The sequence below is a fragment of the Plecotus auritus genome, assembly GCF_963455305.1.
Source record: "Plecotus auritus genome assembly, chromosome: 9".
Taxonomy (NCBI): domain Eukaryota; kingdom Metazoa; phylum Chordata; class Mammalia; order Chiroptera; family Vespertilionidae; genus Plecotus; species Plecotus auritus.
Genome location: NC_137783.1, coordinates 50,078,051 through 51,208,222, shown reverse-complemented (window position 1 = coordinate 51,208,222; position 1,130,172 = coordinate 50,078,051). Strand labels below are relative to the sequence as shown.

The window sequence follows — 1,130,172 nt, the reverse complement described above, 5'->3', positions numbered from 1 at the left end:
GTCTCACGGCCTTCTTAGGAAGCTTTGTGGTGGAATCCACACTACACTGTGTGCCTTGGACCTGTGCTTCCAACCTTCCCCATTTCCTGGAGTTGGTATTGCCTCCTGGGAAGCCAGGGGTTAGAAAAATGCCCTTCTGTCTGCTTACCACCAGAGAATGAGCATGACCATTCATCCCATACAAGTCAGGGGAGCATATCATAACCACCTGAGGTTGACATTAGAAATAAAATAAGCCAGATCCCCCAGGTACACTACACCAGTCTCCCAGGGGTACAACGCAAGCGATTTGTTCATCCTCTGAACACAGTGCCCGGCGTAGGTATGAATTGCCGGCTTGGTGATAAGTCTACTGTCTGGCAGAAATGGTCCTGGTCTAAGATAGCCCAGACTCAAGTTCTGGTCATTACCCTCAAGTTCGGCCCCGAGCCGCATTGCCACCGGCATGCTGCCCCCCTCTGCTGTCAGCTTCTCCGTCTGTAAAACAGAGTAAACAGCCAGGCCTGTCTGCTTCATTGTGTCGTGTGAGGCCTCCAGGAAGCTGGGAGCCTGAAAATCACTAAGCTGTGTTACCAGAACCCAGAGAGGAGCCAGCACCGCTGATGGAGTCTACCTCGCCCTCCTCCCTTTCAGGAATTGTCCCAAAGGCTGACCCCAGTGACTGCCCAGGGACCGAGCCCCTATGACTGTGTGCTACAGCCTATCCTGCAGTCCTAGCTCCTTCCCGAACACTTAAACCACCATCTGGCCTCTGTTCTTTACTACTTACTGTGCTGACTGTGTCTTCCCCAGTAGGATATAAGCTTCATGAGGACAGTTATTTTTGTTTTTTAAACGTTGTTTTGTTTTTTTCTTTTAGAGCAAAAAGAAGTGAGAGGGAGTGATAGAAACAACGATGAAAGAGAAGCAACAATCAGCTGCTTCCTACACACCCCATACTGGGGATCGAGCCTGCAACCCGCAATTGAACTTGCAACCTGTTGGTGCATGGAGCAATGCTCAACTAACTGAACCACACCAGCCAGCCTATTTTTGTTTTATTCACTGCAGCATCCTCAATGCTTAGCACAGTGGCCAAGAGGCAGTAGGTGCTTTAAAAATATTGGCTGAGTAAATGGAGTGAATTCCATCTTAAACTCCCTCTCAGCAGTTAGGGTCAGGCAGTGAGGGCTTGCAGCCCAGTGATCCTGGTTTGAATCCCTGCTCAGTCACTTTCCAGCTTCCTTGCAGCTGCCCTCATCCTGAGCCCATAGTCCTATGAAGGGTGCCCTCCTTGCTGCAGGATCTCTCTTCAAGGACTGCACAACCCCTACTGGTTGTCCTGGCCCCACTTCCCAAAAGGCTCAATTCCACCTTTGCCCAGAGAAGGTCCCTCTCCCCACCAGAACCAAGGGCAACGGGCCCTGACAACCTCCTCCCGCCTCCTCCCCTTTCTGCCTATGGGCCTGGGCCCCAACCCTGGCCCCAAACAGAAGAGTCGGAGCCAAATGCTTCTAGCATATACCACCATGAGTGATTTATTTAAGGGCCTCCAAATAATCACTTAAGTGTCACCATGGCAACCTGAAGAGTTTCCATGGAGATCGGAGCAGGAAACGTCCCCATGGAGACCCCTGGGAGACTCTCTAGGAAATCATTACCAGGTGGAGGAGGCTGGGGAAGGGGGAGCTAGACAAATAAGGGAACCCCACTGTTCTCTGTAGCGGGGGGAGGGAGAAGGGGTGAAGGGGCAGAGTGGGAAAGACCAGCTTAGAAAGGCAGGCAAGTTAATGATCTCCACCCACTCTAGGGTCCCGTGTGATAATAGCTTCAGTTGTGTGCTCGGAATATATCTGAGGGGAGAGACAGGAAACTAGTAACACTGGGGCCGGAGAAGGGGGTGGAGAAGAGAAACATACTTTTCATTGTATGGTTCTCTGTATATTGTTTGAATTTCTTTACCATAGGTATGACATATTAATTATTCCAAAATTAAAATTAAATAAGTTATTTACAGAGTAGTTATATCCTGAAACAACTCTAGAAGATAGATATTATTCCCATCATACAAATGGCAAAACTGTGGTCCAGAAAGTGGCCCACCGTCATAGGCTGAACACCTTTAGTAACTGTCTCCCCTCTGGACCTCAGTTTCCTCACCTGTAAAGGAGTTTGGCAGTTTGGACTGGATGAAGGCAAAATTCCCACTAACTGACAGGCATCCTGTGACTATGGCTCTTTAGAAGGATTTCTGAGAGCTGGTTCAAAATCCTTCTCTTCCTTTTCCTCTCCTCACCCTCTTCCTATTCCCCATCCACAGCAGTGGATCCTCAGGGTTTTAAAGGAAACACTTAAAGAATCCAGAATGGCCCTAGCCAGTATGGCTCAGTGGATAGAGTGTTGGCCTGAGGACCAAAGGGTCCTGGGTTCGATTCCGGTCAAGGGCACGTACCTTGGTTGCAGGATCCTCCTCAGCTCGGGCCCTGGTCGGGGCTGGTGCGGGAGGCAACCAATCAATGTGTTTCTCTCACATCGATGTTTCTCCTGGTCTTTCCCTCTCCCACTCTCTCTAAAAGTCAATGGAAAATATCCTCAGGTGAGGATTAACAAACAAACAAAAACGAACTCAGAATGTCAGGCTAGAACATGAAGAACCTCTAGATTCTATCTATAGAGGAGGAGGCTGTGGCCCAAAGGAGGGAAGGGGAGCCACCGGGGAAAGGCAAACCCAAGCCATGAGGCTCTTCGCACACCCTTTAGGGTGGCTGTAACAAAAAGGAACAAGTGTTTGAGAAGATGCTGAGGAACTGGAACCTTCCTACACTGCTGATGGGAATCAAAATGGTGCAGTCAAGTCATAGTTCAGACAAAATTCCATAGACCGAGTGGTTAAATAATAGACATTTTTTCTCACAGTTCTGGACACCAGGAAGTCCAAGATCAAGGTGCTGGCTGATTTAATTCTTCATGGAGGTCCCTTTTCCTGGCTTGCAGATGGCTGGCTGCCTTCTTGCTGGATCTTCACATGGTGGAGAAAGGAAGCTCTGGTGTCTCTCTTCTTATAAGGGAACTAATCCCTTCATGGGGGTTCCATCCTCCAGTTTGCAGATAAATCTAATTACCTACCTCAGGCCCCACCTCCCAATATCATCACATTGGGATTAAGGCTTCAAAGTATGAGTTGGGTTGGGGATAGGGGAGACACAAACATTCAATTCATAACAAGCCACTTTGGAAAATAGTCTGGCAGTTGCTCAAAAGATTAAAGATAGATTTACTGCATGACCCCAGTCCATGCCTAGGCATATCCCCAAGAGAATTCAAAGCATCTGTTAACACAAAAACTTGTCCATGAATGTTCATAGCAGCATTATCCATAATAGCAAGCCATAAACTACCAAAATGTCCAATAATGGATGGATGGATAAAGGAGGTATATTCATACAATGGGATATTATTCAGCCATGAATAGGAAGGAGGTATTAGGCACATGCTACAATGGGGATGATCCTCAAAAACATTACGCTGAGAGAAGCCATTCACCAAGGCCCACATATACTAGTAAAGTGATTCCATCTACATGGAATGTCCAAAATAGATAAATCTACAAAGACAGGAAGTAGATTCATGGCTCCCTAGGGCTGAGATATGGGAAATTGGACATGAGGTTTCTTTTCTGGCGTGATGAAAATGTTTTAAAATTGATTTTGATGATAGATGCATTACTCTGAATATTCTAAATATTCTAATTACACTGAATTGTATGCTTTAAATGGGTGATCTGTATGGTATGTGAATGATCTTATATAATAAAAGGCTAATATGCAAATCGACCGAATGGCAGAATGACCGGTTGCTATGATGTGCACTGACCACCAGGGGTCAGATGCTCAACACAGGAGCTGTTCACTGGTGGTCAGTGTGCTCCCACAGGGGGAGCTCCATTCAGCCAGAAGCCGGGCTCATGGCTGGCGAGCACAACTGCGGTGGCTGGAGCCTCTCCCACCTCCAGAAGCACTAAGGAGCAGTGAGCCGAGTGATAAGGAGCAGCGAGCAGGCGGGCAGTAAGGAGCGAAAAGTCCCGAACTGCGAGAGGTCATAGGCCGGGCTGAGGGGACCCCTTCCCCAAGTGCATGAATTTTGTGCACTGAACCTCTAGTATCCCAATAAAGCTGTTTTAAAAAGAGAGTGAGAGGGAAAGTACTAATCCAATGTCATACCACCACTGAGTGGCTGCTCTAGGTTCAGCCTCCTGGCTGGCCTCCTTTCACACCCTCTGCTCTCTTGGAGGGATTCCAGCAGGGCCTCTAGGGCCACATCTGTAATGAGTGGGTACCCAGTAGCTGGTCTCTACATCACACCCTCCTCCCATACCCCTGGCCAGAGCAGCATGCCTTAACCAACTGGGCTGCCTTGAGATTCCATTTGGAGAAAAGGGGCCACTTCCCAAAGAAGAGAAAAGTAAAAAGTGGAAAGCCATTGAGAAAGTATGAAGGAGGGGTGGCAAAGAGATTCAGAGCCTGGAGGAAGCATTGGCCCTGGAGGAAGCATGCTTTTGCTGGGATGCTCTGACCTCAGGCTTGCTGACTCTGGAGAGACTGCCCCTCCCAGGGCCAGTCAATTCCTAGAGATAGTGAAGGCCTCTTCTTGAGTGCATTTTCCATATGTAAACGAACCAAATGGGAGCCCATACCCCAACCACCTTTTTTATCTGGCTCTTGTACTTTGGGTCACTAGTCCACTGCTCTAACCACCCCAGGTCAGGTTCTGAGAACCAGGGACAGCTCCTGCACCCCAGAGTTCATTGAAATTATTCAGACCAGCCCATCCTAAACCTGCTCACCCTGACTTGCCTGTCCTTCATGAGAAAATAAAAAAATAAAAAAGATTCTTGCCCACGCCCTCCACCCTCCCACCCCCACCTCCTCACTGATGCTGGTGCTTCCCAGTGTGGCCCTGCAGTATGAGTAACATACAATGTCACTACAACTAAAGAAATATCAGATCCACATTTTAATATATTTTTACTGATTTCAGAGAGGAAGAGAGAGATAGAAAACATCTATGATGAGAGGGAATCATTGATCGGCTGCCTCCTGCACACCCCACACTAGGGATAGAGCCCGAAACCCGGTTATGTGCCCTGACTGGGAATTGAACCGTGACCTCCATGTTCATAGGTTGATGCTCAACCACTGAGCCACACCAGCTGGGCTCAGGTCTACATTTTATTTTAAAGATTTTTTAAAAATGATTTTTTACAGAGAAGAAGGGAAAGGGATAGAGAGTTAGAAACATTGATGAGAGAGAAACATCAATCAGCTGCCTCCTGCACACCCCCTACTGGGGTGTGCCAGCAACCAAGGTACATGCCCTTGACCAGAATTGAACTTGGGACCCTTCAGTCCACAGGCTGATGCTCTATCCACTGAGCCAAACCAGTCAGGGCTAAAGATTTTTTTTAAATATATTTTTTATTGATTTCAGAGAGGGAGATAGAAACATCAATGATAAGAGAGAATCATTGACTGACTACCTCCTGCACACCCCCCACTGGGGACTGAGCTCGCAACCCAGCCACGTGCCCTTGACCAGAATCGAACCTGGGACCCTTCAGTCCACAGGCCGACAATCTATCCACTGAGCCAAACTGGCCAGGCAGGCCTCCTTCTGTTGGGCTCTAAGCTTGCCTTGGCCCTCTATGACCTCAGGCAAACTCCTTCACCAACACGCCTCACTGTCCTGATCCATGAACCCAGGCTCCTAGCTGTGCTGCCTCAGGGCCTCAAACAATTGTGCTGTATATACTGTTACTTGTGTTTGCACAGGGACCTGTGCCAAGGGCCTGAGCAGGGACTCTGGTTCAAGCTGCTATGGACCAGAAAGGAAGAACAAGCATCTTTTCCTAATTTATACATATATATACATACAATGGCCCAGCTCCACCTCACTCTAAGTCACCAGCCTCCCCAAGAGGTTGATTTGACAATCACAATGTCTCCCTCTCCAGGAATGACCAGAGGCCACCCAGTGAATAAGTGGCAGCTTATAACCTTGATCTTCTGACTGTAAGTCCCTTCTATCCTGATCTTTGAATGTTCTTCAAGTCCTAGGAGGGCTCCAAACAGGAGGGTTCCCCACCTGGTTGATGTGTGAGACTTTGGAAAGAAAATCGTTTAAAAATTTAGGAAGAAATTAGACATCCCAAATGCCCTCTCCTATTCTACCATCCAGATAATTAGTGGAAAACTAAACATTTATTCTCAGGAGAAATTAAACCAGATGGTCTCTAGAGGAGGGGCTACCGGCTGAGCTAGTCATAGGGCTCTGCACTGAGAGCATGGGATTAAGCAAACATTGACAGCGGTAATGTGGAGCTCCAGCCTACTCATGCATTCAGCACCCAGGACACTGCTGCTCCAGGTGCTGAATGAAAGCGTGCCTGAGGAATCTGACTAGCTCCCCACCCAGCAAAGACCTAAGGATGCTGATAACAGCTTCACCAATGAAATGGCTCAGCCAATCGAAAAGCTCCAGCCATATGCTCAGAGTTTCCAATCAGCTTTTTAGTGCTTCCATTCAGAAAACAAACATCATCAGACATTTGACAAAAATATCTAACATGAAAGGCAGGCATTAAAAAAAAAAAAAAAAAGACAACAACCACAAAAATACTTGAAGGATATGGCTTAGGGAGAAGAAAAAAATTTCAAACAAAACTTATCATTAATATCCTTAGCGTGTTTTATACATGTCATATAAACTGAAACAAGAGCATAATATCGTTGTTTTTTAAAAGCAGAACATTCAAAAGGCAAAAGGGGACCTAGCTAGTCTGGCTCAGTGGATAGAGCGTCGGCCTGTGGACTGAAGGGTCCCAGGTTCAATTCTGGTCAAGGGCACATGCCCGAGTTGCAGGTTCGATGCCCGTAAGGGGTGTGCAGGAGGCAGCCAATCAATGATTCTCTCTCATCATTGATGTTTCTGTATCTCTCTCTCCCTCTCCCTTCCTCTCTGAAATCAATAAAAATACATTTTTAAAAAAAAGAAAAGAAGGGTGGGGGGAGGTCAATGGGGGAAAAAAAGAGACATATGTACTACTATTTTTAATACTTCAAACAATTAAAAAAATGTAAAAAATAAAAATAAAAATAAACATACAATAAAAAAAAAAAAAAAAGAAAAGAAAAGGCAAAAGGGCCCTGGCCAGTGTGGCTCAGTTGGTTAAGTGTTGTCCCACAAAAGGTCACCAGTGTGGCTCAGTTGGTTAAGTGTTGTCCCACAAAAGGTCACCAGTTTGACTCGCGGTCAGGGCACATGCCCAAGTTGTGGTTTTGGTCCCTGGTCAGGGTGCATGTGAGAGGCAACTGATCGATATTTCTCTCTCACATCAATGTTTCTCTCTCTCTCTCTCCCTCTCCATTCCTCTCTTAAAAAAATCAATAAAAACATATTGGGGAAAAAAGGCAAAAGGAGCTCTTAAAAGTAAAAAATATCCCCGCCCCCAAAAAAAAAACAAAAAAAAAACACAAACCACTCAATAGAAGTATTAGAAGAGAAAAATGAGGAAATCGCCTATAAAGTAGTGAAAAGACATGGAAAGTTGGAGAGGATAGATAGGAAAATCAGAGGGCTTCTCCAGGAGGCTCACCTTCTAAATAATAGGAGTTCCAGAAAAACAAAGAAAAACAAAACAAAACAAAACAAAAAACAGAGAAAATGGAGTGGAGGAAATGATCAAAGAAGTACATGAAGAAATTTTTTCAAAACCAAAGGACAGATTAAAAGAGTCCATTGAGTGACTGACAGAATGGATGAAAATAGACATATATGAAGACAAATCATTATAACTCAGAACACTGAAAACAAACAGGAAGTCCTACAAGTTTCCCAATGGATTGGGGAACAGGTCAGAAATTAGAATGTCTTGACTGTCTATTAGAAGCACTGGAAGTTAGAAGATACTTAAGCAATGCTTTCAAAATTCTGAAAGAAAATTACCCCCAATTTCAAATTTTATACCCAACCAAACTATCAATCAAGTTTGAAAGTAGAAAAAGACATTTTCAGTCGTTTGAGAAAAAAATATTTTTTTCGTGGACTCATGAGGATGCTGGAGGATGTGTTTCACCAAAATAAGGTATTAAACCAAGAAAACACAGACAGCGGGAATCTGACACAGGAGAGAATCCCCCAGGATATTAGTGGCTATAGTGCAGGTTGAACACAATGCAACAAGCCTAGAGGGTAGCTAGCCTAAATCAAACTAGGTCAGAAAGCTCCAGGAGAGATGTCTTCAAGAAAATAAAACTGGAGGAATATCATCTGACTGTACTGAGAGGAGATTTCAATAACTGGAAGAATTTGGCATTGAGTACAAAGAAAACTAAGTGAATAGAGTAGGGGCTATAATTATTAACTCCAGGGGAAATAAAAACATGTGCATGAAAAGAGAAGTAATCATAGTCCATCCCAGGGCTTATTGTGTAAACACATGGAAATAGTGTTTACCTGGTGGTAATAATGTAAACACTGACTGTTGCTCTAACCAAATTATTACATGGCTATGTTGGGAGGATGGGGGCCAGGAAGTGTGAGTGGGTTGTTGGAATGAGAAAGACCATAAGTAGCGCCTAAAACTGAAAAATCATGAAGTAGTAATACAACTACATTATTTAGGAAATTGTGATAAATGCCAAAAGAATGAGTCATAAAAATTTAAGGTGTATAGATGAGGGCTCTTTTTTTCCTGTCTTACACCACTATTTGACTCTGAGCTATATGAATGAATAACTTTAAAAAAAATTAAAACTTTGCTGTAATTTCTATCTTACCATGTACAAGCTGAGGCAGGTAGATTCAGGAAGCAATGCTAAAGAGACAGAGATGAAGAATCCAGGATCCTAAAAGAATGGTTTAGTAGTAGACAGGGAAGGAAAGAGCATAGGTGAAGGAATAGTGGTACTTCCTCAAATAGGCAGACCCAGGCTAGTAGCGAGACCTCCTTAGACTCGTCCAGGAAACCTGCACACATAACATAACCTTTAAATTTGACCTTCAGGATGCAGCCCTGTTCCCCCAGGGATAGCAAGTAGGAGCTTCCCCAAGGAAGACTGCATGGGATGGAAGTGTCTAGAACCCAAAGCAGCCATGGTTCCCCACCCTTTCCTCTGCTCCTCCCCATCTTTTGCTCCATCCTCCATCTGCTCCCGGCCTTTAGGACTCCTGCCTGGAGGACTTGTGCTCAGGCTTGCAGAATCAAACTGGCTGAGGGGTTAGGTTGCACTTCAGAGCTATCAGACAATCCTGGCTTACTTTGCCTCCCTGCTCTCGCCCCCCACATCCTCTATCCCAGTCATGGTCAGGCCTGTAATATCTGGGCAGACAGCGCAGCTGACCCACCTGCTCAGCTCCACCAGACATTCCACACTCAGACAGTGGTGTCTGGAGTAAAGCTGCAGAGAAAGGGAAGGTATTAGGGGAGAATTAAGGTGAGGAAGTGAGTCAGCCCAGCATAAGCCTGCAGGCATCCGAAGGAGTTCTCACTCTGCTGGGCAGTGGCAGTCACTTGTTTCAGCTTTCAAGTGGGCCTGGGAGTGTTGCTGAACTGCGGCTCGCTCTGCCTCACTGAGCACTGGGTGGGAGGGGAGAGCTGGCTGGGCTTCTGCGGCCTCCTCAGCCACAGAGCATCCCTGGTGGGCCCCCCACCCAGGGGGGAGCAGCTTGGGGAAATTGGATTTTGCAAGCCAGCAGGTTTCTTTTTCTTGGATTTGTGTGCCTGGTGCAAGATGGAACCAGACTGGAGAGGAGACTCTAAGAAGGAGCTGCCTCGTCCTCACCTGCAGGAGCTGCTCACCATAAGGATGGAAGATGGGCATTTGGGGCCTGGCAGGCAGGAACAAACCCCTGGAGCTCAGAGGAAAACTGTTCTGTACAGAGTGTGTGGTCTTGCAGTTCAAATTCAGGCTCTTGACCTTGGACAAGACACCGACCTATTGGAAACTATTTCTTCATAGGACATATCCTGGAAACCAAACTACCTCATCCAGTTGTGGTCAAATTCATCATTCATTCATCCATTCATTCACTCCATAAACACTCTGATATGTCAGGGTCTAAGCTCATTTAGCAAGAATTTTTAAAAAATATATTTTTATTTCAGAGAGGAAGGGAGAGAGAAAAATATCAATGTTGAGAGTGAATCATTGATTGGTTGCCTCCTGCATGCCCCCCACTGGGGATTGAGCCCACAGTCCAGGCATGTGCCCTGACCTGGGACACATGGGCCCCAACCACTGAGCAACATTGGCCAGGCTTTTTTTTTTTTTTTTAGCAAGAATTTTCAAAAAGTAAGACACCACACACTCAGGATGACGACTATAAAAACAAAATTAAAAAATAAACAAAACAGAAAATAGCAAGTGTTGGTAAGGCTATGGAGACATGGGAACCATCATGCACTATAGGTGGATACGTAAAATGGTGCAGTCACTGTGGAAGCAGTATGAGCTTCCTCAAAATATTACACATAGAATTACCACAGATCCAGCATATACCCCTATGCTTCTGGTCATGAACCCAAAAGAATTGAGAGTATGGTCTTGAAGAGTTATTTGTGCACCCATGTTCATAGCACAAAGCCAAGAGGCAGAAGCAACTCAATGTGTCCACTGAAGGATGAATGGATAAATGAAATGTGGCCTCTACATATAATGGAATATTATTCAGCCTTAGAAAGGAAGGGAACCCTATCACATGCTACAATATGGATGGACCTTGAGGAGTTTGTGAAATAACTCAGTCAGAAAAAGAAACAGTATATGATTCCACTTATATGAGGTACTGAGAGCAGTCAAATTCATAGACACAGAAAGTAGAAGGGTAGTTGCCAAGGGCTGGGGGAAGCAGGGAAAGGAGTTGTCCTTAATGGGTTTAGTTTCAGGTTTGCAAGATGAAAGACTGGGAAAAACTCACTGTAACTCGGTCCTGTGGGCTCCACAGTTTCCTAGGTGAACAGCGTTTCAGAATTTTCTGAAAGTGAATTCAAAAAAAGTGATGAAACCTTCTTTTTCTTTTCTCCTTCTTGTTAGCTGAAATGTGGATGCGATGGCTACATTTGGAGTTCTGGAGACTAGTTGAACGACAATGTGAATATACTTATCAATGTTTAAGGCTGTGGCCTGTTAAATATGTCTATGACTCACCAGCATTTTGTGTTGTGGGATACGTAATGCGTGTACGTTTGTGTAGTGAGAGTATTAGGCAGAACTGCTTGGAAATTCTCTTGTGAGCAAGGACAGCTATGGCAGAGAGTAGTCATTGTCCTGCAAATCCATTATCTCGTCTTTAAATGACAGATCTCCCAGGTCTTAGGGGGAATTAAGGGCCCCAAGAATAAAGACTACATCTTCTAGGATCAGGTGCAGGTAGATGTGTCCATGAGATTAAATCTGGCCACTGGGATATAAGAGGAAGTGTCCTGTATAATTTTCTGAAAGTGTATTTAAAAAAAAAAGTGATAAACTTTCTTTTTCTTTCCTTCTTCTATTTAGCTGGAATGTAGATGTGACGGCTGGCGCTCAAGTAGCCAAGGGGAGTTTAAGCAGCCAAGCCTCATGCAGAGGAGAGGGGAGCGAGATGGAAGGAACCACACCATGAAGCAGTGTAACAGCCCGGTAGCAGACCTGTGCCATGGCCTAGGAGTCACACGCAGCAGCATTGTTAGTGATCACCAGGGCCTGGACACAATTCCAATAACCACCTACAGGAGGACCGCTAAGTAAACCGAGGGGTGTTTACATAATAGAGTCGAATGAGCAGCAATGAGCAGGCATGAACTACCACCAAGGCATCTACACGGGCAACCCTCCAAAAAAATCATGTTGCGCAGAAGAAGCAAGCCACAGAAGAAACTGTGCAGTCATAGAAAATCCAAACGGGGCAACTCTAGACAATGTGTTACCCAGTGAGACATACATTCATGGCCAATCTACAAAAAGAGGCAAGAAAATGGGCCACAGCAGACTCAGGACAGAGCTTGGAGGAGCAGAGAGGGGGTGACTGGCTGTCCCGGAGAAAAACAAAACGCAGGAGGCTTCTGGGGTTCTGGCCAGGTTCTACTTCTTACTCTGGGAGTGGGAGAGCGGGGGGTGGGGGGGTGGTGACATGTGGATGTTTGTTTTGGAGTTAGTCTAACCTCTAGGCATGCTATTCTGCTTTCTCCCGAATGTGGGGGAGACAGGAAGGGAGGCAGAGTTGAGAGTCTGTTTTGACAGTGCAGGGGAGAGAGGATGAATGCCTCTTCCCTCTTCCTTCCCTGTCAGCAATAATGACTCATTCCACCACCATTTAGCACTTACTCCATTCTGCTCGAATTACTGTTAGCTGTTAACACGTCTGTCTCCCTCTGTCATTAATTTATTCATTCAGCTGACAATTACTGAAAGTCCCAGTGTCAGAAGGAGGGAGAGGGTGACAGGAGGGAGTTAACCAATAAAAATGAACAAACCTGGCCTCTTTCCTCCTGCAGCTCAGAGTGTAGTGGGGGACAGACAGGTCTCCACCAACTGGCCTCATCTGGCCCCGTGCCTTCAGGGCCTGGACCCTAGCACAGGTGAGGTTAAAGGAGCATCTACCTGGAGGCCCAGAGGAGCCTTCCCACGGCTCTGTCCCCTCTCCACCTAGTACTGGAGATTGTTGCTTAGGGCCCGTATGCAGGTCACAGGTCGGTGCGCAGCTCTTCCAGCTTAAAATACAGGCTGCATTGACTGTCCCTAGAAAGAAACTTCAGAGAGTCCCAGGTCTGGGGTCACTGTCTCCCAGACTATTGGTTAGATTCATCTGGGGTGCAGGTTCTCAGACCTCTGCCCTGGAGGGCCTGGCTTCACAGGTCTAGTATGGAACTCAAGAATCCGGATGTCAAATTCACCCCTCTGGTGTCACATGTATTGTCCAGTGACACATATATTCTGCCCGCTTCTCTTCTGAATGTGAGACTCATCTCTTCATCTGGGAGGCCCTGACATGACTGATGGGAGGACTAGCAGGGTGGCCTCTTCATTCCCAGGAAAGTGCTGGACCCGCCGAGGTAGAGAAGGCCTTATTCATTTCTGTTGTCTCCAACTTCATGCTGGTTAGCAAATGTTTGTGGATCCAAAGTGAGCTAAGAACGAATAAGATAGAACCCAGCATTTTTATGAAACGTCAATAAATCTTGCTCCCAACTTTGAAACACCTCAAAGATTCTTCTATGAGCATCTGTGTTAACCTGAAAACATTCAGAGGCGGTGCAGTGAGGCGGGAAGAGTTCAGCTCTGGGCGTGATTTTTTCATCGCTGTTCTTGCTAGTCATGTGACCTTGGGCAATCATGTGACTTCTCTGTGACATCCCGTTTGTGAAGCGGACCTGCTAATAATGGTACATACTTTGAGGGTTGTTCTGAGGATTAATAGTTGACATGTGAAGCTATTAAAATAGTGCACCGCGTGGTGCTAAAAAGAATGGTAACTGTTACCATTGTGTTCTCGCTTTTGTCTGAGAGTGAGAAGGTGGGGCAGCCTTGGGTGAAGCTGACCTCAGAAAAGGAGAAGGGATCCCTCTGGAGCCAGCCAGCCTCCTTGAATAAAAGATGGTTGTGAGGGGCGCCCTGAAACCAAGGAGGGAGAGCGCATGCGAGGGCAGAGTTCCGTACAGGCCACGACTGGCCTGCGCTGGTTGGGATGCTTCTGTGGCTCCTGGAAACTCACTCCTGGGTGCATTTGGCTCTCTGGAGCCTGCTTCGTTTCACCATGTGTATACGCTGACACCTGTGGAGTTCCTGAAAAGGCTCATGTACTTGCTTTTGGAGTCTGGGAGCAAGTGGGGAGAAACTGGAGACAGACTGGTTGCTCAGAGGCCTCCACAGGCACTTTCCCTGCCTGCGCTTTAGGTTCCTCTCTTGAGAACAATGAAGGAGCCGGACATATGGATACACTCAGGTGTGCTAAGAACAAGAGGGACGTCAGTTATGTGGCAGCTGAACTGAGATCAGAGGTGACCCAGGGAGGGGATAATATTAGGAAGCTCCCCCACAATCCAAGGCAGTTTCCTTCCCAAAGATTTATGCCCAGAGTTATTATCCTATTTTACAGGTAAGAAAACTGAGTCACAAAGCAATTAGACAATTAGGAGGTGTGGAAATAAATGAAGATCACCCACAGGGAAATAAGCAAAGGCTCTTTATTCTGAGTTTGCTAGAGCAAAGGAGCCAGCCACCATGGCTTGCTTTTGGTAGCTAGTGGGGTGGTCAAGTTTCATGGTAAAAAAGGGGAGGACTTGGGGTGCACTCTGATTGGAGGCTGTTGGCATGGGGAACAGCCTTGGCAGGGCTTTCCCACCAAGGAGCATCACAGGAAAGCTGGTGGCTCCCAGCTGGAAACTGGAGGCCAGTGTTTCACCTGCAGCTGTTTCTCCAGCTGCTACATCTGCACAAAGGAGGTTTGGCTCTGCCCACACCTGGGGGGAGTTGCTCCTAAGGCTGTTGATGCTAACCCTGATTCCATCATTTCCCATCTTCGTGGGCCTGAGCGGGCTGCTTCTCTGAGTTCCATGTGGACTTGAGGCATCGTTACCGCCACTCACCACTCTGTGGAGGGGAGAGACAATTCAGAGAGTGGGTTCAAGGACTTTGAATGCCCTGGCAGGGTTGGGGCACAGATGGGTTTCTGATTTACCCAAACCAGAGTCCCCAAGCACTGTCCATTCTAACATGCTGTTTCTGGCTTGACCAGGCCCAGGCGCCATTTGCATCTACTTTACTTGTGTCTGCACAGACAGGACCCCTGTTGATTTCTAGCTTGTTCTACAGCAGCTGGATTTCATTCCTTTGAGGGCAGGGGTAGTTTTGGTGCATTTTCAAAAACATTTCTGAGACTTCTGGGCCACTCCCTGCGCTTCAGATCCTCTCCCCTGCAAGATGGGAGACACCACAGCCAGGGGGGCTTGGAGGGGTACCAGTGTTGAGCCTCAGGCCCCTCATCTGTAAAACGGAGCTGATGGTCGTACCTCTGGGCGTGGTGCGGAGGCACTGAGGGATACGGGGGAAGCATTCAGTGCAGCGCCTGGCATGCACTTAACACTCAGGAAAAGGGAACTGCCAGTTTGCTCTATGGCTGGCATTGTAGCAACCCCACAGATACGGGTCCTTCCAGACTGGAGTCTGGTCTAGACTAGAGAGATGAAGTGCTTAGTTAGGGAGTTCCTGAGCGTAATCATAGGCACCAGAGGCAGGTATCTCCTCTCTTTCTCTAATCTGTTCTTTCAACAGGTAGTTTTGAGACTATCATCCATCAGACTAGTACCCGTGTTTCCCCGAAAATAAGACATCCTCCGAAAATAAGACCTACTCACAGGTTTCCTTCTGAGCGAAATATAAGGCATCCCCCGAAAATAAGGCCCCCAGGCTCTGTCTCAGAATGAAAATTAATTTACCGTAAACTGGTCGCTAGGGCCGCCCCGACTGGCGTCTAGCAACCAGTGACGTTACGCGGAGTCCTGACGTCACTGCTGTGTGGAGGCGGAGCGGAGGTCGGAGTGAGCGGTGAGCGCGGGGCGGGAGAGAGGAGGAGACTTTTGCAGATGCGTGTAGAAGAACAGGAGGATTAGAGCGGACGGGACGCGGCGAAGGTGGTGAGTGCTGGTCTGTCTCTGGTGACACTACCTGATGCTCGCGGCCGCCTTCATGATGACTGAAGGTTCTCAGTCAGTGGCAGACCCTGCTCCAGCCCAGATCCAGGACCCAGCAAGCCCAGTGACAGTCCCCAGGCAGGCCTCAGGGGGTAAATGTCTGATAAAGGGGTAGGGGGGATGTCTGGTGAAGGTGTGCAGTGGCACAGGGGTGGGGGGAGGGGGATTACTTAAAATGACACAGGAGGTTCAGAGGGGGCAATCAAAATGACACAGGAGGATCAGAGGGGACAATCAAAATGACACAGGAGGATCAAAAGGGGTTACTAAAATGGTAATCCCCCCTCTGATTCTCCTGTGTCATTTTCAGTGATCCCCCTCCCCCCACCTTGATACCCCAATTCCTTTTTTTTTTACCCCTAGAAATGAGCGCAAAAAGAAAAAGCTACTCCGTGGAGTACAAGAAAGGAATCGTGGAAGACTCTTGGGGCCAAAATCTTACTGCTTTCTGCAAAGAGAAGATGTTGAGTATCCGATTGGTCCGAAAATGGCGAGCAGGGTATGGTAACCTCATTGAACAAGTGGACAAGGGAAATGCTAAAAAGCGCAAGTGTGGATCAGGTCAGCAACCATTATTTTCTGAGCTGGAAGACCTGATCTGTGAATGGGTTGTTGACAGGAGAGCAAAGGCTTTGGTTGTGAATAGGGCTCAGATTCAAGAATTTGCCCTTGCAATGGCACCACAGTTTGACATAGCCCCGGAAGACTTCAAAGCATCACAACACTGGCTGGATAATTTCCTTCAGCAAAGTGAACTGTCTTTAGGAAGATCTACAACATTGTTTAGGTTGGAAGATACTCAAGTTATTAAGCGAGCACTTGCATTCAAGTCCTTTATTGATGATGCTGACTTCTCTAAATACAATCTTTCCAACATGATTGCTGTGGATGAAACTGCAGTGTTTATGGGCCAATCATCTCAAACAACAATTGAACAGCGGGGTGCCTCCTTGGTGTACATTCCCTCCACTGCTTACGAAAGTGCACGTGTTTCCTGTATTTTGGCAATTCGTCTGGATGGCACTAAAATCCCACCTTTAATCATTTCTAAGGGCAAGAAGGAAAAGATTGAACGTGTTTTGGGCGTTTTTATTCTTGAAACTGAAAAAGCCTGGGCCACACAAGCAGTTATAAGGAAGTGGGTTGATTTAATGCTGCCGCTTGTTATGCGAGGGAGCCAAAGAGGTCTGCTAGTCTGGGATGCAGCCAGCACTCACCGCGCTAAAGACATGAAGACATTTCTTCACGAAAGAAAAATAGATCAGATAATGATTCCCGCAGGAATGACGGCCTATCTCCAGACTCTTGATATTGCAATAAACAAGCCATTCAAAGACAATTTGCGCATGGAAATTAATGACTACATTGAAAATAGAATGGAGAGAAATCAGCGTGGAAATTTTGTGAAACCTAAACTGCAAGAAGTTGTGACTTGGGTGAAGAATTCATGGGAGAAAATCACTGACAGTTGCATTGCAAATGCACTGCGAGCAGGCTACCTTGACAAGAAGTACTCATTTAAAGACAGTGCTATTGCTAAACATGAGAGATTTGGTCCACTGATTCTGAAAGAAATGGAGTCACAAGAAATTCACCAGGAAATTCAGGAATTGGATTGTTATGATGATGTTCCAGAAGATGATGACATGATTGTCATTGAATAAATGAGTAAATTCTTGATACTGTAGGATTCACAGTTTGTCTGGTTTGTGTTGACAACTACTGTACTACCATACCGTATACAGGTAATAAATTTCCTTTATTTTCATTTAACAATAAATGTGTACCTATTCTTCTTCATGGAAAAATAAGACATCCCCTGAAAATAAGACCTAGCATGTCTTTGGGGCAAAAATTAATATAAGACACTGTCTTATTTTCGGGGAAACACGGTAGATGCTGGGATGCAGAGGTGAACTGGATAGGTGCTCAGTGGAGCTTCTTGTCAGTGGGAGACTCAACACTGTCACATAAGAAATAAGGTAAAGCCGAAACCGGTTTGGCTCAGTGGAAAGAGCGTCGGCCTACGGACTGAAGGGTCCCGGGTTCGATTCTGGTCAAGGGCATGTACCTTGGCTGCGGGCACATCTCCAGTGGGAGGTGTGCAGGAGGCAGCTGATCGATGTTTCTCTCTCATCGATGTTTCTAGCTCTCTATCCCTCTCCCTTCCTCTCTGTAAAATATCAATAAAATATATTTTAAAAAAAGAAAAAAGAAATAAGGTAAAGTGTGATGAGTGCCAGGAGGAAAAATGGCTGCTCAAAGGGAATAGAACCCAATTTTGATCATTTGGGGAGATGCCAGGACAGGCAGGCTTCTGAAGAAGAGACCTTTAAACAGAGGCCTCGAGGAGACAAGCTCTGCTTTGCCCATTTTCTTTTGCCTGGGTTCTTTCCATCGCAAGTATTTCTGAAGTGCATCCTCTAGGTCTTCACTATCCTAGCCATACTGCGAGGGATCTGAGAGAAATAGCAGTGTTAGGCCACTGTCCCCAGTGTGTTTGGGTGGTGAAACACATCCCAGGGAGACTGGTGAACAATGCAAAGAAATAGATAATGGCAGTGGGGGAGAGAGGTTCAAGGTGTACGCACATCTCTAGTTCTGGGGAGGGACAGGTAAAGTCAGCAAGAGTGGTTCCTGGCCCCGAAGGATTCGAGGGGGTTGTACAGGTGCAGAGGAGCCAGAAGGAGTGGGCTCCCAAGGGGAGGGCAGAATGGGTAGGTCACTGGAGCACTGAGGAAGTGAGGAGATAAAGTTAGCAGACAGCAAGCCTTGGATATCTACCTAAGGAGCTGCAGGTAGACCCACCCGCAGGCAATGGGGAACTAGCGAAGACTCTTGAGGAAGTAGCATTGTGGTCTGAAGAATGGATGGAGGGAGCATGGATTGAGACTATGTGGCCAGTCCTGACCCAGTAGGGTTCACCCAGATGGCTGCTCAGACCTGAGGTTCAGCCGAATTGTTGTCAAACTACCAACTCTTTGGGAGAAGTAACCAGGAAGTTATCAGTTAGTATCAGATCCTTTCCAAATATGGCTTCCAACTGGTTTCTGTAGAAGAGCTACACCTTAGGAGTGTTTTAATGGGGGGGGGGGGGGGGGGGGCGGGGCGGGAGGAGGGAGGAGCTGGGTGTAAGCCTTGCAGGGTTGCTGCAGGCAGTTTGGGTGGTATCCAGAAGGAAAGAAGACTGAAATAAAGGAGGGCCTGGCTCCAGGACAAAGAGCAATGAATTTAGGTGATGAGTGTAAATCCTCACAGGGCTTCTGTGTGGTTTTGGACAATTCCTTGGCTCTTCATTGATAAAAGGAGGTGGTAGCCTTACGGCCTAGCCTGGTGCCTGGTTTACAGTAGGCATTCAATAATTAGTTAATTATTTATTTATTAATCATTAATTAATCCATTTTAAGGTTCCCAAATGCTTTGAATTTCTGAACTCAGAATTTTGCCCTGACTGGGTACTCTGAGCAAGATTCATCACTAGATATGAGCCCTCTCAGATGTCCTGTTTTAAAATCTTAGGTCATTTGCCTCTGGGCTATTCCTGAACTGAGAACAAAAGGAGCCCGGAGGAAAAATGTCTTCATGATTTGAGAAGCTACCAATAGCCACGTATAAACTAATTTTTTTCTAAACATGTATGGTTCATTTCATTGGCATAGCAGCCCGAAACAGTTGTGGGAAATATGGCATTTTCATAAGTAGTACTTCATTTTCAGTATTCTGGAGGAGTTCATTGTTTTAAAGAACTCTTCTTTTATTTTTATTTTTTAAATTGAATTTATTGGGGTGACAATGGTTCACAAAACCATACAGGTTTCAAGCGTACAATCAACAAAACATCATGGGCACACTGCACCATGCACCCAAAGTCAAGTCTCTTCCCATCCCCATTTAACGCCCCCCTTTGCCCTCTTTCAGCTCCCCCCATTATCTACTTCTTTGTGTCTATGTGTTTTATATATATATGATTTTTTCTTAACCCCTTCACCTTTATTCACCCTGCCCCCAACCCCACCTCCCCTCTGACAACTGTCACTCTGTTCTAGGTACCTATACTTCTGTTTCTATTTTGTTTGTTAAATTATTTTGTTCATTAGATTCCACATATAAGTGATATCATATAGTATTTGTCTTTTTCTGACTGGCTTATTTCACTTAGCATAATACTCTCCAGGTCCATTCATGCTGTTGCAAAAGGTAAGATATCCTTTAAAAAAATTATCTTATTTTTTAAATAAATTTTAATTGATTTCAGAGTGGAAAGAAGAGGGAGAGAGAGATAGAAATGTAAATGATGAGAGAGAATCATTGATCAGCTACCTCCTGCACGGACCCCACTGGGGATTGAGCCCACAACCCAGGCATGTGCGGAATCAAACCAGGGACCCTTAAGTCCGCAGGCCAATGCTCTATCCACTGAACCAAACTGGCTAGGGCTTTTTTTTTTTTTTTTTTTTTTTTTTTACATCCCAGTAGTATTTCATTGTGTACCCCAGCTTTTAAATCAACAAACAATAAGTGCTGGTGAGGATGTGGAGAAAAGGCCACCCTGGTGGGAATGTAGACTGATGCAGCCACTGTGGAAAACAGTATGGAGTTTCCTCAAAAAAATAAAAATGGAACTGCCTTTTGACCCAGTGATGCCATTTCTGGGAATATATCCGAAGAAACCCAAAACATTAATTTGAAAGAATATATGCACCCCTATGTTCATAGCAGCGTAAGATCTGGAAACAGCCCAAGTGCCTGTCAGCAGATGAATGGATAAAAAAAATCCTTTTATTTTATTTTATTTCTTTATTTATTTTTATTGTTTAAAGTATTACAAATAGTAGTACATGTTTCCTTTCTCCCCCCATTGACCTTCTCCCAGCCTCCCCTACTCCCTGGCACATGCCCTCCCCCTTAACCCCCTCCAGTGTCTTGTGTCCATTGGTTATGCTTATATGCATGCATACAAGTTCTTCGGTTGATCTCTTACCCCCCCCACACAACCCTCCCCAGCCTTCCTGCCTTCCCGCCTTCCCGCTGTAGTTTGACAGTCTGTTGGATGCTTCTCTGCCTCTGTATCTATTTTTGTTCATCAGTTTATAATGTTTTTTATGATCCATAAATGAGTGAGATCATGTGGTATTTTTCTTTCACTGACTGGCTTATTTCACTTAGCATAATGCTCTCCAGTTCCATCCATGCTGTTGCAAAACAACGAGGCACCACCTCATACATGTCAGAATGGATATCATCAACAAATCAACAAACGACAAATCAACAAACGGCAAATGCTGGAGAGGATGGGGAGAAAAAAGAACCCTCCTTCACTGCTGGTGGGAATGCAGACTGGTGCAGCCACTGCGGAAAACAGTATGGCATTTCCTCAAAAAATTAAAAATGGAACTGCCATTTGACCCAGTAATATCACTTCTAGGAATATATCCTAAGAAAACAGAAACACCAATCAGAAAGGATATATGCACCCCTATGTTTATAGCAGCACAATTCACAAGAAAATCCTTTTAAATGTCACATCTTGAATGTTGGGCCACCAGCAATTTCCAGGGTCGGTTGGGGAACCATCCTAGGAAGAATTGCTTCCTCACTCACAAACATCCAAGTATTCTTTTTTTGTTTGTTTGTTTCATCCATTTCTTTTTTTTAAATTATTATTATTTTTTAATCCTCACCTGAGGATATTTTTCCATTGATTTTTAGAGTGGAAGGGAAAGGGAGCGAAGGGAGAGACAAAGAGAGAGAAACATCGATGTACATCTACTGGTTGCCTCCTGCATGCACCCCAACCAGGGCCGGGAGCCACAATTGAAGAACGTGCCCTTGTCTGCAATCGAATCTGAGACCTTTCAGTCCACAGGCAGGTGCTCTATCCACTGAGCCAAACCAGCCAGGGCCCAAGTATTCTTAAGTAACACAGTTTGTGTTCACAGACACCCACACACATTGACACAGTCCCACTCCTGTCCACGATGGTCTCACACTTTGTTGTGGCGCAAATGCATGCTCACACATGCGCACATGCATGCTTACACATGCACACATGCATGCTCACACGTGCACACACGCTTGCAGACTGCTTTGCTTACTGTCAGAGGAACTGCACATGTAGAGCAGAGCAGCAGGACCCATTTCTCCAGAGAACAACTGTTGCTTTTCCATTAGAAACATTAACTCCAGGAACAGAGGCCCCTGGGGCCCCAGGTCACTCAGCCTGCAGAGGAGACACAGTTTCTTAGGCATCCTCAGTTGAAAATGCCCCCTCCCCCCCCCCGCCGCCACTTTGATTGCTGGTGGAGAACTGGATTCTGTTTTTCAAAGATGTCTTAAGTAATTAGCCCAAAAGCCAGTCCTGGTGGAAGAGGAGGTTTCTCTTCCTCCATCTAATGGGTTTTGGAGTGCCCACCAAATGACAGGCGCTATGGTAGGCACTCGGGGTTTGACAGTGGACCAGTTACTATCGCTCCTGTCCCCACAGAGCTTAGTCTTTGGGGATTGCTAGTCTTCTATTGCTGCCATAACAAAATTTCCACCAACTTAGAGCTTTAAAACGACCTACATTTAGTATCTCATAGCCCTGTAGGTCAGAGGTACAGGTTGGCTGGACTGCTCAGGGTCTCACAAGGCTGAAATCAAGGTGCTGACCAGCGGGGCTCTCGTTGGAGGCCTGTGGGAAGAATCCACTTCCAGGCCCGTTAAGCCGCTGGCAGAACCCAGTTCCTTGCTGCTATAGGACTGAAGTCCCTGTTTCCTGGCTGGCTGTTAGCTGCAGACGGCCTTCGTTCCTAGCGCCTCTCTCTGCCTGTGGGCTCCTACCTCTCTGAGCAAGTCAAACCCTTCTCTGCTTGGACTCTCCCTGACTTCTGCTTCTACTGCCTCCAGCTTGAGAAATTCTCTGCTTTTAAGGGCTCATGTGATTATACTGGATCCACCTGGATAACCCAGGACAGTCTCCCTACTTCAGTCTGTAACTTTAATCACATCTGCACAGTCCCTTTAGCCATGTAACATATTTCATAGTCACAGGTTATGGGGACCAGGGCAAGGACATCTTTGGGGGGCCATTCTGTCTACTAGAGGGCTATAGAGAAGTAAACTATTTTAACGATATACACTGATAGATGTTAATAAAGGGGAGGTAAAAAGTTGCAATGGGAGCAAGGAGCAGAGACATCTAGATCTTGCGAGAGGAGACTGGTAAGGCATGGCTGGCTTCCTAAAGTAGGTAACATGTAAGTTGAAATGTGAAGAAAGGGCTCTGAATCAAAGGGTTAACTCTTCCAGGCAGGACTGTGCTTGGAGAAACCTGGAAGTGCTGTGCCCTAGAGCAGTGGTCGGCAAACTCATTAGTCAACAGAGCCGCAGTTTGCCGACCACTGCCCTAGAGCGACATTCACTTTGGTGCCTTTAGCTCAGCATGGATTTCTGACTGTGGGATCTTTAGCAGGGTCTGATGGAACAAGCCTGCACACAGGGGAAGGCAGGAGAGAATGGGGGTCCTGTTACTTAGCCCCCATGAGGTGGGGGTTTTGCAATGGGTGGAGTTTGGGCACCAGCATTGAGCTCCCCACCTGCCCCAAACGTCCTGGGGCACGAGAGTATGTGAACCTCTCCCCCTTTGCGTCTGATGCCCTCCTTTGTCAGGTGCCCTCCTTCCCCACCTCTCCACTTAGAGCAGATATTATTTTTTAAAAGGAGCCTCAATGCAAAATTCATTAGTTCACGTATTCATATGGTCACTTATTAATTACAAAGTATCTGTTGAGCACCTCACACAGGCCAGGCGCCTGCTAGGGGAACACAGCAGAGAACAAAGTAGAAGGGGCACCTACTACAAGCGAAATGGAAATGTTTCATTCAGGAACCTGGAACCCTCCACTCACAACCTGTTGCTAGAGGCCGTGGAGAATCTTTCTGCTCAGGTGGGTGAGAGTGGAAGCCACAGAGTGACAGCACCATTGATTGAGCATTAACTACGTTGGTACTGTCATTGATACCCCTAAGTTACAAACGGGGAAACTGAGGCACGGGGAAGTTTACCCAACAGTGCCCAGACAATAGGTTGCATAGCCAGTATTTAAATCTGGCATTCTGACTGCAGAAGTTGAGGCTCAAACACTACATTAGGAGTGTCTGTATGCCTGCCAGATACCAGGCATTGTGCTTGGGCTCTGTGTAAGTCCTGATTGGATTCTCCTAATAACCTCACCTTCCCAATTTAGGCATGCAGAGGCATAGGCCCAGGACAGGTCAGTAACCAGTGTGTGTCAGCACTGGGAGCTGAGCTCCTCTCTGCCCAGTTCCAAAGTGATTTCCTTGCCCTAGCCAGTTTGGCTCAGTGGATAGAGCGTCGGCCTGACGACTCAAGGGGCCCAGGTTCGAGTCCGGTCAAGGGCATGCACCTTGGTGGCAGGCACATCCCCAGTAAGAGGTGTGCAGGAGGCAGCTGCTCGATGTTTCTCTCTCATCAATGTTTCTAACTCTCTATCCCTCTCCCTTCCTCTCTGTGAAGAATCAATAAAATATATTTAAAAAAAAAAGTGATTTCCTTGGAGGATGTGGGGAGAGTCAGCTGTGGGGAGAAAGGAGCCAATGGGGAAGGAGGGTTAGAGGGAGAAAAGATGTTCTCAGGGTGGCATGACACCGTCAGAGCGGAGGCTAGAAGCAGGTGCAGGAGAGACCTGTGGAGGCAGCGAGGGGTTAATGCGGAGAGAGCAGTTTCTGGGCACAGCTGGTCTATAAAGCTTCAACGAGGAGTGAATGGGCTATGACCATGTCAGGCCATGGAGAGGGAAGGGGTCTTTTGAGCATGGAAGACCCTGCCTGTTTGCTGACAAAGGGGAGGGAGGCATGAGCCAGAGCAGAGGGAGTCCTTGTGTGAATGTGTCTGTGAGTGAAAGTGAGAGTGTGTGTGAATGTGTGAAAGTGAGTGTGTGTGTGAGTGAATGAATGAATGTGTGTTTGTGTGTGTGTGTGAGAGAGTGTGTGTGTAGGGTGCAGGGGTTGTATCCAGACTGTGGGAAGGCTATTCTCAAGGAAGAGAGACCCTCTTTCCTAAGAGCAGAAGAAAGCAGAAAAGAAGGGTAAGTCTACAGAGAAATTCTTAGTGAAAGAGTGATGTGACAGGGGGATTTGTAAAATGAGACACCCATCTCTATCCTTCATACCTACCCCCATGTGATGAGACTGTGTTCATTTCCTGGGGCTGCCATAACCAATCACTACGAACTGCGGGACTGAAGTCAGCAGAAATGAACTCTTCTCAGTTCTGGAGGCCAAAAGTCCAAAACGCCGATTTCGCAGGGTGGTTCCTTCTGGGGTGGGTTCCTTCCGGGGGCTCTGAGGGAGAAGCTGGTCCAGGCCTCTCTCCATGGGTGGTGGTTGCCAGCATTCCTCAGTGGTCCAATCTCTGCCTCCATCCTCACGTAGTTCTCCTGTGTGTGCCTGAATCCAAATTCCCCTCTTCTTACAAGAACACCAGTCACTGGATTAAGGCCTACCATAATCTATGACCTCATTTTAGCATGAGTACATCTGCAAAGGTTTTATTTCCAAATAAGGTCAAATTCACAGGTACTGGGACTTAGGATTTGAACATATCTTTTTTTAGGGGGGGAGGGGAAGCACAATTCAACCCAGAACAGGGCACAAAGGATATAGTGTGTGGAAAGGTGCCCTGAAGGGTATAAAATGCTACAGGAATTCAAGGTCATACCAAAATCACTGGGTCAAGGGACCTTAAAGTTGAATGTATTCCTAAAGTAAACTATTTCTTCCAGAATTTATGTTTTGCATAAAACCCCAGAGTGTCCAATAAAGGGTTTGTTGAAAGTAGTGTCCATCACTGCACAGCCCTTGGGAGAAAGCACTCTTAGCAAATGGACTTCCTCAGCGTTTGCTTCCTGGGAAGGCTTCCAGGGTCAACACACATGCTCCCCACCTTCCCTTTAGGGGTTATGGGGAGACGGTGCCTCCCTACCGCCCCCTCCTGTCTCAGGTACCCTTTGCCTAGGATGGGGACTTACTGTTGGTTCTAACCATAAACCAAATGAGTCTCAACTCCCCCCATCTTTTCACCTTCCTCCCACCCCCTAGATTTCTAGTTAATCCATCTAAGAGCAGAGGTCCAGGTGTGTCTTGAAGGATGGGCGCCTCCGTTGATGATTTAGGCTCTGCAGTTGCTGTAAGGGAAGTGGTGGCCAGAAGGGGGAACCGTCTCTCAGGGGCAGGAGGGGGAGGCAGGAGCCAGGGAGCCTGTCTGGACCCCAGGCACTGTGCACTACTAGCCTCTCCTCTCCTGGAACCTTGCTCAGCCACAGCAGCCCAGTCTCTGAGAAGGGAGGCAGCTTAAAATTGTTTCCTTCTGCCATTTTGGAGTCCATTTGGGGTCAGGGGACCCTTAAAGAGTTTGATCAGAGTTACAGACCACTCTCCTAGAAATATACGTAACTACCCACAGGAAAGTTCAGATAACTTTAAAAGTTTCCCTGACACCCTGAAGCTTATTCATGAACCCAAGGCTCATGACCCCAGGTTGAATACACTCTCCACCCCGTTTTCTGAGAACACAGAATTCAGCCAGGAGTAATCGGTTTGCTCCCACGTTGTCCATCTCCTTAAAGGGAAACCCAAAACTGAAGTGCAAAGTCTGGGACTCCTGTTCTAACCACAATATAGAGTTTGTTTCCATTAAATAAAAGCTACTCCTCCCCTTTAAAGATGAGAATGTGAAGGAGAACTTTGCTTTAGGGGGGAGGAGAGGAAGTGATGGGAGTGGGAGGGACATATTAGCTGGAAAAGCACTTGTGGCCCCCTGTGTTTGTAAATGAGATTTACCCATCACAATACATTTGCAGTGGCCCTGGGATCCCACAGTAAACCAGTGTGGTGGGGTGACTGAGAGCAAGCAAGTGGGGTTCCAGCTTCTAAGGACCTTGTCCTCTTAAGTTAGTGGTATGTATGTGCTTACAAAGGACTGTGCTGGGAGGCAGGAGACACTTGGAGCAGGACCTTAGACCCTCATTGAGGGCATCACAGAAGCAAGGTTTCCATAGCCCACTGATTTGCCTCTTCCCCAGACTAGCTAGAATCTGGGGGTGACATCTAGCAGGGAGAGCACCTCTGTTGCCCAAAAGATGAATGGCTCTACAGCAGACCCCCACCACCTTCTTTCTCATCCAGGAACACATGCCCTCCTCTTCCCCACATCCAAACCCCTTTAGACTCTGGGGACCAACCCATCTCAAATGAGGGTGAGGAGAAAGATCCTGATGAACCAAATTTGGGGATTAGATTGGGAAAGTCTCTATATAAGTGCTCTTTGGAGGTGGGGAACTCTCACAGACTCAAGGGAGGTCTTAATTTGGAGATGTCCAAGTTTAGGGGAGCCCATTCACCCTCAGTTGTCTCGAGGCTTTATTTTGGAGTTCTCATATTAGGAGACCCTGGATTGGGGTCAGGGTTTTTTGTTTGAGGGGGTCTCCAGTTGTCTGAGGTATGGCCATGTGCCTGGCCCAAGGGGCTGGGGTTCCTGCGTGGCCTCTAAATCCGTGTCTCTCACCCCCTGCGACATCTGGGCCTGGGGGACTATGGGGGTCGATTGAGCGGTCTGGGGGCGAGGATCCCTTCCCTTGCCCACCCCTCGGGACCGGCCAGAGACACCCGGGGAGGGGACAGGGTGGGGGACCGGTGGGGGCGCACGCGCCGGGGCGAGCCTGAGCCGTCGGGGGCCTGGGAGCTGGGATCTGGTTTGGGGAGGGCCGACCCGGGGTGTCGGGCGAGTTCTCTCGCGGGTCAGAGGGAGCGGCGGCAGCGCGCGGGTGAGGGAGCATGCCCGTTGGAGCCCGGCCTCGGGCGCGCCCCGGCTGCCGTCTCCACCTCCGCCTCCTTCTCCTCCTCCGTCTCCTCCTCCTCCTCCTCCACCTCCTCCTCCTCCTACTCCTCCTCCAGTCCCGCCGCTGCCGCCGCCGCAGCCAACATGGCTGCGCTCCTGAGCCCGGGAGGCGGCTGCCGCTGAGCGCCGCCCGTCACCGGGCCCGCCGCCCGCGCCCCCGCTCATGGCCCCCGCCGCCCCCCGGGCCCCGGCGCGCTAGGCTGCAGCGGGCGCTCGGGAGCCGGAGCCGCCCGGCGGGCGCGCGCGCCGCCATGGAGCCACAGCGCCGGGAGCTGCTCGCCCAGTGTCAGCAGAGCCTGGCCCAGGCCATGACGGAGGTGGAGGCCGTGCTCGGGCTGCTCGAGGCCGCGGGCGCGCTGAGCCCGGGCGAGCGGCGGCGGCTGGACGCAGAGGCGGGCGGTTCCAAGGCGGAGCTGCTGCTCCAGCTGCTGCTGACCAAAGAGCGAGACCACTTCCCGGACCTGCGGGCGGCGCTGGAGAAGACACAGCCCCACCTGCTGCCCATTCTCTACCTGAACGGCGTCGTCGGGCCGCCGCAGCCCGCCGAGGGCGCCGGTGAGTGTCCCACCCGCCCGGCCTCGCGGCCCGCCTCCCACCACTTCTCTCTCCCGCCCTCGGAGGGGCGCGCGGGAGGGCCACTGCTCTACCTGGCGCGGGCCGCGGGGACAGCCTCCCTCCTTTAGCTGCCGGGGACTCCGCTTCACACCTCCTCCCCGGGCCGGGAACAATGCCCGCACTGCAGGCCTGGACTCTGGGGCCAGGGCTGCAGGGTCCTCCCGAGACCACCAGGTCCAACAGGGCCAGCCTCCTGGGGACCGCTGAGGGATGTCTGTCAGCCCCATTTCTGAGGCTCTTCACCACCCACCGGTCCTTTGAGAGCCTCTGGTAGCCTTTAGTTAATGAAACAGTCAAGAAGACTGGAACCTGGGCCAGGACCCGGAGTCCTGAATTTTGGTCCCTGCCACCTGGTTTCTGGACTACTGGTGCCTTTTCTCTTTCTGGCTCTCTCCGCTCCCTCTGCCCAGAGCTCAAGCCCTTTGCTAGCCCAAACTTGTGGTTGATTGTGCACAATGCCTGCTAGGTTTCTTTGGAAACTGTGGGCCCGGAAAAGTTGGGGAAGTTGCATTGCACCATGGGAAAATCCTAGTAGTGGCTGCTGTGGCTCAGATCCCTCCCTGAGTGCTGAGCTGTTCCACAGCGAAGACTGGTGCTGGTTCCCTTGGGTGGTGGGTGACGGATTTGTGAGTTTTCATGTGTGTGGGGTTATGTTGGGAATTTGTGACAAGTGGTAGGCCTGGACTGGCCTGGTTGGGGAGTGTGGACAGCCAGTATTTTAGACAAGGAAGCTTCAAGAAGGTGTAGCACCGAGGAAGGAAGAGAACAAGCATTTCTTAGGCACCTACTGTTGTGGTAGGGACACTGGTTTATCGCGTTTAATTGTTACTACTCTGTGAGCTATTATTCTTACCTTGTCAGAGAGAAAACTCTGGCTTGGAGTGGTTAAAATGCTCAAAGTAGTTTTCACTTGTGACTACTGTTTTATTTAACTTGTTCGGAGCCAGGAAGCGGTAAGTGCTACCGTTTCTATGTCTTGTCCTTATTTTAAGAGTGAACCAAAAGGACCAAAAGACTGCCTTTAGCAACTTGTAGGCCCAAGGCCGAGGAGACCCGTTTATAAGGCTGTTAAATGCCTCACTTATTAAGGGGATGATTTTATAAGCTGTTCTTGGTAACAGCTCTGATGTACACTCGCCCTCTGGACCTCAACTTTTTATAGTGAAGGGGACTGACATACAGAGGGACTAAATGGCTGGCCACACAGCATATCTTTTTATTGGTGGCCCTTTTGTCTCCAGTTTGGGTTGCTGACTCTCTAGCATTTACACCCCTCAAACCTGTGTTCTGTCCCCCCAATTATGATCATATCTGAGTTTCTGGGCAAACCCAGCCCTCTCTTGGAATGGTGTTTTTGAAGATGCAAAGAAGGATAAGGACAGAGGGAAATCTCATTGCGGTAACTTTTTTTCTTTTAAGTTGCTTTTATCTTTCTGCCTGCCTTCCATTTATCTGTCTTTGAAGGAGCAGGCTTATTGCGGAATCCCAGAAGTTGGAGTGCAGAGTCAAGTCCTGCTGGGGTGTGTTTGAATCAGTGCTAGCCTTAGTATCTGACGTACAGGGGTGAATTGCCATTATGTAGGTCCCCCCTTTGCCTTGCCTGGTGGAGAAGATGGGGCCTCACGGGACCAAAGTTCTAGGAGCTGCTCCCAACATGTGAGGAAGGAATAGAATGGAGCAGTGGTCGGCAAACTCATTATTCAACAGAGCAGCAAACCGTGGCTTGCGAGCCACAGTTTGCCAACCACTGGACTAGAGCTTGGATTTTATGCCCAAGGGTAGTGATTTCAGACCCGCATTTTACTACAATGCAGAGTTCTATAGCCTTGCAGAGGGTCATGAAATCCTCAGAAAAATAATTTTCAAGGGGAAGTTAAGTTATTTTAGTTAATACTTTAGAAAAAAACATATAGGGTACCATTTGGTGTCACAAGATGCCACCTAGAGCTTCTGGGGGAGAAGTGACACGATATACAAGCAAACAGTAGAGTCTTGGGATCTGTGTAAAGGATGACATACTGTGCAGTGGTTTTCCAACTCTTTTTTCTTTTAGCCAGGGAGCCCTTATGGGGCAAAGCTCAGTGCATAAAAGCGCTGCTGTGGTTGAAGGGGTGGATGTACCTGTCTCATCCCCAGGGAGCCAAAGTCAGGGGAATCCAGTACTGTGTCCTGCATTCTTGCTCTCCCAGCAGTTTCCACGGCTCTGCTATGGGTCGGCCTTAGAGCCAGGCCCTTGTGGGATCCTGAGAGGAAGCAGTTGGCTTTGTAAGGATCCAAAGCATCAAGGGAAGGTCCCTTTGTCAACATCTCCATATTGGAGGTGCTGCTACCACCCAGTTAGCTTCCTTGGCCCAGAATGCCCATCCCCTGCCTGGCACTTGTATGCTGTGGGAGTTTGCTGTGCTGCAGGCAAACACTGTCTGGCAGCCCCCCACCTGGGCCCTGGAACCGGGAGGAAGCTGGGCAGGTGAGCACAGCAAACCCATCTGTTCTGCTCATGCTCAGTTAGAGCCCCGGACATTTATAACCCACCATGTTTAGGCTTGGAGTATGAAAGTGGCTAAGAAAATGCAGTGCTGTTTTATTTCGGGTGGCAGGGGGACTCCTATATTAAGATTGACAGTACATTGCTGTTCAGCATGTGGCATCTTACTGCATGCTTTAGTATCTCACTTAATCCTGTGGCGACCCCAGTGAGATGAGTGATGCCTTCCTGCGTTATGCTGGGTTCTGTGTCCCCCATCCCTGAGTGTGAAGACAGGACAGAAGTTGCAGGGCAAAGAGGAGCTGGAGTCAAGGTGAAGCAGTTCCTGATTCTGTGATGGGGACACCTTTTCCTATTACCTGATTCGGCCCTCCCCCTATAATTGCAGGCATTTCCTGCATTGGGGACCCCTGGGCTCATGCAGACTTTCCTTGTCCCTGTGTGGGTCTGTAAGGAGGAAGTGATCGTCTCTGCCCCCGCTGATGGTAGAGCTAGGGGAGAACCGTTGTCTCCCTCTGAGTGGCTCAGCCTGGAGGGTTTTTCCACAGTTGTACCAGGATCTTGTTTGTTCACTTGGAACCCATGTGGTCTTTTCCCCCCTCTTTGATTCAGTTACTAACATCTGGGTTTTCTCACTTGAGGAACATTGTTGACTGTCTGTTCCTGGAGTGAGGGCCTTCCTGGCTCTGAGCCTCAGTGTCTTCATCTGTGAGATGGGGCTAAGTGTACTACACTGCCTGCCTCAGCCACTGGGAGGGCAGAATGTGATCGGAGAGGACTGAAGTGCCTGGCTCTGTGCTTGCTCCAGGTGAGGCCAGAGGGTGTAGATAGAGACAGGGGTGCATAGGATGTAATTCCAGCCTGCAGCTCACTGCCTCTTGGGGGAATGGGACACTCAGAAGAGTGACATTATGAGACAGATCAATTGAGTGATACAATACAAGCAGGCCTTTTCCTCCTTTTAAAGCTCTGGATGCTACATGCTTTCCCAAATACTCTCCTCCACCCCTAGGGGCTCTAATTCCCATCTCAATGTGGAGGGCTCCCCACGGCAGGCCTCCCTTGTGGGGCAGAAGTGGCCGAGTTTGGTGATTGCTCCTGGTCCCTGTAGTGCAAGCATGTCAAACTCAAAGGCTAACACGGGCCAAATAAATGAGGCATGCGGCGCATGGGCCGCAAGTTTGACATGCTTGCTGTAGTGTGTGCTTTGAGCTGGATGTTTCTTCTCTTCCCCTCAATGCATCATCTTTAGTTTCCTCGTGAGCTGGCTGATTTGGCTTCACCAGAGTGAAGAGAATGGAGACAACAGCGGCTGCTGGGGATGCTGGGGGAGGCTTCGTGGAGGGACCGGAGCCTGAGCTGGGTATTGAAGGGGTGCTTTGAACACGCAGAAGGAAAGGAGGACGTTCTGGGCAGTAGGCATAGCCTGAGAGGAGCAGTGTGTTTTCAGAATTAGGCCAGCCTGAGTAGTGCAGGAGATGCAGAGCTAATCTGGAGGACCACGATGGCTAGCCGAGCGAGGGGTTTGGCGTCTCTTGGAATTCAGGCATTGTGCACTTGTCAGAAGTTAAAGCTGGAGGAATTTTTCTTAAAGGAATAACCCTGCCAGGTTTTTCCAGTAGGACAGGTGCAGTTGGCTGCTGATAGTCAGGTGTGGATTATTTATTATTCATTAGAGGTTACCTGGGCCTTTTGTTCTCTGCCTACTCACTTAGGTACCAGCCACCTTTTCTTCATCTACTTTGCCCTGGAGGGTCAGCAGGGACAGTAACATAAATAAAAGTTCCAACCAATGTAGTTTTTCTCTTAATTGTGTTATTTGAGAGAAAGAGGTGGAGGAACTCGGAAGTAATGATTAAGAAGAGTTTTCTAAGAGAAAGGCAGAATTTATTTATCTCTCTCTGGTTTAGTTCAGGGTGCCTCTTGCAAGTGACAGAAACTTAGCCCAAACTGTATTAGGCAGAAAAGAGAAATTTATTATATGATATTTCAAAACCTTGGGATGGGTTGGGGAAACTGGCGCTTGGGTGCTTGATCCTGAATGCTGCACTCTTTTCCTGGAACGTGGTCCCCAGCTTCCGGGCTTCCATCTTCACAGCCCCTGACCAGAGAAGAAAGGGCGCTCTATCCAGTTAGTCCAGGCAGAAAAAACTCCTGGAAGGATTTCATTTGGCCTGACAAGGGTCATGTGTCCATACGAGGCCCAGTCCTTGTGGCCAGGACTAGAGGACTAAGCTTGGCCTAGCAGTGGACCCAATCAATAGGGTTGGGTGATGGGATGCTGTGATTGATTCTTTAGAGTGGGGAGAAGCAGTTCTCCAAAGGCAGAAGAGGGGGAAGGAGATTGTACAGGTAAAACACCTGGTGAATGTCCATGATATGTGGTCACACCTTCGTGTGATGATGCAGTTAGAAGGTGAGGCCATTGCTAGAGTGGGATAGTGGGGAGGTGGGCAGACTTCACCAGGTTTTAGACTTTGAGCAAGGCATTTAACCTTTCTGAGCTTACTCTACAAAATAAAACAATAACTATTTCACTATGCTATTTGACAATCCGTGGTAAGAAGAAAGGAGGAACATTTGTTAGTGTGGTGAGCAATACAGCCCAGAACCAGCCTTAGAACCAGAAACCTGGGATTCTCCTGATATTTCTGAGGGTTATGGGAGAGCTCCTTGTAAACTATGCTGAACAGATGGCAGGGATGCTTTAACTGTGGCTGTGGGTCACTGAGAGTAGAATGTCATCTCCATGAGCTGAATTTGCTGTTCTGTTCCTAATGCCTAGAATAGAGCCTGGCCCAAGATAGGTGTTCATTATAGTTCTATTGAGTGGATGACTAATCAGATGTGTACAATGTGTGGTGTGATCCTGCGTAAGACCTGATCCTCTTCAGAAATACGTGCAGATTTCTTTTTTATTTTATTTTATTTTTCCCATCACCATTTATTTCCTCTATGCCCTCTTTCACCTCCACCCTCCCTCTCCCCCTGGCAATCATTTAAGTGGTGACTTCACAGTGGCAGAAGGCTGTGGGTGTGCAGGAAGGCTAGAGTGAGTCCCAGATGCACACACAGATGTCACCACCCACAGTATGTCTGTGATGGAAGCAGGTGGTGTGACTTTGGTGTCTGAAGTTCCCAAGGTCACCCATCAGGTACTGGCATTGTGGGGCTGGCGGCCAGGAGTTATATGGAGCCTTTGTAGGATTAGAGAGCCCTTCCCTTTCTGCACTTAGAATTTGAATGTCAGCTCGGTGTCCTTGAAAGAGTCTTGGATGGTATCTGTTCCTAACTTTGCAGTATCTTGACATTGGATGAGCTTTATAACTACCTGGCACGTGTGTTCTGTGTGTGTATATGTGTGTGTTTTCAGTACAACAGTAAAACCAGAAGTTTAGCATGACTGAGGCCGTGCTCAGTCCTGTGAGATCCTCAGCACTTCCAAGGAGGCGTCAGGTCCAAGGAGGCTTGGTAAGAGGGTTGGGCTAGATTGCTGAGGCTTCTTCCAGCTCTGTACCATGATTACTGTTTCCTTAGAGTTAGTGTTGAGTGATTTTTGATACTCTGGCTTTCTCTTTCCTGAAAAAGTAAGCAGCAGAGAAATATTTTGTCTTAGTTTTTGTTGTTGTTGTTCTACCTCATTTCCAACCACCTATACATTCTGCAGGCCAGTGTGAGGGTTCTTCAGTAATTTCCTGTAACTTTGAGAAGACGGGAGCCATATAGAGCAAGAGGGCTGAGCTGCTGTCTGTTTGTGCAGTTGGGATGCCGGTTGTGTTCAGCAGGAATTTTAAGGTGAATTGAGTTGGGATATTGCATCTTTTTCCATCTTTTACCTGAAGCAGGTTGCTTATCTCTAAATTGTGTGTCTTTGTTGATTTTTTTGTGACAGAGTTTCATGAAAGTGCTACAGAAAGCTTTTAAACTAAACAGAGATGTTTGGAATGTTTCATGTCAGTCATCCAGATCTAAACCCTTGGTGACTGTTGACCTTGATGTTTATTTCACATTAAGGGTAATGACCTATTTGCTTTTTGTGTGTATGTGGTAAAATATACATAACATAACATTTACTATTTGAACGATTTTTTCTATTATTTAAAACTAGAAGCTCGGTACATGAAATTTGTGCACTGGTGTGGGGGGGTCGGGTCCCTCAGCCTGGCCTGCGCCCTCTCACAGTCCGGGGCCCCTCAGCGGATATCCGCCTAAGCCAGCGGTCGGACATCCCTCTTGCAGTCTGGGACACCTTGCTCCTTACTGCCTGCCTGCTCGCTGCTTCTTACCACTTGGCTTGCTGCTCCTTAGTGCTGTGCTGATGCGGAGTCAGGAGAGGCTCCCGCTACCACCGCTGCGCTTACCAGCCATGAGCCTGGCTTCTGGCTGAGTGGCGCTCCCCCTGTGGGAGCATACTCACCCCGGGGGGGTGGGGGGGGCAGCTCCTGCATTGAGTGTCTGCCCCCTGGTGGTCAGTGCACGCTATAGCAACTGGTTGTTCCACTGTTCAGTCGATTTGTGTATTAGGTTTTTATTATATAGGATTGTGGCATACTATACATAATATAAAATTTTCTATTTTAATCGTTGTTAAGCATTCAGTTCCGTGGTAATTCACATTCTTGTAATTATCACTACCATCTATCAGTAGAACTTTTTCGCCTTACAAAACTGAAACTCTCTGCTAATTAAACAGTAACTCTCTATCCTCCTCTCCTCCCAGTCTCTGGCCACAACCCTTCTACTTTCCTGTTTCTAGGAATTTGACTGCTCTAGGTATCTCATATAAGTGGAATCATACATTATTTGTCTTTTTGTGACTGGCATCTTTCACTTACCAGTGTCCTTAAGTTCATCCATGTTATAGCATGTGACAGTATTTCTTTCCTTTTTAAGGCTGAGTAATATTCCATTGTATGTATAGACCACATTTTGTTTATCCATTCATCCATCAACTTGGGTCGCTGTTGCCTATTGGCTATTGTGAATAATGCTGTATACAAATATCTCTTTGATAATTTGCTTTCAGTTCTTTTGGATATATGTCCTGGGGGGAGAGGGGATTATGGCTCATGAGGCAATTCAGTGCTTAATTTTTGGAGGAACTGCCATACTGTTTGTTTTGAGTTTTAAAGGAAATCCATACTGTCCACAGCTCCTTGACATGGGGGTGATTGCCCTGGCTGGAGTCTTAGTACCAATATTTTCTTGTCTTTTTCTTCTAAAATTGTGTATCCCCGCCCCAGACCTATTTTGGGAGTCTTGGGACAGTTCCTTTGGACTTTAAGTAAAGATTTAGTTTCAGTAGTCTTCTATGACTCTTTTGAGGCCAGAAGTTACCAACCATAGAATCCCAGCAGTATTCATATCTGGCAGCCAAGGGATGTTCACACATTTCCTTTGGGTTTCAGTACTAATAGCTCCATCCCCAAAGGCCTTGAAGTATGTTAGTTATTTCTGCTTTGTAGACAACTCCTCCTTATCCCATTCAGGGTGGATTTGGTGTTTTAGTCTTGATCCAGGGGAACTAGCTCTCATGATTTTCCTTCAAAAGGCTTAGATCAGCATTTCCCCAGGAAACATCTCAAGACTGGTTTGGTGGGATGTCAGTGGTGTGCTCGTTTAAAGGGTTCTGTGGTCAAAGGCATTTGACCAGAGCTGGTTTGAGCAGGTCACAAGGGCTCCTCTCCTGGGAGCCTCCTGAGAACACAACCAGCCAGTGGCTTTGGGCTTCACTGGAGTGGGTTCACTATGCAGCGTTTCCCAAACTGCTTTGACCACAGAATCCTTCATTGAGCATTTTGCGACATTGGTGTTCTGAGGAATGCACTTTTGGGAAACTTCAGCATTAGTGCATGGAACTGGAACATTAAATATACCATTGTTTTTCGAATTTTCCCTCAGCTCTCTCACGCGGGGGACCAAAACCTTAAACTTTCCCATTCTTTTAAATTCATCTGAAATGGGCACATGTGATTCTGGGGCCAGTAGATTTTTTGGTTGTGTGATCTGAAGGTGTGTGACTTCTCTGGGCCTAAGTTTCCCCAGTGTGGCTTGATAAGAATGAAGTCTGGTTTCGTGATGGTTATTCTTTGAGTTGGTTAAGCCTCTTGTCTTCTCAAGGAGTGGACTTGGTCCCAGAAAGCGGAACATGGGCTGACTGGAAGGTAGAATTGAGCTGAACTTAAGCAAAGGCCTTTCTTCCTTCTTTCCTTTTAAACTTTATAGTCTAAAATTTTCAAGCATAGGTAGAGATGGAGAGGATAATATAACAAACACCCATCTTTCCAACCACTTTTGTTTTCTGTAGTATTTTAAAACAAATCCCAGAGAGCATATCACAACCCCCCAAAATACTTAAGGAAGTGTCTTTAAGAGATAAGGCATTTAACAAAAACATCACCAGGAGACCATTTTTACAACCAGCAGTACTAACAATACTTTTTTTTTTTCATGTCTATAGCTTTTTTTTTTTTTTTTAATAAATCTTTATTGGTCAGATTATTACAATTGTTCCTCTTTTTTCTCCCCATAGCTCCCCTCCACCCGGTTCCCACCCTACCCTCTGCCCTTACTCCCCCCCACTGTCCTCAGCCATAGGTGTACGATTTTTGTCCAGTCTCTTCCTGCACCCCACACCCCTTTCCCCCCGAGAATTGTCAGTCCACTCCCTTTCTATGCCCCTAATTCTATTATATTCACCAGTTTATTCTGTTCATCAGCTTTTTTATTCACTTGATTTTTAGATTCACTTGTTGATATGTATTTGTTGTTCATAATTTTTATCTTTACCTTTTTCTTCTTCTTCCTCTTCTTAAAGAATACCTTTCAGCATTTCATATAATACTGGTTTGGCGGTGATGAACTCCTTTAGCTTTTTCTTATCTGTGAAGCTCTTTATCTGACCTTCAATTCTGAATGATAGCTTTGCTGGGTAGAGTAATCTTGGTTGTAGGTTCTTGCTATTCATCACTTTGAATATTTCTTGCCACTTGCGTCTGTCCTGCATAGTTTCTGTTGAGAAATCAGCTGACAATCGTAGGTAACTGTTTTTCTCTTGCTGCTTTTAATATTCTCTCGTTGTCTTTTGCTCTTGGCATTTTATTTTTATTTTTTTTAAAAAAATATATTTTATTGATATTTTACAGAGAGGGAGAGGGATAGAGAGCTAGAAACATCGATCAGCTGCCTCCTGCACACCCCCTACTGGGGATGTGCCCGCAACCAAGGTACATGCCCTTGACCGGAATCGAACCCGGGACCCTTCAGTCCGCAGGCCGACGCTCTATCCACTGAGCCAAACCGGTTTCAGCTGCTCTTGGCATTTTAATTAATTATGATGTGTCTTGGTGTGGTCCTCTTTAGATTCCTCTTGTTTGGGGTTCTCTGTGCTTCCTGGACTTGTAAGTCTATTTTTTTCACCAGGTGGGGGAAGTTTTCAGTCATTATTTCTTCAAATAGGTTTTCAGTATCTTGCTCTCTCTCTTCTTCTGGTACCCCCATAATTCGGATGTTGGTATGCTTGAGGTTGTCCCAGAGGCTCCTTACGCTACCTTCAACTTTTTGGATTCTTTTTTTTTTTTTGCTTTTCTGGTTGGGTGTTTTTTGCTTCTTTGTATTTCAAATCTTTGACTTGATTCTTATGATCCTCTAGTCTGCTGTTGGATCTCTGTATATTATTTTTTATTTCAGTCAGTGTATGCTTAATTTCTAGTTGGTCCTTTATCATATCTTCGAGGGTCTCACTAAATTTATCGGCCTTTTCTAGAAAATTCTTGAAAAACCTTATAATCGTGGTTTTGAACTATATATCCAGTAGTTTGCTTTCCTCCATTTCTTTCATTTGTGTCCTGTTTCTTTGTCTCCACATTTTGGCTGGTTCCCTGTGTTGATAGAGTGGCTTTGTGTCCTAGGTGTCCTATAGGGCCCAGTGGCTCAGCCTCCCCAGTTACCTGAGGTGGACACTCTTGGTGCACCCCTTTGTGGGCTGTGTGCACAGTCTTGTTGTAGTTAAGCCTTGGTTGTTGTTGGTATCACTGGGAGCAGTGGTCGGCAAACTCATTAGTCAACAGAGCCAAATATCAACAGTACAACGATTGAAATTTCTTTTGAGAGCCAAATTTTTTAAACTTAAACTTCTTCTAACGCCACTTCTTCAAAATAGACTTGCCCAGGCCGTGGTATTTTGTGGAAGAGCCACACTCAAGGGGCCAAAGGGTCGCATGTGGCTCGCGAGCTGCAGTTTGCCGACCACGGACTGGGAGGAATTGACCTCCAGGCCAATTGGCAGTGAGGATCAGCTGTGTCTACAATGGGAGAACTTCTGTGCTGGAGACACCCTTATGAGGCAAGACTTGCTTCAGTGGGGCTTTGGTACTCACTGAGTCTGCCCCCTCAGTGTGTCCCTTATTGATCTGAGGAGTTGTAATCTGGATGGTCCTACTCTGACCCCTGGGTACACTGGCTCTTGGATCTCCAACGAGGTGCTAATTTAGCCTCTGCCTGAGGCCACCCAGCAGGAGCTACAGAGAGATCTGCAGGTTCCTCTTCTTTGTTTGGGTTTTGGAGGTGCCCAGATGAGGCTCACCTGTGAAGCAATGCAAGCTGCTGTGGGGCCTTGGACCTTCTTTTGGATGTTCTGGGTTTCACTGACTCAGCTGCAGTTTGTTAGGTAAGCTTAGATTTCAAAGGACCAGGCCATTCATATGCAAAAGCCTCTGCTCTCAGCTTGGGTGGGGCGGAGTCTTAGGGTGGAGCCAACAGCAATGGCTTCCTATCAGCCCTGCCCTAAGAGGCCCCCAGGTCTCAGTGTTCCTTGGTAATCTCTGCAAGCACCTCTGAGAGAAAGCCGCCCTCGAGTTCCGCCCGCTGCCAGACAGTCCAGTTTCTCCCCGTATGAGTCTGGGTTCACAGAGTCTCGCCCGGAACTGGAGTTCAGAGCCGTTGGGAGCTTTTTTCTCCCTCCGGCTTGAAAAAGCCAGCTGCGTACTCAGTTGCCAGCCCTCTCTGCGCGTGTGCCTCCGTACCTCTGCCCTTTACTTCTGCACCTCCTCTGAGTCTCAGTGTGCTTTTCTCTTTCCTTCTAGTTGTAGAATTTGCACTCAGCCAGCCTTCCTGTGGTTCTGGATGATGTCCGTTTTGTCTTTTAGTTGTAGTTTTGAAGTTGTTGTGTGAGGCAGCAATTCAGGTGTTTACCTATGCTGCCATCTTGGTTTCTCCTAACAGTACTTTCTTTTCTTTTCTTTTTTTAAAATATATTTTATTGATTTTTTTACAGAGAGGAAGGAAGAGGGATGGAGAGTTAGAAACATCGATGAGAGAGAAAAATTGATCAGCTGCCTCCTGCACACCTCCTACTGGGGATGTGCCTGCAACCAAGGTACATGCCCTTGACCGGAATCGAACCTGGGACCTTTCAGTCTGCAGGCTGACGCTCTATCCACTGAGCCAAACCGGTTAGGGCCTAACAATACTTTCTTAATGTCACCTCATAGCCAGTTGATGCTGTTTTCCTTGTCTCAGAAATGTCTTTTTATAGATGGTTTGTTCAAATTAGGATTTTAATAGGGTACATATGTTGCATTTAGTTGATGTTGCCCTCTGAGCCTCTTTTATAATCCCTAACACCCTTTCCTGGACCTTTTTTTTTTAAAATAATAACATCGTTTGAGCACTTACTATGTGTCAGGCACTTTTTTTTTTTTTTTAAAGTATATTTTTATTGATTTTAGAGAGGAAGGGAGAGGGAGAGAGAGATAGAAACATCAATGATGAGAGAGAACCATTGATTGGCTGTCTCCTGCATGCCCCCTACTGGGGATCGAGCCCACAACCTGGGCATGTGCCCTTGGCCAGAATCTAACCTGGAACCTGTCAGTCCGCAGGCCGACGCTCTGTCCACTGAGCCAAACAGGCTAGGGCTTTCCTGGGCCTTTTGATTAAGGAAGAGCTTGTTTTAATGGCCATTGCCATCCCTCTCTGGAGTGGACTGTTCTAGGTGGTGACCCTTCTTCCCCAAGAGTCCAAGTGGACACTGGGCGAGCACAGCGTGGTTACTCGAAAGAATGGGCTGTGAAGTCTGACCGGACGCCTCTTCAGCTTCATTTTCCTAACAGGGCTGTTGTGAACAGTTAAGTGAAGGAGCATGTGAAGTGTAAATGTTCTTTATGATTGGGCCCTTTTTTATTAACTGGACTCTGACAGAAAAGCCAGCTGCGTAAAACAGACCAAGAGGTGCTGTGGCAGTCAGGTGTGGAGGCCTGGAGCTTGCCCCTCCTGTGGCCTCCGTGAGGCACTTCCCCAGGGCCCCTCTACCCTCCCACCCCAAAGCCTTACCTTCCTTGGCCTGAGCGCAGGTGGTGAGTCACAGGTGGACATGGCAGCTACAATTGGTGGCCGCTGTGCTTCCATGAGATACTCTTGTCTTCCTCTGCTTCCTCTGTTTACCTTTGTAGGTTTCCTTTCAGGATGACCCAGGCTCTCAAAAATGACCACAGCGTGGCTAATAAAAAACCCATTCTTTTGTCCCAAGACCTTGATATGGGAGGGAGCAGAGTGAAACCCCATCAGGTGGTCCTTTTGCAGTGGGAAGTGGTTACCTTTTTTGAAAAATTAGTCTGTTTTTAAAAACATATATGGTCCCTAGCTGGCCCTACATCTACATTGCATAAGAGAACTGTTAGCCATGGATGCATAAATAAGCCCCAGCCAACAGGCACTCTTCAGGTGGGCTGGGCGGAGCTGCTGTGTGGGAAGCTGTGCCATCAGAGATAATCACCTTCGACTCCTGCTGCTGCCTTGTGGGCTGTCTCAAGCCAGGGTGTGTTTTCTGTGCCCACAGCATTTTTCCAGGTGTGGCCTGTCTCTCAGGCGGCTCTCAGGCCTCTTTCTTAGTCAACTTTAGGTTACTTATCTGAATGGTTTATCTGTCTGACTCCTTAAGGTGGCCTGGGACCCCCCAGACAAATCTCGTACATCATTTGACCATTGTGAGTCTGCTGACCAAAAGTGATGAAAACCCATCCCGCCAGGGGAGTGATGTGATAAGAAAACAAATGGGAAGAGACTGTATTTTTATATTTTGATGTAAGAAGTCATAAAAAAGTTTAATGGCCTTTTCGATACTATGAGAAGCTCTGTTCTTCTTACTCAGGGTAACCTCGTTTTCATCTCAGCTGGCCAGAACTTTCATTTCCTGTTTATGTTTCTTAAGCAGCTTAAGACTGTTTAGTATCAGGGCTGGAAGGGGTCTTAGAGACCATTTTGCCCAAACTGCCTATTTTACAAATGAGAAACAGCAGTCCAGACACACAGAGGGACTCTGCCGGGATCTCAGCATGCCCCTGGCAGAGCTGGACCCAGGACCCAGGTTTCTGCCTTTGCTGGGGTTCTTTCCAAGGCATCTTTGCCAGCCCCAGGCTGGGCGGGGAGTCTGGTTTTTCCTGATCCAGGCCTTGGCTCTGCAGGCACCAGCCTTTCCCGTGAGGGTGAGCAAGTAACAGGGCATTGCAGTTCGTGGAGTTGTGCTGCAGCTTCTCATTCCTGACCATTGAAATAAATCTTTTGTCAGTCTGTGTAAGAGGTATTTACATCCTACTGATGGGCAAACCAGGCCAAGAGATGTTCGTCAGCTTGCTCAGGGCCGCCAGCTGCTCAGAGACTGGGCAGATTTTGGAGTTCTTGTCAGTTTCTTTATAAAGACTGCGTTTGTTCTGTGCTTTGGGCCAGCCTGTGAAGGTCCCCGTGCAGATGTCCATGTCCTTAGCCTTGGACACCCCTCCCTGTCTCGTCACAGCATTCATTCATTCAGCAGATGTGTTCATGTAGGGGGGACTGTTTGATGCAGACATAGGTCATAACATCTGAATTTAAGTGCTGAGTCAGATAATGGGTCTGATGTTGGCAGGAGGTACCTCCTCGTCCCATTCTTGTTGTGACATAGCAAAACACTTCCAGGGCTGACTGCTGTGGCTTCTTATTGCTTAGTCACAGGACAGAGTTCAGGCAGGAAAATGACGCCACTGAGTCTCTTGCCTCAGAGGAAAAAGCCTGAAATAAAGATAAGAGGGTAAAGGCCCTAGGACACTGAGTTGAGGCCCACCCCCACACGCCAACCTCAGTGGGAACTGGATCCAGGAAACAGCAAGAAAGTAAACAAAACCAAAATGTGCTGGTTCTTGGTCTTTTTCCCAGAAAAAAACAGAAAATATATAGCTGAACCTGAAGCAGCTTAGACTTAGGTGCTGTGTGTGAGGGAATACATACGCCTATCTATTCTCCTACCTAATTTTTGATAGAAAATGGCAGATGACCATTATAAATCCTGTCATATTTTCTACCTATTTTATGAGCCCAGGGAGAGGGAACAAAACAGTGACCTTGCTTTCTAGGGAATTTTGCTTTGTGGGATTTTATGTAAGCTTGTTCTGCCCTCAGCCTCCTTCATATTAGGGTTGTCCTGAAAACTCAGAGGAGCTGGTCACAGTGTCTTCTTGCACAAGATCACACAGCCTCTCGGGTGGCCATCCACTTGTCTGTCCACCCCATTATCCATCCAGCATATACCTGGTCTGTGACTCTGCTGAGTGCTGCGTGTGTAGAGATGAGAAAGGCATTAGCATCACCCATGATCAACACCATAGGCCCAGACCAGAAGCCCTGACTTTGATTTGTTCTTTTAGCTGCAGTGCGTATCCTATTGTTCACTGAAGCTTTTCATTTTGGGTTGCTCTATTCTCTCTCTGTTCTGCCTGTACTGCCAGAAGTAAGCAGCCTAGCCTACTGACTTCCTATTCCTCACCTTCCATTTTTTTGGTTTCTAGCAAATGGCAAGTGTTTTTGGTTGCAAAAACCTGTAAGATTCTCAGAAGGGTGAAAAGAGGATGATTCTTGCATCCCAGGAGTTTATTGTCTCATTGGAAAACCCAAACATGCTGGAGCAGGTAGCCCGCAGTACAGATCACGCAGAGCATGTGAGGCTGCCTCATGACAGCGTGCAGTGAGCTGGGCGCAGGCAGATGCCTGGAAGGCTGGATGGGTGCACGGGGGAAGGCAGGCCTGGCCAAGGCAATGCGCAGAAAAAGGGAGGAGACTTGGGAGAGAAACCATTCTCTGAAGAGTGGATCTTTTTGTTGTTTGTTTTTTGTTAATCCTTTCCATTGATTTTTAAAGAGAATAGAATGGAGGAAGGGAGGAGAAAGAGAAAGAAAGAGAGAGAAAAAAAAACAAACATTGATGTGCGAGAGACACATTGACTGGTTGCCTCCCGCACGTGTCCTGACTGGGGCAGGGGGTCGAGCCTACAACCCAGGTACGTGCCCTTGACTGGGACTTGAACCTGCCGACCCTTTGGTGCATGGGCCGACACTCTAATCACTGAGAAACACTGGCCAGGGCTGGAGAGTGGGTCTTTATGGGAAGTACAGGCTTCTGCTGGAGGCAAGCCTTCAGCAGGCACTGGGAAGACAAGGCTAGGCTAACCAACCCCCGGCAGACACAGGGCAGCCAGGCTGCTGCTCCCAGTCATTCTCCTGCGATTGGGTCTCTGAGGCTGCCTGAGCTGGGCGGGAGAGGAGTGGCAGAGTTGGCATGAAGGAGGAGGGTCATCCATGGGTTGTGGCCAGAGGATAGCCTGACTGGCGTTTGCAGAGTCCCGGAGGGGAGTGTGTGTGTCTGATCGACTTTCTGTGAGATGTTAGATGGATTGGAGAGCCATCTTTTTCCTAACTTTCAAGTCTGAGAATTACAGCTGGGCTGTTTGGAAACCAGTGTCCAGGAGTCCTCTGGGGAGCTTGAGACCAGTTCCCATCTGCTGGCCTTCTCTTTGCGGAGGAGAAGGGAGGGATTGAGGAGTAAAGTGGCTGACCGGGAATGAGTAAGTCTAGCTGTGTCCCCATGCCGCTCACATAGTCTCCCTAAGCCTCATCCTTATCTCTCTGTTGGGGTCCATGACACCACCTCCTTCTCAGAGCTGGTGTGGAAGTGGGTGGTGGATGGAGCCGGTTGTGTGTCATGTAGACAGTGTTTCTATTGCACAGGATGCCTTGTCTTTATTTTTGTATTTACTTTCTCATTTGATTTCATCAGCAACCCTTTGGAGGTCCTTACTCCACCTAACAAGTGAGGGAACAGGTAGGGAGGCCAGGTCACTTGGGAGTCAGTTTAGTAGGGTGGTTAAGATCTGTATCTAAGTCAAGTAATTGGGTTCAAAACCTGGATCTGCTACTTACTGTGACCCTGGGCAAGTTACTTTCCCTCTCTGTGCCTCAGTTTCCTCATCTATGAAATGAGGATAATAGTAGGGCCTTGTCCGGTAAGGTTTAAAGGAGTTACTATCTGTAAAGTGTTTGGAGCAGTGCCTGGCAAACAGTAAGCGCTATGTAAACATAAGCTGTCATTGATACTGTTCTGAGTGCCCCAGTCCCATGGCTATTGAAGTGCCACATTAAATTGTGATTTTAGGGAGAGGTTGACTGGTTTGTTCCTGCGCTGTATCCCACACTCAGGGTTGAGGTCTGCAGATCAGTGCTGGGCTCAGGCTCTTGGTTTCTGGACCGTGCTGACGTTAGAACAGAAATTTAAGAGGAAGCGGTTAGCAGCCTCTAGAGCAGTGGTTCTCAACCTTTTTAATGCCGCGACCCTTTAAATACAGAACCGCTGCTGTAGAGCCTAAGACCATTGGAAAACACAGATATTTACATTACGATTCATAACAGTAGCAAAATTACAGTTATGAAGTAGCAACGAAAATAATTTTATGGTTGGGGGTCACCACAACATGAGGAACTGTATTAAAGGGTCGCGGCATTAAAAAGGTTGAGAACCACTGCGTAGAGCAATTTGACCTTGCTGGGACTAATGGAACAGGTAGAGACTGCTTCAGGTGCTGTCAGGTCACATGGCAGTCACCTGTGGTAGGAGCTGTGCGTAACAGTCATCAGGTAGCAGGACCGTGTGATTGCAAATGAAAGTGGCATGAGAGCGCCACTGGATTGCCGCCTACCCCCAGCAGTCGGCTTCCTTGGCAGGAGCCTCTGCCTACCGGAGCAGGCAGGCGGGACCCATGGCATTGTGCAAGCCAGTGTGTGATGTTTGTGCTCCAGCAGCCTGTGACAACTCAAGGCAGTGAGGGCTCCCTACGAGGATTCTTATTAATGAGCAATTGTTTCCATTCAGCTCAACTTATTGTGGCAAATGCCGTTCTTGCCGTTCTAGCAGGCGTGGTTCCAGTAGGTTTGGTAAGAATCCACAATGAGCTCTATTTCTTTCCATCTCCTAGGCTGGCAGAAACTAGAAAGCTGGGTGTTGTCAATGGACAGTGGTGTGTGGGGTTTCGGACACTCCCCTCTACTGATGCAGCTGAGCTGGAGCCTTTGGCAGAGCTCCTGCAAAGCCCTACCCTACTTGAGAGCCTGGAAATCCTGAGGACCGGTCCCTGGAGATGCCTATGGGGAGATGTCCATCCCTGAGAGAGCTGATGGGTGGACATGGGCTGGCAGTCCTCTGAAGCAGCTCCAAGTGACTGATGAGACACATATAGCAGTGGCATGGGTCATAAAACAGAGCTCAGTGAAAAAGTAAGACATAGAGTAACGCAGTGCTGGTATGTAGATGAATACAAAACAATACCCGGTTTGCAAGAATACAAAGAAAAAGATTAACACCAAAGAATGGTCACTTATGGGCTTGTGGGAGGAGAATGGGAAGGGAAATGGGAATAAAAGGAAATAAAACAAGAGAAGGAGGAAAGAAGCATCACTTTTCCACCCTGCTGCTGTCTTTGAGGGAAGGCCTTTGGTGTCTGGGCTGCACTTGATCCCTCAGCTTCTAGTAGTGAGGCATCTGCTTGTCTTGGCCTAGCCGGCAACTTTAAGCAGGTTGTTCACCCCAAAATGGCCTCAGTAAAGAGTTACTGCCCAATGAAGTGGGGGTGGGGCAACTGTTCAGGGAACAATGAATGCAGTCGGGACACAGGTGTTTTTTTTTTAAAATATATTTTATTGATTTTTATTTTTATTTTTGTTTTTATTTTTTTTACAGAGAGGAAGGGAGAAGGAGAGGGATAGAGAGTTAGAAACATCAATGAGAGAGAAACATCGATTCAGCTGCCTCCTGCACACTCCCTACTGGGGATGTGCCCGCAACCAAGGTACATGCCCTTGACCGGAATCGAACCTGGGACCCTTGAGTCCGCAGGCCGACGCTCTATCCACTGAGCCAAACTGGCTAGGGCCGGGACATATTTAAAAAATATGGGGTTTTTAATAATCATCTAGGTGATTGTGGGGAGCAAGAATTGATTTAAACATGGCATTGTGAATATGCATCAGCCATGCTTGCAAAACCCCACATTCTGGTCTTGGCCATAGTGGGAAAGTATGGGTGCTCATCCTGTAAGTCAATTAAAAAAAATGGCCCTGTTCCTTGTGTTTATTGGGCATATGATGTCATGTACTGCAAACTGCATTAGGGAAACAGGAGACTTTAACTTCAGGAAGGTAGAATCCTGTTCAGGATGGGGGTAACTTTTGCTAGATACTGCTCTAGGGAAGGGAATGAGCTGCTGCTGACAGCTGAAGGTATTCAGGTAGAACTTTCATTTTTTAAATATGTTTTTTATAAAATTATTATTGATTTCAGAGAGAGAGGAAGGGAGAGGGAGTGAGAGAAACATCGATCGGTTGCCTCCCACACATACCCCGACCTGGGAATGAGCCTGCAACCTGGGCATGTGCCCTGACCGGGAATTGAACCAGTGACTTTTTGGTGCTGAGCCAGGCAGGGCTTCAGGGCTTCAGGTAGAACATCAGGCAAGTCAGGGAAGGAGTTCTGTCATCTCCATGGTTGAAATAGTTGCTGTCTACAATCCCTCCTGTTCTAACTGAATTGGGCTTCAAATTTTAGGTCTGATGCCGGTAATTAAAACAAAAAAAGTTATGTGGTTTCAAAAATATTATGTAACTAGAGGCCTGGTGCACGAAATTCGTGCACAGGGCGGGTGTGTCCCTCAGCCCAGCCTGCACCCTCTCCAATCTGAGACCCCTAGAGGGATGTCCGACTGCCCGTTTAGGCCCGAACCCGGTGGGATCGGGCCTAAACGGGCAGTCGGACATCCCTCTCACAATCCAGGACTGCTGGCTCCCAACTGCTCGCCTGCGTGCCTTCCTGATTGCCCCTAACCGCTTCTGCCTGCCAGCCTGATCACCCCCTAACCACTCCCCTGCCAGCCTGATTGATGCCTAACTGCTCCCCTGCCAGCCTGTTTTCCCCTAACTGCCCTCCCCTGCAGGCCTGGTCCCTCCCAACTGCCTTTCCCTGCAGGCCTGGTCGCCCCTAACTGCCCTCCCCTGCAGGCCTGGTCACCCCCAACTGCCCTCCCCTGCAGGCCTGGTCACCCCTAACTGCCCTCCCCTGCAGGCCTGGTCACCTCTAACTGCCCTCCCCTGCAGGCCTGGGTCTCTCCCAACTGCCTTTCCCTGCAGGCATGGTTGCCCCCAACTTCCCTCCTCTGCTGGCTTGGTCACCCCTAACTGCCCTCCCCTGCAGGCTTGATCGCCCCCAACTGCCCTCCCTTGCTGGCCATCTTGTGGCGGCCATCTTGTGTCCACATGGGGGCAGGATCTTTGATCACATGGGGGCAGCCATCTTGTGTGTTGGAGTGATGGTCAATCTGCATATTACTCTTTTATTAGATAGGATAGAGGCCTGGTGCACGGGTGGGGGCCAGCTGGTTTGCCCTGAAGGTTGTCCCGGATCAGGGTGGGGGTTCCCTTGGGGTGTGGGCGGCCTGGGTGAGGGACCTGTGGTGGTTTGCAGGCCGGCCACGCCCCCTGGTGACCCAAGCGGAGGCCCTGGGATCTGGGGTTTATTTATCTTCTACAATTGAAACTTTGTAGCTGGGAGTGGAGCCAAGCCTTCTGCTTGCTCTGTGGAGGCAGCCATTTCTGTTGGATTTATGTATCTTCTATAATTGTAACTTTGTAGCCTTAAGTGAGGCCTGGGCCGGCCAGGGTGTGCGGAAAGCTTGGCTTCCTCCATCGCCGGGGGCAACCCTAGCCTCCTGCTCTTTCCAGCTCCGTGGCTGCCGCCATTTCTGTTTGGATTTATGTATCTTCTGTCATTGAAACTTTGTAGCCTTGAGTGGAAGCCTAGGCCGGCAAGGGCAGGCGGAAAGCTTGGCTTCCTCCAAGCCTCCCTCCTGCTCTCTGTGGCCGTAGCCATCTTGGTTGGGCTTATTTGCATATTCGCTCCTGATTGGCTTGTGGGCGTGGCTTGTGGGCATGGCTTGTGGGTGTAGCGGAGTGATGGTTAATTTGCATATTACTATTTTATTAGATAGGATAGGATTAGCCAGGTTGACAGTAGAGAATTTAGATAAGGTAGATAATCAAAAGGGAAGTAACTTGAAGGTAATATTACTAACTGGAGATAACCACTATAGATTTTTTTTTTTTAAGTGAAAAAGGAGTCATTTTTCGTGGGTGCACAGTATTGCCCTAGCAAGATGTAGGTTACAAGTTCCCTTCTATGGAAATTTAGAGAGTTACCATTTCTGAGTATAAACCATGCCGCAGTGAACATCCTATGGATAGATCTTTGTTCACGTCTTTATTTCCTCAGGATAAATTCCTGGAAGTGGTGCTCTTGGTTCAGAGGGTGTGGATGTTTTGAAGGCTGTTGATACAAATTGCCAGGCTGATGGCATTGATCCTGAGTCACTCCCCTGTTTCTCCAGGTGTGGTTTTGGGACTGGCTTCTTCAGTCACCTAGGACGTTTCTTAAAAAACGATGACTCCTGGGCCCCACCCGGGGTCTCCTGAAGCAGAGCCTGGGGGTGGGCTGGTCTCAGCAGCTGCATTTCCCACCAGCGCTTGGGAGGCTCTTACCTTCAGGGTGGGGATTTCCTTGGGGTCCGAGCCTCCCCGGGGAAAGAAGCAGGGAAGCAGGTCTGTTCTGTCTCCTCAGAGAGAGAACTGGGATGCTCATGGGGGTCAGGGAGGCAATAGGGGGAGGAGAGCACCGTTCAGAAATCCACCTCTGGGCACCACTTTCCTTATCTGTAAAGTGAGAGTCTCAGAGTGGTTGTGATGAGCCAAAGTACGCTCTATACGAATACCTGTGTGATTGTTTCCCTACTGATGTCCCAGGTGAGAGGGAGCGCATGGGGCCAGGCCAGGGAACTCTGGGAAAAGTGGGTCAGGACTCAGAGCTCATCTTTCCGCCTCTCCCCCAAGGGCTCCCCGGGCTGATAAACTGTTGGAGCATGGTGCGTTGGCCGAGGCCCCTCCAGGCCCTGGCGTCTTTCTGTCCAGGACAGCAGAGAGGAGCCCAGGATTGCCTCTTCCTGTGTCAGGAGTGAGAGTACCAGGAGGCCCGGGACTGAGCCTGATGTGGGCTCCCCTGCCAGTGCCAGGAGTGGGTGCAGAAGGCCCAGAGACCCCTCCGCAGCAGTGTGGCTCCCAGAAGCCTTGATGCTGCCCTCACCACCGCTTTACCATGTGGAGGTGCTGCTTCCTGCCACTGGAGTCGATAGTCCTGATGGGAGTCGATAGTCCTGATGGGGTCGCTCACGTGCACCCAGCCGAGAATGAACTGTTTGCCAGAAGGCTATTCTAGACCTGCTGTTTACCAACTGTCCCTGCAAAGGTCAAGTCCGCCTCTCACTGTGTTTGTTTCCTGGTCTGTAAGTCTAGAAGGGAGATCATTCATTCACTTACTCAGGCCAACACACTGAGCTGTGGTGGTGACAAGATGAATGATCTACATTAGGGAGCTGCTGTCTCAGGGACTGGTAAGCTGTGCTCTGATATGCATCTGTGGAAGGAATTGGTTCTGTCTGTGGAAGGGAGTCGTTGGGCTGAGGGTCGGTCTCATGGAGAAGACACGGGAGAGCTGGGCTTTGAGGAGTGAGTAGAAGTTGTCAGATGATGGGGAGCTGCATTCCAGCCATGGGGAGAGAAGCCTGAGGAAGAGCAGGGAGCCAGGAAAGAGCCAGGCATGCTTGGCGACCACTGCGAAGACTGGACAGTGGCCTAGTCCGGGAGGCGCTGGAGGAGACAAGCTGGAGAAGGAGGCAGGGCCTGGCCTCGGAGCCCACTTCTAATGCTCCTGAGCTGTGTGGCTTGGGCAAAGTGCTTACTATTTCAGAGCCTGACTTCCTCCCCCTGTGAGATGCAGTAATAAGACCTACCTTGGAGGGAGTTATTACATGGTGTCATATATGTAGAGTATGTAGCTGAGAACTTTCCACAACATGAGATGCTCAGTAAATGTTGGTTTCCTTCCTTTCAGGGCTGGGGTGAGACTTTCCGACTGGCCTCGTAGGTCACAGGGAGCCCTGGAAAATTGTGGAGCATGGGATTCATACGATTGTATCTCTTTGCCTAGTGTGTGTGTGTTTTTGGTGGTCTGGTGGAGGATCCTTTGGGAGTCTAGGATGGTGGGGCTAGAGACATGGGTCAGGAGAGATGAGAAGAATCCTCCCCGTCATGTCCCCAGCTGCCTTTTTTGTCCGTCCTCTCCCATATGGCCTGCCTGAGCTCTGGTCAGAGGTTTTGCGGGGAGGGGTTAGGGTTGAAATGTGTTGTCAGTAAGCCAGCCATCCCTAACGGACGCTACAGTGCTAGTCTGGTTGTGAGAAAGTGGGGTGAGTGTCAGGTGAGGGCCAGCAGACCATGACAGCAATGTGGTGTGATGGTAGACATTGATGACCATTTATGGCGGGATGCCTGGGACTTACATGGATGACTCCTGGGTCTTTCCAGAAACCCAAAGATGAGGGGCTGCTGTCCCATTGTACAGACGAGGAAACAGGCACAGAGAAGGGAAGTTACTTGCCCAGAATCTCAAGCTAGTGAGTCCGGATTTTGCCCCTGGTGCTTGGGATCCAGAGGGCATACCCACGGAGATGTGCTGGGAGATTGAGCAGCCTATGGGGCCACTAGATTTGAGCGTGGCTACCCGTTTTTGCTGGCAGATTTCAGCTGCTGGCACGGAAGAGCACTGTGCACGGAGAACGGGTCAGCGATGTGACAGCTGCCTCTGGAGGTGTGAGCTCCCGAGCCGGGAGGGTCTGGGTGGCTCTGTCAGGGGCGCTGTGGGAGTAGGAGGAAGGCGAGTCTGCACCTCCTGCTAAGGAGACGGGTTTCCTGCCGCTCGCTCCTGCAGCCTCGAGACTTCCTGATAGATGCCCCTTCCTTCCCAACCTTCTTCCCTCACATGCTCCAGCAGTGGATTTTTTTTTTTTAAACTATTCTTTTTTTTAAAAATATATTTTATTGATATTTTATAGAGAGGAAGGGAGAGGGATAGAGAGCTAGAAACATCGATCAGCTGCCTCCTGCACACCTCCCGCTGGGGATGTGCCCGCAACCAATGTATGTGCCCTTGACCGGAATCGAACCCGGGACCCTTCAGTCCGCAGGCCGACGCTCTATCCACTGAGCCAAACCGGTTTCGGCTCCAGCAGTGGATTTTGAGCTGGAGGTGGGGGTGGTAGATGGACGTTTGCAGAGGCAGTCAGAGACCACCTTGCATGGGGGCAGGAATAAGCCTGTGGTGTCTTGGAGAATGCTGCTGTGGTGTCCTGAGTGACTGCAGGGATCAGAAGTCAGGCTGGCTTGACTCCAGGCTGGCCCCTGAGTTGTCAGAGTTCACGGAGGAGTGGCAGGTCTGGGGCCATTCAGCCGAGATGCTCTTGCCTGCTGATCCTGCCCGGGGTCCCAGTATGCTTCTCGCTCAGAATCCTAGGCAGTTCACCACGGCCAGTTGATCACAGCTGTTTTTGAGCTGCAACCCTCTTTGCCACATCTGGGTAGAATGGGAATCCTGGCCTGATGCCAGCCTGCTCAGTGACCTTGGGCCAGTGCCTTCCCTTCTCAGGTCTTTGCATCTGGTATTGGGGACCCTGCAGAGCACGGCAGCTTCCTCCGCTCCCTCCCCCACGGCCTCACTGTCCCAGGCATGCACAGGCCTGTCGAGAAGTAGGCCTTGGAGGAGCTGGGGCCTCACTGCCTCGGGAGCACGGAACACGGAGCACGGGCAAGCCCTGGCCTGAAGGAGAGACCAGGGCCCCTCGTGCCTCCCGTGCCTCAGGAGCTGCACCTGTGCTGCTGCCAGACGGTGTCGTCTGGGGTTGGATTAAAAGATAACTCGACTGGCAGGAGAAGCAGCCCTCTCCCAGCTTTAATAAGCAGCCACCGGGCTCTGCAGCCTCTCAGCGCCTGCCCTGGTTTCTCTGCCTCTCTTCTCAGTCCCCTCCAGCTGCCAGGACAGCCCTGCTCAGGTGATCCTCCACTTTTGTCTCCTTCACCTTGTGACCAGCCCCCGCTCTGTGGACAGTTTAATAATCCCAGTGAGCAAGTTAACAGCATTCTCTCTCCCTTTTCTCCTCGTCTCTCTGAGAAAATCAAAGTCTGCAGGAATGCTGTCTAAGTGTAGGGGAGCAAGGTAGAGATGAGGAAACAGGGCGAAGCGTAGGGCCGCCTCAGCCTAAGTGTGGGGGTTTGCTCTGAGCCATGTCCTCCAGTCACTGGTGCAGGGGGCTGTTCTGGCACCTTGCAGAAGGTGCTGCTTCGGAGCTGGGTGTTCATGAGTAGTCTTGGGTGGGTGGTTCCGTGTTCCTGGACCCTGGGTAGGCAGTCACAGGACTCCTGAGGGCCTTGAGAGCCCCAGGAGGCTGCACTGTCTGTGGGCAGTGGAGATGGAGGGGTGAGCTCCGCCTGGAAATTCCACCACCATCATCAGGTGACCCACAGGCAAGGGGACCAGAATAATCTGGCATAATATTTTCTGACTTCTTTCCTATGTCTCCTATCTTTGCACAGGCCCTCATTTTGGGAATCACATACTTAAAAAAAAAATACCATTCTACACTAAGAAATGATACAGTACACTTTTAAAAATGAATTATTCCTTATTTGCCTATACATTGGTTTATGAAGAGAAAAAAATTCTCTTAGGACATTTGCCTTCTTGGGCAGATAAAACATGGCTGGACACAAAGTATTACCTATTTTTATTTATTTTTTAAAATTTTATTTTTCAATTACAATTTACATTGAATATTTTGATTAGTTTCAGGTGCATAGTGGTTAGACAATCATACACTTTACAATTTGAACCCCCCAATATTTCAAGTACTCACCTGGCCCCATGCATGGTAATTATAATATTATTGACTCTATTCCTTATGCTGTACTTTACATCCTTGTGACTGTTTTATAACTACAAGTTTGTACTTCTGAATCTCTTCATCGTTTTCACTAAGTCCCCAAACCCCCATACTCACCTATTTTCAAATTCACAGTTATATTGCAACTATTTAAAAGAATTATCTAGGCAATGGGATTATGAACCATTTTCTTTTTTTTTTTTAAAGTATGTTTTTATTGATTTCAGAGAGAGGAAAGAAGAGGAATAGAGAGAAACATCAATGATGAGAATCATCAATCGGCTGCTTCCTACACGCCCCCTACTGGGGATTGAGCCTGCAACCCAGGCATGTGCCCTGACTGGGAATTGAACCATGACCTCCAGGTTCATGGGTTGACGTTCAACCACTGAGCCACACTGGCTGGGCTAAATTTTTGTTTTAAGCAAATTTCTAATGGTACTATTTTTCTCTCTGATACTTTGTTTTGTAAATTTTCAGATCCACAGAAGAGTTGAAAGAATAGCACAATAAACATTTGCATAGTCTTCACCTAGATTCACCAGTGGTAACAGCCTGCATATTTGGTTTTTCATTCTGTGACTCTCTCCATGTATATTCACATACATTCCCCCCCCGATTCATTTAGAAAAAAGTAGACATCAGGACACTTCACCCTGAAACACTGACGCGGGCATCACTTGTGAACCAGGGTGTGCTCCTACCTAACATACCACCCTTAGCACACCCAAGGAATTCAGTGGGGATACAACAACATGATCTACTGTGCAGTCCATTTAAGTCTCCCTGATTGTCCTAAACAGGCCTTTTATAGAGTTTTTATTTTATTTATTTTTAAATTTTTTATTGTTGAAAGTATTACATATGTCTCCTGTTTCCCCCATTGACCTCTCCCTGGCCGTTCCCACCCCCTAGCACATGCCCTCACCCCCCTACTGTCTGTGTCCATGGGTTATGCTTATATGCATGCATACAGTTTCTTTGGTTGCTCTCTAAACTTCCCCCTGCTCCCCCTCCCCTGCCTTCCCTCCCCTGCCTTCCCTCTGAGGTTGGACGGTCTGTTTGATGCTTCTATGTCTCTAGATCTATTTTTGTTCATCAGTTTATGTTGTTCGTTATATTCCACAAATGAGCGAGATCATGTGATATTTATCTTTCTCCAACTGGCTTATTTCATTTAGCATAATGCTCTCCAGGTCCATCCATGCTGTTGTGAATGATAAGAGTTCCTTCTTTTTAATAGCAGCATAGTATTCCATTGTGTAGATGTACCACAGTTTTTAAATCCGCTCATCTGCTGATGGGCACTTAGGCTGTTTCCAAATCTTAGCTAGTGTAAATTGTGCTGCTTGTGAACATAAGGGTGCATATAACCTTTCTGATTGGTGTTTCTGATTTCTTGGGATATATTCCTAGAAGTGGGATTACTGGGTCAAAAGCCAGTTTTAGCTTTTTGAGGAAACTCCATACTGTTCTCCACAGTGGCTGCACCAGTCTGCATTCCCACCAGCAGTGCACGAGGGTTCCTTTTTCTCCACATCCTCCCCAGCATTTGTCGTTTGTTGATTTGTTGATGATAGCCATTCTGACAGGTGTGAGATGGTACCTCATTGTTGTTTTGATTTGCATCTCTCGGATGATTAGTGACTTTGAGCATGTTTTCATATGTCTCTTGGCCTTCTGTATGTCCTCTTTCGAAAAGTGTCTATTTAGGTCCTTTGCCCATTTTTTGATTGGATTGTTTACCTTCCTTTTGTGAAGTTGTATGAGTTCCCTATAAATTTTGGAGATTAAACCCTTGTCAGATATAACATTGGCAAATATGTTCTCCCATACAGTGGGGTTTCTTGTTGTTTTGTTGATGGTTTCTTTTGCTGAGCAAAAGCTTTTTATTTTGATGTAGTCCCGTTTGTTTATTTTCTCCTTAGTTTACATTGTCCTAGGAGCTGTATTGGTAAAGATATTGCTACGACATGTCTGATATTTTATTGCCTATCTATTCTCCTAAGACTTTTATGGTTTCCCGTCTTATATTTAAGTCCTTTATCCATTTTGAGTTTATTCTTGTGTATGGTGTAAGTTGGTGGTCTAGTTTCATTTTTTTGCATGTATCTGTCCAATTTCCCCAACACCATTTATTGAAGAGACTGTCTTGACTCCATTGTATGCTCTTGCCTCCTTTGTCAAATATTAATTGAGCATAATGGCTTGGGTCGATTTCTGGGGTCTCTGTTCTGTTCTTTTATACAGTTTTTAAAATGTAGGCTCTGATAAACATTTATTTGGTTGTTATGCTAATGTTATTAAAACCATGGATTATAAACTCGGTTACCAGTGATTGACACAGCTTTGTTAGAACCCATTGTTATGAAATAGACATGTATGTACATGCTACTGATAGTGTCCCCTAGACCAGCAGTCGCCAACTGTGGTCCGTGAGGTCTGAAAGGTTGGCGACCACTGGTTTAAGGAAACCGCTGCCCTGGACAGTCTTAAATTCCTGAAACTTGGGCAGGGCCTGGAGATCTTGCTTCCCAGAGTCTGGGAGCCGAGCAGTGAGAGGCCTCTCCAGAGTCCCAGCTTGCGGTTTGCATATGTGCTCTGAATTGCTTTGATTTATGAAATCTGACACCTCCAAGTCTGGACATTTTAAACTGTCCTGCTAAATTCTTGTAAGTACCCAGGGCTCAACCCTATTAAGTACCGTTGCCTGGAGTGTTGGAGGTCATTTGACATAAAACAGAAAAACCAGCAGTATCTTCTACGAAACCCCAAACCTCCTCCTCCTGCCACTGGCCTCCTTAGCTATGGACACCCTCAGAAGGGCTGATGGCTGCTGTGGGGCCATGGAGGACCAAAGCCCAGCGAGGGAGGAGGGAAGTGAGCAGTGAGCGGGAGGTGGGAAGGAGGGAGCAGACAGAGAGGTGCCACCGTGGCCAGTGGAGCCAGCGCTTAGGTGGCCCTAGGGTCTGTTAGCTGGGGGCCTGCACTGTGCCTCCCTCGGGGAAGCAGTGTCGAGTATGAGCCCTTGATTAGAATCGATCAGACTGGCTTTAGTCCAGCTGATCACTTCCCTTCCCTGAATCGTCCACTCATAGGATTGTAGTGAGGATCCAAGAAGAGAATTCGGGCGAGTGCCTTGAAATTGCAGAGGAAGGAGGTGGCCTTGCCCTCAGGACTGTCCATTGTGGGGTTGGCCAGCTTTTCACCCCTGGAACTGGTTCACGACAGACTTGCTCAGGAGTGGGCAAGCACCAGATAGGGGAGGGCAGGGGTCAGGGAAGCTGGTGTCCCAAGGAGGAAGGCTGCAGTGTGGGCCCTCAAGGAGGTCCTCTCCCAGGAGGCCAGGCTGAATTTAATGGGATGGGCAGGGGTGGAGAAGAGGTGTGGGGTCAGGGGGCTGAGAAGCCTGGGGCTGCCTGGGCAGTAGAGCGCCTGCCCTAAAGGGGGTTCCTGAAAATAGAGCGGCAATGAGAGGGCAGCTTCAGCGCTAAGTTTTGGAAGAAAGGTTGCCTTGGAATTCTGAGTAGTTTTTCTTATTCCATCTCAAAAATATAAACATGAAGCTTTATTCTTTGCTGACAATAAGGCATCGACATTTATGTAGAAAATTTAATTAATGAAGAAGGAAAAAGAAAAGCACACAAAATCCCAGAGGTGACACTATTAACATTGTGCTGGGGGAAAACGGAGCTTTTATTTTATGCCAAGCATTGCCCCAAACGTTATCTCACTTCATCCTCACAAAAACCCTGGGAGGCGGGTACTTATATTGTTCCTGTGTTACCAGTGAGGAGAGTGAGGCACAGAGAGGTTAAGGAAGGTGTCCTGGCCACACAGAAGGGGCATGAGCTGGGATTCCCATAGGCAGGCGGGCTCCAGAGCCCACGCTGGCCACTCCACCAGGATGTGCCCGTCCCTGCAGATACCTGGTATGTGCCCGCATGTTCTTATGCACATAGGCTAGGATTCAGATGCTCAGTGGGCGATGGAGACCCCTAACCACATGCAGTGGGTACCAACAGACAGCAGTCTGTGCCATCTTCCGCCCCACAGCTCCCTGTGTGAAAGCCGGTCAGTGGCCTGGGGTTTAGAAACTGAGGATTATCTGCTTGCTCAGGATGGAGGTCACCCGTCTGTGGCCACATCAGGAAGAGGAGACTGGAGAATTGGTCCAGGGAGCAGGTGGAGTCTGAAACTGCTTCCTCCTCCCCACATCAGCTGTCAATAATGTTTACTCCGGGCCAGTGACTTTTAGGCCACGGGGCGTAGTTGTTTTTTACTTGGCTACCTGAACTTTCTTGGACTTCTGCCCTTCTGCCCCAGTGCTTCCTCAGCCAGTGCTTCCTTGTGGCATTGGGGACTGGCTGTGAGCTTGGCAGGTCACAGCCAGGAATGGCTGCCCAGAGGGATTTGGGATTGGCAGGTGTTGCTACCTGGGGGACTGGCACCCCGGGAACCCTTCCCCCACTCCTTGGCCTTGGTCAGTTAGAGCAGGAGTGGCACCAGGGTTTCCAGGGCACGCAGGATGGGCGAGGCCTCAGGACCTTGTTTCCCCATTTGGACTGTGGGGTTGCTGGTGCCTGTCCTCCCTGCTCACCAGGGAGCTGGTGGAGGAGGAGGCGGTGGCGGCGTTATTGGGGATTTCATCCCACTCATGCACTGTCTTGGGGGCCCTGCATACTCCCTTTATGCCTCCTTGCTCCGATACTGGCAGGTAGGCAAGGTGAGGTTTATTAACCCTCCAGTTGAGCCTGGAAGAAACCGAGGTTGAGAGGGAGCTGCTCCCGTGTTGACATGGCCCACATGCCAGTGTCAGAGGCAGGCTGGCAGCGGGTCTGTCTCCAGGCCAGGACCCTCACCCTGCAGCACGCAGCTTGCTGGTCTTGCCATTCTTAGGGTCGTGTTCTCCCCCCAGTTACCCAGCACCTGCCGCATTCAGTCTGAGAAGAGAGCAGGAAGCAGGTGACACAGGAAGCTTTGTTTGCTCCTGACCCTGTGGCTTTGGGATGCCTCTGTGGGTCATTTGTTTGTTCAGCAGTTGTTTATTGAGCACCTGCAGTTGCCTGACCCTGTGAGAGATGCTAGAGCTGCAGAAATTGAAGAGGTGACACCCTGGTGTCAGGGACCTCACAGTTTGGTGGGGGTGGCAGCTTGTAAACAGTTAGTGCTCATACGGTGCACTGGTGGAGTGTCCAAGCAGAGCATGGTGGGGTCTAGGAGCCCAAAGGTAGGCAGTCTTGACCTGCTGGAGCCAGTTTCCCCACCTGTCAATGGGTGCATTGCACTATTTTGATTTTTGGGGCCTCCCTGTCTTTTACGTTCTGTGGTTCTTCATGAAAGCAGTGTTATCTTGGGGGTTAAAACACACCTGGCGCCAACCAAAATTTTATGTTGAAAGTGCTTGCAAGTCAGTTGGAGAGGGAGGAGCCTATCGTGCTCTATCTATCTTTCCACAATTACTCCTCTAATGGGACAAATGCGTTTGTTTTGTATGGCTAGGGAGTGTTTTTCTCGCAAGTTGCTTTGGCTTATTGCTGTGTTCCGGTGCCAGGAGGTTGCTTATGGGTCATGGGGTAGGGAGGGATTGAGGGCATGTGTCAGATGTGCTGCTGTGGGTCTGAGCCAGGGTTGGGTGTGAACCCATTAGTGGGGTGTCCCAGGGAAGTGACTGCCATCCCTGGTTCCTAAGGCTGTGTCAGGCCTGTGGGTGTCTCTGTCCTCCTGAGTCTGGGCCTGTGGGCACCACAGATGTGGACTGTGAGAGCAAAGGTGGTCACTGTGGGCCTGAGTCGCTTGAGCCAGGCTGCGGGGGCGGGCGGGGGGCAGGGCTGGGACTAGGTCTGAAGGAGGGGCAGGGGCAGGAAAGGTGGAGAGGGCTGTCCCTGAGGGCTCTCCCTTTCCAGGCCTCATGCTAGGGACATGATTAGGGTTACACAGCCAGCAGCAGCGGCAAAGCCAATGACTCGCAGTCGGTGTCCCTGCATTCCACAGCCCTCGGAGGTGCAGCATTTTCAGTAGTGTCCACGGCCTTTTTCTTGATATGAGTGCAGACCAGAGGGGAATGTGGGTATAGGGAACAACCCGAGGTGCATCGCTGCTCTCTGTTGTGTGTGTGTGTGTGTGTAGGAGGGAGGGAGAAAGGTGAGTGGCTGAGGTGGTGGGACCTCTATTAACTGCTCACATAGAGCAGATGCCTGAACCTTCACCTCCTTCCTCTGCATAGAATCCCTGCTGTAACAGGCGCTGCTGCTCCTTGGGGCATGCACACCTGGGCGTCACCTCCTTACTCCTGCATGGAATCCCTGCTGTAACAGGTACTGCTGCTCCTTGGGGCATGCACACCTGGGCTTCACCTCCTTCCTCTACATGGAATCCCTGCTGTAACAGGCGCTGCTGCCCCTTGGGGCATGCACAACTGGGCTTCACCTCCTTCCTCCTGCATGAAATCCCAGTTGTAACAGGCGCTGCTGCTCCTTGGGGCATGCACACCTGGGCTTCACCTCCTTCCTCTACATGGAATCCCTGCTGTAACAGGCGCTGCTGCCCCTTGGGGCATGCACAACTGGGCTTCACCTCCTTCCTCCTGCATGAAATCCCAGTTGTAACAGGCGCTGCTGCTCCTTGGGGCATGCACACCTGGGCATCACCTCCTTTCTCCTGCATGGAATCCCTCTGTAACAGGCACTGCTGCTCCATGGGTAATGCACACCTGGGCTTCACCTCCTTCCTCTACATGGAATCCCTGCTGTAACAGGCGCTGCTGCTGTGGGCCATGCAGAGAGATAAACTAAGCCTTGCCCTTGAGAAGTCCTCAGCAGGACTGAAGACGTTGTGTGGCCCATTGCAAAGTGAAAATGTGGGGCCCCATGCTCATAAGTCATTGAGAATTTTAAGGTGGCGATCGCAGAGTGTGAAGCCAGGCATGGGGCCTTGGGAGGCTGTAACTTGAGTGCAGGACGCCGGCCCTGGTCCCATCTCATAGGTGAAGCCAGGCCTGTAGACATCAGTTAGAACCATAGGGAGGAACAGGCAGGGTGATGGTAACAGGTCATTTCCTGATGGAGGGATCTGGAATGCTCCTTGGAGAGGTTCCATTTAAAGCTGGGCCTGGAGAGATGGCTAGGATCTTGGTAGAGGTGGTGGTGATGGTGGAGATGGGAACATGTGGGTGTGGACAGGGAGTGAGGAGTACTCGTCCTTGTAGCCTGCTGAGAGGCCTGGGTGGAGGTAGGGGGCAGTGGGAGAGTGCAGACCTGCTGGGCCCAGCCCTCTAAGACCCTCAAATGTCAGCCTCAGGCAGGCTTGACCGTGTTGCCAGGGACTCCTGGGTGCTTGGAGATGGTGCAGAGCTGGGCTCTGGGGGGTGCTCTTGGAGGTGGGGCTCAGTGATATTCCAGCAGCTGGAACAACTGAATCTGAGATACCTGACATTTGTTGCTCACTTAGTCATTCTGAGCCATTGCACATGAGGAGCGGAGGTGAGAGAGGTTCTGTACTTTGTCCATGGTGGTAGGTGGCTGAGCTGGGGCCCTAGAAACCCGAGCGGAATTAGGAAGTGGATGAAACAGTTGAGCTATGAGAGGTGTCACTGGGATGGTGGCAGTAGAGAGAAGTGACGAGTATGAGAAGGTGTGGAGTCGGTCAGGTGGATGTTGGCACCTGAGTGGTGGTTGGCTGCTGCATTGGTGGGGCACCCGCTTTGAGAAGCTGCTCGCCTGTTTCATCAGTGAATCCTGCCAGTTGTTTTGACCCTAATCTGTCTATAAGTTCCCCTTTTCTCATCATCATCCTTTCGGCATGTAAAGGCAGCAGTCTGTTCTCCAGACCTTTGGTTTTTTTCTTTTGGCAGCTCTTGGTTCTTTCCTGCTCTCACACTAGTTGCGGTTCTATGCTGAACATGGTGGTTCAGGCACCGTTAGAACAGCTGGGAGAGATGGGACTGGCTTTCAGCAGGTCTCAGTGATGCTCTTGGGTTTTGGATATTCTTGCGCTTTGAAGGTGTTCCTTATCTTTGGTGCCCCACCCACTGGGTGCTCCTCGCCATCATGTGTCCACTGAACCATGTCCCCACACATTCCCCCCTCAGAGGGCTAACTCCATACCCCATATACCCCAAGACCTGGCCAGGTTACTCATGTGACCAGTTCTAGACTCATTCATGAGACTACCTTTCTTCTCCTGCCCCCAAGCGTCAGAGGATACAATGCTTAGTGTAGAGCAGTGGTCGGCAAACTCATTAGTCAACAGAGCGGCAACCGCGGCTCACGAGCCGCATGTGGCTCGTGAGCCGCAGTTTGCCAACCACTGGTGTAGAGGGATGAAGTAGTCTGCAACTGACCCTGCCTGACCCCTTCCTGGGTCTGGAAGGTGAATCCTACATAGTCTCCCAGCCTGGCAGGTGACCTTCGAAGCTTGGTAACTCGATACTGCTTTGCTAATTGTCTGCTGAGGTCACAGCTAGCCCTTGTCACTGCCCATCCACCTGGACCACAGTCCCCCAACTGGGCTAACTGGTTGAGCCAGTGTTCTGGGCACTCATGGGAAACAAGTGGCCTTTGTGGTGAGCCGGCGGACAGGGTGGCTGTCGGCACGGGCAAGGTGGCTGCACAGGCAGGCCTTCCAGGCTGGGCAGGGCCCAGGGAGCTCGGAGGCCCGCAGCAGACACCGTATTTCTTGATGATATGGGGCATAGACTTGCAGGGACTGCTCCTCTGCCCTTTGGTTGCCAATGAAGGCAGTGTTTTCTGTGTTTTTGTTGTGCCTATGTCAAGAAGCTTCGTCAGTTCTCTGCTTGGCCTAGGCCTGGGAGGGTACCGGTGGGGTGCAGCACTTCTGCATGGCTGTTTTGTTTTTATAATAGATTTTTATTGATTTCAGAGAAGGAGAGAGATAGAAACATCAATGATGAGAGAGAATCATTGATTGGCTGCTGCTTCCTGCATGCCCCACACTGGGGATCCAGCCTGCAATTGGGTATATGCCCTGCAGGAACCGAACCGTGACCTCCTGGTTCATAGGTTGATGCTCAACCACGGAGCCACACGGGCTGGGCTGCATAGCTGGTTTTTCACCAGGTCTCCTTGAGATGCAAACAGAAGGGAAGTGAAACTTTGGGAGATTCGAATGTTTCCATTGTGACAAGTCTTCCTTAGTTATCTTGAGGGAATCCAAACACAAATCCCAAATGTACCACACATTATAAGAGACCATAACACCTCAGAGGAACTGGGTAAATATTAGGTGACTTGGTTTAGTTAGGTTTAACTCATGGAACTTGAGAGCAAGACACATTCAATAACAGGGGCTGGGATGGTCCTAGATGTCTTTGCCTCAGAATTTCATTTGCTTGACACACTGGTGGTGTAAAGATGGATTTGGGCACAAACGTATGTCTTTTGAGACTGTTTTAAGAGGCTCCAGTGAATGATCTTAGAGTGAAAAAGTGGCTGGCCCTTTAAAATGGTTCCAGAAGAATCAGTGTCATTAACTAAAACTATGTCCAACAGTTTTGCCCAGTGAATATTAGTAATTCTTTTAACCCCCTCATCTAATCCTTTCATATGGAAACTCTTTCCTCTTTCATCATGGTTTTGTGTCCCTGCCCCCCACCTTGGATCTGAATTTTGCAACTCTTGGTTCTTTCCTGCCTCCCACATTTGTTGCGGTTTTATGCTGGATGTGGTGGTTCAGGCAGGGCTAGAACAACAGGGAGATACCATTTCCCTCTGCAGGACCTGCAGGTCATCTGGAGGGAAGGTGTGCTAATTTAGCCTGGGCCATCCGAGCAGGAGCTGCAGAAGAAGGGGGAGCTGTCGCTTCCCACGTGGACCCTTCTGAGGTCATTTCTCTGAGATTGACCCCCTAGGGCTGGGCAATGAGGCTCCTGCTGCATTTGCCTCCTAGGCATTCAGTTTGCTCTGTTCTCTGGTGCTCTCAACAGCCCTCCCTCCCCACCCTTGTCTCTCATCTTTGATGTAGTTGCCATGGACAAAAAGCTTAGGAAATGAAAGAACAAGTTGTAGACTCAGAATGTTTGCCCCCAAGGAAATCCGCATGTTTGCACAAAATCCTGTCTGACAGTTTCCATTTAAACAAGGAAGTTGGGGGCCAGCAGGCCCAGGAAATATGAAGATTGGTGCTTTGTTGGGCTGCAGGCCTGGGGTAGCTCCGTGTAGGAGTCCCATCCATCAATAGAAATCCAGATTTTCAGATGAAAATCACTGACTAGTCCTGCCCCTTGCCTATGCAAGTGTACATGCTGCATGTCGCCTCGGAGCCTGCTCATCTGTCCCCCAAGGTCTCCTCTTTGTTTTTCTGAAATGGGATGAAATGGAACGAGCTTTTAAAATACATATTTTCTGGAGAGGGCCTGGCTGGGATGGTACTTCTGTCCCCGCAAGTCCCTTCTCTCATATCAGGTGATGAAACACTGGCAAAGCTTATATTAAAAAAAAAAATCTTAATAGTCTGTCCAAATAGATTCCCTTGATCACTTACTTATTTGCACACAGGCTGAAGATTTGATAGAATTCCTTAACCATGTTAACTTTTTTTCCTTAAGAATAATTTTTTTTCTGATTATCAAAGTAGTGCTCATTTCAAAGGAAAAAAAAAAAATAAAGGAAAAGATTCCAGGATTATACATGATAGAAACCCTGAGTTCTCTTATGTATCTGCCAGGGGCCCGAGGCTGGGGAGAAGGCATAGTGGCCTGAGACAGTGGGCATCTGGTGAGCAGGGCCATCCTGGGATCATACCGTGGCTGCTGGGTGGGTGAAGAATGGGCAGAGGGAGCAGTTTGGCTTAGAGGCAGCTCAGAAGTAGTTAAAGGTGCAGGGTGCATCTGACTTCAAGTGTAGCTGATTGATCCAGGGCTAGTTCTTAACCTCTTTGAACTTCAGGGCCATTGTAAATTGGGGCTAATAGCAGTACCTCTTTGCTGAAGTGCGGGGAGTTTTAAGTAAGAACACATGCTCAGTTGATGCTTTTTCAAGGCTCTCACTGGGGATGATGTCTATATGGGAAAGGGTTGCACGGAGCATGGCACAGTAGCAACTGTATTAGTGTGATAGGGCTGCTGCAACAAGTACCAAAGCCTGGGGGTGGAGGAGAGGGCTCTCAAACAGCAGCCATTTACTGTCTCCCAGTCCTGGAGGCTAGAAATCAGAGATCAAGGTGTCAGCAGGTAGGGATCTTCTGAGGCCTCTCTCCTTCACTTACAGATGGTTGTCTTTTCTCTGTGTCCTCACATGGTCTTCCACAGTGTGCACACGTACGTCTGCGTCCAAATTTCCTCTTCTTAGGAGGATTAGGGCCAACCCTACTGACCTCATATTAACTTAATCACCTCTCTTCAGACCCTATCTCCAAAATAGTCACATGCTGTGGTACTGGGGGTTAAGACTTCAACTCATGAATTTTGGAGGGGCGTGCAATGCAACCCTTCACAGCAGTTATTTCTGTTTTGCACGGTTCTGAAATGGTGTGGTGTGCCAAAGTTGCCCAAGTCCCACACCTCCTGGTGTGACTTGGCTCAGTTGTAGAACATTGGGGCTGGGCGGTGTAGGGGTCCCCTTACTCTCTGAGGAGGCTGAAGTGTAGCTGGAAAGCATGGAGCCAACACTTACTCTTCACACTTTAACTAAGCTGGGCCTGGGGAGAGCAAGCACATTGCAGGCGTGGGGTCTCCCATCTGCTGGGAGGAGACTGGGCATGTTTGCTGTCATGGCTACCTGCCGATGGCCAGAGGACCAGGAGTTAGGAGGAAACTGGGAGCTTTGGGGGCTGGTGCTGTACTCTGTGGTTATGAGCTTTGTGTTTTTCTCCTTGCACAAAATAGTAAAATATGTTCTTTTGTTGCTTAAGATCAGCTTTCTCTCCTGAGGACTGCCTCTGCGTGAAAGATGCACTCCCCTTTGTATATTTGAAATACTTCTCTCATCTCCTCCTCTATTCCTTTGAGATGCTGCTTTCAGTGTTGTTTGTGTTTTGTTTTGTTTTTTTGTAAATGCTAGGAAGTAGATTTATTAGATCATATGGTAATACTATTTTTTTTTTTTTGAGAAACCACCATGTTAGTTTTCAAAGTGGCTATACCATTTTACATTCTCAGCAATAGTGCACAAGAGTTCCAGTTTCTCCTCATTCTCATCAACATTTGTTGTTTTCTGTTTTTTTCCTAAAAGGTGTGAGGTAGTATCTCATTGTGGTTTTGATTTGCATTTCTCTAATGACTAGTGATTGTTGAGCATCTTTTCATGTGCTTATTGACTGTTTACTTTCTCTGGAGAAATATAACTTATTCAAGTTATTTGCTTATTTTTGAATCAGGTTGTTTTTTTGTTGCTGAGTTTTAGGAGTTGTCTACACCCTTTATCAATTTGTGATTTAAATATGTTCTCCTATTCTGTGTGTTGCCTCTTTACTGTTGATAGTGTCTTTTGATGCCCAAATTAAAAAATTTTAATGAAGCCCAATATGTTTTGGTGTCAAAACCAAGAAATCATTGCCATTTCAATGTCATGAAGCTTTTGCCTTTATTTTTCCTAAGAGTTTGATAGTATTACTCTTATCTTTAAGACTTTGAGTTAATTTTTATAAGTGGTATTAGATAAGGTTCCAAATTAGTTCTTTTGCATGTAGATATACAGTTTTCCCAGCAACATTTCTTGAAAAAACTGTCCTTTACTCATTGAATGTTCTTGGCACCTGTCAAAAATTATTTCACCATCTATGCCAGGGGTGGGGAATGTCCGACAATAGGGGTGAGTTAATTAAATGTTTGACCAAATATAGCAGGCTATTTTTTAAGTTGGTAATTTTGTATGGCCCTCGAATGGTGTTATAAATATCCAATAGCCCTTGGCAGAAAAAAGGTTCCCCACCCCTGATATGCAAAGGTTTATTTCTGGTCTCTTTATTCTTTTTCAGTGGTCTGTCTTTATGTCAGTATCACACTGTTTTTTTTTAAAATATATTTTATTGATATTTCACAGAGAGGAAGGGAGAGGGATAGAGAGCTAGAAACATCGATGAGAGAGAAACATCGATCAGCTGCCTCCTGCACACCCCCCACTGGGGATGTGCCCGCAACCAAGGTACATGCCCTTGACCGGAATCGAACCTGGGACCCCTCAGTCCCCAGGCCGACGCTCTATCCACTGAGCCAAACCGGTTTCGGCAGTATCACACTGTTTTGATTACTATACCTTTGTAGTAAGTTTTGAAATCAGGAAGTGTGAGTTATCTGGCTTTACTTCTTCATTTCTAAGATTGTTTCATCTATTTGGGATTCCATATTAAAATTAGGATGGGCTTTTCTATTATTGCAAATCATGTCATTGGGATTTTGATAGGGATTGCATTGAGTCTGTAGATCACTTTGTGTAATATGGGAATCTTAACAAAGGCCTTCCTTTTTTACTCATTGCCTTGTGTTTGTTGTTTCTGTTTGTGTTTTGAGTAAGAGCAGAAAAAAAAAAGTAGATGGAATTTTGGGAAGAGAAGAGCTGAGCAGTAAAGAGTAGAAGAATGAAGGAAACTGGGAAAGGTGTTGTGCCGTCAGGGAACAGTGAGACTCAGGTCTCCTGAGCAGCTTAGGACATAACGTTTGTGAGCAATTCCTTCCTTCACAGTTAAAATGCAGGTTCAACATCTGTTAATATTTGTTTGACACAACAATCTGTGAACTACAGACAAATACTTTTTATAGCCCCAGTGTACAGATATGGAAACTGAGGCTCAGGAAAATGATTTGCACCCCCCCCCCCCTTCACCCATTAATAGCCAAACCAGGAAGAGCCAGGTCCATCCAGCTCCTGATCCTGGGCCTTTCCCCTGGGCAAAGTCACTTTGTACCTCCCACCCCTATGGCAGGGGTCTTCTTGGTGGGTTCAGACTCAGCAGGAATATTGGGGCAGTGTGGGGGGAAGTGAGCGCTTGTTCATGATCTCAGAGTCCTAGAGACCCTGGCTGAGTTGCTGTGGTGATCAGTAATCTTCAAGGCACCACACAAAGCAGATAAGGAGGGTGGTGTTGATGCTGGTGGAGGAAGATGGAGCATCGAACAGTTGCTGATGAAGACAAGACCTTTCCTTTGTAGTTCTCCTCTTTGGCCTTTGTGGACTCAATGTCCCTGGCCTGTCCAGCCCGGGTGGTCATGTCCTTGTGGCCTTTCCAGCTCTTGCCCTGAGACTTGGGCTGTTCCCGGAGCTGTCATTTCCTCTGGCTGACTCCTCCGCTTACCCTGATCTGAGGTTAATGAAAAATGGCCACTTGGAGGATGACATGGCATTAAGAGGACAGTGGGAGAGAGACATTTTTGCAGTTCTTTGCATGCAGTCTGATCATCGGAATCATGATCAGGTTCCCCAAACCCCATTGGTTCACTCTATTTTCTGCTGCCTTCTGAGCCGGGATGGAAATATTTATCTAGTTTGTTCCAGAGATTGTAGTGGTCTCCCCTGGGTGGACCAGGGTTACCTGATGGCCGGAGGAGTGACATGGTTGGAGGGGTTGAAGCCAGGAGCAGAGGACAGGCCTGCAGCAGAGGTGCAGCAGAGATGACTGGAAACCAGCTTTCTCCCCTTTCTTCCTTTCCTCTGTTGGGAAAGATAACCTTGGCCACAGTGCTGACGCTGGCTCATAAGCCACTTCCTGGCAGCTGCCTCTCAGAGTTATCGACCCATCGGTCATGATTCCTAGATGCTTCTCACCTGAACGTTGTCATTGAGCAAGGGGATGGCTTGCTCGCCTCCTCTGCTGACCATCAGGGCAAGGGATTGGTGAGTTTCAGTTTTCCTGATCTTGCTGGAAAGGAGGTAGTATAGAGTTAGTGGATAAGAGTGGTGTTTGAATCTGGACCTGCCGCTTACCAGCTTTGTGGTTCTGGGCAAGTTACTTGGCCTGTATTTTGCCATCTAGAAAATGAGGTGTCAATAGTCTGCTGCTCATAGGGTTCTTAGGAGGATTAAATGGAATAATCCTCATAAATAGTGACAAGTACTCAATAAAAGTTAGCTGCTGTGAGTAGTCAGGGTGTGGTAACACATTCAAGAAAAACTGGAGCCAAAACATGGGAGGTACGTACTACATGTTGGTGGGTCTCCCTAGCACTTCCTGAATCATGTCCATCTGTCTCTTTGATACCCAGGAAAGTGCAGGGGGTAGGTGGAGTGCAGGTACAGTTTGATCAGAAGTCAGGAGGGTTGTGTGTCCATCATCCCTTCACCATAGAGCATCCTGGGCATCTCAGCCCACCTCCAAGCCCTCTACCACATGCCTTTGTGTTCCGTCCCTTTACTTGGCCAGGTGGCTCCCCTTCAGCCTCACTGCCTGCCCCTCCTTTCCCATCTGTGTTGATTCCTCTTTTCATCCTTAGCCCTGAGTGCTCAGAGCTTATTCCTTGGACGCCTCCACTGCCCTTCCTGTCCATACTCCCCCCTTGGGCTGTGATACCATCAAGACTCATTGCTTTAAATACTGAGCATATGCTGACAGTTCCCAAATGATAGATGTAGCCCCAGCCTCACCCTTGAACTTCAGACCATATCTCCACCTGCCTATCTGTCATCTGTTCTTGGGTGTCTGTCCTTACCTCAAATTAATTTGGTGAAACATGAACTCATGACCTTTTACCCCCACCCCAACTCTTCCTCCTGCAAGGTTCCCCATCTCGGTGACAAGCAGCTCATCCTTCCATTTCCAGGCCGAGACCTTGGAGTCATCCTTAACATCTCTTTCTTTCCTGTTCCACAGTGAGTCTGTCAGCAGACGCTCCCTGCTTTACCTCCACAGCATCCTCCAGCCCCAGCCCCCTCACCAGCTCCACTCTTACCACCCGCCTGGCCGCCAGCACAGCTCCCTTGGACGATTGCCTTTGCTGTCTGGCTGGTTTCCCTGCTTCCCCCACCCTCTTACCCCGTGGACAGTATGTAATGCAGCAACAGCCAGTGATCCTGTTAAAGTGTAAGTCAGACCATGTCTCTCCTCTACGCAAAGACTTCTAGAGGTTTTCCTCTCCTCACTCAGTGCCCGCTTTATGGCCCGCAAGGCCCTCCTGCCCTGAGTCCTTCATGCTGCCCCACCCATATTTTACTTGCACACCTTGCAGTTACCTGGGACATGGGACACCCCATTCATCATCCCCATTCACGTTAAAAGATGGACTACTGGTCAATAAATGGCCACAGAAAGTGGGAAATAAGCATCATTACTGTGGTATTTTAGCAAGTTCATTATTCTTCCAAAATTGTGCACAGCTGCAGCTATATCTCAGTGAGGGAGAACTAATTTTAAGTTACAGACCTGATACTTAGGGGTGTGTGCTCTGCATACTAGGGGGTGAATCTTTACCTGACCCAAAGATAACAGCAGGCTCTGCTGTGTCGCCAGCCTCCCTGTGTCCGTCAGGGAGAAGGTGATTGGTTTACCCGGAGCTGGGTGTGGAGGGTGCATGAAGGCAGCACTTCCTTGGTTGAAGCCCCAGCCTCTGTGGCTGCTCCATTCTAGGGCCAGTCATTCATACCACCCTGAAAGGCTGGGCTTGTCAGACTCCAAGTTTGGGTCTCAGCATCCACAGCCTTGGGCCGTGTTTTTAAAGGAAAGGGGGCTGTGGCCCTAGGTGGAGTATGGCTGCCCTGAGCCCTGGTTCTTCATGAGGGCTTCTTAGCAGCCAAAGGAACCCACCCTCCCAGCATCTCCTGAGGTCCTCTCGAGTGAGGGTGCCCCGCTCTGGGGCCAGCCTCTGCACCCAATATGGGCAAGTGCCATGAAGCCATGGCTCCTCGCCCTCTCTTTTGCCCACATTTAATTCCTATGCTCAGCTCAGCTTACGGTGCCTGCTGAGTGTCCTCTCGGTGGGAAAGGAGGGTGGGGAGGGGACAGGCGCACTCTGAGTCTTTGTACTTGCAAAGGGTGACAGGTTCTGCCTGTGTCTCCTCCAGGCTGATCTGGCTTCTCAGGTGGTTACCCAAGTCTACTATCCTCCAGGGCCAACTCCAGACCCCTTCCTCCATGAAGTCCCCCCTGACTGCTCTTCCACCTTCAGAGCTGGGCAACAGCATTGTGTAGAGGGGTCAGGAGTGCAGGCTTTGGGCTAGACTGCCTGTGTTTCTATCCTGTTTGCCCCCTCAGTAACTCTACCACGACCTTAAGCAAGTGACTTAATTTTTCTAACTCTTAGTTGCCTCCTTTCTGAAGTGGGGCTAATGACAGCCTCAGGGCTGGCGTGGGGACGAACTGAGACAAGCTTGCACAGTGCTTACACATCCAGGCACTAATGGTTAGTGAGGCTCAGACAGCCCAGCAGTTGTCATGGGGAACTGTGTGACCTCGTCACGCTAGTACAGCTTTCACCTTAGGTCATCAAGGGATTGAGGACAGGTTGGAAGGTCTGGTTTGACCATAATAGCAGCAGCTAACAGAGTGCTGGCTGTGCAGGAGCTGTTTCAAGCCCTGCCTTGCCCATTAATGCAGTTGATCCGAGGTTAAGTACTCCTATTATCCCATTTTACAGATAAGCACATGGAGGGAGGGTGGGAGAGCCTGAGTGACTTACCTGAGGGCATAGAGCTGCTAAGTAGCAGAGTTGGGAGTTGAACCTAGGCCGGCTGGCGCCCCATCGGTATTCTTCTCATTACTGCCTTGATGTACAGACAAGGGCCCAGCTCAGAGTGGGGAAGGGACTTCTGCAGTGTCCTGGCAGGTGAGCACCCTCCGCAGCCCCAGCTTCTCTTCTTCCCACCAGACCCAGCCTAGTGCTGTGCCGTTCCGTGCCGGTGGACTGTGAGCCCTCTGTCGGTTGTGTGCCTGCTGCAGATCCTCAGGTGTGAGCTAGGAGAGGGTCCAGGGTGAGGTAGGTGGCCTGGTGGTGACTCCCCGCTGAGACCAGGCAGCACCTCCCCACTCTCAAGAGCCCCGAGGGGATGGTAGCTTGCCCTCTCCCTCTCGCTTCTCAGGTGCTTTGGGGAGGGGTGGTGCACATCCTCCTGGGACCTGAGCTGTCTCAGGGCAGCTGGCAGGCCAGCCTCTGTGCACCCTCCTGGGCTGGCTCCCGGCTGGAACACGTCCCTCAGCATTGCAGCTTTCACGTGAGAAAGCGTGAGTCACCGCGGCCTCTTGGGCTCCAGGTGAATGGAGCGCTGTGTGAGGGACGAGTTTCTGTCTGTCTCGGGCCCCACAGGCTGGTTACCGCTCATGTGATTTTACTGGAAGTTCTTTTTAAGAGGTCTCTGTGACCCCGTGGGGCTGAGTCACAGAGTAAACACAATTTGCAGGGGCCCCAGTGCTCTTGGGAAGGGCGCAGACAGTGCGTGGCCCAGGCCCGGCCCAGAGTGTGCCGCTCTCTCCAGGCCTTCCGCCTTGACGTCGTTTGCGTTCTACCTGCTGGCCCTGGCCAGCCATAGACCCTGCATTCTTTCCGGCTGTGGACCAGACCTGGGGCTTGGCAGAAATGCGGAATCTCAGGCCCCACCCTGATTTGCCCAGGTAGAGCCTGCACTTGGACCAGGCTCCAAGGTAACTCCTACAGTCAAGAACCCCTCTCTGGTTCCCAGGCCATGAACCCCTGGGGCGCATGCTCTGCTCTCCTTTGCTGGAAACATTTCTAGATCATCAGCTTTCTCTGGGCCCGGCAGGACCTCTGCGCAGGCGTGCATGAGGCTGCGGGGCACATCCTGAGGGCAGTGCTTGCTGTCTGTGGGCATGGGGGCAATGCAGGGGGAGCGCGTTTGCTGGGCCTCTCCTGGAAGTGGAGGATGTGTAGGTGTCAGAACAGGTGGGGTGCAGGTGTCTTGGACATGGCCAAGAGTGAGGGGCTGTGAGGGGCAGAGGCTGCCTATGAGACAGGACTCCTGGTGGCCTCTAGATCTGATTGTGAAATCCCAGAGGTAGATGACGCTTGACACCCGCCCCTCAGAAGCACCGGCTTGAAAGGAGACCACGTGACTTTGGAGGAGCGTGACTCCTGTGCCAATTCCCGAAAGTCCTGACCACACAGGCCTTTTAAGACCACAAGTAGCCGCAGAGACAAAGCATGACCAAGACAATGTCGTCTTCAGGCCCTTTCCACCCCCCGAATGACGTCTAAGGCCCTGGGAACATTGTAAAAGCTGGGCCCTGTCCAATTTTAATCGCTCCTTGCTGGCTCCCCACCCGTAGCTCCCAGGAACCTTGCCAGCTGACTTGGGGGTGGTGATGCCCAGAGATGCAGGCAGAGATGTCACACCGTCCCTGGGTCAGGCCCCAGAGCTCCGGCAGGACTTCGGGGACAGGGGAGAGGAACAGAATGTGTTGGTTGGCCAGTTGACTCCCCCAGCTGGGGTGGGAGATGGGCGGTGAGAGAGAAGGCTGTCTGCCAAGTTTAATTAACAGTGGAAACTCGCCACAGGGAAGAAGAGAGACCATCTGCAGAGGAGGGGCTGTTTACTGGAAGATGGGGCACTGCTGATGCCCGTATGAGGAAGGAGCGAGGCGTTCCTACAGGGAGCATCCAGCAGAGCACGGGCGCTCTGTCTGCCAAGTTGCAGGCAGGATTGGCTTGAACTCGGAGAACCTGGAGGTGTGAGTGGGAGAGTTTATTTATGCCTGCTTTTCTGAGTTGGCGTCTTTTGAAAACAGTCCACCAGCCTACCAGCTGGCTAGCCTTCCTTGCTCCCATAAATGAAAGAAATAATTGAGAAAATGGCGATTGGGTTTAAAAATAGGCATTGTGTTGCCCTCTTGTTCTTTGAAGATGCCATGGTCTGCCTGAACTGCATCTGACTTTATTTCATGAATCCCTACACAACACTCGACATTTATGATCTAGGAAGAGAGATCATTTGAGAAGTTTGTGATGCTCATTGTTTAAACCAAAAATGCAGAGGTGTTGAATAGACAGTAAAATAAATTCAGTGTGGGTTGAACTTGAAATACAGGAGGTATTTTTTTGAACATTGCTATTCATGTTTTAGTAGCACCAGGGAATTTCAGGGCTGAATAGGGTTTTCTGGTTCTAGCCTCCTTTTGATGATGTGCAAGACCCCTCTGGTTCCCAGCCAGGTGTGCTTGGGGCAGCACGGACTGTTCAGCCACCCTGACCTGGAGCTTTCTCCACATTTCCCTGCTGTTCCCAGCTCTGCTGCAGGAGACCATGTGGAACAAATTGAATCCCTTCTGACAGTCCTACTCGAAGACAAAACACCGGCCCATTCCCCAATTCAATCTCTTCAATCCACTCGAAACACCTGTAGGTTCTTCAGAGATTCTCACAAAATGTGACAATGAGGTCACTGGTCTTTCCTGGCCACTGTTCTCGTTTCTGCCATTACCAAAGTCCCCCTTTTCTTCTCTTCGTTTTCTCTCCTTTCATCTATTTTTCGTGTGGGCTCACCTGCTAGCTCAGATGCACTACTTGGCCATCTCTCTGCCCTCCATGTGTGGTCTCCCCCCCCCCCACCCCACCAAATTTTCCCTTTCCTCTGGGGCCTCTCCTGCTCCCTCCCCTCCTTCTCTCCCTCTCCTCAGTCTACTCCCATCTCTCTTTTCTTTCCCTTCTGAGTATGTGTTGCATGTATGGGGTGGCTAGTTAAGAATTGAGATGGGAGCGAACCCCTTAAATTTGCCCCCACATTTCTGGTCCTGGAGCCCTAGATATTAGTTCTTGGCCGCTTTCTGACACTAAGTCCTAAGGCTTGTTCAAAGGCTTTATTGCTAAAATACCATCCTGGGCTAACCCACCATGCCCAGTATACACCCCTCTTCATTATAGTTCTTTTGGTTCCAAGAACAAAACATTGCATTCCTCCATTATCTTGTTTTGATTGACTCTCCATGTCTGAGTGTTGTGCTTTTTTAAACTCCCAGTTTAGTCTCCGAGTCTGTTCACCCTCTTAACTTTGTGTCACCCATAGTCTTGATAAGCAAGGCACAGCTTTTGTTTCCATTAATCAGTGGAGAGTGGAATCGCTGAGGTGGGGCAGGTGTAGGACCCCGTAAGACTAAGCCGCTTGACTGAATGCTTCATCTTACAGACCAGGACAGAGTTTCAGAAAACGGAAGTGATTTGCTCAGCATCATCCAGCTCCTCACGCCTGGACACGAGCTGAGTTCAGAAACTGAGATTCCTGACCCGGAGGCTTTTCCTGATGCTAGGCGGGAATATCCTGTCTGAAAATATCGGAATTCAAACCAAACCATAGTGGTTGTGTGTCTGTAGCCAGGAGTTGTGTGTCTATAACATTGTGTTGACAAACAACAACAACAACGAAAGGTGCTACTCCCTGGCTTCGAGGACAGCGTAATTGCTCCGAACTTGATGAATAATTTTTAATAAGGGGGTAGACACTGGCTAAATTATTAAGGACTGAGCTTGAATACAGTTAGAACCTAAGAACAGAGTAGTCTGGCAAAAACCACAGGTAGTTCATCAACGGTCAATTTATGCTGCTACCCTCTGCATGGAAGCCAGAATTATACTGATACTAATCTGTGGGGACTCCTCACTGCATTTAACCTGGGCATGCTGCTCCCTCGCTGAGCCTATCCCCAGATGTCCCAGAAGGAAGCCAGCTGGCATTCCAAGTTCCACTCTGCCCGCACATAGATCAGCCTCCAGAGCTGAGGGTGCGAAAGGTGAGGCAGAGGCGAGGCAGAGATACCAAAGACTCGTCCCTGCCGACGGCCCTGCCCTGCCTGGCCCTTGGGATTCGGTTTCTGGCCCCTGGTGCAGTGCCAGTTCTCAGCCTGGCGATGACTGAAGGTCAGTTGGTCCGGCAGTGGTCTGGGGTATAGATAGGAGGCCCCTTGGGGTTAGTAACAAATGCTCTTCCTTTCTGCCCCCAGGCTCCACCTACAGCGTCTTGTCCATCATGCCCTCCGACTCCGAGAGCAGCAGCTCCCTCAGCAGTGTGGGTGAGTACCGCCTCCCGGCCCCTCCTTCCTGCAGAGCCGGCAGGCCAGGGTCTGGGTGCAAGCCAGGGCAGCCCTGGATCCATGGGATGGGAAGCTGGCCCTCACCTTTGATATTACACATGGGCTCATCTTGCGTTGATTCCATTTACATTTTCTCGTCAGCAATATGTCGTCTTCGTGCAGAGGGCAGGAATCTGGCTCTGGCCGTAGAAGGGTGGTGGGTGCCGAGGGAGGCATGTGTTTTGCTGTTTCTTCACTTGTCAGGGCACAGGACTTCTCAGTGAGCTCTCCCATCCCCCACCAAGGCCACCCTTCCTACAGGGAGATTTCCACTCAGGGAGGAGAGTCTCTCGCCAGAGATTCCAGAGCTATGGGGAGTGTGGGGGGGAAGGCCTTGCTGGCTGTGTGCTCTCTGGGTGACAGCTGAGATCCCTCCAGGTGCCAGAAGTGGGCTTGGGATGTGGTGGTGACCACAGGCGTGGTCCCTGTGCTTGTGCATCTTAGGGTCTATTGGGGGGGGGGGCAGGGGGGACAGTTACACAAGTGAGGTCAGAGTCATCAGAAGGGAAGACAGGTACAGTAGGGGTACTACTAGTATATTCATTTGCTATGGCTGCCATAGGAAGTACCACAGACAGGGTGGCTTGTACGACAGAAAGGGATTCTCTCGCAGTTCCGGAGGCTAGAGGTCTGAGACCAAGGTTTGGTGTTGGCAGGGCTGTGCCCCTCTGAAGGGTCCAGGGGAGGGTCTGTTCCAGGCCTCTCCTGGCTGCTGGCGGCTGCTAGCAGTCTTCGATGCTCCTTGGCTGGTAGATGCATCACCCAGTCTGTCCAAGCCTTCATCCTCACATGATGCTCTCTCTGTGTCTCTCCAAATTTCTCCTCTTAATAGGACACCAGTCATATTGGTTTAGGGGCCCTCCTTACTCCTCCAGTGTAACCTCATTGTAATTTGATCATATGTAAAAACCGTATTTCCAAATGAGGTCACATTCACATTTACAAGGGATTAGGACTTGAGCATCTTTTTGGAAGACAAAATTCAGCCCCTCACAGGTTCCCTCATCTTGTGTAGGGTTCAGGGAGGACTCTTCTGGGACCATAATTCAGAGCTACTGAGTCTCTATCACTTTATCCTTCCTGCTTTGGGTCCAGGAGACACATTGATTGCATGATGGGATTGTCGGAATTTCGAACTTGGGACTGGCTTTCGGGAAGCACATGGGGTGTGCAGTTGGGATGAGGAGAGCAGTGAGGTGCGGCTTTTGTAGAGCTGTGAACTGGATGAGTCCTGAGTTTGTACCCCTTGCCTCTCTCATGCTTCACCCTTTTCCGGCTTCCTGTTGCTTGGGAACAAGGTACAATGATCTAACTTATTCAACTTCACATCCACACTTCAAGGCTTAACCCAGCACCTTTCCTGGGAGCATTTGCATTTTAAAAGGGGGCCCCAGAGAGAGGTCTTGCTTAAACCACAGCAAGCTAGAGCAGGAGGTGTTTTTCCAGACCTCGCATGCCTGGAAGGAGCCTTGTCAGTTGCCCACCATTTAGTTCTGGACACACTGGTGGTCCTTGGGATGGAGGGGTCGGCAGTGTCCCCAGATCTTGTTAGCAGGCAGACAGGGAGCACGCTGTGTCTTGAATGCTGCAAGACCGGGTTGCATCCCTCAGGTCCAATCCTCTTCAGTTCACAGGAACAGGGTTTGCTTCTCTCGCTCTTCTGTATGCAGGTGACGTGTCCTTGGGGTGGCTAGCTCCACTTTTTCACCGGCTGATGTGAATGTCCTCATGGCTGCAGCAACAGGGATTACCGACTCACACTGCCTTAAACAATAAAGAAATGCATGACCTTGAACAGTAAGAAGTGAGCACCCAGCCCTAATCAGTTTGGCTCAGTGGATAGAGCGTCGGCCTGTGGACTGAAGGGTCCCAGGTTTGATTCCGGTCAAGGGCATGTACCTTGGTTGCAGGCACATCCCCAGTAGGGGGTGTGCAGGAGGCAGCTGATCAATGTTTCTCTCTCATTGATGTTTCTAACTCTCTATCCCTCTCTCTTCCACTCTGTAAAAAACACAATAAATTAAAAAAAAAAAAAAAAAAGAAGTGAGCATCCAGAGTGTGGTGTCCTCCCCCTCAAGCTGATGGGGACAGTGCCCTGGGCCCTGATGTCTGTTATGGGAGCCACAGGCCATATGTGGCTTTTAAATTCAAAATAATGAAAATGAAATAAAATTTCTAGTTTCAACAGTCACACTAACCACATTTCAAGTGCTGTCTGACCACCTGTGGCTAGTGGCTACTGTACTGGACAGAGCAGGTAAAAGAACATCTCTGTCGCATAAGCAGTCCAGAGGACTTGTCTCCTTATGAGCAGAGAAGCCTTCTCCAGAACTCCCGCAGCACAGCCTCCTCTTACTGAATCGCTTGTCTGTGTCCGAACTGGTGCTCACCTAGTGTGGCCCCTGGACCAGCAGCCCTCAGGCACATGTTAGAAATGCAGGTTCCAGGCTCCACCTCCTGCCTGCTATATCAGAAGCTCTGTGTGTGGGCCTCGCATGTAGGTGCCCTCCTGGTCTGGGTTGGGTGGGCCTAACCTCAGCCCTGGCAAGAGAACTGGAATGTGGGGGCTGGCATGGACCGGCCCTGGGTGTGGAATGAATGGTGGGGTCAGCCGCGGGACCACGGCGGCGCCTCCTGGAGAATCCCTCCTGGCTCAGCCTTCACCCAGTGCCGGCAGCCCTCCCTTTCCCGGGGGCTCTGGCAAGTCAGATGGAGACTGGCTGTTTCTGTTTGAACCTAAGGAAAGGCAAGAGGAAGGTCTTAGAATGAAAATATCGCCTCTGCTCTTCCATGTTTATCTCCCTAAACAGAACATTTGGGGAGAGAATGGCAAGTTGTATTCAGCATAAAAGAAACTGGTAGATGAAACCTTGAGTATATAACATTTTCTTAACATCGGGTCCCCTGGTGGGCGTTAGATCCTTAGGCAGTATGCCTCGTTTCGGCTCTCCAGCTTGATCCCACTGATACCTCACCATGCCTTTGCCAACTAATGGTCTTAGTGGCTGCAGTATCTTTCTGTTGAGGTCTCTCCAGGCAGTTTCCTCCCTCCCTCCCTCCCTCCCTCCCTCCCTCCCTCCCTCCCTCCCTCCCTCCCTCCCTTTCTTCCTTTTGTTTTATAGTGTAAAATTTTTATATTTAGAATTAGGCAGCGGGACTCATTTTAGATGATCCCAGTTTTGTTGGCAACATCCAAAGCATCATTGTCAGGAGCCAGTCGAACATATGCCTTTTTCTCTCCGTCAGGCCTCATCAGGGTGCTGACCTTGGCCACCTCAATGTCATAGAGTTTCTTCACGGCCTGTCTGATCTGGTGCTTGTTGGCCTTGACATTCACAATGAACACAAGTGTATTGCTGTCTTCTTTCTTCTCCAAGGCTGACTCGGTAGTCAGGGAGATGGATGATGGCATAGTGGGCAGGCTTGTTTCTCCTGGTGCGCTTTTCCGAGGATATTTGGGTGGCCTGCGGAGCCTCAGTGTCTTTGGCCGTCGGAAGGTGGGTGACGTGCGCATCTTCTTTTTTGTGTGGCTGTGGACACCTTTCAACACTGCTTTCTTTGTCTTCAAAGCCTTTGGTTTGGCTTTGGCTTTGGGAGAGATAGGGACTTCCTCCTTAGCTTTTGGCATCTTCTTCGCCATCTTTGTAAAAAGCTCCAGGCATTTTTCACCAGCTGAGTGTGGTGGCTTCTTCGAGGCCCTCCTCCATCCAGTGCAGCACTTTGCTAAGGAACCTGCCCCATGGGGAGGCCCCAGGGATCTGCCGGGATTGCACACTCGTTCCATATGTTTTCCTCCCCATACATCTGCACCTGACTTCTCTGGTGCCTTTTAGTTCTCATTGTGAATAACTGGGGAAGTTTTAAGTAGAGACATTCTTGGGTGGCATTTATAAAATGAGGCTTAAATGTCATACAAATTGAAGTAACAAGAGGGATTTCACATTGAACAGAGAGTTCTCTGGCCTGTTGGCATGGCAGGGAGCCTGGGAGCGTCCTTCATGTCCCAGCGGTGATTTCTTGACAGCGCAGCTTCTGGTTGACAGGGAAGGTGGAGGCAGGGCTGCACCCCGACTCCGTGCGCCCTCTGGCCCTTCCTTCTCTGGTCCTTTGGGACCAGGGGCCTGTTTTCTCTCAGTTCAACAGAGGAATAGAAGCATCTCTCCGCTTGGAGCGTGCGTTCAGTCTCGTAGGGATCCCACTAGGGCCTGGCCCCTGACCTTAGAGTCCAGCCAGTGTCTCAGTCCATCCAGGCTGCTCTAACAGAACGGATGGTTCAAAGACAAGCATTTATTTCTCTCTGTTCTGGAGCAAGGGAGGTCCAAGATCAAGGTGCTAAAGCAGCTGCAGTGTCTGGTGGGGCTCATTTCCTGGCTCAGTGATGGCAGCTTCCCGCTGGGACCTACCTGGCAGAGTTGGGAGAGAGCTCTCTCTGGGGGTGGGGTTCCTTTATGACACATTAATCCCATTCATAAGCGCTCCAAACTCATAACCTAATCACCCCCAAAAGGCCCCACCTCCTAATATCACACCTTCGGGGTTAGGATTTCAACATAGGAATTTGGGGGGACGAACACAAACATTCAGACCTTGGCAGCAGAGATAAGCTACTGGCCATTCTGCTGTGTGAAACAGAAAGGAACAGCCCGGGAAGGAGCAGCTGTTTCTGATGAGTGCTTCAGAGTGAGTTTCGGGGAGGGGGCCCTTCAGGTGGGCCTCCAAGGCATGGCTCAGGAAGCAGGAGGCCGGCTCTGTGTGTCTAGGCTTGGGTTTCTGCCAAGCAGATCCTGAGTTTAGGACTCAGAGCAAGTAGCTTATCTGGGAGAAGTGGGAGCTGGGCAAGGCTACAGCTGGTGCTTGGAGTCTCACCTCCACTCCCTGAGTCCTGGGAGGAGCTGAGCTGTGGGCTGCAGGACCAAGGAGGCCGTGCCCTTGGGTTCCATAGTCAGGGAAGGGGCCCTCCCTGCGTTTCATCAAAGGATGATGCCTTTAAGTGCAGTGGCTGGTGGACAGCCAGTAAAACAAGGAAGGAAAAGCCCTAGCTGGTTTGGCTCAATGGATAGAGTGTCGGCCTGCGGACTGAAGGGTTCCAGGTTCGATACCAGTCAAGGGCACATGCCCGGGTTGCAGGCTCGATCCCCAGTAGGGGCTGTGCAGGAGGCAGCCGATCAATGACTTCTCTCATCATTGATGTTTCTATCTCTCTCTTCTCCCTTCCTCTCTCTGAAATTAATAAAACAAAACAAAAAACAAACAAACAAAAGAAACAAGGAAGGAAAAGCTATGCTGGGCCACAAATGCAGCTTTGGTCCAGACCAGAGGTTCTCTAGCTTTATCAGGCATCAGGATCACACTTGGAGGGGATCACCCCAGGGTTTTTGATTCAGTAGGTCTGAGTGGGGCCTGAAATGTGCATTTCTAACAAGTTCTCTCCTGATGCTCAGATGCTTCCAGAAGCACTGGCTCTGGGTGTGGGGCTCTTTCCCCCCTGGCCCTGGCTCTCCTGGCTGGAGCGGAGGTTGGCTTGGGTTTGCTGTCCGCTGCCGGTGATGACCTCGTCCTGCTGCTCCTTTGCTTCTCCCCTGACAGCCAGGGCCTGGAGGTGGCCAGAAAGTTTACCTGGGCATCCTCACTCCACCTGACCACATTTGGCCAGTACCAACTTCCTCCTTGGCTCTGGCACCGTGCCATAGGGCTCTGAAGCAGAGCTGCCACCTGTCCAGCTGTAAATAAGACAGTGGGGCAGCCTTTGGGGGCAGCTGGAGTGTGGTGATGAGGGAGCCAAGGACAAAGGGGCTATGGCCAAGAAGCCCACCCAGCTGCCAGGCTGCTCACTGAGCCTTGTGGTCTATGGGGATGGCCACATCAGCTGGGGCGACGAGGAGGAGCCAGGACTCCTGTGATGGAGACAGGGCTCTGTCCGCTCTGCCCCCTCTGGTTCTGCTGTTCCCCTCATGCCAGGGCCCAGGTCAGTGATGGCTCTTTGTCCAGAGTCCAGGGCCTGTGCCAGCTCTCCTGTATCTCCCTCCACTCCTTTGAGGCCGTTTCAGTGCGATCACATCCCTTACCCCCTGAATCCTGTGTGGGACACCAAAAAGGAAAAGAAAATCTGCCTTCTCAAGTGGTTCCAGACTTGGGAAGAAGAAGGGGTGAAGCTGGGGAGAATAGACAGTTTAGCATTTGAGTCCAAAAGAACAACTGTACTGGATAGGAGAGAGAAGTGGCATTTAGATTTATTTTGACAACTCGCTTTTTAAAAACATTTACCTTTATTGTAGAAAATATTACAGGTGTTCCCCTCCGCCCCCATTAACCCTCTCTTCCCAATCCAGCCCCCTGCCCAGGCCTTCCCCACACTATTGTCTGTCCATGGGCTATGCATGTGTGCATATACGTTCATTGTTTAATCTCTTCCCGCTGCCCCCTTCTCTCTGGAATACGTTGGACAATTCCCTCTTATTTTGTTTGTTATTTAAGATGTTTATCAGGACTGCAGTGACTGGAGAAGGGCTCACAGTTCCCATCTCTGCACCAGCCACTCCACTCCTCGGGTGTGGCTTCAGTTTAGGGCCTTGCAGGTGTAGTTCTTTTTTAACTTAATTTTTTTTTGTTAAGGTATAAATTACATACAGTAACATTTATCCTTTTTAGCATATAGTTCAATGAGTTGTGACAAACTCATGACCATTTAACCACTGTCACAATGAAGATACAGAACAGTTCCTTCACCCGAAACATTTCCTTCTGTGGCTTTGTAGTTTGCCTTCCACCTTCCATCCCCCACACCTGGCAGCCACTGACCTCTTCCTGCCGCTAGAGTTTTACCTTTTCCCGAGTATCATGAATGAGAACCTGTGGTACAAGCATGTCAAACGCGCCGGCCGCGAGTTTGACATGCTTGCTGTAGTATGTAGCCTCTTGAGTCTGGCTTCTCTCACATGGCACACACAGCATTTGTGGTTCCCCCACGCTGTTGTGTATATTGGTAGTTTGATCAGTTGTCCATTCATTTTTACTGCTGAGTAGTATTCCATTGCAGAAATGCTGTTGTTTATCCATTCACCAGCTTCTTTCTACAAACAGTTGTGTGCTGGTTTTGCATAAACATACATTTTCATTTCTCCTGTGTAAATAGTTGGGGGAGGGTGGATCATGAGTAGTATGATAAACGTGTGTTTAACTTTATGAAAGGCTATCAAAGTGTTTTTTAAAGTGGCTGTATCATTGTGTATTCCTATCAGCAATGTTTGGAGAATTCCAGTTTCTCTGCATCCTTGTCAGCATTTGGTGTTGCTACTTTTTTAAAAAATAATTTTTAAAAAATATTTTTATTTCATGGAGGGAGAGGGAGAGAGATAGAAATATCAATGATGAGAGAGAATCATTGATTGGCTGCCTCCTGCACGTCCCTCTGGGGATTAAGCCCGCAACCCTGGCATGTGCCCTTGGCCGGAATCGAACCCAGGACCCTTCAGTCCCCAGGTTGAGGCTCTATCCACTGAGCCAAAGCAGGTAGGGCTGGTGTTGCTACTTTTTACTGTCAGCTGTTCTGATAGTGACACAGGGACTTGATAGCTGTCTTCAATACTTGCAGGTCTGTTGTGTAGAAAAGGAATAATTGCAGTTGTATCTTGTGGCCCTTTGGGGCAGAGCAAGGGTCAGTGGGGGAAATAGAGGGACAGCTTTTAACTCACACAGAGAATCACTCTGTGGGGAAAGATTGGATGGGCTTTGTGTGAGGGAAGGAGTGTGCTCCCTCACTGTGGAGGGTTCAAACAGTCTTGATGGCCATTTGGGGGAATTCTGCTAACGATTTGGATGGGAGGACAGCATCATCTTCCAAATTCCTTTCAACCCTGAGATGCAAGTAAAAGGGGAAATCTTTATTTTTAGTTGACTGGGATGGAGTGGGTTTTCTGCAGTACTTGCTGTTATTTTGGAACTTCCTGGCTTAGCACATCTGGGGACTCTTCCTGAGGGTCCTGTGGCCTCCTCTGTCCTCCGCCTTCCTTACTGCGAAGCACAGGGGTGCCCAAGCCTCATTCCCCCACATCAGGGAGCAGCTGTCTGATGGCTTCTCAGGCCTGGGTAGCCTCACTTTTGTGTGTTTCTTGTGTGCTCCAGCCTTGGGGCAGGAAAAGGGGCACAGGAGGCGCCCCTGCCAGGAGGCCGTGCAGCGCAGGGGGAGGCCCTGGCTCTGGAGTTAGAGCTGAGTTTTGCGTGGGGTCCGCTGCTTTCCTGGCTGCACAGTCTTTCTGGACGTCATTTTCTCATGGGGTGGTAATAGCACACACCTGGGAGGATGCCGTGGGGATGAAGGAGGTCAGGATGGAGCGTTTAGCACAGAACCTAGTGCCAGGCTGTGGTGGGCAAATGTTGGCACTCACTTCATCGTCTGCATGATCTGCTGCCCAGACCCTCACCCTGCTGGAGACGGACCGGAGGCCGTGGCTGTGCATGGTGACAGAGCTGATGGTCCCCGCTTTCTCTTGCTGCTTCTCTCCAGCTTCTGCGGAAGCCAAGAGATGCACACACCTTCTGTCGCTTCATGTGTGACATGGGGTGAGAATCCTTGATCTCCCTGGAGGCAGGTCTCTGCCCCTGGTGGTTTTCCGTTCCCGAACTCGAGATGTGATGCTTCTTGGATACTTCGTGTGCTTGGGCGTAGCACCGAGCGGCTGTTCTCAAAGCATGGCCAGTGTCCCCGAGGTCTCCTCAGGCCAGTGAGGTCCAAACCGTTTCTCAATGACACGTAGATGTCACTTGATCCTCCACGCTCACACTCGCTGTGGGTGGGGTTTTCTGAAGGTCCGTCATGGCGTGCCAACCTGCACGGACACGAGGTAAGCCAGGCCCCAGGCGGCATAAGGATGCCCCGCAGTGCTGCTCTTCTTACTGCATTTTTTGTTTTGTAATTGAAAGGGTAGTTCATTTTTAATTTAAAAAATCTTATGTAAATAGGCAGTAGGTGTTTGCTTATTTTAAAACTAGATTTTCAGAATTCGTACTTTTAATTTCTAATCTGGTAGACAGTGTTAGGTAGATATAGCCCATATAAACAAAAGCTCTTTGCAGTCCTTAGTCATGTGTAAGAGTATAGAGAGGTCCGAACATCAAAACGTTTGGGAAATTTCAGGTTAAGGCCTTGGCTCTGGGGTCAGGTCCGTAGAGGGAGGCTCAGTGCTGTCATCTACTGGCTCAGCGACCTGGGCACGTGGCTTAGCCTTGACAAGGTTGGGTGTCCTGATCTGTAAGATGGAAATGTCAGCAGTATTTTCCTTAAGGGGATTGGATGGGATGACGTATGGAAAGCATTTCAGAAACTGCCAGGCATGAAGTAAGTGCTACTCATGGTCGTCATTTGGGAGTCAGGGAGGTGTGATGGCAGTGTGCACACCGAATCTATTTGAATTGATGAACTAACCTTGCTGGTCCTCGATTTTCTCACCTGTAAAATGGGTTGACAATATTAGTACCCACCTGGGGTTGTTGGGAAGCTGGAGTTAATGTCTGGGACATTTGTGTTGTCTGCACTGTGAACGTTAACTGCCCCCTTTCCAGGTGCTCTCTGAGCCTCTGCATCCCACTCGCTTAGGTTTGTCAGTCTTCCACAGGTAGTTTCCCCTGGAGTTCAGAGGGTGACTGATGGGCATCTCCCGGAGGGGCACTGGACGCATGTCCAGAGGAAGCCCCACTCGTGAGAACCTCGTAAGTTATGCAAATCAGATGACAATGAAGACCTGGCCCTGCCTGGGCTCACCTCATAAAAGTGACTTCATTTGCCAGAGAGCAAGAAATTATGCAGCACACACACAGCTGCAACAAGCCTTTTCCCAAAACTCCGGGGGCAGGGGTGAGATTGCAGGGTGTTTGGGGGAAGGTGAGGGAAAGCATCAGGCTGTGGAGCAGAACCACATGGGGAGGAAGATGGGAAGGGCTGATCTGGGCCCCACTTTAGAGAACATTCTGACCCCAGAGTTCTGGCCCAGAGTACAGGAGTCCTGGGGGGCAGGGTGTGGTGGTTTTAAAATAACATGCACTTTGCGGGGGCGGGGGGGGGGGGTACTAGATTTAGGTGGTTGGGGTACCAGTGTTGGGTAACCTGAGCTGAGCGTGAGGCTCCTACCTCAGACCAGGGTATGGCTTGTCACCACAGCGTGGCGCTCCCCATCCTCCCTGGCACTCCTGGGAAATGCGAGGCCACACCCTGGTGCCCCTCTTTTGTCTTGGTGGGGACACTTGGTTTTTGTGAACAGCCAGCCAACAAGGGTCCGCTAAGGGTGTGCGGGGTCAGGATGGCAGAGTCAGAAGACATGCATTTGCCCTTTGCACATTCGAGGGCTACTGGGGTGAGTCAGCCTCCTGGGTCCCATCCATGAAATGGGAAGGCTGCTCTGAGTTCCTGACCCTACCTTGGCTCCCTGAGGGTCGAGGCCATCTCAGGTGAACACATGGACAGAGTTAAATATAAAAGCAGCATGGACTCATCTCTTTCCCGGACATTTGAGTGAGGGGCTGTCCTGTTAGAAAAGGATTTGGGTCTTGTCAGAGGTGCTGGCAGTGGCCACTGTTCCTAGTCATAGCAGGAGGCACGGGGTTCCCTTCAGGACACTTTCGTCCTGGCCCAGGTGCTGAGGGCCTGATGTGGGCTGGACCCCCAGAGCCCCCACGACTTACCTGCATCACGTCACAGTTAACTGTGGGCTGCTCTCCCTGACAGCCCTCCAAGCCCGCACACCTGGGCTGTTCGGCATGTCCTTCAGGCAGTTGGATGGCTCAGAGAAGGGAGCTGTATAAAGTGTCCAGCCCTGGTCAGGGGAGGATGGGGACCAGCCCTTGGGCCCAGCTTTGGAGCCAGTCACCTTGGTCCTTGGAGCTTCACTGGGTTCCAACTGGACCTTCCTCCTCAGGCCATAGCTTCTGCTCTGCTCAGGGCTCAGATGGGCCTCTCCATGCCCAGGGGTGGGTGATAGTTATTGTTTCCAGACTAGGCGAGGATGCGAGGATTAGGGCTGAAACAGTTGATCCTGGAGGTGTCCTGGTGGGGTTGGGAAGAGTGGAGGTGCTCGGGGTTCTCAGCCAGGGCCAGGAGAGCGGGCGGTGAGTGCTGGGAGGCTCGGGGACTGCCTGAGCTTTGTTTTTGTTTCGTCTCTTACTCTCTGACATGGTGTTGTCATCTCTGAAGGGCGATGCTAACAGGATACACCTGGTAGGGCCGTTGGGCGTAAGTAATGCAAGCCAAGAGTCAGAACGGTGCCTGGCAGCTGGTGACTTTCTCCAAGTGCCAGTTCACTTTATTATTTCCCTCCTGCCAGGAACCACCGGGAAGGCACCGTCCCCACCGCCCCTCCTCACTGACCGCCAAGTGAATGAGAAGGTGGAGAACCTCTCCATTCAGCTGCGGCTGATGACCCGAGAGAGGAATGAACTGCGGAAGCGCCTGGCCTTCGCCACTCACGGGACGACCTTTGACAAGAGGTAGAGATCAGCCAGCTCCCCTGCCCAACACTCATCAACCTGCCAAAGGGCAAGGGTTCTTATCCTGGTACCATCACCATCCCCTCCCCACCAGGGGGTCCTTAGCTCCAAGGGGGAGAGGCACAGGCTTGTTGTGCTTCTTCCAAATGGAAATTGAAGCCCATGGCCTGAGTCACACAACTCGAGGACTGAAAGATGTGGGTGTGTCTATTATACATTTGGCCCCTGACCGTGATGTCTCGTGTATATGTGTGTGTGTGTGTGTGTGTGTGTGTGTGTGTCTGTGTGTGTGTCTCTGTGTGTGTCTGTGTGTGTGCATGTGCCACTGTCTCCCAGAAGGCCCCAGCCTGTCTCCTATTGGGTGGATCTTTATGTGGCATGCAAACACATTCATTATATCCTGTTATGTATGTATATTAGGAAGAATATATCCCACCTAGCTTCTTTGTTTTGAAGACAATCTTTATTGCTTCTGTTGCCAGGAAAGAGCAGTCCAAGGGTTGGGGCAGAGGGAGAGGCCTTACCCACCTGCATGATCCAGGGGGGCTTCATGGAGGAGGAGGAGGGATGCAGAGTGGTTTATCCTCTCAGGAGATACTGGAGGGGTCCTCAGTGTTTTAGCTTCTTCCCTTTAGGAGCATCAGAGTGTGTGCCTTGTTCCAAGGAAGATTCCTCTTGGGGGAATGTCGGGCTGCAAGCCTGCTCCTTGAGGTTGCTCTGATGAGGAAATGCCCCAATCAGATGGCACAAAGGCAGGGCCGTGAAGACACGGTGCGCCAGTGTGCATGTTGTCCATGGCTACTTTCATGCTACCGAGGCAGAGTGTGTGGTTCCACAGCAACCGTGTGGCCAGCCAAATCTAAAGTGTGGCCCTTTACAGAAAAGGGTTGCTGATGTCTGCTCTAGGGCAGGGGTTCTCAAACTCGAGTAAGCAGGGCAGTCCCAGAGGCCTTACTGTTGAAGCACAGATTGCTAGTTAGCCTGCCCTCCCTAGTGTCTGATCTAGGAAGTCTGGGGCTAGCCCGACAATTTGCATTTCTAACAAGTTCCCAGGTGATTTCAATGCTGCAGGTCCTGGAAAAACTGCACCCTACCAGTTTTCTCAGCTATGGCTGCACATTGGAATCCCTTGGGAAGTTTAAACAAAAAAATTCTGATGTCTGATTCCCATCCCAGGGTGCTGACATAGTTGGCCTGGGGGTTTTAATGTATACCCAAGATTGAGAATCACTGGTCTGAAGAGAGAAGAAAACTCATCATAGGTTTCTGGGGGACCCACTGTGTGCATAGGCCTGTCACAAGGTCTCCCAGAAGCTCCTATATGGTACATTCTCAGCTCTTCAGGCCCATGCAGGGAGCTCAGGCAGCTGAGGGTCCCTCCATCCTGGGGATTCTCATTTTGTTGGCCTTTGTGCAGCCAGGGCATCTGAACTTAACACGCATCTTGGTGGTTGTGGTGCGTAGGAGACTGGTATTTGGGAACCACTGGGCTGGGGTGACCTAGGACACGGCTTCGGGGGAAGAGACATTCCTTGTCAGTGTGGTCACGGTGCCATTTGCTGTCTGGGCTAGGCCCTACCACAGGCTGAACCCTGACTACGAAAGGCTAAAGATCCAGTGTGTGCGGGCCATGTCGGACCTGCAGAGTCTGCAGAACCAGCACACCAATGCCTTGAAGAGATGTGAGGAAGTGGCCAAGGAGACCGACTTCTACCAGTGAGTGAGGCCTGCCTGGCAAGGACTCCGGCATTCTTGAATGGCTGCCTCTTACCCTTCCTCATTTCTGGACTTGGAACCAGGCCTCCTGGTTCTAGTCCTGCCTCTTCCATGTGGCCAGAGTGTGCCTTCAGCAAGTGGGTTTTGCCTCAGTTTTCCCAAGCACGAAGTGAGGCTTTTAACCTTTCATACCATCTTTGCAGCCTCAGAAGCAGGGTGGTCAGCAGTGATGGAGAAGGGGATTCAGGGGGCTGGGCAGATAGATCCCTGGATTCTGGGTCGCTGTCCAGGGCTTTGCTGTGGCTCCTGCCACAGGAGAGGCAGATGCGGCATGCTCCCTCCTGGTCTCCTGGTGCCCCTCTGAGGGTACTTGCCTGCCCACCTGCTGATATTTGCTCAGACCTAAGTACCTCAGGACGTGGTGGTGCCAGGTATTCCCAGGTAGCCCCCCTTGTCTATGCACCCTTGTTGGTGTCAGGTTTTTAACAAGTGGTCTGGGTCCTTCTGGCGTCTGGCTGACAGCAGGCTTTTGTCTGTCCCTGAGCGCTGGGCACCCAGCTTCTGTGGTTCCCGGCTGGTCTATTGGTATAAGGGGCCCGGGAGGGGCTGGTGATGCCTGGAGTGGGGGTGGGGGTGGAGGCTGTCTGGGGCTCATTGTGGGGGGGTTTTCAGCACACTCCACAGCCGGCTTCTGAGCGACCAGACCCAGCTGAAGGACGACGTGGACACGCTGCGGCGGGAGAACGGGCAGCTGCTGCGGGAGCGGAACCTGCTGCAGCAGTCCTGGGAGGACATGAAGCGGCTCCACGAAGAGGACCAGAAGGAGATTGGCGACCTCCGGGCCCAGCAGCAGCAGGTAGAGTGGGCCGGGTGCTGGGTGCTGGGTGCAGGCCCAGGTCGCTCACCCCCCCTGCCCCAGCCATCCATCCGCCCCCCTGATAATTTAGCAAGTATTTCTGGAGGGTTTGCCTCATGTGAAGCCCTGGGATATGTGAGCAAACACTCAGGCCTTGCTCTCTGGACTCTTCAGTCCCCTGGAGGAGACACATGTTAATAAAATAATCCCAGGTACCCGTGTATCATTACGAATGTTGCAAGGGCTACCAAGAAGGAGGCGCTATGCAGTGTGTACCGGGAATTAGACTTACTCTGGGGCTGGGGGGCTGGGGGCTGTAGCTTCTTTCCTTTGTACGGATCCCATGAGATTGCAGTTGGAGAAGCTTGGAAACTTTAAAGCCCTGTGCAAATACGAGATGGAGTGGTTATCATCGTTATTTTGGTGGGCATGTGGCCTATTGCTCTTGCTGCTCTCTGCGTTACAAATTAGTTTCTTTGCTTTGCTCAGCTCTTGTTTCGCGTGGACAAAGGCATGAGGGGCAGGCCAGTTAGAGCCTGGCTTGCTGTGAGTGATGGTGGCCCCTTCTCCTCTCAGAACTGCCCAGCTGCCCAGGGACATGGCAGGGCTGGTGGCATGTTCTGTGTCCACAGATGGTTGGCTTTGTGAGGTCGGAAGGCAAGCCCAGGAGGAGGGGAGCACTGCTTTAGGGACGAAGTGAGGCACAAGGAGAAAGTGCTGTGCCAGCCCATGGCTAGTGCCATGCTGAATGCATTGAATTTCCCTGCATGTCCACGAGCTTCCTAGAGCAAAGGGTTAAGACTGTGCGTTTTCAGTTGTTTAGAGGCAAACCATTTTACCCCAACAGAAATCCTCTGCAGAAACCCAGTGCGTGAGGCAGGTAAGGATGACTGCGGTGGGGAGTCAGGCACAGGGTCAGTCACAAGATCAAGTCCATGTATTACATGATTCCATCCACAGAAAATGTCTGGAACAGGGAAATCTATGGAGACAGAGAGTGGCTGAGGGATGGGAGGATGGAGAGTGTCTGCTAATGGGGATCGGTTTCTCTCTGGGGTGATGAAAATGTTCTTTGCTGCACAACTTTGTGACTGTACCCCAGACCACTGAATTGGGCACTTTAAAGGGCGAATTGTATGGTCTGTGAATTATATCTCAAAATAAAAAGACTCCATCGCCTTGTCATAAAAAAAAAAAAAAAAAAATCAGCCCTCATGAGGCAAAAATTTCCTGCCTCCCAATCCCTGTCTTCCTTTAGGCCAGTGGTCGGCAAACTGCGGCTCGCAAGCCAGATGTGGCTCGCGAGCCATAGTTTGCCGCTCTGTTGATGAATGAGTTTGCCGACCACTGCCTTAGGCCTTTCATGGCTGTGCAGACAGCCAGCCTGAGATGACCCCCTCCCCCCTTTCCTGCTCTTCCCACAAATGGCAGGGAACGTTTCCCCCCACCCCTCCTCCGTTCTTGTTCTTTCTTTTCCCACAGCTGTGACCCTTGGAGGGGGTCGTTTATTATAGTGGTCAGTGAGTTTCCCCAGTTCTGTTCAGCGGGACCGGTGCCCCTTACCATGTGCCACCTTGGGACCCCCACCAGGAGAGGAGGCACAGCTGGGGTGGACCTCCGAGCTGCCAGGCCACCTGTTGCCCCGGCCTGGGCCTCCTCACCTTAACCAGGTCCGGGGTAGGTGCCTGGCTGAGTAAAGCTCCGGCCTTGGTAGGTCAGCAGCTGAGGAAGCCGGGAACACGGGGAGGCCCAGGTTTCCTCCCCACGGGCCTGGGGGCAAAGGTTGCCCTTGCTGGACAAGGCCGGTTTTGTTGCCTGGTTCCTCCCACGCCTTGTTCACTTGAAGAGGCCCTTGCGGGGTAAATGGTGCTGTTTGACTTGCTTGTTTGCTTGAGGGATTTGTGGGGCTCCCAGCCCTCTGCATGATTTATCTCCGAGGAAATGAGGCAGCCCTGGGTGGGGGTGGGGGTGGGGGTGCGGCGCCACAGGCAGGGGCCTGGGCCCTCTCCCACTTGCGAGCAGCAGACAGGTGGTCTGTGCATGCGTGTGTGTGTGTGTGTGTGTGTGTGTGTGTGTTTGCAGCGTGGCAATGCCATTTCCAGGGTTTTTCAGTCAGAATGCACCACTTGAATTCTCATTTGGGTCAAAAATGTCCATAGCTCCTGGGCAGAGATTGCTAAGCTTCGGTGGGGGCGCAGCGTAGAGGGTATTTTTACGTCATCGTACTTTACACAGCAACGTGTATGCTTCGGTAAGAAAAGAAGAGAACCGCAGACTACAGTGCAGTGTCCTCCACCCCAGGCTCCCCCCTGGAGTGGACTGACCTCTCTGAACCGTAGGGATACACCCCTGGGGACACTTTCTGTCCTGCTAAACATGCAAAACTTTGTTTTTATTATCTGCTTTTAAAAAATCTAATAATATGTCATAGGTCTGCTTATATTTTCTGTAAGTTTGGAACATCCAACAAGATATTACACAGTTTAGTTGTCAATAACTTATTAGCCCCCTCTGCATGTGCTGAGAATGGTTGTCTACTTTCCCTATTACAAATGCTTTTTTTGGTGACACACTTACATATGTCCTTGCATTCCCTTTTGCATGTGTGATGAAATTTGATTCTTAGAGGTAAAATTGCAGGGTCCAAAGCATTGCTGTTCTCTATCAGTAGATTCTGCCAATTTATTTGGGAAATGTATAAGGCCTCAGGAGACTTCTCTCTGCACTTCCTGGCTCTGACCCCTTCCTTTAAATATACTTGCTTCTTTGGTGATTCATAAAAGTTAACTTTTTCCAGATATCCCAGGAAAGGAGTTTCATAGCCTCACAGAGGGGCCCAGAGAAAATGCGTTTCTGACCAGGGTAGGGCAGTTGTGTGGGCTCCTTGTGGGGAGCTGCTCAGGCTGCGGCTGCAGCCGTGTGGATGAACCCAGACTCCGGCTCTGTGCCTCCCTAGTGACACTGCTACCCCGCCTCCCAGGCCCCTTCCGCACCATCTTGAGGGCAGGCATCTCTAGACTGCTGCTTGCCCGAGACGAGAAGTTCACTGCATTCTCATTTGAGAATTCTGGGCCCAGTTTCAATTCTCTCTCATTTGGACTTCCAGTATAGCCTTGGCTGGGAAGCTGAGCATTGGATTGGTGTGTGTGTGTGTGTGTGTGTGTGTGTGTGTGTGTGTGTGTATGCACATGTGCAACTTCTTACTACGAACATAATCTACAATAATAAAAGCATAATATGCTAATTAGACTGGACAGCCAAATGACCTACCGGACGAAGCCGGGCCTGCGAGGGCTGAGCCCCTTGCATGAATTTCATGCATCGGGCCTCTAGTCTAATGATAAAACGGAAAAAATCCTAGACTAATGGGATGGTTTTTTTGAATTCTCTGGAGTTAACTTTGGCTGTGCTTTCCCCAGATTTCTTCAGATGCGTTCGATTACCTTGGCACAGGCATGTCCTAAGGCCTCTTCTAGAGAAAAGTTGAGACGTATTTGGGGCCCAGGAACCTGTTCTGTGGGAAAGGGTTATTCTGCAGGACTCCGGGCTGGCTGGGAGCTAGAGGTTAGACGTTGGGGAAGGTCGGTTTCAACTCACAATAGGCAAGACCTTCAGGCAGGCCTTCTCGTGCAGTTTCCACTGGTGGAATGGCTGGAGTCCTGGCCCAAACAGCACAGGTTATCGGCCTGATTCCCCTGGCCCCCCAGGTCCTGGATCCCACCATGTTATCACAGGTGGGGTAAGCCTCAGAGGGGATCCCTGGGTCTGTTCTGGGATTTTCCCTGATCAACCCTGTCTCATTGGGACCTGGTGACCCACCTGCCCTGTTGGTTTTTGGGTTGCCATGCAGCGAGGTCCAAGCTCCTCGCGGTTAGGGCATTTGGGGGACTATTTCCCCGTGAAGGAAGGTCAAGCCAAGGTGTAGGTCGCGAATTCTACCGTGGAGGTGGGGTGGGCTCTGCTGGCTAACGCCCGAACAATGTCTTTGTGTCATTTCGAGGCCGCCTTTAAAATTTATTTTTAATGAAACTTGAAAGGTGGGACTGCAGGAGAGCATTTGCCTGGTCTGCGCAGGGCTGCCACCTTGTGGGAACTCTGGGAATGGCAGCAGTGCCTTTGTTCTGCAGAAACCACTTGACTCCTTTGGAGACATTGGGGTTCTTACCTGGCTTAGGGGATATTTAGAGAGTAAAAAATTTAAAATGACATATATATATATATATTGCTTTCAGAGGGGAAGGGAGAGGGAGAGAGAGATAGAAACATCATTGATGAGGGAGTCATCAATCGGCTGCCTCCTGTGCGCCCCTTACTAGGGGTTGAGCCTGCAGCCTGGGCATGTGCCCTGACTGGGAATCGAACTGGTGACCTCTGGGTTCTTGGGTCAGTGCTCAACCACTGACCCACTCAGGCCTGGCGAAATGATTTTTAATCGAAACATTCAAGGTACTGCTCACAAGTCAGGGCAATCCGTCCGAGAAGCTGGACTTGTCCAGATGTGAGTAGAAGGCACTGGTTAACCCGGAAGCCAGGAGAGCTCTCCACTGGCTCTGTGTGGGCACACGTCTCCTGGGCACCCTCCTCATCGCTCAGTGATGGGCACTGTGTCAGGCGATGTCCTCAGTGTCCTCTAGCCATCATTGCCTGTGCTCAGACAGGTTCAGGTATCTCACTTTGTCTTGCACTCAGGGACCCGGTTCTCATTTGTCTGGGGACTCATGGAAAAGAATAATGTTGTATTTCCATCTCTTACCATACACAAAAACATATTCCACGTAGTTCAAAGATTTAAATGCAAAAAGTAAACTAATACTTCAATAAAAATAATAGAATACCTTCCTGGTCTCAAGGTAGGAAGGAAAGAACTTTTGAAATAAAACTGCCAGCCTGGCCGATGTGGCTCAGTTGTTGAGCGTTCATCTATGAACCAGGAGGTCATGGTTCGATTCCCAGTCAGGGCACATTCCCGGTTTGTGGGCTCAGTCTCCAGTGTGGGCATGCAGGAGGCAGCCAATCAATGATTCTCTCTCATCATTGATGTTTCTCCAGCTCTCTCTCCCTCTCCCTTCTTCTCTGAAATCAATATAATATATTTTTTAAAAAAAATAAAAAAAACACTGCCAAAGCACAAACCATAATGGAAATGATTGATAGTTTTTACAGTATTAAAATGTGGAAGTTTAGTATAGTGAAGGTACTACAAGAAAATTTAAGAGCCACATATTGGAAGAAGATATTGGTAATAAATATAACTAGGAAAGAATTAGTACCTGGAATCTAAAAATAAATGCTACAAAAAAAAAAAAAAAAAGAAAGGAAGAGAGAGAGGTAGAGAAAATGTGTATAGTCACTAAAAGGAGGGCTGCTCTGTCCTTTTAGTAATCAGAATGCAAGTTAAAAAAATAAGAAATCTTTTTTTTTTTTGTCCATGAGATTGGCAATACTTCAAAGCAGCTGACTGTTTCACAATAGCCAAGAGGTAGAAGCAGCCCAGGAGTCCTTGTCAATGAATGAAAAACAAAACGCACTACACACATGGAGTGGAATATCACTTGTCTTTCCAGAGGAAGGAAATTCTGTCACAAACTTCAACACGGATGAGCCTTGAGGACATTATGCTGAATGAAATCAGTCAGTCCCAGAAAGATTGATAGTGTATGACTCTGCTTCTGTGAGGTGTACCTATTGTAGGGTCATAGAAACAGAGAGGAGAGTGGTGGTTTCCTGGGCTGTGGGAAGGGGAGGTGAGGAGTTGTTGTTTAACGGGCCCAGAGTTTCAGTTTTGCAAGATGAAAAGTTCTGGAAACTGGTTGCACAACAATGTGACTATACATAACACTACTGACATGTGCACTTAAAAATGTGCAAAATGGTTAAGACAGTTTTATCACAATTAAAAACTAAAAGAAAAATCTGACAGTATGAAGTCTTGGTGAGGATGTGTTGAGGACGGTGACTCTCAGAACTTTGCCCACAGCTGGTAGATCCTATGTTGGTGGACAATGTGATGTTGTCCAGAAGGTGTGAAAAAGTCCACGTCCTGATACCCAATACAGGGCTGCTCTGCTGCTAGAGAGAAATCCCTCAGGTGTGGGAGAGCAGATGTGTGCAACAGTGTTCATGGCAGTATCGTTTATAACAGCCAAAAACCCCACAGAACTCACCTCCCCCAAAATAAATGGAGACAACGTAAATGTTCATCAGACAGAAAAGAAAGAATGTGGTTTCATACAGTGAGATGCTGCCTGCACCACTCCACTCAATCTCAGAGGTGCGTCAAGTAAAGGAAGCACACACGATGCCCTTAGAGAAGCACAGATAACACTGCGCCCACGTGGAGAGGGTCGGCAGCAAGTTTAGGGGAGCAATTCCTTGGGAGGGGAGAGGAGGAGAGGGCGATGGGATGAGCAGGGTGCGTTGGGGGCTTTAGCAACACCAGTAATACTGTATTTCTTTGAAAATCAGTTTGACACGACGAGATGTTGAGATTAGAGCTAAGTGGCGGGTACTTAGAATTTTGTTCTTTTATTTGCTGTGCTTTTCTGTATGTTTGGAAGAGATTCATTGATAGTTTTAAGAAAGGGCTTTAGCGGGTGGAGTAGTTTTCCGGCTGTTTCTCCGTGTGGGTCCTTCTGCACAGCGAGCCATTTGTGCAGAGCGGTGGAGATTTTAACTGGCAGGGAACCTCTTACTGGAGGAGTTTTGTATTTTGGTGTCCTTGTAAGATTTCCTTTGAAGGAAGGAGCCTTCCTTCCTTCCTTCCTTCCTTCCTTCCTTCCTTCCTCCCTCCCTCCCTCCCTCCCTCCCTCCCTCCCTCCCTCCCTCCCTCCCTCCCTCCCCCCGTTCCTTCCTTCCTTCCTTCCTTCCTTTTCAAAAAAGGAAAAAGACTAAAAGCCCCAAGTGAGCTGATTCCTGAGGTTCCCTTCCTCTGCGTTAGTCTGCAGTCCCAGAGCTAATGCTTAGGTGTCTCAGGGACACGCTCCTGTTCCTGGCCTCTGTGGTTCTGGTCGCTCATGAACCCTTCCTGGGTATTTCATGCGAATCATATTCATGGAGGGCTAACCCTGCCCAGGGTAGCTCGGAGATATCGCAGGTTCTGTTCCAGATCAACGCAATGCCGCGAGCCGTGTCTCTTTGCCGGCAGGGGTGTTGCCTTCAGTTTGTAAGAGAACACACCACCGCGACGTGCAGTAAGAGGAGGCGTGCCTGTGTGCACTAGCTCCAGGTTCTGGTTCTCTGGCCGCCGCAATCTGATAACCCGGGGTCCACGCTGAAGGACCAGGCGATGCCTGGACTGTTGGAGCTTGCACGGTTAAGCAGGCTTTTCTGGTTCAGACCTATCATTTGAGGAGTAAGGAAACTGAAAGCCGGGAGGTGGAGTGACGTGCGCTAGCGGCTCCCCTGACGACCTCAGCGGTCTGCAGGCCCCTGACAACCTCCTGAGTCATCTTCTTGTTTTCGTTCTCTAGAACAGCGCCCTGAGCGAACCTGTAATTGCTCTCTTGCTTAAAACTCTCCCAGGGTTCCCCTTTCCCTCAGGACACAGTTTTGGCTGTGAGCCTTGAAGCCGTGCGGCCTGTCAGGCTCCTTTTGAACCCACTGCTCCTGTGCATGGCTCCCCTCGCTCTGTCCTGCCCTTCTCTTTGTGCCTAGAACACGCTGGGTGTTCCTGCCGCAGGGCCCTTGTGCTGCTCACCCGTCTCCCAGGCCTGCTCTGGGCCGCTGCGGTTCATTTGCATCACGTTCTTGATTGACCTACTCAGGCCTTAGCCTCTCTCACACTTGCTCCAAAGGTCTCTCTTGCTCATTAGCCTACTTCTGTGGTTGGCAAACTGAGGCTCGCGAGCCGCAGTTTGCCAACCACTGGCCTACTTCATTCGTTATTTTTTTGATGGTTCTTATTATGCCAGGAAGTTACTTTATTTGGTCTCTCTCTCTCTTCCTTTCTATCTACCTACTTATCTCTGTCTGTCCATCTGTGCATTCATACCCTCCTCCAGGGTTAGAGGGACACAAGCCGCAGTTGTCTGTGTCCTGTCTGGCATCACCAGCATCTAGAACGTGTCAGGTGCTGGTGCTGGGGGATCTCAGACCCGCTGGTCCCCAGGTTTGTTTGTAGGAGGACTCAGCATATAATCCCACTCACGGCTAACGTTCATTTCAGTGGAAGGACACAAAGCAAAATAAGCAAAGGAAGAGGTGTGTGGGGCGAAGTCCAGAGGAAACCAGTGCAGGTCCCAGGACACGCTCAGGGCCCTGGCGCCGAGTCGGGACAGCACGGGTGGAGTGGTGTTAGGGAAGCCCCTGAGACGCTCCCAGCCCAGGGTTTTTCCTGGGGGCTGGCCCCGGAGGCACTGCTGCCTGGCATGTGCTGAGACTTCAGACTCCCAGGAGAAAGCGGGTGCTCAGCCTGAGCCATGCTGTTCACCTGCTCCAGGCCCTGGGAGTCCCTCTTCTCACCCGGGGAAAGTTCTGTATCAGTGTAGAGAACTCTTTGCCACTCAGGTTCCCAGGCACCAGCCAAGGGTGGACCTGCAAGCAGCCCTTCTAAGGAGAGAAGTTGGGCCTGCTGGGTAGCTCCCTTCAGCACACTATTTACCAAATGCTTACGAATGAATGAGTCACCCAGTGTGACTGCAGGGCTGTGGAGTCACCTGAGACTCCCGGGGCCTCCCCTCCCTGGTCAGCAGTTCTACCCCCAGCACCAGGAGGTGAGAGTGCTCAGTACCAGAGTGAAGGCTCTGAGAGGTCCCGCATTGCAGACACCTGTCTGTGTGCAACCTGGCAATTCTGGAATCTTCCTCCTGTCAGTCTGTCCTTCCTCCCGCCCCCCACACCCCTGGTGAGTGTGACTCTCTGGTCCCAGGTGTTGAAGCACAACGGGTCTTCAGAAATCCTCAGCAAGCTGTACGACACGGCCATGGACAAGCTGGAGGTGGTCAAGAAGGACTACGATGCCCTGCGGAAGAGGTACAGTGAGAAGGTTGCCATCCACAACTCGGACCTGAGCCGCCTGGAGCAGCTGGAGGAGGAGAACCAGCGCCTGCTGAAGCAGACGGACATGCTGACCCAGCAGAGGGACACAGCCATCCAGCTGCAGCACCAGTGTGCCCTCTCCCTGCGGAGGTAGGAGCCAGGCCCCGAGGGTGGAGAGCGGCCCGAGGGCCAGTTGCATCTTCTTTGCTCTGGGGCATTGGCCTCTGTGGGCGGGTAGTTATATGTAAGGCTCCCAGAGGCGTCCAGAGAGTAAAAGCAGCACAGCCATTGTGCTTTTCCAATCAAAAGTGCTTCTTTCCAGGAAGCATTTTCTTGACTCTTTTTTTTTTTTTTTTTTTTTTTTACTTTTTTAAAATATATTTTATTGATATTTTACAGAGAGGAAGGGAGAGGGATAGAGAGCTAGAAACATCGATGAGAGAGAAACATCAATCAGCTGCCTCCTGCACAACTCCCACTGGGGATGTGCCCGCAACCCAGGTACATGCCCTTAACCGGAATCGAACCCGGGACCCTTCAGTCCGCAGGCCGACGCTCTATCCATTGAGCCAAACCAGTTTTGGCGATTTTCTTGACTCTTGACACCCAAGTGAGTCTTGGGAGAAGATCTTCTTCTCTTGAACAACTTTGGGGTGTTCTGACCATCTCATTTCTTAGGGTTCCCACAAGCCTCTCCCCTCTGTCAGTCACTCACCTACCAAATTGCAAAGTTAATTGTCCTAGGCATCATTTCTTCCAGAATTTTTTTTTTTTTTTAATTAAGGTATCTTATAGGGAAGTGAGCCCTTGTCTCAAACAGTATTCTGTAAAGTACATTTCTGCAGAATCCCAGTTCCCTGGAGCGCTCATTGCTTTCTTATGAAAACAGTTCTCTGGATAGAAAAAGGTTTTGGAATTGCCACGTTGCACACAGACACAGGTGTCTGCAATGTGGGACTTCTCAGAGCGTTCATGCTGGTACTGAGCACTAGACAGAATGCGGTGTTTCCCAAACATAAGTCATCCAAGAACATACTTTTTTCCTTCTTTTTAATGGAGCGCCATGCAGGATGGGTGTTCTAGGAACACACTTTCAGAAATGCCACTGTAGATCCGCAGGCTCTTAACTTGCAGGGTTGCCTGGCTTGGAAGGGCTGAGCTCTGCTCTCACACTAACCTGGTGCCTCTGGGCCAGCCCCCTACATCTCCTTACTTTCTGTATTTGTAAAGTGAGGTGGTGGGATGAAATGACTGATAGGCCACTTTTATCTCTCATATGCTGTGTTTCCAGCACTAAAATAATCATGTAGCTGACTGTGGGAGACATTTGCTGCTATTCCTAGTAGAGCAGGGGCATGAAGTCCTCAGTTCAACTTTCGGTATTTGTAAAGGAGGAGAAAAATTCCTGGTCCTGGGCACTGGTGCTCCGTGACTTCCCTCCTGGGGGTGCGGAGAATGACCTCACTTGAAACTTCATGCTTGACTGTCCAGCACTGCAGAGCTGACCGGGCAGGTCTCCACCCCCCACCCCCCATGTTCTGGCTGCCTTTCTCCTCAGGTTCGAGGCGATCCACCATGAGCTGAACAAGGCCACGGCCCAGAACAAGGACCTGCAGTGGGAGATGGAGCTGCTGCAGTCGGAACTGACGGAGCTGAGGACCACACAGGTGAAGACCGCCAAGGAATCGGAGAAGTACAAGGAGGAGCGGGACGCAGTGTACAGCGAGTACAAGCTCATCATGAGCGAGCGCGACCAGGTCATCTCCGAGCTGGACAAGCTGCAGACCGAAGTGGAGCTGGCCGAGTCCAAGCTCAAGAGCAGCACGTCGGAGAAGAAGGCGGCCAGCGAGGAGATGGAGGCCCTGCGGCAGGTAGGTGGCTGGACGCTGGCCTCCCAGACTCTGGGACAGCGGCGAGGCAGGAAGGGCTGCGGCGCACACGGTGTCCAGCTAGCAGCCTGCTCCCGAGTTGGAGTGAAGAGCTTTTCCTCTTAGGCCTGCGTGCTGGCTGGGTCACGGGCGCTGCCCAGGAAATGGCTGCGCTCGCTGCACTCAGTGCCCGGCTCAGATCAGTGCCACAGGGATGCAAGGGGAGGTCCAGCCGTGGTCTCAGCCTCCACACCTCACAGTGTAGGAAGAAAGCACAGACACTCTCACACTCAAACGCTTGGTTAAGTCATTGTTGGTCAGTCTTGTGCTGAGAGCCAGCAGGTACCTCAAAGACTTGCTCATTAAGAAGAAAGTTCCCAAGGCCAACTTCCCAAAGCCATAGGTACCTTTGGCCTCATGAGTCAGAAGAGTACCCTCAGGGCTCCTTTCTCCCGGCATCTGAGGGGTCTGTTCTTTAAGGGGTAGCCGGCGCCTGCTGGGAAAATGGTATACTAGGCTGTGCCAGAGGCTCTTCTACAGTCTTGCTTCCTGGGGGACAGGCCTCCGGGGTTGGGGTCTGGGGCTCACTAGCATTAGAGTTAGACCACTTAGCCTGACTCCTGAGGGATGGATCCGTGTGGACCCTTTTCATCCTGCCTCCTGGCCCCGTGGCTTCATCACTGACACCCCTCATCCCAAGTGCGGATATGTCCTGCCGGCTTCCTGACTTGAGGTTCCCTTCCCATCCTGTCGGTCAGTGTGTGGCTCTGTTTAGACCTGCTGAACTTGACCAAAGCAGACTTTCTCCCGTTGAAATGCCTCTCCATTCTACTTTCCTGTGTAGGTTGTTAAAGGTTGGGCGCATTGGCAGGGGATGGTGGGCATTGTGTTGTGGGAGCCAGAGCCCCTGGACCCAGCACGAGGCAGGGCTGATGCCTGAGGAGTGGCCAGGGCTCTGTGAGGCTTTCTGTGAACAGTGACATTTCCTGATGCCCAGGTAGTGCAGGGCCATGGATGCAAGGGGCACAGGCCCTGTGCTTGGAGTGGGCCTTCTCAGTCATGTGACCTCTTATATTTCGGGGCCTCAGTTTTCTCCTCTGCAAAATGGAAATGATAATGGATAGCATCTACCTCATGGGGCTGTGGCAAGCACATGATTTAATATTGAAAACGTACTTAGATTAGTGCCTGCACAAAGTAGGAATGATTTGAATCTTTATTATTAAGATGATTATTAGCTACTCTGTCAGGAACCCTGTGAAAGTGCTCTGTAGGCAAAAATGGGCCAACTAATGGCAATTTCATATCAAGGGAGTGAGACGTTTCTAAACCGTCAAGGTGAAAGCCATTGTGAAAAGGAGAGTTTACTTCGATGAATTTTTAAAAAGACCGTGATGAAGGAATTTCTAGTAAGCAAATAGAATGTATTAGAACGTGGTAATTGTCCTAGAAAAACTATCAACTCCTGGTTTTCACACTCGGGCATCTGAGAACTTAATGGTTGGGAAAATGTTGTTATCAAATAAGGAAAACAAAACGATGAAGAGGAAATCCTTGAAAATGACTGAGCCAGTCAGTCACTATACTAGAAAGTCAAGGCTGACGTATCAGACACATAAGAGGTGCACCTGGGAGAGGACCCGGCCCATGCGAAGGGGTTTTTGAAACTAGGAGGTTAACCATGCCCTTTGTAGGAATGTGGAAAGCACCGAGAAGTATGAAGAACCGCCGACTTCCGAGTGCTAGCATCTGGTGGCAGCCCGTCCCCCCACTGCCCGCACTCATGCGTGCCCTCCAGCCTGGAGCCCGGCTCTGGCTTTGCAGGGGGCATTGGCTGGCTGTCAAGTCTGCCTGTCAGCTGAGGCAGGAATCTTTTCTAGGCACCGATCCAGCCAGCAGGCAGGAGAGCCCCTACCCCCATTCCCACCGGGCAGGTTCCAGAGCTGAAACCCTCAGCTCCTCCTCTGCTTTGTATGGCTTCTCCAAGACCACATCCCCACTCCCCCAAGTGGGCCAGGCCAGGTCTGTGGCTGGGCCATTCTGGCTCTAAGGTATGGGTAGGAGGCTCTTAATCTCCCCGGGGCCTGATGAGACCCGAGACCCGCTGGTGTGGGCTCTGCCCCTAGGCCTTTCTCCTTGGCCTTAGGTCTAGGTGGCGTGAGTGTCCTGTGAAAGCCAGCCCATCCCTTACTTAGCCTGTTGTCCCAAGGTCACCCAGGGTGGCCAGAGGACATCATGCGTGGTGCTTTTGCAGAGTGAGATCTGCATGGTGTGGAGGAAGAAGCACAGGGGCAAGAATCTTGGGGACCTGAGGTGTGGGCTCATCTCCCCTAGGTGGACCTCGGGGAGCAGTCACTTCCTGGACCCTGAGGTTCCTCATTGGTGTAATTGGGCTCAGACAAGGGACCTCAGCTCCCAGTTCTGTTGCCCTTTTAAAGATATCTTATTCCTCCTCTCCCCTCTCAATAAAACCAAATATTGTGCTTCCAGTGTTTCTCAGAAGGGAACAGTGTTTTGGAGGTGTTTTCATTTTGGAGACTAATAAGGATGGCCCCAGTGGAAGGAAGGGGAGACAGGGGGAGGGGGGGTGGTGGGAGAGTAGGTGCTGCCTGATCCCCTGGCTTTGGTCTCTCTGTCTCCACCTCCAGCCTTCAGCTCGAGATGCTTATCCAGGGCCAAAAGGAAAGACCTTTCATTGAAACCACATGTTAACACATTTCAAATAGAAAACTATGTTAATATAAAACATTGAGTAAAATATAAATTTAGGAAAACGTTATTAAACTGAATACTCATTACAATAAATTCATGCTAGAGTTAATAAAAATAATTGTTTTTTTAAATATATCAAACTAAACAAATACTCAGCACTGCATAAAAGTGGGGAAAATAAAAACTGAAATCATTTGGTAAGACTTGATCCTGGGTAGTATGTCTCAGCAGTGTGTGACATTGTCACTCTCTCTCGAGTTAAGGTGTTATTCTTGTGCAGAACCCGCCCTCAGCTCCTCCTGACTGGACGTGAGAGATGAGGGGGGGTTAGAAGCCAACTGCACACATTTCCCTCTGTCTCCGTCATCCTTGTCTCTTGGCTGAACTTGCGAGGTCTCTGGGGCGTGTTTCAGCGGAGGCGTGTTGCTGTCTGCTGTGGGGCCAGGGAAGCCTTCTTGGTGTGCTTGTCTTCCTCATGCTTGTCACTCAGAGGCAGAGAGTCCAGGGCGGAGATGCAGGGTCTGTTCCTCTCCTGTCTTGTCTGCGTTTTGCCTGTGAGCAGGAAGCCTGTGAGCAAGAGTAGGAGTAGACACTTGCTTTATCGTTTTCCCCGTGTTTTCTGAGGATCAGAGGGCACAGGGGAGCTTTCTATGTGAGCGCTTCTAAGGGTTGGATTTGAATTTTAACGGAGCATGTAATGCTCTGGGGAGGTGTCAAGATGCAAATGCTTCCGATTTCAGCTTTTAAATCGAACTGAGATACATAGGCCTTCACCAGCAAAACACTGCTGCCTGTTCAGATTGGAAAGGAACCCAGGATGCCAGGGTACAAAAACCAGAATACAGAAACAGCGCTGCTGCCAGAGTCGGACATGACCCTGACCAGGACCTCCACCCTTCACTGCAGTTGGGCCGTGCTTCTTTATGCTTTGTCACAGGAGCACTTCATTTTTTATTTTTGTTTAAAATTTTTTATCTATCTATCATCTATCATCTATCTATCTATCTATCTATCTATCTATTTATTTCAGAGAGGAAGGGAGAGAGAGAGAAACATCAATGATGAGAGTGAATCATTGATCGGCTGCCTCCTGCACACCCCCACTGGGGATGGAGCCTTCAACCCAGGCATGTGCCCTGATCAGGAATCGAACTGTGACCTCCTGGTTCATAGGTTGATGCTCAACCACTGAGCCACGCAGGCGGGGCTCACAGGGGCACTTTAGAGCGACATGGTGGCTCCCTGTGAGATACAAGCCACATAAGTGGCAGGATGGAGCCTGGAGCGAGCCCTCCTGGGGAGACGGTCCACCTGGGCCACTGAGACCTTGGCTGAGCGAGACTGAGGTTTAGTCCAGACACTGTGTGGAGTGGTGAGAGTTTGGACTTAGACTAACGTCACTAGGGGTCTGAGTGTGGCTATGGGGTGCAAGGTCACTGGGAGGTAGGGGTGCAGCAGGGGGGTGTAGGGGTAGGCTCTGGCAGGGACCCCAGTGTTCCCCTCCATCCGGCTCCCGAGAGTTCAGCCCAGCCCTGGCACCCGTCAGTCGGATGGTACTTCTGAGCCAGAAAGCCCAGCAACCTCCTCCTCTGCTGGCCTCTCGTCCCCACCAGATCAAAGACACAGTGGCAATCGACGCTGGGAGAGCCAACAAGGAGGCTGAGACCCTTCGAAAGCAGTGCAAGGCTCTGTGCCAGGAGCTGAAGGAAGCCCTCCAAGAGGCAGACGTGGCCAAGTGCCGGCGGGACTGGGCCTTCCAGGAGCGGGACAAGATTGTGGCCGAGCGGGACAGTATCCGGTACGGTGCCCTGGGCGGTGTGGGCTCGGGTCTCCCGTGGCACACTGGGTCTGTGGGGAGGGCCGCAGTCATTCGCCACGGTCCAGGTAAGGTGAGAGTGGTTGGGTTCTTCTCTTCTCACCCTGGGCGACGCCCCACTCACCTCAGAGCATTAGAATTTCCACACGTCTCTGCATCGATTGCACTTCACCCCAGATCCCATGTGCACTGAGACCCTGCGGAGTGGCCCGAGACCAGGCTGGTTTCTCAGGGGGCTGCTGATGACACTGATAATCAGAACTGCATTCTCCCAGGAAGTATTAATGGACACCTACTATGTGCCAGGATCTTAGGTCCCTTGAGCAAGGAGATCCTGGGAGACAGCTCCAAAGCTCCCAGGTAGGGTGATGCCTGTGGGGGCCACGGGCAGCTCTGCCAGCCAGGGCAGAGGGGAAGGAGGATGCATGAATGGAATTCCAGGGCCGTGAGGAGGCAGGCAGGGCACTGGGCAGGGGGAGCAGATGGAGAGGTTTCTGCAGAAAGCATGGAATCCGAGCGAGAATGTAAGCATGAGTGGGATTTTCCCACAGGGGATGGGCTTTGCGGCCTGAGCGACCATCATCAGCAAAGGTGTGATGTGGAGGCAGAAGGGACGTGGGTGTGACTGGAGCAGGTCTCGCCCTTGGCGTCGGAGCAGGCAGCTGACAGTGTCCTGAGGCAGTTGTAAGGGCTTGAAAGGAACCGGGGGTGGGTTCCAGTTGAGGGAGAGCCAGGAGAGGCTGGGGTGGGATGTTGGTAGTGAGCAAGGACTTGGTCATTGAGAATTTCTGAAAGATCCCTTGTGGCCTTTTGAAGGAGAGACTGATGTCCATGCAGGCTGGCCAGGAGGTGAGGGTTCAGGGTGGGGGGACTTGGGGCCATGGAGGGGAGTACCAGCTCTCAGGGTCCTTCCAGTCGCAGTGTGGTGCCGGAGGTGGCGCGGAGCGCAGACTCCCTGCAGCCACGCCGCCTGTCCCCGCTTCCTCTCTGAGGAGCTGAGCTGGTCCTGAGGTCCTGGCGGCCACGTGTCCTTTAGCAGAGCTGTCCCACCTGCACCTGCGCAGAGCTCAGGCCACAGAGAGGCTCAAGGCATGATTCCTGTCTGGTCGTGGGGTGGGGGCAGCTCTGAGAGGCCTCATATGGGTTGTTAGGCATCTGGTAAGTGCTGGGCACAGGGCCAGCTGGGTGGGCTGGGGGAGGGTGGTCATTAACCCAGGCACATTGAGGGTGAGGTGCTGGGTGAGCACTGGATGTTGGAACCCAGTGCCCAATAACTGGGGTGGGGGTCTCTTCTCCTGGGTCCTCAGTGTCGCCTCTGCCTCTCAGTGGGTTTGGCCTTGACAGCCTTACTCCAAACCCTCAAACATTCCTGTGCCTCTGGGGCAAGGCAGGCGCCTGGGTGTTCACTGCAGGCCGTGAGTCCTGCGTCCCTTATCCCTTATGGTGACCTTGCCCTGTGCCCTCTGCCAGGACACTTTGCGACAACCTGAGGCGGGAGCGGGACAGGGCAGTGACTGAACTGGCGGAGGCCCTGCGCAGCCTGGACGACACTCGCAAACAGAAGAATGACGTCAGCCGGGAGCTCAAGGAGCTCAAGTACGCTGGGGTGGGCGCCTGCTTGGGCTGCGCGTGTACCCTGGAGTGAATTGCCCACCCTCCGCTCAGGGCAGGGCCTGGCCATCTGTTCCTTCTCTCTGCCTTATTCTGTCAATCTGTAGAATGGGTTCAAATGTTGCCTCCACGTGCAGAGTTAATTAGAAATTCTTAGACCAGCCGAGAAGATGACAGTGGACCTTTGGTGAGCACTTGGAGGTGTGCACTGTGTGCAAAGGCATATAGGAAGGAAGGGCCTGCTCCAAGGCAGCCCATCTGGACACAGGCGAGCATGTATTGTCCATTCCCTTCCTCCCTCCCTCACTCTTTCATCAACTGAACCTGCTCTGGGTCAGGCCTGTGGGAGGCACACGGGAGACGGCTGAGTAGGCCGGCCAGGTCCTGCCTTGTGGGGCTCACAGCACAAAGGAGGCAGACCACAGGCAGGCCCATCAGAGAGAAAAGTACAAAGGAACAGAGTGATGACGGTTGTGGTGGTTTGCAGGTGATTGTGACCACCACTCATAGTCTGTCCTGCTGTGTTACTCGGATGCCCATCTGGAAGAGACTGTGTGGAATGTAAGATAACCCCCCTCTGTGACAGCAGAGCTCCCAGGGTGTCATTTAAGGCTTGGTGATGCTAAGCAGTAGATTGAAAATACAAATATCAAAGTTTAAAAAGAGAAATTGCAGAGCCCAGGAGCCATCACTGCAGCGTAGGACCAGATTCTGGTTGAGGAGCAGCGGCTCTGTCTGTGCCAGGAGCTTCCCAGTGATGGAGGCGAGAGGCAGGGGAGTGGGGAGTGTGCCAGCCCTGCTCACTGAGCTGCGCCCTTCTGAAGGGCGTGCAGCTTCCCTTTCCCATCAGTGACATCTAACAGAAGACGAGCACTTCATTTATTAGATAGAAACCTGGAACCTCTGGGCCTTGAGTGCTCTAAGGAAAACCTCAGAGGTTGCAAAGCGACAGTCTCTCCAGGGACCCACATTGGATCTAGCAACTGATGGAATCAAATTAAGGTGTAGCCTAGACCTCTTGGGGCTTTAGACAGGAGGAGTTTCCATTTTCCTGGCACCAGGTTGCCTGGACCATCTGAAGAAGTCAGCTTCCTTTGCTTGTTCAGCACATTTGTATTTGCACCTCCTTTTCACTGAGTTCTCTCACCGGGGTGCTGGTGATGGAGTCCGTGCCGCTGCACAGGAAGCCCCCAGCCTGCAGGAGCAGCAGAGGTGCCCAGTGGGAGGGAGGAGAGGAGGGCAGTCAGATTCAATGCCCAGTTTCAGGCTGCACAGGGGTGGGATGGGCGGGGGCGGGGCCCAGGGGAGGCTGAGTGGCATTCTAGAGCTGGCCAATGAGAGCACAGCCCAGCCAAGGTGTGGACCTGGAGCTGTTCACTGGGGCAGGAAACAAAAGTCAGTTTAGAGTCAGCCAGGAGGGCCCCCCCCCACCGTGCTCCCCCCGCTACCCCGGACAGGGCCAGTGAACTGGGAAGGTGGTCTGGGCCTAGGTTTTAGGAAGAAGGGCATTATATGCAAGTGATAGGACAAGGTTTCTGACTCCTTTTTTTCGTCTTAACTGGGTCTTTCTGAGAGCTTAAGTTTTTATTTTGATCAAGTCCAATTTATTGATTTAAAATATTTTTAATTTTCAATGGATTATGTTATGTCTAAGAACCCTTAACCCAGCCCTTGATCTTGAAGATTTCTCTTGTATTTTCCTTCTAAAAGTTTTATAGTTTATTTAAAAAAATATATTATTGATTTCAGAGAGGAAGGGAGAGGGAGAGGGAGATAGAAACATCAGTGATTAGAGAGAATCATTGATCGGCTGCCTCCTGCACGCCCCCTAGTGGGGATCGAGCCCACAACATGGACATGTGCCCTGACTAGGAATCAAACTGTGGCCTCCTGGTTCATAGGTCGATGCTCAACCACTGAGCAACACCAGCCGGGCTATAATTTATTTTTTACATATAAATCTGTGATGCATTTTGAGTTAATTTCTAAGTAAAGTATGGTGTTCAGGTTGAGATTCTTTTTTTTTTTTCCATGATGTTCAGCGGCTCCATCATTAGTTGAAGACTATCCTTCCTCTGTTCCCTTACGTCTGCACCTTTGGTACTTGGTGGGGCTGTTTCTGGATCCTTCCTTCTGTTTCATTGATCTGTGTGTCTCTCTTCCTGGCAGTTCCCCTCAGCCTTGAGTCTGTAGCTGTAGAAAAACTCTTAAATTGGATTAGAGTAGTTTCTCCCACCTAATTCTTCATTTTCTAAATTAGTGTAGCTGTTCCACTTTTTTGTCTTTTCCTATAAACTTTAGAGTAGTCTTGTCTGTACCTATGAAAATATCTTGCTGGCATTTTTATAGAACTGCATGAAACTTCTAGATAAATGTGAGAAGAATTTCTGAGTCTTTTTAAAAAAAAGCATAAAAACCCATTGAAATCCAAGAAGCCTGGGCCTGGCGTTGCAGATTTGTTGGGCAGCTGGCGTGAAGGACGAGATGAAAGCCCATTGGTGGTCCCTGGTTTCCAGGCTGTGACTTGAGTGGGATGTTTCGCCTCTCACAAGGCCATGGCCATGGCTCCCTCTCTACACAGGGAGCAGATGGAATCCCAGCTGGAAAAGGAGGCCCGATTCCGGCAGCTGATGGCCCACAGCTCCCACGACTCAGCCATCGACACAGATTCCATGGAGTGGGAAACGGAAGTTGTAGAGTTTGAAAGGGAGACGGTGAGCTTCCTTTGTGTCTTTTCTGCCCGTTCTCCTGACATGAAGACTTTGGATGCCCTCTCGCAGTGTCCCCCAGTGTCCCAGTGGCTAGTTTGGAGGTTCAGCTTTTTCTCCCAGGGCGCAAATGCAACCTTTCCCTGCACTTGCTCCAGTCGAGTTACAGCAGATGGTTTCCTGAGTTGCGTGGCGGATGCTGACACGGCACATGGAACAGAGAGGGAGGAGCAGGGCCCCCAGGGGTGATGCTGGTGGCGACGTGTGTCTAAGTGGCTGAGAGGGGCAGGTTGTAGCCGCTCAGAGGCTGCTGCTTGGGGCCTAAGTGCCCTGTCAATCATGGTGAAGGTGCAGTCCCACAGTAGAGGGAGTGGCTTGGGCCACGTGTTTCTCATCACTGCTTCGTAAAGTATGCGCTGCTGCTGCTGTTTTGACAGGAGGACATTGACTTGAAGGCACTGGGGTTCGATATGGCAGAAGGTGTGAATGAGCCTTGTTTGCCCGGGGACTGCGGCATATTTGTGACTAAGGTGGACAAAGGAAGCATTGCAGACGGCCGCTTACGGTAAGAGTTGAGGAAGCCCAAGTTCTGAGGGAGGGTGGGGAGGGTGGGGAGGGTGGGGCCCCCCCCCCCCCCCCCCCCCGGCTTAGTGGAAGGCCCTGGAGAGCCAGGTGGCAGTTAAATGAATACATCCCGTTTGCGTTTCTGGGTAGAAAAGGGCTCATGCATGTGTGAGAGCGTATGATGTGCATTGCATGCTCATTCCATGAAATACTAATGATGAGAAAATAGTGCTAACTGTGTGCTCATTGCTGGTTTAAGTACTTTAAATAATTCATTAATCTTTACAATCCTATGAGGTAGGTGCTACCCCATTGTACAGATGGAGAGACTGACCCCCCGAGGGGTTAGGTCACTCAGCTGGTAGGTGGTGGAGCCAGGACTTGAACCCAGGCAGTCTAGCTCCAGTACCTGTGAGTTTAATGTTCGGCCATCCTGGAAGGGGGACTCTTTCTGAGTGTGTATGTGGGGCACCTGCTTTCTGGCATTCAGCTCCCTGGATGGGAACAGTTGAGCGGCCCACTGGTTCCAAGGCCTGCATGGGCACTGACCGGGCTGTCCTCCGCAGGGTCAATGACTGGCTACTGAGGATCAACGACGTGGACCTCATCAACAAGGACAAGAAGCAGGCCATCAAGGCGCTCCTCAACGGGGAGGGGGCCATCAACATGGTCGTGCGGCGGAGGAAGTCCCTGGGCGGGAAGGTGGTCACGCCCCTGCACATCAGCCTGAGTGGACAGAAAGGTAGCGGCCTATGACGCGGGCAGAGGCTTCAGACGGCAGGGGTCCCCTCCTTGTGTTTTCAGGTGCACTTCATTCTCAGGGCTGAGGTGCTGATGCTGCTTGAATGCAGCCTGTGTGCTCTCCCGACGTGGGGCCTCTGGGTCCTGGGTCCTGGGTCCTGCTTGTCTGAGTCACTCCCCAGAGCACACGTCACTGAGCTCCTGGGTGGTCTGGCCTGGGGAGGTGTTGGGATGGACAGGCGCTTTGTAAGAGCGTCTCCCGAAGATGAGGTGGGACAACCAGGGGCCATGCGACCTGGGCAGGGTTAACTGGGGACACCTGTGGTTGACAGACAGCGGCATCAGTCTGGAGAATGGAGTGTATGCTGCCGCCGTGGTGCCCGGAAGCCCCGCCGCCAAAGAGGGGTCTCTTGCCGTGGGGGACAGGATTGTGGCGGTAAGTCTCCAGGATGGGCTGTCCGCTGCACGTATAGACAGATTCAAATTTGGGAGGTGTGAACAAGACGTAATGAACACAGTTTTTTTATTTGCCTTTTTTAAAAAATGTGAACATTTAAATATGATTTTCCCCCCTTCTAATAGTATGTTTCTATTTACTGTAGAAAATTCAGAAGTTCAGAAAAGGTTTAGGAAGGAGTAGATAACCTTTGTTAACATTTTCACTGTATTTCTCTACAACCTTTATTCTATATATGAATGCATAGTGAGGCCAATTAAAAAATAAGTTTTTAGAAATCTTTTTTATTTAATATTTTACCCATTTCTTTTAAAACTTATTTTTTTATTACCAAAGTAAGACTCTTTTGCAGTAAAATATTCAAGCAATACCAAAATGTGTAAAGTGGTGGTCCCCTCTTCCCTGTGATCTTGCTCCTGAGGCATCTCTACCCCCTTTTGGAGATGTGCTCCCAGCCAGACCACAAGTGCTTGTGCAGATCTGTGTGCACAGTTAGGGGTTTTTAGGTTTTATTCGCTTTTTACGATACGATAATGGAATCATCTAATGCTAGCTACAGTTTGCCATTGTGGATATCTTTCCAAGTCAATCCTTACTATTTTTGTCCACCTCGTGGTAGTTTAAATTATTCCACAATTGATGGACCTAGGAGTTGTTCTCAGTTTCTGCCATTGCAAACAGCCCTGCATGGACATCACCTGTGTGCAGCAGCCACTGTGGGGAGACTTAGCAGATCCCTGGTGACCACACCCACAGTGCCGTGAGGGGGCTGAGTCATAGAGCATGCATGTTTAGTCTTTGTAAGTAACCCTTTAAAAGTGAAGGCATATGCGTGTGCATGACACCCCCCTCCCACCTCCCCACCCCAAATCCAGTCCCTGCAACCAGCACAGTGGCAGGAACTCCTTTAGTTCTGGACGCCCCACCGATCAGTTCCCATGGCAACCACGGTTAACAACTCACTGTTTTCTTCCAGAAATGTTCAAAACATGGGTATCTCCCACTTAAATACACACAACCAGATGGGATCATCGTAGACTAAGCCGCTAGCCTTGTTTTGTTGGTGACGCATGCCCTGTGCTTCTTCCTCGCTGTGTCTGGGTCCTTGCAGGAGCTGCAGGCTCCTTAGCGGCAGCAGCACCACAGGCTGTTAGCTGCACCCCAGCGGAAACTCGGGGCATCTTTGCCTTTACAAGTTGTGCTGCATGGCACCTGCTGCATCCTTCCTTCCACGGGCCCCAGGGGGCCCCCCCGAGAGTGTGCCATGGGGGGTTATCCCTGGGGCAGGGGAACTGCTGGGTCAGATAAGCATTTAACGTTTGATATGATCCTTCCCTGCACCCCCTCAGGCCCTGGCCTTTTCAACCCCACCTACAGTGTGTGTGGGAGCTCCTCACCTCACATCTTTGCCAGTGTTTTTCAGATTTGGGGGGCTCCGGATGTTAAAAGCAACATGGCCATTGTGAAAAATTTCAAGATATGGGAAATTTATAAAGAAAAAACAACCAAAGTAATCCACCACTCTAAAATAATCCCTCTGCATATGTTTTTAAACTTTTGACGTTGAAATAATTATAATTCAGTTAAACTATTTCATAATTAATATTTAAAAAGTAGTATAGGGAGGTTCCTAGATACCCTTTACCCAGTTTCCCTAATGGTTATATCTTACATAGCTGTAATATTAAAACCAGGTAGTTGACAGTACAGTGTGTGTATTTAATTCTATGTCATTTTATCATGTTTAGGAAACCAAAAAAAAAAAAAAATCAAGACAGAACTGTTCTACCACCACACTCTCCCTCATGTTACCTGTTACCCCTCTATAGTGACACCCACACCTGCTCCCCCATTCAGAAGCCCTGGCAACTAGTTTTTCTCCATCTCTATACTTCTGTCACCTCGAGAATGGTAGATGAGTAGAATGGTACAGTGTGTGGTTGGCTGTTCTGCCCCGCACGGGGCTGTGTTCCTTCCGTAACTCATGCATCTAGTCACTCAGAACCCACCATGGTCAAATCAGCACAGGGCAGGGATGTGCCTGAAGGTGCCAGGACAGAGTCAGGCTGGGTCCATCTTCGGGAAGGTTCACCTCTCCGAAGATTGGTCATTTTATTACACATCAAATGGGTGTCATGTTCCCGGTGTGGGTGCAGCCTGGTCTGACTGTTCGCCTGTTGCTCATACACTTTTTCTAAGATTGGAGCACATCCGAGAGGGATGTGGACAGAAGTTCAAGCAGAAGCTGTGGTGGTGTGTCTTTGTGAACAATGACGATACTTCATCTCACGTGGTACTTTCTAGTTTACAGAGGCCTTCCACACCATAGCTGCGTTTTTCAGTCTCCTCCCACCCCTGGGGGACTCATGTGACTATCTTCCAATTTGTACACGAAGGCGTCCCGAATCGAGGTCCAACCTTACAAAGCAGGAAGCAGAACCGGCTGTCCCCGCGACCTTGGTGTCCTGGTCCTAGTCAGACACACATCTTCTTGTAGAGTGCTCTCGAGGCTGTGTGGTCCATGTGCCACGGAAGCCCCTTACCTGGATTCCTCAGGCCTTATGGGCAGGGCTGTCTCCTCCTCCAGCTGCAGACTTGGGAACCTTACAGAACCAGGCCCACTGTCCTGCGGTGGGACTGACAGGTTCTCTGTTTGGCCCTAGATCAATGGCATCGCACTGGACAACAAGTCTCTGAATGAGTGTGAGTCTCTGCTGCGTAGCTGCCAGGACTCCCTGACCCTCTCCCTCCTGAAGGTAAGGGTCCTGCCCTCCCGTCCCTGCTCTCGCAAAGCCCCAGCTCCACTGCTCTGTGTCACTTGGTAAAGGGGTATTGATTTACGAAGTGCAGGGAGTGCATGAACCCCAACCAGAATCTGGTTTAAAAACAAAAATTAAAAACTGTGAAGGGCATTTTGGGGGTAGTGGGGTGCATTTGAATCTGGATTGAATAATTAGTTTATCCTAAGGAATTGTAGATTTTCATGGGAGCAATGACAATATTGGGGTCACAGAGGAGAATGACCTTAGTTTTGGGAAGTACGTGATAAAGTTGTTAGGGATGAAATGTCATATTGTAACTTACTTTCAGATGTTCTGCAATATTGACAGATATAGACAGTTTTTAAAAATATTGCTGAATCTAAATGGTGGGTTTATGGGTATTCATTGTACTTTTCTATCAACTCTTCTACATAATTGAAAAGATTGATTAATAGAAAGTTGGAAAAATAGGCCCATCTACTTCATTAAGCGAAATTTTAAAAATTTATAATAATAGACTTTTTGGGGAGTAGTTTACATTTACAGGAAAGGTAAACTAGTTTAGAGAATTCTCATATTTCTCCCTCTGCTTCCCCTGTTAGTAACATCTTGCATTAGTGGGGTTCATTTGCCACGATGCTAACACATTAGTATTAACTAAAGTCCACAGTTTACATGAGGACTTACTCTCGGTGTTGTACATTCCGTGGGTTTGGACAAATGTGCAAGGACGTGTCTCCCACTGCAGTATCTCACAGCATGGCTTCACTGTGACGAAGCTCCTCCGGGCTGTACCCGTCCATCCCTTCCTCTCTCGTCCTGTCCCCGGAGACCATTGATCTTTTCACCGTCTCCATCGTTCTGTCTTTTCTAGAATGTCTTCTCATTGGAATGTAGCCTTCCCAGATTGGCTTCATTTACTTAATGATATGCATTTAAGTTTCCTACATTTCTTTCTACAGCTTGATAGCTCATTTCTTTTGTTGCTGAGTGATATTCCTTTACGTGAATACTAAAAGATATGTATTGTTAATAATGAATCTTTCTTTTACTTAATAATATTAAAAAGTATGTAGGGCATTATACAGGTGATTTCAGAAAGTGCTCAAAGTTAATAGCACGTACAGCTCTCCTGTGGGTCCCAGTGAGCAGGGCTGTGAGAAAGCCTCCGGTCAGGGAGAGGATGCGTGCGTGTGTGTGTGTGTGTGTGTGTGTGTGTGTGTGTGTGATATGCATGTGTGTGTGATGCGATGCATGTGTGTGATGCGATGCATGTGTGTGATGCGATGCATGTATGTGATGCGATGTATGTGTGTGTGATGCATGCGTGTATGTGTGTGCGCGTATATGTGCCTGCTTTCTGGGGTGTGGGCCCATTTCTGGCCGTTGCTCTACCTGCAGGGGCAGTTTCAGTGGCAATGCCAGGTTCTGTCGCCTTTTTCTCTCTTTCTCACTCCTCCGTGGTTCCTACATAGGTGTTCCCTCAGAGCGCCTCATGGAGTGGCCAGAACATCTTTGAAAACATCAAGGACTCTGATAAGATGCTGAGTTTCCGAGCCCACGGCCCGGAGGTCCAGGCTCAGAATAAGCGGAACCTGATGCAGCACAACAACTCCACACAGACGGACATCTTCTGCACAGACAGGCCGGAGGACAGGAAGGAACCGGGCCCCCCAGGCGGTGGCAGCTCCTTCCTGCACAAGCCGTTCCCTGGGGGGCCCTTCCCAGCCGCCCCCCACACGTGTCCCAGCGCCTCCGAGCGTAGCCTGAGCTCTTTTCGCTCAGATGCCTCTGGGGAGCGCGGCTATGGGCTGGGGGACATGTGTGCCCGGCGGCCACTGCTGCCCTTCGAGACTGAAGCTGGTTCCTGCGGGGCGACGGAGGCTCCCCTGGACAAGGCCGAGCCCGAGGGCTCCCACAGCGGCGGGACCTGGCCCAAGGCCGTGCTCAGCTCCGCGGCAGCGCCCGAGAAGCTCTCTGTTTATAAGAAGCCAAAGCAAAGAAAGTCCATCTTCGACCCTAACACTTTCAAACGCCCCCAGACACCCCCCAAAATAGACTACCTGCTCCCCGGCCCTGGGCCTGCTCATTCCCCCCAGCCCTCCAAGAGGGTGGGGCCTCTGACGCCCCCAAAGCCTCCTAGGAGGAGTGACTCCATTAAGTTCCAGCACAGGCTAGAAACCAGCTCTGAATCCGAGGCCACTCTGGTGGGCAGCTCCCCGTCCACCAGCCCCCCAAGCGCCCTGCCCCGCGACGTGGACCCTGGGGAACCCATGCACGCCTCGCCCCCTCGCAAGGCCAGGGTCCGCATTGCTTCCAGCTACTACCCTGAAGCGGACGGGGACTCCTCCTACCTGCCCGCCAAGAAGTCCTGTGATGAGGACCTCACCTCCCAGAAGGTGGATGAGCAGGGACAGAAGCGTCGCCGGCCGAAGTCTGCACCCAGCTTCCGGCCGAAGCTCGCGCCAGTGGTGATCCCTGCTCAGTTCCTAGAGGTGGGGTCAGCGCTGGGCTGAGGGTGGGGGTAGAAGGGGTAGCTGGCCGTCGCCAGCCTTGTGCTTGGCCCTGACTCCTTGGCTCTGATCATCTACCTGAAGGAGCGGAGGGAGGCAGGTGGATGCCAGTGGGAGCAGCCTTCCTTTGCAGAGTCACGTAGATGTGCCCATTCCTGGGGATGTGACACCAAGAGAGAAACACATTCTTGGGTGTAGCATTAAATTTGCTTATTCAACAAGAAGCTTTTGAAACTGTACAACAAAACCAGGTGACATGGACCTGCCTTGAGGGGTTCAGGGAGGGGTTGCACAGAGACTCTTAGCTGGCAGCAGGACAGGCTGGCTGGTCATGGCGGGGGTGCAGTCATTTCCAGAAGGGAAAGCTGCTGTGAGCGGAACAGATTCGTGCTGCTCTGCAGACAGAGCCTCACCAGCTCTGATGCATGGTCCACCTCTGCACACACACAACCTGTTTATTTGAAAGAACAGAAACTTCCTCTGTGGTTTTCTTCCAGAGCATTTTTGAAGGCAGTTCTTCCCCTCCAGGTGTATAAGGCAACTTGAATGAGCAAGGACATCTCCTGACCGTCACTTTGTGTCCAAGTGGGAGGAGCTAGTGTGTAAGGGACAGAGTTGCTTGTAAACACCTATGCGTTTCCCTGTTTTCAGCCACTCCCTCTTGCTTCTGGTTCTGCAGGAGCAGAAGTGGGTCTCAGCCAGTGGGGAAGTCTCCCCAGAGCTCCCGGAGTGGTCCCCTTACTCACCAGGGCATTCCAGCCGGCACAGCAACCCCCCACTCTACCCCGGCAAGGCATCTGTGGGTGAGTCAGCCGGGCAGGGCCAGGCGGAGGAGGGTCTTGGTGGCCCCAGGGCCGCCCAGTGCCTGGGGCAGTGGAGGCAGTCATTTCAAGGGTCAGCTGTGTGTCCTCAGCCCAGAGGTCCACAGAGCGAGCAGGTGCTGCCCTGTCTGGGTGATGTTAGTCAGTGTCAGTGACATTTCCTAGCTTTGCAGAGTGCTTTCTCCCATAGCGGCCTGGGAAACAGGAAGCAGCAAAGAGAGAAAGGCTTGCACAGCTGTGGGCTGGCTGGGTGCTTTGGGGAGCTGGTTCTCACCCTGCCCATTTCTAGGCACTGTTCCCCGGAGCATGACCCCGAGCACCACTGTGAGCTCCATCCTGAGGAACCCCATCTACACTGTGCGTAGCCACAGGGTTGGCCCTTGCAGCTCTCCACCCGTCCCCAGAGAGATCGGCCCCCAGGTTTTGCACCCCAGGTATGTGAAGTCTCCCACACCTCCTTGCACCCCCGCCATCCAAGCCTACCTGGACATAAAGCCACCGGTGCATGGAGAGGCTCATGGGCAGAGATTTCCTTGCCCAGCTGGGAAAGGGCTGGTTTCAGCAGCGCTGGGACCCCATGGAAAGTGGTTCACCAATGTGGAGCTTGAAAAGGTATTTAAGGAAAGGTGATAGTGATGGTAGCCAGTGCTTTGTTGCTCACTGTCAGGCACTATGCTCACACCTTTGTAAATACCATCTCAATTGCCACAGCAACCCTAGGTGCTAAGGACTATTGTGTCTCTGCTTTATATAGAAGAGGAAACTGAGCCTGAAAAAATGGTCACTTCATTTGTTCATTCATTCATTCAATTATTTGACAAGTTTTTATTGAGCACCTACTGCATGCCATGGACTGTTCTAGTTCCAGGGGTTGCAGTGGAGAACTAAATAGACAAGCTTTTACTTGTGGCATTTGTGTTCACGTGTAGGAGGCAGATAGGAAAACGTGAGCAGAGCGACACCACATGGTGCTGAGTAGCTCTGAAAACCGTAAAACAAGGCGACGAGCTGGCCTGAGTTGGAAGCCGGTGGAGAGTTAGGTTGGATGGTGGGGAGGCTGCCCGGTGGGAGGATGCAGCTGTAGGCCAGCTGCACAGGACGTGGGCTGAGTGCCCAGTAAGGAGGGCTGTTGGTGCTGTGCCTGGGCACCTGACAGCAGTGTGATGGGCTCTTGGGACAGAGTGGGGGAGCCAGACAAAGGTAGAGTGGGTCGGAGGTGAGCCCAGGCCGCAGGGCACCAACCCTCCGGGTCTGCAGCCATAATACAGAGTTGGAGTTTTACTCGGAGTGCAGTGGAAACCACTGGAGGGATTTAAGGCAGGAAGAGATGTAGTTTCATGATGCTGTTAGAAAGGCCATCGTTGGGCCTGACGCGGAAGATGCCTGGGCTCTCTGCCCTCTGGCTTCCCAGGCACGTTCTCCTGAGGGAGGCTCCCGGGTCCCTCCCCAGGGCCCTCTGCCCACTCCCGCCCCCCAGGATTCAGAGCGGGTTTTCCCCGTAGAAGCCCTTCCTCCAGAGAACCTGACCCCGGCTGAGGCTGAGGTGGGTAGGCCGCTCCTGCTCCATTTGTGTGGCCCTCTCTCCCTCATGCAGGGCCCTCGTGGATGTGCCGTTGGCATGGCTGCGGGCAGGCTGCTGTCCTCAGCTGACAGCCAGTGGCTTCCAGGCCTCCCTTCTGCCAGCCCAGGGAGGGAGGCCTTGCTGCCTGTCCCTTGTGTTTCTCCCAGGGGCTGCGTCCAGTCTTGGCCCCTCACCTGTCTGGTTCTCCCACAGTGTCCAGCACCAGGGACGCCTGAGCCTGGACCTGAGCCACAGGGCCTGCAGCGACTACTCGGAGATGCGAGCCTCCCACGGGTCCAACTCACTGCCCTCCAGCGCCCGCCTTGGTAACTGCGCCACTCGAGCCTTGTCACAGTGGCAGTCCCAGCTTGTTCATCTCCACCTGCGGCATCATGCCCGCCTCGTGGTGGCCTCTCCGTGGCGCCTCCCCTCCGGGCGCAGGGCGGCTCTGCACCGCACAGTTCCTTGGGCCGTCCGTTGTGCTCCTCGCTTTCCTGGTGGCCATGCAGTTGTTCCTGGCAGCCCCTTGGCCCAGGAGCCCTGCTCCCGCCCCTGAGCTTGTCGGTCATCCTTGGGGGGGTGGTTCTGTAGTGCTCTTCACTTACGGGAATGCAGCCCAGAGTGGAGGCTGGCCCTTGCCCTGTGTGGCGGTGCCCAGGCTGTGAGAGCAGGTGAGCAGCTGCCTCTCTCACTTGGGTTGCTGCCCCTGTCCCGAGGCGGAAGTGAGATTTGTGTGAGTCTGTTTGGGAGCAGGTTGGGCCTGCACAGATACTGGGCGTTCGGTAGCTGCTTTTCTCGCCTGAGCCACATTTAGGCCCCTTGGGGATCAATGGCAGGACCCTGCTTTGCATTTTGTCATGGTCACAGAGGGTGAGGGTGGTGTTTACTCTCAGGCCTAAAGTTCTGTCCCCTGTGGAACACAGGGTCTTCAAGCAACTTGCAGTTCAAGGCCGAGCGCATTAAAATCCCATCAACGCCAAGATACCCCCGGTCTGTTGTGGGCTCCGACAGAGGTGAGGCCTTCCCAGAGGTGAGGCTGTTCACGCTGTGCCCTCAGTGGAGTGTCTGGGCAGGGCTGTGACTGCCTTCTCAGTCCAGCCAGTCCGTAAACACGGAGTCCAGCTCAGCCTGGCGATGTGGGGGTGGAAAGGCCCTAGGGAGCCCGCGTCTGAAGTCCAGGCCACGAGCTGTGGCTGCGGTGTGGGGCCACGTGTCTGGATCATGTCTCTCTCTGGGTCTTGGCTGCTGGAGAGCTGAGCTGCAAGATCGAGCCCCGTGTTACCCCACACCTTTTTTGGCAGGTTCATTGTCGCATTCTGAATGCAGCACACCCCCGCAGTCACCCCTCAACATCGACACCCTGTCCTCTTGTAGCCAGTCCCAGACCTCAGCCTCCACGTTGCCTAGAATTGCAGTCAACCCCGTGGCCCTTGGGGAACGGAGAAAGGACAGGTGAGCATGACCTGGGCGTCCGTGCTGGGCACAGTGATGGGTAACACATCCCCAAATGGGCCAGAGCTGTCGAAGGAAGGCGCCTGGCAGGAGCAGGGGGAGGTGGAGTTCTGACTGCGTTGATCCTAGGCCAAGGCCACCTTGAGTGGGTCACCCAGCACTCCCTGACGTGTTGTCCCAGCAGCCTGTCCTCTCAGCCACGCATGTCCTTGGTATTGTTCCATGTCAGTAAGTCCTGGCATCATTTGTTAGGCTTCATGGCGTCTATTGTATGGCTATGACGATTCAGTTACCTGCTCTTTATTGAGATAGATGTGTTGATTGGAGGTGGGACAGAGGAAAGGGTATTCAGGGGAACTGAGGATGCCTGGGCCAGAAACTCACTCTGCCACACCTGCAGGCCAGCCTGGGCCTTGATGCCATCCCCCTCGGCTGGGGTGTGAGGAGGGTGTTGGAGTGGTTGCTCACTAAGGGTTTTTTGTTAATCCTCACCCGAGGATATTTTTCTACTGATTTTTTAGGGAGAATGGAGGAGAGAGGGTAAGACAGAGAGAAATATCGATGTGAGAGAAACACATTGATTAGTTGCCTCTTGCATGAGCCCCAACCAGGGCCTGGGCCGGAAAGGAGCCTACCACCGAGGTACGTGCCCTTGAACTGAATTGAACCCGGGACCCTTCGGTCCATAGGCTGATGCTCTGTCCACTGAGTCAGACCAGCTAGGGCATCACTAAGGTTCTTAAAACTAAACTGCTTGGGACTCTAATACATGTTGAGTCTCAAAGTGATGGAGGGTGCAGGCCCGGGACTCACGTGTCTGAGCCGGAGGGTAGAGGAAGGCATTGCAGAGCAGGTGAGTCGGAGGAGACAACACTTTGGGCAGGAGAGAAGAGACCAGTCAGGAAGGGTTTTTATGTCAGCATCTGAGAAAGATTGCTGCACCTCAGGTGGCAGGGGTGGGTGGTTCAGGGCCTGCCCTCCGCCCGCCTTTCTGCACCACATGGATCCACATGGACCACCCCCACCCATATGCTAGAGGGCAGCACAGGAGAATGGCTCTCCTACTGGTCCTACTTAGGCCTCTGGCCATGATTTTGTCCTGAGAGGGAGAGCTCAAGGCAGCGTGAAGCGCAGTCACGTGGCTGTCTTTCTATCTTGTGTTCCAGGATTCTGTGGTTGTCCTCCTGCTCCGAGTATCCCTCTCCTTTTTAACCTTTCGCACCTTCCAGATGTCACCAGCACAGATCCCTCCTGAGACTGCCCGTGGCTGCCAGGCCCAGGTCCTCCTCCCTGAGGAGTCTGAGGTTGGCCGACTTGAGGCCCCGCCGAGCCCCTTGGGCCCTTGGCACGTCGTCAGCACCCCCCTGGCCTGCAAGTGCATGGCCGCTGCCTTGCTCTGAGCCTCCCGCTTCCTTTTTAATGGCTTAGGTTTGCAATAGCTTAATTTCCATGGTCATCTTACTTCACCCCGTGTTCCGGTAAATACAGACACCGATACTTTATGTGTCTCTTCTTGGGTGAATGTCATCCCAGAAGGCTTTCTTGTCCTCCGAAGGCATCTTTAGATCCCACAGTGGGGGAGGTTGTAAATTGCACATTGTAAGGGAACTCATCTCACATGAAAATCGTTGTGCTTTTCTCCTGTGTATACTAGTATTTACTAGTATAGTTCAGATGGACCATTCTTTGTGTCTTTGTGTCTGGGTGCTTCCGTACCATTTGGGGTGTTGTGTTTGTGTAGCATGAGGTTGCAGGGATGTGTATCGCTGTCATACAAAGGTGGGTCATCGTGTTCTCATCCAGCTGTGTCCACGTAGGAGCATCTGGCGCTCCCTGGCCCTGTCTGCATAGCTGATTGCATGCCTTGCCTCAGGTCTTCCCCAAACCCTTCCTTTAGGTCCCAGTCCCCAGAATTCTTGTCTCTCTTCCAAGGCCCTACATGGAGGAGCCGCGCCATGTCAAGCTGCAGAAGGGCTCGGAGCCCCTGGGCATCTCTATCGTGAGTGGAGAGAAGGGCGGTGTCTATGTCTCCAAGGTGACTGGGGGCAGCATCGCTCACCAGGCTGGCCTTGAGTATGGGGACCAGTTACTTGAGGTGAGCGGGAGCCTCCCTGCCATGGAGAAGTGGTGCTCCCGCGTCCCCATCTCGCCACATCACCGCTCGCTCTGGGTGTTTCCTAGTTCAATGGCATAAACCTGCGGAGTGCCACGGAGCAGCAGGCCCGGCTCATCATCGGGCAGCAGTGTGACACCATCACCATCCTGGCCCAGTACAACCCACACATGCACCAGCTCAGCAGCCACTCCCGGTCCAGGTGAGGGCCTGGCCTCTGAGGGGCCGTCTGGGTGCGCAGGTGCACGGCTCCCCACTGGAGACCAGGGCATTCTGCTGCCCTACAGGGAGAGTTGCCTAGCCCGGGATTTTGGAAAAAGGACATATTAGAGGGAAGATGTCTCCTCCTGAAATAGGGTGTGGAAAGGGATGGCTGGATCCCCTGGTGCCGAAGGAGGCCCACACCTGGGGGTGTGGTGGCTGGGGGAGGTTCACACCCAGAGCCCCTGTCCACGAGCATGCACTGCCTGTGTTTGCCCTCCTGCTGTGGGTTACAGGGCAGATGAAGGGAGGAAAAGCCCCTGACACCCAGCACTGCACAGTTGTGCAAGGGGGATGAGATATGCAGTCGAGTAGCCTGGTCCCTGTTTCCAGCCCAGCCTGGTCGCCACCAGAGAGGGAGTGGCTCCGACTGCTGAAGGCTGTGTGCTGCTCCTTATTCTTCCTGTCCTGTGTCCTCAGCTCCCACCTGGACCCTGCCAGCACCCACTCCACTCTCCAGGGCAGCAGTGCTACGGTCCCGGAGCATCCCTCGGGCATTGACCCGCTGATGGAGCAGGACGAGGGCCCTGGCACCCCCCCGACCAAACAGAGCGCCTCCAGTTCCAGGTCAGCAAATGTGCGCTATGAGCCTTCCTCCCGTGCGCCTCAGTGGGGTGTTGTCATGGCCTGAGCACATACATCCTCTAGAGGCATGGGCACTGGACAGGGTGTCACCCGTGCTGCAGACCGCACAGCAAGCCAGCAGGATCTGGGGTGGGGAGCACACCACTCCTCTTTCCCCTCCTTCCTGCCCTTTCTTGCTTTCCTCGTTTCTCTTGTATGTATTAGGGGGGCAGTGCAGGCCGTGAGGGAGCCGTCAGGAGTGTGGCAGGGAATGGTGGCAGCTGGGTCAGACGTTCAGGATGAGCAGGGGTTAGGTGTGCAAAGGGTGGGCGTGGAGAGCAATCAGGAGGAGCGGTCAGCCTTGCTGTGGGCAGGAGGAGGCAGGCCACATGGGAGCTGGAGGGGCAATAGAGAGAGGCAGGGCAGGTAGCCCTGCATGGAACCGTTTCCCTGTCAATGATGAGGCCTCAGCCAAAGCCGGCCTAACTCAGCGTGAGGCCAGCTCTGTGGCCTCAGCACCAGGTCTGTCATGTTGGAACTTACCTTCAGCACATTGTCATCACCTAGCTTCTCCCCTGAGGTCCCTGTCCTCGGGCTCCACCCTGTCCCCTGTCCTGCACTCCGTCTGTTGCCAGCACCTTAGTCTCCCTCACTGCACCGTGGGTTCCTCAGTAGCATGGGACCCCTTTCTGTGGTTCAGCGCTGTCCCTGGGCTGAGAAGCTGCTCAGTAAATTTGTGCCGCCTGAGTTGTGTGCTGGTCTGGTTCTCAAGTTCCTCTGGCAGAACAAGGTGAGGAAAGCAAGTACCACCAGGTGGAAGCGATGCCCAGCCCAAGGCACGCGGCTGGCAGCTGGCCAGAAAGCAGGGGCTTTGAGGCCCACTCTGTTGCCAACTGGCTTTGCGACCAGGGCCCCATTTTCACCTCTGCCAAAACTCAGCAGATCACTAGAACTGGGCCTGCAGTGGGACCTCCCGGCTCCCTGGGTTCTGAGACCTCAGGGGCCGGGAGCAAGCAGACAGGTTAGGGCCTTGGCCGCTGTTTTGCCTTTTTCCTGCCCTCCTCCTGGGCCTGATGAAGGAACTCCATTTCTCTCCTGAAAGGATGGTGGGAGATGCCAACAAGAAGCCCCCAGAGCCACGAGTTGTCTTTGTCAGAAAGTCCCAGCTGGAGCTTGGAGTGCATCTGTGTGGTGGGAACCTGCACGGGGTGTTTGTGGCCGAGGTGGAGGACGACAGTCCTGCCAAGGGCCCCGACGGCCTCGTGCCGGGCGACCTCATCCTGGAGGTGAGTTCTGAGCGCTCTGTCTGCACATCAGGCTTCCTCCTTCTCAGGAGGTGGTGGAGGGGCGGAGCTGCCAAGACCCTCTGGGCCATTGCAGGGAGGCGGGTGCCCGCTTGGGCACTGGCGTCTGTCTGGAGGGGAGTGCTCGGCTCCTGTCAGCAGCAGGACTCTGATCTGCCGAGCGTGGTGTCTGCCCCTCCAGGTCTCCTGCTTGATGGGAGCCGGGTTATAGGCCTTGAGAAATACAAGTCGTGTAGGCAAGATGAAGAGTGGCGTTACTTGCTGAGGGACTGAGCAGGGTTTCTCCCGGGCCACAAGAAGAATAAAAACACCGCTCAGCTATGTGCCGTGAGGGATGGGTCCCTGTCTCTAGCACCCCCTCCTTGGTGGGGGTACCGTGTTTCCATCCTGCTGTGAGGGCAGACCGGACACAGGCAGATGCACCAGCCCTGCCTGCAAAGGGGAGGCAGGCAGGTTTTCCTTTAAGGGATGTTGAACCTATACCTTATCCCACAATCTGCCCCTCATGGGTGCCCAAGCTGCTCTGGCCTCTGCCTTTTGACCCCGGTTCCCTGTCTCTGGGCAGTATGGCAGTCTGGACATGCGCAGCAAGACGGTGGAGGAAGTCTACGTGGAGATGCTGAAGCCCAAGGATGGCGTCCGCCTGAAGGTGCAGTACCGCCCGGAGGAGTTCTCCAAGGTCAAGGGCCTGCCTGGCGACAGCTTTTACATCAGGTGCCGGTGCCTGGGCTTCCAGGGATTCGGGGCCAGGGGAGGGGCTTTTGATGGAGACTGTTCCTGGTAAATGTCTCTGTTTTCACCCCAAAGGGTGGGACCATGATCATGACTTGGGCCCCAAACTGCATCCCATGGTGGCATGCTTGTGACTTAGAAAAACCCTTGAGGGCTCGCAGGGCCAGATGGGCTCCCTCTTTAGGGTTTGGGGCCTGGGGGCCTTTGAGACCAAAGACCCCCATTTTCCTGTGGGCTGCCCTCCTCTCCCATCTTCCCCCGACCCAGGTCTGTCGATCCTCTGCAGTGTGTTCAAAGTGTCCTCACTGTGTGGGGGACGGGCATCTGGCAGCTTCTAGGGGGTGCTCTTAGCTGCCTTCCTATTCCCTAAGATCTGAGGTCACAGAAAAAAGAAGAGCACTGGTCAGCTGTGTACCATGAGGTGTGGGTCCCTGTCTTTAGGGCCCTGTCCGAGGTGGGGTGACATGTTTCCATCCTGGGGAGTTTCCAGTCTGTAGGAACCATCAGCCTTGACTCAGGGAGGAAGGCAGAAGGAAAGGTGCTCATGGAAGGGTGGACATGGCCTTGGTCCTTGGCAAGTTCTTTGCCTGATGGGCGTTAGGTGCCCTCCCCCTCCAGGGCGCCCTGGGTCTCAGGGTGGAAAGGTAGCTGCTTTGTCCCGTTAGCAAAGCCCGCTCCCTTCTTAGGATGAGGAGAGACAGCAGATCCTGACTCTGGTCTGGGAAAGCTCAGAGCAGAGAGCATACCCAGGGGCCTGGCTGTTGAGGCTGTGGCTCCTGATCCTCTCCCTCATCTCCTGGCGCAGGGCCCTGTACGACCGGCTGGCAGAGGTGGAGCATGAGTTGAGCTTTAAGAAAGACGACATCCTCTATGTCGATGACACCTTGCCCCAGGGCACGTTTGGGTCCTGGATGGCCTGGCAGCTGGATGAGAATGCCCAGAAGATCCAGCGCGGGCAGATCCCCAGCAAATACGTGTGAGTGTTTTGTGTGGGAGGACTTGGGGGCGGGGCGGGGTGGTGCCTGTGGCACTCTTCCCCAGGACAGAGGACTCATTCTGCTACTCACCTCGGCTTCTGGTCTACTCGTCTTCCAAAATTGCTGTCTGAAAGCTGCTCCTAGTGTAAGTCACTGCCGTGCATGAGTCAGCGCTGTACAGAAGCACAGTGGCAACTGAGGAGACATAGCTTTTAAAAATGTTTTAACAGATTTATTGAGGTATAATTCACATATCATACAATTTACTCGAAGTGTACGATTTGTGGCTTTTGGTATATTCACAGATATGTGCAACCATCACCACAAATTTTAGAACAGTCTCATCGCCTAAGAAGCCCCAGCCCCTTTAGCTGTCCTTCTCTGCCATCCCTGCCCCTCCTCTAACCCTAGGCAACCATGAACCCACTCTCCGTGTCTGTAGGTTTCCCTGTTCTGGGGTTTGGTAGGGAAGGGATCATAGAGTTGTGGTCTCCATGACTGGCTTCTTGACTTAGCGTGACGTGCATGCTGCAGTGTGCATCAGAGCCCCGTTCCTCTGTGGCAGGGCGCATAGCTTGCAGTGCCTCCCTCTGAAGGCTGTCCTGGTCCTTTGACGCCATCTGAATAGACGTTGCCTGCTCTGAGAGCTTGCCCCACAGCAGTGGTTCCAGGGCTCCTCGGTGGCATGGGTGGGTGAAGTGCCCAGGAGACCTGCAAAGGAGTATTGGCGGAGCTTGGACTTCCAGCCCTCGCCCTCCTCAGGGGCAGGGGGGGCGGGAGATGGGCTCTTCCCAGCTCTGCCATTTCCTGTGGCTGCAGGATGGACCAAGAATTCTCCAGGAGGCTCAGCATGTCCGAAGTCAAAGATGACAGCAACGCCTCAAAGACGCTGTCCGCGGCTGCGCGCAGATCCTTCTTTCGAAGAAAACATAAGCACAAACGTAGCGGGTCCAAAGATGGGAAAGACCTCCTCGCCTTGGACACCTTTTCCAATGACTCCATTCCACTCTTTGAAGGCAAGTGGCTGAGCTCACTTTGCTGATGGGCTTTCAGGATTGGGTTTGCTATTGACCGCAGAATCCTCACAACAAGTACTTAAATAAGATAGAGGAGGTTTACTTTGCTTTTGCACAGAAGCAGTCCAGAGTTAGGTGTCTGGGTTAGAATGGTGGTGCCACTGTCTTCAGTCTAGTCTGTAGGATGTGGGTTCCTTCTTCAAGGCCTCCCCATGGTCACCACATGTCATTGCAGCTCCAGCCATCACGCCCATGTCCCGGCAGCAGGAAGGAGGAAGGGGCTAGGCAAAGTGTGTCTCAGCTGAGTGTGCCTATTGAAACAGCTCACCCAGAAGCCCCACCCTGCAGCTTATGTGCAAGAGCGTGAAACAGGCAGGGTTTTAGTTGGCACACCCTGGCCTCCCCTGATGCAGGTTCTGTCAGCCAGGAAGGACAGGCACTACTTGGTGGTGACCAAGGACCACTGGTCTCTGCAGATCTTTGCCCCTTTCTGGCCTCACTTTTGCATCCATTAATGATTTTTACAAGATCCTCCCAGGGCTGGGTGCTGACCGGCCTGGAGCTGCATATTAGGGAGTCATACATCCCCTGTCAGGTTGCCCTTGAGGAGAGGGTGTGCTCGTCCCATAAAGCAGGAGGTGCTTGTGCATGTTGCTCCTGGGACCCTGGAATGTGTCCGCTATCCTAGAACAGGAGCTCTTCTGGGTGTGGAGGTGGCAGTGAGCAGCAGAAGGCAGGCAGCCATTCCTCCTTCCCTCCTTCTCTCCCCTCTTTCCTCCCCTTAATGTCTTAAATTAAGGCCTTAGGCTCCCTGTCACTCTGAGTCAGGATAGGGGTTAGCATCCCACAGCCCCTGGACCGAGTGCAGCCCACTGCCTGCTTGCTGTGACCGGGATCTTACATGGTAAAAAGAAAGACAGCCTTTATAGGTACTTGATTTTGCCTTTTGGCCTCTAAAACCTAAAATATTTACCATCTTGCCCTTAATAGAAAAAAATCTGCCAACCTCCTGGATTTCTCACTTTAGTTTTTTGTTTCTTTTCTTCTTTTATTTCTTTGTTCTCCACTTTCAATATTACCATTCCCTTTCTCCCATAGACACCATCTTTGGTATATTTGTTGTGTGCTCAGTGGATATATTAATATCTCTGAAAAATAGCTTTTTGTCTATTTTTCCTTTTAGTTCATCAGTTATTTTTTGAAGTTGTCTTTAGGTGCATACAGCTTTTGAATTGTTATATCTTCCTGGTAAGCTGTTCCTTTTATTATCATGAGATGTACAACTTTATCTCTAGTAATGTTTCTTGCCTTAAAATCTGTTTTGTCTGATGTTATTGTTATACCAGCTTTCTTTTGGTTAGTGTTCACAGAGTTCATCTTTTTCTATCTTTTTACTTTAAACATTTGTAGCTTTATATTTAAACGTCTCTTATAAGTAGTGTGTGTGTTTTTGTTTGTTTGTTTTTTTTTTTCCCTTGATTGCCATTTTATTTTTTTATTTTTATTATTCTTTAATTTAATAAATCTTTATTGTTCAGATTATTACAATTGTTTCTCCTTTTCCCCCCATAGCTCCCCTCCACCCGGTTCCCACTCCACCCTCTGCCCTTACCTCCCCCGCCACTGTCCTCATACATAGGTGTACAATTTTTATCCAGTCTCTTCCTGCACCCCCAATACCCCTTTCCCCCTGAGAATTATCAGTCCACTCCCTTTCTATGCCCCTGATTCTATTATATTCACCAGTTTATTCTGTTCCTCAGATTTTTAATTCACTTGATTTTTAGGTTCACTTGTTGATAGATATGTATTTGTTGTTCATAATTTTTCTCTTTACTTTTTTATTCTTCCTCTTCTTAAAGAATACCTTTCAGTATTTCATATAATACTGGTTTGGTGGTGATGAACTCCTTTAGCTTTTTCTTGTCTGTGAAGCTCTTTATCTGACCTTCCATTCTGAATGATAACTTTGCTGGGTAGAGTAATCTTGGTTGTAGGTTCTTGCTATTCATCACTTTGAATATTTCTTGCCACTCCTGTCTGGCCTGCATAGTTTCTGTTGAGAAATCAGCTGACAATCGTATGGGTGCTCCCTTGTAGGTAATTAACTGTTTTTCTCTTGCTGCTTTTAATATTCTCTCTTTGTCTTTTGCTCTTGGCATTTTAATTATGATGTGTCTTGGTGTGGTCCTCTTTGGATTCCTTTTATTTGGGGTTCTCTGCGCTTCCTGGACTTGTAAGTCTATTTCTTTCACCAGGTGGGGGAAGTTTTCAGTCATTATTTCTTCCAATAGGTTTTCAGTATCTTGCTCTCTCTCTTCTTCTGGCAACCCCATAATTCTGATGTTGGTACGCTTGAAGTTGTCCCAGAGGCTCCTTACACTATCTTCAACTTTTTGGATTCCTTTTTCTTTTTGCTTTTCCAGTTGAGTGTTTTTTGCTTCTTTGTATTTCAAATCTTTGACTTGATTCTTGCGTTCCTCTAGTCTGCTGTTGGGTCTCTGTATAATATTTTTTATTTTTTTTTCAAAATTTTTTAAATAAATCTTTATTGTTCAGATTATTACAGGTGTTCCACTTTTTTTCCCCCATAGCTCCCCTCCACCTGATTCCCCACCCCACCCCATGCCCTTACCCCCCGCCACTGTCTTCATCACAGGTGTAAGATTTTTGTCCAATCTCTTCCCGCACCCCTCACACCCCCTTTCCCCTGAGAATTATCAGTCCATTCCCTTTCTATGTCCCTGATTGTATTATATTCACCATTCCATTCTGTTCTTCAGATTTTTTATTCACTTGATTTTTAGATTGACTTGTTGGTAGGTGTGTATTTGATGTCATTTTGTTGTTCACAATTTTTATCTTTACCTTTTTCTTCTTCTTCCTCTTCTTAAAGAATACCCTTCAGCATTTCATGTAATCCTGGTTTGGTGGTGATGAACTCCTTTAGCTTTTTCTTATCTGTGAAGCTCTTTATCTGACCTTCAGCTCTGAATGATAGCTTTGCTGGGTAGAGTAATCTTGGTTGTAGGTTCTTGCTGTTCATTGCTTTGAGTATTTCTTGCCACTCCCTTCTGGCATGCATAGTTTCTGCCGAGAAATCAGCTGACAGTCGTATGCGTACTCCCTTGTAGGTAACTAACTGTTTTTCTCTTGCTGCTTTCAAGATTCTTTGTCTTTTGCCCTTGGCATTTTAATTATTATGTGTCTTGGTGTGGTCCTCTTTGGATTCCTCTTGTATGGGGTTCTGTGCGCTTCCTGAACTTGTAAGTCTATTTCTTTCACCAGGTAGGGAAAGTTTTCTGTCATTATTTCTTCTAATAGGTTTTCAATATTTTGCTCTCTCTCTTCTTCTGAAACCCCCAAAATTCGGATGTTGGTACGCTTGAAGTTGTCCCAGAGGCTCCTTACACTATCTTCATATTTTTGGTTCTTTTTTCTTTTTGTTTTTCTGGTTGGGTGTTTTTTGTTTCCTCATATTTCAGGTCTTTGGTTTGGTTCTTGGGGTACGTTGATCTACAGTTGAGCTTCTGTATATTCTTTATTTCAGACAGTGTATGCTTAATTTCTGTCTGGTCCTTTTCCATTTTTTTGGCATTCTCGTTAAGATCCTTAAAGGTCTCACTAAGTTCCTCAGTGGTTTTTAGAAGATTCTTGAGTAACCTTATAAATGTGGTTCTGAACTCTATGTCGTCCAGTAGTTTGCTTTCCTCCATTTCTTTCATTCATGACATGTTTCTTTGTCTTCACATTTTGCTGCTTCCCTGCGTTGATGGAGTGGCTTTGTGTGGTAGGTGACCTATAGGGGCCAGTAGCTCAGCCTCCCCAATCACCTGAGGTGGACGCTCTTGGTACACCCCTTTGTGGGCTGAGTGCAAAGTCTTGGTGTAGTTAAGTCTTGATTGCTGTTGGTACACTGGGAGGAATTGACCTCCAGGCCAATTGGCTGTGAGGACCCGCTGTGTCTATAATGGAAGAACTGCTGCGCTGGAGACACGCTTATGGTGTAGGACTTGTTTCAGTGGGGCTTTGGTGCTCACTGAGTCTGCCTCTTGAATGTGTCACTTATGGATGTGAGGAGTTGAAATCTGGTGTCTCACACTGACCACTAGGTACACTGGCTTCTGGATCTCCAATGGGGTGCAGGTCAGCTACTGTCTGAGGCCACCCAGCAGGAGCTACAGCGAGAACTACAGTTTTCTCCTCTTTACTTGGGGTTTGGAGGTTTTGGAGCTGTCTGACCCGGGCTGCAAGTTTGCTAGGTTAAGCTGCAATAGGGCAGGCCATTCATATGGTAAAGCCGCTCCTTGGAGCTTGGGTGGGTTTGTAGGTTGTGCGGGGCGGGGTCTCAGGGCGTCACTAGGCTAGGGCGTGGCAAACAGCGATGGCTGCCAGTAAGCCGGCTCTGCGGCTCCGACCGCGTCCCTGCGTCCCGCGCCCCAGTGCAGTAAACAGTTATTCCTGCGCTCAGCCCTGTAAGCAAGCCACCCTCACTTTCCGACCCGATGGCAGACAGTCCAGCTTCTCTCCGTAGGAGTTTGGGTCCCCCGCGTCTCCCCAGAAACTGGAGTTCAGAGTAATCGGGAGCTTGTCTCCCTTTGGGTTGAAAACAGCAGTGCTCCCAGTCGCCCACCGCCAGCCCAATTCGCACGCCTCCGTACCTCAGCTTTTCAGCGCTTGTGCACCTCTCAATGCTCTTTTCTCTTTCCTTCTAGTTGTAGAACTTCCACTCAGCCAGCTTTCCCGTGGTTCTGGGTGATAGACGTTTTGTCTTTTAGTTGTAGTTTTGAAATTGTTGTGCGAGGCAGCAGTTTAGGTGTTTATCTACGCCGCCATCTTGGATTCTGTCTGTATAATATTTTTTTTTCAGTCAGTGTATGTTTAATTTCTAGTTGGTCCTTTTTCATATCTTTGAGGATCTCGCTAAATTTATTGGCCTTTTCTAGGATAATCTTGAAAAGCCTTATAACTGTGGTTTTGAATTCTATATCCAGTCGTTTGTTTTCCTCCATTTCTTTCATTTGTGATCTGTATCTTTGTCTCCACATTTTTGCTGCTTCCCTGAGTTGGTAGGGTAGCTTTGTGTGCTAGGTTTCCTATATGGCGCAGTGGGTCGGCCTCCCCAGTTAACCTGAGGTGGACACTCTTGGTGCACCCCTTTGTGGACTGTGTGTACAGCCTTGTTGTAGTTAAGTCTTGATTGTTGTTGGTATCACTGGGAGGAATTGACCTCCAGGCCAGTTGGCTGTGAGGATCAGCTGTGTCTATGCTGGGAGAAGTTTGGTGCTGGAGACAGCCTTATAGGATTAGACTTGCAAAATTGCAAAAGCCTCTGTGCTCAGCCTGGATAGGGCAGAGTCTCAGGGTGGAGCAGACAGTCTTGGCTTCCCGTCAGCCCTTCCCTTGGGCGCGTGCCCCCAGACCTCTGCCTTCTGCGGATCCCCTGAGTTTCTGCCTGACAGTCCAGATTCCCCCGTAAGAGGGTGGGTCCCCAGGAGCTCGCCCGGAACTGGGGTTCAGTGCAGTCAGGAGCTTTCGACTCTCTTCCGCTAGGGAATGCCTGCGGCAACCTCCGCATTCAGCCTTCTCTGCGAGCACTCGCGCGCGTGTGCCCCTCCAGACCCCTGCCCGCCGCAGCTCCCCCGGGTCTCCGAGTCTCTGTGTGCCTTTCTCTCTACCTGACAGTTCAGACTCCCCCTGTATGAGCCTGGATCCACAAGGTTTTGCCCAGAACTGGAGTTCAGTGCAGTCGGAACTGGGGTTCAGTGCAGTCGGGGGCTTCCTTCCCCCTCCTGCCAGAGAAAGTCAGCCAGGCACTCAGCCGCCCTTCCTCTCTGCACGTGTGTCTCTGTACCTTAGCCCTTTGCTGCTCCTCTGATTCTCCGTGAGCTTTTCTCTTTCCTTTTAGTTGTAGAATTTCCACTCAGCCAGCCTTCCTGTGGTTCTGGATGATGTCTTTTCTGTCTTTTAGTTGTAGTTTTGAAATTGTTGTGTGAGGCAGCAGTTTAGGTGCTTACCTATGCCGCCATCTTGGTTTCTCCCGTGTGTGTTTTTTTAACCCACGGTGACTAATTCTTTTTTCATTTTATTGAAGTACTAGAGGCCTGGTGCATGAAATTTGTGCACGGGGGCAAGGAGGGGGGTCCCCCAGTCTGGCCTGCACCCTCTCCAATCCGGGACTCCTCGGGAAATGTCGGGCAGTTGGACATTCCTCTCGCAATCAGGGACCACTGGCTCTTAACCACTCACCTACCTGCTGGCCTGATCGCCCTAACTGCTCTCCCCTGCCGGCCTGATCCCCCTAACTGCTCTCCCCTGCTGGCATGATCCCCTTAACTGCTCTCCCCTGCCGGCCTTATCCCCCTAACTGCTCTCCCCTGCTGGCTTGATTGCCCCTAACCACCTCTGCCTTGGCCCTGCCACCATGGCTTTGTCAGGAAGGATGTCCGGAAGGTTGTCCAGAAGACGTCGATCTAATTAGCATATTACCCTTTTTTTAGTATAGATGATATATGTATGGAAAAGTGCACATATATTTAGAGTTTGGAAAATTGTGTCATTTAGAAAATGCCTGACCACTGTTCCTTTAAAACTGCTTCTGTGCTCTTCTTTCCTCTCCTTCTGTATCTTATTATTATTATTTTTTGATTCATCATCACCCAAGAATATTTTTTCCATTGATTTTTAGAGAGAGTGGAAGAGAAGAAGGGAGTGAGGGGGGGAGGTAGAGAGAGAGAAACATTGATGTGAAAGAGACACATCAATTGGTTGCCTCCTGTACCCGACCAGCAGCAGGGCCAGGGATTGAACCTGCAACCCAGGTACATGCCCTTGATTGGGAATCGAATCCATGACTCTCTGGTTTGTATGCCAATGCTCTAACTACCTAGAAACAGCAGCCAGGGCTCTATCTTACTTCTTTGACCATTTCCCCTATGTGTTTTACACACCCCCTACATTTTCCATATTGTTTCTCTCCTGCTTCAGCCTGGGTGCTTTCTCCTGACCTTTTTCCTGTTCACAATACACTCTTCTGTTGTATCCAACTCGTCCTTATTTCAGAAATTGCACATTTTAGTTTTAGTTGCCATTTGATATTTTTGTGGTAAAAACACATATCATTAAATCTGCCATCATAGCCATTTTTAAGTATCCAGCTCAGTGGTGTTAAGTATGTTTGCATTGTTGGGCAACAGATCCTTAGAGCAGAGAATGAGTAGGGAGGTGGGTGAGCAGGCCTAAGACACAGAAGGAAAGGTTTCAGCAGACGAAGTGCTGAAATGCTTGGGTGTTCACAGACTGGGAGTTGTGCTGGACTCCAGAATGACTGTGCCCTGCTGTGCCTGGGATGTGGGGCTCCAGTGCTAAGACTGGGCAAGTCCCAGGCAGACTCGGTGAGCTGGCCACACTGCCTGGCGCTGGGTTTGTGGAGTGTAGGGGTGAACCTGCCTGGAGTTAGCAAGAACAGGACCACACTGTCCCCATCCACTCTCCCTCCCTTACCCCAGGCGGTTACCATGACACTGCCCCTCTCCCTCCCTCAGATTCGGTGAGCCTTGCCTATCAGCGGGTCCAGAAAGTAGACTGTACTTCCCTGAGGCCCGTCCTGATTCTGGGGCCGTTACTGGATGTGGTGAAGGAAATGCTGGTGAACAAGGAGCCCAGCAAGTTCTGCAGATGCCCCTTGGGTAAGGCCTCCTCCCCACCCCTGTGCTCGTCCCCGTGCCCCTTCCCTCAGTCTCCTGGGCCAATCCCACAGTGTTTCCATCCCACACTGACTTGAGTTAGAAGTGAGTAGCCTGCGGCTCTTTCTCTGGAGAGAAGACGGCAGGACTGGGTCCTAGTGGCCCCTCCAGAGTTCCCCGCAGGGCGCTCCGTGGTGCCACCTCCTGAAGCCTGTGTCTGCTTTGCAGAGGTGATGAAGGCCTCCCAGCAGGCCATCGAGCGAGGCGTCAAAGACTGCCTGTTTGTCGACTACAAGCGCAGGAGTGGCCATTTTGACGTGACCACAGTGGCTTCCATAAAGGAGATCACAGAAAAGGTACCCGTTGCTTTAGACTGAGGGTTTGCACCTGTTGGAGCCTTTGGGTGCTGCCCTGTGCAGTCCCAGACCCTTGGTGAGCTCACCCATGCTCTTGAGTCCGGATGAGCCTTCTTTGTGCTTCTACTTTCATGAAGAGGAAGCCAGTCAGGGGTCACCCTGTGCATGGGGTGTAGGAGAGGGTGCAGGAGTCACCCACCCTGTGCATGGGGTGTAGGGGAGGGTGCAGGAGTCACCCTGTGCACGGGGTGTAGGGGAGGGTGCAGGAGTCACCTTGTGCATGGGGTGTAGGGGAGGGTGCAGGAGTCACCCTGTGGACGGGGTGTAGGGGAGGGTGCAGGAGTCACCCTGTGCACGGGGTGTAGGGGAGGGTGCAGGAGTCACCTTGTGCATGGGGTGTAGGGGAAGGTGCAGGAATCACCCTATGCACGGGGTGTGAGGGAGAAGTGCAGGAGTCATCACGTGTTTGGGGTGTAGGAGAGGATGCAGGAGTCACCCTGTGCACGGGGTGTAGGAGAGGGTGCAGAAGTTACTCTGTGTAGGGGGTGTAGGGGATGGTGCAGGAGTCACCGTATGCACAGGGTGTAGGGGAGAGTGCAGGAGTCATCATGTGTACGGGGTGTAGGAGAGGGTGCAGGAGTCACCATGTGTAGGGGGTGTGAGGGAGGGGTGCAGGAGTCATCATGAGTAGGGGGTGTGAGGGAAGGGTGCAGGAGTCACCCTGTGCACAGGTGCCTCTTTGAGGGAGGTCTGCAGCTGGGTCCCACACACGTCTGTTGAGCTGGGTGAGAGCTTTCCTGTGCCTTTGCTGGGACAGGGCCCAGGGCTTCCGTCAGGACTCTGCCCCTGGGTGGGCCAGCAGCCCTTGCTGTGGGTCTTTAGGCTCTGGAAGGTTCTGGGGTCCACTTGCATAAGGGAAAGTGGACATCACAGATCACAGGGTGTGTGGGAAAGGCACCTTCAAGGCTGTGGATGCTCCTCAGGCCCCGCCTTCCCGGACCTCTTAGAGCTGTAAGTGTAGATGCCCAGGTGGAGTGATGAGCCCCAGGCACTTAGCCCACAGTGGGGAGCCATAAGCATGGTGCAGTGGGCTTCTTCTGGCTCACACTCTGCCTGGAGGCTCAGGGGAGCCTGGGACACATTTCAATCACAGTCCCCCAAAGACAGACACTCCCGTCCGCCACTACAGGCCCTGCTCATCAGAGGGCAAGGTGGGGTAGCGCTTAAAAAGTTCCCTATATCTGGGCAAAGGCAGGAAAGGAAGTTTGCAGTGGTCCATCCAGCCCCCACTGGGCACTGTCTCCCAGCCTTGACCCCATCAGCGCTGACAGCTGTGAGTAGAGAGTTTGGGGTTAGCTTCCCTACCGTTTGTCATGCCTTGTCTTCATGAGAGATGGCCTCGCTTCCTTGTTCACGGGTAGAACTTGGTGTTCATTTGTGGAGACAGGCAGAGCCTGTGAGGGGAGAGGTGGGCCCCATTGGTGGCATAGAAAGCGGAAGGTGTTCCCAGAAGGCCTGCGATGTTTCCGAGGCCCGGCCCTCAGGCCTGGCCCTGGCGCTCACTCTCCGCCCACCCCCCACAGAACTGGCACTGTCTGCTGGACGTCGCCCCCCACGCCATCGAGCGGCTGCACCACATGCACATCTACCCCATCGTCATCTTCATCCACTACAAGAGCGCCAAGCACATCAAGTAGGTGGGGGCTCCTGGGCCGGGCCTGGGGCTGGGCTGGTGGAGCTGCTGCTCCCACGGCCAGGGTGGTGGTGCTGGGGCATAGGGTGGGGGTGGAAGAATGAGACCAGCCTGTCGGCCTTGAAATAGGCAGCACATGTGGGAACAACTTTTCCACCTCAAGCTGCTGTCTCACGTTCAGAGCCGGGCAATGTTAGCCTGGCTCAGCCCCTCCCTGCCCGCCCCCTCTGCCCTGTTTGGGTGCTGCCCTGGCTCTGAGTATGTCCCGCTTTGTCTGCAGAGCTCCTCTCCCACCCTGGCCCCATTCCTTTCTCCTGCCTCTCAGCTGGGTGCTCACAGCACAAGGAGCTAGGGGCCCTCAGCTGGGTGCTCACAGGACACGGGAGCTAGGGGCCCTCAGCTGGGTGCCCACAGGACAAGGAGCTAGGGGCCTCAGCTGGGTGCTCACAGGACAAGGAGCTAGGGGCCCTCAGCTGGGTGCTCACAGGACACGGGAGCTAGGGGCCTCAGCTGGGTGCTCACAGGACAAGGAGCTAGGGGCCCTCAGCTGGGTGCTCACAGGACAAGGAGCTAGGGGCCCTCAGCTGGGTGCTCACAGGACACAGGAGCTAGGGGCCCTCAGCTGGGTGCTCACAGGACACAGGAGCTAGGGGCCCTCAGCTGGGTGCTCACAGGACACGGGAGCTAGGGGCCCTCAGCTGGGTGCCCACAGGACAAGGAGCTAGGGGGCCTCAGCTGGGTGCTCACAGGACATGGGAGCTAGGGGCCTCAGCTGGGTGCTCACAGGACAAGGAGCTAGGGGGCCTCAGCTGGGTGCTCACAGGACACGGGAGCTAGGGGCCCTCAGCTGGGTGCCCACAGGACAAGGAGCTAGGGGCCCTCAGCTGGGTGCCCACAAGACACGGGAGCTAGGGGCCCTCAGCTGGGTGCCCACAGGACACAGGAGCTAGGGGCCCTCAGCTGGGTGCTCACAGGACACGGGAGCTAGGGGCCCTCAGCTGGGTGCTCACAGGACAAGGAGCTAGGGGCCCTCAGCTGGGTGCTCACAGGACACAGGAGCTAGGGGCCCTCAGCTGGGTGCTCACAGGACACAGGAGCTAGGGGCCTCAGCTGGGTGCCCACAGGACAAGGAGCTAGGGGCCCTCAGCTGGGTGCTCACAGGACACGGGAGCTAGGGGGCCTCAGCTGGGTGCCCACAGGACACGGGAGCTAGGGGGCCTCAGCTGGGTGCCCACAGGACACGGGAGCTAGGGGGCCTCAGCTGGGTGCCCACAGGACACGGGAGCTAGGGGGCCTCAGCTGGGTGCCCACAGGACAAGGAGCTAGGGGCCCTCAGCTGGGTGCCCACAGGACAAGGAGCTAGGGGCCCTCAGCTGGGTGCTCACAGGACACGGGAGCTAGGGGGCCTCAGCTGGGTGCCCACAGGACACGGGAGCTAGGGGGCCTCAGCTGGGTGCCCACAGGACACGGGAGCTAGGGGGCCTCAGCTGGGTGCCCACAGGACAAGGAGCTAGGGGGCCTCAGCTGGGTGCCCACAGGACAAGGAGCTAGGGGGCCTCAGCTGGGTGCCCACAGGACACGGGAGCTAGGGCCCCTCAGCTGGGTGCTCACAGGACAAGGAGCTAGGGGCCCTCAGCTGGGTGCCCACAGGACACAGGAGCTAGGGGGCATGTGCGCCCAGCTCCGCCAGAAGCAGGCTGTCATGGGTGAGCCTCTGCTCCCCGACCTCTAGTTGGGCCAACAGCTCATCAAAGCCCCTCCCTTTTGTCCGTTTGTGCTTCCAAGCTTCTGGTACCTGCTCTTGGGGGCCACTGGGGTGTCTGCTCGTTATGTGCGTGCACGGGGGTGCCCCCTTCCACCTCTGCCCAGAGCTCTCCATGGAGCCTGCAGGCTACGGCTGTGCTTACAAAGGGAGCACGCGGGGATCCTGTTACTCTGGACAAAGGAACGAAAGAGGGGTTCCGGGGAAGCGCAAGGCTCACTCGGTTCCCTGCATGTCCCCACAGGGAGCAGAGAGACCCCGTGTACCTGAAGGACAAGGTGACACAGAGGCATTCCAAAGAGCAGTTCGAGACGGCTCAGAAGATTGAGCAGGAGTACAGTAGGTACTTCACAGGTAGGTGTCCCGAAGAGAATTAGATGTGGCACAGCCCATGCTTGCTGGGGGCCAGTGATGCCCTTGCCAACACTCATTTCAGATGCTCTGATGGCAGGCACAGGGCAGTGCAGGAATTCAATAGGTTGAGAGGTAAAGCTCCCTGATTTGGCCCCAGGCCAGGGTCTGGCCTATCCACCCAGATTTGTCCCGTGTGCAGTGGCAGGTCTGTCTCAGAGCCTGTACCACAACTTCCGGGTTCCCGGGCGGCAGCACGGGGTGGCCGTGACCCTGTGCTCCCAGCACCCCCCGGGCAGGTCAGTTTTGCCTTGAGATTTGGTGAAGAAAAGCTGTGACCTTACCATCCCTGGTCTTTGAAACAAAGCAAACCACAACAGGCCTGGCTCCAGCTGCTGGCTGTCACTAACCCTATAGCTTTCAGCCTCCTCCACAACATTAGTCATTTGTGGGGGTTAATAGGTAGTGGTCGCGGAGAGGTGTGGCAGTGATTGTCGGTAACATGGAGGCTGCTGGGATCTGTGCTTCGCATGCAGCGGTTCTCAGAACCAGCCTTGGTGCTTCCCTGTGTATGTGTGTGTGTTAATTTCCAGTCCACCACGGACCAGTATTTTAGTCAAATACATTAATAGTTACTAGAGAAATGAAGATTTAAAACTCCAAACATATAAAATACAGGCCTTGCTTCTTTATTAGATTCAACAGACACACAGATTCTGTCATGTGTCTATAGCAGTTTCTAGCACTCCCCAGCAAGTCCTGTGCATGCCTGTGATGGGCACCTGGGACACACTCTGTCCACTGCGTGTTCTGTGGAGCACACTGAACGCCCTGGCTGGTGTCTCAGGGCCCGTGGTGTCGAAAGCCTGTGAGCAGGGCTGGGACATACATGGAAACCTCACGTCTTTGCTGGGAATCCTCTCTGGTCCATGGGATGTCCAGCTCCTACCCGTTTCCTGCACAATTCTGCTGCGGATCAGACCTTTATAACACGACCCCAAATGGCTTTCCAATATGCTGGGTTCCCCAAGGGCAAGACTGGGCACCAGGCCTACTCGCGTGTGATGCCTGGGGTTACATCCGGTTACCCTGTGACGGGCCGGGGAAGCCTGGCAAAGTTTGACACCCACCTTCATTTAAGCTCATGCTTTCAGCATCCTATTGAACAGTGGACCAGAGAGACAGATAAAAAGCCAAAGGGATTTGTGTTCAGCTCTTCTTTTTCTTCCCCAATTTTTTGCTGATGGAAGAAAGTGGATGGGAGAGGCAGGAGCTCAAAATAGGCGGAGAAACAGAAAGAGTAAAAGGTGTATTTATTTGCCTCAGACCTGGGGTCTTCCTCTTTTGCAGGGGTCGTCCAGGGAGGAGCCCTGTCAAGCATTTGCGATCAGATCATGGCTTTGGTCAGCCAAGAGCAGAGCAAAGTCCTGTGGATTCCAGCCTGCCCGCCATAGGCCGCTGTGCTGGGAACGGAGGCGGCTTGTCACCAGCGTCGGGCCTGGCTCAGCTTCTCTAACTGAAAGTCCATTGGAATATGAGCACTGGGGGAGGGTCCACGAGCAGGGCCCCAGCTGCTCCCCTTAGAGACAGTGGGCCGCAGACGCGTGGCCCCGAGCCCAGCCCAGCAGACCGTCTTCCTCACACGTGTGCTTTAAGACAAAACAGTAACCACCCAGGACTCTGCTAGAGGTTCCACACCAGCCTTCCGAGGCCAGCAATCTGAGATGCTGCAGAGAACCTTTCATACCACAAGTTTACAAGCCTTTCTAAGTATTTGGTTGTTTCTGTTTACTTGAACGGCCCATGTTGTTGGTGCCCAGCCCCTGCCCCTGTCCATCTCGTGTTGCTTTCGTGTTTTGGTTTTGTTCCTGTTTTCAGCGAAATAACTCTGGAACCTCGATGGGCTGCTCTGCTCTAGAAGGTTCGTGGTGGGACCAGAGCTGTGAAAAACCTATTCCTCGGTGGCATCTCTCCTGGAAGGACATCGCCATGGCAGATGCTTGGACATTGGTGGTGGCAGAACCAGTGCCTTTGTGGGGCCGACTCGCCAGCGGCAGTGGTTTCCCTGCCTGCACCAGGGCAGGCGACACTGGCATCTCCACAGACTCGTCTCAGACTTTCCCTCCTGCCTGCATGCCCTCTCATCTCTCCTCCACCTGCCTTTATCATTTCCGTCTCTCTGTCCTTCGGAGCCTCTCGGGCTCACGCTGACGACTGGTTCTGGCAGGAGGCCAAGCCGATGCATGCCGTTGGTCCTTTGTAGGTTCTGTAAATAGAGACAGCCTTTCTCAGTGCAATGTTTGCAGGGTACTTCTCAAACTGTAGAGGGAGCAGACACGTCAGCTCTTTTGGACATGAAAAGTGTCTCAGACTTTGAGTTGAGAGTCTTCGGGGAAGCCTAGTGATTAGTGTTGTCACCGTCAAAATCTAAAAAGCGGGCGGGACCTGTTAGTCTTGGCTACAGTGCTCCGGCATGCCCAGTGCTCCTTGAGGATGTCTTCATTGGGACTTTCGTTTTTCCTTTTTTTGCACTTATGACGCTGGGTACCTCTGGCTGCAGATTTGATGTGGTTCCTCCCTAAACTGTGCGTCCTGTTGTTAATAGGTACTGTACCGGGCTCCGTGTGTCACTGGGGTAGGACCTATATTTTAATACTGTTCCTAACATTTCATTTTACTAGCAAGAAATCTTTGATTTCATTTTATCCTTTGTAATTCTAGACACTAGATGGTAGTTTAGCCATACTGACATTTTTTAAAAAGGGATATATTTTCTTGCACAGTTGTTCAAAAAGAGACACATTTGGGTCCTCAATGCTGCCCTTTGTTTTACAGGTACAAGTTTCTAGCTCAGACAGCTGAGACACGAGGCTGTCTCGAGTCTTATGCGCACTCGGGGCGTTGCTCTGAGCTGCAGACAGTGGGACTGTGATGGTACAGTGTGCACAGGTACTGTTCCGACAGACTGGGATTTTCTGTAAAGAAACCTTACTTTGTATTAAAAGCAAAACAGACTTTAGTACAATAAATAAAGGTCAATTTCTGTAATTTGTGATGAAGGCACCTGTACTTCACTGTTTCCCGTCTTTTCCTGCTCCCTCCACTTCCCTTTCTTCCTAAATTCCTTCGTTCCCGGCAGCAGGAACCAGCTGATGTATGGGCTCTTTCCAGCTCCAGTGTAATCAGGAGCCCCTTTTCCTGCCGCATCAGCCTCTCTCTGGCTCCCTTCTCCCCTCCTATGCGACCCACCATCCATGCATCCTTCTATCCGCCCATCTGTCCTGCACAGCGTGGGTGAGGTTGCAACCAGGTGGCTGATTGCAAGACTCAGGTCCTGCCCTTAGGTGCTCACCTTCAGGTCTATAGGTTTGGCTGGGCCCTGGAAAGCAAAGGGAAAGGGACCCCATAATGTTCCCAGTCAAGGTCTTATCTGCAGGGGTAAGGGCCAGCCTGGAGCGAGGGGGGCAGCCTGGCGGGGCTGTGAGGATGCCCCAGCACTGCAAGGCTCTCTGGAGCAGCCTGTGTTCCAGGGGCGGGGAGGTTGGGAAAAGTAGCCAGATGCCAGGGCTGCTGCAGTAAAGGCTCCGAGGCCTGGGGCACCGAGGAGCCCTCTTCTCTTGCGGAGGAGCTTGAGGGCCTGGAAAAGCCTCTTGCTATTGTGGGGACAGGCCAACTCCTGTCCTTTCCTGCAGGATCTATCGTAGACCCGCACTCAGCCTCCCCGGTGGCCACCGGAGGCCTAGAGCTGTGTGGGGCCGGTGCTGCTGGCTGGGACCAGGGCACAGCCTACCCACATGCATTCAGCCACAGAGCTGCCCGTACCTCCTGGGCAGCCCAGACGCAGCGCCATTCTCAGGGGACAGTGCTGAGTCAATTTTGTCACCTACAGGGTAAATGTATGCAGGGGACGCTGCTTGTTTTAGGAACCGTTTCTTTTATTTATTTATTTATTTATTTGCTTTTATTTTTTTTTTTAATTTCTTTATTGATTAAGGTATTACATATGTGTCCTTATTCCCCCATTACCCCCACCTCCCATTCATGCTCCCACCCCCCTGTTGTGTGTGTCCATTGATTAGGCTTATATGCGTGCATATAAGTCCTTTGGTTGATCTCTCCCCCTTACCCCCACTGTCCCCTACCTTCCCTGGGGTTTGACTTTCTGATTGATGTTTCTCTGTCTCTGGATCTATTTTTGTTCATCAGTTTATGTTGTTCATTATATTCCACAAATGAGTGAGATCATGTGATATTTATCTTTCTCTGCCTGGCTTATTTCACTTAGCATAATGCTCTCCATCTCGATCCATGTTGTTGCAAATGGTAAGAACTCCTTTTTTAGCACAGCGTAGTATTCCATTGTGTAGATGTACCACAGTTTTTTAATCCACTCATCTGCTGATGGGCACTTAGGCTGTTTCCAAATCTTAGCTATGGTGAATTGTGCTGCTTTTGAACATAGGGGTGCATATATCCTTTCTGATTTGTGAGGAACGGTTTCTTTTAAAGAGCTCAGTCATGTTGCCCGAACCTTAACAGTTTGCATTTGGGGCATTATGAGTAATTTTATTTTCTTTAGATGTTTCTGTATTTTCCAAATTTTCTATGGGAAACGGTTTTCTTTTATAATTACAAGGCAAATTCACTCCACCTTATAAAAATGGGAGGGAGGGCCAGTCAAGTTGCTGAGACCACATGCTTTTGGGATGCACTGAGGCCATGCAGGCAGCCTGGGCACACTGCCAGCAGGCCAGAGAGGGGATTCCCGCTCAGCTCTGAGCGACTGAGACCAGGTGGGGGTGGGGTGGGGGGCACTGTTCCCTGAGTCTCCACCCAGATCGGTGTCTGTTGCAGGCAGGCTCAGGTCTTTCTAGAAAGGCAGAGCTGACAGCTCCAACCGTGAGGCCTTGGACGGATTGCTCCCGGCCTCGGTGTTCGGGCCTCCAAAGACAGCACAGACTAGGTGATCTCCAAGGCTCTGCCTGTGCTGACCTCCCCCAGCCCTGCAGAGGCTGAGCAAACCCCAGTTCCAGGAGCCCTGACGCACATGGCTTTGCGGGAGGCTGGGAGCAAGCTTGACGCCTGATGGTTAGGGACAGAAACGGAAGGAGTCTGGGTTAGGAGCCAAGCACTGGCCCAAAGCCTCGGGCCTCTTCTTGGCTGAAACAAAGCTCTGAGGCTGAGCAGAGTGGCCAACTGCAGTGTGGTGCTAGGAAGCTGAGCTGCTGCCTGCATTGAATTGACAGAGTGGAAGGCCACCTGGGTCATGGATGCCAACCAAGGAAGCACAGGGTAGGGCTCAGAGGCAGCGGAACTCCCCCTGGGGAAGCTGGGCTGGCCTGGGAGTGACAGTCCTGTTACAGGGGAAAGGCTCCGAGTCTGGGCCTGGGGCAGCTGGGCTTTCTACGAGGCTCCCTTCTCCTGGGAGTCTAGCCAGTGAGTGTCCTTGCCCTCCCTTCCTCAGTCCATGCTCTCCTCTGCTCACACCTTCTGGAACCTGGTCTCCAGCCTCTCGGTGTTGCCCCGGCAGTTCTCCTGGCTATTACGAGTTTATATGTGTTTTTTAAACTGTGAAATGTGTCATACATATAGAAGGACATACATAATATACACGTATGCTCCAAAGAATAAGATGGATGTTGTCTTTAAGGAGCACAATGCTACCTTAGAAGCCACCTTATGCCCAGCCCGGTAGGATCGGGCCTAAACAGGCAGTCGGATATACCTCGCGGGGTCCCAGATTGGAGAGGGTGCAGGCTGGGCTGAGGGACACACCCCCCCGTGCATGAATTTTGTGCACCGGGCCTCTAGTCAATAATAAAAAGAAGTACATTATAGAAAGAGGATTTCTTTTAAAAATTCATAAATCTAGAAATAAGGGGAGAGCAGAGAGGCAACAACTGCAAAGTTGTTTTAGAAGCTGAAAGCAGGTGGACCAATGGCAGCACAGTGGAGAGCAGTGATGCCATCAATGTTCAGTGCATTCCGATCCCCACGGTCCAGCAGAACAGAGGCCCATTCCTCTTCCTGGCACTGTCAGGCCGAATCCGAGCCGCCCTGCTTTCATTGTCAGAGGTAAACTGGCATGTTCTTTTCTGGCTGCTAGGACAGGTACACACAGGAGTTACTTTCGCAGGTCAAGTGCAGAGCAGCACTGTTCAACTCATCTTCATCAATGTGAACCCTGAGAAAGAAGGCGCCTACAAGGGCTCCTGGTGGACAACTGGGCTCAAATGTGAAAAACAGCCAACAGTCATTTCTACAAGAGCCTCTCATGCCACCTGCCCCTCAGGGAGGAGGCTGCACTGAACTACCACTCTCTGCACTGTGTTTCTGTCATATGAGCCAGCCTTACAAAGGAGTGCCTGGAATCCTATTTCCACCAATAATACTAATGTTTCCCCCATCCAATCAGAGCTGCACAGCTATATCCTCAACAGCTTCTTCACTGACCAATTGGAGCAGCTTCAATCAGGACAGTCAGTGCCTTTTGGACCAAACTACAAGGAATTTGGTGCATTCCAGGCCTACCGGGATCAGGCCTAAATGGGCAGTCAGACATCTCTCTCACAATCCAGGACTGCTGGCTCCCAACTGCTCGCCTGCCTGCCTTCCTGATCGCCCCTAACCGCTTCTGCCTGCCAGCCTGATCACCCCCTAACCACTCCCCTGCCAGCCTAATTGATGCCTAACTGCTCCCCTGACAGCCTGTTTGCCCCTAACTGCCCTCCACTGTAGGCCTGGGTCCCCCTGAACTGACCTTCCCTGCAGGCCCGGTTGCCCCCAACTTCCCTCCTCTGCCAGGCTGGTCACCCCTAACTACCCTCCACCGCAGGGTTGATCGCCCCCAACTGCCCTCCCTTGCAAGCCTGGTCCCTCCCAAATGCCCTCCGCTGCTGGCCTGATCACCCTCAACTGCCCTCCCTTGCAGACCTGGTCCCTCCCAACTGCCTTCCACTGCTGGCCATCTTGTGGCGGCCATTTTGTGTCCACATGGGGGCAGCCATCTTGTGTGTTGGAGTGATGGTCAATTTGCATATTACTCTTTTATTAGATAGAATAGAGGCCTGGTGTACGGGTGGGGGCCAGCTGGTTTGCCCTGAAGGGTGTCCCGGATCCAGGTGGGGGTTCCCTTGAGGCGTGGGGCGGCCTGGGTGAGGGGCCTGTGGTGGTTTGCAGGCCGGCCATGCCCCCCGGCGACCCAAGCGGATGCCCTGGTATCTGGGATTTATTTATCTTCTATAATTGAAACTTTGTAGCCTTGAGCGGAGCCAAGCCTCCTGCTTGCTCCACGTCCGCAGCCATTTTTGTTGGGATTTATTTATCTTCTATAATTGAAACTTTGTAGCCTTGAGTGGAGGCCTGGGTTGGCCAGGGTGTGCGGAAAGCTTAGCTTCCTCTATTGCCAAGGAAACCCAAGCCTCCTGCTCACTCTGTGGCCGCAGCCATCTTGGGTGGGTTAATTTGCATACTCTCTCCTGATTGGCTGATGGGCGTGGCTTGCGGGTGTAGCGGAGTGATGGTTAATTTGCATATTACTCTTCTATTAGGATTTCAGAGAGGGGAAGAGGGAGGGAGAGAGAGAGAAACATCAATGAGAGAGAAACATTGACCTGCTGCTTCCTGCATGCCCCCTACTGGGGATCGAGCCCACAACCCGGGCCTGTGCCCTGACTGGGAATCGAACAGCGACCTCTAGGTGCATGAGTCAATGCTCCGCCACTGAGCTATTTACTTTGCCTGGGCTATTTACTTTGTTTTAATAGAGGAGCAAAATTAAGTTTATTTATCAACATACCTTTTTATTTTCTTTACTATTGTATTACTCTCAGTGGGGCCTGGAAGGGCCTAGAATGCATACCTCATTCCTTTCAGGTGCGTCCCCTTCCAGTTTGTGGGTGTCAGTCAGGCTTCAACAAGAGAGGCAGAACCAGTACAGTATATATGTAAATGTACACATGTATTACAAGCAATTTGCTTATGGATTGTGGGTGCTGGCTAAGCAAGCCTGAAACCCACAGAGCCAGAGGTCAAAACAGGAAGACCACGGCAGGTGGAACTTACAGGTGTAGACCGAAGTTGTCTGAGGCAGACCAGAGGGGAAGAGTGTGAGCAGGATGGATTTCACAGGAATGGGTGAGACTGCTGTTCACAGGCGGAATTTCTTTTTTTCACGGAAGCTTTTAAGGCTTCTGCTTCTGAGGCCTTTCAACTGATTGAACCAGGCCTATCTATGTTATCCGGGATGCTCCATGAGATTATCCGTAATGTCTCATTAGGGGCTCTTATTGCATCTGCCAAATCCCTTCACAGCAACACCTAGCGTAGTGTCTAATCCAGTAACTGGGGACTGCAGCCTAGCCGAGTTGACACATAAGAAAACAAAAAACAGCCAATAAATTAATTAGCCAGTTCTCAGCAAATGGCCATTTGGGTTAAGTTTGTTGTGTTTATAGACTTACTTAACTTTACAGAAACTTCTATGTGGAGATTGTAGTTTACAGATAAAGACATTGAGGCTTCAGGCCTTTAGAATAAATTGCCTGAGTCCCCCGCCCCCACCCCTTTTTTTGCCATGTTACCTTTAGGATTGTCAATATAAGAAACATTCAAACCTATAAAGAATTTTTGTGAGTTTATTTGACCCAAATTGTTGACAATTGCCGGGAAGCAAAATCTCAACAGATTGAGATATTACTCCAAAGAAGGGCAAGTTTGCACCTTATTTTATACATCACAATCAAAAGAGGAGATGCAAGAGGTTGCATGAAATCCACTGGTGACAGATGAGGGAAATGGAAGAAAGCAAAATGAGGAAGCCTCTGGGATTGGATGAAAAGTAAAATGACAGACACATACATCTTTTACATACTAGTAGGTGGGTATGGGATAGTTAACAGTCAACAATTAACTCAAAAACCATGAGGGGATGTGTGGTCTCCACAGAGTGGTGTCTGGCTTTGAGGGGTCTGGAAAAAGGAAAATTACTTTGACAATCCCAAGATATGTTATCTTAGATGCCAAAAGACAATAGACAGGTTCACTTAAGGTAAAGATTGACCTTTGTCAGGGAAGATGCCAGCCTAGGACATGACTACCTGCTATAAACTGCTTTTATTTAAAAAGTTTTAATTTCAGACCATCCTTTGTGGCCACTTTAGGTCTCTGAGATTGCAAGGCCACCCCACAGGTCTTCCCTGAGCTGGTCAGGTTAGCATGTGTCCCCTTTTTGTCCATACATACCCCTTTTGGCCATAAAGCAATCCAAAGGATGCAATGATGATCAACCTTTTGGTTGGATAACAAGGTCCCACAGTGCTCGGAAGGCTCATTCCTAGGAAATCTCAGTGTTAGCGCTTATCTTACTGAGCAATGGATCATTGGGGATGGGGCAAGACCATAACCTTGGATAGAAGTCAAGGCCAAATTTTTTTCCCTCCAAAGTGAAAGACAGGTAAATGGGAGGCAGTTAGGTCTTATGGGTCTTTATTAAGAAAAACACTCTAGATTATTTCTAATCTACAAGCTATTATGAGATCCAGGTTTTGTTACCTGTCTCACTTTTATATATTTTGCATCTAATATAACATTTCACTTATAGTTTTGAGGGCATAACACACACCTTTTTAGTTTTTATAATCTGACCATGAGATGGGTTTGAGAAAAGGCTAAAGAACAAGTATAATAATAATAATAATAGTAATTATTAGCAACATTAATTTGTAGGTATACAGGCCTTGTCAGTGTCTCCGGATGGCTGTCTGATGTTTGGGCTTTTCATCCTTGAAGAGTCTTTGATCTCCACTGTACCAGTAGATAGAGGGTAGTATTAGAGACAGGGGCAGATGTCCATTTGTGGGTAGGCACCTGTTAAGGTGAGGTCCCCTCCAGCACTGTTGGAGAGAGTCTTTAATTAAGTAGACGAACATCTCCTGGTTGTAAGTTGTGGTCTTTGAAACCTTTGTCTGCTGGGAGCACACTGTGAAATGAATGTTACTAATTTATCAGTCCCTATAACCTTGTTAATGAGCCATTGATGATAATGCAGAATGTCTCCTTTTAGTTTTCCTTATAGTTGGAAAACAAAAAGATTTAAAAATCAGCAATACTTAAAACAGAGTCATAAGAATAAATGTTCTCAGTTCATTTAGTCCCATAACCATTTTTTTGTTTATTCTGATTATTTGCCAGTATTTTCATGAATTCAGTTATTCCTTAGAGTTCTATAAATCTTCATCTAGGTCAAAGATATGACCTGCTTAGAAACGTCTAATTTAGAGCAAGTCAGAGTCCTTTTCATGTATTTTTCTAAAGATGTAACATATCTGCAAATGCATCAGAGTAAAACAATGACTGTCTATAAATGACAAAACTTAAAGTGGCATAGTTATAGGTTTGATTATAATGCAATTGATAAAAAACTTTGCTTTTTTGTAAGACATAACATTTTAAGACAGTTTCTTGGTAAATAATAATTACTGTAGAATGACAGAGAATAATATAAAGTCCATATATATATATTTAGATTCAATACACAATTTCAATACATAAAGAACAGATAGCCGAAACCGGTTTGGCTCAGTGGACAGAGCGTCGGCCTGCGGACTGAAGGGTCCCAGGTTCGATTCCGGTCAGGGGCATGTGCCTTGGTTGTGGGCACATCCCCAGTGGGGGGTGTGCAGGAGGCAGCCGATCGATGTTTCTCTCTCGTCGATGTTTCTGGCTCTCTATCCCTCTCCCTTCCTCTCTGTAAAATATCAATAAAAAAAAAAAAAAAAAAACAGATATATGCAAGATTTTAACATGTTGCACATGGCTTATAGGAAATGTACATTGAGCATTGGCAATAATTCATAAACTCCCGACGTCCAAAGTACCACTGCCGGACGCCCCCACAGGGAACCATCACGTTTGGCCTGCTTGGTGTCACTGACAGGACACTTGCTACCCCTGTGAGCTCCCTGTTTGAACTTGGCTTTGAATCTTTGCAAGTTCCTTCCTAGGGCAAGATAAAATTTTTATAACACCCATTTTAATAAAAATATATGTAGACAAATAGAACAATTTTATTATTATTATCATTATTTTGGCAAAGCTTCCCATGTAATTTCAAGCATATTAAATGGGCCTAATTAGTTTAAAAGCTTTTCTTTTATAAGGAGAGAAAATAAATCCTTGAGGTATTTCAAGGCCCATTGGAATAACTCAAAAGTCATCTTTTGGTTAAAAAAGTCTCTTAAAACTTAAACTTTGAGAAAGTTGTCAAATATACTTAACCAAGAGATCTACACTAATAAAAAAGAAAGATGCAGATTGACTCTACCTTCACGACACCCACCAGCCAATCAGGAGTGAGTAGGCAAATTAACACAACAAAGATGGCAGGTTAATTTGCATACACAGGCGCCCAGTGGCCAGGGGCGGGACGCTTGCATCATTGCCATGGCGATGATGCAGGCATTTTGCACCACCCCAGCTGCTCTGGGCCTCTGGGCAGCGTGGGAAGGTGGAAAGGCGGCTCCAGGCGGAGCAAAGGCAGAAAGGCGGCTCCGAGCCGGAGCAAAGGCTATGCCGGCAGCCAGGGTAAGGAAGGCCCATTCTGCACGAATCTTCATGCATCAGGTGTCTAGTTATATCATAAATTCCTTGTCAATCTAGGTAAAGCAAACATATTTTATGGTAAGTCTAAAAGACATGAATCGAACTTAAACTGGTTTTAATATTAAATATTTTGTCCAGACCATAGGATCCTGCTTAACCTAGATAAGTATTTAATCTCTTTAGGCCAATAAAATATCACACCCTAGTAATGCCACCCAGAGGCAGAAAACACATCTATATCCTATATAATAAAAGGCTAATATGCAAATCGATGGAACGGTGGAACAACTGGTCACTATAATGTGCACTGAGCACCAGGGGGCAGATGCAGCACTGCTCAGGCAGAACCCCTGAGCCAGGCTCATAGCTGGCAGGCACCGCCGCGGTGGCGGGAACCTCTTTCGTCTCCGTGGCAGCACTAAGTATGTCCATCTGCCATCAGTTCGACATGCTCAATGTACATTCCCAATGGCTCCTGGACTGCGAGAGGGCACAGGCTGGGCTGAGGGACCCCCTGCACCCCGAGTGCATGAATTTCATGCACCGGGCCTCTAGTATATATATAAAAGGCTATGTGATTATCTGACCATCTGACCGGTAGCTATGATGCGCACTGACCACCATGGGGAAGACACTCAATGCAGAAGCTGCCGAGCTGTAGTGATTTGGTAATGGCGGTTCTCAGGTGACGCACCCTGGAACCAGAGAGGAGCAAGCCTGATTCCGGGGTGCATCACTCTGAGAACCGCCCTCTTGCAATCTGGGACCTCTTGGTGGATGTTAGAGAGGTGGTTTTGGCCCAATCCCTGCAGGCCAGGCCGAGGGACCCCACCTGCCGGAGGGACCCCCCTCACTCCACAGATGCCCTTTGAGCCCCAGTGCTGCCCCAGGTCCAGCCAGACAGGGAGGGACTGCAGGAGGTTGACTCCAGGGTGTGTCCAGTCCTTCTCACCCAGTCCCGCCCCACTGGCCACCTTCTAATTAATTTCCTTTTAATGTGCACGAATCCATGCACCGGGGCACTAGTTACATATAATACATAGACAAACACATAAAGACCATACACATAATTTGAGTTCCTAATTTTTGTAGAGAAGGCACAAGATTTTTCTTATTTGCTTTTTACATCTTTTAAGAAGACTAGAAAAGGGGAGGGAAGTTCCTAAATGCCAAGCAGATAGATCTGTTGAGACTTTCAATGAAAGTGTCAAGGGCTATGAATGAGCAGTGGCAACAAAGAAAGTCTTGGCTACTATGTAAGGAATTAAGCAACAGGAGAGAGCCAGGCTGGGTTTCTTTCTTTATAAACTTAAAACTTTCACAAACTTTTATAGTCTTCACAACCTTTTACAAACCTTTCTGCAATTTTCACAAACCTTCTTACCCATTCAGAAATAACCTTAACACAACTCGCTTTCTTCCTTTTCCCTCAAAAATGAATTTCTATACCTCATGCCTTCTATTACCAAAACCATATAACTTCTTTCCAATTTTATTAGAATTTCTAATTTTTAGACACTTCAATTTTCAATGATAACCAAAAAACTAAGCAACCAGTGTTCCCTAGATTGGCTTTTATGAACATATTTCATAATCTTTATAAACACAGATTTCTCAATTGGCACTTTCAAGAAACACACCTCTAACAAAGCACTAGGCATTTATATCAATAGCTCCAAGTTTCTCCCACAGCCCCTCTGCAGCAAAAACCAAGAGCAGGCGAACCCAAGACTTGTCTAAGCAATCAATGTTTTAGTATTTCATGTTATTTCAAAATATCTAGAAATGTAATAAATGTATCAAATTTACTAATTTAGAAAGGAATAGCTGAAATGAGTTACATTGATTTGCTTAGATGGCTAAGTTTTTTTCTTTTGAAAAGAATCACCTTCCAACATTTGCATTTTAAAAGATGGCCCACACAATAGTTCTTGATGAAGTCCAGCTATTTGCATTTCAAAAGTCCTAGGATTTTGATTTCATAAAGTCAATTATTTATAACCTCTTGAGATGAGTAGGGGAGCTTATCAAGGAAAGTAAAGGCCTTATTGGGGTTGGGATGTTCTCAAGCCACACCTTTGGCGCTGTTAATACTGCCTTTGTAAAACAAGGACAGCACATATTTATTTAACCTCAATAATTGGGTTGCCACCCAAATGTTGGCAACAGACTGACAAATCCATTCACCCATTTTTGTAGTGTTTATCTATCTGGGAATATTTTTCTAGTTTATAGACAGCACATAGCTTAGGGTCATCTCTGAGAGCCATAAAGCCTTGGGTATATGGAACCTCTGTCCATTTCCCTTGGGAATGGTAAAACAGGTCTAGCTGCAAAATAAGCTAAATAGTTTCATTTTGCTTCCATGGTGCCCTCTTTAGAATGCCCTAGAATTTTGATACTTGCCAATTGTTTTAATTTCTGTATGACATGTAATCATTCTGCAACCTATTTTCCATTCTTCATGGGCTGCCTTCAAAAATTAAGAAGGTCTGTTGTTTCCACAACATTCTAAAGTTGTGAGCTACACCAAAGGCATAGCTACCATTATACCATTGTAATAATCTGGTTATTATTGAACAGAAAAGGAGCAAAGGGGAAGACTAAAATAATATATGCATGCCATTTATACAGCTTTGCTAGTTTAACATTCTCCAAGTCTATTTTCCTCTGACCAATGGGGGAAGGGATTGGACAAAGGCAGTTTAGATGTACACCCAGTAAGGTCTGAGTGATGTGGGAAGGTGCCTACCTGTCTGTCAATCACACCTGGAAGCGAGTCAGTGGCCAGGAGGACGTGGCCACTGCAAGCATGCAAAACGTGAATATTTAAACTTCTCGACAAAGCACCACGCTCTTTTACGCTCCTGTGACTCCTGTTGCAGGGGCCTGCGCTCCCAAGTCCATGTGGTCCACGGCCATGTGGGGCTCCACACAATGAACTAATGGTCTTTAATTAGCTTGGATGCTACACTGGACCCAACTCCAATATGGAAAGACACTCTGGACACTGGCCCTCCCTTGGCTCTACTGGAAGCCCAGCTACACCCTTTTCAGGACTGGTTTAAGGGGCGTGGGACTTTGGAACCCCAGGAATGTAACTCCATACAAATAAAGCCTTTTACCACATCTCATTCTCTTGTGCAAATCTTAGAAGACTCATTTTCTAAAGATATCATAAGAACCTTGCTCCCATGAGTGATAGGGAAGTTTGTATCTCCAGGAACACTAATGATAGGGGCATAAATAGAATATTGGGGACCAGCTATAATTTAATATTAATCGTGCTCTGTTGACCGTGATTGTTTTGCTCTGATTCAAGAAGGCACTTTCTAACCTGGCTGGGTGTTGCATGCGGGGACCTGGGAGCTCACCTGGAAATGCGGCCCATTCTCCACATCCGGATCTGCCTATTATCATGGAAAGATTAACAGAATGCAAAAACCAGACCCCCCAGCCCTTTGCATATCGCTGGCCCTTTGAAGACCCCCAGCCTTTGCATACTGGCAGACCTTTGCAAATGCCCAGCCTGCATTACCTGTAAACTGCCCATTTGGCATACCCTTTTGCCTGCTCCCCCTTCCCCATGTAATTGTCCTTCTACCCAATATAAGCAACTGGCCTATAGTGGGGTGCAGAGCAGATTTTTGTGGATGACCTGCTGCTCTCTCATACTGTTGGCATTATTGGAATAAACACTCATATGTGATTCAACCCTGTCTCTGCTGAATTGGCTCCAATAGTGACAGGCAGCCTGGACCCATTGATGATCCGGTTACAAGTCTATTACTGAAAAATATTGGCAGTCACAGGAATGGCTGATAATAAGGTGTGGATTTGGAACTGCAGGATGTCTGGGTATAACTCCCATATTCAGCTCTGAGATTTTGTACAAATCTCCATGTTTTTCTATTTGGTTTATTTATTGGAAAGATAGGAGAATTACAGGGGCTCGTACATGGAATTATTGATAGATCCTCCCTTCCCCCAACTGGTGGGTGGAGTATGACGTAACCTGCACCTGCGGCCTGGACATACCTGAGTTCTTAACCAGGCACCTTATATGGACTATACATTGAACTGCTGTATTGTACCCCGAGTCTCACAAAGGACAACTCAAAAAGTCGAATTATGGAGTCATTTATTAAAGACCGGCGGCTACGAGGGGCAACATGCTCCAGATCTCGCAGCGCCAAAAAGCTTGCTGCATCTGGCTTATATTGGCAGAATATCACAAAGGTATCAATTACATCTTTGAGTTTAGAATGAGGAACCTGGTTTGCACAAAGCGCTTACAGAAGCGAAATTGAGCAAGTTAGTTATCTATAAAGATTAAGTATAGTTTTGGGTCTACGGATCACTGAATCAACAGAAACACATTATCTGGGGCCACTGAGGCAATTTAGAAAAATTGTGCTGTCCAGATTCTGGGACCACTGAGTCAACCGGAATGCATTATCTGTAGCTACTGAGGCAATTTAGGGTAATTGAGCTGTCCTGGTTCCCAGAAGCATGTGCTTCAATAACCAGTGAGATCACAATCAATGGGATATTCAAACCACCATCAATGGAGTATTCAATCGATTGGGATAGCATATATAAGTTCAGGAAATCAAAATAACTTCTCTATTATTTTAGAAAGCAAATAAGTACAGAAGCCAAACAGCAGGGTTAAAATATCAAACAGCAATTTTTACCCAAGCATGGTTGCTACCAATTTTTACCCAAGCATGGTTGCTACCATGCTTCATTCCCCACTGGTTTTATGTACATGAGTCAAATCATGGACTCATCTTCATTTGTTAGGGGATTGTACTGCCCCCTAACTTCAAGTAGTTTGACTGCATTAATTTTTCTAAACTGCCTGTTTGGCACAATTAGTTTTCTATTTACTCACCCCACTTCTTTTAAGGGCATTCTCTGTTCTATTCCTGCTCTCCTGTCTCCTAGCACAGTGGTCGGCAAACCGCGGCTCGAGAGCCACATGCGGCTCTTTGGCCCCTTGAATGTGGCTCTTCCACAAAATACCACGTGCGATCGAAACTTCATGGCCCATGCGCAGAAGTTGGTTTTCGGCCTGGGTGAGTCTATTTTGAAGAAGTGGCATTAGAACACTCAAGGGGCCAAAGAGCCACAGTTTGCCAACTGTGCCCTACTTGGCCCTGGACTTTCTCACTGGCTAGCAAAAATGTTCTTACAGTTACCAAGGCCCCTAGTTCCATGGTCCCTGTCAGTACTGTCCTCACTGAAGCCCAGTGCCCCTCCTGCAGGCGTCGAGCCTCCTCCTGGCCTGCGTGGACCCCAAGCTAGGGATCTCACAGGTGAGGCCGCTGGTTGCCAGGATCCAGGCCGTTTCCTGGTGCAGGAGCTGTGAGTAGTGTAGCCAGGTTTGGACGCAGTCTACTTTAACAGCCGTGGGCGTGCTCAGGATAACAGTGTAGCGTCCCTTTCAAGTTGGGGTGAGTCCTTGGGCAGTGAACTTCTTTACCCACACCGAGTCCCTGGGCTGGAAGGGATGTACAGGGTCCACGGTGGGCACTGGCAGTGCGTTTTGAACAAGCTTACGGGTGGCTCTCTGGGTATACTGCAGAGCCTGTAAGGACTTGAACAAGGAATGGTTATGAATTTCAGCTTTCAGTTTCTCCCTGACCCTGGGAAGGATCGGGGGACGTCTACTATACATGATCTCAAAAGGGGAGAACCCCTCCCGGTAGGGGGTACACCTGGCCCATAAGAGGGCGAAGGGCAGGAGGTTGGTCCAGTTTTCACCGGTTTCTAGGACAAATTTAGTTAAAGTCCTTTTTTAGAGTCCTGCTCATGCCTGTCCTGAACTTTGTGGCCAGTATGCACAATGGAGTTTCTAATTTATGCCTAAGGCTTGAGCTATACTTTGAGATACCTTGGCTACAAAGGCGGAGCTGTTATCTGATCCTATGACTACTGGCAGCCCGAATCTAGGTATAATCTCCTGGAATAATTCCTTGACTACTATAGAGGCAGTTTCTGTCCTAGTGGGGTATGCTTCAACCCAACCCAAGAAGGTGTCTATAAGAACTAGCAGATACTTGTACCCTGACGCTGGTGGCTTAATCTCTGTGAAATCCACCTCCCAATGCTCTCCTGGGGAATTTCCCCTGGGCCCGAATTCCCAGGGGGGCCCTCTTACCTTGCTTAGCATTTACCTGTGCACAGATAGTACATCTAGTGACTATGCTTTTAATTATCTTATCTAAGCTTGGTATGTAGTACCTGCCTTGCAAAAGTTTTAGAAGTCTTGGTGACGCCTAGGTGAGTAGCCTGGTGTAACTGGGCAACTAACGTCCGACATAGAGCCTCTGTGACCAACAGTCTGTCATCTGGTAGGGTCAACTAACCATTTGGTCCTCTGATAGCTTGCTTCTGTTCTGCCAATTCCTCCTCTTGTTTGGTGTAGGATGGGGTCAGCCGAGGTCCGGTTCCGGCAGGGTTACTAAGACTTGTAAAGGCCCCACTGGTTTTTGGGCGGCTTCCTTGGCAGCTTGGTCAACTGCTCTGGGAAGCCAGATGGCCTCTAATAAGGCTAAGTAAGCCTCATTTTTAATGTCCTTTCCAGCTGAAGTTGGTAACCCTCTTTCCGGTGGATGGCACTGTGTCCCCATTGGAGGGCCTGGATCAAGGCCAAAAGTTTAGCTTTTTGTACTGATGTCCCCCTGGTTCAGGGACTGTGCCCAAATGGTGTGGTCCAGGGTGACTACCACTGCCCCTGCATATTGGATCCCATCTTGTACATAACTGCTCCCATCTGTGAACAGTACCTCGTCTGGTGATGATAGCGGGACATCTGTCAGGTCTGGGTGAGCTGTTTGTACTGCGTCTGTTACCTCTATGCAGTTATGAATGGGTTCCTCCGGATCATCATCTGGGAGCAGGCTGGCAGGGTTGATGGCCAGTGTCTTATGGAACCGGATGTGGGGCTAGTCCAGGAGAAGGGCTTGGTACTGGGTGACCCTGGTGTTTGACATCCCTCTCTCCGGAGCACCTCGAAGGAGGGCCTCCACAGCATGGGGTGTTTTCAGGTCTAGTTCCTGGCCTAGAGTCAGCTTATCTGCCTCCTTTACCAGCTATGTTGTGGCAAACACTGCCCGGAGACACGCTGGCCATCCTGCTGCCACGGGGTCTAGTCTCTTAGACAGATAGGCTACAGGTCTCTTCCAGGGACCTAGAGTCTGAGTGAGAACCCCTTTGGCAATGCCCCTTACCTCACTCACATAGAAGTGCAAGGGCTTCATGACGTCTGGCAAGGCTAGGGCAGGTGCTGAGATGAAAGCCTTCTTTAGCTCCGTTGTTCCACTTTGGTCTGGTTCAGCGGCCGAGCTGGAGTGGCGGTGGTTTTCAATTGGACTACCACAGGAGCTTGATGACTTGCCAACCCCGGGGGGTTGTTTTCTGCCCAGACCATGGGATAGAGACGCTGTAATTCCTCCAAGTAGGTGGAGGGCTTATGCTCTTCCCCTGGCACCACTTTTTCCGTTTCCTGCAAGAGATATTCCTCTGAGAGGACAGGTTAAAAGAATACAGGCAGGGGAGGATGTAACTGGACCTGGGCTCCTTGGATCCACGGTGAGGTGTGCTCCATCCCCCTCAAAGGATATGGTGGCTTGTAGCTTCCGTAAGAGGTCATGTCCAAGCAGGGGTATGGGCATTCTGGCATGACCAGAAATGAATGCGTTACCGTGTTCCTTCCGAGGTCCACAGTCCTTTTTGATGTCCAAGGAAAACAGGCAGTTTGTCCGGTGGCTCCCTGGACTGATGTCTTCTTAGAGATAACGGGTCCCATCAGCTCTGTCAAGACTGAATAGGCTGCCCCAGTGTCCACCAGGAAACTAGCAGGTTTGCCCCCCGCTTGTACCGTTACCCTGGGCTCCTGGGGGCTTAATGGAAAGGAGCCCTGGCCCCGTCAGTCCTCTTCCTCTAAGTTAAAGACCCTTGGAGTCTGAGTCTCCCCTTTTGCTTCCCTAGCTAACCTGCCAGGGCATTCCCTCTTCCAATGCCCCTGCTTCCTGCAATAGGCATACTAATTCCTTCCTATTTGCTGCTGGCCTTTTTTTTTTTTTTCCGTTCCCCCTTGACCATGGGACCTATCTCTCCTCCGGGGTGTCCCTATTGTTAAAGACTTTCTGGGCTGCCTCTACCTGCTGTGACTGATTCATTCCTTGAAATCCTTCTAATTTTTGAAGTTTCTTTTTCTAGCTGCTGCCTTTAAGCCCCCCAACAGAACACGGTGAAAAGTGTCCAAGAGTCGCCAGGGGTTCTTGGGTCTCATTGGGGCACAGGGAGTCACAAGGGAATTTCCCTCCTCGCTGCCACCTCCAGCTACTCAAAACAACCCCTGGCGGGGCGGGGGGGGGGGGGGGGCAGTGAGAGGCAATTATAACCCTGCCAGTTGAGGGCTCTGGGGAATGGGTGCCAGGTGGGCTGAGGCGGGGAGTGTGGCGCGGATCCCAGGTGGCGAATGGAGGTGCTCCCACCGAGGGAGAAGGCGTTTTCATCTGGCAGTCCTCTCTCTGTTCCCACAGGGAAAAGTGCTTGCCTCCTGCCAGCAAAGGTGGCATGGGGGGGACCGGTGACCCTTACACTGCAATCAGACTCCCTGACCTCTCTGAAAAGCCCCTCTGCTTGAGTGTGTTTCCATTAAAAAGTACTGATTTTAAAAACTAATAACTTAAGAGCTGCCACACACACAAAAGGACCAAATGGCCCACAAAACATTTTCCTTTCCTTCTGAAGGTTTTATCATTAACCATATTAAACTTAAATGGCCAATTGAGACAAACAGTTCTGAGACCGTTCCTCCACCACTGATTAAGATTGGGTGGCGGCAGGTGTTGAAATAAGATTCATTTAGTTTTCTGAGCTTTCTGGGCAGACTTGGTGACTTTGCCAGCTCCGGCTTCCTTCTTGTAAATAGTTAACTTTAGAATTTGGTCCCTGCTTTAAACCTCTCCGGACTACAATGGTTACAACTTTATACCTTCAAATTAATAAACATAGACAGAAATTTTATTAGTTAGACGGGCCGATTCCCCCTCTGACAGAGAGCAAGCACCCCTGGGAAAAAGAAATCCTAGCGGCCACTCGGGGCGGTTTGCTATCCGTCAGAGCACTCAGCCTTAAATAAATTAAATATTTTTTTTTTCTTCGAATTATACCCGGGCAGACAAACAAATATCAAACAAACATCTGTACTTACATCCTTTCAGTTTACAGGTACTCTTACAGTCTTGGGATCTGAGCAGATAACAGGAACACTGCCCAAGTCCCCTGGTGGGGGCCTAACAAGAACAGACATGGGGGCCTCCCTTTCCCATGTCCCACATCCCAGGACAGGATTCTCAACCCATGTTTTGGCAAAACAGAAATGGCGCTCATGTTGGACAAAGGAAACAAGACTAATAGACGCGACAAACAGATAAATGCCCCATCATACAACCTAGGGAGTTTCTTGGGAGCTTGGTCCGCCTCCCATAATGATGGCAGGACCAGGAGGGGTGGCGCAGGGAGACTGAGGGCTCAGGAAGCAAACACCCTGTGTGTGGGGGAGGGGCGTGCAAATGCCGCCTTGCCTTGCTGGCTCCACTGCCACTGCAGCAGGCCAGTGGGTGGGACTGGTGTGTGTGAAGGAAAAAAGTTAAAACCACTCCCGGAGTCCGCCAGGGACTGTGAGGGGAAAGTCATCTTGGAGTCTGGCGTTGACCTGGAAAAAGAGTGCTTAGTCAGGGAGGGACAGGATACACATAGAGGGTTATTTTAGGAGAGGTAAAATCCTGCAAGGAACCTTGATAAAAAAGATCAGTAATCCAGTCACACAGTCAAAGGTTAAACAGGAAGGGAAGAACCACTCAATGTCCTGATAAAACCAACAAATAAGACACATAGGGCCCACAAACAAGAACCAAAAACCAAAAACCAGGAGTGACCTCTGATGTCTCAGGGCACTTCAAGGATGGGGAAGTCCCGGCTGCGTCCAGCCCTTCCCGCCATCCCCAGATGACCGGTCCCCAGTAAACCAGGACTCACTTCCAGGAGGGTTTCCAGACAAATTTTTAGGGATGTGCCAATGTTCCCTGTCTGCTTGCTGGATCCGAAGGGAAGTTCTCCGGGGCCCTGGAAGTTCTCAGGGTGTGCACCCCCTAGAGACCCCTCAGTCTCCATGACCGGCCCAGAGAAGATTGGCCTCCCTTGGCGTCCGGACCAGCACCCCCTAGTGGCGGATCTCGCTGGGGCCTCCAAATGTTGTATTGTACCCCGAGTCTCACAAAGGACACCTCAAAAAGTCGAATTATGGAGTCATTTATTAAAGACCGGCGGCTACGAGGGGCAACATGCTCCAGATCTTGCAGCGCCAAAAAGCTTGCTGCATCTGGCTTATATTGGCAGAATATCACAAAGGTATCAATTACATCTTTGAGTTTAGAATGAGGAACCTGGTTTGCACAAAGCGCTTACAGAAGCGAAATTGAGCAAGTTAGTTATCTATAAAGATTAAGTATAGTTTTGGGTCTACGGATCACTGAATCAACAGAAACACATTATCTGGGGCCACTGAGGCAATTTAGAAAAATTGTGCTGTCCAGATTCTGGGACCACTGAGTCAACCGGAATGCATTATCTGTAGCTACTGAGGCAATTTAGGGTAATTGAGCTGTCCTGGTTCCCAGAAGCATGTGCTTCAATAACCAGTGAGATCACAATCAATGGGATATTCAAACCACCATCAATGGAGTATTCAATCGATTGGGATAGCATATATAAGTTCAGGAAATCAAAATAACTTTTCTATTATTTTAGCAAGCAAATAAGTACAGAAGCCAAACAGCAGGGTTAAAATACTAAAGAGCAATTTTTACCCAAGCAAGGTTGCTACCATGCTTCATTACTACCAATCAACACCTGCCAAATACCCTAAGCCAGTGGTTGGCAAACTCATTAGTCAACAGAGCCAAATATCAACAGTGCAATGATTGAAATTTCTTTTGAGAGCCAAAATTTTTAAACTTAAACTTCTTCTAACGCCACTTCTTCAAAATAGACTCGCCCAGGCCGTGGTATTTTGTGGAAGAGCCACACTCAAGGGGCCAAAGAGCCACATGTGGCTCGTGAGCCAAAGTTTGCGGACCACAGCCCTAAGCCCTTGTTCCTAAGTACCTGAGTGACTAACTATGTACCTTATATGGACCATACATTAAGCCACCAATCAGCGCGTGCCGAGTACACTAAGCCCCCATTCCTTTCCATTCCTCCCCTCAAAAGGCATGTTCACCTCTGCACGTGTTGCTGTTCTCCCCTTGCGAGACAGCCTGGCAGGTCTCTCTTCCCTAATAAAGCCTGTAACCCTAGTTTTTGGCTCCCGATTGATTTTATCAATTATAAGCTCTCCCTTTTTTATGGTAATTTTAATTTCTCCCAAACTATTAATAAGGAGAAGGGGAAATACCTTCTCGTGGTCCTCAGAGCAGCCCTATGCTGGTTTCTGTTTCTGTTTGTGTCTTTTCTAAATCCGATTTCAGTTTCCTGTCACCCTCACAGTGGACAGACTTCTTCACAGGCGTTTCTTGTGAACCTTATTTGGAATCCTGCTGCTTTGGCTCCCAGAAACCGGTAGGTATATTGACTGCAACAGGTTAGTGCAATGGTCAGCAAACTTATTAGTCAACAGAGCCAAGTATCAACAGTGCAACGATTGAAATTTCTTTTGAGAGCCAAATTTTTTAAACTTAAACTTCTAACGTCACTTCTTCAAAATAGACTCGCCCAGGCCGTGGTATTTTGTGGAAGAGCCACACTCAAGGGGCCAAAGAGCCGCATGTGGCTCGTGAGCCGCAGTTTGCCGACCACGGGGTTAGTGCAAGGACAGAAAACAGGCCTCTCCTTTTCTTTGTGGTGGGTTTATAAGCAGCACCTGGTAATGAAACCCCGAGGCTGCTGGCTCCTCCGTTCAAACAGTGGCCTAGTCAGGCTGCACTCTCCCTCCCCTCCTCCCTGCTGCTGAGCAGCCTCAGGATGAGTCCCACTAAGAAGTCTCTGGTTAGTGAGGAGTTGGATTAGGATTCATCCTCCACCTCCTCTCACCCTCTTAGTTCCCCCTCCCCTTCAAAAAGACCTCCCCTTTGAACACTTCATAACTTTTGTTCTAAGCCAGTGTTACAGGCATGGGAAAATGCTGATACAGCAAGTCCTCGGTATACCGGTTAATAAAGCAGATTTTTTCAATAGATGGAGTTACACATATGTTGATATATATGCGATTTAATATGTATGCTATTTTCTTGTATTGACAACAAGCTTCAAAACTTCATATGTCAAATTTGCTGCAAGTATTAACATCATACTTCAATTTGACGCTTAAAAATGTCAAATTTCATGCCCAAGAAAGAACAGGAAGTTTTAATCCATTACTTTATTTTGAAGAAAAGTGCTGCTGAAAGGTATTGTATACTTCGGGAAACTTATGAACATGCTCCATCTCAAGATACTTGTGAACGCTGGTTTAAACGCGTTAAAAGTGATGACTTTGATGTGAAAGACAAAGAACGTCTAGGTCAACTGAAAAAGTTTGAAGACCAGCAATTACAAGCATTATTAGATTAAGATGCGTGTCAAACTCAAAATCAACTTGCAGAAAGATTAAAGGTTGCTCAGCAATTTCCGATCATTTACAAGCAATAGGAAAGATTTTAAAGGAAGGAAAATGGGTGCCACCTCAACTGAACGAAAGACAAATGGAAAACTGAAAAGCCATTAGTAAAATGTTGCTTCAACAGCACAAAAGAAAGTCTTTTTTTGCATCGAATTGTGACTGGTGATGAAAAGTGGATTTATTTTGAGAATCCCAAACGCACAATATCATGGGTTGATCCAGGTCAACCATCAACATCAACTGCAAGGCCAAATCGCTTTGGAAAGAAGACAATGCTCTGCGTTTGGTGGGATCAGGAAGGTGTGGTGTATTATGAGCTTCTAAAACCAGGTGAAACTGTTAATACTGATAGCTACCGACAACAAAATCAATTTGAACCACGCTTTGATCCTGAAACGACCAGAATGTGCCAGAAGACACAGCAAAGTAATTTTGCTTCATGATGACGCACCATCACACACTTCAAAACCAGTTAAAGACACGTTAAAAGATCTTGCTCGGGAAGTATTAACCCACCCACTTTATTCACCAGACCTTGCTCCTTTAGATTACCACTTGTTCCGATGGATGGCACAAGTTCTTTCTGAGCAGCACTTCAAAACATTCAAAGAAGTGGAAAATTGGGTCTCTGAATGGTTTGCCTCAGAACAAGAAAAGGGACGGTATTCACAAAGTACCTGAAAGATGGGGGAATGTGTAGCTAGTGATGGACATTACTTTGAATAAAGTACTTTTGATGCTTCTCTTGAAATTATCGTGTTTTCTTTGATTACAAAATCCACATTATTAACCAGTACACCTGCTTGACCACCTCCTGGAAACTAAACAACTGTAACTTTTCAAGATAACCCTTGGCATCTGCTCACAGTTGAATCACTAATTTAACACAACCCTCTCCCTTCCTTATTGTTCTGCAACAGCAACTGCTTACTCTTTCAAAGCCCAAGCCACTGTTTCTTCAAGCTGGTATTGCTCTATCAGTGCCTGGCCCTTTCCTCCCTTGGAAAGTAAAACAAATTTCTTCTTCTTTGTGGATTCTTTCACCATCCGCATCACTGGCCATCCTAACAGAATAGCCAGAATTACATGTTCCAACAGTTAAATTTCTTTGAGAGCCCATCAGGGTCCTGGATAAAATTGAGAACAATTGCTGATTCCTCTGTAGCTGAGACCAGCTTTTCTTCAAAGGGAGCCAGTAGAATTCCTATTCTGATCTTCCCTTCAGTCAGCAGGGAGTGGTAGCTGAGGAGATAGAAGGGAAGGAAGAGGGAGGGGAAGGGCAAGTCCAAACAAGGAAGCGCAGAGAGCACAGATACAGTAGAGGAGCCAGAGAAGGGGGAAGAATAGGGTGTAGGCATTTAATCGCTTCAGAAGAGTTCAGAGACCATCTTTAAAGTTTATTATTAATGTTTTTTGAGTCAAATTATCTACAATTGCAGGAAGCAAAATTGTTTTTATTGATTTTTTACAGAGAGAAGGGAGAGGAATACCTGAGATTCGGGTTTGGAGGGAGGAGAGAAGGGAGAGGAATACCTGAGATTCGGGTTGGAGGGAGGACATCTCCTTTATCTTTGGAGCTGAACAAGTTCAGCTCTCATTTATATAGTGAAGATTTTTGCTCAGACTCTCAGAAAGCAATTCCAATGGAAAAGCCAAAGTTAAAAACCAGTCACCTGTTTTTCCTCCTATCTACCTTAGCTCTGTCAACCCTTAACCTAGTTCTACATAGAGGTTTAAAAGTACAGCTCAAATAAAGTCAGACCCTCTACCACAAGCAAGGGAAGGTCCCAGATCCTGGAGACAACTCACCCAAGTTCACGCAAAGTGGCGGGGAGCCAGCAGGCTCAATGAGCCCTTTGCTGGATGCTAGCACCCACTGGGCCCGGGTCCACAGGGTGGTCCTGGGTAAGTTTCTTTGGAATCCTGACAACTATGCTAAGTGAAAGTCAACGTAAGAAACATTCAAATCTACAGAGAATTTTTGTGAGTTTGAGTCAAATTATCTACAATTGCAGGAAGCAAAATCTTAACAGATTGAGATAATGGTAGTTTTGCACCTTATTTTATACATTACTAGAGGCCTAGTGCACGAAATTTCATGCACTGGGGGGGCGGGGGTGGGTATCTCACCCCAGCCTGCGCCCTCTTGTAGTCCGGGACCCCTTGGGGGATGGGACATCCCTCTCACAGTCCAGGGCCCCTTGCTCCTTACCACCCACCTGCAGTGGAGGAGGAAGAGGCTCCTGCCACTGCTGCTGCACTTGCCAGCCGTGAGCCTGGCCTCTGGCTAAGCAGCGCTCCCCCTGTGGAAGTGCACTGACCACCAGGGGGCAGCTCCACGTTGAGCGTCTGCCTCCTGGTGGTCAGTGCGCATCATAGCGACCGGTCGTTCTGCCATCTGGTCAATTTGCATCTTACTCTTTTATTAGTGTAGATAATCAAAAGAGCAGATGCAAGTGAGTTACATGAAATTCACTGGTGATAGATTAGGGAAGCGGGAGAATGCAAAGCAGAAAAATCTTTGGGATTGGATGAAAAGTAAAATGATAGACACATACTTCTTTTACTGAGGTGGGTGCAGGGTAGTTAACAGTCAACAATTAACTCAATAACAACGAGGGGATGTATGGTCTCCACAGAGTGTTGTCTGGCTTTGAGGGGTCTGGAAAAAGGAAAATTACTTTGACAATCCAAAGACATGTTATCATAGATGCAAAAAGACAACAGATCTGCTCAGTTAAGGTAAAGATTGACCTTTGTCGGGGAAGATGCTGGCCCAGGACATCTACCTGCCATAAACTGCTTTTAGTTAAAAAGTTTTAATTTCAGACCATCCTTCATGGTTACGTTAGGCCTTTGAGTTTGCAAGGCCACCACGCAGGCCTTCCCTGAGCTTGTCAGGTTAGCATGTGGCCCCTTTTGTTTACAGGATAAAAGCACACTTGTATTTATTTTGGAGTTGCTCTCTTTAGCTTCTCACAAATGCTACCTGCTCTGAGGAAGTTAGCTATCTAAGCTACTTTACTCCTACTTGAGTCAAAGATGGACAGAGAGGTTTAGAATAAGTGATTGTGAGGACAAAAAGGACTGGCAGGGTCCCGGGTGCCCACCTGCTGACTGAATGCTTCGGCAGCACATTGTGGGATGTGACTGGCATCTGGTATGCAGCTCAGAACACATCGCAGTAAAAAAGAACAGAATCCAAAGCTCCTTCAAGGTCAGCAGCAGTGCATGCTAGTGTCAGTTCTCCATGGAAACAACAAAAATGATAAACCTGAAATTAGAAGGTATTTTGCTGGAAATGACAGTGGCTCTTTTTTTCACTAACAGTTTATTGTTATTAAAGTTATCTGCTAATAATTAGAATAAAGATATTTTATGTTTAACTTTTGAGTTTTAGAAGTTTAAATTATTCTTGAAGTACAATAACTTGTACTTACTAGTACATTTTTGTGTTTGAAATAAAGTGCTTTGGTAACATTTTATAATTTCTAAGCAATTCCATTTTTTCTTAAAAACGAATGTAATTTTTAGAATTACATTTGTTTATATCCTAAATAATCTATTATTTCTGCAGGTGTTGCTCTAGGAGGCTGCTACTTGAGGTCATCCTCATTTGTGGGGAATACAATTGTTTGTTTAAAACCAAAAATGTCAGAGTTGAATATGAAAGGAGTGTATCTGTGTACTTATCCAAGAGGGCGCAGATCAGAAGGTAAGCTTTATTTCAGGTCAAAGCACAGGTAACTAGCCCTTATAAATGGAGGGACGGGACCAATAAAATGTCTACAAATGCAGAAGAATGTGGGATGGAAGCCCATTAGAAGAACTTCTCTGGGTCCCTTACAGTCTGTGTACTTGTCTCCCCAACATCCGAGGCAGACGGCCCAGGTGTTGGGGAAGGGGAGGGGACAGGCCTGCATGCTAAAGCAGTACTTCAGACTGGAGTCCATCCTTTAGTCCCTTAACAGGTGTGATTTCCTATGCTGTGTCATAGTGGCTTATGTGATGCTGTCGAGATTGCAGGTATTCACATAGAGGTCAAGGTTACTGCTTACATCCAACTACCGAGTCACCAAAGGTCGGTGTGCCCAGCCACCGCACAGGAAGGAGCTCAGGATGCCAGGCTACTGCGATTGGAGTTGCGTCATCACATGCATGTGTTCATTGTTCTCGGATCTGCAAAGAAGGTGGTTGTCGGTGCTGATGTTTGAAGAGGTTGAAGGCCTTTATGGTGTCTCTCACAAGCAGGAACTGAGTCGGCAATCTATCAATTATACCCAGACATGGGTTGGGTTTGTGTGCAGCCCTGGATTGGAGGCTCATATTGGCTATCATCATGAGATCATCCAAGTCCCCAGGGAAAGAACTAGCTGAGCAAGTCAAAATATTGCTGGACATGCCAGACGACAGCAGCTAATGCAGTAAGGGGGCACCAAGACCAATGCAGGCACAGGACAACTGCAGTCCCCCAAGGGCAGTGAGACCCAGCCATCCTGGCCGCAGCAGAAGAGGTTCAGAAGGCCTGTAAGAAGGCACCACCAGGTACCCTGGAGGGATCGCACTCTCCCAGAACGTTTCCTGATCTCTCTGCAGTAGCCAGTTGGTGGAGCAAGCACACACCCTCTTGTGTTGGGTTCAGAGCCCAGGAAAGCACACCAGGAGCTGCAGTCAGGATGCCTATGTCACAGCGTCAGATGGCAGGTCAAGCCCATGGGCTCTGACGGTAAAGACAGTCCACAGGACACACTCAGTGCTCTTCAGGTAGTGGAGATATTGGCTAGGACAACTGAGCCAATCTATGGAAAACAATGTAGGGATGAAAAGAAGCCAGGAGCCACAGTGTGTGTGTGTGTGTGTGTGTGTGTGTGTGTGTGTGTGTGTGTCCCATCCAGTTGTGGGAAGCGCTGGGGTTTTAAAAGGCCTCTTGGATTCTTGGTTGTGGTTTCAGCACTGCAGGCCTCAGATGGCTCCCAGCCTGCCTTCGCTGTTCCGTGAAAGGAGGCGTGAAAGATCACGGAAGGAGTGGGGGTGGATGGCTAAAGCATTTCCTGAGTTCAGTGGGTGGGACTAAAGTGCCTCCTTGCCTGAGAAGACGTCTCTCTGGAAGGTTCTGGTGATCAGGAGTTTTTTAAAATTTTATTTTATTTTTCTGCTTCAAGAGTAGAACAGGTATACAAACGTACATACTAATTCCACCTCTCATCCCAGAAAGAGAACACATTTTTGTCAGTTTATTCCTACTGCTGCTTGATGCAGATAGCAGCTGAGTGGAATATGAATGCCCCATTTCTCCCCCGAAGGAGTACGCACAGTGTTCTGTGACTTACTTTTTTCACATAACCCCAAATGCTGGGGTCGCTTTTTGCTTCATATTGCACTTGCCACTGTGGTGGCAAATGAAGCGGTTACAGTTGAGACCAAAGTGCAGCGTGCACCAGGTGAACAGCCCAGCGGCCGGAGCCTGCCTGCGCAAGGTGGGCTGCTGTTCAAATCCCATCCCATGGAGCCTGCTTCCCCACCAGGGAAGCAGGAGATGATGTTAAAATGCTCCCCAGCCCTCAGAGGAGGCCAGAGGCGGGACAGGGGTTTGGGGTGGGTTGGGAGTTTGTATCGGGGGTGATCCTGGGGCTGTGTGAATTACTGTCATTCCCTGTTTTTCACAGACAGTTGACAATGGGGAGCGTGTTTTTTTTAAAAAGGGAAGAACTGTTTTAAAGATCCTTTACATCGAGCCAGACTGGAAGCCCTGCTTTGTGCCCGTCTGTGGGGTGGGGACTAAGAGAAGACGCAGCCCTGCTTTGGGCTGTGGGTAGTGTTTCTGTGTGTGGTGTGGTCCTGTACACCCCCAGGTTACAGGAGGTGCCATTTCCTGATGGAAGGCAACAAGTAAGCGTCCACTCGATTCTTATATAAGCTTCTGAGCCTGCTGTGTTGGCTGAGACCTTAAGGCATGAGGAAAGGAGCTTGGAGAAAGGGACACCAGATGTTGTCCCTCAAGGGTCCTGGGAGAGAGGGAGAGAGTGTGCGCTGCTGCCCACGGAGGGAAAAGGCAGTGCTGCCTCCTCGGGGCCCTGCGGCCGCGGTCCTCAGGCAATGCCAGTGCTTCCCGTGCAGGTGACTTCCGTATGCTCTGCACTCACACTTCCCAGGAGGAAAGTTCTGTATTTTTTAATGGTCAGTATTTGACTGTAGCCTTCTTTTATTCAAATTAAAATGAAACTCATTTGTATGAGACAATATCACTAACTACATATTCTGATGAAAAGAGGGCCGAACCTTATCATATAAAAACAACACCACCACCATCTTGATTTATTAGGCCAGATATGCAAAATTTGGCTTCAAATTGCACAGTTGGTTGGAAGCACTTATTTAAGGTCAAAATAAATTCTAGATGAAAAAGTAAACCACCATTTTCTTGCAAAATTAATAGGCTCATGGCAAAGCACGCAAATGGTACAGCAGAGCACTGACAATGTGAGAGTGAGCAGTCTGGCTATTTGCACCTTCACTGTGATCACACTGGGCAAAGGCAGTAATTGTAGGGATAAGGCCACTCAAGAACAAGCAAAGGCTATTTATTCCTGGGTTGCTGTGGCAGAGGGGGTCAGCCCCCCCACACTTCCTTTGGCAGAGACTTGAGGCAGGCGGGGAGTGGGAAAGCTGTAGTGTGGAAAAGGAAAGCTTCTGCCGGCTCTAGTCAGAGTCTCTTGGCCTGGGGAAGCTGGAGGCAGACGAGTTAGCAGGGGGCATCCCATGTGACTGGTTAGGGGGCAGATTTGTCTTTTTTTTCTGTTTGTCCTGCTAAGCTGGAAGCCGGGGCAAAAATTAAGGAGGCTGGGAGGTATGTTCAACTCCTGGCCATTTAGGGTCATTGTTTCAGGGATTGAGTGGCTGCAGATTGTGGGTCCAAGTCCTAGTTCTGCGTATGGCCTGGCTGATATCTATTAGCATATTCAATCTCTCATAATGAAACCACCAGGTATTATGATGAAGATGCAACATGAGATAAGGACACAGCATCACTATGGGGTATCCTTGCCCAAAATGCTTCACCTGGATCTCGTCAAGCCATCAAATCCAGTTGCTGGTTAATAGCAAGTTCAGGGAATGCAGAAACAATCAGGCAAATCTACAATGGATATTCTACAAGACAATCACCTGGTCTCTTAAATGCTATTTCTTTATATAAAAGGCTAAGTGACCAACCGACCAGCCGTCCGACCATCCGACCGACCAACCGGCTGGTACATGATGCACACTGGCAATTTAAAAATAAACGTTGACTCGCACATGCGCGATACATATGAAGCTCTTGCTGGTGCCAATTGCACGAGTGTGTTTCGATCTGTCATTGTCGATCATGAATTTGGTTGTTTTTCTTGACATTCTGTGGGAGATTCCACAACATTATGTGTTTAATAATTCTTTGTGGAGAAAATGCCAAAAGGGTGGGAATAAAGTATTAGGTAAAATGTTCACTGTGAGCTTTAGAGAACCAGAACAATATTACCTTAGACTTTTGCTACTGCATGTTAAAGGTGTAATAAGTTTGCTGATCTGCGAACTATAGGAGGTATAATTTATGATACTTTTTGTGAAGCTTCTAAACATCGAGGATTATTAATCGACAATACTATCTGGAAAGATAACGATTGACGATGCCATCATCCTTAATATGCCCAAACAACTATGGCAACTTTTTGCATATATATGCATGTTTGGATGTTCTTCTGATGCAGACAAATTATGGGATGAGAATAAATCTCATTTTATTGAAGATTTTTGTTGGAAATTACACTGAAGAGAAGGTAAGGTGCCTGTGTGAACTGTGAAATGCATGCCCTTAACTAAATTCAAGAAGTATTCACATCATATGGAATGAAATGTTTGAATTTCAAACTTCCAGACTATCCTTTATTAATGAATACAGATATATGTGATGAATCGTATGAGTGACAATAGGCAAAGGTTTTGATCAACTGAACGATGAACAGTTGGCAGCCTTTCAGACCATAACTTCAGCCATCAAAGATCAAACTGTACACCCCAAATGCTTTTTCTTGGATGGTCCAGGCAGTAGTGGAAAAACATATCTTTATAAAGTTTTAATACATTATATTAGAGGTCATAGTGGCACTGTTTTACCCACAGTGTCTACAGGAATTGCTGCAAATTTACTTCAGTGGAAGAACCTTTCATTCCCAATATAAATGACCAATTCCATTAAATGAAACTTCAAATTATAGACTCAATATAAACAGTGAAGTTGCTAAAACCATTAAAAAGGCCCAACTTCTCATTATTGATGAATGCACCATGGCATCCAGTCATGCTATAAACACCATAGATAGATACTAAGAGAAATTATGAATTTGAATGTTGCATTTGGTGGGAAAGTTCTCCTTCTCAGAGGGGATTTTTGACAATGTCTCAGTATTGTGCCACATGCTATGCAATCAGCCATAGTACAAATGAGTTTAAAGTACTGTAGTGTTTGGGGATGTTTCAGACAGTTGTCTCTTAAAACAAATATGAGATCAGAGGATTCTGCTTATAGTGAATGGTTAGTAAAACTTGGAGATAGCAAACTTGATAGCAGTTTTCATTTAGGAATGGATATTATTGAAATCCCCTTCGAAATGATTTGTAATGGATCTATTATTGAAGCTACCTTTGGAAATAATATGTCTATAGATAACATTAAAAATATATCTAAATGTGCAATTTTTGTTCAAAAAATGAGCATGTTCATAAATTAAATGAAGAAATTTTGGATATACTCAATGGAGATTAACAGATAATGCTGAAAAGGAAAATTTTCCCATCAAATTTCTTAATAGTATTACTCCATCATGCTACTGAGAAATCTTAATAGTAAATGGGGTCTTTGTAATGGTACTAGTTTTATTATAAAAAGATTGCGACCTAACAATCGAATCTGAAGTATTAACAGGTTCTGCGGAAGGAGAGGTTGTTCTGATTCCAAGAATTGATTTATCCTGGTCTGACACTGGCCTCCCATTTAAATTAATTCAAAGACAGTATCCCGTGATGCCAGCATTTGCAATAACTATTAATAAATCACAAGAACAAACTCTAGACAGAGTAGGAATATTCCTACTTGAACCCGTTTTCAGACATGGTCAGTTATATGTTGCTTTCTCTTGAGCTCGAAGAGCTTGTGACATTAGGGTTGTAAATACTTCATCACAAGGGAAATTAGTCAAGCACTCTGAAAGTGTTTTTACTCTTAATGTGGTATACAGGGAGATATTAGAATAAGTGTAATCAATTTATTAGTCATTGTTTTTATCAATGTTGTTTTTATATCATGTTTTTGTTGTTTTTATATCATGTCTTTGTTGTTATATCATGTTATTGTTTATTTATTATTCAATTTATATATTATTTTCATATACATTTTACTAATTTTCTTTCATCTCTGACACTTCTATTATAGAGAAAGGGCAAATAGTGATATTAAAATATTTCTTCTAATTAATTTCCTTTCCCGAATCTGTGCATCAGGCCACTAGTATATAATAAAATATTTACTTAAAAAAGCATCTTAAGAGATTTAAATATATTTTTTATTAATTTTTACAGAGAGGAAGGGAGAGGGATAGAGAGTTAGAAACATCAATGAGAAAGAAACATTGATCAGCTGCCTTTTGAACGCCCCCTACTGGGGATGGAGCTTGCAACCAAGGTACATGCCCTTGACCGGAATTCAAACCCAGGACCCTAGTTCACGGGCCGATGAGCCAAAACAGTTAGGGCAAGAGATTTATATAACCAAATACATGAAAGACATTGTAAGAGACATTTGGGAAACAATTGAGACTTGAATATGGAGTTAGACTGGAACGATACTAGAGAATTGGTTCGGAAATTAGGGTGCTAATGGCATTGTGTAGGGGAATGTGCGGCAATGCAAGCTCAATTCTTCAGAGGTGCAGTGCTAAAGTCCTTTGAAATGCTTCAGCAAGATACAGCTGATGCGCAAGGCAGAATGTTGTAGCTTTAGGTCTGGACAGTGAGCCTGGCTTTTCATCCCCCAACAGCAGGCTGGTGCGTTTGAACTTCTCACACGAATGCTTAGAAAGAAGCGACTTTTATCTGCCTCATTTGCCCTTCCTTCATGGAACCGCCAGGACAGTTTGTGTCTACACAAGCAGAAAAGAGATTTGAACCCCTTCCTATTTTTACCTAAACAAAGCCACAGCCCACCGACCTGATCTTTCCCCACCCAATGCCACAGAGGTTTTTCTTATCGTAGCATGCGGGTCTGCCTTGTTCCTTTCATAATGACAAGCAGAGTATTTATTTGCATGAAGGAACCATCACTTATTTAATTTAATATTGGTGACTTAGTTTTCCATAGCTTTTCTGCTCTTAAAAACATTTATCTAATTCTACTCTAACAGGAACAGTGAAGCCTCGCAGTGTTAAAGGAAACAGGCTGGTTGCTTGCCCCATAAGAGAGAGGACCAGGCTTCGGGGCCAAGTTCACAGAGCTTATAAAACCAGTGCTCCTGGTAGCCCATCTTTGGGGACCGTTTCACCTTTGGCCTCTCAGAGATGGACCTGTCACCTGTACATAACTTTGGGGCACTTCCTCAAGAATCAAATGGCCTCAGCCAGTGTTTTGGATCCAATAATAGATGGGTCACTTTAAACACTCACTTCTGGTTTTTATGTGGGAAATTTCCCACATGAAAGGATATAAGTGGGGCTGCTACGTCCTTACAATCATAGCGAATGTCTCTGAAAGATGAGGAACAGGCAGTGTTAGGATATACTACCCCTGGCCTCTCCCGCTTAGACGGGTTTTCTGAAATATTGTTATAATTTTTTTCCCCCATAGCTCAAAGCACATGGCCTGCACCTGCAGAAGGTCAGATACTCTCTCCGGCTGACTTGGGCACCCCCTCTGCCTGAATTGTGCGTCCCCAGACATCCTGCTATCTTCCAAGGACGTCCTGTTGTTCAGGAGCTCCCCCTGCAGGCTGGGGGTGACTCTTGAGCTCTGACTCTGCACACAGACACTTCTGCGGGGCTGACACCCACACACTGGGCTCAGCCGGCTGTGAGAGAATGCAATAAAATGTCTTAAACTCTCACAACGCCGCTTGGCCTGGCTCCTGTCGGCGCGGACCTAATGGGAAGGACCACTGCCTGGGAAAGCCCAGCATCTCTGTCACTGCCAACAGTAGAAAACGTGCCCCACACAACGCACTGCTCTTTCTAAGTTAGGTTTTCTGCTCCCATCTGCGAGGGACCCTAAGAGAATGTGGGTTTGTAGCTTGGGAGGCAGGGCCCACAAGTGTGGGGGGTTCCCAAATGGAAGGAAGGATATTCAAAGCATGCTGGGCAGCTCAGGCATAACAAATGTACACCATGAATCTAAAGGTCTTCGGATAAGATAATGGTGCATTCATTACATGTGATAGGCAGCCGTTTTATAGGCCCGTTTTGAAGAACATGTAGTAGCATGGAAGAATGCTCAAAATATGTAATATGAAAAGATATAGGAAACCACACATTGAGAGTGGCCTCAGTTTTTCAAAGGATGCACAGGGGAAAGCCTTGGAACACAGCTGGTCCCCCTGTGAAGCAGATGCCAACATGGGATTAGACATACAAGAGGTTTATTGGGGAAATGCCAGTGAAGGGCAATGGGGGCCTGTGGGCATGAGAGAAGCCTTGGAGCTGGAGTTAGATCCGACTCCTGCAGGGGAAAGCGGGAAGGCAGGACTGAGGAGGAAGATCCTCAAAGCTGCAGTACAATTCGGAGAAAATCTCAGCCAGGCCAAAGGCTCTGAGCAAAAGCTGCTCTTCAGAAGAGTCCCATACTGGCCCGAGTGAGCCTGCGCTCCCTCTGCCTCGCTCAGTCACTGCCCGGAGCAGCCCAGCCGCAGCAGCCCCAAGGGGAGTGGCCTCCGGAGCCCAAAGCTGTCAGTCTGCGGGAACTCTGTACCCACAGCAGGTCCTCTTGAAGGAGATCGAATGGCACGTCTGCCTGGCCACCACAACCTGTTCATAGAATCAGGGGTGACTTTTGAGCTCTGACTCTGCACACAAGAAATATTGTATAGCAATCAATGGTTATTAAAACTGCCCAAGTAACCCGTTAGCTGCTCTTTTGGAATCTGTATTGCTGAGAAATGTCACGCACGCACACAAGGTACATAAATTACAAAAATATAGACGACGCCCATACATCGAGCAGCATGTAAGCAGCATGGGTGGGTGACCCAGTACCGCCAGCCCCTCTCCCTGGTGCCCCAGGCTCAGATGGCAGAAACACAGTGCAGAAGCAGGCGTGAGAGGCCCGTGAGCAATGGCAGCTAGGCTGATTTTTACATTTGAGCCCAGTTAGCCAGCAGGAGCCCTTCTTGTAGGCACCTTCTCTCTCAGGGTCCACAATGATAAAGACGAGATGAACAGTGCTGCTCTGCACTTGGCCTGCTAGAGTAACTGTCCTAGCAGACAGAAAAGAAAATACCAGTTTACCTCTGACAACGAAAGCAGGGCGGCTCGGATTCGGCCTTACAATACCAGCAAGAGGAATAGGCCTCTGTTCTGCTGGACAAAGTGGGATCCTTGGTAGGGGGTGAGCGCGTCTCTGGTTTCTGTGTATCAGATCAGAGATCCTCAAACTAGTTTTCTGTCACCGCCGTGAATGAGCAACTAGAAAGGGTGGGTGAAATATGGTGTCCTGAGGAAGCAGTAATAAAGGCAATGACCACAGTTACATGGTCCCTACCATGTGCCAGGTACTTTCCTAAGTATTTCATCGAAATTAACTTGCAATCCTATTTGGTAAGCTTTATTCCTCATTTACAGATGGAAAAACTGAGGCACAGAGAAGTTGAGAAACTTGCTTAAGGTCATACAGCTAGAATCTGTGCTCTTGACTCCCTTCCTAGCATGCCTGCTGGGAGGTTGAGAAGTGGCCATCCTCAAACCAGACCTGGAGACTGGGCCAGGCCTGGGGGGAGGACGGTGTCTGGAAGAGCAGGCGGGTGTGCTGATCCAGCAAAGGACATAGCTTTGCTGAGGAAAGTGGGAGCCAGAGGAAAGAGAACCAAGCAGGACCGGGAGCCAGTCCTGGTGAGCGCCAGGGGGTCTGAGGTCCCGCTTCACTGTGGGACATCCTGGAGCAGGACAGCTGCCTTTCTAGTCTCCATATGCCCTGCCCCGAGGGTGGGCCCTCAGGGCGGTTTCTGTGCTGGCGAATGACATGGTTGGAGGTCTGATATAGCCAGCCTTGCCTAAGTCCACTCCCAACATGGAGGCAGTGTTATTGGTGGAGGTGGGGTTCTTGGGGTTCTGCTGGAATAAGCATTTCTGGAGGCCCCCAAGGGAGGATGGAGATATGGTAGAAAGCTTTATTTTCATGGAATTACATTATCGGGTTTCTAAAGTCCCATTTCCCTTAATCCAGTCATGGAAGACGTGCACCTGGGGCTTCAGTCAAGCTTGAAGCAGAGCCAGTGCCCAGAGTTCCCTTTCCACGTTGGAGGCAGGACCAGTCCAGGCTCAGGCCATTACGTTCGTTAGTCCTCTGTGTGTGGGGTCACGCAAGCAGTGGCCACATGGGCGAATGCAGGAGAGCAGGCCCCAAGCAACTAAAGTCCTGAGAGTCCCCAAAGCACAAGAGAGCAAATTCCTTTGTTCATGGATTAACCCCAAATCTTCCAGCTCTTGCAGTGGCCACGCCCATTCTGGCCAACCATCTCTGTCCCCAGGTGTAACTGACAGACAAGTATCTTCCCTATGTCACCCCAACTTCACTGGGTATGCGTCCATCTTCCCTCTGTCCAGCCCTCTCCCCCCTCAGTGTTTTGCCTGTGTCTGGCCTTCCCCTTGCTCCCCTCCTGTTATCAATAACTAGGTTAATTACATTGGTATCGGCAGGATTGACAGGAGGGAAGGGAAGGGCCAGAGAGGGCTGTGGGACCTTTACTAGGCCACGGCCCCGTGTACTCCTAAATGAGGCCCAATCTGCAGACAGAGAGAGGCATCTTTCAGTTAGGACAGTGACACCAGTCCTCAAAATGTCACCTCACAAGAGGCCCTCTGGTTTTAGAACTTGCAAAGCATGATACCCCCTTCCCTTTGACCCCTCCAGCCCCAGCCCCAGCCCCAGACACAGGAAGTGGAGGCGGTCCCTTTCCCCAGGGGACATCATTGACTGTGAGAGTGAAAAGCTCCTTTAAAAAATCCTTTTAAAGGTTTATTTTCAAGAACAGTTTTTTAGAATTTAACTAGAAGGGACTGCTAGAAATAGACATATAGTTGGCTGTCTGGTGGAACTGATGTATTTTTCAAATATTTAGTCAATAAAGCTATAGTTTTTATGTGTCCTGCTACTTCTGTGTGTAGGTGGGAGCTCAAATCAGGGTGTTTGGTTGGGGAGAAACCTTCGGGGAGATCCCCCTTAGCTGTGTCCGTGTGAGATGAATGGGCAGCCTTGACCATATGGCGGTAAAAGGTCGCAGACAAAAGCCCAGGCCAGAGAACAGGGTGCGCGCCTGCGGGGAGGCAAGTTCTGTGGACTTGTTCGCAGCTGTAGGCCTTTGCAGCTGAGGGCTGTCGCGAAGAAAGGGTATCCAGGGAGGCGTTGTCATGGCCCGCACGGCTAAGCCCCAGGACAAGGCGGAGCAGCTGGGCACACGGGGTTCTGCTGCCGCTTGCGTCTTCGTGGGGATCTGAACCATCAAGAACACCATCCTATCTGTGGGCACAAGTGTCTCACTCTTTGGGGTCAGTGGTCAGCAGCAACACGGTACACGCTAGAAGCAGCAGCAGCGGATAAACTGCAAAACTGCGGCTAGTTCCTGACTCTCACCCCCAGAGTCCAGGGACCCCAGCGGAGCAATCTCGGGGATGGATTCTCAGGCAAGTTAAATGGCACGAGGAGTCCCCAGGGGGAGATCCTGGGCCAGTCTACCTATCTGGAAAGCATAAGGTCAGGAGTAGGTCGAAACAAAAATGCTACAAAACGTGCTGTGAGCCAGAACTCACCGAGCAGGCCACGTGCTCGCCCTGCGCAGGAGCTGAGCAGCGATCCCCCTCCCCCACCCAACTCCAGCCCCTGCCGCTGTCTTGGGAAGGCCTTGTACAGACCCAAGACGTCTTAGGGGGATGTGATGCTTGGCTTCAAATGGTAGAACCAGGCGCCAGGAGAGAATCCTGGAGGAAGATGCCAGCTTCCCAGCCACTGCACCTGTTCCACGGCCAAGTGAGGCGGGGAGACCCGAGGTGGCGATGGCAATTGGCTGGGCTGCGTGGCCCCAATACCATGTCCCTCACTCCAGTCCCATTCCTGGCTGGGATTCCAGTTGCAGCTCCCCACCTACACGGAACTAGTCTGAGGGAATCACAAAGGAGCCCTGGACCCACTCCTTCCCCAGATGGTCCTCCGGGGCCCTTTGCAGGTGGGCAGCCCTTCAGCCTGGACTGGGGCCTTCCACCCGCTCTCAGGGTGGGACTGCTTCCGTCAAAGGTACAAGCTCGACCTCTTACAAAGATGGTTGGGCCCCTCTTTCCTGTCTCAGAAGGAGAATCCGCTGTTCTATGGAGTGACTTTCTTGCTTATCCTCTTTGCTCAACAAAACCAGGATGGGGCAGAGTTCAAGTTCTCCTCTGCAGTGACGCTTGGGAATGTATGTTTGGGTTGCTGAAGGTGAGCCCTGCTGGGAGGAGACTGGCAACAGCCTGCAATGGCCAATTAATGCCGATTTCTTTAAAATGGCAGCTGAAATGACTTCTTAATGACACTACTGGGAAGCTGAAGCACAATAAACAATTCTCTTCCTGACACACAGGAGAGTTCTTTTTTTCATATTAAAATGTATAAGTTCATTTTTTATTTTGGGGGCTGCAGAAAGCTTTATTGTCTCCATCTGGGCCAAGGCATGGGAGAGGGCTTCAGGGTGGTTAGAAGGATGCCTAATAGGCTCAGGCAAAGGCTTGGGCAAAAGCCAGACTCCAGGGGGATGCAGAGGGGCCCCTCAAAGGCCTCTGGGATCCAAAGGCTCCTACTTGTGCTTGAGGATGAGCCTTTCGAAGAGATACTCGCCCAGCCCAGCCTGGGGGCCGGCAGCCTGCGGAGGTGAGCCAGGTGCCGCCCGTCTTCTTGAGTTTCACCTGCTCACCCAGGCAGTAGTTCTCCAGGAAGTCACGGAGCTGAGGTCTGTGTGGGTAAAACCCGGGCCTGCAGTTCAGGTTCTTCTCCAAGGCCATGGCGGCTTCCTGAGTGTTACCCACTCATGTGGGGAAGGCCCCTGCACGTCCTGGAGGAGAACGCGGCCACCGCGCAGGTTTTGCATCTTTAAGAGACACTCAGCGCCCTCGAGCTTCTGTGCCAACCTGGGGAAGAGGCGCCCACCCCCTCCAGAGCCACATCGTCGTGGTCAAAGTAGAAGCCCAGAGAGAGGTAGGTGGCGGGGAGGGGGGCGCAGGTGAAGGCTGGCCAGCGGTTGACCGCAGCCTGCACCTCGGTGGAATAACCAATGAATCTGGGAGTTCATGGTTGTTCGGCAATGGGAGTTAAGGTAGAAAAAGGATGTTGGCTGGTCTCGGAGGCTGAGGTGATTCTAAAGGTGGTGACTGGAGAAGAGGTTGGAGGGCAGTCAGAGGCTGGAAGAAGGGATGTCCCTGGTCTGTTCCATGCAAACACTGTTGAAGCAAGAGACAGATCCGGGACCACCGAGGGCCCTGCCTATCAATTCATTTTATTAAAAAAAAAGTCTTTTACAAGCAATGCTGAGAAGCCCACATTACAAAATAAAACTTGCAGGTAGCCTGAGGCAGGATGAGAGTTCTTGGAGTTACTTCCTAACAAACCAATTGGGAATCTTTGCTCAGCTGGTGAAGTTACATCCTTATCAAGTCCTATTGATAAGGAGTGCTGTGCTCGCTGCTAGGCCGAAAAGAGCACCTGCCTTCTACAAACTGGTCTTCTAAAACAGACTCTTCTGAAAATGAAAAAATTTCAAATATTTTTAAATTTAGAAGTGTACTAGAAAGCTGCTTTGGGACTTAGGCTTCCAAAAGATTGCGCAGGCCCTCACAGCTGCGGGGGGAGGCCCGGCACCTCCCACCCTGTCCTCTCCCACGCCCGTCTCGGACTTGCAGAGCTGGGATTGGCAGGCTGTGCTGGGCCAGGGGAGCGGGCGTCACTCGTTGCCTCTGGACTGAGCCTGCTGCGTGGCCAAGGTAACATCATCTTTATCAATATGTTTGAGGGTACAAACAAATGTATATGTTATTTATGGATTGCACAGTATAGTTTAAGTATAAAATGATGCATGGGAATTATCAAGAATTTCCTGCTTACTCTTGGGAAGTTAACAGGATAGAGGAGGGGCACAGGTTCTCAGGGCCTACCGCTGTTGCTTGACACGGCCAGAAGGTAGTGGATAGCAGAGAATCATAGTAGGAGGGGGGAAATCTGGGCCAAGGGGTGGGGTTGTTTTTTTAAGTGCATGACGTCCTGGACTATGCGTTTATCTTGAGCAGGGTTGTTTTTTGTTTTTGTTTTTATTTGTGAAGCCTGGCTTATGGGTTGGTCCTGAAGTAGGAGAGGGGCATGAGAATTATATAAATTAAAGTCAAAGTCAGGGGCCTGTGTTGACCTGTGACCCGAGACCCAAGCAGCCCATGAGCTGCCGCCTTCAGAAAAAAGAAAATTCCTGCAAAGATCAATTAATAGTTCCTCCCCCCCATTTTTTTGTTAATCCATGACATAAAAGGAAAACAGGCCACAAAATATATCACGTGAAGATTAAAGTTAACCCCAACATCTTTCCACTATTTCCCCATACCAGCACTTTCCCACAGAATCTACAGGTACAAGCTCAACCTCTTACAAAGATGGTTGGGGCCCCTCTTTCCTGTCTCAGGAGAATCCGCTGTTCTATGGAGTGCCTTTCTTGTTATCCTCTTTGCTCAACAAAACCTACTCTTCCAGGTTAACCTCCAGTCTGACTCACGTCTTGAATTCTTTCCTACACGAAGGCAAGAAGAACCCCCTTGGCTCAGGGCTCGAGGGCCCCCTTGGGACTTGCCCCTCTGACATCAGTCCTACACAGAGATACTTCGCCTGCTTATGCCGGGCAATCTAGGGCGATCGTCAGCACAGTGGCAATTTTCTGAGTTCCCCAAATATTAGGGTAGTATGTATTTACAGTACAGAGCCCATGAGTCCTAGACCACAGTTCAGAATTCTCCAGGGAGACTTTCCTCCCCAGCATCTAGGCTAAGATAGACAGACCCTTTTCTTCCTGTGTAAACTTGTCTCATTTCCCCTTTAGCTGAGAGCATTGCTTTTAGAGCAATTTTATGTCTCTTAGTTCAAACACCCACTAGCAAGGTCAAGGGCTCCTGTCTCCTTCCCTGTGTGGGCATTGAAGATCAAGCTTCCTAACACAAGCCCCATCCTTCCACACATCCAACCTTGGGCAGCTAGAGCAGCTGCTGTGCTGAATGCTCTGGGGCTCGTCCCCTTGGTGTTTTGGCCCCTACAGGTTTCCCTGACCCTCTTGCAAGCTCAGCTATGCATTAAAAATATGTTTGATCAATTGTCCTCAACATTTTCTAGGTGCATTGTTATGGGAAGCTCTTCTGGTTATCCTATCTGTCCTCATGCCAGAATAGAAGCCTCATGGGCATCAGCAGGATTTGACTTTTTAAATAAAAAGATCTGAACAGGAAGAGTAAAATAGTAGAGTTTGCTAGAGCTGGGTAGGGAATGTATGAATATTCATCCTCAGGATTTTTGTTTGTTGAAATATTTTATAATCAACAAATAAAGGGGGGCTACTTCATACCTAAAGTCCCTTTCTGTTTCCCATTAGGAGCTGAGCTTTACATGGTTGAGCAAGTTTCCCTCAGCAGCAAGGAGGGCAGGATTCTTTGGTGTGCGAATCTTTCGAGGGCTTGGGACTGGGTAGTAGAAGCGAAAGGCACTGCCCCTGTGGCCTCAGAGCCTCACCTCAGGCTGGACGAGTGTGAGCCTCATTCGGCACTTGACATAGTGTCATTTCATTGACCAAGAAGTGATCAGCTCTCCTTGCCAGATGGGCTACCTGTCCAGTATTATGAGATGTGACTATTTATGGAAATGACTAAGAACCCTTGTGCTAATCACAGCACCAGCATCATATTGTATGCCAGTGGCCAAGTGGGAATTAGTGGCAAAATTAATTTGATTGCTACTTCTCCCTTCTTTTCTTAAAAATCTTAAATGCTAGTTGACATACAATAATGCTTTTCTTTCTTCTTCTGGCTCTTCCTGGCTTCACTTTATGTGTGGAAGGCAGAGAAAATCCTGAAGAGACTAAAGGCAGCCATGGAGACACAGAGGCCAAGACCGCTTCGTGGGGAACACTGGGTTTGCAGGTGGGCTGTGAAGGTGTGTAGTGGCCAGCTTCTTCTTAAAAGTGTGCGGACACACTGCCTGGCCGGCAGGTAAGAGGAAAATCAAGCCCTATGGGTTTCAGATGGCCCTTGACAGTTGCTGCTTGGGTCCAAAATGCCTAAAATTAATGCGTTACATTTGAAAACATTTATGTATGTACACATTCATATATAAAGTTCAAGGAGGGATATTATGAAGCGAGGACATTGAAACCCCCTTCAGTGATAGAAGTTAAACACGATGTCGTACATGAGGCCGCCCCTGTTTAGTTTAAGGTGCAAAAATAGCTCTAGTCAGTTCACTGCTAAGACCAGGCCTTCCACTTAGAACTTGGCCGGTTAGATGCACTTGAACACCTTGGAAGTGTGGCCCACGCCTCCCTGGACCCCAGTAATCTACAGGTATAAGTTCGACCTCTTACAAAGATGGTTGGGGCCCCTCTTTCCTGTCTGCCCACCCTGCGGCCCTCCTTGCTTCCCCTTCCCTTTCCAATGCTTGCCTCTTGGTGAAGCCATTCTAGGCGGAGGGAACCACACAAGGGAAGTCAGGGAGCTTCCCCATGGGGTCACCCCATCCTCCCAGGACTGCGCTCCCAGTTTTAATGCAGCTGCTACTGGGAAAGCTGCCTCCTCCGCGTAGCTGAGGTTGTATGGATTGAAGAGGATTAGCCCAGTATCAGGTACTTTCTAGTGGATGGGGTTTGGCTGTTATCTCCTGGGACCAGGCCAGCCTTCCCCTTCCATCATTTAGGATTCAGCCCCCGTCCCACCTCCTCCAGGAGTCAGGAGCCTTGCTCCAGGGTTTCTCATTCTGTGACCTGGCATCACCTTGTCTATACCACTCATTTGACTCGAGGACCCTTGACTGCTGTACAGTCGTGGTCTCTGGGAGCACTGTTCTCTTCAGACGAGTCTGCTGTTCGGGGAGGAACACGAGTGGAGTGGACGAGAGTTAGCGGGATAGCCACATGGTGGCAAGTCAAAACAACAATTCTGGAAAACAACAGGATGCCAGATGTCACAGACCACTTCTCAGTCTTGGTGGCTTTCTGTATACCCAACCGACCCTGCACCTAACTCAACCAGTTTCATCTCTATCTCTTCTCTCCTGATACACTCAGTTGAATTCTTCAAAGGGAAGGGAAACTTCATCTTTTACATGCCTTTGACATCTAACACAGACCTGGGTGTGCCACAGGTCACCAATAAGTGCATGCTGAATGAATGAATAAGTGAATACTCTGATTACCAAATGGCAAATCTCCATTCCTGAAATGCCAGGCATCAGGTGAGCACCTCAGAATCCGTGGTTCTCCCACCATCTCAAGCCCAAAAGTCTAAAATCCTTGTACTTTCTCCTTCAAATCTGCTCTCCTTCTTGACCTTCCCATTTTTCTTAATGGTACAGACCTCTTAATACTCGAAGACACCACAATCATCTTGGAAATCTTCCCCTCTTGGTCCCTAACTCACCAAAACCCAACGAATTGGTTATTTCCTTTTATTCCCACACAGCCACAACCTAGGTTCAGGCCCGTATCACCCAAGCAGGGATTCCTGTAAAAGTCTACTGCTTCCTTGTACAATACAGCCGGGCTAATCTCTGTAAACCATTTATCTATTCAAGTCACTCAATGACATTTAAAAAATAAAAACATCCATGGGTCCCCTGAGCAGTGAAATACCATTCAGATGCCTTAGCCTGCACTCAAGGACTCCCCAGTCTGCCGAGCTGGCTCCTAGCCTTCCTTTCCCTGCCTGCGCTTTGCAAAGTTCCTGTGCAGGTGGACTGGGTTGCTCATTGGCTGCCCTGCAGGTCTCTGGTGTTCTTAAATCGGTTCCTCCTGCCACACAGCCCTTTTCATTTGCTCTTTCCAAATTCTGCCCATTTTTCAAGGCTTACCAAGCTCAAGTGCCATCTGTTTGACACCTCCCTCAGTTATGTGCAAAGACCACAGGCTTTTTACCCTTGAAGTTCTTGAAACTCAGCCTTCAGTACCCCCATGTTCCCCAGCTCTGGGCCTTAATTTATATTTGTAATCTTGCATTATTTTTCTCAATGTTCTTCCAATTTTATAGATTTCTAGCCCACATAAAACCTGCGCCCATCTCTGCTTCTGACCATTGTAATTCATGTGCTGCTTAACTGATCAGGGAGTAGGGTTGCGTTTGCCTGCAAGTGTCTTATTACAATAGAACTGGAAACATGCTCAGAGTTCACACTGTCTCCTACTTCCTGTACTTCTGTTAGAATCAAACCCCCAAGAATATGCCAACGTGTATATTGTGCACAACAGAAGAGGGCCTGGGTGGAGCCAATGCAGGGAAGATCAGTGGGCCTGTTGTTGAGAGGATTAAGTACAACAGCTGTGAAAGGAGGTGGGCAAAGTAAGTACAGTAGGAGAAGTACAAAGTGCTCCGGGCCTGGCATCTTACCCCCAGTGTCCCCACATCCCAGCAGGGTATCCTGGGTAGGCTGGGAGGGAGAGAACAGCCAGGTCTGTGTGTGTGTGTGTGTGTGTGTCTGTGTGTGTGTGTGTGTGTGTGTGTGGTGGGGCGGGGGATGGGGGAGCGCGCGGGGAGGCTGAGCCTCTTGTTGCCTGGCCTGCTGCCTTCCACCCCTGCAGCCCTCCACCCCTGCAGCCCTCCACCCCTACTGCCCCCACCCCTGCTGCCCTCCACTCCTGCAGTGTTCCACCCCTGCTCCCCTCAACCCCTGCAGCCCTCCAACCCTGCTCCCCTCCACTCCTGCTTCCCTTCACCCCTGCTGCCCTCCAACCCTGCTCCCCTCCACAGCAGCTCATGAAGCATTCATTCCCTGTGCTCCCAGTGCCCCCAGCCAGCTCCTTCCCAGCAGCTGTGGCCTGTAGAGAGTTGCAAGTGCTTCCCAGGCTAACTTCCCAACGTATGCTTTTAGGAGAGCACTCGCCACTTTTGCTTTTGTTTCAAAATCCCTAACTGTATCCACAAGTTGATTTGAATTTGTAAAAATCAATAAAAGCAAACAACCCACAAATCTGTACGGTCTTCTCTGGATGGACAGAAAAAGGGGCAGGAACTCAAGGAGCGGCCCTGTGAGTGTGGGGTCCTGAAGTTAAGCTTCATTAGCTTCAAGGCAATAGTCTCTGGTCAATTTCTTCCTTTTGAACCAACGATTCCTCCGATTCCTCCTTTCCTCGATTCCGAACCCCTCACTACCATCTCTCTGAGGTCAGAGTTCCTTTTTCTACAGATGCTGAAAAGTAAGCAGCTGTGGCTTGCTGCCTTGCTCAGAAGTCGGGAAATCACTTTCCTTTCCTGAAAAACTGGTACTGATGCTTCCTTCTACTTGTCCCTTCGCTGCCAAGGAGCTCAGAGCCACATTCTGTGCAGTTAGCTACTCCAGCCTCCTTAGGCTAATACTTGGGATTTTCTTCCTCTACTCGCTCTCCACTACCTTCCCATTTCTTTAACTAGTGTTGGTTCTATTATATTTTAATATCTTCATATAGGTCAGTTTGAAGCTTTTGCCGATCCTCCCTTCCCCATGCCCATGCCACTTCATCTACTCCTTTCATGTAAAACCTGGGCTTGCCCCCAGCTGGGAGCTCATAGGGCGTACGTAGCTTTCCTCCCCTCAGGACTGAGCAGAACCTTCTCCCCATCCGTGGCCTCTGATGGCTGCTCCTCCCAGGCCTGGCAACAGCTCTGAGCCTCCTTCTGATCCAGTTTCTGAAATATAGCTTCAGGAAGCTCCTGCCTTTAGGGGACCCTGGCTGCCTAAACCCTTAACAGGACCTCCTGTTTCCCTCCCCATTTTCAAGCCTCTTTCCTGTCTCAGGGAGGGGAGCAGTACCCTTGCCCTCCTCTCTTGACTGGACCCAGTGGCAACTGGGGTTCTGGGAGGTTGGGCCAGGCTCAGTAAGCCTGGTTGCCCTGGCAACATGGGTGGGGCTTAGCCTACCGGCTGCTGATGGCAGTTATTTAAGAACTTTCAGTTGGTCCTCACCAATGAGAAAGGTTGACCCTGCAACGACTTTTTAACTGAATTTCCCCGGGGGGGGGGGGGGTGGCGGTGAGGGGGGGAGTGGGTGGGGGATGGGCAGCGTGGCTTGATCAGAGACATTTAACCTGGCATTCAAACCTAGGTATCCTTTCTCTGAAAGCACATTACACTATCTGCCTCTGATAGATAGGCCAGTGCCACTTCCAGCCATCTCAGACCTCTTACCAGATGGCCAAACATGGCCTGATCCTGATCCAGGAGAAAAAAGTGGAAGAGGGGAGGGGGGTAATGGGGAGATAAGTTCACATATGTAATACCTTAATCAATAAAGAAATTTAAAAAAATGGAAGAGGGCATGTTTTCCAAATTGTGGTCTGGGGCGTCTAGGATGCTTATTTTAAATACCAGGTACCAGGAAACCACCTACAAGTGGGGATGGACCTGGGAAGATGAGTTTTTAAACAAGCCTCCCAAGTCCCAAGTGACTGACGTTTTGAGGACCACAGATATAGGGGATAGTATATCTGCACAGAGATATGCAGAGATGAGCAGAAATTAGAATCTCTTTTTCTTAAATGGTTCCAATGGTTATTAGATCACAACAGTGGTGAGATCCTATCTGGAGCCAAAGTAGCAGGTGGAACAACCCAGCCCGTGTCCAGGACATCAGATTGAACTCATATACAAAGCTCTTTCCCAAACAAACGTGAACACCCTCAGAAGCCATGGGCAAGCAAACGTAAGTCTGAGGATTCCTTCACCTCATTTTCACTGCCCTGCGAAGCATCTCCAAATAGCAATGGAGTTGCTGGATCAATGGGGTTAGCCTTGGAGCAACAAGAACTTCCCATGAGAAATCAGACCATCCAAACCGAGAGAGCATGCTTGGCAACAATTGGGTAACACTCTACAGCATCGAGTACTGACAATGTGGCATCAACAATGGCACAGAAAATACCGTCAGTTTTTGGACACACTGAGGAACACAAATCACCAGGCTCCAAATGCATATAAGAAGCTCTTGACAGCTCCATGGGCTTATTATCCCTGAGTAACCCTGTTACAAGCTAAGTCTGGAGGGCCCCACCAGTGCAGGCTTTTCAAAGGCACAGTATGCGATAGCTCCTTGAATTGCGGAATTGGCATGATCATAGTAGTGCTGAGCGCTAAGAAAGGTGGCACATGAAAAGTCAGACAACAAATTTTCTTGTGTAGCACCACACAAATCTTCCTCAATAACTCTCTCCGGATACCTAGCATAATTATCTTATAAACATGGCATGGGTCTAGAATGACCTCAGAAGGAGTATCACAAGAGAGAACAAGTACTTCAGGCACATACACTGCTGCATATGCCTTCAGGCACGGACAAGTGCCAGTTGGGGCTCGTGAGTAAGGACCTTACATTGTGGTGAGCTTGACAAGGAGAGGTTTGGCAAAATTCTATGGTTTTCTTTACCTCAGTGATTGTTGGTCTGATTACGCTGAGGGGCTTCAGCATCCCTAGTAAGGAGTCTAAGTCAGGTGCTTGCACACATTGATTATCAACCCTGGTCATGTTTAGCCTCCTCATTAGCTGGGTGACATTAGGACTTATTGTCGCAATCCCTACAAGAAGTAACTTAGAAATGAGCACTTCCCTGAGTGATATGTCTGGCTAAGCTATAACAGGAGTCAACTTGAATTTAAATGCTAGATCAAAGGTCTCATTGACATCAAGTAGACTATAAACAGCCTGAGGAACCCACCTGAGGGTTGGAGAAGAGTTTGGTATATAAGAGGCAATTCTGATGTACTTGGCTATGGAAGAGACTTGACCTCTATGTTTTTGCCCCAGGTACCAAAATGACACAAATATAAGTAGTCCTGGGAGAGGGGCAATATGGCTTAGGACAACCTCTCCAAGTGTTTGGGCGATTGACCTGAGTCAAGAAGAGTACCCAATTCTTTACCTTCTTGAGCAAATGATAAGAATATCTCTTCCGCCAGCCCATGAGATGCTGCAATCACTGGATCGCCTTTTCACGGTGGGATGTGAGTAGTAGTCTTAGTTGGCAGTTTTGAAAAAGGCATCCCTGGATAAATAGGGCTCCAAGTTAAGCTAAACTCATTTTCTAAGATCTCAAGAGTGCAGGAGTTGCATGACAGTATGAGGAGGAATGTTTCTTCTGGAAGCTTACGACAGCACAGTATTGAGGCAAGGAGGTTAAAACCATGTATGAATGCTGCTTGAAAATGTAGTGTCTAGTCACGTTGCAACTTGGCAAAGTCTGCCATGTAGTCAGTAGTAAACATGACATGGGTCAATATGATGTTCAAGGATCCTGTGAGTCCAGATCGATCATCTGAGGCTGTTGGCAGCCAGTGGGTCAGTGTTCACCCAACATTGCTGGGACATCAGGTGGAATCACACCCTTTTCCTCAAGCAGGCGAGATAATTGCTTCAAATTTGGGCCAACAGATCTGTGGAGCTTAATCCAGTCACATGTGGCTACCAGGTCTTCAGCCATCTTGCCTATCTTTCCCTGTGGTGGGCCTGTAATTGCTTCTCAGTTTATCTTCACAAATGTTGGTGAGCCTATTCCCCCTTTTAACCCAGCACTGTGGCTTCAGCAAAGACTCAGACCTGAAAATTATTGATCTTCTCACAGATTGGGAAGTGGCTGAGTTACAGAGTTGAAATTGTTCTGCTATGAAAGGCATGGTTACGCCATGTAATTTCCTTCCCCATGTTAGCTCTCTCCGCTTATCCCCAGCATCAACAATACAGCCATGAAGAAAATCTAGAATGTTAAGGCCAATATGATTTAAGGGCCAAAATGCTAGTAATAATTTGGTCAAGAAAGGCTTTACTAGCCTCTGTGATAGACCTTAGGCTAACAGCCTGACTGTTGGGTGCGAGCTCCTCAGCCAGGGACTTGACCCTCCTTAGTGAGGGAAATTGGAAGAACACGTGTGTACAAGCAGGCAAATGGGACATGCTTTACTCCACCTGAAAGCAGCTATAGTAGGCTGGTCATTGACAGCTTATATACATGCTTAAACAAACTCAAACAAAAGAGACACTTTGACATCAGTATTTTGCTATAGAAAGGTGCATCTGTGCAGTGTAAAGTTTGCGGCAACCTTGCACCTGCATAAAGTATTTTGGCCTTGAACACCGTGATTAGGCTCATGCTTAGAGTGGCCTTGAATCATCTGGTGTATTCGAGACAGGGCCTCACACTGACTTAAGGCAATGATTGTGCTTGATTTCTGAAACTTGTCTAACATAGACAGTACATAAGCAACATTGCTTTTATTGAACAAATAACTCAGTAACCGAGTGTATAAAGGTTCCATTGTATAGAAATCATTTGCTAAGATCTCCCCTTTCATAGTAATGTCTGTCTGCATAAGCCTCAAAACTCTCCATGATCCCATCATCTCTCCAAGTGAACACACAATCTACTCCTTCATACAACCTCAGGTCTCCACAGCAGTCTAATATTAAGGCATGTTGGATCAGAACACAGGGCAATCAAACTCAGTGCCTGAGGGATGTATAGGTTAGCAATTTGGTGAATTTTTCCAGCCATGACCCCACATGAGATAGCAGACTGAAAAGTTAAAGGGTCAGCAATACCTCTGAACTTGACAGAAGGCTGAGTAGTGGGAGAAGAAAAACCTCCCAGCACAGGACCCACTAGTGCAAGAGTGGCAACTAATTGGCTATCTTCATAATCTGTTTCAGGAGGAGCACCTTGATTTCAATGACACAGACAAGGACACTGGCTACTAGCAAAGGCCAAGGAGTGTAATCAATTTGAGATGAAGCTAGGCAGCTTGAGCTTAAACAGGACAGTCTCAAAAATATGTTAGGGACACCTCTCCAGTGCTGTCTGAGTCTTGAGAATATTTTTAAGAAGTTTGGGACAGGAGCCCCGAAGAGGTACATCTTCTTACCATCCTATATAATAACAGGCTAATATGCAAATAGACCGAATGGCGAAACAATCAGAACCACCGAACAACTGGTCGCTATGATGTGTGCTGACCACCAGGGGGCATATGTGGAACATGGTGGGCATCGGCTGCGGTGGGATAGTGGAGAGGTTAGCAGGAGTGCCAGACCAAGGCAGGGCGCCGGTTGCTGTCATTGGGGTGAGCCTCGGGTGGTTACTGAAAATTCTTTGCTCCCGTGCACCATGGTCCTGCCAGGTGCTCACAACTGTTGCCAGCTCTGGAGCCACCACTCACACCCACTGCCGGTGCCCGGTGCTGGCACTATCAGTGGGTACAAGCAGTGGCTGCCAGCCCTGATTACCCCTGAGGGCTTCTCCATCTCCCCCTGCTCCTGAGGGGCGATCAGGGCAGCAGATGCCACTCACACCCCCTGATGGCACTGGCCCTGCTCGCACCCACAGCTGGTGCTGGCCCTAATAGCTTCATGCTATCAGTGGGTGTGAATGGGGCCAGGAGTGGGGCAGACAGGGGACTGGGAGCCACAGAGGGAGAGGCCGGGCGGGGGCGTGGAGGATGGGCTAAGATCCGCCCCTGTGCCTAGTGCAGCCTCGCGGCCCACAGTTCCTTTCAAGGTGCACAAATTTGTGCACTGGGCTCCTAGTACTTATATAAGATGTCACTTGCCCGACACTCCTCGGGCGTAAGGATTAAGTCTGCTTCAAGGGCTCTGCTCTCTAAAGTTTCCAGTAGCTTCTTTTTGCATTCTTCTTTGGTCATTGTTAAAGGTGTCTTAACTATGAGAGTCTGATTGTCCCCTTGGCCCAAAACAGTCACTGCTTTGTCTGTAAGGATACCGCTGAGATCAGGCTCACATACAATGGAACCTTTATACACTCGGTTACTGAGTTATTTGTTCAATAAAAGCAATGTTGCTTATGTACTGTCTATGTTAGACAAGTTTCAGAAATCAAGCACAATCATTGCCTTAAGTCAGTGTGAGGCCCTGTCTCGAATACACCAGATGATTCAAGGTCACTCTAAGGCCCATGATGTCTCCATTGAACCCTAGTTCTTCCAGAACCAGAGCCTCCAAGCAGCCTGTCATAATTGTCCATGATTTTTGTCTCATCCCTTCTCTCATAGTAAGAGCACCTTGTAGAGCAGTGACCCCGTCTTCCCCAGGAAGCCCAGCATCTCCTTGTTCTGGGGGATTGAATCTGCCTTGAGTAATGAATGTTGTGACAGCTGACATCCATGAACCCACCTGGAAGAAGCACTCGGATGGGAAGAGTTTGTCCAATTCAGCGCAAATAGGATCCTGAAGCTCAGGCCTGGAGGCATCGCACCAAGACTCATAATCCAGGTTGAGGACAACGCATTTTTAGAAGTAATCTGCTGAGCTATTTTGTTGAGAACATGACTCAGCTGAGTAGCAGAGGTGATCATGGAGTGCATTCAAATATAAGGCATCACGAACTTCTTAAGGTTCAGTTCTGCCAGCACTTGGTAAAGTCTGATGTTGCAAGACTGTTTAGAGAAATATCTGCCGGCGACTTGAAGTCTTTCTGCCTTGGCACTAGCTCTATAATGAGGTCATCTGCATTAAGCCTTCCCGACAAAAAGGGCCCCATTTTCTCTTGGAAGTTGTCCAAGCTTCCTGCTGAGAGGGCAAGGATTAATCACTGATGCCCTCTCGTTTCAGACAGCCGAGTCATCTTTTTGCTATGCTTCACTCTATAAGCTTTTGCGTTGTCCTCATAAGTCCACTGGTCCTGTCTTCAGTCACTGCTTTGTCTGTAAGGATACCGCTGAGATCAGGCTCACACTCAAGCCTATGACCCGAGAACTCTAACTGCACGTATTTAAAGTCCTTGTATCGCCAAGTCCCTCTCTTGGGCCATTCTCCAGAAGCTCTAGCCACTCTTACAGAGCAAGTAACTCCCTTGAGGAGTATGACCAGCGGCCAAACTGCATATTTCCTCAGATAGCCACGTATGTACTCTGCCTGAATGCAGAAAGTATATCTTCTCTGATTTCCCTGAACCAGGCTGTGTCTGCTACTTCTCTTCTCAGCCTGTAAAACTGCTGCTGAGCGCCAGCAGCCAAGTTAATTTCAGGAAAGAAGAAGCATTTTGATTCAGAGAACAATTCTAGGCACATTCGATGATGATTCTTAGCAAGATCATGGAGAACAGTTGGTAAGGCAAAAGGAATAATAGCAAGTGACAGGGCTGTAAGCAAGAGTGCTCCCTGTCTACTGCTAGGACTAATGACCGAGAAAACTTCAGTATGAAATTCCCAAGCCTTTCACATTGGTACTCAGTCTCTGAGAAGGAAACTGCGAGAATTGCTTCTTGTAAATGTAGATGTTTTTTCTAATGTCCTCAGAAACTCTGTGTTGAGGATGACTGGGATATTACGTTGAACTTGAGTTGTTAGGTCGGATGCGGAGTCCCCAGCAGTGGATACAGCTGACCATATGAGCGAGGCAGCAGCAGCGGAATCATTTCTGCAAGTCTGAGGAGGCTGGAGTCTAGGAGAGGAGACTGCAAGAGCTGGTCCATCCTGTGAGCAGTCAGTTGGGTCGGATTTTACTGGCAAGTGGGCCCGGGCCCATTGCTTCAAGTGAGTAAGTTTCAACTTCAAACTTAGCGGAGAGTGATGCTGGCTGGCTTCTGGTGTAAGTGAGATACTTCCTTGCTGAGGATGCTATTTCGGAACTACCCGTTCGGCGTAGAGATCACAGTATGTTTGCTCACTTCATTTGTAAGATAGGATTACTTCTTGAGCTAAGGAAGGCTCTATGTCTATGGTTAAAGTGGCTGGAAGGAAGGACACATGAAATGTTGCGCTGGCAAGCGCTGTCTTTACGCACTGGCATGAATTTCTGAATTGACCATTGAGAACTAAGGAGAAGTATCCTGGCACCAATGACTTGGTCGGATCTGCAAGAAGGTAGGCCTTGGGTGACATGGCGTCCAGAAATTATCATCTTTACAGTTGACTTAAAAATTGTTTTTGTTGAGGTGTAACTTACACACAATAAAATACACTCATTTAAAAGGAACAGTCTGAAGAGCTTTGACAAATGTTTAAACTTTTGTAAACCTCGTCACAATGCAGTAAAGGACATTTCCCTCATGTGCCTTTGCAGTCAACCCCCACACCCACCTCCAGCCCCACCGATCTGCTCTCTGAACAGTAAATTAGCTTTATCTTTCTCAGGGCTTCGTATCATAGATTACACAGTATGTCCTCTTTTGTGGCTCAGCATCATGTTTTTGAGATTTATTCATGTTGTTGCATTTGTCAATAGTTCTTTCCTTTTAATTGCCAAGTGATATTCCATCATTTGGATATAGATTTTCTTTTTCCATTCACTTGCTTTGGATTGGGATATTTCCAGACTTTACTGTTATGAATAAAGTTGTTATAAGCATTACACAATGTATCAAAAGTTGATTTTTGTGTATAGTGTGAGGTAAAGATTGAGATTGATTTTTTTTAACCTAACTAGATATGAGTATCTAGTTAATCCAGCACCATTTATTGAAAATACTCTCCTTTCCCCACTGAATTATCTTGGCACCTTTGTTGGAAGTCAATGATTATATATGTATGGAGTTCATTTCTGGACTTGATATTCCATCAGTCTGCATGGTTACCCTTAAGCCAGTTCCCTACTCTGCTAATAACTATGGCTTTATAGTAAAACTTAAATTCAGGTAGTTAGTGTAAGTCCTTCAGACTCTATTATAGGTTCTTTGCATCTCCATATCAATTGGTATCGGGGTCAATGGGGAGAGGGAGGCTACAGGACCTGCCATCAGAAAGCCTGGAGATGATGCAGCCCTCAGCCCACCTCTGGGCACTGGACTATGCCCACACATTTCAGGGAGCTAGTTGGAGTCCACAGGGCACCCTGGATTCCAGCGCCCACATCCTCTGCACAGCCCATGCATGGCCTGCCCCTCTGTCTATGGTATCACAGCGATTTTCAACCTTTTCCATCCCATATTACACATAAACTAATTACTAAAATTCTGCAGCACACTAAAAAATATATATTTTTTGCTGATCTGGCAAAAATATGCATAATTTTGATTCATTCTTACAAGATGGCTATTGTTGTGTTGTCTGTTGTCATTTTTTTATTTGACAAGAAAAGAGGTCAGAGCCCCTGTCTAAATAGTCGAGTATTGCATGTTTTAAAAATTCTGTGGCACACTGGTTGAAAATCACTGTTTTAGTCCTTAAATATGGCATATCTACTTACTGAAATCTTTTTACATTTCAGGAATGTTCAGAGACATAATTATAGTTTTTTTAAAGGATATCCTTTTAGCCTAGTTGGTTTGGCTCAGTGGTTGGAGCATTGGCCCGCGGACTGAAGGGTCCTGATTTTGATTCTGGTCAAGGGCATGTATCTCAGTTGCAGGCTCAATCCCCGGCCCTGGTCCAGGCGAGTGCGGGAGGCAACCAAATGATGTGTCGCTATCACATGGATCTTTCTCTCTCTGTGTCTCTTCCCCTTCCCTTCCACTCTTCCTAAAAATCAATGGAAAAAATATCCTCGGGTGAAGATTAAGAAACAACAACAAAAAGATATCCTTTTTAGGTTGAGAAAGTTCCCTTCTATTTCAATATTTTATTGAGAGTTTAAAAAATTATAAATATTTAATTTTGTTCAATTTGTTCTGTGTCTCTTGTGATGACCATGATTTACCTCTTTTATTTCTGTTAAGGTTGTGAATTAAATTGAATTTTCAAATGGTAAGCCAATGCATTCCTGGGTTAAACCCTGCTAAGTCACATATATTATCCTTTTATATATTGCTGGATTCAGTTTGCTAATGTTTTGTTAAGGATTTATGTTCATGAGAGATATTAGTCTGTAGTTTTCTTGTGTTAATTTGTTTTTCTTATCAAGATAATGCTGGCAGCATAAAATGATGTGGAAAGGGTTCTGTTCACTTCTTTTTTGAAAATGTTAGTGTAAGGCAGGTATTATTTCCTCTTTAAATGTTTCATAAACGTCACCAGTGTTTCTTTGTAAAAAGAATATTTCTTTATTTATTTTCATGAATTTGATTTAGATAATCTCTTATCATTTAGATAATCTCTCATCTTATGTTAGTTTTTGTAATTTGCCTCTTTTAAGAAACAGGTAACTTCATTATGCTGATGAACTTATTGGTATAAACTTGCTTATATTATTCCTTTCTATCATTTCAGTGTTTGTAGGACCTGTCTCCTCTTTAACTCCTGACACTGGGAATTTGTGTTTTTCCTTCGTAAGTCTAAAGGGTTATCAAACTTACTATATTTTTAAAAGACACAGCTTTTGATTTAATTGATCTCTTCTATTTCATTATTCATATTCTTACCCTAATTTCCCCCTTCTTCTATTTATTTTGGGTTTAAGGTGCTCTTTTCTTTCTACTTTCTTAATGGGGAACTTAAGCTAACTGCCTTAAGACCTTCTTTATTCCTCCTAAGCACTGCTTCACCTATTCTACAAATGTCCTTTTGGTGGTGGTGGTGTTTTTTGTTTTTGTTTTTTTTTTGCCTAATTGTTCCGTCTGTTCCTGGGAGGGACTGGGGCATTTCAAAGTTCATGCAGCCGTGGCCACCACCACAGCCTCCTCATCGGATTTTAAAGAGTTTTGTGGCCATAATATTCGGGACCATTTAAAACCAAATAAATATGAAGTTTTAGGTAATTCCTTATTGAGCCTACCAATTCCATCTCTGTACCTGATACGGCCTAGAGCAGGTGACGGACGGTTCTGGGGAGGAAGATTTGTGTTTCAGGTGGTGTATTCTCTCTCTGGCTTCAGAAGAATTGTCATTGCAAAGGGCCTCTCTCTCATGCAGTCTCCTTTCTCTTCTTGTTTTCTTCATGTGAAATCATCTAAACTCTAGTTAAGGTTGCTTAGTGAATGGAAAGTTAAATGATCTCAGGCTCCAAAGCTTCGTTAGGGAAATGGGTTTCTGGACTTGGTTCTAGTTTAGCGTGGACTAAGAAGTGGAAGTATCCTATCTAATAAAGAGGGAATATGCTAATTGACCATCACGTTGTCACAAAGATGGCTGAAGCCAAGTTCCCATAAGGAGCCTTAACGAGCAATCAGCAGGGACCTGAGACTATGCCCTCCCCCACCCAGCAGGGGTTAACAGGGGACCTCAGGCCGCATCCCCTGCCCTGGCGTCAGGCTGGGGGACCTCAGACCACACCCCCCGCCCAGCGGGGCTTGATGGGGGACCTCAGGCCGGGCCCCCCGTCCCAGCACCGGGCCAGGGGACCTGAGGCTGCACCCCCCTGCCTGGCGGGGCTTGACAGGGGACCTCAGGTTGTGCTCCCCACCCAGCGGGGCTTGACGGGGGACCTCAAGGTGCACCCTCAGTGCTGGGTCGAGGGAACTCAGGCCGCGCCCCCCGCCCAGCAGGGCTTGACAGGGGACCTGAGGCTGCACCCCCCTGCTGGTGCTGGGCCGGGGGACCTGAGACTGCATACCCCCCGCCTGGCGGGGCTTGATGGGGGACCTCAGGCCATGCCCCCCACCCAGCGGGGCTTGACAGGGGATCTCAGGCCATGTCCCCCACCTGGCGGGGCTTGACAAGGGACCTCAAGGCATGCCCCCCGCCCCGGTCTGGGCTGGGGGACCTCAGGCCATGCCCCCTATCCTGGTGCCAGGCCAGGGGACCTGAGACTACATCCCCTGCCTGGCGGGGCTTGACAAGGGTGGGACTGGCCAGGTCTGGATCTAGCTCAATGGGGGCGGGGGCCAGCTGGGTCTGGGTCTCATGCGATTTTGAGGTGCATGTGGGTGGGTGGGGATTTGACTCTGGGTCCCATGGTGCACCCCAGACTCTGACAGAAGGAAGGTTTTAATATACATTTTACTAATTTTCTTTCATCTCTGACACTTCTATTATAGAGAAAGGGCAAATAGCAATATTAAATTATTTCCTCTAATCCTCTTTTAATGTGCATGAATTTCGTGCACTGGGCCACTAGTATTGCAATAAGGATAAATGGCATTTAAAATGACACCAAAAATCCTGTTTGAAGAAATTGGAATAAATTCTTTTTTTGTTTTTCATCCCCCCGCCCCAAATTCCATTTTAAAAGAGCTGGCCTTTCAAGGACATGTTTTTGTTGCAGTAGGTACTTTAGCACCCTGGGCTTCCTCAGCAGGATACACACCTACCAGTGACCTGCATGTTCTCCCTGAGTCAAGGACCCAGATGTGGAGAGCAGATGGATAATTTCATAGTCTACAGACGCCAGAAACTTTCTTCTAACCCCATCTCTCCATATTTTCTTTTAATCTTTTTGAAAACCAATTGGACTTGCACTTGTAGTTAGTATATCAAAGTTGCAGGAGACCATTCCTCCTACTGTAACAATGTGAGAAGCTGATAAGCTATAAAACCATAGTTGCTAAAACACATCAGAGGGCTGGGGATGCAAAAAATTAAAAATGAACTATATTTCAGAGTATAGAGCCCTCTCTAGGAGAGAGAGACATGGATGCTTTCATCATAGGTGTGCAGTCGGTGGAAGAGCAAGCCCATCATAGAGAGGGGGTTTTTGAAGATGTGATGAAACACTAGCTGAATTGGCTGAAATTTGCATAAGTCAGCATTATGTATTAAAATACCCAAAGACCTTAATGTAAAGTGGCAGACACCTGCCAGTTCTTATCCATCGGGCCTAACCAACCACATGGCTCTGGCCTGGTGGTAGGGAAGGTTAGGGAACGAGGGTAGAGAGACAGATTTCCCCTAGAAATACTCACCTACTATTTCTTTCTAACTAGGTCTTCACTGAGTACATAGCAAGGACAGGAAAGGAGTATAGAGAAAGATCACTTCAAGGCACACCCTTGTTCAATAGGTATTTATATTTGGACCAATTTTTTCCCAAATGATCACAAAGTCAAATGTAGAGGACATTTTAAAAAGCAGGAAAATGTGACCCATAATCAAGAGGAAAAAAACAGCCAATGGAAATAGGAATGATCCAGATGTTGGAATCAGTGGATGTAAACTTTAAAATAAACGTGTTAAAATGTTCAGTGGAAAAGATGGGCAAAATGCATAAAAAATGGGAAATTTTAGCAGAGAATCTGAAACTCTATGAAAGAATAAAATGGAAATTCTAGAAGTAAAAGAAAAATTTCATTTGAAGAACTTAACAGATACAACAGCATAAAAGATCAGTGAATTTGAAGACCGACTGATAAAATTTATCCAAACTGATGCATAAGGAAAGGAAAATAAAAATTAAACCCAAATAAAAAGTTAACACCAGATTTTCAGAGAACTGTAGGACAACATTAAATATTATATTTATATTTAGAATTCCTGAAAGATCAGGAGAGAAAAAATGGGGCGGATGAGATATTTGAAGGGACTATGCTTGAGAATTTTCAAAAAGTAATGAGAAATATAAATTCACAGAATTTGAAACTTAGAAAAACCCAAGTAATATCAATTCAAAGAAACCCATACCAACACACAGAATCATTTTGCTGAAAACTAAAATTAAAAAGACTATCTTAAGCACTGTCAGAAAAAATGGACACATGTATTTAACAGTACAATAATATGAATGATGGCTGGTTTCTTGTCAAAAACAGTAGAATCCAGAAGAAAAAGGAATGGTTTCTTTAAAATGCTGAAATAAAAAATATTATTAGAATAAATACTTCAAAAATGAAAAACATTAAAGACATTTGCACACAGAAAAAAGCTGAGAGAACTTGGATCTAGCAGACTTTCATGACAAGAAATCATAAAAGAAGTTCTTCAGGCTAAAGGGAAATAATGCCCGGTGAAGCCTGGATTAGGAAAGAAGAACACTAGGAAGGGTAACTAAGTGAGAAGGGTGTGTGTGTAATTACTATTGTTTTATTTATTCAACTAGAGGTCTGGTGCATGAAATTCGTGCACGGGGATGTGTGTCCCTCAGCACAGCCTGCACCCTCTCCAATCTAGGACCCCTTGAGGGATGTCCGACTGCCCGTTTAGGCCCGATCCTACTGGTAGGATCGGGCCTAAATGGGCAGTCGGACATCCCTCTCACAATCCAGGACTGCTGGCTCCCAACTGCTCGCCTGCCTGCCTTCCTAATTGCCCTTAACCGCTTCTGCTTGCCAGCCTGATCACCTCCTAACCACTCCCCTGCCAGCCTGATTGATGCCTAACTGCTCCCTGCCAGCCTGATTGCCCCTAACTGCCCTCCCCTGCAGGCCTGGTCACCCCTAACTGCCCTCCCCTGCAGGCTTGATCACCTCCAACTGCCCTTCCTTGCAGGCCTGGTCCCTCCCAACTACCCTCCCCTGCTGGCCATCTGTGGCGGCCATCTTGTGTCCACATGGGGGCAGCCATCTTGTGTGTTGGAGTGATGATCAATTTGCATATTACTTTTTTATTAGATAGAATAGAGGCCTGGTGCAAGGGTGGGGGCCAGCTGGTTTGCCCTGAAGGGTGTCCCGGATCAGGGTGGGGGTTCCCTTAAGGTGTGGAGTGGCCGGGGCGAGGGGCTTGTGGTGGTTTGCAGGCCGGCCATGCCCCCTGGTGACCCAAGCAGAGGCCCTGGTATCTGGGATTTATTTATCTTCTGTAATTGAAACTTTGTAGCCTTGAGCAGAGGCCAAGGCAGGCCAGGGCGGGCGGAAAGCTTGGCTTCCTCCATCGCCAGGGAAACCTAAGCCTCCTGCTCTCTCCAGCTCTGTGGCTGCAGCCATTTTTGTTGGGATTTATTTATCTTCTATAATTGAAACTTTGTAGCCTTGAGTGGAGTCCAGGGCCGGCCAGGGTGTACAGGAAGCTTGGCTTCCTCCATTGCTGGAGAAACCCAAGCCTCCTGCTTGCTCCATGGCTGCAGCCATCTTGGCTGGGTTAATTTGCATACTCACTCCTGATTGGCTGGTGGGCGTGGCTTGTGGGTGTAGTGGAGGTATGGTCAATTTGCATATTGCTCTTTTATTAGATAGGTTAGGTATTTATATTTACCCATACATGTACTTCTTTGTTCCACATTAAAGAATAATGGTATATAGTGGTGAACTCTCAGGTTTTGTTCATTGAATATATTTATTGTTGTGTTTTTTTTTCTGGGCAAAGAATTCTCTGTTGTTATCTTCTTTCAGTACATTGAGATGGTCATTCCACTGTCTCCTAGCCCCATTCTTTTTTTTTTTTTAAATTTTATTTATTTATTTATTTATTTATTTATTTATTTATTAAGGTATTATATGTGTACATATCTTACCATTGCCCCCCCCAACCCCACTCCCATACATGCCCTCACCCCCCAATGTTTTGCACCCATTGGTTACTCTTATATGCATGCATATAAGTCCTTTGGTTGATCTCTTATTTCCCCCACCTCTCCCTAACCTTCCCGCTGTAATTTGACAGTCTGTTTGATGCTTTACTGCCTCTGTATCTATCTTTTTGTTCATCAGTTTATAATGTTTTTTATTATCTACAAATGAGGAGATCATGTGGTATTTTTCTTTCATTGACTGACTTATTTCACTTAGCATAATGTTCTCCAATTCCATTCAGGTTGCTACAAATGGTAAGAATTCCTTCTTTTTTATGGCAGCATAGTATTCCATTCCTAGCCCCATTCTTTAGGGAATTCAGCTGTCAGGCTCTATGGCACACTCTGGGACTTGTTTGAAGGTTTCTTCTTTGTCTTTGATTTTCTACAGTTTCTTCATCACATGTATAGATGTGGATTTCTTTTTAAAACTTTCTGCCTCGGATGTCTTTGGCTTCTTAAACATGTGGTTTGGCATCTCTCTTAGGCTGCTATAGCAAAAAAATACACAGCCTGGGTAGCTTATAAACAACAGAAATTGATTTTTTGCTGTCTTGGAGGCTGGAAGTCCAGGACCATGGCCAGACACGGCTGGGTGAGGGCCCTCCTCCTGGTTCCTAGCTGCACCTTCTCCTTACATGGTAAAAGAGGCCAAGGGAACCCATTGGAGCCTCTTTTATATGGCACTAATTCCATTTATGAGGGACCCACCCTCATGGCTTAAGCACGCGCCCCCCCCCCCCCCCCCAGATACCTCACCTCCTAATACCATCATTTTTGAGGGTTAGAATGAAGACTTATGGAAATGGTTGGGGGTGGGGGACACATTCAGAACATGGCAGCATCTTTTATTGTTCTGAACAATTCTCAGTCACTATTTTTCCACATTTGCCTCTCTTCCCATTCTCTCTTTTTTTTGGGGGTGGGGGTGGGGGGAGGGACACACCAGTAAAACATATGTGCTAGACCTTCTCACTGTATCCTTTAAGTCTGTATCTGTCAGGAGGTGAATATTTTCATGTCTTTGCACCATAGGTGCTTTCTGAGTAAAATCATTAATACCTGAATTAAAGGAAGTTAAAGGGTGTTAGGACTGAAGCCATCTACTCCCAATTAAAGGGCAATACGACTTCTCCAAACTCCTCACCTCCCCAAGCCAAACTATTGCATTCTGGAGTAGGGACTTCTCTATCTTACTTTCTGAGAAAATTCACTTACATTTCAATGGGAAATGAAACCTGGAAAAATAGAGAATACATTCCGAAGGATAGTGAATGACTGGAGAGCAAATGTTTCCCCCTCTGCCCCGCTCTCTCTCTTCAGAGAAAGGATGGCAGCTGGACATTGTGTAGCCTGTATCACCTGCTAGATTCACTGTTTCAGGCTTCTCTCCTGGAGTGCAAACACTGCACATGCAGGTCTCACTGTATAGCTCCCATCCTGCCCTGGGCATCCTCCTTTTTTTCGTCCACACCATCCACCCCATCTACTCAGCAGCTGAGTCAGGGGCCTCTTGATGCTCTGGGTAACAGCCATCCAGGTGGGTCATAGCCACCCAGGTGGGTCCTAGCCATCCAGGTGGGTCACAGCCACCCAGGTAGGGTGGGGCAGGAACTAGAAGACACTCAGAGTTAAATAGACCCAGTCTTCTCAGACACCCCAGCTTTCTCAAAGCTCCTAAGGTGCTGATATATTTCCGCTTACTTCCACTGAAGTGGAGAGGTGTGAGATTTGAAAGGTTGTTTTTTTCCAACATGTCTAGACCTCCATAGATTCTATTGTCACTGAGCTGAAGCTTTTCAATTTAGATAATTCGAAGAGATTTGAAACTGAAATCAAGCCTACACGTATTAAACTGAATAACTCTTAGGTTCATGAACCCAGCTGTCAAGCCCTCAGTTTTTATTTGATTTGCTATTATCCAGGAGCCTAGGAGGGGTCTGGCAGAGGCTCGGCCACCTGCATGGGGACGGGGAACCGTGGCCCCACCCATCGCAGGAAGTCACTCTAGTTCGCCCACATATCTATATATTTAACTCCTCAGTGATTCTAATGTGTAGTCAACTTATAACCACCGTTTTAGATTAAAGAAAGCTTGGTCAGTATTTTGTAGCAAAGTGAATTTTAACTGAAGTTTAGCACCTTTGACTTTGCTATCTTAGGACTTCAATTTGCTTCTGATTATGGCTATACTTCAGAATTAAGGTTGATGGCTAAAATACAGAATGCTCGGTTAAATTTGACTTTCAGGTAAATAACCAATAATTTTTTAGAGGAAGTTTGTCCCAAATATTGCAGGTGGCATGCTTATCCTAAAAAATTATTGGTTGTTTATCTGAAATTTAAATTTAGCCGAGCATCTGGTCTTTTTCTTTGCTAACCATGTGACTGCTTATGGTTACACCATAGGATGCATCTGATTTTCTGTGGCATTCCCCTGCTTTTGCCGAGGATCAGTCTTGGGTCCCTCTGTTGGATGAACAGGTTTATGTTTATAGTAGATTTCAGTCTCCAATAGTCTCTACCCAGGAGAGAAAACTACACTCGTCAACCTGAAATAAGTCCACAAAGAAACCTCACTGCACTCCATAAGGCCTTGGCCTGTCCTAACCTCTGATGTGGCAGCTTTTACTTGGTATAGAACAGGGTTCCTAATGGCCACAAAGAGTGTGATGGCCTCCTTAGACATAAAGAAGCTTCTAGCAGTTTGCTTGTCAGTGAACTGAACTGTACACTCTGCAGCAGTCATCTGAGCCTCTGATCGCTATGCACAGGCAGGGGGAACTAACATCTATTATCCTGCAAAAAACATACAGCAGGGTATCTTGTTTTGTTTGTTTGGTTTTTAGTGTGTGTATGTGTTTTAATCCTCACCTGAGGATATTTTCTCCATTTTTTTTTTTAGAGGGAGTAGAGGGAGTAGGAGGGGGGAGAGAGAGAGAAGCATCAATGTGAGAGAGACGCATTGATTGGTTGCCTTCTGCATGCACCCTCGGTTGCAGTGGGGGATCCAGCCTGCAACCCAGGTACGTGTCCTTGATCAGAATCAAACCCATGGCCCTTCGGTCTTCGGGCCAAAGCTCTAACCATTGAACAAAACCAGCCAGGGCAATGTGTGTGTGTGTTTAGAAAATGCTATTTCTCCCTGGAGTAGTCAGATGCAGTGGGGGTGAGCCAATTTGTACAAGTTGCCTCATGAGGGTCTCCTGTGTATAAACACATTTTGACCCCAAGTCCAATTGTTCCCTGAAACTTGAAGTTAGGTGGACTTAGTGAGGTCCATTGGCATGCCCTGCCCATGGCATTATGGTAGGAAAGCACCCCAAAGATTCCAAAAGGGACCTACCAGAAAGGAAACAGGTTGGGGGTTCAGAACCAACAAGGGGCTGGAAGCCCCACTGATTCAAAGCTCCCCAGTGCCTCTCTTTCCCCTGCCCCCCTCACCCACTCCCAGTGTGATCTGAAGAACAGTATCAAAGCACATGGGTGAGAACATAGAAGAAATTAAGCCTTGGGACCCCACTGTAGTTTGTACAGAAACCTGAACCATTAAGAGCTCCTCACCAACAGACCACCTGAACCAACCTTGTAGGATTGGCTTTCAATACTGACACCTTGTGGCAGCACCTGGCAATGACAGCAGAGAGCTGAGCTTGTTCTTTGTTCACGTGGTGCCAGGAGGCAGGACTGTGGTTATCTTGGAGCCCACGGGAGGGAGAGCCAGGACCTCCTGCACACAAGGGTAGGAAGGTGCGGAGGCAATGATGAGAGGTGGTTCTACTGAATACACATCCTTGCTTTGCTCCTCTGTGAGAAGTTGGCAAATTACTGCATCTCTCTTTGCCTCAGTTTCTTTATCTGCAGAATGAGAATAGTGCCTATTCCCTAAAGTGGCGTGAGGGTTAAATGAGCCAATGCTTGTTAGAATAGTGCCTGGCACATAGTCAGTGCTCAGCAAATGCTGGAGGCTGATGCTGTAGTTATTACTGTTAGGAAAGATGGAGAGAGATGCAGCTCTACCGGCATTCAAGTGGGCGGAGAACATACAGGCTCAGAGGGAGATAGCATGGTTCTCATGGAGCAGGGGATGTGGCTGAGTTTCAGAGAATGTAAGCCACTTGCCCACAGCAGACAGACATGATTTGAAGTCTGGTCTTCTCATCTAACTTGCGTGGCCTGGAAGCTTGACCTGAAAACCAGGTCTCCATGATTCTTCAGCCACCATCAGATACAGATGCAAAATTAGTTTTGTGGCAAATAAATCTGAAGCTGAAGTGAACCCCACAGGAGAAAATGAGCCCCATTAACATCACCCCTATCTCTCCCCTTAAATCCATCGTATCTTTTCCATCTTCAGTGCCTCCGCCTTGGTTTAATCCTCATCTCTTGCTTGGACTCTAACGGATCCTTTCCCCCTCCAACCTCCCCTCCATGTACCTGGAAGGGTGACCTTTTCAGCTTCCCCCCCATCTCGAGCCTTCAGTCTCCCATGTCCTGGGAGACCTCAGGCTGTTTAGCTGTTGCAGTCGGACCCCAGTCTCCTGCTGAGCTTTTCTTCCTGCTGCTTGCCCAAGAGCTAGGTTCTCTTTCTTTCTGTTCTGAAGCATTTGGACACTTCCACGGAGCCACTCTGTGCTGTAGTGTAACCATCGTTAGTGCTCTAGCCCGGGAGACAGAGATCACCCCTAATCCACTGGTGTCCCCCTTGTGCCCAGCACAGCGCCAAGCTAGGGAGTGTTAATGAAAGAGACTGGTCACCCTTGGGGCTCATTTACGGCACAGAGGTGGGCACTCCTTGAGCTCAGGGTCAAGTGCAAGTCCACATTGTGCTATATTGATGTGCCAATTCTAAATCTTTTAAGAAATGGAAAGCATTGCAGTTTGGCTGTACACAAGAGCTCTTTAATCAGCAAGCAAAACAAAAAAAATACTGTCAGCATTTGTTGAGGTTCTTTGTGGTGATATTGGTGAGTAACAGCTCATGTTGGAAAGCTTAGACGGGGTCCAAATGGCAGGTCTGAAGCCAGAGTACTGGGGTACTGGGGTGCTCTGAAGATTTACGCGAGAACACTGGGGCATCAGCAGTACTCAGCCCTTCTGGTCCGTGGTGGTGCAGTGGAGAGGTCGCTGCTAACCAGACTCCCTGGTTCAGTCCTAGCTCAGTTGCACGCGCTGTTTTACAAGTTTACTCATATGTAAATTGGGGTAGTGATGGTACCACCCATAGCGTCTTTGTACAGAGTTAACACCTAGGACGTCTGGAAGCTGTAAGCGCTGCCACGTGTCAGCTCTTATTATTACCACGCAGGAAGCGCAGTCCTGTTCTGAAAACAGCACCATGCAGTCAGGTGCTTGGGGCAGAGGGCTTCCTTCCCCCCACCCTCCCAGACGCACACCGCGCCTGCAGCTCTTATGTACGCATAGGGGTAGCTCTGGTTTGAAGAGGCAGTCCTCTCCTCTTCCCGTAGAGCTGGCCGAAGAGCCATATTTTCTGTTGGAGTAATTGAATCTGGACCGCCTGACTCATAGATCACCTTAATGCATCTGGCCCCTGCGCCCTGTCTCTCCTGTCGCACCCCCTGGCATTGCAAGTTTAACAACAAAAGCTCTCTGAGCTTTGAGTTATGTCTGCCTGCTTTTCCTGTTGCTCGGCCGCGCTGAAGAATGTTCTGTCTTAGGCCCTTTCATTACAGGCTCCGAGGTTCCCCCTAATATATTGCTTAGATTGCATCAATTGCTTAATGATATATAGAGTGCATTTCTTAGCACTTTTCCATTAGTGTCTCCTGAGCGGACTAGTTCAGGAGCAAAATGTGTCCCATTTTCTCTTTCTATGGCCAGCCGCTCCTCCGGTGGGATGGTGGGGAGAGCACTGGGCTTCATGGCAGGGGGGGACCTGGGTTCTGGATCCCGATTGTCAGCCATCAACTGCGTGACCTTGAGCAATGCGTTTACGTTTTGGGGCCCAGTTTCTTCTGTTAAAGACGATGTCTGGACGAAGGCTCCTTCCAACTCAGGATTATTTGATGCTTCAGCTCTTCTCCCCACTGCTGACTCCGAGCTGACCACTCATACGCTTAAAGGGGGTGGAGAGAGAGCCCCCATCTGCTGCAGGAGGGGGAGGCTCGAGAATGCCAGGCAGAGCTATGAAGCCAGATTGCTCGGCCTGTGGTCCTCCCTCCCAAGATGGGTTTTGCTGATGGCTAAGGGCGGATCTTGCACCCTGGGATGCACAGCACGGGGATGGGTGCTCTGTAGATGTTCATGAAATATTTTTGAATAACGTAGTCAGTGGTAGGATGTGCCTGCTGAGAAACTCAGCACCACTTAGGCTGCTTTGATAGAGGCATGTTAACAGGATGAGGGAGGTGATGGCCTCCTGTTGCATGCTGTAGAGACTTCATCCAGAACCACATGTCATTTTGATTGCCCACTGAAGCTCCATGGGAGTTGGACAGTGTTTCCCTCTTTGGCTGCTGTACTGCCAGTAAAAGCATTGTCAGACACTAGGCTTGCAAAGAGGGAGATCGTGTTCTCCCTTAAGATTACAAGGCAGGAAGGGGTCATCAGTGCACCTTGGGAAGCAGCAGAAGTAACTGGGGGATATTTAACACACCAACCCAGCGACGCCTAGAGTCTTCGCCAAATATTTAAGTAATGTACACTGTTAAAGAGAACCACAATTCAACCGAGTAAGTTTTAAAGATGTCATCGGCTGTTTGCAATGATTCATGTATCAAGCAGTACCCCATCTAATAAAAGAAAGCAGCTCCCCAGAGCTGTACACGATGAAGAGACTTTTATAGGCAGAAGGGGGCAGGGCAGGGAAGGTTCTAGCGAAGAGTGGATGGTTTCAGGCACGATTACCTTCCTTGGGGGACAGCAGGGTCTACCAAGCAGATTACCTCGCTGATGGTGACCAGGCAATTCCAGATTGACTGGTTAAAATCCCACTCCCCCGAGAGGTTGAAGCTGTAATTAAGTATTTAGTCTTGGTTTGGTGATGTGGGCGTAGCACAAGTGACTCCCACATTTGGGGCCTGTTGTCACTTTTTCAATAATGTCTGTGTTTTCTCTTGCCCAACTAGCATCGATTCCCCTTTGAGTCACAGTATCCTGATTTGTGTGGAGATCCCACTGAGTGCAGCCCTGTGGGGCTTGCTGATCCCATGGAACGCAGCCTGGGTGGGACTATTTCTCAAGGGGCTTAGGCTGCCCGCTAAGAGTGGCCCACGACCCACGCTCGGATTCCCAGGAGTGGTGGCTCTCAAAGCAGGGGCCTGGACAGGCAGCACCAGCATCGCTTGGGCTTGTTAGAAGTGCACCATTCTGGGGTCCGACTTTAGAATCCAGAGCTTGGTGTGGGCCCCAGCAAGCTGTGTTTTACGAAGCCGCCTAGGCACTCTTCCCCTCTTTGTATGGAATCTATTGGCGAGACACTGGTTAGCAAAATTATGCAGGTTTCAGGTGTACAATTCTACATTACATCATCTGCACACTGTATTGTGTGATCACCACACCAAGTCAAGTCTCCGTCCATCCCATTTATCCCCCACCCAGAACCCTCCTCCACCTTCCCCTGCAATCACCACACTGTTGTCCCTGTCCATGAGTTTTTCTTTTTTCTTTTATGCTCAGTTCCTCTTACTCCCGCCGCTCCCTCTCTACCCCCCACCCCCCAACAGCTGTCAGCCTGCTCTCTGTCTATGAGTCTGTCTCTGTTTTGCTTGTTAGCTCAATCTGTTCATTAGATTTCACGTATGAGTGAAATCATATGGCACTTGTCTTTCCCAGGGCATTCTGGTGTTAAAGGAGCCTCAGGATCATCTGAGAGTTTAACTGTTGATTTCACCAGAGCATTGAGAATCGTTGGCACCTGTCTGCTGGTGGAGGTGGGGATATGAAGGGTGCAGGGATGGGTGTCAAGGGACCGTCCACCCAGGGATTCTTGGTCCTAAGATCCCCGGAGTCAAGTTGTCAGCTTTTCTTCAATGCAATGAGTTTCTTCATTTTCTCCAAATAAATTTTAAAACAACTTTTTCTTTTTCTTTTTTTTTTTTGCTTCACTTAGGTGGAGTCAATTTTTGTTCCTTGGAGTCAAAGAGCCTAATAACACTGGATGGGAAGGATTTGGTGAGTGAATGAGTCAATAAATGCCTGAGTGACAGAATCCATCTCTTCTAGTTTGAGCTCCGAGAGAATGAAACTCAGACAGGGAGAAGGTGGGGAAGGTGAATGATGCCGATCCCAGGATGACGAGGGTGGGCCTGGACCAGGATTGGAACAGCACCAGGAGACCTGTTCCCAGTGAGACCACCCTTGTTGACTGGCGGGGTGACCTTAGGAAGTCATGAGGCCTCCCTGGGTCCCAGTTTCTCTCTGGAGGAGGATCATTCCGTGCTCTTTGCTCATGCCTCCCCTGTTGCTAACTTGAAATGCACTCCTGACTAGCAGCAGCCTTGGGGTGGCTGCACTGGGTGCTGCCTGTTGGGGTTGGGAGCAATTTGATGAGGTCTTCGTCTTAGTAATTTGGACCAGATGCTTTGGCGCAGACCCTGCTGACTCACCAACAGCCCTACCTTCCTGAGGGCTGGGCCAGGGTCCACACGGAGCTAATGCCATCTGCCTTCCAGAGGCACCTGACGGGGGTGGGGTGGTGGGGTGGTGGGGCGGGGGCCGGGAACAGGCATTTATGAGAAGACTCAGGGTTCTGATGGATGGGCATTGTTTAGCTGGTGTGAGGACTTTCTGGAAGTGAACCTTTTCTGAGGAGGACGTGGTATCAATGAGTGTCTGCAGATGAAATTCAAAAGGCTGTAAAACTCACATGCATTTGGAATAGGAAATGTTCGAAAGCGCCAGTTCGCCATGCTTCATGGCTGTTGGGGGCAGTCTGGGGCAGGAGCTCCAAGCCCAGGCAGCAGAAGGTGCTGGGGGCCGGGGAGGTCTGCGCCTGGTGCCCTGCCCGCCTCCCTCACCTCCTCTGTGCCTCGCTGTGGTCCTTCCTGGCCCTCCAGTCGCCTGGGCTTCAGCTTGTGGTTTCTGCATGCTGCCTGCTTTGCAGGAACCCTTTTTGATGGCAAGTGACTAACACCAACTCCTAAAACCTTGGGGACTTAGGGGGAGTTTATTGGCTCGTGGAATCAAATCCTAAATGTAAACAACCAAAATTTGAAAGGGCAGAGTGCAGTTTGACTTCAGGCACAGCCTGAACCAGGGCTTGACTCTGCTGGCAGAATCCCATCTTCACTTCTCTCTGTGTGATGGGTTCGCTGTCTCTCGCCGTGACCACACTCTGCCACATGTGGGAATCTGGCTGCCAACAGGGTCCTTCGTTCACCTTTTGCAATTCCCACTGCTGGAGAGGTGCTGGATTTTACTTTCTGGGTCCCAAGTTGGATGAAAGAGAGAACTCAAGTGTCTAAAAAAATCAAAGCTCCAAGTTATGACTATCCTGGCTCTGCCAGGACTTGCTTCTGCTCTCGGGACAGCCATTTTCTCCCCGAGGAGTGGGGTGAGCACTGTGCCCAGACCGGAGGCAGGTGCTGCCTAGTGTTTGGAGCAGAGGCTCTGGGGAAGACGGCCCAGCTCCCACCTCAGTTTCGCTATTTGGAAGCAGTGTGACTGTGGGCTGGTTCCCCACCTCTGGTGGCCCAGCTTCCTCATCTCTAAACTAGGGACACTAAAGGCACTACTCAGGGGTGTTGTGAGGATGACACGAGTTGTGCCTGGCAAACACAGGACAGTGAACGAGTCTCCCAGGCAATCAGTAGAGGCGCTGACTCCTTGCCACCTCCCAGTCCTACAGGGTCTCTCACGGCTGCAGCTTACGTGAAATAAACGGTGAGCTGTGGGCCATCCCGCAGCTGGTGGCCACTCCACTTCTTTCTCTGAGTAAGAGCTAAGAGGGATGTTCATACAGGAATGAACTTGAATTGGTTTTAATTTATATTTTTAAAAAGTTGTTATTCCAGAGCCTTGGATCCCTATTCTAATTATTTTATTGATTTTAGAGAGAGAGAGGAGGGAGAGAGAGAGAAATATCCATTTGTTGTTCTACTTATTTATGCATTCATTGGTTGATTCTTTTTTTTAAATAAATCTTTATTGTTCAGATTATTACAGTTGTTCCTCCCCCCCACCAATAGCTCCCCTCCACCCGGTTCCCACCCTACCCTCTGCCCTTACCCCCCCCCCCCACTGTCCTCATCCATAGGTGTACGATTTTTGTCTAGTCTCTTCCTGCACCCCCACACCCCTTCCCCCCCGAGAATTGTCAGTCCACTCCCTTTCTATGGCCCTGATTCTATTATATTCACCAGTTTATTCTGTTCATCAGATTTTTTATTCACTTGATTTTTAGATTCACTTGTTGATAGATATGTATATGTTGTTCATAATTTTTATATTTACCTTTTTCTTCTTCTTCCTCTTCTTAAAGAATACCCTTCAGCATTTCATATAATACTGGTTTGGCGGTGATGAACTCCTTTAGCTTTTTCTTATCTGTGAAGCTCTTTATCTGACCTTCAATTCTGAATGATAGTTTTGCTGGGTAGAGTAATCTTGGTTGTAGGTTCTTACTATTCATCACTTTGAATATTTCTTGCCACTCCCTTCTGGCCTGCATAGTTTCTGTTGAGAAATCAGCTGATAATCGTATGGGTGCTCCCTTGTAGGTAAGTAACTGTTTTTCTCTTGCTGCTTTTAATATTCTCTCTTTGTCTTTTGCTCTTGGCATTTTAATTATGATGTGTCTTGGTGTGGTCCTCTTTGGATTCCTTTTGTTCGGGGTTCTCTGCACTTCCTGGACTTGTAAGTAAGTCTATTTCTTTCACCAGGTGGGGGAAGTTTTCTGTCATTATTTCTTTAAATAGGTTTTCAATATCTTGCTCTCTCTCTTCTTCTGGCACCCCCATAATTCGGATGTTGGTATGTTTGAAGTTGTCCCAGAGGCTCCTTACACTATCTTCATAATTTTGGATTCTTTTTTCTTTTTGCTTTTTCGGTTGGGTGTTTTTTGCTTCTTCGTATTTCAAATCTTTGACTTGATTCTTATGATCCTCTAGTCTGCTGTTGGATCTCTGTATATTATTCTTTATTTCAGTCAGTGTATGCTTAATTTCTAGTTGGTCCTTTTTCATATCCTCAAGGGTCTCACTAAATTTATCGACGGTTTCTAGAAGATTCTTGAAAAACCTTATAACCGTGGTTTTGAATTCTATATCCAGTAGTTTGCTTTCCTCCATTTTTGTCATTTGTGACCTGTTTCTTTGTCTCCACATTTTGGCTGCTTCCCTGAGTTGATAGAGTGGCTTTGTGTCCTAGGTGTCCTATAGGGCCCAGTGGCTCAGCCTCCCCAGTTACTTGAGGTAGACTCTCTTGGTGCACCCCTTTGTGGGCTGTGTGCATAGTCTTGTTGTAGTTAAGTCTTGATTGTTGTTGGTATCACTGGGAGGAATTGACCTCCAGGCCAATTGGCTGTGAGGATCAGCTGTGTCTACGCTGGGAGAACTTCTGTGCTGGAGACACCCTTATGAGGCAAGACTTGCTTCAGTGGGGCTTTGGTACTCACTGAGTCTGCCCCCTCAGTGTGTCCCTTATGGATCTGAGGAGTTGTAATCTGGATGGTCCCACTCTGACCCCTGGGTACACTGGCTCTTGGATCTCCAAGGAGGTGCTAATTTAGCCTCTGCCTGAGGCCACCCAGCAGAAGCTACAGAGAGATCTGCAGAGCCTCCTCTTTGTTTGGATTTTGGAGGTGCCCAGATGAGGCCCAGCTGTGAAGCAATGCAAGGTGCTGTGGGGCTTTGGGCCTTCTTTTGGATGTTCTGGGTCTCTCTGACTCAGCTGCAGTTTGTTAGGTAATTTTAGATTGCAAAGGACCAAACCATTCATATGCAAAAGCCTCTGCGCACAGCTTGGGTGGGGCGGGGTCTCAGGGAATCCACAGGGCAGAGCAAACAGCAATGGCTGATCCTCAGCCCTGCTCTAAGAGGCCCCTGGATCTCAGTGTCCCTCGGTAATCGCTGCAAGCACCTCTGAGAGAAAGACACCCTTGAGTTCCGCCCGATGCCAGACAGTCCAGTTTCTCCCCGTATGAGTCTGGGTCCCCAGAGTCTCTCCCGGAACTGGAGTTCAGAGCAGTCGGGGGCTTGTGTCTCCCTCCCAATTGAGAAAGACAACAGCATACTCAGTTGCCAGCCCTTTCCGTGTGCGCCTCCGTACCTCTGCACTTTACATCTGCAGCTCCTCTGAGTCTCAGTGTGCTTTTCTCTTTCCTTCTAGTTGTAGAATTTCCACTCAGCCAGCCTTTCTGTGGTTCTGGATGATGTCTGTTTTATCTTTTAGTTGTAGTTTTGAAGTGGTTGTGTGAGGCAGCAATTTCAGGCGTTTACCTATGCCGCCATCTTGGTTTCTCCTGTTGATTCTTGTTTGTGCCCTGAGTGGGGATTGGACCCACAACCTTGCGAATTGGGACGACTCTTTAACCAACCAGCCAGGACAGATCCCTGTTATCGAGGAATTGCTTTTGAGAATAGGTTCTATTCTGAGCACTGTGTCAAGTGCTCCCCATCTATCATTTAATTTAATCACAACAGCACAGCAGGGCAAGTGTTCTTAATCCTCTTTCATGGAATCAGGAAATGCTCCTCACTCGGGGCGGAGCAGGAGCTTGCTGGACGTCACACACCTGGCTTAGGGAGGAGCCCAGCTTCAAACCCCTCTTGGCCAGCTCTAAAGGGCATGCACTCAACCCTGTCCTCAAGGCACTTTCTGCCTGGGAGCCTCAGCCAGGCCTTCCCGCCTGCCTCTCCCTCCCCTGCTCCCTGAGTCAGGTGGTCTTTGCATGTTTAGCTGCTCCTGGCTGATGTTTTGGCTTGGTCACCTCTGTGCTCCTTTGCCCTGGTGGGTTTCCACAGCCAGATGATGAACTCTGTGTGGTGACCTTGTGTGTAAGTGTCTGACCCCTTCCATCCCTCCCAGAGGCCAGGGATCACAGCTCTGGAAAAGCCCCATGACTGGAGACAGAAGACCAGGAGAGCGTCAGTCCCACTCACCACCAGGCGATGGCGCCCGTCTGCAGGTCAGGCGAGGCTCCTGCAGTGGCTGTTCCTGGTTTGGAGCTGGCAGGCAGCCTCAGATCTCTTTAGTGCCCGTGCACCTCCCCCCCCCCCCCCCCACCCCCGCCGCAAGCATCAGTTGTTGGCACTATCTGTGGTGCTCGTGGCAAGGAGAGAGGCCCAGGAGAGCTTAAGACTGTAGCAGAGAGTGTTGTCATTCCCACGCCCTGCTTTCCCGGGGGCAGCCAGGGTGTCCCTACAGTTCTTATGGAGCTGGGCTGTCCTGGGCTGGGCATCAGGGCTCTTCTGAGCCCGAGATGCTCTGAGCGAGGGCTGCACCCTGACGTGGACAGTAAGAAATAACAGCTGAGGCCTGTCACGGCCCAGGGCTGGGATCAAGATCGCACTCTCCAAGGGATGGAAATCCCACTGAGCCTCCTCAGCGAGGTTCTCAGCCCCAGGGACAGTGTGGAGCTTAGTGGTGGTGCCTCAGAACTGAAGGAGCAGGCTGTCCCTTCGGGGTGGGATGATCTCCCTGGGGCGGCATCAGGGCAATCAAGGTGGTCTCGGCCCCAAGCTCGGTCAAAGCCCTGGAAGGACCCTCAGATCCCATGGAAAAGCCTGTTACACAGCTCGCCAGCCGGCACCTGGCCGTTTACTCAATGTTTGCAATGCTGTTATTAATGTTCGAAATGTGCCTGTGCAGTGCCCCCCCCCCCCCCCCCCCCGCCAACACACACAATTCACTTTCCTTCTCTTTGTGGTATTTCCCATCTCCTGCCCTTCTCCCTGACCCAAGACAAGTGAGAATAAGCCAGCAGTTAAAGAGCACCCATCGTGCTCCAGGCTGTGCTCCAGGCTGTGCTGAGTGCTGAATGTGGATGGTTGCATTGAAGAGAGCGCTGTGTGAAGGAGTCTGAATCGCTGGGATTCTACGTTTTGTCTGAGGTCACACGTAGGGAGTGGTAGAGCCCGGATGCAAAGCAGGGCTGTCAGTTAGACTCCAGTGGAGAGATATTTTGGGTTTTTATTGTCCAATGTGACCAGTGCTGTCCACCGACTTCGGGGTGCTGGCGATGTCCGCCCCAGGAGCCTGGACAGTTCACTTTTGTTTCTCCTACTCTTGCCCTCCTCCTAATAAAACCTGGGGAACCCAAGTGTCCCCAAGAGAGTCATAGGCAAGTCAACTCCTTGTGGCCTCCACCTTTGGCTGAAGGTCAGCCCCTCCAGATCACAATAATACTCAGCCACTCAGCCCAGACCCTGCCATCAAAGTGGACCCTGGGACGAAAGAGACTCTGAGAACGATGAGTGGACATGGAAATGTTTCTTGCTGTTGGCTTTTTTTTCCCTGGGTGGTGGAGAGGAACAAGGAAGAATGGCAGGGGGCGGGGGGGGGGGGGGGTGGGCCGGGAGGGGAGGGGGGGAGGAGTAATTCCTTCAAGCATCGGACTAGGTGAGTGAGCTTGTTTGCCTCTTCTCCAGCCCAGTGCTAGTTGCCCTGTGCCTGGCCAGGCAAGAAGGAGGCCAAGGACCCACAGAAAGCGGGTGATTCCAATGCCATGGAGACGTGACCCTTCCATTTGGGGACCCTTCCTATCTGGCACAAGACTGTCCCTCTCCAAGTCTGTCAGGAAAGGAGTGGTAACCCAACCATCACAATGAAGAGTAAATGTCTATCAATGCGTAACATAGTTCACTGCTCCCCAGGGGTGGTGAGGGACGAGTGGCAGTTGCATTTTGACAGCAAAGTTAAGGGAATGGCGCCAATGGTAGAATTTCAAATGCCAGTGAATGTCTTGGGGGAAGGGTATCCTGAGGCTGCATGCTGCTGCTTCTGGTGTTCTCAAAATAAATTCTTTTAGCTTTTAAGCTTAATTTATAAATGCCTGCTTCAGGCCCAGACTCAATGGATTCAAATTAGACTCACTGCCAATTTCCTTGGCACTGTCCTCTGGGATCTCTGTTCTCTGAAAACACCTCGGCTTCTCCAGGGGTCCTCTCCATTTGAGGCAAGGTCCCCATTCACATCTCCATTGCTGGGGGCTCTGTTCTGAGGGCCACCCAGCCTTAGATCATGGGCTTGATGGGAACAGAGGGTGGTGACCTGGGAGACCACCGTCACCACCCGCTTTGGTGTGAGCCTCACAGCCTTGGTGCATCCCTGGTAGGACATTTATAGTGGACACTGCTCTAAGCTGTCAGCACACCTTCTGCCTGGAGATCAACACGGGTAGTGTGGTCCAGGGGGAAGAGCACTGGTCTCAGAGTAAGGAAACCTGGGTGTGAGTCCCATTGCTGCCTGCCATTTTTCTATCATGTGATCTTGATACAGTTCTAGCTCTCAATTTCCTGATCTATGACAGCAGGTCCTTGGAGAATGTTCTGTGACAACATTGGTAAGATGCTGTAGGAACCTAACTATTTTCATATCAGTTAGCTTATTGCAAAATAAGTTTCATCATACATCGTTTTGCTTAAAGTTGTTAAACCTATGATAATATTAAGCCAGGACTTACTGTTTAACTCCTGACTACTTTGAGGAGATTAAATGAGATAATATAAGTAAAAGTACTCTTAAACTGAATAGGGATCGTGTCTGCTAGGATGTTTTTAGTGAACAAGTAAAAGAAAGCCAAACCCAACTGGTTTAAATAATAAAGAAGATGTATGTGTTCCTACAACTGGAAAGTCTCAAGATTGGGGAGGCATTGGCAAGTGTTTCTCTGTGCCGTCAGCTCTGGCCCCCTCCTCCTCCGGGCCGTCCTCACCCTGAGGCTGGTGCTCAGTGGGTTGCAGGATACACATGATCATTACAACCCCAGTACAAGAGAGTCTTGAGGAGGAAAAAATTTCCCCAAACCACCCGCCAAACTTGCCCTGGCATCTCACAGGTCTGAATTGGGTCACATGTCTGTTATGGTCTCTGAGAGGCCCCAATAGGTCACACTCCTTGTCTCTATCTGAGCTGTAAGAGTAAAATATTACCTGTAGTCCTGATAGTGTTGAAGGCTATGACCTAGGGTAAGAACACAGAACCCCCAAACCAGGACCACCTATTCTCCCACTGGAGGTCTCCCACTGTGGGAAACCTGCCCGGTCAGCAAGTCCCCAGGGCCGAGGCACAGAGGGGGCTGTGCATCCTCTATGGGCAGCCGACCCCTAGGAGGAAGCAGCAGCTGGGCTGAGCATGCCCAGTTTATCCTCCCCACCCCCATTTAGGTGGATTACTTTGCCTCTCCCGGGGCAAGGTGAGTAAAGGGGTTGAGAGAGGTCAGAAACCACATTAATGGATTTTCCTTCAAAGGAGGGAAACATTAAGAGAGGGGAAGATACAGTCTTCTCCTCTTAACTCCTAAAATCCCTATTCCAGACCATCCACATGGTCAGGAGGATATGCACAAATCAGCTTAGGCCTGGCTTCACTGAACTAATCAGCATGGCAAGGGAGATGGAATCACACCAATTGGATTAGGACAACATAGGGCCAGCGTGAAGCTGTAATTAAGCTAATGTCTTCCCTCTCTTCAATTCTGTGGCTGCTAAATAACGGGAGAATGGAAGAAGAGACATGGAGAAGATAACTACAATGTCCACTTCAGTAATATGCAAATCATTATGTCAATAACAACAGTGATTTGTTTAGTATTTGTCATAGCCAAGCACCATGACAAGCTAAGCTTGTTTAATCGCAAAAATCAAACGGAGACTTTATTTCTGGCTCTGAGGGAGTAATTATACCAGCTTAACCCTCCTTCCATAAGTAACTACAAAACCAGGAAAATGTTTGAAAAGTGGACAGCACACAGTGGAGGACTGTGGTCTCTGAGAGAGGAGCCCTATGACCACGTTGGCTCTGCCTAGAGGCACTTCCAGGCCCAGCAGGAGGGGAGGGTGTGTGTCCTAGAACAGCAGCCTCACTGAGCTGGGGAAACAGCCTTGAGTTCACGGAGGCTGAGGCATCTGGAATCTGTGGGGCAGAGTATCAGAGAGGAGAGAACTCTACAGACACGGAGCTCCAGAGCTCTGCGGAAGGGTCCCCTGAGGTGATGAAATAACCTGGAGTTGGCTGTGCTGATGGTTGTACAACCTTGGGAGTATGCTAGAATGCACTGAATTATAGGCTTTGAAAGGGTGGATTTTGTGGTGTGTGAATAAATCTCAATAAAAACCAAGTGTGTGGGGGAGGCAAAAAAAAAGACCCCCTTTATTCTCTGGCTGAACACTAAGCTGCACATGTGCAGAGGGAGGCCCCAGAAGGCCAGAGAACAGACCCTGGGAAACGAACAACAACCAGGGGCTGAATAATACTGACCTGAGCCCTCCCAAGATTGGGAGACTTGCGTTCTGACCAAGCAAATAGGGAGAACAATGAACACTGGGAGCATTCAGTACCAACTTCAGAAAGTTCAGAAAGACCACAGCTTAGAGGAGGGCTTCAATAAGGAGCCCCAAAGTATTGGCTAGTCCAGAGGTACTTTATCAAAGCTTTAAAAAGTTGCTTTGAAAGTAGCAGGCAGACACACAAGTAACTTAACTGTTGGAACAAAATAACATTTTAAAGAGGAAGACAACAAATTCCAATACTCAAAACATATTTTTCATAATGGGCATTATCTAATAATTTTTTTAAATAAAAAGAGAAAAATTTAGTGAATAAAAACAGATCTAGAAATGGCAGAGATGATAGAACTAGCAGACATTGACTTCAAATAGCTTTTTATTTTATTTATTTATTTATTTTACAAAACATCAATTTATACCAATTTTTATTTTTTTCCATTTTTTATTCATTAAGGTATTGATTAAGATATGTGTACATATCTTCCCAGTGCCCCCCCCCCCCCCACTCACATACATGCCCTCACCCCCCAGTGTCTTGCGTCCATTGGTTATGCTTATATGCATCATACAAGTCCTTCGGTTGATCTCTTATCGCCCCCGCAACCTTCTCACTGTAATTTGACAGTCTGTTTGATGTATTACTGCCTCTGTATCTATCTTTTTGTTCATCAGGTTATAATGTTCTTTATTATCCAAAAATGAGTGAGATCATGTGGTATTTTTCTTTCATTGACTGGCTTATTTCACTTAGCATAATGCTCTCCAGTCCCATCCATGCTGCTGCAAATGGTAAGAATTCCTTCTTTTTTATAGCAGCATAGTATTCCATTGTGTAGATGTATCATAGTTTTCTGATCCAGTCATCTGCTGATGGGCACTTAGGCTGTTTCCAAATCTTAGCTATTGTAAATTGTGCTGCTATGAACATAGGGGTGCATATATCCTTTCTGATTGGTGTTTCTAGTTTCTTGGGATATATTCCTAGAAGTGGGATTACTGGGTCAAATGGGAGTTCCATTTTTAGTTTTTTGAGGAAACTCCATACTGTTCTCCACAGTGGCTGCACCAGTCTGCATTCCCACCAGCGGTGTCAAATAGCTTTTTAAAAATATGTTCAAGAACTTAAAGGAAAACATGAACTTAATAAGAAGACAGAAATGATAAAAATAACAAAATAAGAACTTGTACATTGAAAAATAGAATATCTGAGATCAAAACTTTCATGGATAAACATAACAGCAGATTAGACACTGCAGAAAGATGACTGAATTTCAAAACAGGGAATACAAGCTATATAAATGGGAGTCTAGAGGGAAATAAAAACATTGAAAAAAATTGGCAGCGCCTCAGTGACCTGTGGGACAATATCAGCTGATCTATCAGACATGCAATTGGTTCACCAGGAAGATGATGGGGGCAGAAAAATATTTGAAGAAATAGCAACTGAAATTTTTATAAATAGGAGGAAAAATATAAATATACAAATATGAGAATTTCAACAAAGTATATGCAGAATAAACATGAAGAAAACCACACCAAGGACATCAGAGAACTGCTGAAAACTAGCGATAAAGAGAAAAAAATCTTAAAAGTGGCTAGAGGAAAAGAAATTGCATATGGTAGAATGAAAATAAGAATGACTACAGACTTCTCATCAGAAACAACACAAGCCAGAAGTTAATGGAAAAATCTCACCAGGCTTCCTTTTGTGGTTCATAGAGATTAAGATACATGCCTCAGTCACACTGCAGAGTGGAATTTAAACCCAGGTCTGTTGACTCTAGTCTTGGATTTTTTTTCTTTTTCCCAATTTGCCTCTTTTTAATTTATGAGGATATCTGTAATTTTTTTGTTAGAATTACATGTTTATTGGTAAAAAAAACCCCTCAATATATGAAAGTGCTAAGAAGTAAGTAAAAATAACCTGAAATTTCTCTGCACAGTGAGCAGTCATTAATATGCTGATAAATATTTTTTCAGGCATAACAAGGCATTAGTGCACATATATGTATAAAATTTAGTGGGCATGTAACTAAGAGTACTGATTGCCTACCAAATATATATTCTCACCTTTTCCCATGGTAACAGGACCCTGGGCAGTATGCCCAGTTGAAAAATCCCCCTTTCCAGGCTCTCTGGAAGATAGGCAGGGCCAGTGGATGTGGCCTGGGAAAACTGTTATGGCCCTTCCCTGAGATTCCTAGATCATAGGCATGACTACTCCCCCAGTAGCCACCTTCCAAGGATGGCAGGACAGGACATCCTGAGCCTCTGATGATTTCAAGAACTGCCACGACAACTGGGACTGTCTATCTCAAACTTCTTTATGTCAGAACATAAACCATTCGTCTGTTTAAGCCATTTGGCTTAAAAAACCATGTATTCCTATGTGCATTTTTAAACTGACATCTGACATTTTTTATAATCTTAAATAGTTGCAAAGAGTGTAATTCAGACGCATTGTAACTGTTAACATTCTAAAACTGTCACATCACTTTAAAATGTATTTAAAGAAACAAAGTTCATAGTAATTTGTTACCATCATCTATTTAAAAATACATGAGCAAAATCTTTAACAGTCAAATTTTAGATCATTCATTTTTATTCTTGAACTCTTATTTCCATTCTAAGTACATAACTTAGAGAATTTTATTTTTACATATTTTTTATGCTTGAAAGTATTTTACAGATTACCTTCTGTCTCTGGAATAAAATTACATCTGTATATATACACACACTGAAAACATTCTTTTCATTTCTTATGGCCATCTATATCTCCAAAGCTTGAAAATTTGTCTGGGATTGAGCTATATTATAATCTCAATGAATATACACCTGAGCAAAAACAATGTTGGTAAGTTAAGTTTTTATAAATAACTAGAGGCCGGGTGCATGAAATTCGTGCACGGGCGGGGCAGGGGGGGTGGTTTCCCTCAGCCCAGCCTGCACCCTATCCAATCTGGGACCCCTCGAGGGATGTCCGACTGCCCATTTAGGCCTGATCCCAGTAGGATAGGGCCTAAACAGGCCGTCGGACATCCCTCTCACAGTCCAGGACTGCTGGCTCCCAACTGTTCGCCTGCCTGCCTTCCTGATTGCCCCTAACTGCTTCTGCCTGCCAGCCTGATCACCCCCTAACCACTCCCCTGCCAGCCTGATTGATGCCTAACTACTCCCCTGCCAGCCTGATTGCCCCTAACTGCCCTCCCCTGCAGGCCTGGTCCCTCCCAACTGCCCTCCCTTGCTGGCCATCTTGTGGTGGCCATCTTGTGTCCACATGGGGGCAGCCATCTTTGACCACATGGGGACAGTCATCTTGTGTTAGAGTGACGGTCAATTTGCATATTACTCTTTTATTACATAGGATAGAGGCCTGGTGCATGGATGGGGGCCAGATGGTTTGCCTTGAAGGGTGTCCCAGATCAGGGTGGGGGTTCCCTTGGGGCATGGGACGGCCTGGGTGAGGGGCCTGTGGTGGTTTGCAGGCTGGCCACGCCCCCTGGTGACCCAAGCGGAGGCCCTGGTATCTGGGATTTATTTATCTCCTATAATTGAAACTTTATACCCTTGAGCAGAAGCCTGGGCCGGCCAGGAAGCTTGGCTTCCTCCATTGTTGGGGAAACCCAAGCCTCCTGCTTGCTCCGTGGCCACAGCCATCTTGGTTGGGTTAATTTGCATACCCGCTCCTGATTGGCTGGTGGGCGTGGCTTGTGGTTGTAGTGGGGGTATGGTCAATTTGCATATTACTATTTTATTAGATAGGATAAACATAAAAGTAAAAAATTTCAAATCTATTTCTTATTAACATGAATTGAGCACTTTAAGAAATTAACTATTTATCCATGGTGGACTATTACTTATTGTTAGCATGAGACAGGGTTCAGCTCATTTCTCTTCCTAGTGACTGTTTTCATTGAGGTAAGCAATAGGAAACCTGCTCACATAAACAATAGGAATGGAACATGTTGTATTATAGCACTGCCATGTAAGTCTTTGCACATTTTATGAGTTACATTCTGAAAACTCACATAGTGACATATCTCAAAAACCATTTTTAACATCCTATCAGCTAATAGTTTGGCTAATAGTCATCCTTTAGTCTTGTTGAAAGTAAAGAATGAGAAACCATTGATTTGCAAAAGATCTGCAACCCAGTCATTTGAGTAATTCACATTCTCAATTTCTGGGAACTTCATCAGAAAGGCTATGTATCAAGACCTGTCCAATGACTATTAATTACCCTCTCATTCCTATACAGAGGAGTACTTGTTTAAACTGACAGTCACAAAAAGAGTTGGGAAAACCCAACATAAATTTCAATCTACCCTTACCAACACAATATTTTTGATGAAATTCCTTTGTCTCAGTGCAAGCTCTAAACATATTTTCATGCAAACCTTTGAAAATGCCTACCAAATATCCCAGATGGCAAAGGTAGTTCTCATTGCCAAACTAGTTAGCCAAATCACGTTTACTTAGTTTGAGCTATGACACACATTCAGAAAAATTTACTATGCAACCTTTAGGGGTCAATAAAAAAGCGATCACACGTGTAATTGTCACTTTGTGCTGGCATCCCACAAACCCCACCTCGTTCCCCCCTTTCTCCCTCCCCCGCTTTCTCCTAGAGAGTATCACCATCCTGACCTTTATGGTGATCATGCTTTTCTTTTTTGTAATTTTGCCATGTATGTACCCAGCCCTAAACAATTCAGTTTTGCTTGATTTTGAATTTTTATAAATAGAATCTTACTGTGTATGCCATTTTGAAATATGTATCTTAACACTGAAATTCATGCATATACTTATAAATGACAGTAGTGTGCCATTTTGGTATAGTTGTCCATTTTATGAAATTACCACAATATATTTCTCCATTCTGTCATTAATGGCCTTTGGAGTAATCTCCAGTTTGGGACTATAACACTCACGTTGCTATGAATATGCATTTTGTTCTACCTCGAAATAGAACTGCTAAATTCTAGGGTATGCCTGTCTTCAATATTAGGAGAGTGCCATCCTATTTTCCAACGCGGTCAAACCCAGCTGCACTCCTTCTCGAATAGAGTCCCTGTGCTCTCATCCTCACCCACTCTTGTGTTCATCAGTTCCAACAGTGTTCATTTGTACGTTTTTGTCACTCCTGTACATTTGTCAGTCAGTCTTTGTCCTTTTGTATTTGTACATTCTGTGGGCATATAGTGAAACCTCACTGTGATTTTAATTTGCATTTCTCTGATATTGAATGGGGCTGAGTTCCTCTGTGATTGTTCGTCAAGATTCCTGCTTTTCTCTATGGGAATGTTTGTTTCTTGCAGTTTTGTAGGAGGTTTTGTAGAAGTTCCCCTTCCCCCTTTCCTGCTCTTTTGGATTTATTTGGATAGGATCCCACCATCAGTTACATGTGTTGCAAAATCTCCCACTCTGTGGTCCGTCTTTTCAACCTTTAATGTTGTTTTTAATGAACAGGAAGTCTTAATTTAATGGGGTCCTTATTGCCTATTGCTTTTTGTGTCCTGATTAGAAAGTGCTTTTCTACTATAAATTGGGGCCATCAAGATAGTTTGCCATATTATCTGCTAGAGGCTTCTTGCTTGCTTTTACATTCCGGGTTATAATGCACTGGGAATTGATTTTGGTGTGAAGTCTGAAGTAGATGTTGTTATATTTTGTTCCTCTTAGACAGATATCCAATATTCCAGCTTTATTTATTGAGATATTATCTCTTTCCTACTCTCTCTTTTTAAAAATTCTTTATTGTTGTAAGTATCACATGTGTCCCCTTTTTCACCCATTGACCTCTCCCAGGCTACCTGCCTCCCACCCCAGGCCTTCGCCACCCTATTGTCCTTGTCCATTGGTTATGCTTATGCATACAAGTTCATTGGTTGATCTCTTCCCACCCATCCACCCTCCCCTGCCTTCCCTCTTCTTGTACTAACAGTTTATAAATATATTAATGATAAATTAGTAACATTAATTATTTAATGTAATTATTGATATATTGAGTTTAAGTTTACCATTTTTTTAATTTTTAAAATATGTTTTTATTGATTTCAGAGAAAGGGAGAGAGAGATATAAACATCTATAATAATAAAAGCATAATATGCAAATCGACTGAACGACCGAACAGCAGAATGACTGTCCGGACAACCTTCCAGAAGACCACGCTATGACACGCACTGGCGCCAGGCCAGCCAAGGCAGGTGCAATGCAATTGGTCAGGGGTCCCTCCATCACCCCATGATCACCTCTGCAGAGGGAGGCCCAGGCCACCCGGCCGGCGGCTCTGCAGCAGGTGGGCAGGGCCTCCCTCTGCACAGTGACCCATCGTGGAGCCCCAGCCGGGTGGTGGGCCTCCCTCTGCTGGGTGATCGATCACAGAGCCCCGGACTGCGAGATGGTGCAGGCCGGACTAAGGGACCGCCCCCCGCAGAGTGCATGAATTTCCTGCACTGGGCCTTTAGTCAATAATAAGAGAGAATCATTATCGATCACCTGCCTCCTGCATGCCCCACACTGGGCACTGAGCCGGTAACCTGAGCACATGCCCTGACTGGGAATTGAACTGCAATCTCCTGGTTCATGGGTCAACACTCAACCACTGAGCCACGCCAGTTGGGCTAAATTTACCATTTTTACTAGGCTTTTTCTGTTTTTCCTGCCCATTCTAGTTCCCCTTCCTCCTTTCCTGCTCTTTTGGATTTATTGAGTATGTTGTTATTCCTTTCAAGCTCTATTATCTATCAACTTAGAAGTTAAACAAATTGTAATATTCTTCTGCTGTTCACCCTAGAAATTACCACCTTCATCCTTGATTTATAAAAAAATCTAATATTTATTAGGAATATTACCATCTTTCTGGACAATGGAAGGTTGTCAGAACATTTCAATTCCATTTATCCCCTTCTTGACTTACATGTTGGCATATATTTAATTTTTTAATACTTTAAATTTAGTGACACATTATTCTTCTTGTTGAAACAGTTTTTGGTCATTTTGATGATTTTTATTGCTTTTTATTCCTTCCTGCATCTCCAACTTTCAATCAGAATCATTGTTCTGTTGGAGAAGTCCCCGTTAGGACTCCCTTTTGCTGGTGAAAAATGTCCTCAGATGGCCTGTAAATGTCCTTATTTTGTCTTCATTTTGGGGGATATTCTATGCTGAGTACAGGAGTCTGGCTGCAGGTACTTCCAATTCTTCAGCGCTGTCAGTCCATTCACTCCCACCATCCCTGTTGCTTCTGAGAAGTCGGTTGTTTGTCCGATGGCTGTTTCTTCTAAGGTAACCGGGTTTTTTCCACTCATAAGATTTTTCTCTTTGTCTTCCATTCTCGACACTTTTACTATGAGGTGCAGCGTGTTTTATTCCCTGTCCCTTAACACAGCCTGCTCGTTGTGGGTTACAGTGGTTCTTAAGCCTGTGCCTCGGTGTCTTTCATCAACATGGCAGCGTCTCAGCCATTGCACGCTTAGATTCTCCTGTCGTCTCATCCTCGCCCTCCATGCTTTCAGAGACTCCAGTCACAAATATGTTCCACCTTCTCCGTGTTTAATCTGTCTCTAACCCCTTTGTTGGTATTCTTCCATGTATTTTTTTTCTCTCTGTGTTTCACTCGATAATTATTTTCTAACTAGTTTTCTGATTCACTAATTCTCTGTTTAGTTATTTGGATTCATTCATTGAATTATTCCTTTTAGCTGCTGTATTTTTCAGCTCTAGAATTCCTATTTGTTTCCTTATCAAATATAATATGTCTTTTTTGGTAGAGTTTCTAGTTCTTTGCTAGCATTGTTATTGTTTGTTTGTTTGTTTGTTTTTAATATATTTTATTGATTTTTTACAGAGAGGAAGGAAGAGGGATAGAGAGTTAGAAACATCGATGAGAGAGAAACATCGATCAGCTGCCTCTTGCACACCTCCCACTGGGGATGTGCCCGCAACCAAGTTACGTGCCCTTGACCGGAATCGAACCTGGGACCTTTCAGTCCGCAGGCTGACGCTCTATCCACTGAGCCAAACCGGTTTTGGCTGTTTGTTTGTTTTTTTTAAAAAATCTCCTGAACAGAGTAAGCATAGATTTTTAAGGGCAAGGCCTTGTATAGGATGAACACGCATGTGTCCTTTATTAGCTCTCTCACCCTCACAAGTCATTTGTCCCTCTGACCCTCAGTGTCCTCACCTGTAAATGCGGGTTGCAATGCTACCTCTCTCCCAGGGTTGCCATGTGGATCATTCGGCTAAGGCAGAACAGTGCCTGGTGCTTAGCGAGTGATTAGTCAGCGATTGAGCCATTTCTTCTGGTGTTATCCTGGCTGTGCTGGGCAGGCCAGGATTCTAGGCCAGTGGTCGGCAAACTTATTAGTCAACAGAGTGGCAAACCGCTGTTCTAGGCCTATTTGACAGGTGAAACTAGACTTCAGGGAGCTGAAGTGACACTCTAGGTCACACGACTGCTAAAGGACAGAGCCTCGTTCAAGGCCCAGTGCCTTCTACCCGAGGTGATATGTCCTGGGCACAGCCTGGGAGCTCTCTGAACTGCCACCAAATGGAACGTGAAGTGCAGGGCCCAGAGGGCAGCCCGGACTCCTACGCACACAGATATTATTTGATTGATAGCACTGCTGTGGATGGAAATGTGGCCACAACCTGCAGCTGGGCGTGGCAGGGGATTGGTAAACAAAATGAAGAGGGATTTCAGTTACACTGTTGTGAGAAGCCCCACTGTGTATTGCCTCTGAAAATGCCTTGAAATCTTCATGTCTGTGCCAGGCACACTCAGGCGCAGGAAAAGGTCTTTTATCATGTGAGACCCACACTGACAGGTCAGCACCGTCTCTGGAATCGCACAGCCTGGGTTCAAATCCTGGCCCCATGACTTAGGAGCTGAGCCGGGCGATGATGGAGATGCGGGTCTATTTCATCAGGCTTCTGTCAGTTAGGATGGGACCTAGCGAAGGCTGTGTTCTGTCAGATACCTGGCACAAGGCCTGGCAAACAAGAGTTGCTTCACAATGAAAGCTATTGCTATCACGATTCAGATGCCGACTTTCACACTTACAAAGCATTGTCTTTGCCACCAAAATATCAACAAATTGTTCTCCCAGGGGTGGACACGAAGGACCGCTCAGCCTGGAGCCCTGGTGTCTAAGTTCAGGTGCCCATTACCTTGGCACAGCTGGCCTCTGCCCCTCATACATCTCCATTCCCTGCCCCCTCTGCCCCAGGCGCTGTGCTCAGCACAATGAGGCTTTCCCCAAGGGTCTGCCCACTGGAACTGAATGTGCCATCCATCAGCTGGGGAAGCTGCCCAGAGAGGTGCACCGTGGCAGTGTCTGGCCACGGGGCCAAGGAGAATAAAGCCAGGAGACCCTGTTGGAAAGACAGCAGCTGTGGCTTCAGCAACACCCTTTCTGACTGAGGGTGGAGCTTTCAGGAAACTTCCAAGACGTGTAATGACCGATGGGAGGTGGATAACACACACCAAGATTTAATACAGCTGGTCCAGCGTAAGTCATGTGACCCTCTCTAACTCAGCCCTCACCTCAAAATGTACCCACCCTCCCAGGGTTTCATAAGTATGATGCTCTGAAATATAATCTCTCTCTCTCTCCCTCTCTCTCTCTCTCTCTCTCTCTCTCTCTCTCTCTCTCTCTCACACACACACACACACACACACGGTACTAGGGATTGGTTCTTCCATCTTCCCACACCCTACAGGCTGGTGGGACGGCAGGAGGCCCAGAAGTCCCTTTCCAGGACGGGAATGCCATCCTGTGGGAGCAGCTCCCCTCTTGGCTGCAGGCCCCAGGGAGGAGGTGCGTCTGCCTGCCAGCAGCGGGAGATGAGTCATTGGATATGGGGGTGAGGACCCTAAGGGCTCATCACCCACTCGGCTCAGGAAGGAGATATCTTCCAGGAGGAAGACTCGGGAGCAAACGCTAATCCCTCTCTCAGGTGACACCTGAGGGCAGTGCAGCAGGCTCGGGCGGCAGAGCTCACCGATCATGCCCTCCTTTCTTCTTGCTCGGTCCAGACTCCACCCAGCTCTGACCTCGGGCTCTGGCCTCCTCCAGCTTCCGAACTGGCCCCTGACCCCAACTCCAGTGCTCCTGTTGTCATTTATAAGCTCAGTAAATAACAACAACAACAATAATAAGCTTTGCATGGAGTATTTCATTTCTTTCTCATGACATTCCAGCAAGGCAAGTACTGTATTACTCCTGATTTACAAGCTGGGAAACTGAGGCACAGAGAGGTTAAACTGTACCACGTTCCTAAGTCAGATGCCTGGTGAATGAGAATTCAAACCCGGGCCCTTCACTACAGTCTGCATTTGTGCCACCACTTGGATGGAAGGATGGAAGGAAAGAACAAAGGAGGGAGGGAGGGCTGTGGGAGGAAGGAAGGGAGGGAAGAAGGGAGGAAGGATGGACATTTTTTAAGTTGTGAGGATGAAATGGGATGTTGTGTGTGTGAAAGCGCTTGATAAAATTTAGTGTAAACATGGACCGGTGTTGCCATTGTTAAGCCGAAGGCTGTCCCTTCAGGACGAAGTCTGTCCTCCCTGAGCTGGGCCCACTTTTCCATCCAGTGCTCTCCTCACCCCCAGCCCCAGGCTTGTCTCTCTCTGGGACTGGAGGGAACAGGGCCCACTCAGAACCCGGAGATTCAGGAGATTCGGAGCTTCCTGCCCTTGGCGAGCTCTGACCTGGGTGAGTCCCTTAGCCACTGTTGTACCCACGGTCCGCCTTTGTCTCGAATGAGACACGCCCTGCCCCTGTGAATCTGTGAGCACTGTGTGTCACCAAGCCCGACTCAGTCACCAGGTTTCAATGGCTCCACGGCCACCTTGATGGGTGGGGACCGCACTGGACAACACGGATGCAGGAAATTCCCCTCCCCACAGTGTTCAGTGTGACAGCACTGTTCACTACTTATTTACAGTTCTTTTTCTTTTGAGGGAACATACAACGAACCTTATCACCCCAGAAAGCCCTCTCATGCCCCATGCCAGAAGCAACTGGTCTTTTGACCATTTAAAAAAATTGATTTTAGAGACAGGAAGAGAAGGGGGGGGGTGTGGAAGAGAGAGAGAGAGAGCGAGAGAAACATCAATTGGCTGCTTCCCATACCCGCCCTGATAGGGAGCAAACCTGAAACCTAGGTGTGTGCCCTGGCCGGGAATGGAACCCACACCTTTTGTGATGTTCCAATCAGCTGAGCCACCCGGCCAGGGCTTTATCATTTTTCAAATCGTAAGTCCATCCTGCCTGTTTATGAAAGACTCTCACTGGCTTTGCCAAGGGTCCCCTGGAAGCTCACACCCTTTCCCACTCCTCAGGAGGAGGAGAGAGCCTTGGGACCAGCGATTTCCATCTTCTTTCCTCCTCACATCACCGGCTTCTCCCACGGCCCGCGAGCAGCAGGGACTAGAGCCGGCCTTTGGGAAGGCAACGATGGCTGCTTCAGGGCCTGCTCCATTCCCCCTGCCTCTGCTCGGATCTGACCCCTGGGCCTGGATGGACTATTTCCCATGGTGTCCCTTTCTGGGCGTGCGTGATGGGTGCTCCCAGTGCAGGCTTTCTGCTCGGTGGATGGGAGGGCAGCAAGGGTAGCAGAGGCTGGTACCGTCTAAGGACTGTCAGTGGAGGTTGTCCCGAGGACTGACCCAGGCACATGGCCTGGGCCGGGTGGTCTGGTGGCTCTGACCAGTAGTGAAGATTACAGGACACTTGGATCAAGTCTGAGCTAGAAAGTAGGAGCTACATCACTTTTAGCTTAAAGATCTGGGTAAGGGGTACAGAGCCACATTTTCCCTTCCTGCTTCAGATCAGTTCAAAAAAGGCTCAAGAAGGAACAACCACATTGAACACTTTGCAGAGAGGGCGTCACCAAGGCTTGGGAAGTCCCCACGAGCTCCCAGCCTGCCCTCCTCGAGGCGTGGCCAGGGAAGGCTTCTGCGGGCTGAGAGCCCCTAGAGCAAGCATGTCCAACTCAAAGGCTAACCCGGGCCAAATAAACAAGGCTTAAGGGTATGTGGGCTGCAAAAAAACAAAAGCTTCATAGGAACGTAGGTTTATTTCAATAGAGACACGCTGAATACAAAGGGCTGAAATAAATGAGTCATCGTTAACATAACATAGTAGGACATTTTAATAAAAATTCATATTTTTCTTGAACATAGACACTGCATAACTGCACAAATTAATAAGCGTAACACAAATAAACCTATTTTTCTTGTTCTCCAAAAGCGAAATATTCCCTGTTGCGCACACCAAACAAGTCAGTCCAAGACTAATGACGCGACCATCGGCTGCTAAAATATTCGCTGCTAGTATTAGTGGAGAGAAATGGTGCGCCTGCGCGTAAGGGAAATGAATGTAGCACGATTACAGTGATCAGTCATTAGCAAACGTTGTAGTTCGTTATAAATAATTATGTATAACAGGATATTGTAAAAATTAAGTTACAAAATTTTTAGTCAAATGTTTCTTACTACCGTTATATTGGCTGAGCCGCCAAAATATTCATTGTGGGCCACATGCAGCCGTGGGCCACAAGTTCGACATGCTTGTCCTAGACCAGTGGTCGGCAAACTGCGGCTTGCGAGCCACATGCGGCTCTTTGGCCCCTTGAGTGTGGCTCTTCCACAGAATACCACTTGCGGGCACGCACATACAGTGTGATTGAAACTTTGTGGCCCATGCGCAGAAGTCGGTTTTCGGCTCTCAAAAGAAATTTCAATCGTTGTACTGTTGATATTTGGCTCTGTTGACTAATGAGTTTGCTGACCACTGCCCTAGACTCTAGGGCCTAGGGACAGGCTACAGGGCTTCCCCAGTTGGCAGAAAATGGCCTTTGCTGACTCTTCTTGGGGGAGGGGAGGGGCCCTGCTGTGTGGAGGTAGAAGGAGGGTGCAGGGTAAATGTCACAGCAGGGCTGGGACTCTCTGGGCCATCAGAGGGGGTGGGGCTGGCTCCAGTGCCCGGCCAGAAGGACCTACATACACAGCCTGGAATGGTGTCTGTGGGCTGCTATCTCTTCCATGTATATTGATTGGCAACTAGGCCAGGGGCATAGAAAGGGGCCTGGTGGCCCGAGCCACACAGGAGGAAGAGTGGGCAGCTGAGGACTTGGGCTGGGAGGAGGGAAGTCAGGGAGGGTGAGCGGGAGCTGCCCTCAGGGGTTGCTGCAGGTGGTGGACCCCTGCAGTGAAGGGAAGGAAGCACGCCTGGAATGGTGAGGTGCCCAGGGACTCGCCCAGTAGCATGAGGGCCATGGTGTCCCTCAACCATGACGGCCAGGCCAGAAAACGATGGGCCCAGAGCCAGATGTGGGAAGGGAGACTTTGCTGCTCCATGGGCAGGGCCCATTGAGTCAGTGAGTATGTCTGAGTGTGGTTGGTTGGAGGGGTGGCAATGAGAACCTCAGGGCTGACCCAGGGCCTCAAGGTGCCTTGGTATCAGAGGCAAACACCCAGACTTGTAGGAAGTTCTAGCGGCTTATGTTCAGGAGCATCCAGTCTCTCATCCCTGCCCCCTCTGTGCCCCAGAACTCACAGCATACAGGCAGGCTGCTCCCTGCAAGGCCTGTCTGGGCAGGAGGCCACCTGGCCTGCCTGGCCCTTTCCTGACCCTCCATCCACACGCAGATTCAGAGAGAGAGAGAGAAAAAAAAACCTCTTTGCCTCCAGCTGGGACCTCAGTGTTATCCAGGACCTGTCACCAAAGTCAGGTTGAAACCTGTATTGGGCACCAATGACCCACAGGGTTTGGCCCTAGATATGCCTGGCAAGGATGCCCAGATCCTGCCCATTCAACAAGGGGCAGGAACAGGGCCAGGGGTGGGTTGTTGTTGCTAGGAATATTAAATAAACACTTCCTTATTTTGAGTAGTTGGAGCTGTCCAACCATAGCTTGGTAGAAACTCACTTGAAAGGTAGTAAGCTCTCCATCACTGGTGGTACCCAAGAAGAGACTGGATAAGTACTTGGCAGGGACTGTGTGTGTGTGTGTGTGTGTGTGTGTGTGTGTGCGCGCGCGCATGTGCGCACATGCATGTGTATTTTAGACTTTGGACATATCTGTGATCATTATGTTAATAATTCATATACTTTTCTCTTTAATTCACTTTTGGACACAAATCAATATATTTTTTAAAAAATTGAAATTGATACCATAAAGGAAAGAGAGATAATTGCATGTTATAAATAGGGGGAAAGCCTTAAAACGCCAGCACCACCAGCATCACCACACACTAGCCAGGGGATCAGATCCTAGCTGGACACTGTTGCCTGCCCTGTTGTGTAGGTCAAAATGGAGATGGCAGGTGTCAGTGGGTTGCTGAAGAGATTTTCCCATGAGGCTTTCTCCTTCTGATCATCAGAGGGCCAGGAATGGATGAAAAGGGCGCATCCTCCTCCCCAGTCGATTCCTCTAACGCCGCTCAGCCACCACTCCCAGGTGCCCCTTGTCCGTTGCCTTCTCCCTGAGCCTCACACCCTTGTTCTGCCCTCTGTGAAATGAGGTGTTTGATTGGAGAATAATTTTGAAGCTCTAACATTTCTTCCACTTCATTCTGATAGGATTCTTCCAGTCCTGTGTGATTTCTGGGGGTGGGCTTTCATGGGGCAGGGCTCCCCCATAAGCAGGTGCCAGCCAGGTAGGAAAAGCACGCTTCGCTGCTGGGCTTCCGTCTCCAAGGTCTCCTCGGACCCCTCTGTGACCCTGCCCCCAGCCTCCTGCCTCCAGTCTGCTGCGTTGAGAGCTTTGCATAGGTCGAACATTGGTTCGAAAACTAAGATTTCATTGAAAGACATACTGGTAAAAAACAAGACAAAATCCATAATAGTACCCAATAGACAATAGACATTCCAATTGCCGCTAGAGTAACTGAACGCAGTTCCTGCCTCCATTCCTCCCTCGAGCCCTCCTGGGAGGCTCCCTGGGCATCTCTGCTTGGGCTGGGCTGGTCCCTCGGGGGCACTGTGGCAAAGTCAGTACTAGAACCGCTGCGCCCGTGGCTGGTATTTCACAGGGCAATGCCTGTCATTTACAAGTGAGTACCAGTCAATTTAAGTCTTTTTCAAAGGTCAGTTACCATAGTTTTTAACCTTTGAGTCCTCAGTGCCTGGTATATAATAGGTTTTTTATAAATGTTTGTTGAATTCATCCATTTATCCATTCAACAAATATTTATTCAGCATCTATTTTGTGCCAGGCACTGTTCTAGGCTTCGAGGATACAGCAATGAATAAAACGATTAAAAAGTCCCTGCTCTCATGAAACATACTGGCTAGTGGATGAATGAATAAAGTTTACAAATATATGTTTGAGATAATGAATATGAAGGGAATTTGTAAGTTTACATGCTATATAAAATAAAAACTATATTTACAAAGTAATACTAGCATCACCACAGCTATGAGGAGCATTGATTGTGTGCCAGTCACTGTTTATATATATGAGGATTAAATGAAATTTTATATATATTCTATAAATACACACACACACACACACACACACACACACACACTAAAAGTGCAAAACTCTTTTAATCTTCACAACAACCCCATGAAGCAGATGCTGTTATCATGATCTCACTTTATAGGTGAGAAGACTGAGGCATAGAGTGGTGAAGGAACCACCCAGGATCACATGGTGATTAGGTGGGAAAGCCAGAATTTGAACCCAGCCATGTGGCCCAGCGCTTGCGTGCTTCAGCACTAAGCGATGGCCTCTCTCAAAGGACAGGAAGCAGATAGGATCTGGCAGGAGCTGGCTTACTGTGCTCTGAGGCCTGGCTGCCACAGTTTTTATTCACTGGGTCCACTTTGCTTGGTGTGGGCCTGGGATATTTGGGTTGGCTGACAGAGAGCTAGGCCATTAGAGCAGAGGCAGAATGTCCTTCCGGACCCACTGGGTCAATCTGTCTGTCCCCCCAGGGCTGTTTTCATAGCCCATGCCCCCATGCCCATGAACCTGACCCTCCCAGACAGAGTACACTCCCTGGCAGCCCTCTTGCTGCCCTTCTCCTAAGCAGCTTGGTGGGAGCTGGCACCCGTTCCTGGCAGCTACTGAATGACCTCATGGCTGCAGCAGGGGCTTAAGAGGCAGGACCCTCACTCCCTGTGCCTGCCAGTCAGCATCCCCAGGCAGGACCAAGAGCCTGCTGGGAGCTGCAGGAGGGAGGGGGCAAGGGGCAGGGGACTCACTGGCTTTGGTCACATTTTCTCCCTAATCTGGGTGTGGATGCAAAGGGTCCACATAATAAATCTGACAAACTCAGGGAGGCCTGCAAGGCGGGCCTTACAAAATCAGAATCCTAAAGTAACGACACAGGATTGTCTGAACATGGAAGTTCAATCTTTACCTTAAGGGAGCCTGTCTATTGTCTTTGTGCATCTATCTTAGATGCACGTACTTTTGAAATGTCAGGGTAATCTTTCCCAGACCCCTCAGGGCACAACCGGCCCAGCAGAGCAGAGACCACCGAACCATTTTTTGTTATCTTGTTCCCTGAAGACCATCTCTCTGTGCTGCACATGTCAACCATCCTGTACCTTCCCGTGTAAAAGGAGTATGGGCCTCTCCACTTTCTCTTTCATCCAATCTCAGAGATTTCCCCCACTTTGCTTTTCCCACCTTCCGAATCTACCACCAGTGAATTTCATGTAACCTCCCTTAGTCTCATCCTTTGATTCTAATGTATAAAATAAGCTGTAAAACAGCCATTCTCAGGAGTATCTTCTCAATCCCCTGAGGTTTTGCTTCCCAGCAATTGTCAGTTTAGCTCAAATGTACTCTTACAAGACGTTTTCTTAGGCTGGATGTTCTTTTGTCGACGCGGGTGAGCTGTGAATGTCCTCTGGGTTTCTCCCTGTTGTGGGTGGGGGGGTCCATCAAAGGCTGATCTCTTCGCCTTTGGTTCTGTCTATTTCTAACAGACCCTGGAAGAGCCTCTGAGCAGGGGTCAGGCCATGGAGAAACATGCCATGGACTCCAAGAAGCCAGGCCGCAGAGCTTTCTGCGAAGGCCTGCCTAGTCTCACTCACAGCTGTACTCCTCTGCCCAGGCCAGGTGGGCACATGGGAGACACCCATGGAGTATCTGTTGAATGAAAAGGCTATAAAGGAAAGTAAATCCTATCTAGTTCAACCCACTCATTGAACTAGTAGGAAACAGGCCCAGCAAGAGGAAGTGGCTCAGCTAAGCCAGTATTTATAGCCAACAAATGGGAGAACCAGAGGACCAGGCCAGGCCTCCAGCTGTGCACCTTAGAAGGGATGCTCTTTCCATAGCACCAGGTGGCCAGGCCTGCAGAATGCCTCTCCTCGAGGAAGTCCAAGCAGAGTCCCTGCCTCCCCTCTCCCTCTGATCCCCAGGAACCTCTGCTCATTATCGGCCTGGCTTGGACAGCTGGGAGGCAGGGAAGAGCCAGCTAACCTTTGTAGTTTAAAGTGCTTTCACCAGAGGAGGGGAAGGAAGAGAAGGGACAGGAAAAAGGGAATAATGACGATAATAGTGATGGCTATGACTTATGGAAGACCTACCGGGGGCCAGGCATTGTGAACAGCTCTCTTTACATGTGTTATTTTTAATTCTTTAACATTCCTAAAACATATTGTTGCCCATGGTCAGATGATCCCGGTCACTGCTTAAAACAAAGCAAGTAGCAGAAACTTTCTAAACAGAATGGAAAAAAAATATGGGTGGGCCCAGGTACTCCAGACAAGCTCTCAGGGGACTGTGCTCAGCCCACCTTGATGATGTGGAGAGGAGGATAGCAATGATAATTGCTTTCCCTGTAGGGCCACTGGATGGGATGAGAAAAAATCCCATGCCTGAGATGAACATTTTTATCACCTTCGCAGGACAGGGACTGAGAACAGATTGAGTTTGGTTTCAGAAATATACTAAAAAAGGTAATGTTTCTTGTGCCTGAGTGTTGGGATAAAATTTAAATATGCCACGGATGCCTTTACCAGCATATTTAAGTGTCATATAACAACACTGTACCCATACCCTTTCACATTTCCTTCAGTGATGTAGCCGAAGCCCTCTCATCTGATGCTGTCAGTGGGGTTGAAGAGCAGGGTAAGAGGTAATTAAAAAATTTATGTAAACATGCTTTAAACATTTGATTCTAACTTGTAATACACGAGCATATATTCATCTGGCAATTTTTAAAACTTTTTTATTACAGAAAATTTTAAACATATGCAAAATAGGCAGACTAGTATAATGAACCCCCTTCTACCTATCATCCAGCTTCAGAAATTACTGAATAACGGCAAGTTTGTTTCATCTGTATCTGTCCCCCCAAAACTCAATTACTTTGAAGCAAATTCCAGATGGAATTTTACTTGATCCCTAACATTTCAGTTTGCGTCTGCTATGGACTAAACTATGTCGCTCCCAAATTCATATGTGGAAGCCTTGCCTCTACTGTATTGCGGCCTTTGGAAGGTAATTAGGGTTAAAGGAGGGTGGAACCCTCATGATGGGATTAGCGCCCTTGTAAGAAGAGATACCAGAAAGCTTGCTTCCTCTGTCTCCCCACTCACATGCACGGAGAGAGGAAAGGCCATGTGAGGGCACATTAAGAAGGTGCCATCTGGAGGAGGATCCAAGATAGCGGCATAGGTAAAGACCTAAACTGCTGCCTCGCACAACAATTTTAAAACTACAACTAAAAGACAAAACGTCTATCACCCAGAACCACGGGAAAGCTGGCTGAGTGGAAGTTCTACAACTAGAAGGAAAAAGAAAAGAGCAGTGAGACGTGCACAAGCGCTGAAAAGCTGAGGTACTGAGGCGTGCGTATTGGGCTGGCAGCGGGCAACTGGGAGCGCTGCTTTTTTCAACCCGAAGGGAGATAAGCTCCCAATTACTCTGAACTCCAGTTTCTGGGGAGACGCGGGGGACCCAAACTCCTACAGGGAGAAGCTGGACTGTCTGCCATTGGGTGGGAAAGTGTGAGTGGCTTGCTTGCAGGGCTGCGCGCAGGAATATTTGTTTACTGCACTGGGGCATGAGATGCGGGGACGCGGTCGGAGACACAGAGCAGGCTAACTGGTAGCCATCGCTATTTGCCACGCCCTAGCCTAGTGACGCCCTGAGACCCTGCCCCGCACAATCTACAAACCCACCCAAGCTCCAAGGAGCGGCTTTAGCATATGAATGGCCTGCCCTATTGCAGCTTAACATAGCAAACTTACTGCCCAGGTCAGACAGCTCCAAAACCTCCAAACCCCAAGCAAAGATGAGAAAACTGTAGTTCTTGCTGTAGATCCTGCTGGGTGGCCTCAGACAGTAGCTGACCTGCACCCCATTGGAGATCCAGAAGCCAGTGTACCTAGTGGTCAGTGTGAGACACCAGATTTCAACTCCTCACATCCATAAGTGACACATTCAAGAGGCAGACTCAGTGAGCACCAAAGCCCCACTGAAACAAGTCCTGCACCATAAGCATGTCTCCAGCGCAGCAGTTCTTCCATTATAGACACAGTGGGTCCTCACAGCCAATTGTCCTGGAGGTCAATTCCTCCCAGTGTACTAACAGCAATCAAGGCTTAACTACACCAAGACTTTGCACTCAGCCCACAAGGGGGTGTACCAAGAGTGTCCACCTCAGGTGATTGGGGAGGCTGAGCTACTGGCCCCTATAGGTCACCTACCACACAAAGCCACTCCATCAACACAGGGAAGCAGCCAAAATGCGGAGACAAAGAAACATGTCACGAATGAAAGAAATGGAGGAAAGCAAACTACTGGACGACATAGAGTTCAGAACCACATTTATAAGGTTACTCAAGAATCTTCTAAAAACCACTGAGGAACTTAGTGAGACCTTTAAGGATCTTAATGAGAATGCCAAAAAAAAAAAATGGAAAAGGACCAGTCAGAAATTAAGCATACACTGTCTGAAATAAAGAATATACAGAAATTCAACTGTAGATCAAAGGACCCCAAGAATCAAACCAAAGATCTGAAATATGAGGAAACAAAAAACACCCAACCAGAAAAACAAAAAGAAAAAAGAATCCAAAAATATGAAGATAGTGTAAGGAGCCTCTGGGACAACTTTAAGCGTACCAACATCCAAATTTTTGGGGTGCCAGAAGAAAAGAGAGAGCAAAATATTGAAAACCTATTAGAAGAAATAATGACAGAAAACTTTCCCTACCTGGTGAAAGAAATAGACTTACAAGTCCAAGAAGTGCACAGAACCCTATACAAGAGGAATCCAAAGAGGACCACACCAAGACACATCATAATTAAAATGCCAAGGGCAAAAGACAAAGAGAGAAACTTAAAAGCAGCAAGAGAAAAACAGTTAGTTACCTACAAGAGAGTACCCATACGACTGTCAGCTGATTTCTCAGCAGAAACTATGCAGGCCAGAAGGGAGTGGCAAGAAATATTCAAAGTGATGAACAGCAAGAACCTACAACCAAGATTACTCTACCAGCAAAGCTATCATTCAGAGCTGAAGGTCAGATAAAGAGCTTCACAGACAAGAAAAAGCTAAAAGAGTTCATCACCGCCAAACCAGGATTACATGAAATGCTGAAGGATATTCTTTAAGAAGAGGAAGAAGAAGAAAAAGGTAAAGATAAAAATTATGAACAACAAAATGACATCAAATGCACACCTACCAACAAGTGAATCTAAAAATCAAGTGAATAAAAAATCTGAAGGAACAGAATGGACTGGTGAATATAATAGAATCAGGGACATAGAAAGGGAGTGGACTGACAATTCTCAGGGGGAAAGGGGTGTGAGGGGTGCGGGAAGAGATTGGACAAAAATCTTACACCTATGGATGAAGACAGTGGTGGGGGGTAAGGGCATGGGGTGGGGTGGGGAATCAGGTGGAGGGGAGCTATGGGGGAAAAAAAAAGAGGAACACCTGTAATAATCTGAACAATAAAGATTTATTAAAAAAAAAAAAAAAAGAAGGTGCCATCTGTAACCCAAGGAGAGAGCTCTCACCAGGCACCAACATTTTGGGCACCTTGATCTTGGACTTCCAGTTTCCCAAACTGTGAGAAATAATTTAATTCCTGTTATTTAAGGCATCCAATCTATGGTATTTTCGTTATGGCAACCCATGCTTACTGGTACAGCATTTCTAAAAGATAAGGATCCTTCAAAACAAACACATAACAATAATAACAGTATCATACCTACAAAATGTATCACCCAGTGAACTTGTGATGTGGGGCTAAGGCCCGGCTCTGGAGCGTGTCCCAGCCAATTGGGTCCTATATTGCCTTGAAGCAAAAACCACATCCGTCGTGCATTTGCAGTTTCAGTTCTTTAATGTGGAATGAGAATTTAAAGATATTTAGGAAGATATGAGAACAGAACTCTCACCCCCCATCTTTTATAATAGTAATTGTCTCACACCTATTTAGACATAATTTTTGCTGCTTCTTTTTTAGAAACTCACTTTTATTGACCATTTTCAAAGCATTCACCTTAGCTTTTACAGAACTGACTCTCATTTTTGTAGTATGAGAGTCAGTTCTGTAGTCTTTGTAGTATTTGTTATGAATTAACAATAATAAGTACAACAGGCATAAATAGATTTGGAAACAAACACAATTGATTCCTTCTGAGCGCCCTATGCAACTTGTTGGAGAAGGGCCTCGGTATGCTGGAGGGTGGGCCGTGGTCATCACATGGTGTTTTATGGAGAAATTCAGAGTATCACATGGTTTGGTAAGTCCATTAGGTGAAGACTGAACAAGTGAGTTGCTTCTTTGAATTTTGGAGATCTTTCTATATTAGCACAAATAGCTCCACAATATTCTTCTTATTTATTATTTTTTTAAATATATTTTTATTGATTTTAGAGAGGAAGAGAGAAGGAGAGAGAGATAGAAATATCAATGTTGAGAGAGAATCACTGATCGGCTTCCTTCTGCACGCTCATACTGGGGATGGAGTCTGCAACCCAGGCCTTCGCTCTGACCAGGAATCAGATGGTGACCTCCTGGTTCATAGGTTGATTCTCAACCATTGAGCCATGCCAGCCGGGCCATATCATTCTTTTTATATGCTGCATAGTAGCCATTGTACCATATGTCTTAACCCATGTGTTTCTTATTGGTAAACACAGAAATTATTTCTATTTTTGTCTCTTCATTTTGCTTTTTTGCTAATATATAAAATGCTTCAATAAGCCTCCTTATTCACATACCTTGACGTAGATGTAGTTTAATCCATATATCTACAAGATACATTTCTTAGTGAGAAATTGCTGTTGAATAAAAATATGTGTTTAAATTTTTATTGATATTGCCAAATTGTTCTCCAAAAATGTTACACTAATTTATACCCCCACCAACAGTATTTAAAAGTGTGTTGCACACCCACTCACCAATTATAACCAACCTTTTTCATTTTTACCAGTTAGATAAATAAAAAGTGATGTCTTACTGTTTTCATTTTAATTTAATTTTGAGTGAACTTGAGCATTTTTCATGTGTTTAATGGGTATTTATACTTATTTTTCTATGAACGATGAGTTCATAGTCATTCTCTGCTTGTCTTTGTTAGTTTTGTGAAACTATTTAATTTGGCAATATTTGCCCGTTGATTTTCTGTGACATAAACTTACAATGAGGCCAAGATAGATGAGTGCTCATCAGAAATGTGCACTCTTTCTTCTGTTGTGTGGCATTGCCCTGGCAGAGATGGCCAGATAGGGGCTCCATTTCCAGCCACTTTTAGGGTAGTGAGGCCATGTGACTGAGTTCCAGCCAATGGGCTGCGAGCATGATTGATGTCCATCACTGCCAGGCCTAGCACATTAGGATTCCCACCACCTCCCCTCCTGATGCCAAGAGTTGAGGCTGAAAAGGCCTATTGCCAGGTTGGTCTCTGGATGAGAGAGTGCGGAAGCTGCCCTGTTCTGTAGGGTTAATTGAAACCACGGGGCTTGAACTATTATGCATTTTAGGGTCTTTTTTTTCCCTTCTTCTTAGGTTCTATTTTTTAAAAAAACATAGCAATTAGCCTCCCCTAACTAGTACACAAAATACCTAGGAAATAGCTTTTTCTAACTTATATACTAAGTATGTTTTTTTTTATTATTTCTATGCTATTTACTTTTTAATCATACAGATTAAAAATGTTTTTACCATTTTCTTCTTTTAAAAACATGACTTTCGAGTTTTGTGTTATACTTGGAGAGAATCTCCCTACCCCAACATTATTTTTAAAAGCCATAGGTGTATATTTCCAGAACTTACAAAGTTTATATTTTTTTATTAAATTTTTTGTTTCATCTGTGATTTATTTCAGTATGAGATAAAAATGGTCGCCAGCTTAATTGGATTCCCCACTCCCCTAACTGGTTAGTTAGTCACTCCCATTCCATTTATTGAACAATCTTTTTATTTATTTTTTATCACTGATTTGAATTACATCTTTATCATATACCAAATTCCAATATGCATTTGGGTTTATATATGGATCCTCCTGTTTTGTGAGTTTGTTTATCTATTAATGCATTGTGACAAAGTGTTTTAGTTATTGTAGGTTTATAATAAATACTTAAAAATATCTGGTGAGGAAGCCCATCTTTAGTTTCCCCCATCATTTCCCTGGGTAGTCTCACACATCTATTTTTTCAGATGAACTTTAGAATACATTTGTCTAGTTAAAAGAAATTATGTCGATACTTTGACCAGTATTGCTTTGCATAAGGAAAACAAATTTTTACAACACTGAAATTTTTTATTCAAAAAAATATGTATTTTAATTTATTCAAATATTATTAAAATTCCTCACTGGAGGTTTAACACTTTTTTCATATAGCTCCTGCACAGTTATTGTGAAATACATTCTTAGGTGTCTTATCTTTTTTCTTCTTATAAAGGGGATAATTTCTTCCAGTGTATTTTCTAACCGGCTATTGTTGTATAAGAAGAAACCACACAACTTAATTCTCTTTTTTTCCTTAAGTTTTCCAATGGATTTGTATGCACTGTATAATCATATTATCCGAAGATCATTTTAAATCTGCTTCCATCCGAGCCGGTTTGGCTCAGTGGATTGAGCTCCATGGACTGAAGGGTCTTGGGTTTGATTTCGATCAAGGGCACATATTGGTTGCAGTTTGATCCCCGGCCCTGGGAGGCAACCAATCGATGTGTCTCTCTCACATTGATGTTTCTCTCTGTCTGTCCCCCTCCTTTCCATTCTCTACAAATATCAATGGAAAAATATCCTCCGGAGAAGATTAATAAAAGCAAACAACCACACACAAAAAATCTGCTTTCTCCTTTGTGATTTACTTACCTCTTATTTTTCTCTGTATCTAATTGTATTGGCTTACACTCCCAGAACAATGTTCAACAATGATGATGGGGGCAGATTCCTGATCCTGACCCCTCCCAGGGTCTCCCTCGCCATCCGTTGGCTATTACCAAGCCCTCTCAGAGGAAGGAGCAGGGCTTGCTGTGGGATGTCTCTGGGGAATGCAGTCCTGCTGGAAAGCCCACACTCTCCACACCAGTCACCCCAGCTGCCTCAGCACCTCAACCCCTCCTGCTTCACCCCTAGTGGCACTGATCTCTCGGCCTAGGGTGCCTTCCCTGCCTCCCCCATGAAAACAGCTCTTCCAGGGCAGAGGCAGGCCCTCTGGTTCACTGCTGTTTCCCTCCAGCCTAGTGCCCTGCCTGTCACATAGGAAATGTACAACCAATATGTGGTCAGTGAAGTGACACAATCAGATAGCTCTTTGCTGTCTCCTGTGAAAAATGCCCAATAACTGCTGCTCACAGTTTGCAGACTTTCTGGTAGCAAAGCCCTTCCTTTTTTTCTTTTAAGATATTTTTATTGATTTTAGAGAGGAAGGGAGAGGGAGAAAGAGATAGAAACATCAGTGATGAGAGTGAATCATTGATTGGCTGCCTCCTGTATGCCCCACACTGGGGATCCAGCCCATAATCTAGGCATGTGCCCTGACCAGAAATCAAACAGTGACCTCCTGGTTCATAGGTCGATTCTTAACCACTGAGCCACATCAGTGGGGCAGCAAAGCCCTTTCATATGCATAATCTTGCTTTATTCTCTCACTGAAAACTGCAAATCTTTCCTCAATTCTTCTTTCCCAAACACGGAAAAGGAGGTTCAGAGGAGTTAAGTGACCGACTCTAGGTTGTCCAGTTAATGCACAGCAGAGTGAGATTCCGCCGCAACTGTCGGGTTCTGTCCTGGTGAGCTACTGCTCCCTGACCATCCCTGGGGAAGCAGCTCTGAAGGTTTTCCATCTTGATAATGAAAGGTGTCTTTTTCAAAAGCTGTTGGCTGAGGGGAAGAGGAGCGTGAGTGAGGGAAGTTGTGCCACTCAGAAGTTGCCACTGATTTTGCCTCTGCCAGCAAAGGGTTGGTGTGAGTGGGAGTCTGGGAAGGTGGGGTGGTGCTGGGGATGGTGGGGTGGGGATGGGAGAGGGAAGGCCACCTGGACATTCCTCAGCTGAGCAGGCCTAACTGTGGTTTCCAGGAGCCTCAGGAACAGTGAGGCAATGTTGGCCCCTGGAGCTGAGTCTGGTTCTCCTGGTTGGTGGTCCTATGGAGGGGAACTCAGGCCTTTGTGCACTGGGCCCTGGGCACTGGGCAGCCCTTCCTGCACACGCAGTCCTGTTCTAGCCACTTTGGGATGTCCCAGAGGAGAGAATGAGAGTACCTACTATGTGCTAGGCTAGATGCTGGCCACTTCACATACATCATATTTCACTTAGTTCTCACCACAACTCAAGGATAAGCTGTAATGATGCCCATAAACAGTCTCAGAGAGTGAGAGGCACAAGGTCACCTCTCTCATCAGTGTCTGAGCTGGAATTTCAATCTGGGGGCCTGCAGCGCCCATGCTTTTCGCCACCCTCCCCCAGGAATGGGTGGTCTAATGCCTACGAAATCTAGGGTGGCTGTGCTGGGTGCTGGGTCCCATCTGGTGATAGAATTGGGGAGGCTGCCGGAAGGTGAATTGGAGGAGGCGGTCTGAATGGCGCCAGGGGAAGCAGGCCGGAGGACACAGCAGCTCCGAGAAGGATGGGTAAACAGTTTGGTCTGGCTGTAAGAAGAGATGAGAGGGATTAAACCCAGGCTCTGTGTTGAAGGGTAGCTTCTGAGTCAGCAATACTGAAGGCCATGTGCCCTGAACAGCCGGCCTTGGTGAAATAGTAATAGAGTTTGGCTACTTTTTTCACCCCCCTCCCTGAGCCCAGACTGGCTTCTGATCCCAAGAGCCCTTTCCATCAGCCACAGGTTCACTCTCTGCAGCCCACTTCCATCTCCCAACCCCCACAGCGCGACAGCGCCCCTCCTGTGCCTCTCTGGATATTTTTACCAGAGAGGGTTCTCAGGGCCCTGAAAGTCTTCCAGGCTCTCTGTGGAGAAGGAATTGCATTTGGGTGGTGTACAGGCTGGTTAGAGGGTCTCCCGGTACCCCTGACAGTCTAGGAGATCACCTTCTAAATGCTCCCCATTCCACACAGTGATCTGTGGGTTCAGGGAGTTGGGGTGCTCAGTGGACATCCTTTCCCGCCTTGATGTAGACTTGGAGAGAGCACTGCTGGTGGCTTTTCCCATCCTTGGCCCTGGGACAAGTCCTCCAGTGTCATTGACTCCCCTCTAAACAAGCAAAGTGGAGCAGTAATCCCAAGTGGCTGCCTGCCATTGGGCGACTCAATTTCACTATCAGGATGGAAAATCTTCAGGAGTTATTTTGTTCCGAAGGGCTGGCCACTTCCCACCTCATCTCCATTAGTGGCTCCTTAAAAGGCAATCCAATATCCTGGTGAATATCACTTTGAAACAAAATCTGGTGTCCCCTGCATTGCTTAATCCCTGTAAACCTCCTGTCCATTGCTCAGAGCTGACCCAGCACTGGCCCCCTGCGGCTGGTCCTAAAATGACTTGGCTTGGGAGGTGGGATAGAGTGACAGTGGTGGCTCATACTTATGGATGGACAGCAAGGAACTAAATCTGAGGTCACAGCCCCTAGGCACTTGGGCCCCTTAAATTGTAGACAAGCATCCGCAAATGTACATTCTCAGCAAGCATGAAAAATCCTTCGTCAAGGTTATGTAAGGGCCTTGCCAAACTGGAAGATGAGGTATCCTATCTAATAAAAGAGTAATATGCAAATTGACCAAACCTCCACTACACCCACAAGCCATGCCCACCAGCCAATCAGGGGTGAGTATGCAAATTAACCCAACCAAGATGGCTGTGGCCACAGAGCTGGAGAGAGCAGGAGGCTTGGGTTGCCCCCAGCGATGGAGGAAGCTAAGCTTCCTGGCCTGCCTTGGCCTCCGCTCAAGGCTACAAAGTTTCAATTATAGAAGATAAATAAATCCCAGATACCAGGCCCCTTGCCCAGGCCACCCCATGGCCCAAGGGAACCCCCAACCTGATCCGGGACACCCTTCAGGGCAAACCAGCCAACCTCCACCTGTGCACCAGGCCTCTAACCTATATAATAAAAGAGTAATATGCAAATTGACCATCACTCCAACACACAAGATGGCTGCCACAAGATGGCCAGCAGGGGAGGGCAGTTGGGAGGGACCAGGCCTGCAAGGGAGGGCAGTTGGGGGCAATCAAGTTGCAGGGCACGGCAGTTAGGGGTGACCAGGCCGGCAGAGGAGGGAAGTTGGGGGCGACTGGGCCTGCAGGGAAGGGCAGTCAAGGGGGACCCAGGCCTGCAGGGGAGAGCAGTTAGGGGCAATCAGGCTGGCAGGGGAGTGGTTAGGGGGTGATCAGGCTGGCAGGCAGAAGCGGTTAAGGGCAATCAGGAAGGCAGGCAGGCGAGCAGTTGGGAGCCAGCAGTCCTGGATTGTGAGAGGGATGTCTGACTGCCCGTTTAGGCCCGATCCCAGTGGCATTGGGCCTAAACGGGCAGTCGGATATCCCTCGAGGGGTCCCAGATTGGAGAGGGTGCAGGCTGGGCTGAGGGACACCCCCCCCCGCTCCGTGCACAAATTTCATGCACCCGGCCTCTAGTAAGTTATAAAACAAGATGTTGGAGCCAGTTCCCTTTCATCTTTCCTGATGCCAAGGGCATCACTAGCTTTCTAACCTCTACCTGCTTGACCCCAGCCCTTAATATCCCAAAGAATAAGAGCATCAGATGAGTACTATGAAGACTGATCCCATTCCTCATCAGGATTTACACACACACACACACACACACACACACACACACACACATGTGTGCACCCTCACCTATCACTCTCTTGGCTAACTCCTTTTGACTTCTAAAAAAAAGTAAGACCCTGGAAGGCTAAACCAGTTCAGTGAAGTTTCTCAGAAAGAACAGGCTTCCAAAGAGTCTGGATTGACCTTCAAAAACATTTAAACTAACTCCTCTTATCACCCTCTACTCTTTGCTTAATAACATAAAACAGTGTCCCCTATCACCTCCCCAGAATGCTGGGAGCATTTAAAATGTGATTATACCCTCCTTTCTTCCTGCTGGCACTTGTTTAGCTGCTTCTTTTGCGGACCCTGAGCCTTTCTCCCTAACTGGTTTACAAACTCCATGAGGACATACATAATTGAGAATTTGGTTTCTCATCTCAAGGAATAACTCGTAGTTGCTTAAAAAATTCCAGAGAAGGGAAACTAGAAGAAATATAATCAGGAAATTGGATATTTTTCACAAGATGGTCTGAGTGCCTGCTTGTGTGTGTGTGTGTGTGTGTGTGTGTGTGTGTGTGTGTGTGTGTGTGTGTGTGCCTTCAAAGGTATACACATGGTACATTGGATCCAAGGCAGAATTAGGCTCATTAAGAAGATGCTTGCTGACCATGTGCATATGGGTACATCCCCACAGTCCTAAAATTGTCCTCATTTGAGATGCCTTTTACTTCTCACATTGTAACAAGCCCACAGTAATGACAGAGAGCCAAGACTGGAATGCCTAATGAGCTGTGGATTAAGAAATGATGCGATAGCATCTTGCAGATTGTAATTAACACATGGCCTCTATTATGTCCTATCAGAGTTGTATCTTCTTGCTGACAAGTAATTCCCCAGAACAATCACTTGTCTTTCAACATTTCCTTGTGAGGACTAATTGTGAAGAGCTCTGCCTAGAAAGGCCACCTGGAGCAATTCAGGGGCCAATTACATGGGAACCAGTAGCTGCTGGACACAATTACCTGGACTTGAATATGGGGTGAGTGAGACCAAGCAAGGGGAATGAGGCTGTGGCCAGGCATTCAGATAGCACCTGCTCATGGCTGCTGGCTTCATAATGGGTTTTATACAGAACTAACATGTTGCTCTAGAGCAGAAGAATAAAGTGCTCAACAGGAGTATTTGAAAGGACTTGAAAATCACTTTTTTCTTAAATGATACTAGTCGTGATTGATTATCTGTAGAAAAATTAGAAAATATAGATAAACAACAAAACCACTACCAACATCTTGTCATAATGATAGTCCATCATCATCACCACCACCACCACCATCACTATCACCACCATCATCACCATCAATATCACCATCATTATTATCACCAACACCATTATCACCATCATCATCATTACCATTAACATCACCATTGTCATCACCAATACCACACTATCATCATCACCATCATTATTATCACAAACACCACCATCACCATCATCATCATCATCATCATCATCAACAACAACAATACCATCACCACCATCATCATCATCATCATCAACATTGCTACATTTAGGAGCTTATACTCATTCCACATACTTTGCTGGGCACCTTACATTTGTTATCTCTAGATCTAACAAAACTCTTGCCATGTGGGTAACTATAGTTCCATTTTATAGATGAGAAAACTGACACACCTGTCTCAGTTCACACAAAACAAGAGCTATTAAAGGTGGAATTTCAATTGGAGTCTGTGTCTAAAATCTGTGCACATGCTGCCAAGCCTATTTCTTTCCTTATCTTTCAGATGGGATGATGACCCTTTCTCTCCTGGATGCCATAAAAAGTTGCTATGAGAGTAAATAAGATACTGAAGGTGAAAGCTTTTCAAGCTGTGAAGTCCAGTATAGAGTCAGGCCATGCTAAGCAGTGCATGGCATCCACCCAGATACCATGCCTAGCTGCCAAGTAAGTGAACAATATTCACTGAATGGTGTTTAATTGGGTCTCATTGAGAAGCCAAGCCCATGAGGGTCTATAAGTTCCCCCCAGGTAAGGGGAAGGAAGGGAGAGGAACAAAGCTAGGACTGTGGGCATGAACATCAGGAGTTAAGGGGAAAGAGAGTAACTCGACTGACTGGAACAAAGCTTGCTCTGGGGTGTGGGAATACCCTGATCCTTCCCATCAATTACTCTAATTAAGTCTTTATTCAAAATCAAAACAATGTGCTTAATATGAAACTGCAGCTTCAAAACAAGTTCCCTTGCTCCTCTTTCAACCAGATTGTCAGCTTCTTATATAAAAACTCTAGATTAAAAAAAAATAGAATGTGGGAGAAGAGGAGAGGTGTAAGTTTGAAGATGAGGGGCGAGCTCAGTTAAGGGTCCGAATGTGGGAGGTGGACTAGAGCCTGACCTGGAACAGTGTTCTCTCAGAATCTGCAGTTGGCTTCTCAGCTTTCACTCTGCGTCTGTCTCTGCCTGCCTCTTGCCTTTCTCACCTTCCTTTCATTCTGACTCTTAACTTTAGGAAACATGTAGAATTCAAAAGCTTTGTCCCTCATGTGTGTGTGTGTGTGTGTGTGTGTGTGTGTGTGTGTGTTGGAATCATATTGAAAGGCAAATGTAAAAGAGGCCCCGACATCCTAAATGTCTACCCAGGACACCAGCTAAGCGTCCTGCCAGGCTTGGACACTGAGCTCCTCTCCATGTTGGAGGTCCTGATGGCAATCTGAGAAATTAATTGAAGTTTTGTTGGGCAACTGTCCTCTCAGGCACCTCTCCAGCCTCCTGTGGCTTCTGCATTTGTCTTGGAAGATCATCAAGCCAGGAGCGGAGTTTGACTAAAAGTAGGTGGAATTGACTCATAAAAGCAGTTGCTATCATCCAAAAAAGAGAAGGTAGAGAGGTAGGGAAATTGGGCAGAATGAGTGAAGACAGTATTTGCTGGGAGAGGGAAAGGCTGGTTATGTGCAGGTACTCATGCCCTCCAGCTGGGGCCAAGGCAAAAAATAGACCTTGAACTTCACCTCCACATCCACACATTGTGATGGCGAATCCTCCCAGGGCCCCAGCTATCCTGGCATGCAGAAATAACCAGGCTGATGATATAACAGGAGACTGTTCACACTGATCAGGGATCTTGCCGCTGGCTGTGGTCAGTGAACTGGGAAAAGTAGAGATCCCATGACTACTATTCTTCTTATAGTTGTGTGGTGACACCCTTAGAGTAGACACGAGTGGCCATAAATGTTCTTGGTGCTTTGTTCTGTGTATCAAAGGCTGCCTCTGCCTTTCTTCTTGAAATAGCTGCTGGGCTCAGTGGAGAAGGCATGTTGATGTGATATTTGCTCTGAGGAGGTATTTTGAAGTAAAGAGTGATGTATGAAGCATGGATAATGGATGGAGGAGATTTTTTCAATAGAAAAGAATGAATGTTTAGGAAATTAAGCTGTTGAGTTGAAACAGAGAGTAAGTATTTGGATAATTTGAGCTGAAAAATCACATAGGACAAAATATGTGCATATTATCTAACTGAAGTTCAACACCAGGAATCTTCCAGCCTATTAGCCACTATCAATTAGTGGGTCCTGACGCTGATGTTTTTGCTCCCCCACATGCTCTGGAATTGGCAGGGATTTCCATGGGAAGCAAGTAACGCTACTCTCAGAATCTCCTCCCCATTCTCCAGTACGTCGCCTCTCCACTCTGTCCTGCACTGTGTCCATCTTTTTTTTTTTTTTAATATATTGTATTGATTTTTTACAGAGAGGAAGGGAGAGGGATAGAGAGTTAGAAACATCAATCGGAGAGAAACATCGGTCAGCTGTCTCTTGCAGCTGATGTGCCCGCAACCAAGGTACATGCCCTTGACCGGAATTGAACCTGGGACCCTTCAGTCCACAGGCCAACGCTCTATCCACTGAGCCAAACCGGTCAGGGTTGCACTGTGTCCATCTTATCACAGGGAAGTGAGAGACAGCTCTAGTGGGACATGGCCCCTGTAATGCGATGCTCAGAGTCTTTATATCACAGCTAAACTCTCCACCTATAGATAGCAAAGGCGACTTTGAGAGGGCATTGTGAGCCTCCTTACTTAGATCCCCCAGGGATTCAGCTGTGGAGCCCTATCAAGTCCTGGCATCCTTTGGCGCAGGGCTAACCCAACAGATAGTTCAGTATTGGTGCCCTCACGCATCTCCACTCTGGAGTGAGACCTGGGAAGCCATTGCTTTGAGCCTCGGACCCAAGGAATCCCTCATTTTTCATCCCATTCTCAGTCTCTGGGCCCATCAAATTCTACCTGCTCCTCAGCTATATTTCCTCTCCCTTCATTGTATAGGAACTGCTCTCTCTTGCCTCCCTTGTTTCAATCTATCAAAGCACTTGGTGAGGATCTAGAAACAAGTTTTATGAAGAATGACTGGAGAATGGTGGTATATTCCAACTGGGAAGAGGAGACGCCAGAAAGAGCCATCACTGCTCTCTTCAATGTACTGATGTATGTATATATCTGGAAGAGTAACGAGGTTTGGGTGACTCAGGAGGTAGAATTAAGATCTATGGGTGGGAGGGAGCTGGAAGGGGACAGATACCAACCAGGTCACTAAAGGAAATTAGCAGCTCTATAGTTAGGAGTTGAGCGACCATTCAAGCAACTGATCCTGGAGGAAGTTAATCCATTATCATCATTTTCAGCATCAGCATCAGCATCAGCATCAGCATCAGCATCAACATCTCCTGAGCATTGACTGGGTGCCAGGTCCTCTGCCAAGCACTTTACCTGTGTGATCAGTCACTGTCCCTTCTACTTAGTGCCACCTTCTTTTCTCTTGCAGCCTCATTATCCCTATCCCCTTGCCCCTGCTTTTGGTCCTCATTAGGTTTGGAACATGGAACCAGGAATCTCCAATAGGGCTGGAGATTCTGGGGAGAGGACAGTCCTGGTAGGGAGGTGCCTACAGAATGTCAGGGCTTAGAAAACAAAGTACTTGCCTGATGCCAAAATAAATTCAGCCATTGTGTATCTGACAACTAGGCTTCATCTGTAGTCAAGTAACCAGATAAATGTATCATTTGGCCCACCCTTCCCTTTCTGAGCCCCTCAACCCCACACACGATGAGATATATTAGCACCCCCACCTCCCACCCCACATGGAAAGCTGCATAGAGAAATGAGTTAGTCACAAGTGTATGTAAAATTTAAAGATTTTGGTTTCCTTGTCCAGGGCATTTTTTGTGTGTGTGTGTGATACCAGGCTGATCTCTCATAATACAATGAAAGTCTTTGTTCCCTTATTATTAAAAGAATGTTACGGTTCTGAGAGCAAGTGGGAGTATTTCAGGCGGCTTGGCAGGAGTCTTGGTTCCTTCAAACCACATGGACAGAGAAGGATGGCTAGCAGGGGCAGGGAGTTATTGTTTAATGGGTACAGAGCTTTCGGTTTGCAACGATGAAAATATTCTGGAGGTGGATAGTGGTGGTGGTTGCACAATGTTGTGAATGTAATCAATGACATTTAATTGCACACGAAAATGGTTTAAATTGTCAAAGAAAAGAAACAGTGGCTAGGCATAACGTTTGGAGATGTGCCGAATAATTAGCAGAGGGACAGTGTAGGTTGCTGGAAGGTGTGCACAATGGTACCGCCTGATGCCAACAGCAGTTGGCAATATCCATCAGGATCTCAGGTGCTCATGCCCTTAGCGCCAGTGACCTCAGTCCCAGAGGTCATTCCAGGACTGTGCCTGCTCTTGCACAGAATCATGATGGCTGAGGGTCTTCCTTGCAGCAGTGTCAGGACCCACGGGAGACTGGCATCGGAAACAGCCCACACGTGTGCCCAGAGGGGGCTGGTTAGAAACTAGGATACAGCTACTCCATGGAATGCAATGTAGATGTGTGTGTGTGTGTGTGTGTGTGTGTGTGTGTGTGTGTGAGAGAGAGAGAGAGAGAGAGAGAGAGAGAGAGAGAGAGAGAGAGAGAAAACTCCAGTGGGATCTGTCCATAGTGAAGGCTTATTGTAAGGTAAAAACATCAAAGAGCAGAATCGTGTAAATAGAATGCTACCTTTGTGTAAGAAAAGGGGGAAATCTGAATATATGCATTGTTGTATGTGCATAAAAGAACATTGGAGGATACATAGAAACTTAAGTGGTTGCCTGCAGGGGCGGTAGTGAGGCAGGGAGGCAGTGGACGACAGGGTGGGAGCTAGACTGCCATTGCATATTTGTATATTGTTTTGCTTTGATATTTTTAGCCGCATGAATGATTTGCCAAGTCAGATTTTCTAAAAAAAAACAAAAAACAAACAAACAAAAGGCTAGGAATGCCCTTTGCAAATTCTAACACACTACAGAGCTATGAGGAATTAACAATGAGAAAACAATAATAATTACAATAATACTCTAATAGCTACCATTTCTCAGGTGTCTCCTAGGTGCTGGATGCTTGCCAAATACTTTATATCTTTGGTCTTTGATCACCACACAACCTTGTGGACATAACGATCTTAGTTTTTTGTGGCTGGGGAAACTAGCAATCAGAGGAGTTTTGCAAATTGTCCAAGCCACACTTTTGGAAAGGCACAGGGCTGAGATTTGAACCCAGGTCTGTCTGCTGCCACACTTCCCTTCATGCCACGGCTCCGTGGTAGGGGTGGTAGGTGGGGAGCTCTCTGTATTTTCCACACTGTCTAGTGTCCCCTGGCACTGACAGGGCCATTTTCCGAGGAGAGAGCAACACTTTCGTAGTCTTCTTCCTGTGCCATTCTTGGAGAAAACCAAACATGGTTACCACCAGGCTGCCTCAGCCATGTGGTCAATCTGTTTTTAGAACATATTTTTGGTTGCACTTTTCCAACACGATCCAGACAAGTGCCGTGATTAGGCATAATGCTTCATTGTGGTTGCTCCTAACCTTCCTGAAATACCCACCCAGGACCTCCCCCACCGTGGAGGGAGCCCAGAAGAAGCTATTTATGGAACACATCTTTAAACTGGTTAACAAGTTAAGAATAATTTGGCAACAAAGGCAATACACACACGTATGCACAACAAACCCTTGTCCTGTGCTCATGCAACCTCAGAGCTGTGTGCTTAGACCTGCACATAGGGCTGATAATTACATGGTCCCAGAAGATACCCAACAGTCAGATGAAAAGTTGTTTGTAAAAACAATTAGGTCGCAGTAAAAATAGGGTCCAGAGGCTCCATCCTCATTTTACTTCAAAGAAGGGACCGCAAGTGGAGAATATGCTGTGAAGGAAAAGTGCTGGCCCTTGGCAGATTGAAGTCTCAGGCTACAATTCCCAGGACACGGGTCTGTCGCTGGGTACCCAGGTGGAAGGAGAAGCTTTTCAAAAATTCCATTGAGGAATTCACAGCTTGCAGTGCCCAGTGTGTTTCTGTAAATGGAGCCCAAACCACCCTTTCCCAGCACCATTGCTTAGTGACGGGTCTCTCCCACACAGTTTTTAAGTGAATGGTGCTCTGTGCCCAGAGAAGGAGACAATTGACCTGCAAGTGCTTCCCAGGAGGGGTGCGTTAGAAAATGTCTTGTGGAAACTGAAGGACCTGTTTGTTTCAGGATAAATGGCCTCATTGTGTTCTGTGTTTCTTATCTCAGCTGATTTCCCACCGCCAGCCTAGCATGTTTGGATGTAGAATTGTAGTGAGAAGAAGAAAAAGTGGTGTTTTGTTGTTGTTGTAACCAACAGCTAAAGTGTCCCAGAATATCCTCTCCCCTGAAGCCATCTCTTCGCCCAGAGATGGTCACAGTTCAAGTCTCCCTGGCTAAACCAAGTCCCTTCTCAGAGTTCCTTAACCTCTTCCTGGTAAAGTTTGTTGGTGGGGACCTGGCTTTCCCTCTCAGTGATGGATATGTTGAAAACCAATGCTGCTTCCTGCAACGTTGTCAAGGAGCACACGTGCCATGATGGTGGAGAGAACTCTGATAATCCAGTCCCTGAAACCGGATACTCTGTCTGCCCACCTTCATGGGGTTTCCATCAGCAGCCTCAGAAGCACTGCAGGTCTCAGATACCACAGAGCTGTGGGTTGTCAGGGAGGCCCAGAAGTCTCCCCAGCCAGTGACACATTGGTAGTGGTTCTCCCATTGGCCTATGCTGTGGGAAGACTCTCTATAGCCACCTTCAGTAAACCCGTCAGTCAGGTGATGCTCCTGTGATTTTGTGGAGTTTGTGGATCTTGCATATAGAGTTTCCAGCCTGCTTCCTGGCAGCTCTTTGAAGGAATTTGTTCCCATATTTCTAGTGTTGAGACATCACTGTAGAGACACAGTTACATCTGAATCTTCTTACTCCCCCCCCAAATGTTCCCAGGATTGTAGAGAGAATTCACCTGTCTTAGTGGTCATGTTTGATTTCAGGTGGCCCTTGGCAACAGCTTCAAATTCTCTTTCCTGTGTCCCACTGTGGGCTGACCAGGCAAACCAAAACTCATGGATCTCCTGGGTTAAAGGCTGCTGCCTGGGATGGGCAGCACATCACCTTCAACATGACCCCAGGTCAATTTCAGTTGGGGTCGGATAGAGAAGCGTCCTGTTCAACAAACACAACTGAGGTATAAGTGGAGAGACCAAGCTGGCTCCAAAAATTTATCGATATTTTCACTATACAGAGGGGAGAACTCTCGCACTCTTTCCTACTGCTGAAGCAGTGCAGGTTTTGATCTCTACTTTAAGGAGGGCAAGGTCTGATGGCAGCAGCTCCACAGATACAGGAATATTGGTTTCCTATATAGGTGACCACTCCCCCATACACACTTGACCTTCTAATGCAGGCTTTCTCAACTCTTGGAACAGATAATTCTTTGTTCTCAGAGGCTGTTCTGTGCATTGAAGTATGACTAGCAGCAGTCCTGGGTTCCACCTATTAGATGCTGGTAGCAACCTCCCCCCACCCCACCTCCGATATGACAATGTCCCCAGATATTGCCAAATGTCCCTGGTGAAGGGTCAGGTGGGGTGGCAAAATCACCCTGGTTGAGAACCACTGCTCTAGTGATACCAATCTGTTTAGAGTTCCCTGCACTTGTCACTCCACATGTAAGTAGATCTTTGCTCTTGATCCTACCATCAGGGATGCTTCCCTCATCTCCAGTTCTTTGCCAGAAAACACTTGATTTTCTTTCCACTGAGACTTTCTCTCTTGGGAAACCTTCCCTTACTTCCCCTCCTACCAGTGTTCCCACAGGGCCCCTGCATGGCTCTACCATGGCTTTGACCATGTTGGAGTGATCATTGCTTATGCATCTCTATTGAGCTCCTAGAAATCCAGGACAGAGTCTTAGTCTAGTTTGAAGATGTAGAAATAATCCTATCTAATAAAAGAGTAATATGCAAATTAACCATCACTCCACTACACCCACAAGCCACGCCCATCAGCCAATCAGGAGAGAGTTTGCAAATTAACCCAACCAAGATGGCTGCAGCCACAGAGCGAGCAGGAGGGTTGGGTTTCCCCCGGCAATGGAGGAAGTCAAGCTTTCCACACACCCTGGCCAGCCCAGGCCTCCACTCAAGCTACAAAATTTCAATTATCCTATCTAATAAAAGAGTAATATGCAAATTAACCATCACTCTGCTACACCCACAAGCCATGCCCACCAGCCAATCAGGAGCTAATATGCAAATAAACCCAACCAAGATGGCTAAGGCCACAGAGAGCAGGAGGGAGGCTTGGGTTTCCCCGGCAATGGAGGAAGCCAAGCTTTCCACCTGCCCTTGCCGGCCTAGGCCTCCACTCAAGGCTACAAAGTTTCAATGAAGATACATATCCAAACAGAAATGGCAGCAGCCACGGAGCTGGAAAGAGCAGGAGGCTAGGGCTGACCCTGGTGATGGAGGAAGCCAAGCTTTCTGCACACCCTGGCAGGCCCAGGCCTCCGCTTAAGGCTACAAAGTTTCAATTATAGAAGATACATAAATCCCCCCAAAAATGGCTGCCGCCATGGAGCAAGCAGAAGGCTTGGCTCCTCTCCAGGCTACAAAGTTTCAATTGTAGAAGATAAATAACCCCCAGATCCCAGGGCCTCCGCTTGAGTCGCCAGGGGGCATGGCTGGCCTGCAAACCACCACAGGCCCCTCGCCCAGGCTGCCCCACACCCCAAGGGAACCCCCACCCTGATCTGGGACACCCTTCAGAGCAAACCAGCTGCCCCCCCCCCATGCACCAGGCCTCTATCCTATCTAATAAAAGAGTAATATGCAGATTGACCATCACTCCAACACACAAGATGGCTGCCTCCATGTGGACGCAAGATGGCCACCACAAGATGGACAGCAAGGGAGGGCAGTTGGGAGGGATCAGGCCTGCAAGGGAGGGCAGTTGGGGGCAATCAAGCCTGCAGGGGAGGGCAGTTAGGGGTGACCAAGCCGGCAGAGGAAGGAAGTTGGGGGCGACCAGGCCTGCAGGGAAAGGCAGTTGGGAGGGACCTAGGCCTGCAGGGGAGAGCAGTTGGGGGAGACCAGGCTGGCAGGGGAGGGCAGTTAGGGGTGACCAGGCTGGCAGGGGAGTGGTTAGGGGGTGATCAGGCTGGCAGGCAGAAGCGGTTAGGGGCAATCAGGAAGGCAGGCAGGTGAGCAGTTGGGAGCCAGCAGTCCTGGATTGTGAGAGGGATGTCCGACTGCCCATTTAGGCCCGATCCCAGTGGCATTGGGCCTAAAAGGGCAGTCGGATATCCCTCGAGGGGTCCCAGATTGGAGAGGGTGCAGGCTGGGCTGAGGGACACCCCCCCTCTGTGCATGAATTTCGTGCACCGGGCCTCTAGTCCTATATAATAAAGAGGTAATATGCAAATTGACCATCACTCTAACACACAAGATGGCCACCCACATGTGGTCAAAGATGGCCACCCCCATGTGGACACAAAATGGCTGCCACAAGATGGACGGCAGGGGAGGGCAGTTAGGAGGGACCAGGCCTGAAAGGGAGGGCAGTTAGAGGTGACCAGGCCGGCAGAGTAGGGCAGTTAGGGGTGACCAGTCCAGCAGGGGAGGGCAGTTGGGGGCGACCAGGCCTGCAGGAGAGGGCAGTTGGGGGCGACCAGGCCTGCAGGGGAGGGAAGTTGGGGGCGACCAGGCCTGCAGGGGAGGGCAGTTGGGGGAGACCAGGCTGGCAAGGGAGGGCAGTTAGGGGTGACTGGGCCAGCAGGGGAGGACAGTTAGGGATGACCAGGCCTTCAGGGGAGGGCAGTTGGGGGAGACCAGACCTGTAGGGGAGGGCAGTTAGAGGTGACCAGGCCAGCAGGGGAGGGCAGTTAGGGGCAATCGGGCCAGCAGGGGAGCAGTTAGTCATCGATCATGCTGGAAGGGGATTGGTTAAGGGGTGATCAGGCTGGCAGGCAGAAGCTGTTAGGGGTAATCAGACAGATAGGCAGGCGAGCAGTTGGGAGCCAGCAGTCCTAAATTATGAGAGGGATGTCCGACAGCCCATTTAGGCCCAATCCCACCACGCAGTTGGACATCCCTCGAGGGGTCCCATATTGAATAGGGTGCAGGCTGCGCTGAGGGACACACACCCTCCCATGCACAAATTTTGTGCACCGGGCCTCTAGTAGAAGATAAATAAATCCCAACAAAAATGGCTGTGGCCACAGAGCAAGCAGGAGGCTTGGCTCCGCTCAAGGCTACAAAGTTTCAATTATAGAACATAAATAAATCCCAGATACCAGGGCCTCCGCTTGGGTTGCTGGGGGGCGTAGCCAGCCTGCAAACCACCACAGGCCCCTCGCCCAGGCCGCCCCATGCCCCAAGGGAACCCCCACCCTGATCTGGGACACCCTTCAAGGCAAACCATCTGGCCCCCATCCATGCACCAGGCCTCTATCCTATCTAATAAAAGAGTAATATGCAAATTGACCATCACTCCAACACACAAGATGGCTGCCCCCATGTGGTCAAAGATGGCTGCCCCCATGTGGACATAAGATGGCTGCCACAAGGTGGCCAGCAGGGGAGGGCAGTTGGGAGGGACCAGGCCTGCAAGGGAGGGCAGTTGTAGGCGATCAGCCAGCAAGGGAGGGCAGTTGGGAGGGATAGGCCTGCAAGGGAGGGAAGTTGGGGGCGATCAAGCCTACAGGGGAGGGCAGTTAGGGGTGACCAGGCCTACAGGGGAGGGCAGTTAGGGGTGACCAGGCCTGCAGGGGAGGGCAGTTAGCGGCAAACAGGCTGGCAGGGGAGCAGTGAGGCATCAATCAAGCTGGCAGGGGAGTGGTTAGGGCAGGCGTCCTCAAACTACGGCCCGCGGGCCACATGAGGCCCGCCAAGGACATTTATCCGGCCCGCCTGTCCTGCTTAGCAGCCAACTTGTCCCGGGCCTGCAATGCGCATAGGAATTTGTTCATAGTTTTTTTTTTAAAAACTATAGTCCGGCCCTCCAACGGTCTGAGGGACAATGAACTGGCCCCTGTTTAAAAAGTTTGAGGACCCCTGGGTTAGGGTGTGATCAGGCTGGCAGGCAGAAGCAGTTAGGGGCAATCAGGAAGGCAGGCAGGTGAGCAGTTGGGAGCCAGCAGTCCTGGATTGTGAGAGGGATGTCCAACTGCCCGTTTAGGCCCGATCCCAGATTGGAGAGGGTGCAGGCTGGGCTGAGGGACACGCCCCCCCCCCCCCCGCCCCGTGCATGAATTTCGTGCACCAGGCCTCTAGTGTATATAGAATAGTTACCTGTGGCCAGCAGAGTCCCTGGCACATGGCAGGAATTCAACTGAGCAGGATCTGGGTGGCCAATAGCAGACTGTGGGATGTATTCTCTTCCAAGGTTTGGCACATCATGGCCACTTCAGATGGTCACACATGCACCAGCCCCAAAGTTTTCAAGGTGATTAACTAGCATGCCAGCACTATCTCTTGGGGGTAAGAAGTCCCCTTCTACTCTTGCAGAGGCTTTTCTTAAACCCTAGGGAGTCGTGGATGCACATCAGGAGGTCTGCAGAGTCACTGTAAGTTTTGTGTATATGTGCAAACAGGCATTGATTCTCTTTCCTCTGGTGGTGAAATCCCACAGTTTCATCAATTTTCCAAATGGCTCCATGAGTCAAAAACTGTTAAGAATAATTGCTTTAGCCAAATAACCTCAAGCCAACAATCTAAACACCTAACTACTGGCTTACCTGAGTGCTGTGGGGAGGACAGGGCGACACTGGACCACATTAGCTGTGAAACAAAGATGATTTCAGGGCTGACATGCACAGTACAAATGGTTAGTGCAAAGGGATGCTAAACAGGAGGAAGAATTAAGGTACCCAGTTCATTGGTATCTGTGGAGGGCCCCTGGGAGGTCCCACATGCTATAGGGTTGTTGGCTCTCAGATTCATTGTTCCAAAACATTTAGTGACTATGAAGAAAAGTGGTCAATTGTCACTACATGCAATAGTTTCTTTAAAAACATTTATCGTAAATCCTGAGAACCTGCTCTGTAAGAAGTTCTATGTCCATTGTTTGGAGAAAAGGTGCAGCCTCTTTTGGGGGAAAAAAGCTTGGTTTCCATCAGTTGTACCATGAAGGAGCTTTGGGCTTTGGACAAGTCACTTGGTCTCTGGGTCTCAGGATTTCATTTGTGAAATGATGATAGTGAAATCGACTCTTGTGGAATCAATCATTTTGTCGGTCTCCTTCTGCTCCTTCCCTACATTAGTCATGAGGTTTTGGTGGAGAGTTTTGATGATAATGCTCCATGTTCTGGGCTGGGTAGACACTTTACCAATGCTGGTCCATCCACAGTGGCCACCCTCCTGTGCTCACATGGGCTGTGGAGTGGGGCTGCAATCAAACTTGACCACTCAGAATCCTTCCATGGGGTTTTTCTTTTCTTTCTTTCTTTCTTTTTTTCTTCTGTGGGGTCTTTCTAATGGGAGATCCATCTCTGTCCTTACTTTTCACTTAAATTGAGGTTGTTTTCTGCCACAAAATTGTACTGATTAACAAAGCATCTACATTGTGAGATTTATTGAAGATGTAGAAATAATGTATATAGAATAGTTAGCATGGAACCTGATGCTTAGATGCTTAAAATATACATTAAAAAATAACAGAGCATAATGTTAAGAAGAATCTCTATTACCCCACTTTGAATTTGGGCTGTTGAGCTTTGTTAGGCACACTCTCCCTTTGTGTCTTTGCTCATGCCCTTTTCTCAGCTTGCAGTGGCTCCACTTCTTCACCCACCATTACACTTACGTCAGTTCTACTTACTCTTATCCTAAAGTCTATTTTGTCTGATAATAAAACAGCTAAATGGATTTCTCTTGATTAGAATTTTTCTGGTGCATCTTTCCCCAGTCCTTTACTTTCAACTTCCCTGGATTTTCAAATTATAGATGTGGTTTTGTGAAATAGCACATTCCTAAATAGTTTAACCTTAATCAGATAATTCTTTTTGTTCAATTGGTGAGTTGAATCTGTTTACTTTTACTGTAATTTGAAATATGTTTGAGTACAGTCTATCATTTTCTTTTATTATTTCTGTTTATCCTATTTTATTCTGCCCCCTTTTTCTGCCTTCTTTTTTTTTTCTCTTCATTCCTCTTAGGTTTGGGAGCTATCGATTCCATTTTTTATTCTTTCACTGGTTACTCCTAATATTTTACCTAGTTTACTGGACTTAATCTCAGGTTAATTCATACCTCTTATGAACAGTCTAAGACTCTTGATATGCTTAGCCCTGAGGGAATGTCTTTGTCTAACATGTTATTGTGTCTAGGATTTTGGTTCCATCTGGTTTGGCAGTGCCCACATTTATAACATTATTGTTGGTTTAGAAACAGTGCTTGTTCAGTATTTCCCATTCAGTGGTCAGTATTATTGCTCATTGATGCTGCTTTTTCGTTCCTCCCTTCTGGCTTCAGTTTCTTACCTCCTAAAGTTTATCCTTTAGACATTCTTTCAGGGAGTGTCTGGTGGTGGCAGGTTCCTTCCGTTTCATTTGTCTAGAAACATTTATCTCACCCTCACAGCTGAGCCACAATGTAGTTCAGTATAGAATTCTAGGTTGGTAGTTATTTTCCTTCAGTCCTTTGAAGATCTGGTTCTGCTGCTCCTGGTTTCAGTTTTGCTGTTGAGAAGTCTGTTGGTTGTCATTCCTCTCTCGGCACTTCCACTTTCTCTCTTGCTGTTTTTAATATTTTACTCTTTGACTTGGGTGAATTATAGTTTGTCTACAAGGCATCTGTAGGTGGGTTTTTATTTACCCCGCTTAGAACTTATGCTTCCTGAATTCTTGTTTTACATCAGTTCTCAGCCATTATCCCTTTGAATATTATCTCTCCCATTTCTCTGTGACCCTTTTCTGGAACTCTCATTAGATATACTATATGATTGACATTCTCATTCTATCTGTTGTGCCTACTGTGTCAGTGCTCTTATTTCTACCCTTTTGTATGGTACAATCTGGATATATTTCTCAGATCTATTTTTATTTGCCTAATTCTTATAGTACAGCCAAATCTACTCTGCTATTTATCCTACCCACTGATTTTTATTTTATTTTTTAAAATTTCTTTATTGATTAAGATATTACATATGTGTCCTTATTCCCCCATTACCCCCCACCTCCCATTCAAGCCCCCACCCCCTTGTTGTCTGTGTCCATTGATTAGGCTTAAATGCATGCATATAAGTCCTTTGGTTGATCTCTCCCCCTTACCCCCACCCTCCTCTACCTTCCCTGAGGTTTGACATTCTGATTGCTGTTTCTCTGTCTCTGGATCTATTTTTGTTCATCAGTTTATGCTGTTCATTATATTCCACAAATGAGTGAGATCATGTGATATTTATCTTTCTCTGCTGGCTTATTTCACTTAGCATAATGCTCTCCATCTCCATCCATGTTGTTGCAAATGTTAAGAACTCTTTCTTTTTTTACTACAGTGTAGTATTACATTGTGTAGATGTACCACAGTTTTTTAATCCACTCATCTGCTGATGGGCACTTAGGCTGTTTCCAAATCTTAGCTATGGTGAATTGTGCTGCTATGAACATAGGGGTGCATATATCCTTTCTGATTGGTGTTTCTAGTTTCTTGGGATATATTCCTAGAAGTGGGATCACTGGGTCAAATGGGAATTCCATTTTTAGTTTTTTGAGGAAACTCCATACTGTTCTCCACAGTGGCTGCATCAGTCTGCATTCCCACCAGCAGTGCATGAGGGTTCCTTTTTCTTCGCATCCTCGCCAGCACTTTGATTTGTTGATAATAGCCATTCTGACAGGTGTGAGATGGTATCGCATTGTTGTTTTGATTTGCATCTCTATGATGATTAGTGACTTTGAGCAGGTTTTCATATGTCTCTTGGCCTTCCTTCTGTCTTCTTTCGAAAAGTGTCTATTTAGATCAGTTGCCCATTTTGATTGGGTTGTTCATCTTCTTTTTGTTAAGTTGTGTGAGTTCTCTGTAAATGTTGGAGATTAAACCCTTATCATTGATATCATTGGCAAATATGTTCTCCTATGCAGTGGGCTTTCTTGTTTTATTGATGGTCTCCTTTGCTGTGCAAAAGCTTTTTATTTTGATGTAGTCCCATTTGTTTATTTTCTCTTTAGTTTCCCTTGCCCTAGGAGCAGCATCATTGAAGAAATTGCTTCAGCATATGTCAGAGATTTTTCTGCCTGTGGATTCCTCTAGTATTTTTATGGTTTCTCATCATATGTTTAAGTCCTTGATCCATTTTGAGTTTATTTTTGTGTATGGTATAAGTTGGTCGTCTAGTTTCATTTTTTTGCATGTATCTGTCCAATTTTCCCAACACCATTTATTGAAGAGACTGTCTTGACTCCATTGTATGTTTGTGCCTTCTTTGTCAAATATTAATTGAGCATAGTGATTTGGGTCGATTTCTGGGTTCTCTATTCTATTCCATTGATCTATATGTCTGTTCTTGTGCCAGTACCAGGCAGTTTTGAGAACAGTGGCTTTGTAATACAGCTTGAAATCTGGTATTGAGATCCCACCTACTTTGTTCTTCTTTCTCAGGATTGCTGTGGCTATTCGGGATCTTTTTTTATTCCAGATGAATTTTTGGAGAGTTCTTTCTAGGTCTGTGAAATATGCCGTTGGTATTTTAATGGGGAGTGCATTGAATCTATAGATTGCTTTGGGGTAGTATGGATATTTTAATGATGTTGATTTTCCCAATCCATGAACATGGTATGTTCTTCCATCTGTTTATGTCTTCCTCTATCTCTTTTTTCAGTGTCCTGTAGTTTTCCGCGTATAGGTCTTTTACCTACTTAGTTAAGTTTATTCCTAAGGTATCTTAATTTTTTTGGTGCGATGGTAAATGGGATTGCTTTTTTAGTCTTTCTTTCTGTAAGTTCACTATTGGTGTATAGAAATGCCATAGATTTTTTGGTGTTAATTTTGTATCCTGCTACATTGCCGAATTCATTTATTAAGTCTATTAGTTTTTTGATGTAGTCTTTCGGGTTTTTTATGTACAATATCATGTCATCTGCAAATAAGGGCAGGTTTTTTTCCAATTTGGATGCCTTTTATTTCTTCTTCTTGTCTAATTGCAATGGCTAATACTTCCAGTACTATGTCGAACAGGAGTGGTGAGAGTGGGCATCCCTGTCTTGTTCCTGTTCTTAGGGGAAATGGTTTTAGTTTTTGCCCATTGAGTATGATGTTAGCTGTGGGTTTATCATATATAGCTTTTATGATGTTGAGGTATGATCCTTCTATTCCCACCTTGTTGAGAGTTTTTATCGAGAAAGGGTGTTGGATTTTGTCAAACGCTTTTTCTGCATCAATTGATATGACTATGTGATTTTTATCTCTCAATTTGTTTAAGTGATGTATCACATTTATTGATTTGCGGATATTGTACCATCCTTGCATTCCTGGGATAAATCCTACTTGGTCATGGTGTATGATCTCTCTGATGTATTGCTGGATTCGATTTCCTAGAATTTTGTTGAGGATTTTGGCATCTATGTTCATGATGGATATTGGCCTGTAATTCTCTTTCATTGTGTTGTCTTTATCTGGTTTTGTTATTAGGGTGATGCTAGCTTCATAGAAGGAGCTTGGAAGTGTTCCTTCCTCTTGAATTTTTTGGAATAGTCTGAGGAGGATAGGTTTTAGTTCTTCCTTGAATGTTTGGTAAAACTCCCCTGTGAAGCCATCTGGGCCTGGGCTTTTGTTTGCTGGAAGCTTTTTGATGACTGCTTCAATTTCTTCCATAGTTATTGGCCTATTGAGATGTTTAGATTCTTCCTGATTGAGTTTTGGAAGGTTATATTTTTCTAGGAATGTGTTCATTTCCTCCAGGTTGTCCAGTTTGTTGGAATAGAGTTGATCATAGTATTTTTTAACAATCCTTTGTATTTTGGTGGGGTCTGTTGTTATTTCACCTCTTTCATTTCTGATTTTGTTTATTTGGGTCCTCTCTCTTTGCTTCTTGGTGAGCCTGGCTAGAGGTTCATCAATCTTGTTTATCCTTTCAAAGAACCAGCTCTTGGTTTTGATCTTTTGTATTGTTTTTTTTGGTCTCAATGTCGTTTATCTCTGCTCTGATCTTTGTTATTTCCTTCCTTCTGCTTACACTGGGCTTTTCTTGTTGCTCTCTTTCTAACTCTTTGAGTTGTAGGGTTATGTAATTTATTACCATTGTTTCTTGTTTTTTGCAGTAGGCTTGTAGAGCTATGAACTTCCCTCTCAAGACTGCTTTCGCTGTGTCCCATAGATTTTGGATTGTTGTGTTTTCATTGTCATTTGTTGCCATGATGTTTTTTATTTCTTCCTTGATCTCTCTGGTAACCCAGTCTTTGTTTAATAGCATGCTGTTTAGTCTCCATGTGTTTGATTTCTTTGGATTGTTTTTATTGTAGTTGATTTCCAGTTTTATGCCACTGTGATCTGAGAAGATGCTTGATATGATTTCTATCTACCTGAATTTGAAGAGACTTTGCCTATGACCCAACATATGGCCTATCTTTGAAAATGACCCATGTGCACTTGAGAAGAATGTATATTCTGTGGCTTTGGGGTGAAATGTTCTGAAGATGTCAATTAATTCCATCTGGTCTAGTGAGTCATTTAGGATTGATGTTTCTTTGCTGATTTTTTGTTTAGAGGATTTGTCCAATGGTGATAGTGGGGTATTAAAGTCTCCTACTATGATTGTATTGCTGTCAATCTCTCCTTTGATATCCTCCAGGAGGTTTTTTATGTATTGGGGTGCTCCTGTATTGGGTGTGTATATGTTCACCAGTTATTTCTTCTTGTTGGATTGCTCCCTTTAGTACCCTTTAGTATTATGAAGTGGCCTTCCTTATCTCTTGTTATGTCCTTCACTTTGAGATCTAATTTGTCAGATATAAGTATTGCTACCCCAGTTTTTTTTCATTTCCACTCGCCTGAAAAACCTTTTTCCATCCCTTCACCCTCAGTCTGTGTGCGTCTTTTTTTCTGAGGTGGGTTTCTTGTAGACAGCAGATATATGGGTCGTGTTTTCTTATCCAATCTGTTACCCTATGTCTTTTGATTGGGGCATTTAATCCATTTACATTTAAGGTTATTATTGATAGGTACTTACTTGTCGCCATTTTTATTCTTTACCCCTGTGTTCCTTCTTCGCTTCCTATTTCTTTTCTTTTTTTTTTTTTTTTTTACAGCAAACCCTTTAGCATTTCTTGCATTGCTGGTTTGGTGGTAATAAATTCCCTTAGTCCTTTTTTGTCTGTAAAGCTCCTTATTTCACCTTCAGTTTTGATTGATAGCCTTGCTGGGTACAGTATTCTTGGATTCAGACCCTTCCTTTGCATGACTTTGTATATTTCATTCCATTCCCTTCTGGCCTGATGAGTTTCTGTGTAGAAATCAGTTGCTAGTTTGATGGGGGTTTCTTTGTAGGTAACTTTCTGTCTCTCTCTGGCCGCTTTTAAGATTCTTACTTTGTCGTTGGTGTTTGGCAATTTAATTATAATATGCCTTGGTGTCGGTCTTTTGTGGTTCATTTTGCTTGGGACTCTGTGAGCTTCTTGGATTTGTGTGGGGTTTTTTTCTTCCCTATATCAGGGAAGTTTTCTGTTATTTCTTCAAACAAGTTTTCTATTCCTTGCTCAGTTTCCTCTCCTTCTGGAACCCCTATTATGCAGATGTTGTTTTGTTTTGTGTTGTCCTAAAGTTCCCTTAGGCTCTCCTCCTGCTTTTTAATTTTTTTTTCTAGAAGTTGCTCTACTTGGGTATTTTTTCCTACCTTGTCTTCTAGCTCACTGATGCGGTCCTCTGCTTCTTCTGGTCTACTCTTGATGCTTTCTATTGAGTTCTTTACAGCAGCAATGTGATTTTTCATTTCTTCTTGGTTCTTCTTCATTTCTTCTTGGTTCTTACTCATATTGTCGAATTTGTCTTTAATTCTTTTCAGCCACCTTATGACCATTTCTCTGAATTCTTTCTCTGGCAGGTTTCTTGCCTCCATTTTGTTTACTTCCTTTTCTGGTGATGCCTGCTTTTCTTTCATATGTGGGCTTTCTTTGTCTCCCCATGGTCTCTCTTCTCCAGGTGTCTGGTTATGTAGTTCTCTCTCTCCTGCATTGATTTAAAGGCACAAAATAGAACACAACCAGGTACAACACACAAGGCACTGAACAGAAATGTATTCACGATATTAATAACCCCAAATAAAGGTGACCACCAGAGAAAGGCAAATTAGGGGATAGGAGGGAAAGAAGAAGAGGAAAAAAAAAGAAAGAAAGGAGTGCCAAAATGAAACTGGGAAAAGGGAAAAAAAAGGAAGAGAGAAAAGAAAGAGAATAAGAAAGAAAAAGGCAACAAACTATATATATGGGGGTGGGGGTGGGGGGGGAACTCCAATAGAACAACCACTAATCCCAGAAATGCCAGCAACAAGAACCTGGAGATGAATGCAAACTACAAACAACAATTAATATCAAGAGAGACAAGAAAAAACAGGTGCAAAAAACAAACAAAAACAAAGCAAACAAACAAACAAAACAAACAAACAAAAAAGAATAAGCAAAACAATCCCACAAACAAGCATAAAAAATCGATATAATCAACATTCAAGCAAACAAGAACAAAAGGACAGAGAGAACAACAATTTTTGGATAGTGAAGACAGAGAAAAGAGAGGTGTGTATGAACTAGGAGCAGGGCGTTGGAAAGTAGGTATATAAGTAGGGTGAAATTTTAACAGGGGGTAAAAAGAAAGAATAGGGAAAATCTAAAGCAGGAAAAGCGTAGGAGAAACAGCACAACAAAAGGGCAAAAGTTAGGAAGAGAGTGATTGCATAAAGGTAGAGTTGAGATAGAGTAGAATGATGCTAAAGGAAAAATGAAAATAGAATGTAGAACACTAATCTCAAAGTCAAATAAAGAGAAAATAAAATGACACTTTTTTTAAAAAAAAAGGTGAAGTAGTAGTAGTAATAATACTGATTGAAAATAAAAATGTAATAATTAAAAAGGTAAAATCAAGTGAGGAAAAAAGAAAAAAAATTAGTTTCTTAAGTAAAAGATGAAAAAGCAAAAAAATAATAAAAATAAAATGTGCAGTAGTGAAGGTCATTCACTTCCTCTATTGTTCTGTTTGGCAAGCCTGTTTCCCAGTCAGAACAGTATTGCAGTTCCCTGCATTCCACTGCTCCTCAGTGTTGTAATCCAGTCCTGATTTTTAAGCAGGCGGTGTGTCTTACTTTCTTGTATTCCTTAATTTGTGATTACACAAGAGTCAATTTGTGATTCAGCCACTGGGTGGCAGTGTTTCTGGGTTGACCTCCAGGTCTATAGGTCCTCTCTAGCCTGTGCTTAGATCCTGCTTTCCCTGTGGCACTCCATACCAGTTTGTGGGAGTGGGTTGCCCCAGAGCTGGTTCTCTGACGGTCACTTCCTGCTCTGATCCCCAGGTTCCAGAAAAACAACTTTCCCCTGCAGTCTCCTAGGGTGTCCCCAACTGGGTGATCCTATGTATTGGGCTCAGTAATCAGAAGCAAGGATTCAAAGAGGAGAAAGCACAAGTGTGTGAACTCCGGGTCTGTGTGCAAGCCTGCGCAATCCCCTTTTCCACCTTGTGTCCAAGCAGCTGGCACACTCCCAAAATTTTTAGGCTGTCCTTCTGCATCAGCTAAAAATGGGTTGCTTTTTAGAGATCCCCTCTGTTAGCAGCTCTGAGGACCCCCTTCCACATTCACGGATCACGCCAGCCCCAAAAGCCACGGATTTTTCTAGGTGTAGACTTCCCCCGGTCCTCAAGCTCCCACAGTGAATGCGTTTCTCTGTCCTGCGGGGACCAGAGACCTCACCTTATCCCAGGCAAAATCTGACGTTTCCATGGTGGAGTGTAGAGCTCCTCTGAATCCACGTGTTTGCACCAATTGGGGACTGGTGCTCTGGGGTTCACAGCTGTTCGGTGGGTGCTGCAGTTGTAGATTTTCAGGCTTCAGATAACATCCACTTTCCCCTTCAAGATGGCACGTTCTCTGCGTCTGAGCCAGTGGCTCTGGGAGGGAACCCGGCAGCAGTGGGGGCTGCCTGGTCAGGGGACCCCTGTCCAGCAGTCCCCCACCTTCTCCTGGAGTATAGCTGTCCCTTAACTCTCCAACAGACACTCCCCATGCGACCCTCAGCTCTTCTTTCTGTCTGCTCTAGGACAAGGCTCGGGACACGTCTGTCTATTCAGCCGCCATTTTTCCACCTCCAGCCATTGACCTTCCCTACCCACTGATTTTTAAAATATCAGTGGCCATTAAAACATTTTTTACCAGGAGAAACCAAGATAGCGGCATAGGTAAACACCTAAATTGCTGTCTCACACAACAATTTCAAAACTACAACTAAAAGACAAAACGGACATCATCCAGAACCACAGGAAGGCTGGCTGAGTGGAAATTCTACAACTAGAAGGAAAGAGAAAAGCACACTGAGACTCAGAGGAGCTGCAGAAGGCAGAGGTACTGAGATGCGCGTGCGGAGAGGGCTGGCAACTGAGTACGCAGTGGGCTTTCTCAATTGGGAGGGAGACAAAAACTCCCAACTGCTCTGAACTCTAGTTCCAGGTGAAACTCTGGGGACCCAGACTCATTCGGGGAGAAACTGGACTGTCTGGCAGCGGGCGAAACTCAAGGGTGGCTTTCTCTCAGAGGTGACTGCAGCGATTACCGAGAGACACTGAGACCCAGCGGCCTCTTAGGGCAGGGCTGACGGGAAGCCATTGCTGTCTGCTCCACCCTGAGACTCCGCCCCATCCAAGCTGAGCACAGAGGCTTTTGCAATTTTGCAAGTCTTGTCTCATAAGGGTGTCTCCAGCACAGAAGTTCTCGCGGCGTAGACACAGCTGAATCTCACAGCCAACTGGCCTGGAGGTCAATTCCTCCCAGTGAGACCAACAACAATTAAGGCTTAACTACAACAAGACTGTGCACACAGCCCACAAAGGGGTGCACCAAGAGTGTCCACCTCAGGTAACTGGGGAGGCTGAGCCACTGGGCCATATAGGACACCTAGCACACAAAGCCACTCTATCAACTCAGGGAAGCAGCCAAAATGCGGAGACAAAGAAACAGGTCACAAATGAAAGAAATGGAGGAAAGCAAATGACTGGATATAGAGTTCAAAACCACGCTTATAAGGTTTTTTAAGAATTTTCTAGAAAAGGCCGATAATTTTAGCGAGACCCTCGAGGATATGAAAAAGGACCAACTAGAAATTAAGCATACACTGACTGAAATAAAAAATAATATACAGAGATCCAACAGCAGACTAGAGAATCGCAAGAATCAAGTCAAAGATTTGAAATACAAAGAAGCAAAAACAAAACAAAACAAAACAAAAAAACCCAACCAGAAAAGCAAAAAGAAAAAAGAATACAAAAATATGAAGATAGTGTAAAGAGCCTCTGGGACAACTTCAAGTGTACCAACATCCAAATTATGGGGGTGCCAGAAGAAGAGAGAGAGCAAGATACTGAAAACCTATTTGAAGAAATAATGACAGAAAACTTCCCCCACCTGGTGAAAGAAATAGACTTACAAGTTTAGGAAGCACAGAGAACCCCGAACAAAAGGAATCCAAAGAGGACCACACCAAGACACATCATAATTAAAATGCCAAGAGCAAAAGACAAAGAGAGAATATTAAAAGCAGCAAGAGAAAAACAGTTAATTACCTACAAGGGAGCACCCATATGATTGTCAGCTGATTTCTCAACAGAAACTATGCAGGCCAGATGGGAGTGGCAAGAAATATTCAAAGTGATGAATAGCAAGAACCTACAACCAAGATTACTCTACCCAGCAAAGCTATCATTCAGAATTGAAGGTCAGATAAAGAGCTTCACAGATAAGAAAAAGCTAAAGGAGTTCATCAGTGCCAAACCAGGATTACATGAAATGCTGAAGGGTATTCTTTAAGAAGAGGAAGAAGAAGAAAAAGGTAAAGATAAAAATTATGAACAACATATACATATCTATCAACAAGTGAATCTAAAAATCAAGTGAGTAAAAAATCTGATGAACAGAATAAACTGGTGAATATAATAGAATCAGAGGCATAGAAAGGGAGTGGACTGACAATTCTCGGGGGGGAAAGGGGTGTGGGGGTGCGGGAAGAGATTGGACAAAAATCGTACACCTATGGATGGGGAGAGTGGGGGGGGGTAAGGGCAGAGGGTGGGGTGGGAACCGGGTGGAGGGGAGCTATGGGGGGAAAAAAGAGGAACAATTGTAATAATCTGAACAATAAAGATTTATTTAAAAGAAAACAAAAAGCAAAAAAACAAAACAAAACAAAACATTTTTTACCGTAAGTTTTTTGGGTTCTTTTCCAAATCTGCTTGTTGTTTTTTTTTTGTCTTATTATGTCCTCCTGCCACTTTCTACTTCTTTCATTTATACCTTTAATAATTTAAAGTTACTAATTTTATGTTCTCCTTCATGTTCTTTTATCTCAAGTTCTTGGCAGTCTTACCTGATCTTGCTTTCCTTCTGTCTAGCGACATATGTTCATGATGTGATTTTTTTTTCATGGGTTTTGAAATTTTGGATTGTGACTTCATATTCAATGAGGTTTTATCTTTGGGAATCCTTCCCATCTTGAGTTGAGGATGTATATCTTCTTTTAAGAAAATTGTATTCTCAGCAATTAATATACTTTTATTGCATGTTAGATGCCAACCAGACTCTTGTTAATGATATTGACAACCTACCAAAAAGATAGCTAAATCTCCCTACTCTCCTTTTGGGAAGGGGACCTATTTCTCTATCTCATTTCCTCTAAGCAGTTTTTGCTCATGAGTCTATAAGATTTTGTTGTTGAGACATACAAGAGAATGTATGGCCTTGGAAGAAGAAATGAGTAAGGGTTCTGGAAAGGGAGGAGAAGGGATGGAACAACCCTTCAGTCACAGGAGGAGAGAGAACATTGAGCAAGCAAAGATGAGTAAACAAGAATGCCATCATTCCTGGGTTAAGATAGGGGAGCAGAGACACGACTAACATTGCAGTGGGCCACAGGGTGGAGGGAGGTTTCTTATTCTTATTCTTATTCTTATTCTTATTCTTATTCTTATTCTTATTCTTATTCTTTTTCTTTTTCTTTTTCTTTTTCTTTTTCTTATTCTTGATTTTTAGAGAGAGGGGAAAGAAGAGAGAGAGATATATTGATGTGAGTGAAACATTAATCAGCTGCCTCCCGCTCGTGCCTCGACCGGGGATCAAACCCCACAGTGTCTCGACCGGGGATCAAACCCCACAACCTGGGTATGTGCCCTGACTGGGAATCGAACCGCCATCTTTTCATGTATTGGAGGATGCTCCAACCAATTGAACCACACTGGCCAGGGCAGGAGGTATCTTATTGCATGCCTCAGGGGATGAAGACTCTGATACAGTGGGAATAGATTTATAGAACCACTTTTCTTCTCTTATTAATGATAACAAAGGACAGTAGCAGGCCAAGACTTATCGTGTGCCAGGCACTGTGCTGAGGACTTTATCTGGGTTCTTTTATTTGGTCCTCATCAAACCTCATTGAGGAGGCACTTTTATTCTCCCTAATATTCAGATCAGGAAATTGAAATTCAAGAAGCTAAGAAACTTAACCCACACCAACAGGCAGAGAGCAGAGCGGAGCTGACACCTGAACCCAGCTCTGTTGAACTCCGGGGCCTGAACATGTAGTCACTTCAGGCTGGGCCAGCACTTCTCCTGGGTTATGATGAAAATTCTTTTCATATACATGGCCGCACCTCCAGGGAGCCCTCTGCAGTGTGGGGAGAGCCACTGGGATGGGAACACCCTGTGTATTGAACCTGTCAATAGCACAGAGCACCCAGCAGATGGTAGGTGCTTAATCAATATTGGCCTAATAAATAAATGATGTTTTTTCCCTTGTAGGGCTGAGGAGCTGGGCCCTGGTGAAGTGGAATAGGACATGTTAGGTTGCCATGTCTCCTCGTTTGCTCCGCCCTTGGCTTTCAGGTTCTGTGTAGTCACCTGGAGAGCCCAGTGTCTGGTCCCTTTCCCGGGCAAGGAGGCCGGGCTGGGTGGCATTCTCGACACCAGGTCACACTGCAGGCTGGAGATCATGATGAGGAGTCACTACTTGGCTGTTTGGACCTTCTCCCGGCTGGGTGGCAACTTCCAGATATTGTTTCTCCCGAGTCCTACTAATGTCAGTCCTCACCTTGGTGATAAGAATAGAATACATCCTGAAGGGATTTTTGTCCCACCTCCTGCACTCACAGCCCGGGCTTACTCCCAACCAATGCAAACCCCAAGACGTTTTAGGGCGGGACGTCTGTGCTGCAGGCAGACCCAGCATCTCCAGTGGCTAGTCTCCCTGGGAAAGAGGACAACCCAGAGCGATGGGAGCTTGGGGAATAGGGATGCGGGGGGGGGGGGGGTGAGGTTCACCTGCCAGGAATTTGCCGCCAGGACTGTGTCCTTCCTTTATGAGGGAAATGATTTATTTTTGGCTGCTTAAGCTTTAGGACTCCTACCACAGCTGCCACCTGTCTGTGCTCTGCCAGGGAAGGGCAGCACCCAGAAGAGGCCCCGAATTGGGGCCCCTGTGTGTCCTTCATCTTCCTGTCTCTCTGGCCTCCTCTCCTCTCTCTCTCTCTCTCTCTCTCTCTCTCTCTCTCTCTCTCTCTCTCTCTCTCTCTCTCTCTCTCTCTCCCTCTCTCTCTCCCTCCCTCCCCTCCCCCCTCTCTCTGCTTTAACTTTCCATTTAGCTTATTCCCTGTCCATCTCTGCTTGCCTAGCTCCTCTCCCAGGCCACACACTGGCTTCTGTGAACTTATCTATAGCTCCGACCACCTCCCAATGCCTCCCTGCTCCAAAGGCCCAGCATGACACCCACCCCGGCCATTCTCCCTCACCCCCCAGGCCTTGCAAAGGCCCTGCTTGCCTGCAGCCCAGGGGCTCACTCCACAGAGGTTCTGCAAAGCTCCCTGCTGGGCCTCAGGCTGCCCGGGTTCCAGACAGAGGCTGGGGAGCTGGGCGGACAGGTGCCCGCTGGGTTTAAAGGCCACCGCTGGGGAGCATTTCCTGGGCTAACTTGGATGCCCACCCACTGCAGGATGCACAGAGGCCCAGATGTCATGAAGGTGAGATCCTTGGTGCCTGTCACAAGCCAGGGTGACTTCTGAGATCACCTGGGAGTGGGTCTCAATGGGCACGAGGCCCCATGGGGCTGAGAAACCCATATTAACACTTTAAAGAAAGGTCAGCAAGAAAGGGTTTCTGAGACCTGCTGGGAGCAGAAGGCACGATGGAGGAAAGTTCTCCGCCCCCCTGGGTCCCTAACAGGCCCATCTGCTGACCAGGTGGCACCAGAGGGGCAGAAAGGCCCCAGAGGAGGAAGGGGAGAGTGGATTCTAACTTCAGCTCGGTCACCGGTGGGCAGAGCTTGTGTTACTTACTGTCTCTCAAGCCTCACTTTCCTGCCCTCTCAACAGAATTAGACACAATGATCTCTCAAGTCCTCTCAGAGGGGCAGAGGGGCAGAGGGGCAGAGGGGCAGAGGGGCAGAGGGGCAGAGGTCGGGTGCTGCTGCCCACTGCCCTGTAGAAAGGCCTAGAAACACCAGCTCTTTTTGTAACATTTGCCCATTTCCTGTTAGCAAAGCAAAGGGAGTTCAGGCCTCGGGGCAAAGGCTTTGAGTGGATGCCACGAAGTTCTGATTTCACATTGTTTTTACTCATTATGTCTAATTGTGCACGTGCCTTCTACTTATTTATTTATATTTTGATCTTATTTACTCGTTTCAATTTTGTTTATTATTACTTATTTACCTTCTATTCATGGCATATTCATGCTGGTTGTCCACGAAAGTAGCATCCCGGAATTTCCCTTAAAATTAGTTTGGGTAAATAAAAGGAGTTAACTGGAGATAAATATTAGGTGATACTAAATACCATACGATGATGTGGTAAAAACTGTGAAGGCAATCTAAGACTAGGGGGAATGTTTGCACTAAGTTTGGGTGCTGATGACCCTGGAGGACCCATGGGCGAGAGCAGAGTGAGCCCTCTGGCTGGTGTGATGTGGGGGCACGTCCTGTTCAGTCTTTAGATTTGTTCTCACTCAGTGGTCTTCCCCATTGAACTTAATGAAGAGCCATTTCAATGGGCCACCAGATGATGAACCATGGACTTTCTACGCTAATGCTAAAGGGGCTGGAATTCCCATCTGGGCCACTGTGCTTTAAACAGAATGCATGCTTCCTGCTGAAATAAAAGCCACTGATGCATACCAACTAATCTGTCTCGGTACAGCGTCACCGAGACAATCCTGATTGAAGAGCCAAGCACAAGTCACATAAAAAGCTATAACTCTCCATCACCCAGGGAGTTTTCAGGGATGTCAGGGCAGCTTATGGGTGTTCAACTTACACCTTTCAATGTTGTTATAAGGAGGAAGGAACAAAATGCGATGTATAGATAACCAAAAGGATGTGCTTTGCACGCCTCCAATCCAGCATAGCGCTGTGCAGAAAATGCATTGAGCACGGTGTCCTCGTGCTCCTGGAGGCTTTCTGAAAGCAAAGACTCAGCCATTGCCCGCTCTGTCAGTCCCTAACAGCCTGCACAGTGCCAGGTGTCTTTGTCAAAGGATCTGCAGTATCTAAGGTTTATGCTCACGCAAGCTTGTGGCAGAGGTTCTGGGGTGGAAGAGCTGATGAGGCACCTTGGGGATGCTCCCAAACATTGGTGGCCTCAGCACCTGGAGGAACCACAGGCCGTTTGTCTCTGTGTTGGACTTGCCAGGAGAGCCAGGCAAGTGGCACAGCTCTCCTTCTGGGTTAGGACAGCCATGCAGAGTCCCCTGGGAAAATCCTTTGGGTGGCTCATTCAGGACGCAGGTCCTGGCCTTGGTGGGGATCTACCGCTCCTCCCCGTCCCCAGGCAGCAGTGCTAGAATGTGCTTCAGACCTCCCGGAAATCTAACAGTGCTCTTCTGATGAAGCATGGCAAGCCCTTTCCACAAAGACTTTTAATAAATTTCCTTCTTAAACTCAGCAGCCAGTTTATTGGATTGTGTCTCCTTATGGCTTATTCTCCTAGACTGGGTTTTTATCTTGTTCTGAAAAAATATTGCAATGACAGGATTTCTTGGTTTCACACTGACTGCTTTACCTCTCCTAAAGGGACCATAGTTTATAATTTTTTACAGCATTATATTCTCTCTTGTTTGGGAAGCCTGGGACCTATGGATAGGCACTAAGGCTGAAGAAGGCATGTAACTTCAAGGGAGGCCAGTTGTCAGTGTGGAAGGAAGGCACCAGCTTTGGATAACATTATGCTCAAAGCAGACACCAGGGATGAGTCAGAATTAGGACCCAGTGAAACCCCCAGAGATGTCTGAATTTGGACTTGTCTCTTATTCTCAAGAGGGCTTATAAGTAGGAAAGATGGTCTCAGCGTTGTCCTTACTTGCAAATGTGCCCAGAGCTACTAGGCAGGATCAGCCCTGGGCGCATCTGCACAGACACCTTTAAGTAGGCATTGAGTCCTAGACGGCCCAGATCGTGAACCAGAGCTTTTGCAAAATCAAGTCAGGGACCATCCACAAAAAGGATTAGAAAGTCTGTTGGTCTAAAAATCAGAACAGCAAGTGGGGTAGTACCAAGGAGAAGCTGTCCCCCTTGGCCACTTCCAGCAGGAACGGGTGCACTGTTTTGCCCTGCCCACCTCCCAGAAGCGAGGTCTGTAGTCTTCCCCATTGCCCCTGGCGCTCTGGAGGGGCAATCTTGATAAAAGGGAGATGGGAATTTGCAGATTGTTATTCTGGAAGTCATGCGGAGTGCAAGGGGATGGAATTCTAACCAGGGCACAGTGCATGAGTTAGGTCCACTTCTACCCAGGGGAATGAAGACTATGTTCTTGCACATTTGTGTCTTGGCTAGCACTGGGGACAACGACTAAGGGAGATATGGTGGGACCACAGATACCATTTTCCCCAAAGGCACTAGCTTTGATGGGTTAGAAAAGGGGAGAATTCTTCTGTCGGTGCCATGTCCTGGCCCACACATTCTTCCCTCAGAAGTGGTTGATAGGAGGCCAGAGTTTTGGGCCCAGGCTGGGAGGCACTCCTCAGCCAGGTTGGCTTACAAGTGCACCCTCTCTGGAAGGCAGGTACTGGGTCTAGTATGTAAGAATATCAGTGAAAATCTCCTCCAGACATCCTCTCAACTGTGACTTACACATAGTTTTAGGACTTATTTTAAAAGATGTTAAATTTTGGAAACCAAAATGTCAGCAGTATGCCATCTAATGGAATACTCAATTCTTTTTTAAAAAGTGTTTTCCGTGATATTTAATGATATGGAGAAAAATGTTTACAATTTAATGTTAAGGAAAAATAGGATAAAAATTAGATGTTCAATCCAACCCTGATTTTGCAAAAATATGCACCCAAGAAAAAAGTATAAAAGAAATATATAAAAATATTAGTAATTGTTATCTGTGGGTAGTGGGATTGTAGGGGATTTTTATACTTTTAATGAAACTTATTATCCAAATTCTCTATGAGTCGGAGTTATTCTTATTGGCAGAAATAAATTTAAAATGAATCGTATATAATAAAAGCCTAATATGTTAAGTGTCTGACCCTTTGTTTGACCAGTCGCTATGACACGCACTGACCACCAGGGGGCAGACGCTCCAACCAGTAGATTAGCTTGCTGCTGGGGTCCGACTGATCTGGACCGGGTGAAATGGGCCGGACTCACCCTGGAGCCTTCCCACGGTCCCTCCCCAGCCCTGATGTGATCGTGCACCAGTGGGGTCCCTCGGTCTGGCCTGAGCCCTCTCGCAATCCGGGACCCCTCGGGATGTTGGAGAGCAGGTTTCGGCCCGATCCCTGCAGGCCAGGCCGAGGGACCCCACCAATGCACGAATCCGTTCACAGAGCCTCTAGCATTTATAATAAACAACTCCTCAAAGTTTGCTCTCTGAGTCCTCTCTCTCTTCTGGAAACCAATGCTCCTTTCTGGCAACCAGGCTAGTGCATGATTTTAAGGAGTGGGGCACTGCAGTACTCCTCTGTCATTACAAATCATAAAGAAATAAATTACTCCAAAGTTACAGGCACTCTTGTCACACCAAGTAAGCTGACAGATCTAAACCTCCATTTCCTTACCCATAAAATGGAAGAAGAGCTACTGCCCTTTCTTACATCACAAAGAGACTATAATGACTAAAGGAAGGGAAGAGATTTATTAGCCATTTAGAAGATAACACAATGGTAATTTAAGGAGCATTAGGTTATCAATGGTAGTTACAGCTTAGAAGATAGGACATTAAATCCTGGTGACAATATGAGCCTTGTTACCGCCTTGATCACAACAGTTTTTATGTTGGTGCGAATGGCAAGTAGATATTATTATTGTGGTTTCATGTTTTTACAGCAGGACTTTCCTCTTTGGAATTTTCATACCAAATTTCTGACTTTTAATGAACCCCTTTTTCAAGCATTCACAAAATAATGTCGTGCCAGAAAGCGTCACCAGAGGGCGCTGCATCACTTACAGAGTCCACCTGGCTTTTCCACAGCAAAATCCTAAGATTGATGTCAGGAGGATTGGAACTGGGTCCAGGCCCCAGGAAAAGGAGACCTGGTGAACAGTAATTATGATGGTGGGCCAACATTTAATTAAATAAGGTTCTTTGTTCCTCTTGCCCAGTGGTCGGCAAACTCATTAGTCAACAGAGCCAAATATCAACAGTACAACGATAGAAATTTCTTTTGAGAGCCAAATTTTTTAAACTTAAACTTCTTCTAACGCCACTTCTTCAAAATAGACTCGCCCAGGCTGTGGTATTTTGTGGAAGAGCCACACTCAAGGGGCCAAAGAGACGCATGTGGCTTGCGAGCCACAGTTTGCTGACCACGGCTCTTGCCTATTACTTCAACCACTCTGCTTTTTCAGTTTGTATGCTTATGCACTTTTATTTCTTTCTTTTCAATCAGTTGGGTTTATTCATATTAGAATTCTTTAGAAACTTAAAACTCTGGGTTGCTTTGAAAGCTGCCACAGGCCCGTGTTCACATGATGAAGATGCTGACTTCCTCTCTGAGACATTTGTAAATGTAGTTAGAAGTAAATAAGTGGCCTGCGTTGTTTTCAGAACAGAGGAGGTAGAAATTTCTACTTTAGTTGAGGCCTTCAGTTGCTTGTGCAATGGTCCTTAACTCGCAGTCTGCAGACACACCTACAAGAGGTGAAGTGCACTGGGCTATTCCTAGTGTTTCTCTATACTCTTCACCTGTCTGAGGCTGTGCCAGGCAGCGGGAGGGCAGTGAGTGGGCATGTGTCAGGATTCAGAGGGCCATTCAGGCTGGAGTGGGTCTGCATGCCCTGGAGACCATCCTGGCTTGGCTGTGGGGAACCCTCCAGGCTGTCATGTAATAGCTGCAGCAGAGGGCAGGGTGACTGGCCTCAGTTCTCATTTCAACGGAGAAAAGGGCTCTCGGGATGTAGAACAGCAAAGTGGGGACAGGGAGCAACAATTTTCTGCCGGAACGCACCTCCCTCAGGGCGTGGTGCTTGCACGCACAAGTGCTGGCTTGGGAGTGAGAAGAAACGGTCTGAGTGTGGCTGTCTGTTTTTGGGTCACAGTAATTACACAAAAAATCTGTATGTTTTCCTTTTTATCCTTACAAATAACCCTTGAGGTGTGTGTGGATGGGTGGGTGGGGGGCAGTTCCTGTTTTTATTCCAATTTACAAAAGAGAAAACACAATGAATGAAAGGTCCCTAGGTCCCTTTTAAGTCTGAAGTCCCATCTTGCCTGTGCCGAAACTCTTCCTCAATTGGTGAGGCCAGGTGCAAGGTTTCCTGAACCTGGCACATAAGTTTGTGGATGAGAAGAAAGCAGGAGGGAGCTGAGAAAGGCCTGAGGAGGTCTATTTCTGGTGGATGGTGCTGAGTGGCAGCACTGTCTTATTCAGTGCCCACCAGTCAGGCCACTTGGGAAGAAGTGAAGGACTGAGATTGTAGGGATGGCAGGACACCGACTTGCACAGCAAGGGTCTCTGATGAATACCAACTGAGCCCAGGTTTTGATAACACAGAAGTTGCTGAAAGCTGCAATCAGCACAGGCAGGGGTGATGAAGAGAGCAGGAGGTGGTGTCTAGTGGCCTCCCGCACTCTCTGGAAGGATGCTGAGATGAAGATGATGGTAGAGGAGAAACACAGCTGGGGATTCAGCATTTGGGGTAACAGAAGTCACAGCAACCAGTGGCCTGTTGCTAAGAGCCCCAGATGGTGTTTCAGCGAAACCCGGGTTGGGGGGAAGTCCAGAGAAGCCTGGAGGGGATTTGTTGGTTTCTAAAGCTCAGTTTTGGGCGGGAGGGAATCCATGATGGAGGTTTTCTATCCCCTGGGGAAAATGCCATAGCCTTTGCTGCTGTTTTTATGTTATGCATGTTTTGTTTTCAGATTTCAAATCTTGGGCTTGATTTAAGGAAAACCCTTAAATTTCCTGACATATATGGAGGCCCAAAGGCCGTAAACTACAGCCATTTAGAAGGCTAATAAACCAAGGAACCTCAAGGCCACAGTCATCTGCTTGCACATCCCCACAGCACCCCCACCTTCACCCCTCCCCAGTGCTGGAGAGACCCAGGGCTTTTGCTGAAGCTGGGTGGGACTGATTGGGCAGGGAGGCCTTCAGAGTGGCTGCTGGACATGGAAGACAAGGTTGGAGGTACCAAACGAATGACAATTCCATTTTCTGGACAAAACTGTAGCTTCTTTTTACATACTGCTTTCGAGTACCAAATACCAAGAACTCTATCTCATTCCATTTCCCCCTTTGACCCTGGCTTTCTCTAATGGGTGTATGTCCTGAACGCAATGAATATGTTGTGAATGAAGCAGGAGGAGCTGCAAACATCCCGTTCAGCCTCTCTGCCCAGCGTGGCCTCCTTTGCCAGGTCCTCTCCAGCATCCAGGGCCTTCAAGGGCGAGGGGAGGGGCTGAGCTCCGGCTCATGCAGAGTATTGGCCTATACAATGAAGGATGCTAACTTCCTTCCCCTCATCACAGGAAGGCCTGAAAGGAACCCGAGAATTCCAATTAGACTTAAACTAATGAGCTGGAAGTGTTGGGAAAACCACTGTGGGCAGTGAGGGGACAGTGTGATCATAATCAGCACTGGAAAAACCTGTAGCCCAGCTGGTAGCACACGGGGGCGGGGTGGGGGGGGAAGTTTCTGAGAACATCAGAAGGGGGACTCCCTCCAGGTAAAGGGGTAAAGGCTGCGGAACAAACCCAGTCTCTCACCTTTAAGCGGGGAGGAGGGAAGACCCTGGTGGGGAAAGGTGGGCTTGAATGGAGCCTAGAGCCCCCCTTCTTCTATGGTAGCTGCCCTCCTCACACGATGGAGTCCAGCTAGATAAAAGAAAGCGACTTTAGGGAACTCAACTGCAGGTTGGAGCCTGCGCTGCCCCGAGGCCAAGGCCCCCCTGTCCATCCTTGTCTACTTTCTTAGGCAGCCTCTGTCGCTTCAGGAGAAAAACCACCTGCTGCTGTCAGGGCCACAGACCACTCGCCAGCCTCCCAGCCTCCCGATGGCCCTGCCTCCACGCACAGGGCCCAGGAGAATCTAGGAAGGGGGGACTGAGGAGCGAATTCAGGGTTGGCGGAGGACGAACTAGCGTGTGTGCCTTGAAGAAGGGCCCTCCTCACTCCCGAGGCCCAAGGATTTAGGATCTTAAGGCGTGAGGCCTGTGGAATCCAGTCCACAGCTGGTCACCCCTCCCCTCCCCAATGGGGTCTCCTTTGGGAAAAATGGCCTGCTATGGGGGCCCACCCATCCTTTTCGGGACCTCCAGGGAGCTATGCTGGGGGCGCAGAGCACTGGAAAGAGTTGCGAGGTCCAGTGCCTGGGCTTAGGGCGCTCTTCCTCGGACACTGGGGGGTGGCAGGGGTGCGTGCCAGGCCGCTGCCGAAGGGTCAACCTGCCCCTTGCCCAGCCCTGAGTCTTAGCGCCCCGCACAGCGAGCTTCCTTCCCTCCCGCCTGGGTGGCTGAGCCGCGCCGCTCCAGTTGCTGCAGCTGCTGGCGACCGCGGGGAGCGCGGGGCGCGCGCCGAAGAGGCTCGGGCGGCGAGGACGGGGACGAGGAGGAGCCGGAGGAGGCAGGAGGAAGAACGGGCTGGGGCCGAGGAGGCTCCGCGGTGGCGACGGGCTCAGGGAGCGTGGGCTAGCGGCGGCGGCGCCCGGCGACCGGCCGCGATGAACCTGCCGCGGCCCAGTGCGCACAGGGGCGGGGAGCGCAAGCCGAGCGCAGCCGCGAGAGGAGGGCCGGCGTCTGGGCGGAGGGGGCCGATTATACATTATTAACGAGTTGCCGCCTAATAAGCTCAAAGCGGCTCGTCAGCAGCGCGAATAGCGCGCGGGGAGGGGGTCCCGGGCCAGAGCGCAGCGCACACGCGTGTCGCACGGCGGGCGGCGCCGCGCCGAGGGCACCCGGGCCCGCGCATAGAGCCGGGGCGGGCCCGGGGGCGGTGCAGACCCCGGACGCGGCAGCCCGCGGCGCCCCCTCAACAGCCGCGCTCCGGGCCAGCGCGACTCCGGGAGAGCGGGGCGCGTGCGGAGGAGGGGGAGCTGCCCCCGCTCCCCATCCCCCACCCCCCGGGCGGGCGGGCCGGCGGCCGGGGGGAGGGCGGGCGGCGCGGCTGGCTGTATATATCTCCGCGCACCCCGCCAGGTCGCGCACAGCGCCCCGAGCCCAGGCGCCTCCCCGCCCCCCTCCCCGCGCTCCGCGGCGGCGGCGGCGGCAGCAGGAGCAGCAATATGGCTGTTGATGGGTGTTCGGGGTGGCGCTGGTGGCGGGTGGAGCTCCCCCGAGCCCCTGCACCCGCTGCCCGTTGCTAGCTATGGCAAATGGTGGCGGCGGCGGCGGCGGCAGCAGCAGCGGCGGCGACGGCGGCGGCGGCGGCGGAGGCAGCAGTCTTAGAATGAGTAGCAATATCCACGCGAACCATCTCAGCCTAGACGCGTCCTCCTCCTCCTCCTCTTCCTCCTCTTCTTCATCCTCCTCTTCTTCTTCGTCCTCGGTCCACGAGCCCAAGATGGATGCGCTCATCATCCCGGTGACCATGGAGGTGCCGTGCGACAGCCGGGGCCAACGCATGTGGTGGGCTTTCCTGGCCTCCTCCATGGTGACTTTCTTCGGGGGCCTCTTCATCATCCTGCTCTGGCGGACGCTCAAGTACCTGTGGACCGTTTGCTGCCACTGCGGGGGCAAGACGAAGGTAAGGCGCACCCTGGGCGCCTGTCCACTGCGCCAGCCCCACCGCTTCTCGGCGTCTCCAGCATCCCACCTCCTCGTTCCTCACCGCGCCGTGCGTCCCTCCATCCTAGCCTGCCTTCCCCTCGCCGCCTTCCCTGCACTCCGCTCTCCCCGCGCCCTCGGATTTGGGCAGCGGGCGGTGAGGCGGAGGCGAGGAGTTGCCCCCAACGGGTGCGCTCCAGGACGCGGACTCCCAGTCCCGTTTCCTTGTGTATTGTAGGGGTTGTTTGCGGCTGCGGCCGGGGTGGGGGACGCGTGCCGCTCGGGCGCTGTGCTGCGGGGTAGGGAGAGCTAATGTGGAAGCTGGGGGCGCTGGGTGCGTGTGCCCCAGGGCTCACCGCCGCCGCTCGGCTCCTAGCGGTGGGCGAGGGGAGCACGACGGCCGCACTTTAGAAACCTGTTGGGAGATGAGTTCGTGGAGTCAGAAGAAAGGGAAAGTCTTTTCGGCAAAGGAGGAACCTTTTGCACTAGGAATCCCTGGGGAGGAACATGGCTAAAGGAAGTGGGGGAACCTGGGTGTGGGCGAGAAAAGTTGGGGAGATGTACCCCAGTTTTGGAGGTAACTCAGGGAGGTTGGCACTTTAGGAGTGGCGAGGTCACACATCTGATGTCACCGCCCTTTTCATCCCTTAGATATTCTCGTGGAACATATCCCCCACCCCCACCCCAGCTTCTGGGGCATCTGTATTCTCGCCCCCATGCCACCTCCTTTAGGTCCCTGGCAATGCCACCAGCAACGTGGAGCTGGGGGTGAGGTCCGCCTGGGAGCCGCGGAGGCCGCGGTTTCACGCGGAGCCTCCTCCCCGACGCTTCTGAGGTGGCTGGACGTGGCGTTAGGCTATTCCTGGCGCAGAGACGCCCACCAGCACCGAGTCTCACTGGCTTTAGTACGGTTGCTAGGCTCACTGCCTCGTCTGTCGCTACAGACTGACCTCTGCCCTCCTGCCCCCATTGGCTGAAGGTTAGGGGGGCATAGAAAACTGCAGAATATAAAAGAAAGAACTAGAAAAAAGTGACCCTAGCTGCCTTCTGTTTGAGTAGTTCCCATCCTGGGGGACCTCCCAGGGCCAGCATTTTCAGAGGGAGGGGAGATAGAGGGGGTTAGGGGAGCAGTGCAAGGTAGAAGGGAGATCCCCCTCGGAATGTTCACACCTTTTCTGGGAAAGTTCATCCGGGGGCCCTCAAACTTCCACAGGGCACAGCAACTTGTCGCAGGCTTCTTAGTCGCTCCAGGAAGAGGTAGGGAAACAGGGGCTCTGGGTGACACAGGGTGAACTGAACCCTGCTCTCATTAATTATACATCCTGTTGGGTGCTGAAGCTCAGCTGTGTTTTGTGGCAGCACGTTGGTGTTTTGGAAAATGCTGGTGTGTTGGAAATAAGGGAGAACAATTAAAACCCTCACTCTCTTGCTCTCCCACTTCTCCCGAAGTCTTCAGGTACTGGGCTGGCCTGTTTCCTTTGGAGTTATTGCCTCAGCCACAGAGGTTTCTCCTTACTTTTCCCGGTGGAAAACCTCCCAGTTCCCAGAGAAGCCACCAGATTAAACAGAATCCTAACCATGAGACCCTGAGACCATGTCCTTAGCATTGCTCTCCCCTTTACCACTGCTCACTCTTATCCATGCATTTACTATCTAAAATGTTTTCTAGACTGAGTGATTTAGTGATTTTGGTGAACTTTTTAACTGTCTTCTTATCCATAAGCAACTGGGCAATCTTGATGATAATGAAAACTTTGTTTTTCAAGGAATCAAAGTAAGTTTGGGTGTTTCTGTAAGTACTGGGGTTTTAAGCACTCTCCAACGTCTTTCTACTCTAGGGTATATATATACATCAGTGCCACTGCAGTGCCCGGGATGAAATGCTAATCATATCGTTCCCATAAAGAATCTCTTTCCTGAATGATGACCAAGCACAACTTCTGTCAGTTTTCTCAAGAAAATAGATTTTTGGCAATGATCATTAGAAAAATAAAAAAATCCCTACAATGAGGCTATATTTTGGAGCTCTAAGACCTGCTGAGCTGACATAACTAGAAATTTCTACAAAAAATCACAGATGCTTGCAGTTAGTTGGGAAGATGTGAGGCAATGTGGAATAAGGTCCTGGCGCTTTCGATACCATCAGAGTTCATTTTAAACCACGCCCAGAATCTCTTACTACGTGATTTGCTCAATTAAACCGAGTGTAGCCAGCTCTTTATCCCCAGTGGTAAGAACTTAGGCCTTTTGTAAACTATTCTTTCTACCCTTGATGTCCATTGCAGTCATGAATCTTTTTGCCCTTCATTCATTTTGCTTTCTAAGTATTTGGCTTGAACTTGGAATAATTACTTTACTGCTGGGTTTCTCAAGCAAACCTGGGCTGCTTTTCCCCAGAATTCTATGGTCCTCACAGGTGTTCCCCCTCACCTTCATTCAGTCCCAAGATGGTTTGACCAGGAGCTGGGGTCCATTGGGAGACTGGTCTTTTTAGCATCAGAAATTGCCCTGGAGGTTAGTCTCAGCAGAGAGCTGTGGAACCACAGGCTTTGGGCCTCTGGGACCACACCATCCTTTCTGATCAAAGGAACCTGGGACTGTGGATGCATCGGTGGTACTTTTGGCCTCTGAATCCCAAATGGTGAATGACTCCATTATTTTGAAAAGAATTGTGTGTGGGTTTTTCGTTTTAGGAAATAAATAGGAACATGAATCACAGTCCCCTCCTGATTGGACACAGTCATTTCAGTGCTATGCCCTTTTCTGTTCTTTGTCACATAGTTTTTTTCTATTGGGTCTCATCAGAGCTCTCTCTTGACGGGGCCGTGACATTTTGAGGTCCAATCCAGCAGCAAACTGGTGTGAACAGGGAGCTGCTCTGGCAGCTTGAAGAAGGCCGTGACCTTGAAGAAGTCACTTAACCTCTCTGGTCTCTTTTCTTGTGTTTAAAATGTGGTCTTTGAATTCTGCGTTCTCATGTCCCTTTCTGCTCTCTGACTCAGTGTCAGGAAGTGGAAGGAGTTGAGAGACTGGGTAAAGTTCTAGCTTAGAGTGTGGTGCAGCCATTCCTTTAGGAATTCAGCCCGTTCCCCCCACTCCCCTGTGTCTTTCTCTCCATCTCCTGCCCCTCGTCCAGCACACAGTCTCCTTTTCTTTTAATTGGTCTCGAAACTGAGGCCGACTTCCTGGGGAGCTTTGGTTTGCTGAGGGGCCTCATGTGGCGGCCTCCCTACTGCCCTGAGCTAGAGCTGTTCCCCCTGTAGAAGTTTGGGCTTGATTGAGGCTGGTCTGCATGTAATGAATTATTGAGGTATTGTCTCCATGGTTGTGTCTGAAAAAACAACACGTGTTCTCTGTCAAGCTCGTGACTAATATAAATATCAGATCCCATTATGGCTTGGTAATTACCCAGGGTCTGGCCTGATGCATCCAATCAGGGCTGGAGCTTCAGGGCCTCTGAATTCTCGATGCACATTGGCCCTCGTGTCTCATCTCGCGCGTCCTGGGGATCAGCTGCATCGGACGACCTTCACAGGCTCCTTGGATGAGATCACTTAGGCCTTGGAGAAGTTCTCAGTCCCACTCCAGCTGACCTTCTCTTATCCAGGCAGCTCTTGCTTCTCGTGCCTGGCTCTCTTTATGGAAATACACACTTGAATAGAGACTACAGTCAGACCCACGTGCAAATCCTGGATCTCACATCTATTAGGTAGGGCGTCTTTGTCTGGCAACCATGTCAAGCCTTGAATTCTTCATCTGTGAAAAGAGCATAATGATGCTTACTTTGTAAGGTTCTTATAAGGAATGGCAATGATGGGCATGCAGCATCCAGCAAATGCCTGGCAGTTAGCAGGACTCCTGTAAAGGGACCTGCTGTAGCTCCACCGAGTGGTGAGTTTATTTTCTCTTGGTTCCTTAACTTTTGGCCCCTGTAGGGCACAGACTACAACAAATAGAACCTTTGAGCCAGAAGGAATCTCAAAACCCTGAATTCAGCCTGAGGTTGGGCATTTGGCTGTTGCAGGGCTGGCAGATTGGGGAGGGGCAGTCAAGGCAGGCTCTGTGGATGAGGCCTGGCAGGATGGCTGGTGCATTATGGTGTGGAGGTCCCTGGATGAGCATTAACAGGATGGGGCTCCAGGAGCTGTAGACCCATCAGAAGTGAAAGGTTTTTTTGGGCAGGTGTGGCTGTCCCCCATCCCTTGAATTCTGGCTCCTCATGTCCCTTCCTGCTCTCTGATTCAGTGTCAGAAAGTGGAAGGAGTTGAGAGACTGGGTAAAGTTTCTAGCTCAGTGTGTGTTTTGCAATGGTGCAGCTATTTCTTTAAGAATTCATCTTGGCGCCCTGTTAAATCCTGTTAACCCCATTCTGGAGCTCACAGACCTGCTCCCCCAATAAGGTAACAGTGTCTTAACCAGGATGCTCTCTACCTGGACCAGTTTTAGCATTTCCTGAAGTGTGTTCTGTGGAGTACTTGCCCTTGAAGTTACCTTGTGAGAAAATGGAGAGTCATGGCATACCTGCGTGCCCCTGGGAGAGCCCAGGCTGGGGGAATCCTGCAGGAGAGACATTGGTTAAGCTGCCCCTGACTGCTCACTTAGAGCAGCCTTGCCTAGATGTCGAACCTGCTGTGCATACCTGAGAGTCAGCCTGTGACCTTGGGCAAGGACTTTACTACTGTGTGCCTCAGTTTCCTCATCTGCAAATTGGGAATTGGAATAGAGCACAGCCCTATGGGATTGGTACTCCCCTTAACCCCATATTATAGCATTTCTTAGGAGGACATGGCAACTGTAAGCCATGGGCTGGCCCTGCTTCCAGTGCCCTTGCCCACACATGCATCAGGAGGAAAGGAAGAACTGCCCTATCATTTGGCCTGGGGGAGGAAGGATTCCTAGGTCAAGGCCAAGTGGTTTCACCACTGTCCTCTTCCCTGAATGGGGACATTCATTGGGTGCCTGGCAGCAGGGGTAATGCCAGCTTTGTCGGTTTCTCCTGATTTCTCCCTGTCTCCTCACCCCCTCACTAGGGCAGAGAAGCCTAGTGCTGAAGCAATCAGGTTCGCATTGGATTGCAATGCCAGGACCTCCTTCCCAAAGTGGCCAGCAGGGATGTCCCAGCTCACAGAGGCAGTGGCCATGCTAACCTGCCAATCACAGCAGCCGCCACCACCTTCCTGGGACTCCAGAACTGTATTTGTGTTGGGATGCCACAGCTCCTGGGGCCCAGCTGAGAACACTGGTCTTCATGGAGTCATGCGTGGGGGTCATGCAAGATCGGGCCTGGAGCAGGACCTCTGCAATCGCACAGCCATTCTGTGTGCAGTGGCGGGGAGAACGTGTCTCCTTTGTTGAAATGCTTCCCGAGTAGGTGGAATCCGACCCTGGCCATGTGGAGAAGGAAACTCAAAAGGCCCCACCTTCCAGCGGCAGGGGTGACCTAGCATTCTGGATAGAAGGCTCAAGGAATATTCAGCTGGGGTGTCAGATCTTCCCCTCCAAGGGCTGGATAGAACATCTAGCTGTCTAATCCTGGGGCTTCTCACACCTTAATATGCACATGAATCACCCGAGGAGCTATGAAAGTACAGGTTCTGATTAAGAAAGTCCACAGTGGGCCCCGAGATTCTGCATTTCTGACAGGACACTGGCAGGGCTGTGCTGCGCAGACCACAGTGTGAGTAGCGAGGGTCTGGTCCAGGCCTCAGCCTCTAGGCAGCTCCTCCTGAAGACAGGCCTATTTTTAAGTATGGACATTACCCATTCCTCAGCAGTGGGAAGGGATGAGAAGTGGAAGGGTCACTGCGCTGGATGGCCAGGTCGAGAAAACTGCTCAGCCTCTCTGAGGTGCTGCGGTTCAACCTGGGCACCTCCCGCTAAGGCTGAGTGTTCAGGCGCCTGCTCCCCAGGAACCCACTGGCGCTACTGGTTTGGGGTAGGTTGTGGTGGCCAGAGCAGGGTTCTGCAGATGTACAGGGTGTGGTCTTTGTGCGGTCAACATGTGGGCTCTCCCTTCTTCCAGCGGGCACACTGCAAGGGGAGAGGCTTTCTGAAGTCCAGGATGGCTGCCCAGTCAAACCACCTTCTTGCAAAATTAAAGGCTCGTGGTGTAGCCAAGGCTACACTGTGGTGATGCTTCAGGAATCCAGCTGCTGGCCGCTCCCTCTGGAGTGTTTGAAGTCAGAGCAAAGCAGTACTGCCAGCCTGGTTTTCATCAGGACCTGGGTGGGCCTTCCTAAGCAGAGGTTCAACTGGAAAGGACTGAGCTGGAGGCCTGGTCGCTGAGTGCGGAGAGATGGGTGGCCCTGTGCTGTGCAGCCCTCCCGTGGCATCTCTCAGAAACCCTGCTGATGAAATGGAGACTAGCTCCTCTCACCGCAGCAAGGTCTTTCGCAGCTCACTCTGTCAGGGACTTTTCCTTGAGATGTGCTCTTTCTGTTGTTCCATTGTCCAAGGGGAGGGCCTGGAGTACACTGGACCCACGAGCATCTCCAGCAGCCCAGATGAAGAAGGGCTTAGTATAATGCCCAACACACAGTTCTCAGATCGTATGGTTATCATGGTGGTTGTTTCTGCTTTCATTGCATGGTAAGTGTATACTGCATACTGAGTTAGGTGCTAGGGGAAATATAAGACCCATCTCTGACTTTTAGTTGACAGGGTCAGAGGGAAAAGAGCCCAGTTATCTTCTCATGGGGTATGCACATGTCTGATCTCTGAGTTGCCTGCAAACCCCTTGAGGGCGGGAAGTGAGTCCTATAAATGCAAGCACGTATGTTTGTTGGGAGCTGGGTGGGAATGTAGTAGGTGCAAACACATTTTGCTGTATTTTTTTGGGGGGTGAGGGGTGTAATTTGTTAGAAGCTATGAAGAAACTCTGGGTGAATGAGATGAGCTGATTTGGTGACCAAGTGATGTTTGAGTCACTCCTGGATTTTAATTGTCCACACCGCCTGGTCTCTCTTGACCAATGGGTGACAAGGATTTAGTTCAGGACGAGCATGAGGTGCATGAGTCAGGCAGGGGATGGAAGGGCAGCTTCCAAAGAATGGCAGCTTGAAGATAAACAATCCATCACACAACCCCCCCCAACATTATGTCTGAATGCCAATTTGGAAATGTAATCGGCACACTCCAGGTCCAACAAACTGGTCTACCTTAACAACGCGAAGCCGGCCTCCAAGCCATCTCCCTGGAAGATCTCATGACCTGTGTAACTAATGCTTTCCATGGCCCAATGCATACTTATTCAAAACATCTCAGGGACGGGTATTCTTTATGCTGTTTCCTTGCCCCCTACTGGGTTTTCTCAGGGGCCACACCCCCCCCCCCCCCCCCCCCCCCCCCCCCCGCACACACAGACATTAAAACACACACTATATTCTTTCCTTCTCTCCTTCCTTTTGCTCATCATCCTTTTCCCTTCTTCCTTAGTGGTTTCTGCCAAGTCCAGGATCAGAGGGGCTGAAGTTTGGAGGTTAGTGGACAACAAGTAGGGGCTTGATCTTGCAAGTTTGGAAGCACATGGAATTACAAAGTCAGAGTGGTGGAAGGGGGCTTTGGGGCCCGGTCCTGCTTCCTCCCCAGTACCGCAGGAAGCCTCAGAACCCTGGTGTCTGGGCCCTCTGCCCCATCGCCAGCACAGATGAGGGTATCCATCAGCTCCTGAGGCCACCATTCCATTGGGGATCCCCCACCCCTTTGAAGATCTTTCTCCTTGCATTCGTCCCTCTTTGTTTTGGTTCATTTCCAGGACCCTTGGAACAAGTCTTGGTGGATGATAGACTTCAAATTCTAAATCCAGCCCAGGAAGACACAGAGGTGGCCGGTATTGAGGTGTCAGCAACGTTGTTGAGACATACGATGCCCTTAACCTGTATTGCTCCTGTGCAGGACACTTTCTCTCTCTTGGGGTGTCCTTTTGCTCCATTCTTTAAAGTTTGGGGAAATGGCCCATTCCAGCTATTGGTTCTTATAGTTTGTCCTCTGAAATCTGTCTGGTCTTGTCCAGAAACTGTGGCTGGAGGTTTTGGCTGCCCCTGGGCCATTAGGTCGCCTCTTTATTATGGTGTGTGCCTGTGTCTTCTCCAGAGTTTATCTTCCTTCACAGTTTAGTGCTGGGCATGGCCGAGAGAAGATGTAGCTTTGGGGCCATGCCAAGAATCCATATGTGGAGTGTGGATCCTTTGTTAAGAAGCCCAAGTTGGGCTCTGCTTTTTGTGTGTCAGTTCTACCTAAAGGAAAGAGAACAGACAAGTCTTGAGCCTCTTTTGCATCATTTAAATGTAGGTGCCACCTAGAATTGAAGATCATTTCTGCCCAACTGCTCATCTCTTCTCTTCTCTTGGGCTTCCAGATACTGGTGCCAGATTTCCCCTGTTGTGCAGAGCAGGAAGAAGCCAGAGTGGAAAAGAGAACGTACAGGAGGAGAAGGCGAGGGAGGGCAGGGATGCAGGGAGGTGTTTACACAAAGGAAATGAGGACTTCTCTTATGGAAGCTAGAGGTTGGATAAATACATAATCAGATGGATTTTGCTTTAGTCTCTTTGTCTTACTACATAAATGGTGACAAGGGACCTTACCCCCAAGGAGTGAAGCGATATATAAAGACCAGTGGAAAGAGTAATTGCAGTTTTGGAAGGTTTTAGCTTTTCTGGTGAGAAGTCCCATCTGATTAATTGCTTGTGTGGGTCTGTGGCCCTGTGACCCAGGCACCAGGGTCGAGGCTTCCCGGGATCTTCCCTGTGAGCTTGTTATATAAGAGTGGAATCTCGCTCCTCTTTGTGAGAAGTTGCTGACTGAACTTGTGACTTTGGGGAGTGGACCCTTTGTGGCTCTGGAAGGTGAGAAAGTGGGTGTGGGGCAGTAATCAAATGGAGAACCAGAGATAAGGGCTCTGAGGCATGGCGGAAAGATCTGGAAGAGGAGGGGGTTTATCCAGGTGCTGGGAATTTTCATGACCAACTTCAGCTGGCAACAGCTTCAGATATTGTTTTTCTTCTTTGTGCACTGGGAGCACTTTCCTTCCCGGGCTTATAGGGGTTGTCCGAGTTGCCCAGGAGTCATGACCATTCCGCTGGTGGATTGACTGTGGCAGCACAGCTGATCAGTGGGAAGATTCTTGAAAATTATGGGATGGCATCTCCAGCTGAACCCAACAGAGAAGTCATGGGCTTGCCTCAGTCTTAAAAAAGAAACCCTTTTCTTAAGTTCATATGCAACCCTATTTTCCCCATAAAATTTATTTTGCAACTTCTGCATTTTACACTTTTGTCCTTAACCCTAAATGCACAGTATATTCCTTATAGAAAATGTGGGCAGTGCAGAGGCATTGAAAGAAAAGGACACCTCACACCTCACTCCCACTAGTGTGCCTGCTCTGTCAAACCCAGAAAACAGCAAGTGGTGGCAGGGCTGCGGAGCCTCGGACACCTGTGCACTGCTGGTGGGAATGTAAAGTGATGCAGCCACTGTGGAAAACAGTATGGTGGTTCCTCGAAAAATTTAAAAAATAGAATTATGACCCAGCAGATCCACTTTGGGCACAGATCCAAAAGAAGATATTTGTACACCTACATGCACAGCAGCATCATTCCTAACAGCCCAAAGGTGGAAGCAACCCAAGTGCCCATTGATGGATGTGGTATATACATGCAGTGGAAGATAGGGTGAAAAGGAAGGACATATTGACACATGCTACAACACGGATGAACCTTGGAAACGTCAAGCTTAGTGAAATAAGCCAGACACAAAGGGACAACTACTGTATGGTTCTACTTACATAAAGTGCCGAGAGTAGTCACCATTGGTAGAGACAGCAAGTAGATTGCAGATTACCAGGGGCTGGGGAATGGCGAGTTGTTTAATGGGTTTAGAATATCCGTTTTGCAAAATGAAAAAGTTATGCATAACAATGCGAATATGCTTGAAAAAAAGGACACTTCACACCCATTCATATGACTGCTATATAAAAACTCAGAAAATAAATGGTTAAGATAGTAAATTTTGTCTATTTTACCACAATTTATTTTTAAAAGGGAAACATTTCTTCCATTCCCACCTCCTAGAGATGACCCACGTTATCTTTGGGCACATTTGCTTCCCAGACACATTTTCCACCACGGCGTTCACCTTTGTTGGTGGGGCGGCTACCATCCTTCCTCTGAGCATTGGTAACTGGCAGTCCCAGGAGAAATGCCAGGTGGGCCTGGTTCGATTTCGATGGCATCATACTGGGAGTAGAAGAGCAGACAGAACAACCCTCTTTCTGCCCATAGACTCTGGTTTAATGGTGTTTATTCTTACAGGGAAGTGAAGGGACTACTGGGTTTTTTATGTTGATGTGTGCGTGGCTATGGTGTCTTTGGCTGGTCACCGTCTCTGGGCCCCAGTTTTCTCATATGTTAACATGCTCTCCGACTCAATGATGCTCTCATTGTACTTGATAAAGAACCCAAGAGTAACTTACTCAGGGCAGTGGGATCATGGAGCAGTTCTAGAAATCACAAGAGTGACATTTGATGGACACGTACCCAAAACTTCAGTATTGGCTTTGATGAGATGGCATATTTAAGAATTACAATCTGGGGACATAGACCCCATCAGAAATACAATCAAACTTGTCATTAAAAAAAGTCTCAGAAACAGGTTTTTGTGACTGTTGTTACTTCTAAGGATATAGCCACTACTACTGAGGTTTAAATTTTAAGTTTTGATGTGGAGGACAAGTTAAAAAGGCCTTCAATTATAGGACAGACTGTGATAGGCCTGGCTGTGTTGAGGTTGGGTATAAAAAGAAACATCTGATTAAAGAGAATGTCATGCAAATCAACTTAACTTTGATGCTTTTTCTTAACCTGCCTCAGAAGCAACCCCAGAACAAGAATGTTCATCTCAGCCCTGTTCCTCGGAGCAGTTCAGCTGCCAGGAGGGGGGCCCAGATTACCTTAGCTTCTGTGGCCAAAGGGAGTGTCTGAAGGGGTGATCTTCACATACGCAATCACTTCTGAACCCTCCCCCTTCCCCCTCACTCTGCAACTCATCAGTTGCAGAACTTTCTGAATAGTCTCTTAGGTTACATACCACAATTAGATTATGCTCCCGGGCCATGTATTAAATTTTAACCTGTCACAGATACCTTACACGAACACTTCCCAGAGCCACAGAGTACCAGGTAGCTTTGGGTATTATTGAGTGAATTGGTGATTGTGTAGGACTTGAGGAACCACAGACAAAATTACTTCCTTAGCTTTTCCTGTCTTATACTTTAACTCTTCCGGGGCGGGGCAGGGGGGGGGGTGAGGGCGGCGGGGGGCAGACATATCCTACAAGTGCTGAATACTTGATTTATGGTCACGAACCAGATATGTATGACAGCATTTGAAAACTTGGGCAACCTTTTCATTTCCCAGTGACAGGCAGTGCAAGCACGCTGCTTTTAATTGGCCCCTTCTTTAAATCAGGAGCTGAAATGTTATCATGCAAATCTCTCCTGAGTTGCATGGAAACTAATAAAATCATGAAGGCTTCTATTTGTATGCTATGAACACAGTCTGTAATGAAACTGAAACAGCTATCTCTAGGGATGATGCTATTTAAGTGCTAGGCAGGGCTTTGAAACGGTTTTAATGGTGGAAAGAAAAACTGGCAAGTGAGGTGTGCCTGTTCTTTCCTCCCCAGCTCACCAGTGCCTGCTCACTCTGCTCCTCTGTACTTTCTAACCTCAGAGAGAATGAATTGAAAACAGAGAGCTCTCATGGCTAATATATCCTCTCTGTCACCTGCTTTAGGAAACAGCACTTGATTCTCAAACATTTCTTCTTAGCCTTTTCCTCTTCCTCCTTAGGCATCACATTGCTCTCCACGCTTAGCGGTGTTTTGTTTTGGTAAGTCTTTCTATGTGGACTGGAGTTTTTTCTTTGGGAAAAATGTTTTTTGAATAGTTGCTATGCATCAAGTATTGTGTTAAAACTCCTTATGTTTTTATTATGTTACTAGGGGCCCAGTGCACGAATTCATGCACCTTGAAAGGAACTGTGGGCTGTGAGGCTGCGGTGGGCACAGGGGCGGGTCTTGGCGCATCCCACCGCGGCCCCTGGTCCTCTCTCTGCTGGCAGCCCAGCTCCTACCGCTGCCGTTCTCACACACTGAAGGTGCTGGCCCCTGCTTGCACCTGCTGACGGAGTGGAGTGATTGGGCCGGCAGAGGATGTGAGTGCTGGGTGGGACCATGGCATGAGGGAGCAAAGAATTTTCAGTAACCACCAGAGGCTCACCCTGATGACAAGGACTGGCGCCACCCCCCCCTTGATCTGGCATCCCTGCTTACCTGCTCCACCATTCCACCATGGCTGATGCCCGCCATGTTCTGCATGTGCCCCCTGGTGGTCAGTGCATGTCATAGCTACTGGTTGTTCGGTTGTTCCGCCGTTTGGTCTATTTGCATATTAGGGTTTTATATATATAGATTTAAACCTCAAGAACAATCCTGTGGAGCAAACACTTTTATTTTTATTTTTATTTTTTTTTTTCAAATTTTTATTAAGGTATTATATGTGTACATATCTTACCATTGCCCCCCACCCCCACCCCACTCCCATACATGCCCTCACCCCCCAATGTTTTGCATCCGTTGGTTACTCTTATATACATGCATATAAGTCCTTCAGTTGATCTCTTATTTCCCCCACCTCTCCCTAACCTTACCACTGTAATTTGACAGTCTGTTTGATGCTTTACTGCCTCTGTAACTATCTTTTTGTTCATCAGTTTATAATGTTTTTCATTATCCCCAAATGAGTGGGATCATGTGGTATTTTTCTTTCATTGACTGGCTTATTTCACTTAGCATAATGTTCTCTAATTCCATCCAAGTGCCTACAAATGGTAGTAATTCCTTCTTTTTTACGGCAGCATAGTATTCCATTGTGTAGATGTACCATAGTTTTCTGATCCAGTCATCTGCTGATGGGCACCTAGGCTGTTTCCAAATCTTAGCTATTGTAAATTGTGCTGCTATGAACATAGGGGTGCATATATCCTTTCTGATTGGTGTTTCTGGTTTCTTAGGATATATTCCTAGGAGTGGGATTACTGGGTCAAATGGGAGTTCCATTTTCAGTTTTTTGAGGAAACTCCATACTGTTCTCCACAGTGGTTGCACCAGTCTGCATTCCCACCAGCAGTGCACGAGGGTTCCTTTTTCTCCGCATCCTCGCCAACACTTGTCGTTTGTTGATTTGTTGATGATAGCCATTCTGACAGGTGTGAGATGGTATCGCATTGTTGTTTTGATTTGCATCTCTCGGATAATTAGTGACTTTGAGCATGTTTTCATGTGTCTCTTGGCCTTCCTTCTGTCTTCTTTCGAAAAGCTTCTATTTAGGTCCGTTGCCCATTTTTTTATTGGATCATTTATCTTCCTTTTATTAAGTTGTATAAGCTGCCTGTAGATGTTGGAAATTAAACCTTTATCAGTGATACCATTTGCAAATATGTTCTCCCATACAGTGGGGTTTCTTGTTGTTTTGTTGATGGTTTCTTTTGCTGTGCAAAAGCTTTTTATTTTGATGTAGTCCCATTTGTTTATTTTCTGTTTGGCTTCCATTGCCCTAGGGGCAGTATCACTGAAAAAGTTCTTTTGGCAAATGTCTGAGATTTTGCTGCCTGTGGATTCCTCTAGTATTTTTATGGTTTCCCGTCTTATATTTAAGTCCTGTACCCATTTTGAGTTTATTTTTGTGTATGGTGTAAGTTGGTGATCTAGTTTCATTTTTTTGCATGTATCTGTCCAATTTTCCCAACACCATTTATTAAAGAGACTGTCTTGACTCCATTGTATGCTCATGCCTCCTTTGTCAAATATTAAGTGCGCATATTGGTTTGGGTCGATATCTGGATTCTCTATTCTGTTCCATTGATCTATATGTCTGTTCTTGTGCCAGTACCAGGCTGTTTTGATGACAGTGGCTTTGTAATACAGCTTGAAATCTGGTATTGAGATCCCTCCTACTTTATTCTTCTTTCTCAGGATTGCTGTGGCTATTCGGGGTCTTTTTTTATTCCAGATGAATTTTTGGAGAGTTCTTTCTAGGTCTGTGAAATACGCCGTTGGTATTTTAATGGGGAGTGCATTGAATCTATAGATTGCTTTGGGTAGTATGGACATTTTAATGATGTTGATTCTACCAATCCATGAACATGGTATGTTCTTCCATCTGTTTACATCTTCCTCTATCTCTTTTTTCAGTGTCCTGTAGTTTTCCGCATATAGGTCTTTTACCTCCTTGGTTAGGTTTATTCCTAAGTATCTTAATTTTTTTGGTGCGATGGAAAATGGGATTGCTTTTTTAGTCTCTCTTTCTGTAAGTTCATTGTTGGTGTATAGAAATGCCATAGATTTCTTGGTGTTAATTTTGTATCCTGCTACATTGCCGAATTCATTTATTAAGTCTGTTAGTTTTTTGATGGAGTCTTTCGGGTTTTTTATGTACAATATCATGTCATCTGCAAATAAGGACAGCTTTACTTCTTCTTTTCCAATTTGGATGCCTTTTATTTCTTCTTCTTGTCTAATTGCAGTGGCTAATACTTCCAGTACTATGTCAAACAGGAGTGGTGAGAGTGGGCATCCCTGTCTTGTTCCTGTTCTTAGGGGAAATGGTTTTAGTTTTTGCCCATTGAGTATGATGTTAGCTGTGGGTTTATCATATATAGCTTTTATGATGTTGAGGTATGATCCTTCTATTCCCACCTTGTTGAGAGTTTTTATCAAGAAAGGGTGTTGGATTTTGTCAAATGCTTTTTCTGCATCAATTGATATGACTATGTGATTTTTATCTCTCAATTTGTTTATGTGATGTATCACATTTATTGATTTGCGGATATTGAACCATCCTTGCATTCCTGGGATAAACCCTACTTGGTCATGGTGTATGATCTTTCTGATGTACTGCTGGATCCTATTTGCTAGAATTTTGTTGAGGATTTTGGCATCTACATTCATGAGGGATATTGGCCTGTAATTCTCTTTCATTGTGTTGTCTTTATCTGGTTTTGGTATTAGGGTGATGCTGGCTTCATAGAAGGAGCTTGGAAGTGTTCCTTCCTCTTGAATTTTTTGGAATAGTCTGAGGAGGATAGGTTTTAGTTCTTCCTTGAATGTTTGGTAGAACTCTCCTGTGAAGCCATCTGGCCCCGGGCTTTTGTTTGCCGGAAGCTCTTTGATGACTGCTTCAATTTCTTCCATAGTTACTGGCATGTTGAGCTGTTTAGATTCTTCCTGATTGAGTTTTGGAAGGTTATATTTTTCTAGGAATATGTCCATTTCCTCCAGGTTGTCCAGTTTGTTGGAATAGAGTTGTTCGTAGTATTTTTTAACAATCCTTTGTATTTCGGCGGGATCTGTTGTTATTTCACCTCTTTCATTTCTGATCTTGTTTATTTGGGTCCTCTCCCTTTGCTTCTTGGTGAGCCTGGCTAGAGGTTCATCAATCTTGTTTATCCTTTCAAAGAACCAGCTCTTGGTTTTGTTGATCTTTTGTATTGTTTCTTTGGTCTCTATGTCGTTTATCTGTGCTCTGATCTTTATTATTTCCTTCCTTCTGCTTACACTGGGCTTTTCTTGTTGCTCTTTTTCTAACTCTTTGAGTTGTTGGGTTAGGTAATTTATTAGCCCTGTTTCTTGTTTTTTGCAGTAGGCTTGTAGAGCTATGAACTTCCCTCTCAAGACTGCTTTTGCTGTGTCCCATAGATTTTGGATTGTAGTGTTTTCATTGTCATTTGTTGTCATGATGTTTTTTATTTCTTCTTTGATCTCTCTGGTAACCCAGTCATGGTTTAATAGCATGCTGTTTAGTCTCCATGTGTTTGATTTCTTTGGGTTGTTTTTATTGTAGTTGATTTCCAGTTTTATGCCACTGTGGTCTGAGAAGATGCTTGATATGATTTCTATCTTCTTGAATTTGAAGAGACTTTGCCTATGTCCCAACATATGGTCTATCTTTGAAAATGACCCATGTGCGCTTGAGAAGAATGTATATTCTGTGGCTTTGGGGTGAAATGTTCTGAAGATGTCAATTAATTCCATCTGGTCTAGTGAGTCATTTAGGATTGATGTTTCTTTGCTGATGTTTTGTTTAGAGGATTTGTCCAATGGTGATAGTGGGGTATTAAAGTCTCCTACTATGATTGTATTGCTGTCAATGTCTCCCTTGATATCCTCCAGGAGTTTTTTTATGTATTTGGGTGCTCCTGTATTGGGTGCATATATGTTTACCAGAGTTATTTCTTCTTGTTGGATTGCTCCCTTTAGTATTATGAAATGGCCTTCCTTATCTCTTGTTATGTCCTTCAGTTTGAGATCTAATTTGTCAGAAATAAGTATTGCTACCCCAGCTTTTTTTTCAGTTCCATTTGCCTGGAAAACCTTTTTCCATCCCTTCACCCTCAGTCTGTGTGCGTCTTTTTTTCTGAGGTGGGTTTCTTGTAGACAGCAGATATATGGGTCGTGTTTTCTTATCCAATCTGTTACCCTATGTCTTTTGATTGGGGCATTTAATCCATTTACATTTAAAGTTATTATTGATAGGTACTTATTTGTCGCCATTCCTATTCTTTACCCCTGTGTTACTTCTTTGCTTCCTGTTTCTTTCTTTCTTTCTTTCTTTTTTTTTTTTTTTTTTTTTTTACAGTAGACCCTTTAGCATTTCTTGCATTGCTGGTTTGGTGGTAATAAATTCCCTTAGTCCTTTTTTGTCTGTGAAGCTCCTGATTTCACCTTCAATTTTGATTGACAGCCTTGCTGGGTACAGTATTCTTGGATTCAGCCCCTTCCTTTGCATGACTTTGTATATTTCATTCCATTCCCTTCTGGCCTGATGAGTTTCTGTTGAGAAATCAGTTGCTAGTCTGATGGGGGTTCCTTTGTATGTAACTTTCTGTCTCTCTCTTGCTGCTTTTAAGATTCTTACTTTGTCGTTGGTGTTTGCCAATTTAATTATAATGTGCCTTGGCGTCGGTCTTTTGGGGTTCATTTTGCTTGGGACTCTGTGAGCTTCTTGGATTTGTGTGGGTTTTTTCTTCCCTATATCTGGGAAATTTTCTGTCATTATTTCTTCAAAGAGGTTTTCTATTCCTTGCTCAGCTTCCTTTCCTTCTGGAACCCCTATTATGCGGATGTTGTTTTGTTTCGTGTTGTCCCAAAGTTCCCTTAGACTCTCCTCCTGCCTTTTAATTTTTTTTTCTAGAAGTTGCTTTTCTTGGGTATTTTTTTCCATCTTGTCTTCTAGCTCACTGATGCGGTCCTCTGCTTCTTCTAGTCTACTCTTGATGCTTTCTATTGAGTTCTTTACAGCAGCGATGTCATTTTTCATTTCTTCTTGGTTCTTCTTCATTTCCTCTTGGTTCTTGCTCATATTGTCGAATTTGTCTTCCATTCTTTTCAGCCACCTTATGACCATTTCTCTGAATTCTTTTTCTGGAAGGTTGCTTGCCTCCATTTCGTTTACTTCCTTTTCTGGTGATGCCTGCTTTTCTTTCATATGCGGGCTGCTTCTTTGTCTCCCCATGGTCTCTCTTCTCTGGGTGTCTGGTTATGTAGTTCTCTCTCTCCTGGGTTGATTTAAAGGCACAAAATACAGCACTACCAGGTACAACTCACAAGGCACTGAACAGGAATGTATTCACGATATTAATAACCTCCAATAAAGGTGACCACCAGAGAAAGGCAAATTAGGTGATAGGAGAGAAAGAAGAAGAGGAAAAAAGAAAGAAAGAAAGAAAAAAAGAAAAAAGGAGTGTGAAAATGAAATTGGGAAAAGGGAAAGTAAAGAGAAAAAAAAAAGTAAGAGACAAGAAATTGACTAAGAGAGAAATGGGAACAGACTATATATATATTGGGGATAAAACTCCAATAGAACAATCACTAATCCCAGCAAATGCCAGCAACAAGTGCCTGGGGATTAGTACAAACTACAACACCAACTAATATGGAGTGAGGCAAGGGAAAGCTGAAGCACAAAACAAACAAAAGAATAAACAAAAGAAGAATAAGCAAAACAATCTCACAAAAAAAGCATAAAAATTGGATATAATCTACATTCAAGCAAACAACAACAAAAGGACAGAGATAAGGACAAGTTTATGGATAACTCAGACAGCGAAGGGAGAGGTGTATGTGGACTTGGAGCAGGGGATTGGAGATTAGATATGTAAGTAGGGTGAAATTTTAACAAGGGGTAAACAGAAAGAATAGGGAAAATCTAAAGCAGTAAAAGGGTAAGACAAACAGGACACTGAAAAGGGGGAGGTTAGGAAGAGAGTGATGGCCTAAAGGTAGAGTTGAGATAGAGTAAAACGATGCTAAAGGAAAGATAAAAAATAGAATGTAGAACCCTAATCCCAAAATAAAATGAAGAGAAAATAAAATGACACTTTAAAAAAAAAAAAAAAAGATAAAATAGCAGTAGTAATAATACGGATTGAAAATAAAAATGTAATCATTAAAAAGGCAAAATCAAGTAATGAAAAAAGAAAAAAAAGTTTCTTGATTAAAAGATGCAAAAAATGAAAATTAAAAAAAAATAAAAAAATAAAAAAAATAAAAGGTAAAAATAAAATGTGGAGTAGTGAAGGTCATTCACTTCCTCTGTTTTTCTGTTTGGCACGCCTGTTTCTCAGTCCAGACAGTATTGCAGTTCCCTGCGATCCACTGCTCTTCGGTGTTGTAAGCCAGTCCTGATTTTAAGCAGGCGGTGTGTCTTAATTTCTCGTATTCCTTTATTTTTGATTACACAAGAGTCAATTTGTGATTCAGCCCCTGGGTGGCAGTGTTTCTGGATTGACTTCCGGGTCTATCTATGGCCTCTCTAGGGAGTGTTAGAGCCTTCTTTCCCTGTGGCACTCGGGCCTGTGGGAGTGGTCTGCCTCAGAGCTGACTCTCTGATGGTCACTCCCCGCTCCGATCCCCAGGTTCCAGAAAAACAACCTTCCCCTGCAGTCTCCCAGGGTGTCCCCAACTGGGTGATCCTATGTATTGGGCTTAGTAATCAGAAGCAAGGATTTGAAGAGGAAAAAGCCCAAGTGTGCGAACTCCGGGACTGCGAGTGAGCCCAGGCACCCAGGGAGCGCACGGGCTGCGCGTAAGTCTGGACTGCCTGAAATTCTTAGGGTGTCCCTGCACTTCAGATCAAAATGGGTTGCTTTTTAGAGTGCCCTTCTCTTAGCAGCTCTGAGGACCCCTTTCCACAGTCACAGATCACGCCAGCCCCTACAGCCACGGATTTTTCTAGGCACAGACTTCCCTGGTCCTCCAGCTCCCGCAAAACGCGCGTTCCTCTCTCCCGCCGGGACCAGAGACCTCACCTTATCCCAGGCGAAATCTGACCTTTCCGTGGTGGAGTGTAGAGCTTCTCTGAACCCGTGTGCTTGCGCCAGTTGGGGAGCGTTGTTCTGGGGCTCGCAGCTGTTCCTGGGGTGCCGCAGTTGTGGATTCTCAGGCTTCAGATAAGCTCCACTTTCCGGATCAAGATGGCGCAGACTCCGCGTCCAAGTCCGCAGCTCCGGGAGGGGACCCAGCCGCAGTTCTTGCTGCCAGGTCAGGGGAACCCCGTTCAGCAGTCCCCCACCTCCTTCTGGAATTCAGCTGTCTCCCAACCAGCCAACAAACACTCCTTGCGCGACCCTCAGCTGTTCTTTCTTTCTGCTCCGGGACAAGGCTCGGAACACGTCTGTCTATTCCGCCGCCATTATTCTCCTGCTTACTTCCAAACACTTTTATAATCCCCATTTTACAGATTAGAAAACTGAGGCATAGAGAATAAAATTATTAAAAAAGTTTTATATAGCAAACATTGAATGCTTACTGTGTATCTGGTAGTTTCTAAGTTCTTTATATGTGTTATCTTATTTAATCCTCACAATAGCCCCATGATAAATATTATCATCCTCACTTTACAGATTAGGAAACTGAGGCATGGAGAGGCTGAATAACTTGCCCAGGGTCACACACTAGTGAGGGGCAGAGGCGGGATTCAATCCTGGCAGGCGACAGTGGAGCCCACACATCTAAACCCTCACTGTGTGCCTAGAATTATACCTCTTGCAGCGGCAGGTCGGCTCTGCTCAGGCCCCAGTTAAGACTGAAAAGAGGAGTCACTGTGTTGAGACTCAGGCACCATCCCCAGATGAGATGTGAGATCCCTCTGACAGTTCAGAGAATTCTGTTCTATCAGGATGGAAACAAACCTTAAAGGTTACCTAGTCCTTTTAATCTCTGAAAGTCTTGGTTTCCTTTGCTGGAAAATGGGAATTACCTTTCCTACCTGATAGGCAGTGTGCTGTGTGCAGCCATGCAGGTTGCTCACCGTACATCTCCAGGGCTGCAGTGGCATTCACATCAGATAATCCAGTTGTGCTTTACGAACTATGTACCCATGTCCCTGCACTGAGGAATATGTGAGAGATGGAGTACATATTGGGGCATTTTTCTGGCTATTGGTCTTCCTTGATAAAAACACGATTTTTTATATTAACACATACATGGAAGGTATGAGGAGCAGTCTGCAGAATTCAAACATATTTTTAGAAATTTGAGAGGAGTGTGTGTGTGTGTGTGTGTGTGTGTGTATGTGTGTGTATGCGCACGCGCACATGCAGGAGACAGGAGATCTGGAGGATGGGAGATGTTTGACACCCACCAGCAGTCTTGTCATTAGGCTGTGACCCTAACCATCCTGATGCAGAATTATGTCCACATGCCATTTGCTTATATCTCAAATTCTGAAACTGTGTTATTGAAAGCATGGGCATTCTATGAAAAGCAAATAAATATATTTGAATTCCCTGATCTGTTATAAATAAAGTGCATTTCGATGTCAGTGGGGCAAACAATTTAATCTGCACACTCCGAAGAAGGCGGAGGTAACTCATTCCGTGACCATGAATCTTCCCTTGCCTCAGGAAGATCGATCCTTGCCCTTCTCCACCTCCACGGCCTGGAAATGCATTATTGTATCACAATATGGATTTCTTTCTAGACCTTTGGGCACTGTGGCCTTGTGCCTGCCAAACCCCGTGCGTGGAATGTTTGGAGACAAGAAATGAGCTGGTCAGTCCACGTGTCCTCGTTTGCATGATTGTCCTCTTCTGAGGGCTCGGGGTTGTGCAAAACATGGTTTCCTCTCTGGCAACGCCCGTCGCCACATTGCATGATTGCAGGGGTACCGTTCACATCATTGTCACCAGTCATGCCCCGGAGTTGTGCAGGGCACGGCCCACACGTCCATGTGTGTGGCTCTTCTAGGCGTCTGGCTGGGCTGGTATAATACACTCGCTGAGAAATTAAACAGTGCGAGGCCCAACAGTAAGAGAAACATCAGTCATTTGAGATTCAGAAAAGTTGGAAAACCCCGAGAATTGGTCAGACAGGGGTGGCTAGAGAGCCTGCAGTGGACGTGGGGGTGTGAAGGTGGACCCAGCCCCCAGGACAGGCTGTTTCTGTGACGTCTGACCATTGTGCAGCTGCCGACCTGGAGGGGGAGGCCTCCCAGGCCCCCGCACTTGTTCTTTGAGAGGAGAGAATGCTCAGGTGCCAACCCGTGTGTGTCTTAAGGCCCATGGATGAGCAAAACAGGTCCCCGAGGATTTAGAAAAGGCCTCTCCATTGCCAGTTGTGCTATTTTTAGCTCGCTCCCATGGCGCCCGCTGTCCCCAGGTGTTTGTCAGCAGAGCATCCTGTGCCTGTATGGAAAATGGCAGTCCGAGCCCAGGCCACAGCAGTCGCACCACCAGGCCTGGCAGCCAGGCCGGGTCTCTGAGGCTGGCAGCCTGCTGCGAGGGCGGTTGCATAACTGGCCTTTCTGCTGGTCATGGTGCCTGCTGGTTCAGGGTGAGGAGTTCGAGCCAGAGTAAACAGGTCCACAATCCACTGCCCCTTCCCAGGCCCTGGTGCGCTGGACTGCTGCGCAGTCCCAGTGCTGACCTGGCACTGTCAGGAGCTGGTTTTACTGTGGAGCTGCCTGGTCATCACCGCAGGGTGCCCGGGCCTGAGCCACAGGTGTTTTCCAACCACCTGAGTCAGGTCTGCTCTCTCCTGACCCTCCCGCTCTCTTTGTCCTCTCTGCCCATGTGAGCACCATCCATCGGATGCTCCTTGTGGGCAGGGCCAGTCATTTTCCTCCTTTGATCTCATTTGCCTCCTCCAGGGGGTCCTGGAGTCTGGGTAGTAAGGGGATCAATAATAATGTGGCCATTAGTGTTCAAAGAATCAGTGAGCACAATGCCTGGTGTTCATGCTCATGGGTAGTCCCCTCTTTGAGTCAGGGCTAGCACTGTGACTTGCTCAGAACCAATGGAATGTGGTGGGAAGGATGCTGTGATTTCTGAGAGCATGTAGAAGGACCCTTGCAGCTTCCCTCTTGGTCTCTTGGAACAGTGGCTTTTGAGAAGCCAGCCACCATATGTAAGAAGTCTGACCACCCTGAGACATACAGGCCACATGGAGGGGCCCTGGAGGATGAGATGCCACGTGGAGAGACTGCTCCATGCAGTCATTCAGGGACCTTGGCTGCTTACACCTCTGGATCTGCCATCTTCTAGGGGGCCCTGCAGGTCTCTGCTGAATCCTCTGCATCCAGCTGACACAACGGGAATGAGAAGGAAGGACCATGAGGTGTGGTTTCATGGGAGTAGTCCTGGAAGTCATTCACATCACTTCTGCCCACACAGTCCAGTGATCTGAACTCAGTCACATGGTACCTTAGCTGCAAGGGATCCTGGGGAATGTAGTAGTGCACCCAGGAAGAGTAGGAAATGGATTTGGAGAACACCCAGACTGCAGAAAGGGCTCTGGATTGCCATGCTGGGGGAATACTAGGGTAAGGGCTTCTGCCATCCACAGCGGGCTCTGCTGTAGCTAATGATGACCATGACCCCGCAGCAACACTGGATGCTTACTGGGTACTGCTAGCTGTCCCATGCAGTGTGACACACTCTCCATGGTGTCTCACTTAATTATCTCAAAAAGCCGATGTTGTAGGGATTACTACTGTTATCTCTGTTTTATAAATGAGCTGAAACTGAGGACTGAGGTTTACAGTGGTTATGGCGCTTGCCCAAGGGGCATTGGTTAATAAGTGGCAGCGTTCCTTCAAATCCAGGATTTTCTGGCTCCAGATGCTGACTCTGAGCCACTTCCTGTGCTGCTCTGGGCTTCCTTCAATCTTCCCTTTCTTGTCCCTGCCTTCGGCTTGACTCTGCTTCTTAAACGCCTTTAGGAACAAGGGAACCAAGGAGCTTCATTGCCTCCCCTCTGCACATTCCAAAGAGAAAAGGGCATCTCGGCTGTGGCCACATGACAGTCCTTTCTTCTCCACCATGGTAATAAGGGTGGTGGATTCACAGGGCTCCTCAGGATGGAAGCACGGCTGCCCCTCAGCTCTCTCCTGCTCTGAATATTACCTTGAGTGGCTCTTTGCCTAGGACAGTGGTCGGCAAACTGCAGCTCACGAGCCACATGCGGCTCTTTGGCCCCTTGAGTGTGGCTTTTCCACGAAATACCACGGCCTGGGTGAGTCTATTTTGAAGAAGTGGCGTTAGAAGAAGTTTAAGTTTAAAAAATTTGGCTCTCAAAAGAAATTTCAATCGTTGTACTGTTGATATTTGGCTCTGTTGACTAATGAGTTTGCCGACCATTGCCCTAGAACATTAAGAGCGTAAGGGGGAGGGATGGCAGAGGCTAGTCTTCCTCCCTGTGGTGAAGTGCTTCAGCCTTGGAGATGTCATTTTAGCCCGTCCTACCCAGTTCAGATATCATGTTTTAGCAGAGCGAGTTCAAGAGTTCACTGCTGAGATAACAGGGGAGCGAATGTGAGTAATAACATGAGTAACGTGGCTGCTTTTCTAAGACCCAGTGGACCAGAACCTACTACATGTCCAAATAAGCATCATCTCTCCTTGGTTCAGTGTAGTTATCAAGAGCATGCCCTCTGGAGCCAGACTACTTGAGCTCAAACCATAGTTCTGCGACTTGCAGACTTTTTGACTTTTGCCAAGTTGCCTAACCTCCACGTGCCTCAGTTTACTCACCTGGAAAGTGGGACTAATAATAGTAACCGCTTCCTGGAGTTGTTGGGAGGATAATAGGTGTCATTGCTTAGAGTAGCACCTGATACGTAATGAGTACTATGTCAGTGTTTGTTCTTGTTATTTCAGTTTGGTCACCTTTGGGTGACTGACTCTTTTTCTAACATGGACCATAGACCATGACTCTTCCTAACATGGACAGCCACCTTCAAGGTAGCCACTCCACCTTCCCTAACTCTTCCCTCTAGTCCAGCGGTCGCCAACCTTTCAGACCTCACGGACCACCAGTTGGCGACTGCTGCTCTAGTCCACCCAACTTCCAGAGGGGTGACTGGGATGCCTGCCCCCCGCTGGCAGGCAGCATTCCTGCAGTGTGAGACTGTATGCTGGTGATTTTTGCATCTGTGGTGCTTGGGGCAGTCGAGGTCCTCTGCAAAATTGCCTGAAGTATAGTCCCTATGTGGAGGGCCCCAGAGACCTTTTTATGTTTATTTCTGCCAATGCACTTCAGTGCCCAGCATCACAGAATGCTGGGAACAAGTGCAAGACTGACAGGCAGGCTGAGTGTTGCATCATTGCTTGGAAAGGGAGGGTCTCCTGGGAACAAGCCTGTGATGGCATCGGTGTGTTCTCCTAAATTTTCCTGGAGTGACATCTCAGCATTTGAAGGCTAGCTGGCTTTTAGGAAACTTCCCGAGGAAGTTTCCAGGCCAGTGTAATGAATAAGAGAGAAAGCCAACGAGGGGAAGGTATTTCTGGTCTCCCATATATATGATTATGATGCATTGAATCTGAATTCTGGGTGGGGCGTAAATTTGTCGATGATTTCCAAATCCAGAAATGCTTTGAGTTTTTGCAGCGCTGGAGCAGACGTGTGATTCCCCACCCCCTCCCCACCGCAGCGGGGCAGCACTCATTTGAATGCTGGCTTTGGTCTCTTAAATCCAGGCTTGTGAACTTTATAGCTGAGCTTAGAGTTGGACAAAGGCAGGCTTGAATCCAAGCTCCATCTGGCACTAGCTCGGTGGCTCTGGACAATCCTCTTCACTTCGCCAAGCTCACTTTCTTCATGGATGAAATGTGAACACTAAAAATAGCTGCCTTGTATGGTTCTTGTGAGGATCTCTATGAGCACTCAGAACCTCTTAGGTGCTCAATAGATTGCGCCTGCTATGACAGGCGAGGCTGACTTGTTTTAGACCCCTCTCCTCCATCGGTAGCCATGGCGAGAATGCCACTGGGACGAGGAGGAGGCAGCCTGGAGCTGGGGGCACCAAGAAGTGTCCACCCTGAGGTGGTGATTTTTCCGTGGGACACTACATATGGAGGCAGAGCTTAGGGTAAGAGAAAAGTGGGGTCAGAAATGCTCCCTCTCCTTCCCCTGTAGAAGGAGGAGGATGGGAAGAAACAGAGGGGAGGGAAGGGAAAGGACGACTTTTGGAGTACCAGCGACCTCACTTTCAAACGGTTAATTCTGAAGGGCCTCTGTCTGCCCACTAGAAAGACGAGGTTGGATGTGGCGATCCTGAGGGTCTCTTATGGCTCCAAGGATCCCCAAAGTTCTTTTTGTAAGAACTTTGATTTTGCTCCTGAATGTTCTGCCCTGCCCCACCCACCCTCCACAGACTCAGGCAGATGGAGATAATGGCAGAGGGAACAAAAGAGGTAGAAAGGGATGGAGGGCCTGGAGAGTGCTTCTCCCAGAAGGCCGAGGGCCTGTGAAGAGGCGTTGGAGTCTGGTGGGCCCGTCTGTCTCTGTCCTGGCCAGCCTTCTGTCCTGAGAATGCCTGCAGGGGCTGCTGAGCTGTGAAAGGGCCAGAGGACCTCTTGGGCTGTAAGGGCCAGAAGAAGGGCTTTCGCAAACCTCAGGCTCCCCACCTGGGGCGGGGAGGGGCGGGGTGTGTGCTGATTTCGTACTTGACGTTTCCCTGTTTAGGAGCCCGTGTGACACACCGAGGCAGGCCCGGTGCCTACTCCCAGGTGGACATAACATCTGCTGTTTGTGCTCAGACTTGCTCCTCTCCTGGGGATTACGTGTTCTGAAGCAACAAAAACATCTTCTGTATTCACTGACCCTTCCAGGAAGACTCTGGGCCGCCTTTCTTTCCCACCTCCCACCTCCTCTTACCTCGAGTTTATTTTGCCACATTCCTTCAGTTAAGCAAATATTTTGCTCATTGGCAACTTGTCATACACCGTGCCAGGCTGTGAAGAGGATCCCTGGGTCATTGGTCACATGATGCTTCCTTGGGGGAGCCCACCGGTGACTTGGGGCTGGGTGAGGGGGGACATGGGTGCTCCTTCCTCTGCTTGGGTGGTGAGGGGGGAGGGGCATGGCACTTGGGGCACAAAGACCTTGCCTCTTCCACTGATGGGATGTGTGGTCTTGGGCCAGTTGTCTGTCCTCCCCAAGCCTCAGCCTCCCTTGCCTGTAGGACATAGATCAGAGCAAAAGCTCTACCTTGCATGTGAGAGGCACTCAGTAGGCAGCGGCCATCATTGTCACTGTGAGTCCAGTGGAATGATGCCCCTTAATGGAAGCAGATGTATCCAAGTCCACTGTGGGCTCACCTTACCCTAAGCGCTATGCTAAGTTGGGTGGGGACAAGCTCCGGAGGATCCCACCTTGCTCTACGCTGCCCAGCTCTTGTGCTAGATTGTAAGCTCCTAACTGTGGATCCTTCAGGAGTTGGCACGCTCTGAGCTGTGGGCTTCATTTACCTATGTATCCCCGCAGCCAAGCCTGTGAAATGGCCCAAGGTGGGCACTTGGTAGACACTGGGCACATGAATGGACAAATGGGCATTCAACAACGCTTGCTGATGAGCTGACCAATAGGCCACACTGGTTACGTTTATGTCTTGGGCACTGAATCTCTGTCTTGTCTGCGGGTGAGGTTGGCCTGACAGGCTGCCTTCAGGGGGGCCAAGGCTTGAGCAGTGGCAGGGTGAGGGTGCCAGGGGTGGGCCTGCGAAGGTAGCCTCACCCCATTCATTTCCCAGAGGCTTGGCCTGGGGTCCGGAAGCCTCTCACGCCCAGCTTCTCCAGGAGAAAGAGTATTTTGTCTGCTCTGTGTGTCGGATGGCCGCTTCCCACCTGCAGACAGTCTTTCCCTCTGGCTGATAAAATGACAGTCTTTCTTTTCTTCCCCACTCACCCTATGTCCTTCCTTCAGTCCCCAAGCGAAGGGGCCTTTGTCAGGCCAGCCCTCAGCCGTCCTGAGAGGAGCCAAGTTCCTGGTCGCACTGTGCTGAGCTGAATTGCTGCAAATTGGACAGAGGAGGCAATTTTAGCCCGAATGCAAACATCCCGTCAGAGAGCAGAGCGCATGTAGTTGTTGCTGCACGTGGGAATGAATCCGGCATCTGTTTGCTGCCAATTAACCTGCGGTGCACACTTGTGTTGCCTTGTGGGCCACCTGCAGCCTGAACCGCCTCCTCTAAGGATGGCCCTCTGGTAGCCAAACTCAGTTGGCCCAAAGGCATCCATAACCGTCTTACTTGACTTGTTACCCACACTGGGTCTGATTTTAGACTGAAGTGTTATTTTGGGGCCAGATGGCTTTGAGTTCTTAAATGGGGTGCAGAGTGTATCGGAGAGGCACAGAGCACCCACGGGTGGGGCCGGTTAGCTCCAGTCAACCAGGGTTTAGGGGGCTTTTGCGGAGTTTTAAACCCTGTGCTGTGACTGGGGGAAGGTTGGGGCAGGGGAGCTGTTGCTTCCTGAGCGTATAGTGAGTCACAGTTTGAGCTGGCCACTTGGCATCTAAAATTCTCACAGCAACCCTGAAGGGCAGGTGCCCTGCAGGAGCTAAGACTCCGAGAGGTTTGAGTAATCACCCCTGGTCACAGAGGCATCCGAAGAGGTGGAAGGCGCAGCCCTATTGTGTGGTCAAGAGTTCCAGACCATTTGTAATTTACTCTCTCAATTAACACTATACAAGCACCTATTGTATGCCTCTCTGCAGGGTGGGGCCTCGGTGGCGGGGAGGTTAGGTGGTAGTGGTGGGGTGGGAGACCAGCTTTGTGTTCCTGGGAGCAAATGGCTTCAATGGGTCTCTTTACCTTCATTGTTTTGTTTTGGGGCCAGGAGTGTGTCAGGGATGCGTGGGAGGCAAGGAGAGGGGGTAGTGCTGAAGAGTGCAAGGTCAGGAATGTCCAATTTGAAACAGGCCTTGAAGGACTGAGGAGAAGGAACCTGCAAATGTTTTCACTTTCATTTTTTAAATGGAGGTCTGCATACATCCAGGGCATGCACAGATCTTCAGTGTACGGGCTGGTGAATTGCTACCTATGTATGCACCTGTGAAACGGCCAGTTCTTGGAAGCAAGAGTCCACGCTGTGATGTGCATCTGGCCCAAGGATGGGATATACCGACCATGAACACTGGGAGGAATTTAGAGGAAATGGAGCTCAGTGAACTCTCCACAAATCTGGTTCCCATCACAAGGGGAAAAGATGAATATTCACACATCTTGATCTCTCTTTGCATCATTTACAATTTGCTTTTTCTGGATTGGAGACGCCTCCCCCTGCCCCTGGATCCCATAGAATAATTGTTTATGAATCACATTCCTGCTGCACTGTGAGGAAAAGAAGGGAGAAGAAAAGAAGTTGGGGGAGGAGAAATGGACCGGCCTCGAGTACTTTAGCCAGCAGGTCCCAGAATGTGACTGGGTCTCTGGCCACATGCACAGAACGTGTGTTATCTTTGGGGTTTGTTGGACGAAGGCCTGGTGCTGGGTTCTGGTCTGCTTTTCCTCCACACGGTCTTGGAGGAAGGGTATTTGGGTCTGGACAGGCCCTGGAGGAACACAGGGAGCCAAGGAAAACCAGAAAGTGACTCAAACTCCATTTTTTTCTTCCTTGAACCTTTTCAGCTTTTGCTGTTGAATTGCTTAAATCATGTAACGAGGCAAATATATGCTTTCCTGTTTTGTGAACCTTGAGCGTGGCTTGCAGATTAGATTACACACTCCTCTGTTGGATTATAAATCACAGAGCCTTTTTCTTCTCTTATACTCTTTACCCGGCCTCCCTTGTCTTGTCTGAGCACACAGTAAATCACCCAGCAGTGCTGCTGTGTGCACTGATTTCAGGGCCCTCGATGAAGTTGGGACTTCCCCTTGCAGGCACATGGAATTGGGTTATAAGGTTATAAGGTAATAGTGCTCATCTCTGGACATCTGGGTGAACATTGATCTCGGTGAAGAGCCTCAGAGAAGTTTGGAAAAAATCTCAGTGGCCCCCACTTTGAGAACTCGGGATGTGTCAGGAGAGACTACGTAGCTGAATCAGTTGTGATGCTTTTGATGGTAAGTAGTGGGAATGCTGGTGATGTTGATGGGCTTGAACATTAAAGGGACTTCATTGGCTCATGTAATTGAAATGTGACGTCAGGTGAGACTTAACCCAGTGGCTCAGGGATGTCTCTCAGATGCAGTTTCTTTCTGTCTCACAGGTAGCATCCTTCCGAGGCTGCTTCGCCTGAGTTCCCAGTTGCTGCCACGTTCCGAGGGCAGGAAGTAAAGCAACTTTGTTGGAGCATTCCGTACACAGGCCCTGAGAATCTGATTGGACAGACCAAGGCCGGAGGGTCTGGTCAGGGTCCTCAGAACCTTTAAGACCCTATATGAAAAACAGCGTCTGCAAGGAAGGGGGACGGTGGGAGTTTCTGAAGCAGTCAACCAAAGTCCTCTACATGTGATCAAACTTAATAGTGCCCTGATGAGGTTGGCACAGTTATTACCCCAACTTACAGATAGGAAAACTGAGGTGCAGAGAGGCTAAGTAAATTGCCTGAGCTCATACAGCGCATGGCGTGAGCCAGGAGCTGAGCCCGGACAGTTTGGCCCCAGAGCTTGAGAACCTGATCACTCCATGGTGTTTTCCAGTGAGTCTTTTTCTCTTGTTAATTGACATAAAATTCATCCTTTTAAAGTGTACAATTTAGTAGTTTTAAGTATATTCACAAAGCTGTGCAACCATAGCTACTGTCTAATTCCAGGACATTTTCATCATTCCAGAAGGAAGCCTTGTACCCGTTAAGTGTTCACTCCCCACTTCGCCTGCTCCCAGCTTCTGGACAGTCTGTTTTCTGTCTCTGTGGACACTTGCTGTCCATGGAATCACAATATGGCCTTTGTGTCTGGTGGCTCTCCCTCATGCAGGGGATTGTATGTGACTGGGACGTGCTGTGCTTGACCCCCAGGATTCTGTATTATCTCTCCCATCATGAAACTGACAGGGCTACTGGTGGCTGGGGAAGAAAAAGATTCTGTGTTTGTGGGTGTGAGTGTGTGTCACACATATCACAGATGGGCTCTGTGAGGGCAGGTGGACCTTTGTTTCCATACCCCAGTGTCTTCTGGACAGGTGCAGTGAGGGTTCCTTCTGCATTCTTGAGCACCCCATGTGCCAGGCACTGCTTGCAGCTCTGGGAGAACCCCAAGGAAAAGGGCTGGATTGGGAGCAGGGATGGGGGTGGAGCAGATACTCAGCAATCGATCACTAAATGAATGAGATAATAATGGAGAAAACTGAAAAGGGTGAGGGGATTGAGAGACTGCTGCGGTGTGTAGTCAGGACAAGTCTTTCTGATTGGGGGCAGCGTGCGGGGCCGAGGGTGGGACTGGGTGGCCTTCAGGCTGGTTGGAGCTGATGGTGGCTGCCACCTGGTTTCTGCTTTTCCCCAATGTGTCTTCGCTCATCCAGACATTCTTTTACCTGCAGCCTCTCCCCTGGGGTGGTTTGACCCTGGCCTGAAGGTCATGGGGAGCTTCATCCTTGGAGGCTTTGGAGTCTGGGACTTTATCTCCTGTCTTTTTGAAATTTGAGCTCAGACTTCCCATTGTTTCAGGCCTGAGGTTGCTGATCAGTGGTCTTTTTTTTTTTTAAGAGAAATTGATTATTCAGAGACTTTTATGCCTTTTCTCTTTAAACGTGGTCAGCCGAATTCAGAGACTATAGGCCTAGCCCAGATGAACACATGGTGTCGCGCTGGGTGGTAGAGTGCGGGTGGGTAGGAAGGGAGGGTCTTCTTTCAGGGAGTTTGTGAGGTTGAGAGGAAAGACCTGGCGCGCACCATGCAGCCTGCACCCCAGCAGCGATGGAATGGCTTGTTTAGGAAGAGACACTAAATAAGGCAGTTCCAGGTAGAGGGGACCAAAGAGATGTCTGCCTTGGGGTGGGGATGAGTTCAGGGGTGAGCAAGACAATCACATCCCTGCCTTCAGGGCCCACTAATCCTGTTGTCAGGGCCTGGATCGAATAGATGGTCTCATTCTTACACACACACACACACACACACACACACACACACGTACACATACATGCACACACACGGGTAAGTACACATATGCACACGTGCACACACATACACACCCCCACAACCATGCCCGTGCCCACACACATGCCCACACACACACACACACACACACACACACACACAGGGGAGTCTAGAGTATGACGAAAGTCAGGAATACAGTAGGGGCCTGTCCTCACCTGCTGGCTGGCTTGGGAAGGGCTTCTCTGCAGAACTGAGACCTAAAGGACAGGAGGTATTAGCCAGCCTGGCTGGGAGGTGGATGTACAGAGGCATCCGTGCGTTTGAAGTCTCGGAGGCCCCAGCGAAGCTTCCTGGGGGGAATGGACTTGAATCTGAAGGATGGGGAGTACTTAGGGAGGCAGAACCAGCAGGGTGCTGAGTGTGGAGAAAGCATCTTGACTGCTCCGTGGACTGAGTGTGTGTATTAGTTTCCTACTGCTGCTGTGATAAATTACCACAAACCTAGTAGCTTCAACACTGCAGTTATTCTACCGCCAGCCTAGAGGTGGGAAGCCTGCAGTTAGTTCCCCTGGGCTAAAGTCAAGGCGTCTGCAGGGCTGGTTTCCTTGGGAGGCTGAGCGGAGAAGCCTAACTGTGCCTTCTGTAGCTTCAGAGGCCACCTGTGTTCCCATCTGTGGCCCCTTCCATCATCTCCAGAGCACATCACTGCAGTCTCTGCTTCCACCATCATATCCCTTACGTTCTCTGCTGTGGTCACATCTACTCTGCCTCCTCTTACTAGAGGAGACTCTCCCCATCGCTCAGATTCTTCATTTAATCACATGTACAGAGCTCCTTTGCCGTGTAAGGAACTCTCAAAGGTTCTGGGGATTAGGATGTAGGCATCGTGTGGGGGGCATCTTAGCTGACCAACGTGTGTCAATGAATGACATTTTTAAGGGAGAAGAGGATAGGGGAGTCAAGGAGCATGCTCAGCAGGGGAGCAGCACCTTGCAGACAGAGGTGAGGAGGCCCAGTCCTTCATATGGCGCTGGCTCGACTCCCAGCACTGCCCTCCTCCGCCTTAGCTGCCCCGCATCTCCTCTTCTCACTGCTGGGCATTTCTTCGGAGTCTCAGAAGCATCCTCTTACTCTTTCCTGACATTCAGCTTCTTCCCTACCCTGCTCTCTTTTCCTTTTATCCGATAAATCCCTTATTTGCCAAAAGATTGCTAAAGATCACGCCTAGAGGCATCTTAAGTCCAGCATCACACACACCTCATTCCTGCCTGGTTTGGTTATGTGACTCCGAATTCCTAGGATGGAGAGGTGATCCTGGCCACTGCCAAGCGCAGCTTCAGGTGGGGCCAGGGTCTCTGGGAAGGTCGGCTTCCCCAGAGGCATTGTAGGGTCTTCCCCATGGTCATGGTGCCCAAGGAGGCACGGAACGACCAAGACGGCAAGAGTTGGCTGAACACCCCTGATGGCTCCGCCTGCTTCAAGGAAGAGAGGGCTCCACGTCACTTGCTGGTTCCCTCAGTGGGAGTAGGATGGGGTGTGGGATGGGGTGGGGGACAGAAAGGGCTTAGGAAGAAGGGGACTGCCAGTTGCAGACAGGCCTTTCTTGGCCCTAAGGAGTGCTGTGTCAGTGACTGCTGGGTCTAGCTTTTCTCTGGAGGAGGTGCCTGTACCTGGCCTCTGCCTCCTTCGAGACAAAGTGGGAGTGGGACTCAGGGCAGGGCTGGGTGACCATCAGCTTACAGCCAGCCTGGTCTTTCAGCAGCTTTACCTGCAAAGGGCCTGAGCAGAGGGCCGGGGCGGCCAGAAGTTCTGGAGCGAGGGTGGAAGGGGTGCCTGAGCATACCTAGGCCACAGCCTCTGCGGCATGGCTGGGAGGGTGGGCACTGAGTGGGTGTGTCTCTGAGGCCAGGCGGTGGCCGGCCCTGCTCTGCCAAGGTCAGGCAGTTTATATCCTCTATAAATCTGTGTTCTGTAAAATGGGCACCTTCCTCATAGACTGTGTGCCAATGCAGTGAGCTAATGTGGGTAGACACCTGGCACTTAGGGAGCCACTTCCACTCTCATTACCATGTGTCGGACCCGAGGGCCTGCGGGGCCTGGCCTAGGACAGGGGAAGCTGGGGCCCAACCCATCCCCGGCCACGGTGGGAGTGTGGGGAGGATGCTTGGGGCCCACCCCTGTGACAGCACTGGGACTGTCCTGGCGGGTGTGGGAGGCTGCCCTCTAGGCTGATGGGCCCTGTGTCGGAAAGCCACTCAGCAGAGGGCTGAGAGGCTGCCAAGTTCCGTCCTGGCATCCCCGACGGCCTGGCCCTGGGCCTCTCCAGGAACAATTGAGAGCGTGGGGTGGGCAAAGCCCATGTTTGGGGACAGACAGATCTGGCTGGAAGCCCCGTGCAGTCACTTCCTAGTGGTGCGTCTTCTCAGAGCCTCAGTTTCCCCATCTGAAAGATAGGAGTCACGCCCAGCTTGCTGGGGCACTTTGAGGCTTAGGAGGGTTGAAGGGCACCATTCACGAGCCCTTCCTGGCAGCAGGCAGGGCTCCAGGGCTCTCCTGTGCTGCCTGTGCGACCTCCTTCGGGAAAGGCCCGGGTGCAGCCCTGGCTGCTCGTGAGCGCCTCTTCCTGCAGGTGCCTCTGAGGGCCTGCTGTGTGTGGCTCTGGTGCAGCGGGTGGGGACCTGGGTGGAAACACCCGCTGTGGTTCCCGGGTCTGGAGCAGCTGGTGGCTTTGCTGCCCGCTGGCTGTCTGCTGTTAGAGCTGCGGGTTTTTATGGCTGTTCCTTGTGCTCAACCTCCAGGCTGTTTTATGGCCACTGTGTTCCTGCAGCCATGCCTCAGACGGCCAGACCTTTGAGAGCCTCCAGGGGTCACAGTGGCATGTGGTGGGCACCCGAGCTACCCATGAAAGGAAGGGGCTGGGTCGTGAGGTCGGGACCTGGAGTTCCCAGGGACCAGGAGGCCCTCAGAGGAAAGTGTTGGTTTCCAGTTGCCACTTCCCCTGGGAGCTGTCTCTCATCCTTATGAAGGGAATGACAGCTCTGACATAAATTCATCTTAAAGGATCTGAAGAGGAGAATTTGGTTAACTTTTCAAAGATGGTAAATGCCATGCCTGCTGATTGCTTTTTGAAGAGGCTTATTTTATTGTATTTTTAAATTTCTATTTCCCTGTTCTTGATGGAAAGGCTCTTTTGTGCCCACGATGGGTCTTATAGAGGCGGTTTGGTGCAGGTGGTTAAAAGCATGTGCTTAGGGCCGCACAAATCTTCCAGTCCTGTCCTCACCACTCAGTATGACCATCACGTGGACTGGTTGGGCGGGGGGTGGGGAGGGCACTGAGAGCATTTACCTCCCCGAGGTCGGAAAGGGTCACATCCTGCCATGTAGGGGGTCCCAGACAATCAGGAGCTACCCGGCCGCCAATGCCAGTAGCTTCTCTGGAGACGCACTGTTATGGGTCCCCAATAATCACTGGCACCCATTGTACACCTTTATGTGTCAGGCACGGTTGCAAGAGCTTCGGACGAACCTGGTGAGGTGTGAGAGGTTATTGCCCTTATTTTAGAGGCGGAGAACTGAGGTGAAGTAATTTACCCAAGTTCATACTGTTGCTAAGTGGTAGAGCTGGGATTGAAACCCAGGGATCTGGACGCATGGTTCTAGGTGAGTGGGCAGCCCTGGGGTGGGCGCCTGTGGAAAGAGGGAGAGGTGGCACTTGCTGCTGTGTAGTGGGAGGGGTGGGTGTGAGCTCAGGCTGGCATATTGCCTCAGCAGGTCCTCTTCTGCCCCCACATTTTTATTGTTGTTGTTAATCTTCACCCGAGGATATTTCCTCCATTGAACTTTAGAGAGAGTGGGAAGGGAGGGGGAGAGGCACAGAGAGAAACATTGTTGTGAGAGAGCCACATCGATTGGTTGCCTCATGCACCCCAACCTGGGTGGGGATCCAGCCTGCAACTGAGGTACGTGCCCTTGATTGGAATCAAACCCACAACCCTTCAGCCTGTGGGCTGACATTCTAACCACTGAGCCAAAGGCGCCAGGGCTGCCCCCATACTTTTGACTCCTTTCCTTAAATACGGGCCCGGACCCTAGAGGGTTGGGGTGGGGTCTCCCATCATTGAATGGATCTGTATCCCGGCCCCGACACTAACAGAGATGCTCAGACCCTGTTCCCCTGAAGCGTCACAGCATTTGGTTCCGAAGCCCTGGATCACATCTTGAAGTGGGACATCAGAAGAAATCTGTCCCAGCCTCATGACCCGTGGGAACATTTCTCTCGGTCTTGGACTCCTTGCTGTCCTCTTGTGCTGTGGAAATCCACGCTAAAGTTGGGGAGAAAAGGGAGCAAGGAAACTCGGAGGAAGCCCAGAGAGAGGCTGGCCCTGCAGGACTCCTGAGAACGCTGGCATCACAAATACCAGGCCTGGCTTATTTTTAGCGGTATGAGGGGCCCTGAGGGCACCAGGGGGATGTGAGTCCTATTTTTTGCTCTGTCTTGCTAATGGAACCTCCAGCAGTTTTTATGCCAGATTTGTCTCTTTTGAAGTCTGTCATCCTGCAGCCCAAACAGTACTTGAAGGGGAAGTGAGGTATCCCCCTGGTTTCATGTCCTTCCCCATCCTGGGCTTGGGGAAAAGCGTCGAGCTTCTGTACCAGATGAATAAATATTCCCAGAGGTGTTTCCTGGGAATGTTCCGAGAATGTTCCCATGCCTGCCTTGGTGGCTTCATGGGAGGGAGGAGAGCAGTGGCTTGGCGGGAGGGGCCTGCACAGGTCTGGACAACGGAAGGACAGTGTGTGAGGTGCTGGTCCCACCCCTTTAGGACTGCCAGGAGCGAGGAGCGTATGAGGGCCCAGTGCAGACATTACAGGTGTTAACATGTGGGGCAGGGAAGCTCCTCCTAACTTGGTACATTCATATTCTCTCTCTCTCCCATCAAAATTGAAAAAAAACAAACAACTTTACTGAATTTTATTGCTCACAAACCATAAAGTTTACCCTTGTAAAATGGTTTACGGTATAGTCATACACGCATCATCTGATTACAGAACATTTGTAGCACCCCCAAAAGAAACTCTTTATCCCCATTCCCTCCTCACTCAGCCCTGGCAGTCACAAGACTGCTTCTGGTCCCTGTGATTTGCCTGTCCTGCCATTTCATATAAATGGCATCATGCATTCTGTGGCCGCTCTGATCTCCATGTCAGGCTACAAAAGTGAGTCTCCATATTTTTTCTGTCTAAAGTAGACACAAGAGTCATCAGAACCTGAAAAGTTACCACTAGGGCATCTCTCTCATCTAACTGAGGCTTCGGTGCCCAGGTGGAGATGGGAGACCCGGATGTCAGCATTGGGTTAGGGCAGTGGTTGGCAAACTCATTAGTCAACAGAGCGGCAAACCACGGCTCGCGAGCCGCAGTTTGCCAACCACTGGGTTAGGGGAGTCCAGTGCTGTGCATTTGTCTATGAAACCAGACTCAGGGGAACAATGGTGTGGTGATCTCTCTAGTTTCAGAAAAAGCATTCCACATAATCCACTTGGCACTTGATGAAAAAACATTGCAAACTTGGCATGGAAGGGGACTTCCTTAATTTGATGCTAGATAGCTACTAAAATCTATAGCAAATGCTATTTTCAATACTAGGTTAATGTGATACACATTCCTTTCAAGTTGTTAGTAAGACAGGAATGCCCACCACCACCTCTCTCATTCTACATTGAACTGTGGGCCTGAGCCAGTGCAATAAGAACAGCGAAAGGTAAGAGAAACATAGCAATGGACAGGAAGAGATAAAGGTGTCATTTTTTTTTTTTTTTGGCTGATGATATGATCATCTGGCTAGAGGAAATTCTAGGTTCTCAATCTATAAATATTAGAAGCAATACAGTTCAGTCAGTGGCCAAAGGTCAAGTACAGAGAAATCTATGGTTTCAATAAGAAAACACTAATTTGGAAAGATACATGCACACCTATGGTCACTGCAGCGTTATTTACAAAAGCCAAGCCAGGGAAACAACCTAAGTGTCCAGTCATTGGCGATTGGCCGAAGATGATGTGGTATATGTATGCAATGGGGTACTACTCAGCAATAACAAAGAAGGAAATCTTGCGATTTGTGACAACATGGATGGACCTAGAGGATATTATGCTAAATGAAGTAAGTCAGATGAAGAAAGACAAATATTTCTGCATATGTAGAATCTAAGAGACACACAAAGTAAATGGACAAATACGAACTCATGGATACAGAGACAGCTTGGAGGTTACCAGAGGGGAAGGTAGGGGGATGGGTGGTGGGCGCAATGGGTGAATGGGGTCAATTGTATGGGGTGAAGGATGGTAGTGTATACAGATGTCGAGTTATAATGTTATACACCTGAAACTTATTTAATGTTATATAATAATTTTACCTCACTTAAAAAAACGTCATGGCTTCCTAATAGGCCAACAGCAATGAACTAGAGAGCAGAGTTGAGGAAATCAAGGCTCTATGTAGTATGGGTTGTTGTTGTTTGTTGTTGTTGTTATGTTTTGTTAATCCTCACCTGAGGATATCTTCTCCATTGTCTAGTATGGGGTTTTGACATTATCCCATGTGGCATCCTAACTTATATTTGTGTAGTAAAAAAAGCCCTCTCACAAAAATCCAGCCCACTGGGGCAAGAACTTTAAATTTTTTTAAAGAACTTTAAATTTTGTTTTTCAATTCCAGTTTACATTCAGTATTATTATGTCTTAGTTGCAAAGGTACCACATAGTGGTTAGACCGTTACATAACTTATGAAGTGATCCTCCTGATCTCTCCAGTACCCACCTGGCACCATACATAGTTATTAGAATATTATTGACTGTATTTCCTATGCTGTACTTTATATCCTGTAACTGTTTTGTAACTACCAATCTGTACTTCTCAATCCCTTCACCTTTTTCACCCAGTCTCCCAACTCCCTCCCCTCTGGCAACCACCAGTCCACTCTCTGTGTCTATGAGTAAGATATATATATTTTTTAACGTTGAATTTTACAGAGGAGGAACCCGTGGCTCAGAGAGGTTAGAGTGACCTTGCCCAAGATCACTCCATGAATATGGGAGGCAAGAGCTGGGTCAGGCCTCCCAGGTCAATGCTCTTTCCTGTCTGCTGCTCTCCACGGTTCTTCTTCAGACATCACCATCCCTAGCAACTCATCCTGTCAGTTCTTCGTTACCCATCTGCAGTTGTGGCAGAGCTCGGAGGGAGGGGAGGCCCAGAAGCACTTACATTTAGGCTATAATGTATTTTAGGTTACAGTAAGTCAACAACATCATTTACTCTTTTAGGAGCAACAGCTTGTTCTTTATAGTAAGCTGGTGTGTGTGTGATGTGGGAGGGATTGGTTTTCTTCCGAGGGGTCCATCCTGAGACTCGGGGCGGGGGGTGTGGGGGCAGAAAAGGTCCCGTGGTTGGGGGGTATGTCTGGGTTCCCTCGCTCTACATTTTGCATTTTTCACTCTGCCTCCACTTAGTCCTGTTTACATCTTCGTTTTTTAATTTTATTAAATGCTTCTTCTACAGTTACAACAGTAACATATGCTCCCAGCAACTGGTGGAATAATAACACATTTGACCCTTGAACAACATAGGTTTGAATTGGGTGGGTCCAGTTATCGTGAGTTTAAAAAATATGTAGAGGAAGGGCATGCACAGGAGAAAAGGTAGCCTTTGACAGCTCTCTGCAGCCACACTTTTCTCTCCTGCGGCGTCACCCACCTGTGCTAAGCATCTGGTGTAAATTCTTTCACTCATTTCTCCAGGCCCATGGCAAGATGTGCAAACAGGCTTTCTGTTCACTCAGTGGGCATTTACAGGCACTGTACTAGATGCTGGGGATACTGCAGTGAACAAGAGACAGAAATCCCTCATGGAGCTTGCAGTTTAGAGGGCTGGAGCATTTAATCATAGAGTGTTAGGCAACGATAAGTTCTATGGAGAAAAATAAAGCAGAAAAAGTCCTTCTTTCTTTGTAATTTTGAATGAGGAGATTAGGATAGAATTTATTGAGAAGGAGGCTTGTGTAGGGAGACCTAAGGGACAGATGAGAGATAGCCATGAAGATCTCTGGAGAGGAGTCCTGAGGCTGTGGATAAGTGCAAAGGCCCTGGGGCCAGGTGGGGTCTGGTAATGAGCTCTGTTACCTGGAGCAGAGAGAGTGATAGGAAAAGAGGTAGGAAATGGAATCACAGAGGAGAAGGGAGAACTGGAGGAGGAAAGGTTGTATAGGGCTGTTTGGTCGGTTCATGAAAGCGGGATCTTACACGCTTTTTTTATTTAATAACACACCATGAGCACCTCTCCAGGCCCATGGGTGGGGACCTCACGTTTCATATATTCACGTACCATAGTGGATGCAGCCATTCTGTTTGACGGGCGTTTGGGCGGTTGTCAGGTTGTTCCTTCCTCCACTACCACAGTGCCTTCCACTCTGGGCTTTCATTCTCTATGTTGGAGTGTGGGATTTCTAGGTCAAGGGCATATGCATAGTTAGTTTTAATAGATCTTGTTGGATTTCCCCCCAGAAAGGTTGTAGAACTGTTCTTAAATCTCCGATGGCTGGCTTTGACCACAAGTGGCTAAATAGCTAGTCTGCAAAACGGGCAGATCACACCTACGCAAAAGGACAGCTCCGGAATCCGTCATTGGGTGGGAAGGTGTGTGGCCTCTGGAGCCTGCTGCTGGCAGCAGCATCATTTGCTCTTTTTGGGAGCTCAGTTGATGGTTGTGATGTCAAGAGAGACAGAAGATGAAAACACAGCTGCTGCTGTGCTGTTTGCATTACGGCTAATTTTCCGTTGTGCCTAAAATAAGCACAACAGCGAGGAGCTGCGGGGACAGATTCACACCTCGTCAGATCCGACTCGTGTTCCCGTGGCATCTTAAGGCTTCGCTTCCTCTGGGTGTCCCGTCCTGTGAGCACGGCCTGCTGGGAGAAAGGCGCGGGGTGTGCACTTGCTCGGCTCTCCTCCCCCCATGACGTTCTGGAGTGGGATCTTGTAAACTTAGGTGCAGCCTCCTCATCTGTTGAACAGCCGCATGTGCTTGAGTGAGTTGTAGGTACTGTTGGACATTAGGCTGCTTCCCACCTGTCACAGTTCAAACAGTGAATGAGATTGTGCCTGAGTTTTTTTGCACAGGTGTCTGAGGCTATCTGTTGGGTAGATTTCTGGAAGTAGAACCCCTGAATCAAAAGGGATTTGCTGTTTCCATTTCGAGAGATATTACCGAATCGACCTCCTTTGGTAGAGGGACCAGTGTCCCCGTCCATGGGCCATGAAAGCAAGCGCCTTCTCCCCAAGCCCTCCACTACACAGGGTCTTGGCGCACTCTTTGACTTTGCCCATCTGATGGGTGTGATGGTGTATCTCATTTCTATTTTATTTTGTGTTTATTTCTCATGAGAAAGGGCAAACACCTCTTCAGACGTTCAAGAGCTCTTTCTGTTTTGCGTTGGTGAGTTGGCTTTCTAATCCTGTGCCCATTTTTATTTCCCTGGTGGATTGTTGGTCCCTTCTCTGGCCCCTCAGGCTTGGCCTGTCCACAGTGAAGCTATTGGACACAGTGACCCGATCTCCTCACTGTCTGATGAGTTAGAGGTCAGTCCACAGAATCTTCACTGTCAGGAGTGAAGATCTAGATGTTGTAGAAAAGGAAGGACGTATTAACACCAAACAGTAGATTGCGTTTGCATGTTGACAAATGTGTTGTACTGACTATTACTTAGACAGGTTAAATGCAGACATAACGGAGAGATGTCGGGCCCTGGCGTCCATTAGCTTGGGATCATCTTGTATATGGTCTCACTTTTACCCCATCACTGGTTTGCAGCAATGTGAGGAAACTTGGCTGTTTGCTACTTTAACTTCTGTTTCCATTTGCTTGAATTTACAACCCCATTGTGAGAGTTTTCGAAGCAACGGCTCTGCCAGTTTTTATGCTAGTCCAGGTGGCCTAAGACAGTGGTCGGCAAACTCATTAGTCAACAGAGCCAAATATCAACAGTACAACGATTGAAATTTCTTTTGAGAGCCTAATTTTTTAAACTTAAACTTCTTCTAACGCCACTTCTTCAAAATAGACTTGCCCAGGCCATGGTATTTTGTGGAAGAGCCACACTCAAGGGGCCAAAGAGCCGCATGTGGCTCGTGAGCCGCAGTTTGCCGACCACTGGCCTAAGACATCCCGCTGTCTCAGACATCCCCCAACTTCAGTAACTTAACGCAATAAAAGGGCTTCTCCCACCTCTGTAACATTTATGACTAACACCAACGTGGGTATAACCAATGGGGCAGCTCCCCAAATGTCTGCTCAAGGGTTCAGGCTCCTTCTGTCCGTGGCTCTGCCTTTTCTAGGTCCCTGGAGGCCTCCTCTGGGTCCTCTGCTGGTTGATGGGACAGGAGAGGAGAGGATGGCCTGTGGGAAGGTTTCATGGGCCAGACGCTCTGCCCACACTCCACTGGCCAGCACTGTCTTGTGTCCCATCTAAGTGGAGGGAGGCTGGGCAGTGGAGGCCCACATGTGCCCCAGGTGGTCAGTTTTGATCCCATGTGCTTGGTGTGCCTTGGTACGTGGGTGCCATGTGGGACTTGTAGCTTTTCAGAGTGTCTTCTCCAGTGTGACTCACCCTGTGAAGGAGAGGTCAGAGGAAGGTTTTTCACCCCCATTTGGAGCCAAGCCTGCTGAGGCCCAGGATGGTAGGCATCCTACACAAGGGGAGACACGTTGATATGAACACAAGGTGCGTGTAGAGTAGGCTGGAGACAAAGTGCTCACCTGGCTGGCCCTTTCTGACAGGACATGAGCACAGTCACCCTCTCTGGGTATGCCTGGGTCCCCCTTTGCACCTGGGAGAACGGGGCTGTTTGGAAAGGGGACCATGGTGGCTGGCTGGAGCCATCCTCTACCCTGGTGAGTGGTAAGAGGCGAAGGTGTCTCTTGCCTGTTGTAAATTCCAGTCAATTGGCTGGGGATGATGGTACTGCTATGGTAGGAAGGCTCGGCCAAAGTTGCCATATGGGGTAGACCCACTATAAACCTGGAGCTTCCAGGAGCTGTCCCTCACCTGGACTTTGGCCATTGTCCCCCCTTTTTTTTTTTATCACTTGCATGGGACACTAGCATAGACGTTGGGGTTTATTCCTCACACACCCATTCCCTTTACTGAATTATTTTGAAATATCTGATGCTGAAGTGAGATCCACATGTGGGCTGTGATAACTCACCTGTTCTGTTTCGAGCATCAGGGAACCAAAGGTGGGATGCCACCGCCACCCCTCTGGTCAAGGACTGTGTCTCCAATAGCCCATTGGATGGATGGAGCCAAGGAAGGGCTGGGCCCACTTTGGATGCTTACCCCCTTCCTTATAGTGTGAATGCCTTGAACTGGTCACAGCTTATAGAGACAGAAGACTTGGTGGTGGCATGGATTGCCGTGGGAACAATGACAGCATCAAACAACAGAAAGAAGAGGAGGCATCAGAAGGGTGATAGGGCTTGTTGGCATTGTCATTCCTCATTGAATGGCTGCTGAACTTGGTTTTCTCCTCCACACAAAAGAAATCCCTTTTCTTCCACTCTCACTGGGTTGTTATGAGGATCACAAAGATAATGTACACAGAAGCACTTCATACATGGAAAAGCACTCTGCAATATTACTTTATTAATAGTAACAACTGTTGTCTGCAATCCTTGTGATTCATTTGGGGTGGAAAACCGCAGTTCTGATCACTACTGCCGTTACTACTCACACTGCCCTTCAGAGCTGCAATTGCCATGTGCGGTTTCATTGCTGCTTCATGATCATGGAATGCTAACCCCGGAGAGAATCTTGGGGATTGGGGATTAACGCATTCAACCATATCACTTAATAGATGGTGAAACTGATACTTGGAGGGGAGAGACTTGTCTGAGGTTCCTAGAACCCGGGGCTTCAGACTCCCAGAGTGGGCTGTTAATATTTTTTGGGTTGTGATGCCCTATACTTTCTGAAGAGACTAGAAACAGGAACTCTGATGCTTAGTCATGAGGTGGAGTTGCAGCGCTGACTCATGTCTGCTTGCTCACACTGGTCCCACTCACAGCTCCCCTGCTCCAGGTTCTGGTCAAATTTGGACTGTGCTCAGAGGAGAAGATTCGATGCTTGGGCACAGGATCCAAGAGAGAAAGGAGTAGGAACTGAAGTATTTGCTGGCAAGAAAAGGAGACCAGGGCAATTCCAGAACATGGAAGGCAGGGGTGGCCTTGTTCCTGACCTTGGTCCCTGTCGGTCCTGCTCCCACTGTGCACTCTCTGACTCCTTCTCCGGGGGTGCCAGCCACCAGGGCACACTCAGGAGGTGCGGCCGCAGGACAGCGAGGCTTCCTCTTGAGAGAAGGCTAAGGGGATCCAGTGATGCTGTAAGTTTTCAGAGAACGGTCAGGCTTAGTCTGCTAGAAGAATAAGGATCAGTGGGCAGAAATCCTGGAAAGACCGGTTTTTGCCTCCTTTTCACTCACAAGCCTCACTGGTTGGCTCCTGTATTGCCTCCAGGTTCTGCTCCCATGTCACCTTCGAGATGAGGCCTAAGGAACCCCTCAATTTCAACATGCAATTGGCACCCCCTGACATGTTGATCCCTCTTTCTGGACTGGATTTTCTATCCAAAATAGAAAAGTTGCAAATTAGTACAGAGATTCCTGTTTACTCGTCACCCAGCCTCGCTAATGCTCACATCTTCGACCAGCGGTCGCCAACCAGTGGTCCGTGGACCACTGGTGGTTCGTGAGGTCCGAAAGGTCGGCGACTGCTGTCTTGGAACAGGGCACTGCTGGACCCCAAGGGCTTAGTGCTGGTTTAAACCACGCAGTAAGCTGAGACCTTCGAAGGTCACCAGTTTTCTCACGAATGCCCTTTTCCCTTTGCAGGATCCAATCCAGGGCCCCACTGGATCTGTCTGTCATGTCTCTTTAGTTTCTTCTAATAATCTGTGACATGACTTTATCTTTCATGACTTTGACATTTGTGAAGATCATGGTTTAGTTATTTTTGTAGATTGTCCTCCAGTTTGGGTTTGTCTGACGTCTCCTTATGGTTGGCACGTATTGATTGTATTTGCTGTCCACTGGGTCTCTCCCTGAACTGGGCTGTCGGCTCCCTCAGAGCAAGCATTGTAGCCTGTCCGGTTCGCTGATGTACCCTGGCCCCCACCAGAGTGCTTGGCACACATGCTCAGTTATTATTTGTCCAGTGAGTGGACAAGGCTGTGACCTTCCCAGTGTTAGCAGAAAGTGTGACCCGGAGGGAGACCCGGAGCAGAGCAGCTGGGCCGGGGTAGAGCCTCGGTGGTGGTGAGGCTGGATGGGCCCTGAAGCACCTTGAGCATCAGATTCTGTGATTTCATAACACGGTGGTGACACGAGCATAAGTTCAGGAACTGCCACAGATATTAGCTGAATATATTAGCCTGCTATGGAGCCCTGTGCTGAGCAAGTGGGGCCCTGATGGACACCTGAGGTCCAGGCTCTGAAATAAATGCACATTCCCTATGGACCAGGAGCCTGGGAAAATGCCCAGGAAAGGCTGGTGTCCATGCTGCAGACAGTGGTCTAGGATCTGGACTCCCTGCCATTGGTTCCCAGGCTCCGTTCTGCTCCCGAATCACCCAGCAGACTTGGTTAAAACACAGATGGCTGGGTCTTACCCGGAGGATTTCTAATTCACTTCATCTACGGGTGGGGCCTGAGAATTTGCATTTTCAACAAGTTCCCAGGTGATGCTGATGCTGCTGGTCCAGTGACCCCACTTTGAGAACCACTGCTCTACATGTGGAGAGGAGAAACAGGCCCCTGCCAGTTAGCAAAAGCCAGGAAGGCTTCATGGAGGAGGAGGTCAGGCTTAAGTGGGGTAGGATTTACCCAGGGGGGTGGGGCTTGAATCACACACAGCCATTTTGCTGCCCCCGAATGCAGTCTGTGGGCGCTTTTTGTTTGCCCTTGCCCTGTTGGCTTCTGGTCTCACTGTGGCCTTGTCCAGCCTTCTCAGTACCATGAGCAGTCTTGGCCAGGGGAGTCTGAGACCCCAGAAGAGGAGGCTGACTAAGCTTTGACAGTTGACCTTGGCCAGCTGGGACGAAGCCACTCTGAGGCCTGCATGTGTCCTGTATTGCACAGGCTGTCTAACGGTGTTTATTTGCCTGGGCCTCGCCCGCTGCCTGTTGGCACCGTTGGAGGTGTTGCTGTTGGGCTACGTGGCTCTATTTCTGTTTTCCCGTCTGGCACCAGCTCTGCGGGGGCAGATGAGGTGTGTGGCCACCTTTGCTTTCTTCCTGGCTCCACATTCTTCTTGGTCAAGTTGAACAGGTGAGTCTCACTGGAGTCTGTGCTGAGAAGCAGATGGGTTCTCTACCAGAGAGAGAAAGTTTCTGAAGAGTGAGAAAGCCTTTAGGGAGATAAATGATTAAATTATGTTTGGACTTAACACACAGTGGTGATAAGAGTGGTTACACATGCGCCTGTGTGTTTAAACTTCCAGAATCATTTAGGAATTGTTATTCCTTCAAGAGGATTCACACATTGATGTTAGAGGTGGGGGCAGGCATGAGGAAGCTTGGAAAGACCATGTTGTTTGTGCAGTTGGAAGACTGGGCAGGAAGGCCTGGGTTGTCCACATCACACAATGTTGGAGCAAGAGGGATAGCAGTGTGCTTCTGGTTCACGCCCGTCATTTTAACTGAGACTTAGAATGGCTGTGACCTGCCCTCCTTAACTGGCATCTCCTCAACTCTCCCTGGCCAAGAACAAATTGATCTCTCTTTCCTCTGTGCTCCAAAGTTGTTTTACTAATAACACACCTGTCTTGTTTCATAAGTTGTCATGGACAGGTTTATTTTATCCACTTAGTCAGGGGTCAGCAAATCAGAGCCCGCAGGTCCAATCCGGCCCACTGCCTATTTTGTAAATAAAGTTTTATTGGAACACAACTGCGCCTGCTTATTTATGGCTTATCCATGCTGCTTTTGCATTAAAATGGTAGAAGTGAATAGTTGCCACAGAGGCCCAGTGGCCTGTACAGCCTAAAATATCGACTATCTGTCTGGGCCTTTACAGAAAAGGTTTGCCAGCCCCTGCATAAAAAGGAGAGTTCCTTGAAGATAAGAATGGAGTTTTCATTTTACTTTGCATCTTGCATTCCTTGCTCATAACAGGTGCTCCATAAATGTATTTTGTTACCGATTCCCCAGGTCATGCAGAAAGCAGACAATTTTCATAGTGGAAGATCTTCTATAACAAAAGGCAGGGTATTTTAATAGGAATAAAGAAAAAATCCTCACCAGAGGAGATGTTTTTATTGATTTTTAGGGGGAGAGAGAGAAACATTGATGTGAGCGAGAAACATGGATCGGTTGCCTCTTGTACGTACCTGACTAAGGATCGAGCCTGCAAGCTGGGTATGTGCCCTAACAGGGAATCATACCTGCAAACTTTTGGTGTACGGGGCGATGCTCCAAATTAGTCACATGGGCCAGGGCTTGTATTTAAAAAAAGAAAAAAAAATATTTTTATTGATTTCAGAGAGGAAGGGAGAGGGAGATATATATATATATAGAACATCAATGATGAGAGAGAATCATTCATCGGCTGCCTCCTGCAAGCCCCACACTGGGGATCGAGCCTGAAAACCAGGCATGTGCCCTGACCAGGAATTGAATTGTGACCTCCTGGTTCATCGGTCAATAGCCAACCACTGAGCCATGTTGGCTGGGCAGTAATTTTTTTTTAATTAAAAGTTTTTCTTATTAAAAATAAGTGTTGACTGGGCTCTAAATGCAGTGGGTGGATTTGTCAAAGATTGAGGCGCAGCGCTGGAGCTGCCACCTGGCCGCCTGGCGTCGCCAGCTTTCTGCCCACTGTTGGACAGCTCTGTGCCAGTTTTCTGTCTGTAGAAAGAAGATAGTATTATCCGCCTTGCTGAGTTCATTGCTCTGGGGTGAGGATAGAACAGGATATTAAAGTATCTTACTAGGACCGTAGGCCTAGCTTCTGGTTTTCCTGACGATTCTACCCCAGCTTAGCACTGGACTTCTCTTTCTGAAACTCTCGCTCCTCTGCCACCTACAGGCTAAAGTACACATCGGTCCTGTCATTCATGAACCTTCTTACTTTGATCCCACCCTACCTGTGTGCCCTGACCTTTTACTCTTCCAGTGCAGCTTCCTGTTGCAGCCAGAATCATCTGCATGCTGTCTCCTACATATTTGTTGTACCTTTACTTGGGACCCTCGCCCCAACCGACCGGCCCTCTTCCTGCTTCTCTGTTGTCTGCTCTTGCAGGTCCCCCTTACGCTGACCCTGCTGGAGTCCTCTGACCGTGGCCTGCATGAATGACTGTCTTATTTGCCACCAGTGTAGTGTTTTTGTTGTTATTTTTTAATCCTTGTGAATGCTGGTTAAAAAGAACAGAAGCCCAGACCCCAGACACAAGGAGGTCAAACCTCTGAGGGTGGGACCCAGGCCTCTTAGTTTTTAACCATCTCCTCATGTGGTTATGATTCTGACCAAAGTTTGAGGAACATGAAGTTGATCTAGAATTGCTTTGCAGGAGCATTTATCTTCTTATGGGACTCTTTCTGGTCTCTTCAAATAAACTGGAAACATCTTCAGGGCATATCTGAGCTTCACTTTTTTCTTTGCAGAGTAGCACACATCTGTGTGAAGGTTAGGGCTGTGAGGTGATGTGCTGGTGAGATTATCTCCGGCAGCAGGCCCTGCATCTGGTAGCCTCTCAGTAAATGTTTGCTTGTTGATCGATACAGATATGAAGGTGCTCAGGGAGGCAGAACCTGCTCTGAAAGCAGGGATCGCTATCGGGAACAGGCCGGCTGTGTGCCTTCCGATTCTGCTGTGACATCCTCAGGTTTGTGGATCTCGCAGCCCAGACACTTAGCGTCAGCCCCCTGGGAAGAGCCCACCCAGCCTCTCTCTAGTTGTCTTCTTTTTACTTTCAACTCCCTAGGCTTATGCCAAAAGCCTCTTTTCTCCTTTCCCTTTGGCTTATCCCAGTAATGCAGAGCCATCGAAGTGCATGCCGCTGGGAAGAGTGTGTTTGGACACTTAAGAATGTAGGAGAGGGTTTAGCTTGTAGAATGAGTTCCGCTTTCCCATTTACAATGATGGAGAGATGTGCAGCTGTTTCACCTGTGCCCAGCGCGTTCTACGGCCTGTCTTCAGGAGCCTGAGCCTCAGAGAGGGCTGCTTGCTCCTCGGAGAGGGACGGCACGACCTTGGTGTGGAGTCTCCGTACACACACAGTGCTCAGGCCTCCTGTCTGCTTCCTGGTTGTGAGGCCGGAAGGTTATATTTAAAAAAAAAAAAATACTTTCAAACAGCGCTTTGTTTCGAACCATTGGGCAAGGCTGTTTGGACCCCGAGGATGCCATCTCTTTATTAAGGCACAGAGAGTGGGGTATAGACTGCCCATCAGAGTTGTAAACCCGTGCTGGTGGTCAGGACTCTCTCACTAGAGCAGAAAATTCTTAGTCTGTGTGGAGAGGGATGAAACAATAAAACCACAGTGGGGGGTCTGCAGTGAGGGCTGATGTAGCAGAACTCTGCATTTCCTTAGGGATTTACAGCCACCGAAACAGATAGGTGAACCTTGGCTTTGGTGAGGAGGAGCTCCAGTGGGATGTGGATAACAGCCCCCTTTCCTATTATTTCATTATTATTAGCACGTTATGTGGAGGAAAGAAACGTAGGTTCTCAAACTTCCCACCTCCCTCATGATTTCCCTCCATTAGTATTCAGCTTAATTATTCAATTTATTATTTTAGAGGCTTATTGCTTAATTTAAAAATTGAATGGATTATTAGCTTTTTAATAAACAATAACACTGACTATTTACTGATGAGGGTGCAAATCATTTAATTTATTACGGCATCTCTGTTTGGTTCATGAAATGGAACAAAAGCTATTACTTATCAGAAAGTGGACTTGTTCGCTGTGCCCTAGGAATGTGGACAGGGGAGCAGCCCACACAGCACCGGGGCATGTTTCACCTAGAGCAGAAGAGAGGCCGTCAGATGTGAGAGAATGCCTTTGTGTCTCAATGCTCGCAGCGATGTTCTCCATCGTCCCCAGGACCAAGAGCATGGGTGGGAATAGCTCAGTGACATGACCCTGTGGCCCTGTGTTATGAATGGAGACAAAAACCCGGCATAGGGTCTCTCCTGGCATCGGTGACTGACACCGACTGGCTTCAGGTTCAGAAGGGGTGAGTGTTACATAGCGATTTCAGGAAAACATTGGCCAAAAATGGGGGCCCTTTATTACATAGAAGAGAGAGAAAGTGTGTGCTGATAAGCACTGTTGGTTTGGATATTCCATTTCATGGTGCTATAAAGTGTGCTTTGGCAGATTGGCTTCTGTTTTTGATAAAAGTGAGGTTCTGGATGGCCGTTCTGGCTCATGTGCTCACGAGAAAGCAGCTTCAGGAAGGAGTTTGGTGTGTTCCCCCCACGGAAATAGCACAGCTGTACGCATTCTGCCATCAGAGACGTGGCACGGATGAGTAAAAGCATGAATGAACTCAGTGTTTTCCTCAAGGAGTTCATAATGTGTTGGGCACACACTGTACCTACACAGAAGGGTGTGGCTGAAGGTGGTGGACCAGTATTCTCACTCATCTGGGGACTCACGAAGCATGGAAGCCTACTTCAGAGGTGGCATCTGAGCTCATTCTTGAAGGACATATATTTTATAAACAATCAGAGATGCAAGAGCTAAAGGGGACAGAAAAAAGGTGGTAATGTACAGAGCATGCTCAAGCCAGGTTAATGAATATTTGTCGAGAGCCTGCCATCTGCACACTCCATTCTAGAGAAAGGAATCAGAGAAGAGCTTGGTACTAAATCAACAATATTCCTTCACTTGTCTTCTTCACTTTGTACAGAAATGATTGAGTATAATAAACATCATCTTCAGTTGCATAAATTGACTTAATCATGACAGCAACCTGATGAATGAGAACCATACTTGTTCTCAAATTCTAGAAGAGGAAACCAAGATGCTAGCAGTTGAGTGACTTGCTTACGTTCATGCAGCTGGTTTGTTGTGAAGCGGAGACTCATGCCTGCTAGATTGACCCTGACCTTGTGCTCTTGATTGACTGTGGTCCCAGGCACCGCCACTTCTCACCCTGAGTGGCAGTGATTCACTTCTCTGCTCACCTCCCTGGGCAGGGCGTGAGCAGCTTCAGAGCAGGAATGCGTTTCTCTCCTCTGGGTCCCCTGTCATCCAGCACACTGTCTGGTGTGTGGTCTGAGCTCACTAAAATGATGTTGAGTACAAAAGATTGGCTATGGAGATTTTAAGGAGGGAGCAAGCATATCTTTTGGGGGACAGCTTAGGAAGGATAGGGAGGACATTTCAGGATAAGAAGACCATAGGCAAAGGGCCAGAGTGGGGAAGTGAGGACTGTTCAGGGAATGAAAGATCCTGGTGTCCCTTGGGCAGGAGTGTGGGGTCTGTCCATATCCAGCTTCCTGGGGAGCTGGAGATGATACTGGGAGGGGGGGTGGAGGCCAGGCTGTGGTGGTGGTGGGGGGGTGGGTGGGCTTCTCTGTGGAACATCTCAGGGTCTGAAGGATTGAGTTTGACCTCTGACCTCTGAGGTGGTATCAGATGACCACGCCCTCTCCCAATTTCACCTTTGGTGTCTCCATCAGAGATAGAGTCTGGGACTGACTGACCCTAGTTTCTGGTTTCCTTGATTAAAAACATTTATTGAACAACTTAACTGTACCACCTTCTATGTCTTGAAGGCGAATGCTCTTATTTGCATTTTGGAGTGTTCGTGTTCGTTGCTGGGGAAGAGTAAGTGGTGATGAGGACCCAGGCCTGGCCCAAGGCAGTCAGGGGTTCTAGAAGAACAGCAGTGTGGACGGACAGTGTTTCTCTGACCATGTATTGCTGACTGGCATGGTACCCAACTCCTGCTCTCTGAGGGGTTTTGTAATTGAGCTAAGCAACCAAAGAAATCAACAAATTGTCACCAAATCAGGTCCTCGTTAAAGTATGATAAAATATTAATGTGAAAGAGGAAACAGAGGTTCATTGTCATACCCCTTAAATCAACCCCCCCCCATGGGTATTATTTATGAATGAGGCTACTTTTCAGAAATGGAAAAAATTTAAAAACTCTACATAGGGTTCCACCTCCTCAGTGTGTGTCTACTGTCTGGGCATGGTCAGGACTTAGGGTTGGAGACCAGGATTTTAGGCAGTGGGGATGGATGTGTTGGCCTCTCCTGTGGAGCTAGTACTGAGGCTGAACTTGGAAGGTGAACTTGAATAAAGAATAAAGCACCAACACATCATCTCCTCCCCTTTTCTTCGGCCACAAAACCAAGGAGGTTATTCCAAACCCCAGGACTAACCTTGATCCTGCTCTGCCTGTGTGGAACGTTAAGTCGTTCATCAAAGAAGGGTGGACCAGTCTCCCTCAAGGATGGGCTTTTTTATTATGAAGCTGAAGCTGATGACTTAGATTTCAGATCTTAGAAATACCTATCAGCATAGGCTCTAAGGTCAAACTTTTATAATCATTCCTTCTTGGGATTAGACTCTTCGGGTGTTAGACCAGTTCCAGAGATGCTGCTTTCTGACCTGGAGTCCCCGTGTGAGAAATGGTACCCACCCAGGCTCCGTCAGCCTGTGTTTGCCAGCACCTGAATCCCAGTGGCCAGTTGTGTCCCCATTCATCTCGCTGTGAAACTGGGCCAGTGATACGTTGACCTGATTTCCGATGATCTTCAACTGCTCAGAGTGGAATCAGTTCTGGTTGGGCCGGGATGGGGCTGACCAGGAGGAAGCCCAGCCTGGGAACCCAGTGAGCAAGAGTGAAGGGCAGACCCAGGAGGAGGGGCCACAACCAGGAGGGCTGGTCTCTGAGTGGTTAGAAGTCAGCAAGAGAAGCCCTGCTTGTGTGTTTGGTGTAGAGTTGCTGATTAGTCCTGATCATCCTAGACCAGGGGTGGGCAAACTTTTTGACTCGAGGGCCACAATGGGTTCTTAAACTGGACCGGAGGGCTGGAACAAAAGCATGGATGGAGTGTTTGTGTGAACTAATATAAATTCAAAGTAAAGGAGCGGAGGGGAGAGCAAGAGAACCCTCCGTTCTTTCGGCTCCACGGGCCGGATAGAACAGCCAAACGGGCCGGATCTGGCCCGCGGGCCGTAGTTTGCCCACGGCTGTGACCCATGAGCGATATTTGTAGCCGAAAGATGGTTGGAGGCCCATAGCGCTGCTGACTGAAGCAGGAGGGGATGGAGATTCTGGAATTATCTCATCTCACCAGAGTCGACTTTGCTGTGCAAGTCAGCAGATGGGGCCGGAAGCCCTTCATGGGGGCCGACAAATCACACAGAAAGTGTGGCTTTCCTATCTGGCTGCCTGCCTGCCCCATGCTTTGGGGCCATGCCCATAGCTAAGCAGTCACATGTCTATTAAATAAAGTTGGCAGAAAGTTTCATCTGAAAGCTAATAGGGAGCCAAACACCTGGGTGTCTGCCAAGGCCTCAACCGCTCAGGTCAAGAAGGCCCCCAAAGGGCAGGCGCTTCCTCGCAGTTTAGTTATGAGAGGGCAATGCCACTTGCTTGTGTCAGGGTGACCAGAGGGCAGCAGTTCGGGGCATGGCAAAGCAGAGGCCGCTTCTGGTGAGTGAGCATTTCTTCAGGTTCTTAATTCCCAGCTTGAAGATGATGATATTAATGCTAATTGTCAGCCATTGTTAAGCTCTTATTCCACTTATAGTAACATGGTGAGGCCTCCTAACAACCCTGTATGGCAGGCATTGTTATGTTGTTTTACAAAAAAGGAAGCTGAGGGACAAGGACAGTAAGTAACTTGCCAAGGCCCATCAGCCAGTGAGTGTCAGGGATCCACCCGCCAACCCCCACACCCCCCTTCTCCGGGCTAAGCAGCTCCGAGCTGGAGCTGCGAGCTGTGGGCAGGGCTTGGAGATGGATCTGCTGTTGCCCTGCTGGGGCTGGGTGGAGATGCGTTTGATCTTGCTGGGGAAATTGCCAGTCTTCTCAACCCTTGGAAAAGTTGAAAGTGCAACCTCAGAGCTGTATCCTGAGGGCAGGTCTCCTGGTTTGCTGGATTAAAGGAAAGTTTTACTTTAAAAAAAATTTTTTTTTTATTTTTATTGATTTCAGAGAGGGAGAGAGAGCCAGAAACATCAATGATGAGAGAGAATAATTAACTGGCTGCCTTCCGCACACCCTCTACTGGGACCGGAGCCCGCAACCCGGGCATGTGCCCTGACCGGGAGTCGAACCGTTACCTCCTGGTTCATGGATCGAAGCTCCGTCACTGAGCCACATCGGCCGGGCGCCTTTCTTTTTTTATGGCAGGTCTTTTTGCCTGGATAAGGGAGACTTGTCACAGCTTGCAGAACCGGCCTTTGTCCTAGATTTCTCTGACCTTGCTACAGCTCAGGTGCTCTTTGAAATCCTCCCTTCAGCTGTCAAGGTGTGTGTGAATCTGGAGTCAGAGCCAGAGAGCCAGGCCAGGGTGGCAGGGCAGCCCTCATGTAGCCCCTGGGCACATCCCAGTCACCAGCCCAAGGTTGCGACGGAGTAAATGGGGATGTGAGGATGAACATCTGTTCCCCAAGGAGGTAGAGAGTGGTGGCAAATTGGGCTCAGGGGCTGATGGGCCCAGGCCACGGAGTCTTTGTCCTGCCTGGGATAGAAGTCCAGACTTGGGTGTGAGATAAGTCCTAGGGTCTGTCCTGGCTTTGCCTTTTGGGAGCCTAGAATCAAGGGGCACATCACAACTGTAACTTCTAACTGTGTCATAGTTGGGCTGGCAGGTGCTGGGGTCTGGTGGCCTGGGTGCTCAGTGAACCATGTGACTTGAGCCACTTTACTCTGAGCAGGACTCTACCTAACATGCAGGGGCCAGTGCCAAGTGAAACAGGGGCTCCTTGTTAAAAAGGGTTTTACAGTGGTGACATCAGAGCAGTGCGTGGGGCCTTCCTAAGTGTGGGGACCATGTGAACTGCAGGCCTCAGTTTCCTCACCTGCAAAATGGCTTGCTGGGAGGTTTACAAAAGATGAGCCCTCGCCGGGGAGCTCAGTTGGTTGGAGTGTTGTCCAAACAGGCCAAGGTTGTGGGTTTGATCCCTGGTCAGGGCATATAAGAAGCAACCAATGAATGCATCAGTAAGTGGAACAGCAAATTGATGTCTGTCTGTCTTTCTCCCTTCCTCTCTCTCTCTCAAATCAATCAGTAAAAATTTAATAAAAAGATGGTAACAAAATGTTAGATACCCGGCCGATGCGGCTCAGTGATGGGCTTCATAACTGTTAGCTTTGATAGGACAATGTCAGCCTTTTTTGGGGCCATTGGCAAAGAACTGTGGAAGATGAAGGAACCTCAGTAATGGCTCAGCTTGAGGAGCAGCTCTGGGCTTTGTTCTCTGCCCTTCCCTGCTTGGGGTTTGGGACTTTCGCCTCCTTTGCAAAACACAGATGCCTCCTCTGAGGGGCCGGAGGAGACGGTGAGTGCAGCACGGGCAGCCTGAGGGTCACACAGGCCTCGGGTCAGACACTCCCTCATGGTGGCCGCACCATCCGGATCTTTGGCCCATCTCCAGAGCGTCCTGGCATTTCTCCCACCACAGGACTTCCCCAGCAGGTCCTGTGAGATGCCAGGGAGGCACTTCAGCAGTGGACCTGGCTGGCCTCTTCATTTTAAGAGGCAAGACTGAATTCCAGGGAAGTGGAATCCCTTTGTCACTGGGCTAATCAGAAGCAGAGCCAGGACCAGAATCCAGATCTCCTGATCCTCATAGGAAAGGATCACTCATCATCTTCTGCTTTTATGGGAGATGCCTGGAGAAATCAGTCCCCAGAATGGAGAGAGGGCCAGTGGAGGCCATTGGGAAATGCTTTGGACCAGCATCCCACCCAAGAGACAGGCCCCTGGCTGAGAGTTGTCCTGCGTGTCACCAGTGCTCTTTGCTGGGTGTCCAGATGCTCTGGCCCACGCTGCTGGCCTCTGCTCCTGTGGGTGTAGTCCAGCTCCGGACCCGAGGGAGGCTGTGCTAATTATAGCCAGCCAGCCATGCTGGGAGCTATAAATAGGGTCAGAGGCACCTGTTTGCTCATTAGTAGGCATTTATCAAGGTACCTACAAAGGACTCAGCCACTGGGCTGGGCATGGTGTGGGCACAGAGAGCTTCTAGAAGCCTTGAACTGTGCCCTTACGTTGTAGTTTAGTTAGAGGAAGCCAGTGGGAACAGGAGGGGGATCAATAGAAGGACTTGGGAAACAGGCTGGCTTTTCCACCTGTGAGACCTGGCTCAGTTTAAGGAACAGCTCAGACACTCCGTCCTTCAGTTTCCTCACCTATAAATTGGAGGTTTTAATGACATCTACCTAATAAGGATGCTAGATTAAGTGAGCGTCTAGATAATATACTTTATGTGTAGATTATGTATTATAATTAAACAATTATATAGTTATTCCTTTATATAATTACTAGAGGCCCGGTGCACGAAATTCCTGCATGGGGGGTGGGGGTGTGTCCTTCAGCCCAGCCTGTACCATATCCAATCTGGGACATCACTCTCACAATCCAGACTGCTGGCTCCCAACTGCTCGCCTGCCTGCCTTCCTGATTGCCCCTAACCGCTTCTGCCTGACAGCCTGATCACCCCTAACCACTCCCCTGCCAGCCTGATTGATGCCTAACTGCTCCCCTGCCAGCCCGATTGCCTCCAACTGCCCTTCCCTGCTGGCCCGGTTGCCCCCAACTTCTCTCCTCTGCTGGCCTGGTCACCCCTAACTGCCCTCCCCTACAGGCTTGATCGCCCCCAGCTACCCTCCCTTGCAGGCCTGTCCCTCCCAACTGCCCTCCCCTGCTGGCCTGATTGCCCATAACTGCCCTCCCTTGCAGACCTGGTCCCTCCCCTGCTGGCCATCTTGTGGTGGCCATCTTGTGTCCACATGGGGGCAGGATCTTTGACCACATAGGGGCAGCCATCTTGTGTGTTGGAGTGATGGTCAATTTGCATATCACTCTTTTATTAGATAGGATAGAGGCCTGGTGCATGGGTGGGGGCTGACTGGTTTGCCCTGAAGGGTGTCCCAGATCTGGGTGGGGGTTCCCTTGGGGCATGGGGTGGCCTGGGCGAGGGGCCTGTGGTGGTTTGCAGGCTGGCCACGCGCCCCTCCCTCCCCCCTCCCCTCAGCGACCCAAGCAGAGGCCCTGGTATCTGGGATTTATTTATTTCCTATAATTGAAACTTTGTAGCTTTGAGCAGAGGCTAGGGCAGGCCGGGGTGGGCGGAAAGCTTGGTTTCCTCCATCACCGGGGAAACCCAAGCCTCCTGCTCGTTCCGTGGCCGCAGCCATTTTTGTTGGGGTTTATTTATCTTCTGTAATTGAAACTTTGTAGCCTTGAGCAGAGGCCAGGCAGGCCAGGAAGTTTGGCTTCCTCCATCGCCAGGGAAACCCAAGCCTCCTGCTAGCTCCGTGGCCGCAGCCATTTTTGTTGGGATTTATTTATCTTCTATAATTGAAACTTTGTAGCCTTGACACGGCCGGCCAAGGTGTGCAGGAAGCTTGGCTTCCTCCATTGCCGGGGAAACCCAAGCCTCCTGCTTGCTCCGTGGCCGCAGCCATCTTGGTTGGGTTAATTTGCATACTCGCTCCTGATTGGCTGGTGGGCATGGCTGGTGGGTGTAGCGGAGGTATGGTCAATTTGCATATTACTCTTTTATTAGATAGGATATGTTTATATATAACTAGAGGCCTGGTGCATGACATTCATGCACTGGGGAGGGATTTAGGGGGGTCCCTCAGTCCAGCCTGCGCCCTTAGCAATCTGGGAGCCCTCGGGGGGTGTCTGACTGACGCCTTAGGCCTGCTCCCTATGGACACCCTTAGCGTTGCCACAGAGGCAGGAAAGGCTGGGCTCACAGCCGTTGGCCTCGCTTGTGGCTGAGCGGCGCTCCCCCTGTTGGAGCACACTGACCACCAGGGGGCAGCTCCTGCATTGAGTGTCTGCCTCCTGCTGGTCAGTGCATATCATAGCAACCGGTTGTTCTGCTGTTCGATTGATTTGCATATTGCCCTTTTATTATATAGGATAAACACTAGAGGCCCAGTGCATGAAATTTGTGCACTCGTGGTGGTGGTGGTGGGGTCCCTCAGCCCGGCCTGCACCCTCTCACAATCCAGGAGCTTTCAGGGGATGTCCGACTGATGGCTTAGGCCTGCCGCTACGCTTGCCAGCCATGAGCCCGGCTTCTGGTTGATTGGCACTCCCCCTGTGGGAGCGCACTGAACACCCGGGGGCAGGTCCTACATTGAGCATCTGCCCCCTGGTGGTCAGTGCGCATCATAGCAACTGGTCAGTCCATCATTTGGTCGATTTGCGTATTAGCCTTTTATTATATAGGATAATATATGGCACATATGTATATATCATTTAGAATAGCCTGGTATCTTAAGTGTAATGAAATAGTTTGTTTTTTGTTATTATATGAAATGGCATGAGGACAACTGTGGACACAGCCAGCCCAGGAATGACCATCTGGCATGGAAATCTTGAACTTGGAAGAGTGTTGAGTCTTGGTTCCTTCCAGCCTTTGATGAGACAGAAATGTGTGCTAGTTAGGAGTGTAGGTTTTTCTACCTGGGGTTAAATCTCAGTTCTGTTCCATCCTGTTACTTCATGTTATTTCCCATCTGTAGGCCTCTGTTCAAGTTAGTAAGATGTGGTACATAGTTATCAACATTTCTTGGGGTTTTGGTAGAATTAAATGAGGTGGTACCCGTAGAGCACTTCCCACAACGCCTAGCACCTGGTAATTGCTGGACAACGGAAGTTGTCATTGTTAATATCTTCTTGTTTGACTTTGGCAGGTCCCGCAGCATCTCTAGGCTGACACGTTTCATCCAGAGAACGGGGTGCAGAGGACTGCTGCCCTGCAACACTGTGGCCTAAAGATGGGAAGCTGGGTCTTCCTCTATCGCAGTTCCTCTCGTCCAGCTGTTAGTGCCCCTCCTGAGGGCTCCATGGCACCCTCTCCTTCAATGCTGTTTGCTTCCTGCCCCTCTGTCTTGTGCCCCAGTGGGTTCTGAGTGTTAGCCGGTGGGGAGCTGTGATTGCTGTGACACAGGAAGAAGAGTTAAAGGGATGGGAATTGCTTGCCTTGTATGGAGAGAGTTCAAGGGGTGGAGATAGGGACAAGTTACTTGGGAGCTGCTGGGAGAGGGACCTATTTGCCTTGTCCTGTGCCTCAGAGCAAGGACATGGGAGTGGATGTGTCAAGGAGGCAGGTCTGTTAGGGGAAGGGCGAGTTACCTGCCCCAGGCCTGCTTGAAGTGAGAGGACAGGGAAGGACGTGGGCCCAGGAGTGAGGCATGCTGGTCTAGGCCCTGCTACTCACAGCGTGGTTAGAGGACCAGCAGCGTGGGTCCCACTGCAGACCTGCTGAGCGCTACACTGAGAATGGTGAAGGCTCTAGGTGTGCACATGGAAGCAGAGATGAGGAGACTGCTCTGGACCGGTGCTTCCGAGCCAGGAGCCTTCTCCCCAGCTCCCCGCTGAGCTCACTGAGGCTGTTCCCCGGGCCTGGAGCACTGGCTCTGAGAGCTCCGCTTCTTGCCTGGAGCCCCAGGGAGCGCTTGGTCCTTTCCCTGGACTGGCAGTGCCAGCCTCACGGCGGAGTGTGCTAGAAACAGGAATTCTCAGGCCCCAGCCCAGGGCCAGTGAATCAGAACGTCTGGGGGTGGGCAGGGCTGTTTTATCAGCTTCCCGATGGCTCCCAGCGCTGGTGAGACTGACAGCCAGGAACGAGAGCCCTGGTCCTCAGCCCCAGCGGCACCCTGGAATCACTTGGGAAGATCAACAAGGGAAGTGCCTGGGTCCCTGAAGAGCCTCTGGGTGTGGCAGGGACACTGAATGTCAGAAGCTCCCCAGGTGACTGATGTGCAGCCAGGATTGAGAGCCAGTCCTTAGGCTTGTGAAATAAATGCCAGCATTCTTAGCTGTGAATTGGGTGGAATTGGGGAGCATAACCTGTTTGCCTGCCAGAAATGTGAAAGTGCCTTGGGGCGCCCTGCGACCTCCAGGTGTCCAGGTAGACAGGAAAGGTGTGCCCTAGATTCTGAGCTGGGGGAGGCGGGATCGGATGCCCACTGTGGTTTCAGGGGTGGAATTGTCATGTGGTTGCTGGCTGATCCATGTACTAAGTGCCGTCAAGGCGATACCCTGCTTGATTCAATAGCTCCACTCCAGTGAAGGCTACCACTAGTTCCTTGAGAGCCCAGTACAGGCATTCTCTTCTTCCCTGCTGCCTGCCTTTGCCACCAGTGCCTAATTCTGGGGTTTGCCTTTAGTGGGGTCCTTTACTCGTTGCTGGGGAGATGATGAAGTCTGCACTGCCCCAGGGTCCCTTGGATTAGGATGGTAGGGCTGTTGGGGAGCTGGGCCCCCTCGTTCTGAGGTTTAGAGAAATATTTACTCAAAGTAATCCCTCTGCTATGCCACTGCCCGTCTCCCAGGTAGCAGGGTAACAAACACAGAGTTCTGGTTGTAATTTATTGGAGACCAGCTGAGCCTTCCAAGGTCCAGGATGGGGCGGGAGAGAGGTGGTGGCTATGGTCTCCAGTCCCAGGTCCTGCAGTGACCAGGGCCGAGGGGCTCCTGAAAGTAGCCATGAATTCCAAATATAAGGGGTCAAACTGCAAGTGCATCATAAATGCAGATTCAGTGTCATCATGAAACACTAAATATGGAAATTAATCATAATTTAACCTTCAACATGAAATTACAGGCTATTTACCATATGTTCTTAGTATTACCTTGCGTGGTCCTCAGGACCACCCAGGAGCTGCATGTCATTATTTCTCCCACTTGCCATAAGCAGCTGCTCCAGGGTCTGTAGTGTCAACCTCTGCATTTCACAGATGGGGAAGCTGAGGCTCTGAGGTGAGATACCTGCCCATAGTCAGAGTGAGTGAGCAGCAGAGACAGAATTAGGAGTCAGGTCCCCATCATTAAAGCACATCTTGAAAAACAAAGAGTTTAGCGAAGACTTCTGGATTTCCAGTCTGGGATGAGTTTAATAGAATGCCTGGATTATGTGACACCAGAAAAAGAATGCACAGGACATTTGTTCTGAAAAGATTCACAGAAAATCAATGTAACACAGTAAATGTGAAATTTTTTCAACCATGTTCCACAATAAGAAACATATATCATACATTGTGTATATGTGTATATGGTATATCTGTATATTATATATGCATATATACAGGGTGTCCCCCCAAAATGTATGCACAATTTAAACAGCTGATAGCTGTAGATGCTATAATATTTTGAAAATGAAATATATTCTGCCTTTAAATTATTCAAAGTGTGTATACATTTTTTTGGGACTATATATATTTATATATATACTAGAGGCCTGGTGCATGAAATTCGTGCATGGGGGGGGGTGTCCCTCAGCCCAGCCTGCACCCTCTCCAATCTGGGACCCCTTGAGGGATGTCCGACTGCCCATTTAGGCCTGGTGGGATTGGGCCTAAACGGGCAGTCGGACATCCCTATCACAATCCAGGACTGCTGGCTCCCAACTGCTCGCCTGCCTGCCTTCCTGATTGCCCCTAACCACTTCTGCCTGCCAGCCTGATCACCCCCTAACCACTCCCCTGCCAGACTGATTGATGCCTAACTGCTCCCCTGCCAGTCTGTTTTCCCCTAACTGCCCTCCCCTGCAGGCCTGGTCACCCCTAACTGCCCTCTCCTACAGGCCTGGTCACCCCTAACTGCCCTCCCCTGCAGGCCTGGTCCCCCCCAACTGCTCTCCCCTGTAGGCCTGGGTCCCCCCCAACTGCCCTCCCCTGCAGGCCTGGTCACCCCTAACTGCCCTCCCTGCAGGCCTGGTCACCCCCAACTTCCCTCCTCTGCCGGCTTGGTCACCCCTAACTGCCCTCCCCTGGAGGCTTGATCGCCCCCAACTGCCCTCCCTTGCTGGCCATCTTGTGGTGGCCATCTGGTTTCCACATGGGGGCAGGATCTTTGACCACATGGGGCAGCCATCTTGTGTGTTGTAGTGATGGTCAATTTGCATATTACTCTTTTATTAGATAGAGACCTGGTGCATGGGTGGGGGCCAGCTGGTTTGCCCTGAAGGGTGTCCCGGATCAGGGTGGGGGTTCCCTTGGGGCATGGGGTGGCCTGGGTGAGGGCCTGTGGTGGTTTGCAGGCCGGCCACGCCCCTGGCGACCCAAGGGGAGGCCCTGGTATCTGGGGTTTATTTATCTTCTACAATTGAAACTTTGTAGCCTGGAGCGAGCCAAGCCTTCTGCTTGCTCCGTGGAGGCAGCCATTTCTGTTGGGATTTATGTATCTTCTATAATTGAAACTTTGTAGCCTTAAGCGGAGGCCTGGGCCGGCCAGGGTGTGTGGAAAGCTTGGCTTCCTCCATCACCAGGGGCAACCCTAGCCTCTTGCTCTTTCCAGCTCTGTGGCTGCCGCCATTTCTGTTTGGATTTATGTATCTTCTATCATTGAAACTTTGTAGCCTTGAGTGGAGGCCTAGGCCGGCAAGGGCAGGGGGAAAGCTTGGCTTCCTCCATTGCCGGGGAAACCCAAGCCTCCCTCCTGCTCTCTGTGGCCGTAGCCATCTTGGTTGGGTTTATTTGCATATTCACTCCTGATTGGCTGGTGGGCGTGGCTTGTGGGTGTAGTGAAGTGATGGTTAATTTGCATATTACTCTTTTATTACATAGGATACACACATAGGTACATATATATGCTGTATTAGGTGTATACATGTGTGTGCATGCATGTATCTGTATATCTACTATCTACCTATCTGTGTGTATTTATATATGTGTAATATACACAATCTCAGAGTAACACAAGTTAATGAAATAATGGCTGTTCTTAACACATGAACCAAGTTGATGTATTCTATTCTATTCTATTCTATTCTATTCTATTCTATTCTATTCTGTCCTATTCTAAAATATTGTTCATAATCCATTAAGTAGACTTCGTGATCAAACAGTGGCTAAATCCTGCCACTGGCAAGTGGCTGGTGCGCCTAGCTCTCTCCCTTTGCAATAGAGGGAGCTGAAGCTTTGCCTCAGGTTATACATCTCTCAGCCACAAATCTGAGGCCAGAATCCAGCCTTACAGATTGCCACACCCTGCACCGACCCTGCCATTGCACCTGGGTCTTTGCTAAGAACCTTTGGGGCCATCTGCTGACATGTTCTGTGGTTTTGTGCCTATGTTTTCTGGCTCTCTTGAATGCACTGCAAACCCGAGGCTTCCAGGCTGGGCTAGGCTCCCTGGGCCCCGCCCACCCCGGCACGTCACTCCTCTCCCGGTCACTGTTCTCTTTTGAAAACCAGAGCGTGGATTTTGAGACTGAGTCCCAAAGATTTGGGGCTGCAGCATTTCAGTGTGGGGGTATTCTGAGAGAGGATTCATTTACCTGGGTCCACAATGCCTTGTTCACAATTCTGAAATCCCCAAAGCTCTGAAAATTGAGGGTTTTTATATAATTTATGTGGGGACAAACCAACCCTGGACTGCTGTGAGGCTATAGATGGTCTTGATTCATCCAGCCGAGTCCAAATGGTCATGGTGCCACTGCAGAATTAATTGGCAGCGTATGTGACAGTGACTGCCCAAACCCCATGGGTTCACCTGATTAATTCTCCAAAATGTGAACACTCGGAATTCTGAAACACACCTGGCCCCGGGTTTGGGGTGAGGGATTGTGGACCTGTGGATTTACTGGAATGTGTGAGTGTTATTGATCAATCAGTGGATGCTGTTTGAGAGGAAAGAGTGGTAGATGGTGGAAGGCGCAGAGGACCCGTTCTCAGAAAGTTGACCATTAACAGCTGTGCTATGGACCTTGGAGGGTTCTGGCGAGGATGAAGTGAGCGATGGCTGTGAAAGCACTTTGGAAACTATAGCGATCTGTACCCATACAAGGTGTTCCATGTGGTCTGGCTCCATCGAAATGGAATTGTAGTTTAACGATGCACTCACTTCCAGCTTTAACAAAGGCCCATGCCACAGTGTATGCACGTGTGCGCGCGCTTGTGTGTTTGTGTGTGTGTGTGTGTGTGTGTGTGTGTGTGTGTAAAGGTGAAAAGGTGTCACTTTTATTTTTTTTTTGCCACAGATGAGGAAAAACCAAGCAACGTAAAAAGACAGGGATGCCTCTGCATTCTTTGTGTATTCTTTGCATACCTGCTTTGTCCCCTTTCTTCTTCTGTCTCCCTTCTTGATGATGTTTCAGATGCCCCTCAATAGAAACTGCTGCCTGCTCCCCATAACACACTCTTCTTCATTATCACCCACCTTGTAGGTCATTAAAACCTCGAGCCGGCTGCCGCTTGTTTCTTTGCCAGTGAAGACCTCAACATTTCAACCTTCGAGGGACCTGGGGACTCTGGGCTCCTGAGATGAGAGAAGGGATATCCAATCTCCAGTGCGGGACAGGAGAGAACACAGATCCAGGCCCTGAGAGGTCCTTTGATTATGTCCCAAAGAGATCGGTCGAGGCAGCGTCAGACTCAAAACCAGAATTGAAAGTGCAGCCTTTCCAAAGGCCCAGGCGACTAGACCATGGGACCTTGTGAGGTGGGAAGTTGGAAATGAGATTCCTGCATGAGGCCAGCCTCCAGGGGGTCTGCTGCCTCAGGAGCAGGTCCATAGGCGTCGCCGGAGGGCAATGGAGCAGACAAGGGAAATACCCCATTTGGACTTGGGCTTGGTGTTGGAGGATGCAACACTGTCTTCTGAGAATTTGTAGTCATAGCACCCTTCATGAGGTTCAGGTGTGAACTTATGCTACCTGCATGACCCAGGAAACCCCAAGCTGAGAAATTGATCCGATGGAATTGTTATTGTTAATCCTCACTCGATTTTTAGAGATAGTCGAAGAGAGGAAGGGAGGGAGGGGGGATATATATATATATATATACACATATACATCGATGTGTCTCACAATGACGGGTTGCCTCCCGCACATACCCAGACTGGGGTGAGGATGGAACCGGCAGTCCACGTGTGTACCCTTGACCAGGAATGGAATGTGAGACCCTTCCGTGCGCACGCAGGCCAACACTCTTAATCACTTAGCAGCACCGGCCAGGGCTAATGTGATGTAATTTTGAGTTGGAGCACCGCAGAGTGTGTGTGAGAATCAAATGAAAATTCTCTGGAGGGACGTACTCATGGCTCAGGCATTGAAAAATTCCTGTAGGCAAAGCCCAGCTACTCAGATACGAGTTTTACCCTCACATTACAGAACAGATGAGGAAACAAGTCACCATGAGCGAATGTCAGCAGAAACAATACCTACAAGGGTCAGACCCAAGGGTTTCAGATATAAGACCTATTGGATATACAATGTATTTAAGATGTTAATAAAATTAAAAAAGCAGTTGAAAAATGAGCAAGAAATACTATATATTAACTTTAAAAGTCTATAGGTATTTGAAGAAAAATAAAATATTTAGGAAATGAGAAACATAACTGAAATTGAAAATCTGATCTTTAGCATTAGGCATGTCCATTTACAATTTCTGTTTATTAGAAACATCGAGATGGAAACTCTAGCCCTGGCCGGTGTGGCTTAGTTGGTTGTGCGTCATCCCACCAAAAGGTCGCCAGTTGGGTTCCTGGTCAGGGCATGTACCCAGGTTGCGGGTTTGATCTCTGGTCAGGGTGTGTGTGGGAGGCAGCTGATTGATGTTTCTCTCTCACATTGCTGTCCCTCCCTCCCTCCCTTCCTCTCTCTCTAAATAGCAATAAAAACATATAAAAATAAAAATAAACTTTTTTTTTTTAAAAAAGATAGGAATCCTGAATGAGGATACATCAAAGACAACATTAAAAAAAACTAATTTGCACAGTTTTTCGGGATTGAATGCATTATAACAGAAAGAAAACAGCGCTGGGAGCCAGACAGGCTGTCATAGAATGGCTGTGTAACCTTGGTTTACTTCTTAACCTCTCAGATTCTGTTTCCTCTTGTGTAATCTGACCCCACAGGTTCCCTCTGTTAAGTAGTGTTCCAAAGAGTCTTGGTTTTCCTTTTCCCTTCACTTCGCTTTTTCTGGAGACCACATAGTCTCCCCCACCTCCTTCTCTCTTGGGAAGGGTCCTGCAATTTCTCCTTTAATTAAATTGGGTCCTCAGTTGAGAAAGGGGACTGTGTACATAATTGCTGATAGGGGCTCCAGGGACTTGTATATTACTCAAGAGTTACACAGATTCATATGAAAGCTGATGGGGGAGCCTGGCGGCTCCGTGAGGAGATGGCAGGATGGTTGAGGCAGGCAGCCAGCGAGGTGTCAGTTCCGGGCAGCGAGGCTCTGGCCAGGCCTCCATCCCAGGTGGTGATGGGTGGCAGAGTTCTGGATTTGAGAGGGGCCTGAATGTGGTTAATATGGTGACAGATATGGATCTTGGTCAAGCACAGCCTGCAAATCCTATTCCCAGTTAATCTAATACCAACCCTAGGGAAATCTGAACTTTGCATTGAGCTTGAACTCCACGGTAGGACTCAGCCCCAATCTGTTACTTTGTCCTGCAAGCATCCTGTGTCATGTACTCTTTATCAGCTCTTCCAGAGGAGAGACATTCCAGGACTGCCCCAGGGCCAAGGTCCTGAAGGTGGGGAAGAGGGAGGACCAGCAGCTCCTGGGTAGGGATGCTCAGCCGGCAAACCTGCCTTCCAGCCGTGGGCAAACTACGGCCCGAGGGCCGGATCCAGCCCGTTCGTCTGTTCTATCAGGCCCGCGGAACTGAAAGAGCAGAGGGTTCTCTTGCTCTCCCCTCCGCTCCTTTACTTTGAATTTATATTAGTTCACACAAACACTCCATCCATGCTTTTGTTCCAGCCCTCCGGTCCAGTTTAAGAACCCATTGTGGCCCTCGAGTCAAAAAGTTTGCCCACCCCTGGCTCTAGACCCTCTTCCCTTCATCCTCCCTCCTTCTGTCCCCTTCCTTTCTTTTCCTCTTTTCACTTTCTTCCCACCATTCTTCTTTTTCTTTTTGCTTTTTCTCTTCTTTTCTCTTTCTTCTTTTCTCTCCCTCTTTAGCAGAGGAGTGCCAGAACATTCTTTCATCCCAGCAAATGAGTACAATGAGAGTATGGGGGTAGGTCTCGTCTGGGCTTGCCTGGGCCCAGGACAATGCTTGGCACATAGTAAGGTTTTAGAAGCTGTCTGCTGGGGTTGTCCTGGACCTTGGAATAGCTTCTGGATCTTTCCTGGTGTGAGCCCAAGTCAGGACAACAGAATCCTACCCAGGAGGGGAGCAGGGAACCTGAGCAGCGCTGGCCTCCCGGAGGAAATGGCCAGTTCCCCCCTCCCCAGTGACATGGCCCAGCCCAGCCTTGGAACTCAGCACGGTCAGGCTTGCAGATGACGTCACTGGCCTTGCGTGGGACAGCTGCAGCCAGCAGCAGGACACTCCAGAAATGCCAGCAGTAACTGGACACTTTATTTTCAAATGTTTCCCACAGCATTCATGCATGGCGAGAAGTGCTTCTGCTGCGGGACTTTCCAGGTGGCTGCCCAGAGCAGGACCCTGGGGACCAGGGACACCTGAAGTCAACCTCCACCTTCCCTGAGCTGGGCTTCTGGGGCCACAATGTGGAAACAGTCCCCTGGGAGCTACAGCTTCAAGTCAACGGGACCCTACTTGAATAGGCCTCTTGAGCACACGATATTCCTAAGCAATAATTTCAAGGCCCTTTCTTGCTATTTCATTTACAAGATATTTTCTTCTTATGTACCTAGCTCTAATGCCTAATCTCCTCTGTGCAGCAGGGGAACACAGGGAAGTGAAGGGAGAGAGAAGCACAAAGAAGGATTTTAGAGAGGAGACAATTTTTTGGAGACGCAGCAGCTGCCTTCCCATCCGAAGGTCTGTAATGGGGAAGAGGCATCCGCTCATGCTGTGTGCCCTGATAAGAGAATTAGGGCCGAGGGAGGCAGGTTTCATCCAGGAATTCCAGTGGGGTGGAGGTCCACATCTCTGCACCTGTGAGGGGCAGCCACGGGGCAGGTCCCTGGCTCACAAGCCTCAGGTGTCAGAGGCAGTTTGTGCTCTGGAAACAGCCTCTAGCCTAGGACCCTTAACAGCTCCACTGGCCACGTACCCATCACAGACTGGGCACTAGGTGCTGTGCCGATGAACTCTTAGGGTCCCCAGGGCTGCCCTGCTCGGTGGGACTACCATTAGCATCATTCACAGATGGGGAAATTGAATTGCAAAGAGTCCAGTTGCCCCAGATCACAGGCTAGTAAGTGGCAGGGGCTGAATTGGACCCCGGAGCTTCCCTCCCCCACCTCATAACCACCAGGTTTACTTCCTGACATTGTTTTAATGTGGGTTGAACCCACCAGGCCTCCTTCACACTTTTCCTCTACCTTTTTTCTGTCAGAGTCTTAGCTGTCATATGAACATATTTGCTTATAAAATTGTTGAGAAGGTTGAGAATATCCCACTTTGGGAAAATGTACTCAGCAGTGAAAGCTCTCTCTGTCCCCCCTTCCTCCCCACCCGGCCCGCCTCATCACTGTTTATCTCCTTTAAGGGAGAGCGGGCTAAGGAGCTGTCATCTAAAAATGGACTGGCTGTGCTCAGAGGGGCTCAGGAGGGGGAAGGTGACCACGGCAGGAAGTGGTGCTGGTGCAGGGCAGGAGGACTAGAGGACACTTGAGGTCCAGTGTGATGAGGACAGTCGCCTGTCCTGGTGGAGCTCCTGCTTGGTAGAGACGGTGCTGCCAGAAGCGTGATCGGCTGGGGAAGCAGTGATCCCGGCCCGCTCGCCACCTGCCTGAGTCAGTGCTGTTGCCTCTGGACGGCGCTGCCAGGTTCACTTCACCCCGTCCTCCAGGCTGTCCTACATGTAGCTGCTAGACCCCTCTCCCCAAATGTTGATTTCATGAAGTCACTCTGAAGTCCCTCCTCTACCCTCTGTGCTCAGAGGCCTAAGATCCTGGACCCCAAAGTCAGGGCCTGACCCTGCTTTCTTTCCCCACCCCCATTCCTTGTCTGCCCTCCTGGACTAGACTGGTCTACAGTGTGCCCTGAACCAGCCTTCATGACACACTTGCTTTTATCTGGGGTTCCCTCCTCCTCCCCTAAGTGTTCAGATTTCTGTTCATTCAGGGCTCACTTCATTCATTTAACACATGTATTCTGAGGCAACTTGGTGCCAGGAAGAGGTTGGGAAAACTGAAACATACAAAACTGGCCCCTGCGCTGAAGAGCTCTCAGTCTAGGGTAAGGGCGTGTATGAAATCACCTTTGGTCAACACAGTGAGAGCCACTCCAGGCTGTGTACAAAGCCTCCTCTTCCAGGAAGCCTTCTCTGATTGCTCTGTCACTGTGAATCACCCTTGGCTGGATCCCTACTGATCTCAGTCACTCTCTTCTCTTTTAGTGCCTTGTTTTCTGCCTGGTGTTACTCACTTTCGTTCACTGCCAGTATCTCTTGGACTTTATCCTAAAGGAACATATCACTCTGTGCTGCACCATGTGCCTATTAATAGTAATATGTGTTTATATTGAGGTTTGAATACAAAGCAGGTTCACATCCATGATTCTCCCTGATTCTCATGACAACACGATGGGTCAGGCAGGACAAATGTGATGGCCCTGATTTGCAGAGTGGTAAGAAACTTGCTCACAGGCACCCATCAATAAGTGGCAGAGCCAGGGCTGGGCTCTGGGATCTTGCCGTGTGTCTGCCACACAGCTCTATGGAAGGATGGACGGATGCGGCCCCCTCACCGTGCCCTCTACCCTGTGCCTACAGTGTGTGTCAGTGTGTGTGTTCAGGTAGGATGAGAGAGTGAAGAGGAGACTCCTGGGGCTGAAATCCAGGGGGTTCTTTAAGGATCAGGGAGGTACGGGGGTGACCAGGGCTGGTTAGATAAAGGGTGATTTGTACTCTTAATGCTTCTCATTCAGGCACTCACTCCTCCTCATCCTCCATGGGGACTGGGAATAGCTGGGTGGAGTGAGAGGTGAGGGAATAGAGTGTGGGAGGCGGGGCTGGAGTTGGATAGGATGGATGAGCAGAGAGCAGGTGAGCAGTCAGGTGACCCATCACTGCTCCCTGTAGGATGAGCCCTTGGGTTTCCTTACCACCTTATCACCTAGAGACGAGGAAACACATCAGGCCCGACCACCCAGCTTACACATGTCAGAATTCTGTGGGTTTCTTTAAAGTATGTAATGGAACTTGGGACGAGTGTACAGGGAGTGCAACCCAGCTCCCTCTTTCCTGGCTGTTGAATTTTGGTTTTGCACTCATAGCAAAGGCGCTGCCACTGTGAACACTAGCTAGTCGGAATGCTTGGGTGATTGAGGCTCAGGGGCTTGAGCTACCTGCATGTCTTTAAAAAAAACTCACCTTGCTTTAACCAAGAACAAAGTGTATCTTTAGCCCAGGGGCATGAATCAAAAATAGTTGAATTTGTTCTTTTTTTTCTTTTGCTTAAGTTTAAAAATAAAAACGTTACCTTTGGGCTGAGATCAAGAATGGAAACTTTCAGGGCACAAGAGTAATGTTTTCCCATCTGCTCTGGCAGGGGACGCAGGCATGTTGACGGAAGGTTGTGTATACGTGTCAGTTTGGGTCCCACTGCATTGCTGCTTTGCAAGGTCTACTTGGCTCGGATGTCTTCAGCGAAAGGCCCCTCTCTCTCCTGGCACTGCTGAATATGCAGAGTACAGGAGAGGCCTGCGGAACTGACTGTGAGCTCCTGGAATAGGCAAAGGAGGGGGATTAAAACTAACAGCAACTTTAGCTTCTACAAGGTGTGTTATCACATAGAGTACAGGTTAGAACCCAAATGATCAGTTCCCAAATGATCAGATAACTGCCAGGCCCAGGGAATTGCTTTGGCAAGTGAGAATAAGACTGGGGACACTTGAATTTTCATTAAAAAAACATCTGGGCAGGAAGCATCTGGACAGTCCTTGACCGCTGTAGCTGATTTTGACGGGTGTTGTGGTTAAGGCTTACTTTGAGATACTCTACTCTTACAGTTCAATATTAGTATGAAGATGCTGTTTTATGTATGTCAATTTTACTGTTTCTGACAACATTTTCCGAGGAAGTATACATTTGTGCAACAGACAGCCTCGGATGTCAGTGGTAAATTTAGAAGCCGCCTCCAGTGGATGCTAAAATCAGTCACACTAAATTCAGGTGCTTACTCAAAAAAATCTGAATACCCATGAGTCTGGCACAGTCACTGGTGGACACCTGGGCAGTTGAAGATCCGCTTCTAGGATCCTGGGATTGTTGGGGTGTGGCCTACCATCTGTGGGCTGGGCCCAGACATGTGTATCATCAACACTTATTTACTGAGCAGAATCAGTATGGATGGAGGAAGGACACACCACCATGGATGAACCCTCAGAGCACCATCTGGGCCCCCTCAGAGCACCATCCAGGCCTCCGTGTTTTCATTTTGACTCTGACATTTACCAGCTGCGAGACCATGGGCCTGATGCTTCACGCAGCAGCCTTGGTTTCCTCATCTGTAAATTGAGGGTATTGAATCAAATGTGCTTGAGGATCCTTTCCAGACTCTCCACCCTGTAATTAACAAACCAGATTCACAGATTCAAGTAGGAGCTATAGCTCTTTTATATGGGCTGTTTGTAGTGCTCACGATGGATGACCTATTGAAAAACTTCCCTTCTGGTTACAGTAGGCACTGCCCTGAGCTCTGAGTGTCTCCATCACTCGGGCTCCTTCCCTGAAAGCCTCTGCACCTCCTACTGAAGGCTCAAGGTCTTTGGCCTCGACTCACGTTCATCCTGATGGTTGTTCAACATATTGACCTTTCCCTTGGCGTACGAGTATAGTCTGTGGGTGGAGTCGACATATGATGCAGCTTTTCTGGGTCTCTGATTCTGCACCTGAAAATGGAGCTAATCGTAGGGCGGGTTCTGAAGCTGGACCACCTGGGTTCAAGCCTTGGCTCTGCTACCAATGAGCTGTGCCATGTTGGGCAAGTCGTGTAGCCTTTCTTAATTCATTTCTTGCAAAGTGGGGATAAGCACCTACTTTAGTGAGCTGATGGTGAGAGTGAATAATACATATGAAATGCTTAGAATAGAATGAACATGGTAGAAGCTGTTAACGTAAAAACATTCAAACCTGTAAAGAATTTTTGTGAGTTTATTTGAGCCAAACTGTCTACAGTTGCCGGGAAGCAGTATCTCAACGGATTGGGATAATGCTCCAGAGAATGGTGGTTTTTCGCCTTGTTTTATACATTACAATCAAAAGAGGAGACGTTAGTGGGTTACTTGAACTCCATTGGTGATAGATTAGGAAGGTGGGAGAAAGCAAACCGGGAAAACCTCTGGGATTGGATAAAGTAAAATGATCATACTTCTTTTACTTAAGGTGGGTGCAGATAGTTAACAGTCAACAATTAACATGATAACAATAACAGTGAAGGAATTTATGGCCCAGGTGCATTTGGTTGTGCCCCAGGAGTTGGGGAAAAAGGGAAGTTACAAGTTACTTTGACATTTCATAGGTATGTTATCTTAGTTGCAAAAAGACAATAGGCTCAGTTAAGGTAAAAATTGACCTTGTCAGGGAAAATACCGGCCTAGGACATGACTACCCACTATAAACTGCTTTTATTTAAAGTTTTAATTTCAGGCCATCCTTTGGGGTGCTTTAGGTCTTTAAGTTTGCAAGATGGCCATGCAGGCCTTCCCTGAGCTTGTCAGGTTAGCTAGCATGTGGCCTCCCCCCAGCCCCCCCGCCCCCACTCCACAGAACGATAGCTCCGAGTGTGGGTGATATAAATATATGTCCCTGCATCACGGGGCTTTATTGTATATCAGGAGCCTCTCACCCCTGCCAGGCTCTCACAAAGCACACAGTCCCCTCATTTTTCCAGCAGCCCCAGGTGGAAGGACCCTTGAATCACATGTGCTGGAGGATCCTTGCTGGAAGGCCCCCTGGGGCCCAGCGTCCCCACATTTTGCTGGTGGGACTTTGGAGGTGGCAGAAGAGGATACTCCAGGTGGAGGCTGGGCCCAAACTGCACCTCATGCAGCCTGGCTGAGGGGATGGGGGCCCCGACAAGTGGGTCTCTCTCGGGGGTTCCTAGTCAGGGTCAGGACGTCAGGGGCTAAGGTCAGTCTTCCGGTGGAAATCACGACTGCAGAGAGACCACTTGAGCGCAGCTTTTGGGGACTGAAGAGCCAGCTACTTAGCACCCAGGACACTCAGTAATGGTGTCCAGAGCCAGAGCTTCTAGAGGAGGAGGGAAGGCCGGGACCCCGTGGACTGTAAACCACCCCATGCTGCACCTCTCTGGTGGCCTTGCCCAGGTCACCTGCCCTTCTGGGCTCAGTGTCCTCCTTAGGAATAGGCTGACTTAGCTAGATCGGGGGCTTCCAGACTTGATTGTTTTCCTGGAGACCCACAGTAAAAGGTCCATTTTCTTTTTCAGCTCAATTCACACATCCGTGTATAGACTGAACTTTTATGCAGCGATACTTTCCATATGCAGTGCTTTCCACTTTCTGTGCTACGTTGTTCCGTTTTGGCAGAAATGTTTGTGAGCTGTTAAATCGTTCATGACCTTCACCTGGGCCACAACCTGCTAGCACACCAGGCCATGTGATAGTCTGGAGCCCTGAGTACTGTTGCTGATTCTGCTGGGACAGCAGTGGATGGAGCAGTGGCTTCTCTGTGTTTGGCTGGAAAAATATATAGTTGGAAATTTGAAAATATGTAGTTGTTGATACCAAGCAGATTTTTTAATTTTAGAGGTGTAGCCAGGAGCTGCTGCTTCTGTTATTTTTCTTCGTAGAAAACAAGTGGGTATTTACATAGATTCAAAGGTGTGGAGACAGTATGCGTAGGGCAGTGGCTCCTCCCCCAGCATTCCCTAGTCCCGGTGGGAATGAAGGAGGATCCCTAGAGGAAGAGGAGAGCAGTCCACAGTGTGGTTCCCAGCTGGTTCTCAGCAGAGCTGGGTCTGTCCGCCTTCCGGCCAATGTGGCACAGTGGTCCACGCTGCAGCACCAGGACTGGGCACACGCAGGGAGGGCACGGCCCCGACACCAATGCGGTCCTGGAGGAGCGTCCACCTGCTGCACCAGGTGCTAACTCCTCAGCTGCTGGGTCATGGGAGGTCTGGGGTCCCGGGAGGGGTCAGGGTGATGGTAGAGTTCATGGGAGGAGGCTACTTACTAACATGTAAAGAGCATTTCAGCCTCTTAGCACTGGTAGAGCTGTACCAGTGCACCCATCCCGTCTCCACCCTGGGCATATGCCCTGCTGCCTTAGTTTGTCTCAGAGAGACCACCATAGACCCCACTTCTGTGGACCAGCTGCAGGTGGTCTGCGCACCTGCTGAGTGTAGACAGTGGCTGGGTTCTCCAAGGGCCTGGAGAGTGACTAGCCTTCTGGGGCTGAAGCCCAGGCAGCAACAACCCATCAGGCTTCTGAAGCCTGTGTCTGAAGTCAGTCCCTCCCATCCCCAGGGCAGCACTGGTGCCTACATGCACGCCGCCGTCTTAGAGTGAAGTTGTGGCAGTGACTCGCCACCTAAGGCTCAAAGGTGGCTTATGGCCTCACTAAAGAGAGACTGACTCATCAGAAAATGGGTTTCCTGGGGAGGTCCTGAAGCCCAGCAAGTGGAAATGGAGCGAGGGGTTTTATCGAGACGCCTGTTTGACGCTTACTTCTGAGTCTCTCCTTCGGTTTATTTTGTGCCCTTTCCATCTTCCATCTGGATGGGCAGAGGTCGTATTTGGAACTGCAGGACTGCCATTGAGGCCCCCTTTGAGATGCAGCAGGTTCCTGACTGCCAGGGGCTGGCTGTGGGCAACCTTTCTCCCATAGGACACGGGTCATCAAAGGTGCTTCCTGACATTCGTTTATGCTGGTGAACCATGGGTCAGAGTTCAGGGTACTCCCTTCCCCGGCCTTGATCATCCCCCAGCCCCATCATCCCCCCACCCCGCCTCGTCATCACCATGATCAAATGGATCTGATGGAGTAGCTATCTACACAGTGTGAGAGGCGTGGTGCTTGGCACCCCCCCCCGACCCCGCCCCCCGCCTCTGCAGGTTTGTGCTCCGAGGGAGGTGCCGTCCCAGCAGCACCTGACCCAGGAGGTCTGTCTTACCACTTGTGTGCTTATTTTTATAAGGCCAGCATCACAAACATTCCAGGAGTCCCCTGAAATCTGGAGAAGCAAGAACCCACTTTCTGAGCTGTTTCCTTCTCCTTACATGGTGGGTAAGGATACCCACTTCAGAGTTTTTTTGTGAAGGTCAAATGAGATAGAGAACTCGAGAAAGCCTTGCAGATTATTCAGGTCAAGGTAAAAGAAACTAAGTAATTGCTATTAAGTAGTATTGCTGTTATTTAGCATTTCTTATAATTTGCACACTCAAATGCCTTATTTGACTGGTGCATTCTTTATATAATTTCAGACTACGACGTTAGCTTATCGTACATTCTTAGAGAATGGTGTAAAGACAAAAAAGTCATTTCCAGGCAGTCTGAAATTCTTAACGTGAGCGGGTGACTTCCTTTTTTTTAAACATGGGGGAGGGGGATCTCGAGACACCCAGCCCCTCTCCTAATGGCACATTATTACTGTGTTTTCTACATCTCCTGTTCATCTCAGGAAACCCTAAAGAGGAGGAGAATTATATTCTTTGTCACTGCCCAAGAGTCTCCCATGAACCATATAAACAGTATTGAACTGCACACTTGTTTCTCATAAACTCAATTGGGCTAATATTATAGATGTGTTTCTGTCACCTCTGGCTGACTGAGTATTTGTGTTTGTCCACACATCCATTATGCCCCGGACACATGCTATGTAGGAGGAGCTCGTGCGCTCCCAGCAGGAGAAAGCCCGTAAAGCAGGGACTCAGCATTAAAAGGCTGATTGTGGACCTTGATTCATAGTGCTCCTGAAAGCTTTGGGGCAGGATTAAACTGCCTTTTGGCAGTGATTGACAGCTGCCAAGATTGAAATAATGAGCCCAGGGCCCCAGATTCCCTGAGAACCTCTCTGGAGTTAATTTCCTTGCATAGCTCTCCCTACCTTTCAGAAACCTGCCTCTTGTGCTGCTCTACGCTCAGAGTATGCCACATCCATCTTCTCTCTTTGGCCAGACTTAATTGCCAGAATTATCTGAGTGAGTTATTTATATTAGTCTCCAACCAACCTGCTATTGCAGCTAGAGGGCCATCAAATAGCACACTAGCTCCATCCCCTTGGCGGCTCTCAGACTCCGCCTCAGCGGGCCCACAGGAGGTGAGTTGGAGGCATTGCGGTGTGAGTCTGCCTGTGATGGATGGGCCAGGGGCTGGAGCTGGGGAGTTCCCCGGTGATGGTGTTTTTGGCTCAGAGGCATGCATCACTGCAGCATGACTGTTGGGTGTTGATGGAAGATGGTGCCTGGTGTTGGGCTTGAGGCACTTGGCTGAGTGTGTTCACGACCCAGAGACTCATCGTGCTCAGATTGATCCTTTGGATGGATCTGTCCATACCTTTAGGATCCTGGCTTCTACGAGGTGCAGCATGGTCATGGCTTTGCGATGAGTGAAGAGTGACCTTATTATATCACTGTCTTCATCATCATCATCATCAGTAGCAGCAACATGGACACTTTCAAGGAACACTTGAGAGGTGACAGAGGTCTGTCATCTGAGTACGACTTTCATTTCCTCCCAATCACTTTGAAAACCACAATTCCATTTTTAAAGGTGAAGAAACAGGCTCGGCTCAGTGAGATTGGTTGGCTTGCCCAACATGCCCCAGGTGTTATGTGGTAGAAAGTGGTTTAGAACCTCAAACAGAAGCCCAAGCTCCTTCTCTCTGGTCATGCTGTGTATCCACTCTGGATTTTTTGTCCAGTCTTTTTTTAAGAGGAGCCCAGAATGCTTTCAAAATCCTGCGTTTTGCTATTGCTCCTGCATAGAATGTCAGTGTTTGCTTAAATTAGTTCTTTGATAGTAACAGTTCATTGGGTTTTACTTGGTTGATTCTAGCATGGAACCAGAGGCCCCCAAATGCAACCAAGATTCTTGGCTTCTCTAGCACTAACTTCATCTCTAGATGCCACCCTCCTGAGGCATGTGTGTGTGTGTGTGTGTGTGTGTGTGTGTGTGTGTGTGTGTGAGGGGCATGGGGAAGCTAGGTTTGTAGCTCTGTACTGTTGTTTCCTTTTCATCTATTTAGTTTAACCACCACAGGCTTATACCACATTCTCTGTGCTAAATGGAAAATGATGTTTTTATATTGCTTCATACATCATTCTTAACGCCAGCGTGAAGGCTGGGATATTGGAACACTCCAAGATACTCAAGGCCTCTGCTTGAAGCTAGGAGAATCCCTTGGACTCTGCTGCTGTTGTTATGAAGTTGGCTGAACTAGCAGAACTTAGAGTTTTACAGTTGTTTTTTACATTTGGTTCGGAAAGATATGCTTGAAAACAGGTGACATTGGATTGACATTTTAGTAAGTAAATTTATTTTCTTCATTAGAAGGGACATTAGCCATTCCTTGATTCTAATTTTCAGGTTATTTCTTCCAGATCTCCATTTCTGGGATTGTTTTCCTGACCCATGGGGTCTTCAATCCTGGATACTCACTCCTTATAATAGTCAGAAGTGACTATTGATCCATAGAGTTTTTGTCTGGGCTCAAATCAAGTCCCAAGAAGCACGGAAGGCCCTGTGACTTTGTCATATAGTCACCCTGGCCTGTGGAGAAGATTCCTGGCTTTGCTGATCTGTCCCGAAAGTACATCTTCCCATCTGTCTGTTCCCTAGTCACCCAGCTCACTTCCCTAGAATGAATGCCCCCTCTTCTCAGTCCCGGGAAATTTTTGCCTGATACATCTTCCTGTGGTATACACCTGTGTGCATGTTTGTATGTGTGTGTCAGACTGAAGAGATGGTGAGGGAAGAGGTACTGTGGGTAGAGTTTTCATGAGGGAATGGCTTTCTTCCGAAGAGATCACTTTCCCATGGTGGGAGGAGCTAGTACGATGTCAATGCCAGTCAGCACACCCTCTTCATGATGGGCTGTTCCTGCCTCTTCCTGTCTCCCACCTTCTCCAAGTTCCTCAGGAACTGCCTGTTCCAAGAGTGAGCTCAGGACGGTGGACTCCGTGGGCTTGGCGTCCCGACCACAAAGTCAGTGCCTTTCAAGTGTAAGGAGTCTCTGCAGATGGCTCCAATGCCAGGAACAGGAAGGTCTTGGAAAGTATGTGGGCTCATAAGTGGAGGCAAAGCTTCTTTTGGATGCTTTCTTGGTTGTCTTAATTTCCAAATTGCAAAAGCAATTTCTGTGGATTCTTCACCTCATCAGAGAGGACTTTGTTCTCTAGGACTGGCGTTCAGGGAGCCTTGGGCAGTTTCTCTGCTGGGCCCTGCCACCTAACCTGGGCTTTTGGAGGTTTAGAGAGCCAGCAGACTCCCTGTGACTTAGGCACTAGGGAAATTGTTCGTCCTGCTTTGAAGACCTTATATCAGTGGTCGGCAGACTCATTAGTCAACAGAGCCAAATATCAACAGTACAACGATTGAAATTTCTTTTGAGAGCCAAATTTTTCAAACTTAAACTTCTTCTAACACCACTTCTTCAAAATAGACTCGCCCAGGCCGTGGTATTTTATAGAAGAGCCACACTCAAGGGGCCAAAGAGCCGCATGTGGCTAGTGAGCCGCAGTTTGCCGACCACGGCCTTATATGAACCTTTTAGTCCTCCCTCCACTCCCACCAGGTGTGTGCACAGTGATTGTCCCTGCTTTCAGAAGAGAAAACAGACCCATAGAATTAGATAAGCTCATTAAGGTCACACCGCTGGTAAATGGAGGGGTTAGGATGCTCACCTGGGCTGATGTTTCATGGGGGTCTCGCGTGCTGCCTTTCCCCAAAGCAGAGGCTTGCTGGTTCAGAGCCGCCCCTTTCCACACGATCACGTGTGCTCTCCTGCCCTGTCCGCACTGGCAGGACTCTCCCTTGGAGGACTCTCCCATCTCTTTGTGTATAGTCTTCCTGGCCTGCACCCAGACCCCTTTATTGTCTCTCCACGTTTCAGATACATGTGGAAATGACCCATTTGTCCAAGGAGTGTTTTCCCACTGTGGCTCAGAGAGGCCTGTGCCTCTGTCGCTGACATTCGACCTCCTCCTTGCTGCTTCCAGCCTTTCAGTGGGGCTGGAAGTTGTAGGCATCTCTCAGCTTAAAACTGTAGTCCCCTCTGTGTAATCAACTCCCCACAGCCATCCCCGGAAGGAGAGGGTGACTTGTGCATCCATGTCTGCTGTCTTAGTGATGGCTGGAGTCGATTTGCTGGCCACTGGTGCCTGAGCCCCACCTCCCTCCCTCCAGAACGTAATCCATATAGTCACCCACTGTGTGCACATTGACATAATTAACTTGTACAGATTCCCCTTGTCATTTCATGGTGTGTGTGTGTTCCATTTAATGTAAAAATGGTGTTTTCCCTCCTGACATCTTGGAATCAATTTTATACCCCATGAGGGTGTCCCCTGAGTAACTTGGTGTACCTTGACACCAAAATCTTGGTTGGGGCCTTACTTTTGGGAGCAGAGCTTGTGCTGTGCTTGGGTTGAAGGCAGCATATAAAACTGGTACCCCACATGGACTGCCCTTTCTGCTTGTCTCAGGATCTTAGGTCTTATTCTCACAGTGCTTTAGCATCTTTCCTCACAGACTTAACAATAATGTCAAGATCTTACCATAAAATTGGTCCATTTTTGAAAATGTGCTCAAAGAGAGGAGAGCATGGAATGGTGAGCCTATTCAAAAAATAGTGTATGAGAACTTCCTACACCTATGAAAAGAACTAGATCCTCAAATCCAAGAAGCAAACAGAACACCTCATTACCTCAATCCAAAGAAGCACTTGGGTCCTAGCCGGTTTGGCTCAGTGGATAGAGCATTGGCCTGTGGACTGAAGGGTCCCTGGTTCAATTATGGTCAAGGGCACATGCTTGGGTTGGGGGCTCGATCCCCAGTAGGAGGCAGCCTATCAATGATCCGCTCTCATCAATGATGTTTCCATCTCTCTCTCCTTCTCCCTTCCTCTCTGAAATCAATACAAATATATTTAAAGCAAAAAACAAAAACAAAAAACCAAAGAAGCACTTGGTATTAAAACTGTCAAAAATTAATGACAAAGAAAATATTCTCAAAGCAGCCGGGGAAAAGAAGGAAGTGACCTACAAAGGAAAACTCATCAGAATTTCATCCGACTTCTCAGCAGAAACTCTACAAGCCAGAAGAGAGTGGAACCAAATATTCAAATATCTGAAAGAGGGAAATAACCAGCCATGAGTAACATATCCAGCAAAATACCCTTTAAATATGAAGTTGGAATAAAGACATTCCTAGACATATAGAGGCTGAGGGATATTATCACCAGAAAACCTCCATTGCAGGAAACACTCAAGGGAGTTATTCCACCCGAAACAAAGAACATAAGGTCACAGCATTATGAGTAAGATCACAAAAAAAACTTACCACATTAACAGGGATAATTTGTGACCACAAGATATAAAAGGTGAGGATGAAGATGAACTGGTAAAGGAGTATGAAGATCAGATGCACTAAAAAGAAAAAAAACTAACGTATATGTATATGCGAGTTTACTTTTTATAAACCTAATGGTAACCATACACAAAAATCCCCAAGCCAGGACACATAGCTTGAAAAAAGCAGAAACAGATAGAAATGTGCTCTGAGCATGTGCAGCCCTTGCTTCTCCCCAGCCTTGCTGGCTTCTACATAGATTCGGCTAAGTTCCCCGGGGAGAGGCATGCCCGAATCTGAGATGCTTGCTGGGGAATGTTTTCCAAGGCTTCTTCCAGCTCCTCTGTTCCGTGGGTCTACATGAGGTCACAAAGCTAAGACAGGCATGCTGACAACTGTGTAGATGGCACAACGATATGTTAATCCCAGATAAAAAGGAAAGTGAGGCAGGAGAGAACAGTGGGAAATCCCAGAGGGAGCTTGAGGTCCCGGGGACTTTCCATTACTTCCAGCAGTAGAATGAAGGGCGAGCTGGATGCAGTGGCACTTCTCAGGGCCAAACATGCTCATGTCTGTGCTGCAGGCACCGAGAGAGGCAGCCCCAGCCAGAACCAGTATCAGATGGGAGCCTCTGGGGAGAGATGAGCCTGTCTGGCCTGGGAGCAGGGCCAGCCAGTCCTGTCTTCCCCGACACACCACCCTCCCAACCGGATGCACCAGGGCTTCCCTAAATGGCGGATTATGTCTCTGTCTTCCTTTCCTTTCTCCTTTGCTCATCCCGGGCCCTGGTGTTGAGCAGCCCAGACAGGAGCATCAGCGCCCGGCTCGGGAGAGTCTCTTGCATGGCTTGGATGGGGGTCCCCGCACAGCCATTGAATCTGAATCCTTTGCTCCACACTCCAATCTCTCGCCCCGCTTAGCATCCCCCTCTTCTGTTTTACCTTTGAATACAGTAGCACTTTATCCTTCAACGTTAGCAAGAGAGAAAAATGCTCCATGTGGACCAGAAATGGCTGTGCCCCTGACTCTCCCCAGTGTTACCTTCCTGTGGGGGGATTTCTCACTTACGAGGACTGCCACCAAGATACTAGCTTTCAGGGGGCACTATTTTCCTTGAACCGTATGGATCCAGCATGTATGCATGGTTTTCCAGCCTTTCCTTATTTCTTATATTGTGTTGGGAACCTGGGCTGCCACTTAAATATTCTTTAGTGAAAAAGGGAATAGCGAAAGGGAAATCAACGGAAGGTCGCATTGCCAGATAACTGCCTTACAGGGCATCCCTTCTCCCACTTAGCTCATAAGTCCCCTGCCTCCCTGGACTGGGGTCACTGCTCACTGCCCACAACTAGATACATGCCCTCCTGGGAATCCCCAGCCAGGACAGTGTGATCCAGGGAGAGGGCTGAGGGACCATCTCCTGGTCAGCTCAGGCCTAGGATACAGCTCCCCTGTTGGAAGCCGTCTTGTTCTGTGACTGAAACAGTGAATGAGAACGTCCCTTCCCCATTCGGGGACACTTTCTCCTAGCTTCCTCTTCTTTGTCACAATAGTAAGTTCAACACCATTACCTGGCAGAGGAGATACCAGAAGGGGCAGGACGCTCACATTTCCTTCTCAGTAGAGGCAGGATGGGGAGTGGTTAAACATGTGCACCCAGGCCAGGATGCCCGAGTTTTAGTCCTGTCTCTGCCTTTACTAGCTGTCTCCCTGGGGGAGCGGCTTCCCTGCTCTGGCCCCAGCTTGCTGTTTGTAGCGTGTGTGTATTTACGGTGCCTTCCTCAGCATTGAGGACTGCTTGTGATTGCTGGCTTGATACTTACAAAGCATCCAGAACAGTTTCCTGTCCATGACTGTAGTCAGCGATTTCTTCCCAGCAGGTCTGTGTGTGAATCCAGCCTGTACGCAGCCTGGCGTGGGAAGATAGGCCACCATCATGATGCAGTGAAGTGCATCACGGTTTTCAAGAGCATTCCTGTGCGCATCCCTTACTAGGTTCCATTCCAACCCGAGTGTAAGCTCCATGAGGCAGGACTTCTGCCAATCTTTTTTTTGCTATACTATACTCAAGTTCTAGTACAATGTCTGCTCAGTAATTGTTAAATGACTAGCTCCGTGCATTAGGTGTAGCGGGTAGTATTAACCCATTTGACAGAAGAAAAAGCTGAGGCCCAGAGACATGAAAGGAGTCTCCTAAGGTTGCACGAGGAGGCAGCAGCAGAGCTGGGATGAGACCCCAGGTCTCCCAAGTCCCGGTCCAGTGGTCCTGCCCCAATACCCTGTTGCCACGCTCAAGAGTCATGCCGTAGGTAGGCTGGAGCAGAGGCTAAATAAAAGGTGGCAGCTCTCTGGTCAGCTTCCAGATCCCACGCACCCGCTGCGCTGGGCTGATCTGTGTGCGTGCTGTGAATTGGAGGCTCCAGAGCTGTGGTATCTGTTGCATGAAAACCTGCCAGGGCACAGCTTCAGGGCACGCTTCTCCTGCCCCTGAGCCAAGTGGGGTGGAGTAGCTGCCTGCTCGCCCTCCTGCAGCAGGCACTGTCCACCTTAGGCCACCGGTGCTAGATGTGGGGCAGGATCAGGTTGCGTGGTCGCACGAGGTGTGATGGTTTGGCCTCCCCAAGATGGTGCACAGATCGCCCTTCTGTAAATATATTGTCATCTGAAGCACTGGGTACCGGGCACCCTGCCCCTTTTTTGGCTTCCTGAGGGGCTAGAAGAGACCTCAGGGCCATTTTTTTTCTGTCCTTTTCCTTCCAAGCAAGATTGTAGTAGATATACTCCAGATATATTATTTGCTCTTTAAAAAGCTCAAGCAATCCACCCAACCACTTCTGAAAGTTTTTCCAAATAGAGGCTTGCAACTTTTTTTCTATAAAGGGCCAGAGAATACATATTTTGTGCTTTGTGGGCCATGCTGTTGCAGCAACTCAACCATGCCTTTGTAGCATGGACTCAGCCATAGATAATACATCACAGATGAGCATGGCTCTGTCCCAATATATCTTTATCTGCAAACACAAACGGGCCAAGTTTGACCTGTGGACCATTAGTTTGCCGACTATTGTTTTCAATGATCATTGTTGGGGTCCGCCCATTTCCTTTGGTCTTTTTGGTCCTGGTACTACCTGAGTCAGAGAACCTAAGAGGAAGGTGATCCATGTTGACTCCTCAGCCTCTGCTTTAAAACCCTCCTGCTCATGAATGGGCCTTGGAGAAAAGAAGTCTACTGTGTGTGGAAGGGCTGACTCTCACCCCCAATCCAATGGATCTGGCAGAGCCACACAGAGTGGTGCTGGGTGGGGGCCCTGTCTTGACCGAGGCTGGATTACTATAAATGCTCAGATACTTGGGTTCTTGGCTCCATTTCCCCTCTCTGCCTTCCTAAAGCCAAGAAAAATGAAAGGCAAGGGCTGTCTGACTTGGGCATACTATTTAAGGTTTAGTGGGTAAAATAAAATATAATTGACCAATTCTGTTCTTTCAGCCAAGCCCGCAGGATTTCTTAGTAACTCCTGGTGGGATTGCAGGTCAATGGGGAAGCAGGTTTGGGAGAGGTGTCTGGATTCTGGCCTCTAAGGCAGAGCCAGCCTGATTTTTCAGCTCTTCTTTGCACAAGGAGATTTTTATGGAACTTTGAACACTCCCAGCTCAACATCCTTGCTGGGAGCATCCTTCATTTTGACAGAGGAGTGTTCTTCCTCTGCTCTGATGGATGATCCAGGCTAGGCTGCATTCCATGGACACTCCTCAGGGAAACCATTTGGTGTGGCAGGAAGATCATGGTTTTTGGGACTATATTTATGTCTGCTGTGCATCGTCACTTGTAATGGCCTCTGGCAAGTTCTTTAGCCTGAGCTCCAGGCCTCACCTGGACAAGGGGGAGAAGATACCATCTCCACCAATGTTGGAGGACTGCATGGAAGCTGGTGTGCAAAGCAGTGAGCAGAGTGCCTGGCACATAGTAGGTGCCCAAGAAAGGAAAACAAAAATCCTGGTGTAACATCCAGATCTGGTTTAACATCTCTGAGGTTGTCTGTGTGCTTCCCTGGCAAGTACACACCCAGCAGTAATGTTTTGAAATGTGAAGGAGGCCTGAAAAGACAGGCTGTGCATAGTGCACAGGCCTTGCTGAGAGCCAGCCTGTCCCTCCTTTCCCCACTGGAAACACTCAGCCAGCACAGGGGCCAGGCAGCGCCATGTCTGGAAATAACCTTCTTGAGTGAGCTTTTCCAGAAGGAAGGGACAGGAGAGGCCTGGGACTCGGGGTGTTTGCAGTTGCCTGCTTTGAAGGGCTTGTCTTGCCCCTCTCCTTGCACTGGTGGTGTTGTCGATTCTTGGAGGCTGAAATGTTCCTTTGCTGTTCTGTCCAAACATGGTCTCCTTCTGCTTCTCGAGTCCTGTGTATCCGTGAAGGGCTGAGTCCTGTGTATCCATGCAGGCTCACCCTCTTCCTGGCGGGTGGACCAGAGCTCTCTGCCGGTTCTCCAGGAAGCTGGGTGCCTCTCCAATGCTGTGAGCCCGTGGGAGGCAGCAAGCTGGAGTTTCAGTGGAGGTGGGGGGCTTTGAAGGCTTGGAGAGGGGGCAGGACTGGAGAAGGAAGAGGAGGAGGAGGAGGAGGAGGCACTTGAGAGCTCTCTCGCTTACGGCAGAGAGTGTGTGATCACAGCCAGCCCCACACAGACTTCCCTCGTAATGAGAAGGGAGTGAGAAATGTAATTTTAGTGTCTGGCTTTTGACTGATTCCCTGCGGAGGTTCCTTCTGGGCTGTGGTGTTGGGTGCCTCCCCTCCCTGCAAGCGACAGGCCTGCTGGGATAAATGAGGTCCCAGACTGTCTGAGGAGCGCCCTGGGGAGGAACTGGAGAGCAATGCATGTGCCTGAGGGGTTGGGGGTTGGATTTCGGGACATGGAGGTGACTCCAAGAACACTGCAGAGGATTTAGGGACAGGGCAGTGGGGTCATCAGCCCAACTGGGCTGAGCTATATTGGATCTCTGTTCCTATGCCGAGAAATGAAGCCACGTTTTCCAGGCCCTGTTCCATGGCCTGGCTGCCAACACTGGTTTGCATTTAAAAAAAAAAAATCAGAGAGGAAGGGAGAGGGAGAGAGACATAGAAACATCAGTGATGAGAAAGAATCATTGATTGGCTGCTTCCTGCACGCCCCCCACTGGGGATAGAGCCAAAACCTGGGCATGTGCTCTGACCTGGAATCGAACTTCCTGGTTCATAGGTTGATGCTCAACCACTGAGCCATGCCGGCCAGGCCAGGTATGCATTTTGATGGAGGCCTGCCTAGCTCTGTTCAAAACCAAGGCAGCAGAAGTTTTCCTTGAAATAAGTCCCTGCTAAGAAGTGCGCAGTCCTGGGAGAATGTGTTCCAGGCAAGGCCTGGGGGCTCCTGTGCCCAGCTGCCTGGGGGGCTCCTGTAGAGCATCTTAGAAATATCTCGATTTCTTTTAAATTCATCATGCAGTGACTTTGTCACAGGGCAGAGAAAATGCAGTCTCTTCTTTTTCTTTTGCACCTGGTGTGGGATCGCTGGGGAGGAAGAAGGTTGGTCAGATGAGACTCACGTGATTTTTGTCTTCCTATATTGCAAGGCAAGGACATACGTAGAGCAGTCAGACTATTCTGGTGTTTTCCCAAGAGAGCAGAGCAATTCAATAAAAAGTAGGTATTAGTGCCAGAAGATACAATAGCAAGGAAAGCAGTGGCAAGAAAATTAGCTGCCCTGTAAACTTGAAGTTGCCCTGCAGTGGGAGGGGACAGTTGGGTGACAGCGAATGCCTCACCCCAGAGATTTTGGCCACAGCTGGGAAATGGCTTCTCAGGAGTGTGCAGGGAGATTTCTGGGAGAGAGGAAGTGGTCCTCCAACTTGGCTGTGAGCATCTCAGCCACGGGGGAGTTTTTCTTCTTAAAAATAATAATTGTTTTTGAAATATTTGCTACAAATAATCCAGGCAACAACAATATTCAAATAGAAATTTTAAGAACAATTCAAAACCTCACTAACTAGAAATAACCACCTTGAATAGAAGGAGAAGACCATGGAGGAACCTTTCTATGGACATCTATGGCTGGAAGGATACAGGGACCATCGATTGGTAGGGGTGATCTTAGAATAATAGGATCACCCTCTACATCTGATTTTAAAAAATATTATGAACCTACTTTGCTTAAGTTTTTAAGAGCATACATCCAAAAGCAGTGCTGAGTTGTGGATAACTATCTCTTCATTGAAACAGACATTTTCTGAAAGATCTCACTAAGGTTATAAACAATATGAGGTTGAAGTCATTCCTTTCTGTTAACAACTACTTTTAATTTTAGACCTTGAGTCCTTGCTGTAAAAGACGAAGAAATGAGCATTCACGCACTTCCTCCTCCCTGCCTTATTTTAGTAATGGCATTGCTTTTACCTTGTTAAGGTGGATAATATTTAATGAGTTCCAGTGTACTTTAGTCCCAAGCCTTCCCCCTATGCAGCAATTCATTTTTCACTTGCATTCTTTCTGTCTCCAGTTTATTCAGCAATTTGAAATGATTGTTATTTTGGTCTTCAATTTGTTAGCTTTGATCTAACTTCTTGGTAATCCAACTTTCTTGTTTTATTGAACATATATTCTGATTAATTCTTTCTATTGCTTTAAGCACTTGTAGGAAATTTCCTTTGTTATTTTTGTTCTGTTTTCTTCCAGACAGGGCTCTTCATCTTTTGTGTTCCTTATCTCTCCCCACTTATTCACCGCCCCCCCACCCCCCTGCCGCCCTGAAGTCTGTGTCAAGTGCCATGATCTTGCTCATGCTGAACCTGGGCAGCTTTGTTTGGTCCTTCTAATTGCTCTGATACTGTGGGCAAGTGCTTTGTGACTCCTTTTGTAACCTATCACAAACCTCTGCGGTGGTATCTGAGCTGCACTTTGAGATGATTTGTGGTGCCTGGAGCATTATAGGGAACCCAGGGGATGGAGGAGGGTAAGAGCGTGTTCCTTTGGATAGGAACACAGAAGATTTTGTTAAAGTCCTGTTCCAAGGTTCATTTTACTCTTAGGGGACGTGCTGTCCTCCATGAGGGGATGTCCTTGACATTTAGATGATCCCCTCAATTAAGCACTGAGCCCTGGAAGGAGCCTGTGCTGCTAGGACAGAGATGTGTTCGTTTCGCTGCTTTACAGCCACTTCCTAGTAGTTTCTCATTTGTCCCTATAAAGTCAGAAAAGGTAAAAAAATAACAGTAAGAGCATAGTTTGTGCTTCTCTCCAAATGTGCAGTAATTAGTGGAAAGCCTCAGGATTTGGGCCTAACAAATAATGAATGCTTCCAGGGGGTGGGGTAGGGACAAGAACCTCAGAAATCATGCTAAACCCTGTCCTCCACCCCCACCCTGGGTCTCCATCTTTAAATGTTGATGGCATTCCTTGTTTGATCGCTGGCTTTTTTTTTTCTTCTTAATTATGCCTAGGGACATGGAGTTATTGTGATCTGACTCCATTTAGCTATCTCCCTCCAAAAGCCTCTCTGAGTATGTTTTAAAAAATAATGTCTTCCAGGCTTGAGTCAGACCTATGGAATCAGATTCCCCAGGGGTAGAACACAGAATATATTTTTACAAAGTTTCCAAGACAGCTCTAACGGTCAGCCAAGTCTAGGAACCATTTTAAGTTTCCTATAAGATTCTTGCCCTAACTGGTTTGGCTCAGTGGATAGAGCGTTGGCCTGCGGACTGAAAGGTCCCAGGTTCGATTCCGGTCAAGGGCATGTACCTTGGTTGCGGGCACATCCCCAGTGGGAGGTGTGCAGGAGGCAGCTGATCGATGTTTCTCTCTCATTGATGTTTCTAACTTTCTATCCCTCTCTCTTCCTCTCTATAAAAAAATCAATAAAATATATTTAAAAATAAAAAGATTCTTTCCACCCCTAAGATTCTGTGATTCTCTTCTCTTCAAGAACCAGGGGAGTGTGTGTGTGTGTGTGTGTGTGTGTGTGTGTGTGTGTGAGTGTATGTGTGTGTGGGGGATGGGTGTCAGCTCATGGTTTCTATCAGCTCTTTTCTCAGATATTCCCAGATGTGGTTTCCCCTCATTGTGCAGAGGAAGGGGTCACATACCTCTCCTTATTCTAATTATTTCTTTTTTGAATTGCAGGCAGAAGGGATGAAGTTGGAAGGTCATCTAGTTTATGCTTTTCACAACGACCTAAAAGTACCCTTTATTTTAGTAGACTTGCCCTTGAGTGTGTGTACAGGTTAGTTGTTCTCAACGCTCCCTGTATGTGAGAGTCACTTTGGAAGCGTTTAAAATGCTGATGCCTGGGCCTCACCCCTAAAGACGATAATCAGTCTGGGTGGGGACCAAATCACTGGCCTTTTCTTAGTGCTCCCCTGGGTGTTTTCACTAATTTCCCTTCAGGATTGAGAACCAGTAGATTTTTTTTTTTCTTCTTTAGTGACTCATGACCCTTTCTCCCTTTCCCTCATTCATACTCCAAGCCTTGATTATGGAATATGTGTTTTCCACCCACTAAGTATTTCCCAAGGTAATGCTACTTAGAATAGTAAAGCGTTTTGGTTGAAAGCATGGGGTCTGGAGTAATGGAAACCTGCGTGTGCATCCTCTTTCTGTCCCAGCTGCCTGTGGGACCTTTGGCATGTAACCTAACTTCTTTGAAACTCAGTCTCCTTCTGCAAAATAGGGAATTCAAATCTACCTTTCACTGTTTTGAGGGCCCAAGCTAGTTTTGAATGACATCAATGACATGTCATACCAGTTTTATTTTGGTGGTGTTAGCCTGACAGGCTATCTCTTTATTTTCAGCCTTTTAGAAAGGTGTTTTTTAGATACGTCTCTTGTGGCCATCACATAGTTGAATTTTGTTCAAATGTTTCGTCTGATGATCTCAGTCTTTTAATAGGCAAACTTAATTCATTCATATTTATTGTAATCACTGATACAGTTTTTGAGCTTTTCTCCTACTATTTTATTTTGGGTTTCTGTTTACAGTCCTTCTCTTTGCTCCTCTTTTCTTTTTCCTGTCTCACGTTGATGGACAGTTTTGCATCCCCTTCATGTTTCCTTTGCTGGTTCACAAGCTGTAGATCATATTTTATTCTCTTTGTGATTGCACTTAAATTTTTAACATACATACATAACCAACATTTTTTCTAGGGACATTGAAAGTGATACAGGATTATTAAGGAAATACTGTATGTGAAGTATCCAGCATAGTGCCCAATAGTCATTAAAATGCATAATAATTTTCAGTTACTAGTGCTACTCTTAGTACTACCAACAATGCAATTAATATTAATATCATTATCTTACCCAAAGGACCACTAAGCATTATTTTTATGCATGAGTACATTATCAGGAAAGTAAACACCATGGAAGTTACCTACAAGAAATTCTGGCCGGAACAGTGACAGTTTTTCCCAAAGGAGGGCCTGTAGGGAAGTAGCACTGTGTCCTGGTGCTTTTCTTTCCTGAGCTTATGACAACATCTTTTCACGAGTTTCCTCATTTGTAAAATGCCACCCTGAGTATTCAGTGGGATAAATCTTGCAAAGCCCTAAGCATATCCTAGATAGTTGTTATACCAAATGAACTTCCCTTTCAAACATTCCAGCCTTGACTCATTATCTTGCCTCATTCCCCTGACAGCCATTTCTTAGTGTGCATCCCTCTGGCTCTGACCCCCTACCCCAAAGCTCTTGGGCTGAGCATGGATGTGACTGCTTCGCTCCACCTGGATGGGGCTCGGCGGGCAGGAGGCAGCATCGTGCTGTGAAATCAATCACGATTCTGGAAGGAATTCTTGGTGAATTAGTGGAATGCTGGGAGGGACAGTCCAGATGGAGGTAGGTGTAAAGTAGAGCTTTGCTGGATGGAGTTGTTTTTACACAACATACTGATCTCCTTGGGGTGGGAGAAAAAAGAAACGGCTCCTCGCCCCTCTCCAGAGGGGTGGCTGGGAGAGGACAGGTGGGAGTCTGTGGGCCCCCTCAGATGGCTGTTTTTAGATGTACCATCAGGTACCGCAGCTGTATTCCCACTGCTCCCCCGGCAATGAATGCAAAGGGCACATTACTAAGCAGGGCTGGGCTGGCAGTGAGCATTGCTCTGTTTTCCTTCCGTGGCCACAGCATTCCCAGAGGTAGATGGTGCAGAGACTAAGATGGGCAACACCCATGCCTGATGCTCTCAGACTGAGGACAGAACAGAGAAGTATGGCTCCCCAGTGCCCGAGTGGCCCACTTTGATGGACCCTGGAGGCAGCAGTAGGGTGAACGGGGACATCTGGGGATGAGAGACCCTGCCAGAGTTGGGCCCCATATCCCCTATCCACCCTTGAGAAGACAGAGTTCTGGTCCCCCAGCCTCAGTTTTGCCTGACCTCCACACAATACCTTATTTGGAAAGCCCTAGGCTACTCCCTTACCTGGGTGTCTGTTCCCTAACCTGTGAAATTAGAATTGCAGGTATTTTAATGGATTAGGGGTCAGAACATGAAACCTAGGTTTTAATTCCAGATCCTTCACTGTGTGATCTTGGACAAGCCTTCTGACTTGGGTGCCTCAACATCTGTAAATGTAAAAAGCCACATCTGCCCTTGCTATCTCCCAGGGAGCTTGGGAAGGGTGAATGAGAGAATCAGCTTGCAGGCTCTGGTGGGGGGGTGGGGAGGGGAGGAAGAATGAAAGAGAAGAGGATTCCTCGGGGACATCTGCTGCTTACCTAGGGTGGGGGCAGCAGGTATATGAATGGTATAATCTCAAAGTCCCTAGTCTCTTCCCAGGAGTCCTCCTGGACCAATCAGCCTGAATTGGAATCTGTTTAGGCCCCTGGGTAAATGCAGGGCCACAGCTGGTGATATGATGGAGATAGATCACTGTTCAGTAGGAGGAGGGACCTTCTCTTAGAGCAGCTCAGCCTTGAAGATAAGTCATGCATCAAGCAGGGACTCCGAGCCAGGCCTGTGCTAACCACTTCCCATGTAGTATCCCACTTAATCAGGATCTTAACAACCAGCCCCTCTCACGCGCATGGATCAATTAGATGCGGTGTTTTTGTGGAGCTGGAGCAGGATCTTGGAGGCCCCTGTTTGGTCAGGTTTTAACCGTTTAGTCGTTAGGTTGTGGGAAGATCCGGGAGGGGGGTTGTCCATGGAGGAGGGAGAGGGTAGTGACATTTGTGGGTTTATAGACATGGGACTCATGATCTGGCTGGGCTTTGAAGACTGGCTTCATGTTGACCCTGGAGGTTGGTGTTGGCTCTGTCCAAGACACACATGAGGAAATTAAGGTTCAGAGAGGTTAAGTGACGTTGCAAGGCTACATAGCTAGTAAGCTGGGATTTGGACTCAGATCTGGCTAAGTAAGAGGTCCAGGTGGGGATAATGATCCAATGATGGCTCTACAGTTGAAAGGGGCCAGAGGAAAGGGTGCACAGGGCTGCTTCAGTGGCCAAAGAGCTTAAAGGGGCGGGGGATGGCGGGGGGGCTGAATCCTGGCCCTTTTGACCAACGTGGGGATTCCTGGGGCTGGTGGCCAAGGGTGAGAGTAGGGTATAGCATATGTATAGAGTAGGTGTGAGTAGGCTGTAGAATAGCTTGTATATAGCATTTGTGTGTAGGGTGGGGATTGTGTGTGTATAGAGTTCTGTGTAGAGTATATGAGTGTCTATGCACATGTGTAGAGTATGTGAGTGTCTGTGTAGGATGAGGATTGTGTGTGTACTAGTATAGTATGTGAGTGTATCTCTGTGAGAGTGTGTGAATGTGGAAGTGAGTGTATGAGAGTATATGAGTGTGAGTGAGTGTGTGTAAAGTGCCTCCCCACAGGCCCCGCTCTGCCAGCAGCCTGCTCATCTATCATCTATCATTGTAACAGAAGACAATTCTGTTCCCACTGGGCCCCACCAAAAAGTTAGAGTGATGGGGAGGCATAAAGACGTGTGCGTCCAGGAGGAGCAGCGGGTGGGTTCCAATCTGAATGGCTCGTTGTGATGATGAGTGACAGTGGGGTCAGATTTGCCACTGAGACTCTTACTGGTTCCTTAGGACCTGCTATATTCTTCATAACAGATCGCTCCCAGTTTCTCAGTGTTGGTAGGGCTTACACAGTATTTATTCTTTTTAAAGTAGAATAGGAGGAAGAAGGGGAGATGGAGAACAAGAGAAACAGATTTCGGGTCAATTCTGAAGTTCTAATAGAAAGAAAGAGAGTTCTGGATGATTTTTTATTCTTTTGCAGTCATGGGAGGATCTCAATGTGGAAGACACTTGCTGAGCAAGCTCACGTGTCTCAGACAATGGAAGGGCCTCCTCAGGCCCAGCTGTGGTGCTTGTCTGTGCGGGGAAGGTGGGCATCCTCCATCCGTGGTGTGGGCACTGCAGACTCAACCTGTTTCTGCCCAATGAGTGGCTCTGTGGCATCTGGTGAGGCCTGGCTTAGGACTGACTGAAAGGAGGGCACTTCTTACCACTGAAATGAAAAGAGGAGGAGGAAGATAGTGGAGAAGAGAAGCTTGGTTTTTGAGAGAATTCAAAGATCTTGTGAGTATTGGAGTTAGGGGACATGGTTCCTTTCAGTACTGGGGTTCTGTGTGTTCCCTTGCAGATTGTGGAATTGGTGATCCCCAGTGTTTAGGGCTGTCTCTGAAAAACAGCCATGAACACAAAATAATAAGGGGCACCTTTGAAGGAAATGAACGAGAGTCAATGAGGTTTTTTTGATTTGCTGCTCTCTGCCAAGGCATTACACCAGGTTGTGAAAATTACTCAGAAATGACTAAGACACAGCCTTTGCCCCTGGACCTCACACTGTGCAGTAACTTTGAGTTTGTTATGTGTTTCCTAGTCATTGGCTCTGTTGAATCACGCCTCCTCCCTGTATCCAGCAGGAAGCAGTGCCAAGACGGCTGTTGAGAGAAAGGTGCAGAGTTTGGCTATGTTGGCAGGAAGCTGGTCATACGCTTTCTATTGAGGTTTTACCGTAGTGTTTTAGATAGTTGACTTTTAAAGTCCAGATGATCACCCTCCAGTTGACATTTCCCCCCTCCAATTGACATGGTTTCTAGTGTAATGGTAAGAGCATGGGAGACAGAGTGCCTGTTTCAATCCCACCCAACCTCCAGCGGGCTGTGGGACCCTGAGCACGTTATCACCTCTCCATGCCTCCACCTTGTTATGTCTAAAATGGGGGTGATAGTAATAGTACCCCCTGCTGTCCTCGAAATAGAGTGCTGTTGCAAGGAATAGAGGTGTTCGCAGATAAAAGGCCCTTAGCTTTAGTATCTAGTACATTCTAAGGGCTAAAAATATTGGTATTACTATTACCAATGAGGAGATTGAAGCTTGGTGAAATAAGGTAACTTGCTTATGGTCACTTCCCAGTACCTGGTGGAGCTGGAATTTAAACTCTGCTTCAGAGGGAAGCAGAGAGTGGGGATCGCACCCCAACCTTGGCCTCAACCTCTTCTGCACTTACCAGCTAGACAGGGGAGAAGAGTTCTTGACTTTTGAGGTGACCTCTGCCAGAGAGAGGAGAGGCCCTCTGTCTCAGAGGGTTCTGAGTCGCGGTGACAGCATCTTCAATGCATTCTGAGCAGCACTGGGGAGAAAAGCAGGATGTAGCTTTGGGAAAGCCCCTGCCCTCTGACTTTAGGAAGAAAGGCTCCTGTCTTCCTTCTGCTCCCAGGTGCCAGCTATTATGCCCTCACCTGAGGGACAGTTCTTTTTAAAAAATGTATTTTTCACTTAGAGTTGGCATACAACGTTACGTGAGTTCCAGGTGTACAACACAGTGATTAGACATTTATATACCTTATGAAGTCATCACTCCAAGAAGTCTAGTATCCATCTGTCAACATACATAGTTATTACAGTATTATTGACTGTATTCTCTGTGCTGCACTTTATACAAGGGACAATTCTAAATCATTGTCTCTAGACCAGCCTTGGGCAAACTACGGCCCGCGGGCCGGATCCGGCTGTTCTATCCGGTTCTCTTGCTCTCCCCTCCGCTCCTTTACTTTGAATTTATATTAGTTCACACAAACACTCCATCCATGCTTTTGTTCTGGCCCTCCGGTCCAGTTTAAGAACCCATTGTGGCCCTCGAGTCAAAAAGTTTGCCCACCCCTGCTCTAGACAAACGGTAGTTGCCAAACTGAATAATTACACAAATGTACCTGCCAGTATGTTTTCCTTTGTCTTTTTTTTTTTTCACAAAAATATTTTTTACTGACTTTTAGAGAGAGAGGAAGGGAGAGGAAGAGTGGGACATGGATTGACTGCCTCTGGAACTCTACCCGGGACCCAGCCCGCAACCAGGCATGTGTCCTGGAATCGAATCGGCAACCCTTTAGTGCATGGGAAGATGCCTAACCGATTGAGCCACACCAGTCAGGGCTCCTTTGTCTTTTTTTTTTTAAAAAAACTGAATTAAAGCTTCTTCTATCTATATTTTTAAAAGGAAGGTGGTAAGCTTCTTGAACCAAACCTGATAGGCCCTGAGAAATGTTGGGTAGATAAACAGGAGTCACATGGTGACTTTTGATCCCTGAAAGGAATTTTCTGGCAAGTTAGCGTTGCCTTCTGGAATCAGGATCCAACTTAGTGAACTGATATGCTGTTGATATTGCAGTATGTATGTGTGTAGATCTCAAGAAATTATAAGAACTTCATGCCTCACCTTCATATACCATCTTCATGCAAAGACTGGCACTTGGGTGATCCCCACAACCCTTATAGCTGTAGGCTGTAGCTGTGGGTGTAGTTTGTAAGTATAATAATTTGTAGTTACAGGTTGTCACTGTAGGTTATAAATGTAGGTTGTGGATATAGGTTGTAGGTGTAGGTTGTAGTTGTAAATGTGGGTTTAGTTTGCAGGTGTAGGTATTGGTTATCAGTTGCTTATGTAGGTTGTAGGTGTAAGTTGTAGTTTGTAGGTATAGGTTATAGGTGAGAAATAGAAAGCAAGGGCTTTTCTTCTTTTAAAATATATTTTTATTGATTTCAGAGAGTAAGGGAGAAGGAGAGAGATAGAGACTCAATGATGAGAGAGAAACATTGATGGCCTGCCTCCTGCAACCCTCCCCCGGCCCCCACTAGGGATGTGCCCTGACCATGAATCGAACTATGACCTCCTGGTGCATAGGTTGACGCAGCCATGCCAGCTGGGCAAAATGAAGGGCTTTTTACTTCTCAGGGTCACATGCCTTTTGGAACAGACACATCTGAACCTAGAACCCAGATCTTTTGATGCCAGGTTTCATGATCTTTCTGAGCTTATGTTACTCCATTAGAAATGAGATGTGTTTCAAAGGAAATACTTATAGCTTGCTGTTATAAATATACATAAATGTAGATAGAGGAGGGTCCTTGTCTCTGGTCTCTCTACCTAGAGACATCTGTTGATTACCTTTTGATCCATTTCCTTCAAGCCTTTTTGTACAGCTTTTCATATTATTGCAATTTCCTTAGCTATGATTGGACTCTATCCAATTTTGTATGTTGCCTCTCCCACCCTCCATTACTAAACACACGTTTTGTGCGACTGCATGCTATTCATGATGGCTGTCCACCATTTCTCAGCCTTCACTGGTGTGGGATGTTTAGGTTCTTGGTACTATTTGGCTTTATAACTTATTATAAAGGCCCAGTGCACGGGTGGGGTCCCTCGGCCTGGCCGGCGATTGGGGCCAATCGGGGCATCCCGATTGGGGCTGATGGGGGCTGGCCAGCTGGGGTGAGGGACCACAGGAGGTTGCCTATGGGAGTGCACTGACCACCAGGGGACAGCTCCTGCATTGAGCATCTGCCCCCTGGTTGTCAGTGTGCATCATAGTACCGACTGGTTGTCCGGTCATCTGGTCGCCTGTCGCCTGTCGTAAACAGTCACTTAGGATTTTATATATAGACAACAGCAATAATCTTTGAACGAAGTTTTCCTGAATATGGCATATTTAGGTTTCCAGGGGGAGTGTGAGGCTGGGGATTGGTCATACCCAGGAGAGGTCGGGAAGGCCTGGTAACTCCCTGACAGGAAGCCTGGTGTGGCTCAAGTGTGCCCTTGGCAAGGGCTGCTGGTCCAGAGGCCAGCATGGGGCAGTGTAGTGGACCAACCCTGGGAAAGATGGAACAACAGGGAAGGGTTCTCCCTCTCTTAGACAGGAGTAGGATATTCAGGGGCCCCTTCATAGTTTTGGGTGAATCTTGGGGGTAGAGGAGAGGAGAGTGAGGGGCAGAGCCTGGCACAAAGAGGGGTGGGGTGAGATATGGAAGAAAGACTGGTTCTTGCACTGGAGGAGGTTGGGATCCTCAGGAGCCCTTCTTCAAGACCTGCATGTTCCTAGCCCTGGGATGCTCCTCCTCCTTTTGTTTGGCTTGTTTTTGCAAACATAACAGTCAAGGCTTGGAGAAGTTATTTGTCCAACGTCATTAACCATTGAATGGCGCCGGGAAACTAGACCAGAGAGCTCCAGCTTCCCCAGCGCCCCTTCTACCGTGCCATGTAGCCTCTGTGTTGGCTTGTCTTCCCTTAGGCTCTCTGCTCCTTGGGGTCAGGATTGTGTCTTACCTTGTTGCATCCTCCACATGCACGACATGACCTTCCTAGGACATGATGGGCACAGTCCTAGGTGGTTTCCCAGGATGAGGAAGGCAGGGGCCTGTTGTGGTGTGGATGGTCAGTTCATGTTCATCAGAAACACACGCACATTCATTCTACAAACATTTTTAAGCACTTGCTATGTCTGTCCTGCGTATAACAGCTGAGTTCTATTTCTGCAGAGGAGAAAGCCATCGGCAAGAGTTATAGAACTAGTAATTAGAGGTGGTGGAAGAGCCAAGGAACAGAGGTGTTTCACGTTGCCAAGAGAACATATTTGGAGTGGCACACTAGAATTTGGGGAACACCTTTCAGGATCACCCAGATGTCCTGGGCTCAGAAGTCAGGGTCTTGGGCTCATACTGTCTGGGGCAGGTTTTCAGGAAAACAACTAGATTTTTTTCTACAGGGACTCTGGTTTTGGCTCTACTGTTGATCATCTGGGATCCTTTTAAGATGTGGTTTGCTTCTTTATGTCTTGTTTGCTTTATTTATAGGCAAGAAATTATATAAATGAAAAAATTGTAGAATCCTGCTGTAAATAATTTAACTGCCCCATCACCTCACCTCCACCACCACCTGGTGTTGGAAACACACCAGGGAAATTCTAATTTTGCCTTAAAAACAATCAGAATAGCTCTGGCTGGGTGGCTCAGTTGGTTGGAATGTTTTCATGTACAGCAAAAGTTTTCAGGTTCAATTCCCATTCAGGGCACATACCTATGTTGTGGGCTCCATCCCTGTGCACAGAGACAACTGATGGATGTTTCTCTCTCACATCAGTGTTTCTCTCTCTCTCTCTCTCCCCCTCCCTCCCTCCCTTCCTCTCTTTTTCTAAAAAACAACAATAAAAACATATCCCAGTGAGGATTAATAAAAAAAATCTGTACATGCAATATTTTAGTGTTTGTGTTTTCTCTCTGAGTGGGATTTGGTCACTGGCTGGTTCTTGGTGGGTAAGACTTGGACGGAGCTGTTTTCCAGGCTCCAATGAGAAAGAAAAGAACTGGGAAGAAATGGACTGACCACCCAGCAAACATGCTCTGTATTGGGCACATCTGTCTTCTCATTTGCTGGTCAGTCTCTCATCTGCTGCCGGCCTTTTGCCCTACTCATTGGTCAGATGGTCCAGAGCCCTGCGCCCTGTGGGGGAGAAGCTGCCCCTTTTGCACATGTCATGAGAAGGCTCAAAGGCATCTTGTTGGAGTCAAATGACTTGTTAGCACATGCCTGCTTGGGGATCCGTCTGCAGCTGACATATTGTGTGACACACGGGGCTTTGCATGGTGCTGAAATGCATGGCGAGCCTCTTCTCTCTGAGCACCACTTCAATGCACCCACATCACTCCTTTTTGTAGGAGATTATTTCTACTGCATATTGACTTGTCACTGGGAAACGCTTCAGAGGGATAATGAGCTGGGTCGTTTTCCTCTTCATTTTTCCTTGTTACTGTTGTTGAATTCGTACGGGTAACTGGGCTCTCCACTTACACTTATCGATTCCTGAATTTAGGGGATGGCCCTGTCATTGACAGTTTCCTCCACCCAGAGTGGCAGAGAAAAGGGCACTAGAATTTGGGGAACACCTTTCAGGATCACCCAGATGTCCCTTCTCTCTGCCACTGCGGATGCTGACTTTGTAGGAGACTGTGCAATTCCAGGGGCAGGGTACTTGCCTGAGATGGGCACTTCTGTTCAGCCGGTTCCGACAAGCTGAGTGCCCTTCAGGAGTCCCTCGCTGCTTTTTTCCTGGCTCTGTTTCCCCTTGCTGCCCTAGCAGATGACATTGGGTGCCGGACCTCCCAGTTCTCACATTTTCCAGGCTGGGATGGAAGCCCTATTCTTTGCTGGTTTGGTGTGAAGGCCCCGGGCATTCCTGCATTCATGGGTGACACCACCGATCCACGTGCTCTTGCCATTGTTTGCCCCGGAGGCCTGCGATGTGTGCTGAGTCACACATGGGCACAGCCAGAGTCCCTTGTGACTAAGCTGTGTGTCTTCGGGAGGGCTGGCAGGGCAGTGGTGCAGCCTGCGGGACAGCCCAAACCCAGCGTCGCCCAGGTGGGGAATACACGGTGACCATGCCCGTGTGGGTGAGTGGCCCCGTTCATGGAGCTGACCCGTCTGGGCTCACGGAGTGCTCTCCTCTCCATTCCGGTATTCTGGCTGTCAGCTTTGCTTATGCATAGATGAATGACTCCTGTTTCAGATAATCATGGAAAATCTTACTGTCAAGCTCTTAGGACAGGATTAAGTAGAATAGGTGATAAAGGTCGTCAGCATTATTTTTAATCTCTTGACTTTTATTCGCCCTGTAGCCTGTGAACAGGCTGGATGCTTGCAGGAGAGGCAGAGACTGGGGATTCGGAATCAGGCACGTTGGGTTTAAAGTCCGGCCGTGGTGCTTTCGGCCGTGTCACCTCCAACACTGGCTTCGCGAGCCTCAGCTCGCCTTCTCTAGCATGGTGGGGACAGCACTGAGCTGAGAGGGCTGCTGCGGAGACAGTGTGAGCAACACTGTTCTGTGCAGCTTCCCGGCACTGGTGGGTGCTTTCAGGTGGGACACGGACGCATTTCTTATTATAGCTGTGCATTTGAATGCGCTTGTGAGAAGATAGGACGAGCACATCTGAGCTTGTGATTTCACATATATTATTGCTCAGGACAACACTAATTTACAGTAAAGTGAGACAAAGTAGATTTAAAGAATAGGATGCAGTGAATTTTAGTGCAGGGTATACTGACATGGCAGAAATCAGGAAGGTGGGTGAGTAGGATAGAATGGCCTAATACAGGATACATGGTAGGAGGAGAATTCGGGTGTCTTGCCTTTTTGTGTGTTCCCGGTTCAGAGAAGGTGTAGGGTGCTGGTTTAAGAAGCTCAAAGAGAAAAGTTGACAGTAGCTCTACTTTGCCCTTTGTATCAGCCTGACAGGATGCTGTGCCCTCCCAGCCGAAAGTTCTGCTAAGTGATCCGAACAAATGGCCACTTTTCCCGACCCTTCCAGGGCAAGTGTTAGTCGTTATAGAATTAGCCATGGAGCTAGAAGAGATCTTGGAGACCTTCTACTCCATTTTATATTACTTATATGATTAAAAAATTATTTTATATAAAGAATGGACCCAGAGAGGTAGAGACTTACTCCAGGACACACATTCAGTGGAGTGGCTGAGATATATCTTCACGTCTTTCCCCAAAGATCTTTTTTCCCTCCGTCGTGCTTAACCGTCACAGGCAATCGCTCCACTGATTGAAGTGTGTCCTTAGAACAGGACCCCGGACTGGGATGTGAAGTCCCGTGTTGCTGGGCTGTTCTGCACGGTGGCCCCTGTTTCTTTGTCTTACCTGCTGGTGAGAGGGTTGGAGAGCCAACTTTTTAGACTGGGAAGAAGAGGAAGTGAATTTTACAATCACAAGGTCACACAGCTCCTGAGTAGTGGGCCTGGAATTTGAACCCAGATAGACTGTCTCCAGAGCCTTTCCTGACACAGCAGATGATGCCTCAGAGAGGGGCGTGTCCACAGCCGAGGTCACAGGCTGAGCCTGGGAGGTCTCTTGACTTGTGGTGGGAGGCTGTGTGTGCAGCATGGAACCCACATGAGCCCTTGGGTTTGAGGGTTGCCTTGGAGCGCACTCAGCTGTACCCTCACCCTTCCACCCTTCCATCCTTTTCCACCTTGAATTTTCCTCCTTCCCCTCCCTCTTCCAGCTGCTGCCAGCCTCATCTCTCTTCCTTTTAATTAATGAAAATGGGTTATGGGCTCTCCTAGAAATAGTACTAAAGAAAGACCTTCCCCTCTGGTTGACGGGGTGAGAGGGAGAGAGAGCAAGTGCTTTCAGCAGATCTGAGGAGCACCATGGGGCCACCAGCTTGGGGTGTTTGTGGTGCTTTGGGCCTCCTGCAGAGGTGACCCTGCGTTGGCCTCGGGCTCTGGAGTCCGAGGGCTCCCCGCCTTGGGGCTGTTCACAGGACAGTCCGCTGCATCTGTGGTTGTGTAAGCAGCACCCACAGAGGATACTCCACGTTGGAGCTGTTAAGTGTGTGTTGATCCCTGTGGTCTCCCCTGGCTGAGGCTGAAGGTGGGGAACCCAGGGGCAGGGAAGGCCCTTCTGGAACATGAAGAGGGAGCCCCAAACCAGTTTGTCCTGTGGAAGCTGGCCCAGATTATTATGGTTTACAATGCAAATTTGGGAGCTTGCCAGGGCCATATTAATACTGCATGAAGCAGTAAGGGGACCGCAGGCTTGAAACTGGAGCTCTGGCCTAGAATGGAACTGAGCAGGGGGCCTTGTCTTAAAGGGACATGACGAACACTCCGAAGCACGTGTGGCATTATTTCCCTCTAGTGCTGTTTACTAGATTTGCCCATAATGCCCTCAAGGGTTTAAAAAGGAAATGGTAGTGTAAGATGGGATGTGTTTTTACTGCACATGGTAGCACCATTTAATACACATTGACTTAATTATTTTTCTTTTGTTACCTTGGTGAGAGGAGAGTGGGGAGTGGGTGAGAAGGGTGAAGGGGGTGGGGGGAGAGAGGGAGAGAGAGAGACAAGAGGAGGACAGCCATGTCTCTCTCTGATACTTTGCTGAGACCTGTCTCAGCTAGTAAGCAGACTGAGAAATCTGGGACTCATTCACAGCTAGAACAAAATGAATGACACTCCGAGAGCTCAGAGCCACCAACACAACACAGAATCCTACCTTCTGACTCTGCTGCTCTTGTGACGGAGTCCATGGCTGTGCCCATTGTTGCCATGGAGAAGGGCAAGTCAGTGCTGTTTCTTGTTGGAATTTTCAGGCCACTCATTTGTCTAGAAACTAAGCAACCACACAAAACTTAAATGAATAAAATAACTACAAATAAGTGCTATTGGCTTATGAGGAAGGAAGGGAAGGGATATCAGGGATTTATCTGAGGGGGCAACCTCCATCCAGAGGGTATCCCAGAACATTTTCCAACATTACAGGGAGATCCAGCCACGTGTCTGTAGCATAGCCTTGGTGTTAAGTGTGTTTCAGAATACTTTCATTCTTTTCACATTGGTGATTCACTACAGTAGTTGGGATGCTTTTGGCAAGTAATGGGAAGCACAGACTCAAATTGGTTTAAAGAGTAAGGATGGTATCTCCCATAAGAAGATCAGAGGTTGCTGGGGTCGGGGGAGGGGTGCTATCGGGTGTGGATGGCTCAGTGACTGAGTGATGGCTGAAGCTCTGGCTCCTTCTTAGGGACAGTTTCATCCTAAATCTGGTTCATCTCGTGGCTGCGAAGTGGCTGCAGCAGTTCCAGGCATCACATCCGGACATCTCTTCTGGTGAGGTCTTTATAGAGAGAGGAACTCTTTCCTGGAAGCCTCCCCCGCCCCCCCACCACCCCCAGCCAAGGTCTTCATCTGTCTCATTGACCAGAACTAGGCCAATTGCTCTCCCCAAGTCAGTCAGTGGGAATTCCCAATGCATAGACTAGACAGGGCCAGCAGCTGGGAGGGAATGGGCTCAGCTTACCTGAGGCTCAGTGCAGTGTAGGAAAGGGGGAACCTGAACAAAATGGGGCCATGCTAGGAAGAAGGAGGGAGTTGATGACTAGCTGTCTTTTGTGTTCATGAATAGCGAAAGGCAGCTCCCATTTACTGGATGCACAAGGTAACATTAAATGCTAGAACTTGGAAGGGAAATTAGAGACGATCTATTCCAATCCCTTCATTTTACAGTTGAAGAGACTGAGCCCCAAGAGTGGGGGTGACTTTCCCAAAGTCACTGGATCCACCCTGGAGCCTGGGTTCCAACCGTGCAGGTATCGTGGGATATTCTGGCTGATGTCAGACAGCTTGTAGAAGAGTGCCAGAATGCAGGGTGGGGGAAGGTTGGGAGGGCTTCTGGAGACTATATGTAGGGCCTGTCACTTTCATTAGTAAATTTATTGATTAGCCACTGGGTCTGTAACCCTGCATGCTCTGGGTGTCCTGAGAAGTGCAGTATAGAAGCCTCAAGGCATCCACAAGAGACCTAATTGCAACCCACGAGGGCATGGTCAGAGCTGGGTATGTCTTCTCTTTTTGGGAGAGTTCTCATCCTTCATATGTCCTGTAAGGCCCAGGTCCAAGGACTTACAACGGTGCCTGGAACACAACTGGTACTCCATAAATGCATGTCAAATTGCGTCAACTAAAACTGCATGATGCCCAGAACACATTGTTTTCATCTTATTTTAATCTGCACAAGGTGCCTATAAAAAAATGGTAACGATTCCTAGACAAGATTGTCAAACAACAACAAAATTAAACCACCCACCTTCCTGAGAGCCAATCTCTCTGGCCTCATTGGGGGACTGTGGTATTGGTGGCTGGGCATTGATTTGGTTAGGGAGTCAGGTGGTGTTGGTGGCACAGCCCCTTGGTGCTGAGGGAGGCTGGAGCTCATGTCTATGAAGGTTGTCCATGACTGTCCTCGGCCCCAGTGTACAGAGCAAGGGTGGACCTTTTTTCTGTCAAGGGCCATTTGGATATTTATAACATTATTTGCAGCCATACAAAACTATTAACTTAAAAAATTAGCCTGCTATATTTGGTCAAACATTTAATTCACTCACCCCTAATGCCAGACCAAATGATTTCCCAGGCCTTATCCGGCCCCTTGGGCCAGATGTTCTTCACCCTTGGTCTAGGGAGTGTGTCCTACCCTTGCCTCCTGCTTAACCCTCAGAGCACTTGTCAGAGCCTCCTCTCACTGTCAAGGTGGCTCTGTGACATCTCATGTCTGATGCCAATTGCAGAAAATGTGGGTGGGGAGCAGTTCCTGAATAACGAGACCCAGATCCCTCAGTCCCCGGGTGCCACCCTAAACAAAGCCAAGAAGCAACTCACAGCTGCTTCGGTGTGTCTGACATTTTTGTTTTCTCCTCTAGAACCAAGTCACCAGGGCTATAAATCACTCAGCGCTCAGAACAGCACACCCCATCGTGCCGAGGTGTCTAATTCCAGACTCTGGTCGCTCTGTGATCTTGAGAGTAAAAAACTCCAACACATTTGAAGCAGTCTTCTTATTATTCTGAGAGAGTGTAGTTTGCACACATTCCCGGCTTCCTTGGCATTCAGATGCTTGAGGTGGGTCTGTCTGGGGATGAAGAACAAGGTTCATCAAAACGGCTCCTCTGTGGAGCCGATGGAAATCTCTGTGTCTGTTTGATTACTCAGGCCTTCCGCGCTCCCTCTCTCTATCTCACATCCCCCTGCTTGCCTTCGCACAGTGGAGACTTATCTCACTTTGTAGGTGGTAGCTGCCGAGTTCCCTGTAGAGCGAACTTTTGTAAAACAAACCCTACTCTCGCATTGACTTCACTTGGACAGTGAAGGTACCTGTCCATGGGGGAAAGATTGTTTAATCATTTCTTTTCCTTTAAATTGAACTATACGATGAGACTGAAAAGTGAATATACTGCCAAGTCTGTGCATCCATGAAACTGAACATACCAGTGTAACCAACACCCAAATCAAGAAACTGAAGACAATCATAATTTCTTGCAATAAACACGTAACTTGAGATTCGAGGCCCAGGTATGTTCTTACAGTAGCATTTCTGGACTCCAGCATCTTCCTCTGACACCATCTCCCCTACACGTCATCAAACAGTGGGCGTTTCTCTCTGGCTTGCAGTTCCTGTCTTAGCCTTCCACATTAAGCAAATCCAACATGTGAAAAGCCGTATTTCCCAATGAGACCAACCGGGGCAGTCTCATTTAACATCAGTGTTGCTTTCATTTTTACGGTTCCTTCAAGTGGGTGAGCTCCTCTCTTGCATTTATATAGTAATTCACCTAACAATCCATAACTATTTATTAAGCACCTACTATGCCAAGCATTCTGGCAGATTCTGTGTGTGAGTGCAGTGGAGGCAAGATTCAGAGTTGAGTAAGACATGGCTTCTCTTCTCAAGGTGTCTAGGTGGAGACAAGATGTGTGCTAGCTTGACCGTGATCTTGCTATATAAGTGAAATATCAGAAAAGAGCTGGGAGACAGTTTGGGGGAGGAACCCCCACTTCCGGTCTGAAGGGGTGTTTCAGGAAGACCATGTGGAGGAGGGGGCATTTTACATTGCTGCTTGGAGATGCAACTCTGCCCCTTATGTTTATGATATGAACAGGAAAAGGAGTCTCACATGTTGAGAGTACCTGCTGCTATTTAATGCACGAAGCTTACTCAGAGGGAAGATTTGGGGTTTATTAAAGGAAATGAGAGCTCTCTGCATTAGCAGTTCCGTAAGTTCAAAATGTGATCCAGCAGGTTTCCTTAAACAGTTGGTTGCCCTGGGACCCGTTTCTTGTGCAATTGGATGCTTGGCAGAGTTTGAATTTTTGGAGATCACCCTCTGAGGGCAGAGGCTGTAAGCAAGGCCCCTCAGATTCTGCTCCCTAGGTATCCCACTCCCTGTCAGCTTGCTCAAGCCCTGCTCCTGGGCAGCGACAGCTGGGAGGTGTGGGTGAGGGGCTGTTGCTAAGAAAACGATTCCAGCTTGCCTTGTCTGATGTGCATGTTTAAATTAGCATCTTTAAATGCAGTTCCCAACATTTATTTCAATTTTGAAACTACTGAGGATTTGGCGGCTGGTGGGGGGTATTGAGGGGGAGGAAAGACGATCTGAAAAGGCAAAACATTTGGGGGTGCTTTTAAAAAAGTTAAATAAAAGAATGTCAGATGGGGAAATGCACGTCTCAGGCAAGGTCGCAGAGCCCCTAAAGTAGGATCAAAGAATCCCCCTACTTTGCAACAGCGTGCTGTGGGCAGCCCAGAGGAGTCTGTTGAAAACAGCTCCTGGGAATGCATGGGAAGCCCTGAGTCCTCCTAGGTTCCCCCCAAAATCACTGTATTGAGTGACGACTTGGGATGGCCACATCTGACTGATAACCACCCCAAGACAAGAGGGGTCAGGTGTTTGGGAATCTGGATGAGGTGCCCGAGTGGCTGTCAATCATCCACCCAGTCATCACTCCCAGGGACTGAGTGGAGAAGGGGAGTCTAATAATACAACAGTGATGCTTAAATAGGGGTAACGATAATGCTCACGTTTATTGGGCACCTCCGATGTGTCAGGGCCTGAGCTAAGAGCTTCATGTCTTTAACTTGACTAATCCTTGCTGTAGCTCACAGAATTGCTTCTCTGTTATCCATGGTTTACAGATGAGTGAACTGAAGCACAGAGAGGTGAAGTAACCTTCCTGAAGCAGTCAGTGGCAGAGCTGGAGTTGAAATCCCGGCTTCCGGCACTGGTGTGCACACCTTTAACCTTGCACTTTGCTGCCAGCAGGAATTAGGACAGAAACGGAGGAAAGCAGATGAGAGCGAGAAACCAGATGTGGAAGTGGAGGACAGGAGTTGGGGCACCGAGAGACTTGCATCTACACCCTTTTTGCAGGCTGCTTTTGGGTGAGGGTGACACGAAGGTGTCCGTCTGTCTTGGATATTATCTGCCCCTAGAATCGTGTCTACAAAGAACATGCCAAGCTATGGCATATACCACAGGGCCTTTACATGCTGTTCTCTGTGGCCAGGATCATTGTTCTGCTTGCTTTTGTAGGCTGGCTCCTTCTCATCTGTCATGTCTTAGTTTAAAGCTTAGACATGTGGGACAGAGAAGCCTTCCTGACCACTTAACAACACATCCAACAAATATTTACTGTGCTTCCATACACATTGTTCTAGGCACAGGAATATGTAGTGAACAGACACAAACCAGTGCCCTTGAGGAGCTAACTTTTATGGCGGGAGACAGAAAATACACAAAAAACAACATACAAGTACAACCGTATTTATTTCAGCACCCTATTTGCTTCTCTCAAAGCCCTTATCGTGATTTGTAATTATTTCTTGTTGACTTGCTCATTGTCTGCTAACCTTTCATGGTAAGTCCCATCGTGAGGAGAGGGACCTTGGCTGTTTTGGTCACCCCGTTATTCCAAATGCTGAGCCCAGAGCCTGGCATATAGTAGATGCTCAGTAAATGTTTGTTGAATAAACAAATGAGAGGTAAAGCTCTTAGGCTTTTGGTGGAATCAGTGCACTGAGAAGTTTGGAAGAATTTTCTGCAACTGAGTCTTTTGGGATTTTGATATTTTCCAAAGCCAGGTTTTTGGGGAAATGTTGCCCACGCCAGCATGGGACCTCACCTGAGTTCTAGTCTATGCCTTGCCCTCAGGGCAGTCTGTGAAAAAGTTACTTGGATACAGCACATCATTATATTGGGGCCAATGGTGCCCTTTCTTCTCAGTGAAGGACAGGAGGGAGGGCAGGAAGGAGGGTGAGGGAGTGGGCTTGAGGTGCACTAGCTCCTGGAGCAGAGAGCTAAATGGTGCCTGGTGATCAGTGGCCCCCTCTGAGGTGAGTGCGTGTGCACCCCAGGCTGAGGGATGGCGGAGGACATGCCACTCTTGTTTCCATTCCTGTATCTTCATAATTGAGATGTTACTGCCATTAATAATAAGTATTACAATAGGAGCATGTTTAGGGGTACTGGATACCGTGCTAAGCCCTTTACCTGCATCCTATCCTTGAGTCTTTCTTTCCCTGTGTGATGGGAAAGCCAGCCTGCCAGGTGAAGCAACTTGCCCAAGGTCACACAGCTGTGGAGCTGGGGAACCCAGCCCAAGCCAGCCAAGGTCCCACACTGCACCTCACACAGATCCCTTCTCTCACTTGTAGTGTGACGAGCAGAAGGCCTTTCCACTGTCAGGAGATCACTAGCTTGGAACTTTGAAAAACACTGTTCATTTTGTGCTTCACCAAGGAAGTCCTTAACTCTTGACGCAATAGCAGAATTCCTTTGCTTTATAAACCTGCATGGTATTTATTGTTCTTGCTATTATTAATAAAAGCCACAATAACTCAGTCTCTGGGTGAGGGGGCCAGCAGGAGGGAGCTGAGTGACCTTAGTTGGATGTTAATACCCTTTTGCAGTCTCCTCTTAGTTATCCAGGCTAATGGAATGGGAACCAGTGCCCACAAATAATCCTAAAACCCAAAAACCAATTATCTGCTCACTGGGGTGTTGGCTGACAAGTAGGAGCTAAGTCTTTTACGAGAATGGCCTTCCCGCATACCTCCCTTCTCTCTGAGCTTTGGAGAGGGCGAGGGGAACCTGGGCTGCAGGCAGCACAGGGAGCAGCTGCTGCTCCAGCCTCGCTTCTCGGAGAGACGGCTGTGGGCAGCGTCAGCCGCCAACGTGGGGCAGGTGCTGTTTTTCCCTTCCCTGAACAACTTGGGTGATGGAGCAAGTTGTCTTAATCCCCCTGAGCATTTTGCTGGCTGGCGTGGTCCATGGAAAATGTCAGCGTGCTGGCCCGGGCCAGGCGTGGCTTCGTCTGTGGGCTGACGTGGCGTGCGGCTTGAGCAATGGAAAGGTCAGAAAGCCTGGGACAAGGGAGGAGACGGAGCCAGCGGCCCTGTCCGGTAACGTTATATGGAAGATGAAATTGTAGCGTGGAGCCGAGAGATGCCGGGCTGGGGAAAGAGACCTCAGCATTTTCCATGATTAACTTTCTAATAGTAACTGTGTGTGTATAGCCGGTGCCTAGCAACCGGAGATGATCTTTACTGAGTGTGCAGGAATATAAGAACTCGCGGCTTCCCACTGTTGGGTTTTCCCCATTTGTTTCTATCACCATCCGGCTCGAGTCATTGGGGGATTCGAACACAAGCCTGTTGTCCTTGATGCTGAAGTGGGAGACAGCTAAATTTGTCTCCCCTCCTCATTGACCCCCACCCCCAACCAAGCCTTCTGTGACCACAGAAGCCCTCTCAGCATGTCACCAAGGGACGGGTGCCTAGCGAGGTTACCCAGATTTTGAGGACAGAGTTGGGACCACCACCAGGTCTCGTCCCCTCCGGTCCTGTGCTCTGGGCAGCAGGCATGCTTTCTTCCCTCTCCATGTAGCGGGAGGAGGTGGAGAGGCAGAGAACACTCTTAGGTATTTGTGTCCTTGTCCCGTGGCTTGATGGGAGGGGCTGGCAGGGAACAGGCCTCCTTGCCCCGTGAGCCCCAGCTCAGCAGAAAGGCCAGCAGGTGGTCAGCACCTGGAGCCTGGCTGTCCCCGGCTGCGATGTTCACTGGACGTGCAGCTAATGGTACAGTGCCCAGTGCTGCCCTGATGCCTCCGTGCCGAGCCGGTGTTGGCCTTGTTTTCCAGGGGCTGTGTAATTGCCTTCCGGTCCTGTAACAGCGGAGGCCTGGGTTCCCGTTACATTGTGTCTTCCTTGCTGCAGGTCAGGGAGCAGGGAAGAGGGAGGAGATTTACTGAGGACCCTAGGCAATGCCCTCTCCGCCCGTCTCTGCCTCTCCAGCCGGAGTTTGCATCAGCACCTTCTCCTACCACCGCACCTTCCCTGCATTCCCACGTGTGTGTACACCTCGCGTGCTTGCCTTCTTTTCCTCTCTCTCGCCTTTTTAACACAGACCCCTGTCCACACTCACTCGTGCCCACACACGTCCTTCCCTGGCCAGGCTGGCACCCCTGCAGCTCCGCAGACATGCCTCCGAGGGTGGGCCTCTCCACCCCTTGGTCCATCTTGCACTCAGATGCTCAGCCCATACCTGTGCCCTTCATATGGACACCCCATTATATCCTCTTACACTGACATGGAGGGGCGTCTGACCCGCTTTATGGCACTGGGGCCACAGACATGTGTGGAGGTTCACAGGGAAAGTTCTGCAGTGGTCCTACTCCCTGATAGCAAAGGAGGAGTCAGAGGCGGAGTTAGGGTGTTAGGGGGTCCAGCTGCGTCTTGGGCCTGTATGGGGCTCAGAGGCCTTGGCTTCCTGCAGTGCTTCTGTAAGGCTCTTATTTTCTCCTTAGATTCATCCATTCGGCCAGCATTTATTAGCCCCACCATGTGTCAGGCACTGCAGGAAGCGAAGCAGACGCAGGCCCTGCGTGCATGGGTTTCTGGTCCAGTGGTGGAGCAGAGTGGACACAGGCTAGCTAATTAGGAAACAGGGTGAGCCAGACGGTGACAGTGCAGGACAAGTAAGGAGGGGAGGGGAAGATGGTGATGAGGAGGGTGCTTTTTCATACAGGACGTGAGGAAAGCTCTGGGAGGTGAGCTTGGAGCAGCTGGGCTTATAGCAGAGCGGGGAGAAGGAGCAGCAGGTGTGGGGGTGTGGAGGAACCCAGAGGGGGAGCACAGAGGACGGGGGGCGTGGCCATGGGTGGGGGCCGCAGTGGGGTCTCTTTGGTGGGGGATTCTTAAACATCTGTCACCCCAAAGATTGTGGTTCCCCGAAGCCCCTGGATGCATGGGACTCATCTCAGTGGCCTCTGTGCGCCTCACATGGCACCTGGCACAAATCGGTGCCCAGAACCTTGGCTCCTGGACACTTTGCCTAGTTCAGTTCGGCACAGGGCTGCTTCTGTGTTCTGAGATACCTGTGCTGGGTGCTGGGATGCGGGATGGAAAGACCAGCCCTTCTCTGGCTGAGCTCCCAGCAAGTGAGGCGGCCAGCCGGAAGTGTGAATATCCTGAGTGCCCTGAGAGGCATGGCGGGCCGCTGGACCCAGGGGCTGGCGGGAAGGCGCTTCATAGGGGGTTGCTCTCTGGAGGAGCTGATACTTGAGCAGAATCTTCAGGAAGGAGCGGAATCAGCCTCGAGGGAGAGGAAGGGAGAGAAAAGAGCCAGAGGGATGGCCCACAAGCATTTGGGAAATGACACCCAAAAGCATGGAGTATGGTGGGGGGTTCCCAGGGTTGGGGGCTCTGGTGCTGTCTACTTTTGCATTCCTGCTCTGTGCTGGGCCATGAAGGGAGCAAGGCAGCTCCCAAATACTTTGTCTGTCATGGGGACGAGCCCTGTGGCTCCCCCCTCCCCAATCCCTGGGTCTGGGACCACCTGGAACAGAGACCCCTGTCATCCCCTGTCTCCATCCTGGTTCCCTCCTCAAAGTGTGACAGCCGAATTTCTTGGCTCCTGGGTTGGGCCTCGCCCTCTGGCCTGTGCTGCTGTGTGACCCGCAGGCCAGGAAAGCCTTGCCGGGGAGAAGCAGGGAAGGATGGAGGCCCCTGGACATGCTCCCCAGAATCCGTCACCCACCCTTGCTTTCCGAGGAACAGGCTGCTGGTCTGCAGGTGTGTTTGGTTTGGCTCGCACAGTTTTATAATATTTTGTTTTATTTTTATTTTTGCATTATTTTTTTTTTTACATTTACAAAGTGAGGGGTTTTTTGAAATAAAAACTTGGTTTCTAGCTTTTCTAGGAAAAAAAAGATTGAAGATGGACATTTGTGGTCTGGGCGGAGCCGTTGAGGCCCCTCCTGTGCAGAGTTCCTCACTTCCCATTGTGGCCTGGCTCCCGGGCGGGCCGTGAACTTGCAGCCTGGTTTTGCATTAGGGAAACAAACAGGTAGGCTCATACTCCTGCAGGTCCTCAGGGATGGCTTTTGAATCCTTTAGCATTTCTAGGTCATTTTAATCTCTCAGCTGGAAGCCAGTGGGAGCCCCTCTCGGTTTCCATTTGGGCAGTGAGTGGGTGTGGGCTCTGCTGACTGGTGTAAGAATGGCATCTAGACATGGTGCAGAGGTAGAAGGTCAGGGGTCTCCAAAACCTCAAAGGCTGAGCACAGAGCTCCCCGGTACAGAGGGCAGGCAGAGCCAGGGCCTCCTCTCTCCTCATACTCCTCACCGTGCCAGGGACTCAGTGAGTTTTTGTAGAAAGAGAGAAGACATGACTGGTACCCTAAGGGTCTGATGAGATGGTAACCCCTTCCTCACACCCCACAGCAGGGGCTTCCCTTTAGCTTCTAGAATTTGCAGGTGGTCATTTCTAGGAAGTGGGAAGCCCGGGGCCTGCTGGGAGGAGGCAGGCCCTGGGACTTGCCTCTGGGGTCTGTAGTGAAGTGGGAGCTGTGTTCACACTCAGAGGAGGAGCCTGAAGTCACACCTCCAGGGCAAGCTGCTTTGATGTGGCCACTCGTGGATTAGGTGTCAGATGACCACCTGGGGAATGTGCCAGCTGGGCAGCCAGGATACAGAGCAATTTGCTTCCGCCTTGCCAGTACTTTTCAAGGTCCGGTGTTTGCCTGCAGCTTCTGGTGAGGCCTAGCCAACCTCTGAGTGAGGGCAGACCAGGACATCTATGGGTGCAGTGGCCTGTAAGGTGGCTCTGCCAGGCCCTCCGGACCTTGAGCAAGGCCCGATGCACCAGGGCAGGCGGGGGAAAGCCACATGCTGCCCACCGTGATGTTAGTGGGGCGGCTCCAGGCTTGGGTGCCAGGGCAGATTGACTTTTCAGCCCGCAGAACTTCTAAAGATAGGCGCGGGTGGTGCTCTGCTGGCACGGGCTTGGTGGGCCATCTGTGACTCACAGCCCCGCCCGCTTCGGGAGTGCGGGCCCCAGGCGGGCAGAGCTACAGTGAGAAGGGTCCAGATGAAGGAGGGGAGGGATGAGTCAGTCCTGCTTGTGAGGCTAGGATCCCCTCCCAGGCCACCCCAAGGAGGGGCCTCTGCGCACCTGTAATTTATGTGGTTGCTCAGCTGGGTGGAGCAGGTGAAGCCTGAATAGAATAAAGGCATCATCAGTACGGTTTGCAAGCCTCACATATTTAAGAAAATTTGTTGTTTGGTTGATTTCTTAAATCACCATTTGAAGACCCTCACGTTCACCCTTATTTGCCCATCCTCCTCTTCCCTCCCCCCGCCCCTCTTTTCTCTGAATTCCTTGCTTGGCTCTTTAACTGTGACACTCACATTTATGCAGCACTTTGTAAAGCATTTTCCAGGCAACACATATTCACTAAGCTCCTTCTGGGCCCTGGACACATTCTGGGAAGCAGCTCTCAGTGCAGCGAAGATAAGCATTGCTAACATCTAAGAATGCAACATCGTGAAGTGATAGTGTTTTTCTTTATCGTGGGTGGGAAAGGCCTCTCTGAGGAGGAGACAGCCAGCCAGGTGGATATTTGGGGGAAAAGCATTAGAGCTAGTGGGAAAAGCTCGTGCAAAGACCCTGAGGTAGAAATAAGCTGGATTATTTCAGAAACAGAAAAAAAAAAAATAGCCACTGTGAACAGAGTTTAGGGGAAGGGTGGGGAAAGTGCTACAGAAGGAGGTTGGCAGGGCCTTTTCTTATAGGGCTTTGCAGACAGTGGTGTGGAGTCTGAATTCCTTTCCCAGTGTGATGGGGAATTGCTGGAGGGATTTAGGTAGCTTGCATGTGATCTGATTAACATTTCTAAAAGCTTGTTCCTGCAGCTGTGAGACCAGGGAGTGAGGGCGGGAGTAGAAGCAGAAGACCCTCTTTGGAGGCTACTGCACCTATCCTGGTGAGAGTAAGTGGTGCAACCATGGCTTGGACTCTGGGGCTCAATTTCGATATATTGTCTCAGTCCTTACAGCAGTCCCATTGGTGAGGAGGAAGAAGCAGAGGTTCAAAGAGTACCAGTGACTCGTCCCATTGCCAGTGAGCAGCAAGGCTGAAAATTGCACCCAGAGCCCGGCTGTGGTGTTTAGGAGGCTTCCTGCCCCTCTTGCTCGACGTGAAGCTGGGTCATGAGCTGAAGGCATCCTTGTGAGCCCCTGTATTGGTCTGTTAGGGCTGCCATAATAAATACCACGGACTGGGTGGTAGTTAGTTTGCAAATTGGCACCTGGACAAGGACAGACCGAAGAAAGAGGCAGGCCACTCCAGCCTGGTAGGTGGCAGGTTTAATTAGCAAGGGAAATTACTTACTAAGCTTGTTTTGGCAAGCTCAGTAGACCTCAGCACTTGCTCACCAGAATCTTAAAGTTTATAGAGGCCGTGACTGGATTCAGTCATGTACACTGTCCAGATGGTCTCCACAACACCTTACTCCATCCAGGCTCCTCCCACTGTGCGAACGGTGGGCAGAACATACATTCCAAAAACAGGGGACGGGTAGGGAGCCCCTGTTTGCTCGGGTCCAGCTCACAGGTCAACCAGCGGTCCTGTCCTCTTAATTACCGCCTGCAGCAGTGGCTTAAACAACAGAATTTCATTTTCTCGAAGCTCTGGAGGCCGGAAGTCTCAGATCAAGGTGTCAGCAGGGCGGGTTCCTTCCGAAGCCTCCCTCCTTGGCTTGCAGATGGCTGCCTTCTCCCTGTGTCTTTGTCTTCATGTGCTCTCCCGACTGTATCTGTCTGTGTTCTCCTCTCTTCTTCTGAGGACACTGGTCATATTGGATCAGGGCTCACTTAATGACCTTGTATGAATCTAATTACGTCTTTAATGACCTTGTCTCCACATACAGTCATGTTCTAGGTACTGGGGGTTAGGACTTCAATATATGAATTTGGGGACACAGTTCAGCCCTTACCAGCCCCTTTCCTCATAGAGCCAGCTTGGGAGACAGCACGGAGCTTCCCTGTGGTTCCGCTGTCTTTTGAGCACTTGTGCCCGCCTTGGATTTCTCCAGGTCGCGGACCAGCCAGCACTAACAGATACTTGTGGGGGTCTGTGTGTAGGAGGCCAGCCCAATGCCACAAGCATAGGAGGGCAGGTGGGCTCCGCAAAGAGAGCAGGTGCACTTTGTGTGAGGCTGTGGGTGGGAGGAGTGAACTACAACATCTCTCATAGCCACCGACTTCAAAAAGTGTCACCTGACAGCATACAGAATTTTCCTGCAGATCAGGTGGTCACATAACAAAAATACCGAAAAGAATAACCACCGAAAAGAATGAGCACTTAGTAAGTGCCAGGCACTCTCCCCAGCATCCTGCATGCTTTATTTGGACATCACAGACATTCTGTGAGACGGATGTTACTACGCTCACCCCCATGTCAGAGATAAGGAAACTGTGGCTTGGAAAGCTTTAGCAGCTTGCCCGGGCTCCTCCGGCCGGTGGTGGTGGAGCTGGGATTCACAAGTGCTCTTTTCTGGTCCAGAGCCTATTTCTCAAGCTGCTCTGAAATGCGTCCTTTAAGAACCTGTCCCAGAAGAGAATGGATGTGTCAAGGTCTGAGTGAGACTCTATTTCTTTGGTGTTGCAGAAATTAGGCGTCCTCTATGTCTGGTGTTAAGCTTTTATGTGAGGACTTTTTACTGTCTGTCTCAGTGGTTCTCAAAGTGGAGTCACCTGAGAATTTGTTAGAGATGCAGATTATCAGGTCCTGATCAGGATCTGCTGAATCAGAAACCGAGGCCAGGATCGACCCAGCACACTGCGGTTCAACAAACCCTCCAGGTGATGCTCACACTTGCTAAATGTTGGGGTCCACACCACCCCCCGTATGCTGCAGGAGTTTGCATTTGGAAAGCCAGGCTTTAGTGCATGAGGACTAGCGCAGTGTCAGCTAAGCGGTATTTACTGGTATGTGTGGTGGAAGCTGTGGCCAATTCCAGAAATGAATAGGGATCAGGCCTTATCTGACATCTACTCTATGGCAGGCACAGTGCAAGGCCCTATAGTCATAAGGGGTTGTATCATCAGTTTCAAGTAGCAGATGAGGAAACTGAGGCACAGGTAGGTGACACTGCTCTTCTTACAGCTGGCAGGTGGTGGAGCTTGGATTTCATTCCAGGACTGTGTAAGCCCCACATCTCTTTTCTTTCTCTTTCTGTATCACCTCATGGAGCTTGGGCAGGAAGACGGGAGCCACTCATGGGACAGAGGACCGGACCCCCCAAGGGGCAGCTGTGAGCTGATGTGTCCTGTGCTAAGGTCAGGGGAGGGAGGCTTGAGTTATCCGGCAGCATTGATGGATGAGGTGGGCACCATCTGATGAGCCATTCCCCAGCACATTTTTTAATTTTTCAGTTGCAGTTGACATACAATATTCTATTTGTTTCAGGTCTACAACATAGTGAAGTGATCATCCCATAAGTCTAGTACCCATCTGACACCATAAGTAGTTATTATAGTACTAGTAGCCCTGCGCACGAATCCGTATGCCAGTAGCTCGCCAGTAGCTCACTGCCACCCTCGAGTAGCTCTTTGCCCGCCACCCCCCCTCATAGCTTACTGCCCTGCCCCCTCCTGTAGCTCTCCACCGCCCACTTATAGCTCGCTGCCCCACCCTCCTGCTGATCTGTGATTCAGTGGTTACTCGGTTGGTCGTTAAGCTTCACGGCGTAACGACCATTTGCATATTACATCTTTATTATATAGGATTACTAACTATATTGGCTATGCTCAGCACAGGTTTAAAAACAACATGAATTATTTTTCTGATTGTAAACATAACACATGCTCCTGGTAGGGAACTCTGAAAATACATAAAAGTAAAACACAAAACAAAAAGATAGCCATTAAGATGGCTATTATAAGCCCCCCACTCCCGCCCCACAGCAAATAACAAGTGTTGGCAAGGATGTAGAGAAATTGGAACTTTTGAGCATTGCTGGTGAGCATATAAAATGGTGCAGCTGCTGTTGTAAACAGATTGGCAGGTGGTCAAAATATTAAACAGAATTTTCAGCCCAGCTGGTGTGGCTCAGTGATTGAGCATCGACCTATGAACCAGGAAGCCACGGTCCGATTCTCGGTCAGGGCACATGCCTGGGTTATGGGCTCCATCCCCAGTGTGGGATGTGTAGGAGGCAGCTGATCAATGATTCTCTCTCATCATTGATGTTTCTATCTCTCTCACCCTCTCCCTTCCTCTCTGAAATCAATAAAAATATGTTAAAAAAACAATTTTTATGTGCTTCCACAATTACACTATTAGGTAAACACCCCAAAGAAATGAAAGCAAGGACCTCAACAGATATTTGTGTGCTCTCGTTTATAACAGCATTCTTCACAGTAGCCAAAAAGTGGGAGCAACCCAAGGGTCAATTGGCAGGAGAATGGGTAAACAAAATGTGATATATACACACACTGGAATGTCATACAACTTTAAAAAGGAAGGAAGTTCTGACACAGGCTGCAATGTGGAAGGGCCTTGAAGGTATTATTCTAAGTGAAATAAGCCAGTTGCAAAAGCACAAATAGATCGGTTCCACTTATGTGGGATACCTAGGGTAGTCACATTCATAGAGAGAGGAAGTAGGAAGGTGGTTGCTTGGGGTGGGGGTTGGGGGAGGTGGAGTTATTGTTTAATGTGTACAGTGTGTCAGTTTGGGAAGCTGAAAAAGTTCTTGAAATGGGTAGTGGTGATGGCTGCACTTCAATATGAATATGCTCAATGTCACAGAACTGTACACTTGAAAATAGTTAAAATGGTAAATTTTATGTTACGTATATTTTACCATGATTTTTAAAAAGTATAAAAATGAAAGTGACACCCCAGAGATGATTGCTGTTAATATTTGGATATATTTCGCAGCAATTTTATTTTACTGCATTTAGATACATATATAGTTCTTTTACCATTTCATCAACAATTCTTTGAAAGAAACTTTTTAATGATGCATATTAGTTTCTTAAGTAGCTGCACTGTAATTAAATGCTAGGCGGTTAATCTCTGTAACATCTCCCCGTTGTTGGTCCTGTAAGCGAGTTTCAGGTTTTCACTGTATTAGGCTGGGCTGTAGTTAAGGTCTCTCAAGAGTCCCTATCCACATTGCCAAGTTGCTTTCCAGAAAGGTCATGTGGCTTCCACGCAGCCTCACCAGGAGTGTGTGAGAACGTGTCCTTTCCCATTAGCTTCCCCGTTACCGAAAGGATGCCTGAGGATGCACAGGGAGAAAGAAAGGCAGCGGGTCCCTTCAGATCTCAGAGCTGGTCTTGGGCAGTGAGTGGGCGCCTGCCTGGCGAGCCAGGACAAGGGCTGGTTAGCTGCCTGAACGGCCAGGGGTTTGGGGCCCGCCTGTGGGAAAGAACAGCCAGTTCAGGCGTATCCCTTGATATTGGCGCTGTGGTTTCACTAGAGATATTTATCAGGTCCGCTTGCCAGTCCAGCTCTGGGCTGCTGCAGGGCCAGCAGTCTGTGCAGCTGGTTGGATGGGCTTCACGGAGCTGCCTGCTTGGCCCTTACATCTCCTTTCGGGGGACAGGGAACATGCGAACGCTGTCTTTTGTTGCTCTTCTCTGATATACCCCTGTATAACATTTTCAGGAGTGAGGAAACAGTGCCTGCTTCCTTTCTCATGGACGTCTTCTATTCAACAGGGAACTACACTAAGTTGTAAGAATATATATACACTGAGTGGCCAGATTATTATGATCTCTGAACGCATAATAATCTGGCCACTCAGTGTATATATATATTAGAGGCCCAGTGCATGAATTCGTGCATGGGTGGGGTCCAGCCAGCCTGGCCAGGGAGAGGGGACATGGGCGGTTGGCCAGTCTGCCTGCTGGTCGAACTCCTGGTCGAGGGGACAATTTGCATATTAGCCTTTTATTATACAGGCTTATATAGGATATACACTGAGTGGCCAGATTATTATGCATTCAGAGATCATAATAATCTGGCCACTCAGTGTATACCTTCCTGTGTTGTTTCATATAGCCATTTTACCTTTTGAATGAAAAGAATTAATTTAGAGGCTGCAAAGCATTTTCTGTTTTTTAACTTTTCAAATTTTTTTGTGGTTTGGAGAAACAAATGTTTGCTTGCTCCAGCCCATTTGGGAAATATTGCACTGCTCCTTATTCGGGGCCGACTGCATAAGCATGCGTCTGGAACGAATGGCCTATACCTCTGGAAGTAAGCTCTGTGATGGGTGACAGGAGGGGCCTAGGAGCTGGCTGGAGCTAAAGGCTTCAGAGGGAAAACTTTCTCTCTCTCCACATTTAACCGCCCCTCCCCCATTATACACACGCACACGCACACACATGCACACGCACACACACATTTGGTACTTGGGAACATCAGCTGTATGTCCTTGGTTTCTCTCTGGGTACAGTAAGCCCTAAGAAAGCTTCCTGAAAATTCCTTTTGATTTTGGATTGTTCTGGAAGGACATGTTTCCCTGTTCTAACCATGCCCAGGGGAGTGGGGCTCCCTTGAGCTGCACCTCTTGGGTATGGAGATGCCCTGAGGAAGCTGGATGAGTCATGGGCTGGATGACCAGGGTCTGTTCCAGGAGGCTCACAGTTGGTGGTTTCAGAACTTTTAGAACAAAGTCTAATTAGTTTCCTATCTCCACCGGAGCCAGTGGGATCACATTCACCAAAGAGGGATGGGGAGTCACACCATGCTTCCCTGGGAGGAAATGGGAACAAGCCTTTCTCTCTCCTAAGCAGCATGGTTTTCAGGGACCAACTTTCCCTTGAACCTTTTCTAGTCTTTGCCAGATCCTAACAGCCCTGCCTCAGCTATTCCTTGAGTGCGTTTCCTCTCTCCATTGCTGCTGCCTCTGGTCTAGCTCAGGCTTCCATAGCTGCCTGCTGGGACCATTGCAGTAGTCTTCCAGCTGGCCTCATGACTCTTCGTTTCTGATTTGTCATACATCTGACTATCCAATTAAACTTTCAAAATCTTAGCTGATTGTTTCACTCGCCTCATCAAATACTCTTTCATGGCTCCTCATTAGCCATAGAAAAACAAAAAGCACACACATCTTTTCTTGGTGTTCAAAGATCTCCATAATTCCTCCTTTTTCCCTCCTCTTTATGTTCCTGGCCGCCAGCCCACATCACTACTCCCTGTCATTGTATCTCTATTTTCTGCCTCATGTTTTAGTTTATTCTGTCCTTTCTACTTCCTTGTCTGTGCATCTCTAAGTCCCATGAATTCTTAGCTTTGGGCCAAAGCCAGCTCTTTCTGGATGCTTCTGTTTTTGGTGCTCAAGTTAGAAGTGATCTCTCCCTCCTCTAACCAGCACTCTCCTCCCCCATTGCCTTTTTTAAAGCACTAAACTTTAGTACCTTCTGTTAGAGTTCTCTAGTCTTACTCCTGGAACTTTGTGAAGCTCTGATTCATCATTGCCGTGGTGCATTGCCTTGCACATGGCAAATACACAATACTATTTGGTGAATAAATGAACAGAGGGCTGAGGGTGTTCCGTGGTGATCGACCTTTATTTGCACTGTTTTCTCAACTTCACTATTTGACCTGCCCTGACCTGGACTGGTTCCTGCTGGGGACCACTTGCTGCCAAGGTACTACTTCCCTTCAGAGCACATGTGTATTTCCAGGCACTAGCAAGGGGCAGTGGGTTAGTGATTCATGGGTAGGTGGGGGGTGATGGCCTCAAGAGCTGCTGACTCAGCCGCCAGCTGCTAACCTGAGGCTCCTCTGGGCCATGAATCAATGAGTGGATGGTATGAATGAACAGATGGTCATGGGATCTCAGGGGACCCGTGCCCTGGGTCTGTACTTCCTAGCTTTAGAAGTATACAGCCCAGGGCCTCACAGGGAATAAACATGGCACATTTTCCTGGAGAACCAGTTCTTGAAGGTTTGGGAATATATATCCTTTAATATTCAGTCACATTTATCATGGGGAGGAATATAAATATGCACACATTTTAACAGATAAAATACAACACTTTAAAGACACTTCCTGCCTGGGAAGGCTTCCCCCAGCTTCCAACCCAGGCTCCCAGGTAGGGGGTCAGTATTCTCGCCTTCGCCTTCGGGGCTGTGATGAAAAAGTTTGCAAGGATCTGGGCTAGTTCAGGCTTGCCCCCATCCCCCTACCCCTGGTCGCTAGTGTCCACATGTCTGCCTCCTCAGCCCACAGCCAGGATTCTGTGGGTGTGGATTGTAAAGAAGTTACAGTCTGCAGTGATGACTGTAGAGGAGAGGGTAGACTTGGCAAGTGCGGAAAGTGGGGTCTGAATCCCTCCCGATGTACAGACACTGTATCCGGAAGATGATGGGGAAGGGACACTCGTGCTGTCTTTCCAAGGGAGAGACATGACTGCTGGAAATCTGATAAATTGTGAAAAGTCCACGTGGAATAGATGACATAGTGAAATGTAAGCCCGAGGGGGTCAGTGTGAGAAACACACTCTTTTCAAGCAGGAACAGAACCAACAAGGGACAACTGGGAGTACTTCAGCCAGTGATGCTACTCAGCCATACCCCCTTGTGGAGAGAACTTTCAGTGCCACCCCCAGTGACCCGCGCTCCTGCCCCTCCCTGCACCCCCTCCCTCCTTTCAGTCCTGTTGACCATTGCCTGCCTATGTGACCTTGGCAAGTCACATGCTCCCTCCCTCAAGGCCTGACTCCTTAAATGAAGTAATAGCTGATGCAGAAGGGCATTGTGATGAAACTCCTGTAAGAAGCTGCTTGACACCTCGTGACTATTTTTCAGGGACCCCTCCCTGCACTGGGGAGTCCCACAGCACCTTCAGCAATTCAGACATGGGAGTGGACCTGCCATTTGCTCCTTTGGGGTTCTGGAGAAACGGTTTAAAGAATGCCAGCTCCATGTGGGTGGAGACTTGCTGGGTTCACTGCTGTATCCCTACCTGCTGGAACAGTGCCTGGGGCATTGGAGGTGCTGGACCAGTATTGGATGGCCGGATCCCGGAAGTGATCTACTGACTCAGAAGGGTAGTTGGGCACCAGAGGATGTGCAGATCCTCTGAGAAAGTTACTTGCAAAAATGCTGTGAATTTAGTGACCTCCTCAATTTGAAATGAAGCTACCGGGTTTTTCTGGATCTTTTTTAGGAGCCTAGAACTAAACTCTGTGTCTCATGGAATGCCCAGCTGGGTGGATGGGTGGGGGTTCCAATATATGGTTGTGTCTAGAATATAAGTGACCTGACCCCTCTCTCCAAGCCACTGATATTGGGGGGAGAGGTGAGAGTGTGGTCTCTCTTTAAGGGATTGAACTACCTCTCTGAGCCTTAGAAGAAAGAAAACAACCATAATGTGTATTAAAACAGTGTTTGAAGGGATCAAGAAATCAGCCTTTGGCCAAAATATATAAGGAACTCATACAACTTAACAAAAGGAAGACAAATAATCCAAGTAAAAAATGGGCAAAGGACCTAAACAGACACTTCGCCACAGGGACATACAGAAAGCCAAGAGACATATGAAAAAATGCTCAAATTCACTGATCGTCAGAGAGATGCATATTAAAACGACAATGAGGTATCACCTCACACCTGTCAGAATGGCTACTATCGACAAATCAACAAATGACAAGTGCCAGCGAGGATGTGGAGAAAAAGGAACCCTCGTGCACTGCTGGTGGGAATGCAGACTGGTGCAGCCACTGTGGAGAACAGTATGGAGTTTCCTCAAAAAATTAAATATGGAACTGCCATTTGAACCAGTGATCCCACTTCTAGGAATATATCCCAAGAAACCAGAAATAACTATCAGAAAAAATGTATGCACCCCTATATTCATAGCACAGTTTATAATACCTAAGATCTCGAAACAGCCCAAGTACCCATCAGTAGATGAGTGGATAAAAAAGCTGTGGTACATTTACTATGGAATACTAAGCAGCAGTAAAAAAGATCTCTTAACCTTTGAGACAGCATGGAGGGACCTGGAGATTATTATGCTAAATTAAATAAGCCAGTCAGAGAAAGACAAGTATCACATGATCTCACTCAGATGTAGAATCTAATGAACAAAATCAACTGCTGAACAAAATAGATCCAGAGACATATAAGCATGAACAGACTTCGGAATTTCAGAGGGAAGGCAGGGGAGGGAGAGTGGGTGGAAATAGATCAACACAGACAATAGGGTGCTGAAGACCTGGGGTGGGAAGTGGGACAGGCTAGAAGAGGTCAATGGGGGGAAAAAAGGGAACATATGTAATACTTTCAACAATAAAGATTAAAAAGAAAAGAAATCAGCTTTTGGGAAGGCTGCCAGGATTCTGCTCCAGGTAGTTGCTTCAGCTGGGCCAGTATTGACTCTGAGATATGAGGTCAGCTATTTACAATAGTCCCTCCTTCCCCGTGGTTTCACTTTGTGGTTTCAGTTACATGTGGTCAACCGTGGTCTGAAAAAATTAAATGGAAAATTCCAGAAATAAACAACTCATAAGTTTTAAGTTGTGCCTTGTCCTGAGTAGGGTGATGAAGTCTTGCTGTCCCGCTCGGCTGCCTGGACGGTGAATCATCCCTTTGCCCAGCGTCTCCATGCTGTATAGATTCCCCACCCGTTACTCACAGTAGCGGTCACTGTTGCAGCATTACGGTGCTTGTGTTCAAGTCACCGTTATTTTACTTAATGATGGTCCCAAAGCGCAAGACTAATGATGCTGGCAATTCGGATTTGCCGAAGAGAAGCTGTAAATTGCTTTAAGTGAAAGGTTATGTTTGTCTTGGAGCACATTCTGCAGATAAGGGGGGTTGCTGTACTAGTAAAGTGCTGCCACTCTCAGGTGTTTATTGATGTATTTTTCTCCTATGAATTGAACCTCTTTCTCCAACAAACTTGACAGCCCAGATAGGATGAGTCTGGTGCCTTTGTATATTCATTACTAAATATATTCTGTATATTCATTACTAAAAAAAAGGACATTGATCTCTAAGATGAAAAGATGATAATTTCCCCTATGAACTATTCCTTGTATACTTCCCTGATATTCTTTTTTGTTGTTGTTGTTGTTAACCATCACCTGAGGACACTTATTTCCATTGATTTTGAGAGAGAGAGAGACACATTAATTGATTGCCTCCCCCACATGCCTGGACCTGGACTAGGGATCGAACCTGCAACCCAGGTACGTGCTCTTGACCAGGAATCCAACCTGCCACCCTTCAGTATGTGGCATGATGTCCTAACCACTTAGCAACACCTGCCAGGCTCCCTGAGTTTCTTGAGGTGGCTAAGTTAATTTTTGCTTGGAAGATGGATTTCATGATTACATTTTTCAACCAAGAAGTCTGTTACCATCTGGTCTCCTTCCCTGACCTAGAGAGTTTGGAGTTGATGTATCCGCAACATTTTAGCCAAAAAAGGTCTTTCCTGTTTACACTTCTTTAATAGAGTTGGCAAGTGGTCTTTAACAAATTAAACCAAACTTAAAAGTATGTATTCTGTACTAATGATACTTACTTTTATCAGCATCATTGTCATTTTTATTATAGTGACTTCAGCTCAGTATCTATTAGGGTGCTTGGAGCTCTATGGCAGCCTAGGAGGAGGTGGTATTGCCATTTTCCAGGTGGGAAATCTGAGGCTCAGAGAGTTTCAGTGGCTTTCCCAGTTACACAGCGTGGGGAGTTGAGAGTTCAGGCTTCGCCATCAGACAGACCTAGTCCTTTGCTTGGTGTCCGTGGGGTGTCAGAGCGGTAGGGGCCATGCTCGCTCCTTCCGGAGTCGACACAGCCGAAGTCTCATGATAAGCAATGGTAGGTACATGGTTAAACCCAAGCTCTGGTTCCCCCAGGGCATCGTGGTGGAAGAGGGCAGAGCAAGATGAAGTGTGCAGAGAGGGCTGCCTGGAGGAGAGGGAGCTAAGGCTCTGAAATGTGGGAGATTTGGGGCAGATAGGAGGAGGGGCAGGCTTTCGAAGGGAGGAAGTAGCCTGAGGAAGGACTCAGAGGTGGCTGCTCAGTGTTCTGGCCTCAGTCTCCCAGCTCCTAGGCACACTGAACTGCGAGAGAAGCAGCACAGGAGGCATTTTTCCCTGTAAGAAAAGTGCTCTCAAGAAAAGCATTTCCTGTGACAGGAGCACGATGATCAGTGGGAGTGCCAGGTAGAAAGTTCTCTTCTCGTGACTTTTTCTCTCTCCCCAGGCGCCGCAGCTGTTGTGTTCCATGGCAACCTGATGTAGTGGAGTCCTCAGATGTCTGTTAGTCCTCGAAGCTAGATTGTTCTGCTGTGTGGCCTGGGGGTTGCCTCAGAGCTTCGCTGTGCCTCCTATGTCTTACCTGCCATACGAGGGGGGATTTCCTTGGGCACCTGTAGCTCTAAAAGGCTTGAGCACCTGATCTAATCAGGCTGCCACAGTTAGCAGCAGTGACATCCCTGCCACATGGCGGTTTGGAATTACATTTGCACGAGGAGAAAAATCGTCTCCTGTCTCTGGGACATTTCCATTTAGGACACACCTGACTCTGGTCTGCTTACAGACACAGAGACTTTGCCATGTGCCATGTGCATGGGGTCCCCTGTGTGCTGTCTTTGTCTCCTCTGTAGGGACCAGGGCTCGGGGTCTGGGTTTGCCGCTGCCCAGCTCCGCAGACTCGCCAGGGAGGAGGAATGGGGCTGGGAGGCAGGGATGGAGGGCAGTGTGTGGGCAGGGGAAGGAGTCCTGAAATGACAAGCTCAGTGAGTCACTCAGCGTCGGCTCCAGCTGGAGAGAGTCTGGGAGGGGTATTGGTGCTGCCTCATGCAGCAGGCGAGGAACCAACCATGAGATGGCATCGATTCATTGTCAGGGGGCGGCACATCCTCCCTGGGCACAGGCAGGAGGAGTGGGCACAGAAGAAGGTTCACTGAACTGGGAGGCAGGAGAGCAGGGGGTTCGAGGCAGGCTCTGCTGCTCATCCTGACTGGAGTTAGAGTGTTAGTGCGTCCTCCCACTGCAGGGACCACAAGTGCTTTACAGGCGTGACCTTGTGCCATCCTCACAGCCAGGCCAAAGGCGGGAGTTGGGGTGGGGGGAGCACTGTTACTTTTCTCAGTTTATGAATGATGAACCTGAGGCACAGAGAGGTTGAGCATCTTGTCTGAAGTAACCCAGCAATGACTAAATGGGGTCGGATTGCTCTTGGCATTGGGAGCCTATGGGCGTAATCACTGCATTAGTGATTCTCAGCCTTGAACCTGCATCAGAACCACCCAGAGGGCTGGGCCCCACCCCATACTTTCTGATTCTGATTGGGCCTGGGATGGGCCCGAGAACATGAATTTTTGATAAGTTTGCAGGTGATGCTGATGCTGTGGGTCGGGACCACACTTTGAGAACCACTGTTCTCTAGTCTACTCCTCTTCCCCATCGCAGTCTCCTCACCTGTGAAATGAGCACGTTGGAGTCTCCTACCACAAATGCCATCCTTCTGATCACTCATACTGTGTTTCATCTTGGCCAGATTAATTTATGAAAGAGCAGTAGCAGTTTGATAAACTCTTCCTACTATGGCTATGTTCCTCTCACTTGTCTCCTTTTATTTTTGACAATTCGCTGTTATATGTTTGAATGCGTTCTTAATCAGTACATAAAGTCCTTGATGTTTAGACACTCTGGATCATAGTCTTTATCAACATAAAGCCTCTTGAATTGTCTAATTTAATGTTTTATGTCTTGGGGAAATTTTTTGGTTGTTGTTAATCCTCACCCAGGAATGTTTTCCCATTTATTTATTTATTTATTTATTATTTTAAAAATCTTTATTGTTGCAAGTATTACATATGTTCCCTTTTTTCTCCTCTTGACCCCTTATAACCTGCCCTGCCTCCCACCTCAGGCCTCCAGGAAGAAAGGAGGGGGAGAGAGAGAGAGAGAAACATTGATGTGAGAGAGACATACTGATTGGTTGCCTCCTCCATGTGCCCTGACCTTAACCAGGGACTGAACCTGCAACCCAGGTGTGTGCCCTTGACAGGGAATCTAATCCGTGACCTTTTCAGTCTGTGGGCCAATACTCTAACCACTGAACATACTGGCCATGGGTAACTTGAAATTTTTTTTTTATTTTTTTATTAAGGTATTATATGTGTACATATCTTACCATTGCCCCCTCCCCCCACCCCACTCCCATGTGAATTTTTTTTAAATCTGGATTTCAGTGCCTTTATCCTGGCATCATTGCTTTTACTTGATTTCTGCTGACATGTTTTTGTCTATTACTTCACTATTAGCCTTAATTTATCACTTTATTTAGTTCTTTTTAAATAAAATGTATATAATTGTATATATTTATTCACCATATAATATATATATATATGTATATATATATATATATCCACACACACACACACACACACACACACACACACACTATATACTAGAGGCCGGGTGCACAAAATTTGTGCATTGGGGGGGGGGAGGGCGGTGTCCCTCAGCCCAGCCTGCACCCTCTCCATTCTGGGACCCCTTGGGGGATGTCCGACTGCCGGTTTAGGCCCGATCCCCAGTCGGACATCCCTCTCATAATCTGGGACTGCTGGCTTCTAACCACTTGCCTGCCTGCCTGATTGCCCCTAACCACTCTGTCTGCCAGCCTGATCACCCCCTAACCACTCTTCTGCTGGCCTGATTGATGCCTAATTGCTCCCCTGCCGGCATGATTGTCCCCAACTGCCCTCCCCTGCTGGCCTGATCACCCCCAACTGCCTTCCCCTGTGGGGCTGAGGGGGCTGGGGGATTGAGGCTGGATGAGGCGGGGCTGAGGGGACTGGGGGACTGAGGCTGGATGAGGTGGGTCTGAGGGGACTGGGAAACTCCGGCTGGATGAGGCGGGTCTGAGGGGACTGGGGGACTTCGGCCGGATGAGGTGTGTGGTGCCTGCCACCCCCCAGTGGGGCTGAGGGGACTGGGGGACTGAGGCTGGATGAGGTGGGGCTGAGGGGACTGGGCACCACCATCTTGTGGCTGTGGGAGCCGTGATCTTGTGAGGGTGTGATGGTCAATCAGCATATTCCCTCTTTATTAGATAGGATATACACATATTTAAAATCTTCATTCTAAAAGTGAATATAATTTGGCTTTCTGATTCTGTTTTTAATGTCTTTTTCTGTTCCCTTTGTCTTGCTATAATGAACCATTTAAAATTGAATTTTTCACTTTTCTCTAGTAAATTGGACTGTTGGTTTTACCTTTGTTACTTCTCAGATATTTAAAATTTTCTTCAACCATATTTTGCTCATGGTTAATGTGCAGAATGAAACAGCATCTTTTGACTCCCGACCCTGTAGGGCAGTGGTCGGCAAACTCATTAGTCAACAGAGCGGCAAACCGCGGCTCGCGAGCTCCAGTTTGCCGACCACTGCTGTAGGGTAATAAGTTTTCCCTTCTTTTCATTCCCTACCCCTATAATATTAACATTCATGCCTTTATTGTATAGTTGGATATTTTAAATCTCTATTGTATTATTCTTACATTTTACTTTTTCACATTTTTATCTTCTCTTTAAAAAGTTTTATTTTAGTTTTCATTTTGATTTGTAATATATCACAGTTACCATAATTATCCCAGTGGTAGGCAAACTGCGGCTCGCAAGCCACATGCGGCTCACGAGCCGCGGTTTGCCGCTCTGTTGACTAATGAGTTTGCTGACCACTGGGATAGGGGTCTAATCACAAGGAACAACAACAGCCTGTAATTATTGGAATCGAGAGTCTAGGTCAGTGGTCGGCAAACACATTAGTCAACAGAGCGGCAAACCGCGGCTCGCGAGCCGCAGTTTGCCGACCACTGATCTAGACTAAATGGATCGTAGTGTTCATTGCCAGACCTTTGTCACCATGGCCGTCCCTATCAGTGACTTCCTTGTTTTGACTAGTCTTTGTCGGCAAGGGTTATAGAGCTCCACACCTAGATAACCTTCCTGGAAAATTCATTCTGATTTACTGTGCTTTGTCTCTTCCAGCAGGAACCACAGCTTGGCCCTGTTGTTGAGGTTTGCAGGTTTCCTTTCATAGGTAACCTGCCATCTTCGGTGTGGATGCTTATATTTCATCATGACATAAATACGTAAACCATATAGTAATCAGCGGGCCTTTGGACCTTCGGACCTACGTCTGTCTTTAGTGTTGGAAAGTTTTTTTGTATTTTCATGATTTTTTCAGTTCAGTTCATTCTGAACTGACTGCCTGTCCTTGATCTCTGTCATCTTTAACCTGCCACCTTAAACCTCACTGTGTTTCTGCTTATATCTTTCTTCCTCTTCATTTTGGGAGCGCTTTTAAAATTTGTCCTTCATGGCATGTCCTTTTTCAGGGAGAAGTTCTCTTGACTTTTATTGCAGACACGGAGTAGATGGCTTCTCGATGTTTCAATTATCATAAGAGTAGTTGTTCACTGAACACTTGCTATGCTGTGGGCTCTGTGCTAAGCTGTTTGCTTGCATTACCCCTTATAATCCGTAGAACACGTCTGAGAGGCAGTGCTGTGAGTGTCCCCACTCTGTAGACTGGGAAACAGATGTGCAGAGGTGGAGCCGTGCTCGCCTCTCCCAGGTAGAGCGTGCTGGGGCCAGGATTCAGGGCTGGCTAGTTTCACCGCAGAGCCTGTGCCGTTAGCCATGATGACAAAATGTCTTTCTAACCAGTAACACTTTTTTAAATCTCTATTTTTGAGTACTATGTTGTCTGCTTTTTTGTGTTTAAGAATGATTTGACAGGACTTTGACTGGTGGGAGAATTTTGTTTTTTTCATCCATACACTTGGACAGTGTTGGCCTGTGAATAGGGAGTTTTGATTCCCCTGGGTCTTTTTGCTGGGCACCTCCCACTGATAGAATGCTTCTCTGGGCTGTTACGCCAGAGCACTGGCTGATGGAGTGAAGACTTACAGGACCCAGAGAACTGTAAGGCGGGGCCAGTGACCTCGAGCCACGAGTCGTTCCAGAAGGGAAACTTAATCCCCGTGTTATTTCTTCTCTGCATTTGGTGAACCCATTACACCATGAGCCAACTGTTTGCATCTGGTTTGCTGTTTGACCTGGGCCACCATGCCAGGTACAAACTGTGCTTGAACTTGTCCTTCTACTGGAGCTGCCACCTGCCACGTCAGGGACAAGTCCCTGCTCCCAGCTAGTTTACTCCTTGGTGCTCCTGCCATGTGATTCCTGGCCCTCCTAGGGCTGCTGATGACAAATGCTGCTATGGATGCTCAGTGACAAGAGGAGCCCGGTGGGTGCAGCTTCACACCCCATGCCCGGCTCTCTGTCCCGTTCAGTCCTCCCCATCTAGGCAGCTCTGATGTGTGCTTCTTCAGCGGCCTGTGCTCCTCGTTTCGTAACCATTGTGCATAAAGTAAGGCCGCCCAAGGGGCCTCACTGCCTTCTCCCTTCAGCACTTAAGAAGAAAAGAGCTTCTTTTAGGATTCCGACACAAGGATGGCACTCATTCTGAGGTTTTGGAGCTGTTGCACGTTTCCCAGGCTTGCGGGGCTCATTTGGTCATGTCAATAGGAATCTGAGCAGAAAGGCATTGCAATCCTCTGCTCATGTTGCCATGGCGACACATAAAGGGACAGTTCCCTCCAAAGCCTTTCTCCCCCTACTGCCCATGCTCGTGAGTGCGGGGATGGGAGACAAGTGCCCACTTCCTCCTGACTTCTCCTCCACTCACCTACTAGGTGCATCTCCCTCTTTCTTCCTTTCTCCCCGACTCAGATCTCAGGTCTTACTTAGCAGGAGGAGACTGGGGCCTCTGGATTTGACACTGAGTTGGATTAGGTCATTGCAGCCTCAGATTCTGTGACTTGGTGGCATTGGTCCTGGGAGTGTAGGTCAGGGTAGACTATGCTCTCTTTTAAGAGATCAAGATACTTTAGAATGAAGAGTGGGTCTTCAAGAGATCTCCCACATGGTCTCATGCTGGGAACTTTGGTTTTAGAAGCCTGTTGGGGTTTTCTGGAACTCAGGTGGGGGTATGCAGTGTCATTGATTCATTGTGGTGTTGAGTCATCGTCAGGAGGTGAGAGGAGCAGTGTCAGGAATACACTGAGTGTGCCTCACTTACCCTCGGGGTCACAAGCTTGGTGTATCACTTCTATCCACCTGTGTCTGGCATTAGGCACAGTTGCATCCTTTAGTTTTACTTGATGGACAGTCATTTTTACCAAGGTACCTGACACTCCAGGGCCATCAAATGTGATATGCAAATGGCCTTCACTCCCAGGCTAAGAAAGGATGCTCTTTCCTCATTGGACTTGATTATTCATAGATGACAGTTGATCCTAAAGCACTGGCTGCTTGAGAAAATTCATTAAAGGAGGTTGCAGGGTTTTTCCAGTTGAGAGGACAGAAACCAGCAGGAGGATGTGTACAGATCAGTACTTAACTCCCCAGACCAGTGTGAGGTTTGCTCTCTGAGGCTGCTCGCCACCATGCTTGGGCCTCTGCACAGACCTTTTGTTTGCCTGGCCAGCAGAGTAGATGGCAATGACCTAGTGAGGAGAAAGAATACAGGAAGAGCAAGCTCAGGGGGCAGGGCTGGTGAGGAGAGTGGGAAACTTGAGGAGGGGAAGACAGTGAAGTGAACTTTGGCGAGGTTGACTTTGAGGTACCCACGGGCACCAGGTACGACAGCCAGTAGACAGCAGGAGGGGGGAAATGTGCCCCTGGTGGGGCAGAGGGTGGCACCACGCTCCTATTCACCTTTGTGCTTTGTGACACCCCCTTGATGGTTTTGAACTTTGGTCACCTTCCTGTAAAATAGGAGTGTTCCTTGCACCTCACAACGCTGTTATGAAATCAAGTCCTCAGTACACGTGGTGTTGCTCTGTGCCACTGGCCTGACAAAGAGCTCAGATCTCTTCTTTGAAGGGTGCTTTTTCTGGAATATTCTATAGAACAGCCATGAGGTGCTCTCTTACCTGGAAGTCCTGTCCCCTGGTGAGGAGGATCGATAGGGTTTTGTTGGCACTGAGGTGGCAGGGAAGAGTCTGGGGTCCAGGATGGTACCAGGGCTGGCCAGGCCGTGTGGTCAGGCGGGCACAGCTACATGGGAGGTGATTCATGTGCCTCCTTCTGTGGCTGGGCTTCTAGGCCTGCTAGGAGGGCTCTGCTTCTGCATCAGTCTGATGCTCGCTGAGAATCTCAGCAGATGGCCTCGCCAGCCTTGGTGCCTGCGAGCTTCCCTGGCAGGGAGATTTCTCAAGACCGGCAGCTTTGGGGGAGAAACAACAGGGAACAAGGCAGAGGAGTCTCAGCAGGCCAGTGTGAAGCCTGGGACCTGGTTGCTGGGGAGCTCCCGGTCTGGTTGGTGAGATATTGAGACTGAACAGAGGTTGCCTTTGAAAGTCAGATGCCATGCGGTGAGTTTCTTTGGAATTCACAGCCCTCCATCCCATTCTGCTGAGTGGTACTGCCAGCCGTGTATTTCACCCGCCAGCCCTTGGCTGTGTTTATTGCCTTCTCAAGTTAGATTTCATCTCCTTTATATACTGACAAGCTCCCAGAAGGCAAAGACCTCTCTGTGTCTTGGTCACCCTTGCTCGGGGTCAGCCAACATTTGCACCGGGCTTACCTCCTGCCTCATTCAGCCGGCCTGTGGGATGTTTTATCAGTGTCCTCACTATGCAAGGAAGGAAACCCAGACTCTGGGTAGAGTGATCGGCTCAGTGTTTCACAAGCAGAGCTAGACACGGGGGTCCCTGGCACATAGTAGGTTCACAACAAATGTGGTACCTCAATTGGCACCATATCAGAGTTCTGTGTTTGATGGTGCCCTCAGCGTTTCATAGGTGTCAGTCTTGTGCCCTCGGCTAGGACCACGAGCCACCAGGGACAGGGATAACTTCTTCGCTGCCACCCCGGGCTCCTAGCCCCGCCTCGGGCACACCTCCCCTTCTGTGCTGATTGACCGGCATGGTGTTAAACATGTGGCCTCTTGCCGGCAACTCGAGGAGGGCGATGAGCTTTATAAATCTGCCTGGTGCCTGAAATGGAGCCACCACACACTCCATTCACTTACAAGTACTTGCGCGATGGGGCTTACACTCTCTCTGTCATCCTGTCTCGCTCACACTGATGCCTTACAATTTGGACTTCTCCAGCACACGGTGGCATGTCCGGCCTGTCCCAAATTCCTGACCTTCAGGTTTTGGGTCCCCATGGGCAGCTTGTTGCCATTGGAACACCAGGCCCAGCCCTCCGGGAGGCTTCCTGAGAGCTCTGTCCCCTTTTCTCTGCCTTCGGAGCACTGTGCCAGCCCGGACACAGGCTCAGAAGGGGGCAATAAGCCAGGGGTGCCCTGGGAGGGCCTGCAGCCAGGGTCCCTCATTTAGAAAGCCTTGCCAGAAACCTAGACTTGATATTGAGTTCCTTTACAGGGCCTGCCCCCATGCCAGGAACTGAGGGGCATGTCACATCACTGTTTCCAGAGAGACAAGACAGGCAGCAGAAGATTCTAGTTAAAACTCACTCAGACTTGTGTTCAACCATCAGTTCAAAGCTCTATCGATTGGCTTTGACCTTAGGGGAGTGATTTCACGTCTCTTAACTCAATTTCTTTGTAAACTTTTGCAAGTTTTTTGTGAGCATCAGCATAGCACACAGTGCATTGCAGGCACTGGTGAATGTTAGGCTAAAACACTGTGGCCCCTTCCCTCCACTGCAATGCAGAGAGCTGACCCATAGACTGTGCCTGCTGTGCACCGGGCACCTTTAAAGCGTTCGTTCACCACTTTCATCCTCATGGGAACCCCGGGAAAGACTGGGCACAGCGTGTTAAAAGGAACTGTCTGAGATTCCAAGGTGCGGGTGGAGCTGGGGTTTGATGCCTCTATACCTTAGTTTCCTCATCTTTACAATTGGAATGAGGGTGCCAACTAGGACTGTTAGGAGAACTCCTCGAGCTTTGCAAAGGGCTGGCAGATGCCTGGCTCTTCGTAAGCACTCAGTAACCGGCACAGCTCTCTCCACGTGGAATGAGTGTGCAGGTGACCACAGGAGGCTTGGATGTGGAGTGCCCTGAAGGTGAGGCAGCTTCCATTGTAGGTGTTCACAGAGTGAGCTCAGTGTGGGCTGGATTAGGGGGGGTGGGAGGAGGCGTTCAGGTGAGGGGTCATCGTGGGCACCAGGAGGAGGGGGAAGCAGAAAGCGGGGGGCGGGGGGGCAGTAGCAGGTCTCTGTGAGAATGCTGAGTTGAGGAAGTTAGGTTGGACTTCGGGTATGGATTGTGGCCTGTGGGCTGTGAGGAGATCCTGAGGGAGTCTTGCTCATGGGGATCATTTCAGAGTCGTGGCCCGTTAGCCGCTTGGCTGTTACAGATGTCTCATTCATTCAAGTCCTGGCACCCGTCCCTGGGAGCCAAGCGCTGTCACAAAGCAGGGCACGGGGTGCTCACCCATCCCTTCCATCTGCTGTCCCAGGAGGGTGGCCCTACACCCTGCATATATCCAAGGCTCTGAGTTTACTGCCTTTCAGCTGCTGTTTGTGTCAAAATGCCTGTCCCACAAGGGGCATTAAAAATAACCCAGTGGCTAATAGCATTTCTCAAAATAACTGCTTGTAAAGTGCTCTGCTGGGGTGATTGGCTACTAAAATTAGATGCCCTGATGTGTGTGTGCGTGTGCGTGTATGTGTGTGAGAGAGAGTTTACATCCATTTCCCCCCACAGTTTGTGCCTTCTTGTTCTGTGGTTCCTTCTGTCATTGCTGGATGTCCCAGAGATGTGATTACCCACTCACCCCCCGATGCCCTCTTCCATCTCCATCCCTCCGCAAAACTGGAGCGGTGGCTGCCCTACATTGCCTGGTGTCCTGCTCCGAGGAGCAGACTTTTTAAGAATCTTGGGGGGCAGGGTGGCCTCATTGTAGCAGTGGCCTGATTCCTTGGTGTGCCAGGTAATAATATCACACCATGGGGGCATCTCGCTCAGCACGCTGTCCAAGGGGGAAAGTGGGCCGTAGAACAGCAAGGCAGCCCCGCTCAAGGTTACCAGACCCAGGGCATGGGCACGATGTGCCAGGCCCTTGCTCCAGGCCGGGCTACCAGGCAACTCAAACCAATCATTTCTCCATTCGCTGATAATACAAAAGGGAATGTGGGTACCCTTAGAGCAAGTTACAGAACAAAGGGAATTAGCAGTCCTTGCTAAACACACACACACACATACACACACACACACACACACACACACACACACACACACACACGTGCGTGCACGCGCCCCCGCATGCACTGGAGTTACAAAGAGTGTTTCAAGGTTAAAACAAGGTCAGGAAACAGGTACAAGGTAGTGTGCAGTGTGTATGTGGCCCCCTAAGGCCCGGGGTTCTGTGTGGCCCAAGGAGGGAATGCATCCCTGACACCCTGGCTGCAACGCTGGGCCTGCTGGCCTTGGACGGTCCCCAGAGATCTGGGTCCTGGACAGGAAAGCCTCTGAGTGTTTTACCCTAAATGGAGGCCCAGGGAGAAGGGACTTCCTCTTCCTGGCGGAGCTGTGTGTGATGGGGCGTTTCCATAGTGGAAAGAACACAGGCTATGGAGGCAGGTGGGCTCTGTAACCTTGGGCATATGGTTTCACCTCTCTGAACCTACTTTTTCAACTACTGAACGTGACTAAGCATAGCCTCCAGGGCTAGTGTGAGGATTAAATCACAATGCTTGCACAGTGCTTAACCAGCTCCTGGTGTGTGGTAGGCACTCCACACATTACAGTTATTTGTAGTCGTAGTTATATTAGTGTTAAGCTAATAAAAACTGTGTTTGCTTGAGAAGTTCTAATAATCATTACTTTCAAGCGGGTGAGGGTGATTTCATTTTGGGGCGCTATCAAATCATTGCTGTCTGTAAGCCCATCGCAAGCTAGAGTCACTTACTGGAATATGGTTACGCCAGTTTCTGAATGCTGGGGTGGGAAAGGTGGGGGCACGTTTACAAAAGTTTACACATGATCAAACATTGGTAGCTCACATCCTATGTTGGATTCTTGATAGAGCTGGATATTTAAGAGGAATCTTTTCTATTTTTAAAAAATATATTTTTATTGATTTCAGAGAGGAAAGGAGAGGGAGAGTGGGATAGAAACATCAATGATGAGAGAGAATCATTGATCAACTGCCTCTGCACGCCCTCCACTGGGGATCGAGCCCACATCCCAGGCACGTGCCCTTCGCTGGAATCGAACCCAGGGCCCTTCAGTCCAAAGGCTGATGCTCTGTCCATTGAGCCAAACCAGCTAGGGCCAAGAGGAATCTTTTCTACAAATCCACATGTAAAGCCAAAATTGTTGACTTTTAAAGTTGGTAGGAACCTTAGACATCAGGACCTACAGTCCTCTAACCTACCAATTCTTGATCAGGCATTATTTTACCTCTCCCCCTCCACCCACTATGGGACATTTGGCATCACTGGGTGGCATGTTACTGGTATCTGGTGGGTAGAGGCTAAGCATCCTGCAATGTATAGTCAACTGGCCACACCTCAGTGCAGTGGCCTTTCTTCATGTTGACTGAAAACGAACTTTGAAGGTCTTCAAGGATAACTACTTAGGGGAGTTACCACGCTGCCTGCCATCTGTGCACACCTGTGGGCACCTGAGGACCCATGGAGACACCTGGCCTGTGCTGTGCAGGTGCTCAATAAGTGCATGTTGAGCACGTACACAGAAGAGAACACAGTCACTGCATATGGCACAAGGTTCTCATGAAGTTGCTGGTTCGCAAAGTTGAGCATTATCTGCAGCATCTGGAGCCTTGTTCAAACAAGGACCAGCTCCATCCTCAGGAGTCCTGGCTCCGTAGGACTGGGGTAGGAACCAAGACTCTGCGTTGCTAACAAGTTCCCTGGTGATGGTGAGGGCTTAGATTATCGCCCTTCTCAAATAATTTGCATCTCAGTGTTACTTTTATTAAGTGTGTTTTAAGGACACGGTAGGCAACAACAACAACAACTATACAATTTATTACCCAAGAAAAAATGTCAGTATCAAAGAAGCAAATCCCTAATTGGTGGTATTTCAGACCCAGGTGTATGTGGACTCACTGACTTGGATTCTATTATACTAGTGGCCCGATGTACGAATGAAGATTTGTGCAAGAATGGGCCTTGGTTCCCCTGGCTGCCGGCACTACCTTAGCTCTCGCCAGAGCAGCCTTTCTGCTCAGGCCCGGAGCCGCCTTTCTGCCTTCCCACGCTGCCCAGAGGCCCGGAGTGGCTGGGGTGGTGCGGAATGCCTGTGTTGTTGCCATGGCGATGAGGCTAGCATCTCACCCGGGTGCTCAGTGCCTGCGTATGCAAATTAACCCACATCTTTGTTGGGTTAATTTGCATACTCACTCCTGATTGGCTGGTGGGCATTGTGAAGGTACGGTCAATTAGCATGTTACTCTTTTATTAGGTAGATATGCCTCCTTCTGGGGCTGACCAGAATGGAGACCAGCTCAAGCAGGAGTGCACCCTCTCTAATGCAGCTGACATTTCACCTGCTGAGCTCTTAGAAAGCTCATTTCCAAGAGCCTTAAGAGGCCCTGAGCTGATGCTTGCTTAGCCTGGGAACTGGGCCTGTCATGGCCCCAGGGAACATGCCCTCACAGCAGGGGCCAGAGGCCTGGGTACCTTTCTTCAGAACCAGAGGCGGGAGGGAAGCTGCTCCATGGGGACTGCTCAGGGCTATCTGTGAGTTCCAACTTGCAATAAAAGGAAAAGTGCTCCTTTTCCTGAACAGGGTCAGGAGGAACCCTCGGGCTCTGCCCGGGGCCTGGGCTGGCTTCCCTGTGACTTTCTCTCCACACACCCTGTGCTCCTCTTCTCCAGCTTCCGGAGTGGCAGACAGGAGCAGAACTGGGCCTGCCATCCCATCGTTAATAACACAGATATTCACAGTAGCTCATACACACAGAGCACTTACTGTGTGCCGAGCACTGTTTGTAGAAAATACCTTCCATTCATTGCAGACCGGGAAGGCTCAAGAGAGATTAGGCTCAGTCAATATTGATGGAGCACATGCTCGCAGATGGTTCTCTGCATATTTCCCTGCATTCAGTCTTTAAAACAACCCTCAGAAGTGGGGTGTAATTGACCCCATTTTAAAGAAAAGAATATTGAGGCTGTGAGAATTTGAGTAACTATTTCAAAATCTCTCCAAAAACAGAAGAGTAGCATCAGGCTTGGATTCAGTGAGACTCGAAGCCTGCATTTTCTTTCTGTTCTGCTCCTGAGAGTAGTGGTCTGGGGCGGGAGTTGGGGGGAGGGAAGGGGGGAGAGAAAGGTGAAGGTGAGGGAGATGGAAGGGCCTATTTTGATTTGTGCTCAATCTGCCAACTCCTAGACCTTTGTTTCCCCATAGAGTCTATCCTGGCTACTGCAGCCTACGTTAGCTCCTCTTCTCACTCTCTATTCTGATCTGATATGGATGTTTAATTTGGTTTGAATTATTATTATTATTATTATTATTATTATTATTATTATTATATCTCTACCTTGGTAGAATTGCAAAGCCCTTGACAGCAGGGATTGGCCTCAGGCTCTCTCCTGCTCTCCTGGGACACCTTCTATCAGAAGTCAGGGTGGGGATGACAAGCACCCAGGGCTGGTACCTGGTTCACATCTGGGGTGACAAACCATTGCAGTTTAGCACTGCCAGCCTGGCATTCTGGGAAACCCTAGTCACACCAGAAACCAGGATGCGGTTGGTCACCTTATACCTCATTTGATAGGCAAGGATATGGTGTCTGGGGAGACACAGCATGCCCAAGCCCATCCATAGTTATTGGTTGAGGCCGATCCCTGGGCCTGCTCCCTGGTGCCTGGTGCCAGTCCACTGCTCTCTCTTCCCAGTGCCTGTACAAGCGAGGCGGTGGTCTCCTGCTCTCTGCCTTTAAGACACAACTTGTGTAGGCAGTTGCTGTCTTTTCATTGGGCTCCTCGTCCTCTTTCAGAAAAGTGGCCCCCCAAATCGAGAAGCTTTGGCTAAAAGGTCTTTACAGGGCACTTGTGATGGGCTGGGGGCAGTATGTGCACTCTCAGGGCTTATAGTCAGCAAAACAGAGCTCACTTTTCCCAAACCACAGAGCACAGCGATTCTTCAGCAGGGGCGAGGGGCCGATGAATGAGTCCTAACGGGTGACCTGGAGGTGGGGACCAGTTCATTGTGCAGCGGGAACACTGAATTCTAGACCAGCAGTCTCCAAAGTGGGGTGCCCAAAGCTGCTCTTGGGAAGATGGGAAGAAAACGTTAAAACATCTTTTCTACTTTTGTTATCCTTTAAAGTGACTATTTCTGTGTATATTTCTATGTATGTAATGCTAGGGCAGAACACACCTGATGCTCACGCAGACACATGTTGGGGAGTGCACCGATGGGAAATGCTCGTCTGCAATGCTCTCTGTGCTAATGAAGAGGTGTCTTTGATGGCTGGGGGATAGATGTCAGAATCTCCTTCAGTAGGGGTGGTCCAGATGAGGAGCAGAGTGAGTGTTAGTGTAAAGGCATAGAACATCCCTCAGTTGATGTGTAAGTGATACAGATGCTTACGTGTCTCAGTGGGTGATGTGTGCTCCATTTATGGCGACGAGTCTCAAGAGAGCTGTTGTGTGAACAGGCAGGTCGCTTCCTACAGTCACACCTTGTTTGCACACCTTGTTTCATCACATCTCTGCCAGGATGACCCTGTTAGCTGATGGGTGACAGGAGGCAGTGTTAGAGAAAGCAGTGGTTCTCAAAGTGCGGTCCCCAGACCTGCAGCATGAGAATCACCTGGGAACTTTGGGAAACGCAAATTCTTAGGCCTTGCCTCAGACCCCAAAATCAGCCTGGGGTTGGGGCCCAGCATGCCGTCACCAGCCCTTCAGGTGATCTTGATGCACAGGCAGAATTGGGAACCCCCTGAGATACACTGGCAGGAGCTTGAGTTTGAGTCCTGGTTCTGCTCCTGTTGGTTCTGTGGCCTTGGGTAAGTTACTAATGGCCCAGGGTCTTGGTTTTCTCATCTGACTAGTGAGGGTTGTAGCACCTCTCTCCCAGCTTTAGTATGAGGATTGAAATAGGAGATGACTAATTCAAAGTGCTTAGCACCACATGGAGCTCATAGAAGGGTCCATATCCAGCATCAGTTATTATTTTGGTCTTTAATTAAATTGACCTGGGGTGGTAGCAACTTCCATAAGAAGGAGACCCAGAGATGCCAGGCTCCTCGTTCCTTCACTCCTAGGTCTGTTACCTGGTCTCTTTGTCTATAAAATGTGGATAACAACCCCTGTCTAACAGGATCAGATGAGATAAGGTGCCTAATGTCCTTTGTAATCCTATATAATAAAAGTCTAATATGCTAAGTGTCCTGTTGTCCATTCAACCAATCAAAGTATAATATGCTAATGATATGCTAAGGCCACTCAACTGCTTGCTATGATGTGCATTGACCACCAGGGGGCAGACAGTCAACCGGTCGACCAGTCACTATGACATGCACTAACCACCAGGGGGCAGATGCTCTGACTGGTTGGTTAGCTTGCTGCTGTGGTCTGGCCAATTGGGACTAAGTGAGACAGGCCAGACACACCCTGGAGCCCTCCTGCGGTCCCTCCCCGGCTGGCCAACCACCCGTGGCTCCTCCCCACTACTGGCTCACCCTAATGAGCCCCCATCTGGGTGGGCTGACCGGACTCCACCCGTGCATGAATTCATGCACCGGGCCTCTAGTTTGTAAAATAATCAAATATGAGAAATTTCTAGATAATTGTTACTGAGGTGGCTCATATTTTGTCCCTTTTGGGAAATATTTCCCCTCCTCCCAAATGATGAAAGAAAGTCAGAAGTCCCACCACGCCTGTCCCAGAGGGCTTTTCTGCCCCAAGGACCATTTTGTTTGCTCTCTATGCCATTTCTCTTTCCTCCCACCTGGATCCTACCCCCCAGATCCTGTCCTCAACTCCTTCCCCCTGTGTCCTGAGGTTGATCTTTGACTCAAATGTCACCTGCAAGTCATGAAAACTCTGTGTGGTTTCCTGGAGGAAGGCAGGGTGGGGGACTGTCCAGCGTGTCCTCTTGTCATGGTGCTAATGGCTCCCGTGACTGTCCTAAGACATCAGAGAATCTGCCTACTCCCCTTCACGGTCTTCAGTGCTGTTTTGCAATGTGTCACCACTTGTGGAGATAAATTTTGTTTATAATCTCACCAGGTTCTTAAGTGAGGAAAATGGGCAAACAGCTTTCCCTTCCCACGCATTCCCACTTTTTCCCTGACCGTGTCCAGTGACCACATCCATCACCAGAGCCGCTGGAGCTGGCCGCACGGGTTGCTGGAAGTTTCCTGTCTCCCCTTGAGAGTGTGGCAGGCTTGTGAGAGTGTCTGCAGAGCGGAGATAGAGCCAGAGATCCCAGGGGAGGGGGGAGAGAGCCCTCCACCCTAGTATTTCCCAGCAGGCCATCGCTCTTCTCTCTGGGAGGAGAGGCGCGTCACTTTCCTCTCTGGCCTCAATGAGCCGCACGTTGATAAAGTGAGAATGGTGTCACAGCCACGCTCCTCATTAGGCCCATGATGAATAGGGACAGCAGGAAAAATGAGTTGAGCTCTGCTGTGGCATTTCTCTACTTTTCCAGCAAATGCCAGGATGTCCTTACCCCTGGAAGGGTGGAAGGGAGCGGATGGGAGAAGAGTTGGAGCAGAGAGATTTCTGATACCCTGTTAGTGGCGCAGCCAATGAACAAGAAATTAAAACAGAAATCTCTGCTGGCTGTGGAGCACCACAGTTTCTTCTCCTGGCCCCTCCGCACCCTTGAGGAAATTCACTGGATGGTGTTGACCAGGTGTCAGCTGAATGCTTAGTTTCCGGCTTTTACTATGATGGACAGAGAGGAAGAGAGGGGATGCTGGGGGAGGGGGGAAGGAAGGGCGTGAGAGGCACTGGGGGACATGAGAGTGAGTTGGGGACAATTCAGGGTTGAAGGCATGCTGCATGAGATTTGAGCATTTTGGGGTGGATGAGATAAAATCTATTGGAATTTCGTCTCGAAGATCATCAAAGGTCTGGGAGAGACCTAGGCCGGGAGGAAAGAGTTTGAGGCTGGGAAGCGCTCTTGCCTCCAGGTTCTTCCTTCTTTGCAGACTCTAATGAGCCCTAAGGAGGACCTCTATGCCTGTGAGTGTGGCTGGAAGGGCCGAGTGAACCGTCAAGGACGGTCCGTGGTGCTATTAGTTGGCAGAAAGATGAACAGGGTGATTTGCCCTTGTTTCAGGTCATACGTTTGTCTGGAAGCTTTGTCCCATGTATGGGAAAGAGACAGAAGGAGGAGGCTGTCTCCCCTCTCTGAGACCGGGCATTTTGGGTCACCCGGGCTCCCCCCTGACCTTGTGAGGGTCCTCAGCCTGCCCTTCCCACAACCTCTCTTTTTGATAGCATCTCTTTAAGAATTTGGAGAACAGCAGCTGTGGCTCTTTGGCCCCGGGGTTCAGGAGGAGTGTCTCATTGCGGTCAGGGCAGGCGTGCAGCTGGGCAGTGCCCATGGTGCCTCTGCTCCTGCTGCCTCCGCCAGCTGCTGTTCGACCCCGGGACAGTGTGGCCCCCCTGGGAGCGGTCCCTGGAACACACCGAGCCATAAAAAATTAAACTGCAGGGTTATCAAATATTTAATCTGCCTGATGAATGAATGCTTGCAAGTTCTTATGAATTCTTTGCTTTGATTAAATAAAATTGAAGGATGGGAACTGTCTTCTGAGCACTTGAGCAAAAGGCGAGTGAGGGCGGTTACCTTCTGCCTGGGACCTGGTCCCCGGGAACAGCCCGAGTCCCGCAGGACCCACCTGCTCTGGGTGCCATCACTGACTCTCTGCCCTGGAGGGTTGGACTTTAGCCAGGCTGTGGTCCAGCAGCCCTTGACAGTGTATGAAGCATTATCCCAACAGATCCCATCTCCAGTATTCTCAACCTTGGATGGTCTCTGATCTTCATTTTCCTTACCAATAAAATGGGAATAATATCTTGCTTCTACAACTGTTGTGTGAGATATACACTGAGTGGCCAGATTATTATGATCTTTGAATGCATAATAACCTGGCCACTCAGTGTACTTCTCTTGAGTACCTCATTTATTTGATATCAAAGATACTATAAATCGTGCACCTGATCAGTTTTCCCCTTTGCACTGGCTGATAGAAAGCTCAGGGCAAATAGGTGGTTGATCTCCAGCAAAAGCCTAGAATACTTTTGGTACTTATTTGAGATATAAATACACTGAGCGGCCAGATTATTATGCGTTCAGAGATCATAATAATGTGGCCACTCAGTGTATATCCAGTGCTTCGTACCTAGCACCTAGTAGGTTCAAAGAAAGTATTACTTTCTGTATTACTTTATTTTTGTAACATTGTGCCTGAGGTGAGTATCTTCTTGGATTTGGAAAGGCGTGGTTTGGAGGAAGATGATTCTCTGTAGGTTGCTGCCCCCAGTTCCTTAGATTTATCAACTGACCAGCCCATTAACAAGCACACTTTTCATTTACTCATTAATTCAAGGCTGTGGGGTTCATTCTTCTGCTAGATGCAGAAAGTGTAAGTCCTTGGACCTCAGCCCCTAAGGAAAATATGCATTCACTATGTATGTATGTGTGTGGTGTGTGTGCCTTAATATGTTCATCATACAGGGAGAGAAGAGGTTCATAAAACTTGGGTTACTGTACGTGGGGTTATCAGGGAGTGAAACCTGTGCAGGGCAGGGAGCGGGGCCAGCCTTGGGTGAAGCCTGCAGCAGTCCCGGTGGTTTCCAAAGAATTCGGAGCGGGAGCTGCAGCCCACTGTCTGCACATGCGGAGCATCTTGGGGGCAGGCTTAGGCTTAAAGGATAAGTTAAAGGCTTCCTCCCCGGCCTGCATTGGCTGAGTGTCCTGGCCGGAGAGGGGCACTGCTTCCCTGTTTGCCTGGCGCTTTAATGGTGCAGCAGAGTCAACATGCCCGTCTGAGTGCCTCTGGCTCGGCGGGAGGAAGATCCGCTCTGCTGCAGTTTAGGAGGTGCCTTGTGGGTCGCAGCGGATCAGACCCGAGTTTTATGACTGGGATTTGCCGGCTGGAACCCTGGGTCACTGTGCCAGACCAACCGCAGGTCAGAAACTGGAATTGGATCCTCGTGGCCAGATGGGAGGCGGGCAGGGCCAGCCCTTCCCTGTCACTGGCCTGCAGCCAGCCCAGGTCTTGTGAGAAGTGAGGCACACATCCTGGTGTCTGAGTGCCCTGTGGTTATTGGCTGGTGCTCAGTCCTGTCGGGGACTAACGCCAACATCACAGTTGCCATACATCGGCATCCTGGTTGGCAAGGTCAGTGGGTCCTGAAGGAGTACATCCGGCTTCTGTCTTCATTAAAGGCCAAGGTGCCCCATAGGACCATTTCCCCGCTTTACCCTATTCAATCAGTCATTCTATGGGCAAGTATTTCCCGAGACCTGAGGTGTTAATTACGGAAACAGTCTCTAGGCTTAGCTCTGGAGGAGGTACCTCCTCTGCCCAAAGAGCTCTCAGTTCAGCCGAGGGCAGCAAGAGAGAGATAACACATGAAAGTTAAACAACTGTACAGCCTCAAAGACTAGACCCGGAGCCACAGTTTAGATGTCCTAAAGCAGGGTGCTCAGCGCTGAAAACAGTCAGAGCAGGCCTGGCCAGCTGGACCCCGGGGAGCGTCTGCCTCCTCGGTCAGCACCTGTGTCTCTTTGTTTCATCAACTTCTCTACATGAAAAGAGACACACTCTGTCTCTTTCCAAATCCCAACAAGGACCAATCCTAGCTGTGGACATTTGTTTCCATTTCTTAGTCCCCTCCAACAGCCTGTGAAAAGTCCTACAGGCACATTGTAAAGTATCTACAAAGAACAGAAGTGTGCAAAGCAGCAGAAATAAAATCACCAGTGATCACATGCGACTGACGTTTTTCTCTATCTTCTCCCAACAACATTACCGCGTTTTTTTCTTTATTATGCCAAGATCATAGAGCATGTGCAGTTTAGTGTTCTGCTTTTTTCATTAATATCATCTTTTTACCAGCATTTTCATGTGATATTGAGACTCTGTAAACATACTTTAAAATGACTAATATCCCATGATATGGATACTCACCGCTTTTCCTTATATTCTTCATTTAGGTATTCCTTTTTTTCCTATTATAAATAGAACTGCACTGAACATCTTTCTGCAGAATTATATACATCACTTCATTTGTTCGTTTATTTTAAAAACTTTGAATATCTGCAGATTTCGAGACAATGTGCTTTTAGCCCTGAGAGGGAGAGGAGTTTTAGATGCAGGGTGGGCACTGAGGACACTATGGGAAGACGTAGGCAGGAACCACCTGCAGCAGCAAACAGACACGTGTATGAAATACTTAAGAACATGCACTCTGTGATGCTGTTACCTCTAGTTGCTATCCCTGGCTTGTACCAGGACCGTGGACAGGTTAAGTTTGGAGGCCCGAGTTTCCACATCTGTAACCACAGTGGGTTCTAAGCTGCCTCCTACCTCAGCAATCTGTGGTCCTACCTGCAAATGTAAGATCACCCCTGGGCCCCTCCTCCCCCAGGACTCACTGAGGCCTTTTGTGTTAGGAGTGTTCCTGGTGGGGCTGCTGGGCCTGGGCCAGCCAGTTCGCTTCCCCTTGCGGCCCGATCCCAGCACCCGTTTGCTCAGCTCTCCTTTTCATAAGTAACTCAGGTCTTGACTGCAGCCCAGCTCTGTTTGAAATCAGCACAGACTCATAGAGTTTTATAAAATGTGAGCAGAGCAACCAAGGAAGTAAGGCTTCACCAAATGCTGGCATGCCAAGAGAGAGGTCCCCTTTAAAACTTGAGCAGATGAATCTTGGACAAATGGGAGGAATTCCCACTGTACTGAGCCCATGATAAACTCAGAGAACTTATTTTCCTGAGAAGTGGTGAAGGCAGAAAGTTGCAAAGACTTTTAAAAATGCCATAGGATGAAAGGCCAGAGGTGTCTGGTCCCTGCAGGGTGTTTTACCTGGGTGATTTTGTGTGGCAGTGCCCACATTCCACAGACCTCAGATGATGGCACCCAGATATGTGAGACATGTTCTCAGTTTATGAAAACGTGATTGAGACATGCTAGAACATTTAAACAGGGACCGAGAGACTAGCTAATTTCCTAAGGGTAACCATTTCCTGCTGAGGTCATGCCTTTAGCTTTACTGGCTGAGAGAACTTAATTTTAACAGTTCATGTAGAAGAATTAGATTCAGGGGATTGATCAAAATTCAGCTAACTCTTGAATGCCTGGAGGATACAACTATAAATGCATACAATGAGTGTGGTTGAGTGGGAGTATCATCTGCCTAAGTCATAAATGACAGAGTGCTACCTCCTGTCCCTTATTCATAACACATATCATTAATCTATCAGGACACTTTTTTCCAGCTAAGCCTAGAAGCAGGCTCAGAATCCTTAACACAGTGCTCTAAGCAGCCACTACCAAACAAATGGAGTTCATTTGCTCCTGGAGCAAAACCTTCTAATCATTCCTACACATAAATGCATTCTTTCTCCTATGGGCAACATTATCTGGGAAAATAAATCAATGTCTACAAGGTGCCTTGGTAAGCACAGTCACATGAGGCCTGATAAATTGTCTTTCTCTAAGGATGTTTGTCCAAGGAACTGGGTGCCATCTTGAGTAAGACCAGGGAATGTGGGAAAACAGGATATTCTTTTTATTATCAGTCATCAGAATGAAGATTGGTTCATGTTATGAAAGATTGGTTCATGTCTGTGTTATAGACATTTCCTAAAGGGCTTGTTGCTGTGTTTTATCATGTGTCTCCATAGCAACACCTGTGGGATGAGCAAGGTAGGGATTATCTCCATGGAATAGGTGATGGAGGCTCAAGGAAGATTAATGACCCACATGAGACAAGTTATGCAGCTCAGGGCTTTTCCCGGAAACCAGGTGTCGCTGGCTCGAGATGCCAGTTCTCTTGGTGTTCCTTTAAAAAAAATTTTTTAACCTGTCCAGTGAGTTTGTGCTAATGTGAATTCCTCTAAGGCAGGGTCATGCATTATTTATTTCTGTATCTTTGACTACTTTCCCCTTGCGGTCTCAAATGCTATGACTAAAACACAGGAAGTGCTCAAAAATATTTATGGCATATAAGTCAGCATACAGTTCATCATTCATTCATTCATTCATTCACTCATTCAAGTAAGAACAGGGGGATGCCCCTTCCCTTCCACACTGGCCTTTCCTAGTCCCTTTTGTGGGGTGGGGAGTGCCCGGAGCTTTCATTGCAAAAGCAGCTCTGACAGAGAGGCCACCCTGGCCCAGGCACCTGTGCAGCAGATAATGACATTATCAGTCCTTGGGAGGCTTTCTTCTCAAAGAGGTACCAGTCCTTCAATCCTTATTTGCAGCTCCCGATGGCAGAAGTGACAAGCCTCTAACCAGCTCAAGACGTGGCCTTAAAGCTGCTTGAGTCCCCAATAGAGGGGTCCCTGTGCAGAAGGACTTCCGGGGGAGTGGCAGCACCTCTGGTACAAAGGGCGGAGGGCTGGGGATCAGGAGCCCCCAGAAGGTAGGCACTCAGGCGAGGCAGCAGGGGAGAGGCCAGGGTGCATGGAGAGGCAGGAGGCGTGGGGCGTGGAGGGATGGGAAGCAGATTGGATTAGGAGCTGTAGGGAGACTGGGAGGCTGAGGAACCCAGCTCCCCAGTCCCTCTCTCAAAGTCTTTGTTTTCTAATTTATAATCCATCTCCTTTGGGGATGGCCTTTTGACATGTGCTAATTATAAATTGTCCTTCCGCGTGTTCAGAGAGTTCTAATAATTAGAATTTCTAATTCCAGTCCTCCGAGCTTCTCCCAGCAGCTTTATTCTGCAAGAGGAACACTCCACAAATTTGCTATTTGCTCAAAGTCACTGTAGGAGGCCTGCATGGTGCAGCGGGGGGGGGGGGGGGGGGGGGGGAGGGCGGTGTTCAGGGAAAGGACTCATATTTGGGGAGTAGGGATGGAAACTTCTTGCCACCTCAATACATGTCCTGGAAGACCTGCTCTTGGTGGTTCGCTCATTTTTATGGAGGAATGTTTTCAAGGCAAATGGGCAGGGCAGGGTGGTCTAAGGAATACATCACGGGCTCTGGTTCTAGCCTGGCCAGAGCCTCACTGTCAGACTCTGGTCAAGGGATGTTCCCTATCTCAGTTTCTTGCCTATAGACCAGGGGAATCAGATCTGTGGTTGCCCAGGGCCCTTCCTGGTCTGAGAGTATTTGAATCTGTGAAATGTGGTGATAGTGTGTTCTGAATTGAAGCCTTCAGAACACACAGTGACTCTGAAAGGCAGCTACACAACTTCCTTTGCACGTAATTTGGTAAGATATTAAACTTGTTCAAGGTCAAGCCCTGTGTCTTGCTTCACTTCCCCAGCCTTAGTTTCTTCATCACTAAGATGGGAATGATAATGCTTGGGGGATAGATAGTCTCAGTGAGGCATCCACAAGCCATCTTCATACTGTCAGTCTCGCCTTGTAGGGTCCGTCAGAAGAGGCACATTGCACTCCCTTCCCTGCCTCATCTCACTTAGGGTCACACTCGTGAAGTGTCATTATGGCCTCAGCAGTTTGGTGTGCAGGACTGTGGTTGAGAGAGCTGGGCACTCCAGCCCCACCTCTGACTGAGGACTCACATGGCCTTGCTGGGCAGTCACCTTGTGGGGACTCTGAGAGATGTGGCCATCAGTCCTGAGAAGCTACGAGGGGCCCACCCTTCCTTCTTGTCCGTGAATAATGGTGAGCTGGCTTGATGTGGTCGATACTGTACTGGTACATACCACAAAGTACTGGTACATACCACTTTGTGGGTGCTACGTGTGTGTGGGGGTGCCCAAGGCCATGCCGCCCGGAAACCGAGGCATGAGACAGGGCAGATCATGAACCGAAGCTTCTAGCTCCAATAAACAGTCCAACAGCCCCACCACTCACCCCTCCACCGCTGTGTGCTGCTCCGGAGGTCATCCCACTCTGTCCCCCAGGACCTCACCCATCTGGGTTGTGCCCCATGGCTGCTCTTGCTAGCTCCAGTCCTCAAGCCTTAGAACCTGAATGAGTGTCAGTGTTGGATGTCATTTGTCATGTGGTCCAACTGTTTCAGTTAACTGATGATGGAATGGGACTAATATGATTGAATAGCTCATGGCCACATAGTTAAAATAGCCTGGGATGAGCAGCCCTCCTGCCCAGTGGCCTGGGGCCCTTTCTCCTACACACCCTCCTGCCCATATTTCCTTAAATCCCATTCGGGGCTCACACACTGGTGCAAGCGAGGTCCAGGTCCCTGCTTTATTTGGCTGGGCTAGTCTTTAAGAAAGAGGGAACGATAAAAATGCCAAGCCTCTAGATAGGACATGCACCAAACTTCCTAGTTGGGCTGCTTTCACAAAACCCAAGACTGGATGGCTAGACAAGCATTCGTGTTGCAGTTCTGGAGGCTGGAAGTCAGCTCAAGGTGCCGGCAGGGCTTTTTTCTTCTGAGCCCGGCTTATAGATGGCCGTCTTCTCTCTGTATCTTCACATGTCTTCCCTCTGTGCACGAATCTCTTCTTATACCAGTCAGGTTGGCTTAAGGTTCACCCACCCTAATCACCTCATTTTCACTTAATCACCTCTTTAAAGACCCTATCTCCAAAAACAATCGAATTCTGAGTTACTGCAGGTTAAGAGTTCCAAAACATGGACTTTGGGTGCATTATTCAGCCTCTAACACTCCCTCTCCCATGACCTTGTATGTGACTTACACCCTTCTGCTGTTTGGCTGCTGTGGGCACTCGTGTTTTCAACCCTGTCTTCTATTGGGAGTCTTGGTCAATGATCAAGAGAGATCCCCAGAATGCACCAAATGTCCCAGGGATGCCAGCGAAGGGGCAGCAGAAGGGGCTGCCTCTGGCCACCCCCACCTTCACCTCGCTGCTCCTTGGACTTGCTTGGAGTGAGGACAGAGATGCCAGCCTGCTCAGAAGGCAGTTAGGACTGAGGGGGGAGTTGGCAGCCCGTCTAGGGAGTGTAGCTGATTAAAATAATCATATTAACTGGCCCTCAAAGAGACATATTTATAGCCATGGTGACATGTTATTAAGGATCTAATTTGGAACAGGACTCTGGGAATTCTACTTTTAGGCCCAGAGGAGAGCCCTGCAGGTAGGTGACCAGGAGTTCTCCAGCGGCTTTGTGTTCAGTCTGCTGAATTAGAGACTCTCAAGGTTGGAGAAAGGTCCTGTCAACCCATTTTCCCACCTGGTGCTTGTGTCACTGCTCCAGTGTCCCCAGCGAGGGACCGTTCCACCTCCTCTCAATGCCTCCAGTGCCAGGGAGCACGTTTCCGTTCAAGGAGGTACATCCTGTCCTAGGAAAGTCAGGGGAGCATTCTGCTTTCTGAATCTTTCATCTGCTGGTCTGGTTCCACCCTTGGGATAGACAGACAGTCTAAACACTTGGCAGGTCTTCAGAGACCATGAAGACAGAGCTAAAGGGCTTCTTGGCCTTTGTTGCCTCAGGCTAAGAGCCTGTTTACGCTGCAGCAGCTCCTCTCAGGATAGAGCTCCACCCCGTTTTTTGAGGGATGCGAATGTTCTGTCCTGGGGTTCAGGACCTCCTTCAATGCCTGACTCATGGGGACAGCTGCAATTCCGGGTCCAAATGAGATTTGGCCAGTAGTAGTCAACTGACCTTCATTGAGGAACTTTGGAGGAAACGGGCTACTTCTAAAAAGAAATCACTCCTTAGGCACCTGTGCTATAGGCTTGGCAAGGAGAAAGGTGTAGGTAGAGTATTGATAGAGGGGTTTTGCCCCATGTGAGGGGCAGTGGCATGCCCCGTGGGGACCCAGGTCAAGCTACAGCAGAGGGAATAACCTAGAGCATCAAGATGGGTGCTTTCTCTGGGAAATGAGCTTCTGGGGAGCTTTGGTTTGTACTGCCCACCCCCATCTCCTGCCCAGCCTGAGAACGTGGGATTCCTTCAGCCCCATTTGTAGGGGCCCCTGACAGGGAGAGTGTGGGGTGCACCCTATATAAGACAGTGTCCCTGGGCTCACAGTGAACACCATCAGTGTCACCGAAGGGTCATGTGCCCTCAAGACCCAGCTCTGCACCTGAACTAGTCTTTGTGAGACCTTGAGTGCTGCCCTCACTCTTCTGATCCTTGAGTTCTTCCTGCCCCCTTAGTTGTTCTAAGATGAAATGGGCAATGCCTGTGGATACACTTAAAAGCCAATGTTCTCCAAAATGTCACAGATGAAAGAGTTGGAAGCTGCCTTTGTGTGCACAGATATTAATATTTTAGTCTTTGTGTGCACAGATATTAATATTTTAGTGCCTAACAATAATAACAGAACAAAAAGAAATCAATTCATTTTCAGATGTAGGAAAATCAGACTTTAGAAGATATTTCATGGGAGCCCTTGGTAGGATTGGCTAATTGTCTAAACACCATTTTTTGTTTCTTCTTAAAATACTTTATTTTCTATTAAAAGCAAGAAAGCAAACTATGTAGTGTATGGATATGGATTGTGTGTGATGTGTCTATATGTATGAAGTGTGTGTACAAAGTGTGTGCATGTATGTGTGTGTTTTGTCTATATGTATGGAGTGTGTGTATGTAGTGTGCATGTATGTGTGTGTGTTTCTGTGGGCAGTATGGCCTTCAGACCCACTCCCACTCCCACCCAGTTTCAGCCTTCTTACCTCTTCAGCTGGGACAGTTGTGCTCACAGTACCTAAAGGAACACCACAGGATAATCCAAGTGTCAGGACCAACAAATGCCTGGAAATTTCACTTCTTGGGGAAAAAGCTTTTGGTGGCTCTTCTAGAGAAGCCCTTGTCGCTTGAAATGAAACGTGAGTTTCCCAGGTTAGACCCCGGCAAGATGGCAGGTCTTGTGGGCAGGCTTTAAAGTGATTAAATTACTCCTTCAGTCTGATCAGGATTATAGTCCAAGTGGCTTATTTCTAATCTTCTGCTCGCTTGAAGCTAAAAATAAGATCCAGGCATTAGATTTTTCTTTTTTGTCCTCAGCAAAGAGCAACCTTCGTGAGCACAGGCACTTTTTAAAGGGGAGTACCTGCCCAGAGGCCTTGTATGGCCACCGAGTTCTCAGCAGCTGTGGGTGCTCAGGATAAGGTGTGGGTTCTTCTGACATGCCCTTTCTCCAAGTGGGAACTTCATCGGGGGCACCATCCTGCAATTCTGACACTAATTCCAATTTTGGTTGTGGGCACCAATTACAATGTGTGGGGTTTCCCCCCGACCAAGCAATACTCAGAGACACCAGCTAGGTGTCCTACAGTTCAACTCAATTCTTACACTATTTACCGGGAGACAGTGTCAGATCCCACAGGTTAAGGGCCCAGCCCACAGATTCCCCCGCCTCCCATCATAGACACTAGTTGCAAGTCCACGTGATACCTGTGGATATCCTTGGGTTTGGTTAATTTGTAGAATGGTTCATAGAACTAACAGACATTTTACTTATTAGATTACTGGTTTATTACACAAGGATGTAACGCAGGAATAGCCAGATGCTCTGGCTATTCTATTGCTATGCTCCCCCTCTGAGTGTATCCTGCGAGTGACTTGATTGGCTTATTGGGGAGGTCTTTCCTAATAAACCTGGCATTGTGGAAAGACACAAACCTGTGTGAGTGACTGCTTTTAGGGATGCTCCCTTGCTCAGGACATATGCTCTCTTCCAGTGCACCCCTCTTCCCCCAGTCTCCACATGTTCACCAACCTGGATGTCCTTGAACCAACCGGTCCTTTGGGTTTTATGGAGACTTCATTACACAGTCACAGTTATTAAGTCATTGGCTGTTGGTACTTAAACTCAATAAGCCTCTTTTTCCACTCCTGAGGTGGGGGCTGGGGTGGGACTGAAATTTCCAATCCTCTAATTAGAATGGTTGGTTCCCCTAGCAACCAGCCCCATCCTTAGGTGACAGGGGGCATCCCAGAGGTCATCTCATTAGCATGATAACAAAAAGCTTGATTAGGTGCTCAGCATTTAGGAAATTGCTAGGAGCCCCGTGCCAGGAATGGGGTTAGAGGCCAAATTATCCCCCCAAAATGTATATACACTTTAACAGCTGATAGCTCAATTTTGAAAATTAAATATATTTTAATAAACATTGCCTTCATAATGATTCAAAGTGTGTGTATACATTTTTGGACACCCCTATATATTTCTTGTTATAAATCACAATATCACACATCCCCAATCTTCCCTTTGCAACAACCAGTGTGACAGAATTCTGTGCCATCACCTCTTCGGTTTGCTCAACCAGAATTATTCCTGGACCATAAACTTAATGAGGGCAGAAACTGAGTCCTGGTTAGTTTTCACTGTAGCCATGGCATCCTGTAGGCAGTCCTTATCATGTGTGGGCTAAGTGAATATATTTCCATTGCTAAGGCCTCCAGAATTGGCCCAGGAACAGAGAATTCCACCCGCTTCTTTCTCTTAGCCCCCTCCACACAGTTGGCACAGACCCACAGAGAAGATGGCCCTGGGGTTTCTGCCCCAGGCCCCAAATCCCATATCTCTCCTAAAGAGGCCCAGAGAGCCAGAGGCACAAGTAGGCATTTGACCTTTGCCACCTTGCTCATGGTGACTGATGGGATTAATATGATCTTGGCAGCATCCTTAGTTTTCTTTAGCTATTAGCTGATTAATTTCTTTTAACTGCATTCCCAGACAGCCCACTCTTGATGCTGTTGAAGAAAGACAGAGGGGATATCAGCCACTTCCTGGCTTACGTGGCCCTATATTTGGCCTCGAACCCATGGTGAATTGCTATCCTTCCGCTAAGCATCAGCAGGAAAATCCATTAACAAATGAAAATTCCCTCCAGAGTCAGAAGGGCTTTCGTTTTTGGGTTTCTAAATGACCTTAGTTTTAATCACCAATGCCATCCAGGTTTGGAAGCAGCCCCAGTCACTGAAGCTCTTGTTTGCTGAGGCAGCAAAGGGCTGGGGTTTTCACATTTTGGCCAAGCTTCTGGGTTCATGGTGATCCCGCTGGAAGCCTTGCTGATTTCTGAAGGTCTTTGTGCTCCTCTCTTCATTGGCCTGTCTTAAGCGTTTTCTCAGGCAGCGTTTGATAAGCTCACATGCCCATGGGAAGTTTTCCATCACCTCCGATTATTTTGTTCTAGGCTCTGTGGATGAGAAAGGGGCCACATAATCAACCTGATAAGCTCAGGGGAGGTGGGCCTTACAAACCCAGAGACGAAAGTAACCAACCACAAAGGGAGGTCTGAACTTAAAAATTCCTAACTAGATGTGGGTCACGGTGCCTAGTCATGTCTTAGGCCTGTAGCTTCCTTGACAAAGGTCCATTGTTAACTGTGAAGTTGTTTGTTGTCTTTGAGCATCTAAGATAGTGGTCAGCAAACCGTGGCTCGCGAGCCACATGCAGCTTTTTGGCTCCTTGAGTGTTCTAACGCCACTTCTTCAAAATAGACTCGCCCAGGCCGAAAACCGATTTCTGCGCATGGGCCACGAAGTTTCAATCGCACTGTACGTGCATGCCCGCACATGGTATTTTGTGGAAGAGCCACACTCAAGGGGCCAAAGAGCCGCATGTGGCTCGCGAGCCACGGTTTGCCAACCACTGATCTAAGATAACAACCCTTTGGAATGTCAGAGTAAGCTCCTTTTCCAGACCCTCCAGGCCAGAGCGTGAGACAGAGCCCCTCACTGTTACCGTGTTTAACCACCTGCCATCTCTGTGCTGGAAATGTTAACTGTCCTATACCCACCAATGTAAAAAGTATGTGTCTCTTCATTTTACTTTTTATCCAATCCCAGAGGTTTCTCCACTTTGCTTTCTCCCACCTCCCTAATCTATCACCAGTGGATTCCATGTAACCCTCCTTACATCTCTTCCGTTGATTCTAACGTATAAAATAAGTGACAAAATTGCCGTTCTCTGGAGCAATATCTCAATCTATTGAGATTTTGCTTCCCAGCAGTTATTGCAGTTTGGCTCAAGTACCCTCTTATAAGACTTTTTCTTAAGGTGGACGTTCTTTTGCAATCAGCTCCCAGGAGTCCCCTCTGGTAACTGTTTCCATCAGGGGCCCTTTGTTAGACAAATTGAAAATGAGACACAACTCTCACGCATCCACCAACAGGCTGCATTATCGTTGGGTGGCCAGGAGCGCTGTCCAGAGCCATGTCACTCTCCAGCTCACTTCCAAGTAAACCGTATTGACCAGAAATCCTCCCCCGCCAATAAACTGGAAGAGGAGGCTTTTGATTCCCATAGTTTGGGGATTTGGATGGCCTGTAGCTGCATCCTGTGCTCTCTGACGCTGAGGAACTGGAGGAGTCAGTGTTCCTATCTGCGCCTTGGAAAGTGCTGGGTGGGAGAAGTGGGAGGCAGGGGGTGTTGTGGGCGGGCCCTAGAGCAGTGGTCTGTGGGAGTGACGGATGAGTGTGAGGGGCAGAAGGACAGTCCCCTGAGGGCAGGTCTGGGAATCAAACTGTTTTGCTCTGAGGTACTGGGGTGAAGGAGAATGTGAGGCGTTTGGGCTTGCCTGAAGCATGTAATGTTCTCTGCTTTATCTGTAAGTCTCTGCTCCCACTGAAGAGTGAGATCAAACAGTTTGCCAAGACCAGGCTGGGTTGAGGCTGCTTGCTAGTAAGAAGTGTAAGAAACACGTAGTAGTTTAATTCCTGGTCAGGGCATATGCCTGGGTTGGGGGCTCAGTCTCCAGTGGGGCAGCTGATCAATGATTCTCTCTCATCATCGATGTTTCTCTCTCTCCCTCACATTTCCTCTCTGAATCAATAAAAAAGAAAACAACAAAAACAAAAAGAAACATTAAATTCCAGGAACTGGGCGCTCAGCAGGACTGTGAGGAAGGGACTATTACTCTGCATTTTCCCAATGAGGAGGGGCAGCATCTGTGTTCATTTGCTCTGGCTGCCATAACAAATCTACGGACTGGGTGGCTTCCTCCACAGAAATTGATCTTTTACAGCTCCGGAGGCCAGACCTCTGAGACCAAGATGTCGGCAGGTACGGTCCTTTCTTAGGGTTGCGACGAAGGAGCTGTTCTGGGCCTCTCTCCTTGGCTTGTAGATGCCATCTTCTCCCTGTGTCTTCATAGCATCTCCCCTCTGCCCTGTCTGTGTCCAGATTTCCTCTTCTGAGAAGGATCTCAGTCCTGCTGGATTAGAGCCTGCTAATGGCCTCGTTTTAACAGAATCATCTCTTTGAAGACCTTATCTTCAGATGCAGTCATATTCTGAGGTACTGGATGCAGGTTAGGACTTCGACAGGGATTTTTTGAGGGGGACACAGTTCATCCCACATCAGGCACAGAGAGGAGGCTAGGTAAGTTGCCCGAGGTCACACAGTTATAGGACCATGAGTCAGGCATTCTGACTCCAGAATCCCCAAGTTCTGTGCTTATTGAAAATAAAAATGAAGAAATTTCAAAACAGGGTTATGCACAGGGTGGTCTATTTTAAATATTTAAGTGCATTAAATATAGAAGGTCTTTTAAAAAGAAAATAAACTGAATGCAATATGATTATGCTATTCAGACGACTATTACTTAATATGTAAACTTAATATCAATTCTGATTTTACCGCCAGGGATGAGATCTGATAACAGGATAAAAGTCTAAACTTGATGGGCAAAGGTATCTTTCTCCCATTCCAGGAGCTCATCTCCCTGGATGTATGTATCACCTCATCAGGGTGGCTTGGAGGTCTAAAGTTGAGGCCCCCTGTGAATGTAGAACTTGGCTAGTGGTCTTTGCACCTTCCTGCCCCTGTGGGCAGCCTTCCTGAGTCTTCAGGACTTTCCAGTCTCTGAGGGTCTTGGACCACTGTGCTGTGCTTCCTCCCAAGTCTGGAAATGTGGTTACTGGTCTCAACTCTTCCAGGAAGCAACGGTGACCTTGGGAAGGTCAAATGCCTCAAGCTTACCTTCCCTATGTGCCAATGGAGGTGTTGGAGTAGAAGGTGACTTTTATGGTCTCCACCATCTCCAAACAGCCCCACAACTTTGCTGCTGTGACCTAGAGTGCTATCATCTGATTCCATGACTGAATATTAAGCCAAACTACATTGTAATGTCTGAAACCTTATTGGATTGTCCCAAGGGCACCCAGAACCCCTTGGGGTCTTCTAATCGCCCAGCATTACATCGGGCACTCAGCCAACATCATCACAGATGACTGCACGGTGGATGAGCTTCCCATCATAAAACATGCAGTCAGGAGAGAGGGGCTGATTAAAGGGTAGTTATTTGATGTGAGCCTGTCCTGGCCTACCAGCAGCGTAGCAGTAGCCTGTGCAGTGTAAGATTTGTTTTAGCAGATGAATATGTAGGGCCAGGAGCCACGGCAGGTGCTGATGCATGTCAAATAGAAGTGGCAATGGCTTTTAAAGTGGTGTCCTTCCCAGGCAGGCCCAGGGGTCACCCTGAGATCTTGGGAGAGCCTCTGTGTTCTTCCAGCTGGGTTTTCCCTGGCACAAGCTTCTATCTTTTCTCTTTTCTCTTTTTTCTTTCATCTTCCCATCCTTTTCTTCCTGTCTCCTCCACCCCCTCTCCTTTCTTCCTCCCTTTTTTCTTTTAAGGACTGTTGATGTGATTTAGGCTTCATTTTCTCCAGGGTTTCCAAATCAAAGGTGATAATTTGCCTCCCTGTGGGCGCCACCATCCATAATTTGCATGGCCTCAGTTCTGTGCATGGACGTCAAACTGTACAGAAGTCTCTTGCATAGAAGGGTTGTTTGCTCACGTCCTTTGGTCTCTCTCACCTTTCTGGCCCTTTACTATTTTGCTAGAGCTATCTTTAGCTTCTCTTCGTGCAGTATTCTTCCTATGATTATTGCAGCCTTCTTGAAGGTTGTCACAATTTAAGACATGATATATACGTTTGTGTGTTGACCGGTCTTTGTCTCTCACTAGACTATATGCTCTTTGAGGACAGGGATCATCCTCTCTGCCATTTCCACTACTGCTCGCCCAGAGTTTTGCACAGCCGGTGGCTTACAGTAGGCTTTCAATGCACGTTTGCCATCTTCCTGGTTTCAGTGTGGCCTTCAAGGATCGTTTGTGAGTAGAAGTGGGCTTGGGGCTTTCTAAGCACCCTGTGAGGTAGGTGAGTAGGTAAGGGTAAGCCAGCCTTCCTTGGAGTTGCAGAAACAGGTGCAGGTAGCTAGATGGCTTGCCCAAAGCAGAGGACCCAGACCCTGGCTCTCTCATTGCACTCAATTTAAAGGGGCCACAGTGACACTGGTCACTCCTCTACCCATGAGGACCTTACTGCCTAGTTGGGGAGACAGGGGATGGGGTAGCCTGTGCTAGGCAGTGTGAGGGGTGAGGTCTGGGCAGCCAGGCTTCAGAGGGGCAAGGAGATCTGGGCTGGGGATGGGCAGATCAGCCCTGAGCCACATGCCCGTCTTTGCCTCTGCTTTTAGCAGCTGGTCGGCCCCTGATGCTCTTGCCAAGGGTGTGCCTTTCCTGGGCTTACACTTACTGCCAGCCGGGCCCCTGCCAGGAGTAATTCCTGGGGTGGTCGTGTTCCTGCCAGGACCGATCTGGGTCTGTCCTTTCCTTCTAGCATCTCCATAGGCGGAGGCAGGGTGTGGACTGCTCAGCCTTGGCGAGGTGGAATGTGCATTAAGGCCACAATGTGGGCAGTGCTCCCTGCAGTTGTGCAATGGAGCAGCCTTGGGCTGAGGGATGGAACAGGGAATGTGGCAGGGACTGGCCCACTTTCTAACCTAATCTAACCTAATCTAATCTGTGAAGGAAGAGATCATTCCCAGGAAGGAGGAGGGAGCCAACACTCCTTGGATGCCTGCTGTTTGCCAGGCTTCAACGAGGTGCTTTGTATATGGTATCTATTTAATCCTCCATACAGCCCTTTGAGGCTGATACTATCCCCTGGTTATTCCCATTTGACAGATAAGAAAACTGAGGTTCGATGTGTTTACATGGCTCATCCAAGGTGGGCACAGCTAGTAAATAGCAGAGTACGGGTTGAAACTCAGGCTCCTCCAACCCCAAATTCCCAAGCATTTCCATGGACACCACAATGCTTTCTCTGGTCTGGGGGAAGCCAGGTGGCTCTGCGACAGAGGTGCCGTCCTGGGACAGAAGGGCAGCCCATCACAGATGCCTTTCCATTTGTAGTCAGATGGCCTGGTATCCCTGGCTCAGGGCTACTGCAGACTGCCTGGTGCCCCTGGGTCAGGGCTACTGCAGACTGCCTGGTGCCCCTGGGTCAGGGCGACTGTCTCTGCACTTATCCCAGAGCCTGGGAAGGCCAAGCAGTTTGCTCACAGCACTCTCGGAACCAGCCGTGGGCGAGGAGCCGGCTTCTGCTGAGGTCTCACCACTACTCCTAGCATCCTCAGAGACTATGCTGGGCACCCAAGTGGGGACCAGAAGACTCAGGTCTGGCCTTTTCAGAACTTAGCATCTGAATTACTAATGTGTTCCATTTTGGGTGTACTTAAGCCTCTCTCCTGTTTTTGGTTTAAAATTTGGACCATATTCCTTTTTTTTTTTCTACCTAGGTACACACAATTACAGTCCTGTGTGGAGGACAGGTGCTTGATCCACTCAGCACCTGGAGCTAATGGAAGGAAGCAATGAATTTGATGAAACAAGATAAGCAATAATTTAGAAGCTTTTTATCTAAGCTCTGTGATGTCATTTCCTCCCATGGTAGATTTATCTTCTCAATTCTGTTCAACTCAGACCAAAATTAGCATGGCTTTTCCTTACTGTCCACACACCAGTCTGGGTTGTCTGTCAAGAACACGGGTGCCCTGAAGTCTGTAGGAGTGTTTGCTTTAGAAGGCAGGGAGCTGGATTCTTGAGCTGACCCTGCCTCTCACTGGCTGAGTGACTTTGACCCACTGACTGAACCTCTCTGAGCCCTGAAAGCCTATTTGTTAAATGGGAATTCAGTATTGAGACCTGACTTTCTTGAAAGCAAAGGACAGTGTGAGACCTGGAATTTTTAGATGGGATGCTCTGCCTTACTTAGCATGTCTTGTCTCGGATTTGCATTAGCAAAGCTGTCTCTCATTTTTTTTTTTCTTCTAAATTGAGAGCCGTTAAGGTTTAAAATGAAATTAGAAGGCCATCTTTCTGGTCTCAGTGTGGCCTCCAAGGATCATCTCCCTGCCTTCCTCCTTGGGCACTGATGATGTAGGAAGGGGGAAGGGAGCAGCCTGATAGGATGTGGGATCATTTCTCTGCAAAGGCCCTCCTACTTCTCCAAGGATTGCAGATGGAGGGTCTGACCTGAGCTTCCCAGAACCAGGGGAGAGAAACAAGGCTCCCTCGCATCATTGCCCCAATGAGGAGATGAGGAAACTCCAGCACCCAGAGAGGTCAAGGGGTTCCCACACAATCACAGAGCAGTTTGAAGGCAGCAGCTGGGGAGAATTCAGGGGTTTTGACTCCCTATCCAGTGTCTCTCAAACTTTAGTGTGCACAGGAATGTCCTGGGGATCTTGTGGGGATTCGGATGCCGAGGTCCACCCAAGGTCACCTGAGAGTCAGCATTCCAGACGAGGGCCCAGGTGGTGCTGACGCCGCTGGCCTGGGACCTCGCTTGGAGTAGCAAGGGGCTTGGGAAAGCTCCAAGGCTGGGTCTTGCAGCCCAATCGGTGGGAGCAAGAACGCCATCTTGTGTGGGACCACCTGCACCTCCTTACTGATTGCTGTGCCCCCAACTCTTTCTGGAGTTTTCTTTCCTTGGGCTGCGAAGGCCTGGGCTGCCATCCGTGCTCCCCAGCCCATTTTCTTTGGTTTCATCTTGCTCAGGGTTGAAGTAAACGCCACGTCTTACCCAGTTTCTACGAGCCTCCTTCACGAGGCTCCTGCTTTAGGCACGCAGTCCCCGTCCCACGGAGATCCGAGTGCCTGAATTAACTCCCTCTTGGAGCAATAAACCACCCTGAGTGCCAACCTAGTTTGTATTTTTAGACCAAGCTCCATCAATTACTTAACTTGCAGAGCGCTCCTCTGCTCATCGGGGAGGTGCGGGTAAGGCATGTTCCTCCTCAGGCTTTGTGAGGTGCCCCCACCTTGCTCCTATCGTTCATGAGCGGAGTCCTTTCTCCTTGGCACTGCATCCTTAACGTTTAGGATGAAGTGTTTATTCACCCCATTTTGTAGATGCGGCAGGAACGCTGGGGCCCAGAGCAGGTGACAGGTCAGGCTCTGGCAGTGCAGTGTGACGGGGCCAAGAACAGGAGCCCTTCACCTCCCTCCTGGGAGGGGCCATGAAAAAGGGACACCTTCCAGGTCGAGCAGGGCCGGGACTCTCCCTCTGAGCCACTGTTTTGCATGACAGTGGTCTGGAGGGAAGCCACATGGGGGCCATGTCCCTGTCTCCCTCAGGCAGAGTGAGCTCCAGGCTCTGGGTTTTATTTATGAAGTTAAGCTGGAAAACCCGCATGCTGGGACCAGGCTGTCAGGGCCACGTTAGCCATGGTTTCTACCATGCCCTTCCCACCCCAGGGGGGGGGGGACCTTTGACTACACCCTAGACAAGTCTTGCCACCGACTTGGCTTGGGTTTTATCAGGGTTCTCCCACTTCTGGCAGTGGTGTGATGGAGCAGCACGCCACCAAGAGGCTGGCAAGGGGCAGACTGGTTTCCACGCTGGGCGGGCTGGTGAAGGCATGGTAGGGGGGCAGCACTTCTTAACCAAGCTCTGTCTATGGACTTAAGGCCCATGGATGTGACAGCTTCGTTCGTTCTTCCACCAATTAAGCATGAGCATCAGCAGTGCTCAGGGCACCAGGCAGGATGCTGTGGGTGTTAAAGCGCCTTCAGTGGGGAGGGAGTGAGCAGGACACAGTCCCTTTCTCAGCGACCTTAGACACCTTCCTGGGAAAGCACGCTGTGCATATCTGTACGAGGAAAGCTAAAGTGACAGGCAGTGTGTGCATATGTGTGTGCCTATGTGTACCTGCTCATGTGGATCTGTGTGAGTACGTGGCCATGTTTAGGTATATGTGTGAGCATGTGTATGATTGTGTTACTGTGCATGTATATGTGTGTATGTTTGTCTCTGTGTGCATCTTTGTATATGCTTATGTGTCAGCATGTGCATGTACCTGTATGTTTGTGTACCTGTGTGCTCATGTGTACATGTGTTATGTGTCAATGTCAGCATGTGTGTGTGAATATGCATGCCTGTGTGTGCATGTGTCTGTGTCTCTGTGTGTATACACATGTGTAGTGTGCATGCCTATGAGAGTATGTGTACAAGTGTGTGCGTGCACATTACTGTGTGTATGTGTCTGACTTTGTGTGTCTGCGACCCTGCTTTGGGCTGTGACTCTTGGTCCCCTTCAGTGCGGGGCACCCAAACAGCCCCAGGTCCAGGCTGCTCTGGGGTCTGCTCCCGATGCCCAGGACAGCGAAGGGAGAGGGACATGTGTCCTGTGGACGGTCTCTATCCTGTACATCTCCTCTGCACGGAGGATACTGGGTAGTACTCTCAGGTGAAGGAAGAGGAAGAAACAGCAAACAGGACCAACTCTACTTCATTCAGCATGTGCCTGTCCCACACTGGGTGCACCAGAAACTCAAAAGCACGCCAGACTTGCCTCGTGTGGGGACAAATCTCCAACATACTGTGCCCAGAGAGAAGGTGAGACAGCAAGTAAAGAGCCTCTGGGGAGGGGGCCTGGCCCAGCCCTGGATCCAGGCTGGAATGGCCCCTGGAAATGGATAGTTCGTGGTCAGCAGTGAAGCTTCCACTGCCGGGCACTCTGTGCCTCCCCCCCCCCACACACACACAATATCATAGCCCCCTAAGACCAAACTGATTTGAGACTCATGACACCCAGTGTCTGGTGGTGACCCTTGCTGTATGACCTTGAGGAAGTCACTTAGCCTCTCTGGACCCTGCTTCCTATCTATAAAATGAAGACACTGGGTCATCTTCTCATCTACTGGAACCATTACATTCTACAGCTGAACAAGTCACTCCACGAATGGCAGTCTGGGACAAGTGTCAGGATAGAAGAGCAAGCACAGTGTTCTGGGGATGAGGCTGAGAAAAGAGGGAGGCTTTTTGTGCTTAGCCCCGAAAAATAGGTGAAGGGGGTGTGGGCAGAGGAAACAATGCAGGAAGAATCTGAGAGGCAGGAGGGCACAGCATACTTTAATTATCTATTTAACAAACATTAATATATCACTTATTATAGGGCAGGTATTGTTCTAAGCTAGGGGTTGGCATTATTTTAAGATATGGCCTGCAGGGAAACCTGGCCCACCCCCTAACTTTATAAATAAAGTTTTATTGGAACATCCATGCCCATTCATTTATGTATTGTCTTTGGCTACTTTGGGCTCCTGGGCACAGTTGAGAAATTGCTACAGAGACCATCTGGCCCACAAAGCCTAAAATACTATCTGGCCCTTTACATAACAAATTTGACCCTTTGTTCTAAGTCCTTTGCAAATATTGACTCATTTAATCCTAATAGCCCTATTGCAAAGGTATTATTATTGTTGTTATTGTTATTATTATTCTTGTGTGTGCCTTACAGATGAGGAAACTCTAACTCGGAGATATCAGAAATGTACTTAAGGCCCTACAGGAGTAGGAAGGAGATGGGATGTGAGCCCAGGCGGTCAGGTTCCAGGAGGCCCGAGCTCCGGCCCCTATGCTGTGCGGAGAGCAGGCCCCTGGGGGGAGGATCGGCAGAGAGGGAGATTGTGAGTGCTTGTCTTCAGAGTCTACCAGGCATTTGATCAGGCCGGTGATGTCTCAGAGCTGTGCTTAGAAATTGCCATAATATGGTTATTCAGGGACCAGCCTGCCTAATGGAGGTACTTGGTCTCCAGACTGTATTGATTAAGCTCTAGGTCATCATTGGAGGCGACACGAGCCACTCCCGGCACTGCCCGGAGGGCTGCTTCATGCAGGCTGCCTGAGTTTCTCCGTCAGTGTTTGCACAGTTGCCATGTGCTGTGGTCGTTGTCCTAGCCGCCTGCTGTAGATCATACACCCTTGCCAGGCCTGGGTTGTGTCTTTCTGAGTATGTTGTCTAGGGCAGAGCGGTTTCTCATCCAGGCAGAGGATTTCAGGGCCCCAGTCCTATCGGGAAGGAGCTGTGAAAACGCCTCTACCCACAGGGGCTTCGGCGGGAGTGGAGAGGTATGTGCAGGGGGCACTGTTGAATATGGCAGACACTGTAAGCGCCCTGCCCGTGTCCCCAGCACTCTCCATTCCCATCCCACCCAGCTGCTCCCACCACCGGCACCCTCCCCAGCCCTGACTGCCTGGAGCCAGAGTGAGCCAGGACAGCCAGAAGTGCCAGACTCAACACCCTCCGAGCAGCCCCATTCCAGACCCCAATGGGAGTATAAACAGCCCAGGTTCTGACCTCTTGGACAGCACAGCTTGGATTCATGTTCTACACCAGCACCACCCACAGAACTTTCTTGGGCAGGTGGAAACGGCCTACATCTGTGCTGGGCAACGTGGCAGCCACCAGCCACCAGCCACCTGTGGCCACTGAGCTCTTAAACTGTGGCTAGTAAGACTGAGGAACTGAGTGTTCAGTTTTAGTGTAAGCAGCTGACATGGCTGGTATCTGCCATGCAGAGCAGGGCGCTTTGGCCCTCTGCCTGAGGTCCCCAGCAGGACTGGGCCTCGGTGGTCTGCAGTGGTGTCCTGACGGTTCACACACACCCCGCAACTGCTTCTTCCCTGGAGTCATCCCTCAAACTACTCACTGGGGCCACACGAAATGGCCATATTTTTTTAAAGCAAAAAAGTGGTTGAATATCAGTACTTTCATATGATTCACTTTGCACTGAAATTTCCACCTTGGGTCTGCAGCTGGGCAGGGCCCAAACTCATAGGATGTTGAGGTTTGTGTGTGCAAGTCGTGGGAGGTGGCGGGGGGTGGTGGTGGTGGTGTTGAAGCCCTTCCCTGCCCTGGCTGGTTCTAATCCTGGCTTTGCCTCTGCGTGGCTGTGTGGCCTGTGCCTGAGCCTCAGTCTTCAGTGAGGATGGTCCAGCCACCACTCCCGGCTCCGTGCCCACCCTACTCGCCTTGCAGAATGGTTCAGAGAACTAAGGGAGCATAGACAGGGCTGTTTGAAAAAAACGCGAGCACAGTGAGAAGATGCCATTCTAGGTTTCCGTGCCCCACTGCACGCCCTCCCTGGGTGGAAGGATCCTGTTCGTGGCTGACGGAATCCACACTGTGTATGTCTTTGATGCTACAGGACTGGCGCTCCTGGCTGGGCAGGCTCCCAATGCGTGTCCCCTGGAGCTGTCCTGAATTCTTGGGCCTTTTTGGCAGGGCACACTCCGCAGCCAGCTTGAGCTCCCGGGCCGGGACGCTGGGAAAACTCACCCCGGCTGCCCTTGATTGGAGCGTGATTTAGCGGATGGCTGCTCAGGGCTGCACATCCAAGGAAAGGCAGTAAACAGCTTAACGAGGTGGTGATTTCGAGGCTTTCCATTTTTAGCTCTTTCTTGGAAGGGAACTGGACAGGCTGGGGGCATTGCCCTTGTAGGCAAATAGTTCTAGTCTCCTCCAACTGCCGGAACTTCCTAGGGGTTTGTTTCTCACGTCAGACCTGCGTTTCTCAGAAGCTCAGAGCCTCCTGGAATGGCCACTCAGGAAACCAGAAAGCAGTAGGAGTTGACGTGGGGAGATAGGTTTAAAGTGTGGGAGGAGATCAAAAGCAAGCAGGAAAGGGAGAAGCAGCCCTGAAAATAGCAACTGCAGGAAGCTGCTGGCATCTCTAGGGCAGAGGCACAGGGGCCTGGTGTCGAGAGGCCGGGATCCAGCAGAACCCGGGGATACTGGACTTTGGAAGCCTGCTGGGTGGGCAGGGCCACAGAAGAAGGGACTCTTTGGGAGAGCCGGAGACCCAGAGGTGGTGGAGCTACAGTGGACACCACCCACTTGATGGGAGAAGTATCCTGGCTTCTTCCCCTCCTGCCACCCAGGCTCTGCCTGTGTTCCCATTGGCCAGACCCACCAGCAGGCAGAGGAAGGGAGCTGGGGCACGTAATCTGCAGAGGAGGGGTCAGGACGGGGTTTGAGGCAAATGGCCCACATGGGGCCTGAGCGAGCCCTTAGGTGAGACGTTCTCCTCCCGGGGCCTGTGGATGAGCTGCCGGGGTCCACGCACCTCCAGAAAATGTAGGCACCCTTTTGTCTGTTTGCATGTGCATGCATTTCACTAGAAAAAAGAGTCGCTATCTTTCTTCAGATTCTGAAGTTGCTATGTACCCACTGAAAGGTTTGACATGATAAATATTGTAGCCACCTTGTGTCACTCATGGGAAATCCAAGGGCTCAGAGAAACACCCATAGGCGCCTGTACTCTTGCTCTAGGGTCCTTTCTGCAAACCGGCCATGGTCCTTCAGTTGTCCGGGCTGTGCAAGCCTGTTGGGAAAGTTCCTTTGATGCTCTCTGCCTCCCCAGAGCCAGCCGTGTGCCTCATACTCTTGGGCAGCCTTCCTGATCTCAGGCACACAGATTGCCCCCTCCAGCGGATCCTGCACCCTGTGGCGGCCATGCCGCTAAGCTGGTCCTTGCACAGCGCGAGGCAGGCAGAGCTGGCACTGGAAATAGGACTCTTTCTCCTTCATTCAGTCTCCCTGCTGTACTAAACATTTACATGGCACCTCCCAGGTGCCAGGCATTTTGCTAACTGCTGGGGAGACAGTGGTGATCAGGATGGATGACACCCGCTGTCGTGGTAGTAGAGGTAGAGTCAGAAAATAAACAAGAGAACAAAACACAAACAAGATCATTTCTGATTGTGATACATGCCAAGGAGATAACGAACAGGGTGATGGGATAGACTAGTGAGGATGGTGTATGCGAGCTGCTTTTGATGAAGAATGTTTCTCCTGAGAGGTCATATTTAAGCTGCGACGTGTGGGCTGAGTTAGCTTTCCAAGATGCGGAGAGAAAGCATCTTAGATGGGGATCAGAGCCCGTGCAAAGGTCCTGGGGTGGGAATGAGGACAAAAACTCCACAAAAGGGGTCTACGTGGCCAAATGAGAGCTCGTGCCTCACAGTTTTTGACTCTCTGGCTGGCCTTGTAGTGCCTCGTGCAGACTTCCTTGCTTTAGTGGGTGAATGGGTGGCAGCTCTCCTTCCTAGCCATGCTCCATTCTCAATAGGATGTCTGCCAGGTGGCTAGAAGCTGGCTTTCTGCTTCTTGAAGCAGTGGCTGCACTGTGTGTGTGTGTGTGTGTGTGTGTGTGTGTGTGTGTATGTGTATGTATGTGTGTGTGTGTGTGTGTGTGTGTGTCTGAGATGCCAGCAGGACAGCAGATTGTTTCTGTCCTGTCCATCAGTTGCACAAAAGCCCTGAGATCAAAGAGCAAGGGCTTAATTTATTTTGTAGAGAAAATAGTGCATCCTTGGACTGAAAGCTCCGAAGACTAAAAGCTGAATGGACAGGGGGAGTTTGGATTAAATGAATGGGCTGGCCAGCTCTGACCCAGTTTCCACTCCGCACGGCAGTGATGGGGGAGGGAATTGCTTTCCGGCTCTGTGCACTGACCCAGGGGCTGGCCGCTTCTCCAGCCTGTCCTTTCGTGGGGGACGGGCCTTCTGTGCAAGTCAGGTTTGACGGACGTGTCCTTGAAGGTGGCTCATGAGGAAGGGGGAGGGTCACAGCATGCAGTGAGTGGCCTTGTGCCCTGCCTGAGTTTATGTTGGATCCTTCAGGCCTGCCTGATGCTACCCCATCACCCTAGCAGAGAGGGCAGGTGTAGATTAAGTGAAGGTCACTTTAGTTTTTTGTGACCTCATCAAATGTGAATGAATTGGGAGGAAAAAGTTACTGCTTCTCTGGATTGCAAAGGAGCACTCAAAACAGTGGGTTCTGAGGAGGTCTGGAGGAGGCTGGGCAGGGAGGGCAGGGGGCATTCCGACATGGCTGTAACCAGGTCAGTGCTGCGACAAGTCGTGTCCATGTGAAGCGTGGCTCTAGGAGTCCTGGGTTCACGTTCCTGGCTCCACATTTCGTTCCCTGCGTAACCTTGAACAGGTTACTTGTTCTCTTCTAGAGGCCTCAGCTTTCTCACCTCTAAAATGGGGGCAATGGCTCCTGTCTATCTTACATCTCAGGGTTGCTGTGAGGGTCAAAAGGATACAGGGTTGAAGCGTGTTGCCAGGGACATGGTAGGTGCCCAATAAATATTTCCTTACTTAAATGAAAGAATGCATGAATAACTGAGAGAGACCAATGCTGATATGTTAATCTAGAACTTTATAACTTGAAGGAACAAGGATTAATGTGGAGCAAGAGGGGGGAAGTTAGGGTGGACGGCTGCAAGGTACCTGAGGAGATCCACCTCCCAGGGGCGTGGCCAGCTCTCTCCCTTGCCCTCCTTGCAGGAAGATCAGTCTCTGGACAAATTGCAGATTGTCCTGCGCACACAGGGTGGGGAACTGTGAAGCACAAGCCTGGGGTGCGTGGGCCTGTTTCTGTATTTCTTGTCCCTCTAGATTGCTTTAGACAGCTGTTCATGGGAGGGCCTTGAAAGAGAATAGAGCCCACGAGGGGTGGAAGGCTCTACACACGGCATTTGATGTATGTGCCACTCGTTAATAGTCACATCATTAACCCCCAAGTGAAGAATGAGTGGGCGAAGGCATGAAAAGAAGCAGACACATTCAGATGCAGTGAATACGGACAAACTCTGATTTTAACAGCCCCGATGAATGAGGAATGCAGCATCACCTAACCGAGGGCCGTTCAGGAAGGCTGACACACAGGACGAATGAAAACTGGTAAAAACAGAGAAAGATAGTCACAGACTCTGTAAGGTGATAGGCCCAGAGTTAGAAGATGAACGAGCTGGGCTAGTAACACCACCGGGAGGGTGACATTGTTAGCAGACAGAGAAACAGGGTAGAATAGCGTTTTCTCTCTGTCCTTTCCACGTAGAATGACCCTCTTTAGAATTAAAAAGATAGCACAGGTCTCTACCAGGGACCTAGAGAATCACTTCACAAGGCATTGTGGGCCCAGGTGGGTTCTGTGACAGGGTCTTTATGGGCATGGTGGATGTGATTGCAGAATTGCTTGGGGCATCTTTTGATTTTTCTCTTCATGATAGGCTGTGTTTTTCTATTCCTTTGCCTCGCATGCCTGATAATTTGCGACCGGATGTCAGACACAGTACATCTTACCTTGTTGGGTGCTGGATATGTTAGCGCTTGGTACATATTCTCGTGTCATTCTGGGACATGGTTACATTACATGGAAACCATGACCCTTTTGGGCCTCGCTTCTTAAGCTTGTGAGGTGGGACCAGAGCCGCCTTTATCCAGGACTAAGTTTTCCCCGTGCAGAGGCAAGGCCCTCCTGAGTTCCTGTGTTAGTGTGCGAGGGCTACCATACAGAATACCACAGGCTGGGAGCTTAAGCAGTGTGACTCGATTTTCTCCCAGTGCTGGAGGCTGGATGTGGGAGGTGGAGGTGCAGTCAGGGATGCTCCTTCTGGGGCTTGTCCGCTCCGCTTGCAGATGGCCGTTGCCTGGTTTGTGTCCTCACATGGTCATCCCTCCACCTGTGCTGTCTGATCCTATCTCCTCCTCCCAGGACACTGGTCATATTGGATTAAGACCCATGCTAATGACCACATTTGGTTTAATTTTCTCATTAAAGACCATCTCCAAATATAGTCACTTTCAGAAGCACTGGGGTTAGGCCCTCAACATAGGACTTTCAAGGAGACACAGCTCAACCCATAACTGTACTAACCGGTGCCCATGAATTCTGAGGTTTTCTGCTCTGGGGGTGACCTGACCTATTTCTGCCCCATGTGAGGCTGGGGTGCTCTCTGTGCTCCTCAGGGGGCTTCTCTCCCGCTCGGGCAGTTTCCTCCATGCTTGTGCTGATTAGTCCTTGGCTGGAGACGCTCAGGCCGCCCTGCCGGTCTCTGCAGTGCTGTCTGTGCGGTTCTCCCCGCTGGTGCCCTGCCCTGTGAATTCCAGCTGCCTGCGCTCCTCTGGCATCCAGCTCTGTCTCCCAGCTCGGCGAGACCCCTGTTGCTTAGGGGGCCCCCTTCTCTGTGCTGGGGTCTGGACACGCTCTAGGCTGGAGGCTGGGCGGTTGTGAAGCACCTCTGTTTCTCAGGGGTCCCTGCCCTGCCCTGCCTGAGCTCCAGTGGGTGCAAACCTGGGTTTTTAGTGTTTTCAGGAGGGGAGTCAATCCAGCTCCTGCTCTTCCTCTAGACAGTGGGGAACAGCCTAGAGTTCTGGAACTTCTCGTTCTTGCTAGCATTTCTCAGTGGGCGTTAGAACCACCATTCTAATGGGGCTGGACTTATACCTGGGGGAATATTTGATTGGCTTGTGAAGGCGGGTACTTGTGAGCCCTTAGGGAATCAGGTGGTGGTCACAGGAGCCAACCTGGACCCCAGATTAACAGGTCGAGCTGGCACTGCCAGGTATTAAGGAACTGATGACAACTGTGGGGCTTCCTTTACCATGGCTCAGCCTAAGTCATGGCAGTAAGTTTTCACTACGTACCAGGATTTCCTTTGTCTGCACAGCAACCCTGCTAGGCAGGTGCCCTCATCCCAGATTTCCCCATGAGCAAACTACAGAGAGATGAAGGGAATTCCCCAAATCTAAGTTTGAGCTCAGGTCTGCTGGCCCTTAAATGAGACAGCACATTCTCCAGCACCTTTTTGAGCATCTTGATCTGGAGGGTCCCAGAGCTGGAACTTCAGCTCAAACCAGCAAAACAAAAACAGAGCGTACGCGAGACAGCGATCCTTCTATGTCCCTGCATTGAAAAAAGACGCCATCCAACCCTCAAAGCAGATGGAGGGTGAATATTTATTCTTGGAAAAGACTTCATTTCTCAAAGGGAACTTAGAGATTATGCAGTCCCCGATTTGCAGGTGAGGTTAGTGGCAGTCGAGGGCCAATAGCTCTGTGGCAGTGCCATACATGTGCGCAGACAGGAATTGGCCCTGGCAGGATTTTCCCTTCACTGTGTGAAGGTGCTTAACCTTGTGCATGTCTACAGTGTATATAATGTCCCACCAGGTGGGTGGGTACAGCCTTGTCGATTACAAATAAATCATCACCTCGCCTCCTCATCACCATCAAAATGTCTTTCTCGCTCCAATTACATTAACCCACTTCATTCTCCAATAACTTTTACAGAACTTACCTCTCCCCCCCGCACCCCCACCCCCCGCCGCCCCACGCCCCAGACTGACTTCCTCTAGAGAAAAACCCTGGTTAGATGTCAACATGCTTTGCTCTCCTGCGCACTCACCTCACTCTCCCCTTCAGTGTGATCACCACCCTTGATCTACTGTCCCCGTGTGTCTGGGTGGCCACATGAGGCATGGCTAGTCTTACTTGGCTGTGTGGGTGACTCTACTGAATGGGGGCAGGGGCAGGCAGGGAGAGGATCAGTCTGGTACCTTCCTCCTAGTAGCCAGGTAGGGGGCCAAAGGGAAGAAGGGAGAGTCTTGCCATCTTTTACTGAAAGAGCCCTTTGCTGTCTGGCAAGGCCCGCTCTTGTCCAAGCAGTGAGCAGATACAGGATCTGTGCTTTCATTTTCATTGCTGTTAGCAGAGTTTGGTGGGAGGGAGACATCGAGTGGGGAATTAGCCAGAGCCAGGAGTGCTTAACAGAAAATAGTTGTTAGGTCTAGTTTCCTACGGTGAAAAGACATGTGAATTTCAAAAACATCTAATAAATGTCCATAGATTTGTTTACTGCCAATTTGTGACTGAGCTGTGTGCCCTGGGGAGATAAAAACAGGCACGTAGGTCTTTGGAAATATAGGTGACTGGACGTGGTGATGCCTGGCAGCTGAGGGGCAGTCCCCAGAACATGTGGTCCACACACTGCAGAGGCTGCCCTCACCTGGCAGGTGAACACCTAGCCTCTGTTGAGTACACCTAGACTTCTAACCAGTTCCCGTTCCACCTCTTCTGGAAGCCACCCTGTCCCCAAGGTTGGATGTGAGTGTCCCTCCTCCGAGCCCCATTCCCTTCATCCGTCCCTCTGCCTCTAGGGCTCTGGTCACTTCCTGTCTAGGATTTGAGTGGGTGACACACCTCCCCTCCTCTCCTGGACTGCACCCTCCTCTGAGGGCCAGGTCCACGTCTGGGTCATCTCTGTGACCCCCTCAGTGCTTTGCACAGCGCACATGTGACCTCCCATGGGTGGACAGGTCACCTTTAGGGTGGAGAGGTTCCTTTTAAAAACCTGTTTCATGTCCTTCAGCCAATCTGTTGCTCAGGGTAGAAATCAGAGAAAGATTCTTCCCTGTTTAATTCTGGGGGCCTCTGTACCAGGTGCCCAGGGCTGGTGGGGAGTGGCCTCAGCTGGCATGTGAGGCTAAGCCGGTGCGAGTTGGGGTCCACTGTGTTAGCTGGCTTCTTGTAAGGGTCTCAGGTGGCCCTTTTCTTCCGCTGGACTCAGGACAGTGTGACCCTTCAGGTGGGTCTGAGGCAAGACATGAAGGGTGAAACCAGAGATTTCTAAGGTCCTCATTAGAAGTAGCACATCCTCTTACTAGGAGGATGTTTTAAAGTTTAAAACAGGCATTTTATGGTAAAATTCATGTCTATGGTAGAAAAGTTGGAAAATATAAAGAGAAAGCAATCTTATCTATAATTCTGCAATTCAGAGGTCATGTTTTGGTGTCTTTTATTATTATAACAAAATGTTATTCTGAAAACATGATTGGATCATAATATATGTAAAGCTTTACATATGTTAATTTTTAAAATAAAAGCAACACATGGAAAACATTCAAGTAATTCATAAAGATACAAAATAAAAAGTAAGAGTTGTTTGCCCACCCACCTATCTTCATCCTTGAAACTTCTCTCCACGGTTACCTACTCTTCTAAGAGCCTTTGTCACCCTCCATGTGGGAGGGGGTGCATATTTTAGGTTTTTATCTGCATTGGTAGTTAGACTTACTTGTTACTTCTTAAACCTAAAAAAATGTAATAAGCATTCCTTTCTGTTGCTACTGCTATTTCAAGAATATTTTTAATGGCACCTGCCAGTCCGTCACAAGGAATTCCATCCAGTCTTCTCTGTTGTTGGACGTTTCGTTTCTTTCTGGTTATTAAAAGTAACAGTTGATAATAAAAACATTTTTTTTGCATATAAATGTGTCTGTCTTTGCTCAGTTTTTCAGGATAGATTCCTGGAAATGGCATTATTTTAGCAAACGATGGAAACGTGTATGGCTGTTGGTAGACACTGTCAAATTATGATTTTTTTTTCTATAGAAGTAGGACCATTTCTCTTGTCCATAAGTTCTTTCTGATGTTTTGAAGATTTAAAAAGTAAGACAAGAAGACTGTTTATAACAAATTTAAATAAAACAGAAGCATATGGAATGAAAAGTAAAAGGTGCCCCTTCTCAACCTGCCTCCTCTGCTCAGAAATAAGCCCCGTTAGAGCCAAACCATTTGGCTGTTGCTGCCGATTAGCTTGGTGATGTGGATCAGTTATGCAGTCCCTGGGCCTTGGTTGCTTTACCTATAAAATGGGTGTGCCAATCAACGCCCTGTTGGATTGTGAGAGGATGAAATGGGGGTGCGCAGAGCACCTGGCCAATGGGGGGCACTACCACAATGATCATCTTTGTTGAATGCAATTGCTGTTCAGGCTGAAATCTGGCTAGAAAGCAGTCCCCTCATTCTCATGAATGCTGGCCCTTCTCTGCAAGGTTGCTTTCAACCTGAGCTGAGAGATTCACAATACTATGCACTCCCCAAGCAGGAAACAGTGTTTCCAGCAGCTTGGGAGCAGCAGATGTTCCCCCGCCCACCCTCGGCTTATGTTCTGGTGTGGTTGTCCAGGCCCTTTGAGTAGCAGGATACCATCGTCCCTTTATTAGGATGGACACACCCTGGATTACTCTTCCTGAGAACGTTAACATTAAGGAGAGAAAAACCAGGCCAGAAAAGCCCCAGCTTTGGTGGGCATTCACTGAGTGTCTCCTTGGCATGTCAGCCTACTCAAAATTATAGGCATGGCACCATAAATCCTGCTATTTATATCGCACTAAACTCAGCAAATACCTTTAGTAACACCAAAAGGGCTGTTTCAACAGCGTCTCTAATTGTAACCTTTTTAACATGATTGTGCCGCCAGGCCATCCTGACTCAAGTGCCTGGTGAGCGAGGCTGCACTTGTTGGCCGCTTTGCCGATGAGACAGCGCCACCTTCCAGGAAAAAGGGCGGAGCCATCGCTTAGAACGCTGAGGACCCAGTGACCACTGTTCTGGGTCCCAGGATCCAAACATCCCAGATGAATCATCTCCACGTGGTCCTCAGGCTCCTCGTCCGAAATGAAAGAGAAGTGTGCTGGGTGGTTGCCAGGGAGCCAGGGGAAGGCGTGCTCTTCATGGCGGTCCATTCCAGGGCCTCGTTGTCTTGGGGTCTACCAGGTGGGCAGCTGCTCTGAGTGTCTGGGAGAGAGGCAGCTCTGCCCGAGCTCGAGCCACAAGTAGAAACATTAAATTATTCCAACTGATTATCAAATATTTATTGAGCATCTTCTGCAGGAGAAACCCAGATTATAATAATAATGGCCAACTATTGACCTTTGAGAGGAACGGACACTGGTGCAGACTGGGTTCTCTAGAAATAGACACAGGATGCTTAATGGGGATCTGTGCCTGTGAGAGGGCAGGAGGGGGCCAGAGAGACAAGTGGAGGTGATGCAGGCCCCACCAGGTCTCAGCCAGCCTGGCAGGGAGCTCCAAGTGCACATGCCAAGATTTTGGGTTTGATCCTCTGTCAGTGCCCAACAGTGTCCATCCTTTCTGGCCAGAAGGGCTGCTTGCCTCAGGTAGTCCCCAAGACTGTCCCTGTGGCCGTGGGTGAAGCCCTTTCCTGTCGCCAAGGCTGACCGGATGGAGCCCTAGGTGGAGGCCGTCCGCAGGGGGTCAGGCCAGGGTATTGCCACGGGCAGGAGCAGCTTGATGAAGGGGCTGGAGGAGACCTCAGGCTTGGGTGTCCCAGAGCAGCATGCGGAGCTCCTGGGCGAGCAGAGTGTCCAGGTGAGCAGAGCAGCGTGAGCCCAGGTGTGGAGGTAGGACCAGCACAGCACAGCCAGGGCTGGTTGGAAACCTTTGCAGCTTGGATGTGCAGGCAGAGGCCCTGTCACCACAAGAAAGCCCACGGGGCCTGCATGTGACTTCCCGGTTGTTTGCTTTCTTAGCGATCACCTTAGTGAAAGCCAAGCCAGTCTTGGCTGGTGTCTCCCCAAGTGACCCGGGGTGACCTTGCTCGGTGTCCTCCAGCCAGTTTGCCTGGCGCCTGGGGAGATGACCTGCTTCTTTCCGCAGACCCTGGACTAGGTGGGGGGTCTCCTGTGGCATTGAGAACCTCCTTGAGCCTGGTCGCCCATTTCATTCACAGACTCCTCTGAGTTGGTGGCAGAGATCCGGCTAGAGCGCCCACCTCCCAGTGTGGAAGGGCTGTCCTCATTGGCATCTGGGGGAAGCTGGCAACCAGGCAACCATATGGCCTGGGCATCTTGTAGCCCTCAGATGAAGACAGGCCGGTTTTGGGCCTGACAGCTTGCAGTTTTGACTCCTCAGGCAGCCCTGGTGGGGGAGGGATTTCCGCAGGCAGTTGCCGTGTTCACGTCACTGGTTTCCTTAGCAGGTGTTTGAGAAGAACAGGGAAACCGTATCATCTGGCAGGTGCTTCCAGCTCAGCATCTTCCTCTCACATGTGCCCGCTCCTCTCTGCCTCCTGCCATCCGTCCTCTGGCTCTCCTGCTCATGCTGTTGCTTGGCTTCTAGGGCCATGCCTTGAGTCCCTGTCCCATGAAGTTAGAGTTCCCCTCGAGTGTCCTCAGAAGCTCTGGCTTGGGTGTCATCATGGTATTTTGGGATTTGACGAATGAGCAGAGACAGAGCGGCCCCATGGCCTGTTTGTGGCTCATCACCCCTTGGCCTTGACTGATGACTGTGGTGACATCCGTGGACAGTGAGCAGGCCCCTGGTGCAGTGCCGTGTGATTAAGTTTCCTGAGTTATTCCATATCAGATTGCTGGCTGCTAATTGTGCAGCTTCTACCTGGTGCGGAGTTTGGGTTTCAGGTCCCTTCCTCTCTCCCTGCCTCCCTCCCTCACATTCAGTGCTGAATTCTGTCAGAAAATAATTGCTCAGTTCAAGTAACAACTATAGGCCCTGACTGGGTAGCTCAGTTGGTTAGAGTGTTGTTGGAATACACCAAGGTTTCAGGTTTGATCCCCAGTCAGGCTACACACAAGAATCAACCAGTGAATTCATAAATAAGTGGAACAACAAATTGATGTTTCTCTCTTCCCTCTTCTCCCCTCCCCTCCCCTCCCCTCCCCCCCCTCTCTCCCTTTCTCTATCTCTCTAAAAATCAATACTAGCATAGTAATAGAAGTGTCCAAAGGTAATGTTAAATACACATTTTTTATTAAAGGATCTTGTTGAAATTGGTCATTCATTGCTATTTTTCTGATGTACAAATCTACAAATCTACCATAGGAACCTGTGTATGTTTTTATTTTCCTGCGTGTGCTTGCATTATGTATATGTGTGTGTGTGGGGGGGGGGTGGTGGGGAGAGCATCGCTATTTTCCTTTAAACTCCCTGCGGCGCTCAGCTCACCGGGCCTACATCAGCTCAGCACACAGGGTGTTCTTGGAGCTTGCCTTCATAGAAAGCTGAGATAGCCTTTTTTTTTTTTTCTGTATGGCTTCCCTGGGCATTCCTGAAATGGACAGAAACAGATGTTTTCCATCTCCCAGCACTGCTGGGGGTCTTTGCCCTTGGGATCCCAGCACTCTGGTTCTGTCGGGGACAAGCCTTGGACATCTTATAGTTCCCTGTGCAGCTGTCATTGGGTTGCTATGGAAACCAAATTTCCCGGTGTGGCATGGGCCTGTTTATAGTGCCTCATGTCCTGCTCCTCACCTGGGAAAAAGCGGCGCTGGTGACACTCTTGCTGATGACCTGTGTTGGGAATCCCCTGTGCCGTCCAGTGAGGCTTTTCAAGGCTCTGACCCTGGCGACCACAGCAGGGGCTGGTAGCTCCTGCTCAGAGGGAGGCTTCACCTTTGGACAGGCTGCCCAGCTGTCCCTCCAGGCTCAGCAGTGCCCACTGGGCAGGGAGTCCTCGGGCCTCTAGGACTGCCTGGGGAGCCCCAGGGTCACCTCTGGAGAGGCTGGAGCACAGGGCTGACAGCCACTCTGGGACAGCCTCCCCCTCTGAGCACGGAGACAACCAAGGCGTTCGCATGGCGTTTTATATCTCACAAACCAGCGGACAGGAGAGTGAATATAATTGCCATGTGGCAGAGCAAAGTGTCTCCAAGTCAGCTCACAGGTGCCATTTCATTATTAATTCCAATCAAAGACCTCCGTTGCTGTTTAAGGATCTAGCTGCTTGGCCACCTACACCACCCTTCATCCAGCTACCTGCAGCTTTCAAAGAAAAGAGAGGAAAGGTCTCCTCCTCTTTCCTGTTGCCCATCCTTGGAGAACTTACTTTGGTGGAAACAGTGATGATTCTCAGGACTCCAGTCTCCCCAGAGCAGGAGTCTGGATAGGTCACACAATACTCCTGCATCCTGGCAAATCTCAGCCCTGTTAAGCAAGCTCCTACTATGTGCTTGTCATCTTTCTAAATTACATCCTCGTATTCTCAAAACAGCCCCTTGCAGAAGGCAGTTTTTCATTCCGTTTCTCAGATGAGGAGATGGAGACTCAGAGAGATTCAATGGGTCAGCAGCATTCACGGAGCCAGGAAGTGGCCAGCTCAGATGTGACTCTGGCCTCTGATTGCAAAGCCTGATTCTTTCCTGTTCCACCTGGGAGCCGGTGCTGGGCCAGGCAGACCTGGTTCCTCATTTGCTCAGGCCTCTGCACTTCACATGGCTGTCAGTCTCTCTGATGGCAGACATCTCTCCCAGTTCCCTGGCCCCATGAAGACCAGCTTGAATGAACTCCCCTAAGAATTGTCCAAGCCACAACTACAACCCAGACATGGCTCTAAACATGCCCACAGGGGGCTTGGTGATGTCTCTGAGGTAGGCAGGTGTCTGTGGCGGACTCCATGAAGGCAAGGGCTTCCAGACGAAGAGAAACCACGCCTCTGCAGGCAAGAGTGGCCGGAGCCTGCTGCGACCACAGAAGACCTTTCTTTTTGGAAAACGTGTGTGGAGGCAGGGAACTTAGCTGGACACAAGTGCCCGTAGGGGCTTTTTCTCTCACCTGGTGCCCATCTCTGCATGTGTACCCAACCCCTCCTGGATCCCAGCGATCCCGGCTGGTCCCTGGTATCCTATCGCTGGGTAAACACATTAGCTGAAAAGCAAACATGAGCTAGGAAGGAGAGCTCTCCTGCCCACTGGCCACCTGTGGCAAGGGTGGCCCCTGAGCCAGGGCAGGAGGAGGAAGGCCTAGGAAGGGTAAACAGCAGGTGTCAGACACTTAGGGAAGTGTGTTCAGATTCCCACTTGACACGATCGAGAGTCTCAAGGACAGATGCCCAATGTGCCACCTGGCTTCTACTGGGGCGGGAAGGGGAAGGGGTGGGGAGAACCAGCCCGTCATAGAACAGTGCTGAGCCCTGTGTATTCTGGGGTGGGGGCGGATGTAGCTGAAAACTGCCAGCGACACGCCTTAGGGGCGGTGCCACATGCCAGGCTCCAGGAGAAACCCTTGTGTTTTCTCTCTCTCTCTCTCTCTCTCTCTCTCTCTCTCTCTCTCTCTCTCTCCTCACTCTCCTGTCCTCATAACATCCCAGAGGTCAGTACCAGTATTGTGTCCATCACACTGTTGAAGGGACTGAGGCACTGAACCATTCAGCCGTGTGCCCAATAAAGCAGCAGAACCAGAAGGCAAAGCCAGGTTTATGTCACCGCAAACCTGGTTCCCCCTGGGGTTGTGGGGTCTGCAAGGAGAACCTGGGAGCTGGGGCAAGGGAGGGCTAAGGTGCACAATGCAAAAAGCCCATCTCGGAGGGTGAGGAGACCAGAGGGGCAGGAGTGATGGCTGCGGCTGGAGGTGTGGGGTGGCACAGGTCCAGGAGGAGAGGGGAAGGGGGTCCCTGGGTCAAGCTTCTCTTTGTGACACCAGGAATCTAGGACAGCTGTTCATGCCCTTGAATGTTACTGAGCTCACCTCCTGGTCTGGGTCAACTTAGGGCAGCTGATAACCTGGGAGTGAGATGGGGCTAGAGCAATGGCTGAACATGGCACATGGGTGGTAAGGTGGGAAAGGCCTGGGGTGACCAGAGCTAGATCTTGACCTCAAAGCAAATGGACCTTTCCAGTCTCCTGACCTCCCCCTTCCCCAGCCCCCGTTCCCCTCTAAGAACTAAGAGTGGCCGAATAGGCTCCACTGCCCACTCCGTGGGGAGAGGAGAGGCCCCAGGTGACCCAGCGCTTCTGACGCTGCCTCAGGCTCTGGCTCATCCCTAGGGAATGACCTGGCTGGATTGAGGGAAACCCCGTGCTCCTCATTCTGCCAACTGGGGACCCTGTCTTTGTTTGCAAGACAGAGGAATCTCAGCCTATTGTCCAGCCTTTCTATTTATAGTCACCAAATAATTAAGTGGATGAACCTGTCCAGGTTCCGAAGGGGCCACTGGCTGCTGGGCCATATGGTGAGTCTGCAGGGTCGCTGCATGGCTAATAGGAGAAGGAAGTTTAGAGCCTCTTGTGGATGTTCACGCTTCATTTCTTCCCAGTGTGTTTCTGGTCAGAAGGATAAAAATAGCATTAAAGTCCTGCTCACTGGATATGACCCTGGGGGACTCTTGGGGTCCTATTTTCTTACCTCCCCGATGACACAGAATGCCAAGTTCTAAAGAGTCCTGGGAAGAAGATGCCCAACGGAAGATTTCAGGCGTCTCCTCCCTAGTTGGTTTCTGAGGTGTATCATGACCTTAATCTCTTACTTTCCTTTGTCAAGACCCCAAAGCTCTTTGGCGAACACCTATAATAATGCGTCAGGTTTCCTCCTTGGCACCCCTGTGAGGCCAGTCAATCACCTGCAGAGCTGGCCATGGTATTTCTCCCCCCACACTCCAGCTCCTCCGTGGCTCCCTATTCCCTACAGGAGAAGGCTCAGACTCCTTGGCCTGGCTTAGTCCATGTCACCCCAAGGCCCGGCCTCAGCCTACCTTCTCAGCTCTGTGCCCTCCTCTTCTAAGCACCTTTAGTCATTTGGGGCCCTCCCCCACCTCTTCAGATATGGGGCTCCCTTTTTGAATTTTACTTCTTGTTAGAATGCTCTCTCACTTCTTTGCCTGTTCAGATACTGCTCACCCTGCAAAAGCCAGTTCCTATTCAGTCTCCTGGGCTTCCTACAATCTCAGAATGACCTCACTGTTTTGTTCCAGGACCTTTAGAGCCATTCTGTCTGGTTGGCTGCATTTGGCAGTTAATAATGCTCTGCCAGGCCATATCTTTCCACTATTATCTCAAAGCGTTATTTAAATATTTCATCAACATTTAAATCTTCATATTTGTCCTGCCACCTCAGTTGGGCTGAGTCTTATTGGCGGGCAGAGAGGGCCTTAGGCCTCTGTACCAGGCAGCGTTGCATGGCAATGGCCTGGGCAGACTCCAGAGCCTGCTGCTGAGTGGCATCTTGCTCTGCCTTTTACTAACCATGTGACCGTAGGAAACGGAACTTCTCGGTGCCTCAGTTTCCTTACCTATAAAATGTGGATAAAAATTGCACAGGCCTCATGGAGTTACTGGAAGGATTCAGTGAATGAATCTGTGCAAAGGGCAGGCTTAGAACAGGGCTGCGTGGTGTCTGCTGCGATCCTTAGTGGGCCTGCTTCCCCTTTACCCGGCCATGGACACAGCACACAGGTCACTTGTTCTTTGGTTTTGGTGCAGCATCATTGGTACAGATGAGAAAGCTCTGACCCAGAGAGGGTAGGGGGGTTTCCTAGAGTCACACAGCAGGAAGTACTGGAGCCCAGGGTGGCAGGACTGAGACTCCAGTGCTGAGCAGCCTGGCCCATGGCCTTTCTTTTCACACGCAGTCCACCGAGGGTCTTTACTTTGCAAGGGGCACCAAGCAAAAGCTGGGTTCTTCATGGTTGAACACCTTTTCCCCGGAGCTGATGGACTGGGGTTGGCCAAGCCGCCACCACTCTGCAGGCCCCCGGGGGGGCCATTCGCATAGTTGTCTATGGAAATGACATTCCAGGAGGTGTGTAATGAGGCCCCAGATGAGAAAGTCCCCTGACAGTCCTCCCATCTCATTCCTGGGCCCGGTGATGGAGCGCAAGGCCCCTGCATGTGGAAAGCACACCAGCATCAGAGCCGAGTGATGCATTAAAATCCCACCTGACCAGGTCGGTCCTGGCGCCCAGTGCAGTTCTCCTCTCTGTACCCCTTTCTCTTTCTGGGGGTATCTAGGCCCTGCCATCAGAGGGCCCATTCAAGCTCTATGAAATCCTTCAGGCCTGGTCCAGTGGGCCTTGATTCTGGCTCCCAGGGATCCCAGGAGGATGCTAGGCACTTCATGTAATACTGTTTTATAAAATCATCACAGAGCACGTTCCCCTTGGCAGTCCCTCTGAATTTTCTATCCATGAATGTTTTACACCTTTCCACTATAGAATTTTAAAGTCGTAAAAATGATGTAATAATAACTTTAAGTCATTTAAAAACCGGTCACAATCCCACCAGCATGTCTTTTATTTTAAAAAATGCTTTAAATTACTGAAAAACCTATTTTTATTTTTATCTTGTGCTACTGACAGTATATTTTAACTGAGCTTCCTGCGTTCTACCCTCTCCTCCTCCCTCCCCTCCCTGTCTTTTCCTTTCTCTTTCTTCCCATCCTGCCCCACCTGATAACTGCTGGGTAATCAATGCTTCCATCCTACGTCCAGAGTTTGCCTCCTGAAGGAGGATAAGTCACGCTCCCACTCAGGCTCATCCTTGGTAACAAGCGCTCTGCTCTGCCCTCTGGTCGGCCAGACAAGTTCCAGATCCTGGAGGCAGTGGGAGGTGGGTGGGGGGAGCATCGGGGAAAGCTAGGAACACTTCTCTAGTCCTTGCATTTCAGTCTACTCAAATGGGACATTTTGGCTGAAGGATCGTGTGTGTGTGTGTGTGTGTGTGTGTGTGTGGAGAATTAGGACTGGAATGGTAGGGTTTTAGGCATGAGGAATCTCTTCTCTTTCTAGCCTAGTATAGTCAGATAATTTGTATTTGACGCCTCTGATCCATATATGTTTTTAATAAGTTTTAAGCTCCATTGAGTCATCTTTACTATGTATGGCATTCCTAGCATTTATTTATGTTCATTTCAAACAGTTACTGAATTGTGTGCCAGTAGGGTGTATTCCGTACACTGTGATAATAATGCAAATGGCACTTCCCTGGGAAGGCTGTGCTGTGTGCTGCTGGAAACAGCCTGTGCTTTTGGTGCCATAGTAGCTGGGTGACCTTGGGTAAGTTACTGTACTTCTCTGTGCTGTTTCCTTTTCTGCAAAGGACAGATGATCACTCCTCACCTTCTGGGCGGGTTAATTTACTGAGATACTGTATGGAAAGCTCTTTACTGGAAGCTTGGCAGACAGACAGAGCAGGGATTCAGTTCTCTCCCCCTCCTTGCCCTACAAGTTTTCTTTGGAGCCGGAGAACCTGCCAAAGAGTTAATAACCTGTTAACAAACACGTACGTGTTTTCGGGAAGCCGGACTACAAAGGATGGCTTTTGGACAGTGGAGAATTTTCTTGTAATGTAAATAGTCAACTCCGATTTACGTAAGTCTTAGCTTTGGTACGCCTCTAGTTTCACCTGGTAAGTTACCTTTGCCCAGTTCTGCCTGGGATTCTGGGAACTCTATCCCAGTTGTGTCTTGATTGAGAAGCAGGCCCAGGTACTGGCCTGTGAAGGCCCGCGTGGCTGTGGCCTTCCTTAGGAATGGGCGTTGGAGTGGCCAGTTGTGCATGCTGCCTCCAGCAGCTTCTTAAGGACGCCCGGCCCTAGTTCGGTCTTCCCTTCCCAGTTCAGACACTCTCTGCACCTGCCAACACTGATTCACAGCCTCCATGTCTTGGGGGTAATTTGGTGAATTCTACTCGTGGCTAAGATTGGGAATGCAAGCATTTTAAAAGCCCTCTCCTACCTCAGGATTTGGGTTCCATGGTATCACTGAAGACTGAGAAGTCTTCCCTCTGTCACTGCCAGCTGGTGAACTGGGCACCCTCTCGCCCTCTCTGGTCTTTTGTGTCCTCATTGTAACCTAAAGATTGTAGGGTGTTCAGCAGGCGAGGCGGGCAGGAACTTTGGAAGCCTAGTTCAGCCAGCGGCCCAGTGTTAACAGAAATTGGAGAGTGTCAGGCTTCAGGGTTCCCCACGCGCAGGGAGCACAGCATGGGGAGTGAGCGTGCCGGCTACAAGGGCAGGACCTGACTCACCAGGAGGAAGAGGCCCCTGCAGTCTGCTGATCAAGGAGAAAGTCTCAGGCTGATCCTGAATATGTCTCAGTGCTCGCCTGTCCCTGCAGCCGCTGAGGTCGGGAGCCTCTGCCAGCGGGGGCATCTCACTGGAGTTTCGTGATCTGGTTTTGCTTTGTATTGTGCTTATTTTAAAGGTTTTCTTCTCTTCCCTCGCCCCCCAAGTAATCCCAGTATTTTACATGTGGTAGTCTTACAAAGTTTCATTAAAATACATTCACCAAATTCAACAGTATATGTTCACTTAGGGAAACAGCGTCAGTATAGTTGATAGCTCAGGTGACACACGGCTCGGGCAGTGGTGACGGGGCTGTGTGACCAGCACGGTTAGGACTGAGCCCTTCTGGGTTAGTCTAAAAGCCACTGACTCGGACTCCATCTTTGATCTCACCATTGACAACACATCGGGGCAACGCCCAGCAGCCAAAAAGTTCCTAGAAGGCAGGGCAGCATCTTTTTCCTCCTGCACAAGGACCTCGGCGTGTTATTCATCGATTAAACACACGTATCAGCGGGCTTCGGGTTTTTCAGCATCTTTGCTGGGCCTGGGGGTTCAGGAGTGAGAGCCACCATGCCCGGGCTCTGGGGGCTCTGAGGACACTGTGGCATGTCTTCATACAGAAGAACTGGCACTGGGTTCCCGTGCCCCTGCCACACTGCACACAGGCAGGCAGCCTCACACTGGGTGGACCGTTGAGCTGGCATCTCGCCTGGGCTTTGAGAAATGTAGGGAAGGGGCTTCGTGGTAATGGCTGCTTCTCCAGACCATGGTTACCTCCAGCTCTATTCCACACCGTCCAGACCAGGATCCTTGCCCAGGACCCAGCATTCTTCCCCAGTGTGGCAGGAAGGCTATTTTTCTGGTGCATCTGACATCCCAGCAGTCGGTTCTTCCATGGGGAACGTGGCCTGGAAGGAGAGACTGACCCACAGATGTCGGAGAATGTGCCTAAGACCCCACCCGGGGTTCCCACGCTCTGAGGCCAGCCTCGTGTGTTACTGTAAAGAGGCAGGCAGCTAGGGCGTGTGCTGGGGAGTGAGGTTACATAAAATATTTTGCTGAGCTTCCCAGGGGGAGGCTTTCTGTGGCCAGATGTGGCTCTGATTGCGTCACTGTTACCTTTGTAGCCTGGGCCCGGCTTGGGACAATAGGACATTGTGCTGCACTCAGGCTTGATGCCGCTGTGGGGACGGACTGATGATGTCAAAATGACCTGTCAAAAACGGACATCACTTGTTTTGAAAAATTAAAGCAGACATCATGATGGTTGCCTGATTCCTGAGCCCCTGACCTTCCTCAGTTTGAAGTATGAAGTCAGTGCTGCTTCTTATTATGAACAGACCCCCCTAGCCTGTCCTCCCCCATCCTACTCTATCACTGACCTTGACCCCTCCCTGACCCTCACTCGGTCCCTTACCTCACCCCTCTTCCTCATCCACTCCTGGCCCCTCTAGTGATCTCTCCTGCCCAGGTATAGGAGCAAAGTCTGTTTTGGGTCTTTTTGATAATTAAAAACAATGTTGAAAGTTCAACACTTTTATTTTTTTAAGTTGTACCATAATGCCCCCGCTTTAAAATGACAGTGGAGGTGAAAAGCTGGGTTGAAAGTGAGTGCTTTTGGGTTCTCTGACTTCTGGGTCTGACTCAGCCACCAGCCTTCCCGTGTGATGCTACGTGGGCCTGTCACTTTCCCAGGACTCTGTGTTCTCATTGGCCATCAGAGGGGTTTGGGTCAGATGAATGAGTCTCTTTATTTCTGGATGTCAGTCTGCTCCTTGGTGTGACGGTGACGCCAACGCTCATCTCCAAGGCCTCTTCCCATTGGACGTTCCCTGGGTCTGACACTCAGTGGCTATCCTTGGCTTCCGCAGTTGCGAAATGAGGAAGTAAAATCAGGACAACCACTGTTTAGATAGGTTTTATGAAGAAGGCACCATAATGGAATCGGATCGACAAGCAAGCAGGGCCTCCTCTGTCGTGTTTGGCACCATATGCCCAGCACCTAGAATAGTGCCAATAAAAATGGGCTGATTGAGTGAAGGAACACTGGGTGATTGTGTGAGATTTGTGCAAAGCAATAAAGAAGCTTAAGGAGGCAGAGTCCCTTTGGCTTATCTTTAAGCATGCCCTTATCCCAGCACCTCAAAGGTGCGGCAAAGGGGAAGGGAAGGAGAAAGGAGAGCGAAGATGTGGGCCTGAGTCTGGGATCCTGCCAGCGTGAGAGGCATGCCTTTTCCATCTGAGGGGCCTAGCCTCCAGGTCTTTGCTGTCAATGTCCTAGCAGCACAGACTCCAGCAGTTGCTGCTGGATTTCCTATTGCAGCTGTTGAGACACCCGCTGGCTGCAGCTGCCCCGGGGCTGAGCGCTCAGCCTCTCCTGCGGTCACCTCTGTATTCTTCAGACCCACTGGAGCCTTGGTAAACCAGGATGGGGGCCCAGCCTGCCCTGCACTTAGACCCTTCCCCATTTTCTGTCCCTACACCCTTCTGTTTGGCAAATCACAAAGGACCAGAACAATCCCTGGGATCCTCCTCTGCTCCCCGGCGCCACATGGGTGTTGGCACCGGCGCGGTAAGATTACATTTCACCCCCATGCACAACTGTAGCACATCACACCATTGACAGTTTCCCTCTCCATAGCATATTTTTGTTTTGAAGCCTGAGAATGGGAGCCCCTCGGTGGCCCTCCAGTGCTTGCTCTTGGAGACCATCAGCCACTGCATGTGGTGTGGCCCAGAGGCACAGGAAGCTGGCACCCGGATGTGCCACCTTCAGGAGGGTCATTGGGCCAGCTGATCTGAGCTGAAAATTAATCTCTTTTCTCTTGGAAATAATGGAAATGCAGAGATGGATGGTGGACACTTCCGGGAAGGAACAGCTGCCATCCCCCAAAATGTAGTTGTTCGGAGCCTGGGAGAGCCGTGGTGGAATGTGACCCAAGGAAATCATGAAGAGACAGACGGGACAGGGGAGATTGATTGTGTTAATTGATCTGTGAATTTTAGTCAGGCGTGTTGATGGGCAAGGCCTTGGCCTCTTGTGAGTGACATACCCATTTCAGCCTATTCTGTAGCAGCCACAATACAAAGGTGCACTGTATCAGTACACAGGAGAGTTAGGTGGATCGACCCTAGTGGGAATTGCTCTTAGAAGGGCTGGTGAGGGGTGCGTGGATGTGATGCTGAGACAGTGGCACCTCCCTGCATCCACCCGCAGTTTCCGTGATCACCACTGTGAGGTCCTTCCGACGCTGCCTGCAGGGAGTGCAGCCTTGCTCGCTCTCCTGAGGAATATTCATGCTCCTGTTTCACCAGCCCTGGCTTCCTAGGTGGATGTTCTGATGGTGTTGGTAGAACCAAACTGTGACACAGCCCAGGGAGGATAGACCCCTGTATCTTGCTGTGGGTAACATGCCAACAATCTGTGCAGGGGAAGGTAGGCTGGAATCAGGAATCCAGACGTGGTACTGCCACTCACTTGTGAATAGGGCTTAGAAACGTGACTGGCTTATTGCTTCAGCTGGTTGCGGGGAGGATGGGTTGCCTGGTATATTGCACGCACGCATCTGTGCATACACACATGTATCGAAATCCCACAATGTGTTCTTTGGGACATCAGCTCTTAAAGTTGTAAATAGATAACTAAAAGAGGTTTTATTTGAGAAACTATGCAAAATACTAGGTTAAAATATGAGCTTAAACAAAGTTGCTAAATTGGTTTCTTCTTCTTGCATAGAACTTTTAGGGCCTTTAACACACTAGTATGGAGAATAGCTAAGGGGGTGCAGTATTCAGTGATTCCCAAACTTAGTGGACCACGGAACACTTGTGTTGTAGAGGAGCTTATTGAACCCATGTTCCTCAGAATCTACTTTGGGAATTACTAGTCCAGATCCGTGGTTCTCAACCGGTGGTGATTTTGTCCCCTACGGGACATTGGCAGTGCCTGGTGACATATTAGTTGCCTAGACTGTGGACAACTGGGAAGGGGGTGGGGTGCTACTGGCATCCAGTGGTAGAGGCTGGGGATGCTGCGAACATCCTACAACACAGGGCAGAGATGCCCACAACAAAGGCTTATCTGGCCAAAATGTCAATAGTGCCGAGGTTGAGAAACCCTGGACTGTGTAGACCCTGAAGCCCCTGACCCCAGCTCTAATACTTGGGGGATTGGGTGGTTTGGTGATATTCCCCAACTTGGTACACCAGTGTACCCTGTGGGATCTCTGGCTCTTGAATGGCATTGCTCTCTGGAGGGCAGGAGGGGAGATTCTGTCTCCTCCTGTAGATACTTGCCTACTCCTGGCTCAAGGCCCACATGTCCACATAGCCATATGTTCAGCAAGCATGGTCCAGCATTTATGGTGGCTCATGGGCTGGTGTCTAGGTGAGAAGAACACGAAATCTCCCTTCCCTGGGTCCTGTTTCCATCCTCAGTGGCCAAGCTGGGCCGCTCACTTTGCTCTATTGCCTGAGAAACTTGGACTTCAAAGCCCACAACCTGCCAGACGCTGCTCCTGCAGCCGGAGCTGATTCCAGGAAGAATCTCCAGCTCCCAGATTTCCTCATCCTTTTGAAGTTTTAAAATCACACATGGTTTTTATGGCTACTCAGCTTTTCCTGCTTCCCCCTTTCCTCCTTCTCCCAGCACACATTTTTGTCCAGTGGCCAAAACACAACAGGTGATGAAAATTCCATCACGGGCTGACCCAGAGACCCACATGGGCCCTGCGCAATTATACCTGAAGCAGGCGCTGTCATGACTGATTAGCCTCTCACAGAAACGCATTTTCCTGTGGGCAGCTCCAGGGAAACCAGCCTGCCTTGTCTCAGGGTGCACTCTGGGAGGCCTCCCGGCCTCCTCCTTGCCTCAGAAGTCACTTTGTCTAAGGATTCTCTGCTACCACTGGGCCACCTGAGTGTCCCACCCGAGGTGGAAAGTCACTTCCTGCCTGCCCTGCACCCATCAGTGCTGTGCCTGTTCTCATCGCAGGGGCCTTGCTATCCTCAGGGGTCTGAGCTATTCCCCAAGAAGCTTGCTCCTCCCCTGGGAGGCAGCGTAGGCAGTGACGGCAGGCTCACAGTCCAGCTGCCAGGGACGGAACCTTTAGGAGGGCCCTGGGGGAGCCTTGCTGGGAGTTCCCATCTCCGTCTTCCCCATTCGTAGAGGAGGGAGCTTGGTCCTGTGTCCAGAGGTATCAGATGGGATCGAATGAGTGAAATTCATGCAACAAGCTGTATTGTTCCCTGGCCCTGGAGGAAAGTGTAGGAAACACCTTTTTTAAAAGGATACTCAGTGATGGGTGACTTAATGGGTGAAGCCCTGAGCCCTTGCTTAGTTGGTTCAGCCATTTGAGTGTGAACACGTGCTGGGGGTGCGGGGGAGGGGCTGCTATTTCTTCTGCATGTTGCAGGGTCTGTAAATATGGAGACTCAGAGAAGGGTGGGAAGTCCCTTGTAAGGTGTGTGAGCCGGTTAAGGGGGCTGCAAAGACCACCAGTGATCAGCACCATTCAGTCTTATGAGCCCTGGCAGTCTTCTGAGTGCTTTCTGCATCTCATTTAATCCACACACTCACCCTCGGGGGCAGGGGAGGGGATATTAACAATCCCTATTTCCAGGTGAGGGAACTGAGACTCAAGAGAGGTTAAGAACCCACCGAAGTTCGTAACTATAGCAGAGCTAGGATTCAAACTCATTTCCAGCAGATTCTAAAGCCATGCTTTTAATTCTGTGCTGGCTTGAATCCAGCCTTTAGCTCCCAGCTTGTACCCAGTCTCCACGGCTTCAGCACTCCAGCCAGGTGCAGGGCTCAGGGGAGGGTCCCAGGGCCCATCCAGGCTGTGGCAGCACCATGTTGCTCACCCTCAGTAGGCAGGGCTGTCTAGCTCTTCCTTGGGGGAGAGTTGCTATGCATTGTGCTCAGAAATTGCACGTGCCTCATGTTAGAAATGAACCCCCGAAGAATTACTTTTCAAGTCATGGCCTCAACCCATTAAGTAGATTATAAAATCAATTTAGCGGGTTGCAACCAATGCTAAAGAAAAGGAAGATAGGAAAGTGCAACTCTTGTAATAAGGTTAGGCATTGTTCCATGAATCCTTTGCTGCAATTACTCATGTGCTAGATGTGTATGGGTCATGATGTAAAACCTCTTTCTTACTTTGGGTGGTGGTCACAGTTTGAAAGCACTGCCCCGGAGGGAAGCTTGGCATTCAGCAGACGCTCCAGAAAGAGGCATGCAGGCTCGGCTCTTTGAGTCTCAGCTGGCAGATGGGTGGAAGGAGGCAAGTGGCACAGCAGGACTGGGCCGGTCAGTCAGCAAGAGTTGGCTGTGTACCTGCTCTGAGCTGGATACTTTTATGTACTTCAGGGGCTTCAAAAATGTTAGAGAGGAGGCTCCTACTGGTCCTCAAGATTCTTCCTTTTCCGTCAGAGAGCCCAGTTGCCCAACAAGACAAGAGGATGTAACATGTACACGAATAAGAATGGAGCAGTGTAATGTAGCCATTATTAAGAGCATGGATTCCAGGGTTTAAATCTGCCTGGGTTTAAATCTCAGCTTGACTCATCCTTTTGCACCTTTGTGACCTTGGGTAGACCACCTAACCTCTCTGGCTGGGTTTCCTCATCTGTAAAATGGGCACAGTAATAGTACACACTGCATAAGGTTGTTCTGAGGATTGAGCTGGTGTTTACTAAATGGTGAGAACAATGCCTGGCACAGAGCCACCATTTTGTTATATAAAAACGAGTCATTGGAGCTTTATTTGCCTAACAGAAAGCTTTCCCAAGGCAAGACTAGAAGCAGGCCTTGAAAATTACTCTATTTAAATTCTTCTCATCATGATTATTGACAACTATTTTCTTGCTGTAAATATATTCCAGCCACTGTGCAAAGTCTTCGACGTATGTCCTACAGTCTGGTGAAGTGAGGAACATCATGCCCATTTTACAGATGGGGAAATAGATATTGAAGAAGGGGTCCAGCAAGGCCCCAGACCCAGTTGGTCTGGCTGAAGCCTGTGCTCTTGAACCAGTGGACACATTGTGTCCTTGGCCTGCTGCCACTGTTTTCTTTTAAGATGTGGCTGCTTCAGTCATTTCCTTGTTCTGAGAAAGGGACTGTCCTCTCCACTGGGCAGAGGGAGTGTTTTGAAGCACACCAGCTCTGTGATGCCCCAGGCTCACCCAAGGCATGACTCAGGCGTCCACTACGGAGACCTGTTTCCTGATGGCTCCTGTAGGCCTGGTCGGTGTTGCTGAGGTCTGAGATGTGTTAGCAGTCTGCTCTGGTCCAGGCCTGGCTCATCCTCTCTCAGGCTCAGAAGCCAAGGCCCTACCTGGACTGAGAGCCCATGACAAATGCCGGCCCTTCCTTGAATTGCTGTTAAAGAGGCTTCTAAACTGGCTGCACAGCCCAACAGAGAGCCAGGCATTTTTACTAGTAAATGCCCTCCTGTCTTTGGAAGAAAGTCCTCGAAAACTGTAGGAATCCTTAGGGCTCTCAGTCATCCAGCTCAGCACAGGGAAACTAAGGATCTCAGCCTTCTCCATAGCAAGGGGGTCCTGGGCCCTTCCAGGGGGATCCACCCTGATTCATGCTTCCAGGGTGGATGTGGGTGATTGGCAGTTGCCCAGGGGGAGCAAATGAGGACAGTGAGAAGGCAGGCCTTTGTAGACTTTCACTCAGTACCCACGTCTCCCCCAAGCACTGTGGACAAACATGACGGAGAATCCTGAACAGCAGTATCCTAGGAATCGGGGGAAGCTTAGGGGAGTGGAGTGGTCGTGAAAAGCTTCCACAGGAGAGAAAACTCAGGTGAGGGAACAGGATTGGAATTACTGCAGTGATGGATCTGGGCATTGTCTCTACACATATGTGTCATTCCTGGAAGCAACCACTAGCCCTCCAACACTTGCCTCCTTGTTCATCCATTTATGGCTTCATTCCTTCATTCAAGGAATACCTCTCATGTGCCTACTCTGACCCAGGTCCAGGGGGTTCAAAGCCCAGGGTGTATAAGATAATGCGAACACGGTAGCACACTGCCTCTCCTCCTGGGTACATGGTCTAGTGAAAACACCAGCATTAAACAAATAAATCCCCACATATCCGTGAATTTGTAACTGCAGAGTCCAACAAAGGAAACAAATGGGTTCCCGAGAGAAAGAGAACAAAGGGGCCCTAATTTAGACTGAGCCGTGCTGTGTGCATCTGTCGAAACCGTGCCCATCCTTCAGGGCTCGGCAGAAATCCCACCTCCTCTTGCCTCCTTCATGAAATCAGCCTGTTCCACAGATTGTCTCCTACCTTTTAACAGCCTCCTCCACACTCATCCTTCCTCTCCCAGGTCATACCTACCTTTATTTAGTTTTGAGTACTTGTCTTATTTGCCCTGATAGATCTTCAACTCCTGGAAGGAGAGGTTGTATTTTATTGTCTGAGAAGCTACTGTGAGCACTCCCACTGTCAGTGACACACAGGGACATTGTTGAAGGAAGGAAGGCAGGAAGGGAAGGAGGGAGGGAGGGAGGAAGGAAGGAAGGAAGGAAGGAAGGAAGGAAGGAAGGAAGGAAGGAATATAGATCTTCATTCCTAACCCCCGAGGCCCCCTATGGGGATGCAGCCGATCTCTTTGAGGAGAGCAAGGCTCCACAGCCGTCTGCCTAGGCTCAGCTCATCAGCTTTGGAGCTGTGTGACCATGGGCAAGTGCCTTGACTTCTCAGTGCCTGTGTCCTCATCTGCAGAGTGGGGGATCTTAATAAGGGTTATAAGGAGGAAAAAGATTAGTGCATGTGCATTTCTTAGATCTGTACTGGCCATAGTAAGTGATTGATGAGTTGGTGGTAATGTACCAGACACATCTCACAGAATCCTCACAAAACTCTGCAAAGGGTGGCTAACCTGCTGCAGTTTGCACGGCAAATTCGATTTCAATACAAACAAAACAAACATGAAGTGAGACAAATCTGCAAGCCCAGTACTGCTTGTGCCCTGTGACAGCACACCATTGCTCTGGCGAGATTAGTTCTCCACTTCATAGTCTAGGCTGAGATGTGAGTGTACTGGAAGTCCACTCTCCTGGCTGAAGGCTAACATGCTATTGATGATCAACTGGGCATTTGAAAACTGGATACTGGTCTTAGAAGAGATGAAGGAGGCAGTTAATGTCTGGGGGATGGTGTGTCTCTGCCCTGGCCATCTCAAAGAATCAGAGCCCTCTATTATTTTCAAGGGCCTTGGAGTGGGAGAAACCTCCTGAAAATCCCATGATTTGAGCAGAAACCATGGCTTGGCCCACCTATAAAACACCTGAAGCGTTTCAGGTTCACACCAGCTCCTGTGAGCTGCCAGCCTGGGTTGGCATGGATTGGAGAGGCAAGGAAGGCGTTTGTTTGGTTCTGATTTTTCATTCTGTGGCCTCTGAGCTTGAGAATATAGACTCCTCACTTCCTGGTGTCCCCTTTCTGTCCATCAACAATGACAAGCTGTGTCCATATTCCCTTCTTGGCGCCTTCCTAAGGTATTGGGCACATAACTATGTCTGCCTATTTTGAGAATAAAAATTATAACCCTTTTATTTCCAAAGGAGAGGGGTATAATTTGGGACTAAAACCAGGGTACTCAGACTGTGAAAATACATACTGCTAATCTGTTTCCGTATTGATTAGAGAAGGCATTTCTAGCTCAGACCAGAGGAGTAAACATTCTTTACATGTGACTGGGAAGCCCTTGTGAGCATCTCCGGGTGAGAAATGGGAGCTGTGGAGCCAGGATGGTAGAAAGCCAAGTCTCCTTAACTTATTCATTGACTTTTTAAGAAGTTATTATTATTTTTTTTTATTGATTGATATTTAGAGAGAGACAGAGAAACATTGCCTTGTTGTTCCACTTATTTATGCATTCATTGGTTGCTTCTTGTATGTGCCCTGACCAGGGATTGAGCTCTCAACCTTGGTGTATTGGGATGATGCCCTAACCAACCGAGCTACCTGGCCAGGGCCTTATTGACTTTTTTAAACTAAAAAGTAATTCACATGCTTTTTGCCAAAACCAGCCCCAAGACAGGAGTTCAACAAAACATCATACTCATTAGGTCATCTAATTTCCTAAGAGACCCCAGCTCAAACACCCACCAGCTAGAGGTGACAAAGGATCAGAGAGCTGGGCAAGTTGTTCTCTTGCAGTTCATATGGACAACCACCAAAGTTAAGGCTTGGCCAGAGCTTCATCTTGGCTGTGTGTGTGTTTGTGTGTGTGTGTGTGTGTGTGTGTGTGTGTGTGTGTGTGAGAGAGAGAGAGAGAGAGAGAGAGAGAGAGAGAGAGAGAGAGAGAGAGGTGGAGAGAGAGAGAGAGAGAGAGAGAGAGAGAGAGAGAGAGAGAGCGCTGTGATGATGAAGGGGCACTCTGTCTGGGGGAAAGGGTGCTACACTAGGTGGCTTGAAACAACAGACATTTATTCTTTCACAGTCTGAGGCCAGAAGTCAAGGATCAAGGATTTGCAGGGACATCTCCCTCCGAAACCTGTATGGGAGAATCCATTTTTGCCTTTTGTAGCTTCTGGTGGTGGCGGTCCATCCTTGGCCGTCTACCCTTTGTGGTCCATGCTTGGCGGTCCATGCTTGGTGTTCTTGGCTTGTAACTAATCACACCAGTCTCTTCCTCTGCCGTCACATGGCCTTCTTCCTATGTCTGTCTTCAGATGGCATCCTCTTCCCTGTGTCCCTCTCTCCTCCTCTTGTAAGGACATCAGGGATATTGGATTAAAGACTCACTTGATTGTGTCTGCATAGACTCTATTTACAATTAAAGGCACATTCACAGGTACTTGGGGTTAAAACTTAAACATAATTTGGGGGGACACAGTATAACCCATTCCCTTGCCTTGCCCTAATGCTGGAGAGGTGGGTCAAGGTTTCTTCAGCTGGTGTGAGGAAGTGGACAGTTGGGTTTCTCCTGGGATTCAGGCACTGGAAGCAGGAGGAATCCTCAGGTGAAGGACCTATGCCTGGAAGGTCCTTTTTTCAGATCAGTGTTTCTCAAAGTGGGGTCCCCAGACTAACAGCATCAATATCAGCTGAGAACTTGTGAGAAATGTAAATTCTTAGGCCATACCCCAGACCTATTGGATCAGAAATTCTGGGCTGGGGCCTAGCAATCTGTTTTAACAGGTCTTCCGGGTGATTTTGATGCACATTATAGTTTGAGAATCATTCTTCTAAGTCATTGCCTTTTTTCCTCACAGCAGTACTTTCTAATGCGGTTGCCCATGGTTACTGGTAGATGTTTTGGGTTAAAGTAGAAAGTTCTTTGATACAATGAGTTTGGGAAGCACTGTGTTGATCTGAATCAAACAAGTTTCTTTTGATATGCTTTATGCCCTTGATGTTGACAATTTTGGGAAGGGGACACTAACATTTCCAAATTTTGTTGAAGAAAGAGCTGTCCCTCTTGTGTGAAGTATCCCATTGGACTGGCGTTCTGCTCTTGTCCACACAGCAAGGCATTCAGTAAATTTTTATGAATCACCTTCTAAGAAGCAGGCCTGGTGCTAGGGGAATACATCAGCGAGCAAGACAGAGTTTCTCTCTGTAGAACTTACAGCCTCGTGCAGGAGCTAGCAAACTGCAGGCCGTGGGCCAAGTCGGGCCTGCCATCTGTTTCTGTATACCCTGTGAGCTAAGAATGGTTTTTACATTTTTTAAATAGTTAGAAAACAATTTAAATGAAATATATTTCATGAAATGTGAACCTTATATAAAATTCAAATTTCAATGTCCATAAATAACATTTTATTGGAACATAACCACTCTCATGTGTTTACATATCGTCTACGGCCACTTTGCTCTACGACAGAATTGAGTCGTTGCTATAGAGACCATACGGCGTATAGGCCATAGAGCCCAAAATATAATCTCTCTGACCCTTTACAGAAACAGTTTGCAAACAGTTTGAAGCAAAGAGGGGCTGAACAGTCTTTGCAGGTGACTCGAGTGTTACGGGGGAAGAGTGCAAGGACCACGGGACTGGGGCTCTCCCTGGTGGTGGGGGTGGTGGCAGGGGGAGGGGCAGGGGCTTTAGGGAAGGCTTTCTGGAGAAGGATCTTAAGGATGAGTTAGAAGTCTGGAATGTGATTGGATGGAGAGGATTGTTACAGGCAAAGGAGGTAGTACATGTAAATCCTTGTGTCAGAAAAGAGGACCACTCATTGAAGGGAGGGAAGAAAGTCCAGTATGGCTGGAGCATAAAGAAGGTGAGGCCAGGAGTGGCCCCACACATGGCCAGAGGCCAGCAGAGGCCAGCTATGCAAGAACACCTTGGAAGGCAATGCCTAGGACTTTGAACTTGACCCCTAGAGCAATGGGGACTCATTGAAGAGTTTAGGCACAGGAATAATGATATGACTGGTCTACACTTTGGGAGAATTCTCTGGCTTCAGTGTGGAGAATGGATGGGGTCTGGAGCCAGAGTGGTTAACGTGCTAGTAATTAGGAAGCTTAGAAGTGAACTAGGGGAGAGAGGGTGGAGAGAAGTGCATGGCTGTGAGGTGTAAAGGCTCCCTGTGACACTCACCCTCCCTCCCTCCAGGTCCTGTGTGCTCCTTGGCAGCCTAGGTGCTTGGCCTGCATGCTCTTGGACTCTGCTTTCTTAGTAAACATTGAGTGCTTATTGCATACCTGTTGCATATTCCTTAGGCACAGTGCTAGATGTAGACATTAAAATATATATACACACACATATATTCTAATATATATATACATATACATATACATATTCTACAGATATGAGAACTAATGAGATCCAGTTTCTTACCTTAAGACTCTTAGCTGGGGGATGATGGATGTATCCACAGTGGTTACATGGAATGAGGCTAATAACTAGAGGAAACAATAACACTCTGAGGGTAAAGAGGAAGTGTTGCGTGAACACCACTGGGAGATGTCCATTCCAGTTAAGAGATCTGTAGAGGCTTCATGGCGGAGGTGGCTTTTAAATTACATGGTGAAGGACGTGTCAGATTTCCAATATGGACATAACGATGGACTTGTGGTAACAGTGTGAGGTGTGTGCAGGGAAGGACCAGGGGAGCAGTGTGGTCGGAATGAGTGATAAGTGGAGGCTCATGGAGGGTGGAGAGCTGGTTTGGAAACTTGTCTCACATCCAGATTGCTTAATGTGCCTGACAATGTAATCTAGGCAATGCTGAGGCTGTGCCAAGGTCGTGGGCACCTCTCAGGAGTGGGCTGGCAGGGCCGTGCGAAGCAGGCTCACTGTTTCTCTGATGGCCAGGGCCCTGCCTCCCTCACTTCATGACCTCAGGGCATCAGCAGGTGCTCTTGGGTTTTCTATCCCATTGATCCTATGACTGTCTCATCGCCTTTAACTTCTGCTTTGACTTCCCTTTCTGGCTGGTGCCTGGCTCCTGGCTGTCTGGAGACCAGTCACTTCAGTGGGGCTTTTCTGGTTCCTGGTCCTGTTGTTCAGGCTCTGACACAGGGTTATTTCCGCTGTCCTGTGCCAGAGGATACTTAATAAATGTGGGCGACCATGATGGTTCGCTGAAGAACAGTTTGGCTGACTCATTTTTTAATGTCTTTAAAAAATAGTGAAATAAAACAAATATACAGAAAGGCATATACATATAAAAGTACAAAATGGTGAATAATCATATGAGAATCCATGTAACCACCCACAGCATCAAGAAGCAGAACATTGCCAGTGTCCCCGGAAGCTTTCCCATGTGTCCCTTCTCCTTGGCTTACTGCTCACATTTGATGTATCTGTGCTATGAAATCTTAGTAACAACCATCTCTGTCCAGCTTCTGGTCAGAAAAGCAGCTGCGAAGATGAAGAAGAGCAAAGACTGGGGATTCAGGCGACACTCTGACCTTTCTCCTAGACTCTAGGACCGAGGGCATCCCACACAGATGAGATCCCAACTTCATGAGTGCTTGGGGCAGACTAATAGTTGTTATGGAAACCTGGGGCATGTAGGTACGGGCTCAGGTGATGACCACAGTGCCCTTATCTCACTGCAGTTGCTAGATCTTCATAGTCAGAGACTTTGGAGATTTAGAAGTTACCTTCCTCCCATGCCCACCTGGTGTGGCCCTCTCAGCCCAGGAGACAGAGCACTAACAGAGGAAGAAAATGTTTCTTTTGTCCATGGAGAAGTTGTGGGTCCTCAGGCAAGGGTGTAGCAGGATGAACAACAGTTCAGAAATAATTCAGCAGTAATCTTGACATTCAGTAATCTTTGGGAAATTGCATGTTCTAACAATTATCTTTGGACCCCTTTGGTGAGAGTCTGTATTTGTGGAAGGAGGCTAGTCTGCACATGCACGAGGGGAGAAGTAATCTGCATTGGAAGAGCAGGCTGGAAGACTTTGCCCTCTCTTCCAGGAGAAGGGTGTGTGCCCGCTGAAATTTATGTGCATTGTTGCCTTTAATTATTGGTGCATTACAAGTAGATTTGCAAGTTCAGAAAATTGGGGGGAAGAGAGGGCTGCTGTGGGGAGGGAGGCCCTGTGTGTGCGCCTTTAGGCTTCCCGTTGGCTTGTTTTCTGTATCTGACTTCTTCGGGCTGCACCCGCTGCTTTGTGAAGGGGGCCCTCCTAACCGAGGTACAGAGACTGGGAAAGGGTGTGGGTGCCCCAGAGGTAGGAGCCAGCACGTCCAGACGCTCCGTGTGTGCTGTCTGGGTGGAAAACCGCATCTGAAGCCAGGCCGAATTACACCGGTTTCTAAGACATTCCTCAACCATGTTAGGCAAAAGAGTCCCCGCTGACGAGCTGGGGTAGAAAGAAACCTGATATAATTTTGGAAAAACCTTCAAGAAAGAAGGTTCTCACAGCTGCTTAGCCTCTCCTGACATTCAGGGTTGGGGGCGGTCCCAGGCCACAAGGAGGAGATTGATGGGTCTAGGGGTGCCAAGCAAAGGGCTGAGGCTCTGCAGTACCGGGGGGCTCTCCGTTCCTCACTCTCCTCAGGGATCTAGAAAGGAAGGAGAAGCAGCCATCTGAAGCCGATAGAAATAGAAGTCCCCTCCCTCTTCCTGGGCTATTTGTTGAATTTTTGTTATTATTTCACATTAACAGCCAGCCTGGACTCTTGTATTTGGCTGCTGTGTTGGAAACCTAGATACAGACTAGAGTGGGACCCAGGCACATAGGAGGCTGAGGTTTCGGAGCTCAGCCAGGCCTCCTAGGCGGGGCGTGCAGAACCCAAGCAGGAGGAGACAGGCAGCTGTGTGGAGCCCTGGAGATCAGAGCCTGGTCCCCCACAGGGGGTGGCCATTGACACGGCTCCTCCTGAGGGTATCAGTGAGCCTGGTAACCCAGCCATTCGTCTGCCTCCTCACGTCTCTCTGACTTGCTAGGCATTGATTTCCTGAATGGCGGTCATTGGCAAAGGCAGTATGACGACCTAATTTTGACAGCTCTTTTGACCTGAAGCCAAACCCCATCTAAGTCCAGCAGATGGAAGAGGCTGAAAAAATTTAGTCGGTGGGGCTAAAAAGACATGCTGAGCAAGGGAACAGGTTCTGGCACTGGAGTTGGGGCAGGGAGAGGACTTTAGTGGGCCCCTGGGATTTGATTAAGGAGATGAAGATGGGTGGAGAGCGATGGAGAGGGCGTCCCAGGAACAGGAGAAGCAGGCAACAAAGGTGTGGAGGTCAGGAGGACCGAGCCCCATCAGAGAACTCTGGTGGGCAAGCAAGGCTGTAGGCCCGAAGGCCAGGCCAGGAGGAGTTGGAGTTCTGTGCTCTGGACGGTGGGAACTGGGGAGGATTTGTGAGATTCCAGAAAATATGAACAGAGTGAAAACAAAGCAGAAGACAACCAACACCCAGCATTTGTTCAATCATTCTGTAACACACTATCGGGTTCCCACTCTGTGCGAGGCACTGCTCTCGCTCTGAGGCTACGCAGTGAGCAGATGGGCCACATGCCCCTGGAGCGTGCGTCGCACTGCAGTGGAGCCTGGAGGAGAAGAGCACAGCCCCGTGTGAGGTCAGGTGGTGGGAAGCGTGCTGAGGAAATTGCAGCCACGAGGGATAAAGTGACCTGTTTCGTGTGGGCATTGGGCTGTAACTTAGATTGCTCACAGGTCACCTTTTCACTCCATGTTGCTTCTGCCTGTTGACTTGGAGGGCAGCATTCACCCACGAGCAATTCATCCCATCTGTTGTCTGCTGGTACATTCTCTCTCCACTTACCCCTGGACGATGGTTTGGGGCCCTGACAACAATTGCACTGTTTCCAGGGAGGTGGTTTAGGTTCTCTGCTGAGGTGGCAGGGAGGGCCTTAGGACCCAGCAGTGAGTCCAGGAGCTCAGGACCCTTTGGAATGGCCCTGAGCCCTGAAAACTGATGCATTCCTTTCTCTTCAGCTCTCAGGGCCAGCACTTGCTGAGCTGCTGGAACCCCGAGGGACCTTGTCTCTGTCCCTTAGGCCCCACCTTTCCTGACCCTGAGGCTGTCCCGGATGGGTGTGACAGACATACGCTAGGGCCCATATAGTGGGGGTACAGTCACTATGAGCATGGCCTCTCTGGGCCTTAATTTCCCATCTGCAGAGTGAGGACTTGGTGAATGGTTCCTAGGCTTCCCCTGAGATCCTAAATTAAACTTTAAAAAGCATAGAGACTATCACCGGGTGGCCAGCTTTTTATTTTGACAAGCAAGGGCATGAAAAAGAAACTGTCAAATCCCAGCTCTGTCATCAGCGTCATTTCATTAAAAGGGCATATTCTCTCACCCAACAAAGAGCGATGGCACCGTGTTAAAGAAAAGGACAGTTTTCCCCTGGAGAGGAGTGTGGGCGGCTTTCCCTGGCACATACATTACATTGTGCTGCCGCATCTGTTTTCAAACTGCTTCCTGGAGCCGTGGCCCACACCTCAGGGACCACAGGACCAGAGGCCCGTGAACCATCCTCCCACCCAAACCCGATCCGCTTCCCGATTCACAGGTGGCAGTGGGCTTCCCTCCTTCTCCTGCTTCTCCCCTCCTGACCCTTCCACTGTCTCTCTCTCTAGCAAGCCCTTTCTGGAAGTGGGAACATTTCCAAATTGTCCTGGGCTGCTTTTCAGGAACCAGGAGAAGGTGGGAGAGAGGAAGGGCCCATCGCCTCTGATAAGATGAGCTGGTCGCTTGAGGATTTAAACTCGGCATCTTTGGGTAGCATTCGGGTGTTCCTCAACCATGTTCACATCCTTGTTTTGATTCAGTTTGCCTTTTTCTCCACTAACTTGAGTCATAAAAGTTAACGTGGCCATGACATGGAAATGTCTGCCTTCTTTTATGAAAATGAGGGTGGATTTCCTGGAGTTATCCATATCATAACTAAGTTTCCTTAGTTATCCATATCTAGTCTGTCTTGACTAGAAACCAGATTAGGCCTCCACTTTGGTGAAGTGGACAGAGATCAAGTTTGTTGTTTGGAAAATATGGATTCACAACCTGATCAGTTTGTTATTAGCTGATCAGAACTGGGGAAGTCGTTGTTTAAGGTCATACAAATGCATTGCCTGGCACTTAGCTGATAATAACTGCTATTAACTGAGCCCCACCAAAGGGCTTTGCATTCCTGCATCATCATGGTTGATTCTTACAGATGCTCGTGGAGGAAGGAAACAGGCTAGGAAGGAGTGACTTGCTTCCCACTCTTCTCGGGCCATCTCTTGGCCTCGTGGGGCTCTCCACAGCTTCTTGTGTTTCTGCCCTGAGTGGCCTTTGGCTCTTCCTTAACCAAGGAAGGGAATCGACCACACAAGTTCTAAGGCCTCTCACAGCTCTGACCTCAACAGATCTGTGACTGGGATTCATTTCATTTTTTAAAAACATTTTTTTTTAAGGGCCTTGAGTGCTCTCCTTGAAACCAGAAGTTGTACTAAATCACCTTTCCATGAAACGTAAGGCTCTTCCGACAAGGAAGGGGACTGGTATGGAGCTCACTGGACCTCAGTAAAGCCATGGTGCTAACCATGGATCTTCAGAAAGCCTTCGTGCCTCCGTTGTTCATCTTCAAAATGGGGATAATGGAGCCTAATGTGCAGTATTGAACAGGATTAACCAAGGTAACATAGGGCATTCAAGTTATTGCTCTACTGGAAAACAAATGTGCTATTTGTCTTCCAACCGGGCCGCTGTGATGGTTTCCTTGTCTGGGCGGTGCCTGAGCTGCTCTCCCCGGGCAGGTCAGGCTGCCCTGCAGACTAGCAGCAGAGCCATGGCATCTTTGCCAGTGAGCAGGCTGACACGGGCCCAGCCCAGGTCACTCTGGCTGAGGGAGCAGCGCTGAGGTCTCTGCTAGTCCCATTCTAAGTCTCTAAGGCCCTGATATGAACTCTGGATTGTCATTTTATGTTCCCGTTTCATTAAGCTGATTGAAGAAAAAGGAAATAATAATTTTGCAGAGGTGAGGTATTTTTTAAAAATATATTTTTACTGATTTCAGAGAGGAAGGGAGAGGGAGAGATAGAAACATCAATGATGAGAGAGAATCATTGATTGGCTGCCTCCTGCACGCCCCACACTGGGATTAAGCCCACAACCTGGACATATGCCCCAACCGGGAATTGAACAGTGACCTCCAGGTTCATAGGTTGATGCTCAACCACTGAGCCACACAGGCTGGGCAGATGTGAGGTATTAACTGAGATGTATGTTTTGGTTCTGAAAGTGTGGGGTTGACATTAATTTTGAGCAGCACATGTGGCCATTTGTGAACACCTCCCATGGATATTATGTCTAATGGGTCATTCCATTCCCAGGTTGGAACCCCGCCCCTAGGCCATTTCTCCAGCTCCCTGTCCATTCATGGCTATCCAGATTGAGATGTCTGTATTGCAGAGTTATTTAGAAGCCCATAGGGTGATTACTTCAGTGGCAGTAAGAAGCAGCATTTCATAAGGAGATCCCTTCTCTTCTTGTACTTTTTGCCTATCCCAAGGCAGTAAGGGACAGAAGAAAAACATGGCCTTCAGTCTCAGAATAGACTGGATTTAAATTTCAGCTCTGCCACTAACAAGATGAGTGACCTTGGAAATTACCAGACCTCTGTGGGCCTCATAGCAGTCCTACCTTTCAGACTTGTAAGATGGTGCTAAAGCACCAAGTAGAGAACGTGGCCCATCAGCGCACTGCCCTCCCTGAGCATTTTACACCGCCAGACATGTGTTAGTGAGGGACTTACACTTCAGACCTCAAGGTCAGGCCGGACAGAACCTTGGGGAGTGTTTGCACAGCCCCTTGAATTTGAGACAGGAAACCTGAGGCACAGCGATGGTAAGCGACTTGTTAAAGGTCAGCTGGCCTTTTCTGCTGTCACCTTTTTTCTCCCACAAAGACTGATGAAGGGCAGTTGTTCACACAGCTCAGGGAGCTCCTAGCAGGGAGAACCTTAGGAAGACTATGGGTGGAGCCCGTTTTCTCTGCTGCCCTGCTTGCCCCACCCCTGGGTGTCAGAGCCACCACCTCCTCCCTCCTCTCCCTTTGCAGAACTCTCTCATGAAAATCCCAGCTGGTGGTACCCACATTATGCTTTATTTGCTTGAGCTGCTTAAGGTAATCAGACTAATCCCTAATACGCAGGATTTTCGGTAGCTGGGAGGATCCCCTGGCTGGGCCACCTGGCCAGAATGTGCAAGGGGCTGCCAGGGCATTTCCTCTTGGCCTGTTTGGCAGGAGTGGGGATGGTGGAGGACCCTTCTCCAGCGTTTAGGCCCAGTGAAGACCTAGGGCAGAGGGACCAGGACAGTGGCCCACATGGAGGCACTGGAAGCCCCAGTGGTTTGTGGGTATTGAAGTTCAGGCATTTTTGTCTTAGGCCAGCTGTGCCACGGAATGTCATAACCATTGCCAGGAAGTAAAGCATCTTCTCAAAGCTGAACTGGGCCTATGGATTTGTACTGAATGGATTTCAAACTCTTCCCCCGCCCGCCCCCCTGCAGAAAACCCCTTCACGGAGAAATGGTTTAGCACAAACCTTCACTAGGTGGGAACTGTGCAGTGTAGATCAGTGCGGGAGCAGCCTCCCAGACCTGGGATGAGGAGCCAGTGTTTGAAGAACCGAGACAAGTCAGCCCAGAGCTCTCCACCTCCGCCATCCCTCTGATAGGAGAGCAAGGCTCTTCTGCTTGGTACTGAGCTCTGGGCAGCCGCATGTGGGGCTGCTGGGTCAGTTGTGACAGATGAGAGAGGGCAGGGAGAGGGGGATGGAATGAGGATGGGGGTTCCAGGCAGAAAGAAGAAATAACTCAGGAGCAGAATCTGTCAGTGCAGACTCAGGGGAAATGGCTTTCTGACAAAATAAGACACAAGAAGAGGACAGGTGGAGATTTCTTGGGTCCTTTTTCCCCCAACAGCCCCCTGGAAATCGAGCACCCAGGAATGTTCGGTGGTACCAAGGCCATAAAGTGGAGGGTCCAGGCATGGGCTTCCAGAGATGGAAGTGTTCCTGTTGGGCTCTTCTTTGCCCCAAAGGGATCAGGGGAGGCTGTTTCTAGTAGACTCTCAGGGCCACTGGGCCGAGAGGACAGGCGATACAGCCCCTGGGATGTGGGCAGCACCCAGGGGGCCTGCCTCTTCTCCTTGGCAGTGCTCAGCAAGAGGGCTTCACGGCCTGTCAACCTGGCCACATTCATTTCCAATTCGATGCTTTGCTCCAGGAAGGGTGATTTATGGTTCTGAGCTGGTTCTTGGCGGAGAAAGAAACAGTGATTCTCTGTCCTTGATGTAACCTCCCTCTCAAGGCCCGGGACCTTGAAGAAGGGCCTTTGTGGTACATGAGATACCCAGACTGCGTGGGGTGAATTGAGTGCCTAAGGTTTATGGTACTAAACCTTCCATGGGCACTTACAGCAGCCCGTCCTCCGCACACATTATCCCGTTTGCTCCTCCTGCTGTCCCCGGGAGGATGTCAGGACAGGTACTTGTCTCTTCTTGGTGTCAGACAGCTGGGTTTAAATTCCGGCTGAGCCTTCCTGAGCCAGCTACTTAACCCCCACGGCTGTTGAGTGAGCTCTTACCTGCCTCACAGTTACTGTGGTGCTACTCAGAAACGGCAGCCAGTGCTGTTATCATCACTACTTATTAATAATCACTCTATTCTAGGTGTTGTGCTTGCCAAGAGTTGACTTCCTATTGGCTGCAGGTCTCCTTCTTCCCTCCCTCTCTCCCTCCCTCCTCCCTCCTTGACTTTCACTAAGAGGTGTCAAGTGCTTACTCTGAGCTCATAACCTGTCAGTGTTAAGGACACAGCAGTGAACACCAGACAATTGTTTTCTCTCATTGAGTTTACTGGCAGTAAATGATAGTTAAAGTATGCAGCCTCCAGATGGTGGTATAAATGCTCTGAGGAGGCACAGAGCACGGATGGGGAGTGATCAGGGTGGGGTGGCTGTCATTTTCAATGGGGTGGGCAGGGAAGCACTCACTAATATGGTATCAATGCCCGAGCAAGGCGAGGGGGCAGCCACGTGACCATCTGGGCAGGAGGCGCAGCCAGTGCCATCAGCCTTGGTCGGGTGGGCCTGGTGCGTTCTGGCAGCACAGGGAGGCTGGTGTGGCTGGAGAGAGGGAGAGAGTGGGAGACTGGTGGGATGATGGCAGGAGTGGGACAGGTTGGGTTGGGAGGGTTGCACGGAGTGAAGTCTATGACGTGCTGTGATTGGGACGAGAAGGCCCAGGAGGGTGTCGGCACAGTAGTGACAGGATCTGATTTACAGTTTAAGGAGTAGCTTTCCTCCTGGATGATCAGTGCGGAAGCAACTTCCCAGACCTGGGATGAGGAGCCGGTGTTTGAAGAGCCGAGACAATTAAACCTGGGACAGACTTCCTATCTGGGGGCAGTCTCAGTAGGGAGCAGCGAGGGGGCTCTGGAATCCTCCTGGCTGCTGGCCCCGACCCCCCGCTGCAGTCACTCAGCAAGTGTGGTGCCCTGGGGGGCCTTGGCACCTGGCTTGGCCTCACAGATGTGGGTGGGAGCTTGCCCAGGGTGAGTGAGTCCAGCTGGGCAGGAGCAGGTGTGGTGGCTGCTCACAGGGAGGATGTGGCCAGCATGGTGGCCACCTGGCAGGATTGGCAATCCCAGCATCTTGTTGGGGTGCAGGGCAGTAAACAGATGGGTGAGAGTCTGTTGAACCATATGCTGTGTGAGGCCTGGCTTTGGGGTCTGGGACCCCTTTCTCCAGAGCAGCACTGCTTCCTGCTCAGAGCCAGGTGGCGGCAATGCCAGCGTTGCCCACCTTCACCAGGCAGTGGGCACTTCAGAAAGTGCTGGGTTTCCCCGTCCAGCTTACAAGGTTGCCCTCAGCACTTTCCACAGAAGAGGCTTCGCGAAATGAAGTGACTTGTTCAAGGACATGCAGAGAAGCTGGACCTGGAGTGGGTATCCTTCCGTCCTCAGAGCTCCTCCTCCACCCCACAAACCCCAAGTTCCTGCGTACTGGGTCTAATTCAGGAAGGACAGGGGTAGACAAGGCCCAGGTCTGAGGGTGGGGCTGTGGGGTCCTGGGATTACAATGGGCTGGCTCTCTGGTGCTGGATCAGGGCCGCTCCTACTGCTGGGGAAAGCTAGTCCTTCCAGAACAAGAAAGGCTGCTCCTGCTGTGGCCCCTGCACCCAAACCTGGGACCCGGCCAGGGGGCAGCCTCTGGCAGTCCTAGGAATTCCAGGCTGCAGGCTGCAGGCGGGAGCTGGTTGGGAGTGATGGCTTCTCTTGGGTAGACTTGGAGGAGGCTTCTCGCTGGGGAGGCAACAAGAGATAAGGGACAGAGTCAGCTGGGGGTCTCCGTCTTGGCTAGAGGGCTGCCTGGCTGGGTGGGGGACCCTGAGCATGGGGCTTCCCCACACTCTCTGCCTCCGGCCCTCAGTGGTCTCATCTCTAGAGTGAAGGAGGGTTGGCATCTGAAGGTGTTGCTGAGGTCCCTTCTCCAGCTTTAGTCTTTGACCTGGTGACTCAGAGGAAATGTCCAAACATCCAACAGATAGGCCCTTCCTATAGTGAGTACCGGTGACTGTGTTCGGTCAGGCCCTTGGCCACAGGTAACAGAGGACAGGAGAGGACCTCTATGGCCATGTCAACAGGAAGTCCCTAGGGCAAATGCTGCTAAAAAGAATGAGGAGAAGGCAAAAAAGTGGGTGAAACCATGTGCCTGGGTCCAGCCATGTGAGAGGCGGCCCATATGGACTGGAGTGAGGGAACTGCCGGCCAGCCTGCTCCCCAGTGTCCCCGGCCTCCTGCTCCGGCATCTTGCCCTGCTGCCCTCCTCACTGTCTGGGGCACTGAGATGAGATGCTGTCCCATGTTGTCCCCTGTGGCTCGTTTTACACAGACTCTGGTGGGAGAGAGGGCACGGCTGGAGGGAGGAGTGGCCTCCAAAACAAGACTGAGCCCCTTTCTCAAGGCGTAGCTACAGCAGGACTGTCACATTCCGGGATGTCACCCTGCCCCTCTCCCCTGTCGCCTCTTTCCTGTGCAGTGGGAAGTGGAGGTTTGGGGTCCAAGCACTGTCCTCCTGAGGCAGTGTCCTGGGGCCCAGCAGGTCACCTCTCTCTGGTCCTGTCTCCTCGTCCCCAGTGGAGCGTGGAGTCAGGAGGGATCTCAGGGGTCACTTGGTCCAGGGCTCACTTTGTGTGGGAACCGCTGACCTGGGAGTGCCACACAGCTCCTGCTGGAACCCCTCTAGAAGTCGGGGACCTTACATCCCAGGGGCCCATTACCTGGTGAAGGATCAAAGCCGTTAGAACCTACACGTTTACCCTCCGCTCTGGAAGTGTTTATTTTGGTTTCACTCTGGGCCAGTGAAGCCTGTAGGGATGCAGCTTCCACTGTACCCTCAGGGGCAACCAGTCCCATCAGTGGGCAGTGGGCACTCCATCTCGGCAGCTCTAACTGCTGCGTGCCAGACACCACGGCAAGCACTGGGCATTGTTTATCTCACGTAAGCTGTGCCACCACCTCAGTGGGTCGGCATGCCTGTCCCCTTTACACGGAGGAGGCCGAGGCTCTGGAGCTAACGTGCCCATGGTAGTCCGCTTGTCAGTGGTGGGTGGGCTCTCTGCTTCCCCTGAGATACCTGCCCTCAGTTGCCCTGTCTGTAAAATGGGGCTCATGCCACCTCCTGTTGGATTTATTATAAGCTCCCATCAGGATCATGCATAGAAAGCATCTAATTGGTAGCTGCTGACACCCAGCCTGGCTTGATGAGTGGTGGCCAGTCACTATTACAGTGGGCTCTGCGCCTTACCTCTCCTCCCCCCTGTGTGTCCCAGCCCCCTTCTCCTGAGCATGGGGTTACAGTCCCTGCTCCCTGTAAGTGATGCTTGGGCCAGAGTGAGGTCAGAGTGCAGAGGCCCTCTCCTCCAGGCCAGGAGCACAGCCTGGCCCGCTGGCACCAGGCTTTGTGGGGCTCTGGCCTCCTCGCTCCCTCTCCCTGCCACTCCCCCAGACCTGCCTCCCACCTGTGCAATTAAGCTCACAGCACCTAGTGTAAGCAAATAATAACAAGGGCATTATCTCCCTTTGGTCTGTGCTTTTCTTTGCCTATCATGAAGTAATTAGGTAATGAATGCATGTGAAACAATAGGTGAGAGGGCTGGCCAGAGAGTGGTATCTGCCATATAGGCTTGTGCTGTGAGTTATAATGGGCTGAAACCACTGTGACTGGAGAGGACTTCCTGCCCCCCACCCCACCCCAGCCCTTTTCATGTCGACTCCCTCCTCCAGGGTTGGCCTGGTGGCTGGAAGCCCACCCCCATGGGTTGAAGAGCAGAGAGCTAGCCCTTCAGTCACCCCCCCTCCCCCACAAGGTCAGAAATGTCCCTGGGAGACACTACTCAAGAGGAAACACAAAAGCCTCTGATTTGAGGGCCTTCTCCCTGCCCAGCTCCTCCCTGTCCACCCAGGCTCTCTGGTTCTGGAAGAAGCGGTGGTTCTGTGCTGGGAGCAGGGAGGGGCTGGGAAAGGGCTGGGTGTTCAGATGCAGGTCCTAGTTCAGATCAGAGCAGGGATGATCAAGCCATGCCAGGATGAACAGGAGCGGGGGTTCTCAAAGTGGGACACCCAGACCACAGCATCAGGATCACCTGGGAACTTGTCAGAAACACAGGTGTGGGGATGGGGCTCAGCATTCGGTTAACGAGTCCTCCAAGTGGTTCTGAATCCCCTCAAGTTTGAGAGCCACTGCTCGAGTGTCAGTGGCTGGAGGTGAAGCAGGAGGCTGTGGGAGTAATTAATTGAACGTGTATTAAGTGCCCGAGGGTGCTGTTTAATCCCCATCAATATTGTCCCATCTTGCAGGGCAGGTGCCACAGGGGTGGGGGAGCTGAATCTGCACCCTCAGTTACTAAGGCTGCCCCTGAATCTAGGGCTTCCTCCTCCAGGACACCCATCTGTGCAGAGTCTGCACATGGCTAACACTTGGGGTCCTACCAGGCCACTGAGCCTGGCCCTAGGTGGCTCAGGCACGGGGCTCCACAGATGTCAGCAGGTGGCCCCCAAATATACCACAGCCACTTCTGGCCCCCTCTTGGACTGTTCTAGCTCCGTGGGGCCCAGCTCACTAGGAAATAAAACATGAGCACCCCGTGTTGCTGGCGCTGTTTCTGTCTTCCCAGCTCTACAGCCAGGGTGGGGAGAGCAGGCCTTGGAGCAGCTTCCTGCCAGCCTGCGGGTCCCCAGGAGGATGACTCATCCATGCCTCCCAGCTCTCCTCTCCTCACTCTGCCCCACCCTTGCTTACTGCAGAAAAAGACATTTACCTCTGCCTTTGGTTTTCCCCCTCACTCCAATTCACAATGGTTTCCAGGGGCAGTTTGCATTCTAGTCTTTTAAATGATGAACATAATTTTGCTGGCATCTTTCAAAATATCTGTATTTACAAAAATAATTTCTCTGGGTATTTGAGTAAGGGGCTCAGCTCAGTTACATTTTAAATAAATAATGGATACATTTTAGTGTAAGTATGTCCATGCAATATTTGGGGACATACTTATGCTGAACATTTATTTGTTGTTTATCTGAAGTTCAAATTTCTTTGGGTGTCTTGTATTTTATTTGGCAACCCTAAGCCCAGGTTCCATAGTCAGTGAGGGGCTGATACTCATAACCCCTTTCTTTCTTTCTTTCTTTCTTTCTTTCTTTCTTTCTTTCTTTCTTTCTTTCTTTCTTTCTTTCTTTCTTTCTTTCTTCCTTCCTTCCTTCCTTCCTTCCTTCCTTCCTTCCTTCCTTCCTTCCTTCCTTCCTTCCTTCCTTCCCTCCCTCCCTCCCTCTCTCCCTCCCTCCATTCTTCCCTCCCTCCCTTTCTCCCTCCCTTTCTTTCTTTTATGTTTATTGAGCCAACTGTTTGCCAGGCACTCATTTAGGCATTCATGGTACAGCAGTTGGGGGAGGCAGACAGTACATGAAGTAAGTGAATTATAGAGTGTATTAGAGGTTTTGACGCTGTGGAGAAAAATAAAGCAGGACGGCTGTGCTATAGGAAGGCAGGGTTGTAATTTTAAAAGGGTAGCCAGAGAAGACCTTTATTTAAAAGGTGATATTTAAGCAAAGACTTGAGGGAGCAAGTTGTGACCCTTTGTGGGAGAAGAGTATTTGTGGGGAGAGAGGACACATTGCCTGCAAAAGAGTTCAGTTTAGGGCCCAGGGCGGGGCTCAGTTGTCTGAGGATGCCAGCCTTGTTTCCTCAAGCACATTTGAGGACATGAAGGGGAATTTATTGTCTCCTGTAAGTGAAAAGGTCTGGGGTGGATTTCAGGCACAGCTGGATTCAGGTGTTCAAATGATGACATCAGTATTTTATCACTTTTCTGCGCTGCCTTCATTCTCAAGGAAGGATTACCTTTCCTGCTTTTCCCAACAAAAGTCCTGGGCTGGAGTTGTATTGGGTTGGCGTGGGTCCTGTGACCATCCGTGGCCCAGTCACTGTTGCTGGGGGGATGGAATGATGTGATTGACCAGTGCCAGTTCTTGGAGCCAGTGTGGGTCTATCAGCCCCTTTTGAACCACACAGATGGAGATGAGGAAATGGGGGTTTCCTTAAGGAAAAGACTGGGCACTCTCGTAAGAAGGGCACGGAGGTTGGGCGGGTGGAGAGAGACCCCAGTCAAGACGCCTTTCCTCCTGAGCTGTACTGTCATTCTTTCTTTCACAAATATACTTTAAGAATAAATAAAAGTTTCTTTAAAAAAAAAGATTTTAAAAACTGATTAAAACCACAACCCATTCCTTCCTCCCTATCCCTGAACCTCCAAGCCAGTTCCTACCTGAACCGAGGACCCTTTGACCTTTTGAGGTTGGCCATCTTTTAAAATGTCTCAACCCTTGTTCTCTCTGTTGCCAGGAGGCCCAGAAGATTAACAATGGCTCCAGCCAGGCTGATGGCACTCTCAAGCCCGCGGACGAGAAAGAGGAGGTGGTGGCAGCCGAGGTCGGCTGGATGACCTCCGTGAAGGACTGGGCGGGGGTGATGATCTCTGCCCAGACACTGACCGGCCGAGTCCTGGTGAGTCCTTAACTCCCTCCTCACGCAAGGAGGCCTGCTGCCTGGTCCATGATCCCTTTGTTGACAGGGATGTGATGTTTCCCGGGGTCATCTCCAGGCCCCTGGCTATTGGGAGGTGGGGTGAACAGCGAGTGCTTGTTTCTGGTCCTAGAGGAGAGGCTGGGTTCATGCACATCTGAGCCCATGGTCTGCAGAATGGGCCATTGTCTGGGGGCACAGAGGGCCTGTTGGGGAGGGATTCAGGGCATTCTGAGTGTGTGTATGTGTGTGTGCACGTGTGTGTGTTTGCTGGCCTCCTGGGGATGTTGTTGTTGTCCTCTGACTGCTAAGAGTTTCTGCCCTCCTGCCTGTGGTATCTGGGTCCTGCCCATGGGGGAGACCCTCACTCACGCTGATGAAACTCACTGGCAGCCACCTAGATCATTGCTCCTGTGACCGTTTCCTGACGAGGCTGTCTCCTGCCCCGTTTGCAGCCAGGGCCCATCCTGCCCCCTCTCCGCGCATTTCCTGCTTTCTCTCTGATCTGCATGTATGGAGCGTGGCTTCACTGACTGGCCTCATGACCTCTGGTTCTTAGCAAGGATCATAGGTGGGACAAGCCTGTAGTGACCAATCAGCCCAGTTTGCCTGGGAATGAGGGGGACCTTGGACATGGATCTTTCAGGGCAAAGGCAAGAAAAGTCCCAGACAAACAAACACAAATTGGTCACTGGCCAGGCCATGCTCCAGACACATGTGGGCCCTTCCTCGGGGTAGCCCTGCCCACTGGCTTTCCTGGGTCTGCTCTGGGTCAGGAGTTTCGCTGAGAAGGATTGCATTCCAAATAATTTCTTCTTATAATTCTGGAAGCTGTTTTATATGGGCTGCCCTTCCTGGCCCTGAGACTGGGGCTTGGTCACAAGTCACTTGGCTCCTAGACAGAGTGAGTGGGGATGTCCTGACAGCCGTGTGGATTGAAGATTAGTCAGGGATGCTTGAAAGTGGATGGTATCTCCCCTGACATTTCATGGCAAAAACTCAGCGAGGAGGTAACTGCAGATGTAGGGAGGTGGTGAACATGTCACCTGTCGAATCCTTCTTGGGGAGAACTCTACTTCCTGTTTGGGAAGAATACTTGCAAACAGCTTGAGGGAAGGAGTAAGACACCGAATGCCATGCCTGAGTGACAAAGGTGGTGGCCAAGCAGCCTTCAGGGTGGACGGGGCTCTGCTATCTGAGGGACCCCTCATGAGCTGAACCTTCTAAGGGTCTGGATGTGAAACCGTGGCTGATGTCAATTGGTAGCAAAACAAAAAGGAGAGAGATTTAAAGCTGGGATTTTGGAGAAAAGAGGAGAGAGAAACGAGCGAGGCAGTTGCTGCATGGAGGAAGATAGAGAGGGCGCGATCCAGGAAAAACTGGCCGCACTGGGTGTCTGATGAGGTCCTGAAGGTGGCATGGCTGTGGGCTGTGCTCTATAATCACCACCCTTGTCTCCCTCCACCCCTGCCCAACTTTCCAGTTGTCTCCATTGCTCTCTCATGCTTGTATGTGAGTAGATTCTATGGGTGAAAGGTAAAGACGTTGAATTCTGGGTCTGGGCATGGATGTGGGACGACATGGAGGCAGTGCCTTCTAGGTGTCTGGTGCTGATGGTGGATGAGGAGCAGCAGACAGTTCGGTCACACAGATGTGCAGCACCCACAGCTTCCAGGTGTTCTTGCAGACAGTTCTGGTCATCTTCATCAGCATCAGCCAGCAGTTACGGAGCATGGACTCTGGGTGTTTCTTTCAACCCCGTGGAGAGCAAGCACTGATTCGGCTCCCATTGTGGATGGGAGTTACTGACGGGATGTCTGGAGGAGACATGCTAGGAGGGTTGCGGGAGTGCGTGTTGGGGTGGGGGAGCCGAGTATGGAGAATTGGGAGGATCAAGAAGGCTGTCATAGGGAGGGAAACCTTTGAGCTGAAACTTCCACTTCAAGATGCACCAAGCACACACTTGTGATAGAAAAAATAAAAATGTACGTGAGCTTGAAAACAAGAAGGGGCTGCTTAGTGGGCCTGAAGCTGAGAATACCGAATAAAACAGAGAGCATTTGAGCTGAGCTTTGAAATGTGAGTTAGGATCTTGAACATCAAAGCAGAGAGGAGGAGCGCAGGAGCAGGGAAGGGGGCTGCATTGGTGGAAGGAGGCCGGGTGGGCTGCAAACACAAAGGCCCCTGAGGGGAAGTGAGCCTGGGAGGTGGGCTGGGGACAGCTTGTCCATGCTTCAAATGCCAAGCAGAAGAATTTGGACGGAATTATGTAGGAAAGGAGATTTTGAGGGAAGGGTATCATGGTTGGTGGTTGTGCAGAGAGAGCTAGTGGACAAATAGAGATGGAATTGGGGAGGCAGGAGCTCAGAGGTGGGGGGTCAGTTGGGATCGTGAGCTCCCGGCTCAGTGACTGGACTCAGCGGACTGACCTGGAGAGGCAAGGCCTGAACTGACACAAACCCGTGAAGGCAGGAAGGTGGGTGTGGGGGACATTGTAGAAGGGGAATCACAAGTCAAGTGCACCCAGCATTCACTTGGATACTACCACTGACTGTTTCAGGAGCGACTTGTAAGCTGGGCAAATGCGAGACCCTGTACGTTATGATCAGAATTTGAAGGGTAAGGACCTTGTAGTTTTTGTGTCTCCCATTTTGTGGTGTTGAACAGGTTCATTATAAGGAAACAAGCAAGCCAGGCTTAGCAGTGAGTTTATTTCCATTTTATAGTGGAGAAAAGCAAGGCACAGGAAAAGCAACGACCTGCCGAGAATATCGGCCTCCCGGCCGGTGCGCACAGGCCTCGGACTCCCTGTGTGGTGCCCTTTCTGTGTCATTACTTCCGAGTTGAAGATAATGCCTCTTCTTCTCTAAGCCACTGCCAGCTGTCGCTTTGGCTGCGACATTTTGACTTTCCTGTCTCTGAGCCAATTAGGTCCTAAGGCTACTTGGCGGGATTCTCTTCACATTTGTGTGGCCATGCACAGTCTGCCCAGGCCTCCTTGCCCAGGAAGCCAGCTGCTCTCTGAAGGTCTCCTTGGAGAAAATCCTGTCCAGGCTGCTCTGGCGCCCTGAGAGTGAGCGAGCAGGTCCATGCACCGAGAGCTGTCACCTCAGTCCAGAGGAGGCCTGCCCTCGGGGAGAGGCATGTCCTTGCTCTGAGCAAGGAAATTCACAGGGAAGTCTCAGTGCGCAGAGAAAGCAGCTCTGCCCATTCAAAACCCAGGCTGTATTTGTCTTGAGCTGTCTGCATGTTATCCTTCCAACAACAGGACTAAAGTAAGACTAGACACCAGCTGTTCAGTTTCCCTTTTCAATTTAAAAAAAAGATTCGTTTTTATTTATTTATTTTTATTTTTATTTTTTTATTTTTATTTTTTTATTTTTATTTTTTTAGAGAGAGAGAAAGGAGAAGGGAGAGATAGAAACATCTATTGTTTGCCTCCTGCACGTCCCCACACTGGAGATTGAGCCTGCAACCCAGGCATGTGCCCTGACCCGGAATTGAACCTGTGACCTCTTGGTACATGGGATAATGCTCAATCCACTGAGCAACACGGTCTGAGCTCCCTTTTCAATTTTTAATTTGTGTTTCTTGATGCTGGCTGAGAGGCTTAGCCTCCACATCTGGGCCCTTTTTTTCACCTGTCTCATTGTCACAGGTGAGAAAGTCTCAAAGCTGGGGCATTGTGGGTAAGGCCCAACTGGCGAGGGATTTGACAGGACAACCTCAGCATATCTGTAGACTCCCCTTTTGTCTGGGATCTCAGGGGAGCACATTGTTTATTCAGTAAGGACTTGTTTTTCACCAGACACTGTTCTAGGCACTGGGCATAAAGTATGGAGCAAGAGGGTGCGAATTATTTATAATGATAAACTAGAGCTCAATGTGCAAAATGACTAATGAGCATCTCCATTCATCAGTGCTTTTTATTTATTTAAGATATTGACTTAAAATACCGTTTTCATTGATTTTAGAGAGAGAGAGGCAGAGGGAGAGAGAGAGAAAGAGAAACATTGATGAGAGAGAACCATCCATCAACTGCCTCCTGCACGTTCCCCCACTGGGGATTGAGCCCCTAACTGGTCATGTGCCCTGACTGGGAATTGAACCAGCGATTTCTTGGTGCATGGGATGATGCTCGACCAACTGAGTCACACTGGCCAGGGCTCACCAGTGCTTTTTAGAGTGAACACCTGGAGCTTCATCATCAAAGTGGTACAAATTCCTTGACCAGGTCTCCAAATAGCCTGTCTTTGCCTTGTCTCTCCCTTGATACTCACGCTTCAGTCTCACAAAAACAGCAAGACTGGGCAGAGCCTTCTCTTGGAGCTGAGGGTCCGCATCCAAGTGAACACCAGGCTGCAAAGGTTACCGCTTCCTTTATTGTTTCTTTAATTAAAAATATTTATTTTCTAAATTATTTTCTGAATCTAAAAGTGGCACATGCTTGTTTCAAACTATTGCAACATACTGGAAGAATTGCTGATACAGTCCCCTCTGGGATTTGAGGAGGCCTGCACAGTGTAGCAGAGAATGAATCAGGATGCCTCCCGGCCGCTTGGGCATGGTTGAGGACTTTGTTCACTACATGGCATGTTATCCTTTCTGTGTGCACACTAGGGGTAGGTAGCTCTTTCTTCCAGGGTTTGCTGTGGTCCTCCTGACAAGCCTCGAGTGAACGGTTTAAATTGGGAGAGGGATCATGGCTCTCTTTCTTTGTCCTGGCTGCTTGGAGCCAAGTTAGTGGCCCATTTAAAATAGTTTCAGAGTTTGCTTTCTGTGTATTCACAAGCCCCGGCTTCATCCCTGTGTTTCTCCTCTCAGTTTCCCTTTATCCTGATAGCCTCACTCTTCTATTGAACTTTCCATGTCTGTGGGTATGTGCTCCATACAGTCTTGTGAGCAAATGGAAATCCTCCTAGGAGTAAGGCAGTGCTTATAGATAAAGAAGGCAAGAAGCACACCGAGCCAGCCTGCATGTTCGGTTGTACTTTAGAGAAAGATAAGGCGAAATCAATGTTAGTGATAGTGTAGTTCGGGGTTGGGAAGTTTTTCTGTAAAAGGGCCGGATAGTGAGTATTTCAGGCTTTGCACACTGTAGGGATTCTGACACAACTACTCAACTCTGCCTTTGTGTTTTGAAAGCAGCCACCAATAATACATGGGAAGGACTGTGATCCAATTCAGGCTTATTCACAAAAACAGGGGGCGGGCCAGAGTTATTTCATGGGCCAGAGTTTGCTGACTTTTGGTCTACTTCATCTCCTTATTTTATAAATAAAGAAATTGAGCCTGACCGGCGTGGCTCAATGGTTGAGCATTGACCTATGAACCAGGACGTCCCGCTTCAATTCTCAATCAGGCCACATGCCTGGATTGTAGGCTCAATGCCCAGTGGGGGGTATGCAGGAGGCCGCCGATCAATGATTCTCTCTCTTCATTGATGTTTCTATCTCTCTCCCCCTCTCCCTTCCTCTCTGAAATCAATAAAAATATATTAAAAAATAACATAGCATTGTATTATTTTTTAAAAAAGACATTGAAAGTGAGAAATTGAAAGAAAGTCCTTAGGAAGGAATTTTCTATGATAAGATAGCACAAGAGTGATAGTACCAGAGAGCCCATTTGTGATGGGGATGTTATAGACACACAGATACACACACTCACACCATCCATGTTAGTACATTGCTTCTGAATATTCATATTAATTCCACGCGGATCTCAGAGTGACTGTCTCCCTAGGAAAACTGGCTTGTGGCCAAGCATGACTTCACCTCGAAGTGTCGGCAGCGTCTACACTGCCTGGGCTGCAGCTCGGCCCTGCTCCTTCCTGATTTGGTGTTTTGTTCTCTTCCAAGACTGGTCTTGCTAATACCTGAGCAAAGATGGAGACTTTAAAATTGTTCTTTTGGTTATTTTCCCCACATTTCCGTGGTACTATACTACATTTGAATATTTCTCCAGGATGCATCCACATGTAATCCGTGCACTGAAAATATATGCTACTTGCTCTACCTTGTGCAGGATGACTAGCTGAAGTAAGGAGGAAGAAAAATGCCAGTCTTTTCCTTTATCTTCCTAAAGTTGCCGCATGTGTGGCGTTTCACATTGACGTTATATACGTAGCCTGGCTATTCTATCATATCTCCCAGGCCCCAAAGAAAATATGTATCAAATACACCTTTCAAATAGAAATAATCCTGTTGGTTTCATAGAGTTAACCAGAGGCGCTCACTGCTGAGCTGTTTGCCCATGAAATGGGAGCAGTCGGGCAAAGTGGAGGTGCACGGGGCCTACGCTTAATCGAATAGGTGACATCCATCGCCATCGTTTCTCCCTTTGGGTGGCTGATGGTGCCGGTGACGTTTCTCATCGGCACCCCCTGCTTTTCTGCTTCATGGTTCCTGGTGGCCAGTTCACACACAGCTCACGCTCCTATCTTCCTTTCTCTTCCTCTCATCTAGGCTCCACTCCCTTTTTTTTTTTTCTTTCTTTACATTTCAAACACATCTGCATGAGTTTTTTTATATCACCTACAAAGCCCTATGTGGCAGAAAGACTAGCGGCCTCACAGGCATGTATTTCTACTACGAATGCCCCATAATGAACAGGTAGATCCCGCTCTCTGCACAGTTGGGAGTAAATTGAGATTTTGCTTGAGTGTGTGTGTTTTTTTAACTCCCCTAAGCAAGACTTCTTTTAAAGGAAACATAGGGTTATTCTCTTTCAGTACTTAATAATACCTTAATTTTATCCTGTGCATAAATAGACTTTATAAGACAAAGAAGGTAAGCTTTTTAAATAAAATTATTAAACATGAGATTTTGTCTCCATCTGATGAAAGAAGCACTACATTTGTTACTTGTGAGCCAACATCACTGGGTGAGAGAACACGAGTTGGAGAAGTCCCTGGATCCAGCAGGCACCACGATCGGTCGTGAGCTGCCTGTCCCTGAAGAGGGTCAGAGAGAGGCAGGATCCCCTTGGGTGGCACTGTTGGTCAGACTTCCTCCTATTGCTCTCATTAGGTTCTACAGAAACTAGATCTAGGAGATGTTCCAGGATAGGAGTGGTTCCCTGGAACTCGGACAGACTATTTCTCATCGCCTGTTTGAGATTGCCAATGTGTATCAGCACGTAAGTCTCGAAGGAGCCCTACAGGAAAGAAGCAGAAAGGCGTCCTTTCCCCAGCATTCCCCATGCCTGTTTCGCCATGGAGCTCTTTCCCGTGAAATACCCGTGGGCATCACAGAGGACACACTTGGGGAAACATTGGACCAGGGATCGCCAACTGTGGCCCGGGGCCCAATGCTGGCTGACTGCCTCTTTTGTAGGCCCCACGGCTAAGGATGGGTTTTACATTTTAAAGTGGTTTTTAAAAGAATCAGAAGAAGAATATTTTGTGACTTGTGAAAATTATTTGAAATTCAATTCAAATCTCAGCGTTCATAAACAGAGTTTTATTGGGAGGCGGCCATGCTCACTCACATATTTCTGTAGCTGCCTTTGCAATGCACTGCAACAGCAGAATTGAGTAGCATCCACAGAGTCTGAAATATCCACCAGCCTGAAATAGGTACTGTCTGGCCCTGTACAGAAGTTTGCCAACCCCTGAACTAAGTCAGCAAGTTCTGCTCTGTGACTGTCACTGTCCCTCTCTGAGCGGTCAGTGGGACTGCTCCACAGTTCCTCATGGCGCAAGGAAAGGCTGAGTAAGATGTACCATCTACCCCCTTTTCATAGAGACCTCCATAAGCTCAACTAAATGATGCAGAGCCCAGAGGCAGGGAGGGGGCCCCCCGGGTTCCACAGCAGGTTCTCCACTGGCTCAGCATAGATTTCCCCTCCCATAGTCAGTGGAATGTGTGTGGAAATTCTGTAGCAGGCCTCTCCCTAAGTCTCCCCCTCTGCCGCCTGCATCCCCCGGGTTCAGTGCACCCCAAGCCCCACCTGGCAGCCCAGCGTCTAGTCCAGGCGTCCTCAAACTACAGCCCTCGGGCCACATGCGGCCCGCCGAGGACATTTATCCGGCCCGCTGGGTGCCGCTGCCTGTCCTACTTAGCAGCCGACTCGTCCCGGGCCCGCAGTGCGCATAGGAATTTGTTCATAGTTGTTGTTTTTTTAAACTATAGTCCGGCCCTCTAATGGTCTGAGGGACAGTGAACTGGCCCCCTGTTTAAAAAGTTTGAGGACCCCTGGTCTAGTTCCTACCACGGCGAGCGCCCACTGTAGGCCTGCAGGCGGGGCGTCAGCTGCTCTGGCTGCTGGTTTGTGTCTGCCTGCAGGTCATGTGCTGTGTGCTGGCCTCTCCAGAGCCTTCTGTAAAGAGCAGCTGTTAATTTACTAGCTGGTGCTTTGGCTTCTCTGACCTCCCCTGCAAAAATGAAGGACAGTTTCAATAATCTGTCCTCGACAGCTCTGGAGAAAGGAAGAGCCGCTTGTTGCCTTCCTTCTCTGGGGTTTCCGGGTGGGGGGATTGTCCTTCCACCTCACCTCCTGTCTGTTCACCCACTTATATCCATGCATCCATCCATCCAATCCACAGACTTTTGTTGCTGTTCCCCAGCACACAGATGGAATGTAGCGCCCAGTCGGTGGGTGCTGATAAGTAAGGCAGGACACTTTGGTATCTGGTGTCCCTAGCCAGGCGTCTTGCCTCTGTCCCCTCTGGTTCAGCTTCTCTTTTGGGGCTGGGAGTTAGGCATCCCGCCCCTTTGCTGACCCAAATCCAGCCCCTTTTTAGCTGGGCTCCTATACTCTTTTGATCTGTGTCTCTTTCTCATTTGATTGGGACCATGAGGAGGTTAGGTCAAGTACTTAGCATCCCAAGTGTCCAGCTCCTGCCTTTCCTCTCTCTCTGGGTCATGCATCCTTGGGATGCCGTGGCCTTGGGGGATGGAGGGCTGCTCTGTGTGGGGCAATAGGGTGGTTTGAACTCAGCTTCTGCAGTAGCCCCAGCTCCACCACTCTCTAGGGCTTTTACCCTGGGCTGTCGCTGCATATTCTGGTGCCTCAGTTTCCTTGTCTGTTCAATGAGCGTAATAACAGTCCCAGCCTCTTAGTGTTGTTTTGAGGATTTGCAGCATCAATGGATGTAAACTGTCTAGAATATTGCCTCTTTCATGGTTAGTGATGAATAAGCATTAGTTATTACTATTTTTGTTATAGTTATGTGGGCCCAGTCACCATGTCATGGAGGAAATGGGCTGGTCTGGGGATGCAGGGGTGAGTGGAGCATACATCCTTTCCTGCCACAGAGATGGAACCACCCCCAGGCCTCACCACATTCAGACATCCCCTCAGATGGCCAGCTGGCTCTGGCATGGCCGCTGGAAAGGGGTCTGAGTGTCCCAGGCCCTGCTTTGGGTCTAGCCAGCTGTTGATCTTTGCTCCATGCACACAATTCAGGCCCTGTCACTTTTGCAGCTGGCTCATGGCAGCGTGACTCAACATTGTCAAGTCCGCCAGGAAATTCTCACTTCATATAGCCTTCCCCAGCTGGCAGGGGGCCAGTGGGAGGGCTGGAGTCTCCCTGGGAGCTGTGCATTGTAGGCAGTGTGTCACAGGAAACGCCTTGGCAGGATGACAGATGAGTCTGCGGAAAGAGGGTCAAGTGCGCTCACTGTGGTCCCCGTGTCCTGTCCTCCCTGGGTGTGGGGCGAGGCGGACAAACACAGGGCTGGTGTCAGAAGGCTTGTCATAAGACTATGTGGGGAGGTGTCTTTAACATTCGTTTTGGCTGGCAGCAACCTCATACCCAGCTGATGGATGCAAGGAAGTGTGTTACGTCACCATAAGATAAGGACACAGATCCTACTGCCCGTGCAAGGCATCTCTGAGACCTTCATCATCCCTTCAAACATTTCTGAGGTACCTGCTTGGTGTCAGATGATATTCAAGGCATTGGACACATGTTGGTCTTTCCAGTGAAATCTGCATAGAGAGTTGACAGCAAAAATGTTATGCTTGTATTTTGCTACAATGCTTTTGGGTGGCAAGATATTTGAAGTGGCCTATCCCTCAGTCCTTGGATGGTGCTGGGAGTCCACTCTTCCAGTCCTGATCTATATTCTGGACCCGGGTCTGTGCTAATGTGTTCATATAACTAAGGTTGAACCCCTCCCTTTCTCCCTCCCTTCCTCCCTCCCTTCCTCCCTCCCTTCCTCCCTCCCTTCCTCCCTCCCTCCCTCCCAAGCAATAAAAGCTGGCACCCCCTGGAGGCTCTGTAGGAATTGGAGCCTGCCATCTTTGGCTGGGAGAGTTTTCTCACCCAGCTTCCCCCCCACAGCCTTCAGAGGATGCAATTAGCCCCTATTTGCCAGAACATAGCCTAGTGGATTGAGACTCTCCTCAGGGCCTGCATTTCAGCTGAGGAAGTTTGTTTAGCAGGGAGACTCAAAAATAGCCATGACGATGATGACAAAGTCGCCAGCCATTGTCGGCACCGGAGCACGTGCTCGGAAAGTCACACTTGGGACCACACGCAAGCTGAGCTTCCCAGTTTAGTTCAGTGGGCTATGTTTAGGAGCAGGCAGACTGCCTCGTGCCTGCAGCCCCAAGCAGCCCAGTCTGGAGCACTGGGAGCCCCATTTTTAGGGTCTCGGGCCAGAAAGAGGCCTTCTCCTTCTTCTTCTTCTTCTTCTTCTGCTTCTGCTTCTGCTTCTGCTTCTGCTTCTGCTTCTGCTTCTGCTTCTGCTTCTGCTTCTGCTTCTTCTTCAGAAAAACGATTACTTCAGGGGAATGACAACAACAGAAATCCACCCTTTGTCCTAAAAATTTTATTGCAAAAAATGTTCTCTAGTGTTTGCTTGGTGAGGAAACTAGGACAGGGCAGTTGCTGCTCTGCCTCTCTTAAGGAATTAGGGCACTCGGAGGCTCAATTAGAGGCACCCAGCCTCTTAAGCACCAGGCCATCTTTTTGTCCATCCAGTTAATTTTAGTGCAGAAAATTGGCCTGGCGCTAACATGGAAGGTATGGCAGTGCTTGGAAGCCAGCTTACAGGCCTGCGGGGACACACATCTTTCTCTAGGGCAGTGGTCGGCAAACTCATTAGTCAACAGAGCCAAATATCAACAGTACAACAATTGAAATTTCTTTTGAGAGCCAAATTTTTTAAACTTAAACTTCTTCTAACGCTACTTCTTCAAAATAGACTCGCCCAGGCCGTGGTATTTTGTGGAAGAGCCACACTCAAGGGGCCAAAGAGCCGCATGTGGCTTGGGAGCCGCAGTTTGCTGACCACACCTCTAGGGCATTGCAGGTTCCCCTTAGGCGGTGTGGGCCTGCTCCCTGGGCCAGCAGACCTCTGGGCCTTCCTTGCTTATTGAAGGTGGGTTAATCTAGAAAGTGGATGAATGGGGTGCACTGGTTTCTTGCACCTGGGAAGAATCCAGGATCCAGTGGATTAATCCAGATGGTTTACTGCTTTCACCTTCCTAGAACTGTTCACAGGCTCTTTAGCAGAGATGCCGAATTCTGACCTTTTCCCATTTCTCTTTTTAGTCTCCTTTTTCTTTTCATTTCTTTCTGTGGCTGTTGGTGAAGCGATTTCCTAAGGGAAACGGGGAACAGCTCATTGAAAAGGAGAGAGGGAAAAAAGACCCTGTTTGCACACCGCCCGCCCGTCCTCAAACTCAGGCTTTGCTTACACTAAAAATAGCTTGAAACGGAGGCCGCATCATAAAAAGGCAGTTTCAGAGGCAGAGGCTGCTGGCCCCCTGGCTGCCAAGGGGCCTTTAGCCTCTGTGCCCGACTGGTGCAGGAAGGTGTGGGGCTAGGAGTCCCGGCAGGAGGGGTCCGGACCACTCTCTCTGTGGCCTGCTGGGTCTCTCTGGAGTTAATTACATCAGCTGGGCACTCACAGAGCTGGTGCCTGGGCTTACGCCCCAGGGGTGAAAAATAACTTCCCGCAAAGGAAAGCTGCTGTTTTCAGGAACTGCTTAATCCCACGGGCACCTGTGTGGGCTCCCAGGGCAGCTGCCAGGAGGCCATTGCCTCCCTCTGAGGCACGAGGCAGGCAGCTTGGTTTCTTGGCCACCTTAGATCTCCAGAAGAAAGATTAGATCCCCAGAAAGAGGAAAACAACTTGCTCACCTGGGTTCATGCCACGTGCCTCTCTTGGCCTTGGGGATTGGTGACGGCTTTTGAGGTCAACTTGGGATGTGAGAATAGAAATGCCAGTCACTGTCACTGAGGGACAGTGGTCATTAGAAAACTGGGTTCTTTTTAAAAAAACATTTATTATTTATTTATTTATTTTTTAGAGAGAGAGGAAGGGAGAGAGAGAGAGAGAGAGAGAGAGAGAGAGAGAGAGAGAGAGAGAGAGAAACATCAGTCCTCCTACACGCACCCCAACTGGGGATAGAACCGGAAACTTGGGTGTGTGTCCTGACCATGAATTGAACCGGCGACCATTTGGTGCACGGGATGATGCTCAGCCAACTGAGCCACACCGGCCAGGGCAGAAAACTGGGTTCTAATTGTGGTTCTGCAGACCCACCGTGCACTTGGCACTGTGCTAGGCACTAGGAAAGCTGCAAAAGGGGGAAGAATAGTCTTTTTTTTTTTTTTTTCCAGCTGCTGGAGACCAGGGGTGTCTGTGCCTGGCCTCCCATGGCCTAGCATTCCATTCGGAATATAATCTCAAATTCTCCCTGTGTGATAGAACCCCTGCCGCTCACTCCCTCCTACTATTCTTTTCCTTCCAGACTCATTTCCAGGTGGATTACAGTCTACAGAGAAGGGAAGCATCAGGTAGTGGGAGCAGGGCCTGTGACCATAGAGTGGGGTGGGAGGAAGGATGCCTTGGGAGGAAGGCCCAGGTCCTCCCGGGGAGGAGCTGGTTTCTTTTAAACCATGTCAGTCTTGAATTCCCCTCCTTGAGCCATCTCCAAACAGTTGAGGATCTTTGAAGAAGTCACATTGGTAACCCCACTAGCACCAACACAACCTTAGGAGCCCCCTTTGTGATTGAGCAGCCTCTGCCTGGGGAGCCCTGGGGGAGAGATGCCTGTCCTTGGCTGTTTGTGTTGCTCTGTCAGGACAGCGGCTGAAGCAAGTTGTCTGGTCCCTAAAAGTCCATGCTCTCCCGGAGGAAGAAGTGGCTTCTTCTCTGTGTACCTGTAAACAGTTCATAAGAGGCACATTTCTTTAAAATCATGACGGGCAGAGGCACCCAGGAGGGGCTGAGGGAAGGGAACACTTCTGTGATGGAAGCTGGGTTTTATTTCTGGAGCAAGGTACCCAGGGGGCTGGTGGGAGATGCCAGGAGAACCCCTGAATTTATAGCAAGAGTGTGAATGCTGTGGGTGATGAGTGGGTTTGGCACTGCTTAAGTTCCCCAAATCAAGTTTCATTTTAGGCGAACTTCTTAGATGAACTTAAAAAGCAACCACAACAGCCCTGGCAGGTGTGGCTCAATTGGTTGGGCATCATCCTATCCCATGCATCAAAAGGTTGAGGGCTTGATCCTGAGTAGGGGGCATGCAGGAGGCAGTGGACCAATCTCTCACGTCGATCTCTCTCTCTCTCTTTCTCTCTCTCTCTCTCACCTTCCCTCTCTCCCTCTTCCTCTAAAAATAAATAAAAATGTAAAAAAAACCCCACCTTCAACAAACCCTCAATTGGCTGACTATTTCAAGTATTTTTAATTTAATTACCATGATTTAAGCAAAGACTGTCCATATCCTGGGTTGCTAAATTACAAAACAACACTGTTCCTCTGACCTGTGCCCACTTTGCAAACCAATGAGGTTATCTGGCTGTTTTCCCCCAAAACTTCCAGCACCAAAGTAGGTTTCCATAGCACCCTGGCCTAGAGGAGGTTGCTATGTTGTGGGAGCAGGGTCACCTCCAGCAAACAAACCAGAGGCGATTCTGCAAGCCACCCGCCCAGTCTTCCAATGGTGGTGGAGAAATCTCGAGAGAGGGAACAAATAAATAATGAGATTATCTTTCATTTCACTCTCCTCCAGACACAGCCTTTGGTGCTAATTATTTCTGCTGTAGATTTTATCAGACCTTGATTCTCCATGTTTTTGCCATAGGTGGTATATTTTAGAGGTGCAAAATGACATGAGAAACCATCCGCCTTCCTGAAAGATAATTTTGTGTACATTAAACAGACACATTAAGCCATTTACAAGTGAGCTGTTTGTTCTCAGGGATCTGGAGGAAATCTGAATTTCTAATTCTGGGCTCTTTAATAATTTTCAAAAGAACTGAGGGTAATAATCGAATGCCTTTGAACTTCCCCAGGCTGCCTTCTATTCCTTGTTCTTAAAACATTTGAAAAGGAATAGAATTCTCTCCCTTGATGAATTCCTTAGGAGGGTAGAGGGGGCATTGGGCCCAGTAGGAGCTTTTTAACAGGACGGGGGAACGTAAGGTAAAGAGGCTCAAGGAAAAAGTCCAAGGTCACTTTTGCAGCTTCCGACTCACAGTTGAGTGAAGGGACTTCAAACTGTTATTTTTTTCCTTCATAGCTTGGCTGCTAAGATTTGGCAAAAAGGCAAGGACAAAAGAGAGGTAGAATGTTGTTAAGTTTAAAAAATTATCTTTATTGTTGAGAGTATTACAATGTCCCCTATTTTTCTCCCATTGATGCCCTCCACCTGCTTCCCACCCCACCTCTGGTCTTCACTATACTATTGTCTGTATCCATAGATTATGCACATATGCATGTAAGTTCTTTGATTAATCTCTGCCCTCCTCACCCTGTATTTGTAATGAGAAACATTTGAAAATTATTAAAGAGCCCAGTGTTTGGAGAAGCCGAGGGGGTGACATGTAGCATGTTATAGCTTTGGTGTCCAAGGATTAGCAGGAATCTAGTCCAGGGATAGTGAGCAAGTCGCATCACCTGGGCCCATTCTGAGGAATCAATTGGTGGTGGTTACCCAGAATGCTTTGCTGAAGATTCAAGGCTCAGCAACAAAGAGTAACTGGGACTCTGCTCTGCAGGATGCTGTGCCTGATGAGTGATTTCTGCCAAGAGCAATGGATCGGAGGGTGGCAGGACCAGTGTTATTTATGCCTTATTGTGCCCATTTTTCCTCTGTTCTAGATCACTTTCCCTAAAGCTTACTTCATGTGGGATTAAAGTCAGGCTTGTCCTAGGATACCCAGTCAGTCCCTCACAGCATGTGGACAAGAATCCATGTTTCCTGACTCTGTCTAGTATTTGATACTCCATCACCATAGGTTAGATCTCAGAGGAGCAGGGATTTGTCAGCTTTCGGTATGCACCTTTTTTTTCCTTTTCTTTTTTTTTTCCATGCTGTATCCTGGCTTCAGATTTTCCCTTCTGGAGATTTTCTTCAACGTTTGGAGAAGCCGAGGGGGTGGATTTCAGGTTTGCAGAGATTCTAGACAAACAGAAACCCAAGCACCGTTTTCCCCTTTGTTAGGGCCACCCTGACGCCTCTGCTAGCATACAGGACACCCTGCTCACTGCCCTCCCACTGCAGAGCGCCCCTCAGCCCACTCCCAGGTCCCATTCTTCCAGTCCCTGCAGATGCCTTCCCCTCAGCCCACTCCCCTGTCGCTGCAAAAAGCTTTCAGTGGGGGTTGATGTGTCATCACTCCCTCTCTTGCTTCAGAAGCCTCACCTTCTATTTCTTCCTGTTTCCTCCCTTAATGTCTGATCTCTTCAGGTATTCATGCTCACATCTTAATGGCTGTGCTTACAAAGATAAAAATACATTCTGCCTCTGACCAGAAGCATTTCTGCCCTGACTTGAATTTAAAAGTCTGCAAGAGTTGCAGGGTCAGAGCCGGGTAGCGTCCTTAGTCTCATCCTGGGAGCCATAAAAGTTGCGAAGATTTTATTGCCTCCATCAAGATGAAAATGGGGTTCTAAGGCTTTAAATATGATCGATAAGGAAAACTTTACTTTTGTCAAAGCAAAGTTTATTTTTCTAATTTTATGTGTTTACCTATTGTGTCCACACCCTAGCATCTATTTCATTATGATGTCAGACAGAGTCTTCTCAGGAATTTATGCAAAACTAGGGCTGGAGAGAGGATTTGAAACAATTGGTAGGGCTTGGAAGAAGGCCAACAAATCGTGTTCTTGGGCCATAACTTACTCCCCAACTCCTCATCCATCCCTTAAGCCTCGCTCCCCACTCCAGTGCAATGGGAATTGCAGTAGAAAGTGCCATTGGCGATGAGGCCCAGGTTGGGTGAATTGTGGGCCTGTGACTCATGGGACAATATAACAGACAGGACTGGGGTTTGTGTTCCAGGCTATCCTTCACGTTTGAGGTGGCCTGATTCTTTGTTCTTTGTCCGGATCGAATTCGCCATCTTGGCTTCAGTAACCAGCCGCACACAACAGGGAAGGCTCAGCCTGCATTGCCATGCACTGCTCAAGGGAGCCCCTTGCATCCTTCACCTTCTCCGGGAACCAGTGCTGAAGGAGCCCGCGAGCCACTGGTGGCCAAGAAAGGACCCGGGGAACTTGTTTCTGATTTGAATGGTTTGGTGGGAAACTGATCTTCCCCCGACCCCTTCATGCTCCTGCCTCATTGTGCTGGTTTAGGTCCCATGACCTCTTCCTTCATCTGCTGTCCCAGCTGCTGCATCACTCCCGTTTGTCCCATCTCGTTCCTACGTCCACTGTGCTTACCACTGCCAGGTGGATTTCCCCCCAAATCAGCTGAAGTTCTTCCATGGCTCAGGGACCTTCAGTAGCTTCCCGTGGCCTAGAGCCAGACTCCTCGTGCAGGGGTCAGGCTCATTCTCACGTTGCTCCGCCCTCCTTCCAGGCGGCCTTCCCTCTCTTCTCTTCCATACACTGCCTGTCTTCAAATTCTACTCAACCGGAAGCTGCAGTATGGGGTTGTCTCCTCCTCTGTAAGTCACACTCCTATACACTGCTCATGTGCACTTGTGCAGGGGAACTATGTGCCCTATTAAAGGTGGTTGCTCAGTGGTTAGAGCACTGGATGTAGAGCCAGCTGGGCTAATTTTAACTTTTGCTTTGCCATGTACTAGTGTGACCTTGGAACAGTGTCCAGGGACAATCATAGTACCTCCCTTGTAGGGTTATGATGAGGATTCAATGAGCTAATATTTATAAAGTGCTTAGAACAGTAGCTGGCACAGACTATATATTATATAAACGGTTTGTTAAACAAATACAGTAAATTGTAACTTCCTTGAGAATAGGAATCATGTATTTTTATGTTATCATCCCTTTATCTTGTACTGGGCTAAAACAGTCCTGAACCAGATTGCTGGGAGAATGAAATTTAAAAAGAGAAGTTCAGAAAGGGAGAGGGAGGATGGGAATACATGTAAAAGCACTTTGTTATTTCTTCATTCAACTGATATTGTTGAGTATCCGGAAGTACCAGACTCTCTGCTCAGCAGTTGTTAATGAGCAAAATGGAATGAGATATGGTTTCGATGTTCAAGGAACTCACAGTGTAGGAGAAAAGACAGAGATATAAGTCAGTACCTAAACATCTTGACTATAACTGTATGGAAGACAAGTGACAAACATTATTCTGTTCTAACCCCATGTTATATATGAGAAAACTAAGGCTCAGAGATTTTTTAATAACCTAGGTAAGACCACACAGCCCATAAGCATCAGAATTAGAACTTAAACCTGCTTCTTGTGACGTGATGGCCCAGTGCTTTCCCCTGTACATGCTGCTTCTCATTCACGAATGAGTGAAGGCACGAATGAATGGGCGAAAGAATGAATTGGAAGATCCCAAAGACATGTGGCTCCAGGGAGAGATCAATCCAAGGATCTGCTGTAGAGGAAGTAGCAGTTCTGAATCAGGTTGGGCAGGTGGTAACCCCCAAAGCCATAACCATTTGTCCAGTCAAGCATTTACTTTGGTGGACAGTTGGGGCAGTTTTTTTGCTTCCCTTTTTTGGGGCCACCTCACCCCTGTTGTCATACCTCAATGCCTCCCTCCTCCCAGCCATTTCTCTCTGAGGCAGAGGTGGTTTTATTTTCTTCTCCTTTGGGTAACAGCAAGTGGATGTGATGATAGGTGGAAAAGGTATGTAACCATTTCCTCTTTGGTCTACTTTTTTTATAATGGGCCCATTTGGAAGGTTTCCATAGGTACCGGGACAATGCCTTTCCACTGGGCTTCATCACCACGGAATGAGCAAGGCAGCAGGGAAAAGTCTGGAGTAAGGCTGGTTGGTTTCCATAGCAACCACTGCTTGCCTCAGCCCTGCACACACACTTATTCCTATCCACGTAGGCATGTGCTTATTTATTATTGGCTCAATCTGGAAGTGCCTGAGCGGCTACGTAGGTACCGTCTCTACCTTCATTGCTGAGGTCACTCTTTCCTTTTGGAGATGGACCTGAAGGTGGGTGGCCGGAAGCACAGGATTTGCCCCTCCAGGAACAGCTCTCCTTAGCAGCAGATACCATGTAGGGTCCTGCAGTGAATCACGCACTGCCCTGGGGAGCTGACGGTGATGCGCATTCCGTTCACAAACAGATGGCTTGTTGCTCTCTCCTGGGGATCCCCCTGGACTGGCTGAGTGTGCACGGCCTGAGAAGCTCCAGACCTGGGCTGTCCCAACGGGAGCCCTAACCCAAGGAGGCTATTGAGCATTTGAACTATGGCCTGTCCAAATTAAGATGTGCTGTCAGTGTAAAATTTAGTATAAAAATTTAGTACCAAGTCTCCAAAATATTATTAATACTTATTAACAATTTTTATATTTATCACATCTCAAAATGATAATATTTTAGACACTCTATCTAGAACCTAATCTAGGTTAAGTAAATTATCATATCAAAATTTATTTTACCTGTTTCTTTTTACTTTTTTAAATTGTATCTCCTAGATGGATAGTGTTGATGGTTGTACAATAATGTGAATGTATTTAATGCCATTGAACTGTTACTTAAAAATGGTTAAATGATCACCCTGGCCAGTTGGTTGAGAGTTTTCCCATGCACAGAAAGGTTGGTGGTTTGATTCCTGGTCAGGGCGCGTAAACAAGTTGTGGGTTTGATCCCCAGTCGGGGTGCATACCAGAGGCAATGGGTCAATGTTTCTCTCTCACATCCATCTCTCTCTCTCTCTCTCTCTCTCTCTCTCTCAAATCAATAAAAACATACTTTTTCAAAAGGTTAAATGATCAGTCTTACATTCTGTATATTTTACCACATTTAAAAGAAAGTGAAAAGAAAAAAAAAGTCTGATGGGAAAGGAACTCCAGAAAGGAGTCTGGACCACTTTTCCAGAAGCCCCCAGGACACGTTTCTGGCTCAGACTAACCAGGTCGGCCCAGGAGTGAGGCCAGGGTCTAAACAAAACCAGGGTTCTCTGTACCATTAGTGGTTAAACACAGGGTCTGGGGTATTCCCCCCATTTACAAACTCTGTAACCTTGGACGAGCTGCTGTACTGTGTCTCCTTTGCCTCCTCTGTATGATGGGAATCATTGGGACACATGCTCCCTAGCATTGTGAGTTGAGTTAATTCATGTAGAGCCCTTAGAACTGTGTTTGGCACATAGAGCGAATGGAACGAAGACCAGCTCTCGTCAAGGACTGTGTGGGGGCAAGTAGCTGTTTTCTGAATCTCCAGGCCCTCCCCAACCTGCACACCTCAGCTCCTCCAGCAGGCAGAGTGCTGATGTCAAGACCCAGAGGAATCACCCCAAGGGGAGCTTTTAATCAGATGTGGGGATGAGTGCTGACAGATTACCTTCCTTTTCTGGATGGTCCCAAGGTGTCTTTTCCTAGACGAAGGGCCTCCTCCTGAGCGTTGTATCTGCTTCCTGGGAAGGAAAGAGGGAGAAAAGATCCACCAAGAGGAAACCCTTTGCTGGGTGAATTGAACAGCAGCCCGCTGTGCTCACATGTATGGCTCCAGATAAGCGGGAGTTTGAAGCCGGGTCACACAGCATCCTTGCTTTCACAGCCCCACATTATGACCTTTCTAGGGGTTTATGCCTATCAGAAGGGTTTGCTGAGGTGTCTGAAGGGAGGAAGAACCTGGGTTTAAAGTTTTCAAGACAACCACTAAAATAATAAAACAAGTGAATCTGTTATTGTCCTCACAGTTATTAGTTATTTGAGGCCAAGGGCAGACAGGGAGTGTTTGTTGGGATCTCCATGGAATGTGGGATATTCTTTAGGAACCTTAGATCTTGGCAAATTCTAGTCACAGCTCAAAGTGCTATGGATTGTGCTTTAGCCAGTTTGGCTCAGTGGATAGAGCGTTGGCCTGCGGACTAAAGGGTCCTGGGTTCCATTCCGGTCAAGGGCACACACTTTGGTTGCAGGCTCTTCCCCGGCCCAGGCCCTGGTCGGGGCGAGTGCAGGAGGCAACCAATCGACGTGTTTCTCTCACATCTATGTTTCTCTCTGTCTTTCTCTCTTGCTTCCACTCTCTCTAAAAAATCAATGGGAAAATATCCTTGGGTGAGTAAAAAAAAAGTTTGCTACCCATTGTTAGAGAAAGAGAATTTCAGGGGCAGGAGGGTCCTGCATAGAAGAAAAGGAAGCTCGGAGGGATGTACACATATTTTCACAGCATATTAATGTCAAGCATCCCCTTTTCTTGAGTTTTCCTTTAACTTTTAGTTTTGATAAATTTTCCCTATTTTAAATAATTTCTATTTCCTGTCCATCTCTTTAATTTCTTTATAACACTTTATATAGCACGTCATTTGCTTATCATTTATCATCCATTGCTCCCATTAGAATCCACACTAAGCCCATAAAAGTAGGGATTTTTGTCTGTTTGGGTCACTGCTGTATCATTAGCATCTAGTTCCTGGAATACATGAATGAAAGAATCTGCTGAGTGAATGGATGACAGCATAATGGGTCTAATTCAGAGTTCCTTGGAAAGAAATAGGAAAGCCATTTCCACCCTAAATGGGACTCCAAGATCAGAAAGGCATACAGTTGCTCAGGACTAAGCTATAAATATTTACTTTCTATGAAGTCATAAGTTTTGGGACATTTTGCTTTCTCTTTTGAAGTAGGAAAGTCATTTCACATCATGATGCCCACTATGCCACTTGTAAACAGCAGACAGGGTGGCTATTCAGGCATCATTTCTTCAAAGCGGAAAGCATCTTTCTTTTACTAAGTAGCATTTGGCTTTCACTAGGTTAAGGGGAGGGCAGCGGGTGTGCCAAAGGAAGGGACTGCCAGAGCCAAGCTGTGAAGGCGACATGATTCTTCATTGAGCATTCCTCTGAGCACCTACTGTGTGCTTGGATCTCAGCTAGATGTGGACCTGCGGCTTGTGTGGGGTGCATTTAAGGACATACGTGTTCATGACTAGGATACCGAGGGACAGAGGATGAACGTTTTCTGCCAGGTTCCTGAAATGTGCCTTCACTCTTCCCTGAGGGAGGCTGAGCAGGAAAGTAATGCAGAGTCTCTTCAAAGGAGTATTGCCAGGGACTCCAGATGAAAGGGCTCCTTTGTGAGGAAAATGCAGGAAGGAAACCAGAGTGCTTCTGTGGTTGAACCATGGCTGAAGGAAGGCCCAAAACAAGGGAAATCCTTCTCAAAATTTGAGTCCAGCTGAGCCCGGCTGTTGTGGCTCAGTGGTTGAGCGTTGCCCTATGAACCAGGAGATCATGGTTCGATTCCTGGTCAAAGCACCTGCTCAGGTTGCGGGCTCCATCTCCAGTGTGGGGTGTGCAGGAGGCAACCGGTCAATGATTCTCTATCATCATTGATGTTTCTATCCCTTTCTCTCCCTCTCCATTCCTTTCTGAAATCAATAAAAATATATTTTAAAAAATTCGAGTCCAGGCTGGGATTCCTACAGGAGACTCCCGGGACCCACCAAGTGGAGTTGGAGGGCTCAGTGCAGAAGCCCAGAGGCAGGAAGGAAATGCAGTGTGTCTTTGGTAGACATTTATGAACGTCCTTGCGATGGCTATGAGAGGAGGATGATGCCACGTATGTCGCCTTCAATCTGATAAAGGAAGCACTTGTAGATAAGGAGATAAAAATTTCACAAATATTTGTGTTTAATCTATATACACACATTGATTTTTCTCCCTTTGAGGTGAATTGTAACCCCAGCTAATAACAAATGCTAATATTTATTAAGGTGTTACTAATTGGCACCGATGATGCCAGGTGCTTCCCATATGTTATCTGTTTAATCTTCGCATCCCTGTGATGAGGTGGGTACCACGTTCATCTCCATCCTATGGACCTACAGGTGAGAAAACTGTGGCATGGGCAGGAGAGGAGCATTAGACAGTGGAAGCTTTGATGGAAATGCTGGCCCATGCAGACATGAAATGTTTATACTGAGAAATAATATAGCTTGGCATTATGAAATGGGATGAGGACCTGCTGCCCCAGGAGCTGGATGTAGTCTTGATGTGATTTCAACTCATTCAGGAAGCAGTTAGCAAAAGGTTACATACTCCTGAAATTGTAAATCCATAGCTTTCAAAGCTTTTAGTGATAAGCTTCCCAAATTAGAGGTTGCTTTATGAAAGTTGCTCTGCATTTCTTATTTTATTGTTGTTGTTTGGTTGGTTGACGGGTTTCTCTTACTTATGTCTGATTTGCTTCTGCGGTCTGCATCCCAGAGGCCTTTCTCAATCACTCCTCTGTTTCTTTTCTATCATTCTTGTTTCTCCTCCTAAATATTTATCTAATTGTTTTCTTTTTTTTTTTACTTTTCCCTCTTCGTACCTCTTAATATCCCTTAAATGCCCATTAAAAAGAATTCAAGTATGTTCTTATTGCCTGTTGCGTAGAAGAGTTTTATGCTTTAATTTAAAGTTTTTTTGATGATTTTAATTCTTCTCTCTTTAAAATGTAATAACATGAAGTTGCTTTCTTACTTAATTAGTAACAGAAAATATTTCCAATACCCTATTGTACAGTGACTCCTGATGGGGGTGGGGCTAATGCTTACAATTCTCTGTTAACCAGTTGTGTCCAGAAGTTCCTACTTGGTCTATTGTCTTCCTTGGTTATTAATGACTCAATTGAAAATGGAAATATTTAAACAGACACCACTTTCTACAGTGTCAAGGGAATGCCTTGTTATTCTTCAAACATCAAATGAAACAATGCTCGCAAACTGAGAACTTGTGAATAGAAACCAGACAATTACCCAGGGTGTTATCAGCATCTCATCCTGGTGTTCGCAGTTGAACAATGGAAACCAGTGTATGTGGAGGGGCCATGGAATGAAGCTTTCAACTGGTAGCAGAGGATGGGGTAAAGAGCTGTCATTTATAGCACCACACAGATAGTCCTACAGCGAATACTAATTCTGTGTTGAAATCACTTCCTTACATTCTTCCTGCCAAGTGATCACCCTAGATTAGTTGGTTTAGAAAGATAGTAGTGTATTATATTTGCATACACTGCTTTTCACTTGTCAAGGTGCTGTCTTCTACGCTATCTCATTTGACACTTGAACATCATAGATGTCCTGAAAGTAAGGAGACCAGGAGCTAAGATCACTCTTTACAGTGTGGAAGCGGGGGAGCAGAGAGCGTATGTCACTTGTCTGCTGATGTACATCAAGTCGGCAATGGCAGTGGACCTAATTCAGCTCTCCAGGCTCTGGAGCCAGGGTTGCTCCTGAGTGCATGTGGCGGGAGGAGGCTCACACTCCCCATTGCGCTGAAGCTGGAGAATGGGGAACTGGGCCGAGTCAGTGCACCTGCTTAGCAGAGACAGACTCTCCTTCCTCTCCCTGAAGAGTCAAGACAAAAGCAAATGGCTTCAACTTTTCCTCGTTAAGCCTTTTCCCCAAAACTCAGGCACTTGTGAGATGGGTGGCGATGAGGAAGCGCAGACACAACTGATCTACAGAAAAGCACCATTCTCACCATGTTGCTGGGTCCCCGTGAAACCCTTTCACCCGGCAGGGGGGACAATGCATCTTATTTTCATGGCCCATTGGCTCCAGGGCACCCTGGGCTGGGGCTGAGATGACCAATGCTGCTTCAGGTGAGTGAAGACTGAGCACTGGAAGAGCTATGACCTATTTGCTCAGGTTTTAAGCACTTTAAATGCGGGACACTTTTTGACTCAGTAGAGAAATAAAGCCCCTCCACCTTGGTATCCCTAGAATTAGCAGCTCATCTCCAGCTCCAGGCACTGGAAAGGGGAGATGCTCACTTAAAGAGGTATCACGTGCCCCAGTGGCTCTCACAGTTATTGAGGACTCACTATGAGCCAGCAGAATGGAGCACTTAGTGGGACATGTCTCTTTTCAGCCTCGCATCCAGACCAGGAGGTAGGCACTGTTGTAATGTCTGTTTTGCACAAGCAACTCGGGCGCAGGGTGCTTGAGTGACATGCTGAGGGCTGCACAGCCACTAAGTGTCTGACATATGGTCTCTGCTCCCCAGGATCTCCAGGGAGATCTGAGGCCGTGGCTTCCACACCCCTAAAGGCCCATGGTTCTCTATAAACTGACAAAAACCTAGTTGCTTTGGTTAGGGGTAGGGGGGAGGGATGCTGGAGCTCCACCCATGCCCCCCACAGGCCTTGCAGGAGTTCTGTGGAATGCCAGGGGTGTCCCATAAAGCAGTGTGCCCATGATCTAATGCCAGCCTTCACTGAAAGCCCTTTGTTGTTGTTGTTGTTGGTGGTGGTGGTGGTGGTGTGTGTGTGTGTGTTTTTAATCCTCATCAGAGGATATTTTTCCATTGATTTTTAGGGAGAGTAGAAAAGAGAGGGAAAGACAGAGAGAAACATCGATGTGAGAGAAACACATAGATTGGTTGCCTCCTGCACGAGCCTCTACCAGGGCCTGGGCCAGGGAGAAGCCTGCAACCGAAGTACGTGCCCTTGACCAGAATTGAACCCGGTACCCTTTGGTCTGCAGGACGATGCTCTCTCCACTAAGCCAAACCAGCTAGGGCTCTGCAAGCCCTTTGAAAGGGAGGTCATTTCCACCATGCTCAGGGGGGCCTGTCTCGGTGGATGCTGCCTGACAGGCCTGCACTTCCTCCTGTAAAATCAGAGTCCCCTCCTCTGGCAGGAAGACCCAGCAGCTGTTTCTCCTTGGCCTTCTTTTATTGTGCCAACCTGCCAGCAGAAATTGTGGATCGGTCATCTTTTCCTGGGGAATGTGAAAGGGAGCGGGCCCTCTGTGAGGACATGATGTGAGCTGGAGAAAGGGGTCCGTCTCAGCAAGCCCCTTGCTTCAGGAGGAAGCACGGTGTGGGGTGGCGGCTGCAGGCTGGAGAGGTGCGCTGGGACTTCTAAGGCAGGCTGGATCTGACACAGGTGATCCCGGGAGGCTGCTTGGGCTCTGCTCCTGCTGTGGACACACCTGCCGAGCTCTCACTAGCACCCCCTTCTGTTTCAGCTGCCCCTTCTGTGCCAGGCGGCTATGCCCAGGCTCCTCTTCCTCACCTCACTACTGGCATTTTGAATCTAAATGTTCCAATTTTTCATATAAAAAGTGAAGCATTTCGTGTGTGTGTGTGTGTGTGTGTGTGTGTATGTGTGTGTTTTGAATTAAAAAAAGTACGTGGCAGTTGATAAAATACTTATTTTGCAATTAGTCATTTATCTTCTAGGGAAAAAAGGTTTCTGGGCCTTGGCCGGGTAGCTCTGTTGGTTAGACCATCATCCAGATACGCCAAGGCTTCAGGTTCCATTTCCGGTCAGGCACATACAAGAATCAACCAATGAATGCATAAATGAGTGGAACAACAAATTGATGTTTCTCTCGCTCTCACTCTCACTTCCTTTCTCTCTAAAATCAATGGGGGAAAAAAAAGTAAATTGTTTCGGGTTCTTCTCATATTGGTGGGAGCTTTGCTTCTCCTTCAGTGACTTTCCAACCAATGGCCTCAGATGACCATTCTTCACCTGTGTGTTTCTATGAATCGCCCTGGGGTAAAGGAAGTGGCTGTCCCATTGTGGGGTTCCCTCTTGTATGTTCTGCTGCTCCATCCGTCTTCCGCCCAGGACTGGCTCTCCCAGCTCCAGGGGGAACTGTAACCTGGCGGCTTTGCGGTGAAGAATGTCTACAGAGCCCAGACTCTGCCTGAACTTTCTCAGCCCGGGTGAGAGACAACAGTGTCCCTGACTTTCCTGGGTGGGGGAATTGCCCATGTGGAAGTGCAGCCTTTGGGGAAGTCAGAGCACTGCCACATGCCATTTTGCTTGCCCTGGACTCTTGGCAATGCCAGAAGCAACAACACCTAGGACCTAGAGGGGTCAGGTGTGGGGCAGACCCCTGGCTGGGCACACGGGGTCTGGGAAACGCTGGGTTTAGCAGGGGTCTTGCTTCCGACATTGATTCAGTCGGCATGTGCGGGGCTTGTTACAGAGTGGAGTGTGCAGGATGTTTATCAGCGAGCGACCACGGGACCAATGCCCTGGGGGAGGGCGAGAGGCCGGGCTGCTCTGAGGTCAGGTGTGCTGTGGGCCTGCTACAGCTCAGCCGCCCAAGGAGAGAGCGGAGCCTAGCTGACCTGCCAGCGTGGTCCTGGGCTGACATTCCCTCACCCTGTCAGTCACAGGAGGCGGGCTGCCCCTGAAGGGCGTGACCTTGGGCCAGGCGGCTCTGTGCCACTGAGCAAGCCCTGAAGAGGCTGCCACTGGCGCTGCAGCACCTGGGCAGCAAGTCCATCCTGGCAGGAACCTGTGTCCATCACCATTCCTCGTGGCTGAGGTATTAGGTTGAGGCGCCGCAGTTAGAGTTAGAGGCTTAGTCTCCGTTTAAAGTGCTCACCACACTAAGTGGCTCAGACTCTAGTGTGATAGATGTGGGCACAGAGGGCTGTGCCAGGTTCTGCTCAGAACCCCAGGAGCACACCTGGGCCTCCATAGCCAGTCCTCCCCTGCGTAGCCCATGAGGTATGTCCCAGCACCCCATTTGCTGGTGAGGAAAGAGGCTCTGAGATGTGGAGAAACTTGCGGGTCATACTGCCGGTAGGGGAGGCACTGGGGCCCTACCTTGAAGGCTGTGCGCTTTTTCCCCCTCAAAGTGGCCTCTGAAATGGGAGGCCGGCAACAGGAGAGATGCACTGTGGGAGCTCTGTGCCTTCGCTGCAGCCCTTCCGTGCCTCTGAGCCAGTTCTCCACGCTTCCTCCAGGAAGCCTCTCCCTTCTTCACCCACATGGCTCACTCCTGGCCGCGACTTTTCTCAGCTGGCCATTATGATGTCTCCAGAGGCTGCACCGGTCCTATGAGACGGCACACTCCCACAGGGCAGGGTGCTGTAGGTGCGCTGATTCGGGCCTGGGGTGAGATTCATAGGTCCTAGTGCAGGAAGTTCTGTTTGGGCAGCTTCCTTCCCCTGAGAGACCTAGTGTTCTACCCAACTTCTCCGGGATTCGGGGTCTTGTGAAACGCTGGCACCCACTCAGCCCTCGTGGTCGTGAGGAAACCTGCCGGCTGGCCTGTGGGGAGCCCAGCTGGTACAGTGTCCTCAGGTCTGAGCGTCCCCTACCTCCTGTACCTCTGGGAAGAGGTGTAGGGAGAGCAAGGCCTCAGCAAGTCTGACGGAGTAATTGATCCTGTGTTTATTGAGGGGGTGGCTGGCATGGATGCCATTAGAAAGCATGTTTGGATGAAACCCAACAGTTCCAAGGCCTTGAATTTCAGCCCCTGTGACCTACCACTTAATCAAACGGCCAAGGACGTGTTAAGCGGGAGAAATGTGTAAATGTTTAGAGAGCAGGGAGTTGCGAGCTGTAAATGGCCCTGGCATGTTTATAAGAAACGAGTGGGCCAGAAAAGAAACCCTGATAGCTTTTCTTTCTTTCTTGGATAGAATTACCAAACTGATGGATGGAGGGAGTGTTCTGGTTGTTAAATATTTGGGCCCCAAGAGCCTTTTGATGTAGCGCCTTGTGATAGCTGCTTGCAAAGTGAGCTCAGACTGGCTCAAATTAGCTCAGGGCCACGTGCTGGGAAAGGGAGGCTAGAGGTTGGCGTAGATTCCTTCCATGATTGTTGTAACTCTACCATCTAAGAGGTCAGTACACTGGTAGCTGGAGCGCACAGCCCTAGCCGATTACAGCACCCAAGAAAAGGTGTCTGCTGATTTACCAACATGCAAGGTCTGGGTGAGTGTGGAGAAGCATCAGATCAGGGAAATGTATCATTTTCTCAGTGAGGTATTGACATACATCAAGACCAATCAATCTCTCTCTCAGTCTCTGTTGGCCGCCAATCACCCTTCACGCAGCCTGCCACACTGTCACTGGTCATTGTGCATGTCCCCCTCCTCCTGCCTCTAGTCCTTTCTGCCACCCACAGCCTTTAGCTGAGGATGCTCAAGTAACCCCTCTCTAAACCTGCTTGAACCTTTAGGGACAAGCTCAGAATGGCATGTCTTCCAGAAAGTCTTCGTGGGCCCACCAGCTAGAAGCAATCCCTGCCTCTTTTAAATGCCATTTCAGTCAGCTCGATAGATCCACAGGGAAAGTGAGGACCGCCATTGTTTTGTATTAGCTGGGTGGATGGATGGGGAGATGGATGAGTAGACAGGTGAGGAAAAAAATGGATGGAGGCATGAATGTAGTATCTCCTGATTAAAAAACACTTTCAGCTTTTGTAACCTCATCTGTAAATGGTCTAATAACAATATGGGACTAGTAACAATACCTCATTATGTGAGAATTAAGTGCAATAGAGCTTGATACCTAGGGCTGGATAAGTGTCGGCTGTTGTCATTGTTCTTAACTTTTGGAAATAACTCCATAAGGTGCTCAACCCTATGAAGAAATTATTATTTTCAAGAGCATTGGAATAAGACTGCTAGATTCAATAGAAAACCAGTTCATGTCTTACAAGGCAATAAAATAATAAACTTCAGGATTATCTTTTCTACAGAACAGAAATCGTTTGTATTCCTACTGGGCCAAACCGCGCACACACACATGAATATGTGACTTCACAGACTCTGAGCCTCTAATTGATAGTAAACAGCAAGTCAAACATAGGCGCGTTCCCAGATGATGAATATTCCTTGGGCGGCGGTTACAGCGTGCTGCCTTCCTGTGCCTTCCTCCTGATAGTAGAACCCAGTCTTTTTTTTTTAATTTTTTTTTAAATTAAATCTTTATTGTTCAGATTATTACAGTTGTTCCTCTTTTTTCCCACCATAGCTCCCTTCCACCTGGTTCCCACCCCATCCCCTGCCCTTAACCACCACCCCCCGCCATTGTCCTCATCCATAGAAGTATGATTTTGGCCCAGTCTCTTCCTGCATCTCCCACACCCCTTTCCCCCTGAGGATTGTCAGTCCACTCCCTTTCTATGTCCCTGATTCTATTATATTCACCAGATTATTCTGTTCATCAGATTTTTTATTCACTTGATTTTTAGATTCACTTGTTGATAGGTATGTATTTGTTGTTCATAATTTTTATCTTTACCTTTTTCTTCTTCTTCCTCTTCTTTAAGAATACCTTTCAGCATTTCATATAATACTGGTTTGGCAGTGATGAACTCCTTTAGCTTTTTCTTATCTGTGAAGCTCTTTATCTGACCTTCAATTCTGAATGATAGCTTTGCTGGGTAGAGTAATCTTAGTTGTAGGTTCTTGCAATTCATCACTTTGAATATTTCTTGCCACTCCCGTCTGGCCTGCATAGTTTCTGTTGAGAAATCAGCTGACAATCATATGGGTGCTCCCTTGTAGGTAACTAACTGTTTTTCTCTTGCTGCTTTTAAGATTCTCTCTTTGTCTTTTGTTCTTGGCATTTTAATTATGATGTGTCTTGGTGTGGTCCTCTTTGGATTCCTTTTGTTCAGGGTTCTCTGCGCTTCCTGGACTTGTAAGTCTATTTATTTCACCAGGTGGGGGAAGTTTTCTGTCATTATTTCTTCAAATAGGTTTTCAGTATCTTGCTCTCTCTCTTCTTCTGGCACCCCCATAATGCGGATGTTGGTACGCTTGAAGTTGTCCCAGAGGCTCCTTACACTATCTTCATATTTTTGGATTCTTTTTTCTTTTTGTTTTTCTGGTTGGGTGTTTTTTGCTTCTTCGTATTTCAAATATTTGACTTGATTCTTGTGATCCTCTAGTCTGCTGTTGGATCTCTGTATATTATTTTTTATTTCAGTCATTGTATATGCTTAATTTCTATTTGGTCCTTTTTCATATCCTCAAGGGTCTCACTAAATTTATCGGCCTTTTCTAGAAAATTGAAAAACCTTATAACCGTGGTTTTGAACTCTATATCCAGTAGTTTGCTTTCCTCCATTTCTTTCATTTGTGACCTGTTTCTTTGTCTCTGCATTTTGGCTGCTTCCCTGAATTGATAAAGTGGCTTTGTGTGCTAGGTGTCCTATAGGGCCCAGTGGCTCAGCCGCCCCAGTTACCTGAGGTAAACACTCTTGGTGCACCCCTTTGTGGGCTGTGTGCACAGTCTTGTAGTTAAGCCTTGTCACCACACCCTCTCCCCTCCTTCCTCTTTCTGCACTCCCTATTCATGCATGGAGCCTGGTTCTTGCTTCCATTTCCTCATCGGCAAAATGAGGATCATAGGACCTCCCTCGTGGGCTGGTCAGCCTTGGACAGGAACATGGGAGGAGGTTACATAGTCCTGGCCCTGGAGGAACTTGACCTCCATGGGAGAGGCAGTTTGGAGCAGAAATAATTGCACCACTATTTGGTAACACCTGTGACAGGCAAGAGCAAAGTATGCAGGACCCTAGAGTGAGGGGTCTTGAAGAGTAAGGGAAGAGAAAAGAACCAAGACAAAAACATTATATACGGGATTTCCAAGCCCCACAGTGGTGGTTGGTGAAGAGGAAAGACATCTTTGGCCTGGTAAATAGTATACCCAAAGGTGCAGGGAATAAAAAGTGAGGTGCTGTTTGTTTGTTTGTTTGTTTGTTTGTTTATTTATTTATTTATTTATTTATTTATTTATTTATTTTTGTTCTTATCTGAGGATATGTTTATTGATATTAGAGAGAGAGGAAGGGGACAGAGAGAGAGGTAAAAATGAACATCAATATGAGAGAGAAACATGGATTGGTTGCCTCTCATATATGCGCTCTGACCTGGGATCAAACCTGCAACCTAGGTATGTGGTCTGACTGGGAATCGAACCTGCAATCTTTTGGTGTATGAGACAGTGCTCCAACCAGCTGAGCCACTGGCCAGGGCAGATATTTTATGTAAAGCATATTTGTTGAGCTTTTAATATGTGGAAAGTTCTGTATTTGACCCTGGGGTGCAGGTAGCGAGAAGAGGTAGAACACTCATCAGTGGAGCATAAAACAAGTCCTAGTCTTACTGGAGTGTTTTCAGGAGATTGGGGTTCTAGGAGCATCTGGGGGGAGGAAATGGGGATGGATGGAGTGGAGACACACAGGCTGGAGAGGTGGGTGAGCCCTGCCTGTGGCTGAGCAATGATGACAACATTGACCAAACAATTCAGCTTTGTCCAGAACCTACTCTGTGCAAAGCCTGTGGCTACCCTCTGGCCTGATGAACTGCTCAAGAAGATTACATTTAGCTGGGGAAACAGGACACACTCTTGGGAAAAACCAACAGTATGCATGGTGGATAAGATGACTGCTCAAGTCTTTGGGGGAAGGAGAGCGCTCTGTGGCTTGGCAGTCTCTGGAGAGGAGATACTATTGATTGGGTTGAGTAAGCAGAATAGAGAGGCATTCTAAGCAGGGAGATTTCCCAGGGACCCTGGAAGAAGAGTTTGAATAGGTGCGGCGTGCCAGGTGGTGAAGCACCTGCGTGTCCAGTTGGGGAACTGGGTGCCCAGATTGTGTCAGGGTTGGAGACTCAGATGCTGACCTCGGAAGGTCATGCACTGAGGGAAGAGGACCTGCTGGGGGCCTTGATCAGCAGAGCGAGAGTCTCGCAGCTGAGGGAGCAGCTGCCTCAGAGATCTGGCCGACAGTTTGTGGCCAGTTTGTGATTTTTTAAGGGAAGTGTGCCATTTTTTATTTCTTTATATGTTGTCAACTAAGTAAAAAAATTAAAATCACTCCATGGGTCAAGAAAATGTGACCTGTGGGGTTCCAGTGTGTGACTTCTCTGTGGACAGTGTGGTTATTGAAGGCCCTTCCAGGCTTGGGTGCTTGGGTGGAGGGAAGATGGGGGTGCTGACCGGGAGAACTTGTCAAGGAGCCTCAGCATCAGGGTCAGGATCATGCGCAGTTGTGGCCAGGTGTTACAATTAATGCTGATCAGGGCTCACCCTAACCTGGAACCGCAGGCGCAGAACAGAAGGGGAAGTAAAGGAAAGGGAGGGATTGTCTGGTTCAGGGTTGGGAGGACAGTAGGAATTCAGTTTCTTTTCCTTACTGTCTTTAAGGAAGCTTGGCTGGTGCTGGCCTGTTCTTGTGAGGAGGGCAGGGGACCTAACCCTTGACCTAAGTGGGCTTTTTGGAATGGCTCTGGGTCTTCATATGGTGGGGCCTGTAAAAAGAGCACTGGACTGGCAGTTGGGAGATCAGGGTTGTAGATGTCACAGCTGTTCAGTGAGTGCCCGCTGTGTGCCAGGCCCTTCAAGCGTATTCTTACTAATTCTAATTCTCTAAGGTACCAAGTAATCTAGAGAATACTATATTCTCCTTGTTTGAGGTCAAGGTCACAGAACTGGTCAATGGCAAGGCTGGTATTGGATCCCTGGTTAGTCAGACTCCAAAGGCCAAGTCCTTCACATGGACCCCACTACTGTTTTGATTCGTACTGAGTCCCTCCCTGTGCTCTATATTAACCCATGGTGTAACCTTGGGTAGGTCACTTCCACCTTCTTAGAGAACAGCGAGAGAGGAAACATCAGGGCTTGCCTGGTGCAACCTCAGCATACCATGGTTCTGCAATGGAGGCATTTGTGTGTTGGGATTTTATGATTCTAAAGGGCTTTGTTTAGCTTCAAACAAAGAACTAGAAATCCGAGATATGTCATCCTCAGGCAGTGGCAGAAGTGCTGATTATGAACTTGGCAGCCCTGCAGGAAAGGATGTGTTCTCATTCTTGGAAGGGCTTTTTGTGGGAAATAGGTGCATGGATGTCTACAAAATAGACATTCCAGCATGGCTGTCACTGAGGCCCCAACCCGGAAGCCTGGAATGCAGTTTTTGCTGTTTTCATATCTTTCTGTTTTTCTGTCCTCTGTGAGTGTTTGCAATCCCCCCCCAAAGGACCTGCAGCTTCAAAGAGAAATATTATTGATGTGTTGAGTCTATTTTTGTCTGGCTGGGGTTGGTGCACATCCCAAACGGAAGCATTAAGTTTTATATCCATTTTTATCTGCACCAGCTCCTCTCTCACCCAAATACATTAAAAAAAAAATAACAGAATCAAAGCTGTCTACAGACAGCATTCAGTAGGTTCATATTTTGGGGCCAGTGTATCATGCCCTCCATCCAGATGTGCATTTAGTATTTCCGAGGAGCTACAGAAAAAGACACAGAAAAACTTCCCTTTGCCCTTAGAGATTAGAGAAGGGTTTTTCTCTTAAATACCAGTCTGTTGCTCTGACTCAGCAAGGGAAGGAGGTGGATTTGAAAGCTATGAAGCAAGTATTTTGGGTCACAGATCTTATTGATTAGACTTATGCAATTGCACATGCACACACTTTCTCTCTCCTCTGCTTCCTGCTGCCTCAGTAACTTCCAGAGAGACTTCTGAAGAGGTGTCAGCCAGAAGATGGAATTCTGGAGTCTTGCTCCAGTTCCTGGATTGGATGGGGAAAGGCACTTTTTAAGTATAGGAGATGTGTTGGACCAATAGAAGGAGTTTGGTCCATCCACCAATCAAAATTGCTCCTTGAAAATTCTCAGTGAGCTAACACCCTTATCCCCAGGTGATCATGGCAAATGGGTTGGGAAGAAATGAATTGATGGCCTCATTCAGACTGGTTTAATAAGCATGGGGCCAGAGCCATGGGAATCCAGATTCTCATAAGCCTTTTCTGCTTCTAGAGTAGGGGCTCACACCTGGCTGCTGCTCAGAATCATCAGGAGAACTTAGAAAAGTTCCAGTGCCTACGCCCACTTTCAGAGATTCTTATTCAGTTGGCCTAGGTGGGACCCAGGCATCCATATTATGTCTCTCTTCTCAGATGGTTGCACTGCACTTCCTACACTAGAGCAGTGTGCTTCTTAAACGCTGATGTGGGGATCTTGTTAAAATGAAGATTCTGAAGACCGAAATAAATGGCAAAATGTACCATGTTCATGGAATGGAAGACTCATTAGTAAAGATGTAATTTCTCCCGTAATTTCCATATAGATTTAACACAATTCCAAACAAAATCTAGGCAAGACTTTTTTATAGATATAAATAATCAAATTTCTAAAATTTATGTGGAAAGGCAAAATAACTAAAATAGGTAAATAATTCTGAAAAATAATATATTTGGAGGAATCACATTTAAAATTATGTCTGGCCACAGTGACTCAGTGGTTGAGCATCGTTGACCTATGAACCAGGAGGTCATGGTTCCATTCTGAGTTAGGGCACATGCCTGAGTTGCGGGCTCGATGATTCTCTCTCATCATTGATGTTTCTATCTCTCCTTCTCCCTTCCTCTCTGAAATAAATAAAATATATTTTAAAAAATCATATCTGACTTTAAGACTTATTATAAAGCTATAGTATCAAGCCAATGTGATGTTGGTAAAAGAATAGATGCATAGTTCAGTGGAGCAGAATAGAGAGTCTAGAAATAGACCCAACAAAAAAATATGGCTGAATTAAGTCTTTTCTATAAATGGAATTGAAATCGGAATTCTAAAGGCAAAAAATAAACTTTGACCTAAACTTTACACTCATACAAACATTTACTCAAAATGTACAACAGATATAAGTGTAAAACAATAAAACTTGTGGAAGAAAGTGTAGGAGAAAATCTTTGTGACCTGTGGTTAGGCAAAGAATTCTTAGAAATGACACCAAAAAGATGATCAATGAAAGAACAGTGGACCAATTGGACTTCATCAGAATTGAAACCTTTTGCTCTGTGAAAGACACTGTTTTGAGAGTGGAAAAGAATAGCTACATAGTGTAAGAAAGTACTTGGAGACCACATATCTCATGAAGGACCTCATGTAGCCTGGCTATATAAAGAACTCTCAAAAAAATTTTTTTTAAAAAAATATATTTTATTGGTATTCTACAGAGAGGAAGGGAGAGGGACAGAGAGCCAGAAACATCGATGAGAGAGAAACATCGACCAGCTGCCTCCTGCACACCTCCCACTGGGGATGTGCCCGCAACCAAGGCACACGCCCCCGACCGGAATCGAACCCGGGACCCCCCAGTCCGCAGGCCGACGCTCCATCCACTGAGCCAAACCGGCTTCAGCAAGAACTCTCAAAATTTATCAGAAAAAGCAACTCAATTGAAAAATGGGCAAAATACTTCATCAATTGTCACTGTTGACAATTAGCAAACCGTTTCCTTGGAACTAACCCTAGAAGTTAGGAGTTCCTAAGGAAGATACATTGAATTCTTCGCCTCAGCAAATTCTGTCAGAGTTTTATTCTTTTCTTAATGCTCTTTTGCAGTATTTTCTTTAGATACTCTCTGTTAGGCACTGGGCAGGGATTCTTCTCCCCATCTTGCAGGTAATATCACTGAGACTCTGGGAGGTTAAGATTATAGACTTTGTCAGTGGAAAAGCAAGGAGGAAGCTGGTTTCTTACCCACCAGAATGCCCAAGGTCTCGAGAGAGACATGTGGGGTGGCCTACACTGTCCCAGGGCACAAAGCACAGGAATAGAGTCTCAGGATGCTTTGGGGAGTTGGCTGTAAGTTCACACCCCAGGGTGAGGATAGCACTTGTAAAGGCTGGATGGAGGTGAAGGGAAGGGGCAGGGAAGGAGAGAGGGAACACAATGTGGCTGTCAAGTGTCGGTTCAGATACATTGTGAAGGACTGAAGGGTGCATCTTTGTCAAGTGGCCAGTCTGCGGGAAGCCCAACTACCACCTGCTCCTAGTTGCCCTTCCTCCACCCCCAAACAGAGGAGGCTGTGGAGGAAAGTTCTACTGTTGAATGAGAGGCTCTTTAGAGCCAGAACATCTGGGCTTCATTCAGCTGACAGCTGCCTTGTTGTGGGATCTTGAACAAGTCAATTAAAGCCTCATCTCTGGAAGGTCCCTGGAAAGGGTATCTGGGTCGCTGAAGGTTTGGGAGTGGAAGATGTCCATGAATTTCCATTGCCTGCTCTGGAGTGGGTTGTGGTACCTTTGAGGGAGGCAGTGAGAGGAGCCAGCGCCCCTCTAGGGCAAGGGTCATCTGTTTCCGAGGTTGAGGAATGAAGTTGTGAGGCCTCTGTCATGTGCTCCAGGTGCCCTTGCCCTCAGTTTGCTTTGGTTAATAACCTTAGTGGATCCTTCTGTGCATTGGGTTCTTGCACCTCAGTTTTCTTGGCACATACCTCCCCAACAGTACCTTTTGTGCAGTATACAACCTCAATTAATCCTTAGTTAAAATGCCAAGGAGGCTGAAAGGCTTTTTCCTTTGTTCCCTTCCCTTCCCCTGGAACAGATTGGATTTTGTGCAGCTTCATTGGAAAAGGAGTCAGCTTGAGAGCAGGTTCAGATTCTAGCCCAGTTCCTGTTTATTTATAGTCCAAGTTATTTCAGCAACTGCTGTTAAGTAAAAACTCTATTTCGTCAGAGGCAGGTAAATATGCCAGTTCCATTTCGCTGCTGCCCAAGCAGCCTCTGCTGAGGTGTGGAGGGTGATGCCACTAAGATCTGCTCCTGCTGCTGGGGGTGGGGCCAGCACAGTGAGGACTTGCTCCCCTATTCAGGCCCAGGAACTCAAGCTGTTGTCACCTATGTTGTTTGGTGGAAAAAGCAAGAACTTATGAGGCAGAGGTTTCAATTCTGGTTTGGCCATTTGCTGGCTCCACGACTTATAAAAGTTACATAGTTTCTGGAGTTAGGATTTACTCATTTAAATATGGCAGCATTACTAACTACAAATATAAATGAGCTAATGTCAGCCTCCGGTACAGTGCTCGGTAGACAGTGGTTTCTTTTTTTGTTGTTGTTAATCCTCACCCAAGGATATTTTTTCCATTGAGTTTTTAGAGAGGAGTGCAAGGGAGGGGAGAGGGGGAAAGAGGAGAGGGAGAGGGAGAGGAAGACAAAGACACAGCGATTGGTTGCCTCCCACACATGCCCCAACTGGGGCGGGGATCTAGATATGTACCCTTGACCAGGAATTGAACCTGAGACCTTTTGGTATGCAGGCTGGTGCTCTAACCACTGAGCAACCAGCTGATGGTGTTTTTTTAGTTCATGGTTCATGGAAGCTCTTTGAATGAATGAAGGCAGACTTTGCAGAATCGAGTGAATAAATGAACATATTTGTTCAGCAAAGATTTGCTGAGAATCTGCTAGGGTTGGACATTCTGCAAACGGTTGGAGAAATTCAGATTTTGTCCATGGTTTCACTGAGCTTAGGATGTGGTAGGCAAGGAGAAGACATTCAACTCAGAAGTATATACACATGTGTATTGATAGGTTTGTTTCTAAAAGTCCTGGAGGAAAGAGGAAAATGGGAGTAACTTGCTTTGGGGAGAATTCAGGGGAGTTTTCTTGAAGGAGGCAGCATTTGAGCTGAGACCAGAAGTGGGGGCGGGGATTCGCAGGACAAAAAGGAGGAAGAGCATGTGTCTAGTCCTATATGTAGGCAAGAAACAGCTGCATATATTCGAGGAAGGAGGAATAAGGCCTGGGAGACCGAGTCTGGTGAGCAAGTAGGAACTTGGCTGAAAGGGGGCTGGAGGGAAGGACAAGAGCTCGTGGGCCTTGAAGGCCATAGGAAAAACTTTGCATCTTATCATGGGCACCACTGGAAGCCATAGAAAGGTTTTAGCCAGAAGTAATGTAAATCTGTTTATTAGGACCAGATGAAGTTTAATTGAATAAAAGGTTACTAAGAATACAAATGCCATTTTTATGGGAAGAGCTTGTGCACTCACCCCTGCGGGGCTGGCATAAGGCAAGAGTGGGCCTTGCCGATCGTCTTTGGTTCTCCTTGACTCTGGTCCCTGCTATGGAGCTGGGGACAGGTTCATAGATGTTACAACCTCTGGGGTCCATGAGGACCTGCTGGTCCAAAGTCACTGACTTTCCATGGCCCAGGCCCATCACGCTTCTGGGTGTGAGAAACCCTGGCAGTGGGAATCTGGGAAGTGCCAGCTGGGGGCCTGAACTGGAATTCCAAATTAATGATTTAATTCCATTATTGATTGGGAGAGGAACAGTGAAGGTGTGCTGTCAGCTGGAGTAAATTGGGTTGAAGAGGCTCGTATATTGTTCAGAAAAAAAAAAAATCTTAAGAAACTCACACTACTCTCAATATTGTGAGTCACCTTGGCAGTGTCAGAATTAAAATTGTCAGCCTGTTGGCCTAGTGAGCTGGATGCTTCTTCGTACCGTCCCCACTGAATGATCCTTCGCGCTAAAGCCAGCTGTGCATTTCTCCTACCTACAGGAGGACCCTAAGCACTGGGAAAGGCGATGTGGCCCCAATCCCAACTTCAGCCTCAGCTGTAAATGGCTTAGCCCAGAGACCAGCAGGGCTCTTTGCGGTGTTCCTCTTTATAGGAGGAGTCTCGCCCTAACCGGTTTGGCTCAGTGGATAGAGCGTCGGCCTGCGGACTGAAGGGTCCCAGGTTCGATTCCGGTCAAGGGCATGTACCTGGGTTGCGGGCACATCCCCAGTAGGGGGCGTGCAGGAGGCAGCTGATTGATGTCTCTCTCTCATCAATGTTTCTAACTTTCTATCCCTCTCTCTTCCTCTCTGTAAAAAATCAATAAAATATATTAAAAAAAAAAAAAAGAAGGAGTCTCCCTGGAGAGATGGGTCAGATGCACATTTGACCGATGCATGTCTTTTTATAAGAAGAGGGGCAATGGCAGAGAAAGAGAAGGGGAACTGAGGGAGGCAGCCTTAGCACCTATGTCCTGCAAGGCTGCAGGTGCCCTGTGAGCTGGGCAGCCAGGTGTGAGGCAGGATATCAGGCAGGGTCCATCCAAAGACTATCTTGCATTTATTGCACGTCTGCTATCTTTGTAGCTCTGCCCTTTCCTCATGCCAGCCCATCTGTCCTTCCCAGTGGTGCTGCATTGCACAGAGGAGCAATTGAGGCTCCGAGGGGTTACATGCAGTGCTGAAAGGCACATGGGCAATAAGGGATGGATAGAAACTGGATGTGTGTGTCCTCCCAAATGCTCATGTTGAAACCTAACGCATGAGGTGATAGTATTAGGAGGTACGCCTTTTAGAGGTGATTACGTCTTGAGGGCAGAACCCTCATGAGACTAGTGCCCTCATACAAGGGGCCTCAGAAAGTTCCCTTGCCCTTCCCACCATGTGAGGACACAGCAGGCAGCCATGTGTGAACCAGTCACAATGTGCAGGTGCCTTGACCTTGAACTTCCCAGCCCCCAGAGCTGTGAGAAATAAGTGGGCGTTGCTTAAGCCACTGGGCTCTGGGATTTTGTTATCGCAGCCTGGATGGACTAAGACACAGGTATGGCCTGAATTTGAACACAAAGCTTTCTCCATCTTTCCACATTGCCTCACAACCTGCCCCAGCTCCCTGTGCATGCGTGCCTGTGCGGGAGAGAACTGGCCATGCCAGGCTCCCAAGCATGTGTCCTGGAGCTGAGCTGCTTCTGGCTACTGCTGGGCTCTCAGAAGCAGGGATTGGAGGGCCTACATATAGCCAGGTGGGACCCAAGCCCTTACCTCAACTCTGCACACAGAAGCTGCCACATGGGCTTGGGAAATGCCGTTTCTGACCCAACCAGGCTGCCCATTCTTTGTTCCCTTGGAGCTGAGCCCACTCATAGCTGAGCTGGGTCTCCACAGCTGGCGGCTGGCAGTCCTGGCTGCCCATTAGCACCTTGGCCTCCTCCCCTGTGCTCTCTCCTCCCCAAAGACCTTTCACATCATTATGTCAGGCAGGCTCCTGGCAGGCTGGCAGAGGGCAGGCGGGCAAGGAGGACGCACTGACCCTGCCTCACAGAGGAGAAAATGACAGCCCACTGTGATAGGCCAGAGGCAACACTGGGACTCTTCCAATCCATTCCTTCTTCAGTGTATCCTCCTTCCCCCCACAGCCAGGGGCAGTGGTCACCGTGTCCTGCCTGGTGGCAGACAGTCCTGAGCCACTTCCACTGGAGCCATTGCTACTGCTGATGGCCAGTGAGCTGACCAGCAGCCCCTTGGCTCTCCTCTGACTGCTGTCCCTCCTCTCTGCAATTCCTCTGCTGTAAGCATGTGAGGTGGTGGTGCTAGGGGGAACATCCTTCCTATTGCCTCTGATCACTGAGCTCTCGGCCTCTCGTTAGTCTTGTTCTCCTGGTCTGCCCTCCTGGCCTCTATTGAAAGTCAGTCCAGGCCTGGCCAGACACCTGCTGCTGGGGGGAGATGAAAACCCAGACAGGTGGCGTGGGGGCCTCCCTGGGAGGCAGGTCAATGCTGGGAGCACACACTGGGACTTCTCTAGGCCTCTCTACCTTCTCATTCTTGTCCACTAGACCAAAGGGCTTTGGATTCAGGGTTAGGAAGCCTGGGGCCTGGTGTGGTGATGGTGATGATGATGATTGCTGGTGGTCTTGATCTGGCATCTAGAAGGGTTCAGGAAACTGAGAAGGCACTGTGCATAAATTAAGAGTCCAGAGATGAAATATAATTTTGTAAGGCATATTGGGGAGTCAGAGAAGACTTAGCTAAAGGAACTAAGTTCTCCTTGTCTCAGGACCCCTTGCTTTTTATTAACACAAATTGTCCTAAGACAAGGTGGAGATATACACATCAAAGGGTAGGGTTTTGTATACACAATCCATTGTCAGATTGGGGAATTGCCTACAGCTGTTCAGGTGTTTGGCCAGTAGGAGGCAATAACATGTAGATTGAAATACCCTGAGCTGTCTGGCAGCAAGCAATCATTTTATGCATCCTTTTCAGGTTTGGGGAAATGACCTCAGCCATCTCTAGATTATTCAACCCTGCTGACATGCTGGAATTGGCTTCCGGCAGATGATGGTGATGATGGTGATGATGATGATGATGATGATGATGATGATGATGATAGTAATACTAATATCAATTCAAATAGCTATCATGTGCCAATTGACTATTTTATACCAAAATCAATTTAGACTTCATTACATTCGATCTTAAGGACATCCCTGCAACATAGGCATTATAGTTACTTTACAGATGAGAGATTTAATGCCCAGAGAGGTTGAATGACTTGCCCAGAGTCAAATAGCTGGAATGTTACTGAACTGAGGTCTGTACCCACATCTCAGTGACTCTGACTCCAGCTCATCCTCCAGAGCACCTTGGCACAGGACTTCAGAGGGCTCTAGGGCTACTCGTTCAGAGATCCCCCAAGCTGGTGGGGCCCCAGATCATTCCAGCTCCCTGGCTCTGGCAGTAAGCAGGCTGGGGCCCTGGTGCACCAGCACCCTGGCTCCCTAGTCCCTCCCTCCCATCCTCTGTGTGCCTGCAGAGCGGCTCTCCGAGATGGCCTCAGCCTCAGCCTCAGCGGGGCTGGGTGTGCTGGAGAGTGCTGCAGCATGAAGGAACGGAAGCAGCTTGACCCACCCTCCCCCGAGTTTCCTCTAGAGGCCTGAGAGACACATCTGGGAAGCAATGGGAAGATGAGCAGCAGCAAGCAAAATGGGAAAAAGAACACGAAGGCCTTCAGTGTGCAGAGGGTGCCCATCTCCCCGGGTGCTCAGGGAAGCATCTCTCTTTAGAGTGGCGTAAAGGGAGAGTACCCACCCCAGCACTGCAGAGGTCAAGATGGAGGGACCTGCTAGCCTTGACTCTCTCCTTCCTTGAGACAATCAGAGACCAAAACAGAGGGCTTTCACAGATGGATGTACACATGCTCCTCCAGGGGCTGGGCCTCCGCATCCCAGGAGGCCCACAGAGGGGACAGTTCTAGGAAGCTTCCCTCTCTATCTGTATGGCCTATTCTGCTTCTTCCCAGTCTACCTCCCTTGCACTCACTGTCACCTCCTCTGGGAAGCCTTCGATGGCTGCCCCAGAATCAAGGCTCCAGACCTCATCTACATTGGCACATAGATAATTCTTGCTCTGGTGGCTGGGCGTGGGAAAGTGGGGAAGGAGACTGGTAAATATATTTAACCAGATCTACTACAGACAAGCCAATATGGTAAGTCCTGCTTTTACCATGTCTGCTTATAAAAGACCACTAGTTGGGAAAGACTGATCTAATCCTAAAAGCTTCCTAGAAGGATTTCGTATGAGTGCAGCCACAACTGAGCCAGGTGCACAGCTCTGGGATGCTGGAGAATAGCACAGAGGGAGGACCCGACCAGCTTTGTGGCTCTTAGCTGGGCTGCTGGGAGTCCTGGGGCAGGCAGGTCTCAGCTGATCTGCAGTGCTCCTCCTTAATGCCCCTCTTCGAAAGACCCCTTCTACTCACATGTTGTCTCTATACTGTGCTTGTGCCTAAATGTTGTATTTGGAAAAAGGCATCAGAAACAAACACGTCTTTACTTGTTTATCCTGAATGTGATCAGCTGCGAGCTCGCCATGACTCCATGCTGGTGTTCCAGGGCGCAGCCCACCTTACTCATCTTGCTTTTTATTTTTAAGGTACTCTTTCTTCAGCTGACATTTGAGTTCCTAGGCTGCTCTTTCTGCATTTTCCCAGATTATGTTTGTGACTAATCCTTCTCATGTTGTTTTAGGTAATGGATCTAAAACTGAGGGCCTTTTCCATAACTGTGGAAGTTTCTGGAATGTATAACACACCAGTTTGTATACAGGAAACAGAAGTTTAAGAAATACTAGCTTTTGCCTTAATTTAAATGATTGCATCTCCTGGGAAATTTAATTTTAAAAATAAAGCACATATTCCAATAAAAAAGCTCTGCTAGATAAACAATGAAGATGCTTTCTCAGAAATGCTTCTCTTTCCAGCTAGAGAGGAGCCAGGGGAATGGGGAAGAGAAAAGTAGTAGGTGGAATCTATCAGGCCAGATTTTGCAATCAAGCTGAAATCTGTCATCTCTCCTTTTTGGTGGGTGGGCTCTGCATAAGCAGAGCTAAGCAGACCCTCTTCTGAGGACAGCAGAGGGTGCTGCCAGAATGACTGTCCCAAAGCCCATGAGTGTCAGGGGGCAAAGCCAGGACCCATTAAACTGAAAGAAAACCTCACCAGGGTGACTGCATGGATCACCCAGGATGTTCTGTATGCAAGTGAGAGAACTCTGGTTCAAGTGCTTAAGCAAAAAAAAAAAAAAAAAAAAAAAAAAAAAAAAAAAAAAAAGAGTGTGTGTGTGTGTGTATTTGATCATTCAAATAACTGAAAAGCCTAGAGGTTGGGTTTGGCTTCAGAGTTAGCTGATTCCAGACACTTGGATGATGTCCTTAGTTCTCTTGCTCTCACTCTTTCACTCCATTTCTCCTCCATCTCACGCTCCTGCTTTCTTCTGTGTCTATTTCGTACTTGGGGCAAGCTTTCTCCATGTGGGGTTGTGCAATGGACCAAATGCATGCAATACTCATTGCTTACCCTGAGCTCTCAGCGGGAAAGTACATTCTGTGTTGCATTCACAAGTTCCAGCAAAAGTCCCAGAACTGTCTCTCATTTGAACAGGTTGGTTCCCATGCTCATTTCTGAACCAATCACCATGGCCAGGATGAGTCTGGTGCTCTTCCTGGGCAAGCCTGGTGGACACCCAGCCCTGGAGCTGGAGGGTGGAAGTGGACCACAGGGACTGAGAGTGAAGGGAGAGTGTTCTTAGCAGAAAGGGCAATGGATGCTCAGGAGGTGAAGACAATAACTGTTCGCTGTGATGTGGTTTGGCCAAGTGGATTTGAGGGGCCCATCTGGGGGTAACCCATGATTATCAGCTGATCTTCTTCGGTGATTTCTTCCGGTTTGGTTTCCTGTAAAGTACCTCAGTTGTTGGCATGGTCCTCCTGCCATCTTGCTCCTGGACATTGGAAGGGCATACAGAGCTTGATTTACCAACTCAGACCTGATCTGGAAGGCAGGGCAAGCTCTGTGCCCAGCGTCTCCACCCACAGTCACTTCCACCCTTTGGGCTTAATAGTAGTTTTTGGCCATCAATTGAGAGCTATTAGCTGCTGAATATTTTAAAAAATACCTATCTATCTAATTTTACTACCTATCTAATTGAACTATTTAGTAATTATACTAGTTTTTATGCCATACCTATAGCTGTCTGTTATGTGTGTTATGCCATATGAGACATATGATCAGCCCTATTTTCCATGAGAGAAAACAGGGTCAGAGTGTTGTGTGACTTTTCAGAGGTCAGGCAGCCTGGTGCACCCAGCATGCTCATGTACTGAGTTTGGTGCATACAAGATGCCTGGGCCATGTTCTCTGCCCTTGAGCAGTATGCAATTGATGTGTGTTTATAGTTATGTAAAAGAATAAGCAATGTGCTTCAATGGGGATAAAAAATAAAACAGAAGGAAGTGATTAATTTTGCCTGAGTGTATTCTAGGAGGCAGAAAGGGACATTTGAGCTAGGCCTTGATGAGGGAGTAGAGTGAGTAGGAGTTTCCCATGTGGGTATGGTACAGAGGGAATTTGTTCTTTTAACTAATAGAATAATTGCTTTCTTTAAAATTTATTTTTATTGTTGACAGTATTACAGATGTCTGCCCCCCCCCCCTTGAATTCATGAGTTGTATATGAGATGGAGCTGCCAGTTTCAGGGGATCTAATATCACCTGGAATCTGACTTCTCATATTATGGGATGGCCAAAGTGATATATTGTATTGGTTCAGACGCTTTCCTTGCAAAGAACAGAAACCCCAACACAAACTGGCTTAAACAATAAAGGGGATTTATTGTTTCATCTAATTGAAAAGCACAGAATTAGGGCTCTCTGAGGGTGAGGCTTAATCCATTGGCTCAACAATACCACCAAGGGCCTGTTTCTTTCCATCTCTCTTATGCGATGATATTACAGCAAAGGCTGGCTCCTGTTAGGGTCCTAGGATGGTTGACCAAGCCCCTGGATCTATATGCATCTTTTATCATGCCCATTAGGAAGCAAAGGTAGCTTTATTCTAGCATTCCCAGCCAGACCTTGCTTAGGTCACATAGCCAGCCTTGAGCCAGTCATTGTTGCTAAGGGACCAAGTACATTGATGGAGTCAATTTTCTGGAGCCACCTGGACCTACAAATAGAATTTTGGAGACAGATGGAAGGAGGAAGTGGAAAACGGATGCTGGGAAGGCATCAAAGAAATGTTCACAACAGCATTTAAGCTTCTATACTCTCTCTCTGTTGAGCCATAAAGGTGGCATATACCCACCACTCATAACCTTTAATGCTCAATCTCTGGCACCTCAAATTCTAGGCTTGATTTTGGGCATTCAGCCATTGAACTACCTTTTTGACTCTGCTGTCTCCTCCTAACTTATCCTCTGGACAACTTACTTTGCCCTTTGCCTTAGGACACCACTCTATACTAGTACTAGTATATGGTGAATGTTGTGGACAGACCATGGTGCTTTGGGCACGAAGGCATAAGTACCACACAAGATGCTCTAGAACTTTATAGCAATGGGTCTCTTAGGTCTTTTACAGAGCTGCTTTTTTCAAAGAGGGTAAAAACCCGATATAGCATTTTCTAGAATGCTTCCTAAACTCCAAGGCCATACTTTCTTCTTCCCACTGAAGTGGCTCCATTTTTCTCAGTCATGAATGGCAGAGAAAGGTGGCTTTCCTTTCTTTTTCTTTTTTCCTCTACACTGATGAGAGGAAGAAATATGCAAGGCCATTAACCAGAGCTGGCAAACTGTGTATGGATGATCACAGAGGCAGGGTGGCTCTGGGAGAGTGGTTGAGGGAAGGTAGCCTGGATTTCAATCCCTGTTGCTGACACTGTTAAGAGGCAGTGTGCCAGGGGGAAGAACATAGACTCTAGTCAGACTGCCCGAGTCTGAATCCTGGCTCTGTTGGTGACAAGCTGTGCCTGGGTTCACCTCTAGCTCTATCGTTCACTAGATCCAGATCAGAAAGCCGTCACCAAGTCTTGTATTGGTTCAGGCGGCTGTTTTCTGATGTTTCCTCCGGTCATTTGGCCTTTCAGCCTATTTTGTTAGGAGGGTGATGACTGTCACTTGACCTCTTTGGCCTCCACTGTTTCATCTGTAAAATATGGATGAGAATAATGTCCACATTGTAGGGCTATTGTGAGGATTAAATGAGTTAATGTGCAGTAAACACTTGATATGTCTAGTAAGCACTGACAGTATAATAATTAGATAGAGCTTGTGGGGTTGCTGTAACTTTAAGACATTGCATATATATTATCTGGCACATAGCAGACACCTGATAAATGTTGGCCATTATTAATAATTATTATGCTGATTGAACTGCTTAATAATAATGTGAGTCATTTGAGCAGAGCTCTATCATTTCTGGAGTGCCTGCTGCCAAATTGTCTCCCCTGGACCGCACAGCTCCTCAGGACGGGGCTCCTTCTCCAACCTGGAGGGTCTCAGGGAGGGTTGAATGCCTTCCCAGGGTGTCCTGGCAGGTGGTCGCTTTCAGGACCAGGCCAGGCCCATGGCAAGGAGCTTCCCAGTCCAGGGCTCATTCCACACCTGCCCCCCTCCCTGTCCTGGAGGCTTCGAGGCCATTTGTCAGCCTCTTTTGAAATGCATGTGTTTCTCATTGGTAATATCCTAATTGCGCCATTAATATCCTTTAAGCTTCATGAAAAATACAAAGGGCTGGATCAGGAAATAGTTACCAAGTTCTAATTTTGCATTCAGAGGGTTGTTTCCCATGGACGTGAAGAGACTGATGTTTCCCAGTTGGTATTTGGCTTTCTATCTAAGCCAGGGAGAGCTGTCGCCTTCTGAATTATCAACCAGTTTACCAGGTTGCATCTATATTTCACCTCTAATGTGTCTGCACCTTTTGTCGCTGCTCTATGTGCACGTGCTCTTCTCCCTAATGGATGTTAGAGGGAGAGCTAAGAAGTTTCTGTTGAGACCTTAGAGCAGCAAGAAGACTCAAACTTCTAGTAACCTCCTTGTGTGTATTCCCAAGTCCCTGACCACAAGCAGTGCTCACTATAGAAAGAGCCATGTAGCCATCTTTGTCTCTCTCTCTCTCTCTCTCTCTCTCTCTCTCTCTCTCTCTCTCTCTCATATGGTAGCCACTAGCCAGGTGTGGCTATTTAAATTTCATTGAAATGACAAGTTCAGCTCCACCGTCACTCTAGCCGTTTTTCAAGTGCTCAACAGCCACATGTGGTCAGTGGCTATCGCACTGCACAGCACAGGTAGAGAGCACCTGGGTAGGTGCAGAAAGTTGTGCTGGATAGCATTTAGCATAAGGAGAAAGGGAGGGGACTTGGCACAAGAGTATTAGCATTAGCTAAATAGTACTGCAGACAAACAGATGAAATATTCCTCTTAACTCTGTGCATGCATTTTTCCTGCATTTCCCGAGGACCTGAATACCAGAAGAAATAAGAGACTATTGTTCCCCGATCTAGCATGAACAGTCAATAAACATAGGATTTTTTATCTTATAAAGAAATATAAATGCACATTTTGTTATGTAATATAGACAGTGAACTTGGATGGCATGTGTTTCATCCCTTTGGTGACTGGCATGGGCGTGGCCGGAGAGCCAGTGTATATCTTGTTTATCTTATAGGGAAAGGGATCCGGGAAGACTATCACTGACATTTCCAGGCAGGTCAAACATTGGTCAAACACCTAAATATTCGTGTCCAATCTGTACTTGAACATTTCTGGCTGTGGACCACTCTGATGGGCAAATTTACTTAAGAACGACTCAGACTACTAATTTGTCTCCCAAAAGCAGGCATCAGAAATGTCTGGAAGAACAGACTTCCTTTTGATAATATGAGGATGGTGTTTGCTGTTTGTTTTGTTGCTAAATATTAATAGATTACTCAATAGTACCAGTTCCAAGGAGATGAACATCATTGCATGAATTTTGGACCTCCTGGGACCCTCCAGACCTAGTTCTTAAAATGCCTAATTTTAATGAGTTTGCAGAGTTTAATCCACATGCTTGAACAGGGTTCTGAATCCTTCTGTCCTTGGGAGTAAGGAAAAGCTGGTTGGCATTGGCTGTCTGGGCTAACAAGAAAGCAACAGGGAGGGTCTGCGGCTGCCCTGAGGTCAGAGATCTGAGTGGTAGACCTGGTGCAGGGAAGAGCTGATGTGCCTCGAGAGATGAGTGTATTCAGCAGTGCCCAGAGCCTCCGGTGAGTACCGGGTCTTTATGCTCCACATCTCTGTGGCCAGCTTACCAAACAGGCTAGAGTCTGGTGGAGAATATCTGTAGAATTTCCTAGGGACCAGAAGTCTCAGGACAAGAGGACAATCTTCCCCAAATGTCCTTGTAGTCTTGAGTTAATTGTGACTTCCTAGGACTTTCAATCTATGTTAGGGGTCATTGTTTTGGTGCCCTTTGACCTTTAGTTCCCTCACAGATCATTGAGATGAAAATTTCTTGTCTCCTGTCATTGACAAGCTCTTGAATAATTGGCAATACTTTAAATACATTAATAAATATAATAATATCGGTGTATTTTCAGCCTTTTGAATAAAGGCCCTAGAGCATTATCCTAGTGGGTTCCAAACTTTTTTTTTAATCCTTCAAATTATTTGTTTAAGTGACACCTTAAATAGGACCTGACATACAGTACAGATAAAAGTGGAGTGTGCCTGAAAGGAGAGGAAGGGTGGAACTCAGATCACTGAATCTCTGTCCCCAAACCCTCCTGTAACCTTCGAGTCTCCATGAGTGACCCGGAACATCATTCACTCTGTCCTCACAGGCACCAGCTGGTATTGTGTCCTCTGGTCACTATGGTGACTCAGTATTGCCCCTGGAATTAAGGAGGCAACCTAAGTAGAGAGAGCGGCCCTTGCACTGCTTTGCCCAATTCAAGGAGGGTTTGTAGTGACAGGAACACAGAGGAAGGGACTTTCCCAGGTCACGGGTGGGGTGGGTATTGGATTCTTCCCAGGCCCCTTTCTAGAGTAGAGTGCATCCTAATAGAACTTGTCTCACGGTTTCCAAGTAGTCAGAGTTCTTGAGCACTGGCCTCCATGTCACCTGTCTTCAAAGTAGCTTGTGCTCCCCTCGGGGATTCTGCTGTGAAGACCCTTAGGAGGCTTGCAGCCTACCTTGAACTCAAGGCTGCCCTGGTTTGCTTTGCATATTCAGGTATGAGCAGCTGGAAGCACCTGCTGTGATCTCTGTTTCAGGTTCATGGGACTTGTCTTGCTCATTCGGCCTCTCACCCTGTCCTCTGAAATAAAAGACTGCATTTACAGCGTCAGTGGATGCATTCGGTTCCTGCATAAGGATGAATGCACAGTTGTCCTGCAGGACTCCTGACTCTGTGGTGTGCCATGTGCCCCGTGCCTTAGTGTTCTCGTCAGTGAAATGGGCACATAAATAAATCTATGTAAGACTCACTGGAAGATTAAAGCTCTTTAAAATTTTGCTTAACAGCAAAATTTCCCAAATAAATGATTGTAGGCTCAGAGAGTTGGAATGGCTGGCCTCTATCTCAGGGACAGTTACTGCCACACTCAATAAAATGTCATCACTGTTCCTGAAACCAAGGAATCCAAAGCCATAGCTTCTTGTCTAACCCTTGCTAATGATTTTCAGATGGACTCTATATGCACAAGAACTGCTGATCAGGTTCTCATAGGGGAAAGCTGATGATGGGGAGGGAAGGCGCTGAGCTAATTTTCTGAACTCGGTTTCCCTGCTGACTCACCTAGTGGGCTGGGAGCCACTTTCTGAGTCTCCATATACCCACTGGAGATGGGGGTGATGGTTACTTTGGCCCAGTCTCTGGGAGGATAGGGGAGAATTCCAAGGACTGCATTAAGAAAGTGAGTCGCAGAGCAAAGAAACTCCTCCTCAAAGGCCAATACCATCTTAGTAACCTTACGAAACCTCTTCCCGGTTTTAGAATTAGCTCCAAGGCATTTGGCACCAGATTTTGGATTTGCAGAGAGTGCGAGCAAGAGGGAGGGAGATTCTGCTTTTGTGTGGAATTCCAGTGCCTTCCTTTGCAAGGCCACGATGCAGAGATACACTCTCGAGCACAGTGGCAGCCTATCCGTGGAACGGAAGCACTTAATTTGGTTTAATTGTGGCAGTTTCTAGGAGTCACTGGGAAATTCAGCAGCTAATGAACGTGCCCCTGTTCTGTCAGATCCCTATAGGAACATTCAATATTTTCTTTTTCACACTTAATCAGCTATAGAGGAATATATTTCCAGAGCCTGTTGGGGATAAGAGCAAGGATAGAAAACCTCCTTCTTTCCCACCAGATGGATCCCAACAGCCCAGGTGAATATCACACCTGTGTTAAAAAGGCCGTTGATTCTCAGCAGAGTCTGACTTCCCAGCACCGTGCCAGGCTGACCTTTTTCCCAGTCTCAACCCTCGCGGGGGCCTCTGTGTGCCTTTATTCAGACTGTGGCTTGTGGGTGGCCAAGTCTGCAGGTGGACACACCTCTGCGGATCTGGACCAGAGGACTAAAGACAGGATGAAGGGCATTGGCTACTTGCTTTCCCTTCTCTGTCCTTTTGCTTATATCTAATGTTCCCAGCAGCCAAAGGGAGGCTGTTGTATGTAGAGGAAATGACTCAGAGATGGTATTTATGACAAGATATTTCAGGATATACCGGTGCCCCTGGAGTTCGGGGAAGGCTGCATACTATCTCCCTCTTGATGTTTTCCAAGCACATTTCCCTATTAAAGTCCTGTAGGAACATGACCTGGCAAGCTCGCCTCTGTTTATCCCAGTGGTTCCCAGTGAGAGCAGGATGCTGGTGACCTGCAGGGTGCAGTGTAGATGCGTTACTCACCGGGGCCAGCTCAGGGGATAATAAAAGTACCTACTTCATAGCTCTTAGCACAGTTCCTGAAATGTTATATGTCCTGTATGCGTTAGCTATGATTATTATTATCACTAATTATTAATCACTGAAAGCTTCTAACGTGGTGCCAAGTGTTGTTAACGGCCTCTCTTCGTGTTGTGGAGCATGGAGCATAAGGATCGCACCTTTGGTAAAAGATTGCAAAGCACCCTTGTTTTATTTAAGCCTCACAACAGACCCACAAGGAAATTGCAGTGGTCCCTGCATTATGGTGGAGGAAGGAGAGCATACCTAAGTGGTAAAGAGACTTGTCCCGAGTCACACAGCACAAAGAGGACTCAAAGCCAGGCCTGCTGTCACCACACCCATGCTCCGGATCCGTAGAGCTGTGTGTCAACCAGCTCCTGATGGGGATCTGAGACATGGGCGTGCTGTTAGCTCTGTAGGAGGCACCCTCTACGTGGACCCTGGGTTCAAATCCTAACTCTACCCCTCCCTAGCTGCTTGTCTTTGTGCGGGTTGCTTGACTTCTGTGGGCTTCACTCTTCTCTGGTATAAAATAGAGATGGTAATACCCATGTCTTATGGGTGCAGTGGGGCTAATGACAATGTATGTGAGGGTCAAGCACAAGGCCGGGCATATGGTTAGTGCTCAGTAAATCTCAGCTCATAATGATTTGTGTCAGGCTTTGTACTAGGCTGCTTTACATGTGTGATCTCATGTCATCCTTAGAGTACCAGTGGGAGATCTATAGTTTCCATTTTTTCAGATGGGGAAATTGAGACTCTTTTTGCAATTCAGTGACTTGTCCAAGGTCCTAAAGCCACAGATTGTAAAGTTGAGGTTCAAACCCTGGCAGCCTTACCCCTTGGAAATACCTTTCTCATCCCTCTCCTGTAGAGCCATGTGCTAGGTAGAATGCATGCAGCGTTTGGGCATGGATATGTTCCTTGATCAGCAGGGGGTCCAGCAGTGGACATTTTAATCATATGTGGGGCAGTTCTGTCATTTGGGCTGGAGGACACTGGTTATGAACCAGGAGAGCAAGGCAGAAATTTAGTGTTGATTTTCCAGGAGGGATGCACCAACGTGTCTTGGGTCTAGCAGTTCCATCAGATATGATGGCCCATTTGTACAGGCATGCATGGCTGGGCTTAGAGCTTGTGCCAAGGGAGTGACCAATGAGTCTGTTACCTATGGATCAGTCCAGGTGCCCAGAGAGACACTTTTCTGCAAGATGACCTGAAAAAGCGCCCAGCCAGTCTTCCAGCTGACTGGGAAGAAACTCCATGCTCTGCAGGATGACGGAGGGTTGGCGTGCATTCCTAATCTCAATTCTCCAGACAGATTCTAATAAACAATTTCAAACTGTGGACACCCTTCAGCCTTAGGGACAAGAGAAAAAAAAAATGCCGGTAGGAACCAGATGCAGGGTGCTAGGATGGGGGGAGGGAAGGAAAGCAAGGGAGAGCCAAGTTTGCTTCCAGGCTTTTCCTACTCAGCTGGCTTTCAGAGTCCGAGGAAGAACCGGGCAGGTTGTTAAAGGAGTATTGATTTGGATGTGCTGAGCAGTTAGGATGTGTTTGCTTCTCTGACATGAAAGCTCACTTGGTTTGCATGATTGGGTTTTGAATTGCTCACCGGCCCCTCACTGGTGCTGGCCTGAGTCTGTGAAGTCTCAGACTGCAGCCTTCTTGCATGCCAGGGTGGGTCATGTGGAATAGCAAGTTTTACTGCTCAATTAAAGCGCTTTTCCCAGAATAGCGCTGTTTTATCTTCCTTGGCTCAGGGGCCTGTAAGCATCCCTGCTGGGGAGGGGAAAACATATCCAAGGTTGGTCAGTACGCGACTGTGTCCAAGACTTGGGTCCAGGGGGATGAAACCAAGTTGCAGCTGGGCTGTGGTGGGGATGGGGATGAAGGTAAAGTCAGTCAAGGAGGGAGCGGATCCTTCATTCATTCATCCAGTCAGCACTCATTGAGTCCCCGCTGTGTGCCAGGTGTGGTTCAGGGCCTGGGCATAGAGCATGAGGTCGGGCAGAACCATGCAGTCACATCACAGACAGTGAGCCATGGGAGCAGCGTGGGCGAAGAGGCGGTGCTTAATGGAGAGTCAGCGACCTGTGTTATATGGTGAAGCTTCCATGTTAACCCACTTGGTTGTTCTCCCCTCTCAGAGCCAGTTTAGTAGGAAAAGTAGTTTACTTTCTATCTCTCCTCCCTCCCATCCTAGCAATTGGTGCTCCAGGCTGTTTATTATACGTTCCTTTGGGTGGAAGGTTGGACACAGGCATGAAATCCATAACTTCTCTCTGGGATTCAGTTTCTGGACAGAGGGAGGGGGTCCTCTGGCCCCGCTCGTGCCAGCCACTGGCTTCTCAGGGGAAGCACCTCCTCTGGAATCTTTGTGCGTGTTTGTTCTGAAGGAGCCGGGTCCATGAGTTCAGATCTGGCTGGCACCGTCTGCCATGGGAGCTGGGAGGCCTGAGCTGGTCAATGAGGTGCCAGGGAGAGCAGGTGGATGTGGGGTTCACCTGAATGGTGTGAGTAGAGCATTTAGGACCATGCCTGACAGCGGGGATCCAGCAAAAGCTGAAAACACATAACTCTTGGAAGGAGAGAGGAAGGTAGCCATTCATTCAATATTCATTCATTCAATCTACAAATATTTCTTTTTTTTTTTTTTTTTTTTTTTTTTTTCAAATTTTTATTAAGGTATTAAATGTGTACATATCTTACCATTGCCCTCCACCCCCACCCCACTCCCATACATGCCCTCACCCCCCAATGTCCTGCATCCGTTGGTTACCCTTATATACATGCATATATGTCCTTCAGTTGATCTCTTATTTCCCCCACCTCTCCCTAACCTTACCACTGCAATTTGACAGTCTGTTTGATGCTTTACTGCCTCTGTAACTATCTTTTTGTTCATCAGTTTATAATGTTTTTCATTATCCCCAAATGAGTGGGATCATGTGGTATTTTTCTTTCATTGACTGGCTTATTTCACTTAGCATAATGTTCTCTAATTCCATCCAAGTGCCTACAAATGGTAGTAATTCCTTCTTTTTTACGGCAGCATAGTATTCCATTGTGTAGATGTACCATAGTTTTCTGATCCAGTCATCTGCTGATGGGCACCTAGGCTGTTTCCAAATCTTAGCTATTGTAAATTGTGCTGCTATGAACATAGGGGTGCATATATCCTTTCTGATTGGTGTTTCTGGTTTCTTAGGATATATTCCTAGGAGTGGGATTACTGGGTCAAATGGGAGTTCCATTTTCAGTTTTTTGAGGAAACTCCATACTGTTCTCCACAGTGGCTGCACCAGTCTGCATTCCCACCAGCAGTGCACGAGGGTTCCTTTTTCTCCGCATCCTCGCCAACACTTGTCGTTTGTTGATTTGTTGATGATAGCCATTCTGACAGGTGTGAGATGGTATCGCATTGTTGTTTTGATTTGCATCTCTCGGATAATTAGTGACTTTGAGCATGTTTTCATGTGTCTCTTGGCCTTCCTTCTGTCTTCTTTCGAAAAGCTTCTATTTAGGTCCGTTGCCCATTTTTTTATTGGATCATTTATCTTCCTTTTATTAAGTTGTATAAGCTGCCTGTAGATGTTGGAAATTAAACCTTTATCAGTGATACCATTTGCAAATATGTTCTCCCATACAGTGGGGTTTCTTGTTGTTTTGTTGATGGTTTCTTTTGCTGTGCAAAAGCTTTTTATTTTGATGTAGTCCCATTTGTTTATTTTCTGTTTGGCTTCCATTGCCCTAGGGGCAGTATCACTGAAAAAGTTCTTTTGGCAAATGTCTGAGATTTTGCTGCCTGTGGATTCCTCTAGTATTTTTATGGTTTCCCATCTTATATTTAAGTCCTGTACCCATTTTGAGTTTATTTTTGTGTATGGTGTAAGTTGGTGATCTAGTTTCATTTTTTTGCATGTATCTGTCCAATTTTCCCAACACCATTTATTAAAGAGACTGTCTTGACTCCATTGTATGCTCATGCCTCCTTTGTCAAATATTAAGTGCGCATATTGGTTTGGGTCGATATCTGGATTCTCTATTCTGTTCCATTGATCTATATGTCTGTTCTTGTGCCAGTACCAGGCTGTTTTGATGACAGTGGCTTTGTAATACAGCTTGAAATCTGGTATTGAGATCCCTCCTACTTTATTCTTCTTTCTCAGGATTGCTGTGGCTATTCGGGGTCTTTTTTTATTCCAGATGAATTTTTGGAGAGTTCTTTCTAGGTCTGTGAAATACGCCGTTGGTATTTTAATGGGGAGTGCATTGAATCTATAGATTGCTTTGGGTAGTATGGACATTTTAATGATGTTGATTCTACCAATCCATGAACATGGTATGTTCTTCCATCTGTTTACATCTTCCTCTATCTCTTTTTTCAGTGTCCTGTAGTTTTCCGCATATAGGTCTTTTACCTCCTTGGTTAGGTTTATTCCTAAGTATCTTAATTTTTTTGGTGCGATGGAAAATGGGATTGCTTTTTTAGTCTCTCTTTCTGTAAGTTCATTGTTGGTGTATAGAAATGCCATAGATTTCTTGGTGTTAATTTTGTATCCTGCTACATTGCCGAATTCATTTATTAAGTCTGTTAGTTTTTTGATGGAGTCTTTCGGGTTTTTTATGTACAATATCATGTCATCTGCAAATAAGGACAGCTTTACTTCTTCTTTTCCAATTTGGATGCCTTTTATTTCTTCTTCTTGTCTAATTGCAGTGGCTAATACTTCCAGTACTATGTCAAACAGGAGTGGTGAGAGTGGGCATCCCTGTCTTGTTCCTGTTCTTAGGGGAAATGGTTTTAGTTTTTGCCCATTGAGTATGATGTTAGCTGTGGGTTTATCATATATAGCTTTTATGATGTTGAGGTATGATCCTTCTATTCCCACCTTGTTGAGAGTTTTTATCAAGAAAGGGTGTTGGATTTTGTCAAATGCTTTTTCTGCATCAATTGATATGACTATGTGATTTTTATCTCTCAATTTGTTTATGTGATGTATCACATTTATTGATTTGCGGATATTGAACCATCCTTGCATTCCTGGGATAAACCCTACTTGGTCATGGTGTATGATCTTTCTGATGTACTGCTGGATCCTATTTGCTAGAATTTTGTTGAGGATTTTGGCATCTACATTCATGAGGGATATTGGCCTGTAATTCTCTTTCATTGTGTTGTCTTTATCTGGTTTTGGTATTAGGGTGATGCTGGCTTCATAGAAGGAGCTTGGAAGTGTTCCTTCCTCTTGAATTTTTTGGAATAGTCTGAGAAGGATAGGTTTTAGTTCTTCCTTGAATGTTTGGTAGAACTCTCCTGTGAAGCCATCTGGCCCCGGGCTTTTGTTTGCCGGAAGCTCTTTGATGACTGCTTCAATTTCTTCCATAGTTACTGGCATGTTGAGCTGTTTAGATTCTTCCTGATTGAGTTTTGGAAGGTTATATTTTTCTAGGAATATGTCCATTTCCTCCAGGTTGTCCAGTTTGTTGGAATAGAGTTGTTCGTAGTATTTTTTAACAATCCTTTGTATTTCGGCGGAATCTGTTGTTATTTCACCTCTTTCATTTCTGATCTTGTTTATTTGGGTCCTCTCTCTTTGCTTCTTGGTGAGCCTGGCTAGAGGTTCATCAATCTTGTTTATCCTTTCAAAGAACCAGCTCTTGGTTTTGTTGATCTTTTGTATTGTTTCTTTGGTCTCTATGTCGTTTATCTGTGCTCTGATCTTTATTATTTCCTTCCTTCTGCTTACACTGGGCTTTTCTTGTTGCTCTTTTTCTAACTCTTTGAGTTGTTGGGTTAGGTAATTTATTACCCCTGTTTCTTGTTTTTTGCAGTAGGCTTGTAGAGCTATGAACTTCCCTCTCAAGACTGCTTTCGCTGTGTCCCATAGATTTTGGATTGTAGTGTTTTCATTGTCATTTGTTGTCATGATGTTTTTTATTTCTTCTTTGATCTCTCTGGTAACCCAGTCATGGTTTAATAGCATGCTGTTTAGTCTCCATGTGTTTGATTTCTTTGGGTTGTTTTTATTGTAGTTGATTTCCAGTTTTATGCCACTGTGGTCTGAGAAGATGCTTGATATGATTTCTATCTTCTTGAATTTGAAGAGACTTTGCCTATGTCCCAACATATGGTCTATCTTTGAAAATGACCCATGTGCGCTTGAGAAGAATGTATATTCTGTGGCTTTGGGGTGAAATGTTCTGAAGATGTCAATTAATTCCATCTGGTCTAGTGAGTCATTTAGGATTGATGTTTCTTTGCTGATGTTTTGTTTAGAGGATTTGTCCAATGGTGATAGTGGGGTATTAAAGTCTCCTACTATGATTGTATTGCTGTCAATGTCTCCCTTGATATCCTCCAGGAGTTTTTTTATGTATTTGGGTGCTCCTGTATTGGGTGCATATATGTTTACCAGAGTTATTTCTTCTTGTTGGATTGCTCCCTTTAGTATTATGAAATGGCCTTCCTTATCTCTTGTTATGTCCTTCAGTTTGAGATCTAATTTGTCAGAAATAAGTATTGCTACCCCAGCTTTTTTTTCAGTTCCATTTGCCTGGAAAACCTTTTTCCATCCCTTCACCCTCAGTCTGTGTGCGTCTTTTTTTCTGAGGTGGGTTTCTTGTAGACAGCAGATATATGGGTCGTGTTTTCTTATCCAATCTGTTACCCTATGTCTTTTGATTGGGGCATTTAATCCATTTACATTTAAAGTTATTATTGATAGGTACTTATTTGTCGCCATTCCTATTCTTTACCCCTGTGTTACTTCTTCGCTTCCTGTTTCTTTCTTTCTTTCTTTCTTTTTTTTTTTTTTTTTTTACAGTAGACCCTTTAGCATTTCTTGCATTGCTGGTTTGGTGGTAATAAATTCCCTTAGTCCTTTTTTGTCTGTGAAGCTCCTGATTTCACCTTCAATTTTGATTGACAGCCTTGCTGGGTACAGTATTCTTGGATTCAGCCCCTTCCTTTGCATGACTTTGTATATTTCATTCCATTCCCTTCTGGCCTGATGAGTTTCTGTTGAGAAATCAGTTGCTAGTCTGATGGGGGTTCCTTTGTATGTAACTTTCTGTCTCTCTCTTGCTGCTTTTAAGATTCTTACTTTGTCGTTGGTGTTTGCCAATTTAATTATAATGTGCCTTGGCGTCGGTCTTTTGGGGTTCATTTTGCTTGGGACTCTGTGAGCTTCTTGGATTTGTGTGGGTTTTTTCTTCCCTATATCTGGGAAATTTTCTGTCATTATTTCTTCAAAGAGGTTTTCTATTCCTTGCTCAGCTTCCTTTCCTTCTGGAACCCCTATTATGCGGATGTTGTTTTGTTTCGTGTTGTCCCAAAGTTCCCTTAGACTCTCCTCCTGCCTTTTAATTTTTTTTTCTAGAAGTTGCTTTTCTTGGGTATTTTTTTCCATCTTGTCTTCTAGCTCACTGATGCGGTCCTCTGCTTCTTCTAGTCTACTCTTGATGCTTTCTATTGAGTTCTTTACAGCAGCGATGTCATTTTTCATTTCTTCTTGGTTCTTCTTCATTTCCTCTTGGTTCTTGCTCATATTGTCGAATTTGTCTTCCATTCTTTTCAGCCACCTTATGACCATTTCTCTGAATTCTTTTTCTGGAAGGTTGCTTGCTTCCATTTCGTTTACTTCCTTTTCTGGTGATGCCTGCTTTTCTTTCATATGCGGGCTGCTTCTTTGTCTCCCCATGGTCTCTCTTCTCTGGGTGTCTGGTTATGTAGTTCTCTCTCTCCTGGGTTGATTTAAAGGCACAAAATACAGCACTACCAGGTACAACTCACAAGGCACTGAACAGGAATGTATTCACGATATTAATAACCTCCAATAAAGGTGACCACCAGAGAAAGGCAAATTAGGTGATAGGAGAGAAAGAAGAAGAGGAAAAAAGAAAGAAAGAAAGAAAAAAAGAAAAAAGGAGTGTGAAAATGAAATTGGGAAAAGGGAAAGTAAAGAGAAAAAAAAAAGTAAGAGACAAGAAATTGACTAAGAGAGAAAGGGGAACAGACTATATATATTGGGGATAAAACTCCAATAGAACAATCACTAATCCCAGCAAATGCCAGCAACAAGTGCCTGGGGATTAGTACAAACTACAACACCAACTAATATGGAGTGAGGCAAGGTTAAGCTGAAGCACAAAACAAACAAAAGAATAAACAAAAGAAGAATAAGCAAAACAATCTCACAAAAAAAGCATAAAAATTGGATATAATCTACATTCAAGCAAACAACAACAAAAGGACAGAGATAAGGACAAGTTTATGGATAACTCAGACAGCGAAGGGAGAGGTGTATGTGGACTTGGAGCAGGGGATTGGAGATTAGATATGTAAGTAGGGTGAAATTTTAACAAGGGGTAAACAGAAAGAATAGGGAAAATCTAAAGCAATAAAAGGGTAAGACAAACAGGACACTGAAAAGGGGGAGGTTAGGAAGAGAGTGATGGCCTAAAGGTAGAGTTGAGATAGAGTAAAACGATGCTAAAGGAAAGATAAAAAATAGAATGTAGAACCCTAATCCCAAAATAAAATGAAGAGAAAATAAAATGACACTTAAAAAAAAAAAAAAAAAAGATAAAATAGCAGTAGTAATAATACGGATTGAAAATAAAAATGTAATCATTAAAAAGGCAAAATCAAGTGATGAAAAAAGAAAAAAAAGTTTCTTGATTAAAAGATGCAAAAAATGAAAATTAAAAAAAAAATAAAAAAATAAAAAAATAAAAGGTAAAAATAAAATGTGGAGTAGTGAAGGTCATTCACTTCCTCTGTTTTTCTGTTTGGCACGCCTGTTTCTCAGTCCAGACAGTATTGCAGTTCCCTGCGATCCACTGCTCTTCGGTGTTGTAAGCCAGTCCTGATTTTAAGCAGGCTGTGTGTCTTAATTTCTCGTATTCCTTTATTTTTGATTACACAAGAGTCAATTTGTGATTCAGCCCCTGGGTGGCAGTGTTTCTGGATTGACTTCCGGGTCTATCTATGGCCTCTCTAGGGAGTGTTAGAGCCTTCTTTCCCTGTGGCACTCGGGCCTGTGGGAGTGGTCTGCCTCAGAGCTGACTCTCTGATGGTCACTCCCCGCTCCGATCCCCAGGTTCCAGAAAAACAACCTTCCCCTGCAGTCTCCCAGGGTGTCCCCAACTGGGTGATCCTATGTATTGGGCTTAGTAATCAGAAGCAAGGATTTGAAGAGGAAAAAGCCCAAGTGTGCGAACTCCGGGACTGCGAGTGAGCCCAGGCACCCAGGGAGCGCACGGGCTGCGCGTAAGTCTGGACTGCCTGAAATTCTTAGGGTGTCCCTGCACTTCAGATCAAAATGGGTAGCTTTTTAGAGTGCCCTTCTCTTAGCAGCTCTGAGGACCCCTTTCCACAGTCACAGATCACGCCAGCCCCTACAGCCACGGATTTTTCTAGGCACAGACTTCCCTGGTCCTCCAGCTCCCGCAAAACGCGCGTTCCTCTCTCCCGCCGGGACCAGAGACCTCACCTTATCCCAGGCGAAATCTGACCTTTCCGTGGTGGAGTGTAGAGCTCCTCTGAACCCGTGTGCTTGCGCCAGTTGGGGAGCGTTGTTCTGGGGCTCGCAGCTGTTCCTGGGGTGCCGCAGTTGTGGATTCTCAGGCTTCAGATAAGCTCCACTTTCCGGATCAAGATGGCGCAGACTCCGCGTCCAAGCCCGCAGCTCCGGGAGGGGACCCAGCCGCAGTTCTTGCTGCCAGGTCAGGGGAACCCCGTTCAGCAGTCCCCCACCTCCTTCTGGAATTCAGCTGTCTCCCAACCAGCCAACAAACACTCCTTGCGCGACCCTCAGCTGTTCTTTCTTTCTGCTCCGGGACAAGGCTCGGAACACGTCTGTCTATTCCGCCGCCATTATTCCCTCGCCCCTCTACAAATATTTCTTAAATACCAAAGTAAAAAGAACATGGATTCTGGAGCCAGACTGCCTGGGTTCAAATGCTGGCTATTCTATTTACTCTCTTTGTAACCTTGGGCAAGTTAATTATTATTTATGCCTCACTTTCTTCACTTGTAAATGGGAAAAACCGGAAACAGAACATGGGTGTTCTATGAGGACCAAGAAAGACTAAGAGCTCCATGTGGTCATTGTAAGTCTATTTTTGTTCATTGATTCAAGGCTCTTCATTGTCTGGTGTCAGGATCTAGCCAGTGGCATCAGGCAAGGTCCCTGCTTTACCCAGCTTTACCCATTTCAGTGGAAGAGTCAGATGATCAAAAAAGCCAATACACTGATAAATTATATATTTTAAGACAGTGATAAGTGCTATGAAGGGAATGAGAGAGATTACTAGGAAATGAGTGGTTCGGTGAGGACCAAAAACACATAGAGGGACAAAGGAAGGGAAAACAGGCACTCCACATAAAAATGGTTCTGAAATAAGCAAGTCTTGGGAATTTACCAAAAAAAGAAAGACAAAGAGAAGAGGGAGAGAGAAAGTACTCTACGTTTCTGAGAGAGGCAAGCAGGATGAGCAGCCAAAAATAAGTACTTAAATAAAGATTGACTCTGGGCCAAACAAGCTTCAAGATAATTATTTTTCCCGGTAGTGAATTATTATGGCTCACAAATGAATTCATCTTTTGATGTTTTCAGCACCAAAGGTCCTCGATGGATGGATTAATCCTCCTTTTCACCTGACTTCTTTTGCGATCCCCTCACCTCGTTGAATTGAAATTAAAGGGCCATTCATTTGGAAAAACCTATTAACTCCCTGCTCCTCAAGGTTCACTGTCCTCTTGGCCTGGCAGGGCTCCACCTCAAGGGCTTGTGCCCTCATGCGGTTCTGCTGTCTCCACTAGTGTCCCCTTGGGGCCTGGGGCTGGGTGGTAAGACTCACCAAATATTCCACTTGTGCCGGTATGTTTCCGGCTCTTGTGGTTCAGCAGGATATGGAACTAGGACATGGGCATCACTCTGGGCTGAGGCAGGTGATCCTTTCCCTAGGATGGCACCCAGGGAAACTGGGTGCTTCTGAGGGTGTGGGCAAGGCAGCAGAGCCCGGGCCAGTCTGGGCCCTGGAATGGGTGGGTGCAGCCAGTCCTGCTCCCTTTGTCTTCCTGGGTCACTAACTTCCGGTTTCTCGAGGGTCTCGGGACTGCTTACTCCCTATATTCTGTAGGTAGTTGAAAGCCACATGAACTCTTCAGCCTTGGCTAGGCCTGCTTCTATTAAAATTCACTTTTTCCCTCTTTAACTTGTGTGCCTCTTCCTGCCCTAGTCACTCTGACTTTTGTCCCTGTTTTGACTTCTTTATCATAGTTGCCATTCTATAACATGATCCTGTTTATCTGTTTATATAGTATCTGTGTCCTCTTACTGGACTGTGTTCTCCCATCTGTTTATGCTCCACTGTACCTTCAGTGCCTGGAACAGTATCTGGTCCAGAGAAGATGCCTGATAAGAATGTGAATGAATGAATGCCAGTCTCCAGGGAGACACCTCTCCTGCTATCCAGTCACGTCTCCCATCCCCTTGGCCCCACTACAGGGCTTGGCTGAAGAGTCGATTCACTGAGGCAGTGGAATGTATGGATGGGGCAGAGGCCTTCCGAACCAGATTGCACAATTTAAATACAAGATACCACCTATGTAAACCTGGACAAGTGTATCTGCGCCTCTGTTTCCTCATCTGTAAAACACACATAGTAGCAGTATCTATCCATAGGATTGTTGTTCAGATTAAACGAGTTATTAGATGTAAAACACTTGGAAAAGTGCCTGGCTCCTAGTAAGGGGCATCTGAGAATCGCCATTGGTAAGGGAGGAGAGGGGCCTGACCGCCGTCTGGCCCCTAAACCTGCTTTTCAGTAACCTGCAGACCTGGCCTCACTGCTCACCTGGGGTCCTCCCAGGGTCCTTTCAGCCAGAAGTTGCAGCCAAACCACACTGCAGCCCTATGTCCAGGAGGCAGGAATGGGCCCAGCCTCTAGAGGAGGTGTCCCCAAGAAAAGCTGCCGGTTTGGATGAGGCCAGATGGTCCCCTTCTCAAGGTTGAAGCTCTCTGAGGTCGCGAGGCCCCTCCCCCAGCTCTGTCCTGTCCTCAGCCCTTCTGCACATTTCCATAATGTTATTAAATATTGATGTCTGCTGGCCAGATGAGTGACACTTCCCAGCGACGGGGCTGTGCTCTGCTCCTCTGGGCACGGAGGGCTTGTTCAATTATGTGCCACCCCTGTGATGGGCTAGTCACAGGCGCACACATTAGCTTTTGATTATGCCCTTGTTTAGTTTCTCTTGACAGGAAGAAAATGAATTTACCTCGTGTCACCTCTGTAGTTTGCAAGCGGCCCAACTTCTATGATAATAGCACCTTTCACACTTGGTGAGTCCGAGGAGGACACGTTGGCTGGGTGGCCCATCCTCAGACCACTGAGGTCTGCATGCTCAGGCCCGGAGGAGGTTGGAGCTGGTTCCTCAGGGGATGTTTGCTTGCGGCTGGTCCCCAGGCTTGTAGGGAGCTGGCACTGTGGCGAGCAGAACCCTGAACTCACAGTCTTTGGACCTTGGAGCACTTAGGCCACTGAATCAAGTCATCGCCTCTCCCTGGGCCTCCACTTCCATTTGTAAAGGGGGGTAATAGTGATAGAAGTTACCCAGGCCATTGGTGTGAGAGCAAATGACCTAATCTATGTAAAGCACTTACAGTGGTGCTTGGCATATAGTAAATGCTATGTAGATATTTTTAATTAAAAATTAATTTAAAAAATATTTTGCTTTTGTTATTGTTGATGCTCTTATGAAAGAGGCAGACCCCAGATTTCAAACATGTGTCTGCCATTTAGTAGCTGTGTGACCTCGGACATGTCCCCTGTGGGCCTTCGTCCCTGGTTGTAAATGAGAAAAGGGTAGTGGTCTCTCATGTTGCTGGGAGGATTTCAGCAGCCGGTACCTGAAAAGCATTTAGAACCAACAGTGCCTGCACAGATGCCTGCTAAGTGAACATTAGCCCTTGTTCATTACTAAAGGTGAGTTGCCTCCTTCACCAAAGGGAGAAGTTGGGGTGCTGTGGAAGCCTAGAGAGGCAAGCAAGAGAGGGGCCCTTGCATGGTGGGGGTTTGTGTACACAGGTACTGCTTTCCATCTGGGCAGTCAGCTGATAAATGCAGCCATGGAGGCAGCATGAGTCCTGATGAAGGGGCATTAAAACCCCTGACTCTTCAGCACCCTGTCCCTGCCCCCTCTCCCCACCAGTCCCTCTCACAGTCACTAAGGAACACAAGGGGGTCTGGGGGACTCATCTTAAAAGAACCATGACCGAGAGCTGGGGAAGGGCTTTCTTTGACCCAAGAGAGGACAGATTCCATCAGCCTGTCTTTTGAAAAATGAACAAGCCAACCTTTCCCCAACCATGTCCTTGGAGTTATTTGCTGCTTGATTTTTAAAGTCTACACATTTCCTGTCCCCAGTGAATTCCCAGTGGTAGTGGCAGCTTGCCTGGGAGAACCCTGTGTGCATTGGGCTGTGAGGTCCCAGAAAGCTGGCTCTGGCATTTTGATCTGATCGGAGGTACAGAGGCTGAGCAGGGCACAATCTCTGGGTCCTTTCTTGACCTTCAGGGCTGCCCTTACTGGGCCTCTCAGGACATGAGGCACATCTGGGAAGCTCCAGTCTCTGCATTTGGGGCTCAAGGTTCATGGATTCTACTCGCCCTCTGAGCCCATGGCCTCAGTAAACCCGGTAGCTGCAGCAAGAACTCCTATTTTCAGAGGACCCTGGGCCCGTGTTCGGGGATCGAGACTGGGCCTGCATGGAGATCTTCAGAAACTTGAGCAGGCTGAGCACATTTCTGTGTCCCTCCACAGGGGCAACGAATGGGAGTAGGGCCGAGGGAGGAGAAGCCAGATAGAGGCAGAGACACCCCCAGGAGATGGAAATGAGAGAATTAGAGTGAGACCAGAAACGAGAAAACTCTTAGAAAAAGAGTTGAGAAATTAGACACAGAAATTCATAATTATGCAGACCCACAAAGGGAGGATAGAAATCATGATAGGTATCAAGTACTGACATACTGACAACATAGTATGTACTGGGCATTGAGATAGCACTTTGCATATTATATTTCATTTAATCTTTAAGGCAACAATATTATGATGTAAGCACCAGTTTCAACTTCATTTTATAGTAAAAAAATAAAAGGACATTAAGGAAGGTCAGGTATCTTATCTAAGGTTACACAGATTTTGGAGGTGGGGGGATGGGAGTCAGGACTAGAACCCAGGCCCACTTGACGGCAGAGGCACCATGAACTCAGGAGTGTGGGTCAGTGTGGCAGAGTCTCCCTGACACCTCCCCACCCCCCCTGCATGCCCAGACATTGAGAGGCATAAAGCATCCTCTTTTGTAGTAGAGATGTGTTTATAACAAGGGAGGGCAGATTGGTGAGTATTATGCATTTTACCCCTGATCCCTATGTTACTTAGGATGCTTTAGGTAACAACAGAGAAAAGCATTTTTCTACACAAAAAGAAGTCTAGACATAGATAGTTGCTGGTGCTAGTTCAGCTGCTATATCATGTCAAGGTCAACCTCTCTAGGATGTTAAGATTTTCTTGACTTTGCCCTCAAGGTTGTAAGACAGATGGGAAGCTTCAGAGTTTGTATTTTAAGGTAGGAAGAAAAGAGGAAGGGCCACATCAAGTTAAGTGTTTCCTCCTCCTTCTTATCAGGCTTTGTACCATGCACAGTATTTGACATGCCCATCCATAGCTGCAAGAGAGGCAAGAAGGTGATTATTCTCCCTGGTGTGTTTGTGTGTGCATATGGAGGGCGGGAGGGGGGCTCATTTAGTTCTCATGGAAGTTGCAGGCAAGCCTTGACTTGCACCATTCTGAGTGGAGGTGGGGGGCGATGAATGGAGACTGGGTACTTGGCTCAGCTCTTTCCTGCCTTGCTGCCACTGGAGATAGCTATGGGCACAATTTGTCATGTCTGGAAAACCGAGACTGGAGTCTCTCAGCTCTCCAGTGCCTGCTTTCTCTGCAGCCAGCTGCACCACTCATATCCCAGGAGAGGCAGCAGATTAGATCAGTGAAGAGACCGGGAAGGGAGTTTAGGAAGAATGAATGTGGATTTGACAGAATTTTAAAAAATATCATATTATTGATTTGGAAGAGACATGAGAGAGGAAATGTAAGAGACGGGTGATAAGAGGCTCAGCTGAGATGAGCATGAGAGAGGCCACATGTTTTTTTGATTGGTAGTAACATCAGACAAGTGTTTCTCAACCAATTCATTACTGCCTGCCTACAGAGACTTGTAAAAAACCCCTTTTCCCTAATCATCCCCCCAGTGAAATTTCAATATCTTGGATATACTATATATCTGTTTATGTACTGTATGAGCACCCGTGCTTATACATAAAGGAAGTAAGGCTTTTTGCACCCTCTCCCCAATACTAATTTTGCCTCCTTGGAGGAGGTGCCACCACCATTGACAATACATGCATTAGACAGGTCTCTGGGAGTGGTGGTGGTGGTGGGGGTGGGGGGGCGAGGAAGAACATCTGAGCTTCCTTGAGGAGGGAAAGAGCTAGCTCCACCCTCTAAGCCTAGAGCTTCTTGTAGTGGAGGAGAGCTGGGGGAGTCTCACAATTCTCGAGCACCTGTTATATGCCGGGCACCAGGCAGGTGCTTTGGATACATCGTCTCACCTGATGGGTGGTCAGATCTGGGAGGCATCAAGGTTCAGAAGTTCGCTCTTCCTTTGAAGAGGCCACACTTGCCCAGATGAACAAGGTAACATGATTCCTGTGACAGGGTCCACCTGTATGTCAAATGGGTTCAGAGTTGGTAGCATGAACAGAACAGAATGGGCTGGAGTCCCTGGTGGCACTTTCTAGAGGAGATGGATAGGAACAGGCTTGAAGACCCAGAAATGAGGGGGTAGCACTTCAGGCAGTGGGGACAGTAGGGGCTTAGGAGGCTCAGGGCCTGTGTGAATCTGGCTGAAGCTCTGGGAGCAGAGGGAGACCAAGGTGGAGCCATCTAGGAAATGACAAGAAGCCACGGGAGGTCCGCTTCTCTTATGGGCTCTGATCAGGAGGTACTGAGCCAGGGATCCAGCTCCTATACTCAGCGCGAGTGCCATGAGGCCCAAGGGCATTTTCTTCACAGGCTGGGGCAGGAGAGGGAGACATAAAAGGCAGGAACCTGGGTTCCTAACTCAGGGGCTTTGGGAAAGTGAGTGGTCTTTTCAGAGTGTCCTGGTACAGGAAATCTCTGAGAGGAACGAGCCAAGTGTGTCTCCAAAGAGAGACTAGAATCTCCTTTCCTTTTCACTCCAAAGACCATTCCAGCCCCCTCCCCCTCCCCTTGCAGGCACTTTCCAGCACTCCTGCAGACTTGACTGTATCAAAGAGGATGGGCTTCAGGAACAAATACGCCCAATCTCAGTAGGGCAGTGCTACGAAGGTGTGTTTCCCACTCACGTTTCATGTCTTCCTGCTCTTCATGCCTTGCTCTGGAGCCTGCATTCCCCCAGAACCTTCACTCTCACTTGTGCTTCCACTGCTGCTGTAGTGGAGGAAGGGACACGGGAAATTGTGCATGGCTCCCAAAGGTTCATGCCACCTTTTCAGACATTTCATTGGCCACTGTAGGTCACATGGCTTAGCCTGACTGCCAAGGGAGAGGGAACTGGCCATTGCCTGGATGTGAAGAGCACAATGGCAGTAATGCAGAATGAAAATATTAAATTGATTTTCAAGGTCAGCTAGAAAAGTGTTTTCCCCTCTGTTCTCTCTGTGTGTAGCACTCAAATTATCTCTCCATTAGCGCTCATATTATGTGTTTAGTAAATATGTATTTGTTGCTCTAAGGTCACAACTCATAAGGGCAAGGAGTGTGCTGTGAATGAGACCCACAGATACCTACTGAAGATTTGCACACTGTCTCTCAGGCATAGTGCTGGTACACAGAACCAAATCCCAGTCTCTGGGTGGCAGGTCTAGTGAAGGTGCCCGATGAGTTGGCTCTGATTTCCGGAGCACCCTGGGCATGCCTTTATCCTGGCACTGACTAGTTCAAGGGTGTGGTGATGTACTCTCTAAATTAGCAATAGGAAGTGTGGTGGAGGGAACTTCTAGAAGGTGGTGGATCTGAACCAGTGACCCAGCACAGGTCCCATGCAAGGCAGGTGTGGGATGTGTTCTTGGTTTTCACAGTACTTTGCTTTTGACAGTGGTTCTTTTGTCCCCGTATCCCACTTGTTCCTTTAGGTAGGACAGCCTTAGTCCTGTTTGACAGATGGGTAAACAGTCTTGGAGTTGGCTCATCCACCTGGCCAGCTTAGTTCCTTGAGGACGAGAGCTCCTCTCTCTCTGGCTGTGCCAGTTGACCTGCCAAATTCAGGCTTCCCATCACTCAGCTCCCAATGCCATCAATCAAATGTTCTCAAATTGGTGGAGCTTAAAAATGACAGCCATTTGAAATTGAGTAGAATTCAGTGTTATTAAAATAGCATTCTAAATTTTAATCTTGTGCATTGACTTTTTAATAGCTTCTACTTTCCCTGAAAATTATGAGACATGCTCACAGACATTCAATTTAAATACTGTCAGGCAAGACTGATTTCTCTTCTATTATTACCAGATCTCCTCTCTCTTTCCTTTCCTCCCTCTCTCTCTCTCCTTCCCTTTTCCTTTTAAGTGCTGAGTTAATTTTTTACTAATTGGTGATTTTACAGGGTAAGAGCTCTAAGAAAGAGAGCAAATCTTTGTTTACGCCCCTTTTATTTTTTTCTTGTATTCTTTGGCCTTCTTTCCAGTGTATCCATTGATGAGGGAAGACAGGAAGCTAGATGATGGTTACTTTTTCTGGGGAAGCTTTTCCCATCACTACCTCATTCTCATAACTCCCAAATAAGTTTTGTGATCAGTATTGGTTCCCTTCCCTTGTGCTCTTACAATAATTCTCTTCAGTTCTTGCGAAAGTCTCCCAGGAAATGCTGGCCCTTTATGAAGGATGCCTTTCTCTCCCTGATGCATCCACTATCATTTTTCTTTCCCAACTCTCCCCTGAGCTCCTACCTGCCTGGTTATCTGCATTCTCTCATTCTCATCCCAGTTTTTAACCATGAACCAAGATTGGGGTGGGTGAGCTGGGGGGCAGGATTCATAATGAGGGAGGGACAAGGGTTGATTAGGAGGGATGAGTGTGGGATTTAGAGTTAGACCAGGTTTGAATTTCTTTCTTTGCCAATTGCTAATTGTGTGACCCTGGAAAAGCCATTTGGCCTTCAGAGCCTCCGTTTTATCACCTGTAAAGTGGGGTTGGTGACCCCTCTCTCACAGGGGTATAGAATGGGCCAGTGAGGAAATGAACATGTAGCTCAATGCTCAGCACTGAGGATAGCAGCCTCTGTAGTAACAGATCATTCTTTCCTCTCCCCACCTGGCACTGCCTACCCCCCAGCCCAGCAGCTTGCGGTTCTAGACACACATGAGAACCACCTAGAAGCCATTGAAAGGTGCCAGAATCCCCAGGCTTTATTCTAGACCAGATTCTGGGGGAGTGTGCTAGTGGCTTCTTTCCTTTGCAAAGTTCCCAGGTAAGTGACGCGCACAAGGGCTGGGAACAACTCTGAGTCCCCAGGGTTGCCTAAGGCCTGAATATACTTTGCTTTTGAGATCAGAGGAGTCTTATTTTAGTGCTCATGGGCAAAGACCCAGATCTCTCCTCAGTGGAATGGAGTTGGACCTTTTCCCACTATGCCTAAAAGAATAAGGCACTATTCATCCCTGCAACCATCACCCTGGCTTCCAAGGGGAAGATATAGGGAGGGGAGGAAAGAAGAGTAGGAAAGGAGGGAGGAGGGGTGACTCTCATGGAGCCTTCTCCTGACTTCGCAGCCCAGCAAAGTACTCCTCTCCTATGGTCTCTGAAAGCCCTTTGGCGTAACCTTGAATTGCCCAATATGGTGACCACTAGCCACATATGGCTACTAGATACTTGAACTATGATTGGTCTGAATTGAGATATGCTTTGTCATGTACACAGGCAAAGGCTAAGTATAAAAAATGAATGCAAAATATTCCATTGGTAAAATTTAAAAAATATTGGGTACATATTGAAATGACAATGTCTTGGCTATATTGGTTTGTGTAAAATATTACTAAAATTAATTTTACCTGCTTCTTTTTAATTTCAATGTGGCTAGGAGAAAAATTTCAGTTGCCTAGGTAGCTCGCATTATTACATTTTTATCAGACATCACTGGTTTAACCTCGCAATAGACACAGTCTGTGTTTCATATGTGAGTGTATCTGAATGCTTCCATCAGACAGGCAGTGTGAGGACAGGCACCTCAGCATCCTATTGGTTTTTATGCCCCCAAACACCTATTATCGAAGTCCATGGTATTCAGCAGGCAGTGTAAATGTTTCCTATAATTGTTGTTGATGGTGGTGATGAAGAAAATGATGAAGAAGTAATGAAGGTCAACTATTATTTTGGGGCCAGATTGCAAAGATTTTTGAAAAACCAGGGATGATGAAATGTTAATAATCTTAGAATAAGGATCCTTAAATACATCATAATTGCTTGAGTAATTTACACTGTAAAGATCCTTGGTACATAGAAAAGAAATATCTTCAGTCATTTGTATTTAGAGAAGGAGCAATTTTTTAAGAGTCTTACGATTAAGACGTTCAAAATGTTTAGTGAGCTGTTTCCATGGACCAGTACTGAATGGAATGAGGCCACAGCAGTGAATGAAAGAGCTAAAAATCTCTACTATTTGGACCTTGCACATTGTGTGAAAGGCTCATCCAATCAGGCTCATGGCTCAGTGAGTCTAGTATCTCTCTGTGTTTGTCTGAAATTCAGAAGCTGGGATGAGGCTGATTAAACGACTTGCTTCTGAGAGCCCTGTGGTTTCCATTTCCCTGCTTTCAATCCCTAACATGTCTTCTTCCGCCTTCCTTGCTGCTATCCCACAGATGTATTCAGTTTGCTGTTGTTCCCAACCTGGCTCTGCCTGGTGACCCCACGAATCCCCATTGTCCCATATCTGTTGCTCTGGGAAGTGAAGCAGATGGCAGGGCAGGCCATTCTGCCACCTGGGGAAGCAGGTGGAGGGGCTGCTAGGGTTACAGTAGCAGGTGGGGAGGTGGGGTTCAGGGCTGAGCCTGCAGGAGACACCCAATCATCCACCACCCTGGGCAGAACCACGCATCTGGAACCAGCACCTCCAGCAGAAGGTGGCAGCAGATGGGGAGGCTCCAGCTCCTGAGTGGGTGACTGGGAGTTGCTCCATTTGCAGGCTATCACTTGCTGCTCACCACCTCACATCTTTGCAGTGGCTTCCCTGAGGTCCCCAGGTTCTGTGACATGGTTTTTGCCCAAGTGTTTCCTTGACCCAGGGCACTTCTTTTCGTTTCCCCCCTCCTCCTCTGGCCAGCTCCTCTGTACCTTTTAGGTCTCAGCTTTGAGCTGCATGTCCAGAGTTCAGGGAAAGCCCTCCTCCTCTGTGCTCCACAACCCCGAGCGCTTGGCCCGCCACTGCTTTGTCATTGCCTCTGTAATCTGTCTCCCACACTGGTGGCTTGTCCCTCATGGTATTTTTAGGGCCCTGGTGCTGTGAATAGTTGTAGCCTTGAGTGGATTAATTGAATTAATTACAGATATCTCTTGGTTATTCACTCAATGAAAGGAAGTAGCAGCCTGGAACATCCAGAAGAGCAGATAATCCAAAGTTAATTCTTTAAGGCTCTGCAGTGCTCCATAGGACAATTTTGTGGAAGGGGGCAGCTTATCTTTTTGAATGTTGCCATATTTATTAAATAAAAATGAGGATTTTGTTGGTGTTTGAATATCAGTGATTATAAAATGCCTCTTCAGCATTGTTTCATCCTTATTGGTTCTTGCTAGCCAAGATAGGAAGGATTGTTTATGGAAATGGATTGTTTCATTGATCCATTGTTACCACGATGACAGATATCATAAAGCTCTATTGTATAAATTGAATGTAAGGATGAACAGGGTTTTCTAAGATATTAGCTATTACATCCCTCATACTCAGACCTGCTGCCAGTCAGAGTCAGGAGCTGGGAGTATGCCAAGTGGGTTGGGTCAGGCCAGTTTAGGATTGAAAAGTTTCCCAGATAAGCCACATGTGATAACTGAACTCTCTGTCCTTCAGGCATATGACTGATGGGTACATCAGAGCGGGTGGAGGGGAAGGAGATAGTGGGACAATGGCATATGTTTGAAGCCAGTGTATGCTACTCCTCCCTTACTATAGATTCCATGTGGCTTTACACATTGGCGAGAGGACTGGGCTGTCCTGACAGTGGCAATGATGACAATAGTGTCTTCTTATTTAATCCCACCTCTGTGCCAGACAACAGACTCAGTTCTTTGCCCACATTATTGTTCACCCTCCAACATCCTGAATGGAAGATACTATTTCCACTTGATAGATGAGAAACTGAGTCCTCACAGGTTAAGTCACTTTCTCAAAGTCATGCAGCTAGTAAGTGTTGGAACTGGGATTCAAACAGAGTTCTCCCTGGCTGCTATCCATGCTTTCCCCACTAAATCTTGCTGTCAATGAGCCAGCCTGGGCCTCCCTGAATTTGGCATTCATTGTGTAGCTTTGGCATTCCCTGGTAGCTGTATGACTTTTAGAAAGTCACATCAATCTCTGGGCCTCAACTGCCTTTTCTGTATAATGGGGGTGCCACTAACTGCCTGCTTGGGAGGAATGATAAGAAGATTGAGGGAATATGGTGCACAGCAGTGTTTAGGAAAGTATTGTGAGTTCAAGATCAGACAGGGTCATTATCATTGCCTGTTTTCCATCCTGATGGCTGGAGTTTCTGGGTTGTGGGTCGGAAACATTGAGCATTTTTCAAAGGAGCCAATCAATTGGGGCCTTGGTGTTGGTGACCTGCACAGCCTGTGTCAGCCTTAAGAGCCTGCTGGGCTCCTCTCGAGGCTGATGGAGTGATGTAGAAGCACATGGGGGTGGCCTCGAGCATGGCTGAGTGAGGGGAAGAGGGCCTCTGCTGTGATGTGGACAGAGGGCACTTAGGTTCTTCATGGCTTTTAGGGGAATTGTGGCCTTTGAGTTTTTACTCTTTCCCGTTTAAAGACATTTCTGAGTTCCTTTTATGTTCAGTTCAGTGGGTGGGTGAGTAAATAAACTTCCTCCTCTCTTACTTGGTCTGTCTTTACATTTTGCTCAGGAGGAGGATAAAAGGGAGCCGATAATTGGAACAGAGAGATGAAGGGCATCTGTTCAAACCATGATGTAGGAGGGGAAAAAGAAAGTTTCTTCTTTGTTAAGTCTTATTTGAAATAATAATAACAACAAAGACAACTATAACATTATTAAGAATATATTTATACTTACTGAGTTCTTACTTTGATGCATGCACTTTCTAAGTGATTTAAGTTTATTATCTTATTTATAATTTTTAACATAACCTTGTAAGTTGTATACTGTTTCTGTGATTATTTGTATAGATTAATGAGCGGAAACATGAAGAAGTGAAGGAACTTGACCAGAATGTTCTCTTGATAAGTGAGGAGTTAGGATTGGAATCCAGGCTGTTTGACTCTACAGTCTTACTCAATAAATATTCCCTGCCACCTCTTTGCAGTAGGTAATTAGACAATAGAAGAATTTACTCACTTCAGGATAGGAGATTCATGTTTTTCAATTTCTTATTATCCAGGTCAGCAGAGGGGAGCCCATGATTCTCCAAGTAATTTATGTTATTTCTGGTATGCATTATGCCGTTCTTTTTGGTGACAAGTTTAGAATCAGGAGCACAATAGGTGGGGAAGCCCATTTACTAAGCCAAACACATTTATTCTCAATAATTATGTTTATTTTAACATAATTTTAAAGAGTCTGTCTCGTATTTGGCAGTCTCTCAGAAATGATGACTTCCCATCAGCCTTTGTCCACTTGTCTCTTTTTCAGGACCTTGGACAGAGGTCTGGGTCTTAGCTTAGTAGACTATGTTAGTCTACAGCCCTGTTCTTGGCTCAATTTACTTTCCATAGGACATTTTTCTAAGCCTTGTAGAAAGTCGCACTAGCATGGTCTGAGCACACACATGGTGACAGCAGAGTGCATAATGCTTTAAACATTTTCCAAGGATAAACTACAGTCAGCAACTGACCCTTTTCTGCTTTCTCTGGACTTAATGGGACTAGACAGGCTTGACCCTTTGCCTTACAGTATGATTTGCCTGCCTGAGATTTTGGTCCTTCAATGTAGTTGTTGCCAAAATCAGAGAAATGAATAAGTGCTTACCTTTTATTCAATATCATTAAATGCTGTTGCTGACAGTACATATCCACTGAGTGCTTATTGTGAGCAGGCACGGCTCTGACGGCTTTGCATGTATTATTTTATTTAATCACCACAACCACAACAATACTCAGGGATGTGGATAACTATTGCAGTTTTGCAGATGAAGAAAATGAGACATAGAGAGGTAAAGTAATTGCTCAAGGTAACCCAGTTAGGTCGAAGTAGTAGAACAGAGCTTACATTCTGAACCTCGGGGTCATCCTGTGTCCACTCTCATGGGGTCCTCAGGGTGGAAAGGGGAGATAACAGTTTCCAAGCAGAGATGTAAGAGATGTGGTTGGTGTTTGATAGGATTTTATGCTCAGTGCCATGTTCTGTTTCTGACCCAGTCTTGCCCACACAAGAGGGTAGTGATACTCCAGAAGCCAGGGGTGGCTGCTAAAGTTGCCTCAGGGGTCATCAAACATGGCTCCAGGAGCACACCATGGGTGTGCCAGGCAGAAGGGTTACTAAGCACCTTCAGTGTGGATCATTTTGCTGCACCATTTGTTGCTAGCCCGCTGTTGCAAGAGAGAATGTCAACCGTGATGCTGCCTGTAGTCATCTTGAAAACAGAAAACATTTGCATGTTGCAGTGAAAACTGATGTCTTGGGACAACATAAATCTCAGTTCCTGCCATGTCCCCACTGGCACGCTTGCGTTTGTGTGCCCAGGCATACCGAGTAGGGACTGCCTGTGTGGATGGAGGGCAGGTTCGCTTTGGTGTTGACTAGTCTCATTAATAACCACAGAATTGCAATATCATCACTAGATGGAAACTCAGATCCTTCTAGAAAACTAATTTATTTACAGCAAAAGAATCAAAGGCCCACAGTGAGAGCTCAATGCCCCCCCCATCTCTTTGTTGAACCTGCAAGCATCATTAATATCAATGACATAAATTATCAATATTATTACTATTCAATAAAGCTTCCACCAGGAATAAAGCACTGTGTTATATGTTCTGAAGCTTGTCAAGACAAAGTAAGTAGTGGTCTTTTCTCTCAAAGAGGGGATGGGTAATTTGGAGTCTGAGGTATAAAATAAAGGGATATCATCATCACCACTATCATCACCATCATTATCATCATTGTCAGAGATCACTATTTTGAGCACTTACTATGTGCCAGGCAGTGTGCTTTGTGCTTGATTTACATTGTGTCTTAATTGAAAACTTACAGATTAGGTTCAGAGACATTAAGTAACTATTACAAAGCCTTTCATTATAAAGCTCCACATGGGGGGTGCAGTTACAACAGAAGCTTAGAAAAAAACAGAACATGAAGAGGCTTCCTAGAGAAGGTGAGACTTGCAGGGGACCTTGAGCTAAGCCGTGACAGTGAAAACAAGCAGGATAGGGAGGACAGTCTAGAGAGTATGAGCACTTGAATGGGTTTTGGAGTGGAGAGGGCAAGAGGTTAGACCAGGGAGCAAAGTGGACAGTGGTCTGGGGAATGCATAAACTACCTCCCAACTGCTGCTGAGCACTTTCCCTGTTCCAGGCCCTGTGCAAGGTGGCACTGGGCATACAGAGGTCAGAGACACAGATGTTGCACTAAGGAATAGGGGAGAAGACCCCAAATTAGAGAACAATCATTCTGGGTGATAAGGGCTGGGCAATGGGCAAACTCAAGGGACCACGTGAGTTCAGAGGAATAGGGTCAACCTCAATTCTCAGTGGCCGGCTAAGGGCTGGGCTTTGTATTGAAAGCCAGAGGGAGTGACCTGGGCTGGTTATCCATTTGGGAGACACTGCTGATATTTTGCCAGAATGTCCCGGAGACAGGAGATCTATCGGTACTGTGTAGGCGAGCACAAGGTCCAAACTGGTACCTGGCCTTGAAGGTGGGTCGTCTCTCTCCATGCCTGTCTCTTGCCTGACTGTGAGTAGGATGGAGAGAACTTCTGTTGATGCCATGCTTGTGGGTCAGCTGCCTGAACAGTGGCCGGAAGCCCAGAGCTCCCACTGCTAGAGCTCAGGGCTGTCAGGGGCTTGCACTCCACACAAAGGCTGTTTCCCCTCCAAGGCTGAACTGGGTGTGTCAGTGCTTCCTATGCCAGCCACTCCTCCTCTTCTCAAGTCCCAGGGCTGAGGCTGGGTGGCTGCCCAAGGGAGGGCTCCTGGGAGGCCAGGCTCACCGTAGGGGAGGCAGAGAGGGACACAGCTGGTGCCAAGAGAAATATTAACTTGACATTTAGCAAAAGGGTGAATTCATTTAGTGCACTGCAAAAATGAGGTGTTTGCATCCTTAGTTGCCTTCTGTTTTTCTATTTTTCCTCATCAGTGACCTGGCCAGGCTGCAGTCTTGGCAGTTTAAATCAGCATGATAATGAAGGGAAGGCTCCTAGTCAGTTCAAAGTCTCTCTCTCTCTCTCTCTCTCTCTCTCTCTCTCTCTCACACACACACACACACACACACACACATTCCCCAGAACTAGACTGATTGTTCAGAAGTCTGCTTCTCCCTGGATGCTTCCTTGGTAACCCTAAAGTTGAAGCTTCAGCCCAGACAACTGGATGCTTTGAAATGCTGCCACCTGGGCCTAGCTTTCCAGCTACTAACAAACAGCATTGCCGGGCTGGATGGAGCATGGATTGAACTTCTGCTATGTACATTCAGGACCGCTGAGGCCATGATGGAAAACACCAATATTGCCGCACAAGGACTTGCATAGTTTCGGGGCTTTTTCCCTTTGATCATATCCCAGTGGCTCCGTGACATGGGAAGGGCAGGTGCTCTTCTAGGTGACGAAGCTAAGACCTTGGGCTCTTGGATACTTGTAATGTGCCAGGCTTGGTACTGGGTACTGGATTCTTTCATTGCATTACATCATTTAATTTTCAAGAGGACCTAGTGGGGTGGGTCTAGTGGTCCCATTTTATAGGCAAGGAAACTGGAAGAATTTGAGAATTTTCTCAGCTGGTAAGTGGCAGAGATGCCATGTCTGCCTGACCCTGAAGCTGCTGCGCTGCTGAAGAGTGGGCAGTGCCCAGTGGGTACAACACTGTCCGGTCTTCATCCACTCCAGGAGTCTGCTGTGGTCCATGGTGGAATTGAGGGTGTGCTGGAGAAGGAGGAAACATTCCTTTTGCTTCAATGTGTACTCTGTCCCCAGGAGCCTCAGAACAGATATTGCTTCTTACCCTCATCTTGCCCAGACTTGATCTGGTAACTCAACTTCTGAACCCAGCCTCAGGACCACTGAGAAGCTCATAGAATTTTTTCTCCAGAGATTGTCTCCAGGACTCACCCATGACCAGCGCTGGGCCAGTGGGTGACTCTACCGCTTCGAGCCTAGTCTCAACTTTGGAAAACCCTTACCCTTGAGTCCCTCTGCCCTAGGCCTCTTATTCCATAGTAAAAGGGAGTTCCCCAGGTCTGATATGATACTTGACCAGTGAAGTTCTACAGTGATATATGAGGTAGGAGAGAACTGGAAAACATATAAATATATCTGCTATATATTATGCAACCCTTCTTTAATCACTAACTAGTACTCTCAGCTCTCCCAAGCCATCTACACATTCATATCATCCCTCTCACAGTTCAGTAGGTATGGCAAATCTCTTGACACAAAATTATGCTCTTGTAAAATGATGGGCCTAATCACAGTTGGGGAGGGCAAACCCACAAATCTGGACCAAAGTCTTCCTCTTCTAGACCCATCCAGATGCCTGTGTTCTGGTGGGTTCCCAAACTGGCATGGGATGGAAAGGCCAGTGCTTACTATTGGCAATGGCTTTGTTCATTAGAATTCATTCCCACCTCAAACCTATTCTCCCAATCCTATAAACATCTTTCTAGGGAGTTCCAGTTGTCACTAAAGGGGAATACACAACTCCTGGGAGCTTTGTTTCCAAGTGAGGGGGCCAGTCATTTCTTTGCGGTGCCAATCTGTTCTCAATATGAAGACCAGCCTGAGCCGCTGTGCCTCCATCAGATGTTGACGGGAGCCTAGTGGTATGCTGACCTAGTGGTATGCTGGTTTGGTCCACACCAGTTACTTGGTCTTGGCTCTTATTTCAAAACTGAGTAAGTCAATCCTAGTGCTAGTGGGACCTTGTATTTTCCTCCAGTGCAGTGGGTGCCAAATATGGTTGTTTGTCAGGATTACCTGGGGTTGTTTATTAATATGCAGATTTCTGGGCTCCACACCAAGTAGACTGGATTAGAGTTTCCAGAGTCTGTATATGTTTTTAATAATCGGTCTTCCTTCCAGTGTGTGAGAACAATGACCCCATTGTTCTTTCAGCTTCCAGGCAGAGGAAAAATTTGCAGTGACATCCTCCCTGTGTAGGTGATCTTGGCCAGTCCTTACTCCCTCTCCTGCCCTGACAACTTTTATTCTGCTTTTGAGGAGCAGGGCTGTAATCAAAAGCTCAAGGTGACCCTCCTTGAGTCTATTCTCTTGCCAAAGCACAGGAAGTGGTTCCATGTGGCACTTTGGGGATAGTCAGAGGACAAAGAGAAGAAACCTTGGGGTTCTAATAAGCACATGTGTGCCACATTGCTTGTGAGCTCTGTGCCGTATAATTTTATGATGAACTTGGAGCATAGACTTTAAGGGCTGGAATTCCAGAGTTGTTACATAGATTACAACATCATGAAGTGTCCCAATGCTGCTAAGTGAGAACCGCCATGGACAGACATTTAATGATGGCCAGATAACCATGGACTCTGCTTCCAAGGACCCTTGCAGTTGGGTGCACTGTGGGCATAAATGATGTGTGTCTCTTCTACTCTGAGTGAGGGAAAAGCTATTGCCTGCTTCCCCATGCTCTCCTTTACCCTCTTACAGTGATCACTGAGGTCTTGTGTTGAGATGGTAGAACTATGAGATAAAACCAACCTGAATCCCCGAGTCATCTCTTTAAAAGAAGTGACTTTGGAGAGCCACCAGACCCAAAGTGACTTTGCATGCCTGAGCAATACATGATGAAATGTTAAGTCTTTGCAGCTTTAGGAGTTCTTCCTTACTGCAGCCTAACCTTGCCTATCCTGATCAGTGTAGTTGCTGCTCTCCTGAGGCAGACATCCTTGTGGATGAAGCTTCCATCCAGTTCTTGGCATTTGTAGGTTGCTTCTCCTCCTAAAGACTGAATGGAATTAGAACTTTCCAAGAATTCTTTGAAGCTTTAGTAATGATTTACGGAAGCAGAAAGAACATGGTTATATTGAGCCACAGAAGAAGAAAACAAAACATACTTAGGACTGTTGTCTTCCTCCCAGAAAGGAATTAAAAACAGAGGCATATGGACAGGGGCTAAAACATCACTGCCTGATCCGGTGGATGTGTTCTTTGAAAGTATTAATTATACACTCATGCCATTTAAAATATTAATTTAAATGCACACAGCTTGTAAATCTCTTCTCATTGCTTCTGCTGGATGACTTGGGATAAAGCTAGCTGAGAATTAATTAATTAATAACAAGCTGCTGCCGGTGTTCTCACTGACAATATCCTCAAGACTCTGGCTTCTTAGAGCTGCTCTCCTGTCTGTGGGAGAAGTAGCTTGTCTTCAGGGGAATTTCACCACTAAGCACAGCTATCCAACCTGATCCTTTCTCCTCTAGCAAAAGTCACACATTTGAGAATGGATGTGAATTTACTGAAGTTGTGTTTCGGAGGCTTATTTGGCATATGTGATATTCAGAATGACATATAGGGTGAGGTACTCGGGACTTATAATTACTCATAGGTATATATTTTTTACTCTGGGAATTCATAGAAATTGGCAATATGGTCTCACTCTTCAGAGAGATTAAAAACTAGTGAGAGACAAAACACATGTGTGTGGGATATAAAACGCAATAGGGCAGCCTGTGTGGGGCGCCTGGTCAGACCCTGAGTGAGGGAGTGTTTAGAGCGGGCCTCACGCTCTGGCAGGGAAGGCTCCAGAGAGAGGATGATGGTGGACGGGAGGATTGCGACTGCAGGCTGCTCTGCTCTCTCTTTTTTTTTTAAAATATATTTTATTGATTTTTTACAGAGAGGAAGGGAGAGAGTTAGAAGGATCGATGAGAGAGAAACACCGATCAGCTGCCTCCTGCACACCCCCTACCGGGGATGTGCCTGCAACCACGGTACATGCCCTTGACTGGAATTGAACCCGGGACCCTTTAGTCCGCAGGCCGACGCTCTATCCACTGAGCCAAACCGGTCAGTGTGACTGCTCTGCTCTTTACCAGCTGTGTGACTGTGGGCAAGTTCCCTAACCTCTCTGTGTCTTTGTCCTCCTCTGTAGAACCACTTAAGGCTGGTGTGAGTTAATATTTTGTAAAGCTCTTGGATACTACAAGGAACACATAACCACTACATATAAGTTTGTTGTATGAGCACATGATCCACGAATCAAAGGGGAGTTGGAGGATATGGTAAGGTGTGGTTGACCACATAGAGGAGAGCCCTGAATTGCACCGAAAGATTAGGGATAGACAAGAGCCTGCTCGGTGCCCTTCCCAAGGAGACACTTGGTTTCCTCCATTCATTCCTGTCCTTATCCCTCCTCCCACTGCCCAGCTCTCCTTCACTGTCTCCTTGGCTCTCTGCAGTATCTGATTCACCTCTGCACCCCCAGTGCCCAGCACAGTACCAGGGAGAGAGATTGTGTGCAAACATCATTCAACAGACCAATGAGTGTTCTTTCATCAGTGTCACTAGACTTAATGCAGTTCTATTCAGGAACTGACCTCTGACCTCCAGGTCCCACAAGGGGACCTGAGGAGGCTGGCAGCCCAGAAATCCGTATATTCCCCAGCTTCCTGCCTACTGCATGTCATCCCATCACCGACCTTCAGCTGTTTGACTTCCCTCTGAGCCTCCCCCAGACGCAGAGGGAAGGCAGGTCTGTCCTCAGCAGGTCACCCTTGGAATCATTGCAGACAGTGGTGGCAGGTGGGGCTGAGCCTGTGGGAGAGGAGGACCTTACTCTCACTCTCCTGGATGGGTCCAGCCTTCCTGCTTGTCCTCCTGAGGACAGCAGTAGTTACAGTGATCATCGTCATCATCACTGTCCTAACAACAGCAAGTCAGACTTAGGGTGGGTGCTTCCTAGTTCCCCAGCATGTTACTTGTGCTGAAGCAGGGTTCCCAGTGCCCGCCCATGTCCCCAGGGCAGTCCCAGAGGTCTCTTGAAAGTGGGCCTGGGCATGGACCTCCTGCACACAGATGGCTCCCTGCATCTCCTGCCGGAGGCTGTTCTCTCTGTGTGAGGGGCAAGTCTGAGGAGCCAGGGAGTGAACCCCCAGCAGCGACCCTCTAGTAGTGATGGGTGTTGGTGGAGTTGATGGCCCGACTTCCTCACCCTCGGGGGGACAGCCTCTTGGAGTTGTCCGCAGCAGGAACACCATGCTCATCAGTGCCTTGGGTGTTGGTTTCCCCCTTTCCTTGTCTCACTTCCTTACTCCTCCTGGTGTTTCCCTGGGTGATCTTCCTAATGAATCACCTGCACCAGGTCTGGGTCTTCAGGGCCGCTTTTGGGAGGAGCTCAAGCCGAAGATGCATATCATTATCCCCATTTCACACGTGCAGTGGAGGAAGTCACTTGCCAAGGTGACACAGTTGGTAAGTGGTGCAGCCAGGACCGAATCTGGCCTGGGCCCAGCGCCCCTTTCTCTAGTGACAGTGTGGTCTCTCCTTTCCTACTGACCATGATTCTTGTCAGGTGCTGCAGGCTGTTTGCTCCAAGTCTTGGGGTGCTGAGAGCAGCCCTGTGCATCCTGGGGGCAGTCTGGGCAGTGACACTCTGCTGGTCCAGGCAGAAGCTTCGCTCCCCCCCTCCCCCATTACTGTCAGGGAGCTGCCAGCCCCTTCCCCCTTAGCGTTAGTTGGCAAGCCACCGTAAAAGCGTTCCTGAATTAAATGCGAAGTGAAATGACACTTGAATTCTCTGGGGAACAATTCCTCAATGATGGATAAACATGTTAATTACTCAGAATTTAACCTCCAGCTGCTGCTTTTCAGAGCTTTCTCCTCTCAGCCCAAGCTCGAGACCTGGTGTCACGAACTCTCAGGGAGCTGTCCCGTCCCTGCACATGCACACAGCCCATGCCTGGGAGGCAGTGAGCGGGGAGACTTGCAGCTAGCTGGCTTGGGTTCAAACCCAGCTCTACCACTCATGACTCATGGGTCTTGAGTAAGTAGTTCAACCTTGCTGTGCCTCACTTTTATACCTTCAAAATGGGTTTATATGAAGATTAAATATGTTAACATCTGTAAAGAACTTAAAGACTTAGCCTTGGCCATGCTGTGTAAGGAAGTATTTGCTGTTACGATCATTACAAGTCACCTGCTGATGGCTGCCTGGGTGCCCAGCTCTCCTCTCTGCAGGACTTCCTGAGTTCTTACTTCTTCAGTGACTACACTGCCTTGCTCCAAGCTCTCTTAGAGAACTTTAAACTCACTTTAAAAAATATGTATATTTTGATTGATTTCAGAGAGGAAGGGAGAGGGAGAGAGAGACAGAAATATCAATGAAGAGAGCCAATCATCTATTGGCTGCCTCCTGCACACCTCCCACTGTGGATCGAGCCCACAACCCCAGCATGTGCCCTGACCTCCTGGTTCATAGGTCGATGCTCAACCACCATGTCACACCTGCTGGGCTAAACTCACTTTTTTGATGTGCCTAATTTAACTCTCCCAAAGGAATGTGGAGTGAGACCCATTTGTAAAGTTTTCTAGAATGTGAGTAGGGCCTGCCCGTCACTGCATTTATGTATCAGAATTTAAAGAGCCCCACACTGAAAGCTGGGGCTGCACCTCCAGTGAGACGTGGCCCACATAACTGCATGCTGCTTTCTTATGGGAAGGTAGGACCATAGGCGAACCAGATGCCACAGCGTGAAGTATAATGGGGAGGGGGCTTCTCTGTGGTGTCCCCTGTGACACCCCTGTAGTGAGGGCAGCACGTGGTAGCATGGGTTTCGGAATCCAACAGACATGGACTTTAATACCAGTTAAGCATCTTTGCTGTGTAACCTCGAGCAACGCATTTAAGCTTCAAGTTCCAACTCCAAAATGGGGATAGTAATAGTGCTTAACTGATGGGCTTGTTGTGAAAATGCAGGCAAAATTCTAAGCTCCATCACCCGAAAGCACCCAGTGTTCGCCGATGTGATGAGGCCGATGTTGCAGGTGGGTAACCTCTCCAAGATGGAGTGTCCTCGCCTAAAACTAGCACCTCCCTCTCTGAGCTTGTGGTCATTGAGTGAGGTGATTGGTACAAAACAGCACTTTCTGGGTACAAAACAATAATGAGTGACATTTACTCAGGGCTCCTTTTGTCAGGGACCCTCCTCCCTCAGCTCCTCGCCCCAGACTCCCATTCCTTAGGTGAGTCTAGCTCTTAGGATGCTTTCGGCAGAACCTTCAGCTCCAGGCTCCCTGGCTGGGAACGGCTTACTGTTGCTGGATCACTGAGAGCACAGCCAGATCTGATCTCCGCATTTGGATGTTTATTAATATCACCTCAAATTTATCTTCCTTGATGGGGAAATTTTGCCAACATCTGATAAAAGTAAAATGCACAGCAGCCGTGTGCCAACAGGAGCGCTCTTCCTGTCATCAGCTGTCAGCAGAAAGCTGGTGCGGGGGGACTGCGATGGGGCTAATGAACATATGGTGGTGGGGGGGGGAGCAGTGAGTTTTGTATATTCAGTGCAGAATTTGAACTTCAGACCTCCTCCAAAGGTCCCCCTCTCCCCAGCTGGGCTCTGAGAGGTTGTGCCACATCCTCCAATACCCATCTGAACACACAGTCCCCATGGAATCATACTTGTCCCCTCCAGACACTTCATGAGCTCCACTCATCTTCCAGTCTAGAGTGCAACCACAGAAGAATGTCAGTGAATGGCATGAGTGGAACTGGTTGCAAATGAAACGACAAAATTGTGGCAGCGTGCAGGAGGGATTCGGCAAGACCAATCCGAGGTTGTCCTGCCGAGGAAGTGGGCCTGTAACTTCAGTTAGCTGAATCAGGTGGGTACAGCCAAAGGGGAAGACCTTCAGGGCAAAGGAGTCAGACCATGCTTTCAAGGCAGTCTTGAGTTGCCTGGCTGCAGACATGGTGGTGGGAAGCATGAGTGATGGGGTGTGACTGGGAAGGCTGAACTGATGGTGCTGAGTGGTAGGTGAAGGAGCAAAGGACTTTGGAAGCTTCTAGGGGGAAGGCCCCGTCAGCCCATTATAAAACGTCCATGCCCCGATTTACTAATGAAGACACAAAGCACAGAGAGAGCTTGCCCAGGTTCATGCAGCAACGGTGGCAGGGCATGTTCCTACTTTCTCCCTTATGTGGTTAACTTTGAGCCCTTTCTGACTGCCAAGCACTCTGGTAACCAATGGATGTTCTCTGTTGACCTTCAAAACAACCTTAGGAGAAAATTGCTCTTGGTGCCTTTGTTTGACACTTGGCATCATGGGGCTGGAAGGACTTAAATGACTTGCCTGAAATTACAGACTAGCAAATGGTGGATTTAGGACTCCAATCTAGCGAGCTGGCTCCAGAGCCTTGCTTGCAATCAGCAGTCTAAACTAGTGCTTCTCAAAGTGGGGTGCCTGGAGAAGCAGCATCAACGTGGGAACTTGTTAGAGAAGCAAATTCCTGAGTCAGAAGTTCTGAAGGTGGGGCTACCCATCTTTGTTTGAATGAGTGTGAGTTGGTACCAGCCGTGGGCAAACTACGGCCCGCGGGCCGGATCCGGCCCGTTCAGCTGTTCTATCCGGCCCGCGGAGCCGAAAGAGCGGAGGGTTCTCTTGCTCTCCCCTCCGCTCCTTTACTTTGAATTTATATTAGTTCACACAAACACTCCATCCATGCTTTTGTTCCGGCCCTCCGGTCCAGTTTAAGAACCCATTATGGCCCTCGAGTCAAAAAGTTTGCCCACCCCTGGATAAATCTGCCCATTTTATAGTGTCTTCCTTCCCATGCTTGTAAGCCAATTGGCTGACTTCTCACACCTCAGAAAATGGGCAAGGTCGTTGCTATCTCCAGGCAGCCCAGCTTTCAGTGGCCTCTTTTGAGCAGTGGAATTCTTCTGGAAGCCTGAGATTGGCACAGGTTCCCCGCCACCCAGAGGGGTTAAGTGTGCCTCTGAGCATGAAGACACCAAAATTGGCATTGCTGTGCCTCCTGTTGGCCAGAGGAGATTTTGAGAGTCCTGTCTGCTTTCATGCAAACTTGGACAATTTGGTCCAGTCAAGTGGAAAATTAACAAACTGGAAAAGAAGGGGGACACGATTCGAGACCAAATGTTCATTGCAATCAGGGCTGCCAAACTTGCTCTTGTGGGGCCCTGAAGAATCCAAACTGGAGATGCTTTCCTCTGGATTCCATGCACATTGTTTTTGCTCTCACCAAATGCCAGGCACTTTGCTTAGGATTGGAAATAAAAAGATCAAGGGATGTGGTCCTTGTCCAGAGAGAGCCCACAGCCTAGTGTGATTACATAGTAAGGGCTTCTCCATTGGGGAAAATACAGTGGCTTTTAGTAGATGCAATTGATGATGTCTAGTTAATCAAGTGTCGTAAAAATAAATCCCCCGATTACCTCAGTGGCGCTTTGCGCACCGCATGCGAATGAAGGCGGCACTTGTTTGATGGTGCAGGGTAAGAGAATTGCAGCCCAGTGAAGGAGAGTGAAGACTTCATTACTTAATGAACCATGTCTTTGTGAACAGCTGTGGTGAAAAACAGCCAGGACAATTATGCAAGTTGGATTATGTCTCCAGTAAATTGATTCTACTTTATTTGATTAGGCTGGCTCTCCAAAGACATCTTCGGTGTTGGGTTGAGGAATAAAAAAAATCACCATTCAAACTTTGCTTCTAACGTTTAATCTTCAAATGCTTTTGCCTTCAAACCTGAAGAGGAAACACATGATGGCCACTGTGTTATCAGCAGGAGAACCAAGAATAGTTATGTATTTGCAGGAGCTGTTAGCATGCTCTGTGCAAGACTCACACTCTCCTCTAGCCAGCTTGCCCATGGCGTCAATAACGAACAGGCAGAGACTGTGACCACTCCTCTGTGAGCCGGGCTCCAGCTCACCAGGCGGTTATCTTCCTTTGCACACAGCCAAATGTGGACATGCAGCTGAACATAATGAAAAGGAATGGGATTGATGTGAAACTCTTCCCAGAACCCCAGCCTGCTATTTTCAGAGTATTAGACAGCATCTAGTTCAGTGCATCAGTAGCTTGTGAAATCTATTTAATAGGTCATCACCACATCCTTAAAAAAATGAGATAGAGGCCCTGGCTGATGTGGGTCAGTGGTTAGAAGGTGGGCCCACACACTGGAGGGTCTTGGGTTTGATTCCCAGTCAAGGGCATATACCTGGGTTGCAGGCTCGATCCCCAGCACAGTTGGTATGTGTATAGGAGGCAACCAATCCATATCTCTCTCTCACATCGATGTTTCTCTCTCTCTTCCCCTCCCTCCCTTCCATTATCTCTAAAAAAAAATCAATAGAAAAAATATCCTAGGGTGAGAAAATAAAATATCACAGTGCATGTCATTATATGTAGTAAGAGTAAGTATTGCTTCATGAAACCATTTTGGTTTGTATGTGTTTGTGTGATGTGTGTTCTGAACCGTGTAATTCCCACAGACAGTCTATAAGTGGAACAGGTTGCTCCTGGATGAAATTCATTTTCTATAACAAGAGGCTCTCAGAAAGGCTGGAAAATCACTTGTCCCAGATGTGAACTATAAAGAAGTGGAATCAGTGGCTTTTGGACGTATTAAGACATGGTACACCTAATATACACACACCCAGTACTCCACAAGTACAAGCCTGGCTCATCTGTACTTACCCTTACTACGTGTGATGCATTCTGATCTCCTCCCCTCTCTTCCTTCCCCTCCTCTCCGCTTCATTCCATTCTAATTTCATTTATAAAATGATGGTCAGGACTCATTAAATAGATTAATTTCATGATCCATTAATAGGTTATAATTTAAAAAACCCCACCGGATTAGCTTAATTCAAATTCCCTTTTAAACCCCAAATTCTGTGAATCCAATGTAAATCACTACTATAGTATTAGGGTGCAAAATTCTATGTGCAGCAGGCTGATAACGTTGTTGGCTGACTGAAAACTATGTTATTAATCATCCACTGATTCAATAGCTCATTTATTCCATTCATTACTTGCCATGGACTGGGCGCTGTGCTAGGCCATATTATGTAACATATGTGAAGTAATACAACACAGTCCTATCTCCAGGAGTTCCTAGGGAGAGGGACACTGATTAGGTGTCTTTGGGTTGTGAGGGTCCCAGCAGCTGCTTGCCCTCCCTTGGGAAGGAGGACCCTTAGACTTCATCTCCAGCACATTCTCTGTGATGTTCCTTGGCTATTTGGCCCTAAAGTCTTAGTCCAAAAGCGGAGAGTTTAACATGTTAATAAAAACCAACTGAAAATGAGCATACAATTGAAAACAAAGGCTGTCAGAGTGGGAGGCCCTGGCCCTTCTTGGGCCCTTGCACAGTTATCAGGAGCCCCAATTAGCTTCCTACATGGAGCACTCATCCTGTGGACCAAGTTGCAGGTACTAATACAATGAGATTGCTCAGTGTTGGGAGCTAATGAGATTTCTTATGTTTAGACCAGCTCTGTACCAGGGTTTAAGGAAGCTCCTGACATGAGGCCTGGAAATGATCTGCTTCACCATTTCCCAGATGAGTTAGAGGTGTGCTGGGCCAGGGTGGGGAGTGGGGCTGGGCGTCCCTGAAAGCTCCCCTACATTGAGAATCCTGTCCTCAGCTGTCCCATTCAGTATTGACCTTTCTGAGCCTCTGGACCCCTGAGGACAGCGGGGAGGACAGCCACACATCATTTTAGAATCAGGGGCTAATTTTTTCATGATTCTTGATTTCATTGCCCAGCAAGACTATACACTCCTGGAAGGAGAAGCTGGCTGGCTAGGTGCAGTCATTCCGTGGCCCTGAGTTGCTCCTTCTTCGTGCATAAAATGGGAGCAAGTGTGCCCCCAGCAGGCTCCTGGGGAGGCTGAGTGACAATCTGTCCTGAGTAAGGGCCAGTCCCCCCTCCCTCCAGTCTCCTCACCACTTCCCAGAAAGCCAGCATGGGCACATAGCTTGTACTTCCAGTCCCTGAACTCCCATTTCCCCTCTCAATGCAGCCCTCAGAATCCCAGCATGTCAATAAACCTGGTATTCTTCATCCACATTTCTGTCCTTCCTCTCTACCCTCATCTCATGCTGCACCCCTCATTCCACTTTAGGCCAATCAACCACAATTACAAATGCTCCCCCAAACCCGAGGGACAGTGGGAGTCCACAGCTCCCTGCTTTTGCTCAGGGTTAATCTTTGCCTGGGGAGTGTCGCTCAATCCCCGTAGCCATTTCACCCCAGTACTCTCCTCACCGAGTAGAATAACCTCTTTCGGGGTTCTTCTCTTTTGGGTTTCTTCAGTGGAGCAGTCATGATAAGGACCAGTACCTGGAGGGCTGTGCACATCAAAACTTGAGGGTTGAGCCCAAATGACTCCAGCGAGGTAGAATGCACACAGCTGGGTGGGGCAGCATGACATTCCAGCTCACCTGCTGTACTGAGGCTTGAGTGAACTCCAGCAGACCTGGGCACTGGGAACCCCAGGAATGTGTGTGATGGACCCACTGAGGTAATCTCCTGGAGGACAGACCACTGTGAGCTGGGGGAACGAATCAGGCAAACAGATTCCCGGGCTGTGGAGTTCCGTGCTTAGTGATGTCTCTTACCAAGGTTTGCAGACGAGGCTAGGCCATTCCAGTGACTGATCTTGTTAGACAAGCCGCTGGACCCTGGGGTTTTGGAGCTGACAAGGTTTTGCGGGATCATCTCTAGTCCAACTCTCTCCTTTTCCAGATGAGCAAGCCAAGGTCCAGACCTGGGGCCTGGCTGCCCAAGGTCAGTGAGAGCTGTAACTGCCAACTTGTGGGGAGGCAGCTGTCTGGGCTCCAAGGGGAGGGGGCTGCTGCTTCTTCTCTCCCCCTGGTTGCCACTGTCTTCTCTTGGGTGTCCTTGTCTTTCCCTGGAGCCAGGAGACTGGGAGGAAGGAGCATCTATTGCCATGGAAACCAGAGAACAGGTTACTCTCCCCACTGACTGGCTCCTCCCACAGGGGCTGCTGCTGGCTCTGCTGTGGGGCCCTGATGGGGCGCTGGAATCAGGCACCTTGTTTGCTAGGAGGGGAAGCTGGAGGAAGAGCAGACATTTTCCCACAGAAATAGCACAGGCTTAGCAAAGTGGCCCTGGATGTGCATCATGGCTGATCTTTCCCCTTTCTTAGACCAGTTTCTCCTCTGCCAGAGATCCCTGCAGGATTTAAGAACCTTTTTTTAGAAAAGACCAGCCTTGAGCTGACTCTGGTCTTTAGGTGCCAGAGCTAAACTTTTGAACTGACAGCAGCTCTGGCTGGAAAGGTTGGTTGTCGGACCTGCCAGAGGGAAACCTCAGATGAAGAGTTGTAGTTGGGGGATGAGGAAATGTATTTTGCTTTCAGACATATTTAAGTCTCCTAAATTCTCACGCTTTAAATTGGGGCCTTAAAAATCAACAGGCTTCCTGCTCATGTGGGACCAGGTGGGAAGGGTCTTATCCAGTCACCTCATCTATCCCTCTGCCTCGGGCCTATTCTCATTGCCCTTGTTTATAAGACTCTCTGGTGAAGTGATTTCATATGCTCCCATAATAATTTGTTCCACTATCTACCATCTTTCTTGTATCAGGTTTTAAGATCACCTCAGTGGGCCCATCACACACATTCCTGGGGTGCCCTCCTGCCGCCTCCTCATCTTGTCCGTTCATGGGCCAAAACTGCTTGGAGGCAACTAGGATTTTATGAAATGAGCCAGGACTCAGGCCTGCGTCGATGTTCAAGTCTTGCCACTTCCACTCATAGGCAACATGACCTTGGACAAGCCACTTAACAGTTCCAGAGCTGAGTTTCTCACTCTGCAGAGGTCCTGTGAAGCTTATGGGAAGTAATGCATGTAAATTTGTCTAACAGGGTACCTGACATTTGGTGATGCTCAACAAATGTGCCATGTTGCTCTGGCTTGGCCTGGGGGTGCCATGATATGGGCGCCTTTTGGATCTAGACCTCAGGGGTTAACCTTTTGGTTGTTGGATCTTGGGGTGGGGTTGGTGGGGTGGATGGGGGATGGAACAGCAGGGGCAGCTGAGGGAGCATTCCTGGGGATTGGTCATTGGCTGTTTGCCAACCAGTAGAAGAGGTTTCACTGTTTTACAGGCCTGTTTGGCTGTACCAGTGCACACTGTCTAGAGCCGTGGTCGGCAAACTGCGGCTCGTGAGGCACATGCGGCTCTTTGGCCCCTTGAGTGTGGCTCTTCCACAAAATACCATGGCCTGGGCGAGTCTATTTTGAAGAAGTGGCGTTAGAAGAAGTTTAATTTTAAAAAATTTGTCTCTCAAAAGAAATTTCAATCATTGTACTGTTGATATTCGGCTCTGTTGACTAATGAGTTTGCCGACCACTGGTCTAGAGTATCAGCCCTGGCAATTCCTTTAGAAGTGCCACACACAGCCCTCCCTCCACATCTTTCTTTGTACCACCTGAACCTCCCATGCCTTCAACGACTTTTGTATCCCACTCATCAGTGAAGAACTAGCTGAAATCCAACCTCGTACATGATTCTGACTCAACTCCAAATCCATAAAGCTCATGTCCTGTGTTCTCTGTCCAGGAAGGTGGAATGGAGAGGAAAGGTTGTTTCTGTATGGCCAATTGAGTCATTGCTGAGTTGACACATCAGAGAGGATTCAGCCCCCAAATCACAGATGAGTAAACTGAGGCTAAAGAGTGGCAGGGACTCTACCCAGGCCATCCTGTCATCAGCAACAGGTCTAGAACCTCAGTCTCCTAACTCCCTGCCTAGGCTTCTTGTTCTGGACCCATGACTGAGGCTGTTCCTTAGCCTGGAATTAGAACAGAGGCAGCCCCCCTCCCCTCCCTGCACATGCTGCTGAGTCACTCAGAGGAGAGGTGGGTAGGGAAAAAACACACTTTTTGGGGAGAATGCACACACCTGTTGGGAAAACTGAAGCTGCACAGTCTGGAGTGCTGGGGAAATGAAAAGAATTGGTCTATTTCTTACCCACCTGGGAAGGGAGGCTGACTTTAAGCCTCATGCTGGGAGTACCTTTATTGTTGATTGGATACCTTGCTTGGCTTAGCTTTTGTAGAACTTGCCTTTAAATGAAAATTTCTCAGACAGATGTGTTTTGCTGTCAGCGTGGTGCTGCCAGCCTCTGAAGCACCTGGGTTACAGAAACATCTGCAGGGGGTTATTCAGTCCAAGTGGCTAGAAGACAGAAGTTTGTGTGTGCATGTGGGTCTATGATCCCCTTTGCTGGCTGCAAATTTTGTCATTGCACCATGGGAAAATTCTTCCTTGGGAAAGGAGCAGGTGCAAAGATGCTGATGTTGGGTCCAGCAAAGAAACACAGTTTTGGTCATGAAAATGATATTTATGCACTGGGTTGGCACGTGCTTGGCCAAGATGGGGAACATACTGTTGAGATGATCATGCTCCTTGGGGTAAGGGACATAGAGTAGCTCCCAGAGTGATAGGGACATTGCAGGGTAGGGAAGCATGGAGCTTGGAGCTCATAGGACCAGAGTTCAAATCCTGACATTGCTGCCTTCTAGCTGAGAGGCCTTAGGCAGCAGTCCAACACGTGGGGCTGCTTTGTGGGCAGGGGCTCAAGGTAAATTCGGATTCCTTCTCATGGGCTCTTAAGGATAAACACAGCTGAGTATGTCAGGGAAATGGCCCATAGTTTTAAGCCTTCCAGCCTTAGACATCAGAGTGAACTCAGGGCAGGACAAGGGTATGTGTGGTGGTGAGAGACCCCCACATAAACCACCCTTTGGCTGCCATTTTGGCCACAACTCAGTGTTAGGAAAGCACCAGCTGGCTTGCTTCATTCCTGAGTTCTGACGAGGCAACAGCCGGAGCTGTCTTCTTTGCTGGTATCTGGAACAGCTGCTGGGATTTAATAGTGCACTTAGAGGAATTACCTGGAATCACAGCAGGCATTAAGGAATGGGAATGCGTTTCTGTAAGCCAAGCTAATGTTTGAGAGTAAGAGAGCGGGGTCTCTCCTTCCGTCTCGGGGGAGACACAGAAAGGACTGGCCTGTGATTGTGCTGTAAACACAGCGGTACTTCCATGTGGGTTGTACTCAACATGGGACTCGGATTGCGCAGTGTGTGAAAATGAATGAGAGGATCTGATTGATGGAGTACTTCTTTTCAGAACAAATGCTCCAAGAAGCCACCATCCCTAAGCACTTGGGGAGTGACAGCTATCTTGGCCAGTACATGGGGACAACTGTGGACAGCACAAAGCTCTGAGCCCGTCCCCCTACTCACTTTTCCCTGTTGATCTGGCATCACCATAGTCGCATTGGTATCTCCCTCTCTTCCAAGTTCAGATGTTCTTCTCTCAAGTCAACCAACTCTATTTCCTGGTATTTAATTTGCACTCCCCTGTGGCATCACACTGCTGGGTGTTCTCTGCTTATCTTCTAGCGGTTTAAAGTCTTCTTGGGAAATGTGATTAATGAACATGCAATTATTAGACAACAATAAAGATAGTATAAATTACTGTTACAAATTGAATCTAAGCAGGATAGGGCTGATATAAATGTCCTTGGAGCATAAAGGGAGAAACTTCTGGCAGAAATTAGCTTTGGATGAGCCATATAGAACTAGAGCCCTGCATAGCCAATAGGAAAAGCCCCATGGCAGGGGTCATGTCCCCTCTGCTGACCCCGCATGTGATGCACTTGGAGCCTGAGGCAATAGCAGGGCATGGGTTAAACAGAAAGAAGAAGGGTTTGCCTTCTGTGTCCTTATGCAAGCTGAGAGTCCCATTTGGCTTGGGGACTGCCTGGGGTTGCCGTACATGTCCCATGGTGGCCTGGCTAAATGCTCTCTTGACTTAGTACCAACACTGGCTGCTTCGTGACTTCCAGCTGTGAACCTGGCTAATGCGACTGGATTCAGGGCTGAGTCAGGGAATGATCACCGTGTATCTCTTGTGCCCTGAGTTGTGCTGAGTACCAGTAAAACCCCTAGATCTCACTGCGGCCCATTCGTTTGCCACCGAGTTCAGGACACCATTACTTCTTGAGTATACAATGGAAATCATAACCTGAAAATCTGCTCACACTCCCTCCTAGGCACCCCCTCCCTATCAAATCCATTCTTCAGACAGTGGCCTGGAGGACTTTTTAAAAATGGTTTTCTGATTATGTCAATTCTCTTTAAAAATTCTTCACATGTCCCCATTGTACTTAGAAGAAAATCCAGTTTCCTTATCAGGGTTGTCTGCTCCTGAACTTTCCTCATTCTCCATGTGCTACTCATAAAGTAACTGAAAAACAAAAAACAGCTGGTTTCTACCCATGTGGATCCCTCTGTTGGGGATGTCCCCACCTTTCGCCTGGTTCCCTCCTATTCATCCTTCCTGGATCATCTCTTAGCCGACCAGGATGGCTGCTCCCATTCCATACTTCACCGCTTGCTGCACATTTCCTTTGTAGCACCTTATGAGTTACCATATGTTCTCTGTGGAGGTTTTGTTGTGGTTGCTTGATGTTTAATGTTTGTCTTTCCTCTTCTGTCCTCCTTCCAACCACTCACCATGGCGAGCTTGTTGGCTTCTGCTCAAGACCTAGCACAGAGCCTACAACTCAGCAGCAATCGGGGTGTGTTTGTAGAGGTTGTGAGTCCCTTGGGTTTCTAGCACTTCCTCACAGGTTCCTGCTGGGTCCCTCTGACCACTGGGGGTGAAATGAGCTCCAGGCAACTCGGTCAGATGTTTCCATCTTTAGATGAGCTTCATGCCCAAGTGCGTAGCAGAAGAAACTATTTCAACTCATAAACTGAGCAAATTTGTAGTGGAAATCAGTGGGAGAGACAAAATATCAATCCCCATGATGTCGTTTTATAGGCTGCTTTATAGATTGTAATCACCCATTTAGAGTTTGCAGGCTATTAATTTTGTTTGCAGAGGGCCAGGACTCTTGGGGACAGAATTACAGGGCTGTGGTGTCAAACACGTGGGAAAGAGAAGGGGAAGAGGAGTTTGAGTGGTTAGGACTCAGAGCCTTTCTGCTAGCTATCCTCCTGGACACAATCTTGAAATTATTTGTTCACTGTTCTGTTATCTTAATTCTACCCTAGTCTCCAGGCCTCTCCTTCCTGGAAGCTAAGAGGTATGTGCGTTTTGCATTTAGCACTTGGCAGAGAGAGTTCCCTTCTGAAGCTGAAGAGGCCAAGGGGGCAGCCCTGAGCTGGGCAGAACTGGGTGCACTCCAGCTCTACCCACAGCTTGTGGTCTTCAGCCAACCTTTGTTGTTAATTTTTTGACCCTCCCTTCCTCCCTCTACACATCGTGACCACTGCCCACAACCTCATAGGGTGATTGTGAAGATAAAGGAAATGGAATAGGAAAGGCACTTGGTACTCCAACAGAGTTGTAAGTAATAAAGTGGTTATGATTGCTGTTTTAGGGTTGGCCTGGTACAGTGGGAACAAAGTGAGAACTAAGAGTCATGACACTTGGTCCTGGCTCTGTTACTAACATGCTGGGGGCTCTGGGCAGATTAGTCAGCCTTTCTGGTCCCAGATTCTGCATTAGTGAAATGAGAGGTTTGGCTCAAAAGCTTTCGGAAATGGTACTACTCAGAGTGTGGTCTGTGGAGCAGTATCATCAGGGGATTTGTTAGAAATTCAGATTTCCAGGCATGGCCCCAGCCTCTTTGGCTCAGAAACCTGGGGTGTGGCCAACCACCTGTGTTTTAACCAGTTCTCCAGCTGGTTGGTAGGCCAGAGAAGTCTGGGAAGATTACTCTATGGTAACTTCCGGTGCTGACACATCGTGTCCAATGCTCTCACATCATGTTCAACGTGGGCCCCCCAAGCAGCAGCCACTCCTGGACCCTTCCTCCTGGGGATCTTAAACCAGGTGGTCTTTGGAAAGAGGAGAACAGAGTAGAGGATGAGACAGAGCACAGGATCCTAAATCAAGACCCTGTGAGGATTTGAACCCAGGCCTCCCGATGCAGCGTCTGTGTGCGGCCACTGCAGTGTTACCGCCTCTGCCTCTTCCTAGCCTAGTGAACTTGGCCAAGTTGCTCAAGCCCACGGGGCCCCTTTTCCTCATCTGAAATATGGGGAGAATTCTAGTACCTAAAATACATGAGTTACATGAGAAAGTGCCCATAGGAGCCTGCACCTAAGCAGTGCTGAGTGTGTTCGCTGCTAACCTCACCATCAATGTCCTCATTCATCATGGCTCCAAGGATATAACCACATGGCACTGGGAGTCAAGTGGAAAATAAGGGACTAGAACTCAAGTTTTCTAATTTGCTCTGTGACCTTCAACAGGTCATTGACATTTAATGAGTTAAAATGTCCTCATTTCTCAATGGGAATGTTTCCTTTTTCACTGCTATTTATTGAGGGTCGATCAAGTGCCAACACAGGGCCAGGCCCTGAAGGTGATGCACGAAGAAGGCAGATGTGGTCCCTGCCCTCACTCTGCCTGCTTTCTCTGAGCCCTGGGTCCGAGTGGGATTGGATGAGATATAAATGAAAAAGCCTGTTCTAGCTGTTAATGATCATTTTGCCACTGTAGACGCAAAGCATGTTAAACATCCTTGATTGTCCTCGTGGAGTGCTTCAGGGATCTATTCCCAGGAGTCAGGCCCCAGTAGGCCCCTTAGAGAGACAGGAGGAGGAGCCTTAGCTGGATGGCACTAAGTGCCAGAGGCAGGCATACCTGCTCTCCAACAGACTGCTGTGTTCCCCACTCGAGGGCTCCCCCTCCGTGGTTTGGGCAATCGTTGGAGGTATCCCTCAGAAAGCTGATTTGGAGGTGACCTCTTCCTTTGCAGCTCTTTTTTGGAGTTTTATTCTCTTCCTGCAGGTGCTCTATCTTGGAGGTTTCTTTGGAGCCTCAACTGGGTGCATCGGTGCATTAGGTGCATCTGTGATCTTTGCATCGGACTGGAGGCTGGAGCTGTGGAGGGGGAGGGGTAGGGAGAGCAGGGTCTTCAGGGACATGTTGGTGGGCTTTGTCTTTGAGAAGCTACTTTAAATATTTACCGTGGAAGTTGCACTTGGCCTTGCCCTCAACCTGACTATATGCAGATGATGTCTGCCTGTGCTTTAACTCCCTGGGAAATTAGAGGAATAAGGCCATGCCACTTACACTGATGTCGTAATTGAGCAGAAGCCATACCACCGGTCCCCAGAGCTCACTTCCAAAGAGCTCCTTCTGATTCAGGTCCGTGCTCTGTGCTCTGAGCAGAGGTCTGTTCCTCTGTCCACCTGGAGCTTAGTGAGCATCTGCTGTGGGCACTGTCTTCGCTGTATCTGTGCTGCACACGGAGCCTGGGACCCCGGGAACCTGCCCTGGTAGTGTGTCCCAGGGTACCTTGCAGCCACCCCTCTGAGGTCCCGTCCTCTCACTGCCACTAGGAGGATGTGAATCTCTTGCTCGTAAGCTCCCACCTTCTACCTGCTTCTCTTTAGTCTGGAGAAAGTCTCTCCTGGATCTGGTTGGCCTCCAGGGCCTACTGGATATGAACAGCCAATGGGGAGGACAGATGTTAGTTGGTATTTCTGGAAATTGTCTTGCTATACATTTTAGAGCCAGAAGAGCAGAAGTATCTTTAAGTAGCAGCAGTCAATTCTGCCCTTTGGACAAATGCTAACTGGTTGCTTGGGGCTGCACTGGATTTCAGTACTGAGTTACTCAGGGGCCAAGTTACTCAGGAAGGACCAAGGTCAGGCAGCTAATGACCAGTGAGCCACCTCTGGGTGTTGTAAGACAAAAACAAATATGTCTTTGACCCCATGTCGTTTTACCATCTCAGCGCGTGTTGGCCGTCGGGAATACTCATTCTTCAGAATCAAGCCAACAAGAAGAGGGGCTTCCTCTAGGTGGCTCTGAGTTCCCTGCTCCGGCTGAAGGACCAGGGCGTGGAGTGTGGAGACCTGGTCTCAGGGTCGCTCTCCTGTGGAGCTGAAGGAAGTGTGACTCAGAGTGGATGGGGGACTTGAGTGGGATCATCTCTGGAAACCTCAGAGTCTCTGAGTGATGCTTATTGGGTATTGCTAAGTGATCACAGATGGCAAGATAATATTATTTTTCCAGTGCCTTGCTAATAACATTCACTCTTTTTAAAGACCACCTTAGTTGAGGAAGATGCCTGCAGGATGAAGATTGTGGCCTCATACTTCCTCTTTCCCATTTTCACTTCTACCATTTTTTTTCATATTTCTGGAGGGTGAGGTAGTCCAGCTACATGAGCCAAAAAATCAGGCAGCTGAGGTGTGATTTGAGGGACTTGTATGGTCCTGTGGCCCATTAACATGTCCCATTGATTCCTTAGTATTGGTCTTAGCATTTCTTAGTATGTTTATTACTCCTTTGGGTCAAGGTGTGAAGACAAGGTGTCACACTGTCAGTCTTATCTCAGATATCAGGATAATAAACTAATTTAATATGAAAAGCTGATAATTTTTTCAAGTCAATACATGGGATTGGAAATGAGTAGATTCAATGAACATAACCCTCAATTTTATTGCTGATAAAGAGAAACAGTATAGTAACCATTAAGACTCCATGAGCTCAACATATGGAATTTGCTAGATTGGACAAGTTACTTAGCCTCTTTTTCTTTAGTGTTTTTATGTATAAAATGTGGACAATAGTAGAACTTATATATTAGGATTGTTAATAGATACAACTTTTAGGTTAACATGTACTTAGAACACATCCTGGAATAAGTGGTTGCTAAAATTCCTACTGCCTAAGGTTACACAGCTTGTCTCTGAAGACCTAAAACTGGAAAACCTGTTTTTCCCCAGGACCAAATGGATTTTAAGAAGCCAGTCACTTAAATATAAGGGAATGTGAGCAACACTTTTTGATGGGGTGCTGAGGACCAAGGAGGGCTAGTGAGAAAGTCTCTATCAGTGCATATTAGAACACTGGGAACTTTTATTTTTGTAATCCTCATCCAAAGACATGCTCTTATTGGTTTTTAGAGAGAGAGGAAGGGGGAGAGAGAAAGAGAGAAACATTGATGTGAGAGAGAAACATTGATTGGTTGCCTCCCATATGCAGCCCCACTAGGGATTGAAACACAACCATGTATGGACCCTGACCAGGAATCAAACCTGAAACCTTTTTGTGTACAGGACAATGCCCCAATCAGTTGAGCCACCTGGCCAGGGCATAACACTCAGAACTTTTAAAAATCCCAATGCATGGGTAACCCTTCCCCCCATATCAATTAAATCAGTCTCTCTGGGAGTGGGGTCTGCTCCTTAGTATTTTTAAAATCTCTCCCAGATAATTTTCATGTGCAGTTAGGGAGTCAGACAAGTGGCCTACAGCCTCACAGGTCTTATGAAAATTACCTTGTAATCTTGCTAAAATAGCTCCTGCACCTTAGCTCCAGCTATTCTGATGCCCGAGGTAGGGCCATGAATGGCATTGCCAGGCAGCTCCCAGGGTGGGGGGGTGTCAATCCCGCTGGTCTGCAGGCCACACTGAGTGGCAAGGTTAGAGCATAGCACAGGGGAACGCACTACCTTTGGTCCACACTAGAAGGGTGTTTAGGCCCAGGGGCAACATGGGATTTAGCCTTACATCACTTATGGATTTTTCTAGAATGGAGGCTATGGGTAGGGAAGTGGATGGCTGGGTTAAGTGGTAGAAGTTTGTCAGAAGTATCTTCAGTTTAGGAAAATGCCCTCAGTAGTCTTCAGGCTCCATTATGAGTCTATGATCATTAAGCACCTGCAGTGAGCTAGGCCCTGAGCTGATAAAAGAAGAATGGGACATGCCCCGAAGAGGTCTATAAGACACACACCCTTGAAAAGGCAATAATGGAGCTACTTAGACAGTGAGGCTGGAGAAAATAGTAGTAATGGTGAGAAGGAACAGCCAATTCTTGTTCACTCTTCTATACGCCATCATAAATCAACTCATCTGATATTCTCATCTATATACATAAAAGGCTATTATGCAGAGTGTCCCCTCGGGAGTTCCATTGGGAGACTGGGAGTTTGATCGCTCGCTATGACGTGTGCTGACCACCAGGGGGAGGCATGGAATGAAGGAAGGCCCTGGCCTATGGCCGGCAGCCAGCAGCCAGCAGCTGGCAGCCAGGGAAGGCAGGCTCCGATCAGCACCAGCCAGGCCTAGGGACCCTACCCGTGCATGAATTTCATGCACCAGGACTCTAGTCCTATATAATAAAAGCCTAATATGCTAAGTGTTCAGACGTCCAGTCGGCCATTCAACCAATCTAAGCATAATATGCTAATGATATGCTAAGGCCACTCAACTGCTCGCTATGACAGGCACTGACCACCAGGGGGCAGACGCTCCAACTGGTAGGTTAGCTTGCTGCTGGGGTCTGGCTGATCAGGACTGAGCGAGACAGGCTGCACACACCCTGGAGACCTGCTATGGTCCCTCCCCGGCTGGCCAACATCCCGCATCCTTCCCTGGCCCTGATTATGCACCGGTGGGGTCCCTCGGCCTGGCCTGTGCCCTCTCGCAATCTGGGACCCCTTGGGAGATTAGAGAGATAGTTTCAGCCTGATCCCAGAGGCCAGGCCAAGGGACCCCACTGGTGCACAAATTCATGCCCTAGGCTTCTAGTAATTCGAATAATACCCACTATCTAAATCATACATAATGGGTATTATTATTCCATCTGAAAGGTGGAGAAACTGAGGCCAGCTAAGTTAGGTAACTTGCCCAAGGCTATATAGCTTGTAAGTGGTGGACTGGGGATCTGAACCCAGGATTGGTCCCAGGACAGCATTAGTTTAGTGTTTTAGAAGAGGTTTAAAGGGAGAGCAATGCAATTAGGCAAAAACCAGAATTCTAGACCAGAGCACGGGGAATTCAGAGGAGCACCCCGTTCCCTGGGTCTGGATCTGTGGGTTGATGTGAAGAGGCTTGGAAGTCAGGGGGACCATGGTTGGAACCCAGGTCTGCTGTTTATTTTCTCTGTGACCTGTGGGAGCTTGAATATAACCCTACCTCCCAGTGACTGTGAGGAGGAATGAGGGAGTACATGTAGAGGACCCAGCCCAATTCCCATACACAGGGCGCCCTCAGGATGTGGTGGGTCCTCCCACTGGGCGTCTCGGACCAGAGGTTACTGGCTTGGCTTTAATTGGCTTGGATTTGCCACCATGCAGCCCAGACTCACAGGGACTCTGCTTTCGGATGGATTCAAGACATTAACCCCTTGTAAAATGTTCACTTATTGTGATTTAATATCATCTTAGATACCTACTATAGCTTTTTGAAAAACATTTAGTGCCCAATCAGATGGTTTCCAATGCTAAATACACATGGAAATGTGTGCGCATCCTCTCTAGGGGGTCAATTAAAGGGATGTTGGAGCCAGCTCACATTAATTCTCCTTGTGGTTGGTGAAATGAGTCATGTTTATAATTTGCTGGATGTGGCTCTGAAAAGAAAAGATGGAGTGGAAACAAGGTCTGCAAAACAGAGAGAAGCTTGGCCTGGATGCAAGAGGGAAAAGAAAGGGGAAGAAATTCCTCAAAAGTGAATCTACTTTACCTAGAAGCAGATTTACCTAACGAGTTAGGAGAAACTTGCTTCTGAAGATTCTCCCCACTGTTCACCATGCCTAAGCCAGCATAAACCTTATCTCACATTCTCAGCATGGTTGCTTTAGAGAATTAAATCATTTGTAAGTCAAAAGATTTCTGCAAAATTTAAAATGGGTTACTATCCTGGTATCTGAGCTTAGCTGGCTAGGAAGAAAGGGTAATTTTGAGGTAGATTTCTTCATTTCCAGCTTAAAATTGCCTTCAAGGTCTTATCCCCATCTCAAAATAACGATGCACTGCTGAATTTAATAATTGCCTTTTTGGAAGATAGGGATAGGAGAAAACTCTATATTAAGTATGTATTAAAATATGCATTGATATTATGAGATATATCTTGGATAATGTGACTCCTAGGATTGATCTAATAACAGTGACATAGTGCTTTGCAAAAATGTGCTCATTTAATGCTCACAACAACCTTACCAAACAAGTGCTCCTATTCTCCCTGTTTTATGGGGGAGGAAGTTAAGGCACAGAGAGGTTAAGTAATTTGTCTATAGTCAAAGAGCAGGCAAGTGATGGCATTGGAATTTGAAGCTAGGTTTTCAAAGGTAGTTCAGAAAATGTGGTCAGAGCCAATGCTGCACTTGCTCATGTTTTCCCTCTCCCAAAGCCTGTGGAGATGGCTTTCCCCTACCTGGGGCCCTGAATACCCCACCGCAGAGATCCCACACAATCGCTCCTCCTGGCCCTGTATGAGAGTGCCTGGTGGAGGGAATGAGTGGGGTTGGAGTCCAGCTCGAGGTCCCTCGCCAGGTGCTGTGCACAAGGGAGAGGAATGGACATGAAGGCCAGAGAGCATGCCCTGCGCAGTGAGCGGCCTCCCCGCCACTCCCTGGTGCTTCTTCCACCTGCGTTCAAGCGTCATGAAGAATCATTGACCCGGGCCTGTTTGATGGAGGAGGTCCTTCTAGCTCTGGGGCCTTTGACGCTGAGCTTCCAGGAACAAGTCTCTGCTCTCCGTGGCAGTCTGCTCCACAAGCCTGCTGGGAATGGCGGAGGGTGGGCTGCAGGCTGACCTGGACGCACAGAAACCACAGCTCAGAGTTTCTGCCTGAGTCCTCCTGGCCCAGCTTTTGCCTCCTTTGTTTTCTCCTTTTCTCAAGCTCCTTGACGCGAAGGGAGCTGCACCTCCCCGGAGCAGCATTCCAGAGCAACCTGGGTAATGGAAAGTTCAAGAGCAACTTACACTTGTTCCCAAAGCTTGACGGCTTCCAGTGACTTCCAGAAAGCGTCCATTTGGACTCAGAATTTGAAAAAACATTTCACAGCTCATTGGAGGAGGGCCAGAGGGTTGCGCAGTTCCAGGCCTGGGCCAGATGGGAATCCAGACTGCTGCCTGGTTGGTGAGGTCCTTTTTGCTGCTCATTTGGGCTGTCAAATAGCAGCCTCCTTAGGACCCTTCCCACGTGCCTTAAAATGCTGTTTCACAGGGACAATTTTAGGTTGGTTTAATCAGTATTTGCGGCATTGAGCTGGGATTGGGATGATGGTTGTCTAAAATGATGCAGCAGTAAGTCAGGTGCGTGGGCTGGGATGGCTGGGGGTGTTGGAGGTGTGGTCTCTATCACATCCCCAGAGTCCATTTCAGCATTCAGTCTCAATTAAAATAGTCAGCTGGCTCTGCAAATACATACTCAGAAAGCCCCAAGCTCCTTTGTGCCGTAGACTGCATGACTGTAGAGCAGCGCTGGTGAACATGAATGTAGAGAGAAGCAACAGCAATCAGTTGTTCCAAAGTGTGACTTACTGTAAACAGGGGGGGCCCGTGACACTTAGTGCAGATCCCTTGGGTGCCTGCAGGGCAGGTGTGCAGGATCCCCTCTGCCCCGGCCAGCCTGCCCCTGCTGGGCACTGTGCAGACCTCCTGTAGCTTCTCCCCCACCCCGCCCTGCCCCACCCAGTGCAGGTGCCCCACCTGCTGTGGGTGTGGTGGCATCACTCCAGTAGGCACTGGGAAGAGCACAGATGCAGGGGCCGTTCCTGTATCGCCCTGCTGTCGCCCAGGCAGGGAGTGGCAGGAACCTTTAGATGAGGGGATCTTGGGGAGATACGTGATGTGGTAGGACCTAAACTCTTCTGGATATTAGAGTCAGGTGTTTTTTTTTTTTTTATGTGTTTTTTTTCCCCATTAGAATAATACCTCTTCCCCTGTCTTTAGAGGGGCATTTGTGGCCATTCGGTTCTCTTTGTTGACCTGCTTTCTCCAGCTTAGCTGAGCGTACTAGGTTGCAACTGCTGTTGAATTCTTGTGTTGTTGAATTCATGAAGCTGATTTGGATATAGGAGTAGAGGTCGCTAGTTTCTTGACAACTGCAAGGGCCTGCTGAAGGCCTTTGGAATGGGTACCATTTGCTGCCGTGAGTGTCCATCCGTGCTGTTTGGTGTTGCTAGTGGGACTGCTCTGTGTACTCATTTGGGGGCCAGTTCATGCACAGATCTCTTCATTTGAGCTTCCCTCTTGGAACCCAGGCAGGAGAAATTAACCAGCAGAGGAATAGCATCTTCCTCTCTCCGGGCCTGTGATGTGCCGATCTCAGGAACAAAGCGGCTGAGGAAGGGGAGAGCAAATAAATCTGGCTGAAGAAGGAAGTGTGTTTTATATTTCTTTTCCTCTCATAGGTAAAGGCTGCCCGTTCTGTACCATCTGTCTTAGAGCACAGACAAATTAATTATGAGTGTACTTAGAGTTTTACTAGCCTTGCCACCAGACATGTGCCTTATAGTTTACAAAATGGGTTCACACACTAATCTCCTTTGACTTAATGAGATGACCCAATGGGTTGTAAATTACCAAAGCCACACCAGCATCAGACACAACCATGGAGCTTGGGTGAAGCTGTCATTTGAATGAAAGAAAATGTTCCCCAAACAGAAAAAGAAAATAGCTGTAAGTTTCTGTTGAGGTTCCTGCTATTGTATTTTTAGCTCTTTAATCATCTCATGTTTCAGACACCTAAGATCTTTGGCAACAACATACTGTAGATGAAATGTAGGCTGCGATGGTGGGCTTCACCTTGTATAATGTTGGGTGTGATAGGGACACCTGGTTTGGCTCTGTTCTTGGAACAAGAGACAGTGGGAACCTGCCTTTGTTATGTAGTCCTCTGGACGCCAGGGGGAGGCAGTGATTATAAACCTCACCTCTCACAGTTTCCTCTGTGTCTCAGCAAAGTCCTCCTCACAGTAGGTCCTCAGTCTTCATTGTGGGGGGTGGTCTTAACTTCTGGAGCAATGAGCCCAGTCTGCATCCTCCTTAGATGTCTTGGGTACCAATCCGGTGAATGGTTCAAGGCAGAGGGCAGTTCAAGGTCACAATGGGCTTTTTCAAATTCCCAAAAAGAGCTTTATTTCTCTCCACGTTAGCCCCCTACACATTCTTCTGACATTTCATAACCCTCTTTAAGTCGGTTGGTAGGTAGGTCCTCCCATCTGTTTCCTCCCAATAGTCACCTGCCTGACAAGTGAGACTGACTCATGCTAGGGTAGAGATGCCATTCTGTTCGGGAGTAGCAATGCTACCAGATGGATGCTGAGTTCACCCCGGTGTGAGGAGCGGGACGGTGGCTGGATCAGACTAAGGGAGATGCTTATTATTCATCAGACTTCATGTAGCCAGCAGAGTTATGGATAACCTGTCGTGTCTGCAGCAGAAGGATCGATCAGGGTTGATGAGTCACCATTTGGGGCAAGCCTGTGTGAATGTCCCCCTTCTGATGCATGGATTAGACTCTTTTTAAGTATTCCTATGTTAATTTCCAATTGCTGCTCTAACAAATTACCACACATTTAGTGCCTTAAAACATCACAAATATTACCTTCCTGTTCTGGAAGTTAGATGTCTAACATCAGTCTCACTGGGTTGAAATGAAGGTATGGGCAGGACTCGGAGTTCGAGGGGAGGATCTGCTTCCTGGACTTTTCCAGCTCTGAGAGGCTGCCTGCATTCCTTGACCCATGGCCCCTTCCGCACATCACTCTGACCTCTGCTTCCATTGTCACATCCTCTCTGCTCTGACCCTCCTGCTCCCCTCTTATAAGGACCCTGTGATGACACTTATCATCCACCTGGATAATCCAGGATAATCTCCCAACTTGAAATCCTTAACCTAATCACACCAGCAAAGTCCTTTTTGACAAGTAAGGTGACATTCACAGGTTCTGAGGATTAAGATGTGGCCTCTTTTTAGGGCCATTATTCTGTCTACTGCAACTTCTAGTCAGTGATTTCTCTGTTTCATTGTTTCATTCACCAAAGCCTTAGGGAATATTGTATTTGCTCTTTTAAAAGATAATATATGTACTTGCAAAAAAAAAAAAAATGAAAGAAAGAAAGAAAGAAAGAAAAGAAAGAAAAAGCAAAGAAAGAAACAGTACAAAAACAGATGTATTTAAAAATGTCTTTTTTGCCTCTGGTTTCTAGTGCTCCATTTCTGCTTCTCAGAGATGACAACTGGGTATATTATCAATTTCTAGAGTATCTTCCAGTAAGAATCTATGCATATACAAGCATTGACGCTTGCTTACATACATGTGTGTATATGTGTAACTGGCCCATGATTTTTTAAAAACATATTTTTATTGATTTCAGAGAGGAAGGGAGAGGGAGAGAGAGATAGACATATCAATGATGAGAGAGAATCATTGATTGGCTGCCTCCTGCATACCCCCCTCCCCACTGGGGATTGAGCCCGCAACCCAGGCATGTACCCCTTGACTGGAACCGAACCCAGGACCCTTCAGTCCATAGGCCCACGCTCTATCCACTGAACCAAACCAGCTAGGACAACTGGCCCATGTTTTAAAAGCGATTGATAGCTCATTTTCACACTACTATATTTCTTCGTGATCTGTTCATATCAGGATTTATTTACCTGCCATTTTTTTCATAATTGATTTTGAGAAAGAGAGAGATCAATTTGTTGTTCCACTTATTTATGCATTCATTGGTTGCTTCTTGTATGTGCTCTGACCGAGGACTGAACCTGCAACCTTGGTTTATCCGGACCATGTGCTAACCAAATGAGCTACCCCCAAATGAGCTACCCAGTCAGGGCTACCTGCCCTTTTTAACAACTACATAGTTTTCTATTGCATCCATGTATCAGAATATATGTAACCAGCCCTATTCAGAGACCTCATGGTTGTTTCTAATTTTTGCTATGAAGAACAAAACATCAGAAAATACCTTCTTATATTTGTCTCTGCACACATGTGCCAGTACACTATGGGGTAAACTCTTATGGGTGGCCTTGTTGGGTGCCAGGTTGCATTCATCTTAAACTTTGATAGTTATTGTCACATTGCCTCCCAAGAGGATGTATCAGCATGCACTCAGAGACCCTGGTGCCTGGTGGCCAAGTAATATGCTTGACAGTGCCCTGCTCAGATGTGTCACTCACTGATCACCTCTGGGGCACCTCCTCATAGCTCTGTATGACCACATCTAACCTCAGTGCATGTGGGTTAAGTCCAGGACTTACAAATCCCCCCCACTGGGTGAACCACTGCAGACCCCGAACCAGAGTTGCAACCAGGAGGACCTGTGCATTCAAAAGGAGATTCAGAAAGCATCACATTCTAAGATACTGTGTCAAATGCTGGGGATGCTACACTGTGTCTCTTGTCACTGCAACCACAGGAGCCACACTGTGTGGAGACTGACTGGAGTCGCTGTTTTGGGAGGAACAGACCTGCAACGTGCACTGCATGTGCCTGAGATTGCAACCACGCTGGCTGGGGCCAGGCTGCCTGGTTGTGACACAGCTATTGTTTGTTAAAGAGATTTGATGCTTCATTAGAGAAAAACTGTGTACAGAAACCCGGCGGAGATTTCTTAATGGCATTCTGATGAAAGGAGCAAACAACCTAAATGCCAGATTAGTAGCATTTCGGGGGAAAATGGACAGTGGCAACTGCAGTTAGTTTCCCCTTTCATCCACCTTGCTTGGCAGCCTTGGCCTGTCAGTTTGGGGAAATGAGAGAGACTCCAGCTGGTGTAACAGAGAAAGAACTGGAGCTGTTGTAGCCCGAGGAGGCAGGTGAAGTATCCTGAGCCCCCAGTCCTGGAATGGGTGTCTGGACAGCTGCCTGGACCATGTCAGAATGAAGAACCAGGCTGGGGTGCATGAGGAACCTTCCAGAATGGCAGAGGAGGGGCCACCGGTGCCTTTGAGTCTGTCAGCGCACAGTGGTCACCTCTCTTCTCCTTTGGCCTCAGAGCAGGTGGAGCCCCCAAAATCATGGTTCAGGAGCTGTGGTTGTCGCTCTGTCCCTCTTTTGCAAGTTGATTAGGGGGATGGTTAGTTATGTCTTACATGGGCAATGTACCTGGACAGGGAAGCACTTTGGGGGAGGGGCATTTATGAATCTCTCTATGTACAATAAGGAAGCTCCTTGTACACTGGCCAGAGTGACTGGCACGGTCAGCACACTGAGCTAGGGTTTGCCCTGGGACCTTTGTCACGCTGTTTCCTCTGTCTGCTCTTCCTTGGCCTTGCATAGGTGGGTTCCACTGCTTTCTTCAGCGGTTGGGGTAAATGTCCCCTTGCCATCTGATCCACCCCTGACTCCTGCCACCTTGCTCCTAATTTCCTTCATGACCCTAACTCAACCAGGAGCTATTACTTATTGGTGTAGTTGATTATTTTCTTGCCCTGTGGGTTTCTCCCCACCAGGATGCAACTTCTGAAAGGGCAGGGATCTGGTTAGTCATCTTTGACTCCTGCAGAAGTCAGCAGCCGGTCAGGAAAACAGGTGGTTTAAGAGGAGGAACGTACTCAGGGTTAGGAAGAGGGGAAAGGCCAAATGGGCCACCACCACAGAGCCACCTGGGAGGTTAGGAAGAGACAGACCTGAACCAGGTGGGACAAAGGGAAGAGGTGGTGATGTGGAGGCACCGCCTGAAGGAGAGAGAGAGGAGAGGGAGGAGGGGTAGGCCCACGCAGCTTTTTCCCTTCCTCCTACCCGCCAGGCTCCCCAAGCGCTCCCAGCATTGAACCTGCTGGCAAGCGAGCCCCAGGGAAGTGGTCTGTGGGGTCAGCCCCTGTCACCCGGAACAGAGCAAAAGACAGTCTGGGGGAATCAGTGTGAGAATAGCAAATTACTGGTGCTTTGCTCTATGTTGAACCCATGGATGAATGGAATACAGTATTCCACAGGGATCAGTTCTGATGGGGCCGATCCCTGTGAAAATGCGGAACCTAAAAGGGAGGGGCTCTGAGGCCTTGGCATGGCTGTTGCTCCCTGTGACCCTGACAGGTCCGGAGCCTGGTGTGTCTTCTCTCCGCTGCCCTAGCTAGGGGAAGGGAGAAGGGTTGTTTCTGGAAATAACACTCTTTCGTGAGCCCTTTAATCTGAGCCCAAAGACGCTTCTGTATGTGCAGTGTTATGTTACTTGAGGAGTTCCTTTGAAGACCATTTTAAACTTTCATTCCTTTGTTCAGTTTTAAAATTGGTTGCCTTTGGGACCCTTCCCACGGCCCTGGATTTACTCATGGCCTCAGGGTGTTCAGGGACTGAGCTGAGTTCCATACCACATTCCTTGTGATCTCTCTCCATGACTGGGGAGTTGATTCTCCCATTGGAGTCTTCTGCTTGTCTGTAAGGTGGGGCTAAGAATACCTTGGAGGGAATGTGAAACAGTGAGATAAACAGCCTGAGCACAGCACTGGCAAATCTGTGGTTCCTCCGTCCCGTTCCTTTTCCCGGACATTGGGAGGTGGCTCAGAGGTCCCTATTCCAGGTCCCACCCCTGGCTCATCCCAGCCTCTGCATTGTTATTCTGCCTGCTGACTACCCTTCATAGAAGAATCTGGTTGGAGCAAGGGCAGTGGCTGGCCACTAATTAGTACATCTCCTTGTTGTGACATGTTGCCCTGCTAAAGGAGTAATCGTGGGTTTCCCAGGACTTTTCCTTTAAGGGTTGTCTGCATTACAATAAAATAATGGTTGTCTGCCCAGACTGCTTTATGGGGCGCGTGCTTTTCCGCAGCAGCTTTCCCCGTTGAAATGTGCAGGTCGACTGGGGCTTCACCAAACTCTGTAAGTCCTTTTGAGTGTTGGAAATCTCAGCAGGTTCGAGGCAGGGACTTCCATTTAAACCTCCAATGTAACAAGGACACTGACCTGTAATTAAGGCATTTCTGGAAGTTAATTTAATTGAATTGCAGGAAGGAAGGTAAAAGCCCATGGGGGCTGGTGCTCAGTTCATGGGAAATAAAAGCACAGGAGGCTGTGGGTCAGGAGGAACGTGGTGTGGCCTGCATGTGCCTGCCAACTTTCCCGGGTTTCTGTCTGAGTGCTTCATAAGTCGGCAGGTGAAGGGCCCCTTTTAAAGAACGCTGTTGCCCTGGCCAGGTGGCTCAGTTGGTTGAAGTGTCCCTCACTCCCACCCTCATCCCCACCCCAGTACAGCAAAAGGTTTCGGATTCAATCTCTGGTCAAGGCGTGTATGCAATCTCTCTTCTCTTCTCTTCTCTTCTCTTCTCTTCTCTTCTCTTCTCTTCTCTTCTCTTCTCTTCTCTTCTCTTCTCTTCTCTTCTCTTCCTTCTTCTTCACTCTCTAGAAATCAATAAAAACATATCCTTGGGTGAGGATTAAAAGGGAAAAAAGGAGGCCATATGTCTGGGGAACATCCTGTGTGCTGAACCTCGGTCTTCTCCTACGGCCACTCTTAGTCAGCCTCATGAGACACTGGTGAACACTGTCCCGCGGCTGTCACAGCAGCGCACTCTCCCCGATCCATGCACAGAGCCGGAGGCATAGTCAGGCAGGCGGGGACATAGGGCTCTGCTTGCTCTGAAGGTGCCTGTCCTTCAGGCGGGGAGTCCCGCGCTTTCCTTTGCAGAGGCCCACCAGGGTGCCAGAAAGTGGAACTCCCCACAGACCACAGTTTCATCAGCCTTCATTCCTGACCTCACTACTTTCCGACTGAAAGGACAAAGACCCTCCTTTTGAGTGTTGAAGGGAAGCATCTAACTCCCACTGCTGGTCTGTGCACTAGTAACTGTGCAATAGAATGTAAGTACGTGGAGGGACAGTCCCCACAGGGGCCCATTTCCTACGTGAGGAGGGTGAATTCTAAGGGGCAGTGGCCTGGGCAGCAGGGGTGGGTCCCCAGGCCCCAGATCCTCAGCCTGTGGGGGGTTGTAGGGTCCAATTTGACTTCTTTCTTCACTCATTACCGTTCTTACGACTTCTTCCACGTCCTTTTTATTTGAAAAAAACTTTAACGTATTATTTCATTTAATCTCCACTGCAACCTAGCCATTTAAAGTTTTTGTTAGATAACCAGTATTGCTTTAAATGTGATCCAATTTTTAAAAATACGAGAAAAAGACATCTTCTGGAGAAAAACCTACTCATGGGTCTTTTAAACATTTTTTTTATGATGTATCATGCAGTACAGTGGACTTTTTCATTGTGTCCAGTTCTGTGAATTTCAGCAGAGATGCATGCAGCCACCGTCATAATCAGGATGCAGACTGCTCCCCCACTCCATAAAACGCCTGCCTCCACCCATAACCCCTGGCCACCACTGGCCTGCTTCCCATCTCTTAATTTTGTCTTTCTGAGAATGCCAGAGCAGTAGAATCTGCAGTCGGTGACCTTTGGGACTGCCTTCTTTTCTGAGCCTCTTTTGATTGAAGCAGCTATTCACCCTTGGGGTCATCTGTATTATTTTATTATCTACTCCTTTTGTGCAAGCTTGGAAGAGTTGAAGCTTTGCTTCAAAGAGAACTTAGCTGGGAAGGTGGTGACAGGAACTACAGGCGGCTTGGAGACCTTCATTTCTGTCCCAGACACTGACACCTAGTGGAGCCTTGGTACCTTCTGGCTGCTGTGCATTCCTCTTGCATAAATGCAGGTGCAGGCTGTGTGCGGGGAGGAAGGCTGGCTGGAATTCCAAATGCCTGCTGATGACCAGAATATTATCCTTTTAGCCAAGTGTGCTGGCGCCACGGGACCGCGAGAACACGGACTGCACACGCTTGTGGTGGTGGCAGGCATAGCATTAATGCCCTCGGGTGCCCCAGACCTCTAGGCTGGGCTCTGCCAGGTGGATGGGGGTGTCTGCATGGGGGCAATAGACTGCTGGGCTCCGGGAGGAAAAGGAGCCGCTCCCATGTGCTGCTGCCAAGGAGGTAATTGGGAGAACTGGTTTGGTGATTTAGATCTGACAGCCAACAGGAGACTTCCCAGGCAGTGGAGGAGATAAGCCTGTCAGGATCCTAACTGCGAGGCTGGGCCCAGGATTGTCAGGGCTGCAAGGCAGGGTGTTGGGCTTTCCAAAAGGGGAGTGAGCAAGTTGCAGCTCAAAGTACCCAGGAGTCGCAGACCCCATGGCTAAGCTGGATGGAGCCAATCATGTCATCTGGCCAGCAGATGCCTGTCAACCTCTCTTCTGGTCCAGCCAGTGGGTTCACTTTTGAGACACAAGCCTCAGGATGTGCTATGGAATTCCATTTTTTTTTTTTTTTGTCTCTCAAAAAAAAAAAGTAAGAGAAAACATGTTGAAATGAGGGTGCGAGTAGCTTTTTACCTTAAGCCTCAGCTCTCCTCTAATTGACAGTCAGTCAATTGGCTGTAACTGATGGCTGCTCTTAATTGTTACTGAGAGACATTAAGGTGGAACAATTAAGAGCAGAGCTCTGGAACCAGACCACGCGGGTTCCATGTCCCATCTTGGTCTTGCTGGCTGGGTGACCCTTGGGCAATTGTCAGTCTTTCGGAGCCTTGGCTTCCCCATCTGTAAAATGGGATGACAAGAGGATTCACTCAGGATTGGCGTGAAGATTACGTTAGTCAATACATGAAAAGCAGCTACTAAACACTAGCCTTTGGTTATAAGTTAATTTGGGGGACTCCATGGCTGGACTCCTCCACCAGTGCTTCCACATTCAAGTTGAGAAGTGCTGAGCAGTCCAGTAGTCTCACTTTACGGAGAAGAAAGCTGCGGTTTATGAAGGCTTCGTGACGTGCCCTGTGGTAGATGTAGGACTGGACACGACAAAGCAGAAACCGGATGATGATCTGTGCACACATTTGCTCTTGGGCACTTGGTTCATGGAAATCTCTTGGATTCTCATGCCTTGTCAAGACAATAGTCAGTACTTTTTAGATCAAGAAACCCAAGTCACTGGAGAGAGACGTTACTGCCTTCAGTAGAGTTTTAGTGGGAAGCATATTTTTGTGGTGCTTACTAGTATGTATCTGTGTAATGGTCGCCGTATATGGTACATGGAGTAGCTCATAGTGAACCGGGATGTTTGCTTAGCAAGGACTTTTTGTTCGCTGAGTAGCAGAGATAACAGAGTTTATTGCCACTTGATCCCCTTTGCCAGCCCATCTAGGTCAGCTTGTTTGTCTCTAGTGTTCTCTCTTTCCATCAAATTGTTCCAGTGACTAACAACTGGGCTTCGTGATGACAAGTCTGTTAATAGTAGAGCTCAAGATAAGGCACCATGGACTCCTCTGCCTGAGAGTGCTGCCTGCCTGCTGAGTGATCTGGGACTTGTCAGCCCTTGGAGTTGCTGAGTAAGGTGCTGGCAGTGGGGCTGGGCACTGGCTGTGCTTTCAGCCCGCGGCGTCTCCACGCTCAGCCGCCAGCACTCACCTTTTCCAGGAAGCCTCGCTTTCCTTGCACACCATCCCATGCCAACTCCCATCCAAAAAAAAATGCCCTTGACTTAGAAATACATCTTAGACACACAGGTGTTCAGAGTTTTGGCTCTTGCTCAGTCCACAAATCAGAGCACTCCCACTGTCCACATAGAGCCATCTCTAGTCAAATGTGGGGTCTCAGATTGGGATGTCCTGTCCCAGATGGAGTTTCTGGAGCAGGCAGCATCATCTCGCATTGCTACAGTGACTGTGACAGGCAGTGGGGAGGCACGGCCCGATCAGAGCCTCTCTGTGCAGGTGTGCAGTCTCGGCTTTCCTGGTGCAGGCTCCCTGAATGCGAGGGCTGTTTGGGGGAGTGTTTCTGACGATTTATTTGTGTAGCATGTCCCCTCACTTTGAGTGTGGAGAAGCAGGAGTGGATTGTACACACAAGAAAGGAACTCCCTCCACGTGTCTCTCTCTGCCTTTTCATTCATCCTATTGGAGTGGTGCAAAACCTGAGCTGTGGCTGCACGAGTTCGGATTTGCTGAGCAGATTGACTCAGGACACCGACCTCCAGTCCCCTTCTGTTCTTGCTGCGCAGACACCCTTCCTAAGTGAATGTGGCATTTGTATTGGATGAAGCCGTAGCTCAGTATGAAACGTGATTACATGTCTACTCTAATCCTCAACAGGCAGTGCTTCCCACTTCGGGTCTTTTAAAGGACACATGTACAGTGGACTCACACAATATTTGGGTCAAAGGCATTTGTAGACAGCGATGAAAGGTCTGAACCATTAGCTTAGAAACCTAACCTCAGGAGAAATGGGGGTCTGACTGAGGAAGCATAGAGTTTAAGTAGCCCCCCCTCATATACATACATATCAACCCCCATCTAATTTGCATACTTACTGATAAGTCAGTGATGTTCCTGCAACCAGGGAATGTACAGGTCTGTACATTTTTATGAGTTCCAGTGCCTCCCTCTGCAATGTTAGAAGTGAATGGGCTAGAATGAATGGGGATCCTTCCCTCCAAGGGACTATTGGAAGTGCTCCTGGAGCACGCTTGTTTATCCATAAAACCCCACAAATTGTGATGGAAGTCACTAGATGACATTGTGACAGATGGTGTCACCAGGATATTTTTTGGATGATGTGCTGGTCCAGAACCATGATACACTCACGTGTTCCGTTTGCCACAGGGAGAAGGTCTCCCCTTGGTCCTATTGTGTCTCAACACCTCTATAAACTGTGTATCCACCGCAGGCCTCAGGCTGGGAGTCTTTGCTGGGGTAATAGTATCAGGATAGAATCTAAATTATCTGGGGGTTCTTTTTTGCTGTGTATTTAAGGCTCCTTTCTAGTTATGGTAAGTGAGACAGGCTTTCCGTTTTTGGTAGTAACATAGAGTTCCATTTAAGAGGTAAATTTGGAAGAATGCAGTTTAAAGAAAAACACTTTACGTAATTAATTGTGCAGGTGGAGCCCAGTTGTAACATGCTGTCTGCAGGGACTGGACATGAGTGGCCGAGGTCCGGAGAGCCTGGTGTGGGGACGATGAGCGCTTACTCAGGGCAGGCAGTGGGGATGGCTCCTCTCTCTTTGTAAACGTGGACAATGGCTAACCCTTACAGAGGCTAGGCAAGTACCTTTCATGCATTTCATTGAATCATTCAAACAACTCCATGAGGTGTGTATTATTACAATCCCTTTGTTTGAAAGACGTGGAAGCTGGAGCTTAAAGATGATGACTGGCATTTACAAGGACATATGATGGTTTGAACAATTTCACCCCGAAGCCTGGCACTTCATTCTTCTGCTACATCCCATTGCACACCTAATAACACCCCCGGGCAGGCAACCAGGGAAGTAGAATAAGAGAAAATTCTGGTCATTCCAGTTTACTACTTGGTGGCAAATTGAATTTGTAGTGAGCAAAAAGAAAAACATTTAAGAAAAGGGGAGAGAAAACCCTAACCTAACTTTAGGTAGTTGAGACCCATATGTCATCCCCAGGTGACATCTTCATTTTCACCTGTTTTACTGTCTGTTCTGTGCTTCATGCTGGCGACCACAGAAAACCCATGAATGTTCTGAAATCCCTCATTGACTATTAGATTTCATTATTCTTTCTCTCAAAGTCTGGATGGCCAACGCCTTTGGATTTGGAATGCTCAGTGTGACTATATGTCAATATTTATACATTAATATGAAGGTTCTTTTAAACTTTAAAGTGGGGATCCTTTTGCAAGTGGAGTTGATTTAGAGTCCATCAGCAGTGCTTTTACATATTTAGCACGACCATTGTAGGATAATATATGCTTTCTATAAACATATACGATGTTCGACTCTGCTGAATGCATTTACTCCTTTTTATAAGTTTCTGGATAAATTTCAAGACCATCAGGATATTACTTAAGTTGGTAGGTGTTATTAAACCTCCAAGAACATAATTAACTCATTTTACAAATTGTTAATGCTTATAGAAACTCGTGATCAATGAGTCCATTTAGATCATTTTATGAGAAAACTGAAAAAGGCAGTTTGTTAGAGCTGGTCCCATTCTCTGAGATGGTGAGAAATAAATGACTGTTTAGCATTAGCTGTTATAACCTTAATTTGAGAATTCTTTAAAAGGCAATTACATACGTTTACACAGAAATAATGCTGCTGTTTAGTTCAGTGTTTTCAGCCTAATAGAGTCTCCCCTGAAAGATTACAAAACAGCCGAGAAAGAGCTGGTTCTGCTCTAATTTAAACATTTTACTGTGCCTGTATCACAGCCATTTTAAGAAGTAAAAATAATAATCAATGATCAGTCTCAACCTCTGTTCAGTTGCATTTAGTCTGTTCTCCAAGAGGCCTGGGGGATTTAGTCCTAGGTATTTTAGTTCTAGCTGCTTGGTGTGGGGCTGTATTTCCACAAAGAGTCTTCCAGTGTGCCCCCTTCTCTCATCACACATTGTAACTTGGTCACCACTCCCAAACCTCTAGGAATCCTCCTCCTCTTCCCAGGCCACGCATTTCCCTCTCCTCCTCAGTGTTTGGGCTCTGGCTTTGCCCAATTTTCCAATGTATTCATATTCTTTTTTTAACAGAATATTTTATTGATTTTTAGAGAGCATAAGGGAGAGTAAGAGAGAGAGAAACATCAGTGTGAGAGGGAAACATTGATTGGCTGCCTCCTGCACAATGCCTACTGGGGACTGAGCCTGCAACCCAAGCATGTGCCCTGACCAGGAATTGAACCAGCACCCTTTTGGTGCACTGAACAACACCCAACCAACTGAGCCACACTGGCCAGGGCAATGTATTCAAACTCGTTCTTGTCACTGGTCCTTGCATATACTGCCCTTCCATTTAGTGAATTTCTCTTCTCCTCATCTTCCTCCCTGGCATCACACATCTCTTACCTGGACAGCATCTGCTCCTTCAAATGCCACCTCCAGTGCTACTTTCTGGGGACACTTCCTCTCACCCTGCTCCTTTGAAAGCAACTCTCCTAGAATTGTGTTCTGTCTTTCTGTGCTCTTATCTCAGGTTGGGTTCACTGGCTCCAGGGGGGTGACTGTTGGGTGAGTGTCTACCTCCCCCAGTAAACTGAGTGTCCTAAAAGCAGCCACTGTTTTGCTTTGCTCCAGTTGTGTCCCCAGCACCTGACTCTGCACCCAGAGCATAGTAGGCTCTGAGTTAAGTATCTGCAGAAAACCTAAGTGTATAGAGCTGCTCACTAATTGCTCTGCTCCGCGGCCTGCCCTCCATGCCAGGGTCCAGCACGCTTCCATCTTCCTTGGGTTCTCACCGACTCATTTTCACCTAAAGGGACATGTATAGAAGGGGTGAGAGAATTCCTGGCATTCGCTGGGTTTTATCAAGAACCTGATATGGAGAGTGTCGCCCCTGTTGAGCTGTCAGTCTGAGCACCTGGGTATCACTGTCCTGACAAGCACACCTGCTGGCTGTGGGGACATTCGGGCTCTTTCCGACGGCTGTCCTGCAATGTTACCTCCTTCAGCCTCCTCGAGCCAGAGGAAGGTGGTTTTAAGTTCTGTCTAGATAGCCAGAGGTTGAAAGAAGGGGAAATACAAAGTCTGGTTGAAGTGATAAAGAGAGAAGTTGCAGATGAAGTAAGAAAAGTGGACGTTTTCCAACTACTTGTTGTGTGGCAGGTGTGCTAGTCTACATTCCCAGTATCTTCTTTCATTCACCCATTATCACAAATCAGGGGACTGGAATACCAACAAATGGAGAAAGGGCTGGTATGTAACCTCGGTCTGTTTGGTTTCAAAGCCTGTTTCCCACTACAACATGTTTCCACAAAGGGAGCTTTGGCCTTCCCTATTCTGACTCCAAAAGCAGGGAATCTCATCCTGCCAGAGGTGGGAGTGTATTTTGCATTAGGGGCATGTCCTCAGGGCCACTGGTGTTTCTTATCAGACCATCTAGCTCTTTTTGTTGTGGACTGGAGGCTGGGAGGCAGGGAAATGGTCTTGACTGCGGCAAGGGCAGAGTGGATGAAAAACTATTCCACAGAAGAAGTCAGTTCTCCTCTGATTACCTGGGCATCATCTGGTCAACCAAGTCCTAGTATGTGGATTTAACTCACAGGATTCAGATATGTCTGCCCTGTGAGCCTGCACACACGGGAAATGTTGCTGTGAGAGTCAGTGGATTAAAATTCAGGAAAAGCTTTCTAGAGCAGCAAGGCTTGAGTTCTGCAGGATGAATTAAGGTCATCTGATGAAGGAGGTGTGGATGAAGGAGAGTCAGAGAGAACGTTCCAGACAGAGCAAATGGCATCTGCAAAAGCCAAGTGGGAGGCTGGAGGAAGGCACACCTGAGCCATGGGGGAAAGGCCAATGTGGTGGGCTTTGTGGAGGGGGAGGAAGCCAGATGCCAGTGTCAGGGCAATGCACAGGCTTTGTTCTCCTGTGGAACAGGGTACTCCTCCTAGAATTGTGTTCCGTTATGAGGTTGTTCCCTGTTCTGTCGGAAAAAGAACAAGGAAGGAGGGATAAGATCCAAGCAATAGAATGAAAGTGGAAAAGGTTGGGAAGAAAGGCTGTGAAAGTAACCAAAAAGAGAGTTTCTAAGAGTCTATTTTAAAGTCAGTGGCAGACCTAGCCAGTAATCAGGGTGGGGAGAATCAAGCACAACCATGAGGCTGACCTTCCTGTTAACCTACACTGGGTCTTCCTTCCTTGAGCTCCCAGTCCCTTTATTGTCATCGGCATCATCACATCCAGGCACACAGCTCGGGGTGTCTTGGGGAAACTCCAACCCTCCACATTTGCCTATTCTGGACATTTCATATAAATTGAATCATATGATAAGTGATCTTTCATGTCTGGCTTCTTTCACTTAGCATACTGATTTCAAAGCATGCCCATGTTGCAGCATGTATCTGTACTTCATTTCCTTTTATTGCTGCTAACTTCTTGACCCAGTCATGGGCAGTCACCAGATCCTATGGGTGATGGGAGCAGGAAGCGCAGAGTTAGCGAGTGTCTTCAATCCTGGTGGACCTCGGTGGTAAAGATCAGCTCAGCCGCTTAGGTTCCCTTTGCCCTGCTTGGTAGCAGCCGCCCTCTAGCTGCCCATTTCTCTTATGGTTTAGGGTTTTGGGCTATGAGTGTCATCTATCCAGGGCCACCACCTACAGTTGGGTTGGTTGAACTCTGCCCAAGGGTGCCTGAGTGAAAGCACAAGAAAGGGCTCAAATAGAATCTGCATCCCTCTTGTCAAGCCATCAGCCTCAGAATGGGGCTGTGTCCATCCGGCGGGGAGGTCGCCTTTTCCGGACTCCCATAAGCTTTGTCAGGACTGCCGTTGCTTCTTCCGATGGCACTCAGCCCCGCCTCTGGCATCTGTCAGAGCTGAGATATAGGTAGCCTGTTTTATATTTGAGTTAACAAGATGTAGGCCGTGACAAGATAGCAGATACAATTAAAGATATTTTCTAATTTATGAGTTTGTTCCCATAAGAAAAAATATGTCCCTACTTTGCATTCAGATATTTACAGCTCTACCCTGAGCGAGGGGAATTTTCAGCCTCTATTTTCTCCACCAATTTTCTTCTAACATCTCTGGCTGTTCCCATCTGTGTTTCTAACTGTGGGGTAGAGCATTTCCAAGGTGGAATTGGTGTTAAAAAATAATTTTCACAAAAAGGGTAAAATCATGACTGTCAGATACTGAAATGAAACTATGTTAACATTTTTATTCTACATCTTACTCAGTGAGGGAATCAGGCAGGTATGATAAGCAGTTGAAAAGAGCAGACACATTTATCCATCGGGAATATTAGAATGAATGTGCCATGGAGGCAAAGCTGTGTTTTCCGCAGGGGGAGGGAGAAGTCAAATGAGCCTCTCTGGGAAAGGACAGAATTTACATGTCTACAGACAAGACTTATTTGCCTTCCTATCATTTATCTACAATTTACAGAATTGTAAAATAGCTTTTTACAATCGGAAAGAGAAAACCAAAGGGGTATTCTCTAGTCTGACAATGCATCTTTTTCTCTGAAACCACGTGTTTCTCCTGCACTGGTGATTGGGGCGCCTCTAGCACACTGGTGAATTTAGATAAGCTTTGTTGTTCCAGGTGAGATTTCAGGATGACAAGATTTCCTTTAGGTTCCAAGTAGTTTTTGGTATTTGGTGCTCTCTATGGAGGAACAAGACTCTGGATATTTTCAATGACAATGTGCCTGGCCAGTGTGGCTCAGAGGTTGAGCATCGACCTATGAACAAGGAGGTCACGGTTAGATTCCATCAGGGCACATGCCCGGGTTGCTGGCTAGACCCACCAGTAGGGGGCGTGCAGGAGGCAGTCCATCAATAATTCTCTCTCATCATTAATGTTTCTATTCCTCCCTCTCTCTCTCCCTTCCCCTCTGAAATCAATAAAAATGTATTTTACCAAAAAAGACACCTGTGTAGGTGGTTGAAGAGCAAGGGTGAGATGCAGTGAGGGGCTTGGAGGGAGGAACCTATTAGAACAGAGACCAGAGAATAAGGTCTGGATTTTATTCTTAAAATCATTACGCACTTCCTCTGTGACCTTTGGATTTGCCATTTATCTCCCTGCCTCTTAGAGACAGGAAAATAAGTATTATTTGTAAGTACAAGGAGATTGCCTGATGAAAGGTACCAGTTAACTGCAAAGTGGTGTTATTAATTTGTTCATCCTTGCCCTTTGTATTCCTACTCTGGGTAGATGTGTGGTCCATCTCCTGTCCCTTCCCACCATTAATTTCCAGGGCAGCAGGTGGGGACCCCAGCATGGGATTATGTATTTTCAGTGGCTGCTTTGGAATTTGCTCTTAACATTTTCGTTATAAAAAAGCCTAAAACAGCCACCCCAGTTTCTTTCCTTTCCTTTAAAATGTTTAAGTCAATTGCTGATGGGATAATTATTCTAAATGTAGTAGAGTGTCACGTTGTTTTTTAAAACTTGCTATAAATTCAAAATTAGTCTTGTCAGAACTTAATGGAATTCTCCCGCTCTGCCAGGCGCAGCTCGGTTGGCCCAGTGCCAAAGTGGTGGAAACAAAATGCTGGAACGCCCCCTCCCTACCCCCGCCTCCACCCCACCAAAAAAAAAAAAAAAAGTGTATGAATGCTTTCGAGATCCGTGTCTAGAATGAACTGTTCTTGTTAATCACGATGGGTCTTCAGGTATATTTTTGTTGGTGGTGAGAATGGCACCAGGTGTTATACCAGTGGAGTCACACCAAACCAAATACCTCAGTACTTGAGTTCTGGCTACGAAAGAATTCAGAGCCAAGACTCAAACTGTAAGAGAACGCTTATTTAGAAAGTCACAGAGGTGGAAGAAGTGAGCCATAGAGAAATGGGCTCAGGAACCAAGTTACAGAGGCCAAAGAAGGGCCCTTGGAGCTTAGAAGAGAGAGGGGTAAAGGTAATCACCTAGGGAGGAGGTGGGGAGAAGAGGAGAACAGGAAAGGCAGAGGCGTGCTCCCAAGTGGGAAGGAAACAGTCCTCAGTCCTAAGGGCTTTTAAGGGTGAGGATTTCAGGGGAGGCCTCAGAGGAGGATTGCAACAGAATATTCATCAGCTTTCCAGGTGTGTCCTTTCAGGGCCCTGGTCTCCACTGATTGGTTGGCGCCAGGACAGGGAGTCATTATTCAGAGCAGCTGGTGCTGAGGTCAGCCATGGCATCGCTTGTCTGGTTTTGGTGCTTTTCTGGGCCTGGAACTGAAACACAACTGAGGCCTAGATGTATTTGATGCAGATCAGAACCTCATTGTCTTGGGGATTTAATGCTTAAGGGCTATTCTCTGGCCTCCTTGTTCATTCCCCCTCTAAGGGGGTCTAATCTGCATGTCTATCGACATACCAGGGGAGGAAAGGTTGGGGAGGGTTTGAGCCACATGACCAGTAATATGAAAGGTCAGGGGGTCTAAACCACATGACCAGCAATATGCTAGGGGAGGAAAGGTCACCCATGGTGTGAGGTCCTTGTTTGCCCAGTTTTGCCCATTGCTAGGCACCCTGGGCTTTCTGCTCTGGTGACCTTGTGTACCTGGCTCATTGTCCTTGTTCTCTGCTCATATCTGTCTAATTGCCTACCACATTTTCACTCTATGAGGAAAAGCCATTTATGTAGGAATGTCTATAACATTTGCACTGTAGTGTGTTATGTGTCAACTCAGCTTCACTTCACAACACTGACTAGCAGTGGCAGGAAGAGTATTTTTCCTTTAGCTGTGACACTTTAATAACTTCACTGTCCCTCAGTTTCCCCTGGACCGAGGTAATGTTATTTTTATAAATTAAGTCATGTGGTTTTTAACTTTTATTGCACCAAATCCCATGTATCTTACTTCAATTGTTAAGTTGCTTTGGGTGACCCAGCATGTCAGGGAAAACTATTTTTGTCTTCATTGTCATGACCAGTTTCCATTGCACTTGGATGAGGCTGGGTTTTGGAGCCTGCTTTGTTATTTCCAGACAAATGCAGGAGCCAGGAACAGCTGCAGCATTTTAATCCAGTGCACCAAGTATCTGTTGCTTTTTGGGAAGCTGTGCTAGGACTCAATTACTTCACACAGTTATCACTTTACTTACTTATTTTAAATTTGATTTTAGAGAGAGGGAGAGGGAGTGGGGGAAAGAATCATCGATGTGAGAACAAAACATCGACGAGCCACCTCCCACATGGCACTCCCCCAACCTGGAGTCCAGGTAAACCCAGGCATGTGCCCTGACTGGGAATCGTACCAGCAACCTTTTGGTGCATGGGGTGATGCCCAAGCAACTGAACCACACCAGCCAGGGCACTTTACTTACTTTTGATAAATTATTTCGACAGTCATTCTAGCCACACTGATCGTCCGCTTTTCAATTCCTAAGATTTTTAATTATCTCTCCCACTGATGGTTCCATTTAACCATACCACAATCTATTGTCAGTCTATTTGTTGGGTATTCATTTTGTCTCCCCGTGAGACATGTATATTTGTTAAGACAGAGAATCATATTTTATATTTCTCTTTTGTCCTCTAAAGCACCCAGAAAGTAGCTAGAATCTCCATAGGAGTTGAGCAAATTCTTTCCCATTTCCTAAATGATAGTGTCATTGGCTAGACTTGGACTAAGTTGTGTAGTTTGTCACAACAGAGCACACTGACTACATACATGTCATCAGCAGGACTGACTTGAGAAATAAGGCAGGCTCATTTTTGAATGGGTGGGGGCATGATGTGATTTAGCTGAATGGGCAGCTCCTGGCATTGATTAATGGAAGGGTAAAACCCTTTAATTGTTTGGATGGTAAGGAAACATCTCTATTATTCTTTTTTGTTTTTTCCTTGGATGAGCTATTAGAAACATAAAGATTTCAATAACCCATATCCATGGGTCTAACTGTAGACTTCTCAGGCAGCTTTGCAAATGGGCAGCCTCCCTTTGAACCCTGGTGCTTGGGTCAACTGTAGAAGCAGGGAGACCAGTTAGGAGATTAATCTGGTGAAGATGATGGTGCCTGGGGTTGGTTGTTTCAGTGGGTGTGGTGAGACCTGAGATCTCCTAAACTTATTTAGAAGGTAGAGCCAGTTCCACAGATACATGACCAGGGCCCTTTTAATGATTCCAAAAGTCCAGAGGATGAAGCCCAGAAGGAATGCCACTCCCAGTTAGGAGACGCTCCTTCCTCCTGGAGTGAGTCGTCAGGGCAGATCTTGGGTGCTGGTGCCTGTGCTGTGGTCAGTCCAGCTTCTCTGATGGGTTGCCATGTGGACCATGCAATCCTCTCAGCTAGTTCCTGTCCCTCGGGAGGCAGCATCAATCATTCAGAAGTTTTAAAAAATGCATCATCTAGCTGGACAGTCGCCCTGTCCAGGGCCCCGCCACATCATGGAAAGCTCTCAGGGCACAGTGTCTGCATTTTGCATTAGTTGACCTCTTTATTGAGAGAGGCCTGGAATTTGAGCTCCTAGGAGTGGAGGTCCAGGGGGTGTTCCTTCTTGTTAGGGCCTGGCCTGGAGCACCCTGTACTACCAGGGGTGGTACAGCCAAGTTAGCAGCTCCTCAACTCCTCCTCTTTTCCCTGGGGGAGGAGGGCTTTTCCCAGGGCAAAGCCAAGCTCTCTGCATGGCAAAGACAACCTGCTGAGCAAAACTCCACAGCTCTCAGGGCAGAGACTACAAAGAGAAGGGCTGAACCTGCAGCCAGCAGACAGCTCAGGAAGCAGTGGTGGTTATAGGGACCCCAGCTCTGCACCATTTACTCCTGTGGGATGTGGGGCAAATGACCCGGCAGCCTGGGTCTTCAGCTATAAAAATTGGGATAATAATAATAATAATAATAATAATACTTATCTTCGGAAATGTGTTGTGGGGATTAAATGAGTTAATATAAGTAAAATATTTAGCATAGTTCCTGGCACAAACTATGTATCATATATCTGTTTGCTGCTGTTAATATGATACGAATTTATTATGCTATATTTATTATACAAGTTACTCTATGGTTATTATATTATTAGTATACTCCAAAACCAGGCCTTGTCACTAGCCGCTTGATACCTACTCCCTGTGGGTTTGGCTCAGGTTAGTTACTGGATCGATCTGTGTGAATCCTGCACAGATCCCACGCATAATGCAAACACCTGGAACTGAGTACCTGCTATGCCTGCATCTGTGTGGGAGCTTCATACCCATGAGCCACCAACCCACCAAGTCTGTTTTAGAGGTGAAGAAACCAAAGCCCAGAAACTGTGGGCCACTCAGGTGGGGTTGAAATCAGGTCCCCTGACTCCAGGCCAGCCCCTTCTCCATGACCAGTGTTTACAGTGCCAGGCCAGCAAGCGTTCCTTCATGTCCACATCTGCCTGGTGCTGTGCAAGGCACCCCATGGCAGTTATTCCCCACCTGGATCAAGGTTCTGAGGTTGCAAGTCTGGGGTTGGGCCTAGATTTCTGCATATTCGCAGGAGCCTCTGGGAGCTTCCAGTGCAAGTGGCCTCAGGGGTGCTTCACCACATTGATGGAAAGGTACTCAAAGGATGGCCCTGGCTCCCGAGTGTCTAGTTTTGGAGGTGATCATAAAATTAAACAAAAGTGGATGGCAGGCACCTCTTCTGTGCATGCGGGCTATGCCTGTTCTGAGAAGCAGCCTAGGTCCATGATACATACACGTGTCCGTGCTCAGAGAAGGACAGTGTGGGGGCACAGGAGTGGCAGGAGGAACTTCACGAATAGAGCCTCACAAGGGAGGATCTGAGCCTATGGAGAAAGGGGTGAGGGTAGTGCACAAGAGGTGCAAGGAATGTAGAATGTGGCAGGGATAGCAAGGACTCCCACAGGCACATGTCCTCGCTTTCTCCAGGAAATTGAGGACCTTTCTGCAAAATGAGCGGCTTTTCCACATTGCCTTCTCTGTGTGCACCCGGGACCCTGGGAGGAGAGATGGAAGGCGGCATAAGCTCATCATTCGATGATACCAATGGAAGACGGGATTGCATGAATGGTTGGACCTCAGAGAGTGCTGGGCCTCCCTCGCCGTTCTCTGTCTTCTGGTTGCAGGGTTGCATGCTCCTTGCACCCCCTGGTGAGTAATAAGGCAGACCAGGTAGCCCCGCTGAGAACTTCCTGCGGAAGTGAATGGTGGCCATCTGTTTTGTAGGGTGTGTTGTGGCTTTATAAGCCCTGTGTTTGTGAGTAGTTTGGCCAGGTGTGCCCTCTCTGGGAGAAAACCACTAGGACATGGCAAATTGAAGGCAGACCCAAGGGCTTTGCTCTTTCCATCCATCTAATGTTGCTTTTGCCTAGGACTCACAGTGGGCCTTGGGCAGACGATTCCTCATGGGGTCCCAGTTTCCTCCACTAAGATGCAGGCCCAGGGCTAGATGACCTTGATGATTCCTTCTCAGAGTAACACTTAGTGACTCTTTTAAAAAAATATATATATATTTTTATTGATTTTAGAAAGAGATGGAGGGAGAGTGATAGAAAGATAGAAACATTGATAAGAGAGAGAAACATCAATCTGCTGCCTCCCACAAGCCCCGACTGGGGCTCAAGCCCGAAATCTGGGCATGTGTCCTGACCTGGAATCTAACCGGCGACCTCTTGGTTCATGGTTGATGCTCAGCCACTGAGCAACACCAGCCTGGCTTAATGACTCTTTTGAATCCTTAGCACCATCCTTGTGTTCAGTTCTCTTTGAGAAGACTTCCTCCTTCACTATCAGGTAGCTGAGCAAGGGCTCACATTTCCTGGCTTCATTCCCCTTTGAGCCTCCTGCAAAGCTGGAGCTAGTCAAAACGTCAAGAAGGGAATCTCAACTGCCTCCCAAGCCTTTGCTCATGAACTTTCTATTGGTAAAGGCTCTCTGAGGTCAAAGCCACCCAAATAGGAAGAACCTGCTCTCTATGTAGTTGACCATCCATGACCACCTGGTAACCATCCATGAACGAGACTCTCAGGCGGTAAGTCCTTTCATACACAAGATAATCATTGCCAAGGTTTTGCACTAAAGCACAGATCTGAACGGGCACATAATTATCCACTGGATGTGAACTGCAAATGAAGCAACAAGCATCATTTCTAGATGGAGAAAATATCCAGGGATGGCCAACATCCTGGCAAGCTGAGTCCCACCCCATCTCCACCTTTATCATTTCCTGTCTCAGCTTCTCTCCCTCCAGATCTCCCCCGGTCACTTGTGGCAGTGAGGTTTACCATCCAATAGAAAGGAAACCCAATGGCAGTTGGCTAGCAGACCAAACTTACTCCATTTCCTCTGACAACCCATGATTATCAGTCACCTACATTCTCCTAAAAGCTGTACAACTGCCTCACGTGTGCGTCTCTGGGACAGCAAATGGAGGCAGGGTTAGCCAGCCAAGGTTTGTGCTGCCCAGTGTGCTTATGTTTGTTTTTGGCCCGGGCTGCCTTTGCTGGGATGAAATATAGTGGGCCTTCCACTAGTCATGGCTCAGCAACTCCCTAGTGTCTGTGCTTTATTGGGCAATAAATTAATACAGAGCACTGCCAAGGAAAGAAATAAATGGATAAGACAGCAAATACATTTTTAACAAGGAAAATGGCTTTGTTTCTCAGTAGCCTCATTTAAATGATTAGCTCAGTAATTGTGTAGGTTCCTTGATTGGGGTGGGGAGAGGGCATCCTGATTACTAGTAAACACATCTCTGGGATGAACTGTGCGGGCAGTTCACTGCCTCGGAGGGTTTAGGGAGGAGGAGATTGGTTTAGGGTCCCAGGTCCTGGGAGAGGCTTACATTTTTGTCATGGGCAATATGTATTCGGCCTGGGTTTTACCTATACAAAACATGAGGTTCCCAGCTGGCTGTACCTGCAGGCAACAATGAGGACAGTCACACTTGAAGGAGTTAGGAAAAATCTTTGATGATGGGTCACGGTCGTTAACTGCATCTCATGGTTAATAATGGGGAGAGGGAAGGAGAAAGGAAAAGACAGACTCTGTGAGAAGGAACTCCTTGTTTGCAGGGCAAATGACACAAAGCCTGGAGAAATTCTAGATGTCCTCTAAAAGAAAACCTTCAAGGCTCAAGGGAAGGCAAAGAAAAGGAAACACAAACCCCTCCCTCCCCTGGATATACACATACACCTCAGATTGCTCATGTTTTGTCACAACTAATTTCTAGAAAGGGCCCTCTCCCCACCAGCTTAGCTGTATAAGGGGCCTTTGTCCCTTGTTCTCTGCAATACTCCTTGTGCTGGGGCTGCTGCCCAGCGTATGGAAGGAGATCAATAGGTGTGAATCGATGCTATTATAAGTGGACTGTATTCCAGCCTTCAGATTCTGCCCACTGTTCCTTCACAGCTTAGCCACACTTCCAGCAGCCCCTCCCTCGGCTGCGACTGCCCTCACCCAAATGACTGGTCTCTCCCTGCTCACTGATGAACTCTTTCCTTTTAAACATTTTATTAAAAATTGAGTTCTTGCTTTGGACCATCTTCTCCATTGTCTCCATTTGACATTATAATCTTAGAGTATTGATCTTTTTTTTTTTATGTCCATTCCACAAACCTTTTCGAGTTGTTATAAAAATTTCATCTGCGTTTCCCTAGGAATAGATGCGTTGCATAAATGTGAATTCGTCTTGCAAGTACAACAGCTTTTCATAATAGACCCTTCATGTAGTAAGTGCATCCGAAAATAATTTAGCCTTTATGGATGTTCCCCGCTTCAGATGGTTGGTCTGTATGCTTAATCACTCAAGAATTCAGCTTCCATAGAAATTGAATTTATTTTTGCATCTGACCAACCTCCTGATTTTAAGAAGATTGGGGTGGGGGTGAGAGAGGAAGAAAATACAAGAGAGAAAGAGAGAGAAAATATGGATGTATATTCATGTCCATAGCTTACTTTATTATAAGTTTTGAGGACTTATTGATAGCTATCTTAGAAAATATTTACTGAAAGTGCCATCGGCCTTGAAACTGGAGAAGAGGGAGACGGATCGATGCTTCCTCTGCCTCGGGGAATATATCTTGGTGATTTCTTATAAAGGGCCTTTCAAGCTTTCTCCTTTCCAGAGCTCATGTTTCCATGTATTGTTCTCGGTGTAGAAGAAATAGCAGGTCTTTGCCAAGGATTAGCTTTATTGGAACAAATTATTTGCAGTAGAAATGTGTTTGCTAAGATAAGTGCCGCTGTAGTGTGCTCCCAGCAAAGGATCTTACAGATGACTCAAAGCTTTTTTGAAACACTGCCATCTAATTAAAGAAAACCAACTTAATGATCTAACATTTAACATTCTTCTTTACAGTTTTACTCTTGGACTGGAAAATAATTAAAAAATAGCTTCATTCGGTTACAATGAGAAATACAACTTATTTACATATATAACATAGGCAATATATACGCCATTTTACAAATTCTTATTTGTGGGAATAGTGCACTAAGTGTGACCAAGAACATTAGTGTAATGACTTTGCTTTATACATCCCACGTGTTCAACAAGTGTTCATCGAGGATGTGCCTTTGCTGGGCATGAAGAAAGTAACACAGCCTCAAGGGGCTTGTCATCTAGCTGGAGAGACAAAACACATACACAAGAGTAGTTAAGCATGGAATGGAATATCCTCAAAATGTGAAAAATGAAATGTCACTTGCTTTGGAGTGTCAGGCAAGGAGAGGCTGGGGAATGTATACCTCAAGGAGGGGATTTATTCATTCATACATTCATTTATTTATTAATTCAGTAATTCTACGTAAAGCACCTATTTTTGTTGCAGCCTCTGATCGGGTGTTGGGGTTATAGCAAGGATCTTATAGCGTTGATCTCCTCTGAAGTAAAACAAACAATGAACAAGCAAGGAACTAAGCAGACAAGCTGATTTCAGGGCGTGCTAAGCTCAGGAGGAAACGAAGCGGTGTGTGGGGCCTGCGTGCATGCTCGCTCACACACTCGGGACACAGCTTTAGAAAGGGGATCCAGGAGGGGCTCTTCGGGGCAGCTGGCCTTAGCTCAGATCCCAAGCAGACAGTGCAGAGGGGTGGTGTGCTACTGCCTCTGAGGACCAGGAAGGTATGGTGTGGAGGATGGGAAAGGGAGAGACATTGGAGAACATCTCCTTCTACCTGAGCTCCTTTCCCCCCAAGGCCTGAGGCTGTGGTGCTTTGCACAAGGTAAGAAGTCAGTAAATATTTCCTGATTGAATCAGTGAATGACAGTGTCAGCCAGAAGGTTGGTAGGTGTTTTCAGGTGAGAGATTCTTTTCCATCTTCCAGTAAGGTCATTCTGGGATGAAGGATACCAGCATGCTTAGTGCCCAGTCGGCTGCCAATGTCCTGGATATGTATTTCTTTAACACTGACTTAAAGAGCACTTCTGACCAGGCAGACACTGTCTTGAGTGCTTCACAAATATTAACTTATTTAATCTGTATAACTATTGCAAGTAGATTGTCTTCTTACTCTCCTCTGGCAGATGAGGGAACCAAGGCACAAAGGGTGGGCTACTCAAGGTCACATGACTGGCAGGTGTCTGGGGGCAGTTCTGACACTCACCACTGTGCTTCCTTTCCATGGGAAGGTGAGCACCCGCATTACTCAGAACATTGGTGAGTGTCCTCTTCCTGGCCTGGCAGAAAGAGAATAGGGATCTGTTCGTTGGCTAAGGGGTCCAGAGCTGTGCCTCCCACAGGAACTTCCTGCAAGCTCTGTCCAATGAAACAGCCACTAGCATGTGTCTGTTGAGCACTTGAAATGTGGGTAGTGGGACTGAGGAAATGAGTGTTCACATTTTATTTAACTTGAACTAATTTCAATATAAACTTCAAAACTGCAGCAGTGTAACATATTTTCCTGCTGACCAGCTCAGTTGTCTCAGTAGGACTCATTTTTACTGAGTGCAGCAGCCGCTGCATCACACGGCACACTGTTGTGTTATATTGCAGTGTACATGTTGGGTGTATAGATTGTTTCTAGTATCTCATTAATGTTTTCAACATTAATTCCATGTTGAAGTAAAAATATTTTGTCTGTGTTGGGGTCAATATAACATATTTTAAACATGAATATCACTTTTAAAATTTTTACTTTTTAAAATGTGTCTTGTGTTTCTCTGCATTGTGCAGTGTCTCCTGGGGGTCACTTTATGGTTAGTAATTACTGGGGCTTGTGTTCCAGGAATCTCTCTGCTTACGTGGCAGCAGACCAGAGCCACACTCTCTGCCGAAACTGAGCCACCCATGTGTGTCCTTATGCTCCAGCCCATCCTACGCCATCTAATGTGTTCCTTAGAAATAGCACCTGCTCTTTAATCTGGTTGGCTAGCATTTTATTGCGGATTTTTGCATCTGTGTTCACTAGGGATAATGTCCTATAAATTTCTTTTCTTGTAATGTCCTTATCTGGCTTTGATATCAGGGCAATAATGTTCTCATAAAATGACTTTGGAAGTATTCCCTCCTTTTCAATTTTTTGGAAGAGTTTTAGAAGATTGGTGTTCATTGTTCTTTAGACGAGATCGGGCGCATTCAGGGTGGTATGGTTGTAGACTGTTCATTGTTCTTTAAATGTTTGGTGGAATTCAACTGTGGAACTGTCTGGTCCTGGGCTTTAATTTGTTGGGAGATTTTTTATTTTGATTGAGTCTTTTTACTTGTTATTGGTCTATTCGGATTTTCTACTTCTTCATGATTCGTTCTTGGAAACTTGTATGTTTCTAGGAATTTATCCATTTCTTCTAGGTTATCCACTTTGTTGGCATATAATTGTTAATAGTAGTCTCTTACAACCCTAAATATTTCTGTTATTACTTGTAATGTTTTCTATTTTATTTCTAACTAGAGGCCCGATGTACGAAATTCGTGCAAGAGTAGGCCTTCCTTCCCCCAGCTGCTGGCACCAGCTTCCCTCTGGCACCCAGGACCCAGGCTGCCTCACCAGCTTCCCTCTGGCACCCTGGACCTGGGCTTCCCTCCTCCAGCCTCTGGCAGGCACCCAGGACTTGGGCTGGTTTCCCTCCACCCCAGGTTGGTCCAGAATGACGTCTAGTCTAATTAGCATATTACCCTTTTATTTTATTTCTAATTTTATATTTTTTTTGGTCTTCTCTTTTTTTCCTGGGGTAGTCTAGCTCAGGTTGTCCATGGTTTATCTATTAAAAAACAACAACTCAGTTTCTTTTTTTATAATTAAATTTTTTCTCAATTATTGTTGACATTCAATATTATATTCGTTTCAGGGTACAACATAGTGATTAGAAATTTATATAACTTGTGAAGTGATCACACCAATAAGTTTAGTACCATCTGACACTATGCATAGTTATTACAATACTATTGACTGTATTCTCTGTGCTATGCTTTATATCTCCATGACTATTTTTATAACTGGCAATTTGTACATCTTATGCCAATCCCCTTTTTCACCCATCCCCCCCTGCCCTTCCCATCTAGTAACCATCAAAATGTTCTCTGTATCAATGAGTTTGTTTCTATTTTGTGTGTTTGTTTATTTTGTTTTTTAGATCCTACATATGAGTGAAATCTGTTAGACATATTTCACTTAGTGTAATATCCTCTAGGTCCATCCATATTATTGAAAATGGCAAGATTTCATTTTTTTTTTGGCAGAGTAATATCCTATTGTATATATGTACCACATCTTCTTTACCCATTATTCTCTCAGTGGACACTTATGTTGCTTTCATATCTTGGCTATTGTAAATAATGTTGTAATGAACATAGGGATGCATATGTCTTCTTGAATTAGTGTTTTGGGTTTCTCCGAATAAATACTCAGATGTGAATTTGCTGGGTCATATGGTAGTTCTATTTTTAATTTTTTGAGAAACCTCCATATTGTTTTTCATAATGGTTGCACCAATTTGCAATCCCACCAACAGTGCATGAGGACTCCATTTTCTCCACATCCTCAGCAACACTTGCTGTTTGCTGATTTTTTGATGGTAGCCATTCTGACAGTTGTGAGTGATAGCTCATTGTGACTTTAACTTATATTTCCTTGACAATTAGTGATGTTAAGCATTATTTCATATGTTTATTGGCAACCTGTATGTCTTCTTTGGAGAAATTTTTATTGAGGTCCTCTGCCCATTTTTAAATTGGATTTTTTCCCTTTGATGTTAAATTGTATGAATTCCTTATATATTTTGAGTATTAACCTTTTATTGTATATATTATTTGAGAGCACTTCTCTCATTCAGCAGGTTGTCTTTTCTTTTTGTTGATGGTTTCCTTTGCTTTGCAAAACTTTTTAGTTTCATGTAGTGCCATTTGCTTATATTTTCTTTTCTTTACTTTGTCCGAGGAGATATATCCAAAAAATATTGCTAAGGGTGATGTCAAATAGTTTATTGTTTATGTTTTCCTCTAAGAGTTTTGTGGTTTTACGTCTTACATCTAAGTTTTTCATACATTTTAAGTTTATTCTTGCATGTGTTATAAGAAAGTGATCCAGTTTTATTCTTTTGCATGTGTCTCCAAGTTTCCCAACATTTGTTGAAGAGACTGTCTTTACCCCATTGTATATTCTTGCCCCCTTTGTCATAGATTAATAGACCATACAGACATGGGTTTATTTTTGGATACTTTATTCTATGTGTCTATGTGCTCTATGTATCTGTTTTTATGTCAGTACCATTCTGTTTTGATAGTTTGATATCAGGTAGCATGATACCTCCAACTTTGTTCTTCTTTTTCAAGATTGCTTTGACTATTCAGGGTTTTTTGTGGTTCTATCTAAATTTTAGGCTTATTTGTTCTAGTTCTGAGAAAAATATCATCGGTATTTTGATAGGGATTGTATTGAATATACAGATTGCTTTGGATAGTATGGACATTTTAATAATGTTAATTCTGCCTATCTATGAGCACATTTGTATCTTCTTTAATTTCTTTCTTTAGTGTCTTATAGTTGTAGGTGGGGTTGTTTTTTTAATTTTGCTTTCTGATAGCTTGTTAGTGGTGTCAACAATGCAGCCAGTTTCTGAATATTAATTTTGTACATTGTTACTTTACTGACTTTATTTATCAGTTCTTACATTTTTGGTGGAATTTTTAGGGTTCTCTCTCTATTGTATATTATTTGCAAAAATGACAGCTTTACCCTTTTCTTTCCAATTTGGATGCCTTTTATTTATTGTTTCTTGTCTGATTGCTGTGGCTAGGATTTCCAATCCTATATTGACTTAAAGTTGTGAAAATGGACATTCTTGTCATGTTTCTGATCTTAAGAAGAACACTTTTAGCTTTTCATCATTAAGTATGATGTTAGTTGTTGGTTTGCCATATGTGGCCATTATAATGTTGAGATATGTTCTCTCTATTCCTTCTTTGCTCAGAGTTTTTATCATTAATGGATGCTAGATTTGGAAAATGCTTTTTATGCATCTACTGATATGATCCTATGATTTTTATCCTTCAGTTTATGTGGTGTGTCATGTTAATTGATTTATGGATATTGAACAAACCTTGCATCCCGGAATAAATTTCACTTGATCATGGTATATGATCTTTTCATTGTATTGCTGAATTGGGTTTGATAATATTTTGTTGAGGTTTTTGCATCTATGACCATCAGGGATATTAGCCTATCATTTTTTTTGTAATTTCTTTGTCTGGTTTTGGAATAAGGGTAATGTTAGCTTTGTAACATGAGCATTGGAGCCTTCCCTCCTCTTCAGTTTTTTGGAATAGTTTGAGAAAGATAGGTGATAATTCTTCTTGGAATGTTTGGTAAAATTAACCTGTGAAGCTATCTGGTTTCTTTATCTTTTGTTATAGCCTATTCAGGGCTTTTGTTTGTTGGGAGTTTTTTTTAGTTTTTTATAACTGATTCATTTTTGTTAGTAGTTATTGTTCTGTTCAGATTTTCTGTTTCTTTTTTATTCAGTCTTGGGAGATTGTATGTTTTTAGGAATTTATTCATTTTTTCCAGGTTGTCCAATTTGTTGGCATATTATTGTTTGTATTATTTTCTTATAATCCTTTGTATTTCTGAGGTGTGAGTTGTCACTTCTCATCTTTCATTTCTAATTGTATTTCTTTCTCTTTTTTCTTGATGAGTCTAGTTAAAGGTTTATCAATATTGTTTACCTTTTTAAAAAATACCAGCTCTTGGATTTATGGATTTTTGTTTTTTAAAGGACTATTTTGTTTATTTTTGCTCTGGTATTTATTATTTCCTTCTACTCATTTTTGAGTTTTGCTTGTTGTTCTTTTACTACTTAATTTAGATGTAAGGATACATTGCTTATTTGAGATTTTTCTTATTTCTTGAGGTAAGCCTGTATTACTATAAATTTCCCGCTTAGAACTCCTTTGTCTGTGTCCAATAGCTTTTGACTCATTGTATTTTCATTTATTTGTTTCAAGATATCTTTTAAGTTCTTCCTTGATTTAGTTGTTAACCAATTTATTGTTTAGTAACATGTTATTTAGCTACTACCTGTATCTGTATTTTTCAGTTTTCTTCTTGTAGTTGATTTCTAGTTTGATGCCATTATGATTAGAGAAGATACTGGATATGATTTTAATCATCTAAAGTAGTTGAGACTTGTTTTGTGGCTTAACATGTGGTCTGTACTGGAATATGTTCCAGTGCTTGAAAATAATACATATCCTGCTGCTTTGGGGTGAATGCTCTAAAAGTGTCAATTAAGTTCATCTGGTTTAATGTGTCATTTAAGGCCACTGTCTCTTGTTCATTTTCTGTTTGGATAATCTATCTATTGATGTCAGTGAGGTGTCATACTCTGACTATATTACTGTCCATCTCTCACTTTATGTCTGTCAATTTTTTATATTTAGGTGCTCCTATTTTAGGCATATAAATGTTCACAGTGGTTATATCATCCTGTTGGATTGATCCTTTTATCATTATGAAGTGTTTTTCTTTATCTTTTGTTATAGCCTGTTTTAAAGTCTATTTTGTCTGATAAAAGTATTGCTACCTCAGTTTTTTTTTTTTCTGTTGTAAGGAAATTTATATATATAAATTTTTATTATTCCTTTACTTTCAGTTTGTGGGTTTGTTTTTTTAATCTGAAGTTATTCTCTTATAGCATATGTAAGGGTCTTCTTTTCTTATCTATTTAGGCACCTTATATCTTTTGATTAGAGCATTTAATCTGTTTACATTTAAAGTAGTGATTAAAAGGTATGTAGTTATTGCCATTATATTATTCATATTTTTTATTGTTTTTCTTCTTAAAGAAGTTCCTTTAACATTTTCTTTGAAATACTAGTTTTGTGGTTATGAACTCTTTTTAGCTTTTTCTTATCTTAGAAGCTCTTTATCTCTCATTGATTCTAAACAAAAGCCTTGCTGGGTAGAGTAATCTTGGTTATAGTTTCTTGATTTTCATCATTTTGAATATTTTGTGCTAATCCCTTCTGGTCTGCAAAGTTTAGTTAAGAAGTCAGTTGACATTCTTATGTGAACTCCTTTATAAGTAACTAACTTCTTTTCTCTTGCTACTTTTAAGATTGTCTCTTTATCTTTAACCTTTGACATTTTAACTGTGATGTGTCTTGCTGTGGTCCTCTTTGGGTTCATCTTGTTTGTGACTCTGTGCTTCCTGGACTTGTATGTCTATTTCTTTTGCCTGGTTAGGGAAATTTTTCATCATTATTTCTTCAGATAGGTTTTCTATCCCTTACTCTCTCTCCTCTCTTTCTAGTACCCCTATAATGCAAATGTTGGTATTTTTGATATTGTTTCAAATAACCCTTAAACTATCCTCTTTTTAAATATAATATTTTTTTCTCTTCTGATTGGGTGTTTTACATTACTTTGTCCATCTAATCGCAGATTTGATCCTCTGCTTCCAGTAATCTGTTGATTCCCTCTAATGTAGTCTTCATTTCAGTTATTGTATTCTGTATGTCTGTTTTTATGATTTCTATCTCCATTTTTCTGTTTTTTTAAATTTATTTGTTAACATTCTCACTGAGTTCATCTACTTTTCCTTTATTTCACTGGGCATCCTTATGACCAGTGTTTTGAACTATGCATCTGGTAGACTGCTTGTCTCTATTTTGTTTAGCTCTTTCTCTGGAGTTTTATCCCGTGCTTTCATTTGGAACATGTTCCTTTGTCTCCTCATTTTAGCTGACTCCATGTGTTTGTTTCTCTGTATTATGTAGCTTTCCTATGTCTCCCAGTTTGGGCAGAGTGGCTTTATGTAGTAGGTGTCCTGTGGGGCCCAGTGGAGCAGTCTTCCTTGTCACCTGAGCTGGGTGCTCCACAGGTGTTCATTGTGTGGGTGGTATGTGCCCTGATGTTGTAGTTGAGCCTTGATTGCTGTTGGCATGTCAGCGGGAGGGATTGATCCTCAGGTTGACTGGCTGTGAGAAATGGCCATGACTGCAGTGGACAAAACAGCGTGCTGGAGCTGACCTTATGAGGTGAGATTTGCTCTCAGAGCTCTGGTTCCTGCTGAGTGTTATTTGTGCCTTTGGGTGTGTTATTTGTGGACCTGGTTGCATGATTTTCCGTGATGGTCTGAAGCCAACCACTGGCTGTGTTCGTTCTGGGCCTCTTGGGGCAAGCCCTGGTGCAGGCTAAGGTCAGCTGCTGCCTATGCTCAGCCTGGAGCCATTTAGTAGGAATGCAAAATGATCTGCAGGTAATTGCTGCCTGTGCTGGCCTTGGAGGTACCTGGGAGAGGCTAAGCTGTGAACTGAGGCTGGTTGCCACTAGTGCTGGGTTTGGAGCTGTTTAGCAAGAGCTTTGGGGCATGCCAAGGCCAGATGCTGCCTGTTTGGGGTTTGTGCACCTTTGAGAGATTTTAGGAAAGTTTGCTGCATGAGCTGATATAGGTTGTTTGTGAGGAAGAGGTTCAAGTCGGGCACTCAACTTGGGTGGGATGGGATGTCAGAGCATCACCAGGATAGTGATAGCTTTAGTTAATGGAGACTCAGATGTGGCGCTTGCCTATTCCTCTCAGCTGGGTGGTGGGAGGGCCCAGCAAAGGAACAATGGTGTCTGCCAGCACTTCTGTCCCAGGAGTGAGCTGCCCTGACCTTTGCCTCTTAAGTTTCTCCTCTTATGTCCCTGGTGCCTTTCAAGCTGCTACCCCAACTCTGGAGCTTAGAGTTGAGTGAGTTGGTCAGAGTAAGTTCATGCCTGGGGCCTTAGAGAGGAATGCCTGGATTCCAGCAGCGCTCCATCTCACTCAGCCCCAATCCTTGCTGGTTTTCACACCTGGAAGTTATGGGGACTTCTCTTTCTGGCATTGGCACTCTGTGCTGGGTATCCCGGTGTGGGGCTGGGACCCCTTACTCTTCATGGGTGACCTTGACAGCTGATATCTTCTTCTCATTTCTTAACCACCACACCGTTAGTGTGGGGCCTGCCTGTTTCACATATCTGTTTCTTCTACCAGTCTCGATGTGGCTTCTTTTTTATATTCTTAGTTATAAGGGCTCTGTTTAGCTAGTCTTCAGGTGGTTCTCAAGGGTGTTTGTTCTGTAATTTAGTTGTAATTTTGACGTGATTGTGGAAGGAGGCGAACCCAGCATTTACCTACTCTGCCATCTGGAGTGAAGTCCTCAAAGAAACTCAGTTTCATTCATCTGTTGTATTGTCTTTATAGTCTCTGTTTCACTTATTTCCGCTGTAACATTTATTATTTTCTTCCTTCGGCTAAGTTTGGGCTTAATTTGCTTTTCTTTTTCTATTTTTTTTTTTTGAGAAGTACAGTTAGGTTATTTGAGTTGTTTTTATAAACGTGTAGGCATTTATTACTGTAAACTTCCCTCTTAGAGCTACTTTTGCTGCATCTCGTAAGTTTTATGTTGTGTTTACATTTTTGTCTTAAGATACTATTTTATTTCCCTCTTGATTTCTTTTTTGACTCATTAGTTGTTCATGATGTGTTGTTTAATTTACACAGATTTGTGAACTTTCCAATTTTTTTCTTATGGATTTTTAGTTTCATACCATGTGGTAGGAAAAGATACTTGATATGATTTCAGTCTTTTTAAATTTGTTAAGACTTCTTTGTGGCCCAGCATATGAAACCCTGGTGCATTGTTGGTGGGATTATAAATTGGTGTAGCCATTATGGAAAATACCATAGAGGTTTCTCAAAAAATTAAAAATAGAACTGCCATATGATCCAGAAATACTACTTCTGAGTACATAGCCAAAGGAAATGAAATCAGTATCTCAAAGAGATATCTGCACTTCAATATTCACTGCAGAATTATTCACAATAACCAAGATATGCAAACAACCTAAGTGTCCATGTATGGATGAATGGATAAAGAGAAAATATATATTCAGCCACAAAAAGAGGGAAGTTCTCTTATTTGTGACAACATGATGAACCTGGAGGACATTGTGATAAGTGAAATAAGCTAGATACATAAAGACATACTATCTGCTCTCACTTGTATATGGAACCTAAAAAAGTTGAACTATGAAAAGCAAAGAGTAAAATGGTGGTTGCCAGAGGCTGGGAGGATGGGGAAATGGGTAGCTGTTGGTCAAAGGGAACCAACTCTCGGTTATAAGCTGAATAGGTTCTGTCTCCCAGTATTGTTTAAGTATACATTTTCCTTAGTCATTGGTTAAATTACCAGCCATCATTATGTAAAAGATAAATCATAAGTAAGGATATGAAATAATAACAGTAACAATAATAAGACAACAAATACAAATAAATAATACAATAATTAATAAATACTAATACAAGAATAAACTCTGTGTTTTGCACACTCACAACTGTAAACTTACTTTTGCCCACCCCTGTATATATGAAATCCTCATGCTGTATACCTTAAATATGTACAGTTTTTATTTGTCATTTAGGCCTTAATAAAGCTTAAAAAGAAATTAACAAAATAGTAGCCATTAGGAATTCATTTCTACCATTCCCCACTTTATTATTTTAGGTACAAAAGCATGACACAGCCCCAACCCCCCATGATTGCAGTTCAGTATGGGATCAGAGGCTAGATTGTTCTTTTCACTAAGAACAAATTTCGAGAGCATGTTGTGTTAGATGTCACTGCCCACAGCCTAAAGCACTGGCTTTAATGGGCTGCTTTGGATCTGAAATATCAAGATCCATCTCTCTCTTTCTCAGAATCTAATGATTCAGTTGGAGTGGATGAGTTCCCATCATCCCCAGCGATTTATTAGTCATGTCCAGTGCCAACCAAGACTTTAAAACAGGGGTGGGGAACCTTTTTTCTGCCAGGGGCCATTTGCATATTTATAACATAATTTGCGGGCCATACAAAATTATCAACTTAAAATTAGCCTGCTATATTTGGTCAAACATTTAATTAACTCACCCCTAATGCCTTGGCAAGGCCAGACCAAATGATTTCTCAGGCCTTATAATGGCCTATGGACTGGATGTTCCTCACCCCTACCTTAAAATAACAGTGACACTTATTCATCAAGGCACCACAGAGGTCATGGAAAAGCTACCAGCTTCTGTCAGAGAATCTCCTAATCTAAGCAAACTGTGTGTGTGTGTGTGTGTGTGTGTGTGTGTGTGTGTGTGTGTGTGTGAGAGAGAGAGAGAGAGAGAGAGAGAGAGAGAGAGAGAGAGAGAGACTATTTATAAGAAATAATGGAATTTTAGCTGTTGTGATTCAAATCTTGGTATGTCAGTTGCAGAGAACAGGAAGTTCTCTTGAAGTGGCTATGACAACACTACAAATTCCAAACCTTCCTTTGCTGTCTTCTGGATATTTAGCAGCACCTGGGTCAGGATGCATTAGGCCTCTCCAAGGTCCAAGTGTGTCTTAAATTGGATGGCCAGATTCTTCGTCATGTACACAGAACACCTTCAGAGTGAAATGGGGCGCTCTTAATAATTATTCCAGGGCATCAGGAAACCTGGGAAGAATAATCACCATAGGCATGTGGACTATTGTCAGGAAGCTTCCAATTTTGGCTTATTAAAGTGGCATCAGCAGCTGATATAACAAATGAATTTCTTCTGTGGTATTCCTGGTTGGTGATCTGAATCTACTTGAATATCCTCAGGGACAGAGAGCCCAGTACCACCTGTAGCAGCCCATTGCATTGTTGGGTGATCATCCCTCTTAGATTGGGATTTTGTAGAAGAATTTCTCAGTGTAAGGTATAAGACAAGTATATATGCTACTAACAAAGGTGATGTTTACCACAAAGCAGTAAACATAATCTCTTTGGAGATGGGAGAGAGGGTTGCTTGTAGTTTGGGGAAAAGGAGGGGTCAGTGCCTACCCTTTGTGTCCTCATTTTGGTCATGCCATCAGGACCTGTTGTGGAGTGAGCACAAGTGAACGATCACTGGAGTCCAGACCAAATTAAAATTTAGGGAGCCTTTATTAGCCGGCCGGCAACTGCTCTGCCTTTCTCCACGCAGGGAGTCCAGAGAACAGTCCCCACCCTTTGTGCAGGACCACTTTTAAGCACATTAACCACATCCTGTTTTTGCAGAGCAAGTAACACAAGACAAAACAGTTTTTCCTAAGCAACGTCAGGATCATGCCATTGACGACCATGTTATTTACAGGGTCATCCTGTTCTTCAGAAAGCTGACAGTGTTCTATGAAAGAAGGCCTACGTGCTGGGAAGGGGCCATGAGACCGTATCTCAAGGCCTGGCCTGATGTCAGCACTGACAACTCTATCTGGGGCATAGTCCATGGCCTCTCTGGAATGGTAGTAGTAAGCATGCTCAAAAATTCCCACTCTCCAACATTCCCCACTGGTTTTATGTACATGAGTCAAATCATTGACTCTTTTGGGTCATTGTTGGCCAGAGAATTATACTGACCCATGAGGACTAAAAGCTTGATAGAATTAATTCTCTGCTGAATAAAGTCAGTGGGCCTGTTTATAAGATAAGGGCCCAGAATGAGGGCCAGAACTAATCTTTAGAGGGTCCGAAGAGTCCTGGACTCTCTATTTTGCCTGGCCTGTCTTAAGCCAGGTGTGATGAAGCCACGTCAGGATCCTGTCGACCTTGGCTGCTATGGAGGTGGTCCTTTCCAGGTAGGAGTCAGTCCTTGCGTGGCAAATTTCTTTATCCAAACAGTCACCAGGGTGGAAGGATGGACCGGATCAGACATGCTTCTGGACTGCTTTCTGGGTGGACTGTAAAGCCTGTAAGAACTTGAGTAAAGATTGGTTATGGATTTCAGCTTTTCTAGATTGGGTTTCCATGTAAGCTGGTGAGGTGGTTAGATCTGGGTTTGGAAGAGTCACTAGAATCTGTAGAGGCCCCACTGGTTTTAGGGTAGCCTCCTGGGCTGCTTCATCTGCAGCCTCATTCCCTCTTGCTTCTGGGGAGTCCCCTTGTCTCACATAGTTAGATATGGAAAGATTTAATTACATCTGGTAGTGCTAGTTGGCCCATCGTCCTTGCTCTGCTCATATCTGTCTAACTGCCTAATATATTACCTCAAGGATCCTGGCTCTGAATTCTTTTAGGGAAAATGGACGTCAGTGGGCTCTTCTAGCTACTTTCTGCTGAGGCGGGTCAGAAGTTTCTCTCAGAGCCAAGAGATCCTTGCTGTCTGTCAGAGGGACAATGAGGCCTGGGCACAGAAGGAGGTGGGCTTGTGACCTGGTGGAGACAAACTGTAACAAATGGTCTGGAAAGAAAACCTTTCAGTTTTTTTTTTTTTAAAATATATTTTATTGATTTTTTACAGAGAGGAAGGGAGAGGGATAGAGAGTTAGAAACATCGATGAGAGAGAAACATCGATCAGCTGCCTCCTGCACACCCCCTACTGGGGATGTGCCCGCAACCAAGGTACATGCCCTTGACTGGAATCGAACCTGGGACCCTTCAGTCCGCAGGCCGACGCTCTATCCACTGAGCCAAACCGGTTTCGGCGAAAACCTTTCAGTTTTAATAACTTCTATTGAAACAGAATTTTTCTCCTCAAAATTACCCCCATGTTTATCAAAAGAGCCAAATCAAGACTACTTTATCTATTGGTATTTAATTTGGCCTGATTGTTTGCATAAACATAACAAGAATGGTAACTGACTACCTTTGCCAGAATTTCATGATTGAATCTTAATGTGCCCTGTAGGGCTAGGAAGCCAAGCCATCCAGCTGCGTCCAGCCTGCCTGTAGTATCTGCTGAGTTAGGTGAAGTCCTCACCTGTAGTGGCTCTACCAGGGCCCATGCCCTAAGCTTCAAGGCCCATCTCAGCTCTCCTACTCATCGCGGCTCAGAGTGCGTGGGGGTCCCGCAGGGATGCAGAGGCGCCCTTATTGCTCCCCTTCTACTCTGACCAACCACCAGTGATGGTAGGGTATGGGCCTGATGCTCCAGCACCAGCTATTTTCAGGGCTACCAAGCAGGATACCAGACTTTCTCCATGGCAGTCTTATTGGCTTCAAGTCTTCAGAGTTCAGGCAGGGCTCTTTAAAACATGATACTCCAAAGTTTCTGGTTAATAAAACTACTATTGGAAAGCGGTCTTATTGAATTTATGCAAAGAAATGTATTGCCATGATTTATCTATTAAGAATTGCCAAATTTTGGAGGAATTGTATAAGGAGAAAAATATACTGACCTGCTTTAAGATAGAATTTTCCTTGAAATTATTTACTCTTCCTGGCTTACTGGCCTGTATTATTTAATCAATTTCCTTACAACATTTCTCTTGTCCTTCTTATCACATACACAACCCTTATTAATTTTACACCTCCAAATTGGCCTTCAAACCTTCTTTCTGTGTCCTTTAAAAATGCATAACCATGCCTCAGACCTTCTACTCAGTATTCCTTATTCTTTGCCTAAAAAAGTAAACAGCCAGAATTTCTTAGATTAACATTTATGAACACACTTTAAATGTACCTTTTCAAGAAAACATACCTACATATTGTATTGGTGTAATTTAGTTCAAAAATATTTCTTTTTTGACAGAGATTTTTAAAACTTAAGCTAGTTGTAACATTAAAGATATTATATCTTAAAGTTCCTTTGCTGAATATTCCACCACCACCCAAGAAGTATCCAGTAACCCCGCCCTGCCAGGCTCGTTTCTTTATGTGTATTGGAAGGGTTAAAGAAAAGAAAATGGGGCAGAGGAAGATCCACTGTGTTTTGCAGAAAGCCTTGAAACCAAAATAGTTCAGATAAGAAACTAAGGACGCCAGCAGAGCGAGTTGTAGCCAGCAAAATCAACAAAAACCTACCTCTGCTCTCCCCGCCAACGCGCCCCCTTTTCTGCATTAACCATTTACTCTGTCCTTAGCAGGGGACATAAGGCAAGTGGTCTGAGATCCTGTATAACCAGGCTTTTTACACTTAAGGAACAGCTGCTCTCCCTCCCAGATTTTCCTTCTTTACTCCAAGGCCCCAGAGGATCTCAACCTTTACCACTTCTGATATCTCCAACCATCTCCCTGTCCCCCAGCCTAGGGCTTCTCTATCTCAGCAGGCTGAGAGTGAATTCCACCGCCTCTACCCTTTCTCACACCTGCTCTGGAGTAGTTTTCGGCTCTCTTCCTCCCCCAGAGACCCACTGTAAATCTATCAGGAAGGGCAGATGATTCTCTGTTTGCTAGGAGGGCTGAAAAAGGCAGCCTACAAAGCAGTTAATTATGACTAATCTTAACCCAACAAGCCTTTGATTAAACTTCTCTGAATTGGCAACCTTCACAAATTAACCCTAGACTTCCAAAATTTTAAACTAACACAGCAAAATTATAAATCAAGGAAAAGCAATTAAAAGTTCTCTACTGTCTTCCCTCTAAAGCAGGGAGGTGCACTGTCTTTAAACAAATTAAACAACAGAAAGATAACAAATACTCTCATGTGTATAGCCAGATGGCACAAAGTAGCTTTCACTTCACACAGACCCTCACACTTACATTTATATACCAGACAGTCTGAGTTTTTGACTTATGTGGTGGCGCTCCTGTGCCAGCACTTCCCCATTCCTGTCCCGCTCACAAAATTTCTGTAAATCAAAAGCATTAACCGAGGCTCCGTAATCATCCACTCACCGCTTGAATTCCTGAAAATTTTTCAAAAAACATTGCAGGGGAGTACAGACAGAAGATGAAGCAGACTGACCCATTCTAATGATAGAGACGATTAGACCACAATAACACAGAATAATAAAGACAATGACAACCATCTGAGGATCGCCGGGCACCATCGTGCACCGGGATCTGGTCTAGGAAGTAGCACTGCGTCCAGCCTTCCAGAGACCCTAAATGGGCGCCCACAGAACAGAACCAGAAATAAGTTTCTTACCAGTAAGAACCAGATCCAGGCGGCTCCGATCAGAGTCAATCCGGAAATTTAGCAGGCGGGGTCTCTGACCCCTAACAGTCCCCGGGGATGAGGGACGTCTCTCAGAGATCTCCCCCTAGGTCAGAGAGTCCGGGGACCCTGGTGGGCTCCGGTCACAGGACCAGTCAAAGGCTGGTTATCTCGCTGGGGCCTCCAAATGTTGTGGAGTGAGCACCAGTGAACGACCACTGGAGTCCAGACCAAATTAAAATTTAGGGAGCCTTTATTAGCTGGCCAGTGACTGATCTGCCTTTCTCCACGCAGGGAGTCCAGAGAACAGTCCCCACCCTTTGTGCAGGACCACCCAAGAAAGCATTCCAGCCTGGGCGTGTCTTCACTAAGGAACTTGGAGAAAGCAGTGCAAGTCCACAGAGTTTTCAAAGGGGAAGTGGGATGGGGAAGGTTTCTGGGACATTGGAGGTCTCATAGGTCCTAATTTGGGGAGTAGCTTTGGTGTCATACATTAAAAGAACAAAGGCAGAGAGTCAAACCTGGATCTGTTGCCCAGCTCTGCCTCTTGCACAAGCTCCCCATGCCTCCATTTCTTCACTCAGAATGGGGATATCGCTTCCTCCTGGAGCACAGTAGGTCCTCATTCAATTCAGCTTAGTCAGTTTCAACCACCCACACCCTGCCCTGTTATGGTGAGGGCACAACACCATCTTGGTCCCTCTGTTCACTCAGCAAATATGAATGGGCCAGTGGTAAGAAGCCTTGGACGTGCTGTATTTTTTTCTGTGTGAAATGCTTGTCTTGTTAACTCCTCATCCTCTTCCTCAAGGAAGTCTCTTTGGATCCCACAGTCCATGAAGCTCTCCTCTCCTCTCTTCAGAGTCCTCCTTACCACGTACAGTTTTTTTTTTAATGCATTTTTATTGATTTCAGAGAGGAAGGGAGAGGGAGAGAGAGATAAACATCAATGATGAGAGAGAATCATTGATTGGCTGCCTCCTGCACGCCCCACATTAGGGATTGAGCCCGCAACATGGGCATGTGCCCTGACTGGGAATCGAACCATGACCTCTGGTTCATAGGTCAATGCTCAACCACTGAGCCATGCCGGGAATCGAACCATGACCCCTGGTTCATAGGTCGATGCTCAACCACTGAGCCATGCCGGCCGGGCACCACATACAGTTTTTATTCACTAGTATGACCATTGGTTGAGCGTCTGGCTCTCTTCTAGACTGCAGGTTGATAAGGGCAAGGCCCTCTTTGGTTCTCTGCTGTTATCTAGGCCTAGCACAAAGCTTGGCATGCAGTAGTTGCTCAGTAAATGTTTGTGGAAAGAATAGTGAATGGTGGGGAAACACTTTCACCCCTCAAGGAAACCACAGGCCAGAGACTGAGAAGGAAACTGGTGTCAGCAGTAGAGAATGTGGGAAGTACTTTGATTAATGTCCACTCAGGATCTTTCTGGAGGCCCCTCAGTGGAGCAGCAGGTGGAGGGGGATTAGGGAAGGGGAAGAATTTTCACCTCGTCTGGGTCTGAATGGCTTGATGTTTCAATGGAAGAAACAAAAAGGAAAAGAAAAAGATATAAGACTTAAGTCTAACCACCCTGTTTAGTTGAAATCGCATTCAAGAAAAATCTAGAAAGGCAATTTCACCAGGCAAATGGGGCTGCTGCTGGAGAGACGTGCCAGGCAGACCTGTGTCCTTAGGAAGGTCTGTCAGCACTGGCCATACAGGGAGGCCAGGTCCTGCCAGAGGCTCCTGCAGGGATGGAGCCTGGACCAGAGCCTTTTCTGCCTTTCCTCTTACACACATCTGGCAAAATGTGCGGAGGCCTGGCCTTTGGTTCTTTGCTTTGGAAGCCACAGGGGCAGCTATTCTTTTTTAACACTGTTTCTTTCCAAAAACAAAGGACCTAGTTTATGGAGGAGCTCACCTTCTCCACTTGTGGTGCTTTCCGATTACTTTCTTTGGAGACCAAAGTCTCCTCAGCCACACACCTGGGCAAGTCTTAAAATCCTGGGTGGAAGTAGGGCTTCAGAAATCTAAGTCTGTTGGAAGTGGGGATTCAGTAGTTTTATTAGTAACAGTGACATCATATCTAAATTTATGAGCTAGCTTTCTGTGGCGACGATACATCAACTTAATTAAAAACAAAAACACAACATCTTGTCACCAGCGCTTTGCAACTGGCATCCTGCAGAATTTTAGTAGTTGGTTTATGTGTGCCAGGAAATCCAAAACGTTGAAAATCGCTGCTCTAGCCCATCAAACTAGAGTGTGAAAGTGATTTGGTATAACATCTCAAGATAAAGAATTCTAACCAATTTTTTTCCTGTCAAAAGCCTTCTTTCCTATCAAAAGTGGCTTCAGAAGTATCTTTTTGTAGACATTTGAAGGGAATTTTGTCTGAATAGCACAAATCTAAAATAACTAATTTAAGCTGATTTTACATCCATATTCAGAAAGAAAGGATAATTTTTTTTTTCATTTTATGATAGTTTACAACAGTAGTCAAAATATGGTCCCTGAACCAGCAGCATTGCCATCACTTGGAAGTTATTAGAAATACAAATTCCCAGGCTCCCCCATACTTCCGGAACCAGACTCTCTGGGATGGGTTCAGCACCTGTGAATGGTGGGGAAACACTTTCACCCCTCAAGGAAACCACAGGCCAGAGACTGAGAAGGAAACTGGTGTCAGCAGTAGAGAATGTGGGAAGTACTTTGATTAATGTCCACTCAGGATCTTTCTGGAGGCCCCTCAGTGGAGCAGCAGGTGGAGGGGGATTAGGGAAGGGGAAGAATTTTCCCCTGTGAATGGTTTCCCCACCATTCACAGGTGCTGTGTTTTCAGAGACACTGTGAATAATTCTGATGCACATTCAAGTTTGCAAACCACTGTCAGGCTAGGGCATAAATGTCTTGAAAGTCTTTTGATGCTGGGAAATTCATTTTGGCCTCTGTCTCCTGTTTTGCGTAAGAATGAAAACTAGAGTTTGAGTTCAATAAAGCAGGGGCGTTCTACAACTCTGTATTCCCTGCCAGCTCAGCCCTGAGTCCATAGTGGACACTCAGCAATGGAGTGGAATGAATGAGGGGTGTTCATAGGAGTGAATTCTTGAGCATAAACATCCTTTAATGGAGTGGACAAGGAAGGGAACTTGGTGATCAGGCTGAGGCTGTGATGAAATGCACAGATGGATTATGACAAGAGAGCCCTTAAACCCTGAGTAGGTGATACCTTCCTACCCCCACCCCCCACACACACAAATAGAAATTGAAAATCTGGAAAACTCAAACAAAAGAGTTAAGGACTCCACCCCAGTTCTGATTTATTAAAACAAAACAAAACACATATTTTTGATTTCAGAGAGGAAAGGAGAGGGGGGAGAGAGATAGAAACATCAGTGATGAGAGGGAATCATTGATTGGCTGCCTCCTGCACACCCCCCTACTGGGGATCAAGCTCGCAACCCTGGCATGTGCCCTTTACCGGAATCAAACCTGGGATCAGTCTGCAGGCCGATGCTTTATCCACTAAGCCAAACCAGCTAGGTCTCTGATTTCTCTTTGACAACTATGTTGAAGCTCATAAAAATAGGAAATAAAAAGTTCTTCCTACATTTTCTGGCCCCTACACTGCTGAAGTGCTAACCGTGTGCCCCGTCTGTCTGTCAGATATGCTGAAGTACAAAGCAGACACATGCTCTTCATCTTTTTCAATGACCTTGAAAAAACACGGGGCATTCCAGACAGCGAGCTTTTCTCTTCTTTTGTTTCTGAAGTAAGTGTGAGGCTTATACAGAGGCAGGAAAGCTTGTGTTAGCTGATCATGCTCACTACCACCTCCCACTCACCACAGCATGTGCCCATGAAGTGGAGCGTGGGGTTTTCTGAGTGTTAGTCTTCAGTAAGCTAGAACTCCTGTTACCCTGTGCGACATCCTTAGCATCTGATCCTCACTGGGCCACAGGGAGATCTGTGGGATGTTGTAGGAGCTGGGGCTGTGGCCCAACCTTCTAAATTAACAGTGATGCAGGGGTTGATGGGGCATCCTAGCCCTCTCTTAGGGCAACATAATTGCATGTTTTGAGGTTTGTGCTGCTGATTGGCCCTGCCTTCTGATTTTCCAGGCTGTGTGAGTGGGGATTTGTGAACATGGGGGATGCTTTGGAGCTTTCTACTTCCCTCAGAAAGGGTAGCTTATCTGTAAAAATTCAAGAGTAAATAATAATAAACAAATAAGAGGAGAGGAGACATGTTGGCTAGTTCCTTCTCTTTGGAAACCTGGATTTCAACCCTCTGTAACCTTAAAACAACAACAAAACAGAGCCTCTTAGTTTCTTTATTTTCCCAGGTGGTGTTAGCCAAGACCAACGCCTTTGTCCTGGTCTGAGATTGAGTCTACAAAGGAGAAGAAAATGGAGTGTAATGCTTTCACCAAGCGTGTGAGCATGCACATCCATGGTCAAGCTCAGCCTGGGTTGGTGACTGATTCTGAAGCCTGATCCATGTCACCATCAATGTTGTCTTGTCAGCTGAATGGCTTTCCCATCTTTGGCCAACTCTCCTGATGCTGAGCAGCTTTGGTGGCACTGCTTTCTCAAGTTCACTGAAAATCCTTTCTAAAAGCAACACCTTTGGTGGCCAGATCATTGTTGTAGAAGATGGAAATTTTAGTTTGTTTCTAGGGGTGAGTTCAAGGGTTCACCAAGCCCTTGGGGGGCTGTGGTCAAGTCATTAGTGCAGCTTGGCCTTGAGGTTTAGACTTGGAGAGCACATGCCCTGTGTCTCTTCCATCATCTTCTAGAGGAATTTGTTTTGTTTTTAAAGTGGTTATAAGCCAAGGACACACTCTTTTTTTTTAATTTTAGTTTACCTTTTTTTATTGTGGTAAAAGGTACACTCTTTTAAAACTCCCAATCATATCTGGGACTTTAGCCAGAGTTGCCAAAAGACAAAGTAGGCTCTGGCTCCAGTTAGCATCTCTGATCCCTAAGAAATTTATAGCTCACTGTGTGCATCAGTAATAGACAAGGATGGGTGGTGATGGGGAAGGTGGAGACCTATGGGAAGTCTCTGGCTAAATGGAAATGGATTCTGGAAACTGAAAAAGAAATGCCAGCTAACTAAAGGCCGGGATTCAACATCTCAGAGGGGCAGAGGCACTTCTATGTAACACAGCGTGTAACAGCGTTCTTGGAGGAGCCTGCTGCCTTCGAAGGGAGGGACATCAGTATCCCTCTGAGCAACTGACTCTGTTTGAGTTCTGAGATGTAAATATACTGCTGGATTCTACTTGCAGGTTCTCAAAAGTTTTTCTTCCATTTCCTTATTGTGATAAGACATGCATAAGATTTACTCATTTAGCCATTTGTAAGTATAGAATTCAGTGGCATTAAGTACATCCACAATGTTGTACAACTGTCACCACTATGCATTTCTGGACCTTTTCCATCAAACGAGACAGAAACTTTATACCCGTGAAACAATAACTCACCCTACCCCCGGCAACCACCATTCTACTTTCTGTGTCTATGAATTTGACTATTCCAGGTACCTCTTATAAGTGGAATCATATAGTATTTGTCCTTTTGTGTATGGCTTATTTTAATTAGTATAATACCTTCAAGGTTCATTCATATGGGAACATCTATAATAATAAAAGCGTAACATACTAAATAGACTGGACATCCTTCCGGCCGACCTTCGGAGGAAACTGGGGCTGCGGCAGGTCCCGGGTGCCTGCCGTTGGCTGGAGGGAAGCTGGTGCAGGGGAAGGAAGGCCTACTCTTGCACGAATTTCGTGCATCGGGCCTCTAGTATATAAGAATTTCCTTCCTTTTTAAGGCTGAATAAATATTACATTGGATGGATATATATATATGTAGATATATATGTTTATATATCTATATATCTATGTCTGTATCTTTATCTATCTATATATCACATGTTGCTTATTTATTCTTCTGTGAATGGACACTGGGTCGCTTCACTTTTTGTCCATTGTGAATAAAGTTGTTATGGATTTGGGTGTACTAGTGTCTGTTTGAGTCCCTGCTTTCAATCCCATGCTTTTGTTTAGTGTACTGTAAAAACTGCCAAGACTCGAGAAACAGGACAAAGATGACCATAAATTCAGTCCTTGGTGACAGTAAGTGGCAACTGGCAACTGGCTATAAAATTTTTCTTGTCCTATAAACCTAATTAAATTGAAATCCAGTTGGCCAAACCCACATGCGTTTAAGCCAGATAGTTGTTCCAAAAGCTCATTAGCTGCAAACTTGGGAGCTCTACCAGCAGATGCAAGTTTTTCCCCTGGATTTTTCAGTAATTAGACAGGAAAGGCCTTTCACACTTTAGACTGCAAGTGGAAGATTTTATCTTGCTTGCCAGTGTAGTTTTAATGCCCTTGACAAAAATATACAGAAATCAACCTGTTGAGTTTTATGATGCAGTGATATAAGATTTCAGTGTCACTAAACCTCAACTCTCAGGAGGAACACATGTTTTAGGGAATTTTTTTCAGATTTAATGTTACAATTGCTTTCCACTTTTTCAGTTTCTCATTTCAGTTATAATACATTAAGGCCTTGAAGGAACACATTCGACTCTTCTGTATTTTTAGGTTGTGCAAAATGAGATGGGCATGATCAGTAAAATCCGGGTGTAGGACAGGTGACCCTCCTGTGACAGTCAGGGGACACTGTCCTGCAGAAGTGCACACAGCTTGGGCCCTAGAGTATGTCAACCAGGGCCCTGATTTATGCTGCAGATTCTTTTGTGGGGAACAGAAAAAACAAGCTTCAGACCCTTTATACCCATCTTTATTAGCTACATTCTCCTCTTCCCTCTCCAAAAAGACCATTTATTGCACTTAATTTTGTATGTATTCCAGCAAATGTGTGATTTCTAATAATCTTGTTCTTTGTAAGTTATACTCAAAACGAACCCTATTGCCATGGCCGGTGTGCTCAGTTGGTTGGGCTTTGTCCTGTGCACGGAAAGGTTATGGGTTTGATTCCCAGTCAGAACATATGCCCAGGTTTCGGGCTCGATCCCGGTTGGGGTGTGCAGGAGGCAGCCAATCGATGTTTCTCTTTCTCCTTTCCTCTTCCTCTCTCTCACTAATATATATATATATATATATATATATATATATATATATATATATATATATATATATATATATATATATTAAAAGAGCCCTATTATTTTCTAGGCTTCGTTTTTATCTGTAGTAATTTTGAAATTACTTAATTTGAAAATGGACAGAAATACATTGCTGGGAATGTAGTGGTTAATATATACTGATAGAGACCCAACTTTGTGATTGATTAGTAGAGTATTAGTTTATTATCTCAGTGTCCCTTGCAACCTGTGTGTGTGTGTGTATCTATACATATACATATGTGTGTGTGTATAGATACACACACACACACACACACACACACATATGCATGTGTATATGTTCATGCATTATTTATACATGAATTCACCTCCTCAGGTTAGACATGTGTTTTACTCCATTTTCACAGATTCCTGGTCCTGATAACAATCTTCTTCACCTAAGGCTTCTGACGTGCATCACTTTCATTGAACCTGTTTTTCCTAGAGATGCAGCTTCCCCACTTCTCTCTGTGGAGGTTGCTTATTTCTTTACTAGAGGCCTGGTCCACGAAATTCGTTCACGGGGGAGGGGGGTGTCCCTCAGCCCAGCCTGCACCCTCTCCAATCTGGGACCCTTCGAGGGCAGTCGGACATCCCTCTCACAACCCAGGACTGCTGGCTCCCAACTGCTCGCCTGCCTGCCTTCCTGATTGCCCCTAACCGCTTCTGCCTGTCAGCCTGATCACCCCCTAACCACTCCCCTGCCAGCCTGTTTGCCCCTAACTGCCCTCCCCTGCAGGCCTGGTCACCCCTAACTGCCCTCCCCTGCAGGCCTGGTCTCCCCCAACTGCTTTCTCCTGCAGGCCTGGGTCCCCCCCAACTGCCCTCCCCTGCAGGCCTGGTCACCCCTAACTGCCCTCCCCTGCAGGCCTGGTCCCCCGCAACTGCTCTCTCCTGCAGGCCTGGGTCCCCCCCAACTGCCCTCCCCTGCAGTCCTGGTCACCCCTAACTGCCCTCCCCTGCAGGCCTGGTCCCCCCAACTGCTCTCCCCTGCAGGCCTTGGTTCCTTCCAACTGCCTTTCCCTGCAGGCCTGGTCGCCCCCAACTTCCCTCCTCTGCAGGCTTGGTCACCCCTAACTGCCCTCTCCTGCAGGCTTGATCGCCCCCAACTGCCCTCCCTTGCACGCCTGGTCCCTCCCAACTGCCCTCCCTTGCTGGCCATCTTGTGGTGGCCATCTTGTGTCCACATGGGGCCAGGATCTTTGACCACCTGGGAGCAGCCATCTTGTGTGTTGGAGTGATGGTCAACCTGCATATTACTCTTTTGTTAGATAGGATAGAGGCCTGGTGCATGGGTGGGGGCCAGCTGGTTTGCCCTGAAGGGTGTCCCGGATCAGGGTGGGAGTTCCCTTGGGGTGTGGGGCGGCCTAGGCGAGGGGCCTGTGGTGGTTTGTAGGCCGGCCACGCCCCCTGGTGATCCAAGCGGAGGCCCTGGTATCTGGGGTTTATATATCTTCTACAATTGAAACTTTGTAGCCTGGAGCGGAACCAAGCCTTCTGCTTGCTCTATAGCGGCAGCCATTTCTGTTGGGATTTATGTATTTTCTATAATTGAAACTTTGTAGCCTTAAGCGGAGGCCTGGGCCGGCCAGAGTGTGCAGAAAGCTTGGTTTCCTCCATCGCCAGGGACAACCCTAGCCTCCTGCTCTTTCCAGCTCCGTGGCTGCTGCCATTTCTGTTTGGATTTATGTATCTTCTATAATTGAAACTTTGTAGCCTTGAGTGGAGGCCTAGGTTGGCAAGGGCAGGCAGAAAGCTTGGCTTCCTCCATTGCCGGGGAAACCCAAGCCTCCCTCCTGCTCTCTGTGGCCGTAGCCATCTTGGTTGGGTTTATTTGCATATTCCCTCCTGATTGGCTGGTGGGCATGGCTGGTGGGCATGCTTGTGGGTGTAGCGGAGTGATGGTTAATTTGCATATTACTCTTTTATTAGCTAGGATAGCCCAGGGACCATTGGCCACCCTGGCCCTCCATCGCCCCTGCCATCCTGGTGCGAGACCTTTACTCTTGAGCATCCTCCATCCACTGAGTCCTCACTCCATCCACCCTCCTGATGCTGCCATCTACCTGCTTGCACTCCATTGCTCAGGATGGTTTCCTGCTGTCAACCTCAGCTCCAGCCATTGGCTGAGTCTGTGCACACGAATCTTCTGTCTATCCCCTGAGTGTCCCAGACTCTTGACCTTCTCAAGGATGATACACTTCAGCCAGCTGTCCCTTGAATCCCCACACAAGGAACTACTCCTCACATCTGAGCGTCCATATCCATCCAGTTCTCTTATGCTTTCACTGAACCCAGTCTCCAAACTCATTCTTCAGTCTTTCCTCCAAATACTCGTGTAACGAACATGGAGGCACTGCTAGCTCTGGGAATATAGTGATGAGTAAAAAACAACATGTACCCTGTCTTTATAGAATTTGCAGCCCAGCAGAGGACAGAGGAATTAATCAAATGACTGCACAAAGAAATATAAAACTTCCAGGGTGCCAAGTGCTACAAGGTATAGACTATGCTCATAGGGGACCTTCCCAAGTTAGGTGGGCAGGGAAGCGACAGTATAGCTGATATCTGAAGGATGACTAGTCTGTGAGGGGAGGTAAGTCTTCTAGGAGGAGGGACGTGATTATGCAAAGGGCCTGCGGTAGGAATTTTTTTTTGGTGCTGGCCATGTGGTGAATAAGAAGAACTGAAAGTTCCATTAACTGGAGGGAGAGTGTAAGATAAAGCCAGAGGGAAAGAAAAGGGCCAGCTTTCCAGGGTTTTGTGAGCTTATCAAGGATTTTTTTTTTTTTCATACCAAAAGCCACAGACATTATTTGAAGCAATTGAAGGGGTTCTTTCTAGTTATGTCTTGTGTCCTAAAAATCCAGTCCATTCTACACTAAGTGCATTTTATATATTGCACTTTCAGAGGCACCAGATTTAAATGCCCACAATTCACAGGCATTTTATCTCGGCTTCCTTACATAGTCTCACTCTTATCTGGAAGTCCCACGTATTTTATTTTAATGCTGTAATTCTAAATACTGACTCCTGAAATCACTTTCTTTTTCCTTTATTTCATCTTGAATACATCTATACTTATGCTATTGTTTGGAGTCTTGGTTTCCAGGGAATCCATTTACAGCATTTTTGTGTAAACACTTGCATAAGTCAAATGAAATGCGCCACGATGTTAGGTTGGGAACTTAGGGGACCCTTGGATATCTAAGTGGCGCTGTCAAAACATTGCTTTTATGCTTTACAAATCTTTTGTTACTTATGATGACAAAAATACCTTTTTTGGTAGCAAGATTATATATACTGTTGGGAACCATTAAGGGTTTAGGGATGAGAAAAACATGTTACTATGTTTGCCTTTATCCCTTGAAGAAACCACTGAGCTCAGAGTAGGAGCTTTCAGGGTGAAACCTTCAAAGATGTGGGTTTTTCAGAGATCACAGAGGCAGGAGGTGAGGGGTCTGGGTCAGAGCTCCTCCTTTTCCTTCAACCACGGCTGGGCTGAGGCACAGTGGACCCTCTGGTTTTGTGTTTGTTGTGCAGGATGTCAAACTGTGTGAGCAATTGATTGCCCACTGGAAACACCAATGAATGGGAGTGTCCATGGAGTTCCGACTTGTGATTTATGAAAGAAACAGCAACTCTGACACAGATTAGTAACACATCATTGCCATCATACTGAATTATTATAATTATGTAAAAATGGCTTTCAGTTGGCGTAAAAGAGGCTGCCTTTTTAAGCCAAAAGTTTTTAGTTCTTTCACTGTAAGCAATGACCTGTCAAGGTCCCCATTTGATAACCATCTGTCCCAATCCCACCATTTCACAGACTGGAAAGCTGAGCCCTAGAGACATGAAGTGATATGCTCAAGAGCGAACTGCTTCATGGGGCAGAGCTGAGATTCAGAGCCAGGCCGCCTCCGGATGGGAGTCTGTGCTCTCCGCCTGCGTCAGTCACGGGGTTTGTCAGTCACAGGTTGCCCTGGTGTCGTCCTTCCCTGGGACAGCCAGGTGGACCAGGAGTGTCAGGAGCCCTCTCCTCTTCCTTGGTCTCCCCTTCTCCCCTTCCCCGTCTGATTTTGCAGTGATGATGGTGGTTTCACTTCTCTGTCCCCCCATAGGCATCTCCAGGTGTCTGTATGTGTAGCATTTAGCGAATTCACAGGCGCCTCCTGAATCATTCAAACTTCTGGATTCCATGCTTGTTGAAGGCGAAGATGAGGCCTGGGAGGCACTTTTAGTTTTCTGTTTTCCTCTCTCTCCCTCAAGGCCCGTGCCTAGGCGTTGGCTACCCGTTTGTTAGAGTTGTTAGACTCACCAGACCAGACGGCACGAATTGGGTGTTGGAATGATGTTGTCTCCCATAAACAAAGTGTCCCCAGATTGTTTTGCCTTAGGAGCTCTCATGTCTATTTTTTTAAGATAGTGGCTTTAATTGAATATCAATTATCCATCAATTAAAAAGTCATGCGCCTTCAGGATCATATATAGGAAATTGTCCATGTTCTGAGGGGTGGCTGCTGCCAGTAGCTGGCTAGGCCCCGATCAAACATGCAGAATCATTAATTAGGGCTATTTGTTCTGCTGAGTGCTGAGCAGAATGTGTAAGTCCTGCTTGGGAGAGAATTAATTCATCTTCCTCTCTGCACTTTGTAGAGTACTCCTAGCACGATTCTCTAAGCCTGTGGGCCTCATGCATATGTTCTGATGGGCTAATTGCTAAGGAGACATTTGTAAATTAATCTCTGACTTGAGCTAAGTGGTTTCCCCTAATGGCTTTAATTCAGTGACTCCCATTCTTGGCCACATGTCAGATTCACTGGAGGAGCTTGTTAAAAATAAGAGATGCCCAGCTCACTCCCCACCCTCAGGTTTGAGATTTTCTGGTCTCAGGACAGAGGAGGGCATCTCTGTTTTTCAAGGAAAGCTCTTGAGTTGATCACACACCTGGTTGCAGTCACCTCTGTGAGCCTCTGCTTTAAATGCTGGTCTGAAGGCCCGCGGAGCCTCATATGTTGATTGAAAGCATTTGGGCCCAAACCTGACACTTGAAATCAGGCTCTAGAATGGGCAGCATCTCAGAAGAATCTCTGTTCCTGATCCATTCCCCTCCCTATTCTCATCACTGGGTCTGTCCTTCCTTGAAGAGCTCCAGTGCCCCGAGGGCGGATATTCCGGCCCTGGCCTTGCTGTTTTCCACTTTTATGGACTTTCCGAGACATTTGGAAAATCTTCAGAGCCTGCTGGAATTTCCATCATGAAGGTGGCTGTGAATATTCTCAGGCGGCTGGTGTCAGATGTTAGGGACAGGCATTCTTCTAGTACAGTGTGTGTGTGTGTGTGTGTGTGTGTGTGTGTGTGTGTGCGCGCGCGCGCGCGCTGCGCGCGCGCACGCGTGTGTGCGCACGTGCGCGCGCTTTCTTGGTATTCTGTGTAAACACATGTTATGTTTGGTCTTGGGGTTTTGAAAATAGATTACTCACAAGCATCATTGTTTTAAAGACATCTTGATCCAATCACTTGTGTTCAGGTATCTCACTCTCTGTAAACATCTCTCAGTGCTGAGTATCACCACACAGCATGTGGTGTTTCCAGTAAACCTAAGCATATGGCAATGAGCACCATGCTGGTAGCCAAGGTGATTTGGTGAAACTGCACTATGAAAGGTGAGGAAGGCTGGATGGGCTCTAGTGAATGCTGGCACGGGGGCCGGAGAGGGCATGCTCACATTATCTCCTTGGTCTGACTGTTCACAAGCTCTTGTTTGCTGACGGTGCATTGGGAAGCGCTTGGTCATTGTAAGCTTATTCTGTGACTCAGCTGCTGGAGGGTGAGTGTCTTCCTGTCTCAGCTTTTATGCTTCTCTTGGCCTCATCTTATGTCACAGGTTTCAGTGTCCCTTATCCCTGGGACTGTGGAAGTGCATGGAGGGACTCTCCCTGGCCATCCTCCTTACTGAAGGGGCATGAGAGGAGAGGATACATAGGAAGAAGGGACACTTTGAGAACAAGGAGGGTATTGAGACCAGAGCCCTGTTCCTACCCCTCCTTGTTCTTCTCCATTCAGGTGTGTTCCACCAAATCAGTAGCATATGCATTGATTAGATGGTTGACTAGATGTAGCATAGGATTCATCTATGTAAAGAGGACTGCAGAAGGAGTATATTTTATGACTCCAAGTGGACTTTTTTCTTTGTTTTTCCTAGGGCTTTATGCATAGCAGATGTGAAAAAAATACTTGGATGATTATTTAGGGGTGCACTATACCATATCTATTACCATTTAGGCTAAAATAGAATCATGTTGTGTGATGAAATAGATTTTTTTATATTTAGAGTAGGCTGCTCAGCCAATGGAGGATTTATCAAAGAGAGAAATGTGTGTGTGTGTGTGTGTGTGTGTGTGAGAGAGAGAGAGAGAGAGAGAGAGAGAGAGAGAGAGACTGAGAGAGAGGTCCTTTGCTAGGCCTGTAGAAGATGAATCTCTATTGGTTTCCTGTCTTCATGGCCAAATCCATAGGGTTAATGTATTTTCTGCAGCACTTGGATCCAGGCTGACATGATCAAGAGGCATTTATCAAGTTTAAAAATCACATGCACACCCTCTGGCTGGGTGGCGCAGTTGGTTGGAGCATCGTTCCGTACACCAAAATGTCACGGGTTTGATCCCTGGTTGGGGCGCATGTGGAAGGCAACCAATCGATGTGTCTCTCTCTCTTCCATGTTTCTCTCTCTCTTCCCCTCCCCCCCTCTCTTCCACTCTCTCTAAAAGTCAATGGAAAAATATCCTCGGGTGAGGATTCACAAACAAACAAAAATAATCACATGCACAGTTGTTTCAATACGGAGAACAGACCCTCTGCCCATCTATGGTTTCATGCCTGGCCAGGCGGGTGGGTGGGAACTGGGACCTCCTGGAGAGGAAGCCTTCCAGCTGAGCTTTAGGAGCTGAGCTCAGGTCCCCTCAGCAGCAGCCTCAGTCCCTGGAGACTTGGAGGCCGCGTGCCTCCTGGACTTCTTCCCTTCTTCCTTATCAGAGAGAGGCTGATATGTGAGTTTGCATCTTAAGAGGAGAGCAGGAGTCCTTCCCTCCTGTCACTGGCTGACTTGCTTAAATAAGCTGCAGATTATTTCCCACAGCAGAGGCCGGTGGAGGGGAGCTGGGAGAAAGTAGTGTCAGCTGCTTTGGCCACTCAAGCCTGGGGAATCATTGCCATTGCAGGAGAGCGATGCTGAGCTCATTTCGGTATGATGTAGATGCCTTTTGCAAGGACGTCTTTCCTTTTCTTTCCCCTTTCCTGTTTCTCCTCTTCTCCTCTTCCCCCCTGCCCCCGCCCCACCTTGCCTTTCCTCTCCAGCTTTTAATGGAATGAGCCCGTGTCTCCAGCTTGGCCAAAGCTCAGCATTCACACGCATAGGCACACACACATGCAGCCAGATTGACAGGGATGAGCCTTGAATCAGCTGTTCATGAATGAAGCAGAGGTCCTTTCCCTCTATCCTGGCTATGCCCCTTTTCTTTGAGGCATTCTGAGAATGAGGTCAGAGACAGGATCTAAGGGCTTGTGTCTCGGAAATAGCAGCACAGGTCAGAATTAATCTTCAGCTATTTGTTTTGCTGCCTCATTCAGCTAATAGAGGGAAAAGCAGAGGGTTGTTCACAGTTTTTGTTTTGCTTTTGTGCATAACTTCGCAAGTAATGAGTGAATGAGTGTGAGGGGAGCGGCTCAGGTGGCTGCCAGGGTGTTTGCACTGGCTCCATGGTAATTACTGACAGACTGCAGGAGTTTCCTTGGATTCAACTGGGACATGTTTTAGTTTTTAAAACAAAATGGAAAAATAAAATAGGCCCCAGTGGTGTCTTAACACTTCCTCTCATGAGGAGAATTTATCAGGTGCTGTAGAACCACATATTCCCTGTTACAGGGTCCAGTTGTTTTAACCATTAGCTTTTAAATATGGAGCTCACCCTCCCTCCCTCCCTGTAGCTCCATAGAGTTTTGCAGTGTTCTAAATGAATATGCAGATTTCATTTCTGTCAGCCACTGTGGTGCACACACAAGTACAGAAATGTGTGAGTGATTCTCTCTCTCTCTCCCTCTCTCCCTCCCTCTCTCTCTCTCTCTCTCTCTCTCTCTCTCTCTCTCTCTCTCTCACACACACACACACACACACACACACGGCTTGATTCTTACATAGTCTTTACATAAATTGGAATTTATCTCTATGCACCAGCCAATGCCAGAGGGATGTTCATAGATGCTCTGAGGAGACTGACACTTCTAACCCTTTTCACCCTGCCGTTCCTGTAGGAGGTTAGCAGGTCTGAAAGGTAGCTGTTGCCCCTGGCATCTTATGTGGTGGTGGTGTTCACTTTTTGTTCTCAAGATTAGCGTCTGTTTTATCTTTGAACATCCTTCCGGTTGGACCAGGACTCTCATTTGTGAAAGATCAAATAAACAAATGAGAATGTGGAGTGAGCAGAGAGGTTTCAGTATCGGCCTGATCTGCTACATATTCATTTGATGGACTTTGGTGTGACAGGTATCCTCGGAAGGGGATGCTATGCTGTCTTTTCTAACAGAGGTGATTACCTTTGAGTGAAGAGTGTGAAGGAGAACAAGGATTGCCATGTAGCTGGCCTCCCGTACTACCTTATCTCTTATCTGGTTTTCTGCACTTAAACGCTTTCTAAAATACTTAAAACTGTCCCCCCACTCCCACCCCCATGGATATCTGTACAAGCAGCAAATTTGTGCCCTTCCCACATCTTATTATGAGTTTATTGAAATAAGTACAACTTGAGAGAAACATTATAAGATCATCTCTACCTAAAAGGATTGACTACTTTGCCCGGATGATCTGTTAGGTTCTGAAAAGACAAAGCTATAGCTAGATGTTCCTGGCTTCTAGGAATGAATGGGAAAGAGAAGATGTGTATGGTCTTAGAAATAATTTGACCTTTTAAAAAATTTTGTATTAAATTTATTGGGGTGACATTGGTTAGTGGAATTATATGGGTTTCAAGTGTACAGTTCTGTAATACATCATCTGTGTATTGTATTGTGTGTTCGCCACCCAAAGCCAAGTCCAACTTTCTGTTTTTCAATTGGTATTTCTTGTATAGAAACAGAAAGCGAATTCGTGGTTGTCTAGGGCTCGGCTAGTATAGGAGGATTAACAGGCACGAGGCATCTTAGTGAGACTATGGTGATGGTTGCAGAACTTGGTGTAATTATTCAAAGTCATTGATTGAATTGCACATTTAAAATGGGTGAATTTTATGGTAGTATGTAAATTACACCTCATTAAAGCTGCTGAAAATTGATATTCCTGTATTTAAGTTCTCTTGGGGCCTAACTTGCATATAATACGAAACATTGCATCACCCCAAATTTTTACCTGCTCTTTTCCCACTGAAGTGTCTTAACTTTGGTGGCAGAGAAGATTCACCCTGAGATTACAGGGCCAGATAAAACCCCCGAGCGTTAGGATATAAGAGTCTGCCCTGACCCCTGTTGGCTAGCAGGGAGGTTGCTGCCCACTGCCAGGTAAGGAAGGAGCCAACATAAGGGGAGCAAAGGGATGGATTTCCAGGCAGGTCCCAGAAAGCACCTGGCACCAAATTTCTGAGCTGCGGCTACATGTGTCATAAAGTTAAAAAATAAAATCCCAGTGTTGTTCCGCCCTTAAGTTACGCATTTCTCTCTTGTTTTGCAGGTTGTCTTAGTCTTTGCTCTCAGCATTGGTGCACTTGTAATATACTTCATAGATTCGTCAAAGTGAGTATTCAAATCCGTTGTCTTGCCCTGTTTTTCTGACACAATTGTGAGTCCTTATTTACATCGATCAACGTGTTGCTTTAGCATCAACCTTCGCAAGAGCCTCCTGAGTGTGGAAGACTTTTAGAGGCAGGTGGGGCTATTGGTGCTGATTTTCTGAATGGGAAGCAAGTTCTCCCAAGGAAGGACTCTGCTGGCTACGACAGGGAGGGAGGGGTATCTGAGTGCTGGGTATTGTTTATGTGTAAATAACTGTTTCCTGAGTATTTGCACTGAAGAAGCCAAGAGGGTCAGAGAGTTCTGTGCATTTGCAAACTCTGGGAAGTTTAAGTGTCCAACTGGCCAGGGTCTTAGCCATTCTTGCCATGGTGGTTGGGCTCTTTGCTCATTAGGGTTTCAACGCTTTAATCTTATTTGAGATCTGTTAGAAAGCGTGATTCTGTCCTTTGTACCTGCCAACTAAATATTCAGCTGAAGCATCGCTCGCTGGTGCTTCTTAACTTGGGGGGAAGGAGATGGGACAGAGTTCATGATGACTCCCAGAGGTGGAGACCATGGCCATCTGAGAATTCCTAGAGTGGACACTCACACCTACCCTCGGGTGCCAGCTGAGTGAACTGGCGCTTCAGGGTGAGCCTGGGGTGGGGTCTGTGCCACAGATGGCAAAGGCTTTGTAGGAGGCAGGAGAGGTCGCTGAGTGGAGCTGCCAGGTGGTGGCCAGATCTGCCCTGGTCCCTGCAGGCGTCACCCTGGTGCATCATCTGTTCCAGGGATTCTGCTGCAATCTTGATGCTGACAGCATCTGGGAAACTGGAGCCGAGCGGGTCTGGCCGGCCTGTCTGTGGTGACAGGAGCTGGACACTGGACAGTGGCCTTGAGCTCTTTGCCTGTGTTTTTCACTGTGAGAGTGTTTGTAGCTCCTTGAACTCTGTCCCTGGTGTGGCTGCATATGAGCGTCTGACCCAGGAAACCTGCTCGATGCCCCTGTTGGCAGACCCTCGTGTGTCTGAATTCTGAGCTTAGCGTTCTTTCGCTGTCTCGGGATGATACTATTTCATGTCCGCCTAACCTCTGAATTTCTCAGAGGCATCTGGTCACCAGCCAGAGGATTTTGTGACTTGGATGCCAAGGCCAAAATATCATGTTAGGGAAGATAGAGAAAACACCAGCTCCAATCACCTGTCTCTGGGAATCAGCCACGTCTGACAATCTGAGGTCGTTCAGCCTTCCCCACGCACCAGCAGGGGCTGCCTTGGCCCAGTGCAGGGCGCGGGTCCTTTAAACTTTCTCAGGAGAGGAGATTCCACATGCTCCTCCACCAGCTCGCCTTGGCCAAGAAAGAGAAGACAAGCTTTTCAGTCTGGAAAACTCCAAGTGGTATGTCATTGAAGGTAAGCCCCTTCCAAATATCTCCTCTTAATCATTCTGACCATGATTGAATTGAAGCCTAGATCTCTAAAGCCCTTGGTCTTATTTCTCCATTCTCTCCCCAGGCACATTCTGGGGGGTGCATCCCCTGCCAGTTACCATGCCAGGGCTCAGGAAATGGGTTTGGGCATGCCGTCTGTGTGCCCCAGACAGAGCAAGCCCTGACGTAGAGGTGCGTGTGGCTATCGTTAGAAGGACAGATGCCTCATCCCCTTCTTTCTTTTGCCTCTCTTCGTGCTCCTCTGTATTTCTGTTAAAATAAAATGCTCTTGTTGGATGGGTCTGAATTGTGTCTTTTTTCTACAGTGTCTACTGTGAGGCAGCTGTTTGTACTTAGATCCTGGTGGACTACCACAGGCAAGACCCTCTCCTTGGGCATTGGGCACTACCGCAGGGCCCTTTGGCCTTTGTTCTGGTTCTGCTAAGCCTTGGGAAGCTGGCATTGGGGGTCGTCTCTGATTCTGGTTCTGGAGAGAGTCTACTCCAAGAATGGACCTTCCATTCTGTTCTCAGCTCTTCCCAGCAAAGTGCCAACAATCCTAGAACCAAGACTGTCCTCACTCTCCCTGGGAACTGTTCCGGCCTCATCTTAAACTCTGTCTTTCCTCTCTGTCACTAGACCGTGTGGTTTGGCAGAGAGAGACTCTGTACATTGGAAGACCTGATGTTTATGTCGCTCTTTCCAATTTTCATTTGTATTTCTTCCTTTGGTTCTGGAACCATACCCCAAGGTTCTGTCCCAGGGGTGACCTGATCGGCATAGTCAGTACCAAGGAGTCTGCCATCTTTCTGGGGACAGCTGGCAAGCATGCTCAGTTAAGTAAGGAGAGGAATTAAAACAGACTCTATAAGATAACCGGTAGGATAAGTCTAAAGGTTCAGGAATAAAAAAAAAATCTATTAAAATAACTATAATCAAGCAAAGTGAGCAATATAAAGTGAGATTCTATCCACACATAAAAAGCTAATGGAATCTAGGTAAGAAACCAGGCTATAAATTCTTAATATCCATCTTTTTCATTCAAAACTGTTATCAGTTTTACCCTCGCGTGGTTTTGCTGGCTATTGGAAAGAAATGACCATCTTCTAAATAAATCTTTAAACTTCTCTTAGAATTTATACGAAATCATTATCCTGGAAAAAAGAAGTGTACAGTATTCTTCAGATGAATTTTAGTTGGTATTTATACCCTTCAAATGAATGAATAACTTAAAAGACAATCTATAGGCTTTCCCTTGCGTGAACCTAACTGGTCAGACTTTGTCAGTCAAATGACGTGTTTCGGTGAATTTTAACCAGAGCTGGCCTCCCCCAGATGGTGAGGAATACCTTGGCAACACAAGTTCAAGGTGTGAGGCTCTGCAGGTTCAGTGTCAAGATAGGCCAGTTCAGGTTGTGCGAGAGGACAGGTGGGCTGGGTGGTTATTCTACTTCTGTGTGGCAGCAGGTGAGGCCGGCACTTCTGAAAGTGCCATAGTTGAAGGGCACATGATCCTTTTAACCTTTCACTGCTTATTTGCTATCAAGAGGCTGTGGGTACATTATTTCCAGATATATATTCTCAACTACACATTTTTTTCTTTCCCATTGTTAGGCCAAGGTGATCCCTGAGCAGTTCTTTTGCACTTAAGGCTTTGAGAAGCCCTTCCTTGGGTATTACTTTTCCCAGTGATCACCAGAGAGGAATCACAGCTTCAAGTGGTTGCTGTGAGCTAAAACAGACTGTCCTCACGACTCCTGGAGTTGAAAGCCAATGAGAATTACCTTAAACTGTGTTACAATTATGCTCCCACTCAAGGAGAGGAGGCTGTTCCACCAAATCTTTGGACAGACGTCAGTGTCAATTCCTTAAGAGACTCAGAGATGCATTAAGCCCACCACACACAGCAATCCCATCCCCCAGAAGGTACCCATCAGTTAGCCACAGGAGACAGTTATAGTCCAAAAGAAAATAACTCCATTTCTTTTTTTAAAACTATATTTTTATTGATTTCAGAAAGGAGAGGGAGAGACAAAAACATCAATGAGAGAGAATCATTGATTGGCTGCCTCCTGCAAGTCCCCCACTGGGGATCAAACCTGAAACCCAGGCATATGCCCTGACTGAGAATCAAACGGTGACCTCCTGGTTCATAGGTCAATGCTCAACCACTGAGTACCTCCGGCCGGGCAGGAACTCCATTTCTTTTCCATTCTTTTTAAAGGTGCTGTGCCCCGTTTAAGGCACGCCTCACTCCAACTCCTAATTCTGATGTCTCTCATTGTTTACACCAACACTTTCTTCTCACACACTCTGCTATTCGGAGAAGAAAGATTTTTTAAAAAATGTACAGTAAGTCAAAAACAATTTAAAAAATAAAAGTGCCCTTGGATGTCCTGTAGGTGATGATGTCATCATGGCTGACCCAACCCTGTTAGTTTCCTCCCTTTGACATAGGAACAGTGATTCTTCCCTAATAGATAAGGGAACAGAAAGCCCCACAATGTCAGTGTGAGTGCAGGATTCATGGCTTGCATAATGCAGCAGTTCCTGCTGCTTCTAGAATTTCAAGAGGAAGTTGGAAGAGAGAGAGACTCGGCTCAGGGCCCTGGGAATTTGCCCTTTTCCAGGGGCATCCTGGGAAAGGTTGACTCACCTGTGAATATATTTATTGCTTTGATTCATGTTTAAACTCTGCTACTTCTTAGGCTGTAGTTATGTGGATTATGAATATTTAATATGCATATACTGAAAATGAAGGTCAAATCCTGCTTACGTGACTTCAGTGCAGACTCCTGTCTATGCAAGGCAAGCTACCTGCTGTTAGCAGAGTAAAGCTGAAAGGTCACACATTGTTAAAAATTTCCTTAATGACTTCATTTACTCCAGACTGGCTGGTCCGCAGTGGGGGGGGCTACTTTCTGGTTCTTCTGTTGGCTTCTGGTATCTTCTCTTGGCTTCTGGTATCTTCTGTTGGCTTCTGGTACGGGCAGCTGTTTGGGACGTGGCCGTAAGGAGTGGGGAGTGAACAGCAGCACCAGGTTTGGAGAGCGATCTCATATAAGGGCTGGATGCCAGGGTAACAGCGGGATTATGATGTGAAAATGGCCTTGCCCTAGTCTTGACAAGTTTACATTTGTATTCAGTAATTCATTCATTTTGTATTCATTCATTCACTTGAAGCATCTTCAGAGTGATAATGCTGAGTATTTTCCACATGGTAAAATTGCTATGGTTAGTTATGGTCAAGGAAAACTTTTAAAGATTGCAATAGAAAATGACCAGACTGTTTTTATAGTCTCTGGAAATAAAACTGGCCCCACTGATGTAATAGGGATACCCAGAGCTTTAGCAGAAGTGGCCAGTCACCCAACTGCTTACCTGCCCCAGTCTTCACAGGCCAGGCCTCTCATTCCATCAGCCAAGACTTTCTCCTTAAGAGGGAAGGGAAGGCCTGGGGTTGGAGGGAACTACATTCGCTGATCACATGCTTTGTATGGAGTATAGTGCTAAGCACTTAAAGATAAATAACACAAGCAGTCCTATCAAAGTCTTCTAACTGCATCATACAGTAGGTATTACAGCATTCCCACTTACAGGTGAGGCCAAAGCTGCAACGTTTGCCCCAAACCACATAGCTAAGAAATTGTGGAGCTGAGGTTTGAATCCAGCATGTCTTAAAGCATCGTTCTTCCATGTCAAGAAGTGAAATTGCAGGCTGTGGAAGTGACTAAATGGATTTAATGAGGAATTGCAAGAATGAGAGGTCCCTTAACCTCACACCCCCTCTCCCCCCAATGACCTGTCTTGTTTGCCCTCTCGTTCTCCACCTCCCCACTTCTCACCTTTGGGGCCACATTTGAAAGTCAGCAGTGCTGATGAGGGTCCTATGACAGCTTTCTCCCTATGACATGGGATGTGTGGGACAGATACCTGGGACATGTGCTGTCTGATGTCTCTTTGGACCTTGATCCGTTTCTTCCGAATTTGGTTTTCTAAGACTATTTTCTCTTCTATCTCAGGGAGTAGCAGCATTTTGTGATGGACTGGGGTCAGGTTAGCAGAGAACAAGGAAAGATGTTGTTTCTCCAGGGCTCTTCCTGCTGAAGGGATTCTTCTTCAGCAGAAAGACCCTTGCCCTTCCCCCTTACCTAGTTCTCTGTGACAGTAATTGCCACGCTAACAGAGATAACGGCAGAGGCCCTGCTTCCCATTAGATAGGTTATTGTATCCCATGCGAGAATTTAGGTAGTTCTTCATTGTGTGCCTAGAAAGTTAGCATTGTCAAACAAATGGACTCTAGGAAAGTGTGGCCCAAAGATGTTTCCATGGAGGTCTTTACAATGATTTTTTAGGTGTCTGGCTTCCTCCTCCAGGCTTGTTCTTAGTAACTGTGCACACAGGTTGTCACAGCGCCTCCCACATACCCACCCTCCTGTCAGGCACCCAGCAGAGCTGGGAGGTCAATGTAGGCCACCTCCATGCCAATGCATTGTAGACCGTAAAGTACAGTGAACGCTCCTGTAACCATCCCCATTCACACACCCCTTGCCCCGCGGCATGAACAGCTGGGCAGCCCAAGGCAGAGAGGAGGCTCTGTGCCCGGCTCCTTTGCGGAACCGGGCCCTTCGAGGTAGGATTCTGAGAAATTCGCTTCAGCTCTCCGCCTTCCTCTCTTTTTTGAGGAGCCATGGCCAGCGTTTAACCTTTGTCGAGGAAATCAACACGAATCACTGTGTGTGTAAAGCATCTCCCTATTCTTTTTTTCCTTTTAAAATACGCCCCCCAATTTTCTTCCTCTCTCCCTGACATTTTTATTGCTGGGCTTTGGTTTGGAAAATTACGGGTAGGAAAAGTTCAAGGGCAGGATGTGCAGAGCAGCAATGCACATCTGTGAAGGGAACACATCAGGAGAGCCAGCAGCTGTTGAAAGAATGGGGTATCAGGTGGTGGAGGAGCTGAGCATGCTGGAGGGAGGCAGAGGGGGAGACGCCTTAGGGGCAAAGAGGCTGTAAATGATTCCCAATGGGAAGTCCTTGTTCCCTTTCGGAATTTAACCTCGAATGGCAACAATTGATCCTCTGACATGGGAGAGACCCTCACCCAACTGTTCTACCTCGTCTAGTTTTCCAAATTGCCTTTCTCATCAGTTGGGTATAATTGTGAAGAGAGGATGGGTGGAGAATATGCCAAGCAGGTAAGCGCTCTCCCTCCTTCCCCTCCACACTTTGAGGGGGGATCTCTGCTTCCTCACTTGCTTCACCTTGTGGTAGATAGGTATCCCCTGAAACTGTGTGTAGGAGGGAACTGCTTATCTTTGACGTTTCCTTGGAAAAAAATCAGGGGCTATGTTAGGAAAGAGAGAGAGGATGGAGCTGGACCTCCCAGGTTTTCTGCAAAAGGCAACTTTAGGCTAAAATGTTAGAACTGGAAGAGGTGTCAGAGTCCACCTGAGACCGTTCTCTGGCCTCAGCCTCCTCTCCTGCAGGATGAGGACTAAGTGACCTGCTCAAGGTCACCCCAGTAGCCAGGGGCAGGGTTAGAGCTGGAAGTCGGAGTCAGAGCACTGCCCTCTCAGCCAGGCCCCTTTCTACTTCATCTCTTCTTCTTCTTGTTGTTTCTTTTCTCTCTACAAAATAAATAATGAACAAAGATGTGACAACGAGTATTATCCATTGAATAGTGAAGGAAATCATGACCCTTTATGACAGTTCTTGGGCTTCACGCTGTTATCGTGGGGGAACTTTGGGGCCATGGAGAATAGTGATCATCTCAGTTGGAATAAATCAAACCCAGCCAGGTGGCTGCTTGGGAAAACTTTAGTTCACCCCCCTTGGCAAGGGGCCTTGGATTCCCTGATTTCATGATTCTGCTACTCCTTCCTCCCTCCTCCCCCGTACTACTTCAGAGGGAGAAGTAAGAGTTCACGAACTCTGTTGTGGAAGGTGAACAAGGCTGAACACATTCGTGTGGCCTGTTTGGAATTTGTTATGCAAAACATTTGAGAATTTTTGCCCAATTGCTTATTTGTTTATCTTGTAAAAACACTATCTGATAACTATAAATTATATCTACTGTACTTTCAAAAATCAAAATGAATTATTGCTTCTCATCATCTCCAGAATTTAAAAAGAAAGCTTTAAATGAGCGGACACTGTCTTAGCCTCTTGTTTCTTTTAAAAAATGATTACTTCCGCCCTGGCTGGTATGGCTCAGTTGGTTGAGCATGGTCCCATGCACCAAAAGGTCAGAGGTTAGATTCCAGGTCAGGGCACATGCCCAGGTTGCAGGCTCCATCCCCAGTAGGGTATGTGCAGGAGACAGGTCATCCATCTCTCTCTCACTCTCTCTCTTTCCCTCCCTTTTCTCCTTCCCTTCCTCTCTCTGTCAAAACAACAACAACAAAAAAAAAAGAACAACAACAACACAATATAAAAAAAAAACATTAAAAAATAAAAGAATGATTACTTCAGGGCAAATGAAGAGAATGTATCCCCTTGCAGACCCAACTAGTTAGTTATGTTTTCTAAACTAGCATGTGTTTAACCCACAAGTGGTATGAGAGGGCTGCAGCTTCTCCCCATGGCACAGCCCAGTCCTTTACCATAAGTCGCACCAGGTGAGCTTTCAGCATCTGCTGAGAGACCAGGGTGGGAGCCAGCTGGAGAGACAGGAGCTCAGAGTCCTTTAATGGAAACACAAGGGCAGAGCTCATGCTTAACACAGCCATGGCGGTGCTGAGGTATGGGTGCAACTATTATGGCTTCCACATGGGATTTATGGGCTGCAGACAGGAGTTGAATTGTGACCTCTGTCTCTGCTTTTATTCCCTTGTCCTTCCTCCTGTCAGCCTGACATGCTGTGGCTTTGGGGAGACCCTGGTCAGTGATGAGTCATTTGTGGTTTAGAAATAGAGTCCCTTGCAGCAAGGATGCCTTTGGGACTTTTTGATGCATATGTCACTGTTCCCAGAACTTGGGAGGTAAGAGTGTGTGTGTGTGCAGGGGGTGGGGGGGGTGGGGGGGCAATCCTGTCCCACCTATAAACTGATGGGAAAGCATAGCATGAAGGGACTGGCAACCTGTCTCATCATCACAACAGGGATGACACTGAGAGCCCTGTGCATGTGCTCTCAGTAGCAGGTAGCAGACTCCATTAGGTACAGACTTGTGTGCAAGGCATGTTGCTAGGTTTGGGGGATTTTATATACGATATAGAAGACTGGCTTTCCCATTGAGATGTTTGCTATATATATAATTTACAAGGATCAGGAATGTCCCGACAAAAATATAGGAAAAATAAGATAATAAAACAAGGTAACAAGTGAAATATATAATCAATTATTAATAGGAGCATTGCTAATGTTAAGTGCTGGAGGTTGAGAAGCTGAAAAGATAGCTGGATGTTAATGGGGAGTTTTGCTCTGGGGAGGTTTTGAGTTGAGGAGACAGAAAACTCAGTCTCCCCGGGTCGAGGCTCCACAGTGGGGCTGTCATGACAGCCTGCACTCGGCCTTTTGGCTTATATTTTTGGTGTGTGCTGAGTCCAGAAGAAACCCTGACTGGAAGCCCTACTGAGGTTAAGGATTGAAACAGTCAGAGAAGCAGACTGTCTCTGGTGGCAATGCTCCTCTTCTCCACATGCACATGAGGAAAAGCTTTGGAAATGTCCAGAAGTGGCTGAGTGGGAGAAATCCACTCCATCTTTTTGATACTTCGGCCAGCAGGCAATATGCCTTTCAAGGGCCTTGCTTATGAGCTTGCCACATGCAGAGCATCCGGGGATGTGGAGGGAGGAAAGCCGTGGCACGTGAGGCTGTGCCGTCCACAAAGCCCACAGCCCGGCCTGAGCTGTTTGTCTGGAGTCGGCGTGAGCCTGGAGGGCCCACTGGGATTTTCATGAGCTCTGTGTGCCTTCCTTTCTCATAAAGAATATCAACAGTTTATCTTATGGCTGTGTTTGTATAAAGATGAATATAATCTGGGCTGGATTCATTATTACATATTCATTATTATTACAGTGACTTTTCTCTTCTGATTTTAAACAAATTAAAATGAAGACATTTTCCTGGGTGGGACTGGCACCGAGCCCGCTCTGCCTGGTGGAGAAGTTGGTTCTGTCCCCTCCTTGCCTGTCAGTCCCATCCGTCTGGAAGTTTTCACAGATGAGAAAACACACCAGAGACAGATGCCTCCCACCACACCCCTGCCCGTGCCATCTTACAAAAATAAAAATAAACATTTCATAGCAAACCACGCCTTATGCCTCAGCTTTGGGGAATATTAGCTTCTGCAACCCAACATTTTCCATAATGGCACCTGTGGATATGTCCACAATGAAGAAACAATCATTTTGCCTTTCTGCCCAGTTTTTGAGAAACATGTGCTTTATCCATTCTTATACCTGAAAATGAACCTGGTCTCCTTAGGAGATCCATTCCCTGAGAATACCACTGTAAAAATAGCATTTCCTATTTCTGAGGTTTGCACACTCCAGGAGGCAGAGATAGGCGGATGTGAGAAAGAGTGGAGCAGGTCCAGGGAGGCCTGGGGTGAGCGGAGAGCTCAGCATCCCCTGACGTGCCCCCAGGTCCAGGGCATTGTGCCCAGCAGTAATGCAGACTCTTGCAACCAGATCTGCCCCTGTTCCAAAGAAAAGAGAGGAGGCTGGGCTGTATGTCGAATCTCCAGTTCTAAAATGTTACCTGGGACTCTGAAACTTTTAAAGTACTCTCAAGCCAACCCAAATACCACTGTGGTCCACATTTGGGCCTCCCGTTTGCAGTCTCTGTTTTAAACTATGTCTCTTTCTGGTCTTGAATTAGTTCTGCTCCCAGAGTGCCAGAAAATGTCCTTAATTCTTGGTCTTCTATTTCCCCCAAAGGGCCCCTTCTCTCTCCAGGATGAGAGACCTTGGCCTCTAGTTGCTCCGGCTTGTTTCCAATGGAACACACTTTCAAAGGCTGCTTAAGTCGGTGCCCACTTTTCTCTAGGCAAATACTGTATGTCACAGCAATAAATCACCCACAACTTACTGTAAATCCCCAAAGCTGCATAGCATAAACTCTACGTCATCCCTGAAAATAACGGCGCGAGGACCTCATAAACACACACTCTGTTTGTTTAAGAGTTGCAAGTGCTTTTTAAACATGGTTGCTAGGTGCACAAGGGTGTATTTTCCAGGACATAAATGGAAGTGAACATAACCCCCTTAAATTGTCAGATTCTTTATGAGAAAAGAGGCCCAAAGCTGTGTGCTTTGCCATTGTGTTGACTTGACCAAAACAGAGTTGTGACACTAAGCGTGTAAGTGTTGACAATTGCTCAAGATTATCTTCTGACTTACATGGCTATTACGGACACATGATGTGAAACTTGTTTATTTTCTGGCATGTGTGGCTGTGAAGACATGGGCTAACACAGATAAAGCCTGACTGTAGACTTCGTCAGCCTTAAAGTTTGCAGTTTGCTGGGCATTAGGGTCAACACTTACTCATTCGATTCTCATCCTGTGGCCCCTTCAAAACAAAATTGGAAGCACCTCTGGACCTTTCTTCCCAGATATGGTCCCAAGTCTCAGCTCCACACACACCTCCCAGCCTTTCACTTTTTGCATGGAAACTTGGTGGTTCATGTTAGAGCAGCATTCGCTGTGATTGGGTACAGAGTCTAGAGCAGTGGTTCTCAACCTTCCTAATGCCGTGACCCTGTAATACAGTTCCTCATGTTGTGGTGACCCCCAACCATAAAATTATTTTCGTTGCTACTTCATAACTGTAATTTTGCTACTGTTATGAATCGTAATGTAAATATCTGTGTTTTCTGATGGTCTTAGGTGACCCTGCTAGTGGTTCTCAACCTGTGGGTCACAACCCATACGTTGAGAACCGCTGATGTAGAACCGCTGCTCTCTTCCCTCGAGAGCTGGTGTTTTCACCTCTCCCCACACCACACACACCAAAGATGCTCAGCATCCAGTGTGAGACCCACTGCATGTGATGTTGAAGCCCTGAAGGGAATTGCCGGGACCGGATGGAGAGGAAGGGGAACACGCAGATGCTCTTAGACGACTCCACCCAGCACTGCTTTTTCCTGCAGCAGCACGAGGAAGTGGGTGACGAGCGTACTAAGGATTTTCCCTCGTCAGAATGGCATGAACAGGCATCAGAAGGCAAGGTCTGAAGGAGCAGCATTAATAACGGGCGTGCTCTGGGCGGCCTGTCAGTGCCTTGGAGAACACTCCGTTATCGAGTGTGAGGGGAGGCTGGGGGGTGGGCCAGGAGGGGCATTTGGTAGCTGCCTGCGTGCCCATGTTTGGCTGAGGCACCAGTGAGTAAGAGTTGGAAGCTACAGCAAGGAAAACTAGCAGGCGATGAGTGTGGATCGCACGTGCAATGGTGGTGCTTCTTTTGTGGGACCAGCACCCCTTTGGGAATTTGATGAGGCTCTAGGGATTTTGCTGGTCAGGGAGCCTGATATTGTCTGTGAACCCCAAGCCAAGGATTCCTGCTGGGTAGGGTTGGTTCACCTGCTCCTTCCTGTTTCTTTTGCCCTGAAGATCACATGGCAGACAGAGGGCAGTCTCCACAGGGCCAGGAGCCATCCCCCTCCTGCCACAAATAACTGCAGTGTGTTTTCTCTCCTTGAGCAGGTGCCCCCTTTCCCAACTGCATTTGCAACCTTGAACTTGTGGGGACGGTGCTGATGAAACGAGAGAAAGGCGGCCCCATGCTTAGTTCCAGGCAACACTGAATGTACGTGGGGTGAGAGGGGTCGCTAGGGCGGAGCCTGGACACGCTTTGGTTGCTTCTCCTAACACTGCGGGTCAGCGCCTGTTTTTAAGGGAAGATTTCCTCCTTAGGCTGCAAATCAGGGAGGCCAGTCATCTCCAGCCGAAATCCCATCCAAGCTCCACCTGGGGCACCAGGACCCAGGCACTATTGGGCTGCCCAGACAGGTGCTGGCAGCTGCCACTTCTCCTGAGGGCTGTGTCTTACCCACAGCTGGAGAGCCGCTGGGGACCTCTGTGGGGTCCTCCCGCCAGGCTTCACACCAGCTTGACAGAAAACAGAAGAGCGGCTTTGGAGAAAGCCCGTCTCCCTGGAAGCCCTGTCCCTTAGATGTTTTTCTGTCTGCACCTGTCTCCAAGCCAGCCAGCTGTGACAGTTTAATTGGTGAGCAGTAGGCGGGGCAGGGAGAAGCAGGCAGGGGTGAGTGGCACCGGGGAAGGAGGAGACTCCCCTGAGATGAGTGAGGAGAACATGGCAGACGGGCTGAGAGGCTGTGCAGAGGCCGGTCCTGACCCAGGCTTGTGAAGAGCGCTGGCTGGCTGAAGAGAAACCTGCTCCAGCTGCCCCAGCTGCCTCCTTCCCCAACCAGTGTGTGCACTGGGCACTGAGGGACCATGAGATGGGCTGGAGGCTGAGGCCTGGATGGGAGTGGGTGCGAAGGAAAGGCAGTGGCACCGAGCACTTAGCAGCTGGATTTGGAACCAGACCTTCCTGGGCTTGGTCCTGCTCTGCCTGCGCTTTATAGCTGTGTGTCCCCAGGCAAGTGAGCTAACCTTTCCCAGGTGTGAGGTTTTTACTTTGTGACATGGGTGAAGATGGTGATGAGGGACAAGGATAATACCTACCTGGGGTCCTGGGTGGAAAGGATGAGGCGATGTATGTAAAAGCTCTTAGTGCAGTGCCCGGCATGAAAGTGGCCACAAAAGTATTAGATGTGTTGTTGTTGTCCTTTGGAGGTGGGTTTTGAAGCTTTTCATCAGGTCTTTAGAAAGACAAGGTGTAAACACACTAAAGTTAAGGAATAAGGCCAGGGAAACCCACTGAGCCTCAGTGTTCAGAGTTTTTCTTGGGGCTCAATCACTTAGACTTGGGGGGCTGCCCTCAGTTTTCAGTCATCTTGGAGGTTGACAGATACCACATGGCTCCAAGCCCCTTACCATTTATCACATTGTTAGACTTCCTGGTGTGGTTACCCGCCCCTCCCCGCCCCCTCCCGACCCCTTCACATTGTTACTATCTCCCTGACCCAAGACACCCAGGCAAAGACCTTTATCAGGCCTGACATCCCAAGGCCTTATAGAGATTGCCTTCCAGAAGTGAAGGTCAAGACCGCACCTGTCTCTGGGCAAAGCTAACATCTTTACAGCAGAGTTAGTGAGGAGAGTGGGGGTTCCTGTGAGCACAGGCTTGAGTAGCAGAGGAGAGGGAAAGCTACTTCACCATGTCCGGAGTTTCCAGGGTGTGTCAATGTCAGCAGAATCACTGTGGAAAACAACGTGATTATCCATCTCTTTGGCCCCTGTGTACACTCAGGCTGGATAACTCGTCAGGTGAGCCAGCAGCTGGTAAAATGAAACTGGGCATAGGGGACAGGAAGTAAGCTACCCGGATGTCTGCTCCTCATGTGGGTGAGCTGCCCTGGGCACAGCGGGCCTTTGATTTAACCCCATTTGCTTCTATCTCCAGGTGGCCAGGACACTTCCTGTGCCCTGTTCCTTTGCAGACCAGATAGATGGGCCTACACGTGCCCTTGGACACTTTGGTAAGGAGAACATCTGTCTCCCTGCTCCAATTTAACTTCCTACTGTAAGGCCTGAGGAGGTCAAACCCAGAAAACAGCGAGACCGCAAGCTGGGGATAAAATGCAGGTCCGGCACACTATCAGGCCACGCTGCCCCCTTGCCACCTGACAAATGAGACCATCTCCAGCCAGAGACAGTTGGTAATTGTGCAATCAAATTAACGTGGATTTCAGCTTAATGAAGTGCTTAATGTCCTGAATGAGGCTGAGCCCTAATATTTAGAGAAGCAAGCTGGACCCCAGGAAAGACAAGAACAGACCTCGGTTAATGCCTGTTAGTATTAATTGTGCTTGCAAATGAAACCTTTTCAGAAATTCATCCTTAATATGAGGCCCAGTCCTCCTGTGTTTTTGCTATGGGTTTTTCCTGCTGTGGCTCATAAATAGGACAGTGGAAAGAACATTTTACTGGAAATCTCTGCTGAACTCCACGTCCTAGGGCAGATTTTTTTTCACAGCATCTTGGTTTTCTCAATTGAAGAGCAAGAAACATCTTTCACTGAAATTTCTATTTTTGTCCCTCAAAGTGACTTACTTTTTGGAGTTAAAGATTGATACTCTGGAGGCAGGTTGACCTGGTGATAAATCTTCCCTCTCTTACTTACTAGCTGTGTGACCTTAGAGAGAACTTAACCTCTCTGAGCCTTAGTTTCCACTACTGTAAATATGGATAATAATAATTCCTGTTCCTTGGTATTAAGAACAGTAAATGAGATACTGCATGTGAAGCACATAGTACAGGACATAGGACATATTAGGGCTTATTAAATCCGGTTGATGTTATAAATGGGAAATTACTTTCAGGATGAATTATGCATCACTACCTTGGTATCAGGAGTTTTTATTTTCATTAAGCTGATGATTTAGCTCTTGCTTAGAGAATTACTGATGATTCAGTAATTAACTCAATAAATATTTATTGAATGGCTATTGTGTGCCGGACACTGTTTTAAGCGCTAGGCAATTCCAATTGTAGTGTCAGAGGGAGACATGTTGGCAGATAAATAAGCTAATTTTAGTTGATGATCAGTGCTGGGAAGAAAATTAAGACACTAGTGGGAAAAGCAGGATTTCTTAACTTTTTTTGTGCTGAGAACTCCTTTGGTAGTCTAGCGACGACCATGACTCCCTTTTCAGAATATCTATAAATGCATAATATAAAAACATTGAATTATAAGAAAACCAATTATATTGAAATACAATTTTCAGAATGTACATGTGCCTATTGATTAATGCATTATCACCAAGATCAAGTACAAGTTCTAATACAACCCTATAATTCTAAAATAGGATTAGTGTAAATCATATTTTGAGATAATCTATATCAATGATAGTCTTATATGTAAATAGCTGGGATTTTTGTTACTAACAAAGTCAGAGGTATCATTAATACTATTCCAGTTTCTTGCCCACATTTATGGTGAAAGGAATGCTACATTTGAGTTAGAGGTTAATAAAAATGAAAATGTAGTTTTTCTTATCCAAGTTCATAGATTCTTAATATTCCCCAAGGACCTCTTTGGAGTCTGTAGTCTCTGGGTAGGAACCCTTGGAAAAGAAAGTGATTTTGGCTGGGGGTTGAGCTGTTTTTCAGAGATGAATAATGTGATTTCTGCTTTTAAATAGCCAATCTGGATATTTAGATTAACAGAACAGGCTTGAGAGTCCAGAAATAAATCCATACATCATGGGTGACTGGTTTGGGGCAAGGATGCCAAGATCACTTAATGGGGAAAGAACAGTATTTAAAAAAATGGTTCTGAGACAACTGGATAGCCACAAGCAAAAGAACGAAGGCGGACCCTTAACTCATATCACATACAAAATTAACTCAAAATGGATCAAAGACCTAAGTGTAAGAGCAGAAACTCTTAAACTTTTAGGAGAAAACCTTTTAGGGGTAAACCTTTGTGACATTGGATTTGGTCATTAATTCTTAGTGTGTTGTCAAAAGCATAAGCAATGCAAAAAAATAGGTCAATTGGACCTCATCAAAATTTAAAACTTTTGTATTTGAAAGGGCACTCTCAAAGAAGTGAAAAGAAAATCCACAGAATGGGAGAAAATGTCTGTGCATCCTGTGTCTGATAAGAGTCATATCTAGAATATATAAAGAGCTCTTACAGCTCAATAACAAAAAGACAGCCAATTAAAAACAGAGCAAAGGATAAATAGTCACCAACACATTAGTTATCAGGTGAGTGCAAATAAAAACTACAATGAAATACTAGTTCACACTCACTAGTATGGCTATAATAAAAATGACAGCTCATAAAGCTTGGCAAGGATGAAGATGTGGACAAATTGTAAGCCTTGTATGTTGCTGGTGGGACTGTGAAAAAGGATGCAGCAGATTTAGATGCAACTGACAACTTCTTCAAAAGTTAAACATAGAATTACCATGGACACAGCTGTTCCACTCCCAAGTATATACCCAAGAGAAATGAAAGCGTATGTCCACTTAAAACTTGTGTTCAAATGTTCATAGCAGCATTGTTCATAATAGCCCCAAAGTGGAAACAGCGGACAATTGGATTAACAAAATGTGGTATATTCATGCAATGGAATATTATTTGGCCGTGAAAAGGAATGCAATACTGACACATGCCACAACATTTATGAACCTTGAAAATTTTTGCTAAGTGAAAGAAGCCAGTCACACAAGAATACTCATTACTCTGTTTATATGAAATGTCCAGAATAGGCAAATATAGGGAGATAGAGAATAGATTAATGGTTGCTTAGGGTTTACAGGGGTGGAAAGATGGGGCATTGATAGCTAAAGGGTATAGCATTTCTTTTTGAGGTAATAAAAATGTTCTAAAATCAATTATAGTGATGGCTGTACAAATCTGTGAATATACTAAAAGCCATTGAATTATAACCTTTACATGGGTGAATTGAACGGTATTTTAATTGTCATTCAATAAAAGTGTTTCCAATAAAGTCCTTCTGCCTGTGATGTGGAGAACCAAGTGTGGGTTGCAAGATAAAAGCAAGGAGAATATTCAGGAGCCCACTTCATTAGTCCCAGTTGAGAGGATGATGCCTGGGGCTGGGATGGAGGCAATGGAGGCGGTGAGCACATGTGGGAGGTGGCATAGACACAGTGGGCTGTTCAGTTGAAAACAGAGAAATTGAGGGTGACTAGCAGGCATTTTCCTCCCAGAAGACCTGAGTTTCAGTTACAGTTTGTAGAAATGTTGAGAAGGGTTGGCGGTAGATCTAAGCACTACAAACTCTTTGGAGCTTTGGATTGCAAGGTCTTATCAATTTCGCTGGCCTTTTAACAAGGAAAAATATTCATTATACACACACACTCACCACACCTTCACGTGCATTCTGTTGCTTGTGAAGCAACATTCAAACCACACATTTCAGAAAGCCAAGCCAGAGGAGGAAGAATGAACCCTTAGCTTCATGATTTCTCATGTCAATGCTAAATTTGTTCAGTGAAAAGAGATCAGTGATTAGAGTAAGTAGGGAAGAATTATTCAAGAATTTATGTATCTTAAACATGTCCATTAAGCATAACCTTCTCCCAGTCACATGTAAAAGTAGTTAAAGAAGGGAAAATGTCATTTCAGAGTCTTGGGTATTACTAAATTTTGATTATGTCAGCAAAATAATGGCTAAATTAACCATCATTTCTCCAGTCACTTGGTCCCAACTAAAGCCCAGGCTAAGTAAATTGTCAGTCCAGGCATATTAAAATCTGAGTTACTTAGGCTCCTTCTGGGGAAACAATGTGGCTTCAGTAATGAGCAAGCTCTGGAACAGCCGTGGGCAAACTACGGCCCGTTCGGCTGTTCTATCCGGCCCGCAGAGCCGAAAGAGCGGAGGGTTCTCTTGCTCTCCCCTCTGCTCCTTTACTTTGAATTTATATTAGTTCACACAAACACTCCATCCATGTTTTTGTTCCGGCCCTCCAGTCCAGTTTAAGAACCCATTGTGGCCCTCGAGTCAAAAAGTTTGCCCACCCCTGCTCTGGGAACTAAAAAAGTAATCTGATTGTTAATTGAGGTTACCTGCTTCACCTCAAGCAGAAACAAATGAAGCGGACTCTTCCTGAACATGTAAATAGCTCTGTTGAGAGAATCGGGGCTGTTCCATGATGTGGAACTCTCTGTGGCTTGTGTGCACATAGAAGCACAAGGCCCTTTTCCCTGGGGTGGGGGTGGAGGAAACCTTCCCAGGAACCTTAACCTTGAGCCAGAGGGCAGGAGTTGATGCACTCATGGGTGCTTGGCGAAGATATGTTTCCCTCAGCATTTTTCTCCTTTTCCTCTAGTGACCTTGGAGAAACTAATTTAACACTAGTTCTGTTAAATTAGTTGACAGAGGGTCCATTTCTAATCCTGATGGTGCCAACTTTACCAGTGTAACTCTAGGTGAGGCAGCTAGAACTCTGTGGCTCACTTTCCTCCTCCACAGAAAACAGAGTGGATTAGATAATTTGTGAAATTGTCTTCTTCACTGTAGCACTCTTGGCTGTGCTTTTAATTGAGGTGAAATTCACATAGCATAAAATTAACCATTAACCATACCAGAGTGTATGATTCAGTAGCATTTAGTATATTCACGATGTTATGCAACCATCACCTCTGTTTGACTCCAAGACATTTTTATTACCCCAAAAGGAAACTCCATACTCTTTAAGTAGTCACTTCCCATCCCCCCACTCTCCCTGCCCCTGGCAAGCAATGATCTGCTTCTGTCTCAATGGATCTACCTCTTCTGGATGTTTCATATAAATGGAATCACACATGTGACATTCTGTGTCTGGCTTCCCTCACTGAGCATAATACAGAGTGGGGCAAAAGTAGGGTTATAGTTGTGAGTATGCAAAACACAGAGTTTATTCATTATTTTTTTATTAATTATTATATTATTTTTCATATGAACATCCATGTGGTAGCATGTATCAGTATGTAACTCCTTTTTGTGGCTGAATAATACTCCATTGTATGGATATATCACATTTTGTTCATCCATTCATCAGTTGATGGGCCGTTGGGTTGTCTCTACCTTTAGGCTATTCTGAAAATTTGTGCCCAAGTATTCGTTTGAATTTTTGTTTTTAATTCAATTCTTATACATCGAGGAGTGGAATTGCTGGGTCATCTGATAATTCTGTGTTTAACTCTTGAGGAACCACTAAACTCTTTTCTAGAGTAGCTGCGTCACTTTACATTCACACCAACAATCTAGAGCAAGCGTCCTCAAACTACGGCCCGCGGGCCACATGCGGCCCGCCGAGGACATTTATCCTGCCCGCCGGGTGCCGCTGCCTGTCCTGCTTAGCAGCCGACTTGTCCCGGGCCCGCAGTGCGCATAGGAATTTGTTCATAGTTTTTTTTTTAAACTATAGTCCGGCCCTCCAACAGTCTGAGGGACAGTGAACTGGCCCCCTGTTTAAAAAGTTTGCGGACCCCTGAAGGATTGCAATTTGTCCATATCCTCACCCATATTTGTTCTTTTCGTTTTTTTTTTGTTTTGTTTTGTTTTTTTTTGCTTTTGTTGTTTTGCTTAGAGCCACTACAGTTTCTTTTTGATTTCTAGAGTAAAAGTAGCTCCTGGTCAGCATTTGAATCCCACCTCGTTCATCTCAGGGGGTGTGTTCCACCTCCCACCACAGCTTTAGGGGTGGGTCAACAGAGCAACACGGGAAGAGCTCAGGCGTTGGACTCCGAGTTGGGACTCACATCCAGGCCTGCCTCTTTCTAGGAGTATAACCTCGGGCAAGTTAACATCTCTGGAAGTCTGGTCATTCCATCTGTGTAATGGCCATGATACTGCCCCCCTCAACCCAGGGTCAAGATATGTGTAACTTTCTAGCACATGCCTGGCAGTTAGTGGGCTGAATAAATGTTTTCCTTCTCAGTGATGAGCACCAGTAGAGGGAAAGAGATGGATTTTAAACACAGTGCTTTTACATTTTTCTTCTTATTTTTGGTATTGGACCTTATCATAGACTATTTTCTTTGCATTGTATTTTCTGCCAAAGCATTAAATTAATATATTTATTCTGTTTCTGTATACCCCTTGATGGGGGTGAGGGAGATGAAGCTGCCTGACAAAATTGGGAAGATAAACTAGGTTAACTCGCTACTTCAAGATTCCCCAGGGGCATGAATCACCTTTGTTTATTTTCCATTATGTCCATGGTCCGGATGGGCTTGGAATGGTTATTGATCTTTCTGTTCCTTCCAGAACATGGCCTTCTTATCATTCTTTAAAAAAAAGAAAAAGGAAAAATTGTTGGCCACAAGATGCTTCATTAACTTTAGAGGAGTCGACAACTATTTATATTACTATGATATATAAACATGCATCCCCACAGACACTTTTCAGCCACATCTCCCAGGTAACACTCACTGATAAGTCCTGGTGATATAGTGTGCACGGTGGATTGTTCTTTTCTTGGTCTCCAGAACTGAAGGTTCCCACACAGTGATGGCTGAAGGCTACTCCCCCCTTGGGGTTTGGCTCTGATGGTTGTGAGGGTTTTGGACTGGTGCCTCGTGAGGAGGGAGGTGCCACATGACCACGGTGGCCCCAGTTGGAGTTTCTCATCACTGGAGGTGGCTGAATAGTGGGAGAGAATGAAAAAAGCAACGAGGGTGTTTAGGTCTGATGCCCAGTTAGCTCAGTGTGATAGTCAAGGAGATGCCTGGACTACTGATTTCCCATGCCTTCACATTGACATCCTCTACATATTTATTAAAAACTTATTCAGTGTGGAGATAGCTTTGTGTGGGGGAAGAGAAGGAGAAGGAAGAAAATGATTCCAGAGGTACCTCGGAGGCCTTGGCCCCTGCCTTAGCCATTTAGAGACCCTCTGTTGGTCTTTGAATTTGTCCCTACAGAGTCTTATCTCCTCACAGGGGTTTCCCAAGTAGTCTTCCTGATCATGTGTAGTAAGTACTCTTGCTGAGAATCCCATTTTCCTATCTTGTTACATTTCTTGGGCACCTTATACATTGACACCCCCTCCCCCCTGGCTTTTTCAGGAAACTGACCAGTTGGCCCACCCCCTAATTTATCTCTGGCTGAGAGTTTTCTGAAAATATTTAATTTAATGTTTATTCTGTGCCAGCAATGTGCTAAGCCCCTTGTAAGTATCACCTCAATTCATCCACATAGCAGCCTACAAGGTAGGTACCAATATTAACCTTATTGTACGGATGAGAAAACCAAGGCACAGAGAGGTCAGAGTGGCTTGCTTGAAGTGCACAAGGAAGATTTGAATCCATATCTTTAACTTTGATTCCTACATTTGTCTTGGGCAAAGTCATGTATTATTTCTTTCAAAGTCAGGATTTCAGACCCCTTGACAGCAAATGAAAGCAGTTTGGGGATAAGTTGATCCTAAAATGTCATACACATAAAACCTAGTGATTTATTTTGGGAACAGAACTATTATAATCATGAAATATAATTAGCCATAGTGTAAATCTCTGTGAGAACTGGCGGGGGCTACCCTCTAAAAGGTGGTTCTGTTTAAATTGGCTCCTAGGAGGTAGAGCATTTATGCCATAATTTGCATTTTGCTGTACCTTCCAAGCCATAGACTGACAGAGCTTTAGAATGATGGGACTCAAGTTCGCAGGCACCTTCTGAGGGAGGGCTGGCCAACCTCAGGACCAGAACCCGGGTTTAGTCAGACACTCTGTAAGAAGTGTGATTGATTGCTTTTCCTACCTGCAACTAATTACAAAAAAAAAAAAAAAAAGCCAGGAACTTAGGGAAAATTTTCCATCTCCTGCTTTTCACTGTGGACCACAGATTGCTTGATAGTCTGGCTGTTTCCAGGGCGTTGACGTCAGTGGAAACGGCATGCACAGAATTGTTAGCTAATATGACACAGACTCCATGCTACGGCCTGGCAAAGGAAATGCTGCCCCAGACAAAGGGGAGGCTGGGTTTTATAAAAAGCAATAAGCTTTTCCCTTAATTACTCCCGAAGAAGGAGAATTCTGGCTTTTAAGGTTAACTAAAAGTAGGCAGAGAGCAGATTTGGTCATGAAGGAGGCACGCCCCTCTTAGTTGCTGCAATCATTCCTCTGGATGGTGATCATAAAACAGGGACCAAAACGAGTTGAACCGCCGGGAGTGTGTGGCCATCCAATAGCCTCTGTTTTATCTGAAGCCCCTCCTGTGGGTGAACGGGTTCCCTCAGAGCCCATATGATTTATTCCTTCTCTCTCCTCAGAGCATCAGGTCCTGGGCGGGGCGAGGGAAAGATAAATGACTCCCAGCAGCCCTGATGTAGATTACTTAGTGCCACTTGTCAGTTCTTTTCTCCCTGGGACGGGTTTGAAATGAGATTGTTTTCGACAGACTGCCCATGATGAATGAGCAAGAAATCGCTCTCAGTGCTAATCCTTACCAAATCACCCTGATAGATGTTGGTGGCGGCGGGGCCCTTCCGGGTGCTGTTTCATGCCTGGGGGAGTAATAGGCTGGGCACTCAGCTAGGGTGGGGCAAACAGGGTGCTTCTTGGACAAAGAGGGATGAGGATCTTGGTGTCTGGACTATGCATTTGGTCAGTTCCTTTCTTTTAACAGTGGCTGCAAATCCCGACTATTCCAGATCTGAGAGAGGTAGGTAGGCTGAAGGGACATATACATCCGTCAGTTCTGGATTGCTATGTTGCTTCCATGTATAACTGTTGGGAGTAAGGTGACTGACGTCAACTATAAATAGAACAGTGACGTGGACACACAGCAGGGCAAGAAGCCTCCAGGCGATGTTCTCAACCTCTTATTAGTCCATGACCTTTTCTGAAAATACATAAAAATAGCATGTCCTCCGCCTGGCTGGCATGGCTCAGTGATTGAACATTGACCTATGAATGAGGAGGCCATGGTTCAATTCCCCATCAGGCCATATGCTCGGGTTTTGGGCTCCATCCCCAGTGGGGGTTGTGCAGGAGGCAGCCAATCAATGATTCTCTCTCATCATTGATGTTTCCCTCTCTCTCTCTCCCTCTCCCTTCCTCTCTGAAATCAATAAAAATATATATTAAAAAAAATAGCATGCCCTTCTTCAGTATTATTTGGCATTTCAAAGACGACAAAATACCCTGTCTAGAATACAAAGGACACTCAGAGCAGTTCCAGTTCAATGGGTGTAGTTACCCTCCTTCACTTGGACACATGGCCGCTATGGCTCCTTGGCTGCCTGCCAGGTCCCATCCTTGCTTCCTTCAGAGGCCACAGGACGAAGGCCACAGATGTCTCTCCAGTGATGGTTACACAACGGCCAGCGGCCCAGGCCAACCATGGAGCTTCCTGTGGCTAGCTTCGGGAGAGTCACAAGCTTTCTGGCTCATGGGTTCAGAGAGGCATGGGAGACACGGCCTCTGGGGCCGATGCAAAGGAGGGCTGGCTCCCAGGTGGGTGTGAAGCAATAGCACAGCCCGCAGAATGACTGGGAATACCTGTTGGCTTCTGCCATGACTTCAGAAGCAGAGTCAGTTGAGAGCTTGCTGGTTTCTCTGGTCATGGTGGAGTCTTGTGGGGCAGGTGGAGAAAGATGGGTCATGCTCCCCTCTGACCTTGTTCTTCCTGAAATGATACACTATCTTCCCAATAGTTTCAGCTTCTGTTTAGATATATGGATAGATGGACTGAGAAGAAATGTAGGTGCCCAGGGACAGCTAGTTGGTCAAAGTCAGTGCCAGTCTGTTTTGCTGGAACTCCATGGCCCTCTCTCTGTCCCTGCTCAGTGCTTCTGCCTGGTGGCTCACTGAATTCTCCCCTCTCTCAGCATACTGCAGGGAAGGTCTCAGGCAGTCACCACTCAATGAGGTCAGTGGTCCAGCACTGTCCATTGGATTGACAACATTCATTCATCTATCAGACAGTCATTGAACCTTCTTCTGCATCATGTTCTGTGCCGGGTGCTGGAAGGGAATAGGAAAAGTTTCCTACCCTTAAGGGGTTCACGGTCTGACATGGAATCTGACAACTGGCAGTACTGGCAGCAAAACAACAGTGAAAGTGTACTGAGTGCTTCCTATGTTCTAAGCCTTTTCTTCTTATTAACTTGTCTAAGTCTTACCACAAGCTCCTGAGGTGGGTGCTTTCATCACTCTCATGTCATAGATAAGAAAACGGGTTTAGAGAAATTAAGGCGCTCCTGACATCACATAGGTAATGGACAGCGCCACCATGATCCAAATCCCAAAACTCCAGCTCTAGGTGTAGATGCCCTGCAGGGGTGGGTCTAGGGCAGGGTGAAGTGAGGGGAGGGAGTGTCAGCACCTCCTTGGGGTCAGGGGAAGCAGCTCTAGGGAGCTCATGCTTGGGCTGTGCCCTGCATCTTCCCACAGTGTCTTGGTCTTCGGTGTCAGTGGGAAGCAGTCCCTGATTTTCTGGGCTCAGCTGTAGATGCTGGGATTACCCCACAGCCCTTTCCTGCAGTGTGGGGACCATCCCAAACAAGACTGGTCCACCAGTGTCCTCCATTCAGATTCAGGGACTTGGGAGCTATGTGCAAGGGAAGGTTTGTCTATCCCTGTGCTCAGCTCCATCTTCAGGACACGACTTTCAGAGTCACATTCATGCAGGATCTAAAGCCTTGAGGACCAGTTCAGAAGGAATGCATCTCCTCTTCCAATCTGGGGTTATGTGCCTTGGGCCTACGTCATGCCTTGTTGGTTAGAACAGAAATTAGAATAATTGACTCCCTATTTTGGGAACAGACTCATCTGTGGCTAATTAGATCAGCCAAACCCCAGGTGTGTCTGGATCCATGGAACTGTAACATTCCGGATAGGCAGCAAATATGGCAAAAGGAGAGAGATAGGCCGAGACTGAGATAGACTGACTCATGGGAAGCACCCCTCCTCCTGCCCCCTCCTCACAGCAGGTCAGGAGCAGAGGAATGGTTGGGAAATCAGTCCACAACCCCTGCAGCCACCGGCTCTTGCTGGGAGTGGCACAGTTGGCTCCTGGACTCATCCATTCTGCAGCTTCTCTGATGTCAGGCGATGCCCCAAGCAGTGAGGACTCCTACTCACTTGAGTACTGACCTAGATCTCGTCCTGTGGGCCGTTTGGTTCTGCACGTGTGCCAGCAACAGCAAGACCCCCCACCTACATCTTCACTCTGCCCAGAATCTCTGCCAGGTGACCACGACTGTGGCCTGGGAGTGCTCACTGAAGCTGTGCTCTCTGAAAATACGCTGCCTAGTGAAGGGTTCTTGTTAAGAAACGACCCCCAGAGCTGAGGAGAGGAAGGCGGCAGGGCGACCAGTCAGAGCCAGGAGAAAGGGCAGACCACTTGCCTTTGAGGAATAGACTCATGAGCTTCGTTAGCCCTGTGGTGGCTCTAAGCCTTGGGCCTGATTTTCCTGCCTCTGGGTTTCCTGTCATTATGTCTGCATGTCCAATTAATAAGGTATCCAAAGAGGCCACCCCTATCCCGTGGCTCTCATTTTTGGTTCATCATCAACACATCCTACCTCATCCTCTCACCTCCTTTTAAATTTGTTTTGGGGACAGATAGCTTCTCTAGCTGGGGAGTGAGGCTGATAATAAGGACTTTAAAGATGACAATGCAGATGGGCAGGGATCACCGAAGTCATGCCAAGATGAACAAATGGCTGGGTCAGTGTCATTGGAAAACCAACACACACTCTGTGACAGCACGGTCTGATGGGAAAAACTATGACCGCTATGTCTTCCAAATTTCTCTTTACAGCCAAAGAGAAATGGTGTGATCATTTAAATGCAGTTTCACCTGGATAGCACCCTACAATCCAATTCATAATGCAACCTCGGCCAGAGAGTGGTGGGCTCCAGTCTCTGACCTAATCTCAGCTCATGAGGCTAAAGCTTTGGTTTGCTCGTTTGTTTTTCTGAGGGGCAGAGCAGCTTTGCCTTGGGAAGCAGAAATGCAGAGAGTGAGATCCTCTTTATTTATAAAATATATTTTTAATGATTTCAGAGAGAAAGAGAGAGAAAGGAAGAGAGAGAGAGAGAGATGTCAATGATGACAGAGAATTATTGACTGGCTGCCTCTTGCAAGCTGCCCACTGGGGATTGAGCCCGCAACCTGGGCATGTGCCCTGACCAGGAATCAAATCGTGACCTCCGGGTTCATACGTCAGTGCTCAACCACTGAGCCAGGCCCTAGGATCCTAGGTTAAGCTAATTAGGGTCCTGGAAGATTCATTAAAAGTAAACAATTCATCAAGATTTTTTAAAGAGAATGACTGATTGGAAGGCCCTTTCCAGAAATTTCCTTCTGGCTCTTCTGGAATAAAGAGCAGGATGCTGAGAAAGGAGGATGGGAGGATGAGTGGAGGGCAGAGGAAGCAGGATGGAAGGTATTGAGGATTTATCCAGCAAGCAGTGAGAGCAATTTGCATTGTGAATAATTAAGGTTGTTCAGACCCTGCGGACTTGGCTGAAGCACCATTCACAAGCACTTTCTTTGCAGGTTAAAATTAATTGGAGTGTTGGTTTATTTATCTTCTCCCTTGGTGAACCAAATGACTCATCTGATTTATAAACCTTCTGCCTACCCACTCTCTATTAAGATCAGTGGGGGTGAGCAAGTGCTGATTTTGTGTTCCCTGGGGCCATTGTTTGTAGAACCAAGATGCTGGTGGCTGGGTCAGTGCCTGCTAGAGACTTCCCAGAATGTCTAGTTTTTATGGAAAGAGAAAACAGGTCATCTCATGAGTTTGGGTGTCATTTATGTCTCCAGGCAGACCTTTTAGCGGAAACTAAAATATATGGCTAAGGGGTAAAGAGGATGAGACCCCAGAGCTTGAGAAGTTTTCGATTTCAAACCTAGCTAGAGTTTCCAGCCCACCAGGAAGGCTCTCTGGTATAAGCTCCTGTTCCTTGTGTTTAGAGATGCCCCCTTGACACCACTGTGAGAGTGGCTCCTTTACACACACCAGAAGGACCCAGAATGTTGTCATACAGCTTATTACCTCTGCTGGAAGTTTCTAGTCTCCTGCGACTTCAGAAAGAAATAAGATCATCAAATATTTTTCCAGCCTAGCTCTGAGGAAGGTCAGGCATTCATCGCAGACCCTGTGGGCCAGTCTTGGAGATGCTATGGAGGAGATCTGGCTCCCCAGTGACCTGGAGACTATAGAGCATGTGGCTAGTCCTGTGTCTCTAGATCCTGACCATGTGGAACAGGCTTTTTTGGCTCTAGCCCTGACTAGTGCTATGACCTTGACAAGCCAGCCTAGAAGCTAAAGCACATCTTTGGTGTCAAATTGCCTGAATTTAAATTTTGCCGAATCACTTGTGAGCTGGGTGAACTTGGGCATGTTGCTTAACCTCCTCTCTGGGCCTCAGTTTCCTCTTCTGTAATATGAATACAATAACATAAATCGTAACACAAATAAGGTTGCTATGAGGAGTAATTGAGTCAGCATATGAAAATACTTAGAACAGTGCTCTTAAGGGACTTTAGTTATTGTTATTATTTTTAAACTCTCTAGGTTTCAGGTTCTGCACCTGTAGGAAAGAGCTGATGGTAGTGGAGTTGTCACAAGGATGATGAGATAATGTAGTGAATGTGCTCAGCACAATGCTGGGCAGAGCATTTGGCTCAGTGTTTGGCAGCAGTGGGTCATAGCTCTGGTGACAAGTGACAGACCAGGGGACATCTTGTCACTTTCCTCCTGGATTAGGAGATGAGAGTGCTGAGAAACCGTGAAGGGGGTCAGAGCCCTTAAAATATGTAACTTCAGGACAAAAGACAGTCTCATAAAGGCTGACATCTGAGCTACAGTAGGGAAAGGACCTTCTTAGAATTCTGGCTTTTTGAGACCTGTGGTAGGTTTGGGGGAGGTGGCACTGCCTATCTGTGAGGCGGAGGAAGCACGTGGTGGGCTCAGCTCTGAAGCGCCTTCTCCTGGGCCAAGGTGAACATGCCAGGGGAATCTGCTGGACCCCATGCAGGAAGGCATCCTGGGCCTGGGAGACCTGTGTTCAGGGGACACCTACTCAACGGTGGTGGGAACAGGAAGCAGGAAGCAGGTCTTTCAGCTCTCCTGTTCAGTCAGTTGCTTCTGGAAATCCAGTTGTTGTTGTTTTTAATGCAACACTTCTGATTAAAGTATGGTGTAAAGGCCATTTTATGACCTTTGACCACAGAAGAAAACCAGAGACATAGTGCTTTGTAAGTGCAGGGAGGCCATAGGGCTCCCCTGGGAACGGGGTGCTGTGGAGAGAGTGGCTCAGAGCTTTGGGGGACCCGAGGGAGATACTTTTCCCCTCTGAGCCCACTCCCCTCCACCCCCTCCCTCCAGTTTTGGTCCTGGAATTTGTTTCCAGGGTTTACCCTTCCTCTTCCTCTTACTTCTGCTCTTCCACTGTGTTGATATATATAGTTGATCCTTGAATAACATGGGGGTTATTCATACTTGGGTCCATTTATACTTGGATTTTTAAAAATAAATACTGTAAATGTGTTTTCTCTTCCTTATGATTTTCTTATAACATTTTCTTTTCTCTAGCTTATTTTATTGTAAGAATACAGTACATGATACATATAACATGCGAAATATGTGTTAATAGACTTGATGTAATTGGTAAGGCGTTTGGTCAACAGTAGATTATTAGCAGTTAAAGTTGGGGAGTCAAAGTTATACATGGATTTTTGACTGCTTAAAGGGTCAGCACCCTTAACCTCCATTTTGTTCAAGGGTCAACTGTATATTTAAAACATTATGGAAATGACTCATAAATAGTGTAAATAGGCACATTTTAAAAATCTTAAAAATCTTTTGTTCCCATGACATTTCTGCCCACTAAATGTCTAAAGGGGATATGGAATATTTTTCTATTGGTGGGCACCACTTGAAAAGAAAAAGAAAAGTTAAGAAAAGAAAAGAAACTCAAAACAGAGATTGGGAATTAACTATTTTTAGTACAAATTTTTCTCATTATCAAAGTTTCCATCCCAAGGTTTCATCACAGTGTTCTTGTTGAATTTACAACAAGATTGTTTACAAATCAATTTGGTCTACACATAATTTTCAACAAAACATCTGCACCATAAATTGAGGTGCACTTGCATTTCATACTACTTTTTTTCTCATTTAAAAAAAAATTTCCACTTTGTTCTGTCTGTGTCATCTTTAATTTCTCCGTGTTTTCATTCTTGCAGCTCTTGGAGACTTCATAGGAAACCCAAACCCTGAAGGTAGAGAGCTTGAGGGTGCCAAAACCACTCTTGCTGTTTTTAGATCATAAACCCATTTCTTTAATGTATCTGAGTTGATGTTGGGAGGTGACCAAGAGAAAGTGAGGGATGAGTGATGGGGTTTGACTTGGTATCTACATCTCTATTGCTAATACAGGAAAAGATAGTGTTCATTAAAAAAAACAAGGTTTACTCATTTGAACTTTTCATTCATAATGTGGTGGCTGAGTAGAGACTTAGAGACACGGCTTCCAGGCCTAGCCCTGCTATGCACTAATTATTCACCCTTCTGTAGCCAATTTCCTCGTCTGTAAAATGAGTACATAATGCTTATCTGGAAGGGCACTTGTGAGGGTTCAATGAATGATGTATTCCAAGTTAAAGTCATATGCAAAGTTAATGTTCAGCTTATAATTCGCATTTGATAAATGTTCTTTTTTTCTTCTTATGAATGAGTTAATGGTTAATGAATTTCCCCTTAAAAAAATTATTCCTATTTAGAAGACTTCAGAAACTGATTCCTAGAATTGAAGAGAGCTACCATATTTCATTAATTTAAAGATACATTTTTCCATACTTTAATGTTTTTGAAAACAAGAAATATCTTTACAATTAATAGCTTCTAGGGCTATAATTGGCAGATCTTTTTCTTCTTAGTGGTACATAAAGTAGTGGTCCATCTTCATATTGATGACAACTTAGATTCAAGGAAATTGAGTATTGAATATGTATAATATATAACCTCCTCCTCCTTCTTCCTCTTTTTCTTTTTTAACAGCTATTTTGATATCTATCTCATATATTATAAAATTTACCCACTTAAAATGGTTCATTGATTTTTGATATATTCACAGTTGTACAACATTCGCCACAATGTAATTCTAGAGCATTCTCAACACCCACAAAAGAAACTATTATTAGTCACTCCCCATTCCCCACTACCAATCTTCCCTATCCCGCTGATCTGTTTTCTGACTTTATGGATTTACCTATTTTGGACATTTCACATAAATGTCCAAGGAGGGACAGAGAGAGCTCCAGCCAGCCAGCCACCTCTGGTGTCTCTTGTTATAAGAACACTAGCCCATCATGAGGGCCCCACCTTCCTGGTTTCATCTAAGCCTAAATTTCTCCCAAAGGCCCATCTCCAAGTACCATCACATAGGAGTTTAGGGCTTCTCTGTATACATTTTGGGGAGACACAATTTATACGGTATCTCTTAGCATATGGTATCTCTATGTTTAACTTTTGAAGAACTTTTAGCTTCTTTTCTTATGAGCTCTGTCATGTCTCCAGCATCCGTAGTGACCCTTAGGAGTTTACATGAGGTGCATACTCCGCAGCTTACTGGTGCCAACACCATGGTCATTCATTTGTCCATTCCATGGAAACTTGATGACCTGGTTAATCCCATTCTGGGTGCTGTGAGCCAGTAAACCAGTGAACATAATCAAGGATGATTTATCATCTAGTGGGGAGATAGGCAGGAAACAAACAATAAAACAGACAAATATAAAAAACCAATTGCAATCCGTAATCATGCTGTGGAGCTAAAAGAGAAGACTGGTCAAGCAGAAGGTGGCTGGGCCTGACCTGCTGAGGTGGGAAAGGAGGGACATTCAAGAGGAGAGAGACAATTTGGACAGAATCTACTGGTGGGTTGGCTTATAGAGTGAACGAAAGGAGGGATCAAGGGCCTTCTTGGTGTTTTTCTTGAATAACAGGTTGAGGTGGTGCCATTTACTGAGAAGGGAAGCTTTGCATTGGGGGTGGGGGAGGATAGGATGTTTGGGGAACAGTTATGATCACCATCATGAACATGTTAAGTTTGAGAAGTCTGTGAGACATGGAAGAGACAATGTCAAGTAGGAAGTTAAATATCAGACTCCAGTGCTTAGAAGAAAGCCTGGCCTGGACTTAACCTTTCAGGATTGTAGAGAGGAATTTCGAATGGATGGAATCATCTAGGGCAGGAGTGGGGAATGTCTGGCCCGCAGGCCTTGTAAGGCCCACGAAATCATTTGGTCTGGCACTGCCAAGGCATTAGGAGTGAGTTCATTAAATGTTTGACCCAATATAGCAGACTAATTTTTAAGTTGATAATTTTGTGTGGCCCTCCAATGATGTTATAAATATCCAAATGGCCCTTGGCAGAAAAAAAGGTTCCCTGCCCCTGATCTAGGGAAAGAGGTGAAAGTGGCCCAGGGTGGAGGGAGGAGTGTCCCAACATTTACAGTCTGGGTACCGCAGAGCAGCCTGCCTGGGAAACTGAAAAGTATCAGAACCTGGTTGGGGCGGGAGGATAGTGGAAGTGTGCAGGAGGCAGTGTTTCCAGGAGGAGGAAGTGGTCTCCTGCCCAATCCTGCTGAGACATCAGGGAGGACAGGAGCCCAGAGTCCTTGGTAAGTTTGCGGCATGGGTGCTGGTGTCCCTGACAAGTGCTGCCAGCCCATGGTGGGGGTGGGCCAAGTGGGGTGACACTGATGGGCTCTTTTGGAAATCTGACTGCAGTACAGACAGTGAGAGTCGAGTATGTGAGTGGGATGTGGGGTCAGGAGGGTTTTGTTTCATGCAATGGAAGACAGCTGGGCAAGGTTTACATTTAGGTGCCAGCACTCAGGTAGTGAGGGAGAGATGGCTAGAGCATCACAGACCCTGAAAAGCTGAAACAAGGGCCTGGGAGGGCATGGTCTTTGGCAGGCAAACAGGAAGCGCGAGGTGTGTGCACGCGCAGGCTGGAGGGCTGCGGGGAGGAAAAAGAGCGATTTCGCTTATTATTTGTAATGAACTGTGCAGTGAGTCCACCAGCTGAGCACGATGATGCAGGAAAGGACCTGGGAGGTTAGAAGAGAGGAGAGAAACCATGAATAGTGGCCTTGGGAAATTGGAAAGCAAACCAATTCAGAAAAATAGCAGTTTGCAGTCTGTATAGAGTGTCAATTGCTGTGTGAGACCATGAGTTTAGAGGGAAAGAGGTCATTTCAGCTGCGTGGTTTTATCCAGGGATTTTCTGATGCTCAGGGGTCCATGTGGAACTGAGGAAGAGTTAAGTCCGTCATCGGGAGGACTTTTGTCAGGGATGGAGAATGGCTGCATAGGGGTGAGGATGCAGGACTGTGGAAATTGGGCTGGACAAGGAGGTGTGGCGGGGAGCAAGTGACTGGCCGGGGTTTGCGATTTGGAGATGTCTCTGAGGTTGAAGGAGAATGCCAGTGTGGGATTTCTGAGCAGGTGAGCCTAAGGAGTAAGAAGTTGTGGCTGAAGAATGGACGTTTGGGGTCAAGATTCCAGATATGTTGCAGTTGCTGCTGATGCTGCTGGCCTAGAGAATAACCATGGATGTGGGTGGGTGGTGTGCAGTAAAGGGAGAGGCCACAGCGAGAGGACGCATTTCTGTGGTTCACCTGTCGCAGTCATCAGGAAGATGGCAGGAGGTGAGTTGGGGGAAGACAGAGCCAGGAGCTCAGTCCCCCGTCCTAATCATCAGGCCCACTGGTAATTGTGCGTGTGGTCTGCAGACATTTGACACCCTGTTTCTTGAACCCTGATTACAACTTGAATGTTAAATTGACACGCAGGAATGCACATTTCAGAAATTCAAGTTCATCCCTTGCAGATCCTGCTTTATGTTTTAAGGATGGTTGCTTTTGCCCTCATGATTACCTTCTTCAGGCCTCCTCAGCTGCTGCCTTAGATTTGCACAGAGTGCCGACCACAAGGGTGAGGCTAGTGAGATGAAGATGAACAGGAATCCCATGTCTAGAAGCTGAAAGCTACTCTGCAGGTCTCCAGCCTCACCTGCATTCCACCATTCAGGACTCGCACTGTTGTCACTCTTTGCAAGGAACCCTGTGAATTAGACCAGTTGTTACACATCATAATTGTGTCATGGCGCATCACAACAATGGGGTTGCAACAGTTATTATTGCACATTCTAATTATGTGGTTACTCAGTCTTTCATCAATTATATAATTAGATTTAATTACACCAATTGCACAAATAAACGATAGTCAACTACTAATTACTTAAAATAAAATTCAGAACTGCATACGTTGTCAGTTGCCCTGAAAACGAGAATACACAACAAGAAAAGGAAGAAGGCTCATGAGACCAGTGAGCCCGTGAAAGGAAAGCAGCGAATTGGACAGATCTGTGACGGTCATGCAGGGATCTTCGTCTGAAAGTTCCTCATCTTTTTTTCTGCCACAAAGTGTATTGTTAAGAATTGTGAGTATTGAAGTCAAAAATACTGATCGAACTTTGGCATGCCGTGAAGAGCATATTGCTGTCATTTCCTTAGAGGAAATGGGGAAGGAGAGAGAGCAAGAGTGAGGAAAGAGAGATTGATGCGGGGGGGGGGGGGGAAGACAGAGGGAAGGGGGACAGGAGACAGGGAGGAGAGAGCAGTTTGACATTTAGTAATTGAATATAGTACAGTATGATTTAGTGTGGAGACAGAATTAGTGCTGAGAAGATTCAGATTTACGATCTGAACCTCAGTCCTTACCTAACCCACTGCAGTATTTCTGACTTTTTCTTTCCTTCACCCTTGATCCTAGTTCCCCAAACCCCTTCTGAGCTTGTTCTCTGAAACTAGAACTTTAAGGCCAGGAGCCCGTGATGTCATGTTCTTTTCAAGACTAAATGTGTGAGACCAAACATTAACGGGAGAGAAACCCAGTATTTGGTACATGGAATAACTGTAGTATTTATAGTTTTTCACTTGAATTTTCTCGAGTGGTGGGTAGTGGTGAACTGGGAGCCTATAAAACACTTGAAGGTGCAGGGCTGTGTCACAGGTGCCCATTTTGTTCCTTTGGAGGCATCTCAGAGGGTGGTCTTATCTGCCTGAGTCTAGAGCCAAAGCAGAGGACAGTGGAGGCCGCACCTGTCAGCCTTCTCAGCCTCTGTGCCAGGAGGACTCTCCAGAGCTTCCCCAAGAGGGAGGTGGAGAGCGCCCTGTGGGTGGGGGAGCTGCAAGCGTGCGCACATCTGGAGAGTGTGGGCAGCCACATTTGCACTCTCACAAACAGATATAATTGGAAGGTGCCATTTAAGCACACACATACTTAGGGAAAATCACCCGCTGGGCTGGCCAAGTGCTGCATAACCACTGAGCGCCTGGATTGCTTAGCATCTGCTCTGGGCTCTCACAGCAGTTGACAGGATGAGAATTACTTCAAAAGTGCACATAATGGCTGGTGCATTACTGACACTATAAAAATACATGTTGATACTATTGAGGGTCAGATTGGGGTTCAGTGTACTTGGTTAGCTCTTGCCTGCACATTAAAAATGAACAGACTGCATAGCTGCAATAATACAAAGGAGGAGGGAGATGTGCTTTTAAATATAAAACAAAGGCCTGTTAATGTGATGGGTTTGTCTATGGGAGTCCTTGATATGGACAGGCAAGCAAAGGGAGCTTGACCTAGACCTATACATCGGCCCTTCGGATTTTCCAGAGCCCCAGGGTTGTATTTCAGTTATTGCTCTGCTATGATGGGCATTCATTCCTGCATGGAGGTTTAACACCTGTTGAGGTCAAACTGCAGCTGGGCAGGTGGCACCCAGGAGAGGGTAGTCCAGTTATGTTGGAAATTTGAGCAAGCGAATCCACTGAAATTGGAACTAAGAGAGGGGAGTCAGGCTGGGATTTTGCAACCCGTATATCTGTTTCCTCATCTCCAAAAATCCACCAGATCAGATAAGGTTAACCCGATATTATCAGCAAATTTGCAACAGTGTGGCATTCCATCCTCTGACTTCCTTGTCAGAAACAAGGAGCATGGCAAGCAGATGTGCTGGTACCAAGCAGCCGCAGCTATTTCCTAACGAGAGCAGAAGGTGCATAAGCAGTTTACACACACAAGTCAACCCGCTGAGCTGTGATAATCTGCATTCTAGAGTCTCAGCCCAGAGCTGGTCATTCCTGGCTGGCTCTTCTAAACAGAAATGCCAGTGCAGAGATTGAAGTGTGGTGTATTGGTGCATGAAGGCATGGGCGGGGGCTAGCATCACTGTCTTATGGAGGCACTTCCCTCAGTAAGCATCTATGGTATACATGCGATTCTGGCTAGAATAGGCTCAAGGAAAGAGATTCTACATAACAGACATCTGCAAGGAAGGGAGGGAGGGCCGCCTCCTGTGTGGCCAGTCACCAGGAACCAGCCATTCATTCAGCCGGTATTTACCGTGTTCACGTGGTCACACACTGGCTTAGCTAAGTGTCATTAAGGGATTCTGACTTTAGTTGCAGTTTGCTCTCTCTCGGCCTATTAGCAGTTTCCATATTTATTGAGAACTTGCTATGTGCAAAGATAAGCTCTCTACAAACTTACCTCATTACTCTGCTTGGTAGCACACCTGTGATTTTCTCCATTTGATTGGTGGAGAAAGGGAGCCTCAGAAAGGTTAAATACCTTGCCTGATGTCACATGTTTACTAATTGGGACTAGAATTTGAGCCCCTGGTCTGAATCCAGAGTCCTTTTCTTTTTCACTCCAAATTTATACATCCTGTTACATGCCAGTATCTAATGAATCCCGGACAACTTCATTGTTGTAAGCATACTTTACGTGTGGGAGACTTGCATAGGTGATCTCAAGTGTGTTTAGGAATGCATCTTTACTAATGCACACGGTGAAAAGAGCTTTGGATTAACATGGGGCAGGCTGTAAATTCCTTTTTCACATAATCTAGAAAGGCAGTTGACAAGCTAATGTTCTGTTTTGCCTTCAAGTGAGATTGGAAGTATGTGGTCAAGTGTAAGTCAAAATATTAGATGTTAAACATCTTTCCAGGTGATGTATTATAGAATATTAAATTCTCAAGTGACTCCTATGTTGGAATAATAGAGATTAAAATCCTTTGATGTGGGTACCAAGTCACATATATATAATGGGGAACTGAGGTGGGATCCACCTCATGATAAGGGAAACACTAGCAAACTATTGTTGACCCTAGAGTTAATCTTAACAAGGTTGAGCTAGGACTTTAATCCTCCCTCCATCCGTCCTTCTCTTCCTCTCTCCCATTCTTTTATTTCTTCCGTTGGTTCTCCATTTACTTATTTATTCATTTAGCAACATTTCTGAAGTACCTCCCGTATTCCAGGAACAAGTTGAGGCCCTGGTGAAGGAGGGAACAGGACACAGTGTTCAGCTTTTGTGGACATTACCTTACAGGGGGAATGGACAGAAAGGTGGGGATTTGGAGGAGGTGAGTGTGATTTGAGCTGAGTGCAGATGGGGAGAGTGATAGGCAGTGAAGGAAACTTATATGGAAGCAAAAGAGGTCCAGTTTGCAGTGAGATCTACCCAACAGCAGACAGGGGCTTGGTTTGTGGCTTTTATACTTAACAGTGTGGTCTGTAACAGTTAATGAGCCTTCCTTGCTCTGTGCAAGTCACTGTCTAAGCACTTGCCCTATTTTAACTCATCAAAACTTCACAACTCCACTCAACGGATTTTAAAACATCTCTACCAAATGGAAAAGCAATGACTTCCGTGTCAGATTGATAGTTTGAAAAACTCTTTTATTGACTTAATAGTGAATTAGGACACAGTCACATTGAATTGTTTTTTCCCGTTTCAAACAGTGACGATGCTGTTCTCACTTCACTGTCTTAGCACTAGTAGGCACTTTTTTAACTGAGCAAAAGTATTGTATGTTTAATGGGATTGCTTTTAAGCTTTAAGGTAAACAAGTGTTCTCCCTTCTGCTGAAACTGGCTCTTTGGCAAATGGATCCACTGAACGGCTTTATTTTGCTTTGTTCATACTATGATATCATGTTCATAATTTCAGCTGAGCAAAAGGGGTATTTTGATTTATACAACTTTGTTGCTACTCATCATAAATGGATATTATTAGGTTTTTGCTTCTCTACTATTAGTTAGCTAGCACATAACTATGAATCGTCATTTTATTTTTTAAGCTTTTTTAAAAATACTTTTTAAAAATATATTTTTATTGATTTCAGAGAGGAATGGAGAAGGAGAGAGAGATAGAAACATCAATGATGAGAGAATCATTGATCAGCTGTTTCCTGCAGGCCCCACAGTGGAGACTGAGCCTGCAACCCAGGCGTATGGCCTGACCAGGAATTGAATCGAGACCTCCTGGTCCATAGGTTGACACTCAACCACTGGGCCATGCTGGCCAGCCTACGGATAGTCATTTTAGAACTGCTTACACAGAGTATGATGTTTCAGTAGCTAGTGATTTTAAATGTTTTTACAGTTAATTACTAAGTTTAAGAAAATAATCCTTATTTTTAAAAATCAATTTAATATTTAGGGAGAGTGATGACTAGAAGGAGTTAGCCATCAACATATATGCTGGTTTGAATGGGCAAATTAAAGGGAAAGTCACTGTTAAATGACTTAAATGCTTGAGCCAGAACTGGCCCTTCCTGGATATTGATTTGCTGAGATTTTAGTTCTAGGAGATTTTACTCTTTGCACCTTTCTTTATTTTTCTTCTGTTTCTATTAGAGGTAGCTTCTCAAAAAGATAAAACGGTTGACATGTGTTTTGTAAAGTCGTTGGCATTTGGAGGCTCCATCTTTACGGCCGCATTTTTGCCTTGGCTTGACTCCCAGAGACTTGCATTATTCCAGCAGGTAGAGCAGAGGGCCACCCCTGGGTGATTGGGGGTTGTTTCAAAGACCACCCCTCCATACTCCAAAACATCTCTCCTTCAAACTTGCAGTTTACCTGTAATTCTACAATTGTACATTCGTTCTTGAAGCCTTTTTGTTGTTTATAAAAATTTAAGTTGTTCTTGTGATCAGCTTGTACCTTAATGAAGCAGGCATCAGTGGTTGGCTCCTCCGCATGGCAAGCTTTGAGCTCCAGGAGGCAGAGAGAGGCTGGAAAACAAGCTAAAGGAGAGCTGGTCCAGGACCGGCCTCATGTTAAGTGGGGGAGGTTCTGATGGCTTATTCAACACAGCTTGCTGCCTGACCCCTGCTCACCTGAGATCACTGTGGCTTCCTTCCAGAAGCTTCCTTGTCACCTTAATGATCGATATTTATTGACCTTGGTTCTGACTTGGGAGATTGTGAGAATTTGCATGTTAGATAATAACATCTGTGCCTCTATTAGTATTCCAGAGAAAGGGACTGAGCTCATTAATATTGATTGGTATGGCCAGTCTATCTTATACTGCTTTTTGAATCTATTGGAATTGAACACAATACTATACATATAACAGATGCCAAATCAATGCTTGAGAAAGAAACCCGTTTGTATGTTTTTTGAGGCTTATATCACCACCAATACAGCACTTGCCTTCCACCAGGCTAAGGTAAAACCAAGCAGGCAAAATGATTGGTTATTTTGTTATAACTTTATTTAATAGTTTAAGATTCACAAGACGTTGCAAAAAAAATACAGAGTTCCCGTGTACCCTTCCTCCAATGTTAGCACTGTATATTACGCAGCCACAGTATGTTGTCAAAACCAGGAAATTGACATTGGCCCAATACTGTGCTCAGGTACAGACCATTTTTGGGTGTTTGCCAGTTTCTGGAGCACTTTTTTGGGGAATAGTTTGAGGACATTTTATCACATGTAGATTTGTGTTTTTCGCCAAAACCGGTTTGGCTCAGTGGATAGAGCGTCGGCCTGCGGACTGAAGGGTCCCAGGTTCGATTCCGGTCAAGGGCACGTAACTTGGTTGTGGGCACATCCCCAGTAGGAGGTGTGCAGGAGGCAGCTGATCGATGTTTCTCTCTCATCGATGTTTCTAACTATCCCTCTTCCTTCCTCTCTGTAAAAAATCAATAAAATATATTTAAAAAAAAAAAAAAGATTTGTGTTTTTCCTCCTTTATCAGAATATAGAACTCTTCCATTGGCATAAAAAAACTCCCTTGTGAGAAACTAATTTTTTAAAAGAAATAAACAAATTGAAAAATAGACACCAACATTTTAATAAGTTCCCATTAATGAATTTTAAAATGATATTAATTTAAAATGACTTCGATTGAGGTTTAAAATCAACCAAAGAGAAATTGTTATTTAGTTGATTACCTGCAAATAGAGTGTGAGTTTGTAAAGAATCACCAGTTTCCAAATAAAAGCATCTTCAAACCTTGGTCGGTTCTGTTGACCAAAATGCAAACTTGCTGTCTACTGACAAGTTCTTCCACGTGGCGGTGCTCACCTGCAGTCACACACAGGTGCACACGTGAAGGCATGCAGTCCTTATTGCTTCCTGGCGGGAGGCAGGTTTGGGTAGGAGCAGCTGAACCTGCTGGCGGTGTTGCTGGGAAAGATGGGCAGGAACCTTGGCTCTTGCCGTTTCCCAGTTGGCTCCCCTCCAACAAGTACCAGGAGAGTAGCCTGGGGAAGGTCAGGAGGCCCAGATTCTACTTTATATCGTTAAGTCTTCCGAGTTCTGGGAGTCTGTGTTTGCTCACCTACTGGGGCAGCGGTAGGGAAAAAAACTGCTTTTGTCCCGTATCCATCTTTTTACCCAGTTGGGAGAGACAATAGGTAGTTGAGAATAAGTTACACTCCATCCCCGCCCCCCACCCCGCCCCACGACAGACATTCCTCTTCCTCCATTCTCTAGAGATAACATCTGCCTGGATTGGCTCTTTTATTCACTTTAGTTAAGACCTAGGGCACTCTTCTTTGAACTTGAGCCAGTGGCTGTCCCACAAAGAAGCCTCCTGCTCAGCGGACCATTTCCTTGAGCGCCTGCGAACAGCACAGGGGCAGTCACTTTGCAGAATAGCAGCCTGTGTCCCTCCTGTGAGTTCAGTTCCCCACGTTCTCTTCTGCACAGGCCTGAGTGCAGGGGTCCTTGTCCTCATGTCAGCACTTGTGCTCTCGTCCTGGCTTCGTGGAAACTCCAACTCAGAATGGACTGGGAACACATGAAAAATCACCAAATGAGCACATGGTCATAGCAGTATATAAAGAACGTTCCTGTTTCTGCTCCATCAGCTGAGGGTAGAGTTCCCACCGCACTTGCTGAGCTACTAGTAAGTGAGCATTGAATATACTTGAAAGCGAAAGCACGTTATCAGAAATGATACTTTCCCTCTTGCTGTTTTGACTTCAACCAAAAGAAAACTACAGCTCCCAGAATTCACATTCTCAGGCACCCTCTGTGGGCTGAGGATGCCTAACCCCCCGAGGGCGGGACTCTGAGGGAAAGCCAGTTCTTCTTGCTCATAGAAGCCCAGGTGGACATAGCATTTGTTGGACAATAGTTAAAAGGCAGCTGAGTGTGATGGCATGGTAGCATTGCTAACTAAGAACCAAGATCTTTAGAAAATTAGCAGAGAAAGTGGAGGCATGGAAGAGGGTATCAGCTGTAACTCTTCTGCATGACTCTGTGTGTTTACATGTAATTTGTCTATAATTGTTGCCATGTGTTTAGTATGTACAGGTACCCCCCCATTCAAGGTACTGAAATTTGTTCATTATATGTAGATTCTAATTATAGTTTTGATTCTGCTCTCTAAATAACTGAGAGAAAGGCTTCTTAATAGGCTGGGTCCTTTCAAAAGATGAGGAAACATACTTTTGACACAAAGACTTACTAGATGTGCAGGTCTGTGGTAGGAGAAGGAACACATGGTTTGGGTCACTGCTCAGTGATGCCAGAGGTCTAATCCCTCTCCCTAAAGAAGTCCTGGCAGCATCCTGCCCTGAAGAAGGGGCATGTCCCAAGATTTAGGATACTTTGTGCTGTAGTAACAGTTTTCATCTGAGTATTTGCATAAGTGATGTTTTTCCTTTGGAATTTATTTTGACTAATTGATCTCTTTTCCTCCACATTCTCCTGCTTCCAATTCCTTCTCCGTAGCATCATCAGCATTAACTTCCTACAGCACAGAGATACTGAATGGCACCATTCTCCTGCATGTCCAGTAAACTTGTATCCATGCCCTGTTTTCTGTGGGATAAAGACTAGACATGCTGCTGAGGCTCTCAGGTGCTCCAGGGTCTCCCGTCGGCTTCAGTCTCGCCAGTCCTCTGGGTTTCTTAGGCTCCAGTCATGTGGGCACCCTCTCCACTCCCACAATGCACTGTGTCCTCCTGTGCCTCTGGGTTTTGGCCCATGCGCATCCTCTGCTTCAATACCTTGCCTTGCCTTCCTTCCCTGACAGATTTCTACTCATCACCCACCGAAACCCTGAACAGTTAGGCAGAGCCCGCCTTCTGTGTCCAGAGCCCTGATTCTCACCTGTACTTGAGTGCCAGTGATCATAACAGATAAAAGTGGCATACATTCACCATGTGCCAGCCACTAACGCAGCAGCAGTTAGTAACTCGCTTATTCCTCTCAACAACCTGAGGAGGTAGGTATTTGCATTTATAGACGAGGAGACTGAGGTTCGCAAAGGTTAAGGGAATGCCCAAGGTCATCCAGGATAGCTAGTGGAACTTTGAAAAGCCACTCTTGCTTCACACTTTCAAACATCAGAATCTGGGCAGGCTCCTCTGCCCCATGGGACACTACTCAAGAGCAGGAACCAGCTCTGATTGGATTGTATGTCCCTAGAACTAGTATAGCGCCTGTCACAGAAGCACCTTGGAGATGTGTGTTGAATGAATGTACAGACTATTCTGTTTTCATTCAAAACCATCATCGTTTGGAAAACATGTCGTTCCACTTCGGCTTTTAAGTTTTTAATCCATAAGAGGAATAAATTGTGATCCAGTGGCAACAGCTGTGTCTCAAGGCGTGCGGAGGGCGGTGCGGGAGGAAGCTGGAGCTCCGTGCAGCGCCGCCTGCCCTCGCCCTCCCAGGGCTGCTGGAGTCGGGGCGCATTCTGTTCTCGCTGGGCGTGTAGGGCTGAGATAGCGCCCTGCTCCTGCGCCCAGCCCAGGCCGAGCTCCCTCTCAGAGCTCTACTCACTGTACAGGGGATGAGAAGAGGAAAATCTGCTCTCCTCTCACCATTTCCAGTCAGAACCAGGAGGTTGTGAGTGAGGGCTAGACCACACCATCCTTTCAGTTGTGCTGAGAGTGTCAGGGATCACAAGGCGGAGGCAGGTGTGGGATGGGGGGAGAAGACAGCGGTCATGTTAAGCTGGCAGTTCCTAGAAAAGCAGTTCTCAAATGTCCCGTGTGGCCTCAGAGGGCAGCTCCATGGCCCCTTTCTGAGTCAGCAGTATTTTTATTCCATTAAGAAGAACTTTAAAATGTGTTTTTTTCACTGATCAGTTGATTTTGATAAAAACACCTTTGGGGAATCTCACCTGTAACTAAGGTTCCGTGAAATGGTCAAGGTATGTGTGGGGAACTCTCTGCTGGCCTGCCATGATGCTGAGATGAAGAACAGATGGCTCCCTCGGGAGTGCGTTCAAATTTGGGGTGGTAGGAGGCTTTCGGGGGGTCTTAGCTGCATAGAGTTACCTACCCTTGTACCACCTCAAGCTTTCTGACTGTGGGGTCCCTTCAGCACCAGACTGTGCCTCAGGTGTCACCATGAACTCTGTACCCAAAGTGTTCAGGATATTGGCACTTTCCTGTCTCCTGTTAATCTGTCCAGCCCAGCTCTGCTTCTGGAACGAATTGTAACCGCAGGAAATCATGGTGTGTATCTAGATGTAACTGATGCCTTCAAAATTGCGGTTGATGTTAAAGACTCTAATGAGGTTATTTGTCACAGCAGCACACATGATACAAAGACATGTGTCCGAGGGTGGGCAGCGACACCATCTCATCAGAGCAGTGGCCAGCTCTGGCCTCCCTTGCCTCCCTGTGTCTCCCTCCTTGTCCCTAAGCTGCCCCTTCTCACGTGTAATGCAGCACTCTGTACAGTGTCCTGTTGATAGTGGTTTGAACATTGTGCCCGTGTCTTTCATCGCTGAAGTAACTCACCTCTCTCATGTCGACTCTCACCCAGGAGCCGCACTGCAGACTCTTTGATGTAGGTCTTTTCTGCATGGCAGCTGAGGCCAAGCTGTGGTTTCCATTGCATGCTGCAACCTCACCCTTTCGGTGTTGCTCCAGGTTAACCAGAGCCTTTTCCTGCACGGCCCATGCATGCCTTGTGCTTTCCCCCAGGGTCTGGACCCACACGTGTGAGCACTGGGCGCACGCATGGAATGGATGGCGAGCATTCTGACGACTGAAGCACTGAGACCTAGGGTTCTCTTTGGACGTACTTTTGGGTCCCCAGTTTGCTGTGACACCGCAAAGGCCACCTTGTGCCTTGAAAATTCAAGACTAAAATGTTGGGAAAAAGAGGAATAAATCTGTTTTTGGCATGTGCTGAGCAGAGGTGAACAACAAGGAATTTAGAAGTGAGGGTCAGTTTTCCAAGTAACAACTTAACTAGTGATCTGTGCCCAAAGGGACCAGTATTGTGATACTTTTCACATCTTCCTAAACAATGTTACCTAAGCTTTTAAAAAATATATTTTTAGCCCAGCTGGCATGGCTCAGTGGTTGAGTGTTAACCTATGAACCAGAAGGTCACAGGTTGATTCCTGGTCAGGGCACATGCCCAGGTTGCAGGCTCGATCCCCAGTGGAGGGTGTACAGGAGGCAGCTGATCAGTGATTCCCTCTCATCATTGATGTTTCTATCTCTCTCTCCCTCTCTCTTCTTCTCTGAAATCAATAAAAACACATATTTAAAAAAATATATTTTTTAAATTGATATTTAGAGAGAGAGGAAGGGAGAGGGAGAGAGAGATAGAAACATCAATTATTCTATCTCCCTTCTTCTCTGAAATCAATAAAAACATATATTTAAAAAAATACATATATATTTTTGAATTAATATTTAGAGAGAGAGGAAGGAAGAGGGAGAAACATCAGTGTGAGAAGGAAACATTGATCTGCTGCCCCCTGCAGGCCCCCTACCTGGGATCAAGCCCACAACCAGGGCATGTGCCCTGACCGGGAATCGAACTAGCAACCTTTCTGTGCAAGGGATGATGCCCATCCACTGACCACACTGGCCAGGCACCGACTTGGGTTTTGTTTAGATCTAACAAATGTTCAAATGTTTATACTTTAAAAAGCACCTCTTAAGCTAAATGCCCAGGGAAATACAATCATTGGTCTTTGTCTCAGTTTATTGTGTAAGCAGAAGTGTCACTAATTCAAATTTGATACATGTAAAATGTTGGCTCTGAGTTCAGCATTACTAAATAGAAATTGTGATAATTTTCTCTCCTTGAAATACAGTTTTGCCTTAGGGCTGCCTAATGACTTTCTTTAAAACTGCTTTTCTTTTTAAACATGTGTTGGTTCCTTCTTTCGTTCTCAGAATGCACTTTTATAAACATGATGGTCAGGATCTGTTTTCTTACTGCAATTTTTGCTGTTTCATATAATTAGATGCTTTACGTTTTAGACATACCTTGGCTGCAACTCAAGGAAGATGAGAGGTGAGGCATTGCCCAACTCTGATAATCCTCGGGTAGGAATAAACTTCTTAGAGAAATCCTGGTGGTACTAGCTTGCCAGGGCCCTCAGATTGACACTCTATAGGAAGCAATCATAATGACATAAAAATGAAGGCTTCCTATCTTGTTTTGATTTTTCCTCAGGAATCGTGATTCCCTCCTGTCAGGGGGATTTAGTAGCTGGGAGCTGTTTGCATACTCCCCCTTTCTCTGTTCTATTAAACACATGCTATCACCCTGTAGCAACACTTTGCTTACAGTGTCATCACATGTTCTTTTGCTCACCAGTTTAAAGGTCCTTGGGATGGGAGCGTTTCCCTTTTCCAGAGGAGCTGGGAGGGATTCTAGTGCAGCCCTGTGAAGAGCAGGAGGTCCTGACCAGCAGGTTGAAATGCTCTCACTTGTCAGAGCTTCCGGCTTGGAGTGGGGAGGGTGGCTAAAGAAAACAACTGGTTCTCCTTTGCGAGGTGCTTCAGTAGAGGACCCATTCCTCCTTCTCAGAAAAACAGTGCTTCCGGATAAAATGAATGAATGTCTGAAATCCAAACCTAGAGAGGGCATTAGTGGGTCCATTCGTGCAGACAAAGGACAAAGTCATAAGAAATCAGCTTCCTACGGGCCTCCTGGGTCCCTCAGAGAGATGTTTTAAGTGATGGGGAAAATAGCGCTAGAGAAAACCAAAGGTATGGTGACAGAATTAAAAGGGGAACTGCAGGGGAGGCAAGGGTTATCGAGAGTGTCATTCATGATGTTCTTTTCCAAATTTGGATCCTGGAATCAAGTGGACAGCACTCTAGGATGGGAAGAGCTCTTATTTCTGCGGCATGAGCAGGAGAAGTTTGATAAATATGTGATTTCCAATGCTAACCAGAAGCAAGTGGGAGAGAGAAGAATGAAGGCAAAGAAAGGTTCCAGGGGATGAGTTATTTTCACAAAGTAGTTGAGAAGGAAGTTAAGTGTATACTTGAAGGTCTGCTTGCATCATCATAGGATTTAAGAAGTCCTTACCATTTTTCTTGTTGATGATGACAGTTTGTTTCTGAAGGTGACTGTCACCTCTGATTTTCTGGGGTGATGCTGGGCTACACTGCCCAGTCACTTTATGGCATTCCTAAAGTGTGACTCCTGCTCATGCTCAGGGGCTCAGGGCTCCAATCAGCAACATCTCGGCTCTTTTTTTTGGCTGCGAGGCTGCTGGGCTCTCAACAAAGCTCCTAAATAGGAATTCATACAAAACGTCCCTGCCTCAGCTGTCAGCCAAAGACAGAGCTAAGACACAGCTATTTCATTCCGTTGTGTAATAAAGGTATAATTGTTTTCTACGCCAGTTGTCAGGAAGACTTGTACCAGGTCTTTCTCCATGTCTTAGTAAAACAAAACAAACAAAACACAAAAACACCCCAGGATGTCTGAAACAGAGCTATCATAATGATACTTTGGCTTCACGTGTAACTGTTCCCGATGGCCGTGTCCTTGTGGCGAATCTATGCGGCTGTTTTGTGACTGTGTTTTCTATTCTTCAAAGTGAAGCAGCAGATAGGTGGAATGACTGTTGCCATACATAATGATTGTTTCCCAATGCTCTCGGGCCTCCCGAAATCAATACCAGGCAAGCCTTTGGTGTTAGCACTTTTCGTAAGTGTGGCCATTTGAATGGGACCACTGAGGGGACTGTGTGCCATTCAGGTTGTGTCCAGGTGTGGCTGGGAGAGAGCAGGTTGAAACTGCAGTAGGTCTCTTAGGCTGTTGGCCAAAGTTGAAGTCCATGGACGATAATAGGAAAGGCATCTGTCTGTCTAAGGCATCCTTGTTACCCCAATCTGATTATCCTGCCAGTCTGGGACCCAGAACCGTCTGGTGGTGGAATCAGTAGTTTTGGCTTCTCCACTCTTAAGTCCTTGAAGGATGACCCATAGCCAAAAGGCATTGTCAAGGTCAGGTTGTCCAGGTATGTCAGGATTATGTCAAAGTCAGGGAGGAAGGCAAGGATGGAAGTGTAGGGTGCAAGCTAAGTAGGGGACGTAGGGAATGAGTGACCAGGGAATGCCCAGATGAGTCCAAGGCAAACATTTGGAGATGAGGCTCAGACAGAAGAATCGTGAAGTCTGTACCCAATAAAGGCCGGAGAGGACCCACAGTGATCTGAACCCGCTATACTCTGGGAATCCCAGTGCACAAGCTCAGCCTTGCTCTGATTGCACGGCCTTTGTAAACAGAGGGCTCAGGCTTCACCTGAGGAGCCTCTGCCCTTCTCTGTGCAATTAGGAGCGTTTCTTCTCTGGAAAGGCTCAAGGCCCAAATCCCTTGAAACCTTGTCCCAGCCTCTTCCTCATGGCTGCTCTCTCCTTAAGAAAGGAGGACACCAGGCAGTTGCTCCCCAGCGTCCAGGAGCTGACTCTTGGCTGTTACAGTTTAGAGATTATTGTGCATGGGCTTCCTCTCACATGCATGACATTTCATATCCGGGAACAAGGCCCTGGAGGCAGAGGCGCAACAGGATGAACCCCTGTTCTTGTTTCCTCAGGTTTCTAGGCCTGAGAGGAAGGTGGCTTCAGGCTCAGAGGGCCTGCTCCAGTGCCAGACATGTGTCTGGCTTCCTTGCTTTCCTTTCAGACTTGGGACTTCTCCTCTCCCTTCTTCCCTCCAATTCTAATCACTTCACACAGACTGTCCTATTTTGTGGGTGGTTCCAGAGTGGGGTTTGATAGAGAGTGTATGTTTGAGCCAGAGGGCTGTGGGTTGTGCCTGTGGAGGGGGGAGGGGGGCACGCCAGTGCGTGCTTGTGTCCACCCCCCACCCCCATGCACCACCCCACCTCTATACATGGCTATTTGAGCCTGCCCTTGAAGAGCTCTTAGTCTTTGTGCTTGAGCGTGAGTGCACTGAGTACTATTTGAACCCTCTACTCATCAAGTCTTTACTAAATAAGTTTTACTGAAGGAGAGAGGGATAGCTCAGCAGAGGCAGGGACATGAGAGAGGAGGAGGCAGGCAGGACTCCTCAGACAGTTTAGTGTAAACCAAAGCAGCACTCATTTGGCAAGACTGTTCTGTGTAGTAGCTTAACTCTGATTTATTACATAAAAGTTGCTGGCAAGTGTGAACACTAATTCTACTCTGGTAACAACTGTGATTGCAATAATTGTAGTCTGTAGACAAGCTGGAGAAAACAAGCATTAGAGGGAAAGTTGTCTTGGACATCATTCCAAGAGTCCAACAGTGAAAAAATACATGATCTGTGGACAAGAATTGGAAGAGGTATTTAGAAGACTGGTCCCTCCCCTGGTCTCCTTCAGGTCCACCTAAGCCAGCCAGGCACACGGAACTCTCTCCTCTGCTGAAGATCACAGAAAGGAGAGCACACAATCTCCCTTGGCCACACGTGAAAGTGACTCATGGCTTCTCTCTCATGAAATTTTGGTTAGTTATTTAGTATTTATGGATGCCTTCATGGAAATATAATTTTCCTGGTGTTTCTTCCTTAATATTACCCAAAGTTAATGCTCCAATATATACAATCACACCAAAGCTCACTGCACATTCTATTGGGCATTTGAATTATGTTGCAACACCTGAGAAGTAGGCTATAAAGCAAATACAGATGGAAAAGTAAAGTGTGAAATGATTGATTTCTCTATCAGTTTTTTGTTCATTTGGAGATTTTTTTTGGCATTTTTCTATAAACAGTTATTGTCACTATAATTACTAACTTAGTTTTTAAAATAACTACCACTTGTTCAGTGTTTGGTTTTTACTCATTATTCAATTTCATCTTCATCACAGCCTTTGAGGTGTATATCTGTATCTCCAATTTACAGATGAGAAAACCACAGCTTGGAGAGGTCAAATTATTTGTCCACAATCGTACAGCGGATAACTGATAGATCTGGGATTTTAATTCTTCCACTGAACTCCAGAACTACCTATCTGCTAATTACTTTTGAAGTTAACATATAATGCCCACACTTTGCTTTTGATTTGCTTATTTGGGTGCATCAGTGGATGAAAAGATATGGAATGAAGATGAGGAGAACCTAAGCTCAGATAGCATATTGAAGTCTTGTGCCAACCTTTAGAAGAGCTCTATGAGAAAGTCACAGAGATTTAATCATCTGAGTTTCATGAAAACAAATTATCTGTGTGCTTCATTGAGAAATCCAATGGATAAGGAGCTGACATATTTTGTTCTCTCCATCAGCCATCTATGTAATTTTCTTTGTCTCCTAGAAGAATGCTCAATTATTGGAATGAATTACCTGAGCCAAACAACTACTCTGAAGTCCATTGCTGCTGTTCCAGGAGTCTCCATATCAATCAAAGCTCAAGAAGATATAGTATACAAAGAGTAGTGAGGGTCCATATACCACTTACCCATTTGTTCCAATTAATTTCAGCATGACCCTGATGAGGCATATGTTTGTGGCTGTTGGATCACAATTGAGCAGAGGCATAATTAGAAGCCTGGTGCTGTCAGAAGTGATTAATAGACCTATTGATACACACCCATAAATGAACATTTCCCAGCAAAGCCACTTAACCATCTGGCTTGGGATCATGATAGATCAATACTGGAAGTAACAAAAAGTATTTTCTATTCACATTAGAACCATTGAAAGATCTAAAACAACAACAACAACAACAACAACAACGTGTTTTAAGATAAAACCAAGGGCTCATTTTGATGTTACTATCATCAGTATTGATTACTGATTGAACACAAACTTACCCATCAGTGATAACATCTTAGACAATAACTACTACCAGACATTCTGAGATAAGGTCACAATGCTGATCAATAGAAGAGGGTTGATTCTGTTTGTTAAAATTAATAAAAATAAAACAATTTATTGAATATTGGCCTCATCCAGGATAAACACTAAAAACACCAACATTAAAAATATAAACTTTTAAGTCCAAAGCTCTAACAAGGTCGTTGAAATGGGGGCACTGAGAGAAGCAAAAAGATAGGAAGCTTTTAACTTTGATCTATTCAAGACCTGGACAGTCCTGGGGTACTGTCCAGTTTAGAAGAATATGTTTTATAAACAGATTATTATTTTCTCAATGATTAATTAGTATCATGTCATTCACACTGAATTCACTATTGTTATTAGCTTGCAAGATAGTTTTCTGAGACTTAAAATTATATGAGTAAAAATGCTGATTTCTAATTTGGAGTACAGTTGGCCTTTGAACTATGCAGAGGTTAGGAACTCTAATCCCCACATATTCAAAAATCCACTTATAACTTTTAACTCCCCAAATTTTAACTGCTGATAGCCTATACTGTTGACTGGAAGCCTTAGCAATAACACACGTCAGTTAATACTCAGTTTGTATATATGTATTATATACTGTATTCTTACAATATACTAGTAGTAAGCTAGGGAAAATAAAATGTTATTAAGGAAGTAATAATGAAAATACATGTACAATACTGTGCATATTTATTGAAATGGTTCACGTATAAGTGGATCTGTGCAATTCAAACCCTTGTTGTTCAAGAACCAACTGTACATTGCAAAGACTTGCTTCCCTTTTAGAATTTCTTGGTCTTATAATATTCAGCTTAATTAGGTGCTTTTATTCCTATTTAGTGGGCAGGAAAACTGAGGCACTTAACTTATCCAATAAATACAGATATTATTAAATTTCAAAATTACTAACCCTCAAATCACTTCGATTTTCTCCCCCTGTTGCAGACAGGTTCCATAATATCCATGACTATATGATTTCATAATTTTTAAAAATTTGATAGAATGGAATGGAATGCAGTGCTTATTGATTGTATAGTCCATAATTAGAAGTGTTCAAAGTATCTAAATATCATCATCCATGACTATGTTCATTCTTGTTCTAGGACAGGAGAGGGTGAGAGAAAATTGGGGCATGTTGAGGGTCATCCATCTTTAAACATCTGGATAACTGGGAATTACTTCTCTGTAAGTGGAGGAACTTGCCCTCAGCTGATGGGATTAGCCTTCATGATGCCACTACTACTCAGGATCCCAGGAAGGACTTCTGAGGATTTGTAATGTTCCACAGGACAGTCTTGACAGAGAAGGGTTAGATGTAGGCCAGATAGCTCAGCTCTCTCTAGACTTTCCCAGACTATTCAACAAATGAATGATTTTTTTATAGAACAGTTTTACCTCCTCCATAAGTCAGTCAATCCCATCATTTTTGCATAAGCTCAATACCAGGATCTGTGGATAGCAGATACTATGTCTTATGTTCTTTTTTTATCTCCAAGGATCTTGCAGTTTATCTGGAGAAGGAGGTGATATGGCAGAAAGGATGCTGAGTCTCTGTACCACTTAGCTTCGTGACTTTGGGTGGGGGGTGCTGAACCTCTGCTTCTCTGCTGAATCTCTACAGAAGAGGGATGATAACGCAGTACTAGACTGAGTGGCCAGATTATTATGATCTCTGAATGCATAATAATCTGGCCACTCAGTGTATATCCTATATAATAAAAGGCTAATATGAAAATTGTCCCCTTGACCAGGAGTTCGACCAACAGGCAGGCCGGCCAACTGCCCATGTCCCCTCCCCCTGGCCAGGCTGGCCAGACCCACCCATGCACGAATTCATGCACTGGGCCTCTAATCTCTAATACACACACACACACACACACACACACACACACACTCTGAGTGGCCAGATTATTATGCATTCAGAGATCATAATAATCTGGCCACTCAGTGTATTTTGCCAAGTTAGGAGGACCAAGTGGAAGAGTATATGTAAACTCTATACCATTGCCAGGCATTATTACATTGAATTAAATAATAATCAACATTATACGACAGTTTAGAATTCCTTGCTCCTAATGCTATAGGAATTCAGAGGTGGGAGAGATCAGTGAGGCATGAGTGATTTGTCGAACCATGCTTTTCAGTAGCTTTGAAGGCTGCCTAAGGTTTGAGCACAGAGAGGGAGGAGCATTTGGTGAGACCACAGCAAAAGCATAGCTTTAGAATTAGGAACATGTGGGTCACACTTAGGAAGTAACGAAGGCACCAGTTCATAGTAGCAGAGGGCTTGGCTAAAGCGTAGCAGAGTATAAAATGGGAGATGCAGGGAGAGGCTGGGTTTTAGAGCTTCTTCCCAGCCAGGCTGAGTAGTTATATGAGGCAGGAGGGAGCCATGATGGTGGATGAATGACATATTTTAATTAAATTAATCTGGCCACATTGCAGAGGTAGGACTAGGAGAAGAGTATGGAATCATTAAGCTTTTTGTATTGATCCCTGTCTCTGGTGCTGTAGGCCTGAACTCTGGTAGTCCATTACCCAGGTGGAAATTGAAAAGGCTCCATCTAATTTAAAAAGGTACTAGCCACAAGAGTGAGGAGAATTTAAATATTGGAAATTATTTCAAAAAGTGCCTCACTAGTCCCTTCCCTCTCTTGTGGTTATTTATTAAATCATCTCCGATGTTTGCTGTTGTTGTGCCTAAGCTGCTTAACATTTCTTTACCTCTTGCAAATAATGGTCTTGATAACCTCCCCATCATTATTTTTCCTTTAAATATTAAACTACACATGTGCTGCCCGGGCACGCTCTGGTGATTAATTGGAATGTCATTGATGAAGCTTGCATAGCAGTGTTGTAATTACTTCCCTGAATCGTCTTAATTTTTTCCCCGGCGTCCACATCTGAAACTGAAAATATCTGTCCAACCCTTAGGTCTCAGCAGTTAGTCAAGTGGTATGCAGCTGGTTATCTGAGGGTGGTCTCCATGCCTGATCATCTTGTTCAGGTCTGAATGCAGATCTTCTCAAGCAGCAGCCCCTGTAATTAGTGTGTAGTCGCAAGAAAGGTCTGAGCAGTGGTTCGCAAAGGGTGGTCCCCACATGAGCAGCAGCCTCTGGGAATTGTTAGAAATGCAAGTTCTCAGGGCCTTCTTTCAGATCTACCAACTCAGAAGCCCTGGGAGGTGGGCCCACAACATTTTAACAAGCCCTCCAGGTCCACGCTGAAGTTTGAGAACCACTGTCCTGAACAAGTATCTTCACAGGGTTGGATAACCAGACCCAGGGAGGGCAAACAGACTTCAGAAAGCCGCAGGGAAGTTTAGAGGCTGAGAAGAGAGGGCAGTTACTTCCCTCTTGGAGATGATGCAGACGTCCAGAGGAATAACTGCTGGAAGTGAGATCTTTGTCTTTCCCCCTTTGCCCTTTGAAAGAGGACCTGGGACGCTATGGCTTGCCTTGTGCTTGGGAAAGACATGTCCTTAAGTCCGTCTTCAGGAAAGACTGTTCCTACTCATGGGCCTCATTGGACGTTGTGTTGTTAAATTGATGAAGAAAGATATATATTTCCCACTTTGCCTGAATCTTATTTTCCTTTATAGAGAGAGCTAAATTCTGAGATATGATTGTTGATGGTTAGGAGGAAATGGGAGTTTGTATTTTAACCTCTAACACTGAATATTCATCCCATAGGAGGCAGGCCTTTCTTGAAGGTGCCCCCCAGGGGTCCTGGTGAAATCCCGACATTTGCCTAAGGTTTTAGTATCAGTCTTGATCCACGGACTCTGGGAACTGAGGAATAAATAGTTCATCAGCTTACCACGTATCTTGTGTTCTCTAATTATTGTCATTAATTAACCAAGGACAATTTAGGGAAAGTCCATTTTTCTACTGCCAGGATTAAAACTAGTGTCCTTATTTCAATTCTTAAAACTCCTCCCCCCCCTTTTTTTTTATTGGCAACACAGGTCCATAAAAAGCTGGTTCTGCCATGGGCATGCTCATCAGAATGGCTACTTAAATTTAAGTGTGTAACCGAGTCCCTTTCCTTGATTATTAAAAAGGTGATTTATTTTTTAGCTCTTGAAATTTCTGTGTGTCTAGACAAGGAATTCTCCTACTTTACACAAGAAGGAAGAGGATTTTCTATGTAATTGTCCCATCCTACAATGAATGTTAATCATTAAGATAAAATCTCTTTGGGAGGAAAAGAAATCCTGGCTGATATGGCCAACCATCCCTTCTTTTTGTTGAATTATGTTTGTAGTTTCTTTTTGTGAGATCCATGAACTTCTCCTTGAGTCATTTCTATCTGGGGAACGTAGAACTTCCCCTCCTGGTCCGTGATTGTGTGAGTCCATGGACCAAAGGCCCTGGGAGCACTGATCTCGGAGGGGATCCTGGTCAACAGTTCTGTTGCCACTTGAGAAAATTCAGCAGGACATTCCTCCTTGCACTCTTTGGCAAGTTAAAGAGCTAAAAGGGGTAGAAAACTGACTCCCTCATTACTCTGGTCCTACCTGGGCCCCAGGGGCTGGCCCTCTTTTGTTCCCAAATTTTCTGCTTCCCTCCCACTCCTTCATCTCAGCAGAGTGTGCTCATTTATTGGTGAGCTCCAGCCGAGGAAGGACTGCCAGAACCAGCGCATAATTTACTCTCTTTATTATTTCAGCTCAAAGTCTAGGACTCGAGGAATGATATGAAACAATGATTAAATTGACTCTAAATCTGACAGAAAAAAAGGTCTATTATGGTTTCAACATTGTTCTCTGTAAATCAGAGGTGCTGCAGAGGTATATTTTTCAACACCATGTCCTTTAGCATCAGCCCTCTCATTGTTGCCTTTGGAAATGGGCAGCATGAGACAGAGCAGCAGAAATGGCAAGGGGCATGGAACGGTGGAAAGAAGCTGCTGCAGCCTGATTCCTTATACTTTTTTGAACATCTGCTTTCATTTTTGTTGAACCAAAACATCCTCAATGGTATTGAGCTGACATCTCTTCCCACACTGTTCTGTCCTCTCCACAGTCTAGCAAGCACGTTCCTTACAAGATGTATTTCAAGGTAACTACCAAATTATCCACAGGAGCCATGGGAATATTAGGAGCTAGGGAACTCACAGGACCCCCAAACCTGCCATTCATAATTCCAATAGCTATTGTGAGGGCAATAGTAAGGTTATCATTTGGCCTTGGTGAAGTGATGGTGGGTTTCCCATAAGACTTAGGAACCGAGATTTTCTCTGTCCCCTTGACTGAATATACATCAGTCTTGATGAATATGAATTTATAATGCACAGCTAAATTGCTGTTGGCACACATGAAAACGTGAGTGTAATATTTACCAACAGAGCTCCCAGGCCTCCCTCTCTTGCTCACCTCTTTCACATACACACACCTTTGCTTTTTAGTAGCAAAGGGATACACGGTCTCTTTATGCCTTGGGATCTGTAGTGGATTTCTGGTCAGCCGACTTCCTGTGCTCTCTTTCTGTGCAGCTAGAGTAGCTAAGGACTCTGGCACCTGGGAACCTTGTGGGCTTTTTTCTTGAAACAAAACAAAATGCCTTCATGGCTTGGGAATTGCAGCAATGTCACATTAACTCTAGATCTGCATTTTCCTTTTTCTGTTTAAATTGATACCGATGGAGGAGAGCAGGCAAAGAGCGAGGCTGTGATGTCTGGCTTTTTCTCCTGTCTCCTTTCAGGATTGGACTAAGCAAATTCATTCTTTCCTCCAAATCACTTACCTTAGTGAAAACCCAGTAGTTGTCGTTTCCTTTATAAAAGAGCCATTTTTTTAGTGTTTGTTTTCTGTTCAGTCTCCTTAGTTTGTAAATGCAAATGTATATTTCTCTTAATGCTTTGCTGGAGGTTTTTTCCTCCTGTTTGTGATTTGGGAGGTGACAAAGGGCATGTTTGACCTGTGATAGAGATAAGAATGGATAAATCCAGTGCATGTAATATGATCCCACCAACTGACCCACCCTGGCTCTAGGTGGGCCCTGCATTCCCGTACTGCACAGATTCCTGCCTGTTGAACAACTAAGCATTGTCCTTACAGAAGTGCAACTATACTAACTGGTATTGCATACAGCGATTTCCAAAGTGGCAATACTCGGAAATCCTCCATCCCGAATTTCTCAAGCTCGCCCTCTCCTGGCCTGGAGGTCCACGTTGCTTTCCATCTGGGGAAAGGATTGTACTTCTCCCCACACTCTCCTCTTTTGCTCACCTCACCTTCTTTGTGTTCCTGGCCTGAGTGTTACCATTTGCTTACTGATAACAGTATACTACAAATTTTCATTCACAGCTCTGAGATGCTTATGAGTCTTTTCTGCTTCCCACCCAACCCCAAACTTGGGACTTATCACACACTGATCCTCAGATCAGTTTGACGCGGGAAGGCACTCGGAAGCCGCGTACCAGTTTGTATAGTAGTACACTCTTGATCTGCCTACTCCTGAACAAAGTAGAGTGTGCTGGGGTTCGCATTCGCTGCTTGACACACATAGAGCCAATTAACCTGCATGCCGAAAAGAAAAATGAAATTAACCCTTAGAGTACTGCTTCAACGTTTTGGTATAATGGCCTTGACTTTTACCAGTTAGGCAATGCTTCTTCCCGGATCAGAATGCTGCACATAAATCCACACTTAGTCTCCCCAGAACCTCAACCAGGATCCTCTCCTCCACAGCTTTCCTGAGACGCTCCTGGGTCCTTTTCTGTTAATCAGCTGATGGCTTTAAAAAGGTTCCAAACACGACCACTGTGTTTAATTGGAAATGGGATCCACTGCCAACGTTCTGAAGGGTTTGAGGGACTGTCTTCAGCTTTGGGACGTGTCCTCTAAAGGAAAGAAGTCAGTCCTTTAAGGGTTAATGTGAAATTAAGGAATTTGGTAGTGTCTCTTGCTTGTCCTTCCTCCAAGGTGTCTGCATGACCTTCTTTGAAATTTTAGTTCAAATGTTGAATGGTGATAAAAATAATATATAGAGATAGAAAATTATAAAAATAAATAACAGAACAAAAGACTGAATGGTTGAATGGAAAGACCCCTTGGCAATGCTTGCTTGATTATCACAGGGGGTATAAAGACCAAGTGCTTTATTTTATGAACGTTCACTGTGTCCTCTACCCCAGCATCACCACTGTGAAGCCTGCGGGAGACTGGATGGTGCTTCTCATTTACCCCATGCTTTTTCTCTTCCTGTCTAATAGCCCAATAGAATCCTGCCAGAATTTCTACAAAGATTTCACATTACAGATCGACATGGCTTTCAACGTGTTCTTCCTTCTCTACTTTGGCTTGCGGGTAAGTTTGAGCAACACTGCTTGGTACCACCATGGGGGGTGCAAGTCTTGTTCCCAAGGGCCATCCTCCACCAGCGTCTGCTCTTGCAGGCAGACAAAGCCCAGTGTTCCCAGGGAACACAACAGCCCTGTGTCCCGAGTTTCAGTCTGTGGGAGAGCCTTTTCCTTAGAGCAGCATTTTCTGAAGTACATGTTAATTGTGTTCACAGGGGGAAAAATGGTGATTGAAATAACTATTATACCTCCACTGGCCAACTGCTTCTCTTCCCTCTATTCACACAGGAGGGCATTGTTCCCTTAAACAGAACTTAAAAAAGTGCTTTTTACCTTCAAATTTTTGTTTATTAGGGCTCACTTAGCTGAATCCTGAGAGAACAGTGGAATCGGGGGATGGGGGGCAGCAGAATTTGGGGCTTGGGAGTGTTTATGACAAGAGTGGTACAGAGGTGGATTACAGAGGTGTGTGTGTGTGTGTGTGTGTGTGTATGAATGAATGTGTCCATATATGCTTTATTTACATTAGAGAGTCTTCCCTCTGATGCAGTTGAAAACCACAGAAAAATATACTGCCTGAGCTTTCTCCAAAGCCAACAGAGCAAGCAATAAAAGAACAGCCTTTAGAAATGGCTGTCTGAATTCTAAGACAAAAAATAGCATGTAATTGGTGTAGATATGAGAAGAATATAACATCTCACTCCAGACCCCCACAAGAAACCAAAACATAGCCTTTGGCAGAGTATATTTTGAATGCTGGCACCAAGCTTCTCATTTTTCCTCTCTTTTCTTTCCCCCAGTTTATTGCAGCCAATGACAAGCTGTGGTTCTGGCTGGAAGTGAACTCTGTGGTGGATTTCTTCACGGTCCCCCCGGTGTTTGTGTCTGTGTATTTAAACAGAAGTTGGCTTGGTAAGTCAGCCTCTCTTCCCTTCTTCCTCCTGCTTCCTGGGCCATAGCTGAAATAGAGACTCCAGGGCGGGTCAGAGGGCTGGGCTGCTTTTGTGGAAAGGAAGTTGTGTGTATTAATGTGAACAACTCCTGGAGTGTTAGAAGCTGATGGGGACAGTTCTCCTTGGAGTACCAGACCACAGGATTTGCATAGCCTGTGCTTCAGGTAATGCGGTTTTGTCATTGTGGAAGCCTAGTGGCCATCACTGTCACAGCTGGGACCTCTGCGTGCATGGGTCTGTCACTTTGTATTCAACTTGGAGTTAGTGCTGGACAAATAAGCCCATGGGGACAAGGCCAACTTTCCAAGTAGCTGGTTTAGGTGCCCAGAAGGCCAGCCTGCTGAAGTCAGCTTCTACATGCCTCTCAGTTTTATAAAGAGTGGGTCCTGCGTGGTTTATTTATAGCAATAGTTCCTTTGTGGGCAGGATAAGGTAAAGCATCTTGAGTCACTCCTTGCCTTGAAGAAGACTGAGTTCCCTTAATGTGTTAAAAGAAGAACTTCTGCCTGGCCTATGTGGCTCAGTGGTTGAGCATCAACCTATGAACCAGGAGGTCATGGTTTGATTACAAGTCAGGGCACATGCCTGGGTTGCAGGCTTGATCCCCAATATGGATGTGCAGGAGGCAGCCGATCAATGATTCTCTGTAATCACTGATGTTTCTATCTCTCTCTCCTTCTCCCTTCCTCTCTGAAATCAATACTATATATATTATTCACTTCCTCTCTCCACTCTCCATGTCACCTCCTGTCTCTTCTCTCCATGTCACCTCCTGTATCAGGACTAGGGCAGCTCAGAGGATGACTGTGGCAGGGCTTAGAGAAACAGCTTTAGGGTTCTCTTTGCTTCACTGAATAATGTTCTGCTGCCAGGGATCTACAGGGGAAGAAGAAAGGCTGAAACAGGGCTTGGAGGACAATTTGTGGGCTCCATCTGTTTTTATTCTCAGAATTTTTTGTCTTAACTTGATTCCTCCCCCCAAATAATATATATATATATATATATATATATATATATATATATATATATATATGCCTAAACAACTGTCTGACCATCTGACCATCCAACCAGTAGCTATGACACGCAATGACCACCAGGGGGCAGACGCTCAATGCAGGAGCTGCCGAGCTGTGGTGACTTGGCAGCTGCGGTTCTCAGGTGATGCACCTGGAACCAGGGAGGAGGAAGCCCGATTCTGGGTGCGTCATCCGAGAACCGCCCTCTTGCAATCCAGGACCCCTCAGGGGATGTTGGAGAGCTGGTTTCAGCTCAATCCCTGCAGGCCAGGTCGAGGGACCCCACCAGTGCACAAATCTGTGCACCGGGCCTCTAGTATATGCATATTATAGTCATTATAAACATTCAAAAATGCTTACATAAAGAAAATATTAATCATATTACCCTCCTGCTCCCCTCCCTGCCTGCTCTCTGGGCTGCTCAGTGTTAACGGACCCCAAAAATTTCCTTCACATTCATTCCAGCACAGAAAGCAGAATGTTCACACGATAGTGTGTTAGAAGTGGTGGTCTTTGTACAAGATAATTGTGTGAATCACATTGTACAACAATTTGGTTTTCTTACCAATAAATAATGGACATCCCTTCGGCACAAAAATCCATATATTGTGTGTCCTAGTTTATTCAGCCATAACCCTAATGATGAACCACGTGATTGTTTTCTTCTTCTACTATACGCAATGGTCTAATAAACATGCTCATCCACGTATTTGCACAATTCTATTTGCATAGGTAGTTCCAGGTTCCTGGGAGAGGACTTGAATAAGTGTATTTTACTTTGTACAGATATTTATGGATAACATTTCAAAAATGTTGTGTCAAGATATGCTTCTACTAGCAATATGTTGTGATGTTCTTGCTAGCACTGTGAATTTATTATATACATAGTATCATATATCTATATAATAAAAGCCTAAATGACCGTTACAGCAGAATGGCCAGAATGACCAATCGCTATGATGCGCACTGACCACCAGGGGCAGACACTCAATGAGCCTCTCCTGCCTCCATGGCAGTGCTAAGGAGCAGCAAGCTGAGTGGTAAGGAGTAGCGAGCAGGCAGGCAGTAAGGAGTGAGGGGTCCCAAACTGCGAGAGGGATGTCTGACTGCTGGCTTAGGCCCAATACCCCTCCCCCTCCAGTGCATGAAGTTCATGCACCGGGTCTCTAGTTTTAAAAATAAGCATCTTTTATATGTAGTATATGTAATAATCACATGCACACATGTGTGTGTGTCCTATAAGGGTACTATTTTCTACCAGTTTTCTCATGCTTGATTTGAGACGTGTTTGCTCAGATTGGGTGTTCCAGCCTACACAATGAGCCTGTTGAGCTGCATGCAAATCTGAGAGATGGCTTCAGTATGACCCAGATGTGCTCTGCAGCCAAGGGTTCCAGACACCTCAGCTTAGCTGTTAAATGGCTTTGTGACCAGGGACTCACTGTTCATCACTTGACCTGTTGTTTTTCATCTGTATACTAAAGGTTGGGCTAGGTGATCTCTATGGATCTTTTAGCTCAGAAAGTCTCTAAGATGCTTGTATTGATAGGAAATTTGGGATGTAGGTTGTTGGGGAAGACTGGGAAGTTGGTGAAATTAAATCACCAACATTTCCAAAATTACATATGGACTACTAACCAGGGCTTTTTCTAACCATCTGATTGCAAAGAATACACACACACACACACACACACACACACATACACACACACACTTAAACAAAGAAACAAAGAATGAAGGAAGGAAGAGAAGGAAGAAGAGAGGAAGGATAAGGGAGGGAGAGGGGAGAGTGAGAAAGAGGGAGGAAAGGAAGAAGGATGGAAGGAAGAAAAGGAATGTGCCTTTTCTTCTTGGCTATGCTCTGTGCACTTAACAACCACTTTTCTTTTCTGGACCCTCAGTTTTCCCATCTAAAAAATGGGAGGGTTGGCATAATTACTTTCAGTCCTCATGGTTCCTGAATTTGAATTTTATGTAAGGGTCCATTCTACCTGGGGCCTTGTGGTTCTAGATGATGAGGAGACCCCTTCCTGACCGTAGTGGAGACGCTTCTGCAGCCAGCAGGTCTCACCCAGGTAAGGGTGTGGAGCCAAGCCTCCGCCTTGTGAGTGAAATGTGCTCTACAGTGTGTTACTGCCAGGAGACCTTGGGTGTTTTAAGAATCCATGCCTTCTTGTGGAGGGCTTACTCCTGATTTTTGGAGGTGTGTTCTGATCTAATGAAATCTATCAGAGCAAACAGAAAAGGGGGAAGAAAAAGGAAAGGGAGGAACATGAGATACATTTTGCACCTATTTTGGTTGTTCTTCAAAAAATGTTCTAACTGTGCTTCAATTTGTTCATTAATTGAACAATATTTATTAAGCATTACTATGTGTCATGTGTCAGGCACTTTTCCTGAAAACATAGATCAATGACATTTTGGGCCCTGAAATAATGATAATGATAATTAGTAATAACAACAAACATATAACCTTTCTCCTCTTGAAGGAGAAAACACCTTGAATAACAACACTTCCTGTTCTTTGGTAACTAAGCCCCTGAGTGAGATTCAGTACTGGTCTGCCTGTTGTGGAAGGGAATGCAGTGTGATAATATTTCAAGGCAGTCCTCGTGTCTGATTTAATACATGGGTTATTACACTGAGAGACAAGTATTGTACAGCGAGCTGCCAGAGGTGACGTGAACATTCCCATGCGCTATGGCATGTAAAAAGAATAATCTCATCAAATGGGGCATTTCAGGAGGTGCCACCTTCCTCTCAGGAAATGAAAAGGTATTGCCTTTACTGGCTGAGGTTTGGGCTGAGCTGCAAGAAAGTGTGTCTCCTGGTTCGCCCGTTCACACCTCCGTGGCCCTCCCCAGACAGAGGTCTGGGCTGCAGCTGGCACTTCAGGGCTAAAACACAGGGAGGGCCGTGACTCCTCACTGTCTTTCCCACAGCATAACCCTCACCACGTTTGATTTCTTATTGTTAATATATGGTTGCCTATTATATAGTCCTAGAGGCCCGATGCACAAAATTTGTGCAAGAGTAGGCCTTCTTTCCCCCAGCTGCCAGCACCGGCTTCCCACTGACACCTGGGACCCAGGCTTCCCTCTGGCTGCCGGCAGGCACCAGCATATTACACTTTTATTATTATAGATAATGTGGTATTTACTTCATTTTTTGTGCATATTCTTCGTGCCTTTGATAGTCTATTACTAATAAAAGCTAATATTATTCTGGTTCTACTAAATTCTGGGCGCTCTGACAAGCCCCTGACAAACATGAACTCACTCTTCAGCTAGGAATTATGTTCCCCATTTTGCAGGTAAGGAAACTGAGGCTCAGAGAGGTTAATTATCTGGTCCAAGGTCACATTGCCAGGGCGTGATGAAAGAGGTGATTTGTCCGAGATTTGGTCTGACTTTATGCCCAACCTCAGGCTGCGCTCTTTCCCCTCTGTCCTGCCCTGGAGAGTTTTGGGGTTTGGGGAACTGGGTTGAGGATGATCCAGCTGTTGCACCTGCCATCTCTTCTCACTCACTGTGGGCTTCACTGCGGGCAGGCAGGGAAGAGATCTTATTTAAGAACACACACCCTCGCCCTGGCCGGTTTGGCTCAGTGGATAGAGTGACAGTCAGCCTGCGGACTTGAAGGGTCCCAGGTTCGATTCCGGACAAGGACATGTACCTTTGTTGAGGGCACATCCCCATCCCCATTGGGGGGGTGGGTGGGAGGCAGCTGATGGATGTTTCTCTCTTATTGATGTTTCTCTCTATCCCTCTCCCTTCCTCTCTGAAATCAATAAAGATATATTTAAAAAGAAAAAAAAAACACACACACCCTCATGGCTTCTTCCCGCATGTCTTTTCCCATGCCCAGTTTCTAGAGTGGCCACTCAGACTAGGGAAACGCAGGTGTCTCCTGAGTCCCGGGGCACCTTAGCCACTTGAGGATCAGTTCTGCTTCACCTGAGAGAGACTGGGGCTGCCACGCATGCTGCTCCACAGAGCAGAGAGGATCCAAGATGAGCGATGGCTCCACCCCCTCAATTCACATCATGGCTCAGCCACTTGCTGATGGGTCACTCTGATCAAGGTCATTGTACCTGTCTTACACTCTGCCTTCTTACCTGCGCAATAGGGGTATTAATAGCACTCAGCTCATAAGGTTGAAGTGGGGATTCAGTGAGGTAATGTGAGTAAAGTACTAGGTACATAGGACGAACGTAATGATCACACAGGGCCTCTCTTTCTTTCTCACCTACCTGGCAGACTTTAAAGCCCCGGGGAAGAGCCCTGGCTGGGTGGCTCAGTTGGTTGGAGTGTTGTCCCGTACACCAAAAGGTGGCAGGTTCGATTTCCGGTCAGGGCACATACTTGGATTGTGGGTTCCATCCCTGGTCGGGGCAGGTACAAGAGGCAACTGTTTGATGTTTCTCTCTCACATCAATGTTTCTCTCTCTCTCCTTCTCTCCCTTCCTTCCTCACTCTAAAATACATATCCTCGGGTGAGGATTAAGAGGAATAAAAAATAAAAAACAGAGCACCAGGGAAGAAAACAAACCAAAATAGGAACCAAAATAAGGCAGCAGGATGTGAGGACATCCACGTTGACAGGCAGCACGTTGCTGCTTTTTTAAATTCCTGTTCCCACACACCAGCTTTTTCATTTCTGTTTCTTTCACAAAATTTTTCTCCTACCTCCTTAAAATAAATGGGCCTTGAAATGAGAGATGTGTCTTATTTTGAGACGTGAATGATATGCTCTGGGGAGAACTCTTTTCTCTGTGTGCCTCATGCTTTTGGGAACTGTATCCCTAAGGAAGGCCAGTGGGCTGTGGCTCCTTTGTGTGTTTACATATTTTTGTCGAGGGTCATCTTGTGTGGTTAAAAGAAGAAAGGAGAGAAAAAATAATGCACTCCCTGGCCAGTCAGTGAAACTGTTTTTCCGGAGCACCTACTGTGTGCTCAGCACCGGGAGGAGGGCCATCTGCTTGGCCGCTCTGGCCTTGCTTTACTTTGATTCTCAACATCCTCGGGCCCCTCTTCTCTGATGGAGCAAATCAGAGGCTAGTGAGGAGCCACAGTCATGGACCCTGGTCCAATTTAGACCTGGCCTTGGCCCTTAGACTTTAGAACCTTCAGCAAACTCTGCTACAAAATAGAAAATTCTTAAAAAAAAAAAAAAAAAAAAGAGTTAATGCCCAGCCATAGGGCAATTAAAACGACTTAGGCTCTCTGCTTATAAATATATGCCTGGGCAGTCCGTTTTTGTGTCATAAGGTGATAAAAACAGGTTTGTAAAAAAAAGTACAGGACAAAACATCGTTCCTGTTTGAGACTAAGGCTTCAATCTAGTTGTGGAACCAAAATAAACACACAGGCAGCAACAGCAGGTAACACTGCCCGCTATGTAATTAAGTCCCAAATTGCCAGGTACAGCCTGTGAGGGCCTTGGGCGTTCAGAGGAGAAAGAGCTGCTGTGGGCAGGGAAGGCGAGGCGGCCTCTGGGAGGGGCCGCCTGCTGAGGCTGTGGCTGGGGAGCCCGCAGAGTGCTGGGTGGGAAACAGAGCCAGTCTCCAGTGTCGAGGATAGCAAGTGCCCATGGAGGACACCATCCTAGGTAAGAGATGTCCTTTCCGTTTGCCAGGCATCAGCCTCACAACCTTGAAAGGCGAGGGGTGAGTTTGTTCTCATTGCAGTAAAACTGCCACAAATGTAGGGTCTTAAAACAAGACACATTGATTGTCTTTCATTCTGTAGGTTAGAGTTAACACAGGTCTCTCTGGGCTAAGATAACAAAGTGCTCTTTTCTGGAAGCTCTGAGGAAGATTCCATTCCCTTGCTTTTTCCAGCTCCCGCAGGCCACCCACATCCTTGGCTCACGGCCCCCTCCTCCATCGTCAAAGCCAGCCATGGTGGGCTGAGTCTCCTCACAGGCTTCACTCTGCTCTTGCTCTCTGTCATCTCCTCTTGACTCTCTTTTCTGCCTCCATTTTCCACTTCTAAGGACCCTGTTGATTACACCATGTGCTCACTTGGATGATCCTGGGTCATCCCATCTTCAAGTCAGCTGGTTAGCAACCTTAATTTATCTGCTACTTTGATTGCCTTTTGCCGTGTAAGTTACCATAGTCACAGGTTCCAAGGATTAACACGAACAATTTTTTTTTTTTGGGGGGGGGGGCATTACTCTGCCTATTTTGCCAAAGAGGAAACAGATTTAGAGGGGATAAGTAACTTGCCCAAAGGCATAGAGCCAGGGAGCCTAGAGCTGGGACCCGTGCAGGAGTGCTCCGCACAGCGTGGAGGCCAGAAGCTATGGCAGGCGCACAGGGTTGCGGCACCCTTGTCACCCTGTACTGTCCCAGCCTGCTGTGTGAGCACGCCTGAGACCTTCCCTATATCCTCACTCACATGTAGGGTTTTTTCTGTTTGTGTTTTATTTATGTATTTATTTATCTTTAAATATATTTTTATTGATTTCAGAGAGGAAGGGAGATGGAGAAAGAGAGATAGAAACATCAGTGATGAGAGAGAATCATTGATTGGCTGCCTTCTGCACACCCCCTACTGAGGATCGAGCCCACAACCCGGGCATGTGCCCTTGACTGGAATTGAACCTGGGACCCTTCAGTCTGCAGGCCGATGCTCTATCCACTGAGCCAAACCAGCTAGGGCATTGTTTGTGTTTTAATTGTCTAGACCAGTGTTTCTCAACCTTTTTAATGCTGTGACCCTTTAATACAGTACCTCATGTTGTGGTGACCCCCAACCATAAAATTATTTTCGTTGCTACTTCATAACTGTAATTTTGCTACTGTTATGAATCGTAATGTAAATATCTGTGTTTTCCGATGGTCTTAGGCAACCCTGCTAGCGGTTCTCAACCTGTGGATCGCAACCCACAGGTTGAGAACTGCTGCTGTAGATATTTACATTACAATTACATACAACACAGATATTTACATTACGATTCATTAACACTAGCAAAATTACAGTTATGAAGTAGCACCGAAAATAATTTTATGCTTGGGGGTCACCACAACATGAGGAACTGAATTAAAGGGTCGTGGCATTGGAAAAGTTGAGAAACACTGGTCTAGACAGACGTGCCTGTTTTCCATCCATGGTTCTTAAGCAAGTTACACCCAGCTCTGGCACCCCTTTCTGTGTGGCTGCAGCCACTGAGGACACAAGTTAGGTCTGCATATCCCCTGCTTAAAAGCCCTCCTTTTACTAGAACTCCTGCTTTCTGCCTTTCTGAGTTCATGTAAAAGAGCAGATAGAAGCCAGAATTTTGGAGTGTCAAGAGGTGAACGAGTTTTGGTGGCATGCCACCATGTTCCCAGGGGAAGCCGTGCCTGGGGTCAGAACCTCATCACCCCTTGAGCGGGCATTATCAGGGGCTCGTCTGCAGTCTCAGGGGTCTCACTGTTGCTCGTCCACTTCAGAAGGTGTGTGGCCCAGGGCCACTCCCTGGCTTGAAGAACCCAGGTGAGATGAGGTTAATACCTGAACCTGACCTTAACCAGCCAGCATTTGGTGAGAATAATTGAAAGTGGAAGACTTGGCTGATTTCTCTTTTCGGACAGCGGTTATTTTCAGTGTGTTGAGATTTAACAAAACAAAAACAGAGAGTGGATGCAGCCCCTTTTGGGCAGCCCAGCCAGATAGGCAGGCCTAACTCCCAGCCTCCCCTTCCCCTCAAAACGCGCCCCCCCCCCCCCCCCCCCCCGCCTGCTGCATCCAGCTGCTGGAGGCATTTGCCAGCTGCACCTTTCCTGGTACCCAGTCCAGAGTGAGTTTCTGCCCCACCTGCCTCTCTGGTTACAGCCTTTACCCACTGAGCTCAGCCCTCACTCTGCCTCCTGCGCAGCTTTCCCATTCTCACTGCTGGAGTGAATTCCTCCCTGACCTTTGTTCCCTGTGCTTTTATGATTGGCACTGTGAGAGCAGGATAAGCAGTTAGGATGCACGTTCACGGCTCAGTCTGTCAGGGACCGTGGCCGTCTTGTTTTTTGCTGTGTCCCCGATGTCTTGAAGAGTTCCTGGCACATAAGCTGTGCTTGTTGAATGAATGAATGAGTCTTACAATAATGATGATAATGAACCATTGTTGATCGCTTATTAAGAGCAGACACTGGGCTCAGCATCTCCTAGGCATTATCTCAGTTAATATTCATAGCCAAGCCGGAGAGTAAATTCTTTGAGGCTTTTTTACAATTTGGGGAACCAGGTTTGGGGTTAGGTAACTCTCCCAGGTGGTAAATGGATCCAGGGCTCAGCCCAGGTCAGTCTGGCTCTGGAGCCCATGCTTTTAAAAGTATTAGCCAGTGGTTCCAGACCAGCAGCAGCTCCGGAAATCTTGTTAGAAATGCAGATTCTTAGAACCCAGCCTAGACCCAGTGGGTCGGGAACTCTCCGAGTTTGATCCAACAGCCTCCTGGTGATCCTGCTGTTCACCCAGCTTTGAGAACCACTGTCCTTTGGCTGTCTTTTATTCCACCCACCCCGAAGAGCTTTGAAAACTCAGGATATTAGACCAAACTCCAGCCAGTTAAGTCGAAGTCTCTGGATTGGTGGTGGGGTGACCTAGGCTCAGTGTGTTTGAATGGTCCCCAGTTGCATTTGAATGCACTAAGGGTGTATGTCTCCTAACTATGAGTGTGAGTGAATGCCTCCCTAGAAGATGCTTCTTACACTTTGGTGGGCATGTGAAGCGCCTGATCTTGTTAGAGTGCCCTTTCTGACTCAGGAGGCGGGGGTGGGGGCCGGGACTCTGCATTTCTGTGGTCCCAGGAGATGCCCAGTGGTCAGGGGACTGTGCTTGAAAACAGCAAGGCTTCCCACTCTGTACTGTGCTGTCCAATGTGGTGGGCACTGGCCGCATTTAGCTATTTAGTTGTACATTAATCAAAATTAAACCCCAGCTCTGTTGCTCAGTCATCCTATTGCAAGAGCTGAGAGCTCCACGTGGCTCGAGGCTGTGCTGTTGGACAGCACAGAGCGTCTCCATCGCCCAGGAAGGCCCGCGGGGCCACGCGGCTCCAGGCCGTGAGCCTGTGATAGAACACACCACCATTTTTCCTTTTGTGCTCCCAGGACAGTCTTCAAACACTAGTAGCTGGACAAAAGTTTATGGAAGTGATTTTTATTGAAAGGACCAATGTTAAATGTTTATGTCTAAAAGAAGTAAATAACTTTCTTGAGCGGATATAGAATAATCATTAGTACACTGCCAAAATGGAACTCCCCATCACCTTACCCAAGTTAAATTACTGTAGTGGGGAGAGGGGGAGCACAAAAGAGGCCCTGGGTGGCCTCCAGTCCCAGTTCTTCCCCAGAGCTAGCTGCTGAGATGGACTTCTGGGCTCTGAAAGGAGAGACCTCTGGCTCCCCCTACAGGCCTACTTGGAGTTTGCTGGATTATGTGGCATTAAGTGGGATGGAGGAAAAGGGGGACAAACTGGCTCAAACTCAAATGGCAGCTTGTGCTTGGCAGAGGTGGGGGGCGGCCCACTGTCCACCCCTATGGGATGTATCTGATGGCTGGACCAGCACTACAACCATGAACTCCCCGCCTCCTCCCCTTCAGGGGCTCCTGGCCCCCAGGCCCAGGTCTGGGAGGAAGGGCCTTTGAGAGCCCGGAGGTCACCTGCTCCCAAACCTCAGGCATCTGGACATCTAGATTCTCTAAAGCCCCTGATAACCCTCTCCCAATAGTTAGTAGTTTTATTTAAAATAGTAACAAAAAGTGTGGCTTTTCTTTTGGGGCCCAGATGTCTTTGGGGGTAGGGAGAGGGAGGGAGACAGAGAGAGAACATTCTAAAAGAGAAGAAAGTGCTTCTAGAATTGGAATAGTGGTGCATGGGTTCACAGTGTATGTAAATGTGTATGTGATATGTATACGTATATATGTGCATTGACATATGCAATGTATAATTATCCCAGGGAATGTTCCAAACAATACTATGAAATTGGGTCATTTTAACCCCATTTTATAGATGGTAAAATGGAGGCAGGCATGGGTGGTTCAGTAACTTGCCAAGGGTCACATAGTAAGTGGCAGAGCCAGGCTTTAGACCCGGCAGTCTACCTCCAAGGTCCACATTTCTCGATGCTATATTATGCCAACTCTCAAACTATAATATTAATTAGCCCTAAGAATTACACTTCAAAGAATTAGTCAGTGGTCTTGTTCAATCAGATCAAATACTGAATGCAGCTTCCCCCTTCCCCCAGTTTCCTGGCAAAAGCAGAGACTCCCTCACAGAATTTCTTTGGTCCCCCCATGTGAGAAAGGAAATTGAGAAGAAAAGTCAATCAGTCCATTTGGAGGCGGGAGGGGGGGCTTTGAGTTAATACAATTTCTGTAACTCATCAGCCTCCACCCTACTTGTTTTTAAATTTTAAAACATTTTTAAAAACATGTTTTCTCTTTTCTACCAGCCTCCTTTTCTGAGCTGCTTGGTTTATTGTACACAAGGAGTGAAATAAATAAAAAACAATCCATGTCACTATGGTTGGTCCGTCCTGAAACAGTATGTTCGAGATCATGGGCTCTATTCTTTGCTTGAGATGATGATGATGATGATGATGATGATGATGATGATTTTGGAGGAAGAAACGCAATGGCACCATGCATCTTGGGAATAACACTGGGACGGATTGCTATAAGGCTGCCCGAGAAATAAACGCATTTGGTTCTGTCCCTGTGGCTGGGCTCTGAGAGATGACAGCCCCGGCGAGGCGGTGGGCTCCAAGTTCAGATCTTGTCAGGGAGCTGATGGCAGTTCTGTAGCTATTGTAGCTGAAACAGCTTTGAGAGAAATTACTCCCCTAGAAGAGATTTCCCGTTCCGTCCCCTTGATGTCGCTTCGTCAGGGACATGCTTTAAATAAGATGCCCTCTGTGGATAGCAGAACTCTAAATCCTCGTTGAGTTGCACAGCTCTGTTCTATGCCAAATTGGAAATTACATCCCAAAACGAATGTCTTCAAGGAGCAAATTCAGCAGTCGGTTTTTGTAAATGCCAGAACCTCTCCAGATGGCTGTACTTCATCTGGGTGTTACTGGAACAGCCTCCTTGAGCAATCTAAATCTCTAGGACTGACGAGTATTTACCTCCACATCATTTTCAAAGGGAGATGCCTTGCTTCTTCTCCAGAGCTCAGGACTGTTTTGGGTTGACCGGGCTGGCAGATCAGGTGGGGAGAACGTGAGCACAGGAGGCAGCTCTGAGACACCACTGCACTAATCCAACTGAATACCTACTGTGTGCAAGCCACTGTCTCCTAGGAGTGGCCCTCAGATGGGGAAGACAAAAATCTTGCCTTTAAGATGTTCATGATTTAACTGGATGGGTACTTTATAAGGAACAGTAATAAATGTATAGAAATTCAGAGGAGGAACAGAGGCAGGAAAGTTGGCCATCCCAACCCAAAGTAGACTTCAGGTATCTAGAAAGTATGCATATTCCCCCGAGAACAAAGCCATAGAGGTGTGGTGGGCAGGCCAATGTGTTCCCTAGAAACTCATTAGAAATAAAAATTCTTGGGCCCAGGCCCGAACCTGTAGACTTTTGGGGGGTTGGTATAATACATTCCCCAGGTGGTTCTTACACATGAAGTGTAAGTATATGCGCAGAATATTAGAGTCACCTAGGGAGCTTTGTACTTCCCCTCGTCCCAGCCTGATAGACCATCAGAACCGCTGGGGTGGAGCTCGGCCATTAGAATGTTTCCAAGTCTCCTGGGTAATTCCAACACGCGGCCAAGGTTGAGAAGCCCTGCACAGGGGTGGGTCTTAACTCAGGGGCACACCTGGGCAACTAAAGGAGCAACGCCAGAAACATGTAAGCTCCTTCCCAGGCCTGCTGAGTCCCACTCTCTGTTCATGGGCAGAACATAGACACTGCCCCTTCTAGCGAGAGGAGCAGCTCTCCACCTTCAGCCTATACCAGAGTCACCTGGAGGGCTGGAGTGCAGGTTGCTAGGCTCTGTACCCGGAGTTCTTGATTCAGAAGTTCCAGGGCGGGGCCTGAGGATTTGCATCGCTTCCAGGTTCCCAAGTGATGGCTGCTGCTACTGGTCTGAGCCACACGTGGAGAACCAGGGGTCTAATTTGGGGTGAGGCTGAACCTCCTCCCACCCCCAGGACAGAGTTCTCTGTGCCCTCCCCCCAGGGAAGATTCTCTTGGGGCCTGGCCCCTCTCCACCCCAGGATCACTTATCTTAACAAACATTCTTTCCCATTCATCCTACCTGGAGACACTGAGGTGCCCAGGTCTGGATCTGCACCTGCTCACCACAGTGAGGGCAGGTGATGGGTGATGAGAAGAGCTGCATTTCTGATGGAATACATCATATTACTTGAAATAAATACTGAATACCACTATAGTGCCACTTTTCTCTCATATCACCAAATCCATCTTCTCTCTTTAAGGCTAAGTAAGAATTTTGTCACCCACCTCACAAAGGGATTCACTTATTTCCTGAGTGGATCGAAAAATGTCCCCCTGGTCAGATTTGGGGCACAGTCAACTCTGCTCAGTCTCACAGCCCTTTATATTCTCACGCAGCCTTCCTTCCTGCTCCTGTTGTCTGCCTCTCTGTGAGTTTCTCCCCTTTTTCCTCCAACCAGCCTACCCACCCGCGACTTCACCCCAAGCACAAACACATTCCATCTCCGTGACTTTGGTGGGTCCCCTGTCTAGCAGGTGCTCACCCATCCTCTCTACCTACCCACCTGAACTCAACCAGTTATGACTGTGCCTCTTTTAAAACCATTATCACCTAAGTCACTCAGGGGTGGTCTTCTGATGTTGGCTGTATTTTTATAAGTAATATGTACATGTCATGGCTCAGCAATCAGATAGGGAATTGGCAAATCTGGCCCACTGCTTGCTTTTGTAAGTAACATTTTATTAGAGCATAGCCATGACCATTCACTTAGATATTGACTGTGACACTGAGACAGAGACCCAGGGCCCACAAGCCCAAAGCCGTCAGTATCTGGCTCTTTACAAAAGTGTGTGATCTGCTCCCTGCTCTAGGTTAGCAGCTACATGTTACATTCCTTTAAATTCCTCCAAATACCTAACACAGTGTTTTGCACAGACTAGTTCCTAATCAGTTTTGATAAACTGGACATGAACAATTTTCTGAAATCAGTTATAAATGTGATAGTAATAAAATGAAGTCCTATTTTTGCTGTTATTATTATTAGAGGTACCATGTGTTATGTGGCAAGTATGAGACTAAGCTCTTTGTATACCTACTCATTTAATCTTCTTAACGGCTCTATAAGATGATAGAAAAACCGGGACCTAAGAGCATTGAGTGATCTCATTAGCTGTGTGAGTCCAGCAAGTGATGCAACAAGGATTTGAACTCAGGTCTTTGTGACCTGAGAGCCTGAGCTGTTAATTGCGCTAGCTCTTTTATGTGATCAGAGACAGAAATCCTCAGAAACCCTATACCTGAGATCAGGCCTGTAAACCAAACTGACAAATGGTATAAAGGGGACTTGGAGGAGGCTGTGTCCTGAAAGTGAGCAGCACTCCCTTAAATTCTGTTCCTTGCACGCCTCACTGCCTTACCCTGATTCCAGCCCTGATTAAGAAACCCTATTAAATATTGCCATTGTTATGATGATGATTATCTTCATTCATTCACTTAGCAAACAAAACAAATATGTTAGTTGCTCTACTGAGCTTAGAATTTAAACCTTAAATAAGTTATCTTGCCCCAGTGGTGGGAAAGACAAGTGTATAAACCCCAGGTTGCAAACCCAGATGCCAGCTGTAAGGTGAATACCCACTTTACAGGGTAGAGTTGACCTTTGGCTGTTCTTGCCTTGTTGACACCTCACTGTCCAGCAGCGCCTTCTCTCCCATTCCCCCGCCCCCTTCCCCTTCTTCCCCTTCTTCCCCTGACTCCTCTGATTAATTCTTTTTGGCCACAGTGACTTGCCCCTTGGAAACCGGTATAGGTCGCAGCATTAATTCTCTGCTTAGGACACAGGGCTTCCGGTGTTTTCACTACAGGAAATGGTCATCTTGGACTGTTTTCATTCCTACCCCTTTATGATCCAGGGTAGGGCCCATGACTTGCTACCTGCTGGTAACAGATAAACAAATACAAATTCTTAACATGGTAGGTGACTATCTCAGGACACTTAAAACACTCTAGCTAGAATTTGCAAATTCGGTCAGAAGTCTTTCTTTCAGATGGCATGTGGAGCAAATGTGCATTATTTGAGGACTTAATCTTTCTGTTTTTAAAAAATTCATTTTGGGCAAGAGCCTTTGCTTGCCTCCCGTCAGTAAAAATGCACCTGGTCAGGTGGGGAGGAGGGACCCAGGCTCCGTTGTAAGCACAAGGGGACCTGTGGAGAATGCAGATGTCCCAGGCTTTCCCTGCACTCACCTGCTCAGGTGTCTGTCCTCTTGGCAAAGCCCCCAGAGACTCCCTGAATTCCCCCCCACTTCCACACAGCTGCCTGGTCCCAGGCTACTGCTCTGAGTGATTTGTTGTGCAGTTCTGCCACCTAGTGGGAGAAAGGAGCAATGAAAAACATAGAGGCTCAGAATTCTCTCTCCTTGAATCCTGGTTAATTGACCTCCAATGAAATAGGCCCTAAGTTTTTACTCTTAGAAGATAACCTATCCCTCAAAAGGTTCCCAGACTATATGTAAAATCTGGAAAAAGACAAATGTCAGGGCCAAGAGCTAGGATTCTGAAAAGGAAGCCTATGCGGTCAGGCCAGGTATGCAGAACCGCTCCCCATACGCAAACCAGTCTCAGTGCAGGTTCAAGGCGGGTGGGAGGAAGGGAGGGGAAGGTCCTGCCTGGCCCAAGAGTGAGGACCTTACCAGGCTCACTCCCCGAAGGACTGTCTTCTGCTGCTGGCATAGTTTTTCCAAATCCAATAGGCTATTTTCCTTCTGTCTTTGGACTGAATTGGCTTTCGATTTGACAGAAATATTGAAGGCTCTGTCCCTTTCCTTTTCACATGTCAAACTGTCTGCTTTGAACAATGAAAGGACGCACAGATTCTGAATAGATGTTTGTGAAACCTAAACAGAAACGGGAGCTTTGTTTGTGCACTTGAGCGTGGTCATACTCTGTGCACCCCAGTGAGGCGGCACTGGTCCGTGAAGCAGAACGGAGATTTTAATGGGGACCGCACTGTGTTAGCCTCACTAGTTCCTTCTGTTTCCTGAGAGGTGAGTTAGCATAAAATCACCATTGACTACCATTGGGTGGGTCCCACAGGCCATTTCTGCGGAAGGTCATAGAGCTTTTCATACGATTCGCTCTTAGCCGCATAGCGGATGCAGAATAATATGAAACAAGGCCCAGAAAAGTAGTGACTATTTTTGTCCTGAGCTGTCCTTGCTTGTATCGATAGGGAAGAGAAAGCTATGTGTTCCTGTTGTGACATTTCTGTCATTTCCTCTGGCTTTTCGGGTGGACTTCATCTCACCCAAGTTGAAAACACATATTTCAGAAGGTAAAAAAAGATGAGATGGAATCTGGAAGAAAGGTAAGAGCTGTGCTCCAGGAGGGAGCGACCGGATGCTCTGCTGCCCGAGGGAGGTCAGGGTTTGTAAGGAGGAAATGCGCTCCAAGTTTGGCTCTGTTTCTGCAGGGCTGACAGGAACCCTGGACGCGTTTGTAGTTGGTCCAGGAGCACCCTGGAAGGTTGGTCCAGGAGGACGGATTATCTGGCTGCAGGAGCTGTAGAACCAGGCAGTTAACAGGGTGTAATTAACAAACGACCCATGGTGCAAATGTTCTTTTGTCCAAACTACCAGCATGGGTCTAGGTGCCGAAGGAAAACAACTGATTCCAGAGTCTACACGAGCTACAAAGTAACCCAGGAATCAGGTTTGCAGAGTTGCTTATGTTCCATGACCTTTAAAAAATGATCAGAATGCCTTGGCTGATGTGACTCAGTGGTTAGAGTAATGGCCCACTCACCAAAGGGTATCGGGTTCAATTCCCAGTCAACAGCAGGTTCCTTGGTTGCGGGTTCCATTCCCAGCCCCAGTGGGGACATGTGGGGGAGGCGATCAATGGATGTGTCCCTCTCACATTGATGTTTCTCTGTCTCTCCCCTTCCTACCTTCCACTCTCTCTAAAAATCAATGGGAAAAATATCCTCTGGTGAGGATTAACAAAACACACACACAAAAACAAAGAAAAACAGATCAGGGACTTGTTTGTGGAGACGGGGGCAACAAAGGAGTGATTTGTATGTTGTTGAATGTAGCCACCCGTCCTGGAGTAGCAACTTAAAAATGGGTGTGGAAAGAAAACCTTCATGATTCTTAGCTCTAATGGCCAGTTTATGAAGTCAGTGTCATTTCTTTTCTCTGCTGGTGTGTGTTCTGCCTGGCCACCCTTTATGCCAAAGACCTTGAGCAGACCTTGGCTGAAACCTCAAGGTACACTCCCTGTTCCCTGCGGGCAGTGATCTGTGGAATGGATTGGTGTGGGCTGCATTGCCTTGGGCCGGGTTCATGTGTCATTCAGGAGACGCACCAGGCTGCAGAAGCAGAGGAGGCTGCCGTCTGTCCATGGAAATGAGTGAATCAGACAGCAGATGGGGGCCAGCTCTAAGGACACGAGGCACTGCAGAGCCCAGAACTGGAATGACTTGGGAACATCGTGTCCTTCATTCCACTGATGAGAAAACCGAGGCTCAGGGATGCCAAGGAATTTGCCCACATTTCTTCCACTAATTGATTATTTCATTTATTCAACAATGATGCCGAGTGTCTCCCATGTGTCTGGCATTGGCCTAGGTGCTGGAGTCATAAGAAAATGAGTGTCACACAGGGAGCAGAAGTTTGTCAATCTAAAAGAGAGACACAACTGAGAATGAAGAGTCTCGGGCAGAAAGAAGGAAGGAGAAGAGAGGGCCACTTTAGCGTTATAGAGTTCGGGCACTGATTCGACCATCTTTCACAACTGTAGTAACTCTCAGTGTCTGATGGAAGGTCACTCCAGGGACCATTTCTTTGCAGTCATCAGACTTGTAATTGCAAAGGTCTTTTTCTCCTGCTGCAGACCCAGCCTGTAAATGTGGTCATGCAGGTGCCTTTTTCAGCTCTATGTTTTATCCCCAGAATCCGGTGGAACACTTGACACATGGCAGATACTCAGTAATATCCACTGAGCGAACCATGGAGCGAATGACAAAGGGATAAGGGTGCCCGTGTCCCGTTCTACAGGGCAGGCATCAGCAAGCTTCAGTAGAGGCCAGATGCTAAGTGGTTGAGGCGTTGGGGGCCACACAGTCTTTGTTGCAGCTACTCAGCTGTGCCCTTGTAGTGTGAAAGCAGCTGTAGACAGTCTGTGAAAGAATGGGCATGGCTGTATTCCAACAAAACGTCATTCACGGACACTGAAATATTACTTTCATACAATTTTCATGAGATATTATTGTAATATTTTTTTAACTATTTAAAAATGTAAAAGAAAAGAAAGCATTCTCAGCTTGCAAGCTGGACAGACAGAGGTGTGGCCCCCAGGCTGTAGCTGACATCCGTTGCTGTAGGGTATAGACTAATGGTTACAGTGACGATTTTATGGGATTTTGATTGATTGATTCATTCATCTGTGCAAGCATTTATTAAGTACCTGCTCTGTGCCAGGCTTTGAACCAGGCACCGGACATACAACAGATGTAAGACTTAGTGTCGGTCCTCAGATGGCTTAGAATCTGAGGGAGTCATCAGTATTCTTCTAGAAGGACAGGAGAGCTCCATGGAGGTGGTGTTGTCTGCATCAAAGTCTGAGTGATGAGTACGTGGTGGCCGGGAGTGGCCAGGGAAGGAACCATGTGAGGAGAGGCTGGAAGCAGTTTCTTTTAAGGGACCTGAATGTGATGGGGACAAGTCCCTGGAAAGGCAGCCCTGGGAGCCAGGGGCCTTATCGGCCAGGAATTTGAGTAGCATGTGAGGGGGTTGAATATGCAAGTCTGATCTGGAAAATATCTCCTGAAAGTCCGCTGGAGTCTTCTAGTCACAGGAAAGCGTGTGGAGAGTGTGTGGGGTCGATGCTCAACCACTGAGCCATACCAGCCGGACAGTCTTTGGTGATTTTTAAAGATTTCTCCGCATGAGCTTTAATTCTTATATTTGTAGAACAGGTATAATTAATTCTGTATTTCTTTAGGGAGACAGAATTGGTAGACCAGCCTCTCTTGGCATTCGTCATGATGATTAGTCACCGGCATAAAGGCACAGTCATTGTCCTCAGCAGGTCAGATCTTTGAAGGATGAGTCATGACTGGGAAGTGAATAAGACCCCAGTCCAGTTAGTGCATGTATACCAAGCACTCTACAATCAATTGGGAATTTCTGGACTACAGTCTCCAGACATTACAAGCATCTTTCAAATGTTTCCTATTTACAGACTGGAAAAAATCAATGTGGATGGAGTGATTTTCCCACTGTCTCTACGTCAGTTTGCTTGTCTGATGCTCAGAAACTTTCTGCCAGCTCTCTTGGTCATCCTGTGCCTTTTGTAGAGTGCTGGTTCTTAGAGAACTTCCTTAGAGATTAGAGAGGAGGACTTAGGAAAAGCAAAACACATTCCCAGCTCCTCTCATTTAGCTTGATCTTCCCAGTCTTCATTTTGATCAGAACCAGAGGCAAAGATGTTATCTCTACATTGTACTCAGAAAACCATAAAACTCCCTCTCTTGTTTTATTTCCTAATGATGGAAAGTGATCCAGGAAAATATTAATAAAAATGGAAGGTGAAATTAGATCCTTAAAAGGTTTTGTATGACACTTTTCTTGTCTAGTTCTGGCTAGTATTAATTCAGGAATCTATTATACTCCAGCTATTAGTTTATTTCTTCATCACCAACAATTTTGCTATCTTTCAGGATACTTTTGGGGTTTCCTGAGTACATGTCCTTACACAGCAACTTAATTGTCTGAGAGAGTTTGCTTATTAGAACTGTTGGTCCACAACACTATCTGCATCCTATCTAATAAAGAGGGAATATGCAAATTGACCATCACACCATCACAAAGAAGGTGGCGCCCATACCACAAGATGGCAGCACCCAGTCCCCTCAGCCCCGCCAGAGTCCCCAGTCCTTTCAGCCCTGTGTGGGGTGGGGTGGGGTGGCAGGCGTATGGTGTGGCCAGACCCACTCTCAGCCCCCCAGCTGCCCAGGGCCAGCCTGAGGTGCAGGCAAGCCTCAGATGGTGGCTGCCCAGCCGATGCCCAAGGCACAGGCAAGCCTCGAATATTGGCTGCTCAGCTGCCCAGGGTAGGCCCAAGGCACAGGCAAGCCTCAGATGGCAGCTTCCCAGATGCACAGGGCCACCCGAGGCTCAGGTAACCAGGGCCGGCCAAGGCTTGTGCTGCCGGCAGTGGCAGTAGCAGAGGTGTAATGGGGGCATCACCTTCCCCTGATCACCGGATAGCCCCTGAGGGCTCCTGGACTCTGAGAGGGGGCAGGCCGGGCTGAGGGACCCCCTCCCCTCCAGTGCATGAATTTTCATGCACCGGGCCTCTAGCCCTATTTAATAAAGAGCTAATATGCAAATTGACCATCACTCCAACACTCAAGATGGCCGCCCCCATGTGGACACAAGATGGCCACCACAAGATGGCCAGCAGGGGAGGGAAGTTGGGGGCGATCAGGCCTGCAGGGGAGGGCAGTTGGGGGGACCAGGCATGCAGGGGAAAACAGTTAGGGGAGACAAGGCTGGCAAGGGAGGGCAGTTAGGGGTGACGGGCCAGCAAGAGAGGGCAGTTGGGGGCAACCAGGCCTGCAGGGGAGGGCATTTAGGGGAGACCAGGCCTGCAGGGGAGGGCAGCTAGGGGGGACCAGGCCTGCAGGGGAGGGCAGTTAGGGCCAATCGGGCTGGCAAGGGAGCAGTTAGGCAATGATCAGGCTGGCAGGGGAATGGTTAGGGCAGCCGTGGGCAAACTACGGCCCGCGGGCCGGATCCGGCTGTTCTATCCGGTTCTCTTGCTCTCCCCTCCGCTCCTTTACTTTGAATTTATATTAGTTCACACAAACACTCCATCCATGCTTTTGTTCCGGCCCTCAGGTCCAGTTTAAGAACCCATTGTGGCCCTCGAGTCAAAAAGTTTTCCCACCCCTGTAATCAGGCTGGAAGGCAGAAGTGGTTAGGGGCAATCAGGCAGGCAGGCAGGCGAGTGTTTGGGAGCCAGCAGTCCTGGATTGTGAGAGGGATGTCCGACTGCCCGTTTAGGCCCGATCCCAGTGGAGAGGGTGCAGGCTGTGCTGAGGGACACACACACACACACACACACACACACACACACACGCACATACACCGTGCACGAATTTCGTGCACTGAGCCTCTAGTGGGAAAATAATTGCCTTAGCTGCAGTCAGTTTCAGTGTTCCTTGCTCATCGAATTATAGTTCTTTTTACATAAAAGAATGCTTGGAATGGGGCCACCCAGACTGCCAATTTTAGGTGCTTTTGGGCCCAAAGTAATAACAATTTGAGTAGAGTCAGTCTGCCTCTTGAAGCCTGGGGGGGGGGGGGGAGGCAGAAAGAGATAAGAGCAGGATTTGGGGATCCAATTTAAGATTAATGAATGTGTCATTACAGATTGATAGTAACACCGTTCTTGTCATGCCGGGCACACTGTGGAATGTAAGACACAGTTTCAGCCTATAGTAGCTTACTCTAGTTATGGATATGGGAGCTCAAAAGATCTTGTCTACGATGGGAGTTTAAAGTCTTTGATGAGCAAACATAATAGAGGAATAAATGAACAGTTAAATAATAACACAACAGTAAACATGAGAAGATAGACATTGAAATGCATACAAATGTACTCTTTACTGGATGTAATTCACACTTATCCATATATTGACTACAGGAGATACACACATATCTACCCACACATGTAATTGAGTTCAAGGTAGTAGGGTAATAATTGGATGATAGAATCTAGTATTCCCGACCTCCTCAGATCAAGTATCTTGTTGGCAAGATGTCGTAACTAATATTAAAGCCAGTGGAATATACCAGTGGGTCCAAATGGAAAATCTTCCCTGTCCTGCTCACTTGCCCTGAATGAATGAAGACACACATCAGTAAAAAGCTCTCATTTCCCTCCTCACATCTGTCCTTGGAGGCAATCACCAAGTTGTTTCCATCAATGGGCAGTGCAAACCAAGCCAGTGGCTGACCATACTGAGTGGATACAAGTGCCTTGGAGGGACTGGGCCTCCTAAAAATACAGGCTTGTAAGTCAAGAGCGAGTGTCACTCCCTGTGTGTATTACATGCTGAGAGTGAAAGTAGACCTAAATAAGGTGTTGGAGCATCTCCTGTCTGAATGTTCAATTCTCAATCTGAAAGGAAGCTCAGTGCCAAAGGAGTGTGACATAGGAAGGGAGTGGCCTCGGTGACCAACAGAAGCTGGGGCCAGTTGGGACGGCATGGGTTTATCTATGTGTAAGACATACAACATTTATGTAGCTGTTAACTTTGTAAAAAAAACGTTTTGCCAGCACGGTTGTATTTCATCAGCTGTGAGGTAGTTGTTACTGTACTCCCCTCTCTGGCACATGTGGACAACAATGTTCCAAGAGGTCTGTGGTTGGTCCAATGTCCCACAACTAGTGAGTGGCTGGGCCAGGGCTAGAATCCAGGGCCTCTCCCAGGCGCATTCCCACTGTGATGTGAGAGCTGTAGCACACCCCTGCCTTCTCAGTGCTGACTGAGTTTAGGTGTATGTTCAGATGGGGGCAGTGCTCTGTGGTTAGGAGCCATGTGTGGTACATACAGTGCCATGAGTAGAAAGCAGGGAGATGCTGCCTGTTCAATGGGAACTGGCTGGGAGAGTCAGGCTTGAGTTGAAACTTAAAGCATGGGTAGAGTTTGAGTAGATGGAGTGGAGGGGAAAGAGCATTCAGGCAAGAGAAAGAGATAAGCATGGGGGAGGGATGTGTACACTGCTTTGGGGAGCCAGTGAGTAGACCACTCTGCATATTTCTGAGTGTTTGTGTTGGAGGCAGCTGATGAATCAGTGATGAAAAATAACGAGTGGATTTACTCCCAGGAGGGCAGGCTGGCGGAAGCCCCTGGGGAAGATTGGGGAACTGGAGAACCTTCCCTGTTAACCCATTATGGTCCTTCTCTTTGACCACCTCCTACAGACCCAGAGTAGATGGAATTCACCCACCTATCCATCTGCCCATTTCTTCATTTCACTTCACTTTGTTTCTTTCAACAGGCATTTATTATGCACCTACTTTATGTTAAGTCTTAGTGAAGTTACAGTGTTTGGTGGACTAATGCATGGATGAGTGGACAAAAGAAAGGGGCATGGCTTGTGAGCTCATTCATGGGGAGAGAGAAGTAAGTAAAGAATTCCAGTGCATGAGGCTGAGTATAGCACTGCCCTGCTCTGGGAAGAAGCAGAGAAGAGACAACTCGAGGTGCCATGGAAGGCTTTCCAAAAGAGGTGCCACTTTGGTTGGTTCTTGGTGTCTGAAATAGGACTTTACCAGCTAGGAAAGGGGAGGATAGGAAAGTCAAAATGAGGGTTGGTGTTTGCAAATGAACAGAGGCTTGAAATTGGGGAGCGGGGGGCGAGGAGGCAAGAAAGTAGGCATAACTCAAGATGAAGAAGGAGGAAGGAAATGACAGAAAATTCAGGAAAAAAAGTTTCAATGTCTGACCTAACAGGACCACCTGGTCCAAGGTCATGCCTACCTCCCTTTCTAAGCCAAATGGTGCTTCTGGGGAGTTTTCTAATTCACAGCCCAACACTAAGCTCATCTTCCTCTAAGAGGAAGCCTGAGGGAACATCTGTCTGAGGCTTATGCCCAGTACTTTAAGAAAGGCAATGATATGGCATGGAAGAAAGGGAAGGAGGGGATGGTGATAGGGACTTTTCCCCCTAAAACAAAAGCAAGCAATGAAGTATCCGTTTAAAAAATTATTTTTATTTTTAGTTACAGTTAACATACAATATTATATTAGTTTCAGGTATGCAACATAGTGTTGAGACATTTATATGACTTATGAATGATCACCCAAATACATCTTGTACCCATCTGACACCATACATAGTTATTATATTATTGACTATATTCCCTATGCTATAGTTGACATCCACATTGATTACTATGTAACTATTCATTTGTACTTCTTAATCCCTTTACCTTTTTCACCCATCCCCTTAACTCCCCTCCCATCTGGCAACCATCAAAATGTTCTCTGTATCTGTGAGCCTGCTTCTGGCCTGCTTGTTTATTTATTTTGATCTTTAGATTCCACATGTAAGTGAAATTGTATGACATTTATCTTTCTTCGACTAATTTCACTCAGTAGAGTACCCTCTAGGTCCATTCATGTTAGTAAGATGTCATTCTTTTTTATAGCCGAGTAACATTCCATTGTATAGATGAACCTCTTCTTTATCCATTCATCCGTTGTGCTTCCTTCAGCTATTGTGAATAATGCTGCAGTGAGCACATGGATGCATACGCCTTTTCAGATTAGTGTTATGGATTTCTTTGTATAAATATTCAGAAGCAGAATTGCTAGGTCCTTCCTTGTCTCTTGTTATAGCCTTTGTTTTAAAGTCTATTTTTTTTTTCTGGTATAAGCATTTTTGTTGTTGTTTCCATTGTCATGAAACATATTTTTTTCATTCTTTTCTTTTCTGCCTGTGTGTGTCTTTTGATCTGAAGCCTCTTGCTGGCAGCATATGTAAGGGCCTTGTTTTCTTATCCATTCAACCACCTTAGGTATTTTGATTGGCACATTTAACACATTTACATTTGATCTTTTTTTCTTCTTCTTGAAGAAGTCCCTTTAACATTTCTTATAATACTTGTTTGGTGGTGAAGTCCTTTAGTTTTTTTTTTTTTTTTTTTTTTTTTTTTTTTTTTTTTTTTTTTGGTCAGGAGAGCTCTTTATCTGACCTTTGATTCCAAATGATAGCTTTGCTCGGTAGAGTAATCTTGGTTGTAGGCTCTTGCTTTTCATCACTTTGAATATTTTGTGCCAATTCCTTCTGGCCCGAAAATTTTCTATTGGGAAATCAGCTGACAGTCTTATGGGAGCTCCCTTGTAGTCTTTCACTTGGCTGCTTTTATGATTGTGTCTTTATTTTTAACATATGGCATTTTAGTTGTGATATGTCTTGGTAGGGGCCTCTTTGGTTTCATCTTGTTTGGGGTTCTCTGTGCTTCCTGAGCTTATCTGTCTATTTTCTTCACCAGGTTAGATGTTTTCCATCTTTATTTCTTCACATAGGTTTTTAATGCCTCACTCTTCTAATTCTGGTACCCCTATGATGGAAACAAATATTGGTACACATGATGTTGTCCTAGTAAACTATCCTCATTTTTTTGGATTTTTTTCTTTTTACTGTTTGATTGGCTATTTTCTGCTACCTCGCTACCAAATTGCTGATCTGAGCCTCTGCTTCATCTAATCTACTGTTGATTCCCTCTGATATAGTCTTAATTTCAGTTATCATATTGTTTATGTTCTCTGTCTCTATTTTTATGTTTCCTCTCTTTGTAAAAGTTCTCACTGAGATCATTGAGTATCCTTATAACCAGTGTTTTGAACTCTGCATCTGGTAGATAGATTGTCTCCATTTTATTTAGATTTTTTTCTGGAGTTTTGTTCTATTCTTTCATTTGGGACATGTTTCTTTGTCTCCTCATTTTCACTGCCTCCCTGTGTTTGTTTTTATGTATTAGGTAGAGCTGATACATCTCACAGTTTTGGTAGATAATGAAGTATCTTATAATAGCTGGCCAAGAATGCCATTCTGGGGGCTTAGAAAAAAATAAAAATGGATTAGAGCTCTCTTCAGACCTTGAATGTTTTATGGCAGCATCTGAAATTGCTGGCAAAATTATGACCTTGTAATTCACAGCTGTGTCATATATTTTCCAGCACACAGTATGATTTATATATAAGCCAGTTGCCTTGCGAAAGAATGGGGGGAAAACTCACACAACAGAAGGTCTATAAAGTGTTGTGATTTTTTATGTATAATGTCTTTCCCCTAAACCTGCACTGATGGGAGGGGTGGTGTGCTGTTAGTCAAGGTTATTGGCACAGTTCTTGCAAGGTGGGTGGGGGTATGAGGATTACTTATACTTATACATTGGCTGGCCAGTCTGCAATGTTCAGAATACACAGTCCTCTCTTCCTCCCTATTCCCCTTACCTAAAAGAGAGCTGTCACCTTGAACCACTTTTTTCCTTAAAATTATACCTGGCATCTATCAAATCCTTGACCTTGAATTGCATTGAACCTGAGCAAGAAACTTAACCTCCTCTGGGATTCCTTCTTTCCTGGGAAATGAAGGGGCTCTGCTGGACGGCTCAGCGATATATGGGATTTCCAGCAAGCTTTTTAAGTAAGCTTGGCTTTGACCCTGTTATGGAACCAGAGAGAGAAGGAACTAGGAGCAGGCTAGGACCCATGGAAGGACTATGGAGAATATCAGATTCACACAGATCTCACTTCCATGAGAAGTGGTAGGAGAGAGGGAGGAGACTTCCCAGCTCAGTGACCAGGTGACAAAGGTCATGGATGTGAATCTAGAGACCTGGTTGTGGTCCAGTCTGGTTGACCTTGAGCAGTTCACCTATAAAAAGGAGGTGAGCTCTTGCCTTTGCTACCTAAGGGAGTTGTTATGAAGATCAAAGGGCATACATCTTTTAATCCTAAACCAATGACCAGGGTCGTTATGTTTCTCTTGCTCTGCCTATTTCATTTTCATTTTCCCCTCAGGCATCCAGTCCTTTCACCTCAAAGAAGATTCTTGAGGGACCTGACTTCCTTCTCCCTGAATGATTTCCTTGTGTACTGTCTCATTCCAGTTATTCCTGATAGTTTTCTCTGAGCCCCTTAGAAATCTGATCACTACCCTGTAGAGGACCTGTTTATGCTTCCTGGCATGATCACATGCTTCTCTAGGTCAGACCTTACATTTTCCTGGCTCATCTCCTGCCTCCCCCTGACTCACAGGGCTCCAGAAGCAACAAGAACAGAGGCAGCCCATTGCTGAGCAAAAGGACCTTGCTGGAGCGTTTGTGATGCAGGTGACTGAGCCCAGAGCTCACTGAATTGGTCCTAGAGAAGGTGCCAGGACTCAGTGCCCATTAAAGGCACTGGGGCTTGGAGGACACTGCGGCTTCATGTGCAGACCTCCCAGACTCTGCCCTGACCGGAGACCTTGGTTTAGCTCAAGGCACAGTACATGGCATCCCAGAACCCAGAACACTGCTTCCAACCCCTTCAAGATAAAGAGGCTCTTACTTTATTCCAACGTGAAGATTTTATTTTATGTGATTGAGTCAAAGGAGTCTGGACATCTTAGTGATATATTTTCAAAGTAATTATTTTATAAATTTTACAAAAATGACACATTGTCATTCAAAAGAAATGGAAGCAACACAGGAAATACAAAGAAGATATCAAATAAATTAAAGCAAACAATAAGCATTTTGATAACTGGGTGAAAATAATTTTAGACATCTTCTATATGTTAGATAAGTAAATGTTAGATCAACAAAAACTTATATAAAATGACTTTCAATTATACATTCGGTTTAAAATATTTTTTTTCAATTTAAGTTGATTTGAACATAGGAAAAAAAGGGAAGAAAAATAGAGGAATTGCTAAACTTTGGTACCTTTTAGTTCCAAAAACATGCTGGTAATGACTACGAGAAGGCAATTTGGAAAAATAATGAAGGGGGAGTCATGTTTTCTTTTAACTCTATTTTTTAATTTGATGTAATACAGATGAGCTTTCTGCTGTGAAAGGAGAGAAAATTACTACACTTACATTTCCTCCCACAGCTTTTCTTCTCACTAATTAGTTACATTATTTTCATTTTGTCAAGGTTTTATAACACGCTCCTCTAGAACTGGAGTTCCCATTTATATTTAGCCTTAGTTAAGTCTTTTAAAGTGTGAGATCTTCCCTCCAGGCCCTTTCTCTTCATAGCTTCTTCATACAGATTCTGTTCAGAGTAATGGTGGAGAAACTGCCTCCCCGGGCCAGCAAGCCCTGCTCCCTCGCCTAACTGCTGGGTAAGCTTGGGCGAGCTGTTTAACCTCTGTGCCTCGATTGCTGCATCTGCAGAATGGGGACAACTTCAGCCAGCTCATAGGGCTTGTGGGGATGAAATGTGTTATTTAAACCTGCTCAGCAAGGTACCTGCCCCACTGTTTGCTTATATGGAATCATGTGTTTTGGAAGCAGTAAGGAGCAGGCAGGAAGCGTGCTCTGAGAATCTCACACTCTTCCCCGAATCGTTTGCAGGGATCTTTTCAATCCCACCATTACATTGACCTGCTTTAAGCTCTTTTATGCCTTTTCTTGTTCTTAGGCTAAAACCCAGTCTGCTCCTTACGGTCTACAGGGCCTACCCTGATGGGCTCCTGCCTTCTCCTGCAGCCTCCCTGGGGCCTCCCCCGCCCCTTCTACTGTAGGCTGACCCCTCGCCCTTTCTTGGCCCCAGAAGGCCACATCCTGCTCCTTCTGGTGGGTGGCACCTGTTCCTGCTGCTCTGTCCACTCTCAAGGTCAGTTCTCAGCTGATCTGCCACCTCATTAGAAAGGCCTGGTCTGACCACACAGGTTACAGTGCCCCCAGGGAAGGGTGTTTACTTTGGGATCACCTGAAGCAATTTGTCACTGTTTGTTTGATTATTTCTGTGTGTAGTCTGTCTGCCCCTCTAGACTGTAGCTCCTTGAAACCTGGGATCATGTCTGTCTTATTCAGAGCTGTATTCTCAGTACATAGCACAATACCAGGCGCTGTAAATATTTATATTTATCTATCTATGTACTTATAGATAGGTAGTACACAGGGGCCTCCCTCCCTACCTCTCTCTCTCTGTGTAGCTACCTATCTGTAGATACATAAATAGGTAAATACACACACACACACACACACACACGCACGCGCACACACACAAACACACACACACACACGCACGCACACACACTTTGGAGATCAGAAAGTAGCAGCCGGACTTTATACAGATATAAATGTAGATATTAACTGAGTGGCTTGAATTATTCAGTCAACATTCCTACCCTCTCATCGTTCCATTTTCTCTTCACATGACAAGGATCTGTCATTAGGCACGTAGATTGGGATTCCCGTGGGAGGGTTAGAGGAGAAGAGTTGAAAGGCAGGTGAGGTTCACTGAGGGTCAGCTGGGTGTTGCAGAGTGAGGCTTTGGGCTCTTCTCAATCTTTGCAGCAAGCTGGGAACTAGGCTCATTTTCCCATCTTACAAGTGACTCTGGGAAAGTTATTAATTCCTTCAAGTTAGTAAGTGGCATAGCTGGGAGTGGAGCCTCCCGCCCATTAGGCAGTGCTGCCCATTCAACAAGTATGCCTTGGCAGCTGCTGACCAACTCCAGGTACCTTGCAGGCAGCCCTTTCTTTGGAGCTGTGAGCCATGCATATGCGTCCCAGAAGGGAAATACCAAGCAAGGTACTACCAGGATGAACTGAGAAATGAAAAGGAGGGAGCTTTAGTGTGGATTGGAGTTCAATGAGACAGGAGGTGAAATTAGAGAGTCCCCGGGGCAAAGGGAATGTGCTGTCCACGGAATTTGGGGGTGAGCTGGAAGTTATGGAGTGGGTAAATGTAGCAGTCTTCTCTTCCTGAATGTTTCTCATGGGATTCTGGATTAGCCAGAAAGGTGGCAGGCATTATGAAAGAGAGTTCCGTGGTCAAGTGGGCACGGGAAATCCTCATTTAATTAGAGTTTCTTAATGGCAAGGACTCTCAGCCTTTATGTGCTGGTGCAGTCAGTTCCCAAGGCCAGGCTGTGGCATCTCTCTGGACCTCCTGGTGTCTTCAGACACCCTGGGACAGTGTTTTCCTACCGGGCGTGGCCTCCCAGCAGGGAGCCCTCAGGACATGGAGGCACAGTGCAGAGAATAGTAATCATAACTCCTTTCCATATACTGTTTCACTTAAGCTTCCTAGACCCTAAGAGATAGTTTTATTGCTCCAGGAGGCGGACCATGCGGATGCTCCCCCACACTCCCTGTCCTTCCCCCTGTGCATGTGGCTGGGTTTTGAATTCCTGCATCAGCATTTCTTTGTCTGAGGGTTTTCTTCAGTCTCAGAGGTTTGCTTGTTGGCCTGCTCCATAAGCAGTTGGGCATTAGTTGTCCCCTCAGCCAGTGATAACTGTGGGGGCTGCAGGATGCTCCACCCTCACCCTCAGGGAGAGAGCTCTGCCAGAACCTTCTCTGCTGCGCCCAGCCCCCAGCAGGCTTCCACTCCCGTTTTCCGTGAGACTTGCCTGATCAACTCTCTATTGCTGACTTCTTTCCCATCCCTTTCTCATGTCCCTATTCCCTTGCTGGTGTTTCATGACATCATTTCCCAAATAAATTCTTCGCAGTTGAATTCTTTGCTCAGGTTCTGCTGCTGGGGAATCCAAACTGAGATATCCCATTTTTTAAAAATTATTGATTATTTGCAGAGAGGAAGGGAGAGGGATAGAAAGTTAGAAACATCGATGAGAGAGAAACATTGATCAGCTGCCTCCTGCACACCTCCTACTGGGGATGTGCTTGCAACCAAGGTACATACATGCCCTTGACCAGAATTGAACCTGGGACTTTTCAGTCCGTAGGCCGACACTCTATCCACTGAGCCAAACCGGTGAGATATCCCATTTAAAAAACAAAGTTAAGCCCTAGCTGGTTTGGCTCAGTGGATAGAGTGTCCACCTGCGGACTGAAGGGTCCTGGGTTCGATTCCGGTCAAGGGCACATGCCCAGGTTGTGGGCTTGATCCCCAGTAGGGAGCATGCAGGAGGCAGCCAATCAATGATTCTGTCTCATCATTGATGTTTCTATCTCTCTCTCTTCCTCTCCCTTCCTCTCTGAAATCAATAAAAATGTATTTAAAAAAAAGTTAAAAACTAAATAAAACACAAACACCCAGAGTCTCCAAGAGGTTATAGGAGACACCCTGTATCACAGTAATAAATGGGAAAACCAGAATTTAAATCTAATCACACATTTGTGGAGCACCCACTGTGTGCCTGGCACTATCCTACATGCTGCTCTCACATGATGAAAAAGAACTCAGTTTTGAATAATAAATCAGTCCAGGCCTGTCTTCAGAGTCTCTGCCCTTAACCACACTATTCCACGAATTCTCCGAGGGTGGACTCCTGACCTCTTCTAACCTGGGAGACCCTTTCCATTCCAGACCCGTGATGACCTCTGAGTCAGCTCCCGTACTGCCCTCCACGCCACCCAAAAATGCACCGTACCCAGGATTGTGGTTTGTGATAAATGCGGCAAGATTCACAGACTTAATGGCTTCCCTGCCCAGTGTACCATCTCTCTTAACTAATGAATTGCAATTAGCATTTCTAAAAAGAAATCGTTCAACCAAGTGAGGCCACTGAGATATAACATCTTGTCCAAAGCTGTCCTCCCTGGTGAGTGGTATCATTTAGAAATTAGGCACTTTAATAAGCCGTGTGCCCCAGCACTCCAAGTGCCCCAGGTCAGGCTGGGCAGGCGGGTCTGAGGCCACACGGGGAAGTTTACGGGAGTGAGGCAGGGCTCCACAGCAGCATTTCTTCATGGTTCCAGAGGGGCTAGCAGCCTTGGGCAAACTATGGCCCGCGGGCCGGATCCGGCTGTTCTATCCAGTTCTCTTGCTCTCCCCTCCGCTCCTTTACTTTGAATTTATATTAGTTCACACAAACACTCCATCCATGCTTTTGTTCCAGCCCTCCGGTCCAGTTTAAGAACCCATTGTGGCCCTCGAGTCAAAAAGTTTGCCCACCCCTGGGCTAGAGACACTGCGGGTTCATAAGAATGATTCTCACTTTTCCTCTTTGAGCTATTTAAAAAATGTTATTTCTTTGTTCACAAGTGACCTCTAGAAGCACAGCGACACAATTGTAGAAATTTGATTTGATGGAGACATTAGAGTTTATCTATTACTTATAGTCCCAGTTCCTTTCTCTCTACCCCCTTCCTTCCTTCCTTTCGATGAGAAACCTAAATCACTAAGAGGGAGATGGACTTGTTTGAGGCAACATGGTGTTGGAGGGCTCCTGAGACTAGAACCCACCTGGTTCTTCAAAGTGTCACCATATGTTCTTTCCTGAGCCACCAGAAATCTTAAGGCATTTTTTATTGTGTTCTTTGATTCTCTCTGCAGTTCTGACATAAGCATGACCATGAAAGGAAGTTTAACTTGCTAACTAACGTGAGGTTTTGCATTACCTGCGGATTTCTGCCTCATAGGCCTTGTCCTGCTCTCCCCACTCTTAAGATATTCATAGTCTGTCCCAATAAATGATCGCGATGATTGATTGATTTGCTGTTTTTCATTTTTGCTCTTATTTTTTATTATTGTTCACTTCTTTAGAGTGGAGACCATGTTTTATAGTGTGTCTAGCCCTAACAGCGCCCAGAAAAAGACCACGCGTGTGATAGGGATGCAGTCACTTCTTGCTGACCATTTCTTTTATCTGTATTTTTCCTCTCTGTTTTCTGGGTTTGCAACTTGTGCCCATTTATTTCTTCTCTTGTCCCCTCATGCACTCAGTGAAATGGTCCCGAGGAAGGTGTTTGAGAGTAGGCGAGGTCAGGGCTGGCCTTCCCCCGCCCCTAACTGGATACTCAGACCTCTTCTCAGGCGGGTAAAGGAAGACAGCATAAGCAACCGCATGAGTGCTGTTCATTTGCATCCTCAGTTCCTCTATGGGAGGAGCAAAGCGCCCACTCCTGCTGATGATAAAGCAGTGACTGACCTTATTTATTTTCACATAAATCATGTCTGGGCAGGCATTTTCCTGATCTGAGACCAATGCATGGATGTTCGCCTTATCTGTGAGGTTGTTTCTGTGCATCTGAGCTGTCTCCTGGGGGTCAGGAGTCGCCGCTAACTGTAATCCATCTTCACCTGGGAAGTAATATGCTGCAAGGACTTTCCAGATGTCATCTGTTACCACATGGCCATTAAGCAGATGGCTTTGTGTCTCCCACACTGGTTCTGGGATAGGATGGAGGTTTCAGTCCTCATCCCCTGTCACTCAGAGTCAGTGTGTAGCACCGGTGAGACCAGCATGTCAGTCAGCCTACCATTTACACTCGGATTCGTGACCTCCTGTACTCAGGGGCAGCTTGGAGTTAGGGATGCAGGCTGAGATTGGAAACTTTATTTCACTAGGTAGTGCTAATGTGGGTCTAACATAGGAGCCAGACAGCACAAATCCTTGCCTGACACAATATGGTAACTGCCTGAACCAGGTGGCAAAGGTCATTAGCATATCAAAGGGCTTATGAGCTAAGCCAACTTCTATTCATTTCCTCATTCCTTCAACACATATTAATTGAATGCTAACTTATGCTGGGCATTGGGGGTATGAGCAGAAGGAGACTGAAGTTGTATAGCCATTTATTTACTAGTATAGGAAAAATGCTGAAATAGCACTTGAGCCAAGGACTTTGGAATCCCAAAGCGGGAACTGCTAACTGGTCTGAACAAGGTTGATGCTCTAATGGAGCTTTATTCAGGGTTTCTTAGAAGCACATGGTGGGTGACAATCCATCCTTTTGGAGGGACTTTTCTCCACTTAGGTTAGAAAGGTCTGCAAGTCCTCCCATACCAAAACCAAAGACATGACTCACCTCCTTCAGTAAGGGGATCACGTGATTTTATGACTTAATGGCTGCCTCAGGCATGACAGATTATACACAAAGACGAGGGAGACCTTAACCTCCCTCAAGAAGTTCATTGTCTGAAATAGTTTAAAAATACCTGAACTAAGCTAGGAAAATCTATAAGTACCATACAATCAGCTGCTAACGTGAGTGTTACAGGGATCAGAAGGAACCACTGATTTTCACTAACTTGCAAAATTAACGTTTCCATCCTCCCTCCAAAATGTCAACAAATGTGAGATAATTAAGCCATAGCCTGCAGGCTAAATCTGGTCTGCCACCTATTTTTGGAAATCATGTTCTAGTGGAACATGGCCAAGGTCATGTGTTTACATATTGTCTCTGGCCAGTTTTCATGCTGCAATGGCCAAGGCCAGCAGTTTCGACAAAGACTGTGTGGCTTGCAGAGCCCGAGATGTTTATAGTTGGTTCTTTACGGAAAATGGAAGCGCTGACCCCTGACTCCGATTATCCAAGTTTATCCTGGTGTTAATAGAGCATCAGAACAAAGCACAGCTGAGGGGCACCTGGTGGCAAATTAACCCTCAAACACACTCTTCATTTCCATCCTCTGGGTTGACCTTAAATTAATTCTGGGCATCAGAATTAAACCCAGCTAACTGTGTGGCCCCGGAGGCCCCTGTGAAAATGTTTTCTCTGACACAGACTCAGTGCTCCCCGTCCGCCTTTATAGAGCGCTCAATCAGGAGCGCCCATTTGGAGGACTGCCTCTGTTCTTTGTAAACTGTAATTGAAGACATAATTCACTGTGTTCCTCAGTCTCTACTCCAAGCCGCTGGCACAGAAATCCTGCTGGAGTTTAATTTTAGGATAACGTCGATCTCGGAATCGACTGTATGGATCTTCCCTGTTCGCAGAAATCATCACCCAGTGTGTTTTATCTGTTGCCATAGGTGACAGAAAATGCAGCGCCCATTTCAGAAAGAACTTAGTAGTGGGTTCACTGCAGGTGCCAGGGCTGGGGCGAGGGTGAGGCAAGGGAAAGATACAGGGTGCAAAGTTTAAGGGGAGCTCCCTTCAGGGGCATGGCAAGGGCAGGGCCGGCCTTAAAACAGGTGCCTCCTTGATTTTGGTGCCTGAGGTGCCTCGCTTGCCTCATGGTGGCAGGATGCCTGGGAACACCCATCCTCTCGACTTCCAGATGGTGGGGCCTCTCCTAGTTTGCTCCAATAGAACACTCGGGGTATTGCTTTTATTTTTCTTTGGACCATGTACCGTAAACTGGCTCAGGTCCTCCCTGCAGTCAATAGGGGTACACATCTCAGAATCAAACCTGTGGGCACTTCAGCAACCAGAGACTGCCATCTGTCCCCTGTGGATCCAAATGGCAGGCAGGAGGGAAGCTCGGGACATGTGTCAGCTTCCCAGTGGGGGCTCTGCCTAGGAAGTAGGATTAGGGAGGATTATTCCAGTTCTGGTGACTGAGCTCAGGTTCTCACTTTGGGGAAGAGGAGGGGATGCTGGGCCAGGGTGCCTCATTGGTCTCCGGTGCCCCGCGTGCTGTGCAGGACAGATGGAGGCTGCTACTCTGGAAATGAGAGGAGACTACAGGGAGGAAGATGTTGGTGACATTCCCTGCAGTGCTAGCTGGTGATGAGGGGGAGGGGGAGGAAGGAAGGAGGGGCCAAATTATAGAATGCTCTGCTCCCCACCCCCCACCCCCATGGTTAGTGCTTAAGAAGAAAGGAGGACAAAGGGAAGGATGGGAGGGAGGGGGAAGGAAGATGAGATGGACAGAGATGGGGAGGTAGATTAACTACAGATTAGGCAAAATTCTCTTAAATATTCAAACCTCAGACCAAAACCTCCATTTCCCTTGCAACTTGAGGTCGCTCCAATTTTAAGAAGAGTAGGAGTGTGTGAAGGGGCACTGGATTGAAAATGGTCTGGGATTTGGGGGTGAATTAGTGTACATAGATCCATCCTTGACATAGCCTTCCCCACTTCAAATAACAGACATTGGATGACTTCTTTGTCAGCTAAAAGTAGGGCTGTTACCTGCCCACAGTGAAGTTTATATTTTTACTGTTTCCCGCTCCCTGTCCCTGTTATAGTGTTGTTCACCCTCACTGCCTGGGGGAAAGAGGAGACTGGCGTTAGTAATGAGAGGAGATGCTGAGAACTACCAGGCAGGAGAGGGGAGAGGGGTTGAGGAGCTCTAACAAGAGTGTCCCCTCCCTTCTTCCTCTGGAAAGCCCAGAGTCCCTCCTCCACCTCAGTCCTACATGTAGGATTAGCAGATTAGCAGAGGACTGTGTATTGGGGTTATGCTGTGGTGGGAGGGGGACAGGAGGAGTTGGAGCCATCCAGTTTTTCTCCCTCGTTGGGTATCATGACCTAGTCCTATAAACCATGTTCCAAGAAGCTTATGTGGTGATTTCCAGAGTGAAGCCGAGTGATCCGCTTGTCAGACATAAAGGCTCAGAGTGCTGCCCCCTCCCTCCACCTGCCTTGCTACAGCTGATGCCCAGAGTCTGCTGGGTTCTTGCATATGTGCTGGTGGGTGCGGGAGGAGAGAGTCTCTCTTCGCTCCACCGGGATGTAGATGCTGGTGAGCTGCACTGCCAGGTGGGAGGGCCTGTCTGCAGCACAGCCAGAGGGACACGGGCTCCTCCTGGGCCTCGCAGTGTCCCCTGGTGCTACAAGTGATTTGAAGGAACCCAGAGCCCAGCCCAGCTCTCTGCTTCCGCCATGATCCCCAGTAAGATTCTGGTCTACCATCACCCACCCAGCAGCACCAGCACCGAGGTTTACAGGCCTACCAGGCGTCGCAAGAAGTCCCTGGGCGACTTGTTCCATAAGGGCTACCGGGTGAGGTCGAGGCCCGCCGCTCCTGAGGAGGGACCGCAGAACGGCTGGCGGTCCGTGGTGTCTGGCTGCGGGGTTTGCGCTTCTTGGGGTAAGGACTCCCCTAACCCAGCACTTACCCCCCTAATATCCCACATTCCTGGAGGCTGTCCTGGGAGGAAGTGTCCTCCCTACGGGCTGGATTTCGGGGAGTCAGTGGATGGGTGACAGCCTCCTCCACCCCCTGTGCTTGGCTAGCCCCTGAGCTCGGAGGTGGTGGGCCAGGCAGAACCACTCTGTTTCCTCTTTAGATGAGTGTAACTGGTCTCTGGGGCTCCTGAATGTTTTTGAGATATTAAAGCATATATTTCAGGAACATAGGGGAAAGCTTGGCCGATGACGGGAGCAGCCTCTTTCTGTATTAAGTGGTCATCGTTCCCAGTGAGTCACCGTTTTCAGAAGAGGCATTTAGAGCTAGCGGCTATATCTGTTCTTTCTGGAACAACAGTGCTCCTTCAGTTCGCCTTCCCTGTCCTCAGAGGGGCCATGCACAGGTTGCCCAGCCTGTCTTGGGTGGTGCTTCATTCTTCTCACCCAGCAAAGACCACAGGAGACTCCTCAGGGAGGATTTTCTTGTCTCAGCTGCTCTCCACAGGCATTTGGTTTTATTTGGGCATCCATAATGTACAGGCTTTTGCAATAAATGGTTTACATGTGCATTTCTGTACCAAAAATCTGAACCTCAAGAAGTCTTACTTCCAGAAAGGTTAATGCAGCAGTAGCTTCTTTAGAATGAAGTGTGACTATTGTGGAATCAGCTTAGGGTTGTGATGTGGACAAGTGCAACTCCAGCTACTGCTGCATCGTATGGTCACGTGTAGCAAAATCATGTATCACACGTGGCAGGTGAATCCTAGTCAGTCTTCTTCCTTGGGCTGAAGCATCTGCAAGGACTTGGTCTGGATTCTAAATTTTCAGGCCCCGTGTCCACGACCTTAGGTGTGCTGGTCAGATTATTATCTTCCCTCTTTCTTCACTTCACCAACCAGCTGTCTCGTGCTTTATGACATCCAGCATTGACGAGGCTCAACGCTAAAGCGGTGAGAGAGCTGAGCAAGGGTGATGGCATTATTAAGCTAAGAGGAAAAGACCATTTCATGAGAAAGAGTTGAGCAATGACTAAAACCATAGGTTTAACTTATTGTACGGTTTTCTTTTTACCTTTCTTTTTAAAGGATTTCTTGTAAATTTATCCACTCGTTTTCCAAAGCGAATGTCATTGTGTGCCCATCATCCCTGCTCTAGAGGATGTGTTCACAGTGGAGAGTAGGGTGTGAGGAGCTGGCTGCCATGGCGCTGAGGAGTTCTGCTGAGGAGTCTTCTAAACAAGTGGGGATCATCTAAACAAGCACATCAGGTCACTGTAGGTAGTAATCCAGACCACCCAGAAGAAGAGGGCAATGGGTGGCCCCGGGGCAATCTCTCTGAGCTCCATCAGTTGAACCAGACTTGCAGTGAACTACAAGGGAAGCACATCTCAGAAAGGAATGGAAAGGACGGCCTTGAGCTGAGAAGGAGCTGGGAAGTGTGTGAGGAGCAGAGGTAGTGTGGAGGGCATGAGGACCAGGAGAATGGACATGAATGAGTAGAAACTAGGTCATGTACAGTGTTCCAGAGAAAGGTGAGGAATCTGAACTTCACTTGTAGAGAGATGGGAGCCATTTGAGGCTTTTAGCTGGGAGCCATGTGATCTGTGCAAAGAGCATGCTGGCTGCTTTCAGGAGAAGGGACAGCAGGGCAGGTGGGGAAGGGGGATTAAGTGGTGCAGGAAGACCAGCTTGGAAGCTCCTGGGCAAACTAGGGATAGCAGTGGCTCAGACCTGGGTCTGGCAGTGAAGAGGGAAAGAGTGAGTTATTTCATATGTATTTAAGAGGTAAAATCAATAAGGCTTCTTTGTTTATTAAAAAAAATGTTTACCTATTTTCTGGTCCCCCTATTCAAATAAAGGTCTTGAAGCAGGAGCATCACCCCTGTGCCTTCATGTATGGAACAGTGAGTGAGTGGTGCAGACTCACTGCACATGTATGGAATGAATGAATGAATGAATGGGTCAATGAGTCACAATCCCAGTTTGACTATCAACTGATGTTTAGTATGTATCAGACAGGAAACGGGGCTGGGATCAGGTGGGGGACAAGTCGGGAGGCCCCGATTCACTCTGTGCTGAGGCTGAGACACCTGCCAGTGACTGAGCTGGGCATGGAAGGTGGGGTCCTGGGATGGCAGCTGGCTGCAGGGGACACTCTGGGATACCCCCTTGTGCTGTGTCTCTCTCCTGTTCTGGGTTTGAGCTCTCAGGCTGCAAGGCCAGATGACCTTGACCTTGTCAGACATCACAATAATAATTTGGAGGGATTGGAAACGACAGAGGTTTATTTGAACCTTTCAGCTCTTTGGATTTAAAGATTAAGGAGTGAAAGAGAATGGAAAACGGCAAATTGGAAAACCCTGGCAGGCTTCCCACCACGGGCTGCGATGTGTTTTTACTTTTGTGGTGTTTCTCAGTCTTCAATGGGGCTTTGCTTGCAGGAATCTCCTGAGTCCTTTTTTCCTGGGGTAATGGGACCCTGAGCAGTGAATGGCTTATCATTCACCTGTGTATCCTTCAGTCTCTGTCAATGCGGCAATTCTGCTTCCATCTGAGAAGGTCCCAAATCCCTTAACCTGTCTAGCGCCACTGCTACAATTGCACGGCCTTAGTTCTCAGGATGACACTAACCTGGTTATTCAGGCCCCAGGTGCTACGTTTGACCCTCTGAGGGGACAACTTCTGCTGGCCTCTGGTTGCCGAATCTTTGATATGGGCTCAGGGCTCAGAGCCAGAGGACCCACAAACCAGTCCTGCCTTTATAACGATAGCAACCCAAAATTGCGAATGTAAACAGAAATTTTAATGTAAGTATAAGAAATTTTAAAAACTAGGGAAAATTAACGAAATAAAAAAATCCTGCCTCTATAACAAACCACTTTTAACATTTTATGCTTTTCTTCTAGTTTTTTATTTATTTTTCATATAGTTATATTTTTTATAGTTTTATCGTAGAGAACTTTATATGCAACTTTTTCTTTTATTTTCAATATTTCCAATCTGCTCTTTTTCATTGTTGTAAAAGACACATCACATACAATTTTCTATCTTCCACATTTTTAGGTGCACAGTTCAGTAGTGTCAAGTATAGTCACCCTATGGTAAAGTAGATCCCCAGAACCTTTTCATCTTGCAATTCTGAAGCTCTTTACCCAGTAAATGACTCCCTTCCCCCCATCTCGCAGCCTCTGTTAACCGCCATTCTATTCTCTGCATCTTTTCTTTAACTTAACATCATATTATAAGCATTTTCTCTTTTTACATTATTTTTCCAACGTGTATAATAGCCCTTAAAGAAGATGGACTATATTTAAGAAGACCTTTTTTTTAAAGATATTAAGTTACTTTCAATTTTTCCTGTTTAATGAATAATTTTGCAATAAATGTCTTTGTTCCTGCAGCTTTTTTTTCATATTTTGTTATATTTACTTAGGCTGTATTCCCAGAGATGGAATTAATTTGATTTATAATGTGGAATCACTTTCTGAAAATGCTGTATCAATTCACAATTCCACCATCAAATTATAAGACTATTTCATTGCAGAGTCATCTCTAGCAAGCAAAACTCAAATACATTGCTAGTTAAGTAGAATAAACACATTGTTACTGTAATTTTGTTTAGTATGCATTTTATTTCAACCAAGTATAATAATTTCAACCAAGTAGTAAAAATGATTGTTTACTACTTATTTATTTTTCCTATTTCATGATGTGCCTGTTCATGATTTTTTTGGCCTAATCATGAACTACTGGTATAATATTATATGGACACGCTTTTGATATTGCAATTTATCCTAACCATGTCATATTTGATGAAATTATTTTGCTAGTAGGTTATATTCTTCATTACTTTTTTGACATGTAGGATTTTGATTTTTTTATGATGGCTGATCTGATATTTTAAAAAGTTTTTATGATTCCTTTCACATTTAGGAATTCCTCAGAGGGCAAGTAAATATGTAATTACATTATTTTTCAGTTTTTGTATGGTATATTATTTATATTTAATTTCAATTCATCTTAATTTAGTTATGGTGTGAGGTGACAGTTTAAATTGATCCCCATTGTTAATCAATTATTCCATCATTGTGCATAATGTTTGTCTTCCTTTTGATTTATGGTATGACTTCTTTATCATATATTAAATTCTTCTCTATATAATACAGTCGATTTTGCCTATCCTATTGTGATTTTCTTATTCTCTTGCTTTGTGGTAAATGTGGTCTATATGATTTCTGCATTTTGGAATTTTACAAAATTTCTTTGTGGACTATTACATACTCAGTTTTTGTGACTGTTCAATAGCTGTTATTAAAGTTGTTAAAAACAAGTGATATTATTTTTCTAATTTTATTTATTTTAAAATTAAATTAAATTTGATTTTTTCCAGAACCATTTATCCCTCTATGCCCTCTTCTACCTCCACACCCCCACCCCCAGTCACCACACTGTTGTCCATGTCTATGAGTTCTCTCTCTCTTTTTTTCTTTTTTGCTCAATTCCGCCACTAGCTCCACACCAGAGTTGCCTGCCTACTTGCTTTCTATCAGTGAGTCTGTCTCTGTTTTGCTTGGTACTTCCATTTGTTCATTAAATTCCACATATGAAGAGAAAGACAAGTACCATAAAGACTAGCATTATTAAACTAGTGTTCCTAGTTTACTGAGCAATAGATGTGTTTATCTCTCCATCCATTCAGATAGATATCTATGAATATAGCCCACAGAATTAAATGTTATGCAAATATTCTATAGATTTGCTTATTTTTTGCTTAGTTTCTGGAAAATGAACATTGGTGTCTCACTGTGATGTGACATTGTCAACTTTTTGTTTTTGCTGCATTCTTGTCAGATTTTATTTTATATGTATCTCAAAGGTATATTCTTAGTTGTATACAGTTTTTTCACTGTGACATTTTCTTTGTGAATTGTTCCTTTATCAATATGAAGTGTGGCTCTTTTCCTTTGGTACATTTTCACAATAGCTGCTACTTTATTTGGTATCATTATTGCTTTGTTTGCCTGATTTTGTTAAGCATTTTTCTGGCACAGATTTTCAGCCTTTCAATTCCAACTTTCCTTTGTGTTTTGCTTTCGGTGTTGTCTCTTACAAACAGCATGCATCTGGAATGCATTATTGCTGTTTTTATATTATCTGAGTGAGAGTCTTTGTCTTTTAATAGATGAATTTAATCCATTCAGTTTTGTTGTGTTTACTGGTCTATCTGGGCTCTTTTTGTTGTTGCAGTTGTATTTTCCAATTAATATGCTTTTTTTGTTATTGTTTTTCACAATTCTTATTCTTTACTTGGTTGATCATTTTTGTTCATTTTTCCCCTCTGAGATTTGGAATTTATAATGAAAAATATATCCTTTTAATTTTCTCTTAAGATATGTATTAGTATCTCCCTGAAGCAAGACAAGAACTTTTGCACATTTTTATACCTCCTCTGCCCTCTCTCCTCCACACCTTTATTTTCCATGTAATATCATCTAGAGATTTTAATTTTAGATCATTGTTATTATTTGTTTTTTATAATATTTTGCTAACACATCAATTACTTTTACTCTTTTCCTACTTTGCTTCTTGGATCTCACCATTTTTGGATTTATTTTTCTTCCACCAGGCTAAGTAAATATTTCCTTGATCAAAATAATTTATCCTTCTTTTCTTTTCTTGTCTTCAGTGCATCCAAGAGAATTATGACAGTACTTGGTTTTTATTGCTTTGAGGGTTTTATATCCTCACATTGATGTTCTGAAATGTCACCAGTTAAAGTTTAAGAAGGCCCACATCTAGGCATATCTGAGAATACAGGTTATCGTTTTGTTCTAGGAAACTTTCTTCTCGTGTTATTTTAAAGTTTTCCTGCTTTCTATTGCCTTTATTTCCTCCTTCTGGAAACTCATTTACATAATGTTGAAAATTCTACACCTTTCTCCCATGTGTCTTAACTTTACTTTTGTACTTCCCATCCTTCTGTTTCTTTGTGAAGAGATCGCTGTTTGATCGTCCAGCCCTCTAGTTTGCATGTAGCTAGGTCCATTCTTCTGTTCAGCTGGTCTTTTAAAGTTTTGATGTTTAGAATTTTAAATTCTAAAATAAATAGTCAATTTTTGTTGAGTTGACATATTTTCTCACAAACTCTTCATGTTTTTCAATTAAATGTTGTTAATTGACAATTAACAATTTTAATGTTGTATCCTCAAGTGGCAGTTGAATAGAATATGTGTCTGTCTTCAAAGAAAGTTTGACTTTCTGCAGATGTTCGGTGATTTTTGATTTTGTGCTGTTCTCTGAATTTGAGATGTTTCTGTTAGCCTAAATGTGGGTGCTGTCCTTGCTTGTCTGAGGGGCTCTGGGGTGTGCCATAGAGCATTTTGGTCCAATAGCTGGTCTTGCAGCTCTGGAGGCTACCTCTTTCTTTTAGGAGTTACCAGTTCACTTAAAAATTGCTTTACCCACTAAAATGCCCACACTAACTGCTATATACTGGGTGGTCTTGTTTGGCACCCTGATCTGTCAGTCATTGTCCCAGGCTCTCACTTTCCAGTGCCAGTCACTCCTTGTCATCTTTTGGACATTTATTTTCTTCTTCATGATGATTTTCTCTCTCCACTACCTCCTCTCACCTCAATTTTGTGGAATTCCTTATTGAAATTTATTGACCAAGGATATTTCTGATATTCTGTTATTATCATGGAAATATACATATATTTGTGTATGTATATAAGTATACATATACATGTATATGTATTCTTAATATATATGTTGAATAAACATGAAGTTTGGTTTCTCAGCTCTGCCAAGTGAATTTCTAACAGGATATCCACTTTTTATCTATCAACATATGGTTTTCTCTTATGTGCTGTAGCTGCCTCCTCCATTTTTTTTGTCATTATGGGATTTTATTGAGATTTTTCCTCTTTAGTACTACTTTAGTGAGGTTTTGAGAGAAGGCAAATACAAACCATTCTGTTCAATATGCTATGTTTAATCAGAATGCTTTGATCATTATTTTAATCCATTTATTAATATGCAGATTGACCATCACTCCAACACACAAGATGGCTGCCCCCATTGATCCCTTTGATACAATGCTAACCACAATAAATGGATACATTAAGTTTGGTTAATGTTTTTATTAACAAGCTGGGGGTTAAGGAGAAAAGATACCTTAATACAGTAGTTCACAAACTTGGCTACACATTGGCATCATCTGGGGAGCTATAAAAATTCCGATGCCCAGGTTACACCCCAGGCCAATTACATCAGAGTATCTGGGGGTGGAAGGCATCAGTACTGTCTTACATTCCCCAGGTGGTTGCCATGGCAACAAGGTCTGGGACCCACTGCCCTGCAGTGCAGCCTTGTGTTTTCAAAGTGTGGTCACTGACCAACAGTGACTTCTTGGAGCTGGTGAGAAATGCAGAATCTCAGGCCCTCTAGCCCCGCAGAGTCATCATCTAATGTAAACAAATCCCAGGCGAAGGTCTCTAAAGCAAGTGTAGCAAACTAGGCCCCTCAGTCTACTTGTTTGAGTAACATTTTACCGTAATATAGCCATAGCCGTGTGTTTACATATCTTTTACAGTGAAGTGGGTAGTTGTGAGACCACCTAAAATATGTACTATCTGCTCATTTACTGAAAAATTTTGCAAAGCTTTTCAACCTCCATGGCTCATTAGAATCACCTCAGAGCTTTCACACCCTGGGCCTGGGAGCCCAGGCCTATTGAGTCAGAAGAGGGGAGGCTGACTTGAGATCAGGAGTTTCCCAGGTGATTTAAATGTCCAACCAAGAGTTAGCACCACTGCCCTAAACATTCAAAGAGAAAATGTAGATGTATTTTAATAAAAAATCCCTTTTTATGTTGGAAGCAGCCATTTTTGAATACTGAAAAAAAATAAAACAATGATGGAAAGATATATTATATTTGACCATCAATAAACTTTAGAATTTGAAAAGAAAAATTCACTTTAAGCAAACTTTTAGACTAAAACAAAACAAAACACCTAAGCAAAATTAAAAGAATGACAACCCGTGGGAGATGATATATAGCATATAATATCCTCATTTTAAAAGAGCTCAAATATATTAATAAGAAAAGATGGACACACAGGTACACTGGCAAAAGCCACTTTATTTAAAAAACAAGATACAATGACCTAATAATTACATGAAAAATAATTAAATTTATTAACATAGAAGAGTAAAATAAAATAGCAATGAGCTCCTATTTGGGGTTGGAGCTTATCAAACAGGGACTCTTATATTCCCTCCGTCCTTCCTTCCCCCCCCCCCCCCCAATAGTGAATACAGTGGGATGTGGGCAAAGGGCATTTATATACTGAGAGAAATGCAAAGTGTTAGGAGAGTTTGAAGTGCTTGATGATTGGCAGTTGGTCAGTGTCTGTGCCAGGGCAGTTGATTACAAGCTTGGGCTTCGTGGAGACAGATTTGGGTTGAAACCTGGCTCTGTTGCTTACAAATTCTATGCTGGACACTCTAGTCGTTTATCTTTAACTATTGTCTTCTTCTATCCTAAGGATTAAATAAGACACAGCTAAAGGTTTGGCATGTGGGCATAATTAATAATAGTACACTTCAGTCGTAATTGATTGTCAACATCATCATTTCACCAATAATTTAAAATAACAATAACACTATATACCGTGTATGTGTGTGTATGGGTGTTTCTATTTGTCTTGTTGGCTTTTCTGTTTTAGTTACATAGATTCATATGATGACATTACCATTTACTGAGTACTGCCAATGCGCCCTTCTGTAATTGAGAATACTTAGTTTCTGATATATAATCTCCAGAGTAGTTTCTTTTTTGTTGTTAATCCTCACCCAAGGATATTTTTTCCATTGATTTTTAGAGAGAGTAGAAGGCAGGGAAGGAAGTGGAGAGCAAGAGAAGGAAACATTGATGTGATGAGAGAAACACATTGTTTGGTTGCTTCCCACACATGCCCCGCCTGGGCCAGGGATCAAAACTGTAACCCTTCACTGGCAATCGAACCCACAACCCTTGGGTGTGCAGCCCCATGCTCCAACCACTGAGCAACATCGGCCAGGGCTTCGGGGTAGGTTTTAATGGTCATCTGTAGCCATGAGAGAAGAAGGAAACTAGGTATGGAGCCCGGCTGCACCAGAGGCTTCAGCCCCTCCCAGGGGAGCTCTGCAGCTCCATGGCTCTCAGAGTTGTCCCAGTTTGAGGCAAGGCAGCAGGCCTTTGTCCCCACATCTACCATTTTGGGGGCCACCTCTGGCAGGGGTGTAACCTTGGGCTAGGTCACTCTTCAGGAGCTGGGATGAATAAAGATGCCTGAAGAAGGATCTTCTCTGCTCTATACCCCACAACAGCTCCTGAGTGCTGTTCATTTAACATCGTCTTGCTCATGAGATGCTAGCATTTTGCTTAGGATTCTTAGTCAGTGTAATGAAGGTGTCTTTTTTATTTTTTTAAATGTGTGGGCTACCTGTGTTCAGCTAATTAATACCAGCTTCCTAAACAAATATAGAGTATAGAAAAAAGAAAAATCCATTTTTATTACTATATAATAAAAATTGATTATGGAATCAAAGACCATGTAAGGAAGTTTACTCTTTTTTGACTCTATTTCTTGACTGAAAGAACTCACTTGTAAAACCAACTGGACCTGGTACCTTTGGTGGTGGTGGAGCCATAATTCATCTTTTTTTGGTAGAAACACATTTTGTTCACAACTCTGTTATAGCCATTTTCTGTTTTCCTGGAAGGTCATCTTATTTCAGAGGTTTTGAATTATATGGGATCAAGAATAAGAATATAGTTCTATAGAGCAGAGAAGATGAATAATTTGTTACTGAGGCATTGACCATCCTACACCTCTCTTCTCCTGGCCTCCTGTATGCAATCTGAGTTGCTGTCCCTACTCCTCCGGGCCCTCTCTGGATGCCGAGGAGTGACCAGTGGTTATGGCTCTTGTCGGTTAGGCTGCTTTATATTTCCTATGAGCACGGCCCTGACCTTGAGCTCTTGGCTTTCCCCTTCAGTAAGCAAGGTGTAACTCTGGATGCAGAGTATCTAACCTTTAGCTCTGCCATCTAACTCATTCTCGAGTCTGATTTATTCATTCAAGTCAAGCCCGTGTTTGTTGAGCACCCACCTCATGCCAGGCACTATTTTAGGCATGTGACATACAGCCACGAACAAACCAGACATGTCACTCCCCTCATGGAGCTGATGCTAGAGCCAAGTAGAAAGGATGCAAATTACATTAAAAAAGATGCATGTGCTTTATACTGAGGAGAGAAGAACAGTAGGCGAGAGGAGTAAAGTAATAGGGTGTTGCTAGAGGAAGTGGGCTCTTGTATGGTTTCCTGGGAAAAGAATTTCAGGGACACTCAGCGTAGGCGGAGTTTAGCCATAGTGGCAAGATTTATTAGAGTGAAAAGTGACGGGTCACAGAGCACTTGCTGGGAGGCAGAGAGAGTGGGTAGGCTGCAGGGTAGCAGCTGCGCCAAGGTCCTCGCGAAGCCTCCATTCATTTCCTTGGGCTTGCGAAAGAGCGGGCTTTCTTTCAAACTATCCAGTCTCCTTCCTGGCTTTTCAGGGCCTGTGCTGGTGCTCTCCCCCACCTGGTCTCTTTCCTGGATTTCCTGGGGGCCCATGTCCTCCTCCACTCCATCCTTCCCCAGACTTTCCCAGGCTAGTGCCCTGCTCCTTCGTGGTCACCATTTGGCTTCTGCACATGTGCTTTATAAAAGGAATTTCCCCTCACCATCTCCCCCTCCCCCATTCATCCAGCAGAAAGATGCCATTTACCTGCCATCACCCCAACCCCCCAATGGTGATAAAGCTGTCTGCCCTGCCTAGTCGATTAGAGAGGATGTTGTCCTAAAAGATGCTGGTGACTCGCCAGGGTGACTGTGAAACTGCTGTTTCCTGACTTTATCAGATTTAGTTTGCTCTCTTCTCTTTCCTTAGTAACTAACTGTGGGCTCTGACAGGAGGGAGAGCGAGGGGAGAGCTCCAGTTCTGGACACAGTGACCAGGGAAGGTCTCATTGAGATAGTGACACGAGTAAACACCTGCAGGAGGTGAGGGGGCTCATCGTGCGCCCATCTGGGCAAGAGTGTTCAGGCAGAGAGGACAGCAGAGGCCCTGAGGCTGGAGCATGCTGCACAGCCAAGATCACTGAAGAAGACAGCCAGACCAGAGCGAAAGTGGGAGGAAGACAAGGAGGCCAAAAGCAAATGGGGTGCCTTGCTTTAGGTCCTTGAAGGACTTGGACTTTGTGTGAAACGGGGCATTGGAGGATTTCGAGCAGAGGCGTGACATCATCCATTCCACCTTCTCACAGCCCGCTCTGGCTGCTGTGCTGAGGACAGACCACCAGGGCTTCAGGGCAGGAAGCAGCAAGGGGCTGTTGTGAACTGTGCCTGAAAGATACATGCTTGAGACCACCACTCCTCCTGAGAGTCTAGCTTCATCAGGGATAAAATGCAGACTGATTTTTAAATCTATTTTGAACTTTGTTAACTCATTTGTGTTCATGAAACCCTATGCCATGGATATGACCAGTACAGGCCTTCAAATAAGCACAGCCCACTGCTGTCCCATCCCTGAGGATGATGCTCCTGCTCCCCCCGGTCCCTCTGCAGGGACATTGCTCTCGGGTTTCCTCCCTGGGATGACTGTTCTCCTGAGAGCCAGCTTGTTTTCCTCATTTATGCATTATTCATCTTATTGTGTCTTCCTGCTTGCTTTTGTTGGCCAACAGTTTACCTCTAGCAAGAGTACAGGGCCATGTGGTTGCTGCATCCATTTGTCCCTAACCTTATTTTCATATACCTCATTGAAAAGGAAAGCTTTTATTCTCTTTTACTTTTGTGAGTCACTTTATAGAGTGGCAAGCTATAAACAAACAATATAGGATGCAAATGCATCACTTAAAGATAAGAAGGAAGAAGTCCAGTTTGAAGTTTACGTCATCTGTATTCTATTTTTGTTTCCGTGAGTGGAAAAATATATATGCATGCACACATGGGATTTTCAGAATGAAACCGTCAGTGGCTAATGCATTACCAAAGAATCCTTATGCCCTTGACTGGCTTCAGTGTTGCCAGTTGATCTCTACCCAGAGTTTCTAAATTTATTATTTTATCTCCCAGCAGCACACGTCAGTGGTGCTGTAGTGAGGTCATTCATTAGGACCAACAGGACAATTTGATAAAAATACACTTTCCAGCCCCTGCGACTCATTCTGACTAAGTAAAGGTTAAAAACTTCTTTGAAAATACTTTCACACTAACAATATATTTTCTGAGACCTTGGGAATTTGAAAATATCTTTTTGTTGCCTTTACTGTTGAACAACTACTTTGTTGGATGTACAGATCCGGGCCTGACCCTTCTTGTCCTAAAATTCTGAGTGCTGCTTGAGTGTCATTTAAAGCTTACAGTGCACAACGTAATTTTAGTTGCATTAATGGTAACCCTCTCCCCACCCTGACACTTTATTTTTTACTTTATTTTAATACTTAATATTTACAGGAAACAAAATCATACTTCACAGCATTGGTTTCTAAGAGCTGGCCACCCATTTTCCCTTTGAAGCCTGCGTCATTTTTTTCATATCTAGAAAGTGGGTTCCTATTATGTCCTGGCCGAACCGATGATCTCACCTGTACTTCCCTCTGGAACACATTTTATTCACAGGTTGGATCTCTGTGATCTTCTCTCCATTGATCTTTTCTTAAGTGTCATGTTTTTCCTCCCTGTCCCCATTGTCCCTGTTTCTGGGATGACGTCTCAGTTTTGTCCTCCGTGTCGAGCTCAGTTCTCAGCAGAGTTATGCCAGCCTTTCATCAGTGTGGCTCGGACTCCACTTTGGACTCCCGAGTGTTCATTTCATCAACACCCTTCTCATCTCTGCACTTTCTTATTAAAAAAAATAATATAAATATCATCCTAATATATAAAAAGCCAGGGGCTGTCACGATTGAAACAACTGGACAGACAACCGAACAGAGGCTGTGTGGGGTGACAAGGCCAGCATGGGGGTTAGTGAGGGACGACCAAACGACTGAACAGCAGGCTGTGTGGGGCAACCAGGCCAGCGGGGGTGGGGGGGGTGGGGAGGGGGAGTTGGGGGCGACCAAGCTGGTGGGGGGGACAGTTAGGGGCGACCAGGCCGGCAGAGGGGGCAGTTAGGGGCGAGCAGACAGGCAGGCAGGCGAGCAGTTAGGAGACAGCAGTCCTGGATTGTAAGAGGGATGTCTTGACTGCTGGTTTAGGCCTGATCCCGCCTAAACCAGCAGTTGGACATCCCTTGAGGGGTCCTGGATTGGAGAGGGTGCAGGCTGGGCTGAGGGGAATACCCCCCCATGCACGAATTTCGTGCACTGGGCCTCTAGTTTAAATTAGAAGGCATTTTTTTTCTGAAAAAATCTTTTGTTCGTGAAGGTTAATCCTAGTCAGATGAGAAATTTTCCCTTTGAGCCATTGTCCTTTCTTCCCTTTTGTGCAGTAGGAACCCCTGCATGCCCATGGGCTTTAAATGAGCTTTTCCTGGGCACCTTATGCCTGAACAAGGAGTAATCTAACTGGGTCTAATGGGAGTTGTTTAGGGGGAACTTCTGGTCTGTCCTCTTTCTTTGTTTCGTCCTGGGTGTCTAGCGACTCACTACCACTTCTTCCCATCACTGTGCATGAGATGCCCCCTTACTGCCTCACATATGGGGCAGAAAAAGCCTCCCGCTGTCAACAACTTAGCTCACTCGGCGCTTAGCAGCACACAGCACTTCAAGACACTAAATAAAATGCTTTAGGGAAATCTGCAAAAGAAAATTCCCTTGGGAGAGGATGTGACCTTGAAAGTGTCTCAAACCCTTGGCCATCAGTAAGCCAGTCTCTTGCATGTAGGCCAAACATTAAAACCTATCAGGGACTCAGAATGTTTCTGACTCACAAATCTGATCTCAGTGGAAATATATATTCACCCTTGGCCAGCAAAACACAACAGTAATTTGAATTTTCTTTAATCCTTGGTTGTATTTCTCTCCCCTGTCTCCTCTGTCTTCTGCCACCTGGAAACACGGGCTCTTTCTCCATCCAAGAAAGGTTGCTGATTTAGAAAGGAGGAACGTTTATCTTGACACTTGGTAGAAGTTGAATTATGGACTTTTGAATCCAGAAGTTATGGGGTGTGTGAGCTTAGAAAACAGACAATGCAGTGGGCAGTATTCTTCATTTTATCAGGATGAAGACTTTAGAAATCCATCAAAGACATCAGGTTATCAGATTTGTTCCTAATTTGCTCTTCGTATAAGGGTTCCGAGGGTTACGCTGAGCTATTTCCAGTCATTTTCAGAGACAAAATCCTCTCCGGCAACGAGGTAACTTTGAAACACTGCCTCAGATGGACACGTGAGAAACCTCCTTAAATGGGCTCTCCCTGCTGGACCTTCCTTCGCAGTGGCTCCAAACAGCTTCCTTTAATGACTCAGTTCAGCAGCTGAGATTAAACCAGTGAAGAATCGGGATGAAGGACTATGTCCAAAGTACAGGCAGTTGAATTTTCTGCAAGGACGTCATCTCCCTTCACCCCTGACAGCTATAAATCACATGGTGCAAACATTACCACCCACTGAAAATAATGCATCTCTATTTCATTTCTCTTTCCAGGTTTGAGATTTTTAAGAGCTCTCAGACTGATCCAGTTTTCAGAAATTTTGCAGTTTCTGAATATCCTTAAGACAAGGTAAGATGTTCTTTGCTCATTCCAGTCCCCAAAGGGAAGTTGTAAATATCAGGTGTGTTTCGCTTTCATCATGATAATGTTAAAGTTCCATTATTCACAGCAAGAGTGACGCGCCCCAGAGATCTGGAGTACGGCTTGGGGTGCTCTCTTCAGCAGGGCCAGGGACTCCATAGTAAAGAGAGGAACAGCTGTGCCTGTCCCCAGTTTTGGGACTTCTCGGGTGGCTTGGAAATCAGGAAATGAGCCCAGCGTCACGGGGAGAGGGGTGCAGCAGGTGAGAGATGCATCTGCTCATTGATTCGGAAGTCCTCACTCCCAGCTCTAAATCACCCCTTTATTACATCACTACATAAGAAATTGAACCTGGCCGTAAAAGCAATAGAAGCAATGCTTTTGGAGAGGCAATCACAAACCTCATATGGCAAACAGAAAATCATTTCATTTCCAAGTACATTTCAGATGTTCATTTTATAGCCAGCGTAGCCCCTGGGGCTGGCGCTGTGAATTGCCTTTTGGAGAATACCTGAACACCTCCTGTAAATGCACCACGGCTGCTCCTGTTATGATCTGGAAAACTCCACTGGACCAGGAGGAAAAATCCCCCGAGGTCCCTTTCCCGATGACCTGCTCGTTCCCAGGGCTGGCCTGAACCCAGGGCTGTCTTGATGAATAAACGAATAAAAGAAGTTAGACATACTCTAATGGAGAGTAAGTGCAGGCCATAAATTTCTCTTAGAGGAAATTACGCTTTAAGAAGCTCACTGCCAATGTTCCATTTCCTCTTAACGTGTTTGATGAACGATTAGACACAGGGCCCCTCTGCGATGTGTAATGAACACACCTGCATTGGGGGCCTTGGATTTGGCACCGTTTTCTGGGTCTCAACTTCCCCAGTCTGTCACATCCAAGAAATGTGCCAGGCTACTGGCTTTCTTTTGGGGTCTTGGTGTGTTTTGTTTACTTTGGTTTAAGTCCACACTGATTTCCCCTCCCTCCATATTCATCTGTGGGAATGCGAGGTCAATCCACTTTCTCTCAGCCAAGCTAGAGTGAGCATCTAATCTAATGCCTTAGAAGTCTCCTATAGTGCGTCCCACCATCCTACACTTCATACCCCACACTCCGCTCTCTAGTGAAGAGGATGGAATATTACTGACTTAGGGTGAATATTGCCAATCGTCATAACTCCTCGGAGGAACAATAACCCTGATTTCCACCTTCTTCTGGCTCTTCTATGCAATGGACACTAATGACTCTTGAAATTAAAATTATGAACATCTCCAGCAGTCCCCCCTGTGCACCTACACCAGGCTTGCTCCACTGGACTGCCTTTTAGGGGGAATCGGTGCTGATCACAGGGGCTGTATGTGGAGAGAGCTGTTTTCCTAGAGAGGACAGTGTTAGGTGGAGCCATTCACACTCTCTAACATGGCCCAGTGTTTCCTCTCCTTGTCTCACAACTACCTCATCGTTTGGCAGTTTTAACCCTCTGACACCAGCATTTTGAGATGGTGTCATTACCCCAAGGGACACCATGGGGAGAGTTGTGTCCTCACCATCCTTGTATTAGCGACTCCTTTTCTGGATGTGGAGGACTGATGAGCCATCTAAATAAAATATCTCCTGCCTAGAGACCCCGGCCCCCAATTTCCCATCCCTAGAGCAGAGTCCTTTCCTTTGGCTGTAGGCCACGGGGTTGGCATCTCTGGTGAACAGTCAGCTGATAACCCTCCAGTGTGGGCGGTCCATTCTCCCGGTGCCCAGGGAGAGAGTGAGACAGCGGCTGGGGAGAGAGGTGACTGTAGATCAGGAAAGAGCGGCCCCAGGCCGGGGTTATGAGGTAGCAGGCTGCTGGGGGGTCGGCCACCCTGAACCCAAAGCATGTTTCTCAGAACTGCACCCTCACTTCCCACTGAATGAAACCCTTAGTGTCAGGGGTGCTTGACATCACAACCCCACAGCTTGGATTGTCCCAGTTCCTGTTGCTTTGGTCACAGGCAGGTGACAGAGTCACTTCAAGCCTGAATCGAGCGCGATCTGTGCCTATAGCAGGTAGGGTGAGGTTGGTGTCTTGGGTCAGAGAGCTCAGTGGGGAGGGAGAACTTGCCTGGCCGCTGGCGGTGTGGTGGGTGCTCAGGGTAGTTAAGCTGGGCTGAGCATGAGTGTGGGGCAGGCAAGTGTCTTTTCAAGGCAAAGGCCTATCTAGGTAAGCCTTGCAGAAAGCCAGGTGCCATTCTGGGACCACTGGAGAGGGGGCAGTGAAAGGGAGGGGTGAGAGGGAGGGAGGGGCTGGCTTCCAGCCAGGAAGCTGCAGAAAGCTTGCAGGTGGGAGAACATGGCCCTTGGGGTGACTTGGAGGGATTTCTGCTCGCGAGACTGGGGTTCTGTGGTGGAGACAATGAAAGCAGAGATTAGGGGGGCAGCCAGGGCCAGATCACCAGGCGCAGGCTAAAACTTCGTGTGATCGTTAGAACTCTGGGGACTTAGAATGGCCCTCTGGGCCTGTTCTCCGGGTGCCCGGCTGACCTGGCTCCTTGCTTCCGTGCACCCCAAGTGCAGATCTCACACAGAAGGGACACCTTAGTTTATGTAGGGCTGTGGGCATTTTCTAGTGAAACCTCTACACTCTGCTGCTTTCATGGGGACCTTCCAACAGGGTGGAGGCCCACAGTATCTTTAGGGGGATTTCGTCTGGCTTTCTCTGCTGGTAAATCCCTGCCAGTCTGTGGCATTAGGTAGGAATGGGGACTTCTCAAGTGTGATTTGAAGTGAGGATTTGAAATTACAGTTTCATTTTCTGTTCTTCGGGTGCCTTGCTTGGCCCAGAACTGGAAGAAACAGGGCAGAGAATTAATGTGGGTGTGGGGCAGAGAGAGAGAGAGAGAGAGAGAGAAAGAGAGAGAGGATTAAGAGGGTAGCAGAGTGAACAGGATGGCAGACAAAGAACAGATGAAAAAAGCGATCAGTAATATGACAGCATCAGGGCCCTTCCCCCTTTCCCCAAACTGCCAGCCCATGGGGGAACTCAACATGTCCCGGAACTGAACGGGCCTATTGGCCTATTGAGGGCCACGGGGAGTTTCCGTGTTGCCATCCGGACCGGCGAGAGGGCACTGACTCTGCGGTGAGAACTCAGTAAGCAGCTCTGGTTGGGGCTGCCGCCCGCACTTCACTTAGTGCAGTAGATATTGACCATTAACACACGGATCACATTGCAAATAATGATTTTTCTCCAGAGGAAACCCAAGAGAAAATCCAGACAAATTGTTAGACTTAACAGATGTAGCAAGGTTCAAAGTCCCCAAGTCAATTGCATCCTGTACACCAACAACAAACATTTATACAATGTAATTTCAAAGGTTCTATTTAAAATCAAAACAAAACTATGTAAGTATCCTAAGTAAATTTATCACTCATGCGGTGGACTTGATGGGGAAAATTATTTATTAAAAAAAACCAGATGTCTCATATCTGTTACTTGTCGCCCAGTGATGAGTGACCTTAAAACGCAGTCGCTCAAAATAACGATCACTTTTTAAAGATTTCTGATGATTCTCTGGTCAGCTGGGTGGGTCCAGTCTAGGCAGGCATTACTGGCAGATGGCTGTGATCAGCCGAGGGCCTAGTCTTGTAAATGGAAGTCAGGATTTCAAGGCCTTGGTCATGTACTCAGTGTAAAAAGGCCTTTGTTCTGGGTGGTCAAGTCCTCTCATGGGCTCTCCTGCCACTCTCCCCACAGCCAGGAGCAGTGCTCAGAGCTCAGCCTGGGGCGAGGAAAGGGAGAGATGGAAGGAAGCATGGGAGAACAGCGACACTTTAGTGCTAAAAAACAGCCCCTTACATTTGAAACACAGCACATTATTTAATATGCATGCACTCATCAAAAGCTCCACAACCCTGTGATAAAGGTATTGACAGATGAGAAAAGTGCAGCCCAGCCCGTTTCAGGAACTTCCCGTGGGACAGTATGTAGATGGGGGGCTGGCAAGGGAACCTAGTCTACTGCATGTAAGGAACTGTCTAAGGATAGAACACACTTGCCCTAGCTGGTTTGGCTCAGTGGATGGAGCGTCTGCCTGTGGACTGAAAGGTCCCAGGTTCGATTCTGGTCAAGGGCACATGCCCGGGTAGGCTCCATCCCCAGTAGGGGACCTCTAGGAGGCAGCTGAATGGTGGTTCTCTCTCATCATTGATGTTTCTATCTCTCTCTCTCCCTCGCCCTCTCTGAAATCAATAAAAAAAATATATTTTTTAAAAAGGATAGAACACACACACACACATACACCATGGATTGGCTAGCAATTAATTTTTTTTTGAGAGGGAGGGAGGGGAGGGAGGGGAAGGGAGAGAGAGAGAGAGAGAGAGAGAGATAGAGAGAGAGATAGAGAGAGAGATAGATATTTATTGTTCTACTTATTTAGGCATTCATTGGTTTCTTGTATGTGCCCTGACTGGGGATCAAACCCACAACCTTGGAATATCAGGATGATGCTCTAACCAACTGAACTACCTGACCAGGGCTCACCTAGCAACTTTTAAAAGGAAAACTGCCTGTTTTCTCTAAGTAATATATGCTTATTGTAAATATCTCAACAATATAGAAAAGCATAAAGGACAAAGTAAAATTTTCCAACACCACCGATGGTTGCGGTAACATTACTAATATTCTACCATATCGCTTTTCTTTTGCACATAGCATTCCATGATATACATGTACCATCTTTTACCTCAAAACACATCAGGGGGATATTTTGAGAACTGAAAGCACTGTACTACATATATAACCTCAGAAATAGCGCCAAAGTTAAGTCCTTAAAAAAGAGTATCCTATAGGGTGTCTAAGAGTTGTGCAGGTAGAGGCCAAATTGCACATGTCATGGATTTGACTCAGAGGGCAGAGAGAGTGGTTGAATGGTCTTCAGCAGGAGAAGAATGTGATCAGAGTTATGTTTTAGGAAGATCCACTATTGCACCAACTGTATAAGGAGAGGGTTTGAAGCATCTAAGACCACAGAGGATGAGACCAGTCTGGGAGCAATTGTCCAGGCAAGAGTGTTAGCGAATGGCTTTAGGCTGTGTGAGCCAGGCGGAGCAGAGGAGGGAGCTGGAGATGCTGAAGGGGTAGAAGGACAGACTTGATTTTGCATTATTCCATGTTCAGAACATTCACCTGAGTGGTGCTGTCCAGTGGACTTTCAGGGGTCGTATCTTACATCTGTCCAGCAAAGGTTACAATAAGACAAAATAAGGGCATTGGCACCCTCAGCCAGAAATAGAGAGGAAGATAGTGGACGGGCAGAACAGGGACAAATCTGCACCTTTTTTATCGATATTGGATGGCATTTTCAATGTTAACCAAAACACATCTTGTTACGTACACTGAAGGCAAAGAGGACCAGATACACTGATCACAAGAACAGAAAGGTCTCGTGCCTGTCCTTGATGATTTGCTGCATCCCCCGGTGTGAATTTCTCTAATTGCTCCTGAGAACTGGAGAGACCCAGAAATGATCGTGGAAAACCCAGAGACCGATTTTCCTCAGATGAGTCAGGTTCTCATAATAAGATCGCAATCCTCCCCCAAGGCATGGAAGTGGGCTGGGATCTGAATAGTGCCAGCTGTTCTAACCATTGGGAACTCTATGTTTGGTTCAGAGCCCTGGGCTTGGCCATGAAGTCTGTGACTACCTCCAGTGGCCTCCTTGGCCATGCAGGGCACACAGCCCCATCTCTGCTACCCCGCCTCCTGTCCCTTTCCAAGGAGCCCTGTGCAATCTGGTGAGGTTCCGTTTCAGAGGATGGAGAACGTCGCCACGAGTTAACCTTGCGTCTTTCACACAGAGCTTCTAGATGATTGCCTGGTTGTGGAGTTTAATTTGGAAAACAAATCCCTGAGACCGGGGATCTGTAATGATGCTGATACTAAAAGGAATCAGATTTCAGTGCTGAATACGGACTCTCTCAGCAACAATGATGAAATGTTCTATGCACAACAAGAGCCCCCTGAAGCACTATTAATATTGCAGTGACTAATCATTTAAAGATTGATTATCACTGTATTTAGGTTGTTGTGGGTTTTTTTCTAAAGCACCAAGAGGCTCAGAGACTCCAAGAGTTTTAATATCTCAAGAGGCTCTACACGGTTGTTGGTGGGACATTGTTTTGTTCCAGCCCTCAGGGTCTGGGAGTCTGTACGTGCATCAACTTGGTGCTTAGTTATCCTCTGAGAAAATGCACTATACCTGCTTCCCTGAGATCTCTCCCTTTGCCACTGGCTACCTGTTCACAGGTTTCTCACTCTCCACCACTGGAGTGCACCCTACAGGGCTCACCAGGCAGAGGCGGGAGGGTTCTATCTGGTTTGGCTTCCCATTGAGAAGTGGACTGGGGACAGGCTGAGGTGTGACTTCGGTACAGTGTGCTCAGCACACTGGTTGTCAGGGTTGCCTCCCCTGCTGTGGCTCGCTGGGTGGATGCATTCTGTTTGCCTTTTTTCCACTCTGCAGATATCTGGGTGGGGTGGCAGTTCTTCCAGAGTGAGAAGCCTCTTCAAGGCCAGTGAGGAAGCTGGCCGGCTGCTCTGGGGCACAAAAGGCAGGAGCTGCAGTATCTGCCAGTTCTAGGGAGAGGCTTAGAAGGGAGATTTTACACATTGTGAGGGCCAGTTGGGGGTCTTCCTTCACAGCTACAGCAGCTACTTAGAGGTGACGTGTGACCCGTGGTAGTTAGTGTCTGGAAAAAGGAATGAAGGCCAAGATTTGGCAGATCTGTGCTAGACTCATAGCAGAACTTCCAGGGCCACGGAATTAACTGGTTAGCACACTAGTGGGTGGTAGAGGATCCACCCTCTTTCCACAGATGGACAGACCTGATTTATAGACCTGATCAATTTTGGGTTTTCCAAGAGCATTTTGGATATCAACCCTTCTGTTGTAGGCACATGGCTTTTAGCTGCAAGTGACAGAGTCCACCTCGCACTAACCTTGGCTGACTGTGGGTCCAAGAGGGAACTGGGCATGTCCTATTCAGGGGTTCAGTTGCTCTTGTCAGGGTTCTGTCTCTATCTCCATGTCTTTCGTATTTCATTCCAAGGCAGGCTTTTGCCAGGGCAGGTGGCCCACTAGAGCATACCCACGTCTCAAGAGAAAGATTATTTCCCGCTTAGCTTCTGAAAACTGCTTCTAATAGTCTCTACCTCATCGCTCTTAGAGCTGAGAGTTCCTCCATTGGTCAGCCTGGCTCAGGCCACTCAAGTGGGGGCCTTTGATTGACACCCAGCCCATCCACAGGACTTCCCTAGAGGAAGAGATGTGGGGTAAGCAAAGCATCAAGGAAAGAGGTACACGGGGACTCTCTGCACTGCCCCTCCAAGTTGCTTAGGTCAGCAGGCTCTGGGTCAGGCAGTCCTGGGTTTGAATACTGACCAGACCACTTACTACCATGTTTCCTCAGGAAGCTGCTTACTCAACAAGCCTCAGTTTCCTTACCTGGGTAGTGGGAGCAGTGATAGCACCTGCATCAAAGGGAAACCCTGTATAGATGGAAAACTCTGAAGAAAATGAAGAACTCAACACAGTGCCTAGCACATAATAATGTCTCAATAAAAGTTGGCCATTATTGTAGGCCATTATTGTAATCCGGCACGCTAGAAATGACCAAGAAAAATAGAGTGGGCTCTGTTGTTTCTCTAGCCTGGTTTTGAACCATAAGGAAGTTGTTGTACATACTTCAAAAGATCAGTCTTGCCCACAAAAGTGAAAATATCTGCTCATTCTTTTCCTGAACTGTCAGAACCAACTCTAGAAAATTAAGACCATGATCCTCTGCTCAATTATGTAAAAGGAAAGAGATTGAGGGAAAAGGAAAGTTGGACACTGGCATCATGCCCATCCTGGCACTGACCTCCAGGCGGGCTCCTCCTGTAACCCTGGCGACCCCATGGGCCACAGCCCCATCAACATTCCTCCACGTGGGGCCCCAGGAGAAATGTGGTCACCAGAATTTTCCTCTCCCTCCTTTTCTGTGACAGGTGTAGAGGTTAATCAATATGTTGAGACAAACTCACCTGTGGGGCAGGACTTTCTGACCTTTTTGCATCTCCTGTGCGAAGCATAGTTTTGTTAGCAATCTGGGAGGCTTTCTAAGGTGACTGGTGCTCTGTAGTGTTGTGGCCAAGAGGGCAGGCCCTGCAGCCACACAGCCTGGGTCCAGATTCCAACTCTGTTGCTTGCTGTGTGAACCTGGGTCAGTTTCTTGACCTCTGGATGACCTCGTAGAGTCATTATGAGGATTAGATGAGTTAATACATGTGAAACACTTAGAATGGTGGGGTGCATAATAAAAAAGTGTTTGCCATTACTATTACTATGATCTTAAACACTTAGAATTTAAACGTTGGTTTCCCCTTGAGAGAGAGAGAGAGTAGGGAAGAGGCAGAGATCAATCAAGAATGATGGGTGAACCACCTCGGGGGTGGTGTTGGACTGGTAGGGGGGACTGAAAGAGATAAAAATAGAGTTTTTTCCTACAAGATGCTGTTAGGTATCAGAGTCAAATAGCCATCCACAACCACATTGCAAAAGATGTCTAAGCCAGTGGGTTCAATGACCAAGTGGCCTTTAAGTGGTAAGAGCCAAGAGGAGGAGCCACTTTGTGTGCAGAGGGAGGTGGATTGAACCAGGTTTTGAAGAAAAGACTTGAGTAGAGGGGAAGGATGTTCCTACCAAGTAATAAACACAGGCATTGTGAGCAGGAAGGCATAGTGTGGAAGAAGAGCCTAGAGAAGCCGTGGGCAAACTACGGCCCGCAGGCCAGATCCGGCTGTTCTATCCGGTTCTCTTGCTCTCCCCTCCGCTCCTTTACTTTGAATTTACATTAGTTCACACAAACACTCCATCCATGCTTTTGTTCCGGCCCTCCGGTCCAGTTTAAGAACCCATTGTGGCCCTCGAGTCAAAAAGTTTGCCCACCCCTGGCCTAGAGCCTCAGACGGTGCTGGAGATGGGAGGACAGAGGTGGGGCGCAGCATTTCACTCAGCAGGGAGCCTGTGAGCAGGAAGTGACCGCTGGCATTCAAGGAGCTCTTCCAGTGGGAGTGGACATGGTGACCCTTACACTTAGTGGGATAGAGATGGCAGAGAAAGAGACCACTTCACTCAGTACATATTCATAGAAGCCCTACTGTGTGCCAGGGACTCACTGCTCCTGGGACACAGACAGACAAGGCTCCACTCAGGGAGCTTAAAATGTAGTGAGTTCCAGTTGACCCACTCAGGGAACATGGATGAGTGCTGACATTATCCTATCAAATAAAAGAGTAATATGCAAATTGACCATCACTCCAAGACACAAGATGGCCGCCCCCATGTGGTCAAAGATGGCTGCCCCCATGTGGACACAAGATGGCTGCTACAAGATGGCCTGCAGGGGAGGGCAGTTGTGGGCAGTTAGGGGTGACCAGGCCAGCAAGGAAGGGCAGTTGGGGGAGACTCAGGCCTGCAGGGGAGGGCAGTTGAGGGGGACCAGGCCTGCAGGGAAGGGCAATAGCAGGGGAGAACCAGGCCTGTAGGGGAGGGCAGTTGTAGGTGATCAGGCAAGCAGGGAGGGCAGTTAAGGGTGACCGGGCCAGCAGAGGAGGGCAGTTGGGGGAGAACAGGTCAGCAGGGGAGGGCAGTTGTGGGGGGACCAGGCCTATAGTGGAGGACAGTTGGGGGGACCCAGGCCTCCAGGGGAGGGCAGTTGTAGGTGATCAGGCCAGCAGGGAGGGCAGTTACGGGTGACTGGGCCAGGAGGGGAGGGCAGTTGGGGGAGACCAGGTCTGCACGGGAGGGCAGTTGGAGGGGACCAGGTCTGCTGGAGTGGGCGTTGGGGGGGACCCAGGCCTGCAGGAGAGGGCAGTAGGGGAGGGGCCAGGCCTGCAGGGGAGGGCGTTGGGGGGGACCCAGGCCTGCAGGAGAGGGCAGTTGGGGAGGGGCCAGGCCTGCAGGGGAGGGCAGTTGGGGGCGACCAGGCCGGCAGAGGAGGGCAGTTGGGGGAGACCAGGCCAGCAAGGGAGGGCCGTTGGGGGGGACCAGGCCTGCAGGAGAGGGCAGTTGTAGGTGACCAGGCAAGCAGGGAGGGCAGTTAAGGGTGACCAGGCCAGCAGAGGAGGGCAGTTGGGGGAAAACAGGTCAGCAGGGGAGGGCAGTTGTGGGGGACCCAGGCCTCCAGGGGAGGGCAGTTGTGGGTGATCAGGCCGGCAGAGGAGGGCAGTTGGGGGAGACCAGGTCTGCAGGGGAGGGCAGTTGGGGGGACCAGGCCTGCTGGGGTGGGCAGTTGGGGGGGACCCAGGCTAGCAGGGGAGGGCAGTTGTAGGTGATCAGGCAAGCAGGGAGGGCAGTTAGGGGTGACCGGGCCAGCAGAGGAGGGCAGTTGGGGGAGACCAGGTCAGCAGGGGAGGGCAGTTGCGGGGGACCAGGCCTGCAGGGAAGGGCAATTGCAGGGGAGAACCAGGCCTGTAGGGGAGGGCAGTTGTAGGTGATCAGGCAAGCAGGGAGGGCAGTTAAGGGTGACCGGGCCAGCAGAGGAGGGCAGTTGGGGGAGAACAGGTCAGCAGGGGAGGGCAGTTGTGGGGGGACCAGGCCTACAGTGGAGGACAGTTGGGGGGACCCAGGCCTCCAGGGGAGGGCAGTTGTGGGTGATCAGGCCAGCAGGGAGGGCAGTTAGGGGTGACTGGGCCAGGAGGGGAGGGCAGTTGGGGGAGACCAGGTCTGCACGGGAGGGCAGTTGGGGGGGACCAGGCCTACTGGGGTGGGCAGTTGGGGGGGACCCAGGCCTGCAGGGGAGGGCAATGCAGGGGGGGAACCAGGCCTGCAGGGGAGGGCAGTTGTAGGTGATCAGGCAAGCAGGGAGGGCAGTTAGGGGTGACCAGGCCAGCAGAGGAGGGCAGTTGGGGGAGACCAGGTCAGCAGGGGAGGGCAGTTGGGGGGAACCAGGTCTGCAGGGGAGGGCAGTTGGGGGGAACCAGGCCTGCAGGGGAGGGCAGTTGCAGGGGGGAACTAGGCCTGTAGGGGAGGGCAGTTGTAGGTGACCAGGCAAGCAGGGAGGGCAGTTAAGGGTGACCGGGCCAGCAGAGGAGGGCAGTTGGGGGAAAACAGGTCAGCAGGGGAGGGCAGTTGTGGGGGACCCAGGCCTCCAGGGGAGGGCAGTTGTGGGTGATCAGGCCGGCAGAGGAGGGCAGTTGGGGGAGACCAGGTCTGCAGGGGAGGGCAGTTGGGGGAGACCAGGTCTGCAGGGGAGGGCAGTTGGGGGGACCAGGCCTGCTGGGGTGGGCAGTTGGGGGGGACACAGGCCTGCAGGGGAGGGCAGTTGTAGGTGATCAGGCAAGCAGGGAGGGCAGTTAGGGGTGACCGGGCCAGCAGAGGAGGGCAGTTGGGGGAGACCAGGTCAGCAGGGGAGGGCAGTTGCGGGGGACCAGGCCTGCAGGGAAGGGCAATTGCAGGGGAGAACCAGGCCTGTAGGGGAGGGCAGTTGTAGGTGATCAGGCAAGCAGGGAGGGCAGTTAAGGGTGACCGGGCCAGCAGAGCAGGGCAGTTGGGGGAGAACAGGTCAGCAGGGGAGGGCAGTTGTGGGGGGACCAGGCCTACAGTGGAGGACAGTTGGGGGGACCCAGGCCTCCAGGGGAGGGCAGTTGTGGGTGATCAGGCCAGCAGGGAGGGCAGTTAGGGGTGACTGGGCCAGGAGGGGAGGGCAGTTGGGGGAGACCAGGTCTGCACGGGAGGGCAGTTGGGGGGGACCAGGTCTGCTGGGGTGGGCAGTTGGGGGGGACCCAGGCCTGCAAGGGAGGGCAATTGCAGGGGGGGAACCAGGCCTGCAGGGGAGGGCAGTTGTAGGTGATCAGGCAAGCAGGGAGGGCAGTTAGGGGTGACCAGGCCAGCAGAGGAGGGCAGTTGGGGGAGACCAGGTCAGCAGGGGAGGGCAGTTGGGGGGAACCAGGTCTGCAGGGGAGGGCAGTTGGGGGGAACCAGGCCTGCAGGGGAGGGCAGTTGAGGGGACCCAGGTCTCCAGGGGAGGGCAGTTGTGGGTGATCAGGCCAGCAGGGAGGACAGTTAGGGGTGACTGGGCCAGGAGGGGAGAGCAGTTGAGGGAGACCAGGTCTGCAGGGGTGGGCATTTGGGGGGGGACCAGGCCTACAGGGGAGGACAGTTTGGGGGGACCCAGGCCTGCAGGGGAGGGCAGTTGGGGGGGACCAGGCCTGCAGGGGAGGGCAGTTATGGGTGACCAGGCTGGCAAGGGAAGGCATTTAGGGGTGGCCAGGCCCACAGGGGAAGGCAGTTAGGGGTGGCAGGGCCAGCAGGGGAGGGCAGTTGGGGTCGACCAGGCCTGCAGGGGAGGATAGTTAAGGGCGACCAGGCCGGCAGGGGAGGGCAGTTAGGGGCAATTGGGCCATCTAGGGAGCAGTTAGGTGTTGATCAGGCTGGCAGGGGAGTTGTTAGGGGGTGATCAGGCTGGCAGGCAGAAGCGGTTAGGGGCAATCAGGCAGAGGCAGGTAAGCAGTTGGGAGCCAGCAGTCCTGGATTGTGAGAGGGATGTCGGACCGCCCTGTGGGATTGGGCCTAAATGGGTGTTCGGACATCCCTCAAGGGGTCCCAGATTGGAGAGGGTGCAGGCTGGGCTGAGAGACACCCCCCCCCCCCATGCACGAATTTCATGCACCGGGCCTCTAGTCCTATATAATAAAAGTGTAGTATGCAAACTGTCCCCTCAACCAGGAGTTTGTCTGGGAGTTCGATCAGGGGGCAGGGCCGGCCTGGGGAAGGGAGGGAGGCACTGGCCGGCTGCCAGCAGCCTCTAGGGACCCTATCAGTGTATGAATTTCGTGCCCTGGGCCTTTAGTTAGATATAAGGTTGTTGGGGAGCAGGATATTCTTATGGTCTCAGAGTCTCAGGTCATAGATTGCGGATGAATTACAAAGGGCACCTTTCCTGGGGAGATCTGATGTTCCCATGGTAACCAAGTGACTACACCTGTGTGACTGAGTTGGGATTTCCTGATGTGATGCCATCGGAGGCAGATACTCTACCAAGAACTAAAACAGAATCTAATCATGGAGAACCAATCAGACGAATCCACAATATGGGGCATTCTATAAGATAGCTGAGCTGGTGCACAGAAATTAAATGTCAGTAAAAACAAACAAAAAAGGAAGTAGATTATAGGTGAGAGGAGGATAAAGCAGGAATTAGCAAATTATATAGCCCATGCCAGCTTTGTAAATAAAGTTTTATTGGCACCCATGCACATCCATTCCTTTCCATGTGTCTCAGGCTGCTCTAATCCTACAGTGCAGCTTTGAGGAGTTATAACGGAGACTCTATGACCTGCAACACCCAAGATATTTACTGCCTGACCCTTTATAGAAACTTTCCTGACCTTTGGATTAAAGCAACATACTAACCAAACACAACGCATGAACCTTGGTTAGTTCCTGGATCAGGGTGAAAAAAATGCAAACATCAATACATGGGGAAACTTAAACAGGGAGTGCGTATTCCAGGACCTTACGACTTCCTGTTAACTCTCTGAGGCACGGCTGTTATATTGGGATTGTGCTGCACAATGTCCGTCTTGGCTGTTGAATGCTGAAGTACTTAGGGGGTTGAATCATGATGTCTACAGTCTACTTGCAAGTGGTTCAGTAAAAAAATAAAATAACAGATAGATAGATAGATAGATAGATAGATAGTTAAGGAAGAAAGAAAGAAGAAAAGCAAATCAGGTGACAAAATGTTAATTAGTCAATCAGGGTGAAGGGCATACAAGGTTCGTTATACTGTTCTTCGATTATTCCTTTTGATTGAAAGACTTTCAAAATAAAAGTTAACAATAATTAAAAAAAGCCTTGAGCACAACTGGAGGGTTAATTTAGGGACACCTTTCAGTAGCCCTGATGTGACCTTCTTACAGGCTCTGGCCTGGCCCACTTATGCCACCTTCGGGGCATTCCCTTGGGAGTGAGAGAAGCGCTGGGAGCCAGAGGTGAGCTTCCTGTCCGCTGAAGAGGCAGCCCCAGCAGGAACTTGTGTTGTAACCCGGGGTTTTGCTTGTTGTCTCCACACAGTAATTCCATCAAGCTGGTGAATCTGCTCTCCATCTTTATCAGCACGTGGCTCACCGCAGCCGGGTTCATCCATTTGGTAAGTAGCCTCGAAAATGCCTTAGCTCTGGCTTTCCTGGAACAAGCCTCTGAAGTCTTTTTATCACCTGCATTGTTTCTCACTGTGGAGAAACTTAAGCCCAGCTGTCCAGCGTAAGAAAAGAAGAAGCAACTGCACCATTGTCTGGGTTTCTAACCCTTTATCCCAAACTGGTTCCAGTGGTGAGTAAAGTTTGCACTAGTATCCTGCATTTTCCAGCTCACAAGTTGTGGCCTGGGACTTCGGTACATTTTCACTCTGTCTGCAATACCTGCAATGAGCCACAAGATGGCAATGCTCCCTCGGCAAACGCCTGAAAATGTCTTGGGGGACAAGGTTGGAAGTTTGCCCCACATCTTTGTAAACAACACATTCAGATCCCTCACTTCCCCCTTACAAAAAGCCACCTTTGATTCTCTTGCTGGATGACTTGTCAAGTTATTCTGTATCTCAAAAAATGTTAATTCTTATAGATGAGCAATTCTTTAAAAGCCTTGTATTAGAAGTGAAGCTGTTCTCACCTTGTATTAGAAGTGAAGCTGTTCTCAAGCAGGGCAGACTTTTCCTGCTTGTAGGGAACACAGCGATTGTAGGGAGCCTGTTTGAGACAAACACAAACTGTTACCCCTGAGAGAACCTTATCTGACTCTGAAGCTTTGAGTAGGGGTGCCCCTCCCTGGCGGAGCCACTCTCTGCCTCAGGGGTGGAAGCTGGCATTTAGCTGCCTACCATAGGGACTTACGTGATTTTCACCCCATGGAGCACAGCCCAAGGGAAGCCAGGCTCTCATTCAGTCACTAGATCTGAAGGTTCCCCACATACTTTTTTATGCTGATGGGATTCTTGGCTGAAATCACCCTTTGATGATCACCCTAATTCTGCCAAGTGCCTGCATCACAGATAGGGATGGGTTAGTCATTTTCAATAGCCAGTGACCTCACCTTCCTGCTGCGAGGAGCACCAGGACCTTCCATAGAAAGGGCACGCTGATGTGATGTGTGCTCTGAGGATGGGTGATGTGTGAGCTGGTGGACCAGGCAGGTTCTGGGAGCTTTCTGGAGAGGCAGAGGTGGAGGTCTGGGGCCTGTGGGCCTGGGGTGCCCTCGCACAGGCCACACTGAGGGATCGCAGGCACTGGTCAGGGAGAACCAGCCGCTGTCTGTCCCTCTCTCCTGAGAGTATCTACAGTACCTTTCCTGCCTGCCTCATGGCTTTGTTGGCAGATCAGATATGATGAGAGGACTGAAAGTGTTTGTGACATTTAAAGCAGAGAGGGGCACACTGTAGCCTGGGCCACAGGTCTCCAAACCTGACCCGTTCCCTCAGTTTCAGTGTTACCACTGGCCAATTTCACCCACCAATACAGAGCTGAGTTGTCCCTACAGAGATCAGACACTGCATGGCCCGCAAATCTAAGAGCATTTATTTACACTCTGGCCTTTTACAGAAAATGTTTTCTACCCTGGGCCTAAGGAGTCATGCAAAACCAAACTGTTCTCATGGGCCCCCTTTCGTGCTCCCAGGAACCGCCTGCGGTTCGCAGAGTGGAGCCATTGCTGAGGATCTGCAAAGCAGGGAGCCGAGCCAGACCCCAGGAGATGCTGCTGGGGGTTTGGGTGTGAGATCTGGAGGAGCCAGGCCCGTGGCAGGATGATGAAAGGAAGAACCCTCTGCGGGAGGCCCTAGACTTTCTTTGGGAGCCTGTGAATGGGGCGCTGGGAGACTGAGCAGGAACTTGCTGAGAAAGGTCAGGGCAGGGCTCTCTGGCCCCTTCCTTGATGGGAATGCCATAAAGCGAGGCCAGAGCAAGGCCCTAACATGCAGCTGGCGTCAGATCTTCAACAATGTGAAGGGAAAACGGACGGGGCCTCTCCCTCCTAGCTCCCATCCACTGGGAGGCACGATTGTGCTCCTACCACTCTCTGCTGCCTGCTCGGCCATCCCTCACAGAACCCAGCCCAGGCAGCTAACATTGGGGTTGAGGGGCCACCCCTCCAAAACATCCTGCTGGAACCTTTGTGCTCCTGGCTTATTATATATATACTAGAGGCCCGGTGCACAAAATTCGTGCACTTGGGGGCCTGGGGGGGATCCCTCAGCCTGGATTGCGAGAGGGTGCAGGCCAGGCCGAGGGACCCCACCAGTGCACAATTGGGGCTGGGAAGGAATGTGGGAGGTTGGCCAGCCGGGGAGGAACCATGGGAGGGCTCCAGGGCATGTCCAACCTGTCTTGCTCAGGCCAATTGGCTGGACCCCAGCAGCAAGCTAACCTACCAGTTGGAGCGTCTACCCCCTGGTGATCAGTGCATGTCATAGCGACTGGTCAACCGGTCAACTGTCTGCCTCCTAGTGGTCAGTGCACACCATAGCAAGCGGTTGAGCGGCCTTAGCATATTATTAGCATATTACGCTTTGATTGGTTGAACAGATGACCGGACACTTAGCATATTAGACTTTTATTATATAGGATACATATCTCTCGCATAATATTCCCCTTTTCTCCCCTGTCCCCTTCTCTAGGTGGAGAATTCAGGGGACCCATGGGAAAATTTCCAAAACAACCAGGCGCTTACGTACTGGGAATGTGTCTACTTGCTCATGGTCACCATGTCCACTGTTGGCTACGGGGATGTTTATGCGAAAACCACGCTCGGGCGCCTCTTCATGGTCTTCTTCATCCTCGGGGGACTGGTAAAAGCTCTTTGTTATGATGCTGATTTTTATGGTCATTAATATCTTTAATTATCCATTCCTGAAAGCTTTGTATTTTGATAGTGCATTTCTGCACTAGAAGCAAGCAATTGCCTTAGTTTTACAATTAGGCTAAGTCGGTTCGAGTGTGAGGGTGACTTTTCTGCATATTTCTTTGGTGTATTAACTTGTTTTCCAGAGACCCAGGCATGTTTCCCTTGTCAGGGCCAGCCATTTAGCCAGGAGCAAACCTAATTGTCTTAAGAAAGTGCTGCTCACTTATTAAGTGAGTGTCTGTCCCTTAGTAATGTAACTCAGTATCTGACATTCTGCAAGGACAGTTGCTGTCCCCTGACCCTGGTAACTGACTCCATAGACAATTTGCGGTTTCAAGAGTTCTCCGCCCCTTGACGGTCCTCCCCAAACTTCCAACAAACACTGTGGCTGGGGCCTGCCCTAAAGAGTGGGGTCCCCATGTCAGAGATGGAGGCCCACTGGTTTTGTCCAGGTGGATGTCACCAAGTGTGGCACCTGGGATGTTTTTTCTTCCCATTGTAAGTCGGAAAGTTTCACTGTTTGCTTTTCTGCTCTATGCAAATCATAATGGTAGGTTATGCTGTCGTTTTCAAGGGACGTTTGGCAACACAGTGGCAGTGGCTGCATTTTGTCTCTCAAAGCAGCTCACTGTACCTTTTGATTTTTTTAAAAAATATTTTTATTTATTTTAGAGAGGAAGGGAGAGGGAGAGAGAGATAGAAGAAACATTAATGATGAGAGAGAATCATTGATTGGTTGCCTCCCACTGGGGATTGAGCCTGAAACCCGGGCATGTGCCCTGACTGGGAATCAAACCATGACCTCCTGGTTCATAGGTCGACTCTCAACTACTGAGCCACACTGGCCGGGCTAAGATTAAATTTTTGCTGTGTGTGAGGTAAATGATTAAAATCCTACTTCACACACAGCTTTCACATATGTACACCACACACACATTTACACTATGCATACACATCTCTCTGTTTTGTATGCATAAGACATATACATTAAAAATGTATGTAAATGTACGTGTGTGTGTGTCTACGTCAACACAAGTGTTTCCACAGGGTCTGTGAGGTCCAGTTTATCCAGCCACAGGCGCATTGTTTGTTGGACAAAACATGGCAGATTTGTGTTTCTCCTCGCTATCCTTTCCTCCCATGTGATTTTCTCAATTTACCTTGTGTACTTTTTAGTGATTTTTTTAAATACAAAAGTTTGTATTATTTTAATCTTCCTTTGGTGTTTATTATCTTTAATCATTCATAGGCATTGGTTCTCCTTTGGTTTTTAACTAGAAAGGTCTTTCCCTGCAGTAATCTGAGTGTGCATGTGTGTCCGTGTGTGCACGTGTGCGTGCACGTGTGTGTGTGCGCCTGTGTAAGTGTGTAATTTCCCCAGCATGCATCCCCCTTACTTATTTTTCTTCAGGAAGAAGTGCTAGATGTCAACTTATTTATTCCCGTCTCCTTTGAATTTTCCTCTTTGTATTTGCCTTTTGGGCAATATCAGTAGCAACTGTAATTTTTTTTTAGTTGTCTAGGCTGAGCTTACCCTTTTTGTGCCTTTTTTATAATCCGACGTATTAGTGTATACCTTCGCAGTTCTAATCCTTTTGTGTTTTCAGATCTGAGCATCCCCCCCTTCTGAAAAGGTCACCCCTTTCTTTGGCCTGTCTTTTTAGTCTCTCTTCTGTCTCCTATCTTCTCCTCAGGCCATGTTTGCCAGCTACGTCCCTGAAATCATAGAGTTAATAGGAAACCGCAAGAAATACGGGGGCTCCTATAGTGCGGTTAGTGGAAGAAAGTAAGTATCCAGAGGTCTGCTGCCTCCGCTGCGGTGTCCTCTCTGCATGCCATTGTTTTTTTGGCTCTTGTTTCTTTGTTTCATGCATGTAGGCAATGTTTGCCCGCTACGTGCCCGAAATTGCTGCTCTCATCCTGAATCGGAATAAATTCGGCGGGACTTTTAACAAACATGGAGGCAGAAAGTAAGTCGGTTGCACCAGAAAAGATGTGGTTGAGTGGCTTCTAGGAGTCCCTGTGGTGGTGGCACCTGAGTCCTGCCCTCTCCTGCCCACCCGGGCATCTCTGTGAGGAAAGGGCCATGCTCTGGGTGGGGTGTGATGTTACCCAGGTTGACACCCTGGGACCAGCCGCCCAGCCCTGTTCTCATTCACCGCTTTCCCCCCACGCATCTTTCCAAGAGACGTGGGTTTATCCTGGAAGGGGTCCAGCTATCACTGGGCCCGTATTTTCTGTTCTGGTCCCTAACAAGTAAATCATGCTCATTCATTCCTCACACCAACTGGCTTGGTGGTTACACTCGGGTCCCCCACACTAAGATGATGCCATTTTATGGGGTACCTGTGCAGCAGTAACGTGAGATCTTTTTTTTTTTTTTGACCTTTCAACTATTTAATACTTATCTACACAAACGTTACCAACAGGTATCATTCTCACTTTATAAATGAAAAGTTCAAGCCAGGTATCGGTCCAAAGGCCTCTTTCTTCCTCAGGGAAGTTTGCAGAGGACCCCAGGCCTTGATACCCTAACTCCTAGAACCTGTTAGGGAGGTTTTGGAATTACAGGTAGGGAAATACAGATGCCAAAGGACATACACTCAGACCAGAAGACAAAAGTACTTGGACATTTTAATGAACTTCCCTCCATGTAGCTTCAAGCTACCAGGACACAGGCCCCACCAACACCCTTCATCTTCTCCTCAGCTCTTCTGCTGAAGACCTTGGCCTTCACAATGACAGGCTGCTTTGGGAGCTTTCCCTTCCCCAGAACGTTGTAGTCGCCCGATTGCACCACATCAGTGATAGGGGCAGCTCCAGTCTTGCTTTTGGCAGCATTTACCCGTGTCTGCTCACTGACCAGGGTCCACAGTTTATCAAGGTTGAGAGTTGGGCAGAAGCTCTGGTTCCTCTTTAAGTGGTAATGCCTCATACCAACTTTCCCAAAGTAACCTGGGTGATATTTGTCGAAGTTGATCCTGTGATGATGCAAGCCACCAGCATTACCGCTGCCCCTGGGGTGCTTCCTGTGCTTGCCGGTGTGGCCGTGGCCGTGGCTTACGTGGCCCCGAAGTTTTTGGGTCTTCCTCAGTCTGGATGGCATGTCGGTGGCAGAGCTGCAAGAGGGAGGCTTTTTCAGTAATGTGAGATCTTACTCCAGCAAGGAATTCTCAGGGAGGCAAGGTCAAGGTCACCTTGCCTACTATAAGGCGTGGCCACTGGGGAACCTGTTCTCTTTAGCCAGGAGGCACAGAGCTTATCCTCACAGGGACTCATTACTTGCAATTCCTTGTGGGCAAGAAATAATATGTTTCTGATATGTTAGGACACCACATGCTAAGGCCGAAGTGTCTTGTTTGGCTTTCCATACACAAATGCTTTCTCCATGGGCTCTCTTTCAACTTGTGCTCATCATGTTATTTATATGTGGGTCCGTGATCCACCAGAGATTTCCTTCCGAGTACATGGCCGACCTCAGCTCGCTGTGCTCTGCCAGCCGCCATCTCTCCGGACACTGCTGGAGGGAGGCCGGGCAGGCAGCAACCCTCTGTCCCTTTTTTAAAAAGGACTTTTCTTGGGCACAGCTTTGTTTCTGAGGTTTTTTGTTTTTTTTGTTTTAACTTCCATGGAGTAAGAGGTACACACACATCTTTATCATTCAGCTCAGGACATTTGCACCTGTGTGCCCAGCCAGTCACTCCCACCTGACCTAGATGCGGAATATTTCCATCACTCATGTCCCTTCCCTATTACAAAAGTTCCTGCACTGGAACTAGGCTTCTTTCATTCATTTTCAGGTAAACTCTTAAATAGCCGATTCTGTGTTTTAAGAGAAAATCAAACCAGCACCATGGTGTCCCCTCCATCCTCACCACCTCCTCCTCGTCTGGCGGTCCCGTTAGATGCGTGGACCTCCTCTCTGAGGTGGTTCCAGCACACCCCACGCTCGGGTGTCCAGACCTCCCTTCAGAAGATGAGGAGGCGGGAAAAACAGGGCTCACTTTCTTGGTCTACCCACAGGACACCAGTTTCCTTTCAAAGGAACAAAGGACGGTGGCTGAGAGGGAGCCAGTTGGCACCTTCTCGTGGAGCCAGCCCGTGCCTCCACCTCCCCTCTGATGGAGCCCTGCTCTCCTATTTCTCTAACAGCCCGAATGAAATTAGAACCAAGCTGCTCTGATTTCTGGGCCACTGGTTGCATCCAAAAGGCCAAATACATCTGGAGATTCCATCGGTCATGTGCTCCATGCCAAGAGGAAAACAGCCTCTCTCTTGGGTCTGCCTTAAAGTGTGGGCAGGTCGCCATAAAGCAGACGGCCTCCCGATGGCAGGGCCATGTTGGCCTCCCACCCGCTGTCCCAGCCAGCCTGTGCTATCACTGCCCCCGAAGGAGGCAGTAAAGTCAATTGCCCTGAAGTCCAGGTTGAAAATATGTCTTGACTCCCGCTCCAGATAAAATCCCCTTCACCCCCAATTAGTTTCCCAACCCCAGTGTGGGTGGGCCTGGTGGCTGACAGCTTTTGATGGCCAGTGACCGGCTCAGGCCCTCAGACCAGCGCTCACCCCCGGCCTGGTCTGATCCGGGTGCTTTCTGCCTTGGCATTTCCACTCCAACCCCCTCGCGGTGATGACTTCAGATCACAGGCTCCTGCGGCTTTTGTTCTGCCTCCATCTCGGTAATCTTTTATCACCGCTGCTAGCCTGCTTATGCCCGCCCCCTCTCTTTTTTCCTATCCCCTTTATGAAAATGCGCACTTTGCTTTTAATGTTCTCGCTGGGTCTCCAGTGTCGCCGACCCTGCGGACAGAGAGCAGGTTCTGTCATCAGCACGGGGACTGTGCACTTTGCGCATTGTTTCCTGGTTCAAAAGCTAATTACTAAGTAGTTTAAAGAAGCCCTTTGGTCACTTAGATCTTTCATCAGAAAATATAAGCGTGGGAAAGGCACGGTAATAGAGGGCCATTAGCACCCTTTGTTTGATGTTGTTTTTCCAGTCAGTAGAACAAGATTGATGAAATGTTATGTTTGGCCAAAATTTGAGTTTTCATTTGGAATTCAGTGTTGAGAGAATGGGCTGTCAGAATCAATAAGTTCTCTTGCGCTTGGGATACGGGCATGTGGTAGTAATTAGCAATATAAGGTCTTTAGTTGAGCAACCAAGCATGGGTTCTGGCAGCAAACATAATGAGAAACTACAGTTGTTCTATTTCTAACGTCAAAAAGTTTCCAGATAAAATGAAATGCATTTGCAAAAGGAAAGCAGCTAAACTTTGTTGAAAGATAGAGTTCAGACTCTGAAAATAGCATGCTTCGCCCATGTTTGTGTGTATGCATGAATGTATGTGCTATGCTCATAGACCCACTTACATGCACGCTGCTCCCAAGGATTTAGTCAAGTGAGTGCCCAGAAAGTAATTAAAGCATATACACAGTTAAGGGATTGGTTTATGGTTGAGTATTTTACTCAGGAATAACCTCCCTTTTAAAAATGCATCCTTGGAGAACTCAAGGTAACTTGCGACCCAAAGCCACGGAGACATACAACTTTGAATTCCAAAGATTATTTAGAGTGAAAGAAAATTAGGCCGAGAAGCTTGGGGGTTGTTTAGGTAACACCCCATTTTAGAGTATTGGAGCATAAGAAGATTTCCTCGGCACCTCATTTTCAGTGTGTGTTTGCCAGAATGTAAACATTTCCCTTCACATCCCCAGAACACCTTCCCTGTCAACACTGTATCAAGGGCATCGCCCAGCGTTCTCCTCAATATTCTACACCTGACCTCCCACAGGACGCCCGAGCCAGCAGTGGGTGTGGGCAGTGTGCTCTGTGTCAGCTTTTCTCTAATGTAACTTATGATGATGTATTGGGGCTCCTGAGAACAGGGACTTGGGTTTCAATAACCAGGGATTCCAGTGAGTGACCAAGGAAGGCAGTTTTTCCAAGTTGGAGGTCTTGGGGACAGTTAGCCCCTTGGGCTGAGTCCCCAGATTTTATTCAAAAGATTAGCCCGCCTGTAGCCCAGCCGTCCTCCTAAGGACGCTCACTACCTCTCCTCCTTTCTTTTTGTTTTTTTTAAATATATTTTATTGATTTTTTACAGAGAGGAAGGGGGAGGGATAGAGAGTTAGAAACATCGATAAGAGAGAAACATCGATCAGCTGCCTCCTGCACACCCCCTACTGGGGATGTGCCCGCAACCCAGGTACATGCCCTTGACCGGAATCGAACCTGGGACCCTTCAGTCCCCAGGCCGACGCTCTATCCACTGAGCCAAACCGGTTTCGGCTACCTCTCCTCCTTTCTTTCATGTGATGCCAAAGCCACTCCAAGGCGGGGAGAACAGGGGTGAGGCTCCCATGGCCTTTAGGATCCCAGCCTGCTCTCCTTCCTCCCACAGCCCCTGCCATTTCCCCCAGAGGTTTCCTCTCTGTGTGTGACTCAGCCCACTCCTGGTTAGTTTATGAGAACTGACAAGATCATGGTCCAAGGTCACATGGCCAAGGGCCATGGAAAATAATCGGCCACAGAGAGGAATCCATCTGCTAACCCCCTTGTTAGAGGCGGCCTGGACAGGGAGCCATCCAGACGTTATATTTCTCAGGCTGGGCTTCTGGGGCCCAAAACAGAGGCAGTGTCTTTGGCCAGGTGTTTGGGACAGGAGAATGGGATGGGTTGGATTATTCCATGGATTCCTGGTAGCCAAATACTGAGAAGACACACAGAGAGAGAGACGAATAACAGGACAAGGAATAAGCAAAGGGGAATAGGAAAGTGAATATAATGTACTTGGAGGAAATGTTGCCGGCTGGATGAGAAAGCTGGGCCCCCTTCTGGATGGGGGAACAGTGGTCACAGACTAACCGGGTCTAGCTCCAATGCATGAAAGCTGCCTGTGAAACTTAAATGCCATGGCTTCTCTTAGAGTGCTTCCTTCTGGACTTCCAGAAGTGAGAGCATGAATCACTGTAGAGCAAAGCCCTAGGGCTGCCTTCCATGGCAATAGTAATAATTACACACACTTGCCTATTTTCCAATTCTCGCAGCAGCCTGTGAGGAAGGTAATATTGTCATCTCCATGTGCAGTGGGTGAGGAAACTGAGGACTGCAGAGGTTAAGTGATTTGCCTGATGTCCCATAGCAACTGAAGGGCAGATCTTCGATCAGGGATTTAACCTGGGGCAGCATGCACCCCTGGGTCACATTGCCTCTCTATATCATCTCTCGAGACCCCGTTCGTTCTGTTCTACACTCAGGGATCTTACCATTGTACGTGTTTCTCCACCACTGTCTGTAAGTGGGGTGTCATCTTGGGCCTGTCTCCTCCTTCTGATCATTTGTTACCTCTCAGGATCCTGGCCCCAGGAAGAGGGGACAAAACTATTTTCCCCCCTCATTTGGTTAGAGGAGAAATTGACCTCTTGAACACCTCTAACAATGAGGGGCTCTCAAGAATGGGCAGGCAGATCATTGAGATTTGTGTCTTACTAGTATTTGTGGGTTTCAACACTGTCAGCCCCTTTCAGGCTCCATCCTTTCTGGGGGTTCATTTCCTAGGTGACCAGCCATGGTAGGTGGTAGTGATCACCTAGACCACTCCTGGGCAGAGCCTACCTGCGTTCTGTCTTAGGAAGATCCCTCTCTGCCCTGGCAGATGTATCTACCTTCTCCCTTTAGTTCCTGAGAGCACACCTCTGGGTCTCTGGTGGTGGTTTCCTGACTGTCGGTGAGAACTATGGTAGCAGGCGCTGCTCCAGGGACATCAGCTCTGAGCGGGAATATCAGCCCTCGGGCTGTGTCCCTCTGGAGGGAGGGAGGGCCATCTGCCTTCAACCTCAGGTGTGTCCTCAGGGTTGTAAGAAGGACCCTCAAAGGCACAGAGGTGGGGAGACCCTATTATGCTTTTCCATTAAAAAATGAAAACAGGGTGATTTGTGGTTTTTCATGTAAATGCTTGCATTTTGAAGAGTATTCAGCAATTTGGAACAAAATGTCAAGCTCTAAAAACCGCTAGAGAGCAGTTAGTTACTGTCCGCTCCTGTTATCTCCACTGGTTCATCCATTCAGTTCTGGAGGTTTGCTGAGGACCTCTGTGCCAGGCACACTGCTGGGTTGTGTGCGAGCTGGATCGGAATGGGTGGTGAGCAAGCTGCCCAGGGAACCTGTCCTGGTGGAGGTCACAGTCTCCAGGAGGTCACAGGCAATGAGCAAGGCTGTGGCCAAAGGAGCTACCAGGCACACATTTTAAAAGCAGAGACAAGACCCAAGATTCTGTTGTAGAGCAAAACAGGGATTATTTACCTTCAATAAAGTGGTCCATGGAGGTGATACCTGGGAGGAGATGTTACAGTCGTTCAGTGGCCACTGAACCCAGCTTTCATTATCCCCAAAAGAAGTGAGCACCCTAGTTTTAAAATTCATACTTTATGAGGTCTTTGCTTGTCCCTCCATGGGACTAAGTCTTAAACTCTGTCTCTCTGGGGTCCAGATGCCTGACTGTGCTCTCCCGTGACCCACCAGGTGAGGCATCCACGTACCTGCCCCTGTTCTGATTAGGGGGCCCTCATCAGACTCTGTCTTCCCTCTTATCAGAAATAGGCTCCTTATCTGCCTCTGCAGTCTTTGTTCATTTCTGATTCCACTTTATCGTCCCTTTTGCAAGATTTCTTGTGTCAACATGGAACTCCATCTCACCGTCTTCGCCACACTCAGTTTTGCCCGCTGTGGTTCTCGACCATTTTTTTAAATTGGAATTGAAATGACCTGCTGTGGAGGAACAGAGATTATTTTTTCCCAAAGGTTCATTTCATCTACCCTTGGTAGCCCACCCCCACTTAAACGAGAGCTCACATGAGTTCCTCATTGTCATTCATTCCACATGTGTTTATTGAGTGCTCGCTACACGCCAGGCACTGGGGATAGATGTATTTCCACATACCCATAAAAACCTCCAAATAGGTCACATCTGTCTTGAGCTGCACATCATATATTATTTGACCACCAATGTGGTTGGCAGTTCAAAGTCAGAGCTTATTTAGGCTTCCCCTGCTGGTTCCCAGAGGTGACGGCCTTCCTGCAGGCTGCATGGCCATGGCTGAGCTTCCTAGGAAGGCCTGACCCAGCATTTGGACTAGGACACAGGGTCCTTCATGTGGTGTGTTGGGCTGAGCACTGGGGGCCTTCTTCCCTTTCCCGTCTCCATGGAGCTTAAGCAGCACTCACTCTTGCCCCCCCACGGTCTGCGTCGGGGGCTGCTCTTGTGAGTGAGGTTCCCTGTGAGATGTCATTTACGATTTCTGTCCCACAGACACCGCTCTGGTTGAAATGTGACTGAAGCTTTGCTTTTTACACAAACTTCCATCCCTTAACAAGTGAGCCCTTCAGCCCTCTTCTTGCAAGGCCCATGCGAGCCCCAGCTTGAACTCCCAGCAATGTCTTCAGATTCCTAGATTTTAAAAACCATAAATTAGCAAATCATCAACATATCACCAGGAAGGATCATCTGGTAGCCATTCGAGTCAGAAGGAAACACAGGCCTCAATAACCGATCTTCACAAAGATATGAAGAACCGTAGACAGACAGATACAGTAAATAGGAAGACAAACAGATAATTCAAGCTGACAGGCCAGCTTGGACTGATTAGGCATTCTGCTTTGATTAGCATTAAACTTTTAGGGGAGGAAAAAATGAGATTGCCCTAATACTTTGGAACAATGACCCCTTGACTACTTCAGAAATTCAGTACCGAGGGACAGATACCAAAAGCAAGTGTCAATTAGATGCTGTATCGTATAATGTAATATGCCAGGTATTCCTTTGCAGTGAGAGGGGTCTTGGTGGGTGTGGATGTGGGCGCTTCTTTCTTTGCATCTGCTTTGGATTCTTATAAGCCACATCTTCAGTCCCTTTCAAACTTGAAGCTCGATTTAAAGAGACTCGGATGCATATTAAATCAATTTCCTGATAATACTAATGGAATGAAAGCACCCCCCCCCACACACACACACACTTTCCTGCTGTCTCTCTTCCCTTCCACACACTTATCAAAATGTTCCAGCTATTGTTCTGAAAACAAGAATAGAAATGTAGGTGGGAGATGAACTGCATGGCTAAAAAAAACAAAGTCGTATGTAAGCCTAGATTTTGCTCTTAAATATTCTTTCTTCCATTAAAAAAAGAAGTCTGAATATGAATTTTCTAATTATAATCCCAGAAGATTCTCTCTCTTTAACCTCACATTTGATTGGAGAATCCTTGCTGGGTAGATTTCAAACCCAAAAGATGCACGCAGCCCTCAGAGATTAAGTGGTGTTGTTTTCTGTTTCTGACGATGTCATTCATTTTGATGGAAGGCTTTCCAGATCTGTGTACAGCAGTTCTTAGTAGATTTGGGGTTCATCCCACAGATGCTGCCATCATACATTGAAAACAAACCAGGAAACTTTCTAACTGACCAAGTCTGGTGTCTCCTTTTATTAAAAATCTGTAGGGGCTAATGTGATGTGAAACTCCTAGAAGCCTCATTCTGTGACGTGCAGGGATCTAGCCTCCACATCTAGTACTGGCATTGCATGGCAATGGCTGTTCCCATCCCCAGAACCACAGGACTGCTCCAGATGTAGATGGCAATCGTCAGTAAAGGAACCTTAGGTCCCCTCTCTATACCTTTTCAATAAGGGGACACAGAGACAGTTCAGAGATGCATACACGCCCATCTCTGTGAGGGGTTTCTGACCCTGGCCACTGACCGTGAAGCCCAATGTCAGCTAGCATCTAGAGCAAATCTAGGAAAGCTCTCATTCAGTATATTTGCTCCACTAACAAGTATTTGAGCCCCTGCCATGTTCCTGGCACCATGCTATGTGCTGTGTTTAAACGGATGAACTAGAGCCCAGCCAGTGTTGCTCAGTGGTGAGCATCGACCAATGAACGGCAGTTCAAATCATGGTTTGATTCCAGGTCAGGGTAATAGCCCGGGTGGCTCAGTCCCTAGTAAGGGGCATGCAGGAGGCAGCCGATCTATGACTCTCACTCATTGATGTTTCTATCTCTCTCTCTCTTCTTCTCTGAAACCAATAAAAATATATTTCAAAAATCATTTATAAATAAATAAATAAATGAAAGGATGAGCTAGAAAGTGTGATTATTGCTCTCCTGGAGCGGACCTGGGACATCGAGCAATTAGAATCATTTAAGAAGCCAGTGGCAGCTAAACAGAAGCTTGAATATGTAGGAGTATCATCCCAGTGAAATGCTATTTTGGCGACAATATTATTCAATAAAATCATGAAATTATAAAGAAACATGAAGGCTGCAAGCATTTTAGAAGGAATGCTCCTAAAAGCATTTGCTAATTCCCAATTTTTAAATGTACCCATTGGAGTAGTTAGGGCAAAGGTAACAGCAGGTGACTTGAGCACCAAAAGCCTACGGATCTAATGATGGACCCAGTAACAGAGGGGTGCAGAGAGATTTGGAAGGATAGGGAGTGGCTGATGCCACCCTGAGGTCTGCTCCATTCCATGCCTTCCCTCTTCCTTGGTGAGGAGTTCTGTGCCTCACGGAGACCTGGAAGCTGTGGACAGCTCCCAGTTATTTTGTGTGTAACATGCCGGAGGCCTCGGAGGCCTGTGCAAGTGTGTTGCGTCTACTTAGCCAGGCTTGTTAACAGAGTGTGCAACCTGGGGCAACACCCTTGGGTGTGGTGGGGAGCAAGGCCAGGATGTGTCAATTTGATTGTCATTATGGGAAGGTCAAGTTCAATAGCACATGCTCTCAGGCCATCAGGCATGATTTACTAGAGGGGTTAGGGAGAGAGGGAGGGCTCAATTTGCAAATCAAAGCTGTATGTCTCCTCTCTAGGGCGAGAAACATTTCTTTTGGACTCATTCTCTATTTCACCTTCATCCCCAAAGAGGTAGCTGACTTTTGCTTAATACTCTCTTCTCTTGGTCCCTCTGGTTCAGAAGCAGCATTACCAAGTGGAGAGAGACAAGCTTGCTTTGATCTGAGTCGAGGAGAGTGCGGTTCAGTGTGATGATCCCTCTGTAAGCGCAGAGAGCCGGCCAGGATTGGAAGAGTCAGGTCAGGAGAAGACTGGCTTATTTAATAAATAGCCAAAAGCCATTGAGTCTGCAGTTATAGGATGAATAAAATGCAGAGGAGTGAGGGGTTGGGGAGAGAGACAAGGAAGTGCAGTTTGTGAGAGTCCGGCCATCATATTATTGCTTCCTTAAGAGAGTTGTGTAATTCCTCTTCTGGGCAGGAAGGGAGGAAGGAATAGAGAGAAAGAAACCAAAAGAGTTGTGGTAATATCTGCATCCTAGGTTATTGTGAGAATTAAATGAGAAACTGAAAAGCAGGGATTGGCAGAGCTTGGTCAGGGAACCTTGATTAAAGGGCCCAGGACTGTACGTGGTTGGGGAGGAGTGATTCTCCAGTTAAAAATGAGGTGCTTACCCAGGGGGTAAGAGATCTACCAAAGGACTTGTATCCATGCATATGAGCATGACCAATGGACACAGACAATAGGGGGTGAGAGCATGTGCTGGGGGGCGGGTGCAGGCAGGGAGAAGTCAAGGGGGGGAAAAGGAGACATATGTAAAACTTTCAACAATAAAGCATTAAAAAATGAGGTGCTGTTGACAGAAGGGGGTGCCTGCTGAACAGGCAAAATCAACCAATGTCTCCCACTCTGAGGTTCCCGGCATTTAGTTTTAACACTTGGACTGAAACACTCTTTAGGCAGCCAGCCACAAAGAGGGGATCATTCCTTGTGCACGGTCCAATTATGGAGGTCTGACTTGGGACGGTGGAGGTGCAGTCACAGATCCCTCTGGGCTGGCTCAGGTGCTGACCACTTGCCAATGGTAAGATGCACCCCATCCTGCAGAAAGGTCTGGTCTGGTCAGGACATCCAGTGTTTCCCATTGGATCGACCAGTAGTCTGTCCTCTGACCTTGGGGTGTTTTCTAGAGGTGCCTTTGCTGCGATGCTGGGATGTAGTTGCTCAACCTTCTGCCCCATTTAGAGAAACAGCCAAGCAGCCTGTCTCCCCAGAACAGCTCTGTTGACAGCTGGATCAGATGATTACTTCATTCTCTTCCTCACTTGGAGGGAGAAGGCATTTCCTTCCTTTGTGATTAGCAAAATCCTAGATGTAGCCCTGGCTGGGAAATGACCTCATCTCCTAACCTCCTTGGGTTGTTTTGGTGGTTGTTTGTTTGTGTTTGTGTTTTCATTTGTTTTAAACAGAAAGTGGTTAAAACAGGGCTTGGAGTGCTGCGTGCTCACAGTTGTTTTGGTTTCATTTTTGTCCTTTTTATATGTGCTGTTCTCTCACATACTTGAAACAGGGTAGTAGACCTGAGCTGGCAGAAGCAGGCACTGCTCTGAGAGGCTTGCAGCTGACTGTTCAATTTCTTCTACACTTACTATGGCACAGGTCACCTAGCCATATATGCTCCGCCATCAAGTCCATTGATCAACATATAGTTCTTGAAAGCCCAGCCAGTTTTGGGGTCCTGAGCTGGGTCCCAGGGTGCGCTGGAAGGAGGAGGCCCACTCACCTGGGTTTGCCTTGTTTACAGAAGTCGATCTCCGGCATGGACACCCTTTGGGACAGTCTTTTAGGAGGACGTGTGAAGGCAGGAGCTAGTTTAGCCTTCTTCCTTTAGGGCAGTACTTTGAGTACTGACCACTGCGATGTGGGTTTCGGGACCTCTTGCCTCCCCACCCTGCTTTCTACGTGATAAAACGCTGATGAATTCCTTGGACAAGTCCTTCTTAAAATGCGTTCCCATCAAGGCAGCAGCTACCAATGGCGGGAGGTGTGGGGGGAGGTGGGACCAGAGAAACATGATTAGAAGGCGCAGCAGAAAGACAAGAGCTTCTAGCATATGTATTTGATATAAATATTATAGTTTTACAGAGACATCGAGATCAATATATGCCACATTTCATCTAGGTCTTTTACAAAGTGAGCGCACTGTATTCAGGAAAAGCTGTATAGGATTTTCAATTTACTCCCTATGATTTATTGTGACAGGATAGCTATGGGTTTTTTAAGTTCTTTATACTTGTTCCAGTAAAAATGGATATAGTATCTTTAAAAATAAACAGCCCAGAGCTGTGCATTTTACATCGTCTTCCTCAAGTGAGGCTCTGCTAAAGGGAGATGTAGGACCTCCCTGTCCTGTGGGGCCCGATGCAGTCGGATCTGCCTCCATCCTCGAGTTTTAGCTTTTTTGGAGGGGGTGGGGGTGGGGTTGGGAGTTGTGGGGAGAGTAAACATGAACGGAATTAGGAAGCTGTTGCAGATGTCTAGACAAGATGGACGGATGGCATGAACAGGGGCAGATCCAGAGAACTGGGACCCTGTGGTAGGGCTGACTGGTTCCAGGTCACCCAGGACCGCAGCTCCTTCTAGCGGCACCAGTTGCTTCCTCTGCTTAGGGGGCATTAAACCACAGGCAGGCCTGCCCTTGCTCTGGCATTCACTGGGCACTGAGTCTCTGGACCGCAGTGTCCACACCAGAACGATGCAGGCACTACACTCGCCAAGGGCAGTTCTGACACAGATACACGGGAGAACGTGCAAGGGAGCCCACCACCCTCGCAGCCCTTTGCAAAGGCTGCTGGCTCTCAGCAATATTGCCTGAGTCTTTTGAAAAGTGTGTAGATTTTTTTCCTCTCATTGAGGGAACCTCACCCTCAATGGCTTTGGGTGCCTCGTTCCCCAGAGCCTTGAAAAGCTGTATCTGGTGGCTCCCCTCTCTACTCTCCTCTTATGCCTCCAGCCCTGAGGCAGTGCCCCTGAGCTATCCACTCTGAAAGGCACAGTGGCATTGAGCTCTGAAACTGAGTTCCCAACTGCACTGGGGCGTCCAGCTTTCCTGACCCACTTTCCAGCAGAGTGATGGAGGACAGTGTGTGGGAGGTGAAGATGGTTATTGACAGCGATACTTATTGAGTGAAGAGGCGCCCATGAAATAAGCAACTGGTAGTTTTCTGGTGAGCCCTGATAGCGATCATAATAGTCAAACATTATTCTGATTAAGTCACCCTCCACCCCTCGATGCCATGCTTGCTCCGTGACCCACCGGCGTTACCACCTCTGGTTCATCCAGCCCGCATTTGTGGACACTCTCCCCAGGCCAGCCACTATGTGAGTAACTGCTCTCCCCAAGATGCCATTTTGGCATTTCAGATGCTTCCTCCTGCATCTGAGAAGGACCCTTTAATCCTAGCTACTAACATTAATTTATCTCAACAAAGATTTGTTCCCAGAACTAAAAAACTTTAAAAACCAAAAAGTACATCAAAGGAAAAATGGTTACTGAGTTAGGTTGGCTGGCCATCTTTACAAACCAGGGGACCAGGCCTGCTAGAAGTCAGCGGTAGCTATGGCCAGCAGTCTAAAAATGTCCAGCTCTGGGTCCGCAGCAGCTGCCTTTGTAAACTCTCCAGTGTCAATGAACCACAAGATTTCTGTCTTCCTCTGGGTCCTCAGGCTGAGGAAGTCCTGAGCCGGATACAGCCTATAACATCTAAAGATGGATGTCTGCATCGCGTCGCAGCCCCTGGGTGGCCAAACTGGGTGGCTTAACTTGAAACTTGATTCAGAGTTCATGCTGCCTCTCAGCCTTGGCTGTCTTGGGCCTTCTGGTCCGGCTGACCAGGTGCAGCCAGAATCCAGTGACTCTGCATCTCTGTGGTGCTTTAGGTGGGGTTTATCTCTGTCCGCTGCAGGCCCCACACTAAGCTTCTCCCCTGGCCCAGCGAAGACTCTCCGACACCCCATCCTCTGTGTCTCCAGGAGGATCTCCTCTTGGTTCAGCCCAGCCGGTCAGGAGCGAGCAGAGCTGCGATACCGAAGCCTCTGCCCTTTTCACATCACCCCTTTTCTCTCAGAGAGAATTGGGTCAGAGAACAGGGTCACAGCCTGGGCAAGTCCCTTTCACTTGCTGTGGGATCTCGGACACATAGCTTAAGGCAGTGGTTGGCAAACTCATTAGTCAACAGAGCGGCAAACCGCGGCTCGCGAGCCGCATGTGGCTCGCAAGCCACAGTTTGCCGACCACTGGCTTAAGGAAATTGAGGTTCAGAGAAGTTACCCAAAAATATGCAGATAATAGGAACACGAGGTTATGTGAGGATTAGGTGAGATTATACCGGCCTCAGAGCTTTTTATATGTTACGTACTGATTTACAGGTATCCCATGAATCTTGCCATTTAATGCTTATAAGGGCCAGACCTTTTCCTAGGCCCTTCACATGTATTATCTCTATTTAAATAAATTCTCAAGATAAACTCATGAACCAGGTGCTCGATCCAGCCCCTCAGAGATTCTGACTTCATAATTGTGAAATGCAGAATTGGTCCCTTACCTAGGACTATTCCGTTCCTTAGCGTCGGAGCTAACACAGGGCTATCCAAATGAATCTCACATGGTAGATTTGTGGGTGTCACAGACCTGACAGATAATTTTGGATGAGGGTCTTTTTTGGCGTTCTCTGAACCATGCACTGCGAACGACCATTACTCTGTGTCCAGGGATGACACGTCCTGCTCTCAGTCTTAGAGCATTTCAATTACATTTTCAACTAACAGGAAATGCTGCTTCTCTTCTCCCCTCGATGACATTCTTCCCAAGATGACTGCCCCTGGAATTGTCAACTCCTGAAAATACTTCTGGGAAATAAATGTGCCCCTTTCACCATCCACCCCGGCACTCCCGCAGGGCCCTCATGCTCCCTGGGCAACGGGCTGGTGGGAGCCGGCCTCTTGATGCAGATGCTGAGTTGGAGAGGCAGCTTCTTCCCATCCATCAATCCTAACTGCATTCAAACATTTTCAATATGTGGGTTCCTTGATCGCGTTCACTGTATGGAAAACAAAATAGAGGGAAATGATTATTGGCACAAAACAGGGACGCGGTAAATCTTCAAATCAGATACGGGACAGATTGGAACAATATGGGTCCTCCAAGGTTGCCACCATAATGTACCTAATACTTCTCCGCGGGCAGGGCGGCAATCTGCTTTCAATCAATCTTGCTTTTTCTGAGCAAAAATACCAATTATGTTGAAGGAAGATTTTTCCCCCTCCCTTTTTGAAAAAGACTGCTCTCTACCCCAGAAGGCATGCTATAGTGAACAGACATATATTTTAAATCGTCGAGAATGGTATTGGACAGCTAACACCAAATGAGAAAAGTCAATCCTTTTTTTTTTCTTCTGTCTCCTGCCAGCATTTGTCTTACTTCTTAAGAGAAGTGAAAGCTAATTAAAGGCTTAAGGGATAATATTGATTGCATTGGAATATATTTTATATGTACCCAGCACATTTTCAACTAAGAGAACCCTGACTCTAAGGCTGAATAAATCAGCCGCTGAGCCTTTGATTCAAGGGTGAGAGGGTGAACTCATCCCCTCCCCTTCCACTTCTCATACAGCTGTCCTAAAGATGAATGGTTTTGGAAGAGGAAGTGGGGATGCTGGCAGATGTTCATTCAGTTCTTTGCACACAGGATAGGAAGGATGGATGTTCAGGCATCTCTCTGGCCCTCTCATTGATTTGAGTCCAGCTTTGAATAATAACCAGGCTTATGCTGGTGTAGAACTGTGGGCTTTGCAATGCCTGGGGCAGGAGCTGGCTGGGGTATTAACCTCTCAGTTTCCTCATCTGCTGAACGGGGATAAGAAGCTTGCCCTGGATCACAGGTCCTCGGGGGCAGAGCAGGGAATCAAATCTGGCTTCCTTTCATATCCCTGTAGAGGGGCCCTTACCTTGGACCATGCTGGTCTTGTTCTCCATCAGGGAAGTTTGTGGACAGAAAGTATCAGCATTGCCCCCACGCTGCCCCACTGTCATTTGTGGAGAGGTCAAGTTCACAATCAGAAATCTTATTGAGATCACGCAAATTCACGTGCAGCCTGTTTTGTCCATATAGATGCACATGTGTGACAACAAGCATGTTAAGGTATGACGTGATAAAAATGCATATAATCTGAGTGTTTCATTCACGTCATGTACTCAGGCATACTGTGTATTTTAGGAAGGTGCTGGGTGTATGGGTTTTGAGCGTAGAATTTGGATGGGTGGTCACAGGACCTCCCTCAACCCGGCAGGCATGGACTCGAGCTCAGTGATCTTGCTCACATGGCTCCTCTGAGGAAGTCACTGACTCCTCCCTCCCCGATGGCCTCTGCTTGCCGATCGCTAAGTGCAGCTCCGTAACAATAACAGTCCATAATGGTGATATTATGAACTGCACCGCACGTATTATTGATTTACTCTTTGTTCTGCATCATTATCCCTTCACCAATGAGTTTACTGCATTATTCTCACATACTTAGTCAAGCACCAAATTACAAGGAAAGGGCAGGCTCTTGTAATGGCATCTAATGGAACATTGCATAAGTGATCATCATGCTTCCTATTACGAGCCGCCTCCAGCCAATGCGCCTTCCACCTTATTGCAGTGTGCACAGAGCAGTTATGAAGTGCAAGGGGCCTGGCCATTTTACATTTTCCCGCAGAATTACTGTGCTTCTTGTTCACCATGTGCCCATGCCTCATGGCCCAGCCAGGGATTCAGCCTCTGTCCCCCGAGGCCCGAGGCGCACAGGGATATGGGCTGAGTCCCTTGCGACAACCTCTCTACTCTAAGCCAGTGGGTTTCATCTGTACAGCCAGTCCCGACATTGGGGCCTGGCACTAACTCTTCACCAGAGTGCTTACTCCTGATCGATCGAGCACCTTGTAGTGACTGTACTAGTAAGTGGCCATAGTATAGCCTGGAGTCAACGTCAGATTGGTCCAAGAGCCCAGAGATGTTGGGGGGACTCTTGTTCCCACAGTTCTGGAAGAGGGGCTCCTCTCCTCAAGACCAGCCACCATCTCCAAAACAGAAGTCCAAGCCCCCTGGGACAAGGCAGACAGTGCCAGCGCCCTCTCTTCCTGGCTTCTCCCCATCTCGAAGCTGATTCCTTTGGCTCACAGGGACATCCGCGGCACCCTAAGGAAGCAGCTGCCTGGGGACACAGGTCTGCAGCTGATCTCCCATTCCAGAGGCGTCCTGTCCCCATTTAGCCCTGAGTAATGCTCACTTACTGTAAAGTGTTACGTGCTCCCATTGTTGGAGGAGTTATGGCAGAAAAATGCAAAATTTTCCTTTTTACTGCTTATGGCCAACAGAGCCCATAATGTGTCAAGCCGCACATTAGCCACCCTGATAAAAGTTCGCTTCCTTACACACAAAATCATCGTTTCAGCAAGATTTGTTATCTCATTACCTGATAAGCTCTATGTCATAAACCAAGACTCATTCAGTAAATCTCTCGGGAGGACGCTTTGTGGGCAGAAAGGGAGAGATAGGAATCTGCAAGGGACTTGATAATGCAGCGTTTAAGCACGAGCATAATGTCACTTATTGTTAAATGCATAAAACCACTTGGCCAAACGGTTGGGCTTTAATAGGATTTTGTGCAGCATCAGGTGAGACGCCATATGCCTTTTCTGCTGAAGAGCACCTGCCAGCACCGCTGCTTTGCCTCGCAGCCTATGGGGAGGGGAGCTGGGCTCATGGAGCGCCCCCGGGACGATGCTTTCCTGCGGCTGCGCTTCCTCTGTCCTGCTGGGCATGGGTGCCTGGGTCACGCTGGGCCACTTCATCTAACCAGCCTCTCCCATTCAGGCACATTGTGGTCTGTGGACACATCACTCTGGAGAGTGTCTCCAATTTCCTGAAGGACTTCCTGCATAAGGACCGGGACGATGTCAACGTGGAGATCGTCTTTCTTCACAAGTAAGAGGCCCCTGTGGTTTCGAGACCCTCCACCTAATAAGATACCCCGAGGGGACATTCTGAGTGTCTGCAAGAGTGGGGTTTGCGGGGGCAGCATTGAGGGGGCAGGGCAGGGTTGAATAAGACATGATCCTGATGGTCTCATTGGACAGGAAGATCTGAACCAATGGAAAGGCAGTAACACGCTAGTTCAGTGAGAGCAGCACCTGCCTCTGTGAAGGTGATTCTGGCAAATAACAGAGGAGTTTATTATGGGTCACACACATCATTACTGTCTCCTCAGCTTCTGGATCTCTGTGATCCATGTGTGTCCCCATTGTCTGGTACGGAATGATGAGAATTATGAGTGCAGGGGTGACATAGTGACTAAGGAAGACATAAACATAACTGGAAGCAGGATGTAAGGTACTAATAACCACAGTAACTCTGGTTCCCAGAAACCCTCAGTGGGGGACACTGTGCTCCTTTGTCACCGTGCATACAGTCCCTTCTTTAATCAACAGAGGGAGCAAAGTACATGCTCTGGGTTCCGAATACCCGATCTGAATCTTGCGTCAACCAATTACTTGCTGAATTTCTCTGGGCCTCAGTTTCCACATCCATAAGACAGGGAGATCATCATGGTTTCTACCTACATCCTTGGGCTGTTGTGAGAATGAAAAGAAGTAATCCATGTAAAGTACACAGAGCAGAATCAGGCATGCAGTAGCTGCTCAATCAATGGTAGCTATTATTGTGAAATATAAAATATATTAGGTCACATAATCAATTTAGAAGGTATGTCTTATTATATTTGATTTACAGGTGAGGAAAGCAAGATATCACCCCTCTGCTCAATATTGTTGAGATTTTAAGCTTTGACTCATCCTCTTTAAGTAAAAGTAGTCTGCACAGGGATGGACAGTTGGGGGGCTCAAGCATGTTGACATGCATTGCTCCATCTTCTTTTAGAGATGGGCCATCAAGGGACCAGCCCTTGCCATAAGTTGGCAGAGGGGAAAAAGCTTACATGTCGGTGTTGGCTCGGTATGGGGTTGACCACTCAGGACTCAGTCCTGCTCCAAGAGCCCACTCAGGTTGATCTCCCTACAAGCTCCCATTCTGTGTACCTTCCTCCTTCGGGCATTTGTTCATCAATACCAAAATGGTCACCAGGTTTGAGCACCAGCATTTTTCTTCTCAGTCCCGACTTCTCTAAGTTCTGAAAAGACTGGCCAGGCCATGGGCCCAGGAGCAGAACACACAGAACAGTTCAGAGCTAACTGCTGATTTCCAGTTGTGGGGCCCATCTTCTGCTGAGGCTTTTAGAAGGTTCAAGAGAAGTGTAGTGTGTACTAGTAGGTCTGCCCTCCTGTTGGCTGAACATTTCAAGATGAGCACATGTGCGACATCAGAGCACAACAGTGATCCTACTTTAACTGACTGAAGTCAGTTTAGCCAGGTGGCAGACTGGCCCGGGGCATCTGTACCAGGAAGTGTCCACCGCTTCGTGCATTACCCCGGGAGCTTCAGGAATGAAGCATGAGAGTACTGGATCTGGGGGACTGGAAAGATTTACATAGGCAGCTCCTCTTCTCTCACCCAGGGCTTCCGTCAGAATCAAGTTGGCTGTTGATGCTTCCAGTATCAGGGTTCCCTTATGTCCTCAGCATCGATTCTTGTCAGCATCATCGTAGATGGCCCAGTTAATTAACCTCTTGAAGCTTTGTGTTAATAACATACCTTTCTCTAGTGTCATTCTGAGGTTTAAATGAGTTAATACTTGCAAGTGTTTAGAATGGTATCTGCCATGTAGTAAATGCTCAAAACATTAAAAATTATTAAGACTAGGACTTAGTAAATGTTAGTTGTGTTGATTAACACTATCCCTGGCACCAAGTAGGTTCTAACTAAATATGACCTCCCAGTGCCTAGTATAATATCATACAGAGTAGGTTTGTTCATTTCTGCAGAATGAATGAACGAATGAATGAATGAATGAATTGGTCAGTCCATGTTTTAATCTTTGTCCTCCAGTGGAAAGATGTCCTTACAGCTCAGTCCTAAGAATGGTGAATAGTATACACCCCTGTGAATCAAGAACAGTACTGGGAGTAAATGAACTCTGGGTGTGGCTACACAGAGGTGACATTTTTGGGGATGAGGAGTCCATGAAGGGGAGAAGCAGGGAAAAGGCTTTTGGTGGAAGGAACAGCACTGCCAAGGGAACCTGTGGCTAACCCTGATGTCACAACCTCAGTTTCTCTATTTATAAAATAGGGATTCCATTCATAATGAAGTCGAAGACATTTCACCCCATATGCCTTAGACTTGGTAAAAGTCTGGATCTGTTTATTTTGCCTGGTATTCGGTTTGGTTCAGTTAGGTTTCATATCTCTTGAGTGCAAGCCTTTTATTTATGACAAGTTTGGGAGCTGCTTTTTAGAAGAAAGCCCTTTCCCAGATCTCCCTCTGTGGAAGTCAAGAGAAGGGGGCCTGGAGGCTGCAATACCTGCGTCTGTCATATTAATGGCTGTTTCTTCTCTCCCTGCACAGCATTTCTCCCAACCTGGAGCTGGAAGCTCTATTCAAACGACATTTTACTCAGGTGGAATTTTATCAGGGTTCAGTCCTCAACCCACATGATCTTGCAAGAGTCAAGGTAAGAAGGAAGGAGCGACCTCTGCTTTTCCTCCACTTAAGAGGGGGGCACCTGACTCAGTGGTGAGGGGATATGCCTCCCAGGATGGCTAAGAGTCACCTCCTAACCCCTAATGGGAGAAGTCAGATACCACCATCTTGGCATCACCCTTGCATAGACCCCAGGGCTTGGTTCTGCTGGCACCTGCTAGACCACTTGTGAACATTCCATACTGGAACTACTTTGAGTATGCAACTTTCTTTGCTGGCTCCCTCAGTATCAGTATTGCTAAAGGAAGCAGAATAGTTGTGTGGACTCAATAGTCTCCCATACAATGTAATAATCAAGTTATTCCCATCTTGAATACTTAAGTAGGACTCAATGTAGCTCTGAAATCAATTATTTATATCAGAAAGGAACATTAAGGGTAAAATTCTATATAATAAAAGGCTAATATGCAAATCGACTGAATGGAGGAATGACTGGTCTCTATGTCATGCACTGACAACCAGGGGGCAGACGCTCAACATAGAAGCTACCCCCTGGTGGTCAGTGCACTCCCACAGGGGGAGCGCCACTTGGAGAAGCCGGGCTCATGGCTGGTGAGTGCAGCGGTGGTGGCAGCACTCAGGATGACCGACTGTGGTTTAGGCCCACTCCCCCCTATCAGTAGGATAGCCCCTAAGGGCTCAGGCTGGGCTGAAGGACCACCCTGAGTACATGAATTTTGTGCACCGGGCCTCTAGTTTAAAATAAAATTTTACCAAGTCATAAAACATTTTGAGCTTCCTTCTTCCCTGACCAAAAGACTAAGATGTGGAACTAAACATACAGGTATCTGATATCACTTTGTACTGGGCTAAATTTTCTTTCCAGCACCTGCTAAGGTAGAATCTTCTTAGAAAGCACACTCGAGGCTTATAAGGGTATGGGGTACAGCAAAATGGCCTCTGCCACTCTACTCATTGAATACCGATTTTGTAAGCATGCTCTGAGTATGCACAACAGTAAGTGTATATTGAAATTGTGAAGCCACTGACATCTAATGCTAACTACAGTCACCACACCATTCAGTAACCATGTAATAGGCAAACATGAATAAGCCAAAAGGACTTGAGTAAATTCTCTGGACTATTAAAGAAAACCAGAGACACTGTGACGTACGATGGGGGAGACCACGCCCTCCTTCCAAATGCAGGAGGGTCTGTTAAGTACAACATGACAAGTGGGACAGGCTGCAGGCCTGCGCCAGCATGAGAATTCTTATGGAGTCCAGTTCATCTTAATTTTCCCCAGACATGGTCCAAGTTATGGCTAATGTGGAAGCTCATGAGAACTTCGAGAAAATGGTTATTGTTCTTAATTTTGATGTAGGCAATTATTAGCACTACTCACAAACCCCTCAAAGGAATAAACTATTTGGGGCTCATGTTCAGATAAGTTAGTAAGTTATAATTTGAGATCGTCTGTAACACATGATTTCATACATACGGATGTGTTGTCTTTTGAATATCTGAATGCTAATTGAATGCTAAACAGCACTGATTCAGGACTCTCATTTCCTTTTATTTGCCAGATAAGATGTGAAAAGGATTAGAGGAAGAACTTTGGAGTCTAAATAACTGAATCTCCAACTCCTCAGTTATCTTGGTAACCTGAGTGGATGGGGTTAGCCCACCTAACTCTATTTCCCACCTGGAAAAATTAGGATCGCTGTGGGGAAAGGAGGTGGGGTAGGGGTGGGGGTACTAAAAGGCTTAGTTCATTGTTCTTTAAATAAATCTGAGAAGCTCACACGTAAGACTATGCAAAATGAACAGTATAATTACTAAGGTACATGCTGTTCCCTCCAACAGCAACAAGATGAATTGTTTATATCATAACAAGACTTTGCAACCTACACTTTTGACACAAACTATAATCTCTCAGGATTCTTTTTAAAAATTTCCTTGCAAAGCACCAGGTTCCCCAAGAGCTGCCAATAGTGAGAGACTGCCACCAAGCCTGGCTATTTATGTGTTTGTGCCTGTGGTTTTCCTTTCGGTGTCTTAGATAGAGTCAGCAGATGCGTGCCTCATCCTTGCCAATAAGTACTGCGCAGACCCTGATGCTGAAGATGCCTCCAACATCATGAGGTAACCTCTGCGGGTGGGGAGAAGGCTCTGGGCTCGGGGCTCTGTGGCCCACTTGCTCCCCTTTGGGTCCTCTACACCATCTCCTCCATAAGCTACCTGTCTAGGCTTGGGGGGAGCTAAGGCTGTGCTGGGTGTGGAAGGCAGTGACACAAGGCATAGTCCATAGGAAGTTCGTCCTGAGAGGATGGGAGCTCTGGGTCTTGAGTTTGAGATCCTTTAGACAGGACCAAAAGGAAAGGTAAATTAGATGGGCATGACCTGGATTAAGGTGCCATGTTTCCTAAGAGGGAATGGACCTGAGATACCTAAACGGGGACGTGGTTTCATCTCAGGGGACCTTTCGAAACATCTGGAGATATTCTTGGTTGTCATAACTAGGGTTGTCGTCCTGCTCATGCCTGGTGGGTAGAGACCAGTAATGCTGCCCAACATCCTATAATGCAAAGGCCAGCTGCACACAACACAGAATTGGTCTGGCACCAAATTTCAATAGTGCCTGGGATGAAGCCCCATCTTAGAGCTTTCCAAGTGTGTCTATAGCACATGGATTCATTTCACCCACAAACAGGAGTTTGTTCTCCAATTAGTTTGTTTCAACCAGTCTCCCTGAATGAAATAGTTTTGTTTACTGAAAACTTTCTCAGTGCTTTTAACACTAATATGAATGATAAAAATAATGTGCTCTAGAGAATTTCTCAAACCTATTTGACTACAAGCCCCCACCCCCATTATTACAGAACATCTGGGGGGCCACTCTTTGGAGAACACTTCCCAGTACCCTTCCTGCAAATGGCCTGAGCCTATCAGAGGCCATTCTCTGCCCAACTCTTACTCCTCACTATTTCAGAATAAAACTGTTGTTCTGTTTTTGTTTTTGCATAGACCCATATCCAGACATATTGTTACTGTGAGATGCCTAAAAGGTTAAGGTATTTTGCTCCAGATAGTTAAAGCCCTTTTGAAATCTTACCTCCTGTAGCATAAACTGCAGAGTAGTTAAGACAGCTGGGAGGGGGAAAAGAACCTTCTGGAGAAGAGATGACCTAAGAGAAAACATGTCACTCATGGGAATACTGCACTGTATTCCCAGGAACTCTTACCTAATTGTGAACAGCCATCTTTTGGGTCTAGACAAAGATTCCCTCCCTGAAGCTTGGTTTACTGTGTCCTGGGAATTTGCCCTGACTGTCCCAAGATGGGGGCTTGGGAAGTTGCCTTTGCATCATCACAATGCTGGAACCTCCTTTCTGTGCCTTTAATCAGTGGCCCCAGGTGACACGTGCTTCCCCATCGATGAGGTGGGGGGATTCCTCCATGCTTTTTGGATGAGAAAGGCCTCCCCTCAGCATCTGGTCCTAGTGTCTGGCAAGCAACATCTGGAGCATTGTTCTCTTTTTACTCGCTTTTCTTTGGCAATATGATTAGTGCAGTTGTTTTAAGGAAGTTGATGCGTGAGCTCTTGTAAACATCGGGCTTGCCAGGCTGCAGGAGATGGTGGGGTGAGGACATGCTCCCACACCTGGGTCCATCCCCTCACTAGTCACAGCTGGAGAGTGACTACAGCAGCCTCGGTTAAGGTGGCTCAGTCTGCCCTTTCTTGGAACTAGGATTTCATTCCTTCACCACGTTTTTGCATCATATGAAGTGACACAGATGTAGACTTTAAGGCACTAGGCTTTATCTTCAAAATTTCATCCAAAATACCAAAAGAAGATGAAGCTTAATGTGTTGACCCCACAGACAAGTTTGAGGGTGGCACTACCTTTTTTTTTTTTTTTGCCTTCAAAAGTGACTAATTGAAATGATAATAGCTTTGAAATGGACATTTTTTCTTCATCACAATATCTCATAAAAGCCTTGCCTGTGGTAGGGTTAATGTGAAGACATATAGTTTACCAGGGCATGATGCCAAGGCATAGAGATTACTGGGAAAAGGTAGTATCAGAAATGTAACTGAGCCATCCATTAGCCAGAATAAGAACTAAGGTCCAGGCAGGAAGGAAATGGGAGGCTCGGGGTTAAAAATGGGTTCTGTCTTTCCCTTATTTGTATAATCCTCCTTCCTCCTTAATTTAATGAGACCAATCTGCCCTGTTTGAAATTAAAATGTCAAAGATCCATTTGAAATGAGCTAATGCAGAAAACTGGCTGAGGCTGTGAACTGAATTCAGAGGGTTGACAGAGGCTCCAAGTCCTTGAGTTATAAGCTTGGGCCAACACAAGACTTTTTCAACAATAAAATGAAATCCTTCAAGTGCAGAAGCCCAGGGTGAATTTGTGCAGGAGAGGCTTATGTGTGATCCATTTCCTAAGTGCACAAGTTGGAGCTTTCCAGACACAGCTGCTCCTGGCCGCCTCTCTCCATCTTTGCACGACACAGGGATGAAGTGCAGGGTTTCTGGGTGGGAAGTTTGTGGGGGGTGTCACAATAAATGCACTTGCATTTCTGATTAGGCTCAGGCGGTGGGCCATTCCATGGAATTCCATTCTTGAGCCTTCCTTGTCACAGAAGGAAATGTACAGTGTCACCTCTGACAGAGTCCGTAATGACAAAAACCATAACTTACACATGGAGAGAGCTTTTAATGATTTCAAAGCGTTTTCACATCTGGTCTTTCATTTTGCTGCTCAGACAAAGCCTGTGAAATAAATAAAGCAGGTACTGTTGCCCCCGATGTCCAGATGAGGAAACGGTCACAGAGAGACCAGGGATTTCCTGAAGGTCACCAGTTCACCAGGGCACTAGCTGGGACTGGAGTCCAGGTGTTTATATTCCTCTGCTCCCTGCCCCTCCCCTGTTAGCACATAATTGTCAGGGGGATCATGGGGAGGCCCAGGCAGGAGCTAATACTGAGTATGGACTGAGGACAGTTTGGAAGGATTTTGTACTAGAACTCTGAAAGGCCTTGCCCCTTATTCTAACCAGGGTCAAAGTAATCATTTAGATGCTATTAACCATTGAAGGCTGAGTCAAGCATCCCGTCCTGGGAGCCCAACTTAGAAATCATTTTTGTGAGTGGCCATGTACATGACAATTAGAATCATTTGTAGCGTTGCTTGTTTGATTTGTCACTGTTGTCTCAAATTATTATTTGGAGAATTGAATTCACAGCAAATTGTTTCTAGGCTCTTCCCCAGGGTATGAGATTGCAAACCTCCTTTGGCTCCATAAACTGAGATTGCTTTCTTCAGATGCCTCTATAGGCAACACACCTTGACCCTGGCCCCAGAACCCCCTACCCCCAGGACACACATGCTCACATACCACAGGCCTCTCTCTTCTTTTATGCCCAGAACACTTCTGTGACCGTTTTGTGGTTTCTTTTTCACACTACCACGGATACGGTAGTGGAAACACAATTTAACTTGGCCCCATGCCTGCAACCCCTCAGGATGGCCCTGGATGCTGGCCCCACATTCACTCTATTCGGTTGTAATCAAATTAATCTTCCCATCAGACTCCAAAGTTAAGGTAAACCCTGCCTCAGCTTTCATGTTTTCTTTTTCAGAGTAATCTCCATAAAGAACTACCACCCAAAGATAAGAATCATCACTCAGATGCTGCAGTATCACAACAAGGTAGGACAGTGAGAGCCTACTGAGGCTCAGAGATGCATATGGGGGTCTAGTCTCTTCTCCCTCGCCATTCAGTCAAACACATGTGCACACACACACACACACACACACACACACACACACACACACAACAAAGCAATCCACAGGCCTGAACGAAGTGGGTGGTGGGTAAACTCTCCTTGGGACATTTCTTCAGTCCAAACACCTTGTCTGCAGTTGCTCACTGGAAGGAATCTCCTTCAGGTACCGATTCATTCATTCAGGAAGCATCTGTGGGCCTCCAGGTTCAGATTATTGCTGCACTCAGATCCCATTGCAACACTTCCATTTTTATGTGCTGTACTAATTCCTTCAGTTTGTGTTTACTGAACACCTACGAGATGGTCAACACTCTGCCTGATCTTCTAACCCCAAGTGGATATAGCAAAAGAGAAGTCCTGTTTTGTGCTCTTAAGGATTTAGTCCTCAAGGTGTAGAGAAGTGTCCCAAATAGGACTCTTCTACCTGAGACCAGGTGAACCTGGGTGAACAGAACACACGTTGGGTGATGAATGTGGAACATGGCATTCTCAAATTCAAGATGAGAATTGCATGGCTGAATTCAGGAAAATTAGAGTAAATATAATGGAATCTTCCTAGTGTTAGAGCTTACAAAGGGGGATAGGGAAGAAAACAAATGCTGGAGTCTGCATTGATTCCCAGAGTCCAGTGGCATTCAAAGGCAACGCTCCTTCACTCGAATGTTCATTAAACTCACAGGAAAACAGCTTTGGGGGAGGGAAGGTGGCACTTGTGTCTGTTTGATATGGAACCAGTTATCCCCTTAATGAGGCTTAGAAATGAGGCTGTGCAGTACCTGGAACCAGGTGTCCTGTGTGAACAGAATAACTCCCTGCTGGGTTTTGAGTGAGTGTGTGACCCATCTTACAGGCCATATTCCCTACGAAATAGGCAGTCAGGTGACCCAGAGAAGACCCCGCTCTGCCAAATGTGCCAGCGCCACGACATTACTTCTTAATTGCTGGCAAGGGCTGCCCCATTTTGCTGTGTGGAAGCCCATCAGAGGCTGCCGCTGAGTGGGGCCTGCTGTCGATGACTGGCTACCCTTGGCGCTGCTCCCCATGCCAATCGTTGCCCAACCCTCGGCAGGTGGTTCTACTGCAGAAAATGCTGTGCTGCAGCCAAAGGGCTTGGTGGTGGGCACCCAAGATCACAGTGTCCTGTTTGTCTCTGGAAAATGCAAGAACACTGAAGAGATACAGTGAGGATATTGGTAACTCACAAGCATCAATTTAGAGAAGTTTTTTGACAGCAGCCCCTGTAGGTGGAGTTAGATTTTCTTAGCAAGGCCATGGCTGGTGACAGCTCCTGAGGTACAAACTCTCCTTCTCCCATTTGAGATTTGAAATTGTATTTCATGTGGGAGTGCTTGAAGCCGTTGTTTAGATTTTGGGCTGAATTCAGACTGAATAGGAAAATTAATGTTGTATGTTTACAAAGGCATGTCAGTTCCTTCCCTCCTGCTTCCAATGAGTGCTGATATAGCATCTTCAAGACATTAAGGAGGATTTCAGCTGTGATTCCTGTCAAACTCCAAGCGGCTCCATAGACCCAGGGTCCAGATGGCACCTGGTTAGCGTTCACATGGCCACGGCGAGCTCAGGGTCTCCCACAGACTCTGCACTGTGGCTCTTCAGGAACAATGGTGAAGATGTCAGCCAATCTGTGATTATTTGCTTAAAACACACTTTGTTTAGAGCCACCCATCTATGTGGGTTTAGAGTTAGGCAAACATCGCTATGAGATTCTGCCCTGGAAGATTAGTAAGGGTGCCAGGGACAGAGCGACTGGACACAGGGCCTTTCCTCTCTCATTACCTTTCTCTCTTCCAGAGAAAGAATAGAAAGACCAGTGTTCATTATTAGTTATCTTATTCCTTGAAGAATTGCAGACATTCTTCCCCTTGCTTTATAATTTTGCTCTGTTTCCTAAGGTCCTCCTACCTACCCTTTCAACATGTTTTTTTCCACCTTCCATTCAATATTATTTTTCTTCCTCTTTTGGCACTTTCTCTTCACCAGAGATCTCCACCCATGAAAACTTGCTTTCAGAAAGAACCTGGTATGTGTGTATAAACTTATGTCACTGTCAATATATTCCAAGGGATAGTTAATTCCATAATTGGATGCCATGTATAAAATATAAAGGATCTCAATCCCCTGTGACCAAATGATACCGGTATTCTAGGACCTAGAAGGACATTGGGAAACTGCCTGCTTTTGCTCCATGTAAAACTACCCCTGAGTTTGTTATCATAATAATCTCAGACATTTGTGTCATATTTTATGGTTTTACAAGAGCTTTGATATCCATTCTGTCATTGAGTCCTCATTTGACCATCTGTGCATTTCAGCATTCAATGTGGCTTCGAACTGGGGCTCTAAGCTCTGACTTAGAGCCACTCTGGAGGGTACAAATAATGGTCACTTGGCAGCCAGTGAGCTAAGAGACAGAGCTGCCAACTACCACCTTCTCTTTACATAGAGCCACAGCTCACTGAACCAAACTGTAGCTCTATAGAGTAGGACTCATAGAAGGATTGATATTCTCCAAAGTGGGTCTGTTTAATATCACTAGAATTCATGGAGGGAAACACTCACAGCCTAGCCATCTCTGAACATGGAAAGACTATGGCCCAGGAAATTTTCTAATTTGAGTGTAAGTGGCTTGAATCTCTTCAAGGAAAGAATGGTTAATGACATCTTAGAAAGGTGTTACTCCTGATGATCTAGCTCTTACTAGATTTTCTCCCCCAGCAGACTGTAGTAAAAGAGTTCTTTTCTGAACTTGAAGCCAAGCCCTGCTGGCCTGATGGACATGCAAGTTCTTTGAGCTTCCTCCTGTAAACCCTTATACTTGGGCAGTAGTGCTACAGTGTTTCCTCTGATGTGACCTCTTTGCTCCTCATGGTGGCTTCCCCAGTTGTATTTTATGTGCAGTGAGAGGTGGGACTGGGGCTGGAATTCATCTCTCCTGGTTTCCCAGGACGAACTGTCGTACGTTCCTTCTTCTTGAGATGATGAGTGGCCCAGTACAGACCCTGCCCAGCAGGTCTACTTCTCTAGGTTGGAAGGATTTGCTTCTGGACTCCCATGCAGTAATGCCGGCCTTTCCACCGGGCCCCACTGCCGTCAAATGTAAAAGGACAGAGTTGCCAGACACCAGGAATTCAAATTCCTGAGTCAATCTCCTGTCTTTGCTTCATGCACAGAAATCCCTGGTCCCAGGCTTTGGTACATCCCTTATGGCTCCCTGCCCCAAGATTGCAGAAGATACTGGGGCCAAGAAAGGAAGCCTGAGAAATGAGACTAATGCCTTTCCTCTGTAAACATATAAACTATGTCTAAGGAACTCAAAGCAGATGGGCACATGAGAGACCCAAGGCCTGGACTTCATACCCTGGATGGCATGGGGGGATGTGAGAAACCCTCTTGAAAACTTTCTGTGTGTTTGTTTGAAGGTTCCATGAAGGTTATCTAGTGTCTGGGGCTTGATGACTTGATTGTTCATGAGTTAGATTTAATTTTCCTCATTTTCTTCAGATGATATTAATGCAAATTAATATTTTCCCTCTTAGACTGATATGTTATTCTCTATGATGCCAGGGAAATAGAGGGGAAGGTGGCCTTCTTTGGACAGTGAAGAGTAGGGAGAGAAATGGGATAAAGGGGGGGGGGCTAGTTCTGGATCGAGGATACGATGTGTAGACAGTCTCTGATACTCAGCCTGAGGGAAATTGCCATCCTCTGTGGCCCACACATGGGGCTGTCTTAACAGTGCTGTCATCAGGATGGATACAGTCATCTCTCCAAGGAATAGACTCCTGCTGGGTTAGGATGCATGCGATTGCCATAGAACTGGATTTTGCAAGAAGGAATTTCACAAGAGTGGTATTTCTTAAAGCAGAGCCTGGAGCCTTAGGGCCCACCCTTTGTTTCCACGATGGAGTCTTCTATCTCCTTCTAATACAACTGCATATATTGTCCAGAGAGTGAAGGGAAGCCTTGTTGGTGCTCCTCCTGTTTGGAGAGAAATCGTCATTTCAGGGCCATGAGGTCTCACATTGGAAGACCTAGGGGTTCTCTCCATGCAGAGTAAGAGGTCTTTCTGCTGGGACTTGGATACTTAATGAGTTTTAGTGAGAGAAACCTTGCAATGGAGGCAGCCTTCTCCATCTCTTGGACAAATTGCATCCTCAGAAAGTTCCTTTATAAAACAAGCCAAAATTACTGCTTTCAGTCCCAATTCTGGCTCCTGGAACAAAGCAAGACAAGCATAATCTCTTCATCACATCACATCTCCATGATGGCGAGACCTTCTTCAGGCCCCGTGCTGCTGCCTCTCTTAGTTGTTCTTCAGAAGGGGTTGTCCAGAACCGACACCTCTGCTTGTGCTTGTCATGTTTTCTCTGTAAGTGATGCAAGCGGTCAGCTTCCCCTTTAAATCTGACCGTTAGTCTGGATCAGGTTTTCTGGAATCAGCCTGACCCATTCACATTAGAATGGAACCTTCGTTTCCACAAGCAGGCATTGGCGTTCACTGCAATTTCTCACACAGTTGGCCTCTCTTTGGGGTTTAGTTACCCACACACTTAAGTTTTTTCTTTTCTGTTTCCTCATGTCTGCTGCCAAGTTAGGTCTTCTCATTTTGAACTTATAGAATTGATTTTTCTCAACCTAAGTGCTATACTTGACATTAAGGCCTTTAAAATCTTTTCTGGTTGCCCCCACCCCACCCCCATTTTTCCAACTCTGGAGAACTTTTGAATCTTGATTCTTTCATCCAGTGTGTCACCTATGACTGTGCTTCATGCCACTTAAACATAACTGGCTGTGCGTGCTCTGGGCCCTGATCTCAGTGCTGACCTAACTGTTGAAGAGGATCCGTCCACCTGCAACAGATGGTGACATGTCCACGCTATGATTTGCCTGATGATTTAGGGCAGTGCTTCTCAAAGTGTGGTCCCCAGCTCAGCAGCTTGGCATCACCTGGCCCTTTTAGAAATGCAGATTCTCCAGCCTCACCCTATACACAGGGAATTAAGAACAGTGGGGAAGGGGCCAGCAACATGCTTGTTCAAACCCTCCAAGTGATTCTGATGCCCACTCAAGCTTGGGAGCCACTGATCTGGAGTATTTGGAAGGCAGATAAAATGAAATCTGAAGTACACAGGCATTGGATAGTATCAGAGTCTATTTGAGGAGCCAATTTATGAGCAATCTAGTCAGACATCCTAGTAGCATAGGCCTATGTCACAAGAGGGATTTGCCTCTGGACTCTATTTGGCTAAAGGACAAACCCTAGGGGAGGCCTCTGGCTTGGTAGGAACAGAAGCAATTTCCAGGGAGATCGGAGTCTGATGAAGATATTTTAGTAAAACACCAAGCACCCGACCCAGGCCCAGGGAAGAAAGGATGGGTCTGGATCACCCTGCAGCTGGGCAATGCTGCGTTTCCCAGGGGAGACTTTAAACAATTGAATGTTTCACAAAGGAAGGTCTCATAACTGTTTTCTTTCCACAGGCCCATCTGCTAAACATCCCAAGCTGGAACTGGAAAGAGGGTGATGATGCAATCTGCCTCGCGGAGCTGAAGCTGGGGTTCATAGCCCAGAGCTGCCTGGCCCAGGGCCTCTCCACCATGCTCGCCAACCTCTTCTCCATGAGGTCATTCATAAAGGTAACGTCTTGTCCTATTAGAGCACATTAGCCCCAGATTCAATTTGTCGTGGGGTTGAGTAGAGAGCACAGCTTAAACTCAAACCAGATCGACGGGCTTCAACCACTTCGGTTGAGGAGAAATTCCTTGTTACAGATTTGGGCAAGAGGCCAACTTCTTTCAGAATTATGTTTTTATTTTTATTTGGCACATCCACGGCCATTAAATGATTGTTCAAAGCACAATCCTCTCTTTTTTTAGATAAACCACATGTTTATCTATCAACAAAGCCTCCGCTGTTAAAACAAAAATATGATTTATATACATTCCATATGGCACCAGAGCGCCTAAAGAAAAGAATTATCATTTTCCTCTTTTACATCAAGTGGCTGGTGGACCTCTCACTGTGTGGATAAATGTAGACCATGTGTTTGTGCTGAAGCCCAAACCCCAACAACATAATTCATTTATTTATTTCTGCACAATCAAGGAGGCCAGCGGGGCTGACATGCCACGGTTATTTGAATGGCGAGTGAAACGCTGAACTGAGTCCTCAGCAGTGGTGCCCTTTCCGCGTGAGATAGGCGGCCTGGATATGCTCATCTCCTTGTCAGCCGTTCACTCCACAGAGCTCCCTGGGCAGACCTCTCGTGGCCCCTGCCTGCTGGACCTGATCTGTCCTCTCAGGCCAGGACAGGCATGTTTCCAGGACATTGGTTGAGGTTCCAGGCTCCTACTTAGAGGGTCCTTTGAGCTCAGGATAATGAGAACACCAGTCCTTATCCTTGGATTGTTCTCAGCCTCAACAGGCAAGGTGGCCGGACCGGTACAGTGAAACTTGTCTAGTTTGGGTCTCTGATTTGGCATTGGTGCCCATTAGCTCAAGATCTGGGCTTACATTGCCCTGCCTGTTACTCATTTCTTCACATTCACCTTCCTGAGTTGGTAGTGGTTAAGGCGGGAAGTTAGTGAGTCACCAGGAGGTCCCACAAAGGAGGCCAAAAGCTCTGAAATCAGAGGTGTGAGCCCTTCAGCCTTCCCTGCCATTGTTGCCGCACCCACTACCAGAGATAAGGTCTGGGTGGAGTTGAGGAGGCAGACCTGGATGCCGTGAGAGGGATGGGTGGTGAGAATGGGGATGCAGGTGATGGGCTAAAACTCTGTATCAGTTCTCATCTCCGGCCTCCATGGGTTGTTTGACTTAGAACAGGATATTTTTCTAGGCCCGAACCTGCTGTTCCTACCTAATTGGCTTTATTTAGCCACTTTATAGTTAACACTCCTCTATGGATAAGAACAACTTGCCTTGGAGTCCCTTCAATCACTTTAGCAAATGGGTGCCTTGATTAAAGAAATTCTTCTAGTCTCTACGTGCCCAAAGACCTGCACTTCACTGATGTCCTGGCTCAGACCCAGCTCACAAGCAAGGACATCGCATTCCTTTAAGTGGCTCCTTCAGTCCAGGCTGCTAGTCCCTTGCCTGGAGGAAGCAGAATGCGGCAAAATGGAGGAGGTAGGGTGGTCTGTGTGGCCAACCCTCGTGAGATATAAGCTTGTGTCTCCCAGGCTCTTCCATTCAGCACTAGGAGCCCAGGCCCAGGATTGTCACCAGGAGAGCTCCTCTGGCTTGTCCATCTAGCTCTGGTGGTTTCTTCTGTAGGGAGTTTCCCACAGGCCCAGGCTTGAGGCCCGAAGGCCTGGCCTCCGCTCCCTGGTGCTGATGTAACCCGGCCTTGGCAGGGCCCCGCTGCACATGGGCCATTGACATGCACATGTTTTGATTTTGCGGTACCTGCGTGAAACTAGAGCCACCTGTCAGGAACATGAGTAAAGTGGAGGTGACGCTGATTCTGCAGGGCTGTTACCAGCGGGGAGAAGGAACTTCTGTCCAGCTTCCCGCAAGACCCTGGAGGGCCTTACCTCTGTACCAAGGACGTCCCTCCAGCCCAACTCAGCCCACTGCCAAGTTCCTATTTAGGAAGAGCCTGTGGGAGAGGCCCGGCCCAGCCCTGGTGTAACTGAAAACACATTTCCCTCCCGGGGTTTTGTTTCTGTGCTGCTTCTGTCCAAGGCCAGACCTCTGTGTTTGGGGGAAGCTCTCTGCATTTGGCCCTGTGACATTCAGGTGGTCTTTGTTGGAATTCGCTAAGCTCATGATCTAGAAAGAGCGAGGCCTCCATTCACCTATTTCTCTCATTAACAATAGGACAGCCTTAAGCTCATGCCCACCGTTCTGCAGCGTCATCTCTGTGCACTTGCCCTCAAATCCCAGGTCCTCTTCTGTCTTCTTTAGTTCATAACAAACACCACAGTGATGCTCTCCTTAGAAAGTTGTATGTATTATCTCCCATTCCAGGGGTACAAAGCCTTCACTTGTTTTTATTTGGGGGCAGATGGAAAAGGAAATTTATAAATGGATTATTGTTTACAGAAATTGCTTCCTTCCCCAATGTCCCCCATGTCCTACGCAGAGAATCCATCAGCACTTCCACAGGGACAGGCCGTCCTATTAGGGTGGAGGGGGACCGGATGGGGCTTGGCAACACTTGATCCCTTGAGCACACTTAGTGGTTCTGGAAGCCAAAGGTGGGGTGTGAGCTCACCTCTCCCTTGCCTGGGGCAGGTACAGTGTCTGTTTCTTGGTTTGGCACTATGTACTGTGTTCAGTCCCTCCTGAAGTGAGAAGGAAGAGGAACGAGACTGAAACAGTGATGATGTATCACAGGCACAGTGACTAACCTCCAGGCTTTTTAAGCCAGGACTGAAAGTGAAGGTGTGAAAGCTCAACAAAAGAGATAGGGCTATAGGTATGGAGCAGTCACTAAAGAGACCCAGCCTAGAGGCAGCAGGAAATATGGGGGAGCACTCTTTTATCCCCTCAGCAAAGTCCCTTTCAAAGATCCTCACCCCAGGGCCCCAAGTCATTGCCCCTGAAAGCCTAGCTCCCATATTGGATATGTTCTCTCTGAATAGATCTAAAATTTTGGAAATCTATTTATGTTTTTAGCTCACATCTTTGGGGTAATGATTTTTTTTTTAAGTTTGCACTTAACTTGTTCTACTTGAGGCATGCTTTCTGCTGGGATTTGTTTAATAAGTCTATGCAAACTTTATAGCCAATACCTTTATGAAGGAGGCTCAGGTTGGCCACTCAGGGGGACCTCCGGTCCAGTGGCTTGTTGCTAGTGACAGGTTAAGCATTTTGTCCATGACATCCAGTTTCTACCTACAGTTTCTTTAAGGAGTGAAGGCAAATGTTCTGGTTCCTGTAACTTATCAACATCTCCATTATCCACCAGGCCTGGAATGTCCTGCTCATTTACCACTATCTGATCTCCTACCACCTGCCTTCAGGTTCAAGGGATACTCTCCCTAGTGTCTTCCGTAAAGACCAGGACAATGAGCTGAGGTAGCCTACCTTCCCCCGCCTCTTCCCTGAAGAAGTGGCCACTCTTCTCCTCTATTTGGCTTCCTCACTGGAATATAACTTAAGATTCGTTGATTTATTTTATTTTATTTTGGTTTTAGAGTCTTACCATCTAATAGTTAACTTTCCAACATATCTGGTTACAAGTCAAGGCTTGACCTGCTATTTTTGTGAATTGTGCTATTATTCTTACTAGGATTAGCTGTCCTTGGACATGGTAAATTGTGTGTGGGGGTGTTGTGTGTGTTTAGAGGGTGATTAATTCTTAAAATTTCTTTTTGGTCTACACTAAGTCTTGAAATTGAGCACATTTAAATTGTTTCCAGGATTGCCAACTATTTTAACTCCACTAATCTACCATTTTATACACACACACACACACACACACACACACACACATACACATGCATGCACGTACACTTTCACACAGCCTGGAACATGGCAGGCATTCTGTAATTATTTCTTGGTTGGATAAATCAGTTATGAAAATGGAGAAATAATGTAATATGCCTTTTAAACTTTTCCCTATTTTATAAGATTTGGAATTGGGGGTGAAATTTACTTAATATTGATCATAATGCAGTCTCCTCCATCATATTTCCTACTTGTGAATGAGCAAGCACTAGGAAAGTCAGACCCTTGTTATTCAGCTTGTATGTTGGCTGAGGTGGCTTTGCTGGACATAAAACCATTTGTTCATTATTGTTATTACCATGTTGAGATAAACTTTCAGCAATACATAATCCTAGCAATAATTGTAGCCAAGGGAATTATTTTTAGTACTTTTATTTTGGGTTATGTTTATGTGTGTGTATGTGTTTGAATATATGCATATATAAAAACATGGTTTAGGAGCTGGATATATAAATCAAGAATCTTTAATAATAGCTGAAGTATACTAGGTCCTAACAATGTGCCAAGCCCTCCGCTATGATTTATATGCATTATCTCACTCAATTATTACAATGACCCTACCCAAACTTGGCACTGTTACTAATTCCGCTTTAAAGTGGCAGACACTGTGGGTTAAGGCAAGTTGAGTGGCCTGTGTGAGGGCATAAAGTTGGAATGAGGAACTCAGTTGTTCGAACCCAGGCAAATGGGTTCCAGGACCAAGAAGAAATAGGATTGGCGATAAGAGGGAACTTAGCTAGTGCCCTCATCTTGGCACAAATCTTAGCTTTCTGTAGTTTACTTTATGGAAACTGTGGATTCAGTAGAGATTCCCTGGGCACCTACCACACTCCAGGCAGGTGCTAATCAGACTGTCAGACTGGCTACGAGGTGCTGAGAAACTTCCAAAAGCTTCTGTTCAGACTGGGATGTGTGGGCACCTATTTTCCCAGCCCCATCCTGTGGTTCTTGTTGATCTTTCTCTCTGGCATCTCTGCAAGGGCAGAGGTCATGGTATCAAGGCAGATGAGGGGTTAGCCTAGGGTGGGATGAGTCAGGGTGGGGAAATGAATTAGGCTCCCAAGACAGAACTGACATCAGACACAGCTGTACTTGGGGGTAAAGCTAATTGTCTTAGGTAGGTGCTTCTGGGAGACAACAAGCAATTTCTATTGGCTGGTGGGTATAAGCTCTGCCGACCAGAGGCATTTATCCAGGTGAGGGAGGCCTACTAGAAGCAGGGCTCCACTCTGTGTGGAGGCAGGGAGGCTAGTGAAGGGCTCTCTGAAATGGGATCAGGGCTCCGATAAGGCGGGGACCAAGGTGGCTTTCAACTTCCAGGAGGGAACAATAACGCCAGGATAGAGGGTTTGTCTGGCAAAGTAAACACACATGATGGGAGTTAGATAGGAGACACAGTTGTTGCTTATCCCACACACAAGGACAATGTCACCCTAATCACAGATGGTGTCCTGACTATGGACCTCTACAAATATCCTCATCAGTGGAAAGTGGCTCCCGATACAATTATACTCACTTCCTTCATAATCTCGTTTATTTTCTTAGCTTCTAGATATATAGATGAAACCTACATTTATATCTCCATCCAGACCTCTCTCTTGAACCCAATATCATGTATTCACCTGCTACTCAACATCTCTATTTGAATGTCTCCTCTCTCAGACTTACTTCATCCAGAATAGAATTCCTGTTGACTATAAACCTGTTTTCTCCCATTGCACCATTGGTTATGCCATCATCCCATTGCTTAGATTAAAAACTATTCAGTCACCCTTGACTCCTTTCTTTTTCTCCTGTACGACATTCCCGTTAGCAGGAAATTCTCTTGGTTCAACTTTCAAAATATGCCCAGAATCTGAGCACTTCTCATCACCTACATACTCACTATCAGCTCCAAACCACCATCCTCCATCTCCTATTGCATCAGCTTTGTAACTGGTCTCCATGCTCAGACCTTACCCCTTCCTGCCCTCCAGTCTGTCTCCAATAAAGCATGCAGAACAGCCTTCTGAAGCATGAATCAGACCCTGTCATCCCCACATACACCTCTCCAGGCATCCTACTTACCAGAACAAAGTCCTTGCAAAGGCCTCAAGGTTTCAGTGGCCTCACTGGCCTCTCCTACTCCTCAGTGGGTCTCCCTTCAGCTGGACCAGGGCTTTGTGCTGGCTTCTCCCTCTGGCTGGAATGCGCTTCCCCTGGGAGCTGCATGGCTTCCTGTCATCAAACCCTCAGGTATGCTCAGTGTTAAGTTCTCAGTGAGACCTCTCTCTAAAATATTAGAAATAGATTTTAGAAAAGGGATTGAAAACAAACTTTTAATCGACACATAAGATACAAACATAAAGTGTGCATCTAATAAATGTGGTTAAATATCCACAAAGCCAACACCCAGAGAACCAGGACCCAGAGTAAGAAACAGCACATCATCAGGACCCCAGGAGCCCCTTTCCGTGTCAGGCGCCAGTGTGCGTGAGTTTGCTCGGGGCTGTGTGGGGAGAATTGGCATATCCACAGTGCCGAGTTCTCCAGTTTATGAAGATGGCACTCCTCTAATAAGGGGCTGCTTTATGATTCAACAGTTTTCCTGGCAAGTGCAGGAAAATCAAGAAGAAAGTGAATATGCTCATACATTGCTCTGGGGCTTCTGAGGCCCCCACAGGGAGGAAATGTACTACTTCACATTCTCTAGGAAGGACCTAGATGTTCTTTGTTACATGGGGCGAATGAAGTTTCCCTGTGAAAAATATCAGAACTGCATTTTTAAAAGCTGCATCACTCTCCCCTCCACACCACATACATCCACATCCTTAGCCACACTCCCACAGGCTTTGCACTCAATGGCACTTTCGGTCATTGCCTCTTTTCTGTGTCAGCACTGTGAAGCCCCAGCATCTAGAACAGCCCCTGACTCATGCCAGGCCCTCAGTGCTGTTGAATAAAGGAATACGAATACATTGGCCTCAGCCTAGCCTGGCCTGTCTTTGATATAGACAACTGGGTGGGGCCCGGACCAGCAACTTACACTTTGGGGTGATTTGGGTGCTGAAACATCTTCTTTTGCTACTGTACGTGGTTCTCTTGCCAGACTGAAGAGCTTTGACTCCCTGTAGATTTACATGAAACTTGGCTCCATGAAATTTTGACTCCATGAAACTTGGAATTCAAAGCGTTATAATCCTTGGCGAGGATGTGTGGAGGCTGGTTAGAGTTGGTTATAAACCATTCTGACTGGCAGAAAATCCAGTCAGTGTGCTGTTGGAATTTACAATTCATAATAGAAACCCTTGCGTTGAAATGAACCTGCTAAACCTCAGTGTCCCATTTGGGTGGACATCATTGAGCATCTTTTGTTCCCCTTGAATCTCCTCTCAGTGGCTCTCTTGCCTCCCCTGTGCCGCCCGCTCTGCCCTAATGACTAACGTCCACCAAAGGGAAATCACTCCCCTGAACACGGTTTCAAATGAAGTGAGTCTTAATCCATGAACTATTAACAGGAATTCTGTTCCCCTCTGGCCCTGCTAATTTCTAGAACATTGAATTAAACAGTTCTCAGACCTTTACAAATTCTCAAGGCAAACATTATTAGCAAAGAGAAGCCCATACAGCATGTTAGAAGATTGCCAGAAAATGTCAATGGGTTTTCTGGATAAAACAAAAAAGGGTGAAACTCCTCCTCTCCATATTCTCCCCCCCCACTTCCTCCCTTCTTCCCTCCCTCCCTCCCTCCCTCCCTCCCTCTCTCCCCCTAACATGATTAGAAAGTCATTTCATGTGTCTTATGTGTTTGGTCAATCAAAGGCAAATGTACATGATTGATGGTGACAGGGAACACATTTAACTCATTACTCTTTACTTTGCAGCAAAATGATTTGTGTAAACTGTCTGCCTAGCATTAAAGGTAAAACAAACTTAGAAACCCCAAAATGTTATATATTTGTCTAATATTTTCCTTTCGGTTTTATAGCTGTAATCACATATGGATTCTTTTATTTGGCACTTGGCATGGACTGAACAAAGGGGAGGGCAGCCAGAAAGATTGCATAACTTACAACAGCCGGAGCCCAGGAGGATGGAGCCGACGCCACAATGACCAGCACGCACCATGAAATCCAGAGGCTGCCATTCACCTGGCCCCTGTCAGCTGCCAGGATGTTATTATTCATGTGGCTTGAGGCCCTCTTGGCTAAGCCTCTGGTCAAACATCAAAATGAGCTCTTTCAGAGATTATTGGCCTTTAACTAATTGCCTGCATTTCTGAGCACACCTGAGTTTCCACAGGCCAAGTCCTCCTGGCCTCCCCACTTCCTATTTCTAACTTAGGTATTATGGGCGCAACCCACCGTCTGTGATTTTTCAAGCCAAATCTCAAAATGCTATTAAACCATTAGGAATAAAATCTCAGGTTCCCTTATTTTATCTATTGGTTATCATGCTCCAAAGGATACCAAGTGTAACCTATGCCCACAACAAGGATGAGGAACCTTTGAGTTCCTTTGAGGTGATTATTCTACATCCCTAGGGGATGCCAGGCCAGGAACCACCACTGATTTGATACAGTGGGTATTTTGTCAAGAACTTTCAAATGATACTAGTACCTAAGTGTGTATATCACATTATCCTATCTAATAAAAGAGTAATATGCAAATTGACTGTCACTCCAACACACAAGATGGTTGCCCCCATGTGGTCAAAGATGGATGCCCCCATGTGGACACAAGATGGCCGCCACAAGATGGCCAGCAGGGGAGGGCAGTTGGGAGGGACCAGGCCTGCAAGGGAGGGCAGTTGAGGGTGATCAAGCCTGCAGGGGAGGGCAGTTAGGGGTGACCAGGCCAGCAGAGGAGGGAAGTTGGGGGCAACCGGGCCTGCAGGGAAGGGCAGTTGGGGGGAACCCAAGCCTGCAGGGGAGGGCAGTTAGGGGCAATCAGGCTGGCAGGGGAGCAGTTAGGCATCAATCAGGCTGGCAGGGGAGTGGTTAGGGAGTGATCAGGCTGTCAGGCAGAAGCAGTTAGGGGCAATCAGGAAGGCAGGCAGGCAAGCAATTGGGAGCCAGCAGTCCTGGATTGTGAGAGGGATGTTCCAGATTGGAGAGGGTGCAGGCTGGGCTGAGGGACACTCCCCGCTCCCCCCATGCACAAATTTCATGCACTGGGCCTCTAGTAGTTTATAAGATGCTTTAAGTTTATAAGATGTGCCAATAGATACGTTTATAAGATGTGCCAGTGCAAAGTAACTGTTGTTTTTGACCTTCCTCATCTGTAGAGCAGAAGAAATGGGAGAAGAGGAAAGGGGAGGATGACTGGCTTCTCGTTGCACAGCTGTATGGGAAATGGTAGTGCAAGGGCCAAAATCCACTATGCTCTTAGCTCAGCGTTTTCCCCACTATTACACTTTGCTTCATCTAGAGGAATGCTTCATATAGAAACACTGCTTGGTTTTGTATTCAAAGCTTCTAAGACTAGAAATCACTTTTCAATATCTGTCAGTGTGGCATCCTCAGTTTACCCAACCACATCAAACTACATGATATAAAAATTAAGAAGCATTGCAAAGGTGGAAAATGGGCCATTCCCTTCGTGGTGTCTTAATCTGAAAAGGACCAGGCTGCCTGTCTTCCCTAGACCACAACGCCTTGCCACATGGGAGAATTTGTTGCTCCAGTCAGTGCTGCCACTGAGCAGGGAGGGAGTGATGACCTATTTGTTGAAGATGAATGTAAGAAAGCTAAAAGAACTTAGTCCTGACCATCTGAAGGAAGGAACGAGGGGGTCAGAATGCAGGATGGTGGATTTCCAACACAGGGAGGTCTCAGTAAAGAAGGTGTGAGATCTAGAGGGTTAAACAGTGATGATAAAGGGAAGAAAGGAGCACTTCTCAGAGGGAAGGTAGAGCTAACCTTAGTCTTTGCAGGCATCTTCCGACCATCATAAAGTATTACAGTAACTCAAAGGATTTGGGCACAGGTAGTGGGGCACTGAACTGATGTCCTCTGGAGATTAGTAGAGAAATCCAGTTCCACTCACCTAGCATTTCTTCTGGCCATTTTCCTTTATAGAAAGTGCTTAAAGTAGGTAGTCCCACTGAGATTCAGAAGTAATTTTAATTGTCCAGATACTGTATCTCCTTTAATTTTACCTTATATTAAAGTTTATGTGTGGGTACAAATTTCTCTACATTTTAACACATGTAGAGTCATGTGACCACTACCAAACTCAGAACATAAATCAGTCTCAGTAACCCCACTTTGTAGTCATAGCCTTGCTGCACCCCTAACCCCCATCCCCTGATAATCACTATTTATTCTCTCTCAATATACTTTTGTCTTTTTGCAAATGTCTTGCAAATTGAATCATACAATATCTAAGCTTTGAGACTGGCTTTTTCAGTTAGTATAATTCCCTTGACATCCATCCAGGTTATTGTGTGTATCAATATTTCACTCCTTTCTACTGCTGAAAAAGATGGCATTTTATGGGTGGGCCTTAGTTTGTTTACTTTCATTCATTTAATGGCTTTGAGGTTGCTTTCAGTTTGGGGTGATTATGAATAGAGTTGATAAAACATTTGTATAGAAATTTATATGGACAAAAGTTTTCATTTCTCCAAGGCAAATAACTAGAAGTAGAATCATTGGATTGTAGGATAAGTGTTTAATTTTAAAAGAAACCGCAAACGTTTTTTCAGAAATGGCTGTGCCATTTATGATTTGCACCAACAATGTATGAGAGTTCTTGTTGCTCTAACACTTGGTATTGTCAGTATCTTTAATTTTAGTCATTCAAATGTGTGTGTAGTGGTAATTCATTGTGGTTTTAATATGTATTCCCCTAATAGCTAATGATGTTGAGCATCTCATCTTATGCTTATTTGTCATCTGTGCATTCTTTTGTGAAGTGTATGGCCTATTTTTGTCATAGGCTTTGTTTTTTAAGCAGTTTTAGGTTCAGAAGAAAATTAAGTGGAGGTACAGAGATTTCCCATAACCCCCTGCACTCACACTGGCATAGCTTCCCCATTATCAACATCAACATTGTTTAACCACTGAGCAATTGATGAACCCTCTTTCCCCTAATCCCTGGCAAATACTGATCTTTTTACTCTCTCCATAAGTTTACTCTCTCCATATATATATATATATATATAATCAATCATATGTAGCCTTATTAGATTGGTTTCTTTCACGTAGTTATATGGTTTTCAGGTTCTTTCATGTCTTTTTATGGCTTGATAGTTCATTTTTTTTTTAGCACTTAATAATATTCTGTTGTCTGGATGAACCACAGTTTTCATCAGTTCCCCTATTGAAGGACATCTTAGGTGCTTCCACATTTGGGCTATAATGAATAAAACTGCTATAAACCTCCGTGTGCAGGTTTTTGTGTAGACATAAGTTTTCAAACCTTTTGGGTAAACACCAAGGAGTTTGATTGCTGGATCATATGGTAAAACTATGTTTAGTTTTGAAAGAAACCACCAAACTGTCTTCCTAAATGACTCTACTAATTTGCAGTTCTACCAACAATAAATGAGCTACTGTTGTTCCACATCCTCACCAGCATTTAGTGTGATCAGTGTTGGGACCATTTTTTAAATTATGCTGTCTGGTTTTTAAATTTGAGTTTAAAAGTGTCTTATATATTCTGGATATCTGGTTGGAGATGGGATTTGTAAATATTTTCTCCCAGTAGCCTGTGTTTTTATTTTCTTGATACTGTCTCTTCTGAATCAAAGTTCTTAATTTTGAAACATTAGGAAGTTTTCTCAACATGTTAAATGTAAAGTATCTATGTGACCCGACAATTGCCCTCACAGATATCTACCCAAGAGAAATGAAAGCATATGTATTAATGTCCCAGGGCTGCTATAATACATTACCACAAATCTAGCTGCTTGTAATTACACACTTATTTTTTCCCTGATATCAGTTTTACTGGACAGAAATCAAGGTATTGGCAAGGCTGGTTCCTCTGAAAGCTGTTTCGCTGCACATTCTAGCTTCTGGAAGCTGCCTGAATTCCTTGGGTCCTGACTCCTTCCTCACATCACTCTCACCTTTTGCTTAGATGTCACATCTCCTATTTCCTCCTAATTTGTCAAATCTCCACCTGCCTCCTTATACGAGTACTTGAGATTACAATTAGGGCCCACTTGGATAATACAGGCTAACCTCAGAGATACTGCGGGTTTAGTTCCAGACCACCGTAATAAAATTAGTTTTATAATAAAGCGAGTCAATCTTTTTTGCTGGTGGAGGATCTTGCCTTCAACTTGTAAAAAAAAAACGCAACAGCTGTGAAGGGCAGAAAAGCAAAGCACAATAAGACAAGGTATGCCTGTACAGAATAATCTCATACCCACAAATCCTTAAGTGGAATCACATCTGCAAAGTCCCTTTAGTCATATAAGGCAACAGTCACAGGTTCCAAGGATTAGGGCGTGGTTATCTTTGGTGGTCATTATTTAGCCTACCATTTATCTGGTCCTCAAAGATTCATATTGATCCTCACGCAAAAAACATTCATCCCACCCTAACATCCTTAAATGTTTCAGTCCTACAGCACAGATTCAAATTCAAAGCCTCATGTAAATATCATCAACTCTAAAGTCCTAAGTTTCATTATCTAAATCACTTTATGGGCAACACTCTGGTATAATGCATGCTGGTGCAAAATTCCTTCCATCAGTGGAATTGTAAAACCAGCATGCCTCTAAAGCATCATGGTAAGACAGCCTTAGGATAACAGTGATGAGCATTCCCATCACAAAGGAAAGAAAACAGAAGGGAGAAAAGAGCTACCAGCCCCAAGAACCTTCAAAATTTAATGAGAAAATTCCATTAGGTTTCAAGATCTGGAAATAATCCTCTGTGGCTTAAAATTGCCATTAGGTAATGTGATTCCTCCAAGTATATTCTTTTTCAAATTGTTTTGGCTAGTCTAGTGTTTTTGGCTTTTCATATGAATTTTAGGATCAGATTGTCTGTATCTGCAAAAAATCCTACTGACATTTTTATTTGAATTGTGTTAAACGTATAGACCAGTTTGGGGGAGCATCAGCATCCACATGGATTCCAATCTATGAAAATGGTCTATTTATTTAGATAATCTTTAACTTCTTTCATCTGTGTTTTGTAGTTTTCAGCAAACAGATTCCCATTCATTTTTGTTAGATTTATACATGAATATTACTTTTTGGGGAGCTGTTTTTAATGGCATCTTTAAGAAATTCAGTTTCTAGTTGTTCATTGGTGGTATGTGGAAATACACATTATTTTCCTGTATTGACCTTGTATTCTGCCACCATATTGTGCTGGCTTGCACTTCTTGCAGGATGTTGAATAGAAGGAGTGAAGGAGTATGTCTTTGATTTGTCTCCACTCTTAAGAGGGACCAAATTCAGTGTTTCACCATTAAGTATCATGTTAGCTATAGGTATATAAGGTTAGCCCTTCTTTTGAGGATGAGGAAATTCTTTTTTATTAATTTGATGAGAGTTTTACCATGAATGGATATTAAATTTTTTTAAATTTTTAATTTTTTAAATTTTCTTTATTGATTAAGGTATTACATATGTGTCCTTATCCCCCCATTGTCCGCCCCCCCCACTCATGCCTTCACCCCCCTGGTGTCTGTGTCCATTGGTTATGCTTACTAGTATATGCATGCATACAAGTCCTTTGGTTGATCTCTCCCCCTCCTCCCCACCCTCCCCTACCTTCCCTCTGAGGTTTGATGGTCTGATCGATGCTTCTCTGTCTCTGGAACTGTTTTTGTTCATCAGTTTATGTTGTTCATTATATTCCACAAATGAGTGAGATCATGAGATATTTATCTTTCTCCAACTGACTTATTTTGCTTAGCATAATGCTCTCCAGGTCCATCCATGCTGTTGCAAATGGTAGGAGTTCCTTCCTTTGTACAGCAGCATCGTATTCCATTGTGCAGATGTACCACAGTTTTTAATCCACTCATCTGCTGATGGGCACTTAGGCTGTTTCCAAATCTTAGCTATTGTAAATTGTGCTGCTATGAACATAGGGATGCATATATCCTTTCTGACTGGTGTTTCTAGTTTCTTGGGATATATTCCTAGAAGTGGGATCACTGGGTCAAATGGGAGTTCCATTTTTAGTTTTTTGAGGAAACTCCATACTGTTCTCCACAGTGGCTGCACCAGTCTGCATTCCCACCAGCAGTGCACAAGGGTTCCTTTTTCTTCGCCTCCTCACCAGCACTTGTCATTTGTTGGTTTGTTGTTGATAGCCATTCTGACAGGTGTGAGATGGTACCTCATTGTCATTTTGATTTGCATCTCTCAGATGATTAGTGACTTTGAGCATGTTTTGATATGTTTCTTGGCCTTCCTTATGTCATCTTTCAAAAAGTATCTATTTAGGTTCATTGCCCATTTTTTGATTGGGTTCTTTATCTTCCTTTTGTTAAGTTGTATGAGTTCCCTGTAAATGTTGGAGATTAAACCCTTATCGGAGCTAACATTGACAAATATGTTCTCCCATGCAGGGGCTTTCTTGTTGTTTTGTTGATGATTTCTTTTGCTGTTCAGAAGCTTTTTATTTTGATGTAGTCCCATTTTGGATATTGAATTTTACCAAATGCTTTTTGTACATCAGTTGATATAATTATGTTGTTTTCATTCTTTAGACTGTTAATATGGTGAATTGCATTGACTGATTTGAGAATATTGAACCAGCCACTATGCATTCCATGATAAACCCCAATTGCTCAAAATGTTATACACAACCCAGGCACACAAATGTGTTCATATGTGTATATACACATGTATACATGTGTATATATGTATTGATATGTGGGTGGATTTGATTTGCTAATGTTTTTATGAAGATTTTTTGTCTATATGTTTTCAAGTGGATATTTCTTATACTGTCCATGTCTGATTTTAGTTGGCTTCAGAAAATGAGTAGGAAAGTGTTTTCCCTTCTATTCTCTGGAAGGGATTGTGTGGAATTGATGCTATTTTTTCTTCAAGTGTTTAATAGAATTAACTAATGAAACCATCTGGACCTGAATTTCTTTTCCCAAAGGTTTTTAAAGACTAATTCAATTTCTTTAATAGTTATAGGTCTATTCAGGTTATTTATATAATCTTGGGTGTGTTGTGGCAGTTTAAGGGGTTTGAGGAATTAGTTTAATTTAACTGAGTTGCTCAATTTATGTACGTAAAGTTGTTCATAATTTCCCATTATTGTCCATTTAATGTCTGCATGGTATGAAGTGATAACCTCTCCCTCATTCCTGGTTTTGTAATGTGTGTCTTTTTTTGTCTGTCTTACTACATGCAAATTTTACTTATCTTTTCAATGAATCAGCTTTTAATTTTGTTCTTTAAAAAATATCTATATCTATATATCTATATCTATATCTATATCTATATCTATATCTATATCTATATCTATATCTATATCTATATCTATATCATCTATATCTATATAGACACACACACTGAGTGGCCAGATTATTATGATCTCTGAACACATAATTATCTGGCCACTCAGTGTATATCCTATATAATAAAAGGCTAATATGCAAATTGTCCCCTCAACCAGGAGTTCGACCAGCAGGTAGGCCGGCCAACCGCCCATGTCCCTCCCCCTGGCCAGGCTGGCCGGACCCCACCCATACACGTATTCATGCACCGGGCCTCTATATGTATATGTATATATATGTGTGTGTGTGTGTGTGTGTGTGTGTGTGTGTGTGTGTGCGCGCACGTGTGTGTAATATATATATATATGTATATATATATATGTATATATATATATATGTGTGTGTATATATATATATATATATATATATATATATGCGCACACTGAGTGGCCAGATTATTATGTGTTCAGAGATCATAATAATCTGGCCACTCAGTGTATATTAAAAATGTAATAGGCTAATTAGACTGGACAGCTGAATGACCTTCCGGATGTCATTCTGGATGCCCTTCCGGATGAAGTCACGGTGCTGGGGGCTGAGGCAGAGGCAGAGGCAGTTAGGGGCAATCAGGCAAGCAGGCTAGCAGTTAGGGGTGATCAGGCAGGCAGGCGAGCAGTTAGGCACAATCAGGCAGGTGAGCAGTTAGGTGTGATCAGGCAGGCAGAATGGTTAGGGGTGATCAGGCAGGCAAGTAGTTAGGAGCCAGTGGTCCTGGATTGCGAGAGGGATGTCCGACTGCCTGCGGGATTGTGCCTAAACCAGCAGTTGGACATCCCCGAGATGTCCTGGATTGCGAGAGGGTGCAGGCCGGGCTGAGGGACCCTCTACCCCTGTGCATGAGTTTCATGCACCGGGCCTCTAGTATATATATTTAATCTTTATTGTTTAATGTATTACATATTTCCACTTTTTCCCAATCAAAAAGGACATATGCATCCCAATGTTCATAGCAGCACTATTTACAGGTCTCTTTACCTTCCACATTTTTTTGTTTGTTTTTGTTGTGTTATGCATTATTACATCTTCATACATTGAAAACCCATCAGACAGTATTATAACTTTAACTTTCAACCATCAAACATATTTTAAAGAACTCAACAGAAGTATAGTATTTTATATTTATTCTGATATTTCCCTTTTCTGTTTTTCTCTCTTCATTCCTGATGTTTCAACTTTCCTTTTCATATCATTCTATTCTGTCTGAACAAAATCTCCCCACTGTCTTTTAGAGCAGTCTGCTGGCAAATATTTTTTTCTTCATTTGAGAATGTCTTTATTTCACCATCATTCCTGAAGGACATTTTTGATGAATAAAAAATTCTGGGTTAACAAATCTTTTTATTTTAATACTTTAAAAGTGTTTTTTTTCCCTGACTGTTGTGTCTCAGTTGGTTGAGCATCTTCCTGTGCACAGTAAGGTTGTGGGTTCCATTCCTGCTGAGGCATGCAGGAGGCAGCCAATCAATGTTTCCCTCTCATATTGTTGTTTCTCTCTTTCTTCCTCTCTCTCTCTCAAAATCCATTTTCTAAAAAAATGTTGTTTTACTTCCTTCTTGGCTTCATTATTTCTGATGAGAAATCCATAGCTATTTGAATTACCATTCAGCTATAAGTAATGAGTCATTTTTCTGTGGTTGCTTTTAATGTTTTCTTTTTGTCCTTGGTTTCCTGTCATCTGATTGGTTGAGCATTATTTCTTTGGGTTTACGCTGTTGGGGATAACTAAGATTCTTGATGCGCTAGGTTTATCTTTGGTGGAATTTGGGAAGTTTTTATTCATTATTTCTTCAAATATTTTTTTCTGTACCACACAGTTTCTGCTCTCCTTCTGGGTTTCCTACAAGACAAAAGCTGGGCCTTTTTCTAATATTCCACAGGACCCTAAGGCTCTATTCATTTTTTTAAATCTTCTCTGTTGTTCAAACTGTACAATTTTTGTTGATTTAAGTTTATTGATTCCCTTCTCTATTATCTCCATTCTGTTATTTAGCCCATCTATAATATATTATTGTATTTTCAATTTGAGAATTTCCATAAGATTCTTCATTTTATCTTGTTTCTTTACTAAGGCTTTCTATCTTTCAATTCTTTATAAAAGTGTTCTCATTTAATTATTGAAATGCTTTTATAATAGCTTTAAGGCCCTTATTTAGATCTGTGCCATCTAGGCCTTAGATGCAAGTTGAGATATTTTCCGGTTATTCATATGCCAAGTTATTTTTTATTATATCCTGAACATCTTGATTATTTTATTATGCAACTCTTAAGTCTCGTATAAATCTTACAAAAATGTTGATAATTTTATTTTGGCACAAAATTGACCTGTTTGATTTTAGGCTGCAAGTTCTGACCAAGCTTCTATGGCATGTGGTTCCAATGGCAGTTGAGTTTTCAAAGCATCAGCATTGCTCTTAGAATCTGTCCCATATCCGTCTCAGCCATAGAGCACCTCTCCCGGTAGAACAATGTGAGGTCACTGTTTCAACTTCAGACTCATCTGGCTGATTTAGAGAAAATTTGGAACACCAGGGAACTTTCAATTTCATGGGGTTTTCATTTTTTATATTCTGACCAAAAATCTGGAGCTTTAAAAAATGTTGCTTTGCTATTTCAGTGACTGGGGACAACCAATGGGAGGACAAAGAGAGATAAAAAGCAACAGGACTGCCCTGGCCAGTGTTGCTAAGTTGGTTGAACATTGTCCCATGCATCAAAAAGTCGCAGGTTCAGTTCCCGGTAAGGGCCCATGCCCAGCTTGCGGGTTCAGTCTCCAGTCAATGGGAGGCAACTGATCCATGTATCTCTTTCACATCTTTGTTTCTCTCTCTCTCTTTCTCTCCCTTCCTCTCTCTATTAAAGTAATAACATATTTTTAAAAAAGAAAACAGGGCTTTGCCCTACTCTCGGGGCCTCAAGTCCTTTAGCCAGAGATGGTTCTCCTACCTCCTTCCAGCTCCCATTGTTGCTGCTGCTGCTGCTGCTACCACTACCACTGGATGGCTTGGGCAGGGGTGGAATGTGAGAAAATAATTTAAAAACAAAAAGATAAACCATGCTTTCCCCCATTTTCTCTAAGTGTTAGGAATTCCCTGCACTGCTTTTTGAGCCAAAACGAGAGCTTTTCTTGGAGCTTGCTCTGCTCACATCCTGGTGCTCACTTGGAAGGTTTGGGCTGCCTTAAGGTCATGGCAAGGAATACCAGAGGAAAAACAATGGTAAACTCACTGCTGATTTGGTGGTCCTTCCTGTTCTGGTCATTTCCCCTAATCTGCCAGCTGCTTTTTACTTCTCAGAGCTTTCAAATAGCTGCTCCATGCATTCTGTCCAAATGTGATAGATGCATTTAGTGGAAGATACAAGAGGGAGTGTGCTTACTCCATCTCATCCAGAACAGAAGCCCAGAGAGCACCATAGATGCCATATTCCATGTTTGTCCTTTACAGATGGACCAGGGAGATTATTGCCTCCAAGGTACTGCCATTGTCATCATGTCCTTTAGCATATTTAATAATCATTCCCTTTGGGATGAGTTTGAGGTAGTCCGCCTTTACATCACAGGCTAATGGTGTGGCAAACTGTGGGGCAGGAGAATCCAGCACCTCTCCCGGTAGAACAATGTGAGGTCGCTGTTTCAACTTCAGACTCATCTGGCTGATTTAGAGAAAATCTGGGACACCAGTCAAATGATGCCGAGATCAATTTAGGCATCTATCTGCCATCTTGAAAAATGGCATGAGATAAAACCTTTCAACTGGGTATAATTTTTGTAGTTTTTATCATTAACTGCCACATATATTTCACAGTAACAAGAATGATGCAGTCCCACAGATAAGGGTTTCAAGTTCAAAGAAATACAGGTGCCCTGCCCCGACACTGGGCTTTGTATGCACTAGGCAATGGGGAGTAGGATGGAAGTGGATGGCATTAATTGATGTGTGAGTGAGAGATATCACTTCCTCCCTTTTCCCCATACTGTGTCAGTAGGTAGGGTATCTCTGCCCACTGAGAAGTAACGGATATCTCTATGCCCATGACCTTGGTTTGCAAAAGCTCTTTGCTGTCAATCTGACAACAGAAGTCTATATTTCATCCTAGCCTCCATATTTATGGTATTGCTTTTTAGGACAGTGGATTGAATCAAGTCTTTCCTTTGTGTATATGTGACAAGGGAAGTATCATTTCTTAAGGAATTTCTATGCATTCCTTGTTTTAGCTAAAGTTTGGTAGTGAGATGGCCATTTATTTTAGTGGTTGGGTATTTTTTCTTCTCCTTAAATAGACTAGTGAGGAAAGAACGAGTGAGAGGGGAATTTTTGGTGCTCCTTTCAGAATTCAGATTAGGTATTAGACTTGATCATCCAGAGGTCTTGGGATGTATTTCCCTATTCAGATATACCCATGGACCACTGTGTTATCTAAATTTGCCAGCACAGCCCTCCCTGTCTTGTACAGTGTGAGGACAGTTGTGTAGTTGTGCAGTGAGCCAAGGAATGGGTAGGAGAAGAGTTGTAAGACTGATTTAGCACATGATTTGTAGCAAGACCTTGGACTGATCACTCAACCTTTCTGAGCTTTATCTTCATCCACTATGCAAAGTGGTTGGAGACATCATCAGTGTATCAATGCACCTAACCCTCTCTTCCTTCTTAGGAGAGGGTGGTACTATTTGGATTTCTGTTTGTGATGAGACTTGGGACTGGGTTTTTCTTGGGTTACTAATGGGAGAAGAAAGAAGGATGAACCTAATATAAAGTTATCCTCTGGGGTGGCATAAAAGCATCCTTCCCTATATTGCTTACAATTCTGTGTTACCAACATCTTTGTAAATGACTAATGTTGGGGGAGGTCCCTGGAACTCTTTGTGGTGAGATAGAGTTAGCAGAATTTTCTGCTTGAATACATTTTCTAGGGCAGAGGCATTGTTCATCAGCCTAAGTGACTCCGGTCCTTTCAACTCCTCTTTCAACTCTGCCAACCCCTCTGTCAGAACCCACCCCCGCCCTGGGGGGCTAGAAGATTCTCTCTGCTCACACAAGAGAAAGCTGGGATGCTGGGTGCATCTGTCTGGCTTTTCCCAGGCCTCTGCAGTGAATGGAGACCCTCTATTCTTTCCTATATGCAATGAAAGCCCATCTAACAAGTGCAGTCTTGCCCGGGACAGAGCCTGTGCTGGCATTAACTGAGAGGAGACTGTGTGCTGGAATGAGTTACTTGTGAGAACTCAGAGAGCAGCAATCCCCTGGGTCCTGCCTGAAGGACCGAAACTGCTCATGACCAGTGAGCATAGGGGCAGAGAGGCCTCTCCCTGCCCAAACAGGACCATCACAAGTCCTCTCTTTCTTCTTGCCTCATAACACCTGCAGGGTGAGGGCTAGGCTGGCAGCTTTCTGGGGATACTGAGCTATAACAAGTGCTAAACTGATTGCAGAAAGCCAACAAGGAGAAAAGTGAGCCCTCCAGGACTGTTCTGAGGAGGCATACAATTCGTGGTTGAAAGGAATGCTTTGGTGAATTCTTTGGGGTCAGAGGGATGGAGTCCTTTCTCCCAAGAGGCATGTTGAGGCAACAACAGGTATTCTCTAACTTGCCTCCTAAAAGGATGAATTCACATAACCCCAGGCTTTCATGTTGGTGCAGGGAGTATGCAAAAGGGGGGCCAAATTGAACTGAACTGCTGCGGCCAGGAGAGGCTGAGGTCTCTTACCAGTGGTCAATCTTCTCTCTTATCTCCCCATCCAGTGCTCAGCCTCTCCTCCAAATACAATTTGAACAGGTATTTTTAACGATAATGTTTGAACAAGCACCAGTTTATTAGCATGCCTGTCCTGTGGACCAAGGATGCTCCAGGCATCAAAATCAGTTTTGAGATGAGGCTGGAAACCAGGAGCAAAGCCATTTGCTTGGAAGGAGGATGAGAGATAAGAATAGAGTGTAGAGAGCCCCCAGTTGAAGGATGTGGGCAAGAGTCAAGTCCAGGAACCAGAAGGAGCTAATCCATTCGGGGCTCCTTTCAGAAAGTCAGGCTGAGTCTTTCTGCCTCACTTTAAAGTTGCTGTCCACATATGGCCCTTCTTCCGTTTTGGGAGACCATCATTTTCTCCAAATATTTAACCTATCTCTTGTCATCGTACCTATTCAGAGTGAACTTGCTGGCCACTGGGAGAGGTGGAGAGGAGGGAAGACATCCCAGAACACTGCTTTGTTTAGGAGACAGATTCAAGCCGCTTAGTGTTTCTCTTCAGGCCAGAGGATCATCTGATGGTCAGTGATGTTCCAGGCTTTTCTAGAATTAGCTAAACAATAGGAAACCATGAATCACAAGCCCAACCTCTAACTGGCCTGTGTTCCTTTGTGTGAGCAGTAGGAATGTCATCATTGTCACCATCACCATTACCACCATCATCACCATCACCTTCACCATCATCATCATTATCCCCATCCCCATCACCATCATCATCACTCATTATTACTTAAAATGACAGCTGACATTTCTAGAACATCTGTAGGTACATACTCCATAAATGCCATCTTTTAGTGTGATCCAATCACAAGAGCACCTGGCACTATGTTAAGCACTTTCCATGTCTCACTTCATTTCAGCTGCCTTCCTAGGAGGTAGGTACCACTGTTGCCCTCATTTTGTAGGTGAGGGGATTGAGGTTTGGAGGGGTTACACAGGTTGCCCAGAGGCACTCGGTGAGGTTGGGATTTGAACCCAGAGCCTGAATGTGCTTCTGTACTTTGTATATTGCTCCTGCACACAGGATCATGGTCCCTCTTACAAGGAAACTGCTAACCCCAGCTAAATACCTCAGCAATTTATAGGCTGCCCATTTTCAATTTCTGCACCAAATGTCTTTTTGATGAGGCCTAACATCCACTCTAGGAAGTGGCAGAGGGGAATTTCTGAAGTCATTTCTAACTTCCTGCAAAAATATTCTCTAGCTGGCAAGAGATTTTCCAGATAACAATGAATACACAATAAAGCGGGTGCCTCTGCTTTGGATACCTGGCTCACAAATAACACATTTGGCTCCCCCATCACCCTGATACCTTCAGCTAGCACAATTTATGCTCGCGGCTGGAATGGCTCTGTTCAGCCAGAAAGCAAAAGTTTATGGGCGAACCCTTTGCTCTGAAATGAAATCTAGTCTCTTTGGCTCGCCTTTATTAGGCCGTATTGTACAGCGATAGGAGACATAAGTATTCAGAATCTGCTGTCACTAAAATGGGACTGAGTTGGCAAGTGCTTTCATCCCCACACTCAGCACTATGTCCTAAAATGGGAAAGTTGAATAGAAATTAGGGATACAAATTAGGGCCATTTTCTGAAACTTTATTTTTAATTGAATTAAATATAGCCACATTATTGTTCCCCTTTTACACAGCCCACATTGAAATGGAGACTAAGCTATCAGTGGGGTCACTGGATCAATGAAGAGAGACTATGCTGATAAATCTGGATCCTTGAAATATTGTTTTGACTAATTACCACAGCAACCCAAACACTTGGATACCCATCTTGTACTTAATTAGCTACAATCCTGCTCTATCTGGCTCCAGTATTTAGTGATGCTCTTGGAAAACATTCCTTTTCATCTCTAACTCAAATCCTTTGGCTGTGATTGATTCTCCTTAATCTCTGGTCCATAAGGACATGATGGAAAATACTTGTTCACTATCCTTCACTGTCTTTGGGAATAGATCCTGGTACTCAAAGTGTGGTCCATGTTTGGGCAGCATCAGTGTTGTTTGGGGAGCTTGTCAGAAATGCAATTTTAGACCCCACCCCAGGACCACAGTATCAGAAACTGCATTTGTCTAAGACCTTGGGTGATTCCCATGCACAAGCACTGGACCCAGAGCCTCGGAAGACTAGTTAAATAAGCTCTTAGATGTGCCCACTGGTGAGAAATCACCCCAAGTGTTAACATCAGTGGATGCAGTGGAATTCTTGCCAAACTGTCTAAAATTCTGAAGGTTCTGCAGAAGTATAAGCTATTCTAGTGGTTTGTCTCATCCAAAGCAAGCTCATAATTCCTGTGCCGACTCACATGCTTTTCGAGTTTGTTTCATCTCCTCCCAGTTCTAAATATATAAATAAATAAGCAACCAACATTGGAATCCATAAAATGAAGACAAGGGACAAATGAAGGGCGAAGTCCCATGAGGAAGATAGCATGGGCCTGAGAAAGGGGACTCCTCTCTGTAGGGGTGGCGGTGGGACTCCTCACCAGCAGGAGGAAGGACTTCGGTGAGGTTGCTGGTGATGCACCAGCTTCTGAGAGTTCCTTCTTTCAAATCCAAGCCTCCATGTTATTGGGTTTTGAATTTAGGGAACCGTAAGCCACTTGCTAATGAGTAGCCCAAGATGCTCTGTGATGACAAAATTTCTCAGAAGACAATTGCTTATAGTAAGAAGTTTTCTGGGAAGTTTAAAAAGGACCCAATTGCACGTGCTCCCTATTAGATCTCAAGAAAGAAGAATTTTTCAGCATTTGGAGGCAGAGTAGGTTCATTCATGGTCCAACACTAAATACTATGAAGAGATAGTGCTTGTGGTTAGATGCCTGGGAAAATGGTGGGTGTCACTTTGTATCTTCCTCCAGTTTTGTCTTGCTCAGTTCAGTTCAACAAATATTAATTAAGCACCTCTCACAAGGGCCTGTGCTGCTTGTTCTAGAAGATGCAAAGTTCAGTGCACAAAGGAGGGGCTCATGTTCCCAATTCTGCTTTCTTGTAGTTCTTGTGAGCTGTTAGGAGACTCAGATGCTGGGATGGTAGCTTATGGTAGGTACTGGCTGCTTCCTATGGGCCAGGCAGTGTTCTATGCATTCTATGTGGATCATCTGTCCAGCCTCCCAGCATCCCTGGAGGTGGGCACCATCAGTGTTCCCATTAACGCGAGGCGGAGCATCAGCTGGGAAAATGCAGAGCAGCCTTGCCAGTGAGGAGGCACACACTGTGAACTTTTCGGAAGCTGGACTTTGACCACTGGAAATGGCCATAGAGAGAGCTGTTTGTGCTGAAGGATCAAGGGAAATGCTGCGGTGGGAAGTAAGGGAGAGCAAGGTTTAGATCAGCACTGCCCATCTCCATGAGCTGCTCCTTAGAATAGTGGGTTCTGTGACTAAACACCAAGTTTCCCCCTGGAGACTTATAGTTCATCCTAATGTGTTAAATACTCCAAGTATTGCCCTAAAAAATCCCATTTGGCTTTGTTAAATCCAGTGCTTCCCAAATTTATTTCATCCATTCAACCATATCATTGAGCTACTACTATGATCCATGCATTGTTTCAGGCACTGGAGATCCAGACAAAATTGTCTGCCTTCAAAATGACCCCCGTTTTAATGGGGACACCCTAGGACCTGCTTTTCTCTCTCTTATGTTCACAGTAGTACCCATTAGTCACTTACTTTGGAAAATCTTACTTGAGAGTAATTCTGCTTCACGGACACCTGGGAAAACTGGGGGAAGGAAGGTTTGTGAGGTAGAGTGTGGCTAGCACAACCACAGGTGCCATCCATGGAGGGTCCTGTGAACTGTTTGCCGCCCGTCCACCCAGAGATAAGGAAGAACACAGGAGGAAGTGCTTTGAAACTTTTAAAGCAATTGGCAGATTGATTTTATATTGGTTGAATCTCATGATAAAAATGTTGTACTTTGCATGTCTTGTCTTTTCATTTCTTTTTTCTTCTTGTTTTGGAATTCGTTTTTGTAAGAGTTTTCAGAAGTTTTTGTCTGCAGAAGAATAGATATTAAAAATAAAAATAAAAGCCTTGTCCCTCACCTCACGTGGGCTGAGGAGCTCTGTCCTGGGAAATCCTGTGTGGGGAGGCTGAAGTGTTCCCCGGGAAGGTTGCTCAGCCTACGGGAGAGCATGTACTTCCTGCTCCCTCTACCAGATTAGAATTGTTTTAGGGGTATTTTAAGAACCTTATTATTTGAAGCAAAAATGAGGATGCTATTAACTATTAGCAAGATTGCAAAAACAAAGTCATATTTGGATAGACAGTAATTAGAACAATCTTTAAAAAAGTCTGACATCTCTTAAGCATAAACACCTTTGCTACTTTAGAGAAAAAATAAGAAGAGAGTAGGTCTTTTATGTATTGAAAAAAAACAACAACCCATTTTCTGCCACATAGGTAACACTTTCTTAAATAATCTACACTAATAAAAGAGAAACATGGAAAATGACCATACCTCCACTATGTCCACAAGCCACGCCCACAAGCCAATCAGGAGCGAGTATGCAAATTAACCCAAACAAGATCACTACAGCCACAGAGGGAGCAGGAGGCTTGGGTTTCCCCGGCAATGGAGGAAGCCAAGCTTCCCACCCGCTCTGGCCAGCCCTGGCTTCCGCTCAAGGCTACAAAGTTTCAATTATAGAAGATAAATAAATCCCAACAAAAATGGTGGCAGCCATGGAGCTGGAGAGAGCAGGAGGCTTGGGTTGCCCCCGGCGATGGAGGAAGCCAAGCTTCCTGGCCAGCCCTGGCCTCCGCTCAAGGCTACAAAGTTTCAATTATGGAAGATAAATAAATCCCAGATACGAAGGCCTCCACTTGGGTTGCTGGGGGGTGTGGCTGGCCTGCAAACCACCACAGGCCCCTCACCCAGGCCGCCCCACGCCCCAAGGGATCCCCCACCCTGATCCGGGACACTCTTCAGGGCAAACCAGCCGGCCCCCACCCGTGCACCAGGCCTCTATTCTATCTAATAAAAGAGTAATATGCAAATTGACTGTCACTCCAACACACAAGATGGCTGCTCCCATGTGGATACAAGATGGCCACCACAAGATGGTCAGCAGGGGAGGGCAGTTGGGAGGGACCAAGCCTGCAAAGGAGGGCAGTTGGGGATGATCAAGCCTGCAGGGGAGGGCAGTTAGGGGTGACCAAACTGGCAGAGGAGGGAAGTTGGGGGTAACCAGGCCTGCAGGGAAGGGCAGTTGTGGGGGGACCCAGGCCTGCAGGGGAGGGCAGTTAGGGGTGACCAGGCCTGCAGGGGAGGGCAGTTAGGGGCAATCAGGCTGGCAGAGGAGCAGTTAGGCATCAATTTAGGCTGGCAGGGGAGTGGTTAAGGGGTGATCAGGCTGGCAGGCAAAAGCAGTTAGGGGCAATCAGGAAGGCAGGCAGGTGAGCAGTTGGGAGCCAGCAGTCCTGGATTGTGAGAGGGATGTCCAACTTCCCGTTTAGGCCCGATCCTACCAGGAAGTCGGACATCCCTCGAGAGGTCCCGGATTGGAGAGGGTGCAGTCTGGACTGAGGGACACGCACCCTGTGCATGAATTTCATGCACCAGGTCTCTAGTTTCTAAATAATTATTCTTAAAATTTTTTTTTTTATTGATTTCAAAGAGGAAGGGAGAGGGAGAGAAATAGAGATAGAAAAACATCAATGATGAGAGAGAATCATGGATCAGCCATTTCCTGCACACCCTCTCTGGGGGATCAAGCCCCAAACCTGGGCATGTGCCCTGACCAGGAATCAAATCGTGACCTCCTGGTTCATAGGTGGATGCTCAACCACTGAGCCATGCTGGCCGGGCAATAATTATTCTTTTTAAAAGTTCTCATATCACACTTTCTGCTAACCATTTTTTTACCTCCAGTCCCTCTGGAACTTTTTGTTTCTTCTGAAATAATCTGGGCTGCAGGAACATAGTGGGGAAATGCCATGTACGCTAATGCTTTGTGGTGTGGTCTGTTCTCTCTAAATACCTCATATGGATTCATTTTTTTTTTTCATAATGTGTGATGGGAGAAATCTTATTTGATAATCTGCAGCCCACTAGTCTGGGAATAAGAGACTTGGCTCAAGTCTACCCCAAAATGTGTCTTTGGAGTTGTTTATTTATTCGTCCAGTGCTTAAGCAACCAGTTATCTGGCATTCCATCAGATCTCAAATAATTTGTTTTAATTGACATTGTCCTGAAGCCTTTGGAAAAATCCGAGATCCTTTTTTCCTGCTCTCACATTCTGGACAATGCAGTCTGAAATGGGCTATCATTGAGGGATGCCAAATGGTTATGGAGTCCCCAAAGTGCAATGCTGCTATCAGAAAGGCCGCTGACCCACGTCCACATCCAAGGACAGCCATGGTAGGCAATGTGGCACAAGAAAGAAACATATTCTGAAAGGTGCACAGTACCAATCGTTCCCCAGCTCTTCTGCATTTTTCCTTTGGTTTCAACTGGATCGCCAGTTTCTCCACCCCCAGAAAGCTGTGCACAGAGGCAGTCCCTCTCCTGCCACCTATGAGGACCTAAGCGAGCAAGATTCAAACGTGTTGTTTTTAGTTCTGTGAGTTGGTTTGGGGGTTGTAATTATACTGAAGAATGTAGAGGCCAGGAAGTGAGAGAGGAAGAGAGCCACATGCCCATGGATAACAACCGGGGCACGTTTGTTAACGTGGGAACTTAGAAGGAAATGGAGGAGAGACAGAACCCAGGTGCCCAGGGATGAAACATTCAGTTGTCCTCAACATCGTTCTTTCCAGCAAGAGACCCTTAGACGCAGCGGGAAAGCAGATGTTTCCCAGGGACAGAGCGCACTTGTGCTGTTGAAGGAGGGGACAGTGACTCCACTAATTTTAGTCACCAGCCACACCTTCATCTGACTGGAGCCCATAAATGCTGTTTCCCTTTATAATTGTAATCGGGCCTGACACTTTCTGTGGACTCTCTCTTTTTTGTAAGAATAAATATGTTTTGATGGGATCTAAGGCACATTGGCCAGTTGATATCAGTGCACTGTTTTAGACTGTCACATTATAAAGACTGTCACATTATTAGAGGAAGGATATTAGCTGAGAATTCAGATACTTTAAAAAAATTATAAATGTAACAACAACCTGCTATTAGACTGGCCTCCTGCTTCGCATGTGTGTTACGACTCACCTCTTCTTATTGCAGCTATTAAAATAACAGTCATTGGTTTTCATAATTTCCTTTCAGTTCATTATTTTTTAATGAATCTTTATTGTTCAGATTATTACAATTGTTCCTCTTTTTTCCCCCCTTAGCTCCCCTCCACCCAGTTCCCACCTCACCCTCTGCCCTTACCCCCCACACTGTCCTCATCCATAGGTGTACGATTTTTGTCCAGTCTCTTCCCGCACCCCCCACATCCCTTCCCCCCCGAGAATTGTCAGTCCACTTCCTTTCTATGCTCCTGATTCTATTATAATCACCAGTTTATTCTGTTCATCAGATTTTTTATTCACTTGGTTTTTAGATTCACTTGTTGATAGATATGTATTTGTTGTTCATAATTTTTATCTTTATCTTTTTCTTCTTCTTCCTTTTCTTAAAGAATACCTTTCAGCATTTCATATAATACTGTTTTGGCGGTGATGAACTCCTTTAGCTTTTTCTTATCTGTGAAGCTCTTTATCTGACCTTCAATTCTGAATGATAGCTTTGCTGGGTAGAGTAATCTTGGTTGTAGGTTCTTGCTATTCATCACTTTGAATATTTCTTGCCATTCCCGTCTGGCCTGCATAGTTTCTATTGAGAAATCATCTGACAATCATATGGGTGCTCCCTGGTAGGTAACTAACTGTTTTTCTCTTGTTGATTTTAATATTCTCTCTTTGTCTTTTGCTCTTGGCATTTTAATTATGATGTGTCATGGTGTGGTCCTCTTTGGATTCCTTTTGTTTGGGGTTCTGTGTGCTTCCTGGACTTGTAAGTCTATTTCTTTCACCAGGTGGGGGAAGTTTTCGGTCACTATTTCTTCAAATAGGTTTTCAGTATCTTGCTTTCTCTCTTCTTCTGGGACCCCCATAATTCTGATGTTGGTACGCTTGAAGTTGTCCCAGAGGCTTCTTACACTATCTTCCTATTTTTGGATTCTTTTTTCTTTTTGCTTTTCCGGCTGAGTGTTTTTTGCTTCTTTGTGTTTCAAATCTTTGACTTGATTCTTGTGATCCTCTAGTCTGCTTTTAGGTCTCTGTATAATATTTTTTTTTATTTCAGTCAGTGTATGCTTAATTTCTAGTTGGTCCTTTTTCATATCCTCGAGGGTCTCGCTAAATTTATCGGCCTTTTCTAGGAAATTCTTGAAAAACCTTATAATTGTGGTTTTGAAGTCTATATCCAGTCATTTGCTTTCCTCCATTTCTTTCATTGTGACCTGCATCTTTGTCTCTGCATTTTAGTTGCTTCCCTGAGTTGATAGAGTGGCTTTGTGTGTGAGGTGTCCTATAGGGCCCAGTGGCTCAGCCTCCCCAGTTACCTGAGGTGGACACTCTTGGTGCACTCCTTTATGGGCTGTGTGCACAGTCTTGTTGTAGTTAAGCCTAGATTGTTGTTGGTATCACTGGGAGGAGTTGACCTCCAGGCCACTTGGCTGTGAGGATCAGCCGTGTCTACGCTGGGAGTGCTTCTGTGCTCAGCTTGGATGGGGCGGAGTCTCAGGGTGGAGCAGACAGCCTTGGTTTCCCATCAGCCCTGCCCTAAGAGGCCCCTGGGTCTTAGTGTCCCACAGCAATGGCTGCACGCACCTCTGAGAGAAAGCTGCCCTCGAATTTTGCCCCCTGCCAGACAGTCCAGTTTCTCCCCGAATGAGTCTGGGTACCCAAAATCTCACCTGGAACTGGAGTACAATGCAGTTGGGAGGTTTTGTTTCCCTCCAGAACGAGAAAGCCAGCCATGCGCTCAGCTCCCCACCCTCTCTGCACACGCGTGCCTCCACACCTCTGCCTTCCGCAGCTCCCCTGAGTTTCAGTGTGCTTCCTCCTGACAGTCCAGTTTCACCCCGTATGAGTCTGGTTTCCCTGAGTCTCGCCCGGAACTGGAGTTCAGTGCAGTGGGGAGCCTTTGTCTCCCTCCTGTTCGAGAAAGCCAGCCGCGTATTCAGCCGCCTGCCCTTTTTGCGCTCACCGTGTCTCCGCACCTCTGCCCTCCATAGCTCCTCTGAGTCTCAGTGTCCTTTTCTCTTTCCTTCTAGTTGTAGAATTTCCACTCAGCCAGCTTTCCGGTGGTTCTGGATGATGTTCGTTTTGTCTTTTAGTTGTAGTTTTGAAATTGTTGTGTGAGGCAGCAGTATAGGTGTTTACCTATGCCGCCATCTTGCTTTTTTCCCTCAGTTCATTATTTTTGATGTACGCAATATAACATATATTTGGATTAAAATAGTGTACTTGTTTTCAATTAAATAAGGATTTGAATGTGATCATCTTTGGAATTATTTAGATGACTCGGGGAGTAGGGATAGACTTTTACAAAATTATTTGACTGCAATCAGCATGGTTATCCTGACTTATTGCTGGAACAGAATTTGCGATGCTTGTAACGCAGCCCAGCCAGGATGGTTGATTCTCCACATTCACTGGGCTGTTAGCATTAGAGAAACATAGTTTCATGCTCATCAGGGAAAGCATAAAATAGAAAAGGTGTCATTACCGACTGATCATTAGTAACACATGCAGAATTGGAATCAAGAAGGTGTTCCTTCCCCTGGAGCTAAGGTGGATGGTTCTAGTTGGAAGGTGCCTTTGATGACAGAGCCATCAGCCCATGGGTTGGTGGACAGCCATTTCCTGGGGGGTGGAACTCACTGTTGAAAAATTAGATAATGAAGGGCCGATGAATAAGACCATGAGAAGTGTAGACGAGCTGGCCAGTGGCTCGATTCTTTTTCTCCCCGAGGATTCTGTGGGTTTTTGATGCACAGGTCACACATGCATCTTTCTAGGTGCTTTTCTGGAACAGCTGGAGTTTGATGGGACAGGCAGAGGACAACTTGCTGCCTCAGGCAATGTTTTGCCTTTGACAGATTGCTGAATGACTGGCAAATTAATTTTGGCACCTTTCCCTAAGTCATTTTGGTCCTGTTCCTTCATTTTTCTGCAGGGAAGTGTTCACATTACAGTTAAAAATACGTTGACAACACAGATGTGGAGAACAGCATGTACTATTTTAAGAAAGAACTGGAGGCTTGGATGGTTCCATTGTATAGAATAGAATTGATGCCGTCATGCTCTGCAAGAAGGCCTGAAGTCTTTCAGCTTGACGCGAAATCATGGTTGCTTCTGCTGGCCTCTCACAGAGTCATGGGCTCAAGGGGTTAGGATTTTGAATCCTTGAGGGTGTTCTGATCTGATATTTCCCTCTTAGGTGCTTATATACAGAAAGTCTTTCCTGGCCCCCAAACTTTAGCATCACTACTTTCTTATATTGACCTGTCATTTCTAGCAAGAGGTAATATGGTAGGTGATTAAGAACATGAACTCTGGCCCTACCTGATTTGGCTCAGTGGATAGAGCATCAGCCTGCGGACTGAAAGGTCCTGGGTTCAATTCCGATAAAGGGCACATGCCCAGGGTTGTGGGCTTGATCCCTAGTAGGGGGTGTGCAGGAAGCAGCCAATCAATGATTCTCTCTCATCATTGATGTTTCTAGCTCTCTTTCCTTCTCCTTTTCTCTCTGAAATCAATAACATATATATTAAAACAACAACAAAAAAAAAGAAAAAAAACATGAATTCTGAATCCTGTTTGTCTCACTCATTGCTTTGTGACCTTCAGTGGGTTACTTAACCTCTCTGTGCCCCAGTGTTGTCTTCTGTGAAAGGCAAATCATAATGACCAAACTCACTGTACCTTTCTAGATCTCTTTGTACACTGGCCTTTCCTCTGTGTCCACCACAGTGTCTTAAACTGAACATATTTTACACTTATTTTTCCCTTCCTGAGAATGCATCTCATTGCTGCTGACAAAGATAAGATGAACCTGCACTTTCGCTTTTCCACACCAAGTCAGAGATGCCATGCTTGAGACAGAAAGGTAAACCTGAATAAGAAGTCACCATTGGTACCCTGGCCTGGGAATGGAGAGTGAAGTTCTGCTGACTGGGTTGGTGACCACTGCAGTGTCATAGGCTGGGTGCTTGCACCTGACTCTCCTGATGGGACTGCCCATGACTGTCCTTGTTCCATCACAACTTGTCATTCTTGCCCCTAAGGATTAAGGCATCTCCGTAGTAATGAATTACTGATTCTTCTGCTCTTATGTGGTACATATTATTTTTAAACAAACTTAATTGTGATAAGAATATATAACATAAAATTTACCATCTTAACCATTTTAAGTGTGTGTGTTTTTTTTGAGAGGGGGGTTGTTGTTTCTCTTGTGTGTGTGTGAAACATTTCTCAGAAACCAGAAAACATGTTGACTCATTCATATGGAAACAGTGTAAAAGATGTGGAAACGTGGTTTATGAATTTAGACTCCTCGGCATATATACTGAGAATTCACTGCTATCATATCCTCACTGTAAATACAGCCTGAGAGTCTGCATATGAATGTGCAAGAGGCATTTTGCTTTCCAGAAAGTTAGGTATATTTTTTTCCAGCTTTTTTGACTTTTGGTCCTTAAGCATTTCAAATCAACCACAAAGGCAGACTTGCAGAAAAAGAAATATGGAGAAAGTCAGTAAAAGTCAGATGTTTCTGGTCAAATATGTCATAGCTGGATATTGCTGGTGCTTTTTCTGGCAAAGAGAAAAAATATGAGGAAATAAATACTGGTTTAAATTGATTTTATCAGTAACTAGAACAGGTCCTAAGATACTTAATATGCTCAACAAATATTTGCTGAATGAACAAATCAGTGAAACAAATGATTTTTGCTAAGTTCAAAACAAACATGCATAATACTGTTGTTGCACAAAGAATCTATTTCTACTTTCAAAAGTTTAGTGACTAACCTACAATAAAATCTGGTCTAAAGAGTAGTTCCATTAAGACACAGAGGCATAAAAATCCTGACCATACCTAAACAGACAATATGGAAACCACATTAATTGAGGAATACCACCAATAATAAAAAATGATTGAGATAAAGGCTCATTTCATTATTTTTGAAAATCACTGTAATATTTAAATTAGCAACATGTGGAACACATTATAAAAGGAATGTCCCTGCCCTGGCCGGATGGCTCAGTTGGTTGGAGTGTTATCCTCTACACACAAAAGGTTGTGGGTTCTATTCTCAGTCAGGGCACACACCTAGGCTTCAGGTTCAATCATTGGGGGTGCATTCAGGAGGTGCATTTGGGAGGCAAAGGATAGATGTTTCTCTCTCACATTGATATTTCTCTCTCTCAAACCAATAAACATATCCTTGGGTGAGGATTAAATAAATAAATAAATAAATAAATAAATGGAATGTCCCTGCTGAAAGAACTAGCCAAATTCTTATTAGAATACAATTTGCTCTCATAGTTCTATGAGGACTTATCATTGGCATTCCCTCATATGCTCTCTTATTTACCAATAAAATGTTTTGGTGGTATAGTGCCCAAAATGTTCTATATTTCAAATTACTTACTAAAGACTAGGTTTTCTTCAGGTTAGTTAGAATTAATGATGTTTGTTTATAAAATCAGCATACCTTTTATTTGAGAAAAAAAGTTGAAATCTTATGATTTGAGGAAATTAGGAAGTTTGTGCTTAGGCTCAACACATTGCAGCTAATTTTTAAAATCATACAGTTTAGCAGTAGAAATGGTTGAGTGCCTTGTTTTCTAAAGACCCCACTCTGGGGAAGACCGATTTGGAGATAAACAGCCGGCACTCAGCAGTGGTGCATGGCTAATGTGAAACGTGTGGGAGTAGGTTAGAAGCAGCTCCCACTAATGAGGTTAGCCAACACAATCTAATCACCCAGACTGAGCACAGAGCAGGCAAACAGCATAAAAGCAGGGAGCATTCAATTTATTTCTAAATTATTTCTGTGTTGTTTTTTGTTTTGTTTTTGTTTTTGTTTTTTTGTTTTGTTTTGTTTTGTTTTTGTATTCCACAGTGTCACCAAGTAGGTGGTAGGTGTTCACTTCCCACTCTTCACAAGTCTCTTTCAATTTCAAACATTGAAGTTCCCCAGTTAAATTACAATTGGACCATCGGCAAGATGCCTTTTAATTCGACATCTGCAAAAGAAATTATTAAGAACCACTTCCCATTGGCTGGGAAGTCTCTCTTATCCTTCCCCTTATTGAACCTCCAGTGGCAATGAACTTGGGAGGCAGCATCTCACAGATACCCAAGGACACAGCCTGCTTGCCTGCATGCAAGGGGAGCGATGAGATCCCCAAACTCCCAGAGTGGCTAAGCATTCTTGTTGCTATTCACTTTATAATTTTTAAAGATTGATTCCAAGGTAAAAAAAAAATTCAGAAATTCTTAGCATGAAGAAGGTTGTTGGGAAAACCAGTTGAACTTGATTAATCAGGCAAACCCCCCACATTTTAATGAAAATTGGGGTAAGACCTCTCTGAAACTACATTTTATGTTTTGTGGTATTCGATACGGGGTAGGGAAAATCCCGCCCCCCCACCAAAGTAGAAATAGGTGCATTGTTTCATTGTAATATAAATATGTTCATTGTAAAGGCCTTCAGACAATGGGGAAATCTATAGAGAAAAAGTGTCATTGTATATCTCATATATAACCACTGTTAGTGTTTTGGTATAAAGCTTTCTACATTTTTCCATGGCTTTACAAGCATTCAGATAATTTTAGAGTATTTTAAAAAAAACAGGATCAGACTATACACACTATTTAGTAATGTGCCCTTTTACATAATTTCTATATTAACATATGCATTTTCATCATAACTTTTAAGTCTTTGTATTTCATTGTATACATGTACCATTTGTGGTTATTTCCAATTTTTTATGAATAGAAAGGAGCTTCTTATATATATGTCTTTATATACTTGCCTTCGTGCATCTTTGCTATGAATACTTAAAATGGAATTGTGTAAGAGAATGTGGACTTTTATAAATATTGATAACAATTGTAAAATTGCTTTCCAAAAAAATCACATCGGTTTACCTGCCCACCAATATGGCAGTGAGCATGGGTATGCATCTACACCCTTGGGAATCAACGGTTTTAAAAAGAAGGGGTGCTTTAGAGGGGATGTACTTCTAGCCTGTGAATTCGGGGCCATGGAAAGCTTCAGCTGGGCGACGTGCTTGTGTTCCTGGCTGTTGAGGAAGGTCACCATCGCATACCCAGTGCATTCCTTTGTTTCCAGAGTGGTAGAACTCAAGTTTTCATTGTATAGCCTTCTGCCAATGTCTCAAACCCTCCTCTTGTTCTCCTTCAGATTGAGGAAGACACGTGGCAGAAATACTACTTGGAAGGAGTCTCCAATGAAATGTACACAGAATATCTCTCCAGTGCCTTCGTGGGTCTGTCCTTCCCTACTGTTTGTGAGTAAGTGACCATGCCCATATGCTCCTCGGGCCTCAGGGATATTTACTGGGTTCCCCTCAGGAAAGATGCCCACCTCTGCCCAGCACAGTGGTGACACTGGACAATTTGGGACTGTGTCCTGCGGGCTCAGCCGTGGGCAGTGAATGGAAAGGTGGGTTGCTGAGTGGTCTCTGCCTGGGGGATTTCTGCTGGCCATACTTTTCCCTCCAGTCCTGAAAATCTCAGGTGTGGTCCATCATTTGTACTAAATTAGGAACTGCATTTTCCTGCAGATCTTGAATTATGCTTCTGTGATGCAGACATATTTATGAAGGGGAGGTGTGAACCCATGTCTCTCTGATTTTACTAGCAAATCTCGATAGCCCCTTGATGAAAGGATTTTTAATCTCTTTCAATTAAGTCAGGTCATAGAGACATCAGAGAAGGCACTGTTCAAAGAGCCTTCTTGATATGCCGAGGAAATGCAGAGCCACCGGTACCAGAAAGAGACCTTGAAAAAGTCTCCAACATGGACAACTGTTATGTTACAACTAGAGGCCCGATGCACAAAATTCATGCAAGGGGCTTGACCCTCGCAGCCTCTGCTGCCTTGGCGGGCCCTCCCAGCCCTGGCCGGCCCTCGCAGCCCCAGCTTAGTCCAGAAGGTCATCTGGACGGTTGTTCTGCTGTTCGGTCTAATTAGCATATTAGCTCTTTATTTTATAGGATAGTAGGAAGGCTCAGCTTCTCCTGACTCTGGCTCAGCAGGACGGATTTGACAAGGGCAGCCCCAGCCATAGATAGAACAGGTGTCACCTAAGGGGTATGACCTCAGGAGCTTCAGGTGTCTTGGACCCCAAGAAACTTCCACCACCAGGATGATGCCTCAAATTCCTCCCCTGCCCTTCTCCCCAGCTTAGGATCTCAGATGCTGGGTTTAAGTCAAACAGGGGCTTTGGTCCCTGTGAAGACACCAACTCCCTGGAAGCATTGAAACATTCAGCCTGATCCATTGACCCCTTAGCAAGGGATTCTATAACCTCGCTGATACCAACTGGGAAGAAACAGGGGAATCTGGGGAGCCATTGGAAGAAAAGCTGTTACGTTGTGCTGTCTGCCTGTCTACATACCACACCAACCCTCTGGAAAGGGAGGTCTGAGGAGGGTGATCCCGGGGCTCTCGGCTTCCCCTGGCTCAGTCCTGTTCTGTGCACTGTGGGGAGGGGCTGGGCTTGGGGTTGACCTGGAGACGCCTGTCAGTGAGCACAGCAGGTGCGCTCAGTCTGTCCCTAGCCCAGACCCTGAGCAATCCAGAGTGGTTTGGCTGTTGACTGAAATTTCTCACCCTGTCTCTACATGAAAGTTTAAATGCTAAATGGACTGGAAAAGTGAATAGGTAATTGATTTGGAAGAAGTTATTTTCTGAGAATGGATGCCCTATTGTAACTCCCATGGTCTCCTGTCTCTGAGAGCGATTTCCTTTTCTGAAACAGTAAGACATTAACCATTCAGAGGCACTGGGCCCTGCAGCACTGAGGCCGTCCCCGGGGACTTTCTCCACCTTGGAGCCTGGCCCACCTAGCACAGGAAGCACTGAGAATTCGGGACTTCTAACAGGAGCTGGCTCTATCAGCAGCTGTGGCCTCCTGTGCCTGGAGAAGGGGTAGTGTGGGCACACCGCAGAGCCGAGGGCTCCTATGGCGTGGGAGGCATTGTCAGGGAGTCTTCCAAGCCCTTTCCTTGGTTGTTAATGTTCCCTGGCTTGACCTGTGTTGACATCGAACATGAGCGCGCCCTTGAAAGCCTGCCTGCCCCCTGCTTCTCTGCTGCTCCTGGGAACCAAATCAGAGCATAGGCATGCTGACCTGTAGGGTTAGGGCTGCTCGCCCTGGAAGCAGCAACTGGGATACCCATGGGCTAAATGTGACCAGGAATTTGCCCACCACAGTATTTCTTTTTTTTTTTTTTTTTAAAGTTAATTGCCAGAATTTCAAAATAGAAGTATTTTACATAAAACGTAGTTTTTGGCCTCTTCTGAAAATCTGATGATCCAACGCAGGACTTGCATTTCCCCCTGAGTGCTACTGGCTCTAGTTTGCTGTAGAGAAGGTTTTGCGCAGGCCCACCCCTCCCTGGCCACCTAACCCAGTCCAGGTCTGCATTTCCAGCCCAGTCCTGGCCTGCGGACACCGGAGCCTGCATCGCTGACCCACGGAGCAGTGTGAAACCTTACTGCCCTGCGGAGCCAGCTCGAGAGCCGGACACTGGTGGCTGCTGAAAATCCTTCCCTGGGTTGATTTTCAAGTTTAGAACATGTCCCGAGGAGGAGCGAATCCCTCAGACACACCTTGTTGTTAGAGAATTTAGTATTTTTTCAGTACGGCGTTTGGAACACAATAAAACAAAAACCGTCTGATGTGAATGAGAATGTGTTCAACTTAGTGCCATTATTCGTTTAACACAACGATACGGCAGAGGTAGAAATAATCAATAAAGAAAGGACATTTAATGAGATTTAGGAACATCCCAAAACATTGAAGCTCTCCTCAAGCATTTGATTATCTAGAGGCTTAATTATCTGTGTTTTCTACTTTAAATTAAAGAAAAGCCATAATTCAAAGTTACCAGCAGTTTAATGATAACACTCTTCAATTCAGGTTAATTAAAGCACAGCCGTAATTAGAGTGTAGTGTTGTATATCACCGGCAGGCGCATACGTATTTTCATTACAGTAAGAATTGGCTACTCAATTTCAAGATGACATAAAGGATGCCAAAGTATATTTTAAGCTGCTTCCTGTAGACGAAAAAGAATTGGAGGATATTCTGGGTGTAATAAAGCACAGATCAAATACACAGATTTTCAGAGCGGTTTCTGTAATTATGCACCACATTAAAACAATAGGCAGCACATAACATCTTAAAACATAAACGAAATAAATGCGCCCTCCCTGCGGGCTGGCAGAATACCCCTCTGCAGGGTGGGATCGCAACACAGGAGAGCTCGCTGCTGTCTTAGAAGCTGAGAGAGTCATTCTGGGGAAAGACAAAGGGGCAGGATAAAGGGGTGAAATTCAAGGTCTTTTCCCAAGAGAACAGAATGTTGGAGGAAGAGAGGCAGGCAGGGCAGAAGGCCCCCAAGCCAAGCTTTTTAAAAATCTCAAGTGGAGAGATGCTCTCTCTTGGCCTAGGGAGGTGCAGCTATAGACGTTGACTTCTGGGCCTCAGCTTTGTTCCAAAAACAGTAACTAATTTAAGATAAAATGCAGTATCATTTCTAAATATTTCAGTTACATTTTCTTGAATCCTCATAACAGTTCTGTGACTTAGTGGCATGATCCCTGGTTTACACATGAGGACACGGAACATGGTGGTGCCCCTTCCCAAGCCACCTCGCAGACAAGTTGCAGAGCCAGTATTTCAATGTTGTGCGATTGGGAGCAGCTTCCAGTAGCTGCTAGATGAGGGCTGGCTAATTAAGAATCTCCTGGGAGCATATTAGATGGAGAGATTTCTAGGCTATATCTTCAGATTTTAGTATGTGGGGTAAGGCCCCCACATTTGCATTTTTTACAAACAAATCAGGTGATTCTAATTCAAAGTTTGATGGCTGGGAACCCTCATAGTCCCCACCCCTCCACAGCACAGACTGGGGTAACCTCTCTTATTCCCCCACTTTGGGCTCAGACACTGGAATGTTTCTGTCTGATTTTAGCCCAAGCATAGAGGCATGGGTGGGCATCATCTTGAAGCTAAGATTCAGGCCTTTGTGTGCACCTCCTTGCATCCTTCCTTCTCCGCATAGGGTGTCCTGCACTCTCCAGCGACATGGGAAGGAGACTGCACTCTTGCACGCCAGTCAGACAACCGACTGCTCTCCCCACTCCCTATCCCCAGATCAGCAAAACAATGTGGGGCACCAAAACCGTAATGCTCTTGGTTATATTTCCACCAGGGATCATAACTGCAATTTCAGGCTGGCGCGAACAGATACACACTAAATGCAGAGAAGCCCAGAGGAAGTTCAGGTTGCAACACTCCTTTTGGCCTCGTTGGAGGTCATGGTGGGCATGTCCTGGACCTTCCCCAGAATGCCTTTCAGATGTTCCTTTTAGGGGCCAGCAACTCCTGAGCATTCCCCCTTGGTTTTGCATAGCTGGCTTGTTCCTGGGCCCATGTGGCAGCAAGATCAAGGCAAAGGAGCTTGGGGATCTGAAGGAGAGGGTGCCATCTATTGTTGTCTGAACACCAGAAAACCACTCACTTTCTTTCCCTCCCACTCCCCACCTTCCTCAGCAGGTGACTGGAGGGTGCAGGTGGCTAGGGTATGAAAGCAAGGAGGCCATCTTTCCTAGGGAAGTGCTCTGCCCTTGAGCAGTTTACATAATGGGATGCTGTGTGATGTCATGCAGTGCGAGCTATGGAGTTGCTGGATACATGATTTGGGACAAACTATTTGATTTCTGCGTACCTCCTCCCTTTGACCGTTACCAGCTGCCTGAACTTGGACTCAGTGCTTACCCCCAGTTTCCTCATTTCTAAAAGAGGAATGACATTACTTAACCTCTCAGAACCAGCTAATGTCCTTTTCCCCTCTTCCACCTCTCTTTGTCTCCCCCCCCACCACCTGCTCCATCCTGCCCCCTTAAGATGATGGAAGCACACAGGAAGAAAAGAATTACACTGGCATTTTCAGGTTACATCTACTCCTACCTTTTAGAAAACTCTGCCATCAGTCATCAGCCAATCAATTGAGTAGATATTTTATGAATGTGGGATGTTAGTGCCAGTGTGCCAGGCCCGGTGCCATCTCTAGAGGAACCTGCAATTAGATTTGATCAAATATATGCACAGTAAAAGATTAATAACAATAGTTATAAATGCCAACTAAAGGATTCTATTTCCCTATAGCGGCTACCTTCTGAGAGTTTGCAGTCTGGTTAAGAAACTAATCCCATCCCCAGAGACAGCTGAGCATCTATTGATGAGTGTTTGTCTGATGGATCTACACGAAGGGGACAGATGCTGAGTTACAGGGAGACAGAGCTTCCTGAAGGCTGGGCTGACCAGGAGAAGCTTCCTGGAAGCGATGGCACTTGATCTGTGCCTTGTAAGGAGGATGGATTCGGAGAGGGAAGAAAGAGGGAAGAGGGGATGCTAAGTGGCATGGGATCAGGAGACTGGGAACCACCAAGTACCACACAGAACTCCTTCAACACTCTGGGCTCTTTGAGATTTCCCCACGAGAGCAAATTGGTTTCCCCTTTAGATGAGAGGAGGAAAGGAAGCAGATATCTTTTCTTTAAAAATATGTTTTTATTGATTTTTAGAGAGAGAGGAAGGGAGAGGGATAGAGAGATACAAACATGGATGAGAGAGCAACATTATCAATTGGCTACCTCTTTGCATCTCGAGTCTGCAAACCGATCATGTGCCCAGACTGGGAATCAAACCAACAACCTCCTGGTTTCTGGGCTGATGCTCAACCTCTGAGCCACTCTGATTGGGCAAAGCAGATATGTTTTGACATGTGATGTTTTCAGGGGGAAACTATGATAGTGCTTTTCTCATGAGAACTAGCAAATAGGAGGATACACCCCTGACTCCAGGGAGGAGAGTGAGGGCCCAGGGGAGAAGAGGATGGCGGGAAAGAAGGAGGGCCCTGAGGAAGCCATAGGTGCTGAGGCTTGGCTGCAAGAACACCATGTTCCAGTTCCAACCTCACTGTGAGCATAGTAGTCCGTCATTCATCACTTGCAAAATGTAAAAGCTTAATTGTATCAGGCTTTACAGCTCAGAGGGGATTAGGACCAAAGATGGATTTACAATATAGCGTGCCTCTCTCCATCCCCCTGCGGCTGTGCAGCAGCTAAGATTCAGGTGTGATGCGGAGAATTTAGTGCCTGAGTAACTCAGGGAACTCTGATCAGGTCTCCGCTGTGCTAACGGGTGAGAGCTGTGCCCTCAAGCCCGGCTCAAGCACGGATGCTCCTGAGCTGGGTTCAGACAGCTTGGAGGCTGGGGCGATGCTTCCACCTGCAGCCAGCGTCCTAACATTCAGGCGTCATGCTCTTACCCTGTGTTGTTCTGCACAGGCAGGTCTTTCCAGGGAAGCCACCTGGGGAAACCTAACCTGTCAGACCGCCTGGAGGAAGCTGGGTCTCCTGCCCAGTGGGAACTACAGCTGCGTTCACTGACTCTGTGACAGCAGCAGGCTTCAGTGAAAGATGTCCAAGTTTGAACATGAGCAGAAAGAAGCCAGGAGGCCCCATTGTTATAGGATAGATATATTTAGCCAGACTGCAGAAATGAGCATTTTATGTGAATTTATGGAAAGGCTCAAGCCTGAGCTTGAAAAAATTATCTCTCCTCAAAGAGCTGGCCCTGTTGACCTAATTATTTGAGGTATTGTTATCAGGACGAAACATATATGAACAGTACTCATGAGTAACCCTTGTGCATGCTAGTGAATAAACCAGTGATCTTGAGCTATGAACACTCTTCGCTGAAAGCTACAGAAGCAGGAAGGTCAGCGAGGCAGTCCAGTTGGAAATGGGATGGATGCTATGCTATGGCTTGACTTGATGCTGGGTACTCACAGCAAACACAGAGCTTACGTTTCTGATTAATAATAGTAAAACTTTCTAAAATGCATTCATTCACGTTTTAGACCAATGTCGATTGCCCATATCAAAGAATGTAATTATTTTTAAGTTCAGGTGTCTTCAGTGGGTGTGCTAGTGGAGATCATTGTGAGTGTGAGTATTTGAGGGTTGGCTGTTCTGAAGCCTTCTCACTTCACCTGTCAGAAATGGAATCTGAATAACAGCTCCATGAGGGTTAATCACAAATGATGTCCATTTCCTTGATGCTCAGCCTTACAAATCCCCCCCCCCCCCCCGTTTCATTTTTTTAAACTAGTTGTTTCCATTTTGGGAGCCTATCATTTTGTTTGTTTGTTTGTTGTTGTTGTTTTTGTTAATCCTCACCCCAGTATATTTTTTTCCATTGGTATTTGGAGAGAGTGGAAGGGAGAGATGGAGGGAAGGAGGGAGAGAGAGAAAAACATCGATGTGAGAGAGACACATTGATTGGTTACCTCCCACACAGGCCCCTACCGAAACCTGCAACCCAAGTACGTGTCCTTGACCAGGAATCGAACCTGAGACCCTTCGGTATGTGGACCCATGCTCTAAACCACTGAGCCACAACAGCCAGGGCTCGAGAGCCTAGCATTTTTAAATCAAGGCTCCTAAATGTGAATCTTTTCCATTCTAGCCCCTCCATCCTAAAGGTCTGGTTTCCCAAAGCCCAGTGTTTTTACATCTGCATCTGCTCTGATTACAAGGGTGGCTCTGGGTAACTGAAGAGAGATGAGTGCTTTGGGGAGCTGGGTATGGAAGGCACTCTCTGGCCTCGCCCACCTCACTCCTGGCCCCAGGCCATGCATTTGCATATTTTTCCTGAGCAAAGTAGAAGGTGCACACTCTAGGACAGGTTTCCATGCTTAATTCACACTAGCAGCAATCTTTCTAGTCCAGGGGGGCTGATTTAGTGGCAAGAACAATTCATTTCCCTCTGGGTAGGTAGAAACAGTTGGACTCTAATTCTTAAGAGCCTTTACTCAGGAACATCTGAGTTGAAACTACTATAGTTAACAGATGATGTTGGCAGTAAAAAAAGGGGGCTTTATATAATGTCATTGTCAAATTGGACAGACCTCTACTTAATAATTACCAAGAAAGCAATCTAACTAGTTATTACAACAGTTTTATTGCAGATTGCTGGTTTAAACCTTTTGTGTCAGTGGCATTTTTTTCTTAAAAAAAAAAAAAAAAAGAGTCGTTTCTATTCCCCTGTAATTACTTTTGCAGCCAGCGACAACTTCCTGCATTGGACACATTGAGACATTTTATTTTTGAAGTCAAGAGTTGAATTCTTGCTAACTTATGGCTGATTCCATCCTGTTTATCACTCTGGGAGAGCTTTCGTACTTCTCTCCTGCCCTGCCTCACCCTCACCCTCAGCCTCCTTTCTCACCACGCTGTCCGGGATACATTTAAACACGGAAGCCTGAGTAAGGCCAGGGAGTGACTAAGGATTAGATGAGCAAAGCCCATTTTGCTTTACCAAAAATAATGGTGTCGAATGATGCAAGTACAACTTTTAATCTCAGGATATCAATTTTCGGGAGTCTGCAGGCACATTCTTAGGAGCGAACCCCTTGTGATAGTTTATAGGGGGTCCCAATGAGAAATTGCTGTCCGTATCTTAGATTTGTGCTTACAGCAGGGCATCGTGGGTAGAAGGCAAAAATTAGATTCCCAGAGCACATTGTTGCTGTTATTTCCTTCTGCACACCCCCACCCCCATCTGTGTGCTTTTAAAGAATAAGACACGTTAAGAAGCATCTTGTTTCATGATTCTGTACTCACTTCCAAGCCTTCCTGCCTAAACAAGACTTTCCCAATTTACCACTTTATCTCTTCTGTGTTATTCCAGCCACTTGTGAGGTTCTGCTCCCCATTCTTTCATACATTTATTTAATCGGCATTTATGGGAGGCTTATGCTTTGCACTTTGCAAAATGCCAGCGAGATAAAGCTTGCGTCTCACACAGAAAAAGCTCAGTCTAGAGGGCAGAGAGATGTATAAATCAAGGATTACCACACCAAACCACACCCATTCCCCTGTTTATTGGCCTTGATCTGCTTTTCCCCACTGGACCTCCAACATGGGCTGCACCTCTGCTGAGCCTTAAGCCTAGTATCCTGACATTGGCCAGCTCTCTGTGGCAGTGTCTAATGAAAAACTGTGATTTTAACAAGGAAGACACAATTCTGCTAGCAGTGTAAATAGTAAGTTACCCAGTGTTGATATTTTGCAAACATCCAGGTTTTTTTAGAGCGGGAGTTAAAATCTTTGATGGCTGTAGAGGGCAGTGAGCAACAAAGAGTAAATGTGAGGTCTGAGACAATAGGGAGTGGTGGGGACTGTGGCACATTGGAGAGCATATGTCCCATCCAAAGGGGCAAATGCTTTGAAGCTCCAATCTCTGTAGTCATAGGAAATGTAGCGTCAGTGTGGCCATATCTTATTTGTCCAGGAAAGCCAAAAAATGGTTTTTATATGAAATCACCTGTTGGTATCTAATGCCAGTTAAAAAACAAAAAAATGCTGTGCTGACTAAACAGAACATGTCTGCACATTGGGCTTCTGGCCACCCCTTCATTTCCTCTGCTTTGATGAGAAACATCTGTGCAGCACTCTGCATTGAGACTTGATTTCCACTTTTGACATTTCTATATCAAAGTTGTTTAACCTTGAACAAATTGCTTAATTTCCACTTTCAGCTTTTCTATATAAAGGCCATTGGACCTTGGGCAAGTTGCTTTCCTGTCTTTGGACCCAGATTGTCATCTATACAAGGAGAGCGGGATCAGCAGTCTCAAAAGGGCCTCAAATCTGTGGTTGTGGCACTGTTTGTATGTAATCACTTTGTTTACATCACTCTGTCCCTCTCCTCTTTGTCCCTTTGGCCAGTGAGCAAAGGCATGTCTTGGGTCAAAGGGCTTCTTAAAGAGACTCTTCTATAAAGTAGTATAGGATTATCTGAGATAGGGATTGGAAAGTTATGAAAGAGGACTCAGGGATCTGCTGGCAAACCCCTGCTAGGCTACGAAGGTGCGCAAGGCCACATAGATTTTATCGACTTTGCTGCATTAGAAAGCTCCTTTCTTCGTATATCTAGTTGGTAAATGATATCATAGTAGCTTAAAGATATTATTTATTATCACTAGGAACCATTTCTTCCCTTTTCACCTGTAGGATCAGGCTGTTAAAGCAATAAGGATCTTTGATTTCATGAACTACCAGAGTCCCAAATCAGAGTGGTCGTTGCTCATAGAATATCAGCAAATTGGCCTCTTCATGATTATGCTAAGTTAAGATCAGACTTCTTGAGCTTTTGGCATTTAGCTGCTATTTACATTAGAAAATGGTTACTTAATCTTAGTAATTTGGTTCAACAAATACTGCATAAGCCATCTGATATTTTAAACAGCTTAAGCTCCAGAAGTAACAGCCCCATAAAAGGTATGCGTTAGTGGTGCTCTATGGGATGTAAATTAGGAAGAGCATTTTTCCAGCCTGTACTTGGGCTGGTGTTTCAGCAAACTATAATCAGCAGACGTTAGAGTCTGCTGGCAGGAATCAGAAAACCTGCAAATCACTGAGAGCCCTGGCACGCCTGCCTGGAAGTGGTCCTTTGAAATCTGACTGTCTGTTGAAAGCCATATGGAGGACCATGACCTCACAAGCATGAATGAGCAATTGGTCTTATTCCACCAGAGAGCATGAGGCCTTTATCGATACTTTACCTGTAAGTAACACATCTGCAAGTCTAGCGCATCTGATTATGGCACCTTGCTATTTAAAACCAACCCAAGGCTTCCCGAAATGCCACTTGGAGTAAGCTGCAGACTGCTTGCTGTGGCCAACAAAGTCTTCTGACCTTGCTCCTGCCTGGCTTCCTGACCTAGTCGTTATCACAGTTGTATTGCTGGTCCTCAGATACCCCAAGATCCTTCATGCCTCAGGGCCCTTGCACTTGCTGTTCCTACTCTCTAGGATGCTCTTTCCTAGATCCTCTCATTGCCTGCTTCTTCCCATCATGCTCCAGGGCCCTGTGATCTAGTGGCACGTCTTCAGTATGGTCTTCCTGGACCATCACAGATAACACCCTCTTCCAGTTACTCTTCATTTGCTTAGGGGTTTTATTTTCTGCAGAGTCCTTGTCTTCATCTGGGAATTTATTATTGATTCACTTATATATTTGCTTATTGCCTCTCTCTGCCAACACACATTTTTCTAGGGATGAAGATGTTTATCTGTCAAGTAGTAGGTAGGGACCTTGGCAAGTTACATGAGCTTTTTGAGCCTTGGTTTCATCAATATCCATAGAAGTCTGAGTAACTAGGCTGATATCTCCATCTTGGGGATATTGTGGGGACTAAATGAAAAAGCATCGAGAAAGGCCATGCCCTGTGACCCAGCATATTCTTCCCCTTACAATGCTGGAGCTAAATCACCATCAAGTCACTATCAGGAAACCATTGCTTTATTATACTAAAACCCCTAAGCAAATGAAGAGTAACTGGAAGAGGGTGTTATCTGTAAAAATATTTGGAACATAAGTGATAATGCCCATTGTAGAAACACAATTATACAGAATAATTTTTATTTATGTAAGCTTTCATTTCTCTGAGTATATAAATATGTTGTCACCTAATTGTATCATGTTATTTACATATTTGTACCCATATAATATTATTTGTTGATCTTATACCTTAAGATGGTCTTCAAAATGTCATTTTGGCCCTGGCCAGTGTGGTTCAGTTGGTTGGGCATTGTCCTATACACCGAAAAGTTACTGGTTCAATTCCCTGTCAGGCACATGCTCAGGTTTTAGACTTAATCTCCACTAGGGGCCATGTAGGAGGCAGCTGATCAATGGTCGCTCTTGCATCAATGTTTCTCTCTGTGTGTCCCTCTCCGTTATTCTCTCTCTAAAAATAAAATCAATAAAAATATTTTAAAATGTCTTTTTGAATGCTAATGCATTCCATATTGCATCATACTTTTTGCCTTGTTACTGCATATTTAGGTTGCTTTAAATTCTTTTTGCTCTGTATAAATACTACTACCTTGAACATCTTTTGCAGAAAATATTTTACAGAACCATTTATTATTTTCTTAGAATTGAACCCCAGTAAGTGGAAATCACTTATTGAGCTTGTCTGTATTGGCGGTTCCATGTGCAGTACTGTGGGGAATTCCAAACCAGTCCAGATCTCTTAAAGAACTTCTGCTGGTCGAGGAGACAAAATTGAGATACATGGAGGTACAGCCAGTGTTAGGTTGACTAAGGGCTGGATGATGTGGTTGCAGACAAGGTGCTGGAGGAGTTCTGAGAATAGAAAGAAAATCAGAGGGCAGCGGTAGCCACAGAAGACCTACAGGGAAGGTGGGATTTGATCTGGGCATGGATGGGAGGTGAGGAGAGAGGAGAAGATGTTCTGGGGGCAGGATCTGCATCAGTGAAGGCACCAACGGAGGAAGAAGCTGGCCTCAAAGCAGCCTGAGCGGCAGGCAAGAGCTGCAGGCAGATGAGGTGGGACCGCTTGGCTGGAGCCAGGAGTGACGGTGCCACAGTCATGTGTCGGGCAGTTACATGGAAGCTAAGGGTTATTACCATCATTCCGAGCACACAGGGGTCTGCTCGGAACAACAATATAAGCCATTTACACAAAAGACCAAAATGGAATCCAAATAGCAGGTCCAGCCGCTCCAAAAGCCTCCCTCCCCCTGCAGTTAATATTTTACTACCCAACCGAGAAACTAATGAATCTGGCCCAGAACAGATCCCCAGACACCAATTCCTGCTTGGTCTGTGTCTAGACATCTAGACCTGAGTGCAATTTGCACTTTGAACATTCAGCGCCTTATCGCTTGCAAGAAATCAGCTTTAATGGGGAAGCGGGAGGTGTCACTCCCAGCCCCGTCCATTTGGCACAGCAACTGTAGAATGAGGCTCCCTTGGATAACGACTGGATTAGGAGATAAAAGGGTCATAACAGTGTTGGCTGTGTGGCTCTGGTCCTTCAGAAGCACTGACTGGGAGGTGTCTCCATCTCATTGCAGGCTGTGTTTTGTGAAGCTCAAGCTCCTAATGATAGCCATTGAGTACAAGTCCGCCAACCGAGAGAGCCGGTAAGTTTGCTGCGACTCCGCGGCCAGCTCACATTGATGATGGTGAGCATGCATCCTGGGAGCGTTCGGTCCACTTCTCCGTCTTGGGTATTATTTACTTGCTTGGGACCCTGAGGCAACACCTCTCAGACCCTAGGACACATCTCAAGACATGTTCGACCAGCCACTGGCGTATCTATCCCAGACCCGCCGGGCATCTGGAGCCCCCAGGGCCTTGAGAGTGTTCCTCCAGGGAAAGGGATGAGACAGCCCTCCAGCCGATGGTGCCAACTTTAACTTTTCAGCTCTGCATAAAAGTGGGGTTAGACACTGTCCTCTTACCCCCTTTTACTGTTGTGCGCACAAAGCAGGTGGACCCGACCTCATTGCCAGCAGGCAGGGGGCAGGGCCATGATGGGAGATACGAGCTCTCTTGATAGCCAGATTACAAGCAGCCTATTGTGGACCATATGTGCTTCTCCTGGTACAACCAAAATCCAGGTGGCAGGATATCAGCTTCATGTAAATTAGCCGGGAGAGCAAGGCGCAGAGGCAGGAGCCCTCTTTATTTATTTATATTGCACGTAATTACGTGCAAATGAGACTGATGAGGGACTGGGTCTGGCTGAAACAGATAACACCCCAGTCAATAGATGAGTTCACACTGGAAGAAGGAGGTGTCACATTAACAAGAAATTCTGTAGATGGAACAATGTATGCATTACAGATAAAACAGAGATGATTTCTGCCACTCCTCTCCCCCATTTTTATCAGTCATTTTGGGAGAAAGATAACTCATTGAGACATGTTAAGGCTTTTGTCGTCTGAAATGACATCCCTGGTTTGTTCCTAGTTGTAGTCAGTAAGTCTTCCTGTAGGGCAGCCACCCTCAGATACACACCTATAAGATCGCGCAGAGTGCAGGGCAAGGCTAGAAGGTTCCTGCTATGATCATTTAAGAAGTTTCCATTTGGATGAATGACTCGATAAAGCCAGACCTCCAAATGTTCAGTCTGTGTCTCCATGACAAAAAACGCTGGATTGTAAGCAAGTCAATCCAATGTTCTCTGTTACTTCAACCCCAGATCAGATTGCTACACGTCAATCTGATCAAATGTTCAGCTATTAGGAAAATCCAAATCAACCAAAAGGAAGAAAAAGCGGCAGATTTGGTAGCCACGTGTAGAACATGGCTGTAGCAGTTAGCAAATATGTATGTAGACACACATATTTTTCCTGTTGGCAAGTGAAGAATATTATTTGCAAAAAAAACCACTGAGAGTCTTGGCTATTTGCTGTTCTATTGATGACATGGATGTTCCTGGGACTGCTGCTTGTCCATGTTGTTGGCGATGCTCACCTGTACCTGGGGGGTTGGGGAGGAGGGTTGCAAATGATATTCTTTGTGTTGCCAACTCAGTAAATCTTTGTACAATTCAGTGTTCTCTCTTTCTTATTTGTGCATCTCTCATCAAAGAGTCCTGATGTGGGTGATGCTGAATAGCCTTTCTCAAGCATTCTGGAGTCATTTCCTAGCAAGAGACTGTACTCTGAACCTTGACCAGTCCTCTCCCACCTGCCACTCTTTGGTCCCAAGGAGGGAGAGAAACAGGCTGCTAATGGTCCCTTGTGAAGCCCTGCCCCCACTCTAAGAAAAAGAAATCAGAGCTTCCCCCAAAGACACGATCTTTCCTTTGATGGACCCTCCAGTTAATTCACGAATCAGAGATGTTTTCAACAAAGCCACATTTACAGATAGAGTTTTGTAGATTTTTTTTTTTTTTTTAAGAAAAGGGAGAAAAGAACTTGTCTGGCTTTGTTTTGGCTTTCTGTGTGCCGTTGCCAGCTTGAATCCTCAGATGCGGCTTGGTCTCAGTGTGAAGCTCATTGGTTCTTGTGGAAAAAGGTGTGTTTGAAGGAATGTAGATCATGCCTGTGAGAAAACACAGGGCTTATCAAACACAGTACCCATGTCTCCAAGAATCGAGTGTTTGACCCTTCCTGAGATGATAACTTGGATTTTTTTTTCCTGCATTAAAACATTTCCCATTTGCTTTCCTCTCACACTTTTGAAGTGACCAGGTGTTAAAATCCGAGAGCCCTGCTCCTCTGTCCACCCCAGCGCCCCAGCCTGTCCTGAATGACCTTGTCCTTCCCCCCCATGACACTGTTCTCATGCTTTGCTGAAAAACCTTGTTTTCACATGTACCCTTCAAATAATTTGAAACAAAGGTTTTATTCCTTCTTTTCCTTCTGGTGTCAGTCAATTTATTATCAAATTGTTTGATTTTAAATTCTTTTCTTGTCGTTTTGCAGAAGCCGAAAGCGGTATGCGCTCTTCGTTAACTTTCCTCCCAATCTCCACCCTCTATCTTCACTTCTAACCACAGGACTAACTATTTGTCAAGAATTCAGGAAGATAGAGATTATATATATAAATGTGTATATGTGTATATAATCTCACTCCCTTGTCAGTATATATAGATATATATTTATATATAATTATATATGTATATTTATATATAAACCCCTCTCCAACTAGGGGACATAAAAATTGAAAGTAGCACATTGCTTTTCTTGTTTGATTTGTTGATTCTTTTGGATGACGCACTAACTTCTTTGCAGGAAACCTTAAAAAAAAAAAAAGGCACAATCCTGTTTTGTCATGGCACCAATGATGGGAACAAATCTATTCAAGTTGAAAAGGAGGACGCTTCTCTCCAGCCCTCGGTGTCTGTTTCTGTCCTGTCCTGATTTGTCGTGGTGTCCACCAGACTCTGGTTCCATTTGTCTGCATCCCACATCCATATTCCCAGTGACCTCCGCCTCCCTGTGTCTACTTCCCAGTTGGTAGAGCAGAATTTGTGTCCTTTTATCCACAAAACAGAGACCAAGCCCTTACACTTACCTCTTTTTCTTTACACTTATTTAGATGATCAGATTTTGCATATGTATTTCTTGGGCAGTACTCCGATGAGTACTGTCTATTGAGATGAACTCAGGGCTTCTGTTTTTCTGAGTGTATTTGGGCATATTTCTTAATATGAAGTATCGCAACATTCACTGTGTGACTTCACCTGTTTTGCTGCTGTTATATGTTGCATGAAGCATGACCGGATCCTCATCGATAGCTTTTTTTTGTTTTTTACCTTTTTGGGTTAATATTTCCAGTGCAGCTTCTTCAATGTGTTCTCTATCTAAGGGCGTGTGTTGAAAACATACTGTTGAGATCCCTACTTATTCATCTTCTCAAGAGTTGTTTTCTCTGTGGTTTTAATCACTGTCACATGTTTGTTTTGTAATTTGTGTGTGTGTGTGTGTGTGTGTGTGTGCGTGCGCAACTCTTTCCGAAGTCAGGTTCTCTGTGGTTTTGTGAGTAGATGTGTGAAAATAGAGGTGGCTTCCTGTCAGTTCGGTATTATTGACATGATCCAACTGCGAGAAGTTACTGCAACACTTTGCATCGCCAAAGGGCCACAGTGGTTGCACCTGTGCTGTTGGCTTTGGTCTTGGAGTCCTTTTATCATGTGGTGAAGGCATGTTGTGATGTAGGCATGACTTGTTCTAAAGTGTACTAGAAAGCAACTTGGGTTGTTCCCAGACCAAATATCCAGCATTGTCCTTGCTAAATGAACTGTTTCTTTTCCCTCCCATTCGGCCACTATTTTCCTTATGTGAAAAATCTATTTGAAAATGCCATTTCTAAAATTATTGGGATGGAATCAGGATAAACACGTCACTTGAGTCTGACCAACTGGGAGCAATCTTTATGATGCTGTCTCTGTGTAAGTGCCCTGGGCTCCAGTGTGCTGAGCATGGGATCCACACTGTGGAATATGTGTGTATGTCTAGTTGAGTGGGACTCCGACAGCATATATTTTAACATCCAGAAGAAATGAAAAGTTCCAGAAAGGCAGCAAGAGTTGAGAAATGGGGTTTCTGGAGGCTGTGTCCTAACACAGCCCTTGAACTGCCAGGCAGCTGTACTCCCGGAGATGGGAACCAGTTGGTTCAAACAAAGTCCCACCCAACAGCAATCGCACATGACCTTGTGTGGTCAAAGAGGCCACTTTCAGTGACATGATCCCACTGGGCCCGGCATGATCTGAAGTCCTACATGGTTCTTATTCTCTTGTTCAAGGTCAGTGGTCGGCAAACTCATTAGTCAACAGAGCGGCAAACCGCGGCTCGTGAGCCACATGTGGCTCACGAGCCGCAGTTTGCAGACCACTGTTCTAGGTAATGAAGTCCCATTAGCTTTCTAGACTCAGATATAATTGCAGTGTTACCAAATACAAAGTATGCTCTCATGAACGTGATATGTTTGTAATTGCTCAGGGAATGGTACATTACACCTACCAGAAAGTGAGTGGGGAGGAAAGAGACTTACACCTGTCATATTTATCCATAATGGAGAAGAGTTTCCTTTAAAAATATCTCTTTCAGTTAAATTACTAATCATGGGTTGCCTCTCAAATCAGCAAACAAGTAAAGTTCATGGTAATTGGAGGAGAAATAACGAGATGTTTCCCAGTTGTTATGCATAAGTGATGGAGAAAGGGAAGACATCGTTTTGCCCTATCAAGCCCCAAATCTTCGCCCTAACCCAAGTTCAGCAAGAGATACACAGTGAAATGCACTGCAGTTTGAGACCTGGCTCTCCCCTCCCGAGGGCACCTGGCAAGTGGTGTTTCCCAGTGGACTGAGCCCTGCTAGCCAGTTTCAGGGGAATGTGTCTTATATTTAAGAACATATTTCAGATCTAAGTGAGTGGTGTTTTCAATATTGAAATCAATGGCTTCAACTCCCCGTGTGCCTAGCTGTTTATTATATTTGTATATTTACATATTTATGCTTAATGTCTCTGGGATATTGTTAGCTCACTTGCCACCCCCCTAGAAGAAGTGTGGTCGTTCCTCCCATAGGCCTGACTGGTAGGAACTGCAGGTGGGCCTTTGAAAGATCAGCTGTGACTCCTTTTCTCCTTAGTAGAGAGGGAAAGCAACACTTTTGGAACTAAGACCAATGACATAGGTTTTTCACTCATTCCTATGAAAAGTGCCATGCTGGGCTCTAAGCTGGCTGCTATGAGAAACTAATTTATAAAAGTAAATAAAATATGATCATGCTTTTCACTCCTTTACACACCTATGAGTTCCATACAAAGATATCTATTTATTCTTTATAGTGAGTGAGGAGCTGAAGAATAAGTCTAGATTCAAAACTAGTCTGAGAGCAAAAGAAAAAGAATAAGAATCCTTGGGGAAGGGACCACACCAACCCTTGGCCTCCATCTATCACTGAATCTTTTTAGTGGAAATTAACAAATCATAGAAGGAAGAGGATAATTTATAGGGCCCTTGGAAATCAGGGCAAGTCCATCCCGCCAAGAATATGTCCCTATTGGAATTCTGCTAATTGATAGATGGACTTTTTCTTAGAGATTTTATTGATTCTTCACATGACACATCTTGAAGTTTATCTCTGTCTGATAAGCTAGTGAATTAGACAGAATTGGAGCCAGAGACTGATTTAAAGTGATGCCCAGGGAGGGAGACTTTTGGCCATCATCAGGACACACAAACTTAACATTGGATATTTTAAGACATGAAGATCTTCGGAAAGATTTACATATTCCCATTAGGAGCTCAACGACACATTCTAAGGATAGCAGGCACTTTGCAGGAGCAAAAAAAGTTACTTCTGTTTCAGATGCTTATCTTTTTATATTTTCAAGAAGACAAGGATCGGTATTTCAAATTTCCTAGATTTGGAATGTGTATAGAAGACTTAATGTCTGAAATATCAAAAAGAGTAATATATTTCCTCAAAGAGTCTTTGAAACTCTGTGCCCTTACACAGGGAGTAGTGTATACAGTGGTCCCTGAGTCAGGCTAGCGTGCTTCTCTACCAAACCCTTAAATAGGCATGCAATCCAGCCCAGAGAGCCTCTTTATGTATCTAGATGTCTTTCCTTCATTATCTCAAGAGCTGGGCACATTCTTTCAGCCTCATGCACCAGAAGAGAACAAGAGGACATTCTGGAGTCACCTGGTCAGTGATGTCCTTGGAGGTCCTTCCAGTGTCTTATACAATCAGCCATACAGTTTAAAGAACAGAGAGCTACTCTACTGTGTAGCCAAAAGCCAGCCCAAATTAGCCCATCTACAGGTACTGTACAGGAATAAAATCTCTCAGATACTATGGTCAGTGCAAAGGTCTTTCAGTGCCCATAGTTCGTTTCTTAGCATCAAGGACAAAATGGGAGCTGTGATGCTGTGAGAGATGATTTGCTTCTCAGGTGCTGTAATCACCTTGCTACTATTAATCGTGACTGTGTATTAAGAATTTACTATGTAACAGTCACTCAGAACGTAGTATGTGCTTTAATTTTCTTAGCAGTACCCCATTTTTCAGATGAGGAAAGTGAAGCTTAGCGCTATCCACATGTTTAAGGCTGGGACCTGAGGCCATAGGCCTGACACATGCACCTGAGTACTGGTACTCAACCGCCAGCAGCAGCAACACTGAGATCTGAACACAGATCTGCCTTACTTCTGTGCCTGAATCTTTCCTCTCCACCCTCAAACTTGACTAGGGCAAGCAGAAGGCGTAATAAATTATCTCAGTCTGCCATCTGTGAAGTGACAATCCCATATTCTTACTGTAGGCCAGTTGTTAGAGAACAGAGGCAATGAAAAGAGACTTTTCATGGGCAGGAACCTTGCTATCACCGCCATGGCATAGTGGGGTTGACCATTGGAGTGCAATTTCTGAAGCATGTAATGTAAAAAAGGGGAAGCAGGTTCTGTGTGAGGCTGTGTTGTGCATATATGTCACCAAGACATTGATGCCTGTCAAATTTCCTCTTTGAATTGTGTTGCTGAAATCATGATAGGATTTGTTTTTCACCAGGGAAGCTTTTTAACACTCTTAAACGGATACATGTCTATTGGTAGAATTTTCCAATTTTGAGGAAGTAGCTCCTTTAGAGTCCAGAAGTACCTGGAATTTTTCATTATGTCCTTGTCCATTTTTCTAAAGTGCACAGTTAGTTCTTCACCCTGTAACTTCACCAAATCATGGGCAGGATGTGTTCCATGTCATGAGGCCAACTGAGAAAAAGCTGATGATTCCATTAAGAATGGAATATCCTTTTGGCTTTTTTTTTTGCAATAATAAATAATAAAAGGAACAATAACCAGTAGACATAGAGCCTTCTGTGCATTATGTCACTGAAGACTATGATGATCATCATTCCCATCTTGTGGGTGAGGAAATTGAGTCCTAGAGATGTGCTGTAACTTGCCCAAAACCAGACAGCTACTGAATGGCCATGCTGGAGTTTGGACCCAATTTCTGGTTGCAGAGCCAGGGCATAGAAGAACTGCCTTGCAGGAACGGGGTAAGAAAGTATGCCAAGTCCGGAATGCTGTCCGTCTAAAACGTTGCATTTAATGGGGAATCTGGCTAGCCTGTATCAACTGGGCTCCTTTCTCCTCATGATCATGAAAAGTCAGAGGGTGGGCGACAAACGTGAAGAGTTGGTGGAGGGTGATTGGGAGGGACCTCTCCAGCGCTGCCCTGTGTGGCCTGCTGCTGCCTCACTGTTGTCTGGGGTTCCAGGGAAGAACAGTCAGGTCTTCGTGGACTCTTGCTATTATTTAGTGTTAATAAGAGCAGTGACACAGGATTAGTTTCCTTCTGTCAGGCCTTGTTATGGGTAATAGGGGATGTTCTTGTGACCACAAACCATTATTTTGCAATAACGATCTACTTCCTTCTCCCAACAGAACAAAAGTTCACCTGGGTCCTTCCTGTATTGCTACAGGCACATCGCCCTGTTGCTCACAGCACCTTTCTGCAATGATTTTACCAGCAGAAAAGGATTACATGTTAATTGCCATCTTCTATTTTGATTGTTTTAGGCAGTTTAGGACTTCCTTTAGCCTGATTCCAAACATCTATTACATGAAACACCTGATTTTCAGATCAGACTCCTTCCCTTGTATCTGTTGCTGAATTTAGAGTCCCTAAACTCCATATCCATTGAGCCCAGAGTCTCATCTCAGTCTCTGTGTATGGCATTCCTGGATTCTGCTTTTGATCTGCAGAAAATTAAATTTGTTTGTTTCATCCATTTATTAGATTAGGATACATTTATCTCTTCCGTCAGTCCGAACACAACTTGGTCAGGTCATCTATTTATACCACTTTGAAATAGGACAGTGTATATTTAGGTTCATACTTCTCTGCAAGGGAAATCTTTTTGTTGTAATTTGCATTTGTTTTCTAATTACAGTTTGCCCCAATCAGTATGTGCTAGACATGCACCTTATTCAAAGACTCTCTTACCTTTTTGTAAACGGCAGGCTGAAATCATTAAGTATTTCTGATTGCTTGCATTTTGTTTTTTGTTTTTCACTGTTCTGGTGGACCCATTTCTTTCCACACAGACTGCACATGGAATCCACTTCCATGTCCTTATCATGTCATGCAGATGTTCTTGCTTCTGCATTGGTATGGGTGTCCTGTACCATTCCCTGCAGTGGTATGTGGTGTGTATACATGTCTGTTTCTGTATGCATATAGGGGTCCCATTAATGCTCTGTCATCTAACTGAAAATCGGTGTAGCCATAGCTTTATTAGTCTAATAACACTCAGTGTTGACCATCAACAGCATTTTCTAAGGGGTACATTATTGGGAATTTTGCTTCAAACCAGAAGCCCATGATGGCAACCCCATTATAAAAACGTGGCCCTGAAACCTAGATTTGCTTTGATTTCTGCAACTGGGAGTATGCCAACCTAGGACTTGAACAGCCAAGCTTTATGATGGCGTTATCCAGTTAAGTGTGTGGGACAGTGGACCTCAAGCTCTAGACGAAATCTTTGGGGACAGCATTAGACTAGTGGGCCCCCTATACAATTAACGATACCGTATAGCCTTCAAGATTTTGCACAGAACATGACCTGACAAATGTGTCTTCTTTGTTTGTTTTTGTTCACTGAGCAGTATATTAATTAATCCTGGAAATCATCTTAAGATCCAAGAAGGTACTTTAGGATTTTTCATCGCAAGTGATGCCAAAGAAGTTAAAAGGTAAGAGTTTATTTTCACCTGCCTTCCTTTTCATTCCAGCATAGACATCTTGACCCCCCGAGGTGGCCATGCTTCTGTATGTACAGGGCCTGAACCCCAGAACGTCCTAACAGGCCTTTGGGCATCTTCCTAACAAATCTTAGGAAGAAGGGATTGTGCTCTCAAATGTTTCCATGGGCTCCTCTTCACAGAACCAGTTCCACATCTTTGACTTAGAATAACATTTCAGAGCTAGGAGGGCCTGATTAGCTCCTCCTTCATTTCCTAAGGAAGGAACCAGAGTTCCAGAGAGCTCAATTGATTGTTGCAGGCCCCCGATGCTTGATGACCCAGAACAACATAGCATAGGACAACTGACTCCTCGTCCACTGCTCTTTACTTGAGAATTATGAGTTTTTTACTTTAAGTGCCAAATGGAATCTCTAAAGGTTTGGATTAATTTCAGATGAAATACTGAACTGGCCATATTTCTATTTGTGGCCTTCTAGGTAAGTGGCTGAAGTTGTCAGGGATAGCCAGGATTTCGTTGGCCTCAATGGTTTATGACACCTTTATTAGTATAGTAAACCCTCGATTTTTCGGACCTCGATTTAATGGACTTTGGATTTAATGAACAAAATTTCCGGTCCGTATGTCATATGTGAAAGTTAACACCCTGCTAATTTTAAAATGCTTTTAATCTAGAGTAGCTTATAATTTAGTTAACAGATTATATTTTTGTTATTAATTCATTGTTATTTTTTAACATATTTTACCGAATAAGCCATATATTAAAGAAAAACACTGTAGTAATTTTGTTGACATAAATAAATATTACATAATGACAAATATATTTAAATCCAAGAGTTGCAGCTCCTAAACAACTTCGGTGAATGATTAGCACATGATCACACCACCTCACGAGGGGTAATTGGTTCTGTTGTCGCATGGTATGACCTTCTGCAGCAGTTTTAACACATGTCAGCCCATGTTCCTATTTGCGCTAAGCCAAACCCCAACCCCCAGCAATGTACATCTGTTGACTCTCAGTGACTGGTGAACGCATGCATTTACTAGACCTATTGAGTTTAATATGTGGCAGCCCTTTTCTGAGTACCAGGCACCAGGCATTGATGAACTCATTTCCTCCTTTCAACAACCTTATGAGACAGCATTACTCTTCCTATTTTACATATGAGGAAACTGAGGCACAAGTTGGTTAACTAACATGCCCAAGCCACACTGCTTGTTTAAAGCCAGGATTTAAAACCAGGAAGTCTTATGTTCTTAATTATTTGCCAAGACTGAGCCTGACACGCTGAGCACAGAACTATGATGTTTGACAGCTGGTGCTTACTCATCATGCACTCTTGCAAACTAGCCACCAGTCATAACAGCTTTCAGGGCAGAAAATGCGATGGAAAAGCAACAACATCAACAACAATTTAAACCGAACTATCTAATAGCTTAAATTTACTTCTGCAAAATTCCCATTATGCAGACGTGGGGGAGGAAAACCTCTTTATCTGATTCAGGGTCCCCACTGTCTTAGGAGTACCCCAAGAACTGGGTCCACCTGAGAGGAACCTTGGGCGGGGGAATGGGACTGAACACCCTTTTCCTCCTCTGGAAGAGAAGGTTGTGCTCACGGCCAGACGGAGATACAACGCTGGAAGCAGCATCTTAGGGCAGGGGACTGAGGAGCACAGCAAGTAGAACATGAGGCTCCCATTTGTGTAATTCTATTTCCTGTTGCATCTCTCACTAATGAATGTCACAAATACCAGGCCGTCCAAAAAACAAATCACCTCCTCTATTGGGGAACGCAGTGTGTCTCATTTCAGTGCTTTATGGTCTTCACAAATACATGCTGACACAATCAGCTGCGCCGGCCTGTAATTCCCGAGCTGTGTGATGTGTCAGAGCAGAAGCTGTCAGTTAGGGGACTGCAAATAGATGGAGACTGCAGAAGCCACAGAAGGGCTTTGGAGATCTGAATGAAACTAAACAAGTTTTGTGCAGATGGAAAAGTAGATTATGATGCTCTCGTATTGAGTTTGCACCCTCTGCTGCAAAAAAGCAACAAAAGAAGTTAACGGATTCTGGTTTAAACTTTCAGATGTAGTACTTTAGGGGAAAATAAAAAGTGGATGAAACCATCTGATTCCAGTTTTAATGAGGTCACTCTGGGAGAAGCACTTGGGCCCTTGTCCTTTACTCCTGGCCACTAAGCATTTTGCTTTTTAAGTAACCTTCCCATAGTATTTAATGTGGGAGTCACAGAATGGTGCCTCATTGGCTCAGTTTGGCTTATAGACATGATTTGAACCACAATTTAAAAAAAAAAAATAGTTTCCAAGCTGAAGAAGTCCTAATCTTACATAAAAATCCCTATTATTGGTGTCTCCTGAAAAACATGCAGATCCAGCATTACTGAGCAGCATTCATTCATCCATCAAACGTCAATAGGGCACTCACTTCCCGGGACACTGTACTAGGTGCCAGGGAAATGATGGAAAGAAGTCCCTGCTCTCATGGGCTCCCTTCCAGGGAGGGAGAAATACAGCTGTGTTTATTCTTGGTGTAAAGCATTCATGCAGCTGGTCACTGATTTAGATTGAGTGTAAGTGAAGGTGGCTCGGAGCGAGTGACGATAGAGCAGAGATTGGGGTGATGGGGAAGAATCCATCATGCAGAGATCTGAAGGGAAGAGGAGACATGATGGGAATAAGTTTGTTGTGTTCAGGGAACTGGAGGAAAAAGAGGGTGTCTGGGGGAGTAGAGTGGTGAGGTGAAGTTAGAAAGAATGGTAGGGCTAGTCCCCGAAGGACTATATACAAAGGTTGAATTTGTTATCAAGTGGAGTCATGGGAGGTTTTTTGCTGGCAGTGATGTAGTCTGATTTATATTACTAAAAGGCCTTTGCACGTGCTCTGAGAGAATCAGATGCAGTGGAGCAGGAGGGGAGGCCAGGAGACTCCGAGACAACTGGGTAGATTAGGTGAGAGGTGATGGCCTGGGCTAGACGGGTGAGTGGAGGTGGTGAGAAGTAAGAGCAGTTCAGGACATATTTTGGAGAGTTCGTAGGACTCACTGATGAACTGGACATAGAAGTGAGGAAACAAGAAGGATAAAGAATGGAGCCTAGGTTCCAGCTTTCCACAATTGGGTGGATGATGGGGAAATGGGAGGAGAAACAAGTTGGGGGTGGAAGGAATTGAAGAATTCTAATTGGGCCGTGTTAAGTAGGGTATATGGAGATGTCACAAAGGCAGTTGCTTCTAAGATTCTGGAGTTCTGGGTAAAGAGGAAGACTGGAGATGTAAATTTTGATGCTGTATCAGTGAGGGTCTGGCAAGAAACAGATGACACACTTAAATGGGAAAGGGGAATGTATAAAGTTGTGGGCAGAGTTAAGGAAAACCCACAAAGGATGGCAAAGTACCCAGAGTTAGTAGCAGTGGGGAGCCACTCCCAGGCCTCATTAAGGTGAAGGAGGGCTGTTAGAACGAGGCAGAGGGTGTGCTGTAGGAAAGGCTGCCTCGCAGGAGCTGTGTTCTTCTGTAGGGAGATGGTGCTACTACCATTTTATAAGCTGGTATCGAGGGGAATGACTCTTCTCACCCTTCAACCTCCTGCTGGCTCCCCCATTAGACAAGCACAATGAGAAACCAGAGGACTTGGGGACCCTAAACACCAGCCTTGCAGGATGCATATCTGGTCTTGGTGATGTCAGTGGCAAGGCCCCCAGCTAAGGCTACTTGAGGAAGGGGTAGGTGAGTAGGAGAGGACGTGGAGAGGAGAGCAGAGAGGGTTGAGGTGGGAGGAGGAGATAGGGCATAGATCCTGAAAAGTGTACAAAGGCTCCTGGAATCCACACCCATGGATTTAAAGTGAGATCGGTCAGCAAAGTTGCTTCCCCAGCAACACTCAGCTGCTCAATGCAGGTGTGCAGTAAGGTGGGGGCTGTGACATCACCATGAGAGAGGCAGAGGTGGATGGGGAAAACAAGGGTGCTTGCAAGGAAGTGCCACATGGCAAAAATCAGCTGGAGCTTACATACCCTGCCCTCTCCAGTTGGGTGATGTGTCTCTAGGTCAGCACAGACCCACACCTTCACCCCATTTCACTCACTAACTTTACCTGCCTAGTCCCTGTGGGGATTTTACTTTCAGAATCTAGCTTTGATTTATGAACTAGTTGTGCTTTATCTTTTCAAAGGTTTATTCAGGCTCGTCATCACCTCATCATCTCTTCAGTAGAGATGTGTTTAAGACCTTGGACACTGGGAATAGACTGTGTGGATTTGAATCCTGGTTTTGCCACTCAGCTGTGTGACCTTGGGCAGGTGGCTTAACTTCTCTGTTCTTCAGTTTTCTTGTCTGTAAAACAGATAATAATCACACCTCCTTCAAAGGATTGTTTGAGGATAAAATACATTAATGCTTATTAAATGCTTAGAAGAGCACCTGGCCTAAAGTCTGTGCTCTGCAAATGTTAACTATCATTATTAATATGAGTAGGAACATCAAATGGGGGAGAAAATGGGCAAAGGACATGGAAGCACAATTGCTTCCTCCTGTCCTACACTTCCCCTTTCGAGGCAGGTCATCATTTGGTTGGGTTTTAGCCACATTTCCACTGAGGGCAAACAATCAGCTTCCTTTTAATTTTTTTGTAAAATAGATGAAACCTGGCATTTAAGGAAATAGTGGATGAGCTATTAGGGTGGAAGGAGCACGGGGCTTGAATCTAGAAGGCTTGAGCTGGCCAGGTTCCAGTACAAGATGGCTTTAGGCAGTTAGGACACCTCCTCCATTTATCAATGAGGGCACTGAGAACCAGGGATTTGGGCTGCAAGATCTCAGATCTCTTCCAGATCAAAAGTCTTAGCAGTGGTTTCCAAATAAGCCAGTCCTGCGAAAAAACATGAAAAGGAATAAGATAGTCAAGAACTGTGTTTATTTCTTTATAGCGCTGGTCAAGGAACGGCCATGTTTATCCCTGGCATTCACCTTCGTGGTGGGAGTGGGGAAGGTGCTAGGCCAGGGGTTTTGTTACTCCCTGGACTCAGAAGGTTGTGAAGTTGTTCCAGTGAATTTTAGCACCTCCCATTACTGAGAGGACACAGGCCTCCGGCCGGGGCTGTTTTTCTAGACCCCGAGCAGTTTAAATAGCGCTTGGCTTTATTCTGCCTCATCCAAATTAACTTGGACATGGCCAGTGCACTTTATCATCACATATTGACACTTAAGTCAGATGAGGGGATATTCCCATTGATTGATTGCTGTCTCTGGGCCTCCTTCTACTCACCCCAACCCTATAATACCCTCTTCCCACCCCATTCCAGTGGTCAGCTGAGCTGGGCCCCTCAGTGAGAAGAAAACCTTCATTTTTTTATATGATCTCGAGGCCGGAGACTACGGGACTTGGTCCAGCCAACTTTGCAGTAAATATGGGTGATGAGATCCCAGAAGGAAATTGACAGGAGCCCCTTGATCCATCACTTTTGATTTCCCCTTTCTATTCTCCTAAAATGAAATCTTCAGAGTGACAAGGCGGATATTTGTATTTGACTGAGGAACGTCATCCTTGTGCCCCTTTAATATACAGTTAACCAGACGGAGGATTTCCGAGATGGATTTAACTTCCCCACCACAGCCCAGGGCTCCTTGCCCCGGGTTCTGAGGAGCAGCCCTGAAGGCTGCGCTCCGAATGAAAGACGGGCGAACAGACTCACGGTCACATCAACAACCTTTCCCCCAGTTCCTTTTCAAATGAAAGTTTATTAAAAGAAGCACTAACTCAAATCACAGAGACCTGTGTTTGAAATAAATGGTCTTGCAACAAACATTTCCGTCTGTAAACGTCTAAACCTTTCAAAAGATGAAAGGCAGTGAGGGCCGGCGTGTTTCATTAATTTGGCACCAGGGTGGAGGAAATGTGGTGCTCATTTCATTTGGGCGGATTATGAAACATGTCAGTTTTTCCATTCTCTTTCTCCAGGGCATTTTTTTACTGCAAGGCCTGTCATGATGACATCACAGATCCCAAAAGAATAAAAAAATGCGGCTGCAAACGGCGTAAGTAGCGTTTCTTTCCCCCATCTCTCCCTCTCTCCTTCCTTTTCCCTGAATTCATTTCCCTTCTCCTTTTCCTATTAAAGAAACACTAAACATCAAGAGCTTTCTTGAATATGTTTATGTTTCACCCAGCAGTTTAAAGAGACATGAAATAAATACCTGTCCTCGCTTTATTAGAGCAGAGGTTGAAAAATCACCACCGCCAACACCTAGGCATAGACCTAATGCCCTGTCCCACTCCATCTCTAACAGGACGCCTCGGGGGGTGTCCAGGCGAACACAGTGAGTATGATGTGCGGAGAGGAGGGCAGTTAACGCCGTGGAGGAGGGCGTTTCTGCACTGTGATTCCCAGTGGGTCTGGGAATGCCCAGGGTACAGAAGGCTGGACTAGGGCAGAGAGGAAACCGAGGGTGAGGACTCAGTCTCCCGAATGGGGCTGACTCTTCCCATTGGATGGCTGCAGGTTTCGGTACCAAAGGCCAGCGCTTCCAACTGCAATACCTTCAGATTGGCCCAAGGAAAGAACTTGGCCATGGCCAGTGGATCTTCTCATTGTCCCAGGGACCGATGTCAGACACCAATGCTCTTCGGGGTCGATGAGACTGGGCTCGGTGACTTCTGGCACAGCCTACCTCAGATCCCTTCTGCCAGCCAGCGGGGCCTCTTGAGAGGACGTCAGGGATGTGGGTCTTGACAGTGGGCCTGGAGCAGATTTTGCCTGGAGAAGGCCGTGCCGTTGGCGGTGATCACGTTGCCTCGCCTAATAGAGATCTCTTACAACCAGAGGAAACGGAGATGATGACTGCCTTCCTCTGTTTAGTCTTTTCAAAGCGCCTTAGGCTCATTATTTGCTTTGCTCCTCACCATAACCCTGCATACTTGGCAGGGGGTGTTATTAATCCCGTTTCACAAAAAGAAGAAATTAAGGCTTCCAGGTCACTGACAGGATGAGGTGGCTGAGAATGACATAGACCAGCAGTCAGGTTCGGACCTGCCCAAGGCCTCTCTCGGTGCTGTGTCTCAACCTTTGGGTCAGGAGACGGCGAAGTGGGTGACCTTGGGTCTGATGAGTAGGAGTGCAGTTATAAAGGATTGTCCCATAAAGTACTTTTTCAGAGCAGGAACCAAGCAGAACCCCATTCCAGGGACATACCGACTCGTGGACACAGGGTTTATTACTGCACCCCTAGAGGAGGGCACAGTAAATGCCAACCCAGTGAGCGGCCGGTGCCTCTGCTAGGGCTCAGAGACACACAACCTTGGGCAGATCCCCGTGCGGGGCACTGGGTCTGGAGCAGTATCTAGAAATCTGCTCAGGCTGCTTCTCCAGTCCGGGGCAGCTGGGCCCACAGTTTCTCCCCCTTCTTCATTGACTTAACACACAGGGCTCCCTCCTCTCAATGCTGATACCCACCAAGAGGGATATTTATGGAAATCTCAGAACAAGAGCCTCTGACTTCTTGGGGCCTGAGAATTCTTCTGTTCTGACAACCAATTGGGAAGAGTGTCTAAGGGTGCTAAGACACAGAATGAACCCAGTCCCTGAATCAAAAGGCCCTTCTCAGCAGGAGGTCCACCCCAACCCTGCCTCACTGGCTGTGAGCTCAAAGCACAGCCCAGTGGACCAGGCATCTCCCAGATCATTTCCATGAGAAACAACACTCCATCGAGGAGGAAGTAAGACAGTGACAAGTGCGGGAGGCTGAACCCCTTTGTAAGGAGAGTCTCACAGTGGCGTGAGATGGGAGACGCAGTAGAGCCTTGAGGCCAATAATTCACAGAGAACCCGGTCGCATGGGGCATCAGTGAAACGCACTATTGATTCATCACTCATAGAGTTTGAGTACCTTGTTTGTGCAAGGCGCTATTCTTGATGCTAGGGATGGAGTGATGAACAAGATAGGGCCCCTGCCTCCCTCCCTGCCCCCAATCCTTCACTCTAGTGAATGATCATAGAACAGTGACCATAGAAACAATGAAATCCATTCAGATAGAGACAGGGGCTGTGTAGAGATTGGAGACCGCCTGAGGGTGTGAGGAACCCTGAAGAGCTGCTGCTTTAGCTAGAAAGATCTGGAAGACCTCCCTTGGGAGATGGCCCTGACCCTGAGGCCCAGTCCAGGGAGGCAGAAGAGGGGGACAAAGGCCAGAAGTAGAAGTCAGTTTGGAGTGTTTGAGGGAAGGAAGACTGGCAGGGGAGCTGGTGCGATTGGAGAGGGGTGCAAGATGAGATCAGAGAGGAAGGCAGGTGCCATGGTAAGAAGAGTGGGTTTTAGTCCTACAATAAATACAGCCATTTTTAAGCAAGGAAATGACATCATTCATTACTGTCGATCTCCCTGTGACTGGACAGAGAGCAGAGTTGGGGGCAGGAGTGGAACAGAGGGAGGAGAGAAAGCTGTCGGACTCCCGCTGAGCTCTTCCTCAGAAGGACTGTAGTGGAACCCAGCAGATGAATTTTACGTCCCTAGAAATGAGGATTTGGCCTCTAGGACATTTTCCCATCTTGGTTCTAGGCTAGTAAACAGCAGCGGCCTTTAACATCATCCTGGACAGAGAGGCATGTAATTGTTTGAAATAATTTTATTCTCTTCATTTCCATTCACATTGGCTCAGCTAGAGGGGCAGATGAGCTCCCATCATGCACAGCACAGATTGCCATGGAAGGACTGCCTCTCCAGCGCCAAGCCATTGCGGCCAGGGTCTCACTCTCTTCGCTCTGCACCCTCCTCCCCACGTGGGCTCCTCCTCTCATGGCAGCCCTCAGCTGTGAGGTTCATGTTGGATAACAATCAGAATTTCCCAAATATTGTTCTTCCCAATTAAAAGACCACAGCAGCCTGTGCCCCAGAGGGCAGGATGCAGGTGTGTAGGTGTAAGTGGTAGTTAGAATAAATGAGCTATTAAACATGAGGCATACCAGGCAGGTTAGGAAATAGGGGGAGCTAGGTTTTGGTTGCAAAGAAACTTTCCTTAGAAGAAGCTGGAATTGTCAATAATGAATTGAATTCACACCGCCCGATGCCCTAAGTTGGAGAGGGCAGCCGACCCACAGAGTCATTTGTCCAAATCTGTTAGGCCAGGTGTTAATAATCCACCCTGGGGTGATACATCTCCACAAGGGCAGAGCTGGTGACAGTCACTGGTCCTCATTCACAGCTTCCCAACCCTCCTCTCCCAACCCCACTCTTCCCTGTCCTCCCCACCTCCATCCCCCCGTTCACTTTTGTTCAATAACGTTGAACGTTTCATGTCATACTCTCTGGAGAAATACTGAGTGTGGCCATCCCATGCCTGGCAATTCTGTGGGAGTACAGTTTAACTCTTGCATTTCTTTCCATTTCTTCATAGCTCTCCATCAAGGAAGAGGGCCACATTCGGTGTCTGGCCAAGGAGCAAGCTCTCAGAATCCATTTACCCATTTTCTTTTTCTGTATAATGAACCTGGTCTAATGATTGACATTTTCTCCCCCAGCCTCTAAAAGTTGGCCAAAGGGTAGATTCCTCGGGGACAAGTCATGTCTAAATCGATGTGTTTGAAGGAATTTTCTTGAACTTCTAATCATTGACATATTTTTGATTTATTTTTCTCTTTGCTGCCTTGGAATACGGCCCCTACTCTATTTTAACCGCACACTGGTAGTGATATATTGTGAGTAACACGGGTTCCCAGCAGCCCGGAGTCCAGTCCCCCTGTCTTTCTCTAGAAGAGACTCTTCTTTTATTTTCTGTACAGTTTCGGTCTCTTTTTTCCTTGTGGTATTTATGTTGCATGTAGCAGTGACCCATGCCCCAACTCCCTCACCCAACAGTCTGCAGAGCAGCCTGGAGCTGGAGAACCTGAGAGCAGGACCCCCTCTGTCCACCCCCCACCCCCAGCTTCTAGCCACCCTCTGGCACTGTCTTATTTTTCTATTTGAAAATAAGACCTTGACAACAGTGTTTCTCATGAGGGCCTGTCTCAGAACCTTGAGGGGACACTGAGTAGGCTGAGGTAATTACCACTGTAGCTCGAGACACCTCATCGATTGGGGGTCATTGTCATGCTTGCCTTTGATAAATTACACTTGGTCTCCTCGACTCTCGAGCTCGAATTTCTATCCTGAAGCAAACACATATACTACATATATACTTATTCCTGTGTTGTGATATATATATATATATATATATATATATATATATATATATATATAGTACCTGTACTTTATATGTAAAAATGTACATTTTTATATATAAGTGTGGAGCTACTTTATAGAGAGAGTGATGTATTTATTACAATATATGTGCCTCTCTATATGAGAAAGTGCAGACTAGAGAGTTAACTGGACACCCCAGCTTTGTGACTGTAAGTATCTAAACGGCCTTTAATGGAGACAAGTATTCCCACAGTGGTAATTACTTCCGACAATCTATGAAGTTCCAGTGCTTTAAATTCAGGTTCCTCCTTTAATCAGGACCCACTAGGACATCCCTAGTTCCTCTGCAGGTGTTGGTCAGGCATCTTGGGAGATGTTTATTGGTTTAGCAAAGATCTACTTGTTGAAGGCGGAAAAGGTGGCTCGAGGAGAATGTTCCATTTCACCCATGAGCTATGCAGAAGTCTGAGCACATGGATGTGAGGCCCCTAAGTGCCCTGACTCATTGAAGGATTAGGGCCCCTCCCACCCAGAGGTGCATCTTTCAGGGCCAGCATTTCCATGTGGCTTAGAGCGATGCTGCTCTTGGCGGCACCAGAAATGAGCGTGGCACCACTGAAGACGAGGGGCAGCCTGCAGCCCCATTCAGGCCAGTGGCCCTGGGATGTGGAGAAGACGGCTCAGCACTTGGTCCTCTCCTACTCCTTTGCAGCAAGAGGCAGGTTGGCCGTCTGGTTTTGGCTTGTCTTCAGAGTCTGAAGGGGTAGAATGCTCAGGGTACAAATGAAAAAGAGCAGTGACCTTCCTCAGTCCCATGCCCAATTCTGCCAGAAGCGACTCTGCGGGCTCCCCTCACCTGCAGAACACCTCCAAGGGTGGCTTGAGGGCCATTTTTATACACACAGAGCACTGACAGAATCTAGTGATCCTTCAAAATCCGAGGGGAGTCTTGATGTCAATCAACAAACAACTCTAGTGCCAAATTCCTCTGCCTTCTCCCACCACAATGTGGTATTGAGAGGGTAGGATCGACCAGCTCGGAGGGCTCTGAGCTGCTGACATTAACTAGCTTTTCCTTCCCTCTCTTTCGTTTTGGGAAAAAACACCTGAAAGACCTTTCTTCTCCCTCCAGAAGCTAATAGGAGAAATTTTGCACATTTATAGGACTTGAAAGAATGTCCTCTGATTCCCAGTGTCACGTCAAGCAAACGCCTCCGCCTTGCACCTTAGCGAACTTTTTCTTCCCTGGATGTTTTCCCTGTAATTTTAGTTGCTACAAGCATATGAGGAGCAGCTCCAGAGTGGAGGCTTGGAAGTAATCCTTCTTGCATTGGATTGATTTTAAACATGAGGTTGTGATCTGACAAGTGTCTATGAATTGAATGGCAGATTTTTTTTTTTGCCTGCCACAGTTTCCCCCTGAATTGCTCCATTTAAAACCTAAACTATCCCCCGCCCTGCCCCCAGGAGTTGGAAAACTCCATCTGAGTCTCTCAACACATCACTGCTTCTCCTGCCCCTTCCAGCCCACCCTGGAAATTAAGGATGTGCAATTGGAAATTGGCTGACAATTTGGTTGTGGATGCAGGAGGCAGATGGTGCTGAGAACAGGATGGCCTCCACGTCCCTCTTCCATGCCAGGCCTGGCTGGAAGAGCAGAGACCCGGGTTTGACAGCTCATTGTCAGTTTGATGCAAGGAAAGAGCAGTAACTAAAGCCCATCTACAGCAGCCACGTCTCTACAAGCTTCCTTCCTCACAATCACGACCTTTGAGGATACAGGAAAAGTTGTCCAAGAGTACGTCTGAAAATCTTCCAGTTTTACACCCGAGGAAGGAGTAAACCTTTGATGGTGGCCATTAGGGACATACTTATATGTTGTCTCTATAAATAGCATGAGGAAGTCATAATGGAAATATTGGAAGACTATTCACTTCCTTGTGGTGGAGGAAAGCACATAAAAGCTTTTTCCTCTCCAACCACAAAGCAATGAGGACAGAGTTCTTAGGAGGGAGGTGAGACCCAGGGTCTATTTCTTGGCAACCACATAACCTCTCTGAACCTGTGGCACCAGCCCAAGAACAAGAACCTTCTGATGTGGGCCAAGGAGAAAAGCAGGTCCCCAGGGGCTGATATTTCTGCTCTCCCACAGCTCAGCTGGCCTACGGGGGCGGCTCATTGAGCATAAAGTTCCCAGAGCCCTAAGATGGAATGACAAGAAGCTGCAGTGTTATACACCCAGCAGATGTGCTCTTGTCTGTTCCCTGTTTCAGGAAGCTGCCTCGGGGCTTTGAGGAGACCCAGCCAGCCTGGGCTTCAGTGGGCCTATGGCAGCAGGGGGCAATGTGCCACTTTTGACCACTTGAGGAACATCTCCTAGCTCCTCTCAACCCTTTGACCCTGCTGCCTCCTCAATATCTTTCGTGAGAAGCTGCTGAATTAAAATGCCACTGCTCACATTTCAGTTCTTAGAGGCCTGCAGGGTCCTCTTTCTGCTCCCTTGTAGAGAAGGGCCAGCGAGTTCCGGGAGAATGTTAACTGGCTGCCCTTCTGCACATGTCCACTAGATGTCCTCAGAGCTCTACTTTGTATTAACATTGAAATCCTGGGGAAAACTCCCTCTTCTGAGGACTGGGATTTAGGAAAGAGCATTGGGTGACTACATAATAAAGAAAATGAGCAAACACCAAAGGAGAGAGGGCACTTTTCGTGGCCAGGGAGTAGATATGAAATTTACTTCTGTTTTAAATAAATACTGAAACTTTCAAAGTTGCTCTTTGAAACCTAACCTTGGGAATTTTAAATGGCACTCTGTTATCTGAAATTAACCTTATAACCTATATCAGCTCTAGAAAAGGAAACAATCCCAGAGAAATGGAAATAAAATACCAGTGATTCTGAAAATCCACTATTCTCTAAAACAAAACCAAAGGATTAGGAAGCCTGAGAGAGAGAGTTGAGGGAGACGAGGGGTAGTATTTCCCAGATTAGGAGATCCATGACTTAATTTTGATGTAATTTTATTTTACAACCGAAGAGTCTAACTTTATACCCAGAGTTTCCACATCTCCTGGAACAGCTACCACCAGGGAGCCATACCCTCATCCGTTTTTAGTTCAAAAGCTTGTTCAGGAGCCTAGAAGTTTCCAGAGGAAGGCTCTGCTGCTGGGACACCCTGCAAGCCTGTGGATGCTCCACCAGATGGGCCTTACCTTTTAAGAAAGTGGACCTTGAAGTGCATAGGTGAAGACACCTGACAGGGGGTCCTTGCAGAGCAGAACAAAAGGGCCACCCTTGCAGGTGGGGCCCCTGGGTCTAGACATTGTCACTGGCAAAGGCTTGTCAGCGTCTGGGGCTCTATCTTTTTTAACTGTTTCTGTCTTGTCTTTGAGCCTCTCATTGATCATTCTTGCTGATTTTTTTTTTTTTTGTATGTGTGTGTGGTGCTTGTTTGTCTCCTGAGATTTCTATTTTGTATTTGGAGTGAGTGTGAAAGCGATGACTGGAAGCAATGGCGAGTAATAGCATGTTTTCCTTTTTATGCATATGCTGCTTTGGAATGTGACTGCTTATAATTAACGTTTAATCTTCTTATAGCAAATGGTTTTCTGCTGCTTTGATGACCAGTTTCAGCCTGTTCCTGCATGCTAACAATATGAGATTTTAGAACAATGCATGGTCTCCAGAGGAGCCAGCAGAACAGTTGCAAACAGTCCCTGAGAGGCGCTGGTTTAAGCTGTCTCCTCCTGAACCCTTATCAAGTAGGAGATTTAAATCACCCATTATGACGGGCATACCTCTGACAAAACCGTTTCAAAACATCCCACCCCCACCCTCCCTCCTCTTGTCCTTCAAGATGGTATATATATAAGAACGTTCCTTCCCTATAAATGTGTCAGATTCTATTATTGAATATGAACCCAAAATGGCAGGATGAAAATGAAAACCAGGGACTGTTGCTAATGAGAAGCATAGCATTTCAGAGTTTGATGGGCTTCTCTTCTGCTACAGCATTTGATTAAAATTTTTTTCAAAACAATTTATCTACAGTGAAACAAAAAATCATCTTCGTTTCCCTCTTCTGCGTAAATAACAAATCAATATTTCCAGTAAGAGAAGAAGGAAAGAAAAAACAAGTGAGGGGTCTCCGAGTTGTATACCAGATCTGGATGCATTTAAAATAACTTTATTTTCCTGTCTTCCGCTGAAGACTTTTTCCCTCTCTTGATTTCAGTAACTGTTGCTTGGGGGTGCCTGGGCATTCACACCATTCTGATTCAAATGCTATAGTAGAACCCGCCCCCCCCCCCCCCCCCCGAAACCAAGCCCAGGAATGATGTCGACCACACACTGAACAGGGCTGGGGCTGCATGACGATGGTCTAAGCAACTGACTAGCCAGGATGCTAAAAGCACGCGTCACTTAAACGTGAGCTGCATCCACAGGAATGGAGTTGCTGCTGAAGAGATCTCTCATTCATCTCCCCCAGTGCCTGTTCCTCACAATCATATCGTTACCCCTGCTTGACAAATATACTGGATGGCAAGTCATAAAGGTCTTAGAACAGGACTTGACCCATTTGAGAGATTTAAACCCTTCTTCCTGGTGACTGTTAACATTCAAAGAGGGCAAAACCACAAGCCATGTTTTAAAGTAAGGGTGCAGCCATTCTCCACAAAGAAAAAGAAAGGGGGGAAATATGGCTTTCCAAATGGAAGGTGTGGACGCAGGGAATAACACCTCCCTTTAGTCCCGGTTACTCTTTGGCTGTGATGCTTGGGATAAATATGAATTCTTCTCCCCCGCACCCCCCACCAGGGAGGGAAGCAGGCCAGTTCAGGCTCCGTGGTGAGCAAACGTTTTTGTCTGTTGTAGCTTCAGATAGAGGTACAGAAGCTTCTCATTTTACTTACCTGTACAATGGCGTGGAGGGTAAAGGTGAAGGACATTGAGAGCCACTGCAGTGAGGTCCAGCAACCTTTCTGTAGGCTAGCACTTGAGTTGGGTCCCCACGTAGCAGAACCAACAATACTAGCTTTAGAAGCACTATGGGTGCTGGGAGAGTCTTAATCTCTTACGTGGAAGCTCTTCTTTTATTTCATGTTTCATAATTTTTAATCTATTTTGGCCACTATTTTCTGCATAAGAAAAAATTACGATTAACCAACAGCCTGATTGCTTTCTGAATTCGGGGTGGGCAAGGAGAGAAAAGGCGATAGGATTTTCAGATCCTCCCAACTTTGAGAGGAAAATACACCCATGAGTAGCTGCACACATTCCAATAGACCAGCCTCTGCTGTGCTCTGGGTGATGTTTTATTTTTGAACTGCCTTTCATGTCAAACACGCAGCGTTAGCCGAGAGTAGCTGCATTTCTTATGTGGACAGATTTGGATATTTGTTCTGTCAAGAGTAAACTTAAATTCCTGTAGGCATCACATCAACCCACTCTGGGGAAGTTCGGCAGAGGTGTCCTCGGATCCTATATTAACACGTAATCAATTCACATCTAATTTGATGAAAGCCGGTCCCAGGCTCTGCCTAGTGCCCAGGAATGGATGGAAATTAGAAAGCCTACATATTAGCTAGTTTTGCATCTTGCAAAAGCCATTTATCGTACCATGTCAGCAGTTCATTGATTGGCCGTGTGTATATTTTGTCCTCCTGTATTAATTGTGCCAGGGGAAAAATGTCGGTTACATCTTTGCTGTCTATAATGTGCTCTTCCTCTCATCCAAGACGCCGATTGTAATCACCCCTGCCCTTTTCCTGCAGTCACCTGCTTCACCGAGGGGAGAAAAATCATACACAACAGCCTTGGGGGATTATGAAGGCAATTTATATTCTCGCTGCTTTCTTTTCGTTGTACAACCAAACTGTTGCCAACAGTCACAGTGCATTTTTTTCTGGGTCAAGACTGTTAATGTGAACTAAGACCTGTGTTCAATCCCTTCAGCTCCCTTCCAGCCGCCCTGCTGTGTGACCTTGCCATTAACTACTGCTCTTCCTCTCCTCTCATCCACCATGCGGTTATAGCCAAGATGTCCATCTACAAGAGAATGAGACGGGCATGTTGTTTTGATTGCGGACGTTCTGAGCGTGACTGCTCATGCATGTCAGGCCGTGTGCGTGGTAACGTGGACACCCGTGAGCGAACCTTCCCACTTTCTTCTGTCTCTGTTAATGATTGCTCCACCAGTTTCCGTGCCTGTAAGTTTAACCCCACATACGCAGTTCGGTGTCTGTGCTGTCCGTGGTATCATCCCCGTCTTGTGTCATGCCCTGTGGTTCTGTCAGTCAGTCCAGCTGATGTCTCCTTCCCTGTGTGACCTCGTGTGTGGTGATATGTCACCCCAGTTGCCTGTGTCACTGTGTATGTACCTCCCTTGCCGTCTGCTAACGCGTGCTTCTTGGAATAGCGTGTGGGACTGTGATGTTACAGTCTGGTGACAGTCTCCTTCTCCCCTTTAAACAAGTATAGATAGAAATTAAGGTGACAGCAAATCAAATTCAATGTTAATACAGAGATGGGTGGAAATGCCTATCTTACTATTTGGGGAAAGCTGAGCCATTGGATTGGGTCGAAGGGGAGGAAGGAAAATGGTGTAGCGAGAACAGGCCAGCTCTACCTGTAAATTCTTTTTAATGAGCTTAGATAGTTGACATAATACAGCAGGGTTTCGATGCAGGAGGGTTTTTTTTACTGTGTCCCCCTAATCTGTATCTCGTCCGCTCAGTGCCAGGTTGTGTCCTGTGCTCTGAAAAAAGTGTTCTCCCAACCTACTAGTAGATAAGCTGGTGGAGTCTGGAGCTCCCCCTCAGAAGGATGACTAATTCAAAGCACCGTTCCAAATTTATCTTTTATTTTTCCAAAATGCAGCCCCTGTTTAAGGTATCTTGTAGCAGTTGTGATTCCAAATAACCAAAACCGTAAGCAGTGAACCTCCATGAGCTCCTTGAGTGTGTCACACAGGCCCCTGGGGTCAGCCTTCTTGGTTGCCTGCATGCTCAGGGCTGTTAAAGGGCCAATGGAGGTCCTGAGCTGGCAGCTGACGGAGCTGAGCTGTGCCAGGTTCCTGAGACAGCCCTCATCTCCGTCCCCAGCTGGGGATTTGCTGGCGATTTCTGACATGACTCCTAGGTGATGTCCCTGAAAGCTCCTGCTTGTACAGAGCGACGCTGGGAAGGAGGTGCTCCTCTGAGGGCAGAAGAGGCTGTGGTTCCACATGAGGACCTGGATGCCATAAATGTAGCTGCAACCTTCTCTTCACATGTTTGGTAGCATGGGGGACAGAAGACAATCCTTTTGTGCTTCATCCCTTCCTCTTAAAAGCAACTAACACATTTATCGGTGACCATATTGCCATCCAGTGTCTCCCCTAAGTGTGCAAAGCCGGTGGGATTAAACTTCCACCTGCTGGGTTCATTCCCACTGGCAACAAGGATGGAGAAGAGCCCTCTGCTCTTGAGCATTTTCTCCTATTGAAAACTTGCCCCACTCACCTGTGCTGATGTGGAAGGTGGTCCCAGCCCAGTGTGCTTGGGTGACAATGACACTGAGGCCATGAGGGCTGAGAGAGTCCTAACTTCACCGTGTGCAGTGGAGAAGGGCCCCAGGCCAGGTGCTGGTGTCCGTACCTGCAGCTGAGGTCTGAGGCGTGATGTGTGTGTTGAGCTGTCTTAGCGTCATCTGGAAAAGTTAGATCTAGGACAGAGAATCATCCTCTCAAACTGATGATTCACTGCCTCCCCAGCACAGTGCCAAGGAACAAGACTCATTTGTAAAAGTGATAGCTAATGGAGGCTGCACTGAGAGGGATTTGGGACTGTCTAAGTCTTGTCTTGACATAGCTAAAAAGGAACTTTTAGAAAGAAGGTCTGCTTTAAAATGTTTCTTACAGATGCCACAGTATGAATTCTTACCCCTTATTCTCATAGTAAGAGTTCTTTCTCGTCCTGTGATACTACCAAGGTGTACTACGTCACAACCACACAAAGAATTTGTGTGTCTGTTAAGTGTGCCAAGATGCCAGCTTCAGAGACATGAGCTGGCGAGGAGGAGCAGCGGGGTGAGCTGTGGTGGCACCAGTTGACCACTTCGCTTTGACTGACTGTGGAGAATGTAACTGTCAGCCACTGGGCTACCCTTCTGCCAAGGCTGTTTCCAGATAATTGCTGGGCTCTCAAACCTTGGCCAGAGGTTCAGTGGAGGAAAGGAAGGAGCCACTCGGGCTCTGAACTAGGGCTTTGTGGTCATGTCTTGGCCAGGGTCACCCATTCCAGTCACAGCAAAACCTGGGTGAGGCCCATCATACCCAGTGTGTATAATTTCCATTTTTCCAGGAGAAGCCATAATTGGAGGGATTTCTCAGCTCTGCAATTTAATCTAAGTGTTGATGGAGGCCAGGAGAAGAATAGCTTGGGTTGGGATTGCCCTGTGCTCTCAGAAACATCCTGTGAGGGAGCTTGTTGTCCTTCCTGCCCCTCTGAAATCAGCCCCACCGTGGAAATCATGGGGCTTCGGGCTGCATGTGGAAGCCTTAACTGGTACTGACAGCTCAGGGTTAGGGGGGGGTTGCCTCCCCTGTTTCATCAGTCTTTCTGCCGTCGTCACTCCATCAAACAAAAGCAGATTTCATCCATGCCTGTGTGAGATCACTCACCTTTGACCATTAATAATAAGTTAGGAAAACCCATTCCAATTTGAGCCCCTTGATGCTCCCACATAAGCCCTTCTTCTCCAATTAAAAAACGTCTATCTCTATGTGGAATTCTACTGGCAGAGCTCCAACAGCAACCCAGCCTTCCCGCGCGGCTGGTGGGTTGGGTGGTGCCCGTTTGACAGAGCTGGTTGACTCAAAGAGCAGTGGTGAGAGCGGGCTTTTCATTAAATATGAGCAGATGTGAAATGTGGAGGGTTTGACAATTAGAAATGGCAGGAGAAGGGCCCTTGAATCAGAGTGAGGTCAGATGGGCGGATCAGATTACTTCTCTTACATTCTTTAGTTGTTCTGAAAATCATCTTGAATTAGTGTCAGCAGAGCCATGATGGGTTTTGCCCTTTGTCTTTTATGCTGGGGCTGTATTGTTTCCCAAGACACTCATTAAAGGTCATTATACGATTACAGAGCCCGCTTTGGTCGCAGTTTCCCTGTTGAGCCAGCGTGCTCCCGAGGCTGCCTAATTCGTTTCTCTCTTGCCTTTCGTCTCCCTCTTTACTCCTTTTTTTTTTCTTATAAGGGGAAAGATTTCCGTTTTCAAGGGACATTAAATTGAAACACAAAGTCCCATTATGTGTTTTCTGAAGTGGGAAGAGAAGTAGCCGGCTCCCAGAGGAGTGGTAACGTATTAAAGTGTTCACACAGTTTTAGAAATCTGCCTGCCAACAGCAGGACCTGCCTGCTCTGCTCACCTCTCCTCGGAGGTGTGGCCCATCGGCTTCCGTTAAGCTAGGGGCTGCTCTCACGAGCGTCTCCTTCTATTCATCTCACCAGAGATGTGCCAGACTGTGATGAAAAAAAGATCTGCCAAGAGGAAGGAGTCCTTTACGAAAGTCTTAAAAGATAGTGTCAGAAAAGGAAGGCGGAGTGACCAATGAGGGTTCCACACAAGGCTGTCCCTCCTGGGGCAAACTGGCGTTGCTCAGGGTGGTAGGCTGGGCGGTGTGCACCTAGCGTCACTGACTGGTTATTCCAACTTTGTTTCCACTTCAGAGGATCCTCGGCAGGAGTACCAGCTCTCTTGAAACCACTCATAAAAATCTTTTTACAAGCAGCTGTGTTCTAGTACCATCAAATATAAAAATATATGTCTAGCAACAGACACACATATAAATATAGATTTAGGTTCCAATCAGTTCCACTTCCCTTCAATAAAATTTTGTAAAATGGTCCTTGTTCTCTGTTCGGAATTTATTCTTCTTATTTGTCTTGCCTGCCATCTGATTGCTAAGTCTAACGGAAAGGGACAATTAAAATTATGATGCAGTGACAACACAGGGCCTATTGATTCAAACCTGCTGAGACCTGCCTGACAGGATGCTGGCTGCACACCGTCAGTGACCGTGGCATGAACAAATTAATCATGTGCTGGGAGAGTAACAGGTCTTAGACTTGGGCTTGGAAATAGTTTTAGTTAAAGTACATGTGTGATCGCTCACACCAACCTTTGCATTTACTAATAGTTTAAACCTGCACAATTGCATAAGCCCCTTTCCAAAGCACTGTAGCTAATTTTAAATGGTGCATGACTTTTATTTCAGCTAGAAATTTAATGCAAGGAGGCATTTGACTCCAGGGGTTAGTTTGGGACGAGAAGTCCGATACAATTGGGTTGAAGGGAGACTACCCAAACCAGTTCAGTGTAATCTTGAGTCTTGTCAGATAATAAACAACAATCAGCTTATCCCGAGCAGCCTTTGGTTTGTTCAGGCAGAGAATTAACATCATCAATAGAACTAAAGTCACTTGAGTGAACTAATGGCATTTTGAAGTGCATGACATCAGATACTGGGGCAGAGGTTGGGAATAGTTCTAGGAAGGAAAATGTTCATAATAGGACACACCCTGTGCTGACATCTCCAATGCCTGCTAAAGGGAGATTTAATTTATGCATTTAAAAATCAACAGCCTATCATTATCTCATTCCTTTTATGTATAGTTTGGGTGATTTCCTCCAGCTCCCCAATCCTAAATTTTCTTTGTTTATTTTACTTTTAGTCTTTATCCTTCCCCCCATCCCTTATTCCCTCTCTCTCCCCCTCCCCCCAACCCCACCCCCCATGACTAGTTCTTGAGCTAGCCATGGCCCATGTCCTGATTTGGCCATTTACAGTTTGTTTCGTGAAGTGAACACAAGGCAATGGGCCTGGGCAGCCATGTAACCCTCCCAGGAGACTAATGACATACCGGGAATGGCCTCTTAGGGCACCTTTGTTGGTAGCAGACGAGGCTACAGAAGCCAGTGCCTCTCACTTGCTTTTGTGGTGGCCGCGTCTAGCAATGAGCTGACTGGAGATCTGTCTTCCTACGTGCTCTGTAAGTCAGCATTGTAAGTCAGCAGTCAGGCTTAGGCAACACCTCCTGTGAAAAGAATCCCTTGAATTGCCCATCTCTGATGAACTCCAAACAAAACAGGTTTTCGTTCTTAATAAATAGATGAGTTTTGTTGTTGTTTTGCGTTTTGCATCTGGTGATGCAGTTTACTTGCATTTTGGGACCTTGTGCCTCCCTCCACTCCCCCTCCCCCAGTAGTTTTGTGGAATTCTTTAATATTAATATGCTATGAAGTGGCACCACATATAGATCAAAGAGAAAGGGAATGGTAGGCAAATGGCAGCCAATTTTTCAAAAGAAATCCTTTGAAACACTTGGGAGACAAAAAGTGGAAAGGTCAGAATGAAGACAGAGGAAAGGGTTCGTGGTATGTACCCCGTCACTTGGACACCTCCCTTTCAGGGACATGCTTTCATAGGTGACTTGGCTCTTCAAGAACAAATTAGGAGAGACGTTGGCGTGCCACCAGTAAGCCGATCAGGGTCCCTATGCAAGGTGACATGGAAATGAGGTTTGTGTTTTTATACAGGACAGTGGCCAGTTGCTACAATACTCACCCTGACAGCTCCTACCACCAGGCAGCGGATTCTGTCTTACCTCCATGGTGGGGGACAGGTGGCCAGTTAACTCTCCATCTTCCCCTCCTCCACCATCTTGGGCGACAGGTGCCAGGGCCAGCCTGCTTTTCATCACGCCCTCTTGTCAAGGCTCTGCCTTGAGCCCGATCCTGACCTTTACTGAATGAAATAAAGTACTGATGAACAAGCAGAGGTTTGAATCAGAGCGGCTCAGAGCAAATGTCAAGTCCATCTCTGCTCCCTCCTCCACCTGTGCCAGGAGCCTGGAGTAGACCCAGTCTGGAGTCTGCAGTGCCTTAGGCTTTATGGGTCTAGGGAGACATAACTTATTAACAAAGAGTTATTAAATTTTTATCAATTTTACAACACAATGTAAATGCCTCCTATGAATCTACATTGTATTCATTATCATTTAAAACGTTAATTAAGTCAAAGTTGCATTTAATTTCTCTCTAAATGGTCCTCTGGGAAGAAGCTTTTAGAAACATCTGTGGGAGCGTGTGGCTCCCAGAGACAGGGAATCCCCGAGCCCGCACTCAGGATAGCCCCGGAGTTGATTGCAATCCCGTGTCTGTGGCTAATTTGTTGTGATGTGATTGGGCATTGTCTCAAATGAGTGTCAGACCAATAATGATGTAAAGCCACTGGAGAGAGGCTTGGGGGCGGGGCGCAGGCCCACTGCCCACCTCCAGGTCCCAGACATGAGGGGCTCAAACACAGCACCTTTGGCCTCAGCAAGCCTCTCATTCTCCCTTCTCATGCGGTGCCCGTCATGTCGGCTGGATGCTTCCTTCATCTGAGATGTATGTCTGTCATCTGGCTCAACCATTTCAGGACATGTGCCAGCATGCTCCTAGAAAAGGTCTTAGAGTGTGGGTCTCTGACTTGCATTTAAGCCTAGAAACAATGAGCTCAGTGCAGGCTCATGGGAACCACTTTTACATGGAGTGGATGCAATGATTATAAACCGATCATAATCACTGGTGAGGAGAGAGGCCTACTAAGACCTGCTGAAACTGCTTCCCCCTTTTGAGGCTAGGCTGGTGTTTTTGCCTTGTCTGAGTTTAGGCTACTCTTTAAATAGCTCTGCTGTTATTGTCCATGCATTCCATCTCCCAGGAGCCCAGGCATGTTAACTGGGGGTACTAGGAAATGGGATAACTGCTGAACTTGGATTCCAGCTCAGAGTAGACTCAGTGGAATCTGTGTTCTTACTCTATGTGATGTAAGGTACTCTGCCAATACACCGAGGCTATGTGTGTACCTGTGTGTGTACATGTGCACATGGAGACGTGTGTGCATGCTGTTAAATTTAATGTGCAGAGCATTTGCTACATTGCAGGCACTGTTCCATGTTCTTTTCAAATATTAATTGAATCCTTATCATGAGCAGCTGAGGTACCTGTAAACTGAGTGACGTACAGATGAGGCAACCGAGGCACAAAGAAGTTAAGTGACCTGCCAAGGGCCACGCAGCAAGTCAGTGTTGGGCTGGGATTTGAAAACAAGCTGGGTGGCTCCACAGGCTGTGGAGTAAGTTGAGTTACATAGCTGAAAATGACCCATGGGTTTGTCTATTTCCAAGGAAGGAGAAAAAGATGAGCATTTCAGTAATGAAGACTCAAGACAATGAGGGCAGTGCTGGGAGAGAAAGTTGCAAAGTGCTTGGTCGTGCAAAGGCCCAGAGCTCACCTCCTGTTGGTCAGCCAGGGGAGGGTCCCATAGGCTGTGACATTTCAGACGTGCCTTGGAAAACAGGAGAGAAAGAGTGTTCTGCCTCACAGCACAAGAAAAGTGTGGCAGTGGGGAGGTCGGGAGCCGCCGGCCAAACAGCTCGTTGCCCAGTTTGGCTGGCGCTTGAGTCGCGTGCAGCAGATTTCAGGGAGTGGAGCCCTCAAGGGTAAGCAGGGCCTGTATGGACAGGGGCGAGGCCATGAAGGTTTTGTTCTTCATCTGAAATACAACAGAAAACACTCAAGGTTTTTGCTCAGGGAAGTGATGCCTGGGGCTGTGTTTTGGGAGGATGTCTATGGCAGCTGTGGAAGAAGGGACTGGAGCCCAGGGGGCAGTTGAGAGACACCCCGCATGAGGGTGAAAACCAGCAGAAGGGAGGCTGTGGCAGAAGGAGGAAACACCCAGCGGCTCTGAGAAGCCTTGGGGAGGAAGGCCAAGATGTGATCGCCAGTCTAGGACTCTACAGCTGAAGCACATTTTCCACACGCAAAGCCAATAAGTTAAAACCTTCATAAATAACATTTAATTAATAGCTCTGAAGCTGTTGAATGGCATTAGGTAAATTTCATGAGCATAATTCTCCCCAGCTGGCCTGGCAGTCATTGCGATACCTGCCCGGACTCCTCAGTGTAGGAGAATTTACTGAAGTCTCGGCGGGACTGGAGACCTGCAGGGTTGCGTCCCCCGCCCCTGGTCCTGTGGATCTGTTCCATCATTTCCTTCTTATAATTAGTATTCCTTCTTCCTCCATCACCATTCTCCTCATTTCCAGTAAGATTCACTTCTGCAGTGTGTTGAAGGCGAGAGAGGTAGCAGCTCTGTTGCTGGCATGAATGCCATTGGCCCAGCCTGGGTGGCACAGTCAAAGCAAGTGGGGGCCAGCAGCTGGGATATGTGACCAGCCCTGAGGGTCTTGGCTCAAGCCGCATGCGGTAGCTTCAGTTAGAGCTCATGGGAATTATATTTTGAAATCCCTGTGTATGCCAACAAGACCCTTTTTCCTCTCTTCTTTCTCAGGGAGACATCAAGTCTCTTTACATCTAGGGAGGGAAAAATATAAAGTACTTCACATCTCATTCTCTGAAAATCCACTGTAGTTTTCAACCACTTATCCTTCTCCAGAGGAAATCCAAAACACATTTCCTGTGAGGCGCTGCCACACAGAGTTCAAAGAAGTCGTGTGGCATTTCAAGTCCATGGCACAGCTTTCTCCCAAACCAGCATGTTGAATCACCTAGATAATCAGGGACTCTGCCATCCCTACATTTGCTTACAAGAGTTCTGTCTTCCCAGCCAACCATTTCCCCAGGAGGACTCTAAATGGGCTAAGAGAAGCAGCATTGTTGGGCCCACAGAGTTGAAATCTCAGTGAGAAAGTCCCTTTTGTAAATAGCTAGACAGGGCCTCGTGTGGAGGGAGGTTCTAGGCATGCCCATAGACTCTGGCTTTGAGGAGACATTCTGATGTCCAGCTCCGACAAGCTGGGTGAAGGATCTGGAGAGCCCACAGTGGCCTTTCCTCTCTGAGCAGCTCATGCAGTCCTCCTCCTGAGGAGCTGTCCTGCAATCTAGGAAACAGCAAGAGAAAAATGTCCCTGGCCTAAATACAGGGGCGGGGGGTGACTCCCACCACATCTTCCTGGAGCTACAGAGAAAAGCTCTAAGCCAGCCAGCGGTCACCAACCTTTTGGACCTCATGGACTACCAGTGGTCTGTGGACCACTGGTTGGCAACCTCTGCTCTAAGCTCACAGTGTGGAAGCTGTGAAGGCTTGTCTGCACCGGATGGCCAACAGCACTGAGAGACTTTCAGTGAAGTGAGAAAGACTGCTCCTCAGACCGCTGCCTCACGACATGGACAGACAGCGCAGAGAGGGGCGTCTGTAGAGACAGCATGGCTATCTCCTGGGAGTGGAGCTGACAGCTGGCATTAAAGTCCTCTCCATTTTGGCCTCTGCAGGCTTTCTGCCTTCCTTCCCTCCAAGGTCAGAAATGTAGCATGCTGGCATTCTGGGTTGGGCTTCACATGTTGGCAAGAGTACTTGAATAGGAAATGGCCTGAAGGTTCCAGGTCAATAAATATTTGATGAGCAAAAGGATGAGTAAATGAAGGGATTCTCAACCATCAGTTAAAGGAAAAGTGGTATGTCAGAAGTAGGATGGCCCGGATCTGCAACGTTTCCTAAAACTCTCTAAGTGGCTTACAATACACCTATATCTCTACTATGTATATATTGTAGGATAAAAGAAGATTAGGGGGAAATGTAGCAAGAAAATCAAGAACATAACTGAAGGATCTTGAAAATGATCAACTAGTGGGTACAATTCATATTCTTTGTGAAAGTAAATACTGGGAAAAAAGAAAAGAAGACAAAGACAGAAAAAAGTCACAGGCAAAAATTCACCAACATTTCAGGTGAAGAGAGACAAGGGTACATGTGTATGTACAGCATTTGTTCTAGAAAATCAAGGACTAGTGACATTTCCATTCAGTTTTACTAACTTTGATAAACCTGATCATTTTCCTGTGTTAGGGTGGCACAGAAATATTAATGCATCAGGTGAAGCCAATATGAGCAAAGGGGCCCATTTGTTGAGAGCTGTCACCGCGTGCAGGTGGCCACGTTGCATGCCCAAATGTGGAGAAACATCAAGGCCACTCATGACTATTAGGCCCATTGACTCTCACCTGAGGTACGCAGATCAGATCCAACAGTACCCGTGCCACAATTCCTCCCTGCTGGAGGTGTCCAAAGGCTCAGTGTCTCATTGCTATGAAGAGCCATTATTCTGTTTATTCTGCTTGAGAGGAAGGGGCAAGGAGCTTTCTCAATTGCTTGCAGAGACCTCAGGCTGCACCAAGCGTTCTCTTGTTTATGAGTGGGTTTGAATTGCTCTCTGTATTTTGCCAAGCTTGATCTGGCCTTTTCTTCAGTGCAGATGAGTAAATTTTCACATATGGCTTGTAACACATCCAACTGAGAGAACACATCCAGCAGGGATGCTTCAAAGCCAAAGCCCTGAACAGGTGTTACTGAAAAAGGAGGTACAATGACCTGCAGAGAGGAGAGGTGCACAGTGACAATGGCAGGATGCAACTTGCCAGGAATGCAGACTGCGAGGGCGGGTGTCAGGTCAAGTGGCCTGGAAGTCCTAGGATGTGGATTGAAATGTGCAAAGGGCTAGTGTTGGAAGGGCCGCTTCACAGATTTCTTCTGCTAAGATGGGTGTCCGTTAGGCAGACATTCCTGTCTTTTCTCTGATATAAATAGGGAATTAAATCCTGAAATGGTAGGAAACCTCAGAACAAGGAAAGCCAGAAAAGGGGTGGGGTTTGTGTATGTTTGGGGGCTTTGGAAATCATGCCTAGTACGCTTTGGTATGTTCACCAAATGATGCTCAGTGAATGCCCAGTGCTATATGAGTAATGTCTTCATCATGCACTAATCTTTACACTTCTCACGGCACTGACATCTTCTCACATTATCTAGGCCAGTGGTCGGCAAACTGATGCTCATGAGCCGCATGGTTTGCCACTCTGTTGACTAATGAGTTTGCCGACAACTGATCTAAGCAAACCCAGAATAGACATCTTGCCTTCTTACCGTAGTGCTTTGGGCAAGTTTGAGAAGTCCTCTATTTCTTAGTTTCCCCATGTGTAAAATGGAGATAATAACAGGACCTGTCTCAGAGAGTGGTTGCAACTGTGACTTAGGGTCTCATCATTCTACTTCTTACTGAAACTGCCCCTACAACTTTTCCACCTCTAAAAGGGACATGGAGACAGATACTCAGTGAGTTTCCTGAGTTCTTGGAAGAGGGCAGGAAGCTTGGAGAGCAAGCAAGAGGGGAACAGATGTTGGCGAGAGATGACATTTTTAAAAATTCTATTAAAAATTTTTGATGGTGGTCTTGATCTCAACCCATCCTTGAGGTCTGGTTGGTGTTTGGGACTTCCCATCATCACCTGTCCTAAATTGCTTTATGAAGAGTTGGGCGCTGCTTCTTGTTGATTTTCTCATTAGCGAGATTCGATCTACGAGTGGGGCCAAGAGTGGGCCCCTAGACTTGATGTGAGAACAGTCTAGAGATGGGCTGAGAGAGTATTGATAAGGATTCTTCTCTCCTGCTCTCTCTTCCTCCCTACTGAGGGCAGAGTCCTCTGGATGACCTTTCACACCTATTCACATTCTCAGTGCACTGCCAAGTTCAGGCACTCATTTCTTCTCACCTGCGCTAGCACTGCTGCCCTCCAATTAATTATTCTCCCTTGTTACCAAACTTCCACCATGTTTATTATTTTAAAACACATATTGGATCATGTTATCATCCTGTTCTAAAGAGGAAAAAAAAACCAACTTTGGATGGCTCCTTGTTTTCAGTAGGACAACCTCCAGCCATGACTTTCCCTCCACAGTTTGGCCTCAACCTATGTGTCTAATTCTGTTTTCCATGTAAGTATCCTTCATCTAATGAATCTCTTCAAATGTCTTGTTTTTGTCATTTAACATATTTCTATAACATTTTCCTGTGCCTGGATTCTGTCCCTGTCCTCCTCTGGCTGATGGGAGCCTACCCATCTTTTAAAGTAGGAGTCAGCAAACTGTGGCCTGCAAACCAAACCTGGCCTACTGCCCATTTTATTAAATAAAGTTTTATTGTACAGCAGTCATGGCCACTCATTTGCATATTGTCCAGAGCTGCTTTCAAGTGAAAACAGCCAAGCTGGGAAGTTGCAAATGAAAGCATATGGTTCACAAAGTCCCAAAGAGTTACTTCCTGATGTTTGCAGAAAAAGCTTGCTGACCCCTGCTTGAAACACAGCTCAGATGTTGTCATCTCTGTGAAGGCCTTTTACTGCCCTACTGCCCACCTCATATCAGAATTGATGGGTCTCTTTCCTGTAATCCTATAACACTTCCTGTAAACCCCGTGCAGAGCGGTTTCCATGTGGAGCTTTTTAGAAGTCAACAACAGACGGCTCTCAATGGCATTTGGATTCTCAGTGTATTGCACCTAGCGGCCAAGGCACACAGTAGGAATTCAACAGACATTTGCCAAATACTAGACACTGGGTTGAGAATGTGTTTCCACAGTTCATTAGGCATGTGTTTTAGGGGGAAAGTGTGTCTTGAGTCCAGCGATCTTTCTTCTTGTTTGCTTCTACCATCTTGAACGAAACATGTGTTTCTGAACAGCTGCTCCCTGTGGCTGCGGGAGCAGTTTTGAGTAGCTTGATCTAGAATTGATCACCACTTCTTTAGAAGGTGACACGTTTCTTCCACCGCTTCTGCTGACAGGCACAGGATTTGGACACTATAGTGGGTCTGGGATGCAAATGTATTCCCCTTCCATATGTCGTTGGGTATTTGAGTCCGATGGGCAGAGGAGCACGCTGGGAAGGCACGGCTAGCCCGTTGTTTCGCCACAGCTGCCTCTCAGGTTTGCAGTGCTCTTCCAACTCAAACCAGCTCTTTCACCCACTTGTGATTCCTCACCCATGTGAATTCCTCCCAACTGCTCTGGAGGCGGGGCTTGCGCCTGTAATCCCCCAGGCCCCAGCCATCTTCAGGGACCTTCTCTTGCTCTGCTAATGCACGGGATGATACTCTGAGAGTTAGATCTAGGCAGGGTAAGCCCCCAGCTCAAATCTTGGCAACCCTAAGTTTTACCAGATTCCCCCACACCCTCCACATCTGCCCACTCCTGGCAACTGGCTCTCTACAGCAAGTGGTGACCAGTCGATGTGGGAGATGAGAAGCTCTATACTTGAGACCCATGTAGTTTAGTTCCTGGTGGTCCTTACTAGAGACATTGGGCTCAAAGGAGGTGCCTCAGCATTTGGTGCTCTTTATACATATGCGTCACCCAACGTAGACACGTGGGAGAGCTGAATGTAAAGGGTTTCCATAGGAAATAACAAGATTGAACGTGTGTGTGTGTGTGTGTGTGTGTGTGTGTGTGTGTGAGAGGGATACCCTTTAGGTTGCTGCATGAGCAATCTTTATTGTTGTTAGAGATTAAATCTCAATAACTTTCTGAAATTAGAGTGGGCTTCTCATCAGCTTAGTGGGCAGTGGTGCTCACCCTTCCCCTCCTTTTCCTCCTGGCTCCGGAATGGTATCAGCATGTAGTTTTGCTTGCGATCAAATCAGGGCAACATAGTAAATGTCATTTTTCATTTACTGGGGCCCTTTGATCCCATTTGGGGTTTATTTGTTTCAAGTGAAAAATATGAGCCCTATTGCATACATCTATCCTGAAGAGTACTTTTTTATTTTTTTCTGTTAGAGATCAAATCAGAGTTGTAAGTAGTGTGGTCATTAGTTATCACCACCAGCCTTCACAGCCTACACTTTATTTCTGTTCTTACAAAGTCGCCAACCTCCTGTGTTGCATAACGATCCCTCGCAGTGGAGCTATAATATGACTTTCGTGGGCGCCTGGGTGTTAATTTATTTCACAGTTTCCTTTGCAGATATAATCAGAGTCACCTATCACATTCCTGTTTCTTCCTTTTATTGTGTTCCTTTGCTATCTCGTTTGTGTGATCTTTTTCTGCAAATGACAGGTAGTGTTTCTCTGCTCACTGTTTCAGTGACTTATATTCTCCAACACTTCTCTATTGCTATTTTAAAAATACAACATTTTATAGATGTAATCTTAGTTATTTATAACTCAGGTTTTGTTATATGGGAAAATTTCCTAAATGATTCATTGGCTTAGGTGCATTTTTTTAAAGAAAGGGAAAATATTCTTTGCAAAAATATTTTTCTCAAAATTGTAAAGAAGGAAAAGCTCTCAGTATAATTATAATGCATTTTCCTGACTTTTTTAGTCCATTGAAATGTATGAAAATTATTTTTATGTAAGTGATCAAGTTGTGGTATTTAATAACACATTGTTAGCAGCAAAAGAGCGGTCCCTTTTGATTTATTTGGATATTTACTGGTTGACTTACAGTGTTTTACATATTAGAATTGGTTTGTCAACAATTAACATTCTAGGTTTTTATATAACCCATACTTCAGGTAATAGAGGATTATTAAACTGCAACCAGTGTATTAGAAATCTGCCGACTGGTAATAAAATTCTTATGTATAACAGCAGCTGAGAAATACTGCTGTATATTTATGCATAGATTGCAAGATAGATGATGACCCACAAACCAGAAGGCCTTGAAATGCAGGTCGCCAGCAGGTGGCGTTGCTTTTCTATAAATGAAAACCTCCACCTGGCTGTATTCTAGGGACTATTACCATTGCCCCCCTTTCTGCTTTTCTTTTCCAGATTTTCTGCCCTTTATTTCTCTAAAATTAACGTCTAAAACTGAGGGTTTTTTTTGTTTACTTGCTATTTTGAAGAGACACACCTCTACTAAGACAATACGTCTCAATTGCTAAGGTTCTTTAAATCCAACTTGCTTCCCTTAATACTCATTTGGTACAAGTCCTAGTTAAATAAATGTTACTATGTTTTTATTTAAAAATATATATATACATATATATGTCTATATATGTATATATATGTATACATATGTGTGTGTGTGTGTGTGTGTGTGTGTGTGTGTATCTGTTGACTTCAGAGAGGAAGGGAGAGGGAGAGAGAGATAGAAACATCAATGATGACAGAGAATCATTGATCCACTGCCTCCTGCACACCCCCTATTGGGGTTGGAGCCCGCAACCCAGGCATGTACCCTGACCTGGAATCGAACCAAGATCTCCTGGTTCATAGGTTGACATTCAACCATTGAGCCATTCCAGTGGGGCTAAATGTTACTATGTTTTTAAAAGGGAAGTACACAAAATAAGATTCTCACCCCTAAGATTGCATTACCCCCACCATCTGATTACTATGAGGAAAGTCCCCGTATTTATCTAATAGTTATTTATACAAATTAATTCCTTAGGCTTCGTTCTACAACAGGATGAGAGACATTTTTATAAAGTTGGGTTATGCACTGGATTAATGTGCCATATAAAAATAATTTTAATGTGATGCTCTTTCATCAAGATTTACTTTAGAATCCATGTTAACCAAAGAATGTTGCTTTGCTCCCTGGGCCAGAACTAACTTTCTGACAAACAGAATCAGAGGGTTATTTTGTTTTGTTTAGTTTTTTGTTTTAATAAGATTGTCTACACAAAAGATAATCAGCTCATCAATTTGGGCATCAATGAGGAAAAAAAATACTATTAATGTGGTTCTCTTTTTCACACCTCTTTTTCATTTTTTTTTTATATTTTAAAGACACAACTCTGCCTTTTTACTAACTCTTGTTTTTATAAAAGCTACACTATTCTTATACAGGGTGTTGGGTGTAAGTGTGTGCCTGTATGGGAGACAGTGGATTTATTGAGGTGATGGACGGGGAGAATTAAAAGACTTCCCAGGTGACTCATTTATTTATTTTCTTTATTAAGTATGACCTACCAGATCATAAAGAACTTTGAATGCAAGTATTTTACACTTTTTGTAACTTAAGTATTTGAAACCATTCTTTCTGATATTCTAATTGGAATTTTCTCTTTTGAATTTTTAAACTTCTTTTAGACACACTGCAGTGCAGGTCAAGGATCCAGATAATACTGGTATAATGGACATCCTTACTTTATTCACTCTTTTGCTTTTGACAGAGAAAATCCTGAAGTGCTATTGATTCAGTAAAACCAAAGAGTAGAGGATTGGGGAACATTTCCTTCTCAGTGAATTCATTTGAAAGCCCTAATTTTGTTGAATTTTTTTTCCTTTTTTTTTCAAACTATGGATTGCAATCACTTTTCTTGTAAAAGTCAAATCCTGATGGCTTTCCTCCCAGTTCCCTTTATAGGGGGACTCGAGTGTTGAAATAGGAAATAACTGTCCACAGTCAAGCGTGGATGTACCAGGCTGAGCTTTGAGGCAGCAGCCCTGTGAATTTCACAGGACCCCTTTCCAAGGCCTTAAATAACTTTATTTCCCTGTCAAATACACTCTCCAGAATAAAAGTGAGACCTCCAGTGGAACTGGACCACTGCCAGGGGCCTCCTGGTTTTTAGTTTCACACACGTGTGTGTGTCTTATCTGAGACCCTTATAACTTTTAAGTGGCCCAAAAGAAAGGAGGCAGAGTTGGGGGGTGGGGAAGATAGAGTCTACCAAGATGCAAACCATCCACTGCCCTCTTTGAACTTGAGTATTTAAATAGAAAAAGAAAAAACAACAACACAACTTTCAGAGGACTCAGATTATTACCCATTATTTTCCAATTCTGTCATTTGGAGTTTAAAGCCTTACACTATCTGTCCCTTATACCCCTGTCTATACTCTTAAATAAACCTTCCTGTTCCAGCCACATTGAATTCCTTACAGTTCCCTAGATTAGTACTCCCCATCTCCTTGCTTTAGTTCAGGCTGTTCCGTCCACCTAGCACCCCTTCCCTAGTTGACTCAGCATCATGGTTTGAGTGCCACCAGTGTGCCAGGCCCTGTGTTTGATTCTGGGGATACACAGGTGGGCATGGCTGATATCTTTATCCCTCACACTCTTGTTTCGAGTGTTAGAATTTTCCTCCGGCCACTCCAGACCTCATTCATTTAGCCTTTGCCTGACACTATCCTATAACACCTTTTAAACTGTTATTCTGTATCACTTGTGAATTATTTTATATATACATATATATAAACAGGGTGTCCCCAAAATATATACACACCTTAACAGCTGATAGCTCAATTTTGAAAATGAAGTGTATTTTAATAAACTCTGCCTTTATAATTACTCAAAGTGTGTGTATACATTTTGGAGGGATATATATATATATATATATATATATATATATATACATACACATACATACATTAGAGGCCCGATCCACAAAAATTGGTGTACTCGGGGGGTGGTCCCTCAGCCCGGCCTGTGCCCTCTCACAGTCCAGGAACCCTTGGGGGATGTCCACCTGCCAGCTTAGGCCCGCTCCCCAGGGGAGCAAGCCTAAGCCACAGTTGGACATCCTTAGCGCTGCAGAGGAGGTGGGAGAGGCTCCTGCCACTGCGCTCGCGGCCATCAGCCAGCTTGTGGCTGAGCAGAGCTCCCACTGTGGGAGTGCAGTGACCACCAGGGAGCAGCTCCTAGGTTGAGCATCTGACTCCTGGTGGTCAGTGTGCGTCATAGCTACCGATCGTTTTGACATTAGAGTCAATTTGCATATTACTCTTTTATTATATAGGATATATATATTATCTCATTTCTACAGCTAGACTTGTGCTCTCTTATTGTGTATCTTTTAAAAGATTTTTTGAAAATAGGAAAAGAAAAAGCACTACCCAGCTCCCACCGTCAAGATGTCTGTCAAATGGGTCTGAGTGGGATTCAGGCACCTGCTTTCCTGCTCTTTAGTGCTCTCTGGGGTTGAGTCTGGTAGGAAGTGCTAGATAATTATATGAACCTGGAGAGCTAGGGGGCCTCTGGTCCTTGGCTGGCTCCTGTGATATCCGACAGGTAACAGAATAGAGCATTAAGCCCAGAACCATTACAGATCAGAGTTGCAAAAGTCTTTATACATAAAGAATGCCAGTCCTGGAGGGGCGGTGTCCGGCCAGACCTCACAGTTGACCCAGGCCAGGACTAGACCAGGCTCCTCAACACAGGGCTGTGATTCTCCCCTGCAGTGCTGCCTCTCTAGCAACTCAGAGATATTCATCAGGAACATCACCAGGGGCTCAGCACTATGAGGTATTCAGAGATTTGTAAACTACCAGAGAGGAGCTTTTAAGTCTAGTTGGGAAGTAGGACACATGAAATGGAAAACATAGTCTAATGCAAAAGAAATAGATAACAGAGGGGTGTGAGATGAGGTGCCAAGAAAGGAGGGATTCTGTCTTGTTATAATAATCTGGGAAGGCTACCTGGAGGAGGAAGCCTAACCTATTTCTTGAAGAGTGAGTAGAATAGGTAGGTGAAAGGAAGACCTGGTGGGAGGGAATAGTGGAGGAGTCGGTGCCCCTTTACCCCATCATTCCCCTGCCCCTCCCCCATTTCCCATGTGCCTGCCCCAATTCCATGACCTCCCACCAGAAATTCAAGGGAAAGAGCCCATCACAAGCAGGCAGCATGGATTTCCTGTAATTTAGAGGGAATGGTAGGGTTTCTCCACGTTTCCATCTGATTTTCATTTGCTATTGCCCTGAATGGTCCCAGCCTTCTCCAATTGAGGGTTGTTTAAACATTTTCTGGCTTTTCTTCTTTTTATGACACTTGGCATAGCCTAATTATTTTGACCTGAGCAGTTCATTGGGGCCATATGAAATATGGGACAAAGGTGACAGTTGAACAGGATGCAGCGAGTGTGTGGGGGGTGGGTGGAGGTGGCGAATCTCACCCTGTTCTGTGCTTGGACATGAGATCAGCTGTTTGGAGCAGTGGTGAGAGAGTGGGTGCAAAGCCAGAAGGCAGCAGACACATTGTGGTGAGGGCCCACTGGCAGAGAGCTCCAGTTTCGTTGATTTTGCAAAGCCCAGTTAATCATGATAGGTAACGTTTACCAAGAGCTTGCCAGAAACTCTCACAAGCATTGCTCATGTTTTCAATCCATTTCACAATAGCCCTATGAAGAATGTTCTCTGGTTATTTCCATTTTATAGGTGACAAAAATGAAGTTGGTAATTTGCGACATAGCCAGGTTTGGACCCTGCAGTGTTAACTTCGGGGTCTGTGTGCCTAGCTGTTACCTTCCTGCAGCTCATTCTGAGTTGACATTTGTAGAGGGATCGCCCATCTCTTAAAATCTTTATGTCATTGAGTGTCACTGGAGCCAGGGCCAGAGGTGTAAGAGGGTTGCCTACCATATGGCTGGGATGCAGTAAGCAATGTTGGGGGATTTGACCAGCTGGTAAGCTCATACCCCATGAGACAGTTCCTGAAACGGAAGTCCAGTCTTATGCAAGATCTTAAAGCAGAAGTTAGAAGTCACTATTTTATGGACATCTTCAGACTTAGAGGTTGTCCCACGCACAGATCCTGTGAACCAGCTTGGGAGTGCCGGGCAGAGCACACCAGGACAGTCCTGGGCTGTCAGTGTGTGGCCTCTGGCCAACTCCTTTCACCCCACAGCCTCTCTGGATCCTGGCGTCCTCATCTGTCCGTGGGGATAACAAATCTGGTGACATTGTGGAGTTGAGTAACTTATCTGAGATCAGAATTCTAATGAGGGTCAGAGGGACCAGGGCAGGTGGCCCAAATCTGGAAGCTGGTATCCTCATGCTATTCTCATGGGCAGAATTCTGACAGCAAGTGATCTGGATTGGAAGTCAGCAGACCTGGGCCCTGGTGTCAGTGTCATCTTAGTGTAGCCCAAAGAGGGTGAGGCCAGAGCATCCCTGAATCCCTGCCAGCCCCGCTCCTGCATTCCACACCTTGTTCTCTGTGATGAGCAGAAAGCGGCCCAGGCCATATAGACTGATGAGCATTTTAAAATGTTGCACGGGATGCATCTGAGGATAAATTATAGTGGAATACAGATCATGATTTTGTAGTTCAAGAACGCCTTTAGAAGGTGACTATGCCCTTAAGAAATATACTAAATACTGTGTTTAGTGTAAAATCACAATCTGGGACTGGTCTTACCTCCCAAGGTTAAAAGCATTCAGCATTTCTAAAGTGTTTTGGCAGAACATTCTTCATCGGGCCATGTGGTGTACCTGGGTTGCACTAAAATCTCATGCATTTTACCTTTATCTGCGTTTCAGAGAAAGTATCGGGGCAGCCATCTGGAATACATATTAGAATTCTCGGGGGCTTTGGATATGACTGGCTCAATGGAAAATATGGTGTTTATGAATGAGCCGATAGTAATAACGATATTAATAACAATAACGGCCCTTACCTGTCTAATAGCTGATGGTTTAGAGAACCATTTCACATATACACAATTAGATTCTAGGCTGGTCTCAATAGTGAATCATTGGGGCAAGCATTAACTAAAAAGATGCAAGTAACAAAGTGAAAATGGGAATGAACATGTGATTGACATTTTCTGCCCGTTATGTTTACTTGAAGCGGTCTAAGGGGATCTGTTGTTATCCCCACGGACAGATGAGGACTGTAAATCGGCATGGCGGTCGCCAGGGGTGTGATGGGAGGTGCGAAATAAGGTGCAGGAGAGGCCTGCACTGCTCTCCGTTCTGTTTCTCACCCTGGGCAGGTGGCAAAGCTCAGATGCCCAAGGCAGCAGGATCTTTCCTCCGCTCCTCTGGATGTCTGACAATTTGTAAATCCCCAAGGCAGCCTTTCTGGCAAGGGTCTTCCTTACCAATCTCATGCAAACAGCATGAAGCGATCAAAAGAATAACGCTTGTTTTGTCTTTGTCTTGCCTGGTTCGGCACAAGGAAGCGAATAGACACACAGGCAGATACAAAATAAGAGACCTTCTGCGTGAAGACAGGCGGGATGGCAGGACCAGCAGCAGAGCACCCTGGGTGATGGACAGGCGGGGCCAGGGCTGGAGGGAGGCGTTTACCGTGGACACCCCATGTAAGGGGCCAGCAAAAACCTCAGTAATTAAGATAGATGATAGTTTAATGCAATATTTTTTTAATTAAAAAGGGAGGGGGGAACGCCATGATGAATAAAAAGTCAGAATTTTAAATAAAGAGAGGATAAATAGCATTTTTAATGCTGGGATCTAAGTACTGAATTTCACGTCAGTAGCAGGTATAACAGTCAGCCCAACAGAAGACTGGCAGCTGCCACCACTCATATGGGCACCTCTGCTGTGCCAGGAATGGTGCTCTGAACGCACAGGCATTTTCTCTGGGTGCATTTCAGAGGGACCTGATTTGCCCTACAGTAAGCCCGAATCTACTTGATAATAAACCATATCAGAAAAAGTTCCTTTACAGGCTCCATAAATTCCATCACAGTCCATTTTGTCTTTGTTAAATGTGTGAGTTGAAAATTACTACCCCTTCTTTTCACAATGATCAATTTAGACACACAGCTCAGAAAGATCAGCATTCACTGAAAAAAATATATTAGCATGCTTGTGTCTATTAAGCCTATTGCTTTGTAGGCTCCAGCTGATGGTTTTATTAAGTATACTGCAGGAGGGGAAAAATCAAGGATAATTATAAATTCATAAATACATAATTCATTGGCATAAAGTGATTTTAATGGAATGGATGCAGAATTATCTATTTCCTCACAAAAATAACAGAGATGTTCTGATTAAGCCCATAATCTAGTCTATGTGAAATCCAGCCAAACTGATGGGACACATTTCCCTTTCTGAAACTACCTTTGATAAGAAATGCATTACAAACTCATCAGTTTGGCTTCCTGTTAACAAAGAGACAGCAGCCGTCTGGATCATTCTGGATTCACAGTGAAACTGCCACACCGCGTATCCTGCAACGAATGCTGTGCAAGTTTGACAAGGGGCAGATGAATCCAGGAGTTATTGTGCCGGGGTTTAAATCTGTGCGGCAGCTGACGCTTGAAATAATCATCTATACATTGCTCTGAGCGAGCCAGGGAAAGGTTGAAGCTGTATATTTTCAACATATCTAGCCTAATGGTTAATCTGTTGTCCTGTCGGGGCTCATGCAGGGTGGACTTGCAGCCGACACTGACAGCTTCAAGGAACTGCTCCTGGTAGATGTGGTTTGCCTGATTCTCAAAGTGCAGGGTGGAAGGCTGTAACTTAGCTTGAGTTGGAAAGGGGGAAACCAGCCCTGGCTGGTGTGGCTCAGTTGGTTTGGCATCCTCCCCTGCACCGAAAGGTTGCTGGTTTGATTCCCAGTCAGGGCACATGACCAGGTTGCAGCTGAATCCCTGGCAGGAGGCAGCTGGTTGATATTCACCACACTCATCCATATCACTGTTTCTCTTTCTCTCTCCTTCTCCCCTCCTCTCTCTCTCAAAATCAACAAAAATATTTAAAAGGAAAGAAAAGGGGAAACTCACCTGACTGGTTTCCCCAAATGCAAGGGCACCTGCAGGACTAATAGTATGTTGGGTGGTAGGGACGTTCCAGTAACCAAACTATCTCTGTCCCTCCCAACATCACCAAATTTGTTCACTTAGAGTGGCTCCATGCGTGTGTCCTTTATTGTTTGGTCATCCTGGAAGATTGGAAAAAAAATGTCCTTTTAGGAAATTAGAAAATTGTGAGAAGGTAAATGGGGTGTCAGCAAACCTTTTCTATCAAAGGCCAGCTAATAAATATCTTGGGCTCTTTGACCATGCAGTCTCTATTGCAACCACTTGACTCTCTCATTGTAAAGGGAAAACAGATATAAACAATAGGTAAACAAATGACTGGCCATGTCCCAATAAAACTTTATTTATAGCCACTAAATTTGAATTTTGTATAATTTTAATGTGTTATTAAATATTTTTCGTCTTAGATTTTGTCCCCCAATCATTTGAAAATGTAAAAACTACCTTGGCTGGTGTGGCTCAGTTGGTTGAATATTGTCTTGTGCATAGAAAGGTTGCTGGTTCAATTCTGTCAGGGCACAGGCTAGGGTTGCAGACTTGATTGCCAATAGGGGTGTGCAGGAGGCACAGCTGATCAATGTTTTGCTCTCACATTGATGTTTCACTCTATCTCTCCCTCTCCCCTCCTCTCTCTCTTAAAAGAAATCTTAAAAAAATAAATAAGAATGTAAAAACCATTTTTAGCCCATAGCCATACAAAAACATGTTCAAGATGACAGTTTAATAATCCCTGAATTGAGAACTATAAGAAAGAAGGCAGCTTTTGGTGCCAAGGACTTGGCACATTTCATCCCTGTTCTGAAACCCTAACCCCCGCAAGCACGCACTGCCCCTGCCATGGCTGCATGAAGGAGTCTGGTACGCCTTTTGGCCTCAAAATCTTTACTAACTTGTTGGTGTTGGGAGTAGTCAGAGAAGGAAAGGAAAGTTGAAAAGAGGCTGTTTTTATTGGACTCCTGTACATTTTTCCCAGTTTAATTCAAAGTAACAGTTATCTTTAATCTCCCACCTTCCCAGGCTCCAAGCTCCATAGCCATAATTCAAGGAAAATTCTTGCATTGTGCATTTTAGTTGCATATTTGCTTATTCATCTCTATCTCATCTCTGAGAAGCCTGTACCGAGTGATCTTTGTGTGAGCCTTTTCTTTGCCCTTGAGCTGATGGAGACAGTCTGTTCCGAGGAAAAAAGAAAGAAAAAAGCCAGGCAACCAGATGGAATTTTCTACCAAATGCTGAGCAGAACCGAGCATTGGGCAAGTTATTACAGCAGGTCAAGTTCTTAGTGAAGATATATGGGCTGAGATTCTAGATACAGGGACTTTGATGAATGTTGGACTCTGACCGAGATACATATAGAACAGGCTTATGGTCTGCGATGGAATGGAGGAATGTGATTCTGGCATTTCCTTTTGATTCTAGAAGATTCGTTGGGCCCACAATGTTTCTGTAGAGAATATTGCAGTGCAACTCATGTAGATTCTGTCAACACACTTATATACTGTTTTTCTCTCTCCCATGTGGGAGCTGAATTCTTTCATTACTCTGTGTTGATGGACTCAAAGTTACACAATTCAGGTTTCCTAGGCAGTGAATAAAGCCAGAAATATACCCTGTGATTAACTTCTACATAAGCTATTGTTCCTTAAAGCCTCCCTTCTCATTCTCGTATTAGCTCCACAAAAGCCAGAGATGTAAAAGCTCCAACAGGCCTCCCCTACTTTGCCCCCTCCCTTTCCCTGCCCCTTCCCCTTCCCTGCCCCTTCCCCTCTCTGTCCCTCAGCCCGCTGTGGGCTGGCGGGTGCTCCCTGTGCCTACTCCAGGGAAGGTGGGTTACTTACAGATGCTTTCTGTCCTCATTGTATATAATGGCAGGTTGTTGTTTTTTCTTTAACTTACACCCTCTAGGTTTTCCCTCACCCTCTCTCTAGTCTGGTATGTGTGCCAGGCAGCCAGGGTTCTGGGGGTCTGTGATTGTGAGGCAGGAAATGTCTCCCCGTAAAGCAGGTGCAGTCCTGAGCTCCAGTGCAAAGATCACTCTAACGTGGCTGCGCAGTAAGACCTTAAGGTTAAGTAGCCCACCCAGACTCCCTGTGAAAGTCTTAGGCCTCTGTATTAGAGGGAGGACAGGTCAGCCTGGAAGTTATGTCTATTGTGAATTACATATTGACTGTAGTACTATGACTGGTAGGATTTTTCTTGAGGACAAAGTCTGATAAACCCACAGAAATCAAGAAGCACACTGTTCAATCTGTAGGCCAGCAGTTTTGCCCTCTCTGTACCCTCATTCACATCCTGAAAGACTGAAAACACACACCCACTCTTCACTGATGTCCCTCATGACACAAGGATAAAGGACACTCCCCCCCTTTTCTTAGGACTGGCAAACCCCTGGCATTTAATGCAAGTTAGCCAGTGATATTGCAACCAAGGGGCTGGCCAAGACAGTGGTTTGAGATGAAAACCATAGTCTAACCTTGTGGCTGATGACTCAGAATGTAATGATTGGTCAGGGGGTGCGTTTTAGCAGGCTTTGGGAGAGAGGGGTTGCATCTCTCTGCTGAACTAAGTTTTCCAAGTCTGTGTATGTGGAAGGCAGGGGGGAACTCCATGCACTGTGAAATTATTGCACAAATAAAATTATCTTCTGATACATTATCCCTTCTGACACCGATGACAATAACACAGCAAAAAGAATTTCCAGAAGTCATCGGGGTAAAAGTAAAGAAAATTCTCAATGTAGCTGTGAGGAAGAAACTTCCATTTTAATTCAAAGCTATCATTCTAGTTCATGTTAAAGCTGGTTTTCAACTTTTCCAATGAAGAACTGCATGAAGGATTAATTTCCGTTTTCTTTTCTCGTTATTGTTTGGCAGTCAAGGTGGAACCTAGATCGCGCTACCCCAAAGACCCATTTGAGTGCAAGAACGCAACTCACAATTCTCAGCTTGTGACCAAGCCAGGTGAAGGAGTCCTGGAACCCACCCCAATGTGTAGCAACTACCCTGCACCCCTCATGCTTCCCCATAGCATGCTGAGCTCAGTTGAAGAAGAAAGATGCAGTACCGTGGATTTCAGCATGCATTGAGCATTCTGGGCAGCAAAATACCAAAGAGAAAAACCATAAAGAACAATAAATAATAATTAAAACTACCCCCTCCCCAACTCGCAGCTCGCTCAAGATTTCAGTCGGGAGCCCTGTTAGCTAGATGCCTTTTACGTTCAAGCCACTTTGCATGCCTTTACTCTGAGTGATTCCAGTGTGAATATGACATTACTAATGACCTGCTAAGTGTGTGCAGATGTGGGTTTCTCCAGATGTGGTGACTAATAATGTAATGTGGAGATAGCCAGTCAACTCATGTTTATGGGTCGTTTGCCTTTTATTACATTTCTGAGTTTATTTGCTTTGAACTATTTCTTAACTCCAGCCAACAAACTCACCTTTAAGTCTCAGAGGGCATCATCCCCCTAAACCCTGATGAGGAAACAGGGAAGAAGAAATGTGCCCTAGGCTGGAGCTGAGCAACGGGTTCATCACATATCGGGGCCCCAGATTATTTGGGAAAGCTGAAAGTTGAACTCATTGCCCATTTGACTCAAAGGGCCCACAAAGGCATCGGTGAACCTTGACACACTGTTTGCAAGCTGGCTAGGCCAATAAAGAAAGGGATTTCTTTTTTTTTAATCCAGTAAAATATATGATCATTTTGAACTAAGCCCAGAGTCCTGGCCAGTGTTTCTGGAAAATATTGTCTTGCTTTTTGCTTGAAAACAGAATGACAATGAAAAGTCGAGCAAAATGTTGTTACAGATGTTCGACTCTGCATTAAGGCTGTTGGAATTACCACCACGTCCTCAATCAATTCCCAGAACGTTGTCTGGAGGTTATGTCACCGAAATAATGAATCCTCTTTAGTCAAGTATAAGCAAACATGTTAAAACATCGTTGTAACTTTAAATTAAAGTCTAGCGCCAACCGAGGGATCCTGGCCTCATTAGACTTGCCTGACATTTTTCTAGCACGGAGTCTTCCCGACTGTAAAACTGTTGGATGCAGGGCCTGTTAGACGGGCGGGTGCTGGGAAGTTACGGCAGCACATTAAGTGTTATACTTAGGGATGTGCACAAACGAACCCTCGGATTTTATGAGGACGCGGAGACTGGAGGGAGTTCAGCCCCTATAAAAATTCCACCTTGGATTCCTCAGCTTGTTTGTGTTTTAAAGGAGCTGGTAACTCAGGTTCCTCTAACAGATCATATCTTCATGAGGCTTCCACAGCTTGAAGCAGGGAGAGCCGGAGACCAAGGTGTACCGTAATTAGCCAAAAAGCAGGCTAACCAGGAACCTGTGAATGTGTGTGAGCATGAGGTCAATCCATGTGCCTTTCCTGAAAGTATGTAAATTTCAGTCTCCCTTTTAATTCAATTTTTATTCCTCTCATGTAGTCACAGAAGCCATGAAATGAAAATTTTATTTTATAGCTTACCTGAAAGTTTTCCTAGATTTGCTTTCTTTAAATATGCAGAAATCAGCAGTCAAGGATAATAATTAAATATGGTTTATACCCTACTTACGAGAAAGAAGGGATAACTGCTGCTCTTGTGGGTTCTAAGCCATCGGTAATAGTCTCCGTTGCACAGAGTTCATGTTTAAGCTGGGGACCTTTCCCCGTCTCTTCAGGGAGCGGATCTGCATTTCCAGGCCGTGAGCGCAGGAGGAAACCTTTGAACATGGGTTTTATTGAAGAGAACAAATTCCACTTTAAATGCAGTCTGAATATGATGGATGATCTTTCTGACTTGCAATGAAAATAAATAGTTTCCTTGCATAGAAGGAGGCATAACTTTAGCAGCAGAACGGGATGTCTCCCTGGAGCTGGCTAACAGGTATCAACTTGCAAGTCTTCCTTCCATCTGAACGTCACTGTAGGTAAACAGACAGCGACAAGGTGCAAGGAGAATGGGCTCTTAACCAAAGAGGGCTATTTATTGTGGGCCCAGTGCAACTGGGAAGACAAACATTAAGCAAAAGAATCCAACAGAAATGCCTGAGTGTGACTTCTGTTCAGGTCATAACTAATATGGACAAAACCATGGCAACCTCTGGCGACTTTGAGTCAAGTTAGCCATAGTGGACTAGGTCCAAGAGCCTTTTGGATATTTCATTCGAACCATTGAAAGGCTCATGTGATAGAGAAGAAAATAACTTTCATCCCCATGAGTCCGACTGCCACGCACACACGTTATTTAGTCTGGCATGCTACTCTACTAATCTAGGTCCCCCGTAAGTGGTCCACTGGTCACCCTTGTATTACCAGTGGAGTCCGTGTAAGACTTTCTGAGGAAAGTGCAAAAATGCGTGCGCACGTGCGCGCGCACTCTCTCTCTCTCTCTCTCTCTCTCTCTCTCTCAATCTCAGTCTCCTTGCCTTTCTGCCCCATTATTGCCTGGGATGCCTGGCCCTATCCTGTGAAAGCAAGATGAATTCAGGTCAAGCTCAGAGTGCCTGTTTGCTCACCGAGAGATGCATATCAACCCTAAGTGATTTTTTTCTATACCATTTATGTGGCTGGTATTTCTTTCCTTTAATCTTTTAAGTGCTGTTTAGTCTCGGTGTGATTTGCTGTGGATACTCATTTCTGATAAGATGCGATATCCTCCCAGGCACATAGTTCCAGCCTGGAGCCCTAAGTGACTGATACGGTCGCAGCCTGAGCATGGGCCTCTGGGGGGATGGGGCGGGAGGCAGAGCGAGTGGTTCTGTGGGCATTTACAGGTGCTTCCTTGCCTTCGTTTCTTCTGGAGTAGCTCTCAATTTGAACCACGTTCTTGTTCCCTTACCCTGTGTCAGCCATAATTTAGACAACCTTAGACTGGCAGTGGAATGGGGACGGGATGCCAAGTGTGATACCTTGAGGCAGGTCCAGAAGGTCGTTGGATCATCGTAATCCCTTATGGAACCATTTGTTCTACATAACACACTAAATGTACTCAGGGTCTTCAGGGAAGTGCCATGTAATGCATGTGCTGAGATGGGTCTTTTTGGATAAGATCAAGTAGCTAAGGTGACAGTTTCTTTCCAACCCACGACTTATATGCCATTAACATATGTCAAGCATCTTTCGATGTCTTCCGTGCTAATATTTCTCTTCTTAGCTTTAAGGTAACTGCTGTGTACTCCGGGTTTCGGGGTGCTTCCTCCCCCTCTGTGTTGCAGTCAACTATGCAAACCTGAGGATCCTACTTTTCCTTCTTGCCATTACAGCTTTAGCCTGAATTGTGGGGGTGGGGGAGGGGGACTAGAATTTTCCCGCCGATGCCCTTGGGGGCCGGGCCGGGTGTGCATCTGCTAATTTATCAAGCAACTCTCTTAAAAAGAAGCATGGTGCAGGCTGATACCTCTGCAAAGCTTGTGAGTGGGTGTCTTTGGGCAAAGGCAGTGGAGTGTGCTGTGCTGTGTGTGAGCGAAGCTTTACATTGCTTAGCGCTCTGTGTAGCATAGACATTCGGGAAACAGCCTTTGGTTTCCAACCCCCTGTGCTGCCCTCCTTCCCTGCCCCTCACCACATCATCAGAGATATCATTCAATGGCAACCTCCTCCTTCGTTTGGGTGCTGTTCTCCTGTCCGGTTCTCCAACCTTGCAGCCCCGTCCAGCTGTCCTGATAAATTAGGAAAGTTTCCTATGTGTGCAGCCCCCCTTTGGGGGAGGTGGAGGGACAAGGGCTGAGTGGGCTGAGGATTCCTGAGCCAGCACGCGCCAATGTCCCCAGTCCTGAGTGACTGAGACATTGGCTGCGAAGGCCTCCAATCCTAGCCTCTCTCCAGACTCTTCCTCTGGCGCAGGGATCAGGGACCAGGGAAGTCGGTGCCTTTGCAGAAGCAGGAGTCGCTGGCAGCTAGGGTGCTGCTATTTCCAAACAACTTGATTTCTGATTTTGGTTACGAGAAAACCCATTCCATTACCCAGCAAAGCAAAGTAACCAAAATGATCTCTTGAGAGTAATGATTGCATGCCCCCATCTATAGCACTATATTTTGTATGCGGATAAATCACGACTTCCTTTCTTTTTTATGGCAGGGTGCGTACAAACTGTTGTAGTCTGTTTCAAGTGCATGTTCAAACACTGGAGTGTAAAGAGGTGGCTTTCGCCTCCTCTAAGCTGGCTTCTCGGACTAACACATGGGTCTTTGTCACTGGGTCCAAAAGGCAGCCCTCAATTCCTAGTGCGTGACTGAGTTGTGAGTGTGTGTCCTTTGATATCTTGCCTGTGTTGCACAGTCTGCCCTCACACTGTCCATAATCTCATGAGCTGCCTGTATTTCCAGTTGAAGATGAGCAGCCCTCGACGCTGTCACCAAAAAAAAAGCAGCGGAATGGAGGCATGCGGAACTCCCCCGGCTCCTCACCCAAGCTGATGAGGTAAGGAGAGGGGCCCCAGGCCTGGGGGGGTCCCCTCTAGCTCCTCCCCTCCCTATCTCACCCACTCCCCACCAGCCCAGGCCCAGCGCGGCCCTTCCCAGCAGGCCGGAGTCAGGGAGGGATGGGGTCTTAGATGGCTTCTCAAAAGCTGGAATATTTATTCCGTCAGCTTGTCAGCAGTTAATGATAGAGCTGAAAAAATCCTGTCTTGAAAAACAGTTGGAAAAGCTGTTTGAAAAATACACAGGCTTTAAAGGCGGAGCTGTCACCATGTCCTGTCCACGTGTCGCTCCTAACCAGCAGTGGCACTAATGACGGTGGCAACCAATCCGGGAACGCGTGGGCCAGCTCGCCTCCGGCTAGTCTTTCTGCTGGGGGCCCTGCGAGGACTGCTGTCTGTACTGAGGGCCATATGTGCGATGTATCATCACAATCAAAAAGGAACCTGAAGATTACCCCCCTTTCATCCTGTCACCTGAAATCAAATTTCTGTTAATTGATTTTGACTGATAAAAAAGTCCAATAATCTGTGGACTTGCCAAAGCAAAGTTCAAAAGTAATCCTGTTCAGCTCAGACCAAAAGCATTATTAATTATGAAATACAGTGTATGCTTTCTCTCTCTCTCTCCTTCTCTCCTTCTTTCTCCTCTTTCCCTCCCTCTGTCTCTTTCCTTCTCTCTCTTTCTCCCCTCCCCTCCCCTCCACTCCACTTCCCTCCCCTCCCCTCCCCTCCCCTCCCTTTCCTTTCCCTTCTTCCTATTTTAACTATGGAAATAGAAAGTAAAACCAAATTTCATCCTGTTCCTCTTCTTGGCCTCTGTCTTTTATCTTGCCTTTTTTTTTGTCTTCATCTGCCAATCTCAGTGCTTATTCCCCTCAATGCCCTCACTCTCTCGCCTCTCAGAGCAGCAGGGGTGGTCTCATACTGGCACTGCTCTCCCTAAGTGCTCACGTCATGGAGACACCCACCATTGCTAAGTTACTTTCTTCTTTTCATTTGCCTTGACCACTCTTCTCCCTTTGGTTATTGGACATTGATGGTGATTTTTCTCTCCTTCCCCCCTTATCCACCACCTTCACATCTTCCTGGCCCTTCCCCAGCACCTTTCTGGGACAGAGATGGGCAGTCTCCTCCATGCCCTTGAGGACACAAGGTCCCATGGAGGACTCACCGGCCGCATGTCCTTCCCATTGCCACCATCTCTTCCTGTGAGATGTTTCCTCATTAGTCCTCTGCCTTCCCCTCCGCTCAGTCTTGCTGGGGTCTCACTGATTTACATGTTGGTTTGCAGTTTATGAGGAGGAATGAAATGCGCCAACTGCCAAGCTTCTCATTCTTATGAAGCCAGCTGTCCTGCTAGCATTCATTTCCTACCTAGTCCCCCACCTTTAGGTAATCGCCTTACCTAATGCTAATAGTTTTATCCATTTAAAGTAGAGAAAAGCTCAGGCGTTCTCTTTTGCCTAAATTTAGAGAAGCAAATAATAAATAAATAAAGAGAAGTGTCTGAAAAATCTGAAACCTTTGGAGCCAAATTCCCTGTCCCTGTTTGCTATGTAAAGGACGGCTTATTTCTTTGATCTTGAGTAATAATAATTCTGAGGAGTTATACTGTTTTCATATGCTTCAAAGCTGTGTCAAAGTTTTGCTGCTTAAGGGTCCTTCTTTATTCTGCTGGCTCTTGGGTGCTGAGATGACAGGTCCTCTGTACGGCGTGGAAGCTTTTTTAAGTCGTAGCCTTCAGCAAAACATGAAATTACCAAATCCAGGGTAACATACTTCTACACAAATGCCTTTCCTGTAGATATATTATACCACATATATTAAATACTTTAGTGTTCCACGCTACATTTTATGTGCAATAGAAAGTGATGGCTTGAGGTAGCCTGGAGGGGACTTTTTTTCCACCAGTAGAAAAAGCCAGTGTATACCGGATCAAGTACGGTTTTTACAGGACTTTCTGCCCGAAGGCCTTTGTAAATAAGTAATGATCAACAGATTGGCTGTGGGTTTTTGAAAAGCATGCCTATGTCAGTTTGCATGATGGGGGAGGATTTTCAAAGTGGGGCTTGCTTTCATTGCCTTTCGGCGAGGGGCCGAGGGAGGCAGTCATCCTGGGCCAGTGCTGTCTGTTCCACGCTGCGTCAGGGCTGCTCACTGTGGTCAGGCGTGAGCTGAGGCTTGCCACGGTGCAGAGCTCACATTTCCGGTGTTGGTGCCTGTGGGCTGCTGCGATGGCCAGGGCTCCTGTCACCCCAGTGCTGTTCCCCACCGCCACTAGGGTCCCAATCACGGCTCAGCTGGAACGGGCTGTCCCATGACCAGTCAGAAAGTCTCAGACACCCATCCATTACTTGCTGAGTGCCAGGTGCTCTCCAGACCCTGCTGTCGGGGCAAGGACAGGTGCTAACCCTGCTCCGTTTCCCGTCACTCGGTGTGCATGGAGACCACGGGCTTGCTCGGGTTGGGGTATCTGGCCCTGGTGATGAGGCTGCCAGGGCCAGTGGTCGCTACATCCCTCCTGTTGATCGAGAGAAACAGGGGCTCATGCAGCACCTTGTGGCTTCGCCAGTCCGTCTTCTCTCCCCCCTCCCCCCAATCTCTCCAAACTCTCCCTTTCTACTTTACAAAAGACAGGACTTCCAGGTCCTGGTCCTTATGATCCTGAAAAACCCATTCAGGAAGCTAAGGACGTACTGAAGTGGGCTTTTAGACATGTGTTTGGGGCTTGCCGTCTGAGCAGAATCACTCACTGTGCGTGTGGGCAGGTTTCAGGGGCCGACGGGCCAGGACAGCAGTAGCTCCAGGAGAAGCTGGAGAGTCCAGACGGCGAGAGTGGGATTTAATTCACCACCGTGACTCCTGCAAATAAAACAGGCTCCCACGGAGGGCTCCCTGCAAACCACCGCTGGCTGTACCATGGCTGGGCCTCCGCACTAATGGGTCTCCATCTCCCTTGTCCTGGTATCAGGCTCACCCTGATTTTTAAGGGTCACTTATTGCTCTGCGCAATCATTAGGTGAACAGCCTTGTTTGTGTGTCTGGATCAGACAGTATGTTTTTGAGTTATCCTGACAGAAAACAACTCTCACAGTCAGACTGAGCCAAATGGCCAATGTCTGTGCTTCCAGCCAGGGGCGTCATCACAGGCGACCTTTGGCTTCACAGCCCCCAGGGGAGAGGGCCATAGAGGTTCCCAGGACCCTGGTACTCTCCGTCCTTGCTGGTCTCTCAACATGGACGAATTTTAGGAGCTGCTCCTGGCTTTCCTGCACACGCCAAGCATCCACCACTTCTCAGGCCTCCTCGCTGGTGGGCTGTGCCTTGTAAGGATAGCTGGGATTCCTCAATTGTAAGGCCTTCAGGGCAAGAACTTTGTCTCTAAATAACTAGGTCAGGGGTTCTTAATTTGGGGGTCTCACAAGCCCCACTGAACTGCCAATGAAAACCCCAGGGAGAAAGAAGGGGTGCTGGGCACCATTTTGCCTACAGCTGCAGCGGCTTCAAGGATTCCCGACACCCGTGCCCAGGTTACAGCCACAGGCAGTTCTTCCCCGTTGTTGCTTCTCAGATGCTTCTTTTGCTGAGAATACTTCTCGCGTGGGCGGATAGAGCTCTGTGCTCTCACACCCTGTCCTCAGATGGAACCCACCCAGACTGTGCATTCCAGCCAACTGCTTCTAGCCTTTTCTCAGATTCGTTTCCATCCAGCTGGTGCTCAGTGAAAGCCTGCTGCATTCAGGTGTGCAGAAGATCTGTGAGGTGGAAAGGAACATGGATTATCGGTGTCCATCTAAAAACGCTAGTTTCATGTAGGAGACAGACAAGCCTATACAGCAAAATAGAGGAGGAGCAGTTTTGATAGCTACCGGCATGGGCCCCGAGGACAGAGAGCTGACGTCACCTCTGAGCCTGTGTGTGTGTAAAGAAGGTTCCATTTAACCAGGTCCTGCATGAGGAGGAGAACCCTCTATTGATAATATTACCTACCCTGTGCATTGCTTACCTGGGGCCACGCATCCTTCCAAGAGCATCATGCCTGTGAACTTGCTGAATCCCAACTACAGCTCCAGGAGGAGGAATTACTCTTCTCCCGCTTTATGGATGGAGAAGCCGAGTCACAGCTGTAAGGTCTAGTAAAATCCAGTAAATCTTAGCTAATGAGGAAGAGTTGAACCCATATTATTAACTTCCAAGTCCATTTTCTTTTCTTTTTTAAATTATATTTTATTGATTTTTTACAGAGAGGAAGGGAGAGGGATAGAGAGTTAGAAACATCGATGAGAGAGAAACATTGATCAGCTGCCTCCTGCACACTTCCTACTGGGGATGTGCCCGCAACCAAGGTACATGCCTTTGACCGGAATCGAACCTGGGACCCTTCAGTCCGCAGGCCAACGCTCTATCCACTGAGCCAAACCGGTTTCGGCCAAGTCCATTTTCTTAACTCCTTCACTATTGGTCCCAATGGAGGGCAGAGGGAAAGTGCTCAGGCCACAGGAAGTGGCTTAGTGAACCCTGGAGAACTCACTTCTATCGTAGGTGCTGGGGAAGCCTCGCAGGTGTTTGAGGAGGCAGTGCCCTAACTTGTGTTTGGGAGGATCACTGGTGGCCTCACAAAGAGACCACAGAGACACGTGGTACATGAATACAAAGGTGTGAAGGGAAGGCCCAGCCCACCCAGCCTCTGTAAAGGTCCTTGGGGCGCCAAACCACGCAGGGCCTGCTGTAGAACAGCGGACTGGAAGTGGCTATGTGGTCTTCCCAAGGACCCACATAACATGAGCATCCCTGACGTCAGCTCACATTACTCTCATTTCCCCAGGAGCTAGGGAATTTTGAGAAAGATCGAGAAGCCTGGGCTATGAGGATTTATGCACCATGGGTTGGCCAAAGTCATAGTCCCCAGCTGGGCCAGTAAGGCTTATGAACGACCCCAAAAACAGAAAAATTGAATACTGTGAGGGAGCTTCATGTCATGAGACTGAGAAAATATTAGACATTTGTTTCCTGAATGGGAAGAGAACTGTGATTTGAGGGAAACAGATCATCCTCTTGGGCATTTACTGATCATTAAGTGAAATAAACTCATCTGCTTGCTAAGTCCCATTCTCTCTTCTTTGACTCTTACCTTCCATGGGGTCTCTCTGTTAGGACTGGCAGCTTGATGGGTTTAGTAAGAGAAGATGGCAGAGTGGCCTGAGCCCAGCCAGAGTTGGGAGCAGAATAAAGAAGGAATGCAGGGATAGCGGGGTTAAGTAAATTTACCTCTTAACGCACAGACAAATAGGAAATCGTCAGCCCCCCGTGGGGCTGGAGAAGAAAGAAATAGTGGTCTCATCATGCAAAACTTGGTGGATGTGACACAGGACCTGGGCATGTGGCACGCTCAGCAGAGGTGGTCATCCTGTCTTCTCTCTCCCAGAGCATCTTGTACACACTCCTCTAGGACTGAGGACATGTCAGTCCCCCCAGATGTCTCCCCAACACAAAGGCAGTAATTCCCTTCTCCCTTGGAGAATGGTGGCTGACTAACAGAATGTGACACATTAGGTGGCCCGTAGTTCTTTATTGTTTACCTGTTAGGCAGAAAAAATAATGTAACTAAGGTGAAACGGACTCTAGTTTTGGTAAAGTGGCTAGAGCCTGGCGTGAAGGTGTTTTCAAGGTGATTCCAGGGATGGTCACTTGGTGGGAGATGAGGACAGGGATAGTGGGCAGCCACCACTCAGGAGAGATGATTGAAGGAGGATCCTTGCAACATAGTAGCAAATACTGTACACCCAGAAACAAAATGCACCCCAGAATGAGGCAGATCATTTATGCTGCTGAAAACCCAATATGAGCCCCTTTGAGGTGACACCTGAGATCTTCTCCAGTCTCCTGTAGCCAGCACAGCCAGAGACTCTGGAACATTCCATTCGAGGACTCAGTTACTAACTTCCGTATTGCCTTCTATGGAGTGGAAGAGGGGAGGGTGAGGAAACAAAAGTATTGCATTTTACAAAAACTAATATTTTATTTGCTTTTTATGTTTATTTGCTGATTAGCTCATTGATATGGAAGTCAGCAAGAGAGAGTCATTTGTGCGGTATCCTGGGTAACGATCCCCATCAAGTGTTGACTCAAACTTTCCAGTTCTAGAGAGTCACAGGGTAGGCCACCTGGAGCTGCTTTGGTCACCAGTCCTATCATTTGCATTTGAGTAGGAGGGTCAGGACTGAAGTGAGATATATGTGGCTCCTCCTTAAATTGTGCACCTAGGCCCTCGCTTGCTTCACTCGAGCCCTGGCCTTGCTGAATAGAACCATGGACTTCCAGTCTGCATATTGCCAACAGTGGCCAACCTTGGTAGGATTGACTCACCACATAATTTCTCCGTCTGGGCAAAGCTTTATAGCAATGGCTCTCAAGCTTGAGCGTGTGTCGGGATCATAGAGCACCTTGTTAAAGCAGAGCTTTATCCAGTCAGTCTGGGCTGGGCCGGGGAATTGGCATTTCTCTCAAGCTCCCAAGCGATGCTGATGCAGCTGGTGTGGGAGACACCTCGAGAACCACTGCTTACATGAGTCAGGACAGTGAGAGCAGCCTGCAGTGACAGGGGCCTCCTCCCAGGAGTGTCCAGACTTGGCATTGGAGCACTAAATAGTTACTTAATTAAGAATACCTGTCTTGACTACCATTGGACATCAGAAGCGAGTCCTCCCTGCTGACAGTCACATCCGCTGGCTCCAGGCACACTCCAGGCAGCCTGACTTGTTAGAGACATTTCAGAGTCTCCCTTCAGATCACGAAGCCCTACTTCAGATACAGTCCCTGTAAAGGGAAAAATAGTGCAAGATCCTTGTTGTTCTCAAAAAGAATTGTCGCAAGATATCGAAGGTGAGTGGGAGCTCACTGGGCACATTTTCTGATCTCCATAAAAAGCCAGATGAGTTTCCATTGACTCATTAAAAAGCGTTCAGAGGGTAGAAATTATTTATTAGCTCCTTTTGTTAGTTGGTTATTTATTGAGCATATACTGTGTCTTCTGCTGGGCTCTGGAAATACATCAAAGAGTGAAATAGGAATTTGCTGCCTTCAAAGGGGCACCACCTAAAGGGTGAGGCTGATATGCAAACATTATCGCCAGAAGAGGGTGGCTCACTTTTTTAGGAGCTACAGGAAGGGAGACAACTAGGAGGGCAGCTTCAGGCAGAACATTTGAAGCAAATTTTGAGGCCTCAGAAATGTCCTTATAGTGCCTGACATAATACATACTCAATCAAACTAGTATTTGCACCTGGCCGGTATGGCTCAGTGGTTGAGCATCGACCTATGAACCTGGAGGTCACAGTTTGATTCCTGGTCAGGGCACATGCCCGGGTTGCAGGCTCGATCCCCAGTGGAGGGTGTGCAGGAGGCAGCCAGTCAATGATTCTCTCTCATCATTGATGTTTCTATCTCTCTCCCTCTCCCTTCTTCTCTGAAATAAAAAGATATTTAAAACAAACAAACAAAAAAACTAGTATTTACCATTTGGATGAAAAGCCTGTAGACAGATGAAAAACTTGCCCTTTTCCCAAGCCTGCATTTCCCAGGTAGACCACCACAGTGTGGGCCGCAGTCTAAATGGGATGCTTGTGGTGACAGGAGTGGTCTTATGTGCTGAGAAATGAGATCCAGAAACTCAAGTGAGAGAAAGGATACAATTTTAAAACAATCTGGTTGTTTTTCTCTTTCATAACTTTTTGTTTGTTTGATTTCTCTTACTTTAATGTAAATTTCTGAAATCCAGTGTTGAACCCACTGCCACAGAAAAAAAAACACAAAACTGGGCTTTGCTTTATTTGCCTGTAAGGGGAACTTTAAAATATAACAGCCTCCTCACAGCAGGTTTGCTAGAAAAGGGATTTGTGGTTTTGCTTTAGGCTGTTGTCTCCAAGGCAAGCTTTCTGGGGTTTCTGCTGTAGCAGGGCATTTAGCTCACTTCCTGAGATTAATTGATGGCAAGTGGCATTCCTTGCTCCACAGAACCTCAAAACAGTAATCTCTTCTTCTTTATTTGAAGTCGGGCATGCTTAATTTTATTATTAATTAATTAATTAATTAATTTGCTTAATTTTAGCTGTGGACTTTGAACATGTGAGCTGAGATTCAAGTATAGATATGAAACATTTAAGGTACTGGGGCTCCTTATTTGCTAAAAAAAATAATAATGTAGTATTCCTAAAGGGAGCCTTCAGACATTGGGGCAGGCAAAAGCTCCCCCTTCCTGACTGATGATTGAGTCTCCTCTGAGCACAGCATCCTGACAAGGGCTCATGGGGCCATTCCCCACCGATTATTCATGCCAGCTGTGCTTTTCATAAATTCTCATGGTGTTGGTCTCCCTGTCTTTGCAGCTTAGGGCACAGTGGCCTAGGACACTGCCAAGGAGAGTGAACAAGGTCCAGCTGCTTCCTGCAAGCGGGAGGGGCGGGATGGGGGCATACTGGCTTTCAGTCAGGAGACCTCTCAATCCAAAGCCTTCCCTGTCCGCCCACTCACTCCCTGTGCCACCTTAGCAACAATACTTACCCTCTGTTTCTCACGCATACAAACGTGCATGACAGGACTTTACTCGTATAATCCTCAAGCTGAACCCATTAAGTAATGACGGTGATTGATACTCCCATTTTATAGGTGAAGAAACTGAGGCAAGGCACACTGTAGCAAGTAGGAGATGAGCTAAGACTGGAAGACAGACATTTTGGTGCTGGAGCCATTATGCTACATTGTCACTGAGGAAATATGTGTGTCCTGCAGGGTATCTACCCCCAAACCACTCTCTTTGGAGAGAGACTCTTGGTTCTACTGAACAAATAAACTGGCAAGAGTCTGGACTTCCTCTTTTTGTTGAGTTGGGCTCTCGTAGGTATTGCTCCTCAAATTCGGGTATAAGTTAAAGACCAGAGAGAAGTTCCCACTTGGGTAGAGTAGATCTAAGTATGTATGAATGGTGGGGATGGTGGGTTATGGTGGTGAGGACAAGGACACAGGCCCAAGCTCTTTGAATAAGATATTGTGTATATTTGGTATATTTCCATTCATAAACTGATGATAAGATGCTCTTCTCCCTTAAGTGAACAGGTGAGACTAAGGTGCAAGAAGGGCAGCCAGGGCCATCAGTGGGGTGATACTGGACACATTGGGCCTGTTCTTCTCTCAGCTGAGCTGTTGTATGAGTTTTCTAGGGCTGCCGTAGCGACGTATCACAGACTGGATACCACAACAAAATATTTTCTCATGGTTCTGGAATCTGGAAGCCCTCAGTCGAGATGTTGGCTGTGTTGGTTCCTTCAGGCCGTGGACAAAGGATCTATACCAGGTTGCTCTCCTTGGCTCGTAGACGGCTCTCTTATCCCCAAGTCTTCAAATCGTCTTCCCTTTGTAGGTATCTGTGTCAAAATTTCCTCTTCTTATAAGGACACCAGTTATATGGTATTCAGACCTACCCTAATGACCTCCTTTTAAATTAATTACCTCTTTAAAGACCACACCTCAAAATGCTGTCACATTCTGAGGTGCTGGGGATAGGAATTGAACATACAGACTTTGTGGGGGAAGCAATTCAGCCCTTAATAATTCAGCCCTATATAGCAGCAGATATACCTCACCTCATGGAGTTTCTGTTACCCTAAAATAAGGCATATGCATTGACTAAGTAGTAAGTAACCGATGAGACATGAGTTCATGCATTGTAGGGGATTTGGGATTACCTTGTGAGTTGAGAAAATACATAAAATAATTAGGACGTGCAAGGCAGTGTCTCTTACTCGTTCTGGGTTTTATCCAGCTAAGTGTTAATTGTGGAGTTGTCTGAGAGCCCGTGGAAGTCGTTCTCTTTGTCATTTTGTTAACCCTTGATGCTGGATGCTTGGTTCGGGGATGCTTCTGTTGGTCCTCTTTTCCATATGCAACAAACTCCCTGTTCCTCTCCTGGTCCTGACCTTGTCAGTGTTGGCTGTGCTCAGTGGCAAATGCTTGGACTTGCTTCTATGGATACACTTCCAAAACCTCAATTTAGATATAGAAGTTCCATGGACAACTGTTTCTTCAGTCTTCACCAATGTCAAAGCTCTCTTCCCAGCATAAGCCAACGTAACACTTGAAATCGCTATGGGAAAGACATGGTAAAGAAATTTATCCTGCCCTAACTGGTTTAGCTCAGTGGATAGAGCATCGGCCTGCGGACTCAAGGGTCCCGGGTTTAATTCCGATCAAGGGCATGTACCTTGGTTGCAGGCACATACCCGGTAGGGAGTGTGCAGGAGGCAGCTGATCGATGTTTCTCTCTCATTGATGTTTCTAACTCTCTGTCCCTCTCCCTTCCTCTCTGTAAAAAAATCAATAAAATATATTTAAAAAAAAAAATTTATCCTGTCTGGACCAAAGTAGTTCAGTGTCTCATGTTGCTGGAATGAACCACGCTCCAAGCTTCCTCCCAGCTGTGGAATTCTGTGAGTGAGGACCAGCTCTAGCCTTAATGGCACCATGACAGTTGTCAGTCTTCCACATTCTTAGTGCTCATCTTTACGCCAACAACTTTTCTTCGCTTGCTCAATGCCCTTGGTTTGTCGATGCCCAATAGTGGTTCAATATTTCAAAATCCTCCTAGCCACCTCTTTGCCTAACGAGAACACACTGCTTCAAACTTTTAAGGTCTTCTGGGCTTACCCGACCTCTGTCATAAAACTCTCTATATCACCAGCTCCTCTGGAATGTCTCAAGTGGTGAGAAATCCACTGCCTTGGGAAGCATCTCATTTCGCTTTTGAAAAAGCTTCAATTTTTATAACATTTCTCCTTTTTGGAAACTTGGTGTTTGTTCTACCTACATAGCATGCATTGTTCCTCGTCTGCTCTCGGTCGGTCATACTCAATCAGTTGATCCATCCCCCACTGGATCGTCATTCACATCTGGGGGCAGCTAGTGTGCCTGGCCCAAGTCCACTATACCCAGGTTAGGTAATACCATAGCTGACATCTGCCACCATGGTTTTAGGTGCCATTTTTGTTTTTGTTGTTTTTTTTTTTTTTAATTTGGGCCTCAATTCTCTGAGATGGTCTTAATGGCTACTAACGGATCAACAATTAAAATACGCTGAGATTCCTTCCACCTTCCAGAGCTTAGGTCAAATGTTACCTTTCCCATGAAGCCTTCCTTAATGTAATTCAAATGCCAGGCAATTAACAGCTATGCTTTTGGTGTTCTCATACCACCTTGTACATTGCTTTGCTATGACACTTACCACGGTGTGTCACTATTGATTGGCATTTTCTGTTATGTACGACCCTGTCTTTGATGAGGGACTGTGTCCTGCCCATTTCAGTGTCTTAGATTCCTGGCTCAGAACAGGGGATTTATGTTTATTGGTTGCTTTGCTGAGTCAAGAAACCAAAGTTCAGATTCCAGGTGCCATAGCTGGTCAGAAAATGAAATACATTCGTTCTGGGAGGATTTTGGTGGTTCTCAGATCTGACCCTTTGAGGAAAATTCTGGATGTTTATCCTTAAATGAGCTAGGCCAGCCAAAAGACGTGTAAGGAGACAGGGTGCAGCATGGCACTCTGCTGAGACCTCCCAGGTGCTTCTGGTGTCCCAGTGCCACCCAGCTTGCAGCCCTGGTGTCAAATTATACCTGGTGTCCCCAAACCCTCACTCCCGTTAGTGAGTCATGTCATTAAAAAGCTGTCCTTTTTCCTCTCATTGAGGAGTAATTGATCATAAGGCTTGTTTATTTACTTTTCTAAGATGGGGGTTGGAGGCCAGTGTTACCAAGGAATGATTTCTTTCCAGAAAGAGAAAGAAACAAGATGTGTGTCCTCTCTCCGAAGACACATATTGTCTAAAAGGAATTTTGGTCAGCTTGCTATATCACTGGCTTGCTTGCTGAGAATCTTTTAATTCCTGAATGCATTGGGGGCGGGTCTTAGACTTTCCTGAGATAATTTTCCTTCTCCAACCAGTAAATAGGACTCTTTATGTTCAGGTCAACTTTATTAAGACCCTCTTGCAAGAGTTCATTCTGCTTATTTTCTCAAGCCTTTCCTCTATGGTGGTATCTGCCCATCTACTTGTCCAAGAGAGTAGATAAATATAGAACAATTACACATTCTTCAAGGACAAAAAATTCAAACTTTGCTCTTGCCCTAATCTGACACCAGTTTTTATCAGAAACTGCCTTATTTCATTTTTGACTGAGTTCAGTATCTGAAAGGCAGCCTGGTGGTTTACAACACCTCAAGACCTCTCAAATACCCAGCCACTGAGATGCTATTCCAAGGGGGGGCGGTGTTCTTCTCCTTTAGGACCCTACATGACAGTTCCTATCATAATTTAGTATGTTCATTGGAGATAACTTTGCAGGGTTGTGTCACATGGTTGGTGTCATTTGGCACAGCCTGGAAACAAATTCTCAGGAATAAATAAATACAGTCAGAGCTTTCCCATCCTAAGTTGGGTGGGAGGCTGAGATGGTCATGGTGGACATCCTGAAAGTGTAACTCTAGGTCTGTGGACCATGTAGGAGAGATGGCTGCCCCACTGTCTGCATTGTGAACATATAAGTGAGAAGTGTCAGGAAAAGTTCAGAGGGAGAAATAATGTCACCCTTTGATGTTTGAAGTAGATTACTTAAAAAGTAAAATCACTTTACAGTAAATATCTGGAATGTAAACCTACTTATATTTTAGATCTTGAATGGACAATATTGTTCAGGAAAAATAGCTCCACTGCAGGGATGCCTGGGACATTGTTCCAATTATAGTGGTCATTGTTTTGGCAACCCAAATGACCCAGCCCAAACCTGAGGCACAGAACCACTATTAGAGACAGAATCTGGACACAGATATTGCCCAACACGCAGGAGTGTGTTTCTTATGCTGCAAACGCGTTAGACCTGCCTGGTTCTATTGCAATGCTTAAGGATGTCGGTATGGCTCTGCCAATCCATTGGAGGGGAGGACTCCTCCTTTTCCACTAGTAACAAGGCGAGAGAGGGTGAATGCAGCCCTGAGAATTCAAGACCAGTGTATTAAGATGCGTCTGAGCTAGAGGCTCTCATGCAGGGATGCTGCAGTTGGGAGGTGAAGCTGGGGTGGGGGGAGCACTATTGGACAGTTGGTGCAAATGCAGTTGTCAAGGCAAGGAGAGAGAGTGTTGCAATTATGTATTCCAGATGTGGGCGTTTGGTAGTCAGTCTGCTCTGAAGTGACATGCTGCTGAATCTTTAAAGGGCTTCAGCTGGGGAGAGCAAAATCTGATTGGGCAAATTGCTAAAATATTTAAAGTGCAGCCTGTTAAAGCTTTTACTGCGAAGAGAATCACGTCAGAAGTTGTAGTCAGAAAGAGCGAGTAATTGGCTTTCCATCCTCATGCCAGTCAGTCAGCATTGAAACCCTGTTCCTATTCCTTCCTCTTCATTGCCAATGCTAACAACCAACTGTGCGTGTGTATGCATGCACATGCGCGCACTGGAGAAATTGGATAGCTGGTCAAATGAGAGGAGGACCAAGAGTGACCTCTTCATAAAAAGGGAGACCAAATCCACAAAATAACGTGAAGAGGAGTAGGAGAGAATGGCAGAATTATTACCTGACAAAGGTCTCCTGCATTCCAGATGCTGGTGGTTTGAGGCAGTTGTCTTTCAAAGGATGGGTTTGCAAGTACAAGAATGGCTTTCAGTGACAACCATGTTCTCTGCATCCTTCATCTCCTCCACCATGGAACTCGGGGCACTTTTCATTTATAATTTATCACATTTTCCACTTCGACTTTCCTGTCCTTTTCTCCCCAGGCATGACCCCTTGTTAATTCCCGGCAATGATCAGATTGACAACATGGACTCCAATGTGAAGAAGTACGACTCTACTGGGATGTTTCACTGGTGTGCACCCAAGGAGATAGAGAAAGTCATCCTGGTGAGTGACAGACCACAAATCAATGCAGCCCGCTTTTGTCCCAAGCTACATTCACTAGGGCAGTGGTTTCTCTGACTGCAGAGTGGGATAACTCAGCCCCTTGTGCTAATTACTTTTAATAATTAAAATTAAGGACACATATTGAAGCAGCTAGGACTCTCATAAGAACATGAACCAAGAGTAGAATTTGCTATCTCTGAATATTTATGGAGTCATTACAATAGGATCGCATGCTTATGAAAGGCATCATGGGAAAACTTATGTACCCTCACTTCTGTGGGTGTGGCTCTGGGGCCAGAGCCTGCCTGTGCTTTTTAGCAGGCGCACGGACATGGACAAGTCACTTGACCTCCTTGCACTTCAGTTCTCTTATCTGTAAGAAAATGAGATGGGAATGACCATAACTCATAGGGTTGTAGTGAAAACTAAAGCCCAATATATAACTCAACAAAGCTACTTATTGTTATCATTGCTACTGTTAAATGCCATGAAAAAATCTGAATACTGCCTGTATTGTTATGTGTATATAACAGTAGTTTGTGTGCATTTAGGTAATAGCTCCGCATATTGGTGATCCTTCTTAGCACAGAGTGTAGACAGGTGGTGTGCTGATGATGACAAATAGTGCTACTAATGAGATGGCCTCAATCTTAAGGAAGTTATAATCTTAATTGGAGAGAAAACATAAAATATAACCATGAAACAATACATTTAAAGCTACATGTTTAGAGGCACAAAGTGCTATTCAAATTTCAGGGAGAAGCCTGGCATGCATTTCAGTGTCCAGGAAGTCTTATTGGATATAAACAGGTTGTGCTTCCATGGGTTTGAGACCATTAAGGCCCAGCTTGAGTAGGGCCTTGTAGCATGCGAGGCAGACACAGGATGCATGTGTGAATCAATTCTCCAGTGGGTCTTAAAAGTGGCAAAATCAGATTCTCTGGGGCTGAGTACTTTTACAAGGTACTCCAGGTGGGGTTGTGGCTGATCTAAGTTTCTGGGGTCAGCATCTGGGACATCCCTCAGCCACTCTGCTAAATGGTGCCTTCCCCACCTCCCTATTCTAGATGCCCTGTTCCCTCCTCTGGACCCAGTTTGGATTCCTCGGGCTTGTTGAAGGGAGCTAGCTCCCAGGTGGTCTGGCAATTCAAAATAATTAGGAGCCCCATCACAGCACCTTACAATCTAGTTGACCCTCTGCTGGTGGTACCCAAGCACACACACTTTCTTGCAGCCAAGATAATCAACTCCAGGTCTACTTCATGAGGTGGTGATGTGGGCTGTGACTCCCAGTGGGTCCCCCTTGGCCACAGTTTATGAAACATTTCTTACAGCCGGTGTCTTAGGTGTTCCTGTGCTATTACAGAGGGAAACCAATAATGGCAACAGCCCCTATTTTAGTCTAACGATCAGGGAGTAAAAGCTAGCTTCTTCCCCTCCTTGGGGGTTACTATAATAACCCTGACATTGTCATGAATTGCAATATTGGCATTTAAACAATCAATACACGGGTCAGTTCTAGGGATTAAGTGGAACAGAGTTTGATATGTGCAGTGGGCATTAATATGCCTCCCCAAAGCATTATAAGCCACGTGGGGCTACTCAGGCATTCAGTGGGTGGACGGACAGGCAGGCAGGCAAGATGGGAGGTATTGGGCCAGAAGGAGAGGCAGACAAAGGCCCACAGCTGGCCTTCGTGTGTTGTTCTCTTTACCAAGAGTGAGCGAAACCACCAGCAGTGGCTAACGTGGCGTTTCCTGGGAAGCTGATGTCCTCTTCTGATGGGAGTCATTTGATTCTTTCATTTGTCTCCTTTATAGATTCAGGTCAGAGGTTGGGGAAGACCAAGGCTGTTGTTTCTCTTGTCAATCTTGCTCTAGATCTTTTTAATGATTTTGGGGAATCTTCCTCTGGTAACTACACAGGTGAGCCACTCCAGGCATGCTGCTGGAGACCCCAAGGTTGCAGTGGACAGGGGTCAGTTGTAAAGGGTCATATAATAAATAATTTAGGTTTTGTTGGGCATACGGTCTCTGTCACAGCTAATCAACTTTGCCATTACAATGTAAAAACAACCATTGGCAAGACCTAGATGAATAAAATCTGCTGTGTTGTAATAATTTTTTTTTTAAATATATTTTATTGATTTTTTACAGAGAGGAAGGGAGAGGGATAGAGAGTTAGAAACATCGATGAGAGAGAAACATCGATCAGCTGCCTCCTGCACACCTCCCACTGGGGATGTGCCCACAACCAAGTTACATGCCCTTGACTGGAATCGAACCTGGGACCTTTCAGTCCACAGGCCGACGCTCTATCCACTGAGCCAAACCGGTCTTGGCATGTTGTAATAAAATTTTATTGGAATTTGAATTTCATATAGTTTTCACAGATTGTGAAATATTCTTCTTTTGTTTTTTTCCAACCATTTTAAAATATAGAAATCAATCTTAGCTCACCAGCCATGGACATACAAAAGTTGGTGGTGGGCCAGATTTGGCCTGTGGGCCATACTTTGCTAATCCGTGGCTTAGGATATTCTGTTCTACCTATTGATGCAATGATGTACTTAGAATTTCACGGAGGAGTCTAGAACTAAGAACTCACATTTCTTGAGACCAATATAGGATCTGACCATTTTATCCTCATCTCAGCAAGAGAGGTAGAAAACACAGCTCTCTCTCTTTTTTTTAAAAAAAATCCTCACCAGAGGATATTATTTTTTAAATTGATTTTTAGAGAGAGAAACACACACACATACAAAAACCAACATTGATCGGTTGCCTCCCACACATGCCAGACCAGAGATCAAATCCACAACCTAAGTATATGCCCTGACCAGAAATCGAACCTGCAACCTTTTTGTGTACAGACTGACCCACCAACCAATTGATCCACCTGGCCAGGGCAAAAACACAGCTCATTTTATCAACAATTCAATAGAAACTAAGTCTTCCCTTTCCAAATAACATAAATATCGCTGTTTCCTCTGACTTCCCCCCTGAAAACCATTAAGAAAGATCTGCTCATAGGCATGTATGGCATATCTTTTTAAAATCTTTTATAAAAAATGTAGTGGTATGTGCAGGTATATGTTTCAATATATTTAGTATACCTAGTGTGATAGATACACACATACTCAAATTATAAATATATATAGCATGTGTATAACATTGTTGAGATAAAAATTATAGCATATAATATCAGATAGTAAGCACTCAACAAGTGCTTGCTGTGTGTGTTTGCTCTATCCTTTACACTCATGATTTTTTAGTTATTTTTAAAATATGTTTTTATTGATTTCAGAGAGGAAGGGAGAGGAGAGGGAGAGAGAGATAGAAACATCAGCTATAAGAGAAAATCATTGATTGGCTGCCTTCTGCACGCCCCACACTGGGGATCGAGCTTGCAACTTGGGCATGTGCCCTGATTGGGAATTGAACCATGATCTCCTGGTTCATAGGTTGATGCTCGACTACCAAGCCATGCCAACCAGGCGATTCTTTTAGTTCTTACCATAACCTGAGGAGGTCTCCTCTTGGATGCTCATGCACTTCTCCCTGCTGCAGACTCGAAGTGAAGCTGCCATGACCGTCCTGAGTGGCCACGTGGTGGTCTGCATTTTTGGCGATGTCAGCTCAGCCCTGATTGGCCTCCGGAACCTGGTGATGCCACTCCGCGCCAGCAACTTTCATTACCATGAGCTCAAGCACATCGTGTTCGTGGGCTCCATTGAGTACCTCAAGCGGGAATGGGAGACGCTTCACAACTTCCCCAAAGTGTCCATATTGCCTGTAAGTCCAAGGTCACATTATTGATGGTGGGTTTTTTTAAAATTCCTTTCATACACAAAAAATCCCAGATGAATATAATAGTTGGAGCTTTGATCACGCCTCTGCTTCTTTATCTGGTTATGGGCCTAAGGACTCAGCCCTTCCACTATGCTCTGTCTAGGAATATCCAAACCCTGGGGGACCTTATTAAAAGGAATTTGCAGCCCAGTTCAGTCGCTCCTCAGACATGTAGTTTAGCTGGTATCAAATGTATTAACCATGTCAGTGTCTAAACACTCTCTCATGCCTACCCAGTCCTAGTGCTGTTCGATAGCATGATGCTTAGAGCAGACTTTACTTATGGAACTATTTATATCATTTTATTTATGGGGGAATCTTGATTGTACCACATTCTGTTCTTAGCTAAATGTATTTAACAGAGCTCTTTATTTATTTTTGCTCTATGAAGGCCGACCCCTTCTGCTGATTAGCCTCTCCCCCTCACTCATTTAGCAGCCCAGTGTGTTTCCCTGGGTTTGTGTGTGTGCCTGTATGACTGTGATATTCTTTTTTTGTTTGTTTGTTTTGTTTATTTATTTACTAGAGGCCCGGTGCACGAATTTGTGCACGGGGTGGGGCCCCTCTGGGTGGCCTGCGGGAATCAGGCCAAAACCCGCAGTCCAACGCCACCTACAGCTCCTATCTGCTGCTCCTGCTCATCCTGGCCCCACTGTGCCTGCTGTGGGATTGCGCCCAATCATCCCAATCAGGAGAGGCTCGCGATGCTGCAGCAGAGCTCACCAGCTGTGAGCCCTGCATCTGGCGCCCTCCTGGGGGGAGTGGCCTGTGGGATCGGGCTGAAAACAGCTCTCCAACATCTCCCAAGGGGTCCTGGATTGTAAGAGGGTGCAGGCCAGGCTGAGGGATCCCACCGTTGCACAATCGGGCAGGGGAAGGATCTCGGGAGGGCTCCAGGGTGTGTCCAGCCCTGTCTCGCCCAGTCCCCTTTGGGCCAGCTGGGAGGGATGTGGGAGGTTGGCCAGCCAGAGAGGGGCCATGGGAGGGCTCCAGGGTGTGTCCAGCCCATCTCGCTCAGTCCCCATTGGCCGGATCCAGCAGCAAGCTAACCTACCGGTCAGTCGGAGCATCTGCCCCCTGATGGTCAGTGCACGTCATAGCAAGCAGTTGAGCTGCCTTAGCATATCATTAGAATATTACGCTTTGATTGGTTCAACAGTTGACTGGTCACTGGATGACCAGACACTTAGCATATTAGGCTTTTATTATATAGGATTTTATCTTCACCTGAAGAGATCTTTTTCCATCGATTTCAGACAGAGTGGAAGGAAGGGAGGGAGAGAGAGAGAGAAAAAAAACATCTATGTGAGAGAGAAACATCAATTGATTGCCTCCTGCTCACACCCCAACTGGGGCTGGAGATGGAACCTGCAACCCAGGTACATGCCCTGACCGGAATCAAACCCGAGAACTTCTGGTGCACGGGGACGATGCTCTAAACCACTGAGCCATACAGGCTGGGCAACCTCTGATAGTCTTGATTATGAAACACTGCTACCCAAATCTAGAAAAAGGAAAATTTTGTACTTTACAACTTAGTGTGAGGACAGGGTGTACATGATCTGCGAGTGCTGGAACTACTTCCTAATTATTAATCAATATATTTGCCATAAATGTTAAAAAATTGTTGTACATTTCAACATTTGATACAATTCTCTATGTCTCGCATTCATGCAAATATCACTTGTTCGCCACACATTTTTCTTGGAAGTTCACATCCCTGGAATTGAGGAACATGAGTTTGATGCTACATTTTAGGAAGCTAGGTTTTTTTTTCCCACTTATGGAGCTGAAATTCATTATTTCTATTTTCAGCTTCCAGAACCTCAAAAATAGAAGAAAAAAAAACAACAACAATGAAGAAATATAATTCAATAAATATGTAATAAACTACCCACAAGTAATATGCATCAGCAGCCACCATTTATCCTTACATATGCTTGGCACGATAGGTATTCCATAAATATTTAAAGACAGGAGAAAAATATAGACAGATATCTTTTGGATGCTGGGCCCAAAACTCACTGACTTAATAAACACATGTAATTAAAAATAGTCACCTGCAGAAAACCAGTCATTCACGTTGAAGAGTGTAAACAGATACACAGCTTGCGAATTTTAGATGTTGATTAGATTCTGTTTTTCCATGACTATCTTCCTCTGTGGGCTCTTACACGTAGGCCCCTGGGAGTACATGGACTGGGGTCTGAAAGTACCTTGTGAGGAGTTTATTATGTTGCTGGGTTATATGAGTCTGTGTATATGTAATATTTGGGGTGTGTGTGTGTGTGTGTTTCCTTTTGCGTGCCCTTGTACACATCCACCCACCTGCCTGCATTTATATGAGTGAGCTTTTGTATTTGCAGGTCCTTTTCAGACACTCAACAATTTAGCATACTCAAATACCACATATTTATACAAAATGGCCCTTCTCTGTCTGCATATATTTCACTGTTTAAACAGTGCCTCACAGGGAGGGCCAGCCCCCAGAAACACAGAGGATTTTTATGTATGCCATTTGTATTTTTTGAATTTTGAAATCACGCATATACAGCTGTGCAGGGATTGTCTTATGTCGCAATTTACTGCTGATTCCCCACACGGTGAAAATTAAAGGAATATGGATGCAGGCAGTTGAGGCTTATGCACTGACATAGTGACTCAGGAAGTTGGTCTAACTTCTTTTGTACCAAGAGAGCCCAGGAGGAGAGGGGACCCTTCCCCTTCTCTCAAAAGATGATGCTCCAGAGTCTGGAATGAGTAGCTCCTCAGCCCTTCAGTACTGAACGCCTCTTCCTCCTTTTCTCTACCTTGTGGCAATATCCTGGGGGCTGAGAAGATAATCATGAATGACACTAAGTCATAAAAGAGGGTTGATCGCCTTGATGTCCGCAGCCAAGTCCAACCTTCTCAAGGCCCCTTTTCCAGGAAGGAGAACTAGAGAAAGGTACCCAGAGATATAAGGCGGCTGGCAAACCCTGGCCCTACATAGTCAGTAGGCGAAGGCTACTCAGGTCTCCATGCAGGCAAAGCAGAGGCTGGATGGCAGTTGGAGGACCAAGGAGGCTGGGGCTGGGTGTGGGCTCCAGAGGTTTGTCCCTGGGCGCTCAGCCACGGATGGCCTGCTGAGGCCTGCTGCGACTCCTCTTGAGGACACAGAGCAAGTGGGTTCACGCCCCTCACCTGTGGTTGCCTTCCTGGCCTCTCTGTCATCACCGCCCTGATCTGTCCTCCCCTCCCCATTATTTTGTTGTTTCAGGATTTTAAAAAATTGTTTTCTACTTTATTTATTTTTAATTACACTAGGAATATACAAACACAACCTTGTTATAAAATATCAAGCGATACAGAAGTATGTAAAATCAAAACCAAACTTTTCCCTTCACCCCAATCTTATTCTTCTCCCCAGAGGTAATTACTGTTATAAGTGTAGTATAAATTTTTCCTGAACTTTCTCTTTGAATGTACATATCTTTATAAATAAATTCATAAACATATAGTTTCATTTTGTGGGATTCTTTTCACATAAATGATGTCATACTTTTCAAATTGTGTAGAACTTGTTTTTCCCTTTTCCCATGTATTCCTCTGTGCGAGATTCTTCCGAGGCGATGCCCGCATGGAGAGTGGTTTCAGCCCCTTTCCTGGCTGTGTAGACTCCATGCTATGTAGGCCCCATGGCGTGTTTAGCCATTCCTATGTTGTTGGACAATTAGGCTATTTAATTTTTTTTCCTGCTAAAAATATGCAATAAAATTCTATGACCTGAAACTTCACTCCTTTCCCTCTCCCCTTTGCAAGATGCACGTAGCTGCCCCCCCTCCCACATCCTCCAAGGGCAGCCTTGTCTCAGCCCCATCTCCTCACGACTGCTCATTGGCCATTCCCCTTGCCTGCATCCGAAATTCTCCTTGGAGCTGCTGTCTTTTGCTTGTGACAGAAGTGACCTGCTATTAAATAAACAGGCACTTGAAACCCACCCCCTCGTTATGTTCTGAAAGCCTGAGGTTGCCACAGGACAGTTCCTTAAATCAAGACAATTTCCAGCAGGAAGGAGATGTAGAACCCTGGCATTATTCCTCCCTCGTTTGTTAGTAATAGCTTGATTGAGTATTGAGAGTGAGCCTAAAATGCTGCCATCAGCACCGACTACCCTTTAGATTAGCACACAGCTCCTATTCCCCTGAATGCAGTTAGGCCAGCTTAATGTCAAGGCATAAAGAAGATACTTGTTAAATAATTTCCCACAGCTCCAGCACGATCTTTAATTTGTTGTTTTTGGTTTTTTTTTCTCTTTCCTTCTCGTCCCTCGGTCTCACTTTTGCTTCTCCTATTTTTTTTTTCTTTCCTCTCTGCCAAAGGGTACGCCATTAAGTCGGGCTGATTTAAGGGCCGTCAACATCAACCTCTGTGACATGTGCGTTATCCTGTCAGCCAATCAGAATAATATTGATGATACTTCGCTGCAGGACAAGGAATGCATCTTGGCGTCACTCAACATCAAATCTATGCAGTTTGATGACAGCATCGGGGTCTTGCAGGCGAATTCCCAAGGTAAGGACAGCCTGTAATAGTCCTCTCCTGTGCCTGCAGGGGACAAGGGCTGGCAAGAGGGATATCCTTCACTCAGTAATTCACAGAGGCTCACGTTGGCCTGCCAGGCAGGGGAACCCACGGTCACTGCGGTGGCGCTCAAAATGGGAAGGCGCTGCCTCTCCTGGCCATCCCAGGACCCAGGCAGGAAGACCCACACTCAGAGCACGCTGCCTTCCTGGGGAATGAACCAGCCTTTACATCGCCACCCCTCAGCCTTCCCAAACGGTGGTTTTGTGACCAGGGTCACCAACTAAATGTCAGAGCACTGAAGACGATGGCTGAGCAATTCACAGCGTTTCTCCCCAGAAGATGTCATTGCCACTGACCTCTATGACACTTTGCTATTGTTGTCGCTGCTCGGGGGTGTTAAGCTTTATGCGATTATATGCCAACCAAGGAATGTGGCCCCTGGAGAGAGGGGACTGCGTGGGTACCAAAAGTCATTTAGCAAGAGGTGGGGCTCATCAGCTCATGCGTTCTCTACAGGGAGCATAGTAGAGCTAAATGCCACCTCGGCTCTGCCCCAATCTCCCCTGTCATTTTCCCTGGGATCCTGGGCAGGTAGCTACAAGCAAAGATGTCACCGAGGAGTGGCAGGCAGGCAGCACAACAAAAACCCCATAACAGCCTTTCTAATTAGGGCCTCAGCAGGATAGGCTGGGAGGCATTTTTCTCCCCAAAGCACCACTGAGTAGGATTGCCCTGAGCTGTAGGATTATTGTCATGTGTGGTCTACTGGATGGGTGGCACTGGGGGCCTGAGGAGGACCTGACTTCCATCATTCCAGGGGCCAATGTAGAGGGAGCACAGCCCATGGGAACCAGAGCTGCTGGGGCGTAGACACCATTGCATTGACGTGATAAAGCTCGGCTCCACGCAGCGTAGTCCTGTGCCAATTCTGCATCACCACCACCTCCTTCTAACATCTGGTGTGAGGCCAGGGCTGGTAGTTCCTTGAATCCTCTTCCTTATGTGGTCTGGACTGGAGTATGCCAGTGAGAGCGGGGCCTGAGAGAGACCTGGAACGGGGAGAGAAAGGGAGGCAGCTGCAGCCAGACCTTAGCAGATGTGAGGTTCCAAGCAGATCTCAGGGCAGCCTGCTAAGAACCACGGCTTTGGTGCTGGGGAGTGAGACGGGGGAGTGGGGTTCTCTGGGCATCTGAGACTCACAGCATCTTCTGTGAAGCTCTGGAGAGCCTTCCACTTGGTGTTGCAAATGAAATGGCGAATGGTGGCCCATTCGACTTGCTCTCACAGCCTTCCCAGTGGTGGTGTCAGCCTCTTCATACTCAGAATAGAGTGGCTTCTTTTCTTAACCCTAATGGGGACAGCAGAAGCCCAGTTTGGACCTCTCCACTCTCTCATCCTCTACCTTTCCTGCACATCTTAATCTTGGTGTCCACTAACTCAGTGGTACCCGCAGGGCAGGGCAACATGCCAAGCTCTGAGGACAGATCTTACCATCCAGCTGCATGCTGGGGAGGCAGAGAGTGGAGGTGACAAGGCTGTGAGCAGACAGTAAGCTGGCCTATGAGGTGCCTTTAAGTACTTGTACTTCTGTGTGGGTTCTCCAAACCCAGTAGGGGTACTGCCAGGGACCTTGTTAGAAATGCAGAATCTCATGCCTAGCCCAGACCTTCTGGGTTGGAAGCTGAATTCTAAGGGTCCCAGGTAACTCATGTGCATGGCTTTAAGGCACAATCAATCTTCACACTAAGAAATCCAGGTCCAGTGAACATGCTGACCACCTGGCCAGACGTTCCTCTCTGGGCAGGACCAGCAGGGGGAAGGGTAGGAGGTGGAGCCAGAAGTGCTCCCTGTGGGTGGAGAGGGCTGAGCAGAAGGTACAGGAGAGCACCCCTGTCCCCAACATGCCCACTTCCTCCCAATCCAGTCATTGGGATTTTCCAGGTCCATGGATCAAAGTCTTCATGCACAACTTATACAATTGGCCCTTGAACAGAGAGGTTTGTGCTGCAAGGGTCCATGTATACACGGTTTTGTTTTTTGTTTTTTTTTCAATAAATACGTACAGTGCTGTAAATGTATTTTCTCTTCCTTATGGTTGTCTTAGTAACATTTTCTTTTCTCTAGCTTACTTTATTGTAATAATATATCTCTCTATATAAAAGGCTAATATACTAAGTGTCTGACCATCCAACTGGTCTCTATGATGCACACTGACCACCAGGGGGCAGACACTCAACACAAGAGCTGCTGAGCAGCAGTGGTTCTCAGGTTATGCATCCCAAAACCAGAGAGAAGGGAACTAGATTCCTCGGGGGGCCGTGTGATTTTACCTTTGGATGTGGGTTATGTTGTTGTTGGGGCACTGTTGGCCCCGAATCTGGTTTACTGCACACTTGCGTTTGCGTTCCACATCCTGTATGACAGCAACTTTGCAGAGTGCCCTCTTGTACTCAGGGACCCCTTGGGGGATGTAGGAGAGCCAGGTTTGGCCCGATCCCCGCAGGCCAGGCAGAGGGACCCCACCTGCCAGAGGGACCCCACTCACTTTGCAAACGCTGGGGAGGGACCATGGGAGGTTGACTCCAGGACGTGTCTGGCCCATTTCACCCAGTCCCACCCTGCCATCCATCTTCTAATTAATTTTCTTTCAATGTGCACGAATCCGTGCACCAGATCACTGGTAGTACATATAACATGCATAATGTTTTAATTAACTGTAGATGTTGTTGGTAAGGCTTCTGGTAAATGGTAGGCTATTAGTAGTTAAGTTTTGGGGGAGTCACAAGTTATATGTGGATTTTCAACTGCATGGGAGGTCAGCATCCCTAACCCCTGCATTGTCAAAGGTCCAACTGTATATGCATCTGAAATAGGTGTTTCTTCCAGCTCTCACAAACCTTATCCCGGCCTCTTAGATCCTCTCTAATGGCCAAATGGGTAAAATAACACCCTCTTCTCAGATACCCGCCCAAAGCTCAAAAGCCTTCTTTACTGGTTTTAGCACAGAAATAAGCAAGAAAAATAGGTTTTGATGGGAGATAAGGAGGAAAGGGGAAGGGAGTTCATTTTTCCTGAAAAAAAAAAAAAAGAGAGAGAGAGAGAAGGGGACTTCTTTTGTACAAGCACACACGTACACATATACACATAAATATATGTACACACAGGTGCAGACAGGCTCACAGGAAGGCAGAGGATGTGCTCTGGAGATTTTCCCAGGTTCTCAGGAAGCAGTAGAATGGAGGGCATGTCCCCAGTCACCAGCAAGCAGTTGGATCTGCTCAGTGAGAGACCTCGGGAGCTGTGGACACACCGAGCCCGTAGTTCCCTTCTTTCTTGCTGTGACTGCTCTTCTCATTCTTGGTGCTTGGTTTCTAATACTCTTCTCTGGTGACACTCTGACCTTCCCAAAGACAGCCACTTGGCAGTGGGCATTCACGAGGGAAGTGGCTTCCTTCCGAGGTGCAGGCTTTATAAATGCACCCACTCCTGGGGTCCATCCCAACCTGTGGGGCCAGGTGGATGAGCTGAGTGTCCCTGACACTGTCCCTTTTTGAGACCCTTTTCACCAACTGCAGTGCTCATGGGGCTCAGATATGTTTACTGCCATTCCCCCAGGCATTGGGAGGTCCCAGTGGATTGGAGTTACAGAGCACAAAATGGATTCCTATTCCTCTTTCACTTTGGGAACCAAATGTAACCCCTCCCGCCAAGGGTAACTACATAGATTTCTGGCCACTGCCACCTGATTGTCCTTGCTATTTCTTCTGTAGTCCTTGTAAAACCCCATAGTTTGCTTGGTTCTGAGAGCTACATCACCACCTCTCCAGAAGGCAGCGGGACAGAAATGTGGACTCGGGACAGACATGTGTCCCCTTGGACCAGCTTAGTCACGAGTGCCTGTGCAACTTTCCTATGGAGAGTTTTTCTGTCCTGATACAAGGTAACATGAAAAATGTGTCTTAACAATGTGAAGGGAGAGTCCTCATTGGGATTCATGTTCAGACACTTGGCACTGCATGCCACATGGTCTCCTAGACAAACAAAACTTCATCTCCCCTCTTCTCTTTTCACATCCCTTGTGGTGTCACTATCTGAGCCCACATGGTGTCAGAGCTGACCCAGCCTGGGGATTCTGGCCCAGACACTTTCTAAAATGATCTGAGATGTGATGGCTGGTTGTCGAAAACAATTATAGAGAAGGTGGCACACCCCATGCGGATGGTCTATCCGATGTGACAGTTGGGTCTATGAGATGCAGTTTTAATATACAGCAGGCAAGACTGCAGTGACAATTACATAAAGAAGGTGAAGCTGCTTCTTGCTGGTCAGCAAACATCAGCTCAGAACCACTTTACGGCTCTTTACCAGCAACTAAGTGCCTTTATTTACAGAGCGCCTGTCACTTCCCTCTGGCTGGAGAGCTGGTGTATTATTTAGCACACATTTATCTGGGGAAAACATTTCAATTTAAATCAGCTGGTACAATTGTGGCTCTTGCCAGACGTTTTCCCTGTGGTTCTAAAGGACAGGAACTGAGTCGGATCTTGGAAGGGAGGGTGAGCAGGGGAGGAAGGCCATTCTCAGAGAGCTGCTGGAGTTAGCACCTGAGAAGAGGGAGCCCGTGCTTGAGCTTCCCGTTACGCTTTCATATTGTTATGAAAGGAGCATCTTACCGTTTCTTCCTGCTCAACCCTCAAGGGAAAGAATGAGGAATAAAGTGAATGTCCATTATGTGTCAGGCCCTAACGTGTCAGAACATGGAGATGACATGGATTCAGCCACTCGCTGTACTTGAGGGGCTCAGGAGAGTGGAGGAGGCACCCCCATGAACAGGTGTAGTGCAGTGAGACCAGGGCCAGGCTGGAATGCAGGAACACATCCTCGTTTTATACTTTTCAAGGAGTGGAGAAGGTTGCCACGAAGAGCTGACATTTGAAAGTGAGTTGAAAACATGTGGCTAGTGTGACTGAGGAACTAAACTTTCCTTTAATTTAAAAAAAATTAAATTTAAATGGTTTTATGAGATCAGTGGCTACCACATTGGACATTACAGGTCTAGGCTTGTTGCTTTGCTCCGGTCTGGATTTATAGGAAGATGATGATTAAATCCATCTTTTTAAAAGATAACAGGCAAAAAATGAGCATGGTTTAGAGGTGGAAGGAGATGGTGGCATGAACTATATAAGAAAACTACTGCTATGCACTGCAAAGGGGTGGGATGAGGGCTTACAGTACAGATTTAGTGATGTCAGTATCTAGGAGAAAACAGCAACTGAGATGAAACTGAAACAAAAAAGTAGCCACTGAAGACCAGTCAGACGGGAAGGAGGTGGGGATGGGTAAGGATGAGATATTGGGAATAAGTTTGCTTCAAGGTTGGCTACAAGGTGGATGTAAAAGTGATTAAGCAGAGGACCCAGGGGTAGAAACAGGATTGGAGGAGAAGATAAAGAATTGGGTCCTGGTCCATTTGAGTTGGAAGTATCTGTGGACTATCCAACAGGAAATTAGAACTATGAGGCTATAGGGATAAAGTTAGGTTAGAAGCTATAGATTTGGAAGTCATTGGAGAGTGGATACTTCCCAGGGAGATAAGCTCCACCAACTAATTAAAAAGGGATAAACATGGGGAACATCAACACTGAACGGACAAACAGGGAGAGAATCCAGTAAAAAGAGCTGAGGGTAGAGACTTAGAGGAGTGTACCTGCGTGATATGAAAGGTAAAGAAGAGAGCTGAAGAAATTCCAGATTAGCAAACTAGAGTGTATCCTAATTATGTCTCGATATGTGTGTTTTCCTGAGTAGACTGTGGCTCTTTAAGAGGTGAGGATTCCTCCTCATCTTGTTCATCTTCGTATCCCTAGTGCCTCCAGCACAGGACCTGACAGTTAACATGCAATGAGAATTTGTTGGGCTGAAGAGATTGGAAAGGAAATGGTGTTTAGCACTGTCAGAAACTGCAGAAAAGTCAAGTAGATGAGGGCTGGCAACGGTACACGTGTCCTTCAGGAAGTTGTTGATGACCTTAAGCAAGAACAGCTGAATAGCCTGTGGCCAGCAGAAACCGGTCTTCAGGGGTCTGAGTGTTAATTCAGATAAGATGAGAATTGGAGACTGTATATTGCTTTTTGTGCTGATAGGAGGAGAAATAGGATATTTCAGAAGATCTTGTCAAAGAAAATGTTTTTTTTTGTTTGTTTGTTTTTAGAATAGGAAGAAATATGGCTTATTTGTTGGCTGCAGTAGACTGAGTTAAATCCCAAAGAGGGAAAGTTTGAAGCTATAGGAGAGAGTTGTTAAATGATAGTGAGGGGGACAGAGAGAAGCAGGAGAAGATGATGTGGCCTTCAAAGGGAGAAGGCTGGATGGGAAAGACGAAACTAGAGGGAGCAACCAGCTTGGTTTTCCTTGAGGAGTTAAGGGAGTGGACAGCTGGGACAGGAAACTGATGAGAGCAGACACCGCAGGAAACTTGGAAGGGGGAGGGAGGACTGGAGGTAGGGGAAAGCAAGGGCAAGCATTGGTGAGCACCAGCTGAGGGTGGGACCATGAAGGTAATTTTCTGTTTAGTGCTTGGCAGGAAGATCAGATAAAGGAGAACTTGGCTTTAGCTTGGGGTATAGATTCAGAGGAGGCAAGAGATCCCATGGTGCTGTTGAGAGAATATTATAATGAGGGGCCACCTAGTCCAAGATGGTAGAGGAAGAAGTCAAACCAGAGTTGGGGCTTATAGACCAACAGGCCAAAAACGGAACAAGAAATATACCCTGTGGGGTCAAAGAACAAGGGTGTGGAGTAAAGGGGTGGGAGAGCTGAACGGTGGGGGGTTGATCAGTGAGAGGAGTACTTGATGGCCTCAGAGAAGGAAATACAAAGCTGCCACAGAGATTGGTGATGTTTCACTGGAAACAGTTCCTCTCCACAAGAACTCTGAACCCAAAGCAGAGCCCCCCTGAACACCACGAGCATCACCACCACCATCACCAACACCAATTATAATGCTCATGCTTTGTGGATGTCCGCTGCTATTATATGATAGGTGCTTTGGCAACCAAGACAATATGCATTTCTTAGATCATTAATTTTCACACGTGGCTGCACATTACAATCACTTGAGAAACTAAAAAATACTGAGGCCTGAGTTGCACCTCTGCAGTTGTCATGTAACTGGTCTGGGTACAACCTGGGAATCGTGAGTCTGACAAGCTCCCAGGTAAGTCCACTGTGCAGCCAGGGCTGCACAGTGCTGCCCCGGGTGCTCCTCAGAGGAAGTGTACTAGGTAAGGAGGTTACCATTGTGATTTCAAAGAGAAGGAAACTGAGATTTAGAGAGGTTAAGTAATAATTTTTAACCTGGTCTCCTGGCAATGCTAAGTTTTAAACTATTTTGATTCTTTAGGACAACTCTGTTGGCTCAATTTACTGGTCTGCCTTCTTCCTTTCATAATTTTTATAGTATATATTTTTAATCCTCATCCAAGGCTATCTATTTTTCAATTGATTTGAGAGAGAGAGAGAGAGAGGAAGGGAGTGGGAGAGAGAGAGAAACATTGATGTAAGAGAGAAACATAGATTGATTGCCTCCCACATGGGCCCTGACCAGAGGTGGAACCCGCAGCCCAGTTATGTGCTCTGACAGGAATCAAACCTGAGACCCTTTGGTGCATGAGGCAATGCTCTAACCATTTAGAAACACTGGCCAGGGCTTCCTTTCATATTTTTGGATAGGCTTTAGCTTTCCCAAGACTGAAAACCCTGAAGTGGAGAAAAAAGAGGTGGGGGAATGTGGTGGAAATACCAGGCTCTAAGTGTTTTCTGCTAACTGTATTTGTCAGTCTTGTCCTTGTCCTATGTCTCAAGGTGATAAGTAAAGGGTACTGGTTGCCCAGTACACCGGCCTTCTTCCTGACCACAGCTTTTGAAAGGTGGTAGAGCTGAGGTCCAACACTATGCTGCTATTATACAGCAGCATTGCTCACCCCATAGCCACTGTGTGCTCCATTCAGAGCCTCCATTCAGAGTCTCTTTGAGAAATTGAGCATGTGTATTTCAGTGTCGCTGCTGTATTTGGATGTTGGTGTTCAGGTTCCTCTGTTGTTCCCTTTCCTTTTATATGCTCTGCATTCACCTGATTCATGCAACCTGTCCTGAAGGTGCCAGTCCAGTTCCGCAAACACGTCTTAAGCACCTGTTGTGTTCCCAGGCTGTGCATGGCAGGTATTGCTGGGGAGACAGAGGTCATAAAGGACATTTCTGGTCCTTGCAACCCCCTATGCACATGCATCACTCTGCTTCAGAGTGCTGATATATTACTGTGAGAATTACAATCTGTGGAGTCTAACATTGGGGACAGGAAGAGAAAGAGCGTGGGTTTGAGAGACACTGAAGAAATGCATAGGATTTCAGCAGGTGGAAACAGATAGATCTGGCTGCAGTCAGAGGGAAGAATAGCAGTCGTGGGGCAGAAGTACATGGGGACTGTTTGAAGGACAGCAGTGAGTATAATTTGGCTGCAATCCAGTGTGTGTATAAGACAGCAGGGACACATGAGGCTGAAATGTGGGTTGGGCATTGGGGATTTTTTTCTCTTTTTGAGTTAGGAAGCTGTAAATAACTTTTTATGAATTTCTGCGTTAGGAAGCTGTAAATAATTCAGTAGGCACTGGGGAGTTATGGAAGGTTGCAAAGAAAGAGAGTGATGGGATTGGACCCCAGCTTTAGGGAGATTGATCTGGCAGCCCCATGAAGCATTGTTCCAGGTTGGAAAGAAGAGGATGCAGGGATACTGGGTGAGGACTGGTTATCCAGAGGAGAGCAAGGGCCTTGAACTGGAGAAGGAACTGGAGGTTCTAGCGTGACACGTGGTAAATGTAAAACAGAGTGTGAATGTGAGCTTCCTGCTCAGTGATATGGGGCAGTGACGCCCATTACAGGAAATGGCCTGGGAGTGGAGGGACTGGCAGTGGGGAGAGTAGTGTCAGTAGCGTGGGGTGTTAGCCTGGTTCATTTCCATGTAGCATTGGTGGAAAGTGCAGGTGGGCATGAAAACAGGGTGGGAATGAAGTTCCCATGCCAGGAGCGTGCAGAGCTAGAGAGCCGTTCCATTGCTCATGCTCTAGGCGCAGAGGAGAGCTTCAGGGGAGTGAATGAGAAAGGAAGGTGGAAGGACAGAAGCATGAGGAGCATCTTGGTAGTGGGCAGAGGAGACCACTGATAGAAGCTGGACCCACAGCTGAGCCACATGCCCCAACTCAGGAAGTATGTCCACTATGTGGTTTTCCTTACCTTCCTTAAATTTATTTTTCTGTAATCTATGCCTCATTATAGCCACCAAGTTAAAAAGATTCACCATGGCTTACACACACGCATCAACAGGCACACAAGCATATATGATGTCCACATGTAAATGGGTGCTCTGCTTTGCCTGAGGGTGAGAGCCTCAAGCAGGGAATGACCTTGTCCTTGGAGATATGGCTGTGGTTCTTGAGCAATAGCATTGATTGGGGGCACCTAAAGTCTGAGGTTGCTTTTACTGTCCCAGAGGAGAAATGCACCTTCTAGTTCATCTTTGGGGAAGACCATGTGGATTAGAATCTCTGAATTATTGGATGACAGAAATCAGGATTGAATGGGCCCTTCCTAAACTGGAACTTTCAGACAAAACTCACGGGATGGGATGGAATGAGGACCCCTGAGCATTAAGTTTCAAATGATCACTGAAGACAGCCTGCATAAACCTCGCTGATGAAAATATAATTTATTTTGAGCAGTGATTGTTTCATCCTGGTGGGTCTGAGAAGAAGTGTGTCAAGAGCTATGAAGATTTGAAGGGAAGAATTGACAAACACGAAAATGTTGCCAAGGGGATGATCAGAACGGGGAATGGCTTGGGCAACATGTCACTTGCCAAGCAGCTAAGAGAGCGGGGTTAGCGGGCTGCAAGGGCCAATTTATCATCTGCTCCATTGCACAAAATCAGGACGGATGGCTAATGATGAAGGAGAAGCAGATTTTAGTTCCACATAAGGAAGACATTTCCAGAGCAGAAAGGGCTGCCTATAAGTGTAGCGAGGGCCCTATCACCACATGTCCATTTGCCAAAGGAAAGTCATTCACATGATCTTTGTGATGGGAAGGAAATTGGATGAGATGAGTTCTGTGGTCGTTTGTAACGAGGGTCTCTGGTGTTTTGATTCCGATTTTTATGACATGGGGATCTGTGTTTTCGATGATCTACATTCTTACTCCCTTGGGAGAGCAGGGCGTTTGCTGGGATTGGGATCACAATGAGTCTTTTAGTGGAGCTTTCACATCCTTCTCAAATGGCACTGCTTTTGTGTTGGAGGCGGGGAGTGGCCGGCACTGCAGTGAGCAGCTGCACATCTGGCTTTGCCATTCATGTGACAGACCACCCCCATCTTCAACTCCCATGTCACCCTTCAACACCTGCCCTTCCCAGTTTTCTCCCTTCTTCCACCCTCCCCTCCCCAAAGCCTCGCTTCCTGTACGCCCGCTCTCTTGCCAACATACCTATATACACGTCCTCACACACATTCTCCCTCCCTGAAATCAGAGAAGCACTTTTTTTCAGCTGCTCCCATGTAGCGTTTCATTCCCACAATCTTCGCTCTCAGTTCTGGAACGGTGGTGGGGGAGAAGCCGTGCCTCTTTATACCCGCCCAGCGAACCAAGCTCATCGCTAAAATATTTTTCTTCACTTGTAACTGAAACTGCTGTTGGCTCCAGTCGCAAAAACCAGAAAGACAATTATACTTAACTGTGTAGAGATTTATAAATACCACACTGGAGTAGCCCATAGGTAGTAACTTTAGATACCAAGCCCAATAATTTTATTTTATTGGTTTGTGATTTAGATCTTATTTTGAGTCCTCTATAATAAGAGTGGTACATTTCATTAAAAGAGCTTACTAAACAATAAAGCAAGTCTGGCTTAGGGCTCCGAGCAGGTCTCAGGGGCCGAGAGGGGCTGCCCTGTCCCATTTCTTCTGTGAACATCGCCAGCGAACCTCAGCGCAGTGCTGAAGATGTATCTCGGAAAAGCAGCAATGGCAGCTATTTTCTAAATGACTTCAGCTTTTCCCTACACAGCATCTCTCAGCACATGAGAGATCTTCTGAAGATAGCCATTTACTATTCCGGTATGAGAGTCCCAGGGAAGGGAGCAAGGAAAAACAACAGCAAGGACAACAGTAGCTCTATTGAGAGATGGAGAAGCCTGGGCCACTTTGTGAGCCTGTGAGGGTTGGAGGCCCTCTGTGTTTGACAGTCTCCCTTAGGGAGTGGATGTGGGAAGAAACAGTGAAAATGGACCAAACAACTCTTTCTTTCCAATTGTATACAGAGCAGAGTCTCATCCCCACACTGTGCCCAGCTTGGGACAACTGCAATGAAAGGAAATCTTAGCTTCAGAGACAGAAAACAGATGTCGCCTGGTGTTGGGGTTGGGCTGAACTCCTAACATCAGGCTTTCATGAGCTGCTTTCTTCCTTAAACCTTGGGTGCCTAGTTAATGCTCCTTTAAAACAATTAAAATTCCTTTTGTTTTTCCAGGTGAGTTGTGCACCGGGCACATTCATATGCAATATCTCATTTAATCTTCCTGTTAACCTGCTGAGACAGAGGTTATTTATCTCCATTTTACAGATGAGAACACTGAGGCTCAGGAAAATTCCACAACTTGCCCGGAGTGTCATAGTTAGTCAAGAGGATATGGAGTTGATCTCCAAACTGGTCCCAAAGCCTGAGCTTTTCCCACCACATCAGTCTGCCTCCCAAAAGAGAACACGTGTCTAAATCTATATATGCTTTTCAAGGTCAAGGGAGGACACCTGAGGACAGACATTCCAGGTGTCATGCCATTTCAACTCTTAAACTGCTCCTTGCACTCAAGGGCTGGAGTTTGTTTTGAATGTTCTTGTCTTCATGCATCCCCATTGTGTGGGTCCCTGGCCCTCCCCATTCCAACCATCAGAGACACTAGGGCTCTCCTGATCCCAGTCTTTCTTGCCACAACACCTAGACCAGTGGTCGGCAAACTCATTAGTCAACAGAGCCAAATATCAACAGTACAACGATTGAAATTTCTTTTGAGAGTCAAATTTTTTAAACTTAAACTTCTTCTAATGCCACTTCTTCAAATAGACTCGCCCAGGCCATGGTATTTTGTGTAAGAGCCACACTCAAGGGGCCAAAAAAGCCGCATGTGGCTCGCGAGCCGCAGTTTGCCGACCACTGACCTAGACAGGAGTAGAGTTGGGAGACGTATGAAGAGTTCTGCATAGCCTGTTTCTGTGAATAGTATAATTGTTTGAGCTTTCCTCCCGTTAATACAGATTTTATTTTGGAGCTGTCGGAAAGACAGTGGAAAGTTTGAAACTCAGATGTTGTGTTGTGTGTGTGGTTTTGTTTTGTTTTCTTTTGTCTAAAAACTTATACAATATTTCCAGGTTTTATTTACTTATCCAACTCTCCAAGCAGTAGTTTCCATGGAAAGCAGAATATAAGAGTGAACAGACCACTCCAGCCCCCAAGCCTAGGATTGCAGGTGGTATGTTATGCTCAGAAAGTTGTCCAGAAGACTTATCCTGAGGGAGGAAAGTGCAGCTGTAAAAGAAGTCCTGTAACCCATGGACACTTTGAGGCCCCTGATGAGATCCCGATAAGGGTGGGTTGATCAACAGTTCTTGTCCTGAGCTTCAGCTTGGCTTAGGCCCTGTGCCTGAGATTAGTGTCCCTGTTCTTCCCATGGTCTCTGCCTTCATGATGCTAATGGGATCTATAGGCAGATGTGACAGACACTCAGAATAAGTAGTATGGTACAACCTGAGTGTACATGTTTAACAATATACAGTTTAAACATTCTGGAGTACTGTGTAAAATGCCTGATGTGAATCATTTATAATTTGTTGAGGCATGATTTAATTCACATGTTGTGAGGATAGTATGCATTCCTGAAGCTAACAACCAAGCCCAGCCATCTACCCGATGCGTTTTTGTCTTCATCCATTCTTTTTTGGCAAAAACAAAAACCACACACACATTTTTTTTCTTAAAAATTGCCTTGCAAATAAACCAACTGACTTATAAATGTCTTTAGTTATGGATTTATGGAATATTAAAGGATAAATGATCCTATATATATATCAGTGGAATTTTCTGGAAGAAGTTAGTCTCCAAATTCTAGAAGATCAGTATAGTAGTCATTGAGCACCCTGTAAAGATTTTCTACCAGATATTGTGTCACCGGATGTCACCACATGATCACGATATGTTATGAGAAGGCAGAGGTTGCTTTGGGTTGAGGATGGTTTGTGGTGTGAGCTCCAGGGTAAGTGGAGTTGTATTTGAAAATAGCCAAGATTATCCTATGTAAAGGGGCAGACGGAAGGGGCCAAGGCTAGAGAGAAGGCAAGTCCAAGTGTACTCACAGAAGGGCACTTGGTTATGCATCTACTAATGACGTAACTGAGGGGGCTTACGACTCTTGGGGTGTCAAAGGAAATGACCACAAGGGGAAGTCACTGCTAACTGGGTAGGCCCTCAAAGCAACAGTCTGTTCTGTGTCTTACTGATTCCTCCTTTCACCAACGGTCAGAATTATATTTAAACACTTTACACAGCACCTCGTACCTAGTAGATGCTTAGTAGAGGTTTGTGGATTGAGCAAATAAATGATTTAATCCTGCTATCTGTTGTTTGCAGCTTGCTCTGTCTTAGTTTGCCTTCAAATGAGATCAAGCAGCTTGATGTCTTTATTAAATATCCCATCCTTTCCTTGCAGGCTTCATTCACTCTCCACTCACTTGACAGCTGAGCACTGGGAAAGTGTTACAAAGACCGAAGACATTGAACTTGTCAGTAGGAGCTGTGGTCAGATTTGTCCAAGCATTCTCTAGTGTAACTCATCTCATTCCTTTAGATCGCTCCTGGCCTCATTGCAGGTCCTATTACATATACCAGCCCAGGGCCTCAGGATGCTGTAGGATTGAGACCTACAGTAGTTCTATAAAGGGCAGAAAACATCTCTATTTCTGCTTCAGGAAGCTTTGAATGGCTCTGTAGAGCTTTCCTGGCCATGCAGAGGTGGACACACTTCGCAGCAGCAGGCTGGCCAATGGCGCTCCCATGTCTGGGCGGAGGAAATTCAATGATGGCCTTGCTGCTCTAGTTATTGTGGTGAATCACAACAGGCTGTCAGAGTGACCCCACAATTGTGTAGGGTCAAGGAAGCAGGTTTTAAATCCTACTTTGGTCAAGCCGTGAGTTATTTGACTTTGGATAAGCACTCTATGATTTTATTTCTCCCTCTATAAAGTGGGGCTTGTTATAGTGGCCCCACGCAGATACCCTGAGGGATTGTGTGAGAATCCAGAGGTGACGGCCATGGACGGGTTGATAAAACACCAAGGTAGAATGAGCACTTTGTAGTCAAGTTGAAATCACAGCACATGTGGGTTCTGGAACTGGCAGCCTGGGTTTGAGTGCCAGCAATGCCACCTACTAGGCTTGTGACAACAATTGATACCCTTTGTCTCTTGGTTCCCTCACTGAGAATACTAATTGGAAAGCATAGAATGGGTGTTATGAAAGTGCAGGGCATCGGAAAAATGAACTTTGATTCATGAACTTCCAGGTGGTTCCCAGTTTTACACCATCCTGATCAAGAAGGAGCAGGGAAAATAAACCAGAGTGCGCATAGGAGGGATCAAGGCAGGTGGTGCAAGTGGTTCTCTGGATGCTAATGGGCTTAGGAAATGGAAAATTTTTGAAAATCAATCAGACCCTGGGTCTAAGGACAAGCAAGGATGGTAAATAATGAGCATGTCAGGGTTGAAGTTTCACATTTAATCTATAAACCTACTCCTAATAGGCCCCAGATGATTATACATTCATGGTGGCTTTCTATTTATTGGGATTATATGAAGCTCTTCCACATTTCTAAAGGAAGTCCAAGAGTGTCTCTTTCTTATTTATTTGCATAAAGGATACTGAGGAATTTTTAAAGGAAACCCTCCTTTTTATGAGCATTAATTATATACCATGCAAGCAAGCAATGGCCTATATGTTATGAAATATTAAATCAAAATGCTTCCCACTCCCAGATGTCCCACAGATAAATACGGCAGGATTTTGAAGCCCCTCTTGGAGCTGTTTTGCCTGCAAATTTATTGTTTTGTCTCCATTTTCGGAAAGCTCCGTTTTCTGTGAAGTATAGCACTCTGGGTAGTTTTTAAGGCGCAAAGTCCTCTAGAGTTGACTGTGTCGGCAACAACTCTTATGTAGATGGCACACGAGGGATGGTGCGTTGATCGGCTCCTTTAAGATGACAAATGGGCAGAGAGCGTTATTGTCTTTGATTGCACGCCTTACATCATCTGTATGTAGGAATAAGAGGGCCATACTTTATCTTTAGCCATTTTATAAATATTTAAGTCCTTATAGTTGCCTGAAGATATTAAAGCATATTTTACAGTAGTCGGAATATAAATATTATATATAGCACAAGATACCAAAGTAGTTTAATGAATTCATAATTTTCTGTTCACATTTATTGGAATGTGTTTTATGTTCCAAAAGTTCCATTTAAAGAATAAGATCCCATTCTGCTTTCTGACAACACACTAAGTGTTGGCTGGCGTTGCAGGTGGGGTCTGGGTTCCGATGTCTATAGAAGCTTTCATTGGGAGTCAGGGGAGCAGGAAGTCAGGGCCCTGGGATATATTTCCTTAATCCCTACATTTAAAAATACATATAAATAACTTTCCAATAAACAATTCTGGTGCTTATTTAAATCATAAAGCGTTCCAAAGAGAAAACTTTTTATAGCTTCTTTCCTCTATTTCAAGGAGATTAATTCACAAAAACCTAAGCAAGAACAATAAACATGTGGTTTGTAATTTTCCTGTTCTCCCCACCCCAACACCTTTTGTAAATGGGGACACAGACCCTGTTTGCCAGGATAGAGCCAGAATCTCGGTATCGATTTGGACAGTGACGTCCCAGTGCGTTCTGTATATTTCTTTCTAAGACAGAGTTCCAGCTTCTTAACCATCTCCCCAAAGGCAAGGGGGTGACAGGGAGAATATGCCTGCACCTCTTTTCAATGTTCCAGTGAAATATAAAGACTCTCGTCTTTAATATTTCACAGAGTTTCTCCAGCTCCCAGCGGGAGTCCGTGCTGGGTAATGTTTGCTAATTACCAACAAGGAAACTAGACATACAATGCTGGTAAATTACCTGACCCTTTCCATTTTAATGAGGCAACAAGGATTTCTCGAAGTGATGTTGTTTCACTGGCTAATGGTGTCAGCAATGTTGTAATTGTGGGTTGAGACACATTAGCTGAACAACCACATGTAGAAAGGGCTTTCTCTCCACAAGCCCTTCAGAGACAAGAACCTTATAATCATTAAGCCTTTGTCATTTGCATGCTGCTAATCACTTACTTTATTATCCTGCATATCCATTGTCTTTCTTTAATTGCTCTTTAAATTAAAATTAAAAATAGTTCTCAAGCCCACAATGGCTGGGATAGCATCTTGATTATGAAGATAACTTCAAGGAAATGGAACAACTGGTGATGTATTGCCAGGATTATGAGAGAGTCCCACTGTTATGTACGCGCCTACAGGCCCCAGGGGCCTCATTGTGGCAGTTTCTCTTCCTTTAGCCCATACTGTTTGTTTAATAAATGGTTATGTATGGTCTTTTCAGCCATTATAGCAACTTTGGCGAAAGTACATCCTTCTCATTGGTTTGGGCACTGAAGTCTCATTCATTCTCTGGGCAAAGGTATAAAATTGAATTGAAAGGCAAGGTCTGCAGTAGAGCCTCTGAAGAGACCCTCTTGATTCTCTTTGCTAGTTTATTCTGTACCAGCTTACTTAAAAAAAACTTGGCATCATCAAGGGGACATAAATTTCAGAGCCGAAATGGACCTTAGAGTCATCCCAATTTTACAGACGAAGAAACTGAGGACCAGAGCAGTTGCCAGGACTATGTTCACCCAGCAGGATTTGAACCCAAACTGTCTTGTTAGTGAGTGGAGTGGATGAGGGCTCCTGGAGGGAGGAGCACGTGTTATGGGCTACTCCTGAGAGTAGATATGATGTCATGCCTTGAGTTGTAATACGTAAGCTGCAGGGTTGTCATGGTGCAGGGCATTAGTGTGTGTCGCTTGTGTACATATATTGGTGTGTTTGTTGATGCAGACTGTGTGCCAGGGTACTGCAAGAGAGGGCTTGTGTCTTTCATTTCTTTAAAAACAAACAAACACACAATCCCATGGGTGACATGAGGTCATTCCTGAATATTGAGTGATGAAACCCAGAGTTATTATGGTTGCAATATTATATATGATGCCCCAGAATTGGGATGATAAAGTTTTTGGATCCAGAAGGGACTGGGGCATTGCTTGTCTGCCTCAATTTTACAGATGAGAAAACCGAGTTTGAATAAGACAGTGATTCCCCCTAAATTTTCACAAGGAATTAGTGCTAAAACCCATGTCTTTTGATTCTCTGTTTCTCTGTCAGCATTACAAGTCTATTGTCATCATCATCATGATCATCATCATCATTGTCATTGTCTTCATCATTGTAAATAAGTTACTTTTAAAGTGCCAGGCATTGCGGTAAGCAGTTTACCTGTATTATTACTTAATCTTCATGACATGTTACTCTTCCATTTTACAGATGAGGAGATGGAGACACAGAATTTAAGTAAATTGCCCCAGATCACAACACTAGCAACTGAAAAAAAGCAGCAGTCAATCTCGGGGAGTCTAGCTCTAGCATTCGAGTTCTTAACCGTGACGTTATGGCTCATTTCAGGTTGTGGTCCGAAGATATTGATCATGGAGTAAACAGAGTTGCTCAAAATCAAGCTAGCGCCGATCAGCCTCTTCTTTTAATAAAAGTGTGTGTGTGTGTGTGTGTGTGTGTGTGTGTGTGTGTGTGACTGCCTGACCCCCAAGATCCAAGATTATAGTTATATAGTCATCTGCCAGCATAAACATATACGCAAGAAAGCCTTTAAAACTTAAAAGAGAAAATTCAGTGCTCTATTTTAAAGGACTATCACATGTTTGGAAGCTGGGCTGCTATTTCTGCGAGGCGCTGTCTGAGAGCGTTTCAGAGACAGCTGGCCCAATGCTGCCGGTGATGGAATCTGCTTTCCTGACCTGCACAGCAATGCCTTGGATCATTTGGAAAATCCATCTTTTGCAACTACTTAATTTTCTGTGCACTTAAGATATGGATGTTTTCCTTTGCTTGTGATTTCATAGCTCTCCTTCTTGCTACACTGGCCATTGGTCCGTACTAAACCAAACAACTTGGGCCCATTTGGCATTGAGTGTTTCAGATGTAAAAGGACATTTGAAGTACATGACAAATGCTGAAAAACAAAGCCCATGGCACCGAGAACATAAAGAAACTGTTTATAATGTAAAGGTGGTTACATTTTCAGTCAATCTATCACTTTAATGAGCTCTTTGCATTTCTTTGATTAATGCTCACAAAAGGGGGAGAAAAAAATTGATGTAATGGAAACAAAATGGTATATAGTCTTGGCAGCATGAGGGAGGTTTCTATGTGTTTTATTAGCATCCACTTCATATCACTGTCTTGCGCTGTGTATGTCTACCTTTTCCCTGGCACAGTGCACCCCTAGTTTACTGGAAATGTGATCCAGCATAAAAGAAGAGACCCGGCATTAGAGGCCTTTGTCCTCTTGTGGTGCCAGCAAGGAGGGGGAGAGTCCAGGACAGGAATGAAGAATTAGTAATAATAATAAAGAAAAGACATACTCCATGCCATATTGAAATTAAGAATCCAACAGGTATGCAGATTTTAAAAGAGAGAACATTAAAGATGCTTTGAAAACATTAAAAGTGGTATCTAGTAATTACTACGTCATTAGTAGTAATCCATACGGTTTAAAATAGTGAATAAAGGGAATGGGAAAGTGCAAAGGATGGCATCATCATGAGTAACTTACAGGGGTCAAGTTAGACCAGGCGGTCTTCCTGGAGGAGGTGAAGGGGGGCAGGGGCTGGGTTGAAAGGGAAGTGGGGAGAGTGGGGAAGAGTGGGTAAGGCGTGGTAGGAATAGGGATGAGAATCAGCAAGGGCCACTCTCCTGTGTTGAAACCCAGATCTCATTTCCCTCTGCTCAGCCATGTGCGTGGAGCATTGTGGGTTTTTAGGGATCTTTAAAGTCACATGAATACTCAGCACCTTTGCTCTGAGATTAAGCAGCTCTTATGACGTGGTGGGAAGTTGCAGTAGTAGAGAACTGGTAACCCTGTAAACTTTCTTATAGCCTTGTTCTTCTTTTCTTTTCTTTCTTTTTTTTTTTTTTAATCTTCACCCAAGGATATTTTTCCCATTGATTTTTAGACAGAGTGGAAGGGAGGGGGAGAGATAGAAAGAGAGAAACATCGATGTGACAGAGACACATCAATTGGTTGCCTCCCTCATGCGACCAAGCCTGCAATTGAGGTATGTGTCCTTGACTGGAATCAAACCCAGAACGCTTCAGTCCACAGTCTGATGCTCTATCCACTGAGCCAAACTAGCTAGGGCTGGCCCTATTCTTCTAAAGTCTCTTAATCTGTAACTGTTGGCTGCTCACTTCCATCCTAGAACCTCAGTTTCCCCAACTCCCAAAGAAAGTGGTTATCTAATGACCTTTAGGATCCTGACAGCTCAACAAGGTGAGTCCATTCACCATGTCAACCAGCTGCTGTCGGCCGTGAAGATAACACAAGGCTTTAAAGTTTCAGTTTTTTTTCTTTTATTAGTTTACTAGAGGCCTGGTGCATGGATTTGTGCACCGGTGGGGTCCCTCTGCCTGGCCTGTGGGGATCAGGCCGAAACAGGCTCTCCAACATCCCCTGAGGGGTCCCAGATTGCAAGAGGGTGCAGGCCAGGCCAACGGACCCCACCGGTGCATGATCGGGGCCTCAGGGAGGGACCACAGGAGGGCTCCAGGGCGTGTCAGGCCCATCTCACCAGTCCTGATAGTCTGGACCCCAGCAGCAAGCCAACCTACCAGTTGGAGCGTCTGCCCCCTGGTGGTCAGTGTGTGTCATAGCAACTTATCGAATGGTCGAACAGTGGGACACTTAGCATATTAGGCTTTTATTATATAGGATAATTTTGGTATTTTTTTCTAATTGCACAAATAAAACATTAATTTTAGAAAATTTATATTTCCTATCATTTTATCACTTAGACATGAGAAGTTGACACAATAGTTTTGTTTCTGTATATTTAGACACTTTACCCCTCAAAATGAATCATTCATATTAGTATGTGACCTGTGTGTTTCCACAAATAGTTTATTATGACCATTTATTCATGTCATTAAATGTTTTTCTGTGTCTTTAGTGGATGCATACTTAACAATTCGTTCCTAAAACTAAACATTTATGTGTTTTCAATTTAACATTGTTATTTAATAAGCACAAATGAAGAACACAGTAATCAGATCTTTAATAGAGGGAAACTGTGGCTGTACGCATCTTTTCAGATGTGAAATAGATTAAGCCAAAGGGTATGTAAAATTTTAAGTTATTTGATTCTTATTGTCAAAGTGTGTCTTATTTTCAAGTTGTAAGATGAATTAGGAGGGATAGAAAGCAATTGAGAAGTTGTGGAAGATTCACTCTGACACCTTGGGGAAGACATTAGAGCAGGTGAATATTAGTTTTCATATTTTTTTCCAAATCTGTAGTCTTAGCTGTGTTTAAGTTGTGATTTCCTTCCTTCTTTCCTTCCTTCCTTCCTTCTTTCCATCCTCTGACCCCTCTGAGATACAGTAAGCCCTTTAAGTTTATCATAAGGAAAGAGATTGTCTGCTTGGAGACTCTTGCAAATATATTTGTTCCATGTGTGTGAGACTTGTCTAAGTGCTAAATGTATCTTATGAAATTTAATGAGCAAATAGCTATAGACAACTTTGTTTAGTTTAGCTCAGACCCCAAATGCAAATTCTAAAAAAGATGAGGTCCTTTACTCAGTAGGCAGAGCCATCTTTCCAAAGCATTCCTCAAATATAGTCTCTAGAATAAAGAACTATTAAAAAATATCAATGTTACTTATTGTAAATAGAAGAAGTTGAAGGCCAGGGTATTGACCCACATCTTGTCACTGGCCATTGGAAATGAACAAAATCCTTGGATGAAGATACAGTTAGTCAGTCACTTGTTTCAGCAGAAAATAAGACCTGCATGCGCCATTTCACCAAGAACGGAGATTTTTCTCAGTTACTGTATTACTGAGGGAATTTGGTTGCAAGAGATAGAAATCCAACTCAACAAGGCTTAAATAAAAAGCGGGCACATTTGGCCCAGGAGGTTGGATGGTATCAGAAATCTGTGCCATTCTCTTCCCCTCTTGAATTACTTGCCCCATCCATGGTCACCACTAGCCCCATTCTTACATCCTTCTGGCTTTGCATCCAAAGCATCTTTTTCATAGTGTCCTGGGGAGAACACAGATTGGCCCCAGCTTGGGTTAAGGCCCATCTCTAAACGAGTCATGTAGCCAGGATACTGGGGACCATCTTGCTGACTCAGTGAAGTCAGGCTGTCTGGCTTCATGTTACCATTCTGTGGCCAGGGCAGCACAGGGTTGTGCCCCCACCATCACTACCACCAAACACTGTGGAAGGAGTTGAAGAGGAACAGATAACAGCCAGTGAGCCCATTCTGGTTCTATGACCTTGGATACAATCACTTCTGTGCTGTGAGCTTCAGTTTCTTCATCTCTAAAACGGAGCAGTTGATTCTGGGATTCCCAAATCTCTTACATTTCTAACATGAGTGATTGGCAAAGAGGCACTGTCCTTAGGCTCTGGGTGGGGACAGCTGTCAGCTCCAGGCACGTGAGTTACTTTGAAGAAAGCAGAAAACACAGTTGAAATTGGCAGAGGAGTTCCCCCTTCTTCCCTCCCTGACTTTGACCTCTGTCACCCTGTCGGGGGCTCCTTCAACCTTGGTCTCCAAGTGGAAAGTGGTCAGTTGGGCAGTGTCAGGAGAAGCTGCTTCATTGGTAAGTAATCATTTTTTATTGAGTCAATACTGGTCAGCTGCCTGACCTTCATAACTCAGGACCCCAAACGGCAAAGCCACTGAAAACTATGAAAACACCTTGAAGGTTCAGCTGAGTTCTTCCCTTCGCCAGGTTTCTCCTGCGGACTTTTCCATGAATCTACTCCCCAGACTGATCCTGTGCACATGGAGTTCCCCCCACACGTTAGGAAGCGGTTGTGCTTGTATACATGGCATTTTCTTTACTTCAGGGGCTGAAGAATGTGTTGGAATATGTACAGCCGAATGACTGCTGTGGCTATTACTGTGCTTGCTCAGGGGAGCTATTCAAATGCCTCATTTATTGGAGCTTAATAGATTAAAAGTCCAAATTTAGTCTCATGATATAAGCCTAATCAAGTTCTAATCTGCATAATTTTCCCATAAGCAGCAATGGGAAATTTGGATAATTTATGTTTTAGCAGTTGCCAATCATGTGTTAAATAGTATTGTTGCACTTACTTATCAAAATATTTTTATTGATCTTCACTTCATCTGACATTTGGCTTTCCCTGGCATTAAGAGGAAATTTAATTCATCTCATAGATGATGTAATATGAGATGTTTCTCTTGATTTTAAGATGTCTTTATAGATCATTTTTAACGGTGATCTTTCCCTTTTACAACGTCATATTGAATACCTGTCTCAGCAAACCTAGATGACTAGGCTTAATTTATTTCCCTAGTTTAACATAGCATATGGATTTCTAACCATCATTTATATGCACATGATAAAAGATAATTCGGCCCACACTTTGAACCAATTCCTTTATGTTAAATCTTTGGGGGTGGGGGAGGCACTTACCTTCATTTCTCCATCTATTCTAGGGGACATGATTGATAAGAATGTTCATCTCTCTCTCCCTGGAAGGGCTTTGGGACTTAACTAGGGAAGATTTAGAAAGTACTTTGTGTTTTCCTCTATGGAGAAGTACTGTAATAAAGCATTTATTATATGTGCTGAGTTGTGAGTGCTATGATTCCAAAGCAAGTTCAGCATAACTACAGTGGGTTCCCGTTGTGATCTATTTATTCTTTAACAGTGAAAACAATGTAAGAATAATACTAGCTTTGGCCTCAAACCTGCCTGCCAGGGTGGAGGGAGAGACCATCACATGCAGAGGGCAGGGAGCATGGAATGCTGTTATATGTAGGCTCTGACATCGGACACCAGCTACTTACCACCTGGGTATGCTTGATGAAGTTATCAGACTGCTAGGGATTTTATTTTTATTATCTACAAAATGAGAATATTTTCAATCGCTACACTCATAGGGTTGTTAGGAATAAATGAGCTTGGCTCATGAAAAATCTCTTAGTACAGCTCTGTCCCTTAATAAGAAGGACCATTGGTGTGGAGGCTGAGAGGAGTCTCTGAAGACAATGTACCTGGGTTTAAATCTGAGATCTGCTCATCTCTGCATTTGCCCTGGAGCAAATTGCTTACCTTCTCTGTGCTTCAGTTTCCTCATCTGTAAAATAGTATTATCTACATAGGATGGTTTTGAAAACTAAAGTTATTATATGAGCAGAATTTAGTACATAGTGGTCATTCAATAAATGTTAGCTATTTTTTTTTTTTCTCGAGCTTATATTTAGGCCCACCGTCTTAATTCTCAATTATCTTCATCTAGATCTAGGACACTGTTGTCTTTCCTTGACATTGAGTCTTCTTCTTTTCTAGTGCACTCATGCCTACATTTCCCCAGCACCCTTTTCTAACCATTCTGCAATAGATCTTGTCTTTTTCTGCTTGCAACCACATGGTGCCGGGTAGATGCTGTGCCTGTGTGCGTGGGTGCAGCGAGTACCCAAAACAATTAATAAAAATGAAACCTTGATGATCTCCTTATTCCAGTGTCTCTTCTCCTTGCACTTCTTAGGAACAGGTCAAGTGTTTGTATTAAATTCTTTAATTCAAAGCCATCCTGAAACTTCCTTGTCTAATTTAACTAAAGGTCACTTAACCTTCCAGTAATTTCCCTGGCAGAGGCTGAGAGCCTCTAGCCCTGGCATAGCCTATGTGGAAATGGGAAGTGGAAGATTAGGTCTAAAATAAAACACTCCAGAGAGGTGCTGGGGCTGCTATAAGTAAGTAAGAACCTTTTATACATTCTTCAAAATACTTAAAGAAAATCCTAGCTGTCCCCGTTTCTGAAACCCTCCTTTCTTACATATTTTGGGCTATATTTTTATCACATTGCTTATTGCATTTCCATTAATTTCCCATGATTTTCTCTATGTGAAAATTCCTTATAAAAAAAATCTATCCACCATGGCCTGTGTGGCTCAATTGTTTGGGCTTCGCCCATGCACCAAAATGTTGCCGGTTTGATTCCCGGTCAGGGCACAGGTCAAGTTGCTGGCTCGATCTCTAGTAGGGGGCATGCTGAAGGTGGCTGATGTCTCTCTCTCTCTCTCTCTCTCTCTCTCTCTCTCTCTCTCTCTTTCTCTCAAAATAAATAAATAAGTAAATAATGAATAAAATACAAAACAAAAACCGATGAGAACCACATGCTTGATGCTGTATGGCTCTTTGGCTAGAGAGGTTTCCCCTCTCTAATAAAGTTGACTGAGCATCCTTGTCCTTAAAAACAAAAGCCACCTCAGTTTCTTATCTATAGAGAAGGGGTGGTGAGAGATGCTGTGCCTATCCACAAATATTTATCGCGTATCTAGTAAAATATTAACATCAGTAGTCAACATTTTTGAGTACTTGCTTTATAGCAAGCATTGCACTAAATGTTTTTACTTTTTTATTTTTTGTTAATCCTCACATGAGGATATTTTTTCCATTGCTTTTCAGAGAGAATGGAAGGGAGGAGGGGGAAGAGAGAGCCAAAGAGAAAGAGAGAAACACTGATATGAGAGAGACACATTGACTGGTTGCCTCCTGAACATGCCCTGAGAGGGGGCCGGGAGTGAACCCCGGTATATAGGTATGTGCCCTTGACCAGGAATTGAACCCGAAACCCTTCAGTGCTTGGGTTGACGCTCTAATCACTGAGAACACTGGCCGGGGCTGCACTAAATGTTTTGAGCACACTATTTGATGTTATCTTCACAACTACCCTATGTAGGACATAATTTCAGTTTATAGACAAAGAATCAGGGGCTTGGAGAAAATTTGTGCCATGCTTACAGTTATGCGGCTAATTAGTGGAAGAGGCAGAGTTTGAACTCATGACATTTGACTGTAAAGCCTGCTCTGTTTCTTCTCTATTGGCCAGGCATTCTGTAGACAACCTGGGAAGTTTAAAGAAATAGAAAACCCAGTCTCTGGCCTAAAGTTCTCATACAGCATAGGGAGCGACCATGCTTGGCAAGGGGCCCGCTTGGGCCCATTTATGCCTCTGCCAAAAGAATAGAACAGATAACCTAAGCTGGCCACATCTGCCCCTGGGGATTGGAAAGGGAGGGGGTCTTCAATTTAAGGAAATCGGGTATTCTTTGCAGGCCACATTTAGCTCAAAGCTTGCCTCCTATGTCCATGACCAGCAGAGAGCAATGGAAACACATTTAAAGAATCCGGAGACCATCTCAGTAAGAGCCAGGGCTGTAGATCACTGAACTTGACTCTTTTCTTGACTGAGAATTTTTCACTTTATCTCTCCAATGTCATCATTTTTACTCATCTATTCTGGGGAAATAAGTGGTTGTTTCTAAAATTGGTTTCCCAAGTGTTAGTTTAATCAGTGGAAGGAGTGTTTCCCAGCTTTGCTTTCTCTAGTTGTATAGAATCCCTATAGTTTACTCCATGTCCCTGTGGAGAGAGAATTAAAGTTCAACCAAAGATGTGTCCACTGCAGCAAACAACAATGGGAGGAAGGCATTCAGAGACCTGGACACAATTTGGACCTGTCCCTTTATCAACTGCTGCTCTGACAAATGGGGTAGATGACATCGAGTGGCATCAAAGGTGGGTTTGCCTCATCCCTTCAGATGGAAGGTGGCTGAATTTTATTCTCTCTAAGATCACTTAAGGAATCTGCCATTTCAACCACCATGTTCCCATATTAGAACCTGTGTGAGAGAAACAATGCTAATAAATTCTGTTCATCTTTAACACAATTCTACATCTGAGGTGGGGAGGGGGAGGACGAAGTCTATGTCTTTCGTCTTTCTTTTTGCTCTTAAAAATGTGTGACTTGAAAAGTATCCAAAGAGAAAGAGACATTAAAGTTGCTGACGTTTTCTTGCCAACCAAAGCACCCTGTCCTTGGGGTCATGCGTAGGAGAGAGAGGACCTTTAATGGAGAGGTGTCTTTGGACACCCACCATAGTTTGTCAGTTTGCAGATGATAATGGAACCAGGCTTGGTGACTGAAGGGGAAAATGGAATATGAAAGCAAAATGAAAGAAGCCCTTGAAGCAAGCATGTCATTTCTAAATGAAGGTTTCATGCAAAGGGATTGAGTCTTTTCACAGCTGCAAATGGGATTTTTAAATAAGATGAAATAAAAGGACACTTTGGCTCGTTGCAGGTTCTGTAATGAAATACAGTTTTCCTAATACTATGGGACCCACATTTCTCCCTGTTTTACGGTGCTATTGCTTGACGTACAAACCCGTATTTTCTCAAGTCAGCATTTGATGATGGATGTCAAAATACAGGCCATGCATTATGCATATAGCATTGCCGATTTAAGGTGTTTACTTGTCAAGTTGAAGAAATTCAAAAACGTCACATCCACTGAATCTGCGCAGCTGTCACTTGCAGTTTTTCACGCTTTTGAACGAAACTTCTGATGAAAACAGTTTAGTTTTCCCTTCACTATTCTGGGGCAAGGAAACAGCTGGCATTCAACATGCATGTTCTTGGTTATGTGGTTGGCTGAGACACACGCATTCCAAAGTTCAGAAAAGTGGACACTAGGCTGTAATTGAAAATTACTTACCCTGTATATAGTATGTCAATATAAAGAATAACATTAAATGCAATCAGGGAATGAAAAGTAAATAAAACTTTTTCTTTCTGACAGTATGGCATTCAATAGCATGACATTTATATATGGAAGAGCAGAAAATAGGCAAACACTTTTATCTTTTTCTGGCATTTCGTGCATCATGCACCTCCCAAACAGGCAGTTATTGAGCACCTGTCATTTCCTTCCTGAGAGGGAGTTGCATACACCATCATGCCAGAGTCAAGCCCATCTTGTCACATTATTGCAGAGTAAGTGGGGAGACTGGTCACGCAATCTACTTGGAATTTTGTCCTTGGGAACTTAACAAGTGACTTTGTGTCTGTAAATCCCTAATTCACTGATGAGCCCACATAGCAGTCCTTCAAGGGCAAAGAAGAAAAACCAGAGTGAATGTGTCTGCCTGTCCTCTAAGGTAGAGGAGTGGATGGGGCCTTGCAGCCAGCACAGAGCTGATGTACCACTTGCCACGTGCTTCTCTTGGTTAAATTAATTTTCACTGCATGAATGTGTGAGGTAAATTAATGTCTCGTGTATCTGTGCACATCCTTAAAAAGGCACCCATTCAGCCTAGCTGGGATGATTTCTCACCCTCAATAATCTTGAAGTTGTGGCTGGGTTAAGCTCATCCTAATATGTACTTGGGATTTGGGTCTGAGACCCAAAGAAACCCAGACCACAAAAATCATAAACCAAGCAGGCTACTTTCCAGTTCACTGTGCCCACTTCTATGCTAGGAAATCTGTGTTAGGTACACTGGAAAGTTCACGGGTCCTCTCTGAGCAAATGGCATATGCATCAGTCAGGATGATTTTAGTTGCAAGTATAAAAACAAAACCCAACTAATTTTAGAAAGCAACTAATTTTGGCTTAAACAAAAGGGATATATATATATATATATATATATATATATATATATTCATATATATATACATATATAAAACTATCTTACCTCAGGATTTCTTCCTACAGGAGATTTCATATATAAATATGTAGATATGTGTGTATGTATGTATATATATATATATATATATATATATATATATATATATATATATACGCTAGAGGCCCAGTGCACTAAATTTGTGCATGGAGGGGGGTGTCCCTCAGCCCAGCCTGCACCCTCTCCAATCTGGGACCCCTTGAGGGATGTCCGACCACCCACTGGGATCGGGCCTAAACAGGCGGTCGGACATCCCTCTCACAATCCAGGACTGCTGACTCCCAACCGCTTGCCTGCCTCTGCCTGATTGCCCCTACTGTTTCTGCCTGCCAGCCTGATCACCCACTAACCACTCCCCTGCCAACTACGCCTTTACTGCTCCCTGGCTGGCCCGATTGCCCCTACCTGTCCTCCTCTGCAGGCCTGGTCACCCCCAACTGCCCTCTCCTGCTGGCCTGGTCACCCCTAACTGCCCCCCCAACTGCCCTCCCTGCAGGCCTGGTTGCCCTCCGGTCACCTCTAATTGCCCTTCCTGCTTGCCTGATTGCCCACAACTGCCCTCTCCTGTAGGCCTGTTCCCACCCAACTGCCCTCCCCTGCAGGCCTGGGTCCCCCCAACTGCCCTTCCCTGCAGGCCTGGTCCCCCCCCAACTGCACTCCCCTGCAGGCCTGGTCCCCCCCCAACTGCCCTCCCCTGCTGTCCTGGTTGCCCCCAACTGCCCTCCCCTGATGGCCTGGTCCCCACCAACTGCCCTCCTCTGCCAGCTGGGTCACCCCTAACTGCCCTCCCTGCTTGCTTGATCACCCACAACTGCCCTCCCCTGCTGGCCTGGTCTCCCCCAACTGCCCTCCTCTGCTGGCCTGGTCACTCCTAACTGCCCACAACTGCCCTCCCCTGCAGGCCATCTTGTGGTGGCCATCTTGTGTCCACATGGGGGCAGCCATCTTTGACCACATGGGGGCGGCCATCTTGTATCTTGGAGTGATGGTCAATTTGCATGTTACTCTTTTATTAGCTAGGATATGTATATAGTTTATATATAATTTATTTATATAAAATTTATATGAAATCTTATTCTATAGATATAATCATATATATATGTATATATATATACATATATGTGTGTGTGTGTGTGTGTGTGTGTTTGTGTGTATACTGAGTGGCCAGGGGAGGGGACATGGGTGGTTGGCCGGCTTGCTTGCTGGTCAAACTCCTGGTCGAGGGGACAATTTGCATATTAGCCTTTTATTTTATAGGATATACACTGAGTGGCCAGATTATTATGCGTTCAGAGATCATAATAATCTGGCCACTCAGTGTATATATGAAATTTCCTGTGTGAAGAAATCCTGAGGTCAGTTGGTTTGGGTTCCAGGGCTGGTTCATCAGGAACTCAAGGACTGCTTTTCCTGTTGTTCTGTCTTTTATCCTTCAGTTCGGCCAATATCATTAAGCTGACTTTGTCCTCAGCTGGTGCCCATCCTAATTATGAGTTGGCTTCCGCAGTTCCAGGCACTGCAGGCACAAAAGCAGTGTCCAGTGGATTAAAAGAGAATCTCTCTTTCTACATGATTCTTTTTAAGAGCGAGGAAACAACCCCTAAAAGCCCCCAAACAGATTCTCATCCACTTCCCCTTGGCCAGAACTGTGTCAAAAACCTAGGTAAGCCTCCCTGGCAAGAGAATAAGCAATCAATGGGTTTATGATAACAAGATAGGTCAGGTCATGCTGTGCTGACAACAAACAAATCTCAGTGTCTTAAAGCAATACAGATTGCTTGTTCCCTCACTCAGAATGCTTTGTGGGTCTGGGCTGCTGTCCAGAGCTGCTTCCCATCCTTCTCTACAGTTGCCATGGTCTAGGAGGAGAGGCGGTGGGTTGATTTGTACCAGAAGTGATGATATGCATGGTTCTGTTCACTTTTCGTGGGTCATAACATTTCCTATGTTGCCTGGTCACATCTAACTTCAAGGAGGCCCTTGGGTATAATTCTCACGTGTGCCTGCATGGAGAGGGGAACAAAACTCTGTGAGCAAGATCAACAATTGTTGTAGAGACTGGTTTTTAGAGAACTATCAAAGTGGGCTACAATTATTTCCAACAGTTTCCTACTTTGTTCTTCTAAAAACAATTCATCAGAGTTTATCCTGGGAGTGCTAATTGTTGACCTATAAATAATGCATATGCTACTTTTTTTTTATTGTGTATATACCGTGAACTCTCATTATTTCTAAATTTTCCACAAAACTGAATTTTCTCCCTTCTCTTTTTACTTCCTACCAGGGTTCACACCTCCGGGAATGGACAGAACCTCGCCAGACAACAGCCCAGTGCACGGGATGTTACGTCAGCCATCCATCACAACTGGGGTCAACATCCCCATCATCACTGAACTAGGTAGGGGTGAACGGCAGCCATGGGCAGCCTTTTTGGTTCTCTCTTCCAACCATGTCAGATAAGAGGATTTTGGCCTGTTTTATTAGCTCCTTCAAGATAGTAGATTCTAGTGGAATTTGTTTAGAGGAGATTGAAGAAAGCAAGTGTAGAAATATCAGATTAGCAAAAGGCAAAACTGATCTGTTTCCTCTGATATGAATAGACAGTTTCCTTCATCTGGGCACTGTTTTCAAAGGAATATGTGATGATGGATTTTAAATTGGGGCATAAATCAGGGCAGGGAGAAGAAGGAAGGAAAGGCATAGCCCATGGACTCTTGGTAATGTTCATGGGAAGCACCTCTGGACAGCTCCTATAGTCAGAACCACGAAGTTCCAGCTCTAAGCAAATCCCATTTGGAAAACTGGGGAGAAGTGTTGGCCTAATGCATCATAACACTACATTTAATCTGTCCTAACTGGACTTCTCAGACAAAGGCCATTTTCAGTGAATGCCACTCGCGTCCAAAACTGATGGGGTTTTGAGGGCCACGATTGTTGGCCAGTAGAATCCCACTTTTCACCTGGCCATGACACTCCCAGCTTCCACTATAAATGCTACCTACCTATGGTCCAGGTCCCGGGTCCCTTTACTTTAGAATGTTTCCTCTGTTATTCCCTCACTCTCTTCTTTTTCTGTACTTTCCTCCACTCCCTTTCCCCAACCCTTAAATGCTGTATCCAATTAGCTAAACCTGGCAAGTTGCCTTTGGTATCAGTCAATCAGGAAAAAAACAGTGGGACGCACATTCTAATGATAACTGAACTGGGTAAGAAGCACTGTTTTCCTTTACATCAGTATCTCTTTTGTTCTGTTGTTGGTGTTCCCAGCCATCATCAGCTTGTTTTTTATTTCGCCGGCTGTAACAGAAAGGCTACCCCATGGCACTGCTTTGAATGCATTTTATTTGTGGCTCTGGTTGGAATCGACTGTCTTGTTCTGGCCTTTCTTAATGATTTCCCCCCACACGGCACCAGGGAACCTTTGATCACACCCATCTGACCTGGCAGTTGTTTTCAAAGCATCTTTGCTCTAATGCATTTTCTTTGGCTTGGGCCTTGTGTTTTTTGTTTTTTTTTTTTTTCTTTTCCACATGTCTCCCTGCTCTCCCGCCTTCTCCCTTATACTCCTCTTCCAACACACTGTCAGCTTGACTGACATGTCTTCACAGCTCTCGGAGGAAGTCAAAGGAAAAATATAAAAATTTTAAGATAAGAAACCTAAGATAGTGCCTTCCCTCCAGCTGTTTATTTTCCTTTATTCTGACTTTATTTGCCTTTTTTTCGTACTAGGCCTTTTCTCAGAAGCTCTGGTTCTGAAGCTATAAAAGCAACAGGCTCCTAGGGGACCTTTTCTTTCCAAAGCAGATTTCAGGAATGGTGCCAAGAATGAGGTTAGCAGCATGGGGGGCACAGCCCTGACCGCTCCCTGCTGGCCCAGAACCTGCTCTAGGAGATTCAGAGTGGACTCACCAGGAAGACGAAGGGCCGGGTCATGACTGCATTTGTCGAGCCCTTCCATGGGTGCCCATGACTTGGTTAATTCCTCTGAAAGGCACCCATCAGCAGCAGGTCTCAAAACTGGGGATTGATCTTCTAAATAGAGACAGCAAAAGTGCTGCTCAGCGGAGGGCTGGACAGAGAGGTGGGAGCACCTGCCTTCAAATGACTCACAAATGAAACTAACATGCCATTTTCTTGGCCCCCAAATATATTTCAAAATAAAAGAGCAGCTTTTAACACAGTAATCTTGCTTGCAAGGTGTCTAGGAACTAAGGAATAAATTTTCCACTGCTCAGCACCACATTATTGTAGATGTAGCTATTTATCAGGACAAATTCGCTCGGGTCGAGGAGTATCACACTATTTTTTGTTTCCACCAGTGGAAGAGGTGTCTTTTTCATGTTTAGAGAAGTTGGCTGAGAGCCTCAGTTTCAGGAATGCTCTGCCCCAAATCTTAGTGTTGTCAGAGAGCCAAGGAGCTCCTGCAGGCCCGACCTCTGGTTGGAAAATCCATGCAAATGTGTCCATCTCAGAAGCCTTCAGAGCATTTCAGAATTCTCACTTAGGAATTGCTTTTCCCATTTGGAACTCATGTGCTGCCAGCTAGCTAGGACATCTTGACCTGTGATTAGTAGAAGAGAAAAGAAACAGCTTGGTGCCCCAAATCTGAGGCAACAATTCAGGCCCTCAATGAGCATCATTGAGTCTCCTGAGGCTTTTGTCCTCACCAGATGTCTTCCATTAGCTCAGAGAACTTTCCATGTTCCCATGATGCCTATTGCCGGTGCCTTCGACTTTAAGCCTGATTTTTCGGGCTTAAAGTCAGACCACCTTGGGCAATCATACAATCGTTCTCTGACCACCTCACCTCCCCAGTCCCCACAAATATTTACTATTTGCCTACTACATGTTTTGAGATGTGTTCTGCGTACTCCAAGCCAGCAAAATGCACTTTGAAAACCACAGAGGATGCCAAGGTCAAACAAGTTTTTAAAATTGTGTAGTATATTCCAGTCATCCCCCATTTGGAGAGTTCCAATTGATGTTGGTGAGTCCAAGTCCCCTAGAAGTCCCACAGGAAGGACCATTTTAAAACTGTTCAACCTGCCTGTTTCCCAGTTGTATTTGACCTTGTACCTATTGGAGTGATTGTTTTAAACACCTCTTAGCACCTGCATAAATGACTGTTCTGTAACATAGGATGAAGGTCACACTGGCTGTCCTCCTCCTGAGACTGGGTACCCCAGAACAGTGCACAGGATTTTCACTGAACCCTGGCTCACACCCTAATGTCTGTTACCAGTGACTCAAACCCCGCTCACTGAAAATTTAGACTCACCTCTCCCTGCTTTGTCTACTTCCCCTCTAAGTCTAGTACCAGCCCTTCTTCATTATCATGAAAAGAGGTAACCAACGCTTCTCCTTTTGGGGTGTCCATACACACTCCCTCCTGAGCTATTATAAATAATTAAAACCACATCCTCTGCATGTTGTCCCAGGTCACATTTTCTGATTCACAAAGTAGGAAGACTCAACAGTGGCCAACCCACAGCATGCTTGCGGGTATATGGAGGGAGGGAAGGAGCTATGAGTTGACCCTGGTAGGATCCATGAGTAGGCCTTATGAGCTTCTGAAAGCTGGGGATTTCCAGACATAAGGGGTGGACTGAAGGTTTAGTGTCAGAAAGGCGATTCTGAGAGCAGCTGACATCTGTCAAGATGCTGGGCCAAGCATAGTGGTGCCCTGGAAACCTCACAAGAGGGGCTGTCATGCCCCATCTGCAGAGGGATAAACTGAGGTGTGCAGTGATGATCTACAGAGGGAGTTAGTGCAGAGCCTGAACCTAAAGCCTGCTTGTCAGACCCTGCGTCTTGCACTTTCACCCACGAGCCTGTGACTCAGTGCTGCTGAGACAATGAGGACCCGGATGTGATAAACTGAGGAAGACCAGAGCCAAGATTTCTCCCCCTTAGAATCTTTCTCTAGGGAAAGTGTCATTTAAACATAATTCCGTGCCTAGCTTTCGATCCTATTATCATTTATTCTGATTCATACAATACATAAACAAAAGTTAGAAAAAAATTGTTACCCAAAATGTTACTTTTGGGGAAAAACTACTCTAGGAAAGAGAATTAGCTGCTGATACTTTAGAAAGGAATCAGAAAAAAGAAATTGAATCTATTCTTTTTCTAAAAGCACAATAATTTTTCTAGAAATTACGAGTGCTCTCTTCCCCCACCACGGTCTTTCCCCCACTGTTACTTGCTCTGCAAAACTGATCATTGAAGTCAAGATGGGAATGGAAATTAATTTGTCATTCAATTTTTAATAAGTTAATGGCATCTCAGTGACACAGCCAATCAGTCTGCACGCACGTGCTGGAAGAGTCCTTGAGGAATCCTCAGACAGAATAAAACACAGCACCCAGGGCTGCAGAAGCTGAAGTGCAGGAAAGACAGCTGTTTAGGAGAGGCAAGGGAGAACGTGGGCATCCCAGGCGCCTCAGATACAGAGCAAGTCTCTGTCAGCTGCTTGCTGGAGGCAGCCGGCAAACACCCCATGTGGGGTCACCTTTGTATTAGCATGGCTTGTGGGGTGTCCCCCAAATTCAGGGCTGGTGACACCAGCCACTACCCAGGCGGATCTCGGGGCAAGGTGTGGGTTGTGCCTGCCTGCGGGTGAATTCTTTGCTCTTTGCCTCTGCTGTGCTCCCAGTGAATTGCTCTTCACTCTTAATAGGTTGCTTTCTTTTCCTTGTGGCTAAACTTACCATCCAGCATGGCTTATCCTGGCTACTCATCCTTGAAATATGTCCGTCTCTCAAAGGGCTTGGCTACCAAAAAACACTGCAGGGTGTTTTTCGGTCATGATTCTAAAACTATACCAAAGTACTGACCAGCACTGTCCGCTAGTCCTCCCGCAGCCTTCCATGGGCAAGCCTGCTTGAATGCATTGCCCTCCGGGCCTCGAAAACTGGAACAGTCAGGAGGAGCAGTCCCTTGAGTCCCACGGCTCCACCCCCAGACCCATCCACAGCTTCTCCCATGCTTTCCTTTCCAGTGACCTCGTTGTTTCTAAACCACTAGCCTGCTCTTCCTCTGGTTTTGCTGACCGTGTGTAGTTTTTTTAAGCTAATTCTTATTTATGCTTTTTCTAGTGAATGATACTAATGTTCAGTTTCTGGACCAAGATGATGACGATGACCCCGACACAGAACTGTACCTCACGCAGCCATTTGCCTGTGGGACAGCATTTGCCGTCAGCGTCCTGGACTCTCTCATGAGTGCGGTGAGTGGGTGTGGGATCCAGGAGTGGAGATCTCCCAAATGAGGGGGTGCGGGGCTGGAGCGTGAGCAGCCGGGGAGCCTGGAAGGGGATCCCGACATTCATCAAATTATCAAACACATAAATGTTGATTCAAATTCTTGAAGGTTCAAGGAAGGCTATGAATAAATATAGGTGAGCACTTGACCTGGTTTCAGGGTCGGAGAGAGATTCCATAAAGAAATAATACACATTTTATATCAAAATCTGAGCAATAAAGAGGGGAGATTTTATGGGAACAGTATCCCCTAAAGAGGAAAGCAAATGTAAAGGCCTTGGGGTGCCTTCCATATGTGCCCCAACTGGGGATCAAACCTGCAACCCAGGTATGTGCCCTGAACAGGAATTGAACCAGCAACCTTTGGCAGCAGGGGATGATGCTCAACCAACTGAGCCACCAAGCCCGATGGTCTTTTTATTTAAAGAGCGATGAGGAGGCATCGAAGGGTTTGGAGCTGGAAAGTGTTGTGATCAAGTTTACATTCTAAGGGGACTGCCTGGGCTGGGGTGTGGAGGATGGTTCAGGAGGCAGCAGGAAGTCTGAGAAGGAGGTTCCCATAGCTCAGATTAGAATAGGGCTGCAGAGAGGAGGGAGTTGTGTAGATTTCAGTGATGTTTGTTGGTAAAATTGAAAGGACTTGGGAATAGACTGAATATGAAGAGAACAAAGTGTCAAGGGTGACTCCTAGGTCAGTGCCAGTCACTGAGACGTAAGTTGTGCATGAGGACCAGGCATAAGGACCTGGCATGAGAGGCAGGCCTCAACTGTTTTTTTGTGGCAGGGAAGGACTGGAGTGGTGGCAGAGAGCGGAGGGACCAAAAGCATCTTTAGTTTCTCTATAACTTGATGTGCATTGTTTTATTCACTTTTGAGACTAAAAGTAAAGAACAATTGAAAAATAGGTCCCAGCTAATGGAGCCATCCTGAACTATAAAAGCAGACATTTGAATGGATCATAACCTGTGGACTGTGACATGTTCCCACTGAGTGTCTTTATTTATTATATAGAAAAGGCTCTATATTTTGGAATTCTCAAATTTGTAATTTTTGAAAATGGAGACATAGGCTGGATAAACACTGACCTTTGGAGAATCCATGAAAAAGAGTTTTATTGAACACATTAAGATCATAAACATAACTCAGAGAGGTTTTATACACATACATTTCTTAAAGAGCTTAAGAAGGCTATTCTCCTGAACATGTTATACAACTGATATGCTAATTATGCATTATTCTCATCTATTCATCAAAGACTATCCCAGAAGGACCTCTATTTGAAGAAAGAAAAAATATAAAGCTTTTTAAGACTTATTTAGGTTATTGTATATTGCTGAATGTGGTCCAACTGCAAGTATATCTGAGTTAAAAATCAGATTATGGATTTAAAAATAATTATAAAACAGCATTCATCTGAATTAAGGCTGACTGGGCTCCATGCCATACCACCACTTTCCAAGCCAAGAAGGAAAGGAAGTGGTCTCCAGGGAAGGGCTCTCTTGTTTCCCAGGCTGTGATCTTCCTGATGGCCTGAGGATACTGAGCCCAGCCTTCCTACCTGTTCGTGCTGTAGGGCTCAGTTTGGGCAGCCTCCTTCAGCAGACTGGAATGAATGATAGAAGCTGGAGGACATGCTTGTTACACTACTGTATTCTCTGCAATGGTTCTTCTAGTCTCCAAATTCCATTTCCAGCAGATTTCTGTAATTCGTTCTTTGAAAATGTCATTTTACTTCTGATCCTAATTAGAGAGATTATAGAAGGCTGTTCTCACTAGGAGATAATTAAACTGTTTATTTTTATTTTCAGAATTGAAAATACATTATTAAATATTATTTAATTCAAATTTATAAAATTATTTATGTTTTGACATACCAGACATTCAGTATGCCAGGCAGGACTAGCTTACATAATTTTCAAGGCCACTTTTGCATAAATTATTAAGAATTTCAAAATGGTGGCAGCAGGGTATTAAATCAAGTGAGGGGCCCTTCTGAGCATGGACCTTGGGTGATGACACAGGCCACTACACCCATGAAACCAAGGAATAAAACAGGTTTTGAGCCCTGGAGAACTTCAGCTCTACACAGCCAAGGGGACACATGTTGGCCATGGGGTGGGGGTGGGGGCACTGGATCTACACCTTCTGATAAAATCTTATCTGTGATTTATTTGCATTCCACTCCAACCCTAATTAATTAAAAGGAGAGAGAGAGAGAGAGAGATAGAGAGAGAGAGTCAAGGACCAAGACAGGGTGGACAGAAATATAAATTGAGAAAGTGAGACGCCTCCAAGCAGCAGGAGCCAGAGGTAAACGTCTATCACAGGCATTTGTTTACAGGCAGCGTCACAACATCCACACACGTCTCTTTAGATGATGCTCTCCCTTTCCTAGCACACCTCCCAGAATTGCCATTTAATCACGTGTCTAAACATCCCCTGAATATTGTCCTTCATAACTCCACTCCTGCTGCTTACTGCTTCATTTGTTAAAAGAATAATGTTTTGATTCATCACAGGAAATCGTGGAACAGATAGGGATGTTGCCGACATGGCCTCATGGCTTTCTACTACAAATCAACAGCAGAAACACGTGGCAAGAGGGAATAACTATGCTTATGGGCTCATGCCTCTAAGAATATCACAACTAAAAATTGTATTTTTCAGAACACCAGCTTGCTGCTCAGACACACACACACACACACACACACACACACACACACGTATGAAAGGAAGCCTCTCTGTAGTTAGAGTTGAAATGGGCACATGGGTATTCAGATTTCTTTTCCTCACTACTACCACTTCCCCCTATCCTCATCCTGGATTTGAGTTCCACCCAGAGTCTCCCTAGAAAGAAAAGTCATGAACTCAAGAGCCAAACTGCTTGGATGCTGTTCCCAGCACCCCAATTTACCGTCTCCATTCCCTTAACCTCTCTGTGCCTCAGTTTTCTTATCTTTAAAGTGGGGTGATAATAGTACCTATGTCATGGGACTGTTGAGGTGATTCAATGAGATAAGGTTGTAAAGTGATTAGTGCAGAACCTAGCACATGACAAGCTCTATATGTACGTGTTGTTATTAAGCAGTACATTTGGGCTTACTGACTGCCAGGCAGTGAAGAAGAAAGATGAAGACCCAGCCCTCACATTGTCCCAACCTTCATTCTAGTACAAGCAGCAGTAACCAAGTAAGGACATGAGTACCATCAGGTAGGGATGGCTGATTTGAAGCACATGAAATAGTTTCAGTGGGTTTGGAGACCTGTTTTAGCCAAAGTGGTCAGAATCATGCTGTCTCAGGCAGTAACTCTGACACTGACACTGAAAAATCAGAAGAGACGGGGGAGCCTCGTATTCCCAGGCAAAAGAAAGGCGAGGATTGAGCAGTGATGAGCTGGGATTTATTTGTCTGAGGGGGTGGGTGAAGAGCACCGTGGTTGGAATGTGGTAGACCTGGGAGGGGGATACCAGAACACAGTCAGACAGGCCAGGCCATCGGCCACACCACGCAGGCTGAGTACAAAAGGCCACGTCCGGTCAAGTTTTAAGTGTGGGCTTAGACACTTCAGTCTTGGTTAGAGGATGCTCCTTTTGGATACTCCCGCAGCCTTAGAATATGATCTTGGGAAGCTGGACGCACATGATTGACTCTCTTAATTGTACTTGCATTAAGGGCCGAACCCCTGAACTGTGTCATGGAGAAGACCAAGTTCTCGGTGAACCCAAGCTAACCTAGTGCCGTGTGAAGTAAGGTCCATTAACAAATTACTCCTCCATCCTGGGCAGCAAAGCTGGGGTGGTGTCAGCGTGGCAAACAGTAGTACATTCTGTTGGGCTCAGAACATGCCACTCTGTCACATTGGACCAGGCAGGCCCAGAGTTGGAAAAAAAAAATCAAATAGTTCTCATCCCTCATGAAAGAAAAATACTAAAAATAAAATCCACGCCATGAAAACTCGGAAATATAAAAAATGGCAGCTATGACATGGAAAATGACAATTTTAGAGCAATTATAAACGAAAGGCAAAGTGCCATTAAAGTTAAGGCAATGTTATTAAAAGATGTGTTAATTTTCAGTTAAATTTTCTATAAAAGACCAATTAGTTTAAAAGCCTTGACAGCATTAACTGTGAAACATAAGCTCCGGTAATTATACTGTAAAAAAATAAAAAGAGGAAGATGCTCCGGCGTGTTGGAGACACGCTGTCAGAGGGGCATCCACAGAGCGGCTAGATGGCGCTGCGGGCTCAGAGTTCCAGGTTGCAATCAATGGCCCTTCCCCAGCATTTGTTGGTTTCCTCAATGCCCACTACTCGGTCTACTTACAGGATCTGAGAATCATCAACATTTTGAGGCCATATGATGTGGCCCAGCTCTGGTATCAGAGAGTAGAACAGAGGCACAGAGAAGGAGATTTTCTACATTGGTCGCATTGCTTGTTGGCTGTTCTTTTTATGAACTACCTTTTATTGAGTGTTCATTGTGCATAAGAAGTTACACAAATTATCTCATTTAACATTATCCTATAAGCTGGGTTTGTTTCCTTTGTGTGTGTGTGTGTATGTGTGTGTGTGGTTTTGGTCCTTTTTTTTAAAAAAAAAATCTTTTTATATGGATGAGAAATACAAGGCACAAAAAAAGAACAAAAAGTTAAGAAAAAACTCCATTGTTATAGTTATTGAATGGCAAAGCAAGGAATTAAAACCGTACTAGATGAATTCTGCAGTCTATATATCAGGGATGCCATGTTGCCTGACCATGGTAGTTAGAAGAAGGACTCCCATGTTCCTTAGACTCCATAGGTCTCCTGATTCCAGGCACTGAGCAGGACCCCAATTCCTCAGTTTTCAGAAGCTCCCCGATGTCCATGTGATACAGGATATGTCATAGAAGAGGCCTCTGCCCAAAGCATCCCTGGAGACTAGTCTGACCGGGCTGGAGGTTCTGGGCAAGATCCCTCCTAAGGCTCCTAGGACAGGTGTCCTGGACATGGCCATGGTAAGGCCCAGAAAAGACCACCAGTACCAAAGCCTGGGAGGCACAGCATCACACACACACACACACACACGCTCATGTTACAGTCCTCCCTTTAGAATTGTTTTGTCAATTCTAGCATTTCTGTTAACCCAGAAGAGAATTGTGCCTTCTGGGTCAGGCGATGGTAGAGAGGTTGTTTCAGCTGGCACATCCACAAGAATAAAGTCTTAGACAATTGGCTTTTGAGGTACTAGCACCAGGTTCACTGCATGATGCTGAGATAGCCACTTCCTGTGCAGAAAGACCACTTTATGCTCTGTGAATGGTCACATAAAGGTTTTTGTGACTTCCAATTGGACCATCTGGACATCCTTTTCCTGGGAAAGCACTGTCTTCCCACCAAGTTACTCACATCACAGAGACCTTGATGCATACTCAGAGTACACCCATATGCAACGCTCAAAGTACTTCTCTGCAGGTGAGTACAGAGGCATCTCAACAGGAGCCAGAGTGCTCTGCCACAGAAAGGCATCATTATTCTCTGCCATAGCAGGCAGTGCTGCCTGCAGCACTGCTCCTTGATGCCTGCATGGAGAAGTCAAGGACAGAGATCTGGAACAGACACAGTGCCAGCTCAGAGGGCAGAGAATTGTGTCCAGAGCTGTCTTACAGAGTTGAACAGACACCTATAAAACCCTGCAACCCACCCTGAAATTATACTCAGTGATAATTTTGAAAGTGACACACTCTTTTTTTAAAAAAAATAAATCTTTATTCAGATTATTACAATTGTTTCTCCTTTTTCCCCCCATAGCTCCCCTCCACCCAGTTCCCATCCCACCTTCTGCCCTTTCCTCCCCCTCACTGTCCTCATCCATAGGTGTATGATTTTTGTCCAGTCTCTTCCTGAACCCCCCATACCCCTTTCCCCCTGAGAATTATCATTCCACTCCCTTTCTATGCCCCTGATTCTATTATATTCACCAGATTATTCTGTTCCTCGGGTTTTTAATTCACTTGATTTTTAGGTTCGCTTGTTGATAGATATGTATTTGTTGTTCATAATTTTTCTCTTTACTTTTTTCTTCTTCCTCTTCTTTAAGAATACCTTTCAGCATTTCATATAATACTGGTTTGGTGGTGATGAACTCCTTCAGCTTTTTCTTATCTGTGAAGCTCTTTATCTGCCCTTCAATTCTGAATGATAGCTTTGCTGGGTAGAGTAATCTTGGTTGTAGGTTCTTGCTATTCATCACATTGAAAATTTCTTGCCACTCCCGTCTGGCCTGCATAGTTTCTGTTGAGAAGTCAGCTGACAGTCGTATGGGTGCTCCCTTGTAGGTAATTAACTGTTTTTCTCTTGCTGCTTTTAATATTCTCTCTTTGTCTTTTGCTCTTGGCATTTTAATGATGATGTGTCTTGGTGTGGTCCTCTTTGGATTCCTTTTGTTTGGGGTTCTGTGGGCTTCCTGGGCTTGTAAGTCTATTTCTTTCACCAGGTGGGGGAAGTTTTCGGTTATTATTTCTTCAAATAGGTTTTCAGTATCTTGCTCTTTCTCTTCTTCTGGCACCCCCATAATTCTGATGTTGGTACGCTTGAAGTTGTCCCAGAGTCTTCTTACATTATCTTCAACTTTTTGGATTTTTTTTTTTTTTGCTTTTTGCTTTTTCGGTTGAGTGTTTTTTGCTTCTTTGTATTTCAATTCTTTGACTTGATTCTTGTGTTCCTCTATTCTGTTTCTGGGTCTCTGTATAATATTTTTTATTTCAGTCAGTGTATGTTTAATTTCTAGTTGGTCCTTTTTCATATCTTCGAGGGTCTCGTTATATTTATCGGCCTTTTCTAGGATATTCTTGAAAAGCCTTATAACCGTGGTTTTGAATTCTATATCCAGTCGTTTGTTTTCCTCCATTTCTTTCGTTTGTGATCTGTTTCTTTGATGCCGCATTTTCATTGCTTCCCTGAGTTGGTAGGGTAGATTTGTGTGCTAAGTTTCCTATATGGCCCAGTGAGTCGGCCTCCCCAGTTAACCTGAGGTGGACACTCTTGGTGCACCCCTTTGTGGACTGTGTGTACAGCCTTGTTGTAATTAAGTCTTGATTGTTGTTGGTATCACTGGGAGGAATTGACCTCCAGGCCAGTTGGCTGTAAGGATCAGCTGTGTCTATGCTGGGAGAAGTTCGGTGCTGGAGACAGCCTTATAGGATTAGACTTGCCAAATTGCAATAGCCTCTGTGCTTAGCTTGGATGGGGTGGAGTCTCAGGGCGGAACAGACAGTCTTGGCTTCTTGTCAGCCTTGCCCTTGCGTGCACGCATGCACCTTCAGACCTCTGCCTTCCCCAGCTCCCGAGTCTCCACCCGAGAGTCCAGATTCTTCCCACAAGAGCGTGGGTCCCCAGGGGCTCACCTGGAACTGGGGTCCAGTGCAGTCAGAACTGGGGCTCAGTGCAGTCAGGAGCCTCCGACTCCCTTCCTCTAGGGAAAGCCTGTGGCAACCTCCGCAGCCTTTGTGCGCACTGGCACACGCGCGCCTTCAGACCTCTGCCTTCCCTGGCTCCCAAGTCTCCGCCCGAGAGTCCAGATTCCCCCCACAAGAGTGTGGGTCCCCAGGGGCTCGCCCGGAACTGGGGTTCAGTGCAGTCAGAACTGGGGTTCAGTGCGGTCGGGGGCTTCCTTCCCCTTTCCGCCAGAGAAAGTCAGCCAGGCTCTCAGCCGCCCTTCCTCTCTGCGTGCACAAAGACCCTTTGCCGTACCTCCAATTCTCTGTGAGCTTTTCTCTTTCCTTCTAGTTGTAGAATTTTCACTCAGCCAGCTTTCCTGTGGTTCTGGATGGTGTCCGTTCTGTCTTTTAGTTGTAGTTTTGAAATTGTTGTGTGAGGCAGCAGTTTAGGTGCTTACCTATGCCGCCATCTTGGTTTCTCCGAAAGTGACACACTCTTAGAATAGCACACTATTACAGGCCAAACCAAGACCCAGGGATTAGTAGATGCTCGATAAATGTCAGTGACTGATTGATAAAAAAGATGACATTGTTTCAGTGTAACTGATTTCAGCACAGAAGGGGAAACAAGTCCTAAAGATCAGACAACACCATCACCTTTCATGTTGACCTTCTAGATGTATCGTTGCAAAGCAGAACTTACAGTGCTCTTTGTTTAAACATCATTGACTGTATTTTTATTAGAAAAGTTATTCATACTTAGTGTGGAAAATTTGGAAAGCAGAGAAACATATAAAGAAGAAAATTTAAATGAACCAAATTCCCCAAAACCCAAAGATAAGCATGGTTAATATTTTGGTATATCTCCTTCCAGATGAGTAGGTAAATATGGAATCATCCAGTGTTATATCCAATTTTCATTTGTTTGTTGACTATTTGTATTTCTTTTGGGGAGAGAGAGAAATGCTTATTTAAGTTTTTTTGTCCATTAAGAAAAGGATAATTTGTATTTATGTTGATGAATTATAAGATTTTTAAAATATATTCTGGATACTGGACCCTTATCAGATATATGATTTACAAATATTTTCTCTTATTCTATAGGTTTTCTTTGAACTTTCTGGATAGTGTCCTTTGATACACAAAATACCTTTAATTTTTATGAACTTCAATTTATCTTTATTTCTCTCTTTTTTTTATTGTGTTTCAGGTATAATATCAAAGAATTCATTTTCAAATCAAAGGTGATAAATATAGACTCCTGTGTTTTCTTCTAAATATTTTATAGTTTTAGCTCTTATATTTAGGTCTTTGATCCACTTTGAGTTAATTTTTTCTTATGATGTGAGGTAAGGATCCAACTTTATTCTTCTGCCCCAGTTGTTGTAGCACCATTTGTTTAAGAGGCTATATTCTTTCTCCAGAATGGTCTTGACACCCTTGTTCAAAATCAGTTGACCACACCTGTATGAGTTTATGTCTGGACTCAATTCTATTCCAATGATCTATATGCCTATCTTTATGCCAATACCACACTGTCTTGATTAAGTAACTTTGTAGTGTATTTTAAAATTAGAAAGTGTGAAGCCTCCAACTTTTTTTTTATGATTGTCTTGGCTTTGTGGTTGTTTATTATTTCATATGAATTTTACAATCAGCTTATCCATTTCTGGAAAAAAAAATGGTCTTTCAGATTTTGATAGAGATTACATTGAATATGTAGCTTGTTTTGAGGAGTACTGCCATCTTAACTAGATTAAGTCCCCCAATTCATGAGCATAGGATATCTTTCCATTTATTTAGATCTTCTTTAATTTCTTTCAGCAATATTTTATAGTGTTCTGAGTACCAGTCTTGTACTTCCTTGGTTAATACTTATTACTAACTATTATATTATTTGCAATGCTTTTCTAAGTAGGATTGTTTTTTAAAAATATACATATTTTTATTAGTTTTAGAAAGACAGGAAGGAAGAGGGAGAGAGAGAAACTGATGTGAGAGGAAAAAATCCATGGCTGCCTCTTGTACACCCCCTACTTAGAATCAAGCCAGGAACATGGGCATATGCCCTGACAAGGAATAGAACCAGCGACCTTCTGGTACATGGCATGATACTCAACAGACTGAGCCACACTGGCCAGGGCACATGCCCGGGTTGCAGGTTTGATCCCAAGACCTTACATAAAATATTGATTAAGTTATATGAAGTAAACTTTCTGATCACCTCAACTTTGACTTGTTAGTACTAGATACTCTCTAGTTTTAAAATAATTTATTATGATTCCAAAACAATTTTTTTCTTTTTCTTCTTCCAATATTTACTGATTTAACCAGTCAACAGAATGCTTTTCTTTTTCTTCTTCCAATATTTACTGATTTAACCAGTCAACAGAATGCTTTTCCTTTACATCTGAAATACTGTGGTTCCTTTTTAAAAATACTTACATTGGCTCTTTTCCCCCCTCTCTCTACATCTGAGCCAGGAGAGGTCCCTTTTTTAGAATACAAGATCATGGTGTGCTGTTGTCCACCCTGTGTGCTGTTACACGCCCCCATTGGCCTTGCTCTGAAAGGGTGATTATAATGCAGAAGCTCTTGCTGAAGTTCTGTGTCCAGCACTCACCCATGTAATGTGCTGCAGGGCTGAGGAGTGGTCTCCTGCTTCTAATGCGAGGCTATCTGGCAGTGGGGACAAGTATGTACCTTGGAAAACTTTGGAAATGTTTGTACATGAGCCCTGAGCCATGTGGTGGCCTGTCTCCCATTGCTGCAGCCATGTCCTAGGATGCAGTCCCCACCCCCCGCCCCCACTCCGACCCTCACTGTGCCACTCCTGGGCCTAAATGGGATCTAAACTGGGTTTTAGAATAAAGGCAGACTAAGAAGTGCGGATTCAAGGATGAAATGAATGTCCTTGCTTTCCTCCCACACAAAAAATGTAAAAGATTTTTTAAAAAGGAATGAGCTGACTGTTTCTGTCATCATAACGGCCCTGAGTCTCTGTTATCAGGCCAAAGTATTTATCAGAACTTCCTGTACACACTTGTCTAGGTGTCTCACATGTTTTGGTTATACAGCCCTTACAACCACTCTATTATTACATTTTACAGATCATGAAATGAGGCACAAAAGTGATAAGTAACTTTCTAAGGTCACCCAGCTATGAGTGGTGAGGTCAGCATCGAACCCACAGCCTGACTCTCCTCCTTTAACCACTCTGTGTTATCTTTCTATCCATCTATCCATCCATTCATCCATCCATCTATCTATTCATCCATCTGTCTCTCTGTCTATCAATCCAGCTACCTACCAATCTATCCAGACAGATAATAGACATATACCATTATGTACACACATACACACACACATGCACACGCACACCCTAGCATCATTTCCTCCTTTACTCATCCTTGTTCTGCTTCTCCCCTGCCCAGCTGAGCTCTGGTAGAGGATACATTCTCCTAGGGGTCTGTCCGGTTTCGAGTAACACTCCTAGTTTCCTTTGATCTTGGAATTTTGTATCACGTGGGTATTTTTGTGAATATTTCCATGAGGAAAATAAACTCAGCCCCACTAGTTCTCATCTGAACTCAGAAGCCCTCATAGAATTCATTGCATGTACACTTAATCTTATGACTATGCTTATTTTACTGGTGAGAAAAGCCCAGAATGTCTAGGCAACTTCCCCTAGGCGTAGACCTAGTGATGGCCAAGCAGGATGAGAGCCTGTCCTTACCTGGTTTGTTCCCTACTACATGTAGCCTGGTAGCCTGTTTGAGGAACTGCTGAAGTAAAAATGCAGCTGTCTTTCCTAACCTGCTCCCGAAGGTCCCTACATCCTCAAAAGCCACTGGCAACATTTGGTTGGATTTTATTTAGCCTATTTGATTTCTTCTTACATGGGAGAATAGAGCACAGACCCTTAACTGAGGTTTTTTTTTCTAATTAGGCTGGGTGACAAATGTCTTCTTTTGAGCTTTTATTTGACATCCTACTAATTCTTTCAAAATACCCATTGTTTTACACTTGACAGATCTGTTATGTGTCAGATGTGAGACAAATGTACACGTAGAGGAAGCTTCTCTAATCAGCTGTATTTGCCTCAGACTCCTGAGGTTATGTAAAAACCAAAAGTGCACACACCAGGACACGCACCTCACCATAAACTTCTCTAGCATATTTAATTGATTTCTGGGTTAGACTGTATCAAAGCGTGTGATTTGTTGAGCATGTGGCCTTAATGATGCCCTTGGTATCTCCTTCCAACACAGATGTTGTTTTGTGTGGGGTTTTTTTGTTTGTTTGGTATTTCTCAGAGAGAGAGAGAAACATTGAATGCTGTTCCATTGTTCCACCCATTTATGCATTCATTGGTTGCTTCTTGTGTGTGCCCTGACTGGTGATTGAACGCCCAACATTGGCATATTGGGACAATGATGCTCTAACCCAGTGGTCGGCAAACTGCGGCTCGCGAGCCACGTGCGGCTCTTTGGCCCCTTGATGTGGCTCTTCCACAAAATACCATGGCCTGGGCGAGTCTATTTTGAAGAAGTGGCATTAGAAGAAGTTTAAGTTTAAAAAATTTGGCTCTCAAAAGAAATTTCAATAGTTGTACTGTTGATATTTGGCTCTGTTGACTAATGAGTTTGCCGACCACTGCTCTAACCAACTGAGCTACCCAACCAGAGCCAACCAACACGGAAGTTTTGCTGGGGAGGCAGCTTCTAGGCACATGGGCAACAGGGCCTCAGGGGCAGCCCTGCTTGGGTTAGCAACCTGGGCCAGGTGCATTTCGTTACACAGGTAAGCAGTATGTACAGCCCTGGCAACACCAATGATGGGAAACACCAATCATTTCGACTTTAGCCCTTTAATAAAAATCCTCTGAATTGGTTTTTAAGTCAGGCTCTCTTGGCAGAACCAAGTAGGAGAGAAAATAATGGAATAATGGGAGGCTGCTGTCTTTTCACTTCCCACATAAAATTATTTGAAGAGACAGGCCAGAACTTTAAACAGGAATGCCAAGAAAAGTTGTAATTTGGATGCCAGTTGTCATGACTTTGGGGTGTGTGCTTAAAGGACTTCCCCCGCCTCTCTCTGTCTCTTGCAGACATACTTCAATGACAATATCCTTACCCTGATCCGGACCCTGGTGACAGGAGGAGCCACCCCGGAGCTCGAGGCTCTGATTGCAGAGGAGAATGCGCTTCGAGGGGGCTACAGCACCCCCCAGACGCTGGCCAACAGGGACCGCTGCCGCGTGGCCCAGCTAGCGCTGCTGGATGGGCCCTTTGCGGACTTGGGGGTGAGTGCACCATGCAGAGGTCACCACAGCCTGCTGTCTGGTAGCAGCTTGGTCCGAATGAACTGTGGCAAACTAAGCATCTGTTTTTTCTAGCTTCTAAAGTAAATAGGAAGTAATGTTTACAGTTTACTGTATATCAGGCGCTGTGCTTTACATGTAATCATTCATTTTGACTCTTATGGCAGCCCTTAGATGTAGGTTCTATTATCAGACACTCTAAGGAAACTGAGGCTTGGAGAAACGGAAGACTGGCCCTATCAGGAATTTGCATCAGGAACCCTGGCTCCAGAGCCTGTGGCTTACTCATATCCCTTAGGTATCGCCTTCTAAGAGAGAGAAGACAGTAGGTGATGCCAACATGCAGTCAATTCTGGGAACACTTTCAAAGGACCTTGGCATAGCTCAGGGCTACTTAAGCCCAAATGTACAGGAATAGCCCTTGAGGAGCTTTTACAAACTAAGCTCAGCCATCAGGTTTCTGAGTTTTGGTGTCTGCATAGGACCCAGGCACTGGTGGATTTCAAAATCCCACCACTAATTATGTACATCCACTACTACTGGCCAAACAAATAGCATCTCCTGTGGACCATTTAATGTCTCTAATTCCAGATGCAGGTCTTCTAATATCTGAGGCTGGACTCAGCCACTCTCCTCCACTCCTCCCTGCTGCAGAGGGGACCGGTGCCAGCACTCGGACAGAAGTATGCAGTCTTGACTCTTATTCCCAGCCTACTCCAGGATGCGTTCAAGGGGAGGAGCCACAAGTCTTGAGAACCAATAAACTCACTGCACAAACCATAGTACCGCTCAAGGAAAGGGTCACTTTCTCCATTTCTTCTGAAACCCTGCTACCGACTTGCACCGTATACTAGTTCGCTTATTGGCAGGGACCTATTAGACTGGGCTTTTTTGAAAGGCAGTTTCCGCAGTTAGTGGCTCTTTTAACTATCATCTACTTACTGATATTTTAAAAGGACCAAGACTTAAAATAATGGTAAAATTGGGCTCTGTGTGTGTTCTCTGATATACCTACATGGAAATCCCAATGACAGGAAGGACAACGACAGTCACTTTATCCCCAGGGAAGTCATTCTTCGGTGCCCTTCCTATAATGATAACACCAACCTGCAGTCACCTGGCTGCCTGAAGCCAGCATTGCCAAGTGAACGAATGTGCTTTAACATTCCACATGGGGCTCCAGACCCTGGGAAGGTGGCTGTGAACTGATTAGGCCTGTGAATTCTGGTTATTCAGCCTGCAGACCACCAGCTCCTGGGGAAACATTTTCCCTTCCACTCTTGCTGTCTCTGAGGTCTGTAAATTGTGCTTTTCACACAGTCCTTACCTGAAAGAGTCTGTTGCCATAGTACCTGGTGGGGTCTTTTCTTCTTGCAGGGATTTTAATTATCACTCGAGCAGCTTTGACGCTACGGTCAGATCACAGTGACTGCAGCCACGCTGCAGCTACACATAATCACCAATTTGCCGGGCTGGTTTCTTCTCCCCAGCTAACGTGCATCTGCAACCCTCAAGCTTCACACCCTCCAAGTGAGGGAGAGGTGGCTTCTCCTTAGAGCTCTCGCTGCTTACAGTGGAAAGCTAGAGAGAACCGAGGGAAAACCTCATTATTATCAGCTTCCAAAAAAATCACCAATTTGGGGTGTAGGCTGTTAACCACATTGCCTTCTACAGCCACAGTCCCTTGGCACAGACCCTCCAACTCAGGAGACACCAAAACAAGCATTCCTGAAAAGGCCCATTCCCCTTGGACCTCTCCCTGCAAGCCAATAAAAATGATGCTTCTCTCCGTTGTCTGTTGTCTCCCAGGATGGTGGTTGTTATGGTGATCTCTTCTGCAAAGCTCTGAAAACGTATAATATGCTTTGTTTTGGAATTTACCGGCTGAGAGATGCTCACCTCAGCACCCCCAGCCAGTGCACGAAGAGGTGAGTATACTTCTACTCTGCTCTCCCACCGAAATGCAGAGACATACATGACCCGCCTGTCTCCTTAGCAAGGCAGAGGCCTGTATACATGCTCTCAGCAAGCAAATCACTCTGCTCACATTCGATCCAGCACTGAGTTTGGAGGTTATGGGAAGCTTTTTTCTTTCATTACTAATCGCAGATGTGAAGACATTGTGGGAAGAACTCAGGTTTTATAGGAGAGTTCTATCCCTTAATTACAAACATTTGAATAGGAGCATCTCCTCCAAACTCCAGCCACTGGGATAATTCTGTTGGTACCTAATGTAGAGATATTTCATACTGCTAATATTTAAGGTAAATGAATCCTTCGTCATCTCTTAGACGCTTACATTTTTACTTAATATATTTTTAATTGACTCACTCATTTCCTTTTATATATTTACTTTAAGAAAATTATATACATATCACCACAAGCAGAAAAATGTATGTGAGATATAGTTTTCTAATATGCATTAAGATAAATTTGTAGCAGCCCCAAATTAAAAGGACACCCTAGAATGATCAAAATCAGTGTGTGTACATATACCCCAGGTAACAGTGCTATAGAGTTGAGTGTTTCTCAGCCTTGCTTGCATATTAGAATCACTGGGGGTGCCTTTAAAAACAGTACTCAGATTAGTCTGACTTAACTGTCTGGACTGAAAATAAAATTGTTTAATGCCCAGGGATTACTGTGTATAGCCAGGGTTGAGAATGATTGCTATAGCCAGTGGATTCTCAAAGTTCACTGAGCATGAGAATCACCTGCAAAGCTTGCTAATCCACAAATTGCTGGGCCTCATGCCCAGAGTGTCTGATTCAGTAGGTCTGGGGTGCAGTTGCTTAAGAATTGGCATTTTTAAGTTCCCAGGTAATGTGGATATCTCTGGCCTGAGGACCACACTTTGCGATCGATCCACTGCTGTCAGTGAAACAGTTATTTTTTTTTTTTAAGTCATGTCTGGTGTGAAGCAGAGAAAGCCTGTCACACCGAGGAGCACAGCTGAAGCAGGACTCAGGGGCAAGGAGGGGTTTTATGTTCCTCCTTTAGTCAGATCCCCACCAAAGTAGTGTTTTAAAAGGTAAAGCGTAAGGAAGGACTAAGAAGATGCTACATTATGGTAAGCAAAGATCCTGTGATGTGTGCCTAGGACTGTGAGAACGTTCTAGAATGAAAGACACAGTGCAGTCCATGCAACCTCCTGCGTGCACTTGGGCTACTCAGGATGGGAAGCAAACTTGACATTGTTGACAGGGGCCCTTACATCACAGGCAGCACAGTATGGTTTTTCCATTACCTGCATTGATTCAGCTTCTTGGGATGTCAGGACTCATGGCTGGTCTCCTCTGTTGAGCTAAATAAAGGAAGATTTAGTTCAACTCGGAAGATAACGTTTAAGGCTTTGGACCAACCATCAGTCCACCGTCCAGGTGGTCTGGTAGACCTGAGGAGCCAGGCAGTTCCTTCTGATGCAGAGTCAGGTGACATCTCCACCCAGTCCTCCTCACCCTGTGACCTCTCTGTTCTCCCCGGCCAGGTATGTCATCACCAACCCCCCGTACGAGTTTGAGCTCGTGCCGACGGACCTGATCTTCTGCTTAATGCAGTTTGACCACAACGCCGGCCAGTCCCGGGCCAGCCTCTCCCATTCCTCCCACTCGTCCCAGTCCTCCAGCAAGAAGAGCTCCTCCGTTCACTCCATCCCGTCCACAGCAAACCGACCGAACCGGCCCAAGTCCCGGGAGTCCCGAGACAAACAGAAGTACGTGCAGGAAGAGCGGCTCTGATATGTGTATCCACTGCCACCGTGTGTGAAACTGTATCTGCCACTCATTTCCCCAGTGGGTGTTTCCAACAGTAACTCTCCCCATTTCCCCCTGTAGTCCCCCTTTTTTTTACACATATTTGCATATGTATGATAGTGTGCATGTGGTTGTCATTTTTATTTCACCACCATAAAACCCTTGAGCACAACAGCAACAAAGCAGAAGGACCAAAAGTTATTTATGATTCTAGGGGGACAATAACCCAAAGGCATGCTCCAGACCTAAATAGCTCACTGCGGGAACGAGGTCGCAGATTAGCAGAGTGCTTGCGATCCCTGTCACTTAGGCAAAGCAAGTGATCTAGTTAGGGAAGTTGATGTAGAAGAAAAGTTCATTCTGACTTATCGGGATTATCAGGGTGCTTTGGGTTTTGATTTTGTTCTTGTTTTCCTTCCTTCCTTTCGTTCTTATATATACACAGTCATATATACACACATGTTTATTTGAAACAAGCAACCAAAAAGGAACAAAAACACATAGAATGTTTCCACTCTCTGGGCGGAAGGATCGCAAAGCTTTTGAAAAGCTTTCCCCATTTGTGTCCAAGATGGTTAAGTCTCTGCTTGTAAGAGCACATCTGAGGTTTTTTAGCTACTAACCCAGGGCTTCAGTCCCAGAGCTGGCTTCCTTGGGGAGTTCAGATGAACATTTCTACCCTCACAGTGGAGGAAAGAATCGTATTCCATTTGTGGATCTATCAAATTCTAGTCATTTAATTTAAGTGCAAAGAGGTTTGATTGCGTATTAAATTGTTATTCTGTCTCCTTATGCTGCCATATGAATAGTTATTTTTTTTTCTTTCACTTTTGACATTTGGGATGAAAAGCCATATGTATCATAAATATCAAATGTAAGTCATTAAAAACTGCCTTCCTGGGACTTTTACATCTTTTAAAAGGTGAATTACTTACCTTATGTACAGAATAAATAATGCTCCGGAAAGAGCAAGTATTTTTCCACACATTCTCAGGGGACCTTTTTACTCCCCTCTGTTTGATTAGCTAGGGCCCCCATGCCTAGTAGGAGCGAGGGCTGGGGCCACGGTGCCGAGAGAGGAAGATAAAGCCAGCAGCAGATCATTGTTTCTTAGGAGCCAACATGCTAAATAAATCGGAATGTAGGAGGATCAAGCCACAGTTGACTCAACAGAGACAAAAGCCAGCTACCACCTTCAACTGTTGGTACAGCTGCATGACGCTGGCTGTCCCACAGCCGAAAGCTGGTGGGAAAAATTCCTCCTCATCAATTTCTTAATCGTAGCCAATTCACGCAGGCCGGTGAAGGGTAGTCATAGACAACTGCTCCTTGTCATTTTGAGCTGGGGAGGAGGAGGAGAGTACAACAGTGAGCCAAACACATTTTGGTATAATTATTTTTTTCTTTTGTTTTTGTTCTTTCTTTTTGTCAGTTAGTAAGCATGAGAGGAAAGGTAGAAAAATACCCTCTTTTCAGTATACGGTTGTCAGATGTTTTATGCATGCAAATCACGCTTTAGGCAGTGCAGTAGTTGTTAAAAACCGGCCCACCCCACCTTAACTGAAGTCTTATACAGATGGGCTGGCCCTGGGCTGGTAAATACATATTTAACGTGTTTACTTTAAAAAAATCCCATCCAACAGAAAAGGGGTGGAGGGGAGGAGGAAAATGTCACAGCTGTACCATCGCTGAAAAGGTGTTTTTATGGTGAATGGTTTGGGTTTAGATTTTGGATGCCCTGTTCCCCCAAGCATGGTAGTTTTGGAGATTTGCTTGCTGTGTGAATTGACAAGCACTTTTACTGACAAAATGGTGAGGCTCGGTCAGAACCTCGATCCCCACACCAAAGGCAGGGCCGTGCAGTATTCAAACCAGTGGAGGGGTGGGGAATAATTGTATACATGTATATTAAAAAGCCCTATGAGTGGAAGGTTTTCTTTTCCAAATTATTTTTGTCCCTAGATATTGATTTATATATTATGTATAACTACCTATCTTTTTATATATAACTATATAAATATTCTCTATATATACACATATATACACATATGTATATATGTGTATATATGTATACACACACACACACACACACACACACATATGCCCTAGTTTTGGATCATGAAGATCTCTTCATGCCTTCTTTGCAAAGGAGGTTATCAAGTAATGCCCTCAGAACATTTATAACTATAAGAATGTGCCAGTTAAAGTGCTCAACAGGAAATATGACAGTTTAAAAGCATTGTAAAACTCACATAGCTTACTTCTCTCTCTAAAGTGCAACAAGGATGAATAGAATGGGCCAAGGTATGACAATTAATGGTTCTGCATGACCTAGCCACTGCTGGGGGTTTTCTTCTATACCGTTGTCCTTGTGAAAACTTTTGTGAAATTAAAAAAAAAAGGAGTTACAAATTTTATTCTGTTATTGGTTTGTTTATTTTTATTTATATTGTTCTGTTTGTGGTTTTATTTCTTTTGTTTTGCTTTTTCCCCCTCCCATTTCTCCTCCTTCCCTCTCCCTCCTTCTCTTCCTCCCTCCACTTTCTAAATTGCTCAGCGCAATGAGGCTATGCTGCTGCTACTGCTAGACCCTTTAGAGTTTGTTTTGGTGTTCTTGGGTTTGGGGTTGGGTAATTTGGGGGGAACTTCTCTCCATCTGGCTTGCCTTTAAATCTGCACGTGGCCTCCCTGCCCACCTTGGTACCTTGCTCCAAGTTCAAAAGCATTTTCCCATCAAGAAACCCAGCTTCCTCCACTCCTCCCCCCCCATTACCACCACCCCAACCCAGCCCCCCATCAGTCTGTCCACATCTCTGTGTTTATCTTGGCAAGACCTACTAAATCGAGTGATGATGCCAGGTGATAAACTTTTCTGGAAAATATTTGCAGTACTCCATTTGGCAAACCTGCTTCTCGGGTAATATTTCATCCTCCTTGTGATTGAAACCAGGAGGGTTACTGATGGCAAAAGCATTGGTCTCCTTTATGTTTGATCAGTGTGACCCAAAATTAAAACTGTTCAACTGTATGTAGCAACTCAGTAGCTCAAACCCAGTTATCTGGGGCTAACGATCCAGTCTCTATATTACCTAGGTCTCTCCTGCCACCTGCCTTTCAGACATTTGTTAAATTCCAACCAGAGATTGGGCAGATAGAGAGAAGTAGATCTAAAATGCCTTTTATATGCAATCTGTTAGCAGCTCTGATGAGATGATATTGTGACGGGAATGGAGTGGAACCAGACTGTGACGTGAGATGACATTGGGGGTTTTCCCTGGACTTGGGCACACAATTGAGAGTTGACTATACTTGGGTAATGAATATATTCAGTGATGAAAAAGGTATTATTATTATTACTTCTATTTTATTAGCCAAAACGACTATACCATACTTTCCTCGATAGGACAAAGAGTCTCTTCCATTGTTTTCTGTGTGACCCCAAACTTCCCATTCCTCCTTCAGATTCTCTTAGGGAGGAGGCATACAAGTTTTATGTCTCTCTTCTCCCCCCTCCCCCCTAAAAAAGATTTGAGTAGGTAAGGGTAGAAAGTGAGTTATTTGAAGAGAACATATGTGCTCAGAGCCATGCAACTAGGATGTGAATGACAGGTAGAAGCTCAATTATCTGCTCCATTCTAGAAGGGAAGCAATTTGTAAGCCATTCAGGCCAATTTGCTTTAGGCTTCAAAAGGGGTAAACCTTAAAAGTAAGTGGGTAGACCAGGAGGCCTCCACAGCCTCAAAACTCGGATGATAATGAAATCATCAACATCCCTAATGATTGCTACTTGGGGTCCTTCCTGAAGCCAGTTCAAATGGCTAAAGAGAAAGCTTGGACCCCTGTGTGTATATTTATATTTATACCGCAGTCCAGAAAAGTCTCAAATTCTATTATAAACACTAAAGATTGTGCCCCAGAACTTAACTCACAATAGGTGCTCATTACATACTTTGAAATACACTGACCTTAGACATTTTTATATCTTTCATTATTTTATAAACCATCTCTACCCCATTGGCTTATCTTAAAAAACACAACAGATGCCAGTAGGTGCCCTCAGGATGCTGCTGTGCTGTTGGCACTTTCTTGGGCTGGATACCCAGTGCCTGGGAAAGGGGAACAGTCCTGAGAGCTCAGTGAGTGGAGATGGACTGTGTCTTCTGCCAGCGTAGCCAAGATCCCAGGTGACCAGGAAAACCTTTTGCCTGGCTCTTCTTCAGCATGGGAAAAGCCTAAAGGTGTCTGCATCCCAATAGAGACAATTAAATCAACCTGCCCGGTTCCTATAGCAACAGGCTCCTGAAGGAGAAAGAGAAGAGCACAGAAACTCAGGGCCTGTAGAAGTCCAGACAGGGTAAAATCAATGTCTCAGCCAGCTCCTTGCAGCCCATCCTGCTTTGTCAAAACATGATAAAGAAGTAGCTGTGGGCACCTGTCACTAACCTGGTTGCCTGTCTCCCACCAGGAGGCTGCACATTCATTCCTTGGGGAAGTGAGAGGGATTATCTCAGCCACCTGCCACCTGAAAGGGGCAAGTGTGAATTCTGCCCTCCAGGCATGGAGGGCCAAGAGGGGGCAGTTTGCTCTGCCCAGGCAAAGGCAGCATTATATTTCAGGAAGAGGAGGCAAATGCAGTCATAGTGGACAATTGCAAAGAAGTGAGATAGTTTTCATAAATTGCTCTGGTGCTAGTACAAAATGACTTTCATTTCTATAAAATAGCCACACTCTGCCCAGGGAGAGGAAAGGAGACTGTGTGACTGTGTGTGGGTGGGGTCCTCTGGGAGCCTGGGGGTCTGTAGGACAGAGGGTGAATGCCAGACCGCCCCTCAGAAACCGGTGATGTGAAACCACACAGCATCACCTTCGAAGGCTGCACTCCTTGTTAGCTCTTACTGTCCTCAACTGTTATGTCTATCCAAATGGAATCTTTTTCTTTCAATCCCTTTCTCTCTAAACCTCAGCTTGTGACACAGTGAGAAGAGGGGCAATTATTCCAAATGCCTTCCCTGTATCATCGTCTCCCCTTTAATACATTCTCCTCTGGGGAGTAGTTATGTGAAAAGGCTAAATCCCACAGCGCTGACAACCCACGGAGCCAGCAAAGAGACTCAATTTTCACAGTGCAGCCTGTCTCTCTGCTTCTGGGTCCCCAGCAGTAATGTCAGCCCAGATCAGGGGGCCTTCCCCACTGTAGCCTAATATTCTGGTGGCTGGAGGAAATGCTGACCCTATTCTGGACCCTTCAGTCTCAGTGATGAAAGTAGCAGGGGAAGATGGGGATGATTTGCGGGTGGGGTGGGGTGCCTGTGCAGCGAAAGTCAATATTTCAAAGATGCAGGTACCAGAGGAGGGCAGGAGCCCTGACCTCCCCAGACAGGTCACCCCTGCTCCTCACCTTCCATATGAAGACTACCCAACTAAACCCTCCTCTGTCGTCTCTATTGCTGCAATCCTCGTTCTTCAGGTCAGATTGCCCCCTCCCCCAATTTATATACCTCAGTTCTCTACTCCCAGTTCATTTGCAGTCATACTGAAAGATACTTCCCATCCTTATGTAGCAGAGATGTAGATGCTGTTGGTATCCTTGTGTGAAAGATGCAGAATCTGAGGGATAGATTTATTCACTGTCACCTAACTAGGAAGCAGCCGAGTGGAATGTAAAACTTAAGTCTATAAATTGTGCTACTATGGTATAATGCCTTGCTAATGTTACTAATAATTGCTAATATTCTTAACAGCTCACATTGACTTACCCTGTATCTGGACTTGTAGGAAGTGATTCATGGACCCTAGCGCCTTTTATCCAAGCTACAACATTAGGACAATCCTATAGTAGTTCCCATTTTACAGAAGAGAAACTAAAGCTAAGATACATTTTCTAATAACTTGCTCAGAGCCATGCAACTAGGATGTGAGCAAGCCAGGTCCATCTGAGCTTAACCTACTGCCCCATGCCATCTCCTTGGCCTACACCGCATTGCTTGTTCATGCCGACACATCATGGCATGGCTGGTCTGGAGAGGGGGCATCTGCCAATGGCAGTGCAGCTCTCTTACCAGCATCTCTCTGCAGTTACTTCCAGGTTTCATCTTGCTCTACTGGGCCACTTGCCACAGACTGTGCAATGCCACTCCCATCCTAACTCCAGCAGGTCACCTGTGTACTCCCAGGGAGGACGCCAGCACTCATCCTCAGGAAGCTGATTAACAAGCGGGGAGGAGGCCCTCTCAGTCAGACCTATTGCACTTCTCATCTTAGGGATGAAATATAGTTCCGGAAATCTTTCTGGCCTGTGGGCCGAGGCAAGGACAGGAGATACACTCAGGGAGTTGAATTTATCCTAGACCCCTACTTTAGCACGCTTTTGAATTTCTTCCCTGAACACCCTTCCTTATGGCCAATTTTGTAGCCACCCATGGTCACGGTTTCTTTTTTGGAAGGCAAGATTCACTAAACCAAGGTGTCATTGTCATACTTGAAACTCTCTCCACTGAAGCAGAAAGGCTGGCGATCAAGTGTGTGTGCCACTGAAGCCCTTTGGGAGAAGCTCCTCATGCAATGCCCCCGCCCCAGACAGTCCAGTGCAATGCTCAGAGCATTGACATATTTCCACTTCCTCTACATCCTAGCTCACCAAGTCTCCTCCCAAATTGAAAAGCCTGTGTCTCAGGCACAAGGAGACCTCAGCTTGCCTCCCAGATGGGCGTTAACACAACTTGTGTCAAAGCCGAATGGTCGAAACACAGGGGCTACTCTGCTTAGAATGCTCCTAGGGCAAGACATTTAAAAGGAGGGAGAAAGTAGATTACATGGGGAAATAATTCTCTCTTTCTTACAGGCAGCAGAAGGAAATTGATATTCTCTGCCGCCGTGAAAGGTCAAAATGCCAACTTTGAATTGAACTGTAAAGACTAAATTCTGAACAATTATTGTCGGCAGCAGCTGTAAAAATTTCAGCAAATTGCAGCTGTCTTAGGTCTTTCACCCAGAAGACCTACTCGTTTTCTTGTGCAGAGTTCACTGTCCCTTCCAGCCTGGCGTGAGCAACCTAGCACTAAATCCCTTTGCCAAACTAGTCCACATGGTGGCGAGGCCAACACAGGGGAGGCCCAGTCAAACAGCGCTTCTAACATCATCTTTACACATAAACCACTGGAAAAAGTCATAGTTTGAAATTGTTTCAGTGGCCTGGCAATGCTTTTAAAACATGATAACCATCACACTTTACTCTTCTCTGAAAGGTTAGTTTAATCATAGATCACAAAAAATTGGTTTCCACAAATGCATAATGGTTCATCTATGTCACACTTGAACTAAATGGTTTTTTAAATGGAGCTGAAATTATTTTGATGTGTACACAGTCCCGGTTTCTATACAACCTTTTTTAACCAGCCCATCAGGAACCTTGCCTCGAAAGCCTCATTAATAATTCAGATGTGCTGATGACTTTAAAAGATCTATGGAATTGACGCTCAGGAAGAAAGAAAGAAAAAAAAAAACTCCGCTTGACAAAAAGATAAATGAATGTAGAAAGAAGCTGTAGGAGTCTGGCAAGCTGTAGATCATCTCAGAACAGATTGTAACTTTATCATTCTGTCAGGGGGAATAATTTAAAGCACTTAATCAGTTAGCTTCGCTGTGAGCATGTAGCATTATGAATTCCTATCGTCCAATCTGTTCAAATCAAAGTGAACTTAATTATAATAGGTGAGAGAGCCGGAGCAGGAGAGAGGGGGGTAAGAGAGAAGGATCCACGAGGCAGGAAGTTTTCTGCGGGGTAAAGCGAGCTGCTGAACAAAGGGTAGTGAGTAAGCTTGCACCAGGCACTCCCCACCTCCAGCCATAGTGTTGACATCGAGGGCTTGGTGTACTTGACATGGTGAGACAAAGTGTAGACCAAGGAGAAATAAGCCAAGTGGCCATCAGCTAAACGTAGATGCTGGACACACACGTGCTCGCACACACAGCCCCTTCTGTCATGCCAGGTGAGCAATTTTTGTTAACATAACAGTTTAGGACCACCGACAAGGCAGTTATGAATTGCTATGATAAGCAGAAAAGGCGGCCGGAGAGGTTACTGTCTCTACAGCAATGGGTGAGCTTGAAAGCTTCTCCCTTTTTCTTTTCTTATCCTAAGCCACTAAAAGGAGGCATATGGTTCCCAAGTTAGACTGTCCTATTTGCTCAGAACATACACATGGCCTCTTTTCCAGAAAATTTCTATCCTAGAAAGAGGCAGGGTGAGGGCTAAGTCTTAGAAACTAGCATTGACTTGCTAAGAGATTGCCAGGCCATTGCATCGCAGCCAGGCCCTGAACGGGCCAAGTCAGCATTCTTCCTCTGCCATCTCTGCATCCAGGGTGGAAATGAAATGCCAAGTCTTCCTTGAGCCCCCTTGTCAACAGCTTGAGTTAGTATAGTCAGTTCAGACGGTGCCACTAAGAATTCTTTTCATAACTTTATACCAACACCAAGTTTTCTTTCTTGAAATTTCAAAATCATCTGAAAACATTGGTTGCTATTCTACTTTATAATCTCATTGGCCAGCAAAATCTGTGGGTTTAACTTAAGACCCTCAAAACTGGCTTGCAAACAAAATAGAAGGATGGAACAGTTGAGATACAAGTTAAAGTACGCTTTTTACAAGCAAAGCTAAGTTCTGGCTGAGAGACCGAGACCCTCCGTGAGATTCTACATCACTCACTCTGCGGCAGAGACAGTGCCCCTTACATTCCACTCAGATCGATGGATGCCCAAATCTCTCCTCTGGTACAATGACTATACCCAGTATTTGATATATTTAGCATCTTCTTCCCACCAAAGCTTTTCCGGTCACTAAAGGAACCCCAGAGAACATTACCAGCGTTTGTTTTCCAACCCTTCTGTATTATCTGAGGTTCCCCCTGGTGCCTCAAGTCCTCATGGCCCCTTGATCATCACTTGCTATGGCAACAGAGGTATGTTTCAGGTTCTGGGGTTCTCCCTACATTGCACTGTCTCTCTTAGCAATGACTTCATTGTCAGCTTCTATCTATTGCCTTTTTGCATTTTTCTATGAACTTTCCAAAAGCTTTACCCTAGAACTAATTAAACTTCTCATTTCTCCTTCTTGTTCTCTATCCATTTTGCCCTTTAGCAGAAAAGAAATGGTTTACAGATGAACCGGATAATGCCTATCCCAGAAACATTCAAATCAAGCCCATGAGTACCCACATGGCTAACCAGATCAACCAATATAAATCCACAAGCAGCTTGATTCCACCAATCAGAGAAGTTGAAGATGAATGTTGACTCCCAGGAGACCAGAACTATTTTTTTAAAGCCTGATAAACTTCATAAATGGTGATGTGACTTTTCTTCCTCTTACACACTGAATCACTGGTGGAAACCTTAGGATAAGCGAGATTTGCAAGAAAGATAAAGTAGACAGATCTTTCTCTTTGTCTGCCTTGAATATTGCTTCCATGTATTTTGGAGAAGAAAATGATTTCATTTATAAATGAATATACTAAAATAGTCATGTATAGCCTCTAGCATTTTAAATTATTTTTATTTATTAGAAAGAAAATATATTTTTCTTTTTTTTTCATTGTCAAATATCTTCCCTAGATCTATACAATGCAAAACCAAAATGAATATGTGGCCAGACTCCTTAATGCGTATTTCTCTTCTTTCTCTCTTTTTCTTTGGGGAGAATGATGGTCACCACCACAATTAGTTATAATGAAAGGAAATGGATTATTTAAAAAAAACTTTTAATGGTTCAATGATGCAAACATGTATTTTAGTAAATTCAAAAAAAGAAGATGAAAGGTGGCAGGTGAATTCCCTGTATGGGTGTGTATTTTGGCTGCACTGACACCAGCTCTTAATAAATGGAAACATTTATTTTCACAGTTGAAAGTCATATTTTTGTAGTTTTAGTTTTCATTCTGTATTTCTTATCCCTTCGTTCATATACTTAAAGGGAAGACCTTCTCGCAGCTTTTCTACAATTGCCAGGTCAGGTTCAGCCAGCCACTGGCAGCCCCGGAGCGTGGTGAGCACACTGGCATGTGGACACTGAGGACCAGGTGCACAGCAGACGTGGCTCTGCCTATTGTCCTAGTGGTGTTGACTCCTCAGCTGTTATGCTTCTCACTTCATAGCTCTGAATCACCCTCGCAAGTGATTTCAACCATGAAAGGGTCTGGGGGGCTTTCCCCACGCCCCAAGTCTCAGAGATTTTAGCCTGAAAGATTGTAAACACTAATGAATCGTTTTGCGTAACAATAGGATGTGATACTACAGTCATTCTTTTCACTGAATTTTTGTTTGAAAGCCAGATATTTTCTATAATCAAGGAGAAGACTTTTGCCAGATTTTAGCTCTTTGGGCTTTCTTTCAGTCGCTGGGACAAAAACCCACAAACTTGCTACAGCAATGTGAAAATTAATAACAAAAGGAAAGCAATGAATGCACTTAAAACAGACTGTCAGGAAAGGCCTTTGAAATTTACCAGCAATGAAATCAGCCACTTCAAACTGGTCAAAATTCATTCTAGCCACCAGACACAATTCCCACGTCTCAGAGCCCTGCTGTCGCTTGCATGCCCAGTGTACAGTGGTCCCGGCAGCTGTTATATTCCAAACGACTGAGCAAGTCTTTTAATTTCAAAATTATCATCTTTGATACAGTCAGCAGGGTCTCTGGAGAAGCATGGATATGATAGTGATTTTTTTTCTTTAAAAATGTTAACTGTGGACACTTGAAGAAACCAAACTTACCAAAATACCCCCGCAAAGTCCCATAATATCTATTCCATTAATTCTTTAGGCCATGACCCTGTGGTACTAGTACGTTAGTGCAAATCAGGTCAGAGGCAAGCCATGCAATCACCATGGAAACATATGCCCACTAAGTCCTCCAATTACAACGTAGGCAAAATGAGCTTCCGCCTCTGTCCACTCCCTGCGGAGGCAACGTCCTCGTGCTTGTAGGCGCCGTCCTGAAGTGACTTGTCAGACTGTGTCGTCACATTCTGTAGCCTTAGCTCTATAAAAGTATTGTGAATATAATGTATGTCCAATTGGGTTGTTTAAAAACTACTTATAACCAACCGCTAGCCTACTCAGCAGACTAAAATGACGTCAGCAGTTCCTATTCAGGCTTCTAGGCATTTCCTGGTTTCCATTGTGGGGCGGATCTCTGGCTGGGATTTGACAGCTTCCCCGGGAGCCGGGCCTACTTTTACATATGATTTTGCATTGGGCTCTCTCAGCACATTCACACAAAGCCGCGCTCTTCTTTCCTTCATGAACCCTGGTGACTCTTCCCAGCTTGTGTTCCTGACAATCGTTTCTGAATTTGTCCTGTTTGGTCTCCTCCGGCGGGTGATGGTGGCCACCTAAATGACCTTAGAGGAACTTAGGCCACTGAGTCCCCTGCCCGCTGCCCTCTCCTCCTCCTCCGGCCACACCAGTCAGTCTGGAAGCAGTAAACTCCCTGCCCATCATTGCTGAAGACTGGAATCTGAACTTTTTTTTTTTTAAACTAAAAAGCTAAGATGGTTTTCTACAGCAAAGGAGTCCCCCCAAACACTAATTAGTGGGAATCCATTTTCTTCTAAGGTGGAGCAGGAAGCTCATGCTGTTTGCCTTTGTAATAATGAATTGGCCAGAAAAAAAAAGCAGGCATGTGTTTGAGGAGGTGTGCAAAATGATTGGTTGGTTGCTCCTTAGACAAAAGCTGCTTCCTGGTAGGCTGAAAGTGAAATGAAAACAGAAGCAAGACTGTAAGGTCCCTGAAGGGCTCCAGGAACACCAGAGCTTCCCTGTTTGTTTCTGTTCCTTGAACTCTCTGGCCCTGAGGGCGTGCTCATTCCACTGAGCAGGACAAACTCATCTTTCTGGATAAATTCAGTATAGAGCAATGATGGTCATCATTGGTAGTGTCATTGTCATAAGGCTCTGTCTGATCTGCCATCCCAGCTTGTGGTTTAGAAACGCTGATTTACCAAACTAAAGATTCTTTGGTGCTTTGGGAATCAAAGACTCACCAACAGGCTATTTAAAAAACAGAAAGCACCTACTTGTAAAGGCATCATCACCTTCATCATCTTTCTTTCTAAGAATGCTTTCACTTTGATCTGAGAAATTTCATATTTTAAAATATCACCTTGAACCAATATAAAACATCTTAAATAAAAGTGATTGTGACTAAGACATGTTGGGGGAACACTCAGACCTCTTTCCTTTGAAAGGTTGGGACATCTAATGATGTACTTTGAAGACATCAAACTATAATTGAAGACTTGAAATTAACTGGGAATTCAAATTGTTTGTTTAGGATTGGAAAGGGGAGGAGTGAAAAAGCATAAGAAAACTGGGCATATTTTCATGTGAAAAGGTGAGAGTCCAACTTTCCTACTAATGGTTTGAGGATTCTAGAGCTACATCTACAAATACCTAGCTATAGGTTATGAAAATGTCCTTGAACTCTCTGAGTCTCAGTGACCTCTCTGTAAATGAGAGTGAATCATATCAATGACTCTAATGTCCCTTTCAGAGCCGGGGGAACAAGGTCCAAGTTAGGAGTGGGAGCGTGGGACCCAGCCTTTGGGGACAACTTGTCCTGGGCTGTCAGGATGGTCCTCCTTGCTGCATCTCCCAGGCGGCACTCCTGAGGTCACTGTGCACTTGCTGCTTTAAGCACACAGCAGTTAGGTTCATTCTTTACACTTTGGAATCTCTTTAGGCTCAAAACACAAATTTCAAAATTCAAATTCTCCTGGAACACGTTGGTTAGATTTTTCTAAGGTTTTCTTTGCAATATCATTCCTGCCTGCCTTCTTTCTTGGCTCAAGGTTCAGTTTTGGTCAATCCCTCCACCTCTAACCCATATCCCCAATTTCCAATATGTAGTTAGAGGCTCATGAATACTGGATTTCTGAAGTTTTCTTCATTTTTTATTTCTACGTGGGTATCTGGAAGTAATCAGTCTTACTTCTCACTTTATTCCATATTCTCTGTTTATTTGATTTTTTTTCTTCCATTAGTACACTAGCTATCTCTTTGCTACTTGCGTTAATAAGTCTAATTTCGATATATCATTCTTCATTGTGAAAGAGAACCTCAGTAAAGGAAGCAAGAAAGGAAGGGGTAAAAAGAAGAAGAGATTAGAAAGAGAGAGAAAACAAAAAGAATACCAAACCAATTGACTGAGATGTGAACTACCTTACTCATAGGAGTTGAAATCCATTCAACTTGGACATGGAGTTCCAGTGTAGAATCTGCTCACTTTCTCTTCTATGTTATATTCTGTTCTTATTTGCTGCCTTTGCAGTGGTGGTAAAATCACCAATCACCAGAGCTCACGAATGGGCCTTTACTATTTAGGGTTTGACTCATCCCCTTTTAAATACAGAAGGAACTGAGAATTCACTTACAACTCACCTGGTAAATTACCTTTGTGCCCCTTTTTCACTCGGCCCATGTTCCTGAAGGGAATTTTTTTTTTTTTTTTTTTTTTTTCGTTTAGAACAGATGACTTTACAGTGGTTGGCAAACCATGGCTCGCGAGCCACATGAGGCTCTTTGGCCCCTTGAGTGTGGCTCTTCCACAAAATACCATGGCCTGGGCGAGTCTATTTTGAAGAAGTGGCATTAGAAGAAGTTTAAGTTTAAAAAATTGGGCTCTCAAAAGAAATTTCAATCGTTGTACTGTTGATATTTGGCTCTGTTGACTAATGAGTTTGCCGACCACTGACTTAACATTTAGATCCCATGTTAATTGGAGGAGGCAAGGTAGCCCTTTGGGTTTATTTATAAGAAAGTAGTAATTAGAAATTATTTCTAGCTGGTTTATATTGGTGTGGCCATATTGGTTGTTTAAGTGAAGTCTGTTTTGATTGGTAGTTCCCCTTGATGTACCAGTTGTTAATATTTTAAAAATCACCATACAACAATTCAAAGAATACTTTAATCTTATTTTCCAAGGAACTGCAGAGCCTAATTTGCCATTCCTATGGTAAGCTTGCTTGGAACATGTACAGGGAGAAAGCAGGCCATGTGCCCGAAGCAGCAGCCCTTTGTCCCTACAACAGTCAAATGCTCCCTGATATCACAGCCTCACATGGTTAGACTGAGAGGTCATTTTCAGTTAGACTATCTGTACCAGACCGTACTTTTTTTTTTTTTTTTAGCAAGAAAATTGGCCTGAGACTTCCATATCTAGAGATAGGCCAAACTCAAGACATTCATCAAGAAGCTAGGAAGAAAGAACCAAAACATAAGGGTATAAACAGCATTTTAAAGTGCCACTTTTACTACAGTGACAAGTTCACATAGGGGAGCTGAGGAAAACTAGGATGAGATCTCCTGGAAGGGGCTAGAGAGTAAACAGTTTTAAGGGGCAAGCGAAGAGGTTGAGACTTGGTTTAAAAAGTTCTAAACAGAGAACGATAAGCACTAGTGCCCGTGTGATGTCAGGTAGGAAGTTCTGAGATGTCAGTTCTTCCTGGAAGTCATAATGAGAGTGTGCCCAGGGCTGAACCTGTTCTCAGTGGCGTTGAGTTCTCAGGGTGCACGCACCAAGTCAAATCTCAACATTATGAAGCTCCCGTCTTCCTCCAATATGTGTTAGGCATCCTGATAGAGATGGCAGCTTAGCTGGAGTTGTAGGGGCTCGTGTGTGGGCTGGGGGTCAGGACAAGGACTATAGTTCTAGAAGAGGTTCTTTGTGAAAGGAACACTGAATTTGGACCTCAAGGGAAGAACCATGTGGAGGAGTGAAGAAATGTTGGATTCGCCCCGAGTGGAAGAAGATGAGAGCTATAAATAAGAGAAGGTCTTACAGGCATGAGGAGTGAGGAGCTGAGGAGAGGATTAGGGAAGGGCCTGGGGATTGGCATGTTGGGTCCACAGCAGTGTTTGTAAAGTAAGGAGAATGGCTGAGTTCTCCAAAAGAGGAAATATGAAAAATCAACTGGCAGAAGACTGTTAGGGGGCCACACCATGATTTTAGAGGCTAAAAGGAACAAAATAAGTAGACACTCCTGGGGTAAGAGATCTAGGGTACTCCAGACTCAGGAAAATGGGAAATGTGAGAGGGAAACTTTCAGATAGAGAGGGTGAGTCATCTATATGGTTGGAGGTGAAGGGTATCAGAGATGGGGATTCAGTAGCAAAAGGACTCACTTGACAAGGCCAGGAACCTTGTTAAGCTGTCTTTATCCCCAGAGCATTCATGAGGCCTGGCTCAGTGTGGACAGGCAGCCGCTGTGTGTAGCTTTGGGCTCCATGGCAGTGGAAGTTGGATGCTCTTCAAGGTCACTGGCATTCTTCCTGGAGATGAAGTCAAAAGAGAGGGATCTCGAGGTGGGCCTCTTCTTTCACTTCCCTGTTCTTGTCTCCCCATTGTTTCTCATCCCCATACACTGCCGGAAGCACTGGTTTCAGGGCAGCTTTGGTGTCAGGGTTCTTAAACGCTATACTCACTTCGCTTTGGTGGCTTTTCTTCACAGGCAGCACGAAGCAAGAGTCTTTTTCTGACCTGGTGAAACTGACCTTAATTTCTAAGTAGATTTAAGAATTTTTAAGTTTCCTTTGGTTTATTTAGCCCCTTGAGAATGTCTGTGTTTCTTCTCCTCCACCTCGCTTTTCCCAAGGAACTGCAGGGCCTAATTTGCCATTCCTATGGTAAGCTTGCTTTTCCCCAGAGCAGGGATGAAAGTGTCACCAAAGCTCTTCGGTGTGTCGGCCTCAGGCAGCAGTTCTGGGCCCACTGCTCAGGATCTTAGCAATGAAGACGTGGCCTCCAGCACAAACCTGCCAGAGGCAACCAGAACTGTCTTCACATGGGACTCAGGGTCAGTGTGAGAGGGCAGCCAGCAAGTAAGGGAGCCTCGCCAGCAAGGTGATGGCCCCTCACTTCCACCTGATTCCCTGGCGGCCCCAGAGAGGCCTGCTCCCCTCCCCTCCTACCGCTGAGTACAGCCTGAGACACGTTTGATAAGAACTGCAATATTTCAGACATAAACTGAGATCTGCCTGAAAATCCTAATTAAAAATGTTCCATTTCGAGGCAGCAGGATCATACCTGCCTAAAACTTCTGGCCCACTGCCCACCACTTCACACCCAAAGTAAAGAAATTCCCCACTTCACACCCAAACCTGCACTCAACATTTCTTCAGGGGACAAAGGAAAAATGGTATGCTTACAGCAAGGTCAGCCGACATGTTCATTAAGGAAAAGGAGCGTGGCTTATTCATCTATGTTTCAAACTTTCGCTGGTTGGCATTATGATTGTGATGATAAAGTAATGGTGACCGAGTGGGAAATGGGGGGAAGGATAAATGCTGGTGCTCTGAAATGATCTACCCAACCGTCATCTGTAACAACCAGTGATCACTCTCTTGTCTTGTAAAAAGGGTTTGTACATAACTTGTACATGGTTTCATTTTGTATTTTTCGCAGATTAAAAATTTATGTATTTGTGTTCTAAAAGAAGTGTTTCTTGTGTCTCTGTGGCACCCACATGGCCATGGGGGGTTTGGAGGTGAGAGTGACAAAGTCCCTGAGTTCCCCACAGGTTGCTATGCTCTCTAGGATAAAGGCAAAGTTGGGGACTCATAGGATCAGTGGGCTTGCCTTTCCAGCTTTGATTACAAGTAGACCCCCACCTCTCCAAGGACTCTGTCAGGGGTGCCAGCCCAGGACTGGAGTGGGCAGTGGGGAAAAAAGAGCCAGTCATTAGCTGTGATGCCTGAGATTCCCTGTAGAGTGGGCATCACAGGCTCCTGCAGACCCTCCAGCATTCGGGCCTCTAGAGAAATGGGCAGGCTTCGGATAGGCTCTTGAAGAGCTAGAATGTTTCTCTCCTCAGCCACCTGCTTCCAAGCTACTTACCCTTTCTTGACATCTGCACAGTGGCATCCTTCCCCCACATTTAACTCATGCAAACCCAGGACAACCTGCGAAAGGTTGACTCCTCCTGCCCCACAATCATCCCCAACAGAGCGATGGACAAACTTCATCTCAAGGCAAAACTGAGAGCTCTTAAAAATGACTGCTGCCAGTTCCGGGCCATGATTTAAATCTTATGCAGAATCCTATGAATTTGAACTCTTTCAGGGAGCCTGGCTCCCCAGGTGAAGGCTGGTTTATTCTGAAGGAAGGGAAAAAAGCCTTCTGAGTTCTTTGTAGGCGATGTCTATAATGTAGTGACACCATGTATTCTAGAGATTCTCATTCGTTCATCAGCCACGTATTTACTGAACAGCTATTGCGTTTACATTTCTCTCCCGGGAACTGGGAACACAATAGTGAACAACATCATGATCACAGTCTCCGGTCTGGGGAGGAATGGAACCAACAAATAAACAAGCTATTGTCATGTATTAAAAATTGATCTATGGGGTGAGTACAGTATACCATTGGGAACACATAAGACAGGCACTTAGCCATTTGAAGAACAATCTATCAATTGATTGATACTTTCGAAAACAAACCTCTGTTCTACCTAAGCCAATACCAGCCCAAACCAAAACTCATTCATTCACAGGGTCAGCAAAAGCAGGCTCACCTGTCAGAATGTGCCAATTCCTGACAGTTTTGCACTCCGGTTTCTCAACTTGCCTTTTCCAATATTTGCTAACAAATCTGAATGTTGTTGGGGAATGTAATTGCAGAGCATATGGTCCCCATTAGTTAGGCAAACTCCACTGCCAAATTCGGCTCCAAGGAAGGAGTCTGCATAAAGGATGAAGTATTAGGAAAAGATCGACAGTGACACAGAAAGCAAATAAAAGAGATGAGACAGTGAGTTACAAAATAGCAGGCTCGGCATCTGCAGCACAATGAATGTGGAACATATTTTTCTATTTGTTGAGAAAACAATATATGTGAATTTGTGCTAAAATCTCCCTGTAGCAAAAATCAAAATAGACCATTCACCAGAGTCAATGTTAACTGCTTTGCAATGTCAGATAAGATAGATTCTGCCTGGGAGAAAACCTGGGAGAGAGGGGGAGGGGGGGGCGGGGATCAGAATAGACAGTGTACAAAGTAAATAAAGCATGAAACATCAAAATGTAAATACGGGCTCACCGCTATTTTAAATGGTAATGGACCAGGCCTTGGAGAGAAGAAACAGAGTCTCATGCTTACTAACCTTCCACATTCAGAGTCTGAAAATAGAGACTAAAAATCAGAGATTCAAAGCATCAACAAAGACACAAAGACCTGGAAAAGGTGGCTGAGCAAGGTGGGAGCGTGGGGTGTCTTGGAGCCAAAGACTGTTCCCTGTCCAGAGCAGCCTCTGAAAACTGTGGAGGAAGCAGACCAATGCCTGTGCCCAGACCCACCCTTGCAGCTCAGCCTGCTCTGTCCAAAGAGCTAATGTAGGCACTTCATACCCACTGCCCACCTTGGGCTCTTTGGTTTCAGTCCATTATAATTATCTCACCCATTCCTAATTTGACAGACAATTTTTAAAAGCAATTTACCTTAATCTGGTCTTTGCAAATCAACCAACTTTGTTTTTGTAGAATCAACACTCTCTTTCTTATACTTCCATTGCTATTTAATTAAATTGCATGCGCCAATAGCAAGTACACATTCTCAAACAAGCCTGGGCCTGCTGGTACCCTCAGGTGGTGAAAGCACCAGGAGGCAGGTGGAGTAAGGAGCAACCCACAGGACATAAAATGTCAGTGCACCACGGAGAGCAGGGAGGGTGTCCACAGAAGACAGAGAGAGAGCATCAGCTCAGCCAGCTAACTGGTAAGTAATGCTTGAGGAGAGGGGTCCTAAAGGAAACAACTAGAAATATCCATCAGTGGAGGATGAGTTAAGTGAATTTATTCATCCATTAATGGAGTACTAGGCATCCAGTAAAATGGATGAGGCAGATTTATGTATATAGGGGTTAACAAACTATGTCTCACGTCTCACAGGCCAAATGTGGCCTGCTGCCTGTTTTGTAAGGAGAGTTTTGTTGGAACACAGCTGTGCCCATTCATTATATATCATCTATAGCTGATTTCCTGCTGTAACAGTGGAGATGAGTAATTGCAACTGGGGCTGTATGACAGGTAAAGCCTAAAGCATTGACTAGTTTACTTTTCACAGAAAATGTTGACTGACTCCTGGCCTACTCTGCATACAGGGAGAAAACATAATGTATAGTAGGATCCCATTTCTGTTAAATGATTAAGTATAGCTTATGCATTTATTAAAATTTGGAAGAAAAAAAAGATCAAGCCATAAACAGTGATTGGCAAGGTAGGGCAGGAGGCCGAGGGGGAAAATTAAGAGACGTGTAAGGGGTTTGTGCTTTTCACTCACTTCTGTTTTGTTCAAATTTATGTAGACTAAACATGAATAATTATCATCAGAAAAAAATGATGAAATTACTTCTTTTTAGGAAACATAAATAAATAAGGGCCCAGGGCCACAGAGGATGTAAGGAGCTTTACCAGAATGGGAAAGAAGGTCTGCTCACTCCATAGCCCACTCCAGCGCTCAGCATCTCAGGGTTCCCTATTTCCACGAGTTGTGCACAGCAGGCAAGCAGGAGACACAGGGACATTTTCTCTACGGTCCTGTGTTTGCTGCAGTTGTTGAGCTCTGGACCTGCCAGGCTAGCAAGCATGTATCTTATTCCACCACAAACTGTTCTTCCTGTGATTGCATATCCAGCAAACGCAGCACCCTCTATGCTCCCGCAGGAGGAACCTGCAGCTCTGCGCTGCCAAACTCCCAACTCCAAGGCCCTGCGCTCCCACGGGCTCCACTGGGCAACGTCTGTCTGGATCATGATTTTATTCTATTTCAGTCTTTTTATCAAGAATCTTCTCAAGAAAGGATATGCCTTTCAAAGGTCTTCATTCATTCATTAAAACAAAAACAAATGAATTAATTAAAATAGATCATGCCTACTAGTGGCACACATTTAAAAAGTATAAATTTAGCCCTGACTGGTTTGGCTCAGTGGATAGAGCGTTGGCCTGCGGACTGAGGGTCCCGGGTTCCATTCTGGTCAAGGGCATGTACCTGGGTTGCAGGCACATCCCCAGTGGGAGGTGTGCAGGAGGCAGCTGACCGATGTTTCTCTCTCATCGATGTTTCTAACTATCTATCCTCTCCCTTTACTCTCTGTAAGAAATCAATAAAATACATTAAAAAAATAAAATAAATAAAAAGTATAAATTTATAAACAATAAAAGTAAACCTCCTTCCTATTCTGTCTCAGTCACCGAGCTCCACTCCTTGTAGACAATCACGTTTCATGTTACTTTTGCACCTTCCAGAAGTAGTTGATGTATATTCAAGCAAGATCCAAGCATAGCATGCTGTACACTTTATATACACTTTACATGGCTTTGTAAAAACAATATAATGTTCAGATTGTTGTTATCTATCCATCAGTCTTTCAAAGTGTTATATATTCTCTCTCCATCTCCCTTCCTCTCTAAAATTTTTTTAAAGGGGGAAAAAGTAATTTATTTAGCCTTTCTCTTACCTAATCACATTTAGGTTGTTCCTCAGTCTTCTCTTTCACCCACAGCCTCAGTGAACATCCTGTGCATATATCTTTGTGCACAGATGTGAGTATAACAGTAGGATAAATTCCCAGAACTGGAATTGTTCTGTCATTTTTAAAAACACTTTAATTTATTTGATACTGGCAAATTATCTCCCCCAGAGGGTGTCTTAAATCATAATTCTACCATGTATCACAGAGTCTCTGGTTTTCCATACCCTCTTCACCATGGGATATTATATTAACCAGGACGCTTTTGACTGCAAGTAACAGCATCCCCCCTAAGTGTGGCTAAGGCATGCGTGTCTATCATCTGATGAAGTGAGAAGCTCAGGGGGGAGTCAGGCATGGGCCAGGATGCAGGAATGTGCCCTCTTTACCAGGAGTCTCAGTGCTCCACGTTTTTGTGCTCCACTGCTTCAGCAAGTTCACGATGTCTGTGCTCATGGTCGAACAGTCACTGCAGTTACTTTTGCATTCACATCAGGCATGACAGTGTCCTGTGAGAAACAAGAGGGCATTTTCTCTATGGACCTTTTTATTACAGAGGAAACATTTTCTAAGGCACCTCGTATACTTCCCTTCAGGTCCCATTGACCAGGATGGGGTCCTGCACTCAACTCCCCAAATAATAACCAGAAAAGTATCTGAAAATTATGTGTTTAAGTTAGAGCCATCCTGGTTTACCTGGGTTAGACTGGGAGTGGGACCACCTCTTTCATTAGTTGGGTTGGAGATCAAGCAAACAAACAAACAAAAGAAGTGATTACAGAGCAGCCAAATAGTGGGCCAGTCTGAGAGTTGAACTTGTAAATTATGAACAAAGTTAAGTATCCTTTCATATTTTTATTGCCAACTTTTCCATTTATTTTTTTCTTGTTGACTTACCTATATAATTTATTTTAAAGTTATATATTTCTTTAATTTATTCATTAAATTTTCTTTTAAATTTCAAAAATAGTACATGCTCACCACAAACAATGACAAGAGAATGAAATAATTTTTTCACACTATTTTATCCTCTCAACCCCCTCAATTGTGAAAGCAGTGTTAAGATATGCAAAGATGTAAAATTATGTGGAGAAATGTTTAATAGTTTTTTTGCAAAATAGGCCTCATACTATAAATATGAATATGCAACCTACTTTTCTTTATTAAAATATAGAAATAATTAATAGACATAAATTTAACTTATCCTTTTAAATATTAATTTATAGTGATAAAAAGATACAGGATATTACTATTCTGTGTTATGCATATACCTAAGTTAAGAAGTCACTCACTTTTATGACATTCAACGTATTTCCTTTTTTCCCCAATCTGGAGTTTCCTTCCTTCTGATGGAACAGATGATACTGTCCTGAGGAGACATAATTGAGAAAGTGGATGGAATCAAGATAGAGGTCAAAACTAAGAGTCTTAAGGATTGTGGTCTGTTGATAAGAGTTTTCCCCTTGTTCACAAAAAAAGCAAACAACCCTTGACTATATCAAAGAAAAAAATATGCTTTCAAAGGATAACCATTGGTATAAATAAAAATGGAATACATATATATATATATATATATATACACATATATATATATATATATACTGAAATTTCATAAGTGAAACACTACATAAAGCGAAGCAAACATAGGCATATCATGGACAATTAACAAAAGAGACAGCAAATAACTTATGGACACAGGCAGGAGTGTGTTGATTGTGTGGCGGGGGATGGGGAGGTAGAGAAGGGTATGGGGAGAAAAATGGTGATGGAGAAAAATAAAGAGGAAAAATAAAAATGATAGAAAATGGCAAATTTAAGACTGAACACATTGTATAAATAAATAAAATGGGCTAACTTTATTTTTGAAAAAGACTTATGATGTAAAAGTAAAACCCACCAGTATGCTGTACAAAAATGTTAACAAAAAAAGGATTTAGAATAGTTAAAAGTAAAAGCATGTGTGTGCAAAGGCATTTTGGGTAATTTAGATTTATTTTTTTAAACAGAAGACAGTAGATTCTTAATATCAGAGAATGTTTAATTTTACATCAGAATAAATATCATTAAATGAAAAATATCATGGCACTTTTTATAATAAAGGTACAATGCAATCATACTAGTACATCTCACAATCAGATATCAGACTTGAATATCACATCATATTTCATAAAGCAAAAGTACAGAAAATGTAAGAATAAATATTTAGAAACAAATTAGTGTGAGGTATTAATTCATTCTCTCATTTCATGAACTACCAAGTGGACAAAAATAAGCAGGGTTATAAAAATAATAACAGGATTAATAAAAACATTCAAAAATTATAGTTTACATTATCCCACAATAAATGCCATAGCTCCGGTCAGATTCCTCAATAGTTGGAGTGTTGTTCCTTATACCAAAAAGGTTGTGGGTTCAATTCCACATCAGGGTGCATACATGAGGTTGCAATTGAGGGTTCAATCCTTGGTCCACAAAATATTTCTCTCTCTCTCTCTCTTTCTGTCTCTCAAATCAATAGAAACATATCCTCAGGTGAGGATGAAAAAAATGGCATAAGTAGAAATTATATACATTATTTATTGCAAGATTATTAATAATTAATAACATCAGAAAGAAAAATAAACCAACTAAAAATTAATTTTTTAAAGCAAATATTAAAACCAAATTGAGAAATTATCTAGCAAATAACATCTAAGAAATGCTGCTTAAACTCTGCTGAAAGAGAAATTCATTCATTTAATATATATATATATAATATATACATATATTATACACACACACACATATGAAGAGAATGAAATAAATCCAGCATACAATTCAAAGAGAAAGAAAATAAAATCAACTCTAGAGAAGCAAAAGAAATTAACAATGAATTAGACAATGAAAAAGTTGTAGAACTAATAATATGAAAGCAATGCTTTGAGAACAAAATATAACAAAATAACAAAAGAGAAAAACAAATTCATAAAATACAAAATATGAATGGGAAATAACTACAGATACAGATAATATTAATCTCTAGTGTGCTCAACTCAGTTAAAATAAATTTGAAAGTTAAGATGAAATGGAAATCTTAGAAAAATATAAAAAACTATGAGATATAAATAGAAATTTACTTATTGCCATGAAAGTAAGAGTATATTGTTGAAACAGTCACTCCTAAGAAACAACTTGTAAGGCTTAAAATTTTGCAGATGAATTCTACCAAAAATTTATAGAACAGAAATGTTCAATGCTACAGCAAAGCATAGAAAAAAAAATGAATACTTCCAACTATTTCATGAAATGTTCAAATCATTGCTTATAAAACTGCCAATCACACACAAAATATATAGACAAATTTCACTTATAATATTGCTTCAAATATAGTAAACATTATAAAAATAAACCCTGTAGTATATATACAAAACGCATGTTTTAATATTAGGAATTATAATAATGTAACCCTCCATACCAATGAATCTGAGGCAAAAATCATGATATTTATGTAGAGAGTGAAAGAGGCTTGATAAAGTTCAATATCTATCTTTGGTTGAAACATAATAAATTAGGTATCAATGATTCTGTTTTTTGGTGTGTTTTGTTTTTTTTTTTTTCCAACAAGAACTGCGTTGTCCTGTATGTTTCAGTTCAAATTTTGATTTCACTCTACACAGAAGAGAGATTTAAGATAGAACAGCTTCTAATCCAAAGCCTCTTGATTTCTTATCAAGCCACTCTTAACATTCTAAAAACCAGCATTGCACATAATGAGAGAACTAGAAATTTTCCATTCAAAGAACAATTCAAGAAAGAATGCCTAATAATATTTAATTTTATTTATTCTGTCTACCTTATTTTATCAGACAACAAAAATAAGTGAAATGTCTTTAAATTTGCATTGGAGGTAAGGTTTTTATAATTTGCAGATTATGTATGTCTATGCAAAACCCAGGAGAATCAACTGAAAAACATGAACAAATTATAAAAGAATTAAATAATGTGGCCAGGTAAAAAAAATAAACTACAAAAGTCAATAGCTTCCTAAGTACAATTACAAAAGATATACATGTAAAAAATATTAAATGGAAAAATAGCCCATATATAAAAACAATTAAAAATAAAATATTAATAATAAGCTTAAAAATATATCATGAAAAGCTGCTCACTTAATACCATTAGTCATCTGAGAAAGACAAATTAAAACTACAATGAGATACCAGTCCACTTCTACTAGGATGGCTAGAATTCAAAAGACCAACAATACCTTGGGCTGCAAGGATGTGGAACAACCAGAAATGTACATTGCTGGTGAGAATGCTATTTTGGAAAAAAGTTTGACAATGCCCACTGAAGTTATACATGCCCTTTCAGTAAATCCCAGCAATCCGATTTCTAAAAATAAAAACATATATTCATACAAGTACTATAATTCATAATAACGCCAATTGGAAACAACTCAAAGTCCATCAAAAGGCAAATGTAAAAAAGAATTGTAACGTACCCATGCATTGGATTACTACACAACAATGAAATAGAATGAACTAGTAATGTATGCAAGAAGATAGATGGTTTCAAATATTATGGTGAACCAAAGAAGCAGCACACACGCAAAAATATATGTTGTATGAGTTCACTTATGTGAAACTCTAGATTAAACACATCTATAGTTACAGAAAGCATGTCTGCATTTGTTTGGGGACAAACATAGAAGGAGAGGATTGACTGGGATGTGATATGAGGGGAATCTGGAGTGACAGAAATGTTCTATATCTGAATTGTAGTGAGGGTTATGTGATTGCATAAATTTGGCACAATTAACAGAGAGCACAGTTAAAATCAGTCCATTTTATGGTATGTAAACTATTCCTCAATAAATTTAATTAAGAAAGGAAAAGACATATTATAAAGTGACGATAATCAAAACTATAGTACCAGTTTTGACTTAACAGACTGATTAAAGAAATAGAATAGAGGGACCATAAATTTCCCCCAAATACCTGGTAACTTAAATTAGATAAAGATGGCATTACTTAGTGGAGAAAAGGTGGTGATTCAACTGATACTGAGATAATAGAGTAGTCATGGGGGAGGAGTGATAAAACTTCATGCCTGTTATAAATTAAACTAGAGGCCCAGTGCACAAATTCATGCATAGGTGGGGTCTGCTGGCCCGCCCTAATGGGGGCCAATCAGGTCCAGGCTGCAAGGGGGAGGGACCACAGGAGGTTGGCTGGCCAGCCCTGTCCCCGATTGAGGGGGGGGGGGTTACCATCGGAGGGGCTGTGGGAGGTTGGGGGCGGTTGATCAGGGCCCCCATTGGGCCAGTTGGCCGCCACAGTGTGCATCATAGTGACTGGTTGTTCTGGTCATTCTGGTCATCCGCTGTTTGGGTCACTTGGGTTTTATATATATAGATTATGTTCCCTTAAAAGAAATGTTGCAGTCTTAACTCAAATACCTCAGAATGTGACTTTATTTGGAAAAGTGTCATTGCAGACATAATTTGTTAAGATGAGGTCATATTGGAATAGGGGTTCCCTAATCCAATATGACTGGTGTCCTTATAAGAAGAAACATATGTAAGAAGACACAGATGTAAGAAGGCCATGAGATGATGGAGGCAGAGATTGGAATGATGAAACATACAAGGCAAGAAACTATAGATTGTTGGCCACCACCAAGAAGCTAAGAAGAGGTAAGAAAGAATTCTCTCCAGAGTCTCAGGGACCCTGGTTCTACTGATACCTTGATTTAGGACTTCCAGCCTTCATAATTATGAGACAACACATTTTTGTTGTTTAGTATTACTTGTTATGGAGATTAATATATGGCCTATTTAACTCTACGCAAAAAAATAAATTAATTGCAAGCTGGATAAATTCTAGATTTGCTGTACAACATTGTGTCTACAGTAAAGAATATTGTATTATATATATATATATATATATAATTATTAAAAGGTAAATCTCATGTGAAGTTTTCTAATTACATTAAATAAGCTAACTAACTAAAGGATTAAAAAGAAATAGTAAATAACAAAACATACCAGACATGAAAAGTAACTATCCAATTGAGGAAGGTATTTTAAGTATGACACAATATTCAAAAGGCATAAATTAAAACATTGCTGTAAACAACAAAAGTATTTTTAAAAGTATTTCTATAAAAATAAAATTAAATATATAATACCATAACCTCATTTGTCAAAAGACAGAGATACTATTTTTATTTCTGAATAAAACTGGTAAATTGTTCCCAATGGTCCACTGAGACCAACTAGAAACACTATAAAAAATTTTTTTAAAAGACAAAGTATCTGCTCAAGGTAGTGGTGAAACACAGGTGGTGAAGAGTTAAAAGGTAAGGCTTTATTCCTTTGTATATGCTACAGACACAATTATGTCTGCCAATAATAGCAGAATTAGCATTTATTTTCAATTATTATGCTTTTATTTATTTATTTTTGTTAAGACCTCTCTTGGTATCACACCTAGCATTTCAGGTTTCATGAACTGCACACTGATTGTTCTATTGTTTTCTTATATTACCCTGGGGCTTAAACTGCTCCATAGTTTGACCCAATTAAATTAAAGCTACTTTGTAGGAATCATTTTAGAAGCAAGTTGTTGGGGGTTTGTCTTAACCCTAGGAAGCATATCCTTAGCTTCTCTCTCCCTGGTTCTTTCTAGTAAACTAGCTGCCATACAGGTTAGCTGGTGCTCTCATGGAGATACCAGCCTCTTTTGTGCCACTTGCCATCAGAATCTCCATTGTTTTCAAGAGTACTCTTAGTCCTGAGCTTTCCCACACTCTGTTCCAAATAAAGTTCCCTTGGGGAACTTTGGAGCCAGCTCTTCGTTCTTGTAGCAGGGGATGGGGGCAGTGGCAGGCTTCTCTGTTCGATGAAACACCTGCTTTAGGAGCCTGGTGCAGGTGGAGCAGTGCCTCTGGCAGCTTCTTGCTTCCCCCAGCATGGAACGTCTGCCTTACAACCAAGCTGAGCCAACAGCAAGCAGGACCCTAATATTCTTAGTGTGCTACACGTGATCTAGAGGCCCTACAAGTCGGGCCTGGTGGGAGGAAGGGAGCCCTAATCTCTTGGTCACACTCACCTGAAATTTAGCCTCCACTACATGGAACTAGAAGGAGGCTGAGAAATGTTGGTGACCTGCCTCTGCTAAAGATATGCAGTAGCCCTTGAGAACTGGCTGGAGAGGGAGACTCAGCTTTGTGAACACACCCAATCAGAGTAGCGCTTCCATCATGCTGAGCTGGGCAAAGGGAGGAGAGAATGGGTCATGGGTCTGGTGCCACAGACCTTCACTGGTCTTAACCGAAATTTGGTAGACTTTCTTAAAGAAATGTTGCTTCATTTATCATATGCCCCTAGAACAAAGTCCAGAGACTTTAAATGTTTTTTTTTTTTTTCTTTTCAATAAATTTTGCCAGTTATACTTATTTCACTCAGAAGAGGTTCTGCATAATCCTTCACACTGCCATTTGGGACACTGTCTTCCTTGGAAGGTCTTTAAAAAGTCAGACACAAAAAAGTATAAAACAAAGAGAAAAGAAAAAAAATGCATGTAACTGCCTTAATATATTAAGAAATTATCTTAGCTGAAAAAAAGTATAGCAACAGTAAAAATATAGGTCATGTATTAAGAGAAGTTTTTTTTAAAACAAATATAGTGAACAAGAACAGGTATGTTGAATATACAAATAATTTTCCCCAAATCAATAAGAGAGACCACAATCCAATGAAAGAAAATGAAAAATAGATATGAATTTAAAATTTATAGAAACTCAAGTGGTAAAAGTATTCATACAAACATTCAACTTAAGTAATGATCTGTTAATGCAAAAAAATCACAGTGGGGTTTTCACCCCATCATCTCTAGTATATTGGAAGATGTACATAATCTACAACCAACCATTTTTCCTCCTGCGTAGGTACTACAGAAGTCCCCGGCCAGATGTGCAGAAAGAGGCAGGCAAAATATTTCCAGAGAAGCACAGTTTTGCATGTGAAAAAAAAAATTGGAAGCAAACTAGATGTCCATCAACAGAAAAACAGATTGTGGTATATTTAGCAAATGTATTTCAATAGAGCAGTAAAAGTTAATGAACTATAGCCACATAAATCAATCTTGATGACTCACGCAGATACAGTCCTGAGGTAAAAATAAAAAATAAAAAGCAAGAAAGAAAAAACGAAAAAAGCAAATTTTAGAACTCATATATTTTATACCAAGTTTTAAACTTAATTAGCCATGTTATCCCCAGGTACACAAGAATTACTGTAGATAGTGTAAACTTATAAAAATATGCCAAAGAATGGCTGGTGCGAAATCCTGGGTAGTAGGCACCTGTAGAGCAGGGAGCAAACATGTTTTGGGAAGGGTACAAAATGGGCCTCAAATGTGTTGGTAATGCATTAACTGTTATGTTTAGTACATGTTTCATGAGTGTTTATCTTAATATTCTTACATCAGTTTTCATGTCTGCCATTTCACAAATTTTAACAGTCAAAATGTCTGAAGGGACAAAATAAAGACTATGAGCATGATGGGGTATGAGCACAAGAGAGGGACATAGACCCAGTCTGGTCAGTCACAGGCAGCTTCCTGGAAGGAGGAAACTGGTGCTGAGTCCTGAAGGATAAGAATGAATTGAATGTTTTTTTCTAGTTTGAGCAGAAACAGAAAGACTCTAAGACTGTTCAAACTATGCCCTTGTTTTCGTTGGTTGATTTGTGTTGTTGTTGTTGGGCCTGCAGGCCAAAGAGAGGCAGCTGACTTTTTCTGTGGTCAAGGAGCTAAGAATGGCTTTTACATTTTTTAAATGGCTACATTTTTAATGGTGGTAGGTGTAATTGGCCAGTTTTCCCTCTTGGTTTGCAAACCTAAAATATTTACTCTCTGGAATTTTAAGAAAATGTTTGTTGATTGCTGGTACTTTACATGCTTGTTTCCTAGTGATGCTGTGTGTATCTTCTAGATGCTGGGAAACAAAAACACTTTGAGTTATAAAACTGATCAGGGCCTCAAAGGAGTAAGTGCAGTTTTTTATTAGTCAGTTGCAAAGGACAGAAACATAACTAAAACTAACTGAAACAAAAGGTGTGAATTGCTTGCTTGTGAGTCTGAAAGCCCATGGTGATGGCTTCAGGTGCAACAGGACCCAGGTGCTCGAATGATGTAAGAATTGTGTCTCTGTTACCTAGACTCTGCTTCCTTTGTGCTGGCTGCCTTCTCCGGCAAGCCCCCACTGTGATGGCCAAGAGCAGCTCCAGGCTTCCAACTGACCAGCTGGGCAACCTGCCATTCATAATTATTTAAGAAAAAGTCTGAGGATATATATATATATATATTCCTTATCCTGGATCAAATGTCCACCCCTGGATGTGGGGATGGTATTATAATATGTATCCTTGGAAAATATGTCCCCAAAGTGTAGGAAGTAATTTTTCTGGAGGAAAAGAATCCATAATAATAAAATAATAATAAAAGTGTAATATGCTAATTAAACAGGACATCCTTCCAGACAAAGCCAGTGCTGCGAGGGCCCTGGCTGCCATGGCGGGGCGGCGGGGGGTTGGGGGGGACGGGGATGTGTGTGTGCGTGGAGGGGGGCTGAGCCCCTTGCATGAATTTCGTGCATTGGGCCTCTAGTAAGACACAAAAAGGAAGAATGGATACAAATGTCCCCTAAACAATTGATGGCAGACACTGTTTTTGTTTACCCAACAACTATTTCATCTTTACTCCCACTCCTGCCTCAAGATCCCAAGGCTGACTCTCCCCAGATCTTTGGGTATAATACATTCTTCTCTAATTCCTATTTAGTCTGCTCACTTTGGGGGGTACCAAATGTTTGGGTTACCTCTGTTTTGGTGTCAGTATGTAGCTTTGAATTCACATTCTCCATCTCCTTATAACTCAATGACTTGTTTTCTCAGCATTTGTGAAAATTCATCTCCTTAGATAGTTCCTTTTTTAATCCATATTAGAAATTAGTGGGAATTTTGGCATGTGCCTAAAGCCAACAATTAACTGATATTTGAAACACCTACATGGAAAATAAACCTTTGCCTTACCATATTTTCAACATAATTAAAACATATTTGGTTGGAAATCTACTTCTTAGCTAGTTTTACCAGAGCCCAGTTTCCAACTAGGAGTAGGAATGGGAAAAGGAAAGAAAGAGGTGAGAAGTAATAATATTTTGCCATATTTATAGTGAGAAGCTGGCTAAAGACATACTCCCTCAATTCTAGATAACAGAAAAAGCCTTAGTTATTATCATTTAATGGCCATTGAATTCACACATAATCCTTAGATCATGCCAGGCATCAGGCATGGGCAAAACTTTCAGGTCCTGATACCTTAGCTTAATCAGGAATTGTACCCAAATAATAAGTTTTGTGGGAAAAATATAAAATGTACACAGATATGGATTGCCCATATTAGACATCAAGTTTGGAGACAAAGATGTAGAGATTTTAGAAAATGTTCCCCTTGAAATCAAACAACCAATGGTTCCAGGCTGCCTGTCACTACTTTAGCCAATTGAATCATATATGAGTGTTATTTCCAATATTGCTGGAAGTATGGAAGAGCAGCAGGTCATCCACAAAAACCTGCTTTGCAACCTCCCAAACACCAGCTGCCTATATAGGGTAGGACAAGGGATTACAAGGGGAAGTAGGGATTACAGGCATGGGGAAATAGGGATTACAGGCAAGGGGAAGTAGGCTAGGCAGGCTGGGGTGGGACTCCATTGTTTGGGCAACAAAATTGTTAATCTTTCCATGATAATAGGCAGTTCTTGAATGTGAATGGACCACATTCCAAGGTTGACTCCCAGGTCCAAAGGTCTTACAACTCCCAGCCAGGTTAGCATGTCCTTTCTTAAACCAGAACAAGGCAATCACAGTTAACAGAACATGATTATATTTCTGTTAGTGTAAAAACATTCAAACCTGTAAAAAATTTTTGTGAGTTTATTTGAGCCAAACTGTCGACAATTGCCGGGAAGCAGAATCTCAACAGATTGGGTTAATGCTCCAGAGAATGGTGGGTTTTTTGTTTGTTTGTTTGTTTTTTAACCTGTTTTTATACATTATAATCAAAAGAGGAGATATAGGTGGGTTACATGAAATCCATTGGTGATAGATTAGAGAGGAGGGAGAAAGCAAAGCAGGAAACCTCCAGGATTGGATAAAAAGTAAAATGATAGACACATGCTTCTTTTACTTAACTAGGTACAGGTTAGTTAACAGTCAACAATTAACATGATAACAATAACAATGAAGGAATTTGTGGTATCTGTCCTGGGCCCAGAGCATTTGGTTGTGCCCTGAGGGGTCTGGGAAAAAGCAAAGTTACAAGTGACCCTGACATTTCAATGATATGTTATCATAAATGCAAAAAGACAATATGCTCAGTTAAGGTAAAGGGAAGATACCGGCCTAGGATGTAACTACGCACCATAACTGCGTTTAGTTAAAGTTTAATTTGAGACCATCCTTTGTGGTTACTTTAGGTCTTTAAGTTTGCAAGACGGCCATGCAGGCCTTCCCTGAGCTAGTCAGGTTAGCATGTGGCCCTTTTCATTCACATGTCCCATAACCATAGCTAGTTCCCAATATTCTATTTTTGCTCCTAATACCCTTTGAGCTGAGTCAGACTAAAGTCAGGGCTACAGAATCAACCCATAGGCAGCCAGCTCCAAAGAACATCTTCCAGCAATAATCTTCTCAGCCCCTGACACACCACTCCAATCTTTACCTCACACCCTCCATGTCCCTGAGTCTCTCTCAGTTGCTTAAGCTCAGTCACATGTGGACTATGACTCCATCACTGGCATTGATACCTCCCCATTGATAGGTATAACTAGTGCTGCCCATGTCCAATTTTCGGACCAGAAGTTAGTTGTTCGGGTTCAGGTTTCAGTGGCCCCAAAACACTGTGGGTCTTGTGTGATTGGAAGTCACTATTCAAGCAGTGAGGGTCCCAGTATTAGTCACTTCAGACAACTATCCCAGCAGAACAAACACAGAGGGACAAATCTCAGTGCAAACCTCAAAAAGCCTGACTCCGTCTCCTCTAACTCATCACTGGGTACACCACCAGCCTTCCCCCAATTCCCCAGTACTGATGCTAGGCCACATCCTCCACACAGCACAGTGCAGCCAGCAAGGCAGCTGGGTAACCTCTGTAGTAACCTGCCTGCGCCTGAATCCTGCTCTGCCTACCATGAGCCTTGTGGCTGCTGTTTCACCTCAGTTCCTCATTTTCCCTGGTAGAAAAAATGGGGCTATTAATAGTTCCTACAACCATGATTATGAAGATTGAGTGAGTTAATATTGGTGGCTGTGGACATATTGTTGCCATGGACATAGTGTTGTATGTGCTGATCAAGATAACAGCTCATCAAATGCTGCCTTCCTTAGACATAGCTGTTCAGTTTCTAAGACGTTACATCTGCATTTCCAAAGCCAAAAAAGGAAATCTGTCAAGGATAATGACAGGCTGAGGAGGAACTGAGCAAAGAAAAACCTGGCAAGGACCAATCAAAAGGTATCTACATAGCCCATCCCAGGAAATAGCCTTGAACCTGTGCTAGCTCCCATAAGGCCAGTGTTGAGAACTTGACCCTGACTCAGAAACAGACAAAACCACAGAGGAGGAAGCACAAGGCTCCAGCCAGAAAATTAACAAGTTCTACCTGATTTAAAAAAAAAAAAAAAAATGAAAGAAATCAGGCAGGAGTCCCTAGCTGTAGCTACTGAGATGCTTCCTGGAGGAAGGTGGCTGACTTTTTATCAGATGTGTCACTCGGTGAAATAATTGCTGGCAATAAAGGTGCAATGGCAGTCTGTTCAGAGTGCTATTTATCTGTGTCTGTTCTAGCTTTCAACTTCAAAGCGCCCACTGCCTCACAGAGCACATCAAAATGACACCACTGTTGTTAATGACAGTGGGCTAACGCAACACACAGAAGTCAAGTGATTTCTCTAGAAAGGCAAAAGGAAAAAATCTCTCATGGAGAAGCCAGGCTTGTGTGTGCACACCCTGATGCCCCATTTTAATTCACAGCTGGGGAGCTGGAACTGGCTGCAGATTTAGTCATCCTCAGGAAACTCGAGAATTTGAGGAAGGTGAGAGGAGATGAGATACAGAGGGATAAAGGCAATGCAGAGATTATAGAAAGGGGGTTATTTTTCTGGATTTCCCAGTAATTTGGTTCCATGTTGCAGGTGACCAGCTCTCCTAGTGGGATCAGAAAACGCATGGAATCAATTGTGAATAAGAGCGCAAAGACTTCCATTGTCTTTTACCTTCTACTTATCCCACCATACTTTCATCTGACCATTTCCTTCCACCTTTCTTGTCATTTACTGCAGGCAAGTGACATTTAGACTTGGCAACTTTAAGGATCCTCATCAAACGATTCTAGGAGCATTTCTACCCTACCCGTGTGGTTAGTGTGACTCAAACAAATCAACCACACTCTATCTTAGACTCCTCAGGTTCAACTTCTTGATTTTTTGCTCATGTATCCTGCAAATTTCATGTATCTTACATCAACACACCCCACCCTTCTCTTTAAATCTGTCTCCAAGCTGTCCATCAAGAGCACACACTGAGCATGTGATAACCATGATGATGGGCTACTTTACATGCTTGTGATTTCCAACCTCACCTGGGTCCAGATTTCTCCATAATCCATTTCCTCAACTCTAGTCAAATGCTTTTCATATTTCTATAGCAGCTTTTCACAAAGTTCAGTACCCATATAGCTAATTAGGGGCTTATTAAAACATATAGATCTGGGCCCCCTTTAAAAAGATTCTGATTGAATAGAACTGGAGTGGAGCCTTAAAACATGTAGCTCTAACAAACTTGCAGGTGATATTAGTGATATTAGTCCATGGGCTGTCTGCATTTTCAGCACCACTAACATACAGCTCCTGGCATATAGTAAATTTTCATTATATAAACACTTTAAAAACCTTAATTCTTTGTTCTTTAGATTCCACATGTAAGTGAAATCATATGGTATTTGTCTTTCTCTGTCTGATGTATTTCACTTAGTATAATACCCTCTAGGTCCACCCATGTTGTTGCAAATGGTGAGAATTCATTCTTTTTTATGACTGAGTTATATTCCATTGTATATGTATGCCACTTTCTTCTTTATCCACTCACTTATTTTTTGAGGGGGCGTGGTTGGGGTTAGGTAAAAAAGGTAAAGGGATTAAGAAGTACAAATTGGTACTTACAAAATAGTTATGGGGATGTGAAGTACAGCATAGGAAATATAGTCAATAATATTGTAATAATTATGTATGGTGCTAAGTATGTGTTAAATGTCTAAACACTATGCAGTATACCTGAAACTAATGTAAAAATATTGAATGTCAACTGTAATTGAAAAAAAAAAAAAAAAAGAGAGAGGTGAGGGGGAGGAGAAAAGAGGCAGAGAGAAAACAAACAAAAACAAAACTTTAATTTGTTCCTTTTTTAAAAAATAAATCTTTATTGTTCAGATTATTACAATTGTTTCTCTTTTTTCTCCCCATAGCTCCCCTGCACCCGATTCCCCCCCCACCCTTTGCCCTCCCCCCGCCCCGCCACTGTCCTCATCCATAGGTGTAAGATTTTTGACCAATCTCTTGACCCCTCACACTCTCTTCCCCCCGAGAATTGTCAGTTCACTCCCTTTCTATGCCCCTGATTCTATTGTATTCACCAGTTTATTCTGTTCATCAGATTTTTTATTGACTTGATTTTTAGATTCACTTGTTGATAGATATGTATTTGTTGTCGCTTTGTTGTTCATAATTTTTATCTTTACCTTTTTCTTCTTCTTCCTCTTCTTAAAGAATACCCTTCAGCATTTCATATAATTCTGGTTTGGTGGTGATGAACTCATTTAGCTTTTTCTTGTCTGTGAAGCTCTTTATCTGACCTTCAATTCTAAATGATAGCTTTGCTGGGTAGAGTAATCTTGGTTGTAGGTTCTTGCTGCTCATCACTTTGAATATTTCTTGCCACTCCTTTCTGGCCTGCAGTTATAAGGTTACTCAAGAATCTTCTAGAAACCTCCAAAAAACTTAGTGAGACCTCCAAGGGACTTAGTGAGACCTTCAAGGATCTTAATGAGAATGCCAAAAAAATGGAAAAGGACCAGTCAGAAATTAAGCATACACTGTCTGAAATAAAGAATAATATACAGAAATTGAACAGTAGACTAGAGGACCCCAAGAATTAAACCAAATATTTGAAATACAAAGAAGCAAAAAACACCTAACCAGAAAAACAAAAAGAAAAAAGAATCCAAAAAGATGAAGATAGTGTAAGGAGCCTCTGGGACAACTTCAACTGTACCAACATCCAAATTATGGGGGTGCCAGAGAAGAGAGAGAGATAAATATTGAAAACCTATTAGAAGAAATAATGACAGAAAACTTTCCCTACCTGGTGAAGGAAATAGACTTACAAGTCCAGGAAGAGCAGAGAACCCCAAACAAGAGGAATCCAAAGAGGACCACACCAAGACACATCATAATTAAAATGCCAAGGGCAAAAGACAAAGACAGAATCTTGAAAGCAGCAAGAGAAAAACAGTTAGTTACCTACAAGGGAGTACCCATACGAATGTCAGCTGATTTCTCAACAGAAACTAATTTGTTCCTTTCTCCACTTTAGCAGACCTCATCTACATGGCAACATAAAAATTACTGCAAAATGCAAACTCTTTTTAACATCCCTTTCCCTCAGCTTATGTGTTTACCCAATTTTGATCTTTCCCTTCATCTATGGAAGGAGTGACTTCATTGCTGGCTTATTGTAGTAGGTGGGACAATGGGAGATTTATGGATGAAGGCTTGGGTCTGGTCTTCAGTTGACTTAATCATCATCTGTCCTCAGCACCAGGGGGAAATTAATGTGGGAAAGGGACTTTCTCCTGGTCAGCCCCAGAATTCTGACAAAGCTGACCATTTTTCTCTTGACTAGAAAATGGGAATGTGCAATACAAGTGGAATAGTAGCAAGAGCAAGGATTCTGGAGCCAGGCAGACCTAACCTTATATACAAGCTCATCATTGTCTACCATTGGAAATCACCTTAACCTCTTCTCTTAAAAGCAGTTTTACTGATTATTATAGATATGAATCTTTGATCATAAGCTTAAGAGTACAAGAAATATAACTTCCTTTATTTTTCTCCAATGTTTAAAGCCCTCATGCAGCTAGGGAGCAGATACTCATTTAAGGGCTTCTCTTTTCTTTTCCCAAGGCTCTTTGTTGAGGATTTCTGACCCTGGGTTAGGCAGGATTTATCCATACTGATATCTGCTGAGATGCACAATCCCATCTAGACTTTTATTGTCAATCCATGCAGGTTGCCCCTGAGTCATGCCTCATTCCTGAACCCAAGGCCTCATCATGCTTAACTCTATCTGAGCTGGTTTCATGCCCTTCTTGGCTGTACTGATGCCAGTCTGCTGCTTCCTGGCTTTACCAGGCTATAAGAAACTTGGAAGGGTCCTCATGTCCATGCCACTCTCAACTCAAATTTGCCTACTGCTCTTGCATCTGGCTAAGACTTGAGGAACTCTGTGAGGCCACCTATAAATCATTACCCTGGACACACAGTGTGCCATTTCTACCTGAGTCCTTCCTTCTTCCCAGGGCTGTACCTGAGAATCAGAGGCACAACCCTCTTGGCATTCAGATTCTTTAAAGCTATTTATTTTTGAAAATTAAAATCTTAGGCTCTTTAAAATCAACAGCCTTTTTCTTTTCTTTTATTTTTTAGCAGTCATTTATGAGTCTATGAGAAATGAGTGTCACATGGGAAAAGGCTAATGGATACAAAGAAATTACAGGAAAAAATGTCAGTTAATATTTCCAAACATCTCAACCACATGCACAAAGTAGGATAAGACTATTTTTAGGTTTACCATGAAGGTTCAATGCTGTCACATAGGTTAAGTTCATAGCAGTCTCTGATTTGAAACAGATCTTAGATAAATATTAGTTCCCTTCCATTAGTCTCTTCTACCTTTTGGACCATTTATCTTTTCCTTAATGGCTTTCCTTCCCTTGCCTTTTCTTCAAAATATAGTGGTTCCTTACTTTTTATGTATTTCCCTCTCAAAATGTTCTACCTTTTATGATCCTACTGAACACCTACAGACACTTCACATTCATCTTGTCCAGAACAGCACCCAGTGTTGTCTTCCCTTTGGCCATCCTCTGACAATATTGTATTTCTAATAGTTATATGAGATAATGGCATTCCCCAGTTTAAGTATTTACAATGGTGCTTTATTTCCTATAAGTAATGGTACTTAAAGGCATTGGCTATCTGGTGCCAATCTTCATGTCCATCGTTAACCCTCAGTTTTTTTTCCCTTCTCCTCTGTTCTTCACTCATATCCCAAATCAGTGCTCAGCAGTGTTATAAAAATAACCTGAAGGGGTGGCCAATTGTGATTTAACACAAGAAATTTATTACTAACCAAAAATTAGAAGTTTGGGAAAAAATGTATATATCTTAAACACATCAATCCTTTCATTCCGCACTTCAGTAGACCCCTTCTACTTGGCAACAACAAAAATTACTATAAAATAAAAAATTCTTTTAACTTTCTTAGAAGTTACATGTAACAGTATATATTACATAGACTAGTGCTTTCCTATAATATTATCACATTCATAATAGCAAAATAAGAAAAGGAAAAAAAAGAGGCTAAACATCAATAATCTATCCACATCATTGTGGTATTTATTGCATAATCCAGTGCTTTGAACATAGTAGATTCTCAAGAAATAATTCCTGAGTAATAAATGTACCCATGGAGGCCTTACTGGTGCTGCCCTCCTCTCCACCTGGCTAGTACACTCCTGATAGGTGAAGGTCACATGATGCCACTTCCTTAGGCACACAGTGGCTGGTGTTGCCCCTTTCCCACCCAAGCCACCTTGTTTTTCACCTGGCACCATCACACTCATTTTTCAATCTCAGCTTAAATATCAACTCCTCCGTTAAGCCTTCCTTGACACTCTAGATAATCTCTCCCTTCCCAGAGAAATCAATCATTCCCTTCTTTGTACTTCCACACCATTTGATGAATGCAATTCCAAATGCTTTAGTACTATGGACTCCTTGTTTGGAATATGTATTACAACATATTCAAAGAATTTTTCTTTGAATTTTGGCATCATCATGCACAGCAGACATTCTGTGAATTTTTATTTGGTTTTGTTGGGTGGAAAACTTGAAGACCAGAAGACTAAGAGCTGTTGACTCAATCACACACAATGAACAGGTATACCTTGGGTTTATTTTTAAGCAAAAACTATGGTTTGCCTTTTTGGAATGTTAGAATCGTCTTTACCTAATAATACTTCCTTTCTCCTGTTGGCACATCTGGCCTACACACAGAGAAAATCCAGGTCATTGCTCCCTAGGAGTTCCTGAGGAGCCAGCGACTACAAATCCATGGTTTTCTTGCCTCCAAATCTTCCAACACTGCAGTAAACAAACATGCATGTGGAGACTTTCTGTCCAAATTAAAGCAGTGATAAAGGGCAAGTGGCAGGAGTATGGGAGATTAGTCATGGAAGGTCTAGGAAATCTTGTCTTCCTGGCACACAGCACTGGAGAGTACCATGGGATGCCCATTCTGCAACATTTCCCAAGCATAGCCATTGGTTACAGTGCATCATAGTTCTTGAGACACAACATTGGCTTCCTATCCCAATGAATGGCTGAAATATACGGTCCAATTTTTGAAGGTAAACACATTTTCCCACCTCTTTGCACAAGGTTTTGGCAAAGACAAACTTCTCCCTGGCAGATTTTCTACTTCTAGCTAGAGATCATCCTTTGAATTCATTGTACACCTATATCTTCCAGTTATATCCTTCAAGGAAAAAAGTAACAACAAAAAACTCAAGAAATTTTGAAAATCAGTTTCTCAAGTTTTTTGCACTAAGAGACTCAACTGAAAAATTGTCCTACCACCCATTAGGTACTCTAGCCCTTCAAATAACACTATCCATAGTCCAGCTCATTGTTAAAGCCAAATCCTTCTTGATTTAAGATCTAATGGACAGCTAGAAGCTGGGCCATCACTTCACACCTGCCATCGTGTCAATCAGTTGGAGGAAAAAAATATTTTTTTTGTCAATCAAGTAATATTTGGGGAGGTTGTAACCTGTTATGGTGCATTACCCTTTGGCCACTGTAACTTAAAATGCCTTCAGCATTAAAGAGCATGTGCCAGAAATAATTAGAAGCTAGTCTTAATTGTATTCACATATACTAGTAAAGGAAGCATTTAGCACTGGAGTGTTCATACTATCTAGACAAGAAAGCTGGGGAGCCCATCTTCCCTGGTGCCACCATCAGCATTGCTATTAATCAAACGGAGTGGATTGAGGTTCAAAGCTATTGCCCTGGCACTGCAAATATTTAACACCAATGTGATTACTATTATCCTGTATTAATGTCCTGCCACTAGTGTTAACAAGGCCAGTATAGCAAACTGACTAATTCTCAATGCCCCTAGCATCCTGTGGTGAAAGAGATGGATGTTCTAGGAAACAGCCATTGTGGAAAACAGCAATATATAGGGCTGAGGCTGGCCTTACACATTTCAGTGGTTACAAAAATGTCTCCCCCCACCCCCTGTGAGTTACAGCTCACTAAGGTATGACACTGAATCACCTTATCTCTCCCAGTAACTGCTCTGTTGTGCCTGGCTCAGGGCATTCATTTGAATGACACCAACCTCAAAATCAGAATTTGGGCTCTAAATCTTGAGCATGTGATATTTTTTTCTTTATGGGCCAGATTTCAGAGACCCCCTAAGAAGAGAGAGAATCACCAACACACACCTGGATTGTACTTGTTCACAACTCATCTTGGCCGTTGCAACATCCTGTCCTCAGAATGACCTTACAGAAAAGAAGAGCTAACGGGAATAGCTACAAAAACAAGAATGACGGAGGAGTAAATAAAACAACAGGAAGGCAAGCAGGGGCCATGATGCCCAGGCTGAACCAGAATAAAACAAATTCATTATACTGTAAATTGCTCACACTATATGGGAGTCTATTACCCAGAGTTTGTGAAAACTGGAGAAGGGGGGCAGGTAGATTCCTACTATATTCAGAGCCTATCGATCACTACAAAATCCCCAGAGCCAAAGAAATCTAACTCCTGATGGATTGTTCATGCTTGTAGATGGTGAGTAGGTAAATTAAACCCCCAGATAGCCTTATCCATGGCGTGAAGTACATTACAGGCCTTTCTTCTACAATTGGGCTGTGAACATTTGAGGATAATTTGCCATCCTGAAGGCCCAACAGTGCCAGCCAGTGTCTAGTGCTCAGTATATTTCTGTTGTCTTCCAGAAGATTGTCCTGAAGTGTTAAAGCACATTGCACATAGTAAACATTCAATAAATATCAGTGATTCAGTATCTGTACAGTCAGATTCTTCATTGAAGCTTCCACCTTCCACTATGGATGTCTAATCCACATTACAACATCCAGGAACTTTCTTATTCTCACATCACTACTTCATTCATTCATTCATGCATGCTTTCATTCACTCTTTTCACAAATAGTGATAGAGCAGTTACTAAGTACTAGACACTATCAATCACATGTTATGGAGTGTGGTAATAGGTTTGACATCAGATGGATCTGGGTTTGAATCCTAATTTTGTGATATTGAGTAAGTTCCTTAGTATCACTAAACTTTAATCTCCTTGTCTGCAAAGTGAGCATAATAATAATGCCTCCCCTGGGTTATTGTTATGGTTAAAACAGCTTGGATAGTGAGATATTTAGCTGAGCTTAACACATGGTAAGCTCTATAAATGTAGTGGCTTCAAGGTTTCACCTAAAGCCAGGCATCACTGTGACCCTACCCTAACTTACATGGCCCTTGTTATTTTTGTCTTTCCCTGGTCTTCATTAGTATTTGTATCTGTTCTATCAAGTTTGTTTTTTGACTTTTTAATTTACTTGGTAGTCTTTCTTCCTTGACCTGCTATTCCATTAAGCTTTACCTGTGGCTTGTCCCATGTTGAAACACAATTGCAAAGGAGTCCAGCTTATGAGAAAACTGTGAGTGGGACTGAGTCCATATGAAGACCAGTGCAGGAGAAAGCTCATCTTCACAAACAGAGTGAGGCGGCAGGGAAGATGAGTAGACTCCTTATAGGGAAAAGCACGATGAGGCTCAGAAAGGAGAAGCATGGATGAGTACCTGATGGCTATCCTGCAGACAGTGGGGCATATTTTGTAGTATGGGAAGTCCCCTAGAGCACAGGGATTCCACGGAAGAAATTGTGTGATGATAGTGGTTCATAATACCTGGATGGGGAAACGGCAGATTTCCAGGTAAATTATGGGGCAATCAACATAGTTGGGAGCCTATAATAGTCATGTTTACCCTATTATTTCATCTTTGATCTTTAACTCTTGTTGGCTATAGCAATGTTAGTCTCATTGGTGAGAAAAGAATGTCCCACAGTGACTCTACCCCTGTACTTACTGGACCCCTTTGCATATCTGGATGTCTAGGCATAGGCTGGGATCCAAAAACATAATTTTAAAGAATAGAATAATAAATAGCTGAGAGGTTAGAAGAGGCAGAATGGCCCCTGCATCTCAGTGTCCGGCTTTGAAAGTGGGATTCTTAACTTCCTGAAATCGTGAGCCAAGTTTTATGAATATGTGCTATGGGCATTTTTTTTTTTTCACTAAAGAGAGGGTCAGTAGATTTTCTAAGATACTCCAAGTGAACTGCAAATTGATCCTGTCCTGCTTTGCTCCAAGGATTGACAGGGAGCTGTCTATGCTCCCTTGACATCCATTGAACATTCCCAAGGGCTGCCACCAGGGGCAGGAGAAGAAGACAGCGAATGCAGGGCCAAGCTCCCCTCCTCCCTTCCCACTTCAGTAAGCACAGTCATTTATTTTATTTTTTTTCACATTGAAATAGTTTTACTCCATTAAAAAGTTGGAGAAATAAACATGAAAAGATAAGAGTAGGGTTACCTCACTGAAGTGGTCCTTTAGCTCTCACATCCACCTTCACTATTGCAGCCAGGCATCTTGTGCTGGGGTGACCAGTGTCTACAGAGTGTCTGTGGCTTCAGCCCTGGACTGGAAGCACACAATATACTTTATCCTTTTTTTTTACTAGTAATTTTTCACTTCTCATTTTCCTCTTTATATTCTTGCTATGCCCATATTTTTTTTCATTTATTTAATTTCTGGCAGCCATCCTGACTTCCCATGAGTGGTTCTATTTTCTCTGCACCAGCTATGCTGCATGGGCTCTCCTTAGGTAATATTTCTCCCATTTCAGTCCAGCCCACATCTCTCCAGGCCTGATTCCTGTCATACAGGGGACTGTCCACTTGGCTCACTTGGGTCCTGGGCCCTATAGACATATTTGGATATCGATATCCACCATTTCTTAGAAAATATAACCACTATCTAGATACAAGCCCTTCAAGCTCCATACCCATTCATCATGTCTTCTGAAACCCTGAGGGCATTCAAATCAGCGCCCAACCACAATTACAGCTCATCCGCTGCCTACAATGCCTGCAAGTTTGAATAACACAGAAAACAAAAAAAGCTTCTATTCACAACAATATGAAACGGGTCAAATATACTATGGCATATTCACCCAATGTAATACTAGGTGGACAAGCAAACTGATACTTGTGAAAAATATTCATGATTAAATCCTAAATGAATGCAGCAAAAGTAAAATCCAATTATACAAAATCTTCCTGTGAAGTGATGAATAAAATGCAGATTATTTGAGATGTGCAGGTTGTTGTGATTCTCCTGGTCATTTCTGACTAGAGGCCCAGTGCACAAATTCATGCACGGGTGGGGTCCCTCTGGGTGGCCTGTGGAGATCGGGCCCCAGCTCATGCCCCCAGTTTTGCAGCCCCAGCTTGTGCCCCCAGCCTCACAGCCCTGCAGCCCCATCTGGCACCCTGCCTTGGCCTGGTGCCACCCCCTCACCTGCTCTACCACCCAGCCTGCAGGGCGATCGATTGTGGCTGGGTCCCCAGCCTGGCTCCCTCAGCACCTGGCAGCCAGGTGGCGGCCCCACCCCCTACCCCCGCTGCCACCGCCACTGGTTGCTGTCTGTGGGGAGATCAGCGGGGCAGTTGGGCCCCCACTCGCACCCACCTTGGCCTGGTGCTGCCCTCTCACCTGCTCCACCATCCTGTTGTAGTCCCGCTCTCTTCGGGGCCCAGTGGGGCCGGCAGTGCTTCCACTGCTGCCCGCTGCCAGCACCATATCACCGATGCCTGCCATGTTCTGTGCCACCTCCTGGTGGTCAGTGCACACCAAAGAAAGAGGTTGAACTCCCGATCAAACTCCTGATTGAACTCTTGGTTGAACTTCTGGTCGAACAACCACCAGAGGGGACAATTTGCATATTAGGCTTTTATTATATAGGATGCTTACAGGATGGTTGCACAGTGGGCATAAAGTGGGAGGGATTCTGAGAAAAGGATACTGAAAAGAAGCAGAAGCTTTTCCAGAAGTCCCACGGAACAGTTACACTTATTTCCCATGGGCAGCGCTTTGAACCAGGCCTCGCTGAAAAGTAGATAAAGAAAGAAGTTTGGAAATGAGGATTGGGTCAACCAATGAATGATTGCCCCAGCTGGTAACTGGGTAAATTAGTGGCCCTGTCTAATTTCTGGGCTTGAAGATCTGCCACAGTAACCACTGAATTTAGTAAGACCAGAATATGAAGATAAATTTTCCTCTTCCTCCCTGTCTTCTTCCTTGCCCCCATCCTTTCTTCTCCCCTTTGTATTGTAAGACCTAAATTTCCAAGGGCTGCCTTGATAGCTTAGGGCCTCACAGGGCCCCAACGACCTGGTTATGGATTCCCTGTTCTTGCGAAAATGCCCCCTTTCCAACAGGAAAGGCTTCCCCCTGGCAGCCAGGTCAGCTGCACCCCACCTGGTGTTCAAGCTAATGGGTTTCACCACCCTATCAGATTGTAAAATTATATAAGAAACCCATTAACATCTCCCATGTGATCTCAGGGTCTCCTCAGCCTCTTGTCCCACCAAAGCCTGACTCCCACAGCCCCTGCTGGTTCCCTCCCATGTGCAATTTCTGTGTGGTCCTGCATTACCTGAGGTGTCCTCCTCCCCTGGGCTGTGAGCATTAATGACTAATGCACTGTTGTCTATTTCATCTGTCTGGTGTCTGCTGTCTTGTGTTTGGCCATCTACTATTTAGGGTGGAGGATCCCTCCATTTCCAATAGTGAATAGGAGGTAATCAAAATATCCTTCAGTCTTCCTTCCTTCCAGGCCTACATGCCAGGCACTTTTCTAGCCACTGACCTTACAACAGTGAGCAAGAGAGACTTAGGCCTTGCCCTGAGGTGACTGACCATCTAGTCACAAAGATATTTGCCTTTATTGTGTTTGCTTCTCCAAGTACTGGAGTAGAGTGCTGTGGAGACACATAACAGGAACAACAAATCTAGAGTCGAGTATGCGTGTGTGTGTGCACACTTGTGTGCCCCTATGTCAGAGAAATCTGTGGTCAGAGGGAGTTAGAAGGGTTAAAATAATGGGAGAGGAGATTTTTAAGTTAAGTATGACTGCAGCTAAGTGTTTGAGGAGCTGAGAACATTGTAGAGGGGGGCCAGTGTAAAAGAACTGGCTCAGGAGAAGCTGGAGAGGGACACAGGAGCTACATCATGGAAGGCCTTCTCAACAGAGTGAAGAAATTCAGACTTTCATGGGTGAGCACTGGAATGCTGCTTTCAGCAGGAATACATGGGTGAACATTTGCTTTTAGAAAGACCCCATGGCTTCAGGGTAGAGAATAGGAGGGCACCACCATGGGGAACAGAAGAAAATCAGGGAGGCTGTGGCAGTGGTCTTGGCAGATCATCACACCTGAACCAGCCGAGTGGCAAAGCTATGGGGGTATGTGGAGGGACAGTCTAGGAAGCCTTGGGCCAGCCTCCATGGGAGAGAAGTATGTGGCTTCTAAGTGACTTTATACTCAAGGTTTTTTGTGTCTACCATCCTCATAAGGGGCAGGAAAGTAAAAGTTACCTGCTCACTTAGGACAATGGTTCAATTGCCTGTGGCACACGCTTTATATCAAAATTTTCTGCATCTGCAAGTGAAAACAAATATAACTGCAGTGGCTTACACAAACTTGAACCTATTTCTTACAGAGAGAGGTGGTTGATTCAAAGATGTTCCACTTTGACATGTCCCTTGTTGTCACAAGATGGCTGCTGCACCTCCATCCATTATGCACTCAAGGCAATAGAAAGAGTAAGTGGGAAAGGCTGTGCCACCAATATGTATCCTTATGTCAGGAAAGAGAAGCATTTTATAAATGACCTCTCCCAGAAGACTTCTGCCTATTCCTCATGGACACGGGCTACCCCAACCTGCATGGAAGCTGGGATGGAAAGTATTGGTTTTCTGGACTCTATAGAAGGTGTCAGAAAGGGAGAAGGGGGCTGGGAATGGCCACTCAACATCCAATCAGCAGTGTTTGCCACAAGTGCATTTTAAGCCTGGGTTATATCTGAGGGGGGCAGGGGAAGTTGTGGAGGCAAGCATGTAGCAGAGGTCAGTCACAGTCATGAATTTTATGAAAGGCTTGCTGGGAAACTACTTTTAAGAAAATATATATGGTGACTATGATTCCCCCGACAGCACGACTGAGTGATTTGCAATGTACTTGCATTTCATGGCCCTCGTTCCAAGAACTGTCACTCGCTCTCATGTCAGACACTTGAGTTGTTTCAAAATCACCAGGCTGGCCCACTATTAAATTACAGACACTGGCACATACAGAGATGTTTTAGGAGCCCCTAGTGTATGGTGAGAAGTGTGCTTGCTCTTCTCATCACTGTGGCATCAACACTATTGATTTGTTTGGGCAAATGCTTTTTTGAAAGACTGGAACTCCAGGAAGATTAAAACTGCCCTCTGCTCCAGGTCTCTTGCCAAAGGTCTGGAGTCTAAATTCCTTTAAAGCAGTTTTACACCCATGATATTATTTGATTCTCATGGCAATCCTGCAAAGCAGGATCTGCTCACCATTTTAGAAGACGAAACTGACCTGAATAAATGAAATCATTTGCTTATGACCACCCAGTAGACTCTGAGGTTCAGCAGCCCTGCTCCAAAGGAAGACTTTTGGGTTCAAATCCTTGGTCCTTCTAATGCTGGATGACTCAAAAGACTTTTGGGGTAGAAGTAAAGCAAGGCCACTGAGAAATAAAGGAAGACCAGCATTGATCACTGAACTATAATTATAGTTTAGGAAAATATGGAAAGAAGCTGTTCTATATATCTCTGTGCTAACAAAGCACCCAAAACTTAGTCCCACACAACACCAACTACTTTAGTATGCTCATGGATTCTGTGGTTTAAGAACTCAGACAAATCCCAGAGGGAATAGTTTGTTTCCTCTGTGATGTCTGGGCCCTCAGCTGGGAAGAATTAAGGGGCTGTGTGTGGGTTACCCCAAGCCTGAGGCCTGGAACTGATTGAAGACTCATTACATGCCTGGCTCATGGGCTGAGATGACTTTATAGCTGGACTCAGACAGGACTACTGACGTAAGCACCTATGCGTGGCCTCTCCAAGTGGCTTGGGCTTCCTCACAACATGGCAGCCTCAGGGTAATTGGCCTTTTCCACTGCTGCTCTGAGTTCTTCTAAGAGACTCTGTTCCAGTGAGCAAGGTATGAGCTGAGTGTCCCTTTGTGAATCACATAGCATAGCATCACTTCCCCCCCCCCCCATGTTTCTCACTGCCTTTGATCAGGTTTTCATTAAAAATTAGCTGTCCAAACTGATTTGGCCTTTACAGAATAAAGAAATTTAACTTTATGCCACAGGCTTCTTTTCTTCTGTGGTGGGCTTATTTTCTGTGGGCTTCTCAGCTGCTGGTTTCTTGGTAGCTGCAGCCTTTTTTCCACCAAAGGCTTTTTCTGCCAACAAACTTCTTCCCTTTCTTCTCTCCCACAGGCTTCTTGCCTGGAACCACCTCTTTATCTGATCTGACTTCTAGCATTCTACTGCTTTGTTCTCCCAGAGCTTCTGTTTCTTGGCCTGGTAAAGAATGGTGTTTCACCTCATGGTCTTTGTATAGGGGTTTAGCTTCAACATGATTATCAGGTTTTTCAGCGGATTCCTCTTCAGGGATCTGCAATGAATCTTCTTGCGTGGTGCTCAGAGAGCTCTTCAGATTGCTGGGCTTTTCAAGGTTCTGTATTGAGCATTGTGTGCATGGGAAGGTTGTAGTTACTCTTGAGGGAGGCAGCTTTACTCCAGGTGTCAAACAGATCATCTAACTTGCAGGAAACACTTTCAGTCCAAATGCAGACACAGCCCACATGCCCCTCAGGATCACGTTTCAAAATGTTCAGTTCACTTACATTAAGCAGAGTAATTGCAGGGATGTCTCTGAAGGCTTTGATGATACCTTTGTCCTCATCATTGATGATGTAAGGTCTCCTGTGCTGGATATGATGACGGTTTCTCATTTTGCCTTGCCAGGTCTATTCGATGACAGGCATGGATCTTCCAGGCCTTAAGTTTCTTTTTTAAAAACTGTTTAATGCTCACCTGAGGATATGTTTTTATTGCCTTTAGAGAGAAGGAGAAAGAGAGAGAGAGAGAGAGAGAGAGAGAGAGAGAGAGAGAGAGAGAGAGAGAGAGAGAACATTGATGTGAGAGAGAAACATAGATCAGTTGCCTCCCACACACTGGGAGCCTTGAACACAGCAGGTACAGTGACATTTTTGTCAGATGATGTTCCCTTTCGGAGCACACTGGTATCAGTGGAAGAGAATACACCGTGGCAGGGAGAGGAGAAGGCCATGCTCCCCTCAACCCAGTGGCTTCCATAGGAAAAAGGCCAATTATGGACACTGTCACCACATTCTATTCATTGAAGCAGTCTCAAATTCAACTAGACTCAGGAGAAGGAACTTTCTCTTAATGAGAAGTGTATCAGAATATTTGTAGCCATCTTTGAAAATCAGTGCAGAAGCCAATCTATATCAGTTACCTTTGTTTTAAATAGATACTGGGTAGAAAAATGCATTATACTTTATTTTCAGAAGTTTTTAATCTCAAAATTTAAAACATTCTATTTTATGTGGCCTTAATACTACCACCTGTTAATTGTGTGACCCTGGAATATCTGAATCCCAGGTCTCCATGTCTTTAAAATAGAATACTTCGCTTCTTCTACCATCTAATACCTACCTTACTGGGCTTCTGTGAGAAGGAGAAGAGGGAATGCATGCAAAGTGCTTTGAAAGGACCTGTTCCACGTTTATTCAACACAAACATCTAGCAGTTATGTGCCAAGCTTTGTTCTACCTGTTTCACAAAGATTGCCTCATTTAATCCTCATTTACCCTTAACAACATAGACACTGTAATTATTCCTATTAAAGGATGAGGGAACAGGAGTGCAGAGAAGGCAGTGTCTTGTCCATGGTCACATAGCATGTACATGGAAGGCCCGGACTTGAACAGAGCAATCTGGCTCTAGAGTCCAGACTCTCAACCACTCTGATGTATGCCCTCCCGGTAGAGGCCATGCATCATATGTAATTTATTGAGCATCCACAAGCAGCAGTGTGAGCCCAGGATTTTGGTTTATACAAAGACTGCTCAGCTAGACCAGGGGTCTGCAAACTAGGACTGTGGTCGAAATGGGGACACTGCCATTCCTTGTGCATTACCCATGGCTGCTTTCATGCTGTTCTAGCAGAACTGAATAGTTGTGACAGGGACTGGATGGCCTGCAAAGCTGAAATATTTATTTTCTGGTTCTTTACAGAAAAAAGTTGGCCAAGCCCTGTTTTAGATTTTACCTGCAACAACCCTTTTTATCCTGGATTCCTTGGAATTTCAAAGATGTTGAACCTTTGTCTTGATTAATTCCTTAATTTAACACGTGTTTATTGAGTACCTAATATATGGCAGACATTGTTGTAGTCCCTGGAACTACTTAGTGAATAAAAGAGATGTGGCCCTTGCCCTCAGAGAGTTTATGTTCTGGTAGAGTGAAATGGAAAAAAAAAAAAGTAAGGAAAAACCAAGTGATTGTAGCCTGTAGTGACTGCTATGAAAGAAAGAACTAGGGCCTGGCTGGTGTGGCTCAGTGGTTGAGCTTTGATCCAGGAACCAGGAGGTCACGATTCTCATCATTGATGTTTTTATCTCTCTCTCCCTCTCCCTTACTCTGAAAATCAATAAAAACATATCAAAAGAAAGAAAGAAAGAAAGGACTAGGATAACAAGTAGCCAAGGTTAGAAAGCAGATTTCTATAAATACAAGCTGTTTTAGTTGGGAACCCTATTATCAAAGCTAAAAGCGTTCTAATAAGAAAGTATGTAGAGAGGAGCTATGGAATTGTCATCTCTCAGAGAGAGGAATGGAGAGCTTTCTAGGAAGTTCAGAAAGATGGCCTTTCAGTGCAGAGCATGCGCCTCTGGATGTGATAGTGAGCTGAAAGGGAAAGTAACTTGGATGCAGACATGTAGGAAGCAGACAGTGAGTTCAACAAAAGTTGAGGTTTTAGAAGAGAGCAATAAATGGAAATAAGGTGAAAGGTGAATGGGCAAATTTAGCCTGGAGACAGATTTTGTTTGGTTCACACATCATTTTAAAACTAACCATTTGAATGCCTTTGGATGGAGACAATTTGGTTCCTCGCTTCCCCACTCGTATTTGCTGTGTTCTGTCTTGCCTGTTTGTCTTGTTTATGCTTCCTGCCATAGATTCCTGCTTGAGATTGCAAGCACTGGCTTATAGCAATATATGACAGACTCTCAGTTGCATAAGGAAAAACTGTAAAGACAGAGAAAAAGGATTGAGAGAAGTACTCATGAATCAGAGACCGAAATTTTGATGAGATCAGATGAGAGCTAAGGACTATTAAAGTAAGATCTGGAAATACAGGAAGGTCTCTTAAAAATGGAATATTAGAACTCAGGATTCTTAAACTAAAAGACTAATATTACAAGTTAAAGAGTGTGACACTGGGAGTAGATAACTCAAGAAGGGAGAAGTAAAGTGTTATACAAGCAGACGTATCACACATATATGAAACATGCACATATAATCTGCATATATACATATAAATAAATTTATAAACACACACTTTGAAGTAATTTAAGAGGCTACTTGGGTCCCAGCTGGTTTGGCTCAGTGGATAGAGCATCGGCCTGCAGACGGAAGTGTCCCGGGTTTGATTCTGGTCAAGGGCACATACCTAGGTTACAGGCTCAATCCCCAGTAGGGGTTGTGCAGGAGGCAGCCGATCAATGATTCTCTCTCATTGATGTTTCTCTCTCTCTCTCCCTCTCCCTTCTTCTCTGAAATCAATAAAAAATATATTTTAAAAAAAAGTTAGAGGCAAGGAAATTTGAGCTTAAAAAAAAAGCAGCTACTTGGCATTCAAATTTAAGACAATATCTCCACATAATCAAGATGTACATTTTTGTTTTTTTTCTAGACACATGATGAAAAGAATCATTAGGAGAAGCCCAAAAGCAATCAGCCAAGGAAATCCTTTTTATGACAAAACAACTTTTTCCATAGAAAAACCAGGGCAATTGAATTATTAAAAGCAAACCTATGGTTTCCAGGGAGCCAAAGACAGTGACTGCTGCCTAGGCCATTGTTTCCCATATATCTATTACTGTATCTTTTCTACCTCTCCCTTCTCCTCCACCTCCTTCTTTTTTCTCTTCTCTCTCCCTCTCTCTGTCTCTCGCTCACTCCTTCTTGTCCGTGGAAACCACACCCCCAGCATATATAGAACAGAGAATGCTCAAACTTCCAAACAATTATAATTTTTTACAAGGGAAAACATCAAGTACCAGTGAGAGGAGCTTCACACTTCCACCACAGGCCTTTGAGGTCAGCAGGGATCATCTGAAAACATGGAAGAGAGGAGCTAGCAGCCGGCCTAAAATTGCTCTAACAGAACCACCACAATGCGAAACCCACTTTAAAGTGTGAAAATGTAAAAAACATTTCCTTCTAAATGAGAGCACTTACTAGAGAGGAAGAGTTTAAAATGTGTACTTAAAAGAAGCAGATTTTGAAAGGCACAGCTTTTGAAGGACAAAAAAGCAGAAGTTCTTTTTGGCAATTGGGTGGTAAAAATGTATACTCCTAAAAGACAAAAAACACAAAAAACGCAAAACCTCAAAATAATCAGACACACAAAAACCTCCTTCATAAATAGACATCCACTGAACAAACCAGGCTTTACTTTACTAAGAGAATGGCATTGTACTAAGAATGTTATAATCTATCCCCAAACTAGAAAATAAATTAAAGAATAAAGACACCAAGTCTATGAGAAGTTAGTAAAAACTATATAAAACAAGAAAGCATCACTTTATATGATCAAACTGCCCCCCAAAGAAAAAAAAAACTATAAAACAGAAAAATTCTGACCAATGCTCCTTATTTCTTAAATAACATTAATTAAGAACTTGGGAATGTAAAAAGGCACACTGATTCAGAAATTGAATAACTAAGAACAGAAATAAACAAAAAGTGGAAGAAATAAATTGATTAAATTCAAAAAGTAAATGGAAGAAAAAGAAAACAAATCAGCTCAGAAATGAACACTGAATTACAAGGTGCCCAAAGGAATGGTAGCAAGTAAACATTTAATAGGGCATTGAGAAGATTCAGGAAACTAGGCAAGAAAATAAAAGTGATATGAAGAAATAAATAAAGAGCCAGAAGAAAGTGGTAAAAATGAAAGAGGAAAAGAAGGAATAATGTATGTATAACTGGGGTCTGAGAAGGTCAAAACAAAACAAAGTAACATAAATAATTTCAGAAATATAATCCAAGAAAACTTTCAAAAAATTCTGTATTTACATATGGAAAGTTTACATTTGGTACCTAGGAAAATGAATCTGAATACATCAACTCCAAAATATATCCCAGTAGGACTATTAGACTTCAAATATAAGAAAAAAAAATATGATAGCAACCTGGCAAAAAGGTAAAACAACTTACTATAGTAAAGTAAGTAGACTGGCATCACACTTCTCAAGCACAACATAAAAAGCAAGGCAAAAATAGAGCAGTAGTTAAAACAAAAAGCAAAAAACCAACTCAGTAAAATAGTCTGTACTAAGAATTTTCAATCTATCTATGAAGCATCAAAAGTTATATAAAATCTTTTAAGCGTAGTAATACTTAGACTTCTATACCCATAGTTCTTCTGTGGAATTTTCTAAAGGAAAGGCTTCATTCATCCAAGAGTTATTGGGAAAACATAAAAAAGAACTGCTAGTGAACACTTTATTAAATAAATAAATACACATATACATCAGTACTATATATAAATATATGTATAGTCTCATGTGCCTTAGCCAGTTTGGCTCAGTGGATAGAGCGTCGGCCTGCAGATTGAAGGGTCCCAGGTTCAATTCTGGTCAAGGGCACATACCTCAGTTGGAGGCTTCTCCCTGGACATGGCGTTGGCCAGGGATCATGCAGGAGGCAACCAATTGATGTGTTTCTCTCACATCAATATTTCTCTCTGTCTTTCCTTCTCTCTTCCACTCTGTCTAAAAATCAATGGAAAAATATCCTTGGGTGAGGATTAAATAAAGAAAAAAGAAAAATAATGTCTCATGTGACCTAACTATATGTGTCATATACAAGAGACATACCAAAATGAAGTGATTAGAAATGCATTAAAAAAGGCATGGTTGGACAAAGGTACACCATTGTGATAAAAATGAAAGTAGGTAAAAGAAAAACATCATATAGCAGACAAAGTAGAATTTAAGTTAAAAAGACCACATTAAATGAAGTGCAGAAAGACTAAGTGCCACAATTCACAATAAATATATTTCATAGAAATCTATGCATTTAATAACATAGCAATCATCTTTAAGAAGCAAAATCTATAGGAAATGCAAGGATGCACTCTAATAAGGACTTTAAAACATCATTTTGAGTACAAGAAATATCAATTGGGCAAAAAATAGTGAATAAGAATATAAAAGACCTAAAAAGTTTTTCTTAAAGTATAACTTATAAATATATAAGTTATATTATATATTAAATTATATATGCTGTTATGGGTTGAATATGTTAGCCAAAATAAATATATATTGAGATCCTAACCTCTCTTCCTCAGAATGTGTTACTAAAAAGGTAAAATTTCCTCAACTTGCAAATGATATGATAATATATCTGGGAATCAATAACAGAACTAACGTAAAAAACAACCATTCAGGAAGGTTACAGGATATAAAATTAATATACTGAAAACAATGGCCCTTATACACACAAGCAATAACCAGTTAGAAGACAATGGTAGAGAGACAACATTTTCAATAACAGCAAAGAAGAAAAAAATTGTTAAGAGTAAGCTCAACAGGAAAATGGCAAAACTCTATAAGAAAATGCCTCTAACTTTTGAAAGAGACAATGTAAACTTGAACAAACGGCAAGATATTCCGTTACTGGATTGACTAAATTTTATACAAATAACAGCACTCGCTAAACTAATTTATAACTTTAGCACCATCTCAATTAACATTACACGTGTTTTAGTTGAAACTAGATGAGTTTATCATAAAGTTAGTGTGGAAAATTAGACATGATAAAACAGTCAAGAAAACTAGAAAAAAGAAAAACATGTGGGGGGGGGGACGTGGAGGGGGCAATTAGCTGTACTACATTTTAAAATATATCCTAAAGCCTCTATAATTAAAAGAGCACCAGGCAGGCTCATGAATAGGCAAACAGGCTAGTGGACTAGAATAAAAGAATTAAAAAAACAGACTCCAAAACATATGAACATTTAGTATATTATAACAGTGGTATCTCAAATAAACAGGGCTAAGGTGGATTTTTAATAAATGGTGCTGGGACAACTGGGTAACCAATTTAAAGAAAGATCAAATTAGATCTGCATCTCACATCATACAAAAACACAACTCCCAAGCATTTATTTATATCGAAAATTTAGATCCAAAGAATTTCTATATTATGTTATCTTCTGTATAAGAAATGAGACAAAAATAGCAAAATATACATGTTAAACACAGGGAGTTCAGCAAGAATAGGTCAGAGATTGTCTACAATATAAAGAATAAAATAAGAATTAACTAGTCCAATTTATTATTAATAATGAATTGAATAAATTGTTTTCAAACTGAGGGAGAAAGGGTTGCTATTTCTTCCAGTTGAAGTAATAAACACAGAAGGAATGGTGGAAATAGCAAATCACCACAGTAACGATCCTTTCAGGTACATTTCATCAATGAACATTAAAACAGGGGGTGGGAACAAATGTGGGATGAGAAATGCGATTATTATGTAGTCTCAGAATAACTTCTTGGAAGATGCAATGGGTTAGAACAAGTAGAGATAACTGGCACATCACCTTTCCAAAGTGATCAAAGTTAACATGGCCAATTGTGGGACAGACTGGCCACTAAGAATTGGTAGGGAAGGGTAAAACTTCTGAATTATGCACCAATGAGAATGCAACATCATTTTTGTTATATTCTTGCCCAAAATGTATGACTTCAATTTAATCCTAAAGAACTATCAAACAAACCTATGTTGAGGAACAGTCTAGAAAACAGCTGGCCAGGGTCCTTTAAATGTGCCAAGTAATGAAAGACAGGCTGAGGAACTGTTTTTGATTAATAGTTAGTAAGGAGACATAATAATTAAACGTAATGTACAATACCAGATTGGACTCCTGACCAAAAAATGGACATTAGTGGGCCAATTGATTTTTTAAATAATAAATTGTATCAATATTAATTTCTTGATTATAATTATATTCTTAATATTTACACAATCTGGGTGAAGTTCATATAGAAATTCTCTGCACCGTTTTTACAACATTTTTTATAACTATGAAATTATTTTGAAATGAAAAATTAAAGAAAAATAAGCCTAATAATCTAATTTCTCTATTGTGTATTGTGGCATATGCCTAAATGATGTGCACAATTACAATGTTTTCTTTTTCTTTGTGTAATTATGCAAAAAAACCAGCCAGATCTAGTCACTGGTTCCTTCGATGTTCTCTTGATATTAGTTCCCTTTGGATATTCAGCTCTCCAAGCTGAATATACCCTTCTCATCCTCTATCTGGGATATGTTTTGGCTATTCACTGATTTTCCCCACAACTTATTAATGAAATAAACATCACTTTTAATTGGAGAATCTTCTTTTAATTGTAATCTCATTGATGTTCACAGCCAGAAAGGAATGAGGAAGGCCCAGCTTCCCTAAGCTCTTGAGTTACCTGAGCTCTCGCCTGCCCTCCTGTAAATGACCTGCACTCGCGCTCTCCAGCCGTCACGGTCTGATCAATAATGGTGCTGCGTATAAAGTTATATCTTACAGGATGTCAATATTAACCTTTCAAGTGTGTGTCTTTTAAGATTTATTCCTCAATAGCACTACTAAATATATTTCATATGCTGCAGGAACTTATTTCTTACCATGAAAGGAAACTGACATTTCAAAGCTAACTACCCTCCACCAGGACACTGTATCTTCTGGAATCAGCGAGATATCTAGCCTAACTGGGCTGACAGGGGATGCTCAGTACTTATCCACAGAAGGTCTAAGTCTCCCTAATAACCACCTCAAGAGCAAATATTTTTAAACCCACTACAGCATCTAAGACCATCTTGAGCACAGGATAAATGCTCAATAAACACTTCCAAATTGACTTCATCATGCATCTAAATGTCACCGTTTTGTCATTAATTATTTAATTCTTAACTGTCTAATGGCAAAAACCAGTTTCTGCATAGCAGGTACTGACTGAAAGGTTTCTAAATTTTAAATAATTTTATTTAATCCTTAAACAAATCTGAAAGATAGGTAATGTTACCCTTTTTATAGATAAATAAAAATAGGTAACTTCCCTACAGTTGCTTGGCTAATACAAATGGGAGACTTGATATTTGCAGCCAGACATAATACCAAAGCGATGCTCAGTCTTTATGCAATGTTACAAAGCACCAACCCATGGGGGAACGGAACTTAGAATTCAGGACACCTCCGCATACTTCAGGTTCGTCCTGTAGTTAGAAGCAACATGTGCTCTTAATCTAACTATTTCAATAACTCAGCTTTCTAAGGGCATCTTGTGCCTGGGTAACAAGAAATAAAATTTGCAATTCTGCCCCAGGCACCAAAGTGCCAGTATTAGCTTCCTATTGCTACAGTAACAAATAGCCACAATCTCTAACATTTTAAGAATGGAAACACAATTCTAAATTATTTTATATCTTTCTCCTAAATCAAATGGTCATGCTTTAACTGTTCATTAACATATTCACCTACTCACCTGTAGTTAGAAGCAACATGTGCTCTTAATCTAACTATTTCAATAACTCAGCTTTCTAAGGGCATCTTGTGCCTGGGTAATAAGAAATAAAATTTGCAATTCTGCCCTAGGCACCAAAGTGCCAGTATAAATATAAATATATATTTCTATAGAAAATCTCTCTCTCTCTCTTTCTCTCTCTCTCTCTCTCTCTCTCTCTCTCTCTCTCTCTCTCTCTCTGTGTGTGTGTATGATGTATATGGTTTACCTGCTTATTTGGTTTTGAAAACTATGCAAGCCTAGTTCATTATTAAGAAAACTCTATGTATTCTACCATATTGCCATTGAATATATTAAGTATCTAAATATTGCAATTAGGTATTAAATTTATAATATATACTGTCATATTTGTTAAATTAAATCAATACATATGTTAAGAAATTCATTATGTATATTACATTATGTATATTATATTATGTATATTATGTATATTATGTATATTATGTATATTATGTATAGTAGAACCAAGCAAAGATAATTTCATATCAGGAAATCTCTTTATGTAGGTTATCAGGTTAAAAGAGTAAAGAGAAGGGTATATGGTCATGTTTCTAAACACAGAAAAGAATTTAATAAAATTTAATGCTCATTGTGGATTTTAAATGTCAGTGGATGGTCGGATGGTTGGATGGTTGCTTGCCCCAATCCAAGGTCAACAGGAATCCCCAATTTTGGATGCAAGGAAGAAGCAAAATTGACTCAGTGCAAAACAGCTCAATTGTGATACAGCACAGCTGTGAAAACAGCATGCTGTGAGGCAGCCCTGGGGCCAGGTGGTCCTGGGGCCAGGCCCTTCTCCAGCTAGACAGCTCTGCTCTCACCTGCTCTGGTCTGCTTCCTTCTGCTCTGGCAAGACATGTCTGGGGTTTCAGCTCTAGGTGGGGACACACAGTCTAAAGTGGAAAGGGAAAGTGAGCTCCCAGAGCCACAAGGGAGATGATTTATAGAGACAAAAGTCCCCTCCTCTGGTCTCTGATTGGTTCTTCCTCATGTTAATATGGACTTCAAATCATCACACTATGATTGGTCCAAAAGGCATTGTTCTGATTGGTAAGAATGGAGCTTCTCTTTTGGTTGGTGAAGAAGCTGATGAGGATATATCTGCGCAGCTCCAATTGGATGGGGAAAGCCTCAGTCTTATTGATTTGAATAAGATTTCAGGAACTCCTGAACTCCTTTATCAGGCATGGCAGGAACACAGTACAGACAGGTAGTTCAGTGCAGAAGGCAGGTAATTCATTGCAGGCTTCTCCCCGAAGTATGGTATGCATATGAGGGCCCTGTGTAGAAAAGGCTATTGGACTATTTGTGTGTTTTTTGTTTTGTTTTGTTTTGTTTGTTTGTTTCTTAATTTGAGCCGAGTTAAGCCATCAGGAATCCTTCTGTTAGGTATCTTCTTTTTCAGGGTCCACATAAAAAAGGGAAAGATCAAAATGCAAAACAAAGGAATCCTTTCGTCATTGGATTAAATATTCTCAAAAACTTACTGAAAGCAGCTTACTTAGTGGTGCAACTTTAAAAAACTTTAAAGTTAGAGGCAAATTTAGGATTCTTGCCATCACTGCTTCTATTTAACATTTTATTGGAGTTCCTAACCAACATAATAAGAAAGAAAAAGAAACAAAAATTATAAGTATTGAAAATAATGAGGCAAACTTTATTGCAAGAATATTATTTTCTACATTAAAAAATCCAAGAGAATCTACAAAGTGTTAGAAATAATAAAATTGTTCAACATAAAAATTTAGTAATACTGGTATTTCTATATGCCAGCAACAACCAATTCAAAACTATAATTTACAAAATATAATTCCCAACAGTAAGAACACCGTTAGAAGATCATGAATAAAAGAAATACATATTATTAATGTACATGAACCATACCTAAGTCGATGGAGAGATATATTATGTTTATTTGTGATGTTTCAATAGTCTCAAATTTTTATTTTCTCTAAATTTGTGCATAAATTACATGCAATTTCAATAAAATGTGCAAGGAAAAACAGCTATTAATGCCAGCACACAGATGGCAAACAAAATGACCAAGAATGCTTGCCGTGAACCTGCTTTCAAATGCCAAACCGACCAACAGACGGTGTGAGCAAATACTGCCCCGGATAGAGCACGGCTTCCATGGCATGTGAGAACATCCTCAAGTATAAAGGAATGGAAGTGCAACAAGAAGTTCGTGTTTTTTGGATTTTGTAACATCCACAATTGCACCCTTTCTCAGAGACATTGGGTTAGTGCTGTATGCTGATAGCCACCAACTTCTATTAATTTTCTACTTTTTTGTGTAAACAAATCAGGGAATAATAGGGTGTTTTGTTTCCCTTCCTCCCTCAACGTGTAACCTATTAGAAAGAATGCAAAATTGCAGCAGTGATCTTTGATGAAACTCAACAAGGTGGCTCTCAAATTCATATGAAAAGGTAAAAATTATAACAATAATGAAGCCAATTTTGAAAATAAAATGAGGGGGAACTTGCCTATTGAATAATGTTTTATCTAAGTGATACTTTTAAAGAAATCACAGTATTCATGCATAGATTTTAAAAAAATTAACTAATAGGTCAGCGTAGCCCAGCATTAGAGCCACAAATTATATAGGAACTTGGTGTGTGACCGGTGTGCCACTACTGATCAACAGGGCAAGATTTCAATACTAAGTAAATAAGGTTGAGTTAACTGGTTAGTCAGATTAGTCAGATGGACACAAATAAAAATTTAGGTTTTTACCTCACACTTCATATTTTTCCCCAAAAATTAAAGGTATGAAAATCAAAAGTTTAATTTTTTTCAGTAAAAGTACAGAAGAATATCTTTACAGGACTGTGGCAGGATCTTCTAAATAAGACACCAAAAGCACAAGTCATAAAGAAAAAGAGTTGATTACATGAAACTCTTCTGCTTGACCAAAGTCTCCATATAAAAAGTGAAAAGATAAGCCACAAACAGGAAGAAGATATTTGCCACATACATGACTGACAGTTTTAGAATTCAGAACATACACAGGACTTTTACACACCAATCAGTAAGAGCTCTGAGGTGACAACGGGCCATTTACAAAGGAGGAAACAAGGTGACTAATAGCTGTGAAAAGATAGGCAACTTTACGAGTAATCAGGAAAATGACAAATTTTAAAATTTAGATATTTCGTAATCATCAGACCCGAAAGTTTGACGAAATGAAGTGTTGGTAAGAAGTAAAGAAATAAGTATTTCATGTACACTGTTAGTGGGAGCCAAATTAGTTTAATGACTTTGAAAAATATTTTGGCAATTCCACTATAAGTCTATTCACCAGATAAACTCTTACACATGTGCACAGGGAGACATATCCAAAAATAATTATTGAAGCCTATTTGTAATAACAACAAATTGAAGATGTCCCAAAAGTCCATCAGCAAGTAAACAAGACTAAACTTGGTGCATCCCTCAAAGGAACCTTATACAGCAGATGAAATGAATCAACTACAGACAACTGTGTGATTATGGCATAAAAGTGGGTTCTTAAAGGAAAGGTTACAGAAGTATCCATACAGTGGGATGACATTAATATAAAAATTTAAAACACATAAAACAGTAGTATGAATTTTATGGATTCATATATATGCATTAAATTCTCAAAAATATACATGGGACAGATATACAAAACTTCCTGACTATAATCTCAAAGTTCGGAAAGAGACTAGGATTCAGGTAAGGTATCAAAAAAGTTTCAATTGTACTGAAATGTTTTATGCCCTCAAGAAAGTTTTAAAGCAAAATTAGCAACCTGTTAAGATTTGTTAAATATTGACAGTAGGTACATAAATGTTATTATACTACCTTTCTTCTTTTCTGTGGGTTTGGAATTTAAAAAAAATAAAACATATGAAAAACAAAGATGAATTGCAAAACTATATTCTAATCCTCTTTTGTATAAAGTTTTAAAAAGTGTCTGTGTGTGTGTGTGTGCACGTGTTAGTTTGAAAGGGCTCCCCTAATAAGTACTATAGATGGAGTCACTTAAACTATGCAAATTTCTTTTCACACAGCTCTGGAAGCTTGAGGCCCAAGCTCAAGATATTAGCCAAGTTTGTTTCTTCTGAGGCCTCTCTCCTTGCCTTGTCAGTGGCCATCTTCTCCCTGTATTTTCATATATTTTTTCTCCGTGTGTGTCTGTGTGCTAGGATCCTCTTCCTATAAGGAAACCAGTTGTATTGAATTAAAGTCCATCCTAATGACCTCATTTAACCTCATTACTTCTTTAAAGGCCTTATCTCCAAAAACAGTCACATTCCGAGGTACTGGGTATTAGGTCTTCAAGCTATGATTTTGGGAGGAACACAACTCAGCCCATAACTGTGTGTGTGTGTGTGTGTGTGTGTGTGTGTGTGTGTGTGTGTGAATGTGATATTTTCCCACCTTTTCATCTTCTCTCATGTTCAGGGTCCCAGGCCTGATGCAATTATCAGCTCAAGCTTGTCTGTCTCTTCTTCTTGGGAAGCCAAGTCATATATACACATGAGCATCCCTTTTCAGCATTCCATGTCTATCCCCAACTCAAACCCTAAACACCTTGGTTCCATGACTGGGTACCTCCTAGAACTTCCCTTTTTTTCTTTGAAACATTAACTTAAAACACTTCAGACTAAACCCCCCCAAAATCAACCATGCCACGTGCACAGTATAGAGAGCAATGGATCATACTGCTGGTTTACTCTGTAGTTTCTATCTTATGTGAGTCTCCTTGTAAGGTTTTTATTTCGTTTGTCTCAGTCTTTATGTCTGGAAAAAGCAAGCAAATAATCATTAGTGTAAGAAGTAAGAATATAAACTCTATAAACACGGGCAAGTTCATTTTTCTAAAAAAGTCAAATTAAAATGATCCTATCACAATACTACAAATATTGTAAATAAGAGCATCTTTGTTTTGAACCTAGCTGAACAGTTTTCTGTTCTACCACAGCACCCTTATGCACTGGGAATGAAAACAAATTCATGTCATTGACCTGAAGTGGTACAGACTCATTTAGAGAATGAGCACATTGTTAGAGGTGATGACTGAGGACATCTCCAAAAAGTGGTTTAAACATGAACTCAGCCTGTGTTGTTTGTGTCTAAACTCAAATGGATGAAACAGGGGGGAACCCATTTTTGGCAAGACTTATTATTGTACAGATTTGGAGAAAACTCAGGTTAAATGATGGTCCCTGACCCTGAACCACTATGAAGCAGATCAGCCCTGTGTACCTCACTAGAGCAATAAAAATGTTCCAACTATCAGGAGGAAACAGGGGGTTGGGAAGAGAAGGGTGGATTTTAACTTGGAATTCCTAATCCCATCTATTAAAAATCCATATTATTAGCAATTATTCTGTGAGTATAGATAGGGTACAAATCCCTAAACTTGATGCTTGGGGTACATTTAATGACCGAGAAAAGACTGGGATAAAATGTAATATGCATTCCTGCAAACCACCCTCAGCTGTCTTCCGGGATTATTAAGTACCTAGCTCTGTAAACTCCTACTTGTTTCTTTAAAAATTGTTAAAAGCAGAAATGCCAGCATGTCAATAGCAGAGTAATATCCAAATCATATATTATTCCTTCCAAGAGGTTGGAAAAAAGGCAATGTGCATCCCCAATGAGGACAAGACTAGCACCAGGCCTATGGCGATTTCCCTGGGGAGCTCATCTTTTTATCACATGTCACAGCTTCTCCCAGTCTCAACATGCTCTCCGGGGCCGACCCCCTTCTCACCACCATTCCGGGGAAAGAGCTTTCTATAAAATCTACACAATATAGGGCTGGCTTAGTTCAGGGGCTCTGGTAGTATAAAATACCAAGAAAACATATCCAGCACTACAGAAGCCCTCCACCAATCTGAGGGTAGTGACTTGACTCATCCTAACATCCAGATCAACAATTGGTAATTCATGGTAATTACTTGATTTGGGGACTTATATGAAATAATACTGGCTGTCAACTGCCCAAGTGTCATTCCCCTTTCATTGTTTTTGGTCTTCTTCATCCCTCTATGTGCATAGCTATGACTGCTTTGGAAACATGAGTGTGCTCACTTGCGCAAATACTCTCTCCCCCATTGAACCCCCCCCACCCCCCCGCCCAGTTACACATTTAGAAGTTGTCAACACAGTTTGACACTCTGCTTTTGAAATCCTGCTTAGCTAGGGTAAGACACAAAACTCATAATCATGGAAGGCTGCAAGATTTGGCATTACTGCCTTTCTCCTCCACCTGGATTGTTCAGGAAGTGTTAACCCTGTCACTTCCCCATCATCTATAAAACAAAATATCCTCTCAGCTTTGCTCATTTTGACCTGGTTCTGCAAGTCTAGAGAAATGCATTACTTTGTCCATTTAAGATAGGCACAGTTGAATCCAGTGATTGTGGACACCAAGCAGTGCCAGGATGCCAAATGTTGCGATATCACAGCAGGGCATTGGTTGACCTGACCTGAGGTCATCAGAAACCACAAACTTTCTTTAGTGCCTGAGACCTCAGGGAGATAGGATGACGAAGAATAGACCCCATTTAGAGCCCAGTATTTGCCACAGGATCAAAGAATCTTAAGAGTTCTTCAAGGTTCCTCAGGGGTGGGTAGAACACCTACTAGCTCTAAAACTCCCTGGTTCTGACTCAGCTTTGCATCAGTCTTGTTAGAAAAATAAAAATAAGATTATAAATAAATGTTCACTGAAGTGATATTGAATTGACCCGGCTGGAGATTAAAATGTTCTTTGTATCCTTTCTTCTCCCCAGTTACATGGCACTCTCTCAACCCACACCCCTGAGAGAGCCAAGATGGACGACAAAGTGCTGTTAAATATCTTGCTGACAATATATAGGAACAAAGAGATTGTCAGCAAAGACTTCTGTGAAGGTTGCAGGGACAGGCGAGGGCAATTGTTTTCTGAAGTACAGTTGTCACTCTGTGTTAATAACTGCAGCTGACCTTTTCCTGACAAAGGTTCTTTGCTGGGTTCCACGTTGAGCAGCCAGAATGATTTAAAATATAAGACCTGACAACAGGGGACAGTCTTTCTGAGTGAGCAAAGCACTGCACTTTGATTGCTCCAGAACCTTTGCCTGTCATGGAAGCCCTGTGGAAGGGGAAAAAGAAGGATGAGGAATAATCCCAGGGCCGCTCCCTGGAGCACACTATGCTTGGTACCTAAAGAGATTCATGCTTAGAACTACAAGTCAAATGCTTTTAAAAAATCAACTAAGGCATCAGTTCTTCTTTTATCTCAGGGATAAATGACTAAAAATGACTAATAAATATTTGTGAATTCCTTTCCACCAGTAGACCTGGACTAATCCCTCACTATAGATTCCCCCTTTATTAAAACTCATCTTCCCATTCAACCCCTTTTTAATTGATATCTTGGTCCAATTCTTGTTTCATATTCCTCCTACCAGCTTTCCCATAGCTTCATTTGCACTGATACCCAGTATTCTTTGAGCTACTGGCACTAAACATGAGCTCTCTAGAGAGCTTTATGGTATATTATCCTCAGCTGTTGTTTAGCTAGGATCTTCTATTTGTGCATGAATCCATCAAACTTGCTTTGTCTCTAGAAGTAAAAAAATAAATAAATAAATCAGTAGCAAACTGTTGATTTACTATCAGTTGCAGGCACTGTATTAGGTCTTAAGAGAAAAGCAGAGAAAGGTCAACCAACTATAAGCTTGACCCTCACAACACAGCTGGTCCAGAAGTGCCTAGGTGGCCAAAGTGGAAGCTGGTAAAAGAGGCCATTCAAGGCTGAGGAGATAGTTTCCAAACTGAGGTTAGCAGGAAGTAGGATCCAAGATCAAGAGTTTCCTAATGCTGAAATCCTTCGAATTTATACATGCTCAGACTGAGGCCCAAGGCAATTTGCTATTTTTTTTTAATTTTTATTATTTTTTAAATTGTTTGAAGTATTACAAATAGTAGTACATATGTCTCCTTTTTTTTCCCCCCATTGACCTCCCCTGGCCTCCCCTTCCCCCCAGTACATGCCTTTACCTGCCCCGCCCCCCCAGTGTCTTTTATCCATTGGTTATGCTTATACGCATGCGTACAAGTCCTTCGGTTGATCTCTTACAGCCCGCCCCCCAACCTCCTCTGCCTTCCCGCTGTAGTTTGACAGTCTGTTCAATGCTTCTTTGCCTCTGTATCTATTTTTTCCCCATTTCTTTCCTTTAAAAAATCTTGCCTCTGCAGACTAGAAATAAACATATAATAACAAAAAATGTTTGAGTCCCAATTTCAATGTCCAACAGTTCTGAGTCCCCGTTTCAATGTCAAACAGCTCCAAGACCATGTGGATTCCTGCAACAGAGAAGAATTGACAGGTCTGCTCCAACCACAAAGACAAGAGGAGAAACATTCCAGAGATGGAAGACACTGATGATGCCTTGCCACGCTAGCAGTCAGCAGCTATGTGACACAGCAGGTTGCCTAGGACCAAACCAGAGAGGGTGGGACCTGCATTGCCAACATGTGCCCACCATCCAGATATCATTGCTGACATGTACACTTAAGGAACCGTTTGACATTGAAACGGGCAATTTGCTATTGGCAAGGACCAGCAGAGTCAGGATGGCATAATACTAGTAAGAGCAAATAATAATGAATTACAAATAATAAATTTCAGCACTTCTTAAGAGTCAGACTCTGTGCTAAGAGCTTTACATGAAGTAGATCATGTCCGCCCTCACAGCAACCCAAGTGGTTGGTCCTATTGTTTTTCTCCATGTGCACCAATGCAGAAATTGAGAGATGAGGCGACTTTCTCAAGGTCACAGAGTTAGAGAGCCATGCTGAGAACCCAGGGCTCTGCCACCATAGTCTGTGGTCCTTTAGCCCGCTATTCTTATTCTAACTTACTTCAAATAAGAAGAAAAAATAAACTAAAATGAAATTAAAACTCCTTACCTGAATCCCTGATTCCCTTGCTCTTTATGAAATCTGACCCTGGTCTCTTGGTTCAGGGCTCCGAGGGTCATTAAAAGCATCAGTCCTGCCTGGCCTGAGTGGCTCAGTTGGTTGACTGTCCTCCCATGTACCAAGAGGTCATCACGGGTTCTATTCCTGGCCTCGGGCACATACCCAGGTTGCAGACTTCATCCCCAGTAGGGGGCATGCAGGAGGCAGTCAAATGATGTCTCTCTCTCATTGATATTTCTATCTCTCTCTCCCTCTCCTTTCCTCTATTTTTCTAAATTCAATTTGAAAAACAAAAACAAAACACATCAGTCCTAGATAGGATCTTTCACCAAAGGGCCTTGGTTAGCTCACTTAAAAAATAAGAGGTTCAGACCAGATAATCTCAGAGGTCCCTTCTGGTTCTTACAGTCTATGATTCTATAATTCCAAACAAATATTGCCATCCTCAAAGACTGTAAATTTCAACGTTGTTTCACAAGCCCTAAAGAGGAAGGAAAGGAAAGAAGAATTGATTGCATGCTTGTGCAAATTTAAGTAATAGAGAATCTAGATGCTACCCTTGTGAATTCCTAGGTGATATGCATGACTTGGAAAAAGAAGAAAAGTATTTCATGCAATACCATAGGGCACCCTTAGCTCAGCCTTTCATCCTGAAATAAAAATACAAGTGAGTTTTTCAAGTTAGTTGGTTGATGTATCACCTTGTTCCCCTCATCATTCTCATATGATTCAACAAACATTACAGAGAAATTTTTCTGCTTAAATTCCTTTCTGCAACAGAAGTAAATATCTTACTTTTATCAAATACATTTCTTAAAGATAAAATACAGTTCTACAATGCTGTTTCAGATAGATTTGCCATAATTCAGGTACCCTCGTTCAAATAATGGACTATAAACATAATCCATCTTGGGGAGTCAGGAAGTACAGAACTAGGTCTTATTAAGGTGCTCTGTTATGAGGCCCAGTCACTGATACAATGAATTGTTTTTCAACTGGCCTGTGGCTGCCACCATAAGTCTTCGGCTTGAATGAAAAGGCAATTAAAAAGGAAGTTGGAACAAGAAACTCAAACTAAATACTCTTCTTTTTCCAATGCTAACATAATTAAAATGGTGTTTAACTGCCAGTGGCTAAAGCTAAATAAAAATGTGCAATTAGGACACCAGTGAGACCAACTATACCTCAACAAACCTCTTTCTTACTAGTGCTACCTGATTCTTACCTTTCTTTCTTCCAGAATTGTTTCTAAGTGGTACTAAACTCTGCATGTGAACAATGGAAAGGTTGCATATCTCAATTCTCCATTTTACAACCCTTTACTTTAAAGATGGTTGGACCCAAAGGACAGAAGACACTTTTTGCCACTTAGTACAGGGCTGTTAACCTGAGAGTGTTCAAAACCCATAGCCCATGGGTTGCATACTTTCTATGCAACCATGGTAAAAAAAAAAACGTCTTAATCTTCCAGAAAGGCCAAAAAAAAAAAAAAAATGCACTCCATCAAGGACTGTTGCTGTGTAACAAAGTACAACAAAATGTAGTGGCTGAAAACAATACAGAATTATTATCTCACAGATGTTTGGGTTGGGAATCTGGACATGGCTTAGCTGGGTCATTGACTGGACTGCAATCAAGATTTTACTAGAATAGGATGTGTTTCCTAATTCATTTAGTGGTTGTCCTCAGTCTTTAGTGCCTTGAAAACTGTTGGACTGAGGGCCTCAGGATCTTGCTGGTGGTTGGCTGTAGGCCACATGGCCTCCCCAATATAGCAGCTTATTTTATCCAGGTGAGCCAGGCATGGAGTCTGCTAGCAAGATAAAGTCATAATCTTTTGTAATTTTAATCATAGAATTTACATCCCATCACCTTATCACATCCCGTCGGTTAAAGATAAGTCACTAAATCAATCTGTTGACACTCACAGGGAGATTTCACAAGGGTGTAAATACGAGGCCCTGGGGATCCTTGGGGGGCATTTTAGAAGTCATATACCACAGGAGAATGAGGTTCCAAGACTTGACCAATTCCAATATGATAATTAGAGACCAGGATTTAATTAAGTAGCCTTCTTCCCAATATTTACAGCAAAATTATCATCCTAGGAAGAATATGATCATCAGTTATAGGTGCCCCCCTCACTTCTTCTGCTACCTACACATGTGGGTTCTTCATAGTTATTACTTAAAAACAGAATCTTTCCTGTAAATAGTTAAAATCACACTGTTATATTATTTTTCTCATAATTTACACTAATAACTCTGATAGTTTAGTTGATAAACTAAATTATGTTGCTATTAGTGTGATCTAAGTGTATAAAACTGTTTTGAATTTACCAATAAACCCCTGTGGCAACTTGGGCAAGTCTCTTTTCCACTTTGGGCCTAAATTTCCTTACATGAGAAACAAGAAATTTCATTAGATGGGGACTAAGCTCCCTATTCTTTGTTATAACATGGTTTTATGTTGGGGTCATCAAAAGAAGTACTAATCAACAGCTCACTGGATTTCTTATAATCAATACTAGTGGCCCCGAGCACAAATTCGTGCATGGGGGGGGGGGTTCCCTCAGCCCAGCCTGCACCATCTCCAATCGGGGACCCCTTGGGGGATGTCTGACTGCTGGTTTAGGCCCAATCCCTGTGGGGGACATCCCTTTCACAATCTGGGACCACTGGCCCCTAACTGCTCACCTGCCTGCCTGCCTAATCGCCCCTAACTGCCACTGCCTGCCTGCCTGATCACCCCTAACTGCCCTCCCCTACTGGCCTGATCTTGCCCCCAAGTGCCCTCCCCTGCAGGCCTGATCTCACCCCTAAATGCCCTCCCTTGTTGGCCTGATTGCCCCTAACTGCCTCTGCCTTGGCCCCCACCACCATGGCTTTGTCCAGAAGGAAGTCAGACATCTGGAAGATGGTCAGTAGACCCGGTCTAATTAGCATATTATCCTTTTATTAGTATAGATAGATTATATAGGATAGGATTGCTTAAATGGGGGGGAGCCTTTTTCAGCAGGAGGAGATGCTCTTGGCAGACAAAAATACATAATCTCTATATCTGGACTGATAGCCAGCCATATGCACTATACTGCCAAACTGGTCATTAAAAAATTGAACTATTTTCTTGCACCTTACACCAAACAGTTGTTGCCCTTAAAACCCCTCCTCAGCCCCTACCTTAGGTTCTGCCTTCACAGTTCACCCAGATTAGGTTCTAATTGGTCGGTTTCTATGCCAGTCAGCGTCAAAAGCTCCGCCTCCTCGGCAGCCATTGGCTCCTCGCAGTTCACCCAGATTTGGTTCTGATTGGTCGGTTTCTATGCCAGTCAGCGTCAAAAGCTCCGCCTCCTCGGCAGCCATTGGCTCCTCGCAGTTCACCCAGATTTGGTTCTGATTCGTCAGTTTCTATGCCAGTCAGCATCAAAAGCTCCGCCTCCTAGGCAGCCATTGGCTCCTCACAGTTCACCCAGATTTGGTTCTGATTGGTCAGTTTCTATGCCAGTCAGCATCTCCGGGCCTATCTCTGGGCCTGATCAGAGAGGCAGGGCTGATCAGCAGCTGCCCCAGGCTGCTGGCAAGTGGGCTGAACTGCTAACTTTTTGGAGAGAGAGAAAGAGCCTCGCCAGCAGCCTGGGGTGGCTGCTGATCAGCCTCACTTTTCTCTCTTTCTGAGAGGTAAGCAGTTCAGCCCGCTTGCCAGTCCCCCACCCACCCAAGCCTGCTGTGTACGCAGCCTGGAGTTTGGTCATCCCTTCGGTCATTTTGGATGTTACGGACCCTGGCTTTTTATACATATAGATTGGAATGTAAGCCCCATGAGGGCAGAAAATTTTCCTTCAGTGACATATCACAAGTTCCTAGAACAGGGCATGGCACATAGCTGACTTATTCAGAAATCAATCAATAAATACTGGTTTAATAAATGAATTAAATGTACATTGCTAGCACAAATGTGTATTGGTACAAGTGAACCATCCTATATAATAAAAGGGTAATATGCAAATTGACCCTAATGGTGGAACAACCAGAATGACCACTCGACCAGTCACTATGAGGTGCACTCAGTTCCTCCCCTGGCTGTCAGGCTCCGATCGCCGGATGATGAATGGGGAACTGGGGGTGGGTGGTGGGGGACGCGGGTGGCACCAGGCTAAGGCCCTTGCCCCGCCTATTGCCCCATACACAGAGAGTGGCAGGCTCTGATTGCCCGATGGCAAATGGGGAACCAGGGATGGGTGGTGGTGGGGAACGGGTCTGGCTGCAGGCAGCTGGGGAAGATGGCCCTGATTGCAGGCCTGGCCTAGGGACCATACCTGCACATGAATTTCTTGCACCGGGCCTCTAATTCTATAGGATAAAAGCCTAATATGCAAATTGTCCCCTCGACTGGGAGTTTAACCTCTCGCTATGATGTGTGCTGACCACCAGGGGGCAGCGTGGAACATGGTGGGCATTGGTGATGCGGTGCTGGCAGTGGGCGGCAGTGGAGGTACTGCTGGCCTCAATGGGCCCCGATGAGAACAGGACCGTGGCGGGATGGTGGAGCAGGTGGCGCCAGGCTAAAGTGGGTGCGAGCGAGCAGGGCCCGATCACCTTGCCGATTGCTCTGCAGACGGCGACCAGTGGCATTGGAGGGGGCAGGGCTGCCATCCAGCTCTCAGGCACTAAGGGAACTGGGCGGGGACTTGATGATTCAGGCAGAGGGGGGTGTATGGGGGCTTGGGGGCCCAGGTGCTGCCCAGGGCCCAGAGGTCAGCTGTGACCTGCCCTTTCATACCCGTGCACAAATTTTGTGCACTGGGCCTCTAGTATTTCATATAGAGGTTAGATTTTAACATCAGTTGAATAGGGGAAGCTGTGTAACCTAAAAATGACCATATGGATGAATATCATGGGGGACTTTGTAACCCGCACTAAACTTTGACATTTTAGACCATTTTTCTATGGAACTCTAACAGGGTTTTGTGTTTTGTTTTTTTCCTTCCTGAAGTTTCTTTGGTTGAGTACCATAAAAAGTGAATTCTTTGCATTTAGTGTGTCATTAAACATATCACGACAGGCCCCAGGAACTGAAAAAAACTAAGCACAAGCAGGTTCATTTGTCCCATCTTGTGCTCCCTCTAGGATATACACTTGCATCTATGCTGCCTTTTGGAAAGTATCAAGATCCTTAATGATGTTCACACCATTGGACTCAGTATGACTGCAGTTCAGAAATTATCACTATGTAGGGATCTATAATGCAGTGTCATTTTTAGTAGCAAAATTCAGAGCTATTAAAATGTAAAATAGAGAAAAGTTAAATAATTAATTTATGTATATGTAATTAAATATTCTGAGGCCTTTATAACTCTAGGAAAATGTTACACACCCATTTTACCAGTGGGGAAGCTAAAGTTAGAGAAATTCGGTTCCTTATTCAGTGTTAAAGTGTTATAGTCCAGTGGTCAGCAAACTTATTAGTCAACAGAGCCAAATATCGACAGTACAACAATTGAAATTTCTTTTGAGAGCTGAAAACCAACTTCTGCGCATGGGCCACGAAGTTTCAATCACACTGTACGTGCGCGCCCGCACGTGGTATTTTGTGGAAGAGCCACACTCAAGGGGCCAAAGAGCCGCATGTGGTTCATGAGCCGCAGTTTGCCAACCACTGTGTTATACAATCTCTGCGTTGGAAAATGGACCTCTGGTCATTCCAACTCCAATTTACTGTGAGAGTCTTCTCCATACTCTTCCTTGGGGTCCTCTGACATGCTTGCCTCCTCTAATGTATGGTGGGGTAGGTGGAAGAAAGGCCCCTCAAACATGTCTACATCCTAATGCATGGAAGCTGTAAATAGGTCATTTTACATGGCAAAGAGCAATTAAGTCTGCAGATGGGATTGATGTTGCTAATCAGCTGGCCTCAAAATACAGAGATTAACTGGAGTATCTGGGTGGGTCCAATGGAATCATAAGGGTACCTAAAAGTGAAAGAGGGGAGCAGAAGAGAAACGGAGATGTGGCTGGAAAAATAGATGTGATGTTGCTGGCTTTGAAGATGGAGGGAAGGGGCCATGAACCAAGGAATGATGGCAGCCTGGAGAAGTTGGAAAAGGTGAGGAGACATTTCTCCTCAGAGTCTCGGAGGACTGCTGTCCTGCTGACACTGTGGTTTCAGCCCGGTGAGACCCATTTCCAACCTCTGACCTCCAGAATGCTGGTAATCAATTTGTATTGTTTAAGCCAGTGGTCGGCAAACTGCGGCTCGTGAGCTGCGGTTTGCCTCTCTGTTGACTAATGAGTTTGCCAACCACTGGTTTAAGCCATTGAGTTTGTGACAACTGTCAGAGCAACGAAAGCAAACTAACACAGATGGGTAGCTAGCCACTTCTCAAAACCGCACCCACATTTCCAATCTTCCAAGTCAGTGTGGAGGAATGAACTAATTTTTTATTGACTCGGATAAACCTGAAAGGTAGATTTTGAAATACACTTCTGATGTCTTGCCTCAAATCTTTGCACAAAAACACATTCTGATTTATTTAAATTACGTTTTATAACGCATCTTGGTACAAATTTCTTGCAATTACAAGCTGCTTTTGGCCACTTCAGTTTGGGTTACCTCTCACATGTGGTGGTACACAGTGCCTTGAATTTCTCTGCTTCCTTAAATTTCTTAGACATAGATATGGTGGTTAATTAAATCACCTTCAATAAGTGAATAGATTAATAACCGATGAGGTTGAGGACCTACTCAAAAGCTTACTCATAGTCTGTAGCCTGGGATCCTCAGTAGGATGTAATGAAGAGTGTTTTCCTCTTACACAGTTTGCCAGCCTTAGATTGTTAGAAAGCAAATAAAGGAGTCATCAAGTTATATGGTTGCATATTAATCATTAGATTTCAGAGTTGGTCATAGTTATGTTATTTATGACAATTTTATGCACCAAGTGCAATATTCAGTAGCATATAGACAGTTACATATATTTAGGGGCTTATAACCGAAGAATAGGGGGTTTGGTTTCTCTGTGTGCCCTTTGTTTACTTGCATAAACCCTCAGATGCATTTCTAATTAAGTCGGGACATCATCCCAAGATGTGACTGTTGTTAAAAGAGCACAAATTAAATGGCAAGAACCGAAGGCGACCCGGAGTTTTCTGAGAGCAATCTTAGAGCTTGGAGAATTCATAAACCAAGTAAACCTTCTGACATAACTATAAAATGTGGTATAAACCCTAGAAAAAAATGGCCATCTTGAAAGGGTAACAGCACTTTTATGAGAATTCCAACTGCACCATGGCAACATCAACCCGTCAAAGCAAATGAAGGGTAGTAAAAGTAAAATTAAACATGATGAAGGGGACACCAGCTTGCTAACAGCTTTCCGAGCAGTAAAGCTTTCAAATGTTATCTCTTCATTGGTCTGTTCAATCACACATGCCTGCTACCAAGCTCCATCATATTATGTATCTTTCTCATCACTGCAGCCTGCCACGGGGTGATGGACTTGTCTTTATATTCACAAAAGAGGGACAGAGAGATCTCCCTTCCCCCAAAGCAGCCCTCGCCTGTATGCCCTCATCCCTCTTCTGTGTTTCTTTTCTCCCACCGTCCTGTCCTTGTCCTCGCTTGCCCTTGTTTGGTGTCCAACACGAGTCTCTCTGGCAGTAACAAAGGTTGCCGTGCAGCTCTGAGCTTTGGGGACTAAATATAGATCAAACCCCCATCCTACCCTCTGTTATCCAAAAGACAGATTCCAATGTGCATCTGACTTTGTCCTCTCTCTTTGCTTCCAAAAATCATCATCTTTCTTTCAGCATGCTCTTTTCCCTCTCAACTAATCCCTCTTCGCTATCCCTTCTCCAGCCTCCTGCAGGGAAAATCGTGAAGGCATTTTCATGTGTTTTAATGAACAGACTGACTAATCCTCTGGTCTGAATACCTCTGCCCTGTGTGCAGGGACCCAGACTTGTCAAGGTTACATTTATTCTCTGACCTACTGGGCCACCAGGGAGTCAGGACAAATTCTGGCCTTTTCAGTGCTTTAAACCCCTTCCCGACTCTATTTCCCCTTTCCAGACAAGGAAGGTTCCCATTCATTGTGCATGCAGCGTTTGCACATGCCAAATTCTTCAGCCTGCAGACCAGTGAGTTATTCAACTGTATGGGAAAGGGAAAGAAAAACAAATGACTAATCAGCCAACCTAGGCTTCCCATAGCCCACACAGTGACCGGGAGATTCAGGGAAAAAGAAAAAAGCCCGGATTCCATGCTGTGGTGCTTACAAATAGTCAACAGCGGGTAGAAAGGGAAAGGGGAAAGCAACAAAAGAAAAGGCCAAGTTGCTCAGCCAAGTGTCTCATAAAATTGCCATGTTTTAGCCCGAGTTTATTGTCTGTTAGTGTTAGTAACTGAATTGCTTTCTCTACTGTGGGCGAGTATGTAAACGCATGTCCTTTTTCTACGGTCAACATTGAAGTGTGTTCCCAGTTAAATCAGCCCCTTTGATTCATTCATTCATTCAACACGTACTTACTGAGCCCCAGTGGCTTGCAGGGTAGGACTGAGAAAGCATTTGAAGTCTGAGAAAGGGCAGCCAGAGCTTAGGAATGGGTGCTTCAGGGAGAAGATCCCCAAGTGTTCTGATGGCTCCCACCATCTCTCTTTGCACATTTCTCTCCACATTTGCCTCCTATGAGTCCAGCTTCAGGCATTGGGTTGTCCTAGCTCTAAATTCCATTCAGGACCCCAGATGTCTGCCTTTGTCGATTTTCCATCTCTTTTTTCATTCTTATGGGGTTACCATATGCTTCCTACTTCCTGTCTAGAGTTTCTGCTTCAAGCACAGGCATTTATTGGGGGGTGGGGGTGGGGATTAAAAGTACAAATGAGATCCAAAAAGAAGGCATAAATATTCTGATGAATTTCATCATGTTGTGTGCTCGTGTACATGCACAAACACACACATGCATTTATGCATGCTTAAGGAGTATGTGCACACACACGTGCACTTACTGCTCTAAGAAGAGGAAGGTAAGGCCTAGAAATGTGAGATAACCACCCAGAAGTATAGGGACCCTAGGCTTTAATTCCCTGAAAGAATCCTCAGGAAGTACTCGCTCAGCCTGAAACAGACTTGCTCGTGTCTTGTACTTCCACTGCTCACTGTGATAAGTGATGGCCCTTGCCCAGAACAGGAATCTCCAACAAGCATGGAGGCAGATAGTAGCCAAGCAACAGAGAGTAGTATTTGGAGCCTAGCTCTGTGGTACTGTAACTAAGACCATCCGAGGCCCAGAGGAGGGGAAGTTGGCTTGGAGTCACAATAAACATTTGCATGACGTCGGCACACACCCAGCATTATTCTCATCTTTTTACCTTGCTCACAAGCCTCACAACAACCATATGTGGGCTACAGTTATTCAAATCATTTTGCAGGGAGGATAAAACAGAGGCCTAGAGAGTTTGAGTAATTTGCCCCTTGCCACAGAGCAAGTTAGTGGCCAGCTGGGACTTGAACCCAGGCAAAGCTAAATTTAGCAGCTGGGCACTTAACTCCTACATCAGTACTGGTAATTTCAATACACCTACTGCCTCCTTAAATACTGTTCCCCGCTCAGTTGCCAAGTCCTCATCAATCCACCGTTCCTTCTAACCATGTTACCTTGTATCCATTACCTTGTGAAGTTTCATTACCATAACTGTCTCCCCAGTGACTTTAAGCAGGTTCTCCCATCTGTGCCTCCATACGCCCCCACTGAAGTGGATGGGCCACAGGCATTCAGCTGCTTTCCCCCGCAGGCCAAATCGACTCCTCCCCACTGCTCTAACTAATCCTGGAGTTTTGCCTTCTGATGCAGGGTTTACAAGGGAATCATCATGATACAATTACCCTCAGCCACGCGACGCTGACAATGCAATCATCTGTCAGCAAACAAGCTGAGCTGTGCCTGCATAAGGCTGTCTGGACCACATTCTGCAAAATCAGGTTGTTACCCCTGTGCCGTTGAACCAAACACAAACAGTGGGGCTCTCCATGACCCAGAAGGGGAGCACTTCTCTCCAGCTTTCCTGCCCACATACTGAGATTCAGATAGAAGCCACCAAGGTAGCAGGAAAATATCTCAAGACAAAATGCCTTTGTCCCATCTCTTTGGCTAAAAGGAGTTGAAGGTGTTTTGTACAAGTCTCCTGAAAACCAATTATAATATTCCCTGCACATCTTTTCACCGAGGAATGTGTTCCTGGTGCTACCTGGCAGGTTTGTCTTCCGGATAGTCAAAATGTAACCATCCGATCTAGTCAATGGGTAGGGCACTCAGGAGGGACACAAAGCCCCTGACCAAGTAAGGATGGCCCTTTATCTCATCACTCTTCCCCTCATTCCACACTCAACACTGTATTATGGGAAATTTCCAACATTCAGAAAAGTTGAAAGGATTTTACAATGAACCACCTTCCCACCCCAACTTAGGTTTTATTATATTCGCTTTATGCTGTATCTATCCATCTATCTTTTCGTTTAGTTATTGATTCATCTTAATTTTAAGTGCATTTTAAAGTAAATTGCAGACCTTGATACACTTCACCACCAATACTTCAGCACACATATCATTAATTAAATTTAGCATTTATTTATAACCCTCTCTTACCTTTTAGCTTTGATGGGAAGTTTGCATACAATTCAATGTAAAAACATTAACTGGACCCTCCATTACTTTTGTTGTTGTTAATCCTCACCCGAGGGTATTTTTTCCATTGATTTTTCAGAGACTGAAAGGGAGGGAGGAGAGGGAAAGAGAGGGAGAGAGAGAATAAATTTTGATGTATGTATACACCTGTGTAATCCAAACCCCTATTAAGTTATACAACATGACCATCACTCCAGAAAGTTCTCTCACACCACATTCCAGGCAATCCTGCACATCACCCCCCCCCCCCCAGAGGCAAACACGATTATGACTGTTTTCCCACTGTAGAGCAGTTCTGTTTGCTCTAGCTCAGTGGTTCTCAACCTTTCTAATGCCACGACCCTTTAATACAGTTCCTCATGTTGTGGTGACCCCCAACCATAAAATTATTTTCGTTGCTACTTCATAACTGTAATTTTGCTACTGTTATGAATCGTAATGTAAATATTTTAGGCGACCCTGCTAGCGGTTCTCAACTGTGGGCCGCTAGCAGGGTCGCCTAAGACCATCGCAAAACACAGATATTTACATTACAATTCATTAACAGTAGCAAAATTAGTTATGAAGTAGCAACGAAAATAATTTTATGGTTGGGGGTCACCACAGCATGAGGAATTGTATTAAAGGGTTGAGGCATTAGAAAGGTTGAGAACCACTGCTCTAGATGTCTTACACATGGAATCATAGAGAAGGTCCTCATTCCTGGAAGGTTTCTTCCCTCAGCATATTGTTTTTGAGATTCACCCATGTTCATTATCAGTAAGTCATTCCTTTTTATTGCTGAGTAGTACTCCCTATGTATGGATGTACCACACTTTGTTTATCCACTTACCTGCTGATGAACTTCTGGGCTGTTTCCACATTGTGGCTATTTTAAGTAAAGCTCTATGAATATCTGTGTATAAGTCTTTGTGTGGATAAATGGTTTCATTTCTCTCTGGTAAGTATATAGGAGTGGAATTGCTGGTGAGAGGGAAGGTATATGTTTAGTTTTTTAAGAAATTGCAAATCCTTTTCCCCAAGTATTGATCTCATTTTACACACTTGCCAGCATCGGAAAGTTCAGTTTGCTCCACGTCATCACCCACATTGGGTGTTGTCAGTCATATAATATGAGTGATTCTGGTGGTGGTGCAGCTACCTTGCTGAGGTGTTCATTTACATTTCCAAGACGAGGAATGATGCTGAGCACTTTTCCATGTGCCTTGATCATCCATCTATCGATAGTCTTTTGTGAAATGTCCATTCAAATCCTTTGCCCATTTTTTGGGGGAGGTGGGAGGAGCAGAGGTTAATTATTGCAATATCAAACATTTAAGGACTTTGCTTCTTTTTAAAAATTTTACCTTTACTGTTGAAAGTATTACAGATATCCCTCCTTTTTTTCCCCTATTGACCCCCTCCTCTCCACTCACACCCCCCACCCCAGGCCTATTGTCTGTGTCCATGACTTATGCATACATTGAGTGGTCAGATTCAGATTATTATGATTTCTGAATGCATAATAATCTGGCCACTCAGTGTATATCCTATATAATAAAAGGCTAATATGCAAATTGTCCCCTTGACCAGGAGTTTGACCTGCAGGCAGGCTGGCCAACTGCCCATGTCCCCTCCCCCTGGCCAGGCTGGCTGGACCCCACCCATGCATGAATTCATGCACCAGGCCTCTACACATACACTGAGTGGCCAGATTATTATGCATTCAGAGATCATAATAATCTGGCTACTCAGTGTATATATGGATATAAATTCTTTGGTTAATCTCTTCCCACCCTCTTTTGCCCATTTTTTAATGGAGGGCCTGGTCACAGGTTGGCCTCCATGGGGAAACAGATCCACAGCCTTGAGCACGTGCTGCGTTACGGAGCCTTGACCCATTCCGGCTTCTCCACCCCCTGCCCAGTCGCAAAAGAACCTGAAGAGATAGTTTTTGAGTAAATGTTGGCTGCACTCCTCATTTGCTGGGTGCTGCCAACAGGCAGCAGGAATTGATGGCTTGTTAGCAAAGCCTGGCCCCTTTGTGAGATGTTTTCAGAATGATTGATTTACAATAAAGTGGTTCCTGGTGGGTGCATGCAGGTGGAACTGATGCGGATCGATTCCAGTGGCGCTAACTAATCAGCTGTTTAAACTGGCAGGGAGAACGCTCAGTGACAGGCATGCGCCACCATCATTTTCCCCTGAGATTACAAATTAACTTGTTGGGGTTTGCTGGGGTGTGTGACAACCTGGAGCCACCCTCAGAGGAGGGGAGGGTGACTGTGCCTCCAGGGCGGCCTCTGTGGGGTCTGCCTTTCCCATCAGGCTGGACCTGGGCACACAGCACTCTGGCTGGAGGAAAAGAATCTCATCTGAGAAAGTGTGAGGATTTTCATCCTCAGTGAAACACAGTGAGGGGCAGCTGCATTTTAAAGAGTCCACTCCTGTTCCTTTCATCTTTTTTTATTTATTAGCTATTTGACCCCATAGCCCACCTATCCCTCTTCCTTATTTTCACCTAGGATGAACACACCAGTGCCAAATTTATTTTTCATTCTCTGCTCTTGAAGAAACTCAAGATCCCTTCATCTAAGCTCTTTAAGGTGAGGAGGACTATTATTTTGTCTTGGCTTTTTAAAAATTGATTTCAGAGAGGAAGGGAGAGGGAGAGAGAGAAAGAAACATCAATGATGAGAGAAAATCATTGGTCGGCTGCCTCCTGCATGCTCCCTACTGGGGATCGAGCCTACAACCTGGACATGTGCCCTTGACCAGAATGGAACCCAGGACCCTTCAGTCCACAGGCCAACACTCTACCACTTAGCATTGAATTATTTGCTTTCACAATATTATTTACAAAACTTGACCCTGAAAATTAGGAGGTTCTAGGCTGAAGAGGCCAGGTAAGGTGTGGAGGACAATGAAGATAAAGTGGGGGGTGCTGTAACTGTGGCCCAGCCATGGCCACCCACAGGAAGGCCTAGCCTAGCTCCAACTCTAGGACCAAGCTTGGCCTCTTGGCCACAAAGCTTTTTCATGAGTTATCTTATCCTTGAAATGGGTTCATGGGATCCACAGGAACCTCCACCTCTTATCTGAGAAAGCAGAAATCAAAAGACATCCTCAAGCAGATGCTGAGAGTGGTGAGACCTGATGCCCGAGGCAGGCCTATGGAATTGAGTATTTCCAGGTCCAATTCTGGAAGCCTGAATTAGCAGCTAAATACTTTATGTGCTATGTGAAGTGTCTGGGATGGCATTCCAATATTAAAAAGTGAATCTGTTAATACACTCCAAATTAACACTCCAAAAAGATTTGTTTCTTCAAAAGTTGATACTGTTATGCTCAAGGAATAACCAGGTGAGAGCTGGAACTGGCTGCCTCCAGATACTAAAACTTAGTGTAAAGGTGTCATAATTAAATCAATGTGGCCCCAGGGGTAAACAAACAGACAAATAAAATAGAATAGGTGGCATTGTAACAGAGTCTAGCATTGAAAAAGGAAAATGTAATAATGAGGTATCAAAACTGTAGGGTGAGGATGGGAAAGATTAGTCAACAAATGGCTCTGCAGAAATTTTAAAAATTATTAAGGGGAAAAAGTATAGTTATATCCTCAACCAAGGCAATGTTCCAAAATAAATACTGTACATTTCAATATTTAAATGTAGAAATCCAAATCATAAAAATCTTCAAAACATTTAGGTCTTTATTGAGTCCCTGGATTAAGACTTTAAGCAGAAAAGCAAAGCAGAAATCACAAAGGAAGAAATTCATGGCTTTGCCCTGGCCGGGTGGGTCAGCTGGTGGGACTGGCATCCCTTACACCAAAAGGCTGCAGGTTCTATTCCCAGTCAGGGTGCATACCTCGGTGGCAGGATTGGTCCCCAGTCAGGGCATGTACGGGAGGTGACCAATCAACATTTCTCTCTCTCCCTCTCTTTCTTTCTCTCTCAAATCAATAAACATCATTGGATGAAGGTTAAAAAAAGAAAATATTTGTGGCTTTGATTCATAAACATAACATTTTTCTCTATATCTGCAAAACAATATAAAGATTAAAAGCCAACAACAAACTAGGAAGACTTTTTGTAAAAATTATGCTGAAGGACTAATATCAGTTAATATACAATATCTTGTTTAAATCGATAAGAAAACAGAAGTCTCCATGGATACATTGAGGCCAAGAATATGCAGAGATAAGTTATAATGAAGAAAATGAAAACATTAAGTTGCCTGTTTTTAACTTCAGTAAACAAAGGATTAAAAATAGAAATAATGGGATAATTTTCATCTATAAAATTAACAAAGATGAAAACGTAATAATACTCAATGTTAGCGGTGATACGATAAAACATACACTCGCATACACTGATAAAGTTTAAATTGCACAACTTTTCTGGCCATTATGCCTATATGTTACCCTTACTGACCTCTCCAATCTTATCTGGTATTGCTTCTTCTTCGCTTCCTTTTACAGCATAAGGGGATTTTTTTTTCCAGTTGTCATCATGAAGCTCTCAGACTTCTCTGCTCTTCCCTCCCTCTCACTTCCTTTGCCTTTGTTTCATTCCCCTTCTCTTTCCATCCTCTTTCCTCTTCCCTTCTTCCTCAGACTCCCCCATCTCCCTTTTTCTTGCTTCAACCCTTCTTCCTTAATTATTCATTTCCCTTTCCTTTCTTTTTTTCCTCTTACCCTTTCTTTCCATTTTCTTCTCCAAGTCACCTAGTTAAGACTTACTCAGCCTTAAAACCTCAGATCAAACATTACTTACTCAATACAGCCTCCTTATTCTCCCTAAAGGTGTCACGGCTATGTGTGCTCACAACACCTTGTTATTTTCCTTTATAACAATTTAAATTTAGGTATCTGTGGTTTGATTAATATACTTCTCACTCACAGAATTACATGGACTATGCCATCTTTAGTCACCATTAAATCCCTGGTATATGTATACAGCAAAGTGCCAGAAAATAAGAGGGGTGATACCTATTGAGTTGGATGTTTTGGCTGCTGACCTTCCAAAGGACCACTAGAAAAACTGTGGCCTAGGCCAGTGGTCGGCAAACTGTGGCTCGCGAGCCACATGCGGCTCACGAGCCGCAGTTTGCTGCTCTGTTGACTAATGAGTTTGCCGACCACTGGACTAGACTAAATGTTACCGTGTAGTTGGAAGCTGTGAGGATTAGGCAATTGTGGCATATTGTGTGCAAAGAGGTAAAGGGTAGTATATGACAGTGGTCGGCAAACTCATTAGTCAACAGAGCGGCAAACCGCGGCTCGCGAGCTGCATGTGGCTCACAAGCCACGGTTTGCCGACCACTGGCCTAGGCAAAGCTAACTTTATTAAACTTACAGCAGTAAGGGGGAACCTACAGTGACAGATCAAGAATGTATACATATTGTACCTGGACTTTTTTGATGGTATTTGACCAAATCCTCAAACTACCTTTGTGGGAAAATATAAGGTTAAAATAATCAGTACAGTGGCTAGTACTTGGCTGAAGAACTATACCTAAAGGGTATGAATTAATATATTTGTTCCTACCTGCATTAATATATTGGTTTGGACTTAAGGATATTCAGAATAACTATGAATCAGCAGGGGTCAGTGATAGTGTAATAAAAGCTTATATTATGTAGTGCTAACACCCTGATGTACCGAAGTCATAGTCAGAGTTAATTAAAACTCAGTATGACCTGCAACAGAAAATCAATTAATGCCTCTTGTATCACAATCTTTCAAAAAAAAACACATGAGATTTGATGTTTTGATGATGATTTTTATCTGATTTACCTGAACAGCTCCTAGATGAAAATATATACCTTCATTGAGTTATCTAAACAGAATGTTGAGTATCTTATTTTCTTAGTACTTATTCGTGTGGAATCTATTGTAGCCAATGCTTGTTAAGTTCAACACAAGTTCAAAAAATTCTTTAGTAATTGAGGTAAATAGATGAGCTGGAGCTAATTATGAAACAGTTAGTCAAAGTCTATGAAAATAAGAAATATATAGTGTACTGTATATCTCATTTTTACATGTCATTCACCTAGAATATATTATTGTGTTCATATCACTCCAATCAACACCTAGACCATGTTAGGAAGTCAGGCTGTTAACAAATAGATGATGCTATAAACAACAGTATTATGGATGTCAATTACTATGTAGGTACATATAACATAATTCTTCTTATGCATATGGTAACCAGATAGAACATAGAGTATCCATTTTAATACCACAATATTATGTATTCTATAAAAGTTATGGGAAATACATTTTAATCCACTGAAGAGGTGACCTTTAAATTGATTCCTGAACTACTAGGCAAAATTAGCTAGCCATGTGAGGATGGGAGCAGAAAGTTGTAGGCAGAGGGAGGGAAGGGGAAAAATCCTAAAGTGGGGATGAGCATGGCATATTTTAGGAACTAAAGGGGGCTTTCGTTGCTAGCTGGGGAGGAGGGGGCAAGGGCCAGTTCACGTAGTGACTAGCAGTCCAATGACAAGAAGTTGGATTTCAGTCTAAGCAAAGTGGGAAGCCAGCAGAGGGCTTTAGGGAAGGAAGCAACATTATCTGACTTGTTTTTAAAAGGGCCCCTCTTGGCTGTTGAGGGGAATTATGGAGTGTAAATGAGTATGAATGTAAGCAGGGAGACCCGTTAGAAAACCATTACATCAGTCTAGAAAAGACATTATATTGGTTTGCACTAGAAAGAAGGCTGAAAGATGAAGAGAAGTAGAGGCATTCAGAGTATATTTTGTAGGTAGAGCTAAGTGGATTTGACGGTATGGATGAAGTGGGTTGCCAGGGAAAAGGAAGAATCAGATGGCTCCTAATTTGGGAGCTTGAGTGAATTTAGTGGATGGCTTCACTGTTAAATATGTATTAAAAATATGTATTGAGCATATACTGTGTGGAGGACACTTTTTTGGCAAGATATATTTTTCTAACTTCTAAAATACTTCTATTACTAACAGACGGTGGATGCAAATTACATAAAAATCTGTCATCAATATTTCCATTTTATTTCAAGCAAATATTCTAAGTAAGCATTTTTTTCTGTCTCTCTCATTATCTTTGTTATTGTAACATAGATCAGGAGTTGGCAAACTTTTTCTGAAAAGAGCCAGATAGTAATTATTTTAGGCTTTGCAATCTATAAGAACGCTGTTGCAACTACTCAATCCCAATGTTGTAGTGTGAAAACAACCATGGATAATTCATTAAGAAATGCATGTTTCAATAAAAATGTAATTTACAAAACAGGCATTGGGCCACATTTGGTCTGTGGGCTGTATTTTGCTGACCCCTCACATAGACTGTAGATCCCTAACTAAGACCATTTAGAAGTGAAGAAAGAAGATCTGGTTATGAAAAAAACAAATGCTTATTGTTGATCAACAACAATGCACAGTGGAAGCTAAATTTTTTATGTACTTATTTTTATTCCCCCCGCAGTATTATTTTAAACTAAAGGCCCAGTGCACGAAATTTGTGCACTCGGGGCAGGGGGTCCCTCAGCCCAGCCTGTGCCCTCTCGCAGTTCGGGAGCCCTCGGGGAATGTCCAATTGCTGGCAGGGAGCAGGCCTAAGCTGGCAGTCAGACATCCTTAGCGCTGCCACAGAGGTGGGAGAGGCTCCCACCACCGCTGCTATGCTTGCCAGCCATGAGCTAGGCTTCTGGCTGAGCTGCGCTCCCCCTGTGGGAGCGCACTGATCACCAGGGGGCAGTTCCTGCATTGAGCGTCTCCCCCTGGTGGTCAGTGCACATCATAGCGACCTGTCGTTCCAACTTTTGGTCGATTTGCATATTAGCCTTTTATTATATAGGATAGTCATTCTTCTGATTTCATCATATAATCCTGATAAGAATATAAATCATGGTACTTTGCTCTCTACCACAATGGTAGGTCCTGACTCAGGTTGGCCAAACTGAGTAGTCCTTTCCCATGGTCACAGTGATTGAGTTAGAGGTGGGTGCACGACTCAAGCAAAGACAATTAGACTCTTCCATGAACTTGATATATAGATTGTAGGAGGCAGGTTTGTTGTTGTTGTTGTTTGTTTTTTACTGAGGGACATCTAAGCGAGGGGGCTGAAAATCTAGAACTTTATTCAACTGGCTATTTTGCCAGGCATTTGGTCAGTGCTTATGTTCAGAACAACTCCAAGCAGAGATAGAATCAAGAGCCATGACAACATGGTTTGGGAAGTTTAATCCAGCTACCTCTAAAGCCAGACACATGCCAGGACTTCCTAGTTACCTGAGTCAGCAAATTCCCTTTCTGCATAAGCTAGTTTGAGTTGAGTTTTGATCAGCTGCAGACAAAAGATTATAGACAAAAATATTACTTCATTGAATCTAGAAGTGGAAGACAATTAACATTTGAATTCGTTGAATGCCAAGCATAATACATGCTAATCTTAGTTAAACTTAAAATAGCTGATGTTTAAAGTTGAGAGAACAGGGACTCAGAGGTAAGTGATTTGCCTGAAGTTTCATAAATATTTGGTAGAATTATCATTTGACTACTGATGTTTCTGACTCCAAAGACGTCATTTATTTGATACCATGTGCTAAGGGGGCATAGAAATTAAATGAAAAAAATATATATATATAATTTTTGGATTTCGCTCTATTTCTTTAAACTTGTTTTTATAAGGCTCCAAAACTGAGGGAGAGGATGAAGATTATTTTTTCAGCGTCAGATAGCTGAATCTCAAGAAGTTTCTTTAGTAGATACAATGCATGAGCTGTTAAGCAATCAATCATGGATTAACTTTCAAAGGTGCTTTGAATCTGAAAGTGGAATGTTTCTAGCCTAATTGTCCATAGGCTAAATCTGGAAAATGTTACACTTTTTTTTTTTTTCCTGCTTAAAGAGACCAGATTTCATATGTATGCAGGAAATGTGGAACCCGGCATGGGATATTGTTCATTCCATATCTCTAAGTGGCTGTGTAAGATTCAGGGAGAAGGGCAGATAAAGGATGTAAGATCACCATAAAAGATTCATGCCTACGAAACTCTTCCGGAGAGTTATATGGAGACAGGAGTACAAGAGGAGTTTCTTTCTAGGTGGAAAGAGGTGATAATTAAACATAATTTGTAGAAGAAAATTAATAGTGATGGACTAGAATCCTTCATGGCAAATGTAAATTCCAAAGCTATTTTGTGTGGAAAAGCAAAAAGCTGTAATATAGGGCTGAGTGGTATATGCTGGCAGTAATGGTCCTCTTGTGGAGTGAGTTATTAAAGACTTTCTTTTTTTTTTTTTTAAATATATTTTATTGATTTTTTACAGAGAGGAAGGAAGAGTGATAGATAGTCAGAAACATCGATGAGAGAGAAACATCGATCAGCTGCCTCCTGCACACCTCCTACTGGGGATGTGCCCGCAACCAAGTTACATGCCCTTGACCGGAATCGAACCTGGGACCTTTCAGTCCGCAGGCTGACGCTCTATCCACTGAGCCAAACCGGTTTTGGCTTAAAGACTTTCATCTTGTGGTTTTCTATAATGAAAAGGGAGGCAGTTTGTGGGTATTTCCTGAGATATGTCCCTTGTGTTGATTTAGCTTCTGTGATCAGTAGGTTATCTTAACAGCTATATGGAAAAAGTTAAATTTGCTAAGGCTGAAAAAGACTAACATAAGCATGCTATTTAAGAAAAATGTATTAGTTCTTTTTGGAATCTAACAACTATGAGCTTTGGAAAGTCATTTAATCTCTCTTGGAGCTTGGTCTTCACATCTTGTCCAAGTATTGTCCGTAGATATTTCCAAATACAATAATCTATAATTCCTTCTAATAATAAAAACTAGAGGCCCGGTGCACGAAATTCGTGCACAGGGAAGGGGGGTGTCCCTCAGCCCAGCCTGCACCCTCGACAATCTGGGACCCCTCAAGGGATGTCCAACTGCCCGTTTAGGCCCGATCCCACTGGGATGGGGCTTAAACAGGCAGTTGGACATCCCTCTCACAATCTAGGACTGCTGGCTCCCAACTGCTCACCTGCCTGCCTTCCTGATTGCCCCTAACCGCTTCTGCCTGCCAGCCTGATCACCCCATAACAACTCCCCTGTCAGCCTGATCGATGCCTAACTGCTCCCCTGCCAGCCTGTTTGCCCCTAACTGCCCTCCCCTGCAGGCCTGGTCATCCCTAACTGCCCTCCCCTGCAGGCCTGGTCACCCCTAACTGCCCTCCCCTGCAGGCCTGGTCCCCCCCAACTTCCCTCCTCTGCTGGCTTGGTCACCCCTAACTGCCCTCCCCTGCAGGCTTGATCGCCCACAACTGCCCTCCCTTGCAGGCCTGGTCCCTCCCAACTGCCCTCCCTTGCTGGCCATCTTGTGGTGGCCATCTTGTGTCCACATGGGGGCAGGATCTTTGACCATATGGGGGCAGCCATCTTGAGTGTTTGAGTGATGGTCAATCTGCATATTACTCTTTTATTAGATAGGATAGAGGCCTCATGCATGGGTGGGGGCCAGCTGGTTTGCCCTGAAGGGTATCCCAGATCAGGGTGGGGGCTCCCTTGGGGCATGAGGCGGCCTGGGCGAGGGGCCTGTGGTGGTTTGCAGGCTGGCCACGCCCCCTGGCGACCCAAGCGGAGGCCCTGGTACCTGGGGTTTATTTATCTTCTACAATTGAAACTTTGTAGCCTGGAGTGGAGCCAAGCCTTCTGCTTGCTCCGGGGTGTCAGCCATTTTTTGGGGGATTTATGTATCTTCTATAATTGAAACTTTGTAGCCTTAAGCGGAGGCCTGGGCCGGCCAGGGTATGTGGAAAGCTTGGCTTCTTCCATCACCAGGGGCAACCCTAGCTTCCTGCTCTTTCCAGCTCCGTGGCTGCCACCATTTCTGTTTGGTTTTATGTATCTTCTATCATTGAAACTTTGTAGCCTTGAGTGGAGGCCTAGGCTGGCAAGGGCAGGTGGAAAGCTTGGCTTCCTCCATCGCCAGGGAAACCCAAGCCTCCCTCCTACTCTCTGTGGCTGTAGCCATCTTGGTTGGGTTTATTTGCATATTTGCTCCTGATTGGCTGGTGGGCGTGGCTGGTGGGCGTGGCTGGTGGGCATGGTTTGTGGGTGTAGCTGAGTGATGGTTAATTTGCATATTACTCTTTTATTATATAGGATATCCTCTTGGGAATGAACTTTTCTTCCCCTCTTTAGGGAGTTTGCTGTGAAGAAAACTCAGGGACATTTTGCTTGGAGACGTTTTCTCTCTCTTTCTTAATTTTTGAAATGGGTTCTAGAATCAACACTCGAGGACTACATCTCTTTGTTGGGCAGCTTACTGAGATAGTGAAGGACTAGAGCCATTTCACAAAACTGATTCCTCAAGCTTCCACAATGATCTACAAAAGGAAGATTTGTCTGAAACCAATAGCTCAGCTTACCCAGTCACAATACAATGAGTTTGGAACGTTCTTTAATGGTCCTGGCTTGTGAAGATTGGACCATGAGGAAATGAGAAATAGACTTTGAAAGAAACAAGAGATCAAATATTTTTTATTGTTTACTGTATTTAGTAAATTTCCGAGGGGTTTAATATGGAGGCTTAATATTAATATGTCATGGATTTTATAGAGCTTAATAAATAATTCATGTTCTAGAGCAGAGATAAACAGTCATCTTACATTAGTGTGATATATTTGTCAAAACTAATTAACCAATATTGATTCACTAATGCTAAAGTCCAAACTTTATTCAGATTTATTACTTTTTACCTATTGTCCTTTTTCTGTTTGAGGATTCCATCAAGAATAGAACATTATCTCTGGCCATCATGACTCCTTTAAACCTTACATACTACAACAATTTCTTAAATATTCCTTGAGGTTTTTTTTGACAGCTTAGGCACTGTAGAAGAGTTCTGATCAGGTACTCAACAGCATGCTTCTCAATTTGGGTTTGTCTGGTGATTTTTCTCATGATTAAACTAGAGTTATGGGTGCCTGGGAGAGCACAAAGTTTGTAAAGTGCCATTCTTATCACATCATATCAAGTGTGCATACTATCAATATGACTTATCACTGAAGATATTGAACTTGATCACATGGCTGAGGTAGTGTTTGTCAAGTTTCTCCACTGTAAAGTTACTCCCCCCTTTCCATACTATACTATTTAGGAGGAAGTCAGTCCCTCGCACACTTATGGGAGTGAGGAATTATGATCTGCCTCCTTGAGGGGAGAGTAACTGCCTGCATTGCTTGTAACTTTTCTATTCTTATTAATTCATTTATTCTTTATATTAATTTTTATATTAATGTAGACTCATTGATATTTATATTTATACCGTGGGTTATATTCTGATACATGTCATTTATTTTTGTTGCTCAGGTTCTTTGGCTTTGGCCATTGGAAGCTCTTTAGTTGGCTCCTGTGTCCCTCCGAGGTAGCCCTCTTGGTTTTCTGTTTTGTTAAGCACGTCCTTACTCTCTGACACTACAAGATGCTTTAGGCTCATCCTGTATATCCTTGCCTCAATCCTTAAAACTGCCATTCTCCCAGAATGCCTAGTTTCTCTTATTGGTGAATTGTAATTGAGGAAGGGAGGAATGGGGGTTATTTTTTAATGGATATAGAATTATAGTTTGAGAAGATAAAAAAAAAAAACTTTCTGGAGATAGTGGTGATGGCTACATGATAATGTGAATGTACTGAGTTTATGTCATTGAACTATACACTTAAAAGGTTAAAATGGTAAATTTTATGTTATGTATATTTTAACACAAGCTAAAAATGTTTTCTCTAATAAAACACCAGACTTGCCAAATTGTTTCCAAAATAGTTGTACCATTTTGCATTCCCACCAATTTTGAATGAGAGTTTCTGCTGCTCCATGTTCTCACCAGCATTCAGTTGTCAGTTTTGTTTTATTGTTAGCTATCCTAATAGTTGCGTAGTAGCAGCTCATTATTGTTTTAATTTGCATTTTCCAAATAATATGATGTTGGGTGTTATCTCATATACTCATGTGACATCTGCATAATTCTTTGCTGATGAGTTTGATCTTGTGCTCCTTATTCATTTTTATTTTTTTATTCATTTTTAAAATTTTATTGATTTCAGAGAGGAAGGGAGAGGGAGAGAGAGATAGAAACATCTGAAAGGCTGCCTCCTGCATGCCCCCTACTGGCGATTGAGTCTGCAACCAGACATGTGCACTTGACCGGAATGGAAACCGGGATGCTTCAGTCTGCAGGCCCTCTCTATCCACTGAGCCAAACCAGCTAGGGCGATATTGTGCTCCTTTTTTTTTTGTTTGTTTTGTGTGTTTTTTTGTTGTTTTTGTTTTATTTTATTTTATTTTATTTTATTTTTTTTACATTTTTTAATTGTTTGAAGTATTAAAAATAGTACATATGTCTCTTTTTTCCCCCATTGACCTCCCCCACCCTCCCCTTCCCCCCCAGTACATGCCTTTACCTGCCCCCCCCCCCCAGTGTCTTTTATCCATTGGTTATGCTTATACGCATGCATACAAGTCCTTCGGTTGATCTCTTACAGCCCCCCCGCCCCCAAAAACCTCCTCTGCCTTCCCACTGTAGTTTGACAGTCTGTTCAATGCTTCTTTGCTTCTGTATCTATTTTTCCCCCTTTTCTTTCCTTTAAAAAATCTTGCCTCTGCAGACTAGAAATAAACATATAATAACGAAAAATGTTTGAGTCCCAATTTCAATGTCCAACAGCTTTGATTCCCCGTTTCAATGTCAAACAGTTCCTTATGTGTACATGTCAGCAGTGATATCTGGATGGTGGGCACATGGTGGCAATGCAGGTTCAACCCTCTCTGGTTTGGTCCTAGGCACGCTGCTGCGTCACACAGCTTCTGACTGCTAGCGTGGCAAGGCGTCGTCAGCGTCTCCCATCTCTGGACTGTTTCTCCTCTTGTCTTCGTGGTTGGAGCAGACCTGTCAATTCCTCTCTGTTGCAGGAATCCACATGGTCTTGGAGTTGTTTTCTGAAAATATACAAACATATTCTCGACCGAAAGTTAATAAAGGAATCTTTTTTATATAATTGATTTGGGATCCTTTTTATTTTTGCCCAAACGATTTTCCTTTGTCTTATTTAGACACCATGTGTGTTTTTCATAGGTGTCTTGCTGTTAGCATTACAAGTAAAAATTAATTTTGTAAAGTAAAAATTTTCTAGATGTAATTTACTTATAGGATATTTTTCCTTACATGATATTACCCTACTATCCCCCCTTTTTTGATTAATGGAGGCTTTTGTAAGTTTTATAATGCAGTCTTGATAACTTTAAATTTTAATTTTTTGCACAAAAATATGACTGCTTTAGTTTCATTGCATGTTCAGGAATTTTACCATGAGATGAACTACCAATAGAAATTTTAGTTAACACTTTAGGAGCAGCTTTTTGTCCAGTACAATTAAATTTTCTTGAATATTCACTTATTTGAATTCGCCTATTTAAATTAATCTGAAAACTTGATTATTATTTTACTGTCAAATTTAATACTCTACCAACAATCTTAGTTTACCCTGTAAATATTAGTGGAAAGGATTATTTGCATTCTTGAGTAGGCCCTGAGCATTCCTGGTGCTAGGCTGGATTTAGATATAGGGCAGCTGCTGTCAGCCAAGTCTCTGTCTGTTACCTGGGTCCCAATCTGAGCTGGGCCAAGTCACACTGTCTGTCACCTGTGTCCCGATCTGAGCTGGGCGTGGGAAGCAAAGCAGCCATGGGAGCAGGAGACCTCCCTCAGACGGGGTGAGGGTTCAGGCCCCTGCAAGGTTGGGGGGTTGAGGGTCTGTGCCCCACCTCTGATGATCCCCAGGTTCTCTCCTGATGGCCCCTCTGCGACTGTGCCTGTCTTAGGTTGTTCCTTCCCTGAGGAATCTTACCCGTCTCTGGCTAACCAGTCATCCTCCGGGGCCAAGCAGGGTGATGTGAGGTTCAGTTCTGTCTCCTTGGTAGCCTATGCCCCCGTGGCCTCCACGCCCAGCACCTGCCTTGGGATCCCCTGGCCTGCTGGCGGGGCCCCAGAACTGATCACATATCTCGGGGAACTCAGGTTTCTTCTCCAGGGAGGGCCCAGCTCACACAATTGGGCGAGAGACAGATCCATGGTACCAGCCACCACAAGGCTTCAAGCTCAGCATGAACAGAAAGCTCAGGCAACAGTTTTGTGCTCCTTTTTAATTGGGTTGTATTTTTTTCTTATTGGTGAGTTTGAAGAGTTCTTTGCATATTCCATATACAAGTCCTTTATCAGGAATGTGATTTGCAAATATTTTCTCCCAATGTGTGGTTTGTCTTTTTATTCTCTTAACAATTTATTTCCGAGAACAAGTTTTTAATTTTAATAACATACAAGTTATTTTTTTCTTTCATAGATGATTCTGTTTTATATCTAAAAGGTCATCATCAAAACCATAGTATACAAGTTTTCTTCTAGAGATTTTATAGTTTTGCATTTAACATTTAGGTCTGTATCCATTTTGAATAAATTTTTGTGTCAGTTGTGATGTCTGTGTCATAGACCGTCCTTGACTTCCTGGAATGAAATCCACCTCATATACTGTATTGTCCTTTTGATATATTGCTGGAGTCAATTCACTTGTATTTAAAAAAATATTTTGTCTATGTTTATGAGATATATTGGCTTGTAGTTTCCTTCCTTATAGTTTCTTTACCTGGTTTTTGTATTAGGGTAGTTCTAGCCTCATAAAATGAGTTGGAGAATTGACATTATTTTTTCCATAAATGTTTGGTAGAATTCACCAGTAAAACCACCTGGACCTGGTGATTTCATTTTTGAAAGGTTTTAAATAATGAATTCAATTTACTAGTATTTAATAGTTTCAGTACTACTCAGATTATCTGTTTCTTCTTAAGTGAAATGTAGTAATTTATATAAGTTAAGATATTGGCCCATTTCACCTAAGTTATCAAATTTGTGGGCATAGAGTTGTTCATAGTTCTTTCTTGTTATCCTTTTAATGTACTTGGGAATAGCAGTAACAAACCCTCTCTTATTTTTGATATTTGCAATTTGTTTCTTCTTTCTCTCTTACAGGTTTAGGTTATCTAGAGTTTTTACCAATCTTTATTAATTTTTTCCAAGGAGTATGTTTTGGTTTCATTTGTTTTCTCTATTATTCTCCTCATTTAAATTTTGGTAAATTCTGTTCTAGTTTTTATAATTTTCTTGCCTCTGCTTGCTTTAGGTGTAATTGGTTTTTCTCTACCCTTCTTAAATGAATATTTAGATTATTGACTTTAAATCTTTGTTCTAACACGCATATTTATCACCTTAAATTTCCTTCTAAGCACTGCTTTTTCTGTATCTTGCAAGTTTTTATGTTATATTTTCATTTAGTTTAAAGTAATTTTTTTGGAAACTTCTTATTTGACCTACTGGTAATTATTGTTTAATGCTCAAATTTGGGTCATTTTCCAGCTATCTTTCTGTTATTGACAAGTAGTTTAATTCTGTGGTAATCTGAGAGTATATTTTGTATGATAGGATTTCTATTATTTAAAAAAATTTTTGAGATGTTTTTTATGACCCAGATATTACCTATCTTGGTGAATATTCTATGTATACTTAAGAACGATGTGTATTTGCTGTTCTTTGATGGAATGTTCTATATATGTCAGTTCGATCAAATTGATTTATAGTGCTGCTCAGGTTACTCTATCTTTACTGACTTTTGGTCAGCTTGATCTATCAGTTACTGACAGAGATGTATTGAAGGCCCCAAGTATAACAGTATACTTGTCTATTCTCCCTTCTGTCCTATTAGTTATTGCCTCATGTACTTTGGTGCTCTTTTGTTAGGTACATACATGTTTATGATTTTTTATGTGTTCTTGAAAAATTGACCACATTCTATTATTATGTAATATCTCTCTTTATCCATGATAATCTTTCCTGTTTTGCAATTTGCTTTATCTTTAAAACAGTTACTCCAGACTTATTTTGATTAGCATGTTCTATCCTTTTCCTTCTCTTTACTTTAGTCCAAATATTCATATTTAAAGTGCCTTTCTTCTAGATGACACCTAATTATGCTTCTTTCTCCAATTTAACAATTTCTGACTTATAACTGTTGTGCTTATACCCTTTACATTTAAATTGATTGTTGATATAAATGGATTAAAACAGACCATCTTTGTTACTGTTTTCTAAAAATTACATTTGTTTTTTTGTTTCTTGTTATCTTCTGGTTTTTTTTTTTCTTTCTTCTCTGATTTTAATTGGGTATTTTATGAGTCTCTTTTATCTCCACTTGGCATGTCATTTATACTTCCTTTTAAAATGTTTTTAAAAGGCAAACCACATAGTGTTGTAGTGATTGCCTGAGGGTTCAATATATAGATGAAAAACAATCTAAATTTATTTTAAAGTAATACTACCACACTTCATATATAGTGCAGGGACCTTAGAGTATTCCCAATTCCTCCAATCATCCTTTGTGAATTTTCTGTAATATATTTCACTTTACCATATGTTTTAATTACCCAAAACATAGTTATTTTATTGCTTTGAGCAAACAGGTGTTTAGATGAATTAAGAATAATAAAATAAAATATTTATTTTTACTTTATATTTTCTTTTTCTGACACTCTTTTTCTTTATTATGTAGATCCAAGTTTCTGACACATATAATTTTCCATATGCCTGAAGAACTTCTTTTAAATTTTTAATTGAATTGTTCTGCTGTTAACAAATTATCTAAGCTTTTGTTGGTCTGAGAAAGTCTTTTTTCCTTTACTTTTAAAAATATGTATTTTTATTGATTTCAGAGAGGAATGGAGAGGGAGAGAGAGATGGAAACATCAATGATGAGAGAGAATCATTGATTGACTGCCTCCTGCTTGCCCCCCCACCCACCACATTGGGAATCAAGCCCACAAACCAGGCATGTGCTCTGACCATGAATTGAACCCTGACCTCCTGGTTCATAGGTGGATGTTCAACCACTGAGCCATGCCGGCTGAGCTGGTTTGCCTTTTAATTGTTTACTGAATGTCAACCTGTTGTATCCATAGTAGCTACTGAGGTAAATAGACCTTTCTGGGGAGGATTTATGTTAATCTGGTTTTGAGTTGGGCTGTGTTTAATGCTTGCTGTAGCCATATATAGTAGAGACTCCAAGTTCCTCTAATATTATTTTTGTTTCCTCTCTTGGCTTTAAGGTTTCTCTTTGTACAGCTTCTGAGAGGGAGTCTATGTCTTAGAGCTATTTTTGCTATAATTCTCTGTTATATAGACAGTTTATTAGTGTGGTGGATTGGTGGGGAGAGGGGAACATCTCAGTCTTCTGTCTGTCTCTGAGAGTGGCCCCCACAAATGTGTATGTCCCTCCTCAAGGCATACCGCTCCCTTCATCTTCCCTGAACTGAGTTCCCTATGGATGTCGTTGAAGTTCTGTTTCCTGTTAACTTTTTCTCTCCCACTTAGGTGAAGCATAAAATGCTATCGGAGACTGCATTGGGAAGGAAATCTCTTTCCCCAGGTGAGAAAAGTTTCACTGTTGCTCTGTGGCAAAGTATTTCTCCTTGGAGATTAAAGAAGCTTCTGCTACAGAGAAGGAACTGAGAGGGTCACACTTGCTGCTTCTCCTTTCTCTTATCAGAGCCACAGGAGACTTTTCTTGGACCTGACTTTGAGCACCTGTGGGGTTCCTGGGAGGAAAGCCCAAGAAAGTGTGGAAACTATCCTTGGATTGCAGCCTCCAGGAATTTGTCATGATCAAGCTAGTTAGCCTACAGCAATTTGTTAAAATTCCCAGTAAGGGAGTGGTTTTACAATTTATGGCTTCCAGTGCTTTGGCTCCAGATAAACAAGGCTCTAGGTATCTCTCTGGATGTACCAGTCTCTCCTGATTTTGGAGTGGCAGTTTTCCCTGTGGCCTCAGTTCTCTGTGGGTTCAAGAACAGCTGTTGATGTTCACTTTGCCCATCATCTCTTGTGATAACTAGAGTGATGACTTGCAAGCTCCTTCCATGTCAGAGCTGAAATGGATACACCCATGTCTAGTAACTTTATTTTTTTATTATTTAAAATATATTTTATTGATTTTTACAGATAGGAAGGGAGAGGGCTAGAGAGTTACAAACATCGATGAGAGAGAAACATAGATCAGCTGCCTCCTGCACAATCCCTACTGGGGATGTGCCTGCAACCAAGGTACATGTCCTTGACTGGAATCGAACCTGGGACCCTTCAGTCTGCAGGCCGACGCTCTATCCACTGAGCTAAACCAATTAGGGTCATGTCTAGTAACTTTAATGGGAAAAATTAGATGTGTTCCATTTCAGCCCTAGAGACCCACTCATTTTGCACAAGTAGAGAGATTTATAAATTGAACAATTAAACAACTGTATATAACATATAAGCAGTAATTTAAAAACCAATACCCACACCCCTGGCTGGGTGGCTCAGTTGGTTGGAGTGTCATCCTGTGCACCTAAAGGTCATGGGCTCGATTCCCAGTCAAGGCACATACATAGGTTATGGGTTCAATCCCCGTTCAGGCCACTTATGGGAGGGAGGCAACTGATCCCTGTTTTTCTCTCCCATCAATGTTTTGTGTGTTTTTTTTTAATTTTTTTTTGCCTTTCTCTCTTCTGTCCTTTCTCTTTAAAAATCAATTTAAAAATAGCTACATAATGTAATGCAGATTTATTGTACTAACCATAGGATGATGAGCAAATTTTAGAGTGGGTGCTGTGTGTGGAGGACAATTGTAAGGGGTCACACTTGAGAAGGTGCATTCATCATTCTGTACCTCTTGTTAACATTTTGGAGCTCATGTTTTATCTTGCACTCAATCTCATAAAAAAAAAAATCAAAGAATAAAAAAAAATAATCTAAGAAAATACGGGCTAACTCCTAACTCCAAAAGCACACTGAAACATGTGGAAAAATGCATGTACCCAACAGACTGCAGAGATGAAGACGCAGCTCCTCTTTATCCTTCCCACATGGCCTTTATTCACCAATAAAAATGTTTGGGTTCATTGAACCATGACCTGCAGTTTAAATTTGTTCCCTATGATATTCTCTGACTAGAAAGTGTGTCAAGTAAATAGGTGAATGTGTCTTTGCTTGGAAATGTAACTTTGGAATACCACATCTTAGAGTGCATTTACTTCGTGTTTTTTCATGTGAAAAGTCATTATACAAAAAAAAAAGGGAGGTGGGTGGGATGGGGTTGTGTCCCCAAAATGGTATACTTTTTCAAGAGCTGTTTTGGCAAAACAGCATTAACTGAACAGTCCCTCTGTGAGCTATTATGTAACTAGTTATAGTTTGTATTTTTTTAAAGAGTGGAATCGGTTAATTAGCAACTAACAGAGCAATGTAAAAAGCATAGCAAACTTTCATTTTCTTCAATTGTTCCCCCAAGCCTCCTCCACTGCCCATGTGGAAAATGTCAGGAATTTTAGTTAATATTATTGTTGTTAAAATTATTTTCTTTTCATAATAAATATTTAGTTAGACTTAACATGTTGTTCTCATTTCTCTATTAATGATATCTTCACACATACTTCTGCTTCTGTCTGCATTAATTCTCACTCCTCTAATAAGTAGTTACCTTCAGAACAGTCTAGAAGTTATAGACTTACCCTTAAATGACAATATGTATGGGCATAGAATTCTAAAATCCAAATGCGTTTTTTTTCCCTGTACTTTCAGGTGCTCCACTGTGATTTTGTATTCAATATTGTTAATGGCAACTCTAGTGTTAGCTGAATTCTTGAAGCCAGTTCTGAGGCAAAGATTTGAGAATAAGTAAGTTTTCTCTTTACTGTTGATACCCAGAGGTGTACTCACAACCATGTCAATATAGCAATGGTGTCGTTGTAAATACTAGTGTGTACTCTAGTCCTGCTCTGTCTTCCCTTTTAATCTAAAGATGTACATCTTTCTTTAGTTCTTAGAAATTATCAGTTATTTTTGGAATATTATTTGGAATATTCATTCTCTTTATCCCTTCCTCCAAAACATCTGTTACATATATATTGGGACTTCTGTTCTGTCCCTGTAATAATAGTTCAAAAATATTTAAAATTGGATTGTTTCTTATGATAAAATATTTGGAATTCTTTGTACATGCTGGATTCACTTCCTTTATGATATGTGATTTGCAAATATTTTCTCCCAATCTGTGGCTCGTCTTTTCATTTTCTTAATAGTATCATTCAAAGAGCAGACATTCTTAATTTGGATAAAGGCCAATTCATCATTTTTTATGGTTTCTTCTTTTAGTATTGTATCTAAGAAGCTTTTCTCCTACATTTTCTTCTAGAAGTTTGTGTTTAGATCTATAATCTACTTTTGAGTTAATTTTTATAAATATTGCAAGATATGAATTAAAGTGTTTTTTTTTCATATTTATATCAACTCTTTTTCATACCATTTGTGGAAATGGCTGTTTTTATCCACCAAATAACTTTTGCTCTTTTTGAAAGTCAACTAATTATATCTGTAGGCATCTATTTCTAGTTTATTCTGTTTCATTGTCTATCTATCTTGACTTTTATATCACACTTTTTTTTATTACTACAGTTTTATTATAAATCTTGAAGTCAGGGAGTATAATTCCTCCAACTTTTCAAGCAAACTTTTTCAAAGTTGTTTTAGCATTTCTAGGTCCTTCCCATTTCTGTGAAAATTTTAGAAAAAACTCTTCAATATCTACAAAAAAGCCTTTTGGAAATTTGATTGGAATTTCATTGAATCTGTGATTCCATTTGGAAAGAATTGAAATATAAATAATTGAGTCTTCAGAACCATGAATATAATATCTCTCTCCAATTAGGTATGTCTTCTTAAACCTTCTCTCAGCTATAGGAAGGAAAATTTCTCAACCTGATGAAAATCCTGCAGTTGACGTCACCCATTAGGCTGGATGCTTTATGCCTATGTGTGCTAGGAAACAAATAAGATTGTCTGCTCTTATCACCACATCTATTTAATGTCATGTGGAGGATCTTATCTAGTGCAATATGGCAAGAAAAAGAAGTAAAAGTAAACAGATTTAAAAGGAATACGGAACACTATACTTATTTGCAGCCAACATGATCATGTAAGTAGAAAAGTCCTAGAAATCTGCAAAAAGCTATGCAAACCGGTGAGTGGTTTTAGAAAGATGGCAGGATACAATGTCAATATACAAAAGTAATTGTATTTCTATGCACTAGCAATCAACAATATAAAACTGCAATGAAAAAACACTATTTTCAAAATCATATATGTGCAATATTATAGATAAATAAGAGCTACATGTTGAAAATTGCAAAAATATTACAAGAAATGTACCTTGTTATACATCTGAAGATTGAATAATGTTTTAATGTCAAATTTTATGAAATTAATCTAGAGATTCAATGCAGTCTCAATCTCAACCAAAGTTACAGCAGGATTTCAAAAGATATTAACAATTTGCTCCTCAATTTTATAGAAATGCACAGTCCAGAATGCTCAAGACCATTTTGAAAGTGAAGATCATTGGATCACTGGAGTATGTAACCTGTTAGCAAGACTTATTATTAAGCTACAATAATTAGAACAGTGTGACAGACATATAAGTTAGTGGAATAGACAGTTTACAAATAGTCTTCCACTATGTGATTAACTTATTTTTAAACACCCTACCAAGATAGGGTGTTTGAAAATAATTTAAATCATTCAATGGAGAGAGCACACATTTTTTTCCCAACAAATGGTGCTGAACAAATTGGACCTCATATTGAAAAAATGAACCTTATCTCACCCTATCCTATATAATAAAAGGGTAATATGCAAATTGACCCTAAAGGCAGAATGACCAGAAAGACTGCTCGACCAGTCACTATGAGGCACGCTGACCACCTCTCAGTCTCTTCCCTGGCCCTGATCGCAGGTCAGGCCTAGGGACCATACCCATGCAGAATTTTATGCACAGGGCCACTAGTATTTAATAAAGAACTGACCGAACTTTAGATCACAGAACTAAAATTAAGAGCTAAACCAACATGCAATTTTTAGAAAAATGTAATGGAGAAAATCTTTGTGACCTTGAGTTAAGCAAAACTTTCTTGATAAGGCACATGAACAAGCACTAATTATAACAAAAAATAAAGTGGTTTTTATCAAAATTCAAAAATACACTGTTTTGAAAATGGAAAAGCAAGTAATACACTAGCAGAAGGACTTGCATTCAGAATAAAGAACTCTTACAATAAAATATTAAGAAAATACTTTTTTTAAAAAAGGCCAATGATTTGAACCGATATTTCACCAGAGGGTATATATGACTAGGTAAGTATTGAAAAGATGACAAACATCTCTACAAAATTTTTTTTAAAATATATTTTATTGACATTTTACAAAGAGGAAGGGAGAGGGATAGAGAGCTAGAAACATCGATGAGAGAGAAACATCAATCAGCTGCCTCCTGCACACCTCCCACTGGGGATGTGCCTGCAACCAAGGTACATGCCCTTGACTGGAATCGAACCCGGGACCCTTCAGTCCGCAGGCCGACGCTCTATCCACTGAGCCAAACCGGCTTCGGCCATCTCTACAAAATTTAAACAGAAAATAAAGCTAGATGAAAAACTATTTCATAGACAGTAGAATGTTAAAATAAAAAGACTTTCAGCCTAAGAGCTACTGAGGATGTGAATACAAAGCTAGTTGTACAGCCACTTAACAAAAATATGTTGGACAACAGTGTGGTGATTGTGGGGCATGAGTGGGTGGGTGAATCCTGAAGGGTCATAGAGAGGATAGATGGTGATTGAAAACAAACAAACAAACAAACAAATAAATAAATCAGAATCCTATCTAATAAAAGAGTAATATGCAAATTAACCATCACTCAGCTACACTCACAAGCCATGCCCACCAGCCACGCCCACCAGCCAATCAGGAGTGAATATGCAAATAAACCCAACCAAGATGGCTACGGCCACAGAGAGCAGGAGGGATGCTTGGTTTCCCCAGCAATGGAGGAAGCCAAGCTTTCCACCTGCCCTTGCCGGCCTAGGCCTCCACTCAAGGCTACAAAGTTTCAATGATAGAAGATACATAAATCCAAACAGAAATGGCAGAAGCCACAGAGCTGGAAAGAGCAGGAGGCTAGGGTTGCCCCCAGCGATGGAGGAAGCCAAGCTTTCTGCACACCCTGGCTGGCCCAGGCCTCCGCTTAAGGCTACAAAGTTTCAATTATAGAAGATATGTAAATCCCAACAGAAATGGCTGCCACCATGGAGCAAGCAGAAGGTTTGGCTCCACTCCAGGCTACAAAGTTTCAATTGTAGAAGATAAATAAACCCCAGATACCAGGGCCTCTGCTTGGGTCACCAGGGGGCGTGGCTGGCCTGCAAACCACCACAGGCCCCTCGCCCAGGCCGCCCACACCCCAAGGGAACCCCCACACTGAAGGGACACCCTTGAGGGCAAACCAGCCAGCCCCTACCTGTGCACCAGGCCTCTATCCTATCTAATAAAAGAGTAATATGCAGATTGACCATCACTCCAACACTCAAGATGGCTGCCCCCATGTGGTCAAAGATCCTGCTCCCATGTGGACAAAAGATGGCCACCACAAGATGGCCAGCAAGGGAGGGCAGTTGGGAGAGACCAGGCCTGCAAGGGAGGGCAGTTGTGGGCAATCAGGCCAGCAGGGGAGGGCAGTTGGGAGGGACCAGGCCTGCAAACGAGGGCAGTTGGGGGCGATCAAGCTTGCAGGGGAGGGCAGTTAGGGGTGACCAAGCCAGCAGAGGAGGGAAGTTGGGGGCGACCAGGCCTGCAGGGAAAGGCAGTTGGGAGGGACTCAGGCCTGCAGGGGAGAGTAGTTGGGGGGACCAGGCGTGCAGGGGAGAGCAGTTAGGGGTGACCAGGCCTGCAGGGGAGGGCAGTTGGGGGGGACCCAGGCTTGCAGGGGAGGGCAGTTGGGGGGGACCAGGCCTGCAGGGGAGGGCAGTTAGGGGCAAACAGGCTGGCAGGAGAGCAGTTAGGCATCAATCAGGCTGGCAGGGGAGTGGTTAGGGGGTGATCAGGCTGGCAGGCAGAATCAGGGGCAATCAGGAAGGCAGGCAGGCGAGCAGTTGGGAGCCAGCAGTCCTGGATTGTGAGAGGGGTCCCAGATTGGAGAGGGTGCAGGCTGGGCTGAGGGACACCCCTCACCCCCGTGCACGAATTTTGTGCACTGGGCCTCTAGTAAGTAATACAAAAATTTAAAAAAGACATTGGCAGTTTCTAGTAAAGTTAAACACACCTTTACCATTCAATTCAGCATTTCCACTTCTTAGCTATTTATTCAAGGGACATGGAAACCCGTGTGTGCCAAAACAGTTGTAATCAAATGTTTATATCAACTTTGTTTTTAGTATCTAAAAATTGGAAACAAACCAAAGGTGTATTCATTTGTGAAATGATAAACATACTGAAGCTTATCCATTCAAGGAATACTACTCAGCAACATGAAAGTATGAACCCCTGAAATAATCAACTACATAATAAATCATGAAAACATTATGCTAAGGCAAAGAAGCCTGATACAAAAGACTGCATATTGCATTATTTCATTGGGATAAAATTCTAGAAATGACAAAACTATAGTAACAGGGGTGCTTGCTGCCTGTAGGTACAAGACTGACTGCAGAACCCTTAGCTTTGGCCATCAGACTGGGTTCAGTACAGCCAAGAACTTTGTGAATCTTTCCCTCACTTGCCTTTACAACTTCTTAGGCCTAAAAACTGTCTAGCTATAAAAGTTTTATAACAGAACCAGAATTGTAGACTCAAGATGGTTCTAACTATGGTGAAACAATAACAAAAAAACTAACAAAACAAAACAAAAAAACAGAAGAGAAAGTGATCATTTTCAGCCATTCTTGTTAGCTTGCAATGGACCACCTATTAATGGCTTCATTGCCAACACCGTCACACAGAAGTATTTAAAAGTTTACTTCTATTTCGAACATCTTTATCCCACAACTTTTATGACTTTCTCATCTTCCATAACTGTCATCTTCAGCATTTGCAGCCCTTCTCAAGAGAGAGGAAGTAAAATATGTTGTGGGTATAATATAGGATGACTCAACCAAGTTGTTATCACTCACAGGACAGACGAAAAGTCCTAAGGTATTAGTTATCCCACTCTCCCTTATTCAGAGATAAAAACATAGAAACGCCATTTTAAGATTTTGGCAAGATCTACATACTAGGAATGGTACAGAAAAATCAATTGTCCCAGTAACTTCTATATTCTTTCCACAATAAAATGGTAGGCTTGGGATAAGCCATGAAAGCTTTTGATATAAAACCACTGTTTTACCAAATTCAATCTTTGTATTTATTTGGATAAAAACATCTCCCAGTGTTTTGGGTGTTCCAGCAGTTACAGGGTCCAAAGAGACTCTAAACATATCTAATTGTATACAGAATGAGAAGACTCAAGAAGACGGGGAACTGATTTGACAGCTAGATTTGGGTGTGGGGTTTAGAGAACAATGAAACGATAAAGTTGATGAGCCACAACCCTTAAAAAAGAGCGTTGAGTTTAGAACCTTGAACTCATTCTTTACCTTCCTCAGAACAAATGTGCATTCCAAACTCACCACCGTGTCAATGGCCCGTCCCTGGAATTAACTTCAATGTCCTCATTTAATTGTTTTCCCATATTGTGACTTTGTATGTTTGGAGCTCTGAAAAACATAATAATCGATTCTGGTCTTGGTGTGAAATAATTAGTGTTCCCCCAAAGTTGAACCCCCAAGTCGCAATTCTATAGGAAGTTGTGAAGCTGAGATATTAAAATCCCATAAGGTATATGTAGAGTAAGCCAATGATATTCACTATTCAATATATTTTTCTCTCCAGCAACATATAGAACTCTTTAAGAAATGTTCTTTAAAATACTGAACATTTTCCAAACTTTCTTACATGTACCAACCCTGTTATACGCCACCCTTGCAAAGTGGCATGGGAACTTAAAAAGAATTAAAACACCATTCCAGAAATATTTTATATGCGGACTCTTGGTGGCAAAACCATCTTTTATCCTTAGTGAGCCTATTAGAACTGCACGGAACCTTAAGGACCGTTATGATGATTAAGTGCCACATTTAATAGTTGCTCCAATAGCATCTTGACAAACATTTTAATTTTATATCTCTCAAGTAAACCCATAAAACCACATGATCTAAAAATTCTTAACAAATATGTTAATAAAAATTTAAACACGCTTGTATTACTTATGCTGTTTTTGAGTTAATTACATAATAATATTGCCTTGTATCAACCTTAATTAGATTAAATATTGATCAGTGCAATTTCATTGGTATTCCATTAACACAATAACTGTCTTGTTATATCCAGATGTAACTTTAAATTTATTAAAGAGTTTGACTGGAAATGAAAACTTATGTAAAGATATACAAAACAAGCTCTTTTAAATATGAACATGATTGGAAAGCTCAGCCTGTGAATTAAAGCAGAAAAGAAAAATTAAACTCTACCTAACTTAAGAGTTTAACATAATTAGATCAAAGAACGACAATGCAGTTTTTTCCCCATAGGCTGTCAACTCTAATATCATTTACACTAGGTTCATTTATCACTCTATATTAAGGATGAGGTTATAAAATCATTACAATTATTCTTGAGGATTATAGTCTTTGTTTATTTCAAAAAGAATCTAGATTTTAAACAGCATCAAAGATTTCTTAGCGTGTGATGAAGGCTGTTTATTTTTATGCTGATGAGCTGAGAGCTGTTTCAATGGGGAGATGTGTAATTTTCCTATGATCTGGAAAATATTTCATGGCACTTTTTATGTTGTCATGAACTGTCACATCTCTTGAGTTAAATATGAGCCCTGTCATTTGGAAGTCAGAAAGCGGCTCCTAAATTTCTCAATTTTATTAGCAATTGACTCAAATCATTTCCCGAAAATAGTCTGAATTGACATGTGAATTGTAGTGGTTCCTCATCTTGGGGATTAATTAATCAAGCCATCAGGTTCACATTCAACTATTTATCAATCTTATGATTTCCTGCTTTTCAGAAAAATTAAAAAGCACTCGAATGACATTTTACAAGTTTTAAGAAAAATTAAAAAGGAACCAAAAAAGTAATGTCTCTCCTAATTCAGAAGCTCCATGATGTCAATTTCTGTGAGCCAAGATGCTGAAAGGAGATGATGGGGTGGGATCTACACCCCAGGAAGCCATGTGGGCCATTTCTACAGGCCTCGGTTTCTTCATCTGTAAAATAAAAAAAATAAAAAAAAAATTGAACTGAATAACCTCACATTTTTGCTCACTTTTAAAATTGTCTATGAATCAAAATGTAATATGATTGTTTTTGTTACTTTTATTGTCATTGTCTTTACATTAAAAGACAAGCAAACAAACAACTTGTGGTTATTGACAGAGACTCAAAGACTTCAAATTAAAATTGATTGACATTCTCAGAACAGCATTGGACACTGTTCTGCAATTTGCATTTGAAATACTAGTTTTCCACTAAAGCCCACATTAGTCTGATCTTTTCTATCAGACTATTATAAGACGGGACCACAGTCGTCAACCTTTCCAAGACGGGGCCACAACAAGATGTTTGTGAGCTGGGAAAATTCTGGCAAAGCTTCCCGTTGTTTGCCTATTTAATTTCATTCAAACTTTGCTGAGTTCAATTAATAGCCAGTTTTTTCAAAGTAAATGACTAACCAACTGGATTCAGCCCCTTTGCTTGCAAATTTGCTGTGTGTATAACCACAGAAAGAATGTCTCATTCTAAATAAATCCCTCTGGTATTATTTACAGAAAACTAAGGTTTTTCTCTTAAAGTTAATTGCATTTTAAGTGTTCTGGAACAGAGAGCGCAAGCCACACAGAAAAAACCCTACCCACCCAGCTCAGGGGAGGGACGGGGAGGTTGGAGGGGTAAAGGGGGGGACGGGACTCCCATCTCTTGACTAGCTGGCCAGAGGTGCGGGGTCTAAAATGACAGAGACAGTTTGCCTGGCTGCATCCCTCAGGCACTTTTTGCTCAGGAAGGTCAGGGGGATTCATAGAAATGAAATGTCTTTTTCCTCCATTTAGTCTCATCCTCAGGGCGAGCTGTGGCTGGTTTGTCCTCCACAGTGCAAACTGCAGAGAAGGGGCCTTGGACAAAGAAAGGACCACAGAGAAGCCGGACCACAGAAAAACCACCCCACCAGCGGTTTTCCTGGAGGCTGGCCTGGCTGCTCTTCTCTTTGAAAGCAGCTAGGATGCCTCTCATTCTGGGAAAATGGACCAGTGGCCCCTGGGGCTTGAGGTTTCACTTCAGACCATTGTGGTGCTGAGAATCCCCCACCTGTACTGCTGCCACACACACACACACACACACACACACACACACACACACACACACACACACAATTTATAGATGAGCCAGAAAAGAAATAAGTAACTGGCCTACAGGAGAATGGGATGGAATGGGAAAACAAAAAGGCTATTTGACAACCAGACCCACAAAGATCTCACATTCAGACTTTATCTCCAAATGAGGCTATTCATACAACTGCTGAGATACATGACTGAACTGGGAAAAAATAAAGTTTATCACACACCAGATATTGTATTCCACTATAGAAAAATACTATCCATAACCCCTATTTTATCAGTTCTGTGATTATCTTAGTGTAGCTCAATAATACTGCATTTTTTATCTTTAAGACTTCATTAATTCAGCATAACAATTTAAAAGCTATAACATGATTTTTAAAATCCTGTTTTAGTATTTTTTTAATATACCAGGAACCTCAAGAAAATGGAGACGCCCAGGCCTCTTTCAGCCTCTTTCAACCTCTCCAAGGCCTTGCGCTTGTGCCTGGGCATACTCCGTTTCAGTGCCAGAATCGTGTAGTAAAAGGAAACTAACAAATGGGAGAGGCACAAAACAAGCACCAAATGAATGACCTAAGCCCTGTACCCGCCTTGGTGCATTGCCAGGAGACACCTCCAATTATATTACTAAAGAGAAGGAGAATCCTCACCTCTAGGTTATATCCTACTCCTGCTATTTTATTATAATGCACTTGTAATGCATAACTCTCCCAAGCCCTCTCTGGAATATGCCATGCTTTCAAACTCTGGGCTAGCACCACGAGGATGGAAAGGAATTGCATTTGCACATGTCAGCCTACCTCATCCATCTCGCCTCATTCAAACAATACACATTCAAGGTTCAGCAATATGAGTTATATATTTTTCCTTAATGTTGTTGTAAGGTAATGGTTCTCTTATCTGAAATTCATCAGCCTGCTATAAATTTAAACTCCATTACTGCCAATAGAGAAAAGCTAAGCACCAAACCACTTTCAATAAATTTGCACTTATGCAATTGAACTGATACGGCCTCAGAGGAAAAGGTGAAACTCGTCTTGAGATATTTAAGTTAGTCTGAGTCACTGCTTCGTCTAGTGTTAAATTGGATCCATCGAGAAATGTAGGGCAGCACTCATCAGCCCTGAGTTACAAGAAGAGATTTCAGACTAAAAAAAAAAAAACTCTGTCTCTAGGTCCATGATTAGACCATGTAATTTTAAGAAACCACTGGCTGGCTCTGTTATTTGGCACAACTAAATGCTACAAATGGAAACCCTGATAGATGCATATTTTTATGAACAACATTAATCAGACTAGGGCCAGCCCAAGTCCTGGGCATTTGTCATGTCCAGTCATGAAACTGTAAGTGAGGATGTCTAGACATTCAAAGCAAAGAGGGTACTTACAAAACATTCGCACAAGGCTTCAGGATTTACAGGTAACACCACTTCTAGTCTATATGCCCACCTGGGTCACAACAACAGTTATTTACCATCTTGCATTTCTGATGAGGAAAGTGAAGCTCAGATATGTGAGGTGACCACCTTTCTTGGGTGTGTGAAAGCAGTGACTTGATGTCGTTTCCCTGGCTCTGTGTTTTGGGCAGTGGAAAGATCGAGAACACGCCCACTTCAGTAGCCTCAGAGGGCTGCCTGGATCTCTTAGTGAAGAAAGTCTTCTTGATCAGGAGCCAAAAGGATGAAATGAGCTGCCCACAGGGTCATGGCTGTCACTTCCTTGGAGAGGAGGCCTCCAGAGGCTGACCTGAAGCACCGAACTGGGGAGAGGAATCTGCTGGCCAATTAGAGTTGATGTTTTACAGGTGGAGGACAGCATGACCCGGCAAGAGCTCCCAGGCTATTAAAGATTGGAGATTTAGAAATTTAAGATAAGTTCCATTTGTGTTTGGAGAAAACATGCCTATGTGGACTGGAGCATGGGAAGTTTAATTCCCAGGATGTAATGAGTATGCTACATGTGGTGGGGGCTTAGCTGTCAGACACACACACACAGCCACTCACCCTCCCCAACCCTTTTTCCATCTCAACCTCAGTGCCCATTCTAAGGCCAGAACTGGCATCACATACCAGTTGCAAGAACTGAAAAGCATTTGCACTTAATTGGACGATATACATTATTCATGAGCCTTGGGTCTGTGATGATTTTGGCATTCATTAGGGGGGGAAAACGGGGCATTAGATTTCTTGGTACAAAACATTTTGTATTAAACTTCATTTGCAATCCACTTTTCAATGTAAGGAATTAGAAATGCTTTTAAGCAATGTTAGGAGCTATGAAATAGAGGGGAAACTGGCATCAGCAACTTCTAAAGATGGCCAAGAAAAGAGAAAGAGGTAGGATTTTCAGACCTCTCAACACTCAGAACTCTGAGTAGAGGGAAGGGAGAGTCATCCTAAAATTCAAGCAGGTTCATTCAAATTACAATGATAGTAATGATAAATGCTTGTATGCATATACTTGGACTTATATATGTAAATAATCTATATTTTACATTTGAGTATATATGCACATATATTTAAAATTTATTTCAAAGCAGTGAATGAGTTGTGGGGATTTTTTTTTCCTACCTCTACTTTTCCAAAACAAAAGGCATCATCTCCTGAGAGCTAAATGAGGCCTAGTTTAGGGTTCTAGCCTGCCCTTCTCTATTTCATTTAAATTAAAGACTTCAAAACCTTCCAGAAGCTTCTGTAGAATGAGGCGAGTATGCCTAGTTTCCCTTTTCACAAGTGTATCTAGAATCTGAGAAATGAGATAATACAATTTAATCCCTTAATCCCATATAATAAAAGACTAATATGCAAATTGACCAAAACGGCAGAATGACTGGTCACTATGATGTGCACTGACCACCAGGGGGCAGATGCTCAATGCAGGATCTGCCCCCTGGTGGTCAGTGTGCTCCCACAGGGGGAGCGCCGCTCAGCCAGAAGCCCTGAGCCAGGCTCACAGTTGGCCGCAGCGGCAGTGGCAGGAGCCTCTCCCATCTCTGTGGCAGCACTGAGGATGTCTGACTGACAGCTTAGGCCTGCTTCCTGGGGGGAGCGGGCCTATGCCGTCAGTTGGACATCCTCCAAGGGCTCCGGAACTGCGAGAGGGTGCAGGCCAGGCTGAGGGACCCTCCCCACCCCCCGCCCCAAGTGCACAAATTTTGTGCACCAGGCCTCTAGTTTGTAAATAGAAAAACATGCCCAATGTGAGGTCTGGGATCTCTAGTGCTCAGAGAATGAGAGATGGAGAAAACTGGGCTTCCTTGACAATGTTCATGAAACTTCCTTCCTGAATGACCACAACTCCCTGGGAAAGCCTCTTACTGAGGGGCTTTGAATTCTAGCAAATCTGGGTGCAAACATAATTGGACCTTGGGCAAACTTCTTCATCTTGTTATGCCACAATTATTTTTTTATTGATTTTAGAGAGCGAAAGGGAGAGGGAGAGAGAAACATCGATGAGAGAAACATCTATCAGCTGCCCCCTGCACGCCCCCTACTGGGGATTGAGCCAGCAACCCAGGCATGTGCCCCAACAGGAATACAACCAGCCAACCCCCTCAGTGCATGAGACTACACTCAACCAACTGAGCCACACCAGCCAGGGCTCAATTCTTTAATTATAAATTGAAGCTATGTTTCAGATGTTTGTTAGGAAGTATAGAAGCCCTGAGGACAATGCCTGGCATATTCTCAACCTCCATAAAGGTTGGCTGTGATTGTCCTATTTTTTGTTATAAAGCCTGAACACATAGCCCACCTGCACATTCCTGCTGTCCCTTGCCAGTTTCCCACCTTGGTGACATTTGTTTGATTTTCTCAGTTAGACATGAAGTTCCTTAGACCAGAGCCATCTTTTACTCCCTTAGCATCCCCCACTGTCTGGCCTTAATCAAGTAGCAGGTGCTCAGTAATGGTACCAATTGTGATTTACAGGGTGAGGCCATTTATAACGCCCTGTCTTCTCACGTGCCCTCTGCCTTCTGAAATCACTGCAGAGCCTCTGCTTTAATTCTGCAGAAAAATCCCACTTAATGTCAAAATCCCCAATAATGTCAACAAGCAAAGTTCCCCTCTTGTCAATACACACCAGGACCCAGGCTGGCAGATCCCACACCCCCATTTAATGGAGGAGGAGAGTGAGGTTTGGGGAGATGGGAGCCATGTCCTGAAGTCCTGCAACAAAGGCGTGGCCTGGAACATCCTCTCAGGTCTCCCAGCCTCCATCCAGCATGGGCTCCACCAATACCCTGCCCTCAGTGGAGACTGATGTCAAATTTCTTTGAAGTTTCCCATTAAAAAGTCCATTTGAGTCAATTCCATGTTAAAATACATGTGTTTGTTTTGATACACAGTTTCTTCTTAAATATTGACTTAAATAGGCATTCCACAAAAATGCACCATTTTATCTTCGGTTCGGAGCAACTCATGGCCCGCAGTTTTACACTGAGATTCAGAAAAGTGGTTGGGGTACTCTCTAGCTCTAATCCCAAATCTCAGCACAAGCCTGAATGTGTGATAACCCCACTCTGTTGTCATCAGGGCACAGCTAATGGGCCTCGATGAGGGCTGACTCGTCCGTCAATTTTTCTTAAGGAGCCACTGAGGATGCTTGCCTTCCCACCAAGCCCCGAGAGCAGCTGAACTCATTTCTCTTCTGTCCATGTGTGTTAATTCCCATTTCTGTAATGAGATACCGAAGAGAAAAAGGGGAGAGGACTGATGTGGAATCAGATTGGGCCTGATGAGTTATGGAGCCTGCCTTCTCATCAGCGATGTAAAACAGCCTAGGCTCTATTTACTGCCGCTGTCAGCGGGATCGATAAATAACATTTTCAGTGACATGAAGAAGGAACGCGTGAGCTCAGTGAAATGAAGGAGAGCCAGGGGTAGAAGCAGACAATGCCCTTTTCCTCTTCCTGCCCTGGCAGGAGTCACCTGTTTGCCTGGGGGAAGAGTGGGTGGGGGAGAATTGGGTTTGGCTTTTAAGGAGGGAGGAGGAAGCATTCCTGGGCGGAACAGAGGGCTCTCTGCTGAAAGGAGAGGCAAGGAAAAGCACAGTGCATTGTCACCATAACTTCCCTCTCAAGTCAAGCCTCACCCCTATCTGAACCTATAAGCCACCATCAATAGGCCTGGGTGGGCAGTGCCCCCACCATCATGACCACATCAGAGGAAGGGAATTTGGTTTATTATTAGTACTTGAGAAGGAGTACAGGCTAAGGCAAAATCCAGAGGAGGCGTGGTTTGTCTGCCAAAGGGCAGAGAGAAAGGCCTCGTGGTTAGTGGTTAGAGGCTAAGGTGAGGTGACCTAGAATACAGCAGATTCCCAGTGAAGTCAAGAGGTAACACAATCACAGAATTTCCACTTTGAAGGAATCTCTGAAGTCTTGTACAGCTTCCCACCAAACATCAGAATCATCCCATCAGTACCTGGGAGGGGCTGACCCAGCCTCCAGGCACAGGGAGGTCACTAGCTCTTTCCATGAAGGCCCTCAAGCTGCAAGGGTGGCTGAAGCATCTGACCCGAGGCAGCAGCTCAGCTAACTGGTCTGTCTGTTCTGCATGCCGGTGAGACTGGCCCTCTGGGGCCAACTGAGATATCAGCAACTCCAAAGACCGCCCCGGGCAGTCCCTCAGCCTCTGCTTCATGAACAGCTTTGTAACAAGATTCCTCAGCTGGAAGCAAGCAAAGAAGCTCAGTTTAAGGTTTGGTGAAAAATATACAGTAAGATTGAAGGCTTCACTTGCACTAATTTCTCATTTTCTTCAACACTTTCCTAGCATTTTTATTTAGACTGAGAACTGTGGCAGTTAAGAGTCATTTCTAAATCTTGGCTATCTCAGACTCTGTGTCAGAAACAGTTGTGATAACTCCAGAAACATCTAGGAAAAGGAGAAGGAAGACCGGAGGAAGTCATCCTTGTGGGAATGGAAAGGATGGTGGGCCGAGAGAGGACAGAGATAGACAAGAAAGAAATGAGAAGAAAGATGGAAATGGAAAATAAGTGGAAAAAGAAAAAAGAAGAGGGGGCTGAGCAACAGGAGAGGTGAGAAGTGGAAGAGTGAGAAAGAGACTTCAGCAAATCACTGCTCTCATCCAGAGTGACCTTATTCTTCCCTAGCATATTGCTGGGCATGTAGTTTAGACCCCTAACCTCTCATATCACTGGTCACTTGGTTTGGACCCTCCACTGCCCTTTCCTCCATTGGTATGTCACTAGTCATGTGGTAGACCCCTTTAGAGGGGGAACAAGGGAGCTTGAGAACAACCTCATCTGACTTTATACAAACCTTTGCAAGACCACTCCCTGAAACATTAAGCCCAAATAATCTTAGGAACAGCCATGGGTCTGTTAACTACAGAGAGAGTTTTGGTCAAACTAGAGATAACATCTAGGCCTCAGTTGTGTTTCAGCTGCAGGCCCAGAAAAGCAGCAAAACCAGGTGGGGTAACACCACCACCACCACTTACATAAGGACCAGCTGCATTGACTAATGATCCCCTGCCCTGATGCCTGCCAATCAGTAGATACCATGACCCTGAAAGGATGCACCTTGAATATTCAGTGGAGATCTTCCCTGGAGACCTTCCTAAAATCCCCACTTTGGAAACAGATAAAACCACTTAACATGAAGGACCCAGTACCTGGCTCTTTCTCCCTGGAGCATGCCCACATCTTTTCTCCCCTTTCTTCCTTCAAGGTGCATACCTTTGCTTTTCTTCTCTTAAACTCCAAAGGTCCTTTTTTCTTTCTTCCTTTTTTTTTTTCCTCCATAATTTGTTCTGTGAGCCCATTTTTTCTAGGACTCACTTCTTCTACCTCTGTGACTTTCTCAATGAACTTTCACTTGCATTTGAGTCTTGGCTCTGAATTCTTTCTTAGCCAAAACTCAAGGACAAAGGTTTGACATTTTGGGCCATTCACTGTTAACATTCACACTGTTAATTTGGTGGAAAACATCAGTGTCTTCTCTTGACACTGTGTTGAAAAGTGCCAACAAATAGAATATAGAATCAAGATATATTCCAGATTCTAATTCCAAGTATCCTTTGAGGAAATACAATGAAATTCTCTGGCAACACAAATGTGTCACTGATGTTACTATCTCTCTATCCCTCTCCCTTCCTCTATTGAAGTCAATAAAAATCTATATATATGAAAGGCTAATATGCAAAGTGTCCCCTTGAGAGTTCGACGGGGAGACCGGGAGTTCGAATGCACACTATGACGTGTGCTGACCACCAGGGGTCAGCGTGGAACAGAGGAAGGCCCCAATCGGCCCTGATCACCAGCCAGGCCTAGGGACCCTACCTGTGCATGAATTTCATGCACTGGGCCTCTAGTCCTTACTAATAAAAGCCTAAGTGGTCATCACGCCGTGATGCCCTCACGTCATCACAAGATGGCTGTGTGCATAGTGGGCACGTGCAGGTGGGCGGGTCTGGGCTTGATGCTGCATGTGTGGCATGCAGTCTGCCTGGGAGTTCCACCCCCCAGGTCCCCCAGCTTCATGAGGCGAGGCCTGCCTGGGGGTCCCCTGGCTCCACGTGGAGAGGCCTGCCTGGGGGTCCTGGGAGTCCTGCCTCCCAGCTCCATGTGGCGCGGAGGTGGGACCCCCAGCTCCGGCCTACCTCTTTGGGCAATCCATCGAGGAGCCCTGGATGGGTGGGCGGGGCCTACCTCTTTGGGGAAATCTATCGTGGGGCTCCTGCACTGTGACAGGGCACAGACCAGGCTGAAAGAGCCCCCCCTTGAGTGCATGAATTCCGTGCACTGGGCCTCTAGTATATTTATAAAAAGAAATAAGTGAAACTACATCACACACCAGAGAGAGAGAGAGAGAGAGAGAGAGAGAGAGAGAGAGAGAGAGAGAGAATGGTGAAGTAAACTCAAGTGGAATGGGAGATAAGAAGATAGAGAAGACAATAGATGGGGTAGCATAAGGGTACCAAAATACAGAACTCTTTTCTACCAAGCTCATGGCTAAAGACTCTGGTGTGGGCTGTGGGCCCAGCAAAGGCACAAAGTTGCTATCCTGCTCTCTAAATGAGATTATATTCTGATCTGGAATTGCAGAGAAGCACAAATCTTTCAAGATAGAAATTTAAAAAAAATCCCCAAAACACCAAAGGAAAAAGTAAATAGATCATTTAAGCTCTAACATGAATTACGCTTTGGATTTTTTCTGCTGCCAAGAATGTTTCATTGAGTACCTTAAGGCTCTGGCTGCTATCTCAGGATGATATCCATAGAGAGGAGGTGTGGAGAGAAGGAGTTCTAATCTTCCCAACCAGTGCAACCTCTAATACAAAAAGTGACTCTTCATTTAGGTAAGGGTTAGCAAGGCACAATGAGCTTTTTTCCCATTCTCATCAGATGTTGATCAGCAGGACTGTTAATGTTTTCTCATTCTCTTTCTCTCTTTCAAAACCTGGTATGTGTCAGGCCCCTGGCTTATTAACTGCTGACTTGGCAATCATTAGTTCCTGCTTCCGACGACTGCCCCATTTATCTTGGCTTAATACATTACCATGCCAACATAGGATGGTCTGTGGGTATTCTTTTATTATGCTCAAGCAGCATATTGAAGCATGCTTCCATTTAAAGTGACACACAAATCTAACTTTCCTCATTCTTTAATTTGACTCAGTGGTAACACAATATGGGCATAACAGACGATATACAGCCTATTAGCAGTTTTACAGTGAATCACTGTTAGGGACTGTCATCTTATTATTTATTTAACTGAGTTGCATGAGTGAGTTGAGCATTTCCTCTGTGCCTGTATTTTTCTTCCTGAAAATATATGTAGAAAGCACATCCACCATGGCATAGGATTATATGTGTCCTCCCATGAAGACATGTATAAACACATGATGGTAAGAGTGAAAAACTTAAACAATGCTGACACAATTGATTCTGCTCCAACATGCACAGCTATTATTGAATTTTTAACTCATTAAAGGAAGCAGTCTGAAGAATAAGCCTTAAGAACTATGGACACTGCATCTGCTTTGTGTTTCTGAAGCTCCATCTGGGAGAAGAGATGGGAGAGTTTTCAGTTAGCCACCAGTTAGCAAAATATCCATTGATTTTTTTTGTGATTGTGATGGCAACCTTTTTCCCCTATTCACTGCTTTAGAAAATGATAAAAAGGACCTTTGAGAAAGTTCAGATTTGTTTGCAATCTCTACTAATTCAATCACAATAGCACTTAAATAGATCTGAGAAATAACAGTATATATACATACACACATATGTACAGACATACATACATCCATGTGATAATACAGTATATAGTTGTATGTGTGTACATATGTCTATAATATGTATGTATATACAGTCACTGTGTGAAGAAAAGTTATATCTCATCTTCCATGTTCTTAAACTCAATTTTGAACCATTCTTTTCTCAACTCATTCCTTATTTGTCTTTCAAACAGCCTTGGGTAAAGGCCTTGTTTATGTTACCTTAAACTTTCCAAGGCTAGCCCTTGGATGTAGCAATGGTGCTTCATTCTGTTGCTGTTGCTTTGTTTAATCAGGTTTGAAATGGGTTATAGCAGTGGTCGGCAAACTGCGGCTCGCAAGCCACATGCGGCTCTTTGGCCCCTTGACTGTGGCTCTTCCACAAAATACCACGGCCTGGGTGAGTCTATTTTGAAGAAGTGGCGTTAGAAGAAGTTTAAGTTTTAAAAATTTGGGTCTCAAAAGAAATTTCAGTCGTTGTACTCTTGATATTTGGCTCTGTTGACTAGTAAGTTTGCCGACCACTGGGTTATAGGATATACAGCTTTAGACATTGTTGGATTCAGGTGCTCCAATGATGTCGTCAGAGCTCTGGCTGTCTTGCAATGTCGGGATTCACTTCCCACTGCATGATTGGGTCATTCTCGATAAGCTCCAGGTGGTGAGAAAGATGGTTGTTAGCATCCCCAAGCCTTTACACTAATGGCTCATGGTCTAAAGAGAAACATTTTTTCAGTATCAAAATGCAGAATCTCAGGGAGGTTTCTGATTGGCTCTACTTGGGTCACCCCCCAGTTACTGGACTAATCATGGACCTTTATACACTTTGCATCTAGCCTGGTGATTTGAGTCCAACTTACGGCCAGGGCTCCCATGATTAGCAGCCCCATCAGAACCACATAGAATGGTGTGTGTATTGGGGATGAGGAGGGGGAAAAACAGCTCCCATAGAAAAAGTGAATTAAAAATAGAAACCATTTCTCCTCCTTACCTACCAGGTGCCTAGACTCCAATCACCTCAGATAATCAGCTCGCCCTATTTTACTACCCTTGGGAATATAAGCCCTTTCATTCCACCCAGGCCTCCACTACTTTTTTCCTAAGCATCTTCTAAACCACAGCTGGAGTTGCTCAGGACTTTTCCAGGGAAGTCAGGAGTCAACAAGAGCCCAAGAGATAAAACACTTGCCTGGCCAATAAGCTTTAAAATAGGCAGTGAAACTTGGGCGGATGGTCTCCATTCAAGTCTTGGGAAAGTGGCCAGATATTCTATGCATGCTCAATAAACATCAAACAAATCACAGACCCCACAAAGATGGGTTCTGTTCATGGCCACTGGTGGATCCCTGGAATAAGAAAACAATGCTCCCATTTGTGTTTGCTAGCCCAGTTCTTCCTTCCATTTCCAAATGATCTTGCCACTGAACATAAGCTTTCCCTAGAATGACTTGTAGTGTAGGACATGGTGCTAAAATTCTAGGGCAGTCGTCGGCAAACTCATTAGTCAACAGAGCCAAATATCAAGAGTACAACGATTGAAATTTCTTTTGAGAGCCAAATTTTTTAAACTTAAACTTCTTCTAACACCACTTCTTCAAAATAGACTCGCCCAGGCCATGGTATTTTGTGGAAGAGCCACACTCAAGGGGCCAAAGAGCCGTATGTGGCTCGCAAGCCGTAGTTTGCCGACCACGGTTCTAGGGTAAGGTAGACTTGTAGCAATGAGGGCAAATTACCTCATCTCTATAAGCTTGGCCTATCTTTTATCTGTAGCCTGGGAAAAAGAATATTTATTTCATGTGCTAGTTCAATCACTTAACCTCTTTAAGCTTCAGTTTCATGGCATGTACAATGGGCATACGGTAATACCTTGCTCATAGGGCAAGTCAGAGTTGTCTACACTCTATTCATTCTGCTCTTCCTTCTTAGTAACATAACCCAAGCTTTGGTAGGTGTGGCAATATGCCATGATTTTAAAAAAGACCCAGCCTCCCTTGCAGATAGGTATGGTCAATGAATTATCAGTGAAAATTGTCAAGAGTGACATAGAGAAATCCTTTTAAAGGAGGCTGATGCAGCTGAGAGCTATGCTCTGTTACCTTTATTTCTTCTTTTTATCTACACTTAGGATGTGATGTCTTCAGATTCAGGAGCTATCTTGGTCCATGATGAAAAGACAAAGAGAACTGCTGAGACCTTGGCTTTGACATCCCTGAGTTGCTGAAACAATGCCAGCAAGCTCTTCCTTCTAGACTTTTTGTTATCTGAGAAAAAAAAATAAATCCTTTCATGTTCAATCCTCTGCAAGTAGGTCTATGCTACTTGTGGCCAAACGTAATATATAGTTGTACAAGATTTTATAAGGATTCAAAGAAGTAATCTGTACACAGCACTCATTACAAAATTCTGCATTATAGAATCTAAGGCACTCTGATACTGTCTTTTTGTTATTTGTCAATGAAACGTTTTTTCCTAACTTTGTCACAACTGCCACCTGGCTGATAACACATACACTGAGATTGATTTATTAGGTATCCTTGATTTCAGAAATGTTAAGATGGGCAAATCGTGGATCTTAGAATCAATAAAAAAAATGCTATTACTAATACTAATACTACTAATAATAAATAACATTTATAGAGTAATTCTTATTAGTAAATGGAACAGTGCTAACACATCGCCAGTTACATGGCAAGTGTTCAAAGTGTTGTTTTCTTTCTGCACATTTTTATCCCTTTTCTAATGAAAGGGCGTGTCTCTGCTCAGGAAGAGGCAGCCTCCTGCAATGATATGTAAATGATGTTAATTTCCAGGTGCCTTCAGGAGGTGGTTGCAATGAGCAGAGCTTCCTCACCACAAGTTAAGCCCAGGCATGAATTTTGGGAAAATAATGTGCTTTGTAGAAAACTGTCTTTTACAGGGGACCTGACAGGACTGGTCTCTAATTCCAGTTGGCTCTTCAGAGTAGGTCTAATTAATAGGCTGGAATTAGCACTATTGGAAAAGACCAGTTCATTGAAATATTCAGTCTCCTATTACCATCACCCTCCACCCATGCCTGATGGAGAGGCAGCCTCCACCATCAGCGTTTCCATGACGATGCAGTACATTTAGTCAGCAGCACCTCCCAAGTAAACAGTAATCCTTCAGAAAAACAAGAAGGTCATTACAGCAACTTGTCAAATCAATGCAGAGGGTGTCGAGGCCGATTAAGGCATCTTCTCTCGCAGCTGACACAGTGTCAATAGTACTGGGCCACTACTGCTCAGGCAGATGATTGAAGTGAAGTGCCCATCAGTCAGGGCGTTGAGGTGGACTAACGATTCCCTGCGCTGCCTATTAGAGCTACATGACAACTCAATCCTGTTTGCTGGCAAAGCTAGAGAAGGAGAGAGAGGGAGAAGGGGAAAAATAGTGACCTTGTTGCTTTGTTTGAAGCTGAATTAAATTGACAAGAGCAGCTAATCTTTACCTAGGGCGATTAACAGAATTAAGGACCACAACAAAGGCACCCAAGGTTTTAACATCTATGCAAAGGCTCAGGGATGTTTATGATGTAGGAAGCTCTCCTTTGGCATTCAGGTGTGATCCAGATATATATTCTGGCCAAGCCTTCTCCAAATGAAGCGTGGGTAATCCCATTAACATCCTGCCAAAGCAACGTGGCAGGACACAAGGCATTCACCGAATACACCTCCTTCCTCATCAGCTGGAAAGCCTACTCTTCCCAGTGGTGCTGGCTTATTATTTTAGACTTATAGATCTGGGCCACAAATACAGAGTTTTTAATATATTTCCCTGGTGAAATCTTTTACCTTATTTTAAATCTTCTAAGCTCACGGTTTCACAGCAATTTTTTTCTAAACCATCCAATGGTTCAGCAAAATAAGAGAACAAAAGTCCCAAGGAAAAAAATGAGAAGTTGGAGAGATTCTCAGACAGAAATTATATTTTTCTCACTTACTGGAACATTCTCTTTGTGATAAAGTTTAAGGCAGGGGATCTAGCATGAACAAATTAAAACAAATTGAAACAATAATGTCAAGTGTGAAAATTGTACATATATATGTGTATATATATATACTGTATCTATCTATCTATATCTATATTTATATCTATATCTATATCATCTATCTATCTATCTATCTATCTATCTATCTATCTATCTATCTAGTTATAGTTAACATTTACTAAGAATACTCTTCAATGGCCAAAATTAATATTCATCAAATTTAAAGGCCAGATAGTATATATTTTAGCCTTTGTGGATCTTACTGTTTCTGTTGCAACTACTGTACTCTTCTATGTAGCATGAATAGAATCATAGACAATATGTAAATGAGTAGGAACAATTTTTTTTGCCAAGAAAACCTTTATTTACAATAATAGGCAGTGGACCAGATCTGGCCTGTTAGCTGCAATTTGCAGGCTACTGGTCAAAAAGATTGTAGTAATTCCATTCAACCAGCTAATAATCAAGGAATGTTTTGTGTTAGTCAGGCACAGAGTTAGCAGTTAGAAAAAAAAAGTGAAACAGACACAGTCCCTGCATTTGAAAAACTTGTAGTGTAATAGAGAAGACAGTTATTTGAGGGCATCAATATAATACATTCTGTTAAAGAAACACAAATAAAAGTGATAAATTATTTCTAGGGCAAAATATATCAGAGAAAATGGAAAACAGGAGGCTTTGGGGATAACCATTCAAGAAACTCTAGGTGGGTAAGGTGGAAAGGGCATTACAGATTTGGGGGGAGAGAGAGAAGAAATAGAAAGAGAGAGAGAGAAAGGGAGAGAAGAGAATTGGAGAGGAGAGCAGAGCAGAGGAGAGAAGAGGAGAGGAGAGGAAGAGGAGAGGAGATAAGGAAACAAGTAAGACAGGACAGATCAAATGAGAGGAACCAGGAATAGGAAAAACAAAACAAAACAAAAAAAAACTCTGGGAACAAATTGTTTGCAGAAACGACTAGAAATGGGGACCAGATTAAGGCATGTGTATGACAAGCTAAGAAATTTATATTCATTCTTCTCTAGGCAATAAAGAGTAATTGATAGCTTGAAGCAGAGGAATAATGCAATCAGATGGTTGGGTAGAGACAGAGAAAATCTAGGCAGAGACTATTATAATAGTTCCAGGCAAAAATGATAAAATCCTGGATTACTGTTGCACAGGGAATAGAGAGAAGGACAAATATATGAGAAATATGAGAAATTTATAAGTAGACTCTATAAAGCATCCATGCTTTGGGATAGGGCAAATATAGCTGAAGGGTTACCTTGACATCTGTTCCAAGAAAGTTGGTCTTAGGGAAATGTAGGACCTTGAGAAGAATTTGCATCAGGCCAGCTAAGGGAGCACAACTAAGTGAGAAATGTAGTCTAAGAGGATAACCAAGAATATCTGCCTGGCCACCGTCTCTAAGACCAAATATAGAAGAAGATACAAAGTTAAGGGAGGGTATTGGATCACTGAGTTGACAAACTCAGGAGAGGTAGTTTGGGTCAGAATACAGAGCTGGCAATATGGTAGGGCAAATTATTCAGAGCTGATGTAAGCAGGAGATGGTTCTTCACTTTGCTGAGGTGCCAGTGTAGGGGATTTAATAATATATAAGCTCTTATAGCCTCGGATACAATCAATAACACCAGGAGTTATTCCAAGAATTCTAGATGGGCAATTTAAAGCAAAGTGATGTCAATAGAGGTAGTGAAGACAGAAGATGATGTAGGCAGAGTGATATTCAGTTTACTTGGGGTATGATGAATTAGAAACACTACATGCAAATGGGTGGCTTGTTAAATGTAATGATGTAGGGCTTAGAACTGGATATAATAATTTGAGACTAATTAGTATGTAGCTGTGGTTGAAACCATATAATGGGTGAGAACACCCAAAAAGAATGTGTCTGAAGAGAACAGGGAGACAAAGAGAAATTTATGAAACACACTTATAGAGAAGACTGAGAAAGCTAACTCACTAAAAGAGATAAAAGCTGGTCAGAGAACTGAAAGGAAAACCAAGGGAGAATATTTTTGGAGTGGAGATGGGAGTGGGGATAGGATGGTTAGCAGCAAATGCTACAAGGAAATGAATATAGTTAAAACCAAACAGAACACAGCAGTGTATATATTCTTTTCATGAAACATTCTCTAGGATAGACCACATGTTAAGAGATATAAGAAGTTTTAATAAATTCAAGAAGATTGAAATCATATCAAGCATCTTCTCTGATCACAATGGTATGAAACTAGAAACCAATTACAATAAATAAAAAAAACTGAAAAACCATCAAACACATGAAGGCTAAATAACAATGAATGTATTAACAATGAGGTCAAGGAAGAAATAAAAACTTACCTTGAGAGAAATGAAAATGAACACACAACAAAGGAAAATCGATGGGACACAATGAAAGCAGTCTTAAGAGGAATATTCATAGCATTACAGGCCTACCTCAAGAAGCAAGAAAAATATCAAATAAACAATCTAATCCTACACCCAAAAGAACAACAAACAAAGGCCAGAGTAAGTAGAAAAAATAAAGAATAAAAATTAGAGTGGAAATAAATTGCATATAGACTGAAACAAACAAAAAACAATACAAAAGATCAATGAAACCAAGAGCTAGTTTCTTCAAAAGAGAAACATGATTGACAAACCTTTAACCAGACTCATCAAAAAAGAAAGAGAGAGGACCCAAATAAATAAAATCATAAATGAACACAAAGCATTTAGCCCAGTGGGCACATAGTACCCAATAAAAGCTGTCTATTATTATTATTATTATTATTATTACTACTACTTCTATTAACAACACTAAAAAGGTGCATGATAATCACTGATTTGGGGAAATAAGAATATTATATATTGTATTGGTTTGGTGATTGTGTTGACTAAATGAAAAATGTATGACCTATGGCATGATGTAGTGAAAAAATATTTTATTTAAAATTAGGGTGTTATAACAGACATGATGGATAAGGTGGCTCTACCAAAAACAAGTTTGTTAGACAGTGTTCTGACTATTTTGTTGTCTGGTTTGCTGCTAAAATGAAGATCCATCACAAGTCTATTTATAACTATTTTTAAAACTTGGGGCCATTCTACATTTGATGAAAGCTGCTTTTTATATTTGCCTCATGTTTCTATGTACCTTATCAGTTTATATCACTAACCTTCTCAACCAGATAGAATAAAATGCTGCCAGGAATGGGCAGAGTGAGAGTGAGAGTGAAATAATTCACTCCAAAAACAGTCTGAAAAATAAAAAGCTTCAGAAAAAATAAGAAATAATTGCTTTCATTACTGTCCTGAGCCCTACTGGCACATGTTTATATCCTCTAACTAGGTAAAGCACTCTAGCATCCAGAAAAAGAAACCACGGCTACAGTGCTCTGCTATATGGAAGGGCCAAATTCTAGGGAAGGTCCACAATGGGCATTTCAGAGAGGGATCTGGTATACCTCACAAACAGGGAAAAATATCTTACAACCTATCTTAGGGACAACCATGCAGAAGACTAGTTATTTCTGCAAACAAAGAACCAACCACCAAAACAATGAGGTCCCTATAGCTGGTGAAGGACGATTTAATGGAACACCTGATCTCAAGTAACAACTCCAGTGAGCTAGACCTATTTCTGAGGCTCTCAGGATACAGGGAAGTAGAATTTTTATAATGACTTTTAGTTGGCAAGATTAAAAGTAGATGAAAGTTGAAGTGAGGAAGAGGTCAGGTTAACATAAGAAAAGGCATCTGTATAACTACAGACACCAAACAAACCGTCTGCTTAGTAAATACAGCTGGTCCTTGAACAATGCAGGTTTGAACTAACGGATTCATATATACACAATTTTTTTTTCAATTGACCCACTCAGTTCCATGGACCATGGGAATTCAATTGACCTGTGAAATTCAAACTGGTGTTATTCAAGAATCAACTGGTTGTTGGGAATTCACATATATGGAGGGCACACTTAAATTTTATGCAGATTTTCAACTGCACTGGTGGTTGGTGACCCTAATACCCACATTGCTCAAGGGTCAACTGTGCAGATTTTTTGCTTGCAACTGAATACCTGCAAAATGAAATGAATAACCAACTGCTAGGGATCTTGTGGAAAGGTTAAAGCATCCAACAGGAGGTTAATCTCTCATGGCCCACTTTGACTCTGAGATATTACTTTTGAAGTTTTGAAATATCAGGGTCACAAACTCTTCATTAGAGTAAGCCAAGACTAGGTTGATCAAAGTTGTTTGTAATTAATAGGTAGCAGGATATTGTGAATCTCTGGAAAAAATGTTGTAGACAACATATTTTGGGAAAAAGGGATTCCATTTATATTTATTGAGAGATGTTGTATTAAAGAATGTACTGCAGCCCTAACTAGTTTGGCTCAGTGAATAGAGCATCGGCCTGCAGACTGAAGGGTCCCATGTTTGATTCTGGCCAAGGGCACATGCCCAGATAGCTGGCTCGATCCCCAGTAGGGGGTGTGCAGGAGACAGCCAATCAATTATTCTCTCTCATCATTGATGTTTCTATTGCACTCTCCCTCTCCCTTCCTCTCTGAAATCAATAAAGATATTTTTTTAAAAAAAGAATGTACTGCAAACTTTTAAAAGTTCATCTCATTAAATTTCACTAAAAATCACAAAATGAGAACTATAATCCCTACTTGTTGGATGAAGATATGGATGGGTTAGAGTAGTTAAATAAGTCATCCATAATCTCACAGCTAGAAAACCAGTATTTAAAACCTACATTTATCTTATCTTGCTGTTTGGGCTCTTTTTGCTGCACTCCATTGTTCTCAGTTTCTGTCGCTGGCTAGCTGCATGATTTTGGATATACTACCCTATAGCCTCAAACTTTTTATCCTTGATTACAATGATACATGGGGGACTTCTGAGTAACTGAAAATAATGGCAACTACTTAGGTCCACACTTTCCATATATCTTGTAAAAATAATAGAGAATAACAAAAAAAGATGGACTAAACTAGACAAAACTGCCAGTCTCAGCATAACTAGAACCCAGAGAATTGCCAAACTGTAAAATAACAGCAGAAATAAAAATTACCAAATCCCAGTGAGCTGTCACTCATCCTCTCACAAAAGGCAGCTAAGATGAGCAAGGGCAGTTTGAGAAAAACTACAAGAAAACAAGGAGATGGGAGCTGAAGGTGAACATAAATTTCTCTAAAACCACAGCCAGAAAGGGAAAGTTCACCTTAGGTGTGAAAGTAGTAAAAAATAAATCTACTGGCAGATTTGATTGTGAATGACAGGAAAGGTGCTTTAATGTACACATAATCTGTAATGGCAGTTTTGAAAGGCATGGCTTCAGGGAGAGAAACAGATGAAAAGGAAGGGAGGGAGAGGACCCCCTTCACAATTGAATGATGGAGAAAAGAAGCAAAATGTAAAAATTTAGGTTTCTATAGGAGAACAAACAAATAAAAATAGAGGCAACAGAACATCTATTCTACTTCTCTCTCTCTCTCTCTCTCTCTCTCTCTCTCTCACACACACACACACACACACACACACTATGGGGCAGCATTGAATTAGAAACACAAATATCAACAAATCTTTAAAAATCAATGTAAAATAATTAAAAAGTCTACTTAAAGTTATAAAAATTAGGGAGAGGGGGAATCTACACATTCCAGTTGATGAAAATTCTCCCTTAAATAGCTATAAACTAGAAATAACTTGCAAGACAACACTGCAAAGTTAATTAAATATACATAAGCAAGCATTTGGAAATATAAAAATCACTTTGAATCAGAAACTCAAAAGCAAAAAAATAAAAAATAATAAATAAATAAAGATAAAAAGCAGAAAAAGAAAGAAAGTTTATTGAATCAAGGAAAAAAAAGGAAAAAATACCAAAATTATTTCAGGGCAAAATAGATTCAAAAGAAAATTTAAGAAATGATATTGCATAAAGGTAGGAAATAGCTAAGATAATGGAAATGAAATAAATAAAGAAGGAGAAAAGTGTTAGTAATAAAAGGTAGGCAAAGAAGAAATAACACACATATAATTGGAGGCCCAGAACAAGAAAAGTAAAATAATTGGACATATATAATATTAAACCTTTAATTCAATACTATTTTCCAGAAACAAAAGAAAACTTGAAGCTAAACAATTAAAGGGGCCATCAGATTATTGGAAAATTGGCACTGAGATGATCAACACTGAGACATGTCATATAAAACTAATAGACTTCAGAGATAAAGGAAAAATCCTGAGGCTTCAAGAATATACACACACACACACACACACAACTAAAACAAAAAAAAAATACCTTCTGAAACACTTGTGGGTCATCACAAAATTGATCCTGTATTAAGTCTCAAAGAAATCAGCAATAAGTCTCATAAAGTAGAAATATTAGGAATAATACTATGTCTGATCATTATGTGAAAATGAACACTTGGATATCATTTAAAAATTTTTAAAACTTCAAAAGCCTTCTATCTGGAATTAAAAAATAACCTCAGGTAAAGGGACAATACAAATGGAAAATATAGAATCATAAAAATGAATGATGAATGAAACCACTGTTTATCGGAATTTGTGAATACATTAAAGCAATGATTGGAAGAACCACATAGCCAAAATAAAACTCATAAATAAAAATTAAACAAGGAAATTAAATATTCAGCTTAACAAAAATATAAAATGTGTAAGAGAATAAAGTAAAAGAAAGCATAAGGAAGAAATTAACAAATATAAAAACAGAAGTTACTGAAGTAGAAATGGGTAAGAGCATGGAGAGAAACCACACAGGCAGTTGAGGGTGGAGCAGAAGCTTTGAGAAACACTGTCCCAAGCCAGAGCCCCCAAACTAAACACAAGGTAATGTTAGTGTAGGATAATACGTAAAATTAGAACCAGTAAAACCTAAGCTCAGCTCCAGTCCTAACTAGATTAACTAAATTCTTACACTAATGGCTCAGCAAAAGAAGTGTGCCTATTTTCAGGCATAAATATTATCTACCTCAGCTGATAATTGGTCTACACACAATGTCTGCCACTTTATTAAAAATGACAAGGTGCTAAAAGGCAAGAAAATACATCCACCAGCAAGGGACAAAATCATCAGCAGAATCAGACTCGAAGTTGAACCAGATGTTGGAAACAGGACTTTAAACATAACTATGGTTAATATGTTAAAGGCTCCAGTGAAAATGGTGAACAACAGTCATAAAGAGTAAAAAGGGGAGACATTTTTAGAGAACAACAACAAAAAAGAAACTATAAGATCCATATGGAAATCCTATAAATAAAAATCCTTGGTAACAGGTATGAATAGTGCTCTTCGTTGGCTCATCCATTGGTACACTTTGCACAGCTGGGGAAAGAACCAGTAAATATGCAGATAGGTCAATAGCCATTATCTAAACTGAAGCACAAGAGAAAAAATGAGTGGGAGAAGGAAAGGGGCACACAGGACACAGCACCCCAGAGCTGTGAGACAACAGCAAATTATCTAATTCAAAATAGAAAAAAATTACCTAATTTAATAATTGTTTGTTTTTTTTTTTTTTTAATATACATGCCACTGCGTTGAGGAAGGAAAAAAAAACAACAAGCAAACACGGGACTTGCTAAAAGACACAGATGCCAACATGAAAAGGCTCCCAATGGCCCTAACCGGTTTGGCTCAGTGGATAGAGCGTCAGCCTGCAGACTCAAGGGTCCCAGGTTCGATTCCGGTCAAGGGCATGTACCTTGGCTGGGGGCACATCCCCAGTAGGGGGTGTGCAGGAGGTAGCTGATGAATGTTTCAAACTCTCTATCCCTCTCCCTTCATCTCTGTAAAAAATCAATAAAATATATTTAAAAAAAAGAAAAGAAAAGGCTCCCAATGGCTGAAAGTGGAAAATTTTGAGGAATAAAATAAATCAATTATAACCCATGGATTAAAATAAGAATCCGTCTTTATATGGATATAAACCTATGTATTGATACTTCTACAAATGTATACTTATGAAATGATATAAATGAAAGAATGAGACAGCTTTTTCTTATTGCATATTTCCAACTATGTATATAGAAGGAAGTGTGGAAATAGAAAATCACCATTTGAGAAGTATCACAGTAATGATTGTTTCACACAAGAATTATCAGTAGGTGCTAAAATTAGTGGGCGGCAGTATGATGAGAAACAGGATATTTATATGATCTTAAAATATCTCCACACAATATACTTCTTAATTATAAATAGAATAAATTAATAACCACAATGTAGACACCCCACATACAGCCCCTTAATGAAGTGATGTTAATTGGCAGTAATGGCACAAATCAACATTAGCCTCCTAATATGTACTTAGTGAAGGTCACATCAATTTTTTTCACTATTTTTGCCAGAAATTTAAATCAGAATGTAATCAGGTGGGGACATTAGACAAATTCAAATTGAGGATCAGTTTACAAAATAAATGTCCAATGCTGTTTCAGAAGGACTGAGGTCATGAAAAACACAGACAGACTGCCGACTTGTCCCACACTGGAGCAGACACTAACTAAAGGCATAATAACCAAATGCAGCATGGTACCCTGTATTGAATCCCGGACCAAAATAATGGCATTAGGGGGATAACTGATGATATTCTAATAAGGTTTGTTGAGTAGATGATACTGTATCAATAGTGTTATATCAATTGTGCTAAGATTTAATTGTTAGAATTCTGTGTGAAGAGTATTTGAAAGTCCTTTTGAACTTTTTTTTTGTAAGCCTGAAATTACTTTTAAATGACAAATTATTCAAAAATGTAAAGTTTAAAAAATGACAAAATAAGCCTGCTGCCTGTGGGCAAGAAAGTCAATGGACTTTTTCATGTGCAAATCTCACTATTTCTCTCCCCTTTTGTAAAGCTTCTAACTAGACTCCCAGGCCTGCCCCTGCCCATCTCCTCAGATTCAGCTCCTGAGGGCCAACACCTTGACTCCCACCATACTGAGCTCTAAGGAGCATCAGGCTCCCCAGGCCTGTGGGTGCCAGGGGCTGCATCGGAGCCCTAGAACCAGCGCTGGACCTAGTGTGTCCAGCATCCACAACAGATTGTTAACACCTCTCTCTTCTAACAGATGAAGTGATTTTCGGTTGAAACCACATCATAATCAATAATCATTATTTTCTTATTTGTTTACTAGTTAAAAAAAACAATTAACGGTTTAAATGTCAATTTAAAAGGTATTTGCAAAATCTGTAAAATATTTCATTTGTGAACTGAAATCTCTATAACAAAAAGATTACAACTTGTACTATTTCCCTTTTTTTAATTTTAAACACAAATAAGTGGTCACTAGCATGAAGTAACACTAGTTCTGTCATCTCTGATCATTGTACTATCACTGTTTATTTGGAATCTACTGTTTAAGTCCAGGAATATGTGGTAGTACAGGCTTTGGAGACACAGGCTGATTCTGAAATGAGCTTGTCTGTGCCATTATGAACTTACTCTGGAAACAGGTGAGTGTAATCAGGTCTGCATGTGTGGGGGGCTGGCTGTACCACTGGGAGTTCTCTAAATTAACTTCTACGTAGAACGGAATGTTTCTTAAGTACAGGAGACAAAAATGTGCTAATTTCCTATTTATGTATATATTATTCAAATTCAACAATAATTTAGAATTTAGCCAAAAAACAAAGATGTTCAGGGGAAGGAGAATTTTATCACCAATATTATTTAGAATTTATAATCCATTATGATAATACAAAGAAGTCTAAGTTGTTTTTTTTTAATATTTTATTGTTTTTTTAGAGAGAGGAAGGGAGAGAGATAGAGAGCCAGAAACATCGATGAGAGAGAAACATTGATCAGCTGCCTCCCGCACACCTCCCACTGGGGTTGTGCCCGCAACCTAGGTACATGCCCCTAACCGGAATTGAACCTGGGACCCTTCAGTCCGCAGGCCAACGCTCTATCCACTCAGCCAAACCAGTTAGGGTGAAGTCTAAGTGTTAATTAATTCTATTATTCTTTTTAATTTCTCCAAAATGCATCCCCTCATTGCCTGCTGCTGGCAACTCCTCCCACCACCCCACCTTGGGAACACGGTTGTATAGCACCCTACATTTTTTCTCACTCATTGTATCTGCCATCCTGCTCTCTAAGAGTTTGCTGACAGATCTGTCTCATGGAGGATATTATGAGCTATTTGAGTAGAGCCCATGCTTTATTTGTTCACCTCTATTATCCCCAACATCTTGTGTATAATAGATTCTCAATAACTGTTTTTAAAAGAAGAATGAGTCAATGAATACATGCATACAAGAGTGGACCAAGTTCTCTCTCTCTGAGAAAGTGCAAAGGTAAAAAAAAAAACTCCAACTTTAACTCAGTCCAAAGTCTTAGGACTTCCCAGCTGGAGTCTGTGTGGACTTCTGATGAAGCTGAGTAGGTGGTCACAGCAAATAAATACTGCAGGAGTGCAAGGTGGTAAAGAACTCGAAATGGGTGTCAGACAATGGTGAGTTTATGGCTTACCTCTGCCACTTCAGTGCAGCTTTTGAAATGTTTACCAAAGTGCTTGACCACACTGAGCTTCAGTTTCCTCATCAGTAATGGTAGGCAAAGTCCCCACATGACATAGGGTTTTCCTGATATTTAAATGAAATGTCTTTGTTGTCATGTCTCTAGACAAATCCCCATACCAGGGCTCGGTAAATGATTGCTATCCCATTCCACACTTTTTCTCTGATGACTCATACTTCAACTCACTCCACATTTATCTCCACTGTATTTATAAAACCCAAAGGACATCTTTTATGTAGCATGACATTTCCTTTCAGATAAGAAATATATACAGGGTGTCCCCCCAAAAATGCATACACACTTTGAATAATTATTAATTTCAATGGGTTGAATCTGAAAAGAAAGAAACAACTGAGCTATTAAAAATGTATGTGTATACATTTTTGGGACACCCTATATTTCCATTTGGGGATGTGGCAGTTGTAAATACTTTTTCATTAATTACAGGAAGATTCAGTTTTGAAACTCCAGGCTTCCCTTGATACTGTCAGTTCCATTCAGGGCACCCGGCAGGTGTCTGACAGAGGAACTGGAGAATCGTTTCTTAAAACACAGCTGGAAGTCTGCCAATATCCACTGAGGACCCCGGAGCCCAAAGCCAGAATTAACCGGCAACATATTCTCTCCCTTCAACGGATACTTCACTGGTATCTGTTAATCAACCTGACCAGCTTTCGATAATCACAACTTTTCCAACTTGCCATGCTTAGAGGAAGAGAAAAAGAGAGCACACAGGGTGGTAGGTGTAACAACGTACAAATAATCAACATTTAAAAAAATACATTTTTATTGATTTCAGAGAGGAAGGGAGAGGGTGAGAGAGATAGAGACATCTATGATGAGAGAGAATGATTGATGGACTGCCTCCTGCACACCCCCTACTGGGGATTGAGCCCGAAATCCCGGGCATGTGCCCTATCCAGGAATTGAACCATGAACTTCTGGTTCATAGGTTGATGACTAACCACTGAGTCACACCGGCTGGGCGATAATCAACATATTGAATTGGATTTCAGGTTTGAGCGTAGACCTCTCCTTGGTGATTTTATATTGAATCGATGGTTAACAGAATAAGTCTATTCTTTTTCTCATTATTTTAAATTGACCACAAAAGAAAAGTGTGATGTCTGATCACATTTGTTTCTTGGGAAAATTAACCGAAATGATGGAAGCAATAGTACAAGGCAGTGCTACCTAATAGAACTTTCTGCAAAGCTGAAATTGATCTAATCTGTTCTGTGTAATATAAGAGCTGTTAGCCACATATGCTTATTGAGCGGTGGAACTGGGCATGGCACAAGAAACTGAGTTTTAAATTTAATTTAATTTAATGAATTTAAATGTAAATGTCCACAGATGGCTAGTGACTGCTGTAATGGATAGGACAGATAGGAGACTGCAACAAAAACAAGGCCCTCTGCATGTGGCATGCTGTCAGCAGAGCGGTGTTGAGGCTGCCTTGCTGTGGGGGCTACCTGACTCTAAGCCTAACACTCTCCAGCTTGTGCCCTTCCAAGGCACCTGTAAGCTGCTTTCACTGACCTCCCTCTATTGTTTTCCCAATGTCTGCTTCAGAAGCTGCCCTCTGCCTGGCTTTCTGAGGCCTCCACAGTTGGTTTCTCTTATTGTTTTCTGCCCTGCACCCACTTCCTTTTAGGTAATAGCTTTCTCATTTTCTTTGGAGAATTGTCTCTTCTCCTCCCCTGCACACAATTCAAGCGGTTTGGGAACAGCTGCTCCATTCTGGGACCCTAGGAATGCACACTGTGAACAGGCCAAGCACAGCACTGCATCCTCTGGCCTCCGTAATTGCAGAGATGGACACGTAGCACAGGTCTACCCGGTACGGCACCAATGGAATCATTTGCTGGGGGGAGGAGGGGGGGGGTCACTGTAAAAGTGAAGCTCCCTTTTTGGGGAGGCTTGCTGAGTTAGAATGGACATGTGGATGGTTGGTGACCATTGGACACCATGAAGAGATGAGTTCAATATAGAGGAGAACATAGACAAAATTAAAGAAGGACATTCCTGACGATGTTGCCTTTGACCACTTGGATCTAGGCATGCCTGAAGATATGTATCCTAATAAATTATTTTCTTGTCTCTCTCCCTCCTTTCTTCCCTCCCTTCCTCTCTTTCTCCTCCTTCTCTCCCTCTCTGCACACCCCCCATTTTTATTTTTTTTTTTGCTTAAGCAAATTTGAGTTGGGGTTCCAGAGATTTCAGATTAATATGATTCTGACTAATATATAGTTTCTACAATGAACTGTCTATAAGTGTGACAGCTTCCCAAATCTCCTTATATTTCTCAGTACTACAATAAGCGTACCCTCTATCAGAATCAAACACATCTTCCTACTCCTCTTCTCTGTGTCATTGTTTTTGGTATCTTTTTCATGTTTGGTATCAAATTCTCTTTTTCTTATTTTCAAATATTCTTCTGGGTTCATAATCCAGGTGAAAGCCCATCTCCCCTTAATTTCTCTCACCCCCTCTGCTCCCTCGCCTCTGAGCTCTGGCACAGCACTTCAATCACATTCCCTCTCCTGTGTTCACTGTGCTTTATGACTGTCTTTGTGCTCTGAGGCCAGAAGCCTCCCTGAGGCAGACACCATATGGAATCCATTTTTATTTCTTGCAAGGAGCCTCTCTCAGGGCCTAGCACAGTAGTGCTCAATGATTCTGATTGGATGATTGATTGATAGATAGAAAGCACAGAATTCACAAACTACTGCTTTCTGGATGCCGAGGAAGGGCGATAGAGTGAGAGGCAGCCTTACTAAGAAAACCACCAAAACTCACAAAAAAATGTATATGAACCACCTTTCGTTTACTTTTACATTTTTGTGAAAATTTCATTCACACGGTCAATCTAGGGTTGTGTTCTTTGTTCAGAATTGGATTATGCCTTTATTCAGGTATAAATTAGTAAAAATATGAAGAGGATAATTATAGCTGAGATCCAAGGAGTCAGCCATCAAAGGTTGAAGCAATAAAAAAGTTTAGGAGAACCTATAGTTCATTTGTCTGCTGACGATATCCTCATTAGAACAGAATGTGTTTACAAAAAGACCATCCAGTGCCCCCAAAGAAAGGCAATGTGGGCTAGAAAAAAAAGCTAAAGGTGTTATCCCTGTGCTCAGGGCATCCCAACCTCCTGAGATGAAAAAGTGAACATTTCTGAGATAACAGTGAATAAGACAGGCGATATATAATGAACTCTTGGGTGGTGGTGCGGGGGTGGGGGTTGGTAGACCAGTGGTGTAGAATTTAAGAGATGTGGAAGATCACTGAAGACTGTAGAAGTCACTAAAAGTATCTTAGAGAAAGTAGGAATTAGGCGGCTTTTGAAGAATAGATAGGAGTTGAATAAACAAAGGAGATTAAATATTCTTCTGGGTTCATAATCCAGGTCATTATGATTATGTGGGCATTAAAAGAGAAAATTTAAATAAATTAAATGTTGTAGGCTTTTAAACTTAATAAGAGAGCTTCGGAGGTCTGCTATTTTATGGTTCTGATTGAGAATCATTTTAAATGTTTTAATCAATCCCAGACAAGTCCTCCCAGTTTGGATGTAATGATGTGTATGCATTTCTAAGAGGGCTCCATTCATAGTTTAAGCATCATAAATGTGTATATACCACATTTTCTTGCAGATGGTAGGAAAGCAACTTGCTTTCACAAAATTACTATGCTAATATATGAGATATAAGTAAAATTCTTAAGGGAGGAATACCTTTTTCTTATTCTTTCAGAGTCACCCATGGGTTACTGGAAGTTTGAGATTCAAAGGTTGGGAGGACATGCATTCAGGGATTCTCTTGTCTCTGACTTGAAAGGTCTCAGGAGGTCCTTAGGGAAAAAGGAATGACATAAACTCCCAGGCTGTTTTAGTTCCCCCAAGGGCTTTTACCTGGTCACTCTTTATAAAGTCCAGGTCACAAAATTACCATAGAAAGGAAGGGAGGAAGGGAGGAAGAGAGGAAGGTAAGGAGGGAGGAGAGAGAGGAAGGAAGGAAGGAAGGAAGGAAGGAAGGAAGGAAGGAAGGAAGGAAGGAAGGAAGGAAGGAAGGAAGGACCGGTTTACCAGAGCCTAGTGACTGGGTTTTACGAGATACTAACTGACATAGAGGAAGAAAAATACCTAATGCCAGGCCCTGCTATGCCTCCAAATTAGGGAAAGGGGAGTGCGCATGTGCAGCTCCCTCTAGACTTCCTGTCTCACGGAAAAGTGGAAAAAAGCTGTGTTTTCCTGGAGGTCACAGCCCAGGCACAGGCTCACTGAAATGATGAGAATTAACTGCAGAACTATAGAATGATTTCACTTCACCCACATGTACCACCATGTCAATCAGTTCCTGTATAACAACAATGCTTCTCAGGGAAAGCTTTGCTTAAAAGATCCTTCACTTTTAAGCTTCTAGTGAAACCCAAAGACAATAGGGGAGGTAAAAACAAAGATACTAGAGAATGTTTTAGCTTCTGATACCTACAGCCACAGCAAACAATGAATGTAGCCTACCTCCTAGTCAGATAAACATAAAAACCCACACTATAGGCTCATTTATTATGTTTTTTAAACTCAATATATCACTTTTGACTTTCAACAAAAATTACAAGACATGCCAAAAGGCAAAAACAACCCTTTTTGGAAACAAAGCTAGCATTGAAACCAGAGTTAGCTAGTGCAGAGATTTAGAATGATAAGACCTGAAATTTAAAATAACGTTGATTAGTATGCTAAGGCCTGAATGGAACCAGTGAACTACAGAGAAGATGGGTAATATAAGTAGAAAGATGAAAATCTAAGAAAAAAAAATCAAAAGGAAATGTGAGACTTTATAAACACTGTGAATTAAGAATTCTTTTGAGTGCTCATCTAGGTATTGAACACAGCTGAAGAATCAGTGAACTTGAAGATATATCCATAGAAACCTTCCAAACTGAATGTAAAGAGAAAAATAAATTAAAATAAAATGGAATAGAATATCCAAGAACTATGGTTCAATTGCAAAAGATAGAAAATGTGCATAATGGGAATACAAGAGAAGAAGTGGGTGACTAGGGAACAGATGAAATACTTGATGTAGTAATGATTGAGAAATTTCCAAAATTAATACAGACAACAAAACTCTGATCTAGAAAGCTTAGAGATCACCAGATATGACAAATACTAAGAAATCTACATCCAGGGATATCATATTCAGATACAGAATATAAAAAAAAAGGTAAAATCTTGAAAAAAGCTAGAGGGTAGGGGCACCTTACACATGCAGGAAAAGGTTTAAAATTACACAAACCATGCAAGCAAGAAAAGAGCGAAGTAAAATATTCGAACTGATGAAAAGAAAAAAAAATAGCAACATAGAATTCTGTATTCTGTAAGCAACCCTTCAAAAGCAAAGCATAACTAAAGACTTTCTCAGACAAACAAAAATTGAGGAAACTTATTTCTAGTAGGTTTACTTTGAAATAAATGTTAAAAAAAAGTTCTTTAGAAAAGAGGAAAATGATATAGAGGAGAAACTCAGCTCTTCATAAAGAAAGGAAGAATGAGCCCTAGCAGGTTTGGTTCAGTGGATAGAGCATTGGCCTGCAGACCTAAGGGTCTCAGGTTCAATTCCTGTCAAGGGAATATACCTGGGTTGCAGGTTGCAGGCTCCTCCCTGGCCCAGACCCTGGCCAGGCCTCATGCAGGAGGCAACCAATGCATGTGTCTCTCTCACATCGATATTGCTCTCTGTCTTACCCTCTCTTTTCCACTCTCTCTAAAAATCAATAAAAATATATCCTTGGGTGAGGATAAAAAAAGAAAATAAATAAAATAAAAAAGAAAGGAAGAATGCTAGAGAAAGAATAATTGAGATTAAAATTAAATTTTTAATTTACCTAAAAGATGGTAGTTTGTTCAAACTAATAATAGCAACAATATATTCAGTATAATTATGGGTAATGACAACAATGTTATAAGAGACTAGCGGCCCGGTGCACGAAATTCATGCATTGGGGGGGGGGAGGCATATGTGTGTCCCTCAGCCCAGCCTGCACCCTCTCCAATCTGGGACATCCCTCTCACAATCCAGGACTGCTGGCTCCCAACCACTCGCCTGCCTGCCTGCCTGATTGTCCCTAACCACTTCTGCCTTGCCAGCCTGATTACCCCCTAACAGTTAGGGCCTAACCACTCCTCTGCCAGCCTGATTGATGCCTAACTGCTCCCCTGCCAGCCCGATTTCCCCTAACTGCCCTCCCCTGCCGGCCTGGTTGCCCCCAACTGCCCTCCCCTGCTGGCCTGGCCACCCCTAACTGTCCTCCCTTGCAGGCCTGGTCACCCCCAACTGCCCTCCCTTGCAGGCCTGGTTCCCCCAACTGCCCTCCTCTGCAGGCCTGGTTGCCTCCAACTATATGTTTTCTATAAAAATCCTGTTAAGGGATGGGGAAAGATATACTAAAACTAATCAAAGTTTGAGTAGCTATATTAATTGCAGACTTAGGAATAGAGGCATTACATAATTATGGAAGGGTCAAAGTTTCCAAGAAGATATAATAATCCTTAATATGTATGTGTCTAACAACAGAGCATCAAAATACATGTGACAAAACCTGATAGACCTCCAAGGAGAAACAGACAAATTCACTCTTATACTTGGAGATTTCATCATCGCTGGAACAGTAATTGACAGATCTAGCAGTCAACTATATAAAAATAGATTTGAACAGACCAACACTATCAATCAACTGAATCCAGTTGACATTTATAGAATATTTTTTATAACAATAGCAGAATACATATTTTTCTTAAGCACACATGGAACATCTACCAAGATGGACCATATTCTGGGCCATAAAACCTACCCTCACGTATTTTTAAAAATATAAATTATAAAACGTAGTCTCTTAGGCCACAATGGAATTAGACCAGAAATTAAGAGAAATAGTTGGGAAATCCTAAAGTATTTGGAAATTAAACAACACAAATCTAAATAACACATAGATCAAAGAAGAGTCAAAAGGTATTTTAAAATGTCCTGAACCACATAAAAATGAAAATATAATATCAAAATGTGTGGGATGCAACAAAAGCAGTACTTGGAGGGAAATTTATAGCATTGAATACACATATTAGAAAAGAAGACAAATCAAAATCAATAATCAGCCCTAACCGGTTTGGCTCAGTGGCTAGAGCATCGGCCTGGGGACTGAGGGGTCCCGGGTTCGATTCCGGTCAAGGGCATGTACCTTGGTTGCGGGCACATCCCCAGTGGGGGGTGTGCAGGAGGCAGCTGATCGATGTCTCTCTCTCATCGATGTTTCTAACTCTCTATCCCTCTCCCTTCCTCTCTGTGAAAAATCAATAAAATATATTTAAAAAAAAAATCAATAATCAAAGCTTTCATCTTAGGAAAATAGAAAAAAGAAGAGTAAATTAGATCTAAATTAAGAAGAAGTTAAGAAATAATTAAAAAGTAGAGCAGAAATCAATGACATTGAAATAAAAAATAATAAATGAAAACAATAGCTGATACTTGGTAAGTATCAATAAAATAAACATTTAGCTAGGCTAACCAAGAAAAAAAGAGAGAAAACTCAAATTACTAATATCAGAAATGAAAGCGGGACCATAACTACTGATCCAATGGACAGTATGGGGATAACAAAATAATATTAACAACTCCATTCCCACAATTTTGACAACAAAGATGAAATGGACCAATTTCTTAAATGACACAACTCTTATCAATCACACTCCTAGGTATTTATCTAAATGAGGTGAAGGTTTATCTAAATGAGGTGAAGGTTTACATCCACAGATAAACCTGCACACGAATGTCTATAGCAACTATTTCATAATTAACAAAACTTAGAAGCATCAAGATATCTTTACAAAGGTGAATGGATCAACCAACTGTGGCACATCCATATGATGGAACCAGAGGCCCGATGCATGAAAATTCATGCAAGAATAGGCCTTCCTTCCCCCGGCTGCTGGCACTGGCTTCCCTCTGGCATCCAGGACCTGGGCTGCTTCCCTCTGGCCACCACTGCCAGGCACCCAGGACCAGGGCTTCACTCCAGCCTTGGCTTTGCTCTAGCCCAGCTTTGTCTGGAAGGAAGTCCAGAATGACACCAGGAAGAACATTTGGTCTAATTAGCATATTACCCTTTTATTATTATAGATAGATATTATTCAGTAATGAAAAGAAATGAAATACTAAGTAGTAAATGACTTAAAGGAACCTTAAGTTTATATTACTAATTGAAAGAAGTTAATCATCAAAGGCTACAAACTGCATGCCTCCAACTCTATGATATTCTGGAAAGGGAGTTGCCAGGGGTTTGGGGATGGGAAGAGAGGGATTAATAATTGGTAGAGCACAGGGGATTTTTAGGGCAATGCAATTATTCTCTGTAATACTGTCATGGTGAATACATGATATTATGCATTTGTCAAAAGCCATGGATCTGTACAACATAAAAAGTTAACTCTAATGTTAACTATAGGCTGTAGTTAATAATAATATATCAGTATTGGTTCATCAATTGTGACAAATGTACCACAGCATTGCAAGATGTTAATAATAGGGAAAATTGAGGGAGTGGGAAGAAGGTGGTATGTGGGAATTGTCAGTACTTTCCAGTCAAGTTCTCTATAAACCTAAAAATAAAAATGCTTTAAATAAAAGTCTATTAATTTTTAAAAAACACATGAAATTTTGGAATATAATTTAAGAATAACTTAAGCAACAAG

The 1,130,172-nt window shown here is 46.3% G+C and overlaps 3 protein-coding genes and 1 pseudogene across 16 annotated transcripts; 2 read left to right on the top strand and 2 right to left on the bottom strand.

Moving 5' to 3' along the window:
- Nucleotides 1-27,620: 27,620 nt before the first annotated feature.
- DLG5 (discs large MAGUK scaffold protein 5) lies at nucleotides 27,621-142,314 on the top strand. Of its 3 annotated transcripts, none has more exons than XM_080641767.1 (33): nucleotides 27,621-28,157; nucleotides 75,695-75,763; nucleotides 87,136-87,298; nucleotides 88,871-89,014; nucleotides 89,687-89,870; nucleotides 98,737-98,996; nucleotides 100,405-100,717; nucleotides 105,040-105,224; nucleotides 106,713-106,838; nucleotides 109,435-109,567; nucleotides 109,999-110,126; nucleotides 110,692-110,867; nucleotides 111,199-111,302; nucleotides 113,987-114,079; nucleotides 115,561-116,556; nucleotides 117,278-117,401; nucleotides 117,709-117,853; nucleotides 119,194-119,306; nucleotides 119,904-119,993; nucleotides 120,282-120,432; nucleotides 121,662-121,736; nucleotides 122,365-122,527; nucleotides 122,614-122,747; nucleotides 123,227-123,373; nucleotides 124,473-124,656; nucleotides 125,240-125,388; nucleotides 126,212-126,382; nucleotides 127,203-127,399; nucleotides 134,944-135,087; nucleotides 135,313-135,440; nucleotides 137,024-137,133; nucleotides 139,140-139,249; nucleotides 140,597-142,314. In XM_080641767.1, the coding sequence occupies exons 1-33, from the start codon at nucleotides 27,854-27,856 to the stop codon at nucleotides 140,698-140,700; spliced, it is 5,817 nt and encodes a 1,938-aa protein (XP_080497893.1). In that variant the 5' UTR covers nucleotides 27,621-27,853; the 3' UTR covers nucleotides 140,701-142,314. The 3 variants fall into 3 exon arrangements, with proteins under 3 accessions (XP_080497893.1, XP_080497892.1, XP_080497894.1); XM_080641766.1 differs by having other exon boundaries at nucleotides 115,561-116,580; XM_080641768.1 differs by lacking the exon at nucleotides 121,662-121,736 and having other exon boundaries at nucleotides 115,561-116,580.
- On the bottom strand, nucleotides 78,987-79,463 carry LOC308257722 (large ribosomal subunit protein uL23-like; annotated as a pseudogene). The gene has a single exon. The product of its transcript is annotated as a large ribosomal subunit protein uL23-like (transcript).
- A 140,696-nt stretch (nucleotides 142,315-283,010) lies between the features above and the next one.
- KCNMA1 (potassium calcium-activated channel subfamily M alpha 1) lies at nucleotides 283,011-1,002,050 on the top strand. 11 transcript variants are annotated; one of them, XM_080687578.1, is made up of 31 exons: nucleotides 283,011-283,554; nucleotides 493,457-493,618; nucleotides 654,296-654,357; nucleotides 710,906-710,999; nucleotides 711,793-711,904; nucleotides 763,324-763,399; nucleotides 777,499-777,574; nucleotides 780,095-780,265; nucleotides 782,016-782,107; nucleotides 800,024-800,134; nucleotides 802,670-802,775; nucleotides 804,807-804,889; nucleotides 808,399-808,468; nucleotides 814,048-814,203; nucleotides 849,621-849,730; nucleotides 862,410-862,478; nucleotides 871,475-871,561; nucleotides 877,547-877,623; nucleotides 912,974-913,060; nucleotides 917,429-917,522; nucleotides 931,342-931,465; nucleotides 935,035-935,259; nucleotides 939,678-939,870; nucleotides 970,154-970,267; nucleotides 970,995-971,075; nucleotides 974,967-975,097; nucleotides 987,662-987,856; nucleotides 989,684-989,802; nucleotides 991,362-991,586; nucleotides 993,902-993,930; nucleotides 1,000,766-1,002,050. In XM_080687578.1, exons 1-31 carry the CDS (start codon nucleotides 283,177-283,179, stop codon nucleotides 1,000,918-1,000,920), a joined length of 3,864 nt encoding a protein of 1,287 aa, XP_080543704.1. In that variant the 5' UTR covers nucleotides 283,011-283,176; the 3' UTR covers nucleotides 1,000,921-1,002,050. The 11 variants fall into 11 exon arrangements, with proteins under 11 accessions (XP_080543704.1, XP_080543705.1, XP_080543708.1 ...); XM_080687579.1 differs by lacking the exon at nucleotides 912,974-913,060 and adding an exon at nucleotides 887,796-887,969; XM_080687582.1 differs by lacking the exon at nucleotides 912,974-913,060 and having other exon boundaries at nucleotides 1,000,769-1,002,050.
- Nucleotides 782,981-783,427, bottom strand: LOC308257686 (large ribosomal subunit protein uL15-like; the record flags this gene model as incomplete). Its single annotated transcript, XM_080687817.1, has 1 exon — nucleotides 782,981-783,427. The coding sequence occupies one exon, from the start codon at nucleotides 783,425-783,427 to the stop codon at nucleotides 782,981-782,983; it is 447 nt and encodes a 148-aa protein (XP_080543943.1).
- Nucleotides 1,002,051-1,130,172: the final 128,122 nt, after the last annotated feature.

Coding starts and splice junctions, on each gene's coding strand:
- DLG5 (XM_080641766.1), top strand. CDS start 27,854: ATGGAGCCACAGCGCCGGGAGCTGCTCGCCCAGTGTCAGCAGAGCCTG. Junction 89,871..98,736: donor TCCGGGCCCAGCAGCAGCAG/GTAGAGTGGGCC, acceptor CTCTGGTCCCAG/GTGTTGAAGCACAACGGGTC. Junction 121,737..122,364: donor TCCTCCCTGAGGAGTCTGAG/GTTGGCCGACTT, acceptor CTCTCTTCCAAG/GCCCTACATGGAGGAGCCGC.
- KCNMA1 (XM_080687579.1), top strand. CDS start 283,177: ATGGCAAATGGTGGCGGCGGCGGCGGCGGCAGCAGCAGCGGCGGCGAC. Junction 802,776..804,806: donor ATGATCTTGCAAGAGTCAAG/GTAAGAAGGAAG, acceptor TCGGTGTCTTAG/ATAGAGTCAGCAGATGCGTG. Junction 970,268..970,994: donor CCCCATCATCACTGAACTAG/GTAGGGGTGAAC, acceptor GTATCCAATTAG/CTAAACCTGGCAAGTTGCCT.